Source organism: Lissotriton helveticus, chromosome 3_2 (assembly GCF_964261635.1).
Source record: "Lissotriton helveticus chromosome 3_2, aLisHel1.1, whole genome shotgun sequence".
In the NCBI taxonomy this organism is placed as follows: domain Eukaryota; kingdom Metazoa; phylum Chordata; class Amphibia; order Caudata; family Salamandridae; genus Lissotriton; species Lissotriton helveticus.
The window spans coordinates 263,313,017-264,466,449 of NC_136062.1; the positions used below are offsets into that span (position 1 = coordinate 263,313,017).

The 1,153,433-nt window shown below is 45.4% G+C and overlaps 2 protein-coding genes across 2 annotated transcripts in view; one reads left to right on the plus strand and one right to left on the minus strand.

Moving 5' to 3' along the window:
• The first annotated feature begins 12,640 nt into the window (after positions 1–12,640).
• LIPC (lipase C, hepatic type) lies at positions 12,641–905,010 on the plus strand. Its single transcript, XM_078685165.1, has 9 exons — positions 12,641–12,799; positions 438,467–438,657; positions 448,073–448,252; positions 550,900–551,017; positions 578,365–578,598; positions 620,785–621,027; positions 742,114–742,234; positions 822,149–822,367; positions 904,720–905,010. Exons 1-9 carry the CDS (start codon positions 12,721–12,723, stop codon positions 904,835–904,837), a joined length of 1,503 nt encoding a protein of 500 aa, XP_078541291.1. The 5' UTR covers positions 12,641–12,720; the 3' UTR covers positions 904,838–905,010.
• Positions 905,011–1,048,433: 143,423 nt separating this feature from the next.
• ADAM10 (ADAM metallopeptidase domain 10) overlaps positions 1,048,434–1,153,433 on the minus strand; it is a 536,961-nt gene continuing 431,961 nt past the window's right edge. Inside the window, exons 9-16 of the mRNA XM_078685166.1 lie at positions 1,144,187–1,144,350; positions 1,106,659–1,106,842; positions 1,094,380–1,094,530; positions 1,087,391–1,087,574; positions 1,085,716–1,085,824; positions 1,083,631–1,083,851; positions 1,074,386–1,074,512; positions 1,048,434–1,050,713 (exon numbers count right to left, since the gene is read on the minus strand). Of these exons, the coding sequence (XP_078541292.1) occupies positions 1,050,619–1,050,713; positions 1,074,386–1,074,512; positions 1,083,631–1,083,851; positions 1,085,716–1,085,824; positions 1,087,391–1,087,574; positions 1,094,380–1,094,530; positions 1,106,659–1,106,842; positions 1,144,187–1,144,350 (1,235 nt within the window). The 3' untranslated portion in view covers positions 1,048,434–1,050,618. The remainder of the gene's footprint in view (positions 1,050,714–1,074,385; positions 1,074,513–1,083,630; positions 1,083,852–1,085,715; positions 1,085,825–1,087,390; positions 1,087,575–1,094,379; positions 1,094,531–1,106,658; positions 1,106,843–1,144,186; positions 1,144,351–1,153,433) is intronic.

The following is a 1,153,433-nucleotide window of genomic DNA, read 5'->3' on the forward strand; positions in this document are numbered from 1 at the left end:
CCACTGGACACTCCATCCCCTTCATCCCTTCTCCTTTCTCAGTTCACGGCTCCTGCCTCGCCTGGTTGATCCTCCTGCAGGAAAGCCACAAGGTCAACGCCGCTTCTGGTCAAACAGTGTCACACTTCTACTATGGATTCTGGCTGAACAAAACAGGAAGGACGTCTGCCCCCTTTTGTCCCGTGACCTCAGGTTCCGCCTTCCATATGAACATCCCTGCAAAGGAACAAGTCGAAATGCAAGTGCTCCACAATCCAGCTAGACCCACCTTCTCCCACCTGCGGAAGCGAACGGCTGCCACTCTGACTGTGGCCTTGTCTGTCATCAATGTCACAGGTCTTGTGTGCCTCCAAGGCCAGGGAACACAACTGGTGGGTCACAGTTCTTGCCGCATCACCAGAACATTGATCTCAGTGGATCCCCCCTCCTTTGTTGCCTCTCCGAATATGTACTTTGTTTGTGGCATCAAAGCTTACACTTGGCTCCCGAAAGGTTGGAGGGGTACGTGCTACATCGCCTTCATTCTTCCCCCCACGTATGTGGCCCCAGCCTACAATCACCGGCAAAAGCGTGCCGGAGACATTGGACAAGCCGACTCCACCGGGGCACAGTTCCTGGATGCGGTGAAGGGACTTGTTCCTCTGTGGGGCCCAATGGCAAATAGCCGTGCTATCCGACACTTGACTCAGGCAGTAGAAACAACCATTAACATCACGGCTGGCATCCTCGCTAACAACACGGCTGAGCTTCAGGCAGTCCGCCTGGTGGCTCTTCAAAACCGCCTTGTCCTGGATGTGGTTCTGGCCGACCGTGGAGGAGCATGCCGCATCATCGGCTCCAGCTGTTGCACCTACGTGCCAGATAACTCGCCTTCAGTCTACAAAGCAATCGAACACCTCCACAGACTATCCTCAGAGGTTCACCAGGAGCAAGAAGGATGGTCGCTTGGAAGTTGGTTTTGGGACATTTTGAAGGACTGGGGATGGAGGTTGTTTACATTTATACTGATACCAGTCGTGATACTGTGTGGGTGTTGCTTAGGTATTCAATGTTTGCCACCTTTGTGTTCACTCATCTCTAATTGTATGTGCCCCAAGACTTTGGACTTTAGAACTGAGCACATGAGTCCCCTCTATGAGATAGAAATACGTGGTCTTATGGGGATAGATCCGAATTGACAAGCTGGCGAGACATGTTAAAAGGGAGGACTGTGGAATTTTAGTTCGTGAACTGAACATCATCTGCGCCATCTTGTCCATTCCTCAGACCCACGTATGAACATACACGATAGCCATTTTAGGTACCATGGTCTCCCTGTTCACGATCGATCATCAGCGCACTTCCCTGACCCTGCAAGCATCCCCCATGCACCCTGGCTGACCCCGCATTCACATGCGCAAGTCATGAACCCTCCTCTTTCGCATGACTCTGTCTCTGGGAATCACACCCCGCGCCTGACCAACACCTCCTTTCCGTCCATGAATACCCCTCTTTTGATAAACCCTCCCTCTACGCTCGATTATCCACACTGACCTCTCCTTTGATGACCCCTTCCTCTTAGCCGGATTGTCTGTACGGACCACTGGTCATCCCTTGGCCTGAGGATACAGTTTATTGCCCACTACTGTATGCACTCGACCCTTTTTCAAAAAGACGCTACTATTGATCATGGCTTCCCCACCCCTTGAGATTCGATCAGGCGCACACATTCCAAAGGAATCGGCGTAACACTCAGCTGCGTGATAGCCTCCTCTTATTGTATGGGGGGTGAGGACCTCTACTGTAGCCACGTGTTGGAATGAGCCGGAACTGGGGGGGCGGGGGAGGTACCGGGGATGTCATCTTTCGCTACTTCACAATGTCTTTATTGTAATAAAGAACGGTCACATGTCGTAAACCAGTGTATAAAAGGCTAGGTCTCAGAGAGGCTGTTAGAGAGCACCTTGAGACGATACCTTGTTGTCCGATCTGATGTGTTCTGCTCCGTCGGAATAAAACGTGTTTCCTGTCTTCCTGTCTCCAGCGCCTGCCTCTTTATTTGATAATCTTCATAAGGTATTAGAGGCGTTTAACGCCGGGCAAAATTACTTAAGAAACATCGACTAAATCGCCTCACCATTTTCCTGACTTTCCTCATATGGCTCCCGCTAGATCGTGCAGCCGCTATCAGAAGACTGAAATAGGGCACCACCTCAACGTGCCCGATAGTTTCCAGTAGTCTCGGGGTCCCAGGATGGCGAATGGACTGTTGCACAGGGGAGAGGGACTCACTGTAACTTCCAATATCCAGGGCAATCACCCGAAACCACAGTCCAATCCCGCAATGGGGAGCACCACCCGTCCTCCCACTGTAGTCTGCCGAAGACACGGTGAAGCTCACGGTCTGCCTGGATGCAATGTATGCCTTTATGGAATGTGCCACTCATGGGTACACATACACCCAGCACATGCATTTATCCTGCACACACTGCACAGCACTACATTCCTTAGGTACTCTACGACACATAGGCGCACATACATTCATAATATGCATTTAACATGCATCCATAACACAGTTGATCTGTATTGCACCCTTTCCAAGCACAAATACTCAGCGCAGATATACCACTCCTGTGCTGCACAGCACTTCACACCAAACCAATGTAGCCATCCACAACTATGAGAGTAGTGCTTTGAGAACCTCTACTGGTCCTACAGGACCGCAATCCATGAGACAGGCCTATGTCATGGCGCACATGCATGATCCGTGTTTGCCTATGACAACAAAAATCCATATTAGGGATCCAGACATCAGTTCAGTTGGGCACTCAGGGTAGGGGGGGCACGTCCATTATTATGCAGAGGACTTTGTTTTCAGTGGCAAAAGAGAGGTAATACATCTGCATGTTGTATCCATTTTTGTAGATGAAAGACTGTCTTTTTTCTTAAAAAGTATGCGATCTTTCTTCATTTTATTCACTCTATTTCTGGTTGCGTTAAGATCTCTTTCTGAGTAACGTCTCTCCCTAAAATATATCATCTCTCTCCCTCCTGTCTTACAGCCTTTATGCATGCTATGGTTCCTCTTGCCTCTTTGAAGGTCTCCGTGTGGTATAATTTCTTTGGGAGGTGTGGGGTGAAATCTATCTGCATGTAAAATGCTTTTCTAAGCTGTGTTTTGTGTATCGTGCTGAATAACATCTAGTACTCCACTGTCACATCGAGAAATACTATCTCTGTAGTAGCAATTTTGCTACTAAAAGTCAGATTCAAATTATTGTGAATGATAACTGTCACAAATTCCTTAGATTTTCTTCCCTCCCTTTCCATATTATGGAAAGGTTGTCAATGAATCTAATCCATTGAATAATATGCTCTGACTAAGTCTCCAATTCTGGGCCATTGATCACCTGCTCCTCCCACTAGCCTATATGTTAATTAGCATTCAACATCGTCGTCCACCGCAAACATTATCCAATAACTGCATAAAGCCAGACACACACTTTTCTGGATTTTTTCCTTCCTGGCAGGCAAATCTCCAATCAGTCAGCCTATCCGCCTTCCCCTACGATGCTGGGAACCTCATCTGCAGAACTGCACAGGGATCTTCACCCAGCCCCACCCTGTTCAACGCCCCCATACAGCACTCCACTCACCAGCACAATCTCTGTCCATGGTATCAACATCATATCGTAAGCGGACAACACCCTGCTCATACTCTCCCTCTTCGGCAAGACGCCAAACACCATTTTCTCCATCTGCATGGCCGAAGTCACCAGATGGATGAAAACTAACTGCGTCAAGCTCAACACAGACAATGTGGAATTGGTAATTGTCTGCAAACTACCGGCTCCTGTCGTGTTTTCCTGGGCGGTTATGGAGCAGAGACCAACTGAAGGATTGCGCTCATCGGGACAGAACTGGGGAGGTCAGGGCACCCGGTGCCACCTAGACGTGGATCTTGGGACAGAGCGCAGGAAACTGGGCGACTGCGGACGGCTAGCCCAAGCTGCCCGTGAGGATGAGACAAACCCGGCCCCTCAGGTGAGGCACAGCGGAGACACAAAGTGGGAGGCCCGAGAAGTGCAGCGGCCTCCCACAAACATAGCAAAGCGTCTGAGTGTCAGCAGTGGGGCCCCATTGTTGAGTGGATTCTGGCCCTCTTCCCCTCCTCATCCCTACTGCGCTCGACAAACGGACCTATCCCACATCAAAGGGCAGAACGATCGGCCTCAGGCAGAGAGACTTATGAGGCCTACACGGAGATGGCCAGAACCAGACAAGGCGGTAGGCCTCGGGAGGAGAGGAGGCCTCCCGTGAGAGACAGTGAATGATCGCACTCTTAAGGACATGCTCACTCGTCCCTCCACAGGCCCAGCGGGAGATCCTGGCCTACAAACAGAATAAATGAGGGACCTTCCCGAACAGTCTGCCAAGGAACCAGTTACCCGTAGCTTTTTGGAAGCACTCTTTACAACCCTCAGAGAAGATCTTCAATCACTCAAGTGAGAACTCTCAGAGGACATCAAAGAAACCCAGAGAGATGTCAACGCTTTAGGGGACCGAGTTGCGGAACCAGAGGATAAGGAAGGAGGTCGGGAGGAAGAGACAAAGGCACTACAACAAGAGGTCCTAAGACTTCGAGAGTAACACATAGACTTGCAGTCCCACATGGAGGATTTGGAAAATAAGTCCCAGTGAAATAATATTTGAATCAGGGGAGTGAAGTCCAAAGCGGAAGGTGACAACATCTTTGAATATGTTAGGGATCTGTTTCACCATGTCCGAGATGGGCTGCCGGACACTACCATCCAGATTGACCGGGCCCTTAGCGTAGGCCTACCTAGGCCGCACTCTGCAGCTCCACCGGACAATGTGGTCTGCGTGCACGACTTCCAAGTCAAGGAAGAAATTCTGCGCAAACCCGCTCCTTGCACCCCATCACCTTTCACGGCTAAACTCCAGACCTGGCTGCCCTTCAACTGCAGAAAAGGACGGAGTTCTGCCTGGCCACTACCCACCTCTGCAGCCAAGGGATATTCTACTCATGGGGCCACCCCTTTCTCTTAATCTTCCGGAAGGAAGGAAGACTTTATCAGCTGCGATCCCTGACAGCAACTTGTCGATGATGGGACTAGATCCATCAGGGGAACAACAGGAACGAAAGCCACACTTTCTCCTACAAAAAAAGCAATCGACAGGCTGGTGGAGACTGGGTGCGTCAGGGGGTGACCCAGCTTGACCCGGAGGAAATTGTAAAGGTCGGAAGGCAGCTTTGGAGGCAGTGCCATAGCTTCAGGGCCACTGGACGACTATTGAATCCCGTAGAACTTTACACCACTACATAGAGACTGTGGGCTGGGCGATGAGTGAGGAGAGACAGCACCATTGGCAACAAGAAGGACCCCATTGAACAGAGCATGCAGCTTCACCTGGCTGAGGGACTGTACGTAAGCTGCTTTTCTAGTTTCATGTTATTTTTGTTTGCTTGTTTTTTCAAAGTCATATATACGGGGTTTGCACTCACCTCTACATGGGACACACCAATTAACATATAGATGGGCAGCAGAAGCTACAATAGAATACACTGAGGATGCTAGGCTTCAGGAGCAACGACGATGCAGGGCACACTTGACTCCATGTCAAATACAACACTTAGAATCCTCACACTGAATGTGAGAGGGCTTAATAACCCAATTAAATGCAGGGCGGTACTTTGATTTCTAGAGAACTCAGGGGCAGACGTTTGTCTACAGCAGGAGACCCACCTGCTAGCGGGGGATTGTTTCCGTCTTAGGTCCCGTGCCTTTCCCCAACAATTTTTTTCATCGTCACCCTCTAAGACAGCCGGAGTGGCCATATTGGTGGCGAACACCTTCCAAGGACGGGTGGAGCAGAAGGTGAACAAAATCAGAGGTAACTTCTCATATACTGCTTCATAGTAGAGGGTACGCCCCTGGTGATTGGCACATTGCACATCCCGAACGAGGGACAGGAGGCGTTCCTGCTCAAATCGCTAGAAAGGGCAACGAAGACTGATGACAAATTAATACTTATCTGAGGGCACCTTAATCTAGTATTTGATAATACCCTAGATAGATCAGCCCAGAGGCAGAGGCAAGCCATAGCACTGTCTGGTTGAGGGACTTGGGATGGGAGGACATAAGGAGGTCTAATCACCCACACTCCAGGGAATATTTATATTACTCCAACGCAACCAAGATCTATGCTAGATTAGACTATTTCTTGGGCACGAGGAAAACACGGAGGCTCACGAAGGCCACCGAAAAACATACAGCGGCGCTCTCGGACCATGGCGCTGTAACGATCTCACTATCCCTCCCTGGGTGAACCCCCCACCAGGGGTTGGCCCTTATGCGACACCCTGTTACATCACCCGGAGGTTAAGACACAGATCCAGCAAGCAATTCAAGACTATCCAACACAATGATACCCTAGGGGTCTCGTCGGCCGTGCTGTGGGAGTCGCTCAAGGCAGTGATCTGGGAAAAGTTAATAGCGATCTCAGCGGTAGATAATAAAATTCGTAAGGAAAAAAAGGACAACCTTGCAAAACAAATTAGGGAGTTGGAACAAATACACCAGCGCACAGGCGCTCCAAGTTTATGGCGCCAGTTATCTAACACTCGCTTCTAACTGGCTGCCATATGCCTAGAGAGAGCGGAGTACGCTGCTCTTTGCCTGTGGCACTCCTTCTACCTAGGCGGGGACAAATGTGGCCGACATCTGGCCAACAAGTTAAGAGCCAAAAGACAAGAACTGGGGGTTCACGCAATTCGCACAGCAGCAGGCGACCTCTTATCAGATGACATAGCCATAGCCAATGCCTTTAAAGATCACTACTCCCACCTATATACAGATCAACCTCTAGATCCCAAGTGCAGAGCCCAGTACCTCCAATTGCCGAGCCCAGACGGGTATTCCACAACTTTTTACAAATCATTCTGGGCCATCTTAGCGCCTATACTTGTGCGACTATTCAACTCCTTTGCGGATCCGGGGGCTATCCTGGCCTCGATGCTGACGGCCTCTACAATAGTCCTCCGCAAACCGGGCAAAGACAAATCACACTGCAGTTTGTATAGACCAATAGCCCTCCTAAACATAGACCTGAAACTATTCACGAGCATCATAGCGCATAGACTCAATACATATGTGCCCTCCATAGTCATTCCAGACCAAGCAGGTTTCATTCCCGGGAGACAAACAATCTACAACACCAAACGCATCCTGCATATTATCGAAAAAGCATCCCATACTCAAGGGGAATTTATGCTACTAGCGATCGACGCAGAGAAGGCATTTGAAAGTGTCCACTTACCTTACCTTGAACAGGTCCTCGAGCACTTTGACTTCAGGGAGTAGTGCAAGACACGAATTCTCAACTGTTACCATGCTCCCACGGCGAAGGTCAGGCTTAATGGCTGCACTTCCTGGCCCTTTCTGATTCACAGAGGCACGGACCAGGGTTGTCCCCTCGTCCCCCTACTTTTCACTCTTTACATGGAGCCAATGGCCCAGAGAATACGTAACAACCCCATAATTACTGGAGTAACATTTGGAAGCAACTGCCACACCATCAGCTTGTATGCAGATGACGTGCACGTGACACTAGAAAAACCAGCGACTGCCCTGCCAGCTTTCTTGGACAAGCTCAGGTTTTCTGAGCTACTTCGGGCTTCCAGATTAAAGTTGGGAAGTCACAGGCACTTAGCCTTTTCCTGCCAACCTAACAAGTGGATCAACTGACAGGCCAATACCCCATTCAATGGGCTAACAAGAAGAACCTGTACCTGGGTATCAACATTGCCAAGACCACAGAAGCGACTGTGATCGATAACTATCAAAACCTACAAAGGCAAATCCGCAACGATTTTGTGAGGTGGGGGCATCTCCAGATTTCCTTGTTGGAAAGGATGACCACCATTCCCAAGATACTTTATCTCTTTTAGACTCTCCCCTTGACTCCACCCCCAAGCATGATTGCTAAACTCCAATAGGAACTTTCACCGTTCATTTGGCAGGAAACCACGCATGAAGAAGACCTTGAGCCACCTCCTCCTGGAGTTTGGGGGCTTGGGCATCCCTGATCTCTATCTCTATTATCAGGCTGTACAATTACCCTACCTTGTCGAGTGGAGTCGAGCTGAGTACGAGAAACATTGGTTGTTTCAAGACAGGGCGGTGGACGGGACCTCACTATGGAAGGTCCCCTTCTTAAAGAAGGCGCATAGACCAAAGAATCTTTATCTATCACCGATTACGGGGGTGACCATGTTAGCCTGGGATCAGACCTCCACGAAGCATGAACTGACTACCTTCCCATCCCTGATGACCTTAATATTTGATAACCCGGACTTTGCCCCGGGGACTGTGGAGGGGTGTACGTAGAGTGGAAACAGTCGACCTGCCGCTCTGTGGGCCACCTATTTGATACCGAGGGCGTGCTCTCTTTCCCCAAAATGCGCAAGGAATTTGGGCTCCGGGAATTCGAAAGACTCCACTACTTACAAATATGTAACTGGATTGTACATCCACAAATCAAACCCAATGCACAGAGGCGCCTCACCCATTACGAGAGATGGCTCCTTTCCAAAGACTCAGGTAAAGGGTTAATATCTGAATTATACTCAATTTTTTTATCCAATATAATAAACATACACACAATGCTGGACGAGCTAGGTGGGAGTAGGAACTGGGGAGGACACTGAGCACTAAAGAGTAGGGGGAGATATACTACAGAGACAGACACACAGCCAGTAGCAACACCCTTACTGAAACCCTCATAAAGGTTGCCACATACTGGTATTACACTCCGGTTAGACTGCATAGGTTCAAGCCCACACATAGAGTGAGCTGCTGAAGGGATGCAGGAAGCGGGGGACACTGATACACATAATGTGGGATTGCCCACAAATCCAACAGTACTGGCACAGGCACTTGATGATACAGACAGACATCTGGACACCCAATTGCCACCCTTCCCTGCATACATACTTCTGGGCCTTCCGAATCCGTTAACCTACCCTGTGAAATCCAGACGCAGGAGGCAAATAGGAATGGCGTTGGGAGCTGCCGCCCAAAGTATTCTCAGCCACTGGGGCATACCACAGACACCCACACACACTAATTGGCTTCAGAGACCATGGCATATCCTGGGTATGGAAAAGATCACAATGACCCAGTTTGGGAGGGGGAGGAGTTTGTGGAGCTACGGCATTCGTATGTGTCCCTACTTGCACAAGAGTTTAGGGAAATTACATGCCCAAGATACCTCCAACTGCTACGCCTACCGGAGACTAATCAACCCCGACCAACATCAAATCACTGAGTAAATTTGCCGACTGAACATTTCAAGAGTCCCAATGTGGGGGTGCGGGTGGGAGCGGAGATGGGGTAGTTTGGGAGGAAGGGGGGATTTCACTGCCAGCTCGACATTAGCAACAATATGTCAGGCCTCTGGGTTGAAAGCCTACTGAAGACTGTGAAATCTGCTGTTGGGAATGTTTGTTTTGTTGAAATGCCAATAAAAAGAACTGAACCATAAAAATGGTACCATCTTACTCTGCTACTTAAAACCTAAATTTGCTATAATGCCTCATCAGGGGTAGTAAGCGCTATATAAATGCAATTACAATACAATAAAATACAATAATGGTCTCATCCTCAGTGTTAGCATCTGCCCCTTCACTTTCACTTTCCAGTTCAAATAGTTCTCTCATTAGGTCCAAATCAGATATTTGCAAATTGCCTTCTAATGGCTGATATTTAGATTAAGCAGATGATCAATGGTATAGGTACATGGGGGTATAGATATTAATAATCGATCTGAACGTTGCAGAAAACCAAAAAGAAGAACTGTTGTTCAAGATCAATTTCATATATACCTTGTTAAATAAACATGCAAAAGTCAATTTCAGAATAAAGCACTCTATAAATGTTTCTATGAAATGGTAAACACAATTCCTCCAAAAATGTCCATTATACAGTTGAGGTGAAATAGTTTCTCAGTAATAGCATTCTATGAAATAGCTTTTCTATGAAATGTCATACAACTCCTTTTGCTATATGTTGGTGATCATGAAGAACCCGAACATTTTTGGTTTGAAATCGATCCTTACCAAAATTCACCAAAGGAGGATTTACGTTTTGCTCATTTAGAAACTTCAATGAGAATTCAGAATTGTGCTCAGAAACATCAAAAACATTTAATTTATGCAATCTTTATTAAAACTATGTGAGGTGTGTGCTAGCTATTTGTTTTAGATTTGAACATCAATCATTTCTAAAAAGATGATGATAACTTTATTAGGCAATGGCATGTATGCATTTTTGTGCTTAGGTTCCTTCATTTGGTAGCAAATGGTTACAAAGCTATCTTTCTTAGATGAGGGCTCTAAATACAGTGGTAGAGCAGAGTTAATTAGATTACTTTATTGCATAACTGCTGTATTTAGTTCCATGGGGACCTACCAAGGGCACCCAAAACAAAGAGAAACTGGGGTGACCCTTAGGTACTTTTATATTTAATAACTTCCCTAGAAGATATCGTAAGTGGTCTCTGGGTCATGGTCGAGCCCATCCTGCTTTATAGGGACCAGGATCAGACTGATGAGGAAGCATGCCACTAATAGATTGCATAAGAGACTTCATGAAAAATAAACTTATTTTTCTACGGGTAACAGCTTTCCCACTTTTGGGTTTCTTTTGTTGAGTTGTAGCATTAAAGATTGTATAACTGATCTACAAAGGAAAATAATAGCCAATATCACCCTATGGAAACCTGTCTTACCCATCTACTGGAAAGTTTTGGGTAAACACAGTGGTCAATTTGTAAACAAAAAAAGCGCCGGGATCTCGACAGGAGGCAGCCTGCACCAGCCTATTTCTCTGGTTAGCGCCACCTAAAATAGCACCAATTACTAACCATGAAAGTTGGGAGAGGATGTGGCGCAATTGCCATAGCTGCCGACTTCGAAGCTGGGGAATCAGGTTCGACTCTCAACGTCGGGCCGGCTGTACCTCCTGTGATTCTGAGCAAATAACTAAATGTCCCCATAATTTAATGTGTTCTTAACTGGTGCTCATGAAAAGCACAGGTTTTGATGATTAAGTGCAGGTGCTGAACACCGGTAACCACCGGCTCAAATTAAGCACTGGGTATACGGTACATGAATATTTCATATAAGTGCAACATAATAATTTTTCAGTCATTTTTTATTAATTAGTGAGCTTTTGAAAATTAACTAAGTTGGTATGTTTGTCTTTCTGTATGGAACGCTAATTACAAATATCTGGGTCGCATGTTTTACTTGAATTGTGGATGTTGGCAAGAATCCCCAACTCTTATTATGCCCAATAATGTATATCATTTCAGTATGTTCACTATACTTTAGGATTATTAGACTGTGAATGCTGCCATTATAAGATTTAAGGTTGTGTTCTGAGATATATTTCTGGCAGTGCTGAACTTATTCTGGCATCTTTACCTATACTCTCTGGGAGGATGCTGGCTTCTCAATACTATGCATCCCATGATGTTGTAGTTAATTGGGGTAATATGCTGGAATGGTTGCTGAATTGGGGCAATCTATAAATCTGGATCAATATCGTGTTATTCTAAAGACATGCAATTTCTCTTGATGTAGGGTTAAGTTTACTTCAACAGAAGCTGTATAAAACAAAAATAGGGGAGACCAGTCAATTCACATTGTTAGAACCTTCTGGGGAATGGTTAATGTTGGGCACCTGACAAAGAAAGGACAGACGCCGTCAAAGAAACTCTCAAACTCGCCACACTTTAACCTGGATGCCTAGGCTGAATAACCTGAGGGGAGAGGTCAAGAACAGTCAGTGACAGGGGAAAGCACAACCAATCCAAAATGGAGAACTGGAGGTGGGACCGGGAGGAAGGGCATGCAAAAGGTTGGCTTGTTGATGGTCACAATTTGAGCAGCAGAACGACAAAAAAATGTCATTCTGTGTCTGTCGTTTTGGGCAGCAGGCCGACAAGGAAAACTCTATGGATGGAATGCAATAGATAAACAGTGCAGTATTTAAATTTTTTTTTTAAAAACACAATTCCTCCAGACGAATTACAATTTCAGATTTGATAGATCATCATCATCAAAACAAATAACCTCTGAGTGTATCGCTGCTCAAAACAGAACATATTTACATGTGCTAAACAACTGGGGTCTTTACCCTCTGAACTTCCAGAACTGCCCTTCTGCTGCCCTTTGTTTTTCCCCAACCTGTGCTTTCCATGCATCGACTACCACTGCCATAAAAATATTGTTCACACATCTAGGCATTTGGCTGTGCTGTTCTTTTCTAGAGGGTTTTGGACACCGGCTTCCCGACTTCAGTTTGTTTATAACCCGTGACCTCTCACAACAGTTTTAGAACTCTCACTTCAATTTCCTTATAGTTTGAACTAAACCCCGAACAAGATATTTGTTCAAACTCAAGCCTGAACAATAAGTCCGGCATCTGCTGACTTTTCACAACGTGTTAAAAGTGCAACTTCTACAGGCTGAGCGCGCGCTCATAGGTGGACGCTGAAACTGTCTATGTAGAGGAAAGCGTGTTCTGCGTGATTAGGGGTTAATTATTAATGCGAAACTATTTCTCAACGGGCTTCACTTTTGATGCACAATGTTCTGGGCCTTTTGGATACGAAACTTAGCAGCAAGATCTCCTTTCTCCAGCTGTTGCAAACATGCGTATTTTCTGTTTTTCTCTTTTGTGTCTTCTCCTCGTCGTTGGCCATACAGATGGACGCAAAGCTCAGAGAAAAGGTAAGAAGGCGCCATGATGTGAAACTTATGACTTTTTGCTTCAAAGCTCGTGCTATTCAGACCAAGAGACAGAGAGAATCACGTGCAGAGCTGAATGTGTCCATGTTTGCCTATCCTGGAAGTTCGTGTCTGATTTGAACAACAGCTGCAAGGTACTGCTCTGGGTAACTAGAAGTGGTTTGATATGAAATACCAGGCCCGGAAACACCAGACCCTCTTTTTACCAGATGCAGATCGCATGGTGAGGGGCTGCAGGCAGACACCAACCACTCCCTACAGGGCAGCAATGGAGTCACACAGCACTTCCCCAAGGGTCAGGCCACAGCTCTCCACCCCTCTCGACTCACTGACCCAACACAAACTGACCCCGTGCCGCCTTTTACTCCATGCTTAGATCAGGTGGTAAATGGCCATAAAACAATTCCAAGAGCCAGGGAAAACTTACCTAAAAGGATCTGGTAATCATGAGACAAGCAGGTTATTTTCTATTCCAGGCAGATGAACTTATGAACTGCATTAACACATGGGGAGATATGGAATAGAATACCTACCTCCCCAAGAAGTGAACGGGGAACTGCAATGAGGGGCTATATACATGCGCTTGCTATATAATGTTTTTAGGGTCAGATATACGTAATATACAAGTGAAAAAGCCATAACATAATATCAATAAGACATGTTAGGGGTGTGTAAAGTTTTCTTTTCACTAACAATGTTTTGCAAAGTTTTCAAATCCTTGCCATCTGAGATTGTACAGTTTCCCGGTTTATGTCTTTGCTACCGTTTTTTTCTTACATTGTGATGTAATTTTCAATGTTTATCAAGCTGACTTTCACTCTAATCGAAATCAGCGAAATTGGAAAATGTATGTAGAATATGTTTCATTTTGCTGAGTTTTGCGTTATGTGTAATATCATTGTGCTACGAGAGAACACTAATTTAAGAGAAGTAGGGATGTATATTGCATAAATTGTTACCATAGTAATGATGTTCACCCTTTATTGTGAAAGTAGAACATTTCACAACCACTGAAAAGTTGAAAAGTTTTCCCTCGAATTTTGCAAAAGTTGCAAAAAACATACTTCACAATTTAATTTTCAATGCTTCAGGCTTCGGTAGTAGAAATTTGACAATGTCTGTCAATCGTCTGCCACTCGTACCTGCCTTAAAACATTCAAAATGATTGGATGACCCAATTTGAGAGAGAAAGCTGTGCCTTGCCTGGTTCTGCTTATCGGATTGTGTGGTGGTTCTGGTTTGCTGTCTGCCTATTCTGTCCAAACCATGGCGTCTATTACAGATTTAGCCATCACTCCTTGAAGATTAGCCTCAGGGTGAAATGGACGAGGTTTAAACCACTTCGCTGACAGTTATCTGCACGAGAGGGAGGTTCACGAGTTCGAATACATTATAGTAACCCCCCAAAGTTTGAAATATAAGATCTCAGTAAATCTTTGGAAATACAGGGAGGGCAGCTAAAATGGTCAGCGGTTCCAAAATCTACTTTTGCACTGTCTAAAAAGGACACAAATGTGATGTAGATTAGGTTGGATTTGTTTGTCTTTTTTGACTGAGTTTCGTGTATTAAGGCATGTTTTAAAATGGATGGCAACATTCGGTGGATGTGCCTTGTAATTTGTTACTGCATGCTTGAATGTCCACTGCTCACTGACTGCTGGGGTGAAGGAGCACTTGGATTAACTTTGTGTTGGCGTGGTGTTGTCTAGGAGTGCTCAGGCCCTGGTGAGGAGACCCCACCACCAAAATGGTACACAGACTGACATCTGAACCAGAAAGTGAGATGTCATCCATGGCACTGATCTGTGAATATGTACTATTTTAAAGAGAACTATTCTGGGCAGGAGACTAATCTCTCGGCTGGGCGGGGCTGAGACTCCTGGAGTGAGAGAGAGACTTAGAAAACCTAAAGAAAGTAGTTCTGTTTGGTGAAGAAGCACTCCCTTAACGAGAACGTACTTGGTCAGGGAGGCCAAGGAGTCACATATTCCTTGTCAACAGGATTCCTATGTGCAGTTTGCTCTCTGCCTTGAAGTATCGCTTCGTACAGTTATAACAGAGACAGGGTCCTGATACAAGACTGTTATTAGAGCTTGGGTCTTTTATGCCACTCGTCCCTAGCCCTGGTTTGCACTGAATTGCGTGACTAGGTATCAGGGATCTAATATATTGCTTTTAAGTGACCACAGAAGTACTGTATTTAATTTGTTTTCTTATATTCCACCCCTGGTGGTTCTGTCATTTTCTACCAAGGGAGAAACTAGTGTGTGGTTCCTTCAGGTCACTGCCATACTACAAGACTGTTCCAAATATGCAACTTAGCCAGTCGCGTTATCAGGCTTGCAGGATGCTAATTTTCAGGATTACGGATGTTGATGTTCGGGTACCGGCCAAACTCACACTGCGACTAGTAGCGGGTGGTTTTTTGGTCTTTACGACACTGGATGGGCAGGACTCTGTCGCTCAGGATACATTTCTCGAGGAAGCAAGTTGGTCATTTTGAAGTGAGCCATTTTATATACGGTATTAAAGAACCTTATACCTATGTCACAGTTCATACCGGGACCTGCCCGACGTACTCATTCCCTGCTTGCTATCAACTCTACATCCTACAGTGACTGACAATTCTTTGTGGTTATCATACCACTACTCCAAGCGGCTTGATCGATTTAAGATTTTTTTGCCTTGAGGAAGTCTTGGTACGGATTTTGTACTGACGGCTGTGGCTGGCTGCTTTTGACATTTGAATTTGAATATATGAATAAAAGAAAATCACATGCTCAAAGTCTTCGTTTTGATCATCTTGCCCCAAGAACAATGCTTTGATACATCATGTTTATAGCAACTGTATTCTTGAAAGAATTTTGAGACCAATAAGTCATTACCAATATTGTAATCTGGATAGTGCTGTATTGACCCTTTCTGAAATTATGCAACTGATTTGGGGTCTGTAGCAAATTTGCTTTTTTGTATGGTCTCCCCGGATTTTTCATTTTTTTCTAGAACCTATTCTTGATGGCATTAGAAATCTGTTTCCTTTACTCTAATAAACAGGAGCAAAAGTGCCCGTGTTCCTCTTTTAAAAATGGTTAAATTGACTCATCTCTGATTGACATACTAAACTTGCCTATAAGTCCCTACTATATGCTATAGAATATACTCCCAGGCCCTGGAAGATAAATGGCACATGTGAACTGCAGCACTTATTGTGCCATTCATGGGTTTGGTCTGTAAAACATGGCTTCAGGTCCATCATGTGCTTTAGCAACTAGAAATATATAGAGATGCCTAACTTAAAAAATGTGTGCCAAGACCCTGTTCATTGAAAGAAGCACCACTACTTATATTAACATAATTTATTTTTGTAAAATGGTTATTATACTTCCATAAACTAAACCTTTATACAACTCAGTGTAAAAACTCAAACCACTGTCAGTTTTTGTGGAACTGACACGAGGGTATGGATGTGTGATGGTAGCACCATAGGACACTACTAGTTACTGAAGTGATGGCTTCTGTGATGAATGGTTTACTCTGGAAAAAAGTAAATGTGCCCCATTTCCATTAATACTTTGAATCATTTGTACTAAAAAAATTAGATTGAAATTGGTACTCCAGGTACCTACTTCTCCCAAAATAGATACAGGAGTGAGTCGCTAGAATACAAAATGCATGCCACTCCTTACAAATGTTTCAGTGCCCCTTTGTTAGGGAGCAAAGAGCTTTCTAGTTCACAAAGAAAATGAGTAAGTAGCTAGCTATAGCGAGTCATAGCTGTCCTACCTATCCAAAGCCAGAGGGTCAGGGCATTAGCACATTGATGCTTCATGTTACAGAAGCTGCTATAATCTCGATACCGAATATTGCAGGTGTAACCCTTCCAATGCCCTGGGCTGTAAAGGACCAGTTTAACACTAGACACCACATGATCATGGTGTTAGACATTTTTAGACAATCAGCACCTGGGAACCCTCATGGGTGATTATCCGCGCTCTACAAATTCACATAGCATTAACATAACATTTTTGGGTTCAATAACAAAAGCAGACAGACCTGGCCTTCTCTACTGGAGAAAGCTGGCCCGGCCTCTGCGTAGACTGATAATATTCAAGAATCCTTGGAAGAAAGCTGATGTCTCCTTAGCGCACTCAGCAAGCACTGATAATGAACTCTTGAAATCCCTAAATTCATGTCCTGGAGCATTACACTTGGAGGCCAGCGGGCTGCCCAGTTCAGTGATATATGATCCTGCTTAAGGTGATGAGCAGCAACCTTTTGTTCAGCACATTTCTATCAGAAACAATTTGTCCCTTACCAATTCTTGTCACAAACTTTAGACCTTGTTTCACTTTTTACAGTTAATGGATAGCTTTATCCTCTTGACAAAGATGGGTGTCTTATGACGTCTCTTGAAGGTCGGTGAAGAGATTTATTTTCTGCCTGGTGTCGCTTAATTTCCATGACTACAACAGTCAATGATCTACCTTAGCAAAATTTGCTCTGTTTTATTTACTGAGGACGCTGGACCACCTCTTCAGTATCCTACTTCTAAAAGTGAGGCTGAAGAGTACCCCACTACAACCTGAATTAGTCTTTCTTAAGGCAGGTTATAATCCTACTCACCAATTAGTTCTCTGCTCTTGGCAGCAGCTCTTCGCTGTTTTCCAAGTCCCACTAGATGCTTGCATAGTAGGACCCCAGCCCAGCCATGGTACATGAGGGTTGTCCGGAATGAGATGCTTGCCCTGCATTCAACACTTGGGCAGGACCAACTGGAAACCGCAAGCTTTGTTCAACGGTGGAGAAACCTTTCTTTGTGTTCCTTCAGGAGTTTTCTGAGTCCTAGGGTTAGTGGCCTTTCAGCTATCGCTCCTGCACTCCCTCACACAACATCTGTCACCTCACATTCTTTCCTGCTAACAAAGTACATGTCATGTGTTACTTCTGCATCACCAACCCCTCTGTCTACTGTTCTCCCAGGTACCTCATTCAACAGACCTAATATAACTCTTGTCATTCATCATAATATATCAGTCGTAGCCTAGATCAACTCACGTTTCATAATCAGTCAATTCACGCCAACAGCAAAAACCACAGGTTTACTAGCTGTGTCAAAAACAATGGTGGGCTATGATGCTGCCCAGAGTAATTAGTTACCCCCAAGGATGAGATGATGTCCATATGTTACAATGCTAGTCATAGCCCCAGGCCTACTTCTTATTCAGTGGATAAAACTGTCTCCCTGAATAACTAAAGAAAAACTCAAACATCCAAAATGTTCTTAGGGATTGTAATCTGTACACGATTAAAATTCTAAAGGGTTTACACTTCATAATTCCTAAAGCTAAGCGAACTGCATAAGCGTTCATAATGGCTTGATATGTTCGCTTTCCGTGTTTTGCAAGAGGAGAAAATGAAACCTGTGAGTCTGCTGGATGAGTTCAACGTAATTAAATGGGATGTGTTCTCTATAATCTCTATAACTTGGGAAATGCTTGCTTGTAATATTTTACATATCTTCTGCAGAAACCTTAAGAAAATGTAACGTAGAATCCCTGGTTGGAGGTAGTGTACTTTGCTATAATTTAACACGCTCTAGTTAATTTGTATGCCATTTGATTTGACCTCCTTTCTCAGCTGACGGATAATGCTGCCTCGCTCACCTCCGGCCGAGAGGAAAGCGCGGGCTTTGCCGAGACAGGTCGAACAGTCTGTCCTCGTTTGTTCTAGTCGATGCCCTCAGAAGCTGGCACGGGATCTTCCCTCGGACAGCGCGTGAGTGATGCGCAGGCTCCTCAGGGCCCACTCCTGTGGCTCGCGCCAAACACGTCAAAGGAGATTAAGCCGCTGCCTTGGAAACGGCCAAGCTCAGAGCCTGATAAAAGTGCGCGCGCGTGTGACACTATAGTGTACGGTGGCAGTTTGAAAATATCGCGATGTTGACTTTCAGAGAGCTCATTACAGTCTCACACTAGCTCCAGGGTTGCTTGACAGAAGGAAGGCCGCAGACGAACCGCACATGAACAGCGCGAGAATTGTTATTTTGTGTAATTTTGCAGGAGAGCCTTTAAATACAGCAAACTGCGGTCTAGTCTACCGCCTCTAGCTGGGATGATACAGGTTAATAATTCATTGCCCGAGGCCGCAGGTGGTCTTTACAGGAAAGTCCAACGTGGAAAATCACTTCTGCTTCTGCACCGCTCTGTATTTTCCCACCTAGTTTCGCATTGTAGATATACTGTGCCGAAGTGATGTTCCCAGACAATGTCAATATTTCATCAGGCTGCAGTGCGACACCTGAGTCCATAAAGCGAAGGGTGGTAAGCACGACTCACCACTTCCACTATCCATCCCTCCCCACATACCCTCCCTTCCCCAAACATCAGCTAGTGTGTTCCTGCAAAGTAGGTGATAAATATTGATAGGTAATATATTTAATGTTGCTTGATGTGCTGCTTGAAAAAGGTGGCTTGCCCTGGGTACAATTACTGAAAATGGCTCTAAAAGTAGGTAAAAGAGAAAAACATGCTCCAGACCCAGGGAGGCCTGTTACTGAGTTGACAGGTAGGTTATATGTTTTTATCGTTTTTGCAGATAAGACTTAGTAAAACGTTTTTAGCATAATTGTCTATAACAAGCTTACAGTCAGGCGGCCACAAGTTCTATAAAAAGAAGTGGGGGGACTGACCAAGTTAGGCAGTATGCAAGTGACATCATGATGCGTGTCATCACAGCACATGATGTCACAACGCATGACATTCCACATGGCAGCATAGGAAGGGACCTCATTGGAAGTGACATCACAAGAAGTGACATCAGATACTAAAGTCTCACACATATGTTTATCAGGTGTATCATGAGTACATTTAAGTGCATTATGATAATTAACAAATGAGATTTGGAGTTGTGGTTGTGCCAAAAAAGTGGGCAATCCTTGTGCAACATCTGGGAATCAACTAATACATTTTTTTAAAACCCCGACATAAAGAAATTGGCAACAAGGAAAAGCATGGTAGTAGATCTGTTCTGCTTAATTTGTTGCAGAGTCTGCATTTTAAAATATTTTATGGGGTTAAGGCATCTGCTGCAGAGGTACCCAATACATCTCAGGGAATAATAATAATGTGAGATAACTCTGGAGGTTGACACATTTGTTGGAGAGATATGTGTTTTGTGTGGTCCCAAATTAGAATCAAAGTAGTATAGAATATTAATTTGTTTCCTGCAACACATAATCACCCACTATTCTTAGGGGGTGGGAGTGGATGGGACGGGGGATTTGGGGATTGTTGAACCTCTATTTTGTTGCTACCTGCTTCGGGTTTGTTATTCATGATATCACAACACACATGGTGTGCATCTTATACAATGTTTTGAGCATAAAGGTACTACTTAATTATGCAATAGTGCTCTGATATGTGTATGTTATAACATATGACCACTGAAAATGCAATAAAATGTATTTTTTTTTAAAAAGTCTCTTGCAAAGCACATCATGTAACATGCAGATCACAGATTTTTATTTTATGTAGATTGGTAAGTGGATCACTGCTTTGAAAGCAGAGTTCCTTTTGTTACTTGCAGTTCATAAATTGTAACCCTTCTAGTAGACCACAATGAGCTATGAAGGGCATTTAACTCCTACAACTTGCAACCCTGACAATCTAATGTAACACATCTTGAACATTGATTTGCACACTTACATGATTTATTTTGAATGCATAATGTGAATGGTATGTAAAGCACTCCAACACTCTGCATTGGGATGAGTAGCGCTAGCAAAGAAATAAAGTAGTGCTATTTAAATTTATATTTGAATTTGAATTTAAAAACATTTATTGAGCGTGCTTATACCATGCGGTTTCATGGCGCTTTTCGGATTGCGGGACACCAGCAGTCGCAGAGGATGTTTAGGTAGCAAAGGCTCGGGAGAAAAGCAGGGTTTTAAGACTTTTTCGGAACTCTATGTAGGAGGAGGAGGTACGGAGTTCCACAGGGAGGGAGTTCCAGAACACGGGGGCGAGGACCGCAAATTTTGTTCCACCAGCCTTTTTCTTTTTAAATCGAGGGATAGTCAGGAGTGCCATGTGGGTGGAGCGGAGCTCTCTGCCCGGTATATAAGGCTTAATGGCAGAGCATATAAACTCCGGAGCGGTGCCCATTTTGGCCTGGAAGGTGAGGCAGCCAAGCTTGAATAAGGCTCGCTCTTTCACAGGCAACCAGTGAAGTGCCTGCAGTAGGGGGGTGGCACGATGAAATTTAGGCAGGCCGAGAATCAGGCGGGCAGCCTGGTTCTGCACTAGTTGCAGGTGGTGGATCGCATAGGCCGGCGCGCCATTATAGATTATGTTGCCATAATCGAGGCGGGAGAGCACCATTGCCATCACTATGATTTTGAGAGCCGGGAGGGAGAAAAAGCGAGAGATCTTCCTGATTGTTCTAAGGGAGAAGAAGCAAGAAGACACCACAGAACTAACCTGGGGGTGGACAGAGAGTTGGGGGTTAAGGAAGATACCAAGAGTTTTGACTTTGGGAACGGGGAGTGGGGGGACACCAAGTGGGAGGGGCCAGTGGGACGGGGACCAGGGACTGCAACCACCTCCGGTCAAGACTAGCTCTGTCTTGTCTGGGTTAAGTTTGAGGTGGTTGCAGTTCATCCAGTCCTGAATGAGCAACATAACCGTTTGGACATTCTGGGCAGATGAGGGGGAGTGGGAGAGGTTAAAGATGAGCTGGAGGTCATCGGCGTAATTGAACACCGTGACCTCGAGCTGCTGCAACATAAAAATGAGGGGATAGATGTATAAATTAAACAAAAGGGGGGAAAGTGAGGAACCCTGGGGAACACCACACAATACCTTGCGGGAGGCGGCAGTGAAGCCAGCAAGATGGACCGCCTGAGCCCTCTCGCTCAGGAAGGATTCGAGCCACGCGAAGGCTGGGCCCTCTATGCCCGCCGCCCTGACACGGGTGAGGAGGATGGAGTGGTCCACCGTGTCAAAAGCGGCGGACAGATCTAAAAGGATGAGGGCCTGCGGAAGGTTGGTGTCAATGCCCTCGCGTAGGCTGTCCATCACTGAGATCACCACCTTCTCCGTAGAGTGGAGGGGCCGAAAGCCCGCCTGGCAAGGGGAGAGGCAGTGATTAATCTCCACGTGGGTGCTCAGGGTGCTGGTCACATGAGTTTCTAAGACCTTACCCAGGTAAGGCAAGAGGGAGATGGGACGATAGTTAGAAGGGGGCAGGGGGTCGGCACCAGCTTTTTTTAAAATAGGAATAACGACTGCAGATTTATGGGGGGTGGGGACAACCCCGTTGCTGAGTGAATCATTGAGAAGAGTGAGGGCCGGAGTGGGGCAGGCTAGGAAGATTTGTCTCAGGATGTGAGCAGGGGCAAAGTCCAGGGGGAAGCCCGACTTCACCCTTTGGAGCAGAGGGAGGAGTGTGGTTTCAGTCAGAAAGGGAAAGGAAGTTAGTTTAGGGATGGTGAGGGGGGGAGAAGGGTTAGTGAATGTGGAGGATGGGAGAGGAATGTTAGACTTGATCTTTGCGACCTTTTCAACGAAGAAATCGTTGAGCGAATCGCAGAGGGATTGGGAGGGAGGGATCGTGGCCGTAGCTCTATCGGATGAAGCCAGTTCGTGCACTGTGGCAAAGATTTCTTTTGATTGAGACTCCGCTGCCAGTATCCTATTAGAATAGAATGAGGTCTTAGCATCAAGAATGCCTTGCTTGTAAATTTTAAGGACAGATAGATAGATGGCTTTTTGGGTAGGGCAGTACGCTCTTCTCCATGCACGCTCGGCTCTCCGCGAGGCCAATTTCTTCTCCTTGAGATCTGTAGTGAACCAACGGTTAGCAGCGGGAGCTCGCTTAACCGTGATCCGCCTCAAGGGAGCGAATTCGTCGCCCGCTAGGGACAACCAATTGTTGATGGTGGCCAGTTGTACAGGGGCGGCGAGGCCGGAGAGATCAGGACTGGAGTTAGCCAGAGACGAGCAGAGAGATGGCATGTCGGTTTTGCCCCATTTTCTAACCCAGGTGTTCCTAGGGAGCGGAGGCTTAATCACTGGGGCTAAGGCAAGGGAAAAGGAAATTAAAAAATGATCAGACCAGGAACAGGGAGATATGAGGGGAGATGTGATGGGGATGTTCAGGGTCCAAACCTGATCAAGCGAGTGGCCTTGTATGTGAGTGGGACTGTGAATGTGGGGGGTGAAGTTGAGACTGATCATAAGGTCGGTGAACTCTTTAGAGAGGGGGCTTTCAGCAGGGTCATTAGGCCAGAAGTTAAGGTCGCCTAAAACTAGCACTGACGAGTTGTTTACTACCAGTGTGGCTAGGAGATATTGAAGGCTGGAGACAAAAGAGGGGGTGGGGTGGGGAGGACGGTAGATAAGAACAGAGGTCAAGGGGACCAGATGAGAGCTCGACCGTATTATCAGACAATCGACTTCGGGGATAGGGGGGGAGGGTAGGATCTGGAAATGAAGGTCAGTGCGAGCTATCACGGCCACTCCGCCGCCTCTTCTGCCCTCCGGTCGGTCCGCTCGGATGGTGGAGTATGAAGGGGGCAGTGCAGCAAGAACGTTGGGCAGGGAGTCGGCCTTGAACCAGGTCTCCGTTAGAAACAGGAGATCTGGTTCGTGAGTGTCAATGTAATCAAATAGTTCGTACTGATGATTGACCGCCGATCTGGTGTTTAAGAGCGTGGCTGCGGTGTTGAATACCGGGGTGTTAGGGGCAGGAGGGGGAGGGAAAGGCGGGGCGATGGAGGACACGGGGGTCAGACGTGGAGTGATAACAGGGGGAGTGCGGGATGGGAGAGAGAGTAGACCAAAATGAGTCAGAAGGTTGGTGACAGACGATCCGATGGATCCGGGAATCCAGTACGACAGAAGAAGGGAAGAAGAATATGTAAGCAAGGGAACATAAGGAGATGCCCCCTGCCCCGGCCTGCCGCGGACGGGCGCAGACGGGCTGGACTCTGGCGTGACTCCGGCGCGCCTACGGCGCGCCCGCTGCGCTCGTCCGCTGCGCTGACACATGAAGGCCGTTTAAATGGAGGAGCGGCGTGGGGGGAGTGGTGTGGGTGGGGTTGGGCGATCCAGCCCAAGGCAAGATGGCGACCGCGGCCGCTGAAAGCCCGCGATGTAATCGGCTGACAGACAGCCACGCGCAGCCCCTAGGAAGCCAAGAATGAATTAGTAACCTGTTGATGTTCAGTACAGGTTAGTGCACAAAATTAAACAATCACAGTTCGAACAAGAGTAAAAGCGTGTCACTGCTCGCAATCAGCGTGACAAGCGCGCAAGTTTAAAATTATATAAAAACGCAACCATCCAGCTCCTGCCAGCAAGCCCACTGCCACCGGGCTGCTCGCAATCGCTGGGGAGGCGTCAGAGACACTCCTAAATGGAGGAGCGGCGTGGGGGGAGTGGCGTGGGTAGGGTTGGGCGATCCAGCCCAAGGCAAGATGGCGACCGCGGCCGCTGAAAGCCCGCGATGTAATCGGCTGACAGACAGCCACGCGCAGCCCCTAGGAAGCCAAGAATGAATTAGTAACCTGTTGATGTTCAGTACAGGTTAGTGCACAAAATTAAACAATCACAGTTCGAACAAGAGTAAAAGCGTGTCACTGCTCGCAATCAGCGTGACAAGCGCGCAAGTTTAAAATTATATAAAAACGCAACCATCCAGCTCCTGCCAGCAAGCCCACTGCCACCGGGCTGCTCGCAATCGCTGGGGAGGCGTCAGAGACACTCCTAAATGGAGGAGCGGCGTGGGGGGAGTGGCGTGGGTGGGGTTGGGCGATCCAGCCCAAGGCAAGATGGCGACCGCGGCCGCTGAAAGCCCGCGATGTAATCGGCTGACAGACAGCCACGCGCAGCCCCTAGGAAGCCAAGAATGAATTAGTAACCTGTTGATGTTCAGTACAGGTTAGTGCACAAAATTAAACAATCACAGTTCGAACAAGAGTAAAAGCGTGTCACTGCTCGCAATCAGCGTGACAAGCGAGCAAGTTTAAAATTTAAAAAAAAGCAACCATCCAGCTCCTGCCAGCAAGCCCACTGCCACCGGGCTGCTCGCAATCGCTGGGGAGGCGTCAGAGACACTCCTAAATGGAGGAGCGGCGTGGGGGGAGTGGCGTGGGTGGGGTTGGGCGATCCAGCCCAAGGCAAGATGGCGACCGCGGCCGCTGAAAGATGTATTTGTGTAAATATTGGGACAGACAAGCCCATCTGACATTCTTACAGTGCTTGCACTTATATACAGGGACTGAACAAAGTAAAAAGCATGCATCAAGAGATAAAAACCTGTGTGCTTTTGTTTCCTCTCTGTTGCATTTGCATGTAAGTGTGATGTTCCAGGCCGCCTCTAGTCCGATACTCAATCAAAAGGAGGCCGAGCACTTTGCCAGGGCCGGTTTTGGTTCCCAGTCCGGAACTGAACGTGTCCTGGTGTCTGAAAATTACACTGGGACAAGTTCAGCATATTTTTGTAGAGCTCAACTTTTTGACAGGGTGAACGGCGTCAACCCTGTGAAAATAGTGGTTGGACTCTGTGTACCCGCGTGTACTCCAGACTCGTGCTCTGCTGACAGCTTAAGATTTATGTGACATCGTCATGTCCAGCAGTCTACATCCCCTTGGCTCAGGTGAACACTACCACCATAGAGTGGAACTAATGCATTGTGCAACAGAAAACAACAGTATCTCTTGTCTTTTATAGTACCAAAAAGTTACCAAAAGAGCAGAAAGTCAAGAAAAATGATAATGACAGTAGGTCAAAACCAATATCAACATGGCGTAGAGTGGGCAGAATTCAGAGGATATAAGAGCAACACATCAGGTTTGATGGGTGCAAATAATGAGCTTGGTACCAGTAGCGGTCGGCAGTAGGAGTTACTGCAGGGCGGTGACGTGGGCAGGGGGAGGGGCAGGGCGGGGGGTAGTAATGTATGGATTACGGAGTTTTACAGGTAAGTAAACATTTAAATAAATAAAACGAATTTAGTTGCACACACTGCATCACATTTGGTGATGCAGTGCGCGCAACAAAATTCGTTTTATTTATTTAAATGTTTACTTACCTGTAAAACTCCGTAATGCATACATTACTACCACCCACCCTGCCCCTCCCCCTGCCCACATCACGCCCTGCAGTAACTCCTACTGCCGACCGCTACTGCTTTGTACACACAAATAGAATTGCAATAGCAACAGAACTAGAGCCTGGATAACAGTGCGGAAAACCTTAGGGTGAGTCTCTTGTGTGGCCATCTGTGGTGGAGCTGTTAGCAGCTGCTTGCAGTTGTCCTAATGTAGCATTATCCCAGAATCCCCTGCTTTCTGTCAGGAATGGAAGTTATTCAGAAGCAAGACATACCTTAAAAGTATATATGCAGTAATTGCAGTGTGATCTTTTAAATAGCATACATTGTGTTTCTGGTAAGACTTCCCTGTAATGTCAAAACGTGCCTCTGACAGTTAATTGTTCTACGAAGTCAAACCAATGGTAAACTGTTAATTAAATATTTGTTAGGGAGTATACCAGTCCCTACCTCTAAGCAAATTTTTAAAAAGCATACTTTTTTTAAACTTTGCCTCTGTTCCTTTAAGAAAAAACAGGCTACATTAAAAAATATATAATATATCACCATCCCTTTGATATCCACTAATCATAGTGAGTAGTAATTTGTAACATTCCTCATAAATATTAATGAGGTAGGTTGGATTGCGACCCACTAAAATTCAGAATTTTGTGAAACAACCTATTTGTACATATGTAATCTGCAAAATTACACACTGGTAAAAAAAAACAGAAATTCTAGTCACAATTTGGTACCAATGAGTCCCCTAGTTTCTATGCATTCTTTACTATGACTCCCTCAATTTGTTGGTTAAACATGGTACTGTTTTGTTTTACTGTGAGCCACCTTGGTGCGTTTCTACCTGCTCTATTTATGCATTCTTTTCTATTTTTTGTTATCTGTTTATTGTATATATACCTATTGTATCCTATAAATAATTCATTTTTAAGCACTTCAGCGAAAAAACTTTCGAAGTTTCATAAAATGAATAAAAGAAATGCTTTTTATCAACCTTGGAGTTGAAAGATTGTGTCAGCCCACTTACGATTCCAGCACAGCACCTGGCCTGGACTTTCAACACAAATCTACAAAGCGTTATTTCATCACGTTAAAGATAACCTACTGCTATAGAACGTCAGTTCAACAACATGCCAGATGTAAAGAAAGTGACATTCCTCGCCCTTTGACCTTCAATTTCACGCAAATCCTTACACACACCCACATTCACACTTACACACACACGCTCTCTCTCTTGCACATAAACACACACTCCCCCGCAGCATGCACAGCATACGTTTAAAAGCATTTTTTTTTACCAGAGCTGCCAGAGAAGGTCATATTCCAGCTAATTGTACTCCATTTTTAATGTACTGATAGTGAATAATCATAGTTTAAAATATAACATGGTTCTGGAGACTAAGCAGAGTCTAAAGTCTATGGTGCAGACAACTGGTTGGACAAGATGAGTAGGTGTTATCTGTGGATATATGTTTGCACTTACTGAGCTTCAGCATTTGTACCAGAAATACTGTATTCAGTATTCAGTGTTACACAAGGGAACATGTCATATTGGGTGAACTCATTTAACGGATAGGAGGTTCTGAGTATGTCATTAATGGTGGTCTGGATAATGACCATACACACATGTAATACACGAATAATATAAATTGCATACATTTTGAAGCAATGCTCACTTTGGCGAGTGTTTTTATTATGTTCTTTTGTTATGTATTTCTTTAAACTGTTATGTTGTTTTATATGTTATTGCATGTATATCAAAACATGTAGGGCATGGTTCCTTCACAGTTATACTGCATATTCAGATAGGATGACTGCCATGCAGGAGGGAATTTGTGAACCAAAAGGTAGGGTGTGCTAATCTCCTCAGAGTTCTATAGTGTTTCATGTCAATTGAGTACATAGATGAGAAAGTCAGAGAAGTCGAACTTGGAGAAGTAGAACCCACACTGTACGCTCATCACTTAATCAGACTAGTTTAGGCAGGTCTAGTTGTGGCCTGAAAAAAACTTTGGCAATGACTGTGACCAAGGCATGTCCACAGCTATACTCTGCACAAAATAGATGTGATAAAAGCCTACCACAAACCCTGTGGTCCGCCCTGGCCGAAAGAGCTGAATTTCAGCAATAAACCATGATTGGCCAGAGATATGACAGAACAAAATAGACATGCCCTGTTTTACGGACACCCAGCCACCACACTGTATTTGTGTTACTGTCATTTGAAGGAGAAAGGATGGGTCAGTCTAATTTGTTTCCTATTTGATTTCGTGGGTGAGGGCATGCCTTAGTTGAAGAGTTTTAAAAACTCACTATTAGTGTTCTCTCCTTTACTAGTGGAACAGGGCCTGTGTAAAATGTACACATTTTCTGAAAACAACATGTGTGGTATTTTTGTTGTTTTAAACTGCTTGCTAACGACTACTTCAAGTCTGCCAAATGCCATATTCATTCTACTTATCTAACATTCTTGAAGGTAATCGGGCCTTTGGAACACCATTTACTTTACTGTGGCTTTTAGTAACCAGGGTTAGAAGTCTGGAGCAGGGTGATCGTATTCAAACCAGCCATGATTGCTCAATCGACTTTTTACAAGAAGTCTTCTGTGGGTTGTGTTTAGAGCTCAATTTTAAACTAGATAGGTGAAATTGCTTTTTTTCCATTGTTTTGGTTCAGATTATGTTAATTTCACAGATAATACTTGCTAAAAGGTATAGACCTAGTTCAGTTACTAATGTTTATCGTGACAAATGCACAGATATTGGAAATATAGTGGCGTTGCATTTACTCCATGTATAGTTTTGATGAACACCCAGGCAGCATATCTATTGTGGGTTTTAGTCACGAAGTGGATGTTATCTGTCACCATTGTAAGTTTTATGTGTTTGTGGCACCCGCTGAATAGAGTTTCACAGCAGGAGACATGTTTATAGCATGATTTATATGTAGTATGCAAAATAGCAATAAATATGGCCATTTGAGCGTCTTTTATCTTTCAGTCTTTGGTCAATAACAGATATCTTTTGCGCCCCTAATTCTTTACCTTTTGAGCAATATGATCTTGGGTGCACATATAAAATTAGGGAGCAGATTTACAAGAAACTGGCGCATCTGCATTGATGCATCAGTTTCCATGTGCCAGCTTGCGATACCCTTGCACCACCATGGATGCACCATATTTACAATACAGAGCACCATGGTGAGAGGATTGACAGATGCGTCAGAAATTCTGATGCATCTGTTGGCCCAAAAGTCACACATTGCTGGAGTTGTGTCTCAAGCACAGCGCAACTCCAGCAATGCATGTTGAGGCCTATACTTATTGTACTGCGTCACTCCTTACGCCTGCTTCAAGCAGGAGTAAGGTTTTGACGCAATGGCGTCCTAGAAGTGGCGCAGTGAAATCTTGTAGATTTTACTCCGTCACTTTTACGAGGCTTTCCTGTGTGGGAACGCCCAACCCTGCATACATTATACCCGACAAAGGTATAATGTGATGCAGGGCTTTACAACATGTTCGATCTCCCTAAATGTGTCACTTTGTAAATTGGCCACATTGTTTACGCCGCCACTGTGTCACAATAATGTGTTGCAAGGAGCTTTTAAATCTGCCCCAATGTATTTAGGAAGGAATGAAAGGAAGAAGGAAGCAAGAGAGGAAGGCAACAAAAGAGGGAGGTAGGAGGAGGAGGCATTAACCTTGGGGTCGCTTGTCTTGGATGCTCCACTGCCTGTCCTACACTGGCCCTGCAAACTGGGTCTAGTACAACACCATCAGCACTTGACTGTCAATGGCGAAGCAGTCACAGGCTTCTCAGGGAGGTAGTCTGGGGATGATTGAGGTAAGAACTCAGCAATCACACAGCTGTGCTATAACTGATTGCACAAACCTCTGCTTTACTTATGAAAACAAAACTATTTTAATGCACACCATAACTACAAACTGCACATGTAATAATAGTCAGCTAAAATGTAGTTAACTGGGAGCGCATGCACCTCATCCTGCTATTATATTCCTCACCACTGGGTTCACTCCACTTCTCGTCTAGGCAGTTCCCCTCCTTGCAGGAATAGGAGTCATTTAGACTGATTTACAGATTATCCCAGTGAGAAATGTCAATGTGCTCAGTTGTTCAAAGTTCATAGCCTTTCTCTCACAAAGGAAACGGCATTAACCACGTGGGCTAAGCCGCGCTTGCCATTACCACATAAGCGGGACACCACTTTGAATAAGCTTGGTTAAGGCAGTCAGCGGTCTAGTTCAAGAGACAGGTTGGGCTGGTAGACAAACAGGAAGGATCGGGAGAGGAAAGACAGGGGCGCGTCCTGGTAAGTAGGGCTTGGGGGGGTAGCTTTCAGGGGGAAGGGGGTAGCTTTCAGTGGGGGAGGGATAGTTTTCAGGGAAGGTAGTTCTAAGACTCAGGGTGGGGGGGCAGGGGTCAGGGTAGTTTATTGACCTGGGGGCCGTTTAAGGGCTCACGGCAGAGGCCAGGGGTCGGTGTAGTTTTTGGGCCTGGTGACTGTTTTAGGGCTCAGGGCGGGGGCCAGGGGTTGGGGTAGTTTATTGGCCAGGGGGCCATTTTAGGTCTTATGGCGGTGGGCAGAGGTAGTTTTGTGGCCTGTGGTGGAGTGCATTACATGGATAGGAGCTGGTTTTTAGGGCTCAGTGTGGGGGGTCTAGGTAGTGTTTAGGGCTGGGGCAGGGGGATTGCAGTGCTGTGGGTCGATTTTTAGGGCTGAGGACCAGTGGGCTGGGGTGTGATCTTTACCACAAATGACTTTACATATCATGTCTTTAGAAATGAAATTCATTGTAAAGGCTTGCATGGTAAAGGCGTGGTCATGGTTGAGACCGCGTGGTTTAGGCATGCGTTGTTCCATTATACAGCCTTCTCAGACAGTATGTGCTGAAGGCTTTCCGCTGTCGAATAGCAGCATACAGCCACTCTCCCACTTCTGGGAGGGAATGTATAATGTGGTTCTCATGCGGCCTCCTTCAGCTTCAGTGGAGTCGTGGCTGAAGAGTGGCAGTGGGAGCAGAAGATGGAGAGCTCTCGAGGTTGGCCAAACAGATAACCTGGAGTTGTGGGTGTCCCATGTAGGCAAATCTTTTCATGGTTGTATTTCAACCAACTTCTAGGTATTAATGTGGTGTACACCACATCAAGAAAGAGCAGACTCTCACCAGGTCAAGCTCTGATCCGATTTATTCACCTCATCCATCAACTGCTGGTGAGTAACTGATAACCGCAGACCCCTATTACAAAGAGAGATTCTACTTAGAACACATAGTGAGTTACCACCCGGAACCAGGTATGATGCCACACATCTTCCCTCTTTACAACAAAAGAAAGGTAAGAAGACATAAATGCAAAAGATAAATTACAATCAACACCAAAGAAAAACATAATCAAAATAAGAAGAGAATGCAGATAGGAAAACTTATCAAACATAGTCCTTCATACACAAAGGTAATCTATGTACCCTCTTACTCCTCTCTCTAACATTAGGAGGCAAGGAATTTACCCTTGTTGATGAGGAATCATCATAACTTGTTGAGGAATAGGAGCGAGCGCGACCTCTTTGATTGGCAGCTGGAATCAGATTTGTATTGACCAACACAACTCTGCTCTTATTCCAAATCCTACCATCAATAGTCTTTACCGCATTCTTGAAAATCTTAACAACTTTTCTTACACTAGTATACTTTGACCATGGTTGACAACCTACAGGAGCCCTAATTTTCACATAGTCACCCACCTTCACATCATTGGTTTGAACACACTTCTTATCATCAAAGTACAGTTTCCTTTACAACTTTTTATCCAGCTCTCTGCGTCTCCAATCATCTATTTGATTGTCTTTCAGTCCTTTGTTCAAACACATCCATCCTGGACACAACTTAGAGTTTGAGACCCTACCCTTGAACAACTCAAAGGGAGTTCTTCCGGTTGTCGTGTGAGGCAACATGCGATAAGCAGTGATCCTGTCTTGCAGGACAGCTTTCCAGTTTAAATTACTCGCCCTGGCCAATTGAATTACCCTTTCTACAGCCCCATTGGTTTTTGGATGGTAAACATAATTTCTATTATGAATAATGTCACAATCTTTCAAAAAAGTACTGTAATTCAGAAGAACAAAACTGTGGCCCATTATCAGAAAGAATACAATTGGGATAGCTTTCCCTCTTGAATATTTCTTCTAAGAATTTTATGAGACTAGTCGATGAAATATCCCTGTCTGAACTTACTTCAATCCATCTTGAATAAAGATCCAAGAAGACAATCAAATAGGGGGTATCACTCACACCATGCAAGGGTCCAACAGTATTGATGACAATCTCATCCCAGGGATGTTCAGGTAACTTCCTGCAGACCATGGGCATCTGCTTGGTTTTTATCACTAGAGCAACACTCCAGGCAATCCCAAACTGTCCTCACAACCTCATCATCCATTCCCGGTCACCAAAATTGCATCCTCAAGTACTCTTTAGTTTTTACAATGCCTAGATGACCAACATGAGGAAGACTAAAAAGCTTATTCCGAACACCCAATGGTGGAATAAGCTTGGTGCCACGAACAAGCACACCATCCACAACTGATAACTCCTCATAAGTCAAAGACCAGGGCTTTTTAAGATGCTTGTTTTTTCCTAACGACAGCAACTCAATAACCTTAGAAATTTCAAGATCCTGCCATTCTCAGTTCACCACTCAGTCTCGTCAACCGCACCCAACTGAACCTCGCAGACATTTATCACATCATCAACCTGACACTCCTCATCCAAATCAACCACCTTGACAACGACTAATCGGGATAAGCAATCAGCAGCATTGTTGATTACACCTGGAATATAATCAACGTCACAGTCAAATTCTTGGAGTGAAATGATCCACTTCCTTATCCTAGATGAAATAGAATCTAGTCCTTTTTTTGAAAACACTTCTTTCAAGGGCTTCTTGTCCAAGAGAACTTTCACCTTAGTACCCCAAATCAAATTCCTGAACTTCCTCAAGGCCCAAAAGATGGCCAATGACTCTTTCTCGATTACCGAGTTGTTCAGTTCTGAGCCCCTCAAACATCTTGAAGCGAAAGCAATCAAGCGTTCAACTCCACAGCTCCTTTGAAGCAACACCGCTCCTATCCCCTTTGCACTAGCATCGGTCAAGATGTGAGTCTCATCACCTGGCACAAAAGCTTATAAGGAAGGAGCTTTCATCAAATCTTCCTTGATGGAGACGAATTCCCTTGCACACTCCGCACTCCAATCAAAAACCACAATCTTACCCGTCAAACTACTAAGACTCTGCGTCTTGTCTGCATACCTTGGAATGAACTTCCAATAGAATTCACCATGCCTAAAAAGGACAGTAACTGCTCCTTGTTATAAGGCTCGTTCAAGTTCACAATGGTACTAACCAGTTTCTTCTTTGGAAAAGCACCCTGCCCAAAGATGGAATGACCCAGATAGTTTACTTCTTCCACAGCAAACTTGCATTTCTCCTTCTTTAGCGTCAAACCAGCTTTCCTCAAACATTCAAAAACTGCACAAACCCTTGAGAAATGCTCAGCCTTAGTGCTACCATAAATCTGCAAGTCATCTTGATAGCACTTCACCCCTGAAAGATCTTTAAGTACGTTTGACATAATCCGTTGAAAAACAGATGCAGCTGAAACAAGCCCAAATGGCACCCTTAGAAATGTAAAAGTTCCCATGGGTGTCATGAAGGCCTATTCCAGGACACTAGCATCCTCTGCAAAAGTTGCTTTGTCTCTTCAGGCCCAAAGTGACAGGTGCCAGCCTCAGTCTATGGATGAGGTATCATGGCACTGGGCAGCCACTACAGTGTTTTAGTCACAGCTGTACAGGATAAGCCATGGTCACAATTCTATGGGTCACAGTGACTGAGGTCTGTCACACTTGCAATCCTCATGGCAGCGGGTCCAGGGAGCCGTGATTATGTAGTTCCTGAATGGAATCAAGAACAGGTTGCCTGCCAACACCTGCCATTAGAGGTTGGTGAGCCGTTGAAAGCTCGACCCAGGCCTAAGCATGAAGCCTGCTCTCGCTCAGCTCACAGATTCTTGAGCCCATAACGAGCAGAGCTTTCATATGGCTCTGACTGCTGCTATTGCTCTACCTTCATGGATATAGAGGTAAAAATAAAACCTTAACATTTGAGGTAAAAAGGAGAGACACAAAGAAACCCATTTAGATTCTGATTTGAATGAAGTGAAACTGAAAACTTGATTTATCGAGGCTTCCCCCTTAAGCAAATATTTCATTTTACAGATCTTCCTTTTTCTTCACTATCACATATGAAAGGACCTTTAAATACAGGAGGTCAGAGTACCAGCTGTGAAAAAAAACCTATTGTGTTTGATTTAATAGACTACAATTTTGTTCTACTATTAGAATCTAGGCCACATACAAGGTTTACATGACAACTGTCTTGCCTCTTAGTGCATTAAGGGTACTTAAAAACGATCACTTTTAATTTGATCTCAGTGCAGTGGGATAATTTGACGTATTATTGTTAAAGCTAACACATGTTAAAGAAATGCACTTTTTAAATTTTGTAGAGACTTTATCATATTTTACGTACTTTTTGTTGTGTGATTTATATGGCAAACATTTTCAGGGCTCGCTTCATGCATGGGCTCTTAGAGACAAGGCTGACCCTTGGCTTGGCTCTGGCTTGCCCTGTTAATTTGTTGTGGCTTGCCCAGCTCTACCTTCCATTAGCCTAGTTGAGTAAATTTTACTGCCAGACAGCATTTTCGCCATCTGCCAAGGTATTTACTGCTATTCGGAAATTATCATTTACTGCTAGCAGTATTCATACCACACCACACTGTAGTAATGATCCTAATTTTTGTAAGTCAGCATCTATAAGGATAAGGAGCACTCCAAAAGAGGTTTCATCTTCCCCACCTGTTTCTGTGATAAAGTAGCTGATATCCACATTTCTGGTGAAGGTTTGATCTACTTGCATTTCTTCCATTATGTAATGATTTTATGTTCTTGTCACACTTTTGAGCTGATGTTTATTAAAACAAAAAAAGAAACATTGAATGAAACAATTAAGTTATTCAGCAGTTTACGTTCCTACTATTTTTCACATTCTGAAGATGGTGCAATTGCCAAATGTCTGGTGGCAGGGTCAAAGAAAGGCTAAAGAGTTCCTCCATCTCTCTACACTGAGCAAGAAGGCACCTGAGTGCACAGAACGAAGAGGCCCAAAAAGGCAATGGAGCAGGAAACCCAAATATTTATGTAGAGTTTTTGAGATCTAATGGAAAATTGGAGAGGAATAGTAGGAGTCTACTAAGGAAAAACAGCCCCCACTCTTCGCATGCTTTTTGGATTATTCTGCAGCATTCGATGGCGTCAACAGGAATTTGCTGTGGAGGAAATTGCAAGATTGGGGGATTTCCGATAACCTTTTTGAAAGCAATCACTGCTCTCCACACCGGAACTTGGGTACGAGTGAAAGTAACGACGAACTCGGATACCAACAAAATCTACATAGACCGTGGTCTAAAACAAGGGTGCGTACTGGCAACATTGCTTTTTAACCTCTACACTGCAGACCTCAGCAAAACAATTTCCAAAGCCAATTTGTTATTTCCGAAAATTGGATCTACCAAAACAGGTATGCAATGAATACTGGATGCATTAAACATCTATAACAATGAAAATTACTTAAGAGCAAATGTAGGGAAAACAAAGGTTGTAATCTTTGGGAAGTATACGAATAAACTAAAAAAACTGTGGAGAATGGGTAACCTGAAGAGAGAAACAACAACTAAATACAATTACTTAGGGGTTTGGATCATGAGCAGTGGGAAGTCTGCAGCACACACTGCATCTATTGAAGCAAAAGCCAAGGCAGTGACGTATGCCCTCTGCAAACTGAATTCCAAACGAAGCAGTCCGACAACTGGACCCATTAGAAAGGTTATAAGAGCCAAGTTGCTCCCCTCGATTACGTACGGCCAACTAGCATTTCCCGCGGCATCAATCAACATCCTGGAACGCGAAAATTGCCGGGCATTTAAACAGATCTTTCATATACCTGCCCATGCTCGGAAAACCTTGGTACGCCTTGTATTTGGGCTAAACAAACAGCGCTATGAACATTGGGCATCGTTTGTTCGGTACTACCGAGGGGTTTGTGCTGCCCCCCCCAAACACAATGAAGGCAATCTTGAAGGAAATCTTTGTGAACAACTCGTGGGCCAACGGCCTTCTAACTGCTTGCACTGAATTGCACCTTGACTTGTCCAACTGGCAGGATTTTATTTATCAACCTGGAACCTTAAAAAACATTCTAAAGAAACAAGTTAGATTGCTATCCAAGGAAGAGGACTTGAAGGAACTGGAATCCTCCAGCAGCAACATCCAGCTTTTAGCCAGTTCCTTCCATGATAAACTGAGCCAGCCATACCTTGACTCCGCCCTGAATAAGTCAATTTTAAAGCAAACTCGGTCAGTGAGATTGATGGTATTACCGATAAAAGACATCAACAGCCGTTGGAAAACATTAGAGGTTGTTACTACTTGCAGATTGTATCACCAGTATGAGGAATCCATGGCCCACATGGTGTGTATATGTCACAGTTTGAATTATGCACGTCGCACTTTACTGAAAACCTTGTTTTTAAAATATGGGATATGCACCTGCTTAGATGCCATGAAACGTCTGTTTAAGCTGGAGATCCAAATGGAACTAGCAAGATTTGCGAAATTTGCCCACAAGGTGAAAGAACTATTACATAACGACTCAGTCAAAGACTAGAGACAAACTGTAGTTTTAAACTTGCAGTCCCCCTTTTTTCCTAAATTAGTAATCACCAGAATGTTTTAAAGAAATGATTATGTCATATATTACTAACAGTTTTGTTAAATGAAATGATCATGTTTTATTTATGTTCAAAAAAGTGTCTGGACAGAGTGTTCTCCAACCAGCCTTTTTAAGTCGAAGCACGACCTGCATTCAATGCGAAGCATTGATTGCAGTGCTTCAACAACTATTGTGATCCGTTTTTGGGAATGTGGGACACGACTCAGACACGCGCTTTTGCAGTCTCAGTTTTGACCGCGGGAGCGCGCGTCTGAGCCGCGCCTGCGCAGATGAACTCCCAGCCCCTGCTTTCGCGTCGCTCTGCTCGCATGCATTAATGGCACACACACACATAGACACAGGCAGCACCCACCCCTATGCATGCACACACATACAGGCGCGCGCACACGTAGACAGACAGACACACGCAGACAGACACACACACGCAGACAGACACACGCACACACACAGACACACGCACATACGCGCGCACCCCCTCCCCCCACACTTACCGGGGTCTTTTCGTGTGTCCCTGTCTCCCTCGGCAGCCTGCGGTTCAGTCTTGACAACAGGCGGGGCTCTCCACGACCACGGGAGCTCCGCTAGTTCACAGGCAAATCTTCCGGCTGACTACAGAAGCGCGGGGCTCCCGTCCGCTTCCTGTTTTTGGCCCCGCCCCCGTCCCAAAACAAGTTGCCTGGCTTCCGTTCTAATCCGGACTGCAGACATAAAGCTCACAGGTAGGTCCCCGGGTTTCCTTTCACGGGTAATACCTTGTTTTTGTGTTGTAATGGTTTATGTGAAACAGACTAACCTCCACCTCGTTGTTCAGTGTAGTAGGCTTGGGCGAGGAGGAGGGCAAGAGAGCAGTAGGCATTATGTAGACGAGTTCAAGTATTTAAAACTTGTTTTCCCCACAGTGGACTTGGTTTTCCTTTTCCGTAGCGATACTGCACATGACTTGTTAGTGTGAAATGGAATTGCATGTGACATGGTGGCTTTGAAGGAGAACTGTTTGCAGTGGTCTCTTGTGAGCGAGGCAGTAAGACCAGTGAGCGCCAGCCTTGTTTCGCTGTGCGGGCCAGAGTCTAATCTTACCTTGCACTTCCTAAGATACTGGGCAGTAATGGTGAAACGCCACGCTTAGAGGGGATGTCCTACTGTTGGGGTCTACTCTGCTTTTGGTCCAGTATTTGTAAATGGCGGCAGCAAAGAAACACATTTATTTAGGTGATATGGCACCATCTTTTAGCAGCTTAGGCGCTTGAGATGCGCAACGTCCAGGAATGTAAAAAGGACCAGCGTTCTCAAAATGTCGGCAGGTTCGTACAATGGAGTATGCAAAACAAGAAAGATAATCTACATCGAGAGGTGTGTGAGTGCTCGCCTGCGGCATATTCACAAATTGTCTCCGGTGCGAAGTGCGGTGTTGGCGTTGGATTTTACGGCCTATGGACTTTTTGATATCACAGAAGACGGCACGAACACTTCTGTGACCCCTTCTGTAGCATGGATCGCTCTGGACTTACCCCAAGGGAGAGCACTCTTATTTGCATGAGTCTGGCCCCATGCATTTCACGGAATCCATTTTCCCTGTGCTGTATTACAGACCCGGGCACAAGATGAAATCGGCCTCGGGAGGCGCTCGGAGTGCGCGCCAATACGAGGCGGTGCAGTTTGAGAGTCCTCTGGAACATATCTTAGCCGGAGGGTAAAGGTGTTCCAGGGACCTCTAGACCTTTCTTCCCCGGCACTCACTGTTCAGAGCCGCCTGTCCCTCTGCAATGCTGTACTGTTCCAGTGCAAGCACAAGTCTGAACTGCACCGGACACGGCATATCTTTTATGCGTAATTGGGCACAGACTCCCGGTCTGAGATGCGCGGCCATAATGAAGGGTTCACAAGGCGTAGATGAGTACAGTGCGTCAATCTGTACTTCTGCACCTGGAGTACAGATGCATAACGACTGCGAAAAAAATGGTACCTTGCTTAATGGGGCTGTATTACCTATTGGGTGCACCGACCTAATCTGTGCTGTGGTGCGTCCATTACAGCCCAGGACAATGCCTCTAGAAAGCACCGAGAAAATGTGCTCGCGTAGACGCAAACTCCTAAGCTGGGCAGAGCCCATCAGTGAAACCATGCCTCTGTTTTCACTGCTTACAGACATAGAGGGAGCAGCCTCCTACCCTACAGCAGATGTAGTGTGTGACTGCACCCTCAGGCAGTTGCCTTGTGCCGAGCCCGCGCTGGGCCTAAGCTGAGTGGGCTGTTCCCAGGGCCCACAATCAGCCCATCAACACGTGATCTCACCGGCCCTCTTGTTCCTCCTCCTCCTCCTCAGACAATTAAGTTCGAGGCGGGTCTTGTTGCAACTGGGGAAGGGGAGGAGCCCCCACCCATGGGCCTCACTGCTATGGTGTAGCGCTGCGAGGTCCAGAAGAGGCATTCAACCCCCTGCCCCCCCCCCCGCGCAATTGGAACGAACGAGACTAACATTTTATTCAACAATGGAGAACTGAGTAACGACAATGATACTGTTGTAAATAATTACAATTAAAATGCTTCTATTATGAAAATTAGAGATTTTGAAAAATTCTGAAATCATCACACTGAGAGGTAAAAATGACAAAGGTCCAGAAAAGGGGAAGAGTCCTGAGTGACAAGGCATACGCACACGCCCTCCCCATCAGTAAACACTACATTTTCTTTTCCTTAGGCACTGTCAATATTTTGAAAGCTGCAAACCTTCTTCACACACTCTACCGTAAAATCATAATTTCATTTTGCACAAATGTGATCATAACTCTGTGCGCTCTGCAGAGAGGCCAAAGATTGGATGAGCATGTAGTGTGAACACCATGTGAAAGTCAGTCTGACAAACTCCTACAACCTTCAGCTTCAAATCTAGAGCTCTCAAACCTACCCATCAGGAAAGCCCTTTAACTCCCTGAGAGGCGACTCAATTCGCATCATGTCGCATGAAAAAACTACAGAAACACATCAGGCAAAAGAAAAAACCGTATAAGCAATAGGGACCATGCAAACTGAGGTAATCATGAACTGCCCTGCTGACTTTGATTCCTTATAGGGTTCTCACACTCTTTGAGTAAAAGATCAGAGTATTTTGACTTTAAAGGACATGACTATAGGGCACAGTACCGTCCTGTTCCAATGTCAGTTTGTATTGGTGACAGAAGTTCGCCTCATACAAAGGGGTCTCATGCCAACTCGTGCAGTGTTTTCTGCACCTATTGTAGTGCTACTGGTGGAGAGGTTCTGAAACCAGGGCCAAAATTAATGAAACTGGCTCTGGATCGCAACACACCATTGTTCACTTTTTTGTGCCCCAAAGCTATTCGGTATAATGGGAGGGGCAAGGGAAATCTGCATATTCCCTTCTGTAATTCCTCATATGCATAGAGGCGTGGCCCAAGACACATGAGGTGGTGCATTTCCGCACACACCTCAGATTCAAGAGCAGAGACAACAAACACTGGCAACGCCAATAGGTCTGCCTTAGCAAGCATGCAATGTTTTATTTACTTACTTTTTTTGGGCAAAGAGGTGCAATAGGCTTTAACATTTTAAATGAAACTAGTAAAATAAATTACACTTTTTAAAGGTGGCAGGTACATATTGGGAAAAAATAAAGAAAAAAACCCCACAACAAAAGTAATTTAGAAAAAATATGGATTGAGAGCAGAGATTGGACCAACAGGTCTCGGACTGAAGTGGGATACTTTTTAGGTTGAAGTGCACAAGTAAAATATTGTCATTCACTGCGAAACGATCTGACCCATAAGTATATGTATGAATTAATTAAACCAATTTAGAAAGCACACAGCTACTCCAATGGAGTGTCCCGGTGGATGCTATGGTGGCGGAAGCAAAATGTAAATGACACGCACGGTCAATGAGTGAAGGAAGAGGGCTACAGAAAGCCCGTCTGTCCCTCCGGTGGAACATGGCTCCTTGCCTGGTGTCCTTCTAATGTTCCTGCTTTAGGAGCTACTTTTTAGGTCGAGCTAGAATACGCATGCTTGCATGCGTCTAGCTCGACAACTATAGCCGTCCGTCTCTGAATCTGAGACAGGGGATGGGCACAAGCGTCGACTTTACCTCGTGGGCGCGCACGCCCAGCCCGGCGCCGTGCACATCCCCTGCCTCAGATTCCAACCTAAATACGCAGGCAGGCAGGCACACACACAGACGCAGGCACATACACACACACACACACGTGCACCCCCCCGCTCACGCGCACATACACAGCCACGCACGCACCCCCCACTCATGGGCACACGCGCACACTCATATACACACACACACCCCCCACACTCACCGGGCTCTTCCGCGTGTTCCGTGTCCTTCTTTCCCTCGGCAGCCATTGGGTCAGTCTTGTTTCATTTCGCGCCTGGTACGATCGCTGAAACTCAGCAGCATGCGCGCTTAGAGTTTAACCCTGCCCTCCAGCGCTCCTATTGGCTCCTGGAATGACTCGACATCAGACATCCACAAGTGTCAGGCATCCACAAGCGTCCCTTTCATCAGCTCTCTGCCATCCTCGTTAGCTTCAAATGTTTCTGGTTCCTCACAAGGCCCCTCCAGCTCTCGCCTTGCCCTATTTTACATTGCCACAGTACCACTCAATGCCACAGCACCACTCAGCATCGCTCCACGCCACAGCATCACTCTGCACCGCTCCACGCCACAGCATCACTCTGCACCGCTCCACGCCACAGCATCACTCTGCACCACTCAACGCCACAGCATCACTCTGCACCACTCAACGCCACAGCATCACTCTGCACCACTCAACGCCACAGCATCACTCTGCACCACTCAACGCCACAGCATCACTCTGCACCACTCAACGCCACAGCATCACTCTGCATCACTCTGCACCACTCAACGCCACAGCATCACTCTGCACCACTCAACGCCACAGCATCACTCTGCACCACTCAACGCCACAGCATCACTCTGCACCGCTCCACGCCACAGCATCACTCTGCACCGCTCCACGCCACAGCATCACTCTGCACCGCTCCACGCCACAGCATCACTCTGCACCGCTCCACGCCACAGCATCACTCTGCACCGCTCCACAGCATCACTCTGCACCGCTCCACGCCACAGCATCACTCTGCACCGCTCCACGCCACAGCATCACTCTGCACCGCTCCACGCCACAGCATCACTCTGCACCGCTCCACGCCACAGCATCACTGCACCGCTCCACGCAACAGCATCACTCTGCACCACTCAACGCCACAGCATCACTCTGCACCACTTAACGCCACAGCATCACTCTGTTCAACCATTCAACAACAACTGGTTCAAATATGTTCTCTCAATGTTTCAAGCTTTATTACAAATGTCACAAAAAGATGTTAATATTTCACTTCTGTTCTTGGATTTTCGTCACAATAAAATACACTGAACATAATCTTCATAAAAGTTATTTAAAAAAGTTTAAGCTATTGCCATAAATTACAATAACTTATTTAAGTATTAATTATTAAAACAAATTAAAAGCCATTGTTATTTGTAATATCAATACATGTAAGTCACGTAAATACAACACATATTGCATTACAAATGCTATAGGTGTCACGTTTGCGAAAGTTAAAACTATTGGCATTGTAAATGACAAAGCTATTAATTTCGCTATTTTCAAAACCAACACATAAATAAAAAATGTGTCATTTACAATACCAATAGCTCAAACTTTCCTAATGCGAGACCTATTGCATTGCAATTGCTTGTTTCTTTTGTTAACAATTTTAATTACTTAAAACAATAAACAAAATACAAATACAAAATAATAGGAGGTAAATGAAAGCAAAAGCAGTGGAAATAGATCAGTGATTTGTGTTACAAAAGAAAAGACCATCTGCATTAGATTATTGTGAATGTGGATGCTTTAATCCTCAATTTCCCTATCATCTCTAATGTTCCCATTTATTACCACTAATCTTCGTTACACTGAGTCCGACCCTTTCTCATTACATTCCTTAAATTTTGAGGATAGTTAATATTGGTGAAACAGTCAACAGCACAGTTCCTTTAAATTTTAAACAAAATGTTAGCTCTCCCACTTGCCATGAACCAGTAGTTGTGTTTGTAATATTCCATAAAACCACCACACTCAGAACAAACTGGTGTTTGGCAAGGAGGGAACCTGAATAGTGATGGGGAAGAGTGAGACTCTTTGTAATGAAGATTACTAGTAGTACTTGAAGCATTATCGCTTCATCCCTCTTCCTTATCACAGTCCTTCCATTGTGAGGGCAAGTCAAGCAGTACTAAGTGTAGAACCAATAACTTTTGACACTCGCCTGAAGATCATGCACAGCTTATAACCACAGGTACCTGCTCCAGAGCACCACTCAGGAAGGGAAGTAACAGTCTGGCAACCCATCACGTTAAAGGCTGCAGAAGCCTGCATAAATGTGATTTGTAAGGAAGCTCGATGACAACAATTACATGTCCCGAACAGTCAGCAGGCCCAAAAAAAGCCATTTATGGCACCATCAGACCTTTAAAAAATTTAAAAGCTGCTCATGGAAGATAGGTGGCTGGGATTGGCTTGTCAGTGACGCTTATATCTCTGTTTTTATATTTAGTTTCTTGTAATCTTTCTAGTTTCCTTTTATACATGGAGTTTAAAACCTCCAACAGAGATGGCTCTGAAACCTTTGTTATATCATCAGTTAAACTGACAAGCAAGAGTAGACCCACAGGTTGTCTGGCTATACTGATATCAACTAAACTTGGTTTGAGAGCAGTTCATATGAACATAGAATCATGCCGCATAATGGCAGTTAATTGGAAATAAAACATAGTTCCCGTCGTCCGATGAATGTAATATTATTCACCATATGCATTCTCAGAGAAGAAAGCTTACTTGCACAGCGAAAGACCCCATATGCCCGATCACTTCCCTTAAAATGGCTTCAAGGCTTCAGTCACATACAGGCAGTGATGGACTTGACTGGATGGTTTGATGGTGGATGTGTGGCAGCAGGTGACCTATACCACAGCGGGACTTTCTTCTCCTTTGCTGACGCAAGAGAATGGTATCAAGTCCCTGAGTGCCATTTTCTACAATACTCAAAAATATCACGCACAGCGCACAAGCTGTGGATCACCTTTCCTGAGGAATCTCACACCCTAATGACGATCATGGATCCAGGTACCTTGAGGATTGATATCCCTTCTGTATAAAGCCTTAAAGGTAGAGCGCAAGGTTGATGTTTTGAGGGTCCAGAGTAGATGGTTGGAGGACCTGTCGTCACCTCTTACAGAGAAGAAGTGGAAAAGGGCATTCGCTCAGATTCTGGAGGTGGCTAGCAAATCTTGTTTTAAACGGGCCCAATTTCACTGCCCACATCGCACCTACCTGACCCCACACTGACTATCATGCTTTAATCCAGCAAATGCATCAGCGTGCCCAGATGCAGAGCTGGACCTGCACACTTTACACATATGACCAGGGCTTGTGCTCAACTCCAGATTTACTGGGCAGGGATCCTGGAATTATTGCAGGACTTCACGAGAATCCCAGGTGAGGCATCGATCAAACACTGTCTTTAAGGAGTTTTACTGTCCCCCAAACTAAAATCTCGTATGCGGTATAAATTTCCTGTATTGAGGCTAGTGTTGGCAAAGTGACGTATTGCGATACACTGGACACATTCTACAGCCCATCATGTGGCTAATTGGAAGGTTAACATGTGTGAATGGGGTTAGCTGAGGAGCGCCACCTGCGTTCAGCTCGTACAGATGAAAATGCTGACGACCACGACTTGGAGATGTTGGGTCACATGCTGGAGAGGCTGCCAGCAGCTGACCATCCGGGTGAGACACGTTGGACCCAACCCAGACTGGGACTCCCACCTTGCGGGTGCAGGCATAGGAGTCCGACCCACTGTTTTAATGTTGGCCACTGACAGTGGATGAGTGGTTGGAATGTCAGTGCAAAGTGCAGTAACCTAGGTATAGGGCCTCCTGCCGAGATTGCCTACCCCGTGGGTTCACCAGGAGAAAGAGTTGGAGTATCCTCTGATGCTACGTCTAGGTGTTGTGACAATTCAGATCTGTAGCCTGGTAGCTTCTCTCTACTTAAACCCCCTATATCATAGCCCCACTGCTTAGAAATGTATAGAGCTGTAACTTCAGGGAGGTAGGGGAGATTGATTCTAATAGGTGTATGGGTCCGTCTATATGCCTTAAGAGACGTTGGGTTATATCACTACCGCCAAATGCTGCTGGAGGTTTTTCCTTTGTTTTGTAAATTGTTTCTCTCCTTTTTGCTATTGCTACAATTGTTCAAGTTATGGGATAGCGCATTACGCTTGATATGAGGAAATGTTTATTATGATGCTGACCAAGTGCCTAGCCCCGGGCTGTTCTTGGGTTGGACTGAATATGACACACCATGTAATTTGTATTGTGTATTGTAACTGTTATGCTGGTCTGATACTTCTTAATTGCAATACATGTATATTTGCCAAGAATGTGATGACATCTATTGTAATTACGGTATGTTCACCTCGAAGAGTGCATGCTGTACAAGTATTTGCGTAACAGTACCCATAAATAAATGCTAATCAAAATATGTTTTAAAAAAAAGAGAACAAAACTTGCATCTGACTGACATGAAGGGCAAGTGTGGCACACACTTCTTCTTTGTCATGTGTGGCTCTAATTTAAATTTTACAGCAGGACGACTGAATGTCTCAACTGAATACTAAGCGGGATATCCCCCAGGCTCTGACACCGCTCCAAAGTAGAGAGCCTCTTGGCAAGAAGGTTCTGGCTGCATTACACAGTCTGTAACTGCAGGCTTAATGGCCGATTTCCAGGTGACTCTCAACTCATATTTTCTTACGATTATTTACTGCTGCAATTGATTATAAAATATGACAGCTGGAAAGCGATTACATGCCACAGGTTTGTTAATAGCCACAGGGATATCACTACAGATACAGTAATTGCAGTTCAGACACCTGTGGGGTGCAGGCAAATGTAACAGATAAGATTGTTGGCAGCCACTAACCAACAGCTCTGGAGTTCAGAGGTCGCGCCCATCTTGCAGAGTATTGGGAGAAATGTTTCATCTCCTCAATAAATTCTTTAAGGAGTTATGGACCAATGCTTGCAGCACACTACCAAATGCTAGTTTTAATATAACTCACTCCACATCCGAGTATAGAGCCCAGAAGAGGCAGCTGGCAAAGGTCAGGCGTAAAGTTAGGTCCACTCCAGCCAACCACACGTGTCCAACGTTTTAGTCTGCTTTTTGCTATATAAAAGCAACATGAAAACTGAAGCGCTTATGTGGGGATAAAAATGGATACAGCTGGAGAATGTTTACAAGAAGAAAGCCTCTAGGAACGTTTGGAAGCATGTCATAGGTTAGATGGGTTGGCAGCCATATCTGTGCTAGTATGGCAGGAGTATGTTGGAGGGTTGTATGTTTCGTCCACAGATTTAGTTCAAGAGCATCCTAACAGGTGCGGGTACAGATAAGGATTACCCATAGAGAACCCTTGCAACCTCTCAGCTTTTGTCCCAGGTTTCGCAAACTAGCTGAAACCTGAATGCTGCAACAGATACACAATGTGCACAGAGCCTAGTGAATTGTCTGGGTATCTGTGGAGCACGATATAAAGGTTGAGAAAATGGATGGTGTCCTAATGAGCTACCCTGAGCCCTGTTTAAGGTACATCCAACATATTAGACAACCTGTCTACTTTGCTTAGTCAATGAGCGAGTTCAAAGCGCTGTTGTACCAACATCGAAGAGTGAACCTATTTTTCAATCATGCACAAGAAAGGACTCCAATCTGTTCCAGGTGACTGTAGCCTGATAGCCTTAGTCTCAGTTGAAACGAACTATTGTGCTTCCCACTTATTAGCTGATCTTCAAGCATGGGCAATGGATTGCAGTCTACTGCCATGGTCTCAAACAGAGGTACTGCAGGTGATACAGCTGCCTTACCTATGCATCTTCATCGTAGCATGTGACAACTATACATCCGACATCAATGATTTCAAAACAGCAATAGATGACATAGATAAGGCCGAACTGTGAAAGAAGCTTGTGTCTTGAGGCATACTGCCCATGTTACCAAAAACTATACAATATTCAAAGAGTGACACATGGTTTCAAAACAAATTGGGCCATAACACAACCCTGACTTGCAGAATGTACCCTAACAGGTGTGTAAAGCAGGAGAATTTGCTTTTGTCCACTGCTGCTTAAACTCTCCATATCCAATACTGGCCCAGCTCTAGAAAATCACAGGGCTTGACTAGTGTATATTATGTACTATTGTAGATATGTATTATGCAGACAAAGCTGTTATGCTCGACTGTAAAAAGAATGGCCTGTAATAACGCTGACATAAATGGCCAAATAGTGTAAGAACCACCTTTTTATAAATCGTACCACGTCAAATGTGGTAGTATTTACTTAGGGGCTTCAAAGCCAAGAGCCTCGCTTTTGGAATATGCCAAAATAACAAAAGTTACCTGCTGTTAGATCATGAAATATTCCTTCGTATGGCCAAGGTAATGCCCCCAATGGCTAACATGTACTGACGGCCTAAACTTTCAACTCTAGGGACACAATCGTACAGCACAAAGCATATATAGTTGTTTAACCTGCAGAAGTGGCAATGTTCAAACTACATCTGCAGCCGGGAGGTGTGGGGGGTGGCGGTGGTGGGCCCTGCAGTGAAAGTGTGTTGTATTCTACCTATTGCATATTCCCATGTATGCCTTAACCCACTTAATGCCCTTCTTGTGGAATGTCTCTGCACTGTGATGCACTACGGAATGTTGGGTGCTGGTTGAAGACTTTACAGTGCCTCAAGAATCTACTATTCTTCCCATTTTGCAGTACCTCCTCCCGTCTATCAACCAGTGCTCCAAGTTTTGACATAGGACTTTAGATCAACTAGATTAAAGACACGTTGGGGACACGCACCTTAACTTGTACTTTAAATGTGCCTGGGAGGGTGACAACTCTATTTGTAGACATATTTTATACAGTGGGTAGACAGAGCCATGAACTTTTATGACGCAGATGTTTCATTTCAAGCACATTTGCTGCAGTGAGTCAATTTTAAGAGGTTTTGGTGTGTGATTGACCTTACAGCCACCCGACACAAAGGTTCGGTAATGTGTCGCCATGTCAGTATTGGCGCCTCACATCAAGATTTTGGTCCTCTTTCTCATTCAAGATGTTCACCCTCAATAAAGTTTTTTTCAAATAATGGCAGTGTTGAACACAAGTTCTATCTCGTGTTTCTAGCCCTAATCCAAGGAAATATTTTACGTGCCTTGTTTTCTTCTATATCGTTGTGGTGCATGTCTAATCCACTGGTCATGCGTGTTTACATGAGCACGACTTTGACTCCCTAAAATTAATTTTGCCTCAACATTTACTCAATTTCTCTTCATGTGCCTTTAAAAAAAAAAAAAAAAAATTCTCACGTGTCTGACAGTGTGTCTAGGACATGCTTTACAAGCCAGGGTGTTTACCTCATGTTCTTCCACACCGGCAAAGTTTTGTTTTCCTGCCATGATGTTCTTGTTAACTGTATCTACCTTGGACTTCAATGCATGACTATGTGCAGTGTGGTGGTATACTTCTTAATTTCAAAATGCTATTATTTGCTAATGTATGGTTTCAAATGTTACTGTAAATTGTTCTACTGTTATTTTTGTTTTTTTAATTCACATGCATGCCTGGACTTGACTTTAATTTTTCAAGTCAAATATTTTCTCAAATTGTTTTTTTACAAGGTTGCATATGTGTAATTTTGTTCAAATTCAATGGTATATTTCTACTTGAGGTTGTCCAGGTTGCACTTTACTCAATCCTTTATATTTTTCGATTTGTGCATGTCAGGTGACCTCTGCTTGAAGTTTTCAGGGTTTGCACATTCTCAAACTTATACATTTTCAAAAGTGCTATTACATACTGTTTAATGCCTTCATCCCTCTCATTCTTTTGCAAGCCTTTATCCTCTATTTTCTATTTGTGCAACGCTTCTCAATTAGCCTAGCATTTTCACGAGGTATTGTAAAGTTCAACTCCTCGATGTTTTCAATTTCTATTTGTGCCATTTTCTCTATCTATAATTGCACATTTCAATGTATGACTTGTTGGGAATGTTTGTCAAGTTTTTTTCTTTTGCTCAAGCTTTTCCAGTTTGTACATTCTCAAAAGTCTTAATATCAATTTTGCAGTATTCACTTGGTGGGATTGCGATTCAATCTAGTTTCTAGTCTATTATATGAGTTCTCGCTTATCTAGTCTTGTTATTTTACATCGTTGTTTACAGGAAAGGAATGGGTCAATTTATATTGTTTATTCATTTCCTTCTCTGTATCACTATGAGTTTTGTACTCTTAAAGTCAAGTTGTTTTACATTATATTTAATTTAGTTTCAATGCTCCTCTGTTAATTGTTTTGTTTTGGAAGAAAAGGAGGTATGTTGTATTCTACCTATTGCATATTCCCATGTATGCCTTAACCCACTTAATGCCCTTCTTGTGGAATGTCTCTGCACTGTGATGCACTACGGAATGTTGGGTGCTGGTTGAAGATAAGCACAGTTATGATGGGGCTGAGCTGAATGCTGGCTGCTCCTGGTGGGGCTTATTCCAGGATACTTAACATCTTACAATAAATCTTCATGAAATACCTCAACCAGCCTAGAGTCAATTACTACAAAGTGACACCACCCTCGGAGGCCACGGCAACTCCACATCATATAGGGACGCTGATTGCAAGCGCCGCCATTATGGTGTTACACTCCTGAGGCAAAACAGCCGGGAGATTGCTTGTTTTTTAAAATTTTGTTGTTCACTTATTCTGTGTTTTTTAACTTCACTTACCCTCAAACTTGCTCGCATTTCACAGCGGATTTAGCGCTGTTGGTGACCTGGCGCAGGACGCTTCCCCCAGCGCTTCGCCTCGCCCGCAGGCAACGCTGCCCTCGGAGGCCACGCCCACTCGAAATTGCTTGTTTTTTAAAATTTTGTTGTTCACTTATTCTGTGTTTTTAACTTCACTTACCCTCAAACCTGCTCACATTTCACAGCGGATTTAGCGCTGTTGGTGACCTGGCGCAGGACGCTTCCCCCAGGGCTTCGCCTCGCCCGCAGGCCACGCCCCCCTCGGAGGCCACGCCCACTCCACATCATATAGGGACGCTGATTGCAAGCGCCGCCATTATGGTGTTACACTCCTGAGGCAAAACAGCCGGGAGATTGCTTGTTTTTTAAAATTTTGTTGTTCACTTATTCTGTGTTTTTTAACTTCACTTACCCTCAAACTTGCTCGCATTTCACAGCGGATTTAGCGCTGTTGGTGACCTGGCGCAGGACGCTTCCCCCAGCGCTTCGCCCGCAGGCCACGCCCCCCTCGGAGGCCACGCCCACTCGAAATTGCTCGTTTTAAAAAATTTTGTTGTTCACTTATTCTGTGTTTTTAACTTCACTTACCCTCAAACCTGCTCGCATTTCACAGCGGATTTAGCGCTGTTGGTGACCTGGCGCAGGACGCTTCCCCCAGCGCTTCGCCTCGCCCGCAGGCCACGCCCACTCCACATCATATAGGGACGCTGATTGCAAGCGCCGCCATTATGGTGTTACACTCCTGAGGCAAAACAGCCGGGAGATTGCTTGTTTTTTAAAATTTTGTTGTTCACTTATTCTGTGTTTTTTAACTTCACTTACCCTCAAACTTGCTCGCATTTCACAGCGGATTTAGCGCTGTTGGTGACCTGGCGCAGGACGCTTCCCCCAGCGCTTCGCCTCGCCCGCAGGCCACGCCCCCCTCGGAGGCCACGCCCACTCGAAATTGCTCGTTTTTAAAAATTTTGTTGTTCACTTATTCTGTGTTTTTAACTTCACTTACCCTCAAACCTGCTCGCATTTCACAGCGGATTTAGCGCTGTTGGTGACCTGGCGCAGGACGCTTCCCCCAGCGCTTCGCCTCGCCCGCAGGCCACGCCCCCCTCGGAGGCCACGCCCACCCCCCCTGGTCCTCTCGGCTTCATATCATGTGCTTTCCCAGGAAGCGTAGCGGACGAGCGCAGCGGGCGCGACGTTTGCGCGCCGAAGGCGCGCCAAAGGAAAGCCCGTCTGCGCCCGTCCGCGACCGACCGGGACCAGGGGCCGGCCACTCTGCCTCACCCCTTCAATATTCCTCTGTGCAGTTGACCGGACTTCAAGGCCCCTGGCCTCTAGATGACTCGGTTTTATCTCGAGTCACTAGGCTTGGCCTTTCCACTTCTCATGTTCTTTCCGACTCCCGGCCCTCATCTCTGCCTCTGCCCAGCTGCCCTACCACATCTTTACCTACCAGTTCTTCTTGCGTGTCTGTCTCCGCAATGTATCTTAATACTAGATCGGCTGTGAAGCATCAGCACAAACTTTTCACGTTACTAGACTCGCACAAACCCGACCTTCTATTTCTTACCGAGACCTGGTATACTGACAGTTCCCTCCCTTCCTTACTGGCGATGCTTCCCCCCTCTTATTACGCTCTTCGAGCTGATCGCCCTTCCGGAAAGCAAGGAGGGAGAGTTGCCCTGATTGCTCGGAAAGAAATCACGTTCCAACCTCTAGTTTCACTCCCCCTAGGCTCTTCAGATTGCCTAGTGGCCCGCTCATTTACCTTCACCCCCCCTCTTACCTGTGTTCTTATCTATCGTCCACCATCCCCCCCACAATCATTTCTTCCCAGTTTCCAAGACTTGTTGGCTACCCTGGCAGTTAACCACTCGTCCATTGTCGTTCTTGGGGACTTCAATTTCTGGCCCTCCGATCCCGCGGAGTGTACGGTCTCCAAGGAATTTTCAGAGTCGCTCAACTCTCTTAATTTCATCTCCGTGGTTCATGCTCCCACTCACAGTCAGGGCCATACCCTCGATCAAATCTGGCACCGAGAGTGCCCAGTCTCCTCAGTTTCCATATCCCCCTGCACCTGGTCCGATCATTTCCTTATTTCATTTTCCCTTTCCTTCTTTTTTGTCCCCAAGCCCCCTTCAGTCAAAAATACTTGGGCGCGTTCCTGGAATCGTGTAGACGTAGTTTCCTTGTCTGCCTCGCTCTCCGCGTCCAGCCCGGTTCTCGCAGGACTGTCATCCCTTGATCAAGCGGCAACCATCAATGAATGGTTGCGAGCCGGCTGTGACCAAGTCGCCCCCCTAAAGCGCATATCATCTAAACGCGCAAAGGATGCAAACCGTTGGTTTAATGACGACCTGAAGACGCAAAAACATAATCTTCGTCGAGCGGAGCGCATCTGGAGGAGGGACTACTGCCCAAATTCGAGAACTCACTATATCACTCTTGCGGCCCGTTATAAGAATTCCATTTTGGAAACTAAGAAGGCCTATTTCTCTTCAAAAATTCAGTCTGCCGAAAATCAGCCCAGAGAAATGTTTTCCATAGTTCAGGAGCAAGCATACTCGGACAGGTCCACGCTCCAACCCTCTCCCTCACAGCTTCTCTGTGACTCCCTCAATTCTTTTTTTCTGGATAAAATTAGCATTATCAGAACTAATATTCCCAGCCCGTCCCCCTCTTTTACCAATCCTCACTGCCCTCCAGCAACATCGCGCATGGATGTTATTCCGCCTCTTACCAGGGACACTTTTCTTTCCCTCCTCCCCTTGGTTAAGTCTGGCTCCCCCTTGGATCCCTGTCCCGCTCACATCCTCAAACAGATCTACTCTTCCTGTCCCTTACCCCCCCTCACGTTTCTAAATAGTTCACTGTCCCAGGGCATTGTCACCCCCTCACTTAAATCAGCGGTGATCCTCCCCATTTAAAAAAAATCCGGCGCTGATCCTTCGGTTTCAGCTAACTATCGCCCCATTTCACTCCTCCCTTTTTTGGCCAAGATACTGGAACGCCACGTAGTAAAAACTTTGAGCTCCTTTGTGGAAACGAACTGTGTCTTGGCCCCCAGGCAGGCCGGCTTCCGACCCGCCCATTCCACGGAGTCCGTGGTTCTATCAGTCTTGGATAACCTCAGGGAAGGAATGGACACTAGTCAGCCCCAGGCCCTGGTCCTCCTCGATCTTTCCGCCGCCTTCGACACGGTGGATCATACCATCTTACTTTCCCGTGTCGGAGCGGCGGGCATCGGGGGTGCGGCCTTGGTCTGGCTGTCCTCCTTCCTGAGCGGTCGCTCCTAAGCTGTTCGATTGGGGGATTATTCTGCCGACTTCCGGCCAGTACAGTATGGGGTCCCTCAAGGTTCCTCCCTTTCCCCATTGTTATTTAATTTATACATTGCCCCTCTTATTTTTGCTTTACAGCAGCTTGAGGTCTCCGTGTTCAACTATGCGGATGACCTCCAGCTCATTTTTTCATTATCTTCTTCCCCTGCCTCAATATCTAATTTTCATTCAGTTATGACCTTCATTCAGGACTGGATGAACAACAACCACCTGAAACTCAATCCCGATAAAACGGAACTGGTGTTGACAGGTGGTTGCTCCAGTCCTTGGTCTCCTCTCTTTTGGCCCCCCTCCTTAGGTTCCCCGCCCACTCCCTCTCCCTCCGTTAAAACTCTTGGCTTCAAAATCAACGATCAACTTTCCCTTCATTCCCAAGTCAGCACGGTGGTATCCTCAGCCTTTCTTTCCCTCCGAACCATTCAGAAAGTTTCCCGGTTCTTTTCCCCTTCCGCCCTCAAACTCATCCTCCTGGCGATGGTGACGTCCCGCTTGGACTATGGTAATGCCATTTACTGTGGCATGCCACAGTACCTCGTGAGGCGCCTCCAGATGGTTCAGAACCAGGCGGCCCGGCTAGTCTTTAACCTTCCCAAATTCCACCACGTAACTCCCCTTCTTAAATCTCTACACTGGCTCCCTGTACAGCAACGTGCACTGTTCAAATTGGGCTGTATCATGTTCAAAGTTCGGGCTGGGCTGGCCCCGGCCTTCATCAGCTCAGCCATCCATGATTACACCCCATCCAGAGAACTGCGCTCATCTACTCACCAACTTCTTGTGATCCCCCGTTATAAACGCAAAAAATGGGGTGGCTCCAAGTTCTCGACCTTGGGTCCTGCCTTTTGGAACTCTCTCCCGATTCACTTGCGATCCTGCCCTCAGTATTCCCTCTTCCGCAAAGCCCTCAAAACCCTTCTATTCACCCAGGCCTTCCCATCTTAATGCTCCCCATTTCCCGCACAATTTCGTCCTCTGCGTATGTAGCACTGTTTAGCGCCATGAAACCGCTTGGTGTACGCGCGCTGTATAAATATTTTTAAATTCAAATTCAAATTCAAATACCCTCACGATGTGTGGTCGGGGAGCCAGTAAATGCCACACATGCCCCACTGACTTAGCCAAAGTTACATCAAAGAGAAGAAGAATCTGGATATTAGAATATCTACATTGTAGAATCTATGAGTTGATATATCTGACACATTCCTGTTTAGACGCTTCATAAATAATCGGATGCCTACTTGCATTATGATACCACAGTTGTTATTTGCAGAGAAGATGGTGACATTTATGATTTTCTTGAAAAGACATTTAGACTAGGGAAATAAGACTTGAGATCTGCCTTCAACTTTACATGATGGCCACAGATATGTTAAATGAATGATGAGGCGAAACTGCATCTCATTCTGAAATTTCTTCTGCAAAAATGAATATTTAAACTCTATTGGACACCTTTCAGAACGTTACAACTGGGACTATTATCATCAGATGTATGATGGGTGGATCTTAAGTATTCCATTGACACACTCCCAGTTGGAGTAGGGACTGTCTGAGGAAGGACATTCCACCACACACAGATATTTAGGGTGGGCAGTGTAATGTCTTTTTGTTCCTGTTCGTCAACACTAGGAAAAACCTATAATGACCCCCACACCCTGGAAGAAGGGCTAACAATTTTTTTGTTTTTCAAAAACAAACTCCATCTTTGGGAGTTTGTTTTTGATAAAGAAAAATAAACTAACTCTGGTGAACAGCCATCAGATCTAATGGCGGACATCCAACAAACTTTTAGTTCACTGGAAGGAACATCGGTGTTGGCAGTACCTTTCAATGTAGAGAGATGACCGCTGAGCTTGCAGTCACCTCTAAGTTTGGCAAGTGGTAGTCCATGGGGAGGAAATGTACCAAGCCGCCCTGACGGACTGTACTCCACCTACCAAACTCTGTCAGGATCTGGGATACCTATATATTTTAATCACTCTTCCATCTCTTTCCCCATCCCTAATGTTTCTCTGTGTTGAGCTATATGATATTTGTGCTCTGCGAGTAGATTACGGTAGTATTTCCTATCTTATAAATGCTATATTAACGGAATAGAAAAGGAAACATTACTTCATTGCATATGTATATATCTGATTGTTTGTATTGAATTCTAAAATGAATCAAAATAATATGCAAAAAGAGAAGACGATTTATATAGGAACCAAAAAAACCTAGGGGACACTGCAACTGTGGGCATGGTAATCAGGGTTTTCAAACTAGGTGAAAGAGAGGTCACTGTCTTCATGCAAACTGTGAGGTGCTCTCACAAGGCATAAATAATTTGCCCCACACACCAAAGCTCAATTCTCTGAGTAAAGTTTTACTTTCAGACTTATAAATCATTCCACGTGTTAAAGATTCTCAATGGTGCAAACTTTGGTGCTTTAGTCGGAATGGGCTCTACACGATCCGATACGTGGAATTAACATCCTGCTGTATCCTTAAACTTCCCGTCAAAAGTTGTGCATGGGAAAAATGGTAAGCTAGGTTTACCAGGAAACTGTGGCTTCTCAGGAAGTTTAGCATTTGTTCAATCTCCAGAAATACATGTTTGCTTCTATGTTTTTCTGTAAGACTTGGTAGCTTTGAAGAAAATGTCCTTGAAGAACAGTGGTTAGTTTTCAAAAGACTCCAGTTCAGTTTTCCAGGTTGCGATACGATTTCCACAATTTGGCATTCCTCAATACAAGTTTAATTTCGATTAGGCCACTGGAATTCTTCTAGTCCGGTAACAGTTTTTTCTGTTTCAAGGCCTTCTGCTCCATCCATTCACAGATGGTTGTACTTCAGAGGCTGCAGGTCTTTGCACTGTTTAGCCCTTGGGTGAGCAAGTAATTGGTAACATCAGCCATCAAGTACAATCCTGGAAAGCAGATTTCCAAAGCAATAACTGTCTCAGATACCTAGGCTATTTTCTCCTTATGGTACACATAGGTGTTGGTTTTAATTTTAAACGTAGGAAGGACAAGCGGGAGTGGTTGGAAAATGGGGAACAATTATTTAAAAATGGGTGGGGTTAAGATAAATTGAAGGAGGGGTTTAAAAAGAGCTTTTGTAATACAAAACAGATGTCCACAGAAGAGTGAGATAACTGTAATTCTCAAAATTCACATCTAGATCTACTACAGTCGTACTGTAGACAAAACAGGCTCAAATGTACTCCAGCCCAGTATGAGAGTAAAGTCAAGCACCACTCATGTCCAACGACTGACACAGCAACATACTTCTCTGGAATTCAATGGAGGCAGGCAATAAGACTAACGCAAAGGGAAACGTAAACACATTAAATTAACTAACATTTTCAATTAAACAAAAAAATGTAATTGATTTATAGGTTTATTATTAATTATTTCTTAAATAAAAAGTCGTGAATTTGGTGCAGGTGTGTTGCCTCTTGTTACAGTGTAGTCCTCCGGGGAATAGGAGTTATTGTTTAATGTATAATGAACAACCCTTACATTTTAGCATAAAATATGGTATTACACATGTAACTGCCTACTCCAGTATTTCGATGTTGCCTCTGTTTTATCTTATTTTTGTTTATATAAAAAAATTTAAATAAACATTTCTTGGAACAAAAAAAAAAATTTTTCTTAATATTCCCATCGAGAAGTGAGATGTAGCACTATGATGCAGACCTTAAATACCCTCTTCCCAAAAATGGGAAAATACTTGCAATAGTATAAGAATACTAGGCCAATGTTTCTGCTTAATGTGGATGACAAGAGTTTTACCTGATCTCTGCTCAAAAGTTAAATATAGTTGTAAAGAACATTTTAAATAGTAAAAAGACAAATTACTCAAAAATAGGAGAGGGTGTGATGACACACGAGAACATACTTTGAAAATAGGTTTTATTTTTTACTTTCATTTAACATGTCTTACAGAACCAACAAAAACTGGCACAGAATGTCACATAGTTTCTATCTTCATGGTACATACATTGTTAACCTGAGACATGGGAGCATATTAATGTACATTTAAAATAAATCAATGTTAGCTATTTATGCTGATGCATTTGTTATGGTGGTGTGGTACTTTTTAGTTGGTGTTTTACATCACTTCATGCTCTGACACTTTAGGTAGATTTATCATACATTATATTTAGATGTGCAGTTTTGCGTTACTACTAATAGAATGATCCCTCTTCACCTAAAGTTAAAGGGGCACCCAACATGATGATGCGCTTTTAATTTGATTTTTTTATGTATTATTGGAATATTCGATGCAGACTATTTACCTGAGACATTAAAGGATTGTTACACGATGATGGAACTGTAGAAAAGTTAAAGGTACACTGACAAAACATGCTATGGGTAGGTGTAGTACTTCAGTACTAATGGAGTATTAATAGGTCTGATTATTCAGAAGCATGTGACAGCATTGTCTGAAGTAGACATAGCCTATGTGCTTTGGCAATGAATTGTAGCAATGCTGTACATCATGATTGACAATAATGTAAAAAAAAACAAATATGCATCAGTTTGTAGGCGTTTGTAGATGGCAGGAATGGTTTAAAAACATCACCGGAGAGCACTGAGTCCAATATGAAAGGTACCATACTTAAATATGAGTTTTTGGGTGCATCATATTCTCTTTAAATCAACATTTGCTTTACATTAAGTAGGATTCATAGCAAGGGAGACACTGCATTATAAGTTACGTTTTGACTGCTGACGGTATGTTGCACATGTGCAGTCCGCATTTTGTGCTGTTTAAGGACTTTACATTCTTGAAAAATGTATTAAACTATTGTAAATTACATTATTTAAAGCTAACAAAATCGTAATTCTAAGAAACAGACCTAACTCAAATAAGAATTGCATCACATACTGGAAAATACAGCATACATGATCATAGAAACATTGATTTAATATTTTTAATTAGGTTTGATGATTGTCGTTTACAATAGTTTAGTTAAATTTTTTTTAAAAGGTAAAAAAACATTGCAAAATTATTTGGTATTTCTTCAATTCTTATTTGCACAATGCCCTGGCAAATAATGCTCACGTTTGTTCAGGGTAGTTCGACACATTGTATGCAATCTTTTAAAGTGACATTGTAAACATTGCTTAAATGCTTGGACAAGGCCACGTGAAAGAATGCATACATGCTCGCACTGTGTTACGTGAAACGTTGTACATTGACCAGGGTTTATTTGTGATTGCAGAAGGCTGTCTGTGAGAATAGTGGGTTGTGAAAATTAAACACATGCTTGCCCAATATCAAAAGCATCATTCAAAATGGGTATGTGGGTGATGCTTTATGGATCGAAAGTTGAAAGCATTTTGGCTACTATGCTAACACTGATGGAGTTGATATCTGTTAGAACATTGCAATGTGGAGAGCTCGATTGAAGACAATGAAATGGCCCTGGGGTTATAATGGCTGGTAAAAGCCTCCTGCTCCAACATTCCAATGTTTGTCTTTCTGTTTCTCCGTATTTAGTTTAGAACATTCTACCCTTAATGGGTAGAATGTTCTAATAGCCGTATAGCCCTTCTGGCTCAGGCTATACCGGTTATAAAAGACCCTCACACTCATTAAACACCTTCACCTACGGCTTTGACCTGTAACTCAAGTTCAGGGCCTTTGACAACCGGTATATCCCTCAGCAGCGAGCTATACGGCTATAATATGGGCTGTGATTTAAGTAGTGGAATTGCTGACATTGCAGTTGGTTGAGCTGGCAGGATCAGGCTGCCGGAATGGATGTTTGCTCTTTCACTCTATTCTTTTAACATCATTGCTATATTAATGGTTTTGGCACTAGAGGAAATAAAATACAGTCTTCACAGAAATAATCTGAGATAGCAATATTTCCCAATACATGGATTTATCACATGGAACACTTTGTGTGGAATTAAACGATTTCACAAAAGCACAGTAAATTAATATAATCCAAAATCTTACATTTTTGCTCAGTAAATGGGGCGTTGAAACTCTAAAGGTGAAAAACATGTCACATTGTCATCAAAGGGGACTGTATATTTTGAACAAAAACATTGTTGAGTTGTGTTGCATCCATTGAGGATGTTTTGTCATTAAGCCTACAGAACCTTTATTTCAAAGACATGTAGTTTTGCTTTTACATTCAGGTGTATAGCTTAAAAATCCTCGTATGAAAAATGTTTCTTGTCAAGAAATGTGTGATTGTCTGAAAGTGTCACATATACCTTGTGCTCATAAATTTGTATCCTCTAATGTATGTGACCATGTCACCATGTGCTCACACTGTACATCATGGTGTGTCCCCTGCTGCACATCAGTCTGCACCAGGATAATGCACACAACTGTGTACCCCTGAGCTGTACATTATCTATTTTCTGTTGATCATTCAGTACAATACACAGTACTCCGCACCCTCACAAGAACTCTCACCCAGTGCTTACCTTAAATGAATAACCCAAGGTTGTATGATACAACCATGCATGCATCAACCACGCATGTCTAAACAACGCATTCTGAACCACGACCACGTCATTACTTCGCATGCCTTTACAATGAATTTTTTTGTAAAGGCATGATTGCTAAAGGGATATGTGTGGTAAAGTGCACACCCCAGCCCCCCGCCCTGCGCCCTAACATCCGATACCCTAGCCCTGCATTGCACCCTGCCCCATCCCTTAAAACTACCCTGGATCCCCACCATGAGCCCTAAAACCCGGCCCTAGCAGTAAAAACTACCCAACCCTCACCTTCGCTGAGCCATATAACCCCGGACCATGCTAAAAAACAACCCTGACCATAGCCCCCCGCCTTGAGCCATAAAACTGCCCCCACCTGGTCAAAGGTGTAACTAAAAACAAAGAGCCTCATTTATGAGGAATTGTCGTAGGGCAAAGTAGCAAGTCTTCTTCCTGCGCTGCCCTACGCTGATCGGAAAGGACAAGAATGCACAGTATTTACAAAATATGGTGCATTTCTGTCCTTTCCTGTCGCATTGGCGCACAAATTGCTGCCTAGCACCAACGTAGGCAGGATTGTTTTGTTCAGGAAGGGGCACCTTCCTTCACAAAAACAATCCAGAAAGGTGTTTTCCTCTTTCTATGTGAGCTGCAGAATGCAGCACACATGGAAAGCGGAAACAACAAGGAGGAATGGAGAGGTTTTAATTTTTTACATTACGTGATATTGTAAAATTGAAGCAGCATCAAAATGAATGCGTGGGAACACCCACACAATGGCCATGGAAGGCTTCCTTGACGCAGATTAAGGCTACGCAATGACGTGCGCTGCTTTGTCTTACTCCATATCTACGAGGCCATGCAATGCAATTCAGGGTGACTTCGCGCTGCCTCTGGCGGCATAAGCCTGCCATAAATAAGCCCCAAAATATTTTGTACGCTTGTTAGATCTTTCCCCATCAGCTAGCTACATATAAAATAATGGGCAGCTTAAATGAAACATAAATAAAAAAGTCGTTACTCAGTGGGAAATGCACTGTTGTACATTATGAAACCTCTATTAGTGGATGCACTACAGAGGTCTGTGCGCAACCGGAGGACCACGTAATTAAATCTTGGTTGGTGCAGAGGACAATAGTGACTTGAATCGTTTTAGTGCTACGAGGTCACAGACTCTGACAGAAAGCACTGTGAATACATAAGTCATTATTTTATACTTGCATTACTCACAGTCTAAGATAGACTGCTACAAAATGTGCAAATAGTTTTACAAAAAAATGGTGCTTCCAAAATGTAGATTTTAGTAGTACCAGAGCTATGTAATGATTTGTTTTTGGCATAACTATCCCTTCAACACCTCCTTAGGGGTACTAAGTGATGTGTAAATACAATTAAGATTATAAACACACACTTCGGGGGCATGGCTGCATCTTAAGCGAGCTCTGCCGGCGGAGCCCAAAATCCGACATGACCCAGCGAAAATAGGGGTCAACCGTCCCTGTCACCGAGCCACGCTATCCTGCAGACACCAGTGGCACCAATGAGGCAGCGAGAATCCTGCTACTAATGCGCAGTAGGGCGCAGCTGCTAGTGCGTAGGGGCCGGGATGGACTCTGTGGGGGCGGAGCGGGCTGGAGGCTGTCGGAGTGCCGCCGGACTCATCGCATTGCTAAAGAAAATCGTTTGCACTGAGGCGCTGCGGGTCCGGGGTCCGTGGTGCCGATCGATCGGGGTGCCACTTGGGTCCAGCTGCTGCTGGGCGCGGGGAGAGGAATGGAGGCTACCCGCGCCACCCGCAAGAACGCTGGAACCGTCAAGAGGCGTGAGTGACATTGCCCGCAAGTCTGCCTGGGGTCCTGGTGCTCTCCACCTCCCCTCCAGCGCTCGAGTAGACCTCCTGCTGCGGCGCTCTGGTCTGCTGCGGTGCTCTGGCCTGCTGTGCGACCGACCACTGCCGGCTCCTGACATACATTGAGTCCGCCGAACGTGCCTCACATTAACTGCTGCACTGCGCCTTATTCGAGCACGCAAGCCAGGGGCTGAAGTCCCCCTCATTCACATAAGCAGAGGCACATTGCACACGGCCGCTGCGCATCTCTCCTACAGATGGACAAAGTATTAGACCTAATTAAACAAAAAAACGAGGCCCTAGAAGCTCGTTTGAGGCGCAACAACATCCACCTGGTGGGCATTCCCTAGTCTCCACAGCCATTTCCAGGATGGAGGACTTCATGGAAAATATGTTGTGGGACCTCTTCGGCTCGGACTTGTCACCGGTTTTCATTGTCAAAAGAGCGCATAGATCACTGGGACCAAGACCCCCTCTCCCCCCAGGGGCTCCCCCGCGCCCGATCGTGGCACGCCTGCTGAACTATAAAGACTGCAACACTATCCTTCGGCAGGCCAGGGAACAGGGCCACATTCATTATAAAGGAGATGCCATATCCTTTTTCCCAGACTTCACCATGGTGGTGCAAACAGCCCGCCTTGAATTTTTACCAGCCAAGACACTCCTGTAAAAAGTCAATATCAAATACGCCATGCTATACCCTGCTAAACTTAAGATCATCCTGGATGGCAAAACAATCCACTTCACGGATCTGAAACTGGCACTTAGGTTCGCCAAACAGCAGGCAAAAAAAACCACCCTCAGTAGGACCATACAAGCTCCTCCTCAACAGGAGCACGACTAAGCGACAACGACTAACTGCTACTCGCAACCATCCATAGTTGAACGCAGGAACACAATCTTGACTCACTGAACGGATGCCGCTACTCCTTGCATAAGCCAATCTTAGAGGAAGCTATTCCATCAGCTAAGTTACCCATGAGATCAATGCAGCGTGGCTCCGGTGGGGGCGGATGTGGTCCCCTCCCCACATTTATGCTCACCCACCCAGCCTTGCGGTGGGTAGACCCTGCAGAGTCTCCACTGCTCCCTGGGATGCTTCCCAGCAGTTGTAGTTATGTGGGGGATACCTCAAAAAATGTTGGCACACTGGTACACTCATACACATTTTCCCACACAGCTGGCAAGCACGCACGGACACATCACACATACAGTCGCAACCTCATGGCCCCACCCAATACAGATGGGTAAGACTGCTTTGATTAAATTACTTAAATGTTACATGAAAGGGCTCAACGATGGCAGAAAGATATGCCTAGTTCACGCATATCCGAACAGACATGCCATAGACATTTGCTTACTCCAAGAAACCCACCTCCCAACATTTCCACCCCGATCACACAGACCTTCTTTAAATGGCTTAGGTCCAATCTCATCACATTGGTCTAGGCCAGCCAACAACCGCAGGATAAATATGAATTGCTGACCTTGCCGCATACTCAAGGAGGGCTAGGCACACCTGATCTACAACTCTACACACTATGCGCTTAGGCACAATTCCTGCATTACTGGACGCATCCCAGGCCCTTTCAATCGCAAGTTACAGTAGAGATAGACGCAGTTTCACCATGGCCACTGTTGACAGCCCTGGTTATTCCATATACCACCCTTCCCAGGACTCCACAGCCCCCCTGGGGTTTGCACCCCACAGATTGAAGACCTCTGTCCTATGCTCACTTGCAGCACTTCATATTCTGCTCCTTGGTCCACATCATCCAGCACTCCACTAATGCTCATCAGAATGTACTTTCATCTTACATGGTCATGTTTCACTGTTATTGTTATTGTTAATTGGTATTTGTTGAGCGCATTATCACCAGCAGGTCTATAAGCGCTGTCAGAGAGGTCTTAACCTAGCCAGAGGATTAAGATTATATTCAGGCTTCTGCAAAAAGGACTGTTTTTAATTTTTTTCGGAATGGAAGGAGGGCTTATTCCTTACGAAGACTCTCCGGCAGGTTGTTCCAGATGGAGGGGATAGATGATGAGAATGCTCTGCCTCCTTTCGTGGACATGTTAAATATTGGGCAAGCCAGGAGGCTAGCATCCGTGGACCGTAGTGCCCTGCTGGGTGTGTATTTGACAAGACGGTCCTTGATGTAGCTAGGAGCTCGGCCGTAGTGGGCTTTGTGTGCAATACAGAGGCCCTTGAATTTAGCTCTCTGTCTGACAGGGAGCCAATGCAGCTGTTTGAGGAGGGGCGATGCATGTGCTCACCTAGGTGCTTTGAAAATGAGCCTTGCGGCGTCATTCATAATTATCTGAAGTCTGGACACAAGGTTCTCCGGGAGGCCGATGTATAGGGAGTTGCCGTAGTCAAGGCGTGATAGTATCAGAGCGGAAACTGCAGTTCGGAGTGTATTGAATGTGAGAATAGGGGCAAGTTTGCGCAGTTGTCTCAACAGACCTGTGCATGTTCCTACCACAGCCGAGACTTGCTGGGTCATGGTGAGCTTAGCATTAATTTTGATCCCCAGGCTTTTTACCACCCTAACAGGTTCTGGATGTGTACCCAACTCTTGCGGCCAGAAGAGCTTCTTCCACGGGCTGGAGTCTGGAGTGACGGCCAGTACCTCCATTTTGTCTGAGTATTTTCAAGGAGTTAGCAGACATCCAATTCACCATGAATTTTAGGATGTTTTGAAAACGTGAATGGACTGAAGAGGCATTGTCTATCTGAATAATTATTTGGGTGTCATCAGCATAGTTGTAAATTTGACACTCCAAGTGGTTTAATGCCACTATCAAGGGCTTGAGGTAGGCATTAAAGAGAAGTGGGGATAATGCCGAACCCTGAGGTACACCACATGAGAGTGGTCCTGAATCGGACACAAGGTCATTCAATTGTGTTCTCTGTGAACGCCCTTTAAGAAAGGAGGTCAGCCATGCCAGGCTGTGCCCTGGATCCCTAGCTCCGAAATCCGCGACATTAGTTGGTCTGTAATGCAAACATCTTAGGTCGTCTGAGTGCTTGGATGTCTGCATCCTTGTTGGCCTTCTGAAAATTAGTGCCACAGTCAGTGGACATGACTGTATGCTCCATGTGGGACTATGTAGCTCTATGCTGTGTTGCTCTGTGTATATACACTGTGTACAAGCTAAACCTATTGGCTTTGTCAGTTATTTTTGTAATTGGCACCTTACTTATACCAGTAATAATAAAACACCTTTGGTATCTTCTGTGCTGCTTACTAGTGCCTATGCAAACTTTTTTTAGCTTGCCCTTCACTTTCAACAATCTAGGTTTATGAGGGGAAGAAGCCATAATATCATGTATACCAAGTTAGAAAAAAACCTGCCACACATTTATTTTGGGCAAAATTATATAATTTCCTTCAGTAGCTCACCCATTCTATAATCACATGTGGACAGAAATCAACGGTACAACACTGTAAACAGGGCCGGCTTTAGTACTGGTGGTGCCCTGTGCAACAATGTTTGTTGGCGCCCCCCCAATGGCCACCTTGCCACTGACTCACTCACTACCACCACTTGACAATGCCCCCCAAGTCTCAATAACCACTGTTTTAGATTTATTTATTTTTATAGCACCACTCATACCAGTTTTAGGAGTCAGAACACTTTACATCACACATATATTGCACGGAAACAATAATATGTGTGTGAATCAGTGTATAGGAAAAGGGACATGAGATGAGACAGAGGACTACAAGGTGTAGGAGTCACACACCATCCATACTGGTAGACAGTATAGTCTAAGAGACCTTGATCTGGAAAAGCACAAATACAGAATATAAAATGCAACACCATTGTTAGGGGTATTCTCTAATAATATATATATATATATATATATGTAGCCCCCGTAGGAGGAATTACTGAGACGTTTGGGGTTGAGACAGTGTCGTATGCGGACGACACGCAATTGACTGTAACCCTAACACAACCTGAGAAGCAAAGCGCCTCCAACTTTCCAGCTTGCATGCAGAAGGTAGCACTTTGGATGGCAGACAATTGCCTTCGTTTAAATGGCAACAAAACAGAGGTACTGATCATAGGCAAAGCCTCATCAGTATGGACATCGGCGTGGTGGCCGGAAGAGCTGGGTGATCTGCCCACACCTAGCCATTTAGTAAAGAACCTAGGGGTCTGGCTTGACAAAAACCTCACGCTCGACCACCAGACCAAACAGGTAGCAGGAACCTGTTTTGGGATACTACGAGTCCTCAGGAAAACGCTCGACCTTATGCCTGTATCGGTGCGCCAGACCATAGTCCACAGCCTAATAACATCTAGACTGGACTATGAGAACGTTCTGTATCTTGGAGCCAACGAAAAAAGTCTTTCCAGACTCCAACGAATACAAAACGCAGCGGCCCGTCTGATACTACAACTACCTAGGAGAGCTCCATCTAAAACAGCTCTGAAAACCCTCCACTGGCTCCCGATTAGGGAACGGGTGTCTTTTAAGGCCTTATGTACAGGTCATCGCATTTTGCATGACAAAGGTCCTAGATACCTCCGCGGCCTTCTGAAATGGTATGAACCCAAACGACAACTGAGGTCATGTGGGACGGGACAGGTGCATGTCCCGAGGGTCCAGACAGCCAAAATGGGCGGAAAATCCTTCAGAGTCCAAAACCGCTAAGAAATGGAATCAACTGCCAGTGGAACTGCGCACCGAACCCTCAGAAACTAAATTCAGGAAAGACATGAAAACAATACTCTTCCCTAACAACTAAAATCGAATGAAGCATCAGCAACGAACAACGTATATTAGCATTTACAGCGCGGGGACACACTTGCTAGTGTAACCAGGCGCTTTACAAAATACTAATAAATAAATAAATAAATAATAAGAATTGATTTCTACCCAAATGAACCCTTTTCGCAATATTAGGATAAGGAAAGACTAGGCACAAAAACAACCTGTAGCTGTAATATATTCTTTGCAGTTTGCGCGCAGCTCTTTGAGACAGTTTTTTTTTTTTTTTTTTTTTTGGTGTAAGTTTATTGCACATTTCTTAATACCTACAGACATGTTATCGCCTACAACCTCATCAGGCCGGCCCTGTAGCTTTATCACTTAGCAAAATAATTGTCTGTGTACACAGCCCATCAGCCGACATCCATGGGCTCGGCGGCGTTACATCAAATGTTAAATCTGTACTCAGAGTAGTGCATATGCATACAGTTGTTACGCTGGTCATCTTACTCTTCTCCCTTTTCGTTTTAACCGCTCTGTAAACAGTCAAACCAAACACTTAAACCCTTAAAGGATAACCAATTCCCCTGTGTCACAGCATCCTTCCCCCTCTTTCGATCCGGTATGTCTACATTTCAATTCGCTGATCTTGTCATATACCATGTTATTAGTCATCAACAGTTTCTACCGACTCATGATCTAATAAATAGGTGCGCAAGTACATCCAAAATTCTCTAGGACGTGATCTGACTGGCAACTCTTCCTCATAAGTGACTAGCATATCTCGACAACATGTTAAATCTTCTAGCCAGTGTTTAGTCTTCGGTCCCATTTTGCTATTCCAGTGCATCGACACCCTGCGCCTGGCCTTCAACAGTGCTATCACGCAGAATTTACGCTTTTGTGCTCTCAGCTGTGGAGCAATGCCTAACAAGCACATCTTGGGCTCGCATTGCAGTGACGTCCCAAGCATTTCACTAAGGGCCTGCATCACTTCCCCCCAAAATTCTGCTACACGGCTGCAACTCCACGCCAGATGGAGGAAGTCTGCATTCTCCCTACCGCACCTTACGCAGCGTGAGTCATCCCGTAGGCCATACCTGTAGAGCCTCAGCGGGGTATAGTACATTTGGTGCAGGTACTTGTAGTGAATGATTCTCAGATTCCCATTGGGTGTCAGCATACCCGTAAGTAGACATGTCATCAACCATTCCTCGTCTGTTAGTTGTGTGTCTAGTGCAGTATTCCATTTATCCCTCGCTTTCTCTGCTGTTCCTCCCACTTCCCGCTGTAAGCTAGTGTACAATTTCGATACCATGTGAGAGGCTGAGGGAGTGGTGAGTATTAACTGCAGAGATGCTGGAGTCTCCGGCTCATTTGGATAGTTCGGAAAATGTTCTTTCACCGCCCTCTGCACCCTGTAGTAGGTGAAGCTAAACAATAGTGTCGGGTTAGTGACATAGTCCAGTTTATCTAGTGTCTGAAACACCCCATCTTTGTATAAGTCGCCTAATTTATCTATCCCAGCGCATCTTAGTAGATTCATGCCAACCTTCTCCTGCGTGACTGATATTGCCGGATGGTGTGCTAGTGGAAGCGCAGGTGCATAAAGCGGCAAGCAGTTTGCGGCCTTTCCTATCAGTCTCCATGCCTCTGTGGTGGTGTTTACCGGGTTGATATCATGATCATGTAGCCTAGGCCTTTTGTGTGTTAGTATGCTTGTTAGTGGAATCGGGTCTGCATCACCGGCTTCCACCGCTACATGTGTCAGGAATGGTATTTCGTGGTACCAGTAATGCGCGAACTGCGCTTGAACGCACAGGTAATAAAGGTAAAAATCTGGGACCTTGAAACCTCCCTGAGCAAACGGTAGTGTCATAGTGTGTAATTCAAGCCTGGCCTGTTTACCCGCCCAGAGTAGATTAAGCACCAATTTCGTAATGTTGCGGAAGACCTCTGCAGATGGTTTTATTGGGATATTATTAAATAAATAGAGGAACTTGGGTAGTAGTACCATTTTGATTATCGCTACTCTATCTGCCAGAGACAGCGGTAGTTTGTTCCATCTGGCGATTTTTCCTTCTAAGGACACGATAGTTTTACCATAATTGGTGCGTATTACCAGTTCCGGGTCTCTATGGAACCATATCCCTAGATACTTGGTCGGTTCGTCGGACCACTCCAGTGGGTAGTCCAGTGTCGTGGGATGCGTGCTGTCCGTCAGCGCTAGTACTAGGGATTTAGACCAATTTATCTGTAATCCCGAGTGCTGGCCAAATTTGATATATTCTCTTAACAAGGGATTGAGGTGTTGTTCCGGATTTTTAATATACAGCACCATATCATCCGCATATAGTGAGATGTGTATGGGTCGTGTCGGTAGTCGTATTGCCGAGTAATGATGGTGTTGACGTATTTTGCATGCCAGTGGTTCCAGTATCAAAGCAAATAATAATGGTGAAAGGGGGCATCCCTGTCTGGTACCTCTACAGATCTGGATGGGTTCCGTGACATATTTGTTAATTCGTATTCGCGCTGTGAGGTTCGTGTATAGCATTTTAATCCACCCCAGAAAAATGCCTGGGAATCCCATGCATGTCAGCACCGCATGCAGAAACGGCCAGTCTATGGTGTCGAACGCTTTGGCTGCGTCCAATAGCACCGCCACCGCCTTAATTTCTGGTGCCAAATAGTGTGCCAGCGCGAACAACGTTCTTGTGTTGTGTATGGTGGATCTGTCTGGTATGAACCCAGACTGGTCCGGTCTTATTAACATGGGCATCAGTGGTTTAAGTCTATCTGCCAATAAGCTTGCTATTATTTTCGTGTCAACATTGATGAGTGAGAGAGAGCAATAGGAATCACACCTATCCTCCTTTTTCCCAGGCTTCAACAACGCAATAAGCATCGCCTCCCGCATTGATGTTGGTAGTGTCTGCGCCTCATGTGCCGCTCCATACAATCTCACTAAATGTGGGGCCAGTAGGTCCGCAAATTGTTTATAAAACTCCGCCACGAACCCATCTGGGCCCGGTGCCTTGCCATTTGGTAGTCTTTTAATAGCATCTGTGACGTCTTCAACAGTTACAGGGCGTGCTAGGTATTCTCGGTGTCCATCTGCCAGCCATGCAATTTCTACATGTTCCATATACGCCAAAAATTCCTCTTGCGGTATCACGGGCGTGCTGCATACAGTGCACTATATGTGTCCATAAATTCCTTCTTTATTCCCGTAATGTCTTTGGTGACATTTCCCTCCCGAGTTCGTATAGCCGTGATATTTTGGGGTGCGCGACCTGAGCAGGTCTTATCCGCTAGTGCTTTACCTGGTCTGCCTCCCTCCCCATACACTCTAGCATTTTTACGTTTGGATACGTATTTAAGCTCGTCAGTTGCAAACTGGCGGTGTTCCACTAGTAGTTTTTGTATATCTCCCAACACTTTAGTATCTCCCGTTAGTGTGTACTTCTGTTCTAATTTTTGCATCTCTGCCTCAAGTGTGTGCAGTTGACGCCGAATGTCTCTCAATATGCCTATGGTGGTACTAATGCTCACCCCGCGTATCGTTGCTTTAAAAGCCTCCCACAGTAGACAAGGATCATCTGTCGTGGGGCCATTCAGTTCAAAATATTCTACCATTGCTGTGTGTAGTGTGTCTACATATAGGGTGTCTTGTAACGCCGTAGCATTGAACCTCCAAGCGAATGGTGGCGGTTCATAGTGCGGGATATTCATCTCAACCAGCACCGGGCTATGATCTGACAATGTTCTAGGCAGGTGCTTAATAGCAGCGGCCCATGTTGTCACTTCATGCGTACCCAGCTAGTAGTCCAGTCTGGACCAGCTGTTGTGCACAGCATTTATATGTGTCGCCACTTTCGTCTCTGGATGCCCAGCTCTCCACACATCTGCCATGTTTAGGTCATCCATGGCATCCTGTATCATCGCTCTGGCTCTTACATGTGGTTCTAGTGTGCCTGGGGTTCTATCAAGTTCGTCTCGTAGTGCTTCATTAAAATCCCCCCCCATAGCACGTGGTCTACCTGAAGGCCTGTAATGGTGTCCCACACTTTCCTAAAGAAACCTGGATCATCAATATTTGGGCCATATGTGTTAACCAGAGCCATCCGTCGTTGCCGCACTGTACCCATCACTACAACACATCTGCCTTCCTGATCAGTGTGTGTGTAATCTATCTGGAAGTGTGTCCCTTTGCGAACTAAGATGCTAACCCCTCTGGAGTAGGACGAGTAATTCGAGTTGGTAACTGATTCTGCCCATCTGGCCCCCAGATTAGAAGCTCTGGTGGTTGCTATGTGCGTTTCCTGCAGAAAGGCTACATCAATATGCAATCTGTCGAAGTACGCGAACATTTGTCGGATTTTTTTGGGGTTACCCAGTCCTCTGACATTCCACGTGATGAACCTTAAATTATGTGATCTATTCACGTTGGTGTTATCAGTTGTCGCCCTGGTACGCCAGTGACCACCCTTATGTGCCGAGTGTCAGTATTCTGTCTCATCTCTAGATGCAAAAGGCTGAGGTTGAAATGTAGCATAGTAGTAATGACATTGTGTTTCAGAAATATGGAGGTCGCCATGCCTCTCAGACACAGTGGAGTAATTCTAACAGCTCCCCGTCCCCCCTTCCGCCCCCCTCCCACTTCAGCTCCCAAACTGTGCCAAAGCCTTCCCTTCATAACATTCAAAACAATGATAGAACTGGTATTGGGGCGCACCCTCTCTGGGGTGGCACCAGGTACACACATCTCCATCCACATAGTGGATGTGGACAGGAGGTAGCGGTCTGGTTAACACATCGTATATGTGTCCCTTTTCCCCATCTTACCCATCTTTCAAATGACCTTTTTCTTATATTTCAACATCTCCATTATATTATTGCAATTTTCGTGCTGCCGTAGTCCAATTCACTTATTGACATGTGATCTAAACTGTCTTTATCAATGTAATCAGTGGGATCTTGCAGCATGTGTTAACTGTCCATCCCTGCACTTCAAACCTGAGCCCATTTAGCACGTACTCCACTAAGTTCGGAATACCTTACCTAGGTTGGTGTCACCCAGCACCTCGTAATCAGGAACCATCCTCCCTTCACCCAAATGTCCCATGCATGTGCAGTGTACTCACTGCGGGCGACAGCACCTCTAGGTCAGATAAAGGGCTCGGTCTTGAGTGTACTGCAAGGGGGTCCCCCCTATCTTTTGGTATCCGGATATAAGTACTATCCATTGTCTCCTTATGCCCGGAATGTCGGTCCACACAAGCGCCTATCTGCAGCGTCCAATTGTAAAGTTATACTTCATCCTGTTGCACATATTGGTTCTTAGTTCGTTCTCTTGAAGCTTCAGTCGACGTCGCTAGTCTGCTCATCTCTTTCTTGCGATTTCCTCCGTTTCCCTAGCTTCTTGACGTATTCCTGTGCCGCCTGTACCGTTGGGAGCACAACTGGTTTACCCGCATTTGTGATTTTGAGCATTGCCGGATATAGCATTGCGTACTCCAATCCCAGTTCTCGCAACTTTTTCTTAATCGGGGCGAATTCTTTGCGTGCCATCTGCACTGCCATAGTGTGATCTGGGTAAAATTCCAGTGTATTTCCGTGATGCGTGATTTTGCCCATTTCTCTGGCCAATCTGAGAATCGTGTCTCGGTCCCTGTAATTTAGTATTCGGGCTGTAATCATGCGCGGGGCCATCCCTGGCTTAGGTGTTGGCGCCAAGGAACGATGGGCCCTTTCAACTAGGAATACACTGGACAGTTTGTCGGCACCAAAGATCTCTTTCAGCAATTTTTCGACATAGGTCTCCATCTTGCCCGTGTTGGTGGATTCCGGCAGGCCAGAAATTCGTACATTGTTGCGTCTAGATCTCGCTTCCTGGTCCTCCACCTTGGCTCGAAGGGTCTCCAATGTTTTATCAAATCCGCCGCATTTCGTCAGTGCGTTTCTGGAGTCGTCTTCCACTGCAGAAATTCTCTGCTCCGCTTCCGCTAATCGTCCTTTGTGTTTTTCTGTTTTGGCCGCCATACTGTCTACACGTTGCACCACATTATCAAGTTTGCCATTCATCTCTTGGAGACTTTGCTGGATAGCTCTCAAAACTGCCTCCATGCCTGTATTGTCAGTCGCGCCCAGTTCGTCTTCTAGATCCGGGGCAGCCGTATTGTTCTTGGACTGCTTCTTTGCTTCGAACTGTAGTTTGGTCTGCTGTTTGTCCGACTTACCCATATCACCTGAGCAAACTGGAGGACTGTGCCTTAACGGGCTTACCGCTGTCTGGGCGCTTGAGGTGGATTGATTCCGGCGGGCTGGTGGCCGTGATCCCGTTTGTGCAGCGGATCTACTCATCAGGTAGATACTCGGTTTGCGTGTCCCTCCGTGTTGTGGTCCCCGTCAAAGAATATAGGTAGCTCCTGGTCTAGCACTGATTTCCGGCGCTTCAGCAGAGTAGTAGCGCCTGTTGGCAGATGCGCATTCAGCGTAGTTCTGTGTCGTCTTAGCTGCGCCTTATAATCAGGGTGCCTCAACTGCCTCTTAGTTTCAGGGACTTCTGAGCGTGGAAAATGTTGCTGGCTCGTTGTGCAGCATCAGTCATAACGTGAATCAGCAGCCACCCAGCGCCGTCGATGTGCTCCTTAGTGTAGCGGGTTTGCAGTGGAAGTGTCACCGTGGGGATTTTTTTTTTGCTTGAGGAGGGCAAGATGGCCGCCGAGGCGCTGTGGGAGTAAGTCGCACTCAGACCCCTCTCCTGCCGATAAGTAAAAACTTTGGGCGCTAATGGAGAACTGTAAGCAGTATGCAATCCGCAGCTTCGATGCACCACGGTGGAATTATTAACCTTGCAAGCATATTCAAGAAAGCGAAATTGTGGTACTCCAGACTCCTTAAAGTATTGATGGCAGAAATGGGCACTCGGGGAAAGGAGAAACAAACACCCATGCCTGGCGTTACAAGTAAGGAGACATCACAGAAGGAAGCGGGCAGATTGGGCGCTATCCCGAAAACAAAAATGCCACCTAACAGTAAAAAGACAACCCCCACGGTCTCCACCTTAACAAAAACACAGCTACGCAAATTGGAGAGAGCCGGCGAAAAGGAGAAATCGCTGAATCAAAACAAAAACGCGAGAGGCGCTAGTACTGTACCAACGGTCGGGGATGCAGCAGAAAAGAAGAGAAACGATACCGTATATCGGCAACCCTCAGTATCCGAGGTCTTCGGCGCCAAAACTCAAGCGGAGGCACCAGGAGCTTCAGGGCCATCAGGAACCCTGCAAAACACGGCAATCGTGCCGCCCGTAGGCTCTGCTCAGAGCGTCCTCGAGGACGCAAGCCAAAGCGTTGCTAAGCAACTGGGGGTTACGGAGCGCACGCTTCCCGCGGAGCATCTAGCGGAGCGTCAGACAGCGGCTCAGACCCAGGCAGACGGCGTCGCACTGGAACAAGAACAGACGCAGGGGTTACAGGATGGAAACCAAGAACCGGATAAAGAGGTGAGAGAGGCCAACGGTGGGGATGTGATGTCGAATACAGGGCAAATGCTTGAGGCCCTTAAAGAGGTGGAAGCTGAAATACGGGAGGAACAGCTACAAGCCAAGGATAAAGAGAATGTTGTGCTGGGGACACACAATGATAATCTGGCAGGGATGGCTTGCGCAGAAGGGGCTGAAGGGGCTGATGGAGATGGGTTCTTTTCTATCCCTGAGGAAACAGAGTTAGAATCAACATTGGCAAGCAGTGAGGAAGAGAGAGACTTCTCAGAATCACTCTCGAGCTCTGAAGCTAGCGATAGTTCTAGGGGGAGAGGCACGCAAAAAAAGCGCAAAACAATATCCAGAAGAGCAGGCCCCCCCCAGAACATGCATAAGGGAACAAATAAAAGGCTAGTCTGGGACTATTCCGCTACCTCTAGTATATACAAAGAAGATGAAAAAGAGACACAAAATGATGGAGGGAAGCTGGACTTAATGTTTGCCACGCTGAAACAGATACAAATGGAGGCAAGGGTTGAAAGTCGGAGGGCCAGGCATGACACGAAAAAAATCCAAGCCTCAATCAGGAAAATAAATAAAAAGTTTGAAGAAGTGGAGGAAAAAATCATTGAAGTTGAAGAAAGAACTGGTCGTCTAGAAGACGAAGTAACTGAGTGGCAGTCATCTAGAGAGGGACAGTCTAAGATCATGGAAGATTTACAGTGGAAGGTGGAGGATTTGGAGAATCGCCAGAGGCGCAATAATGCCAGACTCCTTGGAATAGAGGAAGGGATTGAAGGCCAAGACCCCAGAGGCTTTGTCGTCAAGTTGCTAAAGGGAGCATTCCCAGAGGTACCATGGAACTGGGAACAAGAAGTGCAGAGAGCCCATAGATATCCAATTTTTGTAAGAAAAACTCACAAGGAAGGCTCAGGAACGCTACCCAGGGCTATGTTAGTTTTTTTCGGAAACTTTCTGGCAAGGCAAGAACTAATGGAGAGAGCCAGACCTGATGCCAAAAAAACGGTGGAAGGGATAACTTTTTTTGCGAGACCTGACTTTTGTCACATAACAGTAGAGAGGCGCTGGAGACTAAGACAGTTGATTAATGCGTTTCAGTCCCAAGGAGCAGAGGCATTTCTAATGTTTCCAGCAAAACTGAAGGTTATTGTAGCAGGTCGCACTAGAATGTTTTTCTCTGAAATAAAAGCGGGGGAATTTCTGACGGAACTAAAAGAGCAAGGGGGAGCTCGAAGGAAATAATCAAGGATAACTTACTAAGCCTGACAGGCTAAAGTAGTAGATGATAAGAGGGGAGGAGAGGGGGAGCGACGCTACAGCGTTAAGCGGACACGCATAGGTCAGGGATGACCTATCTGCCTGTCACAGGGGGGGAGCAATCAGGGTGGGGGGGCTTAAAGGGGGAGGGAGAAGGAAGGGAAGAAGTCACGGGTGAAAGGTGGTGGTGTAAAATAATACAGATTTGTAAAGTTTGTAGTGAAGCAGATAAAGAGTGCACAGAAAAAGATAAAAAAGTAGGTGTGGGGTCGGCAAATGCTAAACTAGAATTATGGCAGTTAGGATAATGACGATCAATATTTGTGGGCGAAATAACATGGAGAAAAGGCAGAAGCTCTCTTCACTGCTGCGATTCTGTAAAATCGATATAACTTGTCTACAGGAAACACACGTAGCAGCTGAAGATAAATTCTTGCTTGGCCAGATGGGATTTGAGGTTCTTGCTAGCACAGGTCAAGAGGGAAGAAATAAGGGGGTGGCAGTTCTGGCCAGAAAAGGCGTTGTCAAAATTAAAAAGAAAAAAGAGGATTCTGAAGGGAGATGGGTGATGCTAGACATAGAAACAGCTGCGGGAAGATGCACTTTGGTCTCACTATATGGCCCAAACGAAGATGAACCGGAATTACTAGATTTTATTGATAGTGAGTTAGCCTTGTGGCCAGAGCCTGTGATCTGCTGTGGGGATTTTAATATCAATGGATTGAATGGAGTAATAGATGCAAGTGGAGGCATATACCAAGGAAGGAAAAAAAAGGTGCATAAAGCAGTACAAAACCTTGCTAGACATAATGCGTTGGTGGATATATGGTTGGAATTTAATCCCCTAGGCGTAGGTAGCACTTTTTATTCAGCGCCACATCAAACAGTAGCCCGACTGGACTATTTCTTTATTTCTAGTTCATTAGTCAGCAGGGCCAAAATAGAATGTTTCCCAAGAATAATGTCGGACCACAACCCGCTGGTGTTAAGTCTAGCAATGACACAAAAAGCAGAAAAAATAAATTCGACATGGACGTTTGAGAGAGGTTTGCTGAAGGAGGAGGAATATATTATAAGGATGCAAGAATGGATCGCCCAATTTTGGGACATAAATAGATACTCAGCCTCAGCAGATATGGTGTGGGACAGTTTTAAAGCAGGAGTAAGGGGGGAGACACTAAGCTATACCCTGGGAAGAAGTAAAAAGGAAAAGGAAAAGGTGGAAGAGGAGATTAGAAATCTGATTGCGCTGGAAAAAATGCTATTGGACGCAATAGAAAGACAAGATCCTATCGAACAGATTTTAGTGGCTATAGAGGTGCAGAAGTCGGAAACAGGGACCACCTTGGCACAAAAAACAGCAAGAAGATACTTAGTAAATAAAGAAAAATGCTATGAATGTAACGAGAGGGTGGGACATCTGCTTGCAATTAGAACTAGGCAAATGCTAGCTGCAGGCGAGATTAAAGAAATTAAGGACTGCAATGGGATAATCGTCAATAAAGTGGAAGAGGTGCAGGAGGTGTTCAGAAGATTTTATGAGAGGCTATATGAGCAAGATAAAAATGATGAAGAGATAGAGACGAAAAGTCTGGAATACTTAAGGCAAGGCCTACAAGAGGGGTTGAGCATAGAAGAAAGGGATAAACTAGATATGCAGCTAACGGTACAGGAGATAAGGGATGCAATATTCAACTTACCATCTGGCAAAGCAACGGGACAAGACCAGATCCCGGTAGAATTCTACAAAACCTTTTGGGAGGTACTAGCTAAAGATATTTGGTCAATCTGCTGTTTGGCACAGGGAGGCAGAATAGTTCCTCAATCTTGGGCGGGTGCTGATATAATTGTGATCCTGAAAAAAGATAAACCCCCCACTGAGCCGGGTTCTTATAGACCCATTACATTGCTTAATGCTGATGCAAAGATATTCTCTAAGGCACTGGCCAACAGACTGAGTAAGGTGATAGAGAGGGTGGTCTCCCCTACACAACATGGATTTATACCAGGTAAAGGAACTACTGAACACACTAGACAGCTGATTACTATATTGGATGCTGCAGCGGTCTTAGGTGATCCTGTCGCGGCTATCTTTTTGGATGCCGAGAAGGCTTTCGACAGGGTCTCATGGGTGTACCTATGGAAGGCTATGGAGTGGGCTGGTATAGGGCAAGGATATATAACTGCAGTCCAGGCACTATATAAACATCCTAGCGCTAGGATACGTATTAACAGATCATATTCCAACGCAGTACAGATCAGACGGGGGACTAGGCAGGGATGCCCAGCTTCACCTCTACTATTCGCAATATATCTAGATCCCTACCTGAGAAGGCTTACAAAAAATAGGGGGATTAATCCAGTCTTATTACACGGAAAAGAGTATAAACTATTTGCCTATGCGGATGATGTGGCTGTTATAACACCGACACCAGAGGAGTCACTGGTTGAAATAGAACAGGAGGCAAGAAAATTTGGAGAGGTGTCTGGATATTTAATAAATAGGGGGAAAACACAGGTAGTTCAGAATAGACACACAACATTTGTAGATGTAAGAGTTGTCACAAAATATTTGGGTGTTAAGGTGACGGCAGATTTAGAAAAATTAGTAGAGATAAATCTGGAACCATTGCTAGCCAAGGTCAAAAGTAACCTGGAGAGGGTCAATAACTTACACTTGACTCTTATGGGCAGAATCAACTTTATTAAAATGGTTACTTTTCCGAAATTTTTATATTTGTTCAGGGCAATTCCACTCTTTATTGAAGGTATATGGTTTAACAAAATAGAATCAGTAATAAATAAATTAATTTGGGCACAGGGGAAGACACTTAGGGCGTACCGGTTTTTAACTCTTCCACGAGAGAGGGGAGGCTGGGGAGCACCTGATTTTAGATTCTATTACTGGGCAACAGCTCTACAATACTCCAAAGGATTATTAGGCGGAAGTGCTCAGGAGGAGGAGGGGAGAAAGTGTCCGGCGAATGTATATGAAGCCCTCCTAGGTAAAGCGGCAGAAAACGCTTTAGTAACAACTGTGGACTTCGTATACTTTAAACATACAAGATTTAAGACCCTGAGTGCGATTTATAAAGTTTGGAAAGCAATAAAGAAAAAACTGGGACTGGGAAGGTATAATAGGTACTTAAGGCTCTATATGAATAATGACCTCCCCATGGAAATTTTCTGCGACACAGCTATGAAGGAATGGGATGAGAAAGGGATTAAGAAATTGGGGGACCTAATGGATGCAGGGGGAGTAATCTTAACGTTCCAAGACATACAGCATAGGTATAATATAGCTGGGAACAGCTTCTTTAAATATCTACAAGTGAGGAGCTACTTTCATACAAAAACAGGGGGTGCAGGAGGGATGGAGAGCTGTAGGATAATGGATTACCTGGGAAGTAGCCTCTTATGTTCAATAAGACAGTTGTATGCAGAGCTACAAGTTTACAAAATAGATGACAGAGAGAAATATAGCAATAAATGGAGAGAACAGGTAAAGGCACGACCGGAAGACCTACAAATTTCCTTAGATTTTGGTCGAACTATTTTATGCTCAGCTACACTCCAAACCCAACACTACAAAACAGTTTACTCACTATATTTCACACCGGCCAGAATAGCCAGCTGGGGAGGCTCTACTGGAATAACGTGTCCAAGGTGTAATTCAACACAGGCTAATATAACACATATGTTTGCAAATTGTCCGCAATTATACACTTTAAAATTGGCAATAGAAGAGTTTCTGGAGAAATCACTGGGAATAAAAACTAAATTAACTGAGGAGCTGATAATTCTTGGGGTAAGCTTAGAGGAAAATACAACTTATCCAGAATTCTTATTCATGGTTACAGCAATATATAGGATAGTTGTCGCAAAAGCGTGGAAGGAGAAGTCAGCACCGTCATTCCAGACTTGGGTAGCAAGACTATTATCTACATACAACTTAGAGAGGGCCATATACGACAGAAAAGGAAGGAAGGCAAAAGCTCTGGGGGGCAAGATATGGTTTCCCATTGAGCAATGGAAAAGTAGGAAAATTATCTGTGGCAGTAATTGAGAAATTTGTTAGATATATAAGATTAATAGATAGGATGTAGGATGTACTATACTTATGCCCAGTGTTTTTGTGTTTTAAATCTGCATTTTTTCTTCTTTTTTTTATTTTATTAATACAAATCTGTATTTGTCGTAAAAAACTGTGTAACGTTGTAAATACACCGGATGTAAAAGAAAAAAGTGGGGGGGGGGGGGAAAAACTTTTGAATAAAGATATTTAAAAAAAAAAAAAAAAAAAGGAAGTGTCACCGTGGTAGTTGTTCTGAGTCACATCTCGCTCCCTCAGGTTCGTCTCCGTTCGAACTTCTGCCCTGCGCTGCCACTCATATTTATCGGCATGCCATATGAGTAGTGCATCTCCCGCCAGTGGCCGCGCCTCTTACTTCCCTGCCCTCCGATCCTCCGGCGTTTTTTTTTTTTCCCCTCTCGAGTGGTGTAGGCCTACATGCGCCACTTACTCCGCACTCGCTATGCCCGCCGTGCGTTCCAGCGCCTCCGCCATTTTGGGTCCGCTGGAACGCAAGTTTAATTTCAGTGTTCTCCCTGTTTCCCCGCTTTCTCATGTAGCGCGCTTACTTGCATGTCCGAAGGGCGCCTCGGTAGATCGCACACCAGGGCAGGATGGCGCAGGGGAAGGCTGCCAGTTACCAGAGTCCGAGGCAGTTCCGATCGTCGGGCGCGGCCATTTTACAAGTCCGTTCGCCATCTCTTCGATTTTCACCGATACCTGCTTGCAGCGCCAGAAATTCTCTCCTCCAGCACGCAGTTATTGTGCGGGATGCATTCCGACGGTTGATTTGGTCATTTTCCCTGAGCTCACGTTGCTCGATGGGGGTCAAAGGCCGCTTCTTTCCTCCCGTCCGGCGGAGCTGACTCTCTCAGCCAGCCATTCCACAGTGCGCCCTCTAGCGCCCCCAGCTCTTTGAGACAGTTAATAGCTCACTGCTCTATATTAGGATTTTAACTTTTAAACTCCAAATAACAAAAGGATCTCTCTGGCAAAAGTGATAACACTATTTATAGTGTATGCTTTGTGATCTGAATGGGACACATTCTTTGCAGCAGGCATATTAACCTTCTACGCGAAGATGAGTCAAAACTTCCACTACCAGACAAAGCTCCGGTCTCTCTCCAGCAAGAACATTAATCACTGGAGTTATGGAGTTATCGTGACATTTTAATTGATGCTTGAAAATTGCTGGGTCAAGGAACATAGCTAAACCAAAGGGGATGATGGACGAAGTGTTGAACATTGCAAGCACTCACCCCCAGTCAACTGATCTGGGTTTAATCCATCATCATTCTTTACCTCACTCCACCACCCCAGTTCAGACATGGCCCTATGCAAATCAGTCTGACCATGTGCCTCATGGGAACAGTCCAGCCCAAACTGCCAAGCCATGTCTTCCCTGGACCGGAAACAAGCATCCTGGGACTGGTTTCTGGCAAATCAGCCATCATCAGCCAGGCTACCTTGAATCTAGTGGCAAAGTGGCAAAGTGAGCAAGGGACCCACGTCGGGGCATACCCTGCCAACTTAGGGCGAACAAAGCAAAACCAAAGGGGATGATGGACAGAGTGTTGAACATTGCATGCACTCAAACGAATTTCGTTGCGCGCACTGCATCCCCAAATGCAATGCAGTGCGCGCAACAAAATTCGTTTGATTTATTTAAATGTTTACTTACCTGCAAACCTCCATTATCCATACATTACTAACCCCCACCATGCCCCTCCCCCTCCCCACGTCACTGCCCCGGCAGGTACCCCCCTACCGACCACGGCTGATTTTAAGTTTGATATTTATAGAAAGAATAAATAAATTTTTCCTAACAATAGCAAAGGTTTGATCATTCTTTTTTTATTTTGAATAAAGAAAGTTTTGAAATCATGCAGTTTATTGTCATAAAGTGGATTGTCATTAGGTTGAGTGTTATACAGTAGCGTGTAGGAGAGTGTCGTTGGGGCAGATGCATGACCGTTTTTGCAGTCGCAAACAGGAATTTGGTCCATTTGCGACCGCAAAATTGGCTTGCACCATGAACCAACCTATTATCGACTCGCAAAATATGGTTTGAGACTCGCTATTAGGAAGGGGCGTGCCAAGTGCATCCCTTCCTAATAGCAAGTCTAACTGCAACGTATAATTGTTTTGCGACCGCATTTGCAGTCGCAAAACACTTGAAGTTTACCACCTATTTCAAGTTGGTGGTTAGCCACTCGCAAACAACAAGGGGTTGTTGTAAAATTGTGTGTGTGAAATTATTTTTTAATAGCAGGCAGTTTGCCTACTCTTAAAAAATTAAACAGAAACGTTGAATTTTTCTTTTTTAAATGCAGCCCGTTTTCCTGCGTGCTGCATTTAAAAAGAAAACCTGCTTTACTTAAAAAGCAGTCACAAACGTGGTGGTCTGCTGACCCCAGCAGGCCACCATCTGTGGGAGTGCTAGCTAGTACTAATGATGGGGTCGCAACTAGCACCTGCCTCATGATTATTAATGAGGCAGGCAATTTGTGACTCCATTAGGAAGTGCTAACAGTGTCTGTGACACTGTTGTACATTGCAGTTTGTGAGTCGCAAATTGATGCAATTTGCGAGTTGCAAAATGTAAGGGTCGTACATCTGGCCCATTAAGTGTACTGTCATAGAGTATAGTGTTTTAGAGTGGAGTAGAGTGGGGTGGAGTAGAGTGGAATGTAGTACAGTGGAGTAGTGTACAATTTAATAGTTTATAGGGGAGTGGTGTACGGTGGAGTGGCGTATCGTGGGGTGTTGAAAAGTGGATTACGGTACAGTGCAGTGGTGTAGAGTGGAATAGCGTAGAATAGAGTGGCACACAGTAGAGTGGTGTACAGTAGAATAAAGTACAGTGTAGTGGGGAAGAGTGGGGCGGCATAGAGTGTACTGTGGTAGAGTCTAATAGGATATAGTGGAGTAGCGTAGTGAAAAGTGAAGCGAATTACAGTAGAGTGAGGTACAGTCTAGTGGCACACAGTATAATAACATAGAGTGGAATCTCAGAATGGTATGGCATAGAGTGGAATAGCGTAGAGTGGAGAGGAGTTGGCCTAAGGGCTAGGGCGGTCGACCTTGGACCTGGGGAACCAGGTTCGAGTCTCGGCAGTGACACTGAACATCCTGTGATTCTGGGCAAATCACTTAATCTCCCTGTGCCTAACAACAAAATGAATGCGTCCTCATGTAATGCAACTGGTGCTATGTAAAGTGTTCTGATACCCGATTCGGGTCAAGTTTGCGCTATATTAAACTCTGTAAACAAAAAAAGTATAGTGGAGTGTCGTGCAGCGAAGCTTGGTAGAGTGGAATGGCGTAGAGTGGAATAGCATACAGTGGAGTGGTGTAGAGTGGAATATTGTAGAGTGTAGTGGTGCAAGTGCAGTTGTGTACAGTGGAATAGTGTATAGTGGAGCAGCGTAGAGTGGACTTGCGTAGAGTGTAGTGCTGTAGACTGAAGTGGTATTAAATGAAGCGCGCAGTGTGAAGTGGAGTGGGGTTGGGTGGAGTGGGGTTCAGTGGAATACCATATATTAGAGTGCCATACATTCCAGTGATGTACAGTGGAGTGGAATACCATAGAGTGGATTGCCATACAGAGGAGTTGCGTATAGTGGACTGACATACATTATAGTGGTGTACAATGCAGTGTCGTACAGTGGAGAGTATTAGAGTGGAGTGGCATATAGTAGAATATCGTGGAGTGGAGTGGTGTACAGTGGAGTGTTCTTTAGTGGACTGGTATAGATTGGAATGAGGCACAGTGTAATGGCGTACAGTAGAATAGTGTAGAGTAGAGTGGCGCGGAGTGGCATATAGTGGAGTGGAATACAGTAGACTAACATACACTGTATTGGGGTAGAGTGGAGTGGTGAAGAGTGGAGAGGCATAAAGTCTAATAACGTAGAGAAGAGTAACATAGAGTTAAATGAAGAACAGTGTAGTGGCCTACAGTGGAATAACATAGGCTGGATCGGTGTAGAGTGTAGGGGCATACAGTGTACTGGTGTAGAGTGGAGTTTTGTAGAGTAGAATACTGTAGAGTGTAGGGGGAGAGCATTAAGTGGCATAGAGTTGTGTTTTGTAGAGTGGAATAACGTTTAATGTTAAGGCTGTACAGTGTAGTCACATTATGTAGATTGGCATATAGTGGAATAGCGTAGAGTAGAGTGGCATAGAGTGGAGGGCTGTACACTGGAATATAGTAGAGTGTAGTATGGTAGAGTGGAGAGGGGTAGAATGTAGTGCAGTAGAATGAAGTGATGAACAGTGTAAAAGAGTACAGTGGATTGTCCTATAGTGAAGTGAAGTGGCGTACAGTTCTGTGGCCTAAAGTGCAGCGGCGTATACAGGAATAGCATACAGTGCAATAGTGAACACTGAACACTGAAGTGGCATAAAGTGCAGTGGCATAGAGTGGAATAAAGTACAGTGGAGTGGTGTAGAGTGGAGTGAGGCACAGTGTAGAGGTCTACAGTCGAATTGTGTATATGAGTGGTGGAGTGGAGTGGCATACAGTGTACTAGCATAGAGTGGAGTGTTGTAGAGTGGAGTGGGAGAGCCTGTAGTGGTGTACAGGGTGATAGTGTGTTGTGAAGTGGCGTAGAGTAGAGTGTTGCAGAGTAAAGTGGTGTGCAGCCTAGAGTGTAGTGACATAGAGTGGTGTGGCATACAGTGGAATAGCGTACAGTGTAGTGGTGTAGAGTGGGATAATGTTGACTGTTACTGTTGTACAGTGAAGTGACGTGGAGTGTCGTAAAGTGGAATAACAAAGAGTATTGTAAGGTATAGTGAATTAGCATAGAGTGCAGTGTCATAGAATGGAGTGATGTACAGTGGAATAGTATACAGTGGATTGTCGTATAGAGGAGTGAGGTAAAGTGGAGTGGCGCAGAGTTCAGTGGTGTACAGAGGAATAGCGTACAGTGCAGTGGTGTACACTGAAGTGGCATAAAGTGGATTGGCATTCAGTGGAATAGCATAGAGTGTAGTGTCTTATTGTGTAAAGGCGTACAGTAGAGTAGTGTAGGATGGAAGGGCGCACAGTGTAGTGATCTAAAATAAAGTGTCATAAAATGGAGTGTAATAGCGTACAGTGTAGTGGTGAAGAGTGGAGTGGCATACAGTGGATTAGCGTAGAGTGGAGTGGCATATGGAGGAGAGATGTAGAGTGGAGTGGTGTACAGTGTAATAGCGTAAAGTGTGGTGGTGTACAGTGGAGTGTGCTCATTGAAACAGACGTAGCATGAAAGTGTGTTAGCATATGTAGATGTAATGTGGCAGGAAAAAAGAGTATTTGGTGTAAATGGTAATTTTTTGCAGTATCTGTGAATAGTGTAAGTGTAAATATTGTGCCGCAGTGTATCACTGTAAGTTTGTGGTATACCGCAGTACATTCACATGATAAGGCAGTATGTGATTGGCTAATGGCTGTGTTTACCAAACATAAAAGGCAGTCATGTTGTTTTTAACACATTTTGTCTGCATTCTGCATTTTTACTGCATTCTGGGTTAGTCTTAGATCTGAGTAAGTAGCAGGTTTTATTATTGTTCCCTACCTACTGCAACTTTATTAAAGAGGTAATAGGTAGAGAAATACATTTATAATTTACTATATATTTTCACAGCCATTTTGGGAGAAATGTGAATTTTTTAAGTAGTGTGGTAATTTTGAGGTATACTCTGTAGATTTTATAGTAAGGATTTAAATATGTTAACAATTGAAAATACACTGTGGTACCCAATATTTGCAAAATATAGGGTACTACAGTGTAGTTTTAATTTTTTACCCTATTTTCTGGTACCACGATACTCTGTAAATTAAAAAAGATAAATATTTTATTGTATTGTAATTGCATTTATATAGTGCTTACTACCCCTGACGCAGCATCAAAGCACTTTTTCGGTGAGTAGCACGCTACTCCAGAACCCATAAAGGATTAGTGGTGAATTAGTATAGTAAATATGAAAATAATTTGAGTGGTGGATATGTTAGTCGGTTATTTGGTTTGAGAAGGATAGTGGAGGGATAGAAGAGTAGAAAAGGGTTTGCATTTATATAGCTTTTGCTACCCCTGATGGGGTGTTTAAGCGCTTTTTCGGCAAGTATCATGCTTCTCCGGAACACATAAAGGATTAGTGGTGAATAAGTATAGTGAAGTATGAAATTAATTTGAGTGATGGACATGTTAGTCTGTTATTTGGATTGAAAAGGATAGTAGGGGGAGAGAAGAGGGAAGGATTTAGACTTTTTTTGTTTTTGTTTTGAATCTCGTAGCAGTAGGAGGAGGCTTGAGATGAGTAAAAAGGATGTGGAGAGGGAAGAGACAAAGGGAAGGGGTTAGAAAGACTTGTTTTGAGGGATTGGACTAGTAAAAGAAGTATGAGATAATGTGAGGGGTAGAGTAGGGAAAAGTCTAGAAAGTGTTATTTTGGGTAACATAGTAGTGGTATGGGGTTTGGGGTGAATGAGAAAGTGGAGGTAGAGGATATATTGATTGATGCATAGGGTGAGAAATAGGGTAGTGCTTTGTAAAGAGTAGTGGAAAGAGATTTGAGATGAGTCACAGAGTTGAGGTAGAGGATATATTAAGAGCGGTATAGGGTGAGAAATAGATAGTAACTTATAAATATGTTTCCCTACCTATTACCACTTTGATAAATTGTTGATAGGTAGGGGAAAATGGCAGACCTAATAATCACCTGCATCTAAGGGGCTTAATGCAGAAAAGAGGCAAATTATACCTAAAAACAACATGGCTGCCTTTAACTTTTGTTAAAGGCATTATCCAATCACATAAAAACTTATCATTGATATGTACAGCGGTACTTCTGTGAAATACAGAAAAATATTGTGAAAATACCACTAAAATACCTCGACAACACTAAGATAGTCACTAAGTTAAAATGCCTTAAAACTTAAAAAATACTTACCCTTCTTACCAGTAGTCCCCAGAATGATAATCTGTGTAACATAGTGTCTATTCCTGCCAAATTTCATGTAAATCCATACAGCATTTTCACGCTACGTGAGATACAAAAGTCTATGTAAAATGCATTGCTGGAAACATACACAATTTGAGACCCATACTTTTATCTTTGCACCCCCTTTACAAATCACTACGAAACTTTGCATCCTCCGCCAATGCAGAAGAAAGAATAGGTTGGCAAGCTTTCATGGGGATTCTTCAAATGAGCGCAAAGTTCATAATTGTGAAAAACCCAAGGATTTCCATCTTTGGTAACCCTAACTATAACTACCGAGCGACTCCTGCGACTCGGTAATATATATATATAGATATATATTACTAAATGCTATTCATCTACACATATATGAAGAGCATTTCTTGTTTTGCTAATAACTTTGACAGTAGTTATACAGTCGGTGGTCAGCAATAGGCAAATGGCGCTATAAGGTCTATCACAAGTACAAATCAGTTATGGCAGGTAATCTGGCACGGTGCATAAGGGAGGGAAAAACCACCATGGCCAGCAGACCACTTATGCTATATATACAAATCCTCTACACACGTTCAAAAGCAAATACATAAAGTTATATAAAATATCACAATGATGCTTGTCTTTATATTTTCAGATGTCTTTAATTCAAGATCTTTAAGCTTTCTTAGCCAACACATGTTTTGTCGCTGTTACACGGGATTACCCCGTGACTTCTTCAGGCCTGAGGTCAGTTTCAAGTAGTTTCTTAGTTCTGGTGATAATGCCAACCCGGAAGGGGTTCCTATAAGTTCTGCTCCAGGAGAGGTAGACTAATTAGTACACTAATTAGTAGGTAGACTAATCAGCAGTCAGGCTGCTGATTTGCATAGCGAAACCACCACGGCCTGGAGAGCTGAAGGGTTCTACCTAATACTGCCGGATGTGGCAGCTCTTCTAAAAGAAACTCCCTTACATTTGGCAGCACATTTAGCTTTCCGGAAACTAGACTAATTAGTCTAAAGAACTTCCTCCAGTCCTGCTCTTGTGGATCGGTGCCACAATTATTTAATCACAATGCATTCCCAACGTTTTTCCTGATCTTCAAAGATAGCCAAATAAAATGTAAAATGACTGCACATATATATTCAGATAGAAGTTGCTGAAGTAAAGGAAATGCCTTGTTATAGGAGAGATACTAAAATTGTTAAACACTGTCAATAAAAAGTGTTTCCGCGTAGTGATCTACATTGTACGAAATAACAAAACATGTAAAGTGCTTTGTGCTGATACATTATCACAAGGACAAGGAGGCAATGTTTTCGTCCATAAACCAGCAACAGGTAATACAAAAAGAAAATGCAAAATATTCAACCATCGGGTTAAATAAAATCTTGATTGATAGATAGATCGATAGATAGATAGATAGATAGATAGATAGATAGATAGATAGATAGATAGATAGATAGATAGATAGATAGATAGATAGATAGATAGACAGACAGATATATAGATAGATGCTTTCCTGATTTTTGCAAAATGCTTTTCTCAAACAGAGAAGGACAAATCAATCACATTTACAAAATTGTAGTAATACAGCAGAAAGAAGTTACACCATGAGGAAATGGGGGAGCAGAAGGTGGCAGTACAGCAATTGGCTTAATTACCTCCTTCTGCTAATGCTGTATTAATACCGTATGCAGTGCTTAATTTGAGCAAGTGGTTTCTGGTGCTTAGCACAAGCACTTAATCATCAACTCCGGCACTTATAGCACAAACTGGACTCAAAGTTATTGAAGTGCTTTTCATGAGCAGCAGTTAAGGACACATTCATTTTTTGTAGGCATGGGGAGATTACGGGCCAGATGACGAGTCTGGTGCTCCTCGGACTGCAAGACTCGTGGTGGCGCAGCAGTTGCGGATCCAGCCACAAGCGGACCGGCCACCCGATTACGACTCAGGCAGTCGGATAACACTAGGACCACCGGCTCTGCCAAGGAACCGCCACTGCCTGGTGTAGGAGTGGCTGTCAGAGACTGCAATCTGGCTCATCAGGGCCCCCTTGTGCCTCAGACATATGTGGATGCACATAGGAGGACATAACATGTGCCCCCCTGTGTGCATGCACATAGGTTACTGCACGGCATGGACTTACAAGTCCTAACGTGCAGGAACCATGTGAGATGTTCCCATTGCAGTGCCTTTTTAAAAGGCACTGCCACCTTTTAAAGGGCACCGCAAGAGAAACCGCCACGCTGATGCCATCAGACCACTGCAAAGTAGTAATCTGGTGGTTGAGAATGGGCAACCTTCGACGGAGTGGTGGTGCAACGGTTTGCACTACCACACCATCAATCTGCTGTAAGGTTGTAATTAGGCCCTAAGTGTGCTTCTTGCTTTCCATAGGTCCAAAAACACACCTACACCTACATGCTTAACGCTCAACTCATTCTTTGTTTCTCACCATATGGACTACCTGTTTACTGACACTATGTATATTTGTTAAATGTGGAGCACTCTACTGCCACGTTCTGTAATGTTCTGTATTGCTCTATTGTGTTACACCTTGATATGTGCCAGGGCTTGGTTTGCACTGTATAAATACTTCAAACAAACAAAAATAAACAACGGCTGATAATGATGGCTTTTTCGAAAATGTTGGGCTCTCTTTTCACGGGTCACCTCCGGCAGGAGATAACTACATAGGCACGAGATCTGCAAATGAAAACCTCTCCCATCAAAATATCCTTCTTGTAGAGTGCAGAGAGCTAGTCTGCTCCTGGTATCTGATCTTGAGAATTGCAAAGGTGTCATTAAACTAAACCATTGAACCCCTGTCTTGATCAACCAGACTATGTGGAGAAGTTAGCAAATCATCTGAGGAATGTGGTTAGGTCTAAATTTCTGTTTCATAGACAGAGAATGCCTGTTTTTTATTAAGATATGCCTAATCAATACTGGGTAGCACAAACATTGATGGCTCAAGAGCAGAGTTAGCTCAAGGAGCCCGGATGATCCTTTATTTTCAATATATATTTGTGAATCATGGGCATGAAGCTAAATGCCTAATTCAGACGCCTGTTTATCAGTGGCCTCCAGACCTTTACTTTCAAGACCCCTATCCCACTACAAAACAGTCTGCTTCGGCTCCTTGTGGCAACCAGAATTACATAAAAACATTTAGGGCCTTATTACGAGTTTGCAGGTCCACCTGCAGCACCACCTTCGCTGCACTGCCAGGATTGCCAATCCCGTCGTGTACCTGCCCGCCGGATTCTGACTTAAATCCAGGGCCGGCGGGCAGTGCTACAGCATTCTCACGGCGGCAACTGTGTTGGGCTCATCGGAGAGCCTTAACTCCTTCCTTGCTCATGACGGCTCCCGGCCGTCATGTGTCACAGTAGGCATGTGCTCATGATGGCCGGGAGCCATCCGAACGTTGCCGCTCCGCCGACACAGTGGTAATTCCCCGCCTGTGCAAGAGAATTAATCAGGGGGCTGGGTTCAGACGGCTTCCGGCCATCATGAGCATACGCCCACCGTGATTTATGATGGCCGGGAGCTGTCCTGAGTACGGGAGCACCACGCCCAGCCCCACCCCCCTCGCACCGCGGTAGAATTTGCCCCGCGGCAAAGGGGTTAACAGCAGACCGCTGCCGTGACAGCGTCTGCAGCACGTTCCTGCATGATGTGGCATGCACCATGTCGTGCATACCACACCATGCAGGAATGGGGGTGCAATTACAGGGGGCCACAACATGTTTTCCCCGCCTGCACCCCCAGGCTTTGAAGACAAAGGAAGCCCTGTTAGGGTCCCCTTACTTGCATGCTCGGGGAGAGGAGTTGGCCTAAAGGCTAGGGCGGTCGACCTCGAATCTGGGGAACTGGGTTTAAGTCTTGGCATTGACGCTGAACATCCTGTGATTCTGGGCAAATCATTTAATCTCCCCGTGCCTAACAAAAATGAATGTGTCCTCATGTAATGCAACTGGTGCTGTGTAAAACGCTCTGATACCCAATTTGGGTCAAGTTCGCGCTATATAAAACTCTGTAAAATAAAAAAAAAATAAAAAAATGTCTGCCACCCTTTTCAAGGCGGGCTCACATCCATGAAATAGGCAGTGGAAATACAACTAGGAATATGCTCGCCAGTGCCGGCAGCAGCACCGTCAGCATATTCCTTCTGCTGGGAGCTGCCGCTCCAGCGGGATCCTTAATCCCCTGGGGAGGCGGCAGTCTTGTGGCGGTCCCACTACCACAATCCTTATACAGCAGTCAGACGACCAGGGTTGTGGCGTTCGGACCGTTACCATGAGTACGGCAGTCCTGAGGACCGCAGTACTCGTAATTTAGCCATGAGTCTTTTTCACAAGATATTTGCATGAGCACGTACAACTTGCACAAGTAAACAGCAAATTTTGCGAGTGAATGGGATTCACAAAAGATGACCTTGCACTTGGAAATCTGTTTAGCTATGTGTTATATGATCCCACTGTGGCACAGTGGTTCACGTGAGTAAATCTTAGCACGGGCATTTTTCCAAGCCATTCTCTTGCTTGCAATGGTCAAAGATTCATTCCATTCAAGGGCATGAATGAATTCTTTGAATAAGGGAATTGGTTTGAAACACCGCGAACATTGTCGGGTGTAGAAGAAGAAGCACATGGATAATTATATGAACAATGTGTGTCATTGCAAAAAGGCATCATTCTCAATTGTAAACTATGTAAAAATGCATATGCAGAAAAGCCTGCAACAGTCGCAAGTGGAAAAACACCAACAGTTCCTAGGAATATGCATGGAAACCTTCTGCCAATGCTTCTAAATTACTCTCTTCATGCAAAGAATATTCACAGAGAGGAGTAACAATTTCTGCTATTTGTGGATATTGCACTGTGAGTTAATACAGACATAAAATCAGTGCTTTAAATGGGCAGGTACTGTCTGGTACTCAGCAGCTGCACTTCTTTAATTTGAAAGGGAGAGTACCGGAAAACCTAAACACTCCTGCAATATATTTAATAGGAGAGTACTGACATTTCTCAGGAGCAAACAGGCATTCTAAATAATGAGTTCCTGCACTTCTATAATTCCACTTAAAACACCTCAAACACTGCATACAGTCTAAAGCCTGGTCACATCTAGACTAAGGAAAATGTGTATATCTAGATTACTCTATTCAAAACTATGGTCATCTCTTAACATCTATTTTAATTCGTAATATTCGTGCCCAATCACTCTGTACAATATCCTAGATTTGATGAATGCTGGCAGTACACACGGTTGGGCATGTGGTCCTGGGATAATGCCTCATTTAACAAGGACCTAGCACAGGGCACATGCTTATTGCAATGAAGGCATCACAGTATAGACATATTCGTCATGATGACACAAAGGCTGTGGATAATTCCAATGTCTCACCGCCATTAGCTTTGTATGCATGTCCCATCTGGCCCTGTTCATCTCCCTCTGCCTGACACGTCAAATAAATTGAAGGTGTAGACGGTACGTGTACTCTCCACTCCGCTAGTTCATGATGTTAATTTAATATCAAATGACATCTTAATGACATCCATTACTCAGGAATGTAACAATAAAGATAATCAAAAGACACAGCATAGCACACGCTCTGTAAGAAGCATTGATGCCCAAGCTCAGTGGCCATTAATTTGACATTGTTCAGGGTTGGGCTTGCACCGGTCCCATCACTTGTCTCTGCATGAGGGGGGCTCCTTTCCAGACAAGATGACATTGGATAATGATGCTGTCTGCTCAAAAAATAATTATTCTGAGAGAAGAGTCTAGCAGTATCAGCTTCTTGTTTGTAGCGAATGAATCAAGGACCCGATGTATTATTGGGCAGGTGAAAGAATTGGGTGGAAATTGTGCACCAGTTTTTGTACCCCGCCTAGTATTTTGTGGAGCAACTGATGCACTAATCAGTTGCATCGCATAGAGAGTCACAAAACCTCACTCACTTGCTGTCCTCTGCAAATGGCTGTGAACGCAGGTATGTGAGATTCAGCAGACCTCCTCCCCCTGCGTTTCCCATTATGTGAACATTGTCATAAAGCAGCATTCATCACTTAAAAGGACAAGGGCTACTTTATAGTGAAATTGATCACTTGCGGCTAGACAAAGAGATGTCAAATGCAATGGTTCCCTGGACCACAGTCTGCATGTCCCTTTCTCCCCCCCCCAGGCCATATGACATGACACCCATAAACTGTTACCGGGTGGGCTAATGGTAACTGAACAATGATTGTTGCTATAATTGTCATCACAAACAATTGATACATCCTATTGCAACTCACAAATAGGAGGAATTTGCCCAGTGGCGGAAGAGTGTCGTCCCAATGATCTCTGAGCAGTGCAAAAACGAAAAATAAAATAATAACACAATGCTATTTTCATTTTATTTTTCAGCACTGGCTCAGTTCGGTTGAATTTTAGGGCGGGGTAGGGCGGAGCGGGGCAGGTTTGTCATCACAGCCTGAAGGGAGAGGAGTGGTGGGCACTTTCTAAGTGTGCATGATGGTTTGGCTGGCAGTCTTGGACCGGCCAAACAGTCATGCACATTTAGCATTTCTCCTTCTGTATTGCACAGCTTGGGTGGAGAATATGCACAGGCTCCCACTCCCTGTCTGAGCGCGAATCAGGGCACTCAGGCTAATCACGACACTGCTGTCATGCTGGTGACAGCAGGGTCATGATTGGCTAGGGGAGACTGGGAGCCTGTGCGCTTCCCGCTTCATCAACAGAAGAAGGACGGAGAGAGATGGCGGCAGGTAAGTCAAATTGTAATTCTTTTCTTCCCTCCCTCCCCCGACGATGCCCCGCCCCACCCTCCATTACCACTGGAGTCACCCCTTTTCTTGTCCCCTTCTATCTGCAATTTGGAAAGGATAAACAAAAAAACTTTTAAGAGTCCGATAGATGTTTTCTGAGGCCACAAACATACTGTGATATTGCACATCAAGCAAAACAATATTGCTGCTTTTGATAATACTCTGATATGTAGATTCCCAGAGTTGGTGATAATAGAATTCTGTTGCATCTGGTAAAATTCATTCGGGTTGTACTCTAATTTTTCACATGAACTCTTTTGCACCTGCCCAGTTGGTGCATTGGGGATCCTTTGTGCGGATTGTAAATTGTTCATAGCTCGTACATCTGATTCTGGAAAGTTCTTCTCTTTCCCTGTCAAGCTTTCAAAGAAGTCTGGGGTGACAAAATACTAATGTCAGGATATTTTGTGTGTGATGGAAGCAGCCTTTTGAAATGTAAGTGGGGCAGGGAACAGCTCTGCCCCCAACCATCTTGGCAGTATGGCCCATCCTGCCAACATCTAGTCCTCTTTGTCTCACTGTCTGGGAGGAATACACAAAGCTAATCTGTAGAGTAATTGACAGTCATATGATCCAGAACAATGGCAGAAGGCACAAATGTTTAGGACAGGAAAATGCCACTTTCTAAAAGTGGCATTTTCAGAATTGTGACTTAAAATCCAACTTTACCATTAAAGGGGATTTACAATTACAATTTGTTTGAGTCTAAACATGGCATTCCTACCTTTTCCCAATCCAAAGTGAGCACTTAATAAATGCAATAAGATTTACCCAATGTTATCCTATGGATGAGACAGGGCTTTCAATAGTAAGAAACAAATTTAGGAGTTTTTCCCTTCAAGACACGTAAAACTTAAACCCACGTGTCTTACTTTATACATACAATGCAGCCTGCTCTATGAGCCATAATGGCCTACCTTAGGGGTGAGTTATATCTATTAAAATGTGCGGTTTGAGCCTGGCAAAAAGTGGAAATTGTAGCTTTAAAACTGCACTATAGGCTGCAATAGGAGACCTGAGAAATGTTATAAACTACTACTTAAATAGGTAGCACAATGTGCGCTGCAGGCCCACAAGTGTAACTGCAACAAATGATGGATGGAATGCTGAATGATTCAATCACTCTACCCCAGTCAAGAGATCTGGGTTAAATCCAAGCATGCTGGGACCGGTTTCGGGGTATGTCACCCTTCATCAGCCAGGCTAGCTTGAATCCAGTGGCACAGAGATCAAGGGACACACGTCTGGGCATACCCATCCCACTTAGGGCAAAAAGTCTAACTGCAACAAATGATGGACAGAATGCTGAATGATTCAAACATTCTCCCCCAGTCAAGAGATCTGAGTTAAATCCATTGTTCTATTGCCCACTGCGCCACCCCAGTTTGGACCCAGCCATATGCAAATCAGTCTTGACCCTGTGACTCAGGGAAAAGTCCAGACCGAACTGCCAAGGCGCGTCCTCCCTGGATCAGAAACAAGCATCCTGGAACCGGTTTCGGGGTATGTCACCCTTCATCAGCCAGGCTAGGTTGAATCCAGTGGCACAGTGAGCAAGGGACCCACGTTTGGGCATACTCATCCCACTTAGGACGAAAAGTGTAACTGCAACAAATGATGGACGGAATGCTGAATGATTCTCTCATTCTCCCCCAGTCAAGAGATCTGGGTTGAATCCATCGTTCTTTTGTATATGTCGCCCACTGGTATCATTTAATCTTAAGGCACTGGGTGAATGCACTACCATATACAAGGGACTTATAAGAACATTACATATGCCAATCACCTATAAGTCAATTGTACAAAGTTTTAGGGAGACAAGCACTGTACTTCTGCTTAGCAGTGGTAAAGTGCACAGAGTCATAATGCAAACAAAAAAGAATTCAGAAAATAGGAGGGCTGAAGGAACAAAGTTTGGGGGAAGACCATACCAAGGATATCATTTCTAATATGGCTGTCTACTGAAATAAATGCAAGATGAACAGTGACACAACTGAGAACTACAGAATCTAGCCAGCTTGCTCTGACCTTCTCAGAGTATTCAACTACAGCTCTTATCTCCCATTGTACTTAGAATTAGATTATCCACAAATAAATGTTTACAGAAAATCATGTGTACAAAGCTCTGCACAGAGGTAGCTCCGCACTCCATTAGATGCCATCCCAACAAACAGAAAGGATTGACTTTACCGAAAAACCTTGTCGTTACTGCAAAGGGCATTGTCAATCGATTTGCAAATAATACTGCATCTAACTCCAATGTTTCTTGCGTATATCACAATACAACAACTTATGTGCGTTACTGCCCTAATATTAGCAGTGGTGTGCTGTGGAGTGCACACGCCTCTTGCACATTTGTAATAGGCTGTATACAGATTTTTCTAAGAAGTCTCTGGAAGAATTAGAAAGAGTCAGAAAAAATGCTGCCCAACTTATATTTAGGCTAGAACAACATGAAACTATTACATTCAGTCATGAGGACATTCTATGAACTTCCAGTCAATGAGAGAGCAGAATTCAGTTCCATCTGCATACTACACAGACCCTCCAGAACCTCTCACCACCATACTTCACCATAGGATTCCATCCCTACTTGCCTTTCTATGTGCTTGAGAATGGCATTCATATATACATATAAGCATAAATGATGTGATGGAAGAGATCTCAATGTACAATCAGTCACAATGCTCAGCTCTCTGCAACTCTTTAGCTCTCAGAGAGAATTTCACTTGAGAGGCAAAGAGAACTCCTTAAGGTTTGGGAAAAAATATGAACACCCACCTCTTCCACTATGCTTATGGTCTAATGACTCTAAACAAGACAAATAAAACTCTATTACTAATTGCTGTTAACTATCAGATTTGTCCCAAATAGGCCAGATGCATAACTCTGGTTATTGCTGAATTGGCTCCAGTTCAGAGCTTTTCCACCTCACCTACCTTTGCATGTTATGGTATTAACGTTGCAAAGTATGATCCATCATGCCCCTGTGGTCAACGGCCTAACATCATAACTCACTCCTTGAGACTAGAAAATACCATGTTGTTTATAAGAAGGACCCTTTGGATTTATTTTGAAAAGATAACATCTTTGTTTCTTACGGTACAGCATGCAAAAGCAAGAAAGCTTCTACTACAACGCTCAGTAGTTAGGTGAGGTAGGCAATATCTTAATCTTATGCATAATGGTTTTAGAGTTACCAGGAAATGTTATGGCCAGTGGGCGGGGGACATTGCTTCAAGAGATATGTGGGGCTGCCACATGTACTAACCCTAATACTATTCTGTTCCACTATAAATTGAAGTTGTTTTCTAATGATAAGACAGCAATGAAGAAATTCTTGAAATTACATTAATTTTGAGAATCATATAATTGTGTCTCTCTAATACTGCTTACGTACATCCTCACAAGCAATTACTATGATGAGGAGGACAGACGAAGGAGTAATAAACCAATTACATACTGTTAATCTTTATAACTTCAAGTTTGGATTAGAATTTTAGATTGGGCCTGAGTACTACCCTATCTACTCTTATCAAGAAAACATTTCAAGTATGGGTAAGGTATTAATAAAGATGTTATCTCTCCTAACCTTCTTGCTGAGGTTATTACACCCAAGAAGGTTAATTTGGCAGTTACCAGGAAATATCAGCCTGTAGTAATGATTCACATGTGTCTTTCTGTAAGTCCTCCAGAACCGTAGAACGATCCCATCAGGGACGTAACACAAGCACCCGCAGCCCCCGCAGTGCGGGGGGCCCTCGGGCTGCAGGGGCCCCCCCTCAGTACAGTACTCGGGACTGATAGCTCTGGATAAAATCCGTAGCGGGAGCCCCTCTGTGCACCTTGCTGGGGGGCCTCTTCAACTTTCGTTATGCCACTGGATCCCATGAAGTAATATGGGAGGAGACTAAAGGTTTTCATAACCTAACACTCTTAATGATTTTCTTAAGCCAACGGTATAATGGCCCAAAGAATCTCCCTTGATTCTATACAAGATTTTATCAATGTCCCTTCGGAGGATAAGGTGGAAGGTGCTAACCCTTTAGAAAACCCACCCCTTAAGAAATCGAGAATCTTAAATTGATCCTCCAAACTGGATCAAAGTCTTCAGTTGAACACCAAGAGCAGAAATGTTTCTGCTGCTTCCCACATGCCTGGAGAGTGGAGATTTTCTCTAGTGGCTGGATGTCACAGGCTACATATACATACCCTAAGTATTGTAAACCAGTCCTCTCAGCTGCCAGATCTTTGTTAATGTCAGTGATGGAAACTAAAGAGGGCTTAGGTTGAATGGAAGAAAAAGATGGAGCTCGTTTGCTAGCTGGGTCAATAACATGAACCAAGGCCTTGTGAGCCAAAATGAGGCTAGGAGAATCACTGTTGCTGCTTCCTTCCGAATCCTCTGAAACACCTATGGGATGAAGGGACACAGGGGGAAGGCATGCAGAATCTCCTCAAGCCACAGAAGCGTCAGAGCATCTGTCTCCAGTCCTGCTTTCTGACAGACCCACTCCATGACAGAAGAGAGGCAGAGGAGCATTTGTTGTTGATGAAAAGAGTTCTATAGTGGGTTTGTCGAAATGGTCAGTCAGCAAATGAAATGCCTGGTAGCTAAGAGGAAAGTCTACCAAAAAGAGAATATTCCAACTCAGAGTGTCTACTTGGAGATTGCATACATCTGAGATGTACTTAGCTCGAATTAATAGCATATTTGCTTCTGTCCAAAACAAAACTCCATTGGGTGAACAAGCTAGAGAGAACAATTTTGCACCTCTCGGTCTGTTTATGTATGATTTTGTAACTTGTTTGTACATCCTGGCCAGAACTGGCTTGTTGAACAGAAAAGTTGCGAAATTCTGAAGTGCTCTTCCTACTGCTGCCAACTCCGGTCTCCCACCAATTAGAGGAGTTGAACAACTCTGTATAGAACCAACTGTACTGAGTTTTCTGTTCCTGCAGTGATACACCCCATTGCCACTGACTTGCATCTGTTGTCAGAATTAGTGAAAGAGGTTCTACCATCTACCATCTGAATGTTTTTTTGAAGGTTCTAGTGATGAAACCACCACTGAATGACTAAGACTGACTCCGGAGAGACAGTCATTTTCCTCTCATAGTCCAAGGAGGCTAGGAACCAGTGTGACTAATGGTTTTAGGTGGTCATGGGACCAAGGTACTACAACTATGCATGTTGACATTAACCCCTGTTTTCCTACCAACTGCCGAGCTGGAACTTAGTTTAATTGGATAAATTGTTAAAGTTGAATTTGCAGATTTACCGTATTTTCCGGCGCATAAGACGACTGGGCGTATAAGACGACCCCCTACTTTTCTTGCTAAAATATAGGGTTTGGGCTATACTCGCCGCATAAGACTACTCCTGTTTCAACGCACACCGGTTATCAGAGTTCGCCCGCGCGAGCCTGGCAGCGGCCGATGTGCGCTATTTATTACGGCACCGGAGTGACTGGGCGGTGATTAGCTGTGATAACTTTGCCTACATCCTGGGGTGTAATTCAGACTGCGCTCAGGTGCAGCGGTGGAACTGGGGTACGGTAATTCATTATGGCACCTGTCCCTGTAGTTACAGCACGCCCTATACCAGCATATTTATTTAGGTACGGTATTTATTTACCGGTATTTATTTTAGAGTATGCATTTTTATATAGCGCAAACTTTTACCCGAAGGTGTCAGAGCCTTTAATCAGAACGGCATTGATCAGTGCGGCAGCGCCTGTTATCAGAGTGGCAGCGGCCGATCTGCTCGTCCCCCAACCAGGGAGCCAAGACTCCAGTGCCTGCTCTGCCGTGCACCACTTTGCAGCCAAAGCCACCCAGGAGGGGCCGCCAGACCCGCCAACCTTTTACTGCGTTTGCCCAGGACTATGGGCCGTGCATAACTTTGCTTCTGCGATTCACAGCAGTAATTGCCAGTGTCCCCCACAGTCTCAGAAGCACCATGGGCGTCACTCAGCACACCAAGTCCGCCTCACTTCTCTCACCGCTTATGGCGCAGCAGTCCAGAGCACTGTAGTACCTTCTGCAGGGGCCGCCTTCAGTAGCAACTGACACCTGCCATCGATCTATGGGCGCAGCTCCTCACAACGTTAAGTTACATGAGACGACACCTGGCGTATAAGACGACCTCCGACTTTCAAGAAGATTTTCATGGGTTAAAAAGTCATCTTATACGCCGGAAAATACGGTAGTCTTCTCTCCTAACAGAAAGATTTTCATGAGTCAAATATGGCCCCAATGAACTTCCTCTGGTGTGACAGGACCAGCTGTGGTGCCCAGAGAAGACAGGACCTTGCAGTCTGAACTGCAAATGTTTATTTCCTTCTGCAAAGCATAGACATCTATGGTACTCTAGTTGCATTGAGATGGGAAATAGGCAACCTGCAAGTTCAATGTCATAAGAAAATACCCTTTTGAGATGAATGGGATTATTTGATGAAGAGCTATAATTTCAAATGTGATATGTTTCACAAACTTTTTGAGGTTTTTCAAATCCAGCACTGGACAATATCTCCGATCTAGTTTCGGGACCTGAAATAGTATGAAATAGAAGCTTTGTCCCTTTTGAGTTCCCGTACAGGCACTATCTCCCCTTTTTGGAGAAAGGCTTGCACACTTTGTTGAATTGCTTGTCTTTTTAAGTGTTCTTTTGGTCTCGGAGTCTGAATAAAGAAAGTCTCTCAAGTAGAAGTCTACAATTCTACTTTGTAGTCCTAAACCCATTTGTCTGAAAAAAGTTTTTGTCTTTGCTGAAAAAAGAGGCTTATTCTTCTGCTCACAGCATTGGGTTGATTGCCAGTGTTTTTCCTGATGATGTTAACTGGGGCTACAATTGAAGCACCTGAAGAAGTGAAAGAGGAACACATTAAATCAAATAGCGTATCCAAGAGGAACTGTAAAAAAAAGTCCATGTTTGTGGAGCAGCATAATTGTGATCCCACCCTAAGATACTGTAGGAGTGCCTTACAATCAGATATAGTCAGTACTCTAATATATTGTGCGGGATTAATGTTACTAAGAAAAGATGTGGTAGTACATTTTTAAAGTACTCCACGTGAAAACTAATCAGATTTATAAAGACTGTGATTAATAGAAATTCCTGCAATACTTACGTATTAATATGTTAGGAGGAGAAAACTAAACATTTTAGCGTGTCTCATTGTGAATCAGTTCATATTATACATGTCCGGACTAATGTTTAGACATTTATGCATGTAACAAGAAACTATATTTACATTGGTGTATTTTGAAACAACATATTTTATGTATTTTTGCAATGTATTCATTAGTTAGGAAACTGCATTTGCTATGTATTTAGTAATGTACACCTGTTTGTAACCCAGTGCACCATTACTCTAATATATTGTGCGGGATTAATGTTACTAAGAAAAGATGTGGTAGTACATTTTTAAAGTACTCCACGTGAAAACTAATGAGATTTATAAAGGGTGTGCCTAGAACTGTGATTAATAGAAATTCCTGCAATACTTACGTATTAATATGTTAGGAGAAAACTAAACATTTTAGCGTGTCTCATTGTGAATCAGTTCATATTATACATGTCCGGACTAATGTTTAGACATTTATGCATGTAACAAGAAACTATATTTACATTGGTGTATTTTGAAACAACATATTTTATGTATTTTTGCAATGTATCCATTAGTTAGGAAACTGCATTTGCTATGTATTTAGTAATGTACACCTGTTTGTAACCCAGTGCACCATTAAGTTGACATGATTTTCCAACCTCAAGTATAGTTTTAGCACAAGCTCATGTTTCCAGTCTAACATTTATTTGCATTTAACCTTCAATGAAGAATGTGTTTGCTTGTATTTTTCTTTCCACTGCATGTGTGGACAAAGCCCCATTAGTTAGTAAAGGAGGGGTTGGGTTTTAGGAAGATAAAGAAGTATGAGAAGATTGATTTTGGCAAGGAGAAACTCAGTAACGAGCAAGGAGGTGAGTTCCTAGGGAGCAGGAGAAGAATGAGCAAGGGTGAATGAAGTAGCAAATTATCCATGTTGAAAAGATTGTGCCAGTAGCTAATTTGTTCCTGGATGGTGAAAAGTTACTGATGCTGATCATGTGATTTACCTTGAATGCAAACTAATACCTTATGCTGTAACTTGGTGAGAGAGAGGGAGACATCTTGGAACTTCGTGAGGTACAGGCCTCTTCTTCTGCTTTGTGTGGCTTCATGCTACATGACCCTTAGTTAGAGTTTATTCTGCTGAAGACTCTGACAGCTGACATCTTTGATATTCATGCTTACTCAATGCTTCTTAGTTTAGGGTTCTCCCTTTTAATGTAGTGTAGGGAGAGATAGTGTGCTCATGCTTACCTTTGATAATCAATTGATGAAATATAACATTCAATTCTTTTTCGTCATTAATTGTATCATCATGACCGAATTAGTTGTATGCTTTTTGTTATATAGGGTAAATCTCTTTAGGAGATTTAGCCTCATTCTGTTCATTCTATATTTTTATACCGTTAGGTTGAGACTGATTTATATCAATCTGTTTTAGAAATGTTACATTAAAACCTTACTAATCTCAATCCTAGTTGTCAAGTAGTTATTGTGTAAACAAAACAGCTATACTGCATTTAGACTTTGATTGTGATTGTTTCTCCCTCTTACCTCTCAAGCAGTTAAAAAGACCATCTGGTTAAATAAGGATGTTTCAATGGTCCTCAGCTTTCCCATTTGCAAGGATTTCCGCAGGATCTTTCTGTTCTTGAAAAAAATGGTAAAGAAGCTGGAAAACTTTCAGCTGAGTTTGAGAAGAGTAATCTGCATATGTTGCTGCTTGCAGGGCAACATTTGAAGCTGTTTATGCCCTTTTTAAACAGCTCTCTACTTTCCTACTATTTGCCTCCGATAAGGTAGCTTCCTTTGATGCCAGGAAGGATGCTGGCCAAGATTGTTTTCATCTTTACAATCCGTGGAAATTTGTCCTTGAGGGATTGTAATGGAAACATTTTTGCTAGAAAGAATGGAAATGTGGTTTATCTATCTCTCCCACTCTTTAACATACATGTCCCCATTTACATCATGATTTGGAGGTCATTTGTTGTAGGGGCTTTATGTTGGAAAAAAATCATTATCTTGTCGCTCCTGAGGGTAAAAGTACATATCATACTTTGCTACCAGCTGAGACGGAATACTACCTTTTTTTTTAATTTTATTTTTTTATTACCATCGTTGGGTCATATGACAATACAACAATACAAAACAAATAATACGTTCACAGCTTTAAAATAAAATAATCAATCAATATCTTCTTTTACATTAATATTTGATTGTAACAGGTAGGTGGGAAGGATGGGTTCCCAGTAATACAAAAAAGCAGTTATTCATCTAAATACTCTTTGAGTATACCCCAAGTCGATATACCTAATAGTTTTTTCCTAATTCCCTTCAGAGCGTACAAATTCCATTCTAGCTCATATATATTAAACATTTTCCTTCTCCAGAATTCAAACGTCGGTGCTTCAAGTTGTAGCCATTCTGTAGCTATACATAATCGAGCAATTGACATAGCCATAAAAAAAAATTCTTATATATACATATGTTCTCATTTTCATTAACAATTTGCCCTCCCCTACTAACATAAGTGCTGGGGATATTTTAAGCGGATGGTGGATGACCATGGATATAAATTTTTCTATACTTGATATGAAAGATGATAATTTCGAACATTTATAAAAAAACATGAACGTTATCTGCGTCTTCCCCTCTGCATCGAAAACATTTTCCATCATACATAGGCCCCCATGTTGCCATACGTTTAGGAGTATAGTATAACCTGAATATTGTCTTGTATACCTGAGCTTTCAAATTGGCGGATAAGCATATATCCTTCGCCATCAAAATGTAATTCACAATATTTAGATCAATTTCCTCTAATTGATTCTGCCAATATACATTATATTTAGGCTGTCCTGTTTTCAGTTTCTATTTTTGGTAAATTCTGGTGGGGTTTTTTCAGTGTTTTCAATATCTTAAAAAACAGTTGTTATCAGTGGTTACACATTTTCACGCCACTAAAAACAACAGAAAAAGTGTTTTTCCGGTGTTTATGGAATGTTTTGCTTTTATCATTGTTTGCTTTCTGCACTGAAAGAACATGGTATATAGACAGTGTACATATAGGGGTCGATTCCGATCCGGTAAAATTCTCGTCCGTACGATTCGCATCCGGAGCAGTCTCTGTACGACTCGTACACATACCGTACGACTCGACGAGTACGATCCAGACTGGGGTATCAGGATGCGATTCGTACGGTCCACGTCAGGTAAGGGCAATTCGTATGGAAAAGCGCACATTCACATACACACCGTATGGTGCGTACCCCCCCATGATCGCAGGGGTACGCACCGTACCCCTGCGATCATGGGGGTACGCACCGTACACCCAGCGGACATGGGGTACAGTGCGTACACCCCAAGATCGCGGAGTACAGTGCGTACACCCCGGGATCGCAGGGGTACGCACCGTACCCCTGCGGTCATGGGGGATACGCACCATACCCGGGGGGGGCCGTTCCATACCTGTTTCGGTGCGAACTCTGCTTTTACGGCTGTTTTCAGCTCCCGTAGAAAAAGGGTCGTGTGGCGCGTAACCAACAGGAATCGTACTTGCCGGGTCGGAAAAAGCAGCAGCGAACCGTACAGATGTCGCGTACAGCGGGTTCAGAGGGAGATTCGTACGGGGATTTGATTTGTACGGTCCCTGTACGATTCGTACGGAGTCCAGCTCCTTGTACGAATCGTACTTCGTCGTACGTACGGGGGACGTTGCAGGGTACGATTCGTACGGAAAAAAGGCTCCGAACGGCAATTCGGAGCGCTTTTTACTGGATCGGAATCGACCCCATAGTGTATATGAGGTTCAAAGAGATTTTTGCAAATTAATCTTATTGTAGTACACCATACAATACTTCTTCAGTGAGTCTTTGGTCATGTGCGCTCGCGCTTTCCTTCACATGTAAACTTCTGTGAAAAGGCCCTCTCAGCATTCCTAGCCCCTTGGGCTGAGACCCGTCAGCTAAGGGGCAGAGTTGGGATGATTCTTTCTTTGATGCCACATAAAGCACGAAATGATATATATTTGCGTTTTAGTTCCAGGCGTAAGAAAACAGTGCAGCAGAATGGACTAAAAAGTCAATAGCATCCCTCATTAACTCTGAAGATTGTAAAGATGCTTTCAGCATACCATCTAACAAGTGGCAAGGATCTCCTACAGGGAATCACTTCAGCTTGGGTATCGATTTTGACAGGTCATCACACAAATTTTTTATATACGTAGCTGAATCACTACAAATACAAACAATATCACTTCAATCTTTGTTGAACTTGGAAAGATCCTTTTTTGCAGAGCATAACAAGTGACACTGCGTTCCATGTTTTCCAAAAGACTGGTATCACGTTTTCACCACTATCCCAGATGCTTGGTGATATATATACTTGTCACTATACCTTGCATTTAATGTTCAAAGCCTGAGGTGTTGGCAATTCACCTGCTATCAATACTGCCCCACTAGAAACTATGGTCTGTAAGGGTTTTTACCCATTCTCTGTGGGCAAATGTGATGACACATATTAGGAAAGATTTTTATGAAACTATCCATTTTACCTATCAGTGAAAGAATCAAATGCAGCCAAAATATCAAATGTGAGTTTGATATGTCCTGATTCTCTACAGTTTATAAAAGAATTAAACTAAACCTAAAACGTGAAACTAAACCCTGCCTCTTTAGACCAAAGGCCGTAAAACTGAAAAAAGTAAAAGGAAGAAGAAACAATATTTTAGTGGCATCCCTAAAGAACAAAACTCAAGCAGAATAATGTTAGCCAGTCTTTCTTACTGCTAGATTGTATAACAAAGTTAAATTTTACTGACCCCTTGAGTAAGAACAAAATGACTCTTTCACTTTCGTTTTCCTTTCTTTGAATGGCATTTAGTTTGTGGTTGTGCAGGTGTTTTTTCAGTGTTTATATGTTTTCACCGGCGAGGCCTATTTTTCTTTCAGTGGGGTTTTATCAGTTATTATAGGTTTAAACCTAAAACCCCACAGCCTAATTATATTTATTCAGATCATCTGGCTTGTAGTCCATCAGAAATCGATAAAGCCTACCTATCCTTTTTTTATTTGACAGCCTCTATTACCTTGTTAGGGCTAGGTCTGCTTAATTTCTTTAAACAAAAATCTCTAATTTGGAGATATTAAAAAAAAGATGACTGAGGTATATGGAATTTGATGCATATATTAGAGAAAGATTTGAAATTTCCATCAGTATCATATAGATCTCCAATTTTACTCAAACCTTTCCTGCCCCATTCCTTTGTTACATTGTCCCAAAATATTGATGGTAATATTTTTTCCGCAGAAAAGGGAGTATGATACACAATTCTTTCCAAGTTCAATATCCTAGCAACCCTTCTCCAAACTTTAAATCCGGATTCAAGCACCTTAAATCGAGTATGTTTATAGTAGTTCCCCTCCAGTTCTTTTAACAGACATCCCTTTGCATGTTCCCCTAATAATAGATAAAATATCGATGGGGATTCTGCCGGATCCTCAGTTTGTTCTCCCGTCAACAAAATTCTCATTCTTTGTAAAAAACAAACATAATAATAAAACACAAAATCCGGAATCCCGCGTCCTCCTCTCTCAATGGGCAGAGTCAACCATTTCATTGCTCGTCTTGTTTTACCGGGTGCCCAAAAGAATTTTGTACACAGACTTTGTAGTTTGTTTATGTGGTTTAAGGGTATCTCTAAGGGGATACAGCGATATAGATATAAGATCTTTGCTAATACATTCATCTTGATGATGTTGCCTCTCCCTGTTATAGACAGTTGAAGTCTCTCCCACCTATCTAAGGATTGTTTGATTTGTAACATTGTTTTGTCCCAGTTAACCTCTACTATCTCTTGTGCATGGGATTTAATTATTATTCCTAAATATGTCACTTCATGAGTGACCCTGTGATCGTTAAACTGAACAGAATCCGAACAGAGCACCTGTGTTTTCGCGGCATTTAATTTATAGCCAGAACTATTTCCGAAATCTATAGCCAAGCGTTCAATCTCTATCATAGCCAGTCTTGGGTCTGTGGTGATAATGGCAATGTCATCCGCGTATGCGAATACTGAGTGGGGTATAGATGAGACCATTTAATGTATGGTGATTGTGATAATTTTAATAAAAATGGATTAATAAATAACGCAAAGAGAAGAGAGGAGCAAGGGCACCCCTGGCGAGTACCTCTTGTAATAGTTATATTTTCCGATTTTCTACCGATAGCTGCAACTCTCGCATTAGGTGAACTATATAGTGTTTTTATGGCTCTTATAAAGTGTTTGCCGAATCCCATTCTTTGCATTACTGCCCACAAATATGCCCACTCTCCGCGGTCAAACGCTTTCTCAGCGTCTAGTAGTATCAGCGCTAAATCTCTTTTCTCAATTTCTGCAATATCTATCAAAGTAATCACCTTATTAATATGTGATATAGTCCCTCTGTATGGAATAAACCCATGCTGGCTCAATGATACTAGTGGTGTTATAACCTTAGATATGCGGTTTGCAAGCATCTTTGAATACATTTTACTATCGCAGTTTAGCAACGATATAGGTCGGTATGAGGCCGGCTGTTCCGGTGGTTTCTCTTTTTTAGGAAATATTACAATTGAAGCATCAACCCAGGACTGTGGGGCTCTCCCTAGTTGTGCCGTTCTAAAAGTCTCCAACATAAAGTTTTTTAAGGATTCAAAAAAACATTTATATACCTCCCCTGGGATAAAATCAGGTCCGGCAGCTTTTCCATTCGGAATGTTTTTTACTGCTCTTTCCAATTCCTCCATTGAGAAGGGTTGATCTAAAAGTTCTTTCTCAACATCAGTTCAATCAATCAATCAATCAAGTCATTTATAGAGCGCACTACTCACCCGTAGGGTCTCAAGGCGCTGGGTTGGGGGGGGGGGGGTGCCGTTACTGCTCGAACAGCCAGGTCTTGAGCTTCTTCCTGAAGGAGAGGTGGTCTTGGGTCAGGCGCAGGTCGGTTGGGAGTGAGTTCCAGGTCTTTGCGGCCAGGTAGGAGAAGGACCTTCCTCCTGTTGTCGCTCTTCGGATGCGGGGGACGGCGGCGAGGGCGTGGCTGGTTGATCTGAGGAGGCGCTTGGGAGTGTAGAAGTTGATCCGGTTGTTGAGGTAGCTCGGGCCTTGGTCGTGTAGGGCTTTGTGCGCGTGGGTGAGGAGACGGAAGGTGATTCTCTTGTTGACCGGGAGCCAATGCAGATCTCTCAGGTGTCCGGAGATGTGGCTGCGTCGGGGGATTTCGAGGATGAGTCTGGCCGAGGCGTTCTGGATCCGCTGGAGTCTTTTCTGGAGCTTGGCGGTGGTTCCGGCGTAGAGGGCGTTGCCGTAGTCCAGTCGGCTGGTGACGAGGGCCTGGGTGACCGTCTTCCTCGTCTCGGTGGGCATCCACCGGAAGATCTTACGTAGCATGCGCAGGATGTTGAAGCAGGACGAGGAGACGGCGTTTACTTGTCTGGTCATGGAGAGGGAGGAGTCCAGGATGAAGCCCAGGTTGCGTGCGTGGTCCGTCGGTTTGGGTGCGGTGCCCAGGGCGGGGGGCCACCAGGTGTCGTCCCAGGCGGAGGGCGAGGAGCCCAGGATGAGGACCTCCGTCTTGTCCGAGTTCAATTTCAGGCGGCTGGTCGTCATCCATTCGGCTACCTCTCTCATCCCTTCGTGCAGGTTGGATCTGGCGGTGGCGGGGTCGTTGGTCAGGGAGAGGATCAGCTGGGTGTCGTCGGCGTAGGAGATTATGCTGAGGTTGTGTTGGCGTGCGATGGCCGCGAGGGGGCTCATGTAGACGTTGAAGAGGGTGGGGCTCAGTGAGGATCCTTGAGGGACGCCGCAGATGACTTTGGTGGCCTCTGACTTGTACGGTGGTAGGCGGACTCTCTGTGTTCTTCCGTCGAGGAAGGAGGTGATCCATTCCAGTGCCTTGTCCTGGATTCCGATGTTGCCGAGGCGCTGTACTAGGGTGCGGTGGCAGACAGTGTCGAAAGCCGCGGAGAGGTGCAGGAGGATGAGGGCCGCTGTTTCTCCGTTGTCCATCAGAGTTCGTATGTCATCGGTGGCAGCGATGAGGGCGGTCTCGGTGCTGTGGTTCACTCGGAAGCCAGACTGTGAGGGGTCGAGGGATCCATTCGTCTCGAGGAAGGCGGCCAGCTGTTTGTTGACGGTCTTCTCGATGACTTTGGCCAGTTAGTTTATTAACTATAGCCTCCTGCAGAAAAGCTTCAGGAGAGGGATTAGATTGGCATGTGTATAATTCAGTATAGAATTGGTATAATATTTCCAATATTTTCTCTGGATTTTCAGTCATTGCCCCATTTTTGTCTTGCATTTTCCTAATTTGACAGGCAGAGTCCTTCATTTTTAATTTTAAGGCCAATGCCCTTCCTATAGACTCTCCATACTCGTGGATGTACCTTCTGTATGTTAAATATTTCTTGGCTATTTCCTCACACCAAACTCCTGTGATATTAGCGCGACATTTGGCGATTATCCCTTCACATTCCTGAATTTTAGTCATATTATCTCTCTTCTCTATTTCTTTTATCAAGTTTTCTTCCGCTTAACTCAGCTGATCATACATTTCCCGCATCTTCCCCTGTTGCAGATTTTGATTGTACAGCCCAAAACTTACCGCCTCCCCTCTAAAACAAGCTTTCCATGTATCCCATATTGTTTAAATTTTTGCGGAGCCCATATTATTCTGTAGAAACTCTGCTATCCATTTACCCATGTGTTCTCTGTATTGTGCATCCAGGCACAGTTTCCTATCGAACGAAAAGCTCCTATTTTGTCGTATTTCCCCAATTTTGGTGATCTTGATTGTTAGTGGGGAGTGATCCGATGTTACCCTGGGATAGAGTTGGATCTTAGTAAATGATTGAATACTAACTGAAGTGAAGAAATAGTCCAGACGGACAAACTTTCTATGTGGTGAGGAATAGTAAGTATATCCGGGTAGTGTTGGAAAGTTTTTACTCCAGATATCAACAAGCGCATGGTCTTTAACTAAATTATATAATGCTTTAAATACACTAAGTTTACCCCCTTTATATTTCTCTGGGCGAGCCTCTAATTCCCCCCACCTGCTAAGTTAATATTTAAGTCGCCACATACCACTAGGGGAGAGCCCCAATTAGCCAACTCAGAATTTAGATATTTAAATACTTCCCCCTCATCTAGATTAGATCCGTATATAGAGCATATCGTGATATATATACCTCCTAGATTTAATGTTGCAATCACCCATCTGCCCCATTTGTCAGATAAGCTACGTACAAGTATCCCTAAATTCGGTTTTATCAAAATCATAACCCCTCTTGTCAGACCTGTTTGTTTCGATGCCACCAAAACTGTGTATCCTAACTCGGTGGCTAACCCCCTTTTCTCCCAAGGAAGGTGGGTCTCCTGTAGACACAAGATATCTGGCTTCAAAAAGCGAACTTCAGATGCAATCCTTTTCCTTTTATTTATGTTGTTGAGTCCAGAGACATTAAAAGAGCATATTTTAATATTACTACCCATTACGATGATTTCCTGTCCTCTGTACCTTCTACATGATCAAAGATTGCTTTGGTACACACCATCCTATGTCCCATCCTACCGTTTTTTAAGACTCTCTTGTTAGAACTAAATTTGTTTGTCTTCTCAATACAGTCATTAGACCCCAACGTGAATTTTTTCCCCCTTTAACCCCAGTGCCCCCTCCACCAGCAACCCCCTGACCCCCCTCTCCCCCCTTCCCCCCCTCCTTTACCGAGGCTTTCGGACTCCTGGTCCTAGTGATGGAAATGAGCCACCAGCCCCCCCCCCTGTACCCCCACAGGTTTCTTTTCCTTCATTTTACAGTTTAAAGAAAAAACTACTTAATATTGATCCCAATCTTTGAAACAATTAGACTATGCTATATTCCTTACATATTAAACCATTCCTATTTAATGAAAAAAAAAAGATATAATAGCAACATTCTATATTGATATTTTGATTTCATACAAAATGCTTTGTCCATTAGCAGGTCTCTTAATTAGATCCTTGATTAATACCCGCTAAGACATTCCAAATCCATCAGGTTAGGGTCTATAGGTCCTAAATGTTCTGTAGATATTCCTTTGCTGCAGAAACATTTGTGAAAAAACGAGTATTCTCTTTATATATCACTTTAAGCTTAGCCGGGTTCATAATGTAAGCTTGTGCTCCCTTTGTTTGGTATTGACTCACTAATTGTCGAAGCTGCCAACGAGTATCCATAGTGAATTTACTATAGTCCGAGGTTGCAAAAAAAGTGAACCCTTCGCCCTGGCCTTTACTATTTGGGCGTGTGTGCATATATATATATCTTCTCTAGCTCGAAAACTATTAAATGCAACTAAAAAGGGTCTCGGTTTAGTAGCATTCTGTCCAGATCTAAGTTGGGTATTAAAGGGATATCTATGGGCTCGCTCAATCTCTCGTTCCCAATCCCACTTTTTCAAGTCCGGGAATGCCTTTTGAAACAGTTCCACTATAAAATTACGAGGATCTTGTCCTTCTTTTCCTTCGGGAATTTGCATCAGTCTTAAATTGTTGCGCCGTGCGCGTTTTTCATAATCGGCGATTTTCCATAATAAGTCCTCTTTGTTAGCGCTTAATGTTTCAGTAGTAACTTTCTGTTTTTGCAGTTCGTCCTCGATATTAGATATCTTCGTTTCGACCTCCGTAAATCTTTCCCCGAAGTCTGCCTGTGACTTTGCTAATCTACGGATAGAGTTTTGGAGCTTCCAGCAAGAGTTTTGTATTTTTAAACTTTCTTGCTCAGTTTTGTCCATATGGTTCAAGATTGTTTGATATATCGTATCTAAGGTAATATCACCAGTTGAACCTTCTTGATACCCTCCCGCAGCTCCCTCTATCGTAGAAGCGTCCCCCCTCACAGTAATAGGGCTCTCCTCTGAGAAATCATCAATTTCATCTTCATCAATCTCGCTTTCTACTTCCTCCATACGCATTTGTTTGGAGTACTGCACAGCCAGATCATCACATGAAGAGGTTGAATTTTCTGAATCTGAATAGAAATCCAAGGAATCTGCCTCATTAGATACCGCCGTTTTTGCCCTACCATTCAGAGCTTTCTCTGGCGCATTAGATTCTATAGCTTGCCCCTCTGGAAGTCTATTAGTGATCTCAATGGACTCAGCATAGTCTCCTTGTACAGAATTTTCATCTAAAGACAAGTTTTCCATTGGTGTGTTAACACTGTGTGGCGTCACAACTGGAACTTGGCTTTGCATAATGTCTTTCTGTAACCCCTCCGATAAAATATTAGTCTCTCCTGTGTAATTCTTTACCAGCGGGCTGTGCGCCGCGTCTTTTCGTTTTTTCTCCTCTGTGACTAAGAACAGGGTAGAAATCGTTTGTCAAGCAGGGCTAGAAACTTCTATATTTACCCCTGTCCCATTTTTCTTCGCCGCGGCCGCTGCCCAACTTGCATTCTTCTCACCTCCGTTCACTGCAACGGTGTTGCTAGACTCTGGGTCCCGTTTTTTTCGTGTGCCTTTCGGAGCCATTTCGGAGAATGCTCTCATCGCTCTTCTTCGCTCACAGCCTCCCGAAAAGTGACGTTCCGTATGCTGGCAGCGGAGCCAAGCAGCAGCACCTGTGCGGGTTGCCGCCCACCAGGCTCGGCGGAGTCTTGTTAACGCTGTGAGCACCTTCAGCATCAGCGTTGATATCAGCGTTCTTCCTCCTTCTTCACCCTCGCACCGTCAGCGTCACTCCAGTCGTGCGCTGCTCCCTACCAGGTAGGAAAGGAGAGGAAAAATTAACACATGTTCTTTTTTCTTTTTTCCTTCCGTGTCTCGATTCAACTCATTTAGCCGGTATCCCCCTAGCAGTCTTTCGAAACGCTTGTGGGTCAGGGAGAGAGGTCAGCTCACACGTCCTGCACGTCCTGTCGTGCGGGCGCCATCTTGCCTCCATCGAGACGGAATACTACCATGCATGAATTCAATCATTCATAATATGAGAGAGGTAAGAAAGATAAGCAAAAGTAGAAGTGCTTGATGGGTTGGATGTTATGTGTGGTAGAACAGTTATATGCAGAGCCACCGGAATTATACTCAACAAATCCAAAATGTTCCTTTCTCCCACCCCTATGAAATATCATAAAATATGATAAAAGATTTTACATGCTTTGTATTTACTTTTAAATTGCTTTTGTGCCAAACGTCTACAGAATGTCAGCTTTTTGAGTTTTTAATGACACCTATTCAGGTGTCATTTATTCATTAGTTGACTCTTTCACAGGTTTTATCTCAAGGAAATACTTAAGAGCTTATGGAGCTGTGAACAAGAACAAGAGCAAGCCAGAATATTGCAACCTGTAATAAGTGGAGGTAGAGGCATTCATGTCCTTAGCCAGCAGCACTAAATAGGCACTGTACAGCTTTTATGAACACTTACCAGCAGTCATCAAATAATGATCATGTGATACATGGATTGGACTGGGAACACAGCCTGTCATAGCTCATCTCCCATACCACGTGCTGCCTGCTCCAAGCCCATACCCACTGCTGCCTGCTCCGAGCTCTGACTGCACATCTACACTTACAGAGAGAGAGGAGTAAAGCAGACAAATCATTATGTATTTACCAGGTTAAAAGGAATGTGCTGGGCTTGTTGCATAGTTAATCTCCTCTCTAAGAATTTGCAGATTTTTATTGCTGCACAGGAATCCAGTGCCACACCAGATGCTTTATGAAAGTTGACTGTTCACCATCAGCTGTAGCTTGCTTTAATTTAACAATGAATGTGGTGACAATTTTGCCCAGAGCGTGTAAATCTGATGGACTGGAGAATGGTGTGTTTGTTGGAAAGAAACAGAAAGCACTAGGGGCCATATTTATGACCCCAGTTGCGTCATGCTTGCATCACGCTACATGGTGCATGTATAACGCAACTGAAAAATTATATTTATGAAGCCATGCAAAGCCACATTACCCGACCCTGAGTGGTTCATAAATCTCAAGTAAAGAAATTGCTGCATTGCATTACTCTGAGCTAGGGAGGTGTTCTATGATCATTGCACGTGTTTTCCCATGCAACTCCAATGCTTTTTGATGCATTACCAGATTTACCAGAACTGGTAAACCTGGGAATGAGCCAAAAAAGATCTGCCTTCCCTGGAGAGACGCAATGAGGAGCAATATCGCTAATTCTACTTCTCACTCCCTCTTTCTACATGTGCTGCATTCTACAGCACACATAGATAGAGTAATATGCCTCTCTGGATTGTTTTTGGGCTGGAAGGTGCCCCTTCCTGCACAAAAACAATCCTGCATGCAAGACAGTCATCCCTGCACCAGGGTGCAAGGGTGCCTGCGTTGGTGCTTGGCAGTCAAATTGGCACCAGTGCAGGGAAAAAGGCAGGAATGTGCCATATTCCTTTAAATACGGCACATTCCTGCCCTTTCCCTGTTACTCAGTGCAGCACAGCAAGGTGACCTGCTGTGCTGCACCGTATGACAATGTCATAAATATGCCCCTAGATTCTTATATGTAATTCAAATATATTGTATAAACTGCCTTCTTTGCTATTTGTCTTTTTTTTAAATTTGACTATTTACACAAATCATATTCACATGACAGACAATGATCTTAAAGGTGTGGGCATTTTATACTAGCACTCAGCTTTTAGAATAATTTCAAATAAATGTAATGTATTTTTAAGGCCGCAATGACCGAATTATAAAGTACCTCCTAGTAAAGCAGGGTTATGATAAATGTGAAATGTAGTAAACTGTTCTACCAAGCAGTATTTTAGTGAAAGGATGTGCTGCATATCTCCTGCCCAATTTGGTATTGCATGCCACTTAATTTTGGCTTGCTGTATAATTTGGGCCTTCTCTACCACTCAAAGTTGTTGTGCTGCTTTGTGTGAAAGGTAGAGAGAGTGGAACAGTGCCATATGTACTATGCTATTGTGGTGTTTTCCTCTCTCCTGTGCAGACGCACGTTAGGCTTCCATTCACCAATGCACACAGCTTGCATAATAGCGGAAGGTTGTTTGTTCTGTCAAGCTTTGGTTTTAGACTGGAAACAGAACCTTTCAGCACAAAAACTATGCTTTAATACTTTTGCCACTTTGGGGCATATGTACAAGGCCCTATAGCCATCACAACGTCATTTTCAGTGACGTTGTGATGGTGATAGGGGCCTCTCTTTATTTACAAGGCAGTATTAAGACACTTAGTACCCGATTCACAGAACTAACTTAAGACAAAATCGTAAACTTACTGCCATTTTGGTATTCGCAGAAGGCACTTACTAATTTTGGTATTCACAGAAGGCACTTACTCATTTCAGTATTCACAGAAGTTAGGAGTCCTAACTTTAGGACTCCTAAATGCCTTCTGTGAATACCGAAAGTCTTAAAGTTAGGATTTTTCTCAGTTTAGGAGTCCTAAAATTAGGAGTCCTAACTTTACTACTGCTAACTAGAGAAAAATCCTAACGTTAAGACTTTTGGTATTCACAGAAGGAATTTAGGAGTCCTAAAGTTAGGAGTCCTAACTTTACTACTCCTAAACTAAGAAAAATTCTAATTTTAAGACTTTCGGTATTCACCAAAGGCATTTAGGAGTCTTAAAGTTAGGACTCCTAACTTCTGTGAATACCAAAATGAGTAAGTGCCTTCTGTGAATACCAAAATGAGTAAGTGCCTTCTGTGAATACCAAAATGGTAGTAAGTTTAGGATTTTTTCTTAAGTTAGTTCTGTGAATCGGGCCCACTATGTGGCTTAACGCTGCCTTTTAAATAAAACCCCTTTTCACACTATGCTTAGCGTGAAAGGGGAGGGAAACGGGTGTTGCTGTGCGTGTTCCACAGCAACACCCATTCATTCTGATGCTGCCTCCTATTTACAATGGAAACGTAAATAGGAGGCAGCGCCAGAATTAACACCAGGGAACTAGTGCTTAATTTGTGCCAGTGCTTTCCGGTGCTAAGCACCGGCACTTATTTGTCAGGGCCGGGTCCTCATGCAATATTGGATTAATTAAGTTCACGCAGGTTACATCGGTGCGCAGCTAATAATCACTTTTGACTGTGCGCGAAAATATTTCAAAATGGACACCGTTTAAATGTCCCAGTTCTTTATTTTTTGTAAAACGTCAACTTTAAAAGTCCAGGCCAGGCAGTGAAATGCTGCAAACAGTGATTGCCCAGGTCTGCTGAGACAAGTGATTTTTTGAAACTTTCTTTCAGGTCTGGTGCTGGGTCCATACTATGCAAGGGCGGGCATTGAGTGCGCAGGAAGCACCCGGTGGTAGCTGGTGGAGCAGCTTAAGGTTGTCCTGCGCGGTGCGAGCTATGGAAAGCTTTCACAAGAAGAAAGTGTGGCCACTGCCTATCCGGGTGCATGATGGGGGCACAAACGTCAATAATCCTGAAGGGGGCTGCCTGGCAGTGGGGCCGGGGTAGCAGCGCTGCTGTGAAGGCAGCCTGCAGAACCGTGCCCAGACTTGGCTCTGCCATTGCTGCACTGAGAGAAGATGTGCCCCAGGACAGGGCACTGCCGCTCTGTGGGGAACACATGAACCAGGCGTGTAATCACCCCTCATGTGCAGGCAAATCTGTCTACACTTTGTTTTCTCCCGTGGCCCTGCCCGACACAGCATGCTGCGCAGCCATAGTCTAATCTGCCACAGAAGACGCAAGCAGCACTTCGTGCAGCTGGCCACCCACAGAGTAATTCAAGCTAAAAGGCAGTAAGTAAAGATTGTGTAACTTGCTAAAAACAGGGGATGCGGAGTTACTGTGAAGCAAGTAATGGAAGGTCAAATGTACGCTATCATGTGCCTGTGGTTGTGGTAATGTGACTCTCACTAGTTCAGTCTGCAAATATAGGGCAGCCCTGTCCATGCTGCTGAATGCGTGACTCTCTTCTGGAGATCAACCCTGTGCATCTGTGGTGTATATGTGTTAGAGAACAAAACATATTTTAATGTGGCACAGTGCTAAACAGATATAATTATCTGTGCCAGCAGAAATACTTTGTGAGCTGACGGTCCTGCAGGGACAGACAAGTGTACTCTATGCGGCGTGTGCAGGTGGTGAATAAATAATGGGACATCCTTACAGTCTGCTCTTGCCATGGGGAAAATCAGGTAAATTTTGTATTATACACGTTTTATAAGCTGGAGCCCCTACTGTTTGTCAGTTTTGGTTAAAAAAAACATAAATGCAAAGGGCAAACATTACAACCACTTGCTTCACAGTACCATAAAAGAGGAACGTGCAGTCTTCGTTCATAAAAACAACTATATTCTGCAAGACTTGAGAACACTTGCACAGAAAACAATCTCTTCTTGCCACACTTTGAACTTTGAACTTGAGGTATTACTTAGAGCTGCTCCATAGGGTGACCAGGCGTCCCCGTTTTGCCAGGACGGTCCCTGTTTTAAACCAGTTGTCCCTGGAAATTTCAAGAAATTTAGCTCACGTCCCAGTTTTTAGAGAGGAACGATTGAAAACGGTGGGAGGTGTTTTTTATGTTTTACAAAGCAGGGATAGTTAGAAGTTTTTTCAAGAAAGCAATTTAATTAACAGGCAGGCTACTGGGCTTAAAAATTTCATTTTATGTATGTTCTTGCTGCCTGTTCTGTAATTCCCTGCTGAGGAGCGTGCTCACCGCTTGAAGTAACATTATAGTCCTTCTTCTATTTTTGTGAAAAGTCAGGGTTTTTGGCTTTAAAATTCTGGTCACCCTATCCATACCTATAAAGAATCTGGGATGTGGTGGTACAAAGTTAGGCTGCTGTGATTTTTGCCACCTCCTTGCACTTTAAGTTCTCCACAAACACTGCGCTTGGTTTCAAAGGCGAGAACCGCCATCCTTTGATATGCATTCCTTAAATGTATTTAGTGCTCTATGTGAGCAGTAAGTGCAGGACTCAGCTTCTCCTCTGTGAGCTTTAAAAATTGTGGCTTTCATCATGGAGTGGTAGAAGTAACAACCTGTGAATTAGATTGCATGGATGAGGTAACTTTCTTTCAAACATGTGAGTTGCTAGCTACATTTCCAAGAGCAAAATACCAACTGTTTATGTTATAAGAGTCATTTGAAACTTGCCTCGTCTTTTATTACTTAATTATTAGTTAATGATACTTAACTAAGGGCTAAGAATACCAGCTTTAGGAGATTCTGCTTATTTTTGTACCAACCAAAATATTAAATACCATTGATGCCATTATAAAACCGTCTGGTGGCAATCCTAGAAATTTCAGAAAATGTGGCACGACAGTTGGGGTGGAGGTATGGAGAGTGGGGGTATCTGCTCACATCTCAACAAGAGCGGGCAGACTCACCTGAATTTTGTGCAGTAGTTCAAACGGCAGTGTGGAAGCCTCTCAGAATGGAGTTGAATGTCTTACTACATTTTGAAATAGGTGGCAGTGGTAATTTGTGTCTCCCAGCCTGATTGTATAATAAAACTATTTCTTTAAAGCATTAGCGCCCGATTCTCAATCAAAGCCTTATCGAGATGGTATAACTGCACTGTATTATCTTTTATAAGGAATACGTATTGTGATGGCACAAAAAATATTTTGATGGCATAAAACCGTAACACAGTTAAAGCATCGCTATTGTGTGTCTTGGACAGCACAGCTATGCATTGATCAGACATGCCAAGAACTCTACAGCCCTGTCACACCTTAACTGTACATAATTATTTACTTTATATTTAACTAGCAGCCCGTCCTGCCGTTGTCCAGGTATAAATTGCTGCCGGCCAGTCGTATATTGTTTTGTAGGATTTTGTTTTGATTGCATTTCTTATCTGTGACAGGCCTGTGAAACGCTCCGATTCACAGTGCACTGCTGATGCACTTAAGAGTGCGCGTTCAGTAGTGTGTGAACTCGAGTTTCCCTACTTTATTTTTTCTTGCAATATTATATAGCGCGAACTCGACAACATGGCATGAGCACAATTTACATTACTGAATAACACATTCATTTGTGGTAGGCACGGGGAGACAAAGCGATTTGCCTGGAATCACAGGATGTTGAGCTGATGCCGATATTCGAACGTAGCTCCCCAGCTCTAAAGTTCGCAATTCTAGAACTTGTGGCGGGAGGTGTGTCTAAAAGTGTATGTCGGTGCTGGCCATCAATGAGAGAGACCTTTGCATTTTTCAAATCAGTGGAGAAAAAATATGAGTATGTTGCTGGAGATGTGGGCCGCCGTGCCACCAATGTACTTACCGGGGGAGGGTAAACACCCATTATTCCGCAACTTTCTTTCCGCATACCAATACTCCGCATACTTTCATTACGAAAGTACCATGACTGCGCAATGCCATTATAACGCATGGCATTACATTTTATATGCTTTTACCACGCATACATTTACAACAAATGTCATTGTAAATGCATGAATGGTAAAAGCATGTTTTTTTTTAATGTTTGGATAAGGTAAGTATGGGTATAGGGGTATATGTTTTGGGGTACTAAGGTGTGTGCTTTGGGGTGTTTGGGTATTTTAAGGGTTCAGATATCGTTTTGGGTTATGGGGTACAGGGGTAGTTTTAGGGTTTAGGGATAGGTGTGGGCTTGGGGTACAGGGGTATTTTTAGGGTTCAGGGCTAGGTTTGGGTTTTGGGGTATAGGGGTATTTTTAGGTTTCAGGGCTAGGTTTGGTTTTGGGGTACAGGGGTATTTTAAGGGTTTAGGGCTAGGTTTGGGTTTTGGGGTACAGGGGTATTTTTAGGGTTAAGGGCTAGGTTTGGGGTTTGGGTATTGGGGTACAGGGGTATTTTAGGGTTCAGGGGTAGGTTTGGGTTTTGGGGTACAGGGTTATTTTTATGGTTCAGGGCTAGGTTTGGGTTTTGGGGTACAGGGGTATTTTAAGGGTTCAGGGCTAGGTTCGGGTTTTGGGGTACAGGGGTATTTTAGGGTTCAGGGGTAGGTTTGGGTTTTGGGGTACAGGGGTATTTTTAGGGTTCAGGGCTAGGTTTGGGTTTTGGGGTACAGGGGTATTTTTAGGGTTATGGGGTAGGTTTGGGTTTTGGGGTACAGGGTATATTTATAGGGTTAAGATGGGTTAGTGTTTAAGGGTGTTGGGGTATTTTAAGGAGTAAGGGTGGGTTATGATTATGGGGTGCAGAGGTATTTAAAGGGAGCAGGGTGGACACCCGGAGCTGGAATGTACAGAACCTGGGAAGTAGAAACAATGAAATATTGGGCACAACGCTTTTTTTCTGTAATCCCGCGCCCCGCACACGCCCACGCCCCCAGCACACGCCCACAGCACACGATATGAGACATGGCATGAAGGGCGGAACGTACCACACACCACCAGCGTTTGTCACGCCCCCAGGACACGCCCACAGCACAACGCAGACACGCCCACAAGGGACTACTTTACTGGCACGGTTCTTTTACCTTTTAAATGTATATGGTGGGCGTCTGCATAGCCTATGTCCTTCTGCTGCAACTGCCCTTTCCAACGCTGTATTGGGTGTTGTGATTGGTGCTGTGGTTCCTGAGATTACCCGCCTCAAAGGTTTGGGCTCTCTCTTTATTATATTAGTATAGATAAAGCAGAGTTGTACTCTTTTCTTGTTCTCCATCAGTATCTGCTTGTCTTTCTTCCCTTCACACCTCCCCTTGTCTCCATTCTTCCTTCAGTTTCTGCCCTATGTCCGCAGTTCGTCACTTTCTGCCTCACGTCCACCTTTTACTGCCTCCGCCACTAACTGCTTTTCACCTTCTCATATTTCCCTTCCACTCTCCTTTTATGCGCTCCCCTTTGTCTACTCTTCTCCCCGTGCTTTTCTCCACTTTCCACTTTTCATTTTAGTTATGTTCCTTTCCAATCCTGCACTCCCAATCTCTGCTTTTTCCATTTGTCTTCACATTCTGTCTACCTTTGTATCTTTGTAGCTATTGTTGCCTTTACACCTCTCTTCCTTCCTAACTCTCGTTTTAATATTTTTCTTTCTTTTTACACATATCTCTTTATATCGACTCCAGGAATCTGTGTTTCATCTTAGGGCCATTCTTTTAAATCCTAGTGTGGCCACTCAGTCTTTCATCTGTCTGAGATCGATAAAATTAGTGCCATTGAGTTCAATAACCTTTTTAATTTGGCGTCAAGGCCCCCTCAGGTGAATATGTGCTGTACAAGAATACATAGTAGGTTAAGGACATAGAAATACATTTTAATCTTTTATTTTCAAATTTCATTGCGATATTACACTGTCATTATTCCCTGTGTTCCTTCCTTGACTCAGTACCTTTCATGCTCGTATCCATTACCCTAACCTCCTTATTTCCTATCTCCCATCTTTCCTTTCCTTTTTCTCTTCATCAGCCTCTCCAGGTACTCCTCATTTCCTCTTTCGATTCTTGCTTCCTTACATTCTCATTCATTCTACAGCCTTCCTCCCTTGGTGCAATCCTTCCTTCTTCCTCCATTCGTTCCTCACTTTCTTTTTTTCTGCTCCTTCCGTCGTGCCTTCTTTAATTTCTTCCTGTCTTATCCTCAACTCTTCCTCCTGCTTTTATTTCTTTTTTCCTTTCTTCTTTCTATTCATCTATCACACATTGGTTACGTAATTTCTCCCTCTATCCCTTTATTTATTCCTTTCATATGCTTTCCTTATTTCATCCTTTTTTGATCTATAACGTATCAATGTTCTCACTCCAGTACACCCCTTCCTGCTTACATTTGTTGCTGCCTCCTTTCATGTATTCCTTACTTCACCCCTTCAATTTTTTAAACAGCACACTACAAGCACATTCTCTTTAGTTTGCAAAGCTGCCTCAAGTCCTCAAGTGACCTTTCGTAAAACTGCATTTTGAGAATTACACACATTCTCTCATTTAAGTTCACTTTTGAGTTGTTTTCATAGACTTTCCATAGGTTATATGATATAGTAATTTGTAGAGCACACTAATCTCCCAAGAGAGTATCCAGGAGCCTGGGCAGGTGTGTAGGTGTGAGGTCCCTGAGGTACTTGGATGAAGAACCATGTCTTCAGCTTCTGGCGTAACTCAAGAAGTGAGGAGGTGGCTCTGATGTGTTAAGGCTTGTGGCTATGGGTGGCGCCAATAAATGAATTTGTAGGGGCCAGTAGTAGAAGTGGGCGGAGTTGGGGAGCTGGGGAAGTGGGTGCAGCGTGTGAGCACCTGCACTTTAATATTTTACAAATTAAGCACTGGGGAAAACATGGTCTAACCCTGGCGCAGCAAGGAATAATGTTGAATTTCTCCTCGCTTTTGCTGTTTTCATGTGTGCTGCGTTGTGCAGCACACATAAAAACAGCAAAAGACCAATGATTGTTTGTGTACAGGAGGCTCCCCCTTCCTGCACATAAATAATCATTTAAAAAAAATGTTGTTTTGCATCTTCTGTGTGTACTGCATTAAACAGCACACATAGAAGTTACACAGCTGCATTTAAAGATTATTGATATGCAGGAAGGCGGGCCTTCCTGTACACAAACAATCTTCCCCTGAACGCAGACACCCTTGCACTATGTTGCAAGAGTGCCTGCATTAGCGCTAGGCTGCTAAATGTAGCACCAGCGCAGGGGGAAACTCATGACTGCGCCATATTCTCGTGTGTTTCAGAAATGGCCTAGCGTGTCGTTAAGCCAAGGAGGCTAATGACACGCTCTGCCGCTTCTTTGTAAATGTGCCCCCTTTGTGTGTGTGCTGTACAATGCACACACATGCAAAGTTTGAAAGGCATGGAGAGCGCTCCACAACCAAGTAGGCTGTAGATTGTGAGGCAAATTCCTGGCAACAATTTTTAATAACATAACATGTGCATCTTGGTGCTGAATAACATATGTTTTTTGTTACCCAACTCAATGGTACTCATTTTATCAACCTCAGATGGATGAAAGGCTGAGTGACCCCACCCAGATTTGAGCCTGTGACCATGAGGTTGAACACAGGCCCCTGCAGTGGAAGCATTAGTCCACTGAGCCACCAGACCCAGCTTAATAGCTAGGTATTTGCACAGAAAGCCATGATTGGCTACAGTGGAACACACCTGTACCACCATTGGAACACCCCCCTTGGCGCAAGTAGCGCAGAGAGAGCAAAGTGCAATTTTATATTACTTTGGCCAACTTTCCAACATAAACCCTGATTATATGCCAATCAGGCTGTACAAACATTAAAATCACATTGAGTAACCACCTTATTTCGTGTGTTCAATTAGTTTTAAAAACATATACCCAATTATGGCATAAAACATAGTTTTTTTCACAATATAATATGATCAAAAACAATTAATTTACACATCTTATCTGCAGACTACTAAATACTGGTAGGAGCAGTTCTCTATGAGCAGCTGTCCAATATAGACAAAATCAAATCAAATGCAATGATGATAAGTCAGCGGAATCACAAAATGGACACTGAATCATTGTCATTGTGTTATTGTATTTGTTTCATTTTCCAGCTAATCTGCTATGGGAATTTCAGTAGTCTTATTGTGAGCATTCATCTCCTTACGACTCTAGAATGAATGTTCTTTAGATATGGTTGGAGTTGTTCATTCTCCTTTTTGTAGTTTATATCATATCTTTAGACTTGGTGACAGATTTGATAGTCCCATTCTACTAATACATATTTAAGCAGTCGTTTTATCAATTTCATCCATCCAGAAGGAATATAAAAGCCCACATTGACAGCATCTCATTAATGTAAATCCTGCAGGATCAGTTTGAGGTTGCTATAACACACCAAGAGTTACACAATTTAACTAGCTATTCTTTAATCCAAAACCAAAGTATACCCTCTTTTGCCAGAAGAATATGACAATTTAATATTCTTCCGCAATATTTCTGAGTTATGCTTGTCATACCAATGCAAGTCTCAAAGCATAGTCTCTTTTAGCTCAACATTTCCAGATAGTCATTTCAGTACATTGTATTTCTTGTAGGTCCCTTTGTGTCAAAACCTCGCTTCCATAAAGCTTACATTTTTAAAATTGTTTGTTTCCTTTAGTACCTCCGTTGAGCTATAGCCAAATTGTTGATCCATTCTTTTTAAGACACCTGCAGCAGCCTTTGCATGACCTGTAAGTGATTCTAAATGATGTTGGAAACTCAAATTGCTGTTGAAAAAGACTGCCAACTGACAATACTTGCTTATAATCTCCAATTGATGAGAGTTGAGTCACCATATACATCTCTTGTGTACTTATTTTTGAAGATGTTCTTTACAATAGTTTATGAAACCATCCAGAACTTCTGCCACCCAGCAGCCCTTTTGGAATTTAGGGCCAGTTGAATTGCATAATCTGCCTAATATAAACAAGAAACAAATTCTTAGTGTAATTTTAGAGAGAAATTGCAGGAGTTGCAAGGAGCTTCTGGTGCATCCACAACATATATTGAAAATAATAATGAGGCAAGATTACGTCCTGGCCGTAATATGTTCGGCAATTTTGTTTTTCTACTACAATGCCCCATTCTCACCAGTTTTATTTTTGTCTAAACTCCCTTGTGAAGTTCCATTATGAGCTGCAACAAACCAGGTGGAACTACCCAGGTCGCCATTTACTTCCAGTCTGTTTCAATTTTATCAAACTCTGACGTCAGATCAACATAGGTAACATAAAGAGTTTCTCCTTTGTTTGTAGCATATTTCTCAGTTAATATTTTCAATAAAAAAACATCTACAGTACAGGGATGTTTTCTAAACGCAATTGGCGTTTTGGTAGAATTTGAGCACTTTCCACACAATCTTTCAAGTATTTTTGAGATGATTAGGGCCTGATTACAAGTCTGACTTGTGGGGGCACGGTGGTGACGGTCTCCTGACTGGTCTATTATGAGTTGGGCGGTCGGGCCGTCCCAGCCTGCTGCAGCTGCCAGGGAACCGCCATTTCCTGGTGGTGTTGCAGCGGTCAAGAGGCCACAAAAGTCCCTCCAAGGATATTAAGAGTTTCCTCTCCGCCGGTGGTGTCATAGAGGTTCTTACACTATAAACACCATGGCGGAGAGGAAACAAAGGATGTGTCTCCTCTGCATGTGTGGATGCACACAGGAGGGTACAACATTTGCATTTGCCCCCCTGTATGCATGCACACCAGTTCCTGTACGACATGGACTATTCAGTCCATGCCTTGTAGGAACTATTTTTAGCGTTCCCATTGCGGTGACCATTTTCGATGAACACCATGGCGGAGAGGAAACAAAGGGTGTGTCTCCTCCGCATGTGGATGCACACAGGGGGGCACAACAAGTGCCACCCCTGTGTGCATGCACACCAGTTCCTGCACGGCATGAACTTTTCAGCCGATGCCGTGCAGGAACTTTTTTAGGCATTCCCCTTGTGGGCCCTAAAATAAAGCGCGCCAGATAGGAGGAAACGTCTAATCTGGCGGGGGGTATGACCATGGCTTTGGCGGTGCGACAGAGTGGCAGACCCGGTGCCACACCAGCAAAGTTGTAATCAGGACCTCAGAGTAAATATTTCCTGGAATGTCCATCAACGCCATAATTTTGTAATTGTTGGGGTGGTTATTATCCCCTTTTTTGTAAATTGGGACTGTTATACTTTCTTTCCATGAGACCGGAATTCTGCTAGAGACCACTATTGCTCTAATTACGGAAGTTAATAATGGTTAAATAATAGACCCCAGATATTTATATGTAAATTCAATATACTTACTGGGATCCCATCCGGTCTTTGCACCATGATTATTTTTTGAGTTTAGTAGATGGTAGGTCAAGGGCTTCAGCTCTAAAGTCAACATTTTTTTATGTTATCCTTTTTTCAATTAAAAGCAAGATAGATCTATTTCTGATTCAAACTTTATAAATTTGTAATATACTCAACCCATTCTGATTCATCAATGCAACAACTCTTTTCTCTTTTGTGTTTCCTATATTTGCCCAAAAACTTTATTTCTTTTTTTCTTTAAGTCAATTAATCAAGTCTTTCCACGTTTTCTTCTTTTATTTGGCATGTTATTCTTTTAAGTGAACACCTTTATTGTTTTCAGTAGTTTTTTAAAAGAATTTCTCTTTTACAAATCCCTAGTTTGTATGTCATTGCAAGTGTCAGTGCTAAAGTATATATTTTTTTTACTTTTTATTTGAGATTTTTCTAGCGGTTTCTTATTTTCTTTACAAAATAATTAAAGATTTCTAAAGTTTCATCTGGAAACATGGCTTTTTATTTCTTCAATACATTTTGCTTATTCCTGTGAACACATATTTTTCTTAGGACTGGGTTCAATTTAACTTTCAACCGGACATGCGATTCACAGTAAAAATCTACAGTAATGTACAGTAATCACACAGTAATGTACAGTAATCACACAGGAACAACAGAAAGTGTCTGATGTTCATGTTGCTTTTTTTTGTTTGGTACAGCGTCAAATGTGTCAAAGATTTACGCAATTGCACATTTTACACCAAAAGATAGCTAAAAATAACTAATTTGTATTTTGCAAAAATTCACATATTTTTGCAAAAATTCACAAAATTATGTGACAGCACCATGCGCAAATTTCACACACTTGTAATTTTTTTTAACGACATTGTCCAGGGTATCGTTGTGGTTTTTTCAAATATGAAATTTTGCCGTTTTTCCAAAAGGTTTGGCTATTTCCTTCCATATTGAAACATACAGTGAGCTGTGAGCACTAGTTTCTAGGTTACCCACGTTGATGTTAGTTACAAGTTAAAGGTGATCTGAGGAGTTAACTACATAAACAATTTAGGGGGACATTTCACTATAACTGAGTGTACGTGGAGCTGTGTGGTCACTATAGATTATCCACGGAGCCACGAGGAGGAGACTTTCGTATGTAGTAGTACCCTGGTACATAGTGCAAATAGCACCTTGTCCCCCTCGTTTTCTAAGGCTCATGAGGCACCCGCCTTTCATACAACAAATTACCCTAACGGAATTGCCTTTTGGTATCGTATTTTACATTCAGACATTTGGGGCATATTACCAACAATTAGCGATAATTATCGCTATGTTGGTTTAGTGGCGATATTTTTATCGCCGAGCTGCGGCGATTTTTATCGCTTAGGAACCTTGCTATTATCAAGGTATATCTCCTAAGCGATAAAAATCGGCCGAAATGCATGAATATCGCTGAAAAGTCAGCGATATTCATGCATTACCGAGCTAATGCTCTTAGCCATGTTATCCACCTACCATTGGATAACATGGCTAAGAACTGCTCAGGGGCAGGTGTTAGCTTTTCGAGATATTCGCGCTTAGCGCGAATATCTCCAAAAGTTGGTAATAGGAGATAGCGATGTTAGCGATTGTTTCCAGTCGCTAACATCTTGGCAAGCCCATTTGGCATGTCATTAATGATAAATATCACTGACATGCAAAGCAGGGCCCAAGATGGTCGCTATCTCCTACTAGCTGTCGCTAACTGGTGTTAGCGACAGCTAGGTAATAGGGAGATAATTTTATCTCCGCTTTCTTGGATTTTAAAGCCAAAAAAGCAGAGATAAACCCCTTGATAATATGCCCCTTGGTCTCTAACACGTAGAATTTACTACCTATTTATATAGCACCACATCAAAGATGACATTGTCAAAATAGCTATGTGAGACCGGTAGGGATCTGTTAACATGTCCTGAAGAAGAACCAGCACGCTTCGAAACATGTTGACACATAAAGGAGGCTTTGTACATTAACACAACACATCTCCGACCCACACCTTTTTAACAATACCTGCACCATGGAATATTAAAGTTTCTAGTCCACAGGAGCTAGGTATTTTTTAACATTCACTTCTCACTTACTCCTGACCCTTCCACTCACGCATTTCTACACCACACATAGTGAACAAAATCAGTGCTCCCGCGTGCTTCCAGGTAGTAACACGCCGCATCCCGTTGAGGGACGCGAAGGCCCCTACGATGAAGCATGACACCAAGGGCCCTTTTGGTGTGTGAGGGGTATTTAAGAAACACTATGGGGCATATTAGCACAAACCTCGTTAAAATTAGCGCTGTTTTAGCGGCAGGAAACTGCCGCTAAAACGGCGATAATAAGCTTGCTAATATGCATTATAGAATTCCAATAGAAGCCCAGGTTAGATGTCTTGCACATCTAACCTGGGCTTCTATTGGAATTCTAGCGCCGGGAAACCTCCGGGTAGCAGCGCGCTCAATAAATGCAATTATAATAATAATAATAATCTAATATTGTGCTAATAAGATTTGGGGAAATTAAAACTCTAATATGGCTAAGATTTAAGTTTTGTAGAGATTGGATTTTGAGTCTTAGGGGCCCATTATGATGGCGGGCGGATTGCCCCCGCCAGGCTGGCGGTGGCAATCCGCCTGCCATCCACTCTCGTTTTCCCCCCACCATATTAGTATGGCGGGGGGACCTCGGCGGATGGAAAGACCGTCCGCCGCTTTTCCGCCCCGGTCGCCTTGCGGCCAGGGCGGAAAAGGAATAATATGGTGGCGGTGTCTGTCAGACACCGCCAGCCATATTATGATGGGCATTTTTCAATGCCATAGCTGCCACGGAAAGGCAGGCGGACTTCACTCTGGGGTGCCCCTGCGGGCTCCCAGAGTGAAGGAGAGTAGGGGGGTGCACACGGGGGGTACCTGTGGCCTCCTGGCCCATAGGAATGAATGGGTTTTACCGAATCGGAATTTACCGATTCGGAAATTACCGAATCGGTAAATACCGAATTGGAAATTTGAAACTGACAAACATGTGAGCCTGTGAACCAATCAGAAACACCAACCACACCCAAAAACAAAGGTACAGTGGAATCAACCAATCAGAATCAAGCACCCCTCCCCAGTACCTGGGAGTAGCCACACCCATGCAGGTGCAGAAACTGAACAGTCAGGAGAGCAGGAGGACAGACAGAGGAGCAGGCTTCCCTGAGCTTACCTGAACAGCACAATGGAGATGCAGGATGGCCAGAGGGATGCAGCAGAGCGCAGGAGGAAACTGAAATTCAGCCTTGAAGAACTGCAGGTGCTGGTAGAAGAGGTGGTGAAACACTACTGCAAAATCTTTGGCAAACAGTCTCTGCATGTTGCAGAGTCTGTCAAGCGCACTACCTGGATTGATATCTAAGCAAAGGTAAATGCCATCGGGGTCACCCACCGGGAAATTGATATTTTTTAAAAAAGGTGGTATGAACTTCGTATTATCACCTAAAAGAAACTAGCTGCCCACAGAAAAGAAGCTGCAGCAATAGGGGGAGGCAGAACCCGAGCACCACGACTCACTGCCATTGAGGATCTTGTGGAATCCACCTTAGAGCCGGAAAGCATCCATGGCATTGGGGACGCTGACAGCACCGCCAGAGCTGCAAAGAAACAAGGTAAGAAGCATGGACATTATCAATAACCCATCTCCCTGTTCCCCTTCCCCACTCTGTGTGCCTACATCACACTCCAGAACAGGTTTTACTAATGCCCAGCAATGCTTCATGGGAGACGTAGTCATAGGTAGATGAAGCAATGCAGTCAGCATACCATACAGCAAGGGATGCAACACACTACTAGCAGAAGCAAATGAGGAGCAGGCAAATGTGTGATTTAATCAAGACACACAGGTGAACTACTCCACTGACACAATGTCCACGTCTGTCCACAGGAGAGTCATCACGCAGCACAGCAATGGATAGGGAGAAGAGGAGAGAAGAAGCTGGTCCCAGCACAGTTCAGCGAGGGAAGAACACAGAGCAGGCAGCCAAGACACCTGAGCAAACAACCACACCACAGCCTCAGTCACCTCTTTTGTTTGGGATTCAGGAGTCAGTAGCAGCAGCACAGTCCCCCACACCAAATACACCGTCACCTGTGCAGGAAAGGGCAAGGCGGCCCTCTCTGCATCCTAGAAACATCTGAGGAGGAAGAGGAGGAGTGTGACATGGCAAGCAATCCACCAGAGTCAGCCAACGCTGAGCAGCAGCCCACTCCAAGAGGTGTGCGGGCCAGTGTCCGAGTCCGAAGGGCACGGGAGAGAGCTGAAGGGTAGGACGTTGAGGGGGTCTTCTGCGGTCTGGAGGCCACCATGGTCAAGGTCCAGCGCCTGCAGGCAAAGGCAATGATGGGTGTTCAGAGGCAGGTGCGCACCATTAACAACAAGCTGGATAACATTGACAAGGGAATAGGGAACATTTCTGACAGCATGCAGTCGCTGGCCAATGGCATGACAGACATGACCCAGTGCATGACAGTCCTGTGCGACAAATTGGACAGGGACCACTTGGAGAGGCGCAAGGCTTGTGTGGGTTTGCACCAGCAGACCAAAGCATTAAACCGCTTTGCAACTGCAACCTCCCTGCTGTGCAGACGGTCAGTAGCGATGCAGGATGCAATTGTGCACTGCTGCACCGATTTATCCATGGGGATGGGCAGAGTGACCTCTGCCATGGAGCTGATACTTACGCAACAGACAGCCACTAGAGGCGACACATGTGTGGTGGAAAGTGAAGAATCCACCAGCAGGAGTGGCGCAAGCACTCCTGTTCCGGAAATACGCAGGAACGGCAGGCGTCAATCCACAGAGCCAGGAAACACCGAAAGCCGGGAAACACAGCCACCTCAGTCCCACCCTGTAATCCGTGGACGGAAACATTAACTATGCCCTCAATCCAAAGGACAGGTCACGTATGGTTTAACTGTGACCACCCAGTCATGGACATTCATATTTTGTGTTACAATTGTGTGGTATGATTGGTAAGGCGTAGTGAAAATTAAACTACGTACATCATATTCTTAGCCTGTCTGTGTCTCATTACTCACTCAGAAATATTGCTGTGTGATCTCTGCCCGTCTTAGTCTCCCATCTGTTGCTGGTGCTGCTACTGTAGCATAGGGCTATGCCTGTTCTGTGTCATCATCAATGTCCTCATGATGTGTGATCTCCACCTCTGTGCCTTCCTTGGTGGCAAGATTGTGTAACATGGCACAGGTCGCAATGATTTTGCAGCACAGGATTGGAGTGTACTGGCGTGCCCCTCCACTCTTGTGGAGGCAGCGAAACCTGCTCTTGAGGAGTCCAAATGTGCGCTCCACAATGTTGCGTGTAGATCTGTGAGCCACATTGTAACGCCTTTCACTCCTGGTGGATGGGTTGAGGTAGGGGGTGAGCACAAAGGACCGCAGGGCATATGCACTATCGCCTAGGGGGGTAGAAAAATTGCCCTTAGTTGCATTGTCATGATACATTCATCTACTGTGACTGTCAGGGTGTGTCAATGTAATTTACCTAGCAGGTATCCGTTCCCAAAATCTCCGGCAACTAGGTGTGTGTATATACCACTATTCTGGAATATGTACGAATCATGGGTACTCCCAGGGAATTACGCCACGATGTCTGTGATGATGTTTCCAGCGTTGCATATGACCTGCACATTGATGGAGTGCGTCCACTTCCGGTTCCTGTATATGTGTTCTGTAGCTGCAGGTGGGCAGAGTGGTATGTGGGTGCCATCTATGCAGCCTATCACGTGAGGGAAGTGTGCCAGTTGATACAAATCAGTCTTGGTCTTTGCAAGTTCCTCTGGTGTGTCAGGGAATTAAATATAATGCTCCATCCACTGCATCATGGCGTCAAGGAACCTCCTGAAGAAACGGGACAGGCAGCTCTGGGACACACCACCTACTGCAGCTATCACACTTTGGTAACTCCCAGAGGCAAGCAGGTGTAGGCTGCACAGCACCTGCACATGGGGTGGGATGGCGTGCGCCCTTGGTGTTGGGTGCTCCAGGAGTGGGTGTAGGTCCCTGATCAGGGTCAGGATGGTTTTGGGATATAGTCTATACCTTTGGAGTATTTCTGGCACTGTCAGTTGGAAAAGTGTTATCCTCTGCCTGTACACTTGCTCCTCCCGTAGCCATTCCCTCTCTCCTGCTGCCTGTAGTATTTGCCGCCTAGCAATGACGTAGAAAGCCGCCATTCTGGTTACACTGTTGCATTTTGGGCCTCATTTTATAGCCTGCACCTGGTTACCACCTGCATTCAATCCATGGTAAATACCGACTCCTAAATACCGAATTTCCTTAAATTCGATATTTTTCGGGTTTCCTACATCTCCATGGCCATTATTTTACCATTTCTTATTTACCGATTCGGTAATTAAGAATTCGGTTCTTGTAAATTCGGAATATTCCGTATCGGTAAAATACGACTCATATTTTCCGATTCGGAGAAATACCGACTCATATTTTCCGAATCGGAAAAAATTACACTCCTACATCTCATTTCCTGGATACCGGTCGGTAACGGCCGAAATTACCGAATTCCGGCCGTTACCGACCGGTATTTGCCGACCTACATCTGGCCCTATATCTCCCCGCACCTAACAAAAAATGAATGTATTCTTCTGTAACGAAACTGGGGCTCATGTAAAAGCGCTTTGATACCCGATGTCTCGGGACTAATTCGTGCTATTAAAACTAAAAAAAAAAAAAAAAGTATTCAGTATAACATGGCTATTTCAAAAGCATTAAAGTACTTATGAAAAGCCACTGCTGGCTGCATTGGCACTATGTTGCATTTTGCAGCGTGTTTCTCACTTTATAATATCCATATCTCTTTATTTCTTACATTGTTTGTTTAGTGGGTAATGGTTGGCAGCAAAAATAGCTAGTTCTGCTTATCAAGAAGCTGAGATGGAAGAGTGAAGATAAAAGCATTGTAGACATGGGCTTGAAGGTGTTCAATTGATGCTACTGAGTTGACTTCTGGAAGTCAATGATTTGTGAATCAACAGATTGTGCCATCTGAACATACTTATAACACAAGTTTACAGAACTAAGTAAGTATGTGTTGCTCCTGTGCTTATCGATACCCGTTTCCATGGGATCAAAGGTAACAATGAACTTGGGCGCACCTTTCAGAATAATAGCATGGTTCCTGCAGAGTCCATTGATCAGATACACATAAACCAATAATCAAATGCACCGCTATTTTAAGTGTCTCAATTAAAATCAGTGGCATCCTGATCTCGCTTGAAAATTATTTGTATCTCACCAGGTTGAATACAAAAGCCCAGGTTAGTGACACCGGAGCACGCACTTCGCTGTTTCTTTTTGAGGCTGTTTTGAGTTGTTGAGCTTGTTTCACATTATTGTACGTCAGCTATGGAATCCTGGAGGAGAAAGGGTGGCAGTGCCAAGACCTGGAGCCTCTCAGTCCCTTGAACAGCAGGTGCCTTAATTACCAAGGACAACAAGTGCTGCCACAGCTCCTGATTAATATTGGCGGGAAGCCTTCTCCTGAACATGGCGCTCCCGTGATGCTCTTCAATTCTTCATCATGCTGCGGCGCCTCCCTTCATTCTCTCTGATAATGATGACCTTTCTACAGTGGCTTTTATCGCAGAATTGATTGCTGGGAATGAATGGTAATCACTGTAATCAAACGGAAAATAATTGGCGCGTCCAAGGTAATACATATCAAAGTCAAGATTTATCGTGAAGAGTGAGATGTGCCTGGATTCGTTGCCAATGAGGAGCCATCACCCTTAGACCAGCATCCAGGAGGGGTCCGAAGTCACTCGCCACCAGGTGAAAACTGCAAAGCTGAAAAATGAAAGGTGAATGGAAAGTAAACATCATTGTATTGGCTCATTAGTGGAGCAATAATGTTAGCCGCCATCTGCAGACGGATGGCCCCTTATGGCTCTCTTCCCCCAAATACTGCTCCTTAGCCAGGTAATCTAAACCATTCTGCTTGTAAGAAGCTGCTGTATACGGTGTCCACCTGTTGCCAGATCGGAATGTCAAATTACTCCGGGGGGGGGGGGGGGGGAGGGGAGGGGGTTCTATCTTAAATATTTTCTAGAAAAAAACATGCAATAATATTTTCCCTCTTTGTCTCTCTTCACTGAAATAGACTGAAAAAGTCAAATATAGATTTGATTTAGAAATGGGTAAACACTTTCAAAAATAAAACACAAAGGGGCCCATTAGGATGGCGGGCGGATTGCCCCCGCCAGGTTGGCGGTAGCCACCGCCGGCCTGGCGGGGGCAATCCGCCCACCATCCTCACATAAATGACCCCCCGCCATATTAGTATGGCGGGGGGCGGAAAAGGTTTAATATGGCTGGAGGTGTCTATTAGACACCGTCAGCCATATTACCATGGGCTTAGTTAGATGCCAAGGTATGCAGACTTCACTCTGGGGGCCCCCTGCGGGCCCCCAGAGTGAAGGAGAGGTGGGGGGTGCACACGGGGGGTACCTGTGGTACCCCCCCTGCATTTACATTAACAAAGCGGCAGGCACTGCGCGGTGCCTGACGCTTTGTTAATGCAAATGCATTCGTGCATTTTTCGCGTTGTGGCGGGCGGTGCTGAGAGCACCGCCCGCCACAATGCTAAAAATGCAGGATGCGCCCGCAACAGTGGTGGGCGCATCCTAATAACCCCCACGGGACCCCCTCTTTTATGGCGGGCGGTCCCAAAACCCGATAGGATGGCGGGCGGATCCTAATGACCCCCAAAGTGTGGCATAGCAGAACTTGTAGAATTGTACTATGAATGCAATACAATATTTGCCTGCTGCAGAACTCGTGATGAATTACCTTCAAAGAAATTGGGTTACTATTTGACTAGGGTGTCATACCTGGTCAAACAGGAAGCATAATCCATGTCAGGCTAAGGCACACGCAAACCCCAAATTAACCTGTGATCAACCCCAGGTAGCTTAGCACAGAGCAGCCAGGCAATGTGTAAAGTATTTGTGCAATACTTCAAATGGTAAACACTGAAAACACCACATAAAAAGATACCAAAGCAGGTTAAAAAAATGGAGAAAAATTTACTAAATTAACAAAACATCAAAAATCCAATCAGTAGAACTGGAGTTATGAATTTTTAACAAAAAGCCTAAAAGCATAAAGCACCAACTGCAGCTCTCTGGTCGTGTTTGACGGGGTCAAAGTCAGAAGTGCAGGCCGACCACCATGGAGGGAGTATTGGATATAGTACCAGATTAGCCCTGCTGAAGCCTTCTTAAGTTTTGTACCAAGAGTCCTGTTTGCGTTGGAGGTGCTGCAGGGAGGAAGGAGAAAGTTAAGAGTGGTTGTCAGTATGGCGCAGGGAACACACTGGGCGTTGCAGACGGGTGGATTGGGAATTCACATTAGCCCACCCCAACTAGCTATCAATGCTGCTTTGCATAGAGATGGGCTGGCGGCGGCTCGCACCGTCTTGCGGCGAATGGGCCTCTTCACAGTCACAAAGAGCCCAAAAACTTGATATAAGCACCTGTGAACCACACCAAGGGTCCAGGGCCTGAGGGGCACCACTTCAAAGTCAGGAACTCGCTTCAGATTAGTCCAGAAACTGGCTTGGGAGCCATTAATGTCTTTGAGGCTCAGATCACAAGGCCAGCAGACTAGCCCTTCGAGACACTCTGGGGTCCTGGGTTCAAGATGAAGTTGCAGGTCCAGTCCTTCTTCCCCAAGCAAGGTGGCAGCTGGTCAGTACAGTCGGGCAGCAGTTTATTTAGAGCAGCAGTCCCACAGAGTGGCAGTCCTTTTCCCGGGCAGAGTATCCATAGGTCCAGAAGTATACTGAAGAGTTGGTGTCTGAGGTACAATATTTATGCAGTTGTGATATTGAAGTGGAGTAGAAGCATCTAGATGTTTCTTTTTGAAGTCCCCAGGCATCCTGCTGTTCCTGCCCTGTCTCCAGACTAACTACATTAGGTATGCAACCATTTGTGTAAAGGCAGAATACAGCCTGTTCAGGTGTAAGTGGGACTGTGCCCAGCTTCTCCTTCCCATCCAGGCACATCTAAGCACCCTATTGTGTGTGGCTGTCTAGGAGGAATACACAAAGCCCCATTGTTAGCTACACCTAGTCATGTAACCATAGATAGTCTACAGGCACTAAATGGCTTAGTAAAAAAAAATGGCAACTTTCTAAAAGTTATGAAACAAACAGGGAGTTAGGCCCAATGGGACAAGGATCAGGTTAGGCCGTAATTTTGAAGAGAAAAAAGTGGTTACCTGAGCCTTCAATTTAATCCCAGCATATACTTTTTTAGCTGAAAAGATAAACAACCTAAACTTTTGTTTATCAGATTTTTATTTGAAAAATTCACATGTTTTCTGAAAATTCATGGAGAAAGACATTTCGTCATAGCTGGAAAATTACATACAATATACAACAACCACCAAATTAATTCATGTAGTAAACAATAAACATTACACTAATTGAAAAAGCAAAAACAAACTAATTACAACACAAATCACATTAAGCAACTTTTTTTTGATGATTTCACAATTAATCTTTACAGAGTCTAACTCATCAGAACATCAGGATCATCAAAGGGAGCAATATTTGCAGGTGAGGGCAACAGTTCAACTCCCTCCATATCTGCAAATACTCAATTTAAGTTCCTCTGTGAAAAAATTGCCAACCCGTTTCGAGGCCTGTCCCTCACGGCAAAAGGACTCTCTTCAGGGCTTCTGAGTGTCAAGAGGTTTGCACAATACTTCATTCCTACGTGCAATGATGGTTTATCTAAAACAATGTTAAACAGAATGTCGCTGTTATTCATGCTCCATACATACTCCTACAGCCGTTAGCTCAAGGCTTAATTGCCTAGAATCTACAAAAATACCTGGTGTGGAAATGTCTCGTTGTCTCCAGATTGTAAATCATTTATTGGAGACCTGTCGAAATTAAAACAATTATCAATGTCGGAAAACAGGGTAAAAAAAGCCGCACGACAGGCTTGAATTGTAATCAGTTTGCTACCTGCAGAGATACTGTGTTTCCCCTGCCTGGACACGATACAGTTATTTGTCAGTGCACTACGAGGTTTATGGAAAGTGAGCAGCAAATCCAACTTCACCATAAGTTAGTATTTTAAATGGTGATTCCAAAGACATCCAATTTGGACTGGTTATCCCTTCCCATTTGGAAATTACTCTTATACAAGGTAATAAGCAACTCCAATGTTTTCCTATGGGAGATATAGCCCTTGCAATAGTGAAAACAAACTTAAACATTTTTTACTACTTGGACATGTTAAACTTAAAATTACATGCACTACTTTTTCAATACATTGCACCTTGCTCTCTAGACTGTCCAGGGCCTCCCTAGAGGTGACTAATATGTATTAAAAAGGAAGATTTTGGCCTGTGACGAGTTGGGTAAGGGCATGGCAGACTGTTTCCATGCAGTAAGGCTAGAAATGGAGTTGTGCGTGTGACTGAGACACTGCTTCCCGCGTATGATGCCATATTAGCTCTGTGTGCTGTTCAGAGACATGATCAATTTGGTGCACAGTCTAAATATCGATTCCGAAATATCGACCTACAGTAATATCGAGTTGGAAATAGCGAAGGTGAAGAATATCGAGGTCAAGAATATCGTTGGACAGAATATCAACCCTAAGTTAAGTAATGTCGAATTTTTTTATATCGATGTAAGTAATATCGAAGTTAGTAATATCAATATCAAATATATCGATGTTACTAATTTCGATGTTACTAATATTGATATTTGTTTATTGATATGTATTTTATTATGTATTTAATATTATTTGTTATATGTTTTTGTTAAGTATTTTATTTGTTTTAAATTATATGTGTTCTATTTTTTATATATTATTAATGTTATTTTTAAGTTAATTTTATGTTTTAGTACTGGAGCGGGTTGTGGGTTTATAGGGGAATAGGGTGGGAAGTAATTTAATTATAGTAAATTAATTATTAATTTTTAGTAATTGTAAATTTATTTTAATACATTTTTGCGTTTAAATTCTGTAGCGGGTTGTGGGTATATAGGAGAATTGGGTGGGTAGTAATTTAATTGTAATTAAGTAATGATTTTTTTTAATTGGTATTGATAATAATTTTATTTTTAATTAATTATTAATTGGTAATTAAATATTTTAATTGGTAATTACGTTTTGTATTGGTAATTAATGTTTGTAATTGGTAATTAAAATTTTCAATTGGCAGTTACTTTTTTTAATTGGTAATTACTTTTTTTAATTGGTAATTCAGATTTTTAATTGTGAATTACTTTTTATTAATTGGAATTTTTGTTTATTAATTGGTAATTATTGTTTCATTAAAAATATGTTTTGATTTAATAATAAATGTATTGTTTACTATATTTTAATTGTTAATCAATTTTTTATTATTAATATGTTTTTTGTTTAGAAAAATATTTTAGTGTTCAATATTTATTATTTGGTAACTAATATGTCTTAATTAATATGTATTGGTATTTATTGTTAATTTACTAATAATTAATTATTCAATTGTAATTATGTTTTTAATAATTATTATTGGATATTTGCAAATGATGCAGAGTTATTTAAAAATTAAATTATTAATTATTTTATTTACAACAATTATTTATAAGTATGTTATATTTAACGTCTACGCTATCTAATGTTTACCCTACTGTTGCACTCTCTGGAGTTGTAATTGTAATTTTTACCGCTACGCTATCCAATGCTTTCCCTACTGTTGCACTCTCTGGAGTTAGAATAGTACGTTTTACCCCTACACTATCCAACTCTTTCCCTACTGTTGCACTCTCTCGAGTGGGAATAGTAATTTTTACCCCTACGCTATCCAATGCTTTCCCTACTGTTGCACTCTCTGGAGATGGAATAGGAATTTTTACCCCTACGCTATCCAACGCTTTCCCTACTGTTGCACTCTCTGGAGTGGGAATAGTAATTTTTACCCATACGCTATCCAATGTTTTCCCTACTGTTGCACTCTCTGGAGTTGGAATAGTAATTTTTACCCCTACGCTATCCAACGCTTTCCCTACTGTTGCACTCTCTGGAGATGGAATAGGAATTTTTACCCCTACGCTATCCAACACTTTCCCTACTGTTGCACTCTCTGGAGTGAGAATAGTAATTTTTACCCATACGCTATCCAAAGTTTTCCCTACAGTTGCACTCTCTGGAGTTGGAATAGTAATTTTTACCCCTACGCTATCCAACGCTTTCCCTACTGTTGCACTCTCTGGAGTTAGAATAGTAATTTTTACCCCTACGCTATCCAACGCTTTCCCTACTGTTGCACTCTCTGGAGTTGGAATAGTAATTTTTACCCCTACGCTATCCAATGCTTTCGCTACTGTTGCACTCTCTGGAGGGGGAATAGTAATGTTTACCCCTACGCTATCCAACGCTTTCCCTAATGTTGCACTCTCTGGAGTGGGAATAGTCATTTTTGCCCCTACGCTATCCAACGCTTTCCCTAGTGTTGCACTCTCTGGAGTTGGAATAGTAATTTTTACCCCTAAGCTATCCAACGCTTTCCCTACTGTTGCACTCTCTGGAGTTAGTTTAGTAATTTTTACCCCTAGGCTATCCAACGCTTTCCCTACTGTTGCACTCTCTGGAGTTGGAATAGTAATTTTTACCCCTACGCTATCCAACGCTTTCCCTACTGTTGCACTCTCTGGAGTTAGAATAGTAATTTTTACCCCTACGCTATCCAACGCTTTCCCTACTGTTGCACTCTCTGGAGTTGGAATAGTAATTTTTACCTCTACACTATCCAACGCTTTCCCTACTGTTGCACTCTCTCAAGTGGGAATAGTAATTTAAAGCCCTACGCTATCCAATGACAACAATAAATTCAATCAAAGAGTTTCGTTAGTCTCAACCAATTCCACTGGAAATTAAACCTGCTTTCCAAATAGAAACTGGGCGCCATAGCTCTTCGCCTCGCAGCTTTGCTTTAATGCCTCTAGTGGCAAATATTGCTGATTCATAACTATAAACCGCAAGAAAGCGAGCTAGCCACATTTGAAAACTAGGAGATGAATCTTCCTTCCAACGGGCAGACAAAATTAATCTCAGTACAGCTGTACCAATAAAAATTAATCTTTGTTCAGATTTAGATAGTTTCAAAGAGTCATCAAAGCCTAGAACAAATAGGGTGTCGGACTCTGGGAGTTTGTGGAAGAAGATTTTCTCCCAAAATGAAGCAAACATGCTTTTTATGACAAGGAGTTCCGAACAGTTGCTAAACATATGAATTAGGGTCGCTGGACCCTGTGAGCAGCGAGGGCATTGATCGGTCTCTCTTTTACCCCACGCGAAGAGTTTGGCCGGGGTAAAGTAAAGATCGAATAATGCTTTAAACAATTGAGCCTTTAAATTGCTGGCTATGAACAGATTATTACTCATGTTGAGGATTCTATCTATATCAACATCAGGATTGTTGAGTTTCAAAGCCCATTTAGTTTCTATTTGCTCAATATCGTCATTTATGTTAGTTAAAAGTATATCATAGAATGTTCCTATCCTAGTCGTTGTGGTGGTGAATGCTTCAATTAAGTCAATTTTTGAGAGACTGATAGAGTCACTTTTTGCTTTTAGTTTGGCGTGCAGTTGAGCAAATTTAAGAAAATCCCCTTCAGAAAGACCAAATTTTGTTTTTACATCATGAAAAACAGTGTGTGAGCCATTTATCCAGATATCCTTAACTGTTTTAATGCCCAACCTTTGCCATTTCTTTGCCGTGTAGTCGAAGTCAAGACCAGATGTAATAGTGGATTGAAGCAAAGGTGTATACTGGGTGATTTTACTTATCTGCATATGTTTTAGTACCTTATTCCAAATTATCCAAGCACTTTTTAAAATTTCACCCTTGTATTTCTTATAATAACTAACTTCAGTCTTTCTTAGTAATAGGCCGATGGCTTCTTGGCCTAGTACAAGCTCATATATTGAGGGGATTGGGATGGTATCTATTCCAGTAGCAAGAGATGGCTCTAAAACCATTGGTTTTAAATGTTTTAGGAAAGCTGTAGAGTGATACAATGTAATATTTGGTGCCGTAAGCCCGCCCCTATTTAAAGGCATGGATAAATAGGAAAGTGAATGTCTGATTTTCCCGTGTTGCCAGACAAATTTAGACATAAGTTTGTTAATCAACATAAGTATTTTAGGATCAACTAATAAAGGAATTGTTCGAAAAAGATATAAACATCTAGGTAATATGTTCATTTTCAGAAAGTTCACCCTGCTTATAATGGATAGGTACAAACCATTTACTCTATCCAAATCTGTCTTAATCTTATCTATAAGTGGATCAAAATTATTTTTAACTAGGGTCTTGGTATTAGTGGAGATAATCACTCCGAGAGAAGTAGCAGTTTTGGCTCTTCTTTGGTCTAGACAGAGACTGTTATCAGTGCATAAGATAATGGTCTTTCCTCTATTGAGAGAATAACCCAAGTAAGTGCCAAATTGTAAAGACAGTCGTTCAATTTCATGCATCGCCTCGGTCGGGTGGGATGTTAACACCGCGATGTCATCTGCGTATGCTAAAACTTTTGTTTCATATTGGTTACAGAGAATTGGCTTAATATCGTCACTTTCCAAAAATTTAATAATTAGGGGATTAATGTAAAGAGCGAAAAGGAGGGGCGAGCAAGGACACCCCTGTCTCTGGAGTTAGTTTAGTAATTCTTACCCCTAGGCTATCCAACGCTTTCCCTACTGTTGCACTCTCTGGAGTTGGAATAGTAATTTTTACCCCTACGCTATCCAACACTTTCCCTACTGTTGCACTATCTGGAGTTAGAATAGTAATTTTTACCCCTACGCTATCCAACGCTTTCCCTACTGTTGCACTCTCTGGAGTTGGAATAGTAATTTTTACCCCTACACTATCCAACGCTTTCCCTACTGTTGCACTCTCTCAAGTGGGAATAGTAATTTTAAGCCCTACGCTATCCAATGCTTTCCCTACTGTTGCACTCTCTGGAGTTGGAATAGTAATTTTTACGCCTACGCTATCCAGCGCTTTACCTACTGTTGCACTCTCTGGAGATGGAATAGGAATTTTTACCCCTACGTTATCCAACACTTTCCCTACTGTTGCACTCTCTGGAGTTAGAATAGTAATTTTTACCCCTATGCTATCCAACGCTTACCCTAATGTTGCACTCTCTGGAGTTGTAATAGTAATTTTTAACCCTACGCTATCCAATGCTTTCCCTACTGTTGCACTCTCTGGAGTGGGAATAGTAATGTTTACCCCTATGCTATCCAACGCTTTCTCTACTGTTGCCCACTCTGGAGTGGGAATAGTAATTTTTACCCCTATGCTATCCAACGCTTTCCCTACTGTTACACTCTCTGGAGTTAGAATAGTAAATTTTTACCCTTACGCTATCCAACACTTTCCCTACTGTTGCACGCTCTGGAGTGGGAATAGTAATTTTTACCCCTAAGCTATCCAATGCTTTCCCTACTGTTGCACTCTCTGGAGTTGGAATAGTAATTTTTACCCCAAAGCTATCCAACGCTTTCCCTACTGTTGCACTCTCTGGAGTTAGTTTAGTAATTTTTAAACCTACGCTATCCAACGCTTTCCCTACTGTTGCATTCTCTGGAGTTGGAATAGTAATTTTTACCCCTACGCTATCCAACGCTTTCCCTACTGTTGCACTCTCTGGAGTGGGAATAGTAATTGTTATCCCTATGCTATCCAACCCTTTCCCTACGGTTGCACTCTCTGGAGTTAGAATAGTAATTTTTACCCCTACGCTATCCAACGCTTTCCCTACTGTTGCGCTCTCTGGAGTGGGAATAGTAATTTTACCCCTACGCTATCCAATGCTTTCCCTACTGTTGCACTCTCTGGAGTGGGAATAGTAATTTTTACCCCTACGCTATCCAACGCTTTCCCTATTGTTACACTCTCTGGAGTTAGAATAGTAATTTTTACCCCTACGCTATCCAACGCTTTCCCTACTGTTGCACTCTCTGGAGTGGGAATAGTAATTTTTACCCCTATGCTATCCAACGCTTTCCCTACTGTGCACTCTCTGGAGTTAGAATAGTAATTTTTACCCCTACGCTATCCAACACTTTCCCTACTTTTGCACTCTCTGGAGTGGCAATAGTAATTTTTACCCCTACGCTATCCAACCCTTTCCCTACTGTTGCACTCTCTGGAGTGGGAATAGTAATTTTTGCCCCTATGCTATCCAACGCTTTACCTAGTGTTGCACTCTCTGGAGTTGGAATAGTAATTTTTACCCCTAAGCTATCCAACGCTTTCCCTACTGTTGCACTCTCTGGAGTTAGTTTAGTAATTTTTATCCCTACGCTTTCCCTACTGTTTCACTCTCTGTAGTTGGAATAGTAATTTTTACCCCTACGCTATCCAACGCTTTCCCTACTGTTGCACTGTCTGGAGTGGGAATAGTAATTTTTACCCCTACGCTATCCAACGCTTTCCCTATTGTTGCACTCTCTGGAGTTAGAATAGTAATTTTTACCCCTACGCTATCCAACGCTTTCCCTACTGTTGCACTCTCTGGAGTGGGAATAGTAATTTTACCCCTACGCTATCCAATGCTTTCCCTACTGTTGCACTCTCTGGAGTGGGAATAGTAATTTTTACCCCTACGCTATCCAACACTTTCCCTACTGTTGCACTCTCTGGAGTTAGAATAGTAATTTTTACCCCTATGCTATCCAACGCTTACCCTACTATTTTACTCTCTGGAGTGAGTATAGTAATTTTTACCTTTACGCTATCCAACGCTTTCCCTACTGTTGCACTCCCGGAAGTGGGAATAGTAATTTTTACCCCTACGCTACCCAACGTTTTCCCTACTGTTGCATTCTATGGAGTTGGAATAGTAATTTTTACCACGACGCTATCCAACGCTTTCCCTACTGTCGCACATTTTGGAGTTGAAATAGTAATTTTTACCCCTGCGGTATCCAACGTTTTTCCTACTGTTGCACTCTCTGGAGTTAGATTAGTAATTTTTACCCCTACGCTATCCAACGCTTTCCCTACTGTTGCACTCTCTGGAGTTGGAATAGTAATTTTTACCTCTATGCTATCCAATGGTTTCTTTACTGTTGCACTCTCTGGAGTGGGAATGATAATTTTAAGTTCCATGCTATACAACGTTTTTATTACTGTAATTTTTTTTTGTTATGGATTTTGAATAGTATTTTTATTTATTTAGCTATTTAATATTTTTTGTATAATTTTAGATAAAGTAGTATATAATTAATTTTAAAAATATCAAAAGTATATATATATTTTTTAATGTATTAAACATAATTATTTACTTTTTATTTATGTTTTTGTTTTATGTTTGTAAATGTATTTGTAATTAATAATATTTGTTATTAATTTATAAACATTAAAATAAATATTAAAACTTATTGTTAGGTAAGTATATATTATATATTGTCTGTATATGTTTAATTAATGTATTATTATTATATATGTATTATTTATTAGTTTTAAACATTGTTAGATATTTTTAACTATGTTTATTTTATTTATTATTGTTATTTACTTCATTTTACATTAATATTTTTACAGAAAAAAAATCGATATTTTTAACATCGATATTTTTATCATCTATAGTTTTATTTCGATATTTTTGTACTTACCATATTGTAGATGGGATGTCGATATTCTTGCCCTCGATATTTCAGCATCGATATTTCTGTAGGTCGATATTTTCTAGGTCGATATTTTGTCAGTGATTCGATCAATTTCAATGAGCATTTATGACAGTAGTGCCGGCAGTGTCCTTACGCACAGCACTGCAGGTTAGTTTGATGAATCCACTCGGACCAACACCTCAACATTGTCTGTGACAGAGTGTAAAGGAGTCAGCAAAGAGTGGCTCAACGGTTAGAGGCGGCAGACCCGGAGGCTGAGGTTAGCCTGGGACCATGGTTCAATTTCCGACGCGGCCGGGTGCAGGACCAATGTCAGCGGGTCCGATAAATCTCGCCTCGGTGCCACTCTAACCATGGGGTCCCACGCTGCAACTCTGGGCAATAGCTTGCTTAATCTCCACTCTGGCCCCACCACCGCCGGGGATGCCTGGCTTCACCTTGGGGATGCCCAGTAAAGGGACCATCTCACAGGGAAAGCCAGGACGGGTTCCCCAGTGGTACAGCGCTGGGACGCTCCAGGGTAACCACGCGCTATATGAATCCAACATTCAGCAGACCGGATACTGTGGCAATCGCAGAAGAAGGTAAAAACAAATGTCAGCTTCCAGGCCTCATTCAAAGCATTGGTTTATTAATTGAGTCCGTTTCAAGGTGTAAGATAGTCTAGAGCTGAGCGCTGCGCAGAGACAAGCAAAGTGAGTCTAATGATATACCCTTTCACTTGTGTGTGAGGCACAACCTTGGAGTCTGGACTCATACATATTTAAAAAATGACCCATCCATAGTTCTTAGGTTGGGTTACTGGGTATGTAAGTAAGTTATAAATATAGTGTAAGGTTTTTAAATCAAGGGTCATGATTCCGGACATGGAGCCACGAAGAGGCTAGAGCAGCTGCACTGGCGAAAGGGTTGGTGTAATATAGTCTGGTGAAATTGCAGAGGGCAGGGAGATGTGCCCTGACCAGGAGGCTAACACACAGGTTGGCCTGTTCTGGTTAACTGCTAATGTACAGACAGAGGGGTAATTTGTAGTGAACGGGAAAGTGGCCAGGAATATGTAAAAATACCTCATTTGTTAAAGCAGTAAATATCTAAGTTTTGAAGTTATCTTTGTGAAGCGGTGATTAACAAGCTGTCTGCCTGGGTGTTTAGACTCAACATTACAACCTTGATTACAAGCAGGTTCGGGTTTTTTACACCAGCACAACACTTGCAAGGATCATTGAAGCTTCTTTGTTCTAAGCAATGAACATATACACCATGCGCCGAAACAGGAGGGAAAAGGATGTGTGCCTCATCTGGGCCTGGCTGCCAGGGTGTGAATCGCTATACCATGCCCAGCAGGGGATGATTCGGATGGAGCTGAGTGAGAGAGCTGCTCTCAGACAAACAGAACAGTAATATAGCCCTATAGCCCGCCATAGAGGGCTATACCGGCTATTAAAGGCCCTCTCCAGCGTTAAAGGCCCCGAGCCAAAGGCGAGGGCCTTTAACAAGGAAACTGTAGTCACTAATACCATCTAAAATGCACATACAAGTCTAGGAATTATTCTGATTATGATTTTAGATCACTTTAACAGTCTTATGTTTGCAGTTTCAAAAGTGTGATGAACGAACAAATAATGACGCTGTCGTTCAAGTGCCTGTCATGTCTATGTACAAACGTAGCTCAAGCTGATGGTGATGAAAGGACATTTTGACACTTCTTCCTTGTGACAATCCACGTGAAATGTGTTTCGTGGTATCAGTCATTTCCCAGTAGGCACCTCGAGATCCAAGACGCAAACAGGTGTGAGAACTGTGTTACTACCTTCATGTTACTAGTTAAAATGTTTAAGGCATGGATGTTCATGTTTGACATTGAAAATAGTTTCTGCAGTCTTGCTGCAGATTATATGCAAGTCTTAAAATCTTACTTTTAAGGTACCAGTCAGTAAAATCTCCTGTTCACTCTGACACCCTTTGAGCAATTGCACAAAACCTTTGTGCAAATATAGTTGCTTTACCAAAGTAACTAGCATGACAAGTGCAAACTAAAATGTCTATCTTTTTAAAGAAGATATTATGTAACTGAATCCTGGTCGAAATAACAGATATCCAGAGCAAACAATGTAGCTTAAAGTCCAAAAATGTTCTAAGTACCACATTTTCAGAGTTGTTATAGACGTTCAGTTGACACAGCCGAGGGTCTCAGGAACCATTGAACTTGTGTTTTGAATCTTGGGGTCAAGACTTCATCCAGGCCCAGTTGCTACTGCTCTGCTGAACACTTCAGGGAAAAAGCCGCTTTCAGTTTATGTCCCTGCAGCCTCACAAGAGGTCGGAAAATTGAACTTTAGAGTCCACTTCTGTGCCCAGGGTACAGATGGGAGCAGGTCCAGCCCTACAGGTCTCATCACAGTTCTCAAACAACAGGTGCAGTCCTTCTTCTGTTCATCTAGAAGTCTACAGAGTTTTCTGTGGTTGGTGCCTTGGGGGAAACATTTATGGTTGGCATTATTTAGTTTTTTTTATTTTAAATCTCTTTATTGGGCAAAAGAAGCAATCCACATGTGTACAATGAACAATGAAAGTACCCGCTTGTAGCAGTTATCAGTAAACCAACAATCGTACACAGGGTAATGGCGAATAAGCATGACATAATACAAATTTTCATTATTGCTTTCAAGGAAGGCATGAGTTTGACATGAGAGGAAATGGTATCTCTGAAAGAACTTAAAGTCAAACAATAAATCATAACTGTGAGTACGTGAGAGCAGAGGGTGGACTAATAAGCACAAGAAGTACGTAAAGTTGTGGACATTAAGCAAACGGTGACAATCAGTAGGGCAAGTGGCAGCAGCACAAGCCGCAGCAGGCAACAGCTCAGGAGGAAGTCGCTCTCAAGCGCGTAGTGGTCGTTAATCAAACCCATGCACACATCACTCAGACTGATCCAGCGTATCGCCCCCATGCCCAGCCGAAACGCGGCCAAGGCTCGGGCACCAGGGAGTGGAAAGGCAGGCGGGCACAGCGTCCCAACACTGAGCAGCCTAGCCCACACCCTCCAGTACAATGGAGGTAATGGATCGAGCCTGTGTCTCCTGAGTGAGTTTCGCAACGTATCCGCGGTATGGTCCCCAAATGTCCAATGGCCGGGATGCAGAGGGAAGCTGCCCAGAGTATTCAGCACTGTTAACGTTGCAATAGGCCAGGCTGTGGAGCCAAGCGTGCACTGTGGGGGGTCGTCTAGCACACCAGTGCAACGCTATCTCCCGCTTGGCCAGTAAAAAACAAATGTCTGCCAGCTTTCGGAGTGGGCGATGAAAGTTGACCACATAGCCAAGCAGCGCTATTTCTGGAGTAGGTACCAATGGCAAGCCCAAAATGTCTCCCAGGATCTTATGGACCTGGAGCCAATAGTTTTGTAAAAGGGGGCAAGTCCAGGATAGATGGGCAAAGTCAGCCTGCGGGGCATTACATTTGGGGCAGTAGTGTGGTCTGTTTGCATCAATTTTGTGAGCAAGAGCCGGAGTGTGGTACACCCGCCTCAGAAACTTAAAGTGTATGAGTTTGTGCCTGCTATTTATGGACACTTCCCTGGTGGCAGCGCAATACGCCGCCCATTGATCATCAGTAATCTGGGTACCGAGGTCGCCCTCCCACGCGGCTCGCACTGCTGCATCCGAGGAGGGAAGCGAGGCCAAGCAGAGTCTGTAGAGCCTCGAGACCACATGCGACCCTGTCTGAGATTGGATTATGTATGTGAGCATGGCAGCGTCCTCAGGGGGAAGCGGAAATGTGGGAAACTCAGCACGCAGCATGGATCTAATCCTAGTCAAAGTGAAAGAATCCATGAAAGTTCGGTCTTGAAACCTCTGGTCCTCAGTTATGGAGAAAGCATGGCCATCTGGGAAAATATCCCCGACCGTGGTCAGTTGGAATTTGGAGAGGGTGCGACGCACCACCGGGTCGCCAGTGATGGGGAGCCAGCGAGGGTTAGGCAACGGAAGTGCAGGGGAATACAACTGATCTATAAGTAGCAGCCGTCTCAGCTTCTCCCAGGCCCAGCATGTGGTGGAGACAGTTTGTATATCATGAGGATCTCGGGGAATTCCTCGGGGAAGAAGGGACCGAAGGGCCACTGGCAGTGCCATGTCTGCCTCTGGTCGCAGATAAAGAACTCTGGCGTACGGGTGAAACCAGGAGTGGGCATACGAGCATTGCGCAACTAGATAATACAGGAAACAATCAGGCACTCCGAATCCGCCGCGCTCATAAGGGAGCGTTAGCGGTTTTACCGCCCCATACCAAGCGTAGTAAGGCAGATCGAAGTTGAGTAAAAAAAAAAACCCGTGAGTGGGATAGGGATATTGTTAAATAAATTCAAAAACCGAGGAAGTACAATCATTTTAAGAATGGCGATCCGGCCAGCCATTGACAAGGGAAGACGGATCCAACGCTCCATGTTGTCTTCCAGGAAGTCAAGTGCACGGCCGTAATTTAACCGAACAATGGACACCGTGTCTAAATGGACATGTATTCCCAGGTATTTTACAGAATCCGTGTTCCACTCAAGAGGAAAAGTGTTCGACTACTGTGAGGTGGCTGGGGTAAGCGGAAAAATTACAGACTTGTGCCAGTTGATACGAAGGCCCGAAAAGTCGCCGAATCGGGTTATTTCCAGCAATAAGGGCTCCAGGTTCGTTCGAGGAGTACGGACATACAATATCGTGTCATCCGCATACAAGGAGACTAGGAGGGGGCCAGTGCGAAACTGGAGCCCTCGGTGGAGGTGTTTCTCCTGAAAATGGGAGATAATGGATCCCATCAGTAGGGACAGTCGGATCGCCAGGACTTTAGCCAAAATCTTGTAGTCTAAATTCAATAAAGATGGGGGTCTGTAGGAACTGCATAAGGAGGTGTCGCGGTCAGGCTTGGGAAGAAGAACAATCACCGCTCCCTGAGTGTGGGAGGGAGAACGCCAGATTCAAGGGCCTCAGCATAGACCTCTACCAGTTTCAGCTCCAACTCTTCTTTATATTCCTTATAGAAATCAGCCGAGTATCCGTCAAGACCCGGGGCTGAGGAGCTGCTCAGTGAATTAATGGCCTCGACTATACTGTCAGGGGTTATGGGCATGGCTAAAAAGTCTTGCATATATTTTTCGAGGTATACCATGGCGATCTCATTTATATAGGGGCCAGGGTCGCGCAGTTCGCCTGCCAACGAGGATGTGTATAAAGCTTTGTAGTAGTGCAAGAACGTGTCGCAGACAGCAGGGGTGGAGTAGTGTCATGTGCCATGAGCGTCCACAATCTCTGAGATATAGGCTGCTTGGTGGGGGGGACGGAGCATCTGTGCAAGTAGCCTGCCCGGTCTCTCTCCCTCGCCATACTGACGTGCCGTGTTGTGTTTACCCAAAAATTGCAGCTCCCTGTCAGCAGCGTCCCTGAACTCCATCAGCAATGTCAGACGCCTGGCCTCTTTTGATTGCGATGGAGATGCAATAAGGTCCCTCTCTATTGTAGAAAGTTCACCCTCAATGCGGGACAGTGTAGAACGTATCTCCAGTAGAGCCCCCACATGTTTAGCAATGCATGTCCCGCGAATGGTGGCCTTGAAACCCTCCCAGAGCGTAACCCAGGAGCTCACAGAGCCCGTGTTGATGTCAAAGTACTCGTCAATGGCTCCGCGGATCTCTTCTTTAAAGACTGCGTCTTGCAGTGCTCTGCCCGGGAACCGCCACTGTCTTTCATAGCCACCCAGTCTAGGAATCAGCAAAGTCAAAGTAACAGGAGAGTGATCGGACAGCGTACGCGGCAGAGTGGAGAGACCCTCCACCCATCCAGTGACACCGGGGGAGAGGAGCCAGTAATCAATTTGAGTGCTAGTATTGTGGAAGCCAGAGTGATGTGTATACTCAGGGGCGTCAGGGTGCAGTCGAGCTTCTATATCGATAATGGAAAAGTATGTGCAAATCTCTGCGAGGACCGATCTGGCCTGACTCTTGCAGTCCGGGGAAGGGGAGGTGCTGTCTCTGCCCGGAGTCATTAGTAAGTTAAAATCACCCCCCATCACTAACAGGTCTATGTCCGAGTGAAGCAGCAGCAGTTGTAGGTCATGGAAAAAGGCGGGGGAATCCACATTAGGACCATACACCCCAACCAATGTAATCCTGTACCCAAACAGCACGCCAGAAACCAGCACATAGCAACCTTCAGCATCTGTTGCACTACCAGTAAGCACAAAGGGAATGCGCTTGTGCACAAAGACAGCCACTCCTCTGGAATAACTGCTGTAATTCGAGAATATTCTATGCTTGCCCCAGCCCTGAGCCATCGAAGAGGCATCTGCCTGCGCTAAATGTGTTTCTTGCAAAAAAAGCACATCCACCTTGTAACGTGCCGCATAGTTCAATACCTGCTTGCGCTTGCGCGTGTTGTTTAATCCACGGACATTCCATGACATGAGCGTGAGTCTAGACGGGCCAGACTGCAAACCTACCCGGGCCATAGCGCTGCATCAGACAGAAAGGCAGTCCAGCTTGCAGCAAACAGTCCACTCCTAGGAGCTCCATCAATACTCACAATAAAAAAGAACCAAACAAAAAACACAATCCCCGCCCACCACCCACCACCCAGCCTCCCTCTGACCCCAGAGAGGCAAACCCCAAACAAGCTCTGACACGAGTTACAAAACTGAACATGCATTAGCAATGACCTCAAACGATAAGGCAAAACACAGATCAAAACCCCAAAGAAGGAAAACGTTAAGGCATACGCCATAGGGGGTGGCAACACCACTCCAAGCGGGCGCTCCAATCAAGGCGACCAAAGTCGTAAGTACAGTTGAACAAGCGTCAGAGAAATAGGAGACCCTATCAACTCAATAGGACACCGGGCAGGGTGTAGCAATGGGTCAGTGAAGGTCGAGCAGCAGAGATCGTTCATCCCTGGCCAGTCTCAGCAAAGAGATCAGCACTGGACTGCGTATCAGTCCGGGCCGGGGAGCGCGTCGCAGATCCAGAAGTCATCGGTGAGCCCTGCCGCTTGTAGCCTTGACAGAACTCTTGAGCTTCCGTGGGGGTGTCAAAGATGCGAAATCTCCCGTTCACCTCAACCTTCAAGCGGGACGGATACAACATTCCGTATTTCAAGCCAAGATTGCGTAGTGTTGCTTTGACCCCATTGTATTTGCGGCGGGCCTCTTGAACCATAAGTGTGAAATCCGGGAAGAAGGATAGGACGCTACCCTGCCAGCGCACCTCGGCGGCCTCACGGGCAGCGCGAAGTGCATCGTCCCGATCCCGGAAATTCATGATTCTGGCAATTATAGGTTGCGGAGGCTGACCAGGGCGAGGTTTAGGGCGTAAAGAACGATGTGCACGCTTGACCACTAAACCAGACGTGAAGGTGTCCCTGCCGAACAGTTCTACAAGGAGGTGTTCAACAAAAGTGTCAAAACGACCCGTCACTGTCGTCTCCGCCACACCAAGAATTCGTAGATTATTTAGTCGACCACGTGCTTCCAAGTCCTCATTTTTCATGGCCACATCTTTGAGAATTTTTTCTACCCTTTCCAGACGCTTAAGCGCTTTAGCGGCACTGTCCTCCCCATCAGAAATCCTGGATTCGGCCAAGTCCAGTCTCCTGACGTGGGCCTGCACTGTGGTGCCCATGTCTGCAATTTCCTTTTCCTAGGCCATCGAAGCGGGTGTCGAGCGCCTTGAAGCCTGCGCACATCTCGCTCATCATGGTAGCCACCATGGCGGCGGTGTCGCCCATGCCCGCAGAGCCAGAGGCCCCAGTGGATGAGCCGGGCGGAGGGTCCGTGGCGAGAAGAGACGTTTTATCAAAGCTCAATTTGCGTTGGTTCGGGTCTTTCTTCCCCATGCTCAGGGCAGCAAGTGCGGCGTCGGCGCCCAAATAAGAGTGGGGGGCCACAGATGGCTCAGAAGGACGTGCCAGGGCAGAGCCAGGCCTCAGGTATAGGCACGGCCACAGCGCGCAGCGACGAACCAGGGGGGGTGCAGTACTCAAGAGGCAGCGTGTAAAATCAACTCTCCCCCCAGTCGTCGGCCTCCTCAAAGAGCAGGGCCTTCCTTTTCCCAGTTCCGCTGCGTAGTGAAGTGAGCTGTGGCCAGAGTTGTAGGAAAGTGCCCCCTTCCTGAGTGCAGTGTGGGAGGGCAGGTGGATGCTGCGGGCCACCATGCGCGTGTGCCAGGCGGGCCGCCTATAGGGAGAGGCAGTGCACCACGGCGTCCCAGCCGCCACCACCCCCAGCCCCAGTCGCCGCTGGGCGGACAGCCCAGCTCCCCACCCTAGCCCCACAGCAGGCTCGAAAATCGAGGCCCCGGCTCCAGCGCGCGGCCAGGCCTAAACGCCACAACCGCGCCCCGGAGACCGGCGCCCCCCTCAAGAGCCCGCGAGGGACCGGCGGCAAGCGTGTGCGTCCTAACCCCGGGTGCGGCGGGACGGAGGCTCGGCAGCCGAGCGCCGCGCCGCCCTTACCCGTTGCCCCGGCGCAGTGAGGGAAGATGGCGGCAGGGCCCGAACGGCCCGGATTCCCCTCCGCCCGTAGCACCATGTCGGACCCTTCCCGCAGCCTCCGAATCCGCCCAGCTGGTCAAGGTGATGTCCACATTCGGAGCGGCAGCAGTGTGGGGTCAGGAGACGACGGGTCACATGGATGAGGTCGCCTTAAGCCGCCCGCATGGAGGAGCTTCACTCAGAAGCGGCCATCACGCTCGCCTCCGTGGCCACGTCCCCTGGCATTATTTAGTTGGTCGGGGGGACTCCTTATTCCTCCCTAATTAATGGTAAAAAAAGTTCCCAGAGACAACTCTTACTACTTTTCGCCTGTTTGACCTATTTAAACAATCCCACCTTGGACTTTATTTGCGAAATCGAAAATCGGGAACACTGTTCCCTTGTGCGGAGTCTGTGTGCCCACCAAGAGGTGTGACTGGGGAAAATAGCGGTTCTCTCCTCTGTGGTCACTCAACCCGTTTCTGGTGGTAGCTCCACTTCCACTAGGTTTGGTGCCACTCTGGCTGGAGGAATAAAGGGTTGCCTTCTCAAAGTCTTACCTCACAATTGTTTGTGAAAGGGCAAGACACTTTTAAAGTTAATGACGTTTCTGGGTCCACGCTAACTGGCCTTCTTGCAAAGGAAAGAAAAATACCTCCTCATACCTAGGCCATCATTCCTGCTCTGGGAGCAATTTTCACACTATTAAGGCATAGCACTAGCTGGGTAACTGCTGGATAGCTAAATAAAATTAGCCCCTCGGAGCTTCAGGCAGGAAAAAGGTAGCTTTCTAAAATTTACATTTTCCACATTTTTATGAAAAAAACAAATTCACAATTTAATTGGAATGTTAATAAACATTATAAATATAGGTTGAACTATTTTTCTGGTTGGCCCACAATTATAGATAGAAGAATAAATATGTTATGCGCTACCCTAGCTTCCTTATAGGACAGCCAGAGCCTTCCACTGTGAAAAAAGCTTCTGGGGCAATGCCACTGTAGGGACATGATAACATTACATTTTTACAATTCCTCCTTTAAATACCTTGCATATGGGCCGGTGATCTCCAAAGCCTATTTAGGGGTGACTTAATAATAATTAAAAAGGGAGGTTTTTTCCTGTCAAAGGGTTTATTTGATAGGCCGGGCTGAAGGTTTAAACTACTGTAGTAAGACTAGAAAGGTAGGTCCAAGTTTGCCAGAAGCAGGCGCTGAATGAACCTGGCAGTGAATAGCTAACAGTGAAAAAGACAGAAGTGAGATCCAATGGGCCCTATAGCCAGCAGAGGGGAACTGATGCAGTCTCAATCCTTGGGTGAAAGTCTGAGTTCTTAAGATACTCCTCTACCTTTCACGTCTTAAAGCACAGCTTTGTTCAATTGCTGAGAGCTTGCTCTTTGGTGCAGTCTACTAATATGACTGCAAGGGCATAGCCTCAACTATTTGCAAGTGAGTTACACTTTATTAAGCATTCTATCATTCATTGGAACAAAGAATCATTATTGTTCTTAAGTGCCAGTTCATGAAGCATGATATCACTCATTTGATGTTATGCCTTAAGACATGGAGCATTTCTTCACTCAGGATGTGCATTGCACCTCTTCGAGATAAAAGTCACAAAGTCTCAATGAGTTGAACAAGTAACCAGGACAGTGAGAAGAACATGGCATCCACAGCTGCATGTGTCTGTCCCGACCACCTTATGGATGCCCAATAGGCCTCCCCATGCCCAACAGCCATTAAACAGCCTGTTCCCTGGTTGTAACTTTGCCCCTGGGATGCATGGAAGTGACTGTATGTCCAGTCCATTCCATGCATGGCCAAAGGCTGTGTGTAGCAGGGATTGGATGCAGGTTCTAGTTTTCAGCCAAGCCCTGATTCCACCCACCCATATAGCCAATTTCACCACGCATGTACTTTGGCGTTGTGCCATAGACCACAAAGCACAGCAGCAAAAAAGGTTCTTTGTTCAAATTGTGTGTTTTGCATTTTCAATGGGATTCATGAATTCTCCTTGAATTTGCGAATCCAAGGAGGGCTGTAAATGAACAGTTCAGATATCTATATAATGTAACTTCTTCACGCTCACATCAGAATACTTTTTAAAAGCCAATTTCTTGAAAACTACTGAATGGATTTACACCAAACTAAGCAAGCTCTTCCTTGACTAAAGTTCTATTTACACACACACACAGACACACACAAACATGCAACAAAGTCGCTATTGTTTATCATTCAGCTTCTCAAACAAAATTAAATTTGTGATTGCTAATGACTATTTTTTGATTGTTAATAGCATTGGCTATTTTTTTTTTAGTTTTGTAAGTGCCATGGTACCTCCTAGATACTACTGATATAGTACTGCGATACTTCGCGGTTGTTAAACACAATTTCATTGCCTTATAACACTGTAAACTATAGAAAAAGGAATTGTATAACTATTTATAACATTTGGACTGTGAGCTTCAAAGGTGAAGGTTCTATTATTTTCCTTGAAGAAATTCTTCTTCTTTGCACCCGCCCATGACAGTTTAGTTAAATTTCCAATGGCTGACAAGGAAGATCCTGGCCTGCATCAGCAGGTAGACTAGGAAGAACAAGAAAAAGTTTATGATCCTATAGGAGGAACAGGAGGTGGAGCACCACAAAAGTTTGAAAGAGTCTGGCACTTTTTCTCCATGCCAGCTGGAAAAAAAGGTAATGAAAAACTCATTACCTGCAACCTTTATCATAAGGTTATTTCTGGTAATCGACAACTGTACTTGCTTGGGACAATGGGCATGCAGAAGCACCTGAGGCAATCCACTCAGTCACGTGCCTAAAGGAAGCAGGCGATGGAGTTGCAAGAGGACACAGCATCGGCAGCGGCCACTCCTTATAACACTATAACAACTTCAACCTCTTCAGCATAAGCAGGACCTCCACCACCACCTACTCCATCTGGTATGTCATTAGTACTTGCTCCTGGTGCAGTGGGGCGGCCAGTGTGCCTATTGAGGCAGTACAGGCACATTGTGGACCAGTATGCAAATACTGCAACTTGTTGTTTGCTGTGTCACACAGTACTTTTTTGCGAGAGAAAAACATGTCAACGTACACTGGGAGCTTAACTCACTAGTTTCAACTCCATCATCAGTAGTTTTTTCCCTCCTTTGTGTTTGTCCTGTGTGCTGTTCATCTTATTTTGTGTTGATGGGTAATATTTGCCAGCGAGAAAAAAAAAACATTCCCAAAAAAAGTAAAAATGAAAAAAGAAGGATAAAATGTTTTTCTCAGAACTAACCAAATATTTTTCAAAACATAGAGCATGTGCTAATACTAACTATGCTTCTTCCAGGTATCAGAAATACAACATTGTAATTAATTTACAGATAAAAGGTAATTATAAGGTAAGTTAAACATGTGCCTTATGGTGGCTCCATACTACGTAGTAAGTTTATAATACAGTAGTACATTGAGGCCTGATTGCAATTAAAGTGGAGTACACTGTCGTCGAGTGGAATGGCATAAAGCGGAGTGGAGTGTCGGAGAGTGGTGCAGTCGAGTGTCATAGAGTGCATTGTCTTACACTGGATTGCTGTAGATTGGATTCTGGTAAAGTGAAGTGTTTTCGAGTTGAGTGTTGTTGAGTGTATTTTTGCACAATAGCATAGAGTGTGTAGAGTCTTGAAGAGTGGAAAAGCACAGAGTGAAGTGGCCTAGAGTGGAGTGGAAAACAGTACAGTGGAGGAGAGTTTTGTATAGTGGAGTGTTGCACAATGGCATTGTAGAGTTGAATTTTGAAGGCTGTGGTAGAGTGGAGTCTCAGGGCTCGATTACACCCCAAGTGTGTGGATTCCACACCCCTAACTTTATGAGTCATGAGGCCTTTGTGAATCCTCATTGAGTGTTGCAGTGAGGCATAAAGTGGAGTTCAGTGTCATACAGTGGAGAAGCATGGAGTGTGGGACAGAGGAAAACATTATTATAGAGTGCAGTACAGTGTCGTAGAGTGGAAGACTGTATAGTGTCATAAAGTGTACTAGAGTATCTTGCAGTGGCGTGTAGTGGCGTAGAGTGTTGTAGAATGGATGACCCTACAGTGTTGGATAGAGGTTCATAGAGTGCTATAGGGTGGGCTACAGTACAGTGAAGTACAGTATCGTAAAGTGTCGTAGAGTGTACTAGAGTATCTTACAGTGGTGTACAGTATAGTAGAGGGTTGTTAAGTCTTTTATAGTGGAGGGCGTAGAGCGAAATTGTGTTGAGTGGAGTACAGTGTTACACAGTGGCATGTTTGAAAGTGTCTTACAGTGCAGGAGCGCAAAGTGGAGTTGCATACAGTTGAGTGACATCGCATACAATGGAGTTGTGTACCATAAAGTAGAATGCAGAGGGAATAGATACTTTTGGGAAACCGTTTTGATGGCACTTTTGACTTTGTAAAACAGCATTTTTTGGGCTTTCAGCTCTCCTAAATGTGCGAAACGGGAAGTGCATATCCCTTATCCTCATTTAATTATATTATTTCAAAGGAGAAAGTTGTGGTTGAAGATGGTTACTTTTTTAATAGGCTAATATAGTGATATGTGATTGTATCTAATAAACATAACAGAAAGTAAATACATTATTGTTTTGACATTTATATGTTCTCAGCTATAAATTACGTTTCTGGTACATTAGTATGTCATCATGTAGAACATATACAGTTCAAGATGATCTTATGGTAGTAAACACCATGGAACTCTGGGGAAAAACAAATCAATTGGATTGTGAAAAACCCCATAGATGGTGTGAATGTCCAACTGTTCAAATATCTAAGTAATACGATTTATGCGAAAGCATAGAACACACCAACTCTTACAACAGTTTTCTACTAATGTCATCAACAATGTCAGGCCACCTAGTGACATATCTACTTAATTATGTAAGTACTACTCACAACTAACATTGTCAATTCGAACTTTTGATGTAATATAAGAAGATAACCATCCTATAAATCATTAAGCAGTCTGTGCTTTAAAGTAAGAGTAGCATCATCATATTCACACCAACCTGCTTTGTTCTTTAAGTAAACTGTGTAGTGTCCGGATGCTGCAATTGCTCCATTATGAAATATAATAGCAGTAGTAGTATACGTGTATTCTGAAATAGAAACTGGTGTATTTTTCTGTTATTTATAGTACATCTTTGAATCATAAAATGTATATATATGGTTACCATTGTTAAAGCAAGTGTTGGTACATGTTCTGAATTACAGCTTGGATATAATTTGTTTTGCACAGCTTTAGATAATAAATACTGAAATGGAATTGATTAGCAATCAGGTATTGACAGATATACAAATCTTTCAAAGCATGTAAGAATGGAATTTGAATGCAGACAGTTGAAGCATTCAGGTTCCCAAGAGTAGCTTATACCAAACAGGTTACTACTCGGTTGAGTTTCTGTAGCTATTATTTTTAGGGCACCCATACAGAAGTCTTAAGCATCTGTTTCTTGATTTATCAAAATTTTAATACCATATCGCTTATGGCACTTTTAGCATGGCATATATGGTTTTGTGAGAAAATCTGTTCATGAAGAGTTATCAAGGTTTTTCATAAGCGTTGATCTACATACTGATGCATTATTTCTTTCATAGATTGTAGGTAGAAAAGATGATTAACAATTAAATTATGGTAACAGTTTATACCATCACATTTTGAAACTGATGTCCTGTCATTTTCTTGAGTTTGATTTTCTGTGTTTTTTCTAGTTACTTCCAAATTCTCTTTTGTCATTGCAGTTTGGTTCAATTTGTTTTTTAAAAGACATTTTAGGTTTAAAAAAATTGGATATTGACCAAGATGAGGAGCATTTATGTTTTGCAAAGGATTGTATTCAGTGACACAGCTACTGTTAGAAATAGGGTTGATGGTTGACTGGGGTGTGAGCTCTGGTTAAGCAACAGCCACAATCTTTTGCAGGGTGAACCACAAAAAATGCACTAAATTAACCTGTGCTTTACCCTGGGTAGCTTGGCACAAAAAGAAGTCAAGCTTAACTTGTGTAAAGCAATGTATAAAGTATTTATACAGCACACAAAGAGTAATAAAGCAGAAAGAACACAAGTAAAATCGCAAACCAATTTAGAAAAACAGAGTACATTTTTGATAAATTATTTGACACCGATACAACAAAAATCCAATCAAAAGAACCGGAGTTATGAATTTTTAAAATGTAAGGTTTCAAAGAGTGCCTAAAAGATCAAAGCGCCAACCGCAGACTTCTCGTTGTGTGAGACCAGGTCAACAGGTCAAAGCCAAAAGTTAAGACCGATTGCGATGGAGTGCGGTTTGGATACAAGAAGTGGATTGAGCCCGATCAGCACTAACCTTCGGACTTAGAAATAATAATAATAATACAAAAAATGTCTGAGTAGGTAAACTGCAGCACAGCAAGGCTACAGGAGTTGTCCTGTGAGGGTGAGTCATCGTCGGATGGCGTTGGGTCAGAGGCACGGTGAAGGGTTACTACCTTTGGACTTAGGCACAGATTCATCAACCTAAAGTGCGCCCGCAATAGCTGCAAAACAGCTATTGCGATCGCAATTACGGCTCCCGCAATTCATCAAGGAAAAAAACAGTAAATTGCGAATTCGCAAACATAAATTCGCAGAATCAATGTGGAACCCCCTTAGCAAATCGGTAACTGTGAAATTCCACTTATTCTGCGAATTAATTTGCGAATTCGCAAATACATCGCATATCCTATTCATCAAACATCGCAAATTGTGAAAAAAAACAAAATCACTAATTGCGAGTCGCAATTTAAGGAGAAGTCAAACCAGGTGGTAACCATGAAGTTAAATTGGAAAAAGAAAAAAAAACATTTCCACCAAGAAAAATGGGCGGAGCAAAACAAACACACTTAAGGAGACACAGTAGGAGCATGAGGACATTCACAATGCCAGGTCTATACATCGTGGTAAGGCGGCTGAGGCTCCAGGCTACAGCCCGGAACCAGCGCAGGATCCAGGAGCGCATCTTCCGGCTGCGGATAAAACTCCTAGGCCAGACTGAAGAGGAGATATACTCCAAATACAGGCTGAATGGGGCAATGATAACCAAGCTCTTCCGAGACCTTGACCCCCTGATGCAGCACCCAACAAGGAGGACCAATGCAGTGCCCACCCATGTCCAGGTCCTGTGCTGCCTGCACCTCCTGGCCTCCGGAAGCTTCCAGGGGATAGTTGCATATGCAGGGGGATCTCCCAGAGCACACTGTCACACTGCCTACGGAGTTTCCTTGACGCCATGCTGACCCGGATACACCACTACATTACCTTCCCAACCATCCAACAGGACCAAACAAAGCATGACTTCTATAACACCGCGCAATTCCCCCATGTAATTGGATGCATTGACTGTATCCACATCTGCCCACCCGCTGAGACAGAATACATGTACCGGAACCGCAAGTCCTACCACTCACTCAACATCCAGTTGGTCTGCAATGCAAAGATAATCATCACCGACATAGTGGCACAATAACTGGGGAGCACACATGATTCGTTCATCTTCAGGCACAGCGGCATACACACCCGCTTAGCCAGGGGTGACTTTGGCGAAGGACATCTCCTAGGTAAGTTGGCATGCCCACATAGAGTATGTCAAGACCATGTAGCTGCGCATAACAGGTACTGACCCTCTGCTCCTATCCTTCAGGTGACAGCGCCTACGGCCTACGTGAGTACCTCCTCACCCCATACCTCAACCCTGCTACACCACAGGAACGGTGTTACAATGCTGCGCACATTCACACAAGAAATGTCATTGAGCGGACATTTGGGATGTTAAAGAGCCGATTCCGCATCCTACACAAGACTGGTGGGGCCCTCAAATACCAGCCTGAGGTCTGCTGCCGCATCGTTGCCGTGTGTGCCATACTCCACAATATTGCTACCATGCGGAGGATACCTGTGGAGATCTCTGGCAGTGAGTCGGAGGGGGACAACCGCCCACCTGCACATGTTCATCATGCACGCGGGGAGAATACTGCTGAAGGACACAGGCACCGCAACAACATCACACTGAATTATTTCTAGTGCACCCATACCCCTCACACAACACTGCACTCATGCATGCCAAATGAAATAATGACGTGAGTAGGATTAGCATTTGAAATAAATTCTTATAATTATGTGAACATGATCTTTCATTTACTTTTTTTGTTCAAAAAACATGAAAACTGTAATATGTCATACAGCCCCATGCTTGCGAAGCAGGCGTGCTTGGTCCATCATCCCCTTTTGTATCGCTTTGTTCGCCCTAAGTGTGGCAGGGTATGCTCAGACGTGAGTCCCTTGCTCACTTGGCCACTGGATTCATGATAGCCTGGCTGATGAGGATTATGAATCCGAAACCGGTCTCAGGATGCTTGTTTCCGGTCCAGGGAAGACATGGCTTGGCAGTTTGGGCTGGACTGTTCCCATGAGGCACAGGGTCAGACTGATTTGCATATGGCCATGTCTGATCTGGGGTGGCTGAGTGAGCTAAAGAATGGTGATGGATTAAACCCAGATCAGTTGACTGGGGGTGAGTGTTTGATTTGCTCAAACGCTCCGTCCATCATCCCCTTTTGTATCGGTTTGTTCGCCCTAAGTGTGGCAGGGTATGCTCAGACGTGAGCCCCTTGCTCACTTGGCCACTGGATTCAAGATAGCCTGGCTGATGAGGATTATGAATCCGAATCCGAAACCGGTCCCAGGACGCTTGTTACCGGTCCAGGGAAGACATGGCTTGGCAGTTCGGGCTGGACTGTTCCCATGAGGCACAGGGTCAGACTGATTTGCATATGGCCATGTCGGAAATGGGGTGGCTGAGTGAGCTAAAGAATGGTGATGGATTAAACCCAGATCAGTTGACTGGGGGTGAGTGTTTGATTTGCTCAAACGCTCCGTCCATCATCCCCTTTTGTATCGCTTTGGTCGCCTTAAGTGTGGCAGGGTATGCTCAGACGTGAGTCCCTTGCTCACTTGGCCACTGGATTCGAGATTGCCTGGCTGATGAGGATTATGAATCCGAAACCGGTCCCAGGATGCTTGTTTCCGGTCCAGGGAAGACATGGCTTGGCAGTTCGGGCTGGACTGTTCCCATGAGGCACAGGGTCAGACTGATTTGCATATGGCCATGTCTGAACTGGAGTGGCTGAGTGAGATAAAGAATGGTGATGGATTAAACCCAGATCAGTTGACTGGGGGTGAGTGTTTGATTTGCTCAAACGCTCCGTCCATCATCCACTTTTGTATCGCTTTGTTCGCCCTAAGTGTGGCACGGTATGCTCAGACGTGAGTCCCTTGCTCACTTGGCCACTGGATTCAAGATAGCCTGGCTGATGAGGATTATGAATCCGAAACCGGTCCCAGAATGCTTGTTTCCAGTCCAGGGAAGACATGGCTTGGCAGTTCGGGCTGGACTGTTCCCATGAGGCACAGGGTCAGACTGATTTGCATATGGCCATGTCTGAACTGGGGTGGCTGAGTGAGCTAAAGAATGGTGATGGATTAAACCCAGATCAGTTGACTGGGGGGTGAGTGTTTGATTTGCTCAAACGCTCCGTCCATCATCCCCTTTTGTATCGCTTGGTACTTAAGCATGGCACTGCTGCTAATGTTCAGTCAATCACTGGCGCCTCTGACCGGACGCACCCTGTCGCCTCTCCACATCCACCTCGCCAGTATCGGGCCACGATGCTGCACTGGGCCTGGTACTGCGACATCGTTCTGCTACCACCTGCAGGGACAGACTGCTCAGACTGGATGTGCCCTCACTGGCATCATCACCCCCCCTTGCATGGCCATGGCCACACACCTGCTGGTTTTGGACAGCGGTTGTGACCTGTTCCAACGCCCTGGCAACATCCTGACAGCATTGCACCATTTATATCTGCATTGCCATGGACCGGCGTGACAGTTGGGATGTTGCATTCCCGATCAGGTGGTTTGACCTGGTATATGCTGATAGCCGGGTCAGCAACTGGCGGTGGCGGCGGCGGCTGATGTCCTGCTGCGACACCATGATTTGGCTGTTCTCCCTCACTGCAGCCGTCAACTCCTGCACGCTTTCGGTGAGCTGATTCACATTGCGCGTAGTCTTGTACAGCTGCAGCTGCATGGCTGCCATGTGCCGTGTCTGCTTTTGGTGGACAGCTAGCATCCGGCGCTCGATACCAAGCCCTGGATCTTGGGCATGTTGCCCCCTGTCAGCTCGTGTTGCCACGTTGCGCTGCTGCATCAACCGGCTGCTTGACTGCGACTGCACAGTGGCTGTGCGCCGTGTCTGCCTCCTGGGTGGTGGTGTGGCCAGTTCCACTGCCATGCGTGACGCATAGGGTGGTTGCACTCCTCTTGTGGCTGCAGGGGTGGCCCTGTCTGCATGGAGAGGTGGTGGTACTGGTGCTGGTGTGTGTGACGGTCCAGGTCGTGGGGCAGGGTGGCTCTCTCCCTCCGTCTCCTCTGGGGTCTCCTCAATTTGGAGTGCCTCACTGTCTGTGCTCTGTGGTTCTGCAGCACCTGTGATGTAAATGGGTGCATGATTAATGATATGAATCGTGCACATAGGACATTGCAACATGCATGCAGGCTTGCATTCCCTGACTGGCTTTAGGGATATCTTTCACTTGACAGGTCTGGCTGTGTGTGGCTATCAGGGAACTATTGTCACACTACAGGTGCCACAATTCAATATGGCATTTCTGATGTGCATGGACTGCATTACTGGGCTTATCAAATGGCTAGCTCTGGGGGCATGGGCATTGTTAGGGGACGGGGTCGCAGTTGCATGGCTCTTACCTTGAGACTGTTGTGTGGGACAGGAGGTGTCCAGCTGAGTGACTCCCACGCAGGCTGCTGGGTTGATGGTATCCTCAACAAGGTCCTCGAGTGGAGTGTTGTCCGCAACTGTGGGCTCTCCTCCTCCTGTGGCATGTTGCTCCCCCAGCCTCTCTGCTATGCGCTCTTTGGCACGGCCTCTGAGGTCATACCACCTCTTCTTTAGCTCATCAATTGAGCGCTAGGTCACTCCTACAGAGTTTACCTTCACCCTGATGCGCTGCCAAATGCGCCTTTTGTCTGCTTCAGGCACTTTCCTGGATTGCTTCCCAAAAAGCCTATCATGGTCCCTGCTGACTCCCTGGATCAGGAAACTCCAGCTCCTATTCGGAAAATTTTATTTTTCTCTTCCTGCCAGTTGCACTGGTTCCTGCTGCATCCTGGGACATTCTGGAGTTGGATGTATGTCCTGTTGTGGGGCTGCAGGGTGGGTCTGATAGAGCTCAGTGCTGTGCCTCTTCCTCTCTCCAGCTCTGTGTTCAGAATGAGTGAGGGAACTGCCTACTTCCTGGTTGTGATGTCATCATTTTGCTCAAAATGCGACTTCTCGTTTTTGCGATCTCGCAATTAGCGAGATCGCAATTTGCGATTTTGGTAATTGCGAAATCGCAATTTAAACATGGGAAACAGGAGATTCTGCGATTTTTTAGCGATTTAGCGTAATTCGGTTTTCGGCGATTGCGGCCGACTGCGAATCGCATTTTTGATACGCTTTTTTTGATGCATCCCATTCTGCGAATTCTAATTTGCGATTCGGTATTTTTCGCAAATTACAATTCGCAGAATCAGTGCTTGATGCATCTGGGGGTTAGTCACCGAAATGGAAGTCGAAAATCTCCAGCGCGACAGAGCAGAAGGCTGTAGCCAAAGACAGTACCACGAGGTCGGCTGAAAAAGATTTGATGGTGAAGAAGAACATAGCGGTAGAAGACGCACAGTCAATACAACCAGTGATGCATCTCGGGCGGATAGGCAACCAGGATGGTCCCAGTCTCCTTCTAGTTCTCAGAGCACTTTTTGGTAAATTTTTGTTTAAGTCCATAGTTTTTAAAAATGCCCATCTGTCCAACTCAGCACCACAACCAACAGTCCAGGACTGATGGGACACCTCTTGGGATGCTCAGGATTCACTGGGTCCAGGTGCGGGTTCGAGATGGTGGGAGCCTGTTATGCCCCTGTGGCTCTTAACAGGAGGCAAACAATCTATAGCTAATGTCTGCATTAATTCTTGTCACATCAAAATCGGTAATATACAGTCCTGTAAGTATTTAAACGTGAGAAAGAGCAACATATGCCGTTCCCTCTTTGAATAATGTAGAGTCACTGTTAATCAGTGCATAATCTAAGTTTTGTCCTTGCAATTTGTGCATTGTTACTGCATAAGCAAAATGAAGAGAAAACTGTTCTCTGTCAATATATAGATCTTTTAGAAGTAAGAATCTTGCTGCACACCAGAAAATCTGTTTGCTGTCTAATGTGGTAAATGTTTACCAAAATAAATTCAATGTGTAGTTTTCTTTACCAGACATCACAAAGGCCACTACAAATCCCATGGTTCCATTTACTAGTCCTTCTATATGTAAATTATGACTTAAAATGGTAGGAGAATTTTTACAAAGCTGAAAATCTTTCTCCATTGTCGCTTTATGTGTATCTGATTTGTCCATATTTTGTAGCTAAAGTTTTGCTTATAATCAAGTTCAGTCAATGATTCACTAGTTTATCTTTAGAAGAAATATGTACATGTTTTTTTAGATCTAGCATTTCATAGTGTAATTGAGCATAATATTCATTAACAGTTGGCATTAAACAATCAGCGTGTTGGGATTGTGAAAGAAAAAAAATGCAGAACCACAGCAGATGAATGAAGGTTAGGGAATGATGTATTTGTATTTAAGTTCCTTGGCAGAATCTTTGCTTCATTTGTACAATACAATGGCAAATGTCTTTCAATAAGTTTGTGTTAATTCTCTGTATCCGAAATGCAACAAAGGTTCAAATTCCCTCTACTTATCAAAATATTTCGAGTTTGTTCCTGAAAAGGTGTGCTGAAAATCAGTTGACCTTGTACATGTGTTAGTTGTAGTAAGTCTCCAAACACAATGACATGTTTCAGCACATCATAAGACATTCTGAGTACCACTTGCATATGTAGATGCACAAACGCCGACATTAAATTTGAAATCATACTCACTTAATCTATGAGTAAAGCATGTCATTTTTTAAGTTTTCTTCACGTTTTTGGCATATATCTGAATTTAATTTTAAGTATTACAGTTTGTAATCACGCTCCACAGGTAGTAACAGTAGACGAGGTAAGGTAATTCCTTTGATGTTATGTGCTGCTAAGCCAGTAGGAGTAGTAACTTCAACAAGATAAATTAGGGCCAGTAACTATATGCATATAACCAGTAATCAAAATTCTTTCTATCCTTTTTGACTTGGTCCATTGCATTTTGAATCTCGTCCACAGCAACCACAGCTTCAGTATGAATAATTTGTTATCCAAGTGTGTTACCAGTCCTGGAAGTTGTATTATGATTAGTAAATGCAGTATTGCGTTGAAATTCTACATTATTATTGTTGTCTTTTTCTATTCTTCAACCAACATTTGTACAAACGTCTGAATTTGAGGCAATGCAATGTCATTTTTTTATAAACATTAGATGCATCTTCATGGCATTCAAAGGGAGCGGTAAGTTCTTCTTCTTTGCGCCATGGTTGAAATAGGTGAAGTAGTGCTAAATAGTAAAATTCTTTCTTTTTGTCACAGCTTAGTTTATAATGGTTAATAAGAGTGTGGCGTAATAAACAGCCATTGATACCATCAACACAAAATTTCCCAGTGTTCATATCTTCTGCCATATTATTTCTATATGTGTAGAACTGAGCAACTTCATAGAGGGAGAGTTTGTGCTTCTATTTCAGTAGTAGGTGTCCAACATATTTGTTTTTAAAATGTCTTTGTGGGATCAAAATGTGCAAGGTATTCATCTTCAGGTTGGCTTTTCAGAATTTTTTGCCGTGATTATGAGAAGACTAAATTAAGCCATACGATTGCCCTTAATATAACATATAAGCTTGAGGAACATATGTGGGCACATGCTTGATAGTTACTCACCTCACAGTGAGATAGCATTTGTAGGCTAAATCTGTATAATATTTTTACTCGAGGTTAGCTCAGCAGATATTCCTTCCCATACTTCCTTCATATCTGCTTCGTCTATCCTTCTGATGTAGGAAGTAACATAATGTGCAACTGCAGTAGAGTTTTCTGCAACAAATTGTATATCCATATTAGTAACCCACATATGTAGAATTAAAGGGTTGTAGCCATTATCCGTTATCCATTTCTATGATGGTGTTCTTCTAAGATTGTACCTGTTTTTTGTGATTTCCTATAAACAACATGCCTAACACATAATATTAAATTGGTGAATCTCTGTTTCCGTAAAATAGTTTTTGGGTATTCACAGTGACATTTTGAGTAATATTAACATTTGTTCCAATATTTTGTTAAGCAGGATTTACAACACTTTGAGATTGAAAGCATAAAACTTGCTAAAGTAGATTTTTGCTCTGATTTTTTTTGGGTGAATGTCACAAGTCACATAACATTCAATAACATTTTAAAATTATTCATTAGAATCATATTCAAACGTTGGTGTTTCTTTGATCCACAAAAGCATATGAATGTGTGGTGCACCTCTTGCTTGAAACTCCTCTCACCAAAAGTAATCAAGAACTTCTCCAACAAGATTTTTCCTTTTGTTTGTTAAGTAGTTAAGCATAGTTTGAAATTTGTGGCAGAAAAATCTGCAAACATCATAAGTATCCAAAGAGCATACTTCTGCGGCTGTTTAGCAGTTAATGTCTGGAATATTACCATATACTTCAACAAGAAATTTAAAAATTCTCCCCATGTTTACTCAGCACAGCTTAAAGTAATAAACCAAGTTGGTAGTCTCAAATTTCTAAGAATAAATTTTAGTTTTCCGTGTTTTCAAAACCAATATTCGTTTGTCCCTTGTTGACAAGCCATAGTGTGGATCAAGTTTGATACTAGATTTTCATCTTTGTTGTGCACCTTTTCAACAAAATCCTATGCTGTTATATTAATAAAGCCAATCCCAGTTCATATAACGTGTGCAACAGTATAAGAAGTGACTGAAAGTTCACTTTTCGTATAGCAGTGTGAAATGTAAGGAATATCTTGTTAAAAGTGTGGATTCCCTGAATATAATCTTGTAGCTCAGTGCTCACATGCTCAAATACGGACTGGACAAGGGGTGTGCAGAACCTGCGGAGTGTCACTAAGAGGAATTCCGCAGAGTTATATATAAAGTACGCATGATTTCGCAGAGCACTGCCTACCCCTACTCCACACCCGTATGTTGCAAGCCTCGGCTCTCTGTTTAGCTTTCAGGCACATACCCGGTCACACGAGTCACATGCTCACAAGACAAGTTGCTGAATAGTTGGAGCAATTGAGTCTCAATTGCTGCAGAACTGCCTCTCTCTCTCTTTCACGTGTTCTGCCTGTGCTGTCTAATAATGACCCAAATAGCTCTATGGGAAATTAGGGTTTCACACAGAGCAGGGATTCTCACAGGACTCTTCTAATACCTTTTCAGGATATCTAGATGCTAACTCCACCTACCCCCTTGCCACCAAATCACACTGTAAAGTAATATTGTCATGTGCATAATATGTATGTTGATGGAAATGCATTGTTTTCTAGCGCCTGAGCTTAACCCATTACCCTGGCATTTAATTTACCCCACCCACCTTCCCGGTGCCTCAGCAGAAACAATCTGCTTCAATCAAGAGACCCAAAGACATCAGCGCAGGTAACGTTTTAATTCACAGTTTTTAAAATGTGCTGGAAAGATAACACCTTCTATATTGCCACAACGGGAACTATAAATGCAAACACAAAGAAGGGCTGCAGTCATTAGGCTGGAATATCTGTGGGACCGCTTTAACGTTAAAGCAAACAAATGTCGCTTACCTCCTTTAGAGACCTCTCCCTTCGCCAGCGGCATGCTGATGGATGGGGTGTAGTAGGCTTTGGCATCCGATTCAGCAGCCCTTTTAAAAAGCTTTCAGCTTTGTAAATGTCCACCTCTACCATTTTGCCCATGAATGCGGGATCTTTTGGCATAAGCACCTTTGAAAAAAAACAGTCAGAGGCACCTCTGAGGAAACTAGAAACAAGACAGACACTTCGTGGTGGCCCACTAAGATATATTTGCCCCTTGGAGACACAGTCACTTATACCATACTCAACTGGTTCAACTGACACATGCAATGTAAAGGCGGGGAGCAAAAGCCAACACCACTAACCTAAGGGGCAAGAGGGCAGCAGTAATCTGACACAATCCTTAGCTGTCAGAGCATGATTCAAGAACAACTGCAGGCCCAGAGCGATCTGCCAAATCTCGGGAACACCAACCCAGTGTAATTTGAACTTTCTTCAGCCAGAAGCTGCAGTTTCAACATTAAACACGGGTCACCTTCAGCAAACTGTCTTGATCACACACAGCCTAAAAGCCAATATTCAATATCTTCATTATCTTGACATAGAAAATGGACTACACCTAGTAAATGATGTATATCATTACAGAGAGTGGTGGCCGTCTTGAAACATGTTGAGCTACAATAGATCAATTTATGTAACTGGCCTCAATGCCGCCTTAATTGCTGAAATGGATATAACCATGTCGGGTATTATAATCACACTGGCAATAAACCTTAAATCTTGTAAATGCTCACATGTAAAGCAAACAAAATAAATCCGTTTTATACATTGATACAGAATGCACTACTGAAAATTGTTCTAAAGACTTCCTTCTCCTTACAATCGACTTCCATCTCTCCAGAGGTCCTCCTCCAGGTACAAGCGCTGAGATGCCCCCAGGTGATTCATGCGCTATACAAAAAGTCAATAACATAACATAACATAACAAAGTGAGTTACTCAAATGCAAGATCATGCATGTGCACGCATGTAATTGCTCAATGGTATATGGAGGCAAGAGCATCACTGGCGGCTCTAAAAATTGTTTTCTTCCTATCATGTTGCAGTGAAGAACATAGGTCAATCTTCAATCTGACATACACGATTCACTCCATAGTGGGTCCTCGTAGCTTGCCTAAAGTCATGGTACTAAATACATAAGTTATAATTGCAGGTAGTCCGAATGTCATACGATTTCATGAGCCAAGTGACAAATGAAATTTTTTTTATAATCAAGCCCCTTGTGGGAATAACATACAGGATAAGAATGAAACATGAAAAACAAAACCATGTGGAAACACAATGTAACGTAATGTAACGCAACAGACAGTAACACGGAAGGGCACATAATATACACATCTAATATACACAATCAAAGTGATTCATCCAACACAAACAAGTAAAAAAAGAGGTAAGGAACTTCTCATCTCTCAGATATGGATCACCCATATAGCGAGTTCCTGAAGAAGAAAGGGTAGGGAATGTGTGCACATATGCCCACACCAATGGTGGGTCCCTTCTTTTCCTCCTGTAATAAAATACAAATGCAATAGATTAAAACACAAATAAAGGTCCAAAAATTACATCATACATTCTACGAGTAATCAGGTCAACATGGAACAAAACTGCAGTAGTTATTGACATGAAGAGTGAGAGAGAAGAGAAAAGAAAAAAGAGAGACGAAGAAAGGAAAACAAAAGTAGAAAAAAAGAGAAGAGAAAAAGAGAGAAAGAGATAGGGGAATTCTAATTTGAATCACTATGCAAGCAGTTCAGTCCTCATGTAGGTGTGTCCCCAGTTCCTCATCCAAATTGTGACCCCACCCTGGATATTTGGTCTTGAGCTCAAGTATGTATCTTGAGTCACGTTTTTGGAGCATGAGTACCCGGTTGCCACCCTGTGGGCCAGTGTGTACTGTTTAAATTGCAAAAAATCTCAAGAGGGAACTGTTGGATAGGTGGTAGTCCTGAAAATGTCTGGCTATCAGATAGTGGGTGTCTCTGTTGTTAATGGCACGCATGTGCTCCAATACTCTTTTCTTCACCATAAACGTGGTGCTCACCACATATCTAAGGTTACTTGGGCATTCTAGGACATATATCACAAATGTGGAACTGCATGTCAGGAATTGCATGATTTTCTTTGTGTTATTCTTCCTAGGTGTAGTGTATGGGAAAAAGCCCTGTAAGTTATGTTCCCTGGATTGATGCATAAGAGCCACATCACCGTGGACTAAGATGTCCCTAAGACTGCGGCCCTTCCTGTAGGTAACCCTGGGTCTATCATGTAGGGTATGTCCAACGACCGAGTCGCTGGTAATTAAGTATTAACTGCGTTTGAGCATTTTATATACCTCTTGTGAATTAGCAATATACGTGAGTATGATCCTTGTGTCATTGGTTTCATACGTGCTTTCACTGCTGGTATGTTGCATCAGGGTTAGAGATCTGCTAAACTTGCAAGCTTTAGATATGACTCATTTGAGAACAAAATCAGGGTCCCCTCAGTCCATAAATCTGGAGATTTATGGAATACTCCATTTAAGATTGCCACGGTGGCTGCTAAGAGCATGGAGAAGACTTCTCCCAGCAGTGGCTTTACGAAAAAGTCTCGTATGTAAGGTCCTGTCAATTATCTCCACTCTGACATCAAGAAAGTCAATACTCTCCCTACTCATATTATAAGAGACTCTGAGATTGTAATCTTTAAAATTTAGTATGTTGATAAATGCTATAGCACTATCTTCAGTGCCGTTCCAGATTATGAACAAGTCATCTATATAGCGAAGCCAAAGGACCACCAGTCAAAGTCTGAACGGTTTCCTTCCTCTCATACACCCAGGACAATATTAGAAAAACTCAGGGCAAAGAATGTACCCACGACGTTTCCCAGCACCCGCTTTAAAATGATGCCATCATACATAAACATTTTATTGTGTTAGCAATGTTTGATCATATCCAATAGCATGTTGGTATACTCCAAATACCCTATGTGTTTATTCTTGAGGAAATGGAAACAGGCGTTAATGCCAAGGTCATGTTCTATTATGCTCTAAATGGAATTGACATCTAAAGTAATGAGAATGTTATTATCTTCCCAGATGGTGCTCTCCAATTTAGATAACAATTCCTTCGTATCCCCGACATATGAAGGTAACGCAGTAACATATTCCCTGAGAAAATGGTCAACATTTTTATATATGTTTTTCAATGCATTGCTCTTGGATAACACAATTGGTCTCCCTGGGGTACTAACAGGGTATTTGGGAATTTTAGGCAGAAGATACAGAATAGGTAACTTTAGATAATCTCTCATGAAAAAGCAGAATTCCTACCACAGGATGATGCCCCTCTGCTCCCATTCAGTGAGTTTCTTACAGATTTCCAAAATGCTATCATTATAACATTCTTTGCTAATCTTACTGTAAAATCTGGTGCCACTCAGCTGTCTTAAAGTGTCAGTTATGTACATCTTTCTACTTATGAGAACAATATTCCCCCCCCCTGTCAGGTGGACGTATAATAATGTTGATGTCCTTGGCTAAGGATGTAATAATTTGTTTCTGTTTTATGGAGTGGTTGTGTTGCATCTCACACTTGATCCAATTGCGATGTCTACATTTTATGAGAGCCTCTGTGACAGATTGATGAAAGGTATATTGTCATGAGGCAAATTGGGGGAAAAATCGTTTGTGGTTTGAACTTCGTGGAAGTGGCCTGGTCGGTAATAATATCAAGGTGTCTCAGAGAATCCTTGTTTCTCCAAGCCTGGGTTCTGCCTCCACTTGTGGTTCATGTAATGTAAGAAGAGTGTCAGCATCCCCAACCATGAGATCAGAACGGGACTACATGTTAGGATTAAGAGAGGTATCAGAAGTATCGTGTCCATGATAGAAGATAGTAGACCTAGTAATATTGATCCTGTGCCATTTTTTCAATCTACATTTTCTGATAAACTTGTAGATATCAATTCGAGCCTCTGAATAATTGAAAAACTCAGAGGGACAAAATGAGAGGCCTAGACATAAGGTTCTCATCTCAAGTCTCGACAAGAGACGGTCTGTGAGGTTGATGATGGTGTTCTTTAACCATTTCGTCATCCATTACAACTTCTTCTTGGAGCTTCCTGCTTAGCTTCCCACATGCTCCTTTCCTTTTCCTTTTTGTACCCTTTGTTTGAGCCATCGTCTCCTTCTCTGGCTCCTTCCTTGCCTCTTCCTTGTCCTCTGCCACGTTATCCTCTCCCTCTAATTGGGGTTGGTGGTACTGGTGTTGCTTTTGCTGTTTGCCGGCCCCTCCTGAGGAGCTGGTATTCGTCTAAAAAAGTTGTGGGTTTACTCACGAATTCACTCATGAATTCACTTCCTGAGAAGGAGCTTGCTGTTGTTACAGAAGTGTCTGTGTCACTGCTGTGACACTGCTGTTAGAAACTGGAACCTTGTTTCTCATAATTTGTATCTCGGAAGCTTGTGGTCATACTTGTGGCTATAAGTATTCTACCACTCTCATAATCAGCACAGTCTCTATGTAATTGTCTCTGCTTTCTTGCTTTGATATCTTTTTCATCTGAGAATTTATTAATAATATCTTGTTCATTGCTCTGTTTAAGTTTGTCTTCAATAATTTTGAGTTCTTGTTGTAACACCTCTCTGACCTTCCAGGCATATTTCACTAGAATACTCAGCATATTCTTCAAGCTTTTTGCTGAATTTTCCGCCCACTCCTCCAATATATTAGGGTTGTGCGATTCATAAGATGGTGTTATATAGATTCCGAGCCCTCCTGGCACCATATCTTTATCTATTTAGTCCTGTACGGAAATGGCTTCCCACCATTTTGATGTTTTCGATTTTTTCAATTTCTTCAGTCTTCTCAATATAGATCTGAGTGAGTTATCTTGGTTCTTGGTCAGTGTTGATGATTGTCCCTTGCCGGGAGCCTGTGCAAACAGTGTTTGTGCTGCTGCACGTCTCTCACTCTGTCCATCCATGTTGTTAATCAATATCGTCCTCGTAGACTGATGAGGTATGTGGTTCGTGCATGTAGAATGACAGACATAAATTCATGAATTCACATAGTTGCCTGTACTGTAATATGTATCTCACCCATCCTAGTGAGAGGTTCCTTCTGCCATCACAGAAATATATGCAATGCAACTCGTGCCGATCAGCTTAGAAATACGCTGGGTATGCTGTATTCGGGGCATATGTGGACGCCAGCCAGATACGAAGGTAACCCTTCGGTAAAGCGATCTGAAAGAGACGAGGCGCTTGTTCTCTGATATCGAACAGGTCCCTCCCCAAATCGTTCCCGAGCTTCACCTACGTTTTGGATGCAGTCCAGTGCATGCAATGCCAAAATCCTGGACTCCCTTGCATGTGAGACGGCCGGCCAGTGGGTTCCTTGTAATAACCAAATGCTCCTTCCTGATCCCTTGGCCCATTGGAAGGTGGTGTGCTGTGCCGGTGGAGCCTGCTGGTCATAAATACCACACCTGCGCACACTCAAGGAGTTACACAGATTGCAGGTTTATTTTAGTGTCGCCAGGTACCATGGTATACCACAGTGGTATCCTGTGACCAAATATATCACTTAGTTTATGTGCCTTATACCTTGAAAACTACTGAACCACTGCACTTTAAAAATCACAGGGATCCTTTCCACACCATAATCTATATTCCTGCCAAATTTGATTAAAATCCATTCACCCGTTTTGCAGCTAAGTCTGTCTATCAAGTGTATGGAAAATGCATTGGTGGGAAAACGTGTTTGGGACTCCCCTTTTTTCTCTGCACCTCCTTAACTAATCGCCACGAAACTTTGCATCAGCAGTCAATGTAGAAAAGGCAATAGATTTGCTAATTTTTATAGAGATTCTTCAAACGGTGGCAAAGTGACTACAACACAAAAATCTGAGGAAATCATTTCTCTGGGAATCCTAACCATAACTACCAGTGTATGTATGCATATTACCTACTGTCGGTCGCCAGTAGGTAGTTATAGTTAGGACCTTGTTTCTATTCAAAAAACATTTTTTCTTTTCCCAATAACTTTGGTGCAGGTTGACGAATGTTTGCGAAATTTTAAAAAATTATCGCCCGCTCTGGTCAGCTCCTAACTTGAAAGTTTCGGGCTGATTTGGCTAGCGGGGGCCAAGAAAGAAGGGGTCCCAAAATGTGTTTTCTCCATGTTAATTCCCGTTGGAAAATTTAGACACGACTACAGCCCAAACTGCTGAACGGAATTGCACCAAATTTGGCAAAAAGTTAGCCCTTCTTTCACAAAAAACAATTTTTCTTAAATGGTGTAAATCCGTTTCGTAGTTCCTGAGAAATTAAAAAAAAAAAGAGGTTGAAAAATGCATTTTCCATAGAAAACTTTAGACATGGCTACAGCTCGAACTGCTGAGTGGGATTACAGCAAATTATGCATAAAGGTAGCCTTTGTTTCAGAAAGAACTCTTTTTCTTAAATGGTGTAAATTTGTTCAGTAGTTGCTGAAAAAATCAAAAAATAAAAGTTTCGATATGTAGAGGCAAGGAGGATCCGCTCACCCTCCCGACCACGAGCTTTATGCTAATTGGCTGTCAACACTCAAAACTAGGAAGTGTTGGAAGCCATCTTGTGCCTTGGTTACCGAGGCACAAGAAAATAGAAAGACAATTGTGTAAAACAAGAAAAGCGGGCAGGGTAGAAACAACCTGACCCCCTAGGCCTGCTCAAACAAATCATCGAGAGTTGCGCACCTAGCACAAGTTTTGGCCGAAAATTTTTAGAAACGAAGCGCAGGCTCCCGCGCTTCGTTATTATTTAGCCCTCAGGTGGGACAAGTCCTGGGGGCATGTACAATTTAAATTACGGGGCCCATGCAGGCCCCCGCTGCCCTGGGGACCGCCACCCCCGGGGCTTTGTTTTTTTAATGTTTGGGGGCCTCCAGGGCCCCCCAAGCCCTGAAGACCGTCTCCCCCGGGTCTTTTATTAATTATTTTGCGGGGGTACACCACCCCCCCACTGCCCCAGGGACAACTACACCCGGGGCTTTAAAAAAAAAATACATTCACCTGTGTGGGGGGGCTCGAGCCTCCCCTTTACACCCAGGGACCGCCACCTCCTAGGGCCACTAACTATGTAAATTTGGGGGTGCCCCGGGGACCACCACCTCCAATGTTGGGAGGAGGGCCACGCAGCCCCCCTCCAGGAGCCTTTGATGGCCCTGGGGACCACCACCGCCCAGTGCCGGCCCGGCTCCTGCAGTGTCCCGGGGTGGCCACCATCGGGACACTACTGTTTGCAATCCCGCCCTGTTATTGCAAACTGCTTTGCTTCATTGAAGCAAGAGCAGGGAAACCTGCTCTCGCTTCAATGAAGCAAAGCACAATTGCTTTTCAACAAGGTGAGCTGCATGTTAGCCATGCCCCTTTTTACACCTCTCTGCAGCGCAGCTCTGTGGTGCCCATTGGAGGTACCTGGTGAACTAGTTGGACCCCAGGGACCCTCAGGATTCAAGGGGACTTAATCTCCCAACTTAAAACACGCCACGGGGCGCGCTTGCACAGTGGTAAAGGGAGGGGGCGGGGCCTGAGGTGACATGTGTCCAAACACGTCCTGTGGCGCGTTTTAAGTAAGGGAATTAATTCCCCTTCAATCCTGAGGGCCCTTGGGGGACAACTAGCCCACCAAGTGCCTCCAGTAAGCGCCACAGGCCTGCGTTGCAGAGAGGTGGTCCAGGCCTACCCCTTTTTACTCCTCTCTGCAACACAATTCTGTGGCGTTTACTGGAGTTCCTGGTGGGCTTGTTGGACCCCAGGGACCCTCAGGATTCAAGGGGACTTAATCCCCCAACTTAAACCATGGGGCACGTTTGCACAATAGTAAAGGGAGGGGGCGGGGCCTGAGGTGACATGAGCACAAACATGTCCTGTGGCGTGTTTTAAGTTGGAGGATTAAGTCCCCTTGAGAGCTTGCTTAGTTTGGTATAAATCCGTTCAGTAGTTTTCAAGAAATTGGCTTTTAAAAAGTATTCTATTCTGATGTGAGCATGAAGAAGTTACATTTTATAGATATCTGAACTGTTAATTTACAATTCAAGGAGAATTCATGAATCCCATAAAAAATGAAAAACACACAATTTGAACAAAGAAACTTTTTTGCTGTTGTGCTTTGTGGCCTCTGGCACAATGCCAAAGTACATGCTTTGTGAAGTTGGCTATATGGGTGGGTGGATTCCGGGCTTGGCTGAAATCTAGAACCTGCATCCAATCCCTGCTACACACTGCCTATGGCCATGCATGGTATGAACTGGACATTCAGTCAGTCGCATGCATCCCCGGGGAAAAGTTACAACCAGGGAACAGGCTGTGTAATGGCTGTTGGGCATGAGGAGGCCCATTGGGCATCCATAAGGTCGGGACAGCCACATGCAGCTGTGGATGCCATGCTCTGCTCACTGTCCTGGTTACTTGTTCAATTCATTGAGACTCAAACCCAATGAGTAAAATTGTGCTTCAAAGTATAAATTTGCACTTTGTGACTTTTATCTCCAAGAGGTGCAATGCACATCCAATGACTGAAGAAGTGCTCCATGTCATAAGGCATAACATCAAATGAGTAATATCATGCTTCACAAACTGGCACTTAAGAACAATAATGATTCTTTGTTCCAATGAATGATAGAACGCTTAATAAAGTGTAACTCACTTGCACATAGTTGAGACTTAAATGCTATGCCCTTGCAGTCAAATTAGTAGACTGCACCAAAGAGCAAGCTCCCAGCAATTGAACAAAGCTGTGTTTAAAACGTGAAAGGTAGAGGAGTGTCTTAATAACTCAGACTTTCACCCAAGGATTGAGACTGAATCAGTTCAAACCCTGCTGGCTCTAGGGCCCATTGGATCTCACTTCTGTTTTTTTCACTGTTAGCTATTCACTGCCAGGTCCATTCAGCACCTTCTTCTGGCAAACTTGGACCTACCTTTCTAGTCTTACTACAGCAGTTTAAACATTCAGTCCGGCCAAGCAAATAAACCCTTTTACAGGAAAAAACCTCCCTTTTTAAATATTATTAAGTCACCCCTAAATAGGCTTTAGAGCTTACAGGTCAGTATACATGGTATTTAAAGGAGGAATTGTAGAAATGTATCATGTCCTTACAGTGGCATTGCCCCAAAAGCTATTTTCACTGTGGAAGGCTCTGGCTGTCTTATAAGGAAGCTAGAGTAGCGCATAAAATATTTATTCTTCTAGCTCTAATTTTGGGCCAACTAGAAAAATAGTTCAACCTATATTTTTAATGTTTATTAACATTCCAATTCAATTGCGATTTTTTTTTTTTTTTATAAATATGTGGGAAAAGTAAATTTTTAAAAAGCTACCTTTTTCCTGCCTGGAGCTCCTATGGGCTAATTTGATTTACCTATCCAGCAGTTGCATAGCTAGTGCTCTGCCTTAGTGGGGTGAAAATTGCTCCCAGAGTAGGAATGATGGCCTAGGTATGAGGAGGTATTTTTCTTCCCCTTGCAAGAAGGCCAGGTAGCGTGGACCCAGAAACATCATTAACTTTAAAAGTGGCTTGCCCTTTCACAAACAATTGTGAGGTAAGACTTAGAGAAGGCAACCCTTTGTTCCCCCTACCAGGTTGGCACCAAACCTAGTGGAAGTGGGGCTACCACCAGAAACGGGTTGAGTGAGCATGGAGGAGGGAACTGCTCGTTTCCCCAGCCACACCTCTTAGTGGGCACATAGACTTTGCACAAGGGAACAGTGTTCCCGATTTTCGATTTCACGAATAGAGTACAAGGTGGGATTGTTTAAATAGGGCTAACAGGCAAAAAGTAGTAAGAGGTGTCTCTGGAAACGTTTTTACCATTAATTAGGGAGGGAAAAGGAGTCGCCCAGTCCCACTAACTAATGCCAACCATAAATGTTTCACCCCAAGGCACCAACCACAGAAAACTCTGTAAACTTCTGGATGAACAGAAGAAGGACTGCACCTGTCGTTTGAGAACTGTGATGAGACGTGTAGGGCTGGACCTGCTCCCATCTGTACCCTGGGCACAGAAGTGGACTCTAAAGTTCAGTTGTCCGACCTCTTGTGAGGCTGCAGGGACATAAACTGCAAGAGGCCTTTTCCCTGAAGTGCTCAGCAGAGCAGTAGCAACCGAGCCCGGACCGGTCCCTGCTGATAACCTCTGCTGGATTAAGTCTTGACCCCAAGACTCAAAACAAAAGTTCACTGGTTCCTGAGACCCTTGGCTGTTTCAACTGAACTTCTCTTAACAACTCTGAAAATGTGGTCCTTAGAACAACTTTGGAATTGCATTTAAACCACATCGTTTGCTCTGAATAGCTGTTATTTCGACCAAGATTCAAATACATAATATCTTCTTTAAAAAGATACACGTTTTAATTTAAACTTGCCATACTAGTTACTTTGGTAGAGTAACTATATTTTCACAAAGGTTTTGTGCAATTGCTCAAAGGGTGTCAAAGTGAACAGGAGATTTTTCCGACTGGTTCCTTAAAAGTAAGATTTTTCAGACTTGCATATAATCTGCAGCAAGACTGCAGAAACCATTTTCAATGTCAAACATGAACATCTATGTCTTAAACATTTTAACTAGTAACATGTAGGTAATAACACAGCTCTCACACCTGTTTGTGTCTTGGATCTCAAGGCGCCTACTGGGAATTGACTGATACCACAAAACTCATTTCATGTGGATTGGCACAGGAAAGAAGTGTCAAAATGTCCTTTCATCACCATCGGCTTAAGCTACGTTTGTACTCATTACATAGACATGATAGGCACTTGAACGACAGTGTCATAATTTGTTCGGTCATCACACATTTGAGAATGCAAACACAAGACTGTTAAAGTGATCTAAAATCATAATCAGAATAATTCCTAGACTTTTATATGGATTTTAGGTGGTATTAGTGACTACAGTTTCCCTGTTTTGCAATGCTTCAACAACTAGTGTGTATTAATGTTGACCTATACAACTGGACCCAATTTATTAACCTCTGAAGGATGAAAGGCGAGTTTGCGTGATGGGATTCAAATATACAACTTGCAGGATACCTACAGATCTGAGAGGTGAATTTTAAAACTCACTTGCCCTGATTACAAGTTGGCGGTTCATTCTGCTGCATGTGTATACCCTTGTTTAGGCACAGGGCAAAATTACGAGTTTGGTTTTATTTACTGCATCTGATAATTATCAGATTTGTCAAATAACCCAACATTCATGATTTTAAGGCAGGTCAATCCTGCCGAAATGTAACCGGGGAAATGTGTACTGTATTTACTGTACTATGTACTGTACTGTAAATCTGAATGTTATTCCCCAATAACTCAGGATAAGTGATATTTATCACAACTGATAAATAACAAACCCCAGGGTATTGTTGTTCACCAGCAGTGGCGGCTGGTGAGGTTTGTAAGTGGTGAAGCTGAGATTGGTCGGGGGGGTGGAGGGGTGGTCTTCGCAGGGGCCAGGTATATTTTCAGGAGGTTAGTCGCCATTTCCACTTCAAATCTTGTTTAACAAAAATTAGATGGATTTGTGCACAAAAAGGAATAGCTTTCATAGGCCTATCTCAGTAGAAAGACCTGACTGTCTTCTTTAGCGATGCATGCAGTAATTAAGTAGTTTGTCAATACATGTCAGGGTGATCCATTGAGGATAATAGAATAGGTAGGGGTTAATAATCTTAGTGCTAAATAACAGATGTTTATTGTTCCCCAACTCAGTGGTACTCATTTTATGGATCTCAGGTGGATGAAAGGCTGAAGGGAACCGCTGCGATTAGAACCTGTGTCCAGGAGGTCAAACACAGGGCCCTACAGACGATGCATTAGTCCACTAAGCCACCAGCTGCTTTTTTCTCTTAAGTATCTCCTCAGGCACTGATGCCCGCAAGATTCAAAACGTCATTTGTCTATTTACATGCATAGCTGAAGTATGGATTCCAGGACATTTTGTTAAATATGATAAATGAGAGCCCAAGGTTGTGCCTCATACATGCACGCAAGTGACGGAAGCAGGGCACATTCATTAATGCTGGTATGTTTGTCTGAGAGCAGAGCTCTCACTCAGCTCCATCCGAATCATCCCGTGCTGGGCATGGTTTCGTGATTCACACCCTGGCAGCCAGGCCCAGATGAGGCACACGCAGTTTTCCCTCCCGTGTCGGCGCATGGTGTATATGTTCAGTGCCTAGAACAAATAAGCTGCAAAGATCCTTGCAAGTGTTGTGCTGGTGTAAAAAAACCTAACCTACTCATAATCAAGGCTTTAGTGTTGAGCCTACACGCACAGGCAGGCAGCTTGTTATTCACCGCTTCACCAAGATAACATCAAAATTAGATATTTACTGCTTCAACAAATTAGATATTTTTACATATTCCTGGCCACTTTCTCTTTCACTACAAATGACCCCTCTGTCGGCACATCAGCAGTTAACCAGAACAGGCTGGCCTGTGTGTTAGCCTCCTGGTCAGGGCACATCTCCCTGCCCCCTGCAGTTTCACCAGCCTCTATTACACCAACCCTGTCACCAATGCAGCTGCTCTAGCCTCTTCGTGGCTCCATCTCCCGAATCATGACCCTCGATTTAAGAACCTTAGACTCTATTTTGTACTTATTTACATACCCAGTAACCCAACCTGAGAACTATGGGTAGGGCATTTTTTAAATATGCAGGAGTTCGAACCCCTAGGTTGTGCCTCACACACACAAGTGAAAGGGCATATCATTAGACTCACTTTACTTGTCTCTGTGCAGCGCTCAGCTCTAGACTATCTCACACCTTGAAATGGGTCCAGTTAACAAACCAGTTGATTGAATTAGGCCTGGCAGCTGACACTTGTTTTTACCTTGGTCTGCGAGTGTCCAGTCTGCTGACTCCTTCACACACAATGTCGAGGAGTCGGTCCAAGTGGAGTCACCAAACTAACCTGCAGTGCTATGGGTAAGCACACTGCCGGCACTACTGTCATAAATGCTGATTGAAATTGATCATATCTCTAAACCGCACACAGAGCTAATATGGCATCAAATGCGGGAAGCAGTGTGTCTCAGTTACACGCCACAACTCCATTACCAGCCTTCCTGCCTGGAGACAGTCTGTCAGGCCCTTTCCCAACTCGTCACAGGGTGGGTCCCTGTGACAAGTTGGGAAAGGGAGGGGTGACAATGCTTTCTCTCCACTCCCTGATTGACGTGGAGCATTAACTCTACAGGGCGTCCATCTGAAACGCCCAGGGCTAACTTTAACTCCTCGTCATTAGGGGGTAGAGACTAGGCCTGGATGCTCAGTCTTTGCATAGCTGATGACCTCACAGGCCTCAGGGCTGTGAAATTGTTAGCCCGGCAAATACTTAGAGGCATATTCACAGGGAGCTATTGCCGAATTATTGGCACATTTGCGCAGCTAAAGTCGTGATAAATTTACTCCACCATTCACAAGCTGGTGCTAACACCTCACAGCTCCAGTTTTCACTCGATAGCAGCCGCAAAAAACATTGCTACAGAGGACCCCCGCAACTATCGCTAATGAGATGCAGAGTGGGCTTTCCCGTGACAAAAGCTGCGACAATACCACACCTCATCATTCACAACAACAAGCCAGATCGGCGATAAGAACACAAAACACGCGAAAAGGCGCGTTAGCAGCAGGAAATTTACACCTGCCCTGACCTGGTGTAAAGTCGGACAGCAGCCTGCACCACAATATGGAGCCCAGCCCAGAGCCACACCTGAAGACAAACAGAAGCCATGGAGCTACTGATCATGCAGCTCGGACACCCAAGAGGGCCACAACACCCACCCGGCACCCTCCCCCCGGACCACCACAGAGGCAGCGAAGATAAAGGCAGTGGCCCCCAGGAAACGCACCTGCCTCACAGGCACAACTACTGACAATGTCACTGTCCACTACATGCTGAAAAGGACAACCATCCTACGTATCCTGGCTGTCATCGCCCAACAGGCCAATGGCACCAACACAGCGGACACCCAACATCCCACCCCATACCAAGCTGCTGGCCATGCTGCACCTGTTGGACTCTGGCACACCCCAACCAACACCTGCCTGAGTCGGTGGAGTCTCACAGACATCCACATCCAAGTACCCCATACCTGTCATGGACATCACCATCACTCTCGCACCCCAGGCCCCATACAGCCAATACAATGCGCATGAACCACTGGAGACCAAGCAAGGACCATACGCCTTAGCTGGATGTTCACACGTGTTGGGGGTAATCCACTGCACACATGACCCACCTGTGCCCTTTGGTGACACAGCACATAATCAGTGCAACAGGGAGCACATGCCACACATCTATGTGCAGGCAACATCCAAACACCTTTGGACCTTCACCAATGTCGCTTCCAAATTCACAGCTAGTGTGCATAATCCCTTCACCTTCCGACATTCCATCAGCAACCAGCCTTCCCATGATGGTACCCAGAGAAATGCACTACTCCTTGGCAAGTTCCCAATTAACACCCCACTCACCTCAACTCCACAACCATGCAATACACAAATCTGGCAATGCACACATCACAAGCTCACAACCAACATGCACAACAACATACCCACCCACCAGACACGATTGAACAACTTACCATGTGAACCTGGGCACGCCGTGAACATGACCAATCAATGTCATGGCAACTCAGCCACACAATAGACGAATATGGGGAGAGGAGGCAAGCAGGCCTGTGTGAAGAATGCAGTAGAGCCATGATTGGGAAAGTACACAATGCTAAGAGTGGCAGCGGAGTGCTGGACAGACCGCTGTATGCAGAACACACCCATATCCACGGTGACATACACCTCTGGTGTATGGAGTGTAGTGGACAGAGGACGCAACCATGTCACCCCAGCTAGTGGGGGTTCTTGCTGAAATGTTGCCTGTTACGCCCCCCGTAAGCGTGAGCAGAGTGGGATGGGCCGTCGTATGCCAGGCCAGTGTAGGGGTGTGAATAAAAAGCACGTAGCCCTGGGCGTGGTCCTTTTCCAGAAAGCACAAAGTCTCTCCCAGTGCAGCACCTCCCACCCTGCCACAAAGCCGACGCCATCCTCTTTAGCGGAGTAGCCTGAGATCCTGTGCGCCTGCCGTACCCCAGCCCGCTGGAGCACGAACCCGTCAGGGCCGATCCTGCGCAGCCAGGCCACACTGATCAGCAACAGACACCGGCGTGTGTCGAGGTGGGCCCACCACGTGCCAGTGTAACCTTCAAGCCCAAGGCCCGCTATTCGGACAGACTTTCAGACCACTGCTGTCCCCCCGACGTTGGCCCACATTACTCCTTTCTCATTTACATATTCTACCGGCGTCCTCTGCGGCTCAGTGGGACCCTTATGTGAAACCTTGTCCTGTCTAATGAATAGCAGTGACCTCAAATCCGGGACAGCGGCCACAGCACCAGACTCCTTTCGATCCGTGAGCAATAGTTCCATATGCACATCTTGCGCCACGTGCTGACACAAACCCTGTTCAACACCATCCGGTGACACGTGCAGCCACAAACCCTGTTCAACGCCATCCGACGATACGTGAACGAGGAACCAGGACAACCCTGCGGACCAGTAGGTCTCACATCCAGCACCTAGTCGCGTTTTATGAATGGCAGAGTCCACACCAGTGGTCGCACAGAGAGGAGTAAGAGGAAGATGCAGCCCAGTCCGGACAAAAGCCGGGTCACAGTCACGGAGGTGACCGAATACGTGGTGCCACTGAACCTGAACTATGCAGGCCGGTGGGGTCACCAACCTATGCCGGCGACACTTGGTGAATGGCCAGTGCTGACCTCTGCCTCCGGCCTACGCTTGAGATCCAGTAGGTCACAGAGTCATGATTCAGCAATGACGGAGTTCATATCAGTGTACCGGCATCATCGCAGACTTAACCCCCACTCAGCCCCGGTGCTACTAAGTCTGTTCCCTGACATTCATGGACACTCTCTGGCCGAACTGTGGTGGTGTCTGAGCCTATAGACTAGGGGTCAGTTTTCAGCCTCATGTAGTGGATACAAAATTGGTGGTGGCAACGGGGCTGTCGCATTCCACTCCTCCATTTGCTGCTTCCAGATAAAATCAAACCTTTCAGCGTCTTTCACCGGAGGACACCTTCCACTGTCCCCGGAACACTCTGAAACATACACCTTGGACAGTGATGGTGACCCGCTCAGGTCGCACGGCCCATCTGACTGCACTGCAAGTCACCGTCCCATGGCTGGGTGCCTGTGCCGGGCGCAGTGCATCCGGGGCCACTAACTCGGTGCTGGTCCTGTCCGGGATTCCTTCTCCGGAGACATTGGCTGGCCCCTGAGGCGTAGGCCTTGGGGTCATCAATGCCATTACCCTGTATCCTTGCGCAGTATGCAGCCTCCAGGTCCTAATGCATACCACCAGGGCTCACACACCAAAGCGAGTCCAGACTGCCCAGCACACGCCACCACCACAAGGACCACCTCCAACTGCCATCTGCCAGAGTTGAAGCAGTGGTCCTGACAGACTTAGGACTTGCTCAGGCCTGTCGTGGATGCCATCATCGGCCTGATACCATGCTTAGCACTCCAGATGCCAGGGACTCAGTGCACCGCAGGAAATTGTCTGTTGCTGATTGTGTTTTGTGCAGGTATGTCACCTCAAACAGTGTGGGGACCCTGAAACGTTGATGGGTAAGATGATGCAGGTCTAACACACCCCACTGCATCTGCATCAGTAATATATCGAAGGGACACAATCCGAGACTTTTTCTTCACATGAACGCGCTCATCTCCAGTGTCCAATGCCCAGTGCACTGCAACTCACGGACACTTCTGTTTGCATGTTGACTGTCCTCTGGACCTTCTCCAGCTCACTCCATGTTGCTCAGCAGTGGACTCTGTATTGCATGTGTTTTCTGATTCTGTTGCACTAGTGTCCAATGGTCAAGTGGTTGCCAGCACCAAACATTCTGTGCGTAATGGCTTACACTCACCCCACACACATCCAGCAAAGGCGTCACTGCACATGTGGCCCTGCCAATAAAGGGGCCTGGCGCATGTGCCTGTAGCCAGTTCAACATGATATCTGCGTGTGTCCCTGTAGGCTTGTAGTATGCACATGGGCCCTGGGCTCTACAACATTACATTGTGCTGTGTGCAACGGATGCAGACATGTCACCGCAGGCAGCGGGTTGGAGCTTGGACAGGTAGCTTTGTTGTCACCCAATCAATTTGGAAGGACATTGGCCAGGGCCATCGTACGCACAGCCAACATGGGTGTGTGACTGCTATTTGCGTGCCCCTGGACGTGGTTCTGTGATGTGCGGAGCCTGTTGTGTCCTCTGTTCTGCATTGTCGGCTATGCGCCTTGTTCCACGTTGTTGTCAATGTGGGTGTGCTGTTCGTGCTATGTGTGCGTGTTGCAGTGTGCCAAGGGGATCTGGGACATGATCCTGGGTGTTACACCTCATTGTGCATGTATGCCATTGTGCCCATCTCCCCCCGTCCACCTAGGCCCTGTTCGTGGCAGTTCCTGTTGATCTTGTGTCAGGTCCACTCGAGCTGTGTCCGTACTCCCTACTCCTTGCACCATCTCAACACTGATGACTGTGGCCTGGGTTTTGTCCAACTCCTCCGGGGGCGCTGGACTGCCACCTCCTGTCGCCGTTCTTGCCTTCCTGTTGGCAGTGGGTTGGTGCCTGGTTTAGGTAGTCACGTCATGAAGTCGCCTATTGGCCTCCTGGATTTGCCTCCTCGGCACTCCGACTGCAATCCAGGTGGTCTGCTAGTGGGTCAGTTGCTGGCAGTGTTCTGTCACCTTTGTGACGCTGGTCTTGTTTTCCTGCGGTCTGCACCCCATCTTCCACTCCCTCTTCTCCTTGGCCTACCTCGACCCCGTTGTTCCTTGCTGGTAGTCTGTGGGGGTTGTGGGGTTCGAGTTGGCCTCTGCGCTGGGTCATGGTGCATCCATGTTGCTGCATGCTTTGGATGGTTTCTGGTGTATTTTTTCTGTGGTTTCTATGGTGCATTGTCCCGCCAGACGCATGGGACCCATGGGATTTGCAGGCCTGTGGCTGCTTTTCACTACTTTTTGTACCGTGTTTGGCCTCATCGCATGTTTTTTGCGTTTGCGTATCGTGTTTTTGCGGCATGGCGTTGATTTTCACACGGACATTTGCAGCGTTATCTGTTGGCTATCGCATGCTACCGCCGCATTGTAAATTCCACGTTGACACAGGGTTATTTTCCCGCGATAGGCTGCATTGTTCAAAGTTGCGTTACGCTACTCTTGAGGTAGTTATCGCACTTTCTTGTGAATATACCCCTTGGACTTTGGACTCGCCCGGGGGAGCAACCTGCCTGTGAAAGCTCATGAGTCAGTCAGGTGTTCTACTTTCACCACAACGTTCCATGCAACAACGCGGATAGTGCACCAAGTTGTAATTAACTAAAATGTGTATTAAAACATATGTTTAGCATCACTATGGTTGCGATGTTTTTACCCTAAATGTAAAGTGGGCGGATCCCTGACACCCTTGACCCGAAACTGTATTTTCATTATCATACTTATGCAAAGAAAGGGACGGACAACAAGTGAAAGTCAGAGCAAAAGAAAGAGCAAAAAAGGAAGACATGAAGAAACAAGAAAGAAAAATACAGGAAAACTGTTACAAAGGCCGAACCTGGGATGAAAAACAACAAGACCACAAGTAAAAGATAGAAAGCAAGAGTATGAAAGGCAGAAATGGAGAAACAATAACAAACAATTCATGAGAACAGCTACAAAGAACGAAATAGGGATGAAAATACTGCAGGCATCGGATAAAGAAATCGGAAGTGTAGGGCAGTGGATGAAAGATGCATGAGGTGGAATCTGTGTGGGGCAGAAATCACGTACAGATTATCCAGTAGACATACGTTTCAAGCAAGGCTTCTGAGAATGTAATTAGATGTTGCAGTCCTGGCTTTTTTTTTTTTTTAAAAACGTCATTTCAGCACTAAGAGCTAAGCAAATGCGTCCATGGCTAATTGACTAGTGAATCTAAGGCGTTTGCAAGTATGCATTAGCGAAAATGTGTTATGACGACATTGCCTGAGGTGTAAAGTCGAACTGCGTTCTCTCCTCATCAGGCCTCTGGGAAGTTTTCACACTGTGTTCACCTGATGTGGCCTGCGGACCTGAAACATTATTCTGCATTGCTCAGCTCATACAATACAGAGCTAATGTTCTTTGAGCGGAGTATCATGTTTTTCTTTTCGTTACCTGAAGGCATCTCAAGCTGTGAACCATGGAAATTTGAAGTCAGCTTTGATGGGTCGTCAAGAGTTCACAAGCAGTGGCGAGAACACGGCTTGAAATGCATGTCATGTAGGACATCTCTGCCCCTTTGGCTTTGCTCTTTCATGCTTTGTTAAGCTGCTGACCGAAAACTCCTTTTAGGCAAATATTTACGTCAAGGACAGTTCCTGTTTAGGTTCTGAAAATAGACCTACCACGTGAACGTGGTTTACTTTTATTATGCTAGGAACACGATGCAAAAGATGAAAACACACTTAAGTCCCTGTTTTAATAAGTACATCTATTTTCCGTTTGTACTTTTATTTATAGCAAAACAATAGGCACAAGTATAGGCAAATATTATGGGATTTATGCTTCCTCCTTGTTGATTAATTTAGAAACCATATTGAAGGAGATATAATCAGGACCACTACAAATTTCAGCAAGGTAGGACCACAATTTGTGGCAGGGTTTGCTTAATTATGCGGCAAGACTATGCAAATTACGTGGCATAATGTGCCACATTTTTTGATAGTATCATGTTAATATTTTCTCATGTTTATACATTTGAACAGACAAAACAAAGGTTTCACCTCAGTAGTAATAGTGTAAAACCAAATTACAATTAACAACTAAAACAGTCAACCTTTGCGATGTGCCTCCCACCACCAAGCAACATGTGTCGCTGTAGTGTCTTGCAATATTTTATGACGGAACTCTTTTCGCTCCTAACGGACTTTGTGGAGCTGTGAAATAGCTGTCAGAGCTTAATGCCTTGAAAACTTGTTTTATAATGTTGAGTTCACAGTTACACGCAGCTAAATAACGGCCTGTAACACTAAGCTCCATGTGTGGCGTAGTCGTTGGCAGGTACAAAGGCTGGGGAAGACACTTGGAATGGAGACAAGATAGGGGATAAGTTACCAGAAGAATGGCCATGATCTCCCAAAGAGTTTGCCTTGGTCGAAGCAAACGCTTGTGCGTGCCACATGTGTCGCTGTCGAAGAACGGAATCGACGCTTCATGCGAGTTGAGTCAGAGCGCAGCTCCAGCCACTGCAAAGCAGGTGAAGAGGTGCAAAGAAGCTACATGTTAATGGGCGAGAGCGTGCTGGTCAAGCCATACATAATTGTACTGCACTGCCACACAAGATAAAGTTGTACATTATACGAAGTGTTAAGGCTGAAAGCAGATTCTACCTGCTTTACGAAGCACAGCCGCTGATTATCATAACTTACAAAATAACATTGCGAAAAGAAGCTCTGGAAGGCAGAGATTAACCAGGTGTTAGAAATTGCAAACTGACATTTAGAAGAAAAGAAATAACTTACTGAATACACTAAAGAGAGTCATCATACTGCTGCCGTCTGTGAAGTTGGCTCAAAGAGACGTGTTCATGGTTGTGCTTAGGGAGCCATCTAGACTCGAAGCAGTTTGTTCACAAAGTTGCACAGTGGGGCTCGGAACAACTTCACAGGTCTTCCGAAAATAAGGAGCCAAGAGTGACTCTCGGAAGAGTGACATTTTTCCAATGGCTGCGAAGAAAGAAATGTTTCTAGTTATCATTAAGGATGAGTCAGAGGCCAACACGTCACAAGGTCTCACAGATGAGGTGCCCATGCCAAGTTACAGGGACTCACCACAGGTGTCAGTGATACTGGTCTACAATGCTGTTGCATTCCTGAAACCACCACCTCCTTTCGATACCGCCAAAAAGCAAAATATTGGCGATGGATGGACTACTTGAATAGAGACATTTGATGATTCCATTGATCCACTTGAAGAGACTAATACAAAAAGATTGTCAAGTATCTAAAAAAATCTTGCTGGTGATGGTGGGAAAGAAGTCATAAAGTAAATGCAACAAACTGATGCAGAAATGACATATTGTCAGATTAAAGAAACATTGAACCTAAAGTTTAAACCACTGCCAAACGTTAGTTACAAAAAGTACATTTTAAATCAAGAATGCCAAAAAAGTTGGTGAAACCATTGATGTATTGGTGGAGACTCGATGCACTCATCAAACACTGTAAGTTCAATGAATTTAAAGATGAGGAAGCTATGTGACTTAGAGTTGGTGATGGATGCCTGTCAGATTCATTCAGACGATGAATGCTGAGAGAAACTCCTAGAGGCTGATTACGATCTCATCAGGAAACTCTTTCAACCGAATCGGTCTCGGAATCATTCCCGAACGAACCGGTGTCTGTGAGTCCGACCGTCCAATTACGATGCATCCCAACATCATGAGGTCGTTCTCGCATTGACATCAATTGGAGCCTGTGTTGCGAACAAGAACACAGGCTCCCATTGAAAACAAGCATTTGCAATGCAATAGGTCTGACATTCTTGAGTGTTAGAGATGTTGGAGTTAAACATGACAATGTATTTTACCTATGTGTTTTGGTTTGGAGTGTAGTGGATGTATTAACAGAGGCGTAGCTGCATCACTGTCTCGAGGACTGAGAATAAGGAATTACCACTGGGAACAGACACAGCTGGAGGACCACCTTGAGGACTTAGAATGGAGGAGTTACCGATGGGACCAAAGAAGCATCTGCAGCACTGTCTAGAGGACTTAGAAGGAGGAATTACCACTGGGACGAGAGAAGCTGCTGCATCACTGCCTAGATGACTTACCACTGGGAACAGAGATGCAGCTGCAGCACTGCCTAAAGGACTAAGAATTGGAAATTACCACTGTGACTAGAGGCACAGCTGCAGCACTAGCTAGTTGACTTAGAAGGAGGAATTACCGACCAGACCAGAGAAGCAGCTAGCAGCACTGTGCAGAGGACATAGAATGAGAAATTGCCAATGGGACAAGAGAAGCAGCTAGTAGCACTGCATAGAGGATTAAGAATGAATAATTACCACTGGGACCAGAAAAGCAGCTGCTGCACTGTCTAGACAACTCAGAATGATAAATTATCAATGGGACCAGAGAAGCAGCTAGCAGCATTGCATAGAGGACTAAAAATGAGGAATTACTACGAAGATGAGAGAAGCACCTGCACACTGTCTAGAGGACTAAGAATGAAGAATTACAACTGAAACCAGAGAAGCAGCTACCTGCACTGCCTTCATTGGTTTAAGTGGGCAGTCCACTGTGGGAGATGGGTCAGTGCTTAATGCCCACCTACATTTATTTTTGAGAAGTTCACTTAATTTTCCTTATCAGATTTAAACCCAGGGAAAATGAAAGGGAGGAAGAAGGAGAAAATTAAAGGAAAGCAGTCATAAATAGTAAGCGCAAGGATAACATTTGAAAAAGTGAGATACAAATATAGGTGATTTATGGTGGTGAAATAAGGAGGCATGAGGTTGAATGAAAACTAGCCAACAGTGATAATCGGAAGCTCACAGCATTCACCAGTATGAGCAGTGGGCTCATAAAAAAAAGTTGTGCCGCTCCACTACTGTTTGGTGTGCGTTGTGAGGATTTAAGGATAACAGTAGTATGGAATCATGTGGATAGGAGAAGGCTACACTAGGATGTGGGGACGATTCCAATCTCTGTGATGAAGATGGCACTGAGTAATGATGGCTGAAATCATATCCCATTATTAGCAGCAATATTCCTTTTATTCTGGTGCTGGAATTGAGTGGTAACCAGCTGGATTCTGGCAGCTATTTCTGAGCCAGTCTAAAGACTCTCCCCAAAGTGACCAGATTCTCTGTGGTGACACATGGGCACATTAGTGGTTCACACTCTTTGATTTCAGTTCAGCAGAACTTGCAGTATTTAGGTATATCCCTGAAGTAAACGTCTCCTTTAAAGGAAAATCACTAATATATGGTGTCCAAGTAGCTGTTAAAAGTCAAATGAAGCAGGGATTATATTTCTCATCCAGATTCTGCAACAAGCAGTGGCACAATCAGGTGTAACTTCACAAGTTTCCAAATGTTAAAGTGAAATTTACTTGCTTTTGAGCTAAGCTATCTGTATTGTTCAGCTGACGCGCGCTTCATCTAAAACGGCAGCACGACCTACGTTGTTGAAATAGAATGTGTTCTGTGCTCGTTTGATTTTTTTTTTTTTTTTTTTTTTTTTCGAAGACGTTTATTAGTGCTCAAGGGTGCATTACACATAGCAAAGCCTACAACCCAGCGGGCCGGCTGCAATGGAACAGTAAATCGTGAGGGTGCAATTCTGCATATGAGGGCGTATCATTGCGTCCCATTTGTCCCCGGTACATTAAGTCATATATAATATAGTCACATTGCCAGGAATCAAGAAAAGAATAGGTCCATAAATGACGTCTTATTTTTCAGTTTTTCTAGAACTAAGCCATGAATACAGCAAACTAAACAAAACAGTTCGTATCGGCATGTTGCAATTGTCCTATCATGACTTCCCCACATCAAGTCCGTCCCAATCGCACAGTGCAGATAGGAGACACCTCTGAACAGTGTGTTATGTGTCGATGATGTTACAGTACGGCAGGGGGTCAGTGGTATACATGTGCTAGTGTCCTCGGACCTGAAGTGGGACAGCTCCTTTGGGGCCATGGTGTTTCGCCGGTCGCCGGCCTGATTAACGAAGCATGCAGCAGTCAGGTATAGTGGCCTCGCTGTCGGTGTATCAAGCGGCGTCTACGCCTGTGGTCGCCACCTGGGGCGCCGTTGACGGTTTCTACCCACCGTAACATGGGGGGTTGGAAAGGCCACCACCGGTGAGCAGGGATCCGATACTACAAACATGTGAACAAATATGAGGAAGGGGGTGGGGGGGGGGGTAGAGTGCGCTTGCGGGGGCAATGTCGGCAGCACTGTGCTGTGGGCGTGTTGCTGGGCGATGACCGCCAGTGGGAGCCTGCATGGCCGTCGAACCGTGCCTGAGGCCTGCGCGCTGAGAGAGCCATGTCTGTGTCGGGGGGTGGGGGGGGGCGCTGCCGCGGGTGGTGGTCCCTGCTATAGAGTTGGAGCCTCCGTGGCTCACCTCCGGTGTCGCCCAGCCTACGCGAGCCCCCTGACAGCGCCCTCCCCCCGCAGGGACCCCAGGAAGCCATCCCAGAGCTGTGAGATCGGGAACTGCCGCAGACCCGCAATTTCTTCCCTGTGAAGCGCCGTGCCCTCCGCCCCGGCCCAGTTAAGAAAGGATGTGAACCAGTGTTTCGGGGTAGGTGGTTCTCGCCGTTTCCAATGCCTCGTAAGCAGGCGCTTGGCCGTGATGAGGCCCAGGTCCCAGAACCGTGCTTGTGGTTTGTTCAGTTTAGTTCTTTTATAGAGTCCAAGAATGCACGCCTCCCACGTGTCCGGCAGACCCGGGCCTGTGCTGTGATTCAGGAGTGAGGTCACCTCCCCCCAGTATGCGGTCAGAGTTGGGCAGTGCCAAAGCATGTGCAGGATATCCGCACCCAGCAGGTCACATCTGGGACAAACGGCAGTGTCAATCGCGAAGTATCTGTTTATTCTATCCGGCGTTAGGTATGCCTGGTGCAATACGTACAGTTGAATGACACGAAAGCGGGAATTGCGGGGGACGTTCACGGGACTGGCCAGGACCAGGTTCCACTCCTTGTCTGTCCATTCCCTCCCTCGGTGCGCCGCCCATTTAGCCCTGATCTGTGTTGTGGGTTTTTGCGTGTGGATGAGAAGCGCCTGTACTAACCAATGCGTTATGTGCGCGCCCCTGCCCAGTACATGTAGATATTGGAGCAGGTGGTGTACCGGCGGCTCATCCCGGATGTCTCCCCAGGAGTCAGTGTATGCCCGCAGTACCGACGCATGGAGGAGGAATTGCCCAGCCGGCAGTCCCGTGGTTTCCGACAGTTCCGCAAATGGGAGAAGGGGCCCGTCAGCATACAGGTCGCCCATGGTCTCTACTCCGGCTGTGACCCAGCAGTCGAGATTGCGCTGCGTGACCATCCCACTCCTCCTGGGGGTGCCCAGTAGGGGGAGGGCAGGAGCATATGGTTTGGCAGTTCGTGTCAGTTTCAGGCTCCGGAGAAAGCGTTTGCGGGCCACGGCCAAATGCAAGGGTAGAGGACGGGGTCCTTTGGTTAATGGATGAAACAGGGCGCAAACCCGAGGGTGGGACCACTGGTGGTCGGCAGTGGCCGTGTCGTCTAGATGCGTATCGCTGAGCCAGTACGTCACCCATTGGAGCTGGGCAGCCAGGTAGTACAGCTCCATGTTGGGAACAGCCAATCCTCCCTCCGCAGTCGGGGAGTACAGTTTAGCCAGCGCCACTCGTGGTCGCCCCGCATTCCAGTTCTGTGCTCGTTTGATTTTAACTTTCACTGCTTTTAAAATCGAATCACTAAGCACTTACTGGCACTTGTATTCTTCGCCTCTGCTACCTCGGTCCACCGCAAGCGTTAGGCTTGTTTGTTGTGGAGGGTGCAGGGCGGTACCTTTTCTCTGGGGGCTGATGTCATTGGGCTAGCGTGGTGAGGCGGAGCTGATTAAGAGCCCGTTCGCTACTTAACCCTGAGGTCAGTCCACACGCGCAGCTGGCGCGCGCTTCATCTAAAACGGCAGCGCGACCTACGTTGTTGAAATAGAATGAGTTCAGTGCTCGTTTGATTTTAACTTTCACTGCTTTTAAAATCGAATCACTGGGCACTTACTGGCACTTGTATTCTTTGCCTCTGCTACCCCGGTCCACCGCAAGCATTAGGCTTGTTTGTTGTGGAGGGTGCAGGGCGGTACCTTTTTTTTGGTGGCTGATGTCATCGGGCTAGCGTGGTGATGCGGAGCTGATTAAGAGCCCGTTCGCTACTTACCCCTGAGGTCAGTCCACACACGCAGCTGACGCGCGCTTCATCTAAAACGGCAGCGCGACCTACGTTGTTGAAATAGAATGTGTTCTGTGCTCGTTTGATTTTAACTTTCACTGCTTTTAAAATCGAATCACTGGGCACTTACTGGCACTTGTATTCTTCGCCTCTTCTACCCCGGTCCACCGCAAGCGTTAGGCTTGTTTGTTGTGGAGGGTGAAGGGCGGTATCTTTTCTCTGGGGGCTGATGTCATTGGGCTAGCGTGGTGAGGCGGTGCTCGGTCAACCACCTGACTTGGAGCCCATCCCTAATAAAATCCGATGGCACATAATACGCGCAGCAGACGCGCGCAGTGGTCGCGCCGTCGTCGCGCCGAAGACGAGCCAAAGGCCAGCCCCTCTGTGCCCGTCCGGGCCCAGACGGGGCTAGGGGCCAAGACCCCAGTTTCACCAGTCCCAAAATCTCAGGTATTTACATTTGAACAATTACTGACTCTGAGCCCCCCTAAACAAAAAGAATGTATTACATTTAAAGCCCATCAGACAAATAGTGCAAATTGCCCAAATTGTAAACTATCACTCCTTAACGTTCAACCATACCCTCCTACTGATATAAATCTGACACTGCATGATCCGCATATTGTCCACACTGTCGACATTTTCCGGTTTTACAGTCTTAATTGTCGCTCTCTGCCAAAACATAAATTGGACATATTTAACTTTCTTTGGGATGAGCAGCCAGATGCTATCTTTCTGATAGAAACGTGGCTACAAGATAGTGCTGGCCCTGATATTGCAACAGCTCTCCCTACTAATTATGCCATCGTACGGAGGGACAGAGCTTCGAAAATAGGAGGTGGTATAGCCATCATTTTTAAAAATCATCTAAAATGTTTTTTGAACCTGCAAATATCCCTGATTGTGAAGCAGCTATTTTTAGATTGACACTAACCCCAAATTTTATTTTATCTGGCATGTTGATTTATAGGCCTCCAGGTAATCCTACCAAGTGGGCTAATACCCTAGCGAATTACGTTACCCCATTCCACCTGGGTTCAAAAAACTTTTCTCTTATAGGGGATCTTAATCTTCACCTAGAAGACCCTTTAAGCATCATTTGTACCAATCTGATCGATGATCTAGCGGCCATGAACATCAGGCCTCTTAACACCGGCCCTACTCATAAAGCGGGACACTTATTGGACCCTATTTTTTCCAGTCTACCAGAATTGGTATGTTACCCTGTGTTAGACCTGTCTGCCCTTTGAGTAGTCCCTCCTATTTGTTTATTTATTTTTGTCCCCTTTTTGCCCCTCAATCTCTTTATTTTTGATGTCCACTGGATTTTTTTAGATGTTGACCTAGGGGTTAGGCGCTCCTTGCCCTCATAGTCTTTTTCCTGAGGCCTAGGTGCCTTTCTGACTGAATTTACTAGGTCCACAAAATGGTGGCTTACAACTGCCACAACAGTTACCTTAGAACCTGGTGCCACTGGGTAGTATGTGGAGTTCCAGAACTTTCTGGTCCACTCTAGACCCTCTGGACCTGGGCTATAAGTATTGGAATGTGGAGCGGCCATTTTGTGTGGTGAGAGCAGAGGAAGGCGACACACAGGACAAGAGCGAGCTAGAGACCAGGCTGAGGAGTGAGGAGGTGGGCGCGCGGAAGAAGATTTGACAGCCTCTGGGGGCTGCTCTTCCTTCACTGTCTGACGCTCCCCCTCATCCGTAGATCTGTCCCAGCGAAGCTGTTTCCTCACGCTTTACTTGAGGTACCGGTGAAGGGTGTCATTCTTCCCCAGTAAGCATCGCTGGACTAGACCCAAGGGGAACCCACAAGTAAGCGGGGCAGGGCTTGTCCTGTTACGGGGATTACAGCCTAGACGACCGAAACTCCCGTGGAGTCAACCCCTTAGCTGGAAGTCTTCTGTGAAAGAGCCGTGGGATTTCCCCTCAGCGATGGAAAGACTTGTCCGAATCTACCCTCCCCACCCTCTTCCATTTAAGGGGCTAAGAACCTTACCCAGGCTGGTCCGAGCACCCGATGGCGGCTGCTTCTCTGGGCCTGTGAGAAGACGAGTCGGCAGGTCCGCGAGGGCTCTGGTGAGGTGGGAGGGCGCTGCGCTGAAAGAGTGTAGACGGCAGTGCCTCCCAGTAAAAGCCGAAGGTGAGGGACGGGACCCGCGCAGGGCTTGGTTCCCGGCGGAAGGACGTCTGCATGCTGTAGGGGAGCCTGTCATAACAGGGGGTGACCCGGCATTGAAGTACAAGGGCCGGAAGGGGAAGACCGAAGACGCGAAGGGAGGAGCCCGAACCTCCGAGGGGCGTGGGGCGGAGGAGAAGTGCAAGCATCGAAGCGCCCCAGCCCCACTGAGTCGGCCTGAACGAAGGAGGCTGTTTAAGCATAATTGGCCAGGGGAATCCCTTACAATCCCCGGAGTGACGCCGTGAGCCTTAAGACTTCTGTAAGCGTGGCCGGTGGGGGGGGAAACCTGGTAAAAAGGAAGCAGAGGAGAAGGAGGCTGGGAACACTCCCTATACGTGCGCAGGCCAGGAAACAAGTAAGGTGGGAACGTCATAACCTTTGCTAAATAAGAGAAAGAAACTGAATGTAGCAGCGATTTCAGGAGGGATGAATTAACAACTTTGAGTGCCTGCTGATTTCTGTCAAGCCTCTCCCTTCGCTAAGGGGGGGGGGGGGAGTGAGAAAGAGGTGAAACTAAAAAAGTGCAGCTGTTATTTAGGTGCTAGATTGAAAAAAAACACCTGTTAGAACATTGAAGCCTGGTCTTGGAGAACTGTAAGCAGCTGAGAACTACTGACTATGGTATTTTACCACCAAATAATGACGACTTCCCCACCAACCTGAAGTCAAGGTTGGGTAAGCCAAGGGTGGAGAGTCAGAGAAAGATAAGAATTGAAACTTGAGGTGTAAACTCTGTGACAAGAATTTGAAAAGTAAAACAGTGCATTGTAATGTAAAATAATTGCTGAATTAAGTTCTAGTGAATGGGTGGAACATAAGGGTCAAAGCACAATGTACGAATAAGAAAAAGGTGGAAACGCTTAATGTAATGAACTGTTGAACTACTGAAAGAAGAAACATAACAAAATATTTTTATAAAAGCGAACCATATTTTTCTAAAATTGGTGTAGCGTCATTTTTGGATGGATGGACGCTGTGTTACTGAAGGGTGTGGCGCAAACTTTACACATGTACCTTTGGGATAGGCCTTCCTACTCTGTGCCAAGCTACCCTATGTAGACTGGTATCCCCAGGCCCAACATAATTGGTGTCCAGCGGTGGGATGAGAACTGTGTTTGCGTCCACTCTATAGTAACCTAGTGTACTCCACAGGGCTATACCTGGAGTTTTCTCCTGGCGGACTCCCTAATTATAATTTTGTTTTTCCAAATTTACTCCTGGTGGTGGGTGGAGGAAGCTTCTAGTTACCCTCTGAAATTATTCCTTCTAAGTGGCTGTCCCGCACTCTTTGTGGCACAATGGAATTCGCACTGGAGGAGTTAGAAACCTATAAAGTGGCTCAACTCCGTGAATTTTGTCAAAATATGGGAGTGTTCTTCAAGCATGGTGCTAAGAAGGGGGAGCTTCAAACCAGCTTGAGGGCGTGGGTGGCAGCCCACCCAGATGGGAAGGAGGAGGAGGAAACCGACAGGGAAACTGTCATCGGGATAGATGTGCTGTTCCAATCTGAGAGGGAGAACTTACTGACAGGTCCCAGAACACTCTCAAGAGAGGGCAGCAGTGTCTCAGCGAGAAGCTTGACTGAAGCCGAACTAGCGGACAGGAGGGAAAAAAGACAACTAAAATGGGAGCTAGCCAGGTTGGAAAAGAAGAAGGAGGAGCAGAGGATGGCTCACAAGTTGAAACTCAGGGAGTTAGATCTCAAGGTCCTACAGGCAGGAACTCCCAGTTCTCCAAATGGTGGCAGCGAATCAAAGGATTTGACCAGGGAACCCAGACCTTACCTACCTAAGGATGTAGTCGCCAGCTACAGTACAGGGGATGACATCGCCAAGTGGCTGACCGCCTATGAGGTCTCCTTAAGAGCCCATAGGATTCTAGAGAAACACTGGGGGGGTGGCTTGTATAAGTACATGCCTCCTGCAAGGAGAGACATACTCTTGGCCCTAGAGCAGGGGGAGCAAACCCACTACCCCACCATGAAAGTGGCGCTAATCAGAAAGTTTGGACTGACTCCAGAAAAATACCGTCAAAAGTTTAGGGGTAGTCACAAACTAGGCACACAGAATTGGGTGGATTTCTTGGACTACGCAAATAAGGCATTAGAGGGCTGGGTGCAAGGCAGCGAGGTGGGGGACTATGAGGGGTTGTATGACCTTATACTCAAGGAGCACCTACTCGAGAAATATTTTCCCGAGCTGCGTCAATACCTGGTGGACAGCAAGCTGACCAACCCCCGGAAGCTTGCAGAGGAGGCGGACATCTGGGCAAGTACCCGGTTATCTTCAAAGGGGACTGGAGGGGATTCCCAAAGGGCTGGACAGGGTGCCCCCCAGAAGAAAGAGGGGGAGATAAAAAGCAGGAGTTCTCCAAAGGCCCCCAAACCAGTTTCCAGGGAAAGGGAGCAGGATTCACCCCTAAGGCTAACCCGCCCCGAAACCCTTATCCTGGCCAAAGTCAGCAGCCAAGGGTTGTCCACTGCTTTGAGTGTGGTGGTGTTGGACATTATAAGGGAGATGTCAAGTGCCCAAAGAGACCACCCCCTCCCACCGGAGGAAAAGCCCCGGGAGTAGCTAGTGTAGTGCTCGGGGAGGAGTTGCCCTTAGATAAGGGGGGTGAGTGGGCGGGTGTCACCTTAGTGTCCCTGGGAGATCGGGAGATGGTTCCTAAGATCCAGGGGCCCTCAAATACTGTAAAGTATGGGCAATGGGTCACCATCAATGGCCAGAGAGGGGAGGCTCTGCGAGACACAGGAGCCAGTATGACTATGGTAAGGAGTCAACTGGTGTCTCCAGAGCAGGTGATTCCACATGTACTCCACCCCGCCGCGATGGCTGACGGCAGATTGGGCCACTACCCTGTGGCCTAGGTTCCATTTGAGTGGGAAGGGGTTGCAGGTTCACTTCGAGTTGCCGTAAGCCCTGCCGTGCCAGTCGATTGTCTGTTGGGGAATGACATGGAGCACAATGCTTGGAGAGAGGTGGAATACCGGACTCATACTGAGATGCTGGGTACACCTGAATGGGCCTGTGCTAGCACAAGGTCCACGACTACCCAGAGGGGGAGTTCGCCTGGGCTGGAGCCTGGAACAATGGCCCAGCCCGCTGCCAAAAAGGGAAAGAACCGAGGACAGGAGAAGCCTGCTTCGGCTTCCACGCCCCATGAGACAGATCGGCCACCTGTGGTGGTGGACCAGGAGTCCATGGAGGGGGTAGTAGTCTCCCTGGAGGACTTACCTATCCCTGCTGAGTGCCATGTGGAAGGAGGGCCTACCAGAGAGGAGTTTTGTAAGGGCCAGAAGGAGTGCCCTACCCTTGAGGGACTGAGGCGACAGGCCGAAGCCCAGGCAGCAGGGAACGTTGCTGGGAACTACCATATTTACTGGGAGGATGGACTCCTCTACAGTGAACCGAAGGTACCTTTGCCCGGGTCATCACGGGCCTTGGTAGTCCCTCAACGCTACCGAGCCTTTCTTTTGGAACTGGCTCATGAAATTCCCTTGACAGGACACTTAGGACAGGACAAGACCTTTGCCCGGCTTGTCCCCCACTTTTACTGGCCTCAGATGAAAGTGGCATCCGACATATACTGTCGGACGTGTGTATCCTGTCAAGCCAGTGGGAAGACAGGGGTGAAGCTGAAAGCTCCCCTGGAACAACTTCCTGTCGTTAGCACCCCCTTTGAAAGGGTGGGCATCGACATTGTGGGGCCATTGGATCCACCAACTACAGCTGGTCACAGGTTTATCCTGGTTCTGGTGGATCACGCCACGCGGTACCCAGAGGCAATTCCTCTGAGGACTGCCACTGCACCTGTAGTGGCTAGGGCCCTGATGGGGATCTTTACCCGAGTGGGTTTCCCCAAGGAGGTTGTGTCCGACAGGGGGACCAACTTCATGTCAGCATATATGCGGGCTATGTGGAAGGAGTGTGGAGTTACCTACCGGTTTACCACTCCTTATCACCCCCAGACCAATGGCCTGGTGGAAAGGTTCAACAAAACCTTGAAAGGCATGATAAGAAGTCTGCATGAGAGCCTGCGGAGGAAATGGTACGTCCTCCTGCCCTGTTTGCTGTTTTCCTACAGGGAAGTGCCACAGAAAGGAGTGGGCTTCAGCCCCTTCGAGCTTCTGTATGGGCACCCTGTGCGTGGACCTCTCAGCCTGGTGAAGGACGGATGGGAAAAGTCTCCCAGAAAGCTTCCCCAGGATGTGGTGAGCTACATGCTGGCTTTCTGGAGCCAAATGGCTAAGTTGTGGAAGCAAGCTTCTGACAACTTGGAAGCCAGCCAAGCAGTGATGAAAGAGTGGTATGACCACAACGCTCACCCCGTGGAGTTGGAGCCTGGCCAGAAAGTATGGGTGATGGAGCCTGGAGAGCTAAGTGCCCTCCAGGATCGCTGGACAGGCCCCTTTGAGGTGTTGGAGAAGAAGGGTAAGGCCACCTACCTGGTGGATCTTAAGACCCCTCGCCAGCCCCTACGGGTGCTGCATGCCAATCGCCTCAAACCCCACCATGAGAGGCCCGAGGTCATCTTGATGATGGTGACTGATGGTGCAGAGGAAGCGGAAAGCGAGCCTCTCCCTGATCTTTTTTCGTCTCAGTAAAAGGATGGGTCGGTGGAGGGAGTAATTCTCTCCCCATCCCTAACTCCTGAACAGCGAGAGGACTGCCGCCAGGTATTGGAGCAGTACTCCTCGTTGTTCTCCCTTGTCCCGGGAAGGACCCACCTGTGTACCCATGATGTGAACACAGGAGACAGCCCACCAGTGAAGTCTAAGACCTACCGGCTGTCAGACAAGGTGAAGGCCAGCATCCACGGTGAAGTTACCAAGATGCTGGAGCTAGGAGTCATTGAACCTTCTAGCAGCCCCTGGTCCAGTCCGGTGGTTCTGGTACCAAAAGCTGCCCCACCGGGCACCACTCCAGAACTGAGGTTCTGTGTGGATTACCGGGGACAGAACTCAGTGACTAAGACTGATGCACATCCGATCCCTAGGGCGGATGAACTTATTGACCGGCTGGGAGCTGCCCAATACCTGAGTACCTTTGACCTTACTTCAGGGTACTGGCAGATCTCCCTTACAGATGGAGCAAAGGAAAGGTCAGCCTTCTCCACGCCTGAGGGCCACTACCAGTTCTGTGTAATGCCCTTTGGGCTCAAGAACGCCCCTGCCACTTTTCAGCGGCTGGTGAACCAGGTCCTTTCTGGAACGGAGGCTTTCTCCGCTGCTTATCTGGATGACATTGCCGTCTTCAGCAGCAGTTGGAAGGACCATTTGTGTCACTTACAAGCTGTTCTCCAAGCCCTGAAACAGGCTGGCTTGACAATCAAAGCCAGTAAATGTCAGATCGGGCAGGGGTTGGTTGTGTACCTGGGCCACTTGGTGGGCAGGGGAGCGGTGCAGCCCCTCCAGGCAAAGATTGAGGCAATCATGGCCTGGGAGCCCCCCAAGACCCAAACTGAGGTCCGAGCTTTCCTGGGCCTCACAGGTTACTACAGACGCTTTGTGAAGGGGTATGGCACTATTGTAGCGCCCCTCACTGAGCTCACATCCAAGAAACAACCTCGACGGGTAGTCTGGACAGAGGCTTGTCAGCAAGCCTTTGAGAAGCTGAAACAAGCCATGTGTGTAGCACCGGTCCTGAGGGCCCCAGATTTCTCCAAGGAGTTTATTGTCCAGACAGACGCATCAGAGCATGGCATTGGGGCAGTGTTATCGCAACTCAATGAAGAGGCTCTGGATCAGCCTGTTGTCTTCCTGTCTAGGAGACTGCTTCCCCGGGAACAGAAGTGGAGTGCAATTGAGCGGGAAGCTTTTGCAGTGGTATGGGCTCTGAAGAAGTTGCGGCCATACCTGTTTGGCTCGCACTTCCTGGTTCAGACCGACCATCGACCCCTTCGTTGGCTGATGCAAATGAAGGGGGAGAATCCCAAGTTGTTGAGATGGTCCATCTCTCTACAGGATATGGACTTCCGGGTGGAACATCGGCCTGGAGTGGGCCACGCCAATGCAGACGGTCTCTCTAGGTATTTCCGCCTTAGTGATGAGGACTCCCAAGGGGTTGGGTAGCTCTCCCCACTTTCAGCTGGGGGGGGACACGTGTTAGACCTGTCTGCCCTTTGAGTAGTTCCTCCTATTTGTTTATTTATTTTTGTCCCCTTTTTGTCCCTCAATCTCTTTATTTTTGATGTCCACTGGATTTTTTTAGATGGTGACCTAGGGGTTAGGTGCTCCTTGCCCTCATAGTCTTTTTTCCTGAGGCCTAGGTGCCTTTCTGACTGAATTTACTAGGTCCACAAAATAGTGGCTTACAACTGCCACAACTGTTACCTTAGAACCTGGTGCCACTGGGTAGTATGTGGAGTTCCAGAACTTTCTGGTCCACTCTAGACCCTCTGGACCTGTGCTATAAGTATTGGAATGTGGAGCGGCCATTTTGTGTGGTGAGAGCAGAGGAAGGCGACACACAGGACAAGAGCGAGCTGGAGACCAGGCTGAGGAGTGAGGAGGTGGGCGCGCGGAAGAAGATCTGACAGCCTCTCGGGGCTGCTCTTCCTTCACTGTCTGACGCTCCCCCTCATCCGTAGATCTGTCCCAGCGAAGCTGTTTCCTCACGCTTTACTTGAGGTACCGGTGAAAGGTGTCATTCTTCCCCAGTAAGCATCGCTGGACTAGACCCAAGGGGAACCCACAAGTAAGCGGGACAGGGCTTGTCCTGTTACGGGGATTACAGCCTAGACGACCTGAGGTTCCGTAAAAATTATTACGATGTTCTGGGCATTGCCGAATATGGATAAGTTTGGTATCTACGAACCGCAAATGACGAGTTCGGCAAGTGTGCGAAATTTCGCTACACTACCTGCCAGGGTTCGTCTAATATTACGCGTTCTTCATCTGAACCCTCGGGTTCCATTTTAGATACGGCATCCATTTTGTTTCTTGCCCTCACGTAGTCAGCGAGCAGATAACTGTTCGCCCCCCTGACCCTCTAGTTCCCAAGCCTTACGGAAGACGCATATTCCTTTCATGCGTCTTTATGGCCGGAGGAATGATACAGTGAAGGCAGATGGCTCAGCTTGAGGGTAATCTGGTCGTGCCGGTCTATTGTGACAGCCGTGCAGGCGATGGGATCCAGCTCTTTGATCCTAAGATCATGCTTCCGATATTACCCCCACACTCTTTTCTCTACACGTGTCTGACTTCCTTGCAGCTGCTCTTGTCTCTTCTTCTTTGTCATTTACAACTCTAATGGGTGTGCCTATGGTGGGAAGATTTACTTTTACAGTTGGGAACCGGCATTGCTATTGTAATTATGTTCCGGGATTCTGAACACATGAAAGCGACCTCTTTGAAGTTTACTGTGAGAACCGAATTGTAATCTTTTGTCCACATGTTATGCAATGGCAACATTCTGTATAAAAGAGAGCGACCTACAAACGCAATTTGAAGCAGACTCGCAGAACTACGCCATGTACTTCTTATGACTCTTGTTTCCCTGCAGTAATAAAAGCTGATCTTTGACGCCGAAGGAAGTGTCCCGTGTCTCTGTAGTTTGTGCGCCGAAACAGGTATCCCATGAAGGTTATAGGTGTTGTTCCCTGGCACCGCTGGTACTGTTAAAAGTCCAGTCCTTCAGTTGGTGCCCAACGTGGGGCGACTTCAGTGGTACCGGTCCAAAGCCTGATGATCGTGAGGAACTTCGTGTGAAATCTCCGAGGGAAGGTGCACCCCGCTTCATCGATCCTGTTGTCGAAATAAGTGGCCCGAAGTTTTTCCCTGCGAAGATTCCCGCCTCCTGACGGCTGCGACGGACCGATGCCCTGACTGTCGACCTGTCTTCGACGCCCGGCGCAGACCTTATGTACAAGCGAGACGATAGACGGGCCTTCCTGGTGACGCCATTGAAGTTCTGAGTTAAGTATTTGTGGGTCGCTCCCAGTCCTTAGTGGTTGTTCTAGCTTTTTGAAAGCTTTGTTGTTAGCCTTTAAGGCTTTGTTGTAATAGCTCACTGAGCTTTGTAATAGCCTCCTCAGGCTTTGTGGTTAGCTCTCCGAGCTTTGTGATAGCCTTAAGGCTTTGTTGTATTGCATGGTTCCATTGCATTTGTGGTTCTTAGTATTGGTTCTTAGTATTATTTGACAGTTGCAATTGCCAAAAACCGAGGGTTTTGACTTTCACGAGGTTTAATTACTTCGGTAATCCTTGAAGTTTGATACTAGGTTAGTGTGCACGATGCCTAGCCATAGTGGTTTGTTTCGTATTTTCCAATGTTGCGCAACGGATTCCCGGTTGGAGGACTCGTGTCCGATACCTCCAGTTGGAACTCCAATACATGATCTTTATAGTCGACATGGGGTGGGTCCTATAATATATAATGATTACTGGGTCCGCTATACAAAGAAAGACGGTGACCTTAGATGGCCACCACATGGAACTTTTGAACTTTCAATTTTAGATAATCTTGAGGCTAAATTATTTTTAAAGAAAGCTAGGCCAGCTATGTTTGATTCCTTTCGGATATGGCGTAAAGAGGCCAAGCAGAAAGAAATCAAACAACTTAAAAGGGATCAAAAGCAAGGGTTTGTTCCGATAATGCAAGCTATACGAGAATGTAAACAAGACAAAGAAGAAAAGGAAATGGAAATCTCTACTAGATTGCATCATATGAAAATAGATAAATGTTACCCAGTTTTGCCAAATAATCTAGAAAAGAAAGAAGAAGATTTGAAGGAGGATTCCTTGTTATCGTATTTAATGAAATCACCACCTCCTTATGTACCGGGTGCTACTGCTCCTGTAGTTCCTCCTGTAGTACCTCCTGTTGCTCCCCTTGTTGCTCCAGCGGCTGCGGGTCAGCCCGCTGTTAACCCTACGTTTGTTCCACCACCTGTCCTTGTTCCTACTGCTCCTGTACCTGTACCTTCGCAGACTGTTGTTTCTGCTACTCCAACTATCTTGTCAGTTCCTACTATGCCTTCTTTCACCTCCAGTGTTGTTGCCCCTGTTTTTCTTTCCCCTTCTGTTCGTAAGCGTGTTCCTAACTCTGTTGCTACCCTTTATTCACCTCTTTCTGGTCCGTTATTTTCGTCTGATTCATCTGAAACTCCTCAGAGACGGAGTCAGATCCCTAGTGGTAGGGAGAAAGAGACATTAATAACCATGGCACATAGGTGGATAAGACATCCTGCTAATTACACTCCTCGTGTGGTCTTTGATACATTTTCTCAGTTTAATGAGCCTACGCAGAGATTCGTGTTTGAGGAGATGTGTAACTTTTTGAGGGAAGAATGGTATAATGATGATGTAGATAATGTACCGTCCGACATAATTGAACTTCAGAGTCACTTTTCGAACGGTATGATTATAGGAGACGATGTACGACGTGCCGTGGAACGCTTATTAGCGTTTAGATCCACAGCACATTCTCGGGTGTCCTCAGATGATACCACCGAGAATTGGAAAGCGGTTCCTGGTCAATATCCCATGAGAGAGGTTCCGCCACTGTGGGTGCCTGGTGATCCTAATGCAAACCCTGTGGTTCTACCGCATTTTCGAAGGGTATGGATACATCTTCCATGGAAACGATCGGAAGTTTTGCAAGTGAAGCAATCCTTACCCGATCCGCGTAAAAATCCGGCTGGTTATTATAAGGAGTTATCACAACTGGTGGAAGCTTCTATTATGAACCTTGCCGACATCGACATGTTGTTTGGCAATGTTGTACCGCAACCAGTTTGGGCCAAAATTCGTCAAGCCAACCACGCAGTTGAATTAGGGGGTGATTGGGCTGCACTGCTAGCGGCTGATGCATTACAAGTTGGTGGGGCTAAGCCCGACCAGCTAATCTTAGACTTGCCGCAGAAAATCATTACGCTCATGAAAACTATCATGCCAGCGATGAAGGTGAACTGGGATAAGTTATCAGCTTGTAAGCAAAAGAAAGACGAGAGTGTCTCGGATTTCTTTACAAGGTTTGAGGAAGCGTTTGTCGACCACAGCGGTCAGGACATGGGCACTGAGGGAGGCCAGCGGTTATTTGTTGACAAATTTGTGTCGAATTTGTTGCCTGAATTAAGCAACAAACTGAAAAATTCAGAGAGTGCGTGGGCAGTTTCAACCCCTGCGCAAATACTAGCAACGGCCCAGTATTATGAGAATAGGGAAAAGGAAGAAAGTGATCGTGTAGAGAAGAAAACGAAGGAGCTAAAAACGAAGGTTTTGTTACAGCAAGCATACCCTCCACGATCAAACCAAACTGATTCACAACAGCAGTATCGACCACGAGCACAGCCCGATAGGACACAGCCGCGTTCTGACAACTTTGATTATAGATCTTCCCTTGGGTATAATCAGTGCGCATATTGTAAGAAAGAGGGACACCTAAAATATGATTGTCTTGCCCTACGGGAACGCCTAAATGGTGTGTCAGCACGAGGAAATCGTGGTAGTGGTCCCCAACAGGCATCACGAGGTAGAGGTCGTGGTTCATCCCACAATCAGAGTGATCGTTATCAAAATCAATCAGATGCAAATAATTGTTTTGACCAGCGAAATGCAGGGTCAGTCCGATCTACACAGTATAATGTGGACGATTATTACGTAGAGCATGAGACTGTTGTAAATGACCATTACTAGGACAGCCAACGACAAAGAGAGGGAGTAGTGTCAGTTCCGGTCGATCAGAGTGGGCCTTACGTTGCAGTGGCTACATCGGGTGTAGTTGAGCCTTTTCTGTTAGACACTGGTGCGACGAAAAGTTCCATCATGCATTCGAAACTCCCTGGCGCACCTTTGTCTGGCTTAACGAACGTTTCCGTTGGATTCTCTGGCGCCCCTGTTAGCAACCCAGTCTCTAATCCTTTGCCTCCTATGATTGGTCCTCGTGAGCTAACGGCTCCACTGATTCTATCTACAGGTTGTGGTGAAAATCTTTTGGGCCTGGATTTGTTGAAACGATTATATGCACCATTGTATTGTTCCCCCGAAGGAGTGGAGCTTACATTGGGACGGAGAGTGATCTCTCCAATGTATTTGTCGGTCGATAAATTCCCACCGGAATTGAGTTCCCTCCCTGCGTCCCTATGGGCCACAGGTCCCAACGATGTGGGCCTGTTGGACATTCCACCCTATGTGATTCAATTGAAACCAAATGCGCGATTACCGCGTTTACCTCAATATCGTATTTCTCTTGAGGGCGAACGAGCGCTGTTAGCAATCGTTCATGATCTCATTGGAAAAGGTGTTGTTGAAGAAACTCGTGGAAACGTGTGTAATAGCCCTGTATTACCAATTCTGAAACGAACTGACCCAACTAAACCTCCTGTGTATCGTTTCGTTATAGATTTAAGAGAAGTAAACAAAATAGTAGTTCCACAATTTCCTGTGGTCCCTGACATTACGGCTTTACTAACAATGATTCCGGCATCTGCCTCCTGGTTCACAGTGATCGATCTAAAGAATGCTTTCTTTAGCATCCCGATTGCCGAGGAAAGCAGAGACCTATTCGGATTCTCATTAGGTGGTCGCAGTTTTAGGCTAAAACGCGCTCCACAGGGCTACTGTGAGAGTCCGTCAATCTACAGCCAAGCACTTAAAGGTCAACTTGATGCCTTTGTATTACCTAAAGGTGCAGCTTTGATTCAATACGTTGATGATCTTTTAGTGGCAGCTGATACAGAAGCTATTTGTAAAACGGCTACAGTATCATTGTTACATTATCTACATAACTTACACCACAAGGTATCGCCTTCAAAGCTACAGTATTGTTGTCAAGAAGTTACCTATCTAGGTCACTTATTGTCAAGAGAAGGGAGAAGGTTGACCCCAGAGAGAATTACAGCGATTACCCGAATGACTGTGCCAAAAACCCAGAGAGATGTTCGCGCCTTTTTAGGTATTACGTCCTATTGCAGACAATGGATTCCAAATTTTTCATTGTTGGCGAAACCATTGATAGCCCTTACGTGCAAGGATGTTTCATCCCCATTGCCTTGGACTGAAGAGTGTCAGAGAAGTTTTTCTGAATTACGTAATGCGTTGTGTTCAGCTCCTGTGTTGGGTACTCCTGACTACAGTAAGCCGTTTACACTATACGTTCACGAGAGGGATGGTTGTGCGTTTAGTGTTCTGACACAACCTTTTGGCGGCAAACAACGCCCATGTGCCTATTTTTCTTCGACTTTAGACCCAGTAGCAAGGGCCTTGCCGAGTTGTTTAAGGTCTACAGCGGCAGCTGCGGCGTCCATTCGACAGTCCGCAGGTCTAGTCATGGATAATATGCTTACGGTAATGGTTCCACATGCAGTTGACACTCTATTGAATCGAACGAAAACTCAACATCTGACAAGCGCAAGATTGTCTGGATATGAGTTGACGTTGCTGGCCAGTCACATACGGATAAAACGATGTAATGTGTTGAATCCAGCAACATTACTGCCCATCGACACAGAGTCAAGTGGTGAAGCAGTACATGATTGCTATCTCAGAACTGAGGAGGAAACTAAGGGTCGTATTGACCTAAAAGATACTCCATTGACAGATCCCGATGGTACTTTGTATGTGGATGGATCTTGTTTCAAGTTGCCGAACGGTGATGTGACGACTGCATATGCTGTAGTTACATTGAGAACGATTGTGGAAAGCGAAAGACTAAGTCAGAATTCGTCTCAGGCTGCCGAGTTAATCGCTTTGACGAGAGCGTGTGTGTTGTCTAAAGATAAACGGGTGAATGTGTTTACAGATAGCCAGTATGCGTTTGGTGTGGCACATAGTTTTGGACGACTATGGAGAGAGAGAGGATTCCTTACGTCGCATGGCACGTAGATTCAACATGGTCAGCTTGTAAATGATCTTTTAGATGCACTCACATTGCCTAAACAAGTGGCCATAGTCAAATGTAGCGCACATCAGAAAGTAACGGACGATGTGGGTCGTGGTAATGCGTTTGCGGATGAAACGGCTAAAGAGACGGCTAAAGATTTGACAAACAGAATGTATGTTACGAGCTCAGTGAGATGGCCAACAGAGACTGGTATGTGTGAAGACACATTTGAAAGTGTGAAAGGAATACAGAATGAAGCCACTGAGACGGAAAGGACTAAATGGAGAGAGAGCACGGGAAGATTGGATGAGAATGGATGTTGGGTTGATTTATCAGAGAAGCAGAGATGGATGTTACCGGATGCGTATGTGCTCGCTGTTGTTACAATGGCTCATGGTATGGCACACATCAACACTAAAGGCATATGCAAGTTGTTGTCTCATGTATGGAAGAATGATGGGATTACTAAGTGCGCCGAGAGAGTGGTTAAGAATTGTATGGTGTGTTTGATGCACAATCCTGGTAAGGGCACCCCCACTCCACCTGGTCATTTTGCCCCTCCTACGTACCCTTTCGAAGTTATCCAGTTGGACTTTATCCACATGGACCGATGTAATAACTTGAAGTATGTGTTGGTTGTGGTGTGTGCATTCTCTAGGTGGATTGAGGCCTACCCCCTTAAGGATAATACGGCTTTATCCACGGCAAAAATTTTGCTCAAAGAGTATTTTCCCCGCTACGGAATGCCTCGGGTCGTATGGTCGGACAACGGAAGTGAGTTTGTTGGGAGTGTGATGAAGAGTGTGTGTCGCGGTTTAGGGATTGTACAAAAATTTCATAGTGCAAATCATCCACAATCAGCAGGATTGGTGGAAGGATATAATGGCACTTTAAAACTGAAATTGGCTAAAATTCAGGCAACAACTGGTTTAACTGGTTAAGGTAAAGCTTTGCCTTTGGCTCTCCTGTCGACCAGGGCAACTGTACACTCTCGAGTAGGGCTCAGCCCATATGAGATTGTGTTCGGTCGTCCTGCTAATATATGGGGAGTCCCAAGACCTAAGGAATTTGACAGAATTGAATACCCTATGTTGATTGATTATCTCTATGATCTGACTGCTAAATTGAGTTTGATTCATCAACAGGTCTTTGAGTCTCTGCCATCACAAACAGAGGGTCCTGGTCATCGACTTCAACCAGGGGACTGGATCCTCGTCAGAAACTACGGACGAAAACGAAACCTAGAACCAAGATTTGTGGGCCCGTTTCAGGTACAGCTGGCTACGAGGACGGCGGTTCGACTACACGGACGCCGGAACTGGGTACACGCTACCCACACCAAAAGAGTCCCGCTTCCTCTGCCGTTGGACACCTGGATGAGAAGAGGTCTTTCTTCATCTGAGACCGACACTCCACCACATTTCGTTCCATTCAGCGAAGCTCGGCTTGTATCTGACACCGTTGCTGACTCCTCTCAAACAATTTCCTCCACATCAACCTTGGAAAATTTGACTGTTGAACAATTGCCTGAACAATTGAACACTCCTTTGCCGTCCAATCCATTGTTTGAAGATCAGACTCGCCCTGGAAGTAGCCGATATTTTCTTAGTTCACGAACAAGCCATAAATAAAAAGATTTTTTTTGTTTATAGGTTCTACGTTACTCTGAAAACAGTGGACATTATATATGGTGTATCTTTTTCTTTTTTCGTACAGCCAAGAACATTATTTAGCTAGAACCTACCATCCAGGTTGACTGTAAGGCCGTGCGGGTACTTCCTTCTGTTTAGCAGCTATCGACACAAGGTTGGTTTCTATTATCAATTTCTGGGAACTCCTGGGAATTGATAACCGCTACTCAGAACGAAGTGCGTCAAGAACGTCGCGGACGGTCGTTAGGGGATGGAATCATCATTGTCTGAGCTGTCGAAAAGAGAAGAAATGTTGGCGCAAAGATCTACATTGCAGAAAATATGTCATACAAAATGGTTTTTCTCACAAGTAATCATACTGTTTCTCACCATATCTATGCTATTGGTAGGGGGAGTATATTATGGGTCCCAATTCTTATTATCTTCTGCTACATCTACTCTCCCATCTCATGATCAATATTTCATTTCTACTGTTTCTCCACATTCCTTTTATCCTCTGCCTCAACACGAACAAGTCAGACGTGCGGAATTCAGAAACAACTCTTTTATCCAACTCTTGCATCAGCATCAGTTAGTGGTAAACACTACCAACTGTTGGGTATGTGGGTTAATGCCACATACCATGGATAAGGGTATTCCGTACCTAGTTCTGCCTTATAGTGCACAAGGGTCAGCTCGAGCATTACAAACTATGTTCCGTAGCGCACTAGATTCCTACCCCCATCGAGAACCACGCTCAGCAAACTCTGGTCCTGGCCCGTACCACAAGACTCTGGCGAGAGCTATTGCAGACTTAGATAGAGATATTTTTGACGCATCACTCATTCCAGAGGAAGAGGTGCGAGCATATAAGGAACTAAGTGAAGCTGAGTACAGCTTATCAGTGGGTGAGAGGCAGCTTAAAAGCTCGCCACCGATATGGATTGTACCTCACCTTGGTAATTTCTGCTTGAAAGGTCTTGGTCGAAATCCGAGAGCTCAGTTTGGGGAGAGTGCTTGTACCGAGACATATGTCTTACCGACGCTCTCTTCCCCTGTTTTCCTGCCTGCCAAGGGTACTTACTTTGTATGTTATGATCGAGCCTATACGTGGTTACCTCATGACTTCTCGGGTACCTGCTATATTGCGAATCTTTTGCCTCCCACTTTCACTGTGGCCTCTGATTATCACAGAAATAGAATTGTAAGAGGCGTGATTAGCAAAGAAGATACTTCCGGACAAGAAGCTGGAGACTTCTTTAAGGGTTTCCTACCGTTCTGGGGACCGATGGTCAATAGCAGGAACTTGAGACAGTTAACTCGTGTAGTAGAATCAACTGCCAACATAACTGCAAATGCCCTTGGAAATTTGACAGCCGAAGTCCAGGCTGATAGACTGATGACGTTGCAGAACCGTATGGTTCTAGATATCGTTCTAGCAGATAGAGGTGGGGTTTGTAAAGTCATCCATTCGAGCTGCTGCATATTCATACCTGATAACGCTCCAACGGTTTATCAAGCCATCTCTAAGTTGCACAAAATTTCGGAGTCCATACACGTGGACGAAGGAAATTGGACGCTTCTGGGATGGTTTTGGGGTCTGATATCGACTTGGGGTTGGAAGATTCTGATGATCATAGGGATTGTTGTGACATTTCTGTTCTCATGTTGTCTTTGTGTGCAATGTGGTCCTGCCTTATGTGGCCTTTGTGCTACGACGTGTATAAGACAGCCCGTTATCACCAAAGAGGCATTGAAGGATCGAATAATGTATCAACAACATCTGAGTGATCTGATGAGTATCGAAATCGATTATGATTCCGACTAGTGCTTGCCTACATGAGGGCAAAAGGACCGTCTGAGGTTCCGTAAAAATTATTACGATGTTCTGGGCATTGCCGAATATGGATAAGTTTGGTATCTACGAACCGCAAATGACGAGTTCGGCAAGTGTGCGAAATTTCGCTACACTACCTGCCAGGGTTCGTCTAATATTACGCGTTCTTCATCTGAACCCTCGGGTTCCATTTTAGATACGGCATCCATTTTGTTTCTTGCCCTCACGTAGTCAGCGAGCAGATAACTGTTCGCCCCCCTGACCCTCTAGTTCCCAAGCCTTACGGAAGACGCATATTCCTTTCATGCGTCTTTATTGCCGGAGGAATGATACAGTGAAGGCAGATGGCTCAGCTTGAGGGTAATCTGGTCGTGCCGGTCTATTGTGACAGCCGTGCAGGCGATGGGATCCAGCTCTTTGATCCTAAGATCATGCTTCCGATATTACCCCCACACTCTTTTCTCTACACGTGTCTGACTTCCTTGCAGCTGCTCTTGTCTCTTCTTCTTTGTCATTTACAACTCTAATGGGTGTGCCTATGGTGGGAAGATGTACTTTTACAGTTGGGAACCGGCATTGCTATTGTAATTACGTTCCGGGATTCTGAACACATGAAAGCGACCTCTTTGAAGTTTACTGTGAGAACCGAATTGTAATCTTTTGTCCACATGTTATGCAATGGCAACATTCTGTATAAAAGAGAGCGACCTACAAACGCAATTTGAAGCAGACTCGCAGAACTACGCCATGTACTTCTTATGACTCTTGTTTCCCTGCAGTAATAAAAGCTGATCTTTGACGCCGAAGGAAGTGTCCCGTGTCTCTGTAGTTTGTGCGCCGAAACAGGTATCCCATGAAGGTTATAGGTGTTGTTCCCTGGCACCGCTGGTACTGTTAAAAGTCCAGTCCTTCAGACCGAAACTCCCGTGGAGTCAACCCCTTAGCTGGAAGTCTTCTGTGAAAGAGCCGTGCGATTTCCCCTCAGCGACGGAAAGACTTGTCCGAATCTACCCTCCCCACCCTCTTCCATTTAAGGGGCTAAGAACCTTACCCAGGCTGGTCCGAGCACCCGATGGCGGCCGCTTCTCTGGGCCTGTGAGAAGACGAGTCGGCAGGTCCGCGAGGGCTCTGGTGAGGTGGGAGGGCACTGCGCTGAAAGAGTGTAGACGGCAGCGCCTCCCAGTAAAAGCCGAAGGTGAGGGACGGGACCCGCGCAGGACTTAGTTCCCGGCGGAAGGACGTCTGCATGCTGTAGGGGAGCCTGTCATAACAGGGGGTGACCCGGCATTGAAGTACAAGGGCCGGAAGGGGAAGACCGAAGACGCGAAGGGAGGAGCCCGAACCTCCGAGGGGCGTGGGGCGGAGGAGAAGTGCAAGCATCGAAGCGCCCCAGCCCCACTGAGTCGGCCTGAACGAAGGAGGCTGTTTAAGCATAATTGACCAGGGGAATCCCTTACAATCCCCGGAGTGACGCCGTGAGCCTTAAGACTTTTGTAAGCGTGGCCGGTGGGGGGGGAAACCTGGTAAAAAGGAAGCAGAGGAGAAGGAGGCTGGGAACACTCCCTATACGTGCGCAGGCCAGGAAACAAGTAAGGTGGGAACGTCATAACCTTTGCTAAATAAGAGAAAGAAACTGAATGTAGCAGCGATTTCAGGAGGGATGAATTAACAACTTTGAGTGCCTGCTGATTTCTGTCAAACCTCTCCCTTCGCTAAGGGGGGGGGGAGTGAGTAAGAGGTGAAACTAAAAAGGTGCAGCTGTTATTTAGGTGCTAGATTGAAAAAAAACACCTGTTAGAACATTGAAGCCTGGTCTTGGAGAACTGTAAGCAGCTGAGAACTGCTGACTATGGTATTTTACCACCAAATAATGACGACTTCCCCACCAACCTGAAGTCAAGGTTGGGTAAGCCAAGGGTGGAGAGTCAGAGAAAGATAAGAATTGAAACTTGAGGTGTAAACTCTGTGACAAGAATTTGAAAAGTAAAACAGTGCATTGTAATGTAAAATAATTGCTGAATTAAGTTCTAGTGAATGGGTGGAACATAAGGGTCAAAGCACAATGTACGAATAAGAAAAAGGTGGAAACGCTTAAGGTAATGAACTGTTGAACTACTGAAAGAAGAAACATAACAAAATATTTTTATAAAAGCGAACCATATTTTTCTAAAATTGGTGTAGCGTCATTTTTGGATGGATGGACGCTGTGTTACTGAAGGATGTGACGCAAACTTTACACATGTACCTTTGGGATAGGCCTTCCTACTCTGTGCCAAGCTACCCTATGTAGACTGGTATCCCCAGGTCCAACACCCTGCAATTCCTTTATGTTGGTACGATCATTTTTTAGTTAAATTTACCCTTGAATCATCTGCTCCATTAGCACCTTCCCTTTTTTTACAAACTATACCAAGGAAAAACTGGAAAAAGCTGGACCTTTCAGCCTTTAATAAAGCACTTTGTATGAACCCTCCCCCAAAGGGCCTAAATATGGAAAGTGCAGCTAAGACCACTCAAACCTGGCTTTCCGAAGCTGTTGAATCATGCCTGCCCACACCACACATTAGATTCAACAATCATCGTCCCCATGCCCCCTGGTACAATGATGTACTAAAAATTGAAAAATCAAAGTGCAAAGCAGTGGAAAGACAATGGGGTCGAAACTACACACCGGAGAAGAAGGCTATATATACTAAAGCAAGAAATATCTATCACACTTCTTGTATAAAAGCTAAAGCCTCGTATGTCTCGAAAACCATTTCAGAAGCAACTAATCAATCAAAAACATTATTTAATATGGTCAAGGAATTAGCAGGCTCTCAAACAGTCGCAACTCCCCAACCTCTAAATGAAGAACAGTGTGACAATTTAGCAAAAAATTTTTATTGGGAAAATTGACAAGCTAATTCTAGAAATGAACAGCTTAAATCCTGTAATTAATGACCAAGAAACAACTGAAAACGTCCCTGCCCCTGCTGGCATTTTAGAGTGTTGGCCTTCCATTAAAATGGATGATTTTAAGATCATTCTCAATAGTATTAAATCAGGATCGCCCATGGATCCAGTACCAATTAACATCTTACAACAACTGGACTCTTCCCATCTGGAGGTAATACTTGATATCCTTAATACTTCCTTCCTACAATCTACGGTACCCACTCTTTGGAAGCATGCTATGGTAAACCCCTTATTGAAAAAACCAATGGCCGATCCCGAGATACTGACCAACTACAGACCCATCTCTCTCTTACCAGTGTTTTCAAAAATTTTAGAAAGACATGTCCATTCTTCTCTAACAAACTTCACAGAAACAAATAATTGCCTTCATTCCTCCCAATCTGGCTTCAGAAGTGGCTACTCTACCGAAACAGCACTTCTGGGAGTCACCGAAAAGATACGTAAGCTACTGGATGACGGCCAAACAGTTGCCCTTATCCTACTAGACCTTAGTGCGGCCTTTGATACCATCTCGCACAAAAGGCTGATAAACACCTTGAAAAACACTGGTGTATGTGGTGCAGCTCTCAAATGGATTTGTTCTTTTTTGGAAAATCGCACTTTCCAAATTATGTCAGCATCTGCCTGTTCGAAAAACTTTATTTCACCACATGGAGTACCCCAGGGCTCTATTCTTAGACCCCTGTTTTTTAATCTTTATGCTAAACCCTTAGCAGACATAGCGGACAAATTAGGCCTTACCCTTATGTCCTATGCAGATGATTCTCAAATCATCTTTTCCCTTTCTAATACCAGTTTGTTAGCTCCCTCCAATATCAAACTGGGTCTTATTGATATTTTTGATTGGATGACTGCAAACCAGTTAAAATGTAATGGAGATAAGATGGAGGTTCTTGACCTAGGACAACATAAAGATCTTTGGAACTCCTCACATTGGCCTAGTCAAATGGGAAAGCTGCCAGCTCCGTCCAACCATATTCGTAACCTTGGTGTGATTGTGGATAGCATTTTATCTATGAACCAACAAACTGGCAAAGTAGCAGCCCTATGTTTCACCATTCTAAAATGGTTGAAGAAAATTCTGTGGATGCTACCTGTTTCTACCCAAAAGACCGTAGTAAATGCACTTATAACATCTCGACTTGACTACGGGAACATCCTCTATCATGGGTCAAACAAGGCCGTGGTACGCAGACTACAGTTGATATAAAACTCTGCGGCCAGGCTGCTTTGCAAGGTTCCCAAAACATCTAGCATCTCTGGCCATCTACGTGACTTACATTGGCTCAAGGTGGAGAATCGTATTAAATTCAAAGCCTGAGCTATATGTTTAAGATAAAAGCTGGTACCGCCCCAAAATACCTTCAAGCTCTTGTGCATCCTTATATACCTACACGCCATCTACGATCTCAAACTGCAGCTAATTTCTGTGTGCCAATGTTTAAACTTTCTAGAGTAGGTGGGAGATCCTTTTCCTATCTAGGTCCATCCATCTGGAATACACTTCCCACTTTCATACGGAAAGAGACCAACTATGTACGTTTCCGAAAAAATGTCAAGACATGGCTATTTGACCAGTAAAATCTACGTTTTAGGTTTTGTTCTGCTGTTTTCTGCTCCATCTCGGCGCCGGGAAACCCTCTTTGGGTAGCTGCGCACCTTACAAGCTTAATAAATAAATAGATACAAAAAATACAAATATTGTTAAGAATGTCTAGTTTATAGGACTGTCAGGTGCGTCAACCGGTGTGCAATTACAATTACAATCATATATGCAGCAACCTACACAAAGTAAACATTTTCGACACTCAGTAATGAAGATTTATGACTATTCTGCTGAACACAGTTTTTTTAGCGTTAAATAACGAAAAATTTAGTTAAAACATGCAAGAATTCATATGCCGCCATGTTAAATGCAGATGTTTTCAGTGAGTTTCTTGCTCACTGAAGCAGGTTATCCAATTATAACTCGAGATATGCCGGCTAACTATCTCTGAAACAACAGTTTTAACCCACTGGCCTACCTTAAACTAGAGTGATTGTGCTGACTGAAAATTAAAAATAGCAAAATCTTTGAAAAAGCAAACACTTATAACACTTGTAACATTTAGTGGCCAAAATACAGGCTACTAGTGTCTGTGTAGCACAAAGCGCCCAGACCCTTGTGATGAAGACAGAAGCCATCTGATACACTTATCCACACAGAAAGCTAAGATGTGAAATCAGTGTGGTGTGAACTAAAACGCTTCCGCGCACAGGGGAAAAAAAGAAGTTTGTTAAAAGTTTAGCCCATCATTTAATCTTTCCTGTTTGAGAAATAGTTTCATTTGTTTGCTATGCCTCTGTGTTTTTCCTTTTATTAAAAAGAAAGAAAATCCAAGAGAGGCCAGAAGAGGGGGAGAATCACCCCGCCCTGTGCCCAGGGAGGTGCCTGTCTGCATGGGAACTCTTCATGACAGACATCTACCTCTAAGCCCTCTGTTATAATTGAAAAGGCGTGTATTGCAGACACGGGCTAGTCGAAGGCATTTTGGTTGATGGCCCAAGGGGGAGATAGAGAAAACAAAATTGCTATTTGCAGTGCCAGCATAAGGGAAACATAACTGCTGGGAGGGGATACAATAATTTTTTAAGGCAAAATTCTACCCACCCCCAGTAAAAAATGGACACCTTCCCATTGTATTTAACTTTAATCCATGCTATCAACAACTTTAGGAGTACTGCTCTAAATGTCAAAAAGGGTGTGCAGCTATACGAGAAACATGCCAAATGTTACTTATGTAGAAAGTGAAACTGTATACCTAGTCAAAACGGACTGGGGAAATATCACATGAGAGCGAATGCTAGGGTTGAGCTAACTGTAGCCTAATCCTTTGCCCGGGAGGCATTTGGAAAGTCTTGAGCAAGAATTATTTTTTTCTGTTTGTCTCGCTCTTGTGTATAGACAGGTTATTTTTTTCTCTTTTATGCCCTTTCTTTCTCTCACAGAAGCCTCGGTTTTAGGGGCACAGTAAAAAAAAGTAAACCCGAGACGAAGTAACCGAACTTTTGTTGTGTTTAAGAGGGTACGCGGGGCAGCTGCTCTCTGTCGTAAGCCAGTGCTGATAAAACTGAGGCTGTTGTAAGACGAAGAAAGGGCATAAAAGATAAGGGCGTATATTCACAAGAACGTCTGATAACTACCGCAAGAGTAGCGTAACGCAACTTTCAACATCGCAGTCCATTGCGGGAAAATAACCGTGTGTCAACGTGGAATTCACAACGCGGCGGTAGGATGCGATAGACACCAGATAACATGTCAAATGTCCTCGTGAAAATCAGCGCTATGCTGCAAAAATGCGATACGCGTACGCAGAAAAACATGCAATGAGCCCAATCGCGGTACAAAAAGTTGCAAAAACCAGCTACAAGCCTGCAAATCCCACACGCCTGGTGGGACAATGCACCAGAAAAACCACAGAAAAACCACACAAGAAACAAGCCAAAGCACGTAGCAACATGGATGCACCCTGACACAGCTCAGAGGCCAACTCGAACCCAGAAACCCCCACAGACTAACAGCAAGGTACAACAAGGTCGGGGAAGGCCAAGGAGAAGAGGGAGAGGAAGACGGGGTGCAGACCGCAAGAAAACAAGATCAGCGTCACAGAGGTGACAGAACACTACCAGCAACTGATCCACTAGCAGACCACCTGGATTGCAGTCGGAGTGCTGAGGAGGCCAATTGAGGAGGCCAATAGGCGCCGGCATGACGTGACAACCTAAACCAGGCACCAACCCAACAGGAAGGCAGCAATGGTGACAGGAGGTGGCAGTCCAGCACCACCGGGGGAGATGGAGGAAACCCAGGCCACAGTCATCAGTGTGGGGACGGTGCAAGGAGTAGGGAGTACGGACACAGCTCGAGAGGAACTGATACAACACCAACAGGGAGTGCAACAAACAGGGTCTGGCGGGATGGGGCGATATGGGCACAATGGCATACATGCACAACGAGGTGTAGCACACTGCACACCCACAATCACCCTGGATCATGTCTCAGATCCCCTTGGCACACTGCAGCACACAGACATAGCAAGAACAGCACACCAACATTGACGACAACGTGGTACAATGAGCATAGCTGACACTGCAGAACAGAGGACACAACTGGCTCCGCACATGCACAGAAACATGCCTACTACACCTGTCAGAGCCGGAAACTGTGAAATGGAAATGTACGCCTACGACCTCACATCCTTCATGTAGTCCAAATATACACTGTCCTGTAGAAGAATGCAGCACCCCCAAACTGGCATAATGTACATTGCCATACAGTCTGCATGCATACCAGCACAATGCGCCAACATACATGTCAACACAAAGTCAACATGCATCTCCCCTTCACATCGCATAGGGGCACACAACACCTTCAGCAGAACACATAATACAACACATCTGTGATGCCGGAGAGGACCACCACACCGTCGACAGCGACGCCCTACAACAGCCCATGGATATCCCACGCAACCCCCCACCAGGACCCAGCCAAACAAGCTACTCAGAGGAGAACACCGAGCCTGCAATAGACCACACAACAGTAAGCACCCGCAAGCACAGCTGGCTCACGACACTTCACCCACCCACTAATGGCTCCCCAATGCCATGTGTCAGCACGCCAAAAGGAGGTGGCCCAACAGGTGTTGGTGGGGGCCGAACCCATTGAATGCGAACCAGGACACATACGTATGTGTCTATTACCCTTCAGGGCCCACCCACACCCCACTAAGGAGACCCACATTGCCATAGAGACACATGCAGATGCTTTTTCACAGTACAGAACCACGCCCAACGGTGCTCAAATAGCAGTCACACACCCATGCTGGCTCTGTGTACAACGGCCCTGGCCACTTCCCTTACGAATTGAGTGGCTGATGACAAAGCTACATGTCCAAGCTCAAGCCCACTGCCTGCGGCGACATGTCTGCATCCGATGTACACAGCACAATGTAATGTTGTAGGGCCCAGGGCCCTCATGCATACAACAAGACCACAGGGACACAGGCAGATGTCTTGTTGAACTGGCTACGGGCACATGCGCTGTGCCTCTTTATTGGCAGGCCCACTTGTACAGTGACACCTGTGCTGGATGTGTGTGGGTTGAGTGTAAGCCATTCCGCAAGGAATGTCTGGTGCTGGCAACCACTTGAACATTGGACACCAGTGCAACGGAAACAGAAAACACGTGCATCACAGAGTCAACTGCTGAGCAACATGGAGTGAGCCGGAGAAAGTCCAGAGGACAGACAACATGCAAACAGAAGTGTCCGTGAGTTGCTGTGTACTGGGGTTGGGACACTTGAGATGTGTGCGCTCATGTGAAGAAAAAGCCTCGATTGTGTCCCTCGATACATTCCTGATGTAGATGCAGTGGGATGTGTTAGAATTGCATCATCTTCCCCATCAACATCTCCGGGCCATCATACTTTTTGAGGTGACATAGCTGCGGAACCGCTCCTCAGCACAAAACACAATCAGCAACGGACAATGGCCTGCGGTGCACTGCCTCACTGGTACCTGGAGTGCTGAGCAGAGTATCAGGCCGATAATGGCATCTGCAACAGGTCTGAGCAACTCCGTAAGTCTGTCAAGACCACTGTTTCAACTCTGGCTGATGGCGGTTGGAGGTGGTCCTTGCGGTGGTGGTGTGTGCCCCCTGCAGTGATGTGATGTCCGGGCTGGTCTGGACTCGCTTTGGTGTGTGAGGCCTGGTGGTACGCATTTGGGCCTGGAGGATGGGTACAGCCCAAAGCCACAGAGAAATGGCATTGATGACTCGAAGGCCAATGCTTCAGGGGCCATTCAATATCTCAGGAGTAGGGGTCCCTGCTCGGACCAGCATAGAGTTAGTGGCCCTGGATGCACTGCGGCCAGCACAGGCACCCAGCCACGGGACAGTGACTTGCGGTGCAGTCAGATGGGTGCTGCGACCTGAGCGGGCCCTCATCAATTTCCAAATTGTATGTTGTGGAGGGTGGCGGGGGACAGTGGAAGGTATCCTCCAGGGCATGATGCGAGAAGGTTTGATTTTATCCGGAAGCAGCAAATGGAGGAGTGGAATTCTACAGCCGCGTTACCACCACCAATTCGGTATCAGCTACATGAGGATGAAAACTGCCCCCTAGTCCATATACTCAGACGCCACCCAAGTTCGACCAGAGAGTGTCCATGATTGTCGGGGAACAGACTTAGTTGCCCGGAGCTGAGAGGGGATGCAGTCTGCGATGATGCTGGTACACTGATATGAACTCCGCCATTGCAGAATCCAGACTCTGTGACATACTGGACCGCAGTTTAGGTCGGAGGCAGCGGTCAGCAGTGGCCCACAGCCATGTGTCGTTGGCTCGCGATGCACAGAGTTAGTGATACCAGGTCAGTTGTCGGTAGTGTTCGATCACTTCCGTAACGATTATCCTTTTTTCCGCTAAGATGCAACGCGTCATCCTCTTACGCCTCTCCTTGCATGCAATGATATGTAATCTGCCTTTGCATAATCTATGTTCAGTTCCAAATCCGTGACCTCCTTGAGCGCTGCCTAAGCCGAGAGCAGTGTAGGCCGGAGGAAGCGGTCAGCACGGGCCATTCACTGAGTGTTGCCGGCATAGGTTGGCAGCCCCACCGGCCTGCGTAGTTCAGGTTCAGTGGCACCACGTGTTCGGTCACCTCTGTGACTGTGACCCGGCTTTTGTCGGGACAGCGCCGCATCTTCCTCTTACTACTTTCCGTGCAGCCACTGGTGTGGACTACGTAATTCTGGATTCGCGAATAGGTGCTGGATGTGAGGCCTACTGGTCCGCAGGGTAGTCCTGGTCCCTCACCCTGGCATTGAACAGGGTTTGTGGCACCACATGTCGCCGGCTAGCGTTGAACAGGGTTTGTGGCAATACGTGTCGCCGGCTGGCATTGAACAGGGTTTGTAGCAGCACATGTCGCCGGCTGGCGTTGAACAGGATTTGTGGCAGCACGTGTCGCAAAATGCCCATATGGAACTATGCCTCACTGATCGGGGGGTCCGGTGCTGTTGCCGTTGGCCCCGATTTGGGGTCACTGCCATTCAGGACCCAGGACACAGTTTCAGATCTGGTACCTATGGCGCCGCAGAGGACGCTGGTGGAGTATGTAAATGAGGAAGGAGTAATGTAAGCCAGCGTCGGGGGCCAGCGATGGTCTGAGAGGCTGGCAGGGTCGCGGGCCCTGGGTTTGGAGCTTACACAGGCACGTGGTGGGCCCTCCTTGATACATGCCAGTGTCAGCAGGTGATCAGTGTGGCCTGGCTGCGCAGGGGCGGGCCTGACGGGTTTGTGGTCCAGTGGGCCGGGGTACGGCAGGCGCACAGTATCACAGGCAACTCCGCTAACAAGGACGGCGTTGGCCTCATAGCAGGGTGGGAGGTGCCGCCCTGGCAGAGACGTTGGCCTTTTGGGAAGAGGACCATACCCAGGGCTATGTGCTTTTTATTCACACACTTCGCTGGCATAGCGTACGCTGGGCAATCCCACTCTGCTCATGCTTACGGGGGGGTGTAACAGGCAACATTTCCATGAGGACCCCCAATGGCTGGGGTGACATGGTTGCGTCCACTACACTCCATACACCAGAGGTGTTTGTCACCGTGGATATGGGTGTGTTCTGCATACTGCAGTCTTTCCAACACATCGCTGCCACTCTTGGCATTGTGTGCTTTCCCAATCATGGTTCTACTGCATCCTTCACACATGCCTGGGTGCCACCTCTCCCCACATTCGGCTATTGGGTGGCTGAGGTGCCATGCTGTTGGTTGGTCATGTTCACAGCTTACCCAGGTTACCATTGTAAGTTGTTCCATCGTGTCTGGTGGGTGGGCATTTTGTTGTGCATGTTGGTTGTGATTTTGTGAAGTGTGCATTGCCAAAGTTGTGGATTGCATGGTTGTGCAGTTGAGGTGAGTGTGGTGTTAATTTGGAACTTGCTGCGGGGCTGTGCATTTATCTTGGTGCCATCCTGGGGATGCTGGTTGCTGATGGACTGTCGGAGGGTGAAGGGATCATGCGCACTGGCTGTGTATTTGGAGGCGACATTGGTGAAGGTCCCACGGTGTTCTGATGTTGTCTGCACGTTGATGTGTGACATGTGCTTCCTGTTGCAGTGATTGTGTGCTCTATCACCAGGGGGCACAGATGGGACGTGTGTGCAGTGGATTGCCCCTAACACGTGCGTACATCCGGCTATGGCGTATTGTCCTGGCTTGGTCTCCAGCTGGTCCTGCGCATTGTGGGATGCCAGGTTGATGGTGATGTCCAGGACAGGTGTGGGGGCGTTGGATGTGGCTGGCTGTGTGACTCTACCAATTTTGGCGGTTGTTGGTTGGGGTGTGCCAGGGACCAACAGGTGCAGCACAGCCAGCAGCTTGGTGTGGAGTGGGATGTTGGTTGTCCACTGTGTTGGTGCAGTTGGCCTGTTAGGCAATGATGGTCAGGATACGTAGGATGGTTGTCACTTTCAGCCTGTAATAGACAGGGATATTGTCAGATGTTGGGCCAGTGAGGCAGGTGCGTTTCCTTGGGGGCCGCTGTCTTTGTCTGCGCTGCCTCTGTGGTGGTCCAGGGGAGGTGCCGGGTGGGTGTTGTGGCCTTCTTGGGTATCCGGGCTGCATGAGGAGTGTCACAACTTAGGCGCGTATGGCGAAACTACGGGTCCCAGAATGCTTGGAGGCTAGTCTGTTTTCCCTTTCCTCCTTCCTTCTTCTCTGTCACTCAACACCTATATCCGTGTCTGTGTGGAAGCCCTCGGTGCTTGTCACCTGTGTTTAGCCACTATTCAGTACTTGGAACTTTGTTGTGCGCTTCTTTCCTTGGTACGAGAGATCCTGCTCTTTTGGAACTGCGTTGGGTCGGCAAGAAGTTGACCTTTGAGAGACGCGCTGAGAGCAGCGCTGGGAGCCGCGCTGGGAGCAGCGCTGGGAGCCGCGCTGGGAGCAGCGCTGGGAGCCGCGCTGGGAGCAGCGCTGAGAGCCGCGCTGGGAGCAGCGCTGAGAGCCGCGCTGGGAGCAGCGCTGAGAGCCGCGCTGGGAGCAGCGCTGAGAGCCGCGCTGGGAGCAGCGCTGACTTGATATACCTAACGGGTGAGAGGAAGACTCGAATCCAGATCCCCTTTTGCCTCGCTTGTTTCCGCATTCATTGGAACTGAAGCTAGTGGCGGACTAGCGTTTGGAGTGTGCTCCTGTTTGTTTTCTTTAATACGTCCTGATTTTGGATTTAGCCGAACTCTTTGGATTCCCTTAGAGCTGTTGAGTGGCTCGGACTGGGTTTTCTTTACAAGGAACATTGCAGCTGACCGGGGTTTGGTCGAGTTGAACTTGCAGAGGATACATTACGCTTCAGATAAGTAGCGTTCTACCTTGACTATGAGTGAACTACAGAGACTTCTTTAGTCTTTTTTCCACTTAGGGTTCATGGGCAGTTCCCTACTATTTTTGTTGTTTACTTTATTTTTCCTACTTTTGCCCTGATCTGATGGAATGATTGCTGGAGCCTTGACATGTAAGTGTAATTGAATACTCTAGTATTGACAGGTGGAGGTGGCCTTGCATATTAGACAGAGAGTGAATTCTGCGTGTCTTGTGTCTCCATGCAGGAACCTGTACACAGACTTAAGGCGTGGTGTTTCTCCTATTGTCAAGCCCTGTGGATGGTTTATGGCTGCCAGCCTTTTTTCTATTTTATTTATCCATTTTTCCCCTTCCCTGGGTGGTGTCCTCTCAGGTGAAGTTCAGCTAAAGATTCACTTGGGCTACCACATCTAGGGAGGAGAGAAACTAGCATCTACATCGCTCCCGCTGTACCTGAAAACTAAGGTTAGTCAATCTGCATATTCGTGACAGAGTGACAAGCCCACGTTGTAATACGGCCTGAGCGATGGACACTAATACTGTCCTGGCTACTATGCTAGAAACCCTTAATGCATTACGAGTAGAGGTAGATGCCGTGAGAGTAGAGAATCATGATATGAGGACTGAAATGACTACTCTTCGACAAGAGGTAGCAGGGATAGCACGGTCTGGTCCCACTAGTGGTAGAGGAGCCCATTACATCAGAGAAGCCACGTTATCTCCTCCTCTTCAGTCACAATCCTCTGTTGCTCAAGGAGTTCAAGGTCCTTCCACCATTAATGTCATACAACCAATGCAGTTGCCTTTGGCCCCCCCAGAAAGGTTTTTAGGGGATCCTAAAAAGTTCAGTACATTTTTGGGACAGTGTAGGTTACATTTCATGTGTAAACCCGCTGTCTTTCCTGACGATCATTCTAAGACAGCGTTCATGTTGTCTTATCTAGGGGGTAATGCAGCTAGTTGGTCGTTTCCTCTGATTAAAAGAAAAGATCCTGTTCTGAATGATTTTGAGGAATTTTGTGAAGAGATGAGGAAGCTGTTTGATCGTAAGGCACATATGCTATCCTTAGACAGGGAACTAATTACGCTTAAACAAGGATCTCAAGATCTGCTGTCTTACATAACACAATTTAATCGTCTTGTTGTTGAAACTGATTGGCCATAGCAAAGAGAGTATCCTTGTTTTATCAAGGATTGAAAGGAGAATTGAAGGACGTTCTTGCCCAGGTGGTGTCTTTGCCAACTACGTGTGAAGAGTTAATAGATCTCACAGTTCAATTAGATCATAGACTACAGGAACGGAAAGGTGATAAATATCGACATGAGTTCCGCTTCCCTCCTTCCAAACCCAGAGCAGCCTCAGAAAACCCTCCTACCTCAGACACCACAGAACCCATGCAAATAGGAGGGATACGAGGTCCTTTGAGTTCAGAAGACCGTACTCGTAGAAGGATTCAGAAACTCTGCATGTATTGTGGAAAACCTGGACACTTTATCAAAGATTGCAGAGCCAAAACAAAAGGGGCAAAAAATCTCTCTGTGGTAGAATATCCTGTATATACTTCGGGAAACGAGAACGCTCAAATGAGTCCAAGACCCCTTGTTTGAGCCATGATATTGAAAAAGAGGTCTATCACGCTGTCGCAAACACTATGCAACCTGCTGTGCCTCATATGAATGTATGTGTCACCATCACGTGGCCAGGGGAGACACCTGTGATGGTACATGCCATGCTGGACAGTGGAGCTACGGGCAATTTTATTGATCGTCAATACGCCAAGAGATTGGGAGTTCCATGCATCCAGAAAGAAACACCTGAAGCTGTGAAGGCTGTGGATGGGTCTGATTTAACATCTGGACCAGTGTGTTATCATACTCGCCAACTAATGATGCAAATAGGACAAAACCATTACGAACTCATTTCATTTGATTTGATAGATGCCCCTCAGTTCAATTTAATTCTGGGTATGCCATGGTTAACCTTGCATGATCCTGTAGTGAAATGGGCTGCTCGTACCATCACCCTTAGTTCTGTCTACTGTGCTGAACATTGTGCCCTGCCTTGCTTTTCTGAGGAAATCCGGATGGAAACTCCTGCAAGCAATCTAGCAAGTGGAGGGAGGACTTTGAGTGTGAACGCTATCTCTTTACTTCCAGAGGTCTATAGGAGGTACCAGGACGTTTTCAACGAAAAAGAAGCCAACAGGTTACCCCCCCACAGGGAATATGACTGTGATAGAACTGGAACCGGGGGCCAATATTCCATGCAGCAGGATTTATGCCCTCACAGAGGCAGAAAACACCTATCTCCAACAGTATCTAACAAAACTATTAGCATCAGGATTTATACGCCCCTCTACATCTCCAGCCTCGTCACCTCTGTTCTTTATACCAAAGAAGGAAGGGGGCTTGCGTACTTGTATTGATTATAGAGCTCTCAACAGAATTACCAGAAAGAACCGGTATCCTCTCCCTTTGATACCTGTTCTATTGGACCAATTAAAAGACGCTAAAATCTTTACCAAGCTTGACCTGCGTGGTGCATATCATCTCGTAAGGGTCCGCCGTGGGGATGAATGGAAGACCGCTTTCCGCACAAAATATGGGCTCTACGAGTATCAGGTCATGCCGTTTGGCTTGTGCAATGCTCCTGCTGCATTTCAGTTTTTTATGGATGAGGTGTTAAGGGGCTTGCTGGATGTGTCATGCATCGTCTATATAGATGATATACTCATCTACTCGGCCACACGAGAAGAGCACGTTCGGCATGTGATGGAAGTTTTAGAAAGACTGCAAAGACACGAACTCTTTGCCAAATTAGAGAAATGCCTCTTCCATACCACGGAGGTCGAATTTCTAGAGTACATCATTGGTCCGGATGGGCTACGAATGGATCACAAGAAAATTCAAGCCATAATACAATGGGAATCCCCTTCTTGTGTGAAGGCCTTGCAAAGCTTTTTAGGTTTTGCGAACTTTTATCGCCGATTCATTCTTGGATTTTCTACTATCCTCCAACCTCTAACTCATTTATTAAAGAAGGGAGTAGTCTTCAAATGGACAGAACCTGCTGAACAGGCGTTCCAAGCGTTGAAGGCCCGTTTTGTTTCCGCACCCATCCTTCGTCATCCAGATGCCACTCAACCCTTCGTGATGGAAACAGATGCGTCACATTACGCCATCGGAGGCATTTTATCTCAAAGACATCCGGACACGGGTCAACTTCATCCCGTCGCCTACTTCTCGCGGAAATTGTCCTCCAGTGAGATCAATTACAGCATCACAGACAAGGAGTTGTTGGCCATCAAACGGGCTTGTGAAGAGTGGCGACATCACCTGTTGGGGGCTAGACACACCGTAGAAATCTTTACAGATCACCGTAATCTTCTTTTCTTGAAAAGTGCTAAAGCGTTAACACCTCGCCAGTTACGGTGGTCCTTGTTTTTCTCGGATTTTGACTTTGTAATTAAATATCGCCCTGGCCCTCAAAATGGAAAGGCTGATGCTTTATCGAGACCAGAATCAGTACCTCAGGAGCCGGCTTTGGAGGTAGAAGATCCTCCCCTTTTTCTTAACAAAGCGACATTCAGTCCATTTGTGTCAGCTATAACCTGTCCCACAGATTTTCTGAGACATGTGGAGGAAAAAAGTGACTTGGTGGATGCTCCCTCCTGGATAGCTAATGAACCCAGACAAAGAATACAAAAAGGCAGACTTCTCTTCAGAGATAAACAGTTGTATCTCCCTGATCAGGAATCACAGTATCAAGTTTTGCAATGGACACATGATTCTTCTTTGAGTGGACATCCAGGAATCCTCAAAACCCTCCAGAATACATTGAGGTACTTTTGGTGGGAGAACATTCGGAAAGACATAGAAGAGTATGTAGCCAAATGTCCTATAGGCATTCAAGCCAAATCTCAACACCAAAGAAGCAGTAGGTTGCTACGTTCTATACCGGTACCTTCAGCTCCATGGCACACGGTTTCAATGGATTTCATTGTAGAAATGCCTCTCAGTTTCGGCAACAACACTATTCTAGTGGTAGTAGACCATCTCACTAAGATGGGTCATTTCATTGCACTGACTAAGTTACCCACATCAGGAGAATTGGCCCTAATCTTTATGCAGAATGTGGTACGTTTACATGGCATTCCCTCTGTGCTTATCACAGACAGAGGCACACAGTTTACCTCTAAATTCTGGAAAGCTTTGTGTGAGGTTATGAAAATTGATGCGCGACTGTCAACAAGTTACCACCCTCAGACAGATGGTAAAACAGAAAGACTGAATCAGACGCTAGAGCAGTACCTGAGATGCTTTACACTGCAACAGGGAGAAGAATGGAGAACGTTGTTGTGGATGGCAGAATTTGCCTACAATAACACCACTCATTCTTCGTTGGGATGCTCCCCCTTCTTCTGTCTTACGGGTTATCATCCCAATTCTTTGCCTTTTGACCAGCCATGTCCTTCTTCACATCCTACTATACAGCAACATCATGAGCATCTTCATTCTGTTTTACATGATGCTAAAGAACAGTTGGTGGCAGCCAGAAACCGCTACAAATTACAGGCCGACAAGAAGAGAACTCCAGAGCCAGTCTATGCAGTGGGCGATAAGGTGTGGTTGAGTACCAAACATTTGAGGCTTAAGGGGAATACACGTTTGCAACCTAAGTTTGTAGGTCCCTACCCCATCATGGCCGTGGTTAATCCGGTCGCCATGAAACTAAAGCTACCATCTTCCTGGCATATACATCCCGTGTTCCATGTATCTCTGATGAAACCGTATGTGCAGGGCACGAGAACGATGATCAGACCGCAGCCTGTGGACATAGAGGGGGATATCGAGTATGAGGTGAGAGCTGTACTTGACTCCAGAAGGGTGAGGGGTGCCTTGCAATATCTGATAGATTGGAAAGGGTACGGACCTGAGGAGCGCTCTTGGGAACCTCTCTCTAATTTGCATTGTCCTGGGTTATTGAGACGTTTCCATTCCAGGTATCCTTCTAAGCCTGGTGGACCGCCGGGACGTCGGTCATTGAGAGGCACAACTTAGGCACATATGGCGAAACTACGGGTCCCAGAATGCTTGGAGGCTAGTCTGTTTTCCCTTTCCTCCTTCCTTCTTCTCTGTCACTCAACACCTATATCCGTGTCTGTGTGGAAGCCCTCGGTGCTTGTCACCTGTGTTTAGCCACTATTCAGTACTTGGAACTTTGTTGTGCGCTTCTTTCCTTGGTACGAGAGATCCTGCTCTTTTGGAACTGCGTTGGGTCGGCAAGAAGTTGACCTTTGAGAGACGCGCTGAGAGCAGCGCTGGGAGCCGCGCTGGGAGCCGCGCTGGGAGCAGCGCTGGGAGCCGCGCTGGGAGCAGCGCTGAGAGCCGCGCTGGGAGCAGCGCTGAGAGCCGCGCTGGGAGCAGCGCTGAGAGCCGCGCTGGGAGCAGCGCTGACTTGATATACCTAACGGGTGAGAGGAAGACTCGAATCCAGATCCCCTTTTGCCTCGCTTGTTTCCGCATTCATTGGAACTGAAGCTAGTGGCGGACTAGCGTTTGGAGTGTGCTCCTGTTTGTTTTCTTCAATACGTCCTGATTTTGGATTTAGCCGAACTCTTTGGATTCCCTTAGAGCTGTTGAGTGGCTCGGACTGGGTTTTCTTTACAAGGAACATTGCAGCTGACCGGGGTTTGGTCCTACTTTTGCCCTGATCTGATGGAATGATTGCTGGAGCCTTGACATGTAAGTGTAATTGAATACTCTAGTATTGACAGGTGGAGGTGGCCTTGCATATTAGACAGAGAGTGAATTCTGTGTGTCTTGTGTCTCCATGCAGGAACCTGTACACAGACTTAAGGCGTGGTGTTTCTCCTATTGTCAAGCCCTGTGGATGGTTTATGGCTGCCAGCCTTTTTTCTATTTTATTTATCCATTTTTCCCCTTCCCTGGGTGGTGTCCTCTCAGGTGAAGTTCAGCTAAAGATTCACTTGGGGTACCACATCTAGGGAGGAGAGAAACTAGCATCTACATCGCTCCCGCTGTACCTGAAAACTAAGGTTAGTCAATCTGCATATTCGTGACAATGAGTGGCTCCATGGCATCTGTTGCCTTTCCGATGACACCCTGGGCTGGGCTCCCTTTTGTGGTGCAGGCTGCCATCCGAATTTACACCAGGTCAGAGCAGGTGTTAATTTCTTGCTGCTAACGCACCTTATTGCATGTTTTGTGTTCCTATCGTAGATCTGGCTGGTCGTTGTGAATGTTGACGTGTCGTGTTTTCGTGGCGTTTTGCCCAGAAATGCCTACTCTGCATCTCATTAGCAATAGTTGCGGAGGTCCTCTGTGGCGATGTCCCAAGTCAGGAACAAGAGAGAACATTTCACATGGGGTCACAGCCCCTTTTTTTACACCTTTTCCTTTGTCTCCTAGCACAGGGTTAAGGGAGAGCCAGATGCAACTGGTTTTGGAGCACTTTATTGTGCTCAGCCCCTCTCCCTATTCACAGGACAGGCTAGGGGCATCAGACGCACCACAGGGGGTGGAGCCAGCATTGTGGAGGGAAGGCACAGCCCTATTTAGGTCCCAGGTGCCCTCCTCCCTGCCATCAACATGCAGATCTTCCCATTCACCACTGGGCAGACCCATCCTGACTCCTGGAGCCAGGCACACCAGCCAGCTCCAGCCAATCACAAGCCAGACAGTCAATTCACATTCACTGCACCGACATGCCAACTTCTAGAAGTGGCACTTCCACACTAGACACATTAAATCTCTGCACACCATCGCACATCATTTAATCTCACAAGTTCGCACATACCAAACTCGCCCCTGCACTCCCCACACATCAGGAACTACCATGGACACATATATCCCCCATGCATTCCTATGGGAGGACAGGCCAATCTCACAACATGCACTCGGAGTGCGCAGGCACTTTACACTGGCACACAGTGTTAAAGTGCGCAGAAGTAAAAAACAACTAACACCAGGTCACTTTTAAAAGCAAAAAGTTTAGGGGTGAACCTGCCAAAAGGGACAAGTCCAACAGACAGAATGCAGAACAATGTCATACTTTCACCCCAGTACAGAGATCCCTTGCTCACTCTAACACTGGATTCAAGATAACCTGGCTGATGAGGATTATGTATCCGAAACCGGTCCCAGGATGCTTTTTTCCGGTACAGGGAAGACATGGCTTGGCAGTTCGGGCTGGACTGTTCCCATGAGTAACAGGGTCAGACTGATTTGCATATGGCCATGTGTGAACTGGGGTGGTGGAGTGAGCTAAAGAATGATGATGGATTAAACCCAGATCAGTTGACTGGGGTGAGTGTTTGATTTGCTCAAACACTCCGTCCATCATCCCCTTTGGTATCGCTTTCTTCGCCCTGAGTTGGCAGGGTATGCCCAGACGTGGGTCCCTTGCTCACTCTACCCCTTGATTCAAGATAGCCTGGCTAATGAGGATTATGAATCGGAAACCGGTCCCAGGATGCTTGTTTCCGGTCCAGGGAAGACATGGCTTGGCAGTTCGGCCTGGACAACTCCTGTTCAGAAGGCAAGACACCTGGGTGTGGTATTTGACAACAAACTTACATTTGTCAACTGCTCTAATCAGGTAATATCTTCTTGTTTTTGAATGCTCAGGATTTTAAAAAAATCTTAAGATTACTCCCTCTTGAACTGAGGAAAACTGTGATATCTGCATTAGTCATCTCAAAGATGGACTATTGCAAAACCTTACCGGTGGGAGACCAATCTCAAGTCTTGAAAAAACTACAGACTCTTCAAAATACTACCGCTAGAGTGCTGTTTGTTGTTCCCAAATTCTGTCCTGTATCTAATTACATCAGAGAACTTCACTGGCTCCCGGTAAGGGTATGCATTGAATTCCGAGCTCTATGCTCGATACGTAAGGGACTCTTCCAAAAAGGGCCATGTTTTCTCCAAGACACATTCAAATGGTACCAATTAAAGATGACTCTGTGGTCAAGCACAGCAAACAGAGTGCAAGGGCCAAACATCAGGAAATAAAACTGTATATATCTGTTGCAAGGTCATAGACTCCGCTTTGCTTTTTGTTCCATTTGAAACATATAGTTGAAAGACTATTGGTCTTATTTTGACAATTGCGGCATATTCTGGATGGGATGCACAAGGTTTGGGAATGTGGTATAGGCATGGTAGCTACGCATAAGCACATAGCACAGAAGTGTGAGAATAGAGAAGTGGGTAACATGAGTGGATTGTATCATATGGAGAAGCTTTTATTGATGTGTACTGGTGAGGGATATATTATATGAGCCCAACCAGAAGCAACAAACAAGCAACCCCAACTAGAGACATAACTGAGGGAATGCCATCAGGTGTCTAATGTGAGGCGATAGCCACCAGGGAGTGTTATATACAGTCCATCCAGGATTAACAGAGGGCGGAGGAGAGGCTAAGTAGGGATAGGAAACGTCAGCCACCAGATAGGTGTGAGGGGGCAGAGAAAGAAGACAGAGGCATGGGTAACAAGAACTAATGGGAGGTATGCAGACCACACACTTGAAATGGATATGAGTGAGAACTCAAAAGGCAGGAATGTGAATGCAGTTTACACTAAGCTGCCTCAGGAGACAAAGCTAAAAAACAAAGCAGCAGATTCAAGAGGAATGTGTTTCTATTACTCACCATTTTTACACATGCAGGTGAAGTAAATCTCACCAACAAAAGTATTTCTCACTTGTGATATTGTGAAGCAGGGGATCTTAATGAGGCGATGGACTGTAGTGAAGAAGAGAAAACATTTTTGCACTTACTGGGTCACCACAAGAACTGTGGGCACCACGAGGGTGTTTCTGGAGGTAACGGTTGGAGTTTCTAGGGGCTCACTAAGGGTGTCACATGTTTGTTTATGAAAGTTCCAAAGGTTTTTTTTTCCAAAGGGTCACTATGGTGGTTTATGAAGTTTTGAGAATTGGTCATCAGAACCAAGGCATGTCTCAATCCAGCAGCATGTCAGCATGGGTATTCAAAGCCATCAAAATACATTAAAGTGCAGGGTTCCCAAACTGTGGGTGTTGCGGTCACCCGCAGTTTGGGAACCAATTTTTTGCGGCTCGCAAAAGTCCAAGCACTAAATAAAGAAGCCTTTAAATTCTGTATTTATCTTGTCACATTTTGCATACTTCAGTGACAGAAGTCAAATGTCAGGCTATGTGTTCTAACAAATTTCTGCTTATGTTTTTAACATGTGGATTGGTGTTTACAAACTCCTCTTACTTTGCAGTCAGAGAAATAAAAGTAAAGTGAAGAATGTAGCAGTTTAGCTGAGGTACAGTGAGTGTGAAAGGAAAGGCAGTATTACATCTTCTTTACAGCACACAACAAATTATAAACACCTGTAAAGGAACTGTACACATTTAGCAGTTAGGAAAGCAAAACTGAAGCAGTTTTAATTCCAAAGTGTGATGGAAACATAGATTTTAATGGGAACCAAACCAATCACGACACTTGACTTGGTGAAGAACAAATTATAAATATTCACTGAAATCTGATCTATGCACACTATCATTTGTGTGGAATGTAGTTTTATCAGTAGAACTGTATGTCTGTGCAAATGTTCAGGTCATTTGAATGAAAAAATTTGATATCTATAAATGCCAGTGTGCTACCACACAATGTTTTGTTACAATAAAATAATCGCCCACCTCATGTTCATTAAAGCTAGGAGGGTTCTTAAAGGTTTGGGAAGTGCTATAAGATAGTCTTAGAGCCTGACGTATCAGGCTCTACTGGCCATTAAAGGCCCGTTCCAGCGTTGAAGGCCCGAGCCTAGGAGGGCTCTAAGACTATTAGAACATTATGCCTGTAGAGGGTGTAATGTTCTAATTTGTAAAACAAAGGTCTCACAGAGACTGGGGGGGGGGGTGAAATCCCCTCAGGCTCAGTGAAGCCTTTGTTCACAGCAACAGCTATGAACAAACATTGGAATGTTGATGCTTCTACCAGCCATTAGAATCCCAGAGCACTCCATGTTCTTCAATGGGCTGCTAAACTTTCCAATGTTCTAATACTGGATAATGATTTATGTTTGTACACTGAGGCATGATGTTCAAGGCACTATGCAGCCAACAGTATGAAGCAGTGTGGGAGGCCAATAATGCTTACCATTATTCTTAATAATCTTTGGGAATCTTGCAAACAATGGAAGGACGGGTATGTCATGGGGTTGACATATCAATATCTAAATGATGTAGGGAATTATAAAAGAAGGACAACACACAAGAGGATCAATCAATCAATCACAGTACTTGTAGAGTGTGCTACTTACCCGTGAGGGTCTCAAGACGCTTAGGGGAGGGGGGTGCTGCTACTGCTCGAAGAGCGAGGTCTTGAGGAGTCTTCTGAAGGCGAGTAGGTCTTGGGTCTGCCGTATGTAGGTAGGGAGGGTGTTCCAGGTCTTGGCGGCGAGGTAGGAGAAGGATCTGCCGGCGGAGGTCGTTCGTTGGATGCGGGGGACAATGGCGAGGGCGAGGCTGGCAGAGCGGAGCTGACAGGTGGGGGTGTAGAAGAAGAGTCTGCTGTTCAGGTAGGCTGATCCGGCGTTGTGGAGTACTTTGTGTGCGTGGGTGAGGAGCTTGAAGGTGATCCTCTTGTTGACTGGGAGCCAGTGTAGGTCTCTCAGGTGGGTGTTGATGTGGCTGCGGCGGGGAACGTTGATGATCAGTCGGGCGGAGGCGTTTTGGATGCGTTGTAGTCCTCATAGGTGTTTGGCTGGGATTCCTGCACAGAGTACGTTGCCGTAGTTCAGTCTGCTGCTGACGAGGGCCTGTGTCACTGTTCTTCTTGTTTCGGTTGGGATCCACTTGTAGATCCTGCGGAGCATGCGGAGGGTGTTGTAGCAGGAGGAGGAGACAGCATTGACCTGTTTAGACATGGAGAGGGAGGAGTCGAGGATGAATCCTAGGTTGCGTGCATGGTCGGTGGGTGTTGGTGCAGTTCCCAGTGTGGTCGCCACCAGGAGTCGTCCCAAACTGAGGGGGTGGGTCCGAGGATTAGAACCTCCATCTTGTCCGAGTACAGCTTCAGACGGCTGCTCCTCATCCAGTCGGCAACGGCCTTCATTCCCTTGTGGAGGTTGGTGTTGACGGAGTGTGGGTCCTTGGTGAGGAAGAGGATGAGCTGGGTGTCGTCGGCGTGGGAGATGATGTTGAGGTTGTGATGGCGGGCCACTTGTGCGAGGGGGGCCATGTAGATGTTGAACAGCGTCGGGCTGAGGGATGAGCCCTGGGGGACGCCGCAGATGATTTCGGTGACTTTGGATCAGAAAGGTGGGAGGCGGATGCTCTGGGTTCTGCCAGAGAAGAAGGACGTAGTCCAGTCAAGGGCCTTCTCTTGGATTCCGGCTTCTAGGAGGCATGTCTTTAGAGTGCGATGGCATGTTGACCGTGTTGAAGGTGGCCGACAGGTCCAGGAGGATGAGGGCTGATGTTTTGCCGTTGTCTAGTTGGCGCCTGATGTCGTCTGTGGCGGCGATAAGGGCTGTCTCGGTGCTGTGGTTTCGTCTGAATCCAGACTGGGATGGGTACAAGATGTTGTCGTCTTCCGGGTGGCGGGCCAACTGTCTGTTGACGATTTTCTCGATGACCTTTGCCGGGAACGGGAGCAGGGAGATGGGCCGGAAGTTCTTGAGGTCCTTGGGGTCCGCCTTGGGCTTCTTGAGGAGGGCGTTGATTTCGGCGTGTTTCCAGCTTTCTGGGAATGTCGCTGTTTTGAAGGAGATGTTGATGACCTTCCGTAGTTGGGGTGCGATGGCTGCGTCTGCTTTGTTGAATACGTGGTGTGGGCACGGGTCTGACGGAGATCCTGAGTGGATGGAGTTCATGACCTTGCGTGTCTCGTCGTCGTTGATGTTGGACCAGGGGAGGTCAGGCAATGGCGCTGGTGGTGTTCACAGGGGAGGTGGAGTCTGGCGTAGTCGGGGTGGTCGTGGTGTTGAAGCTGTCGTGGATGTCAGAGATCTTGCGGTGGAAGAAGATGACTAGCGAGTCGCACAGTTCTTGTGAGGGCGGGATCTTGTTGGCGTTGGCGCTGGGGTTGGAGAGTTCCTTACGATGCTGAAGAGCTCTTTGCTGTTGTGTGCGTTTTTATCCAAGCGGTCTTTGAAGGAGGATCTCTTGGCTAATCTGATGAGGTGGTGATGTCTTCGGATGGCGTCCTTGTGGGCTGCGTGGTTGTTCGGTGTGCGTTCGTGGAGCCATATTTTCTCCAGTTTCCGGCATGAGCGTTTGGAGGTCTGGAGTTCGTCGGTGAACCAGGTGGCTCTCTTGCTGGCGTGGTTGTTGGAGGGTTTCTTAAGCGGGGCGAGGGTGTTGGCGCAGTCGTCGATCTACTGTCTGAGGTTGTGGGCTGCGGTGTCAGGGTTGTTGGGGTCGGTGGGTGGGTTCTGGGAGAGGGTGGTGGTCAGCCCGTCTTCGGTGACTTTGCTCTAGCAGCGGCGAGGCAGGTGTTGCGTGCGGTGGTGCGTGGTTGATTTCTTGAAGGTGAAATGGATGCAGCGGTGGTCAGTCCAGTGGAGTGTGGTGGTGTGGTTGAAGGCGACGTGGGTGCCTGTGGAGAAGATGGGTTCCAGCATGTGGCCGGCAGCGTGCGTGGGTGTGGTGACGAGTTGTCTGAGACCGAGGTTGGCGATCATGGTGGCAGAGTTGGCGTTGTTGTTGTTCTCGAGGTGGAAGTTCATGTCCCCGACGAAGATGTAGTCTGTGGAGGGGAGTGCGTGGGTGCTGGCGAGGTCGGCGATGGAGTCGCTGAACTTAGCCCGGGGTCCGGGGGGCTCTGTGGATGAGTGTTCCTCTGAGGGTGGTGTTGGGGTCGGTGTGGATCCGGAAGTGCAGGTGTTCAGCGGCGTTGAGGGTGTCGTCTGCATGGGAGGCGACCTTGAGGGTGGACTTGTGGACAATGGCTATTCCTCCTCCAGGACCGTTGGCGGATCCCTGTGGGTGATCTTGTAGCCATCCGGGATGGCTAAGACGATGTCGGGCACCGAGGAGTCGTTCTACCAGGTCTCGGTCAGGAAGGCCACGTCTGGGGCAGAGGTGTCGAGCAGATCCCAGAGCTCGAGAGAGTGTTTGCGTGCGGAGCGGGTGTTGAGGAGTATGCAGCGGAGGTGGTTGGGTCCAGTCTTTAGAGGTTTGGTGGTTCTGTCGCAGGTGAAGCTGCAGGTGCGGCAGGAGAGGGGTCAGTTTCGGGGCGGCCTGGAAGCAGGTGTGGTTTCGGCCGGCGTTGAGTGCGTGGAGGCTGCTGGCGTTGCAGGGGAGTCTGGTGTTGGGGCGTTTGCGGGGTCCAGGGGTTCAGGCGCTGGGCGTGGTCCAGGCGCGGACGGGCGCAGACGGGCATGCCTTAGGCGCACCAGCGGCCCGCCCGCTGCGCACGGCCGCGCAGCGGATGCGCCTTTATAAGGGGAGATGGGAGGGAGGAGCAGCTGGGAGGCGGGAGGCAGGAGTTTAGTGAATGGGTGCGAGGGGGCGGGCCGCAGGGGCAGCAGTGGCAAGAAGCTGGCAGTGGGCACGGGAAAAAACGGCGCCCAGGAATGGGCAGCAGGAGCAAGGGTGTGAGGCACATGGGCTGGTGCAGTGGGAGAGAAGGGTGCGAGGCACAAGGGCTGGTGCAGCAGGAGACAAGGGTGCGAGGCACAAGGGCTTGTGCAGCTGCAGCGGAGGGAACGCTTGCCATATTCAAGAAAAAGATAATACTTCACCTACTTTCATTTTCCCTTCAGTTTTAAAATTGGATTATGGATTCAGTACACTGTTCAATATAAGAGCAGGTAATAGGATGGCAGATCAACAATACTGTGAATGTGTACAGTGTCTATTTACAATAAGTCAAGAAGTAGAAATATTATACCTCTGAAACTAAAAGTTGTGCACATATATACTAAGATACTTTTTGGTGGGAGTGGTTTTAGCATCTCTGCACTTCTCATGGGACGGTGAAACTTCCCAGTTACTCTGGTGCACTGGTTGCAGATTCTGAGTATTTAAAAGAATTACTTGAAAGTTCTCAAACTAGTGTGACCTGCCATTTACATAGGAATCTCTGTGGTAAAACGCACAGAAGGTAAAATAAAACACTTGGTTACCATGGTGCCAGGATTTTACATGCACCTCTAGTTCACATATTGTACGGTGGTGGGGTACATTCTTGCTTCGTGTGCAATGCATACACACATAAATATTGGTCCTGTATGTACACAATAACAGTATCCCTTTAACCACAAATATTTCTGACGACTGCTATGAAAACAAACCCCCAACAAACCTTGCATAGTCTGCCTCGGGGACTGGTTTATGTCTCAGATTTAGAAACCAGTGGCAACTCCCGGGCAGCAGTAGTGGGGTGGGGGTGGTTAAAAAAAAAGATCACTTATCTGCCAGCCAGCAGGCTGGGAGGCTGCCGCTTCTCCTCCGTCCTCTCTGTCCTCTTCCTTCTGTGTGAACATTAAGCAGGAAGCACCCAGGCTCCCCTAAGCCAACCACGAAGCTGCTGTCACAATGATAGCAACGTCGTGATTGGTCTGAGTGCCCTGGTTCAGCGCTCAGATAGGGACTATGAGCCTTGGCATGTTCTCCACCCAGGCTGTGCAATACAGCCAGTGGAGAGCATGCCAAGTGCGCATGGTGGTTTTGCTGGCCCAAGACGGCCGGTCAAACAGTCTTGCGCACTTAGAGAGTGCCACCACTCCTCCCCCTGCTCTGCCCAGTCAAGCTTCACCCTGCAAAACTGCCTCTATTATCATTTTATTTTTCATTTTTTGCAGTGCTGAAAAGCGGTGCGGGACACTCATCCGCATTAGAGGAGGAGGCACCCTGTTAGATACACATATCGGCCAATTATCAACAGCATTCATGAGTATGTGATGTGTTACTCCTTTCGTACTACTTCACATACTCATACATTTAAAATAGGAATATACAGCTAGAGAAGATTATGTCCTCTATGCCTTTCACTAATAGGAAACTGGACATAACAGGGCCAATTCATCAAGTCAGTTAGGAGTATGTGACATGGTACTCAGGGCACCAGTCCTAAAAAAAGAAGTGGGCGACTAACCACAGTGTGCAAGTGACATCATGACGCGTGGCATCACAGCGAATGACATCACGGAGTGTATCATCACAGGATGTGTAATTACAACCCATGACCTCACAGGAAGTGACATCTCAAGTAGTGACAGCAAATCTTAAGATCTCACATATTTAGCTGGTGTATCATGAGTTCATTTGAGCACATTATAATATTAAAAAAATGAGATTGTGAGTTAGAGTTGTGCCAAAAATGTTCCGCAACCATGATGCAAAATCTGTGTCTGAACGTATTAATTTTTTTTTTTAACTCTGGCAGAAACAAATTGCAAACATGGAGAAATGTCGCAGTAAATACGTGCTGCATAAATGGTTGCAAAATCTGCATTTTAAAACATCTTATAGGCGTAATGGTGCTTGCTGTGAGAAAGTGCCATCTTTCTTGCATTGGTATACCCCCACTTTTTTTCTGAACTGCTGATGTACTATGACAGTGTATGCCCTGGGTTCCTGCCAACCAGGTACCCAGGGCCTGTGGTCCTTCCCTAAAACTATGCTGAAACAAAAGACCCAATCGGCATCTCTGGCCACCTATCTGCCCCTAGTAAATGGTACCCTAGTTACCCAGGGCATGGTGACCAGAGAAGACCCCTGAGGGCTGCAGCACTTATTGTGCCACCCCAAGGGGCCCTGTACCGCCTTTGTAGGCTGAGTGCCTAAGTACAGAACTAAAACCAGAGTCGACATTGCACACATCCCTGTGTGCCATGCCCACTGAACCCACTGCCCTGGCATACTTTAGTCACCTATCTAGCTGGGTGCCCTATGCCAGAGGTGTGGGCACAGGTGCATGGGCCCTGTGCCCCTACAGTACCCAGGGCCATTCCTGGGGACTGTAAGTGCAGTGAGTCCTTTAAGAGTATATGGTGCTGGGAGGTTGTCAATACAGACTCCACAGCACCATAATGGCTACACGGAAGACTGACAAGGTTGGTACCAAACTGCTCAGCACATTAAACCCGCACTGATGCCAGTGTGGGATTTAATGTAAAATGCACCAGAGGGCATCTTAGAGATGCCCCCTGAAAACCTAACCTACAATCCACGTCTGTGCTGAGTGGCTGCAGAGGCTGCCACACAGCAGACATGTTGCTGGACCCCTGGGTGGAGAGCCCCCCTTCTCCTGGGCCTGCAACAATGCACATCCTGGGCGAGGTGCTAGGTCTCCTCCCCCAGGATGGGCAGGGGGAAGCTTCAAATGCCTGCCGCCTCTGAGAGCTTCTCCAGACCATTTGATGTACCCAGCAACTGGCCCCCACCCGTTCTAACCCCCACTCTGGCGGGAAGACTGGTGGCAAAAACTACGTCAGGAAGGGGGGTGTGCCAGCCTGGACCAACCCCACCCCTCAGGTGGGGGAGACGAGGTGAAGCACGTCCCCAGGCGCCGGCCATCTTGTAGATGGGGAGCCCTGCCCAATACCAGCTAGGCTCCTGCCCCCCTCCCACAGGAGAGGAGCAGGCTAGGGGGTGTGCTCACCCCAGGACAGGGACCCATTGGTCCCTGTCCTTGCCCTACCTGTAGCGCCCCTAAATTTAGTATTTAAGGGCTCCCTGAATCTTCCTTCCTCAGATCCCGAGACGAAAAGAAGAAAGAAGATCAAGAAGAAGAAGACCCGCCGTGCAGCTGCTAACAACAGGACGACAACAACTGACTTGGCCCCAGCCCTACCGGCCTGTTGATCCTGGAACCTGCTCCTTCCTAATCCCACCCAGAGGACCTGCCTCCCTTGACCCTTTCAAAGACTGGGACTCCCATCAGCAGAGGCTCTGCTGCAACAACCCACCTGATGCCAGCCAGGAAGCTCCGGCCCAGCCCACTCGGCACCCGCCCAGCCCGGGCCGGGTCCAACCAAACCAGACCACGAGGACATCCCCCGGCGACTGGGACCCGAGTTCCAGTGCCCAAAGACCCTCCTCGACGAACCAGACGACGCCTGCAGACTCAGAACCAGGGGCCACCCCAACCACGACCAGCTGAGGGTGAGCTTTTCCGACACCCAAAGACACCCCTGCACCCGGCGCCCTACAGCCCCCTGTGCTTCCCTTTGGGGTACCTACCTGTGCTTCAAGATCCCAACTTACCTCTCAAAGTGCTGGTCGCCCCTGGAGAGTCTCCGTCCCCGAGCCTGCAGTCTTTGTTCCTTTTTGACCTTTCCCGTTGGATAACATTGAGCGCCCGACAGCTCAAAAGCACCATGCACCTAGCCACCCGAGTGCCGCTGGCTGTGCCACCTTTGTCCTATCCTCCTTCCCCCCTTGCCCTGAGCAAATGACCAGGAGCCCAGCTCCCACAGCCACGTGGCCTGCTAGCCAGCAGCCACCAACCGAAGGCCCCCTTTCCCTTTTTCGATATCATTGGGCCTAACTACCTCTGCACCCGGACGGCCCTGTGCTGCTGGGGCTGAACTAACTGTACTTACCTGACCTTGGGGGACTCCTGAGTCTATGCCCAGAACCATAACTTCACCAGCCAAGTACTCACCTGGAAACTGGTAACTCACTTACCTGCCATTGGATAACATTGACCAATTTTGACTCCAAATTTTTTTTCTAAGTGTGAAGTTTTGAAAACTGAAAATATTCATATAAAATCAGCCGAATTCCGAAGTACTCACCTGTGATCAGGGGAGAAGCCAGTACTGTACCTTTCAGCCCAGTACTAAACCGCAAAAGTAATCCTTACCGGGTTTACTAGTAATCTGTATTTTCTCCATAGGAACCCATTGTCTGCTTTTCTATGAAATTTCTTCGAAGTGTCTACTTTTGAAAACTTGAAATATTCTTTAAAAACCATACGAAATACTGAAACGCAATTACCTACCTGTTTTAAGTTAAGACCCCAGTGCTGGCCGTAGGAGACCAGTGCTGGATTACAAAAGTAACGCGATCGTACTTTACCTGCAACCTGAATTTTCTCCCATTGAATAACATTGTCAGATTTACATTGAAAAGTTTCTAAGTGTGAACTTTTAAAACAGCTTTATCTTCATGAAAATTCATTACTGTAACTAAAAGGTTTTTGATAATCTGGTTTCAGCTAAGGCCCCAGGAGTGAATCTAGGATTTAGACCTGGAACTACTAAAGTAATCTACACTGTAATTAACTGTACTTTTATGATAATAATCCATTGAGCTCAATGCTAAAGTGTGTCTAGACTTGTGTTGCCTTCAGCAACCCCTGTACCTATTGTGTTCACATACCTTATTGCTTCCTTGCAAAGTAATTACATAAAAGTATTCATACCTAGCAAAATATATTTTTATGCCTGTTGGTTCTGAAAATAAAACAACTATATCTTTGGATGTAACAACCATTGGCCTGGAGTTCAGTCTTAGAGTGTGTGAAATCTTTTGCTGACTGAGTGTGTACATCAAATGCTTTGCACTGCCCTCTGTTACTGCCTTACTGCTCGACCAAGCTACCACTTTGGAGAGTAAGGTCAGTCCTGACTTTAACCTCTGTTATACCTTTGGGGTTTGTGGACTCTATACACACTGTACTTCCTTATTGTCCAGTATATATAGAGCCACTTTCTCACACCTGCTGTATAGATCTTTGTGTGTCCAGTAAATCTCTGGGAATAATACTAATGGTAAGATAACTTTGGAGGTTAATGCACTAGCTGAAGAGATCTATGTTTTTTCTAGTCCGAGTTTTGAATCAAAGTAGCATAAAGAGTTAATATGTCTACTACAAAGCATATCTTGTGACACGTAGATGACAGATTTTAATTTTATGGGGATGGGTAAGTGGGTTACTGCATTTAACACTGAGCTCCTTTTTTACTTGTAGTTCATAAATTGTAATCCTTCTAATATAGCACAGTGAGCTATGAAGGACATGTGAGTCCTATACCTTGTAACCCCAACAGCCTTGTAACACATTCTGACTGTACATTGATTTACATGCATATGATTTATTGTCAATGTATAATGTGTATGTGTAAAGTAAAGCGCTCCGACATCCTGGATTGGGATGAATAGTGATATGAAAGAAAAAATATGTGGTTAATGGGATCACTCTGGTTTGATGGCTACTAACTACCACAAATGGTCTCCATTGAGCAATTAGACTAGTAACCAGTGGATAGAACTTTGATCATATCACTCCCACCCTCATCCGCTTTGACTGGGTTTTCCCTTGACGCTCATATCCAGTTAACAAATGGTGGTATGCTGTTTGCTTATTTATTTATGGTATGTTTATACCGAAAACCTAGTGTAACATTAGCAGACATGGGAAGGGTAAGATGTGAGTTAGTTAGAGTGGGCAGGGATTCTAAAAAGGTGAGACGTCATGGTCTGGGTTCAGTCTAATGTCCCATTGGATCAGATGATACCATCTGGTGGCTAGATAATCAGAGTACTAGTTTTTTGTTTTATTATGCTTTACAATAGTAGGTACATTTTGTTTCTCATTTTTCTTTTACCTGATGTGGCATGGCATTGTCCAATAGGAATTTCAGTAAATCTGCTTGAAGAGCTTTGTATATGATGCGAGCCAATTTACAGTTAATCCTTATTAGGGTGAACCAATATAGTAATTTTAAGAAAGGGGTAGTATTATCTGATTTGTTAGCAGCCAAGACCAGTCAGACTACTGCATAGCAGGATGTCTTTGAGAGATACAATTGTGGATTTAAGTAGGCCAGCAAGTAGTGCTTTGTCTCCATCGAGATGAGTCAGTATGAAAACCTGCACTGCTATCTTCAAGTCCTAGGTTGGTATAGATGGTATGATTTGTACAAGCAGAAGGAGTTGATAATGTCAGTTTTGGGATGTTCTCTGCCATCTTGAGGCGTTCCAAGATGATAAAACAAGAGATTTGGCATATGGGTCAGAGATGGGGGAAGTTCTAGTTAGGTTAGAATATCAATGCATTGTTAATCTTGGGATGTGCAGTTGTTTGAGTTAAGAAGTAGGAATCCTGCTTTGGCTTGGTGCCGGTTTAGGATGAGTGATCTCATCCAATTAACTAATTTTTAAGTAATGTTTTTGAAGCTAGTTCAGCAGGCGGGTTAAGTAACTCTTAAGCTGCATTGGTCTGGTGCTTCGTTCTGGTTGCCATCTCCAGTGGCTCAGTGGCCACATGCCAGAGAGATTCTCTTACATCTGGCTATTACCAGATATCAGACAGCTAAAATCTTCGTGCATGCTTTTTGAGCTAATGCTCCGGGAAGCTGGAATGGCTCTCAGCATCTGCTCTCATCTGCTGGTGGCCACCATGATTTCTGTACATCACAGACCAGAGCAAGTTAGAACATTCTAGGCTGTTAAACAATGTACTTCAGCTTTAAAATCGTACTTCATGCACATGTAAGTCATGGTTTGCGCTATATAAGTACACCTACATTTACATTTTACATTTAAGTCATGCCTGTTTCAAAAGCATTAACTCATGCAATTGCAACTGCATGCACATAATTGCACAGTGTACATTTTCACATGTTCAAAATATACACATAGTTTTGATGCTGTCCCATACTAATCAAGGCTGGACTGGCCATAAGGGGCATCAGGCGTTGCCCCAGGAGGCTGGAAGGGTGAGGGGCTGCTTTTGTTACTTTGTTAGCAAGAGTTCAAAAAGCACTGTAGAGTTCCTTGTATATCCAACAGCTTTCAGGCAACAATAAAAGTGTCAAGATAACTCTGGTGATTAATGTACATGCTGGAGAGAGATCAGAGTTTTGTCTAGTGGCAGTTTTGTCTCATCTAAGGTAGTAGGAGAAAGCACTCAGACAAACGTATGGAGCTGGAGGACAAAAGCAGTAAAAACAAGACAAAAGCAGGAGAAAGCACTCAGAAAGATGGGGCAAAGGGAGGAGAAAGAAGTAAAAAACGAGGTACACGCAGGAGAAAGCACTCAGAAAAACGGAGGAAAGGAAGGAGACAAATGCACTCAGAGAAACAGGGAGGAAGCGGAGCAGTGAAGCAGCACGGGGAGCTGGTCCTGCTAAATGGGGTTGCGCTGTGGCTCCATTAAGTAGGTCCTGGGAGGAGGGAGGTGCTCTGGGAGGAAGTGGATGGGGCAAGACAGGAGGTAAGTAAAAGGGCAGCAGGAAGGAGAGGCAAATGAAAAAAGGAGAAGCAGTGAAGAAAGACGGCAAAGCAGGAGAAAGCACTCAGAAAAACGGTGAGAGGAAGGAGAAAGCAGTAAAAAAATGAGACACAAGCTGGAGAAAGCACTCAAAAACAGTGGAAAGGAAGTAGAGAGCAGTGAAAAATGAGGCAAAAGCAGGAGAGAGCACTCAGAGAAACAGGGAGGAAGCAGAGCGGTGCAACACATGGAGAGAACTGGGGCCTGCTTAATGGCGTCGGCGGTGGCTCCATTAAGTAGGTCTTGGGAGGAGAGAGGGAGGAAGGGGTGGATGGGACTATGCAGGAAACCGGGACGCAGGCATGAGCATCAAATGAGGAAAAAACAAAGAGGAGCAGTGAAAAACAAAGGGAAAAGCAGGAGAAAGCATTCAGTAAAAATGGGGAAATGAAGAAGAAAGCACTTAGTAAAATGGGGGATAGGAAGTAGAAAGCAGTAGAAAATGAGGCAAAAGCAGAAGAAAGCCCTCAGAACAATGGGAGGAGAGGAAGGAGGAAGCAGTAAGGAGAGGAAGGAGGAAGCTGTAAACGAGGCAAAAGCAGGAGAAAGCACTCAGAACAAAAGGAGGAGAGGAAGGAGAAAGCAGTAAAAAACAGAGGAGAAGCAGGAGAAAGCACTCAAAAAAATGGCGGAAGGGAAAGAGTAAGCAGTAGAAAATGAGGCAAAAGCTAGAGAAAGTACTCAGAGAAACGGGGGAAAGGAAGGAGAAAGCAGTAAGATTAGGCAAAAGCAGGAGCAAGCACTCAGAGAGAAGAGGAGGAAGCAGAGCAGTACAGCAGCACAGGAGAGCTGAGCCTGGGCTCTACATGAGAAAAGTCCTGTTCTAAAATGCTTATAAATTGCAAAAATGTATTCCAGTAATTTAACAATGTTGAGCCAGAGGCCAGCTCAAACTTTGACCAGCCTCAACCCAGGCCCTTATCCATGCCTCATTTAAACAGATTATACTGTATAAATGCAGATAATTGCCTGCTTAATTACTTTTCATGATGGGGCATGGTGGGCACTTGCATGGAAACAGTGCACTCCATAGTAGTGCATTGAAGATACTGGCCTATGCATGGTACACTACAGACAAGGACAATATGGATGCTACTTGGGTTAGTGCCTAGGGATGGTGCACATGCACCAACAACCATCTTTGACATAAAGTATAAAGAAAACTTTCAAAGGTGGTGACCCGTGTATGTGTATTAGCAGACATGACAGGAGCAGAAATAATTCAATGGCTTTTAAATATTTAGTTTTACTATTAAAGAATAAGAAACCCAAAACGGCCACTAACAGTAGTGACCAAGCAGGATGTGGCATACTGCTGTTGCCAGCAAGCGATCTTGTGGCTGTGAGTGTGGAGCTGTCATACCCTTGCCAGTGGTGGCTAGAATTATAAAAATATGGTGGGATGCGATGGCGCCAAACTCACTATAGGTGCAGCACTTCTCTCCCCAATCTGAGTCCTCCAGAAGGAAAGGGTAGGATTCCCTTCCTGCTCAGTTAAACACCAACAGCCAATCCTGGAGCTGCTCTCATGCTTACATGTAGTAAGATGGAAGTTTAGGGCCTGTCATGTGGGTGTATTTGCCAGGTCAACATGGCAGTGTGAAACTGCATTGGCAGAACCTGCAGTGGCAGGTATGAGACATGGTTACAAGGCTTCTTATGTGGATGGCACAATTAGTGCTGTATGCCCACTAGTAGCTTTTGATCTGTAGGCCCTGGGCACACACTGTGCACCTTAATAGAGACTCACTAGTAAATCAAATATGGCAATCATGGATAACCAATCATAATCACCATTTACACAAGGAGCACTTGCACTTTAACACTGATCAGCAGTGGTAAAGTGCCCAGCTTACCAAAACCAGCAAAAATGAAGTCCAGCAATACAGTCAAAATCTACAGGCGGTAGAGTCAAAAAGACAGGAGAAACTATGGCAAGGATGTCAGGTGTAACAGTATTCCTGCCCAGGACATGCTATCAGAATACAGCTGAGTTCTCTGTCACACCCACCCCTCATGTGGTTGTGGCTGTCTAGAGGCAATAAACAATGTGTATCTGTCACCCACCCCAGAGGTGTATTGGAGATCGGCTGCAAGGCATACAGAGCAGTAAGAGCAGAGAAATTCCTACTTTCTAAAATGCCATGTCTAAAATAGCAATGTTAAAGCCAACTTTACTGGTAAAGAGGATTTATCATTAGCATTACAAATATATGACACATAATGTAGCAACTCCTCAGAAATTACAGCTTACTAATGTATTAAGGAATTCCCAATTTTAACCTATGAGAGAAGTAGGCCTCACAGTAGTAAAAAAATAATGTAGCTACCAGGACTTGCAAAACATAAAAATACAAGTCCTACTTTTTATTTATTTATCTTGCTGCCCTTAAGGCTACGTAGGGCTTACCTTAGGTGTGACGTGTAATTATAGGGGAGTTTAAGGCTAAGCAAGTGGTTTTAAATCCCAAGTCAAACTACCAGTAAACTGCACATACAGGCCTTGGAATGGCAGCCCTTCCACAGGTTTGAAAGGCTACTTGTGTGGGTGGCACAACCAGTGCTGCAGGCCTACTCATAGCATTTAGATTACAAGTCCTGGGTATAGGATTGGACCAGTTTACAAGGGAATTATAAGTAAACTAAATATGCCAATTGTGTATACACCAATGTCACTATGTTTAGGGTAGAAGCATATGCACTTTAGTACTGGTCAGCAGTGATAAAGTGCTCAGAGTCCTAAGGCCAACAAAAAGATAATGCAAAAAGAGGAGGCAAGCAGGCAAAATGTTTGGGGGTAGACAACCCTAAGGATGACATTTCTAGCACGTAACTACTACTTCCCAACGCCTGAGCAGGTGAGAGCTACACATCCACCTGGGCAGTGCTGAAACAAAGTTCCTCACCGGGTTTGGGCTGTATTCTGGGTACAATGGTGGAAATTCCCTGGTGGACTCAGCACTAGGTGCTCTTACACCAAGAGTGAAATGACGTAGGAAGAAGCAAAGAGTTGATGAGGTGGCCATCATTTTGGTTGACAGTATATCACCACCACCACCACCACCACATGTCAAAAAATGCAGCAAAGCTGGTTGGTCTGTAGACACCTGTTTTGATATTTTGGTTTGTTTCATTGACGATTGAGAAGATCCGGGGCAAAGGCATGACCCAAACTCTGACAATTCCCCGGCCATCTTGAAGCCGGATCCTAACTGTGTACTTGAATGATGATAAGGCCAAATCTCAGAAGGGGAAGAATGGCATTTTAACACTTCAAGCCTGCAAATATGAGAGATGAAGAAGCTGCATAGAAGTGACCTCCTGCACAAGCATGCTCCATTAGTGAAAGGATGACACATACGCCGTCGTGAAGAGGATCATCCTTTAATCACGTCCAGTGTCCAGCTCTTCCGGCAGCAACTGCCGTCCCGGGGATTCTACAATAACATTCAAGAACTGGAAGGCACGAGTACAATAAGGTTCGTGAAGAATGGCCGTGGCAATTAAAGAGACAGTATAATAACATGCAGATTACATCCCAACACATCCCCCTTCCCTCAATAAACAACAACGAATAAAATAAAAATAAAAATAAAATTAATGAATAAGTAACAACAAACCCACCCCAACCTTAAAAACAAGAAGATAAAAGAAAGTGCAATTATTCAATAAGTGACAAAATCCCGAAACTTCACAGGAACAACTTTGCATCTGGTGGAACATCTTTGAGGAATAACATCATTAGGATTAGAACCAGAGTTAGAAGCGGGCAAAACCCGAGGCACAGTATTAGCAGGAAGTAAGCCTGAGTCAGAGGTGGGCAAAACTTGAGACCCTAAACCAAATTTACTTTTCACAAACTCCACTTTGTGCTTAGGAACAACAGAAACACGAGACTTATTCCAAACTTTACCATTCTCCAGAACTACTACATAGTTCTTGACTTCCTTAACCCGAACAGGAGGGGAAAATCGAGCCAACCCCTTACGCAAAAGCACAGGCTTCCTGATTCTCACCCAGTCTCCCGAGCGCACAGGAGATGATTTAAAAGTACTCTGAGCGTAATTGGCTTGAGTAAGACCTCTAACATCAGCCACTTTACCTAATTTGACCACATCAACATCTTTCCTCAACATCCAATCCTTGTTCAGTTCCGAACCGGCTACTCTACCCCTAAGTAGAGTAAAGGGTGACACACCCGTGCTAGAATGAGGGGTAACCCTTAACGCCCACAACATATCGGAAATGACCTTTTTCCAATTCAGACCATTGATGTCAGCCAACTGCAATTGGTCCTTAATTACACGGTTCAAACGCTCAACCAAGCCATTGCTAGAAGGGTGATAAAGAGAGGTGAGAATGTGTTTGATGCCATGAGATTTAAAAAAACCTTGCATTTCACCAGACACCAACTGAGTGCCATTGTCAGACACCAACTTTTCAGGAAAACCCTCACGCAAGAAAATATCTTTAAGGAAATTGATAACGGTGGCAGAATTGATACCCTCAACAAACTTAATTTCCGGCCACTTTGACATGTAGTCAATCAAAACCAGCGCATATTTCGGAGTTGTACCAAGATTATAAAATGGGCCAGCCACATCAAACGCCAACTAATGCCAAGGCAATTCTTCAACATGCACAGGAGTCACCGGAGAGGGACAAGTAACCTGAGACTTATCACTAAGGACACAAGCACCACAGTCACGAACACAGTGTTCGATCGCCCTATCCACCCCAGGCCACCAGAAATCCTCACGTACCCTCCTTTTCATAGCGCGAATACCCAGGTGACCCACGTGAGCCAAATCCAAAACCTTTTTGCAAAGAACTTACGGAACCACCAATAAACCACCTCTACGTAAGACACCATCAATTAAAGATAATTCATCGCACACTCTCCTGAAAGGTACCAACTCAGAAGGCAAAGACTTGTCATCGGGCCAATCATTAGTCAAGTAATCAATAACACAACACAAAACCCTATCCTCAGTTACAGCAAGCTTCCAATCAGCCTCCGATAGCGTAATACCAACCTCTGACACAGGACTAACCGCACATATCATTTCTAAATCCTCACAACAGTGCTCCAAATTATCGTGAGGAAGAGGTAATCTGGACAAACAATCAGCCACATTGTTCCTAACCCCAGGCACATATTCCAGATGATAATCAAACTCACTAAGCCTGTACTGCCATTTAGCAATGCGAGGAATAGCCCTGCCACCACTTTTAGTGGTGAAAAGATCAACAACAGGCTTATGATCAGTCCTGAGAATAATATGATTCCCCCAAAGAAAATTCCTGAAATGCTGCACCCCCCACCATAAAGCTAACGCCTCCTTTTCAATGGCAGAATAGGTGCTTTCCGCTCCACGTAAGGTTCTGGAAGCAAAAGCAATTACTTCCTCCTTTTTATCAGGCCTCTTCTGCAAAAGAACTGCCCCAAGACCCACATTGCAGGCATCAGTAATTACAATACATTGGTCATTGATGTTAAAAAGCTTGAGAGGACGTGCCTGTACAATTGCATCCTTCAGTAGTTTGAAATCATTCGTACACTCCTGTGACCAATCATACTTCACATTCTTTTTCAACAAATTTCTTAAAGACACAGTCTTGTCAGAAAAATTACGAACAAATTTAGCATAATATTCAACTAGTCCCAAAAAGGAACGTAGTTGATCCTTGTTCAGTGGTTCTGGTGCATTTTGAATGGCATCCAACAATTTCATTTTGGGTTCCACCCCCTTAGCTGAGATGTGATGTCCCAAATAATCCACACCATCCCTGAGAAATTTGCATTTGTCCTTCCTCAATGTTAAACCAAACTTCCTTAGAATTTCCAAAACCGTTCTCACCCTGCTATTATGCTCATCTACAGACTTGCCATAAATGAGAATGTCATCCTGGAAGAAGACGACCCCCGCAGTATCCTTAAAAAGATTCCCCATTAGGCGTTGAAAAACTGCGGAAGCCGACGCCAGTCCGAATGGCATCCTCAAATAACGGAAGGCACCCTCAGGAGTTACAAAAGACGTAAGGTGTCTTGAATCTTAGCTTAATACAATCTGATGGTATGCCTAAAAAATATCCAGGGTGGTAAAATACTTGGCACCCTCCAATGTAGATAGCATTTCATTAATGTTAGGTAGTGGTTGTCGATCAACCCAAATGCAAGCATTCAAATCACGCAAATCCACACACATCCTGAGAGATTTATCGGCCTTACGCGCTAGAACAATGGGAGACAACCATTCTGACCCCTCTATGGGTTCAATCACTCCCAAAAGACACAATCTGTCCAGTTCATTCTTCAATTCATTACGCATGCTAAGTGGTACTTTGCGAACCTTGTGTGCAACCGCTTTAACCCCCTCTTTCAAAACGATTTGGTGCTGGAAACCTTTGAGTTTACCCAACTTGTCACAAAAAACTTCCAGAAACTCATGTGCCCATTCAGTCTCACACGAAACACTCAGAGAATGCACAGATTCAAAGTAAGGCAAAGAGGCATAATATTGCTTAGCTTCACGTCTTGACAAAACCATGTCCTCATGGTTTGGATCAAGGATCATGCCAAGCTCACCCTGTTCATGCCAACCCAGTAAATTTGTACCATCTTTGACAACATAAATAATAGAAGATGTGAAATCACCTTTGTACTCAAGTTCAGCTCTAAACTTTCCTAATACCTCCACTCTTTTGCCCCCATAGGCAAACATTTTAATAAACGACTGAGACAAAAGAACTTTCCCCAAAATGTCTAAATCCTTAACATTGACAATGGAGAAAGGAGAACCTGAGTCTGCTAGAAATTTGATACAAACACCATTCCCATTGATAGAACAGGTCGGGGACTTCCTCCTACGAGACCCATCCATAGAAGCTATTTCAACAACGCCATCCGCATCCATGGGAGAAGCAGACAACATCAATAACTCATGATACTCATCATCATCATCAATAACATACTGTCGTTCATCAATACTCTTCACCATGTGTGAAGACCCTTTTTGTACACTAGTGGCCTTGCACATACGTGCTAGATGACCCTTCTTGCCACATTTGAAGCAGGATTGATTTACAGCAAAGCAAAATTTGAAGTTTCCCAAATGAGATCTACTCCCACATCGATAACAAGACAAGCCTTGAGTATCATTTCTGGGCTTATTGGCAACAAATGAAGAACGAGGAGAGTTAGTATTGGATGTTCTCCGCTCAGAAGCCTTAATGGGCGCTTTGGTGGTGACAGCATTGATCTCAGAAGGCTCCGCTGAAACCATAGTAGACGACGCAGGAGCTGACGCAGGAGTACTCATTTCCTTCATGCAAAACTGGGAATGCTCAACTGATTTGGCCAAGGTTAAAGCAGTTTCTAAGTCAGGATCACTAGAGGATAGAAGTTTTTTACGAACTTTCTTGTCGCAAGTGCGTTCAATTAGTTGATCCCTAATGATTTCATCCCTAAATTCCCTGTAGTTGCAATTAACTGCCAAAATCCTCAAAGCTGCAACGAAATCGTCAATAGATTCTCCGGGCATTTGCGCACGCTGCAAACACTTGTGACGCTCCAATACAATGTTTCGTTTGGGACTAAATCTTTTGTCCAGAGTTTTGATGAGAGAGGCATACTCATCAATTACTTGTGCATCACCATCATTCCCTGAAACAGATATCCTTACTTCTTCAAGTGGTAAGGTTTCAAGAATGGACCTTCCTTCAGGTCCGAAATTGTACACTAACAACGCCTTCTTCTTTTTGGAGGTGAAGGTATCACCATCAATGGCTTCGATGTAGGCCTCAAACGTGGCCTTCCACTGCTTCCAGGGCATAGGAGGAGGACCAGCAGACTGCAAAAAGGGAAGATTGTTACGATAATCTGACGTCAAGGTTGCTCCGTCTTTTAAATCAGACGAAAAGCAACTCTGTGGAGAGATGAAGCACTGGACCCTCGTTGCCAGTGAAAGGATGACACATACGCCGTCGTGAAGAGGATCATCCTTTAATCACGTCCAGTGTCCAGCTCTTCCGGCAGCAACTGCCGTCACGGGGATTCTACAATAACATTCAAGAACTGGAAGGCACGAGTACAATAAGGTTCGTGAAGAATGGTCTGGCAATTAAAGAGACAGTATAATAACATGCAGATTACATCCCAACAATTAGTGTGTGTGTATTGATGCCCTCTATTAAGGAGTAGCATGCCACATCCCACAGCATTAATGCTAAGCTGACATCCAAGGATAGGAAGCTTAATTCTTCCCAATCAAGCGCGTGGAAAGCTAAGAAAAAAGTGTTAGTGATCTCTCAGCAAATGGGGAAGTTAAGACCAAATTGTCTCTTCTCATTTCTAATCACAAAAAGCTCAAAAGGGAAAGATATCAGCCAGGTCGCCCTCCACTAAAATACAACAATAAACAACAAAAACCTGATTGAAAAGAGCAAAGACTAATTTTCTTAGTTGGCCCAGTGCCGGGGGGGCTACTACCTCAACTCAACTGCTGATTATAAACCTTTACCTGTCTTATCTAGTCCTCAATGCCCATATATTTCTATTAAAACAAATTGTTTGTAAGTTATCTCCATATAGACAAACCCCCTACTGAAAAGGTGTATATAAACGAGCAAGAAATATCTACAGAAAAATTTGAGTGAAGGTGAGAAAGTACCTCACATGCGCTGCCCCATTGGGGCTTTAGGTAGGTTCTCACCAGTATGCCCATTTTTTCTCATCATCTGCGACTTTCTTGAAAGACACAGCGCGGGGAGCAACGAGTGCTGCCAGAATCAGATAATGCCTTGAATACTGACAGATGCGTTAAGGGTATGCGTGTGGTCATGAGGACCGGCATGAGGAATAACAGTGACTTAGCATAATGTTATTATACATGGGCGTTTAATGTACCCGAGCGAGGGAAGGTTTTAGTGTCACTTTTATGAAGCATAGTGCACATGGGCTGATACGATGGGAAGACTACGGTTGGTGTAGTCCAGTAATATGAATTCCTTCTGGATATGATAATGTGTGATGCACCGGGTGGTTCTGAACAAGTGACTTCACGCTTTGCATTTTCATGAAAAAACGCAATGAACGTGTGAAGCATATTTTCGCAGGTATACTATTGGTAACTGGTTGTGCCGGTGAGGGGAATTACAGTTGATGAAAACACATCCCGAGACGCGGTGGGGAGCTGGTACGAGTGACTTTGGCTACCGCCTGGTAAATATACAGTAATAACTGTGCGATATATGCGTTTTTGAAATGTTGGAGGGTTTCACAACTGGTGGGGAGTTATAATGAATGTCTCTTTTGTTTATCAGTCATCTCTCATGTAAAGGTTAGAGTCCAGGAAGGTGTTTGACGACCTCGAGCCCTGATGAAATTTCCGCAAAAAAGTATTGGCAATGAAACATGTTGGCACCTACATAAAAGGGTCTGGAACATGCAGTGTTTTTACATTTTGAGTAAGCTCAAACGTTTGAATAGAATTGAGACTGGGTGTATGTGAGTCTTAACTCAATTTTAATTGGAGGAATACTTTAGCCTTGCACTTCACAAGGTCTTTCTTTGATATACACAATATCACTACTTACACCTCTTTCTTCTTTTTAGTGGACACTTTTTCTTTCTTTGGTGAGAAAGTCGCCGATGATGAGAAAATATGGGCACACTGGTGAGCACCTACCAAAAATGGGGAAGCACATGTGAGGTACTTTCTCACCTCAAGGCATGGCTTGGCAGTTCGGGCTGGACTGTTCCCATGAGGCACAGGGTCAGACTGATTTGCATATAGCCATGTCTGAACTGGGGTGGCAGAGTGGGCTAAAGAACGGTGATGGATCAAACCCAGATCTTTTGATTGGGTGTGAGTGTTTGATTGGTTCAGATGCTCCGTCCATCACCACCCCCTTTTGTATCGCTTTGGCCGCCATAAGTGTGGCAGGGTATGCTCAGACGTGAGTCCCTTGCTCACTTTGCCACTGGATTCAAGCAAGCCGGGCTGAAGACTGCTGTAATGCCAGAAACCGGTCCTCGGAAGCTTGTTTCCGGTCCAGGGAAGGCATGGCTTGGCAGTTCGGGCTGGACTGTTCCCATGAGGCACAAGGTCAGACTGATTTGCATATAGCCATGTCTGAACTGGGGTGGCAGAGTGGGCTAAAGAACGGTGATGGATCAAACCCAGATCTTTTGACTGGGCGTGAGTGTTTGATTGGTTCAGATGCTCCGTCCATCACCACCCCCTTTTGTACCGCTTTGGCCGCCATAAGTGTGGCAGGGTATGCTCAGACGTGAGTCCCTTGCTCACTTTGCCACTGGATTCAAGCAAGCCGGACTGAAGACGGCTGGAATGCCAGAAACCGGTCCTCGGAAGCTTGTTTCCGGTCCAGGGAAAGCATGGCTTGGCAGTTCGGGCTGGACTGTTCCCATGAGGCACAGGGTCAGACTGATTTGCATATAGCCATGTCTGAACTAGGGTGGCAGAGTGGGCTAAAGAACGGTGATGGATCAAACCCAGATCTTTTGACTGGGTGTGAGTGTTGGATTGGTTCAGATGCTCCGTCCATCACCACCCCCTTTTGTACCGCTTTGGCCGCCTTAAGTGTGACAGGGTATGCTCAGACCTGTGTCCCTTGCTCACTTTGCCACTGGATTCAAGCAAGCCGGGCTGAAGACGGCTGTAATGCCAGAAACCGGTCCTCGGAAGCTTGTTTCCGGTCCAGGGAAGGCATGGCTTGGCAGTTCGGGCTGGACTGTTCCCATGAGGCACAAGGTCAGACTGAATTGCATATAGCCATGTCTGAACTGGGGTGGCAGAGTGGGCTAAAGAACGGTGATGGATCAAACCCAGATCTTTTGACTGGGTGTGAGTGTTTGATTGGATCAGATGCTCCGTCCATCACCACCCCGTTTGTACCACTTTCTCACCTTCGCTCACATTTTTCTGTAGATATTTCTTGCTTGTTAATATACACCTTTTCAGTAGGGGGTATGTCTATATGGAGATGGCTTATAAACATTTTGATTTAATAGAAATATTTGAGAATTTAGGACTAGATAAGACTGGTAAAGGTTTTAACCAGCAGTTGGGTTGAAGTAGTAGCCCCCCAGCACTGGGCCTACAAAGAAAATTAGTGTTTGCCCTTTTCAATCAGGTCTTCTCATTTCTAACCTGGAGTATCTCATGGTCTTTAAAGACTGCGTGGTCATTTCTAAGATGCAGCTTGAGTCCAAGGTTCATAAGACGGAGGACGTGTCAAGAGTACTGAAGCAGCCCCAAGTACCGTATTTTCCGGCATATAAGACGACTTTTTAACCCCTTAAAATGTTCTGGAAAGTCGGGGGTCGTCTTATACGCCGGGTGCCAAATTTGACGGTAATGTTTCATGGGTTTTTTACATAGCTCGGACTACACCCGAAGGTGTCAGACTGCTTCTGCATTATAAAACACTGCGCGAGCACGCAATCAGAGCACGTGTTTTTTTGGCAATAGGCAATGTGGTTGTTTTTCTACAGAAATCCTCCTGTAACATAAATTGCTCAAGCAGTGAAAATACTAAGGCGTATTGGCCGCACTGGCTGGCGAGGGGCTGATCTTGAGTTCCCTAAACTGCACCATTTCCCGCCCACGCTTCGGACCCAGCCAGGGGCTCTAATCCGCCGTCCGTGCCCAGTGCCGGAGCTCCCCCCCCCCTCGCACCGCGGGGGCTGTGGGGGATATTGGTACGTCACTAGCGCAGGCGTCAATCATGCACTAAAAGGTTTATGCGATTTTATATAGCGCGGACTTTACCCGAAGGTGTCAGAGCGCTTTACAGTAGGAACAGTATTGATACAAGAGGAACAATTACAAATGAACAAATTATAAAAGCGAACGTTAAGTTACATGGATCAAAAGTGACAATAGTGAGCAACCAAAATACACGAGGTAGCAATCGGTACATTCCTGGAGAAAAAAAGTGATAAGTGTGCAGGTTACAAAAGCGTACAAAGTACGAGCCAAAATAAAATAAAATAAATTCTCAAAATGGCTATGCAGGACTGCGTTGGACTGAGCTGGAAGTGGGGGTAGTCTTATACGGTGAGTATAGCACGAAACCTACATTTTATCAAGCAAAGTAGGGGGTCGTCTTATACGCCGGGTCGTCTTATACGCCGGAAAATACGGTACCTAAATTATTGGTGGGTAGATAGTCAAATGTGATTGGTATTTTCAAAATGAAGAAGGTCCGTCAGGATTTTAGAGAGCTGAAAGGCCCCTTTGGCCAGATTGCTGAACACTCTGGAGAGAGCTTTCCTTGTCATGGCTAGCATCATAAGGAAAGAAGTGATTTTTCAGGGACATTGGAATTTGTACTTTCCAGATCTCATTTGAGGTACCAAATTTAGGAGGAAAGACATTTAGACGGTTTGGTGTGATTTCTGGAAGGCTTGGACAGAGGCATTGGTCTGTCCACCAGCCAACCAGAGGTGGTTTATAGAGGCAATGTCAATATGTTTCAGTACATTCAAAGAGGTGCCTTTCTAGTCTCATCATTGCAACTTGTAATGTAAAGGGTCATCTGAACTTCCAGTCCCTTAATACTTGCTGGCTGAGGGGCTAGCCATATGAAGTTTGGGAAAGTCATTTGCTCCTTAGCATTAAGGGTTTATCCCAGTGATGCAATTTCTCCCCACCCCACCACCCCCAATGGGTCATGTTCCACTGGTTGGTCCTGTCTCAAAGAGGGTTTTTGTAATTTGTTAAGTTTGGTGTTCATTAGCATTCATCAAGTAGTTACCATCTGTGAATTTACTATTTAGTGGAGGCCGGGTGTTAAATTGTATGCTGCATGTTCTGTATTGGTACTAATATAAATAAGATAAAAACCAAGGACGGTTACCTTTATAAACACCTTAATACATACTTTTTCAGGAACATATCAGTTGCTTAAATTGCTAAATCACAGGGGGTGCAAAGTAGTCTATTGTGACAGCAATACAGTAGTCGCCACTGCACGAGCGCTCAGCTTGTCATGCCTGCTGAGATCCAGACTCCTGAAATGAATGAAAAGAAACAATCGTTAAATACAGCCAGGCCTCATTTCCTTCTTCAGCAAGAGGGAGATTCTCATTAGGCTGTGACAATAGATGAGTTGCTGAGGTTTACTCTCTGGTGTTTTTTTAAGAAATCAGCAAGCATTTCCACTCCCAACCCTTTCGAACATGAATTTCCCTCATAAACCATGCAGTAATAGCCATGATTGAAAGGCCTCGCAGAGTTGTAATAGACAGCTCTAATGCTCTCCAAGCTGGACGGGGAAAATAGGAACATTTCTTCTTCGCAGACGATTTTTTTTGTCTCAGTCGCTGCCAGTAAATCTGCAAAAATCCGGTGAAAGCTGCAACGGAAGAGAATGAAAACGCAAGAGAACACATCACTTCCATCCCAGGTCCTGCCAGTGACCCTGAGCCCGGATGGATGAAACCTGCCTGCAGATGAACAGTGCAAGAACTGAATCAGGCGCCCAGGGACAGATGTTTGTGTCTAATACTCTGTTACTTGGAACAATAGCCCTTACCTTGGATGCAATGTTCTTTTCCAAAGCAACCTCGCAAGTTCTCTTGGTCTGAACTTTAGGATCTTCAGTGACGAGTGAGAGCTCGTAAAATGAGAGCTTTCTTCACTCCTTAGGGCACAGACTTCCCCTAGGAGAGAAACAATGGCTACTGCACGGGTGTCCCCAATTGGTTGGTTCCCGACCTCAAACCCCAAACGGGTTCCCGGAGCAAAAAGAAACTTTAAGTGATGTTAATGTGAATTTTTGTTGTCTTCTGCTCTCTATGTTTACACAATGGCCGCCATTGCAAGTTTGCTGAAAAGTTGATTCTTCGGAAATAGGAGGTGGCAACTTTGCAGGAAAATATGAACCTCTGAGATTTCACCAAAACAAATCTGATTACTATCCGTGGAAAAGTGCCTGGAAATAGGAAGTATCTGTCATAATCTTTATGAATTATGCCACAACATTTTTTGCAACTCCACCCTCGTCTTTTTTTCATCCCACTTTGAGCACAGTGGTCCACATTAGCCTTAGCCCTACAGATAGCTGTCTAGTGGGTAAGAATTAAAAACAGTAATATGGGAGGCAAATCTACAGCTTGTGGAGCAGAAAGGAGACGTGATCACTTCCTTCATCTTTGAAACTCACTCTGCGCGTTTCTGGGTGGGCAGAAGCACAGCTGGGGCCATATCACACATACGGTGCATTTTTCTTGTTTGCGCCAGGTGCACCTTTTGAAAGGAGCGCCCAGCGCAAACAAGGAAAATGCTCCGTATTAGGATGAATGCGCTGCCCCCACTGCAGCCACCAACTTGCGTTCCCCACCGGACAGCGCATTCATATGAAAAACATGAGTGGCTGCTTTGAAGGCGCTCCGTGATTCACAGTGCAGGTGGCAACCCACCTGCACTTTTAAGGGGGTTAGAGATCCCCTTGCAAGGGATTGCAGTCAGTGACTGCACCCACCTGCAAGGGAGTGACTTGAGGGCAGGGGAAGCAACAGAGAGTGGGGCAAAAGCCACAATAGGACAGAGGTCAGGGAAGTAACGAACCGAGAGCAGCGTGTAGCATGGGGTCATAATCACAGCGGACGGGGTGGGGAAGAAACAGGAGGGCAGGAGAAAGCTACATGGATAGAGAAAGCAACATGTAGGGTGCGAGAAGGGAAGCAAACTAACATGGAGAGAGAGCAATGTGGAGAGGAGGAGTAAAAGTAAATGGACCAGATAGCAATAGAACATACCATATGTATTTGTAAAGCGCACATTCCCCCGTGGGCATCTTGGCACTGAATAACAGATGTTTATAATTACCCAACTCAATGGTAGTCATTTCATTGACCTCAGGAGGATGAAAGGCTGAGTGTACCTGCGACCATGAGGTCAAACACAGGCCCTACAGTGGACAGATTATTCCACTAAACTACCAGACCTGGCACATGGGAACAAGAGAGAGTACAACAAAGAGCATGGAATGGGGAAGAGACAGCCAGAAAACAATTACACTCTTGTGGAGTGCATGGACTAAATAAATAAAAAATAGTGGCTGGAAAATTAGCAGTGGAAGGACACAACTAATGCGTCCATGCTCCAGGGAGAGACACCCCAAGAAGAGGAAGTGAATACCACACACACTAATGAATTAGAAGCAGTCAAATGATCGCGACAATGAAGCCAACCAATAGTAAGCAATGGACAGGCTGTAAGGCTACTGTAGGATAACAGTAGGTGTCATGTTAGGCGAGCTCTAAAAGCACCTCTATCAGAAATAACATGCCATGATATTGCACTTCTCTGTCTATTACCGATCCTAGGTGCATTGCTCATTTGCAGAAGCAAATGCACTCTTGAATCCTATTAAAAAGAATTGTACTTCCAGGCAGAAACAATAGATGCTGAATCGGAAAGTATTTGTGCCACAGGAGAAGAGTACCTATATTAAATATCATGGTCAAGTAAACAAAGGGCAATTATTATTTATTACTTAAGTATTTTACATTCTTATATAGCATACTGGAGGCACATGGGTGCTTTACATACAGCATTACATTTGCATCACAATATAGTAGAAGCAAGAAGAAATAGCAGTATGGGTTTCAAAGATGTTCATTTTGGAGGAGTTTATAGCTATTGTTGGACTTGGCCCTTTTGGCAGGGGCATCCCCAAACTTTTTGCCTTTGCCCTCTTGTTTTCTGAACCCATTTTGATGGCTTTTAGGAATCTGCGCACTTTACCACTGCTTATCAGTGCTAAAGTGATTGTGCTCTTTCCTTTAAACATGGTGAAATTGGCTCACACCCAATTAGCCCATTTATTGTACTTGTAACATCCTAGAAAAATGGTACTAAATGTACCCAGAACTTGTAAATTAAATGATACTAGTGGGCCTGCACACTTATTGTGCCACCCACTTAAGTATCCTTTTAAACATGTCTCGCCTGCCATTAAACTTATTTTTTTATTTTTTTATTTAATTATTTATTTATTTTAATATGCAAGTCACCCCTAGGGTAGACCCTAAATAGCCTATAGATGTATAAACAAAAAGATGGTATGGAGGGATTAATCACTCATTTATTTTCACTCAAGGCACCATTAATTACATTAACGATTTCAATATATTTTCCAAAGGGCACTATGAACAATTCAGTAAGATACACATACAGTCTAAACACAAACCCTAATATCTACAACTCCTGATGCACACTCCTTAATCGAAGTGATGCACTATGAGGGAGTCCTCTTAGCACCAGAGTTATCGCGTGGCCACGCGACTGGAGTTTTGCTGATTGTTTAGAGACACTAGAGGAGCTTTTCGGGAGATAAAAGGATAAGGCGATTGAAAAGCCGGTTCCGGAGGGCGACCGATTTCCCTTAAACACAGCATATTGAATTGTAAAGGTGTAAAGTGGGACTTTGGATCTCCCCATTGAAGGGGGTTTGATCCCTTTTAGGTTGTGAACTCTTGCTGAGATAGAAAGTTTGGAGAAGAATACAGATATATTGTTCCCTGGTCCTGAAGAGGCCTAAAGAAATTGGGGGCTGAAACGCGACCACGTCGACAGACATTTGAGGAGTCCAATGAATTACATTTTTGGATATGATATTATGGGCGCTGATTAGGGAATAGGAGAGAGGTTTGATAACTCTGGCGCTAAGAGGACTACCTCTTAGTGCATCACTTAGATTAAGGAGTGTGCATCAGGAGTTGTAGATATTAGGGTTTGTGTTTAGACTGTATATATTGAGTATATTTATTATATTGATGTTATAACAATGATTGATGTATTTGTTTATGTTGTATGTATATTAAGTTTTATGTTTTTGTTTTGAATTTTTGTGTCTTTGTATCCTACTGTCCCGCCAAATAGTATATGTATTTTACTGAATTGTTCATAGTGCCCTTTGGAAAATATATTGAAATCATCAAGGTAATTAATGGTGACTTGAGTGAAAATAAATGGTTGATTAATCCCTCCATACCATCTTTTTGTTTATACATTTGTGATGTTTCATGCCCAGGTATAGGAGGGTCATTTGGGCATACCCCCCAGTTATACGTCTAAACAGCCTATAGAGCAGGGAGGGGGAAGTGTTTAAGTGTTAAAAGTTGGACATGTACTTTTACCTTTTACATGTGCTGGTAGTGAAAAACTCAAATTCATTTTTCACTACTGCAAGGCCCACCACTCCCATAAGTTTAACATTGAGTTGACTTATTACATTGAATAAGTGCTAACTTTTGATTGGGAACAGGAAAGCACTTTGTGATGGGTGTCTGAGAAATTGTAATTAAAAATCCTCTTTAATGGTAAAGTCAGATTTTAAGTTTCAATTTTGAAAATTCCACTTTTAGAAAGTTGCTATTTACCTGCCCTAACCCTTTGGTGTCTGCAGCCTGCCCATGGTCACGTAACTGAGTGAAGTTGGAAGGTAGACTTTGTTTATTCCTTCCAGACAGCCACACACTAGTGGAATTTGGTGTATCTGAATAGGCCATCTGCTGGCAGTATGGATGGGCAGAGCTAGGCACTGCCCCACTTGCAACTAAATAGGCTGTGTCCAGCCTTCACACAAAGGACTTGTCATCGCTGCACTTTTCATGCAGGCAGTTTGGAGCCAGGGCAAAGCAGGCAGGAAACTTCAAGGACTTATCTAGAAACATCCTTAATTAAAAGTGGGCACCACGTTCCTCAATACACAATACACTCCTGGGCATGTGGATACTACAGAAAGACTGCTGTGCTGCTTTGCTGCAAGGACTGCCACTCCGCCACTCTGCTGCCCTGTTGCCTGCTGTCCTGTTTTCTGAGAAGGCAGACTGGACCTGCACCCTTCATCCCAGGCTGAAGTGACTGCAAGAGTCAGCTGACACTGACCTCCTGTTCTGAGCTACCTCGACACAATAAGATCCAGAAGCTCCCTGCAACTGCCACGCTGATGTGCTGCATAGACCTATAACTGGACCTGCCTGAGCCATGCTGACTTCGGCTGGAGTGAGTCCTGACACCCAAGAGCTGTCCCTCAGGCCCTTGACCCTCGGTGTGGTATCAGTTGAGATCCTCTCCAAACAATAGGAGAAATCTTGAAGTTTTGGGCTCTTCACGACTACGAACGGGCCTGTTTGTGTCAAGATTTTGCTATCAGTGACCCTTGGCAACTCGAGATCTGCACTTCGTGCTATAGCATCGATAGTTCCAGGATGTATAATGCCATCCTAATTAAGATGGCAAGGGTCATCCCATCAGAATTCCTGAATTACAAAATTAACTACCAGTAGAATTGATGCTATTTCATGCCAGGCAGTGCTCAATGTGTAAAAAACATAAGTGCAGGGGTCTAAGGCTTTCTCTAAGAGCTGAACACTAAGACGGCCTCTTTCCTGCACCTCCCTACTCTTCCTGTCTCTTTATTTCTCTCCTGCATATTCTTGTTAATCCTTGCTTTCTGCCTTTGTACTTGTTTTCCCTTTTATTTTCTTCCTCCTTCTTCCTCTCTTTTCGGCAGTTCTCTCTTGCTCTGATGATGGATAGCTAGTTCTAGTCACCACAAACGAGTGCCGGAGTCCATTATGCATAGGGAGAAGGATCAGACAGGGCAGTGTCCTAGCGCCTTTCCTTTTCACACTATACATAAACAGCTTAGGTAATGTGGTAGTCGATAGGCGCAGTGACCTCCCCAACATTGGTCATCACCCGATCCGGGCTCTCCTCTATGCAGACAACGATGTGCTAATGGCCCGTACACTTCATTGGGCTTACAGGCTTTACTTACTAACTTTATTATCTATAAGCAAGATCTAGACCTACTTGTCACTCAAAGTAAACCTTTCACTATGGAATGTGGGAGAAGGTCTACTAAATGCCATGAGATAGGGATTAACGCTGTGCATTTTGTTTGACAAAGTGGGCTCCTGGAAACGTGCTCTGAACTCCAAGCAGCTTCAGTTTGTAAGAACCACAGCTTTGTCTAACTTTACAAGGAACCTTGGCAATAAGCCCCCAAAGAAATGCTAACAATTTCTGCCCACAGCTATATATGGGGTGGGTGTGCGCGGACACTCCAATTGCCAATCATTACAAATGGCTGAAAATGTCTTCCTGAAGCGTCTCCTTGCTGTCCCCAAACGTTGCTCATAACCCTCTAGCCCATTTCACTTTGGCATAAAATTTGGACTTCAGAGCACACCACTCTAAATCGTGCTATTATTAGGGACTGCCTCAATTCCTGTTGTACTCTCCATATTGCATGGTTGAAAAGTCTTTCCGGAGATCTGGGATGTCCAAAATATGTGGACCGTCCCAAATCACTGGGAGGCATCAATAGAAAAGAATTTAAACCGAATTGTATGTCCTTGTTTGAGCTTCTCAGGCTATCTACAGAACTGTTGAAACTACGCTTACTGAAGAACCATGCCATGTTGACTATGTCTGAAATGCAGCCCTATCTCAAACATATACTGAATTCTAGGCACCGGTTTGTTCTCACTCATTTAAGGTTGGACATTTTTCATCTTTTGACTAGTTGCTTCACTGTCAAATAATTGGTCTTCATCTTTAGAAATATGTCCTAGTGATTTATTTATTTATTTATCAAGTTTTGTATAGCGTGAACTTGACCCGAAGGTATCAGATCACTTTACAGAGTTGACATAGCAGCTGCTACACGAGTTGCATATGGAGTAAATACAAATACATGGAGTAAATACATAGTAACAGTATATACAAGAAGTGGTGTCATCTCAGAGCATCATGCATATTGTTTTCTTTTGTAAGTTCTACAACGACCGCCATAGGAAGCATTTTATTGTTCCTCTTAGAGCTTACAATTTCGGACCCACGTACATTTTCTTGTAAACTTTACTCACAATTCATATTTTTTTACTTGTACGCTCATTACTAATTATGTATTAAAACTATTTTGTTATGTACATTATGAGTTGACTAGCAGATAGTACGTTTTTTAACAACATTTTAACAGTATGGTTGTTTTTATTTATTATACTCTGCTTTTATGATTTTAACATACTGAAATCGAATAAAGCTTATTTGAATTGAATTGAGTACAAGAGTCCACCCACTGTAACTAATGGCACTAATTATACATTGAATGCCAGAACATTTGCATCACATGCCAGGTTACTTTTGATGTATATCAGGGGCGGCTTGATTGTTCCCAGAAGACTGCCAATAATAGCCACATCATGCTGTCCATACCAGGGTATAAAAGCAATGGCTAGGAAATGTGACCGTATTAACCCTCGCACTGTGCCCCAAACCCCCAGAGTATGTACACACATGAATAGGACCTATTCCGGTCCTTTTGAATGAACAAGCCAACACCTGTTTTGGTTTCTTAGTGGTCAGTGTTGGCCGCAGTTTTATTACAATACATGCGAATACTGTTTGTCATACGTCACATGTAGTTCTTGCCATAAAATACTATTTAGTAATTGTCATAGATGGTCATAAATCATCAGTCCGTGTTTGCTGATCCCGTCTGACGTCCGTTCCCTTTGGACTGGCAGTTCGTTCGTTAGTTCTTTTGGGTTGTCTCAGCGCTTACTTTGCGCGGGGGTAGCTTACTTCCCGGAGTTAGGACCATACTCGCCACCTTGTTGGTTTCTGTTGTGCCCTGCCAACCGGTGGGGGCTGGGCAGCGAGTGCCGTCTCCGTTTGATACCCCCTTTCTTATTGGTTGGCCCCTCACCCTGCCGTCCGGCATCCCGGTGTGAGGGTGCCCATTCTTACACACCGCCCGACGGTGTGCCTCCATAGCAACCATTGTTTTCCTTATTATCCGCCATATTGTTGACCCGTCCCTGCCCGTGTTCCAGCACTGCGACATTGCTGTTCTTCGGTGTGGGTCAAGATTCCAATGCCATGCTGCCGCCGCCCCTGGTCCGACATGCCAGCTGGACTCAGGAGCGGCGCTTTTATGCCCCCATTTTTGCATTCCCGGGTACCTGGCCCATCTCTCCTATTGGGGGGTTTGACCCCCGCGATGACCCCATTGGCCGGCGGGCCAGGCGCCTGCCTGGCGCAGCTAGCGGGGGGTCTGGAGGGGTGGCATGGACTTTCCCGCTTCTGGGAGTGCCCCGAACCGGTTTCTCTGGGGGGGGCCCAGCGCGGGTTAAGGTGCCTGCCCTCTAAGCCCCCTGTGGGGGCGGCCTCTGCGAATCCAGAGCTACCGGCTTTGGAATTGGGGAACCAGGGGGCATATTACCAACATCTAGCAATATTTATCGCTAAATGGGCTTAGCGAGTTTTTTTTTTATCGCCAAGCATCGCCGGATATTATCACAGAGATAACGTGCTATTAGCAACGTTTATCTCTAAAGCGATAAAATATCCGGCGATAGCAGCTAAATGCGTGAATATCGCTGAGAATACAGCGATATTCACGCATTAACGCCAATCGGGTCTTAGCCATAGCATCCACCTCCCATTGGATATAATGGCTAAGAACTGGTCTGAACAGGCGTTAGCTTTTGGAGATATTCGCGCTTAGAGCAAATATTGCCATTGCTACGCCTGCGTTGATAATAGGCGATAGCGATGTTAGCGACTGTTTTTAGTCGCTAACAGGTTGGGTACACCCACTTTGCATGTCATTAGCGATAAATATCGCTGACATGCAAAGCGGGCCCCAAACCGCTCGCTATCACCTAAAAGCTGTCGCTAACTGATGTTAGCGACAGCTTGCTAATAGGGCGATGAAATTATCGGCACTTAGCGGCCGAAAATGGCGGCTAGAGTGGCAATAATTTCATTTCGCCCGCCTTGATAATATGCCCCCAGGTTTGAGTCTCGGCGTCGTCCCAAAAGCAGTGATTCTGAGCAAATCACTTAAGCGCCTCGTGCCTAAAAACATTTAAAACTGACCTTCTATAATGTAATATGGTTCTCACATTAAGCGCTCTGATGCCTTCGACCAAGTTAGAGTTTTTATATAACTGCAAAAAAAAAATCTTTTGACTCGAGAACGGACTGTTCGAAATGAAAGTTATGGAATATATATTATATCGGCAACCAGTAGGAAGATTTACAAGCTTAGCTGTTACAGTTCCTGTGCTAACGCGCCGTCCATCTCCTCTTCCTCGGATAAAGGGCCTCTTCACAGGGGTCACTGTCAGCTCCTAACACATTTCACTGGTTTTGATGCTGCCCGCAGCGGAACGCTTTGAAGCAGCATTAAACAGGCTATAATTTTCTCATTTAGTTCACAGCAAATGGGTCATACTCCAGCTTCTAGGCCTTTCCTTCTCGCCCCCCTCGAGCCAGTCCACGCACGAGCTTCAGTTAATTTACATTTATGTGCTCTGTACGATTCTGTGAATAGACCCTCTGCCCTCGTCATTAAATGTATCCTGCAATGCAAATGTCAGAGGGCCTTATCTGCAAACTGAGTCTCAGAGAATGCAGCAGCATTTTAAATGTCATTACAAGGCACGATTTCTAGAAGGTTCCAATTTACAGGTCACGCTATCACTCTTTCCGAATCCTGCCTCTGCTTTCTGCCTCGCATCGCCTGCAGGATACCTCATTGTTATTTAAAATAACAGTATGCTTCGCACACATATACAATGCTCCCTTCTTTGACTCCACTGCAAAAGCTCCTCTTCTTTCCCTGGGCCTGGGATTTGCAGGGTACTCCTCAATAGGCGCATTATATATTATGTTCAACATGGCTCTGTAAAGTATAAAATGGAAGGATTATCATGAAGCCATTCACGTGGAAGCAGATTAATAATCAGATTTTCGAGGACGGTTATATTACATTATGTTATGTTACGCTACATTAAATTAATGTTCACTTAAATGTTTACATATTTGGACATTCCAGGGAATTTGAGCGATTTCTGCTCTTTTCCGGATTACACTTTTTACAGTCCAGACAGCATCGTACACAACAATACACATAGTGCCCACACCGCCAGCGCTCGCTCTGCTCTGCGCACATTAACACTTATATACCAAGGAAAACTCACAAGACATATTTGTGGGAAAGCACTGTTGCAGGTTTATTTCGTAAAACAGGTAGCATAAGGTGGGTCATCTTACAGGCGATCCAATGCGGCAGCCCCTCGCTGACCCGCATGCCTAAGGAGCCATCTTGCACGGCGAGTCGATGCTCAGACGGTGCAGTAAATTACCCTTTTATTTCGTTACACCCCGCCCCCCCTGTCAGGGCGGAGCGATGAGGCACACCCCCGGTCGTTCAGGCCCCCCGACCGCCCGAAGGACTAACGGGGCGCCGACGCTGTTTCCTGGAACCCCCTCGGCTCCAGGTTCTTGGCTCGGGCACCCTTACTGTGCCAGGCAGAGGTATTTAGACTGTATCCTTCTGCCGCAGAGGTACCCCTACTGTCCATCTGCTTCCAGATCGCCCTGTACTCCGCCACAGCTCTGGAGGAGGCCCCCGTCGATGACAGAGCCCCCGACTCACCTAGCTACATTCTGACGCTGTTTCGTGCACCTCTATCATAGACCCCTTTGCCAGACCACTATGGAGATATCTTAAAACCGTTCTTAGGACACGCCCTTAGTTACATAAGCCGCACCTCAATGAGGATTGCGTAGACACGCCCTTAGTTACACAAGCCGCACCTCTAATGGGGATTGCGTAGATACTGTTCTTAGGCCACACCCTTAGGTAAAAACAAACCTTTGTACACAGGGTGCTGTTCTGGTTTTAGCCTCAAAGTGCTTTATTACATAATGGATACCCGGTTATAGCATGGTAACGCCCCATCTGAACCTGCCCGCACTTGATTGTGCTACAATGGCAGGTCTCACTCTCACAGGACTAGTTACCACAACATTGCTCTTGCCACCTTGGGACCTGAATAACCCATAATTCACTGACTCAGGGCGCCCTCTTAATAGTGTACCTGGCCCAGGGCCCTCCACCTCTTGTGAATCCCGCAGTTTGAATTAAGCTGTTTACCTGTCAATATCTACAAGAGGAGCCGCACCTTGCTTGGTCCCCGCTTCTCTGTTGCATTCTGCATGTTATTTGCAATATTATATTGGATGCTAATGGAAGACCGGTGATATTGGTCCCAGGAACCAAAAGCGATGGGTATGGCAGGCATAACGTTAATGCCTGCAGTGAAAAGCCATCATGTATCATGCAGATGACTGCTTAGTATTTGTTATAGTTTGTTACTTGCAGCTCATAAAACTAGAATCCTTCTAACGTACCACCGTGGACTATGAAGGATATGGGACTCCTGTACCTTGTGACCCACGCCGTCACATGAAACACTATGTATACTGCTGCCATTACCCACTTATGCAATGTATTGTACATGTATAATGTGCATGTTACTAAAAGCGCTCTACCAGCCTGCAATGGGGAGAGTAGTGCTATAAGGAATGAATAGTGCTTCATCAACGTTATTTGGGTAAGTACAAGGACAGAGAAAGACATCTGGCAATCTTACAGTGCCTGTACTTATATGTAGGTTGAACAAAGTCAAGGCATGTCTCTCCTAAGTCCCTGCCATTTTGCTGCAGTATTATCCTTGTACCTGTGTTTAGTACTCTTTTGTAACATGTAACCGTAATGCGGGCACGGCATAGTAGCCATCATGACAATGGATTTACCGTCAAAACGTCCTTCCCGTTTAATGTTGTAAATACGGTAATTGCTAGAGGCCTTCCAAGTGCCATGACCTCGCTTCAGGCTCTATCCTTCCCCTCAGGGAACTTAAGGGTGTTATTTCAAGATGTCATATTAGTACACCTTTTTTACTATCTGCTTAATGACCTGCGTATGCTGTTTTCGGCCAAATTCAAATTGTCATATTAGTGCACCTTTCTTACTATCTGGTTAATGAGCAAGCGTATGCTGTTTTCGGCCAGTGACTATTTGCCTTACTGTATCTGGTGCTGAAAAAACCCGTGATATGTGACCAAGCAAAGCGAAAGCATTATGGAAGTCACCCTGTGATCAGGATTAATTGCTTGCTGCGTGAACACAGTAGCCGAAACAATTATGACAGTGCATGTCCTGGCTAACACTGCAAGGTCATTACCTGGAATGGTTATAGCATGGCCTGGCAGATACACCTAACAGGTGGTGGTACTCCTATCCCTTGTAACCCTTGCCGTCTCATGTAACCCCTCATGTATACTGCTGTAATTACCCACTTGCGCAATGTATGTCCATGTATCGTGTGCATGTATGTCCATGTATCGTGTGCATGTTACCTCCAAGCGCTCCCCATCCTACCTTGGAAAGAGTGGTGCAGTCCCTGTGAAGTATTTGCCATTTATTGCAGTATTATCCTTGCACCTGCGTGTGGTACTCTTCTGTATTTGCCCACGTCACTTTCCACTTGTAACACTTTATGCTACTTCTCAAATGCTGTTTGCCTTTGCTACTTGAACAAGTGCCTATTTTGTTTGTTCGAAATTGTCGATTTCACCTCATGAACTTAACGTCTGCTTTTATCAGTTTTTTACCTGTCATTTACTGTTCCTATTGTGAACCGCTCTCACGCCTTCGGGTAAAGCCTGCGCTATATAAAAACACCTAAATAAATAAATGAACGCCGGTGACCTCAAGCAATTGAAAGACTGCCCCATTCAGGGTGCGTGTTTGCCGGCCATGCGCGCAAGTGGCTGTGACTCCTGCTAGAGCCCTTAGTGTTCAGGACCTAAACTAACTATCATCGTTGGCGGGTGTGTTTCCGCTTACGAGAGGACCTTCGCGTCCCTGCTCCAGAGGTGCAGCTGCTAATCCTTGCGATGTGTTCCAGGCGTGATCTGAAAGAACATAAAATGTACTCGTTGTGCACACTTAAGTTTGTGTTCCAACTGCCTCGCACGTTCCTCCAACTGCCCCTGCTGTTTTCTATTCGTCTGTTTTCAATGACCAACACATACATAAATTTGTGTCATTTACAATGCCAATTGCTCTAAATTTTGCAAAGGCGAGACCGTTGCATTGTAATATGTGTTATCTCTTCTCATACTTGGAGGACATAAAAATTGTAACTGTTGGGTAAATCCCCCCTGATCAGCCATCCTTGCCTGAAGATTGCTTCGAAGGAGTGAATCACCATCCTCCGACTCGACTTCCCTGGAGGACAGAAGGGATGGCAGTTTAAAACCCTTTTCCTTTCCCTCGAGTGATTTATGCTCCGAGAAACTGGACTCCGAACACGGGCACGTCCCCTGGTTGGAAATAGCCGAATGTCTACATCCCGCAGATGTCACGCGCAGCGCCATACTTTCGGCTGCTGCACATTTTCCTGTCCTTTGGGCAATGTTCTTCATGGCGAACGCGACAAGGGGGAATGTACTACTTGTTACATTAACTTACCCGGAAAATGAACAGTTGACACCAATACCCATGCTTCGCTGTTCATGCTGCGTAAACATCCTTTGCCAGCAGCAGAAAACTGGGTAAAACATGGGGCCCTCTACAGGATGTAAGAGGAGGGGCTGCCGGGGGCTGCCGGGGACTGCTAAGTACCAGACTGAATCTGGAGTAGCTAACCGCATTACTCTTGACGCCTGCTCTCATCAGATGGCACCCACATACTGGAATTCTACAAGCGCAAGTTGCATTGTTGGTCCCTTTCGCACAGCGGGCTCGGACCCGTTGCATGGCCCATGCGTGTTTCTAAATTGTTCTTACTGAAACTGTGTGTGCTCGCCTGGTGCAGCAACTACAAGCGCAAGGTACCTTAACGATCCCTTTCCAAGCGGGATCGGACCTATTGCATGGCCAATGTTTACTTATAAATCGTTCGTCCGCAACTACACTCTCTAGTGAAGTGGGAGACGCGTAAAGCCGACTCTAAACGCCACCTTACTCCGTTATCGACCGCCGGGCGTCGGATACACCGCCAGGCGTCGGATGGATTACCAAACCAATGTAGGACAACGCGACACTGAGGCCAGAACCCCTAGTCCCTCCCTAATTTCGGCTAACCGCAACGGACCCCGGCGCGTGTCGTGAGTAGCGCCGCCGAATTCAGCCACCAGTCCGGCATGCTCCCGGGCCGAGCATGTTGACTTTTTATTAGTAAAATACCGCTGTGCTCCCTGAACAACCGAGAGTAACTCAAAAGCCAGGCCATTCTCCCCCCGACAAATTCCATCTACGTATCGCACCAGAAGGAGACTCCACCGAGCAAGAGACGCCTCACTGATGCAGAGCACCTCCCGTTCACAACAATAGTATGACTTTGCATTCTAACAAAAACACGGAGTGGCCTCTCTATTCTCGCTGGTGACACAGACGCTTGTACCCGGGATACGAGAGTAGCCACCACTCGTTCCGATCATATTAATTACCCGGCCTCGCCTCGGGTCAGTGGGGGAAGCCTCTTAGTCGCCGACGCCGCAGCATTTCCTATGTGTGCGTGTAAGTACATCACAGTTGATTTTTTCCGGCGCCTAATATGCTTGAGCCGTCTGTCACGTCTCTGCGCAAGGGGGTATTCCTAAGCAGTGCCGGGGACTACCACCTAATCCTCCCAAACTGCCACAACAGGTAGTGTAGTTGCTGCTGAGAGGCCAAGGAGTGTTAGAGCGGCCTAATAGCCTTCGTTTCCAATAGCGTGCCTTGGCTGCTGTATGTTTACTTGTTTGCTGCGATAAGACATATTTGATATTGGCCTGCTTCTTAAATTGTCTAGACTCTCCTGAAAAACTGATGGATAGGAGATATTGTGAGGTAGGTCACCAAGCTCGGGTCAGCGGGAAGATCAGACACTCCTTCTTGTTGATCTCTTCCACTGTCGTCAGCTCGAAGGCAGACATGACTGAGGGAAAAGTGGGAGCATCCGTAAAGTGTCTCGTAACATTATGGAATTCCGGATCAACGCAGTGCGTAATTCGCTGAGCTGTAATGTATGTGATTTTGCGTAGGCTCTTGTTAGTGTCTTCCTGTTGTGGCAGGCAGTAAGGGCTCCTTGGGATATACAGTAGTTGGAATAGGATCAGTGGGTTATCTGACCATAGCGGGGCTTGGTGACTCACTGGTGACTCCAACATTGTTTCGGAGCCGGGTTCAGCATGCTGCTTGAGTTGTGCACTGCACGTTAGGGGACAACTGCCACTGATCGCATGTTCACCATAACTAAACAGAACACAACGCCACAACTTAACAAATCTGTACCCAAATGCAAATATATTTTCAGATTTAAAGATACTTGCTTTGCTTATTACGTACTGCTGTATTTCCAAGTGGGTGTGGTTTAACAGCCAGAGTGGCTAATCTTGAAGCCGGGGAACCAGGTTCGAGTCTGGTGGGAGGCCCGAACCCCCTGTGATTCCGGGCAAATCCTCAATCTCCCCGTGCCTAAAATTGAACGTTTCCGCCTGAAAGGCCACTGTTGCTCATCTAAAGCGCTCCGATACGCTGGGTCGCGTTTGTGCTATATAAAACAGCACACACCAGTTGGTATCTTTCTTTAATTACTGATTGTTCCAACTGTGGGAGCTTTTAAAACACTATACATACTTCCCATTGCCAACCACTTCGAACTCTAGAGCAGCCCTAGTGTGACTGGCCGCTATGAACAATATTTGTTTTCTCCTTGGGCACTTTGTGGTACTGTCGTGTAAAAGGGCGTGGGAAGCACGAAGTTCAGACCTACGGAAACCGCAAGATAACCGCCCGTTGTTATGTCTTAGTTATCAAGTACAGCTGCAAACGAGGAAGGGTTTTTTATCAATAATAGTGCACTTAGCATAATAAATACATTGATATTTTAGTGCGTGCTGCCGCCATGCAGTACTTCCGTTAATACTGCCAAAGATACCCAGCGCCTTCAATTAGGCATCCGTTTATTTATCACGTACTATGAGGCTTCTACTTAAGGATTCTTTATATAGTACCGTTAGTACGGCGTTTCTGAAGGGCCTGACCGTGTGCACAACTAAAAAGTGGACGTAAACTCCGAGAGTGCAAAATGCCGTGGTATCTTGGCACAAGCTCAACTTTGGGGATATACGTGTTCTGTGCGTTCAACTAATGTTAATTATGTACTTGTATATTGAAACCCGGAGTTTGTATCGGAACGCAAAGCTGTGTTTTTGGAAGGCTGTGCACATATTCAATCCCTTCCATGCCCGTGTTCTTCTGTGTGCTGCTCACCTCTTGCTACGGGGTCAGGCGCCTCTTCCGTAACCGGATCTGTTGATGCACCGTGGGGCCAGTCCGCATTCCAGGGCCGAGGCGGCGTGGGCCTCGCGCACCTGCCGGGCCAGGCGCATCGGCAAGAAGTAAGGGCCTTGGCAGCATATAATTAAAGAGGATTCTGCTCTCTTAAACCGTATGCTCATCTTGCAGGTTAACACTTAACGATATGACCTCTCTCTGGTAATAACGATGTCTGACAAAGCGGTGTATCTGTGCATTGTCGGGGGGGTGGGGCAGCCTACGGCATAAATAAAGTTTGTTCTTAAAGGGAAGGAATGGACTCGGACGTCCATGAAAGGGAAATGCGGCTTTCACTCAGAAAGACAGCGAAAGCTTCCTGCTAACAAACTCTGCGGCCGTTGAAGGCATTAGCAAACAATTTTGATGAAAGCGATTGGCGTTTCAACAAACTTTCTCTTTCCTGTCCCTCAGAGCAGGAAAAAGTCTCATTTGATACAAACTTCGGAAGGCTAAGATGGATAACCTTGCAGTATCGGGCGACAATAAAGAGTCCCAGCAATTGCCCATGTAAGAAGCGGGCGTGTTGCAGCCCAGAGCCAGCAAAGTACCAGGCGGACCACACTGCGGCCTGTTTGCTCGGGGCATTATGCCATACCCCCTGACCCTTGGACTCCATTTCTAGTCAGCGTGGGGATCCGTGAGCAATGAGGGGCCCCGTCTGCAATTGTCTTCCAGTCACCTAACTGTTGCCAAAACACAGAATGCAATTTACCTTGGTAGTAACACCGCGAATGCCGACTGACTGCATGCGAACTGGAATGAAAGGAAGACTAGGTAAACAGCGGCCACCCTCAGAGCGTCATCGATTCAATGCCACTGGCGACAACGGGATGGAACAAAATTATCCTCGTAATTCATCGCCGCCATGCCGGCGTCCACATTCCCTAGGTAACCGGCCCCTCCAGCACAGCAGCAGCAAGCATCTTAGCGAGGTAACTCTACACACAAAGCTGGTCCCAACGCCCTGGCCGTTCGACCCCCCTTTCTACCGAGAGCGCACATGTGGGGAAAAGGGGAACCGACCCCAGGACACGCGACCTAGCCCCAGTCCAGTTCCTCACCCCCTACTGGGGGCCAGAGGGAGCAGGATCATGCACTTGATTGACCTTAGGGGACAACAAAGGGCAGCTATCACCGCGACGCATAGCACTGCAAAAGCCCACCACGGCCGGAGAGGAAATACGAGGCCGCTCACGGCCGCAATTGTGCACCGGGACTGGCGGGGACGCGGAGGGTGTACACCAACGTTTAAAAACCCCAGGCGCTTACACGGGCGCGCGTGTTATGCAGCCCCCCCCCAGCAATCTTGCCCGACTGCAGATGATGGACCGGATGGGTTTTTTAAATTCTCCCCAGGCCCGCGGGCGCGCCACTAAATGGGGTCCCATCGCTCTAACATGAAGAGCAACTCGAAGTGCTCAAACGCCCGCCTGCTTATGCGGTCGAGACCGCGATTTGGCCACGACTCCCCGCCCCCCGTGGTATCCAACCACAGGCCCCTGTGCAACCTGGGCTTGACCCAGGGACGGGGCGAGGGGGGAAGAGAGAGCGTGGCACTCACCTAGCAGAAGAAGAAGAAGAAGACGACGACGATGACGATCCTTAACCGTGCAGCGCTCAGATCAGCGCAGAGCCTAGGGACCCGTTAGCGCTATATTTACCCATAAATTGCAATGCCCTTACGCCACGCAATGGGGCGCAAGAGTGCCACAACTCATGTTAGATTTATCAGGCCACGCAGGCTCTGAGTGGCTTTATAAATCCAGAGTAACTCAACACAGAGTAAACCGCTGGGAGATGGTGCAGCATAAAAATAGGCCACCCTTCATACATCACAGACACTTAAGAAACACCCAGTATGAAAGTGCCCTGGGCACATGATCCATGTATGTGTTAACAAATGAATGTAAGTGTAGTACTTGACATTATTAAAGAGTGCCTTCAGTGTGGGATTAAAGAATTTACTCGCCTAAAAGTCTACCATATCTAAGTGTGGCAAGTAAAGAATCATCCTTATTTAGCAGATAATGTACTCACCATAGAGATGGAATGCGACTTTCTAAATGAGTGTGTCACTTCAAGTGAATAACATTTAATGAATTGAAACTATGATCTAAACTATCCTTGTATATGTAGAAAATAATCCTACCAGAAACTACAAGAGATTTGTGTAATGTGTGCATTAATATTTCACATATTTAATTTGAATGTAGTTATCAGTCATACTTACAATTAAATATTATATTAAGTTATTGAATATTACAGGGATGATTAACGTGTCGGGCGGAAAGCCTCCTCCCGACAGTCAGAATCTCCTCGACCACGTCGGAGTCCTTCTGACCGACTTAGTTGGTTTACATTCGGACCACCCGATTACATTGTTTGCGGTCAGAATGTAAATTGCGCTGTCATTTTGAATCATTGCGAGCGACTCGCGGAGCATTCATGTCGCTCAGAACTGCAATGTACATCCCTATTGACAGAGTTTTCGCGGTCGGGATTATGATGTCGATTTCCAAAAGCCTTTCCAATTCAGCAGGTCCAACACGGAAAGGATGTTGGAAAGTGACTTTGGGAGCCCATAGCAGGGCCTCCTTGCCCCCGCGGTCTACGGTTGATGGCCGAGGGAGTACCTAAGGGACGACCCTGTAAAAATACTGTACCGTGTGGCAGGCCCCCATGGGGGTGCCTGCGACAGGGTGCAGGGTTTTCCACACACACCCAATTTCTCCATAGGAGCCTGTGTTAAGGCCGGTTGTTGGGCGTAACATGAGCTCCCATAGGAAACAATGGGAATCCAACCAAACAGAGTTCGGTCGCATCGTAATATGGCGGTCAGAACTGCCGACCGCAAGTCTGTCGATCCTGATTCCGAGTCGTAATCGGCCCCTAAATGTGGTATGAAACCTAATGCGTTATAAACATATATTCATTTGTGTTTAAATGTGTAGATGTATAATAAATGTGCACCATAGAAATTATTGATTTCATTTTTCTGATAACTCGAATTTCTTGCAGGCATTTATATGAATTGTTAGTTTAGTATAGATACTGAACTAGAGATAGGTGGAACAGGAACCTGAGAAAAGGACCTTGACAAAGGTATACGGAGAGACTGAGGGCTAACTGAATTAACTGTTTGTCAAAAAGTTGCCCTCTATGTGTGTCTGAGGGAAATATGTTGTTCCCATATCCATTGTTGGACAAACCAGTAATGTTGCAATCTGCAACATGATGATTCGACAATTACAATGGACCCCTGATGGTGTGATCAAGTGGGTGTCGCCTAATGGACTTTACACACTAATATACCATTCCCCTTTGACTTCAGATGACAGCACATGAAAGATCCCTTTCATGTGCTATGTGGATCTCTCACTGACCTCTTGCAGACACCTTCCTTGAGTCCCTGTTATCTGAATAAGCAGTTTTATACCTCAATGCTTCCTTTTGATTTTTGCTGAAGTGTGGCGTATTCTGACACTTATTCCTGACCCTTAGGAGACTCTTGACCGAACCTCCGAGATTCTAACACTTCCTTACTTGATTATCTTTTATTTCTTTTTGTTGTGACCTGAATTCCTTTATGGAACTTCCCTGATTTGCTAGGGTTTTTTCTGAAAAACCATCCTCTGAATTTGAAATTCTAGATTACTCATATATAGGAGAGAGAGCCTTAGAATATTCTTTGAGCACCAGAATATGATGCTGTCATTCTGCTTTGCTGTAACATAGTTGCTTATTAGTTTAGTAGTAATTCACCTTCATTTCTTCCATGGTCTGTGAATCCTATTTGTTATTCGGCATCTCTACAGAATGGTGCTGCACGTAGTGTATTTGAACTTGATTAATAATTTGTAATAAAACTTTATAGAACTTGGCTACTGTTTCCTGGTCCTCATTATGTGGCCAACTAGGTTGCACTGTTAATTGACTTTAATTAATGCTAATGCTATCTCCCATCACCTCTAAGTCGGAGAGAAAGAAGGTCTATCGGCAAACCATTGTTAAGCAAGTAGGCCCAGAAAACGCTGGATCAAATCTGGTAGCACGTCAAATGGTTTTCCACTGACGTGAGGGAGTTAGGCTGTCCTGGATTGATTGAGTTGTGCCAGTTCAGAAACAACTTGTAGGAGCAGTGGTGTGTGAGTATTAGTAGGGTTGGCAGTTACTAGTACTTAGGCTTGGATTTTGTTATCTTGAAATGGCCGTGTGGTGTTATTCGGGTCAATTTAGGTTGATTTGCGAATGTGCCACTTGATGGAGACAGGTTGAAGTGCTTATCAGAACCATCACGGCCTAAGATCAAGGGATAGGACACATAAAGTCAAGTTGCAGAGTAGAAGACACTAGGTGTAGTTGTCTGCTTTGTTGTATTGCTTGTTGTGAGACGTCATCAACAGCATTGTTGATAGGGACTTTACTTTGTATGATTGTTGTGAGATGTGGTTAGTATAGTTGAACTCAGTGCACCAGTGTGGCATATTTAATTTGGCAGTGAGTCTCCTGGACAGTGGTATTCCATATACCGAGGGCCTGAAAATAAAATGCTATTAGTGGGCCTGCAGCGCTACTTGCGCCACCCACAGAAGTAGCCTTTCAAACCTGTCTCAGGCCTGCCACTCCAGGGACTGCATGCAAGGTTTACTGCCACATAGTCTTGGCATTTAACTTTATTTTGCCAAGCCTTAAAACTCCCCTTTTAATACATATAGAACAGCCCTCAAGTGGGCCCTAGGTAGCCCTAAGGTAGGCCCTAGGTAGCATGGTGCTGTGTAGATAAAAGGTAGGACATGTGCCTTGATTGTGTGGCATGTCTTGGTGGTGACAAACAGCCTATTTAGGTTCTCACTGCGGTGATGCCTACTCCTCTCATAGGATAGAATTAGGAATTCCCTTATATGTTATTAAGTGGCAATTTCTGATTTCAAAGGAGTACCATTGCTATGTTTGTTATGTTTGAAATAGCGGAGATAAATCCTGCTTATTGGTGTAGGTAGATTATTCATTAATATTTAAGAAATGGCACTTTTACAAAGTGGGCTGTACTCTCCGATTGGCTGTGCCGCTCGCTGTCGTCCGACGTGAGGAGCCTTTCACTGCCTGATAACTTTACTGACTCTGCCCCTTGACCTGGGAGCCCGTGTGCTTGGTCACTGCTGCCGGGAGAGGAGACCACGCCCTAACAAACGGGAGCGGGACTGTGAGGACCAGAGGTGCTTGCGCTGCAACATCTCGCGCACCTGGTGCCTCTTCCCGCCCCCTCATCTGTGGGACCTTCAAAACGACTCGCGGCCCCCGCTTCGCGGGAGCCGCTCGCTGTCGTCCGACGTGAGGAGCCTTTCACTGCCTGATAACTTTACTGACTCTGCCCCTTGACCTGGGAGCCCGTGTGCTCGGTCACTGCTGCCGGGAGAGGAGACCACGCCCTAACAAACGGGAGCGGGACTGCGAGGACCAGAGGTGCTTGCGCTGCAACATCTCGCGCACCTGGTGCCTCTTCCCGCCCCCTCATCTGTGGGACCTTCAAAACGACTCGCGGCACGCCGCTTCGCGGGAGCCGCTCGCTGTCGTCCGACGTGAGGAGCCTTTCACTGCCTGATCACTTTACTGACTCTGCCCCTTGACCTGGGAGCCCGTGTGCTCGGTCACTGCTGCCGGGAGAGGAGACCACGCCCTAACAAACGGGAGCGGGACTGCGAGGACCAGAGGTGCTTGCGCTGCAACATCTCGCGCACCTGGTGCCTCTTCCCGCCCCCTCATCTGTGGGACCTTCAAAACGACTCGCGGCCCCCGCTTCGCGGGAGCCGCTCGCTGTCGTCCGACGTGAGGAGCCTTTCACTGCCTGATAACTTTACTGACTCTGCCCCTTGACCTGGGAGCCCGTGTGCTCGGTCACTGCTGCCGGGAGAGGAGACCACGCCCTAACAAACGGGAGCGGGACTGCGAGGACCAGAGGTGCTTGCGCTGCAACATCTCGCGCACCTGGTGCCTCTTCCCGCCCCCTCATCTGTGGGACCTTCAAAACGACTCGCGGCACGCCGCTTCGCGGGAGCCGCTCGCTGTTGTCCGACGTGAGGAGCCTTTCACTGCCTGATAACTTTACTGACTCTGCCCCTTGACCTGGGAGCCCGTGTGCTCGGACACTGCTGCCGGGAGAGGAGACCACGCCCTAACAAACGGGAGCGGGACTGCGAGGACCAGAGGTGCTTGCGCTGCAACATCTCGCGCACCTGGTGCCTCTTCCCACCCCCTCATCTGTGGGACCTTTAAAACGACTCGCGGCCCCCGCTTCGCGGGAGCCGCTCGCTGTCGTCCGATGTGAGGAGCCTTTCACTGCCTGATAACTTTACTGACTCTGCCCCTTGACCTGGGAGCCCGTGTGCTCGGTCACTGCTGCCGGGAGAGGAGACCACGCCCTAACAAACGGGAGCGGGACTGCGAGGACCAGAGGTGCTTGAGCTGCAACATCTCGCGCACCTGGTGCCTCTTCCCGCCCCCTCATCTGTGGGACCTTCAAAACGACTCGCGGCCCCCGCTTCGCGGGAGCCGCTCGCTGACGTCCGACGTGAGGAGCCTTTCACTGCCTGATAACTTTACTGACTCTGCCCCTTGACCTGGGAGCCCGTGTGCTCGGTCACTGCTGCCGGGAGAGGAGACCACGCCCTAACAAACGGGAGCGGGACTGCGAGGACCAGAGGTGCTTGCGCTGCAACATCTCGCGCACCTGGTGCCTCTTCCCGCCCCCTCATCTGTGGGACCTTCAAAACGACTCGCGGCCCCCGCTTCGCGGGAGCCGCTCGCTGTCGTCCGACGTGAGGAGCCTTTCACTGCCTGATAACTTTACTGACTCTGCCCCTTGACCTGGGAGCCCGTGTGCTCGGTCACTGCTGCCGGGAGAGGAGACCACGCCCTAACAAACGGGAGCGGGACTGCGAGGACCAGAGGTGCTTGCGCTGCAACATCTCGCGCACCTGGTGCCTCTTCCCGCCTCCGCCCCCATCCATAAAGCCCGGTCTCCGGACGCGAACGCGGGACGCGCGCGAAGACCGGGCAAAGAGCGGGCCGTTTTAGGCCGTTAGAGGCCGATTAGGGCCGGGCCGGGCGACCCCTCTAAGTTCCAGGATAACATAGCCTCTAAATTGTCTTCAAACTCGGAAGTATGTCCCCTAGAGGATCCAGAAGTAAGACTGCGGCAAAAAAAGGGCAACTCACTGGCCCCATAGATAGTTTCATAACGAGGGCAAACTCCTTCATTGACCAGAGTATTTCGCTTATTGAACGCAGGGTATCCCAAGACCTACTAGAGGCTAGAAGATCATCTATGGGTCACCTCGCAAATGCAAGAACACCGGTATCTCATAACGACCAAAGATATAGTGAGGGTGGAACCCAAAGGCAGAGCCTTCCAAACATAATTGACCTGTCGGTCTCGCAACTATCGCAACTTTCGGAATCCCAACTAACATCAGATTTAGAAAAGACCCCAGAGCTAGTCCCGCACCCCACCCCTGAAGAGGTAAGACAGGCAAGAGGGAGGAGGGAGGGAGCTATAAAAAAGAAGAAACAGGTAGTGATAAACAACTTACAAACAGGTAAACAAACACCACCATGTACAGAGGTAGTAGAGAACATACGTCGCTCCCCTCTACCTGAAAACCAGAATAGGCATACTGCGGTGATACACCACTTACCCGATGTTTCACCTCCTACAAATTTAGAAATAGCACCAAATGCCCCACTAACATATGAAATAGATCAAGGATATAATTCAGAATTATTAGCCAAAATCGGAGATCTCCTACAAAAAACTCTTACACCAATACAAGCTACACTAACAAACTTAGAAAAAGCGATAGCTGAACTTTCAGCTCTGATGAAACCAAAACAAAATTCTAACTGTACTCAAGAGGCACAAAAAGCACACAAACCAGTGACGACCAAGCTGTCTAGCTTAATTACTGTGCCCCAAGTTAAAAAATCGACCCCTACACCGACTGCAGCATCAATGCCCACTAATACGACAGTGGCTAAGAAAAAAGCAACAGACAATTCATCTGCAAATACCCCAACTGTAAAAAATAACATCCTTTGTGATTCCAAAAGTACAGCTACGAAAACAAAACAACCCCAAATAAATAGAGAGAGGGAGAGAAATCAACCGAGCGAAACACGCCCAGTAACCCTTCCACCAGAAGCAAGCCCATTTGTAGTCATCCTGACTGGCGTTCCAGAATTGGTGGATTCAAAATCCGAACCAAACTGGTCGCTAAAAAATAAGATCCAACATTGGCTCAGTACAAACCGCCCACCCCCCCCTTACTGTTCAACGAGAATTTTGATGGTCAGAAGAGTCCCCTGGGTCGGTCAGGGAAGAAAGACTATACAGGGCGATTGTATTTTAATCACATTTGAAGACCCTAGAATAGTGGAGCACATCTGCTCAGGGGAGGAGTTTAGTCTAAATGGGGGGATTGGCACTAAGCGCCTCTCTTTTTTCTATCCACCGAGATTTCCGGACGGTCCCTCCCAAAGTGATGGACCCTGGTACACAGTGGGCCCCCGCTATCGGGGAAGAGAAAGGGAAGAGTGGAGGGGACAAGAACAACGGAGAAACTATAGAGAACAATCTCGCTGGGAGGGCTGGAATGGAATACCCCTAATGAATATGTATAGTGGCTTAGAGTCAGTGGACTGACCATCACAGCCAGAAGACCCTGACTCCCCAATTCCACATAACCCCGACATTCACCACCACTCTCAAATTGATAACACCCCTATGAGTGTTTCTCCCCCTTTGACTATAGTTTCCTGCAACACTGCGGGACTGCGGTCTAAAATTGAGGATGGGAGTATCATGCATCTTGTGTGTAGACATCAAATAGTCTGCCTACAGGAGACATGGTCGTCAACAGTACTTCATTTACAGGGCTATAGAACGTATTTCTCTGTGCTTTGGTGGGCCCGAAGGGCAGGCCAAAGGGAGGACTAAATATACATATAGCTAATACCATCCAACAAATAAAATTAACTACCATCGAACTGGACCAAAATTTCCAGATTATCTATCTCTCACTACCTAAAAATGAGTCTGTTGTCCTTATCAATTTTTATAACAATCTTGAGGAACTGCAGCTCCAGAGAGTATTGGGATATCTATATGAGAAACTAACTATCCTAAGCCAGAAAAGAGGAGCAAAGGGTCCTGTATTTATAATATGGGCAGGGGACTTCAACTTGCACTACTGTAATCTCTGAGGAAAAAAATGTCCAGGGATGGTGACAGAGGAAGGTAACCCCCTCACTCATTTTTGTCATAATAAGATTGGTGGAATAATGAATGATCTTCTATCAGATCTCGATCTCCAAATAGTAAATACTCTAGATGGTAGTACCAAATGCCCAGAACCGACCTATCTAGGAAGGGGATTCAACACAACGGTTGATTATATTCTAATATCCGCTGGTCTTCAAACTAGAGTGAAGCATTTTGAAGTGATACCAAACACCCTAAGTGATCACTCAGTCCTCAAACTGGAACTGAATATTATCCACCAACAATCTTTAGCCTCGACAATAGATAAAGCACTGAGTCAGAACAATATAACTCTGGGCCATTTAAATGGATATACAATAAAGTGGGGGAAGATAAACCCCGGGGCACTCACTGAAGAGCTGATAAAAACAGTATATCCTCAGATTAAGAATTGCCTATATTTAATGACAGAAGATGAGGAAATTCTTAGTAACTTCTCACAAATCATGGAAAAAATTAAATCCCTACTCACAGCAACACCAAAAACTGGTCCTCCCCATAATAAAGGCTGGTTTAGTCATGATTGCACCCAGGCTCATACCAAGCTCAAGATAGCACTAAATAAAGACGACAGAGACCCCCTTCAAATAGCAACACTGAGAAAGGAATGTCTCGCAATTCGAAAAAAGAGAAAGGCGGAAATAAAGCAGGCTCTGTGGGACGAACTTCATTCTAGTGCCAAAGAAAAAAACAGTGAAGCCTTCTGGAGAGTAGTGAGAGCTCCTTTTCTGATAGACGATAAAACCCCAAAAATTGAAGACGCCATAGAGGAAACAGTATGGGTCACGCATTTCTCCAAAATATTCCAAAATCAAACAGGTCAAGAGTCTGAAGGAGATAATTTAGCGGCCCCAACTTACCCTATTCATATAGATTTCGAAATCTCGGAGATCATTCTGGCTCTGAAATCAAGCAAAAACGGAAAGGCTCCAGGGCCGGATGGAGTTCCGGTAGATTTTTTTTTTAAACATAATATAGACCTTTGGGCCCCTATCATTACTAGGGTATGCCCGGCAGCTGCAAGGAAAGGAATTTTGCAGACCTGGACAAGGTCTGTGATGGTTCCGATTTTTAAAAAGGGTAATCGCCAGGACCCTGCCTGCTATCGTCCAATATCCTTGTTGGATTCGTTGGGAAAGGTAGCAGGTAGGGTGATCTTGGACCGACTTCAGCAGTGGGTGGAGGAGAGAGGCATTCTGTCAAAGCTACAATATGGTTTCCGGGAGGGATTCGGAACAGTGGAACAGGCCCTAAATCTTTCTATTATTATGGGAAAATATATACAGGCAAAGCAAGACAAACTCTACATGGTATACGTGGACTTGTCTGCCGCGTTTGATTGCGTCTCACACACCAAATTATGGTCCGTGCTGTCACAAATGGGGGTAGATTTGCAAATTTTGAACTTTTTAAGGGAACTGTACCTGAAACCTTCTGCTAGAGTCCGTTTTGGCACAAAGGGCGAGCTGTCGAAGCCATTTAGTGTGGAGCGTGGAGTCAGACAAGGATGCGTCCTGGCCCCTTTCTTATTCTCCCTCTATACTAACAACTTGGAGGTTGAGCTCTTAAGGGGTACCCAGGACCTCCCACAGGCAAAACATCGACCGATTCCCGCTCTACTCTATGCGGACGACGCCGTCCTGCTGGCACGGACTCCACGCGAACTTCAGAGGGTACTTACCAGATACTCTCTGTTTATGGGCAGTCTTGACCTTCACATAAATGTCACAAAGACCTTCGTGATGACGGCAGGTACAGGGAGGAAACACCCCAAAGACTTAATCCTTAAAAAACAAAAAATAGAGCTTACATCTGAATACTGCTATCTGGGCATTATAATGGATAAAAAACTGACTTGGAAAGCGGCAATAGAAGCAAGGAAACACTGCTTAAAGAGAGCCATAGCAGCTCTGGTGTCCTTCTCGCAAAAATTGGGAAAACGACCACCCCTGGAATTACTAGCAATATATAGAGCCAAATGCCAGTCAACAGCTCTATATGGGGCTGGCGTATGGGGACACATGGATGTCTCAACCCTACAGATTGCAGAGAATGCCTTTTTGAGGTTTCTCTTGTTGGCCCCAAAGCGATCCTCAACGTATGCATGCCATGTTGAACTAGGCGTTCCATACATTGAGGATCTGGCAAGAATACAACCCCTACTTTTATGGCGCCGCATTTGGACCTCGGAAAAGAATGCTCTCACTAAGTTGATAGTGGCAGATGCTATGACACTAGACTACGCTCTAAAAATAAAATGGCTAGCCTACATTAAGAACTTTTTAATTGACCTAGGGTTAGAGAAATACTACCTCACTCCTGAAAAGATCTGCAAACTTCCGAAAAAGGAGTTAAAAGTTCTGGCCCTGGGACATTTGGACAACTTAAGGCTTCTCTCTGAAGCAGGCAAACCATCTGTTCAACATGCTATAATGGTACAATCTACCTTCTCCATTCAGCCCTATCTAAACCTTGAAATTAGTATTTTTGATCGTTATCTTTTGACAAGATTTAGATTAAACCAATTCCATAGATTAACAGCATTCCCACTAACGAATGCATGGGATCCAAATCTACCCCCTTGCCCTTGTGACGGAAAGTCCACGCAATCCACTCTACATGTAGTTATGTTCTGCAAATTTTACAATGAACATCGAAAATTGTGGCTATTATCCCTGTTAAAATCCTGGGGTTTTAGACAATGTCGTCCTGCCATGCTCTGTTTACAATTCCTAGACACAGAAACCACCTGTTATCACGTACTAAACTTTTTGAAATGCATATTTAGACACAGGAAAAATTTATAAAGCAATTTCCATTCGATTAGTGCACTTTAAATGAACTGTGAGTAACTGCCCTCCGTTTAGTGCACCTCAAATGAATTGTGATAATGATTTTTAGTATGTGAAATTGTATTGTGTTACATAATTTTATGATTATAAATTTTTAAAGGAAGAAATTATCATGTACTAATACTGCTTTTATGGATTTCTGATTTCTGAAATTCCGAATAAAGAAATGTATATATATGCTTATGACTCTATGTGCTTTGCAGCCTGACTCCAATCCACATCAAGGGCAGAGTGTTAGCTAGGCTTTGGGCATACTTTCCAGAAAGCCATCACACAGGGGAGTTTGGGTGTATTAGGGTTGCTCTGCATTCATCTACATACTGAATGGTCTTCCTGGGTTGGGATAGAGGGAGGCATGTTTACATTTGTATAGGCTTTGTCCTGCCCTCACACAAAGGGCTTGTTCATCCCCTGCTGTACATCCGGAGCCAGGGCTGAGTAAATACGGGGTATTGTGCACTTCTAAGGTTTCTTTTAAACTTCCCATGGATCAAAGACATTTTGAGTATAAAAACAGGGGCTCTGATCCTATGTTTTTAGACACTGCATGGAACTTTTAACCAGACGCTGATAGCTGTACAAAGCGCACCTTGCCAGAAGGAACGGCAATGCTGCTAGGAAACACTGCCATTGGACTCCCTTGTTTATTTTGCTAACCTGTAGCCTGCTGGGCTGCACGAAGGACTGCCTATGTGTTACAAGGGCCCTATGTGCAAGCCTGCTCCCTATATACCTGCTTGAGTGCCCCAACTACTCTCCAGGGGCTTGTGGGCTTGCCCCCCCCTCTACCTGTTCTTGAGAAAGGTTCTGAAGCATTCCTTTGAAGTTTTTCAGTATGCCCTTTAGACACCCTACCTAAGTGCCTTAACTTGTCCTAATTTGCAATCCCCTTCACCAGCGTGTGGTGAGCACTGAGTGCGCTTCAGGACTCCCTGCACTCGCAGCGTCAGGTGAGTGCTTCACTTTGGGAGAAGTACATGGGGAACCCTGGTGGAGGATTCCTGTGTTTGTGAACCACTCCATTCTTGCCAGCCCACCTTGTTGGGCCCCTTTCTACCAGCTCACTGTGGGGGGTGCCTCTTTGGCTCTTGCCCAGCATATGACAAGCACGGTGCTGTATCTTAGTCGGTAAAAGCGAGCCTCTGCCTGTATCGGTGCCGAGAGGGACCCGAGTGATACCTGGAAACGCGGGACTTCAGCTAGCAGAGGTGGGGTTCTGTTGCCAGATGAATTCACCCTGAGCGTGGGGTGCTGCCGCGGAGGGAAACTTCGTTGGATACTGCATGCAGGAAGGGCATCTACCTCCACGAGGTACTAAAAGTAAGGGAACAGTACTGACAGCTCCTCCTCACTGTGTGTGTTCAATCGGCTGAGCCCCTCTCCAAAATGCAGGCCATTGAGAAAGGAGACTGCCCTGATATGCAGATGCCCCGTAAGATTGCGGGTAGCTACCTTGTTCATTTCTCATGAACAGGGTTTCCAGTGAGGTCTCTCTGCCAAAATGAGAGCCTAACTGCCCTCCCCCTCTTCGTGTGGCAACATTTTGGGGGCATTCATGACTCAGCTGGCAGGATGGGAGGAAATCCTCGATAGAGGTCACGTTCCAGCTGAGTCCGTCAACTACCGGAATCAATGTTGTAGGTGATTAGGTGGTCATGCAGCCTACGTTTGGGGACAACTTACTGTATAACAAGTAATACGAGCACAGATGCACTATATCTATGTGTTGACTAAAATTGTGAGCTGTATTTGTGATCCCTGTGCCTGATTCATTACATGCTGCTTTCTAGGCTGTGAAATTGATGTAGTTTGCTTGTTTTTCTGACAGGATCATGAATACTGTTTTAGAGGCTGCATCAGGGATACCCTAATGTTTTCTTTCATGATGTTTTGCATTTTCTTTTGTCCTCATCTCACCAAAGACTCTGGCAGTTTTGACAAGTCGACTTGTGTTTAACTGGGCACCCCTCGACTCATTGCGTTAGACTAGCCCACCACGGCTTTCCTCTTGATCCTGAGGACTGGTGTAATCATTGGACGGGCCCACAAAGCCAGAGTTCTTTACAGGTTATCAGATGCAGGCGGCGACCCCAGGTTAACAGGGAAGACCAGATGTTATCATGCATTCTTAATACACCTTCTTGCTCTAGACAAGTCATGCGCAGTGCCGCATTCAGCCAGCTTTCTCTATTGGGGGGGAGACGGATCCTTCCATCTAATACATATCTCCCTCCTAGCGAGGATCACAAGATAAAGAAGCAAACCGATATGGGTATGTGGCGGCGATCCTTTTACATAATTATTTATACCAAAAATCACCAGGTGGAGATCCATCTCTAAATGCGTTTGAAAAAGGGCTGTCGAGGATTCCCCCACGTTTTTCCAAAATAGGGCTAGTTCTGCACATTCGAAAAACATATGAATGTCATCTGATTTACTGAGAGAACACCTCGGGCATACTGGAGCGGGAACAGGTGCAAATTTGGCAATTTTGGCTGGGGTGTAATGAAGCCTGTTTAATACAAAAAATGATTTCTTTTTAACCTAGCAGGCTTGATATATTTATACAGAAACTTAAGGGAGGTTTCAAAAAAGCTTTCTATATCGTGGGCAAGTGGGGAAGAATTCCATACCGATGACTGAGGGGGAACCTCGTAATCCTCTGCTTCAAGAAGGCTTGAGTACCACAAAGATATTTCTTTCTTCCTTGGGCGTGAGTCTTGGAATAACTTCTCAAGTTCCCAGCTCCCTGCTGTTTCTCGAGCTTCCGCCTTGTGCCACGTTATTAAAGAAGCCTTCCCTAGATGCTACAATTATGTTGAACTACCGCCCCATTGCCCGTCTCCCCTTACCGGCAAAAATTGTTGACAAAATCATGAATGTTCAATTGACTCAGTTTATTGATGATAATGGGCTGTTGGATCATTCTCAGTTTGGCTTCCATAAGGAATATAGCACCGAGACAGCACTCCTTAAGGCGACCGAAGAGATCAGAGCGGTTATGGATGGAGGAGGTACTGCCGCATTAACACTCCTCGACCTCTCCGCCGCATTTGACACTGTTGATCATACTCTCTTGATTCACCGATTAAAAACCTTGGGTGTGGATGGCATGGCATTGGCACTGCCATCCTCCTTTTTGCAGGAGAGGAGATCGACAGTGTCTCTTGATGGTTTCAATTCGGAGCCTTACTTGCTGCCTTGCGGAGTTCCGCAGGGAATCTCGCTGAGTCCATTGTTATTTAATGTCTACGTTTCCGAACTTGCTCTGCTGGTCAGGGATTTAGTTTTTTTACTAACATCTTATGCGGACGACTCGCAGATTGTGGTTGCAGCTCACAAAAAACAGATTTCACCTGCTTTGCTGTTTCATAACTAAATTGCCGCAAACAACATCTGGATGAGCTGCCATTGCCTCAAATTAAATTCCGACAAGACGGAAGTTTTGATTTTCGGCAATTTACAGCCCTCCTGGAGTAATCTTTGGTGGCCAGCAGAAATGGGCTTCCTGCCCATTCCAACGGCAAAGACTAAAAACTTAGGTGTGTTGATTGACAACAGACTGACGCTTACTCAACAAACTAATGCCATCGTGTCTGCTTCCCACTTTCTTATAAAGAAAAACAGGAAGGTACTACCTTATATTCCAGCGCAGACCAAGAAATTGGTGATTACCTCCCTTATACAGGCTAAGCTCGACTACTGCAACAGGCTTTATTTGAATGCCCAGAAGCAGTGTCTGAAGAAACTTCAGGTAGTGCAGAATTCGGTGGCTCGCCTTTTGTTGAGTCTGCCTCGGCATAAGTCCATCTCAGAGGAAATTCGGAAGCTGCATTGGCTTCCAGTGGTCCAACAAATTAAATTCAAGGCTCTTTGTGTGGCCTACAAAGCCCTGACACAGAAGGGTGCGCTCTTTCTTCAGAAGCTTTTTGTGTGGTATCAGCCAGCTAGACAGCTCCGTTCTACGGGTGCAAAATTGCTGGCGGTGCCTAAAAATCGTACCATGCATTGGGGTGGGCGGAGTTTCCAGTATAGTACATCGAAGCTGTGGAACTCGCTGCCTTCTGAGATCAGGAAGGCCAGTTCCCTTCTGAGCTTTAGAAAAAGCTTTAAAACTTGGTTGTTCCAGTGAGGGGTGTTCTGTAGCGTTACTTGCTGACCTTAGCGCCGAGACACCATTTTGGTATTTGCGCACTTTATAAATCGCATTATCATTATCATTAACTGAATGTACTTAAACCTGGAGAATGAAGGACCGATCTTATCTTTCAATATCTCCCAAGGGAGAACCCCATCTGAGTCCAAATGATCCGACCACCTTTCCAAACCTGCTCTTCTAATCGGAACTGCCAAGCTATCACCCAGGCAGGGGGGGGTCCCTGGGGAATCCCAGATTGGTGCAATGGCGGAGAATAACTTATGCCCCAAATATGTCTTAATTTGTGCCAAGTCAGCAAGGCAGCTTTCAAAACCTTGAGACGTACACACTTGAAGAATCTGGATGCCCCAAATTTAAATAAAAACCCCGCTTGCCCACTGTCACCCTCTACTAAGGCCAATTCACCCAAAAGTCTACCCCGCGTAGTTTCCTCCGGAGTAGACAACAGCATCCTTATGCCCTTAAATTGAAAAACCAGTAAGTACTAATTAATATCAGGAAGTGCCAAACCACCTTTTAAAAGTTTTTTCCAGGATAGCCTAGCACTTTTCTGACCCCATATACAACTACCAATTTTGGAGAACAGGTCCTGTGCACACGCACGTGTGGTGAAAAGTCCCGGTGTAAGGACAAAGGATTCTACTGAGACAGAGTACTAGGGATAAAAATAGTCTATATACTAATAATCCCCGTCCGTGTATTTACTGAAAGCGAGAGGTGAAGAGTTCAGGGCGGGTGGCGTCGTGTTCTTCGACCGGTACCTGCAGCAGAGAAGGAGCGCACACGGTCCGTGCGTCTGGCATAATAATTACCCGGATGCCACTCGCCCCCAGACGCACGGACCGTGTGCGCTCCTCCTCTGCAGCAGGTACCGGTCGAAGAACAGGACGCCACCCGCCCTGTACTCTTCACCTCCCGCCTGACTGACCAGCAGCCCCCTGGCGTATCGCTTTCAGTAAATACACGGACGGGGATTATTTTTCCACCGCTCCGTTCCTTACCGATCTTGCCACTTCTGTAGCCCTACAGCCCTGATGAGTTACAACACTCACACGGTGTGACGAAACACGTGTCAGCTGGCTACTATCTTACTGTACTGTCCACTATGTGACTTATAAAACACTTTATTCACACAAATCTCGATATCCTACGTTCTTTTTTGAAGCAAGTACTCTGTCTCAGTAGAATCCTTTGTCTTTACACCGGGACTTTTCACCACACGTGCATGTGCACAGGACCTGTTCTCCTTCCATTTGGTCCAGCCTCCCTACACCATTCCAGGGGTATTTTTCCCAAAGGGTTTGTGTTCCCCTGTCCTGCTTTGCACCGCGTGCCTACTGCACACTTATCTCAGTTACAAGATCACACTGCTCAGAGCGCCACTACTTCCTACTCTCCAAACGCAAACCCAGTCTCTCACCAAAACTACCAATTTTGCCCTGAATCTTACTAATATTTTTCTGGGGAAAAGTAAGAGGCACCGCGCTAAAAAGGAAAGTCAGTTTAGGTAATGCTGACATCTTTAACAGGTTGACCCTCCCATAGATCATCAAAGGGAGGTTTTTCCACCTGGCAAAGAGGTAGTCAATATCCTTTTCGATTTTTCTCAAATTAATCAGGGGAATTTTATTCAGGTCCTTAACAATTTTTATCTCTAGATACTTGAATTCACTACTTATGGGGCCTTGACTGTACACTGTATTCCAACACATAACCTTGGTTGTAGCTGAGTTGGTGAAATATCCTGAGATCGAGCCAAACTCCCCCAACAACGTTTCAAGCCGCGGAATGGAGATATCAGGGTCACCGGTATAGATTATCACATCATCCGCGTACAAGGCAATTTTGCGCTCATAATTTTGCGATTTAAAAGAGCTTATGATGTTATCCAGCCTAATCGCCTGCACAAGGGGCTCAATATAGATATTGAATAGAAGGGGAGATAGAGGGCACCCCTGTCTTGTCCCTCTCTGGATTGGAAAGCTTGGAGTCAGGGAGCCATTTAGCAAAATCTTCGCCGAAGCCCCAGAATAACAGTTCTTTAAAGTCTGGACAAAGATTGGGCCAATACCCATGGCCTCCAACATTTGCCCAAAGATATCTCCAGCACATACAATCGAAGGCCTTAGCGGCGTCTGAGGCCACTACTGCCAGGGGATCCCCCCTAATTTCAGCAAGATCGATGTTGCCAATAAGTAATTGTGTTTGTTCCTGCATGACTCTCCCAACCATAAAGAGTTTCGGGTCAGTATTAATCAGGCTTGATGACAATTTTGCCAATCTCCCTGCCAGAATGATGTTTTGCATTTGTACATAACAGTTATTCTTTGATTGCACACATTCTGTCTCTCATGGTGTATTCCTTGTGTCACTGGTGTAAGTGTGTTGCTCAAACGCTTTACATATTGCGTCAGAAATAAGCCTGACTTCTCTGGCCTAACCACCAAGGGGGTGAGTAGGGTTTGTGTTTGATGTGCAACTCCTTTACCCTGACTAGAGTGGTGGGTTCTGCTTGGCTTAGGTGTATACCCTAGCCAACCAGTAACCCCATTTCTAACAGGGTGCTACATGGGTAGCAGAACAGAAAGCCTGGAGAACTGACATAGTGGAGGGAGCTAGACTTTATCCTGCACTAACCATAGAAGAAGGGAAAGGTAAATGAAAGGAGTAGAAAAAGAATAAAGAGACAGGTGACACAGAGAATGCAGCTGAGGACAGTCATAACAATATAAATGATGAGTTACTACCAAATCATCCACCTCCATACAATGACACTTGAGTAATGTGCCCATGACTGAAACCTTTGATGTGCCTATGGCACCACTAAATATGAATCCTGATCTGAAGGGCGAAATGTACGGAATGACAGCCCCTTTGACTTCACAGGCTTTGAATGCCCCCGATGCATTGACTGTTCCTGTCACAATTGGTCCTGTAGTTCCTTTGTATAAGCCTGGCATAGCAGGAAATTATACCCATACTTTGACTGTTCCTACTGAAATATGTGTCATAGCTAACAATTCGGTGAAACTGATAATAAGACCCATTCCTCAGATTCCTATAATTTCGACCAAAGGGAATACCCCATGTGCTGCAAGTGCAGACCCTATATTAAATCCGTCAGGATTTGACCTGACAAGGAGATTTCCTCAGAGATTGTCACCTTTTTTCTTGCCCAACACAAATGCCCCACAGATGTTGAATTACAGTATCCGTAGGACAGGAATGCCTATGGGAATGCCAACTTCTGACATGTCCCTTTTTAACTCACTGCCTGGTCCATGTAGTGGTACCTATAGTGTAAAAATGATCCTTCATACCGCAGCAGTATAACCAGGTCTTACTGCCTGACAACTTGATGACTGGTTCAAATATATAGCTACCCCGACAAGTGGTCAAAATCGTGGAACAAGTGAAACAAATACATACATTCCTGAGAGAGAAAGAAAAATTAATGTGGCTGAACTAAAGGTAGAATTAGAAGAAATGATAATTGGAACTCTTGATTGTCACTACTGAATGCATACCAAGATGCTGGACTACTGTTCCTGTGTAAAGACATTACCAGACGTGCAGGACAGGCTCATGAGAGATTATCTAAATTCACCCAGAGACATGGAATTGATGTACAGAGTTCCAAAGTATTGCAGAAAATGTACAGGATATGCTTTTGTGACAGAGAACTTACAAAGATACGTCCGCCAGGAATGAGATTACCGATTAAGGAACTAATTGGCTGCATTTGAAAATGGAGTGAGTTAGATAAATGTGAAGGTTGATGGTCAAAGAAAAAAGAAGCAAAGAAAGTTAGGGTGAATCTGCCTCTGTCTGTAACAGGGGAGGGAGATGAGGATATACATATGCTTCCCATGAAAAAAGTGACTGGTGGAGGGTATGTTCATGTACCGTGGAACAGAACTGATCTTGCATGTTTCACAAGTGATTTTCCGAGACTGAGAGAGAACCCAGTGGAATGGCACAGACAGGTCGATCAATTTGTATGAATTTAAAAAGATTTGTCAAAAGATTTGTTTGAAATTGGGGTTCCAAGTGATTTGTCGGCTGAATGCAGAGTCCATGTGGATTGATCCGAGGTGGAACTGATGAGACAGCTTCAATCACATGTGCCATCACTGTTGGTAATAAAAAAATATAACCAGGTTATTACATTTTTTTAAATTGAAAATCTCTCCTAAAGAGATTGATAGGGTCAGTGATTTGTCGGCTGAATGCAGAGTCCATGTGGATTGATCCGAGGTGGAACTGATGAGACAGATTCAATCACATGTGCCATCACCGTTGGTAATAAAAAAATATAACCAGGTTATTACATTTTTTTTAATTGAAAATCTCTCCTAAAGAGATTGATTGGGTCAAGATTGACAGACTGACCCAAGAATCCAAAGAGTCAATACATACTTACTATGATAGATTGTTGCAGGCATTCAAACAGTTTAGTGAGATAAAGAGAGTTGAGGCAAAGGATATTGGACATTTTGTTTGCAGGTTTGTGTATGGATTAAAGCCTGAGGTTAGTTCTATTATTCAGTACCATTTGATCTGTTGGCAGAGTAAGCCCATTGATGAGCTTTTGAGATACACATAGTATCATAGCGATGAATTAGAGATGAACCTTGAAAATTGAAGAAAAAATGAATGCTAGCTCAAATGAAAGCTGCACAGAAAGGTCAGAATCCACAGCTTGTTGGGAATACTGGTCCCTTGAAGGATGTTCAATCAGCAGGAAGCTTCAGTGATGCAAAGTGTTAATGGGTTTCAACAGCACACAACATCCACGACGGTTTCAACAGGATACCACATCCTCTACCCACAGGGTAGAGGATGTGGTATCCTGATTGGTCCAAGTATAGGTGTTGATGTGCCGACTTTGAAGAAAACTAACTCCTGCCATGTTTGCAGCAGGTTAGGGCATTGGAAGCACGAGTGTTGGTTCAATACTGGTAACATGGTTAATGGGAATCAAGGTTCAGAAAGATGGATTTGTGCAATCACAATGAAACAACATGGTCCAGTCACAGCAGGGGCAGAGAGAGAAAATTCAAAATCCCAATGTGCCCCAAGCTCAGTTGATGCAGGTTTCCATAAGGTCTGATGCCACAGCAATTTGTAAATGTCCAGAGATAGAATTCCCAATGGACACACAAATCCCTTTGTGGATCAGGGTTTGTCTCAAAAGAACTCAATGATTCAGACAGATGATGAATTCAACTCACCCTGTAGTAATGACGGGGTCTGAGAGAAGAGGAGGATTGCATACTTGGTGCAACCATAGAGGTAGACAATAGTGGTCCAAAATTGGATGGTGAGGTAAAGGGAAATTCTGTTTCAATCCTCGGCAACACTGATACTACACACTCTACTGTGAGAACAGCAAAAGTTCTCATCTTCTCCTCCACCATCCCCTCCACCCCCCTCCTCCCAACCCCCACCCGGGGCAAAGAATCCAAGTTGCAGGAGTTGTAAATAAACAAATAAATTGCCCAGTTTCACAAGCGGTACCTGTCAAGACGGGTTCCTTTGAGGACAATCACCGATTTGTGGTGTCTGCTTGGACAAGATCTTTTGTGGAAGCTGAACTGTTACATTTATTGTACCCCAAATGGTACTGTAGATGGACCTAGCATTCCCTGCTTGTCTTATTCCTCCTTTGAGGCTTCTTGCTTTACAATCCTTCCCCCCTGCTCTGGCATTCCTATGTAGCAGAGCTCTCTCCTGCAGATAGCCTCTCAATGGGTGAGCCACTTATCACTACATCAAAGCAGCCTGGCTAATTCAGTTGACTCTGACCAGTCAGGGAATGCTGCACAAAGTCTGATTTTGGCTCACAGACAAAAAAGTTGTATAACCTCTTTGTTGCACAATTTAGAATAAATTTAATAATAGCATATTGCTGGATTTATCAATACCATTCTCCTAAGTCCTTGAATGATATTCCTAGCGATATATATGCGTTCATAAACCATTGCAATGTTATCCTATGGGGCTAGACATCTGTAATGAGGAAACTGAAATGTGCAACTTCTTCTCCCCCGGAGCATATGAAACATCTTTTATAAGGGCCCTGCTTATATTTACATACCCCCCACACCTGGGATATCTAGGGGGCCTTTGGGGGTTCTGAATATGCTAACATAATGTGGATCCTCACTCCACAGTGCTCATAGCACCAAAGTTGATTTGGGGAGGCACTTTACTACAGCAGGGGAAGTGAATTGTGCACTTTCTCTATCCGTAGAGCATATAAAACAAATGTTATAAGGACCCTGCTTGTGATTTCATGACACTCCACCCCTGGGACCGCTGGGGGAGACCCTGGTGGTACTGAACATGAACAAATATTGTAGAGTAACACGTTTTAAGTACCCTTACCACAAAAGTCGAATTGGCAGTTAATTTACTTTAAAAAACAATACTGCAAGGCAGGGCTTTTTTTTAAATAACCTCAGGTGCTCAGCAGTGTACACATTCAAGTGCAGAAAGGGCTGCTGGCCTCTAAACTTCCATGCTCTATTATATACTAGGGACATATAGGTAGTTTTAATCAGTACCCTAGTATGGGGACTTCTAGAGTAGGTCCTGCCAATGGTAAGTGTGCCTTAATACATAGTGTACCCTAATGCATGTCTGTGTTTTCACTGTGTTGTCAACATAGCACTGGCCCTAGGCATGGATAGACAGAGCCCAGGGACAGTCAGTTACCACCAGTACCAGTCTGCAAACAATGGGGGTGCCCAGGGCACACAGGATGAATTTGAAACATCACATTATTGGTTTCTCAATTGTACCTCTACACAATGGCAATCACTAATCCATTGTACATTGCAAATCCAAGGATATCAACTAGCATCTCTGCATTGTGCCGTACTGGTACCACCACCACATCTCTGCCAGGTGCTTCCACAGTATGACTTCTTAATGTTCAGTGCTGTGTTTTTCTCATCTTACTATCACTTCAGCCACAGAAGATATTCTCCGCGTCTGCTGCCACATATGATCAGGCCTCATCTCCCCTGATATCCTTGTTTGTCATACGGATGTCCGGCACTGGGTGGACGCATACACATTAATCCTATGTGACTTGGGTTTCGGCCAAAGGGTAATCCTTCAGCCACCACCAATCTTCATCTTTTGGCATGCTGCCATCCTGATGCATGACACCAGGACAGTGATCTCTCATTGGATTGCTCATGTGGAGCCATCTGCTTCCGCAGATAAGTCTAAGAGTTCATTTCCTCCAGATTATCTCCATGAAGTGTGGTACTGATTCTGTGACAATGGACACCCCCCAGGTAGCCCAGCAAAGGATCAGTCATCCTTTCTGTTGAGGAGCAGTCGCACCCCCCTCTAGGGAGGGTACCAGCATCTTCCACTCCCTAGACAAAGCGATATTTGTGACACTAACTTGTAAGCAGCGTCATTCTTTTAACATCTACATGGTCCCTTCCTCTGTAGCTGATATCACTTTTTATCAATAATTATGAAAGAAGTTTAGATATTCATCATGTCCGGGAAGACTGCTCCACTTTCTGTGTTTCCAGTTCTCCTGTAGCCATCTGCGGCACCTAGTGTGGGGAGATCACTGTGCCTCCACTGGGCACTGGCTTCAGGTGGAGGGGTCATGTTTGGAGTATATTATGTTTTTAAAAGCACCTGATGCCCCTTTCCTGGCGGACAGCAATTTTCAGGAAACAATAAAAATGTCAAGATAGCTCCGGTAATTAATGTTCTTTCTAGTGAAAAATTGGAGGTTTGTCTATTGGAAGTTTTGACTTAAGGTAAGGTAGCACAGAGGGTTTATATTCCTGCTGCAAACAATGTGTACCATTCGGATCACAAAGTTCATATAATGTAAATAGTTTAGTTGGTTACTGCTTTTGTCTGAGAGATCCTTTGTTTCTGCAGTTTGTAAATTATAATCCTAACATATGACAGTGAGAAATTACCTGTCATGAAAGAGCTGCATGCAAACTGCAAGGTATAGATTGGAGCATTATGAATTTTGCCCCAGTCTTTAGTTATTCTAATGTTGGAAACGGGTTCACTTGGATAGAAATCAATTCTGATTATTAAATAGAACCCCCATCCATGGTGTTATGTGGACCAATCACTCATACACTATCCTGCCTCCCAGTTTAGATGACATGTGACTCCTACACCCTGTAGTCCTCTGTCTTATGTAACATTTCCTGTCCACTGATTTACACATCTATGACTGATTGTCCCTGTGTAGTGTGTGATGTAATGTGCTCTGGCACCCTACACTGGTATAAGTTGCGGTGGTGCTATAAACTAATTAAATGAATGAGAGAGCGGTTATGGAGACTTGAGGGGGAATATTAAAGGGTGGTAGTGAGGGAATCTTTGGCGGAGGTGGTCATTAGGGGGTGCCAACAAACACTATCGCACTGGGAGCCACCAGTGCTAAAGCCAGCCCTCCGAAGATGCAAGGATAACGTGATTATAAAATCGTTATTGTTAACACTGGGCTTCTTAAAAGGGCCATCCCGTATAGAGAAAAAAATTACTTTTACCCAGCTGTGCCTCGATAACAATGACCAAAAATAAGAATGCGAGAACGTTTTGTTGTTAGACGTCTACTTGGCATTTGAGACTTATTGCGGCATCTTTCACCAAATAGCCCCTTTGAAACTTACAGGGAATGTCACCAAACACCATTCACATTGAACTTTATTTATAAATATTTACAATATGTTTAGCTCCAAAGGTTGCTTAAACTATATCATTATGTGTTGGGGCAGACAGGAACACCTATTCATGGTTCTTGGGATGCTGTGTTGGTGGCCAGTAGAAGAGAAATCAGTAACTCAAGGAGATATTCAAGGTCAATATGTATTTATTATTGGAAATGTTCCAGACTACCTATCACCCTCAGCCGTCTCCTGTGCCTGACAGAGTATTACTCTGTAATGCTGTGCCTACCTTAAACCACGACAAATGTAGAGGCACAGAGTTTAATTTAGTAAATCCACCCATGGACTGCATGCTACCCTCTTTGAGTGAATGACGGATCTCTTCATATTCAGTGGAGGCTTCAAAACATGCTAATTCCCAAAACTATGCCTTGCCTCTCTTTCTCATTAAGCCATTTCTCTACTCCTTGATCATTTGGGGTTAGGTTCTAATGTAGATAATATGGAATGTCCTCCCAACCACACTTGCGAGGATATGTATAATGACATGCCCGATACTCAGTCTCCCCCCCCCCCCCCACCATATGAATTTAGGTCTTTCACCCTCCCAGGAGTGTAAATAGATATCGCATAGTTTAATGTGAGGGTTTTTTTGCCTCTTGGGTGCTATAGATGTGCTGGAGATCTCCCCACCACCAGTGCTCAGGTGCTGAGGATGTCTCCAGCACTTCCTGGTACCAGAGGCAGGAAATCCCCTTGGTGCAAGCACCAGAGGGATTTCCTTCTATTGAATTCAGCCTCAGTAGCTGGGGATTATCTTCTCCAGCAACCAAGGTAAATATTTCTTTGGTCTGAAATGACGATTGGTGCACATGACGTGCATGCATAATTTCAGAGGAAGTGTAATGAGCGGATTGAATCATTTCATTTTTACTGCATCAGTGCCCGTGGCATATCTCAGCCCTCAGAACACTAAAGCAGACTGGGAAGTATCGTCAGAAAGGGAAGACTCTTTCCTTTCCAATGCTACTGTTTACTAGTGGAAAAGGGAGAATATTGTAGAGCAAAAAATAAAAAATTCCACAGCATTAACTTCATTTTGAGTAAAAGCTTTAAACAGTTTACATTCTTAATTTCTGAAATTTATATTAAAAAATAAATTCCTACCACAAATAGAAAAAAGATTATGCATGAATTATCAAATGTGATGTATAAAATAAAAGAAATTGATGTATATCTCAAAATGTAATGTTATTTAAATTTTTACATTTAAAAATGTTGCTAAAATATGTTATAATTAAACAATAAATATATATTATTTTTAGATTGTTCTAACATTAAGGGGTCAATTCCGATTCAGGAAAAAAACGTCCGTATGATTTGTATCCGGAGCCCTCTCCGTACGAATTGTACTCGTCCGTCCGAGTCGCGCAGTACGATCCGTATTCCGTGAATCCGTCCGAATCGTACACATACCGTACGACCCGTACACATGCCGTACGACCCGACGAGTATGATCCGGACCGGGGTATGAGGACGTGATTCGTACGGTCCACGTCAGGTAAGGGCGAGTGGTACGGAAAAGCACACAAACACATACACACCGTACGGTCCGTACCCCCCATAATCACAGGGGTACACACCCTACCCCTGCGATCATGGGGTGTACGAGCCGTATCCCCATTGTACGATCGGTGTACGAGCCGTACCCCCATTGTACGATCGGTGTACGAGCCGTACCCCATGTACGATCGGTGTACAAGCATCGTTGTACGAGCCGTACCCCCATTGTACGACCAGTGTATGAGCCGTACCCCATGTACGTTCTGTGTACGAACCGTACCCCCATTGTACAATCGGTCTATGAGCTGTACCCCCATTGTACGATTGGTGTACGAGCCATACCCCATTGTACGATCGGTGTACGAGACGTACCCCATGTACGATCGGTGTACGAGCAGTACACCGATTGTACAATGGGGGTACGGCTCGTACACCGAACGTACAATGGGGGTACAGCTCATACACCGATCGTACAATGGGGGTATGGCGCGTACACCCCGTGATCGCAGGGGTACGGTGCGTACCCCTGCGATCATGGGGGGTACGCACCGTACCCGGTGGGGCAATTCCGTACCTGTTTTGGTGCGAATTCTGCTTTTACGGCTGTTTCCAGCTCCCGTAGAACAAGGGTCGTATGGTGCGTACCCGACACGTATCGTACTTGCTGGGTCGTAAAAACCAGCCGCGAACCGTACATATGTTGCGTACAGTGGGTTCCGAGGGAGTATCGTACGGAGATTAGAGTCGTACGGTGTCTTGTACGACTCGTACGGAGTACGGATCCTGGTACAAATCGTACTTCGTCGTATGTACGGGACGTTTACAGGTACAATTCGTACAGGAAAAAACGCTCCGTACGACGATTCGGAGCGCTTTTTACCGGATCGGAATGGACCCCTAAGTGATATTTATTTATCTTTTTAAGTATTTTAAATAATTTAATTTAATTAAATTTAACACTATTTCCTATTGGGATTTATTGTAAGTCCCTATCTCCATTATTTACTTTGGGAGGGTGTTATACTACCATTGGTTGGCCATGTTTGGTGCTGGACTTGCTTGAGTTCTGAACTGGGGAAATGTACTACTGTTTTCAGTCCCTTTTTTACAAATAGTAAATTTTGAAGTGCAGTTTGAGAATAGCTATTGCCTATGTTTCTTTGAGTGGGTGCAGGTCCTTCCATAAACCCCTCTAAACTGTCCGAAACCCCCCTTACTCCTCCCTAGTCCCCTCCCATTTAGCTGTAGTACCAATTTTCCAGCCACATTTACTGCTAAAACTTATACCCAAGTGTGCATAGATTCTACAGCCAGGGCAGAGTTCTATGCGTAAAAAACTACAGGAGAAGCAGTGGCAAAACCTCCACATGTAAATTTGTGGATAGCATTTTGTAGTATGTTTGTAGTGCTACAACCGTATTATAAAACACAGGGGCATATTATCAAGGACCGGTGTTAAAATTATCGCCGTTTTATCGGCAGGAAACTGCCGATAAAACAGCGATAATGGGCTTGATAATACACCCTTGTTAATCCCCATAGAAGCCCATGTTCTTGTGTTAACATGGGCTTCAATGGGAATTAACAAGTGCGTATTATCAAGCCCATTAGTGCCGTTTTATCGGCAGTTTCCTGCCAATAAAACGGCGATAATTTTACCACCGGTCCTTGATAATATGCCCTCTAGTTTGTTAATATGCCCCACTGTGTTCCTCTCATTTGCATGGGGACACGTACCCATGAAAACGAGTGCATGCCCTCTTAGATAGCGCTGACCCTATTTGTGCTATCAGTATTACAGAAGGGGCCGCACAAGTATCTGCAGCTCATTCTGTAGCAAGAGTATCCCGGGGGCCCAGAAAACAAGCGCACTTGCCCATCGTGCCCCGAGGCCCTGTCTGTAATACGGCCCCTGCTCAGGTGGTGACCGGAAAAAAACTCTGAGCTACACTCTTCAAGGTAATTTTCCAAACAGGCATGAATTCCAAAAGAGACAATCGCCTCCGCAAATATCTCTGCAAGCTTTTGTAAACATATTCAGAATACTATACAATGATGGCAACACTGATATTCTGCAATGATGTGTACAAGATTAGCACTTAAAGGAAGGGGATGAATACACATAACCCTTAAACACATTTTGTGTAAATATTCTGACTTTTAGATTAGTGGTTGTATGAGTACAACGGCATCCCTTTGCAAATATCTTTTGAATGTGGTATTTGCTGGGTTTTTGCACCAAATTAAAACTTGTGTGGTAATCGACTGGGAAAAGGATGCACAATCGGCTTTTGTACCTGTTTCTGTGCATTGTGTTACAGTGACAGCCCCGTTTTTCATGCTCAGTTTCCTTCAGGTAATACCTGGCGAGAATCACAAGTGAAGAACTTAAGAGTGAGTGGTCTTTGCTCTCATTCCGAAATGGCCACAATTGTGAAAATAGGCACAAGAAACATTTGCGCCGGTAGAGCTCACACCATTTAACAGGAGGAAAGAGCTTGTCAACCGCCTCCCCTCATGAGTGTAGCTTCTTTTTTGATTTCTGTATTTCTTTATTGTGTATAAAAAATATATATTTACATGGAGCATGGAATATACATGAGTGGAGGAAAAGGAAAAGAAAAAAGGAAAAGGAAAGAAGAAAGGAAGGAAAAAAGGGCGCGGGGGGGGGGTGTTTGGCCGCTGGTCTTCTGTGTCTTTGAGGTAGTTCGATAGTTCGATAGGTCGAGTTCGAATAGTTCGGATGTCAAATTCCCAGGTCCTGCTTGTCGTTGTATCCTGCTGCCCCCCTTCTCGATGCTAGGTTGGTTTCCTGTCCTTGCCCCGGACCATAGAGGGAACAGCAAAAGATAGTAGTCAGAAGTGAATGAGGTGAAGCGCCTTGCAAACTTGTTCCCTCTTTGTTAGCGCGTGGATCCGCAGAGTGTGCCCCTCGTCGTTGTCTAGGTTCTGCGCCTATGGTGGTTTGTGCGATGATAGGTAGAGGTCTAGGGGTCCCCACATGTTTGACTGCCTGTGAGTTTTCGGCGAGTGTTTCGCTGTGATGTTGTCTGCCCCCCTTAGGAACGTGACCCAGTTGAGCCATGCCTTGGGCGCAGCTTTCGACGTGTCCTTCCAATTACTTAGGACTATTTTGACTGCGGCCGTCAACAATAGGTCAATGAGGTCACGATCCTCTGGCGTTGTGATGGAAGAGGATGCAAATCCTAGGGCTAGACTTGGGAAGTCTATTTGTATGGCTACTCCTGTGATCTCTTTGATGAGTGTACCAATTCTTCCCCAGAAATCCCTAATCTTAGGGCAGCTGAACAGAAGGTGTTCTAAGTCTCCCCTCCCTTTGTCACAATTCCAGCATGCATCACTCTCTTGGATTCCCAAGGAGGCCAGGCGGGCCGGTGTCCAGTATGCCTTGTGCACTAGCCAAAATTTGGTCTGGTTTAGCGTTGCCGTTATCTTTTTCTAGATGTAGATCTCCATAGTTCTGCTTTCTCGTCCTCACTTAGTTCCTTCCCTGCTAAGGCTCCCCAGAAACTTGTGATCTTATCGTTGAGTTTGGTGTTTTTGGGGCGGAGGGCTTTGTATAGGTGTGCTACTTGGTGTCCTAGTGTGTTGAGACTGGCTGCAAGTTGTATGAGCGATGGTGTCCGGCTATTGAGGTTTGCCTTCCTTATTGCTACTTTGATTTTCAGGAAGTTGTAGAGTTCTATGCTTTGTAGGTTGTGTGCTTCTTTTAAGGTGTCAAAGGTTATGTCTGCGCCCTGTTCCTGAAGGTCTTGGGCAATGGAGATACCATGGCCGTACCATTCGTGCATGTCTAGAACCTTATCTCTGTATCTTAAAGTGGGTTTGTGCCAGATGGAATCAAATTGACTTCCCTTGATACTTGTTGTCAGTAGTTTGTCTACCTTCAGGAGAGCTGTTTTCGTGTTCCTCAGGACGGGGTTGTCCTTGACTGCTGGGTGTCGGGTGGCGGTGAGTAGGGTGATGGGGTTCATGCCTTTTAGTAGCCCTCTCTCGAGTGTTAGCCAAGCTGGGGTGTATTCCTGTCTTGGGTCCAGCCAATGTAGCCCCTGTCTGGCTATACACGCTATCTGGAATCGTTTGAAGTTTGTTATGTTCAGACCGCCCTGCTCGTTTGAGAGTCTCAGCTTGAGTAGGCTTATTCTGGGCTTCTTCCCTCTCCACAAGAAGTTGTTCAATATCTTGTCTACTCTCTTGTGGAAGTCTTCTGTGTTAGTCAGTGGGAGCATGGTTAGCATATAGTTGACCATCGGTGTGAGCATCATTTTTATGGCTTCTACCCTTCCCCACCATGTTGTGAATTTGGGGGACCACCCATCTACTTTATCCTTAATCTTCTGGATTGTTGCTTGTTCATTGTGTTCTAGTGTCGTTCTTAGGTCTCTCTCAAAGAGGATGCCTAAATACTTTATGGGCCTCTGCTGCCATGATAGGCCTGACGTCCCTAGTACCGTTCTTGTTGTGTGGATGTTTAAGGGTTTACACTCTGATTTATCTTTGTTAAGTTTGTACCCTGAGACCTGGGCGTATTCTTCAATGGTGTCCGTCAGTGCTTTAATGGATCTTTCTGGGTCTTCTGTGATTATTAGAACGTCGTCCGCGTATGCCGCTAGCTTGAAGGTTTCCCCCCTATTGGTATCCCCGCTATGTCTTCGTTCGTTCTGATCATCGTCAGGAGCGGTTCTATGGCTAAAAGGAAAAGGGCTGGTGAGAGTGGGCAGCCTTGTCTCGTTCCCCTGCCCAGGTTGAGTATGTTCGATGTGCCTCCGTTGACTACCACCCGCGCTTTTGGGCTATTGTATAGAGCCATCACCATCCTCCTGTAGTTAGGCCCCAGCCCGAATTTCCCCATGCATCGATCTAAAAAGGGCCATGAGACCCTGTCGAAGGCTTTCTCAGCGTCCAGGGCTATCATGACTGCTGCATTGCTACTTCGGGAGGAGTGGTTAATTATATGGCATAGCAGTCTCGTGTTGTCGTGGGACATACGGTTTTTGAGGTAGCCTACCTGGGAGTTGTGTATAAGCTTGGGTAGGTATGCGTTGAGTCTATTAGCAAGTATTTTCGCGCATATCTTACAGTCTACATTTATGAGGGAGATCGGCCTAAAATTCTTCGCCTCTGTTGTATCCTTCCCTTCCTTTGGTATGACAATTATGTTTGCCTCAGCCATTGAGGGTGTCATGCGTCCCGTGTGGACACATTCCTCGAATACCTGTTTCATTGTGAGTTTGAGAGTGTGAAGGTACTGCTTGTAGAAGCCAGCTGTGAACCCATCCGGCCCCGGTGCCTTATTGTCCTTGAGGCTTGCTGTGGCTTTCCCTATCTCATCTTCCGTTATGGTCAGCTCTAGGATGTCACGTTCTCGGTCTGATAGTGTGGGTGTGGCGATGCTTCCCAGCAGCTCTTCGCCCCCATCTTCCTTTAGCGTATCATCCTTGGTGTACAGGTCCTCATAGAAGTCTCTGAAGACCTCTAGGATATCTTTGTTGGCAGTCTGGGACTTGCTGTGTTTGTCTTTGATGGCCCCTATCGTGTGCTGTTTTTGTTTCCCCCTAAGATAAGATGCTAGGTTTTTGCCTGCTTTGTTCGCAGTGCATAGGTTAATCGATTTGTATTTATTAATCCAGGTCCCTGCTCTCTCACTCAGTATTCTGTTAAGTTCGTACTTCCGTTTGGTCAGATTCGTGAGTGTGTTATTATCTTCCAATCTGGCTATGTGGCTGTTCTCCAGCTTTTTAATCTCTTTTTCTAGATCTGCGATTCTCTTGTTTCTTTCTTTGTTCATCCTGCCCTTAACTGTCATGACTGCTCCCCGGATAGTGGCTTTTAGGGCGTCCCATAGCACTTCCCTGCTTGTCTCTGGTGTATCATTCATTAGCAGGTATTCTTTAATCGCCCCCTATATCTCTGCTTTCGCAGAGGTGTGTTGGAGTAGGCTATCATCGAACCGCCATCTACGGGTTGGCTTTTCGTTGTGCTTACCTGATGTTATGTTATGTTATGTTATGTTAATAACTTTTATTGGGCGCACAGCTGCCCCAGCAAAGGGGCGTCCTGGCGCCTGATCAAGTGCCACAACACAACAAATCGGTGCTGAAAAGACAGGGAATCAGTTAGCAGTGACGAACAAATGAGTTTTTATGGCGCGTCTAAAGACAGTTAGGCTGTTAAGGGCACGAATATGGACAGGAAGAGAGTTCCACAGTCCTGCCGCCAGAACTCGAAAGGAACGACCTCCCATCCTAGTCAGTCTGAACCTGGTCTTAATCGCCAGATGAAGAAATTCCGACCTAAGAGCCCGCGCAGGAACATAGGGGGAAACAAGACCCGCAAGGGCTGGGGGAGAGGAGAGTTTCAAGATCTTAAATGTAAGACAGAGAGCCTTAAATTTAAATCTCTGTCTGACCGGCAGCCAGTGAAGAGAGGTCAAGACTGCAGAGACAGAGCAGCGTCTCGGAAGGCCAACAATAGCCCGCGCCGCAGCATTCTGCACCCTTTGCAGCCTAGTAACCTCCGCCTGATTCACTCCAAGCAGCAGTGCACTCCCGTAGTCCAGCCGAGAAAGAATAGAGGCTTGGACCACCAGTTGCCGAGTGGGGGGGTCGAAGAATTTGAGGACTGGTCTCAGTCCTCGCAGAATACCATAACAGGTAGCTGCAATCTTCTTTGTGTGGCTGGTAAAAGAGAGAGTAGGATCCAGCCAAACCCCCAAGTTTTTAACTTCGGCAGCTGGGATGGGAGTCACCCCCAATTCTGGAGGCCACCACTGATCTCCCCAAAGTTCCGCCTGCTTCCCTAGAATCAGGACCTCTGTCTTTTTGGCATTTAACTGTAAACAGTTAATGCGCATCCAATTAGCCACGGCTATAAGTCCTGCACGGAATCTGGGAGCAGTCACCTCAGGGTCCCCACTGAGTGTCACCGCCAGCTGAGTGTCGTCGGCGTACGATGTCATGGTTAAGCCACTCTGTCTAACGACTGCAGCCAGCGGTTTCACATATAAGTTGAACAACGTGGGGCTCAACGCAGAGCCATGAGGGACTCCCAGTCCCAATGGATGGAAAGAGGACTGACCAGGAGGAATAGCCACTTTAAAAGACCGGTCCGAAAGGAAGGAGCGAAACCATTGGAGAGCCGTCCCCTCAATTCCCACTTCCTCCAATCGCCGCATCAGAATGTCATGAGACACCGTGTCAAACGCGGCGCTCAGATCTAGCAGAAGGAGCGCCGCTGTCTGCCCCGCATCCAGCACCGAACGCAGATGCTCAGTCATAAAGAGCAGAGCTGTTTTGGTGCTGTGTTGTGCCCGAAACCCATTCTGGCTCTCGTCTAGAATATTGTTGCGAGAGAGGTGGGCAGACAAGATGGAGTTCACGTGTGCCTCAGTGACCTTGGCGGTCCAAGGCAGGAGGGAGATGGGACGATAGTTCTCAGGTAACAGGGGATCAAGATTAGGCTTCTTCAAAATGGGGCTGACCACTGCTCGCTTCCAAGAGGAAGGAACCACGCCCTCAGTGAGTGAGAGATTAATCACATCCAGAATGGGCTCACGACAAAGGGGCGGGAGAAGAGTAAATAACTCTGGCTTCAGCGGATCTAAGGGAGAGCCAGATTTAATTTTGATGCTCAGAGTGTCAAAAGCCTCAACAGACATAGCAGGCAAAGAGGACAGAGTTTCGTGGATCGTAACCATCACACCACTAGGCTCAGCCCCGGGCACAGATGACATAAATCCTCGGTAGATTGCCTGCACCTTCTCCACGAAAAAGGATGCCAAACTTTCACAGTGAGAGTCCGTGCAGATTTCTAGCGAGGTGGCCCGTTTTCCCATCAGGTCTTTGAGAACCTTAAAAATTAATTTGGATGGGTTAGGGCTGCTCTGAAACTCAGAGGCATAGTATGCGGCCCGGGTTTGGCAGATTGCTAGGGTTAGGCTTATGTGCGCGTGGTCTGATACTGATCTGGGTCCTATCTCCGTGTGGTCTATGAGGTGGGTGTGTGTTCCTGACATTAATATGTAGTCTATTCGGCTGTATGAGTTGTGTGGGTTGGAGTAGAATGTGTATTCCCTGGCATCTGGGTTGCTTAGGCGCCATGGGTCTCTCAGTCTCAGTTTGGAGCATAGGTTCTTCAGGATGTTGGGGTTGTTTGTTGATTGGCGTTGTCTACTAGGGTGCTTATCAATGGCTGGGTCAAGAACTTGGTTCATATCTCCTGCAACGATCAGCAGGTCGTCCAGCGGCAGGGTGTGTAGTTGGGCTCCTACCCCCTCCCAGAATGGTTTGTCTTCGCTGTTGGGACCATATATGTTTGCCACGTGATATGTCTCTCCCGCTCTTCTAAGAGTGGTCACAAGTGTTCTTCCTTGGGTGTCAACTTGAGAGTCTACCACTGCTAGGTTGGAGCTTTTGCTGGTTATTGTTACTACCCCGTTTTTCTTATTCTGAGCTGGTGAACCCACTACCTCACCTATCCAGTTGGCACTTAGGCGTCCAATGTCCGCTTCTTCTAGTCTTGTTTCTTGGAGCACATATATGTCACTTTTAAGTTTCTTAAGGTGCTTCAAAAGTCCAGAAGGCATGGCCTTTAACAAAGCAGGAAACAGTCTAGAGAAATAATTGTCTTCAGCCATGGATGACAAATCAATATATAAGACTAGAGCTCGTGCAGAAAACAAACTAGTAATAGGTGTGTGTTTCATTTATCCTTAAGCAGGAGACAGAGGAGTTTAAAAGTTTAATATGATCACTAAAACCTTGAATGAACCCCTTTCCCTCTGGCATCAGTGAGAAGTTACACTTAAGAAGAATCACTTAAGCCCTCTGGCTGACTCCGTCTGAGCGAGCAGCAGGATGCAGTATTGTCTGCAACCCTGTCCCTTCTGGATACTTACTCAGCACATCAGGGTCTGTAGATACACATTTCAGTATATACGCTTTGCTGTGATGGTAAATCCGAACGAAATTAAATAGTAATAGTCACATAGCACTATTACTGTCATTAGATGTGTTTACTTCAAGTTTTGTAAAGCGCGATAAAGATCTGAAGTGTGCCAGAGAGAATGTTGTAAAAGCTGGGTTGTAATGGAGGGAGAAACTGTACATATTCACAGTGTTTTTATTTATGCAAAGCATGGTAATGAATTTACATATCTAATTTGTAAATGTGCAGCATTTGTAACCAAGAGTAGCGCAATGTGAGGAGGAGGGAGAGATAATGGGGCGTGGGGGAGGGTGCTATTTAGCAATTTGTGCCTAAATAGAGATAAACGAGTGGTGGGAAAATATTATTATTATATTTACTCTTAGGTTCTTTTATGGTGTCAAATGCTTGCCCTTGGGGGAGGCTTTCATGTTCATTCTTATTTTCATTTAAAGAATACACACTTCTTTGTCTGCAAGAAGTATTGTACTTAACTTATATTCAGATATGTGTTTCTCAATCTTGGGGAAACTATGGGTTAGATGCATGAATACTTTTTTGATGTAACCGTTTCTAACTGCAAAAATACATTTAGGTATGTATTCATCACAAATTGCGATTTGGTAGCATGTTACCAAATCGCAATTTGGAATTGCGAATACATACTTATTTGGTATTGGAAGAGGCATGTTTAGGGCGTCCCTTCCAAATACCGAATCAAAATGGGATGTATGAAAGTTCTGTGACTAAAATGCGGTCACAAAACATTTGCACTTTACCACAAACTCTAAGTTGGTGGTAACCTATCCACAAATGGGAAGGGTACCCCTTATCTTTAAAAAAAATTGAAACTTTCAATTTTTTATTTATAAATGCATCCTGTTTTTCTTTATGGAAAAGGGGCTGCTTTTAAAAAAGAAATGATTGCTTTATTAAAGCGATCACAGACATGATGGTCTGCTGACCCCAGCAGGCCACCATCCCTCTGATGGCAGCCAATCCTAGTGGGTCACAAATTGCGACCTACCTCACTAATATTCATGAGGTAGGTCTATTAGCGACCCACTACGAATCGCTAATGGGCCAGGTATTACTTTTGTACACTGGTAATAGCAATTACCAAATAGCGATTCACAAAAATCACTATTTAGTAATCACTATTACTAATCATTTTTACATGTGGCCCTCTGTGTGGCAAAGCTTAGGACAGTTATTCAGAGACTTTGAGGACATTATGTAGATGATATTAAAGGGAACACTAGACCTAAGATACAACTATGAAAAAGTATTAATGACATGGATATGGCAGAGATGCCATCATCTTTATCCTTTATAATTTATTGTTCTTCCGTAGGCGGCACCAAAGAAAAACACAACATGGAACTCACACCAAACGATCCCCACCGTCCTCTTCATATGAGTCTAACACTCTCAACGTAGATATGCGCATTTGAGATGAAACTGAGGATGCTTCTTGCCTCCTCCCATTTTTTTTGGTATTAGTTTTATCAGTACTTCAGAAGTACTGTCTTGTTATGAATTCTCCATATTTAATCACAGATGAGTGGCCTCTGTTATTTTATTTTGTTGCTATATATTCCGTATTTCCCTTTTCAAGAACCCAATTTTAGCTTCTTCTTGTTAAATTTTTCATGTTCATCTATTTTTGTTTTTCTTTTATGTCTCCTCCCTTTGCCTCTGCACCTCACATGATTTCAGTGGGAGAGTTGTGCACTTAAGGATCTTTGATAAGCTATGGGAGTGGTCCATTACAAAAAGAAGATACAAAGTGGAGAGCCCGGGACTATACATCTGTTGAGAGCCAGAAGCGAATACATTGTAAAGTCATGCTTTCTGTATTTGTCCATGTAAACATATGAAACAGGTCACTTTGACCTATGGGGGCTCAGCATTAACAGGCACTAGTAGCTTTTCCATTCAAGCCTCGCAACGTTATGCACTACCTCAGACAGTGATTGATTGGTTTGTGTGTTGTTGGCCACACTTTAATTCACATTGGGAAGGCTGAAAGTGTTTGGCCAATATCATGCCTTTTTTCCCTCAGCAATCAGGAAACCAACCGTGCAAGCAAGGCACATCTGGAATACTAATTTGCTTTCATATATATATTAGGCTGCAAAGGAATAGTGGAAGGTAATCTGTTTTCTCTCTCTCCTGTGTATTGGGGCTATCTCGTTCCAAGGTCCCCCAAGTGAAAAAGGCAGGGCAAAGTGTGTCACTCATCATTCCACCAGAAATATGGGATTGTGCTGCCAGTTCTGAGACATCACTTTCCACTTCCTCCATACGGGTACAAAATAGCTCACAAAATTCACTCATCCGCCTGCAGCAAGTCACTGAAATCCCACTTGCACATAGTAGGGTGGGTCATTTGTTAAGATCAGTGGGGGGCTGTCATCCTATGAAACAGGTCACTTTGACCTATAGGGGCTCAGCATTAACAGGCACTAGTAGCTTTTCCATTCAAGCCTCGCAACGTTATGCACTACCTCAGACAGTGATTGATTGGTTTGTGTGTTGTTGGCCACACTTTAATTCACATTGGGAAGGCTAAAAGTGTTTGGCCAATATCATGCTTTCCTTCCCTCAGCAATCAGGAAACCAACCGTGCAAGCAAGGCACATCTGGAATACTAATTTGCTTTCATATATATTAGGCTGCAAAGGAATAGTGGAAGTGAATCTGTTTTCTCTCTCTCCTGTGTATTGGGGCTATCTCGTTCCAAGGTCCCCCAAGTGAAAAAGGCAGGGCAAAGTGTGTCACTCATCATTCCACCGGAAATATGGGATTGTGCTGCCAGTTCTGAGACATCACTTTCCACTTCCTCCATACGGGTACAAAATAGCTCACAAAATTCACTCATTCGCCTGCAGCAAGTCACTGAAATCCCTCTTGCACATAGTAGGGTGGGTCATTTGTTAAGATCAGTGGGGGGCTGTCATCCTAGACTCAGCTTGTAACCCTTACCCTTTCAAATCACTTGGAAAGTGGGTTATTAGTAGTGGTAAATTTGCATCTACCACTGGCAAGAAGTCCACTAACACGGTCTAGGGCTCGGTATAGGTCTTAATGAATGATTCCTAAGAGTTCATTTCCTCCAGACTCTGTCCATGAAGTGTGGCACAGATTGTGTGACATAGGACCCAACCCATGGAGCACAGCAAAGGATAATTCATCCTTTCTGTTGGGGAGCATTCGCATTCCCTCTCCAGGACGGGTGCAGGTATCTTCCACTCCCTATACAAAGCCACATTTGTGACATTGACCTGTAAGTAGCATCATTCTCTTAATATCAATATGGTCCCTTCCTCTGTAGCTGCTAAGATTTTTTCTCAATAATTATGAAAGGACTATAGATATTCATTATGTAAGGGAACGCTGCTCCACTTTCTGTATTGACAGTTTTTCTGTAGCCGATGCAGGGCGGTGCGACCGGTGTGACTGCACTGGGCGCTGACATCGGGTGGAAAGGGTTGTGTGGAAAGGGTTGTGTTTGAATTATATTATGGTTTTAAAAGCAGCTGCTTCCCCGTTACAGGCCTCCAGCAATTTTCAGGCAACAATAAAAATGGCAAGATAACTAAGGTTATTAATGTTCTTCCTAGAGAGAGATTGAAGGTTTGTGTATTGGAAGTTTTGACTCATGGTAAGGTGATTGACTGGTTTCTGTGTTGTTGACCACACTTTAATTCACATTACGAAGGCTCAGACTGTTTGGCCATTAGCACGCCATCTTTCCCTCAGCAGTCAGGAAACAAACCCTGCCAACATGACACTACTGGAATTCTAATTTGCTTTGATAGAAATTAAGCTGCTAAGGGATAGTGGAAGTGAAGGTGTTTTCTCTCTCTCCTGTGTATTGGGGCTTCTTCATTCCTTGGTCTTCCAAGTGAAAAAGGCAGAGCAAAGTGTGTCATGCATCATTCCACAGGAAATATGGAATTGTGCTGACTTTAGTGGGGCAGTTCTCAGACATCATTTTACACTTCCTCCATGGGGGGTACTAAATAGCTCACAAAATTCATTCTTTCACCTGCATGAAGAGTCATTAAAATCCCAGTTGCACATAGTAGGGTGGGCCCTTTGTTAAAAACACTGGAGGGCGGTCAGCATAGATTCAGCTTGTACCTCTTCCACTTTAAGTCACATTACTAGTTTCTCAATTGTACTTCTACACAATGGCAATCACTAACCAATTGCATGTTGCATATCCAAAGATATAAACTAGCATGTCTGCATTGTGCCGTACGGGTACCACCGCCACACCTCTGCAGGGTGCTGCCACAGCATGAGTTCTTAATATTCATTCCAGTTTTTTCCTCATCTTGCTGTCACTTCAGCCACAGAAGGTTTTCTCCGCGTCTGCTGTCACATATGATCAGGCCTCATCGCTCTCGATATCCTTGTGTGTCATACGGATGGCCGGCACTGTGTGGACGCTTACACGTTAATATTATGTGACTTGTGTTTCTGCCAAAGGTTAATCCTTCAGCCACCACAGATCTTCATTCAGCGACACGGTGCCTTCCTGATGCATGACACCAGGACAGTGATCTCTCATTGAATTCTTCATCTGTCGCAATCTGTTTCCGCAGATAAGTCTAACAGTTCATTTCCTCCAGATTCTGTCCATGAAGCATGGCACTGATTCTGTGTCAGTGGACGCCACCCAAGGAGCCCAGCAGAGGATCAGTCATCCTTTCTGCTGAGGAGCAGAAGCAGTCCCTGTCCAGGGCAGGCGCAAGCATCTTACACTCCCTAGACAAAGCAATATTTGTGGCATTAACGTGTCAGTAGAGTCATTCTTTTAGTATTCATACTCTCCCTTCCTCTGGAGCTGCTAACACTTTTTCTCCATAATTATGAAGTGAGTTTAGATATCCATCATGTAAGGGAAGCCTGCTCCTCTCCAGTGTTGTCACTTTTCCTGTAGCCATCATCAGCGCCAAGATGCCAGGGACAACACAATACAGTAACTCTGGACATCCTAAATGGGCCATCTGGTATTTTTACCCAGATCTGCCTCAAAAACAATGACCAATCATAAGAATTCTAGAATATTCTGTTGTTTCATGACGTCTGCTTGGGTTTTCAGTAGGCCTGGGTGTCAAATATCACTCCACTCTGCGCTCCGAGTACCGCACAGAATTCCCCAAAACTCTGCATAGCAGAGTTGAGTTTTTTTCTTGCTCGTGCTTACCAACGTTAAGTTGGTGAGTGTGAGCAAGGAAAATCTTACTCCAGACTATCTCCCGAGAGATTTTTCAACGCGGGTGGTCGCGGATGGCTGCTATTGCCCACTATGAGAAACCTCCCATTTGCGTTGAGGAAGCTGCCGCTCAAGTAGAATGTCTACTCAATCGGCAGAAAGAAGCAGCACCCTCTTGCGCTGCACATAGCGCCGTTCGCGCTGGACAAACACCCGGCGCTAAAAATCAGCACAAATGGCGCAACCTAACACAGTCTGACACTGGATGAACTCTGCGTAGCACTACTGATTTTTTGGGTCACCTGCGGAACTCTGTGAACTCCGCCCAGGTGGCAGTGGAAGAGAGATCAGTAACTCAAGAAGATATTCAAGGTCAATATGTTGTGGTATTCATTATTGGAAATGTGCCAGACTGCTATCACCCTCAGCCGTCTCCTGGGCCTGATAGATTATTACTCTGTAATGCTGTGCCTACCTTGAACCAAGACAAATTTAGAATCACGTGGTTTGATTTAGTAGATCCACCCGTGGACTGCACAACTACCCTCTCTCAGAGAATTTAGGACCTCTTTGTATTCAGTGGAGGCTTCAAACCTGCTGATTCCCAACACTATGCTATGCCTCTCTTACGCCTGGAACCATTTCTCTGCCCCATACTCCTTTGGGGTTAGGCTCCAGTGTAGATAATATGCAATGTCCTACTAACCACACTCTCTGATATATAAATTATGACTTGCCCCATACTCAGTCTCTGAGTCGCCTCACCCTAAAATGGATTTGGGTCTTTCACCATCCCAGGAGGGTAAATAGATATGGCTTGGTTACTGTGAGTGTTTTTAAGACGAGCACCTCTGAGAAGTCTGAGAGTTCTGAACCCCCCCCCTCCCATGCCAGAGAAAAGGTTGTGGTGGAGTCGGGGACAAAGCTTGGCTGAGGCTCCAGCCAGAGCTCCGTGCAATTTAACCGGCTGGGTCACCGGCTGGTATAATCGGGCCCGTTGTTTTGCAGGAAACATCTGGCCACATGTTGTCAGCCAGGGCAGTTTACCTCACCGCCTGACTGGCAACCAGGCCCTTAATATTGACAAACCACTGCAGCAGCCCCAGCCCCATTAAAACCCTGGCTCCCGAGGACGCTAGGCTTGCTTCCCCGGCACGTGCATTTCTATGACTGCTGCAAACGCTGATGTCATCCGCAGTCGGGTGTGTGCTTTATTTTTAGGTCTGTTCTACTGTTTCCAAGAAGAAGAGCCGTGTTCACGCCCTCGTGTGGCCGACTACACGGAGATGCTAGGGGGAGGGCAAGGCTGCCTGCCCCCTCCGAGCACATCAGTCGCCGTGCAAGGCTGTCATCTGATAGGCCCGATATTCATTAATACTTCAGCAAAATTGCAGGTTGATGGATTGAAGTGTTCTCAATCAGCCCCTCGCCGCAGCCGGCAGGGCCCCTTCCCCCCTTCATGCTGCGTTGACGCAGCTCCGGCAAATGAGCATCGAGCTAAAAGCCTAAGGGTTCTCTCACGCTGCGAGCACTTAGCATGTTGAGTAAGTGAGAGAAAACTCTTGCATCCGCCGCGCTTGGCAGGAAGACGAAGAGTGATAACAACTCAATGTGACGTCACCTTGTATCGTTTCCAAAGGCCCTGCGCAGCTCTGTTGTCTTCTAGGTGTGCGCTGTAAGGAGCTGCTTACAAATAGGCCAGTCGGTCACTTTGTATAAGAAGGCACAAGCAGAACAGCCCCAGTTTTGGACCTTGTCCCCTGCTTTTCGTGCCCACTTCAGCCAATGAACTCGTTTTTAGCTTTTTGAGTTAGTAAACATTTTTTTATCATACAATTGAATTGTAACAATTCAATACTACCACCGTGCTCTCTTTGCAACTCCTTACTCCCAGGCTCTTTTTACACGTCCTTACTTCCAGGCTCTCATTACATCTCCTTACTTCCAGGCTCTCATTACACCTCTTCACTTCCAGGATCTCATTACATCTCCTTACTTCCAGGCTCTCATTGGACCTCCTTACTTCCAGGCTCTCATTACATCTCCTTACTTCCAGGCTCTCTTTAGACCTCCTTACTTCCAGGCTCTCATGACACCTCTTTACTTCCAGGTTCTCATTACCTCCCCGTCCCATTCCTTAACAGTGAACAGCTAGTCTGCTCTACAGAAAACCTACTACCTAGCTGAGCTTTTGCACTTCCCCCAACATGGCGTCACATCACGTGACAATAAAGGGGGAAGTGCAGTACAGAAACATCCTGAGACTACCAAAGAGAACCATCCCAGAAAGCGAAACAATCACCCCAAAGAAAAAAAGCAACCCAGGGAGGGAAGGCTCAGGAATGGGACGGGGAGACCAGGACTCAGACTAATGGATATTACCGGTGAGTAACCAGGCATTACATCTCCTTACTTCCGGGCTCTCATTACACCTCCTTACTTCCAGGCTCTCATTACATCTCCTTACTTCCACGCTCTCATTACACCTCTTCACTTCCAGGTTCTCATTACATCTCCTTACTTCCAGGCTCTCATTACACCTCCTTACTTTCAGGCTCTCATTACACCTCTTTACTTCCAGGCTCTCATTACATCTCCTTACTTCCAGGCTCTCATTACACCTCCTTACTTCCAGGCTCTCATTACACCTCCTTACTTTCAGGCTCTCATTACACCTCTTTACTTCCAGGCTCTCATTACACCTCCTTACTTCCAGGTTCTCATTACATCTTACTTCAAGGCTCTCTCTGTGCTCGGCAGATTTGAAACTGGAAGAAAACACAGGTAGGAAGCTCTGAGAAACAGGCTTAGCTGGTAGCAACCCACTACTGCCTCTTAACTATGATTCCACATGCATCATTTAATTTGTGCCGGTGGTAGCTGCTAGTGGGCACCTGCACACAATCTCGTAGACCGGTACTTATTTTTCATCATAAGACTTTGAGCAGCAGTAAAAGAGAGAAAGGGTGGAAAGGGAGGAAAACGAATGAGAAGAAATAATTGAAAACAATGACAGTAACAGAGAAGGAATGAAAGAGAACCTGCAAGAGTGAGCTTAAAAACAGAAGTGTAGAGTGTAGGTAGAAGTAGGCATGAGGTGCAACGAAGACCACACAGCCTTGCTATTCTGCAGCCCACAGTAATTTCCTCACAAGCAAAACAGATTACACAGAGAGGCCTTAAGCCCCATGCTACATATGAACTGTCAGACCATCACCTTGAGATATGCCAGCAGAGATGGCTAGTCGTGAGAGGACACACTCGGTGTGACATTTATAGCAAAGCAGATCTCTTCAGTGGGTAGCCAAGAAAAGCCAACACAAAACACCACTGGAGGATATTACCTATCCAGAGAGCAGCAGCTCATTACTTGATACATCTAAATAATCTCCGATTAGTTGATTCTGAGTTGGACACATTGATCATTTAAGCTTGAAAAATGCATGTCAAATTATTTTATACAAAAATAATATAACATTTATTTTCGAGTTAAATAAGTTTTTTTAAATGTTCCCTATACTTTGCCACAGTGAGACTCTAAAGTCAGGGCAGAGATATCTGCATGGTAAAGTAAAGAGAGAAAAAAGGTTTATTTAACTGAAATATAAATATAAAAAATATTGTTTGTTAAATGTAATGCAAATCATTTTATATATTTACTTTAAGTGTAGGATATTTTAAAAAAAAGCTAATATATTAACTTTGAATTAAAATTGTAATTAATAGAAATGTATCACATCAGAAAAATTTCTTTAGTGTTACCTTAAAGAAGTACATTTTCACCTAACGAAAAAATATTTTATAGGCATTAATTATTATTAAAAGTAATGTATATAAATAAAATAAATGTTACACATTTTTTAAATCAAAATGTTATAAAATATTGTATAATCAAATAATAAATATTTTCTTTTTATAAATCATTTTTAACATTAATTTATACTTATTTCAATTTTAAATAGTTTAATTCAATTTAACATTACTTCCAGTGGTGTGGTATTTTAATTCCCTACCTCCATACATGTTCACACTGTGCTACGTGCAGTTCGCGTAGTGCCAAGTTGCGCAAACTTCGCAAACTACGTGAGTGTAGCGTAGTGCTTTGCCTAGTCCTAGTAAAAAGATAGGACAGTCGTACAGATTCTACTCATAAATTCGTCCATGAATAGCCAAAAATCGTAAACTTACACAAAAGTGTAAATTTACCTTCATGAACCCGGCCAACGCACTCTAAGGTAGCGAATACTGAAAAGTAGTAAACTTACACAAAAGTGTAAACCTGCTTAATAGTATAAGGTACCTTTGTGAATAAGGGCGACACATGACGTAGCTATACATTCACAGGAGTCTAGGCTTTTGCCTCTGTACTCCCTTTGAGCTAATTTCTGAAGACACCCATTTACCTTTAAATAGCTTGGTGTATTCAGGATCAAAAATTATTTTGCTTCGGCAACTTCATCTGGGTGAAGAAGCACAAATCAAACAAGGCAGTACTACACAACTGAGAGAAATTCAGTTCAACTGAATTAGCTCTGCGTTCCCTTTATTGACAATTTTATTTCCCACTTTTATGAATATTGAGGCATATTTACAAGGAGCTTGCACTACAGCTGCACCACTTTTCTTGACGCAGCAAAGGCTCACTCCTTGTGTAACATTTACAAAGTGACGCATTAGGCATAATAATTCAATTTTCTCTGTCCTGCGTCATTTTTTTCCTACACTACACCAGGCTGGGTGAAGTTAGGTTGATCATATACAAAGTAGGCATTCCCTTGTAAGGTCCAATGTAGAGCTGGTGCATCCATATTGATTAGCATTTTGGAAAGCGACACATCGTTGACAAATGACACGTTGAATCCAAAATGCATCAAAATCCTAGCACATCGGCAACACAGGTGTAAAAATTATGCCTCAGCATTGGTACAAAAGCAGAACACACCCAGAGCACTTTGGCAAGCTCAACAACACCATGGAGCTTTTCATACTGCAGCTCTGAGCAGGAAGAAGACAACGATCACCCCACACCACCACGTCCACCATCACCAGGGAGGAAGCACAGGAGAAAGGAGCTGATACGCCAGCAGAGGAATACCCTCATTGACCACAGGGTGGAAGAGGTTGTTACCTATTACAGGCTCAGGAGGGAGTCTATTGTGCAGCTCATGCACCAGATTGCACCATGATTGCATACAACATCCCAGAGGTGCACACACATCTCTCTGAAGGCCAAGCTGATGTCAGTACTCCACATGCTGGCATCTGTCTCATTCCAAACCACCACAGCCATAGTGGCAGGAATATCTCAGCCATCCTTTTCCACATTCCTCACCTCCATCCATGATGCCATCATAAGTCTCACACACCAGTACCTCATGTTCCCCAACATATAGCACGAACAACATGAAAGCAAGCAGGGCTTCTATGCCATTGCTGGATTTCCACTTGAGATGGGGGCAATGGGCTGCACACATGTGCAACTGGTTTCTCCTGCTGCTACATCCCACCTGTACTACAATCGGAAACACACATATTCAATCAGCGTCCAGGGAATAGTGCATCACCTGGGGATGTTCATCAATGTGCCGGCAAAGTGCCCTGGGAGTGCTCATAGTGCATACATCTTCAGACAATCCATCATAATCAAGAGCTTCCAGAATGGGAGGTACGGGAATGGACTACTGGTTAGTAAGTACATCTGAAGCATATGACTGACCTCATGACAGTAAAAAATGTTGGATAAAATAGCCATATTTGCCTTGGGTGAATGAGACAGTGCATACATAGCAGGTGTGGGCCTCATCCTTGTACCATACTGCATGGCACTTGTGCCACATGTTAAGACCTGCTAAACCATTGTGGGCCTCATGTACAAGAGGCCCGCACTGCTGGAGCTTTAATGTCCATGATGCTCTGGTGGAGCCGGTCTCCGAAACAAATCTATGAGGCAATGCAAAGTCACCCTGCGTGCCTTTACATGGCCTCATAGACATGGTAGTGAAAAGTGATGCTTTGCCTTACTCTACTTCAAGGATGTTTTCCATGGGCCTTGTTGTAGCTTTTCCCATGTAACACCAAGAGGTTTTGGCACATTCCCAGATTTTCAATTTGTGTGAAACTTGGTAATGTGTAAAAACTGTGTGCCACCCCAGGGGATCCGTAGCAAGGAGATATATCTTTGTCTCCACATTATTACCTATCTCCACATGTGCAGCATTCTGCAGCACACATAGACAGTGGAAAAAGCTGCCATTAATTGAATTTGTTAATGAAGGTGTCCCTAACTGCATAAAAACCATTGAGGCAACAACTCAGACACACCAGTACCATAGTGCATGGGTGCCTCCCTTGGCGCTATGCAACATTTGTGAACTTGGGCATGCAGAAAGAACACTAATGAGCTGTATTTCATTACTATGGCACATTCCTGCTTTTCCTTTTGACACAGGGCATCACAGCTAAGTGACTTCCTGTGCTGTCCTGTGGCAACAGCTCTTAAATGAGGCCCTGTGTGCGTTCCAAAATGTTAGAAAGATTCTCAGCAATGCAACACTATGTAAAATGCTGTGTTGCAACACCGTGTTGAAGGAAGGGCCTCCATTTCTGTTGTCTGTGTGTCCACAGGTAACTCCCATCGTCATGTGGCTTGCCATGTAGTCAATATGTGAAACTGAGATGTTTCAAATGGTCCTCTCCAGGTCATGTGTAACATGGAAATGTACATAAGTTATTATTTACACACTTGCCATCCTATGTGCAGTCCATGTGTTGCCACACAGACTTACTCGATCAGCACTCCAAGGGTTCAGACTTTGTTGTAAGTTAGACCCTCATGCACAGAGGACATCTCATAGGACAGAAACCCACACATTAACCATTTTGCTAACGTGCCTGTCTTGATGCAATTCTGCCCATTGTCTGGCAGTGCAGGTTGGAAATCCAAGGCACTACATCATGTTGAGAAGTATTTAACCCTGGGTGGTGAACTCGGCTCTGCTTGCGGAGTTAGCAGAGTTTTCTGCTTCACGCGGAGATCGCGGAGTTCCGAAAAACTCTGCTTCGCGTCGCAGAGCAGAGTTTTTTTCCACGCTTGTGTTTGTCAACGTTAAGTTGGCCACTGCGAGTGAGGAAAATCAACCTCCCGGCGAGATTTTTCCTCGGTTGCGATCCTCAACATCAAGTTGGTGAGCGCGAGCATGGAAAATCAACATCCCGACGAGATTTCTCAATACGGGGGGATCAGGTTTACCGTTGCGAGTGGTCACGTATGCTTGAGACAGCTCACGTTGAGAAACTGCCCGTTCGCGTTGAGAAAGCTACAGCTCGAGTAAAAATCTACCTGAGCGGTAGAAAAGGAAAGCAGGGACCGCTTGCACTGTGCATGGTGCCTTTCGCAATGATTGCACAGTGCGGACAAGCATCCGGCACTGTGCGATCACCGCGAATGGCATTTTTCTATCGTACTCTGAAGCTCGCCGAGCTCCGCACAGTGCGGCAGAGTTTTGTTTGCACTTCATTGAGTTCCTCGTAGTGCAACTCCGCGAACTCCGCTTAGGGTTAGAAATATGTCCTACACTGTCCTCAATCAGTGAGGCAGTGCAGTGTTGATAGTTTACCAGTTGCACAGTACAGTGCAAGACTCCCACATATCACTTTCCTTGTGTTCTGTCAACATAGTCATGTGTCTTAGTTAGACCCATGAAAAAAACGCTGCCATCTTTCACCATACACACGTTTCTTAAGTTGCCTTCCCTTTCACACACATTTGCGTGCGTGACAATCCTGGGTTAGTTTCTCTGAAACTGCTCGCTTACAGATTCCAGTTTGCGAGATCATTATCATGACTTCTTGAACACCATGTACAAGGCCTCAACAAACACTGTGCAAATGTTGTTCTATTTCATCCATGAGGCAACATGGCTAGCTGTAGATGATAACAATGCTGGCATGCCTGAATACTCGTAAGGATGCTTTTCATCATAAATAAACAAGCATTTCTGGGTTTATGTAGAGGAGCGCTTTGCTGTCATTGGCAAGGTCTCTACACGCTGATGCTTCAACCCAGCAGCTTGATGATATCTCTGCAAAGGACGTCCAGCTTATGAACACGACGAGGACTTACATTCTTTCCATTCAAGGGTTGGATCATCCAGTACGGGGATTTCTGGCAGAACACACACACACACCCTAGGTTAGGGAACATATAGTAGGAGTATGCCAGGTTTTTTATATTGTTTTATATGCCAGCCTAAATATATTGTCTTAGCACAATGGTGGAACTTTTTATTCTGTTCACTGTCCTAGTACTTCTAAACCATTTAATTTGCTTCTATCTATTGACCATTACAGCACATATATTTTATACAAGAAACACGTTGGTTCAAATAACATTGAAAACAGCAAAAATGTTTAGGATCACAGGCACAGTTCTTTAGGAAATATCCCCAATTTTTTGAGGAACCATTGGATGTCCAGACAGAGTCCATGGGGGATATACTGCATGGGGTATGTGGAGGAGAGGAGTGTTTCAATGAGGAAGAGGGTGTTTGTCTTGATTGAAGGGCAATACCCTGGCTTTTTTGCCTATGGACTCCAGTATGTTGTAAAGGGCCCCAACTGTTTGGCAACCTCGCTTGTGCCCCTTTGGCAGGGCAGTTGAGCATGCCTCTGCCTCATGAAGCCAGCAATGTCAGCCAAGGACTGTTTGAGTCCACAGAGCGGTGCCTCTTATAGCGGCCATATTGTTTTTATCTTATTGGGACTGAGACACCTACGGATGCTTCTAAGATGCCCGCCATGGTCTCTATCCCCTCTCGCACCACTTCAACCATCTCTCGCTGGACTCCTACCGCACAATGTTGGAATGTAACTTTGGGTCCTCAGAGTCCAGGCCTGTTGGTGATCTGGCCGGTGGTGATTGTTGGCTGTTGGATGGATCTTCTGGAGACCCCGCAACGCTGTTGGCCCTTCCTGCAACCGGAGATGGTGTTTCAAAGGAGGCCAAGATTTGCTGGAAGGTCTCTTGGTCAGGATTTGGCAGGCTGTCATCCTCAGCCAGATCATCATCCCAGACAGGCAGCTGGTCATGAGGTGTAGTTACATCCTCTGCAATGAGACAGAGAAATGTTAATGGTGTTCTATATTAGATGTTTACAAGAGTGATCTGAATGATAATCTGACTTGCTAATATTTGAATTTCTGTACAATATTGAAGCGATGGATGTCTGTTACACAGAAATATAGAGTCCAAGTTGCACTGCAGTTGCCTTTCAGATGGCAGAAATGTGTTAGAAATGGGGGTCTTCAGTTGGCAAAGGTAGGTACCTTTGCCCAAGTAGGGACCTTTCTTCCTAGTTAGGGTAAGGAGGATACACTTCTAAAATAACCCCTGCTCACCTCCTTGATAGCTTGGCACGAGCAGACAGGCTTAACTCAGAGGCAGTGTGTAAAGCATTTGTGAACACATACAGTAATACAGTGAAAAAACTACAAATGGACCCCACACCTGTTTAGAAAAATAAGTAATCTTTATCTAAACCAAACAAGACCAAAATGACAGAAATCCACAATACATTAATAAAAAAAATGATTTTCAAATAGTAGAAATAGTTCAGTTCAATGCAAATTGCAGATGCAACACTTTTTACACAAAGTACCTTGGGTGCGATTTACTGTCTTCTAATTGTCAGAGGCTTGTTTTTTCGATCCCGAGAGAGCAGTGCATTCTGGACAATTTGGCCAGACGGAGTAGCGGAAGGTGTTTCCCCGCTGGAATCACTCGGTGCTTTTGAAGAGAGACTCGGAGTCTCATATTTCCTCGCATATTCCTGGGAGCTCGTAGCTCAAAACCTTTGACCTTTTACGAGGTGTTCACGTAACCGGCAGCGCTTTGTTTGGTGCACGCGTCAACTGCTGTGTTTGCTGTGTTATTTTGCCCGCACCTGGAAAACGTGCTTGGACACCTCGCTGCATTACCCGGTGCCGCTGAAAGGTATTGAGCTTTCCCTTGGAGAGTGGAATACTGCGCCTGGCGGTGCTCTCCTCTTGGGGATTAGCTTTCATTTCTATATTACTTACTCTTTGCAGTGGGTGCTGGTACTTGTATGCTATGGTGGCCCATGTTAGCATTTTTTAACCTTTCGAATCTAATCAGAAACGTTTTCGTTCTTGTAACAGGAGGTCTCCTTTTGAATGCCATCAATTCTATGGAGATGATAACGATATTCCGCTTCTGCTTTGGTGTGATTTAACAACACGACAAGAGATATTCTGGTCTCGAGACATTCGAGCCTAAGTACTGCATCTCTATACGAAGTTCTGGGGTATGACTATCTGCTAATAACCCTCCTGACTTTACAGGCACAAGGATAATTGGGCTTCTCTAAGGAGGATCACAAACAGAGTCTGATTGAAGCGGTGGCGGTAGAGGGAGCCCAGGCGAACCACGTAACTGCGAACGCGAGAAAACGCAAGCCGCACCAGGCGCTACAGTGCTGCAGCTATAGCAAAAGTCTAGGATCACAGCAGGAGTGGCGTAGGAGTTGCCCTGCTGCAGTGTTTCGGCAAGCCGCGGATTCCGCGAATCGTAGCAGGACTATTATACAGAGGCTGCACACAGAGGCTGCAGCGTGGAGTCGTGGGATTTGCAGGAGGCTGCAAGGGGGCTATAGCGGTCCTTGCCAGGAGAGCGGAGTTCCTGTCTCAAGCCTCCCGATTCATCGAGTGTAGAGCTGCAGGGGACGGAATCTAGAACACCGTGGTCTTACCCTAAGCTAAAGCCTCAGCCTTAGGGCCGGTTCTGATCTGGTTCTGAACTGGGATGGTGCAGTGAGCTAAAAAACGGTGATGGATCAAGCCCTGATCTTTTGACTGGTTAGGAGTGTTCTGCTTAATTCAGATACCCTGTCCATCACCACCCCCTTTTCTGAATCGTTTTGGCCACTATAGGAGTGGAAGGGTATGCTCAGACATGAGTCCCTTGCTCACTGCACCATCAGGATTCAAGCAAGCCGGGCCGAAGACGGCTGTAATGCCAGAAACCGGTCCCCGGAAGCTTGTTTCCTTTCCAGTAAAGAATTGGCTTGGTAGTTTGGTCTGCCCTGTTCCCATGATGCACTGGGCCAGGGACAGACTAATTTGCATGTAGCCAGGTTCTGAACTGGGATGGTGCAGTGAGCTAAAAAACGGTGATGGATCAAGCCCTGATCTTTTGACTGGGTAGGAGTGTTCTGCTTAATTCAGATACTCTGTCCATCACCACCCCCTTTTCTGAATCGTTTTGGCCACTATAGGAGTGGAAGGGTATGCTCAGACATGAGTCCCTTGCTCACTGCACCATCAGGATTCAAGCAAGCCGGGCCGAAGACGGCTGTAATGCCAGAAACCGGTCCCCGGAAGCTTGTTTCCTTTCCAGTAAAGATTTGGCTTGGTAGTTTGGTCTGCCCTGTTCCTGTGATGCACTGGGCCAGGGACAGACTAATTTGCATGTAGCCAGGTTCTGAACTGGGATGGTGCAGTGAGCTAAAAACGGTGATGGATCAAGCCCTGATCTTTTGACTGGGTAGGAGTGTTCTGCTTAATTCAGATACTCTGTCCATCACCACCCCCTTTTCTGAATCGTTTTGGCCACTATAGGAGTGGAAGGGTATGCTCAGACATGAGTCCCTTGCTCACTGCACCATCAGGATTCAAGCAAGCCGGGCCGAAGACGGCTGTAATGCCAGAAACCGGTCCCCGGAAGCTTCTTTCCTTTCCAGTAAAGAATTGGCTTGGTAGTTTGGTCTGCCCTGTTCCCATGATGCACTGGGCCAGGGACAGACTAATTTGCATGTAGCCAGGTTCTGAACTGGGATGGTGCAGTGAGCTAAAAAACGGTGATGGATCAAGACCTGATCTTTTGACTGGGTAGGAATGTTCTGCTTAATTCAGATACTCTGTCCATCACCACCCCCTTTTCTGAATTGTTTTGGCCACTATAGGAGTGGAAGGGTATGCTCAGACATGAGTCCCTTGCTCACTTCAGCATCAGGATTCAAGCAAGCCGGGCCGAAGACGGCTGTAATGCCAGAAACCGGTCCCCGGAAGCTTGTTTCCTTTCCAGTAAAGAATTGGCTTGGTAGTTTGGTCTGCCCTGTTCCCATGATGCACTGGGCCAGGGACAGACTAATTTGCATGTAGCCAGGTTCTGAACTGGGATGGTGCAGTGAGCTAAAAAACGGTGATGGATCAAGCCCTGATCTTTTGACTGGGTAGGAGTGTTCTGCTTAATTCAGATACTCTGTCCATCACCACCCCCTTTTCTGAATCGTTTTGGCCACTATAGGAGTGGAAGGGTATGCTCAGACATGAGTCCCTTGCTCACTGCACCATCAGGATTCAAGCAAGCCGGGCCGAAGACGGCTGTAATGCCAGAAACCGGTCCCCGGAAGCTTGTTTCCTTTCCACTAAAGAATTGGCTTGGTAGTTTGGTCTGCCCTGTTCCCATGATGCACTGGGCCAGGGACAGAGTAATTTGCATGTAGCCAGGTTCTGAACTGGGATGGTGCAGTGAGCTAAAAAACGGTGATGGATCAAGACCTGATCTTTTGACTGGGTAGGAGTGTTCTGCTTAATTCAGATACTCTGCCCATCACCACCCCCTTTTCTGAATTGTTTTGGCCACTATAGGAGTGGAAGGGTATGCTCAGACATGAGTCCCTTGCTCACTTCAGCATCAGGATTCAAGCAAGCCGGGCCGAAGACGGCTGTAATGCCAGAAACCGGTCCCCGGAAGCTTGTTTCCTTTCCAGTAAAGAATTGGCTTGGTAGTTTGGTCTGCCCTGTTCCCATGATGAACTGGGCCAGGGACAGACTAATTTGCATGTAGCCAGGTTCTGAACTGGGATGGTGCAGTGAGCTAAAAAATGGTGATGGATCAAGCCCTGATCTTTTGACTGGGTAGGAGTGTTCTGCTTAATTCAGATACTCTGTCCATCACCACCCCCTTTTCTGAATCGTTTTGGCCACTATAGGAGTGGAAGGGTATGCTCAGACATGAGTCCCTTGCTCACTGCACCATCAGGATTCAAGCAAGCCGGGCCGAAGACGGCTGTAATGCCAGAAACCGGTCCCCGGAAGCTTGTTTCCTTTCCAGTAAAGAATTGGCTTGGTAGTTTGGTCTGCCCTTTTCCCATGATGCACTGGGCCAGGGACAGACTAATTTGCATGTAGCCAGGTTCTGAACTGGGATGGTGCAGTGAGCTAAAAAATGGTGATGGATCAAGCCCTGATCTTTTGACTGGGTAGGAGTGTTCTGCTTAATTCAGATACTCTGTCCATCACCACCCCCTTTTCTGAATCGTTTTGGCCACTATAGGAGTGGAAGGGTATGCTCAGACATGAGTCCCTTGCTCACTGCACCATCATGATTCAAGCAAGCCGGGCCAAAGACGGCTGTAATGCCAGAAACCGGTCCCCGGAAGCTTGTTTCCTTTCCAGTAAAGAATTGGCTTGGTAGTTTGGTCTGCCCTGTTCCCATGATGCACTGGGCCAGGGACAGACTAATTTGCATGTAGCCAGGTTCTGAACTGGGATGGTGCAGTGAGCTAAAAAACGGTGATGGATCAAGCCCTGATCTTTTGACTGGGTAGGAGTGTTCTGCTTAATTCAGATACTCTGTCCATCACCACCCCCTTTTCTGAATCGTTTTGGCCACTATAGGAGTGGAAGGGTATGCTCAGACATGAGTCCCTTGCTCACTGCACCATCAGGATTCAAGCAAGCCGGGCCGAAGACGGCTGTAATGCCAGAAACCGGTCCCCGGAAGCTTGTTTCCTTTCCAGTAAAGAATTTGCTTGGTAGTTTGGTCTGCCCTGTTCCCATTATGCACTGGGCCAGGGACAAACTAATTTGCATGTAGCCAGGTTCTGAACTGGGATGGTGCAGTGAGCTAAAAAACGGTGATGGATCAAGCCCTGATCTTTTGACTGGGTAGGAGTGTTCTGCTTAATTCAGATACTCTGTCCATCACCACCCCCTTTTCTGAATCGTTTTGGCCACTATAGGAGTGGAAGGGTATGCTCAGACATGAGTCCCTTGCTCACTGCACCATCAGGATTCAAGCAAGCCGGGCCGAAGACGACTGTAATGCCAGAAACCGGTCCCCGGAAGCTTGTTTCCTTTCCAGTAAAGAATTGGCTTGGTAGTTTGGTCTGCCCTGTTCCCATGATGCACTGGGCTAGGGACAGACTAATTTGCATGTAGCCAGGTTCTGAACTGGGATGGCGCAGTGAGCTAAAAAACGGTGATGGATCAAGCCCTGATCTTTTGACTGGGTAGGAGTGTTCTGCTTAATTCAGATACTCTGTCCATCACCACCCCCTTTTCTGAATCGTTTTGGCCACTATAGGAGTGGAAGGGTATGCTCAGACATGAGTCCCTTGCTCACTGCACCATCAGGATTCAAGCAAGCCGGGCAGAAGACGGCTGTAATGCCAGAAACCGGTCCCCGGAAGCTTGTTTCCTTTCCCGTAAAGAATTGGCTTGGTAGTTTGGTCTGCCCTGTTCCCATGATGCACTGGGCCAGGGACAGACTAATTTGCATGTAGCCAGGTTCTGAACTGGGATGGTGCAGTGAGCTAAAAAAACGGTGATGGATCAAGCCCTGATCTTTTGACTGGGTAGGAGTGTTCTGCTTAATTCAGATACTCTGTCCATCACCACCCCCTTTTCTGAATCTGGTTTGGGCACCAGGCACCAGGCACCAGGCACCAGTTAAGCCCAGCAAGTAACCTTTGCATCCCCAGGTGAAGCACGAACTGTACTGTATATTTCAAGAGCATTTCAGCGGCGTAAGTCTCTGCCCTATGCGCAAGATGACTTCTAAAAAATTACGCTCTGGTCGTGTACTTACCTCATCTCCTAGCTGTGTAAGGAAATTGAGGAGATCATATAGTGGAACAAAAAATTTACAACATCTTTGCTATAAATCTCAATCTCAATCAACTATCACGGGTTTCTTTCGGAAAGATCCCCTGACCGTTTCTGCTGAGGCAATTTTGGGACAAGATAGCATGCATTCCAAGTTTGCCTTAGTAACATCGCCCCCCCTGTTTACAGGGGAAGCTCAGGGAAACCTTTATGGTTCCACGGGGAGTTCGAAAATGTCCCAAGAAGGGGAAGGGGCCAGATAAGATCAGGCACGGAAGATTAACCAATTAGCTCTTTATTAGATATATCTTCAAGGACAAACTTGGTTCCTGGCCCTTGTGGTAACGATCCAATCCAATGGTTTCAACAGTCACAACATAGCCCATACACCCCTTCGAATCCATCAAAAATGGAGTCTCCCGCTGTTGGTATACCTGTCGTTTCGGACGCTGATCTGCATGCAGTCATGGGTTCGGATCATCCTCTTAACCAGCAGAATCAGGAATCCTCTACATTGAGCAGAAAAAAATCATTCAGCAAGATCAAGGAAAGTAAATATGTTGCCATTATGGAGGGGAACATCGGCAAGAGACCCAGTGTAGAGGGTGTGTTTGGGGACCTTGTAGGAACTAGGGAGGATGCCGGGAAGGATATTGTTGCAATTGTGGAAAAGGCTTCATTTAGTGGAGAACCCAACTTAAGGGAAGACTTTACACTCCCAGACATTGACACTGATGTTCAAATAAGGGGGTGGAGAGCCATTAACATACACCCTGCGAAGAACTCTGTGAAGAGCGGGTATCCAATGAGCAGTCCGATGGAGAAGAACATTTGCACCGTAAACTCCCCCCCTAGGCGCCTCTCAATGCCCCTATTATATTGTAGTACAAGTCCCCTGAATGGTAACTTTGTGGAGTCCGTCTATGATGCTCATGATGTTCATGATGTATTTTTGCCTTGTTCACAACCAAAGTTGAGCAACGAGAGGGATGTAGTGCCTTCGGAATTCTTTGTATGCATTGAAAGACTTTTAAGTTCTATTTTGTCTTTGTTGGAGAAATCTGTTTTTAGTTCAGATCATATGCTGGAAATGATCTCCGTAATGCTGTTTGAAATACAAAAAGTAAATAAATTAGGCACCATTATTCCCCCCTCCATTATACCTACACGATTGGACGAACAAATCGATGTTAGTCCCCCCTCATCTGCACCCTGCGTAGAACACAGAGACGTGTCTGTTCAAGCAGGTACACCTCTCTTCTCACTGTCCCCAATAGAAGCTTCCTGCAACCTTGAAAATGAAGAACTAGGTTTAAGCTTACTCTTTGAGGAAGCTGCAGTGGGCCCTTTCCTGGGACATGTCCCACTAAAACTGTACCCTTTATTTATCAAGGGGAAAAGGGGGGGCGACAAAGCCATTAAGGAAGCAGAGAATATTGAGTGTCATGCTGGGCAAAAAGGCGTGGGAGTGATAGAGGGGGAGGTCCAAAATTCATTTGCCCCTCAGGCCCAACCTCCAAACCCCCTGGTGGACTTGGGAACGAAAGTAGTAAAGAGGGGTGGGCTCTTAATAAACTGCAAAGGAGAAAACAGGAATAAGAAACAAAAAAGGAGAAGACGATTACCTAAAAGAAAAAGGTCAAAGTTACACTTCCCACAGATCCCAGATAGCCAGAGTGCTGCTCAGACTGCAACGGAGGAGGGTGGTTGTCAACTATTCACTGGAGAAGGTGCACCCAGGAACCCAGTTGAAGTACTTCCGTCTCCTAATGGGAGAGTTGGGGCTACTGATCAGTAGCGGCATCATCAAGTTTTCCGCTGCAGTCTCCTTTAGTACCTCATTCTCTTCTGCTTAGTGAGGGGGATGATTCCTTGGGGAGGAGAAATATATTGGGAGGTGGAGACCCTACATTCCAAATATGGTCCACAGTTCGGGGGGTTGAACCAGATGGTAAACTAGAAGTGGGGTCTCTCACACAGATCGAGTCCAACGCGAAGGAACAGGTGGTTAATAATGGTGATAAGGTGCCTCTATGGATTCCACAAAGAAATGCGGTAAAGAAAGTAAATACGGTGCAGACCGCTTCATCGCCCATAGTGGATTTCATCTGGCTATTTGAGTCTGAATTTGTTCCGATAAATAGAGGACTCCTTCTTAAAATCTTTTCTGAAATAGAGGCATTGCAGTTGTTAGAAAGCAGGGATATTTTAAATGTGAGTATTATCCAGCACGAGAAGGTTTCCTTTTCTAGAGTCACCTTTTGTTCCCTGTTAGTGGCCAACTTAGCCATACAGAACAGCGAGCAATTTTTTAAACGAGGGTTAGATATAACTTCTGTAGCAAATTTTGAGGATTATTCTACTAGGTGTAGTACAATCCCACGCCCTCAAGATCTGAGGCCGGGTAATCCCGTGGTGTAGAACGCCATGGGCCCCGACTTCGAGTCTCCTATGGGCAACGCTAAAAATATTATGGTTTCATTAACTAAAAAGGGCCGTTCAATAAACTTGGTGCCTGATTCTGTAGTTGCATGTCATCCCCCTAATAAAGAAGATGACTTAGCCCAGTGGAGTTGGGTAGCAAAAACCCTGAATACCAACCATCCAGAGGTAGAAAGAAGTGCTCCTCTGAGGTAGCATGGGGGGGCTACTTCTGTCCCGGAACATGGCTGGTCTGGGGCACGATGAAGAAAAATTGAATTATTTAAAATCTTTAAACCCTCTGATTATATGCCTACAAGAGACTTGGGCGTGCAAAGATCTCGATTGTAATGGGTTTTTTACTCTCTCTTGTTACGCTAAGCACTCTGAAAGGGGACATGCTAGTGGGGGGATTGCCATTTTGCTTAAGAACAGTATTAATTGGTATCAGAAAGTTTTTTATCAACCGTCTAATCTTGTATTTGCCTGAAGTTGGCATGCCTGGGAGAGTCTGATAGGTCTTCCTTCTCCCTGGTGGCAAATCTCTATATCCCCCCAGGTAAAAATTATGACCATCTGTTGAGTTCACTTTTTTTATATAACAATGAGATAGCCACCATGGAAGAATGCCCTCTAGTGATATTAGTTGGAGATCTAAATGCAAAAATTTCTAATTCGTCACAGGTATTATATGCTAACCCAGATAAGGAAGAAATTTGGCACATTCCCGAGTCGTTTTTACCGGATAAAATAAAAACGGACAAGCGGGGATTCCTCCTGCTCGATAGCATTAGAAGTACAGACTTGGTTATTCTAAATGGGAGGATACCAGTTGATAAAACAGCCCAATTTACCTTTCAGTCTTCCCGTACACAAAGCCTATTGGACTACGTAGCTATTTCGTATCAAATGTTTGGGGCTGGTGAAAATCTAGAGGTTATTCCATCAGTATGGAGTGATCACAGTGTAATATGCCTGACTTTGGCCTTTAACCTATCCGCACTGAATCAAGGGCACTTCTGCCAGGGCTCGATTGTTTTTAATAAATCTAATGGTCGTTCATTTTGGACACATAAAAATATCGTTGAGGTAGGCGCGATATGAAAAAAAGTCTTCCAGAACAGTATGGTTGCCCCTCCGCAAATACTATGCAATTCTTTGAGGCACAAATGAGGGAGATAAAAATTTTAAGCTCAGTACCCTCTGGCCGACGTAGAATAAATCAGAATCCCTCTCTCCTGAAGGCTTTAAATTACGAAATTAACAATTTAGTTCGGAAGCAAAATAAACAATTTTCTATATGTGTGCAACAGGAAATTAATCGCCTAAAGCGAGTCAGAGGCCGGTATAAAGTAAGAGCAAAGAGAGATGAGATGAATGCAAAATGGATAGGGTTGAGAGAAGCAGCGAGAGCTAAAGATACAAAAAAGTATTGGCACCTGATCGCAGAGTATTGTGACTCTAGACAGAGGGCACTCCCCATTCCGATCCCAGAAAGGGAGTGGGTGGACTACATTTCATTACTATATAAATCTAACAGCTCAGTCCCTTTTCAGATGCCTGTAATAGAGGAGGCTGTCTATGTTGAGTATGGTCCCCCGTCAAGGGTTGAAGTGATGGGTTATATAAAGAACGCTAGAACCTCCGGTGCTCAGGGACCGGATGGTATACCAATTATGCTAATTAAAAAGGATCCATCTGCATGGGGAGCCCTCTTGGTGACATATTCAACTACTGCTTTCAATCGATTAGTATTCCCTCATCTTGGAAGGGGAGCATTATAGTCCCGCTGTATAAAAAGGGCCCAAAAAGGTCACCTACTAGGTTCAGACAGATCACGCTGCTGGACGCTGCGGGCAAATTATTCGCAAAAAGCATACTTCAGCATGTGCAGCAATGGGTCTATGACCTGAACATCTTACCGCCAGAACAGGCTGGTTTTCGAAAGAACCACGGAACGCTGGATAATATCGCGGTCGTCCAGACCATTGTGGAGAAATATGCTTTCGCAAAAAATATGTCAGTTTAAACAGCTTTTATTGATTTCTCCACAGCGTTTGACAAAGTGGATTGTCAGACGCTGTGGAGAAAGCTCTCACTTCTTGGTATGCCATACCATCTTTTGGGCCTTATAATTGAATTACACACAGACACTTGGTGTCAAGTGATGATGGGTGGCTCGCAGGGGCTTTCCTGTAGGATTAATACACATAACGGTCTCAAGCAGGGTTGCTTGTTGGCCCCCCTTTTGTTTTCTCTTTATATTTTTGACCTCCCCGAGAAATTAAATTCAGTGAAGGGGGATGCTCCTAAAATTGGTACAATGTCCATTGGCTCCCTATTATATGCAGATGACGTTGCAATCTTTGATTTAACTCCCATTGGTTTGCAGCGTCGTCTGGATGTTTTAACTAAATATGCGGAGGACCATTGTTTGAAAATCAATATCGCTAAAGGCAAAATTTTAGTCTTTCGCAAGCAAGGTTTTCCAATAAAGAAAGGGTATAAGTGGCTGTTGGGGCACGAAGTTCTTGAATTGGTCAATACGTATCTGTATCTGGGGAAGGTTTTCTCAAAAAATGGGCGTGACTCAGAGCACATCAAAAGGTGCGTTGGCAAGGCCGCCTCCCAGGCCAGAGCTCTAAATATATTTTATAAGACCTGCGGGAGACGTCCTTTTAATCATGTTCTGTCAGTATTTAAGGTTAAAATCCCCCCGACATTAACTTATGCTGCAGAAGTTTTGGATAGGAATTACTGGCTCTCTTTCGATAAGGCTGAAGGCCGTTTTTTCCGTCAAATTTGTAATTTAAATTCCTTGGCTGTCCCACATGTTCTTCGTCTGGAACTCCATTTAGTTTCTTCTTATATTTTGTCCTTGGCAGCGGTTTTGAGGTGGGGGAACTCCCTTTTTTGGGGGGATGATGGCACCCTAAGGGCCGCCCTGAAGTTGGAAATTTTTGCAAAATTAAAAGATAAATCTGCTTTTTTTAGATTATTTGCTAATGCAAACCATTTATTTGGGCTTAATTTAAACTGTGATTTACCCATGCCAAAACCTGTATTGAAGTTATTTCTAAAGAAGTCAATAAGCACGATTAGTACGGCAAGAGATATGGCTTTAAGTCACCCTAAAGCCCGTAACGGGGTGATCTGTGCGAGTGCGATGGGGAGCAGACCCCAGCCCTATCTCTCATGGAATATCCCACACGGAATTAGAAGGCTAATACTACTCTTAAGAACTAACTTGTTGCTCCTGAGAGAAGTAACGGGCATTTGGGAAAACACTCCTAGAGAGGAGAGAATTTGTGAACTTTGTTGTTCCCAAATACAGGAACTTAATCATGTGTTATTTGTGTGCCCAGAACTTCGAAGGGCAAGGCGAATGTTTTTGAGACCTTTATTCATTAAATGTAATATTTGTTCTGCTCAGGAGGCACGATCTTTCGTGTTGTCCCCTCCAAATGGAATGACTTGTTATAGAATATTTCAATTTTTTAAAACATTCTTGGATATTTATTAGAATTGTATTTGTTATAAAGTTTGTCTTTTTTTACTGTATTGGTGTATTTTTGTGGACCTCAGTTGGAGTTCCGTAACAAATAAACTAATTGAATTGCGTCACGCACACAAACAAAAAGGGTCGCAGGGAAGGTGATGCATTGGTTCCTCGCACTCAGGGAAGGTGAATTGTTGGTTCCGTGCTCCAGGGGAGGTGATGCATCGATTCCTTACTGCTGCACAGGGGAGGTGATTCATCGGTTCCTTACCGGAGAGGTGATGCATTGGTTTCATCCTGCGTGGGGAGGGGATTCGTCAGTTTCTTACTGCGTCTCCCAATGATGCAACAGACTTGATGCCTTGATGTGATGAGACAATCTGGGACGATGTGTGGGTTCTTGCAGCCGCAAAGCAGGGCTTACGCCGGAATCAGTGCAGTGATCTCAGACTTCGCAGACCGGTGCATCGTGTGGTGATTTCTCGAACCGCAGGCAGGGGCTGCAACAATTTCTTCGGCAATGCGTCGGAAACAGGTGCATATGTGGCACGCTTCTTGAAGTTGCGTTACTTTTCCAGCTCCCAGTGGCAAACAGCCTCCAGAGGTCCAAAACAACAGCAGGAATCTCTTAGCAGGTCAGAACTCCCAGCAAGGAAGTTCATGGGAAATGTTGGTGAAGTCTTTGTGTCCCTGAGACTTCAGAACAGGTGGTAAGCTCAGTTTCAAGCCCTTGGAGATCTTCCACAAGCAGGGGACACAGCAAACAGCCAAGTTCCCTTTCTCTTTCCTTGCCAGAAGGTAGCCACTGCAGACCAACCCTAGACAGCCAACAGCACAGGGGCAGTAATCCTACTCAGTTTCTCCAGCTGTTCTCCTTGGCAAAGGTTCCTCTTAATTTCCAGAAGTGATCTATAAGACGTGGATCTGAGATCCTCTTTTTTATACAGTAAATCTCTTTTTCCCTGTGGCAGAGAAGCTCTTTGCCCAGCCAAAACCAGTTCTGTCCTCTCTGGTGCAGCTTCTTGGCAGGTAGTGGAGACAGCATTGTTCTTGGCAGACCAAGCCCATTCAGGTGTGGAAGAAATCTCCTCCCCGTACTCTGAATGCAGCCCAGGTCTATTCAGACCAGCCCTGCCTCACCTTGGAAAGGCAGGACACACCTCAACCCCCAAAGTGGCTCTCTGAACAGAATGCACACCCCCAGCCCCTGTCACTCCAAAGCCAGACAGTCAATACACAACCTAGCAGAGGCAAACTGGATGGTTAGGCAAGAAAATACCTACTTTATAAAAGTGGTATTTTCAAACCCAGAATATAAAAATCACCCTCTCAAACAAATGCATCTTAACATTCTGAGTTCAGGCATATCAAACTTTATTTTCCTATCATGTTCCCATGGGCAGTAATGCTCATCAGATGTTATGAGCAAACTCCACATTCCATCCTATGGGGACAGATAGCCATACAATAGTGAAAAAGGTTATTGGCAGTCTTTCACTATCAGGACATGCCACACACATCAGGGCATGTCCTACCTTTCACATACACTGCACCCTGCCCAAAGGGGTACCTTGGGCCTTCCGCAGGGTCAACTAACATATAAGAAAAGGGAAGGTTAGGGCTTGGTAAGTGGGTGCATTGGCCAAGTCGACATGGCAGTACCAGACTGCACACAGGCTCCGCAATGACAGGCCTGAGTTACATTTACAGGCTGCTTCTGTGGGTGGCACCATCAGTGCTGCAGGCCCACTAGCAGCATTTGATTTACAGGCTCTGGGCACACAAAGTGCCCTGTACTAGGGACTGACTAGTAAATCAACTATGCCTATCATGGAATCACCAATTCATAACAACAATTGACAAAGAGAGCACTTGCACTTTGGCACTGAACAGTAGTGGCAAAGTGCCCAAAGCATCTAGACCAACAAAACGAAGTCCAACACACAGCAAAATACCAGGAGGCAAAGGCAAAAATATAGGGGCAACCCACGCCGATTATGCCAGATCTAACACTCTGCATACTTCATACAACCATTGTGTGACAAGGCTGACATTTTGTCTCATGACACATATTGCAACACAATTACACAGGTCACCTGACCTACCATTCCTGGACATATAGGAAGAGGTCAGGTCCACTTCCAAAGTGATTTGCAGTGATACCTGATTGAGTTTTGACATATTGCCACCACTACTGGTGACATTCCACCTAATCCCCAGGGGCCTGCATTCCCTGTGGCCAGTATTCAGCCCACTGCTCCTCTGCAGGTGATTCTGGTCTGATCATAAATTAGTTAGGATCCTGCCATCTGGCTTTCAATCTGTACACCATGACACTCTGCTTTTTTTTGAGTGAGTGAGTGAGTGAGTGATGGTATTTCTAAAGCGCACTTATGCCGAGGCGTCTTGGCGCTGTGCAGGGTAACTGAGATTGCGCTGTCCTATGTCCTATTGTGTAAAAAGCCAAGTCTCGACCTCCTTCCTGAACCTCCTGTGTTCAGCAATTTGTCTTAGCTGCTGGGGTAATGTATTCCAGAGCCTCGAGGCTAGATGGGAGAAGCCCTTCCCGCCCCATCGTTGTTTTTTGATCTTAGAAACTATAGACAGCCCTTGCGAGGCGGATCTCAGGGGTCGGGTTGGCAGGTACCTCATGACTAGATGTTGAAGATCTGAGGCTCCTACACCAGCCAGGGCTTTATGCACCAAACAAAGCGCTTTGAAATCTAGCCGCCTCTGGACGGGGAGCCAATGTAGCTGCCTGATTGCCTGTGAGGTGGAATGGTATTTAGGCAGGAGAAGGAGCATACTGGCTGCTGCATTCTGAATTGATTGCAGCTTGGCCAGTTGAGCACACCCTGCTCCTAAATAGAGGGCATTTCCATAGTCTAGTCTGGAGAGAATGGTGGCGATGATAACCGTTTTCCTGAGATGGTAAGGAATAAACGGCAGGATCTTTCTCAGCCCCTTAAGCATGAAAAAACAGGCAGAAACCACCTGATTCACCTGGGGCTTCCATGACAGATCTTTATCAAAGATAAACCCCGGGTTCCTTACTTTAGTCACTGGGACCGGACAGATTCCTGCCGATATGGGCCACCAATTTTGATTCCAGATAGACTCTTTCTGTCCGAACTCTAAAACGTCCGTCTTTTCAGTGTTTAATTTTAAGAAGTTTGAGTTCATCCATTGCATGACTTGGGACATACAGCCAGCGAAGTCAGCGGCCGTGGATTCCGCAGAATGGGACACGGAGACGATCAGCTGAGTGTCATCAGCGTATGACACCAGCTTGAAGCCCAGATTCTTTATTAGCTTGGCCAGGGGGGATACATAGATGTTAAACAGGGTGGGCGATAACGCTGAACCCTGGGGGACACCGCCTGGGAGGAAAAATGTGTCTGACTTAAGTCCGTTCCAGAATATGGTTTGTTCCCTATCAGACAAGAAAGAAGAGAGGAGATCTAACGCTAGGCCCTTGACACCGATATCCTGTAGCTGTTGGATGAGTACCTCGTGATTTACGGTATCAAAGGCCACCGTAAGATCCAGCAGAACCAAAGTGACCCTGCCTCCCTCATCCATCCCCTTCCGAATTTCTTCAGCTGCCATCAGTAGAGCGGTTTCTGTGGAATAATTTGCACGGAAGCCATGCTGGGTGCTGTCGAGAATATGCCATGTCTCCAAATAGAGAGATAGCTCTCTGTTCATGGCTTTCTCCACTAGCTTAGCAGGCAGCGGCAGGCAGGAGATGGGACAATAGCTTTTCTCATCAGAGGGGTCTAACTTTGGCTTCTTCAGCAGTGGCCGTATACAGGCCGTTTTCCAGGCTAGTGGAAAAATTCCAGGGTTCAAGGCCTGATTCAATACCGGCAGTAGTAAGCCGCTTATCTCTGCCGGTGCCAAGTGGAGTACAAAAGGTGGACAAGGGTCCAAAGGAGAGCCTGACTTAGTAGCCAGCAGTAGATCAGTCAGCGCATTCACATCCAGTGGGGAGAACATTGACAGGACACTTTGTGCTTTACAGGTACCATCGTACCTGCTCAGCTCGTCCTGAGAGTTTTCCGCTGTTCTAGCCAGATCATTATAGACGGATTGGACCTTGTTCTGGAAATAGGACGCCATCTTGTCCGTAAATACTTGATCTGGTGTAAAGCTCACACCACGGGGACAGCTCAGTAGAGAGTTGACGGTGGAGAATAATTCTCTGCTAGAGTAGGCGGCCTCTTGAATCTTCCTACAATAATAAGAGGTTTTGGCCTGAATGATTAGCTTCTTGTAATCATCTAGTGCCGCACAGTAGATTTTCTTCTGGGCTGGATCATAGTTTACTCTCCATACCCGCTCTTGCTGTCTGCATTTGATTTTAGCGTTTTTTAAATCGGGTGAATACCACGGGGCAGACATCCGTTTTTGCCTCACTTTGAAAACATTCTCCGGTGCTACCAGGTTGGCGGTATTTAGAAGGCTGGCTAGGAGAGCTATGGCCGCCTGGTTTGCATCTGGGTAGGTCACTACTCTATCCTCAAGAGCGCCCAATAGGTCCGACCTGGTGACTGATTTCCAGTCCCGATATTTCCTAGGGGGGGACCTAAGTTACCTTCTATGAAGGGAAGTGATGAGCGAAATGGTAAAAGACACGGCAAAATGGTCAGACCATGGGAATGTCTGACATAATATCGACAGACAGAATATCTACATACAAAAATATCGACACAAAAATATCGAAATCAAAAATATCGGAGTCATATCTTCATAAAGGTAAGTACAAAAATATCGAAAAATTAATATCGTAGTACAAAAATATCGAAATTAAAAATATCGTTTTTTTAAATGTATAAATAATAATGTAAAAATAATTTTAAAATACATATAATTTTACAAATATTAAATAAAAACATTAAAACATAATTAAAAAATTAAAACTAATACATATACATTTAAAATAAATTAAAAACGTAATAATTTAATGTAATTTTTTTTTTATTTCATTTAATTGATTTAATTTAAATATAAATTTATTTTATTTTTACCCTGTACGCCTGTACCCCAAAAACCCAAAACTGACCCTGAACCCTAAAAATACCCCTTTACCCAAAAACCCAAAACTGACCCTGAACCCTAAAAATACCCTTTTACCCAAAAACCCCAAACTGACCCTGAACCCTAAAAATACCCCTTTACCCAAAAACCCAAAACTGACCCTGAACCTTAAAAATACCCTTTTACCCAAAAACCCAAAACTGACCCTGAACCCTAAAAATACCTCTTTACCCAAAAACCCAAAACTGACCCTGAACCCTAAAAATACCCCTTTACCCAAAAACTGAAAACTGACCCTGAACCCCAAAAATACCCCTTTACCCAAGAACTAAAAACTGACCCTGAACCCTAAAAATACCCCTTTCCCCAAAAACTGAAAACTGACCCTGAACCCTAAAAATACCCCTTTACCCAAAAACTGAAAACTGACCCTGAACCCTAAAAATACCCCTTTACCCAAAAACTGAAAACTGACCCTGAACCCAAAAAATACCCCTTTACCCAAAAACTGAAAACTGACCCTGAACCCTAAAAATACCCCTTTACCCAAAAACTGAAAACTGACCCTGAACCCAAAAAATACCCCTTTACCCAAGAACTGAAAACTGACCCTGAACCCTAAAAATACTCCTTTACCCAAAAACTGAAAACTGACCCTGAACCCTAAAAATACCCCTTTACCCAAAAACTGAAAACTGACCCTGAACACTAAAAATACCCTTTTACCCAAAAACTGAAAACTGACCCTGAACCCTAAAAATACCCCTTAAAAAAACTAAAACATATAAAATTTAAAATATTATTATATACTTACCTATACTTACGTTGTAATGGTGTGCGTTGTAAAGGTACCTGCGTTGTAAAAACATGCGTTGTAAACACATGCGTTGTAATGGTTTTTGCGTTGTAAAAATTTCGTTGTAATGGTAGTGCGTTGTAAAAGTTGCGTTGTAAAGGTTGTTTCCCCGGTGGATAGCGTAGGGGTAAAAATTACTATTCACATTCCAGAGGGTGCAACAGTAGGGAAAGCGTTGGATAGCATGGGGGTAAAAATTAATTCCCACACTACTCCCACTTTAACACACAACACACTACACATATAAAAAAGACAATTAATATAAATTTCAATTAATCAATTAATAACAATTAATATTACTAACTTGATGTAATTATGAATGAACTAAATAACACATATTAATTACTAATTAATTAACAATAAATACCAAAGAAAATTACAATCTCTTTAATTAATTACATTTAATTATATCACACCCTATCCCCCTATAAACACACAACCCACTACACAGAAATAAATCATATCATTTATTCACTTAATAATTATTAATTACCAATTAATTATTATTTAACAATAACAAAAAATTAAATATATTAGCACATTAACTCTAAATAATTTAATTACATAATTAATATTATTTAATTACCAATTAATTATTAATTAACAATAACAACACATTAAATATATTAGCACATTAACTCTAAATAATGTAATTACATAATTAATATTATTTAATTATCAATTAATTATTAATTAACAATAACAATAAAGTAAATATATTAGCATATTAGCTGTAAATAATTTAATTTACTAATTAATATTATTGTTTCCCAATTAATTAATTAACAATAACAAAAAATTATATATATAAAAAAATTACTCTAATTAATGTAATTACCTAATTAATATTAATTAATTACCAATTAATTATTAATTAAAAATATGTGCAAAATTATATTAATTAATTAACTAATTAATATTAATTAATTACCAATTAAGTATTAATTAAAAATATTTACAAACATATATTAATTAATTAATTATTATTAAATTACTTCCCACCCTATTCCCCTATAAACCCACAACCCGCTCTGATACTAAAACGCAAAATGTAAACAAATGTACAAATTTTCAAACATACATTACAAAACATGTTTAACAAACATATAAACAACACATTAAAATACATAACACTAAACAAAATTTCGATATTAGTAAAATTCGATATTAGTAACATACATACCTTAAAAAAACGATATTCTGTCTGTCGATATTTTGGACATCGATATTCTATACTATCGAAATTAAAACATCGATATTATTGTATATCGATATTTTAATTTCGATATTTTGTCTGTAAACCAGACCATGGCACTGGTGTTACCTTGTTTATTGCAGCATAGGGCATGTTGGTGCAGATGCCGTCCAAAGTGTGGCCAGCCTGGTGGGTGGGTTCGTTGACTATTAGTTTGAGATCATGACAAGAGAAAATGTCGAGGAGATTGACCGTCTCTACATTGTTTGTGTCATCCAAATGAAAGTTAAAATCTCCCAGAATGGTATGATGGTCGTGCTCAAGAGAATTTTCAAGGTAGGTGTGGATTGCCGCTAAAAAGGAGGCTCTCGGGCCAGGCGGCCTATAAATTAATAGGCCAGAGAATGAGGAGGTATTAGCTAACTTGAGAGTGAAGCTCATTGCCTGTGCACCCTCTAGGATATGGGGAGAAGCCTGCAGCGTGAGGACAGATCTATAGATTATGGCTAGGCCACCTTCTCTGCCATCGGCTTGGTTGACGTTTGCGACTGTGTAGCCTGAGGGCACGGCGATATTCCAATCAGGGTCGCTGCTGTCATTAGCCCAAATCTCTGTGAGAAATAATACATCCGGGTCTTCTATCTGTATTAGACACTCAAGTTGGTATTTGTGTTTGACCATCGATCTTACATTGAGTAGCAGGCAGCTGATTGCCCTGTTATTCTCCCTCACTGACTTAGTGTAGCCCTTGGGATTGTTCAAAAAGGGAGAATCCCTGCAGTTCCGCAGCATGGTGTTTGGTCTCTGGCAGGGCTCTCCATTACGAGCAATATCGCTACCAAACCCTGTCAGCTTGTCGCTTACCTGATAGTTGCACATCCCTGTGTTAATTTTTATGAGGCAGTCTTTGGTGTAAGTTGTTGTAAAGGGGGAACCAGGGGATATGGCGCAAGGCGCAATCCGGGCGCTGACGGGCGCAGATGGGCTTGCCTTTGGCGCGCCGCCGGCGCGGTCGGTGCATCACTGCTTATGTACAGGCTAGGGGAGGAGCTGCCAGGCGAACCCAGGAACTGGAACGCTACTCTTCAAGCGGGTCGGTGAAAGAAGCCGAGCCCCGCGTTAGCGATTCCAGTCCGGTTCGAGCCTGGTATGTGACTGAGTAGGGAGCCTTAAAAAGCAGCAGTCTGCTAAAAAGGTAGACGCAACGAAAGAACAACAAATTAAGCTTTAAAACAAAGGGCAGTTAAGTCAGCAGCAGCCCCGGTTACCTTACGGTCGCGCTGGGCAGGTGATCTGCTTATGTACAGGCTGGGGGAGGAGCTGCCAGGCGAACCCAGGAACTGGAACGCTACTCTTCAGGCGGGTCGGTGAAAGAAGCCGAGCCCCGCGTTAGCGATTCCAGTCCGGTTCGAGTCTGGTATGTGACTGAGTAGGGAGCCTTAAAAAGCAGCAGTCTGCTAAAAAGGTAGACGCAACGAAAGAACAACAAATTAGGCTTTAAAACAAAGGGCAGTTAAGTCAGCAGCAGCCCCGGTTACCTTGCATGCACATTGTGCATTTATGCCAGCAATGTTTGATTTTGTAATACATATCCTGCACAACTCTACACACAGACCAACCTTGCTAGACTCAAGGAATGTGTTAGGGCATGTACTTAATATGTATTTCATATTTGTGAATACTCATTTGCTTTGATTGAATACACATGTGCCTTCATCTTTGTGGACAGTGGGCACTGTGTGCCAAATCTGAGGGGATTGGCCCTGTCACACTAGGTAGGTTGCTAGGACAGACACTCACCACCGTTTGAAATTGTCTTCATTGGATATCTGCATAGTACAACACATCCTGTGAGTCAGGCATGCTCACGTGTACATGCATCCTTGGAAACTCATCATTTTGTGCCAGTGACTCATCTTAATGCCATGCATTGATGTAACCCAGATCATACATTGGCTTGCATGCGCCTACAACACCATCAATATGTATGACCATATCCAATGGACTTGGTACTTATTGAGGGCTCACACCTATTGAGGGGAATTGAGCTATGGGTTAAGCTGTACCCCACATTGTACTAGTGCTAGAATTGGTGGCATGTATCTACCCAGGTTTACAACATAATTGGGCACATCCACCTCAGTCTCCAACCATCGCTGACTACTGCCCTTTGTTGAGGCAGGCTAGCTTTCATGTCCATTGACAGATCCATATTTCACATCCTCCAACTGAGACATATGTGGCATGGTGAGACAATTTCCCTTCAGAATACACCATGGCACATTCTAAATCTTCACCGAGGACCTCATCACATGTAGTATGTTGGACCCCAATGGACTCTTCTCTGTAAACTGTTCCCAGCTGCAATAAAAGTGTGACACTGTCAGACACATCAGCACAAGTGTATTAGTTAGGCGACACCTGCCAAACACAGATCCATCCTGACCATCTTGCTATGCAATGTCTCCTCTTTCAGACACAGTGGTAGTTCAACCTATTCAGACAGCACTTACAATACACCGCACAACCAAGTGCCTACCAGGGCCATACATCATCTTTGGTTTCAACACACATGATCCTCTGGGGTGCATCACTTACATTAACCTTGATCCAGTCAGATTTAGTACATGGCATGAGTTCTAGTAGTCCCTACCATGGCACCTGATAATAATAACAATAATAATAATAATAAAGTAGTTTATAAAGCGCCTGGCGACGCCATCCCGGCGTGTCCTTGCGCTGTGGAGATAAAGATTAGCAAGCAACATTTAGCACCACTCCCGTCCAAACAATAAATTAAAGATTATACAAGTGGGTTTTTAAAAGATCCCTGTGTGGTCTCACCCCGTACGCCAGGAAAGCTGTGTACTATGTATTTTCATGCCACATAATGTACTCATAGCTCTTGGCAACTTTCTGTGTGTTGATACTTCACATGCCCCAGTCCTGACCTCCTCTCAGGTGAGCTGTTTCTCCTCTGACAAGCCCATGGTATTTGTTTGCTTTACAATGCATATTTATGTGTATGGTCCCAAGTAGCACACAGAGGCCTCATGGTGCAAAGTGAACTGCATTGTCACCATGAGGTTGTGTAGGATTCAAGTGTCCATGCATGTTGTGTTGTTCCAGTTCATGGGGTATATATATTTACATGCAGCAGGCGCCACTGGTGCGTCACTGTTTGTGACATACCAGCGAATCAGGCTGCAGACCCATATCTGCAAGACCACGCAAACCCACTTTGCATGACTTTTCATGGGCTTGTACATATGTAGTAAGACCAGTCAGCACAAGTTGCTGCGTTGCCTTACTCTACGTCAAGGGGGCTTACCATGGGTGTTGTAGTTGGTTTCCCCTTGCAACACAAATGGTTTTTGATGCATTTTCATATTTACAAGGATATGTACTTGTGGGAATGTTTTAAAAGCCTATGTTTCTCTAGAGGTGGGGTAGTGGTTGTTTTTTGTGATGGAAGGTGCCCCTTACTGCACAAATAAAACCTGATTTCAATGCAGGTATCCTTACACCATGGTGCAAGGGTTCCTGTATTGGCACTAGGCGCCAGCACAGTGTAAGTGGACAGGAATGCTCCTGCCCCTTTCTTTTCACACAGGGCAGCACAGTAAATTGACGTGTCAAATTGTAGTACAGAAGCCCCACATTTGTGCAATCAATCAGGCGTGATACTATAAAAAGATGGACCAAGACTGGTGCCTCACTTAACACTTTCGCAGCAGAAGTTTCAGATTTCATGTCATTTTTTTTTTAAGCACAGAGATCCTGGTGTGCTGTGTTTAAATACAACGCATCCATGGTGTAGGATTCTGTTGTACCAAAGTGCAAGTTAGTTTGATGAATTGCTGATGCAATGCAGCGATGCGTCATTTTTTGTAAATATGCCCCATTGTTCCTCCTCCATCTAATTCCTAGCCGAGCAATGCCTGCTCTCAAAATGACTACACATACTTCAGACGTCAGTGCTGCTAATAACGAGCATGATCGGTCAGTCTTGGAAGGTGTTTAAAGAGCACAAATAACGCAGAATTAAGTCTTGGTCTAGGCGAAACTTAAATTACGCTTGCATAATTCTTATAATTTTGGGAATTTCACATTAGGCTTGGTACTATAAGTACCTGAAATTTTGCCAGGACAGCACTTTGCATATTTACGCATCATTCTCTGTAAAAAGTTGACACCAAACATGCCATTTGCTGTCATGGGCGTTCGCAGAAATTTTTCCTGGGTGGGCAAAATGTTAATGTCATCACCATCCTCCGACATGATGTGTGCCAGGTGGGGATAAGAAACACTGGGGCGCAGAACTGGGATAGACTCAATTAAATGCCAGGAATCCAGGACATGTGACTGACCCTGCCACAGGCCAACAAACACCACCTGTAGGGAAAACGCTAAACTTTCTGACAAGGTGCTTTATCTCTGTCTGCTAGGTGTGCAGACTTCCGGGTCCTCGATCCAACACCAATCAAGGCTTTCTTCAGCACGATTCGATTTTCATCAGAATACTTTACAACAGCCTATGATTAAAGCGCCAGATTAAATATACTGTATGCACAGTGTATGTTAGGGATTATTTGTAGCACACATATTTACCAATATTGGCTTCTTGGTGCTAGAATTCATGATAACTTTTATCCAAAGTTAAAGCACAACATCAAAGTTAGTAATAAATAATGCAGGAATCACAAACGCTAATGATTCGCCAATGGGTGCTTCCTTTACTAGAATTCCCCGGGCAGTGCTAAATTTTACACACATTCAATTAATTTATAGAAAATAAAATGTATAGGTCCAAATGTTAGCTATATTTTTTAAAAGAAACTTAGAGTCCCTCTACGTGTAGTCAATGTCAAACTGACAACTTGTCCATGTTTAGGGATACAATAATGGCCAGCTCCCTTATGCAGAAGCCCGGCACTGTAAATGTGTGGCACATGCGGCGCCCGCAGCGGCGGCACATCACAGGTCCAGGGATGCTGAGTCTTACACAATAGTCGAAGTGGGGGAAAAAAGTAGGGGAACAGTGGGCAGAGAATCAAAGGGTGGGAATAACCCAAGGATTGGATCTGTGGGTGGAGCCAGAGGTGTGACCAGAATGCGCAGACATCCCAATTTTTAGTATTTGTTTGGCATTTTACTGCCCAGTTTAATCAACCAATGGATACATATGATTATTTAAGGTTATAATTAGTTATTGACATTAAAATATATTCACAAAGTGGGATATGCTTCTAATCACAGAATGTACCAAATACGATAAAATGTGGAAACACAAGCCATTTGTCTCCGAGCCATGGAGTTTCTGTCATCAGCACTACTCCCTTTTTCCACAACAGCAGTTCAAACATGAATGGCAAAATATCCTAGTTTGCAAATGTTTTCTCTAAAATTATGGCTTCTGCCATATTTGCCTCATAATGCAAGATCTGCTGCATGATCTGACCATTTAAACTAATAAATTGTTTGTAGCTCAAACATATCAAAAGTTAATATAAAATGTGACTTGTGTTGCTGCGGAGTGGATGGCCTATTGTAAAGGTTGACTGGTCACCTTTCTCACTGCTGAGTTTGTATGTTACACTGGTACTAATAAGGCAAAATCTTTCCAGAGACTGTTAGCATGTGTACAGACGTCAAAATAATAAAATATCTGAAAATATACTGCATTACGCTGCAGCCTTTTTTTTTAATGCATAATTTAGTCAACACTTTGGCATAATGTTGTCATCCTTTGCTGCATAATTAATTCCAGTGGCCCCACAGCAGGCAGCACATGTTAAAAGTGCTTGTGAATGAAGCCGGGTGACTGTAAGTTTGGGAACTTAGTTTGGTGTGCGTGCAAATCCTGCATTGAAATCCCTGGTGAGTTGCAGCTACTACTGCTGAAACAAGGCCAATGGAGGTACCTATGGGTGAGGCAGACTGGCCTCAAGGGCAGAGCCAGCCATAGCACTGGTGGTGTCCTGTGCATTAATGTTTGTTAGTTCCCCCCAATGACCACCTCTGCCATGGATTACCTCACTACCACCCTTTACCTGTGCCCCCCAAGTTTCCATAACCAGTCTCTCTCAGATGCATTTAATTTGATTTACAGCGCCACTCATACCATTGTAGGGTGTCGGAGCACTTTACATCACACACATTACACAGAGACAATCAATATGTGTGTAAATCACTGTATAGAAAATGTTACATAAGACTAAGGACTACAAGGTGTAGGAGTCACATGACAACCATACTAGTAGCCCGTATAGTTTTATAGTGATTGGTCTGGAGAAACACAATACCCGGAATTTAAAACGTAATACCATGGTTGGGGGTTCTCCTTAATAATCAGAATTGATTTCTGTCCAAAAGAACACTTTTGGGACATTAGGATAATCAAATACTGGGGGGGGGGGGGAAATATCGCTCTAATTTATACCTTGCAGTTTGTATGCAGCTCTTAGATGACAGTTAATAGCTCACTGTTCTAAGTTAGGATTTTAACTTATAAACTGCAAGTAACAAAAGGATCTCGCTGACAAAAGCAGTAGCCCACTGACCTATTTACATTATGTGCACTTTGTGATCTGCATGGCGCAAGTTCTTTGCAGCCGGTACATTAATCATGACATTTTTATTGTTGCCGAAAATTGCTGCAGGCCAGGAAGGAGGCCTCAAGTGTTTTTAAAACCATAATATACTTGCAAACATGATGCCTCCACCTAAAGTCAGCACCCGGTGCGGTCACACTGGTTGCACTGCCCTAGAGCTGGCCATTCTCAAGGGTCCTGTGACCTCAGTGACTGTTGTTCTAGTGTGTGCTGCTTCATAGGTCTGCCCGCAAGACTGGAGGTGAACTTCAGTATGGATAGTGGTGGACAAAACTTGAAGGTTAACCTACACTTGTCAAGCTAGGGTCCACCTGCTGGTGTGAAGACACCAGGATTTCTCAGGTGTTGCGAAGCCTTCTAAGGTCTAGCATGTGATTGTGCTCTCGCAGGAGAGTGGTCTGGTGGACTGGTTATTAAGGCTGAACCTGGTTCCCAGTTCCAAATTCAACAGCTCTGACCATAGTGCCACATCCTCTCCCCCACTGTACACCGTACTGCCCCACTGAGAAAAACTTCCACTGTCTTCAACTACAACCCAATTTTTGCCCGCTATAAACACCTGGATGCGGCTCAATTTAAATTACGCACTAAACAAGAGCAATATGCGGCTTACAAAAAAAAAAGTAACAACATCCTGGAAAAAGCAAACACTTATAGGGAATGCAAAATTTAGCAAACCATGGGAAATGTAAGCAGGAACAACATGGTTACCTTAATGATTTTGCACTCACTATTCAGAAATCAGTGAGTGCTTTTGCCTGAAAAGTTAAGGACACGACTACAGGGCCCTGAATGGACCCATTTCAATGGCCATTGCTTATATCCTTATAAAACGTAAGCAGTAGGGTAAAAAGACCACATCCCTGGACGCAGAGCCGCAGCACACATTTTGTTTTCCAATCCACACATTGCAGTACCTCCAGGATTGGTACACTAGTTCCAAGTCCAGGGAAATTAAAGACAAGAAAACAAAAATAGCGCTTCACTGGCAAACTCTGTAAAAGTGACGCTAATGTGTTTCAGTGTGAATAAAATCAGTTTACTTTATTTAGTTATTTATCTACTTTTCATATTTTTAGCCTTTTATTCCCAATGCTGCACTTTGGAATTAAAATGTCAGAAAAATATGACATTTCCTGCAAAAGTGTCTTTATCTTTTGGATCCATTTCACAGGGAAGCAAATAAAAGAAAGGAGAGGAAAGAGAGTGAGTACCCCGTCTTGAAGTCACGGTTTTCATGGGCGTCCGCAGGGGAGGCAAGGAGGGTCTCTCCAGGGGGGGCAAGCGCCCATCCTTGCCCCCCCCCCCCTGCGGACGCCCATGTTTGCTGTAAAAATTTACGGTGAGCACACGGGAAAACAGAATGCACGCAGTTGTTCACGGTCCTTGTTTAAATGCGTACTCGTGCCATTTTGCACTAAAACATTGAGCCAAATGATGTATTTGAATTTCATATATTAACATGTAGATTTGCATAATTGTGCCGAAATTTCACATGATTTTGCAAAAGCAAATTACGCAAATATCGCACATCCCTAGTTAAATCATTGGCTGCTTGAAACGGTGTGTCACAGCTTGGAAACCAAACCTAGGTAGTCTCCCAATTCAATAATTGTTTCACGAATGTGCTAGCAGGGTTGGGCTGTTTTTTTCATAAACCATTTCTAAGTACAGAGATGGCGTGTATGATTTAAATGTAATCTCTGTGATGGTTAAATTCTCTTGTAGTAATACGCCTTATACCTTTATCTCAAAAGAGTGTTTGATGTGTCTGAAGAAGTGTATTCACAGGACGGTTTTAAGTGTCTGAAGCACTGTTTTTCTCAACAGAATAAGTATTTAACTGGGTGAAAGGCTTACTGATTTAGTCAATTTAATCCTGTTTAGATGAGATATTCAGGCATCACAAATCATGGGACCAGTCCTGAAACGCCAGCTCAGCCTACCATCCCTTCAAGGCCAGAAAACTGGTTTTCATTACATTGCAAATGGTTATTTACAGTACTTAGAAATAGCAGAAGTGTGGTACGAAGTCATAAATCAAATACTTTTTTTATTGAAAGCCTAATAAAATAATGTAATCCTAAATTATAACCTTGTGCTGCAAACTCCACGGATCAGGTCCGTAAACTGTTTGAAGGATGTATGTCATGGAGTAGTAATTAACTACAGCTCCTCTCTGCTGAGGCTCTCGGTTCTATCAAGGACCTTGAGCCGCACTGATACCTCGAGGAGCAGAAAGAGTTTAGAAATATAACTGGCCTTTTGTGCTCCGCCCCATCATCAAAACTCGCTTTCTCCCGTTGGGTCTGTGGTATGTGCGAGTCAATAAACTTCTTTTGTTCTCACTTTGTGCTACCGACCAGGAGACCCAGCTAGCTCTCTGAGGCCTCTGCGCATGCTGTCTGGTTTCTGAAGATCTACTGTCAGCTTCCTAAAAACGTAGGGGCAAATGTACAAGAAAGTGACTCAGTGGGGCATTGCAAGCTGTGCCGCACTGAATCACTTTCAAAGCACAGGGATGCGTCATATTTACAATAATATGCTGCATCCCTGTGCTTTTTCCCGCACTGGTGTACAATTGGCTGCCATGTGCCAACTCAGGCATCCTTGCACCTTAGTGCAAGGATGCCTGCGTTGCGGGGAGAATGTTTTTGAGCAGGAAGGGACACTTTCTTGCACAAAAACAATTCCCTCTGTCTATGTGTGCATCAGAATGCAGCACGCATAGAAGGAGGAAAATGGGAGGTGTAGGTTCCTGACACATTCCAAGGTTTACCACAGGCTGTAAATCATGGAATGTGGCAAAATCCATGGGTGTTGCGTGGAAACACCCGCAGCAACACACATGGAATGCCCCTTTCACACAAAGTACTGCGTGATAAGGGGCGGTATTAACCAAGGACATGAAAAGCAATGCAAGGTGTCTTTACGTGACCTTGTAAGTATGGGGCAGCAAAAGGGACTTGTAAATATGCTCCTTACAGTGCACTTAAAGATGTATTAAATGATGCATCTCGGATCAGTATGGTTTCCCATCTCACACAGTCTGCAGCTCTGGGCCATGTCACATCCTCTTTCCCCTCTATTTTATCTTCTACAGTGGAAATTTATACTGACCATTTACAAACAGTTTCTGCAAGGTCATATTATCGATATATTTTTTGTTATCTACTCAAGTCAAAGGTGGCAATTGAGAAGCCAAGCTATAGCAATATGTGCCATTTAACATAATTGTTTCCAATTTACCTGTGTGTGAGGAGCAGGGAGGTATACAAACACACCGGCTAAGGAGTCTGTGTCAAACGACACATTTTGCAGATCTATTCCATTTTAATTTTGCAGAGGACTTCTATTGAAGCAGTGGGAGCCCTAAACAGCTATGATTAAGTGAACCCTGCAGCACAATTTGGCCTTCTCCGGCTGCATAATAATGGGTCGAAGCATGACATGAAGGCTAAACACTGAGCTCAACAGCAGATACTGAAAGTCTGTGATCAACCTTGCTGTTATTGGAGCACATGGATGCAGGTTACATAGACGTGCATGCGACAGGCACTAACCTTAGACTTAGAAATTACTTTATTCGTTCTGTTTTGTGATCTACAGATCATAAAAGTACAAAAAAAGGTAAAATACAGTTAAAACCATATTAAGTTAAATAGATCGGATTCAGTTACAGTCTGACAAAAATAATTAGTCAAAGTAAAAAAATCACATCATCTAAGTCTTTTAAACCCACTTGAAGATATATAAGACACATTAATTAACAATTTCATTAAAAAAAACAGCCTGGCAATCAGTCATTCACATGTAATCATAAAATAGCCCGTGCATAGTTAGCCATTAAAAATAACTGACTTATCATGCTTCGTGTGCAGTGAGAGCCATGTTTTTCCTACTTCTTAGGCAAGCCAGCAAAACAGAGGCTGTCGCAAAACAGATATTAGGATCCTCGAGTTGTTTTATATACAATAATGCCGGACAGCATTGCCTAAACTTTAGCTTTCTTAGGATTGGGAGGATAAATCTGACTCTCTCCTTCTTATAAAGCTCACAAAAAAAGAAGGTGTGAAGGTCTGATTGCACCGACTCCCTATCACAGGGCATGTCGCTTTATCACAACTCCTATACCTTCTTGAAGGATGTCCAAGCATGAATGTAGTTACTTTTAATCGGAATCCCAGCAAAATAAATCTATGTTGTTTATTTCTGATATTGTATAAATAGGAAACATCCCCCACAATTATAGGTGGTAATTAGAAGTATAGCATTACTGATTTCTTTTGCCAATTTCCTTCCTGGTGCTCAAATGCCGCCTTTGAGAAGAAGATTTCCTTTAGTTTGTGTTTCAGAGTTATTCTGCACATGTTGGGAGTGGTGAACGGTTCCTCTAAACCTAAAGCAGGTAGGTTTACCCTCACATACTGAAGCCATGGGAATTTACATGAATTTTCCATAGCAATACAATTTTTAATTATAAGCTGAGTTAAGTCTACGGTGTCTCTGCTTCACAATGAGTGCCAAAAACGTGTTGGGACGACCTTAATAATATCTGTTATATAGGGTAGTTCTGCTTCCGTGTGGCAAATATAATTCGAGAACGATCTGGGGAGAGAAAGTACTTTCTTAAAAAATCGGACTTCTAGATTTTGAAGTTGCGTTACCAGGTTCATTCCCCATATACCTGCCCCATTTGTGGATGCAGAGAGTGTCTTTGCCTGGTATATTCACTTTAAAATGGCTAGTAGTTTTGTGCCCAGTCTACTAGTGAAAAAATGTATAGCTTCCATGCTCCTTTCCATCCCCAGAGCTCTAATTTCCACCATGTTAGCCCAGGACTGTTTTCTATCAAAATTGACCACTAGATTTGTAATCCATATACTACATAGAGATCTCTGAAGAAGCTTAATTTTCTTCTCCCCACTGAGCTATTTCATATGATTTGAACCTGTAATCTGCAGGTTCACACAGCTACAACAGTGCACTTTATTTTTGGATACAATACAAAACAACTCCCACTGTGAGTTATGTTGCAAGCCTGCGTAAAATCATTCAGCACAAGTTCTACTTTAAGCTTAGCCAAAATGGTTGGTATGCTTGTAAAGTAATCATCAGAGTTTTCTTTACAAGTTTAAAAACATTTCAAGTAAAGACAAAATGTTAGTGCTCATGAAGTAATCAACAAATCATTTTAAAATCATTCTCAGGTCATCAGTAATAATCTAATCTTGTGACGTAATCAGATACTCATCCTCAAGTCATTGAGAACAATCATGTTTTGCAAAGTAATCAGGTACTCATTTTCAAGTTATATGCAAATCATCAGGTACAGGTTTCAAAGCTTTGCTGATAACTTCAGGAGGTTGATGATGATGAGAAAATTACTTCTAAGGTAGATGGATGATCAGCAATGTAATCCTGTTTAAGCTGGGCAGGTTCGAGTCTCTCCGTTTGTTTTACATCCTGTGATTCTGGGCAAATCACTTCATTTTCCCTTACCCACAAAATATGAATGTGTGTCCTTGTGTAATGAAACTTGCACTCGTGCGCCTCATTACCTTCAGAGTGAATTCACACTATATAAAACTGTAAAAAAAGCTATTTTCCCAAGATCACAATGCGGTGAAGCATGGAGATTGGGATAAGAAATCTGTTTGCCCCCGAAACACTGCCATGTTGTACAGTGTGCACTATGTGTCCTAACCCTGGTAAGCCTACGTGTAGCCCGACCATATGGTATCCTTAGCAATGAAGAAGACATTTGGTCACTTCCATACCTGAGTATTCCGTCAGGTTACTGTCAAAGCCTGATGGGGAAGGGGTGTGTGCATGTGTAAAATCTGTGAGTCCCCTGAAGTGAAATGCTAATTAAACTTGGTGTTGAAAGCCGCAAACCGTTCAATAATTCATATTAGTAAAATATGTGAGGTTTAAATATATATACTTAAAGCACTTGATTTTCATGGATACATATGTATAAAAACTCAATATTAGCGTTATAATTATCATACACACATCATGGCATATTAAAAAAAACTACTGTATATTTTATGAAGTAGATGAGGTCTCTGTTGCAGACTCCAAGTTTATCATCTTTTTAATGATAGTTACATTATTCCTATGTTTGCGTATTTTCTTGTTAATCTCATGTTTCCAATAAAGATTGTTGAATAGAAATAGGCAAGGGATCTCCTACAGCCAACTTTTGTGACTGCTTCCTAGCCGATTTGGCAATCAGCAAGGGGATTGTTGTCAGCAGCGGCCCGTGCAGATAAGACAGATAAGAGTGGTGGGGCGGAGGGGCCGGGTTGGGGGGGGGGTTCGATGGTAGATGACGAGTGAAAATTAATTAATTATTTAATTTTCACTCTGCAACATCCATCGATATCCCCCCTCACCCGGCCCTACCCCCCCAACCCCCACCGCCTTACCTGCATGGGCCGCGGCTGATTGTTGTGTCCAGACCAGTAATCAGATTCCTCGACCTTAACTTGTGCAGCTCTGTCAGTGTTGCCAGATTGGTATTTCCCGCACAAATGGGTGACATTTTCCCATTGGTGTGGGTAAAACCCACACCTGGCTAGAGGCTACTTTTTGGGCGGTTATTAGCTGGGGCAGCGCCGACGAGTCCACACCTATCACAGTGGCGCACTGGCAAAGAAAGTCACAGCATTGGCAAATGAGCATACAAAGCGTGCTGCTGGCTAGGAGATGATTGGACTGTGCTGATGATTGATCAGTAATACCACTCCCACACGTGCTGCTGTCAGCAGCACAAGTGTGTGTATGTGTGTAAGTGCAAGCGCACCTGCTGGCTACTGCAACTCAAGTGTATGCTTGCAATGCTACCGCGACACGTTGGTGTATGTGGGTAACAGGGTAGTCTATCTTGTAGCACGAGAAAGGTCTACCAATGATGGGCCTGGGCATACTTTTGTGCCACGCCCACGCTGTGCTATAAATACTGGTGGTCACGCGCACCACGCTCTCTCAGCGCAGAAATGGGTGGCGTCAGCCATAGTAACTGCAGTCCAGGAGTCTGTTGGGATCATCACCACCAACATAGCATGTGGCAGCGAGTCCCGCTCCTGAGACCCCCGACTGGGCCGTCTACCGTGACTTCTGTGTCACTGACTCACTCCGGCTGAGTGAGTCACACAATACACACTCACTCTGATGGAATCCTGGACCGGCCTCAGCCCTGTGCTGCTGTGGCCCTGTCCTCCGCCTCGAGTCGTCTTGAGTCGTGTGATAGGTGTGCGCCCAGCCACAGCGAAAAGAAGCATGCCCCCTAATTAAAGTATGAGAATTAAGTTAATAAGTTTACCTACACAGCAGTAGGAACTGTCTAGAAGGTAAATTTATGCTGCCACAGAGGGTGGTGCGGTCAGCACAGTCTTACCTACCTGGGTGCTCCAACCAAGGCGTTCGGCCACGTGCACCCTCATATTTTTTTAATCTACTTAAGAGTGACTCTTTAAGGTATCTGGTCCCATTTTCAGGCGGATATGGGTGAAAGTTGGATGGACTGCTAGTTTGTGACCTGTGGCGCTTTTCAAAGGGGTCTCGTTTGACTGCAGTACTCGAGACGTTCCGTCATGCGGTGGCCAGTAAATAAGTCTTGTTGATTGTTGTATCACCACGTGAAGTTACCTGGAGGCACTAAGCAGGCCTATGGAATACATGTGGATGAAAACATGAAACTGCCTGCTGTGCTGTGTATTTTACGGTGCCTTTTTCCATGGGACATGTGCTTACCTTTGCAGATGCATTAAAGGGAAAAATATGCACTTTGTATTTTTTTTCTCTTGAAAGTAATGGGGGATAGTTTTGGGAAAAAGTTGGCAAAGCAAATTTCGTTATTGGGTAAATTATTCCTTCCTAAAAATGAAACTCCTTGAAGCTATGGAGTTTCTTGCAGCTCCAGCACATGGTGGGATAACTAAGTTAGTCAGTATGCAAGTGACATCACAGTGTGTGACATCACAGCCCATGATGTCACAATGCATGACATCACACGTGGCATCACAGTAAGTGACATCACAAGAAGTGACATCAGATATTGAGATCTTACAATGTGTTTTTATTAGGTATACCATGAGCATATTTAAGAGCAGTATGAGATTTAACAAATAAGATTTTGTTTTGCCAATTGTGCTAAAAAGAGTGGCACAATCCTGATGCAAAATCTTGGCGTGAACTAATTGTTATATTTTCTAAAACCCTGCACAAAGAAACTGGCAACAAGGAGAAGCATGGTAGTAGATCTGTTATGTTTAATTGGTTGCAAAGTCTGCGTTCTCCAATATTTTATCGGGTTAAGACATTTGCTGCAGAGGAGCCCAGTAAATATCAGGGAATAATAATAATGGTGAGATAACTCTTGAGGTTAAGGTATTTGTTGGAGAGATCTGTGTTTTCTGTAATCCCAGATCTGAATCAAAGTAGAATAGAAGGTTAATGTGTCTCCTTTAAAGCACATCATGTAATATGCAGATGACAGATTTTATTTTTTAATGTAGCTAGGTAAGTGGCTATTCTCCGACTTGACGATGTGGGGTCTACTACTTTGTGCACTAGAGAGTTATTAAACAATATCTTGTACTGAATATGTTAAGAGGAAAAAAGAGTCCCGCTCGACTTCCTAAAGGGGCATCGTCAATAACCCCAATGCTACTACATAAATCACAATAAAGAAGGAGCGTGATAATACAAAACAAATTCATGTAATTCAAATATCACATTTACATTAGTACAAACAATTCCAAAAACAATCTTCCAACGAACGTTGTGTAATTCGTTTTCTTTATTCAAGTTCTATGTTGCTGTCAGTCAGCTCTATATTAGTTTGAGTACAAAGTTAACAGCCGACGTGTTTCGTCCCCATCAGGGACATCATCAGGGCTGTAAACAAGGAAAAGAACATACGATCACTATATAGTAGTGCCATTTGGTACAATCAAAATCTCATAATTTAAGTACATGTAACATACATTCGGTATAGAGTCAAAATATCGAATTTTTAATATCGACTAGACATAATAGCGAGTAAAAAATATAGAATGGACATAATATCGACTAGACATAATATAGACTACCAAAATATCGACTAGAACATTTTAATATAGAATAGAATGGACATTAATATCGAATCAAAAATATAGAATGGACATAATATCGACTAGACATAATATAGACAACAAAAATATCTAATTTAAGGTAAGTTAATATTAATTTTAATTTTTTGTGTAATATAATTCTGTAGCGAGTGGTGGGTTTATAGGGGAATAGGGTGAGAAGTAATTTAATTATAATTAATTAAATATGTTATTTTATTTATTGGTATTTATTTAGAATTAATTGTTAAATGATTATTAATTGGCAATTAATTAAAATATAATTGGTTAATAATTCTAATTGAATAATTGATAAATATGTTAATTTTAGTAATTTATTTTCTGTAGGGGGTTGTGGGTTTATAGGGGAATAGGATGGGAAGTAATTTAATTATAATTAATTAAATATGTAATTGTATTTATTGTTATTTATTTAGAACTCATTGTTAATTAATTATTAATTGGTAATTAATTAAAAAATAATTTGTAATTTATTGTAATTGATTTATTGATAAATATGTTACTTTTATTACATTATTTTCTGTAGTGGGTTGTGTGTTTATAGGGGAATAGCTTGGGAAATAATTTAATTGTAAGTAATTATATTTTTTTACATTTTTTTGTTCCGTCTAATTTTTCATTCATTTTTATATTGTAAATTAATTGATTGGTAATTGGTAAATAATTAGTATTAGTAGGTAATTTTTATTATTAGTTAATTTTTAATTGTAATTTTATTTGATTAATATATTTTAAAACAATTAAAATATTTTAATTATTTTGTAATTGGTATTAATATTTATGTTATTTATATTTATATATGAATTATTTACTTTCCCTACTATTGCACTCACTGGAGTGTGAATAGTCATTTTTACCCCTACGCTATCCAACGCTTTCCCTACTGTTGCACTCACTGGAGTGGGAATAGTAATTTTTACCCCCACGCTATCCAACGTTTTCCCTACTGTTGCACTCTCTGGAGTTGGAATAGTAATGTTTACCCCTACGCTATCCAACGCTTTCCCTACTGTAGCACTCTCTGGAGTAGGAATAGTAATTTTTACCCCTACACTATCCAACGCTTTCCCTACTGTTGCACTCACTGGAGTGGGAATAGTAATTTTTACCCCTACGCTATCCAACGCTTTCCCTACTGTTGCACTCTCTGGAGTTGGAATAGTAATTTTTACCCCTACGCTATCCAACGATTTCCCTACTGCTGCACTCTCTGGAGTTTGAATACTAATGTTTACCCCTACGCTATCCAACGCTTTCCCTACTGTTCCACTCTCTGGAGTAGGAACAGTAATTTTTACCCCTACGCTATCCAACACTTTCCCTACTGTTGCACTCACCGGAGTGGGAATAGTAATTTTTACCCCTACGCTATCCAACGTTTTCCCTACTGTTGCACTCTCTGGAGTTGGAATAGTAATTTTTACCCCTACGCTATCCAACGCTTTCCCTACTGTTGCACTCACTGGAGTGGGAATAGTAATTTTTATCTCTACGTTATCCAACGCTTTCCCTACTGTTGCACTCTTTGGAGTAGGAAAAGTAATTTTTATCCCTATGCTATCCAACGCTTTCCCTACAGTTGCACTCACTGGAGTGGGAATAGTAATTTTTACTCCTACGCTATCCAACACTTTCCCTACTGTTGCACTCACTGGAGTGGGAATAGTAATTTTTACCCCTACGCTATCCAACGCTTTCCCTACTGATGCACTCTCTGGAGTTGGAATAGTAATTTTTACCCCTACGCTATCCAACCCTTTCCCTACTGTTGCACTCACTGGAGTGGGAATAGTAATTTTTATCCTTACGCTATCCAACGCTTTCTCTACTGTTTCACTCACTGGAGTGGGAATAGTAATTTTTACTCCTACGCAATCCAACGCTTTCCCTACTGTTGCACTGTCTGGAGTGGGAATAGTTATTGTTACCCCTACGCTATCCAATGCTTTCCCTACTGTTGCACTCTCTGGAGTTGGAATAGTAATTTTTACCCCTACACTATCCAACGCTTTCCCTACTGTTGCACTCACTGGAATGGGAATAGTAATTTTTACCCCTACGCTATCCAACGCTTTCCCTACTGTTGCGCTCTCTGGAGTGGGAATACTAATTTTTATCCCTACACTATCCAATGCTTTCCCTACTGTTGCACTCTCTGGAGTGTGAATAGTAAATTTAACCCTCTCGCTATCCTACGGAAAAAATATTGTATATGTTTTTTTAATAAAATATATATATATATATATATGTTTTAAAATAAAATAAACATTTTTTAAAGTTACATTAATTATTTATTAATTTTAAGTTTATTTAAGTATTTTAAGTATGTTAAAATTAATTATATTTATTATTATATTACTTTAAAATTACTTTTAAGATATTTAAAAAATTCGATATTTTGACTGTCTATATTTTTTCCTATCGATATTTTGGAGTCAATATTTTTGTACTTACCTGTTTGTAGATAGGATATTCTGGCTTCTATATTTTTACCTCGATATTTTGGCAAGTCGATATTTTGACTGTCGATATTCTGTCAATTATCCCATACATTCATATTGATAATATCTAAACAAACAATATGTATATACTATTCCACGGATACCACCCTACCTATTGAACAAGCTCACAGACAATGTCAGGATGCCGTTTAGATCATTAATACATTGCTCAAGATACAGCATGGAGAATTAAGATAAACATAAAGGACAGCTAAAAATAAACATTAAGTCGTACTGTAATTCATCATTGATTGTGACGTGACCCTTGTACCTACGTCATCCAATAACCATTCCTACTTAGACCTGTTTGACAAAATATTCATGACCTGCCGTCAATCAAGAGAAAGGTACCAAAGTCCTTGGCTCACCTTCATCAAAAATCCCCATCGATCAAAATCTCAATGAAATCCTGTTAATATCCTCAACATCTTCGAAGATGGTCCCAACAGTAGATCACCATACTCATCTATGGACCCCAATCTCTATAAGAAAGGTGCAGATTTTAGCTTGAGTACCCTAATCTGAAGGTTTCCTCAAAATTTACTAACAATCAGTCAAAACAACATATCTATTGAGCAAAGACCATTGTCTACCCCGTGGTGCAATGCTAATCCCCCAATAGAACCATATAGAAATAATTATTGATCTAGTACACATTCAATAAGTCTGGCATTAATTAGATGTCCCTGAAGTTTATCTCCCTCCAAGAACAGAAACCTTGTTAAAGAAAGGTTCACAGTCTTACTCACCTATTTACATCAACTAATAGTGACGTTCCAGAGTACAACCACCACGATTTTCATTGAATCTCAAATTATGTTCGAATCCTTTCATCCAGAAAATATCCCAACTGGAGAAAACAATTCATAAAAAAGATTTAAAATAAAATAAAAGAGTATACCCTAATTCATACGATCTAATTCAAAGGTCCTCAGATTACACAGTTTATTATCTCTTACCATTCAAGATATCCATTCAAATAAAGAAATCTTTATCCTTTCTTAGCATCCGTTTCCCTTGCGGTAAAATCCAACCTGTAACCCCCGCTCATTCAAAAAGCTCCAAGTCCTTGTGCACCAACAATATCTAACTGTAACAAAAAATCAGAAAAAACAAAAGAAGAATTTTTAAAGGGTTTAAATCCCCTATCATCAAGTATCATTCAATCCAGAACAGTCTATCCCCACCCTTACTCTTTCCATCTCCTACCATATTCAAGTATGCGAAATCTGCGACAGTGCTCCTAGCTTCTGGCTCGATAATTCCGGAATGCAAGGAAGAATCGTCTCGCTGTCCTTTTAAAATTCCCGCTAACCAATCATAAGTTTGTGTTTCAGTGCAAGTCCTGGAAATTCACAAATAGAAACTAACCTAGACTTTTGCTGGCACATCTGCTAATGTAACAGACAGGCTGAAACCCTGAGTAGGAAACCGAATACCTATCTGTACATCATCCTGAGTAGTAGTTCTTACTAAATTTCTTCATACAACCTTTTGGACTTTGGAGTGTATTTTTGTCCAAGGCTAGGGGTGAGTAGACCGGTGGCTCTGGCAATTTCTTTTGGTCATAGAAGTCGAGGTGTATGAAAGGACAAGGTCTCTGGTTATTATTTTACTTCGTATATTTTGATTTTTTCATGTAGAGATTTTTGCATTGAGACAAGTCATTTCTAATATTACATTTGCTGATTTTCTTTAATCAGTACATATACTCTAACCAGTGTCATTAAGACAGGTGCCCAGTTAACCCTCTCCCACTCTCTGTATATTGAATCGACTTTATATTCATCCTTTAAATGGTTTCTGATGACTATCTCTACATAATTTGAGAGTTGCTACTTTGGACTGGTTTTTGCACTGACACTGGTCTGCGTTGGGCTAAATTTGGACTTATACTTCAACCACTTTAGGCTTGGGATGGGCCTCAAAATATGGTAACACTGCTCTTTGTCCACATGCTGCTGAAATCGAGGGAAATGCCGAGCTGCAAGCAGATCAGCGCGTAGATGCAGTTAAATCCTAGGAGTTACACCAGCAGTTCTTTGTGTCTCTTTTTAAATAAAGCCGAAGGAAGGTACAGGGTGTTAAACCGAGTGCAGCATTCTTGGCAGGAGAAAGTTTAGGGCAGAGAAAAACGATCTGGAGGAGGTGAGTGAGGCATTGGACCTATGCACCTCCTAGGTGGGAAAATTATTAATTTGGTATTTGTTTGAGTAGAATGGGGTGGAATCCATCTACTCGGCCTTTTTAGCATGCCTTCCTTCTTTCCTATCCAAACATTCTTTTCTTTGGTTTCTACACAATATTCCTCTCCAGCTAGTTGGATTTATATCCATTTTCTACATCTACACCCTGATATTCCTCGTTCATTTGCACCTTCTAGATCCACTCTCCACTTCTTCTCTCTATAGTGCATCTCCTTTTTACCCTGCGTCCACTCCTCTGTCCAACTTGGCACTATGTACATCCACTTTCTACATACTTCACCAGATACATACAATCGCTACATTTATTCTCAGCCCCCATGTTCACCATCCACTTGTTTTCTCCACCTTGGATAGATGCTTTTCTTCATTGTAAAATTTGCTGTGCAAACTATACATCTGCTGTTCAGCATGTTAACCAGTCCCCACCCTCAAGGCTATACCCTGCCAAATGCACCCTCAACTCACATATATTCCAGAACCCTCCACATGCGCTTTATTCTCTGAACATTCCATTCACTACAGAATAAATACACCCTACATACTCCACATCGGCTCTCAACCCTCCATATTCTCTCAACATCTACTTTCCAAAATCCACATTCTCTGTCTACTGCCACGATCTCTATCATCTGTTGGGAATCTCCACCCTATTCATCCTTTCTTTACACATTTTCACTTCTCCCTGTTCAGGTGTTTTCCACCCTCGCCATCCTTATTCCGGCTCAGCTATCCAATCTGTATATTACTCCCCACCCTCCACATGCACTCTCCAGCCTCCACATTCTCTCTATTCTGCACACCCTACTTTCCACACTACATGGTCCACACCCACTCTCAACAACACTTTTCTACATCTGCTACACAGACTTTATCTATTCTTCACCATGTACATAAGCATGCCAGGATGCACAACCACCGGTTAGCAGACTTTACAACAAATGCATTTAAAATGCATAAATAAATAATGCATGTAATACAGTGCGTTGGAATTACAGAGCGTTCTTTTACACCATTGACCCGTTACAACTCATTTGTCGCTGTAGAGACTGTTATCCTTATATATATCCACCAAATTTGCTGCCCACAATGAAGAGGCCCACACTGGTTAGTCGATCTGCCGCTCTTTATTGAGATGAAGGTTGCAATGTAGGTACAGATAAAGAAGCTTCACACCAAAATCTTTTAGTCCAGCCCAACGCGTTTCGTGCTGAAAAGCACTTCCTCATGGGCCAAGGGCTTGCTTCCTGCTAACAATATATATATATATATATAGATATATATATATATCTCAAAGATTCCGTTGGCTCCTCTGAGATTACTCACAAACGGGCACGGACCATCAAGTTAGTGCAAATTAGTTTATTCAAATGCAGCCATTGGATATATATATACATACACATATATATAGGATTTTTGGGGGGGCAGGGACCTGTTAAACTCCCCGTAGATTTTCATTTATTTACAAATATATATATATATATATATATATATATATATATATATATATATATATATATATATATATATATATATATATATATCATCAGGTTTCTCACTCCAAAACTGTAAATGTAGCTCGGAAAAAGAGGCGGCACACCAGGAGCCAGCACAATGATTTATTGTGCACTCAAAAACCAAGGACGACGCGTTTCGGCGTTAACCTTTGTCAAGTTGCTTCCTGTTCCCCAACTTCCCATAGAAATAGTTTACAAGGTTTACCAGTCATAGAAGAAATACTGCTGTAATTGTACTCAGAGATATCGCCACAAAAATGACATTGTTGTACACAATTCATGTCAAAATGTAAATACATAGAAACCTTAATACAAAAGCATTTATATTTCATTTCAGTTTCTGCCATTGCATATACTGAATCATGTGTGCTTCTGTTATCTATTTACTGTGTCATATTGCGGCAAGCATGGCGATCTTCTATGTTAGGTATCGGGCCAATATCCTATTTTATTCTGGCTATATTAAGCACATTCTTTGCAACGTTGCGCCATTGTATTACATCATAGTTACATAAGCTTGAATCTAGTATGCTTCACGCTAATATCATGAAAACATCCTGCTCGGCTTTTGGGCTGTGCTTATGCATATGCAATGATACAATATTCAATGTAGCAATCGGCGCAGCCCCAAGCTATATTATTAGACAACTATGTAAAGAGAAAATGCGCACCGTGGAAATACGTACATTCTCTGGTATCAAGTTTGTGGGAATGCAGGGAACGGAATGCATCCTAGGTTATTTTTGGTGGTATTTGTCAGGTGGGGTGACGAAAATGTAATAAAATAAAATAAAGTAAATTAAATTAAAGTGCAAGTGCATAATTAATACCTATTGTGAATTAAGTGAGAGATAAAGGAGCATCATTATCTACTCTGCCAATAGAGAGTCGGAATCTCCAATGATTCCACTTTTATTCCAATCTACTCTATGCCACTCTTGCACCACTGCACTCTACTGTGCACCACTATATGCCACTGTACTGTCTGCCACTCCTCTACATGCCACTGCACTGTACGCCACTCTACGCCTCTCTACTCTATGCCAGTGCACTCTGCACCACTGCACTCTTTGCCACTGCACTCTGCGCCACTGCACTCTATGTCACTGTACTCTACTTCACTGCACTCTACTTTGCATTACTCTACTCTATGCCGCAGGACTCTATGCCATTCTACTCTGCACAACTCCATGCCGCTACGTCAGTGTAAGCTATGCTATGCCACTCCACTCTACACCACTTCACTCTACCACACTTTACTCCGCACTATGCCACTCTACCCTACACCTCTTCACTCTCTGACACTCCAAGCCACTACAGTCCTCTCTAATCTATGCCACCGGTTCTCTCCACTGTACATCTCTGCTCTATGCCAGTCCACTCTACTCTATGCCACTCCATGCTACAGCACTCCCTGCTATGCCAGTCTACTCTATTTTACGCCACTCCGCTCCACTCTAAGCACTCCACTCCATTGTCCTTCACTCTACACACTTTCCTCCACTCTGTGCTTTTTCACTCTACCCCCCACCACTTTGTCACTCCACTCTCACACTTTACTCCATATCTATACCACTCTTTTCCACTCCACAACACTCCACTATAAAACACTCCACTATATGAGAAGACACTCTATTCCACTCTGCAGCCTTCCACTCTACGACTCTCCACTCTACGACCCTCCACTACACCACATTCTACTCCACGACACTCCACTTTACGCCTCTCCACTCTAGGTCACTCTATGCCACTCCACTCTACACTATTCCACTCTACACTAATCCGCTCTACACCGTTCCACGTCAGTCCACTCTACAAATGTCAACTCTCTAAAACTCTATGCCACACTCCACTCTATGCCACAAACTTTTGCCATGCTGAACAGCCACACTGGTGTACAACATGCAGGGCCGGACTGGTCATAGCGGGCACCGGGCAATCCCCGGTGCGCCACACGGGTGGGGGCCGGTTTGGGGCCCCTGGGGGCCGTTTTTGTTACAGGGCCGTTTTTGCAGCTGAAAACCGTCCCTGGCAAAGAGCTTGGCGCCACCCACAACCACCTGGGGGTGGAGGGGGGCCGTCCGAGCACTTTGCCAGGGCCGGTATTGTTTCCCAGTCCGGCCCTGACAACATGACTAAAATACATTGGCAAAGCAAATAGCATAGGTGAGGCAAATTGGCTTTGACAATGCTTGTTTCTTTGTGTTGAAGCACTCTACTAGAGTGCATCTATTTCAGCGTGCTTCCTTGTGTACTTCATCCCCTCCACTTCCCAACTTATTGGATCCACCCACCCTCCCTCCTTCCATTGTTGCCTGTGTTGTTTTCCCTCACCCTCACCCTTCCTCCTCCCTTTGCTTTACTAGTCGCAACAAATCAATTTGTGTATTTTTAAACTTTCAGCTATGCTGCTGTACAGCATGACTGAAACATTGACAACACCAATACCTCATGTAGGAGAGACCTATTGGCTTTGCCAATGCTTGTTTTTCAGTCCCATACAAATTATGTAATTCAAAAAGGAAATGTCTACCTGCGTTGAAAAGCCATTGTGGTAAACACCATGTTGTAAATGGTACATACCTCATCCACCCTCTATGCTCTGCATCCGTTCTCTATATCTGCACTCAAACCCCATTACCACACTGTACATTTGCTCTCCATCCAGTTCATCCTCTTCCTACTGTCTGCACTTCCCATATGATCTCCACCAGCTACATGCATTGTACACCCATGCTCTCCACTGTATACATCTGCTACCCTACCCTCCATTTGTGGTCCATGTGTGTGGTGTGAAACTGCAGGTGCTTCCTCGCCCTCCATGTGCACTCTCCTTGTGCAGGGGCATAGCTATCAGCAGTACAGCAGGTACAGTGTCAATGCATCCAGGGAGGGGTTAGGGGCCCGTTTTCTGTTTTCACTTTGGGGCCCATGGTACTCTTGCTATGCAACGGTCCTTAGGCATCCCCGAGTCTACAATTCCTTTGACACTTTTTAGTCACCCTCCACATCTTTACTCCACCCTATATATTCATTCAAAGCACTCTGGGGCATATTACCAACAAAGTGGCGAAGAGAGGTGTTAGCCGCCTTGGCGAATGTGGGGGGCCGTTGTAGAGATGAGGCAAGCTAATGCCCAGAGTTGCCGAGTGTGATCCCTGGTTAGAGTAGGCACCGAGGCGAGAATTATCGAGTCCGCTGACCCTGGTCCACGACCCTGCCTTATACTTCAACCACTTTAGGCTTGGGATGGGCCTCAAAATATGGTAACACTGCTCTTAGTCCACATGCTGCTGAAATTGAGGGAAATGCCGAGCTGCAAGCAGATCAGCGCATAGATGCAGTTAAATCCTAGGAGTTACACCAGCAGTTCTTTGTGTCTCTTTTTAAATAAAGCCAAAGGAGGGTACAGGGTGTTAAACCGAGTGCAGCATTCTTGGCAGGAGATAGTTTAGGGCAGGGAAAAACGATCTGGAGGAGGTGAGTGAGGCATTGGACCTATGCACCTCCTAGGTGGGAAAGTTATTAATTTGGTATTTGTTTGAGTAGAATGGGGTGGAAATCCATCTACTCGGCCCTTTTAGCATGCCTTCCTTCTTTCCTATCCAAACATTCTTTTATTTGGTTTCTACACAATATTCCTCTCCAGCTAGTTGGATTTATATCCATTTTCTACATCTACACCCTGATATTCCTCGTTCATTTGCACCTTCTAGATCCACGCTCCACTTCTGCTCTCTATAGTGCATCTCCTTTTTACCCTGCGTCCACTCCTCTGTCCAACTTGGCACTATGTACATCCACTTTCTACATACTTCACCAGATACATACAATCGCTACATTTATTCTCAGCCCCCATGTTCACCATCCACTTGTTTTCTCCACCTTGGATAGATGCTTTTCTTCATTGTAAAATTTGCTGTGCAAACTATACATCTGCTGTCCAGCATGTTAACCAGTCCCCACCCTCAAGGCTATACCCTGCCAAATGCACCCTCAACTCACATATATTCTAGAACCCTCCACATGCGCTTTATTCTCTGAACATTCCGTTCACTACAGAATAAATACACCCTACATACTCCACATCGGCTCTCAACCCTCCATATTCTCTCAACATCTACTTTCCAAAATCCACATTCTCTGTCTACTGCCACGATCTCTATCATCTGTTGGGAATCTCCACCCTATTCATCCTTTCTTTACACATTTTCACTTCTCCCTGTTCAGGTGTTTTCCACCCTCACCATCCTTATTCCGGCTCAGCTATCCAATCTGTATATTACTCCCCACCCTCCACATGCACTCTCCAGCCTCCACATTCTCTCTATTCTGCACACCCTACTTTCCACACTACATGGTCCACACCCACTCTCAACAACACTTTTCTACATCTGCTACACAGACTTTATCTATTCTTCACCATGTACATAAGCATGCCAGGATGCACAACCACCGGTTAGCAGACTTTACAACAAATGCATTTAAAATGCATAAATATATAATGCATGTAATACAGTGCGTTGGACATTACAGAACGTTCTTTTACACCATTGACCCGTTACAACTCATTTGTCGCTGTAGAGACTGTTATCCTTATATATATATCCACCAAATTTGCTGCCCACAATGAAGAGGCCCACACGGGTTAGTCGATCTGCCGCTCTTTATTGAGATGAAGGTTGCAGCGTAGGTACAGATAAAGAAGCTTCACACCAAAATCTTCTAGTCCAGCCCAACGCGTTTCGTGCTGAAAAGCACTTCCTCATGGGCCAAGGGCTTGCTTCCTGCTAACAATATATATATATATATATATATATATATATATATATATATATATATATATATATATATATATATATATATATATATATATATATATATATATATATATATATATACATATATATATATATATATATATTTATCAAAGATTCCATTGGCTCCTCTGAGATTACTCACAAACGGGCACGGGCCATCAAGTTAGTGCAAATTAGTTTAGGAAGGGACACTTTTATGTACAGGAAGGCATTTTGCTTTTTCCATGTGTGCTGCACATGGCAGCACACATGGAAAAAGCAAAAACGAGGAGAATTGAAGCATTTCTCCTCGTTTCGCCACCTTAAGAACAGGTCTTTCCTGTTCTTAAATTCGGCGCTGCCACCTATTATCGCCTCTCTTAATAATAGGTGGCAGCGTCGAAGTGAATGGGTGTGCGGTGCCTAAGGGCATGTATGTGCGTCACAAGGCATTTTGAAGAATACAAAAATGTGCATTTTTCAAGGAATTCGCAACTTACCACCAACTAGAAGTTGGTGGTAATTTGCGATTCCTTAAGGGCATTTTGCTAATTTTTTTTTGCTACATACACTGCATTTAAGGAATCGCAAAATTTGCGATTCCTTAAATGCAATTGCAAAATAAGGAATCGCAAATTTTGTGATTCCTTATTCAGCATCAGTTTTGCTTAATACATTCCATTTAGCAAATTCGCATTCGCAAAGGCCGAAATTCGGCGAATTTCGGCCTTTGCGAATGCGAATTTGAATGATACATATGGCCCTAAATCATTTACATGATGCGATTTAGTGCGCCATTCGCTGCATACTTCACTGACGGGTACTTACATAGCACTCTCTCACTGCTTACTCATCACTCACAATACTTACCCTCACTCATGTGCAACAGCAATTCATCTACATCTCCTTACAACTTATGCTTGCCACTCACTTATCCTACTACAGAGATACTCTCAGCACCATTCTTACCACCACGCGCCAAGAGGTAGTTCCAGTGTCACTTCCTGACACTCTCTACTCACAGACAGCCAGGAGTGCCACTTATTCACTCTGTTCATTCAATACAACAACACAACACCACAGCAACTGGCTACACATCTATTTTCCTTGTCTGCTTACAGTCCGTACTCTTCACAATGCATCATTGCTCACATCGCACAGAGACCCTTGAGTTTCTCCCTAAACTATCGAACACCACTTATTCACACCAATATCAAACACCAACTGAGACACCCACTAACCACTCCTTGGTGATTGACATCATTCTACTCTGACATCTAAAATCGCTCCCTTTCATTAGCGAGCTGTTTTCCATACTCACAGTGGTCACTTAAAAAAAAGCTCACATTGCTTTTCACAAATCGCACTACACCATTCACTTACATGATCCCAGAAATGTGCACACACATCCTTCCACAGCTGACCAGCCCCCACCCAAAGCCATTCACAAAAAAACTCACATCCATCACCCTTTCCAACTGAAAATATTGCCCAGTGGCACAAACCAGAAGTCATCTGACATCCACAAAAAATGATTTCCTACACCCTCTCACTCATGGCTCCTCAATATTCTCTTCTCTCACTGCCATTACCATTTGCCTATCACTGCTCACACACATCCGGCAAGAACTAAAAGAGGGGATGATTAGTAAGACTGAGATAAATGGATTAAAGGCATGGTGTTAGTCGGGAAACATCCTTTACAACGCAACTTTTACCACGCAGTGCTATTACAACGCAGGTTTTACAACGAAAACCATTACAACGCATTGCGCTGGGGGGCGCTCTAGGATAGGGAATAGATTTAATTTACTATCCAACACCTTCCCTAGTGTCCACGGGGACTGGAGTTGGAATAGTAAATTAAACTATTCACTATCCAGCACCCCAAAGCGCTATGCGTTGTAATGGTATGCGTTGTAAAAACCGTGTTGTAAAAGCATGCGTGGTAAAAGCATGCGTTGTAACGTCATACATACTGTTAGTCAAGTCAAGTCAAATGTTTTTATAAAGCGCAACTTATCACCGTAAGGTCTCAAGGCGCTTTTTAAAGAATTGTAGGTGCAAAAAGTCATGTTCAGCATGCAGTAAATGGAAATCCATACATTTAATATGATTGTTTCAATTTAGAGCAAAGTGGTATGACTTCATTAAGTGCTCTCTATACTAAAACATTGGCATAAGCCTTCCACACACCCAAGGTGTACCTGAACACCTCTGTAGTGGGATCAATGACTTGTGCCGTCTTATATTACTGGTTTACCTGATTGTATATTGATATGTTTTATGTATGTTATTATTATCCTATCATGTTATTGACTACTACACTGCTCCCATTACCTCTGTTCATTCCTACTGCCCCTACCCTGTCTTTGTGAAGCGCTCTGATATCTGTAAGGATCTTGTTCGCGCTATATAAAACTTTGAATAAATAAATAAATAAAATAGATAAAATTTCACTTCACTTTAAGCTGGTGCCAACTATGCAGCTTTAAATGGGCTGACATTTAATAAAACACAGCATGTTATTCAGCAATTAAATCTACGTTTATGGTGATCACAATTAGTGTTTGCAGCGATAAACGTAGTGGAATTGTAATTTTACCTCAACAATATGTCAGGGCCCGTATGTTTTTGAATCATCTGGGATTGCGAATTGAGTAGGAAAACCCTATCCAGAAGTCCTTGTGGAATCATCCTGAAATATTAAAACCACACCCTGAAATACTCATGGAGTCATTGTGTAGTAATACAAACACATCCTGAAGTTGTTGTAAAGTCATTGTGAAGTAATCTGCTCTCATCCCCTAGTTGTCATGGAGTCATCGTGAAGTAATCTGCTCTCATCCCCTAGCTGTCCTGGAGTCATCCTATAATAGTTGGAGATAATCACACTACTTCCAAGGAAGTAATCAGAACAACACCCTGCTGTAGTTTTAGTGATGACTCTGGAGTCATTTCATTTAAATATTTCGTCCTATAGGCATTTTTCAGGATGGCTTGGCATGCCCTTACCAGATCATTAAGAAATAGCCCAGCTGAAGTCATCGGATGACTTCAGAAGGACTCCAGGATGATCTTCCTTTTTGGTTTGTGTATAAAAAGAAAATGGTGACCTCATCACGTGCACACTACATGACTCATACATGTGCCTACAATATGAAGCAGCTGCAGGCAGCCACGTCATGGCGCCTTGTTTTGCCTTTTGTTCATACCTTTTTGCAGATGCTGTACACCATGAATAAAAAGCATTGGTAGAGCCAAAAAGTCTCAAAGGCAAGACCTATGGCTTTGCCAGTGTCTGTTTTAAAACCTGCGCTCAGATAATGTTTTTTGTTGGTTAATTTTCTATAGCTTATCACATGTTCTTAAAAACATGGTTCAAGGATCTGATGTTTAAACAAAATAATGTAGATTACAAAAGAATATATAAACATGAAAGCAAACATGACAAAGCAAGAGAGAGAGTGCAGAGTAATAAGCGGGCGGCCACAACTGGGTAAGACCATGGGCGTTATTTAGCGGTCACTAGGGGTCGCAGCTGCAATCCCTGACTTGCCCCTTTGTGGACCCAGGCACTGCCTTTGCGACCACTGGCCTCAGAGGTGGTAAAATCAGTGCAAGGAATACAGGGGCAGCTCGTCCTTATGGGCATCAGTTGGGGCACTACTTTCCTTGTTTTCAGTCAGTTTGTTTTTATCACAGTGATAGTGAATAATATCAATTGTTCACTATTAGTGTAAATAAAAAAATGGTGTACAGTTTGCTGGAATTTGACCCTATCTAGCAACAGAGGTAAGTAAAAGATGATTTTCCAGGAAGCATGGGCTGTTTTGCCACACTCTCTCGGCCTGGGTTTGTTTGTTATGACTGACCTGCTCAGTTTTCAGGGAAGGGTAGGCCATCGGGGGAGGAGGAGGACTGTAAATTTGGTTAAGAACCACCTTGGCTTGTACTTCAAAGGTTATTGATCTCGGGTCCCCGGATGTGCTATGTGTGCTTTTGCAATTTCCAGATGATTTCTCATTATAGTTGTATAATGTCTATTGTAGACACAAGGGTAATATGACTGGTCTGGTATTGATGTAATTAATGAGCACCTTTTATCCCTTCCGGTTGATGCTTATAGAATTGTGATGGGGGATTTTAATTGCAATTATGAACCCCTTGTCATTACCACCAAAGCACTTAGCATAGAAGAGGGTGAAGAATGGGCAATTCCGGAGTTTACACTCCATCCGATTAAAAAATGGGCAGCTGCAGTCCTGCAAATAAATACTTTGGCTCTCAAACAATGACCTTCGAGCCTGCAATGGGAGGACACCATTATGTAAAGAAGGGAAGGTTACCTTTAATCTGCATGGTGGGGTTAGTTGTATTGATTACATTTTGATGGATGTCAGGCTGGAGGTGGTATCCAGACAGGACAGCAACAATAGGTAGGAGTCTGGTGGCAGCTCACTCCCCGCTGGGCGCCGAGCCTTGTTACATTGAAAGCATGTAAAATCTCTGTGGCACACTTGACAGTTTCGTGAATTTTACCCTGTGTTCTCGAGTTGTAACTCGATTTTTTAAATATATTTTTAATCATTGTAGTGACTTTACTGTGTTTTAGTATTCACCCTGTCAAATTTGAGCACTCACTCGCACTCACCAGGGACTTGCATCTTCTTCTGGGGGCTGCTCTCGCTCCGTTTGAAACAGCCGGCACCCCAGCCAATCGCGGCTGTGAAGGGCGGGACAGGGGCGGCACCTAACGGAGTCTCGAGCGGTTAGCGCTCTAGACCTCCGCTTCCTGAAGGGTATTTAGGTTGCGAGGAGGCTGGCGCTTTCGCGGTAGGAGTCTGGTGGCAGCTCACTCCCCGCTGGGCGCCGAGCCTTGTTACATTGAAAGCGTGTAAAATCTCTGTGGCACACTTGACAGTTTCGTGAATTTTACCCTGTGTTCTCGAGTTGTAACTCGATTTTTTAAATATATTTTTAATCATTGTAGTGACTTTACTGTGTTTTAGTATTCACCCTGTCAAATTTGAGCACTCACTCGCACTCACCAGGGACTTGCATCTTCTTCTGGGGGCTGCTCTCGCTCCGTTTGAAACAGCCGGCACCCCAGCCAATCGCGGCTGTGAAGGGCGGGACAGGGGCGGCACCTAACGGAGTCTCGAGCGGTTAGCGCTCTAGACCTCCGCTTCCTGAAGGGTATTTAGGTTGCGAGGAGGCTGGCGCTTTCGCGGTAGGAGTCTGGTGGCAGCTCACTCCCCGCTGGGCGCCGAGCCTTGTTACATTGAAAGCGTGTAAAATCTCTGTGGCACACTTGACAGTTTCGTGAATTTTACCCTGTGTTCTCGAGTTGTAACTCGATTTTTTAAATATATTTTTAATCATTGTAGTGACTTTACTGTGTTTTAGTATTCACCCTGTCAAATTTGAGCACTCACTCGCACTCACCAGGGACTTGCATCTTCTTCTGGGGGCTGCTCTCGCTCCGTTTGAAACAGCCGGCACCCCAGCCAATCGCGGCTGTGAAGGGCGGGACAGGGGCGGCACCTAACGGAGTCTCGAGCGGTTAGCGCTCTAGACCTCCGCTTCCTGAAGGGTATTTAGCTACTCGTCGGCCCCAGCGCGCAGCGATGGCGCGCAGGGTAGGCGCCTCGGACTGCGCCAAAGACGAGCCTAAGACCAGCCCGTCTGTGCCCGTCCGTGCCAGGGCGGGTCACGGGGCACGAAATTCTGAGGCAGGTAGGATCACAGTGGACCAGATACGGGCATTGCGCCCTACTACTATCAATAACTGTTCCATTTTAAAGCCTTCCCTGAAAGGTACTCATGTGTGCCCTCATTGTGCTTTTGCACTTACAAATATTCAACCTTATCCAGATGTCTTACATAAGCCTAGGCCACCTACTCCAGCCTCTGTTGTAAATTTTCGTACGTTTACTTTTTACACTGTGAATTGTAGATCACTGCCCCAACACAAAGCTGATATTCACCATCTCCTCATGGAAGAAAAACCCTGCGCGATATTTCTAACAGAGACCTGGTTGCACGACGGCTCAGGCCCCGATGTAGCCGCTGCTCTGCCCTCTAACTATGCTATTGTTAGAGCAGACAGGGAAAGACAGGTTGGCGGGGGTATTGCTGTGATCTTCGATAGGGATTTTAACTGTGACTTTGAACCGGTCAATATCCCTGGATGCGAAGCTGCATTTTTTAAAATATCCTTGAACCCTAATTTTATGTTTTCCGGCTTCTTAATTTACCGCCCCCCGGGTAATGGCAATGTATGGGCTGCAAATTTGGTTAACCTTATTTCCCCGTACTTCCTAAATGCCCAAAATCTGACCATATTGGGGGACTTAAACCTCCATTTTGAGGATAAATCTAATTGCATCGCTTCCAACCTTCTGGAAGATTTCAACACTTTGAATATGTCCCTGAGAAATGAGGTCCCCACGCATAAAGCTGGCCACCTGTTGGACCCCATTATCTCCAATATACAGGAGCTGAAATGGTTAAAAACCGACCCTATTTGTTGGTCGGACCATTTCCTAACGCTTTTTAGTATTACGCTTACACAACCTGAGAAGCTAGGTTCTGCCCGGCCCCCAATTTCCATGAGAAACTGGAAAAAGATAGATATGACCAAATTGCAGAATGCTCTACAGGTATCCCCCCCAGTTTTAGGTGATGATATGGAGATCAATGCGCTGGAAGCTCACACCTGGCTACAAAGTGCAGTGGATATTTGCCTACCCGTTACAAGGTGCAGAGGGAATGTCCATCGGCCCCCGGCTCCTTGGTATACGGAAGAACTGAAGCTGGAAAAAACTAAGTGGAAGGGACTTGAGAGGAAGTGGCGCAAGCACTATGATCCTCAATCTAAGGAACTGTACCGTAGGGCTAGAAACCTCTATCACACGGCCTGTTCCAGAGCTAAGGCATTTTATGTAACGGAGACCATTAATATGGCTGCCAATAAAGCACGGACCCTTTTCAGTACTGTAAAAGACTTAGCCGGAGCAAATTCGGCGGCGGTCGCGCGCCCCCTGACCCCTCAAAAATGCCAAGATCTTGCTACGTATTTTGTGGGAAAGGTCGAAACTATTCTTGCAAACATTAACCCCCCAGTGAGGGAGGACAGGGAAGCCCTTCCTTCAGAAAGCCCACTAGGAAATCGGCTGGATGCCTGGCCTTATATTTCCGTGGGCACCTTAAAACTTTTGGCGACCTCCATCAAATCAGGCTCTCCGTGCGATCCCCTCCCTATTAACATTCTGTGCCAACTGGATGACGGTGCCTTAGGAACTATTGCCGAGACACTTAATGCTTCCATCCGTCTGGCAACTGTTCCGTCATCGTGGAAGCACGCTATGGTCAGCCCTTTGCTGAAGAAGCCATCTGCCGACCCAGAGGTTCTTGCAAATTATCGCCCGATATCTCTGCTGCCTGCTTTCTCAAAAATTTTAGAGAAACATATCCATGGCGTGCTCTCATTGTACACGGAGAATAACAACTTGCTCCACTATTCCCAGTCGGGCTTCAGGGCAGGCCATTCCACCGAATCTGCCCTCCTGGGAGTCACGGAGAAGATCAGGGGACTTTTGGACGACGGGCAAACGGTTGCTCTCGTCCTGCTCGATTTGAGCGCGGCTTTCGACACCATCTCGCACAACAGACTGCTTGCCAGGCTGAGTGGGGATGGTGTCGGAGGGGCCGCATTGGACTGGATTAGATCTTATCTGAGCAACCGGACGTTTCAGATCTCGTCCTCACATGCCCAGTCGGACATTTTTCCGTCATCCCATGGTGTGCCTCAGGGCTCAATTTTAAGCCCACTATTTTTCAATCTTTATCTCCGCCCCCTCGCTGATTTAGCAGAGCGAGTAGGTCTTGAACTGATGACCTATGCGGATGACTCACAGATTATTTTTTCCCTCACCAACGCAGAATTTTCATCCCCTTCAGCTCTGAAACTTGGTCTTCAGGAGGTCTTCAGCTGGATGTCAACTAACCAGCTGAAGCTCAACGGGGAGAAGACGGAGATTCTTCTCCTGGGAAAAAATCGTGATCTGTGGCAGGAGAGGCACTGGCCGCCATCCCTGGGAGCTTTTCCCAGTCCATCTACCCAGGTTAGAAATTTAGGGGTGTGCATCGATGATTCTCTATCGATGAAACAACAGGCTAATAAAGTGGCTGGCATTTGTTTCACGATTATTAAATGGCTGCGGAAGATTATCTGGATGCTGCCTATGGATACCCAGAAGACCGTAGTCAATGCGCTAATAACATCTAGGCTTGACTACGGTAACATTCTATATCTGGGCTCCAACTTAGCTGTAACCAGGCGGTTGCAGCTTGTCCAGAACTCCGCAGCCAGGCTGTTGTGTAAGATCCCTAGGACAGCAAGGATCTCGAGCCACCTTAGAGACCTACACTGGTTGAAAGTTGAGAACCGGGTCCGGTTTAAGGCCTTGACCTACATGTTCAAGATTAGAGCGGGAACCGCACCACGGTATCTGCAGAAACTGGTTAAGCCTCATGTACCTGTACGCAATCTTCGCTCTTTAAATGGAGCAACTTTCACAGTACCCAGATTCAAACTGGCCCGAATGGGAGGTAAATCTTTTTCCCGCCTGGGACCAGTTCTTTGGAATTCCCTTCCTTTAGCCCTGCGTAAAGAGGAGAACTATGCCAGTTTTAAGAAACAAGTTAAAACCTGGCTGTTTAATAAATAACCGTTTAAATAAATAGCGGTCAATGTGTTGTCAACAGTTGCTTTCTGTGCCTTGTCCTTTTAGCCATGGCGCCGGGAAACCCTTTGTGGGTATCTGTGCGCATTACAAATGCAAAAAATAAATAAATATAAATAAATAAATAACACATTAACACTCTCCCTATGCACATTGGGCCCTAGTATTACACCCCATGACCTAGAACCCCTCAACAGGAAGTTGTTCCCAACCAGTAATAGACACAGGTTGAGATGGTGTGTTATTGCTGCTACCCCTTCTATACAGGTCCAGCTGTACGTGGCCATTACCACAGCTTTGAAAGCAGTCTTGGCTACAGGAGGTGTTCCTTTTTCCGATATCTCTTGACGATTGGCGCCAGGGTTTTACTCCAGTACTCTGGGTCTTGTTTGTACAGGATGGGTGGTATCCCACTGAGGCCTGGAGCGCCTTCTGACCTACCTTTGGCTATTTGCCTCCTGATTTGCTGTGCTGAAATAGTACGAGGATCCTCTCCACTGGTTCAAGGTACTTTGGTACCCAATGCTTCGTCTTCTCCTGCATTGGGTTTAGTATGGTTCTGTGAAGTGCCTGGGTATGTTTCATCGCCTGGTTTGGCACTGTTCTCTTCCCTGGTCTATTCTCCTCCTTGATCCAGGCTGTTAAAGTGATGGTGCAGGAATTTTGCCTAGTCTTCCTCTGGAATGTGGGAATTTAATCTTTGGTGGAATGGCCGCTGGAGGGTGTTGTTTGTACGCCAGAACCAAGCGGAGTTCTTGCTTTTAGAATCATGTACCAGCCTAGCCCACAGTGATTAATTTTCTTTCCTCTTTTTGTCCCATTTTGTTCTTCTCAGGCTTGCCTTGAGTTTCCTCAGTTCATTCTGCAGAGTTGAGTTTTGAAGGTTCTTGAGGAGTTTTCTTAATGTTTGGTTTATGGAGCGTTTGAGTCTTCGGACCTGGAGAGTGCTTATGTTTGCTGAAGGTTTCCTTGTTGTTGACCCTTATTTATTCCTGCCTTAGTGGGAAATGTGTCCCTGGAGGTCTTGGTAAAGTTCTCCCATGTGATTAAAGGGTTTATGGTTTTATTGTGGGCTTGACTATCCTAAGGGAATGGGAACATGAGCACCAGACACCTAGTGTTTTCTCTGCAGCTGGCCTGTTCTTCCAGATTGATTGTGCTCCTAGCTCTATCACCATGAGTGAAGTTTGTTCTGCAATCATTTGGCTCACACCAGGAAAAGTGCCGGGACTTGATAAGGTGCCTAGGGATCTGTTCAAAGCAGAGAATGAGATTTGGTGCCCCTATTTTGCACTTCTTTTTAATAATATCATGAATGGTCTTGCCATGCCACGGAGTGGGTAGGAGCTGAAAGTGTCCCAATATACAAGAAGGGCCTTAGGTCTGTCCCGTAAAATTATTGCCCTATTAGTCTTATTGACAGCTCACAGAAGCTTTATAGACGAATCCTGTTGAGTCGACTGCAAGTCTGGATTGAGGGAGTGCGTGTGTTGACACCCCTCGAAGCAGGGTTTAGGGCTGGGACAAGTGCTATTGATCAAGTGCTACAATTACAACTAATCTACTGGAATTATGTCACAGTGAGGGGTGGACGCCTCTACGTTATTTTACCGTTGGCTTCTGACTTAGTTCCCATGTAGGGCTTGTGGGTAGGTTTAACTAACATCGGGGGTTCTGAAATACCTAATTGGTGTGTCCAGGAGGCTTCATCTGGATTACTATGCGCAATTTAGATATGGCCCTGCGGGGAAATTGACTGTTCCCATTTCAGTATTTCTCGGTGGGTAAGACAGGGGTGCGTACTAGACCCCACTTTGTTTTCATTAAACATTAACAACTTGGTAAACATGCTAGAGAGTGTAAGCTTGATGCACCGCGTCTGGCCAACTGTAAGGTCCCGGCCCTCCTGTTTGCGGCTGACACCGTACTGGTCTCGAGATCCCCAATGGGTATCCAAAATCTTCTAAAACAGTTCAGGTATTCAATTGTATAAAAAAATACTTATGCAACCATATGGAATGAGGGCATTTAAAAAATAAATGCAAAACCCCATATCATAATAAGCAATAAAGTCTATTTATTTGTATCAAAAGAGAAGTTAAAAATTCATTATATATATACATTTCAATAATTGCATCAAACAAATTCATTAAAAAGTGCTTCCATATTGAATGTTACGAAACAGCTCTGGAACTCATTCACACGTATGCATTCATCCTTCAATAGTTTGATGTGTAGGTTGTTTGTAGAGTTCAATATTATATATTCTTATTGATATCTCAAATGGACAAATGTCTCCATCTATATATTCCTATGTGAACAGGATTAACATTTTTCATGTACAATAACCAATATTTTTATGGGAATAGACAGGTCACAGTTGTTTTGTCAATGAACAAAGTTAATAGGAACTAAATTTTCACTTTCATCATAGCTTGTTGAACTTGATCTAAGCACGTTTCGGCTTAACAGCCTTCACCAGGAAGCCATGGTAACAGGAAACCTAAAAAAATATATATATCAAAAATATCTGGGTTAGGGTCCATAATCCTTCCAAGCATGATTAGTCTATTATTTTGGTAAGTGCGTGACGTGAGTCATAGTTCAGGTCTTCTGCAGGCACAGAAGATGGAGTTTAATACAAACAAGACTAAATATATGGTATTGAATCCCTGCCGGAGGACCATATCGCATCCGGTCCTTAATGATAAACAAATAGATAGGGTTCGCTCCTTTGAATATCTGTGGCTCACTCTCAATGAGCATTTTGGCTAGTTACCTCAAATTCGCAAGTCCAAACTTAAACTAGAATGCCACTGGTGGCCTTCTGAGAGCCTTGAAGGGCTCCAGGTTTCGTCCGATGTCACCTGTATTGCAAATTTACAAATTGCAATCCCTTGGGGGTACCTATATGGTGGAGAGATTTGGGGGCATGTCAATTCCAATGACCTGGAAGTGATAAAAAATCGATTTCTTCGACTCCTCACCAATGTTCCTCATAGTACTTCACTAGTGCGAATTTGTTTAGATCTTGGCATTTGTCCACTCACCCACAGAGTAAAACTCAGACCCTTGATGTACCGGAGGAGGATCTGGTCCTCAGCAGATCTATTACCTTATCGCTTGGGCCTGAAAGAAATCATAAAACTCACCAGTGCCAACAAGATTCCATGGTTGGGATATATTAAGCATTCATTTGAGGAGATCGGGTGAGGTAATATGTAGGGTCACCAGTAAATGTCTAGTAGCATTTATAAGTCTATGCTCAAGGAGCGGTACTTGAGATATGTATATGGTATATTCCACAGGTCTGGGGAGGGCAGGCACCCTGACCGCTACCTTTCTCGAATTTAAAGACACTTATTGTTTGGAAATATCCATTGACAGAGCTAGCCTTCAGCTGCTAAGACACTTTACATTAAATTCCGAGTTGGGTTCTTGCCGCTTCAATCATTTACTGCTTAGCGTTGGCATCCCCTCGTTGAGGCTGAACCTCACCTATGTTGTCTGTTCTGCCCAGAGGCCAAGGAAACTGTAGATCATGTCCTTTACTTTTGTCTGCAGTACTATGTACATAGGAGAAAAATGATCCTGTGTCACAATATGGGCATCAGGGACCACCAAATTGCAAATAGGTTATTCAGCGCAGACATCCCTCAACCAAAATTGTCTGTTCATATGTGTGGAGACACAGAGAGAAAAAGGCTGCCGTGTTGCCGAGTGCTTAGTACCTAAGATTCTTGTGTCTTCAAGTAGCATTCCGCTGTTTTTCATGATTTTATAAAAAAATATTTTACTGATTTTGTATATGGACTTCTGTTACATGCATTAGCGCAACATAGGTAAAGATGTTTTGGAATTAATTATAACTTTACACTTTAAAACTGCTGTGACATTCCCCTCATATGCTGCTAGTTTATTTGTGGTTCTGTTTAATGATCTAATTTGTGATGAGTATAAGCTTTTAATTATTGAATGATTTCACTGTTTTTAGTCATTATGTATGCTTTTATGGCAATTGCTGATGCATTATGATGGTAATGGGATTTCTAATGAGTGGCGCATAATTAACCACAGGAGATGCACTTGTCGATACTGCTTGTAAAGCTTGCTCCCCATGTCTGCTTCTAGGAAGGCCCTGTCTCCTTTCTGTCTGTCTCACTCTGTGAGCCACGCCCGCTGTTCCTAAGTGTGAGGAGCCTGTCACTAAGGGCTGGCCAATGACCAAGCTCCTCAGACAATTGTCAAACATGCAAAAGGTGATGGGAGGAATGCTTACAAATGGTCTAAGCCACTGCAAATCGCATGGGGAGCACATCAACCCATTGTAAAGATTTCACCAGGATCAGTGTATAAGGATGAATGAATGCATATGTATGTATGAGTGAATGCATGTATGAATGTATAGATTTCTATACAAGAGGTGACAGGGTGGTTGCAGGGAGGTAACTGCACCCGGAATTACCAGTACTGCATGATATATTGCCATGAATACCATGCCATCAGGGCCGGACTGGGAACTCAAAGCATCCCTGGCAAATTTTGCCAGTCCAGCCCCCGCCCGGCTTGTGGCGAGCAAGCGCAGCTTGCGAGCCTGACCATTACTCGGGGAGGCTTGGGGGTCCCCCCCGCCTCAAGAAATTTTTTGAAAAAGACAGGCCAAAAAGGTGAATTTTACAGCACATTTTTAATTACATATTCAATTTATCATCTTTCAAAGCACAGTAAATAGTGCCACCAACCATTTAGCCCAACCGTGAACATGAAGCATAGGTTGTCCTCAAAGACACTTATGTGACAATATACTTGAATAACAACTTGTAGTACACTTTATGACAGGCATGTGCTTTACATGTGCATTGCATGTGCGCAACCTTTTGAATCTCGAAAGAACCTTGAGGTGACTACGGAGAGTGATCCCATTTAAATGAATGGATGGATGGATGGATGGCTTAATGAATGGATGGATGGATGAGCTTTGATGATGTCTGCGAAGGACATTGTAAGAGTTTGGCCTGACAGCTTTATCACTGTTTAACACTTGGGTTCTTTCCCAAGGGCCCCCTCTCGCCTCAAAGCCCACCTCCTATTAAATAATAAAAATAGGTTCCCTCTTGGTTGCCTAAATCAGTATGTTCCCTCATGAGAATGTTCCCCCAGCAGCAGGATGGCACACAAGTGAGAGAAGTTATGGCTTAAGCTGCATAGTACTTCGATTGCACAAACTACTTGGAGGTTCCTGTGCAGCAAAGTAACTTCATGTCTGCTCAAAATGCAGATGTACAGGGTTACTATCATGCCTGGCATTAGGCAGTGACACTCTCCCTTGTCATGAGGGGAGGATCCTTGTACAGCTTTGCTAGGCTGATGAGCTCACTGGTTGCAGCAAAGTGAGAGCATCAGCCCAGCTTCTGCCAGGTGCCTGTGCACTAGTAAAGCACCACACTGCCTGACCCTGACACGATGAGTGTGTGTCAGCTGGCCTTTTCTCAGCCTGGCTGACACTCATCATACTTTGGGAAGAGGGGAGGGGCAGAGCCCAGGGGCCCTTCCTGATGTGCTGCTACTGCTACCGGTGAATGAGAAACAACACTGCCTCTAGGAAGAGAATGAAGTCCGACAAGCCACTTACCTTGATTATGCATTTTCTCCCTCCTCTTCAGTGACTTATTTATCAAAGGCCCTTGTGGATTTTATTGTCATACAAGCACCATTAAAAATAGAAGAAGAGCATGTCTGAGCAGCACAGTTAAGGAAGCTATCTCCAGCAGGACTATTGTAGGCCCATTGAGAAGACTTTTGGTGTAAAGTCAGCCAAATTCTGGAAATGTCTGTACATTCAACAAAAGGCCATGTTTAACACATTAAATGTGTCAAGCATTGAAACGTTTGGAAAAACAAGCAAATTGCAGGTGCTTTCTGGAAAGCACAGGAAGAGAAATGGCATGGAAAAACTCTGGCCTTCACATCAAGAGATTATCATTAATGATACTGATTACAAATATTTCCCGCATTACAAATTGAATCATCTCTAAGCTCTAAAATGGGCTTATTTAAATTGCCTAATATATGGTACCAAATATCTTAACCTAAAATTGGGATATAAAGCCTGACCTGCATGCAGATCTTAATTTGTGCTTGTGTTTGCAGGTGATAGGCAACAGCACTCATATTTAGGGACTGAGTTAGACATTTTTCTCATCATCAGATATTGACCCTGAGCAGAACAAGAAGAAAGGAGGGGTAAGAGTAGGATCATAAAAAAGTGACAAACAGTGAAGCAGGGATGACACAGAATCTGCAATAGTGAGATAGAGGGTGAAGTGCGGTGGAAGAAAAAGGCATTAGGTGGAATCAAGACTTTGGTTGGTTTTCGGTAGTCCAGGCATATGGCATTTGGCCTCTAAGAAAAACTTGGAGTCGCTGCGCTCAGATTTACTTTAACAAGTTAAACATTGCCTGCAGATAGCACTTTAATTAGCATTAGACAATGATTACTAAGTTAATAGTGGAACCCAGCCCTAAAGTGTATGTTAAATCAGGGTAGGGTGTTGACATCAGAAAACACCTTAAATTTACAGTCAAATTTATATTTGACATGTATCAGTGCACATAGATAAAAACTCAAGCACTTGGGATGCCTCATTGGATACCACCCATATTCTTACAAGAATAATTACCTAAGTAGCTGCTGCAGGATACCCATTTGCACCTAATGAACATGGAGGAGAGGAGAGGACAGGCCTCATCGCACACTGCTGTTGAACTGCTGCGTAACCGCGTTGAGTGGACAGTGATCTTTCAGTCATAACGGGGTCCAAAGGTGTAGCTATCAATAGTGCAGCAGGCGCAGGGGCACTGGGATCCAAGTGTCTGAGGGCCTACTTCACCTCAATTATAGCATTTTCGAGTCAAACCCACCAGACAGCGCAAGCTGCCTTACTCAAAGACCTATAGGGGCTTACATCGTGCTACTGTTTACAATTGGTTGGCTTTATCACTTTTATTTGCTTGCTTCTTATTCAGTGGCTCTCCTTGTCCCAGCTTGTTTATCTTGTGTTTGTCTCTCCCCTGGATCACAGCATCGTTACCATCTGTAACATTGGCTGTTTCTATCCATCCACTGCGCACTTTTAGGAAACAATTTTTCTTTTTGGCTACGCACTCTATGACAGTGCACATGATTTCCACATCTCTCCTGTTCCACCCTGTGTGCTCTCTCAAAGGCCTTCCCACGCTCCATGTTTCTCTCATGTGTATGTCTCCCTGACTCACCTCACGTTCCGTGTTGTTCGTGCCCTCGTGTACTTCTCTCCCCCTCCAGGTGTTGCTGCCAGTTTTGTGTGTTTCTTACTCTTTTGTGTGCTTCTCCTCATTTCCTTCCTGCGCTCCGTGTTATTCTCCCATCTGTGCTATTCTTGTCTCCAGGTGTGCTTTTTGACTTCTCGCCTTCACTGCCCCATTCCCTCCTTGGTTACCCCACCCACTCCTGCGGTCCTCTTTTTTTTCCTATTTTGTACTCGCGCAGAAAAAAAACATTTCTTCAAAATGCATTCACCAAAGCAAGTGGCGTACCCCATCTTGGATCAATAAAATAAAGAAAATGTTTCCAACGCCATTTTCCTGGTTTGTGCATGCATTCCGACTCTTTGACCTCACATACTTCATCTTGCATATGCACACTGGGGAATTGACATCATTGCCAGCAACGGTTGAGTCATCAAGCCTTTGTTTATTATTATAATTATTATTTATGTGCTTTTTCCTGATGCTGCACAGCATCAGGAAAAAGCCCATGCATCGCCGATAGGCATTGGCAAAAGTCAGTCCCCAGACCTATTGACTTTGTCGGTGCTTGCTTCTTTATTTAACTATAAACCTTACCTATAAACCCAGCGGACGGGGGCCTATTTTTTTCCTTGCTTGAGTTCGGAACTATGGGGTAGCAGGTAGATACTGGCCACAGGGAATTATACAGAAGGAAGTAGAAAAGTCGAAGGAAACGTTGCAAATTATGGCACAGGGCTGCTCTTCCTAATTATTTTTCGTGTGAATTAACCGTAATAAGATAGGGTGGGCGTATTAAGTTTACACACTGTATGCAAAGCATTGACATTAAAGATCCACAGAGGCAAACACGAAATAAAGTTCTGTCAAGAAACTGGATTCCGCAACAAAAGCAGTTCTTACTTCTCATTAAGTTTAGGAACAACCCCATAGCTGAAAGTTAAACTATTGGCGGAAGGGTGTTCTTTAAATCATACTCTATAAATACGACCAAAAACTAAATAGTCGCAAACGGCAAGTGGCCCTGCTGCTTTAGAAAGACTTTAGAAACATCGTTTTTTTAAACACGCTCACAGGGTAGCGTATCACATTCTTCCGGTAGGTTCCGTGAACTACCGGGCCGGGGCCTATACCTTTTGTTCTTTAATCCTGGCCCAGTTGCTACCCCCGCCCAGCAGTGCCCACACTGCCCATGCTGATTGCAAAAACGACTGGATAGCCTCACCTGCGGGCGGCAGGCAGGGTGGCTAATTAATTTATGGCCGCACTGGTCGGTGCCTCTCTGTTTCCGTCGTCTCTTTGTTCTCTGGGATGCCTCCAAGTCCTGGCCTCACCAGACACGCACTTTTTATTGGGGGAGCCCCAATGCGCATGACTGGTCACCAGCCCCTCCCAGAGGGTGAACTGAACAGAGTAAGACCACGCAGACGCGGAGACATCTGCGTGCTACGCACCACTCCTGATTATTAAATACACTTGGCCAGGCTGCACCAGACGGTGCTGTCTGTAGTGCACCTGACTCCAAAGCAGACAGTTGCTTTTTGGCAGCACAGAGCGGAACAGCCGGGTAGTAAATAGTACGTCTGACCTCTGCTGCTCCAGCATCAGACTACTGACTGACTCACGGATCGAAAATCGGCCCCTTCAACAAAACCGGCCCCCACCCCCTCCAGCCGACCGGGGGATTGCCCGGTGCCCGTAATTGCCAGTCCGGGCCTGCATGCCATTACCCATGGCTTGCTTTGGGGCGGTACAACCAGAGCAGATGCACCTGGCACTGTCCTTGGGGGGCACTCTATATAGAAATAACGTATGGGTTCCTTGTGTATTCAGCGGTTTTCAGGCACCAATAAAAAAGTTTACTCAGGTGATTAATGTTCCTGCTGGAGAAAGATGACGTTTTGTCTAGTGTGAGGTTTGACTCATCATAAAGAGGTGCAGAGGGTTAATATGCCTGCTGTAAAGAATGTGTACCATGTAGATCACAGAACTGTATTTATGTAGATAACTCAGTGGGCAACTGCTTTTGTCAAAGAGATCCTTTTGTTACGTGCAACTCCTGCATTACAATTCTAATATAGTAAAGTGACCTATGAACTGTCATCAAAGAGCAGCATGCAAACTGGATGGTATAGGTTAGAGTGTTATGTTCTTCCCCCACTCTTTCATTATCCTATTGTTGCTAGAAAGGGTTAGTTTGGAGAGCAATACAGTCTTTTTATTAAAGCCAGCCCCAACCACAGTGATACGTTTTAAATCCTGAGTTTGTGCTTCTCCAAATCTTAAAATGTACTACCTGCTAGTATCGATGATATATGATTTCTACACTTTATAATCTTCATTGTTGTATGTAATATTTCCTATAGACAGATGTTAGAAATGGATGTTAGAAATGGGGGTCTCTAGTTGGCAGTGGCTTGCACCGTGCCCAAGTAGGAACCCTTCCTTCTAGTCAGGATAAGGGAGTAACACACCTAATATAACCCCTGCTCACCCTCTTGGGAGCTTGGCACGTGCAGTCAGGCTTATTTCAGAGGCAATGTGTAAAGCGTTAGCACATAACACACAGTACTACAGTGAAAAGACTACAAAATAACACCATACCAGTTTTAGAAAAATAGTCAATATGTAGCTGTGTAAAACAAGACTAAAATTATAAAAATCCAACATACAGTACTTAAGATACGAATTTTGAAAAGATAAACCTAAATTACAGGGGCATTTTATCAAGAAACGGAGTTAAGATTATCGCCCCTTTAGCTGCAGGAAACTGCCGCTAAAGCGGCGATAATGAGCTTGATAATATGCTCTTGTGAATTCCCATAGAAGACCATGTTCTTGTGTGAACATGGGCTTCTATTGGAATTCTCTCTGGCACATTATCAAGCCCATTATCGCCGCTTTAGCGGCAGTTTCCTGCCGCTAAAGCAGCGATAATCTTAACTCCATTCTTGATAATATGCCCCACAGTTCCTTGAAGTCGATTGCTCCGTCTGGGGCTATTTCAGTGTTGTGAACAACAAATCCAACAGTTCAGGCTGACCGCAAGGTCACAGGCCAGCTACGGTGTCAGGAAGACCCGCAAACAGCACCTTTGGAAATGCAGGGCGTCGTGAACCTTGCGATGAGCTCTGAAGAGGCGGCATCATCGGAATTGGCAGACGTCAGTTCCAGAGGTCATGCAGGAGTCATCGGGCTGTTGAAGTCACACGCGTTGCAGATCCAACTCTGTATGGTAGAAGTCATGAGCGCTGGTGTCGACCGTGATGGGGCTGCGAAGGGGGACGATGTGATGTGCGGTGCCCACTGGTCACACTGCAGGCAGCGGCTCGATGACAGAGTCTGGCGTCGTCACTGAAACCAGGGCTGTGGCGTGAAGTGGGGTGATGTGACGTGCGGTGTCCACAGGTCACATGCAGACAGCAATGTCGTTGTTGTTGTAGCGCTGTTGTCGGTGGACCAAAGGTTGCGATGCGAAGTGGAGTGATTATTTATGGGGTGCCCACAACAAGCAGCAGCATCAGTTGACGAGGCTGGAGTCTATGGCACCAACGTCTGTGGACCAGGGCTCTGGTGTGGGACCGAGCGATGCTTCGTGTTACTCCAGAGGGTTGTCCACAGTGCAGGCAGGGGTGTCAATGTCAGTCTTGAGGGGCGTTATCTGTGATATCAGAGCGACGATGCGAAGCAATGCAATGCAAGGTGCTGTGTGCACAGGTCACAGTGCAAGCAGCGGAGTTGGTGACTGCATCATGTGGCAGCCTCAGTGAGACCAGGGTTGTGTTCTGGAGTGGGGCGATGCTCAGGGCAGTGGGGTCAGGTCACGGAGCCGGCAGCGGAGTCTTTGAAGACATCATAGCTGTTTTGCTTCTGTTGCAGCACAAAACACATGGTTCCCAGAGCTGTTCACAGAGGAACTTGAAGTATTTGATGTTCCTGAGACCTCCAACTGGAGGCAAGATCTACTTCATGCCATTGGAGAAGCTCAGGAAATAAGTTGCATAAAGTTATGTCCTTTCACTGCCCAAAGCAGAAGCACCAAGCAGCAGGCCAACACAGCAAAGCACACAGCAAAGTTGAAGTCCCTCCTGACAGTTTCTCCAACTCTTCTTCTTGGCAGGTTCCGTAGTCCAAAAGATTTCTAAAGTTGTGGGTTCAGAGCCCGAATGCTTATACCAGTTTTAGTATTTGCAGCTGGCAAACTTGAAAGAAAAGTCTTTCTTTCCTTACTAGAACCTGTTCTGTACTCCCTGGTCCATCCACACTACAGGGGGTGGAGAGAGCATTGTGAAAGGAAGGCACATCCCTATTCAGGTGTCAGTGACAAGTCCTTTCACCACTCTAGCTCAGGAAGTCCCATCAGGATAAGCAGAGCACACCTAAGCTCTCTCTGTGTGAGTGTCTGGATGTGTATGCTCAAACGGACCCTGTCAGTCTAAACCAGGCATGTATTCCACAAGCCGGCACGGAATGGTTAAGCAAGGAAATGCCCACTTTCTAAAAGTGACGTTTTCAAACACGCAATTTAAAAACCATCTCCACTAAAAGGTGTATTTTTTAATTGTGAGTTCAGACATCCCAAACCCCAATTTTCTATGATCTTCCAATGGGAAAATGCACTGAAAAGGTGTTTCCAGCCAGACCCCATGTTTACCTTTGAAGATATACCCTTTCAATAGTGAAAAACGAAATGCACAGTATTTCACTAACAGGACTTGTAAAAGCACACCACTACATCTCCTACCTGTAAATTTCACTGCACCTTGCCCATAGGGCTGCCTTGGGTCTTCGTTAAGGGTGACTTAAATGTAATAAAAGGGAAGGGTGAGGCCTGCAAGTGGGTGCGCTTGCCAGGTCGAAATTGCAATTTAAAGCTGCGTGCAAAGACACTGCAGTGGCAGGTCTGAGACACATTTGAAAGGTTACTTGTGTGGGTGGCACAATCAGTGCTGCAGGCCCACCGGTAGGATTTTGATTTACAGGCCCTGGACACACCTGTGTCCAATACTAGGGACTTACTAGAAAATGTCAATCATGGAAATACCAATAAATAACACAATTTACAGACGGAACACTTGCACTTTAGGACTGATCAGTAGTGGTAAATTGTGCAGAGACAACAAGCCAGCAAAAAAGAAGTCCAGGCATATCATTAAAAACAGGAGGTCAGAAAACAAAAAGACTGGGGAAACACACCAAAAGATGCCAGGTCTAACAGCAGATGTTCACATGTATGATTTATTGTTTCTATATAATGTGTATCTCATGTGAAGGGGCCTCATACCCTACAGTGCTATGAGTAGCATTATGAAACAGATTAAACACATGCTAGAGAGGGGCTATGGAAGTCATTGGGTAGGATCCAAAAAAAGAATCTCTCACTGGGTGCCACCAGCGCTGAAGTTGGCTCTGCCATTACCAGACAAGGAGAATTAACATGAGGGCATGAATTTAACTCATATGCTTACTCACGTCGTTCCCCATTACTGGGAAAAACTGCTTTTGCCAGGTAGAACTCTGCTCCTGCTGCACTGCACATGGTATTTACTGAGGTGAAACCATGGGGCTCAGAAGTGGAGTGGGCAATTGCCCTTCAGTGATACCTCTCTTCCCAGATTTTAATCGGACCTTTCATTTTTGGTATAATGTTCAAAATTCCAGACTACGTTGCATTTATTATAATAAATTGATGTAAGAGTGCATTGGCTTGGGCAGTAATAAGTGTCAACAAAGCATGGGGGGCGGAGCTTGCCAGCGCCGATGGCGGACGCATAATCCCTGTGCTCCGCGCCATCGCCGATAATATCCTGAAATAATCCTCTCTCGGCAGTGCCTTCAGGGCCAAAGCAGCACTATAAGCACCCGCACAGCTCCGGTGGGGATTGCGTGCGAAATTGGAGTCATCGGGGCTGCCCAGAACCGTCAACACCAGGGACGAGTGAACTGGCGCACTAGGCCGCAGATCCGCGGCCTCGATTTGGGCGCGCGCCGGCTGGCCTGCGGAGACTTGCGGCCGTGAGTAGCGGCACCAGCCCGGTTGACGCTCGACCCCCCTCGGAAACCGGGAGGTGGACCCGTAGATCCTCTGCGAGGGAAGCTGAGCGACATCTGTGACTCCCCTGCGGCTTACCTTCATCAGAGGGCTTGGCACCAGTGCTCTTCGGGGGTCTACGCAGAGGTGAGTGGGGGGACCCTGTGGCACTTGCAATCGGCTGCCCCCCATCACTTCTCTCCTCCCTCAATCAATCAATCAATCAAGGACATTTATAGAGCGCACTACCTACCCGGAGGGTCTCAAGGCGCTTGGGGGGGGGGGGGTGCTGCTACCGCTCGAACAGCCAGGTCTTGAGCTTCTTCCTGAATGAGAGGTGGTCTTGGGTCAGGCGCAGGTCGGTCGGGAGGGAGTTCCAGGTCTTGGCGGCCAGGTGGGAGAAGGACCTTCCTCCTGTTGTCGTTCTTCGGATGCGGGGGACGGCGGCGAGGGCGTGGCTGGCTGATCGGAGGTGGCGTTTGGGAGCGTAGAAGTTGATGCGGTTGTTGAGGTAGCTCGGGCCTTGATCGTGTAGGGCTTTGTGTGCGTGGGTGAGGAGACGGAAGGTGATCCTTTTGTTGACGGGGAGCCAGTGCAGGTCTCTCAGATGTCCGGAGATGTGGCTGCGTCGGGGGATGTCGAGGATGAGTCTGGCTGAGGCGTTCTGGATCCGCTGGAGTCTCTTCTGGAGCTTGGCGGTGGTTCCGGCGTAGAGGGCGTTGCCGTAGTCCAGTCGGCTGGTGACGAGAGCCTGGGTGACCGTCTTCCTGGTCTCGATGGGGATCCACCGGAAGATCTTCCGTAGCATGCGCAGGATGTTGAAGCATGACGAGGAGACGGCGTTGACTTGTCTGGTCATGGAGAGGGAGGAGTCCAGGATGAAGCCCAGGTTGCGTGCGTGGTCTGTCGGTGTGGGTGCGGTGCCCAGGGCGGGGGGCCACCAGGAGTCGTCCCAGGCGGAGGGCGAGGAGCCCAGGATGAGGACTTCCGTCTTGTCTGAGTTCAGTTTCAGGCGGCTGGTCTTCATCCACTCGGCTACATCTTTCATCCCTTCGTGAAGGTTGGCTCTGGCAGCGGCGGGGTCGTTGGTCAGGGAGAGGATCAGCTGGGTGTCATCGGCGTAGGAGATGATGTTCAGGTTGTGTTGGCGTGCGATGGGCGCGAGGGGGCTCATGTAGACGTTGAAGAGGGTGGGGCTCAGCGAGGATCCTTGAGGGACGCCGCAGATGACTTCGGTGGCCTCTGACTTGTACGGTGGTAGACGGACTCTCTGTGTTCTTCCGTCGAGGAAGGAGACGATCCATTCCAGTGCCTTCTCCTGAATTCCAACGTTGCTGAGGCGCTGCACTAGGGTGCGGTGGCAGACAGTGTCGAATGCCGCGGAGAGGTCTAGGAGGATGAGGGCCGCTGTTTCTCCGTTGTCCATCAGGGCTCGGATGTCATCGGTGGCAGCGATGAGGGCGGTCTCGGTGCTGTGGTTGGCTCGGAAGCCAGACTGTGAGGGGTCGAGGGATCCATTCGTCTCGAGGAAGGTGGCCAGCTGTTTGTTGACGGTCTTCTCGATGACTTTGGCTGGAAACGGGAGGAGCGAGATGGGGCGGTAATTTTTGAGTTCGGTGGGGTCCGCTGTTGGTTTCTTTAGTAGAGCGCTGAGTTCGGCGTGCTTCCAGCTCTCCGGGAAGGTGGCGGTGTCGAAGGAGGTGTTGATGATGTCCCGCAGGTGGGGTGCGATGACGGTGTCGGCCTTGTTGAAGACGTGGTGAGGGCAGGGGTCGGTTGGAGATCCGGAGTGGATGGAGTTCATCATGCGGATGGTGTCATCGGTGCTGATCGGAGTCCAGGCGCGGAGGGTGGTTGTGGGGGGCGGTGGTTCGGTCGTGGCGTGCGTCGGTTGAGTGCTGAAGCTGTTGTGTATGTCCGCGATCTTGTTGTGGAAGTAGGAGGCGAGGGAGTTGCAGAGGTCTTGCGATGGGGTGATGTCATTGTTTCCGGCGTTGGGGTTGGAGAGCTCTTTCACGATGTTGAAGAGTTCCTTGCAGTTGTGTGCGTTGTTGTCCAGCCGGTCCTTGAATGCAGTTTTCTTGGTGGCGCGGATCAGTTGGTGGTGCTTCCGGGTGGCAAGCTTGAGGGTGGTCCTGTTGTCCGGTGTTGGTTCCCTTCTCCAGACTTTCTCGAGGGCTCGGCAGTTCTTCTTGGAACTCTTGAGTTCGTCGGTGAACCATGGGGCCTTCTTGCTGCCGGGTCTGCTGGGCGGGGTCCTCAGGGGGGCGAGTTCGTCCGCGCAGTTGCTGATCCACTTCGTGAGGTTGTCGGCGGCCTGGCTGGGGTTCGCTGAGCTGGCGGGAGGGTGCTGACTCAGGGAAGCGGCGAGCTGGTCGGCTGTGATCTTGTTCCAGCTTCTTCGGGCAACCTGTTGCTGGTGGTGGTGGATCGTCGTTCTTCTGAAGGTGAAGTGGACGCAGCTGTGGTCCGTCCAGTGGAGTCCTGTGGCGTGGCTGAAGGCGATGTCTTTGCTGGATGAGAAGATGGGGTCGAGTGTGTGTCCGGCGAGGTGGGTGGGGGTGGTCACCAGCTGCTTGAGTCCCAGGTTTGCGAGGTTTTCCAGCAGGGTGGTGGTGTTGCGGTCGTCGTTGTTCTCCAGGTGGAAGTTGAGGTCCCCGAGGAGGATGTAGTCGGCGGAGAGGAGGGCGTGTGGGCTGATGAAGTCGGTGATGTCTTCGCTGAATTGTGTGCGTGGTCCCGGGGGTCTGTAGATGAGGGTGCCTCTGAGGGTGGTCTTGGGGTTGACGTGGATCTGGAAGTGCAGGTGTTCGGCGGGTGCGATGGTGTCGTCGGTGTTGGTCGAGATGCGGATGCTGTTCCTGTGGATGATGGCGATGCCTCCTCCTGTCTGGTTGACGCGGTCCCTCCGGATGATCTTGTAGCCGTCCGGGATGGCGATGGCGATGTCGGGCGCTGAGGAGGCGTTCATCCAGGTTTCCGTGAGGAAGGCGACGTCTGGGTCTGTGGTGTCGAGCAGGTTCCAGAGCTCGACGGCGTGTCTGTGGACGGAGCGGGTGTTGAGCAGGATGCACTTCAGGTGGGTGCTGCTGGTGTTCTGCTCGGTGGACGCTGGTGCAGTGCAGGTCCGGATGCAGGAGAACTTGCAGGACTGGCAGATGAAGGGTCCGTGGGTGCGTCTCGGTGTGGCTCGGTAGCATCCAGGGGTTCGGCCGGCGTTGAGTGCGTTGAGGGTGGCGGCGTCGTACGTCCGGCGGGTGGGCTGGGGTCTGCGGGGGCCAGGGGTCCTGGCGCTGGGCGCGGTCCAGGTGCGGACCGGCGTAGACGGGCTTACCTTTGGTGCACCTTCGGCGCTCAATCGGTGCTCCCGCTGCGCGCGTCCGCTGCGCGGTTGCTCTGGGGGCGTCATAAGAAGGGAGCGGTGAGGGAGGGTCCGCTGGGGGGCGGGTAGCGCGGGGACCAATCGGCAGGCGGAGGGGCGTGTTCGGGGCTGCTACGGCGGGAAAAACTGTGGCGGGAAAAGCTGGGGGCTCGGCTGGCGACCCTGCGGCGGCTGGGGAGCTGCGGCGGCCCTGCGGCGGCTGGGGCGTAGGCTCGGCTTTGGCGTCTGGCAGCAGGTAAGGAGGAGCGGCAGGGGGGTGTGGGGGCGACCAGGCCGTGGGCGCAGTGGTCGCTCCTGGGTAGTGGAGTGGGTCCCCTTAAGAAGGGAGCGGTGAGGGAGGGTCCGCTGGGGGGCGGGTAGCGCGGGGACCAATCGGCAGGCGGGGGGGGCGTGTTCGGGGCTGCTACGGCGGGAAAAACTGTGGCTGGAAAAGCTGGGGGCTCGGCTGGCGGCCCTGCGGCGGCTGGGGCGTAGGCTCGGCTTCGGCGTCTGGCAGCAGGTAAGGAGGAGCGGCAGGGGGGTGTGGGGGCGACCAGGCCGTGGGCGCAGTGGTCGCTCCCTCCCCCCACCGTTTGCACTTGCGGCGCACCATCCAGGCCGTGGGCCGCCCCCCGGGTGCTGGGAGGCGGACTGGGGGCAATCTCTGGACCTACCCTCCGACTGCGGGTCTCTCTCGGCCCTCCTGCGTCGAGGACTGTTGGCGCATCGGAATCTGTGGAGGCCCCCGCGAGCACGAACGTAAATATGCCTATCTGTGGGGGCAGGGTTGTCATTTGTGCCGGCCTGCAGTGTGTGAAGCCTCATCACGGTTCAGTTGGCGGAAACGGCGGGGCATCATTCTACTCGGGGTTGATCCCTGCCAACGGAGGCCCGGTGGAGGCGCTGCTCTCCATGCTGCATTGAGGGTGCGGAGGGGCTGGCGGCTCGAGAGCCCAGCACCCGGGAGACTTTGGACCGCTCTCTGATCCCTATAAGCCCCCAACGGTCCACCAGCAGTGGGACACAGCTGGATGCTACCAGTGACGAGCTGCGCACGTGGTGGTCTCCCATTTGCCTGGTGCGTGCTGCCCCTGTAGCCTCGAGGCGCTGGCTCTTACAGCCTTGCTGAGCCAGGCCTCAATATGGGTAAAGGAGACAAGACCCAAAGTAAACTCCCCTTTGAGAACCGCCGCACTAAGACCCCCGAGGCCCAGGAGGCGGAAACTGCACACCCGACTGGAGTTGCAGACGGTACGATCTACACGGATATAAAAGCCCTACTTGTGTCGATGGAGAAAGGCCTTCAAGACAGTATGGCATCTATAGGCACTAAGATTGACGCCCTAACCTACCGAATGGATCGCATGGCAGAACGAGTGGACAAACACGCGGAGCGCCTGGACATGTCTGAGCGGCGCCTAACAGAAGTAGAGGAAGCCCAAACGGAATTAGACAAGGACCGTAAGCAAATCCGCAAGCTGCGACCACAAACTGCAACGATGGCGGCAATGGCTGACGACGCAAACAACGCGCGTGCACCCAAGCTCAGGGCACTCATGTGGAATGTTTGCGGTCTTAATGACCACAGAAAGGTTAGGAAAGTAATTAGCTACCTACAGCGCCAACATATAGACTTAGCATTACTCCAGGAGACACACCTTCCTTCTAACAGTAAGATGCTGCAATGTAGGGGTCTGGAGGGGAACATAGCTGCTGCAGGATTCACTACACACGCCAGGGGGGTTATCACCAGGGTGAACCCAAAATCCAAAATAACACTGCAGACACTAGAGGCTGACTCGGAGGGTAGATACGTCATTGCTAGTTGCACTGGCCTGGGACTGAATTTGGTAATTGTTAACACTTATGGTCCTAACTTTGACTCTCCAGGCTTCTATCGGACCTTGGCGGCCAAGACCAGACAATATGACTCGAACAGCCTTTGGTGGGGGGGCGGTATGAACCTCACCCTTGACCCAGCCCTGGACAGGTCAGCTGGCCCACACCGTAAGCCATCAGCGGCAGCGGTGGAATTACAGAGCGCCATGACATGCCTGGGCCTTGAAGACGCCTGGCGGTATCGCAACCCACTGCAGGGGGGCTACACACGCTACTCTGCGTATCATGACATACATACCAGAATTGACTACTGGCTAGTCCCCTCCTCCAGGTTAGGACTTATCGCTGGCTGTAAAGTACTCCCGAGAACACTCTCTGACCACTCCCCTGTGCTCCTGGAACTGTTAGTTCCGGGCAAGACTATCCCACCATTTACGTGGCGATTCCCGCCATACTCTCTACTAGACCCGGTCTTCAGAAGCGAATTGGCTGAAGCTATTGACGTGTTTTTTGACACTAATCTGGGCTCTGTTGAGAGCTTTCAAACCGTCTGGGAAGCCTTTAAAGTGTACATTCGAGGGGTGGTAATGTCTAAGCACTCCGGAATCCTTAAATCCATTAGGAAGAAACTAGCTGACCTTGAGAGACAACTAGAAGGCCTGGAGGAGAGACAAAGGAGACTGGCGGACAGTGAGGTGGGGGAATAAATCAAGACTTTACTGGCTGAATACCACGATGAGGCTGACAGGGAAATTAGACATATGGGGAAGTATGCCACGGCTAGGGTTTACGGAGAGCGCAACAGACCTGGTGCAGTATTGGCCAGGATCATTGGAGGTTCGAGAAAACAACAGCACATCACAGAGATAAAGTCTCCAGACGGGGAGGTCCTTACTGATCCTTCTCACATATCTACTGCATTTAAACCCTACTACACAGAACTGTACTCTTCGCAGAGCGGGGGACTTGAAGATGACATTGAGGACTATCTTAGCCATATTGACATTCCCACATTAACAAACGCGGACAGGGAATTCCTCATGCTCCCTATCGAAAAAGATAAAATATCTGATGCTCTGTCGGGCATGAAAGCAGGTAGTGCTCCTGGTGCAGACGGCCTCACTGCAGGCTTCTATAAAGCCTTCCAGGACCAACTGATCCCGCACCTGTCGGCTCTCTTCGATGATATATGCGTAGAGGGCAGTATGCCGGAGTCGATGAGAGAGGCTCTCCTGGTGACAATACTAAAGCCGGGCAAGCCCCGAGAGGAATGCAGTTCATACAGGCCTCTTTCCTTGCTAAATGTAGACGCAAAGCTGTTTGCCAAAGTGTTAGACATTTGGCTGGCGCTCCTGGCACCTAGCTTGGTGGCTCCAGAGCAAGCGGGATTTATCCCAAGCAGCAACCTGACATATAATATTCGGACAGTGCTAGGTACAATACAGCATGTGCGGCAGGATAGGAAAGCCCCGGCGGCTTTCCTTGACATAGAAAAGGCATTCGACTGAATGGACGTATATGAGGATGGTTTTGCAGCGTATGGGCTTGGGACTGCCATTCCTCCAAATGGTGGGAGCGATGTACTGCCGGCCTCGTGCTAGACTCAAACTGAATGACTTGGTTACAGACTCGTTTCCAATCACTAGGGCCACCAGACAGGGTTGCCCTCTCTCGCCTCTGCTGTATGCCCTGGTGGCCGAACCTCTGGCCTGCGCCCTTCGGGAGTACCACGGAAATGAAGGCATAGGCTTCCCAACATATAAAATTGTTGTGTCAATGTACGCTGACGACACCTTGATCTATGTCCGGGACCCTGATAATAACCTATCCTCTATCCTCAGGGAAGTGGTTCGCTTTGGTGCACTCTCTGGGCTGAAGGTCAACTGGTCGAAGTCACTGGCATTCCCCCTGACTTCTACCACACAACCTACCACAATGGAGTACCCTCTCCGTTGGACAACCGACACGTTCAGGTATCTGGGGGTGCATCTTCACACGGATTCTAAAACCCTATTTAGGGCTAATTATGGCACGGCTTTCAGCAGGTTGGAGGACGATGTGGCGACCTGGTGCAAGCTCCCGCTCTCCCTACTGGGGCGAATTTCTATAATGAAAATGGTTGTATTGCCCAGATTCTTATTTCTGTTTATGACCATTCCGATGGTACTTCCCAAGTCATTCTTCCAGCGGCTACAACAATTGATGACAAAATTTGCCTGGGCGGGGGGTCAGCCGCGTGCGAAATGGACACTCCTCACACTGCCTTACTCCATGGGAGGGCTTGGCGTGTCTGACCTTGAATTATACTACAGAGTGGCACAGGCAGCGCACCTACACACCTGGATTCATGGGGACCATGACATACCGCACGTGCGAATGGAGACCCTGTTTGCCTGGCCTCTATCACTCCCTCATACGATTTTCAAACCGACAGATCGTAGGACTGGAGTACTAGACTCAATCCCGACCACAAACCATGCTTGGTTCAGTCTTTTGCAGGTACAGAATGGCGCACTGCTGTACTCCCCTATTATGTCTATTGATTGGGCCCGTTGGCTGCCTCCTCTCCAGGAGAAGGGGGTAGTTACTGAATTGCAGAAACTGAACATTAAGGTTGCGGGTGACCTGTTCACTGATGGAGTTGTCAAGACCTGGGAACAGGCGGCAAGTAATCTCGAGTTGCCATCACTCCTGACGAGGTTCCAGTATTACAGAGTTCGCCACGTGCTTTCCGAACTTTTGGGAGGGGACATGGCGGAGCCCCCAGAGGGGAGAGAGCTCACTTACGTCATCAAGGCCGCTTCTCCCCAAAAACTGCTGTCTAACTTATACGCACTGTCGCAAACACACAGAGAAAACATGTACACCAAGGCACGACTAGCATGGCAGGCAGATCTACAAACTGTTTTGGATGATGACATATGGCGATACTGCTGCATACACACTAGGAAGCTTTCACTAAATGGCCGGCACAGGCTGGTTCACTTTAAATTCCTAAATAGAATATATTATACACCAGCCAGGCTCTGCAGGTATGGTCCTAGTACCACAGCGGATTGTGAGAGATGCCATGCTCCGTATGCGGGCTTTCTACACCTGGCGTGGCAATGCCCTAGAGTATGGGACTTCTGGGAGAAGATCTTTGCCGAAATTAGCGCTGTTGTAGAAATTGACCACACACCAGACCCTATGATGGCCTTACTAGGATATACCAAAAAGCTGCCTAGAGCTGCGCGAAGGCTAGTAGACATGGGGTTATTAATGGCGCGCAGGGTTGTGGCATGTTGCTGGATGAGAGGCCCTGCGCCGACGCCTAAAAGATGGGCGCATGAGATGACATATTGTTGTATGCAGTCGGAGAACTATAGTGAGCTCCTACCTCCCACCAGCAGGCCCAAGAACTTCTGGGGGCTATACCAGACTTATCTAGCGGACAAAGGAAACATCACCACTGACACAGAGACACAGGGAGTTTGAGACTGGCGGGGGCCAATATCAGCCTAATTGTAACACTGAGCATTTACCTAATTAAGAGGCCTGGCGTATTAGTATCATTATAGTTGTTAGCTTAATCTGCTTTGCTTGCTTATGTTAACCATGTTATATATTCTAAGCGCCGCCTGCCCTGCTTATTGGGTTGTTGGCTAAATGGCCGTGTATTCACCTGAGTGGGAGAAGTCACACGATTGATTTGATAGGGATCTAATGACAGACAGAGGGATGGGAGGGGGGATTTAGTAATGTCACTCCTGATTACTTTTTGTTTCCTTTCTAAAAATACGGGGGAAAAAAATGAGTGTCAAGTGTCAACGAAGCATCACAAGGCCACTGTGGGCGAATACGGTGCACAGACATAATATCGACTCCAAAATATCGTCTGGACAGAATATCGAGTTTTAAATATCGTTTGGAGAAAATATCGACTAGACAGAATATCGACAGCCAAAATATCGTTTTTAAGGTAAGTGAAGTAATATCGACTGTAAATAATATAGACAGTGAAAATATCCAAGTATATAATCTAGATAGTAAAAAATATAGTTTTTTAAATAATATTTAATTATTTATAGTGTGTTTATGTTATAATATGTGTGAAAAGTGTCAATTTTTTTTTTTTTTTTTAATTAATTATTTTTTTAATTATTGTGTAATTTAATTCTGTAGCGGGTTGTGGGTTTATAGGGGAATAGGGTGGGAAGTAATTTAATTATAATTAATTAAATATGTAAATTTATTAATTGGTAGTAATAATTAATTAATTGGTAATTAAATAATATATGTTAATTATTTAAAATTTAATTGGTAATTAATTTTATTTAATTGATTAATTGCTAATTATGTCAATTAAAATAATTTATTTTCTCTAGCGGGTTGTGGGTTTATAGGGGAATAGGGTGGGAAGTAATTTAATTATAATTATTTAAATATGTTAATTTAATAATTGGTAGTAATATTTAATTAATTGTTAATTAAAAAATGTTTGTTAATTAATTAAAATGTAATTGGTAATTAATTTTATTTAATTGATTAATTGCTAATTATGTTAAATGAAAGGGGTATTTTTAGGGTTCAGGGTCAGTTTTTAGTTTTTGGGTAAAGGGGTATTTTTAGGGTTCAGGGTCAGTTTTCAGTTTTTGGGTAAAGGGGTATTTTTAGGGTTCAGGGTCAGTTTTCAGTTTTTGGGTAAAGGGGTATTTTTAGGGTTCAGGGTCAGTTTTCAGTTTTTGGGTAAAGGGGTATTTTTAGGGTTCAGGGTCAGTTTTCAGTTTTTGGGTCAAGGGGTATTTTTAGGGTTCAGGGTCAGTTTTCAGTTTTTGGGTAAAGGGGTATTTTTAGGGTTCAGGGTCAGTTTTCAGTTTTTGGGTAAAGGGTTATTTTTAGGGTTCAGGGTCAGTTTTTAGTTTTTGGGTAAAGGGGTATTTTTAGGGTTCAGGGTCAGTTTTGGGTTTTTGGGGTACATATACAATATTGCCTATTATTTAATTAAATGTTGTTACTATATATATATGTTTTAAGAAATATGATTAAAAATATATTTTTTTTTTTACTTTCATTAAATATTTAATTATTAAAAGTTATTTTAAGTATTGTTAATTATATTTTAGTAATTAATTTTTTATATTAATGTAATTAAACATTGTTTTTAGTAAAGTCGATATTTTTTACAACGATATTTTTGTAAACGATATTTTGTAGTCGATATTTTTGTACTTACCTGTTTGTACATACAAACTCGATATTTTTGTAGTAGATATTTTCACCTCGATATTTTGGGTACTCGATATTGTGGTAGTCGATATTCTTTCAGTGATCCAGAAGAACATAGATGTATTCTATGCCATGTAAAAAACCGAAAGGAAAACCAATTTATAAGTAATTTTCAGGAGGATTGCAGGTGGACCCCCGAATTTTGGGGAACTCTTTAAGATCATTAAGGAAAACTAGAACGGGAAACACCCATAGCTTTTACCTCCAGGTAACTGCAGCTAACATTCTGGTTGCTATTGAGAGCAGGAAGCTGCAAACTGGCTAGTGCCTGCGGGTCCTGCTACTGTGACTGAGGTTGGTGCTGATGGAGAGGACCGCCCAGAACTGTACACTAGAATGTTTACCTGTTGGGGCAGCCTTCAGAGATGGCCTTGACGGCTCCTAACCAAAGTGTGAACTTAAAAGCAGCGCATATTGACCCGGCTGCACAGTGGGTGCAACAACTGCTATTATTGCTGGTAGACACAGGAGTGGCCTGTGACTTGGCAGAGGAGGGTAAGATAAGATGATGGCATTGGCCACAGAAGGTACCACATCTTGAGGTAGGATTCTATAGGGGCTGGGCCCGAGGGGGTTGTGTCTTGATCAAGAATCTGCACCGTGCATGTTGAGATACTGTGTGATGCCTCATCCAATGGGAGGCGTGTCGTATCTAACCACAGCTGGAGGCTTTCTTGGGTTGCTAGCCTGAAGCCCCGAGTTTCTTGGGACGTCCTACCTGCAATGCAGAACCTTGTCTGGGTGCACAGATCTTGTGCTCACTTGCCAATAGTTGAGTGGGGATTCATGGATTAAGGGTAACTAAACTCAAGGGTAAACCTCATCCAAGCCCAACTTACATGCGTGGAGTGAGGCTAATTAAATGCAGGGGCGGCTCCTACGCTATGACAGAGGAGCTGTGTACCTGTGTACTGAGAGAGAGGAGGAGGAGGCAGACTGCAGGAGCACAGCACAAGGAAGCCTTTTGGGACAGCTGAACCTGTGCAATGACAACTTCACGGCTACAGGAAACAGTGAGAAGGAGGCAGCACAGCGCAAGAGGAAGCTGAAGTTCAGCAAAAACGAGTTAGAAGTCCTCATTGAGGAAGCGGTCAAGAGCCATGAAAAACTGTTCGGAATACTGTCACTCCAGGTCCCCGAGTCATCAAATCAGCACAGTGAGGCTCACACAGAGCACCATTGCGGATCTGCGCAAGCGTTGGTATGACCTGCGGAGCTGTGCAGAGGAAACGGTTGCTGCCACGCTTGCTGATGCAAAGAAGACTGGAGGAGGACCATCGACCCAAACAGCCACTACACCCCAAGAGGACCTGGTGGAGTCAACCCTTCAGCCTGAAGCTGTTGTTTGAGTGACGCAGATAGACACCTCTGCACAGCACGGTACTTTCCAAGATACGATGCTTGCAAATGACCATTCAATGCTAAAATAAAAGAAATACCCCTTAAGTTATACTCCTGTCCACATTTGACTTGCTACACACAAATGCATTATGGGATTAGCAGTCAGCAACTCCAATAGGAAAGTCAAGGAGTGATCCAAACAGCATAGGTGCATTCAGGTACAACATGGAAATGGAAGAGCTGGTACAGGGCCTTTGAAAATTATCTAGTTGCCATTAATGGCACAACATTAATGGTACAACAAGCAAGTGAAATATCTAGACACTGTGGGTTGCTAAATGACTTTATTAAACAAAACAATGCGCTATGTGACATAATTGTACAAACATAAAAACTGAAATTGCAGTATTTAATATCACATATGCAGCTGCGCAGGAGTCTGATTAAGGTAAAGACCATGATACTCTGGAGACTCAGGCCCAGTCAGGAGATGAGAGCAGAGTGGCCCCATCACCCCCAATACCTGCACCCACAATACGGATGACCCCAGTGGCACCACTAACTGCATTTTATATAGAAGAGGAGAGCCAATCTGACTCTCAGACAACAGTCTGGACAAACCCGCAGACCAAGACCCCAAGTCCGTGTAAATAGAACAAAAGAATTCAACCCTGCCTTATGATTTGATGGCCCTAAACATAGGATCCACAAAATATACACGGGGTGATTTATCTAAGAGCTAGCATTGCACAGAACAAGCTGAATTATCAACTCAAATATACTCCAGACATTTTTTATATAAAAGATACATATATATTTTTATTTTTTTATGTTCTTTGAATTGATATAGTAAACAGTGTACAAAAATAGATTACATGTCAAATCCACATAACATTTTTCAGAGCACCAACAATATACATAGATAAGGAGAAGATAAAAAAAGGAGAAGGAAAATTCATCCTATATAGTCACCTACCCAGTCATGCGCCACACTACAATCACACTAACATGCTTACAAAGTCTAATTCATTCAACCCAAAATTCTTTCATTCGACTTTCATTCCTTCATATAATCCTGGTATGTGCAACACAGAGATAGAAAATTTGTTGCATAATTCAGAGTATTATTCCAGGTGGCAGATGGTATATACAAGAATCCAGATGGATATAGGACAGTATGCCGTGTTCCTGGAAATACACGCCGACGCGCGTTTCGGTGACAGGCCAATAAGGCCACACCTTCATCAGGGCTAGTGGCAGTAAACTGGGAGGGGAACAAGTGTAAAATCTAAATAGTGGCACAAATACTAGTGGCCAGCAGATCTAGATACAAAGAGGGTATCGCTCTTGAATCATTTTCAAACTGGATATTTGAAGTGCGGTCCTGAACAGTTCTTGTGAGTTTTCTCCAATAGAAGTAGTAGTTGTATATAAAAAATTCCCGAAGGCCAAAGGATATCTAATTTTCAATAATGGTTCCAAGGTACTTTAGTCGCTTCTAGCGTAGCAGTTGCGCTATGTAGTGACACCCGGTCTGACCCCCGCAGATAGGGTTTAAAGCAAGCGTCAGTATCGAGCGGGCGTTGCTCCGCCGTCTTTCCTGCTAGGTGGCTGCGACAGGCAGTAACGGGCAGGGGTTCCTCAGCGTGATAGTAAAGCAACCCAATGCGGATTCCGTCGAATCTCAAATCCGACCAGCGGCAACGGGAGACAGGACTCTCGCTTGCTAGGTTGTCAGTTTCCCTTAAATAGACCCCAAGTCCAAATGCAGCGCAGCAATGTCCTCATCAGGAGGCGCTGGACAAGGGCTCACATGGGAGCTGAAGAAGGCCATGGGTCAACTGGCTTTGTTGGGCTGGAGAACCAAATGTTGAAGGTGCAGCGCCTGCAATGCGTTTAATGAAGGCGCAAATTGGAACATTTGCAACAAACATGACAGAGATGAGGGACTGCATGAAGGAGTTCACAATAGCAGTGGTGGAAGGACGCAGGAAAACAAATGAAAACCTTAGGAATGTGGCCCAAGCCCTCCAGGATTTATGCAAGGTGATGCCTATGTCCAACCTCAAAAGGCACCATCAGTTACTTTGGCGCTTAGATGGCTACAATAGGGCAATCAACTGCCTGAGCACCACAACAGCTCTGCTGCCTCTTGCTGTGGGCATGCAGGTCAAAATGACCCATTGCTGTGGTGACGTGGCCAGGGGACTCATACAGGTCACCAATGCTGTGGAGCAATTGCAAAATGCTTCAGTTGGGGGCATTAATGTACTGGGTAGAGGGGATAGTGATGAGGCCTCCAGCCTAAGTAGTATCTTGGCACCAGTGACCACATGCAGGAGGCTCGGTACAAGGAATATGTCTGCATCAGAAGGCTCCACAAGGGATGTGACAGAGTCCACAGAATGGCCCACGGGAGTGTGTGACCTCAGAAAATAGTGTGGCATTTAGAAAAGGAATGTAAATTGGTGAGGTAGCCAGTATTATCCATTTGTCACGGCTGGTGTTCAAGTTCCACGGCAATGTTATACTTTTGCATTCTGACTGTCACACTGCACATTTTCTCGTAGTATGTGTGCATTAAAACTACCTGAGATTTTATTGGGAATGAATAGCATAAGCAATGAAACCATGTAGTGTCTCATGTCATCATTACCCACCGTAAATATAATTCTGTGTTATTTATGCACGTCTCTATCTCCCCTCTGCTGCACTCAGCCCGCGTGCTGCTTGAGGTGGTTGTCTTGGCTGATTGTCTTCTTCAGGCTCGCTGTCTGATAGTTCCAGGGGTATGCCTCTTGATGTTGCAATGTTCTGCAAAATGGCACAAGTGTCCACAATTTTGCAGCAGGTATCTGTCCTGTACTGCAATGCACCACCAGTTTTGTGTAGGCAGCGGAATCGACTTCTCAATGAGCCAAAGGTCCTCTCTATCACATTGCAGGTATAAATGTGCACTGCATTGTATCGCTGCCCACTTGGTGTACTTGGATTTAGGTATGGCGTCCGTATTAAGGAGTGCACAGCATATGCGCTGTCACCTACAGGGTAGAAGGCAACAGATTACTGACTGCTATGTTTCACAATGACCAGAGTCAGAAAGAATGTGTTACATATATTTACCGAGCAGGTATCCTCCGCCAAATTCACTCCCAGCGAGACGAGTATGTATGCCACTGTGTCCGAAGAGGTAGGAATTATGCGTACTACCTGGGTATCTTGCCACTATGTCTGTGATGATATTTTTGGAATTTCATATGACTTGTATATTCAGTGAATGGAATGATTTCCTGTTAATATACTCATTCTTTGAGGGGGGGCCATATAACTACATGCGTCCCATCAATGCAACCAATTACATGGGAAATTGGGCTATCTGATAGAAGTCAAATTTGATTTGCTGTCATTCTTGTGGTGTTGTAGGAAACCTTATGTGGTGGTGTATCCTCTGAAACATAGGGTCCAGAAATGAGTTAAAAAAGCGCAATAGGGCACTTTGTGAAACCCCTCCAGCTGCAGCTATTGCAACCTGGTAGCTAACTGACGCTAGGAGGTGCAGTGAACATAGGAAAGCACAAGAGTGGGGATGCCATGTGTCCTGCAAGTCTGACGCTTCAGTAGGGGATCTAATTCAGCTATCAGATCATAGATGTCTGCATCCAACCTATATTTGTCATAAATCTCTTCCTCTGTCTGCCCAAACAATGGAACGCGCACTCTGAAAATGCGTTCCTGTAACCTCCTTCTTCTCCGTGCCGCTGCTCATAGCCTCATCCTCCTCACCATGAGGCCTTCTGGGCCTGTTTAAACAGTTTGCCAGTGGTTCCCATCTGATGATATTGTAATTTTACAAGTGCAAAATTGCGAATCCCGGTTCAGTCGCAATTTGCGAATGATTCATGCATAGGTTTGCGATTACCAAATAGCGAATTCTCTAATACAGATTCATTAATTGTAAATCGCAAAATAGGTAATCGCAAATTTTGCAATTACCAGAGACATTCTGCGAAGTTACATGATGCATTGCTTAGGGCTACTTTGCGATCACAAACAGACGATATTTACAATTCGTAATGTTTTCGATCGCAAAATAGCTTGATGCATGTGCCCCTTGGTCATGCTCCCTCTCTGCCTTTTGTTCAAGCCGTCTTTGCAGCAAAGCACAATTACAGACTACCATGGTGTTTTATAGTATCTTCATAATAGCTGCATTATGAAATGCAATACATCTTGGTAGAAATTCCCAGGTTTGCTATATTGCTTCATTCATTACTGAAAAATGCCTGCAAGCTGGTAATTTATTTTCCTAATAATGGAGCAATCCATAGAAATATATTACGGTGGAAATTTCACTATATTTTAAATACTGTAAAGGGCTCATAAAATCTTTGAAAGCATCATGATAATCTCTCTCTCTAACTCACTCTTTTTCTCATTCTTTCTCACTTTGTCTGTCACTCTTCTACCCATTTGTCAATTAATCTATCTATCTATCTATCTATCTATCTATCTATCTATCTATCTATCTATCTATCTATCTATCTATCTATCTATCTATCGATCTGTCGATCTATCTATCTATCTATCTGTCTATCTATCTATCGGTCTGTCTGTCTGTCTGTCTGTCTATGTGTCTGTTTGTATATCTGTCTATCTAGTTATCTATCTGTCTGGCTGTCTATTTATCTATTTATCTCTCTGTCTGTCTGCCTCTTTGCGCTCCTCGGAATGTGTGAACCATGATGTAACCGTTTTATCCGACATCCCAAGCTCAAAAACGAAGAATGGTGGGTACCCGCACACGGGGGTACTCTTGCATTTGTCAGTATCAATATTTGTCAGGCTCACAATAAACACTCAAAATTATGTGCAACTCATAATGATCGCCAAAGTACAGTAATTAACTAACCCAAATGGTATCAGCTCATTGTTGACACGTGCTGGTAGTACATTGCGGCCAAGCTTTCCACATCTTCAGCATCAATTGTTTACCTCTGAACCGTTCTACTCCTTTTTAATGATTTTCTGTGATGGGATGTCACCTTCTGTTATGTCTTTAAAGTTTATATAACATTATTTCCTTCACTGTAATGCATTCACAGGAGCACGAGTCAATTCAATTCAGCTTTATAATGGGCTGGGTCATCAGAAAAGTCATAAACAGAAGTGGTTTGCCATTTAGACCATGTAATATCATCTTGAAAGCAGCAATGTAAGTAAACAATTGAGGTGTAAATGAAAAGGTAGACATAATATTTCCCTGTGCTTGCAAATCTTTTAACCAGTAATGGATCTAAAGAGGTCCGTGCTAAATTAGATGCATTAGTCTTCTGAACAAAGAGTTCTGCTAAAGGTAGACACCAACTAACACAACAAATAACTCAAAACCATCATGACTCAGCACCATCCATTAACAGGACCTCTCCACTCCTGTACAGAAGACACCATCTACCCAAGCAGGGACTGAACCAAGATTGATTGCACAGCTTTAGGCCACTTATGAACCCAATCATACCATTAGCCCCAGCTTTCGTTTACACACCACCAAGCTCACACACATCCATAGTAGCAAGTGATTAATCAAAAGGGGCGGGACACATGGACTCCACCTGCACCCATTCCACTCCTAAGCCATATTGTTTTATACATATTACACATGCCAACACATCCTACACCTGCAACATGCCAAAATCATGCAATGTAGGACATCCACAGTGCCACCAATTAAAAGACTTCCCAACTGAAGGCAAAGACTTTGATGCAGAAAATGCTTCAGTGGCATGAAGAAGTAAGGGAAGAAACAAGGAAAAGGAGGGCCATCCAAGAGCTGCAGACGTCCGCTACAGACAGTGATTTAGGCAGGCAGGATTGCATGTAGTTATCCTTGCATCCAGTTTGCTACCTTGCAGGATCCCAGCATACACCATTTACCACCGACGACCTACAGCCTATCAGAAGGCACAAGATACAGAGGACACCACCAGGAACATCAGCCTCACAAACAATCACTCTAGGTAATTTCATCTTTGATGGGGAAGAGAATGACATTTGTAGGAGCTTCCAAGATGCATGACTTCACTACAGATAATATGCTTATTGCTGCCCAGGAGATATGGCATCATGTGAAGCTGATTTATTTAATACCCCCTTCACTTCCCTATCGATGTATAGCTACATCATATAAAGGTGCCCTTGGACACCCTTATGATTTTTAGATATGTTAATACGTCAGATGGCTCCTCCACATCTCGCAGCTGCGTTTTTTTTAAAGATAATGCTTTCATCCTCCATTAGTGGGGGACAACCTCCTCTTGATGCTGCAAGTACAGGCAATGAGTTTGCCAATACCCGATCCCTTCTAGACTCCGGCAAAATTTCTAATGAGGGGGCCCACAGTCACTTCTGCGCCTCCTCCTTAACATGTTTGTGACATCACAAGTAATGAAACACATGTATGCTGATGACATTCGCTGTGCGAACTGTATGCTGATGCGCTACATGCTAGAACGCCTTTGCCGTGTGATTGAATGAATAATTGCACAGCTGAATTTTCAAGACTAAATGCCTGTCCCCACTGACCAGCGCTGAGAAACGATTTCATGTCCCGAGCGCGATATTACTTTTAAAAAGCACTGCGCCGATTGATTTTACTAATTGCACCGTGTGTTGACTTTTTAAATACATTTGTTTATCCTCACCTTTAAGGCACTTGTCGCCCCTGTAGCCCCGGTCCACCGCAAGCGCTAGGCTTGTTTGTGTGGAGGGTGCAGGGCGGTACCTTCTTCCGGCTTCCCGGCCGGGGCAGGCACTGATTGGGCGAGCGAGTGTGTAGAGGCGGAGCTGATGACTAGCCCGTCCTCTACATTAACCGGAGCCTCTCTATGACGCGCAGCGAATACGCGCTGCGACCGCGCCATAGCCGCGCCAAAGACAAGCCTAAGACCAGCCCGTCCGGGCCAGGCTGGGACAAGGGACATGGAACTATACTCCACCAGCCCTACAAACCATAGGTATGAACTCCAAACAATTAAGAGCCTTACGTCCTGCAAAACACAGTGGCTGCACCGTACTAATACCGACAATAAATATCATCCGCCCTAATTGTAATTTTACCCTTACCAACTTTCAACCCTATCTTGACCCAAGATGCTGCAAACTAACGCAGTCCCAGCGGCCGAAACATGCATCTTGCGACTTCTCCTTCTTTAGCGTAAACTGCAGATCTCTACCGCAGCACAAACTAGACATTTTTAACTTTTTACTTGAAAATAAACCCAGTGTTCTATTCTTAACAGAAACATGGCTGCACGAAAGCGCGGGCCTGGATATAGCAACTGCTCTCCCTTTAAACTATGCCATTGCGAGGAAAGATAGAGAGGGCAAAATAGGTGGAGGTATCGCTATCATTTTCTGTAAAGAACTTGCTTGTAATTTGGAGCCAGTCAATATCCCAGAATGTGAAGCGGCATTTTTTAAAATCACCCTTAACCCCAACTTCACGTTCTTCGGCCTCCTAATCTATAGGCCCCACGGGAATGGCAACACTTGGGCAGCAAACCTGGCAAACTTTATCATTCCTTTCCACCTTGACTCCAAAAATTTCACTCTAATTGGAGATTTAAATCTACACTTTGATGATCCCACAAATTTGGCATGCAGTAACCTACTGGATGACCTAGCAGCGCTCAATGTAAATTTACTCAATTCAGGACCTACTCATAAGGCAGGACACCTGCTTGACCCCATCCTCTCTAATATTCCCGAATTAAAATGGCTTAAAACCAGTCCCATTTGCTGGTCAGACCATTATCTCATTCACTTCTGCCTAACACTACCAGCACTCCATCAAACCAATATGGCCTGGCCTGCCACCTCCATCAGAAATTGGAAGCTACATGATGCTGGAAAATTAAACCAAACTCTGGCCAATAAACCCCCTACCCCAGCCTTGGATATGGAAAGCATTGCCGACGCAACACATTCATGGCTGAGTAAGGCAGCAGATGGATGTCTTCCTCCATCTCAGGCAAAAAGGAATGTTCACCGTCCCCCAGCTCCCTGGTTTAGTGAGCTTTTAAAAATTGAAAAATCAAAATGCAAAGCCCTCGAAAGACAGTGGCGGAAGGACTATTCACAAGAAAAAAAATCGATACATCACAAAGCCAGAAATGTTTATCACTCTGCATGCATTAAGGCCCGAGCCCTTTATGTAGCAAATACTATAAACACAGCCCCAAATAAGGCAAGAACACTTTTTAACACGGTCATAGACCTTGCAGGTGCACAAACGACCGCACCGACCCCCCCCTAAACAAAAAACAATGCCAAGACCTTGCCTCTTTCTTCACCGAAAAAATTGACAGGATCATTCCTTGACATCAATTCAAACACCTCTGAGAACGGCTCACAAGAGGACATCCCCTCAAGTTTGGCCGAAACAAACATCTTAGATTACTGGCCTCCCATAACCGTGGACTCTCTTAAGTCCTCCCTTAAGACCATCAAATTGTGTTCCCCTCTGGATCCACTACCCGTTAGTGTCCTGAAACTGATTGATATCCCATCCCTGACCATTATAGCTGACACTTTAAACTCCTCCCTTCAACTTTCCACAGTTCCTTCACTCTGGAAACACGCCATGGTCAACCCACTTTTAAAAAAACCTTCAGCCAACCCCGAAATACTAGCAAATTACCGACCCATATCTCTGCTTCCTGTCTTCTCCAAACTCTTGGAAAGACGCATTCATTCTGCCCTCACTCTCTTCACCGAGGAAAATGCCCTTCTTCACCCTTCACAGTCGGGTTTTAGAGCGTGATTTTCCACCGAAACCGCCCTGCTGGGAGTAACTGAAAACGTCAGGAAACTCCTCGATGAGGGTCAAACAGTCGCACTCATTTTACTAGACTTGAGTGCGGCTTTTGACACCATCTCACATAACAAACTCCTGGCCACACTTGGGAGAAACGGTATTCGTGGTGATGCATTAAAATGGATTGAGTCCTTCCTGACACACAGGACGTTCCAGATCACATCCTCCCTTGCCTGTTCTGATACGTTCAGTGCTTCACATGGAGTACCTCAGGGCTCCATTCTAAGCCCACTGTTTTTTAACCTTTACCTCAGACCCTTAGATGACTTGGCCGACACCGTAGGACTCACCCTCATGACCTACGCTGATGATTCTCAGATCATCTTTTCATTGTCTGACTCTAACCCTCTGGCTCCATCCCTCCTCAGACAGGGGCTCCAAAAAATCTTCAGCTGGATGTCTACCAACCAGCTGAAGCTAAACGGTGACAAAACTGAGATTCTCCTCTTAGGAAAAAACAAAGATCTATGGAACTCTTCCCACTGGCCCTCCGAGTTAGGAAACCTCCCCACTCCTGCAACCCAGGTAAGAAACCTAGGGGTTATCATTGACAATGCCTTATCCATGAAACAACAGGCCAACAAAGTGGCAGGCATTTGTTTCACCATTATGAAGTGGTTGAAACAAATCCTATGGATGCTGCCCCTTGCTACCCAAAAGACCGTAGTCAATGCACTCATAACATCTCGTCTTGACTACGGCAACATTCTTTACCTGGGCTCAAACCAGGCAGTTATCAAAAGGCTACAACTTGTCCAAAATTCAGCTGCAAGACTCCTGTGCAGAATCCCAAGAATGGCCAGTGTGTCGAAGCACCTGAATGACCTACATTAGCTCAGGGTGGAAAACCGTATCAGGTTCAAAGCCCTGAGCTACATGTTCAGGATCAAATCCGGAACGGCACCGGAATACTTGCAATCACTAGCCACTCCCTACATACCAGGAAGGAATTTGCGCTCTCAAACCGCATCAAACTTTGTAGTCCCCAGGTTCAGATTGGCAAGAATGGGAGGCAGATCCTTCTCTGTCCTAGGGCCGACTCTCTGGAAAACACTTCCCCCTCACATTCGCAAAGAAAAAAACTATGCCAGGTTTAGGAAGAACATTAAGACTTGGCTCTTCCAGAAATAACTCTATAGAGTATGCCCATCTTATACTACTGCTCAACTAATTGTCGTCTCCGTGATCCCAAGATTAGAGCGGACCTACTTAAGACAATTGATCACTACTTTGCCGAAAATGTGGGGTCAGTATCCTCTTCTGTCTCCCTGTGGGAGGCGTACAAAACTGTAATTCGGGGGCAGGCCCTCTCGTCGATTGGCACTGTTAAGAGATGTAGACGAGAGGAGGTTGTTCGTCTTGAGACTGAAATTACCGTTCTTGAGGGAGAGTTGGATGCTGGAGTCTCCCCTGAGAGGCTTCATCTGTTGGACCTGAAACAACATGAGTACAGAGCTCTGGTGACTGATGCAGCGAAGGAGATGAGTCATGAACAGCAGGGACGTCTGTATGATGTGGGAGATAAGGCTGGGAAGTTGCTTGCTTGGTTGGATAGGAGAGAATGCGCGAGTCGAGTGGTTCCTGTTATAGTTGCCGCGAATGGTGAAAATATCACGGACCCTGCTGGGATTGTTGAGAGGTTCGCCGATTATTTCCGGGTGGTGTACTCCCCTGTGTCCGATAGACCGGAGCAGGACTCCCACATGCTTTTACGCGATATCTCGCTACCATGTTTGTCTGACTCGGAGCGGGACCTGCTGGAGGCTCCGCCTACGGTGGATGAGGTTGCGACCGCTATCCGTTCGATTCGCTCCGGGAAGGCCTCGGGCCCTAATGGACTCCCTATAGAACTCTACAAGCTTCGTCCGGATGTATTGGCACCGTATATGCGCTCTATGTTTTTGGAATCACTGGCGGAAGGATTTCTTCCTCCTGACCAGAGATTGGCTTCCATAGTGGTTATACATAAAGAGGGTAAGCCACGTGACCGCTGTGAATCGTACAGGCCTATTTCCCTAATGAATGCTGAACCCAAGATCCTGGCCAAAGTTTTTGCTAATCGTCTGGTGGCTGTTATAGGCGATCTGGTTCATCCGGACCAGTCCGGATTTATACCACATCGAAATACGGCACTTAATCTTCGGCGCTTGCATGGAGTCCTCGCGCGAGCCGGGACATTGAGAGAGTCGGCCATCTTGGCGTCTTTGGACGCCACCATGGCGTTTGACACGATTGAATGGCCCTATCTTTGGGCGGTCCTCTCCAAATTCGGGTTTGGGCCCACCTTTATCCGCTGGGTTCGATTGCTTTATGCTGATCCCTTAGCCCAGGTGGTGGTGAATGGACGTGTCTCGCCCTCCTTTGTTCTCGGTAGAGGTACGCGCCAGGGCTGTCCTCTGTCCCCACTCTTGTTTGCCCTTGCTTTAGAGCCACTGGTGGCTTGGCTGCGATGGGAACCATCCATGAAGGGTATTCGATGGTCTCCGGACTTTGAAGACCGTGTATCTTTGTATGCAGATGACATCCTTTTGTACCTCACATCGCCCCGACAGTCGTTAATCGTCCTTTTTGACGTTTTGACTTCTTTCCGTAAAAATTCCGGCTTAGTTATAAATTGGTCTAAATCTTGCGTGTATGTTCTCTCCGGTGACGCTCCCCTCCTGCCCCGTGATTGTCCTATTCCGGTGGTACTAGATGGTTTCAAATATCTGGGAATTTTTGTCACCTTGGACCCCACACTTCGGTATGAGCGCAATCTGCTGCCCCCTCTCAGACGCCTTCGGGCGGCTGTCGGGACTTGGAGCAAGCTCCCCCTTTCTCCCTTGGGACGAGCTGCGTTGTTTAAGAGGATGTCGCTCCCCCGATTCCTTTATGCGCTTCAAAACACGCTTGATGTAGTGCCAGCGGAATATTTTCGTGAAATTGAGAGTCTACAGCGGCAATTGTTATGGGGGGGCCGTCCTCGCATCGCCCTCTCGAAGCTTACACTCCCTTGGTACGATGGCGGCATCGCTCTCCCGGACATTCGTCGCTATTACTGGGCCTCTCAATTGGGGGCCATCAACCATGGCACCTACACTCCCCCACCAAACCCGGCTTTTGCGATGGACAGATGGTTGCTGCCCGGTGGGGACTATAATAGGGCTCTATATGCGAAATCAGCTGGTGACATTCTTACGGGCCCCACCAAAACAGCAGTGCAGGTGTGGCGTAGAGCTACGGCAGCCACGGGATGGGCCGATAGGCCGACCCGGGCTACCCCACTATATGCTTCGGATAAATTGGGCTCCCTTTGGCAATCGAAGGGATTTGATCGGTGGGACATGATTGGGATCAGTAGGGTAGATGACGTATGGGTCAAGGGCAGGGTCAAGACGTTTGAGGAATTGAAAGTTGAGTATGGGCTGAGTGATAAGGAATTCTTCAGATATGCGCAAGTCCGGCATGCGGTCTTGTCTGTTTTTCCACTAGGCTCGGACGTGCCGGAGGCATCCCCGCTCGAGGATCGGATTCTGGATGGTCACGTTCCTGATAGCACGATCTCGCTAATTTATAAAAATGGTGGACAACTTTTCCGATTTGGGTGTAGTGTTAGATTCGAATCTGACATGGAAAAACCAAGTAGAAAAAAGTAAGATGTCATATGCCCACAATGCAAGACCAATTATCAGTAAACTAAAAAATTGCTCAAGTAAAAGTATTACTCCTGCACTTGAGCTATTCAAATTCAAAACACAGTCTGCTGCCCTTTATGGGGCAGAGATATGGGGAGCTTGGTCGAAAGATAGCTTTTATGGGCCTGATAATAGATTTATGAGATCAATCGTAAGGGTCCCAAAAAGCACCCCATTGATTCCACTTCAAATGGATTTGGATTTTAAAAGAACTGATAATTATGCTACTTTAAGACCATTAATGTTTTGGGTACGTCTATGGTCAACCCCTGAACTAATTGACTATAGGAAAGGACTCCAGGAGATATTGGGTCTTGATTCCTTGCATTCAATTGTATGGCTTAGGCATGTAAAGAAATGGTTTCTTATCCTGGGCTTATCACAGTTTTGGGAGTGCCCGGAAGGGTTACCGTCTAATGCAAAACTCATGGTAAAACACACATTCTGGTCTTTCATTACAACCCGTCTAGTAAGCGGTATTAATATTGGATCCCTTACCCAAAATTTCCTAAAGTTCAAGGAAGAGCCTTTTTTTGAGACTTTTCTGGACGAGATTGAGCCACCGCTCGCTAAGTCCTTATTCTTGAAGTTTAGGTATGGGATCCTTATGACAAGCTGTAATGTTGAACGCTGGACTAGGAAAAATGGGGACGGGGTTGACCCTACATTAGGGAAGTGTATAATGTGCCCAGGCACGCACATGGAAGACGAGCAACATATCCTTTTTTTCTGCTCAGCATATGATAAAGCAAGGAAAAAATGGATCAAAGCCTTGTGCAATATCCTAGGAATAAGAACATGCTCCCAGGCGTATAGGATTGCAAAGACAAATACCCTACAAATTGTCGTATTTAGTATTAGCAAATTTCTCCTGTCAGTTTACTATGTAAGAAGGAGGGCTGGTCAACCATTATGAGCAGATAATTTATGTAAATATTCTTGTTAACTAATATGGTGTATGACGATGCGCTTTTAGGAAAAATGTAATTGGTGACACTTTTTCTTATGTATTTTACTGGAAATGGTACTAGCATTTTTTTAACACGATGTTCTTTTTAACCTGTACATTCAATTTGTTTGTTGTGTGCTAGGCCGTTGTTTTATATGCATCTTTTATGGCTGAAAAAGTCGAAATAAAGATTAATTGAATTGAAAAAGTTGATCAATACCAGGACTGATCTACTAGATAGTCTTCGAGGGTTGTGGACCGGAGATGGTCTGGAACTCGATGATGAGGACTGGCAGTCCGCTATTTCTTCTCCGAAGGAAGTAGCTATCCCGGCACGTCTTCGGTTCGTCCAACTGAAAATTCTGCATAGGGTGTATGTGACCGGCCCACGTCTGGTTCGTATGGGATTTTCGATGGATGGCTTGTGTAGGCGTGGATGCGGTATGGTGGCTACGTTCCTTCATATTATCTGGGAATGCCCTGCTGTGATACGTTATTGGAACCGCGTGCATGAAGTAATGAGTGAGGTCACGGGAGTGCGCTTCATGCCTGAAGCGAGAAGATGCTTGTTGAATGTCTGGGAGCCGAATGACTACAATCGAGCGCAGCTCTGCTGGGCGACCTTGGGAAACATGGTAGCCAAGCGTATTATTGCCCAATTGTGGGGCGCTCAGAAGCCTCCGACACTTCTGGGATGGACACAAAACATGGATTGGTGCATGTTTCGAGAAAAAACTGTGTATGTTTCCCGTGGCAAACCAGGCACGTGGGGGAAAGTGTGGACCCAATGGAACGCATATCGTGGAGATATATGTACTCCCCCAATGTCTGAATTTGATGCTGACCTGTCTTCCTCCCAACCTGACGTTTCCTCCGCAGGAACATAGCTGTTTTGTATGTATTTTGGTCTCCTTCCCCCCCCCCCCCTCTCCCCCCCCCCCCCAATTATTGATTGCACTACTGCTTGACTCCTCTGTGTACCCCCCCCATGGACCACGTGATGACACGTTTTAATGCACTGCCTTGTTTTGTATTGTTCTTTTGTTTTCTCGTTTTAAAATCAATAAAAAGTTTTCCCAAAAAAAAAATGTTAAATAAAAACATAAGCACATAATAAATCAAAATAAAATATAGGAAACATTATTATTCTTAAAAGATTTTTAACAAACAACCACAAGTTTTAAAAAATACAACAGAAAAAGTTTGTATGAACCTACATAACTGTATATATTTGAATTGTACATGCTGAAAATATATTTAAAAAATAACATCTACTATTCTAACTCCATTCCCAAATGTATAATAAGACAAAATACCAAAATCCATATACATTAAAAGAAAATGCATAACTCTAACTTCAGTCTAACATATTGATAGAGCGCGCGAGGTCACCCAACCAATAATTTCGCCGCTTCGGGCCCATATATTTCAATTCACCATATACATTGACCGGGTGATTTCACGGGCTGCTACCAATTTGTGTGAATTCCCTACTGTTATTCCTCAGCGTACCCGACTTACCATCGACCAACACGGGTACCTATGACCACAATGGATCAGGGAGCTAGCTGTAAAAGGAAAGGCAGCAAATACAACTCAAATGACATTCAATACCTTTGTAAAATGACCACGGACAACTGGAAGTTTTAAAGTCTTTATCTAAAGTTCGTTCTCAGTAAGCATTAGATTTACAAGGATAAGACAATCGATAATCAAGATAATGAAAAGTACATAACTATAGAGAAATAAAGTCAGGGTAATCATGGAAATGCTAATATGGGATGCAACAGGAAACGCTATGCATTTAGGGCAAAAGTTCTTTGGACAGTTTAAGAAAGGCCGTTCTAGACCATATCAGAAAATGACAAACTGCAATGCAAAATATGATTTCTAACAGGTAGGGTAACATGGGAAACGTTATGAAAATATGCAATGACTTTACGTTTCAATAATTTGCGGCAAAAGCATGGAAAAATCAACATATGCAAAGGTGTGTCTTTATTGAAGCAAAAGACAGAAAATAGAAAGGTGCAAGTATGAAAGATTTCAGAGCAATATTTACCTAGACTGGTGTGAAAAACAAACCCTGGCCACGGGTCAGTTAAGGACAGGAAACCCTCAAGGAAGGATACCCCTCAATGGACAGCAGGTGCAGAATGGACACCCAGGACAGGACAGGAAACCCTCAGATTAGGAATCAGGACAGGACCTCAGGACAGGACAGGAAACCCTCAGGACAGGACCAGCACCCGCAGTTCGGAAGCAACGCCTGCGCTCCACCCTCTCTGCAGCTATTGATCAAGACCCCGATTGGGTCAGCGAACTCCCAGCAAAGTGCTTCGCCAGCACTTTAAGGTTTAGTAAAACCTTAGTCTATGGTCAAATTTCGGACAGAGTACTCCGCAGTGCTCTGTATCTTCAGTCACCTATTGAGTGCGTTGGGTCAGTGACAGGTCAGCTAAACCAGACAAGTCGGACGACTTCCCTAGGTGAACCCAGGGTAGATATACAGTTTGGGGACGGTGTACCACCCCCCAATGTTGCAAAGTGTCAGAATCCCTCAATTTGGATTGGTCCTAAGATAGGATTTGGGTAACACACCAATCAGAACACACTATTTCGATGCCTACTTTGCATCGCTGGGTACCGCCTAGCGAGATTGGGGTTCTCATGAGAAAGTCCAGGGAAATACAATGACAAATTAACATTGTTTCAGAATAGGGACACATGACTCCGTCCTGCTGAGTTCGCAGGTCAGTTCTCAGGAGCATCTTGCCCATCCCTGCCAGCTGGCTGAGTTCCACCAGCCAAGGTTGACTTCTCCCCAGACGGACGGTCCTGCGCAGAAAGGACCTCCAAGATGGCTTTCGGCTCAGTCAGACCCCCATTTCCCGCGGCACATAAAAAGTAAGCGAGAACAAATTAATACATAGAAATAACGTTATGAAAACACATCATTGGTTTTGTACTTTCAACTTATCACCAAAAATTATACTTATGCAGTCTAAATGTTAGCTACATATACACAGGCACAAGAGCAATGGCACGAGCAGTACCACGTTATTGCCAAAACTATGTATTACGCATGCGCAACTATTTACCTCCAAACCTGCAAACACGTCAGGACACGTGGATTGCCTCTAAAAGGTCTTGAACAACCTTTCCATTTCGAATAGGGGTACCTGATGAAGTCAGGAACTCCCTCCGTAGCCACAACTGGCCAAAGTCATGCACAACTCCATAACAGTACTGACTGTCAGTATACACTGTTATGCTTAAGTTTTTCCCAATTTTGCAAGCTTTTATCATAGCAATCAATTCGGCTACTTGTGCAGACTTTACGTCAAATAGATAACCTGCTTCTTCAATTTTGGTTAAGGAGACTACCGCATAGGCGGCACTCAGGCCTCCATGCTCATGTCTTAGACATGAACCATCCACAAATAATTCTAAGTCATGTTTAGGCAAAGGTGTTTCTTTAATGTCTGGGCGTGGTTTGGTGCTGAATTCTGTTAAATCAATACAATTATGCTCATCATCCACCCCATCTTTCATATCCATTGGATCGGGGAGCAAAGTGGCGGGGTTCAGAATACTGCACCTGACAATGTTTACATTTGCAGCACCCACGAGAATCCTCTCGTATTTAGTCAGCCGACTAGGGGTGAGGTACTGAGTTTTCGTTCTGGTCAGTAAAATTACCACTCCATGTGGAACATACACAGTTACAGGATGTCCCATGACAATGGACTCACTCTGCTCTAAACATGCGCAGGTAGCAGCTACTGCTTTCAGACATCCTGGTAATCCAGCAGCCACTGGATCCAGGGTGGCAGAGAAATATGCCACAGGCCTTCTGGTTGTGCCATGTTCTTGTGTTAGGACTGACAACGCGCAATTATCGCGAGTGTCACAGAATAGGGCAAATTCCTTAGAATAGTCTGGCATTCCCAACGCAGGGACTGTACACAGACAATCCCGTGGTTTTGTGAAGGCTGTTAAGCTTTCATCATCCCATTGTACCACATCCGGTGTTCCTCTCTTGGTCATTTTTATCAAGGGCCTGGCTAGGACTGCAAATCCCAGAATCCATTGCCTGCAGTATCCTATCACTCCCAGGAACATTCTGATCTCTTTCTGAGTACGGGGTAACTGCATCTTTTGAATTATTCTCACTCTTTCTGACGTTACCTTTCTGACGCCTTTCTCTATCTGGTGCCCCAGATATTTCACTGAATTTGTACAGAACTGTAATTTCTCAGGGGCCACTTTATGTCCCTTCTCACTCAGGTGATTCAGTAGGGCAATGGTGTCAATCACACAATCCCTATGACTTTTAGACGCCACCAAGAGGTCGTCAATGTATTGCACTAGGACAGAGTTTCCAGGTAAGACTAAAGTTTCCAAACATTTTTTCAAGATCTGATTAAAGATAGAGGGGCTCTCTGTGTACCCTTGGGGGACCCTGTTCCAGACATACACGTGACCATTGAAGGCAAATGAGAAAAGAAATTTGCTATCCGGATGCAAGGGAATGGAAAAGAATGCATGACACAGGTCTATCACAGTGAACCACTCAGCATCCCAGGGAATCTGATACAGAATCACTGCTGGGTTCGGGACAATAGGGCAGCAGGGGACCACTATCTTGTTTACTTTTCGTAGGTCCTGCACTACTCTGTACTTGCCACTAGGCTTCTTGATGCCCATAATCGGTGAGTTACATGGGCTACTCAATACTTCCTGTATGATGTTTCCTTCTAGCAATTTCTGTATTTCCAGGGTAACACCTGCTCTCACTTCTGCATTCATTCTGTAGGGTTTAGTATTGGGGTATACTGCATTGTCCTTGATTGCTATCTGTATGGGGTCCACGTTTTTCATTAACCCTACATCTTTCCCAGTAAAGTCCCATACTTCTGGCTTCACTGCTTCTTGGAGTTCTTTGGGCAAATCCTGCATAGTCATTCGTTTAATCTCTGAGTCCGGTCTGATTAGCATTAATTTTTAGATGCCATCTTCATCTGGGGTCTGAATTTCAACTCCCTTTGGTGTGCAAAAGATGGTACAGTTCATTTTGCACAGCAAATCACGTCCCAGTAAGTTCACTGGACTGGTGTGACAAACGACAAATCTATGCATTTCCTTAAAGTTTCCAATTGATATCTCCATTGGTTTGGTAACAGGAGTACTAATCAATTGATTAGATACACCCACTACTTGGATGGCTTCTCCCGAGAGGGGTAGGTTTGGAACGTCCACTGTTCTCACAGTAGAACGGGTAGCACCAGTGTCCAACAGAAAAGTGACATCATTTCCGTCAACCTTTCCTTCAATGTATGGTCCGGACTGGTCTACCGGCAAGGAGGCACCAAGTACGCACTCCTCGTCCTCCCCTCTCAGGCCCCGTCAGTACTGGTCATCACAAAGGAAGGTATCATTTAACAAATACTGCGAAGTTGCTGCATTTCTGTTCTCATTGCTTTCCCAGACTTCTACCTCATCACCCTCTGTGGATTTTCCCTTATATACTTGCTTTGGAGCTCGGGGCACCTGAATCGTTTTTACCTGTTGTTGAGTCTTTCTTGGTCTTTCTTTCTGCGTCTGTGGAGTTAAATCAGGTGTTTTGGGGTTATCGTCAGGCAAATAAGGACACTCGTTTCGCCAGTGTCCAATTTCTCCGCACTGGTGACAGGGAAATTTCTTCATAGCCTCTTCTCTGCTCATTTTAGGCCGGGGCTTACCTCCTCCCCCACCCCCAGGACCTTGGTTCTGAGTGTTTTTGGCCATGTTACTCAATTGTTTTTCCTGCTGTTCTGCGAGCTTCACTTGAGCCCACATAACCTTCTCCTTGAGAGCCTTTTTCTTTTCTGCCATCTCGTCCTCACAGTATTTTGCATACCGTAGGACCTCGTCTACCTTTTTGGTATGCCAACAGATTTTATTATCCTTTATCCACTGACAAATTTCGGGTCTTAAACCGTTTACAAACCTGTAAATGAAATGCGTCATATCCTTCATCTCGATGTTATCTATACCACTGTAGGTTTTAAACACCTGCAACAGCCTTTCATAATAGGAGTGTACTGTCTCGTCTCTTTCCTGCGTCGTTCTATCTATCCTGGTCCAATCAGTTTCCTTTGCGGGCACCTTATTTTTCAAATGCTGAATTACTTGTTCATATTTTTTCATCACTTCAATCGACGGCTCCCCTGTGTTAGAGTCCCTCGGATACTCCTCACTAGGCCAGGCTATGGCTATTTTACACTCGGTCCATAGATCTACCGGGACCACAATATCGAAAAATCCATCCAGGTCTTTCCACAGGCATTTTTGCACCTTTACGAACCTTTCCACCTGCCGGTACCAGTCAACTGGCTTTTCGCGCAATTTTGGGAAATCGTTAGTAAAGGACACAATATCCTGTCTGGACCATGGAACGTGCACATACCTCCCACCTGGTACTTCACGCATGGGGCATAACTGTTCGGGCTTGTCTACTTCTCTCAAAGCGAACTCAGGGGTCGTTTGTCTGGATCGAGCCTCATCTTTCTTTCGTGCCCACCTGCTTTTCCATTTTTCCACATCTCCCCATTTTTGCAAAATTGCTAGCAACTCTTTAATCTGCAACTTTTTCCCTGACACATTCAAGTTCTCTATATCTTTGTCTGAGAATTCAGCTCTGTAGGGTTTTTGCAAGGGCTTGGACCTTGAAATATCTACCCCCATACTAGCTGCAGTGTCTGTCAGCTTTTCGTGGAGCACTCTGGTACTTCTGGTAAGGCTTTTACACATAAACAGCAACTCTTCTTCAGAGTAGGTATTTAATCTGTCTAATCCCACATTTCCTGCCATTAATTCCTCTATTTCTACCCTCAGTTTGTAGAGGTCTAAAGGTTTCGTTTGCGGAGTCTGTTTTTCTAATTCACGACTCCAATTTTCAATTTCCTCCGGAGTTACCAAAGAGACACTCTTAGTACCTGACGTTGATTCTAATTTAATTTCTTTCGCATTAAAAGGATTATGCCTCTTCTGCATTCCCTTCCCGGTCTGTTTGTTTGGCAGGTCCAAGAACACAACTTCGGACTCGCACTCACTGGACTGATCGTCTATCAGTAGGGGCTCCTGTCTTGGTGGGGCCATGATTGGGTTAATAACTGGAGGGTTTGGACTTCCCTGATTATTCCCATATAACGGAACCACTGGTCCAATTGTTACCGGAATAGTCAAAGCCTCAGGACTGTTATTTAACTGGGAGATTTTCTGAATTATTTCTGTTCTCTGTCTAGCTAGGACTCTTGCTCCCTTTCATCTAGTACTCTTCCTAATGTTCGGTCAGGTATTATCTGTGGGGTCAGGTGAGGGGTAAAGCTCGGGGCAGTAGGATGCGTTTCACTTGGTCCTCCACCATAATTTGGTTTTGGGAACAACGTTCCCATGCCAAATGACCTGCGCTCTCCCTCATATGGAGGCTGTAAAAAGGGCATTCCTGAACTTAATGGGTTTTCTTCGTTTTCATAAAGAGGTCTGGGGAAAAAGACTCTCTTGCTGGAATATTTTTCCTCCGGGCTCACGGGCACTCTAGGATATATATCTCTTACCTCCGCGGGTCCGGGATTCTCAAAATAGGGCGGTATCTGACAACCTCCCCCCCTACTTAGGGATCTGTCCTCCTCCTTAATAGATGGACGCTGGGGATTTTCTCCTGCACTGGAAGGTCGGGCTCCCTCATTATAAGGGGGCGGACTTCTCGTAAAGATGTCATCTAATAATTCATCGTCTGACTCCCCAAGAGCTCCCCAATGCTTACACTTTTCTGTCTTTTTCTCTTCCCCCGAAGGGGTACATGCTGGCATCATGGGAAACAGACCTTCAACAATCATGCTCTGTCTCCACTGTTTCATCTTTTTTATCCCGGGTCTCTTGTTTCAGCCTTGGGTACCACTTGGTCAGACCTTTGTCCATTCGGGGTTTCTCTCTTTCGAAACCCTCAATCTCCCATTCCTCTAATGCCTCATACTGCGTTAGTCTCGGTCTGGGATGCAATTCATTCATTCGGGTTCTCAAATTAAATAAAATCCTACCATTGAAGGTACCGTCTAACGGAAAAGCCAATATTCCGTCATCTTTTGTGTACTTTACCCAATTTTCCAACCACACACAGGTATTGTACCCTCGATCAAACATCATGAAAGAGGCGGGAGTATTGGGTGGTGGGACAATAACGCCCTCTCTTGATTTAATCGGTTTGTCCGTTTTGAAGTAATTCTTTACCTTATTTACAAGAGACATTTGTCTCTTTGTTCCGTACATAATATCGTATCTATTGGCTTTCCACTGATCCCTTTCAAACCCTTGGCTTCTTGGGTCGGGTCTAGTCTCTGGACAATACGAGTGCCACATACGATTTCTACGCTTAACTTTGTTTACAAAGTTACCTCCAATCAGAATGCGCCTTGCAATTCCGTGCGACCAATGGGGTGCACGCGTTCAAATAGTTTCGACCAATGGGTGCGCGGCCCCTTCGTGAGACAGTTCTCACTCTTCGGCGTTCACCCCTCCTTCACAATTCCAGCCCCGCTACCCGCCCGCTGTTAATACAAATCCCAGCGCGGCACGGAGTGACGTCAGAGACGCTTCGCGACTGACTCCCTCCCTTCACAAGGTAACGGAAACTTTCTTTCTTTCTAAAGTGCTAGTGCTTGGTTATTTTACAACGAATACACATTCGCCACAGTGCTCAAGTGTCTAGACAGAAAAAGAGTTTTGTTTTACTGCAAGTAAACTACTTCCATTTACTTTTCACACGCTGCGGGCAGATCTCTTCCGCCTACCCTTCACTCTAGCATCAGTGAACCTGTTACTTCCCTAAACTCATCCACTTCTCTGGGATATATCCGAGTCTAAGGTTTCCCAGCGGACCCCTCTGCTTTCACCCAAGCTCCGATGAACCTGCTACTCTTCCGATGTGACCCTTACTAGGTTACGCCACTATTGGAATTTTGCCAATGAACCTCGTTACTGACATTTATTCACACACGTATTCAGAAAAAACCCTAGTTAGTGCTTCCCGGTTGTACCTAACCTGCACCTAACTTTCCTTGAGCCTGCGACCTCAAGGCAAATGGATTCTATTCACCACTTTGCCATTCAATTCCCCGGGGAGTTCGGACAACATTGAAGGAGACGGTTTACAAATGCATGGATTAATACATATAACAATATAAGAACAAGAATAACAATGATAAAACAATTCATAAATTTCAAAACAGCGTATTCTCAAGAGAATGATCAGGTCCCTCGGAACGGCCGCTCTTGTAGCAGCATTAATATACTAGCAGCTACCGACTTGACTAGACTAACTAATCCTACCTAACCTTTAACTAGTCCCTAACCATACCTCTGCTACCAGAAAAACTGATAGAGCGCGCGAGGTCACCCAACCAATAATTTCGCCGCTTCCGGCTTCGGGCCCATATATTTCAATTCACCATATACATTGACCGGGTGATTTCACGGGCTGCTACCAATTTGTGTGAATTCCCTACTGTTATTCCTCAGCGTACCCGACTTACCATCGACCAACACGGGTACCTATGACCACAATGGATCAGGGAGCTAGCTGTAAAAGGAAAGGCAGCAAATACAACTCAAATGACATTCAATACCTTTGTAAAATGACCACGGACAACTGGAAGTTTTAAAGTCTTTATCTAAAGTTCGTTCTCAGTAAGCATTAGATTTACAAGGATAAGACAATCGATAATCAAGATAATGAAAAGTACATAACTATAGAGAAATAAAGTCAGGGTAATCATGGAAATGCTAATATGGGATGCAACAGGAAACGCTATGCATTTAGGGCAAAAGTTCTTTGGATAGTTTAAGAAAGGCCGTTCTAGACCATATCAGAAAATGACAAACTGCAATGCAAAATATGATTTCTAACAGGTAGGGTAACATGGGAAACGTTATGAAAATATGCAATGACTTTACGTTTCAATAATTTGCGGCAAAAGCATGGAAAAATCAACATATGCAAAGGTGTGTCTTTATTGAAGCAAAAGACAGAAAATAGAAAGGTGCAAGTATGAAAGATTTCAGAGCAATATTTACCTAGACTGGTGTGAAAACCAAACCCTGGCCACGGGTCAGTTAAGGACAGGAAACCCTCAAGGAAGGATACCCCTCAATGGACAGCAGGTGCAGAATGGACACCCAGGACAGGACAGGAAACCCTCAGATTAGGAATCAGGACAGGACCTCAGGACAGGACAGGAAACCCTCAGGACAGGACCAGCACCCGCAGTTCGGAAGCAACGCCTGCGCTCCACCCTCTCTGCAGCTATTGATCAAGACCCCGATTGGGTCAGCGAACTCCCAGCAAAGTGCTTCGCCAGCACTTTAAGGTTTAGTAAAACCTTAGTCTATGGTCAAATTTCGGACAGAGTACTCCGCAGTGCTCTGTATCTTCAGTCACCTATTGAGTGCGTTGGGTCAGTGACAGGTCAGCTAAACCAGACAAGTCGGACGACTTCCCTAGGTGAACCCAGGGTAGATATACAGTTTGGGGACGGTGTACCACCCCCCAATGTTGCAAAGTGTCAGAATCCCTCAATTTGGATTGGTCCTAAGATAGGATTTGGGTAACACACCAATCAGAACACACTACTTCGATGCCTACTTTGCATCTCTGGGTACCGCCTAGCGAGATTAGGGTTCTCATGAGAAAGTCCAGGGAAATACAATGACAAATTAACATTGTTTCAGAATAGGGACACATGACTCCGTCCTGCTGAGTTCGCAGGTCAGTTCTCAGGAGCATCTTGCCCATCCCTGCCAGCTGGCTGAGTTCCACCAGCCAAGGTTGACTTCTCCCCAGACGGACGGTCCTGCGCAGAAAGGACCTCCAAGATGGCTTTCGGCTCAGTCAGACCCCCATTTCCCGCGGTACATAAAAAGTAAGCGAGAACAAATTAATACATAGAAATAACGTTATGAAAACACATCATTGGTTTTGTACTTTCAACTTATCACCAAAAATTATACTTATGCAGTCTAAATGTTAGCTACATATACACAGGCACAAGAGCAATGGCACGAGCAGAACCACGTTATTGACAAAACTATGTATTACGCATGCGCAACTATTTCCCTCCAAACCTGCAAACACGTCAGGACACTTGAGTGTGACTGACGCATGCGCAGAAGCTATTTCAAAGCAGCGGCCATTTTATTGACTCGAATTAATCGTATTAGAAATACACATGTGCAAGCTTCATTTACCTCGTTTAAACATGAAATAAAGGTTAGTAAGACGTACAAATTATTACTTGGTTACACATGAGCGAGGTTCATGACTACAGCAAGTCGCAAATGCGAAGCTTTGCTTCATCAATATGTTAAGGAAAATACATACTTGGGGGGTTAGATTTAATATTCTAACTCCAGTTCTACTAACATTGAGAAATACACATATAATAGGAAACCGAGGGAGTCATATTTATAGTTCTAACTCAAGTCCAAGAAACATTTGGGAGAGGAGCCAAGATGGCGACCGGGTCGGACGTGTAGTCCCTCGGCTCCGAGGACCATCTCCTTCTTCGCGAATATCCTGCCGGTGATCCTGCGTTCAGAGGGCACATTGAGGTAGCTGTTTTGCTCCGACGGCCCGTGGGGAAATCCTGAAGCTCGGGCCTCCTTACAACCTGGAGAAATGTTCGACTGAAGTCTGGGGCCCGCAGCGACCATGAGCCCGGGGCCTCGAGTGGACACCGGAGCCGGCCGCGGAGTGAACAACATCGGGCGTCAGCAGCTGTACTGCACCGGTCGGACCCTCTATGGAGGGTGCGGCCGAATTTGAACCGCCCGCCTCACTTGACTACAGGTACAGAGCTGATTGTGCCGGGTGCGTGTATTTGGAGTTCTTCTGCGGCTGCGGGAACCCTTCATGTGGATTGCCGAGTGACTGCCGGTGTGCTGGCCCGCTGCCAGCGGGAGGTTCCCGAACTATCCGCCCCACTGACTTCAAACGGGACGGCTGGTTTTGAGACACTGCCTGCGGCCGCTCCGGGGCCTTCTATCGCCTGCCCCGACCGGGGGGGCTTCCATTTGAAACCGCGAAGTGCATAATGGCGCATAGCCTTGAGGAGCTGGAGCCATGGAGTGGTCACGGATGTGTGGCGCAGAGGGACACGAGTGGCGGGGAGCGTGGATGTGTTCATGGCTACGGCGATCTATTGGCAGCTATCGCCTCCCTTCACCACGAAATGGTTTACTCTGCGCAAACCCTGATCAGCAAGGTTGACGAACTATTGTTTGCACAGGGGTGCTCTAAAATGGCGGACCTGCCGGACCACTGTGATGCTTCTCGCCTCGCGCCTGTCTCATGCAAGATGGCGGCCTCGTGCACTGGTGGTGGCTGTGGGACTCCAGGATTCGAGACTGTCCTTGCAACGGACGATGTCTGCTTTGACCGAGGTACGACCCACGGATTGCGGTCACGACGGGAATCCTTTCCCCACGTCTTCCCCCCTGATACCCGGGGATCGCTCCAGAAGGGGCTGGACATCGAGACTTTTTCCTTTGGCTCGGATCCGCTTGATGCTTCGAGGGTTGTGTATTTCTGGCTCAACAAGGGAACGTTGTACTCCAGTGTTCTTGACTTGCTTGTGTGTTTGGTGCAAAGTGCCCCTTTTGGATTACAGTTCGCGCCCTTTTGGGTTCTTTCTGTTAGTGGTGGGGGAAGAGTAAAGACGGGACAGGGGTGAACGCTTCTTGTCGCTGTCTTATGGTTCTCCTCGTTGCAGACTGGAATGGGTGTGGGGCGTGTTGATTTCTTGGATACCGCAATGTGCCGACTCTGTGACTTTTATATTGTAAGCTAGTAATGCTGCTATTCACCGGGCGGTGCATCCTGAGTTACTGTTGAACTGTGGGAATAGAGACGCCGGGGGGTTGCTGGTGGGCTCCTCCTCCGTTTCTCTTCTTTTATTATAGTTTTATATGATTCCTTTCTTTCTTCCTTTTCTTTCTGCATCTGTATTTCGGGTACTCTTTTTTGGGCGACAGGCACACTGCTAGGGGGGGGGGTAGGCCGTAGCCTCTGCATGCGTGTTGGGTGGGGGGTTGGGGGGGGGACCTCTTTTGTTCGTTTCAGTTTCTATGGGCCTTATTTTTCTCTTTATTTTTATACTTTTCCTTTTTCTGTTTCTGCCTTGGGTCAGTAGGGTGGTTCTGTGGGAGGGGGGCAGCGACTGGCATGCAATATACTGTGTTATTGTTTATCCTGTTGTATCATCCCTATGCCGCTACTCGGATTATGTTTTTTGCTTGTTGGATCTCTTCTGGTAGTCATTGCCCTCTCATGCCTTCGGTGGACTGGTTGGCCTCTGATCCTTCTAAGTTCTTATATTTTGAACCATATCCTTTAAAAACTTTAAAAACTAACCTTAACTTCTCCTGTATCTCGGTAGTGCGCAGATATCCAGTGTGACCCAGGCTGCTTGCTAATTTGTATTGAGGTGCTACCGAGTCGCAGTATAGCTTGCTACGTTGCTTAACTGTTGTCGTGGCCGGCCGGACGGTTGTGGGCCCGTATTTGTTTTGCTGAAACTGTGCAATAAAGGTTTAAAAAAAAAAAAAAGAACCTATTTAAAGAAATAATAAAATATTTTGCAAGAAAAAAAAAAAAAAAAAGAAACATTTGGGAATGTGCATATATTTGGGTGGGTGGGTTAGGATTCAGATTTACGATTGTAAATGCGGTCCAACTGATGTTTGGGAAGGTGCTTATACTTGGGGGGGTCAGTCACATTAACTATTCTAACTCCAGTTAAGCAAACATTTGGGAAAAGGCATATATTTTGGGGGCATCACATTAACTGTTCTAACTCCAGCCCATAAAACATTGGGAATATTCTAACTCCACTCCAACAAATAATGATGAAAGTAAAAATATTTGGTAGGCCATATTTAATATTCTAACTGAATTCCAATAAACACTGATGAAATTGCAAACATGTTTGTGGATAGGAGTTTGGTTTACTAATCTGCTTTCGGTCCAACAAACATTGTGGAAAGTGCATACCTTGGGGAAGGAGTCGTATTTACTATTCTAGCTTCAGTCCAACAAACATTGGGGCAAGTGCAAATATTTTGGGGACATAATCAATATTCAGACTGCTAATCCTCAAACATATATGAAAGAACATATATGAAAGTGTGTATATTTAAAACGATGTAATAAACTAATAATTAAAATTTATAACTTAGGAACCCATATCGTAATATTTAAATATTATTTAAAAACTATACATATTTACTGGAATTATTTATTTTTGTTTATTAAATAATCATGTTACTGTTAATTTACTATTAATTTAAATTGATTATTTAAAAGAATCCCACATTTTATACAATTTGAAATAATTTTTTTAAAAATACACGCTAATAACACACCAAGAAATAAAAATATCCAATAAAAAGAGTTAAAAAAACAAATGATGAAATAAAAACATAATACAACACACCAAAACATCACAATAAAACCAATATTACAGTAAACAATATTTTAGGTGGAGGTGAAAAGCACAGGTCGGGACAATCTGTGCTGACCTCGAAGGGCCCACCATGTGCTGAGGTACCAATGAATTGCAATGCCAATTCAACTGAGTTGCTGACTTGTCGGTGGCCCCTGAACAATGGCGTTCTGCAAGGAATCTGCACAACCCAAATAACTCAGTCTCTCATATGCAGCCCTCTCCTATCACCTATGGTAAAGACGGGAGGCCGAGGCACGGTGTTTGAGTGATATGTAAAACTTCAGCAAAATGAACAAAGTGTGTGTAGTTTCAAGTCATTTTGCTATTTTGGGCATTATATTCAGAAACCTTAAAGGACATTTTCACGGTTGTTTCCACAATTATCTTATTTTACTCGCAAAATACATCCTTTCACACAGACATGTGAAAGCATTTCTGCAGATTTTAACATACTGAAGTTCCTCAGACTATGGTGCCTACATTATTACAGGAAGACTTGAGAGGAGGCAGTCACACGTTGCACTGATAAACTATAAAAAAACCATTATGCATGCATCAAAAAGGATCTATTGAAAGCCTCAAGGTATCCCCTTGAGCCTGGTCATCAGAGAAACTATTCTCGTAAGAACCCAGTGAGCAAAAGTGTTTGAACTACGAAAAGATTAGCAGCCAACAGTCTCATTTTATCAAGCTCCTTTCTGCTTTCCGCAATACCAGCAACAAGTTGTAAAATATTTTAAAAATATGTGGCATCTTATCCTATTTTCTTTAACCTCACAATATTTATATATTTTTTTTACATAACATTCCCCATATTTTTTCACCTCCACTCTTTTCAATGTAGTCCAGAAATGTGTGGTACAAGATAGGAAAGTACCAAGATGCAAAAAAAGCGCAGGAATGAAGCTTGACGCTTGGTTAATTGTTAGGACGTGGTTGCTACGGTATAGTGACCTTGGCTCATTTGGCTCCCTGGAATCCTGCCAACCACAGGTATTTCTGAACACTAGACACCTGGAGAAATATTTTCATGGACTCCGCCACTTCCTTACCTAGATTTGCATGCACATGTCAACCATAATTAAAAAATGCAATTTCTTCACATTTGTGTGAATGGAATTTTTGAAATTTCTGATGTACAGCAGATATTTCTAGGACTGGTAGTTTTCCCTGAGTGCCAGCCAAGCCTATGCCCACATACTGCAGATATCTTCAATGCAATTCCAGCCCCTTCCTCATCAAAAAGATTCCTTGGTCTAAAGTGTCTAATGTTGAAACCCACACATGTGATATAAGTCCACACTCAGAAATCGTCGGGAAACACAGATTGGAGTCACTTTTATATAGGTAGATGTTTCCGTGTGAGGAAGAGTGAAGGACACTACCTTGCTCTGAGGACAATTATATTGAAAATCTATCAAATATCCTGTTTAGACCACTGTCCTGGTCAGTCAATTAATCTGAGGGTGTCCGGCAACCAGCACTAGAAGCTTTATGACATGTAGATAATGTAACTATATAGTTGTAGTAGGTTTCCATACCACCCAGGGGAGATTCATGCGACAAAATGACAGATAGCATACACCAGCATTTCTTTTAAATTGCTTCCATAATCCCAAATGCTCTGCAGCTAGGTTTTCGGCTGTGGGCATACAAACCTATAACAAGTCCATTAATGTTTGGTACCCCAATGCTCAAGAACAAAGATGTGGGTCAAGCCTTCACATGGATATGTTCCTTCGTGAAGAAGACTTGGGTGAATTACCACTGTTTGGGAAAAATGCAAAACATCTGACAAAGTCCAATTTCTGTGCAATATCCCAGCTGTAGATCATAGTAAGAGAGGTTTGGTATTGATCAAAAGAAACTTTAGGATGGGTAGCTGTTAATAATATTTGGTTATGACATGTTTCCATGTAGCCCAGGAACGATGTTTTCAAGAAAAGATAGGTAGCATATTCTGGCATTTCATTCACAGTTGCTTCCCAAATTTCCAAAATGCATGGCTCCCAGTGTATTGCCTGTGACCCCCTGAATCCATAGAAAACCTGCATACATGTCTGGCATCCCCATACTCATGAAATGTAGAGGATCAAACCTGCGGGTCAGGATTAGTTGGAAGGAATTACCACGTTTTGGAAAAAACTGTTAAAAATCTAACAAACATCATGTTCAACATGATCTACTAGCCAGAAGGTTAGAGCAAGGGAGGTCTGGCTTACATCAGTAGATTCCTTATTTCACAATTATGCAGGTTATATACTTTCCATACTGTAGTGAGTTTGATATCTGTCTTCAGATCAACAGTGCACAGTAAAATGCGACTCTGCCACAATTTTGTGATCTGCTCTAATATCATATCATTATTGTGCAGACCACATTCTTTAAGAAAAACCACACATATTCAGTATTGCAGGACTTCTGACATTCAGGGAACCCTTTCCTTGGTTAGTGTTTGCCTATTTGAGAAATGCAACAAAATATAGAATACATTTGTTTAAAAAATGCACATATCGTAGTCCACAGTGAGATATTGAAGCTGGGTTTGCACTAAGACAAAGAACTGAATGTGCTGGAAAAACATATAGTTTGTATGGGTGCACAAAGACATATATATCATTTGATAACCTAACATTGATGTTTTGAAAAAAGCTCCAGCACATGAGTGTACAAATATCCCAACAGTATAAGGGTTAAAGCCAAAAGTAGAGAGACCTCTAGAAAGCCACTTAGGATAACATCTGACAGCAATTCTGTGTAATAGCACAAAACAGTTGCATGGTGATAAGACAATAGATCCAAATACCATCAAATGACGCTTCCTCTTAAGAGGTGCCTAGTACAGAGAGAGGCTTGAGAACTATTCATGTCTTCAAATGACATGAGAAAACAAACAAGAGGAATCCCAACATGAATCCACAAGGTGAGTAGAGACACTGCTTGGTAACATGTAACTCTGAACAATTTGATGGGGCTTGAGGGTAGAGAAATGAGTGGTAGGATATCTAATATATGCCTTACACTTACACATTATGGAATCATGAGCACTGTTTTTTACTGCCGGTAGTGGACAGGAAAAAGAAAAGCATCACACAGTCAACCCAAATAGGGCAGACGGTGTAACATCCTACCTACGATGGCCCCTACTCCATTGGGCCATCAGAGGAAGCATTCCGTCAGGGCTCCATCAACAATTAAAGTTCTCCCTTCTGTAATTGAGGCAGGCAGGCCTAGGGTTTGGTAGACAGGGCACTAGGTAACACCAGCTACTTAGTACCCTGTCCACCAAACTCTAAATATAAACCTTTAACTCTAAATATATCTAAAAGTCCAATTGTTATATGGTTCCAACGAATTTAGTAGAACAACAAAACTTCATAATACAGAGACTGAGTCTTCTTATATCGTCAGTAAATTATGGTTCGGCTAGCTCACAGTACTGCATCTAAACTTCTAAACCTCCAGAGTTGTAGATATTGTCGGTAACCTCAAACATGACCACTCTAATTTCCAAGGAATTTGTGGAAAACAGAGCTAAACCTTTCTTTTGAATGCTCAAGGTGTCACAAAGAAAAGACAACAGTAATACATTTTGAAATGTTCATTGAAAATATATAATCTGTGTAAATACAACATGAACTGTGATTATTTCACAGATGTGACACATCATTGTTATAATCATTATTAAAACCGTGAAATACAATTTCACCCACGTTAATTTTTCTTAATGTTATTCCTACCTATCACTAATACTCCTAATCTAGTGAGAGCACGGTGGATGTTCCTGTTGTAAATAAAGACTACATAACAGTGTTAGCAGATTACAACAGTTCCCTTCTGCCAGACCCTGATGGAATGATCTAACTCTGTACCTTGGCTTAATATTTCGGTAAGCCGGCCTCAGTGTATCAACAAATGCACTCCATCTGAGTGTGCAAGCCTGCACACATGTGCTTGCACAACTATCTTTCTTCTCAATCACAGCTCACAGCAGCTACTGTGATAACTCCAGTGTGAAGTGCCCCTTACCGAATTCAAAACAGATGCTGTTTAAATAATAAAACACTGGCTTTATCGATTTCGGCTAGAGACGCAGAATAATATATTTAGTTAGTCTGGGGAAAAGAGTTGTCTCATACAAGCATATAATAAAAGCAAGAACATTGCATTCTAGTATGTGTGTCCCTGGAACTAACTGAACAACAATGTCTACCAGAAAGAAATACGTGTGTGGCATTTTCATGTGTTAGTGAACATGTTCAAACCACTATCTGAAAAAGATGCTATGACAAAAGGGAAAACTGAAATGGAAGCTAAATATAACCTAAAAACACAATAGTATTACGTCAATGCCACAGAAAGTAATTGTATTTGAGGCCCTATTAAAGAATTTCAATCTGCTTCTGACAAAGTAAGTGACCTTTTCCAGCGTATATGATTTTTTTAAACGGTCCACAATTGTGACATTTCACTTATTCCTTCAAAATGAAGATTTGGGTTTTTTTGTAACCCTTACTGCTTTTTGTACCATATTCTTCTGAAACTATTCTGTGATGGTATATTAGAAACAACATAAACATAATCATCTTATTAGTTAGTTGCACATGCTTTTAAAAGAACGCTTTTTATTATTGTGCTCTAAAAAAGGAAGATTGTCGCAAGACGCTAACATGTATCAGTATCTGATGGCACTCCTGCATCCCCAAAGCTAGCCAACTGTATTGATTTCACTTTTTCTATCTTTTCAAGGTTCTAATGCGGATGTATGACGTTACAACGCAGGCTATTACAACGCTTGCCTTTACAACACGGTTTTTACATCGCATACCATTACAACGCATAGCGCTTTTGGGTGCTGGATAGTGAATAGTTTAATTTACTATTCCAACTCCAGTCTCCGTGGACACTAGGGAAGGTGTTGGATAGTAAATTAAACTTATTCCCTATCCTAGAGCGCCCCCCAGCGCAATGCGTTGTAATGGTTTGCGTTGTAATGACCGCGTTGTAATGGTAGTGCGTTGTAAAAGTTTCGTTGTAAGTGATGTTTACCTTCTAATGCATTTGGACACATAGTCCACCTGCACTTTGGGTATTATTATCAAACCACCAGTCCACTCTGTTTCCGAAAGCACTTCCTTCAGCTATTCTGATCAATCATTCAGACACATGGAAGAGTATTGTCCTAAAATGGTAATATAGAAATTAAAGAGAACATAGGATTATAAAGTCTTGAAAAGTCCTGTCTACTGCAAAATGTATCTTATGAATATTCAAATCAGTCCATCTCAATATTAAAAAAAGTCAAAACCTCTTTTAATGTCCTGCAGGTGTCGAACTAAGAAAGCTCAAAGACCAAGGGCCTAATTATGACTTTGCCGGTCTTGGAACGGGACGCCACACCAGCACCCGCTCCAAGACTGCCAAAGTTCACCGCGTCCCGCCAGGTTACGAGTTAATTCGTGGTCTGGTGGGTGGGCACCATGGTGGTCCCTCAGCAGTGAAGTACAAAATCTCATATGTGAGCCTTAGAACTGCACTGCCCCGGGACCGCCAATGAATGTTCCTGTACGGCATGGTCTGTGAAGTCCATGCCGTGCACAGGGGCAAGAGGGGGCCCTTTTGTTTCCTCACCGCCAGCAGTATCAGGGCGTGAGAACGGCAATGAGACTGCTGGCGGTGAGCAAACTTGTAATTTGCTTGGCGGTGCTGCAGCTTTCTCACCAATTATACTGCGGCCTTAAGACCGCCACCCCAAAGCCAGGGAATCACATCCCCCGGGCAGTTGCAATAGTCCCACAGAGGTCCAACCGCCGTACTTGTAAGTACAGTGGTCAGACTGCTGGTCCTGCGATCCCCGACCATCACCTCATCTCCACCCCAATTTTGGCGGTCCTATGGCCTTCCAAACTCGTAATTAGGCCCATGGTTTCTATGAAGCTTCATGATACATTTAACTGGCATACCATTTTGAAGATGACCCAGTTTCAATCGAGTTCACCAAACACATCTTGTGATGTATTCTAATGTCAGTTCACTCTGAGGAAAAATGTAATTTGCATTGTGAAATATTAATTAAGCAGAAACTCAAAGGATCACTAATTTATTACATTTTATACCATGCAAGCAAAACATTTTAATCATTCGCTAAACCTATTTTGTAAATTTCATTTCAGGGGCAGCAGAAGGGCACCACAGTGGACTGAAAGTGAAAAAGGGTCACCATGTTCCAGAGACTAAATTTCAACTATACGAACATTCTGGAGAAGAAGACTTTTGTCAGATTATGACGTACCAGTTACACACTCTAGACAAATGCAATTTTAATACTTCTATTCCACTGATTATAATAGTACATGGATGGTCGGTACGAACATTGCATTTACTTTTTATTTACAATTGTACACTGAACAAATGCTCACATTTGCTTTAAGCAATTGAATCAGTGCCATTCCAGTGCAGGATTGTGCTCTTTTTGTGAGACATCGGATGAGACTTGTACACGATTAGATTCTCAAATCAATATAAGGTTCATCACAGCAGACTGTGCTTCTTTTTGAAAGAATAAACAATCTCAGAATATTTGAAAGTGTTACATTTATGCACTTTTCTCTAATAACACCCCTTAGCACCTCCTCTGTACTCAACCACACTGATCCTGACCTGTGCAACGGTTTTCCAAAGACTCTGAGTGTTAAATTAAATGCCTCCACAATAGCTGTGAGCCAATACTGAGACCTACTGCAAAAACGAACTGTTGCAAAAGACTAAAAAAAACATGAATTTTTAGTCAGAAATTGGATTTAATCCATCACAGTTTATTTATTTTCAAATTTTCAAAGAACACAAAACACACATTATTTCAATAAATATGTGTGACACCTAAAATCCTTAGAAAAACAGCCGTGCACAAAAGTTGCCATGAAATACACAAAATTCAAGCAACCTCTTTCATACTCGACATCTGAGACGTAACCTGACTCAGCTCACACTCACATAAACATTCACGTCTTCAAACTCCCAAAGACACAGACATAAAACAAAAAACAATTTGGAACCTATGTCAATGAATAGAGGTAATTTCAATTGTAAATAACACAAGTTTTGCAGGAATGGAGCAGATTTACAATGTTATCCCGCAATTCAAATGCTAAGAGTACACTTTTATTCAAGCCATTGGTAATACATGTTTGTTTTGACATAGGATACCACAACAAAAAGGTCGACGCGTTTCGAACCGGACCCTTTGTCCGATTCTCATCAGGACCATAGAGGAAATCTGAAAGAGGAAGCAAAACATTCCCTTATAATCAAAAAACGTTTTCAGTTTATCAATGAACACGCTGAGACACACCCATCACGAGCGCTACGAGCCCCCTACCTTAATTTTCCAGGGCGCACTTCAGTCAAATCAATAGAAGAGTCTGAATCTATGGAAAAGACATGTAATACTATCAGTGACAGATTAGTATGTGTTTGTTAGAACCTACTGTCAGACTTGTCCTAGTCAAGGAGAACGATTTTACCTGCAGATCAGTGAATCATGGCTGACAGAAAACACTTTTCTATTCGTGGCGCTAGGTTGTAAGATGAAGGGCGGGTCACACATCGGGTGTAAGATTTGTAGTTTTTAGCTGTAAAACACAGTAAAGTTTCAATTCTATTAAGGACTCGGAGGCGAGGATTATGCTATCCTTTCTTCACTTTATTGAATGGCAGCCATTCAAAGAACTTAACAAAAACCACTATTGCCGTGAACCATAGGGAATAACAAGATTCAAACAATAGAGTATTCTAACACAGAGCGTCCAAATAAGTCCACCAATCACAGGGCCCCATGTCCTCTGTCATCTTCCGTTCCCCCTCTTTCGTCGCTCGAGGTCAGCCCAAAGAAACGTCTCAGGGATCATGTTCAGCGGAACCTCCTGTCAAAACAAACAACATAAATAGGCACTAAGGTTCTACCCTGTAGGGGAAAAGCAGAGCGAGTCATAGCAATGACAAACACTAAAACAGCATATCACAATCACATGGAAGATTTTACTTGTCCACAGCAGCACATCAGACTCAAGTGAAAGATTTACTTACTCAAATACGAGGGAGGGAAAGAACAAGAATTGTACCCTGGGTGGGATAATCCTTGCCTCCGAGTCCTTCATAGAATTGAAACTTTCTGTTACGATAGCTAGGAAATTTTACATTCTATGTCAGGACCGGATGGGGGATTATGCTTGTTAAAAGCTTATTGACCACCAAATGAGCCATATCAATCATCAGTTGGAAGTAAAACCGTTTGAATGAAGAGTCAGAAGACCAGTCTGCTGCATTCAGAAAGTCTTCCAGACGAGCTCCCAGGGTAGAAGCTTTAGAGGCCATGGTCCCCCTAGTAGAATGAGCCCCAAAGGCTCTGAGATCAATACCAGCCTCCTGCATCACCCACCTCACCCACCGGGCGATTGTGGGGGAAGAAACTGCTCTGTGGGATTTGCGCAGCGCAATAAGCAACTGTCTCTCCCCGGAGGACAAAACTCTTCTGACATTTCTTCGTAAGCCTTGAGGCACAAGACCAAGCAAAGCTTGGGGGAATCCGGAAAGGCTGGATAGGAGCTAGATGTCGTGCCACACTTGGTTCGGCGGCGAACATTGAAGGTGACCCCCGAGGGGGAAAAAACTTGCTGGTAATATCCAGGGCCCTAACATCTGAGACCCTCAGGCAAGAGATAAGACAAAGAAGCATGGCCAACTTGGCTGACAGCTCCTTTCAAGAGAGGAATCTGTTCAGCTGCCAAGACAAAAAGTGGTTCAAAACCAGATTGACATCCCAGAGATGAGAATAACGAGGCACCGGAAGAAGAGAAAGGCGAATGCCCTGAAGGAGTCAGCAGACCAACGGATGCTCACCCACCGGAGAACCATCCACAGGCATGTGCCACGCCGAAATGGCGGAGCGGAAGGTGTTTATGGTCCTGTACGCCAGACCACCTTCCGCCAAAGAAGCCAGAAAATTCAGAATAGATGTTACATCTGTTGCCACGGGATTGAGATCCCGTCGCACACACCAATGGCACCACTGTCTCCAGGTAGATCTGTAACGCTTGACTGTACTGTACACCCAGGCCTTTGACATGAAACTCTCAGCCGCTCCTGAAAGGCCTGAGACCTCCCATCGTCCTCTGTAATCCTCCAAGGCCATTAAAGTCAAGGAACCTTAAGCTATTAGAGGATGAGGAACATTGTTCGGACTGAGAAGAAGGTTGGGAAGATCGGGAAGTGGGATTGGAGAATCCAAAGAAAGTTCCAGAAGAACCGGAAACCAAACTTGAGACCTTCAGATTGGTGAAATCAGGACCACATCCGCTCTCTGGCGCCGGACTTGAGCCGAGACCCTCGTTAGCATCGCATATGGGGGAAACGCATACCCCTTCTCGGACCGCCAGTCCTGAAGAAAAGCATCCGTCCGCACTGCCAGAGGGTCCGGCCTCAAACTGAAGAACCGGGGAAGTTGGTGGTCCAAACCGGAGGCAAACAGATCCACCGAAAATGGACCCCAGACCCTCTGGGTGCATCTTCCAAAGGCTTGCATTGTGAAAATTGTGAGAGTGGAAGTCCGTTACCAGATTGTCCTGACCCGGGAGATACTCGGCTGTCACCGAGACATGATGATCCAGGCAGTACTGCCAAAAATTCGATGCCAGATTGGAAGGAGCCTTGGAGCACGTACCCCCTAGATGGTTGATGTAACGGATGGCCGATACATTGTCCATCTTGAGAAGGACGCAAGACCGGACCTAGTCTTTGGTCCAACATTGGATCGCAAAAGAACCCGCCAACAGCTTTGACAGTTGATATGCAACTGTTGTTATTCAGGAGACCACACACCTCCTGTGGTGAAGTCCCCACACCTGGCACCCCACCCGGACCTGCTGGCGTCTGACTCTATGACAATATCTGGCTCGGAGCTGAATATCGCACGCCCATTCCAGGCCTCCATATTGGCTAGCCACCACTGGAGTTGTTCTCTGGCCTCCGCCAAGAGGGTTACCTTCTGAGAGTAGGTCAACCCCCTGCGCAGGTGAAGGCCTTTGAGCCGTTGCAGAGCCCTGTAATGGAGCGGGCCCCGGAAGATGGCCTGGATCGAGGCTGAGAGAAGCCCCACAATCCAGGCCAACTGTCTCAAGGAGAGCTGGGGCTGAACTAACGCCCTCCTGAGTTTGTGACGAATCTTCGTCATCGTGCGAGCCAGAAGACTGAGGGTACAATCCACGGAGTAGATAGAAAAACCTAAAAGCACCCCTCTCTGGGCCGCGGAGAGGGTTTACTTCTCCTCGTTGATCACGAAGCCCAAGCCCTGAAGGAGATCCACCGCCCTTTGCAACTGGCAAGTTAAGGCACAAGGACACTGTGCCATCAGGAGGATGGCGTCCAGGTAGATTATAAGTCTTACACCCAACGCTCGCAAACACTCGACCACTGAGCGCAGAACTTTGGTAAAGCATCAAGGGGCAGAGGATAGGCCGAAGGGAAGCGTTGAGGACCTGTAAACCTTGTCCAGCAACCGAAATTGAAGGAAACGTCGGTGGGGCGGAAAAATAGGGATGGCCAGGTATGCATCCTTGAGATCAAGCCGCACCATCCAGTCGCCGGGCCGGAGAAGGCCGCGCAGAAGATGGATACCCTCCATCTTGAAATGGCGGTAAACCAGCCATTCATTGAACTCGTGCAGATTTATGACGGGACGCTGACCCCCATCCGGTTTGTCTACCAAGAAAAGGTTGCTGACGAAACCGTTGAGATGAAGAGAGGTCTCCACCACCACGCCCTTGGTGAGAAGGGAGCATACCTCCTGGTCGACTAAGACAATTTTAGCCTCCGAAAAGGCGAGGGGTCATGGCAGAACCGGCTGCACAGGGTGCCTGTAAAACTCGATGTGGAAACCCTGCACGGTTTGTAGAACGCAGGCGTCCCCATGACAGAAGTCCAAGCCTGGAAAAAATGCGCCAGACGGCCCCCCACTTTTAGAATGGAAGAAGGGAGAACACTCACCGGATGAACCAGAGGTGCCACGACCTCTACCGCCTCTGTTCTTCCCACAACATCCTCTGGTCGGGTAGAAGTTTCCGAAATGGGCTTGGCCCTGGTCCTACCCGCCGTTGGAGCCTTGTCCTCTATTTTGGTTTGGATGAACGGACGAGCGGCCCCTGCCTCGCCCAGCCCCATGGAAAGCCCGAGGGCGAAATACTTTTTTGATGGAGGACTGCGCTTTATTTAATGACGTAATGGTATGTGCAAAACGTCCGAGCTCTCGAAGGAAAGGGTCTCCAAAGAGGCCACCTCTGGCAATGGCACCAGCCTCAGAGTCGGCGAGGTCCCCAAGCTTGGGATCAACCTTAATCAAAAGGGGCCATTGCCGCTCTGCAGAGATAGTGCAATTAGCGTTCCCAAGGAACACTATTACGCGCTCGGCCCATGCAGAGAGAGTGTCCGGGGAAATAAGAGAACCTTAAGACTTAGCCTCCTCAGCCATATCCAAGATCTTTGTGGCAAGCCCGAAGTTATCCAACAGCTTGTCTTGACAAGCACGCAACGACCTGTCAATGCCCTTCTTAGAGTCCTTGATGAATTTCTGAAAAAAAGTCGCTATGCGAGGGTCAATGTCAGGGGTGGCAGCGACTTTACCCTCCACAGAGTGGCGAGGACACTCCGCCCTAAGGCAGCTCTAAGCTGAAGCCTCTAACGGCCGGCAGATGCGACTAGCCACAAACTGGGCTACCTTCTCACATGGCACCCAGTCCGATGATCTAGGATGGAGAATATCATCAGGATCCACCATGTCTGAGCAGATATTCTGGGAGGCCGGCTCGGACGCCAGGCACGATGGATGCCAGGGACGGGAGGGACCAGCATCATCGTCGTCCCCTGGAACAGAATCCCCCGCGGTAGTGGGAGCCACAGGCAGAGCCTTAGCTGCCAAGAAGGCTTGTTTAAGTTGGGCAAAGGAGTCCAAATCAACCCAGCCTCCTTACGGTGCTTGGCGGGGGGAATTGAGGATCAGCAGCGGCACCGCTAGGGTCAGAAGAGGCGGCGGAAGCGTTAGGCTCAGGGGTGACCAGGGCGGCGTGGCTGGCCGTGGTGAAGTGGGCAACCCTGGCCAGCTTCTCGAAGGCTTGCTCGATGAGGCTGGAGAGGCGGTCCTCTAACGGACCCATAGCCTGCTCCACAGCCTTGTAGATGGATTCATCCACCTTATCATAGAAATCATCGTCCCACTGTAGTGCCGTTAGTGGGTCCTCCTCCCACTGATCATCAACATAAGCATCATCCTGATAAGAAGCCATGAGAGGTGCCGAAGAATCAACCAGGTAAGTGGGCAAATTGAAAGAGGGCCTACCTCAGGCTATGGGAGGCTGGGCTTCAGCCTACAGGTAAGTTGGAGCAGTGCTCACTACATAAGGGGCAATCCCTGGGCCCAAACAGCCTCAAGAAATAATGTAAGGGAGGCGGCCTGCTTCCTGGGCCTCAGCAGGTAATCCTGCTTGTCAGACTCTCACAGAGCATGCAGTGCGTCAAAAAACGGACCCACAGTGTCAGGACTAAAAAAGCCCCTCTGTCTAACAACAGATTTATACGGACTCTCAGGCGAGCGTTCAAGGGCCGTTGAGAGCATCTGAAACAACACAGACCCCGCAGGGTGTAAGAAGCAGTCAGGCAGGCAGGCTCCGGCACAGCAGGGAGTACCAAGGTCACATCGCAGAATGCGCGGAATCCCAGGAACGCCTGTAATGCCGAGGATGCGATGCGCCCTCCAGCGGCCGGAGGAATGCTGCGAGCCGAACTATGTCACCGCCGTTAGGGAGGGGCACTCCCACGGCGGGGCGCGCAAGTCCAAGGCGCTCGGCTGACAGGCACTGAAGTAAACAGTTAAAGTATTCCTGAAAAAACAAACGAGGGCAAAGCCACACGCTGCCAACAAAGAATGTGGATATGGCAAAGCCAGGCGCGCGGCAGCTTTTCAGAGCCTACGTGCCTAACGCAACCACTTGACAAAATAGCAAAAAGAGAGCGATCGAGCCAGAGAAGCGCTCACAAGAACACAATGTAAATCAATATCAGGAACAATGAATATTAATAAATACAACAGTATAGCAATACCAGAATCACTGAATACCAATAAACATCAATTACACACTGAGAAAGAGAAACATGACTTAACTGGCTGCGAGCAGCAAAGAAAGAGGGGGAATGGAAGATGACAGAGAACTATTAGGGACATGGAGCCCTGTGATTGGTGGACTTATGTGGACGTTCTGTGTTGGGATACTCTATTGTTTGAATCTTGTTATTCCCTATAGTTCATGGGAAGAGTGGTTTTGTTAAGTTCTTTGAATGGCTGCTATTCAATAAAGTGAAGAAAGGATAGCATAATCCTCGCCTCCGGTCCTGGCATAGAATCCAATTGCATATTTCATGCCTCACATACAAGTGTCATATCAACACTGTTCCCTCTGACTCCTGCACAAAAAAATGCCCAAAGACACTGGGCAGGCCTCACATGTCAACCCCTAGTTTGAAACTCAGCACTCTTACATCAAAGAACATGCATCAAGGAGACAGATGATAGAACCGCCTCACAACCTACACCATGGCTCACAATACTCTCACCGCATTGTAAAAAAGATTTTGCACCGGGCTCAGTGCACTTATAGAAACATCAGGCACACTCATAGATTTGGACCACAACTCACAAAACTACTCAATAGACATTTATATATGAAAAAATATATATTTTATCTTTTTATTATTTTGATTCTATTGATATTTTTTTACAAAATATGGATAATCCATCAGTCACATAAATTAAACATACATAAATAGTTATAAAGATAATGTCTGCAATCAACAGTACAAAAAATACATAAATACATGAAAATATTAGGACACATCTTTCATAACCACCAGAAAGGTGGGCAAGCTACAATTCTCACCCTAAAAACAAGAGGAAAGAAAGGAAAAGTGTGAACAGGTGTGAAAAGGTGAAAAGTTGGAACAAAGTATCCCTAAAAGATGAAGATGACCTGACACAGATGTCAGTGGTCATATGTGTAAACTTGAAAGCACTGGTTGCAGTTGTAAAAGGACCAACGCGTTTCGGCAAAAATGCCTTCCTCAGGGCAAATACTTCATACCAGTGGTTAGCTGAAATAAAAAACAAACATAAATCAAAAAAGCGTTTGTGGTCCAAAAATAATTTGTGCTATATACAAAAGGATAAAGACATGTCGTCACAAGAGACGATCAGATGTACTTGATAAAATTCAGTGAGATCTGCATACTTGAATGAGAAGCAAGAGTCCTCAGAGCCACCCCAAATGCAAACACGCATACACGCACGCGAAAATATCATTTGGCTGGAAATATAAATCTGATAGGCCAAATTTTTAAATTGTGTTAGAGATACATACAGAGTCCAACAGGGTAGCGGAAATTTCTAACTCAATTTTCTGATTCCCCTGATTACTTGCACAAGCTTAAGATAGCATAATCCTCGCCTCCGGTCCTGGCATAGAATCCAATTGCATATTTCATGCCTCACATACAAGTGTCATATCAACACTGTTCCCTCTGACTCCTGCACAAAAAAATGCCCAAAGACACTGGGCAGGCATCACATGTCGACCCCTAGTTTGAAACTCAGCACTCTTACATCAAAGAACATGCATCAAGGAGACAGATGATAGAACCGCCTCACAACCTACACCATGGCTCACAATACTCTCACCACCTTCAGGAAAGGTTTAAAACCTTTCTTTTAACCCCCAACTTTTTAATATTTGAAGAAAAAAAAATATGCCAAAAGTTCAAATTTTCACTTGCATAATGAAGTTTCATTTAAAAGAGCGTCACATGAATCAATCCAAAAAGTAAAATAATCCTACTATGAAGCCAGCTTTAACTTGTAGCTTCGAAGGGAAGTTCTTACTTGACCTAAAGTCACAGTTTGGAGTAATTAAAGCCTACAAAATAGCCACGAGGTCACTGTATCTTATTTTATGCACCTTTATATAAATATATATACATATAAATGAATAACGATGGTCACCAAAATAATCCAGAAACCATGTTAGATGTCCTTGTTGGAGCGTATCGAAAGAAAACCCCTGCGTTGATTGTTAAAAAGTTAATGCATATGCAGAAAACATGGAAATAAAAACAAGAACTTAACTAGTCACAGATACATTGTTATATCACTATATATTATTTGAAATCTATGTAACTTTAATGCAATTGTATACAGAACATTATACCAGTGTAATTCCCATTGTTAAAATAAAATGTTAGTTGGAAAAACTAGGAAACCTGGTATAAGAACACATATCTTCAAAATGTTGCTACACCCGATCCAGACAGGGTAAATTTTCATTGTAATAAACACAGATAAAATACAGAAATTTACAAACTATAGCAGTAGCCACACTCCAAGAATAATCCTTAGTCTCCAAGATTTTTATTAAATTGAGAATACATAATTTACTCTATTTACTTGTATGGATTTAATCTCATGGATTGAAGTAAATGAAAATATTGTCACATATTTCTATTCTGTAATGCTAAAATCTAAAAGCTGTAGAGAGACAACTTTTTCATACATTCCTGGCCTACTTGTTGTGAGTGTGCGTTTATTCTATTTAGATAGTTCTCCTATCCAAAGTCATTTTTTCATCTGATATCAAGAATTTGCTTCATCTGATCTATTTTGCTCCCCTTGGGGAGCAATGTATTTTCAGGTTGATGGCATGATGGAGGGCTGGATCTTGAAGATGGCAGCAGCATTGAAATCCCATAACAAGCAATATAATGTGATTATTGCTGACTGGCTCACCCTTGCTCACCAGCACTATGCCATTGCAGTACAGAACACACGCCTCATTGGTCGGGAGCTTGCAGAGTTTGTCGAGTGGCTGGAGGTAAGTAACCACATATGAATTTAAGTAAAAATATATCTACTACCCTCACTTATTTGCGTAGAATTTGCAGATATCAACATTTTTGATACAAAAGAAAAAACAAACTATCATAAATTACAAAAATATTTATGTCTAAAATCAATTAGGACATTGGGCAAAGTGCATGTCTATTTTAGAGAAAGACAACTTGACCAAAAACAATCTTGCCAGGTTATATAAACTGGAGTTAGAATAGAAGTTCAGTCAATTTTACACAGAAGGCCAATTAAGAAAAAGACATCATGGGTAGCGGTAGGTTATAATTTTATCCTGACCCGTAGATCAGAGCACTGTAAGATGAGGAAATAGTAGGTAAGAGCTAACTATTTTCTTGTTAGATGTTGAACTGAATGCCGGAATCTAGGGTAAGAGAAGGCTATCTGTAGACCCAGCATTAGTTGTCTGCCTGAAGTGCTTTAAAAGTTTTCACAATCAAATCCGAGAGAATTGTATCAAATCAAAGTTGACAGGCATATAACAGACCTAAGACTTGAGTTGCAACCTTAGAATTACTACAATTGGTGCTAATGTCATTGTGGGAGCTACAAAGGTTACAAAATTTACTAATGCAAAATGTAATGTACTAATGTGTTAAAGAATAATAAGGAGCCAAACCTTTAGGGGGCAAGCAATTTGAATGCTGCCTGGGGCTTGTGGCTGGACAGCTTACTTATGAGCCAATATGCATTTCATGTGTGGCGTTCGATGTGATCAAGAATATGGGCACAGAGGAGTCGGTGAAAAACAAAGTAGTATGGAGCAAGTAGGCATATTCATGATGGCCCCTGAGGTGTATTCAGTATTTAACTTACCTGTAGAGTGGTTAGAATTTATCGAGTACAATAAATAGCACCTATTTCAACTTTTTCCCTACATATGGAACATAATATATATATATATATATTTTGGTGCTTACTGAACCAAAATACGTATGTCCCCATAATTACTAGACCTTTTCCTGCTGTTAAATTGTAGGTTTCCCCTGCTGATACTTACCTGGGGGATTAATACTTATTGAGTGTGATAAATTCCTCACCACTCATAATCTATCACCTGAATTAAAAAGCATTTGCTGAGTGATCATAATTTTCTGGCTCACTGGTAATAAGGGCAATAAATTAGAGGTGCAAGGACTAATATACTGAGTCAATCAAAGCAAATGTTATCACACCAAAACTCATCTAGATGAATGATGGGACAAAAACACATGGGTTGTAAATATATGTCTTGAGGGTGGCTTAGTGACAGCCTTTGAGCCTAGCAAGGGTTGTGTCCCTGATTCAATACCAAGGATCACATACATTCAGGAACACCATGACCGTGGGTGGGCACTGATTGGTGTACCACCTAGAATTATAAACTTTATTTTTACCCTGTATTCTATTCCCCTAATTGTGCTGTGTAATATTAAGTAATTTCTGACGTCTTGAATTAGAAGGGTTTTAAAATGTGGCTGTACATGAAAGTGACTCTGTAAAAGAGACTTAACTGAGTGATATTGACACACAGATATTCACCTTCTCAGAACACAAACACAGCCCTTGTATGTGTGGTGTACATATTTGCTTGTGCACCATTTTTCTGCTTACCCAGGGACTAAAAGAAAAAGAGTTACTGAGGAAAATAGAAAACTTTTAACTTATTTCAGTACAAAATATAAGGATATACAACAGACTTTGGGCCTGATTTAGATCTCGGTGGATGGGTTACTCCATCACAGCGGTGACGGATATCATGTTTGCCGAAATATAAATCCTATGGGATTTATATTTCAGCAGACAGGATATCCGTCACCATTGTGATGGAGTAACCTATCTGTCAAGATCTAAATCAGGCCCTTTGTAAAATATTCTAACATATATGGATTTTCTCCCATGCGGTAAGATATTTAGCAAGTGCCGATTTGTCAGGGGTTTGTGCTTTAAACTATTTCAGCTGGCACTGGGATCTGACTCCTGGGAGTCCTCCACCTGTAAAGTAACAATGTATATGTTCTAACTGCTGTGGTGACTAACAAGCTCATCCAGGAGAAGGCGATAGAAGTGGTTGCCCAATTAGGTAGTCTGTTCCTTGCTCGGATATTTGTCCAGTGCTCCAAAGCAATCAATTTAAGATACTATGTAATGAAAACAAATGTTTTAAGTCGCACCGCTTTGAAAAAGGGCTGTCTTATGAAATGGCTTCCTTGGCCTTTCACAATATTGGAACAATTATAGTAACTCAGATGCAAAACTCTGCGATGTGTTTGGCTTTTTCCAGTGGCTACGGGCTAGGGAATTAATTTCAGAGCTTGACAGGCTGTGCTGATCATGCTCTGACGGCTAATGCTTCCTCATCCTGCTCTCTGCCTGTACCCACATCTGTGTTCCCCTGATTCAAAGGGACATCCTTTTTGTTTAAAGCTAAATATTGAAATTCACCAAAAGAAGAAATTACCAAATCAATAATACCAAGAGATGTCACAACTACTGACTACGACATAGGTAGCTATATAAACTATGCATCTCCAAACTTCACTGTACTCAGTGTAACAACAGTATACTGAAGAACAATAATCCCCTGCCCATACCCATTATTACTCACCTTGCCAGAACCTATTTTTGATCATAATGGTTAACCGAACAATGGCCGTCCCTCAAATAAGTTTTCTTGTATGCCCCGTCCAAGAGCCTATCCTCTCACAAGAATTTAAGTAAAAAACATAAGTTGAAAGACTTGTACTCTATATAGATGCTCTTTGTCTGTGTCCAGCCATGTAAGATTCTAAATCAGTGGGCATCAGATGGCCATGAACATGTTGAGGGGACCAAACTGAACCAAATACATGTTTTCATGGGCAGCACCACACATAGGTTATGAGACCATCTTATCATGGTGGGAGGATCCATTTATTTCTAGGCTGCTACTATCAGCTCATGAAATTCTCCAAATCCTAATAAAAGAAAAACACTTAAGGGAGTCCTAAAATAGTGCACAGGGACAAATGTGCTCCCGCTACTTGCCTCTCTTCTCTCTACCTTACCCCTTGCCCATGCTGACGCTTAAACTAGGTCTGAGAAACCCACGTTCATCTTTCAATCTCCCCTAACGAAATACCAATTATGATAGCTCCATTGACCGTGCTTTTTCTTTACTTGGTTTTTCCATACTATTAATGTTATCTGAGACCTGGGTGCTACAATGTAAACCTTGTTGACACCTTGGGTAGAGCCACCCTCTAAGTAATATGCAAATCAGTAAATAAATCAAAGGCTGACAGTCAAGAGATCTTCCAGGAACCTTCTTGATCAAATGTGTATCACTATGTATATTATCTTGAGTTTTGCATTCCCTAACAAAGTCAGGCTTGTCCTCAGCTACAAATCCAGGCAAATATCTATCCAGGTAGATTGCCTAAGCAAAAGCGCTATGCAAACAAATGATGGACGGAATGCTGAATAAATCATACATTCAACCCCAGTCAAGAGATCTGGGTTAAATCCATTGTTCTTTTGCTCACCATGCCACCCCAATTTAGACCCACTCATATGCAAATCAGTCTTTACCCTGTGCCTCATGGGAACAGTCCATACCGAACTGCCAAGCCGGGTCCTCCCTGGACCAGAAACAAGCATCCTTGGACCTGTTTCTGGGTATTACTCTTTATCAGCCAGACTAGCTTGAATCCAGTGGCACAGTGAGCAAGGGACCCCCGTCTGGGCATACCCATCCCACTGAAAAGTGCTATGCAAACAAATGATGTATGGAAAGCTTAGCATCAACATTTATTACTGCAATGTTTCATGATCAATGAATCATGCATTGATACGCAGGATTCCTGAAGAATCTGTAAAAGTATTGAAAATCTCTGTCTACGGCAATGTAAGGTTCTCATTAAAGAGCTTATAAAACACAACGGAATACCATTCATGCCCTTGGGACATCTCTATTTAAAGAGGGGCTATGGCATCCTTCAGCTTCGTTGTCTTCGTTGTCAAGTATCACCTATTGGGCTCCATCCGACATGGAAATTATGGGTGTTCAAATAGTGAACGGCCTCTTCTAAGTTTTCTACTCAAATAAAAGTATGGGAATGCATAAGCCGTCCCTTTCTTCATAGTTAGTTCAAATATGTGATTAACTATGTGGCGCTTTAAGATGAGAGGCTAAGAGCCTCTCTGGCTGATTTCCCTTGCAATAACCCTTCTGTCAAATCCATAGGAGAGTCCACTCAGTTTTGTCAGTCTGTAGCTGGGTCAATTCCACCCTCAGCTGGTTATGGTCCCTGGCTCACGATGTTATCTTATGTCCTTTATTAGCCTTTTCTAGTTCTACCAACGTAGTGTGGATATTGTCTTTTTCTAGTCTTCTTTTCCTATTTACTCTAATGCTATATGAGTGCCTCTAATAGTAGCCTTCTGTGCTTCACAGTTGGTGACATTTAAGGTGGTTCTCTCCCCATGTCTTTCTAGAAAGTTTTAAATCTGCATTTGGTCTTCCTACTTGCATTCTGAACCTCCGAGTAAATATTCCTTAAAATGCCACCCACCTAGTGGTTCCATGGGGTAGATGCTCATCATATCAGCCATATCTGAGTGTGGTGTCATAAAGTCAGGTCCTACATGTCTGTGTAATGTGCTTTACCTACTACCTCCTTGCTAACAAAGAGAGAAACTATCTGTGTATGTGTCTGGTGCGCTGTAGAGAAGTAAGAGCTGTCCCTGTCAGTGGTGTGAAAGTGCCACTATACATCCATCAGAGCTTTATGTTTCTGCTCACGGCTCTGCAGGTAGCTTCTTGTGGGTCACATCTATCAAGGTGTGCCTGCCAAATGAGATTCAAGTCATTTACAAAAAGCATTTGCTATGCAATAGGGCTCGCATTAGTAAAGTTAGAGGTATTAGTTTTGTAAATAATACATTATTTATTTATGTTTTTGTTTTGAAAATAGCGAAATTAATAACTGTCATTTACAATGCCAATATTGTTAACTTTTGCAAACGTGACACCTATAGCATTTGTAATGCAATATGTGTTGTATTTACATGACTTAGATGTATTAATATTACAAGTACTCTCCACTAAAGTAAGAGTGTTGGTATTTTGTGGATGAACATTCAGCAGGCACGCTGAGAAGTGCTGGTAATGTCCCATTTAAGGTAGATTGGGCATATTGTACTAAAAATAATTTTCTTTTAAAGGTTGAGCAAACTTGCTTTGAAGTACTCCTAAAACAACATCACATGTGTATGTGGCACTACTCGAGCCTGGTCTGTGGTGTTGAAAGAGAGAAAGAAAGTGAAAGAAAGAAAGAAAGAAAGAGAGAAGGGGAAAGAAAGAAAGAGAAAGCAAGAGAACGCAGGGGACAGCGAGAGAAAGAAAGAAAGTGAAAGAAAGAAAGAGAAAGAGAGAGAGAGAAAGAAAAAGAAAGAAAGGAGAAAGAAAGAGAAAGAAAGAGAGAAAGAAAGAAAGAAAGAGAAAGCAAGAGAGAACGAAAAAAGAGAGAAAGAAACAGAGAAAGAGAGAAAGAAAGAGAGAAAGAAAGAGAAAGAGAGGAAGAAAGAAAGAAAAAAGGAAGGAAGGAAGAAAGAAAGACATTGGTGTGGTAGCTAGTATATGCTGAGTGATTGAGAACTGAGCTGGTGTCTGGTAAGACGGACACCCACGTGGGCTGCTGGGCCAACTTGTTGTTACAGGCTCAGAGGGACAGCCTCAGCAGACTCCAGGTTTCACTCTGGGCATTTCGAAGTGCCAGGCTGCATTTTAACTCGGGCTAACATCATTTCAATTGAAAGGCAGACATTCAGGAAGCAGCTCATCTCCTCACTCTACAAATTACTAAATGGCTCTACCAACAGGTCAAAAAAACATTATCGAAGTAAGCGCCGTAAAAGAACAAAATAGAAGTAGACCTGCCCTGGAATTTGAAGCCCTGTTGATGAATTAAAATTCCAACCGCTTCGCTCGAGGCTTAGTTAGTGAGTGGTAGAACAAGCCACAAACAAGCTCCTGGCATTGCTGTGGGGAGGGGGGGAAGAGAAATGCACGGCCGCGAAAGTGGCTCTCGGGGCGCATTCCCTTGAAGTGTCGGGTCTGATGCAATTATGCGAGGCAGGCTGGTTAGGAAGCAAATGGCAAGGGAGGGAGGCTGAGGCTTTGTGAAATGGAGTGGTTTACGAGCAGTGGTGTGCGCCTGGGAGGCTATGGTGGGGGAAGAGGCTGGGCAGGCAGCAGGAAAGTGAAGGAAGATGGGAAGAGAGGGCGGTACAGAGAAGAAATACAGGACGAAGCAGAGAAGGTGGAGAGAGGGAGGGGCTGCCTTGAAGGGACAGGGGCACGAAGTGTGAAGTCACTGAAAGTCAAGAGAGGGAGGGGGTGGGCTGCCTGCTGGGAGAAGCTGGGCTGGGCTGCCTTTGATGCGAGTCACGGCCTGCAGCGCTGGTTGGGAAGCAAATGGCTGAGGCTTTGAAGGCTCGTGCATGAGAGCAAGTCACATGATTGGGATTCACATGAACTGTTGGAAATCCTCCTTGAGAGCCAATCAGCTGCCTGAAGAGAGCCTTTGGGGAAAGAACTGGATCAGCGACATAAGGACTCACCCCTGTTTTCTATTTCTGCGAAATAGAAAAGGGGCGAGCCCTAAAAATGGCTTTCCTCTTTGTTCAGTGCCCAAGGGATTGAATGGCACTGTAAAGAAACATGTCTTGACCCACAATGTGTGCAAACCTAATACACAGTGGAAATAGACTACTAGAGCAAACACAAAGCATTCTTTCAGCCCCTTTTGTGAGTAAGTGACATAAAGGAGAACCCTGAGTATTGACTATGGATACTCACCAGGTTTTGGATGTGTCCAAAATATAAAACTGAACAGGATAAGTTATATGTTGGTTACATTTCCACAAATAATTGTTCTGAATGACAATTATATCTGTTCCATCCTCAATAATGCCACACCCTTTGTCACTTATCAGGCGAATTGAGTCCCCTTACATTTAAGAAAATTAGTTGTAATGCAAAAATATTTCCCCTAAGTTGCATCTTCTGCAGTATTTTGCCAGTCGAGTGAGCATGGCCATCCCCTAACTGCATGTGAACAGCTACCATAACTCAAGAACAACCAATAAGAAACAAAAATATAACACATGAACTTTCGATCCAGAATTACAACCCTTCACTTACGGCATGGAGGGGTCGAGGGGTCTAAACAGAGGGCAAGGAAGAACGCCGACTGTCTCGTTCGCATAGCACTATGCGTGAGAGGCAGCAGAAACAAAGCAATAAAAAGGAGAATGGTATGCATTACATATTGGTGTGGGACCAAATTCAACCCACAGAAATACATCTGGACTCCAAAGGATCCCTGATGCTGTGTCAATCGCCAAATCAGTAAACATTTTACAGCATGTAATAACACATGATAAGAAGACCCCCAAAGATGAGTTAATAGAATCCCGATTTAATTTAATAATGTGGTAGGGCATCCTTAATCCTCTGTCTTTTAATGGAATACTGATACTTTTAAAATGTGCTTTTTATTTGCAATGGAATGTTTTAAGTTAACCAACTTGCTTGCATCATTTACAAATTAAGTTACTGTATTAGGGCGCCCCTAAGATCTGTGTGTGGGCACTCTTAGCAGAAAAGCTGCATTCAAGTGGTACTACAGTAACATTTGCCAAGGCTGCATGGTGGCTCTTTTAGTGATCTGTTGCATTTTGGCTGATTCACAGACTGGATGAATATGAGCTTTATTTGAAGTGAGATAAACCGACACATTCATCCACAGCTAAAATATTGTAATTCATATAATGGATACAGTTTGATGTGTGCACTGCCCCCGTCACTCTAACGACTAACATCTGGGAGAAATTTATAGCAGCTATCATTCATTTCTTTGTTATTCCCTAGTCACACTGCTCTATCAAAGCTTCTGTCCGAGACATCATATTAAGTCTTTCACACTCTGAGCGGCCTGACAGTTTGTTTATTGCAATTCCCTCTGTATTTGTCACAGCTGCTGAGAAGCTGGTAGATGGAAAGTGGTCATAAACATGCATAGTTTCATTAATCACAATGGGCCGAATATAAAAAGAAAATGCGGATGTTTAGGAGCCGTAGACTTGTGCCTACAAGTTTTGCAGCTAAACTCAACAGATGTAGAAAAATCACAATAAGTACAAATGAAAATCCACAACATCCATAGATTTCCAATCATATGCTTGTATTCCCTAACACTATCTCAACACACAAAGAGACGTAAGGTCTTAAAAGTCGCAAATTTTAAGAAGTACAATGTTTAGCAAAGTGCAGTGCTTTGTAAAAACTGCCCTCACCCACAACAAGTTGTTGCATGCTTTATCAAAGGGCTGCTGCAACGCCTCTGCGCAGGCCAACGCTAGAGGCGGAGCAATAGGGGGGGTGGGGGGGTTGAGAGACAGTATAAACATATGAAAAAGGAAAAAGGATCCAAAAAGTGCAGAGAGGAAGATTAAAACTAACTAAGGGATATCCTCGTACTACTTTTATTCCCAGATGCCCTTGTTAGTGTTAAAAGGTAAAGACTACCAAAGGATGGTGGTGAGGTGAGTGAATTAAGCGCCTATCATCCCTCCGTTCTGCCTAAAAGTCAACATGTTTCTGCTGGATTTGGTTTCTCTCCCGGCTTTCATCAGGACTGTTGGATCCCAGTGCTACATCCCTTTCTATGAAATACAAATTGTATGCCTGGTTACTCCAACTGTAATTAGTAGGAATGGTGGGTAACGTAATCACACTCCTGTAAGGAACTGAGTTTCACTTGTTGTACCGCTAGAAATGGCACGAGGGGAGAGGGCGACCCCCTGTAGTCAAACATTTTTTAAGGGTGGTACACCTCAGAGCAATTGTCCCTCGTGGTGCCATGTAGCTACCCTTTCCCTAACACTATGCTGCATAATACGCACAGTCAGACATTCTGTAAGTTTAGGAGTAAAATTGTTTATTCACTTTTTCCAGGTGTACCATATACTTACATCCTCTGAAAAATTGGGGGTGTTTGAGGGTGTCTTCTCTCTTCGAAAAAGTTGTGCCTACTCCAGAATTTCTTAAAAGTGTGTTTAAGTGTGCTTTTCAGATGGGATACCTTGCAGTGAATGTTCATGGATACATCCAAAATTCATACTTAACAGGTATTCCTACCATTCTCAATCTCCATCCGATTCACCCCTCCCTGGGCACATCTGTGTTTCTATCCATTTCATAAACTCATGGCTGTGGAAAATCTAAACTCTTGACGGATTTTCCACAATTAACAAAATGGAAACTGTGTCGGAAGTGGCATGATGCACATTTTTACCTTCAGTGATGTGTGGTGATTTCTTTGACTCACCCTTCACTCCTAACAATCTCCTATTTTTCTATTGATGAGCTATGGTAAGGTGGCTGTTAAAGTCCTGTTGGTTTGCTGTTGCTTCAGCTGCCATCAGGATAACTGAGAAAAAAAGTAGCAAGGGCAGTATTTATATGTGATTTATTAGAAAAACAATTTCATAGAATACCATACTGAGAAACCATTTTACCTAAACTGTATAATTTAAATATGCATGATGAATGGCATTTAGCATTTCATAGAAACCAATTAGTTAGAATAGCTTTAAAAAATAAAAAGAAATTGGCTTTTGCATGCTTATTCTTAGGTTGCACTTGCACAGTGCTTGCACTATCTTGTAAAATCTATTAAATTTAATATAAATCTTAAAAGGGGCTTACATACCGCCCTTACTTCTTATTGGTTCGGTGTTTGCCACTTACTTTTACTGTTTTTCTTCTGGCTGTAGAATGTGTTTCTCTTATCAGAATCCAATGGCCCAAGTACTGTTTTCATCTGCTTTGGTCGAACTTTTTTAATGTTTTACCTGCACAGTGCTTGTGCTGTGCTTCTTTACATAATCTCCCCGTGGCTGCACACATTTCGAGTGTGCTTATTTTCATTTTTTTGTTTCTCCTCCTCCCTTTCCCTAATCTCCCTGTTGCTCCAAGCATTTCAAGCATGCTTGTTGGCTGTGTTACGGGTCACATAACCATCGACGGTGGGGCCCCTTCTCTGGCAGCCACTCCTTGCTCGCCAAGACACAGAGCTGGTTTTTTAATTGTTTTTGCAATTTTAGCACTCGGCACAAAGGCATTGGAGCACTTTGATTTCATTTGCGTGACAACCACAAACAGAATGTAAGGAAGCAGAATGGTCCATCAGCTTTATTTGCTCAGCCCACAATTGCGCGACAACTGCAATCCTTCGGGGAATACAAAGAAATTAGCAATAAGAGTACTCAACAGGACAGCCTGTGGCTAGGGTTCGAACCTCACCCAGTGGCACTCTCTGGAGAGAGCCCTAGTCTGAACTGCTGTGCTGCTGGCTTCCTCCATTACCACTCTGCACTACCCTCTTCCTAGACCTTTTTCCACCCCACACAGAATTGGATGGCATCACGAGAGAACGCCCTGATTCATACGGCCTAACGCCTACTGTGACTCAAGTAAGTGACAACTCGGGCAACACTTACATGCCAGAGAAGCCAATTATTGACTCTGCAGCCAATGTACATCTTGGAATTCTATGCAACGAAATAGCCATTTGGCTGCGTCTCGCTGCAGCATTTTCAAAGACCAGAGATGCATCATATCTACAAGGGGATGAAGGATCCTTTTGCTCTCCCCTGCCGCTGGCGCACAATTTACAGCTATATGGGGATGCAGGCACCCTTGCAACATGGTACAAGGATGTTTGTTTCACACTGTTGATTGTTTATGTGCAGGAAGGAAAACCTTCCTGGACATAAACAATCATCAGAGGTGATTTCTTTGCTCTATGTGTGCTGCAGAATGCAGCATGCATAGAAAGAGGAAACAACGAGGAAAAATTAATACATTTCTCCTAGTTGCGCCTCCCTACGGATGTACGTCGTTACAACGCATGCTTTAACAATGCATGCCTTTACGATGCAACTTTTACAACGCAAGTCGTTACAACGACTTGCGTTGGGGGGCGCTGGATAGTGAATAGTTTAATTTACTATTCCAACTCCAGTCCCTGTGGATAGTAGGGAAGGTGTTGGATAGTAAATTAAAACTATTTCCTATCCTAAAGCGCCCCCCAGCGCAAGTCGTTGTAATGACTTGCGTTGTTTTTGGTTGGGTCGTAAAGGTACTGCGTTGTTAAAGTTGCATTGTAAACGCTGTTCCCCCATCCCTACACTTCCCCTGGGTAGGTGTAGCACTCAGACGCATTTCCAGGTTTACGATTTCTTGTAAATCTGGAAATCTGGGTGTTGCCTGGGAACACTCACAGCAACACCCTTGAAACGCTCCTTTCACGCAAAGTGCTGCTTGTAAAGGGGCTGTATTTACAAGGGCAGGAAAAGCCACGCAGGGTGGCTTTTCCTGTCCTTGTAAATATGGGTCAGCAAAATGCCCCTAGGTGTGTCTCAGACTAGCTTGCACATTATGGGACTTTCTCTAACCCTTAGATATATTCAGCCTTGTGATTGGCTGTTTGTGACCCAGAAGTACTGCAAGACAAAATGTCGGCAGTGTGGAGAAAAATCAACAACATTGAAAGTGAGTTTAAACAGCATGCGACGGCAATGTGCTAGAGGATGGTTGATTTGAGTCTGTGGATGATAAGAGGTTTTTAACATTTCTGTGTCAAATAACTGGATTGAGGATTATTAATGAAGCCCTAAAATTATTTTAGCACCCACTTTTCAGCTTGAGAGGTAATCTACTTGTTTGGCTTGCGACATGCATTATCAATGTACAGTATAATGAGCAACATCTTTAAATAGTTTGCTTTGTTCATCTGAGAATTGTGTGCGTTACTTTTCTGTCAAAGAGAAGTACTTGAGAACAATCTCTTGCTGCCAGAGGGCAAGACTTGAAATGTTCAAAGTGCCAATTAAGGTTAATTTAATTTTAAAGTAAATCCTCTAAAGGCAATCATGGAGGTGTTTAATCTTATTTTTCCAATACGTCGGTTTATTCTGCCTGTAGATCTTCCTTGTGACCAGGGAGAAATGTAACCTAAAATCCCTCATTCTACGATTTAGTCAGAATAATGAACATGTTGTTGGGCTACATTTCCATCACAGACGTTGCTGCGGTACGGCAAACCAGAGCTAGATGTTTGTGCTCGCATACAGTTGCATTTGTAAAATTGGATGCAGGGACTAGCTAATCTTGAGGTGATAATTTAATGCGAGCAAGATTCTCTACTTTTGCTCTGTTGTGTGTACCAGTCTGCTCCTTTTCTCTGTTGTTTGTACCAATCTGGGGTAATTAATATTAAACTAGGACTTGGTTTTGGGACTAAAACACTACTGGAATGCGCCAATAACAATTTCATAAATTCTTAGCAGATCGTAGAAGGAGGTTTACTATATGCTTTTGTGCAATTAGGCATGTTAAAGTTAAAAAAAAAACAAAGCACTATAATGCAGCCATTGACAAACATCATTGTACTTTTTCTATACTTTAAGCAATCTTGCACAGTAGCTTTTGCTGCTTGCAACATGTAAAAAAACATTGACAAACCCAGTAGATTTCGCACAGGAGAAACCTTTTGGCTTTGCCAGTGCTTGTTTAAGATGTAAATGCAACAGTTCCAGGTTTTATTTTAAGCATCATTTTTATCAGAGGTATTTATTTCAGTGCTTTACTTTAGGTGATATTATTTCAGATTTATATATTTAACATGGTCAACCAATTACTTTGGATGTCTTTAATTAGCTGACCCCCTGATCACCACTAAACACCATCCATCCGTGCCTCCTAAAATCCCTCAGCACCCCTTAGTGAAACCCATCCGAGATCCCTAAGCTCCACATATCCCTGAATCCTAAAAGCCCTTTCTGACCCCCAAACCTCATCAATTCCTCTACCCTAAAAACCCTCAACCACACCTACACAACACCCATCCCAGAACCCTTAAAATTACCCCCTAAAATTCACCCATTTCTAAACTTTAAACCACTTTCTACCCATGAACTCCACTCATCCCTGATTACTCCTAAACCCCACCTATTCCTGAACCCTAAAAATCCTTCACCACCGCTAAACTCTAACCATCACAGATACTTAAAAGCCCTCATCATGCGCTAATGGCCCCAAGAACAGTCAGCCTCAGCGGAGCTTTGCTTGGTTCAAATATATACATACATACCGCTAATCATACACCGCTGCGCCTCCACCGTGCTGGGCTTCGCCCCGGGGCATCCTGTCCATACTGTAACCACCCACAGGCCGACTTCTTCCATATGGCATGGCTTTGCCCAACGATCACACGCTTCTGGGAATTAGTGATAGGGGAACTTAATTAAGTCCTGGCCTGGGAAGTGCCTCTGAACCCAATGAATGTACTCTTAGGAATCACTGAAGGCACAGGGGGGGTGGACTGGTGCGCGGCACAGGAGCGACCCCTGTACGAGGCCAGAGGATGCCTGAAGAAGTATCGCAAGGTGTGGTGCAAATGGGTGGGGGTGATTGAGAACTAATGCACTCTTTGATCACTTGCGAGTTGTGATGGGTGTTAAGCTGCTTCTTCTTGTTCCTCAAAGTCATGTATAATGCTGTATGGACACTATGTCTCTCATATGTGCTGACATCTGCACCTGCTGTTGGTCTTTTGTCTTGTAATAAAACGAATTTCGGAGCGCGGGCTGCATCGCATTTTGCCATGCAGGGCGCGCTACGAAATTCGTTTTATTAATTAAATTGTTTACTTACCTCCAATTATTCATACTCCGGTTTTTAGCAGCCCCCACCCTGCACCTCCCCCGCCCTGCCTTTAGCCTCACCGCAACTCCCTCCGCGGGCCGCGGCTGGGGAGATTTCGACAAGCGATGACGAAGGAAAATTAATTATTTATTTAATTTTCCCTTGTCATACTTCTAAAAATCTCCCGCTACTGAGCCCCACCACAACAAGTCTCTACCTGCATGGGCCAGGGCTGTTTGGGAATTGGGAACCATACTCAAATCCCAGCCTCGGTTCAACATTCTGTGATTGTGGGCCTGATTTATACTTTGGTGAACAGTTGTATACCTATTAGGGCACCGGAGTAAAATATTCTGTCTCCCTGTCAGAAATGCCATCTATCAAAGTTGGAACTATCTACTGGTTGTCACTGCAGTTCCTGTCAATGTTGTAAAAGTTTGAGGAAGGCTCCATCTAACATGATGGCCATCCATCAAACTTTCACAACATGGTACATTTTTCAAAAACAAACTCCCAAAGCGAGAGACTGTTATTCACAGATGAAAAACTAATGCCGCCCACACTATGGGAATTTTCTCTTAATGTGTGGCAGTCATTATTTCCTTTTTACCGTGATGTGGATGAACAGCAAAAAAACTGCCCCCTCGGGTCAGATGGATAATTTCCAAAGGCACATAGGGGCATATTATCAAGGACCGGTGTTAAAATTATCGCCGTTTTATCGGCAGGAAACTGCTGATAAAACGGCGAAAATTGGCTTGATAATACGCCCTTGTTAATTTCCACAGAAGCCCATGTTAACACAAGAACATGGGCTTCTAAGGGAATTAACAAGGGCGTATTATCAAGCCCATTATCGCCGTTTTATCAGCAGTTTCCTGCCGATAAAAGGGCAATCATTTTAACACCGGTCCTTGATAATATGCCCCTAGGTCCTTCTGGCTGTCAGAGGAGTATGTCAGCAACTGAGCCGCAGTAGGCTCCATTGTCAACATACTTTTACGCTGTCCTCTTCTAAATGAGGGAGGCGGTCTGAAAGTTTGGCAGTGTGGTTGCCCGGTCGAAAGTACTCTCTACGCCAAACAATCGATCAGGGCCTTCATCTCCTTCAGCTTAAAAAATCGTGCAATGTAATCTGATATTCATGTTAGGTTCTCTAACACACATGAACCAACGCGCTATATACACCTGAAAAAAATAAAAAATACAGACTTGAGTCACAGTGGGGCATATTTACAAGCCCATATTGCCACAACAAAGCCACTTTTTCTGACTTTGTGGTGGCGATAAGGGCTTCGCCTAAGCCTTGTGAATAAGGCTCCCTTTCACACTAGACTTAGAGTGAAAGAGGTGGGCAGTTGGTGTTGCGTTGGGCTTTCCACCGCAACACCCATTGATTTTGACGGTGCCCCATATTTACAAGGGATGCGTAAATATGGGGCAGCGCCAAAATTAAGACCAGGGAAAATCTGCATTTTGCAGCACACATAGAAACAGCAAAAGGCCATTGATTGTTTATGTGTAGGAAGATGACCCTTCCTGCACATAAACAATCAATAACAAAATGACATTTTGCAACTTCTGTCAGCTGCGGCTGCTGCAGGAAAGAACGGTGGGGCCGTGGGGCCAGGTGGAGGGGATTTTCGACAGACAATCACAAGTGAAAAAAAATTATTTCTTTAATTTTTTATTTAGTTCTAATTTAATTTTAATTTTATGTGTGCTGCATTAGAACACACATACAGGTTTCAAAATATCTTTACAGAATCATAAATCTCTACCCATGCGAGACCATTTGCTGGTTTCCTTGTGAATCGACCATGCTGCAGCATAGTGTGCACTAGTAAAATGTGAACCAGGGTGAATGTGTCATATTGAAATGACTGCCACTGTGCACTACTATCTTATGATTAATCTGACAATTACACTTGTGAGAGATTGAAGTCTGGCCAGTGCCTGGTTAAGGCTTCTGTAGCAGTTTCACAAATGCTATCTCTCCACAGGACATTGCTTTTTCTACAGAGTGTTGCATAAATCATCTATCTGATGCTCGTATTTTCAGAGCAGATCACGGAGGACAATCTATGCTACTAAAGTAAGAATGCATTGCCTTTCGGCTGAGCATTATCTGTCCTCCTCATAAAGTATAACCCTTCTGTTCCCAAAGCAGTAAATGCTTCTCTTTGAACATATCTTTAGGTAATGGCCTGTCTGTCACAGATTGAGAATGACACCAGCATCTCCCGCTTTCTGATAGCTCTTTCCTTCTACTGAAGTTTGTGAAGAACTATTGAATGCCCCAGATAGCTTTTAAATTGATGTTTTTAATGTACTTCTTCGATCTAGAGCCTGTCTGATGAACGTCTCCAGAGAATGGATGAAGGGCTCTTATATACTATCTGGCATCATATACTGTAACATGCCTGATACCATAAAATTAAGTGCACATTATTTTTGCGATTGTAGCAACGACTGCTGTCCTTGACTATTTTTGAGAGAGCACAAGTCTGAAAAATGTATGAGTGCACCATATTTACAAGCACGTAGTTAGTTTAAACATGCTTTTGCACACGAGTGTTTTATACTTAGAAGTGAAATACACAGAGTGTCTTATATTCAGTAGTGAAATGTATAAAATGTTTAAGTAGAGTAACAATAATCATAACTGTGTGAGATTAATGTAGAAATGTTGGAATGAATATGAAAACCTCATGTTCTCATGTTAAAGGAATCATGTTAGAGTGAAATAGAACTCTAAAAATCCAGTATATTGTGTAGGCCTTAGGGCAATTCACAGCAAATCTAAACGTGCTGCTAAAATAATGTGAGATGGAGTTAACCTGGTTCTTCCACAAATGTATTATCGAACTAAGTTTGAAATATATGTTTTATAGATGTGTTGTTTTAGAAACGTATGCTAGTTAAGAATGTTGCTGTTTAAATCAAGTTAATGTTTTAAGAGTGCAGGGACCTGCTTCATGTAAATCAAGTAGGCCTGAACTGATAATGTCATATCGTTTGAACTGCCATGTGCTCGTTAGGGAAGAAGTCGAGAGGTGTCCAGCACCGAGCTTTGAGTGTGTTTTACGACCTAAAGATATGGTGGAGTCTGGAATTTGAGGCCCACTGCAGGACGAACTGTATGCAGGTGCGAGGGTCTTAATCAGCTCGAATGAAAGGGACTTTGTTCAGTGGCGCTTGGCGCAGGCCTGTAGGAGTTTCCAGGAATTTCAGGGGGTATCAGCGCACTGGAGAAGAAGCCTGGGAACCAAGGTCAACTTTAACGAGGGTCTTGAAGAGTACCATCATGGAGTTTACGGCGCAAAGATGTACCACGTGAGGGGCGTCCCAAGGGGCGTTTCTATTGGAAATGTGATTTGGTATTAGGGAAAGCGACCCGGGAGGAGAGCAGAGCAGATGATTTTGGGAGCCTAAGGAAGCGGATGGGTAGGCAGATAGGCTGATCAGGAGAGGCCCATTATCAGAGAAGAGACAAAGAGAAGTGCGTGATCTTCTTAGGAAGTCACCACGGCTGACACCTAGAGGGGTAAAGATCTTGTTAAGTAGGGATGTCACTTAGTATAGTGTAGGGACAGACTAACCTTAATTTTCTTTTCTGTAATGACTTTGAGGTTGCAACTTGTATCGATTTTGGCAACGCTTATGTTGTTGGAAGTTGTACTCATTATTCTGTTTTTCAGACTCAGACTATTCAAAAAGTTCATGTTCATAGTGATACCAATTTATCTTCTGAATCTCATTTTGAGAAGTTTGTATCTTCAGTTATCTTTGACTTTATATTAAATCTTTGAAACTTAAATTTTGGTTAGTGGTCATTTAGAGTGGTGTAAGTTCTTAAATTGATTGACTTATTTTTAGATTACCTTTTGTGGAGAAGTGTGGCTCAGGGGTTAGAGGCAGCAGACCCGGAAGCTGAGATCGGTCCTGGACCAGGGTTCAATTCCCCGCCTCGGCGGGTCTTGGGCTAAAAATTCCACGGACTCGATAATTCTCGCTCCGGTGCCTCCTCGACTCACGGGTTCACACTCTGCGACTCTGGGCAATAGCTTGCTTAATCTCCACAACGGCCCCTCGCGGCGGGATGCCTGACTTTCACCTTGTGGATACCCTGCTATCTCACAGGGGAATACCAGGAAGGGTTCCCTAAGCAAGCGCCGGGACACCCACTGCGGGTAGCGGTGTGCTATATAAGCTCAACTACATTTACATTTACATTTACATTTACTCAATGACAGGTACCAACGATTCAGTCGACTTAGTTTGGGATTTGGTAAGGTAACTAGTAACCACTAATCCCGCGTTAACAGTTGGTAGCAGAGTGAGGATGGTTATCTTCTTGAGGAAGGTAATCTAGAGAGGTTAGTTTACCCCAAGGCCCCGAGACGTCGAGAAACGAGCAGCGGAAGAATCGTGTGCCGAAAAGGTGCAGACGGTGCGAGAAAAGCAGCAGTATCGGAGGAGAGTGAGTATAAAAAGGGTCATGCGTGAACAGATTGCGGTGTTTTGTGTTGTATTTGTATTGTAATGTCTTGCGGAGTTGAATGCCTGTAGTGTGAATGAGAGAAGGTTGTGAGCGCGCGCAACCTGGTAAGCTGGTTACCTGGTAAACGGGTGAACTGGTGAAATCTTAAGTTCAGGCCAGAGCTTAAGTGGTTTTGGGTGTATCGAACATCCAGGGTAGTTGTCGACCATAGTACAGAGGTCACGAGGTACCATTGACCGCCGTGGATCCAAGATAGGGGGAGTGTAAGAGTGAGTGTATGAGTAACGGACGCTGGTCGAAAGTTACTGTGTGTGTAAGTAACCTATCGGAGAAGGCGATTGTCTGGAAGTAAACGGAAAGACATTGCGCCAAAGTTAAGGTGACAACTACAGAAAGACTATGGGCGTACAGTCAAGAAAGGTGATCGCTTGGACGGAAGTAATCATTTTCAGAGTATGAATGGGACGCGTGCATGACCGAGGAGACGAGCTGAGAAAGGAGGGGAACTGCTGCGAAGGGGGACGGGTGACGTCGGCTAGAGCCGCGCTGTGATTGAGCGGTTGGTGTGACGTTAGCTAGAGCCGCGCTCTGGTTGGGCGGCTAAAGTGACGTCGGAGGAAAGTCGCGTACGGATAGGCCAGTTAGTGAGAACGGGGCTGAGATTGGTGGATTGTCATCAGGAAGTAAATAAACGTGGAGAAAAGAGAAATCATGAAGTGTTTTAAGTGTTTGAAAGGGATTTTTAAACGTAAACGAAGTGAACATTATTATGGGGAGGAGGCTCCGCCGGAGGGTACGCCAGCTCATTATATGGCAACGAATGTTGGGCTGCATACCATATTATGGATTGGGGCTTGGAATAAGCTTACGGAAGGGAATGAGGAAATGCAGTTCCCGAGGTACGGGACGTTTAAGTTAGAGGTGTTACATTGGCTAAAAGCAACCATGTCCTCATTGAAACCCTCGCCCAGACCAACACAGTTTGAGGCCCTTAATGCATGGATTAGGGCTGCACACGACAGAAACTTGAACAGGCGTCAACAAAGACTGACGCGATCGGTAAGAGCAGTGCGAGATTCTAAATGGGATGAGGAAGCAAAGCGGTGGAGGGTACAGGTTATTGAGGTGGAAAAAATGTATCCGATGAGGGAGGTGGCAGGAGGAGGAGGAAACCTCATGGAAGAAGACGAGGAAAGCGAGTCGGAAGACAATCTGATAAACAGATTGTTAATGGATAGACCACCTCCGAGAGTGGGGGTGATAGAAGATAGAGGGCTCGCAAGGGAAGATGGGAATGCCATTGAGGGGTATACACCACTCCCTATATCGGAATGGACACCTACCAAAGGTGGGGAGACACCTCAACCCAGCACAGTACAGAGTGTAGTGGGAAGGTTTGTGGTGCAGAAAACGCCAGCCACCGAAAGGGTTGAGTCCTTTGGATTGCCAGATGCTCTTCAAGTGCCTGTTACCATAGGTCCTATAGTATCGATCTATAACCCTGAGAGAGATAGAGAGGAAGAACAGAGGCAATTGGATAGAGAAACGATCGAGATGGAAAGGAGGAATAACGTGACAAATGCATGGAAGCAATTGCCAGGTTCGGTAACGTGGAATACCCCATTAGATACATCTGTGGGTCCCAACACAGGACAGGGAGGTCTGAGAGGACCGATGGACCTACGGGGACCGCGGCCAAAGTCCTATACAGAATTAAGAGCTGATTTGAGGGAATGGGATGGGTCCGCAGTAACCCCGAGTAATAGGTCAAGAACAGAACCAGAATGGGAAAGTAGAGGTAACGGGACTGTATCTCATTGTGGGGCCAGCGAAAGTAGTCAGGGGCGGGAGGGCCAAAGTCAGGAGAATAGAGGAGTTACACGTCCTACGGAGGAGAGGGAACAGCAGGAGCAAAATAGTAGGAGTGTAGAGTGTGAGGAGATGTCCCGTCTCTGGGAGAAAGGAGGAGATGAAATGGTACGAGCTTTTCAGAATAGATTTAGGTGCCTTCATCATGTACTCGGAGAAGATGTTCAACATTGGAGAAAGGAGAACAGCGATAGGTCCCGCCACGCCTCGAATAATCAGGAATCACAGGGAAGTAGGGAAGAAAGAGGGAGTAATGGAACATCTTACCCTGCATCCCGTGAAACTAGCCAGGATGGGGAGAGAGGGGCTATGAGGCGTGAAGGAGTGTTTCACCACCCACCCCGAGAAGATGGAAAGGCATGGGACCTAGAGAGATGGGAACAGGGGAGGACTCCCTATAACTCACCAGTACCTAAACGTAGATCTCGGAGCTGGGATGGGAGAGATGTGGATGGAGGAGCTAAATTGAGTGTCTTGAAAGCTGAAATTAAGGCAAAGAGGCTCGATGTTACTAGTTTAAAATCAGATGTTGATGAGATAATAGATGGAACATTGCCTTTGGAAAGGATAGAATTGTATGAACAGGATGAGTTATTGTTCATGGCAAAGGATATTACTAGGAAAGCTAGAGCGTTTCATGAGAAACTGACTGATTTGGCAGACAGGTATGCCGTGGATTTATCTAGGACAAGGGCATTGCAGAGTAACCACAGATTACAGTACGCAGACCAGGATCTAGATGAGAAGAGAACTACTGGATTAAAAACACACATAAGAGAGCTGGTATCAGGGATAAGAGTGTGGAGAGAATTGGACAAATGGGAGGAAAGGTGGTCGAAAAAGGGCACAGTTAGACGAAGTGCAAATGTGATGACCCCCGAGGGAAGGGTAATGCACATGGAGGCATTCCCTTTGCGAGAAATATCAAACGGAAATTATGTACATGTGCCCTGGAGTAGAGGAGACTTAGCTGCATTTACCAACTCATTTCCGAAGTTAAGGGACAATCCAGTAGAGTGGTATAAGCAGGTAGAAAGGTTTGTCAAGATCTCGAAAGTATTGTGGATCGATTTGAACACGTTGTTTGACATCGTGGTCCCATCTGATTTGTGGACCCCGTGCAAGACTAGTGTTGAATGGCCAAATACTGAACCAGTGAGGGATGCTCGGACTAATGGACCGTCCGAGATTGTCATGCGAAAGTATGAAAGGGTAATAGCTTGGTTGAAAGATAAGGTACCACCACAGGATATAGATTGGGTGAAAATAGACCGAACGAGGCAGGAACCCAAGGAGACAGTTCACGAGTTTTATGAAAGATTATTGAAAACATTCAAGCAATACAGTGGACTAGATGTAATGGATCCCAAAGATATAGGGCAGTTTGTGTCAAAGTTTGTCTTGGGGTTGAGACCTGATATTTGTTTGATGATACAGCAACACTTAATCTGTTGGCAGAACAAACCACTAGATGAGATTTTACGTTATGCGAGATACTGTAGCGACGAGATAGATTATAAAGCCAAGAATCTAAAAGAGAAATTGATGGTGGTGCAAATGCAGTCCGCTGGGAAGGGGGGCCAACAGAAGCAGGGGATGGGACGAAAACCAAACGGTCAGAACAAAGATAATGAAGAAGGGCAGAGACCTAGGATAGACTTTGCCACTTTAAAGAAAACGACAAAGTGCCATCAGTGTCACCAGGTGGGGCATTGGCGACGCGAGTGTCCCTTTAACCCTGAAAATGGAGAGCTAGAAGTAGAAGAGCAGGTCCAAGAAGTCCCGACTCAAAAGGTGACAGTTCCAGGTAGCAAGGTGGTCAAAGGGGGGACTTCGGCTCCACGGGCCCAGTTCCCACAGCCACCGAAGGTAGCGACAGGGGGAAAGGTCTTTAAACAAATGCCTCTATTCATCGAGGAAGAAAAGTGTTATTACATTGATCCATTGACAGGACAACGTGTGAGCAGTGAAGAGGACTGTACCCTCGGGGCAGTCCTAGAGGTGGATCAAAGAGGGCCATTTGTTGAGGCAGAAGTGGCAGGGTGTCCCACAACGTTCTTGGTGGATACTGGGGCTACCCAATCAACTCTGAGATCGGCGGTGGTTCCAGACTTGCCGATGTCAGGGGAAACAATTCAAGTGGTAGGAGTCGCGAACAAAAGGCTGACTAGTCCCTTGACAGAACCAGTGTCTGTGAAGATAGGAAACCATATGAACGAACATCAGTTTGTGGTTTGTGACTCGAGTCCGGTATGTCTGTTAGGAAGGGACTTGTTGTGCAAATTGAACTGCACAATATACTGCACCCCGCAAGGAGTGGAGGTACAGACTACCGACGATGATGCTACCTTTAAGGTGGCCAATTCAAAATCCTGTGTAGAACTATATCCTACTCTGACAGTAGAAGATCTTCCTCAAGACTTACGAGATGCAGTGGCGTCAGAGGTATGGGATTTCACAGGAGAAGAAATAGGATTGATTAAAGGGGTAGAACCGGTAAAAATACTAGTAAAACCAAATGCCGAGTTTCCAAGAACGCCTCAATACAAATTGTCCCAGGAAACGATTGTAGGAATAAAACCTGTGATCGAGTCAATGATACAACAGGGAATACTGAAAGAAATCGTGGGTAGTCCTTGTAACTCCCCGATTATGGGTTTGCAGAAACCTAGTGGGAAATTCAGGATAGTGCAGGATTTACGAAAAATTAACAACATAGTCGTTTCATGTTGTCCCGTGGTACCGAATCCTTCAGTGATACTGTTTCAAATACCATGTCAGGCAGAATGGTTCACAGTGATAGATCTTTGCCAGGATTTCTTTTCCATCCCATTGGATGAAGAGAGCAGGTATCTTTTTGCTTTTAAAATGGAAGATCGCGTTTTAACATGGTGTAGAATCCCACAAGGATTCACAGACAGTCCATCCATCTTCAACCAGTTGTTGAAGAAGAATCTCGAAAATCTAGTACTGCCGCAGAATTCGGTTCTGGTCCAGTACATAGATGACCTACTTGTTGCGTCAGAGACAGAGGAAGCCTGTAAAGCAGACTCAATTGCCTTACTGAACCATTTAGCTGAAAATGGACATAAGGTATCTCCGAGCAAGTTGCAGTACTGTCTGACAGAAGTACAGTATTTAGGGCACCGGTTAGAGAAAGGAAAACGTAAGGTGTCACCAGAGAGGATTGAGGCGATAATGAAGATGAATGCGCCTACAACACAGAGAGAAGTTAGAATGTTCCTAGGAATGGTGGGTTACTGCCGACAGTGGATAGTTAACTTTTCACTGAAAGCAAAGCCCTTACAGAAACTGACGCACAAGGAGGTGAGTGATCCGGTACCATGGGACGAAGAATGCTTGGTGGCGTTCTTGCAGCTGAGAGACGATTTGTGTCGTGCTCCGGCTCTGGGAATGCCCGATTACGAGAAGTCATTTTCACTCTATTGCTGTGAGAGAGAGGGATGTGCTTTGTCAGTCTTGGCACAGACCCACGGAAATGCCCGTAGACCAGTTGCATATTTTTCGGCTACATTAGATCCAGTAGCCGCAGCGTTGCCCGGATGTCTCAAATCCGTTGCTGCAACGGGTGTCAGCATTGAAAGGAGCGAGAGTATTGTGATGGGACATCCAGTGGTTGTGTATGTACCACATTCAGTTGAATTGCTAATGACCAGGACGAAGACGCAGCATCTGACCAATAGTAGGCTCACGCGCTACGAGCAAGTTATTCTTGCCGCGGAGAACGTGACTCTCAGGAGATGCTCTGTCTTAAATCCTGCTACTTTAATGCCATTACCTACTGTAATAGAAGGCGAAGGATGTGAAGACCACGATTGCCTTGATGTGACTGAACTATGCACGAAACCCAGACCAGATATTGTGGATGAGCCGTTGTCTGACCCCGATGAAATTTATTTTGTTGATGGCTCATGTTTAAGAGACGATACTGGTCGGTTGAGAGCAGCTTATGCTGTTTGTACCATTACTGGAGTTGTGGAAGCCGCTTGCCTGGAAGGAGTACATTCCGCACAGGTAGCAGAAATCATTGCCCTAACTCGTGCCTGCATAGCAGGAAACGGAAAGAGATTCACCATATACACTGACAGCCAATATGGTTTCGGTGTGGTTCATGATTTCGGGCAGTTGTGGTCTCAGAGGGGTTACATGACCTCCTCTGGTTCGCCCATTCGAAACGGAGAATTTGTGAGATTGTTGTTAGAAGCATTACAAGGTCCAGTTGACATCGCAATAGTAAAGTGTGTAGCTCATACTAAGAATACAGATTTTGTGTCACAAGGCAACAGGTACGCTGATGAGGTCGCACGTTATTGTGCGGAACAAGATTATTCTTTTTCAAAAGTGGAAATAGATGGTGCTGAAGAAAAGACAGAATTAAGCATGATGTTAGAAACTGTAGATACTTGGGAGGATTTAAGAATTATGCAGGAGAACGCACCTGAAACAGAGAAAAAGGCATGGGAAATAGCAGGTTGCGTGCGAAGCGAAATGGATTTTTGGGTTTCAGCAGATGGGAGGGCTGTGTTACCTGAAGAATTAGCTAATCCCATGGCGAGAGAAATACATGGTCCAGTACATCTAGGAAGGGATGCTATGATGAGAGTGTTTAGGCAAACTTGGTATTGCCCTAAATTTAGAATAGCAGCAGAATCAGTATGTAAGCGATGTGTTACCTGCCAACAACTGAACGTAGGCAAACGAACACCAGTCACACTGAGTCACATTGGGAGGTCGGGGGGGCCTTTCAATAGAATGCAACTAGATTTCATCGAAATGCTAAGAGTTAATCGCCTTCGGTATGTGTTGGTGATTGTATGCGTATTTTCCAGATGGGTTGAAGCGTACCCTACACGTAGGTGCGATACACTCACAGTGGCAAAATTGTTGCTCAGGGAGTTGATACCGCGCTTCGGGGTGCCGGCCTCTTTGGAATCGGACAGAGGAAAACATTTTAACAGCGAAATAGTGAAGATGTTGTGTTCCACATTGAATATCGATCAAAAACTGCATTGTAGCTATCGACCAGAAGCTTCAGGAATTGTGGAACAAGTGAATGGCACTTTGAAGAATAGATTGGCTAAAGTAGTGGCATCCACATCTTTGAGTTGGCCAGATGCTCTTCCTTTAGTGCTTATGAGCATGCGCAGCACCCCTGACAGGAGGACAGGTCTCTCTTCACACGAGATTCTGATGGGGAGGGCCATGAGACTTCCCACAGTTCCAACTGCTGCCCTATTGAATATTACAGATGATCTGATCTTGGATTATTGTAAAGGATTGTCTGACGCCATCCATTCTGTGTCCCTTCAGGTGCATGCGGCTGAAGTTCCAGCATCGAGGAACCTGTGTCATGACCTGAACCCAGGGGACTGGGTGTTGGTTAAAAAACACGTCCGGAAGAACTGCCTAGATGTTCGCTGGCGTGGGCCCTTTCAGGTAATCCTGATAACGAACACCGCGGTGAAGTGCGGGGGGCTACCAAATTGGATCCATGCATCCCATACTCGAAGAGTTCCAGCACCTCTAGAAGAAACAGCTCCTATCCCAGACGAAAGCCCGGAAGTGGAAGAAGAGTCGCAAGAAGGGATTGAGGCAGCTGAGGGGGTGTCGGAAGAAGTTGGGAACGCATCGGATTCAGAAGAAGAGCGAAGGCAGGACGGCAGTGAGACTGAAGACGCAACTGAAGGAGAGAGCAGCAGTGAATACGAAACAGACACAGATCAGTACCAAAGTGATCAAGAACCGAGTGTGAGGACGAGATATAGGAGAACAAGGTGTGAGGCTGCCACTTGGCCGGGAAGAGACAGGAGGCTAAGTTTGAGGTCGGCCCAGGAAGAAACACTTGTTCCTATATCCGAAGACTCGGATCACGAGGAAGATACCCAAGAGGGAACCGAGGAGGGCCCTAGAAGATCAAGGAGGGTGCGAGTGCCTAGTAGAAGATACTCTACTCCTGATTGGACCTACCTCGTTGCAGATGTCGGTGGGGCACAGAACCGGGAGGGTCAGGGAAGTGAACCTGATCAGAACTGACCCAATCATCACTGTACAAATTCTGTTCCTGCTACCGGGGGCGGAGACTGAAAGGTTGCTGACACTCAACATCGTCTATCCTCCTCTCTTAAGCGGAATAAGAAAATTGCTTTTAGAAACAGTTGAATTTCCAGTTTGCTGTTCACGATATCCAATATTAGAGGGAACTCTTCTTCGTTTGGAGATGCTTGAGCGAGTAGTAGAACTTCTTGGAGATCGCATTGTTTTGGACTAACACTTTGTTGTAAAAAGACTTTTGAAAGGACTTTGAAAATTACTGCAAGATAACCTAGCGCCGAGTGGAAGAAGAAAATTGGTAGGGGTTTCCTTTTAGCGGATGGAGAAGGGCTAGGGTTGTCTGTTTTCTACAGGACTTTAAACTGTTTTGCGGAGTAAATTGTCGGCTTCCCAGTGCTCCAAAGAGGGACAATATGTAAAAGAAAGACTTTGTACAGAGAGAAGAAGAAGCGAATGCTGGAGGAACGTCAAGAACTACACTGTTTGAGAACATGGAGGCTGGCAACCCGAACCGCAGGGCAAAATGTATAGTTGGCACATTATTGGGAGTGGTGATTTCCCTGATAGTTTTAGTGGTTACTGTCTCATACATAGTGGGACACGAGAGAGATGCAACTGCAGTCAAGGAGGTCAAGGGAGTGTCAACACCGAGAACCACTATTGTTAATGATAAGGGAAACATCAATGATAAAGACAAAGCGTTGTTAGATGCAGAAATAAAAAGGTTACACACAGATGAGTCACAGGGAAATTACAGGTCAAATGCTTATGCTAAATTGCTTTATGAATACGTTGATGCCATGGAGGTGAAGAATTGCTACGTTTGTATGCAATTACCAGCTTCGGTAGAGGAGGGTATCAGATACCATCATCTTCCATTGACATATGGAATCACATGCAGTTTGTTGTTGGGCATATTTTATGGACGAGAAGGATTTGAGTATAATTTCTCGAATTTCGACTCGACATTGCCAGAGGTCCCGAATTTCAAGCATTTGAACAAGTGGGACTACTACAAAAGCGAAGACAGATTGCACAAATGGTTTATTCCATGGAAAACGTTAGATACTTCACATGCTCGAAGAAACAATCTGACTTGTCAAGTGTCAGAAATTGAGAAAAAGTTTATAGGACAGGTAGATACTAGATACAGGAGGCAGAAGATTCTGAAGGCCTCAGGACAATGGGAAACAGATTGGACCAAGGAGGAAAGGGCACATCAAAGAAAGGGTAGTATTGGTCCAATTGCTTTAGATAAGGAGAAACGGGGGAAACTGTGCATCCATAGGAGTTACTCCTATTATGAGAATTTTTATGTAGGTCAAGTCAATTGTGAACATGCCTTTCAACTGGAGTATTACTCTAAGGATTTTTTGAAAGGGATGCAAGCAATTCCAAATGTATATTTTGTATGTGGAAGAAATGCCTATGTGAAGCTACCAGATAATTGGTATGGATCATGCTATCTGGCTGTTGTCTTCCCTAAAATATATCATGTTGAGAATTTAGAAACGACAAAGAAAGAAATACCAACTAGGTGGAAGAGAGGGCTGGGTGCAGCAGAAGTAGTTGGAGATGTACTCGGTGCTGCATTCCCTTTCTTAGGACTGATATTGAATGACATTAAGATTAGGAGGTTAGCTACAGTCGTAGATAGGCTGTCTGCCAGTACTGCTAGATCACTGATGCTGATAGAAGGTGAGATGCAATCGATTAGGGCAATGGTTCTTCAGAACCGACTTGCTTTAGACGTTCTGTTAGCTAAAGAGGGAGGAGTCTGTAAGGCTTTGAAGGTCCAGGAGTGCTGCACTTACATTCCAGACAATTCAAAACCTCTAGAGAAGTATATACGAAACATCACTGCCATACACTACGAAATTGAGGATCTGACAAAGATAAATGTGTGGGAAAAAGTAGGTCATGGAATGGGTAAAGTTGGAAGTTGGTTTGCCAAGTTAGGAAAGGGTATCGTTTGGTACATACTGAAACCCATCATCATAATTGTGATTTGTGTAATCACTTTGTGGGGATTGTTGCGTTTGTATCAGTGGTATAGAGCAAATAGGTTACAGAGAACTATGAGGAAACAGGAGGAAAAGTTGACAGCGATGCAGGACACCCAATACAGGAGTCTAAAGGCATTAGAGACAATGAAAAGAGGTGGCACTGCTACGACTTCACTTTGAAGGGTTCTACATTTTGTAATGGTGTCTTGATGGTGATGACCCCTGAAGGTCATCAAAGGGGGGATTGAGAGAGCACAAGTCTGAAAAATGTATGAGTGCACCATATTTACAAGCACGTAGTTAGTTTAAACATGCTTTTGCACACGAGTGTTTTATACTTAGAAGTGAAATACACAGAGTGTCTTATATTCAGTAGTGAAATGTATAAAATGTTTAAGTAGAGTAACAATAATCATAACTGTGTGAGATTAATGTAGAAATGTTGGAATGAATATGAAAACCTCATGTTCTCATGTTAAAGGAATCATGTTAGAGTGAAATAGAACTCTAAAAATCCAGTATATTGTGTAGGCCTTAGGGCAATTCACAGCAAATCTAAACGTGCTGCTAAAATAATGTGAGATGGAGTTAACCTGGTTCTTCCACAAATGTATTATCGAATTAAGTTTGAAATATATGTTTTATAGATGTGTTGTTTTAGAAACGTATGCTAGTTAAGAATGTTGCTGTTTAAATCAAGTTAATGTTTTAAGAGTGCAAGGACCTGCTTCATGTAAATCAAGTAGGCCTGAACTGATAATGTCATATCGTTTGAACTGCCATGTGCTCGTTAGGGAAGAAGTCGAGAGGTGTCCAGCACCGAGCTTTGAGTGTGTTTTACGACCTAAAGATATGGTGGAGTCTGGAATTTGAGGCCCACTGCAGGACGAACTGTATGCAGGTGCGAGGGTCTTAATCAGCTCGAATGAAAGGGACTTTGTTCAGTGGCGCTTGGCGCAGGCCTGTAGTAGTTTCCAGGAATTTCAGGGGGTATCAGCGCACTGGAGAAGAAGCCTGGGAACCAAGGTCAACTTTAACGAGGGTCTTGAAGAGTACCATCATGGAGTTTACCGCGCAAAGATGTACCACGTGAGGGGCGTCCCAAGGGGCGTTTCTATTGGAAATGTGATTTGGTATTAGGGAAAGCGACCCGGGAGGAGAGCAGAGCAGATGATTTTGGGAGCCTAAGGAAGCGGATGGGTAGGCAGATAGGCTGATCAGGAGAGACCCATTATCAGAGAAGAGACAAAGAGAAGTGCGTGATCTTCTTAGGAAGTCACCACGGCTGACACCTAGAGGGGTAAAGATCTTGTTAAGTAGGGATGTCACTTAGTATAGTGTAGGGACAGACTAACCTTAATTTTCTTTTCTGTAATGACTTTGAGGTTGCAACTTGTATCGATTTTGGCAACGCTTATGTTGTTGGAAGTTGTACTCATTATTCTGTTTTTCAGACTCAGACTATTCAAAAAGTTCATGTTCATAGTGATACCAATTTATCTTCTGAATCTCATTTTGAGAAGTTTGTATCTTCAGTTATCTTTGACTTTATATTAAATCTTTGAAACTTAAATTTTGGTTAGTGGTCATTTAGAGTGGTGTAAGTTCTTAAATTGATTGACTTATTTTTAGATTACCTTTTACTCAATGACAGGTACCAACGATTCAGTCGACTTAGTTTGGGATTTGGTAAGGTAACTAGTAACCAGTAATCCCGCGTTAACATTTGTGTAACATTATTGTTAAAAAAATATCTCTTCCAACTATGTTCTGGAAGAAAATCTAGCTAAGTAACCCACACAAAGTTCGTGAAGTAAAAAAAGTCTTTAAACCCCCACTAAAATATGTTTTTGCATGAAAAAAAGACTGAAAACCCGGCTTTAGGAGGAACATTTTTATGCATAAAAAGACTTTGCAGGAGTATTCGCATCTAAATACTTTTTCGCTGGAAAATCCTTTGGCTAACTTAGTATTCATTCATTTCTTTAAAAATGGGATTTTCTAAAGTTTAAGAGTTTATGCTATCAACCTTTTCCTGGCTTAAGCTTAGGAAATTGCTGCATTCATCTATAGTTGATCAAATATCATTGCTTGTACCTCACACTTGAAAAGCACCGTACATACATACTGTTAGTCCTGGCATTCTTAGCATGGTTTCCCCCTATCTTTTTGCCTCTACCTCCTGTATTTTTGATGCTGTGCTGGATTTCGGTTTTGTTGGTTTAGATGCTTTGGGCACGTTGCCACTGCTGTTCAGTGTCAAAGTGCAAGTGCTCCCTGTGTAAATTGTTATTGTGATTGGTTATCCATGATTGGCATATTTGTGTCACCAAGAAGTCCCTAGTAAAGTGCACTGAGTGTACCAGGGCTGGTGATAACAAATGCTACTAGTGGGCCTGCAGCACTGATTGTCCCACCCACATGAGTAGCCCTAAAATGGTGTCTCAGGCCTGCCACCACAGTGCCTGTGTGCAGTCTGTGAACTGCCATGTTCTCCTGGTCAGTGTCCCCACTGGCCAGGCCTAACCCTTCCCTTTCTGTACACATTGGTCACTCCTATGGAAGGCCCAAGGTACCCCCTTGGGCAGGGTGCAGTGTAGGTGAAAGGTAGAGCATGCACTAGTGCAGGTGACATGCTCTGGTAGTGAATTACAACCATTTTTGTTTTTCACTATTGTAAGGCTATCTTGCCCCATAGGCTATCATAGGGAATGCTGGCTACAGTGGCTACCAGCATATCTTCCCATAGGAGCAAGATAGGACATAAAAGTCTGGTATCCCTGAACTCAGAATGTAATAACACATCTTTTAGGAAAGGTTGTTTTTAAATCCTGTGTTTGAGAACAACACTTTTAGAAAGTTGCTGTTCTCTTGTCTGACCTTTCTGTGTGCCTTGGCCTGTTTGTGAATTGACTGTCTGGTTTGAGGGTGACAGAGGCTGGGAGCCCAGGCCAGGAGGCTGGCTTAGTCAGCCCTAGGCCGAATGACCGCATCTGCATCTTGAGTGGTGGGAGGGGATAGCACCTGAGCCTGAATAGGGCTGTGCCTACCTCCCACAATGCTGGCTCTACCTCCTGCTGGGCAGATGACGACCCTGCCCCTCTCCCTGAAAGGAAAGGAGAGGCCAGGAAAACAAAGTGCTCAAGGAACACCCAAACTGGTTCAGACGGGGCTCAGAGCCCTCCTGCACAAAGGGATCAAAGACTTTTAATGGTATAAGTACAGGACCCCTGACTACAGAAAATTAGATCATCCTGGAATCAAGAAGGAACCTCTGCTGCCAAGGAGAAAGCTGAAACTGAAGAAGGAAGACTGTCCTGCTGTTCCTCTGCTGGACTGACCTGCTGTTGCTTTGCTGCCAAGGAGAGGGGAAGGACTTTGCTTTTGGTACTGTGTCCCCTTGCTTGAAGGAATCTCCAAGGGCCTAAGAAGAGCTGGCTCCCTGTTAAGAAGTCCCAGGAACAAAAGGACTTCACCCCCAGCTTCCCTGAAGTATGCTGAGAGAGTTCTGTCCTTCCTAGAGTGCTTGGGCCAGTTGTGGTGCCTCTGGAAGTTGTACCTGTGTTGGGAAGCTGGAAACCAAGCTTTTTTAAGACTTTCTGCAAGTTTTGTCGCATCGCTCGCTTGCAGAGCGCATCCCCGTCAGTGCGAGGAAATTCCCGCTGCTACGAAGGCAGAGATCGTCGCAACGCCTGTTGCCGCTGCCAGAGTCGTTGCATCCTTAGTTTGCAGGATGCACCAGACCAGTGCGGGAAGATTACCATTGCTGCGAGTGTCGTCGCAGAGCCTGTCGTCGCTGGGTAGGATAGTCGCACCGCTTGCGAGTTTTGCATTGAGGATTTGTATTCTTACAAGGTTACACAGCTTAAACAATTCTGCAACAAGTTTGAGTGCCCCATAAAAAGCAGCCTCAGGAAGAAGGACGTGCCGAGCATCTTGAAGCCCTATTGGGAGGCCCAAGAGAGAAATGATGCAAGTGTAGGGAATGGTTTTCAACCCCAAGATCTGCCTATGGGCGGACTAGGCTCAAGGCCTGGCAGTCACCAATACAGTAGAGTTTTCACGCCAGAAGAGTTAGAAGAAAATCAATAAGTGAGAGACCATGAAATTGAAATAATAAGCATGAAAATGAAGATATTGGAGGTAGAAAAAGAAAGGGCGGCGGAAGAGAGCAAAAATGCCCGTGCCCTGGAGGAGAAAGAAATTGCTTTTGGCTCATGAAGTGAGCATGAGAGAACTGGATATCAAGGCCAAGCAGGTGGATTCCAGTTGAAATGGTGGCAGCGCAAAGCCAGTGCAGAGGGGTAAAGTATATATTCCCAAGGATCTGGTACCGAATTACCATAGGAGTGAGGATATCTATGCCTGGTTTACTTCTTATGAAATTGCATTAAGAATGAAAGGTGTGCCTGAACAGCATTGGGGGGCGGGCCTGTGGAAACATTTTGAGGCTTCTGGGAGGAGTGCTCTAGAGCCCTTAGAGTTAACAGGTACCATGACCTACCCCAATATGAAGGAGGCCTTATGTCTCAGGTATGGGCTTACTCCAGAGCAGTACAGACTGCAGTTTAGGAACTCTAAGAAGAGAGAGTCTGAGACTTGGATGGAGTGTGTGAATTTGTACTCACGTGCACTGGAAGGTTGGATGAAGGGCAGCAAAGTAACTGATTATAAGGGGTTGTTGCATTAAATTAGTTGAGAGCACTTGAGTAGTCTTTGTGTTTCAGAGCTGCGCCATCATCTTTTAGACAGCAAGCTGACAGACCCCATTGAGCTTGCCAAGGAGGCTGACCACTGGACCAGTATCAGGGTCCACAGATGAATTGTGGGTACCACAGCCAAAGTCGGGCAGGGTCCCCAGCAGAAGAGTGGGGGGGACAAGGGTAACCAAAACGAGTTCTCTCAAGGGCCCCAAAATAGTTCCCAGGGAAAGGAATCCCAACCCCCCATACCTAGACAGCCATGGCCCCCTAGAGGCAGGCGGGACAACAGAGATAACGGGGACAACTGCATCACTGCAATGAGGTGGGCCACTTTGCTCCTAAATGTCCCAAGAAACCTCCAGCACCCACTGGTGCTCCAGCCCCAGGGTTAGCAAGTGTAGCTTTTGGAGGGGATTTGATTAATTATTTTTTTTTATTTAAAAATATTTTTATTTGCATTTTATCATAACTCAATATTACAGTCATGTAATTAGCAGTACACACACCCCTACTCCCACCCACCCTTCCCAGAGTTGTACAGTGCTGTCACAGTTCATAACATACAGATTCGATGTCCATAAATTCGATGTGCAGTTGTCTCTTAGTATCCTACCCAAAGTCTTCCTGGAGGTGCTCTCGTAGTCGTGCAGCCAGATACGTAAATCACCTCCCTCATAACCCTCCATCCAATCCATGATAATGCCGCCACCTGGTTCAGACCCTACGGAATTTCTTCGGGCACCCCCTAGCTTTGTAAGTCACTCTCTCGGCTGCCATGTAAAGGTCCAACCCTCTCCTCCATTCCTCTAATCCCGGCGGTTCCGGTGACCCCCTAATGCTTCGCTATGTTTCTTTTCGCTACCACCAGTGCCAGTACTAGGAAGGTTAGGAGGGGGCGCAGTAGGTCCACGTCATTGGTCATACCCAGTAAAGCCAGCTTGGGCTCCGGATGGAGCGGGACCCCCAAGACCTCCCTCAGTTCCGTGAAGATGTGGGTCCAATAATTTTGTATCAAGTCGCATGTCCACATAATGTGATAAAAGTCTCCGTCGTCTAGGTGACATCTAAGGCATTTTGTGTCGTCTATTTTCCCCATTCTATGGAGTCGCACCCTATTGTAATAGGTTCTGTGGAGCACATTAAATTGGATAAGGCGCAGCCTAGACTTAATTGCCACCTCCCGGGGATGCATTAGTACTATGTCCCAATCTAAGTCATCCTTGTCTCCCACCTCCGTTTCCCATGTCTGTCTAATCTTCGCCAGGTCACCTAGCATGTTGTTAGTTAAGGTTTTACATGTGAGTGAGACCGCCTTCAACTGGATCTGTTCCTGTAAGAGCTGTCCCTCCAATGGTGCGTACTCTGGGAGTCCGCTTAATTGGATGTTTTGGGCCCGCCAAGCATGGCGCAGCTGCGTGTATTTAAAGAACTGTGAGTGATGAAGCCCAAATTCCGTCTTCAGGGTCAAAAAGGATTTCAGTTCCCCCTTGGCGATCACGTACCCTATGGTGGCGATGCCTATGCCGTCCCATCTTTGGAAGCCTTTCAGTTTATGTAGTTCCGTTACCCACTTGCAGTGCCAAATTGGTGTCTGCCGGGTGGGTTTCTTCTGCCATCCCGTGCGTTTTGTAGCCTTATACCATGCAAGTAATATAATAACAGTCGCTGGGAGGAACGGCTCCCGTCCAGCACCCCCAAAAAGATAGTATAGTCAATTTTGCGATGACATTTTATGTCTTTCTAGGGCATAAGTGGGATGATCTGTCTGGGCATGTAGCCAATCGTTGATCGGGGCCATGTGTTCCGCCCAATAGTAGGCTTCCAGGTTCGGGAGTGAGATCCCCCCGCTGTATTGATGTCTCTGGAGAGTAGTCAACGCCACTCTAGGTTGCTTACCCAGCCAGAGAAAACCCTCAGATCCGAGTGAATTCTGGATATCACCGTTCCCGGGAGCGGATAGTATTCGTTCTGTAGGGCATATAAATACTTGGGTAGGATAATCATCTTGTACATTGCCTCTCGACCTAGAAGTGTAAGTGGGAGCTGTCTCCAGTGGTCCATATCTGCAGTGGAGTTCAGTATAATCCGCTCCAAGTTTTTTTGGAACGATAGTATCCTATCAAGGGTGATGTATATCCCGAGATACTTGAAACCCTCCACTGTTGTTAGTAGTTGCCCTGGCAGTGTTTCCCAGTGGCCTCGGCCCCCGGGGTCAATCAGGATCGATTTGTGCCAGTTTATTTTGTATCCCGCGTGCCTACCACATCGCTCTAGTTCCAGGAATAGCTCCGTAATAGTCGTCTCCGGGTTTGTAATATATAAGAGTATATCATCCGCGTAGAGGGATATTTTCTCTTGTGCGTGGTCCGTCTCAGCTCTTCTAAAACCGGTGATTTCTACATTTTGTCGGATCCTAGCTGCCAGTATCTCAATAGTAAGTGCAAAGAGGAGGGGGGACAAAGGGCATCCCTGACGAGTCCCTCTCTGGATCTGGAATTCTCGAGACAACCTCCCATTCACCCTCACTCTGGCCCTTGGTGTGGTGTAGAGGAGCTGGACCCACTTCTGGAACTTAGGGCCGAAGCCGAACTTTTGCAAAACACCCTCCAGAAATGGCCAATGAACCGCATCGAAGGCTTTCTCAGCGTCAAGGGAGAGAAAACAATGTGGTTCTTCTCTTCCCCGCACTTCCTGTAGCCAATTGTGGGTACGTCTAAGGTTCAATCTGGTGGCTCTGTCTGGCAGAAAACCCGTCTGGTCCAGGTGTATAAGGGCAGGGATCACCGACCTCAGTCGGAGCGCCAAGATAGTCGCCAGGAGTTTCACCTCTGTGTTCAGGAGGGAGATGGAGCGATAGGACGCACAATCCTCTCGCGGTTTTCCCTCTTTATGTATTGGGATTATTGTCGCCAGGGAGAGGTCTGGAGGGAGCCTCCCCTCCTGAAAGGCCCCCAAGAAGAGACCCTTCAGATGGCGAATCAAAAGGTCCGCCGTACGCTTGCAAAAACACAGCCGGGAAACCGTTTGGTCCCGGTGTTTTACCCGGTCGCAATCTGGCTAGAGCTCCAGAGATGTCATCCAATGTAATGTCAGCCTCCAGTGCCTTAAGGGCCTCAGGAGACAAAGAGGGCAGCTCTGTCTGCTCCATATATTGTAGAGCTTCCTCGCATGTCCCCAGGCCTCTGGCTGTGTAGAAGAGTTCATAATGTGTAGCAAACGTCTCAGCAATTTGTACATCAGAACTAACAATCGTCCCATCTGCATCTCTAATGTGGTCCACCCATCTAGCAGCGCGCTCCTTTTTAGTTAGCCACGCTAGTAGTTTGCCTGACTTTTCCCCCAGGTCATAACGGCGATGGAGGGTGGCTAGGGCTTGAGTTTTAGCCTCATCAGTCACTAGTTCGCTATAGTGTTTCTGATTATCGATCAGTCTTCTAAGAGTCTCAGCATTTCTCGAAATCTGGTATTCTCTCTCTAGGCCCAGGATAGTCTCTTCCAGTGCAGTTACCTCTGATTGGAGTTTTCCCCTTTCCTCCCCCAGTCTACTCTGTATCCTGTCCCGCATTACTGGCTTCAAGGCTTCCCAGAAGGTCACCCCCGAATCGACTGTTACTTCATTTTCAGTAACATAGACCTGCACATCTGCTCAGGGGATTTGATTTCTTGTGGAGAGGAGGGGCTAGCAGTTATGACCCTTGTCTCTTTAGGAGACCAAAAGATGGTCCAGGAAACCTTACTGCCCCCTAACACTAAGAGATACGGGCAGAAGGTGATCATCAATTGAAGAGAGACATAGAGGCTCTGAGAGGCACAGGAGCCAGCATGACATCCGTGAGGTGTCAGTGGGTGTCTGAAGAGCAGGTCATTCCCAATGTACTCCGCCCTGTAGTGGCAGCTGACAGCTCAGTGCGCCTCTGCAAAGTGGCGTGTGTTCCCTTTGAATGGGGAGGGGTCTCTGGTCTCTTGGAAGTTGTTGTCAGTGATGCCTTGCCTGTAGACTGTCTGCTAGGTAATGACCTGGAGAGTTCTCCATGGAAGGATGTGAAGCACCAAACTCATTTGGAGATGTTGGGTTTGCCTGCGTGGATCTGTGTGACCACGCGTGCTATGGCAGCCAGGAAGGGTGATTCAGCAGAACTGGAGCCTGAAACAGCGGCCCAGAGACCTGCCAGGAGAGGAAGAGGCAGGGGGTGTGGGAAACCAGCCCCAGACGTTCTCACGGTCCAGGAAGGAGCCGAAAACTAAGGGGGATGCCCTGCAACCTACAGGGGAACAGGTGGCCGAAATGGGCGGCCTGCCTGAGCTGACCCATTGGCAGCAAGAAGGTGGGCCCTCCAGGGAGGAGTTCTGCAACGCTCAGAAAGAGTGCCCTTCCCTCATTGGTGTGCGGCAACAGGCTGCGGACCAGGCAGCAGGTGGAGCATCCAAACATCATCTCATTTACTGGGAAGATGAGTTATTGTATAGTGAGCCTAAGTTTGCTGAGCCTGGTGCAGCCCGTGTGCTGGTGGTACCCAAGCGCTTCAGGAACTTCCTAATGGGTCTGGCTCATGACGTGCCTCTCGCAGGACATCTGGGGCAAGACAAGACCTTCCAAAGGCTTGTCACCCACTTCTACTGGCCCCAGATATAGAAGCACGTTGGTACCTTTTGTAGAACTTGCCAAACATGTCAGGCCAGTGGCAAGAGTGGAGGGAAGTGCAAGGCACCCCTCCAACCCTTTCCTGTGGTGAGCACCCCTTTCGAGAGGGTGGGCATCAACATCATGGGACCCCTGGGCCCAAGACAGCCTTAGGCAACAGGTTCATCCTGGTCTTGGTGCACCATGCCACCCGGTACCCGGAAGCAGTCCCTCTCAGGACAATCACAGCACCCGTGGGGGGCCTTGCATTGATGGGGATCTTTTCCCATGTTAGGTTCTCCAGAGAGGTGGTCTCCAACCGGGGTACCAACTTCATCTCTAGGTACATGAAGTTTTTGTGGGAGGAGTGTGGGGTAACTTATAAGTTCACCACTCCTTACCACCCTCAAGGAAATGGGTTGGTTGAAAGCTTCAACCGCACCCTGAAAGGTATGATTATGGGCCTAGCGGAGCCCATGAGACGGAAGTGGGACGTCTTTCTACCATGCCTGTTGTTTGCCTACAGGGAAGTGCCTCAGAAGTCCTTAGGTTTCAGTCTCTTTGAACTCCTGTATGGCCACCCTGTTAGAGGACCTCTCACACTGGTGAAGGAGGGGTGGGAGAAATCCCGTGGGAAAGCCCCCAGCATGTGTTCAGCTATGTGCTGGCCTTCCACAACCATACACAACACTTCAGGAAGCTCGATCAGGAGAACCTGGAAGCTAGCCAGGAAGAAATGAAAAGATGGTACGACCAGAATACCACTCTGGGCGACTTTCAACCTGGGCAGAAAGTGTGGGTGATGGCGCCAGTGGAGCCTTGTGTGCTCCAAGACAAGTGGACTGGGCCATATGAGGTGGTGGAGAGCAAGAGCGAAGTAACCTACCTGGTTAACTTGAAGACTCCCAGGCAGCCCCTGAGAGTCTTGCATGTGAACCGCCTCAAACCCCACTTTGAGCGGTCTGAAGTGACAATGCTCATGGCTGCCGATGCTGGAAGGGAGGAGGATAGTGATCCTATCCCTGACCTCCTGGCAGCCAAGGAGCACGATGGGTCAGTGGATGGTGTGGTCCTCTCGCCCAACCTGACCCCAGAACAGCAGAGGGACTGTCGCCAGGTGTCGTGTCAGTTTGCCTCCCTGTTCTCCTTGACCCCAGGTGTCACCAACTGGTGCGTCCATGATGTGGACACTGGAGTTAGTCTGCCTGTGAAACAGAAGTTTTACAGGGAAGCTGACAAGGTCAGGGCCAGCATCAAGAAAAAAGTTGCCAAGATGTTGGCGCAAGGGATAATTGAGCCCTCCAGCAGCCCGTGGGCTAACCCAGTGGTCTTAGTGCCAAAAGTTGCTGCGCCCGGTGCCACTCCAGAACTCCGGTTTTGTGTAGACTACCGTGGGCTCAATGCGGTCACCAAGACTGACGCACAACCCATCCCCAGAGCTGATGAGCTCATGGATCGGTTGGAAGCTGCCCAGTACCTCAGTACGTTTGATTTAACTTCTGGGTACTGGCAGATTGCCTTAACTGAAGGGGCCAAAGAGAGGTCTGCGTTCTCAACGCCAGAGTGGCACTTCCAGTTCCGAGTCATGCCCTTTGGGTTGAAGAATGCTCCTGACACATTGCAGAGACTGGTTAACCAGGTACTGACTGGGCTGGAGGAATTCAGTGCCGCATACCTGGATAACATTGCTGTGTTCAGCTCCACGTGGGAAGAACACTTGCAACACCTCTGAGAAGTGTTGAAGGCTCTGCAATGGGCAGGCCTCACTATCAAGGCCAGCAAGTGCCAGATAGGGCAGGGCTCTGTGGTGTACTTGGGACACCAGGTAGGGAGCGGCCAGGTGGCGCCCCTACAGGTGAAGATTGATACCATTCTGGCTTGGGAGCCCCCCCAAGACCCAGACAAGGTGAGAGCCGTTTTAGGTTTCCTTTTTTTTTTTAGCAAAGCAGAGTGCAATAAAAACATTTATATTGAAAACAAGACCACTACAAGGGTTTTTTGTCGACTTTGAGCGAAATCGAGTAAAATCCAACAGTTCATCATAATTTCATCACATTCAGGAATAATCCTCACTTTACAATTTTTATACAAAACAGAAAAATATGTTGCCTAAAAGTGCCAAGTGCATTCTATTTCCGATCACAATTTCACAGTCACAGTACTCAAGTGCACATAATTCAAACCATTGTAATCTGGCTAGAGCTACTAGTACAAGATCTCAGCACAAGACAGATGTTAACATGTCTGGGCTAGACTATTCGTACTCATAAAGTGTCTTGCGCTAAAGTGCTTACGTGCTAAAATCATCACAATACAATTTTTATACTAATCGGAAAAATATGTCGCCAAAAAGTGCCAAATGCATTCTATTTCCTATCACAATTTCACAGTCACAATACTCCAGTACACATAATTCAAACCATTGTAATCTGTCCAGAGCTACTTGTACGAGGGCCCTGCCCAAGAAGGATGTTGACAAGTCTGGCCTGGACTATTAATATTCATAAAGTGTCTTATGCTACAGTGCTTAAGTGCATAATGTGCACAGTACTGTGAAGAAATAGAAAGTGCAAAGTACGCATTACAATGGTAACCAAAATTATTACCCTACCAGACCTATACTTCTATTTTGGCATGATATTACTATTAAAATGCTACGTGGTGGTCGAGGACTCACTACTAATAAAGTACTTCCAATTTTTGACAAATTTTCTCGTGGATCCCACTCTTTTGGCATAGGCCTCTTCGAAATTTTTAGCCCGTCTCATTTTATTCACCCATTTGAAATAGGATGGTACCTCCTCGGACCTCCAGTTTTGAAGTATTAGGGAACGGGCCACCAAAGTGCAGATTGCCATATAAGATTCTTCTGCCCTAGACCAATCACTTCTCTTTGTTGAAATGCTAAAGAGCGCGATCTCAGCTTCAGGTTCAATTACCTTATTAATAGCCTGACTTATTGAGGAAAACATCTAAAACATCTATTTTCTACTCCCGAAAAACATTTATTCAAAGCTTTGGGAGTTAGATAGGCCAACCAGCAGGATAGAAAAGACATTCTCTTGAAATTGGCCGCATGGAGAGCCTTGCCTCCTAGCTGGGTGATCCGTTCCCATTCCTGTCTTCAAAAGGAGCAATTGGTTTCCTGAGATATTTCAACCAGGATTTCATCAACTAGGGGGGAATCTTCACCCTTTTTCAGAAACTTATACTAGTTTCCTATTCTCGTTAATTTTGTTTTATACAAAGCGGTAGCCAGAGGCGTTATGCCTGCCAATAAATTATATTTATTTATAAAATTAGTAATCTGAAGAAATTCAAGAAATCCTGATTGTAATCTATTGTTAGACCTAACCAGGGTCTCTTGCCAAGTAATACGTTTCTGTGATGTAAAAAAGGAAGCTAGATCACCAAAGCCTAAGTCTTTGCACTTCAGGAGCTTGTTCCAATTAATTTGAAGCCCCATGATCTTGCACTTCTCTAATTTCAAGTAATGCAGCCCACCACCCCCTTCCTGCTTAAATAAAGATTGCAGTCTATAAGCAAACTCCCAAATAGTCTTGTACCTGGTCTTTTTTGGTAATTTTGCTGTTTTAAAAAAAAACGGAACTTGAGAGCCTACCTCCTGAATCATTTTTTCATAAAAAAACATGTCAAACAGTCCATTGGACTTCAATAAACGTGCTGAGAGGTCCATTATCGCTGCCATATAGTACGTACGGATATTTGGTAAAGCTAGGCCCCCTTGTGTAGTTCCCAACTGAAGTATACTCAATTTCACCCTTGAAACCTTTTTGTTCCAAACAAAACCCTTGATCATGGATTCGATCTCTCTAAAGTAATCGGGAATTTATCTTTAGTGGTGCGTTTAAAAAATAGAAACATCAATAAAGGAAGAATCAACATTTTTACAAGTGCCACGTGGCCAATGAAGGTCAATGGTAATAAAGTCCATTTCTCCAATAACATTTTAATTTTATTTAGCGTTGTCAAGTAGTTCAGGCTAAATAATTGATCAAACTGGTTGGAAATATAGATACCCAGGTATCTGATTGGTTCTTTTTTAAAGGCTTGTGGTATTAAATTTACAGGTAGAATATTACAATCTGAATTCATTACCAACACCTCGGTTTTATTCTGATTAATTTTATATTCACCAATCAGTTCAAACCTACTAAATTTGCCCAATGCTTGATCCAGATTTAATCTATCAGGATGTAAATATAAAATAATATCGTCGGCGAATAGTTTGATTTTTGCCATTCCTGTTATGGGTGGCTTAATATCAGGAATCCCACGTATTCTTGCTGCTAGTGGTTTGATAAAAAAAGTGAACAGGATGGGGGACATCGGGCATCCTTGCCTGGTACCTCTATTAATATTCACTGTCCCTAGTGAATTGGCGTTAACTACCATCCTTGCATGTGCATCGTGGTAAATGTTTTTCAACATATTAATTATTCTATCAGAAAAACCAAACTTTAACAAACCGATAAATAAAGCATCTCAATTCACCAGGTCGAACGTCTTTTCGGCGTCGACCATTGAAATTAAGTTTGGAATTTTATTATTAGATACAAAGTCTAATGCCTGTATTAAAAACCCGGTGTTTGAGGCCATAGATCTTTCCTGGACAAAGCCCGACTGATCAGAATGAACTAATGCCCGAGCGATCGGGGAGAAGCGTTGGACCCATATTTTCATTAGAATTTTGAAATCAGCGTTGAGAAGGCTGATTGGCCTGTATGAATTGAAGTCCTTCTCATTCTTTCACTTCTTGACAAAACTAACTATGTTGGACTCCTTAAAACTTGTTCTCCCAATCTAATAGCATTAAATATCTTGGCCAAGAAGGGAGTCAATTCTTTGACAAAGATTTTACAAAATTCAATTGGGAGCCCATCAGCTCCACATGCTTTTGCCCCGGCAATTTTACTGTATCCCGAATTTCTAAATCTAAAATTTCACTCTCAAGTTTATCCGATAGATGGGTAGGTACCGCAGGGAGATGGACTTCATCAAAATATCTATGAATAAGATCTGTCCCTACCTCATATGTCGTTGAATATAACTAAGAGTAATGGTCTAAAAATACTTGGGCTATATCATCCTTGTCTCTGACTATATTATGTGTTTTAGGATCGATAATCTCCATAATTATAGCTTTTTCCTGTTTGGTTTTTGTTTGCCCCGCTAACATTTTCCCCACCATTTGACTCTTCTAATATACTTTTTGCTGGTAGGTTTTTGAGCTGTTGATTTCCTCAATTACAAATAACTCTTTTAAAGCAGCTTTAGCCCTTTCCAGTTGCAAAACAGCATCTACCCCCCCTGAGGTAGAGTATCTCTAGAAATTAAAGCATTAGACAGGTCCAGCTGAAGTTTGTTAATCTTGTTGCGCCTCTCTCTCGTCTGCGCGGCAGACCGTGCTATCATACGACCTCTAATAGCTGCCTTGAAACCTCCCCAAACTGAAAAGATTTCTGCAGTGCCTTCATTCAGATTAAAAAACTCCTGTATCCATTCTTTAGTTTAAGCCACCCAGCTAGTCTTGGAGGAGTAGCCCATCCATCTGCCACCTGGATTGAACCTTCACTCCCCCTTCGATCTCAAACTCAACTGCAACTGAAGAATGGTCAGAGAAGGGATTGATCCCTATCGAGGTATCTAAAACCTTAAGGGACCGCGAACTGAGGAAAAAGTCAATCCGCGAGGCCGTGTGGAAATGATTGGAAAAACATGTAAATTCAGCCAAAGTTGGATTGCAGATCCGCGATTGATCTACTAATAAATGCTCCTGTTTAGGGCTTCCAGGACTTTCTTAGTTTGAGGTTTCAACTCTTTTTTATTTTTATTTGAAGTGTCTTTCTTTAAGTCTTGAATAAAATTGAAATCCCCACCTACAACTATTTTTCCCGGGGTCCCTCTAAGTAGTTCGGTAATCCTGAGCAATGGGGTAGTATCGTCTACTATCGGACCATAATTGTTTATAAAGTTTAAAAACATCCCATTCAACTTAGCCGCGACCCAGATCCATCGCCCAAGCGGGTCTCTCCTAATTTGCCCGAATTCCCAAGGAAGATCGCGGCTGAAATATATTGCCACCCCTCTTTTAGCTAGCCCGGCAGAGGCAAAATACACATGAGAAAAATACCTGGGAAGATACAATTTGGGGAAATTCGTTTCAAATGAGTTTCCTGAAAAAATAAAACATGTGGGTAACAGGAAACTAACCATCTTATTAATGCTCCGTACTTAGATTTATTTAATATCCCATTGACATTGATAGATAAAATGCGACACCTGTTAACCATTATTCTTCCCTTTCTTTTCAAACCTGTCCATAAACGTGTACCACCAATTCTCGATTTCTTTAACTGCAACACCCCTGCTACTGCTCATTTTGCTGCTAGACCTTTTAACCCCCCCTAACCCTTCTCCTACCCCCGAATGCCCTCAGAGGTGAGACCCCTGCCTTTCCACACACTCCACCTCTTACCCCCCCAGCTACATTTAAGGGTGCCATGTGACTGCACCCAGGTTGACCCTCACCCCCGTGGTACATTTATATCTTGTAGACAATCTGGCTAGAATTGACAAGCTTTGAAAACATGCTTAATTCATTTTTTCACCTCCATGAAAAAAGTTTCCCTTTTTTTCTTCTTTCTTTTTCCTTCCTTTTCCCTCTCTTCCCTTCTCTCTGAACAAAGAAAAGAGACCCGTCAGACCATTCAGAGAAATAAAAACAGTTGTCTACCACCTTACTGAGGCCCTGACATTTCTTTGAGGAGCTCCTGTGCATCGTCTATGTTGGTAAACATATGGAACTTCCCCTTAACAAGGACACGTAATTTAGACTGTTGGGCAATAGATGCCTTGTACCTTAAACAGAAAAAGCAATTTAACAAATTCTTTCCGACTCCGGGCTGGAGCTGCAGACATATCTGGAAAAAATCTACAGATCGAAGTTTCGTTTACTGGAAATTTCTTTTGCTGTATGGCCCTGGCAAGGACCTTCTCCTTAATCTGGTAATCCGAAAAGTTAACTAAGATCGTGCGTGGACCACTTGAGTTTGGCAAAGGATGAAACAGAACTCTGTGGGCCCTCGTGATAGTAAAATCTTCACTGAATTCCGGAAGAACCGTTTCTTTAATGAAGGACTCCACCCATTGCGGCACCTGAGCCCCCTCCACCCTCTCTGGTACATCCACAATGCACAGATTTGAGCACCGAGAATGCTTCTCCAACTCCTCGAGTTTATTTTCCAGTAAAGGTTTATCCTTATTAGCATCACGCAATTTGATGAGCAGCCCCAACATCTGCTCCTCCAGCTGAGAGATCCTGGTCTCGGCTTCCTGTATTCTACCCGGAAGGCATGTGACTGCCTCCTCTATTTTATTTAATCTGGAATGCAAAGAAGCGATTTCATTCTCCTGGGATCTCTTCATATCTCTAATCTCTTCGAGGATAAGATTGAGCAGTGTTTTAATTTCCAACTGTTTAGTAGTACCAGTGACTGCATGAATCCTCGGTAAAAGTGTTTAAAAAATTCCAAATCGTGCTCTGGGGCAGGCACTTGCTGTCTTTGTATGACCTGTGATTGCGAGGAAGGTGTCAGACTGCTTCCACTTGAGATCTGTACTTGATTAGCCTGAGTTAGAGGATCTAAAGGCTGAACAGATGCTTGCAACATAAAGTCACTGCAAGATGGAGAGGAAGGGTTTGGCAGGTTCGATTCTAGTTCTTGCGGCAGAGAGGTTGAGGGTGAAGCTAACGGGTTTTGGATGTGTGAAGTAGCTGGCACCACCACGGAATTATCTGGAGATGTTGATGTTGATAAGCTGAGGTCCAGTGGAAGCGGGCCAGGGGAGGCAAGATCTGGAACAGTATTCTGAGATAGAGATAGATTAGGCTGCAGTGGGGTAGGCTGTGCTGATTTTTTCACAAACAGGGGAAACTCCTTCCTACCCCCTTCCTCCTTTTTGCCAGTTTTGCCCTTTTCAGATGTTTCTATCTGACTTGCAGTGTCCCCTGACCTACTCGCAGATGTTACGGGGGAGGGGGGGTTCTGGCTCCCATGACTGTCCCGGGAGACTCTGCTGTTACTTCAAGCGCTCGCTCCTCCTCTTCCGAGCTCTCAGTGCTGGAATTTTGCAGATGAGGCTCCCCCAATACTCCTGGTTTGCTACCTCCCACAGCCAAATTTTTGGTCTGCGCCAGAGCCAGCCGGGTTTTTACTTTTAAGCCAATGGCAGTCTCCCCTCTGGATACAGCCGACCCAATCTGTCACGTCTCCCCATGTTAGCTTGATCGAAGGGGTGTCACTGTAATAGTGAGGGGATAAAAAGCTAATACCCGGCGACACCACTCCAATGCCCAGAACACTTGTACTGCCAGCCAGACTCTCCTTCATCAAGATGCACCAAATTTCCTACAGATACTGCCAAATCCGTTCAAATGTCATTCTAATGTCATTCCTTATATATTTGTATACGCTCATTACTTCTCCTCCTCTCCCCTCCTCTCACCTCACCTCACCTGCCCTTCTTCGCCTCCTCGCCTCTCACCGCTCTCCAAGTGTTTTTGGAGCATTTTCTCCACTCCACGCTCCAAGCTCAGGTGTCCCAGACCTCCACTACTGCCGGACCTGAATCTGCAAACAATGCCCGAGGCCGCTTCTTCTTAATCGAGCGGACGCGGAAAACAAGCTGCCTCTGCTCCGAGGGACCAGATAGACGCCCTCTCAACGCTCTAGACACACTCTACACTTGCGGTGATTATCTGAGCGCTTTTGCCCTCCGAGAGCCGCGGTACTTTAAGGGACGCAGTTGTCAGCCCAATCACGGACTTGGACCCTTCCTTACCCCAGATTTCGCCACCACTACCACGGGGGGCATGGTCACCCACAGCTATCCGGAGGTGTGGTTCTCCAGCATAGTCTTTTTAGGTCTCACCAGGTATTACAGACGGTTTGTCAAGGGATATGGCACCATCGTTGCCCCCTTGACAGAGCTGACTTCCAAGAAGCAGCCCAGGAAAGTGAATTGGACCGAAGCCTGCCAAACCGCTTTTTTTTGCCCTGAAGACTGCACAGCACCAGTGCTCAAGGCACCTGACTTCTCCAGTGAGTTCATAGTGCAGACAGACGCTTCAGAGCATGGTGTGGGAGCAGTACTATCACAGATCAATGACGAGGGCTGGGACCAACCTGTAGCTTTCATTAGTAGGAGGCTATTCCCCAGGGAACAGAGGTGGAGTGCAATTGAAAGGGAAGCTTTTGCTGTGGTCTGGGCTCTGAAGAAGCTGAGGCCCTTCCTGTGTGGAACTCACTTCCATGTTCAGACAGACCACAGGCCCCTTAGATGGTTAATGCAGATGAGGGGTGAGAACCCAAAACTGTTGAGGTGTTCCATCTCCCTACAGGGAATGGACTTTACGGTGGAACACCGCCCTGGCACAGAACACGCCAATTCTGATGGTCTGTCCAGGTTTTTCCGCCTTAGTGAAGAGAACTCCCAAGAGGGTGGGTAGTTCTCCCCACTTTCAGCTGGAGGGGGACACGTGTTAGACCTGGCATCCTTGGTGTGGTTTCCCCCTATATTTTTGGCTCTACCTCCTGTATTTATGATGGTGTGCTGGATTTCGTTTTTGCTGGTTTAGAGGCTTTGGGCATTTTGCCACTGCTATTCAGTGCCAAAGTGCAAGTGCTCCCTGTGTGAATTGTTATTGTAATTGGTTATACATGATTGGCATATTTGTGTCACCAAGAAGTCCCATGTAAAGTGCACTGAGTGTACCAGGGCTGGTGATAACAAATGCTACTAGTGGGCCTGCAGCACTGATTGTGCCACCCACATGAGTATCCCTAAAATGGTGTCTCAGGTCTTCCACCGCAGTGCCTGTGTGAAATCTGTGAACTGCCACGTCCTCCTGGTCAGTGTCCCCCCTGGCCAGGACTAACCCTTCCCTTTCTGTACACATTGGTCACTCCTATGGAAGGCCCAAGGTACCCCCTTGGGCAGGGTGCAATGTAGGTGAAAGGTAGAGCATGTACTAGTGCAGGTGACATGCTCTGGTAGTGAATTATAGCCATTTTCGTGTTTCACTATTGTAAGGCTATCTTGCCGCATAGGCTATCATGGGGAATGCTGGCTACCGTGGCTACCAGCATATCTTCCCATAGTAGCAAGATAGGACATAAAAGTCTGGTATCCCTGAACTCAGAATGTAATAACACATCTTTTAGGAAAGGTTGTTTTTAAATCCTGTGTTTGAGAACAGCACGTTTAGAAAGTTGCTGTTCTCTTGTCTGACCTTTCTGTGTGCCTTGGCCTGTTTGTGAATTGACTGTCTGGTTTGAGGGTGACAGAGGCTGGGAGCCCCCAGGAGGCTGTCTGAGTCATCCCTAGGCCGAATGACTGCATCTGCATCTTGAGTGGTGGGAGGGGATAGCACCTAGACCTGAATAGGGCTGTGACTGCCTCCCACAATGCTGGCTCCACTTCCTGTTGGGCGGCTGACGACCCTGCTTTCTCCCTGAAAGGAAAGGAGAGGCCAGGAAAACAAAGTGCTCAAGGAACACCCAGAACAGGTTCAGACCAGGCTCAGAGCCCTCCTGCACAAAGGGATCAAAGACTTTAGGGGTATAAGTACAGGACCCCTGACTACAGAAAATTAGATCATCCTGGAATCAAGAAGGAACCTCTGCCAAGGAGAAAGCTGAAACTGAAGAAGGAAGACTGTCCTGCTGTTGCTCTGCTGGACTGACCTGCTGGTGCTTTGCTGCCAAGGAGAGGGGAAGGACTTTGCTTTTGGTGTTGTGTCCCCTTGCTTGAAGGAAATCCAAGGGCCTAAGAAGAACTGGCTCCCTGTTAAGAAGTCCCAGGAACAAAAGGACTTCACCCCCAGCTTCCCTGAACTCTGCTGAGAGAGTTCTGTCCTTCCTAGAGTGCTTGGGCCAGTTGTGGTGCCTCTGGAAGTTGTACCTGTGTTGGGAAGCTGGAGACCAAGCTTTTAAAGACTTTCTGCAAGTTTTGTTGCATCGCTCGCTTGCGGAGCGCATCCCTGTCAGTGCAAGGAAATTCCCCTCCGTTACGAAGGCAGAGATCGTCGCAGCGCCTGTTGCCGGTGCCAGAGTCATTGCATCCTTCTTTTGCGGAACGCACCAGACCGGTGCGGTTAGATTACTATCGCTGCGAGTATCCTCGCAGAGCCTGTCGTAGCTGGGTGAGATCGTCGGACTGCTTGCTTGCGGACCGCATAACGTCGCTGCGAGTGTCGTCGCAGAGCCATCGCAACGAGGAGCTGCAAGAATAAGATCACCGCTGGTCCGTGCATCGTCGCTCCGGAGACCGTCGCAGCCCCAAAGATCATCGCATCGTGCCTTTGCAAGCTTTTTCACTACGGAACCTCCGCACCGGAATCCATACAAGGTATCGCATCCCTCCCCATACAGACCGGAGTCACTGCACAACAGCAGTTTCTGTTTTGGAACTTTGTCGCATTTAAAGGTACTGTTGGCTAAACGTGACGCAACTGTGAACTTTTCATGCAACTGTGGATTATTTTATCGCAACCTTAAGAATACTTTTGAAACCTTATTCTTGAACTGTGTATGTTGGATTTTTGTCGTTTTGGTCTTGTGTAGTTTAGATTAAATACCTTTTGTGGAGTCAGTTTGTGATGTTTTCACTGTGTTACTGTGAGTGTTGGTACAAGTACTTTACACATTTCCTTTGATAAGCCTTATATTCACAAAGATGCAGGGTTTTAATTCTCAGGGAATGCTTGCGCTCCGCTATGTTTCTGACTGCCTGTTCGGCTGAATATTTATGGGTGGTGGTGCCACAGGAAAGGGGAAACCCTCTCAACCCCTCAAGAGATGTTGCGACGCAACACCTACACTTAAACCACAGTTTCCTATGCACACACAATATCAATTCAAAAACAGAGTAATGTTGGTCTTTATCCGGTCAGTATAATAATAAACTTAATGTCCACTTCTTCTTGTATGAGCAATTTTTTCTTTTTTATTGCTCCAACTATATCATGCCAGGCGCCAACCGACACGTGTTTCGTCAGCGTACAGATCGCTCTGACTCTTCAGGGCTGGAATTGAAACAAAATATACACAGTACTGAATATTCTGTCTAGGATATCCAGTCTATCATACGATTTTACATAGTTGTGGCATTACTTAAAAACACTTGTATTTTTACAATTTACAATGTGTGGCGATGCATTTGACCCCCCTAACAACAAAAAAGAGGGGGGGGGTTTGAAGGACTTGAACAACAGCGGACCCTTAATGTCCTTAAAACAAAAGCTTCAACATATCAAAGGGACCCCCTCTTAAAGTACTTTGGGCCAGGGAATAGAGAGGAACAACAGTATCATATCAAGAAAGAAATTCCCTTGTGGCCTTATTTATTTTACTCTAGACCTATAGTTCCTACTTTCAAACAAAGCCCTTCAAAACATGGCGAGTACAATCATTTATTGCATTTAAATTTTTATTTAGTATTCATTTTTTTACTTTTTCATTTCATTTCAAATTCATATCTCAAAAGATGTTTCTTGGATTCACATACATATCTGTGACTCCTCAGATACGGAATAAAGAATCTTTTTTGAATGAATGTGTTAGGATGTGTGTAAATTGTATGAATGTTATGGTGTGCTCTTTGTAGGGTATCATGTATATAGAATTGACTCTCTCATTTTAACTGTTTGCACATGTTATGTAAATGTTTTCTATATATTGATTCCAAGAAACATCTTTTGAGATATGAATTTGAAATGAAATGAAAAAGTAAAAAAATGAATACTAAATAAAAATATAAATGCAATAAATGATTGTACTCGCCATGTTTTGAAGGGCTTTGTTTGAAAGTAGGAACTATAGGTCTAGAGTAAAATAAATAAGGCCACGAGGGAATTTCTTTCTTGGCTTAAAACAAAAGCTCACTTGAAACATTGTTTCTTACTTATCAAAGAAAAGACTCTCATCATGTTTTTGCTGTACATTTCACTCGTGTAAGTGACATGCACATGCATTTGAAAGGTGATTGAGTGACAAGATCGCGACAAATTCTTACATTTAAAGGCTGACACTATGCATATTCACATATACACTGCAAGTTGCAGACAAAAGATAAGGAAACGCCTAGAATCATTCATGCACGAGGAAATACTGCTTTGGCGTGCAGAAATATTGTGCTCAAAAAGGTGAAAGATCCGGACAGGGTGTGAAACTTTTAAACGGTTGCCGAGAGAGAAAAGAAAAGACCCTGCACCTCTATTTAGTTGTGCAATGATGGACGATGTCTTGTCATGCATATGTTAGGACATACCTGTCTTCTGATAATGGCGTGTGTTGTATTTCCTATTGAAAATCGTTACATATGAGCAGTATCCTTAATACGTCTCAGGTTGACGCTAACCCCTATAAATCACAAATGAGAACTTATGTAGTGAAACTTACCGCTTGACCGGTGATACTTCCAACCCGGTAAGGGTATCTATTATGGTTTCTGTAAGTATAGATCTTCACTTATGTCTTCATCGGTGTGGCGCGTTACCCGAAGCGGTGTATGTAATAAAAGTAAAATAAGGCCCAGTAAGCACATATTTCTCCCCAAGTTATTTTTAAAATAATAAGTTCTCCAGATACTGTTAGCCTCTACACCTTTCAAAGTCTTGAAAAAACGTTTCTAAAACAGTTTACCGACCAGTGCCACTCTCTCTGTTTTTCTGTTGCGATCCCAAATTATTATTCGATTTTAACCCTTTCAAAAAACTTTGAACCGTACCTCAAACAATGTTACATCCCTAAAAAAGATCCTCGGCCGTCTTATCCTCAATTCGATACTCCTCGAGCAAATCTATGTGCATATTAATACATTTCTGTCTCGCTAATTAATAGACAGTCTGTGACCCAAATACATGCCTAGATCCATTACACCTATGTCCTTCTCAATCTCTGTGCACAAGTTATTTTCACTTTTAAGCAATCAATTTCGTAAAGTCCTGAACTATAATTGCCCACCTTTTTTCATGCTCACTACATGATTTGACGTTAGTTTGTAGTGCTCACCTGTACACGATAATAATTATGTTCTAAGTGCCGTAATAATGCGCAAAAACGGAACAGAAACACTCCTCTCGTTCCACTGATCAATGCCTAGAGGAACGCGTAAAGATATTTTATACCTGAAAGCAAGTTTAGCTAATTCAAAATGTCAATAAAATTCCAGAAAAACACCCCTCGGGGCTCTTATGCTTACAATTGTGCTGGCCCAGTCTCCACTTGAAAAATATCTTGATACGGTAGTTCTCCGTAGTTGTTTTGCAATCCGTCCCAATATCCGAGGACCTATAATTGCACAAAATGCAATTTGAGATCTGCTAACTACTTGCAATAAGTCTCCAAATCAACTTGAAAACAAAAATCCACCCATACCTCCTGGCGTGATATAGTTGGAGCAATAAAAAAGAAAAAATTGCTCATACAAGAAGAAGTGGACATTAAGTTTATGATTATACTGACCGGATAAAGACCAACATTACTCTGTTTTTGAATTGATATTGTGTGTGCATAGGAAATTGTGCTTTGATAAGCCTTGACTGCTCGTGCCAAGCTACCAAGGGGGTGAGCAGGGGTTATCTAAAGAGTGTATCCCCCTTACCCTGACTAGAAGAAAGGGTCCCTATTTGGACAGTGGTACATAACTCTGCCAACTAGAGACCCCCAGTTCTAACACATACTGTAACAGCACCATCTCAGATGTTTATCTGTTTGTTCTCTAGCTCTTGTTTTCAGTTACCCATCATCATTCAACTAATTTGTATTATTATTGTTATTGCCATTTGAAAAGCACACACTCTGTCATTGTATTAGCATCAAAGCACTTTCAGTAGACCAGGGATGACCTCTGACATGATGCCCACTTCCCCATCGCACACCGGAAGCAGATTCGGTGTTGTGGAGTTGAGTCGTTAGTTGAGTGAGTGAGGATGCACAGTGTTAGATGAATGCGTTTCTCACAAGTGATACCAGAGAGTTGTACCCAATAACTTAATCAGCTTCTCAACTTGGCCACATGCTCAGTGCCAATATACATGGGTGGATACAAGTGCTGATGGGTGCCTTAATGGCTTGTAAATTCCATATTTAGGATGTGTTGGATGTATTTACACAATAATGTCAGTGTTCAGTTGCATGATAATGTGTGGTGTCTCTTAGTCAACAGGAGTGCCGGACTAACATTGAAAATCGGCCTTGGCACCAAATTGAATGTGGAGATCCATTACCAAATCAGATAGCTAAAGAAGTCCCACATTTGCAAATAGGACAGTTTTAAAGTTGTAAAGACAAGCTGTCAGTGGCGGCTGGTGACATTTGAAAGTGGTAGGGAGTAAAATGATTGTTGTACTGCGCTGCCGCAAGCGACCGCCAGGAGTTCAGGGGGATTCTTTTTTTTTTTTTAAAGAGTGGACAATTGGTGCATTTTCAAGCAAATTTTAAGAAGCAGGAAGATTAATAAAGCAATTAGTGCTGGGCCTAATAAACATAGATGGGTCACTGCACCTCCCCTCCCCTCATTTCACACAGCTTTGCTCTGTACCTTCGCCCAACTCCATAGAGACCCATGCTCACACAGGGCTGTGTCCAAAGTGCTTCCATCTTGCCCAGCATCAAACTCAACTGACCCACCTTAACTCAAAGGAAAACTAGAAACTCAACCCTGGAAGCTTCCAATCACACGTGCACACACTCTACAAAGGAAATAAACACTAAAGTTATTGTACATGTAATCTGCCCTTTTACTACAAACACCTGTTCCTTAAATTCCGTCTAACGCCCCGTCATAGCCTGCAATGACGCAACTAGCTGGAGGAGCAGGCGGGATTTAAAAATAAACGACATAGGAAACGCTGGTCAGAAGTCTGGGATACACATTCTATAAGAAACCCCCCTCCCGGCACAAGTGTAACCTTTATACCGTAATCTCCACCATTAAAATGCATAAAGCAACTAGAAGCGGAGACAGACCCCTGTAAATTCTTCTGTAAAAGCAGAAATGTTTTTTGCGAATGGCTCGCCTAACGCTAGTAACAGGCTGTCCTCCCATGTGTACTTGACTCTCTTTTACCTTTTTCCGATTCTTTTTAAGTTATCTAAGTCAGCCACTAATATGGAAGTAATGTGCGGTTCATATCTCCCTGTAGAACAGGCACGGAGAGCCCTGCGCATGATCATAATCACGCAAGCGCTTCACAGCCACTGTACCTAGTTGTTTAGATCATGCATCAGTTATAATGCAAAAATACAAACTTACTGCTCACAGACAGGAATTTAAGTTTCACGAAGGGGAAAAAATTTAGAAAAGCTACTGGAGGCCGCGCATTTGACAAACAATCATTGCGGGTGGCTAAAATGACAGAGTGTTCCTGCATATTAAGGCAAATGTAGAATTTACACAAAGTGTTCCGTCTCGTTTCGAATGTGTACTTTCAAACCTCAGGAATTGTTTTCTGTAGATGTCACGCCTTTTAACTGGAAGAAAGAGGCGCACAAATAAGCTCCCAATTGTCTCTCCAATATGTAAACAATTTCTGGAATTAAACAATCTGCTGCGACGATCCCAAACGGGGTTTCGCCCTGGCCAAGGCACGGACACCGCCCTCCTCGCCGTCATCGAGGAGGCAAGGTGCATTTTGGATTCGGGGGGGTCAGTGGCAGTGATCCTCCTGGACCTTAGTGCAGCCTTTGACACGGTGAACCACCGTGTCCTGCTCCATCGGCTGGCCAGAGCAGGAATCGGGGGCACAGCACTGGCCTGGTTAGAGTCATTCCTGTCGGGCCGCTCATTTCAGGTCTGGGATGGCAGCTCCCGTTCTGACTCTCTTCCTTTGACAAGTGGGGTCCCCCAGGGTTCCTCACTGAGCCCCACCCTTTTTAATGCCTACATGGCCCCTTTGGAGGATGTAGTTGCCCCCTTCGACATCAAGATGGTGAGCTACGCGGACGACACGCAACTGGTCGTCTCGCTCTCACATCTAGACCAATACCCAGATAACCTTCTGCACTGCCTCCAGAAAATCCACCTCTGGATGTGCGAATCCTCACTCAAACTTAACGGGTCCAAAACGGAAGTTATGCTAATGGGCAAGAAATGGGCAACAATTCCACCATCCGTTTGGCCCGACGCCATGGGTGAGGTGCCCACCCCCAGAAAGAAATTAAGAGTCTGGGGGTTTGGCTTGAACCGGACCTATCCATGAAAACCCAGGCTACCAAAACAGCCGGAACCTGCTTTGGACTTATGCGGTCAGTCCGCAAGATAGTCCCCCTACTCCCCCCTCTTTCCAGGAAACTGCTGGTGCAAGGACTGGTTCTTGCACGACTGGATTACAGCAATGCTGTCTATTTAGGAGCCCCTGAAGCCACCCTGGGCAAGCTGCAACGAACCCAAAATGCAGCTGCTCGGATGCTGATGGGCCCTCCTTCCAGATCCTCCGCCAGATCGGCTCTTAAGGCACTCCACTGGCTGCCAGTGCGAGAAAGTATCGAGTTCAAGGCTATGTGCATTGCCCACAAGCTCCTCAATGGACAAGGCCCTTCTATCCTAGGGGACATGGTTACCCCCTACAAAGCCCCGAGATCCCTGCGCTCGGACAATGAGCGTCTGGCGAATGTCCCCAAGGTTAGGAGGGCACGTACCGGAGGTCGCCGCTTCTCAGTAAAGGCATCCTCCCGATGGAACTTGCTCCCCCGCAGTCTGCGATTGGAACCCTGCTACCTACGCTTTCGCAAGCAGCTTAAAACGCTGCTTTTCCCTAAATAAAAAGGTTTTTCTCCCCCCTTCCCCTCTCAGCCAACCTTACTGGTCTTATAGCGCGGGGATGCCTCCGGATCACCAGGCGCTCTACAAATCTTTAAATAAATAAATAAATAAAATAAATAAATAAATAAACAACACCTTGGGCCACTGTCTCCAGCACGCCTTTGAAGTTTCCCCGAACACCGCCACAGCCATCTCACTCGCAGGCCTGGCGACGCGTTGCGGGCCTGCTAGTTTCACTACTGACTACTGCAGTTTTCGGCCGAGCTGCGTTTTATTTTGGGGTCCACAAACTATGGAAACCCCGCCAATTCCGTTCAGTGTGCCGAAGGCTTTACATTACATCTAGCACTCAACATGTAGCGCCGTGAAGCCGATTCAGGGCGTTACATATTTGCTCTGGTTCAGCATCGATCTTGATTCCAATTGATTATAACTGATGCACAAAAACGTGATCCGACCAATGGCATAACTGTTAACCACTAACAGATTATTTTACTGTACCAACCAAAAATGGACCACTTAAAATGGGACTTGTGTGAAGAAATTATCCAGTTGTGGCCTGCATGATGGACAGGGGGGTTGCGGGTTTGCGGAGGAGGAGGTGTGAAGTGGGACGGTAATTCAAAACACGTACCTTCCCCCGGGTCACTCGCCGGCGCCTCAGCCCCTGCTGCTCCTGGCCGGGTCTGCGTTTTCCACATGCAGCCTCCCTCCCCTAAGCCACTCACAATGCTTCAATGGCAGCGTTGTGATTGGTGCGGATGACGCCCAGCCGGGCTCCTCTAGGGAGGCCATTTTCTCTATGTAGGCTGCACAGCCAACATAGAGGAAAAGGGAGAGTGCGCATGACTGGTTTGGTTGGCCGACGAGCAGTGCGAGAAGCAGAAACATAAAATGGTAGTTTTACCTTTTTATGTTTCTGCTTCTGGCACTGCGAGAGAGCAGTAGAGCAACGCCCCTTTGCCCCAGTGGAGGAGCCCCTGCTGCAAGCTGTTTATGTGTGTTGCAAGGTATTTATTTATTTATTTATTTAAAGTTTCAAAAACCTTTATTGAATCATGAAGCATGGTGCATCAATGCAATAAAATCGAGTTGGTATACATAGTAATGTGGTACAAAAATAAAGGCATCTTCCCATGAATAGCGATATGGAGCAATAATCGGTTACGCATAAAACGTGCAGTACATATCCCCCAACTCCCCCCACCCCAACTTAGCATTGTTGCAAGTGGTTAAGTGTCCGAAGTACCAAGATCAAATCATATGCAAGTCCTGAAGTCTCAATAGAGAAAGAAAGTGCTCCACAATTCTAACATAACAATATCATCAATCAATCAATCAAGAATTTGTATAGTGCGCTACTCACCCGGAGTGTCTCAAGGCGCTTGGGGGGGAGGGGTCCGCTACTGTTCGAACAGCCAGGTCTTGAGTTGCTTACTGAAGGAGAGGTGGTCTTGGGTACGACGGAGGTGGATGGGGAGGGAGTTCCAAGTCTTGGCTGCCAGGTAGGAGAAGGATCTTCCTCCCATGGTGGCTCTTCGAATGCGTGGAACGGTGGCGAGGGCGTGGCTGGTCGATCGTAGCTGGCGGGTGGGAGTGTAGAAGGTCAGGCGGTTGTTGAGGTAACTGGGGCCCAGGTCGTGGAGGGCCTTGTGTGCGTGGGTGAGGAGTCGGAACGTGATTCTCTTGCTGACGGGGAACCAGTACAGGTCTCTCAGGTGTCCGGAGATGTGGCTGTGTCGGGGGATGTCCAGGATGAGTCGTGCGGAGGCGTTCTGGATGCGTTGTAGTCTTTTCTGTAGTTTGACTGTGGTTCCGGTGTAGAGGGTGTTTCCGTAGTCTAGTCGGCTGGTGACGAGAGCCTGGGTGACCGTCTTCCTGGTTTCAGTGGGGATCCATCGGAAGATCTTTCTGCGCATGAGTAGGATGTTGAAACACGATGATGAGACGGCGTTGACTTGTCTGGTCATCGAGAGGGTGGAGTCCAGGATGAAGCCCAGGTTGCATGCGTGGTCCGTTGGTTTGGGTGCGCTGCCCAGGGCAGGGGGCCACCAGGAGTCATCCCAGGCAGAGGGTGATGATCCAAGGATGAGGACTTCCGTCTTGTCCGAGTTCAGTTTCAGGCGGCTGTTCATCATCCACTCGGCTACGTCTTTCATCCCTTCGTGTAGGTTGGTTCTGGCGGTGGCTGGGTCGTTGGTGAGGGAGAGGATCAGCTGGGTGTCGTCGGCGTAGGAGATGATGTTGAGGTTGTGTTGGCGTGCGATGGCTGCGAGGGGGCTCATGTAGATGTTGAAGAGGGTGGGGCTGAGTGATGATCCTTGTGGTACGCCGCAGATGTCTTCGGTGGCCTCGGATCTGAACGGGGGGAGGCGGACTCTCTGGGTTCTTCCGGCGAGGAACGAGATGATCCACTCCAGTGCCTTCTCTTGGATTCCGATGTTGCTGAGGCGTTGAACTAGGGTGCAGTGGCAGACAGTATCAAACGCTGCGGGGAGGTCCAGGAGGAGGAGGGCCGCTGTTTCCCCGTTGTCGAGTAGGGCTCAGATGTCGTCAGTGGCTGCGATGAGGGCGGTCTCGGTGCTGTGGTTGGCTCGGAAGCTGGACTGCGAGTGGTCGAGGGATCCGTTCATATCGAGGAAGGCGACAAGCTGTCTGTTGACGGTCTTCTCGATGACTTTGGCAGGAAACGGGAGGAGCGAGATGGGGCGGTAGTTCTTGAGGTCGGTGGGGTCTGCTGATGGTTTCTTCAGGAGGGCGCTGAGTTCAGCATGCTTCCAGCTCTCCAGGAAGGTGGCGGTGATGAAGGAGCAGTTGATGATGTCCTGGAGTTGGGGTACGATGACGGAGTCGGCCTTGTTGAAGACGTGGTGGGGGCACGGGTAGGTTGGCGATCCGGAGTGGATGGTGTTATTCGTGTGGATGGTGTCTTCGGTGCTGACCGGGCTCCAGGCGCGGAGGGTGGTGGTGGGGGGCGTTGGTTCTGTGGTTGGGTGCGTGGTCTGTGCGCCGAAGCTGTTGTGTATGTCTGCGATCTTGCTGTGGAAGAACGAGGCGAGCGAGTCGCAGAGGTCTTGTGAGGGGGTGATGTTGTTTCCGGCGCTGGGGTTGGAGAGCTCTTTGACGATGCTGAAGAGTTCCTTGCTGTTGTGTGCGTTGTTGTCTAGTCGATCTTTGAATGCTTTCTTCTTGGTGGTGTGGATCAGCTGGTGGTGTTTGCGGGTGGCGTGCTTGAGGGCGGTCATGTTGTCTGTGGTCGGGTTGTTTCGCCAGGCTTTCTCGAGGGTACGGCAGTTCTTCTTGGAGTTCTTCAGGTCGTCGTTGAACCATGAGGCTTTCTTGCTGCCGGCCCTGCTGGGATGGTTTTTCAGGGGTGCGAGGTCGTCAGCGCAGTTGCTGATCCACTGTGTGAGGTTGTTGGCTGCTTGGTTGGGGTCCGTTGATCTGGCGGGAGGGTTCTGGTTCAGTGCTGTGGTGAGCTGGTCAGTAGTGATCTTGTTCCAGCTCCTGCGGGGAACCTGTTGCGGGTGGTGGTGCGTCGTGGTCCTTCTGAAGTGGACGCAGCTGTGATCTGTCCACTGGAGTCCGGTGGAGTGGCTGAAGGAGATGTACTTGCTGGAGGAGAAGACTGGGTCAAGTGTGTGTCCGGCGTAGTGGGTGGGGGTGTTCACCAGTTGCTTGAGTCTGAGGTTGGCGAGGTTGTCCAGCAGGGTGGTGGTGTTGTTGTCGTTGTTGTTCTCCAGGTGGAAGTTGAGGTCCCCTAGGAGGATGTAGTCCGCAGAGGGGAGGGTGTGTGGGCTGATGAAGTCTGCGATGTCTTCGCTGAATTGTGTGCGGGGTCCTGGGGGTTTGTAGATGAGGGTGCCTCGGAGTGTGGTCTTGGGATCGGTGTGTATCTGGAAGTGGAGATGTTCGGCGGCTGTGAGGGTGTCGTCCGAGTTGGTCGTGATGCGGATGGTGTTCTTGTGGACGATGGCGATGCCTCCTCCAGTCTGGTTGACGCGGTCCCTCCGGGCGATCTTGTATCCGTCCGGGATGGGGATGTCGGGTGCTGAGGAGGCGTTCATCCAAGTTGAGGAAGGTGACGTCTGGAGATGTGGTGTCGAGCAGGTTCCATAGTTCCACGGTGTGTCTGTGGATGGAGCGGGTGTTGAGCAGGATGCACTTCAGGTGGTTGCTGCTGGTGCTCGGCTTGGCGGGTGCGGTGCAGGTCCGGATGCAGAAGAACTGGCATGATTGGCAGGTGAAGGGTCCCTGGGTGCGTCCTGGGGTGGCTCGGTGGCATCCGGGGGTCCGGCCGGTGTTGAGTGCGTTGAGGGTGGCGGCGTCGTACGTCCGACGGGTGGGATGGCATCTGCGGGGGCCAGGGGGTCTGGTGCTGGGCGCAGTCCAGGTGCGGATGGGTGCAGACGGGCTAGCCTTTGGCGCACAATCGGCGCGCCCGTTGCGCGTGGCCGCTGCGCGCACACGCGGACTCTGCCATAAATGGAGAGTGGGGGGAGCGGGAGGAGGGAGGAACAGCTAGGAGGTGGGAGCGGGGTGGCGAATGGGTGAGGGTAGAGGGAAAGAGAAGAAGAGGGGGCGGGGCTGCGGGGGAGCAGCGGCAGGGAGCGGGGTGGACCAGCGGGGCAAGGGGCCAGAAGAGTTCGCTAGGCAGAGGACAAAATCAGGGGCAGAGCACAGATGTGAAAAAACACAATCAGGGGCACAGCAGCAGGGCCAGACACAGCGGGGGAAAAGGGACTATGACACTACGAGGACACACTCAGGAAACAGAGACACAGCGGGAAAAATAAGGCGGAAATCACAGCGGGGGTAAGGCAACTACGAGGGCACAATCAGGGCAACAGGACCAAGATACGGCGGGAAACAAGGCGGCAAATGCTAGCAGGCGGCGGCAGCAGTGGACCGGGTGACTTCCAGGAGGGGCCACGCGGCGGGTTGAGCGACCGGCATAAATACTTTAATAATTGCAACCATCCAGTAATGCCCAGATGGAAGCTCACCCGCTGGCCTTAATCCAATAGCCAGGCATTCAAAGGACCGCACAGTGTAAAAAGTTAACTTGCTCTGTGACAATCGTGTAGTGCATACTGAGAAGAATGTCACCTGATCAGTGACTATGGTACATTTGCAGTGGATAGAGCCCCCGCTGCCAGGCCATCTTCTTCTTCTGCCCGTTGCTTAAGGAGATATGCCGTGAAAGGTGCCCATATGTCTTTAGGCTGTGAACTCGGGGGCAGGAGTTCTGCGTAGTCATGTAGTCGCTCTTGCCAAGTAGACAGGGAGCGAATCCAGCACTTAAATTTTGGGGCTCGGCCCCTGCCCCAGCGACAAGCCATTAGGCGCTTGGCAAGTAGAAGACTAAGGGCCAGAAATCTTTTGTGGTTAGTGGCGACAGACTGCGTCAAGCCCAACAGCGCTTGGAGAGGGCATGGAGTCAGTGCAACGCCTAGCATGCTTGCAAGACCAACGAAAACTTGTTCCCAATATCTGGCAACCTGGGGGCAGAACCATGCTAGATGTATAAAATCTGCACCAGCGGTGCCGCAGTGGAGGCAGCAGTCTGATTTGCGCAAGCAGAGCTTTTTCAGTCTAGCAGGAGTATAATATATATGATGAAGGAATATTTAATGTAATAGCCGCAGTCTATTGTTGCCTGAAGGGCATCCCCATATGTTGTAGTGTACCAAGCAGATAGTCCCATTCAAGTGAATCAAAAGCTTTGGTAGCGTCTAAGAACACTGCCACGGCATCGCATTTAGGATTAAGGTCTTGGAGCACGGCGTGAAGGGTACGTAAATTATTAGAGGTAGCACGGTTGGGCACAAAACCCGCTTGGTCCGGCAGAACCAGGTGCTCCATGAGGAGGTTGAGCCGTGTAGCCAATACCTTGGCAAGTATTTCGGTGTCACAATTTAAGAGGGATAGCGGGCGATAGGAATCACACTGGGAAGGGGGCTTACCAGGTTTAAGCAGGGAGGTGATGAGAGCCTCGCGCATAGTGTGGGGCAACCTACCTTCCTCCAATGCGGCATAGTATACTTTCTTCAGTATGGGTGCTAGAAAGGGGGCAAAGAGTTTATAAAAGTCAATAGGAAGGCCATCCGAGCCCGGAGCTTTGCCCGACCGCATGCCCATAATAGCCTCACTAATTTCATCTAGTTCTAGGTCCGCATGGAGGAATTTTTGTTGAGCCTTTCCCAGCCATGCCAGAGCGACATCCTCAAAGTATGTGGGGAGATCGAGGGGTTAAACCCTATGCAAGGAGTATAGTGTCTGGTAGTGGTCCCTAAATATGCGCATCAGGTCAGGGAGGTTCCTATGAATATTACCAGCCTCGTCATGGAGTTCGGTAACATAATTGGCAAATCTAGGGTCTGTCGCCCTCACCGTATATTTGGGCCAAGTGCGGGCGTCCAAGGAAGTGGCTCTCTTTGTCAGCAAGTTGTGCGTATTCAGAAAGTTTGGTGCGCATGCGCTCGTGAGTCGCAAGATCAGTAGGGCTATGATTGAGAGAGTGCTCCAGGTCCCCCAGTTCGGTCTCTAGTTTATGTAAGTCAGTGCGCAAAGATTTTAAAATACCTCCCCCTTTGGCAATGCACCAGCCCCTGACGGTTACTTTAAAGGCTTCCCAAACAGTGACAATACTATCTACGGATTAAATATTGCGGTCGAGGAAGTCCAGAATATCCTGTTCCAATTCAGCCTTGAAGGCCGAGTCACGGAGGTGCGCCGGGTTAAGACGCCATGAAAGATATGGGGAACTTTCTAGAGGAACCTGCAGCTCCAAGAGGACAGGGGAGTGATCAGAGAATGTGCGGGCCAAGTGGGCAGCGTGCCGCAGCCAGGGAGCCACCCCCGCAGTAATGAAGACATAGTCCAAACGTGCCCAAGTGGAGTGGAAAGTGGAGTAGTGTGTGCCTTCACGCAGCTCGGGGTGCACGTATCGCCAAGCATCTGTCAAGTGATGTTCTTCTACTATGTCACAGAGCGTGCGCTGTGTGGTAGAGTAGTGTGAGGGGAGCGGTTGAGATCTGTCTAAGGCAGGCCGCAGCGCCGTGTTAAAATCTCCACCCCAAATGACGTGTGTGATGCCCAGTGTTTGAATCTTACCCCACAGTGTCAGCAGGGAGGAAGGGTTATCCACATTAGGGCCGTAAAAGTTAGCTACTATAACATCGTGCGTGAACAAGCGCCCCCATACAAAGACAGAATCTACCCTCCTTGTCAGTGTCACACCCAGTGGGCGTGAAGGCCACCCCCTTTTTCACCAGAATGGTGACACCTCTAGCATAGTTGGAGTAGGGCGAGAAGGTGCGACTCGAGGCCCATCTTGCCGCAAATTGCGGAGAGTGCCCTGGAGCAAGGTGTGTTTCCTGTAGGAGTGCCACATTAATACCATGTCTATCTAGATATCCTAGAATCTGTCTGCGCTTTCTAGGGTCATTAAGGCCTCTAACATTCCAGGAAGTTAACCGGATAATCTGGCTTGCTCTAGGACTATTCATGGCTTACAGAGGTGAATTCGACGTGTAGTATTAGATCGGCATGCGGTGGAGATTCACTTAAGGAAATAGTTGAGGACAGAGCGTCATTTGTTAGGTACAATGCAAATATCCATGACACTTCGGAATGAACATTGCAAATTCCCTCCCCCCTCCCCCTCACCCACACTGGCAACCCTAATTCGCCAGGAAGTAATTTCCCACCCTCCCCCCGAACAATACACTGAGTCACTGCACCCAGCTTAAAAAACCCCAAAGTTCAACAGTCATTAGATAACAATGGGTAATGCCCTCTGCAGGGGCCACTAGGGGCTCCCATCCGTTGCGCTCCACCTCCTTATTTCACCCATCCACTACCACCTGGGTCTCAGGGGTCGAGCCGACGGGACGGAGGGGAGCGGCCAGGAGTCACTGTTCGCCATTAAGTCAATAAAAGTGTTATACGTCACCAGCTAGTTGAGCTTCATCGTGCCATCTGGGGATCAGCAGCTCTCGGTTAACACTAGGAGGAGATAGTGCTTCAAGAAGGTTCTGACATGGGAGAGTGGGAGCGTGAGCGATGACGTGCAGCCGCTTCGCGTGATGATGATCTCCTGTCTCGTTTCAAATATTCCTCAGCCTGTTGAGGTGTCTGGAAAATGTGCTGACGGCCTCAAAGGTGAATACGCAACCGTGCAGGGTAGAGCATCGCGTATTGAATGCTGCGGGATTGGAGTTGTTTCTTCACCGCCAGAAACTTTCGCCGAGCATCTTGGACCGCCTGAGTGAAATCAGGATAAAAAGATAAGATTGTGTTTTCAAAGCACACTTCTCCCTTCTCCCTAGCTAGTCGTAGCAAGGTATCTCGGTCGCGATAATTGAGGAATTTCATGATGATCGGGCGAGGAGTAGCTCCCGGAGGGGGTTTAGGCGCCAGGGACCGGTGCGCCCGTTCAATGACCAACTGTGCTGAGAACGAGTCACGTCCAAACAGATCACTCAGCAAGCGTTCCATATAGTCTTCCAGATGGCCCGTGTTGGTGGATTCCGCCAGGCCTAGCATGCAAACATTGTTCCTACGAGACCGGGCTTCCAACTCCTCATTCTTATCGGCTATCACTTTTAGCAGCTTGTCCAGATGTGCCACTTGCTGCCTATTAGAGGTAGCGCCATCCTCAAGATCCGACACCCTTTGTTCAGCCTTCTTGAGGCGTTCTTCGTGTCCATCCAGTTTTGCGACTACATTATCTAGACTATGGTTCATGGAGTCGATTTTTGAGTCTATAGAGGTGAAGCTCTGTTGCATGGACACCAGGAGGGCCTTCCAACCTTCATCTCGTGTTTCCGGTGGGTCTTCATCACCTTGAGTCTTAGAGTTAGTGCCTGATGTTTTACGCCCATCAAATAACAATTTCGACTGTTTGGGTTCTGCCTTGCCCATAGTGGCAGGCCGAATAGTGTGCGATTGTGGTGAGGTAGATGCGCTGTAGGTCCTTAAAAGTCCTCCCGGTTGCCGGCGTAGATCCAGTGTGGGAAAAAAACAGGTAGGTGTTTCCCCGAGCCCATCCACCTTGGGAAGCACGGTCCTGCAATTGAGCGTCGTTAGTAGTGGAGGAGGAGAGACATGAGATGAGTAGCGCCAGCCGAATCCTCTACCCCCGACTGGTGGAGGTCTATCCAGCGAAGACAGTGATTTCCCAGTTGGCTCACCTCCCAAGAAACCGCAGTGTCGGTGTAGAACTGCTCCCGATATGAGGAGGGCAAGGGCGCGGTGATAGGGGGCTTAGCGCCGGTCCACACTTTGTGTGATTTGAAGGAGGTCACAGAACTTAACTCCTCCTTTGGAGACAGAGGCGCATGGCTGTGGCCCAAACGAGAAATGCGATAATGCGCCAGTATGGCCTTATGATGGGGATTGACATGCAGAGGCAGTGGCAGCAGTGTAGCGTGCTGTAAAATGGCGGCAATAATAGTTCAGGCACCTACTCAGTGCTCCGAGGCCTCCCAAGTAATGTTCTGGCTCCAGGGAAGTAACAGAGCAGCGCTCTGACTGGGAGCAGGGGGCTCAAAGCGGTCCAGGGTAAGCACAGTGCTGGAAGGCTCGGGGATCCGGGCCAGCCAGGGGCTTCAAAATGGCGGAACCGTCTACACATTTGCATCCGCCCGCCTCACCGCTCCTAGCGGAGTCTTCACGGACCTCCGGACCCGAGGGAGACAATCTAACCCCCCCAGCCTCTTGCTGCGTCGAGGAGGAGTGAGCGTGTAGGGACTCTCCCTCAAACTATTATTCTTAACTGGCACTGCCGGTAAGTGCAGCGGCTATCGGCGGGAGTAGTGAGTAGGGGGCAGACGTGCCTCGCTCCTGGGTGTGTGCCGCAACAGGGTCCGATGGAGGTCCACTTATCTGGCCGAGGTGGTGCCGAGCTCCTAGCCGTCTACTGTGGGCAGCGCCGCTCTCATGCCGTGCGACGATCCGTAGGCCCATGCAGCACCGTCATCGCGTACCTTTCAAGGCCACCCAGCAGATCCGCATCGCGCCAGCCCCACAGCGCGGCAGCTTCTCTCGTCGATTCCGGGCTTGCTGTAATAGCCACGGATCTGGGAATTTCACCGGGTGTGCACCACAGCTTGTTGAGCATCGAGGTGGCGTTTATAAGTTTCAATTAAATGGCAGGATGGAGATTATAATTATTTTCCTCCCGGCGGGACGAGAGCTCTACGCTAGATCAGCCATGCCAGTCCAGCGCCACCTAGCGCCCCCCCATGTGTGTTGCAAGGTAAGGGAGACTATATGCATTTGTGCTTACAGCAGGTAATGTTTGTGGTAATATCAGAAAATTCAATAGTAAAAAACGACCCAACAGACAGCAAAACAGCGGAAAAACATTCCACACTCTGATCTGTTCGACCAGCCCTTCGGGCACTGTCAGATTGCGCAATAGACCAGTCCGACTCAGGCAACAGTGCTGTTATGAGCACGGTGTTACAGGGCCCTCATCAGGAGCCTACTGCCGCTTGCACCAGCCATTGCCTGTGCCAGCGCTGCCATTGACAGTACCATCATAACTACTAAACATCACACTCCTACAAGTGTGACAATTCAGACTATTCCATGCCCCAAAAACTATAAGAATGGGTTTGGTGGCATGTATTAGTCATTTTTAACACATATTGAAATAATAACAATGTCAAAAGTGTTGGTGCTGACAATTAGGTGCTGGTGCTGAGCACCGGAAACCACAGGCTCAAATTAGGCACTGGTTGTTACCCAGCTAAGAGCCCCATTACGAGTTTTGAGATAACTCATGTGTGGAAATTCCTGTTTTTTCCAGATCATGATCACGAGTGTTCCAGTAATACCCTGTGCAGTATTAGCTCATGATATAATGCCAGGTAAAACCTAGTGAAATATCCCCTGGAAGAACCTTCAAAGAACAAAACCATATACGGGACAGGAAGAAGTTTATTTATAAGCATGACAAGCCCCGAGGCACCAAGGTCCTTCTCCCTCAGCAACTGCCTGCTGTCTGTCCCCTGATTTCCAAACTCCAGAATCCAGTGGAGATGGCAACCAGATGCTGGAGTAAATAGGATGCCATTGCCTATATACATTGCTAAGATACAACAAGAACTTCTTGGAATGTTGGTAAAGGAGACGGAAATCAGTGCATAGTTATTCTTCTTTACAAGCACAAGAACATGTAATAATATTGTTATACCACATTGTGGGTATATCACGTAGGAATTACCATGTGTTATTAGTAATACCGGTGCAGTATTAACTGATTATTTTCAGCCAATTTGTAATGCTGGCATATGATGAGCAATGCATATTCTTGTCAGTATGGTGATATCCAACTATATGGCAAAACTTTGCTAGTAAACATTATAAGACGAGCCTTTAAACTGTTCTATGACTTTACTTCCACTTAATAATCCATTATGGTCTTTTTTGAAGTACCAAAAGTACCTGGTAAGGTAGTACTCTGTCCACAGGGAATGCAGAATCCATCTGGTTATCTCCTCACAGAGTCATTAAGCCTCATCTCCGCCTATTATCACGGGTGCAGGAGGAGCTAGAGAGAAGAAACTAGTTTCATTTTCATAATCTAAATTTAGGAAGGAGACAACAGTGGTTTTGCAAGGGTGCCTTCTACCATAACACAAGCAAGGGAAATGGGCCCACAAGTCCCTTAGTGGATTGTGAAAGAGTGCCCTAACTAGGTTACAGTGGGTCTTTCAAACTCCTGTGCTGATCCCAGTGCAACTACTGCACTAATGACAGATATGCTCCTGTATGTTAGCAGTAATTCAAACCCATGTGCTTTTGCTATCCCTACAAAAATGTGAGACTTAGGAGGGACTTCAGATTCTCGAAACCCATCGATCAAGCTCAAAGTCAGACTCAACCCAGTGTCACATAAATAGACCCTCGTGTTCCTCAATGTAGCCAAAATAGTCAGTGTAGGCTAGATTGCAAGAAACTTCTTTTTTTTAAGCTGAGTTTGCAAAATGTGGGTATAGGTAAATAGAGGCTGTTTTCGCAGCAGAGTGGCAAGGGGAGAGTGATATAGGGTGGGGGGATAAACAGACAAAAAATAAAAGAAAATAACTTACCTGTTCCTCGCTGATCTGCCATCTTCTCCTTCCTGCTGTGTATATGCTGAGGCTCCCAGTCTCCCCACAGCCAATGAGAGTAGCGCTGGAATTGGCCTGAGTATGCTTGTTTTCTGCTTGAAAGGGGACTGGGAGCCTACATCTGCTGTTCTCTCCACCCAGCAATGCACCTCGGATTGGGGAGATGTCAATACGAACAACTGTTTGACCGTCCTAAGACGCCCAGCCAAACCGTTATGCGCACTGGCATGGCCCCGCCCACAAAGACTCTGCTCCTTCCAGAGGAAAAATAAAATGATAATAATACTGTTTTATAATCATTTTATTTTTCCTTTCCCTCAGCTGCCCGGGGGGGTGACTCTCCTCCACGATAGCAGAGGAGCCGCTGCTGGTATATGTTTTTAAAAGTGCTCCTTTTGCAAAGGGTAAAATTTGCATAGCGCATTTGTTATTGTCTCCCCTTGCACTCTTGAGAGCGAGCAATGCCAAAATGTGTATGAAAAGGCACGAGAAGTGAAGTGTTGCTTCTAGTTGTCAAACTCACATTTAGCCTCTAAATGTGAGTTCGACAACTTTATCTCTCAACTTGTGAGAGATCAACTTGTCGCTCAATGCTATTGTAGAAAGAAACAAGAGAAAATACTTACCTGTAAGGATCCTACCCTAGATAAAGCAGAAGACATTGCCAAGAGTATTGAATGCTCTATGGATGATGCAAAGCAACTTGAAACTGCTTTATCTAACACCATCATTTCAGGTGCTCTTTCCGCAAAACCTCCTGCTTTCACACAAGTCAATACCAGAAGATCTACTATGCCTAGAGGTGGAAGAAGTTTCACACAAAGTAGACACTCCAATTCTAGAATCAGCTGTTATAGGTGTGGTTCATCTCTGAACATTTCATCCTTTAAAAACTGTCCGGCAATTGATCACCAGTGTGGTCAATGTGGCAAAATGGCCATTTTGCCAGAGTTTGCATGGGTGGCAGGAGAAACAGTGTAAGGTGTGTCCTCAATGAGACCGATGATCCCTACGATGACGATGTCACCTGTCAGGAATATGTCGTAGTGGTCAAGGACTGCAATGAGAGGCAGAACATGCCACATATTCCTGACCCTGAAGTTGATGTCATCATTGAAACTAATCGTATTCAACTTCTTTTTGATACAGGAGCACGCATTACCATTGTGTCCCAAAATAAGTATCTCAGGTTTTGGGCTGAAAAGAGCTTGTTACCACCGAATGTTCTCACTGTGGCCTTCGAAGGCAGTAGAATTGAATTGTTGGGTTATTTCTGGCCTAGCATCAGCGCCCTAGGAGAAACTATTAAAGGAAAGGTGTATGTCGCAAAAAGGGGGCTCAATGTCCTCGGTCTTCTCCATCAGGCCGAGTTTGGGCTGACCATAAAACCTGGTCTAGCTAACCCCGTTTTCATTGACAAACAACGTGGTCAAAGTCACATCACTTCCACTAAAGACATCAACTCTCTGTCTAGTACTCAAATAGCCAGAAGTTGGGAACAAAAGTTCAGCTACATTTTTGAGGACAGTCTTGGCAAGGTCACTAATTTTCAACACTTCATTAAAGTTAAAGAAAATGCTAATCCCGTCAAACACAGGTTATGCAATGTTCCCTTAAGCATTAGAGGTGATCTTTCCAAACATGTAGAAACAATATGCGATCAAGGTATAATTCAAAAAGTTGAGTCCACACTCTGGCTTTATCCCATTGTTTTGGCCAAGAAAAGGTCTGGGGACTTGAGGATGTGCGTCGACTTGAAAAGCCTCAACGAAGCCATTTCCGTCGATGGTTTTCTCCTTCACATATTGAGGATCTCATCGCAAAAGTAGGGTCCTCTTCATGGTATACCAAACTGGACCTCAGGGCCGCCTTTCATCAAGTCGATCTACATCCTCAGTCCCAACAACTCACAGTATTTGTTACCCCTGATGGTGTTTTCCACTTCTGCCAGCAACCTTTTGGTCTGGCCTCTGCGGCCGCTGTTTTTCAGAGACCCATGACCGAAATGTTTCATCATAACCCTCATGTTGTGGTCTTTTAAGACGACATTCTCATTTTCACCAAAACTGAAGCCGAACACGATTCAGTTATTGATCAAGTTTTTAATGTGCTAGAGAGCAGAGGAGTTACTTTACAGAAAAGCATGTGCACCTTCAAAGTAAAAGAAATTGAATACTTAAGTTGCATCATCTCGGAACATGGCTTAAAACCCAGACCAGGCTTAATCAAGAGTATTGTAGAGGCAACGGCTCCTCAAAACAAGGGACGACTTATGTCCTTCCTTGGCCTTTGTGAGTTTTATGCCAAGTTCATGAAGGACTTTGCTAAAACTACAGAGTGTTTCAGAGCACTACTTAAGAATGGGGCAACTTATACATGGTCAGAGGAATGTGAGAAAGGTTTCCAATCCATCAAAGACCACATTGTTAAGGCTTCTACTCTGCAAGCCTTTGTGGAGGGAAGGCAAACTGTTGTCACTGTTGATGCCTGGGAGTATGGTCTGGGCACTGTCCTATCGCAGTATGATGAGAGAAGAGAGCACACAGTGGGTTTGGCCTCCAGGACTCTACGTCCTTTTGAATGAAAATACTCTGTCATTGAAAAAGAGCTCCTGGCTTGTGTCTGGAGTGTCGAGAAATTCAAGTCATACTCGTGGGGCAAATCCTTTGTTCTCAAGACCAATCATCAACCCTTAGTTGACATCTTGTCTGGGAACATTTTTTAACGCACTACTGCTCGCTTAGCCAGGTTGTCTACAAAACACCTGGAGTACACAGTTAGTGTAGAATACATTCCTGGGGGAAAGCATAGCAGACAGGACTGAACTACAGATGTTCTGAAAAATCAGCAATGAGCTTTCGGTGGAGGGCGTAAAAATAATCAGAGGTGACAAACTTGTACCCCCCATGTGCTACAGAGAGAAAATTGTCTTAGCTGCTCATTCATGTCACCTTGGTGCTACCGTCACTAAAAGAAAGGTCAGAACCGATTTCTGGTGGCATAAAATAAACACTCAAATTGATGAATTGGTAACACAGTGTACACGTTGCAATGCCAGTGAGAAGGTTCTGGTCCTTGAAGGTGTTGTTGAATCTCCTGTGCCCCCTCCTGGAAGAGCCTGGCAGAGGTTAGGTATGAATTTTCTAGGACCTTTCCATGTTCTTCCTGCTAACTCAAGATACTTTCAAGGCCTCATTGATCATCTGTCCAGGTGGTTGAAGTTGAGCCCATCAGTGTCATCAACTGCCTTAATATGATGATTTTTCTCAGGGAAGGTTATCCTGAGGAAATTCTTACAGACTTCGTGTACACTTCGTTTTACAAGAGATTAATTCCTTTCTGCATTCTTGTGGCATTAAGCACACCAGAACTCCTCTTTATCACCCAGAAAGTGATGGCAAGGCACAGAGATTCAATAGAGTTGTGATAGAGTGTGTCCAGGCAGATCTAGGTCTTGTGTTTTCCAAGCTGTGAAAGATCTAGCCTGGTCATACCACACATCGCCTCATGTCGCCACAAATGTCAGTCCCTTTGAACTTATGAGGGGGAGAAAAGCTTAATCACAAGTTTACCCTTTTTGGATGGTGAAGTCCTTCCATCAAGATTGTGACATGAGGTCCATGTGGGAGTCTGCCGACAAAAAATCAACTGAGGCATGTTTTAAAAATCATGAAGCTTCTGTTGAGAAAGTAGCCCACAGACTTCGTATGGGAGACTGGGTTAGGGTCAAAAACCCTGTCTCGGGTGTGGTCTAACTGGCAATGCAGTAGGACGCATGCTGGAGGAGCTCCGCCCGGCCACTGCTAATTAAAGCAATTTAAGCGGAGCTGGGGTTTGCCCGCTGACACCGATCCTGAGGGTGTCCAGCAAACAGCTGCTATGGGGCTTGTCTTGCAGAGCTGGGGGGTCACTTTGAAGTGGTGGCGGCAGAGGAGCGAGCAATGCAGCACAGCGGCCTGCAAGTCGGGCCGCCCGCCATTACATGGCACCTGGAACGGAGCCCTCCCGGTGAGAGATAGGAGCTGCATCTGTTCACGCCGGCAGCCCCGGGTCATGCATCGCCCCTGGGCAGACAGCAGATAGGTGGGGGGTTCTGCCCCGGAGAGAGGGGCCAGTGATCTCTTTCTGGCGTGTCCAGACCGCAGATTGACCCCATAAGGAGCTCTGTGGTGCCATTTCGCGGGCTGCACCGGCGGCGTCTTCACGACTGAGGCTACACAGACTGCTTCCCTTGGCTTGAGGGAGGTCTCCCCAGACCCGGTGGGCATCGGCGGAAAGAGGCGGCTGGTGAGTGACACCTTTGCGGAGCGGGGGCCTACTACAAGGTGGTACAGCAAGGGAGGATGCTGCCAACCACGGGCCTGCGGGTTGGCGTGCCTGCCATTTTCCAGTGACTGGGCCGGGGACCCCCTGGCGTGTGGCTGGGGCTGCCTCTGGGTATTTCAGAATCCCCAAGTCACCACAGCATCAAAGACCCACCACAGCATCGAAGCGGACAGAGGAGCAGTGGGGGCATCTGCCCAGGTGGGGAAAGCGCAGATGACTGCACCGGAGGGGGCGCCTGAACTGGGGGCTACATCCAGGGTGCCATTTTCTGAGCATTGCGTCAGGTACAGCCACGGGTGCGAGATAACGCAGGCTGTCCCCCCACGGCCCGGCGGGGCGCTCCTCTATCCTGATTATCATTGGTGGCACGCGGACATGGGCAGCTGATGGCGGGGAAGATCCCGCTAGCGAATACAGGACTTTGGCCGGGAGTCAGCTGCAGAGGTAGCCGCCATTTCCACCTGGGACGACGTGTGAGTAGACAACGCTGGGGGAAGCACGCTGCCTTGGAGGGACACTGTAGACTTTGTAGTGGACAACGTGGGGCGGGGCGCGTGGCTCTTGGGTGGCGCTGTGGGCCTAATGGGGTTTTCAGGGAGCAGGCACCCCCACTGCCCTGTACAGTGCTGCACCCCCGCATGACTGGCGCCATTGACTTGGATTCTGCTGGGGCCTCTGGAACTGGCCTGAGGCGGGAAGAAAGTGTGAGGGTGCTCATCTCCCTGACCTGCAGTGCTGTGCCTGAACAGTGGACATATAGCGAGGGGGGAGTGTGGAGGGCGGGACCTCTGGCTGCTGTTCTGCCCATCTGTGCCCCCACTATTGGACTCTGATCCCTGTCGCGCTGTAGGGCATATAGGCTTTGCACGTGCAGCAGCCCTGGGCTACTGTGTTAAAGAAGCGAGTGTGAGGCTATTGGGGGGCCCCTGGCGACAGGCGGACCTGCTGCTGGTGTTTACCCGGGGGGCTCTGTTGGGACTGGCATCCGGCGATCTCACTTGAGGCATTTGTGTACCTATCTGTTCGTGGACAGTGGGGGGGGGGGCAGTGTAACTACACGCATCACCCTACTCTGGAGCGGGTCCACGGAACGCAAACGCCCTTGGGCCCTTGGTGGGGGATCCCCGTTGCGGCACGCCATCTGTGTGGTCTCTGGACGCCCAAAGCAGACATCGGCTCAACAGCACACTGAGCACTATACGGAGATGTACGACGGGTTAGAGGGAGTGGCTGTGAGCGGTTGGCCCTCTGCCCCCAAGAGGCCTAATCTGCCATTACCGAGGAGAGGGCATAGCACTGCCCGGCGACCCCCTGGCCTAGAGGCCCATCGGCGACTGCAGGGATCACGCTCACCCACTGTAACTCTTGCGCTGCTCTAGCAACCCACACACCCTGTGCAGCCACTGTGAGAAAGGCGCAATGCTTTCCCTGAGGGTAACTCTTCATACACCTGCGAACAGCCACGCGTGGAGGCACACGTGTGACTTTACAGGCCCCTATCAGATACATCTCTCGCTACCCTAGGAAGCTGACCTTTGGCCACAGGACAGGCCCTACTGCCTGGTCGCCTTCACGAGACAGCTTAACTAGATCCTTGCAGGGTGACCCCCTTGAAACCTTCCTGTCCAGTACTGACCGCGACGACCTGCAAAGCTGGTGGCACCCACATCGAGGCTGGACTTTCTGAGCTGCTAAAGGAGACCGGACCACTGACGCCCCAGCGACTGCTTTTTCTACCAGAGAAGTGCACGGAGGATGCGAGGGGAAATCGTTGGGCAGACTTGCAGGCTATCGCACACCTGCGGCATAGGCGATTTGTAGACCGCCTGAATCGCAAAAATGACACGCACTAACAGAGGCAAGGATGCTCCGGTGCCGGCTTCCAAGGATACCATGGTGATGGAGCTGTGGGGCAATCAGGCTCCTCCGCCTCCATGGAGGTGACCCTGCAGGCTGGAGGAGATTCACCCCCGGTAACACAAGCATTCATGGCCTGCTTCATGTCTGAATTGAAAACCGAAATAGCCTCCTTGAGCACTGAAGTACTCTCCTGTAGCTTAGGAAAGAGGTCACAGACCTGGGTGAGAGAGTGGATGGGCTGGAAAAGATGGTGGACACCCGCAAGGAAGATCAGGAGCAACTTTGGCAGCGACTGGCCACCCTGGAAGCCCAACACATTGAGTTGCAGCTGAAGTAAGAGAACTTGGAAAATCCCCACCAGGAATGCGCATGCGCAGGCTCCCGCGCATGCGCAGTTTCCAAGATGAAGCTGTGATGGGGACGTTTGCTGCGCAATAAGGTACGTTTTATTTAAGTTGTATTTTAGCCTTTAAATATACTTTAATAAGGCGGGCGGGAGCTGGGAAGCGGGAGGCGGGCGGGCGGCCAACTTCCGTTCCGCCCGCGAATGTGCGGAAATTTGCCCCATTTTTCCGCCTTGTTTGCGGAAGGTGCAAATTTCCGCACATTCCTTGGATGGAACGGAAATTTCCGCCCACCCCTACACAAGATACAGTTCTTCCAAGACCTAGTGCCTAACACCCTACGACACCGTCGTGACTTCAAGCCTGTGACAGACAAATTACGGAGTCTGGGCATCTCCTATCAATGGGGCCATCCCTTCGCCTCTTCACCTGGGAGTCCAAACGAAGAGTGGTATGATCCTACCAAGAAGCAGCTCAACTACTTCGACTTCCAACATGATGCTCTGCCAGCCCCACCCGTCTCCAACCTCCTACACAAGTACCTGCCAAGCTGTCCTGGTCCACCGTGCGTAGGCGCAGACGCTCCTCGCCCCTGGATGCCCAAACAGCTTCACAGGCTAAGCAGGACATTATTGAACATATCAAATCCTTGGAAGGGGATCAATCAGAAGACCGCTCGGACCCTCCTACCCCTTAATGAACAGCCTCAGTGCCTGTAGTGAACTCTAAGTTGACCTTGGAAGACATGGCTCCCATTTGGTAGGTTTCAATGTTCACCACTGCACTCTGGGCGACACCCCAACACCTTTCTTGCAATGTAGCAGAGGCCGGAGCCTCCCATCTGGATGAACTAGAGAGCAGCAGAAGACCTACCCCCATCTGTTCCTGAGAAAGTCACGTGTCTGGGCTCATCCAAACCCAAGGGTGTAGGCTGGCCCATGACTGGAACAGGACATTGTGGCCCGGTTGGCCAATGTTGGTTGTTTGCCTCTTCTTCTACTTCCCTACTTGGCTGCTTCTTCCTTTTTCGATCTGTCGTTCGGGTGTGGCAGGCGGGAGACTACAAGGTTAAGGTGGACCTATATGCGCGCGGAGGACCCACCCCTAAGCCCTCCTTTCTGTGTCCTGGTATGTCTGCATGCTGGTGTGATGGTCTGATCAGTGATTGGAAATACCTATGACTTTACCCGACCCTTTAAAGGTACTATCCCTTAATGTCAAGGGGCTTAACTCCCCCAACAAGAGACAGCAACTGTGGCGCTATATACTGCAACACAGCCCAGACATCATTTTACTTCAAGAAACCCACCTGGTAAAGGTGGACACGCCCAGCATGGCGCACCCTAAATATCCACTCCAACTCTGGGCCACAGCTGATACCAAAATGGCTGGGGTGGCTATCTTATTCAGAAAAGGCATTAGGCAGGGCAAAACTAAAGTCTTACGCAGCCCAGAGGGGCGTTTTATGCGAGCGGGAGTGGAGGTTGGGAGACGCTTCCTCACATTGTGTAATGTCTACGAGCCAAATCAGATGCAGGACTCCTATCTCCGATCCTTACTGCGGGATCTCTGATCCTGGGGGGAGATTTTAACCTGCTGTGGGATCCAACGCTGGACCGTACTAAAGCTTCCACGAACGGGTCCGGAGCAATTTTCGCTGCTCTCCGGAAGCAGATAGCAGACCTGGGCCTGATCGATTCCTAGCGATATCATTCCCCTGAAGTGCGGGATTACTCGTACTACTCGCATGTTCATCGCTCCCACTAGCATATTGATTATTTGTTTGTATCGCACGCCCTTGTAGGGGATACGGTAGCTGCATCTCTATCCGACATCTCAATATCCGATCATGCCCATGTGGAGCTTCTCATGCAGGATCGGCCGCTTGCCCCACTCATATACCGCGGTTGCGCTCGCACATCCTGCGGGACCCAGCTAATGTGAAAACTCTACGGACTGCCATTGAATCTTACTTCGCGAGCAATGATCTGCCTGTAACCCCATTCCCGGTGGTGTGGAATGCCTTAAGGCAACGATTCGCGGCCACATCACATCGATAGCGATTGCAAAGGCGCGGGAAGCCCGTCGCTTGGAGAATGGTCTCTCCAAAGACATTAAGAGACTGGAGAAGCAGGATCAGGAGAGTTTGACACTTGCATGCCGGTGGAGGCTAGCGAACCTCCGGGTCAGCTTTGTTCCCTGCGCACCAACAAAGCTGAGTGGACCCTGCTCACCCTCAAACAACGGTATTTCAAAGGGGGGGATAAAGTGGGCAGATTACTGGCAAAACGTCTGAGGGTGAGAGCAGCGAAGGCCCACATAGCGAACATTCAGTTGACGGAGGGAAGAAGGGTCACCACGGAAAGAGCTAAGTGTGAGGCCTTTAGGTCCTATTACACCGCTCTCTATACTGCAGATAAGCCCTCCCAAACGCATATTGATGATGTCCTAAATAAGTGTCCCTGGACCCCAATACATCCACAACACGCCAAACAATTGGACAGCCCCCTCCTGACAGAGGAGCTAACGGCAGCATTGAGAGACCTCCCCCTAGGGAAAACGCCAGCCCCGGATGGCCTGCCGTTGGCCTTTTATCGCATGTTTATAGTGCAACCTCAACCATATCTACTACGGTTATACAACTCCTTCTCGGACACGGACGGGCCATCATCCGCTATGGGTATGGCAGAAATAGCTCTCATTCCCAAGCTAGGAATAGATCCCACGCTGTGTGCGTCTTAACGCCCCATAGGACTGCTAAACACGGACCTTAAAATTTACACCAAAATGCTGGCTAAGCGCCTAGAGCCGCACATGCCTGGCCTTGTAGAGCCTGATCAGGTTGGCTTCATTCGCAATAGGCAAGGGGCTGACAATGTGCGTAGAATTGCACACCTGGTAGGGAAAGCGCATCATTGTAATATACCTGCCTGCCTTTTATCGCTGGATGCGGAGAAGGTTTGTAACCGGGTAGACTGGAGCTTTCTTCGTGCGGTGTTGCGCAAGATCGGCTTAGGGCCTAATCTGAGCTCTATGATCATGGCCCCCTATCACTCACCACAAGCGAGGGTTTGGGTGAATGGGCAGCTCACAGAACCCTTTTCCATACATAGGGGTACGCGGCATGGTTATCCCCTGTCCCCTCTGCTATTTTCCCTAGTGGTAGAGCCTCCAGCAGAGCAGATCAGACAGGATGCGGACATACACGGCCTCACCTTTGGGGGCCACCAGAACAAAGTGGCGCTATTCGCAGATGACCTTATCCTCATGCTTTCTCACACCCACACGTCTCTCCCGGCGCTCCACGTCATATTACAGTCCTTTGAGAGAGCCTCAGGCCTTAAGATTAATCATGGCAAATCTTGGGCTTTAAACCTTACAATTTCCGAAGAGGAGATACCGGTCTTAAAGATGCTGGCTCCTTATCAGTGGCCCTCGGATCATATCCGATACCTAGGGCTATTATTAACTCCTTCATTAGACATGTGGACACAGGTAAACTGGCGGGAATGTAATAAAACTGTCCTGGAGGACCTACGAAGGTGGAAATCCCTAACTATCTCTTGGCTGGGCAGGCTTAACGCCGTAAAAATGTCGATAATCCGTAAAATGTTATACCTATTGCAGTGGTATCTACCCACCCCTATAGCACAACACCAGATACAGGGCCTCCAAAACGACATCACTAACTTTATAAGGGGTGGGCGTAGACCACGGTTTTCTCATAAAATTCTCATGCTGCCACGAGAGAGGGTGGGCGTTGGCGTGTCCCATGTAATAGAAAACGCGGCCGGCCCAGCAAGGGTTGTAGGCGACATGCTGTGTCTCTACTTGCCTGAATACTGGATCTCTCTACGCTGGGAGACACTTGAAAATAACGCAGCCAGCCCTAAATGGGTTGTAGGCTTAACGCTGTGTTAATGTGGGCGTATGTTCCTTTTCTTTTTTGCTTAAAAAAATAAAACAGACTTTGACAGAAAAAAAACCCTGTCTCAGTAAGAAAAGGCCTCACTAAGGTTTTAGGTTCACAGCAGGTCGTAGAGACTCGCAAAAATGCTGTAAAGTTGTCTAATGGAAACTGGTGGAGCACTTCTCGTGTTGCCAGAGACCCATGTTTTCTCAGTTCATAAGGAGGTAAATGGTCAAATACATTTTGACCCTCGATCCCTAAATGGTAAAGCATAAGGCTCTTTTTCCTTTCAGGTCTTAACCTTTGACCGTCAATGGCACCCAAGTACGCTCTGAAAGATCTGATCCATAGCTTCCACTCCATTTGTAGTTCTCCGGCTTCCTGTAGGAAAGGTGCTGGGGTAGTGACGCTCTGGATGACCACAGGGTGCCTGTGGAATGAAAATGGTTAAAAAGTGGAAGAGAAAAAGAAAAAAAAATGAAAAAGCTAAAACAATAATAAAGAAGAATAATAAGACTCAGAAATAAATAAAATAAATTATTTTTTCATTTAGTTTTTTTGCAGTTCACCAGTTCACCACTACTTCCGTGAGTGGTGAGTAATCCTTTGTCTTGTGTGCAATTTTTTTTCTGCGGAAGTAAGCAGGAGTGAAACAAAAGTGTGTGTGTGTATCACAGGTGTGACACACAGGAGAAATTCCACGCCAAGAGATCAGCTTGGCCAGAGGATGTCAGCCTTTTGCAAAATTGAGGGTGAATAAAGTTTTAGACTGGTTGGTTCCATCTAGCCAATCAAGGAGTAGCAGGAAGCAGGAGGCGGGACGTCCGTGAGAAGTATTTGCTGAGATCCGGTAAGTCTTGAGGATTACTGAAGAAGCGCAGGGTCAAGCGGCTAAAAACAAATGTTAGATCACATTGAAACGTAAAGGCAAGTGTCCGCGTGACAAATGGAGCTTGATGCAGATCGTTTTGTGCATCACGAGTGTGGAGAAGGCCTCAAAAACACAGAGCTCCGTGGGTGGACTCCGTTGTCTACTAACCAAATGCTGAAGGACGCGCAAGAGGCTGGAGAGAGCTCGGGTAAGAGCGTGAGCTGCAGCGAAGCGCGAAGAGACAATGGCTGTCGTGCTACGCAGCTCGTGGAGTTAAGCGCGAGGGAGACTCGCAGCCGGAAGGCCTCAACGAGAATCTTTTCAATATTGCGAGAGTCCTGGTGATGCCAAAATGCCGCATACAAAATGACACAAACAAAGTTCAGGCAGCGCAGGCACGATAAAGCTGCGTGGTGGTAAGGGGCTCTCGCAATGCAGAAGAGGAAGGAAGCAAGTTGAAGCAGAGCGCAGAACAAGCACTGGGGGGTCAACAAAAGGAGCATGGCTCTCTGTGCCTGTTCTCGCAGGTATGCCTTGGGTGGGGAGTAATGAGAAAAAAAATTACTCACAGTTGAGCTGCTAGAATACAGGTAAGGAATACCTGTGACACAGTGCACACAGAATAGGAAACGAAGGCGGCTGTAGGTAGGCAGAGTGGCATCCCGTCTTCTGTCGCCACTGATAAGAAGTAGGATGAACGCAGTAGTGGTTTTCCAGAAGAAGTCTTTATTGTAGGGGTACAGAAAGCTGTCCCAGCTGGCACAGCCAAGGCACAAGCAGTAACTGGTATTGAGAGAACATTCAGGGCACGATGCCTGTGAACACTCCAGATGACATAACTAGATTCTTGTTGAGCTCTGCCATCGTCACATCACCACAGATAGCTCCAACAGTAAAGAAATAGAAAAAACTTTTTTTTCAATTTCTTTACTTTTGAAGCGATTGCGGCTCCTGCGCTTTAGCTTAAGATGTTGAAAGCTAAGCTAAAGCACGGGTGCCGCCATTGTAACAAAAGAAAGCAAATGGTGGCCTTACATTTGTTTTCTATTTATTTACTTTTACTACAATCTCGGGACCTGCTCTTTAGCTTTGAACATCTTAAGGGAAAGCGGAGGTGCCTGGATTTCTTCAAAAGTAATCAAAATGAAAAAAAAATTGAATTGTTTTCTATTGGTTTACTTTTGAAGCAATCACGGCACCCGCACTTTAGCTTAAGATGTTCATATCTAACGAGCGGGTGCCGCCTTTGTAAAAAAAAAAAACATAAACAGAAAGGCGCGTTTGGCCAGTAAATATTAACACAAAAGCGTGGCTGCCATTATTCTTGCTGAGGCGGTACGCGCTGAAAAAAATAACCAAAAAAAGCATTGAGGAAGAGTGCGACAGCAGGCAGGACAAAGCTATTTAAGCAAATAGTGCTTGGAGGTTGTAATTAAAGCCTACCGAGTAACAACACATGTAACAGGGGATGTCCTCATGGGAAGTTACAAGAAGAGAAAAGGTGGGACTAAGGACTGACTACTGTGGCCTATTGACCAATGAAAAGCACCATTTACAAAAGTCAAGGCTAGGGAGCCAAATAAAAGAGGAGTGGAAAGTGGGTGGAGCTTCATGCCCTATCGTGAATACAGCATGTGTCGAAGAAACAGCACAAGGGCTGCCTAGGCAAGACCTAAAAAGTATTGGTAAAGCCAATAGGCTAGATCTTAGCATGCCAACATATGTAAACACATGCTTTCTCAAATGTTGTTAAGTGCATAAATGCTGTTTTCACATTAAAGCCTGCTCTTTTGGATCTGCCACTACTGGGACAAAGTAGCAAAAGATTAATGCTTTCTGCTTAGAATGCATTGAGAAGATGTAAAATAGTCTATTGTGCATTCCAATGTAAGATCTTCCTGGAAGTTGGAATGATACACCAACTAGCTAACAGCATGAGGTGAGATAGTACTACTCCTCTGAGTGTAGCCATAGTGCACGATAAAATGGACTGACCAAAAAAAACTAAATAAAATTGTCCACTAAAATATCTATTCAACATAAATATCCCTTTACAGAAACGTCCAACAGCACTCAAACCAGATATCTAGTGTGTCTCACCAAACATGGCAGTACTCATGTTAGAACAGCAGGCTAACCCAGAAGAAGAACAAAACACTAACTAACAAGTTCTTCAAAGCAAAAATGCATACCTACAATATTAGGAACCATACATCATAGAAATTCAGTTTATAATGTATTTTCTTCAATATAAACATATTTATAACTTACAATAGATAATTTTATCATAGATATATGCACATATGTAGCCACATGCATCATTGTAGGAATTTGCGATTCCTAAATTGCGAAAATTAAGGAATCGCAATTTAGGAATCGCAAATTCCTATGCATTAAGAATTCACAAAAGTTTTTGCGATTTCTTAATTTTCCTTATTTGCGATTCCTTAATTGCGAATCGCAAATAAGGAATCGCTTTACATTGATTCCTATGGGCCTAGAGGCCCATAGGAATCAACGGGAAGGCATTCTCATTTTGCGAATTCGCAATTAAGGAATCGCAAAATGAGAATGCAATTTCAAGGGTGCAGGGGGGGTCCAAAGGACCCCCCCTGCACCCCTGAAATGTCACGTAAGTACATTTTACTCACACACATGTCCCAAGGGCATGTGTGTGTGTAAAATATAAGTTTCAAGAAGGTTTACTTCATGGTAATTTTCCCCTTCCAAATTGCGAATTCGCAAATTAAAAAAAATCATGCATAGCATTTAAGAAATCGCAAAATTTCCGATTTCTTAAATGCTATCGCAATTTGAGAAATCAAAAAAATTGCGATTTCTTAAATTGCGAAAAATGAAATAAAATGATGCATCCCAAAAAAGGTTTTTGCATTCGCAAACGGCCGAATTTTGCGATTCGCACCGTTTGCGAATGCAAAACAGCTTGATGCATGTGGCCCATTGTTTTTTAGCTCAACACAGGTTCAAAACGAAAACAGAAAAAGAAAGGAGAAAAGAGCAACATAACCTATTACTTCAAAAACACTCAAACCCACTCATACTATGACAAACCATATAATTCAAACATGAAAAAGAAGTGTCACAATGTTATATCAATTGCTCCATTTTATAATTGAAATGCGAAGGAACGGCTATTGTGTACAGATCTTTTTCTGTCCTTTTTCTTGATTATAGAACAAAATGTAACAGAACAGGGTTGCGCTGATGCACGTTTCGGTAATCATAGTACACTTAGAAAAATTATTCAACCTTCATCAAGGCGCTGTCTGAACTCTATATATAGTGGCCAATGCCATCCATCCCAACTTTTCAAAGATGAAGAGAGTTCACATCTGATCTCACACAGGGTCTGAAATATGAACATTTGCACAGTTTACTGTATAATGAGACAATATATAATTATAGAAAAAAAGGACTAGTGTAAAGGGATTATTTAACAACAGACTGGTGGAGATCTATCAAACCCAGAGATTTTGAAGTAATAAGTTATGTTGCTGTTTTCTCCTTTCTTTTTCTGTTTTAGTTTTTAACCTGTGTTGAGCTCACAAAATATGTGTATGTATCTATGCTAGAATTATCTATTGTAAGTTATAAATATGTTTATATTGAACAAAATAAATTATAAACTGAATCGGTCTAATGTATGGTTCCTAACACTGAAGGTATGCGATTTTGCTTTGAATAATTTGGAGAAGTAAACGTTTTGTTCTTCTTGTGAATTTCCTTCCCTGGGTTTCTTCTCCTTCTCTGCATCAAGTAGAGATACCCATTGGGCTAGCTCTGAAGAGTCACGGGGTCAACATCCTCCTCTCTTTCACAGTATCCCTGCATACCATATTTAAGGAATTTGAACCCATGGTTAACAGTTTATGCACCTCAGCAGCAGGTGCATAAACCCATTGGGCTATCAGCTGAAGACACAAAGGGTCAACTTCCTCCTCTCTTCCCAGAATTCCTGCACACCATAGTGCAGAGTGCGGAAGCACAAGCCGCGCTGTATTAGTAATAATAAATAGAGGTGCTGTCCGCGATCCAGGTTCTCTCAGGGAGAAGTAGACAATGCATCATATGGTGTATGCTGGAAAGTTCTCATGCTCCCTTCCAGACCTCCCGGCAGAGGTCTCCTCTGCAGCTTGAATGAGGTGTAGAGGCTGTACATAAACTGAGAACATCCTGCACACGTGAATATGTGACTATTGTTCTGTGCACTTTCGAGAGAGGTCAGTGACTGGATGAGCATGCTCTATGAGCCACTACGTTGGCACGCAGTTACAATTATCATTCGACTGACGTTTGTGGTTGACTGAGAGGCAAAGGAGTTAGCAGTCAATAAAGCAATTTAAAGTTCATGTAGCAAATTTGACCACACAATAAGGAACAGAAATCAGTAACTACATTTAAGTGGGTTTATTACACATTAATAATCAATGCAAATTAAGCTCCATTTAGATACAGATTTCTAAAAGTAAGCATTAGTCGACTAAGTAAATTCAGTTAGATAGCATTAGATATGCAACAATGTAGCGACATAAGTGTTCTTTAAAGAAACTCAAACTCTCCTTTACCAGCATGTATAAATCTTAAAGTCATCTAACCAGGGCTCTAAGTTTAGATTGAGGATGGTTCAGAATTAGAAAATCTCACAGAAATGTAAGAGGCAAGAGAGTGAAATTTAAGAAGCAGGAAGGTGTCAGTATTGTGAAAATTGCATTAGAAATCTTCAAGAACGGAACAAGTGTTTAGCATAAAGCTTTACACTTGCGAGAATATGCTAATAGTAAGCTCTGTACTGCTCAGAGTCCAAAGGAGTCTGCCCTAAACTCTAACAATGTGTACATTATTTAAAAACACACAGATACAGTCTCATAATCCTGAGTCCTGAGACCACCCGTTCAGGAAACAATGGTATTGCACTTTACGTTGCAAAGTGGCAACATCTTCAGACTTTCTTCTCCCGCAAAACTTGGACATTCACACAACCTTGTGTCGTACACACTTACTGATACGCGATACATAGGAAGCTTCTTAAGCATATTAGCTTTTCACGTCTTTCCTAAGATTTTCTTCTCATGTCTCACTATCTCTATTACACATCACTCTTTTCTCGAGCTGCTAAATCCTTGAAACCGCATCTGCAGAAGAGAGAACATGCAAGTCAAACAAAAAACATTTCAAAATCAGGCCTCGTTAAATTAGCCATGGTGAAGCTTCAGGTACATGGTTATATGTGTACATATAACTTCATAATCAATGCAGCCAGCTAAATGCAAACATAGACAAATGAATTCATGCTTGTACAGATGGTGCATTTCGAATGGATGCAACATAACTTGAGACATAAGTGTAAGAATGTATAAGAACTATTCATTCATGTTAAAGCTAAATATTAGTGTGCCCACATTAATGAATCTGTAGCTCTACAGCAATTGCATTTCAGTAATACATTTGATTACTTTAATGTTCTATTAATTAAGTTAGGCACACAGAGTACATGGTGCTAAATGCACACACAATCACACACACACACACACACACGTATATATATATATATATATATCTATATATATATATATTAAAACAAAACCCTTTTTTGCATATATATACATATATATATATATATATATATATATATATATATATATATATATATATATATATATATATATATATATATTGTGATGTGTGAGGGTGGAGCTAAAATCCCACTGCTCCAAATGCACAATGAGAAGCTGTCTTTGCCTAATCCTCTGCTGTAGAGCCCTCAATTGTGCGCCGTCATAAACACCCACACTCAACCTTAAATTACCCAGACAGCCAGAGGCGACTCAGTGCGCAGTCCTAGTAGTAATAAACTCGCCTTGCTGGCCACAGGAAAAAAACAAATAGACTTCACACGCCAGCGGGGAGGAATAAAGCTGAGACAATTAATTACAGAGAAACAGCTTGGTTTGGTACAGGCCAATTTCCATAGCAACAGTTACTTCATCTCGACCTGGGCCAGGCTCATTTTATGTGCCTGAGGCAGCACAGCAACTGCACTGGCTGCTGTTCATATAATCCAACAGAGATGTAGCACCTCATCCCTCATAAAAGAGCTAGTAATTATGTGTGACTAACACATTTCAATGTGGTGATGCAGACTCCAGCACTAAAAGGCATTAGTCTAATCTGTGATGCTTGGTAGTAAGCAGGACTGTTATCTCCTTTGTAGGACAAAGCACACAGCGGATTCAAAGAGTAAGAGTGGACGTCACTGGCCAATTGACTGACGCTATGCAAAAAATCATATTAAGTCCTACACCAATCACAAAAAAACGAGGATAGGAAGAGAAATCAGTCAGTGTGGCCCCCCACAGTGACAGAGTAGTCGAACAGCCAAGCACCATGCCCCAGTGTGCTCTGCTACTTCAGCACGAGGGTTGCACCCTTTCTTAGAAAAAAAGTACTGGCCATTTGTTCACATTTTGCAATGCTGGCCTGGCCAAAAAAGAATTCCTACATAATTGTCAGGAATCTTTTGTAACATAGCAGTCGGCCCTCTGTTTATTCGAATAATCATTCTGAAACGATTTAGACCGCTCTAACATATTTGAACGGATTTCGTTATGTGCTTGCTTTAGATTTATGTTACTGAAGGGAAAAGATCCCTGATTTTACTGTTGGTCCTAATATTTTTACCAGCCTGGACTTAAAAATACAGACCAGGCTGGTACAAAAACCATGCATCTGGCACGCCTTTGCAGCACACGTAGTACACACTTCATTAATCGCAAATTACCATGGACAAAATGGAGTGAAAAACAGACCCTGGCATTTCCTATCCCTACCTCATCCTTGTGGGGCGAAGTCCTAAGTATATTCATCCACATCAGCACAGAGTGAGATAACTGAATGTAACCCTATGGAACTGTCCAATGCAAGACACAGGGAGTAGTCTAAATATTCAGCAACTAAAACCAGTTTCAAGGATCAAATGCAGCCTGAGAACAGGAATGGAAACCTTGGGGCTTATTTACAAGGCCACTAGAGGGTCACTTTTTTTAATGCTACGGTGACACAGAATGCTGAGCTATATTTACAAGGCCACACAAAGCCACCCTGCTTGACTTTTCATGCCCTTGTACATATGGCCCCCTTTCACTCATTACTCTACGTGAGAGGGGTGTTCCATTGGTGTTGCTGTGGGTGTTCCCATGCAACACCCATGGATTCTGACGCATTCCCAGATTTACAAGGTTTTGTAAACCTCGGAATGCATCAGCTTCTAAGTTCTCCCCATGGGAGGCTTTAAAGTGGCGCAACAAGGAGAAATGCAACAAGAACAATTGATGGACAGAATGCTGCACAATGTCAAACATTCACCCACGTACAGAGATCTGGGCCTAAATTCATCCCTTTGTTCCTCCTCTTGCTATTCCAGTTCATACCCAGCCAGATGCAAATCAGTCTTGACCCTGCCCAATACAAATCATAGGCACTAGGCAGCAATTATATTCCAGCACAGAGGATAGCACAGGGATGCGTCGCATTCCTGTAAATACGACACATCCCTTCACTTTCCTAATGACACAGCTGGGGTGCAGCGCCACTCTGCATCATTTTCTAATATATATGCCCACCCCGTGTCCCATGAAGAAGATATGCAGCCACTGGTACCAGTAGGTGCAGCGTCCTTTTTTTCTTTGAAACTCCCCCCTGACTAGGATACAGTCTATATATCCATGCAGGAAACTTAGTTCTAACTGGAAAATGCGGTCCCAGAAGGGTAGTGAAAAACCTGGTTTTGCCCACGCAGCAGGCATGCAGCTAAAAGCATGTGATTTTACAGCTCAGTTCCATGGAGTTATCGAAAAGCTCCCTGAGATTCCACAGAGTTCCCCCTCTGACGGAACGCCACCCGGTACTATTAGAAAGGAATACCGGTAATTTGTTTTAAAGAGCGTGCATTGCCACAAGCCTATGGCTTCACTTCGCTTTAAATAAGAAAAATTATCAGGATTACCCAAAGGTTGTGCTACTCATTCTATCCTCTTTGCAAATTAAAACATGCCTTTGCAAGGCAACTGGTCCCGCATTTACGTGAGTTTAAGCTATTGACATTGTAAATGACAATGCCTTTTATTTATGTTTTAAAAACAAAAACAAAAATAAAAGGCATAGTCATTTGCAATGTCAATAGCTGAAACTTGTGTAAATGCGAGACCTATTGCATTGCAAATGCTTGTTTAGGTAAAAGTGTCTGCCTTTCACCATAAGAGAACCAAGCCTGGCGTGACGTGCCTGGTTCTAGCCTCGCCTGTGCCCCTCACACAGAAGAAAACAGCAAATTAATTAAATAACCAATCACAGCCGCAAAAGTGAAAGCGGCCCACGCTGCTAATTAATTAAACAAGCACGCCCGCTAAAGTGAAAGCGGACCCTGCTGCAAATAAAAACAAAATAAACAGAATAGTGCTTTTTGCCATGATAAAGCAGACCATGTAGCATGACCAGTAAAAGGTACCGTCCTTATGGGTGTTAACAAATGGAGACAAGGCGGTACTAAGAAGGGACTAAAAAAGCCTATTTACCAATCAGAAGCCAGCATTTAAGAAGGACAATGACACAAAGCCAATGACAAATATGGGTGGAGAGTGGACGAGGCTTTCACAGCATACCCTACTACAACATGCCTCGCAAAGCGAGTAGGGCATACGCGCTGCTGCAAGGTTCGAAAAACTTGAGTCTGCGCTGTATGGATTTGAAGGGTATGTTAAATCTAAGGTCAGGGGACAATCGATATTTGCCCGGCGGTATCGCCTCTTTAACCCACGAATTATTAATCAACGAAGAGGCAGGCGCTGGAGACGGGAAGGCAGGAAACAAGGTTTATTCTCTCCGGAGGAGAACACATCAGTTCAAACAGCAGGTATCGTTCTGAGGTGCCCTAACCGCATCTCTGAGGCCTGGCCTCTTATACACAGCTTTATTGCTTTATTACATATAACATATTCATGGCAAGTGCTTTGATGTACGAAAAGACATTCTCGGAATCCCCGCTCCAAGCCCGTTCCCACACACATATACAGCAGAAGTCCCCACCCCGGTCACGACAGGTGATGATTATCGCGCAGCTGGACATTCCGCCGGTTCACGAAATGTGGGGGTTTGATCGGATCTCATAGGGTGGGGGCATTGATCAACTCGAGGGTCCTTTGATGAGGGAAGCTTTCTACTGTACGGGGAGGGGCAATAAACAGTATCGGCAGAGCTAGGTGTCGGCCTGGGAACGAGGAAGACAAACAGGCACACAGGAAAAGGGGTTTTGTATCAAAAAAAAGGGGCTGGGACCATAAAAGGAAGGAAGGGAGGTGCCGCGCTGGGGACAGGATGGGGTTCTGAGGCAGAGCTGCGCCGAAGAGGGGTTTATGACCCAAGGCATGTGCGAGCGGGGGTTGTCAGAGTGCGGGCTTTGTGAGGGAGGAGGGCTATGCCGGGGGCCAGTGGCATGCAAAAAGGGTTGTTCTGATCGAGGCACCTAAAATGGCGGGTGCGCACGACAAAAAGTGTGGCATCAGGGAAAAAGGCAAGATGGCGCAGATAATGTTTACCAGACCGTACTAATTTTCCACAGTCCTCCCTTTAACATATCCAAGACATCTTGCTGGCCTATTTCCAATTCATGTCGACTGTGGTGGTCATAGGAAAAGAAGTAGGTACCCAGGTTAAGGAGTTATAAACATTACATTTTAAAATCTTTCATCTTAGGAGGCGGGTCTATAGATAAAACTCGTTTGCAGGAAAGTCATAGTAATGCAATAACAGACAAAAATGATTCTGTAGTGAGAGCATTGAGTACATTTCACAGCTACTTATAGTCGTTTTGAATGTAAATTGATAGGTCATTACATATGTGAGTTCTGTTCATGTTTGGTTGGGGCATAATTAATACAATGGTGGCTGGGAGAGAAATGAGACGTAGCAAAAACGATGATTGAGGGTGTCAATGTTCGAAGTTAAATGAGTTCTCAGCATTCTTTGTCGTCTTTTGTTGGCGCTGTGGAGCACCGGCGGTGGAGCTAAGGGTCCAGCTCTATTCTAGGTCCCGCGTTGCAGGGCACGACCTTTTCCTCGCGTTTCTGGTCAAAAAGGTCTTTTTCGCCATGTGTCCTTTGAGTTGATTGTCAAAAAAAGGTTCAGATGGAAGAAATGTGCGTGTGAGCAGTCCTTTAGGGTAGGTCGGAGAAAAAGGGGGATGGAGCAGGGCCAGATCGGGAACAGACTAGGGGGACGGAAAATTTCAGGTAGGCGGGCTCATGACCGAGTTTAGAGAGCGGGGACTTTTCGGCATACGTTGAACATCGAGCAGGGGCATCAGGTCAGCCCTTTCCTCTTATTTTGTCGAAAACAGTGCCTCGTCCTGCAGCTCCTTACTGTCGCGGTCTCGCCTTGGCCAATGTCGCAGGTGTTCCATAGTCTGTAGTCAGGCCACGTGCTCCCACATCCGGTCCTTCTTTCCTCCGACAGTCGTACCCTTAAATGAGTTTGAAAAGACAGTCTTTAGAGAATTGGCAGAGGAAGGTAATCACATAAGTCTATTTCTCTCCCGGCAAAAATGGAAACGTCCGTCATATTAGGGTTCGCAACTAACATATAAATGATTGATGATGGGCCTGCTGGATTTACTATAACTTTCCTTCACAACCATTTCTTTGGTGTTTGTTGGTCGTGGGACGAGATCTGGTACCTTTTATTGCGTTACAGTTACGTCAGTTCCTCTGACGGAGACCCACCTTCCTAGTACGAGCCTTACAAAGCTATACCGTTCTCCTGGGCTTTATATCAAAAAAGCGCAATGTGCTATCACCATGGTCTGATAGGTATCTTTCTGAGAGATGAACATAGGCTAAACATTTTTCATTCTATCAATGCATCCTGCCTTTCAGCTAAACATTTTACTTTCAACAGGGTTCATTGCAACGACTTCTTCACTTCGGTCTAATCTTAATTTCGCAAACATCGTTCTAGTTTCTACATGGCCTCTTACAACCTGACTACTTAATTAAAAAACCGGGGTTTTATGGAAAACAACTAGGGACATAGAAAACTGTGGTAAGGGCGTAAATCGACCCATCTCTTACAACCGGGGGTGAGGGACAGTTTTATAACTCTCGTCTGGGGCAGCTGATACGAAACAGGGGGCGTTCCGGGAACATGAGGATGTTTCGATCACCTTTACTGTTTGGGTATTGCGACAATTCGGGACGGGGAAGGTCGCGTTATCTGAGGCATCTTTTTATAACACAGGAGCCGCTGACATGTAGTTCCCTTATTTCGGGTCAGATTAGGGAACCTCAGTCGTCTTACCTGTCCTTTCCCTAATGGCCAAATCTCGGTTTCATCAATTTTTCTTTTTTAGCAGAAAGGAGAGGTAGTGACACGGCGTCAGGGTGATTTTTTTATTTAGGATAAATTTCGAGCAAATACTTGTGGTATTTGGGGCCAATTGGTGGTGCACTAGGGGTGGCGGTTTGCCAATTTAGGTGCTAGTCGTTCGGAAGAGCGAGAGAGCGAGAGAGAGAGAGAGAGAGAGAGAGAGAGAGAGAGATGTGCAACAACAGGCTAAATAGTACACGTGCGACATGGGGAGTGGCCGTGCATTAAGATAGGCTATTCAGCGTATTATACAACATAAGACATTACGGGTCCGTGTTAGAATGTTGAAAGCATGCAGTTTGGGATGGACGAGCATTAGGCCGGGTACAGGGGACATGCATCGAGTAAAAGGGCACCATTGTGTCGCATTTCTTGCATTCTCGGTCCTTTAACCAGTTAAGTCAACGCGTCAGTCATACACAAACATCATCTCATAGTTTCAGACATACGTGACAGGTGTCCATTCACGCAACACGGATCAAGGGTGATCGCTTTCATCATGTCATACAATTTATTGGCTCTTCTCGTACAAGAGAAGTTTGTGGGTGTGTTTAGGTGCCACCAGGCAGTGTTAGTCCGCTTCGTGTATCAGACATGGCGAGGCTTCAGATCTTCACCGTACCTTGGTCGTGATTCCGATGTGGCCTGCAGGGGGGGGAAAAAAGAGGGGAGGGGGACAACATTCGAGCACATCAAAAGCACGGGTACGAAGGTCTTTTACTTACCTCATACTCGTCTTATCTCCTCGGGATAGAATCCCTGGGGTTGTGGTTTCTGGAGCAAAAAAAAGGGGGGGGGGCAGTGTGTCCTTATAGGCTGTGAGTAGGAAAACGTTAGAGAATCAGAAGCACTTAGCGCGAGGTTTCTAGTTGGCAGGTGGACTTAGCTATCGGGGTCCTTAAATCTCTTCCAACGCTGTGATGTTCTAAGGTTTATCAGCTCTTCGGTCAACTCTGTTCCCTAGTACCTTTGAGTGTCGTGTCTTTATAATATTCTATCATTTACATCGTTTCGCTTTACCCATCCTTTATATTCCATCTTTTACACCGTTTCGTCTTACCCAACCCCAGAAATCGAGGTCTTTCTCCATGCGCGAGTCCCTGAGTCAGTCGCATATTTGACGGCAGAGTATCGTGTCTTAGATTCGATCCTCCATCCGGGGCTGGGCAACCATCTTCTATTAACCTTAAAGAGAGAGCAGAGTAGGGTGCACAGAAAAAAACTCTCCCGCCGATCCCATATTTTAAATAAAGCATGCAATACCCGTTCATAGTTTCGAAAACCTTTATTTGCACAATCGTTCAGCATGTCGATAGGACAGTGTGATCGGGGTTGGCCGGATACGGCAATGGCTAAAGTGCGTACAGTAGAGGGGGGGCTATCTTGTAGGATTAAAAACATGTTTAAAAAGGTTCATTCATTCATTTGCAGGGAACTAAAAACGTCTATCGAATAGTTGAGGGACCAAGGGGCATTCATTTCATAATTGGAAACACAGTTGGACTAGTTGTAATCAAATTCCTATAGGTATACCATGGGAGTGTGTCATAAGCGAGGTTACATGTCAGATATGATAATATCATAATGAATCGTACATTGAAAAACATTTTTCACAAGGTCCTTTTACGTGTTCGTCGAGTGAATCCTTCCTTTTTTTCCGTCAAGTGTACAAAGGATCATATAGTTTTCAGAACATCAAGTCTTTTTAGCTAAAAAAAAAAACACCACGAGGTGTTCGTGAGTTCCTATTGATACCGGCGCCATTTTGGGCGGGGCCGGGTTAGTCCGGAAGTAGCGTCAGGGAAAAATGTCTCCTACAACCGGCAGTTGGACCAGAGTCCTTTTCGGTAGTTCGAGAATTCATGCTAACAGAAGGAGTGGCTATGTCATGCTTATTTCGTTAGCGACCAAGGCAGTTGTTCCTCACCGGAAGCCTGCAGGGGCCGAGGGCTCCTGGGACCTTTGTAGAATCTTCAAGGCTGTGGGGGTGCTGTTGGAGGTGGGGGGCTCGTGCTCCGGTGGGCAAGCGCCCGAGTTACGTTGCTGTTCACAGTTACTCTAGTGGCCGAGACCCACCTTCCAGGGGGCCCAGACGCCATTTTGAGGCCTGCAGCAGCCGCCCTTCGTCGAGTCTGCAAGAGTGGAGGAGACCTTTTGGAATGAACCCATGTCCAGTGCTGCGGAAGTATGGCCACCTGCGGTGCATGTTCGGTGCTGTGCAAGTATCGGCACCGTTGCATGTTCGGTGCTGCGCAAGTATCGGCACCGTTGCATGTTCGGTGCTGCGCAAGTACTGGGGCGCCACCATGGTATGTTCGGTGCTACGCAGGTATTGGCACCACCGCCTGGCTGGAGGAGTTCGACGCTGGGCCGGGGGCTGGGAAACCTCCTATCCGTGGAGGTGGGAGAGGCTCGTCCGTGTCGCCTCTCCCTCCCAGCCCGACCTGGACTAATTTTCGCGGAGGTATGTACAAGACATCCCCCCTCCAGAGTTGTCGCAGCCATTATTCAAGAAAGAAGTGGCGCCTGGCGTGTTGCTGCCGCCATTACGGAGGAGAAAAGAAAGAAGTGGCGCCTGGCGCGTTGTCGCGGCCATTACGGAGGAGAAAAGGAAAAATGTCCCGTCCGTCTCTGGGCCGGGCTTCCGGTGGATGTCGGCCGGACGCCTCTTGCTCTGGCCCCATGAACGGGTTCCTTGGCTCATCGGCTGCAGCCGGATCCAGTTGGCCCCCGTCCCTGGCCATTGGTGGCCGGACCGGGAAGACATGTGGCGGGACTATCTGCAACTCTCACGTGCCACCGTGGCCGGACTGGGGGAGAGAGAGAGAGAGGGTCGAGGACATAGACATTCCCCCCTCCCTACAACTCTCCGGTGTGGTCAAGGTGATCCCCTGGCTGGGTCCCGCTGGCCCTTGTCTCTCCTCCGGCTCCACCCTATGTTACGATTTCCTGGCCGACTGTTGGCAGCAGGACCCGCCTTATATGGGTTGCTGCCGGTTGGGCGTAGCCGTAGCCCTGCCCTACTTTGGAAGGTTCCAGAATGGGGGGGGGGCGAATGTTCTGCTGATTTTCATTTTCTAGTTTACCGTTCTTGTTTCAAACGTTTTCTGTTGTTAGGGCATTAATAGGTGTTATTATTACGTATTGTTATTTGTTTCTTGTTCGTTATGTTAAATAAAAGTTCAAGTTCATCAGTGGCCTACGGATTTCGTTTTCCCATTCCTTTCTTTCCAGGTTGTTCCATGCTAAAGCTTCTGTTTAACAGAAGTTTAAGTACCACGGTAACACAGGCAGAGGGATGACGCAGATTCATGCATCACGTACACACAAACTCAGACGGGGAGACAGTACAAATATTATATAAAAAGACCCAAGACAAACATAAAACAGTTATTGGCCATAATTATCTTATTTCTATATGCTGCGCATACTTTTTGTTAGAGCAATGGGGCAGGCTTTAGTTATATGCCTATAAGGATGCGGGAGAAAGGAGGTAGTAGGTTTTCAGACATTGGCAATATCCCTAGTCCTCTCGGCGAAGGATACTTGTGTAACCCTTACCTCGAAATACCCTAGACTTTTCCCTACTTGGCTAAACGTAAGGTTGCTTGATCATGTGTGCACGTTATTCTTTCGGGTTTCTTCGGGGTTTGTCGTCTGTCAATTTAGAGCTAGACTGGGTTTTCCCGTCTTATCGTTGTTGGGTCTATGAGGACTCGAACATGTCGCTGAAATCGGCTTGGCGAAATCTGTGCCATCGGGCGTAATCGAACGTGGTGGTTCTATCTGGCCTGTTCAAGTCAGTCTGATTCATCTTTGTCTCGCGCCTTTTCCCTTTCTGCCGGCCTGTTATTCCTGTCGGTCCTCTGCTCCTACTCACGTTCAGTAGAGTCGGGCATTGGGCTTTCCAGTGCCCGGCATATCTACAAAAAGCACATTGGTTTTGCCCTAAGTCTGGCCGTCCTGTGCGTAGTGTCGGGGAATTACTTTCGGGACGTTGTGTTCTGGGGTCGTCCTGTCGATATGTTCCTTTACCTGCTCTGTCCTCGTCTCTATTCTTTCGTTGCATTGCTTCTTTGCGCCACATACCCGAGGCAGTCGAGCATAATAGGCGTTGTCTTATTATCACGAAGGGCTATTTCTAATGTTTCTATTTTATCAAGATCGAAGGATCCTATCAGTGGCCACTGTTTCTCTTGACTTTCTTTGGTATACCTGTGCCACAGTTTACTATAGGCTATGGTAACTAATCCATAGTTTATGAACATGTCTTTATTAGGGGTGCCTTCCAGCGGAGCTAGATGATCCACCTCTAATAAACGGTCCGGGCTGAACCAGCTATCGACCAGTGGGGAGAAGACAGACATGACAGCTCACAACGAGGGACAAAAGTCAGCACTGCCTATCTTATCACTGTGTGCAAAGACTAGACAGAATATTTCTATTCTACGTTGTTTGCAGGCAGTGAATACCTCATGAACCAATATCAAATGAACAAAAAGAGGACCAGTGGGAAGAATAAGTAGATTCGCAAAAGATCTGCGTCCTCTACCCTTTCACTATCTGCAAAGGGGAACCTGTTCTTTCCTGTTTGTAGACAGAGAATCTCCAGAAAACAATCCGCGAACAGTAGCTCGGGGTCAAAAACAGTTAATCAGTGGCCGTTAATAAATAATCGATTCAGTGGGGGAGAAAGATAGGCGCGACGGCTGCGTTACCTATCCTTCACTGTTTGCAAAGAGAAAAGAGCCTACTGTTTCTTCGTGTGCAGACAGTGAATCTCCAAATAGGTCAACAAAGAGTAATACTAGTATTTTCTGAACAATTAAACAATTATTTCGTGTTTCGTCGTGTCTACACGACCTTACCCGGACCGTATGGACGGTTTCTTGTCTTCCGAATCCAGCGCCCGATCGTCCTCTTTTCTTTGTATTCCTCGCAGCACTCCTGATGGTTCCCAGTCAGGACCGTAGATCACTCGGGAGAGGTGTGTTCGGAACCAGTGAAGTTCGGATGATCGGCTGCCAGACGAGGGTCTATTGGGCAAGAGCTCTCCCGATCGTTGCAGTCATTCACTTTGTCGTCAGGACCTCTCCCACTGGATCCACGAGTCGCTGATGGGCCCCACGCTTGGGACGCCAATTGTTAAATCTAAGGTCAGGGGACAATCGATATTTGCCCGGCGGTATCGCCTCTTTAACCCACTAATTATTAATCAACGAAGAGGCAGGCGCTGGAGACGGGAAGGCAGGAAACAAGGTGTATTCTCTCCGGAGGAGAACACATCAGTTCAAACAGCAGGTATCGTTCTGAGGTGCCCTAACCGCATCTCTGAGGCCTGGCCTCTTATACACAGCTTTATTGCTTTATTACATATCACATATTCATGGCAAGTGCTTTGATGTACGGAAAGACATTCTCGGAATCCCCGCTCCAAGCCCGTTCCCACACACATATACAGCAGAAGTCCCCACCCCGGTCACGACAGGTGATGATTATCCCGCAGCTGGACATTCCGCCGGTTCACGGAATGTGGGGGTTTGATCGGATCTCATAGGGTGGGGGCATTGATCAACTCGAGGGTCCTTTGATGAGGGAAGCTTTCTTCTGTACGGGGAGGGGCAATAAACAGTATCGGCAGAGCTAGGTGTCGGCCTGGGAACGAGGAAGACAAACAGGCACACAGGAAAAGGGGTTTTGTATAAAAAAAAAGGGGCTGGGACCATAAAAGGAAGGAAGGGAGGTGCCGCGCTGGGGACAGGATGGGGTTCTGAGGCAGAGCTGCGCCGAAGAGGGGTTTATGACCCAAGGCATGTGCGAGCGGGGGTTGTCAGAGTGCGGGCTTTGTGAGGGAGGAGGGCTATGCCGGGGGCCAGTGGCATGCAAAAAGGGTTGTTCTGATCGAGGCACCTAAAATGGCGGGTGCGCACGACAAAAAGTGTGGCATCAGGGAAAAAGGCAAGATGGTGCAGATAATGTTTACCAGACCGTACTAATTTTCCACAGGTAAACTGCAGGTTGTACAAGTGTACATGCTGCAGATGCGGCGACACACACCAAACTATCTTGTGGGTTCAGAGGAGAGAGCGAGCTTGGGTAGTATTTGTGTATGGGAGGAGATGGATAAACAAACCATATAGCCAATTGAAAGAGGCGACGTACCTCTCTCTCTCCCACCTTTACAGACATTCCGCAAATTGAATTCCAACATCGTACTGGTCTCCGCCTAAGAAGGGCGGGCTCCATTCCCCTGCTTCGAGATAGAGCTTAGCGCTTTCACGTTCTGTGACAGGATTTCAAATAGCTTCACCACAGCTCTGTGCCATGAAAAGGAAGGAGCCCCACGTCCTGGTCAGAGAAAGCGCCTCAGTGGGACTGGGGATGCTATTGGGGATAGATGCACCGGTGCCAAGAGTCAGAGTGGGAGGGCTTTATGACTGAGTGGGAGGGCTTTACGACTAGGCAGAATGACTGCACGAGTCGAGAGGCTGCTCGAGCCAAATGGCAGTCTGTGAGGAGTGCAAACACAAGGGGATGATGGACGGAGTACTGAAACTTTTCAGACACTCACCCCCAGTCACATATCTGGGTTGAATCCATCATTCTTTAGCTCACTTCACCACCCCAGTTCATACCCAGCCATATGCAAATCAGTCTTGACCCTGTGCCTCATGGGAACAGTCCAGACTAAACTGTCAAGTCAGGCCTTCCCTGGACCGGAAACAAGCATCCTGGGACCAGTTTCGTAGTAACACTCCTCATCAGCCAGGCAAGCTTGAATCCAGTGGCAAAGTGAGCAAGGGACCCATGTCTGGGCATACTATGCCAACTTAGTGCGAACAAGGCAAACACAAGGAGATGATGGACGGAGAGCTGAAACTTTTCAGACACTCACCCATAGACAGGCCATAGTTGATGGAGAATGTGGGTTGCAGAAACTGGAGGACAAGAATACAGGCTACAGGGCCTGGGAGCAAAGCTGAGGAAGCTGGCAGAACTGAGGAGAGAGATAGACCACTGGAGCTGTGAGCGATTGGAGCCAGGGGTGAAGGAGGCAATTTGCAGTTGGTGGATGAGGCAGGCTGTTGAGGATGGAAGAAGTTGCCTGTAGGAGAAGATGGAGGCAGGCTGCAAGAGGGGGCAAGAGGAGGCTGTTGAGCATGGAAGATGTTGCCTGTAGGAGATGATGGAGGCAGGCTGCAAGAGGGGGCGGAAGGTGGCGGAAGTGAAGGAGAGGTGCAGAAGTGGAAATTCCACAATGAGCTCCGACCTAGCACACTGCTATCTCCATGGAGACAGACAGCTGCCAAATACGCAGCCCCACAATCCTACACTCTCATTGTTGGATCTGTCATTCTGCGCCGCTGTGCATCAGCCCCCAACTGTTTGTTCTAAAACAAATTGAGTTTAATATGCCAGAGCAAGGTTTAAGCAGTAGTGGGTAGGAAAAGGGAGGACAAAAGAGAAAGCAATTGATAGAAGTTTGCGAGTCAGCTGTACCCACAATTAATCTGAGAAGTCTTATGGGGAAAGGGATGGTGGGGGGCAGGTCCTGGTTGTGTGTGATGGCACTTTTGCATTATTTAGATTCGTACGCAAACCACATAAACATACACACCCACACATTTTTTGTGCACTGATGTTCATCTTCATCTCATCATTACTAAGGCAGTCATTTCGAATGGCTGATAATATGAAGAGGCTCTGAGGCCAGAAATAAAATTCTCCAACTTGGGGCTTGACTGTGAGCTTTACCAGCATGGTGTATGAGTGGTTACCCTTTGCATGGACCCTACACTGCTGCACCTACTGTCCAATCTATAAATGCGCAAAGGTTATCCTGCCCCATTCTTTTTACCTTAGTGAGCAGTGCAGTCTTTTTGCACATTTGTGTATGTATTTCTTGGCCCTATTCCTCTGTAGGGTCCGGGTGCTCGGTTTACGACCCGTTGCAGGCGTGGGCAGGTGAACCTTGCTGTAAGCCATTATATGTTCCGTGGTTTGCAGTCTAGCTCCTGCCCTGTCCTCTTTGGGCCTGTAGCAGCTGATAGAATTCTTATCGCCCAGTAGAGGGCTAGCGGAGGCAGCACAGGTCTCACGCACACGTCTCACACCAAGATTAAACTCAATTTGCTCTCAGACAGTGTTTGTATTCCTCAAAGGCACGTGCCGACTCCACAGCCAATAAACGCTTCAGAATTATGACCAATGCACAAACACAAGCTGAGGGACCAACAACGCTCCAATGCTACCTGACCTTACACATTACTTGTTCATCTCCCAATATGTTCGGCCGTTCGGTTGGCTCCTGATGTATCGATATCACAGAGACAAACTCAAATATCTCACTACTCTGGTTCATGCCGCACAATGCATACCTCCCCCTCCACGCTTCTGGTCCAGCTGCAAAAAGAAGCACAACAAGATGTGAATTTATTTTAAACCAAAAGAAGCCGATCGCACAAAATGGCATGCAAATCATGAAATTAATTAATGAAATGAAAGGCAATGATCTATAGTAGAAAGCACGAAAATTATAGGGGTGAGCTGAGAGGCATGCGCTGGTCAACTCTTTTCTGCTGGTGGTAGGTGGAGTTTTTTTGCTGAACTCCGTGAACTTCACCAGTGGAGCGTAGTTTCCTGCCCAGGCCTATTTAAAACATTCTCTGGTCTTTCATTGCAGTATATGTGCAGTTTTAAACTCCCAATTCGACTTGGTGAAATAAACCTTTTTGCCAAGCCTAATTCTCCCTTTTTAATACACATACATCACCCCTAGGGTAAGCCCTAGGTCAGGGTGCATTGTATTTAAAAAGTTGGGGAAATACGTTTACGTTTTACATGTCCTGGTAGTGAAAAACTCACAAGTTCATGTTTCACTATTGTGAAGCCTACTCCTCCCATAGGATAACTTTGAGATACCTTTTTACATTTAATAAGTAATAACTTCTGTTCGGGAGCACATACAAATTTCATGTTTGGTGTCTAAGGAATTGTAATTTAAAAATTCTCTTTAACCGCATCCCTGCTAGAGCGATTCCCCTGCTGTGCTGGACAGCAATAAAAACGGGTGTGGTCATGACGAGCTCAGCTCGTCATGAGCACAGGAGCACTGTACTGCATGATGAGCTGAGCTCGTCATGAGAATGGAAGGGGTTAATGATAAAGTTGAATTTTAAGTCCCAATTCTGAAAATGCCACTTTTATGAAGGTGGCGTTTTCTTGCCCTAACAATTTGGTGCCTGTAGCCTGAGACCTGTGTTACATGACTAGGTGGTGTTGGCAGTTGACCTTAGCGTATTACTCCCAGACAGCCACACAATAGGGGGACTAGGTATTGGCAGGATGAGCCATCCTGGAAGGATGAAAGGGCAGAGCTGTACACAGCCCCACTTGCACATAAAAGCCACTTGTTCATCCTTCGCACAAAGAACTTCAAACTAGCGTTTGTGCCCACAGACATCCTGGGACCAGGGCAGGGAGGCAGGTAATTCCAGACATGTCTGTGTGGGGGGGGGGACTCCAGAAGTTTCTTCCACTTGAAAGCTGGCACCAGTTATAAAATCAGGACCCTCAAACAAATTCTTCAGATCACATCTGGACATGTACAGGATTGTCAGAGGACTGCCCTGCGGCCTGCTGTGTACCAAAGAGAGCTTCCCTGCTGCACCAAAACGACTGCCCTGTTGCCTGAATCCTGGCTTGTGTCCTTGGGGAACTGAACTTCTGCTTGAGACCTGCTTTTCTGTTTCAACCCAGGACTTCACTCTAAAGGCTAGTTATTTGGCCCCCTGATCAGAGCCTCAGGAACTGAAAAGGCTCCATACATTTTTAACCCACACCTGGACTAATCCCCAGTGAGTCCTGACCCTCCAAGTGGTGCATCTCTCCAGTCCTGGACCCTTGGAAGTGGTGCTAAAGGCGCCCAGATAGTCCAAATCCAAAAATCCCAAACTTGGGACTTACAAACATATTCTGCCAAAAAGTGCCCTGAGAACCAAAAGGAGACGAGGACCTAATTGCTCACCAGTCAGCCTGAATTCGCAGTATCTCCTGCTATGTTCTCTGTAACAGCTAATCCTGTTCAATGGCTCGTGGAGCCCTCGCCAGCTACAGGTCCTGGAGGTTTTTGACTCCCATAAAAGGGACTAAGTCTGAATGTAGAAATCCTCACTACAACTTTGTCTAGAGGCTTCCTTACAACTAAGCCTCCTCTTCTGACACCACCGGCTGTCTTGCCCTGCTAACTTTACCTTCTCAGACATTTTTCCAAAAAGATTCTTCTAAATTCAAAGGTAAGCAGAGACCCAATCTACTCTGTAGAGCTGAACCGCGCTCCATCACGGTAACCCATAGCTTTCCACTTTATCCCAGTCTTGCACCACTAGATGTCCGCAGTCGGCGCTGTGATCTTTTAGGTGATATTTTTCTCCCTAAAATTGAAACGTTCAGACTCTGGTTCTACTGATTACATTTTTTTCATTATGGTGTCAAATAATTTATTAGATTTTACTCTAGTTTTTTTAAATTGGTGTTGGACTTTTCTTGTATTGTGTTTTCACTTTATTGCTGGTAAGTGCTGCGTAAATACTTTACACATTGTCTCTACGTTAAGCCTGATTGGTTTTGTGGCAAGCTACAGGAAGGTTAAGCACAGGTTAACTTAGTGACTTTTTGCAGTTCACAATTGACAAGGATTGTAGCTGTTGTTTGAGAAGGGCTCCCACCCTCCACAACCAACAACCTAATTTCTCATAATATGAGAATTGTGAACAACACTCTGAATGACTATCTGATGTTTGCTCAAGACAACTGCCTTCAATATCACTGTGATGATACTTTGTAGCTTTTGATTGAAAACCTAATACTATAATTGTTCTATGAATGATGGTATATGCAAAACATGATTTCACTATATCCTTTTGTGGAAATAATGCAATTACTTTTTATTTCTAATCCAAATGGACGATTCTTTGTGGACGTATACACATGTATATAGAGTTTGTAGACCTAATAGAAGAATACTTGGGAAAACTAACAAAATGGAAAAATATGAGTTCATAATCATAATGGCAGACTGCTGGTGAAAACTAACAAATGCAATACAGGAGTTCAGAATCCTAATGGAAGATTTCCTCTGAAAAGTGTAAAATATGAGTTTGTAATCCTATGTATGTCCTATGGATGACTCCTTGTAGAAATAATCAAATAACAATCTTTATTCTAATACATATGTGGTGCAAGAATACTTTACTGATTCAAAGATGTATTTCATTAACTTCTCAGCAGAACAGGTTGCACGGATTCCAACTTCTAAACATCACGTCGAAGGTCAACAATATTTTCCACCTCTATGATCACAGCCACTGAACTCTGTATATGTTCTCACTATGTAACTATGTAAACATGTGTCAACCTTTATTATCACTAGGTAAACTGTCTAATAACACTTGCGTGTAAATAATTCCTAGATTACGAGTAATCACAACCAAGTTTCTTTATTGCTCATTCAGCATACTTGCTATCTTGTGCCATAAGCACCAATATCGTCACTGTCGCACAACTCCTTCTATACCACTATTATGTAATCTGTCATCCTTTGCACACAACTCATTAAATTAGCTAATAACTCTTATATGTAAATAACTCTTAGATTATGGGGCACCTTAAGCATGATTCTATACTCCTGCTAAATCATGTCAACTATATTATGCCATGTACATCACTTTGAAACCTACTGTGGTTAGGCCTTGACTACGAGTGGCATCTTAAATTGCAACATTCAAGCGAAGCCCGATGTATTATTAGCAGATCTAACCTCCTGATATATACCCAGTGAAAATGCCTGATAAATACTGGAACACATTGTTTTTGAAAGACCAAAACAGAGATGTTTTAAGGCAAATATACAAAGTTTGTGATTGCCCTGGGCTCCTCTGGGAAAGTACATTTTCTCTCTAGCTCAGCTTTAAATATTTCTATATCTCATCCTCTTTCATTGTCTCCGCCTACCTCTACCTCTGACTCTGTCTTTCTTTGTGCTGCGCCATCTTTGCAACTTTTGGACCCCTGGAAAGTTGCATTTAAATTGTTTTTGTTTGTCAATTAGCAGAAAATGGGTAGCAGTGGCTGGTGCAGGTAAACGCGGCGAGGCGTTGCGCTGCGGGGGGGATGGGGGGGATTAAATAAATAACTCCTATTACTTCATCTTTCGACATCCCTCCCGCCCCTCCGCGCTTACCTTCAACTGTCACTACTGAAAAATGGTAATACAATTCAAAATTGATACAAATGGTGGCCCTAAAAACATGTCTTGTCCTGGAGAAATGCGGGGCCCTAATCTATCCTTTGTAAAACTGAATGTTTCCCTTTTTTTCCAGTTATCCAGCAAATATCAGCGGAGTAACGTTCATCTGATCGGATACAGCCTTGGAGCTCATGTTTCAGGATTTGCTGGCAGCTACGTAAGCGGTTCCGCCAAATTAGGAAGAATAACAGGTAATGTTTAAAGACTGTTGCACATAATGAATGATAAGTCAATTGATATAACCACAAGATTGCAGTGAGGAATAAGAGCTCTGTGGCTATCTTGTCCTCTCTTCAACCATCCTTCTATTTAAATGGGGCCAGATGTTATCATTTTTTCATGCAACACAACGCAGCAACAACTTTCTGTGCTACGTAAAAGGGAGAGGGCAGGAATGTGGCATGTGTACCACTTATCTGCTCTCTGCCTGCACTGTTGCACCATGGTACTTTGGTGTCTGCATTTCAGGCAGGATTGTTTTAGTGCAACAAATGTCCCTTACTGCACAAAAACAGTCCTTTGAGGGTTTTTCCTCTTAGTGTGCTGCAGAGTGAGGAAACAAAGAGGAAAAATAATGACATCACTCCTCGTTGTGCCTCCTCTGGGAAGCTGTAGCATTTTGACGCATTTCCAGGTTTACCATTGTTGGTAAATCTGGAATACGTCATAAGCCATGGGTGGATGTGTGGGAACACCCACGCTCCACCCATGGAATGCCTTCCCAGGGCAGAGTAACGCAAGACAGAGACTTGCACTGCCTTGTGTCACTCCAGATTTACTAAGCAACGCAGGTGGCCATGCAGTGCATGGTAAATTTGACTTTAGAATTGAGTCGTGCTTACGACACCATGCACGGGCAATGAAATATGGTAATAAATCTGGCCCCTGATCTTTTATGACTTTGCCATAGATTGCTTTTTCCTTTTATTTCATTTTTCTCAATGTAAGGTGCGCTTTATCTGATTCCTAGTCATACATCGAGAATGTTATATATAAAAAAGATCCACTGCAAATAAGCAGGGCCACTGAAATTCTGCCTTTTTGCGGCTGCAGCACTGTCTGCATAATTGTGGATTTGCCACATAATCCATCATATGCTACATAATCTGCAGATTTAAAAAAATCAGTTTTAAACTCAAATGGTTTAAAAGTTACTAAAATGCAGCAATACATGTTGCTATGCAGCAAAAGACCTTTCACAAAGTTGGACAGGTCACCTATCTGTTACTTATTGCTGTATTTGACTGTTAAATCAGAACTGAATTGGGTGAAACCTTTGTCCGGACAGTGTGAACATTGGTAAAAATTATGACTAATGAAGTAGTACTATCACAATATGCACAGTATTACAGCACATAACTTGCCTTTTCTTGCCACATCTGCTATATGTAGTGACCTGATGACAGGGCACTAGTATTCTGCAGGTCACGAAGTGGACACTGAATGAACCGGACACCACATCCGGTCAGGGGTGTGAGGAAGGGGCATTCAGGTAAAGCCACAATGTCCCTAACACAGAATGAATACGGAAAACCGAACAGTAGGATAGTGTTATGTTTATCAGAACTCAGAAGAGAAAACTAGTACCAACATGTCATTAACATAATATCCAAGAGTAACAGGTGGATGAAAGTACTAAGAACTTTTTACAAAACAAAATTTCTAAAAATACATGGTTTATTCAGTACAGTACATAATTGTATACATCAAATCAATATCATAAAAACACAAATTAAAATACAATTAAAAATTTCCTGTCACCAGGAAAACAATAATTTGAAGCAAAACAATGGTTTGGAAAAAACAGTTGTCGACGCAGCGTTTTGGTTTTTTGCTTTAAAACACCTTCTTCAGGACAGTTTTTCTCAAAATCACATCCAAAATGTGAACAAATAATATTGGAATTTTCACTTTGATAATCCGGTCTGTACCGTACTTTGGAAGTACCAGTCTTCTCATCAAGGTACACACCTTGGCTAGTTAAATTCCCAAGGTGTATTCATGTATACAGGAGCCACCGTTAGTTTGGAAGCAGACTCGGTTAAAATAGACAGGGCGGCGAAACACTGCAGCCGCAATCAGTTTACTGCATTTATACCAGGTGCGCAGTTATCAGGGGTTGTCCTCCTGAAAGGGTCTTTTTATATGACCATCTAAAATATTAAATACGGCCTCCCTGCTCCTGGTATACCGGTTCCTGATGCAAGCGATATCGATATCAATCGAGGTACAACACAACGTATTCCACGCATCTGGGCCTGTTCAGATACAAGGGATTGAGTTTTGGAATCTCTTCGACAGCTGAGATATTCCAAGAAACAATAAGACAAGTGATAAGACCAATACGGAACAGCCTGAACTTCAGCAATGATATTCTGGTCAAAGAAATAAGAAGAGCAGTGGTGACTGTGGAGCATCTAGCATACTTTGACCCCTCACTGTGCACTGAACTGACTGTTGACGCCAGCCCAGTAGGCCTAGGAGCCATACTAGTGCAGCACCTGCCAGGTAGAGACTCACCAAGCAAGATTGTTGCTTATGCGAGTAAAAACTTAACATACATTGAAAGAGCATACTCGCAACCAGAAAAAGAGAGCCTAGCAGTGGTATGGGCGTGTGAACACTACCACATGTTTGTCTACGAGAAGCCATTCACCATCATAGCTGACCACCAGGCCCTAGTAATAATCTATGGCAGCCCGTCAGCCAAAATGCCACCCAGGATTGAACACTGGGGCATAAGGCTGATGGATTATGACATCACGATGGTACACAAGACAGGAAAAGAACAAAACCCAGCAGACTACATGTCAAGACACCCACTACCGCTGACACAGGAGACAACATCAATGACAGAAGAATACCTCAATTTCGTATTCAAACAAAACACCCCGGCACAAATAACACTAACAGAGCTAGCAAGAGAGACCAAGAAAGACGCGACAATGCAAACGGCCATGGAGATAATGAGAAGGCAGAGGTGGAGGCACGTAAACAATAATTGCACCTGGGGAACAGGAGTATGCAAGGAAGAAGTGCTAGCTCTCAAGAAGATCCATGAGGAACTGTCAGAAACCGACACTGGGATCATGATGAGAGGCACAAGAATAGTGAAACCGAGCTCACTCAGGTAGCAATTGGTAAACCTGGTTCATGAGTCTCACCGAGGCATAGTAGCAGCAAAAAAACTGATAAGGGAAAAAGTGTGGTTCCCTGGCCTAGATTGCATGGTAGAAGACACCATAACAACCTGTCACCTCTGTCAAGTAACAGGATCACTGGCCATAAGTGAACCTTTACAAATGTCAGACCTTCCAAGAGCAGTGTGGACAACGCTAGCAGCTGATTTCTTTGGGCCCCCGGACACAGGCAACTACCTGCTTATGGTCATCGACGAATACTCACGGTTTCCAATAGTAAGCCACGTCACATCGACATCAGCAACTGCAAAACTACCAATATTGGACGACATATTTACAGCATGGGGTTCACCAAAAACACTAAAAACAGACAATGGTCCTCCATTCTCAGGAGAAGATTTCCGCAGATTCATGACCTACCTGTGGATAAACCACAAGAAGATAACTCCGCTGTGGCCTCAAGCCAACGGAATGGTAGAGAGATTCATGGGAAAAATGAAAAAAAAGCAGTTCAGAGGGCAAGGCTTGCGCAAATATCACTTGGTCAAGCCGTGTGCCAAGGCCTACGCGACTACAGAAACACACCTCATAACTCTACAGGAAGATGCCCAGCAGAGCTAGTACTGGGAAGAACAAGTAGAAAGAGGCTACCAAAAATAGAGGCAACCATGGCACCGGATTGCAGCGACATTGCAGAAAAAGACAAAGAGGCGAAAGAAAAAATGAAAATATATGCAGACACAAAGCGACACACCAGCGTGCCAGACCTAAAAGAAGGAGACACAGTAAAAGTGCGTCAGAGGCAACAAAGGAAGGCCGACAGCATGTTCTCCAATGACCCATTACTAGTGACGAAAGTAAAGGGACCAATGATCACGGCAGAGTTAGAACATAAGCGGATAACACGGAACTGTTCACACTTCAAAGAACTAAAAGAGGAAAAAGAGGAAGACCACGACAAGGAAACAGCAGAACAAGAAGAGCAAGGGACAGCTGAAGAACAACAGACAGAAGCAAGCCCTAGAAGAGTTTGCAGAAGTCCAAAAAGACTAATAGAAGAAATGTGATGATGGGAGGCACACTGACCTGTGTCAAGACAAACTTGCACATATCTTATCTCTATCTACACATCTCTGTGTTTCAACTTTCTCGTCACGTCTTTGTGACAAAGGGGGGAGATGTAGTGACCTGATGACAGGGCACTAGGACCCTGCAGGTCACGAAGTGGACACTGAATGAACCAGACACCACATCCGGTCAGGGGCGTGGGGAAGGGGCATTCAGACCTGGACGATCAACGTGGGTAGATGTGCGTGGGCATGGTATACCTATCTGTAAAGAATAAAGTAATAGAGATCCTTACCTGCCTCCTGTCCATCTGTAATGTAGAGACACAACACTATATATTTTGGCCCTCTCCTTCTGCATAATTCCATTGGCTCTGCATATAAGGAGGTGTGAAAGGAAGTTTGCAAAACTACACAAAGGATGCATTCTCTCACCGATATAATACTTACACCTAGAGTACCCTACTCACCATATTTGACCCATCTTTCTAAATCTGATTCAGGCAAATATATTATGGAATCATTCTGTGTAGGAAATATCTACCGACTAATTAATTAGGAAAAATCATTTTTAAGGACGCTGGCATGCTTCAGTATCAAGCCATCTCCTAACTGTGTCTGTCCATCCACAGTTCACCTCTAACTGTTATACCTGTTTTTTTTTCACATGAATGCCTGCCTTTTCTAAGCTTTTCCAAGGTGTGAGTCTGACCTACAGCCACAAAAAGATGTAACATACACATGGTCTTGTCCCTTGAATGTCCAAAAAGATTAAGGGCCTAATTACGAATTTGACGGTCCTCCCACAGAGCGCCATGCCAGCACTCTGTGGGACGACTGCCAAACCTTTAGTGAGACTGCCTGCCGGATTCCAACTGAAATCCAGGTTGGGAGGATGGTGCTGCGGCGTTCCCATGGCATTGCTTTCTAAGGCTCAAAGGGGGGCCTTAGAAAGGCTTCACTGGGGGACTGCCGCAGCACATTACTACATGCAGGAACTGGGGGTGCACAAACACAGGGGGGGCACAACATGTCCCTCTCTGCATGCACCCCCATGCACAGAGCCCACAGGGGGCCCTGTAAGGGCTCCCTGAGTTTCCTCACCACCACCTTTTTCATGGCGGGCTCACCATCATGAAAAGTAGGGAGGTGAGGAAACTATGCTAGGCAGTCCCACAGCAGCACCACCAGTATTTTACTTCCTCTTACCACTGCATCACTGCCCCAGGATCACACAGCCCTGTCAGCTTCAGCGGTCCTGTGGTGGTCCAGCCTCGAAAGTCATAATATGGCAGATAGACCGCCAGTGTTGAGATCCACGGACTGCCACCGCAACTATGGCATTCCAATGGACCCCGGTAGTCTTAATCGGGCCCTAAACACTTGCAATTTATAGTTAACATCCTGTGTGTTGTAATGCATGAACTGAACACATACAGATTTGTACTTGATTTATAACAGTGGGTTTTCCTAGGAGAATGGAGGGATGCAAGGAAATGAGATGCCGGCAACCACTTACATCACTGTTTTAATTTAAGTTCTGTTTAAAGTGTGACCATCACCAAATCAATTTTCGCACACCACTGTTAATTATGTAAAAATAGGTGCACATTCATAACAAAGCAGCAGTAAATTGTCAGAATAAGCCAGTTTACAGAAAACTGAACTACCAACTTATGCAATTATGTATTTATAAAGCACACATTCAAATTAAGGCATCTTAGTGCAAGGAATCGGCTGGCAGAGATACAGCAGCCTCATCAGGGAAACAGGGTTTGAAAGGGCACGCTGAACATCATGAAAGTTGGTAATGCTAAGGAGCTCTATAATAAGAGAGCTCTAAGTAAAGGGAGTGAAAACATTAAAGGCCTTGCCTCCTCAGTGGGCCTGTCTGAAGCAGGGACTTCCAACAACATGTGTTTGCTAGACTGTAGGGTTCTGGCAGAAGGTATTACGTCAAAATACCATGGAAAGAATATGAGACACAAATGTTCCAGTTTGAAATATTGTGATGTTAAAAATATTGGGGAAAGAACATTGTAGGTAAGATGATTGATTTTTTAAATATTATTTAATATCGTTGTGTGTTATCTCATTGTAATTTCTATCATTTTAGGGGTATTTTGTGCATTCTTTTGTTTTAATATATTGTATTTGTTTTTAAAAGATTGTTTTTTTATATAATATTGTATGGTGGGATTTGGGGTTTCTAGGGGAAAAGGGCGGGGAGTAATTTAAAATGTTTTTTTCAAGTTTAATATGTTTAAAATTGTTGTTGAGTTAATTTTTCTTTTTAATTTTATAGAGCGTTTGTATTAAATTCTAGTAAGCAATACGTTTATTTCAGAAGAAAAAGGACCCCATAAAATATATACAAAATAAAAAATACAGTACAGCATTCCATAAAATACAATCCATCAGTCCATGTAGCACAATTTAAAAAAAAAAAAAATACTTATTTCATCCATCATTCTAAAATCTTAAAATACTTCAGTTAATCTGCATATTTTCCGGTGCATACAGTAAATATTTTGCCATTGCAAAAACAATCTGCTCTACATTATCAGTTCTAAAAATGCGAATGGCCTCTACATAGCATCTTACACCCTACAGGCGACAAACAGGAATCAGCCAAGACTTCCTTAGATTGTGATAAGCGATACAGAAAAACTAAAAATGCTCTTCAGATTTAGTGGCAATTTGCATGAAGACAGATATGTGAAATATCACCCCCACCATCTATTACAATTTGTGTTTACTGGTAAACTTCCATATCTAAATTTCCAAAATAAAAATCTTGCTTGTGATGGTTCTGTATACGGTCCATAAACATTTCAAATTCCAAATCCTGTTAAAATTGAGAAATCATTCTGTCAGTGTGCCTGCTAGTGGCTCCACTATCCATACCTCATGTACCTGAAACCAATGTCTTGTTTTTAGTTGCCCGTCTTCTCTGTTATCTGTTATGGGTTATCACAAGCTATATCCATGCCCAACTTGTATATCCAGGACTTTATGTAATTAAACCAGGTTATTGATCCATGTGTATCTAATATTTTTAAATAAGCGAATACTTGTTGATAAAGTGCCAGAGAATTACTACTCCAAAGTCTTAGCCAATATGTCAATGGCTTCAGTTCAGCTGCATTGGCTATATTCTTCAGACCCAGGTCAAGGCATCTGGGTGTTAAAGGTGTACTTTGGGGCATCTTAACAGTTGATTGAATAAGCCTGTTTTTACCAAGCCTATAATTCCATCTGCGCTCCATATCTCTGCACTATAAAAAGGCTGCACCAAGTCCTCTTACATAGTACTTCTCTATAGCAGGTGATATTGGTTGGTAGCGAGATGCCTTTAGTTTCGTAACAATCGCTGACCCCGTATATTTCAATGGCATTTGACTTTTCATTATTTTAGGAGCCCATGACAATGTTTTCGCAATCCGGACTCTCAAATAGTCAAACTCCCCAACTTGTTCAAAGTACAACGACCCCAACTTTACCTTCCCTCTGAAAGTATTGCATGGATGAAAAGCAATACATTTAGTTTTAGAAACATTGATTTTCAAGCTATACTGTTCCAGGCAATAGAGATTCTATTGATTAAGTTCTACAGCCCCATAGGAAATTTTGAGTTCAATAAAGTGTCATTTGCAAACAGTAGGGCAGGAATCCACTGATCGTCCAATGTGTCAATCATTCCATTAATATAAATTGTAAACAGAGGTGGGACGAATACACATCTCTGACGGAGCCCTCTTTCAACACTAATATGGTCCGTCAGTTCACCCTCCCTCCTCCATCTCACTTGTGCAAAATGATCTATTTAATATTTTCCTTTATACATGTATACCCTATCTAGTTATGTATCTATCTATTTTATTACTTTACTCCTACTGAAGAAAGAAAGAAAGATGGAAAGAAAGAAGGACAGAAAGAAGGAAGGAAAAAGAATGAGAGAAAGAAAGAAAGAAACAAACAAAGAAACAAAGAAAAAGAAACAAATCTTAAACTCCCTCCAATGCACTACTCTATGTCTCATCCTATACTGTTCTCAATATATCCTCTACCTCCACTCTCTGACTCATCCCAAACCTCATTCTACTACTATGATCTTTATAAGATCCTTTCATAACTCTTCCGCTCCGGTATCCCTCCTTGACTTACCCCAACCTCAGTCTACTACTATGATTTCCTATATAACCCTGTAACATCTTCCTTCCTCTATTCCTCCTTAACAAACCCCAAACCTCATTTTACTACTATAATCTCCAAATAACAGTCTTCCTTCCCCTATACCACCTTTGACTCATCCCAAATCTCATATAAGTAATATGATCTCACGAATAACACTATCTGGAATCTTCCCTCTTCTATCTCTCCTTTATCCTATTCAATCAAACTATTAGACTCACATGTCCACTGCTCAAATTAACAACTTAGATTTCCTTATACTAATCCACCACTAATTCTTTAGGTTCTGATATAGCGTGCTACTCACTGAAAATTGCTTCACCACCGTCTTCTCAGGGGTAGTAAGCGCTGTATAAATACAATTACAATTACAACTATACAGATGAATTACTAGAGTAAGCAGGTTAGCTAGCATCCCCATATCTCTAAGTGCAGCCCATAGTATTGCCCAAGGTATCAAGCCAAAGGCTGCTCTTAGGTCCACAAACACTACATACAGGGGACTCCATCTAGGTAAATGGTGTTCCAAAGATTCAAAATAAAGCTAGATACCTGATAGATATTGCTCATGTATGACCAAAAGCCTGCCTGAAGATGAGATAGCACTTATTTTTCCTCCATCCATGTTTGGATTTTAATCAATAAATGTCCACTAAATATTTTCTGGGCATTATCTACCAGGTTAATTGGCGTGTGGTCAGCTGAGTTATCCTTATCCTCGTTTGTATAGACCAGGATCATTTCTGCTCCTCTCCAGGATGCCAATAACTCTGCTCCCCTGGCGATAGCATTTGATAAGCATTCAGTATGAAGCCACAAATAACTGATTCTGACCGACAGAGATCACCCGGGAATCTTATCCAGTCCTGGGGCTTTCCCAGATTTCATACCATCTATAGCTGCTAAAGCCTCTTCCAGGGAAAAAGAGACAATAGAAGTATAATCTTAAGCATACAATACATTCAACTGTTCTCTGTTCATGTCTAGACCCTCTGTTTTTATTTTTAGTTTGATTGATTGATTGGTTGATAGATAACTATGATTTATTTTCTCTATTCTTTGTAAATGCTATTTAGTGCTTTCGTTATTTATTTAAGGTATATTTCTTTATGTATTTATTTATTTATTGCATTTATATAGCACATCTATCACCTAAAACGCATCCTGGCGCTTGCAGACTCAAGACAGCAATAAGAAAGGAGGGCGGTAACGGACTAGATTTTAGGGAAGAGAAATGTTTTCAATCTCCTCCTGAACAGGAGGAGATCGGACATGTGTCTGAGCTCAGCCGGGAGAGCATTCCACAGTTTCGCCACGGCTACGCCAAACGATCTTCCTCCTGCTTTGATTTTCTTAAACCGAGGTCTTGTCACCAACCTAGCAGAGGAGGAGCGTAGACTGCGGGCTGGAACACACCATCTAAATTTCCTTTGTAGGCCAACAGGACCTAGATCATGCAGGGCCTTAAAGGTCAGACAGAGAGACTTAAATTGTACCCTCTGTCTCACCGGGAGCCAGTGTAACTGGGCCAAAGCTGTAGAGGAGGAGGCTCTCGTCGGCCACCCCAGAGCTAGTTTAGCCGCCGCAGACTGGACTCCCTGAAGTCTATCCATAAGAAAGCTTGGAGAGTCCAGCAGCAAGGAGTTACAATAATCTAGCCTGCTGACCAGCGTACCACCTCAACCCGGGCAGGGGGCGGGAGAAGGGGGATAATTTTTCTCAGAAGTCTGATGACAGCTAGACAGCCAGCTACTAGTTTTGATACCTGCGCCTCCAGAGAAAGCTCCGTGTTGAACATAACACCTAAGTTACGCACTACCTTCACTGGCTGTACCGCTGAGGAAAAGTCCCCAGGCCAGAAGTTACAGGGTAAAAGAGTTTGCAACCTAGGCCTAGGGCAGTATAACACCTCCGTTTTCTCCACATTAAATTGCAGTGAGTTGGCTTTCAACCACCCCACCGCAACTCGCAGACAACTATGAAATTCCTCCAAGGAGGTCGAGTTATCTCCCTCTAGGGAAAGAATCAGCTGCGTATCGTCGGCGTAGTTGACAATTTCGATGTTTTGTTTCTGGATTATTGCAGCTAAAGGCCTCATATAAATATTAAACAGCACCGGGCTGACTGCTGAGCCTTGGGGAATGCCGTGCAAGATGGTAGAAAAGGCGGATTGGAAGGGGGGAGGGCCACCGTTTGTTCCCTGTTCTTGAGGAAGGACTCAAACCACTCCAGGGCCCTGCCAGCAACACCCCTCTCTCTCAGCCTGTCCAACAGGTTGGCATGGTTCACCGTATCGAAGGCGGCAGACAGGTCAAGGAGTATCAACACACCTGCCTGACCCCTGTCTGCTCGCCAACGAAGCTCATCCAGCACGGTCACCAAGGCCGTCTCAGTACCATGGGCTGGCCGGAAGCCAAACTGCACTTCATCCAAGAGCTTGTATTGCTCGGGATGTCTGGAGAGAGTGCCTGCCACCACCCGCTCAACAATTTTTGCTGGAAAAGGTAGAAGCGAGATGGGTCTAAAGTTCTTCAAGCATTTAGGATCAAGGGTGGGCTTTTTCAGTAACGGGGTCACCACCGCCTTCTTCCATTGCGAAGAAACCACTCCAGTGGAGAGCGACTGATTACAAACAAGCCGAAGCGTGGGGAAAAGCTCATCCTCAAACTCCTTCCAGATTTTCAATGGGAGCGGGTCAAGTGGAGACCCAGATGTGATAACAGAGGCCACTCCCCTAAACTCATCTGCAGTCAGCTGCGGAAGTTCCACAAGGGACTGAACTCCTCCCTGTTCGCAAGCCGCTCCAAGATTGTAATGATGGGAGGGAGGGGTGACTAGGCCCTGCTTCAGAGGTCTATCACACTCGGCCAATACCGAGGAGTCTAAGCTATTGGCTCTGTATTGTTGCTGACCCATCCCCAAGTCTTCAATGATCTTATTGATTTTGTCCTGGAAGAATCCAGCTAGATTCTCACACAATTCCTGGGAGGGGGGGGATCTCATTCTTGACACAGTCAGGGCTGATAATGCTATTTAAAATATTGAAAATACTGCGGGAGCGATTTGGGGCATCGGTAATCTTGTTGGAGTAATACGATGCTTTAGCTCTATGAATCTCTTTCTTGTATTCTATCCGCTTTATTTTCCATGCCAGCCTGTCCCTGTCCAAGTACGCCTGTCTCCACTTCCTCTCCGCTTGCCTGCAAACCAGCCTCAGATTTTTTAGGCTGTCCGTGAACCAGGGGGATGAAGGTCTCCCCCTGCTCCTATGAGTTTTTAAAGGAGCAGTGGAATCCAAGACTGAGACAATCTCTGAGCAGAGAGCGGCATAGTTCGTCTCAATCTGCAGATCCGGGGAGAAGCCCTCATTTACCCTGAATACGGGGGTCTCACCCTTTTTTCGGCCAAGGGACTTCCAATCCCTGCTCACATATTCCCTCACCAGGATATATGTCCTAATAACCGAGGTACCAGATTTCAGAAAGAATTTAATCAGGTGATGGTTGGTCCAGGCCATGGGTAGAACATCGCCCACCGTGAGAAGGTTGGTCTCTGAAAAAATCAGGTCCAACCGATGGCCCCCTATATGAGTAGCCTGGGAGACTCGCTGAAAAAGGCCAAGGCCCTCACATGAACGGGTCAGATTGAAAAGACCTACGTGCAAGGTGCCGTTCAGCCAAAGATTAAAGTCTCCAAGGTTTACCAACTGGCTATGTGTAGCAGCCATGTTTGTCAGCAGTTCCAGCAGCGACAGCAGCTGGGATGTGGTAAAGACCCCCGGGGGTCTGTAGCAAATAATGCCTGTTAGGAGGTGTCTATGTGCGTTTTTGATCGTGAAGCCAAATAATTCACAACAATCACATGCATCAAGCTCAAGGACGTGCAAATCCAGAGTGTCTCTAAAAATTACCAGAGGGGCAGCGTAACTGGCGCTAGGCGCGTCCTTGGCACGGACGGGCGCAGACGGGCTTGCCTTTGGCACGCCAGCGGTGCGCCAGTCAACTTCCTTGTCGTGCACTCGGCAGCTCCAACTTAAGCGCGATGCAATTAGTGGTTATTTACACTATCACTGAATCACGCCTGATCGGGGCACCAGATACTCGGTTTGCGCATATTTAGTCACTATAATTTAAAGACGAGCACTTGGCAGCTTCCCCGCTGGCGCTATGCATTGAGCGCCCTCACATGTATATAAACTTATTAAACCAGCAATTTGGTTAACATGCGAGGATAGTATATAGGGCGCATGTCATTTCATGTCACTTGATATTGGGCACTCCCTATCTCTAACCTAGTTATCGACGCATTGATGCCCCACGCTCACTACGTTGGCTCCAACTAATCCAGTATCGTCTTCCACTACACGCGCATAATTAATTTTGTGGTCTAACTGACTTTACCTCACTTAGTTCACTCGAGTAGTAGAGACCATGCACGATGTATTTGGTCTCTAGTCTGTTCATCACTAGAGAATTGGAGAGTTATTGAAACCAGTTCCACTTGTTCCCTCTAGGTTGACCAACCGGCTCCCCTCCAGGTCGTGATAACTCCTCCTGCACTACCAGACCCCAATGTGAGTATTCCTTACTCACATTAGTCATTTGTGACGGTTTAAACCCACACCTCTCTGAAACCTCTCTACCTTCCTTTCCAGGCACCCCCCCCCCCTGTCTTGATAAAGACCCGCCGCGACCACCGACTGGGGCGCACTAGGGTCGAAACGTCGACGCTCAATATTGGTCAAGATACCTCCAGGAACTTGCACAGTAACCACCTGTTTCCTTGGAGCACTAACTCAAAACTCTGGCCTTCCAACAAAAGAACCCCCCCCCCCTTGTATAAATTTGTATATACATGTCACTAAATTTAATGCACTAGTCACTTTGTTCACCAACAGTCACTCATCCCATGTTTTAGTAGTAATTGAAACCTATAACGGAATGAAGTAATTCCTGTGTATTGTGATTGTGTCTTTTATTATATAAAAGTTTTCTGAACTTCATTTGTTTTCAGAGAGGTTTACTTTATTGTTTAATGAGCTGATATAGCCTTCTCTCAAAGCAATTCTTGCCACTACCCAACAGAACCGCTATTGACAGAGTGGCAGAACCTGTGCACAGGTGATCGAACTCTGGGAACAATGGTCTAATCACATATCCCAGGGGTGCAAGATAGCCACAGATGAATATTATCCCCCATTGAGCCCTGGGTGGATGGGCATCAGCCCAACAGGTCAAACACATCTGTGAAAGGTTTAAAACTTTGTGGTCCCAAAATGCAAAACAATCCACACATTTACCGTTGTATGCTAGGTAACATGGATACACATTTATGAATAATTGGGATTCATGCTTTCCAAATGCACTTTTTTAAGGGCATTACTATATACATAGAAAATGTGAAGAGAAATCAAAGAGGTGTCTTAATCAAGAACGTTCAGTGACCTTGAGTTCGTTATATTTAACTGGTTAAGCATTTTAATTCAAGAGAAGGGCATTCCATTTGTGTAATAAAATGTACACAAAAATCTAAAAGCGCTATTGTAGTGATATACATATACCAGCTCCCACCCTACATTAAACTGGACTCCAACTTCAAATAATTTTTGAATAATCAAAATAAGTAATTTAATTAGGCAATATTTACGGAGGATTTTCAAATTAACCATATAAATCATAAAGATATTTTGGCTCTGAATTTAAACTCCATGGTCAATATTTAAGTAACAGGACGCTTTTGGGCAAGGGGAGGTTACATGGCAACTACGAAACGGAGAAACAAGGTAAGAATAGTTATTTATTCAAATTAGTAAATATGCAATTGAGATCGGTAAACAATATAGAGTTGCTATTACTATACTGGAAAAATAAAAACATTTTTCAATACTATTATCATGGCTCTGGACCAAACTTACATTAACTGACCTTTTTACATGAAACTCGAGGACTTTCAATTTGTCCTGAGATCAGAAAGAGCTCATCATCCACAATACTTCACACTAGATTTGAAGACATTGGCACGCAGTAGGGGAAATACAGGCTATTGTAAAGACAAGGTACAACATTTGGAGCAATTCAGTGCTTATGAAAATGGCTGCGGTATTGGATGATGGGTAAATCAAATGTTGAATAACTATATTGAAACGGGGTACCCAGGGGACAAACTATTAAAATATATTTTTCATTACATAGCCATACACTGAAGCCGCAACAGAAATATTTTGATGGTGAACTAATATTACAATTATATCAATGTCAAGTAAAGGGTTGTAAAATCCAAAACTAGAAATAAAAAACTAGAATAAGAGACATCTAAGAAAATGAAAAATTATGTAACTAGTTTTGGCAAGAAATCTATGACACACCGTCTGAGAAAAAATATAAGGTGGTTTGGGAATTTGACGGTAAAGGTACATAAAAGTTTAAAAAACAGGTAGGTTTCGGCATCCTGCTATTGTCCAGGGAGACTATTGAGGAAATGGGCCTGAATCACAAAGGTAAACTTGCATTTTTGTGAAGGTTTACAATTGTTTGCTATTCATAAAGGTATTTTAATCGTAGTATCTTTACGACTGCAGACTCTCCGCACATAAAGATAGGATAGTCCTACAGGTCTTACGGCTCTTCACGTGAACTTGTTCTCGAGAAGGTATACTCCTCAGCGGGATGAACCTGATCCCTGTTATCGACCCGCACTCCATCGCCATCGGCCTGAGTGACCAGATAGCCCCAAGTGGCACTTTATGATTTTGGTGCTATTTTCACATGAAACTTTAAAAACAAATAACTCTGGGTCAACTTTTTGGATGTTAGTCATTTTGATGGTATTTTATTTATTACAATTTATTCTATTTTTTTTTATTCGTTTTGGTTGTGTTTTCACTTTAATCCTGTTTGGGTTCTGCATAAATATTTTTCATGTTGCCAGCCTGAATGCTTTTGTGCCAGGCTACCAGAGGGTCAAGCACGGGTTTATTCAGTGACTTTTGTGGTTTACCCTGAAAAGGATTGTGTTTATTACCTGAGTGGGGCTTTCCCCCCCTCAACTAATAATCCAATGTCTTACAGGTTGTTTTCCAAGTCATTAAAACATGTATACAACCTCCAGTTTGCTGGATGCTGATGTTTTTCTAGCCAGACACATAATGATATTTTATTAATATCGTGTCTGCCTGTTCAGACTGTTATTAATTTATCTCTAAGATATGCTATTGTACCTGCTGAATTAAGGAACACCCAGGTTTTAATCCTAATAAAAAAAGACATTCATTACATTATACCATGGATAGATGGAAAATTATGTCAGTGCCACAACTGTCCTTTTTAGCAAAACTGTTTGCACACGCATTTTTTAACCGGTTATCCACATTTGTGGAATCCCAACCATTGCAAGCCCCTGCTCAGGCCATTTTTCATGCTGGATGTAGCACAGCAGTATTGGGTGATTTACATCTAACTGCAGATAAGAACATCCCAATGGACCTGATAGGTTTAGATCTGTCTGCCGCTTTTGATACTGATTACCACCTTGAATTTCTGGAGGGCCAGTGTGACCCTGATAACAGAGCAACTGCTTTAAATTGGTTCCACCATTTGTTTTCTATCAGATCAGTCTTTTCAAGTGGAGTTGGGACCGTACTTATTGGATAATAGATCTCCAAATTGTTGCACCTCCCAGGATTCTCTGTTATCACCATTTTTGTTTAATTTATATGGGACACTATTGACTCCATTGATAGAATCATGTGGTATGAATGCCTTAATGTACAGATGACATTTAAACGGTAACTCTAGTCACAGTGCAGATATTTTGCAGGACTGCATGTCGAATGTACAGAACTGCATGGTTCAAAAGTGACTAAAGTTGGATGGAGAAAACACAGAAATCCTTCTTCCATACCGACAGACGATGGTATGGAACTATACTTTTTGGCCGCCATCAATGGTTCAAGAAATACTCCTATGTAAAGTGTAATTAATCTAAGAGTAAAAATCGATTTGGACCTTATCATGGGCGACTAAATACAAGTTGCCCCTTTTTACTGAAGGTATTATGAAAGATTATTAAAATGTTTAATCGTCAGCAAAGGGAACAAATTATGATTGTGTTTGTGTCCCTAAAATTAGATTATTGAAATTCTGCTTCCTTGGGCCGGACAACAAAATCATGAACAATTTGCACATGATTCAAAGTACCACAAACAAAATCATTTTAAGTGTAAAGACATTTGGATTGACTTCTTGGTGGTTGGGCAAATTGCACTGGCAGCCAGTCAGCAAGCTGATATAATTTAAATGCCCATGCCCACTGCACAAAATACTCTACGATTAGAGACCTAGGGGTCCATTAGGATGGCGGGCGGATTGCCTGGCGGGGGCAATCCGCCCGCCATCCTTCCCTGTATTCCCCCGCGCCATATTACGATGCCGGAGGGGACCGCAGCGGTGGGAAACACCGCCCGTCTGTTTTCCGCCCCGGTCGCCTTGCATCCGGGGCGGAAAAGGGATAACATAGTGAGCCATATTATAATGGTCATTTTTCACTGCCTTTCCGTGGCGGCAATGCCACCACGGAAAGGCAGGCGGACTTCACTTTGGGGGCCCCCTGCGGGCCCACAGAGTGAAGCACATTAGGGGGGTGCACACAGGGGGGTACCTATGGTGCCTGCCGATTTCATTATGCAAATGCTGCAATGCATTTTCAGCATTGTGGCGGGCGGTGCAGAGAGCACCGCCCGCCACAATGCTGAAAATACAGGATGTGCCCGCCACTGTGGCGGGCACATCCTAATGGCACCCTAGGAGACCCCCACCCTTAAGGCGGGCGGTCCCGTTTTCCGATAGGGCATCCTAATGTGCCCCTAAGTTACAGCGCTACATTCTGCAGCAGACATAGAAGGAGGAAAACATCTCTTAGGATTGTTGTTGTGCAGCAAGGTTCCCCTTCCTGTTCAAAAACAAATTTGCAAGCAACAGAATCACCCTTGAACCATGGTTGGTGCTAGGCTGCGGAAACGGTGCCAGCGCAGGGAGAAAGGACAGGAATGCACCGTATTGCATAAATATGGTGTATTCCTACCCTTTCACTTTGGCAATGGTCTGCGTAGCAAGGTACCTTTCTTCGCTGCCCTATGCCAAAATCCTATAAATGAGGGCCCTAGGGGCTATTTGTGAGAGCCTTGTATCACGTTTGCACCATATAAAGTGATACATGCATGACAGAGGGCTCTGAATCAGATGTATTAAGCCATGCAAAACCACCCTGCATGTCTTTGAGGGGCCTCATAAATATTGAGTAAGGCAGCACAGCGCAAATCGCTGTGTCACCTTACTCTGCCCCTGGGAGGCATTCCAGGGGTATTGTGTGGATTTTCTCAAGCGACACCAATGAGTTTTTGATACTGGCCCAGATTTACAACATCATGTAAACCTGGGTAAGAGGCAAATCCTTACACCTCCCAAGGTGAGGCGTAACAAGGAGAAATAACTTAATTTCTCCAGATTTGTTGCTCTTTCTACGTGTGCTGCAGAATGAAGCACACATGGAAAGAGGAAATGCCTCAGGATTGTTTTTGTGCCGGAAGGTGCCCCATCCTGCACAAAAACAATCCTGCATGCAACGGAAGCACCCTTGCACCATGGGCCTATGTTGCTGCTAGGCTGCAGAAAGGGAGCCAGCGCAGGGAGAAAAGCCAGGAACGCACCGTATTGCATATATTCGGTGCAGTCCTGCCCTTTCACTTTGGTGTAGGGCAGCGCAGCAATACCAAAATCCCATAAATGAGGGCCCTAGCCGTTGGCTATATGTTACCAGATTCTAATTGAGACCAGAGGAGGCTTTTTGACTAAATATTCCAACCTCCACTGAGCAGCTTCAGATGGCACCCCATTTCCTGTACTGCAGAAAAGTTGTGGGATATTCTTCTGCCAGAACCCTGAAAATAATATGTGTTGTTAAACTTCAGAATACAGTTAAAAATCTGGTAATTTCCAGCATATTAGCTTTTATGCCTTAGCTTCATATTTGTGAATGTCTTGTATTTGAAAAATATTAGTTTTGATGTACCCATCACCAAGTTACCTACAGGTGTTAGATGCTCTTAATAAGGAGTCTTCAAAAAAGCTATGGTTGACATATCTTTCACAACTTCCTCTTGACAGAACGTGTGTTGTAGCAACAAAAAAAGATGATGGATGGAATACTGAACAATGTCAAACATCTGCCCGAGTTACAGATCTGGATTAAATCCATTGATTTTTGCTCACCATGCCAACCCAGTTTGGACCCAGCCATATGCAAAGCAGTCTTCACCCTGCTCCCTATAGGAACAGTCCAGCCTGAACTGCTTGGCCATGTACTCCCTGGACCAGAAAACAAGCATCTTGGGAACAGTTTCGGGGTATCACCCCATATCAGCCAGACTAGCTTGAATCGAGTGTCATAGCGAGCACGGGACCCACATCTGGGCATAACCCTCCAACTTAGGGCGACTATAGCAACACAAAAAGATGATGGACAAAATGCTGAACAATGTCAAACATTCACCCCTAGGCACAGATCTGGGTTAAGTACATCGTTTATTTTCTCACCAGGCCACCTCACTTTGAACCCAGCTGTATGCAAATCAGTCTTGACCCTACTCCCCATTGGAACAGTCCAGCCCGAACTGCCAGGCCAGTTCCTCCCTGGACCGGAAAGCTAGCAAGTGCATACGGACAAGAAAGTTAAACTGTTATTTTCAAAGCTTTATTTAAACCCAATTTTGATGCAGAATAGATGTAAAAGTATAAGAATAGCAGTAGTGTGCATGTGTGGCTGACAACAACATCACCAATACTGTCCCAATTGCAAATTCCCAATCGGCAAATGAGAGAGAGCAGGGAAAAGATCACAACACCGGAGCCTGGATCTCCCTTTTAAACACAATTCAGCTAGCCGTAGAAGCCCTACAATATCAATCGGACAAAATGAATCTTCAACTCAACCTCCTTAACACACTGACAGTCTTCACTGCGGGGATTGACGACAAGCTAGGTAATTTGAACACTCTGATACAAAGAGCACAAACAAATACCTACTTAAGCTGCAATTGCAATCAGGCAATAGACAAATTAGCTACACTGCCTTCAATGCTAACCGACCTAATAGGGGACATAAAGTCACTGCACAGAGGCAAAGTCCCCAAAGAAATGGGCCCTACTAACTTTACAGAAGGTAAAATCAGCAGCAAACTCTCTGACACAAGATCAATTGGCCAGGAATCCCCTGCAAATGAGGAAACCACCCGGAAGAGATCGGAGTCCCCCAAAAAACTTAATGCAAAGCAACGACGACAACAAAAAAGAAAAGGGCGCAAGCAAAATCTGTCGACAACTACAACAAAACTCTTTCCCATCTTCTCTGGCACAAATGGAAAACGCATGGAGACCACAAACACGGCCAACCCCTCAGAAGGGGAAATCCCAGCAGTTACCAGCCCAACCCAGCCGCAAAATACAATCAGCAGCCCGCTGCATCAGGAAGGTCAAGGGCCCCAAGTCCAACCGGCTGCTAACTCTTTTGCACTTTTAGACACACATACAACTACGGCGACAAGTACTAGCCAGCACACACAGTCCGCTGAGTCCTTCGCAAAGCAGGAGCTGGTTACTGAACGCCAAGTGGCAGCCCTGATATCGTCAAACAGGGAAGCCTCTTATCGAACGGCCACTCCCGCCGAGCGCCTAACCAGGCCCATCTAACCTCAGCAGCAATCAAAAAACCCATCCCACTGATCAATAAGGAGGGGGAAAGGGAAACATCCACAGGCCACACGTCAAGTCAATCGCAAGACAACCAAACTAGGGCCACAATTATGACAACTGTGACTATTCACTCTGCCCACAGCCAATCTGAGCACTCAAAGACAATCTGGCCACAAGAGATGCAAACAACATTTAAGCAACCAACGCCAACCAAAGCACCAACCCACAGTTCCAACACGCCAGGTGAAGGCAGAAATCCAGCAATGCACAAAGCTCCGCCCGATCTTGGCGCAGCAGCCTACGTCCATGCTGCAAATGCAAAACGGAAGGCAGACGGTAGTAAAACACAACTAACTGAGACTCTTGTCTTCCACCCGGAATACACATCGAAAGGGCAGCAGGACGTGCTGAATAGAGGCAACATTCTCAAACTGATGAAATGCGTCCCTACCTTGGGGGGCATAAACTCCAATGATCTACTTTCGGTTGAATTTCTGCCCGCTCCGAACTCAAACAGTCAGGAGGTGACTAGGACGACTTGGTCCTCCAGTGACATTGTTGACCTAATTATGTCAGAAGCAGCTCAATTCAAGAACTGGGGTACTGAGCTCGTTCCTCTACAAAGACCAGCCTACCCCTCGCCACTCCGCAGAAGAAACAGTTCTGAACCAGCGAGGCAACAGGCCAACCCATGCAGTGTCCTAAGGGGTGCGTTGGGAAGATCACCGACAAAAAGGGATAACAGCATCTGGCAGCAACCATTGGACAGGCTGTCAATGACAACTGGCTTGGAACCAGTGTTCACAACAGGGAGGCGCAACTCAGCCCCAAGAAACCAGCAGCCTCGCACACTTACCACTGCCAACTCAGAGCAAGACAGCCCGCTAAACAAGTACTTACGCACCACGGGAGAATGGGTAGAAGTAAGCACAAGGAAGGCACCTCATTCAAATCACGCACTAGTAAGAGGAACAATGTCCAGAACGATTTTCACATGCCCCGAAGAGGTATGACGCCCTCACCGAACGGGAGAAGACATCAGAGGAAGGGTGCCAGCTTTTGGCATCTGTTCCTGGAACATAAACGGCCTAACCTCCAAAACGGATGACCCGGATTTCATAAAGTATATCTCCCAATTCGATATTGTAATGCTGCAGGAAACCTGGCTCTCAAGCACAAAACACATCCCGGGTTTCACCTGCTTCTCAACAGCAGCGGCCAGAACCAAAAAATTTGGTCATCAGTCAGGAGGTTTGGCGACATATGTTTCCACCACCTCAATATCCTCGGCGGTCCAACTGGTCCCACTAACATCCTCAACCCTATCCGTAAAGATTAAGCTACAGCTGGGCACCAAAGAGGAAGAAGTCTGCTTTGTAAACGCATATGTTTAACCCAAAACCAGAGCCAAAGACTCAAGGAGCATCTTGAACCAACTGGCGGAGCACGTCACCCAACTGGAGAACCCACTCCTCTTCTTGTCGGGGGACTTCAACCAAAACTTACTTGGCTCGTCATTAGAAGACAAAGCTCTGGCTCTTAATAAAATCTACAGTATACCAGCACAAAGTACTCCTCCAAATTGGAGAAAGCGCCAAAATAACGCTTTTCTCCAAGACTTAGAGCATCAAAATATTCGGGCACTAAACGGCAGATTTCTGACTGACTCCCCTCCAGTAGCTTCTTTCTACTCTCATAGAGCCAGCTCCATCTTGGATTACACTTTCGCCAGCCTGGCATTATTTCCATACATCCGGGAATTCAGAATGGGGACCAGGGGGAAAGTGACCACCGCCCTCAGGAAAGCCAGCTGACAGCAAAAACACCAATGGTAATCAGGCCAGACAACACACTGGGGGAGATTTATACAATCAACCAAAGGAAAATCAAATGCTCACCAACCAACACAACCACCTTGGCTGAAATTGCCCTCCAACTGTACAACATACACACATCAGATGCAGCTGGGCTCATTTCCCACTGGGAGCAATACACAGTTTCACTGGTAAACAAACTGGCAAGAAAGACTGCTCCTAAAGGCAACCATAATACAGAGCATATCAGTATCAGCCTAAAGAAAGGACAAAGAACACAACTACGCTCACAAAAAAGAGCTGCAAACCTATCCCTACGGAGCCTAAGAGCAGCGCCCCAAAACGAACAATTACGAGCCACACTGAAAAAACAAAGGGCTGAGCTCAAACACACAAAATGGGTAATAAAAAAAGATGCAGAAAATGAAGGTTGGGCAAAACTTTTATAAGACTCCAAAAGCAACAACAGTGCCCGTTTTTGGCAAACAGTAAACAAGATCCTACGCCCAGACCACAAGGACCTCGGTTTGCACATTGGGGAAGATCAGTGGCTTAACTACCTCAGCAGTCATTTCAACGATCCCTTGGGACAGACAGGGGCACAAAGAAGTACCAACGCAGAGCAAGCACCCGCAACGACCATGTCAACGCCGACAATCCCGGGAGATCAATTTCACCCTAGTGTTACCCCGGCACCATCAGCGGCCCAGCAAATAGCCCTAATAAAAAAACAGATTCGTAAGGGCAGGAAAGAAGGCGCTCCTGGTCCTAATGGCATCCCGCCAGCCCTGTTCAAGGGGAAAGACACAGAATGGGCCACCATACTACAATCTTTATTCACAGAAGTCAGATTCCTGTAGAGGGTCAACGATTGTCCCCATACACAAAAAGGGAGACAAAACGGTCCCCGACAACTACCGTCTAATAGCCCTGCTTGATAACGAGGCCAAATACTTCGCTGGAATAATCTTAGAGGAGACTGTGACATGGGCGGACTCAAAGCAGATTATACCATGGAACCAGACGGGTTTCCAGAAAAAAAACGGAACAACAACCAACATCCTGGCTATCTCGCTGCTAATTGACGGAGCTAAAACAAAAAAACTGCTGCTGTACTTGTCCTATATCGATTTCAGCACGGCCTTCGATAACATCGAGAGAGGCATGCTGTGGCGGAAACTTGCACAATGGGGCATACCTCAACCGCTTTTAAATATGCTGAAGTTACTTCATTATGACACCTTGGTGCAGGTGAAGCTGGGAAGCGGGACCCATATGTCTTCCAAAGTCTGCACGACAAAAGGGCTAAAACAAGGGTGCGTGCTGGCCCCGACTCTGTTTAACCTGTTTATGGCAGACTTATCAGGCCGACTCGACACATGCAACTTCCACTCTCCGAGGCTGGGAGGAAAAACCCTAAGTAATCTATTATACGCGGATGACGTGGTACTTCTCAGCCACACACATATTGGCCTCCAGAATTTGCTGATCGAAATGCACAGCTACGCAATGGAAAACAACTTAAAAATCAATCTAAGTAAAACGCGCACGATGTCGATCAATACCAGGAACAAACACCAGAAGTCCTGGACTCTGGGCGGCCAAAAAATAGAGTCTTCACGCGAATATAAATACTTGGGACTTATCTTTGACACCGACGGTTCATTTGTTAGGCAGATGGAGGAAACCAAAAGAAGAGGGGCCTTGATCGCCATCACACTGAAAAATCTAGCAAACCAACTATCGGGGCCAACCCTGACACCATACTTAAAAGTCCTTCAGGCTAAATTGCTCCCCTCAATTTCCTACGGCAGCGAGGCACTACAAGGAAGAGACTCCAGGAACCTAGATAACATACAGGTAAAAGCATATAGAACTCTGTTCTCACTCCCGTCTTACACCTCGCCTGCCCAAATACGGCTGGAGTTCGGCCTAAAAAAACAAGACCTTACAAGACAAGGAGCCTACATTATCTGCTGCCACAAACTCCGCTCTGCCTCCAATGACACCTTAAACGCGATGCTGTGGCAAGATATACAAAGCAGGGATGTATCTCAGGCACGCTCCTACTTGAAGGCAGCATTGGGGGCTGTCAAGGCATCCGCACTTTGGGACATGCAACTGGGGCACAACCTGTTTAAAAAAGTGATTTGGAAGAACGTAAAAACTCTTTCCCTAACAGAGGACAAAGCCGCTTTTGCTAAAAGAAACCATGCTTGGATGACTTTAAATACGTATAAATCCCTGACACCACAACTTTATTTCAGCCAGAGCTACCCAAAAATCACTAAACTGAAGTTTTTGAAATATAGATTAGGGATCCTGCCCAGCAGAGAGCACCAACCACCATGGCTCAGGAGCAATGGCCATGAAGCCTGTCAGCTCTGCAACCTAGCAACAAGAGACATACTCCACCTGACCTGTCTCTGCGAAGAGCTCCGACAAGCCCGCCGACAGCTACTAAGGGACCAGCTCAAGCAGATAGGGACCAGCACGCGAAGGCAGGCTGTGCTTGCATGCTTGAACCCTGCGAACACAAAACTGAATTGTAGATACGTCAAGTTTCTGACTACTATAGAGCAAAGACTACCAAATCTACAACTTGCAGCAACCACTGGTTCTGGAACCTAACGGACGAACTTTGGGCTACAAATGCCTAGCCCACCCCGGCTCAGGGAACACTGCTAGATAACTACCCTCGGTCTCTCACCGTATGGTCTTCAGTAAGGACGATTACACAGACTACTCTTTTACCACATTTTAAGAAATTGTTTTAAATGTAACGATTGTACTGGTTTTAATTAACTATACATAATAAAATGTACTTACCTATGTGTGGAAGAATGACAAATGATTAAAGTAGGTAGAATGGTACATTGTGAGGATCCTTCCACAAATAACCCTAGCTAATTAACATATTAGCATCAAACGCCTGAGATTCTATGAGAATTCAGTATTTAGATGTTGGCACCGCATTCGTGAACTTCCTTTATTTTCCAGTCCTCAGCTTGTCTGCAAGACAATGATTGATTGTTTCTATGTAGTCACATTTGTTATTGAATAATAGCCTCGATGTTGTTACAAGGAGAACCACTCTGCTCGAGCCAGAGTTCGTTCGTTCTCGTTCTCGTTCTCTCTCTCTCTCTCTCTCTCTCTCTCTCTCTCTCTCTCTCTCTCTCTTTGAGAGGGCTGTAAACGATCATTTTATACTATTCGTAACATTATTTTAGGTATAAATACTCTTGTGATCCATGGTGTAATGTGTTAAAAAAAAGCATGGAAATCCACTTACATATTCACCGTAAAACCACTATACCCTTTATCTCAGTATCACACATAAAATAAATATATGAATATATGAACTAGAATCATACTAGCAAAATACACGATACATGTTGCATGCTTTGTTGCATGATAGTAAATATAAATGCATATGAAGGAGTCAATGATCGCAAATGAATAATGACATTTAGGATGTGCAGCCTCAATGATCAAATGCACAGCACAAGAGCTTCCTAAGAGGCATGCATCAAAAGAATCATGGAGCAAGTCAGATCACACACTAGTAACCACAGAACTCTAGGACAGGAACCAATTTAGAGTAAACCCTAATTAGGCAAATCAAGACTGAACAGTGTGGACTCCTACTTAGAGAATTACCAAAGTAGCAATGATGTTGGCATCAGCCAAGGGTAAGAGATGGATGACATTCATCAATCCACAGATGGTAACCAATATCTACTACTCAAACGCTGTTTGTGGCTGTACAAGTTGTTATTGGAACCTGTTTTATTCGATTTTTTAATCACATTTTCAAAGCATAAGATCTAAGTGAAACAGTGGCATAACACACAATGATGAGGCCCCCTTGAAGGTACGGCCCCCTCCATCTAGCCCCCAGCACCCCCTCCTCGCACTGCATTGGATTCTGGGCCCTTTGTAACTCCTCTCAAGGGCGGCTCTAGGCTCATGGCAGCCCTGGGCAGGGAGCGTAGGTAAGGGGCCCCTGGAGCGTAGGTAGGGGGTCCCCGGAGGAACGCAGGCGCGGAGGCCAGTGAAGAGGGGGGGGTCAGGGTGTTTGGAAGTGGAACAGAGCTGGAGGCCGTCAAATCCTTGCCAGGGGCCGCCACACAAATATGTATCCATCCTCAGAGGATTATTATATTAAGGATATATATTGGCGTGGTGGCCCCTGGGGTTTGGTGGCCCTGTGCAGGTGCACAGCTTGCACATGCCAAGGCCACCCCTGCTCCTCTGAAGTGAAAGATGGCTTTGTAATTCTGAAGGTGCTGATACCAAAGAACAAGGGAGTCCATCTAACTAATATATGGAGCACACACGTGTACTCAGAAGCATAGGAGAGAAAAGTCAAATCTAATATTAGGTAAATATGCGGGGGAGGAGAAAAAGAAAGCTATGGGGAAGGAAGAAGTGAAGAGAAGAGGATGGAGACATGGAAGAGGAAGGTGATGTGCCAGGATCTTGTAGCAGAGATTCCTGAATGTCATAAGGAAAAACTAAAAGGTTTTCAGTATTTGGAGAAAGGTAAGTAGATTTTAAACGAGGGGGTATTAAGTAATGGGAAGAGCTTTACAATTCTGAGCATCTTGGCAAAGAAATCCTGAAATGAGTTGTGGATTACATTACAGCTTTAGATCTGGTTGTGATTTATTTTGAAGCCAATCACACAGTTTAGGAAAGCTTGAAAGCCTCTTAAACAGTTCAGGCGAGTTCGAAGCTGATCCGAGCCTCAAGAGAGAACCAGTGGACACTATTAAAGAACTGGGATGATTTGGTCCAGATATCAGGTGTCAGCAGAGGGGGTTAATTGCATTCAGGGAAGAACGGTCCAAGGAGTGTATTGCAAAAGTAATGTTGAATTTGGCACTGGACACCTTTGCATTGTCATCAGGTCTCATGTTGTGACTGACTTAACACAGCTCAGTTGGTTATGACAATAACAATATTAATATCACATTCAGTTTGTGCAGAGGCAATATATGCAGATTCCAATGTATCTTTAAGAGTTACTGAATGTGCAAAATGTCCCTTTACCCCATGAAAGGATGAATGAATGAATGAATGAAATTATTTCTAGAGTAAAGTAAAGTAATGTCCACATTTGTAAAGCGCACAATCACCCGTAAGGGTCTCTAGGCGCTGGGGGCCGTCGGGAAGATTAAGCGAGCTATTGCCCAGAGTCACATGGTGCTGGGCTAATCTGCCGCCGGAGCCGGGGATCGAACCGTGATCCCCAGATTCCAGCGTCAGTCGCCCTGGCCGCGGCGCCACACCTCTCCCCTTCAGCGTGCATCTACCCCCAAGGAGTTCCCAGGCGCTTTTTGATATCCAGGAGGGTTGCATTGAGAAGTTCGCCCCCTCCCCATCATCACTAGACTCTGAATAAAAGTGTTGTCAATTATTTTTAATATTTTGCTTCATCCAAGGTAAATCTCAAATATTTATGCAGGGGGTGACAGTGGAGACACTGGGAAACAAGCAACAGGCCCAGGATGTCCTAACATGATCAGCACTTGTGTTCCAAAAATACTTACACCTGATCACTATTTCACCTTTAGGTCTTGACCCCGCTGGTCCTTTGTTTGAAGGGATGTCTCCAACTGACCGCTTATCGCCTGATGATGCAAATTTCGTGGATGCCATCCATACCTTCACTCAGCAGCACATGGGTCTGAGTGTGGGGATCAAGCAAGCTGTGGCCCATTATGACTTTTACCCCAATGGGGGGACCTTCCAGCCCGGCTGCAACTTCCTGCACATGTACAACCACATCGCAGAATATGGAATTGCAGGTAAGAAAGAAGCACTTTTATTTATTTTATTTTTTTTGCAATTTTTTATTTAGCGCGAACTAGACCCGAACCGAATCGGGTATCAGAGCGCTTTACATAGCACCAGTTACGTTACATGAGGACACACACTGCGCACTTGGCGCTAATTATGGTTAGCAGATTATATTACGCTGAAGAGGTTAGCGGACACCCAAATCAAAGTCATTTTGGAACATCATAGGCCACATTTACAAGCAAGCATTGGTAAATGCATTAAATTTCGCCTATGTGATTAATAATACTTTTTTTTGGTTGTAAATTTCAGCTTGGTGAGCAGTTGTACAATATAAGTTACTGAAACTTCGTAAAAGTGTTATGAATTGTTTATTGATAAGAGCTATTTGTACAGTAACAGAGTTTTTCACACAATTATGAATTTGCCACATTTGCCACTTAATCCATCATTAGAGGCTTACAGCCTGATTCATCAATCTCCCGTTTTGCGAGCCCCTAATAGCGATTCATAACGAATCGCTGTTAAGGACTTGCAAAACGGGATTCATGTAGGAATTGCAATAAATATTGCGATTCCTACATGTTCCTTATTTGCGATTAGCTAAAGGCCCATAGGAATGAATGGGGAGTTATTCCTTATTTGCGATTAGCAATTAGCTAATCGCAAATAAGGATGCGATTTCAAGGGTGCAGGGGTGTCCAAAGGACACCCTGTAGCACCCCTGAAATGTAATCTACTTTGGTGTTGCGCACACACATGTCCAAAGGACATGTGTGTGTGTAACATGCAACTTAGAAAAATGTATTTAAATGCATTTTTCTATTTACCGAGAGGTCTGACCTCTCGGTAAATAGCGGCCCAAAATTGCATTTTCGCAATTTTAAAATGCTTCATGAATTGCATTTAAGGAATCTCAAATAGAGATTCCTTAAATTCAATTCTTCGCAAATGTGCGAATTCTTAAATAGCACATTTTGCATTTGGGATAATGAATCCCAAATGCAAAAATTGCACTCGCAAAAGGCAAGATTCTGAGAATCTTGCCCTTTGCGAGTGCAATTTAGCTTGATGAATCAGGCGGATAATCTGCAGATTTTAGCAAAAAATGTTTCCAGCTCATACCGCTAAAAAGTTACAGAACGCACTGCCGTGGGCTCTGGAAAGACAATTAAAAGGAAACAGGTGTCGAGTAGACTTCAATGCAGAGAAGTTAATTCCATGAGGTATATGAATGGGGAAATTAATACAATTAAATGTCGTATAATGAAAACCGGTTATTTACATCGCCTAGATACGACAGAACTGCAGTTTGTAATGTTAACAAAATCTATGTGACGCATTGCTGCCCTGGACAGCTTGACAAAAATATATATCCTTGCACAAGCTCAATCATGGTATGAAGCACAATGGAAAAACAGATAATTATGTGTGTGCCCAGAACGCATTTGTCCATGTGTGGCAGACTATACCACACTTTCAGTAGTGCCAGAAATGACGTATCTGAAATGAAAGGTACCTTCTAATCTCCTTTACCCGTTGTAACATGACCTGCATAATTGATGTGGGTATATAAAGTTATGCACTATAGTGACACTCTCCGGCATGTTAGAATTAGGATTGAGACAAGCAAATCTATTTTAGTTGCCAAGATAGGATGAAGAGTAGTGTAAAACTTAAATTCCGGACTGAGACAATTAACCCTTCTGAAAGCGCCACTTTTAAACACACTTTTTCCTCGCTCTGGGCACGAATTAAGGGCCTGATTAAGATGACGGATGGACTTAAGTCCATCCGCCATTGTCTCGGGGATTGGGACCGTCCGCTTTTATGGCGGCGGTCTCACACATGACATTACCAGGCGACCGCCCAGTGGATGTTTACCATTGCGGCGGGTGTTGCTAGCTGCATCACCCGCAGCAATGGTAAAAATGCATGTTGTGCAATTCATTGCACTACGTTTCAAGCACCACGCGGTGCCTGCCACATGGTGCAGGGAACTGTAGGGTGGCAAATGGTGCCCCCCTACAGTCCAAATTCCATATGCCCCTGCACATGAGTGGTCCACAACGGGCCCCCCAAAGTACATCTCCGCCAGCCTTTCAATGGCGGATGAACCGCCATAGACAGGCACCGCCACCATAGTCACATCAGGGCAACAGGAACCCCCCGCCCCAACATACCCAACATCCCGCAAATAACACACAGACACAAGTGTTAGATTGGGGAAAGTTGCTGCAGGTTTATTACATACAACGTTATGTAATCACGGTGGGTTATCTTACGGGCGATCCAAGGGCAGGCCGCATTCTCGCCACCTGCCCGCCTGATGAGCCAATCAGCACAGTGGCAAACCACCCAACTGCTGCACCATTATGGTAATCACACTACTCACGCCCCTTGCGGGGCGTATCTAGGCAAACCCCCGGTTGCACAGGCCCACAACCGCCCGAAGGACTACTGGGGTGCCGACACGGGTTCCTGGACCTCCCCTGAGGTTCGAGGTTAGGCTCTGGCACCCCTATGTGCCCGCTGAAGTACAGTGTTGCACCTCTCTGCTTCGGGATCGCCCAGTAATTCCGCCACAGCCCGGGCGACGGTCCCCGCCGCAGCCTGGGCCCCCCACCAATCTCTACCTCTATTACCTGCAACCTTTGCACTTCGCTTCTTAGGGAACCTGCAACCCTTGCTCTGCAGAGCTTCTCGTCAGTCAAAAGGAACAAGTCTAAACGACAGGTCAGAGGTGGACCCTTTCCACCTAAAGTGACCTTTAGCTCCTGACTTGGACACCAAGGCCCCTCTGTCACTAATCTGCAGATACCCCCTTGAGAACAAGCAAACAACAGACGTGGTCAGATGTGGGCATGGGGCAACAAAATTGTAATGCCCAGAGGCACAGGACCGTGGGCGTATAACCGAGGCACGACCCTGCTCCCCAGGACGGGCGCCTTACCCGGTCGGCCAACTGGCCGGACATATGATGTGCTGAAAAGGCTGTCTGCGGGCCTGACAACTGACTGGAGCTGGCCCTACCTGAGAACCACATACCCGGCAGCGAGTACAACCCAGCATGTACCTACACCTAGTAAACAAGAAGCGGTATACTATCAAGTTCAAGAAATGGCCAACTATACATCCACAAACTTATATACCCCATCCCGGAGCACGGGACGCAGTGTGAAATTAAGCTTCCTGCAACCTGCCCTACTGGGTTGCGGTCTCGAAGCTAGACCACAAACTTGGAGTGGGCCACCTGTGCACGCACCCCAGTGCATGGCAAATCCTGCCCACCTGCGACTGCCGGGGAGGTTGGGCAACCGGTCAGAAGAAGCAGCAACTCCGTCGGCACTAAGTTAAGCCATATATAAGGCAGAACCCCTCGCATGCATAGCCCCTTCACTCTACAGAACAGAGCACTAGAAACCAGTAAAAACGCCTGCAAAGCCCGGCTTGTCAGGCAGAAAACGGACCGAGTCGAGCCTGGCCACTCGAAGAAAACAAATGTCCTCAAGAGTTGCCCGCTCAATGCATGAAAGACAAAATCTCCTCAATGAACCGACGCTGAGACGTGTCCCCACTTGTGGACTAGTACATACAATGTTATGTAAACACGGAGGGTAAATACCACCAGAAGAGGAGACCCGGCAAAGCCTAGTGGCAAAACTACAAGGTGCCGCCTAAAAGGTGAGAACGAGCAAACTCTTAAACGCTTCACCCATACCACGAGATCTGGCCACCACAGCCCTATACATACCTCACAAAATAAATGCTGATGCAGGCAAGAGGGGTGGCGGACCACCGTGGCGAGCGCGCAGGTGGCAGGTCGAATTGGTCTGCAAGACACGGGGATGCATAGAAAATAAGCACACGACATTGCACCAACCGTCTCACGCTGGTACTAAGATCATGAAGAAAACCGGCAAATGGTTGGCCGACACACGCGTCCATAAACACTGATAAACAAGCAAAATAAAGCACTTCCAGACTTGATTGAGCACTAAATTGTTATTGTTGTAACCGACCAGGCCCCAAGTAATGCACACAACCTGAAAACCCGCTGCAACGACAAGGCACACTGCCTTTTTGCCGCACAAGCAAATTGGAAAACGAAAACATGCACCGATGTCCGGAGCAACATATTAGAACATAACTTTAATAATATTAACGCCATCGTACCACACCGATACTGCACAGGATACGGGGAGGCTACGCGGCATGCCTGCCGCGGCAGGGGTGCCGATACTGCAGCCTGGGAATGCAAGCTTGAGCCACATGCCCGTAAGAGAATATGATTGGACATTGCAATACATTAGCAATAACTGGCAGCAATGGGACCCGAACCCATGCCTCCGGAGAAACAGGAGCCTAAATGTTGCAGCTTAGGCCGCTAAGCCACTCTCCTTTCCTTTTAAACTTTGCTTACTCTTACTAACGGCTCCGGGCGGAAATGCCGCAGCCCGCCCTGAACCAAAAGACAAGAGCACCGTCCGATCCTGTGACAGACCCTGTAGCTGCGCGATGTGCGTCCCCCGACGGGCCCCTTGCCGACCCACATAAACGACAGATGCCGAGACAGCGCTTGAGCCAAAGAGGGGAGGGGGCGGAAGGCACGGAACATGGGGAGACCTCATGGAGGCCCTCACAGTAGGCCGCTCGCGACCGGGGCCGTGAGAGAAACCCCGCCAAACCCGCACACCCGGGCCCGCGTTCCACCCCCAGGCGCCGCCCGGAGGCCACGCATGCGCGGCACAGAGAAACGGGCACTGTTGTAGGTTCGGCCGGGTGAGTGAGCGCAAAGGGAAGCCAACTCACCCGGCACTGCGTTCTACCCCCAGGCTCCACTTGGGGGCAATGCAGGCACTGCGCGGCTGTGCGGGGGGGGGCACCAACAGGCATGGCAACAGTATCGCACGATCGACCAGTGCTTAACCCGGCCCGTGAGCAGACAATATACCACAATTCAGGCATCTGCACACAGGACCGAGGCTAGGACTTACCCGGCACAGACCATGCGAGGGCCCGCGGCAGGCAAAACGGCCCACAGGCCCGATGCAGATGAGCGCTGCCCGCAGGGAAATACCGGACGCGGGGCAGGAGGGGAGGAACAGCGTCGGGACCCCCCACTGCCAAAACGGCAGAGAACGCCCGGGGCACGCACCGGGACGAGCACGCGGCTGGAGGCAGTAGTAGGATGCTCCCCTCGCTGGACCCCCTAACCAGTGAGCGCGGCAAAGGAAAGGCAGACCCCCAGGCCTGTCCCCACATCAGCCCGCGTGGCCGGAACTATCGGCTGATATGATCCCTGTATGCCCACTACCCCCACCTCCACAGCGGCCCGTCGCTAAGCGGGCCGCCTAGCCCCCTCAAACCTCCCAAGGGAGGGAGTAGGCGGAGGGGGGGGTACAGCCCGTAGGCCCCACTCACCGAAAAGAGTGTCCCGATGTGATACGCGCGACGTCCGGAGTGGCAAAGAGGCCCAACAATGGTGAGGGGGAGAGATATACCCCCTCTACCTGCCTGCCGCCCCGGACGCGCGTCACCGTCACGCCCACCCTCCAGCCGGGCAACGCCTGCCCTGTGGAGGAGTGGCTGACCACAGCAAGGGGCGGGGGCAGCCTTCTGGGACTAAGGGCCCGCCCTCCTGATGGCCACCGGGTGGCCTCGGGCAGCCGCATTTTGTGGATGCATGGTAGGTCTGACAGGCAATCATAACGATTGCCCCTGTTGGACCCGTGGCGGACAGGCTTTCCGCCCAGCTCAGAGCATTTCGATTGTTTGAACAGAGGTTTCCTTAAGGACTCCCGGTGACAGTCGGTACTTTAAAAGCACGGCACAATCTTTACTGTCACGCTTCCCCTTCTTATGCTTTACATCAGCAGTCAATCAAAATCTACAGTGCTTTATACGCAAGGGTGACTAAGTGTTTTACCCACTGGTACTAGTTGCACTGGGATTATCATAACTAATGGTAACATCTCATCTGCTGCAAGGGACAGAGAACGACCTAATCGCTGAAGAGGCGTAGCTTGAGTGATGGAGGTGGAATGTGACAGGACTGGAGAGCGATAATGGAGAGTGACATAATGAATGTGGAGAATGGTGGACGTGGCGGTGTTGGTCGCAGTGTGCGGAGGTCATGCATAGTGGTGGTGGGGAATGAGTGGCGCAGGTGGACACGGATCTTAGTGAAGAGTAGTGGTATTGGAGAGCACTGCTTGTGGAGAACAGTGATGGTGGTGGCCTCAACACCAGACACCAGCAACACACGATTAGGTCCGAGTCATAAAAGAGATTGTGATTAACATTTCCAACAACTTTGGTGGGTTAGACTCACATTGATAATTGAAGAAACAATTCCTTCAACAAGCATCTGTCTCTTTATGCACGGGTCTCCTCAAGGTACCGCAAGCAATGTCTTTGGTGCATTGAAAACCAACCTCATAAGTCGTCAAATAAACGGATGCCGCCTGTAATTATGGATAGGGTGGAAGCACACCTGGAACATGGGTGTCTATTGAGAGGGGTCAGCTCTGTATGTAGTATAAAGGGCATGTGTGCCTTTAATAAGGTTTTAATTTGTCACTGTTCTTAATTTGGAAAGTACAAAGGCATGTCTGGACTGTAAAACAAGCGCTGTGCATGCAAAAGCTAAAAAGGGGGGCAGGGGGGGGACACTGACTTGGTAAGCATTTCTCCCAGTGGGGCAGGTTACTGCCAGTGTTGGAATGGGGAGGAGTCGGGGAGAAAATACATGAAATCGATTTAAAAAAAAGGAATTAAAATAATGAATACAGGCGAGAACAAATGATTCTGTACCTGCTGGTGATTCTGTCCATTAACAGTTGAAGTCCATTCACGTCTACATCAATAAGTTCTTAAAAGCAGCAATTATTTCAAGAGGGTTCTCAATGTGGTCTCTAAATAGGGCCAGAGGTATTGAATAGAAACAGACTGTCTGATATTGTTCCGAGGGCCCACTCCTGGCTAAAGGTTTTGAAGAAAGAACCCAATGGAATGAGGAAACAGTTCTTAAGCCTCATGCATGAGCGGAAAAAAAGTGACTCGACTTTTATTACAAGACGGGCGTATATAAATGTTCTAACCAGTGCGATACTATGAGATGTTTTTGTTGGGAGGGCTAGAGATGAGGAGCGCATGGCTAGTAACCATTCTTTGTAATGTTAAATAATGTCTTAAATTAAGTTTGCAAATGAGCCGTTTTTCTCCACTGCTACCTACATGTGTTATAACAGCACACCTTTTGGGTGAGAATTATGTATTTTTACAGGCACGTCTGCTTGTGTTTTTATCGCAGGATCCAGTTTGCCAAATTAGCATGCTACTTAGAACAATGATCATGCTGCTTAAGTAACATTCCACACACTACAATTGAAATCGAGTTTATGATGTTCATGATTTTCATAGGGGATGGGGTAGAAGACTGAGCTCAGCGTTTGGGAAGGAGCATGTCAACCAGTCATCCTGAAAGGATACTAAGTCATAGAGATGGGAATAGACAGGTCCCTGCATAGCGTACTCTCCAGATACTCTGAGCTTACCATATCAAATAACTATTGTATTCACCTTTTAAAACGTGCTCAGCTCCAGTAAGATATAATGGGAAAAATACAAGCACACCGAGTTTTGGAAAACTCCGGCTTACGTGCCCTTAAAAATTGGCATGTATGCAAATGACTGTGGCATTTTAAGATAAACAACTCACAGAGAAAAATAAGTTTCAATTAATAATAATATAAGGGGACTCCTATGGAATGGAAAACCTGTGAACCACAGATTAGCAAAATGAGTTTAAAAGCATAAACAAGTTAGGTTTAATAAAGGAACGCCAATGCTCACTCACACTTAGCTTCAGCTGCCTTGTAGACCTGTACAACTGCTGCCTGGGATCAAACACAAGCCTGCCTAATCTAATTTCAATTCATGTTATCACGGGCTGCAATTCCAAAAAAGCCTGTGATTCATTTCAATAATCGTGAAAGTGTCAGTGCTGTAGTAACGGAGCCTCCTGGCCCGTCCTTATACGCAAGCATGCACGCATGCATACACCTCAGGGGCGGGTCAGCCCCTGGGTATAAATAAATGGGTGCAAGACCGCTCGGGGTCTTTGGCCCTAACTGCTAGCTAGTGTCAGCGTGTATTTATTCACTGTTAGTAAGGCCCCACTCTGCGGCCTAGGCAAACCTCCCCTCCTCGGTGCTCAGGCACTACACTGGTGATGAGGCGGGTCTTGTCACACGCCTCACCTCCGCGGAAGTGCACCGCCGTGCCCGCCCCTGCCTGGAGAGCTCGCGCCTGCTTGAGCCATCGGCGTGCAGCCGGTTCTTGCGGGTGCCCGCCCCGCTGCCCTACCATCCGGCTAGCCTGCGTTCAGCCGATTGACCCTGGTGCTGTCCTCGCGCCAGGCCTTGGCGCTCAGGTGAGCCCCCCCGTGGGATTGTGGCCAGTGCGTTAGCAGCCCCGCCCAGCCCTGCAACGCCGGTGGAGCACCCCACTGCGGCCGCAGCTCAGAGTGGGCGGCCTTCTCCCTCTGCCATCCCGCTACACGGGCGGATCTCCGAGCACATTGGGGGGACAGGGTCGACCCCCGCGCCTCTCCCTCGTCACGGGGAAAAGAATACAGGCTTGAACAGCCGGCCCCTGCACATGATTGGGCCTTGCTCGTCATCCGAAAGGAAGAGAAGCAGTGCTCCACCGAAAGCGCTCGTCTCCTCGAGACACACACACCACCAGCACAGCACGTACATAGCGGCGCATACTGGAATAAGGCGCCAGAAGTCATCAGCGCTGCCAGGCCCGGCCTCCTGCACACAGTCACTACCACGCCTGGCGCGAGTGTGCCCTACAGGACTACAGGGGGTCCCAGAGACTACACACTGCGTCACACCGCCCAGTCCACGGCGCGCACATACCGCGGAGGAGCTCCGCCTAGTCACTTCACGTAGTGAGGCCCATTCAGACATGGCAGGCGTCTGCCACGTGCCTACCTGCCAGGCAGCATGAGCGTCCAACCAGCGGGAAACGGAGGTGCAGCAGCAACGCCGCAGGCCCCACAACCGGCCGGGCCTCAAAATGTTGCGCCACCTCAGGGTGGCGTGAATGCTCCAGGCCCTGCAGCAGCCACTACTCCGGCCCTTCTCGGCCACGGACTGCCAGCTCCCCTCCCACCATTCAGTGAGCTCTCAGACCCGTTTACGGCGGCAGCGCGATGGCGCTTGTGGATAGGTCGCCTCGACCATTACTTCGTGGGAGCCAGAGAAACTGATGGAAGAGTGAAATGCTCGCTGCTGATGTGCTATGGTGGGGATGAACTCTACGAACTGTTTGAAACACAGCCAGACAGAGGTGAAGCAGATGACTACGAAGCTGCGGTCACTGCGTTAAATCAATACTTTGACCCGCGAGTGAACCCTGAATACGAATGATTCAAGCTACGCCAAGCGCGACAAGGAGAATCAGAATCCATCGACACATTCTACGCAAGCTTGAGGAAGCTTGCGACGGCCTGCGAACTGCCGGATCAAAGAATAGAGATACGGGTGTAACTCATCCAGGGTTGCAGGTCAGTGCAACTCAGGCACCTCATTCTCAGACAGCCGCGGATCTCCCTAGATGAAATACTCGTGCTCGCAAGGTCGTACGAGCTCTCCAATGCCAGGGCCGACGAAATGCAGGCTGCCTTGAACCGTCCCGGAATAGCAGCAAAGACCCCAACCATCAAGGAAGAACAGGTGGATGTGATCCGCCGACAACCACCAACACAGAGAGGGAACACGCCGACAACGCCACACGCCGCATACGGAAACTGCGGCATGGATCATCCGGCGGGAGGGCAATGCTTTGCGAAAGGCAAAATATGCTCGAACTGCGGAAAGCCCAACCACTTCGCGAAGGTGTGCCGCAGCAGCGGCGTCCGCTGCCCCGGGCCAAGCACGAGAGGCCCCACCCATGCTGTGCGTCAACTATCGCTAGAAGACCCTGAACCCTGCAGCGATGCCTCACGGTCGGCGTTTCGCCTCGAGGATGGTGATGACGACGTCTTTTTTGTGTCGTTCGTAGGAAGAGACTGGGTTCGAGGAGGCGGCCGCCTCCCATGTGCGAGATTACCATAGCAGGCTCCCCAGTACAGGCTATGATTGACACGGGAGCATCAGTAAATGTGATGGACAGCATCCAATACGAAAAACTGTCTCCACACCCGCCACTAGCGCCGTCAAAAGCAAAGATCTATACCTACGACAGCGATGATCAACTTCCCCTGAGAGGGGTAGAGGAGGTAGTAGTCACCTGCAATGACCAGGAGGTGAAGACGAGGTTCCACGTAACTGGGGGAAGACGTGGCGCGCTGCTCAGCTGCCACATGGCTGAAGATCTCCAACTAGTGTTCTTTGCACGTCAAGTGCATGAGCTACACGCTGACACAATGCTGAAGGACTTCCCTGCACTATTTCAAAGACTCGGCCGCGCCGCCTAAAAGGAAAGACTTTCAAGCTACACGTAGATCACACAGTGAGGCCAACGGCGTTGAGACACAGACGGGTGCCGTTCAACCTGAGGCCACAAGTGGTAGAGGAGTTGCGGAAGCTTGAGGAGTTGGGAGTCATAGAGAAGGTGTCGGGCCCGACGCCCTGGGTTTCGCCTCTCGTGGTCGCCCCGAAACCCAAACAACCCGGTGCCATAAGCCTATGCGTGGACATGCGCCTACCCAATAAAGCGGTTCAAAGAGAAAAGCACCTGACGACCACGATGGACGACATCGTAGCAGACCTAAACGGAGCCCGCTGGTTCTCAAAACTGGATCTGAATGCCGGGTACCACCAGCTCGAACTGCACCCAGATAGCCACAACATAACCACATTTTCTACGCACGTCGGCCTTCGGAGGTACAAACGTTTAAGCTTTGGCGTCTCGTCCGCCGCAGACGTTTTTCAAAACGCCATTAGAGAGACACTGTCGGGATTGTCCGGAGTCATAAACCTGAGTGACGATATCCTGGTCTTCTCGAAGACGCTCGAAGAACACCACGTACACCTTCGTGCCACCCTATAACGCCTGGCTGATCATGGTCTCACTCTACATTGAGCCAAGTGCTCCTTTTACCAGGAATCGGTGGAGTTCTTCGGGTATATCTTCTCGAGGGATGGGCTCCAGGTGGACCCGAAAAAGGGGGAGGCAATCAGGTCAGCGCCGAAACCAACATCCGCATCTGAGGTCAGGAGCTTCTTAGGGATGGCCACGTACTGTGGCCGCTTCATCCCTAGCTTGGCGTCCCTCTCGGAACCCCTACGGATGCTGACCAAGGCAGGACAACCATGGACATGGTCTGCGAAAGAAGATGAAGCGTTCATGGCAGTCAAGGACGCATTGATTGACGACAAAGTCATGGCATACTTCAGACCGCACCGGCGCACGGAAGTGGTTGTTGACGCAAGCCCGGTTGGTCTTGGAGCTGTCCTTATGCAGGAGACGGAAGCCCACGAATGGGTGCCCACCGCCTATGCCAGTCGGGCATTGACCGCTACTGAGATATGCACAAATCGAACGGGAGGCTCTGGCCATTAAGTGGGAGTGCCAACATTTCCACCTATACCTATATAGCCACGAGTTTAAAAGTGTCACGGACCACAAGCCCCTGGTGCCGTTGTTCGCGGGGACGGCCAGGCTTGCTCCTCCCCGCATCGAAAGGTGGGCCATACAGCTGCAGACATATCGCTTTGAGGTCATTTACCGTCCCGGAGCTGATAACCGGGCGGACTTCCTGTCACGACACCCCGGCGCGGCTGCTCACGATCAGGTGATGGAAGACGCGGAGGAAGTCGAAGAATTTGTGAAGATGCTGTCGGAAGAGGCGTGCTCCGCCGCCCTCACCCTGGATGCCATTGGGAAGGCCACGAACGAAGATGAGTGCCTCAACCGGGTGAAGACCACACTAATTAATCGTAGCTGGAAGCGCTTCCTAGGCGGGGTCAGTGCCCTCACGGCCACTGAACAACAGTTTAGACAACAAATATGGAGGGCCCAGAGTGAACTCAGCATAGGGCCCCACTGGGTAGTCCTCACCGGCATGGCGATTGTGATTCCATCCAGTCTGCAGAAAGAAGTAGTGCGCCTTGCCCACCAAGGTCACCAGGGTGCATTGAAGACAAAGGCGCGGCTGCGCAGCAAAGTATGGTTGCCCGGCATGGACTCCGCGGTGGAAGAGGAAATCCGCAACTGTCATTCGTGTACGATCACAGGCCAAGACCCAGCCCCTCATCCCGTGATCACAGAAGACCCTTGTCTTGAGCCGTGGTCGAAGCTCAGCATAGATTTCGGGTCCTTCCCGGATGGGCGCCACACACTGTGGTAATAGACTCATACTCACGATTCCCGGTGGTAGAGGTGGTGCCCTCCACCGCATTCACGCACGTGAAGAGAGCACTGGAACGGGTCTTCGCTATGATGGGCCTGCCCGAAGAGATAAGGTCGGACAACGGTCCACCCTTTCAGGGAAAGGACTTCCAGACCTACCTGGCCGCAAGAGGTATACACCACAGGAAAATCACCCCGCAGTGGCCTCAAGCGAACGGGGAGGTCGAGAGGTTTATGCAGACTTTGAAACGAGCACTCCAGAACGAAGTGGAAAAGGGAGAAGAATCAGAAGAATGTATGTCCCGGTTTTTGAGTGAGTACCGGCAAACACCTCACTCCACCACCCAGTGTGCCCCGGCACATCTGCTGTTCAAAAAAGTGCGAAGAGATTGTGCGCCGAACGACCCCTCCTGGCGCCCGCCAGAACTAGATCAGATTGCCACACAAAACAGGAGGAGACGCACTAACGAGAAAGCCAGTCGGGCTCAGAGAGCCTAGCCCAGGTCCCTGGTGGTCGGTAACAAAGTTGTCCTCAAGAACAGACATCCAAATTGGAAGTACGACACCGCCTATGAGCCCGAAGTGTGGGAGGTTGTTAATGTCCAAGGCACCATGATATCTGCAACCCGAGGCTTGAGAGCCGTGACACGGAACGTGTCATGGTTCAAACGCGTCCCCAGAGGTCGTGAAGATGCAAGTCAAACACCCGAAGACGCGGAGGATGAGGGTGGTGATCATGCGGACAACGAGATACCGACAAGCCAGCGCGGAGGGGAAGCATCCCCGCCGAGACCTGAGCCAGAGAAGAACGACACCCTAGAGGGCACCCCACAAGAAACCCAAGACCCAGTAGAGCAGTCCAGAGGAGTAGGGGTGACGGAGAGTCAACGGAGCCAAAGATACCATCTCAGGCCGAACCCGACTCCCAGCCAGAGACTCAGGGACTATGCATGGGGTCTGGGTCCCCTCAAGAAACTCCCATGACCGAGACTATTGATCCGTGAGTTTGGAGGGATGTAGTAACGGAGCCACCCGGCCCGTCCTTATACGCACGCACGCATGCATACACCTCAGGGGCGGGTCAGCCGCTGGGTATAAATAAATGGGCGCGAGACCGGCCCTAACGGCTAGCTAGTGTCAGCGTGTGTTTATTCACTGTTAGTAAGGCCCCACTCTGCGGCCTCGGCAAATCCCCCCTCCCCGGTGCTCAGGCACTACAAGTGCTACCTACCTACAACCCAATCCTTGCTCAGAACCACTGCAACCACAGGGTCTCAGTACATTCATCACTGCACCATGCCAATGCGCACATTTGTACATGTAGACATGCGTGCCAGTCTCTGGGAATCCCTCAGCACACAGGGAATCCCGCACCATAAAGGCACACAGATGCACAAGCCTGCTGTGGCCCCAGGTGTACCGGAAAGGGCACAAAGAAGACGGGAGCTCACAAGGAGGTCCCTCCTTGTTCCCCAGGGAAACAGTGGAGTGCGCGCTCGATCAGAGTATGAAACTGACCAGGGCACGCCGGGTCGGAGCAGCGGCTGAGTCCTTCTGTAATTGGGCAGCGCTGCAGAGGCAAAACATTAGCTTGGAAGTAGTTAGTGAGCGGTACTTGCAGAGACAGCACAAGTGCTGCCTAGACCTGACCTAAAAAAGTCCCAGAAAGTGGATGAAAACAGTACTTTATTGCTGGGAAACTGATAAGAGAAGTACACCGGAATAACAGGAAACCGCATCCTGCATACAACCAATAGAAATGGCGGATAAGTAAGTGGCAAGCCCAGGTACAAGTGAAAAGCAAAGAAAGCAAGGGGCGGGATGTAAGCCCCTTTTAATATATATTTAATACAATAGATTTCACAAGCACAGCGCAAGCTAAAAATGTAAAGGTAGAGGTATACATCTCCCCCTAACTTACCCACTTACCCCCCTGTAAAGCTGGGCCAGGAGCTGTTTCCAAGAATACCTATGGGAATGTCATCTGACACATTCTCCAGGCTATTAATCCTGTTGTGCATAATCCTGCATAGTATAGCATTTTGCACAGGGGGAATGGTACCTGCTGTACAACACACTGTTTTCCTTTTTTAATCTCTTCAGGTAAAATATTGTGAAAAGAGAACTTTCTCTGAACCCCTAGAAAATCTAGGGATGATGAGTTCCCATTCTCATCCTGGAAGAGGAGTAACTTAAGCTTCATATTGGGGTGGAAACCAGTCAGATGAGAGTTTGTAAATGCCTGCAAGCATACAGGTTTGTAAACATTCAAACAAAATTACAAGGCAAGTCACATCTCGTAACACCCACATACCACCCCATTTGTGGGATTTACTACAAATAATTTCTCCACACTTTTGGGCAAACAATCGGCAGTAGTAAATCAGTTTAAACCAGCTCGGAATCCATTTGTGAATTCCTGATAGGTGTAAAAGAGTTTTTTCAGACGCAAACTAAAAATGCATGGGGGGAAATACTTTTTGGAATAGGGCCTCCCAAACCCTTGCAGGGCAGCTGCACATAAGGGCAGAATGAATGCTGGGAACCAGTGCTTTATCTGTTTTGCTGCTTACCAGTGATTTGCACAAGCACACATTCTTGGGTACCAGGACTTATTTTTCATTATCAACCTTTCACCCAGGGCAAGAGTGATTATGGCAGAAAAAGGAGTATGACGCAGTTAGGAGGGATGAAAAAGAACTTTTAAGAGTGGAATAAAAAGACAAAAAGCGTGTGGTGGTGAAAGCGTATAAGGTGTAATCACAATTAGGCACCCTTAATATCTGGCACACTTGTAATATAGCAGCAGCCTTCTAAGGAAAACTTTGAACTCCTGCACTTAGTTGTTTTTCTTACAAATTAAGCACTTACTGAACCCATTTTCAGCCCATAGTGCTCATTTGTTTTTTGAGTTTTATATAGCATGAACTTAAACTGAAGGGATTGGGTATAATAGCACTTTACATGAGCACCAGTTTCATTACAGATGCACACATTAATTATTTTTTTGTTAAGCACGGGTGAGATTAAGGTGCACATGCATCAATATAGGCAATTGCGATTACTTAGTTGCGATTATTAGGGAATCGCAAATATGGAATCGCAATTGCCTATGAATGTAGGAATCGCAAACAAATTTGTGATTCATATACATTCCGTAATTGCGAGAGTCGAAATTATGGAATGGCATCCCATTCATTGGCCCATAGGAATGATTGGGAATTGCATGCACGGTTTGCGAGTACCCATTAGCACAGGCGGCTCCTCTATTGGGGCATTTGGGCGCCGCCCCTGATTTCTTGCCCTGCGAGAAGGCAGAGACATAAATGATAATAACTACCATTTATGTTTCTGCCTTCTCGCACGGCGAGAAAGCAGTAGTTCCTGGTTGGGGGTGCGTGGTGTTACTCAAGGGCAGGGGGGAGTCGCTTGCCCACTGTTGTTCATACTGTCTGTTTGGGCAGCATGAGGCCGCCCAAACACTCAGTATGAACAACAGTGGACAAGCCACTCCCCCCTGCCCTCGAGCAACACCGCCCACTCTCCCTGTTCTCTATGTATGCTGCAGCATACATAGAGAAAATGACCCGGGTGGGGCAGCGGCCTCACCAATCACAAGGCTGCGGTGGTTGGGAGGGAGGCTGCCTGCAGCCTTCCTGATGACGAGCACCCTGGGAATTCAAGCGGTGGGAGTCGGGAGTCTCTGGACTTACGCAAAAGTGGGAAGGTAAGTTTAACTTTTATTTTATTTATCCCGCCCCCCATCCCCTCTGCGGCGTGACGACCCCATTTCCTCCCACCCGCCCGTAATGCCGGCCGCGACTGGCGGTATATGTGATATCTGTGTGTCTGCTTTATTTTATCATTAAACAGATGGGATATCATTGAAAATTATGGTAATGGGACAGAAAAAAACTGGACTATGTGATTCTTGCACTGTCTTTAATGTTCCTACTGCGCATTCGTTTTTATATCGCCAATCATCTGTTATAAGTGAAGTGTGACAAAAAAAGTCCGTCTTCTAAATTATGATCTGTGAATTCTGACATCAAAATGTAATATGGCACACAACAGCTCCCAGAAATCTCATTTCACACTGTATAGAAGGCATAGAAAGGGTGCCAAGGACCTTGTGCAAGCAGGAAAAACGTGCCACAATCCCATTAATTAGTAGTAAAAAAAGCTCTAATTGAACTGAAGTTGGCCCCTGAGATCCACGGACCCGGTGCCCCCTGCACCTGCTCTACTATTGCAATAGCTATGCACCCGACACAAGCAGAGGATTTGGGGGTGGGCCGTGTTCCCTGTCATCGTCGCTCAAGCACAGCCCGAGTCTGTGTACTATTTGCCGGTCTCTTTAGGTTTTATGAAGCCCTGGGCAGGGCATATGGTTCCCCGTTCAGAACATCATCACGTGTTACTTATCTTTAACTTATCCAAGCCCTTGTGATTGGTGAGTTGAGGTAACGAGGGGCGGAAGCTGGGCATGAGGCAGAGAGAGACGACATTCTACAATGTGGAGATAGAGAGAGACAAAGTGGACAAAGGTGAGGTTGAAAGAGAAGAAACAGACAGAAGACATCAGGACATAAAAGTAACTTGAAGGGAGGTAGACAGTAATGTATGGAGAGAGAGATGAAACAACCAGCAATGAGTGTGGAACAGAAAGAGAGGTCAGTAGAAAGGCAGAGAGTGGAGCTTTGGGGACAGGTAGCGAGTGGTAGAGAAGGGGTAGGTAGAGAAAGGTGGAGATAGAGAAAGTAACAGAGGAGAGAGAGATCAACATAGGCAAGAGAGCGAGAGAGGGCCATAAACAGAAAGAGAGAAAGAAAGATACACAGAGATAGAGAGAAAGATACAGAGAGAGAAAGAGAAAGATACAGAGAAAGAGAAATATGGAGAGAGAGAAAGAAACAGGCAGAGATAGACAGATAGAGACAGAGACAAAAGGAGAGTGAAAGAGATACAGACAACAGAGACAGAAAGTGTGATACATTGAGACAAACAGAACACCAGAGAGAGAGAAAGAAAGGAGAGACAGAGAGAGACAGACAGGTAGAGAGTTCTGACTATGGATTCCCCCCCCCTAATCCCAGGCACTGGGAATTTGACCTTTCACCTCATCCTCTTTCTTTAGTCCTTTCCCTTGTGGCTGGACTGCCTCTCGCCTACCTACAAATCTCTGCTTCGTAGAGGCTTTTAATAAGTCAGATATGCTATTATCTGTCATGAAAAATGAAAACAGAAGCTCGTTCCCCACAGTGCAGTATTTACGCCACGCCACTTTCAAATGTCACCAGCTGCCACTGCCCCATGGGTACTCGCAAAATGCGCATGCAAAATCAAGGATGCAAGGGTGCCAGAAGGACACCCTGTTGCACCCCTAAAATTTCAATTTTACCACATGTTGCGCACACATGCAACAAGGGCATGTGTGTAACATGGAACCTTGAAAAATGCACACAAGTGCATTTTTCAAAGTTCTCGCAAATTACCATCAACATGCCATTGACGGTGATTTGCGAATCTTATTCGTGAAATCGCAATTTTTTTTGATGATGCATCGCAGTTAAGGAATCGCAATTTGCGATTCCTTAAATGCAATCGCAATTTAAGTAATCACAAATTTTACTTCAATTGCCATTTTTGCATTTGGGATGATGCATCCCAAATGCAAAAATAGCGGTCGCAACGGGCAGATACTGTGAATCTGCCCGTTTGCGACCGGTATTTTCGTTGATGCATGTGGCCCCTAAGTGATTTGCCTAGAATCACAGGATGTTGAGGATCGTTGCAGAGACTCCAACCTGGTTCCCCAGTTTTAAGATTGACCGCTCTAGCCGTAAGGCTACATATTCTCCCTAATTATTGCCTCACAGCTCCCCTCTCACTCCTGCACAAAGAGGAAGATCATGGTTGTGGAGGACTGACCTAGATTTATCTGCTTCCGGGGATGCTTTAAACTGTTTTTATACAGGTAGGGCAGTAAACAGCTGCCTAGACGCATTTACAATGTATGACAAATATGGATCTGGTTAACAACGTTTATCTGTAAAGCATTCCTAAAAAATGCAGGATAGCAATATTAACTTCAAAGAATCCGATACAAAATGCCCCCCATCGAAACTGCACGAGTGCAAACGTAAGTACTAGGATTATGAAGTTCTTGAACTTTAACCTCTCTCTAAATGCTACTTTTCTGGTAGACTTCAGCACCAACAAGAATGCAGAGTCCATACTTCGGTGACAAACTTTGCCTAGCAGTTGCAACAGATGCCTACATCATTGTAGGTAAAGATGTGTAGGCTTACCCTATGGTGCACAATCTTAGTGCACAGACTCCCTGGAGTGGCTTTTGCGCTCACACAAAATACACATGAGCGTGCAAAACTTACTTAGTTGACAAGTGAAACCAGGATTGAGTGGCATGGCAGTCACCAAAATTAGGCTCACAAGTAAAATGTAAAACTGATGGGGGCGATCTCTTCTTTAAGACAGGCACAACTCTTTTTTGAACTGTTACTGCTAATTACGTAGGTACGTCCCTGTCACAAAGCTTATATAAATATTCATAGTCCAATAATTTAGCCTTAGCTTTTGCCATTACGTCAATCCATAGCTACCAACGTTTTAGATTGATATGTGTGACAGTTTCCTACTTTCAGCGCAAGTATGAGTGACAGTTCAACGACTATGAGTGACACTTCCTCGCGAGCAAAATCAAGCAATGAAGACGAGGGGAAACACATAAATATCAGAAATTATACCCATAAATATCAGAAATTATACTCATTTGAGCAACGATAAACTCTAAGTTAACTGCTGCAAAGCATAAGAAAAAATTGATAAACAGCTTTCATGTATCAGACTCTAGCCAAAATTGCAGAAAATAGATAAAGCAGTCTGGAAGACGTTCATAATTGAATTATAATCAGCTGAGTGCCTCGCAGACTCACTCGACTGCTGCCGGTGACATGAGCACTGAGCACGGCCGCATTGGGAAGCTGAGTGGGAGGCACTCATTTAGGTCACAGCTAGGCAGGCTTAAAGCAATTTTTTTAATTTTTCAGTCAGATTAACACTCGCCAGAGACGCACTGTCTGAGACTGATTAGAAAGGAGCTTATAAATGTGCGCACCACAAAAACGAGCTAGCCCCAGTGCCAGGTCCAAGCAAAGTGGAATCCCTCCTCCTAGCTGGGTCTGGTGGCTCAGTGCACTAGTGCATCCAATATTCTGTGATTCACCTCAGGGTTACAGGTTTAAATATTGGCAGGTTTGCTCAGTATTTCCTTGCTCTGGTTTGGGTGGCATGAGTACCATTGAGAAGAGTATCAATTAACCCCTTCGCTGCTAGGCCTTTTCCCCTCCTGTGCTAAGCCTTTTTTTGGCGATTTGGGGTAGTGCGCGCTTAGGCCCTTGTAACTTTTTGACCACATAAGGTATCCAAGCCAAATTTGCGTCCTTTTCTTCCAACATCATGTGGATTCTAAAGGTGCCCAGGGTTTGTGGTTTCCCTTGCAGGGGTCCCAGAAATTAGTCAAAATACAGTAAACTTTTTGTTTTTTTTAGAAAATTGGCAAAAACGGGCTGCAAATGAAAGCCTCTGGGTTTTTCCCTGCAAATGTTATCAAAAAAGGGTTTGTGGGGCTGAAATCTCCATTTTCTCGGTTTTTAGGGAATGACAGTCTTTTGTCAGAGAACCAACATTTTTCACACAGTTTTGGCATTTTTCTGGACATAGCCTATTTTTGCTATTTTTAGAGCTTTCAACCTCCTTCCAGTTAATGGTAGAAATAAGTTTGAAAGCAATAATGGATCCTGAAAAGCTTTACATTTTCGAATAGTAGACAAAATTCTGAATACAGAAAGGGGTCATGTGTGAAAAATCCGATTTTTCAGCTAAAATTGAGGTTTGCAAGGGATTCTGGGTAAAGGAACGTTGGAGGATCCACGCAAGCCATACCTCCTTGGAAGCCCCCGGGTGTCTACTTTTCAGAAATGTGTGGGTTTGGTAGGTTTCCCTAGATGGCCGTCTAGCACGGGGCCAAAAACCCAGGTAACCCCCCTTGCAAAAGAAAGTGTTTTTGACATAGGCAGCCTATGTCAAATCCACCAGTATACCAAATGTAAGACTTACGAATAGCAGTGTAAGGTTCCAACCTCTGATCTACTCTGTCAACACCACCCATGTGCTTATTTTAGTCTACAATGCACACAGGTTTACACACTTCAGCAACCTCACCCCAAACAGGCACAGATGTAGTACTTTCATCATGGATGGTAGTCAGCATGTACACATCCCTCCTGTCGACAAATTTTACAGCTAGCAGTTCATCACTACGCAAGGCACTGCACTGTCCCCTCTGAAGCTTTTTGCAAACAAGCTCTTTCGGATAACCTTTACGGTTAGAGCGGATTGTGCCACAGGCAAAAGTGTCCACTTTGAACAACTCCTTAAACAATGGCAAAGCAGTGTAAAAGTTATCAAGGTACAAATGGTGGCCTTTGTTAAACAGTCCTCTAGCAAGATCCCAGACAATTTTCTCTGCCACTCCAAAAGTGGACGGACAACCAGGGGGGTCAATAGTGGAATCCTTACCAGTGTACACACGTAAATTATAGGCATATCCTGTCCTACTCTCAGACAACATATGCAGCTTAATTCCATAACGTGCCCTCTTGCTAGGAATGTACTGCTTAAAAAGTAAACGGCCCTTGAACAGGACCAAAGACTCATCAATAGATATTTCTTTGCCTGGAGTATAGATTTCTGAAAATCGATCTACAAAATGATCAATAACAGGCCTAATCTTAAAAAGGCGGTCACAGTCAGGGTGATCTCGTGGCAACGCCACAGCATTATCAACGAAATGCAGCATCCGAAGCAAAAGTAAATAGCGATCACGACTCATAACTGCAGGAAATATAGACGTTGCCATCAAGGGACTGGAAGACAAATATGAAGCCAGGGAAGGCTTTCTTATCAAGCCCATCAAAAAAGTCAAACCTAAAAACCTCTTCATCTCATCCAGATTTGTGGGAGTCCAACGGGTAGCTCTAGAGTGGGGCCCAAGTTTGGCGCTGTTGTCCCTCAAAAACTGTTCCGCATACAAATTAGTCTGCTCAACAATATCAGCCAAAAAGACATCATCCATGAACAACTTAAAAAACTGTATAGGCAAGAAACTTTCACAATCCACTCTACACCCTGCATAACCAGTAAAGTCAGACAACACCGGCTGCACCATGTTTGGATCAACCCAGAGTCCAGCACTTCCAATGGGAAGGCTTGCGGCAATCCAGATGTCTCTTGCACCATCGGCACATCAATCTCCTCCTCTAAAACAGGCATTTCGTCCGCACTGAGAGTGGATTCATCATCCGATGATTCCATGTTGAGAGAAAACTCACTGCCTGAATCTTCCCCTCCCTCCTCTCCCTCAGACGCACTGTCAGTCTCATAATCCAGCTCGGAGGAAGATTCAAGAAGCAAACCAATCACCTGCTGAGCAGTCATTCTACGGCTAGCCCGAATGCTAACTAAAAAAGGTAACTTGTCAAACACGTGAACAACAAATCCTTTGAAAAAAAAAGAAATAAACACAATGTTGCTTTATCTCAAAGACCTATATACTCCAACACTATACCACTCACTTGACAGAAGCAGCTAGATGAGCACCACCTTCTCTGCACAGACACAGAAAGGATCAACAATATCCCACTAAAAAAGAAAAAAAACAAATTACACATAAGACAACACAAAACACATCGCAAAGAATTTCATGCTCAGAACACAAACAGAAATACAGCCATTATGACAGCACTTACAAAAAAAGACATTTATGCATAACAATAATACTCGTTTGGAGTAAACCTTACAAAAATGTTTTTCTTACCAAATAAATGCAAATATGCAAAACTGCAGAACAACCACTGCCGAAACCGCAAACAGGAATCACAAGATTTACACTACAATAAAAAGGAGAAGAAAAAACATTACAATCACATATTCAAATAATGCACCAGTCAACACACAATACACCAGCTAAGCTAAGGGGTAGGTGGGCCTAAGAGTATAAATAAAATATTCACCCCTGTAAAAAGAGAGCAACCCTTGCCCTTGAGGCCACCCCCCACACATGGCTTCATTGATGGTCCAGTGGGCCAATACATTACCAAACATTCAATCTGCCAAAATAAATTGCACCCTTTGGGGAGCAACCCTTGCCCAAGGGACCGCTCCCCACACACATCCCTGGTGGTCTAGTGGGCCAAATATGGTGCGAGAGGGCCCCCAACGGAAAGTGACAATTGCCCAAGGGGCCACTCCCCACACATTTATTTATTTATTTAGAATTTTGTAGAGCGCGCAGCTACCTCCGACGGAGGTGTCCCGGCGCTGAAGACATGATCTCAGAAGGGTCGAGAAAGGAGTAAGGTACTATCGTTAGATCTGGGAGAATAACCAGGTCTTTAGTTTTTTCCGGAATTGGGGTTCGGACGTCAGGAATCTTAACTCTGTGGGCAGCTGATTCCACAGTTTGGAAGTGGCTACTGCCAGGGCCCTTCCTCCTGTACGTGAAAGGCGAAAGCGGGGGCAGATCATGAGGCGTAGATGATTGGATCTCAGATTTCTTGGTGCTTGTGAAAACCTCATTCTGCGACGTAGGTAGGTTAGGCCTCGGTCATTGAGCGCTCTGAAGGCCAGTGTTAAGGCCTTGAATTGAATGCGAAGTTTTATTGGGAGCCAGTGCAGTTTGATCAGGTGGGGTGAGATGGTATGACGGTAGGGGATATTGCAAACCAGCCTAGCCGCAGCATTCTGAACTTTTTGAAGTTGGTTAATGAGGTAAGTAGGGGCGCCTACGTATAAGCTGTTGGCATAGTCCAGATGAGTCGTGATGAGGGCATGAACTACCGTTTTTCGGGACTCAAGTGGTAGGTAGGGGATGATTTTTTTTATCATTCGAAGATCCCGAAACAGGCTGAGGTGACTTTGTTGATTTGAGTCTTACAAGAGAGGGTGGTATTGAATTGAAAGCCAAGGTTTCGGGCGGTTTGAACTGGTTCCGGGGGGGGGGGGTTAAGTTCAGACGGCCACCAGAGATTAGAGGGTATAGGCGATTTTTGATTAAAGAACAGGACCTCTGTTTTGTCTGTATGGAGCTTTAGGTTGTTGTCAGACATCCAGGCGGCGATGTTGAGCATACAGAGGCGAAAGTTGTAAAAGGATTTTTCAGTGTGGTCTTTGAAGGAGAACACCAGTTGGGTGTCGTCAGCGTAGAAAGTTACTTTGACGCCACAGGATTCAACCACTTTAGCCAGAGGTTTGAGGTACACATTAAAAAGGAGCAGGCTGAGGGCAGAGCCCTGTGGGACACCCCAGATCAGATGTTTCTTGGAGGAAAGAAAAGGTCCCAACATCACTTGCTGTATTCTGTTTGTAAGAAAAGATTTTACCCATGCGAGGGGGGGCCCGCTGACACCAACTTCTTGCAGGCGAGTCAGAAGTTTGTCATGGGAGATGGTATCGAACGCAGCGGATAGGTCGAGGAGGACCAGCATGGCCTCCTCTCCCCTGTCAGTGCATTCGCGGATCGATTCGGAAACCTCGAGTAGCGCCGACTCAGTACTATAGTCTGGTCTAAAGCCTGATTGGGTGTCGTGGAATAAGGAGTTGGATTCCAGGTAGTGGGACAATTGTTTTTGGACGGCTTTTTCCAGAACTTTTGCGGGCTTGGGTAGAAGTGAGATCGGTCGGTAGTTATTTAAACAGGAGGGATCAACGCCAGTTTTTTTTTTAAAGTGGAATTAACATGGCGTGTTTCCAGGCGGAGGGAACAACCCCAGTGAGTAAAGAGGAATTCCAGATGTCGAGTAGGGGGTTAATGATGATGGGGGCAATTTCGTTCATGATAAGGGCTGGGGCTGGGTCCAGAGGTGAACCAGATTTACATTCCTGAAATAGTTTTAGAGCAAGTTCTTTGGTGAGGGGTTGGAATGCGGTGAATGCATGAGTGCTGTTGACGGTTGGGTCTTTGATGATGTCGGAATCTTTCTGAAGAATCGCTGCCGCTGTGTTGGCAATTTTTTCTTCGAAGAAGTTAGATAGGTTTTCACACAGTGTCTGGGACATGGGCACTGGAGAGGAGAGTGCGCTGGGGTGGGTGAATTCTTTCACTATGTTGAATAGGGCCTTGGTCGAGTTTTTTGCTTTGGCAATTGTTTCGGAAAAATATATGCTCATAGATTGGCGTTTGAGTTTACAAAACTCTTTAAGGCTTTGCCGATAGAGGGCCTTGGCCCCTAGATCATAGTTCTGTCTCCATAGTCGTTCCAGCTTTTTACACATGCTTCTGTGAGCCCGTAGTTCTTCCGTAAACCATGGGGCCGATGGTTGTGGTCTACGGGAGGTGAGGCTTTGAAGAGGGGCGACTTTCTCGATAGCGGTCGTTAGGTCGCTATTTAGTGTACACACCGCTTCGTTGAGGTCGTCCGGGAGAGGGTTTAAACTGTTATGGTAGTTTTACTCTAGGGCTGTAAGTGTAAGTTTGTGCCATTTTCTGCCCTGAGATCTGATGGAGGATTCCTGTTTTGTAATTAGAGTCAGAGGTATCTCGAAGGGTATAAGAAAATGGTCGGACCATGATAGAGGTAGGGAGGGGAGGATTTTGAGTTTCTCGCTGATCGAGAAAATAAGGTCGAGGGTATGGCCTGCTTTGTGAGTGGGGCCATTTACTTTTTGCAAAAGATTAATGTTTTGCATAGATTCAAGGAGTTGGGATGCGCGGTTACAGCTACTTACATCAACGTGGTGGTTGAAGTCTCCCAGTACCATGAAGTGGGGGTGTTTGAGGGAGAGATCTGCTGCGACGGCCAATAGCTCTCGGACAGCGGGTTGTGGGGTGTGCGGGGGGTTATAGACCAGAATCCCTGAACAAATGGCTGTTGTGGAGTCTGAGATTGAGAAGTACAGAGCTTCAATGAGGTTAATGTTTAAGATTTTTCTTGAGGTGATTTTCAGGTGATTCTTTAGGATCACCGCGATTCCACCTCCTGTTTTGGAGCCTTCACGGCTAAGTCCCGTGAAGCTGTAGTCAGTGGGTAGAGCTAGGGCGATGTCAGGATTGGAGGAGTCTTTAATCCAAGTCTCTGTTAGGAATAATGCGTCCCAGGATGAGGTAGACAGTAAAAGCCAGATGTCATTGGCGTGGCTGGGTAGAGAGCGACAATTCACCAAACCCATGGAGTAGGTGTTGGTGGGGGGGGGGGGCTGCTTGATTGCTGGTGTACTGTTCCTGGTACGAGTCCAGTCGGGCCTGAGGGAGAAAGGACAATTTGGACATTTGTGTCGGAAGGGGCTATGTAGAGGGAAGCTGCAGGTGATGGGAGACGAGCAGGATGTTTTACCTAGGTCTAGTAGCTGTGTACTGGTCCACATAATTCTCTGGGTCGGCAAAGGACTGACGGCATGGCTGGCCCTAGGCCCGGAGCTGGCGCGGACGGGCGCAGACGGGCTTGCCTTAGGCTGGCGGCAATGTTTGTTTTCACTGCGAGTCCTCGGCAGCGCTAAGATCCGCTGTGAGGCTGTGGGCGGGAGAGTGGAGATGTATGACGGTGAGGTTTTTAAAATCAACACGCACGCATTCACACAGGTTTGTCAGATCGTAATTTTAACAAAAGTACAAGTTATAGTGACTCTCAAAGTTTTTTTTAAAAATGAGCAAGTGCTCGTGCCTGTAGCTCCCGGCTTCCGCCTCAGGAGAAAAGGTCTACACATGGCTACATTGGTGGTCCAGTGGGCCAGTAAATAAATAAATATTTAACCTGCCCCCCCCAGGCGGGGATGGACAACGTAAAATGAATTGCGCGCCATGAAGAGAGAGACCCTTGCCCAAGGGGCCGCTCCCAACAAACATCCCTGGTGGTCTAGTGGGCCAAATGTGGTGCGTAATAACCCCCAATGGAGAGTGGCCCTTGCCCAAGGGGTCACTCTCCTTACAAACATCCCTGGTGGCCTAGTGGGCCCTACAAAAACATAAAATCTTGGGGGCAAACAGCCAAAAACATGCCCCCGAAGGGGAGTGACCCTTGCCCAAGGGGCCACTCCCCACATATAGCTACATTGGTGGTCCAGTGGGCCAGTAAATAAATATTTAACCTGTCCCCCCCGGGGGGAAAGGATAACGTAAAATACATTTTGCACCCCTTGGGGAGCGACCCTTGCCCAAGGGGCCGCTCCCCACACACATCCCTGGTGGTCTAGTGGGCCAAATATGGTGCGTCATAGCCCCAATGCAGAGTGACCCTTGTCCAAGGGGTCACTCTGCAAACAAATATCCCTGGAGGCCTAGTGGGCCCTACAAAAAATGAAAAACGGCTTGATCTGCCCCCCCTTGGGGACAGACAGGTAAAAACATGCCCCCGAAGGGCAGTGACCCTTGCCCAAGGGGCCACTGCCCACATTATGCACAATTGGTGCCTATATAATAAAAGATAATGAACCAGCCCCCACCCCAGGGGGGCAGACAACGTAAAATTAATTGGGCCCCTTGGAGAGTGACCCTTTCCCAAGGGGCCACTCCCTACACATATCCCTGGTGGTCTAGTGGGCCAAAAATGGTGCATCTTAGCCCCAATGCAGAGTGACCCTTGCCCAAGGGGTCACTCTGCAAACAAATATCCCTGGTGGCTCAGTGGGTCCTACCAAAAACGGAAAACGGCTTGATCTGCCCCCCCCATGGGGGCAGACAGCCAAAAACATGCCCCCAAAGGGCAGTGACCCTTGCCCAAGGGGCCACTGCCCACATTATGCATAATTTGTGCCCAAATAGGACCCAGCCCCCCACACCCCAGGGGGGGTCAGACAACGTAAAATTAATTGGGCCCCTTGGGGAGCGACCCTTGCCCAAGGGGGCCGCTCCCCCAAACAGTAAACAAACAAAACAAAATCCCTGGCTCTAGTGGGCATTCCTGCTGCACGATCATGCAGCAGGAATGCACAAAAGAGGCATCAGGGGAAAGGAAAACCGTTTCCTTACCCCCGATGCCTGTTTTGTAAAAATCGCCCGCTCCCCGGAGGAGAAACTTACCTTCCTTTCCCAACGCGCTGGAAACAAAGGGCTTCCACCACGTTGGGAAACCGAAGGTAAACACCCAATGACGTCAGCGCGGCTCGCGCGCTGACGTCATTGATGACGAGGCAGGGGGGCGGAGGGGGAGGCAGGGGAAGGTCTTCCCCTGCCTTCCCAAGTTACCAAATGAAGATCGGAGACCCGCGGGGGGAGCGCCAGCGCTTCCCCCGTGGGTGGGCGCCATGACGGCTGGGAGCCGTCATCAGCACACGAGCACTGTGTGCCATGACGGCTCCTGCCCGTCATCAGCATCGAAGGGGTTAACATATGTCATTAAAAGTCCAGGGGTGAACATCTGCATTACTAATGTACATGTTATCTTGTGTTACAGTGCACCACATATGTGTGGCAAGACACTGCCACGCATATGTGGATATAAGGGAAAGGCTGCTACTTTGAGCAATCTTTGTTTTACTTGCTTGTTTGGAAAGCACTTGTGCTTAATAAAAGATATTTGCAAACAAGGCTCTCAGTGCTCGTGTTCCCAGTAAGGCATATTCAGCCTTATCACCTGTCATCAGCTGCGGAGGAGTATCAGGGCTATCTGACTCTGCTGATCCACCGCCAGCTTGATAGTAGCAGCAACCTGCAACACTACAGCATACTAATACTAAATTTCCATAATGCAAGGTAGATGCTAGGCATCCAGGTCTGAATGATGTGCAGACATTGTTTGAGGCACTGGATGTCCGAAGCAGAGTTGTGAATCATCACCGCATTGGTGTATCTTCATGCTGTTATCTAAGAGTAGAGCACCAAGTGGATCCATGTAGAGGTTAAAGATGCTAAGAGATAGTATAGAACCTTTGAAAGCGTCTGGGAAGATGGCTTGAGTGAGTGAGGCATTGATAACGGTGAGTAGGTGTGGTAGAGTGTGCCCAAAGAGAGATTTGACGAAGGACAATGGTAACAGATTATTGTAGGAAATTTGGGTTACTGGTGGAGGGGAGTGAAACCCTACTCAAGCAGCAATCACAATTCTTATCAGTCTGAAAAACAAGCAAGACCAAAATTAACCAGTGCTTAACTCCTTGGTTGCTCGGCACAAAAGCAGTCAACTTAGAGGCAATGTGTAAAGTATTTATGCAACACACAAACAGTAATAGAGTGACAACAAACAGCAAGAAAAATCCTATACAAATTTAGGAAAATAGAAAAAAATGCAATAAATGATGTGATACCAAAACAATAAAAATACAAGCAGTAGAACCAGAGTTATGAATGTTTGAATTTGTGTGGGAAAACTATTGCCTAAATGATCAAAGTGCCAACCACAGACATCTATTTATGCAAGACCGAGTCAAAATCTAAAAATATGGCCGACCATGAAGGAACGCGGCTCGGATAAAAAAAAGTGAATTGGGCCTGGTCAGTGCTTACCTTTGCACTTAGAAGTGGAGAAGTGTGGCTCAGGGGTTAGAGGCAGCAGCAGACCCAGAAGCTGAGATCGGTCCTGGACCAGGGTTCAATTCCCTGCCTCGGCGGGGTCTTGGGCTAAAAATTCCACGGACTCGATAATTCTCGCCCCGGTGCCTCCTCGACTCACGGGTTCACACTCTGCGACTCTGGGCAATAGCTTGCTTAATCTCCACAACGGCCCCTCGCGGCGGGATGCCTGACTTTCACCTTGTGGATACCCTGCTATCTCACAGGGGAATACCAGGAAGGGTTCCCTAAGCAAGCGCCGGGAAACCCACTGCGGGTAGCTGTGCGCTATATAAGCTCAACTACAATTACATTTAGAAGAAATTCTGAGAAAAATGATCTGAGAAGGTCAAATTCAGCGAGCCAGGCTACAGGAGGTGTCCCAGGAGGGAACATCATCATCGGACAGCCTTGGGCCAAAGTCACAGTAAAGAATTCTACATTCAGACTTAGGGCCTGATTTAGATCTTGGAAGATGGGTTATTTTGTTACAACGCTGATGAATATAACGTCTGCCGAAATATAAATCCCGTAGGATATAATGGGATGTTTATTTTGGTGGACAGGATATCCGTCCCAGTTGTGACAGAGTAACCATTCCGCCAAGAAATAAATTAGGCCCTTAGTCTCTTTTTTGGAAGTCAAAAATATCCACTAGGATGAGACAGTGGGCTGTAGCCAAAGAGTTCCACAATGGCAGATAGCCATTAGCCGAAAGACCTCTGAACCGGATTTCCTGCTGCAAAGAAGATCGTAGTAGGAGATGCTGCAAAGGCAATCCGACTGATGATGTACCTGGGGCAGGTAGGCGAGCAGGTTGGTCCCTGTCTCCTCCTGCTTCTCAGAGCAGTTTTTGGCTAAAACGTTTTCTTTTAAGTCCACAGTTTAGAGATTTGGTCATCTGGGCAACTGCAGCACCACAACCAAGGGTCCAGGACTGGTGGGACACCACTTGGGTGTTCAGAACTAATTCAGAAAGGGTCCAGGTGTGGGTTTAAGGTGGTGGGAGCTTTTTGTGCCCCTGTGGCTCTGAACAGGAGGCTATTAAATACCACTTGGAGTCACTCTAGAAGTCCTGGGTTCAGGTGCAGATGCAGGGCTCAACAACATGACTGGACTCTGAGGGTTCAAGGCAGGCTCCAGGCAGCAAAGTAGTCCTTCCGGGTACATTAAAGCAGTCTTCCCTAGTGCAGAGCAGGTCACAGCATCAAGCAATCCTCTGAGATTCCTTAAGGCGTTCCAGGATCACGTGAACTGAAGAGTTGGTGTCTGGAGTCCTATTTTTATACCCTGGTGCCCTCCTTTTGGAAGGTGGGAGAAGTTTCTAGATAGTGACTTTGAAGTGCATGAAAGATCCTGATTCCCCAGCCCTAGCATCAAGTTGGTTGCAGTGACAATGTGAAGGTGATAGGTCCTTTGTGTGAAGGCAGAGCACTCCCTATTCAGATGCAAGAGGGGCTGTGCTCAGCTCCACCCCCATCCTGCCAGTAGATGACTCATTCAAGCACATGTAATCCCTCTATTGTGTCACTGTCTGGGAGAATATCACAAAGTCTGCCAGTTACACCCAGTCATGTCACCCAAGACAGGCTGCAGGCCCAAAAGCGCCAAGGGCAGAAAAATGCCAACTTTTTAAAAGTGTGTGTGAGACAAGGGAAAGGGTCAGGACCTGTGTAGTTTTTGGCTTCTTAAATTACCGCTAGACCAAACTATTTATTTTCATTTGATCTGGTACTTTATTTATACCTTTTCTTTCAATCTTTTTTAAGTCGTTATAATATATTCAAAACAAAAGAGACATTGAAGTCTATATGCAGACAATACTAATTTGCTCATCTCTGCCTCACTTTTAGACAAGCAAATTGTTACAAACAACGTTACCCAAACACGAGTGCTTCGTTTAAAGGATAATTAAAGTTGCCGTACACTAAGAGAACTTCACTTCACTTTAACAAGGGAATGCAAAGTTCAGATACAAGGAACGCACTTGACAAATAGGCAGAGATATTCATTGCGAAACACAGGCTGAAGAAAAAAAGATAGAGAAACTCGAGCTGCCAGGAAAACACACTGCTGTCCAGAAAAACAACAGTGCTGCCAAACAAAACCAAGAGCCCTGATGAGGGTCCATTTATTCGTTAAGAGAGACTCGAAAGGTATTGGCTTTATCACGATATGGAATAAGAACACGGAGGAATTATAAACCTGGATTTTGTCTACATATAGAGGAAAAGTCCCATGTATCACAACATTAGTGTTTTCCCCGTGTTCCCTCATTCTTCCTTAATTGAAAAGTTTAAGCATGTAACATCTTTTGAATGTCTACGAAATAATATGTAGTTTAAAAATAATATTTAGGTGTTGATGCTACCGGCCACACAAGGTTATTAAGACAAAAGGATGTATTGTTTATGCCTTTTTCATTCATGTATGTTCATATTATGTATCACATACTTATTTTTGTTATTTAATGTTTTGTGAACTACATGCACATTAGTATTGTCTGCATATAGACCTCAATGTCTCTTCTGTTTTGAATATATTATAAAGACTTAAAAAAGATTGAAAGAAAAGGTATAAATAAAGTACCAGATCAAATGAAAATAAATAGTTTGGTCTAGCGGTAACTTAAGACGCCAACAACTACACAGGTCCCGGCCCTTTCCCATGTCACAGATATATATATGGCCCAGCCAGAACCTGGCCCGTTGGGCCTAAATCCCCTTGCTACCCACTTTCTAAAAGTGGCATTTTCAAAATTGTAATCCAAAACCTAATTTTACTATTAAATATGGAGTTTCATTACAATTCGAAAGACATCAAACATGATATAGCCACTTGCACCCAATTGGAAATTACAGCTTATTCAATGTAATAAGGAGTCCCCAATATTATCCTATGAGAGGGAGAGGCCTCACAGTAGTGAAAACCGAATACAGGAGTTTGTTTTACTGCTAAGACATGTACAACTTAAAAGTACATGGGCAACCTTTTCATTACAGAGCACCGTGCTCTATGTGCTACCTAGGACCCACCATAATGCCTTCTATGTAATAAAAGGGGAGTTTAAGTCTTGGCAAGGGGGTTTCATGCCAAGTCCACATGGCAGTGTAAAACTGCATTCAGGCTGCAGTGGCAGAACTGGCACATGTTTAAGGTGCTACTTAAGTGAGTGGCACAGTTAGTGTTGCAGGCCCACTGGTAGAATTTTATTTGCAGGCAATAGGTATATGGTATACGTCTCTATAAGTGACTTAAAGTAAATTAAATATGCCGATTTGGTGTAACCTAATTTGACTATGTTCTAAGGGAGGGAGTACAAGCACTTTAGCACTGGTTAGCAGTGGTAAAATGCACAGAGGCCTAAAGCCAACAAAAATAAGTCTGGCAAATGGAGGAGGAGAGGCAACATTTTGGGGGGCGGGGGAAGCCCTAAGGCTGACAGGTCTAACACATATTAAATAACAGCATCATTTTAGGAAAATATTTTGTTTATGGGAAACAAACAAAATCATATAACGTGAGACAGCACAGCATAATTCTTACTATCACTATTCATCAGAAAAGCAAAGCATCATGAGAATTTATACATTTTTTATACGTTTCATTATAATACCAATCGAGGCACTCAAAAAAGATGACATACAAATATTATGGGCTGCAAATACAGAAGAGAGGCCGTACACTTAGTATACTTATGATGCTTTAGCAGTACTCTGCCATACTCTTTCAAGAAAGAATGTATAACTAAAGATACTAAAGGTAGAATCTACTATACATTAGGGTATCTAGTGGCACGTATTTCTCATGTAATCCTAGTCAGATGAAGCACTAAAGAGGCAATTAGATTTTTTTAATGATAACTTCACCCATTGTGCTGGGAACATTAACTCTGGAGTTAAATGAGAAAGGGAAAATGTGCAAACGTCAGTAACTGCATGGTTAAAAAACGTTCTTAACTACCACGAAAGGAAATTACATTGTGTATAAAAAAATTGGCATCTAGAACAAAATTATGGAACATAATAACCACAATTTAAATGGTACAAGATCAAATCGTAACCCAAACACTTGCACCTGTAATGACTGATGTTACACTAAACAATGTAATGCCTAATTCTGCACTTTAAATACCTTCTCACACACATCTGAACCAAAGCTTCAGGCTCATATGTTTAAGTTTTCAAAATGTAAGCCTTAAAATCTATAAGTGTGGTATTGTGTTATCATAAAAAGAAAACATCTAATAAACTTTCATGGCTGATGTAATAGTCTCCACATGCTTTGCCCATGACGCAAAGGAGTCTAAGATCATGCCTATGTATTTATTTGTTTAACAACTTCCAATTTGTAATCATCAATAAACAAGATAAAATGTGTCCTTGAAAAACGAATCTGTATTACTTTTGTTTTCACCAAGTTTGTATCCAATTCATGTTTTCTAAAAATATTTTACATCAAGAGTTTAATACAATTCTAGGGATGTTGGAACAAATAGAACTGTTTCATTAGAATAGATTAAAAGTGGCAAGACAAAAAGAACCACGTTCTAAATGTACCAGTATTCATGTCTGTGTAATGAGTTGAATCACCAACAATAATACTGAGTTGAACTACCCATTGCACTAAGTTTGACCATGCCAAATCTTGATCAACACAACTGAATCCTGTATGGTAATGGTAACCATTGGGCAACATTCATCGTAGCTCTTACTGCTAAGGAAGCAAGAACAAAACAGTCAGTGGGAGTGGATATCCCCTGCCAAAACCCGACTAAGAAATAGCCATCATATTTTTCTCTTTAGCACTGGTTTGAAGATGTTGTCACCTTTAATTCTCTTTAAAGATGGGGAGCCTGTGAACAGCGATGTTGGACAAGACACCGGACTCAGACTAGGAGAACCCTATATTGAGTTTCCCTCTTGCTATTACTTTAACCATTATAGGTGCTACAAAAGAGGTTCTAGGGAACAGTCCATAATGTTTATCTTATGAGAAATCTTGATTAAAGCAAGAATAAAATTGAAAACTACCCACATTGTCTACCAGAACTTATTACTACCCAAAACTAAATACTCACTAGCATCTGATGATCTGTAATCTACTAGACTTAGAATCATAATATATGAATTAATGAATGCTAATGCCACACTACTAGAGATTCGCAATGTGATGCAATAATTCAGAGAAATGGCTGATCAAGAGCCTGCACTCCAAGGCACGAGATTTAGAGATGGTGACACGCTCTGTAATACAATCATAGCTTTGATCCTTAGTGGTCTAAATGGACACGAAAAAAACATATTTCACACATAAATGTTTGGACCTGCTGGTGCCTCAGCATTCAGTATGAACATAAAATCTCTTTCATCCGGAACACTCCCCCTACTGTTAGAAAAACTGTCATAATGACACCATTAAAACTGGCAAAAGACCAGAAGACTGCTTTTGAAATAGATCACTAGCACTCAAAAATATGCTTTTAAAGATTCAAGGTAAAAAAGTAGCAAGTAAACTGGTGCCATTGACACCGTACATGCTGTTACCAGATCACCTGGGATTCATACTTCAACAATGTACTCTTCACAACCTTTGTGTGCTCACAGTGGTTCTCCGTCATATCGATCCAACCCTATTAGCACCAGCACTTCTACTTGATGCTGAAAAGGACGTTGACTCCTTGGAATGGCCTTTCATACTGGAAGTGCTGCAAAGATGTGTGGTTGGTGACATCTTCATAATACTAATTAGACTGATTTATAATGCTCCTATTACACACCTCCAGGTAAATGAACAAGTATCAGAGCATGATAGTAGGGCCTGGCGTTAGATAGGATGGCCCACTGTCTCCTCTCATTTAAATTTGGCCATAGAGTCACCAGCATGCCTTTTGAGGGAATTATATATTTTATACACTTTACAAATATTGCATATGTTACAAGGACATCAGTTAATTGTCATGTATATGCAGATGATATTAGTATATATGTGCAAAATCCCTCAAGTTACAGTCAGCCCCTTTTTTGCAAAGTGATCCAGTTAAAGACATTTTCTGTACAACTTGTCAACTTGGAGAAATCTGAAATATTTTCACTAGCTCACATTAAGAAACAAATGGAATGTGAATTCCCTCTTCAGGGAAAACCAGAATGGGTGAAATACCTAGGAATCAACATTTGTAGAGGCCTGGGTGAAATGAGAACAATTGCAGTGCATTAGAATACTTATAACAAAAATAGGTAGGTGGATCAACTTAACCTACATGTAAGATAGGATGAATTTATATAATAAATATTGTAGTATTACCTGAATTTGTTTTATTTATTCATAAACATACCAATTTCTTTCAACCATAATTTCTTTATCAAATTGGCATAGGTATTTTTTAAACTGTTGTGGACAGGTGGACATGCTATGATTCCTTGGGAGATCCTTGGTATGCTAACGGACAAGGCAGTGGTCCCAAATGTTCAGACCTTTTCTCTTGCAGCATAAGCGTAATATGCAACTTTCTGTTTCATCATCACCCTTGCTGTAACTATTGAATGACAGAACGGAGATTGATTGAATCTGATTCCATGCACTCTGTGCTCTGTGCAGATCTGAAGGGAACACAAACACATTACATTCTACATCTCTCGCATGGTGGGACCTTTCACAACTAGCAGGCTTACAGCAGCTGAGGGGCATATTATCAAGCAGGGCGTTAAAATTATCGCCGTTTTAGCTAAAGCAGCGATAATGGGTTTGATAATATGCCCTGGAGAATTCCAATAGAAGCCCATGTTCACACCCTGCCTGATAATATGCCCCTATATTCTCTACTGTTCCCGTTTATAGGTAATCCAAATTTGAAAATGGATCAAAGTAAATTCTACATACATTGGATATGACTAAACTTTGTGATCTGTATCCAAGGCAGAAATTTATATCCGTTCAGACATATAAAGAGAGGGATGGTGGTACTCCACAAGCCCTGTTATTGAACTACAAAAGCTTAGAAACACAGGTAAAGCACAGTGGCACACACTCCCACAATCCCTGGGTATTATGAGGTACTGACTAAATAAATCATGACGAGAAACACAACGGGAACAGTAGCTTATATTTACACATAGGCTTACAGAGCACGGCTAATAGAGTAGCGGTACTAAGCTGATGGACAAGTGTTGGTACAAATGCTGTGCACCGGGTCAACAGCCCCTCGCTAATAATGGGCATAAACTGATACAATTTAGGCATCTACATTTCTTCCATCTTACCTCTAAACACATGCCTAAGTTTAATGCTAACATGAATGGTACCTGCAAGCAATGCTCATCAGCATATGCGACTTCTTACATTTGACATTTAACTGCCCAACAGTCACAAAATATTGGGGAGAAGTTTTTTTGTTGTTGCATGAAATGACGCATATTGCTGTATCATGCACTCCACTAATCACTCTGTTGAGAAACACAAACAAACTACCATATCCACCATGAAAATTCAATAATCATAGGGCAATTATCACTTCAAAAGCCTCCAAATGTCAAAAGATTTATTTTAGCGAAGTCCTTCGTCCAGGTCAATATGTTATCAATGAGTTCAAGTTAAGTCAAAAAATGAATCCAGCTTCAAAGCCCAGAAAAGTTTGGCAAACATACATTTCACTCTAAAAATGTTTCCCATAACATATGTGTGCAACAGAATAAATAGAATCAATAAAAACAAACATTTCAAAGCATTCCAGCAGTTAAAAAAGGAATATAAATCTTAGTGCAAATACTCAATAAAGTTTCATTGATACATTGAAATTATTATTTAAAAAGTTGCAAGGTTCACCATCTTCTATTGTGATTCATAATGTTTTCTAATGATCATTGCAACTTTAATAAAATTGATCACAGCAGTGCAAATATCAAGGTTAGCCAAAGAGTGCAAAACGTTAAAACCTTCAATATAAGTACAACAGAGGGGTTAGAAATTTTCCCCTTGGGCCTTCGTAAAGGGGGCAAAACAACATAAAGTGCAGGGTGCTCTGAGCTGCCAAATTATCACATGGGCAAAGTGTGAGTTTGTCGACCCAACCTGACTGTTTGGGGAATTCTGGTTTTGGCACTAGAAAGTGCAAAGTGTGTAAGCAAAATCTGGTTAAAAGGAATCAAGTCTGGGTATTGGTGGTATAAGTTAAATAAAATTGCTGTTGTGCAGTGAGCAAACGTGAAAGACATGACACCTTACAATGCGAGAGGCGCTCGTTTGCCCAAGAAAAATACGCCTCTTTTATGATGATTTTCACATTTGAGTTAATACTAGCAGGGTTGTCGTAATAGTGCCCCAAACCTATCTTATGGAGTCTATCGCTCACGAATCTGAGATAGGGGATCGAGAAGGACTATCTAGGTCAGTACAATCCTTGATAACATCCCTTGTAAACATGAATTCCTCATACAGCCAAATTTTTGACAATAAAAACAGAGGGGCAATATCTATTCGATCCTCTAAAAATTCCAGCCCCAGCTCACAATGGCAAAAGGGGGCACTATCAGGGGTCATCATAAAATCATAAATGTGTTTTCCACGACCTGTAGGTGGTGGCATTTATGGTAATCCCAAACTCCTTCCCCTTAGGATGTGATAGAGAGGCATTTGGCTTTATATACATTAACCAGCTCTGTCACCGGCTTGTGACCTAGTTTACAGGCAAAGCGGACTAGCCCCTCCACAACCCAGTAAGTATGTTGCACCCTGGTGGTGACTAGAGGACCCCAATTCATAATATTATAAAAATTATTCCCCAAGTATGTAAAGTTAGTCAGCTTATCAATAGTCTTAGCCCTTACAGCAAACTTTCTTGTTTTAGTCGATTTGGGGCCACACACCATAATAAACGATTTAATAAAACTGACTTTTAAATCAAGGGCCGAAATAAAATCCATAAAATCATTTAGTGACTTTTGGAGGCGGTTTGCGGTCAAAGCCATTAGCACAGTATTATCCACATATGAGAGTAGCGGGACTGGGTTGCCACCAATTCGGGGACAGTCATTTCCTTATCTATTAAAATGCCTCTAGGCCATTAGTATAAATTAAAAAAAGGAATGGAGCTAAAATGCATCCCTGCCGTACACCTTCTGAAGAGACAATAGGCCTCGTCTTTTCCCCCCTGGGGACCATATCTTATGGCTACAGTGGTAGAGGCATGAAGGCTGCCTAAAAGGGAAATTAGAACTTCCTCAACACCCATTGTCCCCATTAGTGCTCACAACTTCTCCCGATTAACAGTATCAAAAGCGCTGGACAAGTCCATGAAGGCCAGGTGGATAGAACCTCAACTGGCCCTCATGCACTTGTCCATAATCAGGGAAAGGTTGAGGCACTGCTCTGTAGTGCCCAACCCCCTCCTGAAGCCATATTGCGTCTTTGACATAATGCCTGAGTTGGTCTCCCAGGTTTCGAGTCGTGCAAGGACGACCCTCCCCAAAGGGAGGTGGTCTTAATTGATAATAGAGTTTAGTTTACATCTCTAGAAATGAACTTGTTTCAAAAGAAATGTGGTATAAAGTATTTAAGGACTCCATTATAACATCCTCAAAGTAATGGAAAGGTTGAACGTTTCAACAAAGTGTTGGTGGAGTGTATACAAGCTACCATTAGAAGTAACATGAATGTTGCTGAGGCTATTAAAAACTTGGTGTGGTCTTACCGCACTACGCCTCATTTGGTGACAGGGAAGTCTCCATTTGAGTTGATGAGGGGTAGAGAAGCTGCAACAGAATGGTGCCCGTATTGGATGATTCAGTTGATACCTAAACAGGGGAGTGTATTGGAATGGTGGAAGCGTGCTAAAGTTAAGTTGAATATGACCAATTTGGAAAGAGTAAAGAAAGAGAGGAGGTTTAGCTTGAAGAAAGAGTGCGAGTTGAAGATTGGTGACTGGGTGCATGTAAAAAATCCAGTTATGATTGGGAAAGTTCTGTCGAAATTTAAAGATCCTGTTCAGATTTGTGAAATGAGAAAGAATTCTGTGAAACATTCTGATGGGAATTGGTGGAGCACCACTCGTGTAGCATTAGTTCCCAATGGTGCTTCTTTGGACAGAAAAGTGGAAACGAGGGTAAAAGTTAATGTGATGATCAATCCAGTGACAAAAAGTATCCGCAACAAATTTGTTCCAAAGAAATGGAAGGATTTTGTTGTACATTAAGGACCTGATTTCGCTGGGAAAGCCCCACAGCCGACCCGCGCCCGTAAAGCTTTCCGACCGACTCGTGCTCCTGCGCTCCGAGCAACAGAGTATGCTGCGCTGCAGCGCTGACTGACTCGAGTCACTAGGAGCCCCATTGAAGTCTACGGGAGCCTGGTGTACGTTGTGTACATAGGCTCCAATACACAAAAATGCACGTCTAAGACAAGGGCGCCCCCTTTCGTGGGTACGCCTCAGTCCCACAGGTACCATGCATGCATATGTAGGGGGGACCCTTGTGACCCCCTCAGTTTTCGAGTCATAGGACCCCGGGTGAAAGGGTGCCCCCAACGGACTCCCAAAGTCTTCTTTCCTGAGCTTTTTTGAGTCAAACACTTTGACTTGATCCAGCTGCCCTGCGTGCACATCGTACTTGGTGGTCCGGGAATCCGCCCATTACGCTGTGCGTGTCGGCCATGGCGGAGTCGTCCGGAGTGGATTGCTGACACGTACAAGTCCCTCGGAGTGCGTGTCGAATATCGCATCGTACTTGCTCGCTCGTACAGCTCTATGAGTCACTCAGAAACCACGCCTACGACTCGGACACGCTACTGACAGATGCCGTCAGGAGCGATTTCGAGCGGGGTCGGAATCGTCCCCTAAGTGGGTTTTTTCCCACTGTTTTTCTTATTACATTTACATTATTTCTTGCTACTGAAGATCATTCTAGTTTCAAATATTCAAAGGGAAATGAGTGGCGGAAATGTCATTTATGAAACTGTATTCTTGTTCTACCTTTATTTATGCTTTATAGTATTGTATTCTTGTTTCATATAAAAAAAGGGAGATGTGTGATGATGTGGTGTTGAGTATGTAGAATGGAGTGAGGTCATAGGGGTTCTGGCTCTGTGAGTCAGTTACTTCTAGGACTCTTCATGGAGAGACGTACTGCCACAATAAATGGATACATTTCCACATATGTTGTCTGGCGCTCTCTTCACCATCACAACAAGTAGTCAGGCTTAATTTAGAGGCAATGGTCAGGTATTTATGAAGCACTCAAACAGTAATACAAGTGAAAATACAACATTAGAAAAAACCCTAAACCAACTTAGACAACTAGATTACAGTTTTTATAAATACAATGACATTAAAATCACAAAAACCCAATAAGGAGAGCCAGAGATATTAGTTTTTAAAGTTTGCATTGGAAAAAAAAAGCACAAAGTGCCATCCGGGGTTATCTGGTCATGCTAGACTGGGAAAAAGTGAAAAGTTAAGGCCAATCTCCTTGGGGCACGGTCAGATACAAGGATCAGTGTCATTCTGATGGACTGTTTAGTCTCCTACTTTGAACTTTTTATGGAGAAAAAGTGGTTGTCGATGATTCATTGACGAGACGAGCTGAAAGCTGGGTCTGAAGCCAGGCTCGATGACGGCAGTTGGGCAAACAAGCAAACTGAGGCCAACGGGCAATTCAGCGTCGACTGCTGCTGCTTAGAAGCCGATCCTGGTCTATGTCACTTCTCAAGCCAGAAAATTGGCAAACAGTTTTAAGTCCCACCTCTTGCTGTTTGGGGACAGGAGCAGTACACTCCAACAGCAGCCAAGGGTCAAGGACCAGGGGGAAACACTTAGGGGATTAGGATTCCCTCCAACAGAGGCCAGCAGCAGGACCCAGGCAGGTCCAATTAATACTGGTTAGCTGGGCTGTTGTGGGGAAAGGGCCTCTGCAAGCTTGTTATGTCCCTGTAATTCAAACTGGAGTTCAGCCAACTGACCCTAGGAGTCACTTCTAGGGTCCTGGCTTCAAGGGAACAAGGCCCAGTCTTTCTTCAGGTTTTAGACAGCAAGTTTAATTTGAGCCAGTGGATTCCGGTGCTGAGCACCAGCATTTAATCATCAACACAGGTGCTTTTCATGAGTACCTGTTAAGGATGCATTCGCTTAAGGTTGGTACAGGAAGCTTAAGTGATTTGCCCAGAATCACAGGATGTTGAGTCGACGCCAAGACTTAAACCTGGTTCCCCAGCTCCGGTTATTACGCAATATCCTCTCTGCACTTTCATGGTTAGTAGTTGGTTCTGTTTTTGGCGTTGCTAACAGGAGATATGGGCTTGGTGAACTCTGCCTCCTGACAAGAGCCCCGGCTCTTATTTTATTTAAATTAACCACTGAGCAGTGGAAACACGCCTTGAGACAGCAGGCCCTTTAAGGTCAGCCTTATAACAGAGGCTCCCATCACACATGTGAGTGGAAGAGGAGGAAGCTTCTTTTGAAGAAAACAAAAAGTGATGGATGGATTACTTGAATTAATCTCAGCCACGGATAATTATTCTGGTCCGTAATCCTGTCCATCGTGTTTTTTGCCCACTATTCCACTTCAGACAGCAACCAGTCTATTGCACAGTGGACTTAAGCTATTGCAAAAGAAACTGTCCAGTACGCAGTGCCAGTTCTCCACTGAGTAGCAACACAAGCAACTCTAGGCTGGGTTTGTGCTATTTGGGCTTTGTCAGTGTGGTGCAGCTTGAGTCCCGTGGCACAGAGAGCTGATGTTGTCCATAGGCACCTTTTTCTCTTACTTTTAATGGTATCTTCTAATTACCAAAATATATTTGTTTCTTGATGCATTCATCCTTTAATTTATTTAGTTACATGCAGTAAATGAGCAAAGCTACAAATACTGCGGCATATCAGATAAAATCGATTAGGTCATGAGGACTCAAAACAAAAGAAGGACAATGGTAAACAGAATTGTTAAGAAGTTTCACTTTAGAATTGTTCTATTGTTTAACTGCTACATTTAATTAACCCCAATGTCACCATATGAGCAATCTTGTCTAAGAGGAAATACACATAAAATGCTTGTCCGATCGCTTTCCTGGGCCATCAGTCCCTTTTGTACTATACGCCATTCACTCCACCAGCCAAGGCATTCACTGCCTGATAATGCCCTTTTTATAAGTTATTATTTCAAACTGCCATCCCAGTGAAGCACCTCTACTATATGATGTATGTACTGCATGTGATAGATTGTAAAAACGTAGGTGTGCTGGATGATGAGAACATGGTAACCACTGCCTTTCTTTGCAGGAATTGCAGGAACAGTGAAGTGCGCGCACGAACGCTCTGTACACCTCTACATTGACTCCTTGCTGCACGATGACAAGCAGAGCATGGCCTACTGGTGCAAAGACATCCACACTTTTGAGAAAGGAATATGCCTGAATTGCAAAAAGAACCGCTGTAATACGTTGGGGATCAACATCAGAAAGGAGCGCCCACTGAGGGGCAAGAAGCTGTACCTCAAGACACGTGCAAACATGCCTTTCAAAGGTGGGTCCAGGTGCTTTTTCTGGTAATGTTTAATCATTGTACAGATGCTCTGGTGTAATAATTTTGACACCAGAAATGACCTAATTGGAAGGAAATCACAAGATATTTCAGCTGCCCTTTGTCAATGAAATTGCGCTAGGATTTGCGGCAGACTCACTCAGGAGTTGCCATTTCCAAGTCTCTTTAAGAAGGATCCTGTTGGAACGTGAATTATCAGTAGGGGTAAGAATGCACCTACCACTAGCAAAAAGGACACCAACGCAATACAAAGTCCAAAAAAGTTCTCAATAAAGTGTTTCCTTACTAAACCCTTGATGGCTGGCAATGACCAGACATGCCTAACTTAGGAGACAGGTGTGTAAAGCATTTAAAAACACCAATACATTAAATAAGTAAGACACAACACACAATACAAATCCACACCCAATTAATAAAAATAGGAAATATTTTTATAATGAGAATGACACCAAAATGATAAAGATCTAATGTAGGGAATAAACATTTTCTAGTGCTAAAAAACCAATAGCGCCAATTTGGCACATCTGATTGCGCATAACTGGAACAAAGTCAAAGCTTGAGGCCGACCACGATGGAGCCCTGGTAGGATACACTAAGCGGGAGGCCTCTGTCATAATTTTATCTTATCACTTATAAACTTTTCTGGAGGATTTTCTCTTGACTTCCAGTGGCCCTCTCCAGCAGGCCAGATTTTCAGCACTTTGTCAGCTTTGTACAGCGGAGCCCACTGTCAACTCTTGAAAGTCTTGCGCTCCGGAGCTTTCAGCAGGGCGAACCTGAAATGCAGTGTTCTCAGGCGACATATCGGGGAGGCACCCCTGACCAATAGGGTGCCTCCCAAAAGTATGACAGTTTCCCCCAAAGTGTGGCATATACTTGTCCCACAAAGCACTGTACTTTCAAATCCAAAATGGTGAAATGTTCTCCTTGGGGTTAGGATCTGGCTAAGCCAACCTACTGGTGTGGCTCATTTCCCTTAACACTCCCCTTACAGACCTCCTGCAAATTCCATGCCTGGAGCTCCCATCTGGCTGGGGGGGGGGGGAATACAGGAAGAGGGGGCAGACCTGGCTTGAATTCTTACTGTACTGCTCTCTTTGAAGACCAGTTAGTTTACCCAGCTCCCTTCAAGTCCTGTTCTCTGCAGCTGCAGATCTCCTCCATCAGATAGCCTCTGTATCTAAGCAGGCTGCTTATCACCTCATCAAAGCAGTTTGCCTCAGCCTGTCAAGACTGGCCAATCAGGAGAGACATGCCAGAGGGCTGGATTTTGGCTCACAGAAAAGAAAGTTCTATAACTTATTTTCTGTACAAGTTATGGTAAATTCAACAGTGGTAAGTTGTTGGATTTATCATTAACAATCTTTTAAGTCCTTGAAATATTATTTTAGTACACTCTTGTTAATAGTTATACTTTATTTAGGTATTCCCATGCTAGTTTATGGAGATGAAATGCTACAATGGTGAAAAACACAATTGGTAGTTTTTCCCTCACCAGGGCATATAAAACAGCTTTTAAAATATCCCTGCTTATTTTTACATGGCACCCTAACCTGGGACCATCTAGGGAAGACCTTAGGGGTGATTTGTTTGGAAAAATAAGGTAGTTTAATACTTTGGAAATATCACATTTGCATGTAATCTCAATTTAAAGCAGCTTGCAAAGCAGTGCTAACTTTTAAAACGACAGCAGGAAAAACAGCAGTGCACACAAGTCAATTGCATCTGCTGAGCCTCTAAATCTACATGCCCTACCCTAATGACTTACAGGTAGGTGGTCAGTACCAATTGTAATTACACCTTATTACCATATACTTTTTTAACCAGAGCAGTGGCCCTGGGCCTGTCTAGCAGAGCCCATGGCACAGTCAGAGTCAGTTACCACCAGTATCAGTCAAACAATGGGGATGATCAGGGCAAAACGGATGACTTTTCCACAGATCCTTTGTGACCCTTGTACATTCATCTATGCAGTCAGTTAAGGATGAGGGCCCCTTTGTGCCAGAACACACAGATGACATTTGACTGCATCCCTCAGTGTCAGAGTTAATAAGGAGTGCTTAAGATATATCCTCACCACTTATCTCACACCCTCCCTCCATAAACACCCAAAGAGGCATGGCTGACTCCAGCCCACCATTCCTGCTCTTTCTGCAACAGAGGCCCCTTCATTTTAGGAGTTCCCACTAGCAAGCCATACACATTTTCCTGAGCACACCCTTTAGACCAGGGCCTACCTTCTACCATTGGACACCTGAAAAGCTTTGTTGGTAGTAAGGGTCATTCATGACATACCTAGGCCAGTCTTTGCTTTGTGTGCTGTTCAGAGAGCAAATGGAACTACATAGGTACAGTTCTGTGAATAGTAGGGAAAATACCACTGAAATTACTGCACTTTTTCCACATGATGTGCATGGAGCAGAATTATGTGAACAAGTCTGCTCTAGGTGGAACAGGAAGGTCGAGTAAGAGAGAGAGTGTGTGTGTGTGTGTGTGTGTGTGTGTGTGTGCACGTTTTGTGTGTGTGTGTGTGTGTGTGAGGCAAAGCAAGATAGAGAGGGGGAGAGAGGGAAAGAGAGAGAACATCAAATCATGTCTTGAGTTTGGGTGGAGAATGGGTCCAATTAATTTCTTGTCAGATTAACTGTGATGACAGAAGGACTGACTACTGCCTGAACAGATCAGAGCTCATGAACAAACTAACAATCAGCTTACACTTCCGTGCTTATGTGGTATGCACTGAGGCAGACAAGACATCACAAAATACTTGTGCGTCCTCTAATTCACAAATGACCTTTCTTCAATGCTCAAGCTTCAATAAGCTGAAATGAAAAATCAGTCACTCCATCAAGAAATAGTTCACAATGGCTAAAGCATGCCGCTATCACTTCTCTGTTAAAAAAAAATCTTCAGTCACTCTACTGGAACCAGATGACTCCAGACCTAACTCAAATCCTTCCTTCATTAGGAAGACCATGAAGGTGAGGTAGCCTGACAGTTGCAAGAACTTGCTGAATCAAGCTCCATTCTGCACAACAGAAGCCACAGTAGTCACAAATAGGGAATAACTGCTCTCATCACTAGATTTAGGGCATCATGAAATGACACTGTATATCACAAAACACTACAGGAGTGATTGGTAAGCTGACCTAGAATCAATAGAACCTTCCCTGATGGCTCCTTATCAAACCACCGCCAAATAATCAGAATTGGTTTCTCATCTGTGAAACACATTTCTTGAGGGGTGCCACATATATATTCCCTATCACCTCGATCACTCAACATTCACATGAGACCACTTACCAGGTTATCATCTACAACATAATTTATGGGTAGCATGCCTCTTTAAGTCCTGTCAAATCCTTGACCTCAGAGGTAACTAAATAAGTTGCAAGAACAGATGATAAGCAGTATCTTGCTGACCACTGTTTACTTTCTGCAGCTTCCAATGGGACTGGACATTACTCAATATATTTTCTGTTCTTAAAGAAATTGAGCAATGTCAATTATTGTGATGTCATCAGGGTTAAGATCATATAATATCGCTTCCTGGGATGGTTCAAGGATGCCAAATGTGATCTGAGCTAAAAGGGGGTTTATGTCACTTCTGCTACCCCTAATATTTTGGTGTACTTACATCCATGCAGGTTATCTCTCAGGACAATCAATAGTTTCAAATGCATTCAGACAACATATAGCCATATATCATAATGAGCTATGAAACTCATTGATGTCTACATATTACTGCTGATTTGAAACATGTGTACTATTAGAAGAAGGCCAACTAACTCTGCATGAGTGTCCTAAAGGCAGAAACGCTTATTGTCATAGACTCCACAGAGGATTGTCGTTTAATTGGCCAGCGTAACTAGGTGCTACCTCAAGCCTGTCTCAAGTAGCTAAAAATCCTTGTCGAATCGTTCAATACTAAATTACCCTATAATCACTAAATCATGACAGTATTAAAAGTTTTAAGCTTCAGCATTGAAGGATCATATTGCTGCTTCAGTTAATGTACCACATCACATTCACCAGAGTTGTGATACTACTGAGATTGGAAAAACATTATATTATAGCTTCTATAGGAGCTCTAAATAAAGAGATTTTGAAATTTGAGACTACAAAATCATGCAGCCTGACTTGGCCTCAGCTGTAATAAGTCATCTCTCTGGCACGCAGATACTTACGCTGGATCAAGGTGGCACAGAGAATAACGTTCAAAAGTCTCTGTAGAATCTTCAGCTCAATGGCTGGATATAAGCCAAATGCACGTAATTTTTCGCAATCTCCACAACCAGCTGCAAACGTAGGGGCATATTTATGACAGCTTTGCATCATGCTTGCACCACGCAAGACATGACCAACGCAAACCTCTAAATCATATTATTATACCACGCAAAGCCACTTTGCGTGACTTTGAATAGCTTCAAAAATATGGAGTAATGCAACACAGAGCAAATCGCAGTGTTGCAATATTCTGCGCAAGGGAGGCCTTCCATGGGTGTTGCGGTGGATGTTCCCTCGTAACTCGCATGGTTTTTGATACATTCTCAGATTTACCATACCTGGTAAGCAGTGCCTCTAAGGATTGTTTTTGTGCAGGAAGGTGGCCCTTCCTGCATGAAAACAATCCTGCCTCAGACTAGAGATGAGCGATCAGTCAAATCTTTCAATATTACGGAATAAACTGAAGGTAAACTTATTCAAAGAAGCCTTCCTGACCCCTTGTAAGTGGGGGCAGAGACCAAAAGAGCAGTGTCCGCCTGTCAACGATTGAACTTGATTACAAAATGAAATATTTGATATTTTTATGCTTCAGAGTGAGTGCATCATCTAGGGGTGATATATTTGCAAGTGCTACAAAATAGCTGGTGGTCATGAGCCAGCACTTTTTCAAAGACAATAAAAACAAATACATAAATAAAAAAACACAGAAAGATATCCTACCTCTGGGGTTCTGTAGGGACGCCCTTGTGATTTCATGAGCTTCTCTTTTAGTCTATATAAAAAAGCTAAGCTTTCTCCCCATGCACAGAAAACGCGCAGTTTGCTTATAAATATTTTTAATTTGCAACCCATGTGATTTAGTTGAAAGAACTCCACTGAATACGAAAAAGACATTAATTGGCGTAGAAAGGCGGTGCATAGCTCACATGATCAAAAGAAACTTGCTTTGCGGGAGCAGTCTGCAGTGGTATGTGTCCTTGCTTCCTGCTTATTCTGCAGACCGATAACTGAGGGTGAGCACCTGCAACGAAAAAAAACAGAAATGCAAACAACAGAGTCCCTGCAGAGAACTGTGAAAAACAAGCTGAGAACAGGTGCAAGGGAGAGCTGTGTCATTAAAACGTGATCACTTTCACACGTATTTTCACGTTGATAATGATGACTTTATCCATTGGGCTTAAAGTCACTCACATGAATTGCTGGAATACATCTCTCCAATCCTGTCTTCTATTGATCTTATTAAAAAAAATCGCTTTGTACTTTAAATGTCAGCATTTAAGTTTAGCATCACATATACATCTTTATTATTATGTCAATATCAGTGGCGGCTGGTGGAGAATGAAAGAGATGAGACAGCAAGTGAAACCATTTGTGTGTCTGAGTAGAAGCAGGGAGAGAACATTACTGTGCTAAGAGCCTAAGGGTAAGCAAAGGTGTTCTGCCCCTAAGAATGTTTTTTAAACAAAGAGATGAAATGGTGCAGTTTCCAGCATAATTTCTTTAATAAAAATTAACAAGAACCTGTCGATCCAACGTATAACTCCTGTAGAAGGCCTTTAACCTGCATAACCCTTGGTAGCCCTTGGCAGCAATTTAAGGGAATTCATTTTAAGACCATGAATATTGGTAGAGTGAAGATAGTGAGTTATAAATGTTTCTTTTTAATTTATGCAAGAATATTTATGCTTTTGGTGTTCTGTAGGACTACAGAGCTGCGAATATTCACTGAATTAGGACATTTTGATGTGTTGTATAATGCGTTGCTAACATCAAGTTGGTTCTCAAGCAGAGATCCTATCACGATAACCTACTGGATCTCTTGAAGCAAAGAATGGGACTATCTGGACCAGTGTTAAACTGGTTCATCTCCTTCCTCCAAAATAGAACACAAAGATTCAAGATTAACCAATCCTTGTCGAACCCCACCCCTGTCATCTTGGGAGTACCCCAGGGATCTTCCCTCTCCCCAACACTCTTCATTTTATTCATGGAACCACTCACTGAGCTTCTCAACTCCGCAAATATCAACTACCACATGTACGCCGACGACACACAGCTCTACATCAAGGTCTACTCTCTTGAAGACATCAAGTCCCTCAACTCTACGCTCCAAAAGACTCAAAACTGGCTAGCTAGGAACCACTTAAAACTAAACACACTAAAGACAGAATTCCTCTTAATCGCTCCCCCCAACCAAACAACCATCATCCGCGATTGGATGAAGCACCTAACTGCACTTGACGGTCAACCTCTCATCATCGATTCCGCCAAATCCCTAGGAATAACCCTGGACAATAAACTAAATATGCAGAAGCATATCAGCGCTGCAACTAAAGGAGCAACATTTCAGATAAATACCCTGAGAAAACTGAAACCCTTCATACCGCAAATGACTTTAAACAGGCAGTCCAAACTATAGTAATTCCCAGAATTGACTATGGGAGTGTCGCTCTCTGCGGCCTTCCTAAATCAACGACCTCTCCGCTAAGAGCTGCAGTCAATACAGCTGCAAGATTGGTCACTGGTAAAAAAAGAAATTGCCACATCTCACCTGACCTGCAGGCCCTCAATTGGTTACCTTTTGAGGCCAGAATCCACCTAAAAATCGCCTGTATGACTCATAAGGCATTGCATCACAAAACCCTGAGGTACCTAGCAGAGAAACTAGTACTATCGGGTGGTAACAGATCTAAAAGGAGCTCGGATAATCTTCTACTTCAACCACAGCGTTTTTCCAAGAAGAAAACATAATCGCACCTTCTCAGGAATGGCTCCCAGGATCTGGAACGCTTTACCGCCAGAAACAAGACTAATTCCGTCTGCGGCCTCCTTCAAAAAAGAAGTGAAATCGATACTCATGTCTAAATTCACTTGAACTGCTACTTTTACATTCTTAATCAGTACTGTACTCTCATAACTCTGTGTTTTATATGTATTTGTCATCCTATATTTGCCTTGTAAAGCGCTCTAATACACCCAAGGGTCTTGTTCGCGCTATACAAAACCTTCAAAATAAAATTTTACAAATTTAGAAGAGGAAATGGGTGGTCAGATATTTCACCTTAGGCAAAAGTTGAATACTTCGTAGTGGACAGAAAAGCCTTTCCATAAAGTGCAAGTATCAACATAGTACGGTCTTCAGGATGAGCAAGGACAAAAGCATATGCTCTTTTTTGTGTATATATTGATTGTGGTACACATAAAAAAATAACAATTGTTATTCTGTCTACTGTGTACTGTGTTCATCATGCAGGGCACCCTGAAAGGAATTGTATGCTTGTAGGGCTCCCAGCCTTACTGCTGAGATTCAGGACTACAAAAACCATTAAGAGCATGGTTACAGGTGCTTGGTATTCAAGACATAAAATACAATTATATTGGAAGACATGTACAGCTGATCTTTATATCATAATTGAATAAAACAATTAGGGGCTCTCGAGAGATTGTGGTGATCAGTGCTGTTTTTATGGCTCTCAAAATGCTGCTTTGCATTTTGCCATTTCAAACATTGTTTTTTGCTCCTGAAAAACAGCAAATACACCGAAAAGAAAACAGTGTTAAATCACATCTCTGTGCCACTTTGCTCAGCTTCTGTCTTCCAGGGATTCGTCTTTTGCTTGCACTAGGGGCCCGATGTAGGTAGCCCTTTACCGATCGGAATCGGCCGAAAATACCGATTTTCGGCCGTTTCCGATCGGTAAAGGGCTATGGAGATGTAGGGGCACATTTTCGGTAATTTTACCGATTCGTTATCATTACCGAATCGGTAATATTTACCGATTCGGTAATGATAACGATTCGGTAAAATTACCGAAAATGCAATGTAGGTAGCCTAGGTTCCGGCAGCACATGGCTTACAGAATCGGTATTTTACCATGGAATACAAATCCATGGTAAAAAACCGATTCCTGTGTACATGCACATCTGTGCATGTACACATGTGCCATGTGACAGACAGACGTGCCCTTAGGGCATGTCTGTGTGCCACATTGCACACATGGCCGTTTTGGGGGTGCTAGAGGGTGTCAAAGTGACACCCCCTGCACCCTTGTGAATTCTTTAATTACCGATTCGGTAAATACCGAATCGGTAATGCCTAATCATTCCTATGGGCTTCAAAGCCCATAGGAATGAATGGGCATTACCGATTCGGTATTTACCAAATCGGTAATTTAAGAATTGTTAAGGATTCGGTAACGAATCCAGATGTTGGGACCTACATCCCATTTACCGATTTTTGAATACCGATTCGGTAGGATTCGGTATTTCAAAATCAGTAAATGGGATTTACCTACATCGGGCCCTAGGACTCACATTTACGCAAGACCTATTGCATTGCAAACAGGAGTGTGGGCGGGCGGGTGCAAAGGGGTGAGTAGACACGATGAACGGGAGTGCAAGCAGGGGAAGAAAAGGCACAGACTGCGGAAGTGGGGGAGAAGGCACTGGCAGTAAGAGAACATCATTAAAGAAAATAATGTGCTCACAATCTAAATATCACATTCCTCCAGTAAGGGGACAGGTAGCCATGGAAGAATACAAATGACAACATGGCAGTCTTAAGGAGGGACTAAAAAGCCTATAAACCAATTGGAAGGCAGCATTTAGGAAGGACAAAGACACAAGCCAATTAAAAATATGGGTGGGGCTTTCTTCACGTAGTGAACTACCAGAGATCAACCCCAGGGCACTGCTTGCGTGCTGGCTCAGGGCTCAACCTAAAAAGGGGGCATTCGTAGGATAGAGCATGAGAACATACAGGGCACTGCGAGGCTGGAAAGACAGCAAGTGTGCAAAAGTAAACTGAGCACATTCTAGAGATCACCGCTTGAATTTCACATAACAGAAAGTTCAATAGTCCAGTGTCTGGCCTCTCATTGCACACAGTTCAAAGCTTAACTTAACTTTACAGTGCACACCGCACTCTTCTACAGCATGGGTCGATCCATTTAGGAAATTCGTCTCCCCTGGAATTGCCAGTTCACTCAAAGCAGAGCTGGAAGCTCGGCACTGGAGTATGCCATTAAAATCTGTGCAGGCACACCATCAGACTTAAGCGTTAAACTTCCTGCCTTCATCATCAAACCCCACCTCTACAGAATTCATCACAGGGTGGGGTGAGGCGAGTGCAGTGAGGTTAGCTAACCCCATCCACCCTGTAACGGGCTGTGAGCTGGTGGCATGGATGAAATTCTGTTCCCTGATTGCCAGAAAGCCCCTGGTGCTGCAGGGCTTCTGGCTGAGGCGCCCAGGGCTAACTTTATTGCAAATGCCTCAGGGGGTGCCCACGAGTCAATGGCTTTGCCGAGCTGATGACATCACAGGCATAAGGGCTGTGTGAAGCCTCAGCCCAGCAAATGTATTACAACTTAATTAATGCACATACACTTATGTACTTAACAGCCCAGTGTTCACAGAAAAGCAAGCATGGCTGATGTCAAGGACAGTCTTCATCCAGCGTGGGTGAACTTGTATAGTTTGTTCTTAGTAATATTTTTTGTAAAATATTAAGACATTTTTAACTTCTGTGAAAAATGAAGGGGGTGTAGCCCCGACGCTCATGTAGGGGAGCCTCCCCTGGTCAACATACATCAAAGAGAGAACATGGATGGATTGCAATGGGAGGAGGGGGTGGGGTCTTACAGAAGTAGAAATGGCGGTCATTTCAGGATGAGGGAGGGTGAGGGCTCAGAGAAAAGTGCTTCAACCTACAGGCATGTTAAACGTTTTTGCAGGGCCTGGGTCAACAATCTGAAGCGGAGCATGTAAAAGTGGATCGTACGCCGACCACAGATGTAGGACAGCGGCTCAAGGAGTGATGTTTACTGCAGGTTTATTTCCACAAATGCTGCACGAAACCTTCCAGCCAGGACAGTCTTTGAAATTAGCCATATGACCCATGTTACCACACCTGAAGCTGTGGAAACTCTTAAAATTGGAATACTCTGGCGTAGTGTTCACACTGAGCTTAGTTTTTGTAGATTTTCCATACATCACCTTGACCAGTACACAACCCTTCTTTTCCAACGAAACATCTTTACGTATCACATCAACACAAGCTTTTGAATGATCATGCATTTCAACTCTCTTGAGAACCTCTTGTAATGAAGGGTTGTCTTTTTGCTACAAACACTATCTGCCTTTGTCTAGCTTACAGCCTAACATGAACTGATCCCTTAATTGTTTTTCCAACACCACCCCAAAGCTGCAAGTGAAAGCCAATTCATGCAATACAGTGATATATTGCTCTACTTACTCATCCTGCCTTTGCCTTCTCCTCCCACAGTGGCACCGATCAAGAACAGTGCTCATTTTAGGGAGATGGTGCAAGTCCAATTTCATGATGCAAAATTTGATATTCATTTAAACTAGAAAAATCGCTGTCAAAAAGCTCAGGAAGATGCCCAAAGACTTCCTGACCTTCAGAGCCCAAGCAATGCATGAGCAAAGGGTTCTTTCTCTCTGCACTGAGAGATGTGCCACATACTCAAGCACAATGCCCAAAAAACCCTCTTCATTTCATCCAGGAGAGTGGAGGTTCACCCGGTGAAGAAAGAAAGAAGGGGGCGCAGTAACTTTCTGCATGATAAAATCAAGTGGGCAATCAAAATGAAACTGTAGCCACAAATAAAGACCAGAAAGTACGTTTGTATAAGTCCCACTCGCAAATGTCTGGAGTTTACACATTTCTTCGCCTACTCTTACTTTTTATGTTAAAGCTGTGCACATCAGCGTGAAAGGTGAGTGCACTTAGTGAACTTAAATAGGCATAAGAGCCGTGACCATCGGCATGTACTCTTTACCGTGATCTGATACTCCATCAATTATGATAGCTTTGTTTGCCAGAGCGAAGACAGAATGCGATTCAAAAACACCACAAACACTTCAACTGGGCGCATCAGCGTGAGTACTTGATGCGTGTAGAAAAATAAGCATGAATGAAAATTCGGCACAAAAACAAAAACAGTTTGTTGACCTTTACAAACTCCACCCACTGTACATGTCGTGCACAACAGAGCTAGTACCTGCACTAGTACTAGCACTAGTACCTGATGCACCGCAGAAGATAACCCATAATAGCTGTGCTGTATTCTAACTCTAACTTTCACCTTGGGGACTCAACAGAACAGCATGCGATCGTTGTTCACCATGGAAATTAACTCGCATCAGCTGTGTGCATCAGCATCCACAGAATGCACTTTCACTGCCAGCCCGATCCAATATGGCCAACGTAAATGTAACGCTGCGTATGTGTGATGTAAGAGAGTCACATACGGGAGGCAGCGTACAAAGAAGAAGAGGGCGAGTCTTGTGGTTTTCCAAGACCATCTCATGCAGGGAACTGGCACCAGGCTAAGGGCAAGCCCTTCATGCCTGTGGCCAAAATCAGCCCACTAAAGATCCCAAAAAGAGATCTGCAGCCACAACCACGTTAATAAGACTCCAGGAATGGTCTCACCCTTCTCCACCAACGGCTCCCGTATAGCGTCGCTGAGACTCCAGGAACAGCCTCACCCTTCTCCACCAACGGCTCCCGTATAGCATTGCTGAGACTCCAGGAACGGCCTAATCCTTCTCCACCAACAGCTCCTGTATAGCAACGCTGAGACTCCAGGAACAGCCTCACCCTTCTCCACCAACGGCTCCCGTATAGCATCGATGAGACTCCAGGAACAGCCTCACCCTTCTCCACCAACGGCTCCCGTATAGCATCGCTGAGACCTCAAAAACAGCCTTACCCTTCTCCACCAAAGGCTCCCGTATAGTGTCGCTGAGACTCCAGGAACAGCCTCACCCTTCTCCACCAATGGCTCCCGTATAGCGTCGCTGAGACTCCAGTAACAAGCCTCACCCTTCTCCACCAACGACTCCCGTATAGCATTGCTGATACTCCAGGAACAGCCCCACCCTTCTCCACCAATGGCTCCCGTATAGCATCGCTGAGACTCCAAGAACAGCCTCACCCTTCTCAACCAACGGCTCCCGTATAGCGTAGCTGAGACTCCAGGAACAGCCTCACCCTTCTCCACCAAAGGCTCCCGTATAGCGTTGCTGATACTCCAGGAACAGCCTCACCCTTCTCCACCAACGGCTTCGGTACAGCATCGCTGAGACTCCAGGAACAGCCTCACCCTTCTCAACCAACGGCTCCCGTATAGCGTCGCTGAGACTCCAGGAACAGCCTCACCCTTCTCCACCAAAGGCTCCCGTATAGCATTGCTGATACTCCAGGAACAGCCTCACCCTTCTCAACCAACAGCTCCCGTATAGCGTAGCTGAGACTCCAGGAACAGCCTCACCCTTCTCCACCAAAGGCTCCCGTATAGCGTTGCTGATACTCCACGAACAGCCTCACCCTTCTCCACCAACGGCTTCCGTATAGCATCGCTGAGACTCCAGGAACAGCCTCACCCTTCTCAACCAACGGCTCCCGTATAGCGTCGCTGAGACTCCAGGAACAGCCTCACCCTTCTCCACCAACGGCTCCCGTATAGCATCGCTGAGACTCCAGGAACAGCCTCACCCTTCTCAACCAACGGCTCCCGTATAGCGTCGCTGAGACTCCAGGAACAGCCTCACCCTTCTCCACCAAAGGCTCCCGTACAGCGTTGCTGATACTCCAGGAACAGCCTCACCCTTCTCAGCCAATGGCTCCCGCATAGCGTAGCTGAGACTCCAGGAACAGCCTCACCCTTCTCCACCAAAGGCTCCCGTATAGCGTTGCTGATACTCCACGAACAGCCTCACCCTTCTCCACCAACGGCTTCCGTATAGCATCGCTGAGACTCCAGGAACAGCCTCACCCTTCTCAACCAACGGCTCCCGTATAGCGTCGCTGAGACTCCAGGAACAGCCTCACCCTTCTCCACCAACGGCTCCCGTATAGCATCGCTGAGACTCCAGGAACAACCTCACCCTTCTCAACCAACGGCTCCCGTATAGCGTCGCTAAGACTCCAGGAACAGCCTCACCCTTCTCCACCAAAGGCTCCCATCCAGCATCGCTAGCAGCATGGAAACAAACAGCAGGATGAAAGCCTCCAGTTCTGTTTCCCAGCTGGGGCACTGCTGTGAGGTTTTCAAAGGCCACAGAAGTAAGAAAGTCTTTTATATATGTGGCTTGGGTTTCTAAAAGCAGTTGTCCCGCCGAATCCTAAATAAATGGTGTTGAGGTCTCTCTGCCCATTGGCGTGGAAAAGTTGGTTGTCACCAAAATGAAAAGTGGGTGACAAGCCTACCACAAATGGATGACAGAGGCTCAAGAAATGATGTTACTGCACGTTTATAGCGTAGTTCAGCAGCAGAGATCCCACCCACATTAACACCAGATCTAACTTACCTCAGTGCAGAAATCCACATTCTAACTTAGTAACCAACCCTATATTCCAGATCTTTTACATTATTGCCCAGATACCAATGCTCTTTGCATGACAAGTTAAATACAGAACATCACAGAGCTCTTAATAGGAGGAGGACCTGATCGTTGTGTAAACTAAATAGCCAATAGAGGGAGGTTCAGCAACTGGTGGTACATCTAGTTGAAATACCTGTGTTAGCTGCCTCCTCATTAACAAAGAAAGCAGCTTTGCTTAATTAACCCTCAAAAAGCAAGGGACGCAGGATATAGTGACTCTTTTCACTCCCATCCCCCACATTCTAAAAATACATGAAAATAGACAAAGAACTAGACTGGGTAATGTGAATATCGATGGATATAATGCATACTTCCAGCAAGCGTGGGCGATTGCACAGGTAATTTCCAGGTGGGTGGTGCAGCATCTTCCACAGCCCTGGAGCATGCAGATAGACCACACCACACAGGAGCTGCGGTTAGGTATTACTTTATTCTCCAGCATTCACTTGTACACTGCACATTACATCATGCTTCCTCAAGCACACCTTAACATCTCCTCGGATATAATGCGGTTCCTGTAAGGATCAGCCACAGAACCACAAGGGTCCTTGTGCAAATAATGTCAGTATGCTACATTTCCACTTTGTTAAATAAAAAATGTCAGACATCATTAAAAATCACATATACTAAATTAATCGGAAAAGAGGCCCACCCTGATCGGGCAACGGTGACACAGACTCAGGCGCATGAGCCAGACCTGTGTGCGGGGTTACCTCACTCGTAGTCTCAGGAGTTGACAAGTATCAAGGTAGGTGTGTGATGTGTCTCGATGTGCTGTCATTATGTGTCCCTTGTGCGCAACAATGTGCAGAGGATCAGCAGCAAAAGGAGTGTCTGTTTTACACTTTCTACTCTATTTGACCATTACAAAGTTTTCTTTGTCAAAGACTGTCTCCTGGGCCTGGCAGCGCTGATCTGCATACGCTTTCATCTTTCTTTTCCATGTCACATCAGTAACACTAACTTTGTCAGTTTTCACTGGGCAATCTGGAATCCATTGAGATAGTTTTGTTCTGATGGCTCTCCCATATAGCAAGGTAGGTGGACTCTTACCAGATGTCGAGTTAGGAGCTGATTGATAGGTCCGGTTGGCCTGGCACATGGCTTGGTTTAGAGCGATTCCCTTCATGGACACTTGTTGAATGACCCTCTTGAGTGTGCCCATGAATCGTACAACTATTGAGTCACCCTATTAAGAACTGTGCATATCCTGGATAGCACTCTATACTGCGCTCTGGTTGGCTCGAGGGGAGGTTAACCAATCCATAGTCAGGAGGGTGGAGTCTGTTAGAGCTCCGTTACCCATAAATGCCAGCCACAGTGTGAGTGTGCTCATGTTATTAGCAGCATTGCTGTCAGCACTTCACACCTGTGTTGCTTGTTTTTAAATAGCATGGTTGCTTCTATGCAAATCCAAATTACTTCATTCATGGATCAGTTTTCAATACATAGCAAGACCGTCATATAAAATTGTGACTTTTTGCGTCGACGTTTCGACCCTGGTGCACTTGGACACAGCCACTGAGAGCGAGTGTGAGCCTTCCACTGTTAGATGCGACGGGCCATTGAGCCATATAGGATCAACCAGAGGAATCCCTGCTTTGATCTTTAAACTGTCCCCCCTTCTGTCTTGAGAAAGACCCGCCGTGACCACCAACAGGGGCACACCAGGGTCGAAACGTCGACGCATCCTTAGGTTCAGAACCACCAGGATTCCCGCAGAAATCATAGGAATCCCTGGCTGAGATCAATCCATCATCTGACCAAACTTGAATTGTACCTGTATATACACTTGTATAGATTTATGTCCCTACACTGTATATATTATCACTTACACTGAGCACTTTTGTCACAAAAAATCACAATTTTATATGACGGTCTTGCTATGTATTGAAAACTGATCCATGAATGAAGTAATTTGGATTTGCATAGAAGCAACCATGTAATAATAGTTACAATACAATACCTTGACCTTATAACTTTGTTTGTTTGTGTTTTGAGCATTGATTTCTCACTTAACGCTAAACCTTGTATCAGAGAGTTGATTTGTTTTCATGTGCATCTATGAGCATAGATCAAATAACCTGCTTTACCCAACAGAACCAATTTTTGTTGAACTATCAAATACCCAGGTTCTGAGGGACACCGGGTCAACCCCCCTTTCTTAAACTCATTGTTTTTAAATAGCACTTGTACTGATTTTTTTATGTGTTTTGTGTTGTATCTAACTTAAATCGAATCACTCTAATATGAACTGTGCACTTCCTAGGGCAGAGGTCTTCAAACTTTTCCAGGTTGAGCCCCCCCAGCTGAATTCCCCCAGATGTTGGGCCCCCCCACCACCCGACAGAAACCTCGGGAATCCGGCACACCACATGATCGACTGCCACGCGCACACCACGGGCCATATCCGGCAAACAATGCTCAACACAACAAGAGTGCCTAGCAAACTGTAGGCCTGTGAGTGGGTGTGACGAAACGACAGAGGCGTACCAGACAGCTCAAAACACAATCCTCCAAGACAAAATGTGCGCAAATTCTCCCCACTAGGATGCCCTGGCTTACACAGGACACAGATCAACAACAACACCACCAACATGAATGTGATGGGTGTGCCGGTGCCCAGCCACACCTAGACTCTCAATCTGTGGGTGAATCCCTGCCACTGCCATCCTCAGGCTGTGCTCCACATCCAGTTCTAAACGGTACCTAGTCTTCAACACCGCAAGTGCTGAGAACCCAATCTCACAAACTCCCCAACAAATAAACAAATACATTGTAGGATGTAAAGCACCATGCACAAGTGAACCAAAGGGAGGACCGCCGTGATGAACCCACTATAGGGAACACACCATGGGTGCTTCACCAAGCGGAACCCAAAACATGGAACCCGACCTTGCCCATGGGGGCCCCGCATTCAAGTAGCAGCTGGACGTCACGCAAAATGTCACACGCATGATGCATAGATCCCACACATGAGCACACATAGAATACAGAACAGTAACACATAGGCAAGGGAGCAGCCAAACAATTCAAATACCTTCCACTCTGAACCACAGCTCTCATGACACCAAGAAAGCAAAGGAAGTCATCACAACCCTCCCCATCCATCATGTACACCTTGTCATCCACCAACTCCCCCACCATTCATTCCGTCCCTCCATCTGAGCCCCATCCACATCCAAACCCCTTCAACCACTTGCAAACCCATCCACCTTCCATCCCTCCATCCATCATCTCACCCATCCATCCCTCCATCCACCCCCTCACCCATCCATCCATCATCCATCCATCCCTTCACCCAATCTATCCCCTCACCAATCCATCAACTCCTCCACTCATCCATCCCACCATTCACCCAAGCTATCCTCCCACTCATCCATCCACTCCTCCACTCATCCATCCACTCCTCCACTCATCCACTCATCCATCCACTCTTCCACCCATCCATCCACTCCTCCACCCATCCATCCATCCATCCACTCATCCATCCAACCACCCACACTCTCACCCATCCAGCCATCCCCCCACCCACTCATCCATCCACCCAGTCACTCATCCGTCCACCCACTCAACCCCCCACTCATCCATCCACCCATCCATCTCGCTCTCCACCCTCCCCCCCACTCATGCATGCACTCTCTGACCCATCCATCTCCATGCTCCTCTCCTCACCCATCCATGCACACACCTGCCCATCCACTCTGCCAATCATTCATCCATGTCATCACTCATCCATCCATCCATCCTCCCCCTCTCTCTCCATTTCCCCCTCACCCAGCCACCCATCCCTCCATCCACCCTTCACCCATCCACCCACTCATCCATCCACTCATGAATCCATCCATTGACCACTCATCCACCCCTTCACTCCTCCATCCATCCCCCCGTCCATCCACCCTCCTCAATCACCCATCCATCCCCACATCCACCCCTTCACTCATCCATCCATCCATTCATTCATCCCTTCACCCATCAATACATCAATCCATCCATCACCTCTCTCATCCATCCACCCACCGACTCGTCCACCATCCACCCCCCCATCGATCCATCCACCATTTCACTGATCCATCCACCCCTCCACCCATCCATCTACCCTTCCAACCATACACACATCCATCCACTCCCATCCATCCCTCCACTCATGCATCCATCCTCTCTCCCACCATCCATTCACCCCTTCACTCACCATCCATCCCCTCACTCATCCATCCACCCCCCACCCATACATCCACCACTCCACCCTCACACCTTTTATGATTCAAATTCGAATCTGCAGACCAACATCCCTGAACACCGACACTTCGGTGCCCACACAAAGATCCTCATGAGTTGAGGACCGCAGACCAGAGCCCACTGTCCCCATTCATGGCCCAAACCCGTATTGCAACCTCTCCCTCCTTTCCCAAAATAACTGAAGGACTCCCGCCCCCCCAACTCCCCCTCACTCCCACCCCCCTTGAAAGGCTGGGGCCCTGGACCAGAGCCCACCCTGCCCGTGCCTCAAAACCTCTGCGAAACCTTCTCTGCCTTCTGGGAAGAGCTAACTCTCCCAGGAGGGGGTTAATTCACAGAGCTGACAGCTTCAGCTGCAGTGGGAGGCAAGGGGTCTCCTCTGCTAAAACTGAAAGCGTGTCTGTTTGTTTGCTTTCGTTTTTAGCAGAGGAGACCCCTGCCTCGCACCGCAGCCGAAGCTGTCGACTCCGTGAATTGTCCCCCTCCTGGGAGAATCACCCAGACATAGAAACGGGCACAAAGGGAAGATCAAAGTGGAGCCCGCGCCCCCCCTGGGATGGCGCTGCGCCCCCCAGGGGGGCGCGCCCCACAGATTGAAGAACCCTGTCCTAGGGGGACGTGGCCAAGCTGCGGAGCAAGATGGCCACTTAGCTCTGGAGCCCTGACGAACTCCCCGAGGTCTTGCCAGTTTGGGTGGCATCCGCCAATGTCAGCGAGGTAGCGGAGAGGTTTTCTGGCGCACTGACATGTGCGGAATCGTGAAGGCATTAAGAAATTGACCCGCGGGTGCAGGATCCCGCTGAGAGCGCTGATGACAACGTCGGGCCTGCAGCCCTGGGAAGACCTGGGAGGCTATGTGGTCCGGTCCAGTAAATGGCCGCTGAGCCCTATAGCGTGGCAGGATCACTCTTCCAAGCTCTAGCGTTGAGGCCACATTGGGAGCGAGTGAGAAGGGGCGCACCTGCTGCAGGGGCCCACTAATCGGAGCAGACATGGTAAGGCATGTGGATGGCGGGGAGTGCAGCAATGGTCCCGGAAATTCATTGAGGTAAGGTACAACCAGCAACCCTCCTGGAGGCTCCATGGTGACAGGGTCCGCTGGTGAGCCTAGGGGCCGGCCGACAGGCTCAGCACTCCGCCCCTCCTTACAAATCCTCGCTCCCACCCAGCACCGCACAAGCAGGAGATGCTGTCTCCATACCACCACCCATTTCCCACAGCCACGATCGTGGTGGGCTGGTAGGAGAAGCCATGTAAGTCATTGAGTCCTGGCGAGGTCACCCACCGGACTCCCTCACTCAGTGCCATACAAAGTATAGTGACACAGAGATGTGATCGACCCCCCGGGGGGGGGGTGGTGTACAACCATCACAAGTGCCAGCTGCAAGCAGAAGCCATGTATGGACCCACACAGAGAACGTTAGAGGAGCACCTGCACATGAACGTTCGGTCTTCCTGGCCCACCCTGAGTCTGCAATCCAGGATACCTGATAAGCGACGACACTGAAGGGGCCGCCTACGCAGCATTAACCCGCAGACAGAAGGGTGATCCTCTGTGGGATGACCCCGCATCCTCTACAGACCGCAGCCTCCACGTGGCCATGCAGGACAAGCAGACATCCTTTCGTTTTTTACCGCACTCATTGGGCAAACAAGAGTGCATGGCGCAGGGTCTCAATAGTTCCCTGTCATGGGCGAACATGGTCTACGGAGACTCCAAGCAGCGTAACCTGGTTTTTGATAAGGCAGGCCGAGGGGTAGTAGCTCATGGCCCTGGGATGGCAGAGGGAGTAAAAAATACCTGCAGCTCCTGCGGTCGTCCTGCAGTGAACAGAAGCACTCAAGGCTGGCTTCAAGGCTTCAAGGCTCTGGACATGCGCTTTGACTTGCTTGATAAGCGCTTACACACAATGGGTGCAACGTTAGAGTATCACGAGGGCAGGCTTGACACTGCAGAGGGAAGGATCTCAGATCTGGAAGATGGCTCGCTCAGATCACTAAGAGACTGGAGCGCATGGAGAAACTCCTGAAATGCATAGCCATTAAGAATGAAGGCTTGGAGGCCAGGGGAAGATGCAACAATGTCCACATAATTTGAACCCCTGAATCCACAAATTTAGGCCACCTGGATGGATTTGTATAGAAGCTCCTGATTGATCTCTTTGGCCGGGAATCCTTCACTACCACTTTTGTGGCTGAAAGGGCGCATCGCACACTCAGGCCCCCTCCCAATCCAGGGTGCCCTCCACAGCTGATCATTACCCGCCTCTTACATTTCAAAGATAGAGATTCTGCGCTGCGGATGGCCAGGGGAAAAGGTTCATTAGAATGGCAGGGGTCCCAGATATCGTTATACCCAGACTTTACCGCCATGGTGCAGGATGCCCATCGGAAATATGCGGGCGTCAAAGCCAATCTTCGCAAACTGGGACTGAAGTACAGGATGCTGTTCCCAGCACGCTTGAAAGTGGACATATAAGGGTGGTCACGGATTTTTGTCTCACCAACTGCTGTGCAGGAATTCTTTCATTACTTCTCCAAATCCAGGGGCCCCCATTGGTAGCCCTTCCCCGAATAGGTCGCCTCCTATCTCTGACACTGGGGTCAGCGTGGAACCGTTCTAGGCTAGTTAAATGTAGCCAATGGTTCATGTTTTGATGCAATTACTTTCTACCGCCACATGTTTTAATATCCTAAGACATATGCACAGTCACCTGCTGCATGGCTATGGGCAACAACACTGTTTATTGCATATTATCAGGACTCTGCGTAGCGTCCTCACTCCCCCAGTGCGTTTGTACATTAGTATCTAGAACATAATATTGTATTGTATATACTACGTTTAGTCGTGTCAAATGTTCAGTATTCCCTTGGGGTTCTGGGTTTTTCCCCTAAGCAGTAGAGATGGGGATGGGTGGGGGTGAATGGTTATGTTCGGGTGATTTTACAAACTATGTTATTGCTGTTCAAACTATGCAAGTGCCATTGCACAGGTCCATTCTCAAGCAGCAGCAACCACGAAGGATAGGGTCCAACCCTTTGCATACATCACAATGATGTCCTGGAATATCTGAGGGCTGAATAATACATGAAAAAGTAAACAAGTTGTAGATTATCTACAGCAGCACCTGGTTGACATTGCCTTTCTCCAAGAAACACACATACCCCAACACACCTTCTAATTTTGATACAAACAGGGACCCTCACAGGTTCCTCTGCGGGCTATAGCACTTACGCCAGAGGAGTTTCAATACTGGTTCATACGCGGGTCCCGTTTTGGGCTTTGGCGGTACATGTAGACACAGCAGGGCAATAACTTTTAGTTAAAGGTTGCCTATTAGGATATTCCATACTACTGTTAAATGTCTATGCCCCAAGCATTGACTACCCGGATTTCTACCTCGAGCTCCTGACACAAATGGATCAATGGAAGTGGACCAGATATGCATGGGGGGCAATCTCAACACTTTACTTGATCCCCAAATGGACAGTATAGCCACAACACCTAATGCAAAACCCATGGTTAGGCACGCGCTAACCGATCTTAGGGACACATACCGGCTGTATGACCCTTAATGATATCATTATTCTACACAGGCAGCGTACACCCTCTACTCTGTCCTGCATAACACGTGGACCCAACTGGACTATTGGCTCCTTGCTCCCAATATACTCCCATGACTTCACTCGATAAAGCACCTACCGCACACGCTGTCCGATCATGTTCCAGTGCTGCAGCAACTGTGAATTCCAAGGGCAGAGGAGGTGGAAAGACACTGTAAATTTCCAGACATGGCCCTCCGGGATGTACTGTTTGATGCAGAGCTTCGCACAGCAATTATACAGTATTTCGAAATCAACATGGACATGGTCAAAATAAAGCCATATTGTGGGAGGCCTTTAAGGCATACATAAGGGGGATATGCCTTGATGGATTCTCAGGCACTTTTTAAAAAACCTACAAGCAACTGCTCACCCGGTCCGTCCTGGAAGTTTATCAGGAGTCAGTGCAGCCTGGAGAGCTTCCCCTCACACTTAGAGAGGCGGTCATAACACTACTCCCCAAGGCAGGTAAAGACCCACAACAATACAATACAGCTCCTACAGACTGCTCTTGTTGCTAAATTTTGATACCAAGATATTGGCTACAATGTTAGCCACTAGACTTTCTCTCATCATCAACCAGATCATATCCCCAGCCCAGTCAGAGTTCACCCCACATAATCCACCACCATGAACCTGCGTACACTTTTCGCTACCCTACACCAACGTTTTGTACCTGGGCCTGCCTGGTTATTTCCATCAGCGCCTTCAAGTGGTCCAAAACGCTGCAGCCAGATATGTACTTAGGCTTAAACTCAGGATGCATATGGCCCCTCATTTCAAAGTTTTACACTGGCTCCAGATGAAAGAGAGGATGAAGTCTAAAGTAATGGTAATGTTCTTCAAAGCCTTCCATGGTAAGGGTGTGGGCTATCTCAAAAGGAGAGTAAGTCTGTACATGGCAGCCAGATCCCTGTGGTCCTCCTCTTTAGGATTCGCCTGCATCTCCAGAATACACCTGGCCCACATGGGGGGGGCAGATCCTTAGGTTTTTGAGGGCTCAAGCGTGGAACCAAATTCCAGCTGCTCTTAGAGCCATAACGGACTTAACAACCTTTAAGAAACATCTTAAAACCTGGCGTTTCCAGGGCTAGATGTGCTTACGGGACCTGCACATACAGCGCCGGGACACTCTTATTGAGTAGCTGTGCACTCTACAAGTGTGTTAATTTATTCATTCATAGAATTGCACCCACTGCCCTGCCGCTGCGTTCCTGTTTGATGGGGAAATAGCCTTTGACTCTCTTGAGTGGCCATTTTTGTACTCATGCTGAGTAGACTGGGAATACCACAGGGGATTATCTCCATCATTAGGCTACTATACAAAAACCCCACAGCACGCATCTTGCTGAATGGTACTCTCACATCTCCGTTTGCACTCACACGGGAGACGCCCCAGGGCTGCCAGCTCTCAACATTGCTGTTCGTAATACCACTGGACCCCATAGCGCGTCACCTACAGGAGAAGCTCCTACAAAGAGGCCTGCAGTTTAAAGCAGGTCCGCTACTCATTACTCTCTATGCAGATGATATCATCCTATACGTGAGGCATCCCGATGATAAGTGGGACCTATACTCAGAGAAATCCCTTGTTACAGGGCCCTTTCTAGACTACACATAAATTGTGGCAAATCAGAAATGTGCCCATTGACAGCAGCTCACTGCGACAAAACTACTGGTGCGAGGATTCGGTCAAATATTTGGGCAGCAATATACACAAAGAGCCAGACCAAATACTACAGCTTAACTATGACCCGGCAATGGACAAATTGGGTGGGAAAATTGAATGCTGGTTGAAACTGCCTCTCCCCATGGCAGGTCGAATAGCAATAATCAAGATGGTAGTGCTGCCCAATTTTTATACCTATTTCAAAATATTCTGATTCCGCTGCATAGATGATTTGTCTCTACATTCTGCCCACACTTATTGAGGCTTGTATGGGGCGGTAAACAGCCTAGGATTAGTTGGGACACATTAACATTGCCTTATGAATGTGGTGGGTTTAGGGTTCTGAATTTTCACATATACTACCTGGAGGCCCAGTGCAGTTTTGAAAGACACTGGTATCACCCTGACGTTCAGATCGCATACCTTAAACCTGAGGCGGATCTCGTGCCCCCCACACCCTCAGCAGCAATACTACCGGCAGGCTTGCCCAGTGACCCACATGACATTCAAACAATCTCTGCAACCAGTTGGGCCTGTAAATGACTTATCCAGGCAACCGGAACCATCCTCTATATTCCTCTGACATACCACTGGCTGGGAACCTATGGCTGCCGATCATTCAGGAGGCCATAGTAAAAGGCACCCTGTCTAAACATAACTTGGTAACGTTGGGATACCTGTTCCCCAGCGGACATATCTTTTCACGTACTGAGGACGCCCGTTTGAAGGATGCCACATTGATGGATCAGTTTGTGTTGCGTAGACTGCAGGGGGCACTTAGAGCCCAAGTTTCCAGTTACACCCTTGAACTGTCGGAATTCCCACCCCTAATGCTGCTCATTAAAGATACTAGTGGGGATCACATGAGGTCCAAAATGTATAAATCTGGCGTTGCTCGGTTACCCAATAGGGATGCAGGGGAACGTGCTGCTTGGGAAAATAATTTGGGTCAACCTCTCAATGGCTTTCAATGGTGTTACTGCTGCAAACAGACAAGCAAGATCTCTTTTAATCATAAACACAAATTGCTGCACTTCAAGTTTATATGGCATGAATACATCACCCCTGTTAAGGTGCACAGGATGGACTTGACACTCCCCCCACACTTGCCCCAAATGACTCTCCCCAATGGAAGACTGTGCACATATGACGTGGACATGTGGGAAGATTGCCAGATATTGGAGGGAAATGTTCCGAGAGTTATCCGGCATGACTAAATCGGATCTTTTGTCCAATCCACTGCAGGATCTTATGGGGTATGTGAACAATCTCCCAAAATCGGGGCGGCTCTTCATTGCAATAGCTCTAATGCTTACTAAAAGAGAAGTTGCGGTGCACTGGGGAAGTAAACACCCACTGACACTAAAAGCCTGGTTGTATAGTATGACACACTGCAACACTAACAGCGACCTCTATGCTCAACGTCAACCCCCAGACTCCAGACCATTCAATATTTGGCAACCGCTATGCTACCACCTGCTTAACTTACAGGTCACGGCGGGCTTGCAAACAAGATATGACACGCCATTGCAGCCTACTGTAATAGATAACGCCGCAGCCCCCACTGAACAGTAGGCACTGGCACATGCAAAGGTATCGTAGACCAACCCCTTGGTAACACAGGATAGACACTGCTGTGGAGATTATGGTGTCTTTTATTTTTGGAAATGGACCATAATTGAATATTCTGTATCAATCATGGCTAACTTGTACTGTTTTTTTTCACTTGTCAAAAATGTAATACATAAAGTTTTTTTTTAAAAAGGTGCACTTCCTAGATAACAAGCGATAACACGCTCTATTTGGAAGGGGGGGACAAATCCATAGACAGAGTTTGTTAGAGCTCCATAACCCATAGTGTGAGCGTGCAAGGGACGTGCACAGCGGGCGCGCTTCTGGCACGCCAAAGGCAAACCCGTCTGCAACTGTCCGGGCCAGGGGCTAGTCACTGTGACCATAAGCTGGTCTACTCATCTGGGGAATCAGAACTCTCTGCTCTGGAAGCTAACAATTCAAGCCATCTGCACTTTTAAAACTAAACAATGTAGGCATTCTTAATCAGAATTTTCCTATGGTTATATTGCCTAACCAGATTCTTACAACCAATCTGCCTAGTAGATTCAAGCCCATTCCTGCGCCTATTGGCAGGTCCTTGCCTGAATTTGTCAAATGGAACAACAACTAGCTTACAAGTACCTACCTTAACACACGAACGTTGGAAAAGTATCTACTGGAGATTTTCCATTTGCTTAATTCTGAATCTCCTGACATTCTGTTTTTTGACAGAGACCTGGCTTATGGACGATTCTGTGCCAGATATCTTGGCAGCCCTCCCTGAAAATTCCTATCTACTTAATACCAATCGACCGCTGGGGAACAAAGGTGGGGGGGTAGAGGTAATTTGACAAACTAACCCCAATATTAATTTCCTGTCACAGCAGAGGCTGGTTAAACTAACCTTACAAAGCCGGATACAGCAGGAGTGATGACGTTGCTAGATTCTCCCTTCCTCCTTAGCGGCACCATCCGGGAGCTTGTGAACACACACTCTCCAGATGAGACCCCCACAGGGGAAGGGAAAAAATGGAGAAATAAACCAAAACACTGTGGCAGCCAGAAACCATCTACAGCTTGGGTTGAGGGAGTCGTGTACTTTACTCTGCTGTCTGTATCTGGTACCTTTAATGAAGAGACACAATAGACAACCATGAGACTCCCGCGCTATGTCCCCCTATGTGGAAAATATATATACAAGTTCTATATATGCACTTACATATACATACTGCCACTTGCGTCCAAAGAACAAAGACAAAAAAGGAAAAAATAAAGAAAAAAGAATTGAGGTTTCCAGCAGTCCTACACGGAATGTCATATGGAAGGAAACACCATTAACTGGCTAACAGCAAGGTACATTTACTTATCTGGCCGTAGACTCTTAATCCGGATATGCTGGAGTCCCAAAATGTCTTGCTTTATGTACATCTGATTGTCAAATAAATCCGAGCTTCTCAACAGCTCTACGAAAGAATACAACTCGTACCCTCGTGAAAAAACCAAAAACACTCCAGGAGACGATCGCTAGTTCCTTCACTAGCACTTTCCCAGAGTACGTGGTAAGGTTGAATAAAACGGGACTAAGATCCCGAGGTTCACCAGGCAGGAGCTCTCACCGTCCCACCTAGCGCTGATGTTTGCCTTCTGGCAGCGCAGCAATCCAGAGTCGCGTTGGGGGTCAGAGGTCGCGTATGCGCTCCAGCGCATTCGCGGCTTGATGCAGGAAAAGTCTCTCAGAGCACGAGACTACGGGAGTTTGGATATCAGCGGTTTCAGGCATTAAAGGCCGACGGGTGCAACGGAATGCCTACATGTCCGAGGCAGGCTACCAAGATGAATTCAGGCTCGGCTGATTCTCCGTAGTGAAATTCACCATAGACATCAGGTGACAAGCACCGGCTATAAGGTAGGAGGAGCCTATATAGGAAATAGGTAGCTAGGAAGAGGAAAAGGGAAGACAGACCAAGGGATAGGTGTTCTGGGAGATGTAGTACCATGTATCCGATCTCACATTCATTCCTACCCCCTACCTCGCTGTGATCGTGACATTTCCATGGTGGACAATATTGTGATCAAACTTGATTCCCTTACATTCTCTTTGCTATTTGTCCTTATATATAGACCTCAGGGACAAATGCAGAACTTTCCCCAAATTTGTTCTGTTTCGCTTTCTATGACATTTTCATCACATGAAAATGTTTCTCCTTGGTGATTTCAACTACTGGGTGAACGAGGTGCTGGTGGGGAAACTTCTTTATACTTGACTCATATATTAACAAGTCTCAACTTTACCCAACGTGTTTCTGAACCGACTCACAATAAAGGTTATACCTTAAGTCAGGTCTGGTGCTCCAATTTAACTATAGCTCACCTTACTGTTTCCCCTTCCATTTGTTCGGACCATCTCCTCCTCAAATTCGCTTTAAAAGATTTAGCTCATCTGAAGCCTTCTACACAAACTTTCAGCAGAGTAGAGTAAGAACTAATCTTACAGGCAAAATCTACTTTCTTCCCAAATAAAATCTTGAATTTGGAAAATTACACCAAGGTCATCTTTGAGATGGTCAGAGAACTTTCTCATCCTTACCTGTGGTTACCACGTAAAATCTACTTAATTACTTGAACTCTTTCTTCATCAAGAAATAAAAGTAATAAAAGACAGCATCCCATCCAGTACACAAACCTTTATTACGTTACCTAATAAACTGAAATTGCATGACAATCTCTGCCTTCCGATTTCTTTGCTCCCTTAATTAGCAAAACTATTACAGACCCATATTGCTCAATATCTTTGCTCTTTTAGGAAGAGCCTGGCTTCTTTGGCTACCATCAGGCTGATTTTTATCCTGCGCATTCAACAGAGACAGTCATTCTAACTGTAATGGACAACATGAGGAAAGAAGCGGACCATGTCACCACACAGGCTATGGTCCTATTAGATCTCTCTGCGGCCTTTGACTTGTCTGACCATGCTAAATTGAACGACTGTGTCAGCGCCACATGATTGCAGGGCATTGCCCTGGATTGGTTGGCCTCTTTTCTTAAAGATCAGGTCCAATCAGTCTAATTTACCCTGTTTCACTCTTCTACGGTTCAACTAAATTGTGGAGTACTCTAGGGATCCTCTTTATCCCTTCATTTGTTCAATCTTTATATTCGCCCTCTAATACATTCCCTTCCGGAGCAAAAGATGGAAATATACAACTACGCCAATGATATGCAGTTGATCTTCACCATTGACGATACCATGGAATCAAAGGAATTTTGTCAAAATACCATGCTTTATAATCGGGACTGGATAAATAGTCACCAGTTGAAGGTAAACTCTGAAGAAAACGAAATGGTGGTCACTAAGAACAAACTGCATCAATGTAATCCCTCCCTCTGACCCCCTGAGATGGTATCTCCTACTGAGCTGTAAAAAGTCTTGGGATTTTCACTGATGAGAATCTATCACTGAAACATCAGATTGGAGTTGTGTCTTCCACTTGCTTTCTTCAACTTCAGAGAATAAGTCGAATTAGGAGATATTTCACGGTAGAAGCTCTCATTCAAATTCTTATTGCCGGATTGATTATACCCATGCACTTTATCTGGGACTCCCTATTGGCTTAATTCACAGGTTACAATTGGTTCAAAATCAGGCAGCATGACTGGTGTTTGGTCAGCCTAGATATTGTTATACAAACCCTTTGATGAAAACGGTACACTGGCTGCCAGTAGCTCAGAGAACAGTATTCAAAGCAGCCTGCATTATTTCATGGCATCCTCTAAAATTCAGAGCTCCATCCCAAATCGCCTTGTTAGATCAGCTCTCCAGAATATACTCACTGACCCAGAAGTGCAAGGAAGAAGGTAGGGGGGGGGTAGATTTTCTTTATTGGTTCCGCACACCTGGAGCACTCTTCCCCCTGATATTAGGGAGAGGATGTAGCCTTACGGTTAGAGTGGTCGACGTCAAAGAAGGGGAACCGGGTTCGAGTCTCTGCAACGACGTGCAACATCCTGTGTTTCTGGGCAAATCACTTAATCTACCTGTGCCTAACAAAAAATTAATGTGTCCTTGTGTAACAAAACTGGTGCTATGTAAAGCTCTCTGATACCCGATATCTTCGGGTCTAGTTTGCGTTATAAAAAACTCTAAAAAAATAAATAATTAGATCATCAACTAATTATGTGGGATTTAGGAAACTCTTTAAAACCTGGCTGTTTAGAAAAGCATATGGCTAAGTCAGCTGAGAGTTGCTACTTCTACTACCTTAGCGCCAAAAGACCTTATGGTGTACATGCGCTCTACAAGTTCCCAATGACATACCCTACAATAACTCCACCATTGGCTTGGGGCCAGAGGGGTATACTCTTTTGGTGTTGACATTGAGTCCGACAAGAAATTCTTTGAACTCTTTGCTATTAGAGGGTGCGCCATTATACGATTTCAGCATCTCTGCGATACCCCAGGTTGCAAAAATGTCATCAAGCTGTTCTATGACTTTGGCATTTGCAGAAGACAGGGTTTCCACCAAAGAAAACGTGAATATTCATCGATGATTGAGTCCCCTGAGATGGTGTCCATTTCCCAACAGCCCAAATAAGTCAACTGCAACTCTCTCCCAGGCATGGGCAGGAAGGTTTGAACAATGTCACTAGGTGCTGCCTGACCATGAGGGCCAAAAAATTGCAAATGTGGCACGCCTCTTTCTCGACTCACTCATCTAGTTGAGGGAACCATACTCGATCTCTTACGGCTCGTTTAGTGGCTACAATGCCATAATGTCTTTCATGGACCAGCTCAATGACCCACTGCCTCAGACTCTCAGGTATGACAATTCTATAGCCTCTTAATATTATGCTTCCTTGGGTAACTGCTAACTCTTCCTGTACATGTTTGAACTTTTGGAATTCGACATCATCGGCCGGGTACTTTTCCTCCATGGTTGTATTGTAATGAGTTCTTTGATGATGGCATGCCTTCGTATGTGTTAGTAGCTGCAATGATTTGTTCCATAGACAGAGCAGATGGTGTTCTGGAATTCACAATAAAATTGAGATATTCTTCAGCTGTCCTGGATGTCAAACTGGGACAAATAATCTGCTGGGTTTTAGTCAGGTTTGTGTACAATCTCATAGTCATACTCTTGCAGTTTTAACCTCCACCTCTCGATACGAGGGGGCATCTTAGCCTTTGGATTTTCAAAGATCTTGAGCAAAGCCTGGTGATGACTGTCAATCGTTTTTTATAGAGGAATACATGAATATGTTCGCAGGCCCACACCACAGCCAGACACTCCTTCTCTTGCTGAGAGTAGACATGTTCAGCTTTAGACAGGCTTTGACTGGCATAGGCCAGTCAAAGCCTTTGTCTCTGAGCATTCGGGTCGCCATTGTGTTCAGAAAGAATCACCCCACCAGACTCGTATCAACTGTTATCTCAGTCTGTAACTTGGGATTGGAGGAGGGGGACAAGCGATTGCACCTTATCGGGGTCAGGAGTCATTTCCCCTCATAGGAGAATATGTGCCCAAACAACTTAAAATTAGTTTTGTGAAACTCACACTTTGCTGCATTCAGAGTATGAGCTGAGCTGCATCAGCAAGTAACTGGCACACTTGGGTCAGTTCTTTGTCGTGTTCTTTCTGTGTTTTCACAAAAAACAGCATGTCATCACTGTCATTGAAAACATGTATAACAAATTGGTTTATTCAGCGAATTACTTTCTGAAATATCTCAGCAGCCGAGGATACTCCTAAACTCAGTCTCTTATATCTAAACAAACCAACATAAGTTGAAAAGGTAGAATATACATGCCGATCTCTTTCATCTCGAGTTAATGGTACTCTTTATTCAGATCAAGATGGGAAAATACATTAGCTCTGTGTGGACTATGGTGTTTCTCCCTCTCAATTGCTTTATTTGCTTGGCACATATCAATAAAAATATGCACCGCTCCGCTACTGTCCATTTTGGACACAACTACTATGGGTGAAACCCATGGCATGGGGCCTGTGGAGAGTTCAGTGATGTCATGTTTTAAAAGTGTTTCCAACTCTTCCTCTACAACTGCTGTTGATGAAAAGCAGCTCTATGGCGTTGCTGAGCAACAGGGAGAATGTCTTGTTCGATATGAAGCTGCAAATTCATTGTCTTGAGTTTTTCCCAGACCACAGAATAGCGAAGGGAATCGGCTTGTGATTTCTGCAGCACAGAGGTCGTAGTTGAGGGATATCAATTCCATGTCAGCAGCAGTGACAACGCTGAACTAGCTTATGCTAGACAAGGTTCCTTGTTGAATAGGAATGGTGGCCTGCACTGAAATCTTTTTTTGTCCCATCATCCCTGTGAAAAACCCTTAGCTTTATGATGGTTTAGAGGTGGCCCAGTTATATACCATCATGCCTGACGGAGTGAGGCAAGGAACAGGGAATAGGCTGGTGAACTTTTTCACTGGCATGATATTAATCGACGTTCTTGTGTCCATCTTTTCTTTGCATTGTGCAGGCGTGGTTGACACAGGTAACAGCGGTGGGGCAGGGTGGGTGTGGGGGGAAGTGGACAGACAATGGGATAGGAAAAGTAAAAAATAAAATAAAAAACATTCATCTTGCGCTCGCCACATCGCCGAGTCGGTGATGTTTTTTTGTTTTACTTTCCCTATTCCGTCGTCTGTCCACTTCTCCCCCCTACCCGCACTGCCTTACCGCTGTTACCTGTGCAGGCAATGCCTGCCATCGTGAATCACTCATTTTTTCCTTGGCTCGGCACACTGTAATGATTTGGTTCTCTCTTCCACAAACTTTACAGACTTTCCTAGGGCTGGACATTTCCCTTCATGGGAAACAAGAACCCACATCACAAGCATAGCTTTGATTTCATTGAAGACGTCGACTTACCTGCATCTTGCTTGTGCTTGCTTTTCACTCAATTCTGATTCACTATGTCCTGTTTCTGCTTCCCTGTCAGCACCTTGTCGGTCTGTTCATTTTTCCTCTCTTACAGCTATCAACAGTTTCTCTAGACAGTGTGTTTCTCTCAACATGTGCCTTCTAAAAGAATCTGAAGGGCAGCCATCGATGACTCAGAGGCGCGTGACTTCTTCAATGGAGAAGTCACAGAACCTGCAATGTTTAATGTAATAATTACTTTATTCGGTTTTGATTCATAGAAAACCATAAAAGTACATACATAAAATCTTAATACATTCATCAAGGAAAAAGAACATTACATATTTACGTTAAAATACCATTTAGTTAAAATATACAGTAAAGGAATTAAAAAGGGAAAAAAGAAACTCCAGACTTCAATTATAGGTTCTTTCTGTGTCGAATACAACATTTAAAAACCTGGCAATGTTTAGGGCTAAGGATTCAGACTCAAGAAGTTGGAGAACCAAAAGGGCGGGGCGACATTGTCGTAAACCAAGACTTTTTAAAATTGGAACAAGATATCTCTTTCTGGGTTTAATGAGTGCATCACGTTTTTCAACAAACTCATTCTTTATTTCACCTACTGTTGTTGTGCTTGGTTGAAGATGTACCTTTCATAATCAACATTCGCCATTGGATTGAACTTGGTTTTGTGCGCTTCTTTTACTTTTTGGTACAATGCTGCATCAATCTGTAAAACTTTCTTCAGCACGTCTTTTCAAATATCTGATGATCCTCTTGTCATATTCTTCCGCTAGCGCATCTATGAATTCTTTGAATGTTCCAATCCACATAGCCCACCTGGTTCCAATGTTCTGCTTCTTAGAAGTGTCAAAAGGCAGTGATGGCTTCAGCAACACAGCTGTATAGTATTCGCCTCCCTTCTGACACCATTGTGTTGGCATATGTCATTCAGGCAATTGAGGTGCAGGGCAGCTCCATCAACTTCTGCAAACTTCAGCCTTGTACTTGAGTAGGGTTGAAGTATGCTTCAATCACCTGTGATGGTGAATAAATTCTCTATTTCTTGTACCTTCCTGACCTTATTGTTATGTCTTGCTTCATCTAACCACTTGCTCTGTATTCAGGGTGGAGTGCAGAGTTCCCATTGACCACCTCTCCAGCGGGTATTGGCGTGCATCTGAATATACTCTTCTGTAGAGCCTTCGATTTCTTCTGGGGCCGTGTATGGGCTGGAGCAAGGCTTTGACTCCAAATGTACCGGTTGCAGACTTCATTACATCGATTCTGGCACATGTGGCATGCCCGAGTAGTTTGCTGTACCATTGCAAACTCTCATGGATAGAGGTCGTGTTTTGTTTCTCAGGCATGTATCCCTTACTCGTCACGAGTTGTAGAGTCTTCCCCAGCTGTGGGTACTGCAAATAGATTATGACACATGGGACCTGCGGTTAGGTATTACTTTATTCTCCAGCATTCACTCACACAGTGCTTCCCAAATCCACACCCTAACACCTCCCCGCATATCACATAGTTCCTGTTCAGGATCCGCCCCAGAACCATGAAGGTACTAGTGCGTATAATATCAATATGCTACAGGTGGCATCTCAAAATTGAGATTTACACAATGCTTTTCATTATCGGAGCCACTTTTTCACTATCTGTTTAGGGGTATAAATTATCTCAGGTATCTTCCCCTCAGTGTCCACTGTACAATTTTGTAGGTCATGCAGTAAACATTACTAACGCAGCTTACATAGAGCACATCTGGTTTTACAGTTATCAAGGCATGTACCATCTCCAGTGAGAAAAAGCTGTGAGGTTGGTGCAGAAAAAAATAGGAAATGATTTGAGTTATGGGTAGCCTAAAAATACTACTTCACACAAGATTATGCTCAAGAAAGAAAAGGTATGCACGGTTCTAGTTTATAGAGCATTAAGTGCCTATATCTCTTGCTATAGGGTATACACATGCTCTGATGTTGGTGTGTTGCAATGGGGCTGTGACTAGCATTTTGCAGATTGTTTGTGCAAACTCAAGTACAAGCTGCACTCAAGTGGATTGACGTTTGGTCCCTGGCTGAACTCTAATATCACCAAATCAACAATATGACAATGTAGCACCTTAGCCCCCACAAAGATGACAGAGAGTTGCTGATTTGTAAACCATGAAGGTTTATTAACAGAGTAACTAAGTTACACATTAAAATCAATCAGTCTTAAAGCGGTAAACGTCATTTAATTGCATTGATCAATACAATTCATAGTTATTTAAATATAGCAAATACAAAGACAAACTATTTAAAGTTCTTGTAAGCAAATTGAGACAGTTTCATTTTTTTGCAGTATGTGTGAGAAAGTGCCATCTTTCTTGCACTGGTATGCCCCCACTTGTTTCTGAACTGCTGATGTGCTTTGACTGAGTGTGCCCTGGGTTCCTGCCAACCAGGTACCCAGGGCCTGTGTTCCTTCCCTAAAAGCTGTGTTGAAACTAAAACCCAATTGGCATCTCTGGCCACCTGTCAGCCCCTAGTAAACGATACCCTAGGTACCCAGGGCATGGTGACCAGAGAAGACCCCTGAGAACTGCAGCACTTATTGTGCCACCCTCAGGGGCCCTGTACCCTGACACCCACACACTGCCTTTGCAGGCTGAGTGTCTAAGTACAGAACTAAACAAAAAGTTGACATGCCCACAGAACCCACTGCCGTGGCATACTTCAGTCACCCCTCTAGCTGAGTGCCCTATGCCTGTTGTTACAGGTTGCATGCAGGAAAACCAGGCAAGCCGAAAGTTCAAAGACCAATCAAGATCCAGTTCTTGTAGCAGAAGCATTCCAAATATTTGATTCATACGCTCACTGTATTGATGAAGCGGTGCAAGATCCTGGGCACCGGCAAAAGTAGCATCCATTGCGGAGAAGTAGGAACAGAATGAGAATGCTGCAAAGGAGGAATAACAGCAACGGAATCCTCAGAATATACTAGAGAAAATAAAGTGGATAAAAGCCAGGATTACTCCAAAGATGGTCTGAAAAGAACTAAAAAGGCCCGAGCCTGCAATTTTAAAAAAGTTTGCAAGGCCGGCCCTACTAAAGGCACTAAATGTTTAATGCACTAATTCTCAAAAATGCAGGGGAAGGTTAGTGGTTATCAATGACTGTAATTCACTAGAAGTTCTAGTCACCTGCAATTCGAAGGTTTCGCAAGCAGATGTAAGAACTGCTGACACAATAATGCTTTGAGTGTGCTTAGTTTGTTGAAATTTATCTTTAAAGTTAGAACAGAAGGCCATAGCGAGCTATCTACAATCCCACGCGAAGGGGGAAACAAAACCTTGCTGTAACAAGTGACTAACTGGGAAACGGACAAAATATATGTGACACCAGCCTTCATTCCACAACAGTCTTTTTTTAATAGTTCTTTTTATTGATAACAAAAGAAATCACATCACAGGAGTTATTCAATTTGTAGAGCACAGTGATTGATCACATATTTAATACACTACATTTGGCGCTTCACCTAGCTTCTTGTTCTGCTTGCCTCACCTCTCCTATCCTCAACCTCTGCTCACTAACTAAAGGAGGAGGAGCTGGAACAGAGAGTCGCCCAAATGTTCCCTCTAGATGCATTCCACTTGTCCCATATATGTTCCCATTTCTTAGGACAACCATGAGATTCATATGCTGTTTTTTCTGTCAACATGCACCAGTCCATGTCTTCCATCGCAGCACCCACTGTAGGTGCATCCGGGGCCCCCCATGCTTTTACTTTATTGCGCTTAGCTACTACCATTCCGAGTGTTGCCCAGTGTTTTTCTTTGCTGTTCAGATCTATACGTTTCCAAACATTTAGTAGACACCTTCTGGCCTCGAGTTCCATATTTGTCCCCAGCACCTCTTCCATGCAGTGGAGCACTTCTACTAAATATCTTTTAAAGTGTACACAATCCCAAATTATGTGGATGAACGTACCTTCCTGGTTACACTGCCTCCTGCACTTGAAATCCACCCTGCAACCCATCTTAACCAGTGTGGGGCCTGAGAGGTATGCTCTGTGCAGAATCTTGAGTTGTATTAACTTGAGTCTAGAGGTAATCGCCATCTATCCCTGGGAGGCCAGTGCCTCTTGCCAGTCATCCTCCTCCACATCCTCAATGTCGTTTTCCCAGCTCCTGCAAAGCTGTAAGAGGGGATTGGGTGCATTATTGACCAGTTTTTGTGAAGTCAGGGAGATAGCTTTTTTGTGTATATAATCAGCAAGAATTATATCCTCCAATGGGGATTCCACGACAACAGCTAGCACTTTGTCTAGATTATATTGGTTCATTTGTCTCAAACGTGCAGCAGCTTCCCACTTGGGATAATTTCAAATTTTCATTATGTAGCATATATAAATCTTGTAGAACATGGGGATTTCAGGCTCCAAAAAAAATCTGATAAATTCATGTCTTTGGACAGGAGAGAAAGATGTTTCACTGCGGACAGTGTAGAGTGTTCTAACCATTGTTGACATAACTTTCCTACCAAATATTGTAACAACACCATAATGTGATGACTGAGGGTATCAGGGATCAGGTCTACTTGATCTAAACCCAGATGTGGAATTGAGAAAATTAGAATGACAACCATTTATGTCTACTGCCCACAATGAACAGCCGTCGGGACTCGAAAGTGAAGAATTAAATGTACCGATTTGCACCATGTTATCTAGTTTTTCTTCAGTGTAGTTTTTCAAATTCTGACAATTATAAAAACGGGCAACAGAGGGATTGGTCAGACATGGATTTTTTAAAAATGTTATATAGTCCCAGACAAGTAGTCTGTCAAATTGTTTCAATAATAACATTCATTTGTGCTGGAATTAAGCAGGCTTGAAATAAGTTTTCCATGTAATGAACCTGTGAGGACTTCATACCCCAAATCAATTTCAATTTGAACGTTGTTTCTATTGGGTTTAATTAAAATGGGGATGCTGTCTACCTGTTCTATGTGGGAAATGGTGTCCATAGTGATGGTAACAGAACATATCAGCATAGTTAGCGGAATTTACGATATATATCTTCTGATTCTAAAACAGTAGAATATTCTAATTCAGAAAGCATAGAATTTACAGTACCTAAACTTCCACCTGTACAACCATGATGACCCCAACACCACCGCCCTCCTAGAGAACCTCACCAACATAGGACCGAAGCAACTTGTCACCGCCCCCAAGTAGGACACAAACTCGACCCCGTCTTTGCAGGAGGAACCAGCATCCTCGACAGCCACACCAGGAAACTGCTCTGGACGGACCACCACTGTTGCCACATCTCTTTTAGAAAACCCATCCAACACAAGCACACACAGCGCCTCCCTGCAGAGGCTGGAACAAAGTCACCAAAGAAAATCTCACCTCAGCCCTCACCATCACTCCACCTCCAATGATGCCAGACACCAACACCACAGCAGACAACCTCCACCGATGGATCACCAACTGTGCTAACACACTCGTCCCCCCCCCCCCAGAAAGCTACAGGATGACACAACAAGAAAGCAAGCTGGTTCACAATGGCACTCCAACCATCCAAGTGTTCCTGCCGACGGACTTGAAAAGACATGAACAAGAAAACCATGTTCCAGACATATATCTAAGGAGAGACTAGATAAGTGTGTTTCTACCATGAAATAACAACACAGATCTGCACAGGAGGAGTGTACAAAACAGACGAACTGTTGGAAGTAAGTCCATCTTGATCCATATAGTCCCAGCTGCAAAACAGGAGGTTGGGACTTGAAAAGGTCAACTCAGATGGACTTGCCAAAGATGGGACATTATAAGTGAAATCTGTTGTAGAAGACGTGATAGTAGAAACAGGTATTGTGTCTGGAAAGTTGTTAGCAGAGAACTCAGCATCTCCCTCCCTCAGCCGGGGAGTATCAGCATTGTGGTTCTCAAAGGCTGCAAAGAAAAGACTCGCGAAAAAGAACTGCTATTCTGCTGCATACTATTAAATATCGGCCATTGGTGTAATTTGACATGCTCAATGGAAACATAGCAATTGTCTTTATATCCAGGGAGAGGAGTCAAATTTACAGTTTGTGTACCTTGAAGTCCAATGACTGCAACAGGAGCACAGTGCCTTGGGCTGAATTCCTTTTTGATGGCAACCTATTCCCAAACCAGATCTCCAATTTTTGGAAGCCAGCCGAAAACTGGAATTTGAGTAGCATCACTGGAAGAGGGTGACTCAGGCAAGTGTTTGCAAGATTGAGTGTCACAGAACTTTTGTAGGTCCTGTAAGACAATGGTTATCTATGTCAAAAGTTGCGGCAGCCGCCACAACGTTTGAACTTTCAAGGTCTGTAACATACATTTTGATGCTAAAGAGCACTTTGTGTGTGGTCTGCCCACCCAGAGATCTTTTAGGGAGGTTATTTGATGCTTGTTGAACTCCCATAGTGATGGGTCAACTAACCACGCCTTTAAATAATACTCTAGCCGTTAAGGACTACTTTATGTCATTGGGTAATTCTCTCCACAACAGAATTACCCGTGGGTCTATACAGAGAAGAAAATTTAGCTTGCACACCCATGGACTTCATTTGATCACAGTATGCTTTAGAAGCAGAACAGGCATATGTCATGGTATAGACTTGCAAGTCTTTAATAACAGTTGTAGCGTCAGCCGAGCGCTGTGGCCAAATCCAGAGGAATCTAGAGCAAGAATTAACTGCAACCAAAATATATTTAAATGCAGTATCTGATATTATTGTGGACCACAATGAACCAAGTATATGCAGCCAAAAGCCTGGTTGGAATTTAACAGATGTGTCTGTGTTGGACGAGACACAGTGGATGTTTTGATTTGTTGACAAATGTCACATGTTAAAACATATTTTCTGGTTTGTTTCTATAAGACATTGCCACCAATAACATTGCTGTAGGAGTGAAATTACGCAGCCACTACTGCATGAGTAGAAGCCACACCTTCTTGTGCGGCCACAATTAAATTGTGTCTGCAGTCTGCGTTGGGAATCATGCGGTCGCCAACTCACAGGAAAAGTTAGAAGAGTAACATTTTGGTCATTTAAATGGTAGAAATATTTAGAAGGAATGCCCTTTGGTAAATGGGTGCAGTTATTGAAAGCAGTTATGGCAGCCAAGATATCAGTGTTGATACCACTCTTAGAGTAGATTACTTCTGCTATTTTATCTGTGGCTACTACAGATTTGGCTGCTTCATCAGCCAGAGAATTCCCTACAGTTTGTGCTCCCACACATTGGTGACTCAAAGTATGTATCACATTAGCTTGTGGAAACTTATCCTTAAAATCTGCCACTTTAACCCAAGCAGTTTGTGCATGATTGTGCTGCCTTTAGAATCTCTGAAGTCATTTTCTTTCCAAAAGTGTAAATTATTGTTAAAAGATTGAATGCAATAATATGAATCACACACTTTAAGCGTGGGGAATCTAGGATCGTATTTTGAAGTGCAAGAAGTAAAGCCTTTAATTCAGACAACTGTGCAGGGCAGTCTCCAAGAGACTGTGTGTGTGTAGTCTGATGGTTAAATACACCATCAGAAGTCGTGCCTAGAATGATGACGCATGCAGCAGATTACTGCTGCCGAGAACCTATAGCTGGTTGTGCAGGTCCATCAGTGTAAATGATGAACTTTTATTGCTCAAGAGGCAGAATTGAAGAAGGCAAAGGATATACATGGTCATATTGCAAAAATTGTTGTGTTTGCAAAGAAGGATCAAAGACGAAATCTACATCTACGGTTGTTAAGGAAGTAGCCCATTGTATTCAATAAAGGAGGAGGGATTTTGCTTTAGGAATTCTGCCTTTTGTGACGGCTTCTTGGGCAGGCACAGGATAAATGACAATAATGCGTTTACCTTGAGAAAGTGGCCATTTCTTCAAGATGGCCATGTGGACAGCAGTGAGAATTTATTTTAGTAGAAGCAAAACGTAGTTCTGCAGAAGAATGTAAATGCAATGTATATGCAATAGGTACTGTTTCCCCCACATTACTAGAAATTGGTGGAAATTCCAGCATACTATGGTAACTTCTGCCACGCAGTTGAGGAGAGACACCGCTCAACTCGTGTTCAGGAGCAGGGTACTCACTGTCTGTGGCATATTTAGCTGTTAAAGCCAAAACCTTCTTTTTCTGAAAAGGGGGTTTGTAAGGAGGAGGTTTATCCTACTTCTTGATCTTCACAGCAGACGAACGTTGTGTATCCCATTTCGGTTGCATGTATTCTCCTTGTCTGCGATCAGTCGCCATCCTCTGTTGTACTACTGGTCAGGCGAGCCCTGAAAGGACTGAGGAGAACGGGGATCAGGAATCTGATCTAAAATCATATTGCTTGTCTGACAAGACTGGAGAGCCTCCACTTTGTCTAGTTTTTTTGTTGTTGTTTAGATGTGTCCCTTGGGTTCTCAGGAAACTCACGGGCAGGTCTGGCATCCTTTTCAGAGCCAGGCTTGGCAAGTGGTGGTATAGAAGGTCTGGTCCCCAAACTTTTATGTCAGAGAGACGTATAGCAATAAAGACAGGCAACTCGTTTTCGCTGTCAGCCATTGCCACCACGGCAAGCCGTTGGCGTATGGGCAAAGATGCTGCCTAACCCTTAACATTAGAGAGAATAAATTTGGAAATGATGGGGACATTTCCCACAAGTTTCATTCCTAAATCAAGGGCAAGACCTACTCCATGTTTATTTTGGATCTGAGGATGTTTGGTAGAACAGCCACCAAGGGATTGCCATTACAAAGAGTGTAGCCTGTGGCAAAAATTGTCCCGAGGTGTTGCAGTATAACAGAGGGGGAACCAGACCATTGGGTAAGCAGATAGTAAAAATTATGTGCTTGTCTTTTGGTCCCGTAAGGGGAAACACAGCTTATGTTTTGGGCAATCCAGAATGGGATTTCTTCACGGTTTGTGACCCGCTTGCCCATAACCAAATAGACAATTACGAGACTAAGAACGTGACCAGCAGGCACCTGCGCTTGTCCCTGCAGGTCAACTCTAGCTGGTCCAGCAACTAAGGAACATGCCATAAATAAAGTCATGCATCGATATAAGACAACAAGAACATTGTATAAAGCTTGAGTCTGTACCAAATTAATAGTACCTACATCTGGGCACGGGGTATAACCCGCCAGTGTGGGCAGCCGGCCCCTTCAAGACTTAAGGGGTCCATTCAGCCAGTGCCAAGCACCTTGGGGAAGGATGCCATTAAACCAAACCTGGTGATCCCAGACTCTAAGTGGAATCTCAGTAAGAGCATATGGTCCCTATTCAGCTGGAGTTGGTGCTACCTGATATTTATGATCATTAGCATCGCCATCTGGGAAAGTGACCCAAGAATAAAAGAGTTCTAAGCAGAATGCTGCATTCACTTCTATTACAAAACTCACAGCAGCCCCTGAATTAGGAACTCCTTGTTGCAGTAAATGCTGAGTTACTGCTGGGTGGCAAGTAACAGCAATAGCTACAGGTTGAGCCATGGGTAACTGAAAAAAGATTCAAAGCGTAGCACAATTAGGTTTTATAAACCTTTTAGTATTCAAGCTTGAAAAACCAACAGAACTAGATGCTGCCTAATAACTGCTGAGAAAAAATCCCCAGCACCACAGACATCTTTGAGAACTTGTGGACAAGCACCACTCAGGATTCCTGCAAGTAAGTACCAGACCAAATGTTGGTGGTGCAATGTTGCAGGGATTCTGCTCTTAAAACAGAACTATGCTTGGAATCACAGAACCTAAGTATATAAGGACTGAGTCACTGTACCACCTCAGTATCTATGATTCTGAGTCCGACTAGCTGTAGTGCCTCACTTGCATGCCTAACCTTACCAGAGAAACAAGTGAATTGGCACCCTCTCAACCCTCGCAGGGATTGCGGTAACAGGCACGGGCGTAAAACAGGCCCCCGCAGCCCACGCGGTGCGGGTGGCACTAGCACCGAGGGGCCCCTTCGGCACTGCACTCTGGCCGGAGAGCTCCTGATTGAGCCCGGAGGGGACCCCCTAGGTACCGTGCAGGGAGGCCCCCTCACTTTTCGTTACGCCAGTGGTAACTGGATACACCCTTTTGGTCTCTCACTCATACTCGTCCACAATAAGATAACCAGGAAACATGAAGGAAGTTTAGACTATTTTTTTAACTTTCATGCTCTGAAATGCAGTATACGTGCCACATTTAGAACACAAATGCATAGTAAAAATATTTTTAGCATGGCTATTAGACCACAGACCATGAAAAGCCCTGTCCTTTCATAGGACAGGGTAACCTAAACATTACCATAGAACTCCCAAGCACTGGATGGAACTGCATTGTCTGTGGATGTGTTCCTTGTGAAAGAGCAGCATGCCATAACTCATAGTCAGGCAATAGCTGATTTGGGCTGATGCACTGCCCCTTGAAGCATGCTGGTGTGGGTATAAGAAAAATGTGAATGATGCAATCACAAACTATTAGAGAACTCTGCCTGAAAACCCCTAGAAGTAATTAAGAAAGAAAGAAGGAACAAACGGAAGGAAGAAAGAAGGAAAGAAACACAGATGGAAAGAAACAAAGAAAGAGAAAGGTTGCTAAGATAGGCAGAGCACACTGAGGAGCATACCTTCAGAGCTCCTGGTAGCTGGTATTTGTATTCCTGTTGTCCTTCATAAGGCTCCGTTATCCACAACTTTTTCAGACTAATTGCACTATTGTAATTGCATTATGCAAGTTTTCATATGGACTGTTTGTTTCACAGATATATTATGATACAAAGAATGCTTACCATTCATAGATTACATAGCACTTGAAGGAACAAGGCTGCATTACAGACTGAGATAGCTTACTCAAAATCAACCCACTGAACTTTTCCAGCAGCAGGCAAAGGTATCTCTGATTCCCCTGTAATGGGCTGTCTACCTGGCTCATGAATGTATACATAATTACACTATCCGTGATTATATTCGAAATTAACTATCTTACTGCTGTATGAAGAAAACTGTAATTCCATTTTCAGATACAGAAGTACTCATATGTTTCTTGGTTAATTCTAAGGGCCATTGTATAAAATATTGAATACTAAAAACCCAAATTACATTCCACCTATGCTTTAATAAAAGTGTAGCAACAGTGATGCAAATTAAACTTGATAAATGCCTCATCCTGGGCAAAGTGTATTAAAGAATGATTGGTGACGCTGAATACAGGATAAACTTGTTCTGCAGAATTATCCGCTTATGAATGCATGTCCTATAATGTTGAAGCTTTCCAATTTTGTACTATTTGGAATACATAGATATAATGACACATTCCTGCATACATAGTAAAAGGAAGACAAGTTAATACAGAACAATTTCAAATGAACACAATCTGGTATGCGATGAAATAGCAATAGTCAGATAGGTCAGTACAAAAGGATTTTCAGCACTGGCAGGAGACAGGAACTGATAAAGCTGGAATATATTCTGTGCTCACATCAAAAACATCCTGCTATCACATCAGGCTGTAAACACAAAGGCACCTAAGTAATTATGAAGTGAAAACACCGGCACGGAACTGCGTTGTGTGCAGATGTGCTCCTTTTGAAGGAGAAAAATGCAGTCACTCAAAGTGAGGTTAACCACTTAAGTAGACTGACCCATTGCCCTGTGCTGTATGCTGTAGTGAGTGAAAGCAAAATGTGAATAACATAAGAGACCAATGGATGAAGAGAGGTAGTTGAAAGCCACCTTAAGTAGGTGTACCATTTATACATACATGTAGTAAAATAAATAGATCTTTGCTAACAGTACCAGAGATGAAAATTAGTAACCAAATTGAACAATGCCCAGACCATTATTTTACTTGAGCAGGTGGTGCGATCCCTTAAAGCACCAGTCACTCAGACTTCCATTCTCTTTGTGGAAATGATTAAAAAAAAATACAGCTAAATAAGTAGTTGAAGTGCATGCAGCGGCTATTGGGACCAGCAGTCCTATCCTGTTTTTTAAATGGAGTAATGCATTCCCATACTTTTTAAAACTAAAAATGAGTTCCAGGATGCAGGATGGCATTTTCATCCTCTCTAAACAAGGCAGTCAGTCATTACTATGGCGGCCATCCAGACAGCCTCAGGCCATGCCCTTTATTTGACTTTCGGCTGCATCCCGCCTGGTGACTTGGTAGGTCTGCTCTTTGCCAGTGCCATGTGCATTCCAACACACAGTTATCACGGATACACACACACACACATTTACAAGGCTAAGCAAATAATGGCACAGACCAGGTACAGCAGAAGTAAGACTAAAGGCTAACCTGTCCTGTCAAAATCTGGTCACCCTATTATTAGGATAGAGAGGGATGGACAGTGACAGGCAAGAATGAAAACACATGGAAACGTTTTATATGGAGATACAAAAGAAGCTAAAACCATAGCAACAAATAGAAATGGTGCATAAACAAGGGAGAAAGACTAAAGTGGCAGAGACACATTTGGCAAATGCAGAAAGGCACAGGCTAAATGGAACAGTGACAGACATAGAAGGAGAAAGACAGGAAGAGATTAAAATAGGTTGAAGCCGTGCTTAGAAAGCTGATCACAGATGGAAGGTTGTGCACAAAGAGGTGGACAGATGCAGAGATAGGCATGCTGATTATGCAGAGAGCAATCCGCAGAAAAAGTCCAAGCTTTTGGAGACAGGTGAACGAGTGGCAAAATAATGGGGCCACCCTACATGGTGTTGTGAGAGACCCCGGCGTCTATCAGATCACACAGACATTCACTGGACTTGGGCACAATGGGACCCCCTGAATGGTTGGGACTGCGCGGGAAAGCAGAGTGGCTATCCGGAGCATTTAACTCTTTCTTATTCCATGCCATTGCACTCAGTCTGGAATGCAAGCAAAAGCATGTCTTAGAGCATGGCAGGGCCCCCTCCAAAACAAGAAACCCCGGGGTGCCCACAATGGGGAGCTCTGGGGCTTCCATTATGCCCCTGAGGTGAGTGTGCATTGAAAAAGATAAACACAGATAGTTCAGTACAGTTACTTTCCGCACACTTGGTTTCATCCCACTTCGTATGGACTCTACCAGCAGATTGCTGGAATATAGACTACACCTGAGATCTGTTTAAGAGCCACTGCAAACATGTACAAAAGTTAACCAGAGATAAGCAGACAAAAACATAGAAACAGAACAAGACCGAGAGCAATAGAAGGAGGAAGAAAGATTGAGGAGAAGAGAAATTAAGAACAAGCATTTGCAACGGTCTCGGCATTGCAAAAGTTAGAGCTATTAGCATTGTAAATGAACGCGAGTTTAAGGTCTTGACATTGTAAATGACAAGGTCTTTTATTTATGTTTTAAAAACCAAAACATAAATAAAAGTCATTGTCATTTACAATGCCAATAGCTCAAAGTCGCCTAATGTGTATGGCAAACTACAGTAGCCTCCTGACGAGTGCCCTTTCACTTAATTTTTTACAAATGAAAGCCCTGGCACTTTTTTTTTTACAAATTAAGCACGGGTGGTGTCCGTGTGTGCATGGGAGTGGTGGTGTCTGTGTGTGCATGGCAGTGGTGGTGTCCGTGTGTGCATGGCAGTGGTGGTGTCCGTGTGTGCACGGCTGTGGTGGTGTCCGTGTGTGCACGGCAGTGGTGGTGTCGTGTGTGCACGGCAGTGGTGGTGTCCGTGTGTGCACGGCAGTGGTGGTGTCTGTGTGTGCACGGCAGTGGTGGTGTCCGTGTGTGCACGGCAGTGGTGGTGTCTGTGTGTGCACGGCAGTGGTGATGTCCGTGTGTGCACGGCAGTGGGGGTGTCCGTGTGTGCACGGCAGTGGTGGTGTCCGTGTGTGCACGGCAGTGGTGGTGTCCGTGTGTGCACGGCAGTGGTGGTGTCCGTGTGTGCATGGCTGTGGTGGTGTCCGTGTGTGCATGGCAGTGGTGGTGTCCGTGTGTGCATGACAGTGGTGGTGTCCGTGTGTGCTCGGCAGTGGTGGTGTCCGTGTGTGCACGGCAGTGGTGGTGTCCGTGTGTGCACGGCAGTGGTGGTGTCCGTGTGTGCACGGCAGTGGTGGTGTCCGTGTGTGCATGGCAGTGGTGGGTCCGTGTGTGCATGGCTGTGGTGGTGTCCATGTGTGCATGGCAGTGGTGGTGTCCGTGTGTGCATGGCAGTGGTGGTGTCCGTGTGTGCATGGCAGTGGTGGTGTCCGTGTGTGCATGGCAGTGGTGGTGTCCGTGTGTGCATGGCAGTGGTGGTGTCCGTGTGTGCATGGCAGTGGTGGTGTCTGTGTGTGCATGGCAGTGGTGGTTTCCGTGTGTGCATGGGAGTGGTGGTGTCCGTGTGTGTAATGAAGGAAGTGATGAGGCCAAAGTCTCACAGCACAAAAGCAACCGGCTCTTTTACTTTCAATAACTTTTTGTTTTCGGCTCACTTCGGATTTTTAAAATAGGTGTTTCTTATCCAGTGTATTTCTCCTGTGACACATTATTAACTTCATAAATAACACCACCACCTAATTAGCACATAGGATGCTGACATATTATTACAAATCGGCGTTCCACATAAATTTTTACAGACCAACTGCTTGTTCTGTTAGGCAAACGGGTATGAACAAAACAAATAGATGACGTCAAAGATGGGCAAGCAGCACACATTGTACGATCACTTGAGCACTGAGAGAGATAGCCATAGGCATGTAAACAAGCCACTGTGCCATTTTTCCTATATCCATGGAATTCAAGGTGCTTTGAGTAAAGCTGTGCAGGCAGCACAGGGGAAGGAGACCTGGCTAGATACTGCTAGTGAAAAACCTGACCCTGCCTGTTGATCAGCGCCGCGCGCTGGTATGCAGACTCCCCCTGCATTCCACAGAGGCGCGCAACGCGATCCGGCCTGCCATGCATGCCGTGGAGACAAGACCTGGCCGCGCGCACAACGTTATCCTATGGAAAAACGCTGCGCGCGGCCAGGTCTTGTCTCCCTTCGGCGTCTCAGACTGCTGAGACGCCGACAATAGTTCTCGGCGAGAACGCGCTTTCAGCGCGTTATAGCCGAGCCCTAAAAAGCAATGAAAAGAGAAAGGTAGAGTGAAAGGCAGTGTGAAATCGGAGAGGGAATACACAGAAACAAGCAATTGTACAACATTACAATGCATGCTTTTACCATGTATACCTTTACCATGCATTCTTAACAACACATGCCTTTGCCATGCACATGCCTTTACCATGCATGCCTTTTCCACGCAGGTCAGTATAAATTGTATAAATCAAATATATATATATATTGTGCGGCTTGCTGTGGGACATATAAATATATATGTATATATATTTGTGTGTATATATATGTATGTATATATATATATATATATATATTTATATATATATATCTCAATAATTATACATTGTTGGGGTAAAAACCCCCACATTTCAATTTGAATTTTTATTGGGAGGAGCCCACCAAACCTCCCTTTATTAATTATCTTTACCACCCCATGCCTCTACCCACCCTTAAACCCTAAAATACCCTTACCACCCTATACCTTTACCGACCAACTAAACCCTGAAAAATCCCTTATGACTGTATGTCCTTATCTTTCCCTAAACCCTAGAATACCCTTACCTCCCTATAACCCTACCCACTCCTAAACAATCTCTTATTACCCGATGCCCTTACCTACCTCTGAAATACCCTCACCATCCAATAACCCTCCTAACCCCTTAACTTAAAAATACCATTACAACCCAATGCCCATACCACCCCATGCCCCTTCCCGTCCCTCAACCCTCAAATATCCTTACCACCCAATACCTCTACTAACCCCTAACCCTAAAAACACAGTTAAAAATCCAATACTCTTACCCACTGTCAAACCACCTTTATTATCCTATATTCATCCTATACCCATATATTACCTACTGGCGGTCGCCAGTAGGTATATATAGTTAGGATTTTTTCCCTATGGGTTTTTTGAAAATTCTATGTCTAATAACTTTGGCGTTTGTGGACGGAATTGGCTGAAATTTTCAGGAAAATGGCACATTTTGTTTCTGAGCAGCCTTTGAAAATTTGGGGGGGGTTCGTCAAGGGGGGGCCGAGAAAAAAGGGGGGTCCCAAAACGCGTTTTTCCCATGTTAATTTCCATAGGGCGGTTGGCCTCACTTTTAGCCCGAACGGCTGAATGGATTTGCACGAAACTTGGCAAAATTGTAGGGACTGGTAGCCCGATGTGCCTTTTGTAGGTCTCAATATATGTGCTCCAGTGGATTTTGAGAAATTAACGTTTAAAAAAAGATATATATCTGTAACAGCGGACCGGGCAGCGGCCCAGGACGCGTACTTTTCGCGCAACGGAGCTTTGTGAAGCGAAGCTGATTGGTTCTCCGGCGTCTGTCAACATTTCAAACAGTCCGTAGCGGCCGCCATCTTGTCTCTCGGTAGGATCGAGAGACAAGAGGAGGCGAAAGCGAAGGGGCAAATGACCATAAGGGGGAATAGTAGATCCTCGCTGACCCCCTAGGTTTGATGTGGAGGTTTTAAAAGGGCCCCGCGGGGCAAAAAAAAAAATAATAATAATAATCGAACGGCTGAATGGATTTGCACGAAACTTGGCAAAATTGTAGGGACTGGTAGCCCGATGTGCCTTTGCTAGGTCTCAATATATGTGCTCCAGTGGATTTTGAGAAATTAACGTTCAAAAAAAGATATATATCTGTAACAGCGCTCCGCTTTGCGTACTTTTCGCGTTACGGAGGTTTGCGAAGCTGATTGGTTTTTCGGCGTCTGTAAACATTCCAAACAGTCCGTAGCGGCCGCCATCTTGTCTCTCGGTAGGATCGAGAGACAAGAGGAGGCCAAAGCGAAGGGGCAAATGACCATAAGGGGGCATAGTAGATCGTCCCTGACCCCCTAGGTTTGATGTGGAGGCTTTGAAAGGTTCTCGCAGGGCAAAAAAATATATACCGTTTTTTTTGTTTTTTTGCGTGGGTAGCGCCCGGTCCGGGAACCGGGAAGCTTTCTGGGCAGCGTACTGCAATGAAAAATGAATGATAGACTTTTCAAATACTGTATGTTAATTGATTGTTGGTTTTGTTGATTATTTTTTTTTTTTTTTTTTTTTTTTTTTTTTTTAAGGATTGTTTATTGTGTTTCATAATTTATTAAACTTTCTAACGCGGCGCGTCATATGACGCATTACGCGACAACGCAGGTCCAGAATATAGTCAAAATGTCTCCACCAACCAGCGGACGGCACACAACCCCTTTCAGCAGGCTAAATAGTTCTGTTAAATGACAACAGAAGGGACAGGCAACAAGAACCATCAGTCAAAGAGGGGAGGGCAAGTTCTTCTCTACCGGGTCACGTTGGAGCGCTACCGGAACTGATCGAATTGGTAGTCTACAGTGTTTCTGGATGTTTCAGACTGAAGCTGGCGTTAGCATGAGAGCACCACCATTTCGTAGCTCCGTCGTGGCCATTCCACGAGCAATCATGCTAGGCGCTCCCCACCAGAAGCCTGCGGGAGTCGGGGGCCCCCAAGACTTTTGTAGAATCTTCAAGGATGAGGGGACGCTTTCGCGAATGGAGCCCAAGCTCTAGCAGACAAGCGTCCGAGTTCCAAGGTGTCGCAGGCCCATTTTAGTGGACCACGCCCAAATCTGAAGAGATGGCCGCCATTTTGAGAGTCCTGTGGCAGCCGCCTATCGCTGCGCCGCAAGAGCGGGAGCAACTCAAGTACATGGTGAGCGAGACGCTGTAGTCGAAAGAGCGGGCGGTAAACAGCTGAATAGCGGAAGAGGCACAGTGTAGCAAAAGCGGGCTGAATGGCAAATGAAACGGAAAAGGGGTGCCCCACTACAGCGTGTCTTTAGGTGAAACGGATTGTGGGACAAGGTGAAGAATGGAAGAGTCACCAAAAGGAAAAAAGTTCCGCTTGACCCCGGGAGCCGGCCACCTATGTCGGGGGCGATCTCAGGCCACACCAGGGCAACACGACTTGGGGAGGGGGCCGGAGCCAAGCGCCCCCTCCGAGTCCGCGACATGACACCGTCCCTCGGGGGCCTCCGTCAAGCGGTTCAGGGTGGCATCGCATCACAACAGCCCCCACTTACTTTAAGAATAGTGAAGATGAAGCAATTGCAAATAGGCTTCAGACAATGTTACAAGCACTCCTCAAAACTTTGAACTTTTCAGAGTGCATGAGTTGGGACAGCGAGGGGTGATTTGGTTTCTCGGACTGTTTTTCTGGTCTCTCACCACTGGCATACTTTAACGTTTTCTTGTTTCTAGGACATTAATAGGTTTTATCATTACGTTATGTTATCGTTTCTTTGTTTGTTGTTTAATAAAAGTTCATGTTCATCAGTGGCCTACTGATTTTCGTTTTCCTATTTTTTTCTTTCCAGGTTGTTTCATGGTAAAGTTTCTGTTAACAGGATACAGTGATCACTTCGTTATTATTGCATATGTCCTTTTCACTAGGGGTGCTCTCTGGTCGGGCCAGATGACGTATCTCTAGTAAATGGTCCGGGTGAAAAAGGTGCATCAATCAGTGGGGAGTAGATAGGCATGACAGATTACAACGGGGGTGAAAGGTCCGCATTACGTACCCTTTCACTACTTGCAAAGATTTTCCTACGTTTATTTGCAAACAGGGAATACCTCCAAAAAGAACTAATTCCCAAACAGTCAATGTTCGGACAATCAATCAATCAATGAGGAATGAAATAGGTACGACGTGTTAAAGGCTTGCGTTACCTACCCTTCACTATCTGCAAAGGGAGAGAGAATATTCCTATTCTTCCTCGTTTGCAGGTAGAGAAGATCCTTAAGAGAATTAACTTCGAACAATTCAATGCTCGATTGAAACAATCAACAAGGGGTACTGTGAACACAAATGAACGCCGCTTATGTACATACGCATTGCTATTTTCAACAGTTTGTTCCTAATGTTTCTATTTTAGCGAGGTCAAAAAGAGATCCCATTAGTGGCCTACTGATTTTGCTCGATTCCTTTTGTTTTTTTACACGATTTTTCGCTATCTGCAAAGACTAAACAGAGTATTGCGACTCTGTGCTTGTTTGTAAATAGAGAATGAACCAAAGAGAACAATCAATCAAATGGAGAGAGAAGCAGGCACGACGTATTACAAAGGGGGCAAAGGGCTGCGTTAACTACCCTTCACTATCTGCAAAGAGAGAGTACTCCTAATAGAAATGAGGGGTGGGGGGCAGTATTCAAAGCAGATCAGTGTGCATAAACACGAAAATGTTTTTACTTACCACGTACTTGACATTCGACAGCTTATGATATTTGCTATTAAAAAACCATTGAAATTCACTGAAAAAACCATAGGTTATAGACCATATATAGTTGGAATTAGCATTTACAAAACCTTGAAAATTCACTGAAAAAACCATAGGTTATACACCATATATAGTTAGGAATTAGCATTTAAAAAACCTTATTTTACTCACACAAAACCATTGAAATTCCATATATAGTTAGTTGCACTAACTATATATCGCGCACCCGCAATCCACTGCTGATCATGTCACATATTACATCATTCATGACATGGTCAGTGACATCACTGATGACATCACTGATGACATCTCAAATGACATCACTGATGACATCACTGATGACATCTCATTTGACATCATTCTTGTGCTAATACGATAAACCTCTTCAGACTCTAATATAACCTTAGATACACTCAGTGTATACAGACACTCACACACTGCCACTCATCCATGGAGTTACTCACACACCCAGTCAGTCATGCAAAGAAACAATCTCACCTCCATTTCTTCAACTATACAGTTAAACACACCTTACTTATTGAAACATATACTAACACATATTTACTCTCTTATACAATCCCTGATACAAGTTCACAATGATCGATACAACCACTCACTCATTCAGTGGCTCTCATGCACAGTTATTTATATATGCCAACTCTCACATGTACTGTGTTTTACATATGTACTTACTATGACATGTAGCATTGAGATATCCATTCACTCATCAATACACTCATGCACACAGTCAACTGCCCATGTAGCTGTTTCCACATGCACTCTTGAACTCATACACCTAGTGAATAAACTGCTCACACATCTATGCATAGAGTCACACACCTTCCAGCCACCCCCACACAAACTCAATCTCCCATAGAAATACTTGGGCAACCAATTAATAACACATATAGCCTCTCGTATAGCTAATGATCAACACATGCAGCAGTTTACAGAACAACAGACATAATGATGCACAAATTAAGACAGTTTAGTCACTAACCCATGCATTCAGTGAGACACATTTAATCACTCACTCATACAGTCAGTCATGCACCTACTAAATCCTTCATCCAGACACTTATACATCCACTCAAGACATATTTTAACTTTACAGAAAAATACAGTCACTGGATGTTGTCATCAGTGATGTCATCAGTGATGTCATTTGAGATGTCATCAGTGATGTCATCAGTGATGTCACTGACCATGTCATGAATGATGTAATATGTGACATGATCAGCAGTGGATTGCGGGTGCGCGATATATAGTTAGTGCAACTAACTATATATGGAATTTCAATGGTTTTGTGTGAGTAAAATAAGGTTTTTTAAATGCTAATTCCTAACTATATATGGTGTATAACCTATGGTTTTTTCAGTGAATTTTCAAGGTTTTGTAAATGCTAATTCCAACTATATATGGTCTATAACCTATGGTTTTTTCAGTGAATATATATATATATATATATATATATATATATATATATATATATATATATATATATATTACCTACTGGCGGTCGCCAGTAGGTATATATAGTTAGGATTGTTTTCCATAGGGAAATCGCAACATTCTATTGGGAATAACTTTGGCGTCGGTTGAGGAGTCTTCCTGAATTTTTCCTTAACTTTGCCTCGCGGCGCTCCGGTCCTTCCCTGAAAGGTTGGGGGGGATTCGTCAAGCGGGGGCCGAGATAAAAGGGGGGTCCCAAAACGTGTTTTCCCCATGTTAATTTCCATAGGGCGGTCAAACTCACTTTTAGCTCGAACGGCTGAATGGATTTTCACCAAATTTGGCAAAATTGTAGGGACTGGTAGCCCGATGTGCCTTTGCTATGTCTCAAGATATGTGCTCCAGAGGATTTTGAGTAATTTGGGTTCAAAAAAATATATATATCTATAGCAGCTTACCCGTGAGCTTACCCGTGCGCTTACGGTACGCGCACGTACGCGTACCTCTAGTGTGCGAGCTGCATTCTGATTGGCTGCCAATGTCTGTCAACACTCTAAAACAGAAACTGTTGGCAGCCATCTTGTGCCTCGGTAGACTGAGGCACAGGAAAGCAGAAAAACAAACGTGTAGAACTCAAAAAGGGGGCAGGGTAGAAGCACCCTGACCCCCTAGGCCTGCTCAGGGGGTCCCACTAGGATATTAATATATTTAAACGTTATCCGCTAATAGAATTAGCATTTAAAAAACCTTGCAAATTCACTGAAAAAACTATAGGTTTAAGGACTTTTATAGTTAGAAATTAGCATTTAAAAAACCTTTGAAATGCACTGAAAAAACCATAGGTTTCAGGCCTTATATAGTTAGGAATTAGCATTAAAAAAACGTTTGAATATATAAAAACGTTATCCGCTAATAGAATTAGAATTTAAAAAACCTTGCGAATTCAATGAAAAAACCATAGGTTTCAGGCCTGATATAGTTAGGAATTAGCATTTAAAAAACCTTTGAAATTCATTGAAAAAACCATAGGTTTCAGGCCTTATATAGTTAGGTATTAGCATTTAAAAATACCTTGCAAATTCACTGAAAAAACCATAGGTTTCAGGCCTTATATAGTTAGGAATTAGCATTTAAAAAACCTTGCAAATTCACTGAAAAAACCATAGGTTTCAGGCCTTATGTAGTTAGGAATTAGCATTTAAAAAACCTTTGAAATTCACTGAAAAAACCATAGGTTTCAGGAGTTATATAGTTAGGAATTAGCTTTTACAAAACCTTTGAAATTCACTCAAAAAACTATAAGTTTTAGTGGTGTTAAAGTTAGCTGGACATTTTACTCATACAAAACCATTGAAATTGCTCCTATATAGTTAGTTGCACTAACTATATTTCGCGCACCCACAATCCACTGCTGATGATGTCACATATTAGATCATTCATGATATGGTCAGTGACATCACTGATGACATCTCAAATGACATCACTGATGACACCACTGATGACATCATCCATGTGACAATCACATACACCTTTTCATACACTATTACAATTTTTCAACACTCTTTGTAAAATACAGAGTATCATATTTAAATCCATTGTCACAGCAATACAAGTATCTAAAAATCCACTCAGTGATTCATAGATGTATACACACATCAATCACTTACCTATGGATTCACTCATACATGCTGTCAATGAACAATAGAACACTATCAAAAATACTTATACATCTATATCAACATTAAACAACAGCACGCATCCTATTCACATATGAAGTCATCCTACTCACTTATGCAAACAATGGATCATACTTACATATTTACTTAGCAAAACACTTATACAAACACCACTTCTTCTATTCATTTAGATAGTAAGTCGTACTTAGTGAATTATAAAATCATTATTACAAGTATACAGTTATCCATACAGTCACTCACACAACCATTGTGTCTTATGTATACTTATTTATATACAACAACTGACACATACACTGCCTTTTATGTTTCTAGTTTGTTGGACCTGTACCTTTGAGAAATATATTTGCTCATCACCACACCCATAAAGAGATTCCCTCACCCAAACTGTTAGAACATGTAGTTTTAACTTCATATATCTACTGAATCAACTATTCACACATCTTTGGACAGTCTCACACCCCCCACCGAACCACACACACTTTCACACTCCCATACAAATACTCAGTTAACTAATCAATAACTAATATAGACTTTCACATAGCTAGTAACCAACTGTAGAATCAGTTTACACAACAACTGACAAAGTGATACAGATATTCACACAGTTTAGTCACTATCCACTATATTTAGTGAGACATTATAAATTGGTCAAGTAAACAGTCAATTACACTGCTACTAAATCCTCCATCCAAATATTTATTTATATATATCCACTCATTCTTCAATGCAAATTGCTATATATATAATGCATATTTAAATAACGAAGCAAACCACATTCACTGGATGATGTCATCAGTGATGTCATCAGTGATGTCATTTGAGATGTCATCAGTGATGTCACTGACCATGTCATGAATTATCTAATATGTGACATCATCAGCAGTGGATTGTGGGTGTGCGAAATATAGTTAGTACAACTAACTATATAGGAGCAATTTCAATGGTTTTGTATGAGTAAAATGTCCAGCTAACTTTAACACCACTAAAACTTATAGTTTTTTGAGTGAATTTCAAAGGTTTTGTAAAAGCTAATTCCTAACTATATAACTCCTGAAACCTATGGTTTTTTCAGTGAATATATATATATATATTAGCATTAAAAAAACTAGAAATTCACTGGAAAAAACAAAGGTTACAAGGCTGTTATAGTTTGGAATTAAGATTAGAAAATCGGAGATATTCACTAAAAGTAAAGGTTACAGGGACATTATAGTTATGCTGACATTTCATTCGTACAAAACCAGAGATATTCAGCAGTTATAGTTAGCTGAGCTAACTAAAAGTTGTGCACTCACAATGCACTGCTTATGACCTCACATATGACATCCATTACATGGTCAGTGACATCACTGATGACATCTCAAATGACATCACTGATGAAATCACTGATAATACCATCCACAGAATCTCTGATGCAGCCACTCACATCCCCATGTAACCATTCATACACCCACTCCAACTTTCACACTACTATTCTCAAAACCATTGACACACCCATACCATATATACATACCAGCTCACTGATTCATCGGTCTACAGACACATCCACTCCCTCACCCATACAGCCACTCACATATCCACTCATATACCCAGACAACCACTCACACACTGTCAGACACCTCTAGAACTACTCACACGCCTACTTACTCACCCATAGGATCAATCACACTGCCACTTACTCACCTATATAGGTATGCACACACCAACTCACTTATTCATACAAATACTAACTCATACTCACTCACCTATACAGTCACTGACATAAGCACATGCTCACCCATACAGCCACTCTCACAATCACTCACTCACACATACAGTCACTTATTTACTCCAACACTCACATACACTGCCTTTCACATATGCAGTTACTCCCCCATATACCACTGAGACATCCATTCACTCACCAACACAGCCATATGGACACTCACTCACCCATACAGCCCCTCTCAGACATGCCCATGAATCCATACAGCCAGGGATTCACCCACTCACTCCTCCATGCAGGGAGTCACACCCCCCACCCACACAGACACACATGCACCCATACAGGTACTGTGACAACCAGGCATTAGCCCATATAGGCACTACTGTACCTACTCCCCAACCCATGCAATCACTTACACACCAACTGACAGACTGATAGAGACATTCACACAAATTAGACACTCACCAATACATTCACTGAGACATGTATAATCACTCACTTATACAGTCAGTCATGCACCCACTAAACCCTCCATACAGGCCCTAATTCACCCACTGATTCATCAATACACCTTGGTGTATATATATTTAACACTCAAACTTTTTAGAAACACTCACAGTCACCAGATTATGTCATCAGTGATGTCATTTGAAATGTCATCATTGATGTTATCAGTGATGTCACTGACCATGTCATGAGTGGTGTAATATATGAGGTCATAAGCAGTGCATTGCGGGGGTACGAGTTATAGTTAGCTCAGCTAACTACAGCTGCTGAATTTCTTTGTTTTTTTTACAAGTGAAATGTCAGCCTAACTTTAATGTCCCTGTAACCTTTGGTTTTTTTCAGTGAATATCTAAGGTTTTTTTAATCCTAGTTCCTAACTATGACAGCCCTGTAACCTTAGTCTTTTTCAGTGAATTTCTAAGGTTTTTTTAATCTTACTTCCTAACTATAACTTACTTGTAACCTTTGATTTTTTAAATGAATTTCCATGTTTTTTTATGTAGCAATAGTCTTTGCAGAATGATCTGGAAAGGGGGCAGGGCCTTTGACCAGTTCTCAGAAATCCTGCTGATTAGGACTTATAGAAAGTACCAGGAGGGCCTCTTGGTCCCCAACATCCTTAGCATCCAATAGAACTTTATTCCCGAACCAATAGTATGCCAGGAGATGCGTTTGCAGAGTGGTGCAGCAAGGGGATTTGGCCACCGAAGGACTCTTAGTAAACTGACTCTGTAGAACAAAAGGAATACGTGGTCCCCAAATACCCTCAATAGCCAAGGAGCCTTCATCCCCAACTAGTACTATGCCAGGAGTCGCATTTGCAGAGTGATGGAGAAAGAATGTCATTGATGATTGCACAGGTAGTGCTTGTATGATTCTATATGAGTGCCATTGCCAAGGACAGACTGCAAATACCGGGTGTTTTTTACAAAGTGTAAAACATATATATAGGCATTTCTTACATAAACTTTCACTGTAGCTATTTAGTAAGATACTAAATTAACTTTCCCCTTTGTGTACATTTGCCGAAAAAAATAAAAATGCATGTTCTTTCTCCACAGTAACACCGAAGGTCGCAATGACATCAGTAGTCTCAAATTAAAACAGATATTGAAACATATTTCACACACAGTTTGAGTCTAGCTGTTTAGTAACATAATTGTTTAACTTTTTTTAACAACACATTTAACAAAAGCAACAATTTCACCTAACTTTCAACATCTGAACTCAACAATATAACATAACTACAAAACACCCATAAAGCTACCCATTGTTACCCAAACTCAACAGAAATCAAAAACTGCTCCAAAACGAGAACAATGCACACTGAAAAGATCCACTGTAGAGAGACAAATAAAAATATTTATGTGGGATATGTCCATCATCTTAAAACCTAACATAGAAAACATCTCTAACTGGCAATCTAGGAGGGAAGCTGACGGAACATCTACTTCAGTGGCAGCAGCAATAATTCCCTGCCACAGAGTCCCTTTAGTGGTACAGACTACCACAACAGATTTGGCTCCAGAGTATTCAAGAATAGCCATGTATTGCATGGACTGTAGTGTTGTTGTAACAGCTGGTGGGCAGTGTGTTATAGCTATTTGAAATGCTGCCAAAATCAAACATGGTCATTTTTTACCCCCTTTTATATTTTGTTGCACATTTCATAAGACAAGTTCATAGGGAGCAGCAACAAGGCAATGCAAACCTGAAGGACCCTCAACTTCAATAGCAGCACAACAACACCAAAGCAGAGAGTCCATTCAAAAGTCCAATCTCAACTTCGAAATTTGGCTCCACAGTTTTCCCAGATGGTATCATACTGCATGGATTTATTGTAGTGAGTGCTGGAGAGCAGTACATAACGGCCCTTCACAATGCTGTCAATAATAATTAATGTTGATTTTTTTTATTTTTGCACCTTCATAGTTTTTCTATATTAGCAGGCATTGTATTATCTTACAAAATGGGTATTTAATATCTATGTGTTGTTGATTTTATTATCTTACAATTTATTGTAATACTACTTACATATAACTTGAAGTATAGAGAAGTTAAACTGCCCCTCTACAAATAAATACACAGGTAACTTTTGCCAGTTATCATTATTTACTTTTTCACTTTATAAATATAAGTCATCAGGCTGTTTTTACATCTTCTAGTAAGTGCAACAACAACATTTACAAACATACTCTAGTTTTTTAGACAACACTCTGTTAAATTTTGTAATCTCTTCTTTAAAACTATCAACTGAAATATGTATCTTGTTCTGCAACTCCTCCTCTTAACAACTCTTCATTTTCCCTAGAATCCTCCTCAGAACGAAAGAAACAAAACAGTGCATCACCAAAAACCTTTTCTACGTCTGCCACACTACTACGCAAAAGTGTTCTATTCATTTCTCCTAAACATAAAGCAGGAGTTTTTACATAATACAGCCTCGTACCTAAAGTTTACATTGTTGAGTGGTATAAATTATTTTGAGTTTTGAATTTCGCCTTGAAAATATATGTAGGAAAGGTCTTAATATATCAATGGATTGCTATCTAATACTAGAAACACTAATACAATTCGATTTGTATACAGTACCCTGACTATAACTTCCTTCTACCTCGCCTGCAATAACTTCTTCAACATTTCTAGGCACCATCACCTCTTTTGCTATAGAACTACAATTCTTCATTTCATAACATCGTCCTCTTTAATCAATGCCATGAACTAATCTGTTATCCTGGAGATAGCTTGCTTCATTAAAGAAAAGCTCTGTACTAGAAGTATGTGTTTATTCTCCACTGAAAACTGTACAACAGTTACTTCCATTCACTGATATTTCTTCTGGTTTTGTCTCCTCATGCACAACACTAATTTGTCAAGAGTCTTCATTTCATTTAGAATCTAAATGAAAAGCGTCCTCTTCAAAGCAAAGGCTTTAACAACTACTCTCTCATCTCTTTCTTTCAGTTCTACTGCATCTCTCCTTCTTCTACACTTTTTTAAATTTATCACTAAATTTACAAGGCTGTAACTATGCAATCATAATAACATTTGCACAGAACCTATGTAACCAACTAACACCCACTCACAACTCATGCAGTCATTAAAATACTGAGGCACACATGTGCACTGATAAAATACTCACACTCTACTCATGCACTCATTTAATCACGTAAAGAGTACAATTGTAGTAAACCTATCACCCATATTGTCTAAAGACTACATATTCCTCAGTAAAACTTGTAAATACATGGGTTTGTGGTTGAATACATCAATAGTCCCTGGATGATTGAATGAGTACATGGGTAGTGCCTAGGTGATTCCCTGAAGATACAAGTGCCTAGATGATTCCTTGACTATGTCATGACTCCATGAGGCATTCCATATCTGCATACTTACTGCCTGAGTGTTTGCATGAGTATTCCATTAGTGTCTGGATGTTTGGATAAGTGTGTGAGTAGAGCCTGAATGATTCGACAAGTGTTACAATAATTCAATACATGCATAGATACTGGTAGGATGATTAAACAAGTGCAACTTTAGTACCGGGATAATTGCAAGAGTGCATACATAGTATATACGTGCATGGATAGTGCATACATGATTGTTTTAGGTCATGCATAGCACCTAGCCTATTGGATGAGTGCATAAACAGTGTTTCAGCAATTGGACACTGCCCTATTTCTTTTTGGTTGGTTAAACAGGTAGTGCCTGGATGCTTAAATATTTACATGGGTAGTGCTTGGAGAATTGAATAAGTGCATCAGTAGTGCCTACCTAATTAGATGAGGGCATGACTAGTGTCTGAGTGACTGCATGATTCCATTATTAAAGCTTGAGAGGTTGGATAAAAGTAAGTATACTGCTGTGGTGATTGTGTTAGTGCAGGAGTATTCCCTCAGTAATTAAATGACTGCGAAGGTAATGGATGAGTGATAGCTTTACTACAATTGTACTCTCCATGTAATTACATGAGTGAATGAGTAGAGCCGGAGTGTTTCATCAGTGCACGCGCGCCTCAGTAGTTCAATGACTGCATGATTTGTAGATGGGTGTTTAGATGGCTGCATAGGTTCTGTGCAAATGTTATAATTGCATGGTTACGGCCTTGTAAATTGCATCAGTCAATAGTTAGTAAACAAGGTGATTAGATGAATGTATACATAGTGCCTGCATACTTCAATGAATACATAATTTCTGCATGCCTGTTTGCAAGCGTTCATGTGTATTTTCTGGATAATTGAATAACTCCATGAATAGTGAATCACTGATTTGATGACTACTTGAGTAGTGGCTGGGTGATTCCATGAGTGCTTGAATACTCCCTGACTGGCTGAGAAAGTACCTTCATTGGTGTTAGATACATACCAGTTGTCACTATATCTCGGACTTATTGGTTTTCTTCTTCTATCAGTATCAAATTACCTGTTTACTGTATATGTGCTTTTCTTCTGAGCTATTGTGTGAGAGAAATCTAGGGATCACACTTGATATACAATTGCATACATGGTCTTTTGGAAACATACATTGATTTATTACTGAGCATGCACATGCAACAGTAAGTTTCTAAAACGGAAAACAACATTTTGAGATTTTTCAAAGCACAAAACCTTTTGCGAATGGCATACCTACATCACTTCTTAAATACGTCTTCTGCTTCTAAAACATATGCTCAGCATTTCGCAAACAAAAGTTACACTCGAAATGAAGCTAGAACAAGAAGTCTCGCGGCATTCTCCACTTCTCCCAGAATGCTCCACCGTGTCATGGGACCGTCCATCTGGGGGCGTGAATGATGCCTTTAATATGAGGTTGTGGAATACGCATGCACCTAATCATCCAGCCTCTGAAGAAGAAGGACATATACCTTCGAAACGTGTCAGGCCATGAAGGATGATATGGCTGTTACCTTTTCGTATGGCAGACGATGTTTTGTACCAGAATAAAGGTCTTGAAAATGCCAGTTGGGAGTGCGGTTCATTGTGTGGGCAACACCTGGAGCTTTTGTATTGGGTGGCGGCCCAGCCCCCGAGCTTGCACCACCCCGAAAAGTGACGGGGGTCCCGGGTTCTTTATTAACGGAACCACTGGGGAGTACTGGCACAGGATAAAGAACGGATACTGTCAAACGAGGTCCATCTGTGGGCTTATATCATTGTGTTTGGGACAGTATAAAGTGTGAACATCAATGGTATGATTTAAAACCACATCTCTGTGAATGATGCATATAATGGGAGGTTGTGGAATACGCACGTACCTAATCATCCAGCCTCTGAAGGAGAAGGACATATACCTTCGAAACGCGTCAGGCCGTGAAGGCTAATATGGCTGTTACCCTTTTCGTTTGGCAGACGATGTTGGAGCTTTTATATATATTATTTACTATGTTGACATTCTAACATTACATTCCAAGTAGTTCATTGTTTCCTCATGTAAGCGTACTCAATGGTTTTGGAGCCAAGCTCATTTTTGCACAACATTAATTGTATGACATATTAATAATGCACTTGCACTTATGGTTTTAATAACTGGTTATAAATGAGTATTTGATTTTATTATTTATGCACTTTAGCACTAGCACTCTTTTTACTGTATTTGCACATAATGCTGCCTATTGCAAAAATCAGATTTACCTCAATTATGAATGTACTTGAATTGCGGAAGTCTTTCTTTTAGCTTTATGCTTTTAGAAAAGGCAGGCTTTGTTCACCAGTTTTTTTACCACTATCATCACTATTTATTGCCGATTGGCCCCTGGTGTGTTATGTGATCAAGACAGTGTTCCACTGTCGAAACGCGTAATGCTGGCCACTTGCTGTTTTTAAAGTAGCTGACATCTATGCAATAAACTGCACTTGGATTCATTAAGCACGTTGTGGTCCGTACCTGTTTGTTGCGGGATCCGAGGCAATTTAGGACTGTGGATTTTCAAACCTATTTGGCGAAGTTTGGCTGTCTTCGCCTATACGGACCCTCCAATCGAAAAGCGGCTGGTCGGTACGCAGCCAACATCACGGACGCGAAACATTGCAAAACTCGGAAGGAGTATATGCTGCGCCAGCCCCCTGCTGTCTGAATCGGAGGAGAAGAGCAACACTCAGCGGTCCCACGGAACCATCGACAGCTTTGAGGAGTTGGAGGACACCGACCAGGTGTTAGGGATCTGTATGGGTAAGCAGGTGTGACTCTCCCTCACAAAGACATTAGTGGGTGTATGAGATTGTGCTGAAAGTATTTCGGGCCAATAGAATTCACTCTATAGATCAGGCGCGATAAGTGCTAATTTCATCTTTGCTAATCAGCATTCAAATGTCAACATCAGCAGATGCGCTACGGGCTCGAGAAGCCGTGGCTGATGCTTTATTTTTAAGTTTACCAGAGACTGTTGTTGTGCAAACTGGGCAAAGTGCTAAACATAAGCATGAATAAAGACGTAAAGAGTATGTTGAAAAATCTTGAAAAACTACTCGGACAGATTTTGGAAAAAATACAAGGAAGTTGAAAGGGTGCCTCGAGGGATCAGAGTGCCTATTGCGCCATCATTTGAAAAACCCAACCCACTGTTAAAAGAGTGGGCCAACAACAAACTAGAAGCTTCCATGAATATGGTATCCATCCTTCTTAAATATGCTGAAATCAACAGAGTGGAAATTGTTAAAGAAATTGACCAAATTAATGCAGTACTGGGTATTCATGATCAGAAAGAACTCATTAAAAAGAGTTGTGAGGACATTGACACGAGATTAAAGAAACACGAGGAAACCATTAAGGCTCGAAAAATGTGGAAGTTCGCACGAGATAAGAACGACTATGAGACTGATAGAGTGTTTACTTTTTCAAGAAAGTTTGATAATGCAAAGAGACAAGCCTTAGTCCCTAAACCATTTGTCAATTACACTACAGTCCAAACTACTAATGATCCATCCAGTTCGGAGACTATTTCTGCAAGCAGTAACTATGAATCTGATGACAGCAGTACTAACAATCAAGTGACAAAACTACGCACTGATTACACATCATCAGAGGAATTGGGTTTTCTGATAAAGGACTGTCTTCAAACACTTCGTTTTTACAATCCAACTAAGAAAAACGGCGATGCAACAACAACCGCAGTGGAAAATCCAGAGGCAGAGGTAGAGGGGACAGAGGCAAAAGTGGCCCCAACAATGAATGAGACCGAAACACCTGACAAAACAGTGATAAATGTATCTGACGTAGAACTCTCAATTGCTGAACTACAGCTTCTGTCTTTGGGCTTATCATTCTGTCCTGGCAACCATTTTAAATATGCTTATTCAAGGGTGGATATAGTTAAATTCATTTGAAAACTTAAACTCTTGAAACACTTTAGGTTAAATAAAACTAATGAAATAACAAATACCAACAAACCCATATGACATAATTTGCAGGTATCAAATATTCATCTGCTGAGATCCATGCATGCATTAGCTCAAGAAGATGACATCACTGTCAGTTCCATGCAAGAAGACCTTTTAGAACTAGGTGTGCAGGGCAATGTTACCAATTTAACTCCCTTCCGTCCACCATCTGTATTTATACCATTGATGCCCAAAGATGCTATTGATATCTTTAGTCAATCAATCAATCAGTGACACTTATAAAGCGCGCTACATACCCGTAGGGTCTCAAGGCGCTGGGGGGGAGGGGGGGTGCCGCTACTGCTCGAACAGCCAGGTCTTCAGCTTCTTCCTGAAGGAGAGGTGGTCTTGGGTCAGGCGCAGGTCGGTCGGGAGGGAGTTCCAGGTCTTGGCGGCCAGGTAGGAAAAGGACCTTCCTCCCGTAGTCGCTCTTCGGATGCGGGGGACGGCGGTGAGGGCGTGGTTGGCTGATCGGAGGTGGCGTTTGGGAGCGTAGAAGTTGACTCGGCTGTTGAGGTAGCTCGGGCCTTGGTCGTGTAGGGCTTTGTGTGCGTGGGTGAGGAGGCGGAAGGTGATTCTTTTGTTGACGGGGAGCCAGTGAAGGTCTCTCAGATGTCCGGAGATGTGGCTGGTTCGTGGGATGTCGAGGATGAGTCTGGCTGAGGCGTTCTGGATCCGCTGGAGTCTCTTCTGGAGCTTGGCGGTGGTACCGGCGTAGAGGGCGTTGCCGTAGTCCAGTCGGCTGGTGACGAGGGCCTGGGTGACGGTCTTCCTGGTCTCGGTGGGGATCCACCAGAAGATCTTCCGTAGCATGCGTAGGATGTTGAAGCACGCCGAGGAGACGTTGTTGACCTGCCTGGTCATGGAGAGGGAGGAGTCCAGGATGAAGCCCAGGTTGCGTGCATGGTCTGTCGGTTTGGGTGCGGTGCCCAGGGCGGGAGGCCACCAGGAGTCGTCCCAGGCGGAGGGTGAGGAGCCCAGGATGAGGACCTCCGTCTTGTCCGAGTTCAGTTTCAGGCGGCTGGTCGTCATCCACTCGGCTACCTCTTTCATCCCTTCGTGCAGGTTGGCTCTGGCGGCGGCGGGGTCGTTGGTCAGGGAGAGGATCAGCTGGGTGTCGTCGGCGTAGGAGATTATGCTGAGGTTGTGTTTGCGTACGATGGCCGCGAGGGGGCTCATGTAGACGTTGAAGAGGGTGGGGCTCAGAGATGATCCTTGGGGGACGCCGCAGATGACTTCGGAGGCCTCTGACTTGTACGGTGGTAGGCGGACTCTCTGCGTTCTTCCGTCGAGGAAGGAGATGATCCATTCCAGCGCCTTGTCCTGGATTCCGATGTTGCTGAGGCGCCGTACTAGGGTGCGGTGGCAGACCGTGTCGAATGCCGCGGAGAGGTCAAGGAGGATGAGGGCCGCTGTTTCTCCATTGTCCATCAGGGCTCGGATGTCATCGGTGGCGGCGATGAGGGCGGTCTCGGTGCTGTGATTGGCTCGGAAGCCGGACTGTGATGGGTCGAGGGATCCGTTCGTCTCGAGGAAGGCGGCCATCTGCTTGTTGACGGTCTTCTCGATGACTTTGGCTGGAAACGGGAGGAGCGAGATGGGGCGGTAATTCTTGAGGTCGGTGGGGTCCGCTGTTGGTTTCTTGAGTAGAGCGCTGAGTTCGGCGTGTTTCCAGCTCTCAGGGAAGATGGTGGTGTCGAAGGATGTGTTGATGATGTCCCGCAGGTGGGGTGCGATGACAGCGTCGGCCTTGTTGAAGACGTGGTGAGGGCAGGGGTCGGTCGGTGATCCGGAGTGGATGGAGTTCATCGTGCGGATGGTGTCTTCGGTGCTGATCGGGGTCCAGGCGTGGAGGGTGGTGGTGGGGGGTGGTTGCTTGGTCATGGTGTGCGTTGGTTGGTTGTTGAAGCTGTTGTGTATGTCCGCGATCTTGTTGTGGAAGTATGAAGCGAGGGAGTTGCAGAGGTCTTGCGATGGGGTGATGTCGTTGTTTCCTGCGCTGGGGTTGGAAAGCTCTTTCACGATGTTGAAGAGTTCCTTGCAGTTGTGTGCGTTGTTGTCCAACCGGTCCTTGAATGCTGTTTTCTTGGCGGCGCGGATCAGCTGGTGGTGTTTCCGGGTGGCAAGTTTGAAGGAGGTCCTGTTGTCCGGTGTTGGTTCCCTTCTCCAGACTTTCTCGAGGGCTCGGCAGTTCTTCTTGGAGCTCTTGAGTTCGTCGGTGAACCATGGGGCCTTCTTGCTGCCGGGTCTACTAGGCGGGGTCCTCAGTGGGGCGAGTTCGTCCGCGCAGTTGCTGATCCACTTCGTGAGGTTGTCGGCGGCCTGGCTGGGGTTCGCTGAGCTGGCAGGAGGGTGCTGGCTCAGGGCGGTGGCGAGCTGGTCTGCTGTGATCTTGTTCCAGCTTCTGCGGGCGGCCTGTTGCTGGTGTTGGTGGGTCGTCTTTCTCTTGAAGGTGAAGTGGACGCAGCTGTGGTCCGTCCATTGAAGCTCTGTGGCGTGGCTGAAGTCGATGTCTGTGCTGGAGGAGAAGACCGCGTCGAGTGTGTGTCCGGCGAGGTGGGTGGGGGTGGACACCAGTTGCTTGAGTCCCAGGTTGGCGAGGTTGTCGAGCAGGGTGCTGGTGTTGCGGTCGTTGTTGTTCTCCAGATGGAAGTTGAGGTCTCCCAGGAGGATGTAGTCAGCGGAGGGGAGGGCATTGTGGAAGATCTGAAACAACTAAATAGAACTGTGTTGCATAAAGAAAAGCAAAGAAAATACAAAGAAAAGCAATATTCTGCTCTTATGCGCAAATTACAAAGCAATGGTAATATCATCATAAACAAGTCTGACAAAGGGGGTAATATAGTTCTTTGGCCCCGAGAACTGTAAATGCAGGAAGCAGAAAGGCATCTAAGTGATAGTGCATGTTATAGGAAAGCTGATTCAGAAAAGGGGGTGGTGATGAACAGAGTGCCTGAATTAAGCAGACCACTCTTACCCAGTCCAAAGATCAGGGCTTGATCCATCACCGTTTTTTAGCTCACTGCACCATCCCAGCTCAGAACTTGGCTATATGCAAATTAGTCTGTTCCTGTCCCAGTGCATGATGGGAACAGGGCAAACCAAACTACCAAGCCAATTCTTATACTGGGAAGGAAACAAGCTTCCGGGGACCGGTTTCTGCCATTTCAGGCGTCGTCGACCCGGCTTGCTTGAATCCTGATGGTGCAATGAGCAAGGGACTCACATCTGAGTATACCCTTCCACGCTTATGGTGGACAAAATGATTCAGAAAAGGGGGTGGTGATGAACAGAGTGCCTGAATTAAGCAGACCACTCTTACCCAGTCCAAAGATCAGGGCTTGATCCATCACCGTTTTTTAGCTCACTGCACCATCCCAGCTCAGAACTTGGCTATAGCGACGTTAGCGACTGCTTTCAGTCGCTAACTGGTTGGGTACGCCCACTTTGCATGTCATTAGCGATAAACATCGCTGACATGCAATGCGGGCCCCAAACTGCTCGCTATCGCCTAAAAGCTGTCGCTAACATCAGTTAGCGACAGCTTGCTAATAGGGCGATAGAATTATCGCTAAATCGGCGAAAATTGCCTATCGTCCCCCTTGGTAATATGCCCCTATGTTCTTATTGTTATGGACATATGCTCATTGTATACAAGTATACACCATACTGATGGAATAACAGCTGTTAGATATATTTTCATCTAAACTTAACATTGAATATTACCATCATAATGAGATGCTTTTGAGTATGATTAACTTTTCCTTGAACAATAACTACTTCATGTTCAACAAAGAAGTGCATCAACAGCTACGGGGAGAGGCGATGGGGGCGTGCTTTTCTCCCAGCTATGCCTGTCTCCACGTTGGCTGGTGGGAGGAGCACGTCCTCAGAACCACCCACAAGGAACTGTATGAAGCACATGTCAGACAATGGTGGCATTTTATTGACGATGTGTGTGTGTTGTCTGGGAAGGATCAGTTGAATCTGCTTATAACTTTGTCAATGAAATCCACACAAATGATCTGAACTTCAACTTTTCAGCTCAAGTCAGCAAAGAAAATGTACAATTTCTTGATGTCGAGATCTGCACTAAACAAGACACTATTCACATAAAATTGCATAGAAAAAGTACTGCAGGCAATGCAGTACTACATGCTAGCAGCTCCCATCCCAACCATCTGATTAAGAGTATCCCCTACGGAGAATTTTTAAGAATAAGACGGATTCCCCAATTCAGATCAAGATCTTAAACTCTGTCAGAATGAGGCATTCCAGAGATTCAAGATTTGAGGGTATAAGGAAAGACATTTAAAACTAGCTATGAGTAAAGCAAATACACACACTAGTGATGGGGACCCACACAGTGCTATGAATGTTGATACCCCTAGAGCTAGCAACACAGATCAACCAAGACGTGAGGACACAGTAAGACTAATTGCATCTTATAGTTGCCAGGAGAAACAACACAGGAGAATTATATACAAAAATTGGCCCATTGTAAAAACAGATCTAAATGTGTCACAATTGGTGCCAGATTTACCTACTGTAACCTTTAGAGGTGCACCCTCTTTGAGGGATGCATTGGTGAAAACCAGTCCAGAGGTCGTTGCTTCATCCAATTGGTTATCTAACAGAACAGGTATTTTTAAGTGCAGTTTGTGTCACGCTTGTAAGTTTGGGAAACATACTTGTGAAGTTTTAACAGCATTAGAGTCCAAGCCTATGAAAATTAGAAATCTGTTAACTTGTCATACGGAGTTTGCAGTCTACGTGCTAGAATGCTCGTGTAAACTAAAGTACGTAGGCAGTACTAAACTACAAGTTTTTAACCGCATACTGCAACACTTGCGAGCTATAGTGAACTCTGACCCTATCTACCCGGTGGCCTGACACTTTAAACATGTACACAACAATGATCTCAAAGAATTAAGTTACTTTGTGATCGATTCTGTGCCGAGATCACTAAGAGGTGGCAGCAGAGAGAAAAAGCTCAGACAGTTAGAGTCTCACTATATAGTAATACTCAACACTAAGATGCCAAACGGTCTTAATACAGGGGAGGACCTTCACAACTTTTTATAACTGAAAGGACTGTATTAATTGCACTGTGTAAAATCCTTATGTTAATTTTTCTGGTCATGATATCTTCAAACTAGCGTTTCGTAATCATTCCTTGATTTTAGCCGTGTGTTAGACACGTTTTTGCTATTGGTTTTATCTGGGTTTCCCCAGCTTTCTCCTTTGGTTTTACTTGAGTTTACGGGGCTGAAGTTGGGGTTTTGTTATGGGCAATTTTAGAGCTTTTACTTCCACATACCTGCACAGGACCTCTCTCACTTTTGTCTGTTAACTATTGATTGTAATTTATAAATGTCATATTTATGCACTTGTATTTCTATGTTGACATTCTAACATTACATTACAAGGAGTTCATTGTTTCCTCATGTAACCAGACTCAATGGTTTTGAAGCCATGCTCATTTTTGCACAACATTAATTGTATGACATATTAATAATGCACTTGCACTTTATTTATTATGTATGTCTTTATAAGCATCTAACAGCATCTCTCAGAGATTATTAGCAGTTATGGTTTAATAACTGGTTATAAATGAGTATTTGATTTTTTTATTTATGCACTTTTTTTCACTGTATTTTGCACATAATGCTGCCTATTGCAACAATCAGATTTACCTCAATTATGAATGTACTTGGATTGCTGAAGTATTTCTTTTAGCTTTATGCTTTTAGAAAAGGCGGGCTTTGTTCACCAGTTATTTTACTACTGTCATGATTATTTATCGCTGATTGGCCCCTGGTGCGTCATGTGATCAAGACTCCACTGTCGAAACGCGTAATGCTGGGCACTTGCTGTTTTTTAAAGAAGCTGACATTTATGCAATAAGCTGCACTTGGATTCATTAAGTACGTTGTGGTCCGTACCTGTTTGTTGCGGGATCCGAGGCAATTCAGGACTGTGGATATATATATATATATATATATATATATATAATTTTTTTTTTTGCAGGCAGTATGTATCGCCAGATAAGAGGACCGCCATGGGCACGTGCTTCGCCCCCAGCTACGCGAACTTGTTCGTTGGCTGGTGGGAGAAGCACGTGGCCTGGGGGGGGACGAATGAAAAATGGCCGGATCATATCATGATCTGGGCAAGATATATCGATGACCTGTTTGTCATTTAGCGCGGTGACAGATCCTCGGCCAAGGAATATGTTGCGGCGCTAAATGACAACGACCTCAATTTGAGATTCACCAGTATCATTAGTGAAACATCGGTACATTACCTTGACTTAGAGGTCTTTGTAACAGGAAGCTCCTTACAAACCAGACTCTATTGTAAGCCCACGGCGGGCAATACCGTGTTACATGCGGCGAGCCATCATCCCAAGAGCATGATAAAAAACATCCCATTTGGGGAATTACTCCGCCTGAAGAGAAACTGCTCTGATCCCAAAGATTTCTCGCAGGCACGGGATGAAGCATTAGTGAGGTTTCAGAATGGAGGATACTCCAGATCACTACTAACGAGTGCAGTGAGTAAGGTGGAGCTAGTAGATAGAAAAGATCTCATCAAGAGCAAAGTCAGGGAGACCGAGCCCGAGAGTATAGCGAGAATGGTCACCAGCTATAGCATGAGATCCAGTGAACTGGTACAAATATTCAACAGAAACTGGCACATCTTAGGGACGGACACAATTATGAAAAATATACCACCGCCTAGGCCGTCTGTTACCTACAGACGTTGCCAGTCTCTGAGTGACCACCTGACCAGTAGCCACTTTGAGGACTCCCCCAGAACATCGAAATCTAAATCCACCCATGGCTTCTTCCCGTGCATGCAGTGTAAAGCATGCAAATATAGTAAAAAGCGGAACAAATATGTAGGAAGACCCAATGATCCACGACCCGTCAGAGAGATTACAAAATTCCTGAATTGCAACTCGGAATTTGTAATCTACTGCCTGGAATGCCCGTGCTCCAAGAGATACATCGGGAGTACAATGAACCCGGCAAAAAAGCGTATCTTGGAGCACATGCGTGCCATCACAAACAGAGATAAAAGCTACCCGGTGGCACGCCATTTTGAGACCCACCATTAAGAGCAATAGGGATCTATTGTCCTTCTACCTTATTGACCAACTGGGTAAGAAAGAACGGGGTGGAGATAAGATAAGGTCACTGAGAGCGTTAGAATCCAGGTATATAATTGACCTTCAGAGTACTGCGAAATTGTTCGAGTGCTGTGCTGAAAACGCACTCACCTTGGGGAGACTGCTGCTGCTGGGCGCTGGGCTGCTGACGCCGTTTGCGAACCCTGTTGACGGCGCCATCCACCATCTCGGCTGCCAAGGGGAGGAACTACGGTTCCCAGCGTCCCTAGCGGCCGTACACCACCACTTCCTGTCCCGCGCACCAGGAGGTGCTTAAAATCGCGGAGCTTCCTCCGCGTCGCGGACGCGCGCGGACGGCGCCGGGCGGAGCCCGGGCAGAGGGCGGGCCGTCTGTGGCCGTCCGTGGTCAGCAGTGGTCGGGCGGGCCATCCCCCTAACATCTCCCCACAAAGGTGAGCACTTCACTACATTAGGATACCAAAATGGGCGATTGTACGGCTATCGGCAATAATATTGATGTTTCGTCCCAGGGTGTTGATACCTCCGTCTCCCTTATTACATCCTTTGAGACATTGATAGAAACAGCTTTCAATGAGATCGTGGAGACTGAGAGGAGGTTCTCCATGGGTCCACTTACCACCAACAATAAACCGAGTGTAACAAGTAGTACAAGCTGTACAAATGGAAATATACATATAACCCCTGCAGTTATTGTGGTTAAGCCATCATATCCCTCTGTTAATGTGCCCATTGTTTTGGATGACGAAAATACCGTCACTTACATAGCACCAGACCCCGCCTCTTCAATGCCGGCTGTTGTCATCCCAAAGCCGGTACTGATATCAACACCCCCTGTATCTCCGCTGACTGAAATCGTTCCTACTATTACAATAGCTTCCCAGGATGACGTTATCACCTTGGACAGTATGGAATCTAGTAGCAATAAACAGGGAGGGGAAAAACGCAAAAGAGGCATTATTAGGCAAAGTGCTAATAAAAGGAAACAACCCCTAATCCACAAGAATCAGCCTACACCTCTAAGTTTGTGGAGTAAACAAAAATCATCGGGGGCACAAACTGTTTTTTCGGAGGATAAAGATTTAGCGGACACGGACAGTATCTCTGCCGCATCCATCATTCACTCGAGTGGGAACTCTAATACTGTATGGACCCAAACAACATTAATGGGAGATAATTATAATCCCTCAAGACAAAATGTGAACCTCATAGAAACCTTAGCGGATACTGTTTTTAACCGACTAGAAAAGCAAATGATCAGCCAGTTTAATAATATTTTTAAAAGACTTGATAGATTAGACAACCTGGTCAAAAATGGAGAAATAAAAAGGAAGGGGTCTGTCATCCTGGACCAAATCAGAGCTGACCGTCTTTTAAAGGAATTGGAATCTGTAAACAGCACATTGTCACTAAAGAAACAGGATACTACTACCTTTTTGGTTGGGGCCATGAGTAACCCTGGAACATTACCCCCGCCTACTGCACCATCTTCAACTCAACCCCGATCCACTAATGGAGGGTCAAATTTGACAAAATCCAATTTACCCACTAAACCTACCCCCACACCTGCCCCTAGAAAAACTACTACCCCCCTTATTAGCAACAACACTGCCTCCAACCGCAATAATGGTCCTATTCAACCTACATCAGCATCAAGACCAACTGCTGCTAATAATGGTGAGGGTATTGGACAACAAGGGAAAAGCAAACCTTTTAAACATCAAGGGCCTGCCTTACATTTGCCTCCGGATGCTTGCCCTTTTGTTTTGGTCCTTGCAGGTGTACCGCCGTTGAGGGAGGACCAGGGGGAATCATGGGTGCAACTGCGAAATAAAAGCATAGACTGGCTGACCAAGCACAAAGGCGTTGGATATGATATCTCAAGAGAGATTCTATCGGCCCGCAGGGTGTCGTGGGTCGGGCCCTTAGCCAAAGACAAGGAAGGTGACTGCATAGTTCTTAATTTTCAAAACCCAGGGACTGTGAGAAACCTCCTCAACAGAAATAGTAACTGTTCTGCCATCTCTACTGTTGTAACTATGTTACCTTTGAGTTACTTCTACAGACCAATGGCAATACAACCTCGGCCTCCTTTCATGCAATTTCAACCATCATCAATGCATTTCCAACCATCACCCATGTATTTTCGGCCACCGCCTATGCAATTTCAACCTGCCCCATTCCCACTTAAGATGTTCAATAGATTTGCACCTTTGTCAGACCTGGATATGCAAGATTGACCATCTCTGACTAACTCTGTTGCATCATCTTTGTCACCAGTTTCCGAACCTCAGGTTGCTCCACAACCCTTGCTTCGGACTGTTATGAGTCAAAAACCTCTGACTCACAGACAATCGTCCCTGGATTCCGAACTATCTCTTGTCAGTTGGAATATAGCAGGACTAAAATCCAAATTAAAAATTAAAGAATGGTTAAATTGGGTCGACAATAACTGTGACATATTGATGTTACAAGAAACTTGGTGTACATCGACACCAACAATGGAGGGTTTTTGTTGTTATAACTTAAAGGCTTCCCCTTCTCATATGGGTCGGCCCAGTGGGGGTTTATCCATCTGGTCCAAAATAAAATCCGGGGTGCAGACCAAATTGATCCCTACACCAGGTAATTGTTTTATGGCTATAAGGTACATTAACAGAATGAAACTGTGTATTATAAATTTTTATAATAATGATTTTGTAACTCGTCCTAATGTTAATTTTACTTCATTGTTTATTTTTATTGATGATATTATGGAAGGGCATAAGTATGGGCCCTTTGATGGCATCTGCATTGGAGGGGATTTTAATGCCCATATGTATCGCAACAGCCCACTATGTAAAAATGGTGAGGAGCTGAAAAACCATCTAGCCTCCTGCGACCTAGTAAATGTAATGGAAAATGCAGGTTCTAAAGTAAATAATATAACAACACCTACTTTTATAGGTCATGGCTGTGCTTCTACGATAGATTACATATTTACATGCCCAATATTAAGCGACATAATTTCAAAAGCAGAAGTCATCTGTTCCGCTTATAGCGACCACTATCCGCTTAGAATATATTTACACAATCCATAGACCATGAAGGTTGCAGTAAAGTTAGAGATTGGGCCACAAAATCTGGCATTATCTACCGATAGATTAAGACTAGTATGGAAAGGGGTGGACAACAAGGACATTCTAGCCAGAGTAATTAAAAAACATCCTGAGACAGTTGAGACCTGCCTGTCACACATGAGTTCTGGTAGTGATGTGGTTGATGCCTTTGGCAACTTATGTGGGGCGATTAAAAGAGAATCCTCCAAACCAGTTAGGCAGAACACAGCTCATGGTCCCCGTTGGTTTGATTCTTCCTGCTCTAAGGCCAATAGGGACCTGAGGGCTGCTTTAAAAATCATCCCAAGGGATGCTCTACTCGTGAGAGAATTAAGATCAAAATACAAAATTGCCCTACGCACTAGATCCGAGGCTTTAGTGATTAATCACTGGGAATCTCTCACGCGCTCTGCCACACTAAAGGACACAACAGGTTTCTGGAGAGAAGTCAAGTCCCTAAGATCTTTTGGTTCCAGCATCAACCCAATTAACTGTAATATAACGGGTGAGGCGTGGGTAGAGCATTTTTCTCAAATTTATGCCTTATCAGCCACTGCACTAGACACTGTCCCCCTATCCAATAGCGCTGAACCTCTGACCTTTTCATTAATGGAGGTCGAGGATGCTATAATTGATAGCGCCAGCAATAAAGCCCCCGGCCCGGACGGTCTTTCTATTGACCAGATTAAATCAGAAATTAATTTTTGGGCCCCTCTACTATGCAACTTATTTAATAACCTGAGTGACAGCTCAATTCCCGAATCCTGGTCGAACAGTGTCATCGTACCGATTTTTAAAAAAGGTGACAGGTCGGACCCCGCCTGCTACCGCCCGATCTCACTGATCGATAATACGCTAAAGGTCCTTGGAAGGGTAATCTTTAAACGGATAAGGAATTGGGCTGAGGACAACAGCGTTCTTCACTGTAGTCAACTGGGATTTAGAAGCCAAGTAGGCACTGTTGAACAATGTCTAAATTTAAATTTGATCATGGCCAAATACATCATTGTTAAAAAATCCCCTCTTTATTTAGGTTTCATGGATCTGAGTTCCGCATTTGATTTTGTTAATCGTTCTAGGTTGTGGTCACTTTTGCTTGATTATGGTTTGGATGACTCACTGGTGTATTTTCTTTCTGATTTACATAGGGACTTAAAAGCGAGAGTACGAATCAATAATGATGGCGATTTATCCAATGATGTTTTTATTAGCAGAGGAGTTAGACAGGGCTGCGTACTCGCCCCACTGCTTTTTATTTTATATATTAACGGGTTGAGTAGCACTTTGAGTAAGATTACTAAGGACGTCCCAATTATAAACGGCTCCCCCATTACTACCTTACTTTATGCGGACGACGCAGTATTAATGGGGCGTACCCCGAATGCTTTACGCATTTTAATCTCTAGGTTTGTTGCCTTTATGTCCGATCTTGGTTTAAATACCAATTTAAAAAAATCTTTTATTATGAATTGCGGACCAAAAAAGTACAATATTACATCAATTAAATCCGGTAACAATATTTTAAAATGCACTAGCACTTTCCCCTACTTAGGGTTGTTATTCTCCAATTCAGGCTCATGGCAGCCACATGTTGCCTATGCGAGAAATAAAATTGGCAAGTCAATCAATTCAATTTTATCTCTCCGACAACCCAAACTGGCTGATGTCGTTACACCCCTGCTTAATATTTATTGTACTCAATGCCAGCCAACTGGGACATATGGAGCGGAGGTGTGGGGTTACTGTAACAGCACGGCCCTCCAGTCGGAGGAAAATAGATTTTGTAGGAGGGTGTTGGGGGGAGTTCCCTGTGCCCCTACATTTATTTGTCACAATGAACTGAGGCTGCCATATATTGTTGATTTCATTAGGTCTAGGCCTGCTCTTTTTTGGATTAAAATATGGCTAAACCCAGCAGCATCCTTAACGCGCAGTATAATATCTGACTGTTTGTTAAGTGATAGATTCCATCACATACCTTGGTTAAATGCAGTCAAGAATAGCCTGCAGGGCGTGGGTCAAGGTACTTTATTTAGTTCCCCAAATTCTATTGTACCCGCTCATAAGCATAGTATTAAACGGGCATTGCTTGACTCCTATAAAGAGGAACGAATGAGATTTGAATCTATTAAACCTGTTGTTATTAGATATCTGCGCACTATTGACTCAGGCAGTGATAATTTGAATAATCTTTATAGATACTTGACAATACCAATAGGAAAGTGGAACCGGTGCCTTTTATTCAGGTTTCGGGATGGAAGCATAGTTAACTTGCTTAGCTTCCCCCTTGGCTACAACAAAAACTAGAAGAATTGGATTGTCCCTGCCCTCATGGCGGAAAACAAAGTTTATTGCACTATCTATTTTTCTGTGGCCATTACAAATTGTATACCTGTAAATATTTAAGGCCAATTCTTCGCAAATATAACCTTAGAGATTTCAATCTCGCGTTAAAATTTTTGCAAATGCTGCACACAGATGAAGTTATATATATTGTAAGCTGTTTTATAAAAGTCTGTGTAAGATCAAGGGCAAGCATGGAACATGGATAATGGATAACAGTACTAAGTCATTTGATGCATTTTTTGCACTTTATCATTCTGTTGCAAATTGACTACAGATTTAATTGTATACGTGTCTTGATACAAACGATCACTTCGGGAGTACATAAATTGAACTCTGTGATTAAGTACCCTAAAAGATTAATGTTTCTCCCTTTATTATGTATTCTGTACTTTATACTATGTATATCGCACTTTATGACATATATGATGCCTAAACCCAATTGGATAATCATTTTTAATTTTTTAAGATGTTTTTAATCTGTTTTAAATGTATTTTGATTCTGTTTGTACTTTTATGGATATACTAAAAATCCGAATAAAGATCATTTGAATTGAATTGAATTGACCTTCAGAGTATGCAACCCAGAGGATTGAACAATTACGAGGAACTTTGGGTCCATTTGGAATAATCGGGTCCAGTTAAAAAAGGTGGTACTATAAGATTGAGCGATATGTCTACAATCAGAAACTTCCTATTGAGCAAGATATGCTGGGAAGATACAGAGTTAGGAAGTTTAAGTTGAGTTTATATTATCTTACTCCTTCTCTTATACTTTCTTTCACTCTCTCCCAACTGGCTTTCCAGGACAAAGATGTTTGCACTATATCATAGGCCCATACAGGGTGATACAACAGGAGGAGGGAGCAGACAACAGTTGAATATGCCCATACAGGGCAAAACCAAATAGCGCGTACAAAAGTGCAATAGGGAATGTAATATCTAAGAGAAGGAGGATGTTGATATGCAATGCGGATCATTAATAAACACTATATGGACATGATAAATTAGAATAATGAACATCGTAAAGACAGCTAATGGCAAGAAGAAAAATATGAACAACTGTATTTGATTGTTTACCTCCTATCTCTTTCTCGCACAGGAAGGATTTGCACATTTGCGCTATAATGAAATGTAATTGAGACAATGTTGAGTAACATTATGTTGTTCTATTTTAAAATTGTACGAGCACTTTACTGTCACCTTTTCCCCTGTACTCAGTATTTCTATTGTCTTTATATGTAATACAATATTGCACATTTTAAGATGGCCGCTGAGAGATTCTCGACGAGGTTAGTCCTCTCTCTATGCTTAGGGAGGGGAGGGGATATAATGGTGACTCACACGAAATTATGGTGGACACTGACGAAGCCTAAACGGTGAAACGCGTCTGTCGACTTGGAGTGCCGTCTAGTTCTCACTTGTTGAGCAAGAATGTGTGGCAAGCATATATATATATATATATATATATATATATATATATATATATATATTACCTACTGGCGGTCGCCAGTAGGTATATATAGTTAGGATTTTTTCTCTATGGGATTTTTGAAAATTCTATGTCAAATAACTTTGGCGTTTGTGGACGGAATTGGCTGAAATTTTCAGGAAAATGGCACATTTTGTTTCTGAGCAGCCCCTGAAAATTGGGGGGGGGGGGGTTCGTCCAGGGGGGGTCGAGAAAAAAGGGGGGTCCCAAAACGTGTTTTTAACATTGAGTTTTCCATAGGGCGGTTGGCCTCACTTTTAGCCCGAACGGCTGAATGGATTTGCACGAAACTTGGCAAAATTGTAGGGACTGGTAGCCCGATGTGCCTTTTGTAGGTCTCAATATATGTGCTACAGTGGATTTTGAGAAATTAACGTTTAAAAAAAGATATATATCTGTAACAGCGGACCGGGCAGCGCTCCAGTACGCGTACTTTTCGCGCAACGGAGCTTTGTGAAGCGAAGCTGATTGGTTCTCCGGCGTCTGTAAACATTCCAAACAGTCCGTAGCGGCCGCCATCTTGTCTCTCGGTAGGATCGAGAGACAAGAGGAGGCCAAAGCGAAGGGGCAAATGACCATAAGGGGGCATAGTAGATCCTCGCTGACCCCCTAGGTTTGATGTGGAGGTTTTAAAAGGGCCCCGCGGGGCAAAAAAAAATAATAATAATAATAATCGAACGGCTGAATGGATTTGCACGAAACTTGGTAAAATATTAGGGACTGGTAGCCCGATGTGCCTTTGCTAGGTCTCAATATATGTGCTCCAGTGGATTTTGAGAAATTAACGTTCAAAAAAAGATATATATATCTGTAACAGCGCTCCGCTTCGCGTAACGGAGGTTTGCGAAGCTGATTGGTCATTCTGTCACTGGGCTATAGTTGGGCTACATCTGGCTGATATTTGGGCTACATTTGTTTTTTTTGTCTCTGGCGGCCATCTTTGGGCTACATTGGGCTACATTGGGCTACATTGGGCTTCATTGGGCTTCATTGGGCTACATTGGGCTACATTTGGGCTCCAACATATATATAGGCCAATGTAGCCCAATATATATTTTTCAAAGTTAATTTTCGTAAAAACCACTGGAGCATATATCTTGAGACATAGCAAAGGCACATCGGGCTACCAGTCCCTACAATTTTGCCAAGTTTCGTGGAAATCCATTCAGCCGTTCGAGCTAAAAGTGAGTCCAACCGCCCTATGGAAATGAAGGAAATGAATGGGTAATTTGTAATTAGCAAATAGCTCATCGCAAACTAGGAATGGTAAAGAATCGCTATTTATTCCTTAAAGTTCGCTATTTAGGAAATGCAAAAAACTTTGATGATACATATGGCGGTTCATCTCTAACAAGATAAGAAGCATAGGGATAGATTTATGATGACTGGCGCATCACCAGGGATGTGTTAGTCATTCTGTGCCGCTGTTCCGTCACCTATGGTGTGCTGCATTTACAATGCGGCGCATCATGGGGCAAAAACAGCACAGATGCGTGATGTATCTGTGCCGTAAAGGTGGCGCATTGCTGGAGTTGTATCGCAAGTGTGATGAAGCTCCAGCAAGGGTCGGGGGTGCCCCTGTCGCAGGGTTTCTGTTCTCACACAGAACTGTGGACAGAGGATTGGAACCTCGGCGAATTAGGGTGCCCCAAAACTCACCTTAGTAATCAAAAACCCCTTAGCAAGCTAGGTACAGTGTCACATTGGATATAACAAACTCTCAATGTTTAGACAATTCAGAATATGAACTTATAGTACCTCAGGATACGTGGAACTCATGAACAGTCGGTCGTTATATATTTCTTAGAAACCAGAACATGGAGTTAAGAAGAACACATGTGTATTTGAAATGTTTATTTACTAATGCCGGCTTCTCAGGCGTAGTATCTTAGATAATACAAGTACACATATTATCAGTAGCAAAATTACCAGCATAGTTACTAGTACATAAAAAGCGAATGGTGACAGTATGTTAACATGCTGTAAATGAATAAGAGTTAGCAACACTTATAAGCAGCCACGGGCCGTGGAGGGAGTTACGGTGGGGCAGGGAGGCGGGGAGGGGGAGGGGCAGGGTGGAGAGGGCTCCACCCTGCCCCTCCCCCTCCCCGCCTCCCTGCCCCACCGTAACTCCCTCCACGGCCCGCGGCTGCTTATATCTCACCCTCCCTAATACACATATTATATTATTTGCTAAGAAGGTCTGTTTGTGTTGGTTTAGGGCGTGCCCATACTTTAGTGTCTTAGATTTGAAGGAATCACATCAGCATACACCAGCTCTCTCTTCATGTGAACCGCATCAACTGTTGTGTATGTGTGTTCGGCAAAGCAATATAAAACCCGCCTCATGCCCAGAATTGGCAGAAGCTGCACTTATGTTATGAGTATGAAGTCGTGGAGATCAGACCTCATAACAATTCTGTATCGTGTTGTTCTTGAAACTTCAGCACTCGCTGTACAGATATAGTTTAACAAGCAAAGCAGATAGTAGAGCAATAACATATTATTCTCATGTAAACCACGATGAACTACTAGGTTGAAAGCTAAAGCAACAACTAAGTGCCGTGTGCAGAAGTTGCAAAAAAGGAAAAATGGCGTTTAAACCGGTAATGAGCCCATGCTAACTTAACACGGTGTAAAGATATCCAGGACCTAGATGACACCTCCCCATGATCCGGAAACTAACTGAATAAGATAATAGAAGTGCCATCTCATGAGAGCAGATTGCAACTTTATATGTGGACGGTCCGCAAGGTAAAACATTAAAAACTAGGAAAATTTAATGCTAAAGAAAAATAAAACAGCCAAGTACTTTATCGAGTCTTAAGCCAATAGGCAAGCTAAATAATAAAAACTTGACAAATAAGTCAATGAATTGTCAATGAAATGCTAGTACTCAGCATATCAAACATGAAAAAGGTCTATGACATAACTGTGTATGCAAAATAAGCTGCAACAGCCTCCAATAGGAAGTCACCGTCTTCATCCGAAAAGAGTTCAGCCATCCAATTTAAAAGCGGAAAAGAACATACGTGCTCTCCCAGCACCGGATCCTCTATCACCATCAGAGGACAGCTCGGTGGGTTTTCAAGAAAGCTCTGTTCCAAGAAAGACTGTGTTGCCGCCAGTAAATTCCAGGGACCAATTAGTCCATGCATCAATGCCACAGCCATAATCCTTTCGCCAGGACAAACCAACTCGTGAGTAATGATAGGAGTCATCAGCTGATTAAAGTCGACGTCAGGAGAAACCGGTCCGCAGAGACACAAATCAATGGCCCAATCGAAATCACAGGTCAGGCAGTGAAATACAGGCTGGACACAGGTGAAGTAGGAGAATCGAAAAGATAATCCATATGCCGTGCTTAATATCGCCAACGGCATTGTGCCATAATATTCTAGCATGCGATTGCGGAACAGTGTCAGCAGCTGCAGGGCGGGAGCTTGCACAGGAGGGACATCCATATTTAAAAATTTAAAAAAGCACAAGAGCGTCCGCTGGTAATGCAAGTAAAAATGGGAATCCACGAAGCAGAGTGGAAAAAATAGAATGAAAGAAAGCAGGGATGACTCCAAAGATTTTCTCAAATGAAGTCAGGAGACCACTGGTAACAACTTTAAAAAAGTGCGCCAGGGCCTTTGTGGAGGACGCGTTAAAGATAGTCCGAATCATGTCGCTGAAATGCAAAGGCGAATCAGTATTTAAAAGGGTCTGCACCTCTGTACGGGTGTTCGCTATGTGAAGCACGAAAGTTTCACGGGCCGAACTCAAGGCCACCTCTCTCTGAGACAAAAGAGCTCTTATTCTTGCCATGCCGTTGAAATGTGCTCCCAAGGTTGGTATTTGTGGCCAGATTGAAAACTCCCTATGTTCATGTGTGGGAGGAAATAGAACATTTCTGCAGCAAATAACCCGTTCACTTACTGTTACGATAAAAGGAATACTTTTAATTAACCCAGAACAATCTTCATTATTGAGCATCAAATAACTACCATTTTCCAACAACTTGAACGTGGGGATGATAGCAGGAACTGGCGTGCCTTGCAACACGCAAGCCATATTTGGTCGGTGTTTGTTGCATGAACCGTGTAACTGTATGTGCCTACACATTAGTGAATGATCTGGCATCTCAGTGCATTCCTCTCCATTCAGATAAACTTCTTGATCATCTTTGAAACATCTGTATGTGTATGGAAGCGACCAGACCTCATGAAGAAAAGCACTACCTAAAGGTTCATAACGACCTATTGGTATATATTTCATACAATTTGAAAACTTATATAAAGCAAAAGGCAGCGTTATTAAACCGTGGATAAGGCACGTTGCCAAAAAACCCGCAATCCTCTGCTGATGATGTCACTGAGCATGTCATGAATGATGTAATATGTGACATCATCAGCAGTGGATTACGGGTAATAGTATCTCTAGTTTACTCCCCTATAGCTGTCTTTCTTTTAACATAAGTGTCTGATCCTTCCCTTATACTTACTGTTCTTTTTTAAAAAAAAAAATGTTGGTTCACTTCCGGTTCGCGTACCGGCGAGCGAACTGGGAAGCGAACTACGAGAAATAGAGGTTGGCACAGTTCCAAATATTGTACCAATTTTTTAATAACGGGGAGGTAGTTCTGAAAAGAACTTTTTTTTAAATTGTTTTTGTTGTTTTATATTTTGTTTATTATTTTTCTGAAATTTTTTTTTACTTTTTTTGAATTTTTCTGAACAGTTTTATATTTTTTTGGGTTTTTCTTGCAGGGGGCAATGAAAACGATTCATTGTAAAGGGCTCAACAGGAGCAACAAAACAAAAACAAGCATTTGCGATGCATAAGGTCTCGCATTAGGAAAGTTTGAGCTTTTGGTATTGTAAATGACACATTTTTTATATATGTGTTGGTTTTGAAAATAGCAAAAATAATAGCTTTGTCATTTACAATGCCAATAGTTATAACTTGTGACACCTATAGCATTTGTAATGCAATATGTGTTGTATTCACGTGACTTAGATGTATTGATATTACAAATAACAATGGCTTTGAATTTTTTTAATAATTAATACTTAAATAAAAGTTATTGTAATTTATAATGGCAATAGCTTAAACTTTTGTAAAGAACTTTTGTGAAGAATATGTTCAGTGTATTTTATTGTGACGAAAATCCAAGAACAGAAGTGAAATACTAACCTCTTTTTGTGACATTTGTAATAAAGCTTGAAACATTGAGAGATCATATTTGACCCAGTTGTTGGTAAATGGTTGCACAGATTGATGCTGTGGTGGGGCTGAGAGATGTTGTGGTGGCGACTAGTGATGCTGTGGCATTCAATGATCCTGTGGTAGCGCGTAGTGATGTTGTTGTGCCCCTTAGTGGTGCTGTGGTGGTGCTGAGTGATGCTGTGGTGATGCGATAGATAGAGTGAGGGCGATAGATAGATAGAGTGAGGGCGATAGATAGATAGAGTGAGGGCGATAGATAGATAGAGGGAGGGCGATAGATAGAGGGCGATAGAGAGATCGAGTGAGCGAGATAGATAGATAGATAGATAGATAGATAGATAGATAGATAGATAGGAGTGAGGGCGATAGATAGCTAGACAGATAGATAGAGTGATGGCGATCAGTATCTAAATAAATAGATAGAATGAGGGCGATAGATCGATAGAAAGATAGATAGAGTGAGGGCGATAGATAGCTAGCGTGAGGGCGATAGATAGATAGATAGAGTGAGGGCGATTAGATAGATAGAGTGAGGGCGATAGATAGATAGAGTGAGGGCGATAGATAGATAGAGTGAGGGCGATAGATAGATAGAGTGAGGGCGATAGATAGATAGAGTGAGGGCGATAGATAGAGTGAGGGCGATAGATAGAGTGAGGGCGATAGATAGAGTGAGGGCGATAAGATAGAGTGAAGGCGATAGATAGATAGAGTGAGGGCGATTAGATAGAGTGAGGCCGATAGATAGAGTGAGGGCGATAGATAGACAGATAGAGTGAGGGCGATTAGATAGATAGACTGAGGCCGATAGATAGAGTGAGGGCGATAGATAGACAGAGTGAGGGCGATAGATCGATAGACAGAGTGAGGGCGATAGATAGATAGTTGTGTGTGTGGTTGTGTGTGGTCGTGGTTGTGTGTGTGGTTGTGGTTATGTGTGCGTGGTTGTGTGTGTGTGGTTGTGTGTGGTTGTGTGTGTTATGCTTTGTTTTTCTATGTTATGTTATGCTATGTTTTGTTGTGTTTGGTATGTTATGTTTTGCTAGGCTATGATATGTTTTGTTTTGTTATGCTATGCTATGTGTTGTTATGTTATGCTATGTTTTGTTATGCTATGGAATGTATTGTTTTGCTATTCTATGCTTTGTTTTGTTATGCTATGCTATGTTTTTTGCTATCCTATGCTTTGTTTTGTTATGCTATGCAATGCTTTGTTGTGTTTGTTATGCTATGCTTTGTTATGCTATGCTATGTTGTGTTGTGTTTTGCTATGCTATGCTTTGTTTTGCTATGCTATGTTTTGTTATGCTATGTTTTGTTATGCTATGTTTTGTTATGCTATGTTTTGTTATGCTATGCTATGTTTTGTTATGCTATGCTTTGTTATGCTTTGTTATGCTATGCTATGTTTTGCTATGCTATGCTATGCTTTGTTTTGCTATGCTATGTTTTGTTGTGTTTGATATGCTATGTTTTGCTATGCTATTATATGTTTTGCTATGCTATGTTCTGTTATGCCATGTTTTGTTATGCCATGTTTTGTTATGCCATGTTTTGTTATGCCATGTTTTGTTAGGCTATGTTTTGTTAGGCTATGTTTTGTTAGGCTATCCTATGCTTTGTTTTGTTATGCTATGCTCTGTTTAATTTTGCTATCCTATGCTATGTTGTGTTTTGTTATGCTATGCTATGTTTTGTTATGCTATGTTTTGTTATGCTATACTATGTTGTGTTATGCTATGCTATGCTTTGTTATGCTTTGTTATGCTATGCTATGTTTTGCTATGCTATGCTTTGTTTTGCTATGCTATGTTTTGTTGTGTTTGATATGCTATGTTTTGCTATGCTATTATATGTTTTGCTATGCTATGTTTTGTTATGCCATGTTTTGTTATGCCATGTTTTGTTATGCCATGTTTTGTTAGGCTATGTTTTGTTTTGCTATGTTTTGTTTTGCTATCCTGTGCTTTGTTTTGTTATGCTATGCTCTGTTTAGTTTTGCTATCCTATGCTATGTTGTGTTTTGTTATGCTATGCTATGTTGTGTTTTGTTATGCTATGCTGTCTTTTGTTATGCAATGCTATGTTGTGTTTTGTTATGCTATGCTGTGTTTTGTTATGCTATGCTATGTTTTGTTATGCTATGCTATGTTTTGTTATGCTATGCTATGTTTTGTTGTGTTTTGTTATGCTATTTTTTGTTATGCTATGTTTTGTTGTGCTTTATTACGCTATGCTTGTTATGCTGTGCTTGGTTATGCTGTGCTTGGTTATGCTGTGCTTGGTTATGCTGTGCTTGGTTATGCTGTGCTTGGTTGTGCTGTGCTTGGTTGTGCTGTGCTTGGTTATGCTGTGCTTGGTTGTGCTGTGCTTGGTTGTGCTGTGCTTGGTTGTGCTGTGCTTGGTTGTGCTGTGCTTGGCTGTGCTGTGCTTGGTTGTGCTGTGCTGTGCTTTGCTGTGCTGTGTTTTGCTGTGCTGTGCTGTGTTTTGCTGTGCTGTGCTGTGTTTTGCTGTGCTGTGTTTTGCTGTGCTGTGTTTTGCTGTGCTGTGTTTTGCTGTGCTGTGTTTTGCTGTGCTGTGTTTTGCTGTGCTGTGCTGTGTTTTGCTGTGCTGTGGTTTGCTGTGCTGTGCTGTGTTTTGCTGTGCTGTGCTTTGCTGTGCTTTGCTGTGTTTTGCTGTGCTGTGCTGTGTTTTGCTGTGCTGTGCTGTGTTTTGCTGTGCTGTGTTTTGCTGTGCTGTGTTTTGCTGTGCTGTGTTGTGTTTTGCTGTGCTGTGTTTTGCTGTGCTGTGCTGTGTTTTGCTGTGCTGTATTTTGCTGTGCTGTGTTTTGCTGTGCTGTGCTTTGCTGTGCTGTGCTGTGTTTTGCTGTGCTGTGTTTTGCTGTGCTGTGTTTTGCTGTGCTGTGCTGTGTTTTGCTGTGCTGTGTTTTGCTGTGCTGTGGTTTGCTGTGCTGTGGTTTGCTGTGCTGTGCTGTGGTTTGCTGTGCTGTGCTGTGTTTTGCTGTGCTGTGCTTTGCTGTGCTGTGCTTTGCTGTGCTGTGCTGTGTTTTGCTGTGCTGTGCTGTGTTTTGCTGTGCCGTGCTGTGTTTTGCTGTGCCGTGCTGTGTTTTGCTGTGCTGTGCTGTGTTTTGCTGTGCTGTGTTTTGCTGTGCTGTGCTGTGTTTTGCTGTGCTGTGCTGTGTTTTGCTGTGCTGTGTTTTGCTGTGCTGTGCTGTGTTTTGTTGTGCTGTGTTTTGCTGTGCTGTGCTGTGTTTTGCTGTGCTGTGCTGTGTTTTGCTGTGCTGTGCTTTGCTGTGCTGTGGTTTGCTGTGCTGTGGTTTGCTGTGCTGTGTTTTGCTGTGCTGTGCTTTGCTGTGTTTTGCTGTGCTGTGCTGTGTTTTGCTGTGCTGTGTTTTGCTGTGCTTTGCTGTGCTGTGCTGTGTTTTGCTGTGCTGTGTTTTGCTGTGCTGTGCTGTGTTTTGCTGTGCTGTGCTGTGTTTTGCTATGCTGTGCTGTGTTTTGCTTTGCTATGCTTTGCTGTGTTGTGCTGTGCTGTGTTTTGCTGTGCTGTGCTGTGTTTTGCTGTGCTGTGTTGTGCTGTGCTGTGTTGTGCTGTGCTGTGCTGTGCTGTGTTGTGCTGTGTTGTGCTGTGCTGTGCTGTGTGTTGCTGTGCTGTGTTTTGCTGTGCTTTGCTGTGCTGTGTTTTGCTGTGCTGTGCTGTCCTGTGCTGTGCTTTGCTGTGCTGTGTTGTGTTTTGCTGTGCTGTGTTGTGCTGTGTTTTTCTGTGCTGTGCTGTGTTTTGCTGTGCTGTGCTGTGTTGTGCTGTGCTGTGTTGTGTTTTGCTGTGCTGTGCTGTGTTTTGCTGTGCTGTGCTGTCCTGTGCTGTGCTTTGCTGTGCTGTGCTGTGTTGTGCTGTGCTTTGCTGTGCTGTGCTGTGTTTTGCTGTGCTGTGCTGTGTTGTGCTGTGCTGTGTTTTGTTTTGCTGTGCTGTGCTTTGCTGTGTTTTGCTGTGCTTTGCTGTGTTTTGCTGTGTTTTGCTGTGTTTTGCTGTGCTGTGCTGTCCTGTGCTGTGCTTTGCTGTGCTGTGCTGTGTTGTTTTGCTGTGCTGTGTTGTGTTGTGCTGTGCTGTGTTTTGCTGTGCTGTGCTGTGTTTTGCTGTGCTGTGCTGTGTTGTGCTGTGCTGTGTTGTGCTGTGTTTTGCTGTGCTGTGCTGTGCTGTGTTTTGCTGTGCTGTGTTGTGTTGTGTTTTGCTGTGCTGGTAAGGGTATGTGAGGGTGTGTGTGAGGGGGTGTGAAGGTGAGGGTGTGAGGGTGAGGAGGTGTGTGAGGGGTGAGGGCGTGAGGGTGAGTGTCTCCAATGAATGTCACTGCTTGGCCTTCTTTGAAAATGTTCAGTGCTGCAAATAGAGCATGCCGCCCTAATTATCACAGCATGAGGCCCCAAAGATATAATTATCACAGCATGCAGAGAGCCGCCCCACGCTGCTGGAGCACTCAACTGCACATTAATTATAGTTGAGTGCTCCAGCAGCCTGGGGCGCCTGTTGACATGCTGTGATAAGTGGGTCTCATGCTGTGATAATTGTTGCAGCGCCTGAGGAAGTGGAGACTCCTGCTGGGATAATTGGTCTTGTGGCGCCTCAGGAAGTAGAGTTTCATGCTGGGATAATTGGTCTGGCGGGCTTGCAGCGCCTGACGTCCAACAAACGTGCACAAGCTGCTCAACCTTGAAGCGTGTTCACAGACCTGGGTCGGCTCGTGCCCAGGTCTGTATCGGGCTCGTTCACAGCTGTTACTCCCTTGACAGGGAGGAAGGTGACTATAGTCTCGCTGGCGGGAGCGCTTCGCGCTCCAACGCCAGCTCGACCTAAAAAAGTATTTATTATTTGGGGCGTTTCGTACAAACTTGCATATGATAGTCAATAGCTCTGTTGATCAGAGTGATGCTTCTTTCTCCGTAGCAAATGAATCCATTGCAATGTACGCAGACGTGTTTTACTTCATGAAATCTCGTTTGAATATTTGGCACCATCTCCCTGCCCTCTGGTCCCGTTACTTCCGGTACAACAGATCTTCTGGCCATAATAGGGAGATTATCTAGGTCGTTACGAAACTGTGCAGCACTGTAGTTGTTAGGATGCCACCTAGTCATATGGCGATGCATTGTGTAGTTTCCGAAACTGTATTTTTTGTCGGTCCCTCTGGACAGTCTATCTTGACATATAAGGCAAGTTACGTATCTTGCATTTACTTTTTTCTGACCTTTGGGAATTCTAAAAAATTGCCAAATGAAGTTTTCTTTCCGGTGAGACGTCCTGAGCTCCTCAGGCAAAAAGTGCCTCTCTTCGTGCTCGTCGTCCTGTTCCTCTTCTTCCTCTTCTTGCTGAATTATAACTTGAGCAGGTGGTCCACTCTTCCTTGGATGTGGTGGAGGTGGTGGGGAAGCACCAGCTGAAGCTACTAAAGAAGCCATTGCTCACTGGTAACAAAGGGTCTTTCTCTCACAATGATGAAAGTCAGAGTGAGGAAAGAAGGAGGGATTTTCATCATTTGGGAAAAACAATAGTTCTCAACCAATGAAAAGTGTTCATTTTAGATTATATGACCTAGTCTTACATCATTAGGAAACCAAAAGTGAAATGAACCAATGAAAAGTGTTATTACCAAGTCACATGACCTGCTGTGTTTACGTTAAGCGCTTTGCAGGGCCTCCCGGTTTGCTTCCAGAAACCTGTGCTTTGCGACTCGGTAAGCGTACCAGTTCGCTAACGTAGCACGTCATATGACGTATCATGCGACAACGCGAAACGTCATGCGGACGGGAGGCGTCACGATGTTGTTTTCTAACGCGGCAGTTGCGGTAAAGAAACGTTTACCGGCTCGCGGTCTATTTCGCGGCATCAAGGTCAGCTAACGGGAAGCTTCCCGATTCGCGAAGCGGGAACGAAGAAAAAAAAATATTTTAAAAAAAAATTATTAATAAACATATAAAATATATTTTTGGATTTAAAGAAGAATACATTTTACAGCTACAGATATTAGCTGTTAAAAAACCAATGAAATTCACTGAAAAAACCATAGGTTATAGACCATATATAGTTAGGAATTAGCATTTACAAAACCTTGAAAATTCACTGAAAAAACCATAGGTTATAGACCATATATAGTTAGGAATTAGCATTTAGAAAACCTTATTTTACTTACACAAAACCATTGAAATTCCATATATAGTTAGTTGCACTAACTATATATCGCGCACCCGCAATCCACTGCTGATGATGTCACATATTACATCATTCATGACATGGTCAGTGACATCACTGATGACATCACTGATGACATCTCAAATGACATCACTGATGACATCACTGATGACATCTCAAATGACATCACTGATGACATCATGACACACCAATACCAGTTAATACATACGCACTCACTGATTCCTACGTCTACACACACATTCACTCATTCACCCATACAATCACTCATACATACAGTCACTCATTATTACAACACTATCATATGCACTCATACACCTATGCAGACAGTCACACACTGCCACTCATCCATGGAGTTACTCACACACCAAGTCAGTCCTGTAAAGAATCAATCACACTTCCATTTCTTCATCTATACAGTTAAACACAGAACACCATACTTCAGTGACATCACTGATGACATCACTAATGGCATCTGAAATGACATCACTGATGACATCTCAAATGACATCACTGATGACATCATGACACACCAATACCAGTTACTACATACGCACTCACTGATTCGTACGTCTACACACACATTCACTCATTCACCCATACAATTACTCATACATACAGTCAGTTATTATTAGAACACTATCATATGCACTCATACACCTAGTCAGTCCTGTGAAGAATCAATCACACTTCGATTTCCTCATCTATAGTTAAACACAGAACACCATACTTTTCACACATATACTAACACATACTTGCTCTCTTATACAATCACTGATACAAGTACACATTGATATGCACAGCGTCACACACCTCCCAGCCAGCCACACACACACTCAGTCTTCCATCCATCCAGTCATTCTTCAATATGTAAAACGTATTTAAACTTTACAAAAACACACAGACACTAGATGATGTCATCAGTGATGTCATCAGTGATGTCACTGACCATGTCATGAATGATGTAATATGTGACATCATCAGCAGTGGATTGCGTGTGCGCGATATATAGTTAGTGCAACTAACTATATATGGAATTTCAATGGTTTTGTGTGAGTAAAATAAGGTTTTGTAAATGCTAATTCCTAACTATATATGGTCTATAACCCATGGTTTTTTCAGTGAATTTTCAAGGTTTTGTAAATGCTAATTCCTTACTATATATGGTCTATAACCTATGTTTTTTTCAGTGAATTTCAATGTTTTTTTATTAGCAAATATCAAAAGCTTTAAAATGTCAAGTACGTGGTAGGTAAAAACATTTTCGTGTTTATGCACGCTGATGTGCTTTGAACGCTGCCCCCCCTCTTTTCTTTTAGGAGTATTCTCTCTTTGCAGATAGTGAAGGGTAGGTAACGCAGGCCTTTGCCCCCGTTGTAATCCGTCGTGCCTGCTTCCCACTCCATTTGATTGATTGTTATCCAAGCATTTACTGTTTTGGAATTGGTTCTCTTTGGTTCATTCTCTATTTACAAACAAGCACAGAGTCGCAATACTCTGTTTAGTCTTTGCAGATAGTGAAAAATCGTTAGAAAAAACAAAAGGAATCAAGCAAAATCAGTAGGCCACTAATGGGATCTCTTTTTGACCTCGCTAAAATAGAAACATTAGGAACAACCCCTCATGAGAAATATGAAACTAGTGAGAGGAACCGAGCTCGACGCCATGATGGCTGCAAGACAGCTTGGCTCCGCCGCCCACCCCGCCCAAAATAACGACAAACCCTATGCAAATATTATAAATATATACAACACACCAGCAAAGTAACAGGGTAAAACGTTTTATTAAATAACTATTTACATGGCAGCCTGCTGCAACATCGATCCAAATGCATGCCGCCGTTCCCGGGATTTCTCCCCGACTACTCTGCGGCCTACGAGATGGAGAGGCCGGGGCGTTGACTAGGCGGGGCCTCCGGCCGCAACCACAGCGCCAACGATCGCTGCTGACGGAGGGGAGCCTTGCCGGTGAGACCACTGATCTGAAGAACCGCTGCCTGCGGTGCCTCCCTGAGCCGCTTGATGGAGGCCCCCGAGGGGCGTTGTGGTGGCACGGACTCGGAGGGGGCGCTTGGCTCCTGCCCCCTCCCCAAGTCTTGTTGCCCTGGTGTGGCCTGAGATCACCCCCGACATAGGCGGCCGGCTCCCGGGGTCAGGCGGAACTTTTTGCCTTTTGGTGACTCTTCCATTCTGGACCTTGTCCCACAATCCGTTTGACCTGAAGACACGTCCTGCGGTGCCCTTGCAATGCGGCCTGGTCCCTGAATGTGTGCAGGGGGACGGTATTGATTGGATCAAGATGGCGGCTTCACACAAAGCTGACTCAAGTGTTGCTGCTGATGCTATGCAGACAAAAACTGGTTTTCAGTTTGTACATTCTTCAGGATTTTTCCAAGTCTTGTTGCCCTGGTGTGGCCTGAGATCGCCCCCGACATAGGCGGCCAGCTCCCGGGGTCCGGCGGGACTTTTAGCCTTTTGGTGACTCTTCCTTTCTCCCCGACTACTCTGCGGCCTATGAGATGGAGAGGCCGGGGCGTTGACTAGGCGGGGCCTCCGGCCGCAACCACAGCGCCAACGATCGCTGCTGACGGAGGGGAGCCTTGCCGGTGAGAGCCACTGCAGACAAAAACTGGTTTTCAGTTTGTACATTCTTCAGGATTTTTCCATCCAAGGCTGGTTGAGAGTTTGTAGAATGATGGCTTCAGATTTTCAACATACTACTCTTCAACATTCTTCATAAATGTAACAATGTGAGACTCACTAGGAGAACGGCCGTTTATCTTTCCTTTCAAAATGCTGCCAACAATATTTTCTGAATGGAAGACACCATCTTGTAGCATAAAGGGCTGCGTCAAGGGTGGTATTGCCCAGAATGTCTTATTTTCTAGTGCTCGTAATGACGAAGCCAAAACTGCCGAAAGGGATTCTGGTCCTGCCGCTACTTATTAGAGACATTGAACTATACTCTGGACTTGCCTGGCCTCGACCAAAATGGCGCCAGTATGGGAGTGACTTGCAACTCCTTATGACGTTCTAGTTACGTAGCCTTGACGTTATGGGGGATGTATGCGATCTTTGTGCACATGGCGGGCGGGGAAGGGTACTGACTGGGAATACGGACAACCCTATTGATGTCGATTTTTCATTATTGATTATTGATTATTGTATTAATAAAGCTTCGAAGTAATGTTACCCATGATACTCGCCCATGGTGTGCGTATGGACGATTTTATTGTAACTGATCCTGTTATACTTTCAATTAAAAAATCAACCTTCACTGATCCTGCAACCGTTTGTCACGTTTATTTTTTTCAATTAAATGGCTCGCTTGTTACATACTCCTATACCCCTGGCTTTTGAAAGACACCATCTTGTAGAATAAAGGGCTGCGTCAAGGGTGGTATTGCCCAGAATGTCTTGTTTTCTAGTGCTCGTAATGACGAAGCCAGAACTGCCGAAAGGGATTCTGGTCCTGCCGCTACTTATTGGAGACATTGAACTATACTCTGGACCTGCCTGGCCTCGACCAAAATGGCGCCAGTATAGGAGCGACTTGCAACTCCTTATGACGTTCTAGTTACTTAGCCTTGACGTTATGGGGGATGTATGCGGTCTTTGTGCACATGACGGGCGGGGAAGGGTACTGACTAGGAATACGGACAACCCTATATACTTTCAATTATAAAATCAACCTTCACTGATCCTGCAACCGTTTGTCACGTTTAGTTTTTTCAATTAAATGGCTCGCTTGTTACATACTCCTATACCCCTGGTTTTTTACCCTTTCCTACGCGCGGTCTGTACTACCGCCCTCGGGCGATCTATGTAATGAACAGACTACCATTGCCGAAACACAAGGGAATGCATCTCAGAGAGATAAGTCAAGTACGTGGTAGATAAAAACATTTTCGTGTTTATGCACGCTGATGTGCTTTGAACGCTGCCCCCCCCCCCCATCATTTAGATTACCACCGCCCATTGCACAAAAGCGTACCGGGCGCTCCCCACGCAAAAAAAACGATTTTTTTTAAATTTATTTTTTTTGCCCCGCAGGGCCCTTTTAAAGCCTCCACATCAAACCTAGGGGGTCAGGGAGGATCTACTATGCCCGCTTATGGTCATTTCCCCCTTTGTTTTGGCCTCCTCTTGTCTCTCAATCCTACTGAGAGACAAGATGGCGGCCGCTCCGGACTGTTTAGAATGTTGACAGACACCGGAGAGCCAATCAGCTTCGCTTCGCGAAGTCCCGTTACGCGTCAAGTACGTGAACCGGAGCGCTACCCGGAGCGCTGTTACAGATATATATATTTTTTTGAACGTTAATTTATCAAAATCCACTGGAGCACATATATTGAGACCTAGCAAAGGCACATCGGGCTACCAATCCCTACAATTTTGCCTAGTTTCGTGCAAATCCATTCAGCCGTTCGAGCTAAAAGTGAGGCCAACCGCCCTATGGAAATTAACATGGGAAAAACGCGTTTTGGGACCCCCCTTTTTTCTCGGCCCCCCCTTGACGAAACCCCCCACATTTTCAGGGGCTGCTCAGAAACAAAATGTTCAATTTTCCAGAAAATTTCAGCCAATTCCGTCCACAAACGCCAAAGTTATTAGACATAGAATTTTCAAAAATCCCATAGAGAAAAAATCCTAACTATATATACCTACTGGCGACCGCCAGTAGGTAATATATATATATATATATTCACTGAAAAAACCATAGGTTATAGACCATATATAGTTAGGAATTAGCATTTAAAAAACCTTATTTTACTCACACAAAACCATTGAAATTCCATATATAGTTAGTTGCACTAACTATATATCGCGCACCCGCAATCCACTGCTGATCATGTCACATATTACATCATTCATGACATGGTCAGTGACATCACTGATGACATCACTGATGACATCTCAAATGACATCACTGATGACAACATCCAGTGACTGTATGTTTCTGTATAGTTAAAATATGTCTTACATATTGAAGAATGAGTGGATGTATAAGTGTCTGGATGAAGGATTTAGTAGGTGCGTGACTGACTGTATGAGTGAGTGATTAAATGTGTCTCACTGAATGCATGGGTTAGTGACTAAACTGTCTTAATTTGTGCATCATTATGTCTGTTGTGATGTAAACTGCTGCATGTGTTGATCATTAGCTATACGAGAGGCTATATGTGTTATTAATTGGTTGCCCAAGTATTTCTATGGGAGATGGAGTTTGTGTGGGGGTGGCTGGAAGGTGTGTGACTCTATGCATAGATGTGTGAGCAGTTTATTCACTAGGTGTATGAGTTCAAGACTGCATGTGGAAACAGCTACATGGGCAGTTGACTGTGTGCATGAGTGTATTGATGAGTGAATGGATATCTCAATGCTACATGTCATAGTAAGTACATATGTTAAACACAGTACATGTGAGAGTTGGCATATATAAATAACTGTGCATGAGAGCCACTGAATGAGTGAGTGGTTGTATCGATCATTGTGAACTTGTATCAGGGATTGTATAAGAGAGTAAATATGTGTTAGTATATGTTTCAATAAGTAAGGTGTGTTTAACTGTATAGTTGAAGAAATGGAGGTGAGATTGTTTCTTTGCATGACTGACTGGGTGTGTGAGTAACTCCATGGATGAGTGGCAGTGTGTGAGTGTCTGTATACACTGAGTGTATCTAAGGTTATATTAGAGTCTGAAGAGGTTTATCGTATTAGCACAAGAATGATGTCAAATGAGATGTCATCAGTGATGTCATCAGTGATGTCACTGACCATGTCATGAATGATGTAATATGTGACATGATCAGCAGTGGATTGCGGGTGCGCGATATATAGTTAGTGCAACTAACTATATATGGAATTTCAATGGTTTTGTGTGAGTAAAATAAGGTTTTTTAAATGCTAATTCCTAACTATATATGGTCTATAACCTATGGTTTTTTCAGTGAATTTCAATGGTTTTTTAATAGCAAATATCATAAGCTGTCGAATGTCAAGTACGTGGTAAGTAAAAACATTTTCGTGTTTATGCACACTGATCTGCTTTGAATGCTGCCCCCCACCCCTCATTTCTATTAGGAGTACTCTCTCTTTGCAGATAGTGAAGGGTAGTTAACGCAGGCCTTTGCCCCCGTTGCCCCCGTTGTAATCCGTCGTGCCTGCTTCTCTCTCCATTTGATTGATTGTTCTCTTTGGTTCATTCTCTATTTACAAACAAGCACAGAGTCGCAATACTCTGTTTAGTCTTTGCAGATAGCGAAAAATCGTGTAAAAAAACAAAAGGAATCGAGCAAAATCAGTAGGCCACTAATGGGATCTCTTTTTGACCTCCCTAAAATAGAAACATTAGGAACAACCTGTTGATAATACCAATGTGTATGTACATAAGCGGCGTTCATTTGTGTTCACAGTACCCCTTGTTGATTGTTTGAATCGAGCATTGAATTGTTCGAAGTTGATTCTCTTAAGAATCTTCTCTGCCTGCAAACGAGGAAGAATAGGAATATTCTCTCTCCCTTTGCAGATAGTGAAGGGTAGGTAACGCAAACCTTTAACACGTCGTGCCTATTTCGTTCCTCATTGATTGATTGTTTCCCCAAACATTGACTGTTTGGGAATTGGTTCTTTTTGGAGGTATTCCCTGTTTGCAAATATACGTAGGAAAATCTTTGCAAATAGTGAAAGGGTACGTAATGCGGACCTTTCTCCCCCGTTGTAATCTGTCATGCCTATCTACTCCCCACTGATTGATGCACCTGTTTCACCCGGACCATTTACTAGAGATACGTCATCTGGCCCGACCAGAGAGCACCCCTACTGAAAAGGACATATGCAATAATAACGAAGTGATCACTGTATCCTGTTAACAGAAACTTTAGCATGAAACAACCTGGAAAGAAAAGAATAGGAAAACGAAAATCAGTAGGCCACTGATGAACATGAACTTTTATTAAACAACGAACAAAGAAACGATAACATAACGTAATGATAAAACCTATTAATGTCCTAGAAACAAGAAAACGTTAAAATATGCCAGTGGTGAGAGACCAGAAAAACAGTAAGAGAAACCAAATCACCCCTCGCTGTCCCACCGCCTGCCACGCCAAAAAAATCGATAGACTAGGGAAAATGCAAGTCAGTAGAACATCCGCCCCCACTCTGGAAACTTCCAAGGTGGGGCAGGGTTGCGGCTACGCCCAGCCGGGAGCAGCCCATATAAGGCGGGTCCTGCTGCCACGCCTCGGCCAGGAGATCCTAACGTAGGGTGTAGCCGGAGGAGAGGCCGAGGCTGAGGCCAGCGGGACCCGGCCAGGGGATTGCCTTTACAACGCTGAAGAGTTGCAGGGGGGGGAATATCTCCTCGACCCTCCCCTCTCTCTCCCAGTCCGGCCGCGGTGGCCCTTGACAGTTTCAGGTAGTCCCGCCACATGCTCTTCCGGTCCGCCCACCAACGGTCGGGGGGCCGAGGCCGACGGGATCCGGCTGCAGCCGATAAACCAAGAAACCCGTTCATGGGGCCAGAGCCAGGGGCGTCCGGCCGACATCTACCGGAAGCCCGGCCCGAAGACGGACGGGACACTTCTTCTTTCTTGAATAATGGCTGCGACAACACTGGGGGGGGATGTCTTGCACATGCCTCCGACCCCCCCCCCCTCGTCCTCATCGCCTGGTCCGGCCATAACAAATCTCAAGCGAGACGCCGTGGGGTGCACTGGGAGGGAGAGACGGTGCGAACAGGCCTCTCCCGCCTCCCCAGGTGGAGGCTTCCCAGCTGCACCCTCAGCGCTCCAGGCGCCCGGAAAAGTGTTCTTCCACTGTGGCCATGCTGCAACGTCTCGCCCGGCAGGGTGGAGCCCGTCCGCTCATTTGACCCCGCGATCGCCAGTAGCTACCAAACTCTCAAAATGGCGGTCGACCTGGCAAGAGCGGGCCCAGCATAAAGAAATGGCCCGGTCACTGGTTGACTCCACCACCGTAGTCCTCCACGACCTTGAAGATTCTAGAGGAGCCGCGGGAGTCTCCGACCCCCGATGGGGAATGACTGCCATGATCGCCCGTGGAGTGACAAAACTGTATCCGCGGGACGTCGGCGCTCCCATGCTGGCGCCAGCCTCACTTTGAATTACTAGAATCCTGCAGACCTCAGTTCCGGTGAAAGCACAGTGTGACCCGGTAGGAAAAATTGTTGCACCCCCTCCCCTTTTTGACTGATAGTTCAAACCACCGATCCTTTCCTTTGCCCTTTTAACGGAACTTTGGACTGCCTCCCCCTCTTTTACATTTTCTAGAGAAAACAAAACATTAACCACTACATTAGCATAGCAGTTGACACCAGAACTGTTTTCAAATTGAAAACCAACAACATCTTCAACAGAATCCTTTTTGTTTCTGCTGTGACCCTGCTACAGCACAGGCATTGTCCCCAGCAGTAATTCTGCAATGCCGGTAAGAATAGCTGTGGTGCCTACTGGACTCACTCACCCCCGCGGCGCCCCACGCCGTTATTTGCTGGGCGGCAACTTACTAGACATCACTTTCGTGCCATCTAGATTTCAGCGCGTTCTGCTGCCTTGGAACTATTCGCACAACAGACTGCTACTGACGACCCACCCCCAGGCAACATCTTCTGAATTTTCATAATTTGAAAGAACTAGTAACATGTCCTCATCAGGAATTCAAAAGAAATTGCCACGGTCTCTTCGTTGTTTAAATGTTTTTACTGTTTTTGTTTTGTTGTATATATTTATATGTTATTAAAGTTTTATATTCCTACTACTTTGTTGGAGTGCTATATATTTTTAATGTGACACATAATTGTAAAAACTTTGATGTACAAAGAGTCATTCCTGGAATCTTCCGCTTCAGGCTCGGTCCCCTCCCCAATCACAATACAGGATGGTTTTCAGATAGTAGGAACACGTGTGGTGTGACGGATCTCATCGGGTGTGGGCCTTGATCTACTATAACTCCTTTGAAGAGGGGTGATTCTTTACAGCTGGGGCCACAAACTACATCTGCAGGGCTAGGGGATAGCCTGGACAATCGGACACAGAGGAAGAGGAGTGTCAGAGGGTGCGGTAGTGAATAGGGCGAAAGGGAGGTGTCGGGCGGGCACAGAGTGTGATTTTCAGGGAAGAGCAGCGCAGATGGGGGGAGGTTTATTGCCGATGCATAAGACCGAGAGCGGGGGTGACCAGTGCCTGGGGAAGATGCTTGCGAGGGTGGGGAGCCATGCTACGAATCGACAGCGTGCAGAGAGTGGGTCTGGTCAAGGCATCTAAAATGGCTGCCGTGCACGACAAAAGTGTGGCATTTCAAAAAAGGCAAGATGGCGCAGACAATGTTTTTCAACACTTCCTCATTTCCTTCGAATCGAACGTTAACAGACGTTGGTGCATATTACCAAAGTTAAGCGATATTTATCGCTAACGATGCTTACCAACGAATTTTTTACCGCTAAGCATCGTCAGAAATTATCGAAGATAAACCTTGCTATTATCAAGGTTTATCGCAAATGCGATAATAAACGGCCGCAATGCATGAATATCGCTAAAAAGTCAGCGATATTCATGCATTACCGAGCTAATGCTCTTAGCCATGTTATCCACCTCCCATTGGATAACATGGCTAAGAACTGCTCAGGGCAGGTGTTACTTTTTGGAGATATTCGCGCTTAGCGCAAATATCTCCAAAAGTTGGTAATAGGAGATAGATATCTTGCATGTTGTAATGCAAATTATTGTGGTATATGGAACTCATACCATAATCTCTCAGGAAAGCAGAAACTGATCCTTTTGGGACCGCCTAAAAAGGCCTAGGGGGTGAGGGGTACTCTACTTTGCCCCCTTTTCACGTTCCGAACTATTTTATTTTACTCTCTTCTGTAATTACACAAAATAGCAGCGATAAGATGCATCGGAGACACACAGTGAGAGAAAGGAGGCCGGAGATGAAGAAGAGATGTCAAATACACATTGGAGATAATATAGTGGCAGAAGGGAAGTAAATATGAGTAAACTTACCATGTAACATAAAAATGTTGCACTCTATACTATAAGTCTCATTTTATACTACAATCACTTCGCTACAACCTCATAAATTAAAAATAAAAATGAATAATGTCTCAAACAATTTTTGATTTCTAAATATAAATTTATTCTTCAGAATTTTCTAAATTTGAAAGAACTAGTAACATGTCCTCATCAGCAATTTCCTCATGAAAAGTCTGCAATGATGATTCTTGTAACTCTATGGTCTCCAAACATTCGATAAATTCGCCATCAACAGATTGATCAAAAAAATCATTCAAGTCATCTCCTCCTTGTGACAATATTTCATTATTGGTGCTGTCCATTTCAATCAATCTAATGGAATCATACAAGTCATCTCCTCCTTGTGACAATATTTCATTATTGGTGCTCTCAATTTCAATCAATGTAGTGGAATCATTCAAGTCATCTCCTTGTGACAATATTTCATTATTGGTGCTGTCCATTTCAATCAATCTAATGGAATCATACAAGTCATCTCCTCCTTGTGACAATATTTCATTATTGGTGCTCTCAATTTCAATCAATGTAGTGGACAATTCAAAAGAAATTGCCACGGTCTCTTCATTGTGAGCCATTTTATTTTGAAATTGCTTGCTGTAAATTGCAGAAAAAAATAATCACTTTCATTTATCGTTTTTAGTAATACATAATATAAAACTAACGTTATCAAGTATTTAGTATAACAGAAGGACTGCAAATAAATAACAGAAAACATTTTTCAAATTATCTTCAAGTGTACAACATAGTTCCCCTTACAAATACAAAGTAGGAGAAGTGTTAGTACTGTGTAAATCAAACACCAGAAATTCACCACCAAAAATTCCTCACAAATGTACCTCAGACAGTAGTATCACAAAATGGCTGTGGTTTCCTCTCATTTGACATATATACATAACCAATTAACTTTCATCACACACAAATACAAAACCAAAGTAACATTTTAATTGGTTCTAAATTTCAACACTTTCAAATGTGTTTTCCCCATGCAATTTTCCATAGGACATTTACATACGTCTACAGCCTGAATGGCTGAACGGAATTACACCAAACTTGGCAAAATGGTACATCAAACCTAAGAGGTCAGGAAGGATCTACTATGCCCCCTTATCGTCATTTCCCCCTTCGCTTTGGCCTCCTCTTGTCTCTCAATCCTACCGAGAGACAAGATGGCGGCCGCTACGGACTGTTTGGAATGTTGACAGACGCCGGAGAACCAATCAGCTTCGCAAAGCTCCGTAACGCGAAAAGTACGCGAAGCGGAGCGCTGTTACAGATATATATCTTTTTTTTAACGTTAATTTCTCAAAATCCACTGGAGCACATATATTGAGACCTAGCAAAGGCACATCGGGCTACCAGTCCCTAATATTTTGCCAAGTTTCGTGCAAATCCATTCAGCCGTTCGATTATTATTTTTTTTTTTTGCCCCGCGGGGCCCTTTTAAAACCTCCACATCAAACCTAGGGGGTCAGCGAGGATCTACTATGCCCCCTTATGGTCATTTGCCCCTTCGCTTTGGCCTCCTCTTGTCTCTCGATCCTACCGAGAGACAAGATGGCGGCCGCTACGGACTGTTTGGAATGTTTACAGACGCCGGAGAACCAATCAGCTTCGCTTCACAAAGCTCCGTTGCGCGAAAAGTACGCGAACTGGAGCGCTGCCCGGTCCGCTGTTACAGATATATATCTTTTTTTGAACGTTAATTTCTCAAAATCCACTGAAGCACATATATTGAGACCTACAAAAGGCACATCGGGCTACCAGTCCCTACAATTTTGCCAAGTTTCGTGCAAATCCATTCAGCCGTTCGGGCTAAAAGTGAGGCCAACCGCCCTATGGAAAACTCAATGTTAAAAACACGTTTTGGGACCCCCCTTTTTTCTCGGCCCCCCCTTGACGAACCCCCCCCCAAATTTTCAAGGGCTGCTCAGAAACAAAATGTGCCATTTTCCTGAAAATTTCAGCCAATTCCGTCCACAAACGCCAAAGTTATTAGACATAGAATTTTCAAAAATCCCATAGAGAAAAAATCCTAACTATATATACCTACTGGCGACCGCCAGTAGGTAATATATATATATATATATATATATATATATATATATATATTCACTGAAAAAAACCATAGGTTTTACACCAGTTATAGTTAGGAATTAGCATTTAAAAAACCTATTACATTCACTGAAAAAACCATAGGTTTCACACCAGTTATAGTTAGCTGGAAGTTTTACTCGCATAAAACCATTGAAATTCCCACGTTATAGTTAGCTGGACTCACTATAACTTGCGCGTGCAATGCACTGCTGATGACGTCACATATTACATCACTCATGACATGGTCAGTGACATCACTCATGACACCATCCAGTGAATGTGTGTCTTTCTGAAAAATAAATATTACTGAGTAATGTTTAAATATTTAAATATATGTATTAATGTTTCACTTTGTGTATAAGTGGCTGCATGGGTTGGTGAGTAGCTACATGTGTATGTATATGGATTATTAGATGTTTTTTTTAATATCAGTATGAGTGTCTATATGGTTTGGTGAGGGTATTACTTAGCACATAGATGCATGAATGACTGACTCTCTGTTTGTATGTGTTTTGAAGACAGCTTATGTGCAGGACTGTATGGGTGGATGAGTGTGTATATGTGTGTGTTAGTGAGTGAATGACTGTCTAACTAGTGTCCTTATCAGTAACTACATATGTTTTAATCTAGTATATGTGAATATTGATGTATATAACTGAGTATATGTGAGAGTGAGGGATTGTAAGAGTTCCTGTTTAAATAAGTATGTTTTTCTATAAGTGATTCTTTAACAGAGTAAATATGTGTATGTTTTCTTAGAAGTAAGGTGGTAGTGTGTGTATAGCTGTATATGCAAATAAATGGATGTTCAATAGTTTATTTGCATGTGTGTGAGTAACCTTTGGATGACTGTCGTTTTGTAACAGGATATATAGGTGTATCACTATATATGATGAGTGAGTATATGTATGAGTGACTACATAGAACTGCTGGTGAATGAGTGGATGTGTATATAGATGGTGGAATTACTGAATTGGTTGTTGTAACTGGTATGGGTATCTCAATTTTTTGGAAAATTTTAGTTTCTATTTTTGAATATGTGTTTCAAAGGTTACATTACAGTGAAAGGAGGTCTGTCACTCTGTCACAAGGATGGTGTCATCAGTGATGTCATGAGTGATGTCACTGACCATGTCATGAGTGATGTAATATGTGACGTCATCAGCAGTGCATTGAACGCGCAAGTTATAGTGAGTCCAACTAACTATAACGTGGGAATTTCAATGGTTTTATGCGAGTAAAACTTCCAGCTAACTATAACTGGTGTGAAACCTATGTTTTTTTCAGTGAATTTAATAGTTTTTTTTAAATGCTAATTCCTAACTATAACTGGTGTAAAACCTATGGTTTTTTCAGTGAATTTCAATGTTTTTAAAAAAAATTATTTTATTGTTGCATCCATAGTGGTATAGGCACAAGAATGTACATTCGTCGGTGCAGCTTCAACATTCAGCTACAACCAACCCTTAGCGCAACTTTTTGTTTTAATTAAATAACTTTCAACTGTAAAGGTCATTGAGTGGAAGTTTGGCCCAAATCAAGCAGTACATTGATATGTTCAGTAGAAGCAGTACAGCGGTCAAGGCTACCGCATCACAGTTTGCACATCCATTCATCTCAGCCCTGTGAGCACTGGAGTCTTAGGGGCCTCTCCTGACACCGCCCTCAACCCCCTCCCGTCCCACCCCTACTCCGTATCGTCATCTTCCCCTGAACTATCTACATCCTCCTCTTCTGGCAATGGGTCACACAGATCCCCCCTATATGTGTTCCAGGGTGACCAGATTTTGTTCCATTTACGTGGGTTCGCCCTTTGTTGATAGACCGCCCTCTCTACCATCATAAGCATGTCCATGTTTCTGCACCACTGTGCCAGGGTCGGTGTTTCGTGTGCCCCCCACTTCTGTGCTATGTCTCTCTTTGCTAACATCATGCCGATGACCACCCATTTTCTTCCATGCGGAGTCAAGTTGTTTGGGCCCCACACATTCAGCAAACATACCCTCGGGTCCGGTGTAATTGGGATTTGTAAAGCCTGGGCGATCGTGCGTGTCACTCGCCGCCAGTAGTTCACCATGCTGGGGCAAGACCATAGGGTGTGGAACAATGTGCCTTCCTCCCCACAGTGTCTGAGGCAGTATGGGTTATCTGCTCTTTGGATTTTATGTAGAGTCGTGCGAGTGTAGTACACTCGGTGTAGTATCCTAAATTGAACCAGCCTAAATCTCGCCGAGATACCGGCTTCTTTGGGCGAGGCCAGAGCTGCATTCCAATTCGTCTCATCTAACTCCCCTAGCTCGTCTTCCCACTTCTCTTTCAGTTTCTGCAACGGGTCGGGTAGATTATTGACCAGTTTACGGTAGGTGAGGGAAGTGGCACTGGCTTCCATGTAGTCCGTGAGTAGTCGGTCTTCCAATGGAGCCGACTCCGGAATATTAGTACCTGGCTCTATCGCCGTCATTAGTGCGTGCCGAATCTGTAGATAGCGGTATGTTTCATTAATGCCCATGTCATATTGTTCCCTCAAAGTTTCGAATGAGACCACCCCATCTTTCGTCCACATGTCCCCCACCGTCGAAATCCCGATGTTGTCCCACTGATCAAATCCTTTACTGTGCCTCAGAGTACCCAGGACCTTGGCGTCCCACAGGGGTGTAAGTCGTGTAATCACTCCCTCCCATTTTAGTCGTGTTTGGGCTTTATGCCATAGTGTTACTGTGTGTTTGGTTGGGCCACTCAGTTTTGCCGTCAGGCCCTTGTTGTAGAGTGGGGCCAGAAGGGTGTTCGTGCCTAGTTGACGTCTGTCCGTTAAGTAAGCCGGGTCATCGTGCGGACCATGTATCCATTGATTGATCACCTTAAGATGAGCTGCCCAATAGTGTAGTTCCAGATTGGGGAGAGCTATCCCTCCACTATACCAGTCTCTAATCAGTTTCGACTGGGCGACCCTAGCCGGTTTATTGCCCCACAGTAGACCAGACAGTTGAGTCGACACTTGTCGGAAGAATGCTGGTGGGACCATCGCTGGCGTATTTTCCAGGACATATAGGAAACGGGGCAGTGCCAACATCTTGAAAAGTGCCGCTCTGCCTAGTAACGTCAATGGGAGGGTTTTCCAATGACGCACGTCCGATTTCAACCTATCAAGCAGCGGCCTAAGGTTCAGGTCCTGGAAGGTCACGTGGTCTCGTGTAATTTGGATCCCTAAGTATCTGAAGGAGACTGTCTCTAGTATCAATGAGCAATCATTACTCAGGGTCGGCGGTGTGCCGTGTAGCCTATAAAGTACCGATTTTGACCAGTTAATCCTGTACCCCGATATTGTCCCATGCCTCCCACACAAAGCAAGCAATACCGGAATACCCGTTGCTAGGTCTGTCAGGTAAATTAACATGTCATCGGCATACAACGACACCCTGTTTTCCCAATCGTCTCCCCACTGTATGCCACGCAGTAACCGGGTGGTCCTAATGATAGTGGCTAAAGGTTCCAGCACTAAGGCGAACAGTAACGGCGAGAGTGGGCACCCTTGTCTCGTGCCCCTCGCTAAAGGTATTTCCCTCGAGATGTGGCCGTTTGCCGCCACTCTTGCGACCGGGTTTGTGTACAAAAGCCTGACCCATGTTATGAACTTCGGGCCAAAACCTAAATGTTCCAGCACCGCAAAAAGGTAGCGCCATTCTACCAGGTCAAACGCCATTTTGGCGTCAAGCGAGAGTATCGCCGCTGGCTCCGACAACAATGGGGCCCGCGCCAGCACCCCATGTAACCGTCTGAGATTCATCGCCGTACTCCTGTGAGGCATGAACCCCGCCTGATCAGGATGAATTAGGTGCATTAGATGGGGTAACAGTCTGTTGGCCAGTAGTTTCGCCAAAATTTTACTTTCAGCGTTAAGGAGGGAAATCGGGCGGTATGACCCGCATTCTTCCGGTGGCTTGCCGGGTTTTGGTATTGTTATTATGGTCGCCGCACGTTGGTCGGGCGGCAGCTGTCCCTGTTCCAGACAGTCCTTAAACATGTGAAGTAGGGGCGTAGAGAGCGTCTCCGACATGGTTTTGTACCACTCGATCGGTATCCCGTTGGGGCCTAACGCTTTCCCTGAGTGCAGTGCCGCGATAGCCGTCTGTATCTCCTCAACGGTCAGGTCCGTTTCCAACTCGTCTCTGTTGTCTTGTGACAAGATGCGAGTTGGTACTCCCGTGAGGGATGCTTCTGCCATCTCCCGCGTAACATCGAGTTCAGGGGAGTACACTGTTTGAAAATGGTCCGCCAGGAGTTCAACTATCAGTGAGGGACGGGTCTGTAGTACACCCGCAGGATCCCTCAATTGCAGTATGGCCCTCTGTCCCCCCCGTTTGTTCTCTAACCAGGCGAGGAGTCTACCAGCTTTTCCCCCCACGTCGTATAGCCTGTGTGCTGTCGTCGCTATGTTGTCTACTACCCTGTGACAGATATGATCGGTGTGACGCTGTTGGCTCAGCCGGAGTGCATGCAGCGTGTCCCTCGTCGGGTCAAGCTCATGGGCTTTGTTGGCCTCGGCAAGTTTGTCTTCTAGGTCTAGTAATTCCTGTTTCTGCGTGCGCTTGTAGTTTGTGATAGTGGAGATAGCCTGCCCACGTAGAACCGTTTTGTAGGCCTCCCATAGGATAGTGGGAGAGTCTACCGACCCCTCGTTTTCTGTGAGGTAGGACCTCGTACCCTTCTTCAGTGTTTTGGCCACTAGAGGCACTTTAAGGTACCCCGGGTAGATCGGGTAAGTGCGTTTTCGGGTACGGTCAGGGTTGGAAAGGACCAGTGTCAACGGGGAGTGATCTGATACACCCCTAGGTTTAATTTGTACATCAGCTATCGTGAGGCGTCCGTGCCCTAGTGTTAGGAAATATTCGATCCGTGATAAACTATCATGGACCGCCGAGTGATATGTGTATTGCTGGTCGTCCGGGTGGAACTGCCTCCAGAGGTCTACCAAGCCCTGAGCTTCCAAGAAGTCATGCAGCCGGGAGGGCCCGGGAGACTGTGTTCGCCTGGGGAATCTATCATGCGTGTTGTGTGCCACTGCATTGAGGTCCCCTCCTAAGATGAGGTCCCCTTCCGGTAATTCCAGAAGGAATTTCCCTAATTCCGGAAGAGCGACCGTGTGGAGTGCTGGCGGAATATACACCGAGACCACATTTAGCGGTCTCCCCTCCCACTGCCCATGTGACGCTGCAAAGCGTCCCTGTGTGTCTATTTTCGTGGACTGGACTATGAATCTTGAGGAGTGGTGCATTAGAATTCCTGTACCACGTGACCCCCTAGTGAATTCCGAGTGGACTATCATACGGTAGCCTTTCCTGTCCAGGGCCTGTGTGGCTGTGCCTGTTAAGTGCGTTTCTTGTAGCAGGACCAGGGCCGGACTCGATCGTTGTATACTCTGCAATACTAAACCTCGTTTGATCTTGTCCCCCAGGCCCCTCACATTCCAGGACATGAGGCTCAACGGTGTCACTTGGCCCATTGTAGAGTCCCCCCTCCCTGTGTCAGCTCGTGTGATGCGTGCCATAGTGTCTGCGCTTGTGAGCACCAATGTGTTGTAACGACTGAGGTCGAATGAGTTGCCCTATACCTGCTATACTACGCGTGTGTGCCATGTAATTCCACTCTTGACCAGTGAAACCTTCCATCAGCTGCCAAACCACCCAACCCCCAACACCCCACCCTGCCCCCCTGCTAAACGGACTTGGAACTGCCCGCCCCCCCAACTCAGCAGAGTGCCCGATCCCAAACCAAAAACACAGTACTTGCTCGCTGGGGTGAAGGACTCTCCGGAGTCGGCGGCCCCCTCCCTAGGACACGGGGGATCTCCGCCCAGTGTCCATGGCAGCACGCCAGGTCAGCGTTACTTTTGGCCGGGAAGGCCATCTCAAGAAGTCATTGCTCTTCGTTGTCTTCCGTTTCTGGAATGTCGTTCAGAGGCGATTGTGGTCCATTTTCTCCTCCGGATGACTGGGAGCCCGGACGGGATCCGCTAGTGTGACGCGTGTGTGGCCTGGCCGAGCGGCGAGGGTGGCCCACTGGCCTCCAACCCTCCAGCCATTCCGTAGCCACCTCCGGATTGTCAAAAAACCATGTTTTGTTGTCTGCCACTATTCTCAGCTTGGCCGGAAAGAGCATTGAGTAGGGAATCTCTCTTGCCCTAAGTTCTTTTTTAACTTCAAAAAATGTTCTCCTCCTCCGTGCGACCTCCGCCGTATAGTCCGGAAAGAATGCCAGTGTGGAGTTCTGAATTCTAATGGGGGGAGAGTTCCTTGCTGCTTGGAGGATCGCATCCCTGTCCCTGAAATTGAAGAGCCGCGCTATGATTGGCCTTGCGTTAGCGCCTGTTTTCGGGCGTCCCCCGGGGACTCGGTGTGCCCTTTCCACTGTGAAGATGTCCGAGAGACCCTTGGGCTGGAGGCGTTGCTTGATCAGTTCTTCTACATATAAGTCCATTGCTCTCGTGTCCTCCGATTCTGGAACCCCTATTATACGGACGTTATTTCGTCTCGAGCGCCCCTCCTGGTCATCCAGCTTGTCACGCAGCTCTTTATTTTCCTTTGAGATCCGTTCCATACTCAATTGCAGTTCTGAAACATCTTCCACCAACGACTTAGTCACTATTTCCATCGTGTTCACTTTTTCTGTCATTTTATGGAAGTCTGCACGTATGAGCGTGATTTCCGCGGAGATCGACCCCACTGTTGCCTGCACCTGGGTGAGGGCCCGCATCACATCGTCCAAGGTCGCTTTCTTGCCGCCCGCCGCGTCCGCGGTATTGCCCGCCTGTGCCTTCGCGTCCGGTGGGGAGGAAGTGTTCTGGCCATAGGCGTATCTTTCGAGACGGGATTGTGCGGCTCCGCCTTTCGGCCCCTTGCCGGCCATCCTGGCGGTCACGTCCGTTACGTCCCGCAGGGGTCGCCCGTTGCGGATAACGTTACCAGAGGCGTTGATTCTGTCGGGGAGCAGCCCCTGTGGATGGCGTCAGCTACGTTTAGTGAGTCGGCTGGTCACAATGTCCGCTGGGTGACTGAATTCGTCCCCTTCTTGCTGCCCAGCCACTGGTGGGTACGATCCGTGCCTTCTGACTCTCCCCGTCGGCCGCCAACCCACAGTCCACTGAGCGTCGCCTGTGGTTCCGCTATGTCCCGGCAACCACGTACACCCCGTTGCGCGGTGCCCGCGGTGACGATGATTAGTGTGAGGCAGTCCCCTGAAGTCGATTCCGCCGCGTCGCCTCCAGAGCAGCAGTGGCGGGCGCAGCCTACGGTTATTAGAAACCACCGCAATGGAGCGCACACCGCTAGCCCCTCCTCCGGATCGCCCCTCGGGACTCTGGTACTTGTAGTTTAATAGTGGATCACCCAGGTGGGTGCAAGTCGGTACTTGTTGGACTGATGAATCTCTAGACCCGATACATGTCCCGGGTTTTTGGGTATCGCCCGAGACATGGCTCGGGTTTCGGGATAACTTCCCTCATCAGTAGAGAAATGGTTAGGGGTGGAGGAGAAGGCCGCCAAACAACCGTCAATGGCCTCGATGCCCGAACCGGCACGCAGGGCAGCATCCAGGAGCCCGTCGGCTCAAAGCTCAATGGAGCCAATTAGTAGAAACCACCGCAATGGAGCGCGCACCGCTAGCCCCTCCTCCGGATCGCCCCTCGGGACTCTGGTACTTGTAGTTTAATAGTGGATCACCCAGGTGGGTGCAAGTCGGTACTTGTTGGACTGATGAATCTCTAGACCCGATACATGTCCCGGGTTTTTGGGTATCACCCGAGACATGGCTCGGGTTTCGGGATAACTTCCCTCATCAGTAGAGAAATGGTTAGGGGTGGAGGAGAAGGCCGCCAAACAACCGTCAATGGCCTCGATGCCCGAACCGGCACGCAGGGCAGCATCCAGGAGCCCGTCGGCTCAAAGCTCAATGGAGCCAATTAGTAGAAACCACCGCAATGGAGCGCACACCGCTAGCCCCTCCTCCGGATCGCCCCTCGGGACTCTGGTACTTGTAGTTTAATAGTGGATCACCCAGGTGGGTGCAAGTCGGTACTTGTTGGACTGATGAATCTCTAGACCCGATACATGTCCCGGGTTTTTGGGTATCGCCCGAGACATGGCTCGGGTTTCGGGATAACTTCCCTCATCAGTAGAGAAATGGTTAGGGGTGGAGGAGAAGGCCGCCAAACAACCGTCAATGGCCTCGATGCCCGAACCGGCACGCAGGGCAGCATCCAGGAGCCCGTCGGCTCAAAGCTCAATGGAGCCAATTAGTAGAAACCACCGCAATGGAGCGCACACCGCTAGCCCCTCCTCCGGATCGCCCCTCGGGACTCTGGTACTTGTAGTTTAATAGTGGATCACCCAGGTGGGTGCAAGTCGGTACTTGTTGGACTGATGAATCTCTAGACCCGATACATGTCCCGGGTTTTTGGGTATCGCCCGAGACATGGCTCGGGTTTCGGGATAACTTCCCTCATCAGTAGAGAAATGGTTAGGGGTGGAGGAGAAGGCCGCCAAACAACCGTCAATGGCCTCGATGCCCGAACCGGCACGCAGGGCAGCATCCAGGAGCCCGTCGGCAGCCTACGGTTATAGCAGTGTCTATGCCGGTGGCACTCTGATCATAGCAGGGAGTCACCAATGCGTCTGTCTCATGAGGCAAAGTGTGTGGTACTCCTCAAACACCACACGCAGGGGCCCTGCCACAGAGCAGTAACGTCGAGGTGTGCGTTGCTATGCCCCGGCACGGGAGTCCGCGGCCCCACTCCACACCACTGCAACGGATGGGGTGCGGGCCCCGGGAAGCTGGGTCTTTGATCGGGATGCAGCTCCTCTGTTGCGGAGACTAAGTCTGGGTAGGCGCCGGCGTACCACCGCCTGCAGTTGCGCCCGGGATCTGCGCCCCCTCTTACCGGGTAGTCACCGGTCTATGCGACGATTTCTGCTGCCCTCCGCCGGTGCTATCGGGTCCCGTGCCGGCTGGTGCGGGACACTCTTTGTCATCCACCCGGGGTCGTTCGTGCTCCACATCCAAAATGGCGGCTCCGGCCCTGGAGGTCGCGGGATCGTCCGCCTCCGTATGCTGTCCGGGTGTGTTCCCGCGTTGCCTGCAGAGATGTCCGGTCCTCCGATCCCGGGCCCCTTAAGGCCAATGTCAACACTGGCTCGCGGAGTCCTCTGTCGTTTCGAGCTCGTCTTCGGACGGGCGCTTCCGGTGCTGTCTCGCCCTGCCTACAGCACTTCCCGTCTGCTCACCGCCTCAGGCAACCCCCCGGCTCCAAATCTTCCTAGCGGCCCAAGCGGGCTGTGCTCTGAACCGTGCTTCCCGACGTCGGATTTTTGTTTCGCTTGTCCCCGTTTGTGCCACCCGGTCCTGGGCGTCAGTACCTTCCCGCTGGAGATTGTAGTGTGACGGATCAATTATCGGATTGATGAGGAGGCCGCTTCAACTGCACATTGTGACGTATCGCGTAGCCGCGTGATGCGTCATATGACGCACTGCGTAAGCGCACCCGGAAGCACGCGAGCGCATACGATTGCGCAACATCCTGAAGCGCTAACGGGGCGCGTAGCGTAGCGTAAGCGCGTCGGGTCATGTGATCTGAAAATAACACTTTTCATTGGTGCAGAGCAGTTTTGGTTTCCAAACGATTAAAGCCCGGATCATGTGACTTGAAAATAACACTTTTCATTGGTCCAGAACAGTTTTGTTTTCCAAATGATGAAAGACCCCACCTTTTTTCCTTATTCTTACTTTGTCCTTTGACTGAGGAAGACCTGTTTGAACAACTTAGAGAAATATTTTGTACTTTAAAATGGCTACAGTAGCAGCAGCAGCTGGAGCATCTGCACCACCACCACCACCACCAAGAGGACCACCAAAACATTACATTGGTGGTCAAGAAGAGGAGGAGGAGGAAGAGGAAGAGGAGGAGGGGAGAAGATGGCTGCATGAAGACAATACCCCATACCAGCCAAGGCCACACATTGTATGGGAGTTTTTTTCTATCCCAGAGGGCAAGAAAAAAGTCAATGCGGCCAAGGTGACTTGCCTAATCTGTGGAATGGAACTTTCAAGGGGGAACCCTAACAAGAAATATTCTTTTGGTAATAATACCATGATTAGACACATGATCCGCAAGCATCCGAACAACTATTCTGCTGCAGAGATGAGGGAACTGGCCAGTAACCTCCCCCAATCTTCAAGAACCACCTCCAAAAGAAAGAAACCCACTCCATCGGGACCAGAGACAACGGAGACGATGCCTTGTATTCAACCACGATTTGAGGATTTCCGAATTACATGTATTTATTGTGGTAAGCTCATCTCCTATGGTGAAAAGAGCGTAAAGCTCATCGTCCTTGCTGGTGACAACCACAATTGCCCCAAAAAACCCTCATTTTTTCAGTTTTTTGTTTTTTGCTCCAGTTGAGCCATTTTCAATTCCCTTTTTTTTGTTTCTCCCCATAAAAAATACAAAAAAAATATAAAACTGTTCAGAAAAGCCAAAAAAAGTACAAAATGTTCAAAAAAACATTAAAAAAATATAAAACAACAAAAAGAAGAAAAAAACAGTTCTTTTTAGAACTACCTTTAATTTATAAAAATAAACATATATTTTTAAAGAATTTCTGTCAATTTTTTTTCCTCAGGGTACGCGCACCGGGGCGCGCACCCAAAAAAAAAAAAAAAATGAATGAAGGAGTTAGCATGAGGGAAGCACACAAAGAGAGTAATGCTAAGAGAAAGAGAGCTAGAGGGAGAAACACAGAGGGATTGTTTATTGAGTGTGGGTGTGTGGGTGTGGGTATGGATGTGTAAGGTGTCGGTGTGGGTGTGTGGTGGAGGTGTGGGTGTGTGAGGTGTGTGTGGGGAGTGTGTGGGTGTGGGGGTGTAGGGTTATGTGTGTGGGGTGTGTGTGTGAGATGGGTGGGTGTGTGTGTGTGAGGAGTGTGTGTGTGGGTGTGAGTGTGGTGTGTGTGTGGAGTGTGTGCATGTGGGTGTGTGTGGGATGTACTTGTAGGTACCTAAATCAGCCACAGAACCCAAAAGCTCTTTTCAGAGCTACCCTACCTCTGATCACTCAAAATGATCATTTTACAATAATTTTTTTCACTATTTTGCCCCCTGGTACGCTCCCCGGTACGCTCCCCGGTGCGCGTACCGGGCGCTCCCCCCGCGAAAATCGAAAAAAAAATTACTTTTTTTTGTTGTCCCGCGGGACCCTTTTATGGCCCCCACATCAAACCTAGAGGGTCAGGGGGGGGTCTACCCTGCCCCCTTTTGGTTATTTCCCCCTTTGTTATTGCCACCTCTTGTGTCTCCATCCTACCGAGACACAAGATGGCGACCGCTCCGGACTGTTTCGAATGTTTACAGACACCCGAAAGCCAATCAGCTTTCCGCGCGCGAACTCGCGGTGCGCGCCGGGAGCGCTCCCCGGTGCGCGTACCGGGGCGCTCTTATAGATATATATATTTTTTTTAACCTAAATTACTCAAAATCCACTGGATCACATATCTTGAGACCTAGCAAAGGCACATCGGGCTACCAGTCCCTACAATTTTGCCAAGTTTCGTGAGAATCCATTCAGCCGTTCGGGCTAAAAGTGAGTCCAACCGCCCTATGAAAATTAACATGGGGAAAACACGTTTTGGGACCCCCCTTTTATCTCGGCCCCCGCTTGACGAATCCCCCCCAAACTTTCAGGGAAGGAGCGTACGACCGCGAGGCAAATTTGAGAAAAATTACAGGCAGATCTCTCAATTTACGCCAAAGTTATTCCCAATAGAATGTTGCGGATTCCCTATGGAAAACAATCCTATCTATAACTACCTACTGGCGACCGCCAGTAGGTAATATATATATATATATATCACAAGGGACACGTGTTGTATTGAACATTTACTCCTCTGTAAGATGGCCGCCATTGAATCAGTTCCATGTCCTTTGTTTATGTTCAAATTGATCACATGAGCACTTTAAAAAAAATCGAAAAATTGTAAACTTTATTTAATCAATTGTTTGTGAACAAGTTACCAACCCGTGACCAAGGCGAGTGTTTTATCGCCGAAACGCGTTGGGTTTGTTTATTGATTCCGTTTCATATGCTGGAACCGCAATAAACATGTGAAACCGCCAAGAAGTCGTCTTGATTACTTAGGAGTATGTGCAGGCTGGAATTTGGAGTGCATGGGCACAGCGGCTGCTGTGCTGGGTGAAAGTATGTATATATATATATATATATATATATATATATATATATATATATATATATATTCTACTTTGGAAAACTACCACCTCATTCAACTACAGCCTTGTCCTGACTACTGTTGCTCCTTCACTTCAAAGTGCTTACAGTATGGATTGTGGGCCACGGCTATATCTATTGGGCTGAACAGACTGCAAAAAATAGAGGTATTGGTAGGGACTTGGGTTTGCCAAAAGTGCAGAATACTTGGTTTGGCCAGAGAGGGCTAAAGTCCCATCAGTTGCTGGCTTTGGTTAAATCCATGATGGATTCCCAAGCTCCTCACCTCATGATTGTGTACTGTGGTGGGAATGTCCTAGGCACATTGGCTGGGGTAGGGATGGAAATCCTAGTGAAGGAAACCTTTGCAGGACTGATGTTGCTTTTCCCTCACACTGTCTTGGTGTACTCTAATATATGCCAAAGACAGAAATGGAAGTGGTCAAATCAATTTTGTCCATAGATTGACAAAGCTAGGAAACATGTTAATAAAACTATTTCTGCATTCCTCAGAGACCATCACATCGGCTGTGTCTATAACAACAATCTGCGTTTTGACATGCATGGAATTTAGAGAAATGATGGAGTGCACTTTACAGATGAAGACAACAGGGTGTTTCTAAGGAGCCTGAAACTGTGCATACGGTCTTATCGATAACAGCCAAATAAACACTACCAATGCAATGGCTCTTGTCAGAGCCACCCTAGTACCCGAAATATTGTGATGTTTCTTTCTTTAGTTTTTCTTTCTTTAGTTTTTGGGAATCTTCGCAATGATGTGCAATCCCCGCAGATACGTCTTGAAAATGGGAACCAAAAGCAGACATTCAATGGCCACCAACACATCCAAAAATAATATGTGAAGAAATATATTCTGAATAATGCCCTACACAAATTACTATTTACATACTTCTTTCAGAGAATGTTTAAACACATATTTTTGTACTAGTGGCTTTAAAAACCATCTTTCAAACCTATTTGCCATTTTTGCAGTTATTTGGGACATCGCAATGAAGTCGTTAACCGCGACAATCGCACCTAGCACTTAAAGTGAAAACACATATATGCACAAACATTACAGTATTCAACACACTAGAGATTTATCAATGTACACTTCAAATTCATGTTTTTCTAGTGTATTTCTAGAACAACCATCTCTAAAACCTATTTCTCTTTTCGTGGTGAGGCCGGAGATCGCGATGACGTTGGTAATCGTTATCCCCCCGGGTGAGATGCGAAAGCGGAAAGCAAAGCAGGAATTCTATAGACACCACCACGTACATTTTTTAAAACTATATAATTAATTCTAACCATCACAGTACATAACTCTATAAAACATGTATCAATATCTCTATATCAATGCATACTAATGATTCATTGATATATTTAAATATTTTCACCAACATTTGCGACAACATTGATAGTTGCGATGTCCCCACGATAGTACATGGGGGTCCGCGCTGGCGGTCACAGCATCGTTGTCAATTGTGCGTAATTAAAAAAATCAATTTAAGACATAAAACTTCTGTCACTAACTTCTCCATTTCACAACCATGGATTAGGAGTATCTCCACCCTGGCCCCTTATGTGGGTTTTCACACAAATGTTCAGCCCAGGAAACCGTTCCCAAGCAATAAAATGGCTGCTGTAACTTTCTGTTCAGGTTCCGTCCAGTCAATCAGAGCATTTCTGTTGGCGTGTGCATCCGCGATTCTTCGCGAAACCTTCGTGAAATATGCGCGGCCCAGGATATCACTATAATTTTAAACTTAGATTTTCAAAAACTACTGAAAAGATTTACACCAAATAACCAAAAGGAACTTCCTTGAACCAACATCTACCTCCCTGCCAAATTTGGTGTAAGTCTATTCAGCGGTTCCGGCAGTAGAGGTGGCGAAAGGTTCCTTTGGGAATTAACATTACAAACTGAACCTTATTTCGCTTCCCAAATTCTCTGCCCCCCTGCACGGATCACCCCGTAACTTTCCCAATCACTAGTCCCTACTGTGACACTTTTTTGGCAAAATGTCTTGCAGATTGGTCTAATGATGCAAAGTTATAGCCAAATCAAAAAATGCTATTCCTATGGAAACTAGGTCCTAACTATAACTACCTACTGGCAACTGCCAGTAGGTAATATACACACACACACACACAGACATATTCTTACCGTAACTATACTTCCCTTGAGTGGTAAAGACATGCATGGTAAAGATATATGCGTGGTAAAGATTTGCATTTTTAAGGCTGTGTGGTAATGGCACTGTGTGGTTACAACTGCATTGTAAAGGATGTTTCCCAACCGAGGACGGTCTTGTGGATCTGTGCATCCACTCTAGGAATCTGTGTTTCTCTTCATGGTCCCTGGCTCAAGTTCTGATGGGTCTACTCAGTTTTCATCCTTCTGATGTTGATAAACGGGGAAAGGGAGACAAAACAAATTGGGGAAAAACATTAGCAGGAGAATGTAACCTACCCTGTTACAGGCTCCTTTCTCTCCCGTGGCTAACTGTTAACTTTATTTCTTTAGCTGGGGTGCTAGCTACCTTCCCAGGTGTCTCCATTGTGCACTCACAGTGGCCATAACTGTTACTGAAAAAAGAGATAACTGAGGGCCTCAAATATTTTCTAGTCCCCGGTACTTCTTTACAATTTGGAAATTATTCCTTACTGTAATTAATATATAATAATATGCACAGACTGACTTTGTGTAATCAGCGGGGACTCCTGCAATAATCAAACTTATGTTTTGCATGATACAGTAATTCAGCCATTGTGGACACCTTATATGCTGTATGCCCACCACCACATCCCCATACCAGTTCATGTGTTCCTCATGCATTTCACTCTGGAATGCTGCTGAACATTTTGCACTGGTATACACCAATTTAATGTTGGTCATAAGAGCTTGCTCTGAAAGGCCCTGGGTATTTCCAAGAGGATATTCTTATGCTGGCTCTTCCCTTTCCCTCTTGTGACCGCTTTATGGAATGTTGACTACGGAAGCCTGCAGACCAAGAAGGTGTGAGAAGAACAGTGGGACAAGTAGGGTAGGTGGTCATGATCAAGGGTAAGAAGGGCAAGAATAATACGTGGAATGGCCTGGAGTAAGGGGGAAGAAGAGATAGAGGAGGAGAGATGGTGAAGTATAAGGGGGCGAGGTGGTAAGGCATAGGTCTGACGGATTAGCTAAATGCAGTTGGATGTGAACCTTCTAGTTACACAACATGTGCTGTATTTTTATCTGTGTCAGGTGAACAATAAAGATGGCTATTTGAAAGGCCAACCTCGTACTAAAAGCCTGGATAGTGTGCTCCATATTGCCACACCTCTGACCCAGCTCCACCTATCCATACTGTTGTCCCCCACCACATTTATGTTCCAGATCACAGTTCCCATACTTTTTCTTTTGCAATTCCTAAAGCAATCAGTCCCATTTCTATCTAAAACGTATTTTTCATCATTAGACTATAAACCGAATAAGAGACACTGGCCGAGTAGAGCAAGATAGGAAAACATACAAAGGTAGAAAGAAAGGATGAAAGAGAACTTGTTCGAGTGTGGTACTAAGACAGGAAGAGAAGGATGGTGGAGGAAAGAGGCATAACGATTAATCAAGACTAGACAGCATCAGTACTGTGTAACCCCAGCATTCAGCGGTGCTGGTGGTGGACTCCATAGTAAAACCCCTGGCCCCTGCACTTACTTTTTTTACAGTTTTAAAGCTTGAGCACTGCTTGACTGTCCATCAACCCTAAAAAGACTGACAATGCAAATGCCCACTGCCCAGCGCTGCATGCATTGCAATGGAGCTCCACTTCAGTAAGGTGCAGCAATGTTGCTAACCTTTGATAACCACCATTTCTTACCCAGCCACATAGCTCCAGTAACATCTGCTCTTCATCATGTCTATTGCCTAGAAAAACAGGGAGACAGAAAATATGTGGGAAATGTCAACAACATGCAGGACATTTTCAAAGTTTGCAATATCAGAAAGCATTTAAGAAGTTTATGTTTCCCACAGAAGTATATGTGTCACGTCACCAAACCTGTATTACTGCAAAAATTCTCAACTTACAATTTTAAATGTTGATTCTATTATGGATCATTTTTATTTCAGCCACTCTTCTTCATGATTGCATTATCAGTCAAGAAAACTGAGCATGGCTGATTGTTCTGTCTTCTTCTGCCGCGTGATCGTCGGCCTTGTCCTAAAAAAGGAAGTCTAAGGTTGCCTGGGAATAATGGCATATGGCCTGGTGGATACATCGGTGGGTACCTGTAGAATGGGTTCTGCATGTGGCCGAAGTTTGGGGGAGGTCCATAGAATTGTCCTTGTTGGGGTCCTTGCCATGTTTGGGGCCATTATTGACCACGTCGTCCTCTGCCGCGTCTCCTGTTCGGTCCGTTGCTCGAGTCACTGGAGGCCGAGCTGTCATCAGCCGAGGAGTCACTGTTTCCATCATTTTTGGTTGGTGGCGTGTATTCCTCATCGGCATAGGGGTATACCTTCGTGTAGTTGAACTTTTTAAGGTCCTTCTGAAATTTGTTTATTTTAGCTTCTGTGAGGTATTCTTTGTATTTGTTAATTTCTTTGTTTTGGTCATCAAGTTTCTTTTTATATGAGGTTAAGGTTGTCTTGAAATGCAACTCAGTGGCTTGAATTTCAATCACAATGGCGTTAGAAAGACGTTTGGCTGTCTTGATGATAAGTATCATCCAATCTCTAGTACAGTGCCACGCGATCTGGGCCCAATCTTTGCGGAAGGTGGCATCGTCCAAAAAAATCCTAGGTGCGTTGGTCACTAGTAACCTCTGGGCGCTGTGTTAGTTCTGAGGTATTGGGCTAGGATTACCCCGTGAAGGATAGTCCTTATTCTGTTGCGTTTCTTCTCGGTCAGGGTTTCCCAGTCAGTGGTCTGGGCAATCGAATGGGAATCCCCCCCTTTAACACCTATAGCACCTTAGTGAGTGCGACACATAGTCTGCTACACTCACTTTATTATGTAATTTTAAACTTGCACCCACACTTATAAACGGTCCTGAGGAAAGCCAGAATTAACAAAAGGCACTGGCTAAAACAAGTCGACCAATACCGGATGTAGGAGGTCGTAATTTGCCACCATCACATCCACCCTGCCTTGTTTTTAACCGCTGACAGGAGCCCATTTATTAAAATTTAATTTAGCTCTCGGGCACTGGGACTCCTGTCAAGCCGTTTTAATCTCACTTCACTATTCTCACTACACTGCACTCTCAGTAAGATACCTGCTCCGCTGTAACCAGACGTCGAAGCACACCCGGGACACATTAGGTGTCACTGGGTGGGCCCGATGATGAAGCATGCCACCAACTAGGTTGTTGGGTGAGGGCTTCATGAAGACACCCAACCGGTGCCACTGGACATGACTTATCAGAGTTCCATATACAAGTCACAAGTAGCTAGTTCTTTTTGATACATATAAATACCCCTGGGGATTCGGACTAGCTATCTGGTCCTCTCTCTTTCTCTTGATACGCGGTTTCTCAGGTTCCCACATCACTACACTCAAAGGTGCAGAACCTAATCAGCTCCTCCCTATATAAGAGGAATTCAACAGGTTTGGGGCAGGGATCCATCAGATAGGAGGGCAGAGGCAAGGGAGGGCTTAGAAGATGTAGCGTTGTCTGGTCCTTCTTTGCTCCTTCCAGTCCCAGTCAATTTTATGTGCATCATCTTTGTGTATCTTCTTTGTTTCATTGGAGTTTTCTCAATTTAGATGCAATCTTCTTAAGTCTGGCAAGTACTTCATTCGATCCCACATATAAGAGGCTCAGCCACAATCTGCTGTCTAACATATACATACTGTCAGGCATTGCAGCTGATCACTTCTGATCTTGTACATGCCCATCTGATGATGCATAGATTCGGAACATTGCTATTATTGTCTATTCTTATCTTTTTATAATGGATGTTTTTATTTACTTGTATTGTATTTTATCGTATTTATTATGTACTGTTTTAATATCAGTTGTCTTAATAGTTTAATTATTTTAATCGTAAGCAAGAAAGTGGATAATCAATTTATGAATGTGATATTTTTGTGACTGTCAGTTTTAACAGTTTGCTTTTATGGTTTGCAAAAACCGAATAAAGTCTATTGAACTGAACTGAAAATTGTCTATTCTCTTTATCTGTCTCTCTGCCTCTATCTTTCCCTATCCCTATTGTTCACTCTCTTTCTCACTCTCCCCTCCCCCACTCTGCAACTCTGGGCAATAGCTTGCTTAACCTCCACAACGGCCCCAACAACGCTAGGATGCCTGGCTTGACCTTGGGGGTGCCCAGGAGTGGGCACTTCACAGGGAAAGGCCAGGAAGGGTTCCTCAGCGGTATTCGTACAAGCGATGAGATGCCACCGGGAAGTCGTGCGCTAAACAAGTACCTCTACATTTACATTTATTTCCCCCACCTCTCTGTCTCTGTCTCTCGACAGCGGCTGTTCTTATAACACATGTTATCACATTCATGCCAATAGGCCCCCAGCCTCCGCTCACACACGTTCTAACAACATTTCTACAACAAACCAGAGAGTGGTGGAAACAATGCTTGAAAATATCTTAGCCACTGGCAATCGTGTGGCTGCATTCCAGTCCATTTTAGCCCTCAGTGTCACTCTAGAAAGAGACCAGCCATATGCAAATGAACCTTGCGCTGCTCCAGTGGGAAGAGTCAAGCCCGGACTGCCAGTTAAGGTCCTCTCCAGACAGGAACACAAGCAACCTGGGCCGGTTACAGCCACGGCGCGAGGAGGGAGTTCCGGTAGGGCAGAAAGGTGGGGTGGGGGAAGGGTGGGGGGTGCTAAAACCGGAATATGGCTGATTGGAGTTAAGTAAACAATTTAATTAATAAAACGAAATTCGTTTTATTGATTAAATTATTTACTTACCTCCAATTATCCATACTCTGGTTTTTAGCACCCCCCTCCACCCAGACCCTCCCCCGCCCCGCCGGAAATCCCTCCACGGGCCGTGGCTGCCTAGCCATAGGTATAGCCTGAGGGAGCATAAGAACCACACCTGAACATACCTATTAAAAGGCGGGAGATGGAATGATGACCGATTGGGCCTGTTCATGCTGACCTTGAAGCCTGTCTGTTATCCTTCATATGCGCATCCCACTGTTGCTTGTTTCCACACTTCCAGTAAGGGCATTAACAAGTGTTATTGACTGGTTTCACAGTCAGTAATGGCAGAAAAATGCATTAGGATTTGTCATGGAGTAGTTCTACAATTACTCCAATTAATGGGCCATCACCTTAAGTAAAGGAAATGGTAAAGTGGGAAAAAGTTTGGAGACATTGCCAGGTCCCAAAAACATGAAGCATGAACCTGCTGTTAAATGCAGAAGAATGATCCAGGGAATAGATTAAATTGCCTTGCGCTGGCTGATTTCAAGCTGTAAAAAAGGGATGCTGCACCTGCAAATGTGGGTTTCTTTATGATCACCGCTGCAGTGTTCTGTGACGTTTATCTTCATGTCTCTTTTGTTGTTCTGCAGTTTATCATTATCAGTTCAAGATACATTTCATCAACCAAATTGTCGAGAAGCAGATCGAGCCCACCTTCACAGTGTCCTTGACGGGAACCAGGGAGGATGCAGAAAACCTTCCCATTGTCCCGTGAGTATGAGATGTTTCCTTCAACTGGCCTTGGAGCGTGCAATCAAATGCTGACATAGAAATAAGGAGCCATTTTGATAAGCAGCTGGACGGTGGGGTCAAGGAGACCTCAAGTGAGGTATATTTTGTTTCAACAAAAAGCAAGATTTTTTTTTAATGGAAATTCATAAAATATGCAAGCGTGGAGCGCCCGTCCATGAAGAAACAGCCCCACAGGGTGTGAGGAAAGATTTTCCATCCATTATACTTATTGACTTGTTTCCCAGCACATTTATATGTTTATAAGTATGTTTTCCAACTTATACCATCCATAAGCGCTCAAGAGGAAAGAAAATGACTTTTCAAAAATAACAATACGTTCTAAATTTATCAGGTGCGATAAATAGCAGCTATTCTGAATTTTTGAAGAATAACATGGGATTTTGGTGCTTATTGCACCAAAATCCACATGCGGTAGTAAATAGTAGATTGTTTTCCCCTGCTTAACCCACTGAAATGTAACAAAGGTTCAAGTATGTAATTACCCCTGTAATTACCTGATGTGGTAAATCTCACCAAAGTAGAATTTCCGACCCCTTCGCTAACAGAGCTTTGCGCTGATGTCAGAAAACACTGCCACATTCATAATCAGGACCATTGAGTGTTCAGACATCATATTTTTGATTTCATCTCAGTCTTCTAAGGAACAATTTCTTACAACATTAGTGGTTTTCATTTGGAAATACAGAATCATTGAATGAAGATGTTCAGTTAGAAGAGAAGATGGACCATATGCATTAAGATGCTAGTCGCAAAAAGTGGTCACAAATTAGGAAATAATAGGTACGTTTTCAAAACATCAAATCATAATGAGTCACACTCTAACCTACCTAATTTTAATTAGTTGTGGTGCAATTTGCAGTTCACTTTAATTGGCTACAATTATATGGATGATGGCCTACAAGGTTCATCAGGCCACCATCTCTATGGCTGCTTTCAAAAATTAAAACCTTTTTTAAAAGCAGCCAAATTTCCTTAAAAGTGAGACTTGATACCACAGCCTCCTTCACCTGAAGCAGGCACCCCATTCAGCAATGGAGCTTTGGTCCAAAGGGGACTTCTTCTTTTTTGCAAATGAGTTTGGACCCGCCTTTGTAGACTGTAATTCCTCCATGTTTTGCGACTGGAATTCCTGTCAAATCAAATTTGTCTTTATTCGGATTTCCGTAATTATTAAAATTCCATAAAAGTACATTAAATATGTTGCCACATTTACATGAATAAGTAAAATAGTAAAAAGCAATTTTAAATCCAATTTTTAAAAAACCGGTTATACATTCATATACGGAGTGAAAATTAAAATATTATACAATATTTAAAACTTCTTCATCCTAGACTGAAATTAATCAGGAAACACTCAACTCATACTAGTGTCATCACAAAGTACTATAGGGGAACAAACGTCATAGATTACGACGATGTCTAACACAGAATTTAAAAAGTTAACTAGCGATTTAGCAATCAATTCGTGTTCCAGATACTGGAGAGCCAAATATGCTGGGCGGCACTGCCGCAACCCCATTACCCTCAGAATAGGAACAACCCACCTCTTACGCGGAACCGTATAAAACTTACAAAAAAAGGCCACGTGAATGGTAGATTGTGGAAAGGTGGAATCACAAGGACAGGGGCATAGGTTTGAGGACCAATCATTTTGAAGAGGGAAGGAAAGCAAACGGTGCAGCAAATTGAACCTAAAGCGGCTTGGCAAAAATTTCCCATACTGGCTTATACTATAATTTAAATATGGTTGAATTGTGGGCACAGTTTGAATTAGTAGACAGTGTTGAACTGATGTTTTCCCAGCCTCCTTTGAAAGGCGCAGTTCGCACAAGTGTGATAGGCAAGCTGTTCTTAGTTCTGTTTTTGTTATGTCCACTATTGCGGGGGGATCGTCAAAGTATTTCTCAAGGCCCATGTCCATGAGGAATGTCTTAACATAGGCCAGCCATTTGATCCTCCTCATATTATCAAGCTTCAGGCAATCCTGCACAATTGCCCTTGTCAGGTGGCACTGCTCCGTAACCCAAATCCGCCGCCACAACATAACTGGTTGGATTTTTATTATATCCGAGAGGTAATCTAATCCCAGTTCGTTATGGCATCCATATGTAGTCGTGCTTCTCGGCATCGATAGCAAGTACCTTAGGAAGGAATTCTCAATTAACTGGAGCTGGTCCGTGTTAGCTTCTCCCCAGACCCCTGCCCCATAGGTTGCTGCGCTTGTACACTTTGCCTTATATATTTTAATCATTTCTGTCGGAGGTTTTTTCCGTAGCTTTTGCGCAAAAGATTTTAGCGCTGTTACAGCCCTAAGGAATGCTAGCTTGGAGAATTAATAGCTTCCCTCCACTTGAACTTATTATCAATTAAAATTCCTAAATAAGGATATGTTGAAGTTTGTTCAAGGGGCTCTTTGTTAACGCAAATTGTCTTCAGATTTCTATATTTTGGGCCAGCATGCATCACATAAGTTTTTTTTATATTTATTTTTAAGTTCAGGCCAGCCATAAATGAACAATACTTGTCCAAGACCCGTTGAAGCTGTACTGGGGTTCAGGCAAGGAGAACCGCGTCGTCGGCATATAATAAAGCTGGAATGTGCCGACGACCAATGGCTGGGAGATCATCCGTGCCCTCGAGCAAAGCGGCCTCAAGCCCATTAGTGTACAGGGTAAAAAGAAAGGGGGCCAGAACACACCCCTGTCTGACCCCCTTCTCTACCCGAAAACTATCCGTTAGCTGGCCGTTGATTCCATATCTTACTCTCCCTGTAGCCCCCGTAAATAGCTCTCGCAGGAAGTCAACAATCGATGGACCAATGCCCATCTGTAGTATGATTGTCCACAGCCTTGAGTGCACAACGCAATCAAAGGCTGCGGACAAATCTACATACACCATATGGAGGGAAGCACCTTTAACATGTATGTATTTCTCAGCAAGAAGCGTCAAGTTCAGTGCCTGGTCCACCGTACCCAGTCCCTCCCTGAATCCGTATTGCAAGTCCGAGATCAAATTTTGTTGGTTTGTCCACTCCTGGAGTCGCTCGAGAAGAATGCGTCCAGCCATCTTCCCGAGCGAGTCCAGGAGTGAAATGGGTCTATAGCAGGATGGACTATTCCTATCGCCCTTTTTATAAATGGGGACTAGTATCGAGGTTGACCAAGATTTTATCAGGCCAACCTCCTTAGACGCATTCAATACGTTTGTGAGGGTCGGTGTCCAGAGGTCTGGGTTTTGTTTGAACAGATCTACTGGGACCGTGTCTGGACCTGGTGCTTTTCCCCCTTTTGATGATTTTATTGCATTAAATACCTCTTTGTGGTCGAAACATAGAGTTAGTGGGTACTTGACATGAGGGAGAGCTTCAACTGAGGGAATCTCGTGAAGATTGTCCCTGCGGAAGACCTCAGAGAAATACTCAACCCATTCTCTAGCGTCAATAGCAACGTCCAGAATTGGTGTGTCTGCCTGGGCAAGCAGAAAAGGAGATCTCACTACCTGCCAAAAGGCAGAACTATCCTTTAAGGCGCTACTCTTCTGTAATTGGTCCCACAGGTCGGCTTTAATCTCCTTTTTTCTATTTTTTATGGCCAGGGAGTAAGCCTTCCTAAGGCTAATAATCTCGTCTCTATCTCTCATGTCCTTGGCTAGAGCCTTTTTCAGTAATGTGTATGCTTTAGTGCATGCAGGACTAAACCATCCCTTTCTGGGCTTCTTCTTGTGTTTACCGACTTTGGTCAGTTCTTTCCTTATGACTTCCACAATCGAAGCATAGCTAACCAGAATTTGAGCCGGGGAAGCCAAAGGATCAAGACACTTCATTATGTAAGAATTACTTGCCTCCACTATTTTTGCCACTACAGCCATCTGATCTAATTTACCCCATTTTAAAGTGTAACCGTTCAGGTGGTCCAATACTAATTCTTGCTGGTCCAGCACGTTTAACTGCAGTGAACCTTCACTGGTTTGACTATGCCCAATCTGAAGGGCCATACTTATGGGGAAGTGATCACGAAATACGTTGTTAATTATTTGAAAGATCTTAATGTGAGGGGCTTTATTAGCGGAAACTAGGATGTAATCAATCACAGTTTGTGCGCCTCTTCCATTAAATGTTGGTGCAAATACAACTGCTGGAGTTTTTAATTAATTGGCGAAGCCCATCTCTAGTTCCACCATTGTCTCATACATTTTTATTCCCTCAGGCGTGTGTGTAAAATGTGTAAGCCCATTCTCTTGTTCGTCGATAATCCCGCAATTAGGGGTATTACTTTTTGAGCATAAGTGCAAGTTGAAATACCCTCCCCAGACTAAAGCGTGTGTCTTACTTGCGTATCTTAAACGCAGGGTTTTGAGGAGATCAGAGATCTCAGTTACCAATATTATGAAATCTGATGCATTCAGATTATTGTAAAAATTAATTAGGAAATACACTTCCTGGGTAGATCTTTGGAGGATAAGTAGTTGGAAATTAGGCTCTACCTTCACAGGGATGATATCGTAGCAGGGCAAAAGATTTGAGACATAGGTAATTAGCCCTCCCTTACTCCTACCAGCAGTGGACTTTTTAGCTGGAGAAAAATAGGTCTTGTAACCTAGAAGATGTATCGGTTCATTGAGCCACGTTTCTTGTAGGCAGATAATATTGCTTAAGTTGTCAGTCTGCAGGTAGCTAGTTTCCGTGTGCTTAGAAGCTAAACCTGCTATGTTCCAAAAAAGAAAGGTGGCTTGATTATCAAAGGTTACCGGAGTAGGTAAACTAGGTGGCAACTGCAGCACCTCGCTAGTCAACGTCGCAGGAGAGTTTACCCTGCATGTCTCGTTAATTACTTTCAAAGTACTCTCTGTGATAGTAGGGTTACCCTTTACAGGTACTACAGTAGTGGAACAGTTCTCTGGAACATTTATGGTATCATAGTTTTTAATGAAGCCTGTAGTTACCTTCGCTGTATGTGGGGTTGGCTTGGTTAAATGCATAGGACCTGTACTATCATGATTATTATGTAATAGTGGTCAATCAACCATCTCCAGAGCACTGTATCTGTTAAATGTTGGTATACCTCCCCAAGTATCTCTATACAATGGATTTCTCCTGTTCCTACCTGTCCATACTGCCCAATCGTTCCTCCCCTGCCTGGTGTATTCTAAGTCCCCACCCCATTGATGGTTTACTGGTTCGTGCCAGGGCCAATGTAATCCTTCATTATAGCGGGATTCTGGTGGGTAGACATAGGACAGTCGTTTAGTTGATATCCCATCAGATTTACTTATCGAGCCCCATGAGCAGATATGATCTGCTGTGTGTGGGTCATCGAAATTAACTATAATACAGTCACCTGAGATTTTTTTGGGTTGATAGCCAATCCAAGGGACTCTACGCACTGCAATAATCCTACTGGTACAGTTTTGTGGGAATGGTCTATTATTGCTCAACCAATACTGGACCTTATTTTTTAGGGACCAGTTTGGTTCCTCGCTATTATGAGTCAGTTCAGGGACCCCTGTCATAATGACTACAAAGGGGGTTGCTTCGGGGGGGGAGATTTGTCAGTTTGCGCCCCCCTCCCTTAGGTCTTTCTCCCAGGTGGCTCTGTCTTGGTGGGGGGTCATGTTGGACAGTGTTAATCTGAGCTGGTTTAGGGATAGAAAGAGTTGGAGCAGGATTTGGAGTTACAGTGGTGGCAGCTACAGGGGGTATCTTTTTCTGTTGTAAAGGGACCTTGTTAGCAATTTCTTTTCGGGCATTAATTTTTGGGGTAGCAGATCCTAAGGCAGGTTTATTAGTGCCTACCGGTTTTTTAAGATTAATGTCTGTGGTTTTCGGTTCTCCTACATTTTTCATCCCCAAGTTCTTCTGATGGGTAGATGTCTTCAGAGTTAACGTTAGGACTGCTAGTTGTTTTTCAATAATTGCTAAACTCAATTGGAACGGCTGTAGTTGCGTTGTTATTAGTTCTCTAATTTGAGCTAGCAAGAATTGATCAGCATCACATGTATGGTTGCCACCCCCCATTTGTTTACCTGCTGTGTCGGGGTTAGGGCAATCGTCTGTTGTTCTATCTGTTATGCTAAGATCCACAGCCATGGAGAGGTGGTTTGTACTATCATTATCTGTGTTGGGTGAATTAAAGTTGTGCGTTATTGGTCCTAATGTAGCATTACCCTTCCCCTGAATGTTAGGTTGCAGTTTGTGTCGGGTATTACCTGGGCTTGAATCTATTGTTCTCTTTCTCTTATTAGATTACTTTTTCTGTTTTGGAATAGCGCCTTCCTTAGTTCCCCTATCTTCAATTTGTGTCGGGTCGATTGACAATTGTGTCGCAAAAATATCGTTTTTTTTTTTCAAGGGCCTCAGCGGTTTGTGAGTCCAACATTGATGATGTAACAGAAAGATCGACTAAACTGGGGATACCATGAACATCAGCATCTACTTCTACGATTAAAGCCTTCTCGCGTTGGATGGCAGGAGTCTGTGCCATCGCCAGAGACCCCAATGAGGATCGTCTTGCCTGTGCTAAATCCTGTGAAACTCTTCTATTCAACAATATTATCCCTTGATCTATGGCTTCATTAGCTTTAGTAATAAACTGGTCGATAGGGCCTACAAAATCTGCCATGCGTTTCTTTGTTTTGCTACGGCTACCTCTAGGTGACATATTTAAGTTTACGGGCACAACTAAGATTAAAGATAGTCGTTTTTAGGGTAGTTTACACCTTATAAGTCTATGTTCAAACCTGCTAGTTGACAGTCCCGTATCTGTAGGTGATGGTAAATGTTAGAGAGGGGGCCCAGCCCAGTCTATTCCGGTCTGTGACGGGATAGGACGGGCCCGCCCTTGGCCCGGGCTTCGCCCGGCGCAGCTCCCGCGCGCTCCCGCGATGCGGGGGGCACTCTGCGCTCTTTAAAGCGCCTCCTGGCGCGTCACGATCCCCCGGAGGCGGCTGGGAAATGCAAGGGCACTCGGGAGATGTAGTTCCTCCCTGCCCCTCGGTCTCCCACCCACTGCGGTCGCGCTGATGGCAAAGTGCTGGGACGGCAGCGAGAGACCGGGCGTTCCGCAGTGTTGCTGCCGCGTGGGTTCACCTATGTGGATTGTAGCGTCACCCCACAGTTGGACCGGCACAGGAAACAAGTCAGCAAAGGTAAATTGCGATAAAGAAAATGTCCCCGCTCCACCGAGGGCACTCTGCTCTTTAAAGCGCCTCCTGGCGCGTCACGATCCCCCGGAGGCGGCTGGGAAACGCAAGGGCACTCGGGAGATGTAGGTTCTCCCTGCCCCTCGGTCTCCCACCCCACTGCGGTCGCGCTGATGGCAAAGTGCTGCGACGGCAGGGAGAGACCGGGCGTTCCGCAGTGTTGCTGCCGCGTGGGTTCACCTATGTGGATTGTACCGTCACCCCACAGTTGGACCGGCACAGGAAACAAGTTGGCAAAGGTAAACTGCGATAAAGAAAACGTCCCCGCTCCACCGAGGGCACTCTGCTCTTTAAAGCGCCTCCTGGCGCGTCACGATCCCCCGGAGGCGGCTGGGAAACGCAAGGGCACTCGGGAGATGTAGTTCCTCCCTGCCCCTCGGTCTCCCCCCCCACTGCGGTCGCGCTGATGGCAAAGTGCTGCGACGGCAGGGAGAGACCGGGCGTTCCGCAGTGTTGCTGCCGCGTGGGTTCACCTATGTGGATTGTAGCGTCACCCCACAGTTGGACCGGCACAGGAAACAAGTCGGCAAAGGTAAACTGCGATAAAGAAAACGTCCCCGCTCCACCGAGGGCACTCTGCTCTTTAAAGCGCCTCCTGGCGCGTCACGATCCCCCGGAGGCGGCTGGGAAACGCAAGGGCACTCGGGAGATGTAGTTCCTCCCTTCCCCTCGGTCTCCCCCCCACTGCGGTCACGCTGATGGCAAAGTGCTGCGACGGCAGGGAGAGACCGGGCGTTCCGCAGTGTTGCTGCCGCGTGGGTTCACCTATGTGGATTGTAGCGTCACCCCACAGTTGGACCGGCACAGGAAACAAGTCGGCAAAGGTAAACTGCGATAAAGAAAACATCCCCGCTCCACCGAGGGCACTCTGCTCTTTAAAGCGCCTCCTGGCGCGTCACGATCCCCCGGAGGCGGCTGGGAAACGCAAGGGCACTCTGGAGATGTAGTTCCTCCCTGCCCCTCGGTTTCCCCCCCACTGCGGTCGCGCTGATGGCAAAGTGCTGCGACGGCAGGGAGAGACCGGGCGTTCCGCAGTGTTGCTGCCGCGTGGGTTCACCTATATGGATTGTAGCGTCACCCCACAGTTGGACCGGCACAGGAAACAAGTCGGCAAAGGTAAACTGCGATAAAGAAAATTCCAGTCACAAACCACTGAAAAATGGAGAACTGGATTACAATGTATAAAGGACACCCACAAAAGCCCCTTCCAAAAACTTTACAGACTCCTAAAATGGGTGTAGTGCATTGAAAACATTTTTAGCAGTGGCAAACACTCTGATTGTGAAAATTTGATTGTTTACAACATCTACATACCTGGGCCGCAATATTTCATATATCACTTTTGGGAGTAGGCCAACAAAATGCTACTTTCAGAAATGGTATTTCAAAAACAAGAAAATGATAGAAGAAATATTTCTATTTGCAAATGTTATTTTAATTTGGTTTGCTGTTAAGTGGTTTTGGGTAATTATTGTAATCTATTTTCTTGATTCCAATAGTAGAGCTAAACTGTAAATTGCACACCCGTCATGGCATGCTTATGACCTCACATATTACATCACTCATGGCATGGCATGTTCTATGACATCATTTATGACATCACTGATGAAATCTCAAATGACATTATTGATGAGAGCACTGATTACATCATTCAATGAGTGTGTTAGTTTGTTTTATACTTTGCATAGTGGCAGGTAATTATCATCCTAGTTCTCAACCTAATTTTGTACAATATCTTTGATGCTAATAAGTGTAAGTGTAATGAGGTACTGGGTTTTTCAGAACCGGTACCAAACCGGTAACCCAGCGGTGCCAGGGTACACCCAAAGACCTCGGGTTCTTTCCTGATTCAGACCACAGAAACTCAGAGTCTTCTAGGTGAAGTCAAGGATCGATTTTTTTTGGCTGAAACCAAGGTAACAAGCGTCCTAGAAGTACAACACACGGGATGTATATTCTCAGGAGACTGCTCAATCCTACAAAGTCAGGCTTCTCTTTTTATACAAAATATTGTGCTTTAGGCAAACATTCTACGAATTTACAGTATACTATTCACATTTTTTTGTTACAAAGGAAAAGCAGAGTCATGATGACATGTCCATATTTCACTTCGTCCAGCCCACAACAAATCACCCGGCAAGGCCCAACATTTCATCAGATATTGGTGGACCCCCAATAAAAATGGGCTCCTCCCCATCATAAAGCAAGTGAGAGAGAAAAGAGCAGGGACAGGTTTGAGCAAGATTCGGCAGGGTGTGTGCGATGAAATGGGTTTATGGCCTGTTGTGCCTTGATGCTATCTCATTCGGCCACTGGGAGAGGAACTGACCAAACAGGTTCGGCCTGGGGCAATGGTTCCAACTTGCCCAGGTCACAGGAAAGTCAATTAAGGTGTACGTGTCCTTTGGAATGGAATTTAGCTGTATCATAAGCCTATGTCAGGGCAACCCACAAAATGGCTGTCGTACACAAAATGGAAGCCAAGGGTTAAGACCGAAAATGACGATTTCGAGGTGAAATCGTCACTGGAATATGACGAAAATGCTTGTAGATAGTGTACTCGTCATTTTCGGTCTTTTGATACTAAATTCGTCATGTTACGACAAAGTTTTATTCTCAAGTCCAGAATTTTCAGAACCACAAACCCTCCTTTTGCCCTTACATAGGCAATTTAACCTAATCTCATGCTAATCTGAGTCCAGGTCTATATTCCTAAAGTAATTGAGATGTTGCTGTAACATCATTCTAGTACTTAGCTCGTCTCTTGATACAGGTTTCCTTACACATGATGCAGCACAGAGGCCACATATTGCAGGAGCACACTGCACGCATAGACAGAACAGGAAAAGAATGGCTAAAACCATCCCAATGACCATCAGAATTTTCCATCCCCAGGCGGATATCAGTTCCCAGAACCATCCCATTAAGACCAATCTCCTTTATCCACATGAATAGATTCGGAAATCTTATGCAGTTTAGAGATGGCCTGGTACACTGTTGGAGCGTTATCTGGAATGAAAACACAGCAACTCGATTGGATCAATCTACATACCCCACCTCGGTCTGCAAGTATGACATCTAATGCGACCCTGTTCTCAAGGGTCATAAGTCGATCCGACTGGAGCTCAGCAGTCAAGTTACTAAGGGCACCAGCAGTTTCAATCACGGTGGATTCAACCACCCTTGTCAATTGCCTTATGTTCCTGCTGTTAGCCATGGATCCCCAGAACGGCAGAAAACCCTTTGCGAAGTCCCCTAATTCTTGTCCTGCAGTGTCTTCTTTGCTCAAGACACCTCTAACTATCCTTGTCTTGTGGTAATCTGCCGCTGCTGTGTAGGTGGGAGGCAACAGGAACGAAACAAAACATGAGCCCGAAAAGTCAGGGGGCAACCATGTATAGGCTCTATCATGGCAGATGAAATAGGTACCCTTAGCTGCTAAAAACAAAGGGGAAGTCTGGGCTGCAAAAACATACGTTTTAGTGCCGATACTCTTCCCTAACTGAGCTCTGGGATTCGTGCCATTACCTTGCAGACATAGATGACCCTGATGGGGTACAATCCAAATCGGGGAAGATCTCTTAGCTTGCTGTTTCTCACTCAGAGTAGCTCCATATCCGGTTACGTTCCATCCTATGTATACTAGTGTAAGAAATACCTTCCTTAATCATGTCTACTATACCCTTAACTAGAGCACTATTTTTAGAATTGTCGGTTACAGAACGTAGGAGGTAGATTTCATGTGCATATATGAACATTGTTCTGTATGCCCACACAGAACCATTGTGGCTGAAAGGCAGGACCAGATAAGGGATACCTTTATCCGTTGTGTGAGGCATAAGACCACACACCCAACAGTTAGTTGTGTTCATTACAAGTTGGTGTTGGTGCAAAAGCTGAACAAAGGAGTTATTAATAAACTCTAATCTCCTAGCTGATTCGTGTTCAGGAAGGGGTTGAAAAGAGTGTGGGGAAACAGTAGAAGGAGGAGGTATAGGCGATGTAGTGGGTGCAAATGTTACTCGAAAAGAGAATAACACATAACTTATTAAAAATATCATCACACTGAATAGCACGAAAATGCACAATATCAAAAAGCTTTTCTTTGTCATTATATTACAAATCTTGTGTTTAAAGTTCATTTCCTTGGCAGGTCTCTCCATCTTGAGAAACTCCATCCTCTCTAAAGTGCTGCCCGCGATGGGAGGTTGATTCTGCTAAGGAATGCTTCTGTCAGTCCAGGGCAACTCCCTTAGACCAACCAGAACTGCCGACCTAACGTCGTCAGCTGCACCCCGAAGACTTTGGGCAATCGCGGCCCTAGCAGCGGAACCCGGAGGGGTGTTCGAAAAACAAAAATGAGCAAGTTTCTCAGATGGGAGAGCTGCACTTTCAAAAATAGTACTTGGAGGTGAAAAAAAGGTTTTGTTTATTTGTCCATAGGTCTTGGCCTCAAATGATAGCGCTTTTTCCCGGGTACTGTCTGATCCTGAAACAGGAGTTCAGGCTCTGTAGTGTTCAATGGAATTGACAGTGATACAGCTGGTTGCAAAAGTTTCTCGCTCTCTTGTTCAGTAAATGTTCCTTTTACTCGTGCATCACTGAAGGGCAGAAAACGTGGCACGGTTTCAGTTTCTGAGTCGGCGACACCCATCTGGACCCACTGGTCATATGGCAGAGGCAGAGGGATCCGTTTGCAATGGATCCCGTGGATCCAGTTCGCCTTCCCCTCCACTCGAACTGCTGATCTCGTGGAAAGAAGGACGAGGTGCGGTCCGGTCCACCTGGGCTGGTCGTTTTTGGTTCTCTGGAAGTTCTTGACGAGGACCCAGGAACCAGGGTCGATTGCGTGACCTGGAGTCTCGGAGACCGGAGGCAGGGTGTCGTGAACCTGTTGATGCAAAACACGCAATTTAGCCGTCAATTCATACAGATAATCAAGCAAAACAGGGTGTTCAATTTCGCTGAACCTAGTGGGCCTTGGCACTCCCCATATGTTGGCCGGGCGGCCAAAGACTATCTCATAGGGGCTAAGTTTCACTCATGAATGCACAGTCATTCTGGTGGACAGGAGTGCTAAGGGTAGAGCATCAGGCCATTTAAGACCTGTGCTCGCTTGAATTTTGGCCATTTTTAACTTAAGCGTGTCATTATAACATTCTACTAATCCAGCTGATTGGGGGTGATTTGTAGCGTGGAACCTTTGTTGAATGCCTAGCCCTTCACACACTCTCTTCATCACTCGACCCACAAATTCACTCCCATTATCACTCCAGACCATTCTAGGCATTCCAAACTGGGGGAAGAACTCTTTCACAAGGGCTTTAGCTGTGGATAAGGCAGTGTTGTCTTTTAGGGGATATGCTTCCACCCATCTTGAGAAGGCACAAACAACAACGAGTACGTATTTTAAATTGTTGCACCTCTCCATGTGAATGAAATCTAGCTGCAAAACCTCAAACGGATACGTAGGAGGTGCAAAATGACCAGCTGGAGTTGGGATTCCCCTACCAGGATTGTGTTTCAGACACACCATGCAATTCTTGACGACATTCTCTGCACACTTGGGAATTCCTGCATTTTGCCACACTGGAGCCAACAACTTACAAATCCCTTTCACACTGATGTGAGCCATTCCATGAGCCATTTTAACCACTGCAAGCACATATGCATTGGGTAACAACCATCTCTGATGCTCTGACAATTCAATCCAACAACCATTTGCATCCATTCTACCCGTACTTTCTCTCCACATGTTCAACTCTTTCTCTGTGGCCTCAGCTTGAATGGACTACACACTCTCTATCGTGTCTTCACACATTCCAACATCACCAACCCATCTTGCAGGGCCTGCAACATACATTCGGCTCATCACATTCCTTGCAGTTTCTTTCGCGATTTCGTCAGCAAATGCATTTCCACGACCAACATCATCAGTCACCTTCTTGTGAGCACTACATTTCACAATCGCCACTTGCAGAGGCATGGTCAGTGATTCAAGAAGCTCATTCACCAACTGGCCATGCTGAATCTTAGCTGCATGCGAAGTCAGGAACCCACGTTCTTTCCACAATCGTCTAAAACTGTGAGCCACACCAAACGCATACTGACTATCGGTATAGATAGTCACTTTCATTCCTTTAGACAACACACATGCTCTTGTAAGTGCAATCAATTCTGCTGCTTGAGCTGAATTATGTGGAATACGTGCAGCTTCAACAATTGTATGCAAAGTCGTGACAGCATATGCTGCAGTCGTGTCACCTTCGGGAGCTTGAAGCATGAACCATCCACCCATAATGTACCATTACACTTTGCAAGAGGAGTGTCCTGGAGGTCTATTCTCCCTTTCGTTTCTTCTTCTGTTCTAAGAAAACAATCATGCTGTTCTGAAGCATCTAATTCCTCTACAATTGGCAACAACGTAGCTGGGTTTAGAGTGTTGCATCTTTTTATATGCACATGACTCGCTAACAATGTCAATTCGTAACCTGACAATCGAGCACTAGTTAAGTGCTGTGTCTTGGTTCTGTTAAACAACATGTCCACTGCATGTGGAACCATCACGACTAACATATTATTCATTACTAGACCAGCAGACTGTCGAATAGAAACAGCTGCTGCCGCTGTGGCTCTTAAACAACTTGGCAATGCTCTAGCTACTGGATCCAAAGTCGACGAAAAATATGCACATGGACGCTGTTTGTACCCAAACAATTGAGTCAAAACTGACAATGCACAACCTTCCTTCTCATGGACATACAATGTAAAGGGCTTACTGTAGTTGGGGGTACCCAACACAGGAGCCGAACATAATGCTGTGCGCAATTCAGAAAAACTTTTCTGACACTCTTCAGACCAAGGAATGGGATTGGGTGTATCTTTACACGTTAATGCCACCAAAGGTTTGGCTAATAACGAAAAATTTGGTATCCACTGTCTGCAATATGATGTAATACCCAAGAAAGCACGCACTTCTCTCTGTGTTCTTGGCACACTCAATTTCGCTATTGCCTGAATTCTTTCTGGGGTCAGTTTCCTTCCCTCCTTCGATAGGACCTAAGTAGGTCACTTCTTGTCGACAATATTGCAGTTTTGAGAGAGACACCTTGTGGTGAAAATCACACAAATGACACAACAATGACAATGCGGCTTCCTTACAGATTTCCTCAGTATCTGCAGCAATAAGCAAATCATCCACATACTGAATAAGGGTAGCACCTTCAGGTAAGACAATTGTATCAAGCTGTGTTTTTAAAGCTTGACTATATATTGATGGACTTTCCAGTAGCCCTGGGGAGCGCGTTTAAAGCAGAAGCTGCGTCCTCCTAAACTGAAGGCAAAAATATCCCTGCTCTCCTCAGCAATCGGGATGCTGAAGAAAGCATTCTTCAAGTCGATCACAGAAAACCATGTGGCAGAAGCTGGAATCATGGTCAATAGTGCAGTAATGTCGGGGACAACTGGAAATTGTGGCACAACTATTTTATTCACCTCTCTGAGATCAATCACAAATCTGTACACAGGTGGCTGAGAGGGATCAGTTTGTTTTAAAACAGGCAGAACAGGGCTATTGCAAACGTTGCCTCTTGTCTCTTCAATCACATCTTTTTCAATCAGTTCGTAAACGATCGCTAGCAAAGCTTTCTCACCTTCACTAGAAATTCTATATTGGGGAATTCGTGGCATTTTAACATTGGCTTTCAATGTTACAACATATGGTGGTATTTCTAAAAGGCCTACATCATTAAGACCAGTAGCCCAAAGAATATTAGGGAGAGATGACAATTCTGTTGGAAGTTTGTCTCTTGACAAATACATTGGAGAAACCACTTTCTTACCCAGTGTAAGTTGTACTCCAGAAGGAGAACAGTACAAAGTCGCATACAATCTTTTTAGCAAATCTAATCCTAGCAAGTTTTCACCACAACCTGTTGTCAGAATAAGGGGTGCTTCGAATTCGCAAGGTCCAACAGAAAGGGACAAAGGGTCAGAAATCGGATTTCTAACTGGGGCGCCAGAAAAACCTACAGAAACATTCATTTCGCCAGACAAAGGTGCGCCAGGGAGTTTGGAGTGCATAATAGAACTCTTTGTAGCACCTGTATCCAACAGAAAAGGCTCTGACACACCTGATGTATAATCACCTCAACGTAAGGTCCACTCTGATCTACTGAAACTGAAACAACTCCCTCTCTTTGTCTATGGCTGTCCTAGCAATCATTACCTTCCCAATGCTCATCTTCTGTATAGTAATCATCAGCATAGTACTGAGCTGTCCTAACAGATGCGTTATTCTGCTGATCGAACCTATTCATAGAATTTTGAGGTGGAAGAGACTGTGTGTTCTGGGGGAAATTTCCACGTCCTCTACCTCTAGACGCTTGCTGAACACCTCGACCTCTTACACCAGAAGCACCATTTGCACGCTGTAATAAAATAGGACAACTATACTTGAAATGACCCTCTTCCTTACAATATGAACACTGATTGGGGCCTACAGGGACACGTGGTTGAGTATACTCGACTCTTTGCGAGTTCCTCTGATACTGTTGAGGCTGCTGATAATTATTTTGATAGTTACTCTGACCACCATTATTTTGACCACCACTATTCTGGCCACCACCACCACGTGGCGGATATGCTTGCTGTAACAAAACCTTTGTTTTCAACTCTTTAGTTTTCTTTTCTGCTCTATCTTTCTCGTCTTTGTCTCGATTTTCGTAATACTGTGCAGTAGCCAATATCTGTGCTGAGGAGGAAACTGCCCAAGAACTCTCTGAATCTTTTAACTTTTTACACAACTTGGGAAACAGATTGTGCACAAATTTATCGACGAACAAACGCTGACCACCTTCTGTGCTCATATTTTGACCACAGTGGTCGACAAATGTTTCTTCAAACCTGGTGAAGACATATGACACTGTTTCATCTTTCTTCTGCTTACATGCAGACAACTTATCCCAATTTACACGTACTGCAGGCATTATCGTTTTCATGTAATCAATTATTTTACCAGGAAGTTTGGCTACTAAAGGCTCAGGCTTAGCACCACCAACTTGTCGGGCATCTGCAGCAGTAATATTAGCCCATGAGTCACCTAACTCCTGATCATGATCTGTATGATGAATCTTACCCCATAAAGGCTGTGGAACAACATTCCCAAATAACATATTGATATCGGCTAAATTCATGATACATGACCCTGCAGTCTGTGACAACTCTTTGTAATACCCTGCGGGATTTTTACGGGGATCAGGTAATGTATGTTTAAGGGCTAAAACTTCAGCTCGCCTCCATGGGACATGTACCCACACCCGCTGGAAATGTATGTATGTATGTATGTATTGCGACTTATATAGCGCACGTATCACCCGAAGGTATCAAGGCGCTTGCTTAGGGAACCCGTCATGGTATTCCCCTGTGAGATACCCCGGCAGGGTATCCACAAGGTGAAAGCCAGGCATCCCGCCGCGAGGGGCCGTAGTGGAGATTAAGCAAGCTAATGCCCAGAGTCGCAGAGTGTGACCCCGTGAGTCAAGTAGGCACCGGAGCGAGAATTGTCGAGTCCGTGGAATTTTTGAGCCCGAGACCCGCCGAGGCGGGGAATGGAACCCTGGTCCACGGCCGATCTCAGCTTCCGGGTCTGCCGCCTCTAACCACTGAGCCACGCTTCTCCATGAGTCTGAATAGGTGGGTTAGCTTGTAGGTCCCCTTCCCTCCACTGTGGGGGAACCTCTCTCATGGGGTACTGTCGCGCCTTTTTCCTACCGGATGTGCCATGCTCAAATAGTGACTGAGAAGTGCCCCCCTTGCTCTGAAATGACAACAATGTCTCAACCGCTCTCTCGACATCGGGACCTACAATCATGCCCTCTCCAAACTCGAACCGTACACGACACAACTTTTGCGGGTTGCATTCCAGATCATTGTCTTCCAAATCCTCACAGAGAAAAACACACATTTGTTCAAAAACATATCTCTGCGTCGGTGCTTCCCATTGACGGAAGACTTCCATGACAGACTCTACATCATACCTTACAGTGCCCATAACCCATTTATGCGCTAAACGATTCAGTAAATCTCTCTCTCGATAGTCAGGCAGTTGACTTCGCAACTGTCTTCGTTCCATGTTAGGGGTCGTAGTAGGCGACCCGAAAAGAGGTGAGAAAAGATTAGTAACAGTGTTGGCCATTCTCTGCCGAACGGAAGGAGAAACTGAAGGAAGAACGGGTGCAAAAACAGGGTGAGATAAGGCAGGGGCAGAAGCAATAGCAGAGGGATCATTAGGAGAAATAGAAGGTGCACTAGGCAAAGTCGTAGAGAGCACAGGTGAAACAGATTTGATCGGTGGGCCTTGAGGAGGCTGCACCAAAGGAGCAGGAGCCAGCTGAAGAACAGCTGGTGGGTGCTGTGGAGGAACATGAGGCACAGGTTGCACAACTAAAGGTTGCAGAGGTGCCGTAGCATTTTGCGCATAGTGGGGTGGCGAATTTAATAAATGCGACATTAAGGGATCTTTTTCAAGCCCTTTTGCTGCATCTTGTTGAGGAGGTGGCAAAACTGGATAGCCTTTATCTATTACCATTTTACGTTGCCTGTGCAACTGCTCACTCATCTGTTCTTCTTCATTATCTTTAAACTGCATAGCAGCTTGCATTATCGAAATTCCCCCTTCTCTCTTATTTTTCTTCGCTAATTTAATTTCCTTCTGTTTGGCTTCCTTACGCCATAGGCGGAAAGAGTCAAACATCGCCGGCCGGGCTTTCTTCTTAAAAAGTTTAACTTCGAGGTTATCTAAGATTTTGGTATCAAAGCTACCATATTGGGGCCATTTTAAAACACCATCTTTTCTGGTGTATTTGATCCACACTTCATTGTATGTGATGGGGCCTACTCCATGTTTCACATATAACTCGTAAGTTGGAGTTCCAACCGGAGGAACCGGACATGAGTCCTCCAATCGGGAGTCCCTATTATTACAACCAAGACAAAACAAATTTCCAAGTCTAAGACCAGGCATCTTCGCTCTCTAGTCTAGCTCCAAACTTCAAAGGATTATCGATTACGATATTTCTCGTGAATACACGAGTCCTTCGGCTTTGGCACTTGCAAGTTCCAAATTAAAACCAACTAAGGACTGGGAGACGCTCCACTTATACTTAACTGAGATATCGATGACGTCACCAGAAGACTCGTCTTATCGTTTCGCTCGACCAAACTTCAAGGGTCCAAATCAGGGCGATAGCCAGGGCAGCAGTCCTTCGTAGCCGTCGGGAAGCGGGGAACCTCGCAGCAAAGACCATCGGACCACGTCGACATGCAAGGGTCGATGAAGTGGTTGGCCGTCCTCCAGAATTTTCACACGAAGCTCCTCATGAACCTCTGGCTGGACTGGTACCGTTGGTATCGCCCCAAACGTTGGGCGCCAACTGAGGTACTGGGTTTTTCAGAACCGGTACCAAACCGGTAACTCAGCGGTGCCAGGGTACACCCAAAGACCTCGGGTTCTTTCCTGATTCAGACCACAGAAACTCAGAGTCTTCTAGGTGAAGTCAAGGATCAATTTTATTGGCTGCAACCAAGGTAACAAGCGTCCTAGAAGTACAACACACGGGATGTATATTCTCAGGAGACTGCTCAATCCTACAAAGTCAGGGTTCTCTTTTTATACAAAATATTGTGCTTTAGGCAAACATTCTTCGAATTTACAGTATACTATTCACATTTTTTTGTTACAAAGGAAAAGCAGAGTCATGATGACATGTCCATATTTCACTTCGTCCAGCCCACAACAAATCACCCGGCAAGGTCCAACATTTCATCAGATATCGGTGGACCCCCAATAAAAATGGGCACCTCCCCATCATAAAGCAAGTGAGAGAGAAAAGAGCAGGGACAGGTGTGAGCAAGATTCGGCAGGGTGTGTGCGATGAAATGGGTTTATGGCCTGTTCTGCCTTGATGCTATCTCATTCGGCCACTGGGAGAGGAACTGACCAAACAGGTTCGGCCTGGGGCAATGGTTCCAACTTGCCCAGGTCACAGGAAAGTCAATTAGGTGTACGTGGCCTTTGGAATCGAATTTAGCTGTATCATAAGCCTATGTCAGGGCAACCCACAAAATGGCTGCCGTACACAAAATGGAAGCCAAGGGTTCAGAACGAAAATGACGATTTCGAGGTGAAATCGTCACTGGAATATGACGAAAATGCTTGTAGATAGTGTACTCGTCATTTTCGGTCTTTTGATACTAAATTCGTCATGTTACGACGAAGTTTTATTCTCAAGTCCAGAATTTTCAGAACCACAGTAAGTGCTAATAAGTGTGAGTGTTTACAACATGTTTATGTTCCTAATGGGTCATAGGTGCGTAGATGTATTGAACATGTTATGAATGTTTCTTTACAGGACTAACACTGTGTGCAGATAATAGTTGATGACTTCCACACCAGTTAGTGGGTTTTGAAATAAATGTTTGTAACAGGGCAATGACTGTATGTAGTAAATACTAGGTAGTGCAAGCACCCTTGATTATTTGAAGAGAATAGTCTCAGCATGATAATTTGCACAAAAGGACAGACACATGTGTGAAACAGGTACTTACCCATGTACATGTGCCTGGCAAGCCACCAAAGCTGATCTATCTATAACGTTTTCAGCTGAGTATAAAAGGTGTGGGAAGTATGACCTTTAGCACCTTAAGGCCTTGAATATTTACAGTGAGTGGTCTCTCTTTGGAGAGGTTTTCGCTTAGAGTGAACATTGTTCTTAGTAGATACTGTTTAATAATCTGTGGTATATTCCTCATCAAAGGTTGGCTTTCTGTAAACAGTGTAGTACAGGGTGAACTCTCTGCATAGGGTACACACTGTTTACAGCACCCATTTTTCTACTCATGTCTGCTTAATTTCTCATGAGAGGGCCGCTAACTGTGAGGGGTTCAATACAGGCTAAAGGCTATCCATAGTAGGGCATTATGTTTGTAACAGAGGTCGAGTGTCTGGGGGAAGTTGGGTTTCTCTAAACAGTTACATACAAACTGAACCTGTGTGCAGTAGGGGTTACCCACCTACGTGTGTTTGCTTGTCTACATGAGCTCAGTTACCCATGAACTGTATGGTGTAGGCTCAAAGTTGCACATAACAGAAACTTGCTACACATACGCGGGTTGTATGTGTGATGGTATTAATGATGCTTCATATTATTCTGAGCCATTTTGTACTTACTTTTATATCTCAAATGACATACTCCTTTATAGAGTGATGTGAACAAAAATTGCTTGGATGATGTCATCAGTGATATCATCAATGATGTCATTTGAGATGTCATGAGTGATGTCGTAAATGATGTCATAGAACATGTCATGAGTTCTATGAGTTTTATATAGCGCAAACTAGACCCGAGACATCGGGTATCAGTGCGCTTTACATGAGCACCAGTTTTGTTACAGAAGGAAACATTCATTTTTGGTAGGCACGGGGAGATTAAGTGATTTGCTCAGAATCACAGGATGTTTAGCCTCATTGCCGACGCTCGAACCTGGTTCCCCAGCTTCGAGGTCAACCGCTCTAGCCGTAAGGCTACATCCTCTCCCCAATATGTGAGGTCATAAGCAGTGCATGGTGGTGGCGTAAGTTATAGTTAGCTCTTCTAACTTTAACTGGTGAATTTAAATTTTTTAAAGTCTAACTTTACTACTACTAAAGTTAGACTTTTGGTGTAAGTTTAGGCCAAATGTCTAACCTAGACCAAAAGTCTAACTTTAGTAGTAGTAAAGTTAGACTTTTGGTCTAAGGTAGACTTTTGGTCTAAACTTAGACCAAAACTCTAACTTTACTTGTAGTTAGGTTAGACTTTAGGTCTAAATTTAGACTTCTGGTCTAAACTTAGACGCTGGGTCTAAGTTTACCTTTGTGAATCAGGTCCATAGAGAGTGAGCTTTCTCCTGATAGCCTTTATGTGCTGCAGGGTGTTTTTTAGGCACCTGTAGATTTGCACTTCCAACATGTCTAAGATTACATCACAGGTTAACACATATACTGCGTGATCAGTCTTACAATTATATGCTCCCGAGATTTTAAAGGGTGTTTCATGAAATGGAGTCATATATGTGGTAGTATAGACTCGCAGTTTGACAAGCTTTGCATTTTGCATAGAGAATGCCCTCCTATAAGCACTGAAAGAATTTCTGGGAATAATTGGGTCCCCTTTAACTAAATGCCAATGCTTGTGAATGATTCCTTCTCAGAGCCTGATCTCGGTTAGTATATGTTTTTTTTTTTGTCCTCATTAACTGCCCAGGTCGTGCTATCTGAGTCAAAGAAAAGAGCGACCCACTGCCTCAGCAAGCTGGATAGGGGGGTCCATGTTATAACAAGCCCTCCTAATCAGTGATGTCACACTCCTCAGGACCCACAGCCTGAGACACTGGGGGGAGTATTTTGCTGCACCAGTATACCTGTAACCTGATACGGGTCTGGTCGGTCTGGGTATGCCAGCAGAATGCAAGAAAAACCAGTCTGGTCGGTCTGGGTATGCCAGCAGAATGCAAGAAAAACCAGGGTCAGCGTAATCATTGGACCAGAAGGGGGGGGAGAAACCCCGTGGTTCAGGATTGATTTCAATTCAAAAGATGCCAAAAACCTCTTTTATTTGGGTTGCCAGGCCTTAGGAGATCAAGGTTCGAGGTCTGCAAAATTGATACCGCAAGTCCAAGAAAGTTGGTGGTACAGAGTCTTTCCATTTTCTACAAACTTCTCCCCTGGCCAGAAGGATCGAATAAAAAAGAAGGTATTTGTGAGGTCCCGTAATCCCATCCATGACTCCAAAGATTGCCAAAGCAGAATTCACCTTGATCTGACAACCCAAAGAAATTGAAAGAAAAGTGCTTATTGAGTCCCAGAACTGGAATAGAAGAGGATATTCGTAAAACATGTGTAAATCCGAGGCAGCCATAGCGCCGCACCTTGGACAAACGATTGGTTGGTCACCAGAGAAGTTGGAAAATTTTGAGAGCCGTTGTGGGGAATAGTACGCCCTATGCAGGGAGAAAAGGTGATTTCTACGAAGCCACGCAGGTTTAGCTATGTCCCACAATAACTTGAAGGAGTTGAGCCAAAGATTTCCCAGATCAAGGTCTGGGAATGAGGACCCCCATAATTTCTCTGGTAGTTGGAATTCACTGTCAATCACATCCAAAATCGTGTGGTACCAAAATGATATCTCCTTTTTGGCTGGCTTTTTATTAAGCAGTTGGAGCTCCAAGACGTTGCTGCTCCCTAGTGGGAATCTAGACTTAATGTTAGTATATGCGTGAGCCCAACTTAATATCTGTAAGTATTTAAATCTAGAAAAGTTGGGGCCTATCCTAGAACTCAAAGATTCCCATGGTATCAGTACCCCTTCCACGAATAGATCGCCCCAAACTTCTGAACCAGCCTCTCTCAAAGGCAATGCAAGACTATCTTGGAGCCAGCTAGGGGCCTCCGGTAAGTCCCACAAGGGCGCTTTACTTGAAAAATATCCTAGTTTTATCGATCTGTTGACCTTGAACCACGTTTTGGCCATACCCTGCAGAACCTTCAATTTTATTATTTTTTTAAATTTGGGATCCCCAAATTTAAACAAAAACCCGTTCAGTGCTACACCTGCCTCGCTAAGCATGGCCCTAAACATACAACCAATCCCCTTGTTGGTCGGTGTTTTCAGCAGCATGCAGGAGTGTGTGAGTTGGAATTCCCATGCATATAGCGGTAAATCTGGAGCTGCCAACCCCCCTTCTCTCTTCTCCGCCTCAGCTTTTTCCAAGCAATTCTAGGAATACGCTTGGCCCAAATAAAATAATTAATGTCACTCTGTAATTTAGCAACGAGTGTCGGTTCAAAATAAAGAGGAATAGTATTAAACAAAAATGTAATCTTTGGCAGTATGGTCATCTTAACAAGGTTAACCCTACCCAAAATAGATAGGGGCAAAGCCAGCCAAGAATTCATAAGTCTCCGACAATCTTTAGCAATAGCAGAGAAATTGATCTCAACAATTTTATTTATATCATGGGCAATTATGATGCCTAAATACCGCATCTTTGGACTTGGTTGGACCCCCACCACTGGCAAACTATGATTCCAAATCATAATCTCCGTTTTAGAGGCATTCACCTCGTATCCAGAAATTTTGCCAAACTTCTGGGCAAGTTTAATGGCAGAAAGAAGCGCCGTACTCAACTCTGATGTATAGATCAAGACATCATCTGCGTACAGGCCCACCTTCTTCTCCCATCCCTCGCACCTAAAAGGCTTGATGTTATTATCCTCCCTTAGCCGCTGAGCGAAGGGTTCGATATAAAGGTCGAACAAAAGAGGGGAGATAGGGTAGCCCTGACGCGTTCTCCTAGAGATGTTGAATGGGTCAGTCAATGATCCGTTGACCAAGAGACAGGCTGAGGGGTTCTGGTAAAACAACCTTACTGTACGGGAAAAGCCCTTACCAATGTTAAATTTTTCCAAGACCCCCGACAGACATGACCAATTCACCCTGTCGAAGGCCTTGGTGGCGTCCAGTGTAAGCACGGCCATGGGCAACCCGGCAGAAGATGCAATGTCTATGGCACCTATTAAGTCATATGTCAACTTAAAGAGTTGTCTGCCTCTAACTAAGCACTTTTGAAAGGACCCATATCCACACAGAAACTAACCCTTTTTTTCGTCATATACTGCTTTGGAAGCGGTATATCGACGATATCCTGCTAATCTGGAATGGGAATGAAGATAACCTCAAAGACTTCCATACTTGGATTAACACCAAAGATAACTGCTTGAAAGTTACGTACAGTGCTGATAAGAGGAGCTTAGATTTCCTGGATATCACAATCTATGCAGACAATGGATCTCTACAAACACGCACTTTCTTCAAAGAAACAGCGAAGAATAGTCTTTTTATCCTTTAACAGTTTCCACCCTCGCCCTCTGAGGGAAAATCTTCCCTATAGCCAGTTCCTCAGGCTTCGAAGGAACTGTAGCAAGAACTTTGAATACAGAGCTCAAGCAGAAGACCTCTGTGAAAAACTGACAGACCGTGATTACCCGAGGCGAGTAATAAACAAATGCAAGAAACGGGCTCGGAATCAGAACAGAGAGGGCCTCCTGGAGACATTGACAAAAACAGAACCAGAGAACCTGATGACCTGTGTCACCACCTACAGTCCAGTGACTGACAAAGTTAAAAAAATCATCAACAAAAACTGGAGAATCCTCACGTCCGGAGCACTTTCATGGCCCAAACCCAGGTCCGCCAACAAACGGAGCCGTAACCTGAAAGACATTTTGGTTCATACAAGACCACCCCCGGTGAAACAACGTGAAAAACTAAATCTGTGGGGAAACGCCCCAATAATTGGCCATTACCCCTGTGGCTCCTGTTCAGTGTGCAGCTTGACACAACCCACAAAAGAGTTACAACTGCTTACGAACTTCAAATGGAGAATATTAAAACACACGAATTGTAACACCAGTCATGTTATCTACATGATAACCTGTCCGTGTCTCCTGAGGTACATCGGGATGACATGCAGGAAAGTAAAACAAAGGATCGGAGAACATCGGAGTAATGTCAAATGTAAAAAGAGCACCACCAAGATGGCCAGTCATTACCTAGAAAAGAATCACACAGTGGATGAACTGAACTGGGTCATTCTGGAGACTCTAGAAACCAAGGACAATAATGCAGAGAAAATCCTTTTCGAAAGGGAACAGCGCTGGATACATCGTCTGGGCACAGATACAGGAGGTTTGAACGATAATATTCCATGGCTAAGCATACTAAGATAAGCCAACCCCGGATTCTGGAATAAGAATAAGCTAGTCTTCCTAACAGATTTCGTCCATTTCTTGGGGTCAGCATTTCCTAATTGTTTAGAGATACTACTCCCTCTAAGACCACTTGATCTTACTTGTGTCTCCTTTAACAAACTTGGTCAAAGGAAATTCTGATTATTCCCCCCCCCCCTACGTCACCTGACCAACAAAAGAATTGCTATATATCACATTAAATCAAATCAACGTAGTTCTCATAATTTGCCAAACAATCCCGAGCCAGCACCATACGGAGCGATACCTTCTTTTTTAACCACCACTGGCTCAACACCTAGTCCACATAGTACGAACACTAAACAAATCTCATAACGTGCCCACATCAAATATACCCGGTGTGCTGAGATTTAATATCAGACCTGCCGAACGAGAAAAATCTCTCCCATTTGAATAATTGGTCGTGTGCTCTTCCCCCATTTCGATAACTTTACCTTGAATTCCACCGACCAATAAATAACCCATTGGGATATTGAAGGTTTACTCCCTCATAATTCACCTCAATTTCCTCGGATTGCAATGTATGATCAGAATTAATTACCTTTTTTATTGATCTCTTTTTTATTGATCACTATTCACTAAACAATACATTCAGACACACGAGATTTTCATTCCATGTAGTCCCCTCTCTACTTCCTTTACTTAGGGGATTATAATCAACCTGGTAGCCTAGTTCGACTACTTCCGGGTTACGAGAGGCAGTCACAGCGTAACGCGAGGCACGAGGAGTGGAGCGTTAGGTAAACAACGCCTTTCGAGTACCCCGCGACACAACCGCAAGTATTCAGAACCTCGACCTATATATCTTTAATCCCTCGTTTTGTTTAACTTTTCAAAATTTAGCCCCCCCGAAGCCCTCGTATCACCCGAAGGAGGTGTAATTTAACTACACTTCAGGTATGCATTTGTTATTGATTGAAGTGGCTCGCTACACCCCTTGAGCGTGTATGTTTTGACTTATGAGACTGTGAACGCCGATAATAGCAATTTCTTAAAGGATGGGCATATGACCACTTGATTACTCGAACCACGCGATTTATGCTTGAGATCTACTTAGATTTAAAGCACAATGAAAAACACCATATTTCCATATTTTGGAAACTTGTTGAGTCCCTTTGACCACGCATGACGATAAGAAACACACCATCACTTTGGTTATCAACAATCTTTTTGCATGGTACACATTTGTGGAGAAAGAGAGAGTTGACACTGCCAGTTACTGAAGGTCACGAAGTATTGCCCTTTTTGTAATTGTTTTTCACTTGCATCAATATTGCATGAGTAGTAGTGTATTCACTACTTTTTATGTCTCCTTTACCTCTTTCCCTTGTCTTGTCTGTATATGTTTGTAAATTTTGATTCACAGGTACATTGAGACCTTGAAGCAGAAAACAGGTTGAATATTTCCTTTTTTCTACACAATTGCTTGCTAAAAGTTTAGTAAAGTATCATCACTTTCACATGCCACTATTGGTCCTGAAGAAAGCCCCTAAGTCCGAATCCCGGCACATGGGGCTGAAACATGTCGGCCATTTTTTATTGATACATTAATGCTGGTACGTCCTGAAAAACCTAATTTTTTCAATAGAACGCACTATATAGAGCATCCCCCCTTTTTGGGAGTTACCCGAACCCAGATTTAATAAAATTTCCTTCTGGCTATCCGGGTAAATTTTAACATTGAACACTGTCCACATCACTGGGTCACTACTGCTATCAACCAAGGGTAAGATCCTCCTGGTGGAGGCTGCATACTAACAAACTAACCCTATGATTATGCACACACGTGTATGAAGAGCGGAGAACCAAGATGTACCGCTAACCATACTTCCCAACACGTGCATGAGGGTTTTTTATTGGAGACGATTGTTACATTTCCTGCATACCCTGGTTCATGCAGGACAAGTGATCCTTCCCCATTTGATTATTTGGTTTGCCTCTAACAAACCCCCTCTGATCTTGATGTAAAATACCGCCTACGATCGTACTTAACCTATTGGACAAAATAGATGCAAAGATTTTACAGTCCGCATTTAAAGTCGAGATCGGACGATAAGAACCACAGGAGGTTGCAGGTTTACCGGGTTTTGGTATTAAGGTTATTGAAGCATAATTCCAAGCGGTTGGTCGTGACATCCCTTCTAGAAATATCTGATTAAAATTGGGAGGTTAGAAAAGGAACCATCTCCTGCTCCAAAACCCTATAAATATCCGCTGGGAGACCGTCTGGCCCAGCTGCCTTCCCCAACTTACTATTCAAAATGGCTTTTTTAACCTCATCCAGTGTAATTGCTTGGTCCAGCGAGGCAGATTGTTCTGATGTCAGAGATGGCAAAGTTATCTGGTTCAGCCACTCAGCAATAGAATCTTGGCTAATGTATTTATCCTCATTATAAATATTTTGAAAGAATGTACTAAAAATTGTTCTAATATCTTCGTCAGAAGAATAGACCATATTATCTTGAATTATTGTGCTAATATTATTTCGAGCCTGATCAACTTTGGATTTCCAAGATAGGAGTTTCCCTGCACCTTCCCCATATTGGAAATGGGCAATTTTGCTTACTTCACACCTTTGTTGGACACATGCTTTAAGGACCGAGTCTAAAGCCCCTTTTGCTCGGACCAATTTGTCTTGTAATTTTTGCAACAGGGTAGGCGAGGAAGATTGTTGAGAATCAATTTCATTTTGGACTCTTACTATTTCAGCCTCGCTCAAGGAAACCTCCTCTCTATACAACTTCCTCTTATGGGAAACACGACTAGTGATTTGGCCACTAAGAAAGGCCTTGAAGGCGTCCCAAACGGATCCAGGCGCGGCCGTACCACTGTTCAAGTTTATAAACCACTTGGTTTCATTTACTAAGAAAGAGATCTCATCCTGTAATGAAAGCAGTGACCGGTCAAACGACCAACTTCTAGGAGCTGCTTTGAAAAGGCCTGTAATAGTCATTAAAATCGCTGAATGATCTGACAAATGCGAGGGGAGGTACGTTGTTTACCATACTTTTTAATGACTGCCTGATCAAAATATAATCAATCCTAGAATTTTGATGGTATTTATGATTCCTAAATGATACACCCTTTTGGTTCCCTGCCCTAATCCTCCAAATATCTAAATATCCATACTGTTTCATGTTGGTCAATAATAAGCTGTTTGGTGATTTGTCCAGCAGGGGGTCCAGAACTATGTTAAAATCACCCGTTAAGATGGTAGGTTCTGGGAAGGAGAGTAAATGTGAAAAGACAGATTCCAAAATAGAGGGGTCATCAATATTCGGACCATAGTAACCCACTATGGTAAATTGTGCTGTTCCAATACTAAGTAAAGAAATGACCCATCTGCCTCTGGATCCGTAAGTTTCTATAGCAATCAAGCTTTTAAAGATTTTTTTAACAGAATTGCAACTCCTCTATTATTTGTCGTATGAGTTGTGGTTACAACAAAATCAATCCAAGGATTCTTTTTTGCCATAGTGACTAACTCTAGTTCGGTTAAGTGTGTCTCCTGAAGAACAATGACCCCCGCATCACAATCCCAGAGATAGTGCACAATTTTGTCCCTTCTGGGACTAGTACAGAGGCCATTGATATTCCAGGAGAGAAACCTAAGACTACTCATCGGGGAATAAGATTTTACACACCATTGTCTTAACCCCAAGCATGACTAAACCACCTCCTCGAAAAATTGAAAAAAACATGCCGAAGATCACTTTAATACATGAAAGAAAAAAAAGACAAGCACTACCGGGAAAGAAATGAGGAACTTTTTTTGTTTTTACCCCTTGCAACACCCACCCATTTACCCCGTGCCCTATGCTAACCCCCCCCCCCCCCCCCATCCCTGGGAAACCCTTGCCCTATCTATCAGAACAAGTCCAGAAGATAGTGCCCCCCAAACACTCGCCTATGCTGTACATTTTTTGAGAATGCCCAACTATGTACATGAAATGTGAAATGCTACCCATTATCTCATGACAGAGACAAGTAACTAGGACCCCACCTTAATCTTATTTACTCTATTTCGTTTATTTGATTGGAAAAATGGACTTCAATTGGAATTCATTAAGGGGTTATTTTTTCCTTTCTTTTCTTCCCCTTTTCCCGCCTTTTTCTTTTTTCTTTTTATTATTTTTTTATTTATTTTTATTTTTTGAAAAGCATATTAAATCGCACTAACAATAATAGGAGCAACGCTGGAGGGTAAAGGAAGGTATATAATAATGTAATGAGTTTTCTCACTCAACCTTATACATCATCCTTATTTCCTAAGGCCAACAGCAATTCATCTGCTGCTTGTACCGATCTGATGTTATGCATATGATTGTTGTGCATAATCTTCAATCTTCTTTTTTTTTTTTTTTAATCTTCAATGTGGCGGGAAATTTAAGCTGCGCTGAGGCCCCTAATCGCCTAAAAGCTTCTAGCCTCCTGCCCAGCTCCCATTGCCTGTCCAAGGTTGCCCTAGAGAGATCTGATCTAATCTGAAAAGTGTAACCCTTCCCACTCAAAGACTTCTGTTTAAGAGCCCGATCAAGAATCAACTCTTTGAAGGAGTAAGTGTGGAAATTCACCAAAATCTTTCTTGGTTTGGTTCTTTGGGGATTTTTCCTAAAAGGATCCCTATGGATTCTTTGAATATCTATACATATGTCGTTGGCCGACTGCTCAAGATGTAGTGAGTCTCTTAAAAGCGAGATGATATATTGCTTTAAATCTGCGCCCTCACTCCCTTCAGGAACATTTAGAATTCGAAGAGCTTGGTTAGTTTATGTTGTGATTAGTCAAATGTGATAGTTTTTCTTCTTTGGCTGTAGCAACACATGGAAAGAAAATGCATCATAAATAAGGAAAGGAAAATTTCCCAGAAACGTTGTGAGACTCGAGTTGGGTGAATAATGCAAAATAAGTGAAACAAATTCTGCACAAAGCAAAGGTGCACACACGGTTTATTCCAGACAGCTATTGAAAATGACCAGCTAAAATGTTGTAGGTTTTCATAAGTATTCAATTAATTGTTTTTTTTATCAGCCACGTGACATCATAGGCATCCCTTAAGAATGAGTGCAGCAAACTGGAAAAGCCCCAGATCAGAAAAATAAGTAGTATGACCAGTTAATTTCTGTCTAGTAGACAGCTTACTCATTCTTGGGAACAATGTTGAATACTAGATCCAAATTTCAATGGTATACTTGGCAACTCTATGTATGCCTGAAAGATGATTGGTTTTGAATTTGACCTATATTTAAAGGCAAGCCAATTATATAAAAATAAAAGTACCAGAACTCATCTTTCTCCCTACTGTAGCACTCTGGACGCTTTAGACGACAACAGTGCTGGGGATGCAGGCCCAAGTCTGACGATCGCTCAGTCATGCACCCATGGCAATGCTAGGATACGCTGAGCAGGGTGTGCACAATCTGGACTTTTCTGGACAAGCACAGCAGAGAACAGCTTACCCCAGTGTCCTGACCAGACATCTAACATAAACTTGCCCTTTCTCTTGCACTCTTCAAGAAATACCTGGTTGTGTCTGTGGGTAATTCGACCATGGTTAGTTAATGTGTTTGAGAAGATGGCAGAATTACTGTTCCACCAAATATGCTATTTAGAGCGCTACGTGGCTAGGATCTGTTAGGAAGGGTGCTTCTAAGCTTTTATATTGTATTAAAAACAGGTCCTATACTTCCTTTAAAAACAACGACTCCCAAATTGGTTATAGTGCCAATATCGGCGCCACTCACCAGCCCGCTCGCAGTAACATACATTTGGCAGAAATAAGCAGACAAGACAACTTTTTTGTTGGAGAAAAGTAGCTGCAGGTTTATTAGCATATACACAATGCCAACAAGGTGGGTTATCTTACAGGCGATCCAAAAGGCAAGCCGCCCCTCGCGACCTACCACCTGACGGGCCAATTTGCAACGTGGCCTTAGCCAATCGTTGCTTAGCGGTTATGGGAGGAGATAGCCCCTCCCAATTCCGGTGAACCATTGGTCCACCCTCTTGCTCACGCCCCCCCCCCTACGAGGGGCGGAGCGTTCAAGCGACCCCCGGTTGTACAGGTTTCCAACCGCCCGTAGGATAGCGGGGCGCCGTCGTACCCCCAGGGTCCACCGCACAGACTTCCTGGGGATATTAGGCCTCAGCATCCTTTGTGCTCCTGAAGAGGGTACTCCCGGGTACCTTTCCGCCTCTGGATCGCCCTGTAACTCCGCCTGCAACACAAATGAGAAAAGATTAGAAACATCCCCCCCCCAACCCTGAAAGCGCTGGGTATGCGGAAGGGAGGGAAACGGCGTCAGGGTGAGGGGACAGCGGACAAAGAGGCCGCTCGGTGGGCGGGGGAGGAATATATACTCTCCCCCGCCCACCCCAGGAAGGAAGTGACGCGCGGGACCCCCCCGGGGTCCAAAAGAGCTGGGCTGCCCCGTGTGCCTTCCTGTGGCACTACGGTGGCCGCCCTCTTATCTGTGTCCCCTGCGGGGACGTGTCGGTCGGCCTGCATAGTGCCAATATCAGCGCCACTCACCAGCCCGCTCGCAGTAACATACATTTGGCAGAAATAAGCAGACAAGACAACTTTTTTGTTGGAGAAAAGTAGCTGCAGGTTTATTAGCATATACACAATGCCAACAAGGTGGGTTATCTTACAGGCGATCCAAAAGGCAAGCCGCCCCTCGCGACCTACCACCTGACGGGCCAATTTGCAACGTGGCCTTAGCCAATCGTTGCTTAGCGGTTATGGGAGGAGATAGCCCCTCCCAATTCCGGTGAACCATTGGTCCACCCTCTTGCTCATGCCCCCCCCCCTACGAGGGGCGGAGCGTTCAAGCGACCCCCGGTTGTACAGGTTTCCAACCGCCCGTAGGATAGCGGGGCGCCGTCGTACCCCCAGGGTCCACCGCACAGACTTCCTGGGGATATTAGGCCTCAGAATCCTTTGTGCTCCTGAAGAGGGTACTCCCGGGTACCTTTCCGCCTCTGGATTGCCCTGTAACTCCTCCACAGACCTGGGTGTGGCGACCGTCGCAGCCAGGGCCCCCCACCAAGGCCGGAATTCCTCCTAGCTGTTCCTTAATTGCTATTACTAGAGTCTCTTCCCTATTCAGAAAAACAGGTCCGGGACAGCGGACAAAGAGGCCGCTCGGTGGGCGGGGGAGGAATATATACTCTCCCCCGCCCACCCCAGGAAGGAAGTGACGCGCGGGACCCCCCCGGGGTCCAAAAGAGCTGGGCTGCCCCGTGTGCCTTCCTGTGGCACTACGGTGGCCGCCCTCTTATCTGTGTCCCCTGCGGGGACGTGTCGGTCGGCCTGCAATCCTTACCTTGGTCTGCCAGAGGTTGGAGGAAAAGAGACGTAAGCTCATGTGCTCTGAGGTGAGCAAAGTGAAGCAAGCATTGGCAAACGCAATACGTCTGGGTTGCATTTTGCATCCTGTCTAAAATGTTTTTTAAAAATGACACAGCAAGGAAAAAAACTATTTACGACCCCATTAGGAATTGCAATCAGTGTCTATGATACTGTTGTACATTGTAAATTGCAACTCGCAATTTGTGACTCGCAATCAAGCGCTAATTGCGAGTCGCAAATTACACTGGTCATACATATGCCCCTAAATTTTATGTTTCATAATACTTTTAAGATCTAAAATAGTGCTGCATGCTTTAAAAGCATTCACTTAAAAGAAAGGGGAATGAAGCAGCAAACAGTCAACAGCATGAGGTCAGGCGGTGTCAAAGCCCCCTCTACTGGTAGCAATAGGGTTCCCTGCACTGTCCAGCTTTGCCCAGACCTAAAAAAAAAGGGGAAATGCTTTCATCTCCTGCACCACCTTCTCTCCGAGGTGCCTGATTTGAGACAGAAATGTAAGTATGTTAAATATGACGATTAAGAAGGCTGCTCAGAAGACACTGTGGCTGCAGGGGGCGCCATCGCCCAGTCGTGCGCATTAGCACCAAAGAAATTAACTCTTTACACATATTACACTTTGAACATTTGGCTTGTTTTGTAAAAAACAGGCTTTTAAATGTCACGAACAAACTTTCCTCAGTGGTCGTAACAAAACCTTAGGGGACCCCTCTGCAAGGTACATGGAGGGGCCCGATCTGGATTAAATCAGGAGTTCTCAGCACCAGCAGTTCTGCCCCCTTCCCCTCCCCGCGCACTACGGGAGCTGCGGGGGCCTGTGTTACCCCACTGACTTTCCTATCAGTTTTTTCAGTGTCATTTACACATGATGCAGAAATGTGAAACAGAGGTTTCTTGCGAAGAAAAGTTTTACCACACAGCACCCGCTCTTTTAGGGCCCCCCAACGTGTAATTCATTTGTTAATCCCAAGAAAGTTTCATTGGCTGGGACTTTCCTTCATTTATGGGCTTGCTTTTTAAATAAACAGGTATGCATAAATTAGCTTGAGGTACAGGCAGGGCCGGACTGGCTGTACCGGGCACCGGGCAATCCCCTGGTGCGCCGCACGGGTTGGGGGCAGGTTTTGGGCCCCTGGGGGCCGGTTTTGTTACTGGGCCGTTTTTGCAGCATAGCTTCAAAATCGGCCCTGTAACAAAATTGGCCAAATACCGGCCCCGGCAAAGAGCTCAGCGGCACCCCCAAATTCCCCCCCCCCCCGAGGGGGTGGGGGAGCGGCCGAGCACTTTGCCAGGGCCGGTTTTGGTTCCTAATCCGGCCCTGGGTACAGGCACACAGTAACCTGTCCCTCGGGCAAGACAGCACATCAGTGTCCTTGTTACAAATTACAATGACCTTCTCTCACTGAGATTGCTCAGCCCATGTGAGAGTTCAGGGAAGCTGCAGCTTCCGCTCCTATTCAAACCAAAAGATAAACATTGAATTGGGAATCCGTAGCACTGGTTACTTACAGTATTAGAAACATTGGAAGTACTGAATGAAGTACTGTATGAGAAAAGGTTATTCTAAAGACAAGGGGAATTTTACGCTGGCTCATCTGGAGTTTGCGCAAGAATATGCAATTGATATGAAGAGCATATATAAAGCGTAAACTTAGCTTAAAAGCAACAAACACTGTACATCAGCAGGAGATGGGTGGCGACTACTATTAGGTTTCACATGTTTGAATTACCCTTGAAAAGTTTACAGTTTCTGGGGATTAAGGGCTAGATGTAGGTAAAGCATATTTACCGACCCTTAAATACCGAATTTTACCGATTCGGTATTTAAAAGTCGGTAAATATGAAGGGGGGAGATGTAGGGAAATCCAGATGTTTATTTACCGAATCGGTAAAAGTCGGTATTTACCGATTCGGTAAATACCGACCTGTAATGCTCCATTCATTCCTATGGGCTATGAAGCCCATAGGAATGAATGGGGCATTACAGGTCGGTATTTACCGATCGGTAAATACAGATTTTTGGCAAGGGTGCAGGGGGTGTCACTTTGACACCCTCTAGCACCCCCAAAAAAAGTTCGGGGGCCATATGGCAGGCATACCTGCCCTAAGGGCAGGTCTGCCTGTCATATGGCACAGGTGTGCATGCGCACATTTGCATGCACACCTGAATCGGTATTTCACCATCAAATTGAATTTGATGGTAAAATACCGATTTCTAAGGCCTTGTGGGACTCATAAGAGTCCCACCTACATATCGATTTTACAGATTCTGTAAATATACCGGTCAGTAAATTTACCGACCGGTATATTTACAGATTCTGTAAAATTACCTATCGGTAAATTTACAGAACGGTAAATTTACCGATTCTGCCCCCTACATCTCAAATGCCTTTTACCGGTCGGTAACGGCCGAATTCGGCCGTTACCGACCGGTAAAAGCCTACCTACATCTGGCCCCAAATGATTTACCCTTAATCATACAATTTGGATCAGCTACCGAAGCCAGAATTACAACCCAGGGCTTCTGAGTGAGACATGACCATCATGGCCACTATATAATGTTTGACGCTTTCCGAAACCAAGATGGGATATGTCGTTAAAATAAATCAGCCTCGAAGGTCCCAGGGCCAACAGATGCTGGTGGACCCCAACTGCCACAGCAGGGTATTCGATTGAGGCATTCTGGAGCTGACCCGCAGACTGAAGACTATGGGGCTGATTTAATTGTTGGCAGAGAGTGAACTCTGTTTAACAGTGACAGAGTTCCCTTCCCACCATTGCAGTGGCCCCCCTCCAAATTTATATGCAGGCTGCCCACAGGTTTGGGTACGGGGTTTAGCTGTCAGCTATATGTCTGAATGCCCAGTTAGGATGGGTAGGTATAGAGCCATTTTTCTGTCTTTCACCACCATGCAAACCCTAGCGGTTAGGGACAGTACAAATTGTGATTCTCCTATTAACATGACCAGAGAATCTGGATTTCATTAAAGACATGGAGGCTAACATTATGCATTAATCTTTTAATGCAACTCACAAGCAGCCGCTTACATCATAAATGAAGAATTAGAATGCAGTGACAGCGTGACAACAATATAAGGCATGAGCAAGAACAGAGCTGCCTCTTTTAAATGCAATGAAGCAAGGAGAGAGTCCGGAAGTTCAAGGTGAAGCTTGGACTGGAGAGCGATGAAGAAGGGAAATGAAGAGAAGACCAGGAAGATCCGTTAGGTCGAGTTATCTAAAAAGAAAGAGAGAAATTAAATTGGCTGAAAGAACCTTGCAGAAAAATATAATGCATATTGTAAACAACAACAAGACCAAAATTAAACAGTATATGAATGTAAGAAGTCAACAACATGAGAATATATATACTCCGTCCAAGGGAGGGAGGGGTGGAATAATGTTAGCCTCCGTGTCTTTAATGAAGTCCAGATTCTCTGGTCATGTTAATAGGAGAATCGCAATTTCATTACAAGACAGGAGGCTACATTATGCATGTTGGTAGCCTTCAAGAACAACGTCGGACATGTATTCAATAGGTTTACAATAATGACGAGCAAAAGTGGAGGCATTGGACCAATCAGCAGCTTTAAGGATAACATATAACTTACCACCAGACCAAAAGGACTTGCTAGCCATAGCACCTCTGAGAGAGTGGGCTTGAAATTTAGAAATGTCAATGCCAGCAAAACTCATAGCCAACTTAACCCACCTGGAGATAGAACAGGAAGAGATAGGTTTAATAGGTTTGACAAAGGAAATGAGAAGTTGATTGGCATCCTGAGGGCGAAGGTCTTTCATTCTTGAATCATATTCTTTCATACAATCAACAACACAAAGATTTTTGCAGAAGTCAAAACGAGGGTAAAAAATAGAATCTGACATGGTTTTAGTTCTCCTAAGGATTTCAAACCTAACACCAAACATGTCATAACATCTATTAGAAATATCTAGAGCTTTAACATCAGATACCTTACAACAAGAAATCAAACATGAAAGAGTAGCAAGTTTGATGGAAAGACATTTCCTGTTAAGAAGAGAATTGTCAAGCCATGAGCAAAAAAGGTCAAGGATAAGTTTAACGTCCCATAAAGATTAGCATTTAGGCCTAGGAGGTCTTCTTAGCCTAATGCTCTTTAAAACTCTACAAATAATGACATTCTTACCTACCGTCTTACCATTGACGAGAGACTGTCCAGCGGAGATAGCTGATCTATAACAATTAATGGATCTATAGGAGAGGCCATTGTCAAATAATTCAACAAGAAAATTAACTATATTAACGATAGGAGACTCCACGGGATCCAAGTTCCTCTCCATGCACCAACAAAACCATTTTCTCCAAATGTTATTGTATCTGTATTGAGACCCTGGTGCCCAGGACTCTCCGAGGAGAGTGAGAGCTGATGACGAAAGTCCAGACAACTTGTTAGATTGCCTGACACTTTCCAAGCAAGAAGGTTCAAACTCCCTGAAAGTACTAGATGGTGATCTTCTCCATTTGCGTTTGAAACCAGACCTTTCGTTGCAGGAATTAGGAAGGGGATGTCGCAGGACAGTTCCAAAGTTGTGGAGAACCATGCCTGAGAAGGCCAGAAGGGAGTTATCAGGAAAAGGGAGCACTGGTCTTATCTCACCTTCTGAAGAACCCTCTGAATCATGGCGAAGGGGGGAAAGGCATAAGGGTGAAGAAGGGACCATGGCTGGAGAAAGGCATTCACTGCAAGAGCGCCCGGATCTGGCATCCAGCTGAAGTATTGAGGCAGTTGGAAAGTCAATCTGCTGGCAAAAAGGTCCACATCGAAGGGGCCCCAAAAATGAAACAGAGAATTGAAAACGTTCACGTTGAGTTTCCAATCGCTGAAGTCTTGAAGGAATCTCGAATTCCAATCTGCGGAAAAATTCGAATTTCCGGGGAGATATTCCACCTTCAGGGACATTTTGTGTTCTAAACAGAACATCCAAAGTCTCCTGGTCAAATCGGAGAGGTCTGCTGATCTCGTCTCTCCAAGGCGGTTGATATAAGAGACTGCGGAGATGTTGTCCAGCTTCAAAACAACGGATCTGCCCTGAAGAGAGTGTTTGAAACTCATTAGGGCATAAAGACCAGCAGTAAGCTCTAAAATGTTTATATGGTGGGAGGACTCGGCCTGAGACCAGACACCACCTGTGTTTTGGTCGAGAAGGCGTGCTCCCCAACCATGAAGGCTGGCGTCTGATTCTAAGACAAAGTCTGGAGTCGACCCGAAGATAGCTCTTCCATTCCAGGCATCCAAATTGTCCAGCCACCAAGAGAGTTCCGACCTTGCTTGTTGATCCAAGGTTACAAGGTACCCATACCACAGACCGGATCTGAGGGCATTGGCTTTCACTCTCTGGAGGGCACGATAGTTGAGAGGTCCGGGAAAGATGGCCTGAATTGAAGAAGAGAGTTAGGCCAGAAGTCTGGCCAATTCTCGAAGAGTGAGGGACTGCTGTTTTAGAGCAAACATGATCTGTTTCTGAATCTTGGCGATCTTGCTGGGAAGCAGGAGGAGACATTTTGAGGTGTCTACCGTGAAACCTAGGAACTCTAGAGATTTGGAAGGGGTAAGAATTGATTTTTCCCGGTTTATAATGAAGCCAAGATCCTCTATGAGATTCATGGCGATCCTGAGATCTTCCAAGAGTTGAGAGTGAGTGTGGGACATGATGAGAATATCGTTTAGATAGATAATGAGGCGGATTCCTTTCGCTCTCAGGAGAGAGACGATTGTCCTCGTGATCTTGGTGAAACACCAAGGAGCGGATGAAAGCCCGAATGGGAGGGCTTGAAACTGAAAGAGGTGATTGTCCCATATAAATTGAAGGAAGAGTTGATGTTCTTCTGCCATAGGGATGGTAAAATAGGCGTCTTTTAGATCCAGTTTGACCAGCCAATCTCCCTGAAGAAGAAGGTCTCTGAGGAGGTGGATGCCCTCCATTTTGAAGTGTTTGTACACTAGGTACTTGTTTAACTCTCGTAGGTTTATAACCGGTCTCCACCCTTTCTCCTTCTTTTGGACTAAGAAAATAGTGCTTACAAATCTCTTTTGAGACCAAGGAAGCTCGATGATAGCACCTGTTTGGAGCATTGAAGAAATGTCCTCTTTGACAATTTCTAGATGCTCTATTGGAAGAACCAAAGGATTGGGTGTATGTGTTTGAAATGGAATATCCACAAAATCTATTCTGAACCCTTGAACTGCCTCGAGAACCCACGGGTCTGGAGTTAAGGATCTCCAAACGTGATAGAAGTGTTTGAGTCTTCCCCCGACCCTGGGAGGGGTAGAGGAGAGAGAAGGACTTACTTGGAGAGTTGCTGTAGGGAGTTCCTCGGGATGAGAAACCTCTGCTGCGAGAACCTCTTCCTCTTTGTGGGAAGAATTGTCGGTTGGAGGGGTAGAAACCTCTGCCCTCAGCACCTCTGCCTCCACTGGATGAAAAGGGCCGGTAGTTTCCGCGGCCAGAAAAACGGCCCCTTCTTCCGGCCTGTCCAAAAAGTTAGTACTGAAGACACGCCTCATATTATTTTGGGCCTTGTCTAGGGCAGTGAAAGTGGAAACGTACTTCCCTATAGCCTTAATCATATCCTCACCGGAGAGGAGTCCTTTGGGTTTGTTTCAAGGTTCCTTTTCGGCAAGGTCACCCAGTTTAGGATTAATTTTATTGAGGATGGTCTTTCTCCTTTCAATATTGAGGCCTGAGTTAGCATTGCACAGCAAGACGATTGCTCTCTGGCTCCAGCCTCTAATTAGGTTAGTGTTGAGGAGTGAATTGGAGATATAAGATTCCTCGGCCAGATCAAGAATCTTAGTAAGGGGCCCGAGAACATCAAGAAGACGATCCTGGCAGCTTTTGAGAGCCCTCTCAAGGCCTTTCCTGGGGTCCTTACCCAGTTTGAACAAAAATTTTATGAGGTCAGGATCGATATTGGAGGTCTGGCAGACCTTGTCTTCGATGCAGGGCCTCGGGCATTCAGATCTTAGGGTATTATGTGTCTCTCTCTCTCCAGAGAATTTCTTAGCCATCTGGTAATAAATTTGGCGACATGATCGTGGGGAAACCATTTAGAACTATTAGGGTGGGAGATGTTGTTCGGGGAAAAAATTTCGCCACCCAAAGGGACAAAAATGGCGTCTTTAGAAGAGGGAGAAGAGTCAGCCTCGGAATGGATATTAAAATCCAAGTCATTCAGATCCTGGTCATCCAGGTCAAGAACGAACTCATCATAAGGATCGTTGAAGACTTCGTCTTCGTCCGAATCGGTACCTGCATCATCACATGCACTATTAAAATTTGTGTCGCTAGGGAAACCCACCAGGTTCATGCCGCTAGGGACACCCATCCTATTCGTGTCGCGAGGGACACCGGTAACTTTTGAGGCGCGGGGGCCTCCCAACGTGCGCGAGGTGCTAGAACCTCCAGGCCAAGTAAGGTACCACGACCTCTAATAGTGCCTTCACAATGTTTCACTTTTTAGTGCTTTTTGAGCGTACAGCTTCAGGATCATGAGGAGTGTCGTCATCATGTTCTTGTAAGAAGGGTCTCTTGGATGACATGACCTCCTTCAATGTGTCCATCATGCAGGACCTCATCTCCCTTTGTAAGAATATTTTAAAGGAATCATCAGTGTGGTTAGGGGAGCTAGCGATAGCATTGTCTGACTCCATATCAGACATGATAGGCAGGCAGGGTAAGTATTACAATTTATTGAAATGGGATAGTTAAATGTAATTTATTAAATCAATAATTTGGTTCCCCTTTAATTTTCTTATTATTAATATTTATCTGGATTGGTTTATTTAAATCCCAAAAATTAGATATATAATTCAGTTTAATGTATATATGTCTTAAAATAATTCTTTAAACAAAATACTGGTTTACCAGACTCTTCCCCTTTTTTTTTTTTTTTACTTTTTAAGTTTAAAAGAGAGACACACTAAACTCCTGAGGCGGAAAGCCGGGAGATAGCGTAACTAGAATTTTTAAAAAATTGTGTATTTTGAATTGTTTTTAACCTACTCGCTCTCCCTTCTGGGCACTGGTTTGGGAAGACTTTTGGAAAACCTTGGCAGTCTCGCGCAGCTGATTGGAAGACCTGCAGCGGGAACATACTATTTGCGCTGTCGCCATTGGCCAGCGGACACTGACCACGCCCCCTTTTTAAACAGGCCACGCCCCCCGCCGAACCTTCAAATCGCGCTGAAAGCGAGCGCGCAGCAGAGACTCACTAAACTCCTGAGGCGGAAAGCCGGGAGATAGCGTAACTAGAACTTTTTAAAAATTGTGTATTTTGAATTGTTTTTAACCTACTCGCTCTCCCTTCTGGGCACTGGTTTGGGAAGACTTTTGGAAAACCTTGGCAGTCTCGCGCAGCTGATTGGAAGAGCTGCAGCGGGAACATACTATTTGCGCTGTCGCCATTGGCCAGCGGACACTGACCACGCCCCCTTTTTAAACAGGCCACGCCCCCCGCCGAACCTTCAAATCGCGCTGAAAGCGAGCGCGCAGCAGAGACACACTAAACTCCTGAGGCGGAAAGCCGGGAGATAGCGTAACTAGAACTTTAAAAAAATTGTGTATTTTGAATTGTTTTTAACCTACTCACTCTCACTTCTGGGCACTGGTTTGGGAAGACTTTTGGAAAACCTTGGCAGTCTCGCGCAGCTGATTGGAAGAGCTGCAGCGGGAACATACTATTTGCGCTGTCGCCATTGGCCAGCTGACACTGACCACGCCCCCTTTTTAAACAGGCCACACCCCCCGCCGAACCTTCAAATCGCGCTGAAAGCGAGCGCGCAGCAGAGACACACTAAACTCCTGAGGCGGAAAGCCGGGAGATAGCGTAACTAGAACTTTTTAAAAATGGTGAATTTTGAATTGTTTTTAACCTACTCGCTCTCCCTTCTGGGCACTGGTTTGGGAAGACTTTTGGAAAACCTTGGCAGTCTCGCGCAGCTGATTGGAAGAGCTGCAGCGGGAACATACTATTTGCGCTGTCGCCATTGGCCAGCGGACACTGACCACGCCCCCTTTTAAACAGGCCACGCCCCCTCCTATAAATCATGTGCTTTCCCCGTACGCGCAGCGGACGGGCGCAGCGGGCGCGCCGTCAGCGCGCCGAAGGCGCGCCAAAGGAAAGCCCGTCTGCGCCCGTCCGCGACCGGACTGCGACCGCGGCCAGCCATGCTGCTCGGGAGGTGCCTGTGGGGGGCCAGATTGCCTGGTCATCCGCAGACCTGTGTGCGCTAAACATCGACCAAGGCTGCAGAGCTCACTTGATGATGTTGGAAGCGAAGTCTTCGCCCAAGACATGCGAGCGCTGCGGGTTTACCCTAGGGGCCTACGGTAAGGTGGCTGGTGAGACACCTGCAAAAATAATAGCGCCAAGGTCCGTTTGCTTCAAAGCAGCCCTTTTAAATTGCAGATCGCTGCCAAGGCACGCGGCCGATATTTGGTCGTTACTTGAGGATCATGAGTGGGACGCTCTGTTTTTAACAGAGACCTGGCTCAGGGAAGATAATATGACGGCTATTGCACTTGCTATACCTACGGGCTATAAAATGTGTTTTGCTAATCGAGGTGAGGACAAGAAAGGAGGAGGTGTAGCAGTGATAATTAAGGCAGCTTTTACGCTTACCTCATCTATCCCTATACAGATATCAGGAGCTGAAGGCCTACATTTTGGTATCCAGATGGGCACACAGGTCACACTAGCGGGGTTATTAGTATATCGCCCCCCGGGAGGTTCTATCTCCGGCTTGGAATCATGCTGGATATGATTATCCAGAGCTCACTCTTACACTCCCATTTTCTTCTACTAGGGGATTTTAATGTACATGTGGATATGGATAATTGTACCCTAGCTGAAACTTTACTGTCCACTTTGCTGACTGCAAATTTGACGTTATGCAATGAGGGCCCTACACATAGCGCTGGTCACATGTTAGACCTCATTATTAATAATGGGGATATTGTAAAGGTTGAGCTGGCCAGGCCGCTGACTTGGTCTGATCATTTCCTTATTCCCTTTACGGTGGAAATAGTCACGTCTAGACCGGCTATGAGTAAATGTACTTTTATTAAAAGGCATTGGAACAAGCTAGTCCCGGCGGCAATGGGGCCGGCCCTGGGCCTGAAAAAACCTGTTTTAACTGCTGACAGTAACACTGATGCGTTAATATTTAATGATTGGATTAAGAACATGGTGGACTCAGTTGCACCCGCCAAACTTGCAACCTCACAAAGGGAGTCTCCATCGGCCCCCTGGTTCTCGAGTGATCTCAGAGCCGAAAAGAAGGCATGTAAAAAATTAGAGAGGCTATGGAGAGTAAGGTATGGAGAGGCAGAAAGGGACCTATATAGGGAGGCACTAAAAAATCTGCAGAAGTCAGTGAGAAGGGCCAAGAAAGCCTTCTTTGCAACCTCTATTCGAGAAGCTGAGCACTCTAGTAAGGAAGTTTTTAAAGTGGTACAGTCCTTCTTTAAACCTAGCTGCATAGAAAGGGAGGTTTCACCATCCTTATCATTGTGCAACAGTATCTCGGAGTTTTTTGAGGGTAAGATTCAAAAAGTGTACGACTCCTTTGGCCCGGAGGTTAGGACGGAGAAATCAGATACAGTAAAAAAAACAGTGCCAGGGGTAGCACTCGAGCAGTTCCTGCAGATAGATTTGGACTCAGTCACCAAGGAGCTCCAAAAATGTAAATCGGGCTCTCCCGATGATCCCTGCCCGCCTAAACTTTGGAAATCTATAACTGAATTTGTGGCTCCCACCCTTCAGTCCCTCTGGAATGGGTCCATTACTTCAGGAGTATTTCCGGACGCTTGGAAGCATGCCACTCTTCTTCCACTAAAGAAAAAAGCAAATGGAGATCCGCTGGACCTGGGTAACCTGCGCCCAATCTCTCTTTTGGCGGCCCCAGGAAAAATGCTCGAGAAGCTAATCCAGCGCGAGCTTAACAAATTTATTGAGGACAATGACGTCCTACATGAGACTCAATCAGGCTTTAGACCGGGCTTCAGCACAGAAACTGCACTCATTGAAGTGGCAGAATCTGTGAGGTGGTCGATGGATGCAGGGGAATCAGCTATGCTGGTTCTCCTGGACCTGTCGGCCGCCTTCGATACGGTGGATCATGATAGGCTCATACAACGCCTGGCAGAGATAGGGCTAAAAGACCAAGCACTGGGATGGGTTCAGTCATACCTATCACTGAGAACACAGAGTACACAGGGTCGTATGGTATCTAAACCCACCAAGATAAAATGTGGCGTTCCTCAGGGGTCGGCCCTGAGCCCGCTTCTATTTAATGTTTACTTGGCACCTCTGTTCACACTCATCTGAAACTGGGGGGTCAAGGCAATATCTTATGCGGATGACACCCAGCTGGTGTTTCCATACTCGGAGGTGTCAGAAGAAGCTTTCGCAACTTTTAAGGGGTGCCTCCGAGATGTGGCCAGCTGGATGAACGCTAATAAACTTAAATTGAATGCTGAGAAGACAGAGGTCATTTTCTTTGGCAAGGGATCGCCCCCCCCTGCTGAGTTCTGATGGCCGGTGGAAATGGGGATGCCCCCGTCGCCGAGCCAGAGCGCAAAAAACTTGGGAGTCCGCTGGGACAGCAGTCTCTCTTTTGTTTCTCATATTCGGCAGGTAGCAGGATGCTGTCTATCCAAGCTGAGGAACCTGCGCAAGATCCTGAGACTTCTACCAGAAGAGTGTCTTAAGACTGTAGTCCATGCCACAGTTACATCGAGGCTGGACTACGCCAACGGACTCTATCTGGGTCTTCCCCGATATTTAATCCTGCGCCTACAGTTGGTGCAGAATGCGGCTGCGAGACTGTTGAGGTGTATTCCCTTCAAGCACCCTGTCTCTCCTCATCTTCGGGCACTGCACTGGCTTCCAGTGGCCAGTAGGATCAAGTTTAAAACCTTGACGCTGGCCTTCAGGTCCCTGTATGGCATCTGTCCTAATTATCTGAGAGCCAGGCTACCCAGGTATCACCAGTCGAGGACCCTCCGCTCCAATGGGCGGGTGCAGCTTGTGGTCCCTCGAGCACGAAGAGTGCGGCTGGGTGGAAGAACCTTCTCGGCCAATGTGGCGGGGCTATGGAACTCTCTCCCTCCTGCACTACAACAGGCCCCCTCTGAAACTTGTTTTAAACGACTGCTAAAAACCTGGCTATTTACTACACTATGCTAAGATCTGCCACCTCACATATGGCTAGTATGTTCTCATAGCGCCGGGACACCTCCATGTGAGGTAGCTGTTCGCGCTTTACAAGACTCATTATTATGATTATTATTATTAAAAGTGTTGGGGAAAAGGATAAAGGGCTTAGCTGTCCCCTGGTTAGTAAACTCCCCAAACAAGCTCCTTAAATGAGGCTGCCCAAACAAACTCCTTAAATGAGGCGAAACGCACTCCAAATGGGCTAATCCGAACAAAACAGCTGATCGAAGGAGACCTCCGGCAGCGGCTGGGAAGCGCGATGTTACTGACACGGTCAGGCCAGCCGCTGCCGGGGGAATTAGAGGAATGAACGTTAGCAGGCGGGGAACGCTATGCCGCCGTTGCTAAGGTTAATTCGCCGCCCAAAGTTAAAGGACGTGCTCACGCGGACCGCCGAGGCGAGCGCGTCACAAGGGCATAATTTGACCCCAAATGCGGCGATCATGCAGGGAGCCGTGCGGCGACCATGCGGGTAGCCCTGTGGTGATAGTAAGCTAGCTCCGAAATAATCCCAAGCCCGGGCAAAGAGTCGGAAGTAGCGCCCGCCTTGACTAACGCTCCGGTGAGTCGGAGGGAGGGAGGGAAGGGAGGGTCGAACTGACCGAACAAGGAACCAAAAAATACGCAGTAATAGGAAAACTATGAGAGCAGCGAGCAGTAGAGGGCAAAAGAGATGAATAGGAATAACAAAACGCTGAAAATCATCAATATAAATACAAAGGAGGCATTCATAGGCAATAATATAGAAAGCAATGAAGAGCAACTTATCTGCATGCGAGCCGCATTTAAAAGAGGCAGCTCTGTTCTTGCTCATGCCTTATATTGTTGTCACGCTGTCACTGCATTCTAATTCTTCCTTTATACTGTAAGCGGCTGCTTGTGAGTTGCATTAAAAGATTAATGCATAATGTTAGCCTCCTGTCTTGTAATGAAATCAAAACATGTCCCCTCACAATGGGAGATGAGACACATGGTGACGGGGGACATTATATTTTTTATTTTAAGCTTAAATCTCGCTTCTGGATTTTCTTTTTGAAAATAAAAAAGAAGCCACTTTGGTGCAAGGCCCGTCATGTTGGCAGAGGCCTGCATAAAATTGCGAAAAGCACTGACAGGAACCACTGCTACAATGGTTTCTGGCAATGAATGAGAAATCACTGCCAGCTTGGTGGTCATTTCTAAATTCAGCAGTCGTCATATTCATCAGAGCAACGTAGTGCCTGCTGCTCTGCCACCTGGCCCCTGGGAGAGAATCGACCCTCATGCCGCAAATTAAATCGCCACCTAAGTACCTCTTCAGCTCTTTTCTCTCAGGGTAGTGAGGCAGAGCTGTCCAGTAATTTGTGGAGTTTATGTGGATCGGAAAACTTAGGCCTGATTACGATCTTGGCAGACAGGGTTACTCCGTGAAGGATATCCTGTCTGCCGTATTAAGTCCATTGTATCCTATGGAACTTGTAATACGGCGGACGGGATATCCGTTACATTTGTGACAAAGTAATCCTGTCCACCAAGTTCATAATCAGGCCCTTATAACACAAGAAATAACTCTCTATAAAACAATGTCCAGCTGTAATTTTTGAATAAAGGAAACATACTTTAATACATTCAAAAATAAAAACTGTACTCATTTCATTTCATGAAGCTTTATTCGGTGCATTAAAAGAACAATGACCATAAAAGCACATAAGCAAAAAACAATAAAAAAAACAATGACCATAAAATCAAATAAGCAAAATGATCACACAATTATACAGATAACAAATTTAAAAAATCATGCTATTTCTAAGCTGCATAGACTTACATAAAAGCATAGCAATATAAAAGCATTTGTCCGGAGAATTCAGTTCATATATCAGTTTCATGGCATCCTCCACAGTAAAAATGGGATATTTTTTAAAAATTGGTTTTAAATAAACATTCCTCAAGTTCATGAAAAGAGTACAAATTAGCATAAAGTGCTGGGTGCTTTGTTTCGTGTGTCCATCACAGGGGCATGGTCCAACTGGATGCTTTTTTGGTTCAGGGAAAGCCACCAACCCATGAGCCAACCCAAGTTTAAGTCTTGTCAAAACAAACCTATGAGCTGGTTTGGTTACCAGGCTCAAACACAATTGGAAGCCCTCACTTAGCATATATTTATTATACAGAATAACTGAAGTGAGGCGTCCACTTATTGCTGCACGTTTTTGGGCTCTGTACATCATGAAAATTTGTTTCATGTCCAACTTGGAATAGTTTCCAGCAGAACCTGGATCAGCCACTATATTGAGTCCATATATAGTTTGAAAACTGTCCACAATATATTTGAGCCATGATATCTTCAAAAAAGTATCAAGTTTGAGGCAATCCCTGATAACAGACTGGTTAAAGGCTCTCTCTTCCTTAATCCAGATTGCACGCCATACCATTAGTAGCCTAAGCGAAATCAAGTCATTTAAGTAGGCAACCCCAACTTCCCTATGAGTCAGATCAGTGGAGGCTGATGTGGGGACACAAAGCAATTTTTTAACAAAACAATTTTCCTCCCTTTGTAAGGAGTCAGTGTTAGTATAGCCCCACAACCCTGCCCCATATAGTGCGATGGAAACACTCCTCGCAATATATATTTGGATCATATCACTGATTCTTCTGTCGCCGATCTTAGTGGCAAATTTAAAAATACCATAGGCACTTTTCTTCATTTTGGACCTGACATTCGTCAAATCATAAGACCAACTACCATCATGAGAAAAAAGAACACCCAGATAACAAAATTTGTCCACGTCCTGAACTTTCACCCCATCAATGAAAAAGGCATGATTTTTCTTAGCTCTGGCACCACAAACCATAGTGTGAGTTTTACTCTTATTAATGCCTACCCTCCGTTTACTGATAAAATCTGAAAACTGGTCCATCAGTCGCTGCAGACCTAACGAGGTCCGGGACAGGAGCACAGCATCATCTGCATAAAGCAGAACTGGGACACCTGTACCGCCAATCTGGGGTGCGTCTGCTTTGACTGTTTTCAGGACCCTATCGACAGCATTAATAAACAGAGTAAACAAAAAAGGGGCTAAGACACAACCCTGTCTTACTCCGCGTTTTACTTCTAAGTTTGGGGTACACTCCCCTCCTACCCCAAAACGCACAGAAGTTTGCATTCTATCATATAATCTTGCTAGGAAGAAAATGATAGCCTCAGGTGTGCCGAGTTCCAACAGGACTGGCCATAAGATGGAGTGGTCCACAAGATCAAATGCGCTGCTTATATCGGCAAAGCACAAATATAAAGTGCCTGGCTTGGCCCTGGTATACTTTCCGATAATTAGATCTAAGTTCAGGCATTGATCAAGTGTACCTCGCCCCTTCCGGAAACCATATTGGGAGTTTGCCAGGATCTCATTTTCTTCCGCCCACTCTTCCAGCCTAATCAACAGCACCCTACTCATGATTTTTACTGAGGAGTCAAGCAAACGGATTGGTCGGTAATTACTAGCTGCCGCCTTGTCCCCTTTCTTATATATAGGGACAATGATGGAATCGCCCCATGTAGGTGGAATCTGGGTCGTAACAGCTGCATTGAGTACCAGTGTAAGTATGGGTCCCCATAACCGTGTTACTGTCTTGTATACGTCGATGGGTACCCCATCTGGACCCTGCGCTTTTCCCCCCTTGCTGGAGTTGATGCTGTTTTCAACTTCTGAGAGGGTGATGTCTAAAGAGACAATGGGCCAGGCAGGGTTACTCCTTGAAGGATATCCTGTCTGCCGTATTTAGTCCATTGTATCCTATGGTACTTGTAATACGGCGGACGGGATATCCGTTACATTTGTGACAAAGTAATCCTGTCCACCAAGTTCATAATCAGGCCCTTATAACACAAGAAATAACTCTCTATAAAACAATGTCCAGCTGTAATTTTTGAATAAAGGAAACATACTTTAATACATTCAAAAATAAATACTGTACTCAAAATTACTAATTTATTTATATTTTAAGATGGAAAAACAAGACTATTCCCTGTAAGTCTCATGTACTTTTGTGATTTACAGACCATAATCCATTAAACCATGGTACCTACTTATTAGCAGTAGCAATAGCACCAAATGTGTTTACACACAGGGTGCTGTCTAAGCAAAACATGGCTCTGCTGAAAGGACAGGACTGAGATCACTGATGTAACATCCCAGAGTCTTTACTGTGGCACTCTCTTCCTGGTTTTGGTGGCACTTCTGAGGGATCTGAGATGCTCCTGGCACCACCTCAGGAGAAGTACAACATTTTGTGGTGCCCATGCTTCTTCTGGGGTACCACCGAAAATATGTATGTTAGTGCCTCAGGGCACTTTGGGGCTCTCCTTTGCCCAAAAGTTGCTTTTCTTAGGATGCAAAAATCAGTGGGGCCAGTAAACATATTCTTTTCTTTTATACTTTAAAAAATCCTCACCTCAGCGACACCATGTTGATGCCACTGCACCTTCCAGGAGACAGCCAAGGACACCCTTGTTACAGCCACGAAGATAACAGTCACGCCGGCTCCATACCCCCAGCACACTCCTGTGTGCATGGTGTGGGAGGCAGCTGCTCTTCTCTCTCCACTCTCTCCACACAAGGGCACTGAGAGCAGAACAGGAGCACTGATGAACCTCAACAGTAAGGATCACGGTATTGCCCCAGGGATCCCCTGGTGTTGGATATCAGATTTTTTTTCCCCATGGGCAGTGGTCATCACCCACGGATGCTTTCACGCCTCTAAAGGAGGGGTGAGAAAAATAACAGTGGGGAAAAATAACAGTGGGACAGCGCTCCTGGATCTGTAAACCCCTCAAATTGCAATTTAATCTGGATCCCATCTGCCGTTGTAGAGATGCCCGGCTGAAGCAGTAACTCAGTCCCTTTTTGAACCTCGACATGTGTGTTAATAAGTGCAGCATGCAACCTATTTATAGGCCTTTACCCTAGCTAAACACAACCATCCTTTCAAAAGGTAGGCACTGACAGCTGCAGCTCAAAACAATTTTTACCGTTAGACTATAGTGAATAGAACTCCATTAGGAAGACTCCATCGGTGGTCACCATTGACATGCCCCCTAACTCAGGCTCAGGACTACGCAAATCCAGATCGGACTCGGACTTGTCCGGCAGCCCAGTAATTCGGCACTCTTCACAGGATACGGAAGCCTGAGCTCTGGCTCTTTGAGGTAGTTCTACTCAAGGCCGCCCTGACCGGCCGGACTGCCCTGCAACGCTCGCCCGAGCCCTGTCAGACGCCCACAGGGTGAGTCGCCTGGAGAGGGACCCTCTCAGGGACTGTCATCCAATCGCCGCATGCCTCTGTCCTCCTTTCTCCGTTTCCATCTTTCTCTCCTTCTCTCCTTTCTGATGCTGCACTCATCTATCCCTTGTGATTCCGTGGCTATTCCCTTCTCTGTACCATGTTTGCACTCAAACTGCTTACCGCTGTTGCCATCCATCCGGCACTATGGAGGGGGGTCCTCCTTTGTTCGCTCTAGATTAGTGCTACTGCTCCCAACTAATCGTTTAAGTTTAGTATCAGTCCCCTAGTGAGGGGTTAGTTCTTTGGGTGTTCTACCTTAGGGCGACAGATGCTTCATGTTTCTAAGTGTGGGGTGGGGGAGTTGGGGGTTATGGGGAGGAGGCCGTTGTCTTCTGAATGTTTCTTGGTCTCTGCCGCCTGCGGTCTGCTTTCAGTTTTAACATGGTTCTGCCGCTCCTCGGCCTATACTGTCGCTACTTGTGCACAGCTGGTTGCAGCTCCCTATCTAGCTATCCGATTATGGGTACATCCTCGTCTGACACACACATCCGGCTCCCCGGTTTCCGGGACACTCTGGGTCCCCGTGATCTACCACGGGGGCGGACTGCGGGCGGCCGCCCCCCCATCACCTACCCTCATCCCGGGAACCTGCGCCCCGCTGGCCCGCTCAGACTGTCCTGCTCTTCTGACCCGCTGTGGTGAGGTGGGGCTCCCCTCGAGGCGCGTCCCCAGCTGCCCCGCGATCACCCATGTCCTCCTTCTCTGTGAAAGGCTTCCACTCTAGTTAGGCCCCTCCACGTCCTCTCCTGGAACGTCAACGGTCTCCTTGACAGCATCAAGCGCGCTGCGGTCCTTCAAGCGGCGCATCGCCACTCGGCGGACGTGCTCCTGCTCCAGGAGACCCACCTTCTAGGGACTCAATGCACTTTCCTGGCACGCTACTGGTTCGCGATGGTCTGGCACTCAGGGTTCCAGCGGGGGTCCCGAGGGGTGGCGGTCCTGTTACGGAGAGGTCTCCCCTTCACCCTGCTTAAAGCCTCCAATGACCCACTAGGGCGCTACGTCGCTATCTCGGGCGTGATGGAGGGCTGTCCCCTGAATATTCTGAATGTCTATGCCCCGTCAACCCTCTTGTCCCCGACGCTTCGATGCCTCACTCAGATCGTCCCCACTTTCCCGCTCGGCCTCACAATTATAGGAGGTGATTTCAATGCCGTGATGCAACCGGGGCGGGACTCAACCGGTCCCCCTTCAGCGTCCCGCTCTTCCTCCGCAGCAGCCCTGTCGAGCTGGGCTTCAGCCTTGGGGCTATGCGACACTTGGAGGGTCTGCAACCCGCGCAAGACACTCATACCTCGGCCTCTCACCACAGCCATTCCCGCATTGACCTTCTCCTGCTCCCGGCCACAGACTGTCATCTGGTCTCTGGAGTCACTATCCTACCGAGGGGTCTGTTGGATCACTCCCCCGTCTCCCACGCATGGGCTCGCACCGGGGGGTCCGCTTGTGGTATGGCGCCTCAATGCGTGGTTCCTGCAGGACCAGGCGCTGGTAGACGAACTGAGGCAGGAACTAACCCACTACTTCACTGCCAATGAGGGCTCGGTCCCATCGCCGGGGACACTATGGGAGGCCGGTAAGGCGGTGATTCGTGGAGTGGCGAGAGGGCTTGTACATGCCAAACGAACGGACCGACTGGCCCGGCTTGCGGAGTTGGAGCCTCAGGCTGCCCGGCTTGAAGCCGAGCAAGCTGCACTGGGTCTAAATGACCCCACCTGGCAGCTGGCGCTGACCAGGGAGGAGCTCCGTCAAGTCTCGCTCGACTCGGCCCAGCAGCTGTGGCGGTCATCTGTGGTGCGGATATACGGCTGGGGGGATAAAAATGGTAAACTTCTCCACAACTTAATCTCCTGCCCTCAGATCCACCGCGTCATCCCGGAGATCCGCACGCCGGACGGCAACCTCCAGACGTCCTCCGGGGCTATAGCAGGAGCCTTCGCCGACTTTTACACCCGTCTCCATACGGCGCGCCCACCCGACACGTCCCTGTCTACCCTCCTGAGCAGAGCCGGCGCCCGGTTACCCTCCCTTACCCCGGAGGAGGCAGAGGCCCTGGAGAAGCCCTTCACACAGGAGGAAGTCCTGGAGGCTATCCCTCTTCTGAATAGTGGCAAGACGCCCGGTCCGGACGGATTCCCTCTGGAGTTCTATGCAGCCTTCCGAGACACTTTGGCCCCCCACCTGATGACTCTCTTCCATCACGTGCTGGAGAAGGGCTCCTTCCCCCCCCCCCGAGTGAAACCTGGCCACGATTGTGGTCATCCCCAAGACCCATCCGCCCTCCGTGAACTGCGCGGACTTCCGCCCTATTTCCCTTATAAACACCGAAATCAAGCTCTTCCCCACCGTACTGGCCCAGCGGCTCAAATCCCTCCTGAGGGATCTGGTCCCTCCGGATCAATGTGGCTTCATGCCGGCCAGAGGTACCCGCCACTGAATCCGCCGCCTCCATCTGGCCCTGGCCCATCGCTCCCGCCTCACTCCCTATCTGGCCCTCCTCTTTCTTGATTTTGAGAAAGCTTTCGATACGGTGGGCTGGGATTATCTACAGGACGTCCTGGAGGAGATGGGCTTCGGCCCGCGGTTCCGCAGCTATGTTGGGGTCCTTTATGCGAGCCCCAGGGTCCGAGTGTTGATCAATGGGATGCTCTCGGAGGCATTCCCGATACGTAGGGGTACGCGCCAGGGGTGCCCCCTATCTCCACTCCTGTTCGCATTAGCGATGGAGCCCGTGGCGACCCTCGTCCGGCACGACCGCTTCGTTCAGGGGTGGACCTGGAATGAGACTCACAGAGACAAGATAGCCCTCTACGCCGACGACGTGCTACTCTATTTGGCGGACCCAGCAACCTCGGGACCTAGGTGTCTGCAGATCCTTCTGGACTTCGAACAAGTCTCTGGCCTCCGGCTCAATGCGGCGAAGTCCACCCTGGTCCCGCTGCATCCCTCCCGGGAATACTTTGACTGGCAGTCCTCCATCCCCCTTAAACGTCACTCGGTTAAGTACTTGGGGATATGGGTGAGTCTATTGCCGGAGCTGGAATGGGCACTGAATATGACGCCCCTAGTAACCCGAATGCGCTCTGACCTGAAGAAATGGCAATCCCTTCCCCTCAACCCCCTGGGACGGAGTGCACTATTCAAAATGATGGTCCTCCCCCGTTTCCTTTACATTCTACAGAATACTTCAATCCCCCTTTCCCGTTCCTGGTTCCGGGAGCTGGACGGAACCCTCTCCAGGTTCCTCTGGAGTGGCGGGCGATCGTGTGTCTCCCTCGCACACAGCCGCATTCCCCCCTTTGATGGGGGCCTAGGGGTTACACATCTTTACCTCTACTACCTCGCCACCAAGCTGATCGTCATCCACGACTGGTACGCGGGCGGCTGGTCCGACCCGGCGTACCGGGTGGAACTGGAGGAGACTGACTTTCCTCAGCTCCAAGCGTTCCTATACGGTTGCCCTGTCCCGCAAACCATGGCCCCAATTACCCGGGCGGTCTTGCTGGCCTGGCGCACCGCCCTATGCCATACAGGATGGGACCGCAAACTCACCCGCCAGATGCCACTCTGGCATGGGAACTGGCTCCGGGAGGTCTCATCCCTTGGAGGGTTTCAGCACTGGGATCTCATTGGGGTGTCGGTGCTCGGGGACGTTTGGGTGGGGGACCACATGCGAGCCTTCGCTGACTTACAGCAGCGCCACGCCCTCCCTCACTCCCAACACTTTCTATATTTGCAGCTGCGCCATGCCCTGCATGCACACCTTCCCGTGCCTACCACCCTTCCAGAGTTTAGCCCGCTAGAAGCCCAGGTGATGATGGAGGACCTGGGTGGGGGAGTAGTGTCCCGAATTTACCGTGCCCTAGTCAACAATAGCCCCTTGTCCCTTGACCAACTGCGCACCCGCTGGGAGGGTTGGGTGGGACCCCTGGAGGAGGCTGATTGGAGAGACGCCCTGATGGCCCCGCGTACCCTGACCACTTCCTCCAAGTTGCGGCTGGTGCAAACATACTACCTACATACGTCCTACCTCACTCCAGAGAGGCTTTTCCGGGCCCGCTTGCGACCCTCCCCAGACTGCCCCAGATGTGGGCACTCCCCAGCAGACTTCTATCATATGGTGTGGACGTGCCCGGCCTAGCGAGGTTTTGGAGGGGGGTGGAGAGAAAACTTTCATAGGCTCTGGGCTGGGAGGTCCCTCACGACCCGCTTCGCTTCGACTGTTGCTGGGTATCTTCAATGGCCTAGACAGCGATAGATCAGACAAACGCCTACTGGGGACGGCGGTGGCCGTGGCCAAGCGAGACATAGCACGCAACTGGTTATGGGAATCCGCCCCCACGGTGGGGGGGTGGAGGAAGGGGGTGGATTGGTGCGGGCCCAGGAAGAGGCCCTCTTCGAATCTAGGGGTGCCCCAGAAATGTTCCCTAAAATATGGGGGAAATGGTTTAACGTGATTCCGCAGTAAACCCAGATCTGCCCACTGTCTTTGTTGTTACCACGCTAAATATGATGTCGGACTGGATTGTTCTATCTATACCCATATGTAATGATGTTTTTATCCTAGTGTACCTGCTGATTCATGAGCTGCGACCAATGACATTTTTTCCCTGTTTTAAAAATGCCAATAAAGTTGATTATCAAAAAAAAAAGGAAGACTCACTGTAAGAAGAAAAAACAGAGCTTCAAAAGCAAAGAAAAATTAACCTTTCTTACAGTTATCTATGCAGAGCTGAGCAGGTTCTGTTTTAGGTCCTTAACTGAGAGGTATGCAAGGATGGCTCTACACACCCTGATGACGGACTCAGGAGGCAGCTGTGCAATAAACCAAGGCAAAAGAAAATGTAATATATTTGTAAAGCGTATGAAACTGCTAATTTCGAACAAGTTATTAGGACATTTAAACTGCATGTTACTTCAATGACCTTACAGGATGACTTACTAAGTTAAAGCCTTATGGCTGTATTTGTAGTGATCTGCCAAAAGTCCAGCAAAGCAGATATGATATGTCATCTCGTATATTAACTTCAGGAGCTTCAAATGACAATAATTTCATAAGACTGCAAACTTCCTTATTTTTTTTATTTTTTATTTGTGGGTTTGTACCGCGCTGGACTCGACTCCCGAAGGAGTATCTCCGCGCCTTTGACAGCTACAGCATAAAAAAGAGGGGACAAACCACAGAGTGGCGTTCAGATTATTATTTCTAAAATAGGAAAGTTTTAAGCTGTTTCCTGAAGGGGAGGTGCTCTCTGCATTGTCTGAGAGACTTTGGGAGGCTATTCCATAAGGAAGGTCCTGCCACAGATAAAGCTCTGGTCCCATGTCTGGCTTTCTTAGCCCTGAGTACACAAAGCAGGCTTTGCTCGCTTGACCTAAGAGAGCGGGTAGGGATATAGGGGATACATTTGTTTGCCAGATATACTGGCCCTACTGGCCCTAGTCCATTTATGCTTTTGTGGATTATACAGCATATTTTAAATTTGGCTCTCTGTTTGACTGATAGCCAGTGTAGTTTCACCAGCAAGGGTTTAGATGGGGTTCGAGGAGGGGCGTTCAGTACCAGGCGGGCAGCGGTGTTTTGGACCACCTGGAGTCTAGCCGTCACCCCTTCACTTACAGACAATAGTAGGCCGTTGCAATAATCTAGTCGATTTAGGACCAGTGCCTGTACTAATGTCCTTCTGGTGGAGTCTGGAAGCAATGGGAACACTTTCCGTAACAAGCCAATGATGAGAAAGCAGGAACACACCACCTGACTGCCGTGTTGTTTTAGGGAGAGTTCCTGGTCCAATCGTACTCCCAGGTTTTTTACTACCTGTTTGGGCTCAGGGACTGGGCCAAGATCTAAAGGCCTTCAGTCCGTAGTCCACAGGAGTTTGGCCTCACCGAACACCATGACTTCCGTCTTTCCAACATTGCATTGCAAATAGTTGGACGACATCCAGTATGCCACCGCTTTCATCCCCTGGGAAAAGGAGTTCCTGACCTCAGTGGTGAGAGATTTAAAAGGAAAGAGGAGTTGGGTATCATCCGCGTATGATACCGGGATGAAACCATATGTTCTCATGATGTTAGCCAGGGGTGCCACATAGATGTTAAAAAGGGTCGGGCTCAGACAGGAGCCCTGTGGCACCCCTTTAGAGATCTCCACCTCCTCTGACCGATATCCTCCCATAGTCACATATTGGGTACGGTTAGACAAGAAACTCCTCAACCATGCTAGTGCCTTATGTTCCAGGCCGATGTTAATAAGCCGGGTAGTCAGGATGTCATGTGACACGGTGTCGAACGCCGCGGACAGATCCAATAGCACCAGGATCACAGAGAAACCTCTGTCCTGGAACATATGTAGATCGTCCGCGACTGAGATCAGGGCGGTCTCGGTGCTGTGCCTAGGCCTGAAACCTGACTGAGAATAGTCCAACCCTCCTGCTGATTCGATATAATTAGATAGATGTTGATTAACAAACTTCTCAGTGAGTTTGCTTAGAAAGGGGAGCAGGGAGATGGGCCTAAGGTTAGACAATTCAGTCCAGGGGGTCGCAGCATTTTTCCTCAAAGGCCTGACCAGTGCCCTTTTCCACCTTAGAGGAACCTCTCCTGTACTAAGAGAGAGGTTTACTACTTTCTGGATCCCAGGACCCAGATCGGCAGCGAGCATTGGCATAATACGTGCAGGGATAATGTCTGTTGGGCACCCACTCTTAATCCGGGTGATAAATGATATCACCTCCTCAACGGAGATAGGAGGGAATGTTGTAAGGGAATGAGTGGAATGAGGTTGTTCTTCCATACTCTTTGGGGGGGTAATGACTTCCCCATGTGATTGGTTGGCACTGATAATTTTATTGTATATACCATCTATTTTTTTCAAGAAAAATTGGGAAATGTCATCACATAATTTCTGCGACGCCACTTCTGCAGTTTCACAGGCTGCAGGTTTGGTAAATGACTTCAGGATTTGATATAGTATTTTCGGATTGTTCACAGCCTTAAAACATACTGTTCATGTTATATCCTTTGTTTTATTGCATGACACATATGATTAAATGTTTTATTAGAGGAATGCATTTCTTTCATGTAGCCACATGCAGCACCACGCCTGCCTGCAGGGATGAACAATCAAGTAAATCAGTATAAATGTGTTTTTTTATGTAAATGTGTCCATTACGTAGGTCGTTTTACGTACATAACAGGTATACATAGCGCAATTTAGACCGGCCCAGAAATGTGACTGTCTACGTTTTCTCCCCAGATTTATTTGCTTTTCAGGAATTGGATTTTGCTGACATATGCAGTTCTGGGCATTGTTAAACTGCTAACCAGCCTACCAATGGGTGAGCTTCTTTTCTCCTGAACATAGTGAACACTGACTGACCCTCAGTGCCACAGCTCGCAGGAGCTCGCCTTTGCGCAAGGACAAAGAGATACTATACAGAACTTACACCAGTGACATAAGAGGCAGTTGCCATATCTGGTCTGCACTGTGCACAGTACACTAAAATGAGTGAATTTAAAAGCAAGCCTTTATAGTGACAAGATTCAAGGTGCTGTCTCATTGTTTAGGCTGTAGTGGCTTTCCCCTCATTGTAAGGGGCTGATAAGGAGTAGTGTCTTCTTTTCCATAAAATGGTTGGGAAGGACTACACAAACCAAATATGCGCCCTAAGAAATGTTTTTAAGAAAGTCAAATTTATTATTAAACTTCAATATTTGGTAAACACACTCAAGAATGATTTTGACAAAGGATGTACACGTCTGCCAGAAGCTGGGGCGGACCCTAACTAGGTCTGCCAGGCTTCCTCCCCTACTGTAACAGTAACTTGATTTCCACTGTATAGATGTGAAGCGGCTTCTATCCAAGAATAAAGGATGTTTGGAAGCAGTTTGGCCTGTCAGCGTATCACTGGCAGGAAGGACAAGTGATGAAAGTCCATCCCTAGTTTTCATAGAATGTAAGCAGATGTGAGTAAACCAGTATGTCAGATCAACACTATAAAGGGCCAGCAGGAACTCCCAGAGCGGTGTTTGGCTGGAAAGGCGGCTAACCTTTTTTGGGCAGGCACCTCCTAACCTGTTCCAAGGCTTAAGGTGTCATTAGTAAGGAAGCCCTCTATACCTTCCTCCCCCCCATCCCACCGTCCAGCAGTTCATCTTCCCCATTAGAGTCTCTCATATGCAGATGGGGAAAATGTTGGTGATGAGGAAGTGTTTTTTTTTTCTTCTGATGCTGAATTTTCAATTTGTGACCAGCTTTATGGTCTCTTGAAGGGATCACTGACAGAATATCGAGGTAAGAAATATCGATGTTCAAAATATTGGGGAAAAAATATTGACTCCAATACCTTAACAGGTTAGTACAAAAATATTGAATCAAAAATATCAAAGTAAAAAATATAGATGTAAAAAATATCGATTTAAAAATATAAATACAATAAAATATTATATGTAAAATATATATAATATTAACATTATCTTTCATAAAATTAATTAAGTTTAATATATATTTTAACTAAATGTAAATAAATAAATAAACGTAATTAAAAATATAAACGCACAAACATAATATTTTAAACATATACATATATTTACTTTTAAATTATGTATTGACTATTATCTTTATTTCATTTTCAAAATTTTAAATTCAAACAAAAAATGTATACATATATAAATTATTTAAAATTAAAAAATAACTATTTTATATTTAATTCAAACATTTAACTATAAAAAATTAATTAAAACATACATTTCACAGTACAATAAACACAACAGTAGGGAAAATATTGGATAACGGAATAATTACATTTACTATTCCAACTCCAGTGAATGCAACAGTAGAGAAAGTGTTGGATAGCGGAGGGGTAGAAATTACTATTCCCACTCCAGTGAGTGCAACAGTAGGGAAATTATTGGATAGTGGAGGGGTAAATATTACTATTCCCACTCCAGTGAGTGCAACATTAGGAAAGTGTTGGATGGCGGAGGGTTAAAAATTACTATTCCCACTCCAGTGAGTGCAACAGTAGGGAAAGTATTGGATACCAGAGGGGTAAAAAATACTATTCCAACTCCAATGAGTGCAACACTAGGGAAAGTGCTGGATAGCGGAGGAGTAAAAAATACTATTCTCACTCCAGTGAGTGCAACAGTAGTGAAAGTGTTGGATAGCGGAGGGGTAAAAATTACTATTCTCACTCCAGTGAATGCAACAGTAGGGAAAGTGCTGGATAGCGGAGGGGTAAAAATTTCTATTCCCACTCCAGTGAGTGCAACAGTGGAGAAAGTGTTGGATAGCGGAGGGTTAAAAATTACTATTCTCACGCCAGTGAATGCAACAGTAGGGAAAGTGCTGGATAGCGGAGGGGTAATAATTACTATTCCCACTCCAGTGAGTGCAACATTATGAAATGTATTGGATAGTGGAGGGGTGACAATTACTATTCCCACTCCAAAGAGTGCAACAGTAGGGAAAGTGCTGGATAGCGGAGGGGTTAAATTTACTTATCCCACTCCAATGAGTGCAACAGAAGGGAAAATGCTGGATGGCGGAGGGGTAGAAATGACTATTCCCACTCCAGTGAGTGCAACAGTGGAGAAAGTGTTGGATGGTGGAGGGGTAAATATTACTATTACCACTCCAGTGAGGGCAAGAGTAGGGAAAGTGTTGGATAGCGGAGGGGTAGAAATAACTATTCCCACTCCAATTAGTACAATAGTAGGGAAATTATTGGATAGTGGAGGGGTAAAAATTACTATTCCAACTCCAGTGAGTGCAATAGTAGAGAAAGTGTTGGATAGCAGAGGAGTAAAAATTACTATGCCCACTCCAGTGAGTGCAACAGTGGAGAAAGTGTTGGATGGTGGAGGGGTAAATATTACTATTACCACTCCAGTGAGGGCAAGAGTAGGGAAAGTGTTGGATAGCGGAGGGGTAAAAATTACTATTCCCACTCCAATGAGTACAATAGTAGGGAAATTATTGGATAGTGGAGGGATAAAAATTACGATTCCAACTCCAGTGAGTGTTGAATAGCAGAGGGGTAAAACTTACTAATAACATTCAAATAATTTTTAAAATAAAAATAATCCTAAAAATAAACAATATTTTAAAACTACGAATTCATTAATTTTAATTAATTAACAACTAAATATTAATTCATCAATTAAAAATAAATTACTTCCCACCATTTACACTTATAAACACAACACACACTTCAAATTAATTACATAATTACTATAATTAATTCAAATTAATTAGCAACTAATTATTAATTAATAAATTAAAAATAAATTACTTCCACCCTTTCCACCATTTACATCTATAAACACCAAAACACACACCTAAAATTAATTACACAATTAGCATAATAAACTGGCAATTAATTAATTAAAATAAACAAATAATTAAATAATGAACGAAAAATATTTTACACATTTAACACTATAACATCTCAATTCAACAAATGTAAATAAATAAAAATGTATTCAATACATTTACTAAAATTAAATTACTTTCCACCCTATTCCCCTATAAACCCACAACCCGCTACGGAACTAAAAACGCAAAATTCAACTCAAAACAAACAAACTACCAAAAATGATCAATACATTTATTATAATGAAATTACTTCCCACGCTATTCCCCTATAAACCCACAACCCACTAAGGAAATAAAACGCAAAATTCAAACAAAAATAAATTAATTACTACTAACATTTTAAAACATATTAAAAATACAAACTATTTATATACAAAATACATATATCACGCAAATATAACATGTATACTAAAAATACATAACATTACTAAAAAATACATATTTTTAACTACTATATTTTGCAAACGATATTAAACACTTCGATATTACTTACCTTAAATCGATATTCATGACCACGAGAATTTGTCTGTCGATTTTTTTGACCCACAATATTTATGACTTGATATTTGTGCAATTCGATATTTTTGATTCAATATTCTGTCTCTGCACCCTCTCAAGTTCTACTGTTGGTGCAATATTACTGATAGCTGCCTACCCAGGATAGTACTCAATGTCTTCTGACTCAGTGTATTAGAAATTCTCTAATATTTGGTTTAATCTATTAGCAGTGCTTAGATTGAATCGGTGGTTGCAGGTGGGGACAACTGGCACTTATTTTTGGGGGCCGGCACTTATTTTTCGTCATCAGACTTTCACCCAGTGCAAGAAAGAGAAAAGCACACAAAGGGGAAAAAAAAGTGGAAGATAAAGGTGTAAAAGCAGTCACAAAGGGAGTGTCTGGTGGGGGATTAAAGTGGTATGATAGAAACAATACTATGCAGCCGTGGTATTCGGCACCCGACCTTTGTTAGCGCAAAGGGCTTTCGAAGAAAACTTTGGTCATCGGTAGGGCCGGTTCTAGTGCGGTGTGACCGGTGCCACCACACAGGGCACTCATTTCGGGGGGTGTTGTGTTGTCACATATATAGTGGATTTAAAAGCACCTGACGTAGTGTTCCTTGCCTCCAGCAAATTTCAGGGAACAATAAGAATGTCAAGAAAACTCAGGTGAATAATGGACCTGTTCAGGGCCAGACTGGCCGTAGCGGGCACTGGGCGTTTCCCCGGTGGGCAGCTATGGTGGGGGACGATTTTGGGCCCCTGGGGACCGTTTTTGTTACAGGGCCGTTTTTGAAGCATGACTGCAAAATCGGCCCCTGCAACAAAATCGGCCGAAACCGGCCCTGGCAAACAGCTCGGCCGCTCCAGGAGGCCAGACGAGCTCCTTGCCAGGGCCAATTTTGGTTCCCAGTCTGGCCCTGGACCTGCTAGAGATGTAAACTGCTACAACACCCTACACTGGTATGAGTAGCTTTATAGAACAAAACAAAAGCTTGTGAGAGAGTGTATATGGAGACTTGAGGGTCACTGTTAAAGGGTGCTAAGTGAGGGAAGTCATGGAGAAGGAGGTCATTTGGCAGTGCCAAGAAATATACTCGCACTGAGCGCCACCAGCGCTAAAGCCAGCCTAGGTCACCAGCACTTATTATATTACAAATTAAGCACTGGAGGTTCCTGATGCCGAGGCATTGTGATTCCAACCACCAGGGACACCGCACTACTTAAGGACGATTTCCATCTTCCATAACAGTTAGACTTTCTGTCCACCCTTTGAGGGGGAAATGAGAAAGCTCGACTATTGAACAACTGCTTTTGAGAATATGTTGCAACAGAAGTACCATGATGATTGCTTTAAACATTAATTTGTCCTTTCCTGGGTTTACACGTTGGCTTTTCCCCTGGTTCTAGATTGTACTTTCCTTCGTACTATACTTTTAATGCTATCACATATTGTGCTGTGCCATCTCATTAATTAATTGTAGAGAGTGCTATTGAAGGCCCTATAGAACCTACTCATAAAAACAATAAAGCCCATCACATTTTGATAGTCTCTAATCTCTATGGCTACTTTAGTTCTCTTCAGTCTGCCTCTGAAATATGTGTTTTCAGAGTCCCTTTTGTTTCTATTTATTGTGCTCCTGGGTACCAAATTTGGAACTCACTGTTACATTCTTCTCTAGCTCTTTCGTATTTCACTGGAATGTATCTTTTTCTTTTCATATCTAGCATTTTCCACCTATTTATTGACTATCTTTCGCTGTAGTATGATTTGGATTTGATCCTATTTACGAATTTTCTCATTCTGGATTTCCAATATATGGATTTCTGGCATAAACTATGTAGTCAATTACATAGTAAAATAAACATTCGGGAACACTGAATGAGAGGAAACACATTTCCCAGAATTGTTGGCTTACAGTTTGCTGTTTGTAACACTGTATGGCAGACAGCAAACTATAAGCATAGCTGCTTAGACATTTTTATATTTTTAAATAAGCAATTAGTAGTGCACATCACATGTGCAATGCCTTACTTCCAAATAATGGAACACGGGAGGATATGTTACTATTGGGTGAGTAAATGTGCTCAAACCACAGACATATCCACAAAGCAGACCCAGGGCATAAAACACCGATTTACTTTTGTGAAAAATATCTGTATAGAGATCTATGGTATATACATCGCTTCAGAGGCACAGGGTGTTGCAACATTACCCATAAATTCTCGTATCAATTAAAAGAAAGGTATATTTAGGGTTGGCCAATCTCTGGCACCGCATCAGACTTTGCTGCTTGTCGTGCAACCTACTTTTCAAGACTGTTGTAAATTATTTTGCTCTGCCTCTAAACCTTTCCTCTAAATTTCCAAGTGCAGCATGTTTGGAGAGCTATAATATAGGATTCTTATCCGATGCACAGACATTTACGATCAGTCATGCAGCTTGTGATGAATCTCCGCCCGAGAGCAGTTATTTTTACCACTTTCCGCACGCACACTAGCAACGCGTCTCTTGAATGCACAATGGTATCTGCTTGTGGGTGGAAGTTTGTCACACACTGCACTTCCGGCTCTAAATCCCTGCGGTCGAGAGACCCGCCACAAACAATTGGACAAGTAGCAGCATTTCTGATGGATGGGTGTAAATCATGTACTCTTCATTTTTCCCCAGAATCAAATTCCATCACTGAATTATTCAACTTCGGCTCCCCAGCAACAGCACATTACATATTTACTATTCTTCTCACAGATATTGAAAGCTGAGACTAGAGTGCTGGAGAAAAATCTGCTTGAATGTGAAAGCAGACACAGCATTGTTCCCCTTGCTTGTAATTTAATCATTAACAATCTAGTGAGTCCCCCATCTTTTTTATGGTTAATATTTTCATTGATTTATAAGGTCGATATAACCAGTTGCTGTACTCACAGCACAATTTGGTACATAAGAATGGGAAGGAAGGTACCAGAGAAATTCTTTAGAGACATAGGCAGTGAGCTACGAACGTTGCTGTGGGACGGGGGAGGGGCACGGATAGCACTAGCCTAACTGCAGAGAGGGGTGTACGAGGGTGGCTTGGCCATACCTGACCTCCAGAAGTACTACTGGGCCCCGCAACACATGGTCATTAATGACTGGGTCTTTGCAGATAGGAACGACCTGGCATACAGAGTTGATCACTGGACAATGGGGGCAGAAGGTTATTTAGGCGTCCTGTACAGACGGGGTGGACAAGATGGACTAGCCCCACATACCCAACTAGTACAAAAGGCTTGGATTAAGGCCAACCGGTTTCTGGGCGGGACGGGATGGCTGACAGACCAGACTTCCTTATAGAACACCAACATGCTCCGAGAAGTGGGCCGACTGCAGGGTTTCTCGAAATGGAAGTTCATCGACATTGTACGTTTGGGGGATGTAAGGCGGGGACAGGCAGTGTTGTCATTTGCAGAGTTGCAGGCAGAATTTCAGCTGGCACCCACGGAGTACTATAAATATCTGCAGCTGCAACACGCATTAAGTCGCCATCTTAAAGACGGGGATCAGCTCCCGGAATACAGTCCACCAGAAGACAGGTTACTGTTAGACCCAATCCGGGAGAAGGCGTTGTCCTGCACAAACAAAAAAATTATGAATAGCTCACCAGAGCTACTAGGCAAGGTACGAGAGGCGTGGGAATCTGATGTGTGCCTATTAGAAGACGACAACTGGAGGGAGGCAGTGCAAAGTCCCAGAGAGGTAGCAATCAGGGCACGATTTTGTCTAGTACAACTACGATTATTACATAGATCCTATTGCACCAGTATCCTCATGATCAAATGAGGGATTATTTCGACCGAGGAGTGACAGAGGGAATGTACTCAAAAGGGAAAAAAAATCATATCCTGTGGGACTGCCCTGTTATACAGACATATTGGATAAAGGTGGTCCGCATCATATCAGAGGTGTTGGAACAGGAAGTGCCTTTGGACGCCAGATGGCATTTACTGTCGTGTCCAGTGAACTGACTTGGCCCAAATACCAGCAGATTTGGCTACAGGTGGCTGCCATGGTTGCCAGACGGATGTTGGCGGGACATGTGGGGCGAGCCAACCGCCTAGAGTCTCTCAGTGGAAACGAGACATGAACTGGTGCTGTGCGGAGGAAAAGACAATTTATGATAACCGGGGATGCCCCAAGAAATGGGAAAAAGTCTGGCAACGATGGGTAGACTGCAGGCGGGTTGAGGGGGCATTAGACAGTTAGGGAGGGCTGAGTCCATGACTGGGGGATTCTGCTTACTAATGCATGATCAAGACCTGTTTAGCGGAATGTGTACGCTAATGAGACTACAAGCAACTTGCTGTAAGCATAGGACCTTGTTTGTTAAAGCTGACTATTGTTCAATAAAAAGAATGTTTAAAAAAAAGAATGGGAAGGAGGAGAGGAAAGCAGGAGGTAAGGTGAAGAAAGGTGGGAGAAAGTATGTGGCCTTATGAAGAAGGAACCAGTTACTTTTTTTCTGTTGAGCTTTTAATATCCACACATGTATCACCTTTACAACTATTCACTGTTAGTGAATTTTCCTACATATGGGTTATCACTTTACAATGTGCACTTTCACACTTTACTGTTTCAAAGTCACAAGCAGAAGAGTTTTAAAATGAACTCACAAGACAAATGTAATGTTAATTTTTAGCCCAACTAGTTCTCACATGAAAATATTGCCAGTTTGGTGACAAAAAACGATACCATGGTAGAAAAACCAAAACACTCCATGAACTGGAGGTAACAGAATAATAAGGACATATGCAAGACTACACTCACAAATGAATAACTCCGCACACCCCTGTTCAAGAGTCAGAGGGGCATATTCACAAGGAGCTATAGCCGAATTAACGGCACTTTATCACAGCTAAAGTCGTGATAAATGTACCCCACCATTCACAACCAGGTGCTAACAGCCCACAGCACCAGTTTTCCTGCGATAGCAGCCGCAAAAAACATCGCCACTGAGGACCCCTGCAACTATTGCTAATGAGATGGAGAGTAGGTTTTCCCGTGCCAAAAGCCACAACAACACCACACCTCAACATTCACAACGATTAGCCAGATCGGCGATAAGAACACAAAACACAAAGTAGCAGAACATTTACACCTGCTCTGACCTGGAGTAAAGTCCGACCACAGCCTGCACCACAAAAGGAAGCCCAGCCCAGCCCAGAGCCACGCCTAAAGACAAACAGAAGCCATGGAGCTACTGATCATGCAGCTCGGACACCCAAGAGGGCCACAACACCCCTCTGGCACACCACCACAGAGGCAGCACCCCCTAGGAAACGCACTTGCCTCACAGGCACAACTCCTGACAATGTCACTGTCCACCACAGACTGAAAGGGACAACCAACCTACGCATCCAGGCCGTCATCGCCCAACAGGCCAACGGCACCAACATAGCGGACAACCAACATCCCACCCCACACCAAGCTGCTGGCCGTGCTGTACCTGTTGGCCCCTGGCACACCCCAACCAACACCCGCCAAAGTCGGCGGAGTCTCGCAATCAGCCACATCGGAGTCCCCCACACCTGTCATGGACATCACCATCCCCCTGGCACCCCAGGCCCAGTACAGCCAAAACAATGTGCATGAACCGCTGGAGACCAAGCCAGGACCATACGCCATAGCCGGATGCATGCACGTGTTGGGGGCAATACACTGCACACATGTCCCACCTGTGCCCCCTGGTGACACAGCACACAATCAGCGCAACAGGAAGCACACATCACACATCTATGTGCAGGCAACATCAGAACACCGTGGGGCCTACACCAATGTCACATCCAAATGCACAGCCAGTGTGCATGATCCCTTGGCGTTCCGACATTCCATCAGCAACCAGCCTTCTAAGGATGGCACCCAGGGAAATGCACAGCTCCTTGGCAAGTTCCCAATGACCACTCCACTCACCTCAACTCCACAACCATGCAATCCACAAATCTGGCAATGCACACATCACAAATTCACAGCCAACATGCACAACAAGTACACAATGCAAGAGTTGCGTAAGTGCTGGACAGACTGCATTATGCAGAACACACCTCTATCCACAACGACATACACCCTGGATAGTGGACGCAACCATGTCACCCCAGTCAGTGGGTGTCCTTGCGGAAATGTTGCCTGTTATGCCCCCCCCCCCTGTAAGCATGAGCAGAGTGGGATGGGTTGGCGTACCCCAGGCCAGCATAGGGGTGTGAATAAAAAGCACATAGCCCTGGGCGTGGTCCTCTTCCAGAAAGCACAATGTCCCTGCCAGGGCGGCGCCTCCAACCCCGCCATGAGGCCGACGCGTCCTCGTTAGCGGAGTGGCCTGAGATCCTGTGCGCCTGACATACCCTGGCTCGCTGGAGCACGAACCGATCAGGGCCGACCCTGCGCAGCCAAGCCACACTAATCATAGACACCGATGTGTGTCAAGGAGAGCCCACCACGTGCCAGTGTAACCTCCAAGCCCGAGGGCCACGACCCAGACAGCCTTTCTGACCACCGCTGTCCCCCCCATGTTGACCCACATAACTCCTTTTTCTTTTACATATTCTACCAGCGTCCTCTGCGGACAGGTGGGTCCCATATGTGAAAGCTTGTCCTGGCTAATGAATGGCAGTGACCCCAAATCCAGGCCAGCGGCCACAGCACCAGACCCCCTTCGATCAGTGAGACATCATTCCATATGCGTATCTTGCGACACATGCTGCCACAAACCCTGTTCAATGCCATCCAGAGACACGTACTGCCACAAACCCTGTTCAACGCCAGCCGGGGACATGTGGAGTAGGGACCAGGACTACCCTGCGGACCAGTAGGTCTCACATCTAGCACCTAGTCACAATTCAAGAATAGCAGAATCCACACCAGCGTTCGCATGGAGAGGAGTGAGAGGAAGATGCGGTCACAGTCACTGAGGTGACCGAACAGGTGGTGCCACTGAACCTGAACTACGCAGGTCAGTGGGGCCCCCAACCTATGTCGGCGACACTTGGTGAATGGCCCTTGCTGACTGCTCTCTCCGGCCTACACTGCGGTCCAGCAGGTCACAGAGTCTGGATTTGACACTGACGGGGTCCATACCACTGTACCTGCATCATCGCAGACTGCATTCCCTCTCAGCCCCTGTGCCACTAAGTCTGTTCTCCGACATTCATGGACACACACTGCTCGAGCTTTGGTGGCGTCTGAGCCCCTGGGCTAGGGGGCAGTTCTTATCCTCATGTAGCTGAGACCGAATTGGTGGTGGCAACAAGGCTGTCGCATTCCAATCCTCCATCTACTGCTTAATGATAAAATCAAACATTTCGGCATCTTACCATGGAGGGCACCTTCCTCTGTCCCCTGCATCCCTCCGCAACATACACCTGGGACATTGATGGTGACCCACTCAGGTCTCATGGCCGATCTGACTGCACCGTAAGTCACCGTCCCGTGGCTGGGTGCCTGTGCCGGCCGTTGTGCATCCTGGGCCACTTATTCTGTAAGGGTGAGGTCCAGGACCCCTTCTCCGGGGACTTTGGATGGCCCCTGAAGCGTAGGCCTTGGGGTCATCAACGCCATTTCTCTGTGGCTGTACGCAGCCTCCAGGGCCAAATGCAGCCCACCACAGCTCACACACCAGAGCAAGTCCAGGCCGGCCCAGACGTTGCATCACTGCCACCCCCACAAGGACTACCTCCAAGTGCCATCTGCCAGAGTCAAAATGGTGGTCCTGACAGACTTACGGAGTTGCCCAGATCTGTCATGGATGCCATCCTCGGCCTGATACCCTGCTCAGCAGTCCAAGTGCCAGTGACTCAGTGCACTGCAGGCCATTGTCCGTTTCTGATTGTGTTTTGTGCTGTGGAGCGGATGCACAGGTATGTGATCTCGAACAGTGTGGGGGTCCTGAGACGGAGATGGGCAAGATGATGCAGGTCTCACACACACCACTGCATCTGCATCAGGAATATGTTGAAGGGACACAATCCAAAACGTCCTCTTCACATGAGCACGCTCATCTCCTAACCCAGTGCACGGCAACTCACGGACACTACTGTTTACATGTTGGCTGTCCTCTGGACTTTCTGCGGCTCACTCCATGTTGCTCAGCAATTGACTCTGTATTGCATGTGTTTTCTGTTACCGTTGCACTGGTGTCCAATGTTCAATTGGTTGCCAGCACCAGACATTCCGTGCGGAATGACTTACACACATCCAGCACAGGCGTCACGGTACATGTGTCCCTGCCAATAAAGGGGCCGGGCGCATGTTCCCGTAGCCAGTTCAAAATGATATCTGCGTGTGTCCCTTTGGTCTTGTAGTATGCATGTGGGCCCTGGGCCCGAGAACATTACATTGTGCTGTGTACATCGGATGCAGACATGTTACCGCAATCAATCAATCAATCATGTCATTTGTATAGCGCACTACTCACCCGGGAGGGTCTCAAGGCGCTTGGGGGGAGGGGTATGCTACTGCTCGAACAGCCAGGTCTTGAGTTGTTTCCTGAAGGCGAGATGGTCCTGGGTCAGCCGAAGGTGGATGGGGAGGGAGTTCCAAGTCTTGGCAGCCAGGTAAGAGAAGGATCTTCCTCCGGCGGTGGCTCTTCGGATGTGTGGTACGGCTGCGAGGGCGAGGCTGGTGGACCGTAGCTGGCGGGTGGGCGTGTAGAAGGTCAGGCGGTCGTTGAGGTACATGGGGCCCAGGTCGTGGAGAGACTTGTGTGCGTGGGTGAGGAGCCAGAACGTGATCCTCTTGTCGATGGGGAGCCAGTGCATGTTCCTCAGGTGGCTGGAGATGTGGCTGCGTCGGGGGACATCCAGGATGAGTCGGGCGGAGGCGTTCTGGATGCGCTGGAGTCTTTTCTGTAGCTTGGCTGTGGTTCCGGCGTAGAGGGCGTTTCCGTAGTCCAGTCGGCTGGTGACGAGTGCCTGGGACAGTCTTCCTGGTCTCGGTCGGGATCCAGCGGAAGATCTTGCGAAGCATACGCAGGGTGTTGAAGCACGATGGACGGCGTTGACTTGTCTGGTCATCGAGAGGGATGGGTCCAGGATGAAGCCCAGGTTGCGTGCGTGGTCGGTTGGCTTGGGTGCGGTGCCCAGGGCTGGGGGCCACCAGGAGTCATCCCAGGCGGAGGGCGAAGATCCCAGGATGAGGACTTCCGTCTTGTCCGAGTTCAGTTTCAGGCGGCTGTCCTTCATCCACTCGGCGACGTCTTTCATCCCTTCGTGTAGGCAGGTTCTGGCGGTGTCGGGGTCTCTTGTGAGGGAGAGGATCAACTGGGTGTCGTCGGCGTAAGAGATGATGTTGAGGTTGTGCTGGCGTACGATGGCTGCGAGAGGTTTCATGTAGATGTTGAAGAGGGTGGGGCTGAGTGAAGATCCTTGCGGGACGCCGCAGATGACTTTGGTGGCCTCGGAGCAAAACGGGGGGAGGCGGACTCTTTGTGTTCTTCCGGCGAGGAACGAGATGATCCACTCCAGTGCTTTCTCTAGGATACCGATGTTGCTGAGGCGCTGGACTAGGGTGCGGTGGCAGACCGTGTCGAACGCAGCGGAGAGGTCCAGGAGGATGAGGGCCACTGTTTCCCCCTTGTCGAGCAGGGTCCGGATGTCGTCGGTGGCTGCGATGAGGGCGGTCTCGGTGCTGTGGTTGGCTCTGTAGCCGGACTGCGAGGGGTCGAGGGATCCGTTCGTCTCGAGGAAGGCGGTCAGCTGTCTGTTGACGATCTTCTCGATGACTTTAGCAGGAAAAGGGAGGAGCGAGATGGGGCGGAAGTTTTTGAGATCGGTGGGGTCCGCTGTAGGTTTCTTCAGGAGGGCGCTGATCTCGGCGTGCTTCCAGCTCTCCGGGAAGGTGGCGGTGTTGAAGGAGGCGTTGATGATGTTCCGGAGTTGGGGTGCGATGGTGGAGTCGGCCTTGTTGAAGACGTGGTGTGGGCAGGAGTCGGTCGGTGATCTGGAGTGGATGGTGATCATCGTGCGGGCTGTGTCTTCGGTGGTCACCGTGGTCCAGGTGCGAAGGGTGGCGGTGGGGGGCGTTGGTTCAACGGTTGGGTGCGTGGGTGGGGCGCCGAAGCTGTTGTGGATGTCGGCGATCTTGTGGTGGAAGAACGAGGCGAGGGAGTCGCAGAGGTCTTGTGACGGAGTGATGTTGTTGGTGCCGGTGCTGGGGTTGGAGAACTCCTTGATGATAGTGAAGAGCTCTTTGCTGTCGTGGGCGTTGTTGTCCAGTCATTCCTTCAGGGATTTCTTCTTGGTGGTGCGGATGAGCTGGTGGTGCTTGCGGGTAGCGTGTTTGAGGGCGGTCATGTTGTCGGTGGTCCGGTCGAGGAGCCAGGCTTTCTCGAGGGTGCGGCAGGTCTTCTTGGAATCCTTGAGGTCGTCGGTGAACCAGGATGCCTTCTTGCTTCTGGGTCTGCTGGGAGGGTTCTTTAGTGGCGCGAGGTCGTCTGCACAGGCGGTCAGCCACTGTGTGAAGTTGCGGGCTGCTACATTGGGGTCCGTTGTGTTGGCGGGTGGGCTCTGGCTGAGGGAGGTGGTGAGCTGGTCTGCGGTGATCTTGCTCCAATTCCTGTGAGGTACCTGTTGCGGGTGGTGGTGGGTCGTGGATCTTTTGAAGCTGAAGTGGACGCAGCTGTGGTCGGTCCAGTGGAGTCCGGTGGCGTGGCTGAAGGTGATGTACTTGCTGGAAGAGAAGACGGGATCAAGCGTGTGGCCGGCGTAGTGGGTGGGGGTGTTGACCAGTTGCTTGAGTCCGAGATTGGCGAGGTTTTCCAGCAGGGCGGTGGTGTTCCGGTCCTTGTTGTTCTCCAGGTGGAAGTTGAGGTCCCCGAGGAGGATGTAGTCAGTGGAGGGGAGGGCGTGCGGGCTGATGAAGTCTGTGATGTCTTCGCTGAATTGTGTGCGTGGTCCCGGGGGTCTGTAGACGAGGGTGCCTCTGAGGGTCGTCTTAGGGTCGGTGTGAATCTGGAAGTGGAGATGTTCGGCTGCGGCGAAGGAGTCGTTGGCGTCGGTCGTGATGCGGATGGTGTTCCTGTGGACGATGGCGATGCCACCTCCGGTCTGGTTGATGCGGTCCCTCCTGATGATCTTGTACCCGTCCGGGATGGCGATGTCGGGTGCAGAGGAGGCGTTCATCCAGGTTTCCGTGAGGAAGGCGACGTCCGGTGATGTAGCGTCGAGGAGGTTCCAGAGTTCCACGGCGTGTCTGTGGACGGAGCGGGTGTTGATCAGGATGCACTTGAGGTAGTTGCTGCTGGTGTTTGTCTTGGCGGGTGCGGGGCAGGTTCGGAGGCAGGTGAACTTGCAGGTGCAGCAGGTGAAGGGTCCGTGGGTGCGTCTCGGGGTGGCTCGGCAGCAGGCGTGCGTCCGGCCGGCATTGAGTGCGTTGAGAGTGGCGACGTCGGAAATTCCAAGAAGCAGCGGGAAATTCCCAGGAGCAGCGGGAAATTCCCAGGAGCAGCGGGAAATTCCCAGGAGCAGCGGGAAGCGAGCGAAGGAATCTGCAGGCAGGAGGCGGCAAAGGCAGGCAGGAGCGGCAGCAGTGAGTGGGGCGACCAAGCCCTGTGGAGGGCTGAGCGGTCACACTCTGTGGTCCCCTACGGTCCCCTACGGTCCCCTTAAGTAAGGAGCCGGGAGGGAGGAGCAGCTGGGTGGCGGGAGCGGGGCGGCGAATGGAATCACAGTGGGGCGGGGCAGTAGGGAGGCAGCGGCGGGAAATTCCAAGAAGCAGCGGGCAGCGGGAAATTCCCAGGAGCAGCGGGAAATTCCCAGGAGCAGCGGGAAATTCCCAGGAGCAGCGGGAAATTCCCAGGAGCAGCGGGCAGCGAGCGAAGGAATCTGCAGGCAGGAGGCGGCAAAGGCAGGCAGGAGCGGCAGCAGTGAGTGGGGCGACCAAGCCCTGTGGAGGGCTGAGCGGTCACACCGCAGGCAACGGGTTGGAGCTTGGACATGTAGCTTTGTCGTCAACCACTCAATTTGTAAGAGGATTGGCCAGGGCCGTCGTACGCACAGCCAACATGGGTGTGTGACTGCTATTTGCGCGCCCCTGGGCATAGTTCTATGCTGTGCAAAGCCAGTTGTGTCCTATGTTCTGCAGTGTCAACTATGAGCATTGTTCCATGTTGTCATCAATGTGGGTGTGCTGTTCGTGCTATGTGTGTGTGCTGCGGTGTGCCAAGGGGATCTGGGACATGGTCCCGGGTGTTTGTGGGTGTGCAGTGTGCTACGCCTTGTTGTGAATGTATGCCATTGTGCCCACCTCCCCCGTCCATCCAGTCCCTGTTCTTGGCACTCCCTATTGATGTTGTGTCAGGTCCTCTCGAGCTGTGTCTGTACTCCCTACTCCTTGCACTGTCTCCCCACTGATGACTGTAGCCTGGGTTTCCTCCAACTCCTCCGGGTGCGAGGGACTGCCACCTCCTGTTGCTGTTGCTACTTTCCTGTTGGCACCGGGTTGGTGTCTATTTTAGGTAGTCAAGTCATGCCTGCGCCTAATGGCCTGCTGGGTTGGCCTCTTCGGCACTCCGACTGCAATCCTAGAGGGTCAGTTGCTGGTAGTGTTCTGTCACCTCTGTGACGCTGGTCTTCTTTTCCAGCGGTCTGCACCCAGTCTTCCTCTCCCTCTTCTCCTTGGCCTTCCCCGATCCGGTTGTTCCTTGCTGGTTGTCTGTGGGGGTTCGAGTTGGCCTCTGCACTGGTTCAGGGTGCATCCATGTTGCTACGTGCTTTGGCTTTTTTCTGGTGTATTTTTTCTGTGGTTTTTAAGGTGCATTGTCCCGCCAGACGTTTGGGATTTGCAGGCCTGTGGCTACTTTTAGCAACTTTTTGTACCGCGTTTGGCCTCATCGCATTTTTTTTGCATTCGCGTAATGCATTTTAGCGGCGTGGCGTTGATTTTCACGTCGATATTTGCCGTGTTATCTGTTGTCTAGCGCATGCTACCGCCTTGTGAATTTCACGTTGACACAGTTATTTTTCCGCGATGAGCTGCGATGTTGAAAGTTGCGTTACGCTACTCTTGCGGTAGTTATCACACCTTCGTGTGAATATACCCCAGAGCTCTTTCCAAAAACGAGGTAGGCTTTGAGATTAACAACCACTTTCTGGTGTAGTGTCCCAGGATAAAGAAGATCCATAGAGGGAGTTGCATATTTTAATATCAAACTCCGGAACAATCGACTCTTGTTTCGAAGGCAAATCCCCAATAACTTGACTTCAGGAAGTTCTGAAATACTTTCCTGTTCTAATAGTTGGAGACTTTTTTGTGTATCGCCCATCCTGTACTAAGGGGTTTCAGCGTTTGTTTCATTAGGGCTACTGCAAAAGAAACCACAAGACGGTGTATAAATCAAGAAATCAAATCAATCTTTTGCAGTCAAAGGGGTGGTTTGATTTGGCCTGGATATAAGAAAAACTGCATAAATTGTTGTGAGTTTGCTGAAAGTAATATGCCTTCTCAGTGGTGGGCGAGCTTTGTGAAACACAAGGTGGGAAATCCATCTGCCCAAGATGCTCCGACACAATATTTGCTTTTAAGATTTTGACCTCTGCTGTTGTGTGAGATCCACTGATCAAGCCTCAGCCGCAGTAGTCAAATAATTGTAGAATTTCATTTGTAGTGCTACGCCTCGTAACATGGAACTGGGCTGACACTACAGCAGGACACTCGGGTGATACTGGAAAGTATAAAACATTAATACTTGGCTAATATGGCTCTCGCCATAACCAAAGTTGTCCCATGTATCCTTTAGTTTAGCAAAATGTTTACTAATCTAAATGTCCACTTTACTTAGGTAGGGCTCATATTTGAGGTCAGCCAGTTTCTGATTGGCCACAGTTTTCATACAGATGGCAAATCAGGAAGAGGGAGACAGTGACTCGCCCTGGACCAACCTGTGTGGTTAAGTGGGAGACCAGAGAATGATCCCAAGACTCTTGATTCAATAATCAATAACATAACTTCTCAAATTCAGGAACATTTTTTTGTCCCTCATCGGCCATACGTTCTGTTAACTGTCACTACACCTGCTGGTCCTTCTCTCTTTAGATTGCACTCTGAATGTTTGGACTGTCTTCTTGTCATAAGGTGCTCCAACCCCCAGAGTCCAGGCCAAGTCATTGAAAATGTTGCATAAAAAAGTGCAAATAAATGCTGGACTGGAAAAGGGATCAGTAGTGGCTGCTGCTTAACAGGGGTGGTATGGCAGGGGAGTGGGGTGGTGAAAAAAAAAATTCAGTTACCTTCATGCCGGCCAGCACCTCTTGGTTCTCAACGCAGGAAACTCTTAGGCTCCCCAAGCCAATCACAATGCTGCTAACACCATGACAGCAGCGTCGTGATTGGTTAAAGCGCAGTGGTTCGGCACTCAGATATGGACTTGAAGCCTCTGCATGTTCTCCACCCAAGCTGTGCAATAAAGCCGGTGGAGAACATGCAAAGTGCCCATGACTGTTTGGCCGCTCAAGATGGCCGACCAAACCATAATGCACACTTGAGAGAGTGCTTATCACTCCTCCTGTAACAGCCCAGCCCTGCCCCAACTGTGCCAGGACAGAAAGATACAATTATAAGAACTGTGTTGTTATCGTTTTATTTTTCCTTTTTAAACTGCTCACAGAGCAGTGGGGCAATGCTCCGCTGCCTTAGCAGAGGTGCCGCCCCTGGGCTTGATAGTTAAGAACTTTTTCACCATCACAGAATGAAACCTTCAAGAAAATGTATAAATCTGTTGCGACCAGTTAAGCAGTATCAAGCACTACATATTTACCAGCTACTCTTGTCCGTCGCTAACAATTTGCACAGTGCTAGCTGCCTGTGAGGGACAGCTATCGCTGGGCGAAAGGCTGTAGGCATCAGGGGCATCAAGGCGAGCAGACAGCAGTCCCGTAGACTTCTGCATGCGGCCCTACGTCCTGTTTACAAAGTGCTACTTTTTTGGCCATTGAAACCTCTTTTTCTGTACAGCTGTGCAATAATTATGCTTTGCAAATCTGAATGCAGAGATGGGGGTCGGCTCTTCCTGGCACTGACAGGCCTCCATTTCAGTGTACATAGATGGGCACAAGGACTCTCTGGTTAAATCCTCACTCAACGCTTTTCGACTCATTGGTACCAGAGTTGTCACAATTGAGTGACCGCTGAGCCTGTCACCAGGCTAGGTCGCCCCCACGCACTGCTGTCTGCCAGAAAGCCTGCCTGCTGTTTTGCCGCGTGCCTGACTGCCTTTGCCTGCTGCCGCTTCACCGGACGACCCAGCAGCCGCTGAGCCGCCCACCTCCAGCCTCTTCCCGCCGCTGCCTCCCTGCGGCCCGCCCCCCTCCAGCCCATTCGCCGCCCCGCTCCCGCCACCCAGCTGCTCCTCCCTCCCGGCTCCTTACTTATGATGACCTCGGAACGACCGCGCAGCGGACGCGTGCAGTGGGCGCGCCGATTGTGCGCCAAAGGCAAGCCCGTCTGCGCCCATCCGCACCTGGACCGCGCCCAGCGCCAGGACCCCTGGCCCCCGACGATGCCAGCCCACACGACGGACCTACGACGCCACCACCCTCAACGCACTCAAACCCGACCAGAACCCCTCCTGCTACCGAGCCACCCCGAAACGCACCCACGGACCCTTCATCTGCCAAGCCTGCAAGTTCACCTGCCTCCGGACCTGCACCTCACCCAAAAGGCCAGGCACCAGCAACAACCACCTCAAGTGCATCCTGCTCAACACCCGCTCCGTCCACAGACACGCCGTTGAACTCTGGAACCTGCTCTACACAACATCACCAGACGTCGCCTTCCTCACGGAAAACTGGATGAACGCCTCCTCAGCGCCCGACATCGCCATAGCCATCCCGGACGGATGCAAGATCACCCGGAGGGACCGCGTCAACCAGACCGGAGGAGGCATCGCCATCGTCCACAGGAACACTATCCGCATCACGACCAACTCCGACGACACCTTCACCACTGCCGAGCACCTCCACTTCCAGATACACACCGACCCCAAGACCACCCTCAGAGGCACCCTCAATTACAGACCCCCGGGACCACGCACCCAATTCAGCGAAGACATCGCAGACTTCATCAGCCAGCACGCCATCCACTCCGCTGACTAAATCCTCCTAGGGGACCTCAACTTCCACCTGGAGAAAAACAACGACACCAACACCACCACCCTGCTGGACAACCTCGCCAACCTCGGACTCCAGCAACTGGTGAAAACCCCCACCCACTACGCCGGCCACACGCTGGACCCCGTCTTCTCCTCCAGCAAGCACATCTCCTTCAGCCACTCCACCGGACTCCATTGGACGGATCACAGCTGCGTCCACTTCAGTTTCAGAAGAACCACAACCCACCACCACCCGCAACAGGTTCCTCGCAGGAGCTGGAGCAAGATCACCGCCGACCAGCTCACCACCTCCCTCAGCCTGAACCCTCCCGCCAGCGCAACGGACCCCAACAAAGCAGCCCGCAACTTCACACAGTGGCTCACCAACTGCGCTGACGACCTCGCACCACTGAAGAACCCTCCCAGCAGACCCGGCAGCAAGAAAGCCTCCTGGTTCACCGACGAACTTAAAACATCTAAGAAAAACTGCTGCACCCTTGAAAAAGCCTGGCGCCACGACCAGACCACAGAAAGCATGACCGCACTCAAGAACGACACCCGCAAACACCACCAGCTGATCCGCACCACCAAAAGGACAACATTCAAAGAACGACTGGACAACAACACCCACAACAGCAAGGAACTCTTCAGTATCGTCAAAGTGCTCTCCAACCCCAACGCCGGAAACAACGACATCACACCCTCGCAAGACCTCTGCGACTCACTCGCCACCTTCTTCCACCGCAAGATCGCCGACATACACAACAGCTTCGGCGCACAGACCACGCACCCAACCACCGAACTAATGCCCCCCACCACCACCCTCTGCAGCTGGACCCCGGTCAGCACCGAAGACACCACCCGCACGATGAACACCATCCACTCCGGATCACCAACTGACCCCTGCCCCCACCACGTCTTCAACAAGGCCGACTCCATCATCGCACCCCAACTCCGGGACATCATCAACATCTCCTTCAACACCGCCACCTTCCCGGAGAGCTGGAAGCATGCCGAGCTCAGCACCCTCCTGAAGAAACCAACAGCGGATCCCACCGACCTCAAGAACTTCCGCCCCAACTCGCTCCTCCCTTTTCCTGCCAAAGTCATCGAGAAGATCGTCAACAGACAGCTCGCCGCCTTCCTCGAGACAAACGGATCCCTCGACCCTTCGCAGTCCGGCTTCCGAGCCAACCACAGCACCGAGACTGCCCTCATCACAGCCACCGACGACATCAGATCCCTGCTCGACAACGGGGAAACAGCGGCCCTTATCCTCCTGGACCTATCCGTGGCGTTCGACACTGTCTGCCACCGCACCCTAGTACAGCACCTCAGCAACATCGGGATCCAAGGGAAGGCTCTGGAGTGGATCATCTCGTTCCTCGCCGGAAGAACCCAGAGAGTCCGCCTCCCCCCATACAGATCCGAGGCTATCGAGGTCATCTGCGGCGTACCACAAGGATCCTCACTCAGCCCCACCCTCTTCAACGTCTACATGAGCCCCCTCACAGCCATCGCACGCCAGCACAACCTCAACATCATCTCCTATGCCGACGACACCCAGCTGATCCTTTCCCTCACCAACGACCCCGCCAGAGCCAGCCTTCCCGAAGGGATGAAAGACGTCGCCGAGTGGATGAAGAACAGCTGCCTGAAACTGAACTCAGACAAGACGGAAGTCCTCATCCTGGGATCATCGCCCTCTGCCTGGGACGACTCCTGGTGGGCCCCTGCCCTGGGCACCACCCCCAAGCCAACAGACCACGCACGAAACCTGGGCTTCATCCTGGACTCCTCCCTCTCGATGACCAGACAAGTCAACACCGTATCGTCATCGTGCTACAACACCCTGCGCATGCTCCGTAAGATCTTCCGCTGGATCCCCTCCGAAACCAGGAAGACAGTCACCCAGGCACTCGTCACCAGCCGACTAGACTACGGGAACACCCTCTACGCGGGAACCACGGCCAAACTACAGAAAAGACTCCACCGCATACAGAACGCCTCCGCACGACTCATCCTGGACATCCCTCGCCACCGCCACATCTCGACCCACCTGAGAGACCTGCACTGGCTCCCCGTCAATAAGAGGATCACGTTCAGACTCCTCACCCACGCACACAAGGCTCTCCACGACATGGGCCCGAAGTACCTCAACAGCCGCCTCACCTTCTACACACCCACCCGCCAGCTACGATCGGCCAGCCTCGCCGCCGTACCACGCATTCGCAGAGCCACCACTGGAGGAAGATCCTTCTCCTACCTGGCGGCCAAGACATGGAACTCCCTCCCCATCCACCTACGGCTGACCCAGGACCACCTCTCCTTCAGGAAGCAACTCAAGACCTGGCTTTTCGAGCAGTAACGGACCCCCCCCCCCCGCCCCAGCGCCTTGAGACCCTACTGGGTGAGTAGCGCGCTTTACAAATTGATTTGTTTGTTTGTTTGGTGCAGCTAACATCCATCGTGCGGCAAAGAATTGACCAAATTGCATTGTTGCCTCTGTTTGCACAACAAGAAGTGCAACGTGGACAGCAATACATCACAACTCAGCAATCTGTGGCATCTATTGCAAAACATATGATTAGCATGAACTCTGGGATCATTTTTAAGCCTGAATTAGATGAAAAACACACATTGTGGGTTTCCTTGTTTGCTTAAAGTACAGTGTTTTTGGAAGTAGATCATGAAAAAAAGAACAATTCACGGTCAACATTTGCATACATCTATATAGTATAGGTTTTCAGGAAAAAAATCTGTAGGATTTTAAAGCAATTTTTTAGTGTGGTATTCGATGAACTGTTGTCAGGTCTGCAGGTGCCAAGCTTGGTTTGTTACAGTGTTGCTCCTTGTGTTTGTTTGCAGCGTTGATGGAATCCATGGGAATAAAACCTACTCGTTTCTGATCACCCTGGACACGGACATTGGAGAACTGATGATGATTAAGTTTAAATGGGAAGGAACAGATGTCTGGGCGAATATCTGGGACACCATGCAAACAATCATCCCATGGACATCTGGAGCACCCAAAAAAGGACTCATAGTGAAGACAATAAGAGTCAAAGCAGGAGAAACACAGCAAAGGTAAGTGATCACTTTAAACCCACTCGTACGGACTGCTGCAGTGGCATTTACTTTACTTAAATTGTTGCTCCACTGTATGCTCATATCTGTGATATCATTGTGTTTTGGAATTTGTATTGTTCCCAAATACTTGAGACCTGCTGTACACAAAGAATTGTCTACAACTTTTGTTTACGTTTAAACGGAAGCATACATTCAGCATCTACGCAATCTCACACAACGACATAGGCATTTGTTTATTTTATTTCTTTATTATGTCTTATCTATTGAGCGTATGAATGCCTAAATATAATAAATAAAAGTAATAAATAATAGTGCTGAAGACTTGTGAAACACAGAGCATTACAGCAACAGCACAAAGGATATTGCAGGGTCAATTAGACTAACAGCTAATAGAAACAAACGTGTAGGAGTCCTGCAGAAGGCCAGATGATTTTCCAGCATCTTCAGGTCCAGTGGTCCAGCATTACAGAACCAGTGGGCTAGATAACAAAATGAGTGCCGGCAACACAGGCTCTCTTGCTGCATGAATACATAAGATGCATAAGGTATCAAGCTCATGGAACGAGTCGGTGCATAGGGTTGAAGTATGGTGGCTAGCTCAGACAAATCCTGGCGGTAGAGCACACTGCGGGTCTTGTTGAGGCACTGAACTACATTCACTGCTGTGCCGTAGTCAAACCCGCAGAGGTTTTTAGAAGTCTTAACAGCAAAATGGAGTTGCCCTTAGAAAGAAACAATATTAACCCTAAGCTCTAGGAGGGTGTAAAGCAGGACTTCCCTGACAGACTCATAGAAATATCAAACTCATTATTATATTTCCAGCTTTTTATATGTCTATGTGAGCGCGCTTGTTGCAGTCTGAGACCCTCCTAAAAACTGCCCTGTGATCGTGGGCGCCCGGAGTCGAAGTGAGTCTCAGCGACGCTGTGTGCATGTGCTTTGTGCAGCCTGAGACCTTCAGGAGGATCGACCTGTGATAGTGGGCACCTGGAATCCAAGCAAGGATCAGCAACGCTGTGTGCATGTGCTTTGTGCAAGCTAAACCCCATTGTGAGGATTGTCCAGTGATCGTGTGCACCGGAATCCAAGTGAGTCTCATCGCCACTGTGTGCAGGTGTGTTGTGCACCGGGAGACCTTCGTGAGTATTTGCCTTGTTATCGTGTGCACCAAAATCCAAGTGAGTCTCATCGACGCTGTGAGCATGTGCGTTGTGCACTGTGAGACCTTCGTAAGGATTTGCCTTGTTATCATGTGCACCGGAATCCAATTGAGTCTCATCGCCGCTGTGCTCGGGTGCGTTGTGCACCGGGAGACTTTCATGAGGATTTGCCGAGTTATTGTGTGCACTGGAGCAAAGTGAGTCTCAGCGATGCTGTTACGTGTGATCTTCGTGCAGCCTGAGACCTGTGTGTGGAGTGCCAAGTGATCGTGCACCCAGAGTGAAGGAAGACTCAGCGACGCTGTGTGCATGTGCTTTGTGGCAGCCTGAGATCTTCGTAAGTGAAGCGGCCTGGACCGGCAGTTCCGAAGGAGCTGAGTTGTCGGCCCGAGCCGCCGTTGCCATTTCACAAAGCTGCATTGGAGGCCCAGCCGCTGGACGAGGAGAGGAGAGTGGGTTCCCGCCCCCCCCAGGTAACATGTGTCGAGTCCTGGGGTGCGGCAGAGGCTCGTAGGGAGATGCTCTTGACCTCTCTCTCCTGTTGGCAGCACAAGCCTCTGCTTTGGCTCATATCGCAGTCCCTATTGCCAAGGAAGTGGCGGTACAGGGGCCGGAGTGTGAAGCTGCACTTTGGGATTAGTTCTTACTGTGTTGGGGGCAACTGTGTAAGGCTGACTAAAGGTCAGAAGGAGAGGCAGAGAGACCGCCTAAGGGCCGGTGATCGGGGCCTGAGTGTACTACGTGGTATTCCATTTCTCCAGAACGGAGTACCTGACTGATGTATTACACATTGCATCATTTCTGTATAACACACTACCTGATTGTCATATGACGTATTGCCTTCTTTCTGCATAACAAACTACCTGATTAGCGCATTGCGCCTTGCATTATTCCTGCATAAAGAAATAACCTGATTAGTGTATATGTGTTAAAATCTAGATTGCGACGTAAACATTATCGGCGCCATCTTGTCCCCTTTTAGCTCGAATGTGCGCGTAAGTAGCAGCCATTTTTGAACGCCATGGCCTCTTTGCCCACTGCCGATAGCCAGCGCGTCTCTCTCTCTCTCCCCCTCTGACCCCCGCCAGCATCCCCCGCGCACTGACAGCCCACGTTCTCACATGCTTGGGCCATAAACCACCCCTTCAGCGCGGCCCTGCCTCGGAGCCACATCCCGTACCTGACTAACACCTCCCTCCGTCCCTCTAATGATCACGCATCTTTTGATGAACCCCCTTCCTTTGTGCCCGATTGTCCCGCCCGATCCCAGGCCATCACCTAGCCCTGCGGATACAGTTTATTGCCCCTTACAGTAGGAAGCTGTCCCTCTTCAAAGAATCTATGACTGATAAAGGCCCCCACCCCATGAGATCCGATCAGCCGCCCACATTCCGGGAGCCGGCGGGATATCCAGCTGCGCGATAGTCATCACCTACTGAGATCGGGGTGGGGACTTTTACTGTAAATATGTGTGGGAACGGTTTTGGAGCGGGGATTCCGAGGATGCCTTTCCGTACATCAAAGTATTGACAAGAATGTGTTTTATGTAATAAAGCAATAAACCTGTGTATAAGAGGCCAGGCCTCAAGGATGCGTCTAGAGCACCTCGAGAAGATACCCTGTTGTCTGATTTGACGTGTTCTGCTCCGTCGGAATAAACTCCTGTTTCCTGCCTTCTGTCTCCAGCGCCTGCCTCTTTGTTTGATAATCTCGAATGGTATGAGAGGCGGCTAACGCCGGGCAAATACTGAAGGGTTCTTGGTCGAATTCGGCCCTACCTTTCTACAATTGGCGTCCCAAACGTGGGGCCCATCAGCGACGCGTGGATCCAGTGGGAGAGGTCCCAACGACGGAGTGAACGACTGCAACGATCGGGAAGTGCACCTGCCCGATAGACCCTCGTCTGGCAGCCGATCATCCGAACTTCACCGGTTCCGAGCAGACCTCTCTCGAGTGATCTACGCTCCTGACTGGGAACCATCAGGAGTGCCACAGCAATTACAGAGAATAGAGGATGATCAGGCGCTGGAAGCGGAAGACGAGAAGCTGTCCATGCGGTCCGGGTAAGGTCGTGTAAACACGATGAATTGCGAATTGATTGTTTGATTGTTTGAAAATACTAGTATTACTCATTTGATTGTTTCTGAGAGATTCTCTATTTGCAAACAAGCACGGAGTCGCCATACTCTGTTTAGTCTTTGCAGATAGTGAAGGGTAGGTAACGCAGGCCTTTGCCCCCGTTGTAATCCGTCGTGCCTACTTCCCTCTCCATTTGATTGATTGTTATCCAAGCATTTACTGTTTTGGAATTGGTTCTCTTTGGATCATTCTCTATTTACAAATAAGCACAGAGTCGCAATACTCTGTTTAGTCCTTGTGAATAGTGAAGGATAGGTAACGCAGGCTTTTGCCCCCGTTGTAATACGTCGTACCTATTTTATCCCTCATTTGATTGATTGTTTGTCCGAACATTGACCGTCCGGAATTGGTTCTCTTTGGGTTATTCTCTATTTACAAATAAGCACAGAGTCGCAATACTCTGTTTAGTCCTTGTGAATAGTGAAGGATAGGTAGTGCAGACTTTTTGTCCCCTTTTGTAACCCGTCATGCCTATTTTTGCCCCGTTTGTTGGTAGTTGGTTCAGCCCGGACCGCTTACTAGAGGTGAACCATCCGGCTCCACTGGAGGGCACCCCTAATAAGGATATGTTTACTAAATATGAACTAGTCACAGTGGGTTATAGTAAGCTGTGGCATAAATACACGAGAAAGGATTGGGGAAGTCAGTGGCCACTGATAGGATCCTTTGATAACGACAAAATAAACGCGCTGGAAACGGCCCTTTATAACAATAACACAACACCCACTATGCTCGATAGCTTCGGCATGTGGCGCAAAGAAACAGAACAGCAAAAGAAGAGAAATGAGGTCAGGTTAGAAAAGGAATTACGCAAGGCAGCTCACCTGGCCGCTAACAAATTAAAGGAAGAAATAAAAGAGAGAGAGGAAACCAAGCTAAAACAAGATTCCGAATCATCAGGCCAGTGTCCCGTCAGGACACCCTCTACACTTTACCCCGAGCTACCTTCGAAACAGCGAACGAACGATGATTTACTATTAGGTCCCCCGATCACCTACTTGCCCCCTCCATACGCCCCTTCCCAACCCTTAGCGCAGCACCCGCAACCCCCACCGACAGGCGAGAGTAGTGCCGGAGCCTCGGTCCCCATGGCCTCAGCGCCGACCGAACCCCTCGTACCCAGCGCAGCACGAGCAGCGACTTCAGATGATCCCGAAGCTGGGAGGAAAGACCCTGCGAGATCGAATAGATTAAGTAAGGATGAACGAGCTGGGATCGATAAGATTGTAAAGACACTGGTGGTGCGAAAGGAAAGTGAGGATTATATAACGGATATGTACCATACATATGCCAATAGCCACAGGCGACACTTTGTCGTACGCCTTTGTTACCATACCCTTAATGCCTATGAAGACCGCTACCAAGTAAAAGGCCCTGAAAACCTAACGACTCTGTATAGAAAAGTTGATGTCGGAGATGGGGACGAGTGTGATGTGACGAACCTCTTCACGCGTACGCTTGAAGTTTTCCGCCACCTCACGGAACAGAAACCAGAGACTAACACCACGACTCCTGCGGTAACTGAGGCCGGAGTAGAAAAAATTGACACGATGATGCCCATAAAGGAGGCCGCTCCCTATTGGGTTCCCCCACGAGGACAGGGAACACACGACGATATTAACCACCAAGATGCGAGAGGGAGGGTAGTTTACAACTGGGTTTACCAACCATGGGATCGGCAAGACATCCTGACTTTCCGAAAGTCCTTGCCTGATCTGCGAAAGAACCCCACAGCCTTCTATACAGAATTAGCCACCGCTCTGGGTTCAACGATTATGACCCTAGCGGATATCGATTTGTTTTTCGGGCTATGTCTGCCAGCGATGTGTGGAAGCAAATCCGGAAAGTCAACCACCTTGAGCTGTTCGGACATACCTGGATACAACTCGGTAATGTTGACAAACAACGGGAGCCGGGACAGAAACCTTTGAAGGCCATTCTAGACTTACCAGATAAGATTGTGCAGAAATTAAAAACCCTAGTTCCAGAAAGGAAGGTGGACTGGTCGATAGTAACGGCCTGTCGCCAGAAACCCCAGGAAGACGTATCAGAATACTTCTCCCGGTTTGAAACGGTGTTCTCCGATTACAGCGGCCAGGACATGACCACTGCGACCGGACATCACTTGTTTGTCCAGAACTATGTGAAAGGCCTGACGCCAGAAGTCTCGCAGAAACTACAGACTAGCGAGAGTAGTTGGGCAGCCTCCAAGCCCGCAGCCATCCTTCAGATGGCTCAATACTATGAGCGACAAAAGAACGAGAACGATCAAGCGACTGAGAAGAAGAAAAAGGACTTGAAAGAGAGGGTGATGATTGCTCAGTTGCAAGGGGTGACTATAGGAAGGGAACAGTATAGAGGAAACTACCAGTCGAATGCTCCTAGAAATCCACCCCCTAGAGACCGCACACCCGCACCCGGCGCTCCACGAACAGACCTCGATGAGGACCAGTGTGCGCTTTGCAAAAGATTTGGCCACTGGAAGTCTCAATGTCCAGTTCTGCAAGAAGCACTCAGAAATAAAGACACGAGAGACGTAGCGGGCGGGCCGAGAAATAGAGGACAGGGACGAGGGCACACAAGCGACACCAACAATGACAGGCCTGGTAGACCGAACACGTTTGACCGTCCCCGACAGAATCAGTGCCAACAGTCTGACTGCGACAATGCCCACGACTTCGCATAGGACTGCCAAGGGCAAGGAAGGGATCCAGTCGAGCTCTATGTTGACCAGCAAGGCCCTTATGTCACCGCTAAGGTTCTAGGTACGAAGTCTCCATTTCTGGTAGATACTGGTGCAACACGTAGTGCGTTGTCTAAACGATTGATTTCCAGGGCATCCTTGTCTGGCTCACATGTGACATCAATAGGTTTTGATGGAACGCCCTCCACTAATCCCTTGTCCACACCGATCTCTTTTAACTTGGACAATAACACCACTGACGCGACGTTTTTGCTCTCCTCCAACACCCCCGATGCCATTATGGGACTTGACTTATTGAAACATTTCCGAGCTACTATTAGGTGTTCACAAGACGGAGTTCGAGTCATCCTGTACGACAACCCAACACTGCTCAGATCTTGTCGCACACAACGCATGTTTTCTATCACTGACACTGACTTGTCCTTACTCGACACCCTACCTCTGTACCTATGGGCAAAGACTGACTCGGACGTAGGACGCATGATGATAGACCCTGTACACATAACTGTTCGACAGGACGCAGTACTCCCCAAACTCCCACAGTATTGGATATCACCCGAAGGCGAGAAGGCGTTGGTAAAAATCATCCAGTCCCTGGTAGATGCAGGAGTGGTAGAAGAAGTAGTTAGCAATGTTTGCAACAGCCCTATCCTACCCATTGTGAAGAAGCAGGGTGAGGAGATGAAAAAGCGTACCGCTTCATCATCGACCTACGAGAAGTCAACAAAGTGGTGGTACCCCAGTACCCTGTAGTCTCAGACATCACCACCATTCTGACCCTGATTCCTTCCACTGCCACCACCTTCACGGTAATCGACCTCAAGAACGCATTCTTCTCCATCCCCATTCACTCGGACAGCCGCTACCTATTCGGCTTCACTTTAAAATCCCGCTCATACAGATTTTGCAGAGCACCCCAGGGCTACACTTAAAGTCCAAGCATCTACAGCCAGGCCCTCAAGAGACAGCTGGATGCAGTCCAATTGCCGGATGGAGTGGCGTTGATACAGTACGTCGATGATATCCTTTTGGCGGCCGACACCACTCCACTTGCAGTCACAGCCACCATCCAACTCCTGCACTTCCTCGCGGAAAATGGCCACAAGGTCTCCAAGAAGAAGTTGCAATTCTGCCAACCTCAAGTCACTTATCTAGGCCACCTCTTGTCCAAAGACGGGAGAAAGCTCACACCCGATCGAATACAGGCTATTCTAGAGACCCCTATCCCTAAAACCCCGAAGCAAGTCCGTTCTTTGGTAGGCCTCACCTCCTTCTGCCGACAATGGTTGCCAAATTTCAGCCTCATTGTGAAACCACTACTTTCCCTACTGGCTAAAGATGTCCCCTTCCCGCTCCCTTGGACCCCTGAATGTCAATCCTCCTTCAAGGAACTACGAGACGCCCTTTGTTCAGCGCACGTCCTAGGAACCCCTCATTATACAAAGCCCTTCTCTCTCTACACTCACGAAAGGGAGGGATGCGCTTTGTCTGTCCTGACTCAGTCCATTGGCCCCAAACAACGAGCATGTGCCTATTTCTCTGCCACTCTTGACCCTGTAGCAAGAGCTTTGCCTGCCTGCCTTCGAGCAGTCGCCGCTGCTGCTGTCTCTATCCGCCAAAGTGAGGGAATCGTACTCTCGAATTCCCTCACGGTACTAGTGCCTCATGCTGTTGACACCCTCCTAAACCAGACGAAGATACAACACCTGACCAGCGCGCGACTGACTGGGTACGAACTGACACTGCTCGCACCTCACATCACGCTGAAACGATGCACCACACTGAACCCAGCCACCTTGCTGCCCCTGCCTGAAAACGATCCCGATGTTCCCCCTATACATGACTGTGTGACCCTCACGGACGAACAGACTAGGAGTCGAGTTGACCTCCGAGACACTGCCTTCCCAAACCCTGACGGAGAGCTATGGGTAGACGGCTCTTGCATTAAACTCCCCGACGGCACTACCTGAGCTGCCTATGCAGTTACCACAGCCCGAACTGTAGTTGAAACCGCCCGCATCACGCAACGATCCGCCCAGGCGGCAGAACTGATTGCCCTCACACGAGCATGTATCCTAGCAAAGGGGACGACAGCAAACATTTACACGGACAGCCAGTATGCCTTCGGGGTGGTTCATCATTTTGGGCTCTTGTGGAAGGAGAGGGGATTTCTGACATCTCATGGCACGCCCATCCTGCACGGAGATCTAGTCTCCGCTCTGACTGAAGCGGTTCTCCTCCCCAAACGACTTGCCGTAATCAAATGCAATGCACACAAAAAGGTGACAGACATCATTGGACAGGGAAATGCACTGGCCGACATCACTGCCCGAACCACAGCCGAGAACAGGACGACGACCCGCATGTACGTGACTAGGTCACAAGCAGAAAAATGGACGGACGCTAGGGAAACTATTAAGGACATCCAAATGGCCAGCTCACCACAAGAATTGACTGAATGGGCACGGGTGGGATTAAAGGATGATGAAGGCTGCTGGCGGACAAAAGACACGAACAAATGGTTGCTACCCAACTCGTACCTGATCCCCATACTGACGATGGCCCATTCCCCTGCACACATAGGATCTGCCCCTATGACCGAACTTGTCTCCCGAGTTTGGCATAACGATAAAATTACAGACTCAGCCAAACGATTAGTCCAGCAATGTCTAGTCTGCCTGCAACACAACCCCGGGAAAGGAACTGTCGTACCCCGGGGAGGGTTTGGGGTCCCCAAGCATCCATTTGAAGTCCTACAGATGGACTATATCCAGTTGGAGAGATGTCAAGGACTGAAGTATGTACTTGTTGTTGTGTGCGCTTTTAGCAAGTGGGTGGAAGCCTACCCGACGCGTGACAACACTGCTATCTCCACTGCAAAAGTACTACTGAAAGAGTTCTTCCCTCGCTACGGCCTTTGCCGTATTTTATGGAGTGACAATGGCCCCCATTTTGTAGCCGAGGTTATCCAGCTCATCCTGAAAGGACTGGGGGTACGACAGAAATTCCACGCAGTTTTTCACCCCCAATCTGCTGGACTGGTCGAGCGGCACAGTGCCACATTGAAACTAAAACTGGCGAAAATAGTGGCTACCACAGGACTAAAATGGCCAGACCCTCTCCCCCTAGCATTGCTGTCAATGCGTTCCACCCCCACCAAACACCACTTGACCCCTTACGAGGTCGTTTTCGGCCGGCCCATGAGTATCTGGTCCGCACCCAAACCGACATCTATTCACGACGTCCCGGACGTCCTAATGTCTGACTACCTGTATAACCTAACTAAAACACTGTCTGTTATTCATCATCAGGTGCTGCAGGCCATCCCCGATGCTTCCAGGGGCCCCGGACATACCATCCAGCCTGGAGATTTCGTCCTGATTCGGAACTTCCAGCGGGAGAAGAGTCTGGAACCCCGGTGGACGGGCCCCTGGCAAGTCTTGATCACCACCCGAACAGCTCTTCGAGTGGAGGGGAAGCGAAATTGGCTGCACGCACATCATTGCAAGAAAATCTCTCCGGCCCTGACATCGACCGAAGACGTGAACACCCAGGAAGAGCTCCTGAACAAAGACCGACCATCCCTGAGCTGCTACCCTGAAACAGAGACACTCGAATTGGCGAAATTCCCTGATCCCACTGTACCATCCAGAGAAGGGTATAACCTGCGACGAAAGGAGGGAGCTTCGGTTAAGTAGACCACTGACTAAGTTATCATTCTCAGAGCGGCGGCCTAACACTACAAAGGCTGCCAGGAGAGAAACCAAACGAAGTCTGTGGTTCTGTGAGCTTGATTTGACATTTACTTTACATAAGGGTAGTTTTCTCACCCTTGGGTTTCAGAGTTATAGGGTTTTCTCTGAACAAGCTGCACCAAACTACCGTACCCTCTTCACAATTACTCTACCACTACATGTTGTGCGCCATCCCTTCTGAACATTGATAACCCTTCGCGGAATTGTAATTAATTTTCTCAGAACAGGCTGCCACGGTGGTAATCCTACTTTATCTCGACCTACCTACAAACATGGATAGGGATAAGATCGCCTCTGAACTTTTTGAGAGTTTGGCAAGTGGAACACAACCAACAACCGCTGCGTCTAGTGGAAACCAACAGACCAGATTGGGTCTTAAAGAAAAATTCATAAAACTAGAAAAACTTTAAAAAAACGAGAACTCCAGGTGGTGGGATTGTGCTACTCTTAAGCAATATCTCAGGCTTCACAGAGTACCAAGAGGATTACGTTCACAGACTTTCCCCACCTTTGAGGATCTTGACGATGACTTATTAGATAAATGGGAAGAAACACTCAGTACCAATTCTAACACCCTAATACTCATTCTAATTGAGAGCGCAGAACGCAAGATGGCTAAGTATCAAGTAGAAATCAGTGAGTTGGAAAAGGACATCCAAGACATGGACTTAAAAGACGCAACTGAAAAAAATTACAAAGTAATGAACGACATTTTACTCAAACACCAAAATGAAATAAAAGAACGCAAAACAAGACAACTAAAGAGAGACGAAGCAGACTACCGAGAAGGGCGAGTTTTCACGTTTGCCAGGAAATATGATCAACTTATCAGGAAAACACCACGGGCAGATCAAAACACCAGAGCGGAAGTTTCAATCTCATCCAGCTCCACCTCTCTCAATAGCATCCCAAACAGCGACAGTGAAAATGAAAACCAAACTTCGTCCACGACTACCGCAGAACCTAGCACCAACCCTTTAGGATCGACCAACAAGAATTTTTTAAGAGAAATACAGACAATCAGACGAGAGACCCGTACACGACCAAATACCATGGACAGAAGACCCGGAGAGGCAACAGAGCCGGCAAGAGACACCTACAGGGAGAAGCTACGGTCGGTAACGAAGAAATAAATAAAGAACCCAACATAGAAGTTCAAGTTGTTAACCTCTCCACTGAACCTCTAGATACCAATATGATCTCATTACTAAGTAGAGGTCTTAGCTTCAACCCTCTAGAACAAGGGGATCCTTGTAGGGCCAAAATAGATCTATTCAAATTCGTACGAGGACTCAAAATAAAAAAACACTTTTTTGGTCATTCAAGAGCATCAAACAACACCTCGGGTGCAACTGCCAGTGAACTCCCAAATGCCCAGACCATTAACGATGTACAGGCCACTCATTTATTGCTTTCTCTTACAGACTTTGATGATCCACCGAATTCGTTTGAAAATCTCCTGAATGATCTTGAGCTAGACACCAACCAAACAATTTGTAGCGGCCTCAAAAAGAAGTCCAAATGGACTCCAACTTTACCAGGAGGTAACCCGGTTGATATATTCTACAATCGAGTCCTCAGTGACATTGAAAAACACGAGAAAGCCCTGGTAACTAAGAAATTTAGACACACTGATAATTTGTCCAGGGAAGAAAGAATCGCTCTTAAGTCTCTCAGCAACAACCATAATCTTATCATCAGAGAAGCGGACAAAGGGGGGAATGTGGTGGTCATGGATACAATTGATTAACATAACGAAATCCTCTCACAACTAACTGATACCCGCTGTTATTTAAGTATGGACTACAACCCCATGGGTCCTCTCACCATTCTCATTAACAAAAACCTTTCAGAATGGCACATGCAAGAACTAATTAATGAAGAAGAATATTTATACATGAAGGTAATAAGACCTACCTACCCTTGGTTATATACTCTTCCCAAAATTCACAAAGCTGGTGCATTTCCACCCGGAAGGCCAATCATATCGGGCATCGGAGGGCCAACAGAAAAACTTTCACAATATGTCAATGTGTTTTTAAATCCTATGGTCAGCAATCTACCATCCTTTATACAGGATACCAAACACATCCTAGGCGTTCTAACCGACATGGAGTGGCAACCAGACTTGATCTTGGCCACCCTAGACGTGGTTTCACTGTACACCTCAATTAATCCAGAGATGGGATTGACAGCAGTGAACAAATTTCTGAGAAACAGACCGATTACCCTATGGGAACACACCAAAATGCTCAGTACCATGATGCAGATCATATTGACGAACAACTACTTCCTCTATGACAAAAAATGGTACAGGCAAACCCAGGGAGTAGCTATGGGGTCCAGATTCTCCCCATCCTTTGCTAACCTTTACATGGGATCCCTGGAAGCTGAATACATCTGGGGTAACAAAGGTCAAGCCTGGGTAGACTATATAGTCTACTGGGGCAGGTATATTGATGACTGTCTACTGATCTGGTGCGGGACAAAAGAGAAACCAGTAGAGTTCTGTGAATATCTGAACAACAACGACATGGAGATGAAATTCACAAGTCACATCAGTACCACAAACGTCACCTTCCTAGATGTGGAAATATACATCAGAAACAATACCCTACAAAGCCGCCTTTTCCGAAAAGAGACCTCTTGCAATGCGATTTTACATGCAAGCAGCTCACATCCCCCCAATCAGATAAACTCCATCCCTTATGGGGAGTTTATACGTGCCAGAAGGAACTGTAGTGACAACAGTGAATTTGACCTATGCATGCGAGACATGACGAAAAGATTCTCCAACAGAGGATACAATGCAGGGATCATACACAAAGCAAAGAAGAGAATCCAACGAATCGATAGAGAAGCAACACTTACCAAAAAAAAGACACAGGATGCGGTAATCCAACCTGTGAGATTGATCATGGACTACAATGAAATCAGCACAACAGTAAAAAGGAGCGTTATCAAACACTGGGGCATCCTATTAGCTGACAGAACATTAAAAGACTCAATTACCACCAGACTGCAGATTACATATCGACGCGGCAGAAACCTGAGAAATAGACTATGCCCTACAGTGCCACATAATGAAACAAAAAACAATGTTGTCCCCCAGGATAATTTTCTCTCACAACTTGGAGACTACAAACAAGGGAAAAAAACCTATTGTTTGTATGGGTTATTTTATTCAAACCCCTTTAGAAATTTTTAATTAAATCATTTTGAAAGGCATTTTAAGGTTGAGAAAAACACTACTTACAAACATTTACACTATTTACAACTATCATACAAACAATTCTAGACACAAAACAATAACTATGTACAAATAAATCCACAGTTATAAACAAGCTTCTTTTACAATAAGAAAAACAACAATTCTGTTCGCACAAATAATCAATCTTTGTGACAAATACAACTTATTAGAAAGCCCAACCAGGGTCAAAACAACAGGAAGAGGCAACAAAAAAATTACTTTGTACTCAACAATCAGTTACAGATGACAAATGACTGTTAATTTTGCTCAATCAAAAGTGCCTATTCGCCGTTATCCCGACGTGTTTCAAATCTGGATGAAATCACAGATTCTCTTCAGGGCTCTGTCAGTGTGGTATTCTTTTCATATGGATAACGCGGTCCCGCGGTCCAATCATTCAAATAGACGCGTTTCAAATCTGGATGAAATCACAGATTCTCTTCAGGGCTCTGTCAGTGTGGTATTCTATAAAGATAAAGGAAGCTTGATTTAGCCACTATTTACAAAGATTAAGGATCTCCCCCTAGAACACAGGGACAGAAGTCGCAGGATTTTTACCTTTTCATATGGATAACGCGGTCCCGCGGTCCAATCATTCAAATAGAGAGGGGCCTTTTATTATGCAGAGGTTCTGTTAAAAAGATTACGAGAGAGGGATTTAATACCAAGCCTCTCAGAGACATGCAGGTAGATGGTCCCACAATTTCAAAGCACACATTCCGTACCTTAGATTGTTTACAACGGGGGCACCACTAGTTATTTTCTCCAAACTTGGTTCTTCCGCTGTGTATTCATTAACGCTGCCGCCTGAAAAGCAACAGACATGTGCTGTACTTACTACTTAACCGTTCACTTTGCTAGCTCGATCTAAAACAGCGGTTTGCCTAACTGTTGGCGTACCTGGGTTTCTTTCTGAGGAGCAGTGAGTGATTTTGCTGTTATGCCGGACACTCGCTTATGGGCGGGGATGCCTCCGCGGTATAACACTGCGTGCTTCAATCTCGCTTCGATCTGAAATAGTTATAATACAATTGTAAAGCGCGAAGAAGCTACTTGTCTACCATCTAAAGGAGACGCGCCAACACTCACCTCTCTTTCCAACCACGTACCAGGAAAATGCGAACTCATTGGTGGAAAACACCATGTGAGGCAACTACTTCATAGCTAATCCGCCGCTAAGCATTGTGGACTTTGTAGTTGAACAGGTACTTCAGGTTCATAAGCGGGAAATCTCAGATAAAGAATGGAGCCCCGTTTGGGTACTATTGAACTTTAGTATCAAATACGCTTCTTTTCTCAGAAGCATTTCATCGCTGTTTCCACTCAAATTAGTTTGATTCAAGTTGAACAGCACAGTCCACTTGAACTCATTTTCTCCATGATTTTGATCAATAAAGTGTTGGACAAGGGGCGCTGTAAGCACTCTGTTCTTAATGCGTGACCTATGTTGCGTCATGCGTGTGTTGGCCTGTTGGTTTGTTTTACCTATATAAATTTTTGAACAAGGGCAAATGATAGCGTACACCACGTTTTTAGTTCTACAATTCGTGAAGTTCGAATGGGTCCACGTTGTAGTAGTGTGGCAGAAAGTTTTCCCTTCAATCGTTGTATCGCAAGCGATACAATTCCCACATCTATGGTGGCCCTCGATTGGTTTCAGTCCCCATTTGGACAATAAGTCGCTTTTTGGTTTTGGTATTCTAATGTCTGTGCGGACTAATTGTTGGCCAATATTCTGGTTTTTTTTAAAGGCAAATATTGGACGGGGAAATGGCATTTCCAATTGTTCTAACAAATGCCAATGTTTCAAAACCATCTGTCGAATTTTGTGTGTTTCCGCACAAAACGTGGTAACGCAAACTAAGCTTTCAAGTTCACGCTTCTGTTTTTTCTCAAAGAGACATTCTCTTGGTGTGTAACGAGCCCTCTTAAACGAATGCTTAAGTAATTTACTTGGGTAACCTCGTTAACTCATTTAATGAGTAATGTGGGAGGTATTTTGAAATCATCACTTTTCAGGAAGAAAACGGATAAAAACACCATCCTTCATTATGGCAGTTCGCACCCAAGAAACCTGAGGGCGAACTTGCCTTACGGACAACTTCTCAGAATTCGGCGAAATTGTTCAGAAATTGACCAGTTCGAGGAACATGGCCAACAGTTTTGTAATGATTTGCTTAAACGAGGTTACCCAAGTAAATTACTTAAGCATTCGTTTAAGAGGGCTTATTGTCCAAATGGGGACTGAAACCAATCGAGGGCCACCATAGATGTGGGAATTGTATCGCTTGCGATACAACGATTGAAGGGAAAACTTTCTGCCACACTACTACAACGTGGACCCATTCGAACTTCACGAATTGTAGAACTAAAAACGTGGTGTACGCTATCATTTGCCCTTGTTCAAAAATTTATATAGGTAAAACAAACCAACAGGCCAACACACGCATGACGCAACATAGGTCACGCATTAAGAACAGAGTGCTTACAGCGCCCCTTGTCCAACACTTTATTGATCAAAATCATGGAGAAAATGAGTTCAAGTGGACTGTGCTGTTCAACTTGAATCAAACTAATTTGAGTGGAAACAGCGATGAAATGCTTCTGAGAAAAGAAGCGTATTTGATACTAAAGTTCAATAGTACCCAAACGGGGCTCAATTCTTTATCTGAGATTTCCCGCTTATGAACCTGAAGTACCTGTTCAACTACAAAGTCCACAATGCTTAGCGGCGGATTAGCTGTGAAGTAGTTGCCTCACATGGTGTTTTCCACCAATGAGTTTGCATTTTCCTGGTACGTGGTTGGAAAGAGAGGTGAGTGTTGGCGCGTCTCCTTTAGATGGTAGACAAGTAGCTTCTTCGCGCTTTACAATTGTATTATAACTATTTCAGATCGAAGCGAGATTGAAGCACGCAGTGTTATACCGCGGAGGCATCCCCGCCCATAAGCGAGTGTCCGGCATAACAGCAAAATCACTCACTGCTCCTCAGAAAGAAACCCAGGTACGCCAACAGTTAGGCAAACCGCTGTTTTAGATCGAGCTAGCAAAGTGAACGGTTAAGTAGTAAGTACAGCACATGTCTGTTGCTTTTCAGGCGGCAGCGTTAATGAATACACAGCGGAAGAACCAAGTTTGGAGAAAATAACTAGTGGTGCCCCCGTTGTAAACAATCTAAGGTACGGAATGTGTGCTTTGAAATTGTGGGACCATCTACCTGCATGTCTCTGAGAGGCTTGGTATTAAATCCCTCTCTCGTAATCTTTTTAACAGAACCTCTGCATAATAAAAGGCCCCTCTCTATTTGAATGATTGGACCGCGGGACCGCGTTATCCATATGAAAAGGTAAAAATCCTGCGACTTCTGTCCCTGTGTTCTAGGGGGAGATCCTTAATCTTTGTAAATAGTGGCTAAATCAAGCTTCCTTTATCTTTATAGAATACCACACTGACAGAGCCCTGAAGAGAATCTGTGATTTCATCCAGATTTGAAACGCGTCTATTTGAATGATTGGACCGCGGGACCGCGTTATCCATATGAAAAGAATACCACACTGACAGAGCCCTGAAGAGAATCTGTGATTTCATCCAGATTTGAAACGCGTCGGCATAACGGCGAATAGGCACTTTTGATTGAGCAAAATTAACAGTCATTTGTCATCTGTAACTGATTGTTGAGTACAAAGTAATTTTTTTGTTGCCTCTTCCTGTTGTTTTGACCCTGGTTGGGCTTTCTAATAAGTTGTATTTGTCACAAAGATTGATTACTTGTGCGAACAGAATTGTTGTTTTTCTTATTGTAAAAGAAGCTTGTTTATAACTGTGGATTTATTTGTACATAGTTATTGTTTTGTGTCTAGAATTGTTTGTATGATAGTTGTAAATAGTGTAAATGTTTGTAAGTAGTGTTTTTCTCAACCTTAAAATGCCTTTCAAAATGATTTAATTAAAAATTTCTAAAGGGGTTTGAATAAAATAACCCATACAAACAATAGGTTTTTTCCCCTTGTTTGTAGTCTCCAAGTTGTGAGAGAAAATTATCCTGGGGGACAACATTGTTTTTTGTTTCATTATATTACGGTCCAGTTGACCCCCTGTCCCAGGACCAAACTCCGTTTTTTTGCACATCTACAGTGCCACATGGCACAAAAACAGTCACATGGCTAACAAAGAAATCCAAGGGATTCTACAAATGTGGCTATTGTGGAATGTGTAAATGGGCCAACCATGCTACTAAGACTTTCAATGGCTTCCACACAGAACGATACTCTATTAATACCAACATAAACTGTGATTCCAGATATGTGGTTTACATCATCCAATGCATGTGCCAGAGCATATATATGGGCAGTACCATCCGACCATTAAGAGAACGCATCAGAGAACACGCCCGGGCCATTCTACAACAAGATGCACGCTATCCGATGGCAATACACATGGCCACTTGTGCCTCTCAGGGCACAACAAAGGATTTTAAGTTTTTTGGTATAGACATAGTTGAAGCAAACGTGAGAGGGGGCAATCGAGAATTGAGACTCAGACGTCAAGAAGCAATCTGGATCATGCGTCTTCATTCCGTGAAGTACGGACAGAACACGGATGATGAGCTTCACTTTTTCCTGAGACCATGAACTATGATACCAGCTCATGCATGCACATCGCAGTATATTGATGAATTACCCTTTAAATAATTTTCCATATAGATTTCCAAAAAATTATGTCTATCATTTCCTTAAACACATATATCCATGATTATACGTTGGGTCAACAACCATGTGTTTATTCATCCTCCCCCTGCCTGTACTTCTTTATTGTTCACTTCTTTCACTTACATGTTCTCATACTGCTATCCTTTGTTTATTCGGTTTTCTCTGTGCACACTTATACATTACGAGTGTGGACACTCACACCTTTTTCCCTTTCCTGACTACATGACTGCATTTCCAGCCTTATAACTACCTTCCTAAATGACATTTTTCATTTATATTTTTTAGTCTCTGTGTACTAGTCAAATTCACACCCCTTTTTTTAACTTTCTTATTATTTTTCGTTTTGATTATTTTTCCTGAATTCTGGTCCTCTGTTTTACCCGGCTCTGTGACCTTACATCAACGGAGTCTTTCTTTCATTTCGATAGCGGCGAATAGCGTTCTAGCCGCTTTTGCACACGTGGTATTCTGGTCCATATAAGATGTCTCAGCGCCAGGCCAGGGTGTTTCCCGTATCCGGTTAATACCTTCGAGTTCATACAACTGCCTAAACGGTAAGATTTGAGAAGCGCTTTGTTACCCTGCTCCTTATTCCCATTTGCCCGTAATCTTGTGCCCTCGGTCCTTGGGATATTTTCCGTTTTCCAAAAATTCACTTTTCCTCTTTCAGCCGCTTCAATACTGACAACAGGCATTACCCGCCTCTTGTCGACCAACACCCTTGGTCCACTCACCTTATCCTAGTGCAGACTTTTGCACTTCAAGAACTGACACCCGGAACAGGAGCGGTCTGGAATTATCACCGTTCCCCCGGTGAGTGACAAAGCACTATTTTGTCTATCTTATGATTTTGGCGTAGCACGCACATACTTGCTGCTCTGCCTATACTAAACCCGTCCCTTATTTTTTCCTTTCTCCTACAGATAACATAATTATATACAATAGTGCAGGTATTTTTCTTCTTTTAACCTTTTCTGTCTCGCCTTTCTTTCCATCATTATTTAAAGAACTATTAACTCTCATTAAAACACTACTTATGGACTCTTTTGCCGTTTAGACCAAAGACTGTATGCATCTTATTACTGTTTATTTTTAACGTTTTTTCAAATTTTGGGAGTACAGGCCAATACTGATTATACTTTGGGTAAACTCTATTAAGAATGAAAAAATGAAGTTCTATTTATGCCTCATATAATGGAAAGCAAAGCTCGATTTTTCTAAAATCTAATGTTTTGATTATATATTTGGATCCACTAACTAGTATGACCGGAGATGTTACTTTTGAAAAATATTTTGGTTTATATTTCATTTTTTATTTAAAGTGGCACAATATAACTGACAGGATTAGTATCCTATGAACTGTTGCCTTTTGACATCTATAGCTCACATCACTGGCTTCACCACACTGCACTCATATTCAATTTGTTCATGCATAGCAATCTGTTTTCAGCTCTTAATCGTTCTCCAACAGGTAATTGGATCCTAATGATCATATGTAACCGATACTTCTGCTAGCCATCATGTTTTCTTCTGCGTTCTGATTTGTTTATTCGGTCTTTCCGGACCTTTATCTCGATTTTCATCACACACACCAATGGTTAGGTCACCTCATAAATGTTCTCACGTTATGTGGAAAAGTAAATTTTGCTATGTTCTGTGTCCCTACGTGTCATCCATCATATGTTATGTGTGCATGATTAAATATGCATATGCATTCCCCATGTTCGATTAATGACGCAATTACAGTTGTGTCCACCTCTAGTATGCCAGTTTCCAGTCCTCGTGAATACTACGAATATCAGGCCTATGTAAAGCTACATTGCCACGTTTCTCAGTGTGCACGTTATTCTATTGTAAAGTCCCCGTTTCTAGGCCTCAAAAGGGCCTGGACACCAGATTCAGCTCCTGTCTCCTGAAACTTCGCTGAGGAGCGATACAGCCCCCACCTGTATCCTCGACCCTTCACTTACTTCCTGCCTCGCAGTGCCCGGTTCAGCCTGGCTCAGTCTCTGAGTCTGCCAAGAATATGTTATGATTCCAGTTATCAGTTCAGTCCTCCTTCTCTGCATTCCTAAGCTACTGAACTGCATCAATAGTTTCCGTCATTGTCTAGCCTTCACGTCTCCACGTTAGAGAAATACTGCATTTAATGGTCATTTAATATTCTTCATCACGCACTACATGTAGAATAATGCATGGTCCAGTCTTAGAATCAAGTTAGCCTTTCCTCTCCTGACTTCTAGTTTATATCAACATGTTCTCTAAACATCAGATACTAGATACTGTTTAGGTACATGTCGCCCTGACTCTCCAGACTTCAGTCTCTGCTCCTAGCACAGAGTTCATAGCCCCCAGCTTCTCCTAGTGATACGTCATTGCCAGTTTGCGCGCACCATCAGGTTAGAGGTCCCGGCTCCTTAGGTAGCCCCCTCCATGGTTTCCGCCCCATTCATGACATATTCTGTTACGTTTGCATCACATGTCTATGTATACGCCCAGTTACACCTACTTTCGCCCTTATCTTTCGCGACTGCTACGCGTCACGCCTTCTGTTCCACCCACTGCTACGCCTACTGCAATGTAATGCTATGTGTTTGCGTTATGTATATATGCTCATGTATTGTTATTAAAAGGCAGCGCGCTCATCCCAGATCCAGCCCCAGCAGCTGCTGGGCCCTGTCATCCTAGTCCTATGCAGGTTGTCCTGTTCCTGTCCTTATGCTGTAATAAACCTGTGAAACTCCTACTACCTCGAATCTTGACTCTTATTTATTGAGCTATCTGTTATGATATATGTCTAGTCAAAAAGAGAGGTATTATTTATTTATTTACCACATAATGGCGCCCGAATAGGGACTTGCCCTTTCCCCACGCGTCGGTGAAGCCACGCCGACCCCCTGCAGGCCCACGGAGGAGACGGAGGAGACGGTCCAGCATCCAAACGAGACGGTGGAGGAACGCGGCGAGTCCCGACCAGAGCCCAAGCCAAGAGTCCAAGGTCCGAGGTATCCGGAGGCCCACCCGTAACTGAAGTCCGAAGTTCGTCGTCCGTCGTCGTAGCAGTCCAGTCCAGTCCGAGGCTTTCCGTTCTTGCTGCCCGGTGAGTACCATTACTGGGGTAGTATCTAGACAGGGTCAATCTAAATTGACTCTGGTCCGTGGGTTGGTGGTACACAGACTCACAAACGAAGTGTTCATCTAGGTGGATACGGGTCTTGATGCGTCCCTTTACGGGACCGGTATGTTCCGTACTGTTTCAGCAGTGCATCCAGTAACTCTAGTCTGTTCCGTTCTCGAGAAATTCTTGTGTTTCTGTTCTCAGTATTCCAGGTAATATTCTGTCCGAACTGTTATGTTATGATGTTGTTCAATGTATTTCCAATGTCGTGGTATGCCTGAATTGTTTTCCCAGTTGTTATTGTTTCTCGTGTATTGTATTGTGTTCCGATTCAAGTTTACAATGTCTCTCTTTTCGAGATTACGTCAGCTAAAAACTAGAAAGGGTTTGTTAGAAGAAGCAGTTCCTGTTCCGCCGAGGGACAGTCCAGGTCATTTTATGTATCAGAAGCATGGCATAAGCGCCATATTGTATCTAGATTTATGGGTAGAGTATACCAAACAGTTAGAAGAAAAGTATAGATGGCCCGTATCGGGTACATGGGATGCCGAGTGCATCATGCGAGTAGAAGAAGCATTATGGAAAAAGAAAGCCAGACAATCACAGAAAGATGCCATCGAGTTATGGCGTAAAGAATCTCATAAAAGAACTGAAAAAGAAATCAGAAAGTCAGAATTAAGTAGAGAATCCTTAGAACGAGCACAAGAAAAAGAACTAATCGAGATAGGTGAACAAGTCAAAGCCGAACAGTCAGACAGACAGAGGCATGCCCTTATTAGGGGTATGTATCCTCTCCTTGCCGAGGGCTTGCCAAAAGCGACCCCAGAGGCATCCAGTAATTTCCCGCCACCATTAGTTCCGACCAAGCTACGTCACAAACAGACCGCAGCTGATATTTTCATTTCGTCCTATTTGGACGACACAGTCCCAGAATATGCAAATCCTGTTCGCGCCCCGCCAGTCCCTGTAAATCAGGCACTTCCCGCTCCTCCAGACACCGGAGTACCTGTTACGGTACCCCCGGTCCAGCCCGCCATACAAGTCCAGCCTGCATTTCCATTTCCCACTCTGCCAGGACGAAGAGCCTCAGTAGACCTAGACTCCAGTTTAGGGGCCGCAGGGGGAGGTACTCCTCAAACCCCGCCGCCACACAAGCGTTTAACGTTATCCGAATTACATGCACAAGCATCACAGCGTACGCCTAGACATCAGACTGTAGCAGAAATAAGAAAATCCCTTGCCGAATGCGGCTATGATCCAGTCCCAGGCGAGGATAATATGGTTTTATATTCATTCCGCGTAAGAAAGGTGGCCGAGTATCTAGTCACCTTACCGAATATGAAAGAAGATCTAGACCGAATATATCGTTTCATCCGTACAGGGGATGATCCAGAAAGTATTAGCGAGGCCATGTCTCAAAGGAAAGCCGAGATCCAGCTCATGATATTAAAGTTTCTGATCAATTGTCTAATAAGAGAACAAGATTACCCGTCTAAAGATCCAGGCGAAATGAAAATCCTGACAAGGTGGAGTGATAATATAGCCGAGGGTAAGCACAAGACCGTCGGTGCTATGGAGAGTATGTACAAGAAAATCCGTAGAGAAATAATAAAGATACACGAACAACGTAAAGCAGCACAAGTAAGCGAGAAAGAAAGTAACTCTGATACTGAAGAGGTAGAGGACGAGAATCCCGCCAGAATAGCGTATGTAGGAAAATCTAGATTTCCAGATCACCATTTACGCCTAGAACACAAGTCTATTTTTCATTCTCCAGCACCAGAACAAGGTTCTCTAGAACAAGTGTTTCAAGCTACCGATCACATTCTGAAATCACGAATCGGTTACAGTGAGTTAAGTACCATGCATGAACAAGAACTAGCCCGATCAGCAGTCCGATGGATTACTGATTCTACCACTTTTCCAGACGAAATAGTGGCACAAATGTTTCTGAAAATGCCCCCAGCCGAACAACGACTGGTGGGTATGTATATGATTCAGCACCTCATTACTTTGTATGAGGGTCAACACTCTGATCCAGGTCCGTTACATGATATCCTGAACGAGTTACTCCAGTATAGATGGAAAGGTCTAGGTACCGATTTAATTAGTGTCATTCTAGAACAGCGTCACAAATATAGGACGTTTTTGAACCCGCATTTTGTTCATGCCTCACCCCCAGAAAGTAAACCATTTTACATGGAGAGACAGAATCCGTTACGAGAAGTCCACCCAGTTAAAGGAACGGGTGGCGAAATGCAGCGAGTGTTTGTTTACACTCCAATAACAAAGATGGAACTCCTCGAGATGAAGAAATTAATTCCCTGTCATGACAAAGATCCAGCAGGGTTCCATAGAGAACTAAAAGACATGCTCCGTATGGGAGAATACACTTACCCAGATATAATTAAAATGTTAAAGGTTCTGCTGCCCGCAGGGGTGTATGAAAAGCTCAAGGAAAAAGAATGGGAGGTGGGAGAGAAAAAGATCGATTGGGCAGTTCTAGAAGCCGAAGATAAGGCACGAGTACCAGGTACCGGTCTTGGAGATAAATGTAAAGAATTACCAGAATTATTAATACAAGTTTTACCCCGATTATTGACAACTAGAAAAGAAGACTGGGATGCAATCTCAGCCTGTAAACAAAAGCAAGATGAGGATATTAGTGATTTTTATTCTAGATTTGAAAAATGTTTTAGCATCAACAGTGGCCTCAAGACAAGTAGTGAGTCATACCCTCACCTTTTTGTTACTAAATTAGTCGAGAATTCAAGTCCACAAATTAAGAATCGAGTTTTGAAAGTCGAAAGTACCTGGCAAGCTAATACCCCGTCCCAGATGTTGCAAATGCTTCAGTATCATCAGAATAGAATCAGAGAAGAGCAAGAACACGAAAGAAAACGTATGAAAGACACGAAAATGAAAGTACTAGTTGCACAATCTGTTCCTCAAGACAGTCAGAAGAGGGGTCCGAATCAAGCCAGTCATCCTGCAGCTCCCGTTAAAGGGAACTGCAATTATTGTAAACAGCCAGGTCATTTTATAAATGAGTGTGCAGTTCTGAAACACAACATAGCTACTGGTAAGACTAAAGAAAGACCACGTCCGCCTAGACAAGAACAAGTTTCCCAGATTCCTCAGCCACAGAATGCACCACAGACAGTTACCGCACCGCAGCCTATTGCTGCAACACAGCATGTTACATCGCAGATGTACCAGTATGCACAGTCTGAGTATCCAGAGTACCAGCAGTATTCATGAAACAGCCTAGAGAGGGAGGTAGGCTTGCCTCTCATCGAGATACCTGTAGATCAAGAAGGTCCCTATGTTCACAGTCAAGTATTAGGGAAAGACAGAAAGTTTTTGATCGATACAGGGGCAAGTAGGACCACAATTAGTCACGCCGAAGTTCCAGGGGCTCCGCTCTCAGGCTCAAGAAATGTTTCCCTTGGATTTTCAGGAAAACCTATCGTAAATGAGATTTCAAAGCCAGTTACTCTAGAAGTAGGTCCATTGTCCCGCACTACTGATCTGTTACTTACTAAGTCATGTCCAGAAAATCTATTAGGCATTAAAACACTGAAAGAGTTAGGTGCAGTTATATGCTGTTCCCCAGAGGGAATACGATTGTTCCTACGTGACTTCAAGGGTCACTATGTATTACGAGATTTTGATTCAAGACTGTCTAATGTTCCGCAGCACTTATGGGCGCAAGGTCCAACTGATGTAGGTTACATGCAAATCACACCCTATCGTGTGACTCTCAAGCCAGGTGTAGTGTTACCACGAATCAGACAGTACAGATTGCCACCTGAGGCTGTAGCAGCCTTATCCAAAATTATTGACGAGCTCATGGCTCAAGGAGTGGTTGTAGAAACTGACTCCAACGTATGTAATTCTCCGATCATTCCAGTCATGAAACGTACTGATCCAAATGCACCCCCAGTATATCGATTAGTGATTGACCTACGAGAGCTTAATAAATGTATTATTCCGCAGTACCCAGTTGTCCCAGACATCTCTTCCCTATTGACAGCCATTGATTCCGAAGCCACGTTCTTCACTGTCATAGACCTCAAGAACGCATTTTTCAGTGTTCCTATTCATCCAGACAGCCAGTTCCTTTTCGGATTTTGTTTAAATGGAAGGAGCTATATGTTTACACGAGCTCCTCAAGGTTTCACAGAAAGTCCTAGTATTTACAGTCAAGCACTCAAGAGACAACTAGACAACATTCACATGCCAACTGACACTGCCCTGCTCCAGTATGTCGATGATCTACTGATCACAGCCCGTTCTGAACGTGCTTGCGAGCGAGCATCACTTACAGTTTTGTATTTCCTAGCCGAGATGGGGCACAAGGTGTCCCCTTCTAAGCTTCAATTCTGTGTCCAGCAAGTGGTCTACTTAGGACACTTACTGTCCAAGAGGGGTAGGCAGTTGACACCAGACCGTATCCAGTTAATAGCGAGTCTTCCTCAGCCCAAGACCCAGAAGGAGGTACGTGCTTTTATCGGCCTTACTTCTTACTGCAGACAATGGATTCCCCAGTATGCATTTCTAGCCAAGCCACTGATACAGTTAACGACACAGGAGGCAGCCGTATCGACTGTCCTCCCTTGGACATCTGAACATACACTTAGTTTCAATGAGTTAAAGAAAGCCCTATGCCAAGCTCCAGTTCTAGCAACACCGAACTACAGTAAGCCTTTTACACTTTTCGTTACTGAACGCGAAGGTACAGCATTATCTGTTCTCACACAAGATCAAGCAGGACAATACAAGCCCTGTGCTTATTTTTCGAGCACATTAGATCCTGTAGCCCAGGCTCTGCCTGCGTGCCTCAAGTCAGTTGCAGCCACAGCCCTAGCTATCAGACAAAGTGATTCCATAGTCTTAGGACATACCTTGACAGTACAAGTTCCACACTCTGTGGAAGTTCTTTTAAACCGAACACAAACTCAGCACTTGACAATTGCACGTTTAACAGGTTATGAATTGACACTGTTCCAGCCTCACATAGAAATCAGACGCTGCAACATTTTAAATCCTGCTACACTGTTACCATCAGTTACTTCGAATCCTGACCCACATGACTGTGTGGAAGTAGTTAACATTACGACAAAGCCAAGACAAGATCTGACAGATATTCCGTTACCAGACCCCGACCTGACACTTTATGTGGATGGTTCATGTATGAGAACAAGTACAGGAGAACTAGTCGCTGCGTATGCAGTGACTACTGACACTAAAGTTATAGAGACACACCGTATTGATACCCTGTCCGCTCAAGCAGCAGAGCTAGTTGCTCTGACACAAGCCTGTACACATGCCAAGAACCAGAAAGTTAATGTTTACACAGATTCACGTTACGCATTTGGAGTTGTACACGACTTCGGAGTGCTCTGGCAGGAGAGAGGTTTCATGACTTCTCATGGAACCAAGATTCAGCATGGTCTCCTTATTCAAGCTCTGTTAGATGCCATACACTTGCCGACATCTATCGCTATCATGAAGTGCAAAGCACATACGAAAGTTACTGACATTATTTCCCAAGGTAATGATCTAGCAGATCGCACAGCCAAGCTTACAGCACAGACTCTAGACATTCCAGTTAATCAGACACATACTCCAGATCCGACTACATGTATGACAGTTAAGGACCCTACACAAGATGTCATAGACATACAGTTACATGCTACTCCCGAAGAAATCAAGAAATGGTCCGAACAAGGAGGGGTCCAGACAGATCAAGGATGGTTAACGAAGGGTAGAGCCACATGGTTTCTCCCCGACTCTATGGTTCAAGTCATTATTAATACCGCACATAGTCCAGCACATTTAGGAGAAAAAGCTATGTTAGACAGTATCCAGAACATTTGGTTCAACAAGCATTTACGAGCTGCAGCCAAGCAGAAAGTCCGTACCTGTATGATATGTTGTCAGTTTAATCCAGGTAAAAGTGTCCCGGTGGAACAAGGTGGATTCCAGCCCCCTGACCACCCTTTTGAAGTCCTCCAGATGGATTATATTCAGATGGAGCGATGTCGAGGTTTCAAGTATGTCCTTGTCGTTGTATGCGCTTTGTCCAGGTGGACAGAAGCATATCCAGTCCCAGATTACACAGCCGCGACCACTGCCAAGCAGTTGGTTCGTGAGTTCTTCCCTCGTTATGGACTCCCTAGAGTCGTATATTCTGATAACGGCCAGCCATTCTCATCTGAACTCATGAAGCATGTTTCCCTTTTGCTAGGGTACCAGTGGAAGTTTCATTGTGTACGCCATCCTGAAGCAGCCGGTCTCGTAGAGAGACATAACCAGACCCTGAAAATCCGTATTGCAAAAGTGTGTAAAGAAAAAGGTGTGGACTGGCTAGTAGCTCTGCCAGTCGCTTTGTTTTATATGCGCATGGTCGCACATTCCAGATCAGGTCTGTCCCCGTATGAGGTTGTTTTTGGCCGCCCCCCTAACATGTGGGGTACTCCTAGACCCCGAAGTATTACCGATGTTTCAAGTAATATGCTGACAGATTACCTAGCTTCCTTGATGTCTGCCCTCAACTCATGTCGTTCACAGGTTGCCGCCGCATTTCCAGACAATACCGAGGTGGCACCGCACGAAATCGTTCCAGGATCCATGGTGATGGTCCGCAACTTTGACAGATCAAGTCCGCTGGAACCTCGTTGGAAAGAGCCCCGACAGGTCCTCCTCACCACCCGTACAGCCGTGAAGTTGGAAGGACGCAAAGGCTGGGTACACCTTTCTCATGTCAAACTTTTTAATGGACTGAAACCCGTCTTAAAGAACATTTCCCAGGATTTGAAGGATTGCCAAAGCATTGTTCTCAAGGACTGTCCCGCAAAAGACATTGCTACAACCCCTCCCCTGTTAGAGAAAACTCCGCAACAGGAGTACAAGCTAAAACTCCGGTCTAGTGAAATAAGTCAGTCAGTTTGATTGTCTAAGTCCTCCCCTAGGTGAAACGGTTAGACTGTTTCTGACATGTATAAAATAGACCCCCATAGTGAGAGAGTTAGTCAAAACTCAATCCGATGTATCGTTTTTCTATGTTTCATATTGTTTTCCAGCCTTATGATTTCCTGCACCAGTTATGCATTTTACCTATGTTTCCCAGTTTCACATGTAAATAAGTCTGCTAATGCTACAGTAGAGCACACGTTTAGTGACCTGCCCCCTCATGAACTCTCTTACCGCCTCGCTATGCGAAATAACTCATTTATCCGCATGTTACATTACTCACACCAGACCAGCAATGCCACTAATTGTTGGGTGTGTGGTCGACTCCCCCCTTTCCAGACCCCGAAGGGAGTTCTGCCACTTTTTCCTTATCCATTTTCACATAATGGTTCGTGTGGAGCATGGTCCACGTTAACGTCATCCTCAACAGATATGTCTTTTCTTAACAGTACATGTTTTCCAGACAAGCAAGGTCTCCCCCACAGAACAGGGTTAGATCTAGAAAATGAAGTATATAATTCAGGTAATTATTCGTCGAATTTCATGGTCCTGAATGTTCAGTCTGATACTACTCCAGACTTACCTGCTATTTCAGTACTACCAGTCAAAGGCGAACTATGTGTCCGAAATTATGGTTCCATACATGTAGGACATAGTGATTGTACTACTATTGTCAAGTATAGTGACAGTGGGAAATCTATTTTCAAAGCTTCACGTCATTCTTATTTTATTTGTGGTCAAACCGCATATGTTCGTTTGCCCCTCGATTGGGAGGGAACCTGTTACATTGCCTTCCTACTGCCACCAGTTTTTCTAGCCCCACCTGATTATCATAGAAATACACATCTAGTACACATTAGACATAAAAGGGAGTCCCCAATTGTCGATTATACTGAAACTGCTCTAGAACAGTATACAGATTTCAACAGAGGTTTCTTTTTCTTTATAGGACCTATCCAGAATAGTAAACTGATCCGTAGGTTAACCAGAACCCTCGAAGCTGTAGTAAATGAGACTGCCTCTGCTCTAGGTAACTTAACCGAAGAGCAATCTGCTATGAGATTTGTCGTTTTACAGAATCGTCTCGTCCTTGACGTCATACTGGCCGATAGGGGCGGGGCCTGTAGAGTCATCGGATCTAGTTGCTGCATTTTCATTCCAAATAACGCGCCGTCTGTTTATTCAGCTATAACCAGACTCCATAAAATTGCCCATCTGATACACCAAGATCCAGGCACCTGGACATGGTCCGGTTGGTTCTGGAATATAATTTCCGCCTGGGGATGGAAAATATTGTCCTTTCTAGGTATTGCAGTAGCGATCATATTCAGCTGCTGCCTCTGTATACAATGTGGCCCTGCGATTTGCGGCATTTGTGCTACCTCTTGTATTCCTAGTCCCAAGCCCCGTTCTAAATCCCGTTCCAGGATAATTCGAGACGAGCAAATGATACTGTATGAAATGATAGATGGTATCATGAATATTGATGTTTCCTGATGGAAACGTAGTGACAAGGAGGGAATGTGGAAAAGTAAATTTTGCTATGTTCTGTGTCCCTACGTGTCATCCATCATATGTTATGTGTGCATGATTAAATATGCATATGCATTCCCCATGTTCGATTAATGACGCAATTACAGTTGTGTCCACCTCTAGTATGCCAGTTTCCAGTCCTCGTGAATACTACGAATATCAGGCCTATGTAAAGCTACATTGCCACGTTTCTCAGTGTGCACGTTATTCTATTGTAAAGTCCCCGTTTCTAGGCCTCAAAAGGGCCTGGACACCAGATTCAGCTCCTGTCTCCTGAAACTTCGCTGAGGAGCGATACAGCCCCCACCTGTATCCTCGACCCTTCACTTACTTCCTGCCTCGCAGTGCCCGGTTCAGCCTGGCTCAGTCTCTGAGTCTGCCAAGAATATGTTATGATTCCAGTTATCAGTTCAGTCCTCCTTCTCTGCATTCCTAAGCTACTGAACTGCATCAATAGTTTCCGTCATTGTCTAGCCTTCACGTCTCCACGTTAGAGAAATACTGCATTTAATGGTCATTTAATATTCTTCATCACGCACTACATGTAGAATAATGCATGGTCCAGTCTTAGAATCAAGTTAGCCTTTCCTCTCCTGACTTCTAGTTTATATCAACATGTTCTCTAAACATCAGATACTAGATACTGTTTAGGTACATGTCGCCCTGACTCTCCAGACTTCAGTCTCTGCTCCTAGCACAGAGTTCATAGCCCCCAGCTTCTCCTAGTGATACGTCATTGCCAGTTTGCGCGCACCATCAGGTTAGAGGTCCCGGCTCCTTAGGTAGCCCCCTCCATGGTTTCCGCCCCATTCATGACATATTCTGTTACGTTTGCATCACATGTCTATGTATACGCCCAGTTACACCTACTTTCGCCCTTATCTTTCGCGACTGCTACGCGTCACGCCTTCTGTTCCACCCACTGCTACGCCTACTGCAATGTAATGCTATGTGTTTGCGTTATGTATATATGCTCATGTATTGTTATTAAAAGGCAGCGCGCTCATCCCAGATCCAGCCCCAGCAGCTGCTGGGCCCTGTCATCCTAGTCCTATGCAGGTTGTCCTGTTCCTGTCCTTATGCTGTAATAAACCTGCGAAACTCCTACTACCTCGAATCTTGACTCTTATTTATTGAGCTATCTGTTATGATATATGTCTAGTCAAAAAGAGAGGTATTATTTATTTATTTACCACAGTTAGGTGTACCTTCTAGATGTGCCAGTCACTTAAATTTGTTCTGTCGCACAACTCTTCTTTCTTGGTTTCCACAGTCACAGGTCTTTCTCTATCTTCATAATTTCACGCTTTAAAATATGCTACTTGTAAATATTCCCACACTTTCCTTTGTATCACTTCCAGCCCTGAAGAGTCATTGGGTTAACACCCTTACTGACGAAACACGTGTCGGCTGGTTTCTGTTTTTATGGATCTCCTCTGAATAGGAGTAACATCCATACACCAATTAAAAAAACAAGAATGAAAATTTGACACTATTGTGTGATCTTATCCATTCAGAACATTTAACTTGATTACTTATATCATTGAATTTGTTGTGTGCGCTTGATTTGACATTTACTTTACATAAGGGTAGTTTTCTCACCCTTGGGTTTCAGAGTTATAGGGTTTTCTCTGAACAAGCTGCACCAAACTACCGTACCCTCTTCACAATTACTCTACCACTACATGTTGTGCGCCATCCCTTCTGAACATTGATAACCCTTTGTGGAATCGTAACGAAGTCTGTGGTTCTGCCCACTACTGAGCACCTTGAAGATGATGGAAGCGCCCGATACGAAGATGATGGAAGCGACCGGACATCCGAAGACCCGCTACAGGAACCCGAAAACTGACAGTTTGCACAGCTCAAAGACTATTGCTCTTCTTATCACTCTTCTCTTTTGCCTCCTCCTCATGACTACCTTCTGGATTGTAGTGTAGTTCCTATTTTCCCAATAGGCTCTGCGCATTGGAATAGTACCTACAGCAGTAAAGGCCTAGGCCAGACGTTAACTAGGTCTACTACTGTCGATACTAGACTTAATTTTTGGGTTTGCCAGCTAAGCTCAGAGTTCGCTAGAAACTTTCTCGAATGTTCAGGAAAGAATTACCTCCCCTGATTAGACAAGAAGGGATTTAGTTTCTGACAACCATAGAACATGACAACTTTGCTCTCCCCTAATCAAGAGTCAATCTCAAGAGTCGTGTGAGCACAAGGCAATTATTTTACTCAGTCAGTACGTGCATTCTTAGTCTCATCAGAATGTAGAGAAAAGGAAGAGACGGGCGTGTTCAATAAAAGATGTTATTTATTGATCAGTCTCTTTTCTCATACATGAGAAGTGGATCGATATTATTGCAATACTTATAGTTAAGTAAAGTGCATACATTAAAAGCAATAGTATAAAATAATACTGTAAAAACATTGATATGGTTTCTGAGCCATATGATGTTTTAAAATGATTAAAATATATTTACATACACATATACATTTGACTAAACGTACTCAACTGGTGTTTCTAAATACGCCTACCCCGTGTACCTGACCTAAGTCTAATGCGTGGGCGGGAATAGAAAGTTACAGTTTAAGTTAAGTTTGTTTTTGCCAAGTGAATAACTAAAGAATTCTCTAAGAGGGGTTATTCAGTTCTGTACCTGGAATTTAGGATGGATGAGGAATGGTATCTCTTTCTCTGCTCTCGATATTCCAGGCTGCCTGCGAGGGCTACCCGGAAGCGCCGGTGCTGGGTCTCTCGGCTTGAGATAGCAGCGCGTCTCTCAGCGCGTCAGGAAGGCGGGGCTGTTGCCTGCGGGGTCTGCTTCTGCTCTCGGCTTCGGCAAGTATGGCTGCTCCGTCTTGTCACCACGCGTGTGTTTGCATAGGGCAAGGTCGGCAATATTTATACCTTAAAGGTGCCGGGATTGACGTAAGGATGGACATAGGTACGTCAATAAAGATGTCATACGACTTGCTCGTTAGCACATTCTTTTGCAAAAGTTCTCTGTGAAATCAAAACAATGGCCGCACGGATTGTCCAGGTTGTCATAGGTTTGATTTGTTATGAGAACGTCGTATGCCTTATCAGGGGCTGGAGGAATGTCGCTTGTCTAATTAGATCTCAAGCGTTATGACCTAATCAGATAACACGTTCCTGTGCCGTAGTGTGACTGCGTCAGATAACGGTATCTGCATCATGGGGGCTTTCTTGCCTCATGGGCTGACTGTTAGTTAACTAGCTAGTTAGTTTAACCAGAATAGGGTCAGGAATAGGGGGATCGATTCAGAACCTATAGAAATACACAACACCCACTCCACGCTAACTATGGTCATATCTACTAATCTATGCATAGTACAACATACTATAGAGTATAGTGTATACCTTACCACCCCAAAATACATAAATGCATTTCGAAATTTTCAAATATACTGAAAAATTGCAGTCATATATATTGTATGCACTTAAGCTATGAATTAAATGCAAAAGTAAGCACGCATTTTATGCATTATTGCTTGTTGGTATATGAGAAATACACATGAAATGGCTCTTAATATGGCTATACAGAAAGAAAAGTCGAAACCATTTCATCACATAATATATTTTGTGAACATACCAGCGGGCAGCTAAAGTCTATAAAGTATCTAAAAATAGAAATCTTAGTTCTCAAGGAATAGTTTCTTACTTTAAGCAGAAGATCAGTGTCCCGGGGAAAAAATATATAGAAAAATATTTTAAGGGCTTGCTGAAAAAAGTTGCTGTCCGTGAACTGGATTGTAATTGTTCATGTGACTTTATTTTTAAAGTTGAAGGCCGAATTCAGGGAACGCCGTGTGCGAGTTTACTCAAAAGTCTCTATTTCTGTTCTGGAGAGAACATCATATCATTCAGGCTTTCGAAAAAACTGTCAACAGCTTCATGGGAAAGTTCCTCTAAGTCGGAAATAGGGGTAACCATGCATTCGTGCGCATGATTGTCTCCATTGACATTCTGATTTGCATTGCTGACAGAATGTCGTACCTGTTCGATGCTGCTTTCATCTTGAACTTCACTACTCTTCAATCGTAGTGGTGAAGATTCCAGGAATGCCGTCATCAGAATTGGCAGCCTTTGAGGGCAGCACAGTGCGTGAACCTTGGTAGGAACCAACAGTGTATCTGCATCCACTGGCGCATCCGATTGTAGCGTCAGACAGGTGTCTAACACGCATTCTTCTCCGCATAGCAGACACCTTAGTACAGGTAAAACACACCTTTGCCACATTGGTCGAAATGATAGAAACCAAGTCATGTTTAGGTCTCTAAGCCGGGAGAGTCCCAGGATTTTTGATATCCGGTCCCGGTATCCAATGGCTAGGATCGTATCTTCCATTGTCGCGAGAGTTTGATCTGTGACATGGGTTGCCATAACGAAAAATAAGGACTAGGAATAGGATTCCTGCAATTAGTCCCAGGATCAGGGGAAGTCCGCCAAAAATCGAATGGACGAAATCTGGAAAAATACCCAGTATGGCTTTGAATGGTGTTAATGCCATAGAAAATACTGTCTTAAATACCTTTGAGACCCCAGTGGTATCAGAAATATTTAAGATTTCGCTCAGGATTTCCGCGAAATGTACGGGGGAATTAGTTGATAATAATGTATGTATCTCTGCAGTCGTCCTTGCGACTTGTAGATCATACGTTTCTTTTGATGACGTGAGCCTTGTAGGCGTCTGAAGAAGCACTGTTTTCATTCTGCTTAAAGTATCTATTCGAATAGAAGTAATTTTCAAACTGGGCCATGCCCTCGCCTCCCTGTCTGGAAAGGAGCTGGGGAACAAAGAACGTCCACAGCACTTGACCTTCGCCGTCGTAGTGACGAGATAAGGAGTCCCGGGCATAAGACTGCAACATCTGCGGTCTACAATAAGAATGTAACTCCCATTATAGAGTCTTTGAAAGAATGGTTCTATTTCAGTTGCAGGTGCGCCTTGCTGGTGACATGAAAGGTTGTATGAATTCCCTTCACAGGCTCCGTGCAAACTAATACCGTTACACAGAAGCGTGCCGCTTAGTGACATCGCACAATTGTTGCCACTAAGAAACACTTTCTGTCCTTTGTTACTGACACATGCATGTGAATAGGGCAGGTTCCAAGTTGTTTTAAGGTACCCCTTTCCCAATTTCTCGTACATGCCAGCCTGTATATATTTTTGGCAGTATTGAAACCTGAAGGTTGAGATTGGAATATTTATGATTCCGTGGATTATCCATTCACTGACAGGTCGTTCTGACATTGTCATTGGTAATCTTTCAAGTTTTTCAATGCTCAAGATTGTATAATCAGCACCCTTCTGCGCCATACCGATTTGTCTATCAGTAAGGTTAAAGATTTGGAATAGTGACGTTGTGTTGATTAAACGCCAAGGCATATAGCCTGAACGCAGATTTTGTAACGTCCAGCCAAGCTGTACAATGGAACACAATTGTGACTGACCATGTTGTAATAACAGTAAGTCTTGCGATAATATATCGATTGCTGAAGACACAATGCTGTCCAATGAAAAAATTCTGGAGGACAGAGTCATTAACCCATTGTCCACTACAGAAAGTGATTTTTCCAAATTAATACGATCAATTTCACGTATTCTCTCTGCTGTCTCAATTTGAGTAACCTTCCAGGCCTCATTGTATGCTGCATATACAGAGGCTGCTATGAAACGCTTTTGACGCTGTTTGCGTGGTCCCAGTATGAAATCACACAAGTCAGCACCATCAGTAAGTAAAGTTAGGTGTTGCTTAATTTCAGGCAGTGTGGAAGTCTGTAGCCATTGAAGGCATAATTTGCCCACACTGTAGGTTGTTATTATCCCTGGGTGATGTCTTTGAGGATATCTAGGGTCTGGCCTGGTCATTTTGAAACCCTGTGTTTTATTCAGGAATCTATCTTGACAGTGATTTGTATCTGTGGGCCAGATTAACCATTGTTTCCAATCAGGATGTGTTCTGTTTTGGTTAAGTATATGGTTTATGTCTATTTCTTCATCTGTATCAGAGTTATTGCTAAACATTGTTGGCTTTGGAATAGACGGGTTATTTAAATCTTTGATTTTGGCTAAGCCAAGACAGGTGGTTTGTTGAACAGTGTCATTTAAAAATATCATTTGTTCTGGGATCATGCAGGCTCTAAACAAAGCTTCTAAACCCTGTACTTGCCATTCTTTTGTACCCCAAACACTTTTCAAATCAACATTTTTGTCCCAATAATCAAATCCAAAAGTATTCATTTTTTCAAAGAATGAATCTGAATATATCAATTTTGTGTTGGTTATCATGGTTTTCATCCCTGTCTTGTTTGACAATTTGTAATAAAATGTTTCAGCATTAGTTATGTTAAAACCTGAAAAATATGAATATTTGTCATAAACAGTTCTAGAGCTCCCTTTTGGAGGTGTAGCACAATGTTCCCATTGATTATTGTATGCTGCATATACAGAGGCTGCTATGAAACGCTTTTGACGCTGTTTGCGTGGTCCCAGTATGAAATCACGCAAGTCAGCACCATCAGTAAGTAAAGTTAGGTGTTGCTTAATTTCAGGCAGTGTGGAAGTCTGTAGCCATTGAAGGCATAATTTGCCCACACTGTAGGTTGTTATTATCCCTGGGTGATGTCTTTGAGGATATCTAGGGTCTGGCCTGGTCATTTTGAAACCCTGTGTTTTATTCAGGAATCTATCTTGACAGTGATTTGTATCTGTGGGCCAGATTAACCATTGTTTCCAATCAGGATGTGTTCTGTTTTGGTTAAGTATATGGTTTATGTCTATTTCTTCATCTGTATCAGAGTTATTGCTAAACATTGTTGGCTTTGGAATAGACGGGTTATTTAAATCTTTGATTTTGGCTAAGCCAAGACAGGTGGTTTGTTGAACAGTGTCATTTAAAAATATCATTTGTTCTGGGATCATGCAGGCTCTAAACAAAGCTTCTAAACCCTGTACTTGCCATTCTTTTGTACCCCAAACACTTTTCAAATCAACATTTTTGTCCCAATAATCAAATCCAAAAGTATTCATTTTTTCAAAGAATGAATCTGAATATATCAATTTTGTGTTGGTTATCATGGTTTTCATCCCTGTCTTGTTTGACAATTTGTAATAAAATGTTTCAGCATTAGTTATGTTAAAACCTGAAAAATATGAATATTTGTCATAAACAGTTCTAGAGCTCCCTTTTGGAGGTGTAGCACAATGTTCCCATTGATTATAATTTAAAACATTTCTAGGTTGTGCAGATTTATGCAAGAAATGGTTACCATAATGGTTATAGCAATACATACTATCATAATTTGTAGAACCTTGCAAATAATCATGTTTTGTAAATTTAGCAGACATTACTAAGTCAGACATCATATTGTTTATACTTTCAAAGTCCCAATCATCAGCAAATGAGTTTGGTTTTGCAAAGTCACTCAAGGAGATCTTGATTTGGTGTGGATATTTCAGGATCTCGACCGGACCATAAATTTCATAGTCAGTGTTGTCCCAGGCTACCCCACCAGGTATCGGAATTGCTGTGAAGTTGGCTGAAGAAAGTTCTGAAGAAAGTTCTCTTTTCTCGATGTGTGAAGATGTGTGTGGTTTGAGGACCAAGTTGATGTTCTGACTTGCTGTGTCCATTTTAGCATATTTTCCCTCAATGAAGCGTCCCAAAGTAAATACCATGATGAGCCAAAGTATGAGGATAAATGCACCAAAACCCACCCAAAATTCAATCCATGGAGAAACCAGATATGTTTCTTTCAGTTGTTTCAAAAGTTCCTTCGCTTTGTCTTTAAAGGATTTTGATGATGGCTGTGTCTTTGATTCACTGAAGCCGTCAGAGGAATCATCGAAGTTGATGAAGTAACCGGATGCAGTTCTGTCAATTGTTCCAATTGGTTCAGGATTTTTGTTTTTTGCATTTTCACTGGGTACTTCAGTATAGATTGGTGTGTCTCTGCTAAATGTTTTTATTTGGGTATTCAGAGGTCTTAGTTCTATTGCATTGTTGCATAGTCCTTGTTGTTCTTCTGTAGGCGTTTCGAATGTGATGAGCCTCTTTGATAGGACCTCTGTACTGGTAGCAAACCTTGGTGTTCTGCTACTTATTGGGAGTCCACTTGGCCTACTGTTTGTTATCGGCCACATGTTGTGGTTTTACCAGGTCGATGGATACAACTCGGTTCTCCTTTTTTCCAGCAAGTGGCGGTAGTACAACTGATCTTGTCCCGTTGACAGACAAGACAGGAACTGCTTTTCTGTAAGAAGGCCCAAATTCCTTCTTTACCGCGATCTTTTCCCTGACTAGATCCCCGACTTTTGGAATCCAGACAGGTCTTGCTGGGACAGGTGGTGATTCTTCAGTGGTTGTTGGCTGTTGTTTCAACTGTATGTTGCTCAGGTCTTTTCTTATTTTGTTTAAGTCCTGCAAAATAGCCAAACGGTCTTTGACATCAAAGGTTTTTTCTATTACCACTGAAGTCTGACTATCAAGGTCAGAGATCAACATCCTAGTTCCGAATAATAATTCGTACGGACTGAATCCCTTCAGAGAATTTCTTGGCAAGTTATTTAGACTACGTTATGTTATGTTATGTTATGTTATGTTAACAGGGTGCTTGTATAGCGCACGGCTACTCCGAGGAGTGTCCCGGCGCTGAAGGATCCTCCCAAGTCGAGGAGGGGAGCAGATGGAGAAAGAAAAACAGACCCAATGAGTCCAGAGAGACAGAGCAGGGGAGGAACAGACTTATTGCTGAAACAACCAGGTTTTCAAGTCCTTCCTGAAAGTCAGGAGATTGGAGCAGGACCTGAGCGGAAGAGGAAGATCGTTCCACAGTTGGGGCGCCAGATGTTTAAAGGCGCGGCCGCCGATGCGAGCTTGATGTATCCTAGGGGTGACTGCCCTAGCTTGTGACGAAGAGCGAAGGGATCTGGATGGAAGGTAAAAAGTAATCCACTTTCGAAGATACCGGGCACCCAGACCATGCAGAGCTTTAAAGGCGATGGTCAGGGCCTTGAAAGCGATCCGCTTCTTAACCGGCAGCCAATGGAGGGTTCTGAGGAGCTCCGACGCCCTGGCCCTTCTGTTAAGGCCGAAAATGGCTCGGGCTGCCGAGTTCTGAACTACCTGTAGACGAGATGTAAGATAGTCCGGAAGGCCAAGGTATAGAATGTTGGCGTAGTCCAGGCGTTGGACACTTATTAGATGTTTGACCCACCCAGCTCCCGAACCTAATATCCTTTCCATTATAGATTGCTTTCTGCCTTGGTTTTTTCTTTACACCATCCCATACCCTCAGGAAGGAAGTGAGAAGATTCCCGCTGGGCTGTGCTCATTTGGCCATGTTTCCCCCCCAGGCTGGATTGCCTGAGTGAAAGAAATGGTCGAACGTAGCATGCTCTTAGCGTATATGCCATTTAGGCTCGCAAATCTTGTATAACAGTCCGGACGTCAGCCGAGTGCTGTGGATCTACATTATAAGTGGAACTAGCCTGTGTATGTTAATCGCAAGCCATTCTTTTTGCTGGTAATATTATCTGCCTTGATTCGACGAGGTATTAAACTGCTTCTCTCCCCTCTGCGATTAACAAGTGTCTCCTGTCCATGTTTGGAATCACTCTATCCCCCACTCCAGGGATTCGAGCAAAAGGGACGGAGTTTGCATCGATTATGTATGTGTAATTGAGTGGATAGTTGATCGGTAACGCTGACCAGTCGCCTTTTGATGACGTTTTCACCGCCAGCAATGTTTCACCGTCAATGTATTTTAATGTAAGCTTTTTTCGAACTACGGGAGCCGATTTAGTGGCTGCCGCTGCGGCTGTTTCAGCCAATGAATTCCCTACAACGTGAACGCCATCACGCTGATGACTCAGTGAGTGAGTCACGTGAGTCTTTGGTAGTTCTTTTTGTAAAAGAGCTATTTGTTCCCAGAGCAGTCTCTGCTTTATTGGTGCATCTGTGTCATCTTTGTAACCGTTCTGAATCCATGTCTGCAAATCGCTGTTATATGATTTGACGCAGTAATATGAATCTGACACTATAAGTGTCGGGAATTCGCGATCCGCATTATCTAGCGCCATTTTTAATGCGATTATTTCAGTTTGTTGTTCTGAATTAGTTTCTACTGAGTGTGATTTTGTTAATAGAGGTTTTAATATACCTCCGCGCCACACTTCTTTTGTAATCTCACATGTGGGGTTGTATGCTTGTTCTCCCCAAACGGAGGGTTGAGCATGTCCGTCTGTATAGATTACACAGGCGTAATGTCGTAGAGGCAGAATGTCGATTGGCAGAGGATACGTCTTTTCATATTTTAGATTTTTTAATTCTTCTAGTTCTGGATCAAAGTAGTAGTATACTTTGTCCGTTGTGATTGAATTCACCCATTGTATCCATTCCGGATTCAATGTTGTTGTTGGTAAATTACACGGTGTTGTTAGTGCCTCAAAGGCTGATTCTGCTGTTCTGACTGTGATATGTCTACCGTCAGCTATGTCTTTTTCTCTAGCTATTGCGGTTTGAACTGCACGAATGATTTTTTCTGTATTACTGAATTTATGTTCAGCTTCTGTGTACATGTGTGATTTGAATGCAATTGGTACCTTATCTCCCTCATTAGAGGTTAGGTATGTGAATCCGCATCTCCCTGGGATGACTCGGATCACAAGATTGCGTGTGTTATCACGTGTTTCTAATTTTGTTTTAATTAGCATGTCTGTTTGTAAGGATCTCAAAATTTCTGTGTGTGTTTGAGTCCAACTGGATCTTTTAAAGTCTGGTTTAATTAGATCGTAAAGGGGTTTCACCCTCTCTGCGTAATTTGCAATGTATGTTCTTCCGAAATTTAGGAAGCCTAAAATTGATTGTAGGTTTTTTAGTGTTTTAGGAGCTTGGATAACGGCACATTTCTCTAGGAAATTGTCTGCCAGGCTTTTACCTTCACTTGATAGCTCATATCCTAAGAATAGGACTGTCAGATGGGCAATTCTGGACTTTTTGAAGTTGAATTTGTAACCCTCTGCAGCGAAACCAAGTATTATGGTGTTCACTCTTTTCAAGTGAGTCTCCAAGTCATCATCTGTTAAGTAAATGTCATCGACATAAGATAATGCTTCATCATCATATAGTTGTAGTAATTCTGTTACTCTCGCTGAGAATACCCCCGGGCTGTTCTTGTACCCCTGGGCTAACCGACAGAATTGTTTTTGAGTGCCATTTACTGAGAATGCAGTTAAATATCTGCTCTCTGGTGCTATGTTTTGACAAAAGAATCCATTGGAGATGTCCAAGGTTGTTTTGTATTTTTTGCGCACTATGTTATTCATTAGTGCAGCACTGTGTGAGTTTTGCACTGCAAAGGTTTTGCAACATGTGTTAAGGTGTCGGTAATCCAAAACTAGACGATATGAATTGTCTGGTTTGGAGACCGGAAACAAAGGGTTGTTCATTTGTGAGGTGCAAGTTTCAATCACCCCCTGGTATTCTAGCTGATCTAGTATTTCATTTACTTGTTTTTTAGCTTCTTGCTTAATTGGGTACTGCCTTTGTGCAGTTGGTTGTGATTTTAACTGGATTTTGTGAGGAGGAGAATCCTCATCCCATCCTACATGATTTTTATATAAAGCAGGTGCTAAGGCCACTGCCCACTTTCTAGCAAGTGTGTATTTTTTATGAATCGGTATCTGATTCGAGAAGGCAGGCATAATTACTTCTTCGCCATGAGGGCACTCCCTGACAAACTCTGGTGGCCAGTCTTTTTCAGCTAGAAGGATGTCATAGCCTTTGGAGAGGTTATCCCAAAATAGTCCCCTTATTTTCCTAGTCTTATCTCCCTCTATACGTAATGTTATCTCGTATATCTTGTGGGGCTTGCTAACTCTGGTGTCTGCAGTTTCCACTTGAAGGTATTCATTCGTGTCCACTGTCTCCAGATGATTCATAAGGACTTTGCGAGCTATGCTCACCTCTGCTGCGCTGTCTAGCATTGTCTGAGCCCATTCTCCGTTTTTCAGTTGTGTCCTCAGTATTCTCGGCATTTTTAACTACCTTGATACTGGCTACCTTCTTTTTTGGAAATTGTAATTTCTTTTTTAGCTGAGCAGGTTCCTTGTCTTTGGACTTGGCGTGCTCTTCTGATCGTCCTCTTCTTTCCGATTTCTGAGAGGAATTCTGAAAAGATTGAGAGGGACGTGTATCAATGTCTTGATATCTATCAGGTTTTTTAATATTATCCCTATTTCTAAGGTTATATCTATTCCCAGAGGGTTCACTCTGGGGTGATCTTTGTCTCGGGTTTGGAGATTTCTCTCTTCGCCTAGGAGACCTTCCTCTGGACTGGAATTTCTTTTCTTTAGGATTGGATTGTTTGTTTCCATCCCAGTTCTTTTTTGGTGAATTATTATTATTAAAAAATATTTTTTCTGGACTTGTAGTCAGTTGCGGTTTTACTGGTATTCCACCTAGACTATCTCTGCCTAGTTCTTCATAGGATTTTTCTATGATTCTGGCAATTTCAGCTGGTTGGTCTGCTATATCTGTCTCTTTTAACCTCTGGCGGATCGCCACGTTTGCTGCTTCACCTTTTATGTTGGCTAATAATATAGCCGAGACCTGCTTGAAGTCTTTCAGTAATTTCATACCAAGAGTTAAAGCAGGTTCTGGACCGTATTCATCTTGAATTTGTTTTAGCACATCTGGTATTACCGAAATGGATGGAACACCGTGCGTTTTTGTGTAGATGGAAGCAAAGACTGTACCCCAAGTGTCACAGTCCTCAATGTGTGGTGCGATTCCCCTTGGGAGACACATAGTCAGAATCCTGTGTTTTTCTAATGGGGTGGTGTCAGGAAACACCGCCTCTATTTGGGTAATTTTCTGTGCCAACCAGAATGGTATTTGTTCCCGTTTAGCTGGAACTTTACCTAGGCAGGATTGGATGTTCTGTGGTGTAATTTTATTTGTGTTCCCCTGGTGAGGGGTCAGCTGTGGTAGTTTAATCGCTGGCTGAATTGTTGAAGTCCGCATTACATACTGAACTAATTGTCTGTGAATTTTTAGTAGTTGTTTTAGCTGTATTAACAGCTCTGCTGCAGGCATTCTTTCGATGTCTGGATGTGGTGTGTATCCGGCTAGGACCGGCCACGTCGCTCCTGGTCTTCCTAAAGGACCGAGCCTTGTAATGTGATTGTTATGTTTTAGGGCGCCATCAAATAAGAGCAAATGCTCTTGGAATTTGAGTGGTACTTCCACCTCCTCGAAAGGAGTGTACATTTCAGGAGGTTCCTCTACTTTGTAATAGTGGAAGTACTTTGTTACAGCATTCGCTGCTGGAAAATGTATCCATGTATAGTATACCTCTGTCTGCCGATATTCGTGTGCCTCAATTACGAATATGACTGTGCCACCTCTAGGTGTCAGTCCATTTTCTATAAGTTTTAAGGTTATAGATCTCCTTTTGGCGACCTGGATGAGTATTATATCCGGGTCTGCTGTTTGCATGGTAGCATCAGCATCTACTATTTCAGTGGCTAATCTAATTGCCTCTCTTTCATCATCACTCTCTGCCATTTTACAGACAGGATGGTATTATGTTTGTTTGCAGATCAGGTTTCTTTATGGAAACAGAGATTAGATGCACAATATTTTGGAACTGTTTATCCTTCAACGTTGACTTGACCAAGAACCATACATAGGAGTTCCCTCCTGCGAGGTTTTGGAGGATATAACCTTTCACCCACTCCAGACGTCTTTGGAGTATTTGGGAAAAGGGGTCTGAGTGAGAAAGCACGACTGAGTTACTCTAAATGTCTTACGTTAGTTTTATCGCCCTTTCCAAACGCGTTGGGCGCCATGTAGTGTAGTTCCTATTTTCCCAATAGGCTCTGCGCATTGGAATAGTACCTACAGCAGTAAAGGCCTAGGCCAGACGTTAACTAGGTCTACTACTGTCGATACTAGACTTAATTTTTGGGTTTGCCAGCTAAGCTCAGAGTTCGCTAGAAACTTTCTCGAATGTTCAGGAAAGAATTACCTCCCCTGATTAGACAAGAAGGGATTTAGTTTCTGACAACCATAGAACATGACAACTTTGCTCTCCCCTAATCAAGAGTCAATCTCAAGAGTCGTGTGAGCACAAGGCAATTATTTTACTCAGTCAGTACGTGCATTCTTAGTCTCATCAGAATGTAGAGGAAAGGAAGAGACGGGCGTGTTCAATAAAAGATGTTATTTATTGATCAGTCTCTTTTCTCATACATGAGAAGTGGATCGATATTATTGCAATACTTATAGTTAAGTAAAGTGCATACATTAAAAGCAATAGTATAAAATAATACTGTAAAAACATTGATATGGTTTCTGAGCCATATGATGTTTTAAAATGATTAAAATATATTTACATACACATATACATTTGACTAAACGTACTCAACTGGTGTTTCTAAATACGCCTACCCCGTGTACCTGACCTAAGTCTAATGCGTGGGCGGGAATAGAAAGTTACAGTTTAAGTTAAGTTTGTTTTTGCCAAGTGAATAACTAAAGAATTCTCTATTCAGTTCTGTACCTGGAATTTAGGATGGATGAGGAATGGTATCTCTTTCTCTGCTCTCGATATTCCAGGCTGCCTGCGAGGGCTACCCGGAAGCGCCGGTGCTGGGTCTCTCGGCTTGAGATAGCAGCGCGTCTCTCAGCGCGTCAGGAAGGCGGGGCTGTTGCCTGCGGGGTCTGCTTCTGCTCTCGGCTTCGGCAAGTATGGCTGCTCCGTCTTGTCACCACGCGTGTGTTTGCATAGGGCAAGGTCGGCAATATTTATACCTTAAAGGTGCCGGGATTGACGTAAGGATGGACATAGGTACGTCAATAAAGATGTCATACGACTTGCTCGTTAGCACATTCTTTTGCAAAAGTTCTCTGTGAAATCAAAACAATGGCCGCACGGATTGTCCAGGTTGTCATAGGTTTGATTTGTTATGAGAACGTCGTATGCCTTATCAGGGGCTGGAGGAATGTCGCTTGTCTAATTAGATCTCAAGCGTTATGACCTAATCAGATAACACGTTCCTGTGCCGTAGTGTGACTGCGTCAGATAACGGTATCTGCATCATGGGGGCTTTCTTGCCTCATGGGCTGACTGTTAGTTAACTAGCTAGTTAGTTTAACCAGAATAGGGTCAGGAATAGGGGGATCGATTCAGAACCTATAGAAATACACGACAGGATCGTGGAAGAGAACGCACCGGCTCATAAGACATTTCTAACGACTGCACAGCCTACCACCATGAAAGAACACTACCTGGTCTCTCTTTCACCTCAAATCCAAGAAAGGCGTAAGGAGTTCTGGAACAACTTCTTCGTACAGTTGCTGCACCAACACAACCTTGCTGCAAATGCCACGAATTGCTGGATCTGTGGGTTGATACCACATGCCACCGGACATTCCATCCCCTTCATCCCTTCACCTTTCTCTGTTCATGGCTCCTGCCTTGCCTGGCTGATCCTCTTGCAAGAGAGCTACAAAGACAATGCCACTTCCAGCGAAACTATGTCACACTTTTATCATGGAGTCTGGCTGAACAAAACCGGGAGAGCTGCTGCTCCTTTTTGCCCTCTATCCTCCAATGCCTCTGTTCACATGGACATCCCCGCTAAAGAAATGGTGGAGATGCAAATATTCAACAATCCAGCCAGACCCACCTTCTCCTACCTCCGAAAACGAACAGCTGCCACCCTGACTGTGGCCCTATCTGTCGTCAATGTCTCGGGCCTCGTGTGCATCACAGGCCATGGGACACAAATGGTGGGCCACAGCACTTGCCGCATCACCAGAACTTTGTACTCATCCGACCCACCCTCTTTTGTCACCTCCCCAAACATGTACTTCCTCTGTGGTACAAAAGCCTACACCTGGCTCCCAAAGGGCTGGGGAGGTACCTGCTACATAGCCTTCATCCTTCCTCCAACCTATGTGGCTCCGGCAAACCATCACCGACAGAGACAAGCAAAGGACATCGAGCAGGCCGACTCCACTGGAGCACAATTCTTGGATGCAATGAAAGGACTTGTTCCACTTTGGGGTCCGATGGCGAACAGTCGTGCCATTCGACATTTATCCCAGGCAGTCGAGACAACGATGAACATTACAGCTGGTATCCTCACAAACAATACAGCCGAGCTTCAGGCGGTCCGTCTGGTGGCTCTTCAAAACCGCCTTGTTCTAGATGTGATTCTGGCGGACCGTGGAGGAGCATGTCGTATCATCGGGTCCAGCTGTTGTACCTACATACTAGACAATTCACCCTCCGTTTACAAGGCCATCGAACACCTCCACAGACTTTCCTCAGAAGTTCATCAGGAACAAGAAGGATGGTCGCTCTGGAGTTGGTTCTGGAGTGCTGTAAAGGACTGGGGATGGAGATTGCTCATGATTGTACTGATACCAATCGTCGTAATATGCGGGCTCTGCCTGGGTATTCAATGCTTACCACCTCTGTGTTCACTATTTGCTAACTGTGTTTGCCCCAAGACTCCGAACTTTGAAGCTGAACGCATGAAAGCTTTGTATGATGTAGAAATCCGTAATATGATGGGGATAGACATAAATTGACAAGCTGGCTAGATATGTTGAAAAGGGAGGACTGTTAAAATCTAGATTGCGTCGTAAACATTATCGGCGCCATCTTGTCCCCTTTTAGCTCGAATGTGCGCGTAAGTAGCAGCCATTTTTGAACGCCATGGCCTCTTTGCCCACTGCCGATAGCCAGCGCGTCTCTCTCTCTCCCCCTCTGACCCCGCCAGCATCCCCCGCGCGCTGACAGCCCACGTTCTCACATGCTTGGGCCATAAACCACCCCTTCAGCGCGGCCCTGCCTCGGAGCCACATCCCGTAACCGACTAACACCTCCCTCCGTCCCTCTAATGATCATGCATCCTTTGATGAACCCCCTTCCTCTGTGCCCGATTGTCCCGCCCGATCCCAGGCCATCACCTAGCCCTGCGGATACAGTTTATTGCCCCTTACAGTAGGAAGCTGTCCCTCTTCAAAGAATCTATGACTGATAAAGGCCCCCACCCCATGAGATCCGATCAGCCGCCCACATTCCGGGAGCCGGCGGGATATCCAGCTGCGCGATAGTCATCACCTACTGAGATCGGGGTGGGGACTTTTACTGTAAATATGTGTGGGAACGGGTTTGGAGCGGAGATTCCGAGGATGCCTTTCCGTACATCAAAGTATTGACAAGAATGTGTTTTATGTAATAAAGCAATAAACCTGTGTATAAGAGGCCAGGCCTCAAGGATGCGTCTAGAGCACCTCGAGAAGATACCCTGTTGTCTAATTTGACGTGTTCTGCTCCGTCGGAATAAACTCCTGTTTCCTGCCTTCTGTCTCCAGCGCCTGCCTCTTTGTTTGATAATCTCGAATGGTATGAGAGGCGGCTAACGCCGGGCAAATACTGAAGGGTTCTTGGTCGAATTCGGCCCTACCTTTCTACATATGCATTGCCTTATTTTTGCAGAACGACATATCTGGTGGTTGTATCACGCATTGCATTATTTTACCTTGCAAAGTGCCTGATTGTTGCGTAACGCATTGCATTCTTTTCATTGCAGTGTGTCTGATTGCTACGTTACGCATTACAGAATTTTTACAATGCAAAAGTGCCTGATTCTAGCATAACAAACTGTAGAACATAATATTAGGAGTACATGAGAATGTTTAGAAGTGCTCAGTGACATCGCCAGAACTTACAAGGGCTGGCTGGCCTAACAACCAGCCAGCAGAAATAGTACACAATCTCATATGTTGATTTTATATTGTGTGGTCTTATCGTATATCTATTTACATAAAGTTTATACTTGTTTTATAAAACTCGTGTGGAGTCTATTTGTGGTGTCATTGGATTATTGCGAGCGTGGTTGCGAATAATTTACATATTTGCCTTAAAGATAAGCCTGACTGCTCATGCTAAGCTCCATTGGGGGGAGCTGGCTATCTAAGAAGGCGGCCTTCCTTTCCCTGACATTGGAACGCAGGTTCCTGCTTGGCCTAAGGTACCTACCTCAGCCAACTATTATCTGTGTTAAAATTTTAGTAGTTATTATTATTTAATTGAATTTATTTTTTAGTTTGATAGCGGGTTGTGGATTTATAGGGGAATAGGGTGGGAAGTAATTTAATGATATAAAATGTATTGATTATTTATAGTAGTCATTACCTTTTTTTTATTCAAATATTTTGTTTTTAGTTACATAGCGGGTTGTGGGTTTATAGGGGAATAGGGCGGGGAGTAATTTAATTATATAACATTTATTGAATCATTTTTATTTATTAATATTTGTTTAATGCTGATGTTATAGTGTTAAATGTGTGAATGAATGTATTAATAATTGTTCAATAATTAGTTGTTAATTAATTTAAAATAATTAATAAGTAATTATTTATGGTAATATTGTAAATCATTTTAGGTGTTTGTTGTGGTGTTTATAGGTGTAAATGGTGTGAAGGGTGGGACGTAATTTATTTTTTATTGCTGAATTATTACTTAGTTGTTAACTAATATAAATTAATTATTTAATAATTAATTATGGTAATTGTGTAATTAATTTTATGTGTGTGTTTTGGATATTATAGTGTTAAAGAATGTGTACTCAATGAATGTTTATTATCTTTTTTTATCAATAATATATTTTAAGTTTATTATTAATTATGTTAATGATGGAAATAAATTGAAATAAAAATGTTGATATCTTTTTTTATCGGTGTGGTGTTATAGGGTAGGCAATAAAATAAATACATTTCTGTTTTAAATAATTTGTTTGTGAATATTTGCTCCTTTTAAATAAATATTGTTTATAAATGTATTTATTAATTCATTTTAAATTATATTTGTACCATTTTCTTATAAGTAATTAACATTATAATATGTGTTCTTTTTATACGTTTAATACATTTAATTGTATATTATTAGAATATTGTTAATTTATTTTTCATTATTTAAATGTTGTTAGTAATTTTAATTTCTCTGCTACCCAGTACTTTCCCTACTGTTGCACTCACTGGAGTGGGAATAGTAATGTTTTCCCATCCGCTATCCAACATTTTCCCTACTGTTGCACTCACTGGAGTGGGAATAGTAATTTTTACCCTTCCTCTGTCCAGCACTTTCCCTACTGTTGCACTCACATGAGTGGGAATAGTAATTTTTACACCTCTGCTATCCAATACTTTCCCTACTGTTGCACTCACTGGAGTGGGAATAGTAATTTTTGCCCCTTCGCTATCCAACACTTTCCCTAGTGTTGCACTCACTGGAGTGGGAATAGTCATTTTTACTCCTCTGCTATCTAACACTTTCCCTCCTGTTGCGCTCACTGGAGTGGGAATAGTAATTTTTACCCCTCCGCTATCCAACACTTTACCTACTGCTGCACTCATTGCATTTGGAATAGTACCGTTTATTATTTCGCTATCCAAGATTTTCCCTACTGTTGTATTTATTGTATTGTAAAATGTTCTTTTTAATTTTGTTTTAATAGTTTAATGTTTAAATTAATTATAGAATGGTTGTTTAATTTATTTTATTGATATATGTATATATTATATTTGTTTATATTATTTAACATTTTTAAAAATAAATAAAGCTAGTAGTTAATACATTATTTTAAGGTAAGTATATGTATAAATTATTATGTTTGCATGTTTCTATTTTTTTTAAATGAAGTTACATTTTTATACTTAGTTAAAGGTAATATTATTAATATTTTATACAATTAATATATAGTATTTTATTTTATTTATATTGTTAAATCGATATTTTTTACATCTATTATTTTTACAGACTTGAAAATCACTCAATGTCTAATAGGGAACCAATAAAGCTGTCTAGAAACTGGCATAATCTGCTGCCATTTCAGAGTATATGTGACGAGATACGTCAGCTGTAGATGATACAATGCTGTTTCAGAGGCCGATAGGTAGATAACGTTACCATCGTCCAGTCTGGACTGGCAATAGAGGCATGTAGACGCTAGTCAAACTACGAAAGAATATAATTCAGTCTTCATTTGGAAGACACAGACACTGGCAACTTTGGAGCTATGTACCTCAAGAGGCTGAACGTCATCAATCAATATGCCAGGAGTGCTGCACATCTGTGAGGGAGTTGAATATGGACTCATCACTTCTGGCCAATTTAGTGAGTCAGGTGTTAGGCTAACTGCTGGTGTAACTAGTAGTTTAAAAGGTTCAATTTCATATAATTTGATAATGTCCACCAACGTGTCCAGTAAAAGCTAAGAGATAATGACTTCACATCAGAGGGCTTATAAGAAAATACAAAACAATTATGAGTGAGGCATCAGACGGGGGTGTTAGTGGGGGTTGGGGGTGGGTATGAAGCCTTATATAGTAGAACAAGGTTGACAAGAGGAGCTTTCTGCCCCAATGATTTGTTGTGCCCGATCCCACTGCGTAGTGCATACCAGATAAAAACCCTCCCAGCAATGTTTCACCAAAGACTCGCAATTTTTAAGGCATGTCCTTAGCAAGCCACTATCCTATAATTTGTGTTTAGAGCATTGGTACATTGGCAATCATTGCTATGTGTGAACCTCCTAGCTATCTGTCTAGTTATTGTTTGATCAGCCAAAGAAATGTGGCACCCAATCTTCCAAGGAACTCAAGTAACACAGTTATCCAAAAACAAAGCTCCCCTAAGGATCACTTGAACCAAAGTATATCTGGCCTCGGTGTTGTTCAAAGTACTTCAGTACATGCGCAACATGGATCAACTTCATCCAAATCGCTCCTCTTAAGTACAATAGTCAAATAATGTAGATGCTCCAAGTGACAATTTGGATAAAGTTGATATTTAAATGACCCATATTGTTCATGTACTGAAATACTTTGAACCCCGCCAGAGATACTTATGTTAAAGTAATTTTCAAGGAAACACTTCTTGTTTTTTGAAAAATGGGTGTACCCTTGAGTTTCATAGTGCCTTAAACTAAGCTGCTGTACAGACACAGAATAGAAAATCTAAGGGGCAATTAAAAAAAGATTCCGTTTGAGACCCTTCCTGAATCAGAGCGCTCCTAGTGTAACAGAAGGTGGACGGCCACAAGTATTGTCTGTTTATTTGCTAAACAGGGATCCTGTCCTGCGTGGTCCCTGTGTTTAATGGTGTGGCAGAAGAACCAAAAAAAAGGCATTTGGTTACTGCAAGGGATAAGGAACGCAGACCAAAAGGTCTGTTGATTACCCTATCAGCTACTTCCACGAATGGCTTTGCTTGACCCTCTTCGATGTCAACATTATGGATGTTGGAGATATTTCTATGTAGGGGATGTAAATCTGAAGTAATCTAAGTTACACAAACTGAAAATTAAGATTCCTCACAGGGTATTGGAAACTCTGGGTTTCCTTAGCAGGGCCTCAGAAGTGAATTTATCAGCTGTGCTTCTTCCTAAAACAGCTCCCCTCAAGGGCGCGAAACAAAGATGCTAATGTTACATTCTGATCGTAGCTGCCAAAATAAGTCCCAAGGTTGGATTCAAACAGCATTCTGCTATGGGAGAATTTTCTGTGCTGTCAGCACCTGTAAAATAAATTTTGTTAATATGCAACACTTTATGTGAATATATTCCCTTCTAATTGTTCCCAATGCCAGCACAACAACATCTGTTCTTATTTGCATTCATCCCAGCAAGATGTACATTCGACTCTACCTGCAGCTCGCTGTCAGTTCAATAATACCATGAATGCTCTTGACAGAAGAGTGCTGGAAAGTAGGAAATGAGAGATGGAAGTATAAAGATGGGACATAACAAAATGTAAGATGGACACAGCAAAAAAAGAATAGGGTATGAGAGACAGAGCAGAGGCAATGAGAGGGGGCACAGGGGAATGAGGGGGGGCACTGGAGAATAAGAGGAGCAGCAGCAAATGAGAGTGGCAAAAGAGAATAAGACAGGAGCAAAAAAGAATGGAAGATGGTTAAAGAGAGGGAGCAAGAGCCATAAGAAATAAAATAGGCACAGAGGGAATGAGGCAGGAGCAAATAAAAGGAGAGGGCTGAACAGATGAGAAGGAGAGAGGAAGATGAAGGAGGGCAGGGGAAGAGTGAAGAGATGTATAGAAGAGAATGAGAATAAAAGGAACGGAAACGAATAACAGCGCGAAAGAGAAGAATGAGCTAGGGACACAGGACAATGAGAGTGGACAAAGAAGGAGAGCAGCAAAAATAAATTACAGAGGGGCAGAAGGGACTGACAGGCAAAAGGAAGTGAGAGAGGAAATGAGAAAGGCAGAGGAAATGAGAGAGGGGAGAGCAGAATGAAATATGGACAGCAGGAAATGAGCCGGGCAGAGAAGAACCCGATAGGGGAAGATGGGGTTTTTGCATAGTGCTGAATACTACAGCGCCATTGTTTCTAAACTCTGAAAATAACAATTGTTACTGTTACTCAAGTTAATGGCACTTAATTTATTGACCTTGGAAGGATGAATAGCTGAGTCTGCCTCGCTGGAACTAAAACGTGATTCAGTATTGTGCGGTGATCACACTGGACTTAGAATTTTTCTGAGGGTTTACAATCTTCAGTGGGTCAAGGCAGGAAGGTGTTCACAAGGTCAGGTAGTCAGGTTTAATGTTCCACAATAGCCTATTTGAGGTCAAAACAAGCTCAGGACAGGACGAAGAGCTAGTGAGGTCATATCTTTTTCTGGCAGCTTAGCATGCTGCCACAATCCTCCAACTGTTGAAGCATTATGGCAAATATATGAGAAGAAAGTGCAGTAGTTTCTTGTTTGAAAATGCTTCAATAAATAAGGTCAGTGGAAGCCCTATATCGCCAACTGAGACACCTACAAACGCAACGTTACTTCGGGGCGGCCTAATTAATGCACGCTCCTTAGTGAAAAATGCCCAGAACGTCTATGATTTAATCACTGAATCTCAGTTGGATTGCCTCTTCGTTACAGAGATGTGGCTGAAGCCATGGTGTAATCCTGTCTTAGCCATAGCCTTACCCCCTGATTTTCTTATCCAGCGGCTGGACAGATATGAACAACGAGGAGGGGGCCTTGCAATTATTTACCGGAACACCTTCAGATGTTCTATAGAACAACTGACGGAAATAAAAGAGGCAGAAGCACTGGCTTTCTCTATGGCAATCCATAACTCCCTCGTTTTCTCTGGGGCTCTCATTTATCGCCCCCCGGGCCCCTCCACCAAATGTTTGGACTCTGTAGGGGATGTGTTGAGTGATCTGACTCTCAGGTTCTCTAACTTTTCGGTGTTGGGTGATCTCAACCTGCATCTCGAGGCCCCAAATGATCCTGGAGTCAGCTGTTTTCTGGACACAATTGAAGTGTTGGGTCTCACTCTTGTGAATCGGGAACCTACCCATCAAGCAGGGCATCTACTAGATTGTATTTGCTCCAATTTTTCTAGGCTGATAGCCAAACCACCTCGGCCTCAGGTATGGGCAGACCATTTTTTAATCCCTTTTTACATAGTTGGGACTTGGAAACCCACTATAAATTTTTTAAAATGTAATGACAAACCTTACACGAAAATTATTCCAGACTGGAAGTCATTAGCCAGCAGACCTGATATTGCTGACGAACTTAAGAATAGGCCACCAGTCTTTGTTGACTGTACCTCGTCGGACTATCAGACCTTTTGTGATTGGATTGCTGGAGTAGGCACGCTGCTCAAACCATCTAGAAACGAGAACTTTAAACCTAGGATGACAAAAAAAAATGCCCTTTGGTTTTCACCAATGCTTAAGCTTGAATTAGGCGAAGTAAAAATATTAGAACGGAGATGGCGTCGTAACTACGACGCCGCTGCACGTATTATCTATCTAGCAGCAAGACGGAAGTATCACACAGGAATAAAACTAGCAAAAAAAACATACTATTTACAGGCTATCTCCTCAGCAGGTCAGGAACAAAAAGCAATCTTTAAGATTGTTATTGATTTTATGCATCCCTCAGCTCTATCGCAAGAGATTCCTCCATCGCAAGATCTCTGTGATGCGATATCTGATTATTTTGATAATAAAATCCTGACCATTACTAAGACTTTCCCATCTGGAAATATCGCAACAATAGATGTTGACGAGATAGTGAAGACGACTTCCCCCCTCCGCTTCGATGAGTTCGCCCCAGTACCTTTGGAGCAATCTGCTAAAGCCATTTTGGCCAGCAAATCAGGTTCTCCGTTTGATCCCTGTCCCCCCCCGGTGTTGCATCTTCTAAAAGAGATGGTTAATCCCATGATTAACAATATCATCAATTCCTCTCTAGCAACAGCAAGCATCCCTAATGATTGGAAATTGGCAGCTGTTAAGCCACTCCAAAAAAAGGCCCTCGCCGATCCTACTACCCTTTCCAACCTACGCCCGATTTCCTTGTTACCCATTCTTTCTAAGCTGACTGAAAAGTTTGTCAACAGTCAACTGACTAACTTTTTGGAGAAGAATAACGTTCGCCATCCCAATCAGTCAGGATTTCGGTCAGAACACTCGACCGAATCAGCCCTATTATTCACTGCTGAAACTCTAAGGGCAGCAATGGACCAAGGAAAGCAGGCCGTCCTCATCCTACTTGACCTGTCGGCAGCCTTCGATACCGTATCCCATAACATCTTAATGGACCGGTTGGCTGCCGCAGGGGTAGGAGGACAGGTGTTGGCTTGGTGTAGGAACTTCCTTACCGACAGACGCCAAATAACTGTGTTAGGCCCATACCAATCTGAGGCTAAAAACGTCAGCTCGGGGGTGCCACAGGGCTCTAGTTTGAGCCCTGTTCTTTTCAACCTATACATGGCACCTCTGATGAGCCTGATCGCGTCATTCAGGATCAGCTCTATTTCTTATGCTGATGATACCCAGTTGATTTTGGTGCTGGATAGGGAACGGCCAGGCGCCGAAGAAGATCTTAGGGATTCTCTTGCAGCAACATTTAAATGGATGAACAAAAACCATTTGAAGTGCAACGCCGGAAAAACGGAAATTCTACCTATAGGGAACCACAACCTTTTCTCTCCCACAGCATGCTGGCCACCAGATGCTGAAGTGCCACCTAACACGATTGCATCCGCCCGCAATTTGGGCGTTAAATTTGATAATCACTTATCTTGTAAACCCCAGGCTGTAGCAGTAGCAGGTATGTGTTTTCAAATTATAAAAGCACTTAGAAAGTTTTTTGATCTTCTGCCTCTATCGGCGAGGAAAACTGTCGCAGTAGCCTTAATAAATTCTAGGCTGGATTATTGTAATGGACTTTATGTCGGAGCAAACAAAATCGTTCTCCATAAATTACAGATGGTCCAAAATGCGGCAGCACGCCTCGTACTACGCCTGCCTCGTAAATCGTCAGCCTCAACAGCCTTAAACACTCTACATTGGCTGCCAATAGGGAAAATAATTTTATTCAAACTCCTCCTAATTACTTTTAGGGCATTCCACCAACGTGGCCCAACTTATCTTCGAAATGGGTTTAAAAGATATTATCCAGCGCGCTGTCTGAGATCTGCAAATCAGAACCGACTCACTCCACCTCATTTCAAACTGGCCACAAAGGGTGGCAAATCCATCTTCGTACTGGGAACTAAAGCCTGGAACAAACTTCCCCTCTCCTTGCGGTCCCTTCCTCAAGAAGCTCTTTTCAGGAGAGCATTGAAAACCTGGATCTTCTCTCTGCCTGACGTCTTGTACAGGACCCTAGTGTAATGTGTGTGCAGAAATTAGGACATCCTTTTCCTTTTCCAACTCTTCCATCTGAGTTGGTGAGCGCCAAGATACTCCTTGGAGTGGAAGTTGCGCGGTATAATTGTCACTTACATTACATTACATACATTACAAGTAACACAGATAACATGATATCAAAAATGTGTCAATAATGTTAGCTTAAGAGAACAATATGATGAAAAACCGAACAAATTACAATATATGATATAGTATTGTAGAATAGTAGAACGTGTTTATGGAAGAAGCAATTACATTTTTATTAGGTACAACAATGTTATCGTCTTTAGGTTTTATTAGTGATGGAAAGAAAAGAAAAAAAGAGAAAAAAAGAAAGAAATCCAGAAATCCATACTTGAAGAAAAGTAAAAAAGAAAAAACCATTAACAGTGCAAATACCAACTACAATACTCAAGGGTTAAAAATAAGTATAATACATATATAAATTATTATTCTTGGAGGCTGAAATGCGAAATTTTAATAAAATAATTGAACAGGTTTTTGAGGTTAATATGTAGAGAGTGGTAGCCATCACAAGTGTTAGACCTAGGGAACCTAGTCTACATAGGGTAGCCTGGCACAGTGGACAAAGCTAAACTCCGAGGCTTTTGTGTAGTGCTTACAATCCCACTCACCATAACTCAGCGACTTACCATTAAAAATAAAGGATGCCACACCAGTTTAGAAAAATACCAGTACCTTTTATAAAAGTTCTCTTTGTTCCTTTTCAGTCAAATTAGTGTATACATTTAGTTCAAAAGAGGTTTCCACATTCAATTAGCAATATTCATCAACTTTCTCAATTCAGTGAAGATTAATTCTGGTTACATTTCATTTGAGATTAACCACCATCAATATCAACAGTATTGCTTGTCAACTTAAACAGTGCAGAATGGGTAGGTCACTGTACAAGATTAATGCACCACATTATATAACCTGACATGTACGTTACCCATCCAAACTCGGGGTCTAAATTAGCTCGAGCTCACGGCTCCACAGAGTTCTACCCCCAGCAGCGTTCCTGGCAATAGTCACAGCCAGCTATACGGCCAAAAGAAGACAGGCAAATTAATTACACTTTCTTATTGCTACTTTTATGCTCTACTTCTATTGGGGACGTTCTGGCTCTTAAAGGTCATTTACTGCCCTGAGGAGTTAATAGTACAATGATCTCTGGCTGTTACTTTCACCCTGTAGTCCGGTTCTTAGCACTCGTGCCCAGGGTTTGTTTACTCGGGGCACCGTTTCCCTTCTCACACCCTCAATACCTCAGTGGTTTCTCAAGTGGGTTAAATCAGGACTCTAAAGGTTAATGTCCCGAAGCCGGGATGTCTATTTGCAGTTATTCTTTAGTCCGGCGAGTCAGTGTTCACAGTTCACTCGCTGTGGCGCCTCCCGCTTCCCCACAGATTTCCCAGCTTACTTCGAACTGAAGGGACAACTCGGCTGGAGTTGCCTACGCGCTCCGGTTACCCGTTCAAGCGCCGACGATGAGAGGACTCAGCTGGAGTTCGCATCGATTGGTTCTGTCAGTTCGTGTTGCTCCTCCAGCGGGACCGTAGCGGCGCTTGTTCCTCCTTCCGCGATCCCTCCGACACAGGCTCCGCCTCTTCCGACCAGCCTCCTTCGCTTCGGACGCACCTCCTCCAACGCCGCAGGGGTCTTCCTGGTTCCGGACGCCGCCTCTCTCGCAGCGTCACCGCGGATCTCCTCCTCCTGTCAGCCGGCCTCTGCTGAGCCCCGCCTCCACCACAGCGGTCGGGCTCGGACCCAGGGCTGACAGCTGATGTCTCGCACACAACGTCACTCCCGCAGAGGGGATACTCACTCCCACAGCAAAGCGGTAAGAGGTTCCAGTTCTCTTAAGTTGGCAACCACCTTTTGAAGCGTAACTCTCTCTTTCTGGCAGTCTCTAGGGCAGTTTCACGCTCCAGCACCTTGGTGAGGTAGAGTTATTGGACCTGCTTAAAAGTTAGTTATGGGTCCTTCAGGTCAGGGTTCAGTCAAACCAAGAGGGTCAGCATCAGTATAGGGCGATAGCCGGCCCACAGGACGATCTTTCCCTATTGAAGCGCTGTCCTCCTCATTTAGTTGCCTTCCTCCTGTCCTTGACCACTACACTCTCCTCTGGTCAGTGTGTACTACAAAATGGCCGCCCTGGACTTGGCCTTTTATAGGCTAGCCCCTGACTACTAGAACATGCCAGAGGGTTCCAGAACTTTCCTCACTTGGTACAATGGGTCAGTCTCCCTAAGTAAACCCTTATGGCAGTTGCTGGCCACCATTTTAGGTCCTTTGGTTTCCCTCAATTTCCAGGAGGTAGGCTAGGCCTCAAAAAGAGAACATGGAGGAATAGCGTCAAGGAACACCTAGCCCCCAGACAACACTAGCAAAATCCAGGTGGACATTACAGAAAAAAAACTGATAACACTAGGGGCTAAGGGAGACAAAATAAATAATAATGGTAAGGGAACTCACAGAGGCAGACAGGTCTAACAACAAGTCTTTCTTAATTAATTGTGCAGTAGATGCTGTGCTTCATATATCAAGTCTGTGATGATGGCATAGCAGATTCCACCTTCTAGTTAAAGTAACCATAGTGGCATCTCTCCAACTTGATGTGATGATTTGTGAGCAACAGCAAATAGTAAATTGATACATTTTCAACTATACGGTTTATCAGCCACATTTGTACAGAGCTACCTAGGAAAACATGCAAAAGGTCAAAAGAAAGAGTAATACAAGCAATACGAGCAATTTGGTTGTCCCATACAAATTTACAAACTAGACTGTTGAGGGTTTTACAATGATAGCTACAGAGGGTACCATTGCAACTCCATGGTGAGAATTTTTAAGGTTGACGTCAGCCAGCTTGATACAAATTGTTTCTATAATAGAAGTGGAATATTTAATGCCTAAACATTTGATACTTTGAGTTCCCTGTAAATCTAGTCTGTAAACATTTCTTTAAGCAGTATTTGTTCAGGGTAATAACTTCTGACTTTTCAACATTTAGAGGCCGATTAGGATCGCGGACGGAAACGTGTCCCGTCCGCCAAGGAAGCGGGCAAGATACTCCGGACCGCTCCGCGGATAAACCGCCTTAGCGATTAGGAAAATAATGGAACGAACCCCCGACCGCGGCGGACGGAGAACACCAAACTCCGTCCGCGGCGGACGGAGTACACCAGAGCCCGCCGCAAGCGGACGGAACCGACGAAACACCGTCCGCCGCGGACGCACATGACCGCGGGAACAGCCACATCTACCGCCATACCTGCGAAGGCTCCGTGTCCGCGATTAGGATAACGCCGCCTGTACCCCGGTACGCACCGCCATCCACGGCCGCGGCGGAAAGAATGCAACGAGAAACAGTGCATCACAGCGGAAGCCCAACACGAACAACATCCCTACCGTCAAACCAATGTCAAAAAGTGTGACGGAAGTAAATTGCAAACACACGAAAAAGGACTACCCCCCACCTGAAACACCAACACCAATCACAAGCCACAATGACACCCCCCCAAGTACCCAATAATGCACACTAGTCAACACACCCACCTACCACCTGACTGTCAACAACCATTGAGACACGACTATAAAATGACTCACACCCACTACCACAATCCTTTGCATCACAGCATAGCTGCTAGCAAGAGGCCCAATACGACCGACAGCATACACCAATTGAAGACACACAACCACCACCCTACCACACCCACCACACCATTCCTACGCACCACACAACACACTCCTGCACCCCCCAACTCACTCAACCCACACCTTGAGCACCACACACCATGGCTCCCAAAAAAAAACAAAATTCACGGAGACCAAGTTGAAGGTAATGGTGGATGAAATTATCCGTGTTGAGCCCCACATATTCGGGGCCCAAGTCCAGCAGACCACCATGGCGCAAAAAAATCACATGTGGGACAGGATCGTCAGTCGGGTGAATGCGTCAGGGACCGTGCCAAGGACAAAGCACGAGATACAGAGGCGGTGGCATGACCTGAAAACCAGGGTGAAAGGCATCCGTGCCAAAAACCATGTGAGAGCAAATCACACTGGCGGCGGCACACCCCCGGAGCCCATACCCTACACTGATTGGGAGGAAAAGGTGCTGGGCATACTGCACCCAGAGAGCCTGGAAGGACTTGAGGAAGGAGAAGAGGCTGGTAAGTACTAACCAAGCACCACGATCAGAACGACATGGTCAGCCTCACACAACTGAGAAGACACATCTCCCAGGCCCCAACCCTTGCACGTGGGCCACATATTCACCAAAATGTAAATGGCTACCAACAGGCCCCCATGTCCACAGGGAGGGCGGTGGTGGTGGGTGGGGTGTGTGAGAGGTCACCACTACAACTCCCAGCAGGCCCCCATGTCCACAGGGAGGACGGTGGTGGTGGGTGGGGTGTGTGAGAGGTCATCACTACAACTCCCAACAGGCCCCCATGTCCACAGGGAGGGCGGTGGTGGTGGGTGGGGTGTGTGAGAGGTCACCACTACAACTCTCAACAGGCACCCATGTCCACAGGGAGGGCAGTGGTGGTGGGTGGGGTGTGTGAGAGGTCACCACTACAACTCCCAACAGGCCCCCATGTCCACAGGGAGGGCGGTGGTGGTGGGTGGGGTGTGTGAGAGGTCACCACTACAACTCCCAACAGGCCCCCATGTCCACAGGGAGGGCGGTGGTGGTGTGTGGGGTGTGTGAGAGGTCACCACTACAACTCCCAACAGGCCCCATGTCCACAGGGAGGGCGGTGGTGGTGGGTGGGGTGTGTGAGAGGTCACTACTACAACTCCCAACAGGCCCCCATGTCCACAGGGAGGGCGGTGGTGGTGGGTGGGGTGTGTGCGATAGGACACTGAAATGTAATCAAATTGATATGAACATGTAATGTCCACAGTACTGATCAGCACAATCTTGTCCCTCAGGTGATCGTAATCTGACTGGTGTACCCAGCAACCGGCCGCAAGACTCGCCTCACACCCATACCGGACTCTCAGAGGACGATGCCACAGCCAGCTCCGGTGCGGAGGATGGTGCGGGCCAAAGCAGACTGCTAGGACCATCTGGCTCACAGGAAATCCCGGCCCGACAACCATCGCCTGTGTAACTCCTGCAACACCGGCCACAGTGAGCTGCAGACCCACCACCACCACCACCACCAGTACCACCACTCCTGCCTGTGCCACCCTGCCTAACCCACCGCACGACGCAGGGCCATCGGCCTCCCAGCCAAGCAGGGAGAGTGGGCCAGAAAGGAGAGAGGCGAGGCCACATCAGCCAATCAGGAGATCCACACTCCGTCGCGCTGAGGAAGGACACCCACCCCATCCTGTGGCAGAGTCACTTGAAGCCCTAGCCAGGGTCCAGGTTTCCTACGAGCGTGGCCAGGAACAGGCAGATCGTGCCCACCAGGACTCGGTGGACAACACTAACATGTTGCGGGCCATTGAACGCCGCCTTGGCCAGATAGTGGACATCATGGGCCAGCAGACAACAATGTGGAGGGAATGGATAGCCCGCAACAACCCCACCCCCCCTCAACCAAGTGTCCAGACGCCACGGCCAGCAACACCACCGCCACCGCCACCTGTGCCCCTGGCGACGGATGTGGCCCCTGAGCAACCTGCCCCCCAAGCTGACTCCGTTCCACCTCAAAGACGGAGGGGCCGTCTGAGGCTGGAAGTCGGTGAGAGCAGTGGGGGTGCTCCATCCACATGCTCCAAGAGGGTCCGACAATGACTGTGACACTGCCTGAGCCAGCCATTCACCCTGCCAACTATCCTGTCCCACATAGCCAATCATTGGCACAGGTCTGCTGGACTAGCCTGACATCACCCAATGTGGTGTCAGCACGGACATTTCATCTGCCATTACCTTCAACTCACACTCCCCCACCCCACACTTACTTGTAAATATTCACCAGCACCAATGCACAACCTGTAAATAAATGCCACTTACATACCCAATGATGTGTTGCCTCCATGTTTAATCACATGATTGCCTCAGAAACAGACGTAACCAGGTGCAGGGATCCAAGTCGTACATAATCATGCCGCTGCGGGAGTGACCTAGGGAAATTCAGAGACAGCAAACACACGTCAGGAAACAGATTCACACCCATCACAACACACTGCACAGCAACATTCCACAAACCACACTCATCACAAAATCATTGGATGAGAGGACACACATCATGGAGACTTGCATGTCCAAATAAATGAACACACACATATGCAACCATCACATAGCAGAACACCCAGCTGATGCACACCACATCCACACAACACCAGCAAACATACATAAGGCATTGTCAACCGGCACAGGAGGTAGTTACTCACATTCAAGGGAAGTAGCGATCAATGAGCTGGCGCCTCTGGTCCACACCTTCCTCCTCACCACTATTCTCATCAGTCGACATGGGTGGGATGGGAGGCCGAGGAACTTGTTGGTCTTCAGAGTCCAAGAGCAGTTCAATGTAATTGCGCACGGCCAGGTTGTGGAGCATGCAGCAGGCAACCACGATCCTGCATACTTTGCCTGGTGAGTAAGGCAGGGCCCCTCCGGTCTTATCCAGGCACCGAAACCTAGACTTTAGCAGTTCAAAAGTACGTTCCACCACTCTACGTGTCCTTCCATGGGCATCATTGTAGCACATTTCACCCGCTGTAGTAGGATTACGTATGGGACTCAGGAGCCAGGGCCGGTTTGGGTATGCCGAGTCGCCTATGTAGGGGGATGACAGACACAGATATCACAACCAGAATTGGTGGGTACCCCATGCTACACAGAAATCACAAATGTCCCCACAGCATACTCACCAACAAGCCACGCATGACCGGGACGCAGATTTGCCATCAGTTGTGGGACAATGCTGCTCCGCATGATGTGGGCGTCATGTGCGGAGCCTGAAAATCTTGCACACACATGGGAGATGATGTTGTCGACCAGGCACACCACCTGCATGTTCAGCGAATGAAAGTGCTTCCGATTCCTATAAACCTGCTCACGTGCCCGTGGTGGAATGAGAGCGATATGTGTGCCATCAATGGAACCCACTACGTGTGGTATCTGGCCCAGTGCATAGAAGTCTGCTTTGACTGCTGCCAACTCTGCCGGCCGTGGGAAATGGATGTAGTCATCCTTGTACAGCATCATAGCTTTTAGAACATCCCGAAGTACCATGCTGACTGTGACATCCCCCCGGCATGTCCAACTGTGTACTGAAAGGTGCCAGTAGGAAAAAAGTGTAGTGCCGCCATCACCTTTGCTGTGGGTGTAATGGAACCAGGCTATGTCCTTCGTGGCTGCAGATGAGGAGACAATTGGTCTACAAGCTCCATCAATCTACGCCGGAACCACAGCCAAGCTACAGAGCAGACTCCAACGCATCCAGAACGCATCCACCCGACTCATCCTGGACATCCCCCAACGCTGTCACATCTCCAGCCACCTGAGGGACCTGCACTGGCTCCCCGTCAACAAGAGGATCACGTTCAGGCTCCTCACCCACGCACACAAGTCTCTCCACGACCTGGGCCCCAAGTACCTCAACGACCGCCTGACCTTCTACACACCCACCCGCCAGCTACGATCGACCAGCCACGCCCTCGCCGCCGTTCCACGCATCCGGAGAGCCAACGCCGGAGGAAGATCCTTCTCCTACCTGGCGGCCAAAACATGGAACTCCCTCCCCATCCACCTTCGACTGACCCAGGACCATCTCGCCTTCAGAAGACAACTCAAGACCTGGCTGTTCGAACAGTAGTGGACCCCTTCCCCCAAGCGCCTTGAGACCCTCCCGGGTGAGTAGCGCGCTATACAAGTGTTATGATTGACTGATTGAATCTACGTCAATCCAGCCGGAATTTCCTGATCACCTCCTCATCAACCATATCCTCCAGCACAGTGTATGGCCGATGCACATTTGGAGCCCTCCTGTGTGGGAGATAGATGTAACTTGAGTCAACTTACAAACAACGCATAGCTGTGCAACTCCATCACATGTAAGCCAACATTAGCAAGAAGATAAATGTTGTGGACAATGGTCATATGTGTCACATCTCTGAAAGTAACTACAATACGGAGTGCCCCATTAACAATGTGCAGCCACTAGCAACAGGAAGTGTGTCAACACGTACAACGCAACTTAGTCACATGTCAACATTACTGACAAGACGTGTGTCATGACCCTAATGTGTAGAAGCCACATCACAGACACACATGCAAGTGCATGCACACAAACGATAATGATACACACACACCATGTCATCATGCACCAATGCCAACACCAATAATGGTGAGCATATGGACATTACATGCATGGTGACACAACAGGCAACACACATACACTGAATGCATGTGTACCCTCACCATTGTAGTGACCTCACATGAACCACACACTGACAACAGATTCAGAATGTGGCGATACAGCCGTGATGTACTGTGTAGATGTGAAGAAGTTGAAACGTCTGTAGGGTAACACCCGACGTCAACACGTCGACATGCACATGTGTTGGACATTGTGTGCACACCGATGGGCATAGTATGGACACACATGGAATAGTGCATGACATATGAAGTTTCCCTATCACGCTCACAACCCTCATGACGCAACTGCAGACAATACACCACGGTGCAGCGTCTGAAAATATACAATCGTTGGCGCCGCCATGGCGGTGCACTGCCTCCGCTATTTTCAAATGGGCATACGCGGGCCGCGTTCCCTCTCCCCATTGTCTGCATGTGCACGGACCGTCATGGTCACACATCGGCAACCGCATGTGCAAGCTTCCGGGACGGATGCTTCTTTTGCAACAATGTTCAATCACTGGCGCCACCATGGCGGCGCACGTATTCGGCGGGGGAGGTGCAGGCCAACACATCCTTTAGATGATGTCAATGGACATGGCAGTTCATGACCCCTCTTACAGTCACATTGCATCATCCACCGTACACCGGCCGGCCCAGCCCGGCCCAGGACCGCCGTGCCGGCCATGTCCACAACCGCCGTGCCAGGCCCGGCCTAAGACCGCCGTGCCGGCCATGTCCACAACCGCCGTGCCGGCCATGTCCACAACCGCCGTGCCAGGCCCGGCCTAAGACCGCCGTGCTGGCCATGTCCACAACCGCCGTGCCGGCCATGTCCACAACCGCCGTGCCAGGCCCGGCCTAAGACTGCCGTGCCGGCCATGTCCACAACCGCCGTGCCGGCCATGTCAGCCACCGCCGTGCCCGGCCCGGCCTAGGACCGCCGTGCCGGCCATGTCAGCCACCGCCGTGCCAGGCCCGGCCTAGGACCGCCGTGCCGGCCATGTCAGCCACCGACGGGTGTTCACTCGCCTGGCACGGCGGTGGCTGACCTGGCCGGCACGGCGGTCCTAGGCCGGGCCGGGCCGGTGTACGGTGGATGATGCAATGTGACTGTAAGGGCGGTCATGAACTGCCATGTCCATTGACTACATCTAAAGGGTGTGTTGGCCTGCACCTCCCCCGCCGAATACGTGCACCGCCATGGTGGCGCCAGTGATAGAACATTGTTGCAAAAGAAGCATCCGTCCCGGAAGCTTGCACATGCGGTTGCCGATGTGTGACCGTGACGGTCCGTGCACATGCAGCCAATGGGAAGAGGGAACGCGGCCCGCGTATGGCCAATCGAAAGTAGCGGAAGCAGTGCACCGCAACACCAGGGCCAGTCATTGGCCCTTTTACAAGCACGCATCCAGGGCTGACCAATTGCTGGCAACGTATGCCACTGACATGTGCTCAGGGCCCTATATATGTGTGATGTCAAAAAGCACACATTCTACCCTGGGAACCAGTGCTGCCAGTTCACCTCGACCTGCTGCTGCTGAGCTGACCACCGACTGCTGCCTGTGACCACCACCTCGACCTGCTGCTGCTGAGCTGACCACCGACTGCTGCCTGTGACCATCACCTCGACCTGCTGCTGCTGAGCTGACCACCGACTGCTGCCTGTGACCATCACCTCGACCTGCTGCTGCTGAGCTGACCACCGACTGCTGCTCTAGTTCCATACTCCGTGATCTTGCCATGTCGAGAGTCAAAGAGATCCGGTCTCGTCCCTTCACCTCCGCGGAGCTTGATGTCCTCGTGGACGGTGTGCTCCGCAACTTTGGACGGCTCTACGGCGCACCCGGACAGGTGGTAAGTGCGGTGTGGGACATGTTGGTGTGCATGAGGTGGTCAATGACTCCTGGCTTCTGCAATCTTGGCTGTGTACTGTGGGCCCGACATATTTGTCGGAATGTGCATGGCTGCTGACAGATACGTGTTGCCCCTATCTGTGTGACAGGCCAACTGTCCACTGACTTGCACCCTTTTGTCTCTCATCATGGTAGGTCAAGCTGCACCTTCGCAAGGACGTGTGGAGGAGCATAGCACGTGATGTACGGGCATTGGGGGTGTGCAATAGACGACATACACACTGCCACAAACGCTGGGACGACATTTCCAGGCTGAGCAAGAATGTAGCGGAAGTGACACTGGGGATGATTCCAAGGACGCCACGTCTGGCCCGACGCTCCATGACCCCTCTCATGCACAGTATCATTGCTCTGACGCATCCTGACCTGTCCGAACGGCTGAGTGTGGATCAACAGCAAACTAGCGGTGAGCAGACTGTCTGTGTATGTTACTTGGGAGTGCAATGCATGTATTGGTGCCCAGACACAGTAGTGACTTCCGTGGTGCGTATGTATCGCTGCGATGCCATGTTGGTGCCATTGGGTGAGTGTAATTTGACATCCAGGTCCGGCATGTTGACACGCCACTTGCTTAGTAGTTGAGTGTTGAAGCACATGCCGTAGTGGTCCGTGGCCCCATGGCAAGACATGTGTGCAGATGTACATGCTCCTGCCCTGTCCGCATGCTGTACATGTGTCACGGCCACCAACGCTTATGTCATGTGAGGATGACTGGTAGAGGTGGGCCGTGTGCAGGATGGGGGCTAGATGAACTTTGTCAGCAATGGAATTAGGGATTCCTTGTCCTTCTGTACATGAGTGTGCCCATGACTTACACCTCTTTTCTGTGCATTTCAGCTTTGGCAGAGGGCACTCAGCCACAGACGGCGGAGATGAGTGGAGGCAATGCATCCGGATCAGACTTCGCGCACACGCAGACTGACACAGAGGAGGGCAGCGCCGGAGAGGGGGACAGGATCGTCCCTGAGGACTCGCATGTGGAGACACCATCGTCCTCATCTTCCGACAGTGTTGGTGAGTCAGCACTGTTGTCACAGACTGGGAGTGGGCAATCAACACCTTCGGTCGGGACACAGCACACAGGGCCCACACTACCGCCAACTGCACCATGTACTGTTCGTGCACGCAGGAGTAGGGGGAGCAGAGTGGCGTTCGGTGCAGGCACCGCTGCCCCTGCCACGGTGACCCAAAATGCACTTTGTGCTGAGGCTGTTGATCTGCTGTGACAGCTGTGTGTGGGGCAGACCAATATGACAAATGCATTCCAAGACCATGATAGGAAGTTGGGGCAGGTGGTGGCATTCATGGAAGGGATGCATGGCGATCTTGCTGGTCTACACAGGACAGTTCAGTCATTGGCAAGCAGTGTGTCGTCTGCCATTGTACAGTCGCATGGACAGGGTGCTACTTCTGTTTCCCCATCTACACCACTGGGTGTCTCAGGGGGGAGTGAATATTCTGACCAGGACTCTAATACAGGTTATTGCACTAGAAGCAGCGTCAGACAGCACGTCAGGGCACGGAGGGCACAGACACCATCCCCTAGGTCAGCAAAATCTGTTCACAAAGACAACGTCAGATACACTGGAGCACACACACAGGATCCACAAGTGGTGTTGGGGACATGCCTTCACATGCTACACAGGCATTCCACACAAAAGGTACTCCCAAGGCAAGGGATACTCCCAAGTCCATGGACACTCCCTTGGACAAGGACAGTCAGAGGACAAAGGCACCTCAAGGGAGCAGGGACACTCCCAAGGACAAGGACAATACTAAGGAAGGGGCCACTCCCAAGGACAGGGACACTGCTGAGGAAGGAGCCACTCCCAAGGGCAGGGACAAGGACAGTCAAAAGACAAAGGCACCTCAAAGGAGCAGGGACACTCCCAAGGACAAGGACAATACTAAGGAAGGGGCCACTCCCAAGGACAGGGACACTGCTAAGGAAGGAGCCACTCCCAAGGGCAGGGACAAGGGCAGTCAAAAGACAAAGGCACCTCAAAGGAGCAGGGACACTTCCAAGGACAAGGACAATACTAAGGATGGGGCCACTCCCAAGGACAGGGACACTGCTAAGGAAGGAGCCACTCCCAAGGGCAGGGACAAGGACAGTCAAAAGACAACGGCACCTCAAAAGAGCAGGTGGAGTCCCAAGGGCAGGCACACAACAGAGGAAGGGCCATCTCCCAAGGGCAGGGACAAGGACAGTCAAAAGACAATGGCACCTCCAAAGAGCAGGGAGAGTCCCAAGGGCAGGCACACAACAGAGCAAGGGCCATCTCCCAAGGGCAGGGACACACACAGGGAGAAGGTGTCTTCTGGAGACAGGTACACCACAGACGACAAGTCTGCTGCCAGGAACAGGGCACCGTCCAGGGCACAGGGAAAGTCCAGAGACAACACTCCTCCTACGGATAAGGCACATCCTAGGGACAAGGCTTCTCCCATGGACACTGGCGCAATCAAGGACAGGCATACATCACCCCTGGCTGCACTGAGGCTGATGTTGTTGAAGAGACGGAAAACAGATGTCTCCGCGGCGGAGTCCCCCCATACCTCCACTCCCATCCAGGCCCGTCAGAAGCAGAGGAGGGAGTCCCCTGTTGTTGCATCACCCATTACACATGATTCTGAGTCCAGGCGGCAGGCACACAGCAAACGACAAGCAGGCTCCAGCACGTCCCCAGAAAGCCGACCCCCGGCAGCAGATGCTCCACCTATGGTGGGTGATAATTCATTTGAGTCCCCACCACTTGCCAGTCCTGTCCTGTCCAGGGTGCACTCACATATCCCTAAGAAACGCAGACACACACCATTGACACCTGCCCACCCCGATGTCGCTCAAGTACAGCTATCCCCAGCTCCCAGGGCCACCCTGCCTCCTGGCCCATACAGCCCTGTGGCTCATCATTTCAGTGGTCCCAGTGGCGCAGGTGCAGTTGACTCTCATGTATCAGATAGTGGCACTGTGTCTGTTGTTTGCTGTCATGCATCATGTAGTAGCACTGTCTCAGTTGTGCCCTCTCCTGTTTCAGGTGCTGGCAGTGTATCTGGGTCTATGGCTCATGTGTCAGTCACTCGGGCTGTGGCTGTGTCTCACATTCCTGTTTCTGGTGCTGGCAGTGTGTCTGGGTCTGTGGCTCACGTGTCAGTCACTCGGGCTGTGGCTGTGTCTCACATTCCTGTTTCTGGTGCTGGCAGTGTGTCTGGGTCTGTGGCTCACGTGTCAGTCACTACATCTGTGCCTGTGTCTCACACTCCTGTTTCTGGTGCTGGCAGTGTGTCTGGGTCTGTGGCTCACGTGTCAGTCACTACATCTGTGTCTGTGTCTCACACTCCTGTTTCTGGTGCTGGCAGTGTGTCTGGGTCTGTGGCCCATGTGTCAGTCACTCAGGCTGTGGCTGTGTCTCACATTCCTGTTTCTGGTGCTGGCAGTGTGTCTGGGTCTGTGGCTCACGTGTCAGTCACTACATCTGTGTCTGTGTCTCACACTCCTGTTTCTGGTGCTGGCAGTGTATCTGGGTCTATGGCTCATGTGTCAGTCACTCGAGCTGTGGCTGTGTCTCACACTCCTGTTTCTGGTGCTGGCAGTGTGTCTGGGTCTGTGGCCCATGTGTCAGTCGCTGTGGCTGTGTCTCACATACCTGTTTCAGGTGCTGGCAGTGTGTCTGGGTCTGTGGCTCACGTGTCAGTCACTCGGGCTGTGGCTGTGTCTCACATTCCTGTTTCTGGTGCTGGCAGTGTGTCTGGGTCTGTGGCTCACGTGTCAGTCACTCGGGCTGTGGCTGTGTCTCACACTCCTGTTTCTGGTGCTGGCAGTGTGTCCGAGGCAGGTAGTTCACGCAGTCCACCTGATTCTGTGATGTGAGGTGCTGTTCACTTCACTCACATGTTATTGCACATGGTGTGTACATTGTCCATTGAAAACAGCCTTGCACTGTTGTGGTCCTTGGGACGGGTTGCTTGGAACACGTACTTCTGCTGCCTCTGATGTACCTGCTCTATGGTCCACAATGCCCTGTTGCTGTTCTGATACTGCATTCTGCCCTCTCACGTGCTGCCTCTGATGGACCTGTCCAGTGCAATGAACTGTTGATGCACTTAGCCCCTCTCACGTGCTGCCTCTGATGTACCTGCTCTGTTGTCCACAATGACCTGTTGATGCTCTGATACTGCATTCTGCCCTCTGATGTGCTGCCTCTGATGTACCTGCTCTGTTACGAACAATGCCCTGTTGCTGTTCTGATACTGCATTCTGCCCTCTCATATGCTGCCTCTGATGTACCTGCTCTGTTGTCCACAATGCCCTGTTGCTGTTCTGATACTGCATTCTGCCCTCTCACGTGCTGCCTCTGATGGACCTGTCCAGTGCAATGGACTGTTGATGCACTTAGCCCCTCTCACGTGCTGCCTCTGATGTACCTGCTCTGTTGTCCACAATGCCCTGTTGATGCTCTGATACTGCATTCTGCCCTCTGATGTGCTGCCTCTGATGTACCTGCTCTGTTACGAACAATGCCCTGTTGCTGTTCTGATACTGCATTCTTCCCTCTCATATGCTGCCTCTGATGTACCTGCGCTGTTGTCCACAATGCCCTGTTGCTGTTCTGATACTGCATTCTGCCCTCTCATATGCTGCCAATGATGTACCTGCTGTGTTGGGCACAATGCCCTGTTGCTGTTCTGATACTGCATTCTGCCCTCTCACGTGATGCCTCTGATGTACCTGCTCTGTTGTCCACAATGCCCTGTTGCTGTTCTGATACTGCATTCTGCCCTCTCATATGCTGCCAATGATGTACCTGCTGTGTTGTCCACAATGCCCTGTTGCTGGTCTGATACTGCATTCTGCCCTCTCATATGCTGCCAATGATGTACCTGCTGTGTTGGGCACAATGCCCTGTTGCTGTTCTGATACTGCATTCTGCCCTCTCACGTGCTGCCTCTGATGTACCTGCTGTGTTGGGCACAATGCCCTGTTGCTGTTCTGATACTGCATTCTGCCCTCTCATATGCTGCCAATGATGTACCTGCTCTGTTGTTCACAATGCCCTGTTGCTGTTCTGATACTGCATTCTGCCCTCTGATGTGCTGCCTTTGATGGACCTGCTCTGTTACGAACAATGCCCTGTTGATGCTCTGATACTGCATTCTGCCCTCTGATGTGCTGCCTCTGATGTACCTGCTCTGTTACGAACAATGCCCTGTTGATGCTCTGATACTGCATTCTGCCCTCTGATGTGCTGCCTCTGATGTACCTGCTCTGTTGTCCACAATGCGCTGTTGCTGTTCTGATACTGCATTCTGCCCTCTCATATGCTGCCAATGATGTACCTGCTGTGTTGGGCACAATGCCCTGTTGCTGTTCTGATACTGCATTCTGCCCTCTCACGTGCTGCCTCTGATGTACCTGCTGTGTTGGGCACAATGCCCTGTTGCTGTTCTGATACTGCATTCTGCCCTCTCATATGCTGCCAATGATGTACCTGCTCTGTTGTTCACAATGCCCTGTTGCTGTTCTGATACTGCATTCTGCCCTCTCGTTTACTGCCTCTGATGTACCTGCTCTAGTTGTCCACAATGCCCTGTTGCTGTTCTGATACTGCATTCTGCCCTCTCACGTGCTGCCTCTGATGGACCTGTCCAGTGCAATGGACTGTTGATGCACTTAGCCCCTCTCACGTGCTGCCTCTGATGGACCTGACAAGTGCAATGGACTGTTAATGCACTTAGCCCCTCTCATGTGCTGCCTCTGATGTACCTGCTCTGTGGTCCACAATGCCCTGTTGCTGTTCTGATACTGCATTCTGCCCTCTCATGTGCTGCCTCTGATGGACCTGTCGAGTGCAATGGACTGTTGATGCACTTAGCCCCTCTCACGTGCTGCCTCTGATGTACCTGCTCTGTTACGAACAATGCCCTGTTGATGCTCTGATACTGCATTCTGCCCCCTGATGTACCTGCTGTGTTGTCCACAATGCCCTGTTGATGCTCTGATACTGCATTCTGCCCTCTGATGTGCTGCCTCTGATGTACCTGCTCTGTTACGAACAATGCCCTGTTGATGCTCTGATACTGCATTCTGCCCTCTAATGTGCTGCCTCTGATGTACCTGCTCTGTTACGAACAATGCCCTGTTGATGCTCTGATACTGCATTCTGCCCTCTGATGTGCTGCCTCTGATGTTCATGCTCTGGTGCCCACTTTGCCCATGCTCACGCATACACTGTGGTTATACCCCTATTATGTGTAATAAAGGTAGTCATTCATGTGTCGTGGTTTGTCGTAGTCATTCCTGCTTGCGTGCTACAATTGTGTATTTGTATTTGCTTCTAATCAGTGGTTTCGGTAACATGACACTCCCCCTCCCAACGTCACGACCCTTGCAGGTATTCCCCTCCAGACAGCGAATGGTTTGTGCCTTACCTGCGTCGTCGTCGATAGTGGGCCAAGACTTGGACGTGGTGGATCGCGAAGAGCATCGGGAAAGCGTGTAGCGCTGGGTTCATGGTGGCGAGCAGCTTGCGATGGGTATCTCTGCTATGTATGGTATCTTCGCTGTGGGGAATCCGCCGTGTTCAGACAGGTTGTTTTTCCGCAGCGGTTTTATGTGTATTTTCCACCATCTTGATTTGGGGGACGGTCGTAGGCGTCAGTCCGTACGGCGGAGTCTCTGGATTGGTTATGTCCGCCGCGTGGTCGGGTGTAGTTGGGCGGCGGTGCGTGCTCTTCCGTCGTGGACGGAATTTTGACACTCTTTCCTATCCTGATATGGCGGACGGAGTGTCCGCGGCAGGCGGACACGGAAAAGGCATTTTCCGCTTACTCCAGGGCTGCGGTCGCACTTCCGTCTGCCATCCTAATGAGCCCCTTAATGTGTATCAGAATATATTTGAGTATTTACTTCACAAGTTAAAAATCTTCGGAATAGACGTATAGGGGTATCATCTGCTTATGCAGTGAATTTAACGTCTGTGTCTTTATGTTAAAAAAAATGAAAGTATGATGGCTAACAAAGGGTTTCCAAAACAGGCTCAAGGACAAAGTAAAGAATAAGGGTAACAGAGGGCATCCCTGTTGTGTTCCCTAGTGCAAATTGAAATAATAGGATTGAATACAAATATTATACATAGAGGTTTCTGGTAAAGAGTATAGCAATTCGTTGGTTTTTTAACGACCCTAGGGCCAAAGCTGTGACCTTTTAGAGCTTGCATCGTAACATTCCACTTAACTCAATCAAAGGTTTTTTCGGCATCTAATGTTATGGCTGTGATGGGATCCTTTTTTTTTAATACAAGATGTACAATATCCAAAAATGCCTTAGAGTTATTTGTCATATATCTACCCATCATAAAATCCGACTGTTCTATACCGATCAAGAACGAAATTATGTCATTTTGAACACAAGGCTAAAATTGTTGTTAATATTTTGCAATCGGAACTGATAAATGACATGGACCTGTAATTATCGCAAATAGATATATCTTTATCTTTCCCAGTAACTAGGCAAAGCATAGCTTGCAGTAAAGGAACCACAAGCCTCATGACGAGAGAAAATTATTAAATAAAGATAACAATTGTGCTACTGAGATGTAGAAAATTGGGTGTAAAACTCGATTGACAAGGCATCTGGGCCTAGGACCTTATCTTTAGAGAGTTTGGCAAGAGCTGCCTTTATCTCAGAGACAGAGATGTAGTTATCTAAGGAGGTGAGGTCTATAGAAAGGTCATGATGCTTTGTAAGGGAGCCATAAAAAGTGTCTGAAATCCGTTTCTGATGGAGAATGCTCTGGAGTACATAAAGTCTGATAGTATTCCAGAAAGCAATGCAAAATGTCTGAGTCTTTAAAATGCCTATTACCCTCTTTGTCAGTTATATAGATTATTTTTTGATTTTTGTTTCAAGTAATATGCTAACATTTCACAGCTTTATTACGGCCAAAATAATATTTTTCATTAATTTTTAATAACATGCCAGATGCACCTTCAACTGACTTTGTTAACATCCGGTTTGGCCTGAATGAGCCTCCCACACAGAAATGTAAAAAAAATATCAGGAGGAGTATTAACATAAAAAAAAATATGAATCCTCTGGACAGAATAGATTTTTTGAATACTTTTTGCATTTTATTGAGTACTTATTTTACTGTAGAGTTTCTGTTTATGAAGGGATCCATAAGGTGGTTACAATCACCCCCAACTATGAAATTTGTTTTTGATATGTTAAAACTTGATATTGGAGTGTTATGTATGGTGAAGTGTATAAGGAAAACAGCAAAACACACAAGGTAATGGACGGAATGTTGCACATTGGCAAAACATTCACCCCAGTGACAGATCTAGGTTTATCCATCGTTATTTTGCTGACCACGCCACCCCAGTTCAGACATGGCCATATGCAAATCAGTCTTGACCCTGTGCCTTATGGGATCAGTCCAGCCCGAACTGCCAAGCCATATCTTCCCTGGACCAGAATCAAGCATCCTAGGACCGGTTTCTGGCTATCAGCTGTCATCAGCCAGGATAACTTGACTCCAGTGGTGTAGTGAGCACGGGACCCACGTCTGGGCATACCCTTCCCACATAGGGCGAACAGCAAAATACACAAGGTGATGGACGGAATGTTGCACATTGGCAAAACATTCACCCCCAGTCACAGATCTGGGCTTAATCCATCGTTATTTTGCTCACCACGCCACCCCAGTTCAGACATGGCCATATGCAAATCAGTCTTGACCCTGTGCCTCATGGGAACAGTCCAGCCCGAACTGCCAAGCCAGGTCTTCCCTGGACCGGAATCAAGCATCCTAGGACCGGTTTCTGGCTATCAGCTGTCATCAGCCAGGATTGCTTGACTCCAGTGGCGTAGTGAGCACGGGACCCACATCTGGGCATACCCTTCCCACATAGGGCGAACAGCAAAACACACAAGGTGATGGACGGAATGTTGCACATTGGCAAAACATTCACCCCCAGTTCAGGCTGGACTGTTCCCATGGGCACAGGGTCAAGACAGATTTGCATATGGCTGGGTTCAAACTGGAATGGCCTGGTGGGCAAAAAAACGATGGATTTAGGCCAAGATCTCTGTACTGGGGTGAATGTATGACATTGTTCTGCATTCTGTCCATCAACTGTTGTTTTTGCATTTGTCACCCCGAGTGGGACGGGTATGCTCAGATGTGAGTCCCGTGCTCTCCATGACACTGGAATTAAGCTATCCTGGCTGATGAGGGCTGAAAGCCCAAAACCGGTCCTAGGATGCTTGTTTTCAGTCCAGGGAGGACCTGGCTTGGCAGTTCGGGCTGGACTGTTCCCATGGGGCACAGGGTCAAGACTGATTTGCATATGGCTGGGTTCAAACTGGAATGGCATGGTGAGCAAAAAAACGATGGATTTAGCCCCAGATCTCTGTACTGGGGTGAATGTATGACATTGTTCTGCATTCTGTCCATCAACTGTTGTTTTTGGAAGTGTATAAGGAGACATCTGTCATCCTCATGTTTCTCTTATTTCTCAATAATCAGAGGAAGGGACTTATGGAATAATACAACAATCCTATTTTTGTTATTTTTCACAGAGTAAAATATAGGAAGTCCCGTCCAGGTTTTTTTTTTAATAGAAGTAAGGTCTTTGTCTGTAAGGTGAGTTTCTTGCAAAAAGGAGATTTTTACCTGGAGAAATGTGTGAGATCTCCCTGCTTCTTGATAGGATTGCAGATACTCTTTACATTTCTGGATACAAAACGAAGGTTATTCATCAAAATAACAGCAGGTAAAATGCATCATAAACCAAGTAAGACCACTGAAGCAATACTATAGTAAAGTATAGAAAAGATTTTTTTAAAAAGGGAAAAACAGTGACTGTGGGTTAAAGAAAAAGAAGGGGGAAAAATAAGTCATATCCTACTTAGATAGAAGTAAGATAAGAAAACGTAACATGAAAAAAGGAGAAAAAGGGATGGTAAGAATCCAACAAGGCTTTAACCATAATCTGTAGAAAAGAGTAGGAAAGCACAATGTAAAGATGAAGTGGTAAAACACAGAGCAGACAGACATCCGGCAAGGAGATCTCAGGAGAAATATATGAGAAGATACAAATAATACTGAAGGACAATAAAAAGGACAATGCCAGACAGCTTACTAAGGACAACAGAGTCACTTACCAATGAGGATAGGACATACTCTGGGCAGGGATCTGACTGATAACATAAAGACTCCTGTTAAAACCAAAAACAAGAGAATGGAATGCTATGAGACCCTCCAAAATAACCAAAACTACTATCAAATATATGTTATAAGATAAAATAGTGAAGATCAAGATTTCCCAAGGTCCATTTCTTCTCCCTTATGAAGGTGAATGAATTGTTTAAGTTCATCTGGAGATACAAAGCACATAGTTTTATACTTGTAAGTAACCTTAAGCAGACATGGTTCTACAAGGCCAGAACGGACATTCATGGATCTTAAAGCGGCCAGAAATGAAAGAAATTCTTTCATCTATTAGACGTCACTCTGGCTACATCCTGCATAAAAAAAGATTTTTGACCCAGCCACGCCATTTGTTTTTGTTGTTTAGCTCATGAAATAACCTTCAGAAGAACAGAATATTGTAGAAATAGAACTATAATTCATTGAGGTCAAGCTGAAGAGGATGCTGCCAAGGGTTTAGAGCCCATGCGATGCTCTCTTTGTTACAACTAACGATTTAAGGCATATGCACTTTGAGAAATTAGAGCATTTCAGAACCCTCTGCTCCCTCAGGAATACCATAAATATGTGAGTTATTGTGAGTTTTCAAATCTTCTGTTTGTTACTTGAGAAGAGAGATTTCTTTAGATATCGACTCGATTTTGCTCGACACATCCCTGAACATCATTTCTACATTGTTTCATTTCAGAAACCCTGGAGTCGAGATTTGACCATTTTTCTTCAATCCTCTGAAAAGTAACATTTGTTTCCACAACATAAGGTTTTATATTTTGATTGTGTCCAATAAGTCCTCAAGGGTTAGGAGTAAAGGATATTTGGTCGGCAAAATTGGGTCCTTTTTGTGCCTTTTGTTGAGATTTCCAGTTGATTCTTTGCAAGAACTGCTGATTGTCATAGGTGAGCTAAAATGTTTCAGATTCGAAAGGATGGAAGAGTCCATTATAAATGGTATTGGACTAATCTAATAGCAGTTGCATGGATGAGAGTCCATCCCAATCTGCTTGGAACCTATCTGTAGGTTCAGTACTGCTGAAAGGTCAAAACAGCATCTCATATGTTGTATATTGCTCAAAACTAGTCAGACGAGTCTGCACAAGATAATCAATGTAGCATATCCAAGATGTACCCCAACTCTGACTTACACCAAAGCCTTTAGACTTTCCAAAATCTGACTGTCTCCAGTAATATATATTGCATGTATGGGGGGAAAATGTTGATATAGAAGTTTGTGCCAGCTCTCAAAATCAAGTTTCTTGCATGAAGAATTGATACCAAAATTTATGTTAGAGAGACAGCAGATTCATATGAAGAAACAAAATGGCTGGCAGCAAAGAGTTCCACAAGATGAAAGTTTAAATGAAGTAACTTTTTGTCACAATTATTCTATGCATTTCTTAATAAATTAAGAAGCTCCTGCCAATCGGATACAGGTCCTCCTCCTCTCTCATTACAGTGGAAGTGCAACCTACCTAAGTAATACAGGGGCAAGCATGAAATATCGGCCGTCTTACTGCACATGAGAAGAAATTATATAGTTTGAGTAAAGTCTTCTGTAGTCATCAGCAGGTGAAAGCTGATGAACAGCCAGTTTAAAGGCAAAATCCATTTGGAATTAGCAATTATGATTTGTTGTCCTGGGTACTTTGTACTGTTTTCAAGATGTAGGCTTTGCGAGCGCGATTGAGCAGAAAATGGCGGCCGCAGCGGCACAGTCTGAGGAGCAGCAAAGCCAGTGCTTAATTTGTCACGGAAGAGGTGCTGGGGCTCTTATTAGGCGACAGCTTTTAAAAAAATGTTTTTGGTGTTTGCCTGCATAAGAAAGGAGCGCAGGAACCGTACAATAGGGGAGAGCATATTGCTTAAAGGCAGAAAAATTAGAGAATCTACACTTGTGTTTATATTATTTTTAAAAACAACTTCACACACAATCCTTGTGTACCCAGCCAGCAACTTATCACACAATGCATAGGTTTTTCAATTATAAACACTATGCGTTTTTACTTTTGTGTTCTGTACGGTAGCTATTTGATATAACAAAGTAAATGCCGGTGTTTTAAATAAATAGCAGGCTTCGACCTATTAGCTCGTTGTACAACCTGAAATGAAATTCAAACTCTCCCTCTTTTCCACTAGCCTACAGCACCACAAGGTGGTGAGGTGGGGAGACAAAACATGTAGTTTGGTTCGTCATAGTGACTTCTATTCTCCTATGTGTGCATCTTCATTACCATTTGTACCTTTAAAGTACTTTTTGGGAATCTGTGTGTATCCGTTCCAGGCCACACCAGCCTTCTTTAACCACATATCATATAAGCCTATTAAACGTCTGTTTAGCCTTTACACTCACATTATGTGTGGAGTTTTAGATAGCGCTAACTAGACTCCAAGGTATCAGAGCGCTTTACACCAGCACTAGTTATGTTACATACACATACATTGATTTTTGTTAGCCACAGGGAGATTAATAGATTTGCCCAAAATCACAGAATCTTGGGCGTCCCTGCCGAACCTCGAACCTAGTTCCCCAGCTCCTAGGTCAGCTGCCATAGCCGTTAGACTACATTCTCTCCACGCTGTGCCTTAGCTTACTCTCTCGGCTATTCAAGTTTCCGGCGTGCCCTTTAAACTATATATGCAACTTTTATTGCCTCCTAAATTGTAGTTACATTGCATGGCCTTTTCTCACCTTGTTCGGATTTTTTACTTTTGCGTTTGAGGCATGCCCTTTAAAGTTTATATGTAGCTTTTATTATCGCGTACATTTTAGTTACATTGCACGGCGTTTTCCCACCTCCTGTGGTTTTTAACGCTTATGTCTTCTACAGTGCACCCGTACCTCCCATCTGTGCGTGCGATGTAGTCTCCTTAAGTACCCTTCTAGTACATTTATATGCAGCCCTGCTCTGAACCGAAACTGAATCTATCAGTGCAAGTACTGATCTATCCAGGCAGCCCGTGCCGCAACTGCGCAACAATAGCCTGCAGTGCATACTCCTGCAACATGATCGTCGTGATGATCATCATCAAACACAAACCTCATCCGCATGACACATAATGATTAAAAAAGTACAGTTTAGTAAACCAGTTGGCCTCACCTACGCAGTTTTATTTATAGGCCGCCGGCCTACCCCGGGCCATGCCTCGCTCGCCCTCAGGCATCACCTGGTGAGCAGATCTATGGACTGTCTACTCTGCAGCAGTAGTCTAGCCAACGGTACCACGGGCTCAAAGTCGTCCAAGGTGCGGGTATGCTGGGGTGGGCGTGCTGAGGCAAAATTAAAGCAGTGAATGTGGGCGCATTCAAATCTGCGCACGCGTCGCTGCCTCTGCCGCGCACAGCCCCAATCCCCGCAGAGGAAGACCCAGCCCAGGCAAAGCACAACAACTACTACAGTGTCCCGCCCACTGGGCCGGTAACACTGATCCGCGGCCGGAAGTCTTGAAGACAGAGTGAGGAGGAGAAATTGAGTCACTCACGTCACGTCAACATTTAGACAGTAAGTGTTTAGTCAACAACCAGTATGACGGGGTAACTAAAACTAATTGACTGCAGGCAGCGCACAGAACGTACAGTATACTACTACAGCAGCAGCACAGCACACGCTCTCTGTGCCAGAACCACACACGAGTCATTATACATAAATCAATTACTGACGGGATGGCAGGTGCACTTAATGCAGCATGACTGTATAGACCCGGCCCTGATAATTAGGTGCCGGTGCTAAGCACCGGCAAGCTCCGGCTCAAATTAAGCCCTGAGAAGCAATGGTAAAAGAATGGTGGCAGATCATGCAGGAGTCTGAAAAAACTCACCAATCTGCTTTTCAAGCTATCTGTCTCTTCTGCAGCACGACTCAGCAACGAGGGAAGGTTAAAACCGGCAAGCTTTCATTCAATCAGTCCTTGGACTCCGGAAGAACTTAAATCCGGCAGCCATCTTGCAGGTGTTTTGAATTTTAAATATGTAGGGCCCCATTTATGAAAAGTGACTCATCGCTGTGTGAAAACATCGATGCGTCACTTTTCATTGCTCCCTCCGTGCGACATGCTGGATACGTCATATTTACAATATGGCACATCAGGTCGCAATAAGCTACAGATACGTCCGTATTTCTGAGGCATCTGTAGGAGCAAAAAATGACGCATTGCTTGAGTGTGTCACTAAAGTGGCGCAACTTCAGCAATGGGTCATTACACATGGGCAAGTCCCATTTCAATGTGTCTGTGTTAGTCTTACACCTGCTGTGAGGCAGGCATAAGATATTGACGCATTTGCATCCTAGAAGTGACGCAGGGAAATCTAATAGATTTCACTGCATCACTTCTACAAGGCTTACTTGCGTCGGAACGCCCCCAGCATACATTACACCTGGCACAGGCATAATGTGGCACAGGGGTTTACAAAGTGACTCATCTGCTTAGATGCATCACTTTGTAAATATGACGCAACATGGTGCATTTTTTACGCCGCTGGTGCGTCACAAAAGTGACGCACCGTGGAGCAAAAGTGACGCACAGGCTCATAAATAAGTCCTGTAGAATTTTTGCTAACAAAATATTGAAAAATAGGTTAACCCAACATGTGACCCTCTGTAGCCTGTGCACAAAGGATGTGCTTTTAGGAATGTTATATTTGTAGATGTAAGAGGGGAAAAGAAGCTCATATTTGAAATATAAACATTATGCAGTCCTGTAAAACTTTAGTGCACATTCACAGGTGACTTGCAAAGGTGTCAAATGTGCATATGTATTCACAAAACGTGATTGCATTTCTTTCACACTTAGGCTTACAGCATGTTGCTGCAAATCAGCATTTGCTGCTAAGCATGGGACATTGTTTTCTAGCAGTAAGGGGAAAATATTTGCTCAAGCTTACATCTCAAATCTGAAATTTGTGCTGATGAGCCAGACTTTTGTGCATATTTACAGCTGTCCTACCAATGTATCAAATATGCCATTTTAAACAAACACAAAGTCTATTTAACTTTTATGGCACAGTATATGAAGGTGAATGCTATTTATTTCCAACTGCCAAACGATAAAAGTCCAGAATCTCAAAACCATAGGAGAGTAATGCATAGATTGATTTCCTATACTAATTTATGATTTTGTAGATCTTGTTCAAATGAAGAAACAGAAGGGGAGAGGGAAAGTGATAGTGGGGTTTATTTATTTATTTATTTATTTATACGTTTTTATATAGTGTGAACTTCACCCGAAGGTGTCAGAACGCTTTACAATAGAACCAGTTACATTACATAAGGACTTCAGAGTACATGAATTACATAAAAGATACAAAATAGATAAACTCTAAACTCACATAAAAATGGTAGTAAGTACATACGTCTATTACAGATATCAGGGGTTAGAGTTACATATATACAAGCTTTGAATTTACCCAAGATTATATTTTAAGAAAAGTTGAGGCGATTATGGTTGGACAAATATATATTACATATTTACAGAGCAAGAACTTCTTGCCATTGCTGGGGTTTTTGCAGTGCTCATTTATCCAGGCCTTCAGGGTGTTGTTGCACTCACGGGCGGTGATGTGATCTAGGGCCTGGAGGGATCCCCGAGCTGGTGATGGCCGTAGGTGTAGAAGGCCGGGTGGTGAGGGGCAAGAGGCCTGTTCTTGAACTCGTGTTGGGTGCAACCTATTTTAAGGGGGTGGCTGTAAGGGAGTTTGTAAATGGAGGAAAGGTAGTCATTGTTTCGTTGCTGTGGGAGAGGGACTGGATTAGAGGTTGCCGGCCAGTCTGCTGTGCGCCCCGAAGTGACCCCCTGCACGGGGTAAGTTAAGTTGGCAGGTATGGAATCTTTAAAGTAGCAACACCAAGCAGTCAAGACCAGGTAATGGTAAAGGGATTAGAACCCAAATATTATGAGGATAGTAATTACACTCGAAGTGCAGTCTCCCGCCGGGTTATATATCTTAAAACAGCCTAATTTCGATGGGCACAGTAGGGGCAGGAGAAAGAAATGCTCACCACAGCAAAGAGTTTGCAACACTTTTTAGCAGAAGTATGCAGAAGGAAGTGTTCTAGTTAGAGTGTAGGGAGTTCCTTACATGCTTCTCTTTTGCAAGGCCAGTAGTTCACCTCATTGTGTTAGTTCACTTCATTTCTTCTGTACTACCATGTTATGCATGATTGAGTTTAATATAACATTAAATGTATGGCAGCAGGGTTTTAGGGTTGCCAAAATGGCCCCATCTGGACTATAAACTTAAATCATCAGCTAGAAGAACAAATCACTTGGCAAATATTTAAAGGCAATATACACTACTCCTAAATAAGGGATTCAAGCAGACCGCAGAAGAAGTAACATGTTAAAAAGCCTACAAATGAGTTTAGACAACTTAATAATTTTAAACACGCTCTTGACCCCACCATGATCCCAAACCGTGAAAATGGGCTTTATTTGTCTCCGAGAGAAGGTGCAATCCCAACTGTCATGATTGGTTTCTTAACTAGATTTCCCAACGACGTAATACTTACCTCCACCACCCACTGAGGAATTCCCTGAGGAAATGCTTTTCATTTCCAACAGTGACAAAAATGGGGGTGGGGACATGAGTGATCAAATTTGAAAAATAAATGAAGACAAGACAATTGTCATTGTTACCATATAGCAGGTAAGCGCTTTCAGATAACAAAAATTAAGAAACATCTTTTTTATGTTTGTAATGTTACCTTTATTACCGTCATCTTTAAAAAAAAAAACAATAGTGCAAATGTATTTTTTGAAATGTCATATTTTCTGTTAGGATGACCTTCTGCCCTCAAATCCATGGCAACGCGCAGCTGTACCCGGCTCAGGAGAAGACCTACGTACGATGTGAGAATGAGGTTCCCAAAGGAGAGCAAAGTACTAAAACAGATTGAACGTAACAAAAAAAAGAAGAGCATGGAAACCTCACCCTCTTTGCTGCATAGACTTCCCCAAAAACTTTAATGTTACATTTAACAGTGTTAACGCTTGTGTGGAGAATAGTGTTTAAGATGGATCGTTGAATGTATTCACGATATTGACTTGTAATAAAGATATGTGCATTGCATTTCATTTTTCTAACAAAAGACAATTACTAGGGTGTAATTCACAACATCATCACCTGCAGTTTTTTCTATCCACAAATGAAACTTGCTACAAGAGAAAACCGGCACGTATGCTGGATTTTCATAAGGGGTTAGGACAAACGATAGCCTTGTAGGTGGTCATTGAAAAAGTCGAAAAAGTATGCTGAAAAAATCCCAATTGCCTTATTACCCATTTTTCATATTTATTAGTAGTGCAATATGAGTGTGAAAAGCTGCCAAACATGGTAAAGGTGAATAACTCTAACAGGGCGGAAATTCCTCTGCCAGAATATACACTAGATTGAGGTGAGACATATAAATGGCTATGTACAATTTTAATAGATTTCTGTAGGGAGGCCACTGAATTTGTATGACTCATAAAAAAATAGTTACTTTAAAACAAGCATTGGCAAAGGCAATAGGTCTCACCTAAGAGGTATTGGCTTTGTTAAATTATTTTTTTTAGCCATGTTGCAACATGACTGAGTAGCATGGCTGAAACTTTAAAATGAAAATAAAGTGCTGGCTGCATCATGGAGATTCATTTTTATTGCTGGCAGGTAGAGCAGGATGGAACACAGAGCAATGGCAAGGCAACACGGAGGGTGAGTGGATGGATGGGGTAGCACTGTAACACAGCCAGTGGCATCCGTGTCATTTATGGTGGGTGGGAAAGGAAATGTTGGCAGATGGGAGGGAGAACATGTGGAGACAAGGCTACAAGGACAGGTGAAGGGAGCGGGGGGGCAAGGCAACATGGCAGTTGGGTTGGCCAAAGCCAACAGGAACAGCAGGAGTGAGGGGCAAAGCCAACAGGGATAGCGAGAGGGAAACATTATCTTGCAAGCTAAAACATGGATGTAAATCTATGGCTCAAAGTTGTTCTTCAATATATTTATTCAAAGAAGACATGCTTGTACACAGTTTAGAGCTCAAATCCCAAATAAATTAGAAGAGTTGTTAAGGACGTTGCCACTCAGTACTAACATGCAAATTGTGTTATATCAGGTTTAAAAAAAAATTAAATTAAGTTCCTGTTCCAATGGGATTTTTAGAATTCACAAATCTATACTATAATCTATCGTAATGCGTTCATCTCTCTTTACTTTTCATTACATTGATGTTGAATGATAAATATTATTGCCCTGTATGTAATATGTCAAGAAAAGAACCACAGGTGCTGAATGTCTTTTTCTTTTAAAATGCATCCCTTCATGTCAAATTGGCTACATAGAATAGCAACAAAATGCTACACAAATCACTGCAATCCAAGCCTAAATTCGTCCAGAGTTCTGGTTTGTAGAAACTTCCAAAATAGTTAAAAAGTTAGGGGCATATTAACAAGGAAGAGGGAAAATTAACGCTAAGGGCGCTTAGCGTTAATTTTGTTAACGCCCGCTATCGCTGGATAATATCGCCTGGTTATCGCGTTATTAACAACGCTAACCGCCTAGGTGATAAAAAAAATCCAGCAATAGCGGCATTTTGGGAGGTTATCGCTGGTAATGCAGTGATAAAACTACAAGGATAGGGATATCCTTGTTGATAGCCCTCGGTGGACTTAGCCATGTAATCCACCTCCCATTGGATTACATGGCTAAGTCTGAAAATTAGCAGACGTAAAAAAGCAGCATTAACCATGGTTAGCGCTGCTTTTTTTTTTGTCTCTAACAGGGTTAGCGTGAAGCTTGATAATAGGAGAATTGTCGCTTAGCGACATTTCTCCTATTATTTTGCTCTGGAACGCCCACTTTGCATCTCATTAGAGATGCAAAGGGAAGCGTAGTGGAAAAGGGTTCTAACATGCGATTTTGCATGTTAGCACCCTGTTGTTCATAGGGCGATATTTTTATCTCCACTTCTTTGGCTTTGAAAGCCCAAAAAGCGGAGATAAAGCCCTTGATAATATGCCTCTTAGAGGCTTATTTACAAGCCCCTTGCGCCACCGGTATGTCACTTTTTGTGACACACCGGTGGCGTAATTTACTGCCCCATATTTACAAGAACAGGAAAGCCACCCTGCTTTTCCTGTCCTTGTAAATATGGCCTCTTTACATGCAGCACTTTGAGTGAAAGGGGTGTTCCATGGGTGTTGCTGTGGGTGTTCCCACGCAGCACCCATGGAACCTGACACATTTCCAGATATTAAAGGAATCATGAACCTAGAAATTCGTCTGAATTCTACGCCTCCCAAGGGGAGGCGTAGGGAGGTGCAACGAGGAGAAATGTATTCATTTCTCCTTGTTTTTTTCCTCTATCTATGTTTGCTGCAGTCTGCAGCACACATAGAATGAGGAATGAGGAAAGCACCTCTGTTGATTGTTTATGTACGGGAAATTGTCCCTTCCTGCACATAAACAATCATTAAAAAACTGACGTTTCGCAAGTTCTATGTGTGCTAATGCAGCACACATAAAAGTTGAAAAACGCCAATAGAGATTGTGTGAAGGAAGGGAAACCTTCCTGCACATAAAAAAATCATCCCTGTGACACAGGCATCCTTGCACCATGGTGCAAGGGTGCCTGCGTCTGCGCAATCTGGCATTGTGCGCCAGTGCAGGGGATAGCACAGGAATGCAGCAAGTTATTGTAAATATGTCACATCCCTGTGCTTTGAAAGTGGCACAGCGTGGCACAGCCAAAGGGCTTGAGGTGCTGTGGCACTTTCTTTTAAATGAGGCCCTAAATGTTTAAATCATGGTCTGAAAAATCTATAAAACTGAACTAACTTTCGTAATAGATACTTATTTTGAAAAGACAATTACACAGGGTCTTAAACAGGTGCTGTGGAAATGAATGTGACCTCACAACCCTCTGCTCATGAAGATCAAAAGAAATGCTAGACAGAAGCATTCACTTGGTGCTGCAGTCATCACTGTTTGGGAACGATTACCTGCATCTCTTTGGCATTGGAACTGAATTGTAATATACAGCGTGTACACAACACACAGTTGACTTACAGTTTAAAAGAAGAGCAAATGTTTCTCCCTCCCCAACCTCTCCCAATGTGTTTATGTTGAGCAAGCAGCACCTAGACTGTGGGGTTGGAATACCTTGTCTCAAGAGTGTATAGTAGAAGCATTGCATTTCTCACTCTTGTGACCTCAGGAACTTCCACAGGCGTCTTTCCTGCCACCCCTGGCTGCTGTGGCATTCACTTAGGCCCCTGGCTCATGATGTGTGTGACCTGGTTGTTAGATTGCAATGGTGTTCCGATCTCGGTTTGAATACCATAAGGCGGGTCCAAGTGGCATGGTGAATGTCAAAGGAGTGGCAGAGTGGTGCTGATTGAGGTCACCATAAGGTAAATCATTTTCCAAGCTTATGCTAAGAAAGGAGGGCATCTGGGGTTCATCCTGACTGGCAGAAAGACACTTTAGGTTCAGGCCTTTGGGCTGGAAGAGGATGGCAGAGAGGTAAAGGGGAGCCTCTGAAGAAAGAGGCAAACACTCGTGGAAAAGATGCAGGTGGGTGAAAGCAGAAGGAGGGAAAGAATGAAAACACCAGGCTCCAACGGTTTCCACAGACTGCGAATGCTAGACCTGGGAGTGCATGGACAACCTACAAGTTAGAATGACCCAGTTTTGAAGTAATTAAGAGTTTTCTTAGTAGCCTGAATAAGAAGGTGACTACCCTAAAGGAGAAATCATGTAGCATAGAAAGCAGTCACACAGTTCTTAATGACCCCAAAATTTGAAACTATCAATAAAAAAGAAATAACCATGATGAGGATGCACATGGCCTTATCATTCAAAACTGTCTAGCTAGATGAGTGCACAAAAATGCACCAGTTGAGAATCTTGGGCTTCCTGGCAGCTTTATGGTGAGATGGCCTAATAGATTGTTATCACAAATTGCACGTCAAAGACACTTGAGTTTAATTCAGATGAAGATCCGCCATATGTGTAAAATAATTCATAACAAAGAGGACATCAGGAGTCGCCTGGATGAGGAGGTACCAGTCAATGTTCATTTTAAAACATTCTAACAGTGGAAAGGTGACTGAATTCTCACTGTAATAAAGAAGAAGCAGTAACTACTGCTGGATAGGTATGAAATATCTACGTTTTCTGGTACAGCCACATGAAAATGCAAAAATTAGGTTGAAAAGAAACAAAAATAAAAGTACTTTATCAAATACTATGTACAGTCTTGTGGGCTCCACACTGATAAAGTACAAGTTTCCTAACAGATTAAAGGACTGTGAGATAGAAGCTCTCAGGGCTTTTATACAATCGAGGGAAACGTGCACTGAGTTTTATGTAGTGAAACTGAATAAACTAAGGGGCCTATTTACAAGCCCCTTGCGCCACCCTTACATCACTTTTCCCATGTTAAAAATGAAGCAGAAATGGCGCAAAAGGCTTGTAAATCTGCCCCTAAGAATTATGGGGATTAGGGAGTAGAGTCTGGTTGTTCACTTGGATCCGACCATCTAGCAAATGAAGAGATATCTCAAAGTGGAATGTATTCAGTAGGTCTGCTTATATCTCCTAACTCCCAGGTACTGGTGACAGGGGGCATGTATTACACCTGTGGTGGAAGATTTTTCAAAATACAAGAAAAGATGTAACTGAAAAAATACAATTCCACTAAATTATTATGTTATAACCTAATCATTTTAGGTAAAAAGACAGACTTAAGGTAATGACTCCAACACAAATATAATTCATCATTTCCTAATTTATCATCAGCATTGCCTCCAAGCATCTCCTCAATTTGACTTATATTATATGAGTAATGGTTTTAATAGATTTTACAAACTTTTAAGAGGCTGCATCCAACATCATGAAATACAGTTCCAATTTAGGATAGACATCACAAAATCCACAAACTCTTTGCTGTACACATTGTTCCTACAACACACTCTCTAACACAAATATGTAAATGTGCTTAAATGTCATTTAGCCCTTTCTGGATACACTGGAAGGTAATCGGAGTTAATGTAACTATTTTCCATGTATGTCCATCTGCATGCTACACAAAAAATAAATAGTAATGCAGGAACTAAATGTGCATTGTGCAATATGTCCCTTAGCTAAAGAAAATTGCATTACAATGTTTAATGTTCTTACCAATTGTGCTATACTTGTCAGTGAATTACACTTTGTGACATCCAAATTACATGATGTAATAGATACATATGTATTAATTTCCCTTAAGCAGCCTGTCCCTAAGCGAATAAATGTGCAAATGATTTCAAATGTAACACCTTTAAATTAAAAGCAATGCATAACGCAGTTTCTTGGAAGGATTCAGTTTGTTCTGTGGCGTATTTCGTCCAAGTCCTTCGATTTTTTATACTGCAGGTGAGTAAGCATGGCCCACTCAGGTCACCAATCACAATACACATAATGGAAATATTCATGTATATCCTTTTCTACTAATGTAGTTATGTTTTCACCTGGGTGTCCTTAGTGGTCGGTGTGTGCTTGTGTATGTATGCCACAGCTTTAAGTATTGGACTGTATCATGCATTTCTCCTCAGAAGTGCAAGTAAACACATATGGCTTATAAGTCTCAATATTTGGAAAAACTCTGTAGTATATGTAAATGGTTTGCCCAATTTATTAAAAATAATCTGGGGCTCTACACGTAAAACAACTTAGACAATTTGCAAACTGTAGGCAGGAGTCTACGTTGGATATCACAAGAGATCCTAACACTTTCACACCTGTCAATGGAGAACCATCACATAAAACAGAAGTTGCAATGCATATCTTCCTTCTGGTTATAGTGGTGGAAACTCGCCACAATGCAACTCACTGCTCCATATTTAAGAGGCGGAAAATATAATCAAGCAAACAATATTTGTATATAAAAAGTTTGGGGGAAACACCTGTAGGAGTAAGCACGATCTAGTTAAGTATCTGGTCAAAAAACTGAATTTCATAAAGAAATAAACTACTGAGCTCCTGATCTAGAAGCAGGTACACAAAATGACCACCTTCACACTGAACTTCTTAGCCCAAGTTTCATCCTCTGTTAAATCCCGGAGTTTTTGCACTTTCCCCTCTGTCATTTAAGGACCATACCTTGAAAAACAAAAGAAGCATGATTGCAGCTTACATTATTAAGCAAACGCAATCCCTTCCTCCCTTCCAGACAACTCTAGACCCTAGTCATGTGATGCATCGACTAATAAGAAACTTTGAGCACCTAACCCTTCCCCCGAAAAAAGTTCAGTGGCTCCTCTACCTGGTCAAACCCACTGCAAAGTGTTTTTGTGATGCACACGGCAGTCCATTTGAGTAAACTGGAGTCCCCTGCTTCTAAACTGAATGTGCCCGATGATGCACACACTACTCACATCCTTGGCCAAAAAGGAAATGGAAGACTCGCAAAGAAGAGCATGTGTTCTCTTTTAGTTACATGGCATTGACAGCCGAACACTGCTGTTTATTTAGTGACCAATGCTTGCCAATAGTATGAACCAAAGTGTAGAAGATTTGACTATTTTGAAGGCCGCTGAGGACCAGCTCACCGCCTCCTCCTTGAAAAAAATCCAGATCTATTTTTAAACTTTCAATCAGAGGATCTCAAGTTAAAAGATCAAAAGAGCTCCCTACTAGGTGTCACTTTCTACTCTCACCTGAGATCAGACTGACTTGCTGATAAAGATGTTATGTTTTACTCCAGTGCCTGATATTGTTAGCAGTTCAAGTTAATTACAGAACAGCTGGAATTCGGGGCTGCTTCATTTGCAGTTTTATCTCTTGCATGGTGGCATTTCTATGATCACTGTCATCATTTAGAGGGGCAATTGGGCACATTAACATTATTAATGTGCTTTTTGATCACAGCCGCCTTTTTTGGAAGAATTTTTCTGTAAGAAAGGAATATATATTTCGAAAGCAGCCGAATCCCGCAAACAGCATTAGCATTATGCAAAATGCATATTATCCCACATGAACAGCAACACGGGCCAGGGGTGTTTGGGTCCAGGGTCCAGTTGCTCCTGTGATTACAATGTTCCTTGATCAATGGGATCATTTGATGAATAATGATTTACCAGTGAGGCACAAATAAATATACTCAGGGGATTTTACGAAATAATGTTTATCCTGCCACACAGCATGCCTTGCCGCAGTAACCTGTAAGATAGCATAATATCCTCGCTTCCTTTCTGTCTGAATGAATAGTTTAGATCTATGCTTCCATGCTCCTTATGGACTCTTGCTATTTCCTTTTTTTTTTTTTACTCCTTTTCTTTAAATAGTTAACTTCACAATATCCATGTACCTTTTTTCTTTTTAACTTAAGTTTGCCCTTCCACAGATAAACTGCATGCCTCAGGGCCAACACCGGGTGGTATTGTTCGCTGTAAAGCGCTCAGACACGTTGGGGTTTAAAGCAGCTCTGAGTAAAAATAAATAAATAAATAAAAACAGCGATACGGTCCTCTAGTCCTTTAACGGTAAAGAAAAATCATCACTCTGTTCTTTTAATCGGGCTTTGGAAAGTTAGCAGCAATGTTTTACTAATTCACAAATATTTCTACTGCCCCTTTCCACGCACACTCTTTTGAATATGAAATTGGTTGGTCATTAGCGTAATGAAACTTGAGTCCCCCCCTTCCACCCCTCTCCGGCAAGGATCGTGGAGGGCCCTCCTCCGGACTCAATCAGGAGCACTCTGGCCTAAGTATTGTGCTGAGAGGGACCCCTAGAGCTTGGGTGCCACCCCGCACCGCCGGGGCTGCGGGGGCCTGTGTTGCGCCGCCGAGGCTGGTCCATTTCATATCATCTTTCATGCAAAATAAGATGGGTATAGCTAGGGTTCCACTGTGGTTGTTGATACAGTCACACGTGCGCCCTTCGGAGGAGTCAATTCATGGCACTTATCGGGTGGCCGGCCTATGCTGGCACTTTTCAGTGTGCGCTCATCCTCAGGCTGGGCGGACTGACCAGATGGAAGGTCAATTATCACATCTTGTTAATCAGAGAAAATCGCCTGCTCCCACTGCCAGGCCCACGAACAGCACCTACAGAACAGGGGTGCATGGCACCACCTTAAAACAAGCATCATTTGCCACTTTTAATTACCAGTGTTAATGTCTTTTAGCCTTGTAGACCAAAAGCACACAATTTAAGCTCGGAAGCCGTGACATAACCTTGTGTTCTGGTCTGCCCCTTTACTTTTGTCTATTTTCTGTTTCGTACAAAGGTGTTTAGGCAGCTGTTAAGTTACAAGTAGACACCACAAAAATGCATAAATAAATAACCAGGATGTTAAGATAGTGCGGATGGATGGATGAATGGAGAGACGGATGGCTGGGTGGGTGTTTGGGTGGTTGCATTTATTGGTGGAACAGTAAACAGTTACAAGGGTGCAGATTGGATCAAGGATATTACAGCTCTCAACTGCCCCCTCTCCCCCTCCAATACTGTCAAATCCCTAGGCATCAGCATTGACCATAGCATGATTCTCATCCCACACATCAAAAATGCCGCCAAGGGTGCCCTCTTCACCCTCCACCACCTCAAAAAACTCAAACCTTTCATACCAGCAGACGACTTTAAAACCGTTGTCTAATCGCCTATCCTTTCCCGTATTGACTATAGTTACGTATTGACTATGGTAACGCCACAATCGCTGGCACCCCTAAAGCCCACCTAGCACCGCTCAAATCTGTCTTCAACCTTCCCGCCAGACTTATCTCCGATTGTAAAAAATTCGACCACATCTCTCCGGTCCTGAAAAACCTCAACTGGCTCCCAATAGAAGGCAGTTCTACCTACAAGATTGCATGTATCACGCACAAAGCCCTTCACCTAAGCACCCCCTCCTACCTGGCTGAGAAACTGCAAAAAGCGGGGTGCTCCAGGTCCCTGAGGAGCACCAACTCCCTTGTCCTAATCCCTCCCAGACTCAAGCACAAAAAAAACCAACCTTGTGCTTTTTCTGGGAACGCCCCCACGATCTGGAACGCTCTCCCCAAAGATCTTCGATGCAACCCCTCCTACCCTCTCTTCAAACAGAGACTGAAAATACTCCTTCACAACAAATACTGGGGAACGTAACCTCACTGGTGTCTGACTCTTTACACTCCTTCCTCCCTGATTCTCGCCTCCTCCTCAACCCCTTCCCCGCCTCTCATTCTTCCTCTCCCCTTTTCTACACTCCCTTATTTTATGCAACTCATGTTTTTAATGCACATTGTCTTATTCTGTTGTAATTGTTTACCTATCAGACTGCGCCTTCCTCTGATTGCTGTGAATGGCTCACGGCTTCAGGTTCTGCTTGCTGCTTTCAGACGCATCAGTTCCACCGTTCCACTGCTTGTGCAGCGGCATCAGTTATAATAATGCTGCTAGGCCCTGGCCTGAGGCTGGGGGAAAAACCTGGCTCCTCGACGTCAATTATCCTGCTCAGTCATTGCTGATGCAAGAGTCTTTGTATAGAAGTTGGCCTGGGCGCTGTGATTGTCAGTGACTGGAAAGGCGGCTCTGACTTGGAGAAGCATTGCAGGCAAATAGTGTATAAGCACACCCCATGGAGTATTGTTTATTGAACACAGCTGTTTCCTGTAGTTTTCACTTATTAAATAAACTACTCATACACAAAAATGCATTCAAGTGAATTGCATTTGACTGGGCAAATACATGTTGCTCATAGTAGGAAGAAATTAATTGTTTTCACTAAAGTGAGTGCCACGAAAAAGATCTTAGCTGTTTTTTATGGATTAAAAGCTTACACAGGATCAAATTCCTATTTTTACTTTTATTATTTTTATTTCAATGTTAATTTTGAATGAATATTGATACAGTACAATTTCGTTCTGTTACTGAGTGCCCTGGGTTGAAATTAAAACGTTTTCAAGCAACCAGTTATGCATTGAAAGTTCTTAGTATTACGAGTCACTGTATTGGATGAATGATGGAATGAGTGAAAACACGAGCACTCGTGGAGTGCTCAAACACAAAGAAAAATGTAGCTCCTAAAACAGGAGCAGTGGATGGACGCAAATACTTGGGTCCATGCCCTGAGGGAGGGCTAAACACATGAAAAGGCATGACATATGCATGACATAGACAACGGTTACAAAGGATATGAGATCAAAGATGGAGCAAGCAAATGTTAAGCCTACGGGTGGGTCTAAGCGCACAGATTGTAAATTACATGTCTCTTCAAAACAGTGCATGCGCTGTCTCACCGAGACCTAACAACATACAGACAGCCTGCCTAACCCAATCAGTGGGCATCAGGCCATGCCGGAAACCGAAATGGCATCTTGTTTTTAGGTCTCGCCTGCGGAGCGCGCCTGTGTTGCATAGGCAAAAAGACCTTTTGCTATCGCCATGGCTTTTCATCCAAAAACATGCACGCGTTCCATTGCCTTCAATGGCAACACGTGCACGTGTGGCGGTTGACATGCGGGAGTGAGCGGCCGCCGCCATATGCTATCAATTATCGAGGCACCAGCCACTGGCTACTGCAAGTCATTCGCGCATGCCCCCTCCTCTCTCTCTCCCCCCGCCCTCCCTGCTGTCACGCGAGGCGCGCACGCATTTGTTTTGTCATTTCGCGTGCTTGTTTGCTTTGTTGGCAGGCTCCCACGTGCGCAGTCTGAGCGCTACAACACTGTATGCAAATAGACAAGGCAGACAGGCTAGGATTGTATGCAATCAGGAATGGACTCCGGTCACAGTGCGCGTAAAAGAAATACAGATTTTATTAGGCTCATTATATCTTCACAATTTTAAATGAATTTAAGAGTTGTGGAGCTGACACTTCACTTTCTTTCTCTGACTCCTGTGGCAGGATTTAAATGGGGGCCAGAGTCTTTTTCCCCAGACGAAACTGAGGGCCTGGTGAAGACTTTGGCGGGCTGGTTACTGTAAAGCACTAGTTGTGAGTGGCTTATTCGTCGCCTTTGTTGTGGTTACCCTTCGCCAAATTCTAAATCGGACCCTACCTCAGGGAAGTTGTTAAAAGGATAACAGACCAGGTCTGATGAAACTTCTTCTTTATTCACGGCCTCCTCTGTGCCAACAGGAACACATGACACTTCAGTACATCGCCCTCTTCAAGATCAGTCTCACACACTGAACATTCTAAGGCTGCCTTCAGGGGTAAGGGAGGTTCCAAGGAGGGAAGAAAGGAAGGGGTGGAGGAAGATACCAAGTACAGGATAATAATATATATACAACCTAAACCTGTGTAGGGCTAGAACATAGCCCAACAATAATCCTAAGATAATTAACAACTTATGTTAAACACACCTTAGACCTTGTGAATATGACACCTTTAGCTACCAGGATTTGTGCATTAAAACTTATGGATTATAACACATCTTCCTTCCTAACAAAATGCAAGAAGATACAATTTGTCTACCTTATACATTAGTACATCTTATAGTCCTTGTGCCAGTTAGGAGCATTGGTAACTCTCTTGGTGTGTACCCTTTGGTCAGAGGACTTCCGAAAGATCCCATGTGCAGGGGTTCCTGGGTCATGACATTTTGCCAAGCGGTCCATGCTCCAGTTCTGTCCATTTTCTAATGTTACAGTGTTGTTTTTAACTTCTATGATCTTCTTGGGCTTAAAGTACTTGGATTCAAAGTTACCTGCAACGTTCGGTCTCCTTACCACTACCATTTCACCAACTTCCCACTTTTGTGCCTTGCATCCATGTCTATTATCATATTGTTCTTTGTACTTGGCCTGATGAGATTTTATTTTCTCTCTGGCTTCCTCAAACGAGTGGTTCGAAGATTCTCCACCTCCTATCCATGACGGAAAGAATTTGGTACTCGGCTTCCTTCTTCTTAGGGAACAGAAAGGAGATATTCCTGTTACTGTGTTAGGAGTAGTGTGGAAGGCCCATAATAGCTCTCTGATAGATTTTTCCACTGGAACATTGTTGGCACATGCTAACTGAATGTTTTCTTTGATCATTCTATTTACTCTTTCGATCATGCCATTTGCCCGCGGGCAGTACAATGCTGTTCTGAGATGGGTAATCTTGAGCTTTTCCAAGAATACTGCCATTGCTGATGATGTGAGCTGTACTCCGTTATCCGTGACTATTTCGGAGAGAATGCCTTCATTGGAGAACGTTTCGCTCAAGAACTCTATTAATGAGTTAGTAGTGATGTCGTTGACCATTTTAGTCACCACCCAGTGTGAATGGAAGTCAGTCAAGGTGAAAATGAAACGTTTATTCACTCCTGATCTGTTGATTGGGCCTATAATATCCAGTGCCAGTTTGTTACTCGGGATTGCCACCGGTGATAATGGGACCTTCTGGATATGTTTGGATTTGTCACTGTTGGCGCAAGCGTGGCAGTTCTTCACCTTGCTCTCCACCCATGAATCCATGCCAGGAAACCAGTAGTGTTCCCTGAGCCTGTTCTTCGTTAGGCTTCTCCCCAAATGTCCTTCATGGACTAGATCGATAAGCTTGTCTATTAAGATCTTTGGGGGTATTATTTTGTCCCTTCTCCAGAGCAATTCATTATTCAGACTAATTTCATGTTTAACCTCCCAGAATTTGCTCAGTTAATCGTCAACCTCTTTGCGACTCTCAGGCCACCCATTTATAGTCAGATCCTTCAATTTGCGGATGGTTGGGTCATTGTCCATGCTCATAGTCCATTCCTCCTTACCAATGGTGTTTGAATGGACTTGAAAAATTGGGAATTCATGAATCTCAAATTGCTCCACTTTATCCAGGGGTGCTCTTGACAAGAAGTCTGCTGCCTTATTATGGTCTCCAGCAACAAACTCCACCTTGAAGATGAAACTTTCTAACCCTAGAACCCATTTGGCTATCCTAGGTGTGCAGCTGTTTGCCCCCTTTGAACTAAAAATGTACACCAAAGGTTTGTGATCAGTTCGTACAGTGAATTTGATGCCCCATAGGTAAAATTTGAAGTGTCTCATGGCCCAAAAACAGGCTAGTGCCTCCTTTTCTATCACTGAATAGTTTTTTCCCGCACTGGTCAGGGTGCGAGAGGCAAAGGCCACGATTCTCTCTCCGCCAGCGATGACCTGAGACAGGGTAGCACCCAGCCCCTTGTTGCTGGCGTCCGTGGTGAGTATAGTTTTCCTTGAGGGATCAAAATTACACAGGTATGGGGCATTAAGAATGGCTGACTTGATTGCCTCAAAAGCATCCTGGTGTATTTCTGACCATTTAAATTGGGCATGACTCTTAGTGAGATCTCTAAGATCTCCAGCAATGTCCGCAAACTTTCTTGCATACTTTGCCATATACTCAGCGAGACCCAAGAAAGACATTAATTCCTGCTTGTTTGTGGGGGCTTGGGCTTTTTCTATTGCCTCCAGGAGGCTGAGCTTAGGACGGAAACCTTCTTTAGATATTGAATGCCCCAAGTACTCTACAGACCCCACTCCAATCCTACATTTCTTTTCATTGAGAGTGAGACCTGCTTCCTTGAACTTCTCAAGTACTAACTTGAGATAGGTATCATGTTCCTCCTTAGTGGCACCATATATTAAGACGTCATCTTGGAAGCAAATAGTCTGAGGGATTCCTTCCAAAATGTGCTTCATAATCTTTTGAAAAACCGCAGCCGCGGAAGCTAACCCGAACGGCATGCGGGTGTGGTGTGGTGTGGTGAAGGTAGTCAGTTCCCTTGACTCAGGGTGAAGTTCCACCTGGTGGTATGCGCTTGATAAGTCTAGAACAGTAAAGCAACATGCCTCCCCCATGGTACTCAAAGCTTCATGAATGCGGGGAAGTGGGAATCTTTCCACTATAATGTTGTCATTGAGATCCCATCCTCGTCGCCAGTGTTAAATGGATAACAGACCAGGTCTGATGAAACTTCTTCTTTATTCACGGCCTCCTCTGTGCCAACAGGAACACATGACACTTCAGTACATCACCCTCTTCAAGATCAGTCTCACACACTGAACATTCTAAGGCTGCCTTCAGGGGTAAGGGAGGTTCCAAGGAGGGAAGAAAGGAAGGGGTGGAGGAAGATACCAAGTACAGGATAATAATATGTATACAACCTAAACCTGTGTAGGGCTAGAACATAGCCCAAGAATAATCCTAAGATAATTAACAACTTATGTTAAACACACCTTAGACCTTGTGAATATGACACCTTTAGCTACCAGGATTTGTGCATTAAAACTTATGGATTATAACAGAAGTTATCAGCGGATCAGCTAACTGGTACACGAGAAAACTCCAGTACAAAAAGGGAACACATTCACCACAGCGGTATGGCGACGTAGAGTCTACCGGGATTTTACTTCTACAAATGTATAGAAAACCGCAGTCTTAATTTAGGACAACGGTCTCGCGTTTTGAATATTAATGTACTTGAAAACGACCTGGCTCAAAAATCATGAGGATAGAACCTTTTCTGGATAATGCTCTCTTCTATTTCACATGACTTCCCTCCGCGGTCCTGATGGCGCCTCAGTGTTTGCTCTGTTTACGGTTCCTTTATTTCAAATCTGAAACATCTTAACATGGCACCCGGGGATGAGGTGCTCTTCTGTCAGCTTGTGATGAACACACACTCTGGAAATGGTTGCGGAGCTCCACGCCTCCGTGTAACCCCAGGTAATCTCTGCCCCGCCCCGCCCCCCCACCTCCCCCGTAATGGTGGACTGACCTTGTTGGCCGGCGGGTGGTGAACTCGGCGTTCCTGTGGATGCCGTGGACCGGGCCGCTCTCTTCCTCTCGGCGGTTTCTTTTTCGAGTTTCGAGTTCGAATTTGGCAGCGCGTGACAGGGAGCGGAGATGGGAGGCTGCGGCGGGCGCTATTGGCAGGCGATACTCCTGCAGGTTAAATGAGGAGACAAAGAAAGGCGGCAGCTCAACGGTGAAGATGGCAGGAAAAGCGGCAGCTGCCTCCGGTGAAAATTCATTACACAGACGCTGCTTTGTCAGGATTCCTGTAGTGGCTCCAGGAGAAAAGCGGAGCATTTTTGGTTAAAGGTGTTTGGCTCACATTAAGGCTGGAGGCTGGAGGCTTTTGCCAGCTAGCATATCCGCTGCAGGCTCCAGGCTGGGAGCAGTGGGTACTCTATGCTGTGGTGGCGGTGAGCTTTTTTTGACCCACAAAGCTGCAACTGGAGGCAGAGGTGAGAGAATGGGAAGCAAGCTTGCCACAGTAGCAGGTACAGGGGTCTGACTGCAAAGGGGTTATATAGCAACCTATTTCTTAAATTTCTGACAATAAATATAGAGACTCTGCTGCATTTATTCAGTGTATGGAGGGCGTCTGGGACATTTAGTTTTTGCCTGTGCCTCTGCCTTTGTTGGGACTACGTTATATTACGGCCTGAACTGCCTGACCCGGAGGACGCAGCAGATAGTGTTAAAGTACTTGAAGGATAAAAACACCTGCTATACAAGCCGCATAACACGTTGGAACCGGTGCAATATTTCTCCGTGGCCCCAAGCCCCTCATAAGGTTGGGCAAGAAAACAGCTGCTAACCTGCTGAACGGAGATTTGCTGTTTATAAAAGTAATAATGGGTAAACCCCAGAAGGATGTCGGAACTGCTGTCAAATCGAATAAAGTAGAGACATCAGCCCGCCTTAAAACCAAGGCACGCCAGGCTCGGGCAAAAAAAACGGTACTCCGAGCCAATAAGACAAGGGATAAGGGAGAAAATTCAACTTCCCCCAATCTCAATAGTACTCCTGATTGCTCTGGTGATGAGTCTACATCTATTGTAGTTTCCCCTCAGCGTGAATAGCTTCTCGAATCAATGGCTGAACAAGTGGGTGCTTCACTGGAGCTGGCTGATGCCACTAATACAGAAGGAATGGCTCCTCAGGACAGTCCTATGTCTAAGACAGCCCATAAAAATAGCCCTGTGTAGGATGGCGCAGTGAAGGGTGGAAAAGGAGTAAAAGATTTCCCGCTATTTGTTCAAAAGTCTTTTTTATTACAACCACAGCCTTCCACACCAGACCTCACCTCAGCCTCTATTGTTAGGACCGAGATCGGTCTCAGCAGGATCCCCAGAGGAATTGACTTCTAACTTTCAGGCTCAAAAACTGGGGAAAGAAGGCAAGAGAATCGTGATGGACCCCTCGATGAGCTCGACGGCTGCCCAGTCCTCGTTACAATCTCAGCCCCAACCCCAATTGAGACCTGAAGGGCAAGCTTTGCCAGAAACTGTACTAGATTCTGAAATAGGAAATTTATTCATTGGAGCTGACAGCTCACTAAGTGATCCCCCTCAGAACACAGAGTCCAGTGGGGTCTTTCAGTTAGATATCAGAGACAGGGTCAATTTGATCCTGGAGCAAGACCGCGAAATGAAAAGAAACCAGCAAATGGAAATCGCGGCTTTGCTGGGAAAGATCGAGGAAGTGATGACCGGACTCCCTATCAGATTGCAGGAGGCGGAAGCCAGAATCTCTGTTTTAGAAGATCAAAATGAACACTGCAATGGGGGAAGCTAAAGAGGCGGCTAAAAGAAAGAACTACTTCGAGAACAAGTTAGAGGAGTTGGAAAACCACTCTTGGAGGTCCAACCTCCGGATAGTTGGGGTCCCTGAAGGGATTGAAGGGTCCCAGCCCCTCGCTTGGGTCAATATATTTATTAAACAGAGCGTACTGCCGGAATTTGAGGGGGACCTCACTATCACAAGATCCCACCGAGTCCCCACACAGCCCTTCCCAAACTCTACGATACCCAGAACAATTCTGCGGAACTTTGCGGATTTCCGGATAAAGGAAAGGATGTTAACGATAGCTATTCAGCAGAGGCAGTTCTTTGTTAATAAGACAAATAAGTCTCGTATATTCACTGATATGACTGCGGTCGCCGCTCGCAGGAGAAAAGAGTTTGTTAAAATTTTGCATTTGTTTAAAGCTCAAGGTGCACAGGCTTCAATCGCTCAACAGTCCAAACTGAGGGTGTTGGTCAAAGGAAAGTTTTTTATGTTTTCTGACCTTGATAAGGCCCAGGCTTTGCTTTAGGAAATTTCTGCAGGGTCTAGCGGTTTAAAAAAAAAAAAAGTTCCTGTCTGTTTCTGTAGTACAAATTGGGGTGTTGGTGGGTGAGTCTCCTTTTTTACTTTGTTCAAGTTATTGTTTTTGCTAATTGATTTATTGGCTTACACTTTGGGTGAATACCTTTAAAACATGCTTTAAAAAAATATATATATATCAGTACATTAAAAAAAAACTGGAATTGTCGGAGGAAGAGGTAAGATCACGGCGGCGGGGCTAACCAGGGTGTAAAGTCATGACCCCCAGGAAGGTAGATGGGAGGAGTCTTCCCGTCTACTCGTGTACCGGTACACGAGTAGACGGGAAGACGTAAGAGAAGATACACTCTTACTAGATTTTGATACAAGATTATAAGTGGATAACTATACTATAAACACGAGTGATATGAGAGTAAGAACTCCAGATTTTGTTTAAAGCTAATTCAAAGTTACCGGTACCGCGTCTATAAGAATAATAGGTGAATTTTGGACACTTGACTGAACCTGCATAAAATCGAAAATTAACTTTTAAGAAACGGATGGAACATATTATTGAATAGAAAATTGAGACTTATAGAAAGCCCTGATGAAGTTGTTCTAAACAACGAAACACGTGTCGGCTGACCTGCTTATAAGGCTGATCTGACCATTGAAATTTTGAAATTGATGAACTGAACCGTGAGAAGTGAAAAATAAATACAGACTAATCGATAACGGATTCTGGTGTCTAAATAATTAATGGACTCAATGAAAATATATGAACATTTGTGACTAAAGTCTTTGAGAGTGTTGCTATATAATATATTTTTTGCTCGGCAGAAAACCTTTTGAATTTTTAAATACCTGGGAACAGTGTATTAGCTAGGGAGACAGGTAACCTCCCTATTCTGCCTAGTAGCAAGAGGAACTACGTGCCAATTGAATATAGCCTTAATTATCAGCTGTGCGCCCAATAACCTGTTGCCTTTCTTTATATATTGCTTTGATAAGATGGTTGACATCTTTTAACCCCCAAGTCCTGTTTTTTCAAGAGACACATTTAAAATCAAATTCTCCTAAATTATTTGTTCCTAGGGTTTTCGCTAATGTTTTTTATGCATCTGCTGGTCTTGCCATGAAAGGAGTTGCTATCTATTTTTCTAAACAACTCCCCTGGGAATTTTTTGAAATACATAGGGACATGCATGGTAGATGGATTTGGGTGGTAGTAAGCCTGCAAGGGAAAATTTTAAATTTTATAAACTACTATATATTCTTTTCTTGGGCATTGAAGACTCCTTCTCGACCCGCCCACTGCCATCGCCCCCCAGCCTCTAGGAGCCTGGACTCAGGTGTGCTGAGTGCTTCTCTGGCTGATTCCCGCCCTCTCCCTTTCGGGGGATTTGGAGGATAATGCATCCCAGTTTGCTGATTGGATTACCAGCTCGGTTGCTTCCCTGTCTGCACCTTGTCAGTCTAAGCTGAGGAGAGAGTCCCCCTCCAAGCCTTGATTTTCCTCCAAGCTGAGGACTCTGAAACATGTGTGCAAAATAGCAGAGAGAGCCTGGCGTGCCAGTGGCTACCGTCCAATTGACAAAAACACTCTCAGAGCTAAACAAACACTCTACTATGCGGCTATAGGAGAGGCCAAAGGCCAGTATTATGTCACTCGCATTGAGCGAGCAAATAACAATCCCAAAGAAATCTTCTCTATTCTACAGAGATTTTTGGCCCCCAGTGCACAGGTGGCAGTCACACCTATTTCAGAAACCTGGTGTAACACCTTGGCGTCATTCTTTAGAGACAAAATAATCAGCATCCAAGAGTCGCTATCCATTTCCCCGAGGAATCTCGTTGCAGTGTCATCTTTGTCTATAATCAGGGCTGAGCTGACCTCCACCTTCTCTGAGTTTAGGTTGGTTGATTCTGCCATCTCTCTCTAAATCCTTAAGGCCCTTAAGTCTGGCTCACCCAACGACCCTTGTGCAGCCAGGCTTTTGTCTGATCTGGCTGACACCATAAATGCAGAAGTGAATCTTATGGTCAACAAATCACTAAGTATGGCATGTATTCCTAAGGCTTGGAAACATGCTCTGATTCTTCCATTACTTAAGAAGCCGTCACTTGACCCATTGGTGCCTGAGAATTATCGCCCTATCTCGCTACTACCAAGTTTGGCGAAAGTATGCGAGAAGGTTGTCCCTCTCCAACTCACCAATTTTGCTGAGGAGCAAAATCGGCTTCATCTGGCCTAGTCGGGCTTCCGTGCTTCCTATAGCATGGAATCTGCATTGCTAGAGGTCACTGAGGCAATCCGGGAGTGTTTGGATGCCGGCAGGAGAGCAGCATTGGTCATGCTAGATCTCTCGGCGGCATTCGACACGGTCCCTCATGCCATGCTCCTCAATCGCTTGTCAGAAATAGGCATTTCCGGCAAGGCTCTTCAATGGCTTAGCTCCTGCCTGGCGGGTCGGCAGCAGCAGGTCTGGCTCCCTCCTAGTGCCTCTGTGTCCACGCCTGTGACTACTGGGGTTCCGCAGGGGTCATCACTTAGCCCCCTCCTGTTTAACATCTACGTGACTCCGCTGGTGTATCTTGCGGAGTCACTGGGGGCTAAGGTAATGGCATAAGCAGATGACACCCAGTTGTTGTTTACTTGGCACAAGTCGGAAGACTCTGTTGGGACAGCTCAACACTGTTTGTCCTCAGTCTTCCACTGGTTGGCCAATGCACAGCTGAAATGCAATGAAGGGAAGTCGGAGGTGCTGCTGTTTGGCTCTTTTCCACCGGATTTTAGAGAGAGGTTTTGGCCTCCTGGACTTCCCCGCCCTTCTGAGAGAAAAAGCGCCGTAAAAAACCTCGGCGTCTGGTTCGACGAAAATCTGAACTTTGTGACGCAAGTAAAGAAATTGTCCGATACCTGCTTTGGCATATTGAAAAGCTTGAAGAAGTTTCTCCCCTTTTTGCCAAGCACTTCCAGAGAAACAGTGGTCCGTGCATTAATCTTGTCTCGCCTGGACTATGCCACTGCCCTCTTGGTCGGTTGTCCAGGTTTCCTTGTGAAAAAGCTGCAAGTGGTGCAAAACTCGGCGGCCAGACTTCTTGTGGGTTTGTCATCCAGGCATAGTGTTTGGACACATTTGCGTTCTCTGCACTGGCTCCCAGTTGAATCTCACCTGGAATTTAAAATGTTGACAATTGCTCAACAGGCCCTTTATGGCCTAGGTCCCATCTATTTGCAAAAGAGATTCGCCTTCTATACACCAGGGAGACAGCTTCGCTCCTCTGCCCAGTTGCTGATGCAGACCCCGAAGTTCAAACGCCAGCGTCTTGGTGGAAACTCCTTTGTGCGCAGGGCAGGTCTGGCCTTGAATCTGTTGCCCCTAGCCTTGCGGGGCATTCAAGATTCATTGCTGTTTAAGAAGAAACTTAAAACGTTGCTCTTTTAACCAGATGAGTGTGCATTTCTTTCTTTTCTGAAGCAAGCGCCGGGACACTCTTGAGTAGCTGTGTGCTTTATAAATTAAATATAACATACAACGGTCCTGTGTTAGATGATATCTCAGCATTGATAGAGATAAAAGAGCTTTTGTGTGGGGCTCCTGGACAGTTCATGTTTGGTGGGGATTTTAACTTTATACAGGATCTGAGAAAGGACACTTTTAATAAAAACAAAAGACATTTGAAACCCAATACCAAAAAGATAGTGGAAGCTATTAGATCAGAATACCAACTGCTAGATCCATGGCGCAAAATGAATCCCGATAAAGAATATTATACTTGTTACTCGCACCGCTTTCGAACAGCGTCACGGATGGATTTTTTTCTCATGTCTAGATCGCTTCAAGCTTTTAAAGTAGATATTGGGTGTAATCCTTTCTCATATTACGCGTATGTTGGGTTGGAAATAATGTTTAGGGGAGAACGCAGGGAACGGCCCAGGTGACAGCTGGACCGACTCCTTCTGCAGGATCAGGACTGAGTGAAAGAATTCAGAAAGTGGATATCTGAATATTTTGATATTAATGAGAACTCAGCAGAACCCTTCGCAGTTTGGGGTGGGTTCAAGGCGGCTGTCCGTGGCCAAATAATTGCTTTTACGGCCGCTCAACGAAATACCCGGAGGTTAAAAATAGCCAAACTACAATTAAAGGTGGAAAGGGAATATGCTCTCCAATTTCAGCTGCTTCCCAATCATCTAGAACCGGCAAGAATAGCACTGAGGGATTTTTTTTGTTTTAGAGGAGATTTGTAGTTCACAAATGTTCCAACAAAGGGTTTATGAGGAAAGACAGTTAATAGGTAAATGTTTGGCTAACTCAACTAGAAAAAAACAAGAAGCGGCCATAATATCAAAAGTGCTTGATCCCCTGACAGGTTTGGATGTGGTTGATAGCAACAAGATTCCCCAGATATTCCTGGATCATTTTCATCGACTCTACTCTACTGAATATTTGGTGGCAGAGGAAAAGATTCAGGAGTATTTTTTTTAATATGGATATTCTCAAATTATAGGAGAATAGACCAGATTAATAGGATCAGACGTGGAATCGGAAGTGATCTCGGCAGCCATTAAAGCGACAGCTGTGGCTAAAGCATGTTTGCATTTGAATTTTATAAAGATTTTTTTAGGGGAATTGATCAATCCTTTGAAGAACTTATTTAATTACGTAAAATGAGGTGGCTCAGTTCCCATAAGTTTTAAAGAAGCTATAATTGTATCTTTTGTCAAAAAGGATAAGAACCCTGAAGACATTAATTCATACAGGCCCATTAGTCTTCTGAACTCAGACTATAAAATATTAATGAAAGTATGGGCTGAGCGTTTTGTATTTGCAGCTTAGGAGACTATTGGTAGTGATCAAACCGGGTTTATAGCAGGCAGATTAATGACGACGAATACCCAGTTTTTAATACATGCCCTGGATTTTTTTACCACGAACTCTATCCCGGCCAGTATCGTTATGGTTGAGGCAGAGAAAGCGTTTGATCTCGTGAACTAGAGAACCTTGTTTTTCACTCTTGAGCAATTTGGTTTCCCGGTTGTCAATATGCTTCGCAATATTTACCAGGGTGCCACGGCCCAGGTACTTATCAACTCGAAACAAGCAGGGACTATAAAAATAAACCGTGGGACCAGGCAGGGTTGTCCGCTTTCGCCTGTGCTTTTTACCTTTTTTATTGAGTCACTTTCAATTAAAATACGTAATAATATGGTGATTAAACCTCCTATCTCTGGCATGGCAAAGCTGAAACTCTTTGCAGATGATATCATTTTATATTTGATCCCAGAAAAAGAGAATTTTGAATTGGTTGCAAGAGAATTTAAAAGGTTTGAGTTAATTGGCGGGTATAAAATAAACGCAAATAAAACGGAAGTTCTTGCCCTCAATGGAGATTTAGATTCTTTTCCACCTTGCTTGAGGAGGCAAGCAGTTAAACTGGACCCAATTAGATATCTTGGGATATATGTATCTAGCCAATACCATCAGCTATTTAAACTGAATTATTTAAGGATGAAGGACAAAATTAAGAAACTCTTGGAACAATGGCTTTTACTCCCCCTTTCGATAGTAGGAAGAGTTTCATTAATTAAAATGTCTATACTCCCGTTACTCATATTTCTTTTTTCCAATGTCCCAATAAGGATAAACATCTCCTTTTTCAAAGAGCTAGAAAGTTTATTTAGAGAATTTGTCTGGGGAAAGAAAGCACCAAGAGTCAAAATGGCAGTGGTTCAACTACCTACTGCACAAGGGGGCTTAGCCTTGCCTCATTTAAGAACGTACTACGAGGCAGCCTTTACTGATACATTTTGAGACTGATGGGATCTAAATGCACTAAAGATAGCTTTTTTTTTAGATAAAATTGTTCAAGAAAGCGACACACAAACCCCGGTGTTTTTAAAAACTTCCAAACTTCCCAAAAAAACTAGGTATAAGACCTTGAAGGACGTGGCTTTTAGGCTTCAGTCATTTTAAAAAAAAACTGACTCCTCGGGTCTCCAATATTTAAAATTGAGGGAAATCTCAAAATGTGGTCTCCAGCTTAGATCTAGACACATTGGAGATTGGGAAAGCTGTGGATTACTCGAGTTAAGACATTTTATAATTCAAAATAGGGTGTTTTCTTGGCAAGAAATATTGACCCGGACAGAAAGTCATCAGAAACCCCCCCCCTTTTTTTGAATATTTACAAATCGTTCACTTTTTAAAAAAATGAACGGAGTTCTGGATACCCCAGATCAATTGATGGTAGCTCTATATGGGGTCAGAGTGAGCGGTGTGGGGAACTGGTATAGGTTAATATATAAACAGGGTCAAATTTCTGTGTTGGAGAGCCATTTAGCTAAAATCATTCGTGAGACAGGGTGCACCCTTTCCCCGAATGTCTGGGAGGCCATATGCCATTTAGGAAACTAATCTTTGCGTGCAGCGAATTTTAAAAGGATAACATTCCTATCACGATGGCTCTCCTATTTAACCCCGGCAGCTTTAGAAAAAAGATTTCAGGGAGTCGAGTATAAGTGCTTCCGTTGCCAGGGAGACGGGGAAGGTGGTTGGCATCATATTTTTTTCGGGTGTCCTCAGTTGAGATCATTCTGGGATGCAATTTTTGTTGATTTTTAGTCAACAATCGGTAGGCGCGTTCCACTCGAGACAGAGGCCGCGTTATTCGGGTTCTGTCATGATGGAACGATCTTATCGGAGGCTGGTAAAACTTTTTTATTCATTTCTTGCACCGTAGCTCGCTCATTTATTCTTCAGAATTGGAAATCTAGTGAAGTCCCCTCACATTTCAAATGGTTTAAGAAAATGAAAAGGACCCAAGAATTTGAAAAAGCTTATGCCAGACGGGTCGGGGCATCCAGTAAGTTTAAAAAGAATTGGACGTTTTTTATCGAATTAGAAATATTGAAGGAGGGATTATAGTATTCATTTTGTTATATCAATACTGTAGTATTCATGTATTGCACTTTAGAAGCATTTGCACTTTACATTGTCACACTTTATTAGTATCCTTGGAATATGCATAATTTCATTTTTTGTACTTTTATAGAAGTCTAAAAGAGGGATTATAGAATTCATTTTGTATATTAATACGCTAGTCATTTTGCATTGCACTTTAGAAATATTTTGCACTTTACACTGGTGCACTTTATTTAAACGTGTAACTATATTGATTATGGCACTTTATTTTTAATGATTTGCACAGGATGATGATATTTGCTGCTACAGTTGAATATTTCGCTTTCTTGTTTTTTTTTGTTTAAGTTTTATCTTGAAAATGGAACCTATCAAATTAAATATGTAATACTGGATTTTTTAGTCAATGTCTTTTTAATAGATTGTGTATCCGTGAAGTTATGTATCTAAAGCTCTGCTCAATAAAAATTTAAATAAAAAAAAGAACACACACTCTAGCCTGAGTTTACTTTTGTTAAAGTAATCAATGAAAGTGTGTTTGTTACCTTGCTCTTACCTCCTTTTCCAACCCTTGTGTGCTCTCTCCACACTGCAATTCCCTACTCCCTTTGTACATATATATATATATATATATATATATATAAGCAAAGGATTCCCCGTTAAGCTTTAGTCACAGGAAAGATGAGACTCGCACTCCACGCTGCTGAAATATCAAGTTTGTTTATTTAGGCTGATGCGTTTCGAGCGAAAGCTCTTTGTCACAAGCCACAGATTCACCACCAGTGATCACCATTATAAACAATGTATTTACAAAACATAGAGGTAGGACCATTCCTTTTCATTAACATAAACAAAAGACTCAAAAAGTTCATTCGTAGAAGACAGACTCACTGCCATTACGTGAAAGAGCATAGTAAAGAGGTGCTGCAATGTACACATTTAAATGAAAACATAAATAAAATTTATACATTTTGTACATAATTTCAAGGGTAATTTAAAGCATTTAGACAACTTAAATACATTGCCCTGCAGGGTAAGCCATTTTGCCAATATCTTGTATGTGTGCAGTAGCGGCCAAGTGGCCGTTTCACAGTGACCTTAACTTTCTCTGGTTTACAGCGGGAATGGTTCATAATTACATACTATTTACAAAAACGAAGAATAAAAATACAAATAAAAATAAAATCAGAACGAGGGGGAGAGTTTTCAACGTGTTCTGTACCCAATGAAACAAAACAGTGCTCGTACTTGGGGAGGGAGGGGTGGAAGAGTGAGTGACGGCAAGTGCCCGTCGTGATAGGTGGGTGGAGGTGAAAAAAAGTTATTTTTATAAAAAAGAAAAAAGGAAGTTATTTACAGAAAGATGCAGGCTAAGTTAGGTTACTGAGACAGGCTTGGTTTCATGTATACACGAAGCGGGAAGATAGCAAACTGTAGTTCTAGTAGGAAATTAAAGGAGGAAAGGCCTAAAGGGGATCTACCCATATTTGGGAGGTATAGTGACCCTAGCAGGTACGAGGCCTTACGTGAATGTTTTCCAACCTGCTAACACTGTGTTGCGGTGGAGAGCCCTCCCCGCCACACAGTATGTACAGAGAAATCAAGTATCACTTATACAAGGCAAAACAGAGTCCAAATATCTAAGTTGTACTCATCCAAAGTATGTACAGAGAAATCACGTATCACTTATACAAGGCAAAACAGAGTCCAAATATTTAAGTTGTATTAATCCAATGTGGACTGAGAGTTCCTCATCCTCATTAAGGCCAAAGCGGTTCTTGGTGTCGAAGAGCAAGATGTACTTAGACTCCAGCACTCCCCGTTGTTTCTCCCGGTTCCCCCCTCGGGGACTTGCTGCCACCCTATCAACACCAAAGAAAGATAGATTATTAGCATTTTTGTCATGATGTTTCAACCAATGTTTGGCAGTGGAGTAACTCAGATCACAATTTTGATCGCCCTGATGTGTTCCAGGATTCTCTTCTTCACAGGGAAAATAGTGCTTCCCACGTACATTTTACCACAGGGACAGACAATGGCATACACACAGTAGTCAGAGTTACAGTTTATAAATCTGGATATGTCGCCTGTTTTGCCAGTAGGCAAGGGATATGTTCTCCTGTTTTTACTCGTGCTGCAGGCCTTGCGCCTACCGCACTTAAAAAAAAACTTTTGTTGTTGTATCCAACTCTGTTGTTTACTCCCACCCATGTAGCTGTTAACTAACATGTCTTTCAGGGGTCTGGATTTCCTGTAGGTCACCAAGGGGACTTTGCTAACTGTGGCTTCTATCACCGGGTCATTCTTAACAATATTAAAAAAACAGAGAACCTCCCCTACAAAGCAATATACAAATGGGTATTAACTCCAGTTCTTTTCAAATATCAGCATTGTCCCACACAGAACGGTTTATTTCAAAAGTATATATCTATTTATTATTTTTTCATCATCAAAAAGGATCACAAATGCGGTAGAATCATGGACATATATACAGTCTATTTACATTGCAATATATATACATTACAGCCTTCAGACAACCTAAATATATTCAACATCCACACACACATCCACATTATCGTCAATGACACAGGACAATATTCCCTAAACAAAAAAGAAAAGGTTAACAGACAAACACTATACAAAAATATGTATATACAGAGCGACAAATCAAACAAGCATTTGCAATGCAATAGGTCTCGCATCATTCAAGTTTGAGTTATTGGCATTGTATATGACAATGTGTTGCATGAATTTTTTTGCAAACTCTGTATTGGCTGGTGTTGTTTGTGCCCGGTGAATGCGTGCACTGACGGATGGTAGTGTTTGTGCCCGGTAAAAGCGTGCACGAACAACTTATGGTGTCTGTGCCTGGTGAAAGTGTGCACTGACGGCTGGTGGTGTTTGTGCCTGGTGAAAGGGTGCACTGGCGGCTGGTGGCGTTTGTGCCCGGTGAAAGCGTGCACTGACGGCTGGTGGTGTCTGTGCCTGTTGAAAGTGTGTACTGATGGCCGGTGGTGTGTATGTCTGATGAAACCATGTACTGATGGCTAGTGGTTTGTGTGTGTGCCTGTTGAAAGTGTGCACTGATGGCTGATGGTGTGTGTGCATGGTGGAAAAGCGTGCACTGACATGTTTAAAAGTAAAGTGCGCCATACTGCGATTGCTACCATAGTTAATTGTGGATGTGCTAACCATTAATGCGTGCACTGATGGCTGGCGGTGTGTGTGTGCCTGTAGAAAATTGTGCACTGATGGCTAATGGTGTGTGTGCCTGGTGGAAGTGTGCACTGCCAGCTGGTGGCGTGTGTGCCCGGTGAAAGCGTGCACTGATGGCTGATGGGGTGTGCCTGGTGAAAGTGTGCACTGACGGTTGGTGGTGTGTGTGTGCGCCTGGTGAAAGCGTGCACCGACGTCTGGTTCTGTGTGCGTGTGGTGGAAGCGTGCATTGATCGCTGGTGGTGTTTAAATAGCAACATACTTGGGTCCAGCATAAAGAGCACTCTTTCTAAACAGGCATTAAGTGTGAGACAGCACACAATGATCCAATGGTAATTACTAGTTGAAGGCAAATCGCATATAGAACATTAGGAACACTGCAATTCTTTACATTGATTCAGACGGTCCTTGCTGCATTCAGGACATTATCAAAAATCAGTCTGTTTCGTGAGAAGTAATACCTTACATCCTAAGCAGCTGTTTTAACAGAATGTTGCCGACTTTAAAAAGAGAGATGCCTAAAACATTGGCAGGGAGGCAGCATCCTGAATTTAGGTTGTATGAATGTCACTTTATTGTTTAACTGAAAGAAAAAAGCTCAACTATAATAAACTCCTAGCCAACGCTGCAACACCATTCTGCCAGCTAAGCAAGCTGAGTAAGAAGGGATGTGCGGACTTTACCCGAAGGTGTCAGAGCGAATTCACAATAGAAACAGAACTGATACATGAGAACATTACTAGTGAACAAAATACAAAAGCAAACGTTACATTACATGAGGCAAAAGTGACAATGATAACAAAACGTGCCTTACACAATGTGTAAGGCACTTTTTGTTATCTTAGTCTAAGCCCGCCTGATTCTATGAAATGGCGGCGGGCCGCGGGACAGGCCTTTATCCTTTTCTTTCACTTTCCGTTCCGCACTTCCGCCACCGCGTATGCGCGTGCCGCGTGCGTGGGGGGCGTGGGCAGCAGGGCTGGCTGCTGCTGAGTGGTGGTGAGCAATGCCAGGCAGCCCCAGGGCACGCACAACATCATGCGGGCCAATAAGCGGTAAGCCCCTGTGCGTGGCATATGGGGCGCGTCAGGCGGCGCGCATAGCCAAAGAAGAAGACAAGAGAAGAACAACGAAAACTGCGAACTTAACTGCCTTCCAAGTCCAAGACAAAGCAGCCACGCCCGCCCACGCTGAGCTGCCCTGCCCGATTTCCGAATCCGAGTCCGAAGACCAAAGTAAGTCACTCAGAGTCTGCCACTCCGTCTCCGTCACCGACCGGCGGGGCAGGGCTGCTGCTGGCTGCCTGCCTCCAGGCCTGCTGCGTGCACTAATTAGTTGCTTTCCTGTCGCGCATTTGCCTGCTTCTTATTTATGTCCCAACTTGTCACTCGTGTTTGTCCCTCCTATAGAACATGCTTTCTCGCTTCTGTACTTCTTTGCTTCCCGGGGCCGCACTCAGTGTTGCTCTCTGTTCTTGCCTGTGTGCCGCTTCCCTCCATATTGGGTTCGCCCTTGCACTCAACCAGCCCCCAACCCCTGTTGCTTCCTCGCCTGCTCCATTTGCACTCGGCTGCTGAAGGCTGAAGCAAGCAAGCAAGCAGGCAAGCCTATATTATAATAGTTACAGTGCGCAACAGCCGCGCACGCCAGGGACGGATGGTAACGGGCCCCGGCCTATAAACATTAATTATGGTGCCGTGGTGCGCACGCCATGCCGGCCTGGCCTGAGCCTTTTTAAAATTAATTAAATAGTTGGTAGTGGTACGCACTGGAGGCGGGCCGGGTCTTCATAATTAAATGGTGCACGGGAGTGGCGGCGCGCAGAGTAGTGCTATTTTTATTTTGTATAGTGGACATTTTCATGCAGTTTTGCTCTTTTAGACTACTGTAAATAAAATGCGCTTTTATCAGCCAACGTAACGGTGTTCAATGCATTGGTCTTGTTAAGAGGAATAGCTAAAATACTAGATTGTTATTCCATCATGTTTTTAAATGTTCAGCATCACATGCTTACTTTCGTGAGCTTTTTCCATGTACTTATGACATATGCATCATCGTTATAGTTGCTTCAGTCAAGGAAAAAATGTGTGTCTCTGCATCAGATGTTTGGTGATTAGCAGCTGTTCTAAGCAGGTGTTACAAAAGGAACCTTACATTATTAATCTTGTATGTTTGCACTCCGGAATTTTTCAAGCTAGCTCAGTTGGTTGATGCACCTGTTGCAATGATACAACTGCAACCTAATGGCCACTAGTTTGGAATCAAAGCAAGTTCGGTTCAGCATTTCATCCTTCTCATGCTGAGAAGATGAGCACCATGCCTCGAAATTGTTTGAACGCCTTCTGGGGCCTAATCCATTTTTAAAATAAAACGTGTTCTAGCATCACTTCGTAATGGACATACATAGGTGATATTCACGTGGCTCCTTGCTCGTAGTGGGGAGTAGAGTCAGGCCAAGCCCCTCTCCTGTGATAACAAAAACAACACTCGCAGGCAACAAAATACACATAAATGAGAGAGCTGGATCAAAAGCAGCAGAGTGCGGATCATCCTTCTCTTGCTCTGTCAGGGTAAGCTGCTGTCTGCTGAGCTACAAATGGGATCACTTCTAAAAAGAGCCCACCCGAGAGAGGAAGTGTAAACAAACACAGCGCGATGTAATTTAGATTGATTGTTGCAGTGGATTCTCGTGGATCGAGGCGCTCTCTTGTAGTGGGCTCAGGTGCACCAATTATCCCTAGACACCTGCGACTGACCTCTGTCTTTTGGGGTCATGAGACGATGAGAGAGAGGCAATGTGACCTGTCATCACTCAAAGATCTCTAAGCAGTTGCAAGACCTGGCATCCTTGACGTGTTTTCCTCTGTCTTTTTGCTCTACCGCCTGTATTTTTGATGTTATGCTGGACTTCATTTTTGCTGTTTTATGTACTCCGTACACTTTACCACTGCTAATCAGTGCTCAAGTGCAAATGCTACCTCCGTAATTTTTTATTCTGCTAGGTTCTCCATAATTTGCATATTTGATTTACTGGTAAGTCCCTAGTAAAGTGCACTGTGTGTGCCCAAGGCCTGTAAATCAAATGCATCTAGTGCGCCTGCAGCAGTGATTGTGCCAACCATATAAGCACCCCTGTAAACGTGTCTCCAGCCTACCATTGCAGTGCCTTTGAGTACAGTTTTAAACTGCCAAGTCGACCTGGCAAGTGCAGCCTCTTGCCAGGCCCTAAGCCTCCCTTTTACTACATGTTGGATACCCCTAAGGTAGGCCCAAGACACTCCCAGGGGCAGGGTGCAGTGTATGTTAAAAGTGGGACATGTGTAGGTATGTATTACATGTCATGATAGTGAAATACTGCTAATTTCGTTCTTCACTATTGCCAGGACTAGCTCGCCAATAGGATATTATTGGAGCTGCCTTGTATAATTTTACAAGTGTAACTTTCAATTGGGAGCAGCTTGAGATTTGGAGTTTTGGCTCTCTAAGCTCAGAAGTTAATGACACATCTTTTAGTGGCTGTGGGTTTTAAATTGTGTGTTTGAAAACGCCACTTTTAGAAAGTGTTTCTGGGGCATCGCAGTTGTTACTTATTGTTCCAGTATTATGCTGGTTTCTGGATTTCACCACGGTGAGTTGATCGCAGTGGTTTTTCTTTGGGGGATCGCGTAACGGCGCTGTAGAGCGCGGGGCACTGCAGAGTGCGGGGCGCTGACAAATATGTAGTCACACGCTATAAATCTTAAAGAAGCCAGCTGCCCCTGAACAAGTAAGAACGAAACTGAAACTTACAAACTGCAACAACCTAACGAACGTGGAAGCGCGTGAGTAAATGTGATTCTGCCGGGGCGCTGTAGAGTGCGGTGCCGCTGTAGAGTGCGGTGCCGCTGTAGAGTGCGGTGCCGCTGTAGAGTGCGGGGCGCTGTAGAGTGCGGGGTGCTGCGGCGCTGTAGAGTGCGGGGCGCTGTAGAGTGCGGGGCGCTGTAGAGTGTGGGGCGCTGCGGGGCGCTGCGGGGCGCTGTAGAGTGCGGGGCGCTGTAGAGTGCGGGGCGCTGCGGGGCGCTGTAGAGTGCGGGGCACTGTATAGTGCGGGGCGCTGCGGGGCGCTGTAGAGTGCGGGGCGCTGTAGAGTGCGGGGCGCTGTAGAGTGCGGGGCGCTGTAGAGTGCGGTGCGCTGCGGGCGCTGCAGAGTGCGGGGCGCTGCAGAGTGCGGGGCGCTGCAGAGTGCGGGGCGCTGTAGAGTGCGGGGCACTGCGGGGCGCTGTAGAGTGCGGGGCGCTGTAGAGTGCGCTGTAGAGTGCGGGGCGCTGTAGAGTGCGCTGTAGAGTGCGGGGCAGTACGGGGCGCTGTAGAGTGCGGGGCGCTGTAGAGTGCGGGGCGCTGTAGAGTGCGGGGCGCTGTAGAGTGCGGGGCACTGCGGGGCGCTGTAGAGTGCGGGGCACTGCGGGGCGCTGTCGAGCGCGGGGCGCTGTAGAGTGCATGGCGCTGCGGGGCGCTGAGAGCGTGGTGCGCTGTAGAGTGCGTGCGCTGTAGAGTGCGTGCGCTGTAGAGTGCATGCGCTGTAGAGTGCGTGCGCTGCAGAGCGCGGGGCGCTGCAGAGCGCGGGGCGCTGAACAGCGCTGCAGAGCGCGTTGCGCTGTAGAGCGCTTGGCCCTGTAGAGTGCGGGGCGCTGTAGAGCGCGGGGCGCTGTAGAGTATGGGGCGCTGCGGTGCGCTGTAGAGTGCGGTGCGGCGTGCTGCGGGGCGCTGTAGAGTGCGGGGCGCTGTAGAGTGCGTTGCACTGCGGGGCGCTGTAGAGTGCGGGGCGCTGTAGAGTATGGGGCGCTGCGGTGCGCTGTAGAGTGCGGTGCGGTGCGCTGTGGGCGCTGTAGAGTGTGGGGCGCTGCAGAGTGCGGGGCGCTGCAGAGTGCGGGGCGCTGCAGAGTGCGGGGCGCTGCAGAGTGCGGTGCGCTGTAGAGTGCGGTGCGCTGTAGAGTGCGGTGCGCTGTAGAGTGCGGGGCACTGCGGGGCGCTGTAGAGTGCGGGGCGCTGTAGAGTGCGCTGTAGAGTGCGGTGCGCTGTAGAGTGCGCTGTAGAGTGCGGTGCGGTGCGCTGTAGAGTGCGCTGTAGAGTGCGGTGCGCTGTAGAGTGCGCTGTAGAGTGCGGTGCGCTGTAGAGTGCGCTGTAGAGTGCGGTGCGCTGTAGAGTGCGGTGCGCTGTAGAGTGTGGTGCGCTGTAGAGTGCGGTGCGCTGTAGAGTGCGGGGCGCTGTAGAGTGCGGTGCGCTGTAGAGCGCGCTGTAGAGTGCGGTGCGCTGTAGAGTGAGCTGTAGAGTGCGCTGTAGAGTGCGCTGTAGAGTGCGGTGCGCTGTAGAGTGTGATGCGCTGTAGAGTGCGCTGTAGAGTGCGGTGCGCTGTAGAGTGCGGTGCGCTGTAGAGTGCGCTGTAGAGTGCGGTGCGCTGTAGAGTGCGGTGCGCTGTAGAGCGGTGCGCTGTAGAGTGCGGTGCGCTGTAGAGTGCGGTGCGCTGTAGAGTGCGGGGCACTGCGGGGCGCTGAGAGCGTGGTGCGCTGTAGAGTGCATGCGCTGTAGAGTGCATGCGCTGTAGAGTGCGTGCGCTGTAGAGTGCGTGCGCTGTAGAGCGCAGGGCGCTGCAGAGCGCTGCAGAGCGCTGTAGAGCGCATGGCACTGTAGAGTGTGGGGCGCTGTAGAGTGCGGGGCGCTGCGGGGCGCTGTAGAGTGCGGGGCGCTGCGGGGCGGTGTCGAGCGCGGGGCGCTGTCGAGCGCGGGGCGCTGTAGAGCGCGGGGCGCTGTCGAGTGCGGGGTGCTGTCGAGTGCAGGGCGCTGCGGGGCGCTGTAGAGTGCGGGGCGCTGTAGAATGCGGGGCGCTGTCGAGTGCGGGGCGCTGTAGAGTAAGTTGCGCTGTAGAGTGCGGGTCGCTGCGGGGCGCTGTAGAGTGCGGGGCGCTGTAGAGTGCGGGGCGCTGCGGGGCGCTGTAGAGTGCGGGGCGCTGTAGAGTGCAGGGCGCTGCGGGGCGCTGTCGAGCGTGGGGCGCTGTAGAGTGCAGGGCGCTGCGGGGCGCTGAGAGCGTGGTGCGCTGTAGAGTGCGTGCGCTGTAGAGCGCGGGGCGCTGCAGAGCGCGGAGCGCTGCAGAGCGCTGTAGAGCGCATTGCGCTGTAGAGCGCGTGGCCCTGTAGAGTGCGGGGCGCTGTAGAGTGCGGGGCGCTGTAGAGCGCGGGGCGCTGTAGAGTATGGTGTGCTGCGGTGCGCTGTAGAGTGCGGTGCGCTGCGGGGCGCTGTAGAGTGCGGGGCGCTGTAGAGTGCGGGGCGCTGTAGAGTGCGGGGCGCTGTAGAGTGCGTTGCACTGCGGGGCGCTGTAGAGTGCGGGGCGCTGTAGAGTATGGGGCGCTGCGGTGCGCTGTAGAGTGCGATGCGGTGCACTGCGGGCGCTGCAGAGTGCGGGGCGCTGCAGAGTGCGGGGCGCTGCAGAGTGCGGGCGCTGTAGAGTGCGGTGCGCTGTAGAGTGCGGTGCGCTGTAGAGTGCGGTGCGCTGTAGAGTGCGGGGCACTGCGGGGCGCTGTAGAGTGCGGGGCGCTGCAGAGTGCGGGGCGCTGCAGAGTGCGGGGCGCTGCAGAGTGCGGGGCACTGCGGGGCGCTGTAGAGTGCGCTGTAGAGTGCCGGGCGCTGTAGAGTGCGGTGCGCTGTAGAGTGCGGTGCGCTGTAGAGTGCGGGGCACTGCGGGGCGCTGTAGAGTCCGCTGTAGAGTGCGGGGCGCTGTAGAGTGCGCTGTAGAGTGCGGTGCGCTGTAGAGTGCGGTGCGCTGTAGAGTGCGCTGTAGAGTGCGGTGCGCTGTGCGGTGCGCTGTAGAGTGCGGGGCGCTGTAGAGTGCGGGGCGCTGTAGAGTGCGGGGCGCTGTAGAGTGCGGGGCGCTGTAGAGTGTGGGGCGCTGTAGAGTGCGGGGTGCTGTAGAGTGCGGGGCGCTGTAGAGTGCGGGGCGCTGCGGGGTGCTGTAGAGTGCGGTGCATGGCGCTGCGGTGCGCTGTAGAGGGCGTGGTGCGCTGTAGAGTGCGTGGTGCGTTGTAGAGTGCGTGGTGCTGTAGAGTGCGGGGTGCTGTAGAGTGCGGGGCGCTGTAGAGTGCGGGGCGCTGTAGAGTGCGGGGCGCTGTAGAGTGCGGGGCGCTGTAGAGTGCGGGGCGCTGTAGAGTGCGGGGCGCTGTAGAGTGCGGGGCGCTGTAGAGTGTGGGGCGCTGTAGAGTGCGGGGCGCTGTAAGCGTGGTGCGCTGTAGAGTGCGTGCGCTGTAGAGTGCATGCGCTGTACAGCGTGTTGCGCTGTAGAGTGCGTGCGCTGTAGAGCGCTGTAGAGCGTGTTGCGCTGTAGAGCGCGGGGCGCTGTAGAGTGCGGGGCGCTGTAGAGTGCGGGGCGCTGTAGAGTGCGGGGCGCTGTAGAATGCGGGGCGCTGTAGAGTGCGGGGCGCTGTAGAGTGCGGTGCGGTGCGCTGCGGTGCTCTGTAGAGTGCGGGGCGCTGTAGAGTGTGGGGCGCTGTAGAGTGCAGTGCTATGTGATGTAGAATACTGTGTGCTGTAGAGTGCTGTACATTATAGAGTGCTGTATGCCGCAGAGCGTTGTGTGCTGCAGAATGGTGTGTGCTGTAGAATGGTGTGTGTTGTAAAATAGTGTGTGCTGCACTGCCCCATAACCAGTAAGAACAAAAACGAAACTTTAAAACTGCAACAAAGTAGCACACTGTAGAAGCCTGTGTAAAACTGAAACTGACGAGGCAGGAGATGGGCTGTGCGCGCCCACGTGATGAAATCCGAGCTCTGCGCTCGTGCACCCTCTCCTGTCCACATTCCCAAAAACGGGCAACATTAGTTGTCGAAGCAGACTGCAACAATGCTTACGCATTAAAGCAGGTCGTGCTTCGACCTAAAAAGAGAGAAGAGCGCGGACGTGCGTTTTGGAACAGGGCCGAATTTCCACCAATCCTTCGTCAGGGCGCACAATGTAGGCTTTTCTTTAATATCTTCTCCACAAAGGGGGATATCACATTGTATCCTATATACTCTTTTTTCCCTACGTGTTAAGCCTCCCATCATACTGTAGGGATGGTACAGATTTTATGAACAAAATTGAAGGTATTACCCGGCAGGAAGATTTCATACTAGTGACCATTGATGCGGTGTCCCTTTACACCTGTATAAAACATGAGGATGCTATTAATGCAAACACTTTTTCAGAGACAGGTCAGTCTTTGTTTATGAACAGACGAATATGCTAATTGAAATGTTGACCCTGTGCCTCAATAACAAATATTTTCTCTTTGATGGCAAGTGGCACAATCAAGTGGTTGGTACCGCTTTGGGAAGTTGCTTTGCGCCAAGCTACGCATGCATGATGATGGGATGGTGGGAGGAACAGATTGTGTGGAGCGTTGCAAATGAATCCCTGCTGACGCAACATGTGGTCTTCTGGACCCGCTACATCGATGATGTTTTTATGATTTGGGGGGGGCGGGGGGGTGAATCTGAACTAGACCAGTTCCTAACGGGACTGAAATCCAACAGAGTCGGCCTACGCTTCACACACAAGAATGACAAAGGGGAAATGGATTTCCTAGATGTATATGTAAGGGTGGAGAACGGGAATGAAATCCAACAGAGTCGGCCTACGCTTCACACACAAGAATGACAAAGGGGAAATGGATTTCCTAGATGTATATGTAAGGGTGGAGAACGGGAACCTATCTACCTCCTTACATAGGAAAGCCACAGCAGGGAACAGCCTCCTCCATGCCAACAGCCATCACCCACCCAAACTAAGATGTAGCATCCCGTATGGGGAGCTCATAAGGGCTAAACGCAATTGCAACACCGAAACTAGTTTTGAAAAGGAGAGAAAGATCATGACCCAGAGATTCAGGAAGTGAGGCAATCCCGATAGAGTCTTAAGTGCAGCGACGAAAAGAGCAGAATCCAGAGATAGGGCTTCCCTGCTAGTAAAAAGACCAGGACCCAAAGAGGGAGGGTGTGAGATTCGCCTGATAACAGAGTACAATGTTGAATTAGACAGGGTCCGGGAAACCCTGAGAAAACATTGGCGTATTGTTAAAAATGGTCAAAAAAACACAAGAGGGTCCCTGAATACAAAATGCTAGGGGAAGGAGGCAGGGAAAAACTATTAAAAAAACAGAGAACCTCCCCTACAAGGCAATATACAAATGGGTATTAACTCAAGTTCTTTTTAAATATCAGCATTGTCCCACACAGAACGGTTTATTTCAAAAGTATATATCTATTTATTATTTTTTCATCATCAAAAAGGATCACAAATGCGGTAGAATCATGGACATATATACAGTCTATTTACATTGCAATATATATACATTACAGCCTTCAGACAACCTAAATATATTCAACATCCACACACACATCCACATTATCGTCAATGACACAGGACAATATTCCCTAAACAAAAAAGAAAAGGTTAACAGACAAACACTATACAAAAATATGTATATACAGAGCGACAAAACAAAAAAGAGAGAAGAGCGCGGACGTGCGTTTCGGAACAGAGCTGAATTTCCACCAATCCTTCGTCAGGGTGCACAATGTAGGCTTTTCTTTAACATCTTTTCCACAATGGGGGATATCACATTATATCCTACACTACAGTCTTTGTATAATACAAGTGGACTTGCAAACAAGGCTGTTTCTTCAATTCAATTAACTATATATTTTTATGGTATCTGTGGGAACAATAAGACAACTATCAATATAACTGATAATGGACATAAATGTCTGCTGGAGAAACCACCACCAAGTCAAAAGTGGGAGGAACCCGTTATATAGTGCTGAATGAAGAAGGATATAGTGTGATCAGAAAAATTAGCCATACATAAGGCAAACAAAGTTAAGAACCACATAATAAAATAGATATTGAAAAAAGTAATTCTTATTAGCCAACACTGTGTGGAGGTTAAAGAACAGCTTGAGATCGAGATCTGTCCATGAGTACCCGTGTGTTAGGATAAATTTACATGTCAGGCATACATATACCATAAACTCCATTCCTAGAGACAAACACGGTCTATCGCCTCAGAGGACACATATTCACAGATGTAGAAAGCAGAAATCTGGAAAAAGTTAAGGAAAATTGAAAAAACAAGCAAAGAATAAATACCAACTATCCCCAGTCATTAGGCAGATCAAAAATCATAGAGATGCCAGTAGAGAGCTCCGAGTAAACAATGCAGACCCCAGTGTACCGATATATATCCCCCACAAGTAGAAGGGTCAGCAAGGCTTAAATAGATCTCAATAGCTATCGACATGTGAGAACAATGCGCAAACAGATAACTAACCCTGTTCATATCATATCGTCCTAAGTGTACCGATATAAAGTTACCACATATGAAAGGGTCATCAAGACTCAATAAGATCTCATTGCCTATCGACAGGCGAGAACAATGCGCACCAAGGTAACTTACCTTGCTCATATCGTTTCGTCTTAAGCAGCCAACCAGCTCGATACACGATCTAGTATAAACCCAAAGATGTCTAGAGAGAAATAAAGAAAAGAAAAAAGGAAACCACCTAAGATACCGTTTAAATGGATTAAATCCTATCCTGATCAAGTTTATCCCACCACGAAGACTCATAATCACATACCGTGGGTCGGATATCCTAGAACAAAGATGCAGGGTCCACCAAAGGTGCACCAATGATATGGAGCGACGAAGTGGCCTTAAGGCGCAAAGTTCTATAGAAATGTCTCAGGGGAGGCGTGGCCAACGGCATGGAGGAGTAGGACGTGCTTCGGCTCGGCTCCCGGTGCACTGCGTGAATCCGACTACATAAACTTGCCAAATCGTACAAACCAACAAAAAAAACGAAGCTGGGGCCAGCACTGATACTCCTGCTGCCGAAATTCTGGACTTTCCGAGCGATTACAAGCGGTAATCGGCCAAGGGAAGTCATACACCGGAGCGGGTTCGCTCCCCCAAGATGGCGGCAGGGCGAGCTTCATCGGCCCGTATCTGACTCCACCCCGGCCTCGGGGACTGCTGCCTGCGGTGTGCCTTCACCCTCGGGACCAGAGGGAGTGTCCGACCAACTGCGGAGAGACCTGACTCCCTGCACCCCCCCCTATCCCCATTGAGCGGCTTCCGGAGGGAAGGCGGCGGCCGGTTACTGCGGCGGCCAAGAACGACACCCGACGGGGTCTACCGCTGGGTGAGGGGCCCACGGCGGAGGCGTGTAGACTGCAGGGGGAGCCACTGCGGGACGAGATCCGGAGTCCTCCGAACCAGAGGGGTCCGGGAGGAGGTGTTGTCCGGGAGATCCTGGGGTGGACCCTCCCCCCCTCCCGAGTCCAGTGTCTGGCAGGCCCGAGCTGCTGCACCCGGCCCCGGGGAGGCGTGCTGCCGCTTGAGACGGGGATCGGCTGGCACAAGGGACCCGGCTACAGCACGGCAACCGGTGAGTGAGAACCTGACCTCCCCTCGCCCCTCACCCCCACGAGTGAAGTCCAGGCCGGGGCCCCCACCGGGGGAGGTGCAGCTGTGGGGGTGATTGGAGGGGTTGCGCTGCAGAAGAGAGGGCCCCCGCCGCCCGAAGGGATCCAGGCCGTGGACACTGAGGGGCTGGGCCGGCGATGCCGCCCATCGTGACAAAAGAAAAGGGTCACAAACAGCGGGAAACGCATGACTCTGCATTAAGTGCCCCTCTGGGTCTGCGGGCCTGCTTATACTGCCTGGGACCCACGCTGCCCTAGCCCTTTGAACTGATCTCTCTTCGGGCCAATCAATCACCATCATAACCTGTGGAAGTGAGGACCCGAACTGGTGGGGCAGACTTTTTATTGGTACTAAGGGGGATAGTGGTGGTTAACTCGGGTTGCGCCTGACCCACAACGCCCGGACTACATCCCACCTGCAGAGCTACGAGACAGAGGTGGGTGAGACGATTTCCCTCCCGCCCCCCGGCTTACCGGGCACCAACAGGCGACTTTGGTAACGACAAGGAATCGAAATGGGAAAGAGAGACCCGGCGGTGTGACCGGCCAGACAAGAAACTATTGAGAGCTACGCCACTACAAGGGCGCAAAAGGAAATGACTCAGGGGCTGCCGGGAACACGCACAGACACGGCCATGCTGCTGGAGGCGATTCAGGCCTCCAGGACTGATATACAAGACTCCAGAACAGTGCTGGAAAATAAAATAGGAGAAGTGGGCTCTGAAGTCCTCTTACTGCGCCAAGACTTCAGGAACCTAACTGAGAGGGTGACGACGGCGGGGAACAGAATTGGTGAACCTGAGGACTCTATTACCACCCTCTGAAAGGATATGGCCGAGCTACAGGCATCTCACAGACAACTGTTGTGGAGGGTGGACGATGCCGAAAACAGGGCGAGGCGCAACAGCCTTCGCTTTGTGGGCTTTAGGGAGGGCATTGAAAAGACTGATGTGGCGGCCTTTCTGCATAACTGGCTAAAATCAATATTCCCGCAGGCCCCGTTCTCGAACTGCTTTGTTATTGAAAGAGCACATAAGGCCCTGCTGATGAAACCGCCGGAGGGAGCACGGCCACGGCCGATCATTGCACGTTTCCTCAATTATGCAGACAGGGACCTTATTCTCCGGGAAGCAAGGAAAAGAGGAGAACTTAGGCTGGAAAACACAACTATCATGATCTTCCCAGACTACAGCCAGGACGTCCAGAAGCAGAGGCGATCCTACGACTCGGTCAAAGGAAAACTCCGAGATCTGCACATATCGTATATGTTGCTCTTCCCAGCGAAAATGAAAGTGCTGTTCAAAGGCACGTCCCACTTCTTCAACAACCCAGAGGAGGCCTGGCAGTGGCTGGAGGAGCACCCCATACTCCGGGAAGCCGAAGAGGAAGGTCGCAGAATCCGAACAGAAAAGGCGGCGGCCAACTTCCGGAGGAATTCACCTAAGACACAAGGGTCCCAAATCCCGAGAATGAGACGAGGCTCACATCCATCACCTTATCCAGACCATCATTCGACAGGCCCGGGAGGAAGTAGCCGGGCGGCGTCTACAAATGACCTACCGGGTCAGGGATCCAGGTTCGGCTGTCTGGTCCACCACAATGGAGCAGAGACGGAAAATATGGAAGGTGAACGTATGTCGGATGCGGAAGAATCGACTGATCATTCACTGCACCCCCTGGCGGAGTCAATCCGTGAGATGGAACAGGGGGCAACTGGCGGACCCGACGAGCTTAACATCGACACACAAGACTCTAACTCCTGAGGACGTTAGGAACTGTTCTCCGAGGCAGCAGTGCACCGCTGCTGGGGACACGGAAGTTCCGGGCCACAGGATACAGGGATATTGCCACATGATCAACCCTACAGGGGCTCTCGTTAGAGCCCTGGAAGTAGTTTAGTTTGGGATTTACTGGGATGGCGACAGACCTTTACCACCTGAAAGTCCTATTGGTCAATGGTTGCACGGATGGGATGGACGGGGGGGAAGGTGGGGAGGGAGAGGGTGGTGAGGGGGATGTTCACACAGCTTTGTTGGGGGGATCTTGGTTGGGGGGAAGGGGGGGAACAGTTGATTGAATGCAGTCAGTGCTCTATGCCACACCTCCACTATGGGACACATCCGCATACTCCTAGTGTTATCCAAGAATGACATATACTGTAACTGGCTCATCCACAGACAGTAGAAAGGTTAGTGTCCTAACCTGGAATGTAAACGGATTCGGAAACAAAATCAAGAGGGGGTTGGTCAACTCGTATCTGAAAAGGCTAGACCCGGATATCACCTTCCTACAGGAAACCCACCTCAAGGGACAAAATTGTCCCTTCATAGCCAGGGGACGCCATAAAGTGCGGGCACATGCGGGCTACACCACTGATTCGAGAGGGGTGGCGGTCCTCATAAAGAACACCACCCCGTTCAGTGTCACACGCACCTGGGTCGACCCACTGGGGACTTGTGTCGGGGTCCAGGGGACATGGCGCAGACGCATATACACTCTTATATCGGTCTACGCACCGCCCAAGATACAGGCAAACACACTTAAGACACTAACCAACATACTCCTTGACACGGCCGACACCATTCAGATAGTTGGAGGAGACTTTAACGATGTCATGGAATTGGAGAGGGATAGGACCGGGGAACTGACCGCGAGAGGGACTCGGACCCCCGGGGCCCAATTAATGACGACTGTAGGTCTCACGGATGTCTGGAGGTGGTTGCGACCACGACACACTGCTTATTCCTTTTACTCAGCCGCCCACAGGACATTCTCCAGGTTAGACTATATATTTATGTCCAGACAGCACTTGACGGTAGACAGGACAGCGGAATACCAGGCGAGGGGAATATCTGACCACTCACCACTGTTAGTAACGTTGGGCCACAATCGGGCGGGGAGGTGAGCTCTTGGCGCCTGGCTGCCTGGGACCTCCAGAAAGCACCAATACTGAAAGGAGTGAGAGCGGATGTCAGGGTCTACATAGCCAGAAAAGAAAGGGTCTGTTGCCTCAGACATGATCCTATGGGAAGCCCTGAAGCCTGTGATGCGCGATAGGATACAGAATAGGCTGGGAGAGGAACAAAGGAAACTCCAGGGGGAAGTGGCAGAACTAGAACATGCAATCCTGGACCTAGAGGAAGAATATTTGAGTTCGAGGGATACCGGAACTCTTCAGAGACTGGTAGACAAGCAGAAACAGTACAGGGAACTGGTGACGGAAGAGGCTACAACTCAGCACCTGGCCACCCTCCACTGCCTCTATGATCTAGGGGACAAATCGGGCAAACTCCTGGCGTGGCTGAGTAGAAAGGAGCAGGCAGATAGGTGGGTAGACGGAGTTAAAGACTCAGGAGGGACACTTGTCAACACGGATACACACATGGCTAATGCTTTTGCTCTGCTCTATGAGAACTTCTACACTGCAAGGGAACTAGGGACCTGCGAGGAGGCACTACGTTATATGGAACGGGTCGACCTTCCAATGCTAGACTCTGAGGCCCTCGCAACATTAGAGGCTGACTTCACTAGGGACGACTTTTCCGAGGCCATTGCTAGACTGCGATCGGGAAGGACCCGGGTCCAAATGGTTTCCCGGCGGAATTTTTCAAGTGTACGGCCGACCTCCTTGTTCCCCACCTGAAGAACCTTTTCTCTGGGGCTTATCGGGAAGGGAGGCTCCCACCGGACCTCTCTATGGCAACGATCGTTCCGATATACAAGGAAGGCAAGCCCCGAGAGGACTGTGCGTCCTATCGTCCCATTTCCCTCCTGAACACGGAGGTGAAACTCCTCGCAACCATCTTAGCACTACGACTCCGGTCGGTGATTCCAAACCTCATACACCTGGATCAAACTGGCTTTTTACCAGACAGGGCCACCAAGCTGAACCTCCGACGCACACACAATTGGCTACAGGAGGTGCGGGACAGAGAGGCGCCACACTGGTTTCTCTCCCTGGACGCTGAGAAAGCCTTCGACGCAGACCATTGGCCGTTCCTGGAAGGAGTCTTGCATAAATTCGGCTTTGGTCCGAAGTTTCGGACTTGGGTCCGGCTCCTCTATACTGAGCCCCGAGCTAGGGTGAGGGCAAATGGTAAACTGTCCCGGGAATTACAGATTCAAAGGGGGACCCGACAGGGTTGCCCTCTGTCCCCTCTCCTCTTCACGCTTACCATCGAGGTGCTGGCAGCCAGGATCCGACAAAACCCACGGATCACTGGTTTCAGCAGAACGGATATTGACCCCGCACAGGAGAAACTATCTCACTATGCGGACGATGTCCTCGTGTACATTACCCACTCAGGGACCACTGTGCCGGAGCTCTTCATGGAACTGGAGCGATATGGGGAACACTCCGGATACAAGATAAATTGGCACAAATCGGTCCTATACGACCCAAGGGGCAGGGAAGCCTGGACAACATTACCAAGGCCACTGATCACAACTACGACAGGCTTTCAATACCTCGGGATTTACATCACCCTAGACAGTAAACTCTCCCTACAGAAAAATCTAGAAAGGATCGTGCTGAATTCCGTAGCGGACATGGACCGATGGAGGCAGTTACCGCTTACGCTTTTGGGCCGAGCGGCGATGTACAAGATGATCACCCTCCCCAAATACTTATACGCCCTACAGAATGAATACTACCCGCTACCGGAAACACTACTGCCTAGAATTCATTCGGATCTTAGGGCTTTCCTTTGGCTGGGTAAACAACCTAGAATAGCACTAACCACCCTACAGACACACCAGTATAGCGGAGGAATCTCATTACCTAACCTGGTGGCCTATTACTGGGTGGAACACATGTCCCCGATTAATGAATGGCTTCATGCTCAGGCGGACCACCCCACATATGCCCTAACAAACTATCTTCACACAACATACTGTGCTACCTATACGGGGGCTCTGGGAGGGGACATCTCCTTCCTGCGACCCTTATCTCATTGCTTGCTTGGAACAAGGCCACGAAACGCACTGGCTGGGAGAGGAAGCCCACCCGGCAGAAGCCCCTATGGTACTGCAAATGGCTAACCGAACTGAACAAACTCAAGGGATTTAAACAATGGGATGACATTGGAATCTCCACCATCGGAGATGTGGTAGCCAGGGGGGAATTAAAGACCTTCTTGACCCTAAAGTCGGAGTTTGGGCTTCAGCACACACAGCTATACAAATACATACAGTTGCGCCATGCTTGGCGGAGTCAAAACATACACCTACCTGGGCTCCCGGAATATGCACCACTAGAGGGTCGACTCCTACAGGAACAGATCCTGGGGAAGGCGGTCTCACTCACCTATAAAACCCTGACCAACAACATGCTGGGGGACCTGGCGAAACTTAGAAGCACATGGGAGGCAGATGTGGGAGAACTGGAAGACCTGGACTCGGACATAGTATTGATGCACCCCAGAGAGGTGGCGATCAAGTCTAGGCTGCGTCTCATCCAATACAATATCTTACATAGGACATACTATGTCAGAGTGAGACTCCAGAGGATGGGAAGAGCGCTAGACGCCACGTGCCTACGCTGTCATAGCTGCAGAGGAGATTTTTACCACATACTGTGGGCATGTACCGTTATCCAAAACTACTGGAACCACGCATTTGGGGAGCTGAGAGATATACTGGGGGCCCCGCTTGTCCAGGAGCCCAAGTTGGCCCTTTTAGGAATGACTAACGATGTAGACCTTCCCCGCCCTCTCCTAAACTTCCTGGTTCTTGCCCTGGTAGTGGCCAAGAGAGATATAGCAAGGTACTGGGGGTCGCCGACTCCTCCGGAACTGGAAGAATGGCGGAGAGACTTGGATCTCTATATGGCTGCTGAGAGAGTGACCTACAAAGCTAGAGGGTGCCCTGGAAAATTCCGCAGGGTCTGGGCCAGGTGGCGCTATTACCATGGACTAGATGGGGGACTGGATGGGAGATGAGCGCAACACTGGGATGTAACATTGCCTAAACGCCCTATAGAGGACTGGTTTGACCACTCTAATCAACCTTTGCATATCGAAGTTACGGACTCAGGACCAGTGGGATATGCAGGATACCTGCATCATTGGAATGTGGAGGGGGTGCATTGTAACCAGAGCCACAGGGTCTGGGCCAGGGGGCGCTATTATCACGGATGGGATGGGGCTGGGTAGGAGATGAGCTCAGCACTAAGATGCAATGTTGACTAAAAGACTTATAGATGACTTGGATGAACACTCTGGGACACTTTACATGTACAAATTATGAACCCTGGACTGCTGGGGAATTTATAGTATCAATGAGGATGGAATGTGGAAGAGTGGGAGGGGAGGTAGGGGGATGAGTACGAAGAACCACGTGACTGTACTGTTGAGTTATAACCAAAATGCAAATAAAAATGTTTAAAAAAAAAAAGAAAGAAATGTCTCAGGGAGCGAGGCTTGCCTCTGGGGGGCTCGTAGCTGTATCAAAGGATATAATGAAAGAGGGAATGAATAGCCACACACTAACGGTAAATTAACCTAAATAAACCCAAAAGATAAAAACTAAGCATATGAAAAGAGAATCCGGTGCAAGGTCAGAATAGGGTCTGCATCCTTACCGCGTGAGAAGATATCACGTCCTATATTGTAGAAAACCGTCACACGAGTCCTGGGATAGCGAGAGGGGGCCAGGGCGTGTTCAAAAAAACTCTCTGTTTATATATGGTCCACCTTCGCAGGGAAAACAGGTAGCACCTGGTAATGCGTTCTGGCGGGCAGGAGCATAGAGAGCGGACTAGTTTCCGCATTGAGGCATGTATTCAGGAGTAGAGCTAAAAGGCGGACTACAACACCGAAACGTGTAGGCTAGCAGGGAGCTAGAAGACGGACTAAACTGCGGGTATCGGATATAGAAAGTAGGAAAGATAAGCCCGTAAGGACAAGGGAGAGGGTCTGACAAGATAGAACCCCCCATTATCACGGGATAGCCCTAAGGTCAAAATCAATATGGACTGCAGAATGGCACAAAGTTAAGTCCAAACGAATAAAGGACACAGTAAAGGGAGCTGAGTGAAGACTAATAATGCAAAAAGGAAAAAGAAAAAAGATATTAAATAATAAGGACAACATGGCAACCTATGAAAGCACATGATAGGCGCGGCTTGAACAATGCAGTATTACAAGGACTTAGAGTGATCCCCAGTATAGATCTAGGGAATACTCATCTCTAGCTGGATATAAGAGAAGGGAAAGTTACATTCCCAATAGATCGAAATGCAGCGGATCTTACAAGAGGGCATTATGCCAAGGTATGGACTCATTGAGTCCTGATACCACTGTTTGCAAATTATAGATCCAGAACACTTCCCTTTTAGCTCTATACCCATTAATGTTGTTATCTATAGGTTTATGGACTTTTTCCAGAATTCTCGACCTGAGGTCCAGAAGATGCTTCTTTTCCTGCCAATGCGCTACCAAGGGAGCTTCTCTTTTATTGTTTTTGATTGCCGACCTATGTTCACTTAGTCGGAATCTAAATTCGCGGCTGGTTTCGCCCACATACCCCATGGGGCAGGGGCATAAAATCAGGTAGACTACATTCGATGACCTGCAGTTTTTCATTTCCTTTGCAATAAATGTATTCTTGCCCCATATCAGTTCTGATGAGACGATAGCCGTCTCGCAGGCATGGCAATGCCCACATTTGTGGGTGCCAAGAACAGGATTCAGCCCTGTGATGGATTTCTGTAGGGAAGAAACCCCAGACGTATATTTTGAGTGGACTAAATGGTCGCGCAGATTTTTATTTCTGCGAAACGCAAACGTGGGTTTAGGTATAGCTGTTCCCTCTGGTCCTGAATTCAGTATATGCCACTGAGAATTGACAATTTGTCAAATCTGATTGTTAAAATTAGAATGTCGTGTCACACACACCAATTTTGGGTCACTGACCTTGGTATCATTGCTCAAAAGCAAGTCCCTATTGTAATATTTGGCCCTCTTGTAAGAATCTTTAAGTAATCTCGGGGGGGGTAACCTCTCTTCAGTAGGTTGCTCTTCAATTCTTCTGCATGTATTTCAAAGTTTTGCATGGTCGTACAATTACGCCTCAGCCTCAAAAATTGGCTGAAGGGTATTCCATCCTTCTGGCAACGCAGATGGAAACTCTCGTACTTAAGGAGAGTGTTGCGTACCGTAGGTTTGGTGTAAAGTGACACCTCAATGGTACCTTCCGAAGCCAAGATCCAAATATCAAGAAATTCGATCTTATTCTTATTAACATTGGTGCTATCGTAATTGTACGACCATGCAAAACTTTGAAATACATGCAGAAGAATTGAAGAGCAAGCTACTGAAGAGAGGTTACCCCCGAGATTACTTAAAGATTCTTACAAGAGGGCCAAATATTACAATAGGGACTTGCTTTTGAGCAATGATACCAAGGTCAGTGACCCAAAATTGGTGTGTGTGACTCGACACTCTAATTTTAACAATCAGATTCGACAAATTGTCAATTCTCAGTGGCATATACTAAATTCAGGACCAGAGGGAACAGCTATACCTAAACCCACGTTTGCGTTTCGCAGAAATAAAAATCTGCGCAACCATTTAGTCCACTCAAAATATACGTCTGGGGTTTCTTCCCTACAGAAATTCATCACAGGGCTGAATCCTGTTCTTGGCACCCACAAATGTGGGCATTGCCATGCCTGCGAGACGGCTATTGTCTCATCAGAACTGATATGGGGCAAGAATAAATTTATTGCAAAGGAAATGACGAACTGCAGGTCATCGAATGTAGTGTACCTGATTTTATGCCCCTACCCCATGGGGTATGTGGGCGAAACCAGCCGCGAATTTAGAATCCGACTAAGTGAACATAGGTCGGCAATCAAAAACAATAAAAGAGGAGCTCCCTTGGTAGAGCATTGGCAGGAAAAGATGCATCTTCTTCCGGACCTCAGGTGGAGAATTATGGAAAAAGTCCATAAACCTATAGATAACAACATTAATGGGTATGGAGCTAAAAGGGAAGTGTTCTGGATCTATACTTTGCAAACAGTGGTATCAGGACTCAATGAGTCCATACCTTGGCATAATGCCCTCTTGTAAGATCCGCCGCATTTTGATCTATTGGGAATGTAACTTTCCCTTCTCTTATATCCAGCTAGAGATGAGTATTCCCTAGATCTATACTGGGGATCACTCTAAGTCCTTGTAATACTGCATTGTTCAAGCCGCGCCTATCATGTGCTTTCATAGGTTGCCATGTTGTCCTTATTATTTCTTATCTTTTTTCTTTTTGCATTATTAGTCTTCACTCAGCACCCTTTACTGTGTCCTTTATCCGTTTGGACTTAACTTTGTGCCATTCTGCAGTCCATATTGATTTTGACCTTAGGGCTATCCCGTGATAATGGGGGGTTTTATCTTGTCAGAACCTCTCCCTTGTCCTTACGGGCTTATCTTTCCTACTTTCTATATCCGATACCCGCAGTTTAGTCCGTCTTCTAGCTCCCTGCTAGCCTACATGTTTAGGTGTTGTAGTCCGCCTTTTAGCTCTACTCCTGAATACATGCCTCGATGCGGAAACTAGTCCGCTCTCTATACTCCTGCCCGCCAGTACGCATTACCAGGTGCTACCTATTTTCCCTGCGAAGGTGGACCATATATAATCAGAGAGTTTTTTTGAGCACGCCCTGGCCCCCTCTCGCTATCCCAGGACTCGTGTGACGGTTTTCTACAATATAGGACGAGATATCTTCTCACGCGGTAAGGATGCAGACCCTATTCCGACCTTGCACCGGATTCTCTTTTCATATGCTTAGTTTTTATCATCTGGGCTTGTTTAGGTTAATTTACCGTTAGTGTGTGACTATTCATTCCTTCTTTCATTATATCCTTTGATACAGCTACGAGCCCCCCAGGGGCAAGCCTCGCTCAGTGAGACATTTCTATAGAACTTTGCGCCTTAAGGCCACTTCGCCGCTCCATATCATTGGTGCACCTTTGGTGGACCCTGCATCTTTGTTCTAGGATATCCGACCCACAGTTTGTGATTTTGAGTCTTCGTGGTGAGATAAACTTGATCAGGATAGGATTTAATCCATTTAAACCGTATCTTAGGTGGTTTCCTTTTTTCTTTTCTTTAATTTCTCTCTAGACATCTTTGGGTTTATTCTATATCGTGTATCGAGCTGATTGGCCACTTATGACAAAACGATATGAGCAAGGTAAGTTACCTTGGTGCGCATTGTTCTCGCCTGTCGATAGGCAAAGAGATCTTATTGAGTCTTGATGACAATTTCATATGTGGTAACTTTATATCGGTACAATTAGGGCGATATGATATGAACAGGGTTAGTTATCTGTTTGCGCATTGTTCTCACATGTCGATAGCTATTGAGATCTATTTTGAGCCTTGCTGACTCTTCTACATGTGGGGGATATATATCGGTACACTAGGGCCTGCATTGTTTACTCGGAGCGCTCTACTGGCATCTCTATGATTTTTGATCTGCCTAATGACTGGGGATAGTTGGTATTTATTCTTTGCTCGTTTTTTCAATTTTCCTTAACTTTTTCCAGATTTCTGCTTTCTACATCTGTGAATATACATCCTCTGAGTCGATAGACCGTGTTTGTCTCTAGGAATGGAGTTTATGGTATGTGTATGCCTGACATGTAAATTTATCCTAACACACGGGTACTCATGGACAGATCTGGATCTCAAGCTGTTCTTTAACCTCCACACGGTGTTGGCTAATAAGAATTACTTTTTTCAATATCTATTTTATTATGTGGTTCTTAACTTTGTTTGCCTTATGTATGGCTATTTTTTCTGATCACACTATATTCTTCTTCATTCAGCACTATATAACGGGTTCCTCCCACTTTTGACTTGGTGGTGGTTTCTCCAGCAGACATTTATGTCCATTATCATTAATATTGATAGTTGTCTCATTGTTCCCACAGATACCATAAAAATATATAGTTAATTGAATTGAAGAAACAGCCTTGTTTGCAAGTCCACTTGTATTATACAAAGACTGTAGTACAGGATACAATGTGATATCCCCCATTGTGGAGAAGATATTAAAGAAAAGCCTACATTGTGCGCCCTGACGAAGGATTGGTAGAAATTCGGCCCTGTTCCGAAACGCGCGTCGGCGCTCTTCTCTCTTTTTTTGTTTTGTCGCTCTGTATATACATATTTTTGTATATTGTTTGTGTGTTAACCTTTTCTTTTTTGTTTAGGGAATATTGTCCTGTGTCATTGATGATAGTGTGGATGTTGAATATATTTAGGCTGTCTGAAGGCTGTAATGTATATATATTGCAATGTAAATAGACTGTATATATGTCCATGATTCTACCGCATTTGTGATCTTTTTTGATGATGAAAAAATAATAAATAGATATATGATTTTGAAATAAACCGTTCTGTGTGGGACAATGCTGATGTTTGAAAAGAATTGGAGTTAATACCCATTTGTATATTGCTTTCATGGGGAGGTTCTCTGTTTTTTTAATAGTTTTTCCCTGCCTCCTTCCCCTAGCATTTTGTATTCAGGGGCCCTCTTGTGTTTTTTTGACCATTCTTAACAATACGCCAATGTTTTCTCAGGGTTTCCCGGACCCTGTCTGATTCAACATTGTACTCTGTTATCAGGCGAATCTCACACCCTCCCTCTTTGGGTCCTGGTCTTTTTAATAGCAGGGAAGCCCTATCTCTGGATTCTGCTCTTTCCATCGCTGCACTTAAGACTCTATCGGGATTGCCTCACTTCCTGAATCTCTGGGTCATGATCTTTCTCTCCTTTTCATAACTAGTTTCGGTGTTGCAATTGCGTTTAGCCCTTATGAGCTCCCCATACGGGATGCTACATCTTAGTTTGGGTGGTTGATGGCTGTTGGCATGGAGGAGGCTGTTCCCTGCTGTGGCTTTCCTATGTAAGGAGGTAGATAGGTTCCCGTTCTCCACCCTTACATATACATCTAGGAAATCCATTTCCCCTTTGTCATTCTTGTGTGTGAAGCGTAGGCCGACTCTGTTGGATTTCAGTCCCGTTAGGAACTGGTCTAGTTCAGATTCACCCCCACCCCCCCCAAATCATAAAAACATCATCGATGTAGCGGGTCCAGAAGACCACATGTTGCGTCAGCAGGGATTCATTCGTATCGCTCCACACAATCTGTTCCTCCCACCATCCCATCATCATGCATGCGTAGCTTGGCGCAAAGCAACTTCCCATAGCGGTACCAACCACTTGATTGTGCCACTTGCCATCAAAGAGAAAATATTTGTTATTGAGGCACAGGGTCAACATTTCAATTAGCATATTCGTCTGTTCATAAACAAAGACTCACCTGTCTCTGAAAAAGTGTTTGCATTAATAGCATCCTCATGTTTTATACAGGTGTAAAGGGACATCACATCAATGGTCACTAGTATAAAATCTTCCTGCCGGGTAATACCTTCAATTTTGTTCATAAAATCTGTACTATCCCTACAGTATGATGGGAGGCTTAACACGTAGGGAAAAAAGAAATGAGTCTAGGAATATTGAGGTGTTCTCTAGCAGACTTCCATTAGCCAAAACAATAGGCCTCCCCGGGGGATTGATTGATATATATATATATATATATATATAAATGCAAAAAAGAAGGAGAGAACTCTGGGTAGTTCTCAAGTTTTAGGTGGAAAGCAGCTCCTGTTAGAAGGACTAGCACAGTGCTGTCGTTGCCGAGCTGTACAATGACACAAGCCATTTATCACTCCAGGCACAGTATTACAGCTTTGAATTGGTAAAATACCAACTCAAGCCAACCTGATATGAGTAAAAGCAACCCCTGACACAGTGTTTTGCTCTAATTAGAGCTCTTCAGAGAAGTATAGCTTTGTCCAGACACAAGAGAGCACCCAGTATAAGTCAAAACAAAGCCCTTTCAGGCATAGAGTGACGCATGAATTATGCAAAAAAGGAGAGAACTCTGGGTAGTTCTCAAGTTTTAGGTGGAAAGCAGCTCCTGTTAGAGCATTCTCAACACCAGTGACACTCTAGATCCACTCACCTCAAATGTCTGTTTTTCTATCAAAGTCTTTAAGCATAGGATTAGCACAGTGCCATCCACGCTGAGATAGAAAAGAACAAAGTCTTTTGCCATTTCTACAGCAAAGTATTTAAGCATAGGACTAGGACAGTGCTGTCCTTGCCGAGCTGTAAAATGACAAAAGCCATTTGTCACTCCATGCACAGTATTACAGCTTTGAATCGTAAAATACCAACTCAAGCCAACCTGAAATGAGTTTTGTTTTGATATATATATATATATATATGTGTGTGTGTGTGTGTGTGTTTTTGTTTTACGAGTGCCTGGCAACTGCAAAGGTCTTCTCTGGATCCCTGGCTCCTCCCTTCCTTGCTTCCTGATGCAATACACACTGCTCAGTGTCACATTCCCCCATTATGCTTTCAAATATGTATATTTGTAATATTTTTTGTGTATTATCAAAGCCCGACAAAAAGATAGTACTGCCATGTTTCACTTATGTTCTCAATAACTTGGAAACTTTGGCAATTACTTCATCTGGGGCTACCAGAAAATTCCCTTTTCCCTCGGCTCACCTGCTAGACGAGCTCCTGCATGCATCCACTTGCTTCACACGCCCTGAACTACTGCTTGCACAACAGCATCAATCCAGTGGCTCTAACCCGTTCAGAAAAGCAGATGTCCAGGTCTGCAGCCACTCACCCATACAAATAGCTTCTTCCTGGTGAGCACACTTGCGTGCATTCAGACCTTGCACAGGAGACATAACCCCACCAGAAACAACACTGGCAAACTCTTCCTGGAACAGTTATGGACCACAATGTAAAAAATCTGATGGATGGACACGTTAGTGACGGCACCCACTGTACTTTCTGTTCTCACCTTGAATACATTACTATTTTGAATATTCAATCTTCTTTCGTCTTGGCATATCTCCAACACATTGTGATTCAGATTCGGAGCTCTTGGAAACATCACTCATTTACTTAATGAATAATGGAAAGTGCAAAGCAGTGTAGAAAAGAAAAGGTGCACAATCAGGAAAGTCTGTGAATTTGGTGTCAGCGCAAAAGATATGTGCATCTGCGCATGCGCCTCCATTTAATCGAGGATTTCATTACCCATTTTTCTATTGACTCCATGGCCATCTCTTAAACAAACTGTACATTTTTTGTGGCTCATCTAACTTCTATCCTAACACAAGAAATACCTTCTATGAAGTACACAGACACAAGATTGTATCGCACACGGTGATCAAAGAGTTTTTGCACTCCTGAGGCCGTATTACAGATGATGCTCCGGGGGCCGAACGGGCTTGGGCGCCTGATTTGCACGCCTTCATGGCACCTTGGTATTATAGAGCGCAGATGCGCGTGCGTCCCCTTCTATAATGCCATTAGCTGTGGCCCACTTAACGCGCCAGCTCAATCAACAGAGGGTGTCCCCTCATTTGCATAGGGGTGTGCCCTATGCAAATGAGGGAATTCCTTTGACTCTGCGCCCGCTCCATATTACAGATGCGGGCACGGAGTCAAAGTAGCCCTCTGGAGGCACATTGACAGTGTGCCATTAAAAAGGTGGCGCACTATTAGTGCGCCTCCTGACAGCAGCCCTCTGCAGGCGGTAAAGGGGATCCCATGACCCCCCAGACATCCCCTTGCAGGTGGGTGACTGCAGCCGCCTGCAAGGGGATCTCTAAACCCCTTTGAAAATGCAGGCGGGTGCCGCGTGCACTGTGAATGGGGATTTGCGGGGGGGCAGCCGACCGGAGGGAGGCTTGCCCCCCCGGGGTGTAGGGGGGGAGGGTGGCAGGCAGGAGACAGGAGCGAGGCTGATTTGGGCTGGTGGGGCTGGTTGGGCGGCATTGGGCTTCCCTTGGGCTGGGCTTGGGATCCTTGGGCTGTGTGGGGTATATAGCCAGCCATGTCAGGTCACTGTCCACCATTTTAGGGACAGTGACACGGCAGCCGGAGGATGGACCGGAGCGTTTTGTGGTAGTGTTAGGGCGTTTTGTAGGTTTCGTGAGAGTTTTGGGTGGTGTAGGGGTGCTTGCTTTGGGAGCGTTTTTTGTACGTGGTAGTGAGCGGCTTTGATTGTCAACTGTGCAGGGTGGATCGCGGTTTACGAAGCTTACCGGAGGCTGATTGGAGCGGCATCATGGCGGGCGACGCGATGGCAGATCCTCGAGTGCGGGAGGCCTTACGCCTCCTAGATGAAGCAGGCTGAATGGATCTAGTGCAGGAAGACGTCTAGGTAAGGCCCCAGCGGCGCGCTGCCGATGTCTCCGCGGCGGCAGTGCTCGCATGCTGCGAGCTGCCGAGGTCACGCCCGAGGCGTGAGGCGGGTGCGGGGAGGCGGGGCGAGAGAGCGGGAGGCTACAGGCAGGGAGGGGGGGTGGTAGCGGGGGGGAGAAGGCAAAGGGAAATAGGTGCAATGGCGCGAAAAGGACGGTGCTGGTGTTTGTGGGGGGCACGGGGGGTCAGAAGGTTGCGTCCAGTGGGGCTGGGGGTGAGGAGATTGGGGGGAGGTGGGAGGGGTGGGGAATGAAGCGCATACTGCGGGGGTGGCAGGGGGGGGGGGCGGGGGCCGGGGGGGCTGCCAGGGGTACCTACTGGAGAGGGGATTGGGCAGGGGGGGCTGACTGGCGGGGTGGATGCGGCTGTTGGTCCGGGGGAGGGGAGGGACGGGGAGCTGGGGCGGGGCCCAGGGAGGGGAGGGGGGATGGCAGTGGGGGACAGATGGGGGAGGGGTCACCGTTATTGATTGAGGAGTCGGATTTGGAGGGGGGGCAGACGGGGGGAGAGCAAGTTGGACTGGGGGTCGTCGGGTGGGGAGTGGGGCGTGGTGGGGCCCAGCAGACAGCCGTCATCACGGGGGTGCGGGCGGACGGGGGTGGGGATTGGGACGTGGCGGAGGGGCATGGGGAGCGGGGGGGCTGGGAGTGGTTTGGGGGCGGGTGTTTCGGGGAGGGTGGCGGGCGGGGATGCGAGGGGGTGTGGGGTTTGCGGGGGGCGGGTGGGGGTGGTGAGGAATGGGGGATGGGGGGAGGTTGGGGGGTCGACCAGCGAGGCGGGGGGGCATTCCGCGGCATGGGGGAGGGGCGCGCTGAGGGGGTGGTTGTTAATGGGGGGCGAGTTCTCCCCGGCATGCTGGACTTCCCCCCTTTTTTCTTGGTAGGAGCAGTTGGCTGGGTGCTCGGGTGAGCAGCATGCGGCTCCGACCCACCGAGAGGATGGGCCGGCTCAGCTTTGTACGGGCGGTCGCGCTCCAACGAGGGACCCATCATGAGAGTGCGTCGGATGGCGGGGGGGGGGTAGGTCACTGCCAGTCCCACCCCGAAGGGTCGAGACGGCCGCCGGGGGCCATGGATGGAGTATTAATGTACCAGACCAAGCGGAATTACAAGATGAGTGCAGGTGGAGAGAGAGTGTGGATTTAGGGGTTCTGCTGAGGGGTTCTGATGAGGACGTGTAGGGAGAAGGCGGGGCTTAGCAGGATGACTACTGTGGGTGGCCAGGCGAGGCAGTGGGGGGACGGATTGGGAAGTAGGGACCTGGAGTCGGAGGGGGAGATTCGGGAGGGGAGGGGCCGAGAGTGATGGCCCCCCCGGAGGAACTGGTTAGGCGGTGGGATCCGGTGCAGACGCCAGCCTTGACGCCAGGTAAGGATGGTGGCAGAGTGGGGAGTGGCTTGGGCACGCCTCATGGAGGCCAGGTGTCGGTGGGTACGGATGCAAGGGCGGAGGACTTGGTGAGGCTGGTGAAGGGTAGGTATGTGACTGATGTTGGGGTGGGTACGGACAAGGAGGGCGTGGTGGTTGACGCAGCATCGGCGAGCGCCGGGACAGGGGGGGTTGGAGTTGCGGCAGCGGATGCGGCAAAGCCCGGGGGGGTTACGGCGAGTGGCGCGGGGACAAAGGAGAGTTGCGACGTGCCGGTCCGGAAGCTCCCGTACATGGGGGTGGCGAAGCTGCTGGGGGCACATTTGTCCTTGGCAACCAAGGAAAAGATTTGGAAGGGAGAGTATGTGGAAATCTTGAAATTGCTCCACAGGGAGCTGATGGCCAAGGAGGGTTACGAAGGAGGAAGAGCAGGAGTTGGCCAGGCGACCCAAGGTGCCCTTGACTATAGAGAATTGGTCGGCAGCTTTTCTGATACACGCCAGTGTATATTGTGAGAAGTATCCGGATCGGTCGGTCGCCTTATTCAAATATATGGATGTGGTACGGCGGGCCCAGGTAACCTATGGCGGGTACGCTTGGTCTCATTATGATGAGGAATTCCGGCCCCGCATGGCGTCGGATCCGGAGGCTAAGGGGGGGGACTGGATGCGGATCTGTACCAGCAGACGATGAGTGGTGCGAAGTTTGGACGCACCGTCTACACAGCCAGCGGGCTACCGCTTGCGCCAACACCCCTTTTTGGCCGGTCCCACCCGTGGGGGGGTGGGGTCAGGGGAATCCGCTGGTCAAACCACCGTCGGGGCCTGCTGGGACTTTAATAAGTCATTATTAATAACAGGGGGTACCCGGTAAACCAAACGGCATCTGGGTGAAAATAGTTAATTACACGGTATTTTTTTCAAGAAAATTAATTATGAGGACAAAAACTATTAATTATCTGTCTCGTCACAGCATAAACTGTATGATATATATCTGTCATATAATTAACGTTCATCCAATGGTTATTACCAACAATTACAAATACAAATAAAGAAGGAAAAAACACAACAGAACAAAAATTCCATTTGTCAATTATTTTTTAAAGATCCTTTTTCATTTTATACATTATTAATACAAATCAGCCAACCAAAAATATTAAATCTTGTGAGGAATGACGTGTTTGAATCCAAAAACCAAATATTTTATTCTAGATCCAAGCGGTCCAAATGTCCTATTGTTGTGGACCCTTAATCCAGGGGTTGTGTAAGAAGCCCAATGATTTATTTACAAAGAAAAAATGGCAACGTCTTTTCTTAGCCTGATTTCCTTTTTCGAACACCAAAATAGCAAGGAGCATAAGAAGCCAAACAGGTTTTTGTGGCTTCAAAACCAAATGATGCTCCTGGGGAATATATCCACACAATCTCCAAATCAAAACAGGTGTCGAAATAAATGATAACTGTCGACGCGTTTCGGCCTTTCAAACAGTTTTAGGCCTCATCAGGACAAAGGGCAACAAAATTCATTTAAATGATCCTACAAAAAACAAAAATTAAACAATCAATAATAAGATTTTTTATTTTTATTTATCAGTATGTTCCACGGACACAGGCACCCTTAGGAGCCACTACCACTATAAGAAGAAAAAATCCTCAAGGTTTAGGTATCAGCAAGGTTATTTACGCACCGGAAAAAGAAAAAGTGATCAGAAAACCATCACCAAAGATTAATATTCTTATTTACACTCATTCAGTAAAGAAGTCATTCAAAAAGAAGGCCCTTTAATCACCGTGTCTAATACAAAAATGTGAGGTTATACGAGTGAATAAACCCAAACACGATTGGGCTAGCCAAGTATGCTATACATACCAAAAGGTTATTATCCAAATCCAAAAACTAATTTGGGATATGGTCATCCAATGCTGAGGATATAGTTCGAAAATGTCACTCAAGCCAGGAAAGAATTTCTATATTGTGCACACCTGTGCTTATCCGGATTTAAATGTAATCTCAAAACTGTGATCCAATAACCTAGATCAATAGATAATGAAGAAATAGTCATAAAATGACCCTAATCCACTACACCAAATTCGTATAGTACTTAAACATGCCACACTAGTCGAAAGTCAAGCTTTATACTAAATAAAAATAGTGCTTAACATTCAAATCCCCATTGTTCAAAAGTGGCCCCTTAATAACGATTCCGCCCGGGTCAAGTACCAAATATTAGCGTAACCATTTAAAACGGAATCAAACGTACACCGTATAACCGGATGTAGCAGGGCTTAGTATATGAGTAGAACCAGGCTTACCGGCATCCGCAGGGTGTCTAAACCCACATCAGTTTTGGGAAACGAGCCAGAGTCTCCTACTACTCGGCGTGTATCTCAGCCACCGGGAACTGAAATGCCGGGCTAAGAAACTTACAAGGTGGAACTCCGCCTACACGGATTCAACCAACCGGACACATCCAGGCCAGAGGAAAACAAAACAAAAACAAAAAACGGACTGAGAACACTCGCGTCACTCAACCAAAATGGCCGCCCTCTCTTCACACTCGTATCACATTCCTTTCGATTATTCTGTGTATCTACAAACACACTCATTCTCAAAAAAGTCGAAAGAAAGAAGAAGAAAACTATTCAAAAAGAAAATTAATTAAGGCAAGAAAAATTACAAGAAAAGAATATTACAATTTAGAAAGTAAGTTAAAACGTGCACCCAAATTCCCAGTGTGATACCATATACCTCTTCCATTCTAAAATTAATTTCGATTCTACAAAATTCCACAATATATACATATTATACATTTTTCAATGAATTGTACGTACACTAAAACATACTCTATACTCATACATATAACAATTGATATAAAAAAAACTAGTTTTTTAACAGTGACATGAATCAGCTAAACCCTTTAACAGATAAGTGACCATATTTCATCCCTGTCATTCAGTCCAGTTTTGGAAGTCTGATATTTTTCAATGAGTCTGGCTTCCAATTGATTTAATTTCGTCTCAGTATCTACTGTGTTTCTGTTAGATACCACACATAATACTGTCCAGTATATGTCATTGAATGAGTGATTGTGACTCTGATAATGGCTGACCAAAGGGGCCCCTATGGTCATGCACTTGATACGGGATCTGTGTTGGAGGACCCTAGTTTTGACAGTCTGGGTAGTCTGTCCAATATAGACAACCCAGTATACAGTATACCAGATTTTTTGAATTACAATTAGAGAATGCTTTTTGAATGTGCAAACTTCCATTGATGTCGACTTCCTTTGAGTCCTTAGTCATTTCACATGCCACACAATTGTGGCACTTGAAATGACCCACCACCAGAGGTAGTCCCAACAATTCCCTTGTAGTTTTGGGTCCCTGTTTAGGCACAATAGTTTTAGCTCTTACCAGTTGATTACGAATATTGCAACCCTTTTTGAATGCAAATAATGGTTTAGGAATATCGATTTCACCCAACAGTTTCCAGTTGTTTAAAATCAATTTTTTAACCTTATTTGCCCTGGGACCATAGGTTAAAACACAGGTTAAGGGAGTGTTACTTGTATCTTTCTCGTTGGGTACCAACAGAGTCTCTCTCGGCGTATACCACGCTCTTTTTAAGGCCACCTTTACTAATCTTTTCGGGTAACCTCGCGAAATCAATTTTTCTCTAAGCAGATTGGCATGAGTAAAATATTGTTCTTTATTGCTACAGTTCCTCCGAATACGGAGGAACTGGCCATACGGCAAGTTTTCTTTAAGTGATCTAGGATGGCCACGGTTAAAGTGCAAAAGGGTGTTTCGATCTGTTGGCTTAGTATATAAGCTAACCGACAGTTTACCATCTTCATGTTCAATGTACACATCTAGAAAAATAATTTTGTGATGATCACTTGATACGGTAAAGTTAAACTCCTGGGTTCTATGGTTGAGCCAAGAGTGGAATTCGGTCAGTTGTTCTGAATCCCCATTCCATATCATAAAGATATCGTCTATATAGCGACACCAAAGACCCACCAGATGTAAGAATGGGTTGGTGTCGCTATATATCCATCTCTGCTCAAATTGTCCCATAACCAAATTGGCAATTTCAGGTGAAAAACTACAGCCCATAGCCACCCCAGAGACCTGGAGGTACAACTGGTCTTTAAAGTTGAAAAAGTTGTTTTTTAAACAAATTCGGGCTAATTGGACAATTAATTTGGTCGGCACTTGATGTGGGCGTGGTCTGGAGTCTAAAACAAATTCACACACGCTCAGCGCATCCTCCTGAGGTATATTTGTATATAGCAATTCGATATCGAAAGTGGACAGTAATTGTTTACTAGGATCAAATTCCAACCCTTCCACCTTCGATATCAAATGCATCGTATCTCTAATATACGCTGGTATTTCCTTAACTAATGGGAACAAAAATATGTCCACATATTGGGCCAACGGCTCCAACAGGGATTCACACGCTACCACAATGTGTCTCCCTGGTGGATTCGTCAATGATTTATGAATTTTGGGCAGAACATATATGTTGGGAATTTTGTTCTGCTCGCTGTTCAAAAATTGTGGTTGGTTATGTAAAAGTGAATTTGAATTTTTGAACAGCGAGCAGAACAAAATTCCCAACATATATGTTCTGCCCAAAATTCATAAATCATTGACGAATCCACCAGGGAGACCCATTGTGGCAGCGTGTGGATCCCTGTTGGAGCCGTTGGCCCAATATGTGGACATATTTTTGTTCCCATTAGTTAAGGAAATACCAGCGTATATTAGAGATACAATGCATTTGATATCGAAGGTGGAGGGGTTGGAATTTGATCCTAGTAAACAATTACTGTCCACTTTCGATATCGAATCGCTATATACAAATATACCTCAGGAGGATGCGCTGAGCGTGTGTGAATTTGTTTTAGACTCAAGACCACGCCCACATCAAGTGCCGACCAAATTCATTGTCCAATTAGCCCGAATTTGTTTAAAAAAAACCTTTTTCAACTTTAAAGACCAGTTGTACCTCCAGGTCTCTGGGGGTGGCTATGGGCTGTAGTTTTTCACCTGAAATTGCCAATTTGGTTATGGGACAATTTGAGCAGAGATGGATATATAGCGACACCAACCCATTCTTACATCTGGTGGGTCTTTGGTGTCGCTATATAGACGATATCTTTATGATATGGAATGGGGATTCAGAACAACTGACCGAATTCCACTCTTGGCTCAACCATAGAACCCAGGAGTTTAACTTTACCGTATCAAGTGATCATCACAAAATCAATTTTTTAGATGTGTACATTGAACATGAAGATGGTAAACTGTCGGTTAGCTTATATACTAAGCCAACAGATCGAAACACCCTTTTGCACTTTAACAGTGGCCATCCTAGATCACTTAAAGAAAACTTGCCGTATGGCCAGTTCCTCCGTATTCGGAGGAACTGTAGCAATAAAGAACAATATTTTACTCATGCCAATCTGCTTAGAGAAAAATTGATTTCGCGAGGTTACCCGAAAAGATTAGTAAAGGTGGCCTTAAAAAGAGCGTGGTATACGCCGAGAGAGACTCTGTTGGTACCCAACGAGAAAGATACAAGTAACACTCCCTTAACCTGTGTTTTAAACTATGGTCCCAGGGCAAATAAGGTTAAAAAATTGATTTTAAACAACTGGAAACTGTTGGGTGAAATCGATATTCCTAAACCATTATTTGCATTCAAAAAGGGTTGCAATATTCGTAATCAACTGGTAAGAGCTAAAACTATTGTGCCTAAACAGGGACCCAAAACTACAAGGGAATTGTTGGGACTACCTCCGGTGGTGGGTCATTTCAAGTGCCACAATTGTGTGGCATGTGAAATGACTAAGGACTCAAAGGAAGTCGACATCAATGGAAGTTTGCACATTCAAAAAGCATTCTCTAATTGTAATTCAAAAAATCTGGTATACTGTATCAAGTGTCCATGTAATCAAGTCTATATTGGACAGACAACCCAGACTGTCAAAACTAGGGTCCTCCAACACAGATCCCGTATCAAGTGCATGACCATAGGGGCCCCTTTGGTCAGCCATTATCAGAGTCACAATCACTCATTCAATGACATATACTGGACAGTATTATGTGTGGTATCTAACAGAAACACAGTAGATACTGAGACGAAATTAAATCAATTGGAAGCCAGACTCATTGAAAAATATCAGACTTCCAAAACTGGACTGAATGACAGGGATGAAATATGGTCACTTATCTGTTAAAGGGTTTAGCTGATTCATGTCACTGTTAAAAAACTAGTTTTTTTTATATCAATTGTTATATGTATGAGTATAGAGTATGTTTTAGTGTTCGTACAATTCATTGAAAAATGTATAATATGTATATATTGTGGAATTTTGTAGAATCGAAATTAATTTTAGAATGGAAGAGGTATATGGTATCACACTGGGAATTTGGGTGCACGTTTTAACTTACTTTCTAAATTGTAATATTCTTTTCTTGTAATTTTTCTTGCCTTGATTAATTTTCTTTTTGAATAGTTTTCTTCTTCTTTCTTTCGACTTTTTTGAGAATGAGTGTGTTTGTAGATACACAGAATAATCGAAAGGAATGTGATACGAGTGTGAAGAGAGGGCGGCCATTTTGGTTGAGTGACGCGAGTGTTCTCAGTCCGTTTTTTGTTTTTGTTTTGTTTTCCTCTGGCCTGGATGTGTCCGGTTGGTTGAATCCGTGTGGGCTGAGTTCCGCCTTGTAAGTTTCTTAGCCCGGCATTTCAGTTCCCGGTGGCTGAGATACACGCCGAGTAGTAGGAGACTCTGGCTCGTTTCCCAAAACTGATGTGGGTTTAGACACCCTGCGGATGCCGGTAAGCCTGGTTCTACACATATACTAAGCCCTGCTACATCCGGTTATACGGTGTACGTTTGATTCCGTTTTAAATGGTTACGCTAATATTTGGTACTTGACCCGGGCGTAATCGTTATTAAGGGGCCACTTTTGAACAATGGGGATTTGAATGTTAAGCACTATTTTTATTTAGTATAAAGCTTGACTTTCGACTAGTGTGGCGTGTTTAAGTACCATACGAATTTGGTGTAGCGGATTAGGGTCATTTTATGACTATTTCTTCATTATCTATTGATCTAGGTGATTGGATCACAGTTTTGAGATTAAATTTAAATCCGGATAAGCACAGGTGTGCACAATATAGAAATTCTTTCCTGGCTTGAGTGACATTTTCGAACTATATCCTCAGCATTGGATGACCATATCCCAAATTGGTTTTTGGATTTGGATAATAACCTTTTGGTATGTATAGCATACTTGGCTAGCCCAATCGTGTTTGGGTTTATTCACTCGTATAACCTCACATTTTTGTATTAGACACGGTGATTAAAGGGCCTTCTTTTTGAATGACTTCTTTACTGAATGAGTGTAAATAAGAATAGTAATCTTTAGTGATGGTTTTCTGATCACTTTTTCTTTTTCCGGTGTGTAAATAACCTTGCTGATACCTAAACCTTGAGGATTTGTTCTTCTTATAGTGGTAGTGGCTCCTAAGGGTGCCTGTGTCCGTGGAACATACTGATAAATTAAAAAAAAAAAATCTTATTATTGATTGTGTTTAATTTTTGTTTTTTGTAGGATCATTTAAATGAATTTTGTTGCCCTTTGTCCTCATGAGGCCTAAACCTGTTTGAAAGGCCGAAACGCGTCGACAGTTATCATTTATTTCGACACCTGTTTTGATTTGGAGATTGTGTGGATATATTCCCCAGGAGCATCATTTGGTTTTGAAGCCACAAAAACCTGTTTGGCTTCTTATGCTCCTTGCTATTTTGGTGTTCGAAAAAGGAAATCAGGCTAAGAAAAGACGTTGCCATTTTTTCCTTGTAAATAAATCATTGGGCTTCTTACACAACCCCTGGATTAAGGGTCCACAACAATAGGACATTTGGACCGTTTGGATCTAGAATAAAATATTTGGTTTTTGGATTCAAACACGTCATTCCTCACAAGATTTAATATTGTTTGGTTGGCTGATTTGTATTAATAATGTATAAAATGAAAAAGGATCTTTAAAAAATAATTGACAAATCGAATTTTTGTTCTGTTGTGTTTTTTCCTTCTTTATTTGTATTTGTAATTGTTGGTAATAACCATTGGATGAACGTTAATTATATGACAGATATATAGCATACAATTTATGCTATGACGAGACAGATAATTAATAGTTTTTGTCCTCATAATTAATTTTCTTGAATAAAATAAGGGACTTTAATAAGGGCGCGTGCGGCAGGCAGGTGTGCCGTTTCCGGCATGAATGCTCCAAGTGCGGGAGGAGACACCCAGTGGTGCACTGCTGGGGGATCGGGGGAGGACCCGCACAGGGCAGCAGCAAGCGACGGCTCCCGCAGGGGGGAGGGGGGCGGCAGAGGGGGGGCGGTAACAAGGGCAAAGGCTTATACACCGGTTAGGCTGGATCGAATTGAGCCTCTGTTGGCGGCCTATCCGCGGGCGGACGTGCTGCGCCGGAGTTTCAGGGAGGGTTTCCGGTTGGGTTACGAGGGTCCGCGGATCGCTCAGTGGGCTGACAACCTGAAGTCCGTGAACGTGCACAAAGGGGTCGTGCGGGAGAAGCTGTTTAAGGAGGTAAAGGCGTGACGGATGGTGGGCCCCTTTCATGAGCCGCCCCTGCCCAATTTGATCATCTCCCCGATCAGGGTTGTTTCCAAGAAGGAACCGGGACAATTTCGATTGATTCAGCACCTGTCAAGGCCGGCGGGCATGTCGGTGAATGACTATATATCAGCAGAACTAGCGTTGGTGTCATACTCATCCGTGGATGTGGCGAGGAGGTTGGTGACGGCGGCGGGACAGGGTGTCCTTATGGCGAAATGCGACATCAAATCGGAGTTTCGGTTGCTGCCGGTACATCCGGCAGATCACCAGTTGTTGGGAATCCAGTTTGACGGTCTCATCTTTGTGGACAAAGCGCTTCCCATGGGGTGCTCGGTTTCCTGTGCATTGTTTGAGCGGTTCAGTTCCTTCTTTCAGTGGGCTTTTTCCTGGCGCACAGGCTCAGAGGCAGTGACGCATTACCTGGATGACTTTGTCCTGGTGGGTCGCCCCGGTTCGACGGACTGCCAGAGACAGTTGGACAGTTTTACGGACCTTATGGGCTACCTGGGGGTCCCCCTGGCGCCAGAGAAGACACATGGTCCCAGCAGGGTGCTGTCCTTTCTCGGTATAGAGTTCGACTCAGCGGCCATGGAAGCACGCCTACCGGGCGACAAGCGGGCGTGATGAGGGCGCTGGTGGGAGACTTTCTGGCGAAGTGGAAGGTGACGGTGAGGGAGGTCTTACTGGGCCACTTGAATTTTGCGTGGTGCGAGCGGGGCGGACATTCTGCCGTCGATTGGGGTTGGCGCTGTCCGGTTTGAAGCTGCCGCATCATCATGTGCGCCTGTCGGCGGGATCGAAGGAGGACTTGCGCATGTGGCTAGCTTTTCTGGGGCGCTTCAATGCGGTGCCCATGGCGCCGCATGAGGACTGGGAATGGGACGTTACGATGTCATCGAATGCGGCCGGAGTCGGCAGCTTCGGCCTCTACTGGTCAGGGCGATGGTGCGCAGAGCAGTGGCCGGCAGGTGGGCGGAGTATTGCCTTCCTCGAATTGTTCCCGTTGATGGTGGCCGTTACGGTGTAGGCGCAGGACTTGGCGCACAGGCGGGTTTTGTTCCGGGTGGACAATATGTCGGTGGTGCAGGTGGTGAACAGGCAGTCCGCTAGGGACCCGCAGGTGTTGAAATTGATGCGCGTTTTCGTGTTGAGGTGCTTGGAACATGACATTCTTTTTCAAGCCCGGCATTTGCCGGGGGTGGACAATGACATTGCGGATGCTTTGTCTCGTTCACAGTGGCAGAGGTTCCATGGGCTAGCCACGGAGGCAGACGAGGTCAAGACGCCGGTGCCGGCGGAGCTTTCGTTGGTGGGAGACAGCAGGTCATTCAACTGGTGAAGGTGTCGGTGGCAGCGTCCACGTGGAAGGCGTACGAGCAGGCATGGCAGGAGTTTCTGCTTTTCGGAGCGGTAGGGCAAGGGGACAGGTGGCGGCAGGAGGAACAAGTAGTGCAGTTCATGCTTGGTTTGATGGACAGAGGATTGTCGAGGGTGACGATTGCGGGGAAGCTGTCGGCGGTGGCGTTCATGGGTAAGCTGTGTTGGGGTTATTTGGCGTCGGCGGGGGAGTTGGGGGCGCGTCTCCTGGAAGGATGGGAGAGGGAAAAGGGGGAACGGGTGCATCAGCGGTGGCCGATTGCGGAAGGAATGCTGGAAGAGTTGGTGCGGCACTTACCGTCGGTTTGCAGGGATCAGGGTGAAACGGTGCTGTTCTCCACACTGATGTCGTGGATGTTTTTTGGAGCGTTCCGGGTGTCTGAGCTGGTGGGGTTAAAGGGAGGCCCGGGGGTGCTGTGGGGGGATGTGGACGTGCGAGGCCGGGAAGTGGCGGTGCGCTTGCAGCGCTCAAAGACTGATCAGCGTTGAGAGAGTACTTGTGTGGTGCTGGGGCCAGGGGGGTCGGCGGCGGTGTACCCAGCAGGATGGGGGAGGCGACTGGTGGGGGGAAGACACAGGGAGTTGTGGAGGTCTTTGGACGGGGAGGAGCCGGCAGGGTGACGGCAGCACAGGTGTTGTGGGTCCTACGGCATGCCCTACGGTCTATGGGTAAGGACACGAAGGAGTTCGGGACGCATTCATTTCGCATTGGGGCGGCAACGAGGCGGCACGGCGGGGTTGGGGTAAAGAGGAGATCAAGCGGTTGGGCGCAAGCGGTTGGGGCGCTGGAAGTCGGCCTGCTACAGGACTTACGTCAGGATGCGGGGGGTAGGCATGGAGTGAGGATGGAACTGGTTTGCCCGCTGCTTACATGTGTGTCTTTGCAGGTGCGGTGGCGGGGCCAACTGCAGCGGTGATGAGCATTTACATTGTGGGACATTCCTTTCTTAAGAGAGCAGAGAGGGCCGAATGGGACAAGCACAGGAACCTCAATTTGGAACTAGATGACCAGTTGTTTTGTTGTCATTGGCGGGGAAAAGGGGGCATGCGCTGGCACGAGTTGGTACTGGCATTGAACAATGTACTGCGGGGGGGAGTTTGCCCGGATGTGGTGGTCATTCATTTAGGGGAAAATGATTTGGTGCAGTGTAAGGGATTAGCGCTGGTGAAGCAGATGAAACAGGACTTGTTGGAGATACGGAAGCAGTGGGCGGGGTGTCATGTAATATGGTCAGAGTTTGTCCCTAGGCATTGCTGGAGTGGGGCAGAGGGGGCAGAGGGGGCAGAGAGGCCAGCAGCCATTGACCGGACAAGGAGAAAGATTAACAGGGAGATGCAGGGGATTTGTGAAAAGGAGGGTTTGGGTAGGATGGAGCATCCAGAGTTGAGGTATGGCGCAGTGTACTTCTTTAGGGAGGATGGTGTGCATTTGTCCCGGTATGGGATGGAATTATATATTGTGCAGCTGAAGGAGGCAGTGGACCAGGCTATTGGGGTGTGTAGGTACCCGAGGGTGCAGGCGTCCTAGGGGGGGGGTCGAAAGCCGTAGTGGGGGCTTTCGTGTGGCGCTTTTCCTAGTCTGGGGGAGGGTCAGGATAGGAGGACTGAGGTGTTTCTGGATAGAGGGGGTGGGGAGTGTACATATGACAAGTATTTAACCAGTTAGTCAGGCATTGTGCAGTTAGCATTTATGTGTATGTTGTTCTTCGGGGGGAACCATTTTAGGGGTAGGGGTGGGGGTATGTCAGGTAGTGCATATTTAGTTAGGCCTAGTTTTGTACGGCACAGGCCAAGGATTTTTGGCATTTGTAGGGTGCACCTGTTTCCAATTAAGCGGCCTTTGTCACACCTTATACTGTGTCTCCGGTTGGTCTGTGTCCCCCCTTCTCCTGATAGGCCCCAATGGGGCTTTGCGGAGGGCGGCCGACCGAGGGAAGGCTTGCCCCCCGGGTGTTTTGGGGCCCCGGGAGGGGGGGGGTGGCAGGCAGGAGACAGGAGCAAGTCTGGTTTGGGCTGGTGGGGCTGGTCGGGCGGCATTTGGCTTCCCTTGGGCTGGGTTTGGGCTCCTCAGGCTGTGTGGGGTATATAGCTATAAAGTACACCTGGGGGTCACAAAAATAAGGTCAAACCAGAGTGGATCAAAACACCAATGCTACACCAAAGACACCATTGGAGACATTGTCCATGTGAGTGAAATGCAGACCACGTTGAGGCTCAAGGGCGTCTGGAGAAATGATTTCCATCAGAAGCCACACTGTACCGCCCTATTTCTCATCACTTGGATTCTCCTCACCCAGAAGACAGAACGGCCGGTCAAATGTTACCGTAGCCGAAGTGTGTGAGATAAGGGGTGTTTGAGTGGTACATAAGAAGAGATTAAACGTGGCAGCTGTAAAGGCAGTGTTATAGAAATAAAGAGGTGATAAGTGAAAGAAAAAAGTAAAATTAGGTGATTCGGTGGACAAACAACATTTATTAGTGTCCCCCAATCCCTAAGGATTAAAAAGCAAGTGTGAGTGCAGGTTTCAAATAATCACCGCGCTCAATATTGGTCGAAGTACGGCACAGGCCAAGGGTTTTTGGCATTTGTAGGGTGCACCTGCTTCCAATAAAGCGGCCTTTGTCACACCTTATACTGTGTCCCCGGTTGGTCTGTGTCCCCTCCCTCTCCTGATGGGCCCCAAAACAGGGAGCAACCTCTCCGTGTTTTCACAAGAATGAGCTGCCCTGCCCTGAGTTCGCTGCTGCCTTGGGGGCAGCACATTCACTATAATGGGTTGCATTATCACTGTTTGTGCCCGGCGGGCGTTTTGAAAGGTGTGCTGGGCACAAACATTAATAATGAGTAATATGGCCCCTGATATCTCATATGTAACATATGTAGGTCGGGAGAGCAACAGAGCAACAGAGTACTAATCAGCGGCTGCGAGCCTTGGTTACGATTCATGATCGCTTACACAGAGGTAGGTGTCGAACACTAAAGCGAAAGTGTGAACCCTAGATATGACTCATGGTTGCTTACACATAGGAAGGTGAGGAACACCAAAGCATGAGCCCTAGATACCATCCATGGTTGCTCGCCGAGAGATCGGTGAGGAGCACTTAAGCGTACGATTCCTCGATAAATTTCACAATCCTTTACACAGAGGTAGGTGTGGAGCACTGAACTGACACAGCAGTAGGTGTGCAGCACTGAAATGCGATTGTGAGTTCTAGATATGATTCACGGTTGCTTTCTCAGAGGTAGGTAGAGAGTGATAAACCACGAGTGTGAGCCCCAGATACAATTCATGGTGGCTTACACAGCAGTAGGTGCAAAGCACTAAAGTGGAAGAGTGAGCCCTACATACAATTCATGGTTGCTTACACAATGGTAGGTGCAGAGCACTGAAACATGAATGTAAGCCCTAGATACGTTTCATTATTGCTTACACAGAGGTAGGTGCAGAGCTCTAAAGCATGAGTGTGAGCCTAGATACAATTCATGGTTGTTTACACAGTAGTAGGTGCGGAGCACTGAAATGTGAGGGTGATCCTAGATACAATTCATTGTTGCTTACACAATAGTAGGTGCGGAGCACTGAGAAGCGAGTGTGAGCCTTCGATACAATTCATGGTTGCTTACACATTAGGAGGTGCGAAGCACTGAGACGTGAGTGTGAGCCCTAGATACAATTCATGGTTGCTTACACAGTAGTAGGTGCGGAGCACTGAGACACGAGTGTGAGCCTTCGATACAATTCATGGTTGCTTACACATTAGGAGGTGCGGAGCACTCGGACGTTAGTGTGATCCCTCGATACAATTCATGGTTGCTTACACAGTAGTAGGTGCGGAGCACTGAGACGCGAGTGTGAGCCTTCGATACAATTCATGGTTGCTTACACATTAGGAGGTGCGGAGCACTGAGACGTGAGTGTGAGCCCTCGATACAATTCATGGTTGCTTACACAGTAGTAGGTGTGGAGCACTGAGATGCGAGTGTGAGCCCTCGATACAATTCATGGTTGCTTACACAGTAGTAGGTGCGGAGCACTGAGACGCAAGTGTGAGCCTTTGATACAATTCATGGTTGCTTACACATTAGGAGGTGCGGAGCACTGAGACGTGAGTGTGAGCCCTATATACAATTCATGGTTGCTTACACAGTAGTAGGTGCGGAGAACTGAGACGCGACTGTGAGCCTTCGATACAATTCATGGTTGCTTACACATTAGGAGGTGCTGAGCACTGAGACGTTAGTGTGATCCCTCGATACAATTCATGGTTGCTTACACAGTAGTAGGTGCGGAGCACTGAGACGCGAGTGTGAGCCTTCGATAGAATTCATGGTTGCTTACACATTAGGAGGTGCGGAGCACTGAGACGTGAGTGTGAGCCCTAGATACAATTCATGGTTGCTTACACAGTAGTAGGTGCGGAGCACTGAGACGCGAGTGTGAGCCCTCGATACAATTCATGGTTGCTTACACAGTAGTAGGTGCGGAGCACTGAGACGCAAGTGTGAGCCTTCGATACAATTCATGGTTGCTTACACATTAGGAGGTGCGGAGCACTGAGACGTGAGTGTGAGCCCTATATACAATTCATGGTTGCTTACACAGTAGTAGGTGCGGAGCACTGAGACGCGAGTGTGAGCCTTCGATAAAATTCATGGTTGCTTACACATTAGGAGGTGCGGAGCACTGAGACGCGAGTGTGAGCCCTCAATACAATTCATGGTTGCTTACACAGTAGTAGGTGCGGAGTACTGAGACGCGAGTGTGAGCCTTCGATACAATTCATGGTTGCTTACACATTAGGAGGTGCGGAGCACTGAGACGTGTGTCTGAGCCCTAGATACAATTCATGGTTGCTTACACAGTAGTAGGTGCGGAGCACTGAGACGCGAGTGTGAGCCTTCGATAAAATTCATGGTTGCTTACACATTAGGAGGTGCGGAGCACTGAGACGTGAGTGTGAGCCCTAGATACAATTTATGGTTACTTACACAGTAGTAGGTGAGGAGCACTGAGACGCGAGTGTGAGCCTTCGATACAATTCATGGTTGCTTACACATTAGGAGGTGCGGAGCACTGAGACGCGAGTGTGAGCCCTCGATACAATTCATGGTTGCTTAAATAGTGCTAAGTACAGAGCACTGTAAACGTGAGTGTGAGCCCCAGATATGTTTCATGATCGCTTGCACAGAGGTAGGTGCAGAGCACTAAAGCGCGACAATGACCCCTAGATGAAACTCATGATCGCGTACACAGAGGTAGGTGCAAGGCACTAAAGTGGAGTGTGAGCTCTTGATACAATTTATGGCTGCTTACACAGTGGTAGGTGTGGAGCACTGTTAAAAAATACATACATAAGTGCAGGTGCCTAAAAGTTCTCGGGAGGCCGACACCCACTTTCCCTCTGGCACCCCCACTTTCATCCTGCACATCACCCGCAGGCTACACGTACAAAACCAGATTGTAGTGAGTAAAGTGGAGGAATTCACCTTCCACAAGGAGGGTTCAGGAGGTGGGTTACCCTTCATTCCAAAAATGCATTTTGAAATTGATCAAATTGTGCATTTTACATGCCAATTTTCATTGAAATTTGCTTACACGCCATTGCGTCGGAAAGGGCACAAAGATATGCACCCATTAAGCATAATAGATAGGGTATGTGAAAATGTGCTTTGTTCCAATCATTCAAGTAAAATATTAAACCTCAGGGTATATTATGTGGCAATATAAACCAATACGATGTAGAACACATTCTGAACAATTTTAATTTAGCGATATCATATAATACATAGGTTGATCCATTCAAAGCAACAGATTTTAAAGAAGCAAGTATTAGGGACTAAGGCCCAGATGTACAAAGCTTTTTTCTGCTCGCAGAAAAAAGCATTTTTAAATGCTATTACCAAATTGTAAATTGAGTTTATGAGTCGCTATTAGAAAGTGGCGTGCCAAGGGTGTCCCTTCCTAATAACGAGTCGCAGGGGCATAGATGAATGTTTTCCAATAGGAATGCGTCGCAAAACATTCATACTTTACTGACTCCGTGAAGGAAGAGGTAACCCAAGCGGCCCCTCCCCCTTTGTGAATATGAGCACTAACATCCCACAGACCAATCCCTAAAATTAAACGGAAACTTTTTCTTTTTAAATGCATCCCGTTTTCCTTTAAGGAAAACCAGCAACATTTCAAAATAAAAAACTGCTTTATTTAAAAAGCAATCACAGACATTGTGGTTTAAAAAGCAATCACAGACATCGTGGTCTGCTGACCCCAGCAGGCCACCATCCCTGTGAGTGCTAGCCATTCACTATGGGTCACAAATTGCAACCTGCCTCATGAAAATTAATGAGGCAGGTCCCTTGCGACCCATAGCGAATCTCAAACAGTGTCAAACACATTGGTCCACATGTATCAAAGTATTTTGTATTTGCAAATGGTGCGTTTTGCTAAATTTGCCCGTTTGCAAATGCAAAGTGGCCTTTTAGAATGTATGAAAGGCTTTGGCATTCGCAACTTAGGTAATCACAATTTTTAGCCATTACCTAAATTGCGAATGCAAAATAGGGAATCGCAATTTGTGAATCACTAATGCACATGTAAGAAGCCTTTCCTAAATGAGAACTGTGCATTTAGGAAACCCCATTACTATTAACTTAAAGTTGATGGTAGTTGATGGTAACCATGTGCAAACTTTGAAAAATACACAAAACTGCATTTTTCAAAGTGTCATGTAGCGCACACATGCCCGTAGGGCATGTGTGTGCCTTCACATGTGCACCTTTTTTTAGTAATGCTGCAGGGGGACTTTAGAATCCCGGGCACCCACACCTTTGCATTACCTAATTTGCGATAACCAATTAGGTTATCGCAATTTAGGTCATGAACGACCATTCCCACCTATGGGCCTTGAGGCCCATAGGAAGGATTGGAGTAGCAATTACAGATAGTAATTCCCTAAATGCATTTGCGATTTTCATGAAATTAGGTAATTGTTATTTCCTGTCTGTTTTGTTTCATTGCATTTTGCGATTACCAAATAGCGATTTCTTAAAAATCGTTACTTGGTAATCGCAAATGACTATTTTTATACATGTGGCCCACTGTTACATTGCTGTTTGCGATTTGCTAATAGCGATTTGCAAAAATTAATTATTTACGAATTGCATACGGAAGTCTATGTACATCTGGCCTCTAACATTATTACATGTTTGCATTCATAGATAAAAGGAAAGGTAGATTCAGTTTAGGATGTCTGTGAGAAGTTGGCCTGGTATATGCTGTCCACTAATTAAAGTGGGCACCATGCACCAGTCCACACAACCCTTATGGTGATTTAAGAGGTCAAAGATAACCATAGAAAGCTATCCAAGTGATAGCTGTGGACAGCAGCCTTCAGTTTTAGTCTTGAAGGAATGTTAAGCCGCTTGTTTTACCTTATAGTACTGGTTAAATGAAAGGAGAACCACACAGTAGTTATAAAAATATGTATTAAATATTATAACATTCTCTAGTAAGACAGTATCCCATACACAGCGATAATCACATAGCACACAATACTGTAGCTCAGAAACAATAGTATATAGCACTGATACACAGTGTGCACCAGGGGAAAACCAAACCATATACTAAAGTAGTGTTATAAGAACCACAACTTGAATCAAGACAGTGTCTAGAGGTTGTAGAATTGCTGGGACCCCAAGGAACGACCCAAGGTGAGTACGTTGGGTCCCCACAGATGATGGGTGCAGTGTGGGAACACAACCGCGTGCTCTGTACAATTCTATATGAAAGTCGCAGTTGGAGTTTGAAAGTATAAGGACCCTTCCAAGTGGATTTCAAAGAAACCCTGTGAAAGTTAGGAGGCTGGAAAGCCACCCCACACATGGAGACCGTGGTAGCAGAGTTACCTATTCCAGGGGAGCCGGGTGCATAGGTCTGAAGTGTCGTTGGGAACCGCTGTCTAACCCAATTGAGGACTTTGAAGAAGAGCCGCGGCTGGAAGAAAGAAAAGTGTCAGTTGGAATCCAAAGGTGTATTCTGGTCGAAGAGTACCTGAAAGCAGAGGAGACAGAGTCTGGGTCACTCAGGAGTGACCAGGGGCTCGGTAGACGAATGCCCACCAATGTCGGTGCTTCTGGTGCATTAAGTGGGTTCTTGACTCGGCAGCCACAGGGACCAGGAGATGTTGAGGATGACCAGGAGCTGCATACGAGCTGTCCCGCAAAGGGTGTCAAGTGCTGAGAGGTAGGTGTCCGGCGGGAGCACCAACAAGCCTTGGCAACAGCAACCCATGCAGAAGGTCAAAGAAGCTTACGGTTCGGACCAGCAAGGTCCAGGAAACTCACCAAAGCAAGGGGTGTCAGGGCAGGCCTGGAGCAACCAGGGGAGGCCAAGAAAAACAAGGTTCACCCTCGAATGGACTCACAGGTCGGAGGCACAGGAGTACCAATAGGACATCAAGCGATTCCACCAAACAGCAGCCCACGGAGCACTCGGTGTGAGGAGACTGGAGTTCTTGGTAGGAAATGGTGCCAGAGGTTGGGGCTACTCGGAGCCCAATGCACTTGATCTGGAAATGCCAACAAGCATATGCACTTGCAAATGAACGCACTGCACAGGGGTATGGGTATTGCAGCCTCCACGAGGGATTCTGACCTCAAAATTGGTTAGAGGGCAGCTCAAACCTCGAAGGACATAGGAACCCACCCTCTGTGTTGCTGAAGCCTTCAGAGTCTGTAGGAGCTCATCAGCTGCAGACCAGTCAGTCGTGATGTGGTGCCTGTGCATGCAGGGGAGTGACTCCTTCACTCAAAGGGGGTTATCTTCTGTTGTCCTTGATGCCTCATAGGTCCTGCACGGAGCCTGTATGGTGCACTGGCACAGACGGTGCTTCAGACTGAGAGGGAGTAGAAGTTGGGCCCAAACAAAGTCCAGCGAAGTCCAGAGTGTCCAGACGGTCGAAGTGGAGTGGTTTCTGGTTCAGAATCTTGTCCACATTGAATCTAGGCTCCTACAGCCAGCCAAGCCCTTTTGTACCCACAGGAGACGGTCGGACAGATTCAGGGGACCCTCCCATGGGAGGGTCTGGACAGTGGGGAGGTTACTCCCATGTCCTTTTTCCAGTTTCGCCCCAGAGCAGGAGCCAACGGCTCTCACGACTGGTTTGAACTGGATGATGCACAGGAATGCCAAATGGGTCCCTCATGCAGACTTTGGGTTGCTGGCAAGTGTACCCACCCAGCCCTAATACACTAAATCCTGTCTGGGAGAGGGTCACACCTCCCTGTGACAGGATGCCTATTGTTCTGCCTTCCCCTGCTCGAGCTTGGCTTAGCAACAGGAGGGCAGAAATGTGTTTCTGGTCGGCAGAAACCATTTTGTGCTGCCTGGGACTAGAAGGCTGGTAACAGGAACACCAGGGACCCAAAGAAGCTCGCTTTTGAGGAGTGGAATCTTAACTTCCACACCGGTTGCCAGTGTGGGGGTATGATTCCACAATGTTTGATACCAAACACGATAGGGTTACTTTCAGCCGTTTTAGAGTTGGTCATCACGGGGTTGCATAATGCCACTCAATATGTCGTAAATGGCTGCTGCATTAACAACCTTGCAGAATGGACTCCATAGGCTGCAGGGGTGTCCTGCTCATGCAGTGGCACCCTCTCACTGAAAACCAAGCACCCTGCCTTCAGGATCGTTAAGGCCTGCTATAGGGGTCACTTATAGGTTTCAAGTGTAGTGACCCTTATATATAGTAAACCTATATCTTAAGTAAGTGGTGCATGTACCATCTTACACAGGCTGCAATGGCAGGCCTTTGTTCTATTTTGCATGGCCTCCTAAGGGTGGCATAACACATGCTTCAGCCCAGGGGAGGTCTCTGGGGTACCTATGCCTGGGTACATGGGAGGCCTCTGGGGTACCTATGCCTGGGTACATGGTTACCATATACTAGGGACTGACAATGGTACCTCAGTATCCAATCTGAAGTGTACCTAAGTACATAACATCACAGTTTAGGGAGAAAGCAGATAGACTGGGGTCCTGATTAGCAGAATCCCAGTCAGACTAGTAAAAACACTAGTAACCATAAGAAGCAGACTTTCCTAAAGTGTCCTAGCCTCTTTTTCTCTCTTTCACGCTCTCCCTTTATTTTTGTGACCATTTGAGCCTGTATGCATTCTGTCTTTTTTTTTTGCTGCATCCTTTCTCAAGCTCTCTATCACTTTTTCCCATGCTTTCTCCCTCGTATTACCCTCTCTTTATTTTCCTTGTCTTCTGTTATCTTTGTCTCTTCTGCTGTCTCTCCTTGCCCCTCTCTCTCAATCTTCTCTGTCATTAGTGGAGAAGTGTGGCTCAATGATTAGAGCGGCAGACCCTGATGCAGAGGTCTGGCCTGGGACCAGGGTTCAATTCCCGCCTCGGCGGGTCCTGGGCGCAATAATTCCCTCGGACCTGATATTTCTCTCGCCTTGGTGCCTATTCTAATCATGGGTCCCACTCTGCAACTTTGGGCAATAGCTTGCTTAATCTCCACAACGGCCCAAACAGCGCTAGGATGCCTGGCTTCACCCTGGGGGTGCCCAGGAGTGGACACTTCACAGGGAAAGCCAGGAAGGGTTCCACAGCGGTATGCGTACAAGCGCCTTGATGCCCTTGCGGGGATACGTGCGCTATACAAGTACTACATTTACATTAGCTCTCATCTTGTCTTTCTATGCATATACATGGCTAACTCTTTTCCTGGATTTCTTTATTTCTTTCTCTCTTCCCATATCTCTTGCATTCCTTTTTCTGCCTATCCTTGCCTTTCTCTCTCCATCTCTCCCGGACATTTTCACTTTGTCTGGCTCTGAATAATTATTTATTTCTCTTGCTGCTTGTCTTTCTTCCTGTCGCCCGTGTCTCTGTATGTCTCTCCCTGCCCTGGGCCTTTCTAAGGGACATATTCTCATAAACGTGGAATAACCATCCCAAAAGTAACTTAACACAACCTTCAACATCGCAGTATATCGCAGGAAAATTACGCCGTGTTAACCAAGTATTCACAACATGGCAGTACCATGCGATAGTCTCCAGATAATGCGTCAACTGACCACGTTAAAGTCAACGCCACACTGCAAAAATGCGAAACACGAACGCAAAAAATCTTGCGATGAGGCCAATTGCGATACAAAAAGCAACAAAAACCAGCGACATGCCTGCAAATCCCACACGTCTGGTGGGAAAATGCACCATAAAAGCAGAATAAATAAACGGTGAGATGACAACGTACAAGCACAACCCCAACGGCTGTGACGCAGAACAAATTACCATTGTCCAAATCAAATAGGCATTTCCCCACAAACAGACACAATGTACAATGACACAGAGGCGTAGCTAGAGCTTGTGGCGCCCGGGGCTATCCATTAGATTTCCGCCCCCTGGGAGGGTGCTGGGGGGGGGGGGGTGCTGGGGTAAAAGGACGGCGAGCACCTGAAAGAGGTCCGAGAGACACGTAGTATTGCCGCTAATAATCAGGTGAAGCTCACAACTTCTCCATGGGCAGCCTGCTGCTAAGCTGAGCTCTGGAATTGGGTGTGAAAGAACTTACTTAGGACGAAACAAGCACAAACGAACCACTTCCTGTGCTCGCCCTTGAAATATGTACAGAACCTTGAGGCATGTTACCTACCTATGCCTTCCAAAGCTAGAAATGGGAAAATTGAAGAGCAGGCACCCTGTAGCAGAGTACTTGCTTGTTTCTGAGAAGTGCCGGTACTCTGTAATTAAAGGTACTACGTCACTCTCGAGAATTGCCGATACTCTCCAATTAAACGTATTACGTCACTCTTGAGAAGTGCTGGTATTCTCCAATTAAACGTATTACATCACTCTTGGGAAGTGCATGTACTCTCCGTCTCAAAATGAAAAAGTTTAGGTACTCGTTAACCTGCCCATTTAAAGCACTGATGCCTTACTAAAACACAAGTGCTAAGCAAAATGGGTACACACAGGTCTACTTTAGTCCACACTATCCATCGAATAGCAGCTCAGCTGCTTTGTTAGTCTATCCGAAGTGGAGAGGAGTGGGAGACGCCTTATAAGCCTGACATGGTTTTATTTTGCTGTTTGTGGAGTAGCTGTTGTCCCTTTTATTTTCAAGCAAGGTGTTTAGAGTACTAAGACGCTGAAAGTTTTGGCCTGCACTTCGGTGTTGCAATTGGGGCATGGATATTCACATAGCTTACCCATTTTGTTTTTTAAAGGGGTGCTAGCGTCTGATGTGGATTTGATAGGGTGAGAGCTGAGTTGAAGTACTGGTTGCCTACAGAGAAGCCATTTAAGTATCTGACGGTTTGATCTTCTCTTTTGTGTTGAGCTTGGTTTGGTGGTAGGATCCCGAGCAGGGAGACTGGGATGGCAAAGTGGTTGGTTCAGACCATGGGTGAGGGTGGTGTACATTGATTGATGGTTATATTTAGAAGACATGGTTGAGGTTGTGGCCTTTGGAGTGTGTTGGTTGTGAAAAATACTGTACCAAGTTAAGTGTATAGATTTGGTTGAAGAGTCAGTTTAATTTTTCTTTGCTTAGCTTGAGTTATCTGGGAGGTTGAAGTCACCCAAGAGGGAGGATTAAGCAAGTCAGATGGAAGAGGTGGTGAGGAAATCTTAGAATCCATCAATGAAGTCCATGATCTGGCTTTTTAATCAAACGTGTCTCCAGATTCACTCAAGCTACTCTCAATCACAACAAGGCAGTAAGAGACAGAAACGTCAGCTATAGACGTTTTTCTCAAACTGACCTTGCTTTGGTTGGGTCGAAGAGTTAACAAACATGATGAAACAGTTAATCTTAATTAACAGACCATCACTGGGGTAGCAGACTCCAGGTACAAGTGCAACATAGAAGCCCACAGCTGCTCAAGGGCTAAATTAGTGTCAGACATGAGATAAATGCATATGGAACATACAAAAGGAACAGGTTCAGTGGTGATTAACATGAGGGGCATGTGGATAATGGGAAATACTTACAGTAGTGCGTAAATTAGTGTGCTTTAGTGGCAAGAATAACTGGAGTGTGTACAGTAGTGAAAAACACAAGAAGGAGTGGATTATTATCAAGTAGGAAACAAAGACGAATGATGAAGGCATTAGAGGATTGTGTGCATAATTGTGGATATAGTAGAAATGTGTCCAAAGCTAACAGGTCATAATGTGTACACAAGTGAAAAATATGAATTAAGCACATTAACAAAACTGGGAAAATTATTTTAATCAGCGGATCTGCACAGCTGACCTACTTTATTTTGCACAACCCCTGCCCTGGTGGGCAATTTAACCGCAGTGCCACTGGAATTAAGCAATTCTACGGCTGCTGCGTTTTTTGCAGGGTTAGGAACATTTGTCACATAACCCATCATCTACTGCACAATCTGCAGGTTTCAACTACAAAAACAAATTTTCTTCTTCTAAAATGGATCAAAGGTTACTAAAAATGCAGCAATGTGTTGCTGCGCAGTGGAAAGCCCTTCTTAAAGGTTGACCGGTCACATTTCAGCTGCTTATTGCTGTGTTTGGGTATTACCCCAGTGCTAACGAGTTGAAACCTTTGTTCACAAAGTGGTAACGTCTACAAGTGATAAAACAATGAAGTAATACTAATGTGCAATAGTATGCTGCATAGTTTGAATTTCTAGCCGCATAATGTAGTCAACCCAGTGTTAAAAATAGCAATATGTATGTACATAAGCGGCGTTCATTTATGTTCACGGTACCTCTTGGTGTAAACAGAATGGATATCGCTAAAACTCTGACTGTGTTGTCCCACTAGCATAGACCCATGCACTCACGTACACGACAGCCATTTTAGGTTTCATGATCTCCCTGTTCACGATCGCTCATCAACGCCACTTCCCTGACCCTGCAAGCATTCCCCCATGCGCCCTGACTGCCCCCGCTCTCTCATGCACAAGTCATGAGCCCTCCCCTCCCATGACTCTGTCCCAGGGAATCGCACCCCGCGCCTGACCAACACCTCCTGCCCCTTCATGAATACCCCTCCTTTGATGACCTCTTCCTCTGAGCCCGAATGTCTGCACAGACCGCTGGTCATCCCTTAGCCTAAGGATACAGTTCATTGTCCACTACAGTATGTATTCGCCTCTCTTGAAAGAAGCCACTATTGATCATGACCACCCCACCCCCCGAGATTCGATCAGGCACACACATTCCAATGGAATCAGCAGAACATTCAGCCGCATGACAGCCCCTCCTATTGCATGGAGGATAAGGGCCCTATTATAGCCACGTGTTGGAATACCTCCATACTATACAATGTGTTGATTGTAATAAAGGATGCCTGTGTGCCACCAACCTGTGTATAAAGGACGAAGCATCAGAGAAACTTGTTAGAGCACCTCCCGAAGACACTATGCGAGTGTCCCAAAGGACAGGCTCTCCTCATGAGAAATAAACCCTGTTCTTGTTTTCCTACTTCCAGTGCCCGTCTCTTTATTTGGTAATTATTCAAGATGAGAATGAAGAGTCGCCCAGCACCAGCAGCCGGGGCATCGGGTGCGATATGGGTTGACCCTTTTACAATTGGCGCCCTAAATGCGGGGCCCATCAGCAACATAAGGTCCGGTAAGAGAGGTCCAGACGATGGGGTGAACATCTAAATGATTGGAGTATACCTGCCTTGAGAGGGCCCTCGTCCGGCTGCCGATTGAATGAACTTCACCGATTCCGAACGGACCTCTCTCTCAAGTGACCTGTTGTCCTGACTGGAAACCCACAGGAATGCCGGAGCAAAAACATAGAGAAAGAGAACGAGTGGGCGCTGGAAAAGGAAGGCGAAGAACTACCCATATGGTCCGGTAAGGTCGTGACACACGACAAATTGCGAAATTGATTGATTGATTGTTTGATAATACTAGTATTACTTATTGACCGTCTCTGAGAAATTCTCTATTTGCAAACAAACGCAGAATCGCCATACTCTGTTTAGTCTTTGCAGATAGTGGAGAGTAGGCAACGCAAAACTTTAACACGTCGTGCTTATTCTTTTTTTCTCCCCATTGATTGATTGATTGAATCGAGCATTGAATTGTTCGAAGTTGGTTCTCTTAGGGATCTTCTCTACCTGCAAACGGGGAAGAATAGGAATATTCTCTCTCCCTTTGCAGAGAGTGAAGGGTAGGTAACGCAAACCTTTAACACGTCGTACCTATTTCGTTCCTCATTGATTGATTGTTTGCCCGAACATTGACTGTTTGGGAATTGGTTCTCTTTTTGGAGGTATTCTCTATTTTGCAAACGAGCACAGAAGTCGCCACACTCTAGTCTTTGCAAGTAGTGAAGGGTAGGTAATGCGGACCTTTGTCCCCCGTGGTAATCTGTCATGCCTATCTACTCCCCACTGACTGATACGCCAGTCTCACCCGGACCATTTACTGGGGATAGGTCATCTGGCCCGACCAGAGAACACCCCTAGTGAAAAGGACATATACAATAATAACGAAGTGATCACTGTAACCTGTTAACAGAAAACTTTAGCATGAAACAACCTGGAAAGAAAGGGATAGGAAAACGAAATCAGTAGGCCACTGATGAACATGAACTTTTTATTAAATAACCAGCAAGAAAAACAATAACAATACTTAATGGCAAAACCTATTTAGTAACCCGTAATAAGAAACCTGAAAATAAAAACAATGAACTGGGGAAAATGCATGTCTGCAGAACATCCGCCCCCACTCTGGAAACTTCCAGAGACAAGCAGGGTTGCGGCTACGCCCAGCCGGTAGCAGCCCATATAAGGCGGGTCCTGCTGCCAACAGTCGGCCAGGAGATCCTAACGTAGGGTGCAGCCGGAGGAGAGGCCGAGGCCAGCGGGACCCGGACAGGGGATTGCCTTGACAACACTGGAGAGTTGTAGGGGGGGGAATGTCTATGTCCTCGACCCTCCCCTCTCTCTCCCAGTCCTGCCGCGGTGGCACGTGAGAGTTGCAGATAGTCCCGCCACATGCTCTCCCGGTCCGGCCACCAATGGCCGGGGACTGGGGCCAACTGGATCCGGCTGCAGCCGATGAGCCAAGGAACCCGTTCATGGGGCCAGAGCAAGGGGCGTCCGGCCGACATCCACCGGAAGCCCGGCCCAGAGACGGACGGGACATTTTTTCCTTTTCTCCTTCGTAATGGCAGCGACAACACGCCAGGCGCCACTTCTTTCTTTTCTCCTCCGTAATGGCAGCAGCAACACGCCAGGCGCCACTTCTTTCTTGAATAATGGCTGCGACAACTCTGGGGGGGGGGTGTCTTGTACATACCTCCGACCCCCCTCGTCCTCATCGCCACCGGCCATAACAAATGTCAAGCTGGCGCCGTGGGGTGCACTGGGAGGGAGAGACGGTGCGAACAGGCCTCTCCCGCCTCCCCAGGTGGAGGCTTCCCAGCTGCACCCCCAACGCTCCAGGCGCCCGGGAAAAGGGTTCTTCCACTGTGGCAATGCTGCAACGCTTCGCCCGGCAGGTGGGAGCCCGTCCGCTCGTTTGACCCCGCGATTTCTGGCGGCTGCCGAACTCCCAAGATGGCGGTCGACCCGGCAAGAGTGGGCCCAGCATGCAGGTATGGCCTGGTCACTTGTTGACTCCACCATCATAGTTCTCCACAACCTTGAAGATTCTAGAGGAGCCGCGGGAGTCCCCGACTCCCGCAAATACCCCCGATGGGGAGTGACTGCCATGATTGCCCACAGAACGATGGAAATGTAGCCGCAGGACATCGGCGCTTCCATGCTGACGCCAGCCTCAGTTTGAATGACTAGAATCCTGCAGACCACGGTTCGGATCAGTTCCGGTGAAAGCACAGTATGACCCGGTAGGAACATTGTTGCCTCCCTCCCCTTTTTTGACTGATGGTTCAAACCTCCGATCCTTTCTTTTGCCCTTTAACGGAACTTTGGACTACCAAAGGAAGCTCTGGGCCAACCACGAGTTAGTAGACATTTAGACTATGCCTAGGGTCTGCCTGACTGCACCCAAAATGGCGCCGAAGCGAATGAAACCCTCAACTCTTTATTGTACTCCGATTGCTCAGCCTTGGTGTCATAGGATATGTATGAAGTTTTTAAACATTTTAGATTGATATAGGATGTGTACTGATTGTGAGTTCGAACAATGGATTGATATAGGATGTATACCGTCAGCTCGAACAATGAAATGATATGAGATGGGTACTGATTGGGTGTTCGGACAACGAAGGACAATGAATTTGCGTAAGATGGGTACCGATTGAACATTCGGACAATGAATTGTTGTTGAGTTTGGCGCATCATGATTATCGAAAGTTCGAAATTTCGATGTTTATGTATGAAATAAACGACCACCGACTCCATTAAAAGTTTTCTACTAATAAAGTATCCTCGCATCTACAGTTTCAGCCTGCTCCGTGGCTGGTCCACAGGATTGTAGGCCCGTATTTATGCACCGACATTCTTATTAAAGATTTCTCGAGAAAACAACTATAGTTGTCCGTGTAAATTGATAAAGTCTTGAATGAAAAATGCCTATTTTTCGATATAACTGCAATATAGGTGGAATTACTAAGCTCGATTAGATGAAAGGGTTGAAATGGTATAGCACGTAGAAATACTGCAAATATGAAGGGCCGAATTTTAGTTGTATATTTTTCCTTTTTATACAGCCAAAAGCAACGGCTGAAGATCCAGGTATTTAGCCCATACTTTATATGCTACCTGTATAAGAAAAATCACACTAACGGTCCACCTGGGCTTAAACGCCCCAGTTGGCAGTGACTGCATCCTGTGGAAATAGGCCGAGTACGCAGTAAGTAAAAGCCTTTCTGGGTTTATGCGCGCGAGTGCGTATCAATGTAGCCTGCCCTCCCTTCCCTTCTTTTCCCTCTCTCTGCAGGTCACCTCGGAATGCCGACGAAAATAGTGATCCAACAGATGAAGAGACGGGAAAAGGGGTCTGATTATAGTACCTAACCGCGACAAACACCGAATAAAGCAAAAAGAATAATGTACACACGTGATCAAGCATGCTTACGTTTAACTAAGTAGGGAAAAGTTTAGGGTATTTCGAGGTAGGGGTTACACAAGTATCCTCCGCCGAGAGGACTAGGGATATTGCCAATGTTTGAAACCCTACTACCTCCTTTTTCAGCATCCTTATAGGCATATAACTAAAAGCTGCCCAAAACCTCTGTGAACATTAGCCCGACTAGGTTAGTTCATGACCAGTTGCCAAAGGCGTAAGTGCGTACAATCAAAGCCACCAGAAAAAGGCAGCCAACGAATAAAAAGAAAAAGAAACAGGTAAAAAGAACTCAGAACAATAAGTATGCGCAGCATACAGAAAAAGATAATTATGGCCAATAACTGTTTTATGTTTATCTTGGGTCTTTGTATATAATACTTGTACTGTCTCCCCGTCTGAGTTTGTGTGTACGTGATGCATGAATATACGTCATCCCTCTGCCTGTGTTTCTGTGTTACTTAACTTCTGTTGTTCTGTGTTGCACGCGCACTGAACGGTCCATTATTGTACACGTCTCTCTCTCTCTCTTTCTCTCTCTCTCTCTCTCTCTCTCTCTCTCTGAAGGTCCCCCTGCTCCCTCCTCCTTTGTGCAAGAACGTTGTGTCCCTCTGACACAAACATAATTGGATTTCTTTGAACGCAAAGGTGTTCAGCAAAATCGACCAAAACCAAAACGATTGTGACTTGCCATATTACTACCTCTCCTTTCTGCAAACGATAGAACCCGAGTTGGTAATGAAGGAAAGGACGGGTAAGACGACGGATGTCCCCTAATCTGGCCTTTTATAAGGGAACTATAACGTCAATGGCCTTCTGTTTCTCAGTTCGTTAAAAATGCGATCCCCAAATGTCCCGATTGCCCCACCCCCTTGCACCTAAGTGCGGATGTCCAGAGTACCCCACTTCTCCCGATCGACCCCAGCTCCCTGTCCAAAAACACTAACACGCCCGATCAGCCCTGGCCTCATGTCAGCTACCCGCGAAACGAAATTAATGACCTTGATTAACGGTCATCCCCCAGGAAAGCCACGTTTTATATCTACCCCTTCCCCCTTCGTCATGATGATAATACACCTGCTTGCAAAAATTAGCCGACCCCGAAGGGAGATGTAAGATCGTTGATACTTGGGTTAAAGGGAAGAACGAGTCACCACATAAGGACTCGATTTTTGTAATGTAATACATTGTGTACGAAAGCCGAATTTCTCTTATCATATGTCGCGAATGAATGCCAAGCCAGCCTATAAATTCGATATGCCATGCCCTTCTCCAGACCCCATAAGTGACGACCTTTTGACTGTGATCGATGAATGTATTCCCCACCTACTCAGGCATGGGGATGGATTGAGATGTATATCCATTCTCTCGACCAGTTTTTCTAAAACTTGTTTTTCACCCATTCAAAGATACAATAACCAGAGGAGAGGAGCTGGACGTGACGCACAGCCTGGCCACAGATCATGGAGCACGTGTGACGACCAAAGGTGGAGCCGTAGAGCAACGAGACGCGGGACGAGGCACAACTTTCAAGTTCAGCTGATGAAGAAATAAGGGGCTGCCTTGAAGCCCTCGACTTGCTGACCCACTCGTGCCTGAAGTCCCCGTCCCTTTTTGAGTCCGACTGATGGGCCTGCCTGCTCATTGTCCTTTGCTCCCTTGGTCCCTTGGTGTGTTCGAAGATCTGGCCCCACTCCGCCCTCTCCTCCCTCGATTATTCAACAAACTCTTGCGTATAAAATATGACTATGGACTGGGATTTTGTCACGGAAAAAAAGAAAGACACGCAGGTGCCCAGCATAAGGCACCCCTAAGAAAATGAGTTAGGAAACAGGACTGTGATCTAACAGCAGAGGACTGATCGCACCCTGCAACGTGTAAGGACGAATCCGAGCTGGACCTATAGCTCCACCGCCGGCGCTCAGCAGCGCCAACAAAAGAAGACGGACTCCGTTAAAAGACATTGCGACAAAGACCCTCCCCCTTTCCAGAACTTTCTATTCGCCCCTTGACTAAAATTACTTGTATCGAATTGAACACCTCCCTCAACCATTTTGTATTGCCTTTTAAGAAATGTTTCATCGGTCACTCATGTGGTTAGTTTTCCAAAGATCCCCTATAGTACTGACAAGCCGGAAGGTATCAGAGCATTCTTTCTGTATATGATGTCACTAGAGAGAGAAATGTGAACTTGATTTTTATGTATAGAAGCATTTTTGATTCTACACCGACTGAATATTATGCCGATTTCTAGGCTTGTATAAAGAGCCCAACAGATGTAAAGTGACATGCATTGTATTCTGCCTATCACGTCGACTGTGTAGAAATTGAACGTGCTTATGTAAAAAGTGGGGACTGTTAAAAATAGCAATATGTATGTACATAAGCGGCGTTCATTTATGTTCACGGTACCTCTTGGTGTAAACAGAATGGATATCGCTAAAACTCTGACTGTGTTGTCCCACTAGCATAGACCCATGCACACACGTACACGACAGCCATTTTAGGTTTCATGATCTCCCTGTTCACGATCGCTCATCAACGCCACTTCCCTGACCCTGCAAGCATTCCCCCATGCGCCCTGACTGCCCCCGCTCTCTCATGCACAAGTCATGAGCCCTCCCCTCCCATGACTCTGTCCCAGGGAATCGCACCCCGCGCCTGACCAACACCTCCTGCCCCTTCATGAATACCCCTCCTTTGATGACCTCTTCCTCTGAGCCCGAATGTCTGCACAGACCGCTGGTCATCCCTTAGCCTAAGGATACAGTTCATTGTCCACTACAGTATGTATTCGCCTCTCTTGAAAGAAGCCACTATTGATCATGACCACCCCACCCCCCGAGATTCGATCAGGCACACACATTCCAATGGAATCAGCAGAACATTCAGCCGCATGACAGCCCCTCCTATTGCATGGAGGATAAGGGCCCTATTATAGCCACGTGTTGGAATACCTCCATACTATACAATGTGTTGATTGTAATAAAGGATGCCTGTGTGCCACCAACCTGTGTATAAAGGACGAAGCATCAGAGAAACTTGTTAGAGCACCTCCCGAAGACACTATGCGAGTGTCCCAAAGGACAGGCTCTCCTCATGAGAAATAAACCCTGTTCTTGTTTTCCTACTTCCAGTGCCCGTCTCTTTATTTGGTAATTATTCAAGATGAGAATGAAGAGTCGCCCAGCACCAGCAGCCGGGGCATCGGGTGCGATATGGGTTGACCCTTTTACACCAGCGGCGTAGCTAGGGCACAGGGTAAAGACGTGTGACCATAGAGAAAATGAACTTGGGCAAAAAGATTCATGCACGCGTTTTTAGGGGATTCAACATGAATAGGGGTGTGCGTGCCATGTCAGGGTGATTTGCTTGATATCTGAGATCTCAATCTTTTTTGTACTGTATAGCCACCCACTGCTTTAAAAGGGATTCCGCTTTTGGCAGCTAAGAGAAACGAGGCAGGGGACTTGGTCACGATTACTCAAGTTACAGCCATAACCACCTAGTAATAACTGCCTGACAAAATGCAATAAACAGCATTCTGGGACTTGTAGTCCTAATTTAATAAGGGCACGAGCAGACCTCAAAAGCAAGGACGCTGAGCTCCTCTCATGGACCTGGGAAGCTTGAAAGCGCAGTACAAATACAGAATAAAGTCACGCGTGTCGTACCTCAGACTCGAAGTCGTCGGTTCGCTGCAATTTGGGCGCCTCTTACCTGTACACTGGCAGGTCTGGTTGAAGAACTTGACCGGCCACCTCTCCCGGCCGTCCACGTTCTGCACTCCGCAGGTTGTTGGGGTCGCTGCACGGCCACTCAACCACTGTCACCTGCCCCGGCTCTGAAGAGAACCACACAAGTTGTAAGGCTCCTGCCCCAGCGGCAGGATGCACTGCTTGGACACCAGGGATTCCACCATCATGCATGCGCTGGAACTGGGCGTACCGTGCACGAGGACAAGCCCGAAGGCTGCCAGCCAGAACAGCGCCCCCCAGAGCATGGGCACCGTGCTGAAGCAATGCTGCGCCATTACTATATGTAGGCCAAATTACCGTATTAGCACACCTAATAACGCCCTTATAGCTTTCAAAGGCTACCTCTAGAACACACGACGGATGACTGGAGCAAATGAGTAAAAAACGTGTGTCAAGGTCTCTCTGCCCGCAAGTTTAACGGGAGAGTAAAAACAAACTTCGTGCCCAGCAGCTTTGAGTTTAAATACCCCCAGTGGACGTCATTTCGGTTGGGATTATTTTGTGTATGACACATGACAGACAGCACTGCACAGCTCCTTGAGAAGTTGAGCTTAGAGACCCCGTTTCATGACTGTCCCCCGTGGTTCTGAAGGAATCACAAATGCACCACGCACACACCGAGTCACGTAGCACACCGTGCTATGTGCGCAGTGCGTTGCAGGCAGCATTTCTTGCTTCTAGTTTTGGGAAGCAGGTGCGCACTGCGCAGGCAGCGCTTGCATTTCAAACGACAGCCGAGCAGCACTGGCCCGTTGCGATGGCCTTTATATTTGGGTACACTGACTGACTGAGTGTCCCCAAATAATTTATAAAGGCCGCCACAACGGGCCAGAGCCGCACGGCCTCCGCCCTCAAAATAGGGCCGCCTGGGGTGGACCGCCCACACTGCACCCCCAGCTACACCGCTGCATTGACATGCATTCAGTATGTAACCTGCGCCAATTTGGAAAACAAACATGGAACACACTGTGAAACTGGATCTCCTCTTCACACTGCAGAGGGACAAACAACACCCCCAGCACACAGACGTGCCATGCCCATGATCAAACAATAATGAAAGCATGGACCTAGGTAGGGGCATTGACTCCCCCTTACGTACAAGTCGCCCATGTCATAATAATAATAATAAGACCATTTCTTAAGCGCCTGGTTACACCTGAGACGGTGTGTCCCCGCGCTGAAAAACTGCTACTCCCAAATGAAGCTGAAGCCAAGATGCAATAAGTCCCCGAAGTGTCTGGATACACTTACTTTGGAAAAAGATGAGTTTTTAGATTCTGTCTAAATCTTGTTTCGGAGGGCTCCATCCGAAGATTCAGAGGGAGGCCATTCCAATGCTTGCTAGCCAAGAAGCGGAATGAGCTACCTCCCATTCTGGACTTATAAACGCGGGGGAGTTTGAATAACATCGCTCCAGCGGATCTAAGATTTCGGGTAGGGCGATGGGTGATAAGGAGTCTTTGCAGGTATTTGGGGCCTTTTCCCTGAGCAATGCGATGAGCCATGCATAGTGCCTTAAATTTAATACGCTCCGCAATGGGGAGCCAATGAAGTTTGCGTAATGCCGTTGTACCGGATGCCCTACGTGGAAGGTTTAATACTAAGCGGGCGGCGGCATTTTGGACACACTGAAGTTGTTGAATGCCTTTTTTGCTCAGGCCAAGGAGAAGGGCATTGCCATAGTCCAGATGCGGCGTGACTAGGGCGTGGATAAGTTTCTTCCTGACACCAAAGGGGAGCAGGTCAAGAACTTTGCGGAGGGTTTTAAGAATTCCAAAGCATTTACCAGTGATTTTATTGATTTGTTGCTTGAAGGACAGCTCCGTATCGATCATGATTCCCAGGTTTCTTACAGCCTCTGCTGGGTGGGGGATAGGCCCTAGTTCCATCGGCCACCAGACCTGCGACCAGGTAGATGACGATTTACCGATCACTAGCAGCTCAGTTTTTTCGCCATTAAGGCGAAGGACGTTGTTGTTCATCCACCCAGCCACTGCCCGCATACAGTTGGAGAACTTAATGGCTTCCTCAGGTTGGTTATTGGCAAGTTGAATTATTAGTTGGGTATCGTCAGCGTATGTGACGATATCCACACCATACGATTCCACAATATGTGCCAAAGGCTCCATATAAATATTAAACAGCGTGGGGCTCAAACTTGAGCCCTGTGGAACCCCATGCCTTAACTTGCGGGGGGATGACTTATAGGGAGGGCAATGTACCTGGAAACTCCTGTTTTCCAGGAAGGATCTTACCCATTCAAAGGCTGGACCCTCAATTCCTATATCTGATAGGCGTGACAGCAGCGTTGAGTGCAGCACGGTGTCAAATGCTGCACTGAGATCTAATAACACCAACGCTGCTGTCTGCCCTCCGTCAACAAGTTGTCTTAAGCGTTCTGTAGAAAACAGAACCGCAGATTCGGTTGAATAACCTGCTCTAAAACCTGACTGGGTTGAGTGGAGGCAAGAGTTCTCTTCAATGAATTGCATAAGTTGCTTATTCACAACCTTCTCCACAACTTTCCCACAATAGGGGAGCAGAGATATCGGACGGAGATTTTGCAGTTGAGAGATCTGAATGTTTGCTTTCTTTTTCAGGGGTATAACCTGAGCGGTTTTCCAGGCCTCCAGCACATGGCACTCCTGGAAGGAAAGAGTGATAAGCTGTTCAATCTGCTCGGTCATGTCATCAAGGACTCCCGTACATCGATTAGGGGAGATCACATCCAGGGGGGATCCAGAATGTATTCCTCTCATAATCGAGAGCAGGTCAGATCTCTTAGGGACTGTAAAGGTTGTCAACTGGGGCTTGGTGTCGGGAACCTTTCTCACTATTAAATGATGGTCATGTGGGCTATTTGTGAAAGTATCGTATATTAAATCTACTTTTTTCACAAAAAAATCTGCAATCTCCTCACATAACTCATTAGAGTATGTGTCTCGAGCCTCAAGTCTGGTGGGGACCGTGAGCTCTTTATATATTGAAAACAGTTCCTTAGTGGGATTTTTAGCTTTTTCAATACGATCTTTAAAATGCACACCTTTGGCTGCTCTAATGAGTTTGTGATACATTTTTTATTCATTTTTATATTTTAATTTGTCCTCTGGATCATAGTTTTTCCTCCATCCTCGTTCAATGTTTTTACATTTGGCCTTAGCTTCCTTGAGTTCTTTGGAGAACCATGGAGCCGTTTGAGTCTTTCTAACAGGGGGTTTAGAAGTCTAAGGTGCTACTGTGTCCAGAGCACTGGACATCCATTTTTCATATTCTTCCCATGCCTTAAGTAGGGTGTCGCTGGAGGGGGGAAGTTCCCTTCCAAGGGCAGATTTAAACTTTTCTTCTGAAAAGCTCTTCCAGTCTCTACGTTTCACGGGTTTTAAATTGAGCACATTAGAATTAATCGTGCTATATTCCTGTAGAACATTTTGCACCTCAAAGGGGATGGCAAAATGATCAGACCATGTGATCCGTAACGGGGTATTTATTTTGAGACCTTCCCAGTTAGCAAATACAGGGTCTAAAAGATGGTCATGGGACCTGAGTCACAGGGTGCATCCCTGCATCATGGCGGCACATATCCGAGCCCAAAAGAATCCCTGTTGTCACTTGTTGGCCACAAATGACAGCCAAAATGGAATGAATTGGAACACATGTGAAACGCCAAATAGTGGCATCCCGTAACAACTGTGACACACAGAACTGGCAGTTCGAATATGTGACACCCTAAACAGCCTCACTGCACAGAGGTGACACACCCACTATCCATTAACAAATTCCTAAATTGTCAGCACAACATGTCGCACACACACTTGTCTGAGTGAAGTGCCTGTCCAGATGAGTGACATGCATGCAAGGAACGTGTATTGGAATGCATTTATTAGCACATGCTGTGCCAGTGGTCAGTCAATGTACTGTCCCATTACTGCTAAGGACCCTCACAATGTGGCATCAACCAGAGAAGAAATTGTCAATGATGTAGTCCCTACGGGCTATTCCTGCTGCGGCTGCAGTGAGCTGTGGTCCACCTGCCTCATCTTCATCATCATCATCTTCCGGTGCATTTGGCACTCGTATCCATGGTGCTATGCTGCGTACACATATATTGTGCAACACACAACATGCAACAATCATCTTGCACACAAGGTTTGGGCTGTACAGGAGCCTTCCACCTGTGACTTGCAGGCACCTGAAACGTGACTTCAACACGCCAAATGTGTTCTCCCACGATGCCCCTAGTGCATTTGTGGGCCAAATTGTACTGCCTCGGGCCTGTGTGTTCAGGGCTCGGAGGATATACAATCCTTGGTCACCTGTGACAGTGCAGAGAGACATGAGTCAAAACTACGTACTGAATGCTGTGTTGGCAGGCTCACTGGTTTATTAGTGTGTGATATGTGTGACCTAGTGATTCCTGTATGACATGCACTGTGTGTTGCAATTGAGCGGCATCGCTGTGTATTACGTAGCCTCACTGCTGCACCTCCCCCGAGCACATTCACTAGTGTGCGCAGTGCGATTGCATCACATGCACCCCTATGGCACACCATTGTCATGCCTGTCTGCGCATGTCCACAAGCATGACTTCAACACAGTGATGATGTTGCACAGAATGTGGCCAGTCACGTGTGTGCAGGCCCATTGCAAGGACAGGGCTGACACAGATGTAGAGCACCTGCCTGGCTGAACTAGACATACAGTTGAGGGTCCATCTTTGGCTCATGCTGCGCTAATAGCGACATACACAACAGATGGCATTGTAATTCCTGACCCTGAGCGGGCATGCCCTCCCCCCTTCAGCCGAGCATGCACACCGGGGGCATGCCACATAGCCAGATTGTTGATTGCATGACGGGTGATGCAGACACTACAACAGAGACACACGCATCAGCCACAAGCTTGGCAAGGCCTGCACTGAACCACCCAAATTCACGTGTGGAGGAGCCACACCCCCATGCAGTACTTACGCTCACTTGGAGATACAACATGGTTATATGTCTCAGGTCTACACCACTGCCTGCGGTGACATGGTTGCGCACACTGTTCAAAGCACAATCTAATGTGGAATGTCTCCAGTCCCTCATGCATACATAATGACCACGCGGATACACTGAGGGAGTTTGTGGGACTGGCTACGGGCACATGCACCCGACCCCTTTTATAGCCAGGGTCACATCTCCAGTGACGCCTGTGCTGGATGGGTGTTGGGTAGTGTAAGCCACCACTCAGGGGTTGGTTGGTGCTGGCAAAAAACACAACGGTGAGCAGACAATCAGCAGTACAAGGTAGGAACATCATGGGTCCCTCGCTTGAGCAGCACAAAGTATGTGGCCCCGGATGCACAGCGGCTGGGACAGGCACACCGCCACGGGACGGTGACTTGCGGAGTACTGAGATAGGGCCAAGCGAGCTGAGCGTGTACTTGATGTCCAAGGGGAATGTCACGGAGGGTTGCGGGGAACAGTGGAAGGTGTCCTTCCAGGGCATGATGCAGAGGGCAGAAGTAAGCAGAAACAGGCAAATGGTGGTGTTGAATGCTACAGACTCCACTTTTCCACATTGTCAGTATCAGCTACATGTAGATGTGGATAACCTCCAGCCCGTGGGCTCAGACGCCACCGACGTTCAAACAGAGATTGCCCATGAATTTCAGGGCACACACTCAGTTGCACCACAGCTTGAAGGGGATGCAGTCTGCGATGAGGCCTGTACAATGGCATGGACTCTGCCATGTAGAGAGCAAGACTCAGTTCAAATTGTGTGACCTACTCCACCGCAGTGTGTGCTGAAGGCAGCGGGGGCCCACGGCCACGTGTGGTAGACATGTGCTGCACAGTCAGTGGCACCAGCGCAGTTGTTGGTACTGTCCCATCACCTCCGTAAAGGTGAGCCTTTTCACCTCCGGACTGAAGCTCGTCTTCCTCTTACTCCTCTCTTTGCGTACATGAACACTGCCATGAAGAAATCAAGGCTCAGTTCTAAATGTGCGACCTAGTTGGCCACAGTGTCAGCCAGAGGCTGCGGTCAGCGTATGTTAACCGATGTCCAGCCATCTCCTCCTGGATCTCTAACACATGACGTTGGAATGGCATGTGGATTGGATTTGTGGCTGACGGAGGTAGTGGCACCAGAGCTGAGCATGTGTGCAGCCGGCAAGGAGGCTGTGTCCTGCCTGGGATGGACTGGATTGGATTGGTATGAGGCCTGCAGGACTGCAGTGTTGCCGAAGGCAACAGTCAGCAAGGGCCCATAGACACGTTTGGTGGGAATCCTATACACAGACTTGGTGGCACCACATCGAAGGGAGTATAGTAACATAACCTCAGCCTTGCATAATGTACTCTGCCAAGCTGTAATCAAGACTCCATTCCAAATGTGTGTCCTACTTGTCCGCTCTGTATGCCGATGGAGTACGTCAACAAGAAAGGAGTTCCGCGGGCCTGTGTTGCGGAGGTCGTGATGGTCCGAGGAGGCTGCCAAGGTCGGGGGCCTCATGCTTGGAGCTTGCATCGGCCCGTGGTGGGCCATCTTTGACACATGCCGGTGTCGGCAGGTGAGCAGTGATGCCTGGATGCACAGGCCATGATGGCTTCAGGGCCCAGCGGCCCAGGTTGCAGCAGGAGCACATGATCCCAGGCATCACCTCTCACAGCGTAGGCCTTGTGGTGGGGTGAGAGGCGCTGCCCCGCAGGGACGTTGGGCATTCCAGAAGAGGACCATGCCCAGGGCTACGTGCTTTTTATTCACACCCGTACGCTGACGTGGCTTACGTCGGGCCAGCGCACTCTGCACACGCTTACAGGGGGGATGTAACAAGCTACATTTCCACGAACTCCCCCACTGGCTGGGGTGACATGGTTGCATCCACTACACTCCAAACACCAGCGGTGTATGTCGACATGGATATGTCTGTGGCCTGCATACTGCAGTCTGGCCAAAACTTCCACGCCACACTTGGCATTGTGTGCAGTCTCATTTATCGGTCACATCGCCTCCTTTGCACATGCCTGGTTTCCTCCTCTTCCAACATTCTGCTAATGTGTGGCTGAGGTGCCATGCCAATGATGGCTCATGTACATGGCTAGGCCAGGTTCCCACAGTGAGTTGTGCTGTCGTGTCTGGTGTGTGGGCATGTTGTTTGGCATGTTGAATGTGACTTTGTGAGAAGTACCAAAAAAGGGTTTGGCTAAAACGCAGCAAGGCCACGCCACAATATGAAATAACAAATAGAAACGCCAGTGCTGCCACTAATCTTTGTCCTTATTCCAAAAAAAGACAGAATAAAACAAGTCCTTCTTAACCACTCTTTCAATTTGAATTAATCTGAATTATTTTCCAATTTCAAAAATTCTTTTGCATAGAAAAATTAACAAAACTTCAATCCATCACAAACAATTCTTATCTCCCCAAAAAAAGTAATAACTATACCTTTTGGAACTTAGTCAATGTTACCTTTGTCGCAGGCTCTCGTCATCACTCTCCCTACCAAACATACCGATAGTGACTCATTTATACTTGTGTTGTGTTCTTTCTCACATTCATACAATCATTCTTTCCACATTCACACTCATACTCTCCCTGTAATGCCTCAACAGAATTGTTACATGAAAAGACATAAAATTGTTTTAAATTTGATTAGAGAACCTAATAATCAATTTCAACAACAGGCCATCAATAATTCACAAAGCAATGTAAATCTTGAAAGAATAACTTCGCTTGATTGGCCTAAAGTGTTGTGGTCGACGCGGTTCGAATTCCTTTCTTCTAGGGATTCTCCTCAGGACCAAGAATGCTCTGCAAAAAATGATGAACAATGTCTCACTACATATCTTTTCTACCCATCAATCCTTACAATGTCCAGGACTACAGCTATGATACTCTTACCTGCTTTCACAATCAGATAGAATCATGTAGACCTTTCCGGTGTCATATCTGTAATCACAAATTGAATTCATACATCACCACCGTCTTTCTACAGTCATGCTTTTCACTTTAATTGCGGTTTGGTTAATCACTTACTTAGAAATCATGGGCGCTGCGCGTCTGGTTGGGGGCCACTTCCCCAGAACTTTAAAAGTTTTTCAGTTTTGATGCTGTTTTTTAATCTTCCAACACTGTGTGCTCCGTTTGTTGTTGGATTAGGCTAGAGTCCTGAGAAGAGAAGGACAAATATTGTAATAAAATGCTAAAGTACGCTGCAGTCGGAAGAAACAGTATATGATCAGACTGCGGTAAATGTAGCAGGTCTACTTGTCGGCTTAGCATTTCATGGTCCAAATCTAAAATTAGATTTTTGGCTTAGCTGCTAGAAAAACGAAGCTCCATATTGTATATTGTTATGGCGCATATCGGTGTCTGAGATCCTTGGCCGGTATTTAATCTGAAATCCGCTAGTTATAGACTTGAAGGGCCGCATGTTTAGGCTATATGAGTTGATCACAGCTGGCATTTATATGTGTGATGGTCTATCTGTATTAAGTCAAAGCTCGCTCCGCCGTTAATATCTGGTGGTTGCAGGGGCCGTGCAACCGAGTGGTCGGCATGCTGTGGCTTGAGTAATCTAATTAAATTCAGTGATTCGTTAGCTGAAATTGAACAATCCACGCTATATATGCAGCTCTTAGTAAGCTTACCTTGATTTTTGACAAGGGGGAGAACGCCACCATTCACTCCGGAAACGTTATCTCTAACTTCAGATGTGTTTAGAGACGCATGATCTCGTGATATTTAAACGTGAGTAGATCGAGGAAATATATCCGGAAGATTATGGAGATTGTGATATGGGTGTTCATTTTTGAAATTCCCTGTAGACCCTATGCCTTCAAAATGATTGTGTTCTAAACACTCGAATTTGGAAAACTGAATGTAAACAATTGCTCTTTAAGAGGCAGCTTCCCGCTCTGGGTATTTTCGGATCTGCGTGCTCTCGCAATACTTTGACAGAACAATTACGATGAAGTTATAACCGGAATTATGGGATTTGTAGTGTTGAAAATGGTAATAAAATGTATACAAATAAAGTAATTATGTGCAAAGTGGTCCGATTCGTGCGGCTGCTTAAAGCTTATTGTGGGCAAAGCCCAACCATCCATGCATGTATCAATGGATGCTGAATCCGTAAAAAGTTGTGCTTCATGTAGCCACATTAAGCTGGCAACGTGTGTTACTTTTTCACTTTGGAGACCTAATTTATAGGAATCTCTTACTTGTTCGCAGATTGGCTGTAAATTAGCTGCATCTCTTCTCAGGAAGTTTGCCGCATGACCCTCGTGCAATAACCACTCCACGCCAATAGTTTCGCGTAAAAGGCCATTTATTAGGACAGGTATGACAATCAAATTCAACATAGCCCCCATAACAGTTAACAATCCCCCAACATCATGACTACCAACCAACATCCACTCACGTACTCCAATACTCACTCCCAATTCACACCACGACCTCTTCACGTATACCATTCACTTCCCCTACACTTCCAAACTCCTCCAGCATCTCCAGCCATCGCACTCCCGTCTACCACACCCCCCATCCTGCACCTGTAACCCCCTCCCCGGAAGGGTGATTCTGCCCGTCATGGACTCCCCACCCCTCCCAAGTCCTGCACACACCCCCCCATGTCATCCCGTCCTAAACTGGCACGCTGAACAACCTTAGCAGAAACAAAACACCCGTAACCCCACTCCTAAAAACTTTTAGGGTGGGAGGGCGGACAAATCTAACCTAAACCCCAGAGGCACTGGGGACAGGAAGAGGAAGGAATTCCTCTCCTGTCCCCTTAAGTAACCTTCCTAACCCCACCCCCTAAAACCCACCGCTCAGCCTACCTCCCGCCTGTCCTATGTCTCGCGCGAACACCCTAGGGATAGACTTGTCTGTCGACCTCACTTCCCCCGGGGGCCGCATCGCGCAATAACCACTCCACGCCAATAGTTTAGCGTAAAAGGCCATTTATTGGGACAGGTATGACAATCAAATTCAACATAGACCCCATAACAGTTAACAATCCCCCGAACATCATGACTTCCAACCAACATCCACTCACGTACTCCAATACTCACTCCCAATTCACACCACGACCTCTTCACGTATACCATTCACTTCCCCCTTCGCTTCCAAACTCCTCCAGCATCTCCAGCCATCGCACTCCCGTCTACCACACCCCCCATCCTGCACCTGTAACCCTCTCCCCGGAAGGGTGATTCTGCCCGTCATGGACTCCCCACCCCTCCCAAGTCATGCCACCCAGGGAACCCCCGGAGGGAGGTTACCTGCCCCACCAATCGTGCACCTTTCGTACTCAAACCCTCCTACACCAGATAGACTCATTGCACAACAAGCTGATAGTATCCCGCAGTTCCATTAGATAGTAAGCATTTCCCATGTACGAAAGGTGCACACCGTCATCCCGAAAGAGAAGGGGCTCCACAAGCCGGAGCCCTACATGAGCAAGCACTTTGATCCCGTGGTCAGCACAAAAAAGTCTCATAGCTCTATTCAACTTACGCCTTGCCCTTTCAATGGCTGCAGGCATAAGTGCCCCCCTCCAGATCCGTTGTGGTACAAACTCAGTCCAAACAATACAGGCGCCAGCCAGATTGCTCCTCATTGCCTCCAAATCCCGCTGCATCAGATGTAACAAGGACACTCCTTACTGCTTGCATCGGTCATTTTCCCCCAGGTGGATAACAATCATGTCCGGGCAGCCCAGCTGAGACACCTTCTTCGTCAGCCATGGCAACAAAGCACCCCATCGCATCCCGCTCTTACCCCACCGATGGACCTCATGATGACTTCTCCGCAGGCCCAGGCTACGACCGTAAACCTGTCTGTCTGCATACTTTGAGGCCCATTGTACAAAGGAGTGTCCAACAATCCAGGTAAGCGTCTTGGCCCCCGGACGCAATCTACGAAGAAAAAGAGATTAACACCACAGCAAAACAAAAGGCGCCAAACAACCGCAGCAGCCCTGCCTAAACCCCACACGCTGGCTCCCCCTCATTTGCGCACATAGCGTTCGCAGCAGCGAGACCTCCAACGCCCAATCCTTCGCATCTCCTACCATGACCAACCTAAACCTGCCGCCGCCGTAGCCGCCCCAATCCGAAACGAGTGCGTGCCAAAGCACGCTGGATCCCTGCCAACCCTCCGCAAGGCCATCCGCAACACAGCCAACAACTGAAAAGATGTCAAACGCTTCTGTGAGGCATGTACGAAAATTTCCCCCACAGACCTCTGCACTCGTCCACCAAACACCTTCCACTCATGCACCGGGCACACACCCGCACATCCACTCTCCTTCGGCCACACCCACTTGCCTCGTCCAGCATGGTCCGTCTTTGAACGCCCCAACCAGATACCCAGCCGGGCCCCATCCACCCGCACATCCTCAAACAGTCGTCCCGGGGCCCCCCGCACTCCCAACAACTCTGACACCATAAACGCTCCAAAGAACATCCAAACCATGCACAAACGGAACAACGCCACCTCACCACCATCATAACAGCAATGTGGTAACTCCCCCAGCACTCTCCCCAACAACTCAAACGTAATCGCCTCACGAGGCAACTCCCCCCCCTCCGCCCTCACACGTCCCCAACCTTTCAACATTCGACTCAACAGATCCGCCCTAGCTGGATCAAAACCCAAGTAAACCATGCTGTAAAAGGAAATGCCAGCCAGCTTGCCAGCTATCGTAGTCTGCGACAGTCCCTTGTCCATGCAATCCAGAACAAAACGCACCACCCCCTGTTCACAGGCACTCTTGGGCATCCTCCACTCATCCCTGCTCCAACCCAAAAAGGCACCAAACTCAGACCATGCCAACCTGTAGGAGCGCCTCGTGGATTCAGCTATAGATTTTTCCACCAAACCCACTATTCTCACTCCCCCCAGGCCCAGATACCCTCCGGCACCTTGGTCTTGCAAGCCTCCGCTCCTGGCGCCAGCCTCCTGAAACGCTGCCACTGCGAACGAGATAACGCATCCGCAATTTCATTACTTGCCCCTGGCACATGTTGCGCGCGGAACAGCACATTAAAAGGCAAGCAGAGCAGCATGAAACTTCGCAGCAAGCACAACACTTGCAGGTCTGATTGTTCACAAGGTCCACCACTGTCATGTTGTCAACGTGGAAAAAAACCGACCGGTTCTGAAACTCAGGCCCCCCACACCAGCAACTCCACCAACAAGTGGAAGAACTCAATAAAAGCAATGCTCCTGCCCTGCCGCAGCCAATGAGCCGGCCATTGCTCCGCACACCATCGTCCGTCCCAGAAAATCCCAAAACCTGCTGCACCCGCTGCATCGGAATAAAGCTGTACTTGCCAGACCATCTTGTCATGCGCAAAATCCAGGGAGACACCATTGAATTCTTCCAAGAACACCAGCCGCACCCGCAAATCTGACCGGACTCCCTTCGTGACCCTGACCCTGTGGTGAGGGAGTACCGCCCCGGACATGGCCATGCCGAGGCGCCTACAAAACGTCCTCCCTGCTCTCACCACCCAGCAAGCAAAGTTCAGCAAACCCAGAAGGCGCTGCACAGACCTCAAATCCATCTTGCGGACACCGAGTACCTGAATCAGAACAAACTGCATCTCCGCCACCTTCTGCCCCGGCAACCCTGCCTGCCATGCCACCGAATCCAGTTCAATCCCCAAGAAAGTCAAACAACAACTAGGTCCCGCTGTCTTCTCTGGCGCCAATGATACCCCAAACTCCTGTGTCAACAACTGAAACTGTCCCAGAGCCACGCTGCACTCTCCTGTAAGACCCTTCCCGACAAACAGAAAATCATCCAGGTAGTGAGACACCAGCCGGTGCCCACTCTTTTCCACGAAGACCCACTGCAAAAAGGAACTGAAGGTTTCAAAAAGCGCACATGAAATCACACAACCCATCGGCAGCACCTTGCCCACAAAGATGGCCCCTTCAAACTGCATGCCCAACAAGGAAAAATTCGCCGGGTGAATGGGAAGGAGGCGAAAGGCCGACTTGATATCGCATTTAGCCAACTCTGTCCCCCTCCCACAGGCCCTCACCAAACCAATGGCATCATCCACCGACGCATACAAAACCCTGGAATCTTCCTCCGCAATGAAGTCGTTCACCGAACTCCCTTCCGGTCAAGACAAATGGTGAATCAGTCTGAACTCCCCTTGCTCCTTCTTGGGAACCACCCCCAACGGCGAGATGATAAGGTCCGACATCGGCCACGCGTCAAACGGGCCAGCAATTCTGCCTTCCAACATTTCCTTCTGCAATTTGCACACCACCACCCCTGGTAATTCCTTAGCAGAGCGCAAGTTCTCAGCCCAACGTCTCTCCCGAGGACCCTGATAACCAATCCGAAATCCTTCAACAAAACCCCAGTGCAGCTTCAGCGCAGCCTCTCTGTCAGGGTACCGAGAGAGCCATGGACCCATGGCCTCCACCTTAACCGGAGTGGGGGCCCTTTGGCCCAGCCTGTCCCCTGCCTTTAGTAATCTTCAGCTGCTCTGAGGGCGTGGCAAGTGTAAGGCATTGCGTGACCGGGTGACGTCCCCCACACTTGGAACACTCGTGTTTGAACTTACAGGGATGTCGCGTGCAGAAACCCTTATTAAAGTTCCAGCATGCCCCAGTGTTCCCAGGCTTGTACTGTTGTCTAGATGCTCCGGTCCAAGTTCCGTGACTCCGTGATCCCCCGGAAGCTCCCTGTCCACCCGCCCCAGACTAGGCGGGACGCGGCTGAAACGGCCGATATGCGACCGGGAGACCAATGGCAGTATGGGTAGATGCTGCCGCCTGCGTAGAGGACATCCATTGCACCCAAAGCTCCTGATCAATGTTCCCCCATGGCTTGTCCGGATTAACACTAATCCTTGCCCTAAACTCCTCGTCATAGCTCAGCCAGGCAAATCCCCCAAAATGAAGCTGCGCCTTCCTGATCACATCCATATATTTAAACAAAGCTATCGCCCTGTCTGCATGCTTCTCACAATAGATACTCGCATAGATCAAAAACGCCGAAGTCCAATTCTCCATAGTAACAGGCACCCTCGGCCGCCTGGTCAACTCCCATTCCTCCTCCTTCGAACCCTCTTTCGCCTGATTCTCCCTATGTAACAACTTGAACACATCCACATACTCATGCTTCCAAATCCTGGCCTTTGTCTTCTCTGACAAGTGAGACCCGAGTGGCATCGCCAAACCCATGCAAGGCAATTTCTTCCGCAATTTGTCCACACTGTCCTCCTTCCCTCCCTGGTCATCTGGCTTGTCCGCCTGAGCGCTGGCTGCCATAACCTGCTTCTTACCATCCTTTGGAAGGGGCCCCGTCCCACCTGAAGGCCCCACATCCCGAACAGATCCATCCCCCACACCCACCGACCGGCAGGCCTTCTTGCGCCCCCCTTTAGGACCCTCGTCCCATGAGTCCCACCAGGCGATCTCACCTGATAAATTCGCTGGAACTTCCCGCTCCATCTTCCTAGCGTCCGCCGGCTTCTGACTCCCCTTGGCGACCCGACCAGCGCTGTCCTGTGCACCCTGGAAAACACCAAACTTGCCTGTCTGCCCCTCACCCAACTCACTTCATCACGCACCTCACCATCTTCCAACTCCTCATCCTCATAATCCAGCCTCTCCTCATCCACCTCATCCGCCACAGTTCTCCGCACCTCACTCACCACTCTCTTTGCACCTTTCCCTTTCACCCCAGGCACAAACTCGCATTCCAACACCACTGCTGCCCGCTCCCTCGGTGGAGGGCAGGCCGCCGTGGACCCCCCTGCTGCTTCGCCCCGGCGTTTGGAGGCCGTTTTGCGCCCCGCCGACCCACCCCTGCCTCTGCCAGTGCCCACTGCTGGCCTGCTCCCGCACCCCCCCCCCCCCCCCGAGCCATCTGCGCCCGGGGAGGCCCCAGTGATATCAGGTCTCCGCGCCGCCAAAGCAGTCCCTAACCCCTCTACCCAGACACACTCACCCCGTAACCCAGGGTTCCCCTTGCCCCGCCGTTTACCAGGCCCAGGCCCACGCGCAGGTGCCGGGACCCCCTTGCCCCCTGGCACCCCACCCGTCTTCACCTCTCTGGCAGCTCATAAACGTTGCCACGTACTCTCAGACTCCTCAATAATGCAACGCTGGTCGCGTATTCTCTCCTCCTCAGTCATGTGCTCCCACCTGGCATACCATGCATCCTGGCCAGCTGACTCCCCCGGTGGACCCTTCCCTCGAGGAGGGGCCGTGAGGCTCCCCCTTCAGTGGCTCCTCAGCCTGATAGTGATGCTGCAATTTCAGGGGGCCTTTCCCTTTAGAGACCTGGGCCCTGGCTTAGCCCTTCCTACCACAGGAGAGATCAACAGGCTGCTCCCCTGTGGGACCCCCCTCCTCTTCGCCTGACTCTCCTTTTGACAGTAGGAGGGTGAACTCCTCCCCGGCCGCCACCTCTGTCACCCTCGCCCTCCCCTCCACTGCCTCCACTGCTCTCGTCAGACTCCTCTGACTGGTCCTCCAGGCCCAGCCCACCGGCCAATAAGCCAGCGTGAGCCGAGCTGCCCCCAAAAGTTACCGGCGCTGAAGGGATCGTGCGAGGGTCCCCCCCTCCCCCAGGCCCAAAGCCACACCTAGCAACACAGACGCCTCCTCGGGGCGCGCGGGGAGGCTCTGACGCCGCCCGCCGCGCTTGGGTGCTTCCTGCTGCCTTTTCCCCTCGTCGATGCACGCCGCCACCACCGCGGCGACACCCGCAGACGCGGACCTCAGCGTGCGGGTCATCCGGACCCACGCCTGGTCCAGGACGCCGGGCTAGTGGAGGTCGGCCCTCCCAGCCCGGCCGAGCACCAGCAAAGCCGCGCGGACTGCCTCCGCGTCAGGCATCTCCATGGCTCCGCCTTCAGTGCACGCTCCTCGTCATGGGACCGCCTTAGCCCTACCTAACCTCACACAAGACCAGGAAACGCACACCGGGGCACCAGCGGCGTCCTAAGCAGCTCCGCCTCAATTCTTTCCAACAACTAGGCCCACCGCCTCGACTTCCTAAACCCCCTACACAAATCTAACCTAAACCCCTGAGGCACTGGGGATAGGAAGAGGAAGGACTTCCTCTCCTGCCCTCTTAAGTAACCTTCCTAACCCCACCCCCTAAAACCCACCACTCAGCCTACCTCCCGCCTGTCCTATGTCTCGCACGAACACCCCAGGGGAAGACTGGTCTGTCGACCTCACTTCCCCCGGGGACCGCATCGGGATAGAATTTCCGATGTCGACACAGTGGAATAATGCTTGCAGCAGTGTTTAGCTGGATAATTCTGTACTCTTTATTGACAACTTTAATTAGCATGTGGCAAAAATCACAAAGGCCCTAATATTCATCGACATATCTGCCTTGCAGTTGTCATGAGGACCTCAAAACCTTGTTAGTGAGTGATGGACATAAAAGTGATTTCTCAAATCGAAAGTGGACATTTGCTGTAAATGTTGTGGTTATGTTTAAAGGTGGTAGATTTCTGAAAGTTCATTTAGTCTATCTACTGCAGTATTAAATTTGATAATTAAAGTTGCCTCTCTTTTAATCAGTTTTGCCTCCAGATCACCTCCTCTTGAATCTTGTTCTACTTTGGAAATTATAGTCCATCTTAGATCTTTTACTGTATGTGTGGGTTGTGTCAAAGATTTACTAAGGGGGCCGTTTGAACACACTTTTTAATCTGCGATTTATGCTGTGATACTCGATGGCGTATTTCCTGGTTGGTTTTGCCAATATATAACTTTTGGCAGGGACATACAATTTGGATTTGCAGTTCGTAAAATGGTCATGTTACCAAAAAATTCCATTGTGTGAACAAATACTGTAGAGTCGCAACAGATACACGTACCGCACTTGTGACCCACGTAATCCCGTACTGTGGACATTTTTTTTTTGGTATGGCGGCTCTTACGATCTGGTTTGCTATATTCCTGTCTTTCTTAAAGGGAAACAGTGGTAAATCATTGAGTTTTTAATCTAAATTCTGTACCAAATGCCAGTTTCTTTTGACTTGATTTTTTAGCCAGTTGGATGTTGGACAGTTAGTTGAAACACAAACAATCCGATCCATCGTTTTTTTTTCTTTTATTTCCAATAGCATCTCTCTAGGAGTCCACCAAGCCCGTTTGATGGTCCTTACAGTAGAAACTGCACAGAGACTGTCTAAGCAACAACTAGAGGAAATCCAAACTTTGGAATCCGAAATCAAATCTAACCAGCTCATCACCGATTCAAGGGCACTTTTAGACAAAGTAGAAAAAGATATTCTAGAATTCAAAGACTTTACAATAAATCAAAAGGAGACAAAATTCGAGAAAGACAAGAATAACTGCTCACTCGAGAAACGTACCTGTATCTCCAACAAGACTTTTATACAAGTGGTGACTCACTAAACTGAAAAAGTTCTGGGAAATGGCCCCCAACCAGGCGCGCCGCACCCCGATTTCTAAGTAAGTGATTAACCAAACCACAATTAACCCCATGGGCGCGGCCGCGATTCTGCGCCTGTACGGCCGTTTTGAAGAGTGGGCGGGTTCATGACGGCCCCCAGCCCTCATCAGCATACGAGCACTGTGATGCATGACGGACGGGGGCACGCAAGGGGTTAAAGTCATAAACATGACTGTAGAAAGACGGTGGTGGTGATGAAATGAAATTAAATTAAATGAAATGAAAGAGGCATTTGTAAAGCGCATGGCTACCCGTAGGCCTCCCAGCGCTATGTAATGTATGAATTCAATTTGTGATTACAGAAATGACACTGGAAAGGTCTACATGATTCTATCTGATTGTGAAAGCAGGTAAGAGGATCAAGGCTGTAGTTCTGGACATTGTAGGATTGATGTGTAGAAAAGATATGTTGTAAGACATTGTTCATCATTTTTTGCAGAGCATTCTTGGTCCTGAGGAGAATCCCTAGAAGAAAGGGATTCGAAACGCGTCGACCACGACACTCAAGGCCAATCAAGCGAAGTTATTCTTTCAAGATTTATATTGCATTATGAATTATTGATGGCCTGTTGTTGAAAATGATTATTAGCTTCTTTAATCAAATTTAAAACAATGTTATATCTTTTCATGTAACAATTTTGTTTAGGCATTACAGGGAGAGTATGAGTGTGAATGTGGAAATAATGATTGTATGAATGTGAGAAAGAACACAAGTATAAATGGGTCACTATTGGTATGTTTGGTAGGGAGAGTGATGACGAGAGTTAATTCAAACGGAAAGAGTGGTTAAGAAGGACTTACCAACAAGCAGTGCATTCCCATAGGTGCCATCCTGGAAACGCTGGTTGATGATGGACTGTCGGAAGATGTAGGAATCCTGCACACTGCCTGGGTAGTTGGTGCCGACATTGGTGAAGAGTCCCCGGTGGTCCACTTTTACCTGCACATTGCTGGAATGAGTGTGCTTTCTGTTGCGGTAATTGTGCGCAGTATCGGCAGGGGGCACAAGTAGGACGTGTGTGCAGTTGATTGCCCTCAACACGTGTGGGATGCCAGCAATGGTGTAGAAGGCTTGCTTAGTCTCCAGCTGTTCCTGCTTAGTGAGAGGGAATTATAGGTACTGGGGTACCAAGCTGATGACGGCATCCAAGACAGGTATGAGGGACTTTGATAGGGCTTGCTGTGTGACTCCTCCGACTCCGGCTGTTGTTGGTTGGAAGGTACCAGAAGCCAACAGATGCAGTACGGCCAGCAGCATTGTCTGTGGAGGGATGTTGGTTGTCCGCTGTGTTGGTACCATCAGCCTGTGGGCAATGCTGTTCAGGATGCGGAGGATGGCTGTCCTTGTGAGCCTGCAGTGGGCAATGACATACTCTGTTGTTAAGTCTGTGAGGCTGGTGCGTTTTCTGAAGGTCCACGGTCTGTGTCTGCGCTGCCTCTGTGGTGGTCTGGGGGAGTGTTGCGGGGGTGTTCCAGGGGCGTGGCGGGCCTGGGGATGGTGACGGTGGGTGTTGTGGGCCTGTTGGGGCTCCGAGCTGCATGATCAATAGCTCCATGGCAGGTGTGGGTCTGGGCTGTGCTCCCTTTTCTGGAGCCGGCTGTGTTCCAACTTTATACCAGGTCAGAGCAGGTGTTAATTGCCTGCTGCTAACGCGCGTTATTGCCTGTTTTGGGTTCTCATTACCGATCTGGCTGGTTGTTGAGAATGTTGCAGAGTGGTGTTGTTGCGATTTTTTGCATGGGGACGCCTACTCTGCATCTCATTAGCGATAGTTGTGGGGGTCATCTGTGGCGATGTTTTTGCGGCTGATATCGTGGGTAAACCAGTGATATGGGCTGTTATCACATGCTTGTGAATAGGGCGTCAGTTTTATCGTGACTTTGGCTGCGATAAATTGCTGATAACACAGCGATAGTTCCTTGAAAATATGCCCCTAAATGTTTCCGATGAACTACAAATATTGGGTGCTCGGCACTCAACAAATAACCAATGAACTTCTGATCACCTTCCGCTCTCACATTATCTCTTCACGCTCAAATGGCCCACATACAGTCTCACTTAAACATCATCACTGACGTCACTGTGCGATTAGAAAGTACAGCAGAAGGGGGAAGGCACTACTATCTTACAGTGCTCATCTCCATATATGCCATTCCAACATGTATGTTAGTGCATTTAAACTTCTGGTGGTCAAACCCTGATTGTACCAGACAGACCAGCCATCCTGCTAGTTCTCTACCATACTCCTAATGGTCCAAACTACATTAAAGCAGACATTTCACAACTATTATTCTCTGTCATAACTTTATTGTAGCTTAAACAATCCTCTGGGTGAGAGGGCCAGTTACCTGCGGCTGTTTCTTCGAGAGCTTGAGTTTGTACAACTATTTCTGACTTGTACTCGCTAGAAAGGCCGGATTCTTATCTAGGAACTCATAAGCGGCCACATGCCTAGGGAAAGCTTCAAGCTAACGTTAGCACCAAAGCCATGGAATGCTTCTGCTGCAGAACCTACATACGCATTGACTTAAAACTTAAGAACTGAAAAAACAATCTTGAACTGCCTACTAGGAAAATTACTATTAAAATTAGCAATACTAAAATACATTTTCTTCACCTTTATAAGGACTTTTTATCTGGCCTTGGATAGAATCTCACTTCCCTCTGACAAACATCTGAATCCTGCACACTTTTTTTACAACCATACTTAACGACATTCATACTACATCATCCATGAATCTTACATTGCAACTGGCCATCCATCAGTAATGGCTGCCATCTACGAGGAGAGGGGGACGGGTGCGCAAAAAACTTGCTGGGCGAACACAATGTCCTCCGCTCCGGACCTCCACAGGAACTGGAAGCTGAAGCCTGGAACTCCCTTAACCAATCAGGGTACAGATCTCATTGCTGTGAGAGCAGTCCCCAGATTGGTGGGAGCCATTTCACTCAGTGCTCCACAGCGCCCAGGAGGCCTGAACTGACTCTAACCCAGCTGTCTTAAGATAGCTGGGTTAGAAAGGTTTAAATTGTTCATGTGTGGCTGGCCGTTGCAAGACGGCCGGTCAAAAAGACATGCGCACTTTAAACATAAATGCATAGACAGCCCACCCTCCTCCCTGCTGCTGTCACTCAGCAGCGACTCCGCTACCGTCCTGATGCTCGTCTCGGGACGGGGATGACTTATAAAATGGTAATATATTACTGTTTTACTTTTCATAGGGTGTTGGGGGGATTTTAAATGGGGCAATCCTCCTCCGCAACAACAGAGGAGCCGTCCCTGCAAGCAATCCTTTTCTGTAAATATGTTGGAAGTGAGTGACCATTTCTAGACAAGGGTCAAAAAAGCTCATCTTAAACCAATTTCTACACTTGACTGTTGCCCCATTCATAGTGTTTGAATACCTGTTGCCCAGTTATTCATCCACACCTGTTTTCAATCTTGAATCAGTTCCTTAGGGGAGTGCCCACTGAATTTAAAGAGACATTTGTTGTATCAATTAAGAAACTTGGCCAGCGATGAGAAGAAGGGGGGGAAACATGGTGGCCGGAAGCTAACCGGCCACGGACGAGCTCCCCTGACGCGTGTATACTACTGGATTGACTGGACCCTCGCTATGGAATACCGACAGCATTTTTGAGCAGCCTGATGATTCCTTGAGAATATGTTCGGGTGGTGGACTCCCCATCCCTCCCGCTCCTGTGCTATCTGCCGCTTAATTCCCTTTTGACCGCAAGCTTTTCTCTTTGATCCTCCTGAGCATTATGTTAGTGAACAGGGACACTTAAGTTTCTGTGCTTTTCTTTTGGGTGGCATTCCCGTCCTTGAAGGCAGCCGTTTGCTGCGAATGGTGTTTGAAGCCCAGGGCTGTGCGCCGCCGCCGGATCTCTCACTACTGTGGTTGCCGGAGGCGGAGCTGCGCGGGAGTGGAGGCGGCGGCGGATCCTTTGCCTACAGTTCTGGGCGCATAGCTAGGGTGACCAACTGGCATTGGTGCAAATTCAGGACGGTGAGTGTAAAAATTCAGGACAAAGGGTCAAAATTCAGGACACAAATTCAGGACAGGAGGTCAAAATTCAGGACAAAACTTCAGGACAATAGGTACGTTTTACAGACACATCAGAGGTCGCGCAATAATATATAAGTAAGCCCAGCCATTTCCAAACATATTCAACCATTTGCAAACATATCCATAATGTATCCTTCCATCTATCATTTCACTCATCCATCCCTTCATCCATCCCCTCATCCATCCTTTCACTCATCCTCCATTATCCAACCATCCATCCACCCTTTCACCCTATCCATCTGTACACTTATCCATCCACTCTTCATCCCATCCATCCATTCATTCACTCATCCATTCAGCCATTTACCCTTTCACCAATCCAGCCATCCTTTCACTTACTAATCCTTCCACCCATCCACTCTTTTAGTCATCCATCCATCTTCCCTTTCTCTCTCTCCATCGACCCTTTCACTTAGCCATCCTTCCTTCCATCCACCCACCCACCCATCCATCCATCTACTCATCCACTCATGAATCCATCCATTGACCCTATCACTCATCCATCATTTCACTCCTTCACACATCTATTCATCCTTTTGTCCATCTACCCTCCCTTTCACTCACTCATCCATTCTTACATCCACCCTTTCACTCATATGTCCATTCATTCACCCTTGCACTTATCAATCCATCCATCATTTCACTCATCCGCCTACCCACCCATCATCCACCCAACCATCCACCCACCCAACATCCACCCACTCATCCATCCTTTCACCCACCCACCATCCAATCCACTGATCCATCCTTTCACCCACCCACCATCCACCAACTCATCCATCCATCCTTTCACCCATCCACTCATCATCCATCAATCGTTTCACCCACCCATCATCCATCCATCCTTTCACCCACCCATCATCCATCCATCCTTCCCCTCTTCATCCATCCATCCTTTTCCCTCATCATCCATCCATCCTTTTCCCTCATCATCCATGCATCCATCCTTTCACCCACCCCCTCATCATCCATCCATCCACCCTTCCCCTCATCATCCATCCATCCATCCCCTCATCATCCATCCATCCATCCTTCCCCACATCGTCCATCCTTCCCCACATCATCCATCCATCCATCCTTTCACCCACCCACCCATCCTTCCCCTCCATCCATCCCCTCATCCATCCATCCATCCCCTCATCCATCCTTCCCCTCATCCATCATCCATCCTTCCCCTCACCCATCCATTTATCCTTCCCCTCACCCATCCATTTATCCTTCCCCTCACCCATCCATTTATCCTTCCCCTCATCCATCCATCCTTCCCCTCCATCCATCCATCCATCCTTCTCATCCATCATCCTTCCCCTCATCCATCTTTCCCCTCATCCATCATCCAGCTACCCTTCCACCCATACATCCAGCTATTTACATTTTCTCTCCATCCTTCCCCTCACTCATCAATCCATCCATCCTCTCTCATTATCCATTTATTCAATCTTTCATTCATACATTCACCCTTTCACTAATTCATCCAGCCATTCAGCCATCCCTTCACTTACTTACTCGCCCACCTTTCCATATACATTTTGAGCTGAGCCCTTTTGAGAAGAGGCCCATCAAGAACTTCACCCTCGCTGTAGGCGCCGTTCCAGGACTGGGACAGAAGGCACCCAGGGCGGAGACAGGATCCACCACAGGGGAGGGACAAGAGCCATCACAGGTGCGGGTGGACTGGAGCCACAACATGGGGGGGGACAGGAGCCACCACAGGCGGTGGGGTGGTCTGGAGCCACCACATGGTGGGGACAGGAGCCATCACTGAGGGGAGGGCAGGAGCCATCACAGGAGAGGGAACAGCATCCACCAGGGTGGGCACAGGGGTGGCCATGCAGTATTCCAGTATCATCTTGGGCTCCTCGCCCCCTCCTGCACAAGACAACGAGAAGACAGGCTCTCTGTCCAAAATGCCACCCCCCACTGTGATGTACAGTACTTACAGGAGATACTCTAAGAGAACTGATTGAACTGATTGTCCTCCATACTTTGTTAATCAGTGTGGGTGTGATTGTGCCATTTCTTTATTGTATTACATTATAGACTGCATGTTTGAAGAACCGAGGTTTGCTTACAATTTAGTGACAGTAATTAAGCTCGGTGAAGAGAAGCACATGCTGCCTCGGTGTAATCAGGGGTGTAATCTGGCCCAGTCTAGGATGTTTGGGGCCCTGGGTAGAAATGGAATGCGTGAGCCCCCCTCTAAATAGCCATGACACATTCAGGGCTGTTTGCATTTGAATAGATGTCGCTGCTCCTGAATCTGCAGCCCCTCCCTCACAGTCACCTTCGAAGCACCTCTTAACAGGTCATCAAGGGCTGGAGGTGTGAGGGTTGCCATCCCGCTGCGCCTCTCCAATGCTGCTGAGTATCTGAGGAGCTTTGGTGCAGCATCGGAGTGAAGAAGGGAGGTGGGTGCAAGCTGTGCCGGCTTTAGGGTAGGGCAACCGGTGCCCTGTTAAAATGACGGACAAATGGCGTCCGTTAAGGGATCCTTCACGGACAACGGACAGACGGCCGAAATTCCGGACTGTCCGTGAAGTTTACGGACGGTTGGTCACCCTACGCATAGCGGCAGAGTCAGCCCCTGTGAGCATGCTAGGGCTGCAGGCAGCGGGCTAACAGGACGGACCACAGCGAGGAGCAGAGTTGAGCGTGCAGATCCGAATTCTTCTCGATCTGGCCCCAAGTGGTTGTGGAGGTAAGACTTTGGAGGCATGCCGGGTCTCCCAGTGCCTGCTTTGGAGGCGTGTGATCAGGAGTGTGTGACCCACGCTGCTTAGAACAATCTAGAGAAGGCTGCATGGATTGCTCAGCGGGTGGGTCCTCAAAGTTGTATAGAATAGGGAGTATAGTCTCCTGTGTAGTGCCCCCTGCAGCACCAGAGTCCAACAGAGTATAAAACCAACTGTTTGCCGGTATACCTTGCGCAATAGGATTGCGAAATTCGACACTGGTGTTTATCCTAATATTTATACTCACACTTCACCTCCAGTTGCAAAGGTAAGAGCCACTGCTAGGCCAGGGCAAGAGGGTAGCCACCACAGAGAATATGTCTCCAGGCAGCGGAAGAGGGAAGGGTAGGGCTAAGAAAGTCCTATCCTTAAAGTCAGAGGAACCCCATCTCTGAAGTCATTTTACAAGGTTCTATCTAATCCTTCAGATAAGGGCTTAAATAAAAGAGCCAGTATGACATCTCCGAGTACACAGATAGCCCATCCGCAGAACCTTCCTCCACCTCAAGAAACCGTCTTGCCCTCTACTTTGCTTTCGCCTCCCTCTGGGGGAACAGATGAAACATGTCTATCGACTGAACAACAGGTGGCATTCCATCTCTCCATCGATATCTCTAACAGATATTCGGCCCTAGAAAATCTAGAAAATCAAGAAAACCAAGGAAACCAAGATGATGGACTGGGTCTCCCTCAAGCAATAGTGATGGTTGACATGGCGGCGGCACCACCATTTTTAGTTTCTGATTTACCTGGTCCTCTAGACATACCGGAGCTACATAAAAAGGAACCCTCTAACAGTGTGGGGGCTGGATCATTAGCTGATATTTTGATGGCTCTAAGACGATATAGGGAGAAGATTTACCATCTCTGAAACTAACCAAGCCGCAATTAAAGCCTTATGTGAGGTGTTAACCCAAAAAGTCAAAGAAGTTTCACAGAGAACTGACGCTTTGGAACTTGAAATCCCCAAAATAAAGGAAGCGTTGCAGAGTTCTTCAGCGGAAATGGACAAACTAGCTCTTCAAACTAGAGATCTGAAAGATGACAGAGCATCTTGAGAACTACTCTCGGAAAAATTACTTAAAAATGTTAAATGTTCCTGAGGCCCTGGAGGGAGGAGATATTAAAATTTTTGTGATTTCTCTTCTAAAAGATACAATTCTTAAAGACTCCCCGGAATTCGATCTAGCTCAGGACATTCAGCGTGTTCATCGAGATCCATATAAGAGGAAACCTGCAAACTCAAAGCCTAGGAAGATCTTAGTGAACTTTTTGGCTTACTCTCCTAAAGGAGATAATCTTATCCCTCGCATTGAGAGCAGGCGTGGTCAAATTTAATTCCTTTTCTAGACCATTCTCTTTTTCTATTAGGTCTGATGTATCACATACTACCCCAACAAAACAGTGGGAGCTGGGTAAAAGAATGACAACTTTGAATTCATTGGGTGTTAAGATTCCTGGCATCACTCCGAATCATGTGGAACAACCACATGTATAACATGCGACAGATCGAGGAGGTAGATACCCTCATTGATAAAATAAAGAGCGGGGTGAGATATAGGCTGGGTTAGTCCTAAGGTAGCAATCACCATGGAATCATCTCAAGGGGTCGCTTAGAGGGGTCTGGTCTATCATGTGCATAATTGTCTTTTTTTTTGGTAGCGTCCAGGGGGACCTCGTCCATAGGGCATCTGCCCGGAGCAATAGGGGGTTTCCCAGGGTAGCAAGGGGGGGTCACAGGGTTCGGGATGGGTGGAGGGAGGGAGGGGGAGCACGGATGGGGTTGCATCAGGAGAAAATCAATAAAAATATCCTCAATCTCAAACATGTCTTAGAATTGAAGCCATCCTTACAATGTTTGATAATTGCATTGGAAATCGGCAGAAATAGGCCACCTCAATGAGTAGTAAAATCAAATGTATCTCTTGGAAAATTAATGGGCTCCGATGTCCACGTACGCAAGGGCTGGTTATGAAGTATCTTGAACAGTCCTCTGCTCAGGTTAGCCTCCTTCAAGAGACGCACCCGAGTCATTCGGAGTGTAGGACCGTCTTTGGCAAATATCGTTGGATTGAGTCTTTTTGCTCCTCTGAGCAGGTCACGCATAATAAGGGGGTTGCGATTATAATCAGATATGGGGCAAAAGGCACTATTAAATCAGTCACCTCTGACCAGTCTGGGAGATGGATTATAGCACAGACGGAGATAGGGGGGTCTTAGTTAACTATAGTTTCATTCTACGGCCCAAATGTTGACGATCCAACATATCTCTGTAATATGCAGGCCAAACTAATAGAAACCATTACCCCAATAATTATCAGAGGAGACTTTAATGTGCTTCTCGACCGCGTAAGGGATAGATCTAACCATAGTCATCATGTTGGAGCCCCACGCACTCGCAGAGCAATGATTAACATGATACATGATTCATGATTTTGGGCTAGTAGACCTATGGCGGGCTAAGATGGGCAGCAAAACTGGCTTTACTTTTTTTTAGTAACAAATATAGTCATTCTTCACGGATTGACTATGTCGTAACTGATAGGCTGGGTTTTAGAGAAAGTCGGAGATATTTCCATCTTACCTAGTACTCTTTCTGACCATGCTCCGATCTCTTTTTCCTATGAAGGGCGTAGGCAAAGCCTTAGATCTAGATGGACTTTAAAAAGGGCAATGCTTTCTAATGCTGAAATAATCAAGGCACTTGAAGTCTCTACAATAGATTATTTCACCCTTAATATCGGCTCTACATCTCCAGACTTTGTCTGGGATGCCTATAAAGCAAATCTACGCAGTCGGATTCATAGCCTGATCTGCTAAAAAAACAGGGAAGAGTCATTGGAATTTCAAAACCTAGAAAAAGAGATAGGAAAGTTAGAAAGTGAGAGGCTCCGTAGTCCCCTGATACCTACCAGTAAGTTGGTACAAGTTAATAAAGATCTTGACCGCCTTCGTCAAGAATACAGGGGTAAAATGGATCTAAAATTAAAACCTCAATGGCTATCTCACAACATGCAACACTATGCATATGGCGAAAGGGCGGGGGCTCTTTTAGCTTGAAAGGCTCGGATAGATTGAGCCAAGAAAAATATGAGCAAATTAATTATTAATGAGAGCGGGTTGACCTCATGTAAGCAGGCGGACATGCAAAGGTGTCTCCTTTCCCTGTTCTCTGACTTCTATAGGGAAGAGATTACACCCTGCCCAGAGAGCATCCAAAAGTGACTAGGGCTTAAAGAGCTTCCAGTCTTAACCGAGGCTAGTTGAGCCTTTCTGGATGCCCCCATAACAGAGAGTGAAAATATATATATTACAAAGATCAAGAACAACTAGGCAGCAGGGACTGATGCTCTCCCAGGTGAGGTCTATAAAACCCTGCAGGATGAATTGGCTCTAAGGCTGTATGATTTATTCAACTACGTATACAGCCCAGAAGGTAGAGTCCCGAATTCCTGGAAGGAGGCGACTATCATCCTTATCTTAAAGCCAGGAAAGGATCCTCGGAAAGCTGATTCATATAGGCCAATCTCCCTGCTCAATGCTGATTACAAGATCTTTATGAGTATTTTGGCAGAGAGATTGGCCAAGCTAGCCCCACAGTTGATAAACTCGGACCAAAAGGGCTTCATCCTGGGGAGGTTTATTCAAGAACAGACCCTACAGCTAATTGGAAGTATGGATCTGGCTGTTGCTAGGTCAGAACCTGTTGGCCTTCCTCTGGGAAATCCTAAAGATAATGGGATTTGGCTCAACTTTTATACAAGTCAAAAAAAAGCAAAGGAGGTCTCCTTACGAATCCAATCAGGGACAAGGAAAAATATCAAAAGAAAGGAAGGGAGGTCCCTATTTTCCACAACTTGGGAATATCATGATAATACCCTCTTTAGTGAACACCTAAGCCCATGAATTTAAAAACCACAATATATACAAATACTTTCAATTGGCTGAAATATTCACAAACACAATATCTGACAGAGATAATTTAAAACAATTGTACAATTTATTTGATCTAAAACTCATACATTCAATAACAATTTTAGTGCCTTTACAATACAGTGTTTAAAAATAGTTTTTTTAATTTCACATGAAGAGCAAGTTAAAAAACAGTAGTTGTTACAAAAATGTCGACGCAGCGTTTCGGTTTTATTGTTACATCAGGACAAAGCTCTAGTTAAAAAGAAACATACAATTAGAATCATATAGTTAGTTCCTTATTCTTTTTTGACAATATTATTTCACTGTGCATGTTATACCATCAAAGCATTGATTACATTTAACACTAAACATTTAGGGCACTCTATGTCTATATTCAAAACATGTGGTTTTCTGGGTTTATGTAATGACTAAAGAGGATACTTTTGCTAGAACTGAAACTAAACAGGGGAGTGCTTCGAAATTGCACATTCAAGTATCTCTAAATGTCGTACTTGCATACCTTAAGTTTTAAGGGAATGGATAGTCATCCTCTATTGTTAATTTGAGGTGATTTTCGTCCTAGTACCATTCGTCATATCACTAGCTGAAGCTTAGTGTCATGGGATTTCTGAGGATTAAGAGGGGTCTCATATTAGAATATCATGGGGCTCATAATAATTGAGCAGGTAACACATCACGGGATAAACTGTTGTTACCTTTAATTATAGATCTATTCTTGCATATGAGAGTTGAGGGAGTCACCGTTTTCTTATTGGTGCTAGAGTTATACTTCTAATCCAAACCCAGAGAGAATAAGGACAAACAGGAAAAAACAATTGTTTATTATTTAATTATAAACTTTCCTGGCTATGTTACTGTTACTCTAGGGATCTAAGAATCTCACTCACCCTTAAATCTGAGAAACTGTAGCAACATGTGACTAGATGCTCTTGACAACAGCGTTATGAATTGCAGTTTGTTTCAATTTCGAGTTACATCCGTCTTTATATGATGCGGAGTGATTGATTCCTCCAAATCTGTAATATAATACACAGTTTTCAGCCATATATAATCTGCTCTTGCTATATAAATTAGTGTTACAGCTGATGCTCTATATTGGTTCGTCATCGGTGGGTTCTGTCAGAAGGAATTATCGGGGAGTTATACTTAATTTTGTTTAAAATCTCACCGTCTTTCAGTGGTTTAATTAAGTACTTTTCGGAAAGAACCTATTATCCATTTTATATATGTTGCAATCTTATTTTCTGGGTTAAATTTGACCCACATCCTAGAAAGGCTCCTATATGGACGATACCCGCTACGTTATTATAGGAATAGCCGCTATGACCAATGGCACCTACTTAATATAGCATAAAAGAAAAAACTGAATAACGACAATTACACCATAAACAATCAAGTAACTTTCACTATAAAGGGCGATCTTGAATTGGAAACTACCCGAGTAGTTCTCTAAGACGCACAGGAAATGACATCAATAATTGGCGGGAAATCTCGGGCACACCGGATATCCGCTTACGCTTAAAAACAAGAACCACATCAGGTGCGCCAATATCGCGAGGCAAGAGCATTGAGCGGAGCAGGGAGGCCGTATCACGCCGATCGGGTAAGCGCTACGAGTATTGTGTCCTGTATACATATCCAAAAGACCCTATTTTTTTGATAATCCGAGTCGTGGTGTCTAAACACTACTAGAACCTAATTTTTATAGGAAGACTGTGGGTTTGAAGAAGTTAGGAATAACGTAGCGGGTATCGTCCATATAGGAGCCTTTCTAGGATGTGGGTCAAATTTAACCCAGAAAATAAGATTGCAACATATATAAAATGGATAATAGGTTCTTTCCGAAAAGTACTTAATTAAACCACTGAAAGACGGTGAGATTTTAAACAAAATTAAGTATAACTCCCCGATAATTCCTTCTGACAGAACCCACCGATGACGAACCAATATAGAGCATCAGCTGTAACACTAATTTATATAGCAAGAGCAGATTATATATGGCTGAAAACTGTGTATTATATTACAGATTTGGAGGAATCAATCACTCCGCATCATATAAAGACGGATGTAACTCGAAATTGAAACAAACTGCAATTCATAACGCTGTTGTCAAGAGCATCTAGTCACATGTTGCTACAGTTTCTCAGATTTAAGGGTGAGTGAGATTCTTAGATCCCTAGAGTAACAGTAACATAGCCAGGAAAGTTTATAATTAAATAATAAACAATTGTTTTTTCCTGTTTGTCCTTATTCTCTCTGGGTTTGGATTAGAAGTATAACTCTAGCACCAATAAGAAAACGGTGACTCCCTCAACTCTCATATGCAAGAATAGATCTATAATTAAAGGTAACAACAGTTTATCCCGTGATGTGTTACCTGCTCAATTATTATGAGCCCCATGATATTCTAATATGAGACCCCTCTTAATCCTCAGAAATCCCATGACACTAAGCTTCAGCTAGTGATATGACGAATGGTACTAGGACGAAAATCACCTCAAATTAACAATAGAGGATGACTATCCATTCCCTTAAAACTTAAGGTATGCAAGTACGACATTTAGAGATACTTGAATGTGCAATTTCGAAGCACTCCCCTATTTAGTTTCAGTTCTAGCAAAAGTATCCTCTTTAGTCATTACATAACCCCAGAAAACCACATGTTTTGAATATAGACATAGAGTGCCCTAAATGTTTAGTGTTAAATGTAATCAATGCTTTGATGGTATAACATGCACAGTGAAATAATATTGTCAAAAAAGAATAAGGAACTAACTGTATGATTCTAATTGTATGTTTCTTTTTAACTAGAGCTTTGTCCTGATGAAGGTGTAACAATAAAACCGAAACGCTGCGTCGACATTTTTGTAACAACTACTGTTTTTTAACTTGCTCTTCATGTGAAATTCAAAAAACTATTTTATAACACTGTATTGTAAAGGCACTAAAATTGTTATTGAATGTATGAGTTTTATATCAAATAAATTGTACAATTGTTTTAAATTATCTCTATCAGATATTGTGTTTGTGAATATTTCAGCCAATTGAAAGTATTTGTATATATTGTGGTTTTTAAATTCATGGGCTTAGGTGTTCACTAAAGAGGGTATTATCATGATATTCCCAAGTTGTGGAAAATAGGGACCTCCCTTCCTTTCTTTTCAACTTGTATACAGACACTGATTAACTGCTACTAGGGAGCCTCAGCAAAGATTTTGTTAAATGGCATTCTAACACCAAGTTTTAATATAATTTGAGGAACGAGGCAAGGCTGCCCCATTTCGCCTTTACTTTGCGACCTATATATAGAGCCCCTAGCCCAAGCTAGAAGACTTGATGAATCAATTGACCCTTTCACTGTCAATCAATATAGCAGTAAGTTAGCCCTCTATGCGGACGACTTGCTGTTGTATACTGATAACCCAGCTGAGGCCCTCCCTAGAGTGGAAACCTTATTGGAGGAATTCGGTTTGTACTCTGGATATCTTGCCAACTCTTCCAAGACAGAGATAATGTGTTGGGATGTCGATAATTAGTGTGGTAAAATAAGCAAAGAATTTAGATATCTCGGGATAACCATAGTTAACAACTTCAGAGGATGAGATCTGAGATCAATTTAAAGAAGGTATCTAAAGAGATTGACCGCATTTTTCTAAGATGGAAAAACCTGCCCGAGACAATAAACAGCCAGGTTAATTTGGTCAAGATGGTTATCTTACGAAAACTGACTTTCCTTTTCAGTGCCATTCCTCTTGACTTCCCATGTAGAGATTTAAGTGGAATTCAGGGTAAAATAGGCGGTTTTATCTGGTCTAATAAAACTGCAAGGCTCTCATGGAAGAAATTAAGGCGTAAGCTATTGAAGGGGGGTCTTGCACTCCCTGATATTCTCTGGTATTCTTTTGCTTTTCAGTTTAAAAACATTCGGATACTACTTGGCATGACGGGGGAGTTCTAATTGGGGGAGGTTGTTAAACGAGATGGTTATCTTTGAGGTTGGAGGAGAGGGCTTCCTATATAAGTTTGGCGCCCCAAGGTTCTTTAAAAAGGTTCAACTGAAAGTTTTATAATCAGCATTTAATGTATGGTATAGGGTCAGGAAACAATGGGGGATTGGTTACTATCCTACTTTGCCCCGATTTGGGATTCCCCAGGTTTACCCCCCCCGTTTGGAGGACAGCCTTGCGCTGCCTATCAAGAACGCCGGTATTCTGATCTGGGCTGATCTTATATCTATTGACGGAATACTCCCTTGGGAGGTTTTAAGATCAAAAATAGGAAATTATTTTTCAAGATTTAAATATATACAATTTGTTTTCTGGTTCACAGCAGAGAAAGACTATTGGTGGAAACTGGGAAATTGAGCTTCAGTGTCATAACACAAATCTCATAAAAAAAGGAGGTTGGGTTTTGGTATAGGAAGCTTCTGGATGCGGAGGACCTAGATCTTCCTCTACAGCACGCAATCTGGAACAGGTCAGCCCTGGATGCCACTGCTGTGGAACTATATGAATCCTCTCTCCAGATTGTATATAAGTCGGTCAAACCTGCCTCGTTGAAAAAGAATCATTTTTTCGTTATTAACAGATTATATTACACCCCCTTGAAAATTGCTAAATTTGCCCCTCTCTCTTCCTCAAAATGCACTAGATGCGATTTTTCCCCGGCCAATGATATACATATATTTTATGAATGTCTAATGTTAAAGGAGTTTTGGCAAAATGTGGAATGCGCTCTAGGTGCAATTTTCTAATTCAAGAGCAATTTGAATATTTAAATAGTGATATTTGTCATTGATAACAACCTGATGAACTCACTGTTGGCAACACAAAGAGGTCTGCTTATGTATCTGATTCTTATTGGTAGGAGAGAGATCTGCAAACTATGGAAAGATCCACGGCCCCCACTGTACGAGAATTGGCTTAGGGCCTCACTGGGTATGGCCCACTTGGACTTGGGACATTTGAATGATAATGGATGTAATATCTGGTCACAGCTCTTAGTATAGGGCAGAGAAATGAGACTACTCCAATGCCCCTAAATCCAAGGATTCCACAAAGCTTCACACGAAGGAGCTGGCCTGGCTAGGCCTACAGCCAATGCAAGTGCAGAAGCCTGTGGCGCCCCGGTTGAAAGGATGGTTTCTTGGTTATATTTGCAGTCGCTATATGGTGCGATGATGGGAAAAAAAACTTGGGCAGCACCCCATATCTATGTGAAATATGTCTTTTGCTCATGGATGCTAAAATGATTGAAAGCGGTGTTGCTGGTCAATATGAAAACCTTCTTTGAGCCTCAAAATATTCATGATGACCAGGCCAGTCTTCGACCTCAATGCATCACAGTCTGTCTAAGTGGATGTTGTCGATGACCAGAACCTGGCCACAGATGGCGGCGGAGTCAGCGCCTGCTTTTATTAGATCTCTCAGCTGCATTTGATGCCATCAGCTATTACATTCTCCCCAAAATGCACCTTAGATCGGCATTGATGGCAGCATCATGATTGGTTTGCCTCCTTTTAACTGAGAAAACATTTCTAACACCCAACAGATCTTTGGTGTTTACCTTTTTTGCTCTGCCCTCTCACACTGTTTCTTCAACATGTATGCTTAACCTCTTGTGAGGGTGATAGACTTTCATTACTTTGTATCGAAAATGCAAAGCACCGCTTCTAAGAAAGGCATGCATGACTAACTGAATGTGTCACAGATGACATGAAGGTGTCCCTTGGCCTGTCAGTGGTGCGTTATAGAGTGGAGCAAACGGTTTTATTCAAAATAACACTGAATTCACTAGTATGAGAGCATTATGATAAAGACTTTTTTAGTGGAAAATGTTGCCTTCCGTAAACTGATGACTGCTACTGTTCTCCATCTCAGTTAAGTCCCAGTGTGGGATTCTCTGTTCCACGCATGGTTGGTCACTAGACCAAAATGCCAAGAGGTAGTAGAAGTGTCAGAGCACCTGCGGCACGGGATTATGTTGGCATCCCTTCTGCTAGGATTCCATGGAAGAAAAATCTCTTATGATCTGCTCCCACAGATCATTTTTCCCTCTAAGCAGCTTCTGCCTTATATGTGGGAGCAGATTCATCTGAACATGTTTGCAAGAACACCAAACTTGGTTAAATTCGTCTGATCTGCCACCATTGTCATGGTGCTATTGCCACAGGTGAAGTAGTAGTTGCCCCACTTTAACGCCTTCCCTGGGGAGGCCTTAGAATCAGATGCATTCCCAGGTTTACGAAACCTTGTAAATATGGATATGTGTAACTTTTCATGGGTGTTGCATGGAAACACCCAAGGAACCCCCATGGAACGCCCCTTTCACGCAGAGGGGCCATATTTATAAGGCCATGAACAGCCATGTAGGGTGGCCTTGCAAATGTGGGCTGGCACACTGCGCCCCCACAGCGTCACAATAGTGACGCTCCCGTAGCTTCAAAGCTCTGCAGTGTCATCGTAAATATATCCCCAAATGTTTAAAGTCTGTTATTAAAGTTCCCCATTAACTCATTCCTTTAGCCAGAATTTCCATCTCTAAACTAGTTAGTTTTAAGACCGTTCAGTCAAACTTGTTAAGATGTTCTCCATCACTTTCCAAACATGTTTGTGACCAAGTTGACGGAATCTATGCCCACTATCATACTACAGAAGAAAAACACACATTCCTAACAGCAAAAGTGCAATAGTATAATCATTTTTAAAGAGCAACAATATAATACACCAAGGTCCTCCTTAAATGTATACCGAAAATAGTGTTATTTTAAATCTCTTTTTCATTTGGGGAACACTTCCATGTGGTTTAGCCGGGCAATGTCTTCTGTAGATAAATTTGTTCAGAATTTTAAATATTAAATTGAAACACTGTAAGGGCACAGTTTACACAATGCCGACTACATAATTGTACAAACAAAAGTGCTTGCAGAAGCAGTGTATAGATAACCTGCTTTTTTTTTTTGGAGTCCAGGGTCTGTCATCAAATGAAGAAACACAAGAAGTAATCATGGTCCATCTTTTTCCAAAAAATCAGAAATTGAGAACGGTTCATAGCATTTATGTGTGGGGCCGCAGCAGGGCAGCCAAGTTAGCGTATGCAGCTTCAAAGGTTGCCCCCTGCCAAAATAATCTAGGAGTGAGGGGCTCATATAAGAGATGTGGAGGTCCAATCTCAGAGACTTCCACATCCCAAATATATTCTAGAGAACTTGGGAGGTGGTGTGGAGACATTTGTGTGAAGGGTCTGCACTCTTAAGATTGAGGGAAGCTCAGGTAAAAGCCGCCACTACCTGCACTCGGTGAGTCTGAAATCAAAGATGGCACTCTGAGGATGGTGAGATGAATCGGAGTGGAGGGACCTGTTGAGCATTGGGGATATAGACCCAAAGGAAGCTCAGTTTTCAAGGTACCACCGAGGAAGCGATCTCACTCTAGGGGTCACAAATAAATGGGAAAGTAATGCAAATTGCCCAAATGTACAGACACTAAAGATACTAAAGATTTTAAAAAACTGCAGAGCCACATTTAGCAGGAGGGTACAAAGCCTAAAATAGACACGGGGGAGTGGTGGGAGAAGATAAGATCAGCTGCCCACAGTTGATATAATTGACCAAATCAGAGGCACACCTTAATAGAACAGTAATGGCGAAACATCATGGAATAAAAACATAAACCCTTTGGGGCATATTTACAAGCACCTTGCGCCGCAGGGACGTCACTTTTCCCCATATTAAAAGTGTCATAGGATAGACAGCTTCCATCTATTTGATGGCGCAGAGTCCTTTACAGTCCTTTAGATGTGAGTGAGAGCTCAAACCTGTGTGCCTCCAGTATCTGAGGAGGAGGGATTGTCATCCATAGGTAATGATGGGAGTTTTGAGGGCTTCACCGACTTTAAAATTTTTTTATTTTAACTTATTTATTTAATGCGATTTTATATAGCGCGAACATTACCCGAAGGTGTCAGAGTGCTTTACATAAGAACCAGTTGCGATACATAAGGACTTAGGGTTACATGCGTTACATAACAGATACAAACAGAGAAAAAAAAATGCAAATGTACAAGTTATAAAGTCACACAAGGAAGAGATACAAAAAAACATTGCAAATGTAAAGGTAGTAAAGTCATACGAATGGATATACTCCAAGAGTCACATAGGAATGGTAGATAGTACAAAGGTCTACTGCATATACTAGTGATTAGAGTAATCACTATATACATATATATACAAATATTAGATTTTCTCAGGTCTGGACCCAAAAAACTAGGAGAGCAGAGTTCCATTAAGTGGGGTTGGAGGGGGGACACAGTCACAACACCAAGGGACGGTGGGAGGGATACAATGGTATGGAGAAAAGGCAAAACACAAAAAGAAAGAAACATTTAAGGATCGTCACGGGGGAAATGAGGGAAAAGGGGATAGGACGAGGTAATGGATAAGATGGCGGGTCAGGGTCCTGAGAAAGCGGCCGAGAACAGCAGCAAAATGGCACGCAGGGCAAAAGAAAAATCGTAATGAAGTCCATGAGATTGACCCAGTGAGAATGAATTAGAGTGCCAGGAGAAGTCCTGGGGAGGGACATAGTTTAGAAATCAAAGTCCGGAAGGGAGAGGAGGCGTGAAGGCTCTGGTCCACTGGAGTAACTTCGAAGTCAATCAGCCGGTCATCGCTTCCACGCCCCCATACCTGGGAAAAGTTCACTGGTTCCTCGCTCTTGCCCGGCTACAGCAGCACTTTGTTTGACTACCACAGAAGTTGTTGGAGAGGGGGCACACAGGGGTTGAAGGGCTGAAAGAAGGGTGGGCTCAGCTGTCCTCACGCCTCCAGTCCCGGAAGCGGGGGCTGAGTGCTTAGACTCCTGGGTGGAGGCACCTCTGCGCCCCTTGATCCGTGGCGGGACAGGCCGCTCCGATGAAGTGTTCTCTGGGGTGGGTGAGGGCCTCCAACCACTACACAGTGCACCCTCATTATGCCAACGACAGGGGTCCCCCGGTGGTAGCAGCAAGGAGCATGATGTGCAGGGAGTCTGCTGCAAGATGTCTCCCGCGCCACCTCGCTTCCGCCGATTCCACCCTCGGTTAGTAGGGAGGGGGGGCGCCGCCACTCGCACCCTGCACCGGGTTGCGCTACGGCACAGCTCATCCCCACAAATCACCATCAGCTTCACTCCTCCGCCGCCGCACGAACTCTGCCGGCAGCTCCCGCCGCCATCTTGCATCTCCATTGCCTCCGGAGCGGTCAGCTCATCAGGTTCTTAGCGGCGCGGTAGCCCCTTATTCCCCCAGCAACTCTCTCCCTGGATTTTCGTGTGGGGGTAATCTGTGTCGCCTATGTGCCCCGAAGAGGTGAGGTGTGGCGCCGCGGCCAGGGTGACTGACTCCGGAATCTGGGAATCACGGTTCGATCACTGGCTCCGGCGGCAGATTAGCCCAGCACCATGTGACTCTGGGCAATAGCTTGCTTAATCTTCCCGACGGCCCCCAGCGCCTAGAGACCCTTACGGGTGAATGTGCGCTTAAAAAAAAAAAAAAGTCCTCACCGGGTGAGCTGCAATCGCTGCCTGCTCGATCATGGAGCCCCGACCGCCATCTTGGGTGCGCTTCGCAGGTCCCGTTTCTTTCTTGTGTGGATTTTATCGAGCTCTCGAACAGGACTTGTATTAAACAAAGCGACCGGCCATGCCAGTAAACACCGGCGAGGAGGGTACCCAGGCTAGGGCCTCCACATGCACCACACACCAAAGGTTGCTTGAGTGTGGTCTTCAACGTTATTCGGCCAACATTTTGTATACCCAGCAGACATATTCTAATTCGCTTCAGACTCTGCATGGTTTATCGCATTGTCACTTTTCCTCACAGTACTGACTGTCAAAAGTTCGAGCCAAATTTCTCTGCAATAATTTCTTGCCTCGCAGCATGCTGTGCTTTACAATGTATTGTGATTTTTATAAAGTGCCCAGAACGTTGCAGTTTAGACCTCTTCTTAAATAACAATGTTAGACTTTGTAAAATAGCACTGAACAATTGTAACAATTTCAAATTTATTCAAGTGTCTCAGCATACTTGTGGCATGCCTCACTGATTAGAAAATCTATGGGGGACCTATGAATTGTGCACGTGGAAAGTAGAAAATTATACAAATCTGGCTTAAAATATAATAAGAATTTATTTAGAAATTGACTCTCCTCTGATATGTATGTTTGTAAAATGCCATGTATCCTGTGGTTTGTAAATCAAGGCAACCAAAGTTTACAAATGATGAGGAATTGTCTGAGGGTGTGGGGTGGGGTGGGGGGTGGGGGGGTGTTGATGGCCCCAAGGTGCTGAAAGCAATGCTGAGCTTTAAAGATGACCCCCAGAGACAGCCTTATGCCTCTTACAGCATAGTGTTGAGAGAAATTCCTTCCCGACGGCTGCTAAATTTGAGCTACTTAACAATGAGTTAACCACGAAGGCTAGATGTGGTGAAGGGACGTATTAATAGTGCAGAATTGAACATAAAGGAACCCCCCCCTCCCAATTTGAATACCAAGCCTGGTATGAGTGGTGCTTTAGTGGACGTAATAAGGAAAATGGAACTCATGGACGCATGGAGGGTCAGACACCCAGACACTAGGAGGTTCTCCTGTCACACCCCACGACCTATGCGTTTAGTAGGTTGGACCAGTTATCCTAGTCACCGACTCGGATGTCCAGGGTCGAGGAGATAGTATATCTCCCGAGGCATATCTCGGATTATTCCCCAATGTTCTTAACCCTAAGCACTAAAATCTAACTATTTTGCGACAAACTGGGGCTTGGCATCCTCGAGGTGTATGGAGTGAGAGGCAAAGAAAGTAGTGTACGAGTGTTCTGCCTTAGTACGACTTACGGGGTCCGAAAGCAGATTGAGAGGGACATTAAGGTTCTGGAGAGGAGGTTGGCTGAGCTGGAAACGGTGCTATTTGACCACTTGAATGAGGGGCGGAAGGCATGGGAGGAATTATTAGCTACGTTATGCAGACTCGAAAAGTACCACTACACCGCGTACTGACAGCGACTGCATGCAGAGGGGGATCTCTCTGGGGCGCTGCTGGCTAGATTGATTTGTAATAAGAAACCGGTGTCCTATCGTGCAGATGAAGGCTGCTGACAGACGCATGGTATATAGCCAGCAAACAATCTTAGACACCCTAGCGGATCACTTGGCTGGAGTCTATTCAGGGCGCCCTACCCCGGCTCTGGAAATGGCAGGGCTCCTCACTAAACTGAATTTACCTTGTTTAGACAGTGAGGCCAGCCAATTGCTGGATGACCCGATCTTGAAAGAGGAAATACTAGGGTGTATTAAGTCCCTGAAATCTGCGAAGAGCCCAGGGAGTGATGGCCTACCGACCGAGTTCAATAAAAAATGTGCACCCATCCTGGCAGATCGCTATCTTGAGGTATACAACGAGGCATTCCAAAACCGGAAACTTCCACCATCCATGAATGAAGCCATGGTGGTTACGCTTCCTAATAAAGATAAGGACACTCAGTCCCCGGGGGCATACAGACCCATTTCCTTGTTGGACATCGACATGAAAGTTCTTCACGAAATCATGGCCACGCAACCGTATATGCAACGCCTAATCCACCACGACCAAGCGGGTTTTATTCCCAAAGGCAGTACGGCCCATAATTTGTGGCGGCTGGCCCATGTATGGCACGTATCCTTGCTACAACAAGAGGAATGTGCCCTGGTGTTGTTAGATATCGAACAGGCTTTCGACTCTCTGGATGGGGGTATCTCCAGGAAGTACTGGGGGCGATGGAGGGGTGGGACACAATTCCTGAAATGGGTGCAGCTGTTGTACTTAGAACCCAGTGCCAGGATCAGAGTGAGGAGGTTAGTATTATGGGCCTTTCGGCTGCACCGTGGTACTAGACAAGGATGCCCATTATCGCCTCTTCTTTTTGCCCTGGCAATGGAGCCCCTAGCGGCGGGCCTGCGGAAAGAGATTGAGGCCTTTGGGATCGCACTAGGAGAGACCAACCATGTGGTATCCATGTATGCGAATGACACCATAGTGTATATCCAAAATCCGGCCCAGGAGATACAGATTCTGCTGGATGCCCTGGAAAGGTTTGGTCACATGTCGGGCTATGGATTAACTCAGGGAAGACTAAATTGACCCCAGACAAGGGACTCCCGGGGGTGGGCCTCCCATTGGTAAGGGCTACACCCCGATACCTGGGGGTTAGACTGGCGGAGACAGCCGAACAATATCTGGCGCTTAACATCGGAAAAGTAATGGATGGACTGCGAGGGTAGGTGCACTTTTGGCGCGAGCTGCCTCTGCCACTTATGGGGAGGATTTCTCGGACCAAAATAGTTTTCTTACCTAGATACCTTTACCGGATACAGCATTCTTTCTTCAGGATCCCCCAACATTTTTTTATAACACTGGGCAGGCTACTGAAAGATTTATTATGGGGGCCCAAGTGCAAACTGGTCAGTCTGGCCGCACTGCAGAAAAACTGGCAGGACGCGGGTCTGGAAGTTCCATGTCTCAAATGTTATGTGGCCTCACAACTACAACATACAATATATTGGTTGGATGGAGAAGAAAACTGGGAGAAGGCCCTGCTGGTGGGGACCTTCAGAGAGAGAACACTTCCTGAGCTGTTAATGCTGGGAGCACAAGTACCCTTGACAAGCCCATATATCGTTCGACATGTGGTGGGGATATGGGAACTGGTAGTCCGTAGAGTGTTGAAAAGGGCTCCCTATGCCCAGGCATGCCCTTGTGGTCGTCCCTTTCACCAGATTTCTGCATCTATGTCGGTGCATAGGTGGCGAGGGGGGGGGGGTGCCTGACCATGGGGGACCTATACTATAACAAACAGTATGTTACGTGCGATCAGGCGATGAAAACCTTTGCGCTAGGCTCAGGAGAGTTCCTACAGTATGGGAAAATAGCCGAAGTGGCTAGAGAGCTTTGGCCTATGTTCCCTGCAGTACCCCCTGCCACTAATGTGCCCAGATTGATCTCACATCTATACTGGGCAATCCGGAATGACGAGGCCGTCAGGGCACTACAGGTCCAGGCATAATGGGAGGCACTGACGGGGACCCCATCACAGAGAGAGACTGGACTAAAATTCACGAAGGGGTTAAGCAGGTGAGCGCGAATACAAAGTTCAATCTAATCCAATTAAACTACGTGGACCAGACATATCTGACTCCCAAGATGTCGCACAGGATTTATCCATAGCGATCGGGACAATGTCCTAGATGTGGGGAGGTGGAGGCTACATTTATCCACAAGGTCTGGTCACCTATACTGGACTGACGTCCTGACTGCGTTACGGGGAGCAACGGGTGGGAGATATTAAGGGAGATCCGGGTGGTGTTGCTTGGGTTACTGTCCTGAACCAAGATGAAGAGTCCTAGTAGGAAGCTTCTCCTCCTGGGACTGGTGCTAGTGAAACAGATTGCTATTTTGTGGCTGAGCCGCCGGCTGCCCAAAATGCTACAATGGGTGCAAGACATGAAGGAATGGGCGACAGCCGAGGTGATTCAAATGCAGCAGACCAGACGCAATGAAAAGCTAGAGGATGACTTGCAGGCGTGGAGGGCAATGGTGGGAGAGCTGACGAGCAAAGGGGCAGACATTCAGAGGAGGCCTGTGGAGTGCACAGACGGGTAGTGGGCCAGAGAGTAATTAGGAGAAAATGGAGACCGTCCATCAAGGACATAATAGACAACGTGCGAAAGTGGACTAAAAGGGTAGAGACAATAATTTACAGCACAAGGACGCCCACCAGTCATGGCAGGTGGTCTGTTGTAGTTGTGTAGGGGGGGGTGGACATTGATTTTAGTTGACAGGTTGCTTTCAAAAGTTTCGGAGACGCGGACCTAGGTAGACATCACTTGGGGATGGAGACCGGCAAAGATAGCATCCATGAGGATGGGACTACGCTCTTATTGGTTGGGTTAATGCACCTGCATAGAATGTATCCAGTCCACTCAACCTTGTGCTTACAAAGCTTTGATGATCCTTATTGTATAAATATGTGACTATACATGCCGTTTTTGTAATGTTTGTTTCAAATGTCAATAAAGATATATATAAAAAAAAAGGTCAGGTACTCCATGAGGGAGGCAAGAGGGTGTGTAAGAAAGAGCTAAGGGAGATACTCATTCTCACATTGAATGAAAACGAAAGTAAAAACAGAACCAGACACAAAAGAACATTAAGGAAAAGCTGTTTAATCTTCAGCACTGCAGTTTTTCAGGCACCCCTATAGCTCACAACCCCACTAACAATTACACTCATCCAAGTACTATTTATTTGGTCTGGCTTGACAGCGCAGCTGTCACCAGACAATTATTTGAACTTCACTAGAAAGGTATGTAGCTCCACCCACATGTTGAGATCCAGGAGCACATGTTTTGATTGGGCACAAGTTGTGTGCTTACACAAAATAAGTGCTTACTCTCCACACAGCTGTGATCATTTATTTATCTAGCTAACTATGCTTGAACTTTCAGGGGCACACAGATGACATTGCAATGCTATTAAAGCTTTTAGATAATGTATGGTGTTCTTCTCTGATGGCAGCATAGATGGGAGAAGAGCAGTCATTAACCTTCATGGATGTTTAGGTCTGGCTTGACAGTGCAACTGCCACTTGACCTTTTAACCTAAACCAATAATATTATAAAGTTTTTCTCTTCCATAAAAATGCATATCCATTCCCCGCTATTTACTTGTAATGCATACACTACCATACAACATTTCTTTAAAGCCAGACCTATTGAATTGCCTATGCTTGTTATCTACCGTAGGCCACTTCAAGCTGTAAGGGTGGAATAGATACGCTCGTTGTATTATGTTTTTTAGTTAAATGCAATTGTCAAACACTGATCTTAAAAAAAGACAGGTGGTGCCACTATGTGGTAGACTGTCATAATTAAATGCCACTGTTAAGATAGAAGTGTCAGTACAATGCACCAGCAAATACTGGCACAAATTAAGCAATCACTGAACAGTCGGCATGAGGCTGCGAGGAGACTCATGATGACTCCTAGCGAAGTAGGTGCATGGGTTCCTATTGTATGTGGAGGCAGTCTTCCTTGAACAGGTGGATTTTCAGTTCCTTTCTGAAGTAAAGCAGGACCAGAGCCGTTCTAATGGGGATGGGGATGTTGTTCCAGATACGGAGACCAAGCACTGAGCATGGTTGGGTTCTGCCCTTTTTAGGTTTCCCCTGCGCTGTCGCTGCTAGATCTATTGTTCTCTAAAAACCAAAATCTAAAGACCATCTATTACTTACCATTGGTTGTCTTCCTTGTCACTCATTTCCTTTGTTTTCATTCCTCAGCATCGGGTTTCATTTCACTGTTTGCTTCAGATGGCTTTGAGAGAATTTTGGTTTCACCTCCTTAGATTCGATATACACACACAGACAGCAGCTTCGAGCCCACACATGACTGCGCACTCTCATCTCTTGCCTTTAAAGCCAGTAGCTCAGTTAACCCCTTGCACGCTGATGACGGAACCGCTCCGTCATCAGCTGCGGGTGCGCTGTGCTGATGACGGAGCGGTTCCGTCATGGCCCGCTCGCCGCTCATGCGCGGCGCGAATTCCGCGTCTGCGCTGAGCGTTCTATTGAGCGGGTCGGGCCATGACGGAACCGCTCCGTCACAAGCACAGCCCAACCGCAGCTGGTGACGGAGCGGTTCCGTCACCAGCATGCGGCCGCCCCGCCCCCTTAGCACTGCGGCGGAATAGCCGCCGCAGTGAAGGGGTTAAAAAGCCAATTAATCAGTTGCCGTACCGCTGTATCATTGCAAATCCTGCTCTATTCCTGGCTTGTGCCCACCCCTAAAATCACCATTTATGTCTACACACATGTGAACCCTCAATTCATCCTTTACCTCTATCCACCCCTGAACCCTAAATTCACCCTCAAACCCTAAAAACAAACTCACCTTCCTTTACATCTACCAACCCCTGAATCCAAAAATCGCTCTTACTTCCCTTTATCTTTACTTTCCTTAGCCCTCAAGTCAATCTTCCCTTCCTTATCTCTCTATTCACCCATGAACCCTCGAGCCCTCCTCATCTTCCTTTACCTCTACCCATCCCTGAACCCGAGTCACCCATGCCTTCCTGCCGCTATCTATTCCTAAAACTACATTTTGCTTACATAACATAAAAAGTAGGTTATTTAACCCTTTTGCTGCCAGGCCTCCCCATGGCATCCCCCTTATTTGGTTTAGTTTGTGCTTAGGCCCCTATAATATTTTGTGCACATAAGGTATCCACAGCAAATTTGTGTCCTTTTCTTCCAACGTCCTGAGGATTATAAAGGTACGCAGGGTTTGTGGATTCCCCTGGAGTGGACCGAGAAATTAGGAAAACTACAGCTAAAATTAAGAAGAAAGCATCAACAAATGGTCTGTGCTGCCAATATCACCATCTACACAGCTTTCAGGAACAGACAGGCTTTGGTCAGAAAATCAAAATTTCTACACAGTTTTGGCATTTTACTGGGACATAGCCTATTTTACCTATTTTTTGTGCTTTCAGCCTCCTTCCAGTTAGCAGTCAAAATGGGTGTCAAACCAATAAGCGTTCCTGAAAAGCTATACCTTTCTGAAAAGTAGACAAAATTCGAATTCAGCAAGAGGTCATTTGTGTAGCTCCTTGAAGGTTTTCCTATAGAAAGTAAGTGTTGAAATAAAAATATTGAAATTTAGTTGAAAAAAAAAACCAGCCATTATGCCTACATTTTCACCTGTAACTTCTTCCAACTATAATAGATTTTTGAACACAATATACCAATACATCTGCGGGATCCTTCTGGTTCCGAGCATATATGAGGCTCACCAAGAACCTGCGGTTCCCAGAGCCAATAATTGAGTTGCACCATACAATGGTTTTTAATGTGTACTGGGAATACAGCACTTAATTTGGTAAAATATAAAGAGTTAAAAATAGGTATCAAGGAAACCTATGTATTTCTGAAATGGGAACAAGAAATGGAGTTTAGAAACAGTGATCATTTGTACATCTCTGTATTTTGGGTACCCATATTAGAATGTGAATTAGAGGTACTGTTCAAAATGACTTCTTTTTACACACTGTCTTACATTTGGAAGGCAGAATTGCATATAAAGACTAATGGTAATAACACTTGTTCTGCTATCCTGTGTTCCCCTAAGTCTCCCGATAGAAATGGTACCTCACTTGTGTGGTTAGGCCTAGTGTCCATGACAGGAAATGGCCCAAAAAACGCAACATGGACACATCACATTTTTCCACTGAACATTGCCCATTTTTTGCATTGTGCCTAATTGTGGATTTTTGGCCCTAGCTCGGCCGGCACCCAGAGAAACATAGCAAACATCTACATTTTGTTAAACTAGACACCCAGGGGAATCAAGGATGGGGTGACGTGTGAGGCTTTCACCAGGTTCCGTTACCCAGAACCCCTTTCAAACCTCAAACTTTGAAAGAAAAAAAAAAATGAATAAAAGTTCCGGATTCTATGGAGACTTAAAAACTTCGACCGTCCCAGCATTCCCCCAGGTTTGCCAATTGAAATGGTACCCCACTTTTGTGGGTAGGCTTAGTGCCCGCACCAGGAAACAGGTCAAAATACAACTTGGACACATCACATTTTCCAAGTAAAAATTGCTCCTTTTTTTGCAATGTGCTTAGCTGACAATTGCCACAAACTTCCACCCACCCAGCATTCCCCCATGTCTGCCGATAAAAATTGCACATCACTTGTGTGAGTAGGCTTACTGCACGCGGCAGGAAACGGCCCAAAACATAAAACAGACATCACATTTTTCCAGAGAAAACGGGCCCTTTTTTGGCAATGTGCCTATATGTGGATTTAGGGTCCTAGCTCAGTCGGCACCTACAGATACCTAACAAACCTGAACATGTTTTAAAACTAAACACCCAGGGGAATCCAGGATGGGGTGAATTGTATGGCTCTTACCAGGTTATGTTACCCAGAATCCTTTGCAAACCTGAAAGTTTGTCAAGAAAAAACACATTTCCCTCACATATCACCGATGGAAAGTTCTGGAATATGTAGGACACCATAAACTTCACCCCACCCAGCATTTCTTCAAGTCTGCAGATACAAATGGTACTTTGCTTGTGTGGGAAGGGCTCGTGCCTGCAACAGGAAATGGGCCAAAAAGCAACAAACACATTTCCAGGGAAAAATGCCCCTTTGTGTGCAATGTGCCTAGCTGTGGATTTTGGGCCCTAGCTCAGCCGGCAACTAGGGAAAACTGGCAAACCTGTACATTTTTGGAAACTAAACACCCAGAGTAATACAGGATGGGGTGACTTGTGCAGCTACCACCAGGTTATGTTATCCAGAATCCCTAGCAAACCTCAAACTTTGTAAAAAAGAATAATTATTTTTGTCACATTTCTGTGATGGAAAGATCTGAAATATATGGGGAGCGGCAAACTTCCATCCACCCAGCATTCCCCCAAGTCTGCGGATAAAAATAGTACCTTACTTGTGTTGGTAGACCTAGTGTCTGCAACAGAAAATGTCCCAAAACGTATTGTGGAGACATCCAAATTATTTACCACAAAAAAACTGCTTTTGCAAGGGGGCACCTGCGTTATTGGTCCCAGGTTAGGTGGCCATCTAGGGAATCCTACCAAACCTGCACATTTCTGAAAACTAGGCACCTGGGGAAGTTCAGAGAGGTGCGGCTTGTGTAGATCCCCCAACATTTTCTTATCCAGAATCCCCTGCATACCTCAAATGTAGCTATAAATCATATTTTCCTCACATTCCTGTGTGGAACAGTTGTGGGATCATGGGACCAACATGCACTTCGTACCACCCAGCATTCCCCCAGCTCTCCTGATAAAAATGGTATCTCACTTGTGTGGGTGGGCCAAGTACTCGCGACAGCAAGGGCCCAAAACATTTTGTGGTAGATAATTCGGATGTCTCCACAATATTACCTAGGTTTGCCAGGGGGGCACCTACGTTTTTGGTACTGGGCTAGGCGGCAATCTGGTAAAACCTACCAAACACAGACATTTCTGAAAACTAGACACCTGGCGAAGTCCAGGTAGGTGTGGCTTGCGTGGATTTCCCAATGTTTTCCTACCCAGAATACTCTGCAAACCTCAAATGTATATAAAACAATTTCCTTACATTTCTGTCTGGGATCAGTGCGCCAGCACAAATTTCCCAACACCCAGTGTTCCCCTTAGTCTCCTGATAAAAGTCTCACTGGTGTGGGTGTCCAATGCAGAATCACATAGAAACATAACAAAAAAATATAAAAAGCTTGGAGCTCGCGGTGCTATCCCCTCAATCTCTATGTTTTTGGATTTTCCCAGTCGCAGGTCCTTGGCCCACCTACACAAGTGAGGTATTTTACTTGGGAGACCAAGGGCAAAGCTGGGTGGTCGGAAATTTGTGCTGGTACTGTGATCCCAGACAGAAATGAGAGGAAAATATGATTTCGTTAGCTAAATTTGAGGTTTGCAGGGGATTCTGGTAAGAACAATTTGGGGGATCCACACATGCCACACCTCCCAGAGTGGTCTAGTTTTCAGCAATGTCTGGGATTGTAGGTTTCCCTAGATGGTTGCCTAGCCCAGGCCCAAAAAACGCAGGTCCCCCCTTTGCAAAACCAGTTTGTTTTGCGATATAATTCTGATGTCTTCACAATATGTTTTGGGCCCTTCCCTGATGTGGGTACTCGGCCCACCCACACAAGCGAGGTACCATTGTTATCGGGAGACCTGGGGTAATACTGAGTGGTAGGAAATTTGTGTCAGCCTGTTGATCCCACAACTTGTACATTTTGTGTAAATGTATTTTGTGAAGCTAAATTTGAGGTTTCAGGGGATTCTGGGCAAGAAAACATTGGGGAATCTATGCAAGCGACACCTCCCGGGACTATCCAGGGTGTCTAGTTTTCAGAAATACCTGGGTTTGGTAGGTTTCTCTAAAGGGCTGCTGATCCCAGGATCAAAAACGTGGGTGACTCCTTTGCAAAACGAGGTTATTTTCTGATCGATAATTTTGATGCCTTCACTGTATATTTTGGGTCCTTCCCTGTGGCCCACCCACACAAGTCAGGTAGCATTTTTATTGGGAGACCTGGGGGAATGCTGGGTGGTAGGAAATGTGTACATGCCCAGTGATTCCACAACTTTCCCAAACAGAAATGTGAGGAACATTAAATATTTTATACCTAAAATTGATTATTGTAGGGAAATTGGAATAAAAAGCTTTTGGGGATCAATACAAGCTACACCTCCCTGGACTCTCCCAGATGTCTACTTTTCAGAAATGTGTGGGTTTGTTAGGCTTCCCTAGACGGCTACTGAGCCCGGGACCAAAAACGTGGGTGACTCCTATGCAAAACCAGGTCATTTTGTGATCGATAATTTTGATGCATCCACTGTATATTTTGGGCCCTTCCCTGTTGCCCACCCACACAAGTGAGGTAGCATTTTTATCGGGAGACCTGGGTGAACACGGGTTGGTGGGAAATTTGTGCCCGTGTTTTTGGTCCATGGCTCGGCAATCATCTAGGGAAACCCACCAAACCCAGACATTTCAGAGAACTGGACACCCAGGGTGAGTACAGGGATGTGTGGCTTGTACGGATTCCTCAAAGTTTTCTTACCCAGAATCCCCTGAAAAATCAAATTTAATGAAATAAATCACATTTCCTCACATTTCTGTATGGAAAGGTTGTGAGATAACCACGCCGGCACAAATTTACCACCACCCTGCATTCCACTCAGTCTCCCAATAAAAATGACACCTCACTTGTGTGGGTGCCCAAAACAGTCAGCCTAAAAACTTATGGAAAAAACTGACCTTTTGGATCCACTTTGGTTACCCCTCAGTTTTTCATTTTATACGTTTTCAGGGTCTCTGCTTTTTAGATTCATAAAAGTGAGGTATCATTTTTATCAGGATACCAAGGGGAACACTGGGTGGTGGGAAATTTGTGCCAGTGCAGTGACTCAACAACTTTTCCACACAGAAATATGAGGAAAGTATGAATTGTTAGCTACATTTGAGGTTTGCAGAGGATTCTGTGAAATAAAACGCTGGAGTATCCACACAAGCCACACTGCCAGACAAGCGACATCAATCCATTCCACCAGCCAAGCGCCATCCACGCGCACCCCCAGCCAAGCGCCAGTCTATGCACACAGCCAGACAAGCGCTAGTCCTCGCACACTGACTGCCAGCCAAGCGCACACACACGGTCAGCAAAATACAGGTGCACACAGCCAGACAAATGCTAGTATGGACAGATCATCAGCCGAACTCCAGTGCCACCCCCTCCCGGGTAGATGAGCCTAAAAATATTGCTGATCTGTCCCCAAAGTATGAAGAAACAGCCAAAATATATGTACAAAAAAAGGAGGGAGCGGTCCCTGCCTAAGGGGCCACCCCCTGACATACCCATAAAAACATCTCTGGTGACTAGTGGGCTTTCTGCGTCCCGGTGGCAGATTGGGGGCTATTGCACCAAAGTACTCCACAGAGGGGGCAGAAAAGACTGTATACTTTTGGGGGGGGAGTGGGGACATTGGCATCCTCATTCTGGGCAGGCCCCACCCCAACTCTGGCTAAAGAAAAAACTCCATGGTGCTTAGTGGGCTTTCTGCCCCCCCCAGTGGGGCAGATAGGAAGCTACTGCCCCATATGCCCCCCAGGGGGGGGGGAAGAAAGGCCGTGGTTCTTTTGGGTGGGGTGGGGGCATTGGCATGCTGTTTTTGGGCAGACCCCATCCTACATAATCGAAACAAAAAAATCCCTGGTGCCTAGTGTGCTTTCTGCCTGCCCGGGGGGAGGGAGGCAGATCGGGGGCTATTGCCCTATCTGCCCCCAGGTGGACAGAAAGACTGTTCCTTTTGGAGGGCAGGGGCATTGGCATGCCCATTTTGTGTAGCCCCAATCACTACATATTAAAACAAAAATAATCCCTGGCGCTTAGTGTGCTTTCTGTCCCCTGGGGGTTTGATCTCGGGCTATTGCCCTCATCTGCTCACAGGGTTACGTCTTCGGCACACCAGCACCATTGCGAGGATATAACCATTAGGTCCTCGGTATGGAATAGGTTAAAAGGAAATACCTGTGTGGTAAAGGTACATATACGTACCTGGGTGGTACAGGCGGATTCCCTTCAGGCAGGACACAGTCACCCCTTCCTAAAACACTTTCCTGCTTACAGCCTTGCGCTCCTACGTGTTTTGGGGGCACTGTTGATTGTTTTCTGTCCTTCAGTATGTTTGGCGGGCAGCTTCACCTGTTTGACAGTTCGCCCCTTTCCTCTACCTTCTCGCCCAACACCGATGCTTTAGGTCTCTTGTAGGACATTTTGTTTAATTACAGGGAGCTTGCCCATTGCTTACCATTGATTGGCTATATAGTCATTCATTTCCTTGCATCTGTTTGGTCAGAGAGTGCCGGCTTCAGTTCCTCTTCGTGTGTTTGTCCCTACCCTGGAGAATGGCCTGAACTGCTTCCCTTGCTGACCGCTTTCAGGGGTACTTTTTTTTCCATTAAGTTGCACCCTCTCCCCTCCCACATTATTGCTTGCCCTGCCCCCCGCCCCCGCGGGTTGTTGCTTGCCCAGTCCCCCACTCTTCCTCTGTTGTTGCTTGCTCTGTCCACAACCCCAACACCTTCCTCCTTTGTTTCTTGCCATCTCCTGTCCCACAGAAAAAAATCACCCAAAACTCACACCAATGGGTTTCAAGATGGCCTTTTTGGCACGGTCTTCAGGGAGGGACAACATGGCAAACCTCTGGTTGAAACCAAGGTCAATCCTTATTTTTTCTTACTTAAAGCCATGCTGCACAGCAGCCATATTGCTGTACTATGCGGCTAAAAGAAATTGACCATGCAAATAGCTCTCCCTTAGGGAGACCTATTGCCTTTGCCAATGCTTGTTCTGACTGCATGTCTCGGTTTCCAATCGGTCGATGTCCTGGTTTAGGGCACACCACAAGGTAATGCTGGAGCCCATTTCTGATACCTTTGTAGGCGATTTACAATTTTCTTTTAAGAACGATAACTTCTTAAAAAACTTATGAAATCAAATATTAATGATGCTTCAATAACCCTCATTTTCCCTATGAGCAAAGCAGTAAAGTAGAAAACACGAACAAATTCATATTGGATTTTCAACGCTAGCTTGCAGTATGGAAGAAATGTAGTTGCGGCAGTCATCCACCCCGCCTTTGGGATATGTACAGCCTTTTATAAATATGGCAAACAACAGCCAGCCTGCCAAGTGGCCTTTGACATGGAACTTTTTCCCTGATGGAAACTTAAGGATGCGTGAAATTCAACAGAAAGTATATACATGCAGTCGGCTCAACCTCTGTGAGCTCGTTCTTTTTCTTGAATTTTTTTTATAAACATAGTGATGCAACATTCATACTATGATTTAGGTGCAAACTACACTTTCCTAAATGAACCCAACAATACTATATATTTCCGATTTAGAGGTAGCATGTTGGCTACTCATGATGGGCAGAGTCCAGCTGCTCAAATAAGTTAATTGTATTATATAGTGCTTACTACCCTCGACATGGCGTTGATGCGCTTTCCTGCGGGTAGCACATTACTCTGGTACTCAAAGGTGGATTAGTAGACGGAAACATTAATTGTTACTAGGAATGGTGGGAGTGGTACAAATGAGAGTCTGTTAGTTATATACATAGGATAAAGGATGGGCAGAGGAGGAAATAGTTTAACAATTATTATTTGTGAGTTCACAGTAGTAAAAGGTTTGGGAAGAGTCAGATAGTCTGTTAGTTGGATGAATAGTATAAAGGATGGATAGAGATGAGGTTAGAAGGGTTATTTGGAAGTTCATAGTAGTTAGAGTAGAGTTAGGAGATATTTTGAAGAGGAATTGGATGAGTCAGTGGCAGTTTGGTGAGGTTTGGGGAGATTATTAAAATAAATGCAGCAGTGGGAGGAGAATATATAAATATGCAGATACATAACCACACATAATATATATATATATATATATATATATATATATATATATATATATATATGGCGTGCTTGTGTTTCACGAAACAAGGGATGCATGAACTTGGATAGAGTTGTGTTGTTAAGCCCATGGTGTACTGCCTACCCGACTCAATGTTCCCTCGCATCACCTGCAACGTGCACTACAGTATTAGCCGTGTCTCGCCTGCCTGCTATGAGTTCGAGATTCTGTGTGCGACTGAGCCGTGTCCGCCTTGAGGAAACCTAGGAGGACTCCTGGTCATCTTGCCATGAGCTCTTGAAATCTAACAGTATTGTGTCCCATGCCTCTGCCAGCGGGAGCATCCTTTATCTCAGTGCGTCCTCCCGACACAACGCCACACTCTCCGCTTGCGCCCAACAAGTCAGTGAGCGTTGCGAGGCTTTTACATTTGGCGGCTCTGGGGATCTCCAGCGCCTAGTGATTAGACGCTTGGCTACAATCTGGTCGAGATCTATGAAACAGGACGCATCAATCAATCAATCAGGGGGTTTATAAAGCGCGCTACTCACCGGTGAGGGTCTCAAGGAGCTGGGGGGGGGGGGGGGGGGGTGAGTGGGGAGGGGTGTGCATCTCCATATCAGTCGAAAAGCCAGGTCTTGAGGTCATTCCTGAAAATGTGCAGGGTCGGGGAGCGTCGGATGTTCACTGGGAGCTCGTTCCAGGTCTAGGCTGCGATGTAGGAGAAGGCGCTCCCGCCTGCTCTGCAGATGCGGGGGATCTCTGCCAGGGCGAGGGTGGCGGAGCAGAGGTTCCTCCTGGGTATGTGGAAGGAGACTCTTTTTGAGGTATTCGGGTCAGATGTTGTGAAGGGATTTGTAGGCGTGGATGAGGAGCTTGAAAGTAACCCTCTTCTCGACGGGGAGCCAGTAGAGGTCTCGTTTGTGTTGGGTCATGTGCTCGTGGCGAAGTACCGTGTGAATGTATTCTCAACCTGCTCCTTTATGATCTCATATGGAACATGACAAGGGTGCCCCCTGTCTTCCTTATATGCGCTAAACATGGAGCCTTTCAGAGAGCGGATTCGGAAATATACAGACATCACTGAGATCCGTATGGGAGACATGTAACAAAATGTCACTCTATGCAGATCATGTCTGGCTGATTCTTATGCAGCCGTTCATATCCTTGCCCCATCTTCTGCAGGCAATGGCTGCCTTCGGGCGGTGTCCAGGTTTAAGGCCAACCTCCAGAAAGCACAGGCCCTCAGCCTGACGATCCTCAGGGATGACCAAGTGCATCTGACGGGCAGGTTTCCTTTTGTCTGGGCGACCATAGGGGAGACTTATCTGGGATTATGGATTTTTTCCACACCTGGATGTACATCTCAAGAAAATTATGCAACCCTAGTAGCTATGAGGAAGAGAAAACTCTCGGCCTGGAAAAAGTATACCCTGTCCTGGCTGGGCAGAATGGCGGCGGTCAAAATGACTGTGCTGCCTCGGAACTTATATGTCATGCAGACACTAATACTGCAGCCTCCTCCGTTGGTCTTGTACAAGCTGCAGAACCTCGGGCAAGAGAGCCTGCATCAGGCGCATTTTAGACAGAAGGATGATGCTGGCCCTATTGCACCATATGATTGAATGGTATAAAACGCCATCTGAAAAACATTGGTGCTTCATTGACTGTACAGTTGCTGGGTTACACATATGGAATGTGCCCTGGCTGCCAAAGAAACAACGATCTGCAGGGGTCTACATTTCACCTGTCCCTAGGGTGTTGGTAGGGGCATGGAACAGGGTACAGGTGGAGAGATGCCTCTCCACACTGGTGTCACCCTTGACCCCATTTATCGGCCACCCGGGGCTCCACCGGCACTGAAGGGAGACGGCTACAATAAGTGGCAGGAAGCCAACTGTAAGAAGCTGGGGTACCTCTTTGATGAAGTGACAGTGATGGTCTTTGCCCAGCTTTGTGCTGGATACAGCATACCTCAGGAGGCTTACTGGCAATATATCACCCTCAGACATAGGGTCACGCAGCTCCATGTACGCCCACATGCTAACAATCCCTTGATGGATTTTGAAAAATTGTTTGTCACTCGCAACTCTGACAAACATTTATCTCAACACATACTCCTTCCTCACCACAGCTCTACACCACACAAAATCACCAGTGCAATGTAGGTGAATGTGAGCATAAATTTTTCATTAAAAAAGGGCAGTACATCATCCACAGAGCAAGGGCCTCCTCATGCAGTACAGCGAGCAAAGAGGTTCCTCAAGATTGCCTAATATTGGTATTACACCCAAGACCCATGGTGCTGGCATCTATGCGGATGGGAGGGCACCCTAACGCATTTGTTAGGGCACTGCCCAAAGATCTAGCAGTTTTGTATCGTCGTCTTGTCCGACATTAATACCATCTATGAGATGGCATTGCCCAGATTCCTGAGCTACATATTGCTGGGTCTGCCTAACGCCTTCACTTACCCCCCCAAGATCCTGCTGTGGAAAGCTATTATATTGGCTATTTGGGTGGCCAAGCAGACACTTCTATCCCATTAGGGCACTGGTGAGATACCGACCAGGCTGGATTGGTTTCATAAATTGTGGGAACTTGTGGGCCTGGAGAAGCTTACAGGCAGCTTTGCACACACATTAACATGGGGCTCCAATATTAGATTCCTAGGAACAGAGTTTGTTGAATTAACATGTCCTACATACTTGGGGGTGCTTCGCCTTACCCAGGAACTTGAAACTGAGGCGTAAACTGTACAACATTGCCACCTATGGCACTGCCGCTGGCATAACACAGCTACGCTGGTGACTTATTTTCGGCTGTCGAGTGATCATCTTCTATTATTTTTTTTCTTTATGTCTATTGCCTTTTCTCCCTCGGTTTTCCTTTCTATTCTTAAAATGGTTAATACTCCCACAGATGAGTGAAGCACTCTCGGCTGAAAACCCGGACGCTTCACTTGTCCGTTCCGATTTTCCGTGCAGCGGCAGTTTTCCCGCTTGCCCCATAATTTAATCTCCTCTACGCTGGATAGCCTGAAGCTCTGCATCTAGGTCCCGCTTGCCTCCTGAACCATCGGTTCCCCACCTGAACTACCGCAATCTACGTATTCAGGGCCTGGTACGTTACTTAATGTAATTCAAGTTTAAAAAAAACGTACATATGTTTACACTATACTTTCTTTATTTTACAACTTTTCAGTAAAAATTTCCAAAGTGAACAACATTACTTACTATCTTCGAACATAGACTTCCCCTGTTGGAGTGTTCACAGTGGTCCCTCTTGACCCCCTACCACACCAGAGCCTTACGGCCTTGACCTCTGACGTTTGGAGTATTACCATCGCAGCACTATACTTGAGTTAGTAACCATTGTCCAGAAGATGACCTGGAACTCAACAGGTCGAAACTCTGTTGACTAATCAGCGTAAACCGTGCATTAATGTGGTCAATCAATTGAGTCCAAATCATACTACTTACCTTTTATTTACAGCGTTGTATCATTGAGCACATAACTACTTGCTTTTATTGTTTTTTTCGCCATTCACGCGGTTTCCTCACCCCTGTGTCACTGTGCCGTTCATCGTCACTAGCACGTTCAGTGCACACTTGTGTGTTTTGGTTACTTTAAGTAAAATTGTACTGTAGTGCTGATACAACTACGTAAAATTATACTTTATACTCTATGAAACCTGTTTGTGGTCTCCATTCTCCTCCTTTATGTGATTTATACTATCTTTTTAATTGTCCTCGCTAATGATTACCGGTTGAGACACTATTTTGTTACATACTCCACCTGGTCTCAACTGGGTTAACAGGTTTACTCCTGTACCCTGAATTCCCCCTTTGAATGACACAGTATCTGTAGAAATGCTAACCCAAAACAAAATCAGTTGATAATCTGTCTCACTAAGTATTTCAATTTGTTGCTGGTCTAGTGTACCTTGAGACCCTCATGGGTGAGTAGTCCGGCTTAACAAATACTGATTGATTGATTTATGGATAATGTACACATTTACACAGGTATCATTTGCTTGTGTTTGTTGGAAAACGGTCTTTAGATGTCCAGTGCAATAAGGAATTTCATATATCTGTATTAGAAAAATAGAGAACATGCACACTGATTTCATCAAGTCTAAATTTATTAATGCAATTCAAGTTTCAAAAAAACTTACATATGTTTACACAATACTTTTTTTATTTTACAACTTTTTAGTAAAAATTTCCAAAGTGAACAAAAAAAAATACTGTATAAAACACAGTGGACATTAAACTGACAGTAGTATTAGATCTCATTTGTCTTGATCTTTCATATTTTCCATTTTAACGTTATGACTTACAGTGGAGAGTTCAGTGCACATTATTTTCTATTCCAAAAACATTTAACTAAGACTAAAAAGTACAACCAAGTGGCCAGAACCTGCCCAAACCCTACCACAGGATAACATCACAAGAAGGAAAAAAAACCTTCAGGGGCACGATTTGAGGTCAATCGTACTGGAGAAGGTACTAGGAACCCTTGCAATATAAGTCATCTTTCTGGAAAAGCAATACACCCGCCACTACCAATCATTGCTCAGTCTGAAAACAAATGTATTTAATTGACTTTTAAAAGTAACTACACACATTTCTACCTATTTAAGATCATTTAGAATTATTTAAAGTCTCCTAGCTACTGGACTGGGATTTCATGTACAAAATCGTCTCTAAACCATTGTACAAAAAGATGTATTTTGAAAAAGTTACCACATACTGTACAAGTTTACAAGGAAGAGATTGTGTTACTTACTCAAGCATTTTGGCCCTGCAGGCTTGCGTCACATTATGAGAATCATGGTGTAAACCTTACACTCGAGATAAAAAGAAGAAAAAAATAAGTCTTTCCAACCTTAAGTGTATATATCAAATTTTGACCCAAGCAAAGCTAGGATCTCCATTATGGTCAATGTCGCTTTTTTACAACTGAAAATACGTAAGTAGCAAGTATGCACAAGGTCTCACTTAATGCAATGTCCCAAACCACTTCCTGCATAGCAACAAGGTGTGAAAAATGCCAGTTAGCGTGTTTTCTAAGCCACTTGCTTACATTCGTGTTAAGTGTGGAAAGGGACATGTTGTCTTTAGCTTTACCACTTCTATCTTTAAAAAATAATTTTATCTGGGTGGAAAGTAAAAAAAAAGAAAAAACACATACACACAGTAGGCCTACCCTTTACAGTTGATCTTCTCTAGCTGAGTTAAGTAACTGCACTAGTGGTTATCCATTTAACATGCGGAGAGAAAAGAAAAATCAAAAAGATAGCTAAAGACAAAAATACACTTATCCTCGATGCATTTATTACCATCATGGTCCAAATCACCATACTACAAGGATATTTGAGCGAACAACCCAAAGGACTGGGTGTAAGCTTAAACTGATTATATCACTACTGACAGATACAACAATCTCTCTGTATTAACTTGAGTAGTCAGAGAAGAAAAAAATAATCATTAAAGATCACAGGAATCTTACATACTCCTTAATATTTTAACTGTCTGGCATAGTCATACACTTTTCTTGATACACTTACCACCTTAAAAAAGCTATCAGTCTTGAGTGCTAAATCTTAAACGATTTTCATGTAAAGTAAAAAATGATGAGGACTTTAACAAATTATGATAGCATTGAAAAAACGTAGTCTTTTCACAGCGGTTGTGGAGACTATTCCACAATCCATTGCCACTATACAACATATCCTCTGTTATCCTGAGTATGTCAATTAAACAGTAAATTATCATCAGAAAAAGTTTTATAATACAAAGAAACATACCCATATTGCAAATATTTTCTTTACAATTGCACACAGAAATACAGGTGTACATTAGAAATACAGATCTGCATATAACAAGGTATACACATTGGCAAGTAATGTCTCCAATGCTGAGGTGGTCTACCTTCTGAGCGTTGAAAAATATATTGTTTGTTTCTGAAAGCAAGTTTTAGAAGAGCCATGTTTGCCTGCAAGTGAAGGACCAATGCAGCAATGATCGACAGAGGCGGCAAATAAAAAAACCCACAATATTCTATTTTGTGCCATAAGACAAGTTAAAATATCTAAGAAAATCAGGTCATTTTCTTCAATTGAGCTGGAAGTTTCAGCACGTTAAAAATTAAGTAACTCCACTGGTTTCCGGATGTAAGAGCTTGCCTTTTTTCCTCCAGGTTGTTTCATTTATGAGTTAGACTGGGACACTGACTGTTAGAAGATTTTCTTTGGAGTGAAGTTTTCCCATTGTAGGCACTAGGAAGAACCAAGGCAAAAGCTGCTGTTAACGTCTTATTTGCCCCATCCTGTAGTTCTCCCGGGGTCTCTGATGGGCTGGCTGCTGAGCAGTTTGTGGAGGTCTCCGACGCTTTAATGTGCCTACAAAATATAAAATTATATTTACAAACAACTCTTAAATGCAAGCAGCCACATGTTACTTGGCGTACTTGTCCTGTGCGTGAACACGCCAGGCTCCTTGTTGAAAAGAAAGGCTACTCTAATCGCCAAGACCCACATTCAACCCCTTGATTTTCCCCTACCTCTGTCTACCAGTCAATCAACTCCCTCAATGTGTTCTCAGAAGTATCAAACTCAAATGATTTAATAAAAGAACAATGTTTTGATAGACGCCCAAACTTATTTTTTTAAAGAATAAATGTTATTCAATTACATTTTCCCTCCTTCAGGTTTTCCCTTATATGACAATCACTTTATAATCATTACAGTTCTGGAAGTGTCTAGATTAATAAAATACAGATGTGAGACCAATCAGTTTGGCTTTAAAAGTAATCACAATATGTATTCATTTAAGATTACAATCATATCACACGGATGCCAGAAATTAAAAAAGAAAAATGCTATGGGATTGTGGCAATATTAAGGAAAAGAGGAGTAAAACTCCATTTATTGAGTAACATACATATACAACGCTTGGCATAAACTCTTCTCATAAATGTATCAAATTGCTGCATTGCAAAAGAAGAAGAAATAGGCATCTCTTATGGCAATGAGAAACATTATTTTTCTTCCACTTACATTGAACTTATTTTAACAATGGATAAGAAAAAGCAGCCAACTTTTGGTGACTATTTCTGGTGGATACGTAATTATCCAACTGATGCCTCTCCTTATGAATATCCATTCAAGTGTCACTTGCCTAGAAATCTTTCCCCAGCAATAGCACTTTCTCCATACCCTATCGTGCAGAGAGGAACCAAAAGAGCCAATACCCGCACATAACATGTTTGAGTACCTTGGGATCTTGCTGTGCACAGCACTATCTCATCAAGGGAGTAGGAAGTGTAGTGAAGAATTGGCGAAAGATTATACAACCAATAGAAGGAAAATGTTACTTAGCTTGTACACATCTGTTCATAGTGCGCAGTGCTGTGGATTCCTCTGTTCTGCATACACTTGCCAATTAGTGTTAGGCACGGATATTTGCAAGTTTGTTTTCTTCAAAGTCATCTCTGGAGTCACAGGGCATACGGGGACTCCTTTTTAGGAGGCATAGTGCACGGGCACCGACTCAGAGTTAGATTGGTGAGCATATGTATGGAGTGGTGAGTGAATGCGGCATGGTGACACAACATGTTGAGTGTAAGAAATAGGTGAGAAGTGGAGAAAACTGCAAGAGGGATAGGCTCTGGGAAGGAGGGTGGGCACAATCTTCAGCACTACAAGCTACAAAAAAATGCCTACAGAACAACATTTCCCTTTCGTAGCTCGAGTGCTGTAGATACATATGCTCTACATAGACTGTACAGCAGTACCCTCTGTAAGCAGTGGCTCGCCTGTGGCTGGTGCAGATGTTTTAATACAGATTGACCAACCATTGCCTGTTGAAGGACTAAGAAATCCATAAAATAGTGCCAGGTAAACGTGGCAGGGTTGACCTGATGGCCACTATGCAGATTAGGTAGTATCTTGCCAAAAACGCCATGGTTGCACCTTTTTTGTGGGCCAGGTGTGCCTTTGGGGGTGGGGGGAGGTGGCAGGGTTCTTTAGGCTTTGTGATAGTAGGTCTGGGTGCAGTGGACTAACCACCTAGATATGCAAGCCTTTGAGAAGGGATGGCATTCGTGCAAAGGAAACAAAGATGGTCACCAGCAGAAGTACTTAGTCATAATAATATAGTACATGAGAACCAGTTAAATGTCTAGACTATGAGGGCCTCTCTCTGCCACAGAATCTGTGTGAGGCTGGCCTGGTATATGATGTCCACTAATGTAAGGGGGCACTTTGCACCAGTCCAGACAACCCTTATGGTGATTTAAGGGGTCTTAGGCAACCTTAGAAAGCTCTATAAGTGGTAGCTATGGACAGCAGCCTTCAGTCTTAGTCCAGAAGGAGTGTAAAGCAGCTTGTTTTACCAGAATGCAATCGTATAGCATTGATTAAGTGAAAAAGAACTACACCAAATATTTATAAACATATGTATTTATTATAGGATACTCTCTAGTATGTCCCAATATCTTCTACACAGAGATAAATGTGGAAAAGTAAATTTTGCCATGTTCTGTGTCCCTACGTGTTCCCCATCTTATGTTATATGTGCATGATTAATATGCATATGTATTCCCTTTTGATCAATTAAAGACGCAATTCTAGTTGTGTCCAACTCTAGTATGCCAATTTCCAGTTCTCGTGAAAGCTACGAGTATTAGGCCTATGTAATCTTCTGTTGCCACGTTTCACAGTGTGCACGTTAATTCAGTAAAAGTCCCCGTTTCTAGGCCTCAAAAGGGCCCGGACTCAGATTCAGCTCCTGTCTCCTGAACCCTCGCTGAGGAGCGATACAGCCCCCACCTGTATCCCTGACCCTTCACTTACTTCCTGCCTCACAGTGCCCGGCTCGGCCTGGCTCTGCCTGCCAGTCTGCCAAGAGTATGTTATGATTCTAGTTATCAGTCCAGCCCTCCTTCTCTGCATTCCTAAAGCTACTGAATCGCATCAATAGTTTCAGTCATAGTCTAGCCTTTACGTCTCCATGTAAGAGAAATACTGTATTAATGTTCATTTAATATTCCTCAACACGCACTACATGTAGAATAATGCATGCACCAGTCTTAGAGTCTGTTAGCCTTTGCCCTGATAACTTTTGGATTCTATCAACATGTTCTCTAAAACATCAGATACTAGATAATGTTTAGGTACATGTCGCTCTGACTCTCCAGACTTTAGTCTCCTCTTCTAGTGCAGAAGTCATAGCCCCCAGCTCCTCCTGGTAACACGTCATTGCCAGCTTTCGCGCACCACTAGGTCAGAGGTCCCGGCTCCTTAGGTAGCCCCCTCCATGTTTCCGCCCCATTTATGACATATTCTGTTACGTTTACATCACATGTCTATGTATACGCCCTGTACACGCCTCTTGTTACTCCTACTTTATGCCTTATCTTTCGCGACTGCTACGAACTCCGCCCACTGCTACGCCTACTGTATTAACTGTAATGCAATTGTTTTAGTATATATATGTTGTACACTGTTATTAAAGTAGCTGTTGTCCCGATCCTGCCCCCCCGGCAGCTGCCATCCTATTCCCGTGCAGGTTGTCCTGTTCCTGTCCTTTATGCCTGTATTAAAACCTGCAAACTCCGGCTACCTCGAATCTTGACTCTTATTTATTGAGCTATCTGTTATTGTATATCCTGAAAAATAGACCCGGTATTTAATTATTTATTTACCACATAAACACAATGCACACAATACTTTAGCAAAGAAACAGTAAGTAGCACGAAATACACAGTGGTCCCAGGGGGGACCAAACCATATACTAAGAAAGTGGTACAAGTACAACAACTCGAGTCAAGACGGTGTCGAGAGGATGTAGAATTGCAGGGGACCCACAGAACCACCCAAGTTCAGTAAATAGAGACCCCAAGGAGAGCGTGTCCTGTGTGGGAACAGAACTGCATGCTCCGTACAAGTCTATGTGCAAGTCGCAGTTGTAGTTTTTAAGATTAAGGACCCTTCCCAGTGGAACCTGAAGAAACCCAGTGGAAGACAGAAGGGTGGAAGGCCACCCCACCCGTGAATACCCTAGTACCCATGTTGTTACCTACACCAGGGAAGCCGGACGCATACGTGTGAAGTGGTGTCATACACCGCAGTCAAACCTAATGGAGACCTTCCGGAAAGTGCCGCTGCTGGAAGAGGAGAAAGTCTGTGGGAATCCAAATGTGGATTCTTGAAGAGGAGTACCTGAAAGCAGAGGGGACAGAGTCTATGCCACTGAGGAGTGACTGGGAGACTTGGAAGAGGAATGCCCCCCGATGTCGGGTGGATGATGACGAGGACCAGGCAATGCTGAGGAAGACCAGGACCCGGGCACGAGCTGTCCCACAAAGGATGTCGAAGGCTGAAGTTTTCGGTGTCCGGCTGGAGCACCAAAAAACTTTGGCAAAGACAAGCCACACAGGAATTAAAGTAGGAGCAAAGTCTGGACCAGCACGGTCCAGGGGACTCACCAAAGCAGGGGATTTAGAGCAGGTCCGAGCAATCAGGGGAGCCCAAAAGAAACAAGTGTGACCCTCAAGTGGACCCACAGGCTGGAGGGACTGGAGTCGTGAGAGGACCTAAAGCAGCACACCAAAAGATGCAGGCCACGATGCTGTGTGGCTGAAGATTCTGGTCACAGGAGATGCTCGAGGTTGGTACTACTTGGAGCCCAAAGATCTTCTTGCAAGGTAGCCAACAAGCCTTTGCAACTGCAAATTGGACATGGTACACAGGGGTCCGGTTATTGCAACCCCCACGAGGAATACTGGCCTCAAACTTGGTGAGAGTGCAAGGCAGGCCTCGGGAGCTGTGGAAAACCGCCACCACCACCACAGAGCCCACTGAGTCCGGAGGAGCTCAGAATCTGCAGACTGGTCAACTCAGTTGCGGTGCCTGCAAATGCAGGGGAGACACACCTTCACTCCAAGGGAGATTACTTCAGGTGTCTTTGACGCATCACAGGCCTTGAAAGGTTTCTGTATGATGCAGAGGCACAGACAATGCAGCAGACTGGAAGGGAGACGAAGTCAGGACCAAGTGAAGTCCAGATTGCCCAGACGGTAGAAGTGCAGTGGTGTTCGATCTGCATCTTATCCCACAACAAATCTAGGGACCTACACCCAGGTAAGCCCTTATGTACCCTAGGGAAAGGGTTAGGCATACTCAGGGGACCCTCCCAGAGGAGGGTCTGGACAGGAGGAAGGTTACTCCCATGTCATTTGTCCAGTTTCGTGCCAGAGCAGGAGCCAACAGCTACCAGAACTGGTTTGAACTAGACTATGCATGAGGACACCAAGTGTACCCCTCATGCAGACTTTCTGGCGCTAGCAAACACACCCAAAATGGTCCAAATGCACTAAATCCTGTCTGGTAGATGGTCACACCTCCCTGTGACAGGATGTTTATAGTTCCAACCTTCCAATGCTCAAGCTTGGCTCAGCAGCAGGAGGGCAGAAATGTGCCTCTGTTTGGCAGCAACCATTTTGTGCTGTCCAGGCCTGGAAGACTGGTACCGGGAACACTGAGAGCCTAATGGAGGGTTCTTCCAGTGCTTTGAATCATACCTCCCACATCGTTTATGGTGTGGGGGTATGATTCCAACGTGTTTGATACCAAACATGATAGGATTCGTTGCAGCCGTTTGAGATTGTCATCGCATAATTATGATGTGCTCCTACATATTGTTTACAGCTGCTTCACTGACAACCCGGGAGAATGGATTCCGAAGGATTCAGGGGTGTCCTGCTCATGCAGGTGCACGCTCTTACTTAAAACCAAGCACCCTGTCTTCAGGATTGAAAAGGCCCGAAATTGGGGGGACTTCTAGATTTTAAGTGCAGTGACCCTATGTCTTTAGTAAGTGATGCATGCACCAACTTACACAGGCTACAATCGCAGGCCTGTAGTTCCATTTTGCATGGTCTCCCATGGGTGGCATAATGCATGCTTCAGCCCATGGGGGACCACTGGGGTATGTATGCCCTGGGTACCTTAGTACCATATACTAGGGACTGATAAGGGTACCCCAGTATCCAATCTGGATTGTACCCAAGTACTCAATACAACAATTTAGGGAGAAAGCAGATAGGGTTCTGGTTAGCAGGATCACAGACTAGTCATAATACAGCTTAGCACCAGGCAACAAGTGGGGGTAACCATAGAAGTAGATCCTATTTCCCTACACACTGGCTGCAGAAAGAGTGGGCGTTCTATAGTCTGATTGAGGTGGATACTACCTTGGGAAGGAACTAGGGATTAGTTTTGAGGACAACAATGTCCCTGTAAACTTGAATAAATAGCTCTTGCAGGGTAAGTAGCTATCGCTCATTGATGCGCCTGAGGAAAATAACAGCTATTACAAAGCCCACCTTTCACATCAGGCACTATCGAGGGCAAGGCTGCAGGGATTCAAAGAGGGGACCCATGAGTGTGGGAAGCATAACATTAAGGTTCCGTGCAAAGGTTGAGAACACCCTAGGAGGTCTGATCCTCTTGAGGCCCTCCAAGAATGCCTTTTGGAAAGGAATCCTCAAAAAAGAAGAATGTTCCGGTTTGAATGTAAATGGCAGGTGTAGACGCGGGTGCAAGAGATAGCAAAGTTGGTCCTGGCCGGTAGGCTTTACAGGGTCCATTTGCTTGTGGATTCCATATTGGAAAAATCTTTTCCACTTTGCGAAAAAACATGTACAGGTCTGGGGGGTTTAGGCACATTACTGTAGGAGGCTGAGATATCCAAACACTAAAACTTCAAATACCAGATCGCTTGGTCAAGCTGTCTCTGTGCCGGATTCTGTCTTGGTTCTATGTGAGAAGATCAAGCCTTTTGGAGAGCTTCTTTGGGGGGGTGACAGACATCTTGAGGAACATTGAGTACCAAGGCTGCCTGGCCCAAGCGTGAGGATGAGTGTGCAGGAGGTTTGCAGCATCTTGCTTAGAATATACGGCGGGAATAGAAGGAGGAGAAAAAACACAGGCATATATCCATGATCATTTCATCCATATAACATTGCTCATGGACTGAGAGTGGGGGTATATGGAGGTGAAGTTTGGGTACCTGAGTTGCCATAGGTGGTGAACAGGTCTATCTTTGGGGCGCCCCAAAGGTGGAAGTAGATGAGAAGGACTTGCAGGTGGAGTTTCCATACATGGACTTTTTGATGCTAGCAGGAAGTGTATGCAGTGGCAGATGGCCCAAGTGTCAAATCTGTTGCTCTATTGCAGACAGAAGAGGAGGATGCCTAGGGCCTTGCTTCTGGAGGTACTGCATGGCAGTTATGTTGTCCATCTTTATAGGAATACTTTGCCCTGAATTACTTGAAATAGTGATTTGAGAGCTAGGAATGAGTAGGAGCTTGAGGTAGTTGATGTGGTACCCTTGGCATTTTGGGGGTATTGGGGTGGGGTATGAGTAGAGTCACACTCTGTGTATTGTTGTGTCTAGCTGCATCTCCCAATACTGAAAGGGATTAGTACATGGTAAGGGTCACCTACGAGATAGTGTCTGTGAAGGGCCTGCCCTGCAACAGGTGTTGCTGTTCCTCCTAACTGCAGAGAGCGATGGGTGCTGGCTTTCACCAACTTTAGATCTACCCAGTGACCATCTGCTTGCGACAACTGAGCCAAGAGAGACACTACTGTAATGGATGCATATGGAGTCTGGTATGGGGTACTGTGGCTATGCATGAGGTCATCATTCCAAGGAGTCGCATTACAGGTCTGACTGAGTAGACGATTAGGCTGAAAAAGAGGCAGCAGCAGACGAAATTCCAAGTGGGGGAAAACTTTGCTTTTAACAGCATTCAGTACCACCTCAGAAAAGGCTGGACCTGGAGGAGGTTGAAGGTGGGACTTGGTAACATTTATGGTGAATCCCAGGCTGTGGAGCAGGGAGACTCCAGCTTGTGTGGGGGCTACACATTGCTGCCTGCTGATGCTCTTAAACAGTCAGTTGTTGAGACAGGGGAACATGTGAGTGCCATCCCCCTTGAGATGAGCAGCTACCACCACCAGGTTCTTGGTAAACACCCTTGAGACCTCAAAGGGAAGAACTTTGAATTGGTTTTGCTGGCCCCTTCCTTCAAAGGTAACAGCAGTGGAGGAGTATATGAAAATAGGCATCCTTGAAGTCCAACGTCGCTGTGCATTTGCCTCACTAGAGAAGAGAAATGGCGCTCAGAGGGACTATCTGACATAGCTATACCAACCTCCTAAATGACTGAACCCCCCCTATACAATGCAGGCTCTAAAAACAAAAGACATTCTTCTCAACCTCAGACACACTCAACATGGTGCAGCACGTCAATAAATTCAAACTTTCCAAAAGTCACAAAAACAATATCGGATTCTCAATTGAACTGACAATGGAATGCAAACCACCCATACCTGTGGAGTGAACCTTGATTCCCCTACATCTCTGTTCAGTGTCCAACAAATAAACCAAAGTCAACCCAAAAGAGAACATCAAACCTTTAACCCCTTCGATGTGGATGACAAAGCCAGCTCGTCATGGGCGTTACCTGCACTACGCGGATGACGAGCTGGCTTTGTCACAAACCGCGCGTTTTTTCAAATTTCAGCGCACAGCGGGAAAACCCGCTAGCGGTTAAAGACTTCTCCATCAACAACTAAAGCTAGAACCCGTCTCTTACCCTGACAGCTTATGTGAGACATCGAAAACATCTAAACTTCACCACTTTTCTAGAAAACCATGCTCAGGCCAGTTTCTGAGGAGATGTCCAGGCTACTGGTCTCCTAGAGGTATATAAAAATGTTTGTTGTTGTATGCTTGCGATTCAGCAAGTGGTGGGAAGAGGGGGCCAGAGTCTGGCCTTTTTGAGTTTTTTCTTCTTTGACTTACTGATGATTTCAAATGGGATGTAGTGCTCTCTCAGGAGCGATCTAGGTACCGAGAATATATCCGCGTCCTCGCTTCTATCAGGATCAGGCCTTTTGAGTTTTCCTACAGTGCTCGGCTTCGAAGGTCTGGATGGCTGGGAAAAGGTAGACACTCTTGGTTAGGTACTTTCTCAGAACAGAGGTCTTCACCTGGGGCCGACCAGAGCCCAGAAGTAGCAGAGGGCCTGGAGGTGGTGATGTCTTGTGCATTGGGCTCAATAGCAGACTCCCTGGGGCTTCTTGTGAGGCTTGGAATGGGTGTTGTGGCTGACTGAACTTAAAACCTTGGGTGTGGACTTGAGTCAAGGGCTGTGGGTTGGCAGAGCCTCCACCTCTTTCTTCTAGGTCAGAGGTGCTCAGGAGATGGCCTCTGGATTGTGTGTGGCTTGGCATAGTGGAACGCCAAAAGTCTGGTGTCATCATCTTCTGTACCAATGTTGTCGGGGGGGTCTACATCAGACTGCGGATGCATCTTGCGGTGTGCTCAATGCGTCACCCTTCTGTTTCATAGGGTTTCTTTTGAATAAGGTGAGGCCAAAATTCACAGGAGGAATCATTGTAGTCTAGGGAGAGGTACAAGTTACAAACCTCATCACAGACTGAACACTGTTACTCTGCATGCATTGGGGGCAGTACTGGCTGTTTGTCCATTCCATCACCTTTTAAAGGTACACATTCTCAGATATGAAAGCTCTTTGAAAAGGGCATGTGGCTTAGATGGGTGTGAGGGTCCTGGTATTCAGGGACTCCTGCTGGGCGTTGATCTGAAAAAATGTGGTTGACTAAGATATTCTTCTGACGGTGGGAGTCCAAGTTTTCAGTTCATGGGCCTGAAACAAATGTTGAAAATACGTTGCATCTTGGACACTCTCAGTAAATGTCAGAACTTAACTGTGAAACAGAACATCCAACAGAGTCGGAGTCCATGAGCATTGCCCACTAAGAGATGAGTCACAGTACGGCCTGTAACTCCAAAGACTTCTTTAAAAAAAAAAAAAAAAAAAAAGCTTGCTAAAGTCTGATCTCAAAACTAGATGGCAGTAGTATGCAGATTATGTGAACAGCCATTCATGCCACGAACATATAGTAACGAAAGTAACTTCTTCAGAGGTGTAAGTCTTTACGTAGATTCCTCACCTTATAAATGAGTCCTAAAGCAATACCACTCTGAAAAGTGGGATTAAGTAGTACCCGTTAACCAAGGAACACAGCCCTTGCAAATTATCCATAACAGTGTAATTGGGTTGTGAGGCAGTAATGTCTAGTAAAAGTAGGTAAGGATGATCACCTGGCCCTCTGACAGATGTCCGTGCAATGGGCTGAAATGCCCTTTGGAAATTCCTTCACTGCTGGGATTTAGCACATCTTGATACAGGAGATAACCCAATGGTGCATTTGGACAGTGTCTTGCCTATAATGGATACAGCCAAGCCCACAAACAGTGGATCATTCACTCTGTCCTAATGAGTGCAGTCACTGTAATAAAACATAGCATGCCTGTATGCTTGTCTAGTAGTACAAGACTGGCCCCTATCAAAGGCAAATACCACATTGGGTAGGAACAATGGGCTCACAATAAACTGACTCATTCTGTTAGAAAACATAGGTGGATGAACTGAGAGGGCCTGAAGTTCTCCGATCCTACAAGCTGAAGTCATTGCCATCAGCGGTCTTCAAAGTATTAAGTCAAACTGACCAACTCTGCATCAAATATATATGCCATTAAGAAAATCAATACATTATTCATATTCTAATTAGAGACAATGAATGGAGTAAATCTTTTTAGAAATCACTTTAGGTGATTTAAGCAAGAAAAGCTGGTAAAGAAGACACATGTAAGCAGACAAGGTAGCCAAACAGCCGTTAACTGAAGCCAATGCCAGCACCCTGCTGTGTAAGAGAAAGCTTGGATTTAAAAGCAACTGGAGCCTTCCAGTTTGCATTACTGAACAGGTCTGTTTCAACGACTTGCAAACATAGATTTTGTATTGGGTTTCCCGATATATTAAAAAAAAATATATATCTTTTTATGGACATTTATGATTTTTAAAAGTACAGCCCAACAATAGTCAAATGGCCACAAATGCCAGGTAAGGATACTGCAGCAAAACATATGGCACAGTATTAGCAGCGATAGCGAGACTGTATTGTGTCAGATATGGTGTAGCAAGGTTATTCACAATATCAGAACACTTGAGAGGAAGTATAAGCGAATGTATAATTAAGCGCTGCTTATTGTGATGCTATACTATGCGTGATGTTGAGAATTATTGAACGATGGTTGGAGGATACAACATAATGAGGACAAAATAAATTGACTAAGTGAAAGGGGTAACCGTCCGTGACCCAAGGCCATTGTATTGGGTTCCCTGATAGCCAAGAGGACCTCCACAACTTCATCAGGAAGGCAAAAGTACTTTAGCTGCCACTGCTCACCCTCCATATGTGCATCCATAGCATTTTAGAACTGGTGTGAATGGAGGACCATACCATCCACCTACAAAAGCAGATCTATCTTGTGCAGGAGAGGTACCGGTGGCCAAAATCTGAGTGCCAACAGATCAGACTACCATCTCTATCTCACTGAATTTAGGCTGCTCATTCAGAAGGATGTTCAACACAAGTGGAATCTGTGGAAACCCACATACAGTAGTCCATGATACCTGCTGAACATGAAGGTCTCACCATGGTTACCACTCAGAAGGAATAGTATGGCATAAAACTGAGGACACTTCCTATGCTGGACCGTGCAAAAGAGATGCACAAATGTATACCCCATCACAAGAGGTCTTGTGTCATCAAGTCACCCATACGGGCAACATAACTCAGCGAGGAGGAATCCATGACTGCGGTAACCTGAATCTAGGAAAAAACTGAAAGGCAAACGCACCACACAGCCAAGGAGTCTACCCACCAGTGATTTGATTGGAACATCAGCACATGAGCCCAGAGGCTCCCTTAATGCTGAAGCTTCTGTGTCTGTAGGCACCGCTAAAGGGCTGTCATGCGTCATTTGCTGTGGGGCACCACAATACTCTGAAGAGAAAAGCCTCCATGTGAACCATGCCCAGTATCCTTCCTATGAAGGTTGATCTCTGCTTTGGAGTGACGCGAGACTTCTGGGTGCTGACAAAGTTCAAAATGTGAGGTGGAGTCATTGTACACTGAAGGTGTCCCTTGACTAACGCCAGGGACTTCTCTTTAGAAATACATGGACTTCTCAACATGCCAGTGAGGTTCCTACAAATGGCAGCACTTTGGGAAAGATCCAGATTATTTACCCTTAGAAATCTACCCTTCTTCGGGACCAATAAGTAAACTGAGTAAAGTCTCTTGCCAATCTCATCCAGAAAGCCCCTCTTTCGCCTGTAAAATCAATCGATGCATATGCTGGATAGGACATCCTGGTAGAGAGAGAGAGCAGGCTGTAAGGAGTGAGCAGAAAGGGTAATGTGCTGACCAAGTAGATTAGTTGGATGACACAGCAATCAACTGTGATAGTCTCACAACTGATAGAAAAGTAGAAGAATTACCCACATGCCAGAGGGTTCGAGGTGGCAGAGCTGGCAAAGGATGGAAGAGGCTGAATCTGCTGCTGGTGATAGCATCCACTAGATGTATACATGCCCCAGAAAAAGAAATACAATTTTTAGGGGTGTTTGGATCGGCAGCGAAGGTTGTATTGGCCAGGACTCCATTGCCCTGAAATAGCTTCAGAACCTCCTTTGTTGTGGGGACCTGCCTCTTAGGTCTAGTGAACAAATTGTAGTTCTGTGGTTCTTGAAACATTCAAGGGATGTGCGTCTCCTGTCCAAACAGCTGCTCACCATCAAAGGTTATGTCCATGAGGGTTTCCTGAGACACCAGTGGAACACATTCAAGCGTACCGGTGCAGCATGGCAGCTAAGCCAATGAATAAAGTCACAGTTCTAGTGCAGGCCACCCTTCACAATTTGTTTGGAATCATATAAACTTTTATTGAGCAAATTGGCACATGGCTTTTTCACATAGTCTGGTAAAATGGTGACTACGTTTTTGCCAATAAGGCATCAACATTTCGATGTTTAATTTTCAGAGGCCAGAGGCAGAGACTTTAGAGCCCAGAGAGGCCAGATTTTGATCCTCTATAAGAATGTGCCATTGGCTAGTCATTTTGCTTCAGGTTTCAGGAAGAAGCTTTAACTTCTAACCTTTCTGGAGAGGGGTGAGATGACAAATTGTGGGTCACCCAGGACAGATCTATATCTTGCTAATTGTATCTATGTTAAAATGATACGACTTGGCCTCAATGGAAGGCAGAGGCAATTCTAATACTTCTGCGTTTCATACCACAGTGGTGAATAAAGAGACTTCATCAAAAGGAGGACAGAAGGGTAAGGTTGTCCCTTTCTGGTGAAGTACCCAGCAACTTCATTTTCTAAATGAAGATACAGATCAGTTTTATAGTGGGAAAGAGGTTATCAGCCTCAGGACACATTTGGTCATGGCCATAATCCGGATTATGCACTGAAAGGGCATCTGACACTGAGCTAAACAATTCTACTATCCAGGTGACTCTCTAAACTCTAGGACACTGTTCCACCAATGGTTCATCACCAAAACATGCCTTTACTTTCACTTTTGCCAACTGGATAACCTTGTCTGACTTCAAAGGCTTTGAGGGCAAAGTTGTAGCCAACTATCCAGACAATGTCGATGTGGACACTAAAGGAGACTCCGACAAAGCTGCAGACAGCACCCTGGCAGATTTCAGCGACTTCTTAGGTACGGAAGCCCATTGAGGGCGGAGTTAAAGGTGTCTCAGTCAGAGCTGCTGGAGTTCATCAAACCACAGGGACTGGGCTTACCCATAGGAGAATAGCCCAACGGGGTATAGGAGCCATCCGTAACAAATCGAGCATTGCCAGCTGGAATGATTTGACCTGAGCAGGACCAGGTAAGGGAATCTTATTTTCTGTAATGTCTGGATTTTTTTTGTCGATGAGTAAGAAGAGTCTGGTATGGAGAAACCGCTTTGAAACAGCCTGTGAAGGGGTCAGTTTCTTCAAGCAAGACAATCTATCCTTCTTATGCTATTTTTTATGTTTTTCTGTGGGAAGATCTTTTTGTAGCAGACTGTGCCCTTTAAGGAGACTACCAGAAGGCAAAGGGGAATTCTTTGGCACATCCCTGCGGGCTTTACAAAAAACATTGGGCCTCCCACTTCCTAATAGCTTTAGAGGCCAATGTAGTGCATGAGCTGCATCTGGTTCTGAGCTGAAATACTACACGTAGATGTTTTGCAAGTTTTAGAAGAGCATTTTCTTGAGGCATCTGTAAAAGGTCTTTAAACCTGAGATTTCTGGAGGACATATTTGACCAAGTGGCTGTCAAAATATTGAGGGATTTTAGACGTAAAGCTGCAGGAGGGTCCCAAACCAGCATCTAACAGGAAGAAAACAGGACACAACATTTGGCTCCTAAAGAACAAATTACTTACCTCTGGTAAAGCCTTATCTGGTAAAGATTCTATCTAGTAGTAGATCCCTTACAGTTAAATAATGCACAGGCGTTAAGACTGAAACTGGAAAATCTTGAGCAGTACATCTGCGTGCCAGTAGGTGGCACCAATCTGAATCGTAGTTGTTGCACGCACCAGATGTGATGTGAGCAGTGCCTATATAAGTGCCACCCCAGCGCGTTGACATCAGTTTCTTTACCGGACTGCTTCTGCACCAGAACCACAGAGCCACACCAGAAGGCTGAAGGGCCATGTGTAGATGCTTAAGGCCTACAGGGATTTCTGAAAGTGAGGAACTGATTTGCAGAACAGGGAGAATGGGTGGGTCAGAAAGGAATCGGTGGCTAGATAGAGTCTCTGTGTTACCAATGGTAAGTAACTTGTTCATCCGATCAAGTTATAAAGCCATAGATTCCTTATGTTAGAATTGACCCCAAAGCAATACTTCCCCGGAGATGGGACTGCTAACCGACTCAGACCAAAAAGTCCTGGAGGACCGAACTGGCGAACAGCCAATCATGACGGACCTGGCTGACAAGGCAGCAGTGTTTGGCACACACGTGCAAGGATGCCCACGTATCAGCTTGACAGACATCAAAGACAAACTCCACAAGCTAATGCAGTAGACGCAGCTTTGGTGGAATGACCCACAAACCCTTAGGGAGATGCTGCTTGGTTAATGCACAGCAGATGTTTATGCAAAGTACAATCCACCTGGAGATGGTCTGTTTCTGCACTGCCTTCCACTTGTTCACTCCAGTGAACCCAAAAAAAGAGCGGATCATCCACCCTATGGTCTTTGATGCCATCATTATTGAACAACTCAATTTTGGGGTCCAAGCATGGTACTGCTCTTCCTCCTAGGAGGAGTGAGGCATTGCACAAGGTCAGTAGCGTGATGCTTTGGTCGACATGGAGAGGTGTCACAACCTTCAACAGAAGAGAGGCACAGATTTAGAGAACCAGTTTGTCTGGTAAGAAACTGGTATATGAACATTGAATAGAAAGAGCCTGTAGCTAGTTGATCCTTTTGGCTGATGTGATGGCCACCCAAAAAACTGTCTTGATGGACAAGAGTCTTCAAGGGCAGCTATGAATGGGTTCAAAAAGGAGAACAGAGCAAATAGGTTAAAACTAAATTTAGATCCCACTTAGGGAAAACAAAAGGTTTGGGACGTAATAGGCTGAAGTCCTTTAAAAAAATGTGACACAATGGGCGAATTAAACAGGGAGAGTTGGTCCAACAACTGAGAGAAAGAGATGGTCATAAAATATCCCTTAACTGTGCGCAGAGCAAGTCCTTGCAGGACTATGGACAAATCAAACAGCAACAATCAAGACAAGGGTAATCAGAAAGTGGATTAACATGTTTTTCAGCACACCAAGCTAGAAGCTTGTCCCAATGGCATGCAATGAACACCTGGCTGCCAAGATGATCTCATATACTTCTTTTGGGAGATCGAAGACTCGACTGCTGCTGCTCAATCTCAATTCATGACGACAAAGAGTCAACCAATCAATCAATCAGTGTTTTATAGAGCGTGCTACTCACCCGTGAGGGTTTCAAGGCCCTTGGGGAATTAGGAGGGGGGTGGAGGGGTGGGGGGGGGAGAGACAGCTCCGGGTCAGTCAAAGAGACAGGTCTTGAGGTCTTTCCTGAACGTGTGGAGGGTTGGGGAGCATCTGATGTTGACCGGGACCTACTTCCAGGTTTTGGCTGCGATGTAGGAGAAAGCTCTCCCGCCCGTTCTGCTTCTGCGGATGCGAGGAACTTCTGCCATGGCAAGGTCGGCGGAGCAGAGGTTCTTCATGGGTGCGTGGAAAGATACTTGGTTGTTGAGGTAATTGGGCCCGATGGTGTTGAGGGATTTGTAGGCGTGGGTGAGGAGTTTGTAGGTGACCCTCTTCTCGATAGGGAGCCAGTGGAGGAGTTGTAGGTGTTGGGTCATATGTTCGTGGCGCGGTGTCCCTAAGACGAGCCCGGAGGTAGCGTTTTGGATGGTTGGGAGCTTGCTTAGAAGAGTTTTGTTGATTCCGGCGTAGAGGGCGTTGCCGTAGTCAAGTCTGCTGGTGATGAGTGAGTGGGTGACGGTCTTTCTGCAGTCGGGGGGGGGGGGAATGGGGGGATCCATTTGAAAGTCTTACAGAGGATGTGGAGGCAGTTGTAGCTGGTGGACGAGACAGCGTTGATTTGGCGGTTCATGGAGAGGGAGGAGTCGAGGATTATGCAGAGGTTCAGAGCGTGGCTTGTCAGGGTAGGTGGGCTCCCGAGGGCGGAGAGCCACCAGGTGTTGTCCCAGGCGGAGGGGCAGGGTCCAAGGAGGAGGACCTTGGTCTTCTCGGAGTTGAGCTTTAGGCAGCTGTTCTTCATCCAGGCTGCTAAGTTTCTCATTCCTTCCTTAAAGCGGAGTCTGGTGATTTCTGGGTTCATGGTGAGGGAGAGGATGAGTTGGGTGGATGAGCAATGGGGGCCATGTAGATGTTGAAGAGCGTCGGGCTTAGTTAAGATCCTTGGGGTACTCCGCAGACTATGTCAGTGGGGTCGTAGAGGAAGGGGGGGTGGGGTCTGACCCTCTGGGTTCTGCCCGGAGGGTAAGGATTGGATCCAGTCGAGGGCAGATCACTGTATTCCCGCGTTGTGGAGTCTGGCGGCTAGTGCGCGATGCGAGATGGATTCGAAGTCTGCGGAGAGGTCTAGGAGGATGAGGGCTGCGGTGTGTCCCTGGTCGTGCAGCATGTGGATGTCGTCGGTGGCAGCGAGGAGGGCGGTCTCGGTGCTGTGGTTGCTGCGTAAGCCGGACTGGGAATTGTCTAGGATGCAGTTTTCTTCGATGAAGGCGGTCAGCTGGGCGTTCACGAGTGTTTGTGGTGACTTTAGCTACAAACGGGAGGAGAGATATAGGCCGGTAGTTCTTCAGGTCAGTAGGGTTGGCTGTAGGTTTCTTGAGGAGGGGTTTCACCTCTGCGCGCTTCCAGTCGTCAGGGCAGGTGCCGGATATGAGGGAGGAGTTGATAGTATGTCCTAGTTTGGGAGCGATGGCAGTGGAGGCCCTGTGGAAGATGTGAGGGGGCAGGGGTCCGTTGGAGCGCCTGGGTGTGTCTTCTTCATGGTTGAGGAGGTGCGCAGGTTAGGGTGTAGGACCATGCACTGTTGCTGCAATAGATCAACCAGAAGAGGTAACCTGATCAGAGGAGTGATCCTCATGCTCAGGAAATCGGGATACCATACTCTCTGTGCCCAATTCGGAGTCGCTAGGATGACAAAATAAGACTCTGGGTGTCCGTCACCTTGGAAACTCCAATGTGCAGAAGTACTGACACTACACATTCGCTGTGGTGGCAAATAGATCTAACCAACGTTCTCCACAGTCACGAAAGAGACCTTGCACCACCTCTGGTTGGTGACGCCATTCGGGGTGGAGTTCATCGGCCCTGACTTCAGAGAACCCGCCAGGTGTTGTAAGACCAGAAAAATGTCCTGATGTTTGTCATGTCCAGAGGAATAGGGCATCCTGTAACACAGGCCACGACCCCCCTGTGCCCTGTTTGTTGCAGTACCACATGGCAGTAGTGCTGTCCATGAACACATGAAGCAGGCTTTCCTTGACGTTATGTTGTTACTCTAACTTATATTGTGTGCAAATCACCCCAGGGGCGGAGGCGGCCCTAGATTGAAGATTGTGGATGAGATGGGCAGCAGTGTTCTGCACAAGTTGAAATTTAGAGAACAGCGACTCATTTACAGAGACCAGCAATGAATTACCATAGTCTAATCGACTAACAACTAGAGCCTGCACCATTGCTTTCCTCAGTGAAAGTGGAAGGAAAGGGAAAACTCAACTCAGCAAGCTGAGTGTGTACAAGGAGATGATGGACACAGTCTTCTCTTTCCAAACGAGGGCTTGGTCCAAACGGACATCAAGATTTTTTACCATTTTATTGGGCAGTGTGGGCCATGTCAAGTTCTGAGAGCCACTAATTGAAGGTCCAAAGCTGTTGGGCCTTGCCGATTAGCATAATTTTCGTTTTACCAATATTCGGCTGGAGGCAGCTCTCTCTTATCCAGCTGGCACTTGCTTTCACCCCAACTGAGAAGTGTATTTTCGCTATGGTTAGATCGTCATCAAAAGAGATTATTAGCTGCATATCAGCAGCATAGCACAGCACATCAAACCCAAACGATTTGATTAACTTGGCCAGCGGGCAACATAGATGTTATGAAGAATAGGGCTAAGAAATTAGCCCTGCGGTACCCCCTAGTCCAGCTTCATGGGGCGGGATTTATAAGAACCCAAGGTTATAGTCTGTGTTTTCTTGGTAAAAAAACCCCACAAACCACTGGAATGCTGTGCCGTAGATTGCAATCTGTTGTAGCCTTCGAATCATCGAATCACAGTGTCAAAAGCCGCAGTCTAGTCCAGCGGCACAAGCAAAGATGAATTATTAGCGTCAAGGGAGCATCTAATATGGTCAGTGACAGCTACCAAGGCTGTCTATGTACTGAGAAAAGGTCGGAACCCAGATTGTAATGAGCCCAGAATCCTTTTGATCTCAAGATACTCCATAAGTTGTTCATTAATTTGACCTTCCAGCAGCTTGTCCAATAAAAGAAAGTGCAAGATAGGTCGATATTTGGTCAGATCCATAGATGACATAGTGGCCTTCTTTTGAATAGGTATCACTTGAGCTGATTTCCAAAACAAGGGAATTTTCCTGGCGCTCACTGATAGATTGAATAGTGAGCATACAGCAGGGACAAGCTGATTAGATACAAAAATGGAGATCCAAGGGGGCAGATGTCCAGAGGCGATCAAGATTTTGCAGAGGCAAGCGTTTTCTGAGTGAACTCCGGCAAGAAAGCACTAAACATGCTTAAGCTAGTGGCACATTCAGAAGAAGTAAAGTTGGAATTAGTCCCCTCGCGTATTCGAATAGATTTGCTAGAGAAGCTCGGATAGATGCCTTCAAAGTGATTAGCCAGCGAATCACAAATCTTGTGTTACCGGGTATTTCTTGGGAACAAGCACAAGAGTAAAAAATTATGTTAAGTACTTGAATTAACTCTTTAGAAGAGCTCCTTTCCTAGCGAATATGATCAGAGAAATAAAACATCCGGGCTCTTTTGATGTTACGATGGTATGCCGTTAAAGATGCTTTATTGGCTATGGTATTGGTCTGGCACCATCTTCTCTCCATTTTTTACAGGAGGGTTTCTCTACATTCAATTTCGTTTTATACCAGGGAGCATGGGTTTTGTGTTTAGAAACTGGGCCAGGTGGTTTAAAAGGGGCTACCTTGTCAAAAGCTGCATCCAAGGCTATATGATATTCTAGTAGCACGTGATCAACATCTGGATATACAGATTTAACAGTGAACTCATTCTTCAGCGTAGGAGTCCTGGGTCACTTTTTGCCAGTGTCTAGATAGGTTTTTACGGTCCTTATTAGTTTTAACCTTCACCACTGATTTGGGAATCTGGAAACAGATTAATGAATGGTCCGTCCAGAGTAAGGGTGGAGGAGGTTCACAGGTTAGGGATACGGAATTAGTAAAGATTAAATCTAATGTATGCCGTGCAACATGAGTAGGTCCATACACTTTCTGATGTAAGCCAAGCAAGGTTAGATTTTGAAATACGCTGTGTAACCTCTGTTTTTTGGGAATCTTCACAATGACAAATAAAGTCCCCCACAAAAGGAATTGTTGAGATGTCAGAACATGGGTTGCAATGTATTCAGTAAGGTACTGACAACTTCTATTTGGGCCCTGGCAGACAGTACACTAATGCACTTCTCCAACAGTCCTTGGAGGAAAGTTCGAGCTTAAAAACATGAATCTGAGCTCGGTCCACATGGAGGGTGTTTGTGAGTGAGAGTTTAATAGTATCTTTAAAAACAATAGCTATTCCGCCACCTTTCCTGCCTGTCCGATTATTGCATACGATAATTGTCTGTGATGACAACAGTAATATCTGGTAAGCCAGTTGACCTCAGCCAAACATGGTGATGAAATACAAACAACGAAGCAATCACTCAACCCAGCGTGTCTGTCATGTCCAGTCTGCAGCGTATTGTGAACTTTAGTGCATCCCTGCCACGGCAATAGCCTGGTTAAGGATTGCTCGGGCTTCCTACGACACCATGGGTAGCACTTGTAAAACCGAGTCTCATACTGTGTGGGTATACAATCCTAAGAGGCAAATGGGTGTTCACTGACCGCAGTGCAAGGCTGGTGGAAGAGAATATCTCATTACCTAAAGGTATCCAGTCTCTTGGGATTCCCTGACCATTGGTGTGGTAGGGACCGTAACATTGTTGACTTTAAATATGGAGGTCTACACCATCGTTCTCTCATGACTGGTGTGCTGGGTAAGGAAATTTGGATCCTTAGGAACGGGGCGGTGGGCGATCATCCCTTACACAGGGGCGCTTGCACAGGGCTTGGCCAAGGACCCAAGCACATACCATACCCTCGGAGCTTCTTTACAGGCAACACCATCACGGTCTTTTACACTTCGGGTACCCGCTGGCTTCTCCATCCCCTGCACCAGAGCTGCTTTCCACCACCATTATGCATGCATTCACTGTAATGATGTGGAACGTCAATGGGCTCCTGGACTGCATTGTGAGGGGTGTTCTTCGACACCTCAGCAATTCTGATGCTACAGGAAACGCACCTGCAGGGAACAAGCTGCCCATTTCTTGCCCAACGGGGTTAGGACAAGTTGCGTCATGCTGGGTATTCCCAGGGCTCTTGAGGAGTAGCTATACTTTTTCACAAGGCCCTGCACTTGGTGGTGTCCACAGTAGCTTATGATACACAAAGGCGATATGTGATCATGGAGGGATTCCTAAAGGGTACCCCCTGCAATGTTATCTGTACATGTCAACGTCCCAGCCATTAGCTGGCTCTACACTGACAACTCTTTGGAAACTTCTCTGCCGTAAGACGGTAACAATTGTTGGGTGGCTACTTCAATGATATCTTGTCCAACCAAGACTCTCGGAGAGCTACCGGAGTTCCACAAAGGACATCGATGGGCAAATGGCTTGGGTCTCAGCAACGTTTTGGAGAATTTGGAATACTCATTTTTAGGTTATGTGTTCCAGCATGTGGCGGCTTAATGCTTGGATCTTGATAAACAATCTCTCTGTTATCTAATAACCCAACTTAAATGCTAAAGTACTGCTATTCACCTTTGGACAGTTTTGGCTCGCCTGGTCACCCGGAGCAGTGCGGCTTCATCCCGCACTGGAGTATGCAACACTGTATTACATGAGTTCATCTGGCATTGGCTCACTTCCGCTCCCTAGGTGGCTCTCAAGCGCATAGATTTTGAGGAGGCTTTTAAAACCCTGCATTGGTATTACTTAAAATGGGCTTCGGCCCACGCTATCTAGCCTACATTAAATATCTATGCAACTGCTCAGGTAAGAGTCAATGAAGCCATGTCTCCCAAATTTTCCTATTGAATGGTTACCAGATAGGGCTTCCCCCTGTCACCTCTTATATTTGCCTTGCCCATAGAGCCCCTGGCAGTCTGGATACGCAGTGACGCACAGGCATGGGCTTTTAACTGGGGCCTTGTGATGCAAGACAGGATTGCCCTTTACGCAGACAATGTTCTTTTGTTATCTCAACCCGCCATCACAGGGCTCCGCTTGTGCCAGATCCTGACCTCTTTCAGGTCAGCCTCCGGGCTACGGTTCAACTGGGACAAATCTCTCCTTGTCTCCTACTTGGAGACCAATAAAAAGAGACCTGGCAATCCGGCCTCTCAATAGGTCGCCTATAGCTTTCTTCATCCAAGTGTTCACATGTTATGGGTACCAGACCTTACCTGCGGCTTGAATCTTCAACCCTTGGTCCTGCGGGACTAAGAGGATTTGCCCAAATGGTATAGATTGCCCCTTAATCTCAGACAGAATAACCTCGTTTAAAATTATGATACTTATCCAGTTGCTATATGCACTCCAGAAGTCCCCCCTTTGGATCCCACAGACTTGGTTTAGTAGCCTAGTCACGTCTATAAAAAACAGTTCCTATGGACCCATAAACCCCCCCAGGGTCGCCACTGGGAAGTGTGTTCACTCCACTTATGATGGCAGGCTGGCCATGGCAGACAACCACCTCTACTACACACACCTTTGTAGTAAAAGATGGGCTCCATGCAGTTTGGGAAGACCCAGTGTATCAAGGAGAACAGGCCTTAATTGGAATAGACAAGATAACAGATGTTCTTGAAAGGTCACCCATCCTGGAATGTCTCCCTGAAATCCCTACTGTGGTACTCCAATCCTGAACGGCACAGCAGCATGGGACTGGCTCGGAGGTTATCACTGGCCACTAGCTGTCGAGTCTGGATAGTTTTTGGGGATGGAGCCAAATAGGGATTGTTCATCTGGGAGGAAAACCACAAAAATCCTTCCAGGATCTTCAGATCGAATTCCACATGCACAAATCCCAATTCTTTTTGTACTTGCACGCACTCTCTGAATACCAGGAGACGCTAGGTGATGACCCCAAATATAGACCAATGGAATCTCGCCTCCTTATGAGTCCACTGAGGAAGAATGGGATCGCTCGAATATCGAAGACTTTAGTTATACACGCCCCTTTGGAGCCCGAAGGGGATTTCTATCACAGAGCTTGGGCCTGCCTAGACATAAGCCAGTAATAGTCACAAATAACCACCACACTTTCTGGAGTGGGTTCACATATCAAGGACATGGGAGGCCCCCGGGGGAGAGGACACTGGTGGGGTTGGGCACGCTGCTGGCCAAACACTGGAGAGGCCCCAGAGGGCCATCTCTCACGTGTTGGAAGAGGGGCACGGACTGGGTCGCTTAAACAGGAAGAAATAATGTATAAAGCACGTGGCTGCCCACGTAAGTATGACAAGGTTTGGACTAAATGGATGGCTTACCATAACGTTGTGGGTGAACCTGATATGGACAACCACGAATGCCTGGGACTTAAGCCTTACAGGCCTGCAGAGGGAAATGTGTTTTGTGAAAGAAAATATGTCTTTTATGCTTTTTTGTTGAGCTTAATTACCCATGTCAAAACCTAATAAACATTTTACTACTTAAAAGAAATCCAATTGGCAAATCCATTGCCATATGTTCCCGCTAGTTGACCTACACTGCATTGAAATTTAGAAAGCACTAATGGCCCCACGTGAAGACAATGGTGAACCCCTGACCTAGGATAAGGGGGAAGAAACATACTTACCACACACACACGATATCTTTTTGTCTATCTTTAAAACAAGGCCAGGAAAGACGACTACATTTACTTTGGTGAGAAATGGAATACAGTGGTATGTAAGGAAATTGGGGTCACATTGTGATGAGACAGGCATAATGGTATAGTTAATTTGGTAGGTCAAATATATGATTAGCATCTACAGAGATGTTTATTTTATGCTAACAGTCTTGCCGTAGTTGGATTTGTGCGAACAAACAAATTTGAAAGATAAAAAGCCATGTGCACTAAGATTTCTATACCCACAATGACTATCTCAACAATTCATCACGGTAGCCTGTAACAAGGACAACTGAATTTAGGAACAAATGTTGATGCTGCATCATGCAAAACATGCAACTTGTAGTAAGGAGTAGAGGTTGTGGTTGTCTCGTCATTTTATGGTGCTTACCTGGGAGAGGTTTAGGAGGTGGCAACTTTGGATTGCTGCTCGGAGTATGAACACTGCAGATCTTAATAAATCCAGCCATCAGCATAATCAGGGCAATCCCCATCAGCAGCACTGCCCACCAGTGAGCCTGCAATGAAATTATGAACACTCAACTTTTGTTTTTAATTTACAAAGCAGTACAACATGCATTTTAGTGTCTGGATATTATATCTAAGACTACCAGGATAATAACAGTTTTTTAAAGGCGTTGCATAGAAAATACAACTGCATCGAGGGTTGTGGAAAACATGTATTAGACAAGAACAGGGTTATAAATTGACATACTTGCCAACACAGGTAAAATTGTTCAGTTTTTAAAACTAACCGTTAGAATAACAAGGACAACAAGGTAAACAATGAGACACAACTTTAGTCACAGTGAAGACATCGCAGGAAATTGCATGTTATGTTGTTCAGATTTGTAGAGGGCACTATAATCCGGAAGGGTAACCTAGTGCATAGAATAACATGGCACTGGAAGTACTACTTCCACTGCAACTTCACCTGTATGTTTCGTCAATGGAATGGGTTGAAACCTGCACTAATCTGTAGCACATGGTGAACTGAAATTCTGTATTTACTACTGCTTTCTGTTTCTTTGGAAAAATGCAATTAAATTTGTTTGGGAAAAAAACCATGGCACTGGATTCAGATCAGAGAAAAATACATTGTGGGTTACAGTAGCAGATAGATATCCCGAGTACACCATACGTATGTGATACCTACCCCTTCCACCTCTGCAAAAGATTCTCTTCCTGGGTGACGTAAAGCTACAGAGCCTGATTTTCTCAACTTAGAGTTGGGGTGGCCAGGAAAATATAAGTGGCAGAGATACTGGCACAACCTACAAACTGTTCCCTGAGATTTGCCTACTAGGCTTATAAAATGGTGAGATAGAGATCTAAAAAGACAAGTTCTCAAAATTGCCTTTATTCTTGATAGGCCCAGGATTGCTGACTGGAGAAGAGGTGCTGCTAGATGGTCACCGGAGAGTATGAGACTGTGAGAAGGCTGGGATCTCAGAAGAATGAGGCTGGCCAGATTAATGTCTGGAAAGCTTTCCAATCAGTTCAGGCTAGGAGTTCGGATGCCCACCTGGCCCCTGTGGGAGACTTGTTTTTCAGTGGCTAGCGGACTGACTGTGGAAATACCCCATTGCTGTGTGCAGTTAGTTTGCCTTCAAACAGGAGAGAAGAACTAATACCCGACAGAGAAGATGGCCAAGTCTCCTTGGGCTCTTTCCAGCAGATTTCCAAGGTATTATGATGGACACTGTATGTCATCTCTCATTTATTGTTTATTATACATATATTTGCACTCTTACTGTTGCAATTCCAATGCACAATCCGGAATACGGTTGTATATATACTTGCAAATGTGCGTACAAACAGTGCCCTCAATGCCAACCTGAACAACTCCGCTTTATCTTCTACATAGAGTATTAACATGCAGTGCATGACACTATTCAATACCAAGGGTCTAGCTGTACAATATCAAAGATGGAAAACATTTAAAATAAATGTAGTGCAGTGTTAGGAGTCAGTAAGGATGCCAGTAGCTGCTACGAGGCATGAATTTCCCTTATTGGGCTGCTTTCAGGGATTTGCTTAGGGAGCTGGTTTTTGTCTCAAAACAAGTTCAGTGTGCAGCGTCCTCACAAGTAGCAGGATGACAAACAAATATGCAGAAAGCAGTTTTGCTAATCTAATAGCATTTTGTGATGCTCTGCACAGAAATGGTGTGATGGAGATTTCAGGTTGTAGGGGAATATATGAGAAAGGTTCCAGTTTTGGCAGTAGTTCCCCCGTTGTGCTGGATCAGACTAGGGAGAGTCTGCTATAAAACACACACACACACACACACACACACACACACAAACATATATATTTTAAAATAAATTCTGCAGAACATTATACGATTATTGCAAGTCACCTACAAGATATGTGACCATGCAGAGAAATGAGGTCAAAGTCAGAGGTCATGGAACTCCAAAGTTAATTGCAACTTGCTTTTAACATATGGTAGATAGTAATTTACTTCTTATAATGCATGGTCAGACCAGTGCCTCTTTTTTTAAAAGTATTTATTGAATTGTTAAAAGTTTTTGAACGGAATAACTGTTGGGTGTAATGCTGAACCCAAAGTGGACAAAGTTAGAAACATGCCAGTGTCTGTGAGAAATGAAATACAGAAGTCACTATATTGGCAGCATAAGTGTAATTAAACAGACTGAAGCTTCAGAATGGCTATCTCCTGTAGTGGTGAGCAGAAAACCTAATAGAAACATTAGGATATTGTGTGGATTCAAGGGATTTAATTGAGTGCTTAGATCGATGAAAGCCCTCTGTCAAACATCAGTGAAATGTGAGGACTATTAAGTGTGGGACCATTTTGGGCCCTTGATCTTTTGACAGCACCTCAGACTGAGAAATGAATGTCACTGACAGTTTTCACTCCTGGGAGTGCTTTCTGGTACAAAAGATTGCCCTTTAGTGTTAATAGTCTGATGTCTTCCAGCATGCAATGCAAAATTTGTAAAAAAAAAAAAGTATGTATATGCACTGTATCTTATTTTTAAGATGATGCCTCATGATAATTTAATGGTGGTTCCGGAGAGGTCACGGCAAAGGGCATTAATGTTGACTCAAAAAGGTCATCCAGGCATAAGTAGCAGAAAATAAGAAGACTGGACCTTTGGTGGACTGGAGTCAATCTTTGTGCAAAAAATAAAGGAACTATTTGGGGGACGTGCTTGCAGTGACAAGTCACAAAGAACTGTGAAGCATCAGAGTACAATAGTTGACCTACCAGCTAGTCCTTGGAAACAGATACTTTTTTTTTTAGAGGTCGGTTTGGAATGTAAGGAGCATCTCCCAAACATGCCATTGTTATTATGGATCAATTTTCATAATGGCCAGAAGTGAAGTTTGTTACACAAGTGTATCGAAATGAGCAAATTTATGAAGCAATTATTCCTGAAAGAACGGCTTACTCAAGAAATAGTGACAGGCAATGGCGTTCATTTGGCTTCCAGAGATTGAGGATTATCACGAGATTAAACCTATGCACACTTCTGTGAATTTTCCTTAGAGAAATGGCCAATTGGAATGGGAAAACGGGCTGCTAAAAGAAGGTTTGGAATTGACTTTGGGTGAAGGCGTGACTGGAGAAGAACAATCGAGGAAATGCTGTGGGCACATCACATGACCTTGTACAACACTTGTGAAACGTGAAAGTGGTGAACACTCATCGTTTGACAAAATAAGAGGTAGAAAGATGACATCCGGGATTGTGGAATGAAATCTTTTAGAGGTGATGACTGGATTAGAACAAGGTTAAGGAGAAAGCCTTGTAAAAGTTGTTCTCAATTTCCCAATATGGTAAAGGGTGTCGGAGGGTGAAGACATGTTGCACAGTTGTCGGATGGCAATGTCTAGAACAAGAGTAGGGTGACTGTGGTGCTGATTGTGTGGTTGGAAGTAACAATTGAGAGTGGATTAAATAAATCTAGCGGATAAGAACGGAGGGCGTCAATGAACTTCTGCTTTAGCTAGAGCTACTTCTGTTCATTAAAAACCATTGGGAGCTACTGCCGAATAAGGGATTCAATAAATGTAAACACTGCCTTTAGAGTACCCTAGTCCTGCTACAGGGTGCATACAGCATTAATGGCACAGAAGCGGTGTTGAAAAAGGTTTACATCGGGGGTTTCCACAGATCAGTTTTGTCTCTTTGCTTTTGAGACCATGAAAGCGAGAAAGAGAGAATGATGCAGAACGTGAGGAACATAGGAGGACAAGAGAAAAAGAAGCAAGAAAGAAAGAAAGGGAGGAATGTAAGGATGAGAGAAAAGGCAAGAGAGATAGAAAGATACGAAAGAAGCAGAGAAAGTACAATAACTAAATACAACAAGAAAAAGAAAGTGGACAAGAATAATAGAGGGGGAAGAGAGAAAAAAGATACAACCGAAATAAAGGAGTGAACGGAGAAAGAAAGATAGGACAAAGAAATAGAGAAATCAAAAAAGAGGAAAAATAGATGGAGAAAATAGAATAAAGTGCGAGGAAAGAGAAAAAATGAAAGGACAAAGGATAGAATTATTGAGAAAAAGGAGATAGAAAGGTGTAGAAAGAGTTAGAGAAAAAGAAAGCAGAGAAAACAGAAGAAATAAAGAATGAAAGAAGAAAGCAAAATAATTAAGAAAATGCTGAAATGGAAAAAGAAGAGGCAGAGGTAGAAATGAGAAAAAAGAAAACGGTAGGGAAAATAGCAAGCGTAAAATAAAGACAAGAAGGAAAAAGAAAGAAGTTGAAATAGGATGCACAATAAAGGAGGGGGAAGAAAGATGTAGAGTAAAAAGACAGGGATAAAGATAGGAAGAAGATTAAGAGGGAAAGAAAGAGGGGATTAAGAAAGGAGAAAAGACAAAAAACAAGTAAAGAAAGAAGGAGAAGGAAGGAGAGGCGGGAAAGAAGAGAGCATTTTTCAGAGAAGGGTTGGAAAGCGGACAGTGCAGGATGATGTAGACTGGATAGTCTACTATCCAGTCTACATCATCCTGCACTGTCCACTTTCCAGCCCTCACAGAAAGGGGCACAGTGTTGTAAATAGCTACCCTGTCAGGTGGGCAGCTGTATATTACAAGCCTGCTGACAGGCATTTATCATGTGCAAGCTACCCAGTAGCAGCCTGCAAACTACAAGCAGCTTGTGATAGACCTGTTGGAGACCCCTGACCTGGACGGTTCGTCCTGCAGTAACAAAACTGAAAAAAGCAGGGCATTCTGATTGGTCATTGAAAACTTTTTCTCCCATCAGCCTTTTCAGAACTGCAGGATCAGGAGCAGTCAAGAGCAAGCTAATTGGCTTGCCACAGCACAGAACAATGTTTTGGCAGGTATTACAGGACCCAAGAACTCTGTCCTCATGTCCTGAAAATGTTTTTTAACAGTACTACAAGGGGGAGGTAAGAGACACTCCGGCTCCTGGGGGTGACGCAGAAGCCGCTGCTCAAACCCCCAGGTCGTTCCTTTTTTCCTTTGTGGCACAGCTAGTGTAGTGCTTCTGCAGAAGCCGCTGCTCAAGCTTCACCCTCATGGTACCAAGCTAGCTTTCCTGGGAAAGGTTGTATTGTAGCGCAGTACCATCTGGGTGACGCTCGAGCAGCAGGCACCACACTACTTCACCACAAAAGAAACATTTTAGAAAAGTTTGGTAGGGCGTCTGCAGGGAGATGGGTATCCAGGGGGTTTGGGGCACAGCCCCTGGCCAACCCCCTTGCTGTGAAGTTTTCGAACTTCAAGCTGTGTAGCCATGTGGGAGTGGAGGGGTTGGCTATAGGACTGTGCCACAATGATTGTAGGAAGTAATCGATGATGTCATTTAACAGGTCACGAGCGATGTAACGTGAGGTCATAAACAGTTTATGGTGGGTACAAGTTATAGTTAGCTCAGTAAACTAGAACTGGTGAATTAGTGTTTTTTAGATTTTAAACGTTACTTTTATTTTATTTCAACATCTAACTAAAATGTCACTTCAACCTTTTCAGTGAATATATATATATATATATATATATACAAACAACCATTCCCGGCTGTTCCTCGTCTCTTGCCACGGCGAGCCTGTGTGGGTGCCGGACACCCTTAATATACACAAACCGTTTTCTCCCAATATGAAGAAATTCACAGGCTGCTTTTGATGCTTAAAGTGAATTTATTAGAGGCACGAAATCAGCAGCTCCCTACCGACGCGTTTCGCCACTAAGGCTTCGTCACGGGTGACCAAGCCTTAGTGGCGAAACGCGTCGGTAGGGAGCTGCTGATTTCGTGCCTCTAATAAATTCACTTTAAGCATCAAAAGCAGCCTGTGAATTTCTTCATATTGGGAGAAAACGGTTTGTATATATATATATATATATATATATATATATATATATATATATATATATATATATATACACATATATATATATACATATATATATATACACATATATATATATACATATATATATACACATATATATATATATATATATATATATATATACACATACATATACATACATACATATACATACATACATATATATATATATATATATGAATTCCGCTTTTCTCCTTTCAGAGAATGGTTTCCTCGTGCACTCCCGTGTGTTTCAAAATTACACCACACCAATAATTGTCGAATACTAGGTTTATTTTCTTCAGCAACCAGCTGTTTGCTGAAGAAAATAAACCTTGTATTCGACAATTATTGGTGTGGTGTAATTTTGAAACACACGGGAGTGCACGAGGAAACAATTCTCTGAAAGGAGAAAAGCGGAATTCATTTTAACGCGGCGGGTCCTGCCGCGCCTCGCGTGCACCGCCACAGAGCACCCGGAAGCCTCTAGCCTGGACCAGACGGGAGGAGATATATATATATATATATATATATATATATATATATATATATACACATATACATATATATATATATATAAAATGCTATTCTAAATCTTTGTATTAGATCGGGGAAACACACAAGGTTGTACCTGCTATTACTTCACGTTCCTCTAAAAACTGAAGATTTGGCAAGTATGTTGCTAGTTTAGAAAAAAACAGACAGGTCGAATTCTAGCGATATTGCTGTAGATGACAAATGAAAAAGACCAGCACGTTTTTATTAACTCCCAAAGAGACTTGAGGAAGAGATCTCCAACAACAATAAAAAAAACAAAGTAGACATTCAGATAAAAGGCAAACAGCTAAGCTGCTATCGAAATGCGTTCGGGCCGCCTGGGGAAACATAACCATTAGTTTAGAAATTGCAGAGCAGATACTTCCCCAAGCGAAGCAACTCCACAATCTGGCCCTTCGATAAAGTTGTAAACTAAAGGTGGCTAAAAACAGAAGGGACGCACCTTTAACTACAAGCTGCTGCTCATGAATTAAACAAGGAGTATGTCACAAGATCACCACTTGGAAATCAGCAAACAAATCGCTGCACTAAGTCAGGCAGGCACGATTGTCTGCCGGAGAACAGGAAACATTCAATGCTTTTCCTGGGCAAAAGCTGCAGGTGTGACTAAGGGGGAAGGAAAAGATATTTTGTAAATGCATGCTGAAGCGGCATTAGTCATGAGTGTTCATCCTGGTCTTGTGTGGGAACAGACAACACTGTCTGCAATCAGGCCACACACGAGGGCGAAGGATAAGAATTAATCATAGTTTAAATCCAGTGGGGCAGCGAATTGTCCATGCCAACAGGTGTGAGTCACTCAAACAAACTATCATGTGTAGGGTACAGGTGTGTGCTTTGGCTTTACCAGCCCTCTGATCTCTCTGCTCAAGCGCAGGAATATAAACCAGGTAGTCACATATCTTGTAGTTCATCTGCTCCATCACACCTCTGTGCAGTCCTTGGCTGGACAGATTTTCTAGCCCCAATGGTTTATGGTCACAGCCAATATTCATCTGGCGATTCTGGTTTTGCTTCAGTGCAGCTCTTTACAGCAGTTATTCATGTGATAATACAGTGCCTGCCTCGGTGTAACTGCTGCAACTCCTGGCCTTGGCCTCAGGCGAGTGTAGCACTGCCAGTCGGAAGACAGTCTCACAGCATACTGTTGCAGAAACTGATCTTTTTTGCGGAAGACACTTTGTTAGTGATACGATACCATGTTGAGGGGGAACAAAATAGTAAAAGATGGTGGTGGAAGTATTTGTGGTAAGGGATGTGTACAGATTTTTATTATTTTTAATATTCTGTTCTATGGAAAAGGAAAACTGAATACAGGAAAGAGCAGACATTGCTCACAAGAGATTTTGTACTACCCGGTGTAATAGAAATTACTTTAGGGGCAGTTTTCGAAGTAGAGATTTTAGGTTCAAGGTGTTCCAGTGTAGAGAAGATTTAGTTTGTTTCGGATTCACTTTCTTGGAGAGATTTGTCATTTACAGGAATATCGTAAAACTTCTCATCAGTTTTTTCCTAAACTAACAACGTACTTGCCAAACCTTAAGATTTTTTTCGTTACTAAAAACGTTGCAGGAAATATTTTAACAAAACACTTGCTGTAATTCCACTTGTAATAACAAAGATTTTGGATTCTTACAATATTTACCAACGAATAACAGATGGTTAGCTAATGTATGCAATTCGCCCTAAATGTCAGTTTCCTGGAGCACCTTATGAAGAAGATAAAACATCAGCTGACACGGGTTCAGAGAGAAACAGAAAACATGCAGACACATCCCTAAACAACTTCGAAGAATTTCTTAGTTTAACAGTAGACTAAAAAGGGAAGGAAGTAAAGAAGCATTTACATTTCAAAAATCTTTATGTAAGCGATGCACCTCTGATGAAGTTAGATGTTTGACGCATGTGAATCTTCTGAATAAACCAAGCTCAAGCTACACTGAGTATTTCAAACTGGTCTGATTACCAACAAACACCACCGTTCTAGAGAGTGACCCAACACATGGTGTGCACAGACACAGTTCAGGGCAGGAGCATAACCCATTCTGACGTTTGACTATCAGGAAGAAAGCAATAGGAGACATCTAGACTCTGGTAAACCACCCAGACACAAACCAAGGTACATCACTTACATGCGAATCAAACATTTGTTATGAAAGCCAAACTCTTTTTAGGAAGGCAAGAAATGTACAAGTTGAAACAAAGAAAGCAGCAAGACAAATTATGGGAATCTTTCAACAAATAGACGGAAGAATGTCCAAGTGAACACTTGTTTCAAGAAGGGCATCCAGTGTTCCAGAAAAGATGATTCACATACTGGAAAGGACCTCAAGACCTGGCTCTTCGAATGACCTACGGAGCTGCCCCCCTCTAGCTTCCTGAGACCATCACGGGCGAGTAATGCTCTTTAAAAACCCCGATTGATTAATACTGCAGACATGACAAGGCAACCATTCCAGGGCTACCACAAACAAAATAGATTATGTGGAGTTGTAAATACCAATGAAAAAGCAAAGTCCTTTTACCGGGAAGTTCAAACTTATTGCAGATGATCAGCAAAGTCTTCTATTGGACTTCATGGGGTGAACTTAACCTATCTGCCCAGAGACAAATTACTACAGCTTTTCAACTAGAACTATAATTTTGAATCACTGATAAACAGTCAAGATATGTCATCCAGAACATGCCAAACATTTGTTGCATCTCAAATTTTAAATACATCATAAAAAGTTAACAATGCTTACCACAATCCATTCCGCAATATTTTCATAGAGTTCTGGATTAAAAATGGCTTTCTTTAATCTGGCAAGTGGACCGTCGGCATCAACCAATCGGCAACGCATGAACACATCGCAGTAGCCTTTGAACTCATTACAAGGCGATCCAGGCTGCAGGGTGATGGTTCTGCCAGTGAAATAGGCATTCCATTGAGCAGACCCGGTGCTGCTACATGTATGAGGCTTCACTGAAAATAATGGTAGAGAAACTACATGAAACTGATCACGTTGTAGAAGTAGCGCTGATCAATTTAAAACATGTACATTAATTCATCGACATTAACTTGGTGGTGGAATAGGAAAGCAGCATAAAATTATGCTTCATTTTGTGATCTTTTACAGAGGTGTTTATTTAGCAGCAGACAGATGCATGTGAAGAAAATGGATAATGGGAAGGAAGTATTAGCACTGGGTGTGGGAGCTGGTAGAATGTGTGTCTGTGTGCAGGTGTGTTGTTCATGTTAAGCAGGGCAAAGATGTAGTTGAATAATGGTGCGGTGAGGAAAATTTAGCTTGTCAATGACCATGGTGAGCAGTGGAGAGGACAGTTGCGTATCTGTGCACAATTGCAGAACCGGAGTCCATTGAAAGTGTAAAAAATACATTGTGCATGTATTAAGCACCTTTTATATTGCTGAAACTTAATTGCATGTGCCATTTCTGGGACCGAACCATCAGCAATTCAGGCACATACCATAATACCAAGTATATTGTTATGGTATGTGTATTTGTATAGCATACAACTAACCCTGGCGGGTTCCCTGGCACTCTAGCAGGAACTGTATGGACCGAGGCAGGGTCAGGCTAGGTGAAAAGACATGCCTTTGGGTTTCATGACTTCAGTTTAATACAGAACTTAGGAGGAGGCTTGGATGTGCAGGGACAGAGGTGTCTGGTAGGTTTCTGGAAGTTTATTGAGTTGTTGAGGTACGTGGGGTCAATGTTGCATAAGAGTTTGTATGTGTGCATGAGGAGTTTGAAGAGTTCTTGTTAGTGGATTAGTAGCCAGTAGTGCTCTTTGAGATGATGAGTAATGTGAGTGCAGGGAGAGAGGTTGAGGGCAAGATTGTTCACTGACTTTTGCATGGTCTAGTCTTCTGGTCAGTAGAGCATTGATTCCAGCAATTGTGATCAGAATTTGAGAATTACATATATGCACCTACAGAGTATCTGCAAATAAAAAAAATCTGGGAGTGGAAAAACAAGGCCTTGTTTTTCCTTCTATTCATGTGGCGCCAAACCCTATAAAATCATGGCGAGTGCCAGGTAAGGAGGGCCCAGCAATTGCACAGCCAACAGTTCTCAGCAAGATGAGGCCACAGAGGTACAACATTTTTGTACAAAACTGAGTATACATCAAATATAAAATAAAAATATCAAAAGGATAAATTTCACTTTACAGTCATTTTAGTCTATGTTACTACCCTTGTTTAACCTGCGGGTAAGCCGGCTAACTTTCAATTTCCATGCAGTCCACCCTATTCACGAATTGAAAAAAGAGTGAAATCATGGGCTTTTTTGTAATTCATGGGCACAGCAAAATTGTGCTACAACTACAGCCCAAATTCCCTCCGCAGGTGAACCAGAAAAACAGCCGTTTTTAAACGTTTACGCCGTTTGTATACTTTTTGTGGTACTGCATTGTAAAACGAGGTCAAGAGAAAGACAAATACCAAGTGCCTGTAATCTTGGCAAATAGTGTCATTTCCCGGCTCCGCCTTGGACCTTCTTTGGTTAGGGAGAACCAGAAAAATTGGACAGTTTGTGGTCTGGGTGCAAAATCAAGCATTGCGCGTTTTTTTAGTATGTGTAGGTAGTCTGAAGTGAATTTCATTGCAATGCACATCCGTAAATTTGCACAGCCCACCTGTCTCTAGTGCGTTAATCTTCATGAATGAACCGATAATTTCCTTAAAAATTAAGCTAAAAAAACAGCACCAGAACAAACTCCAATACCATGTTTCGCAATCCATCTGCAGAGACATTGACAATAAACTGGTGAAGATACTTAAAATATTATAATCGATTACTCCTGTATCCAGCAAATCTTACTTCTTTCCATGCAGCACACATGGCATAACTCTTTGTCATCTTTGCTGTCTGAACTGGCGCACGTGCACTCCTCCAAGTTGTATTTTTCACAGATGGACCCAGCACATTGCTGTCGTAGGGTGAAAAAAACAGCCAATTAGATAAGTATATTGCTTGTTTAGTCATAGCTGTGTACTTTAAAATTTAAATATTTGCTGTTACATAATCCACAAACAAAAATTAACAAAGGCGGCCAGTGAAGGTGGGAACGAACACACAATAGAGTCAAATCACACCGGGGAGTCACTAAAATAGTGTGCTTGTGGTGCAGGAGTGGGGGTTCGGGCACAGAGGAGAAACTCTTATGACCTCCTGATCTTGCTTCTTATGTCATATTATGGTGGCAGGGCAGGAAGGGGTGTGGCAAGCCTCAAAGTGCTCACTGAGACAGTGATTCATGGAATACTCCAAAAGGACAGTGCCATCAGGAACTGGTCTGACCACCGGGACTGTTACAACATGGACAGTTATTAGCCAGTAACTGACCTTTAAACTCGAGCTCCCAGTACTGCGAAAAATATCAACACATATTAATATTTATAAAATTATTAATTGCTATATGGAATAATACCTAAGACTCACTAATACACATTTTAAAGGCCTCTTAGGTTTCCGTGAGGCGTACATGAAGATGAAAAATGTGACCCTTACTCAAGCCTTCTTTTATAGGATAACCAAAACACTTCCTGCAGAGGGATCTGGATAGATGCAATATACCGAGGTAAAAACATCCACAGAGAATACCTAACCTTATGAGCCAAAAAAGGTTTAAGCAGGAAAGTAATCTGAAGATTTTTTCATATAGGCACTCAGACAAGGCAATTCATTATAAGGTGGTTTAACGGATAGCCATGCATGTTTTTAAAATGCTCAATAACTGTGCACGTACTTTATTAGGCTTCCTTTAATTGTATATGTCAGGATATTACTAATCTACAGATAGCATTAGGACTAAGCCTGGGCGGTGAACTCCACTCCGTTTGTGGACTTTGCAGAGTTTTCCGCCCTCGGCGTTACGCAAGGGCTCGCGGAGTTCTGAAAAATCCACGTAGCAGAGCAGAGTTTTGTTCCTCGCTTGCATCAACATCAAGTTGGCGAGCGAGGAAAAACCACCCCCCCGGCGAGATTTTTTGTCATTCAGGCTTGCCAACGTCAAGTTGGCGAGCGCGAGCGAGGGAAATCAATCCTGTGGCGAGATTTTCCCTCATTCGCATAAGTCAACGTCAAGTTGACGAGCGAGAGAAATCCACCCCCCCGGCGAGACTTCTCAACGTGGGCGATCGGATTTCTCAATGCTAGTGGCCACATATGCTCGCGACCACTCTCGGTGAGAAAGCTGCCACTCGAGTAGAAAATCTACCCGAGAAGCAAAAAGGAAGCAGCGTCTGCTTGCAATGTGGATGGTGCTGATTGTAATAATTTCACAGCGCTGCAAATTACAGTGAACAGCATTTTTCTAACACTCCGCCGCTCATGGTGCTCCGCATAGCGGAGTTTATTATGCACTTTGCGGAGTTCTGTGTCGCAGAACTCCAAAAACTCCACCCAAGCTTTAATTTGGACGCATGCTGCACTCACATTAACGTAACGTGTTGTAGAGTCTGCAACCAAACTTGCTGCCTGTGGTGACACCTACCCCTTTGATGCAAACTTGCGTGCCCCGGTTGCAGTCGGTTAAGTTCTCCTTTGCGACAGAGGTAGGACAGAAGGCAGTGGAACCGCTGCAGGTCCCAATCATTGCGCAGTCTGATTCCTCGCGACATTTTTCCGTCCTCTGCTTGAAGTTGCACTGCGGAGTACAACAGGGGCCTTGGCTCGGACTGGTAGGAAGAGGGAGAAGAAATGGAAATTATAGTGCAACCAGTAGTGCATTCAAAATTCGTATTTTCTTCAGAATCGATTACTTTTGCAGAGTGCACACAGTAAATCTCTTAGCTAGACACAGACTTACTTTCGACACACTACAATGAACAAATAAGACAACAATATTTCACATATTTTTGTAAATGGAAAGTTGATCCATCATAACTATTCCATGTTTTCATAGACACCAAGATTCGGTTTTAAAAGTAGTGTGCGTGATAATTTATTAAATCAGATACAATCATAGAACGAGAACTGAAATGTGAATAAGATGCTCAATTTGGTCAGAGATGTACTACTTATATGTCCAAATACGCCTTATGGGCAATGCCTAGACACAAGGTGAGGATGGCACTGTCTACACTCATCCTGGGAACTGCGTAAATTCCAAACAAATGAAGGTTCACCTTCCACACTGGGCACTAGATTGCACTTTTGGCGGGAAACGCTTCAAGACAGATAATTATCAGGAGGGAGATGCCCATATTCACTTATCAATGATGCAATAGAAATTACTATTTCATTTCCATTTTCCAAACACATTAAATGTATCCCTGGTAACTAACACAGTTCAATGAGTGCTGACTCTGTTTAGCTGATGCTACTTCAAAGAATGAATATGGCTGCACTCTTAATTGACAGGCACAGAAAAGTACTCTTTTGCATTTAAAATCTCCCAATAAGCCAATGAGTGCTACTGATGCTGAGTAAATGATAAGCAGTCCCTCCCATTACCCTTGTAGCTGAAAGGAAGTAACTATACCCTTCCAGCCTTATTGGCATAACGTTACAGCAGCAATACAGCACACTACCACCAGAACCACCAACGCCCATACTACTCAGAAGACACCGCTGACAGACAAGGCTGGACAAGGAAACCAAAAGCAGCCCTGGCAGAAGTGCTCAAACCAACCCTGCTCCCTTCGTCTTCTCATGCACACTCTCTTGCCATCCATTCACTCTCTTCCCTTCCATCTTCTCCCTCTCAGATTTCTCTCTATACCTTCCTCCTCTCTCCCTCTCATTCTCTCTACAAGCCTCACCATGCCTTGTGCACTTAACCTCGGGGAGCTGGGGGAAATCGCAGAGGCACCAGTGGCGGCCCTGGGCTGAAATGTTTCAGCGCTCCATTTATCATCTCCTTATGTTTGCTTTGTTCTCCCTAAGTTGGCAGAGTAGTCCCAGACGTGGGTCCCTTGCTCACTTTGCCTCCGGAATCAAGGAAGCCTGGTTGATGAGGGGTGTTACCCAGAAACCGGTCACAGGATGCTGGTTTCCAGTCAAGGGAAGACCTGGCTCGGACTGGACTATTACCATGAGGAATAGGGTAAAGGCTGATTTGCATAAGGCTAGGTCTGAACTGGGTTTGCAAAGTGAGCTAAAGAACAATAATGGATTCAACCCAGATCTGTGGCTAGGGGAGAGTGCCTAAAAAGTTTCAGCGCTCCGTCCATCAGCTCCTTATGTTTGCTTTGTAGCTAGATTCTGCAGGCTTGGTGCAGCAATGATTCTTCGGGCCAGCTCTGTCAACATCTATGACATCTTTCCTCAGCCCCAACAGACCAGGATCCCTGACTACACATCACTGCGATGGAAGAGGGGGCAGGTAAAGCACAGTTGGCTTCAAGCTTGGGGGAGAGAATGCGGCCTAACGGCTAGGGCGGTCAACCTCAAATCTGGGGAACTGGGTTTGAGTCTCGGCAAGGACGTGCAACATATTGTGATTCTGGGCAAATCACTTAATCTCCTCGTGCCTAACAAAAATGGATGTGCCCTTCTGTAACGTAAATGGTGCTCGTGTAAAGCGCTCCGATACCTTCGGGTCAAGTTTGCACTAGATAAAAATAAACCATTACTAAGATGCCTTACCTAACAGAAAAGCAATAGAGGTATTTGAGAGAATGATTGTGCAACTTGCACAATACTAATCGACAGCTCAACTTCAACACCCATACTAATGAACAGGAGTATGAATGGTATAATCTTTAAATTGTGGAGAAGAAAAAAAGAACAATAAAGTACTGAGGCCTTTACATCAGAGAGCTATGGACGACCTGGGTCTACCCTCCTACAGACCTGAGTAAAAAGCACTAATAGCAACGAAAAGGAAGGTGCAACAAAGAGAATCGGGAGGATTTAGATCAGTGGTCCAATAAAACTAACAATATCTGGAAAATTGTGACATAGGGTACCAAACGAGGCACTGCTACCTAGAAATGGGTGTTGGAGCTTAACTGTTCAATTCAGTCAACGTACTCAACGGGTAATGACAAGGTAAACAACAGGGACTGATGCTTGATGGAAAATGCCAGATGGTAAAGAAAGCCACACTTTGTCCATCACCACTAGGGAGATGGAATTTCAGATTCCCACTATTTCTAGCCAGGCACCGGATAAGGCAAATAGACCTTAAGTGGTCCGATTAGCCAACCCAAAGCGACGAATAACCTCTAAGAGGCCATTCCAAGTAGAAGTATTCAACACTTATCTTTTTGGTACCACACACATGGAGATCAGCAATTATGGTCAGTCTATTAATAGTCCAATCACTCCAATCCAGCAAACTATGAACTATTATCCTCTCTGTTGTGGTAGATAAAATCTATGGTAACGCTCTCTTAAATCATATGCAAGGATAGGCAGATAACATTCTAAGTAATCTAGGCAGACAACATTCTAAGTAATCTCCAAGCCAGATTTAACAAGAGGTAGCAATAATTGAGTAAGCAACAAGGCTATATTTATCTGCTGCAAACACGGTCACCTTTGACATTCCTCACTGTTGATGACAATTAATCAAAAATAAACATTTGATTCTGTCAATCAACCTTTGCTCTGCCTTGTACTGCTTGTACCCATAAAGTTCCTGTCCAACGGTGCTACACCCAAAGACAAGTACGGGAAAGCATGGCAAATGCACTAAAAAAAGGTCTGTAGCTATGAGTTTGCCAGAGGTACATATTGGCCCGGTTACTCTTCGATCTTACCAAAATGATGCTGGTGAATACGTAGAGGGAAAAAAGTAATTCAGACATTCCCAGGTTGGGTAATCACAAAATTGCTAAACTCCTGTTTGCTGGGGACGCAGAGATAACGGACATATCTACACCAAAGGAAAACTCTACACAACGCTCATTTGACAACAGAATGGTTTTTTTAAAAATAGGGTCTTCTTGAGTCAGACCAATGCTGGAACTCGTACAAATCACCAGGCACCCTCAGTCACAAGCTAGTTCACTGTAAGAAGTTTAGGTCATCTTAGAAACAGATCCAAAACATAAGAAAATAAATCTTGGATACAGAGATTCCTTTTAACTTCCATACAGTGACACTAGGAATGTGGTCCCACATCCCTGATCTGAATCTATCTATAAAGTTTTGTATAGCGCGAACATGACCCAGATGGGTATCCGAGCGCATCACACTTTGGAAGTGTGGAATATAGTAAAGGAAATATGACAAAGGGGGTAACAAAGAATATCATATTCAGTTAATGCCATAGCATACTGGGAGAAGAACAAACATTACCAAATAGGGTATATCTGATGACCCTGAGCTTCACAAGGTATTAGATCAATAAAGTATGTAGTCAAAAGGGCATTGAGGAAAACAGACAAGCCATGACCATTTAAGGCAAGAACTTGTACATTAGGATTATTTCTACTTCCTGTTTGAAGGCAGCCATGTTAGAGATTCTGCGGACTTCCAGTGGGAGAGAGTTCCAGATCTTTGGGGCCGAGCATGAGAAAGCTCCGTGCCTCGTTCTCTTTTTGCGAAAAATCTGTTGTTTCAAGAGGAGAGAGTTCGCACTACTTGATGGTCTCCCCCTCCAGATAATTCTATCTTTTGAGCCAGGTAACTGGGGAGTTTGAAATGGAGGGCTTTGTGAATCAAGCAGGCAATCTTTAGCTGTATTCTTGCTTCCTTGGGCAACCGATTTAGAGATTTTAGGGCAGGGGATATGTTAGCTATTCTTTTTATACCCGTAATCAATCTGGCAGCAGCATTCAAGGAAGTCATTAGCAGGGCCATGGTATATTTGGAGAGGCCACAGTGTAGCACTGCCATGGTCTATGCTCAGCAAGACAAGAGCTTGAACCAGCTGCTTGAAGTCATCTTGTGGAAGGAATGGTTTGAGATTTCTCAGTAGCCTCAACAGGTGGCTAGCACCCTTGCACACCTTACTAACATGATACTTCATGTTTAGGTGCATGTCCAGGGTGATACCGAGAGATTTAGCTGAATCAATAATGTGAGGAGAGTGGTTGAAGGCAGTGAGGGGTTTCATCCAGAGTTCTATCTTGGGGGTGTGATTAGGAGGAGATAAGAGAAGGAATTCTGTTTTGGAGGTGTTGAGCACGAGGTGGTTCTCAGTCAGTGTTGAATTTTCGTCAGGGTGGAGTTGAGTGAAGTGAAGTCTTCAGAGGAGGTGATTTTCAGGTAAAAGCCCAGGACATGAGTCTCTTAGACCTCTTACTAACAATGAGTCAAAAACATTCTATGCGAGTAGAAATCACTCGACAATCTAAGCCACCATACCTTTTGGGCATGGGCATGCTTCGCAAGAAGTGCAGACAACTCAATGCTCAATAACAAATTCAAACCCCAGAGCCTGCACAAATTATGGAATAAACTATACCTATATATCCCAAAAGTAAAGCCACTTTAAAACACACATCTCTAACTTCTCTCTAAGCATACCACTAAATGAGCACTGGTATACACAATCACTTTTGTGCCACAACAAAGCCAATACATAAACTATACAGATTATTACTAATGTGTTCCATTATACATCGCTCAGACTTCCCAAATTCGCATCTACGGTACCCCCTTCTTGCTTCATGTTATCTTCCATGGAACTTTATCTCTTACCTTGCCCTCTTCCCTTCCTCTTCTCCCATTTTTCATTACATTCTATTACATTGTGGTTATGATCATTTATGCTTTTATGTATACAGTATTTACTATGTCACACCCATGACACCCACCCCACTTCACATATTTTCTAAGCACTGTATACAACGTGATTATTCATTTTCTATACCCCTAAAAGCCCATAAAATAATTTTGAAAAGGAAAAGGAAAAAAGAGTAGCCCCCCCATGATGGAAACCGCTTTAGCCCAACTTAATCTCATCAAACCATCACCAAAACCTTACTCTACAGCTTGCAGGTCAACTCCATAGATCCATAGACCCCCTCTGAACCAACAACATTGTAGGGTGGTGGGGCTGAGCACTCCTGTCTCGCACCCTTAAATTAATTTCATAAGAAGTAGTTCACGAATTGAGGTTACAGTTCATCAACGGATCGTTTTTGTGACACAGTTTGAAAAATAAAATCAAGACGTACAACAGTGTCACGGTCTTGCATTCTCAGACTGCAAATTGCTGCTTCATATTTGTGAAAAAGTCAGAGTGGCTGTTGCTTCTCTAGACCTCCTTTTCGGGACTAGCTTGTCTTCTATCCTTGTCTGACTTCACAATTCTCAACTTTTCCCACAAATGTTAATGCTACAATCATAGATATCAAATCCTTTCCCAAGACTTGTTACTCTTTGTTTTGCTTATGTTATATACATAATGTCCAGCATTATTTCGTACAGTGGTCACCATTTAATAATATCCATAAATTGACTGGGTACAAAATCCCCAGATTAAGATCACTAGATACTGGACAAAATTAGCAGTTACACTTTAAGTAACATTTTGTTGTTTTACCATGTTGGTCTCTTTTTGTATTCTCACTTTCCTCCTTATGTAAGGTCTCTGTTTTATTCAACTAATATACTGTAGAAGTGTTTGCATAGCTGTGTGTTACTACTTGGAAAACACTTTTAATAACAAATGGAACAGATTTCACCATAAAATTCACAAAGCATTAAGAAAAGCTACAAATCGCCTATGTCCAAATGTGTAAGGTCGATCTACTGCTTTCTAAATTTTGGCAAGTGTTTTTCTTTAATCGACAGGCTAGGCTGCAAAGTTGGGGCGGAAGCCGATAATCCTTGACTAGTTTCTTAGAACTGTTCAAGGTTGCACCAGAAGGAGGCGCTAGACCTTAGGAAGCATTGGTGCTGTGCAGTTCAGATTATGTGCAGTTAGCATTGCGCTTAGTGGACATATTCAAACAGCAAACATTCAGTTGATGAACTGCAACTGTGAGAGTGAACTAATTAACATTGTTTGAGACTGAAAACTTAAATTTCCCTACAATGTGTATTTAAATATTCTGCGAACCTAGAGCACTTTTTGAAGTCACTCCACCTTCACAAAGTTGCTTATTCGGTTCATCAAAGAAAAAGAGGAAATCGGTAATATGTAGCTGGCTGAAATAATCATTGTTAGTTAATCGACTAAAATAAAGCAAACTATGTTAGCAAAACCTAATACAGGAACCAAATGTTCCACTGACCCAACTGGTTTCCTATTAATTTAATCCACAAAAAAAAGAAAAAAGAAAAAATGTGAACATTGCGGCATCAACGAGCAGCCAGTCCTAGAAGAGAAAAAAACCTTGGGCATGCCTGCTGCATGAGGCAGGCGAAGGAAGGTTTATACGGATGGACTGGTTCATACATTTTAGACGTACTTTTCAAGATGGCACCATAGAAATGGCTGGTTTGCAACAATCTCCCGGTACACAGGGGCACTTTTCACAGGTTAAAAAGCCGAACATGTAGCATTTTCACACAAACACTTCTAATCTTCCACACAAAGTCTATGACAAGATCAGAAATACGAATGAAAAACATGAGTACCTGCAGAGTTTGCCTGGTTTTAACTTGCATTTCCTTTCCTCTGGCTGGTTTGCATCATAGCAGCATTCATCCTTACACTGGTCGCTGTAGCCACAGTCACACTGTTCTCCTTGCTCCACTAGTCCATTACCACAGATAGGCTGGCCAGATTCTAGGGTGAAAGACAAAAACACCTCAGCTCAATCACCAAGCAACAACAATCAGAGGTCTGCATCCTGATCGGGTCCAAAGCTATGCACGCAAATGTCCAGTTAATGTGTTACAATGGACATTCGAACGAATACATTAACCCCTTGCACGCTCATGACGGAACCGCTCCGTCATCAGCTGCGGGTGCGCTGTGCTGATGACGGAGCGGTTCCGTCATGGCCCGCTCGCCGCTCATGCGCGGCGCGAATTCAGCGCCTGTGCTGAGCGTTCTATTGAGCAGGGTGGGCCATGACGGAACCGCTCCGTCATAAGCACAGCGCAACCGACGCTGGTGACGGAGCGGTTCCGTCACCAGCATGCGCCCGCCGCGCGGCCGCCCCCCTTAGCACTGCGGCGGAATAGCCGCCGCAGTGAAGGGGTTAAAATGTGAACTGTCATAAAAACACCTTTGTTCTCAGTCTGCAATGATTGACTAAAGGGACAAATAGTCATGTTAATTGACTTATGTGCTTTGCTGTTCACAATCCTACATTTCTAATGATCAGCACTATAATGCGAAGCCACATTCACATGGGCAAAGGGCAGAACCACAGCAAAGATCAGTTGGCCAGCATGCCTGTGTTGGCAGAAATGAGGGGGCTGGTTCCAGCAGCATTATTCACTTAACACTGTCAGTTACTAAAAGCTGTTAATTGCCCTTCTCCTCATTATCTGCTTGTTGGAACCTAAATATGTCAGGTCACCTAGGGTAGCCTGGCCTAGGGTAAGGCAATATCAACAGAGGCACATGTGTAAAGGTTGCAAACCACCCAGCAGTAATCTAATGCAATATCACTCAAAAATGACACTACACCAATGTTTGTGTAAAAATACGAGCTTGTTTTATAAAAATATTTTATCTACTCTTCAGTCATTTTACATCTCAATATACTGTACAAATTGGTCAGAAGATTCCAGTTGACATATAACCTCAGTAGAATTCAGTTCAAAAGAAGTTGGTCTTCTACAGTGTTAGGTTTCTCACCCCAGTGGAGGCTCTCTAATTATATCACCAGAACGTCCACAACGTTGACACTTCCTCTACTTCAGTTTAACACATTAGAAATGTCCAGGTCTTAGAACCCTGTAAGGTTACCTCCCCTTGACAGAGCAACACCCTCCTCGCAAGAGATCAGTAACCCCAAGATGACAGTTTCAAGTTTCAAATGGAATGTTTCTATAGCTCAATTATCACTTGCACATAGATAAATAAAATGAGGTCACCGTTTCTTCTTCCCCTCCCCCTCTGTAAAAGAATCTCACACTTCAGCATTCAAGTTTATAACTTTCCGCAATTAGTACTGTGGAGATTTTTCATAAATGCCTCCCTCTGAGCTTGTTAAACGTAGGCTTGTCTCCGGCTCTCCCGGGCCCTTCCTGACTCAACACGGAGATCCCCAGGAAATAGCGGGTAATGAGGGAGGGTTCGGTCAGGTGATTCCAATAAAGGGCTCAAGAGAACTCCTCCTCCGCTTCTCGTGAGATCCCCTCAGTCAAGCTGTTCTCCTCCCTTAAACCTCCACCTTACTTGATAATGGAGCGGAGGGTGGCGCTGACTCGGTTCCCCTCAGCTCTCCCGCCTCCGCTGCTACTCCGCTCACGAAGCACGCCCTAGACGCCTGGGCTCGCAGGGGGCGGCGTCTGGGCTGAGGCAATCTGGGTTTCCGGCTCCCGGGCAAGACGCACTACTCACTGTCAGGATGCGAGGCAGCGCAGGCGCGGGTGATTAGTGTTCCCGCTTGGCGCCGCCTCACTTGCTTGCTCGCCTGCCCTGACACCGCTTCTGGGCCTGCGCTCTCTCTCCTCACCCTGCCGCACTATTGGAACTGCACAGAGTCGAACGCTCACTTCCTCCTGTGCTCAATGCCGCACAAGCTCCGCTGTCACTCGCCTCTCTACTGCAGCTTCCTGGAGGCGCAGGGCGCCACACCTCGCTCCAATCCGCTTCCACCAAAACGCTGGTAGGTGAAGTTTACCAGGGGAATGTAGGGCGAAGGTCCCCAGCAGGAGCTAGGACAACGGGGGAAAGAGGGGCCAAGGGCTCAAGGGGGGGTCTTCCGCCACAGCCGGGCCAATTTCACAGAAGAAGAAGGCGGTTGGGAGGGTTTGGTCAGGGGCCAGAGGGGGAACGTCTCCCTGAAGTGGTTGTCTATCACACGGACAAACTAACTGCTTCCAGTGCGTCCTCCTCCTCACACCACTGCCTCTCTCCTCCAACTCCCTGTACTACACAAAATGGCTCCCTGACCCTTGCCCTTTTATAGCCAAACCACACAGGGTCCAGTAGGGTCCAGAAAGTTCTGGAAGGCCTAATGTTAACCTATGGGGCAGTCTAGGATGTGGCAGTTGGGGACAGTTGGTGGCCACCATTTTGTGAAACTCAGTAAATCCCTGACAGGAAAGGCACCTAAACTGAGGTGACTGTTTGAGGGAAAAAGAGCACCTATCCCCCCAGGCCAACACCATAAAAATCTAGTGGACACAAAAATAAATAAAGGCATGAGGGGCAAAAAGGGGACAAAATAAATAATAAATTGGAGGGACTACGCAAAAAGTCAGACAGGTCTAACACTGCTCTATACCTAAATAGCGGGCAACTGACAGCTTTTAATGTAATAAAGGATTTGTGATGTCTACAGTGGATTTATGATGTGTGTAAGAAAGAGGCTCTGTACATACTGCACCAAAGTAAGGGTCAGTGTGCACGGAGTCCTCAGTCTCCAGGAGCTATGGCAGAGGTTAAAGTTAGATATAACCTTACGCTCTAAAGTGGTAGCTTGGTCGAGTAGTAAGGCAGTATCAGAGGCATTTGTTGAACACACTCAGTCAGCAAATGGTCTCACACACTCAAGAACTGAACTCTAGGCCAATTGGTTTGTTTATAAAAATATATAGTTGTTTTTAATTTAGAATCACAAGTAGGTGTCATAAATACTTTCTCAGAATGAGATGTTGCAATAGAATACTTTCAATTAGCAATAGGCTTTTAAAATGCAATAGATACAGTTGTTGCAATATGCAACACAAGTTAAACACAATTTAACATTGAGCTCAATGGGAAGTTTAGGTAAATGCAGTAAAATCACTTTACTAATGTATTTGTTACTCAGGGCTGGATCCTGGATTCAGACCTGGTGCATTTCCTGTAAACAGTTGAAAGAAATAGTTTTTGTTACACAGGCGATTTTTAAGGAATATGTGTATGTCTTGAAAATCGACACTTAGAAGACATTTTGGTCAAAACCAAGCAATGTTATTCTATGGAGGAAAATAAGTTAACGGTAAGTCAGTTATAGTTACTTTTTAAGGTCAGTGCGGGGCTAAAAGATCCAGCACTAGGATCTCTTCTAATTGCAGGTGAGTAATTTCTATTTTCGGACGATTCTTTTAAAATTCTTTTTATTTAACAAAATAACAAAGAAAAACATCAGGTGACTTTAGCAGTTCTCTCACTGATCATTGTTACTTTCCCATATGTACAGAATGATGAACACAATATAAAAATAATGGGTCACGGGGCGGCGGACTGCCTCCCCATAGCTGAGCTATATTTCGTTTTGCTATCATACATGCCATCGCTACCCACTGTTTACCGTAGACAATTAAATCCGTGGGTTCCCAAACGTTTAGTATACACCTGGTCGTATTTCCACCCCCATGACATCCCGCACCTCATCATGAATCCTCACCTAGTAGTCCCCAGTATCGCCGTACAGTGCCACAAAATATGCATAAAGGTGCCAAGCTCTCCACACCCGCACCGACACTCCCCACTCGAACCAGACGAGGCCCCGTAACATATGACCTATGGAGGATTTTCAATTGCACTAGTCTAAGCCTCGTCTGAATCGCTACCACTTTCGGAGAGGAGACCGCCTCTTGCCAGTCCTCATCGTCCAGGTCCATCCCATCTGCGCTCCATTGTGTTCTGATGAGTCCCAACAGGTCCTCCATATTATTTATAGGCTTTTTGTATATTAGTGAAATAGTCTTCTCGGGGAGGTGTCCGTCTAACACTATCTTCAAGAGGGGAAGCGTCGGGAAGCGTAGTGTCTCTAGGAACATGTGTAAGTAGAGCATGTCTAATCTGGAGGTAACGGTAGTGCTCACTATCTTGAAGGCTGTATTGTTGCTTGAGAGAGTCAAATGTATGCATTGCGTCCCTCCCCACACATCTTTAATCTGTGTGATTCCTATAAGATCCCACTTATCGAAGATCGGACGATTTTTAAGGAATATTTCAAAGTTGCAAAATTCGACACTTAGAAGAAATTCTGATTGAAACCCAGCCAATGATACCCTATGGAGAAAATCAAGTTATCGGTCTTTGGGTAAGTACTCAGCTTGCAGAGTTAAGGTTCTGGGGGTAGACTTAGGGGTCTCCTAGGGTCTGGTAAGTACAGTTACACGCTCAGCGGCACAGGGGCAGCCGGGTGCAGAGTGAGTAGGCCCAATGTTATCCTATGGAGGATAGGGGGCCTTTGGTTGGTGGCTGTTAGCAGGCAGACCACGCGGCTGTGGGAGCTGAGCTCCTGGTCACTTACACAGGGCAAGTGGGGAAGTAGGATAGGACAGATGCTGCACTTCCAGTGGCACTCGGGCTTCTGGGTGCAGGGTGCTTTTGGGTCATCAGTTGGCCAATGTATTTCAATGGGAAAGCTGAAAGTTGAACAAAGGCTGAAAGCTCGGGACGGAGGTTCTTCAGGTGCGACCACCACTTTGAGAGGTAAATTGAGATGTTGTAGGATAAGTAGACACCCAGTAGTTGGGCATAGGGGACCGTGGGGCGCCGGGCTATCTTTTGGGGTCGGGAAATCTTACCCTCAGCTGGTCGCGGTTGGAGGGGTCCCTTTTTGTGAGGCCGTAGGCGTTGTTAGGAGTGTCGAGGAGGGTCCTTGGGTGCTGGATTCGGGATCACAGTCGCTTGGGGCACGTCCTCGTGGTCTTGGGGCACGTCCTCGTGGTCTTTGTTCACTCAGGCACAGGCCAGGCTCGGCGGGTGCAGAGTGTGCTGGATTAACGGTTCCTGGCTGGCACCAGGGGTTGTTGCTGTTTGGCCAGAACCACTGCTCGTGGGAGTCCCAGTCTTTAGATGAGCAAGGCAGTCAGGTCTTCCGGAGTTTTTGAGGCTGCTGACCACAGGAGACGCCGGGGTTTAGCAGGAGCAGGTTCGAGGGTCGACAGGCCTGTAGGGCTGGGGCCAAGTCATTAGGTGTTGTCCTCTTGTTAGCAGCTGCACAGCAGGTCTTCTCTCCTTGTCGTTTCAAAATCGGGATCTGAGGAAGGAAGGTACAGGGTGTCCCTAAATACTAAATTTAGGGGCGTTACAGGTAGGGCAAGGGCAGGGACCAATGGGTCCCTGTCCTGGGGTGAGTACACCCCCTATCCTTCCACTCTCCAGTGGGAGGAGCACAGGAGCCTAGCTCTGATTGGGTAGGGCTCCCCAGTGTCAAAATGGCAAGAGCCCGGAGTTGTGCTTTACCTCGCCTCCCCCACCTGAGGGGTGGGGCTGGCAGAGGCTGGCACACCCCCTTTTCTTCCTTTGTTTTTGCCGCCTGTCTTCCTGCCAGAGTGGGGTCAGAACCGGTGGGGGGCCAGTTGCTGAGTACAGCAAGTGGCCTGGAGAAGCTCACAAAGACGGCATGCCTTTGAAGCTTCCCCTGCCCATCCTGGGGGAGGAGACCTAGCACCTCGTCCCAGGATGTGCATTGTTGCAGGCCCAGGAGAGCAGATGGCTCTCCACCCAGGGGTCCAGCAACATGTCTGCTGGGTGGCAGCCTAGGCAGCCTCTCAGTCAGGACACGGGGTGTTAGTTAGGTTCAGGGGCCAACTCTAAGTGGACCTCTGTTGTGCATTTTACATTAAATCCCACTCTGGCATCAGTGTGGGTTTAATGTACTGAGAAGTTTGATACCAAACTTCTCAGTCTTCAGTGTAGCCATTATAGTGCTGTGGAGTTCGTAATGACAACCTCCCAGCCACATATACTCTAAATGGCATCACTGCACTTACAGTGCCCAGGAATGGCCCTGGGGACTGTAGGGGCACAGGGCTCATGCCCCTGTGCCCACACCACTGGCATAGTGCACCCAGCTAGAGGGGTGACTGAGGTATTCCAGGGCAGTGTGTTTGTGGGCTTGGCACACAGTGATGTGTGCCATGTCGACTCTGTTTAGTTATGCACGAAGACACTCAGGTTGCAAAGGCAGTGTGTGTGTTAGGGGACAGGACCTCTAAGTGTGGCACAATAAGTGCTGCAGCCCTTGGGGGCCTTCTCTGGTCACAGTGCCCTGGGTACCTAGGGTACCATTTACCAGGGGCTGACGTGTTCAGAGGTGCCAATTGGGTTTAGGCTTCACTGCAGTTTAAGGGAAGAAGCACAGGCCCTGGGTACCCAATTAGCAGGAACCCAGGCACACTCAAAGTACATCAGCAATTCAGCAAAAAGTGGGGGCATACTATGCAAGAAAGATGGTACTTTCTCACAATGTGCTTAAAGTGATGATGTACAGTGGACACCAAATGGCGCATACATTCGATTTAAGTACTGATGCGCTTAAGGTAGGGATTTAGGCAGGTTATAGTAAATTTGCCAGATTACACTACAAGTTATATTTCCAATCGGTCAATGAAATAATTTGGGAATGAATTTTGCTTCCTTCCACATAAGCCAAATATTTCATAACCACTTAGTCCTTTCACTTGTTTTACGTAATGATTCACTATTTATGAAATAATGGAGTTTCAAAATACGCCCCTATCAACCCATCTTAAATGAGTGGATTTAGGTCTTTTATCCCTTTACTTACGAAACTGGAGAATAGGGGGTGCATGTTATCCATCCATTACAGCAATGTCCTTCCAATGCAACACAACAGAGGTGTGGGTTAGCGTTTCTAGCTAGGACAGCAGGGTTAGCTGTGATATGGATACCCGAGTGCCTGCTAGTGCTCAACATCTTGTAGAAGAAAGGGACACTTGCTCATCTGGGTTAAACAACCACTGGGGAGATTTCTTCAGCCCCGTAACCGAGAACTGGAACTCTGAAACCAGCAGAAAAGACACAGCTTTAACCTTCCCAGAAAAGAAGAAATTGATGAGCGGTCAGCACTTAACAGATTAGCTTATGGGTGTCAGAGGCGAATACAAGAGATACTAAGAAGATATTACCTTTAACTAAATTTGTGACCAAAAGCCAAGTCTCACTTAAGGAGATGTTTACTTCACGAATGGATACGGTTTATTATTTTCAGAAAGTAGGAGTTTCCTACTAGGGACTCATTTCTATACCCTCTCAGGTACTTTTCAGCACTTCAAGAAGAGGCGTTTTGAACTTAAATAAACAGCAGATTACTAACTTCTCTAAAAGCACTTTGCAAATAGTTTTTTTTGCAAAAAGCAACCCCCCACCTATTGTTTTTTTTTTATCTCAACCATCTCGACACCTGATTTAATGACTTGCATTCTGTGGATATTCGATAGATGCTCTGAAAGTGTGTGAAATCCATGGCATCTTAATTCTTGAAATTATCCATGTGTTCAATAATATTTTAACTCCCAAGTAGGATTATAGGATATCCTTTCCAATTAAATAACTTCATAGCTGGCAACACCTGTGTGGTCATATTCAAACAAGAATAGGTCTTTATTTAAGCTGCTTTCCAAGCAAAGGCGGGCAGACAGGGGACAGGCAGCAGCATTGATCCTGCTCGACCTGTCTGGCGCCTTTGATACGGGCAAACATGAAATCCTGCTGAGAAGATTGAGTGAGGCCGGGGTAAAAGGCGGTGCCTTACGATGGTTTCTTTATTTTTTACAGGATAGACAGCAGGCGGTGTCCCTCCCCCCTTCCAATCTGCCTCTCTAATGTGTTGCATGGTGTACCCCAGGGATCGGCAATTAGCCCTATTTTATTTAACATTTACTTAAAACCTTCGATTGCGGTCATCAAGACTCACAACATCGATATTATAAATTATGCTGATGACACACAGCTGATCCTCTCCTTTGAGGGAGAGGATTCGACATCAGTGGAGGTGTTGCACAACTGTCTGCAGGACACGGCCTGCTGGCTGCAGGATAATTCCTTACAATTTAATGCAGGTAAGACCGAGGTGATCTTTTGTGCCGCGAATAGGATCCCTCATCTCCTTCCTGGCAATTTCTGGCACCCTGGAATTTAGTCCACAGTTCGGCCAGTAAAAACTGTCCGCAACCTGGGCATTATGTTTGACAACAAACTTTCCTTGGAAGCTCAGGTTACAAAAACGACAGCGTCTTGCTTTGCGATCATTAAGTCCCTTCGCAAAATCTTCCCGTTGTTACCTTCTCAGGCGCGTGCCCAAGTGGCGAGGTGTACGATTTTCAGTAGGCTTGACTACTGTAATGCCCTATTGCTTGATTCCCCAAACTTCCTGATGGACAGACTACAAAGGATCCAGTCAGCAGTTGCCAAGTTAGTTTTAGGGCTGCCTAGAAGATCTTCCGCATCTGCAGCTATGGCAAAACTTCACTGGCTCCCTCTGAGACAGAATGCAATTTAAATCTGTCTGCCTTGTCTTTAAAGCCCTTCAGGGGATAGGGCTGCGAAAAAAATTTGATTGGTACACCCCTACAAGATTGCTTCGCTCTTCATCGGCGAGACTGGTGAAGGTACGAAGATTTAGGAAAGTCAGGTCAGGGGGTAGATCTTTTGGGGTGGCAGCGGCGAAATTGTGGAACAGACTCCCTTGGGAGATCAGGCAAATTAGGGAGCTCCTTCCCTTCAGGAAAAGTGTAAAAACCTGGCTGTTCCCCAAGAATTAGTTGCCTGACCTAGTTTCTGAGCCACCCCCGCCTTTGAGTTGCTTAGCGCCACGATGGCTGCAAGGTGATAGTGCGCTTTATAAGCCGAATAAATAAATAATATGCTTTGATTAAAGGGAGCTTTCTGGCCCAAACATAACTCAGTAGAGCGAGCCAGATCTGAGGTGGCTCCGATGAGCCACTCCGAGATTTACAGTTTAATCTGTAGGTTGGCAGCGGATGGGAATTTTAATATCGAATTAGCCCAGACGTTAAAGGTTTGTAGCACAATCTCATTCACCAGACTCAGGTCCTTAACGTCACACACTAAAATCAGGTACTCTCAAGTATACTGGGCGGGCCCGGAGTTCACCTTCGGGCTTCCACAGCGGGAGAAGATGGCAGCGTTACTGCGTTTATTCCATTTCAGTCGAACTTTCCCTAGAAGTGAGCAAAAAGGTTCACTTTTAGACCCAGAGCAGAAGGCAGTAAAGCTTAATTAAAATCTTGCAACGTGGCCCAGAACATCCACTGACTGCTGCCTTTGCCACATCTGGCCTGTGGATTAGGTGTATTGACGAAGACTACCCAAGGAAGACCCTCTGTGCTGGCATGATGGGAGTAATGTAAGGCTCTCCAAAATTGGAAACACATCACACCACTAGAGAACTCATTATAACATCTACCCATCCGAGAACTCAATGGGGTCACAGCCACAACCTTCTGCTTGGACATCAACGCGGATGGCTTATCTTGCCACTGCAAAATAATGTTTGTCTGCTCTGGGAGCATCCAAAACAAGTGTCCCGGTTTTCATCTATAGACCTGATACTATTTGTTAGATTTGGGGGTCTCTAGTTGGCAGAGGTAGGTACCTTTGTCCAAATAGGGACCCTTGCATCTAGTCAGGGTAAGGGGGTACACTCCTAAAATAACCCCTGCTCACCCCCTTGGTGGCTTGGCACGAGCAAGCAGGCTTATCTCAGAGGCAGTGTGTAAAGCATTTGTTAACACATACATACAGTAACCCAGTGACAACACTACAGATGGACACCACACAATAAGTATTTTTATATAGACTTATCACAAGACCACAAACAAAAATCCACAATACAGTACTTTAAAATGGTAGAAATAGCTTAGCTCTCTTTAGATGTGAAATGCAACACTTTAAGTTCAATGTACAATGCGTAACGCTATGCAATGAAAGTGTTGCAGGGAAGATGATGTGCTGGTTCCTTACACGCAAGAACGGTGATGCGTCGGGTCCCTACTGCTGCATAGGGGATGCGTCTGTTCTTCTCCGCGTGGGGAGGTGATGCGTTGGTTTCTTACTGCAGCGCTGTGATACGATGAAGATCTGGTGCATTGAAACAAAATGGCATCTTCTTGATGCGACAATGATGCGTGCACACCCGACAGCCATGCGGTGACTCAACAATTCTTCTGAGCAGCAACAGGCCCTGCGACACACTTCTCCGGTGCTGCGACAGCGACACTCTTCTCCGGGGATGCGACGGCTGCAGCCGCAACACGCTTCTTCGCTTTGAGTCGCGCTTCCAGCAGTGACACGCAGTCTCTCAGAAGGCCCAGCTCAACAGGAGGTACTACAATTCCCAGCAAGGGAAGGCAGGGGAGGTGGATGGTGAAGTCTGTTGTCCCTGAGACTTCAGCAGGAGGCAAGCTCATTCTCAAGCCTTGGAGATCCTTTACAAGTGGATTTGAAAGTAGCACAAAGTCCTTCTTCCTATCTTTGGCAGTCAGGCAATCACTGCAGGCCAATCCCCCAAACAGCACTCAGCTTAGGGATAGTCTCCTCCTCAGTTTCCTCTCCTCAGCAAAGGTTCTTCTTGTTTCCCAAAAGTGATCCAAAGTTCTTGGGTCTGGGTCCCAATAGTTATACTCGCAAATCCTTTGTCCTCTGAAGGCAGAGGGTCCTGTACCCAGTCCAAACCAGTTCTGTGCAGTCCTGGAACACTTTGTTGACAAGACTCCTCCTTTCCTTTGACAGTATGGGCCAGGGACATCAGACGCACCACAGGAGGTGGAGCCAGCATTGGGGAAGGCAGGCCGAGCCCTATTCTGGTCCCAGGTACAACTACTCCCACCCATCTACATGCAGATAGCTCTATTCAGCCCTGTGCTGACTCACCCTGTCTCTTGGAATCCCCCAGCCCCTGTCACTCAAACTCCAGACAAGGAATACACAACCTAGCAGATGGATGCAGGCTTAGATAGCTAGGCAAGAAAATACCCACTTTCTAAAAGTGTCATTTTCAAACAGACTGTCAAAACCAACTTCACTAAAAGATGTATTTTATCATGATAAGGTGTTAAAATCAAACTGCCCATTCTGGCCTATGGTGAACAGGTAGCCTTGCAATAGTGAAACATCTAAAGTGGCTGTAATTCATTATTAGGACATGCCACACACCAGGGCATGTCCTACCTTTTGCCTACAATGCACTCTGCCCTTGGGCCTACCATAGGTGTGGCTAATATGCAGAAAAGGGAATGTTTAGGGACTGGCAAGTGGGTGCACTTGACCACTCAACATGGCAGTACTAGACTGCACACAGACTCTGCAATGGCAGACCCGAGATACACTTTTACAGGCTGCTTCCGTGGTTGGCACAACCAGTGCTGCAAGCCCACCAGCAGCATTTGATTTACCAGCCCTGGACACCCGCAGTGCACTGGAGGCTCTGACAGTAAATCAAAAAGCCAATCATGGAGTCACTAATCCATACATCAATTTACAATAGGGAGAGCATATGCACTTTAGCACTGATCGGCAGTGGTAAAGTGCCCAGAGTCATAAAACCAACAAAAACAGGTCAGACAAAATACAGGCGGAAGGCAAAAAGTTCAGGGATGACCATCCAAAAAGGGCCAAGTCCAACACTATTATTACACTACTCTTAAACAGGTTTGTCTGTACATGTGTCAACCAAACGTCCTGCGAGTGCTTTGTGATGACAACCAAAACCGCACTGCATTAGAAATGAATTGTCAAAAAAATTATCCATCATCTGTTATTACTACATGGCAAATAAATTACATTCCTAATATAGATGTCCCTCTGCAGCTCAAAACGGTTACTAAAACCACTGAAAAAGCATTATTTTTTTTCCAAAACAGCAGCATGGCTTGTCCTAAAAAATATGTAATTAAATTTGGTAGTATACAGAAGTGAAAGTGTTTGGATTTAAAAGGGCTTAACAGCACATCTCAGAAATGTATTCCCATCAATAGCTATTAATCTTTTTGATGTTTTTAAGTAAGCTTCATGGATCGCATACATACCCACAAAACAGCTATTCCTCTTCTTCTCGAGAACTTGGCTTATATTCCGGACGCTGCAGATTGAGAACTTGTTGTTATTAAGCTTGTCCCCAGAAGTAGCTCTGGCGTACATGATATAATTGCCGTTTTCCTTATGACCCAGGTTCTTCGATTCTCCAGGGGTACAATCAATGCCAGAATCGTGCTACAAACGAGTAAAAACAATAGTTGCATTAATATAAAGAGCAAATGAAACAATAATTCTTTTATCCAAAGATTACAAGCCTTATAATTGTATTTTCAATAATAACAAGAAGACAAAAAACACTACTTCGGCGATTTCTATGTATGTGCCATTGTACCAATGTCATGAGTACTTCACTGCGACCCAGACACATCACTGGTAATTAATAACAGCTGAAGAAAATCACATATCAGTATATATATATATATATATATATATATATATATATATATATATATATATATATACACATTGTCAGTGGACTAGAGATTACACCAAGGTGTTACCACAATACAGGATTTATAACCGCGAGGTCTGCCATTTTGGTCGGTGGCCAGCATGCCATGTTAGACCAGGAATCAGAGCTACCTGGCATTCAATGATGAAGTAAAGTCAATTCTGAGGTTGATAATGGTAGAGTGTGGATGACTATTACCTTCTAGGCACACCTGTGTGTAAAAGAGTAGGTGGCACTTTCAGACAGTCTACCGGTGAATAAGAAACTAAACTGCAGAGGGGACCAGCTAACTCAGCATCTCATTCAGCCTCGAGGAAGAGACCAGCCTGAAGCCCTCTGATATAGGACATGATGGCCTGAAGTCTGCTGCAAACTGTAGGTGCTAGATAAGAAAAGGAGGTTGGGTAAAGTCTCTCTTTAAAAAGAATAACTCACCTCTCTAGCTGATATTGCCGTGGATGGCTTTAACTAGGTGGCACCAGCAAGGATCCAAATACCGATGCCTTTGGGACTCACTTACGCAAGGAACCTGGCCACATCAGAGCGGTCCAGGTAAGGGCAACCAAGAGATGGGCAATGTTTGGGTCTGACTACGCATCAAGGGGAACTTCCCACGCCACACTTCACTGAAGGTTAATGGAATATAAACAGAACACGACGTCCATTGAGAAAGAGGCCTGGAGTTGCCCGAGTGCCTCAGATATTCAATTGAGAGTAAAATAACGAAGACCAAAGAGTTTTTTCTCTAATGATCACATTCATTACAAATTACACAATGAATTGAAAGAACGGTAGTGATCGGCATACGCCGCTGAACCTTTAGGACACTCTTGCAAAAGTTCGGGCTATGGTTGAGTAGACCAGAAATTCCAATGTTCTGGGTACACCCCATTACCTTGGAGACTAGTTGAACAATCAGCATTTACCATCCTAAGACTAACTAAGCTGTGCTGCCAGGAAGAAAAAGGATACCAGTGTCAAAACAGATTAAAATCTAGGGGAGTTTGTGTTGTATGTTATTTTCTGGTCTTCCTTCTTTCCACCCTGTCTTCTCTCTCTGTTCAGTGAGAGGGTATTTAGAATGCTGTATGATGTCACAGAATGTGGGGTGACTCATGTTAGTCAGTTGACTCCAGGCTGAGCAGAAGGAAGCTGCTCCTGGTGGGGCCTTCTTATCATTTTACTTACAGGCCTACCTACCACCTTGGCTACCAAATCCTTCACCTCTGTAACTGCATCCTGAATAAAGATACTTTCTGGAACCACTACCTGTTTCCTGTGCCCTTCATACTACGACATTTTGGCGACAATCTGGTCTTCAAACCCTGCGTGATTTCAAATTCTTTGGACTTACTCTTCAAGAGATTCTAATACAGCAACTAAGGAACTACATTACTGCAACTTCATCTCAGAACCCAAGCTAGTATCATCCACGACTTACTTCCTAGCAGCCCTAGCGCCACCCGTGACCATTTCTACCGCTCGGCCTCAACCTGGGCATGCAAGATTCTTACTTAAGCTTAGTGAGTTGTTTATCTTTTCCAGCCTGAGCGTGTGACACTTCAGTTTTTACAGCTGTGCTTTAGTGACCAATAGATACCTTTCAGCTTCAATTTGGGCATGCCAGATTCTCCTTTACCTTAAACCTGTATCCTCCAGTCTTTGCCTGAGCGTTATTTCAGCATTTCTTGAGCAGCAGCGCTTAATTTGACTGTACTGGCTACAATTAATTAATTTCAAAACTCAACTTGCTTGAACATTTATACCAACACTTGTGCAGTTTTCCATCTCACTCAAGCGAAGTGTTATCGGACTGTGTGCTTAATGAGCATTGCTAATTTTATATTATGTCGTGTTGGCGCTGTCAAGGTGTTTGTCCGTACGCTTTGGAGGAGCCTATTGTGGCATTTGCTGCGCACCACTTACAATGATGAATGTCTTTTGGGATCGTGGCGAAGTGCCGGCCGTTTGCCGTTTGTTTTTGCGGCAATTGAATTCCCTGCATTTCATGAGACGGTGGCCAGAACGCGCTCACCTTCTCTTTGTGTGGTGTCACGTGAAGCTCCTCTGCCTCCTTCTCCAACGTTCCTTGCTTCGGTCATTATTGCTGCACATCAAGTTATGGAGCAAGCTTACGCCATTAGCCACTCAGCACGGCGTCACCATCTTGTGGTTGGCCGCTACATTGATTTTTGCTGGTTTATGCCTATTTCCGCAACGAGAGCCTTGCCAACCACGTGTTTTTCAATTCGACTTTTCAATAAAGTTTTATTCTTTCTTTCTTTGCCAGTTACTTCCGCATCAGTTTCTCCTGTGCTTTACCGCCTGCAAGTTCCTGTGCCTGCTGCCTGTTGTGCCGAACATCCTGAAGGACTTTAGTATGCCATTGTCAGGTACTGTGAATCTCGTCACCGTTATTCATTTCCGTGATACAAGTCCATGGTATCTTCATTATTTTTTTTGTGTCTCATGCCTTCCTGAGTCCTTGAATACACCATTTGGACCTAGAACTTTGTTCAGCAATGACTCTATATTCGTACTGCTTCCAGATGACTACGGTGACTACTTCGTTTGTTTTAGTCTGTTGTTTTGAGATACATTCCTGCATCCGAATGACTACGGTGACTACTTTATTTATTTTAATTCGTTTCTTTTACAGCATGTAGTCTACAGTGCATTATTCTGTGCGTGCGATATTCTTTTACTTGCACTTTTCTTTCCGTTCAGTTTCTGTGCAATTATTTTCATGTTATATTGTTTCTTTGCATGAAATTTACAGTTATTCTTGGGTGCATATGTTACAATAAGTGGGGCTTTCTCCCTTTTCAGTTACAGGCTTACTACCGGTTTCTGGAGTTTCTGGTATTGTTTGTCTTTTAGACTTTATGCGCAACTTTCATTTGTGTGGGGCTTTCACCCTTTTCTTCTACAAGTTTATTCCTATCATTTTTATTGTACTTGGAGTTGCGTTACTCTTTATGTCTTTATAGACTTACTGCAATGTCACTAGTACCTATTCTTTTTTACAGTATTGGTTCACTGTGTGCTTCGGGCCTACTTTTCCTTGTTTGCCGTTTATGGGTTCTTACGCAATGTCTGCTGTTTTACCTGAAAATCAGGTGTACATTCATGGTATGTTTGATTTTATTTCTTCCTTACATTTTTCTTGATATTCTTCTGAGATGTGCAGGCGTACATTTTAGCTTTTACGTTGTACTTTTCAGATTGCCTACGTTCTACATTGCACATACATACATTATCTATGTTTCTGTATTATGGTCACTTGGTTTGCAGCGCTGGTACGCTGTTTTCTCCATTTCACATTACGTAGGATTTGCCTTGACGTCAGGCGTACGAGTTCAGGATGTGTTTGCCTAAGATGATTTTGTCAATTCGGGTGTGAGTATTCGGCACATGTTCTTTTGGTTTTGCCTTCCCCTTGTGAAAAAGGGAGATGCCTTTTGAAATGTTATTGCATCATTGCATTTCTGCATGCTACGTAATATTTATTATATTTAATATTGTTCCTAGTTTTATCTTGTACTCTGATCTTGCTTCTTTTCCTTTTCCATGTAAAGAGAGGATATGTTGTATGTTCTTTTCTTGTCTTCCTCCTTTCCACGCTGTCTTCTCTTTCTGTTCAGTCTGAGGGTATTTAGAATGCTGTATGATGTCACAGAATGAGGGATGACTCATGTTAGTCAGTTGACTCCAGGCTGAGCAGAAGGTAGCTGCTCCTGGTGGGGCCTTCTTATCATCTTACTTACCACCTTGGCTACCAACTTCTTCATCTCTGTAACTACATCCTGAATAAAGATACCTTCTGGAACCACTACCAGTTTCCTGTGGACTTCATATTACAACAGTTTGCAATTTAGAAGCAGGTCCTAACTAGAAGATTACGTTTGCAGACACCTACACCGTTTTTAACAAATGGCAAGTTTTCTCCTCTCGTGTTTTCACATCACCAAGATAGGGCGAGGTAGGGGTTGCTGGTCCTGTTGCTACAATCAAGCCAGAGCTTTCAAGGATAAAGAGGAGCAGTCAACTAGAGGCAACAGAAGTCAACTACTTCTTTATGTCCAGATACCATGGTTTCATATTGCCAGGAAGAAGGGTGTCCTTCATAGATTTGAATGTGTCCTGTTTAATATTCGCCAGTAGAAGCAGACTAAACTGGAATCCGAAAAAGACATTTCCTACACAATTGGGAGAGGACATCTTCAGAACCGTGGACACTTCAAGGAATTCCATCAAGAGTTCTACTGGTCTCTAATTAAATGAGCCTCTGCATTCTCCCAGCGTGCAACAGGGAGAGTTTTAACTCATGGCAATGTAAGGGATTTATTCCACTGTGGGTAGCCATCAATGGGAGGTGGCACTCCACTGGAAATACGTGTGGAGAGGGATCTTCATGCTAAATCTGTAGATGTAGTACAAGTGGTGAATTTCCTTTCGGTTTGAGTGAGAGGCAAAGTATACATTCCCTCAAGTAGGAATAAATGTAGTTCAAGGTACCAAATGTGGGAAAATATTGGCGTGTATTATGTTATCCAATGATCCCAGTGCACTCAGGGGTAGCTGTACCTTAAACGTCTGTACTTAAATACAATGATACTTTATCCTTCAAGACAACACTGATTTTTCCATAAAAGCATTTAAGAAAGTTTGGATTTGCATGACTGTGGCTAAATACTAGAGGGAGCAGCCATTCTTCAAAAGTTTAATTCATTGTACTAGATCCTATTGTATATATTGCTTGTGCGAGGAAACACTAGCCCAAACTAACACTGCATAAGACTAGCTTGACCTACTGCTTCAAGCAGTATAATCGTACACCAGATGTTAAAAAAATGGGATAGCTTAGATGATTCTGATGGTCAAACAGAAGCTCATATTTAACATCTTCTGTCTGAATCTTAAATTGCCATCTAATGTTCTTCGGCGATATAATTACAAAACCATAGATACTAATGAAGGCACTGACACCGCAAAATCCTTCACATAAATTGCCATAGAACAATAATCCCCTTCCTAACTTACGTAAAGTGAAAAGTATTAAGACCAGAGACTAAATTGTTCCACCTATTTTTTGTCATGATAAATCTTGCCAGCCTCAGTCAAAAATCAGACATTGATGTCGTATGTTTTCCTTAAACCCAGCTATTGCAAATTGTTTCCCCTGGCGTCCTCTTAAATGCATCTGCAGACTAACCTGAACTAGCCTCCACTTGATGGATGGCAGGAAGGCTTTCAACCGCAAGTGAATGGCCTACAACAGTGGTTCCCAAACATTTTTGACCCACGGCTCCCTTGACCCAATGGCTGTTCAATCAATCAATCAATCATAGAATTTGTAGAGCGTGCTACTCACCCGTTAGGGTCTCAAGGCGCTGGGGGGGGGGGGGGGGGTGGGGGGGGAGGTTGTCTCTACTGCTCGAACAGCCCGGTCTTGAGTTGTTTCCTGAAGGAGAGGTGGTCCTGGGTCAGCTGTAGGTGGGTGGGGAGGGAGTTCCATGTCTTGGCGGCCAGGTAGGAGAAAGACTTCCTCCGGCAGTGGTTTTGCGAATTCGTGGGACGGAGGCGAGGGCGAGGCTGGCCGCTCGGAGCTGGCGGGTGGGTGTGTACAATGTGAGGCGGTTGTGGAGGTATTTGGGGCCCATGTCGTGGAGAGCCTTGTGTGCGTAGGTGACGAGTCTGAACGTGATCCTCTTGCTGACAGGGAGCCAGTGCAGGTCTCTCAGATGGGCAGAGATCTGGCTGTGACGGGGGATGTCCAGGATGAGTCGTGCCGAGGCGTTCTGTATGCGCTGGAGTCTTTTCTGGAGTTTGGCTGTGGTTCCAGCATAGAGGGTGTTCAGGTAGTCCAGACGACTGGTGACGAGGGCCTGGATGACCGTCTTCCTGGTTTCGGTTGGGATCCAATGGAAGATCTTTCGGAGCATGCGCAGGGTGTTGAAGCAGGATGACAAGACGGCGTTGGCTTGCTTGGTCATCGTGAGGGAGGAGTCCAGGATGAAGCCCAGGTTGCGTGCGTGGTCTGTTGGCTTGGGGGCGCCATCAGGAGTCATCCCAGGCGGAGGGGGATGGTCCCAGGATGAGGACTTCAGTTGTGTCTGAGTTCAGTTTAAGACGGCTGAGCTTCATCCATTCCGCGACGTCTTTCATCCTTCCTGGAAGCTGGATCTGGCGGTGGTGGGGTCGTTGGTGAGGGCTCCCCATTATGTTACTTTTTGATTCGGGTGGGGGATGTTAGCCCAGCCTCGGCTCAGTACCTATAAGCAGTTATTAACTATGCTGGCTTCAAGCAGTAGTATAAAACACTGGCACAAAGAAGTGAGTTACGTGCACCTGGCAGTTATTAGCCTTCCTGTAACAATGATTAGAGACAGACAAAAGGACAAGCTCAGTCTAGAAACTTCTTCACATTGAACAACAAACTGCAGTCCCGCCTTCGCCCCTACCATCCACTGAACAGCAGTGTTCCAGAAGAACTTACAGCATCACTTTACTAACAGGGCTTTCATTCAATTTCTAAAAGGGTGCCCAGTCTCCGTTCTCCTTCACATCAATGTCTGTGTCTCTGCATTCCAGCCACAATCAATACATCTCGCTGTACGGAAAAGCTTTATCAACCCTCCATCTTGTTCTGTGCTGAACAAGATGCCATCCAACATAGATCTCACTGGTCCCAGTACAGAATTCTCACCATACACACACTAACAAACATGCACCAAGTAGTTGTTGCATATACACACACACACACTGTATGCAAGCACGAGATATCAAAACAAGAATCTAGGGTTCACAGAAAAGCAGAAATTTGCATGAGGTTTTGGTAGACTACATACCCTCTCCCAGGCACAGATAAAAATGCCTGGTCACTCAACCGATTTACAAAAGCCATGGACGCGGGCCCCACCTCTCTGTGTAACTTATCCAGAACATGGAAAGTTGTTCTACGCCTGCTATGAGGGCAATTATTGTGCACCCCTCAAAGTCACAAAATAGGTTCTGCACTCTGCATTACATGTTTTCTATGTGGGCAACATTCCCATTCCAACAATCCCCATGCTAATAATTTCAAGCTGCTGAACACCAAGTTGAGAGGTGTTGGAGGTCTCTGTGTTTAGAGAAGGACAGTGCCAAAACCTGGCACTGAAAATTTGTTGTAGGGCACACGGCACTGAAATCTCAGACTACACTTGAATATTATGGAGAATAATACAAATAAGAAGAGATGCAGGGGGAAAGGTAAGGTTGAAATTTGTGTTAACAGAAGACTATGCCAAGTAAGAAGGCCTATGCTGGGCACAGCTGTGATATAAGAGTTGTTGTGAAACGAAAGAGTCCAGTAAGGTAAGGGTGGTGTGTGGAGCAAGGCTTGGTACAGTGGAGGCCTGGGGTAGGAGTTTTTATTTATTCATGACGTTTTTTATACCTCAATCGTGACAAAAATATTAAAAGTGCTTTACACAGGCAACTGAAAAGTTAAAAGACAAAATAAGTAAATCACTTTTCTTAACCCCAGAAAGCTGTGTATATAACTTAATTGGGGACAGAGTAAGAATTTGGTTACATACAAGAAATAATATATACTAACAGAAGAACCTGGAGGGAAAGATCTGTAATTAAAAGCATTTTATGGGAAAAGGAACTAAAAACCCTCTTACCCTGTCCAGATGTGCATGAAAGGGGTGAGCACACGTCAGAGGGTTTCTCCCTCATAGCACAGGTCGGGTGCAATAACAAGTCGAGCAAGCTAAAGTGGAGGCAGGTCTCAGCCGGAGACCAGAATGCTCTGCTCTCTGCCGCTCCCACATGACCTGGCTGTCTCTACTGTCAACTCTGGGTGGGGTAGGGGGAAGAGTCTGCCCTGGGTCCAACTGTGGTCAAGCAGCCAACACAGCAGATCTTTTTCAGTCTGATAGATTCTCTTGTTGCGGGGTCCACTTCGACTTCAGATCCCGCTGCCGAGTCCACATTTGGTATGTGTCAAGCAGGATGCAGGAGGTCAGTAGGCCAAGAAGCCTTTAAGCCCAGAACCAAAGCTGAAATATGATGACCATAGCCATAGTGTCCTGGACCCACTGATCCGAAGCAAAGGCTGAAAGAGCACCGTACCCAGGGAGGCTGTGCAAAGGAGCTAGGTGTGATTTGGCATGTTGCTCATGAACCCCAGAGATGTAATGAGATTCGTCGTTGTCTAACTGTGGTGAGCCTGCCCTCAACAGCCAGTTGTTGAGGTAGGGAAGACTAATGCTCCCTACCTCCAAAACGATACTGTGACCACCGACATCACCTTCATGAACTACATAAGAGGCACTGGTGAGGCAGAAAGCGAGCACTTAAAATGCATGTGCCCCACCCAGAAAGACTGGAACATGAAAATAGGCATTCTACAGGTCCACAGCTACCAGTCTCCAGGATCCAGGGCAGAATGCACCTGGGCCAATGTGAGCATCCTGAATGTGTTTCCGCAAGAAGAAACTGATCGATCAAAGCTCTAAAATAGGGCAAAGGGTTCACCTCTTTTTTGCCACTAGAAAATAGGAATGACATCCAGTCCAGGTCTTGGAGGCGCAGACACTCTTTTTGCTCCTTTCTGCAAAAAAACCTGGATTTCCTACAGAAAACAAACAAGTGGCCTTCAGAAAGCCACTGATGAAAAAAGAAGTTGTTAGGGAGAACAAAATAAATGGTAGAGCGTAATCTTGTTAGACTATATGCAGGCGCCACCAGTCAGATGGTATGGCTTGCCACCTATGTAGAAAATTCATGATTTGGCCTCCCACAGGGTGGCCACGTGCTGCCAAGACAGAGAGAGCATATCCATGAGAGAAACCTGAACGCCACCTGAAAAGCCAGTGGAACTCAAACTTGCACAGCACCGGAGCAACAAGCTAGTGCAGAAGGCTCTGTCTAAAGTCGCCCATGTCGAGGCCTGACAGGAGGACGTACTTGGCTACATCCTGGCTATCCTGAATCGTCAGTGGCAAATTGTTGCGAAGATTTTCTGGGACAGCTGGTGAGATTTTAGCAACTGTGTCCCTTGTGATTTGGAGGATAGAAAATAGGAAAATACTTGGGGTTAACCCTGCTAGTACATACTTGTATTTGCGGGTTCTCTGGAATGGAGTGCAGAATTAGGAAGGCTGGGTCACCCGAATGACAATATGCCACATGTCTGTTTACAGGTGGGAAAGAGCAGGGTTTAGTTCAAGTGCTCATGAGGCTGTATGTTAGAGCATCAGTTAACAGCAGCCGTGCCTCCGACGAAGAGAGGTCTGGCTGTAGCACTTTCGCAACAACCTTAGTTTTCACCTCCATAGAAGGTAGCTTCAGATCCACGACTTCATCCACATGTCTAATGTCCATGGCAAAGTAAACAAATGTCTGTAGATGGACCGGGAGGACACGCCAGTTCTCTGTCAGGTGAAGTACCCAGAACAGAGGCCTCTTGTAGGTGCAAATAAAAATGGTCACCATCGTATTGTGATGAGAATTTGTTGCACCATTACCATGCTCACAACAAGCTGGTTGGCTCCGCTCAGACTCTGACCAGAACAGTTGTTGGTGGAGGACTGGGAGACCGCTACTAGGCAAAGGCAACTGAGCCACAACACAACTTCTATGCAGCTCCAGCTAGAACGTCTGCTGCAGCATGGAGTGGATGTGCAGCTGCACGATGCCCCCCTCTACTGACATGCAGGGGCTATGCTGAATAATATTATGAATCCAGTCTGATGCCTGAGGATATTCTAAGGGCGAAGCGACTGCTGCTATAAGTTTCCATCAGAAAATCCTGACAAAAGCCTCCAAGTATCTGCCTCCAGCTTTTTAAGTTTGTACTAAACCTCTATATCTGCCTCAAACCTTTCTAAAATATTTTCCCTTCTCCAGGCACAGCTTAAAATAGATTAGCCAGCAATATGTTATGTTAGTTCTTTTTATAAAGCGAGTCTTGGTGCTAGCTGAGTGCAGATAGTCCACGAGTCAGGTTTTAGGTGAAGACAAAGCCAGGTTTTGAGTGCTTTCCTAAAGGACTGGAGATTGGGTAGGGATTGAATGTGCCAAAGGAGATTGTTCCACACTTTAGCGGCCCATAGCCATAACCAGAGCCTTCTCCCTTCCCCTCCCCCCACAAACCCTCTCCACCCCCAACTAGTTCGTTTATATGTCAGGACTCGGATAAGTTTAGCTGAAGCAGATCTGAGGGAGTGGGAAGGTACGTACCTAGTGAAGCATTTTTTCATGAAGTCAGGACCCATTCTGGTACAATGGTACACAGAGCTTTGAAATGTATCCTGTTTGACCGGAGAGTGGATCATGGCTAAAAGATGAGACAGATCAGCGCTTGGGGATATTACCTAGCAATTGTGCTTTTGTGTTCTGAAAGGTCTGCAGTTTATTTAAAACTTTTAAATAAAGCCCATTGCAATAATCCATCTTTGATACAACTAGAGAAGTGATAACTGTTTTTGTGATGTACCGGAAGAAAGTGCAGAATTTTTAAAAAATCATTTTCAAGTTTAAAAAGAAAAGCAGCTGAATTGACCGTATTTACTTGGTCATTGTAGGACAGTTTGTTATTCAAAGGAACTCCTAAGTTTCTTACACATAGATGGAGTAGGGAGGGGACCCAGCTCGGTGGGCCACTTCTTGGGCGTCCAAAAGGATGGTTGAGCGCTGAACACCATCACCTCCATTTTGGAGGCGTTAAGACAATTGTTCCCCATCCAATTTCCCACCGCTCTTATGCAGTCACAAAATGCTTCCACTGTCGCTCTGTCAGTTGTTCCAAGAGAGACAACAATTTGGGTGTCATCAGCATAGGACAAGATTTCGAAACGGATAGACCTGTTGAGATCCGCAAGCGGGATAACAGACAAACAGAAGTGGGCTGATTGAAGAACCTTGTGGAACCCCGCAGGGTAGAAAGAAAGATGGAGAGAAGAATCACTCTAATTAATAGTTTGCACCCGTCTAGATAAGGATGAATTAATTAGCTTCCAGGTTGAACCAGTTACCCCGATCAAGCGCGCCATTAGCAGCCTATGGTTAATATCAAAGGACGCCGATAAGTGGAGCAGGATCACGGCAGCCCGGCTGTCCACGTCCAGGGACTGCCTGATCTCTCTGTGTCCCTAATGAGTGCGGACTTGGTACTGTGTCCCACTCTAAAGCCGAATTGTGAGGCGTCAGGGACATTGTTTTTGGTAATATATTCATCCACTTTTGTATTTAAGGCCTTTTAAAATATTTTGGCTGGGAGTGGAATGCAATAAATAGGCCGGTAGCTATTTGGGTAATCTGGAGTGAGTGATAGTAACACAATAGGTTTCTTTCAGACGGAAAGGAATGCACCGGAGGTACACAGCACTTGGAATAATCCTCCACCTAAGGGTTATAACATTGGTTATCAAAATCGCTGTTCTCGGTGGGGAAGGCTCCTCGGGACACCTGATTTTAAAGCTTAAGGTAGCTTGACTACTTTGGTGTGGGAAGGGTGCCTGAATGAATTAAAATCTCCCTCAAGGATGGATGTTTTAGGGAGGATGAGAGCTGGTCCCTTAGAGTTGGGGTTTAAAGAAAAAGGTATTAAAAATGTCCACTACTTTGGATAAAGAACCCAAGACGCAAAAGGAGGGGAAAATGTACTAATACACTCTGGTGCTCTCCGCACCAGCAGAATCGAAGGGGAGAATGCCGGAGCACCAGATTATACAGCCATCCTTCAGGCAATCCATGCCTCAAGAGAGGCAACTGTAGGCAAAATGGCTGAGATACGAACTGAGGTGTCTCTCCTTCAGCAGGTCGTACGCAACAATGCAGACCGCGTCAGCCAAACGGAGGCCCGTACATCGGAGGTAGAGGACACAACACACAAATCTGGAGGGGACATCAAAGAGCTCCAAGCAAGTATGGGGAAGTGGTGTGGAAGGTCGATGATGCGGAAAACAGAGCTTGGAGAAACAATCTACGTTTTATTGGGATCCCAGAAGGACAGGAGAATTCAAATCCAATCGCCTTCCTGATGACATGGTTAAAAGAAGCCCTACCGGGCGCTAAGTTTTCCACCTGTTTTCCCATTGAGTGAGCGCACAGGATGCCAGCAACAAGGCCTCCACCTAGGCCCTCCCGCACACCCTGATAGCACGATTTTTGAACTACCAAGACTGGGACGTTATTCAAAGAGAATCGCGAAAAATGGGAGAACTCAAATTGGCCAAAACCCGAATCATGATCTTCCCAGATTACTCTAGGGAGGTGCAGCAGATGCAGAGGTCCTTTTTCCTCGGTCGGAAGTTAAACTACGGGCTCTACGCATCCAATAGATGCTTCTCTTTCCGGCCAAACTCAAGGTCATTATCCAAGACTCAACCCAGTTTTTTCAAATGCCCGAAGATGCCCAGGTGTGGATAGAGGCTGAGGCCCAGACCAGAGATAGGTAGCGGAGCGATGCGCCATGAAGACTCGCAACCAGGAGGAGAGCCTAGACCTCAGAGGACGAGACTGATGAGGCGTCTTACGGTGAGAAATCCAAGGCGCCCGGAAATTACGCAGCCTGGGACTCCTTATCAGAGGAGAGCAAAGCACTCTGGTGGCGGCTTGGGGAGGCTCCCCCCTCCTAGACTTGTTCGCACCAAGGAGAAACCGTGTGTTCGACTCCAGAACTGGGATAATATACTTTGTTGCCTTGGTCATTCTTTTAGGATAAGGGGGAGGGAGGGGTGGGGGGTGGGGGGGGAGAGGAAGGGTTCGACAGACTCCTCAGTGGACTCTTACGCGTGTTGTCATGTTGACAGTTGAAGGATTAGACATAGGGGGAGAGAGGATGTGGGGGGATTCAGGGAGGGGAAGTTGAGGGAGTTTGGAGTTTTCGATTCAAAGGGGTTTTGTTAGTAGTTGCAGCAGGATATCTTACATTGCAGATTTGGAAACAACAGAATAGAGGCTGGCAGGTTAGGGAACATTTCACGTACAACCCACATGCACACCGCACTCAGTGCACGACACACCATACACCGTGCGGACGTGGAACGTCAACGGACTGGGCAGTAAGATTAAGAGGTGCCTAGTGAATAGATATATCAAACGGACCAAGCCTGATGTGGTCCTCCTGCAGGAGACCCATCTCCGAGGTACCAGATGTGCGTTTATTGGAAGAGGGGCTTACGTTACACTGGCTCATGCTGGATTGACAATTATAGTGTAGATATCTAATGTAGAGGAGTGTCTTTGTGTGTCTTCATGTACTGTTTGACAAATTTTGATGAATCAAAAAATTATTGGTATAAATAAAAGTACCTGGTTGAATTCGACAGTTAGCGTTTTCAGCTTTCCTTAAATGTGGATGTAAATGTAGGTGGTGAGGCAATTTTTGGTATTTTCCCCTGGAGCACGTGGAGTGGCTGTCCTTATTAAAAATATAAACTTTTCAGGTAGCCAAGACCTGGGTTGACCCTGGGGGCACAAAGGCTGCCGTCAGGGGTACATGGGGACAGAGATAGGGAGTTTGCCCTGGCTAGTGTTTATGCCCCGCCACAACTGCAACCCCAGACACTACAGGCTGTGGCAAAAATATTGTTAGACTCAGACTCTTCAACCCATATTATGGGGGACAACTTCAATGATGTGATGAATCCAAGGTTGGATATAACCCGCTAGACGATGGGCACTCAGACACCAACCCCTCTGGCGAAATTTGCGAGATCGTTAGGACTGACCGACCTTTGGCGCCCGCACCACCCACTGGACCATAGCTACTCTTTTCTCATGGGCGCATAAGACCTTTTCCCGAATTGACTACCTCTTCGTCCCGGCAGGGGAGATTCAAGCCATCGAAGATATAGAATATCTGGCCAGGGGTATCTCAGATCACTCACCGCTGAAGTTAAAGGTAGGGGGCAGTGAACTTACACCCAAGTCGGACCGGAGACTAATGCTTGGGAGCTACAGGACAAGGTAGTAGCAGATATCATCGCCATTGAGGCCAAATTATTCTTCCAAGAGAACGAAAGCTCTGTAACCTCGAACACCACCCTTTGGGAGGCGTATAAGGCAGTCCTTAGGGGGAGGCTACCAGACGTAATTGCTCAAACAGAGAGGAAACGCTATGAATACACAACTTGGAAGGTAAATTGCTAGAAATAGAAAAGGCGCTGTCCCCAGATGCGGAGGAAGGGACGCTTCGGCAATTGGAGGTCACGTGGAGGGAATACAGAGCCTTAGTAGAGGGAGAAGGTCGCATTCAAATTCAGACTACTCACAAAAGACTATTCAAGTTGGGAGATAGAGCGGGAAAGTTACTAGCCTGGCTAAGCCGGAAAGAAAGGGATGCGAATTGGGTAAACCAAATAGAAGAGGCAGAGACACAACATACAACGGCACCAGCGATCGCAGCAGCTTTCGCTGCTTACTACACCATATTATACGCGGCCCGGTAGATGAATGATGGGAATAGCATAGATGACTACCTCAAGGTAATAGATATGCCCAGCTTGCAGAATGAGGGCGCAGCGTCCTTAGAGGAGGCGATCACTTTAGAAGCAGTGCCTAAGGTCATTGTCAAACAGAAGTTGAGGAAAACCACAGGGCCAAATGGACTGCCTGGGAATTTTTCAGACTCAATAACAATATACTGGCTCCACGTCTATTAAACATGTACCAAGCGACAAAAGAGAAGGGAGTACTCCCCCCAGACCTCTGCCAGGCTACTGTAGTGGTCATACCAAAATCGGGCAAACCCCCAGAAAATTGTGTCTCTTATCGCCCAATTTCGCAGCTTAATGTTGAAACCAAGGTCTTGACGTCCATACTGGCAACAGACTTATTGACAGTTATTACGTCTTTGGTACACAAGGACCAGTCAGGCTCTATGCCCCAACGTGCCACATGCCTCAACTTCCTTAGGCTGGCAAATTGGCTGGACATAGCCAAAAAGCGTAAGACTCCTCACCTACTGAAAAGGCATTTGATACGGTACACTGGCCTTTTCTGAGACGGGTCCTGGTCAAACTGGGCTTTGGACATATCTTCCGGACATAGGTTGATCTTTTATACACAAATCCCAGGGCTAGATTAAGAGTGAATGGCGTTAAAACAGCTGAGTTTCCCATCCAGCGGGGAACCAGACATGGCTGTCCGCTGTCCCCTATGCACTGGTTCTGGAGCCCCTAGCATGTCTGATTAAGAGTACACCACAATTTAACAGGGTTACAGGATTCAAAGGGACAGCTGTTGGATGAACGAATCTCGCTTTACGCAGATGACAACCTATTATAAGTGACTAACCCTGATGCGACACCCCGACCATCTTTTATATGGTGTGCAGGCGGGGTACAAGATAACTGGGAGAAGTCAACCATATACCCAACAGGGGGCAACATTGACATAAGCTCCATACCAGTGTGCCTTCCCATCGTTAAAGAGGGTTTCAAATATCTAGGACTCTTCATTTCTGAAAACGTGATGTACTGCCTCACCCATAACATCCAGGGCATTCTAGCAGACTTTCGAGACGACGTGGCTAGGTGGTGGCGTCTCCCCCAACATTACTGGGAAGGGCCTCTACGTTCAAAGTGATCCCACTACCCAAGGTATTATATATTTTACAAAACACGTATTGTAGATTGAAATCTTTAGGGCGATAAACAGTGAACTGCGAACTTTACTATGGGATGGAGGCCACCCCCGAGTAGCGCAACAAAAACGCTGAAATGCAGCCAGTATAATGGGGTAATAGCACTCCCAGATGTCCGGGCATATTATAGAGCGGCACATCTCGTAGTTACTAATGAATGGGGGCATGCCCCCCCAGGACCACCCCTCATATGCCCTGGAGAGACTCTAATTTCACAAACGCTCTCACCTCCACTACATATGCGGGGGGCAGGGGGTGACAAGTCTGTTGCCAGCAACGCAGAGGGAGATTGTAGGATGGAGGGAAGCCGAACGAGGGATGAAATGGAAAAAGAAACTAACCAGATTCACGCCTCTTTGGGAAGGTAAACGACTGCCTGAAATGGCAAAACTACAGGGGTTTAAAGGATGGGACGCTATCGGGATCACTACTCTAGGGGAAATAACGCAACAGGGCGCACTGTTAACGTTCACAGAGTTAAAAAGGGAATATAACCTGACGGGTAAGCAGTATTACAAATAAATTCAACTCTGACACGCTTGGCAGACACAAAAACCGGATATTGTGGACCTCCCGGAATATGTCCCATTTGACCGGCTGCTACATGAAATGATTCCAGAGAAAGCAGTGTCATGGACATACAAAACCTCAATAAACAATATACCCGATAATCTATTAACACGCAGAGCGAGTGGGAAGACTTTGTAGGCACATTAGAGGATATAGACTGGGAGACGGCCCTAATGCACTCTAGGGAGGTGGCGGTTAAGCTTTGGCTACGACTGGTTCCATGTAAAATCTTACATAGGGCATGCTATGATAGGGCTAAATTACACACAATGGGTAGGGCAGAGATGCCGGAGTGTCTACACTGTAGAACAGTATGCAGATCCTTCATCCACACTTTATGGGGCGGTCGGCAAATACATAGTTACTGGACACGGATAGTGCAGAAACTTAACATACTACACGTACAAATCCTGATGGACCCCAAAAACGTCCTATTCAGCATTTGTTAGACCTGGTACCATTGGCGTGAGTTTCCCTTCCATTATTTACTGATTGCCTCCTCTGTTTTTGATACGTTTTGCTGGTTTAGATGCTTTGGGCACTGTGCCACTGCTATTCAGTGCCGCAGTGCAAGTGCTCCCTATGTTAAATTGATGTATTGATGAGTGACTCCATGATTTGATTATTTGATGTACTTGTCAGACCCTAGTACAGTGCACCATGTGTGCCCAGGGCCTGTAAATCAAATGCTGCTGGTGGGCTTGCACCACTGATTGTGCCACCCACAGAAGCAGCTTGTAAATGTGTCTCAGGCCTGCCAATGCAGAGCCTGTGTGCAGTCCGTGAGTGCCATGTCGACTTGGCAAGTGCACCCACTTGCCAGTCCCTAGACCTTCCCTTTTCTACATTTTAGTCACCCCTAAGGTAAGCCCTAGGGCAGGCCCATTGTATGTAAAAGGTAGGTCATGCCCTGATCTGTGTGGAATGTCCGAATGGTGGATTACAGCCATTTCCATTCACTATTGCAAGGCTACCTGTCACCATAGGCCAGAATGGGCAGTTTGATATACCATCTTATAATCCTAACCCAGGGAACATGGTAGAAATTTGAATTTAGTTTGCCTGAACTCAGAATGATAAAATACATCTTTCAGTGAAGTTGATTTTAACATTCTTTGTTTGAAAATACCACTTTTAGAAAGTAGGTATTTTCTTGCCTAACCATCCAGCCTGCCTCTGCTAGCTTGTGTATTGTATGTCTGGTTTGTGAGTGACAGGGGCTAGGGTGGCTCCAGGAGACAGGGTGACTCAGCACAAGGTTGAATAAACCTGTCTGCATGTAGAGTGGTGGGAGGAGTGGCACCTGGGCCTGAATAGAACTGTGCCTGCCTTCCACAATGCTGGCTCCAACTCCTATGGTGTGTCCGATGACCTTGGCCCACCCTGCCAAAGGAAAGAAGGAGTCATGTAAACAAAGTGCTCCAGGACTGCACAGAACTGGTTTGGACTAAGCACAGGGCCCTCTGCCTTCAGAGGACAAAGGATTTTGCAGTATAAATATGGGGACCCAGACCCCAAGACTTTAGACACTACTGGGAACACAAGACGAAGGTTTGCCAAGGAGAAGAACCAAGGAAACTGCAGGAGTTTAGACTGCCCCTCTGCCAGTGTGCTGTTTGCTGGGTTGGCCTGCAGTGGTCTCTTCATTGCCAAGGAAAGGAGGAGGAACTTTTAAGAACTTTCATCAACTTGCAGAATATTACTCCAAGGGCTTGATTAGAGCTTGCCTCCTGAACGAAGTCTCAGGGATACCAGATTTCACCCCTTCTGTTTGCCTGCATCTGGAACTTAATGTTCTAGCTGCTACAGAAGGAATTCTGCAACACCGACATCTGCATCGAATTGCAACGCAGACCGGCCACCATGCCACATCGGCGCCAGCGAACGACATCGTAAGCCTGCCATAGCCGTGAGCGCTGCTCCAACATGAGACGTAGGCCCGACGCCTGCTGCTGTTCCGCATCGACTCCGAAGCAGACAACATCGCGGAGCCAATCGTCAACGTGGGTGGTCAAGAATCTATCTACATCGTACGGAACCGCGGTTTCCGCGCCATCGTGACATCACCTCCTCTCCGGTCAGGAACAGACGCCTCCCCTGCCTGCGCCAGCATCCAGGACACCAACGCATCATCTCCCCCGAAGCAAGGAACCGAGGCCGCAACGTGCCAACGATGCCACACCTCCCCGACGCCGTGAGCGGTCTTTGTTTTCGCTTATCCAAGGTACTGTTTTGTGTGGGTCTATTTTGACTCCAGGCCCGACGCCACTCACCTGGTGGTCGGAACCGCACTTTGTGATTTCTTTTACCTTGACGTTGTGCTAACTCCAGTTGGGGATATCAGTTGCTAAAGACTAATTTTAAGTGAATAACCTATTTTTGAACTATTCCCAACATCTTGAAGAATTATTATTGATTGCAGTGTTGTGGAATTTTTGTCGTTTATTGTCTTGTGATAAGTCTATATGAGGAATACTTATTTTTATAAAAACCTGTGTGGTGTCCAGCTGTAGTGTTTCCACTGTATTACTGTATGTGTTCACAAATGCTTAACACACTGCCTCTGAGAAAAGTCTTAATTAAACAAAAAACAATGGTTCTGTCGGAAGAAGAAGAACTATACAATTCATCATAGTACTTTATACATGGCTTTATCCTTAATATCCCAAGGGGGATTTTTTCAATAATTATACACTGACCACAGATAAAGAGAATAAACAAGTCTTTAGTTATTCAACTTTTCACAAGGTTTTTCACTTATTCTAAACCTTTGTCATCTGTAGTGAATCAGATATACTGACCAATAAACATAGAATACATAGATTGTGATTATCTACAGTGTGTAGGTCGTGACTAGTGACTGAGTGTTTACAAATGACAGTACATAAATACATACAATAGAAAACTTTCAGATTATCCAGTACGTAGCAAAATAGTCACAAGGGGGTTTAAATTGTTCCTTTTGTTCAGTTGTACTTTGTGCGGACTGGTATATGACCTATAACGTCGACGTTTCGACCCTAGGTAATGTGCCGATTTATGCGCATCCAAGGCGGGTCTTCATCAGGACTTGACGGGGGTTGGACAGCCTTATTGTTAGGTGTGTGATTCGTCCAATCTTCTAATTTGGGTGGTGCAGGTCAGCCGACATGTGCCTGGGCTCTCGCTGATTTCTTATTATTAAATAGTGGACCTTCTGCACCAGCCGGTGCAACGTATTTGGGGGTCTGCGTCTTTGGCGATTGCTGAAGAACGCTGCGTGAGGCGTCTGACTTCGATTTTCTTGAATTCATTCAAGAAAATCGAAGTGGAGAAGTCAGACGCCTCACTCCGCGTTCTAGAGCAATCGCCAAAGACGCAGACCCCCAAATACATTGCACCGGCTGGTGCAGATACTCCACCATTGAATAATGAGAACCAGCGAGAGCCCAGGCGCATGTCGGCTGACATGCACCACCCAAATTAGAAGATCGGACGAATCTTAACACACCGCCTCTGAGATAAGCCTTAATTAAACAAAAAACAATGGTTCTGTCGGAAGAAGAACTATACAATTCATCATAGTACTTCATAAATGGCTTTATCCTTAATGTCCCAAGGGGGATTTTTTCAATAATTATACGCTGACCACAGATAAAGAGAATAAACAAGTCTTTAGTTTTTCAACTTTTCACAAGGTTTTTCACTTATTCTAAACCTTTGTCATCTGTAGTGAATCAGATATACTGTCCAATAAACAGAATACATAGATTGTGATTATATACAGTGTGTAGGTCATTCAAGAAAATCGAAGTGGGGAAGTTGGACGCACCACGCAGCGTTCTTGTGCAATCGCCAAAGACACAGACCCCCAAATACGTAGCACCGGCTGGTGCAGATGCTCCACCGTTGAATAATAAGAACCAGCGAGAGCCCAGGCGCATGTCGGCTGACATGCACCACCCAAATTAGAAGATCGGACGAATCACACACCTAACAATAAGGCTGTCCAACCCCGTCAAGTCCTGATGAAGACCCGCCTTGGATGCGCATAAATTGGCACATCACCGAGGGTCGAAATGTCGACGTTATATGTCATATACCAGTCCGCACAAAGTATAACTGAACAAAAGGAACAATTTAAACCCCCTTGTGACTATTTTGCTACGTACTGGATAATCTGAAAAAGTTTTCTATTGTATGTATTTATGTACTGTCATTTGTAAACACTCAGTCACTAGTCACGACCTACACACTGTATATAATCACAATCTATGTATTCTATGTTTATTGGACAGTATATCTGATACACTACAGATGACAAAGGTTTAGAATAAGTGAAAAAACTCATGAAAAGTTGAATAACTAAAGACGTGTTTATTCTCTTTATCTGTGGTCAGTGTATAATTATTGAAAAAATCCCCCTTGGGACATTAAGGATAAAGCCATGTATGAAGTACTATGATGAAATTTATAGTTCTTCTTCCGACAGAACCATTGTTTTTTGTTTAATTACCCGCCCAGGTTCTGAGGTTTACAGGGTTACCCCATTACACTTAATGGTCTAAGATAAGCCTGTCTGCTCGTGCCAAGCTACCAAGGGGATGAGCAGGGGTTATCCAGGAGTGTAATCTGCTTTCCCTGACTTAGAAGCAAGGGTCCCTATTTGGTCAAAGGAATATACCATTGCCAACTAGAGACCCCCAGTTCCAACAGGCATCCATACGGATGTCGACCTTACCAGACACCAACTCCTGTTGAGTAACCTAGGCCAAGTAGTGGCAAAATGCGATATAGCCAAATACTGGGGGAGGCCAGAACTCCCCACCTTGAAAGAGTGGCGGACAGGCATGTACATGGGTGCCGAAAAGACAGTATACAAGGCGAGGGGTTGTCCGAGAAAGTTTAGGAAAGTCTGGCAGCCACAGCAGAGCGACTACAATATAGAATTGGAAGTTGAAGAGATAGACGTCTCGGAAGACACACATAATGGTAAACAGGCGCAGGGTCTGCCACTAGACTCATGTCGAACTAAGGGAATTGAGGGATGTCTACTGCAAAGGGTGGAGGACATTGCTGGAGTTATGGCGGACAATCATAATGCCGTTAACTACGTAACATTACTACGTGTAAGCCTGATCATCTGTGACCAATGATATACCTGCTGAGTTGTTTGATGTTTTAGTATAAAATAATAATAAATCTTTTTTTTTTTTAAACAAATACATCATCTACTTTGAAGCAGAAGGCTTCAGTCACTGAGTTGTAAATTCCTGGTTGCGGACAGTGGGCTGAGGTAGGGGGGCTTGGGTGAGCCTTTTTACTGTGGCAAATAATTCCTTAGAGGATTTAGCAGCATTCTCAATTTTTGTGGTGAAGAACAAGGTTTTTACTTTGTGAATCATGGCTCCATATTTGGACAGACAGCGGCTATATTTGGCCTTTTTGTAATTTTTATAAACAGTGTGACAAGTTCTTTCTTGCCTTCTACATGCCGGTTTCATTGACCTTATTCTGCTGAGTACCAAGGAGCAGTAGCAAACTGTCTTTTAATTTTGACCTCTATTTCCAGGTACTAGAGCTATTCAATCCATCGAGTGGAATATTAGACCGCCAGCTCTACATTATCAGTGTCCGCAGAAACCGTTATAGCAAAGAGTTGAGATAAATCATTAGCTGAGAGCTTACCCCAGACTCGAGAAATAATCTAGGAAGGGGGCGCAGGGATGGAGGGAGCTAAGTGGGGGCAAGAAATATTGAAACAACAGCCTTGTGGTCGGACCAGGGAAGAACAAGAGTGTTCATGTCATCTAAACAAGGATTTGTATAAAAATCCCGTTCACCTTATGAAGCAGACAAAAAAAGGTCATCTATCAGAGCAAAGTCAAGTTATCAAAGTCCTTAATGGACTCAAGTAAATAGTTAAAATCATCCAGAACAGTAACATTTGCCAAGTAAGTTAGCTTTCAAGGAAGTAATCAATGCGCTGTGCAAAGGTGGGGCGAGGACCCGGTCGGCGATAGAGGAGCAGTCCTCTAAAAGCGTGATTCGCTGAAAGTTTAGCTAGAAAGTATACCGCCTCGCAGAGAATGGAGTCAATGGGACTACAGTTGACCGCTTATATAGTTTTCTAAAAAATAGCTATGCAACCCCTGTCGGTCAACCTGGTTCAGCTGAAAGGATAGGTAGTCACAAGGTGTGAAATAAAGAAAATCTAGGTTTGACGCAGCGGCCACCCATGGCTCTGTGATAAAGATAAGTCACAGCTTATGCGTGTCTTAGGATAGTGAGAATTCTGCTCCATGTTTTATGAGGGATCACACTTGTCTTTAGGAAATTAGAACGTGAGTAGGGAATGGTATTAAGAAAGTCATGTCTTTTAACCAACACAGTTTATAATAATTCCTGAAAAGAAACACTAAGATGGTTCACAGCTCACTAATCAATTTATGAACGAATGCACTGATCCATTCCACATCACACAATGGGGCACGCTCTTTCACATTCGATTATGTACAACAGGATCCAGATGTTACAAAAACAATAGGATTCAGAAAAACAAATATCCAGAGAAAGAGCAAAATAATGATGACATAGATATCACATTTTTAATACTATCACATAATCATGGCAAACTAGGAATTTAAGGGATTTATTCTACTTGGTTACCTATCTTCTTGGTTTTGCTTTGAGCTGGAATCCCTACAAATAGTTTTTTTAAATTTTGTTCAATTATGTGACTGGTTTTCTCGCATAAATCGGTCATACAAATGTAGTCTGTACATAAGCTTCCCAGACTATATTCATCTTAACTACTATGCCTTAATTTCCTCTTGCACTTTACACCATTCGTACCAGTTTGGATTTTCCCCCCCAGAGGTTCAGCAACACCAGTTTTGGAACATTAATGACAATCATTTAAAATTCTTGCAACACCTGTCTGAAGAGGATTTTAACCCCACCCACCGGTTTAAGGTGTCAAAAATATGGATCTCTATGGTGCTGCATATAATGGTTGCCAAAAGAGAATTATTTTTGAGCTATTAAATGTATTGTTGAATATACAGTTTGACTGAAACATAAGATGTTTGTTAGCATTTCATTGATGCTGCAGTAACTGTGTTTCTTCCTCATGGAAAGGATCAAGTGGATGCTGGTCATGAGCATTGCTGAAGTGATTCAGAACAACTGGGTGTGTCTTAATTTCATGTTGTGTTCACGACTGCTTTGTCCCTTTATATTAAAAAACATGGTACTGGTTGTCAGCATGTGACTGCTTTTCTTTAAGGTTTTGCCTGCACAGCGCTTGCTTTGTGCTACCAAAATCTCTTGTAATGAGAAAAAAAATCTTAATGTGACCTAGAGCCCGCCCATTACTTACTACTGCCTCGCTCCAGTGTCACTCTCGGCTCCTGTCTTTCTATTAGTCAGCGGCTTCGCCTGGCCATTACCATCATGTTTAAAGCACTCCAGGTTGGAACAGTTTACTCTTTTACTGGTTTTATGGATGCATTTTGTAGCCTGCCAGCTCCCCAATAAAATGTTACAAAAGTAATGACTAAACAAAAGAACCACTGGCAAAGCGAAATGGCAGAGACAGACAACGCCAGACCTGTACACTTTGCCAACTTGTATTTGTTATATGAGCTCTCTGCAACCTTGAATAAAAGTAACCAGAGCTTAGCACAAACTGTTTTAGCAATGATGGTACATTTGGGCTCTGACCATGTAACATGCAGCAAGTGGAGAGCAGCAAATATATATATTTTGGTGAAGAGTGTATCTATATAGACTAAACTTTCTCCCTCTGTAGTTCTAAGAAACCAAGTGAATGTTGCGTTTTTTGGGACCCCCCTCCTTTTCTCTGTTTTTGCTTGTTTTTGCTTGCAAGATCACCCCGAAACTTTCCAGGCATGAGCTGACGGCGAGAACTTTTTTTTTTTTAAGTTTTGGAAAGATTAGTCAAACGGTGCCAAAGTTAATATCAAACAAAGAAATCCATTTCCTATAGAAACCTGGTCCTAACTATATCTACATAGTTGTGACTGTCACTGTGTGACTAGCAGGCAGGAAGGCAGACAGAAAGTCAGTCAGTCAGTCAGTCAGTGAAGGGCTGGAGGGCCTGCTACCTCCCCAATAAAGTCAAAAGGAATGACAAAACAAAAGAATCACTGGCAAAGCAGAAAGGCGGATGGCAGACCTGTATGCTTTGCCAATGCTTGTATTTCTTATAAAAGGGTGCTCCCAGCTATCTTGAATTTAAAAAAACAGAGCTTATCACAAGCGGTTTTAGCAGTGGTGCTACATTTCGGATCCGGCCTGGTAACACGCAGCAAGTGTAGTGAAGCAAATATATTTGTGGGTTGAAGTGCGCATCAAATCAGGCTATACTTTCTTTGTTCTGTAGTGCAAAGAAAGAATTATGTTACTGACCCTGTAAGCATCTGTTCTTAGCATGTAGAGTTGTAGATTAACATGCATACTCGTGCCATCTAGTGTTGGGTCCGGATGTTTGCAAGTTGTTTTTCTTCTAAGAAGTCTTTTCCAGTCACGAGGTAAGAAGACTCCTTTTTGTGATAGTGCACATGGGCAAAGACACCATTGTTAGATTGTTTTCCCACAAGAGGGTGAGAATAGAGTAAGTAAATGTAGCACCGAGATGTCCATGCGAATGTAATATGAATAATAAGAACTGCAACAACCATAGGTGTCAAGGGGAGGATGGAGGGCACCTGTACATCTACAGCTCTACATGCTCAGAACAGATGCTTACAGGGTAAGTAACAATCTGTTTGAGGCATGTGTGCTGTAGATACACATGCTTTGCATAGATTTTAAGCAGTACCATCCAAAAGCGGTGGCTAACCAATGGGTGTTGCAGTTGTTTGAAAACGTGTTTTTACCACTGCTTGTCATATATTAGCTTGTTGCCGTGCTAATACATCCACAAAATAATGTTTTGTAAATGTGTCTGGTGTAGACCATGTAGCTGCTTTACATATGTCAGATATGGGAATGTTACCTAAAAAGGTCATAGATGCTTCTATTTTGCGCATAGAATGATGTGCTCTAGGATGTACAGTTAAAATTCTTTTAGCTATAATATAGCAAGTTTGAATACATTTAATGATCCATCTTGGAAAACCAGATTTAGAGATAGGATTTCCTTTATGAGGTGGAGCAAATGCAACAAAAAGTTGTTTTGTTTTACGAAAATCTTTTATTTTATCAATATAGTATAATAGTGCTCTTTTGACATCAAGTGTGTGTAGAGCCCTTTCTGCTACTGAATCAGGTTGAGGGAAGATCACAGGTAACAACTTATTCATTAATATAAAACAGAGAAACTACTTGTACGAAGAAACACTATCTTTATGAAATTGACAGAAAGGTTCTTCTAAGGTTAATGCCTGTAGCTCACCAACACGTCTTCATGAAATGATCGCAATTAGAAAGGCAACCTTCCATGAAAGGAATTGTAATGCACAATTGGGTAATGGCTCTATAGGTGGACTCATAAGCCTTGTGAGAAAGATGTTAAGGTTACAGACAGGTGATGATGGTACTCTGGGTGGTATTATTCTCTTAAGGCCTTCCATAAAAGCTTTAATTACTGGAACTTTGAATAAGGATAAATGTCTGTTTTGTAGATATGCAGATACTGCTGCAAGGTGTAGTCAAATGGATCTATAGGCTAAGGCAACTTGTTGTAGATGCAAAAGATAAATAATATTCTGTATAGATGCATTTAGCAGACCAATAGTGTTATTTTGACAATATACAACAAACATTTTCCACTTTGCTGCAGAACATGCTCTAGTGGGTAGATGGTCTTGCTTGCTTAAGAATGGTCATACAATCTGGTGGTAGATTTAGGTATCCAAATTCCAACTTCAAGAGCCAAATCGCAAGGTTGAGCTCTTTGGGGGTTGGATGTCTGATTTCTCCTCAGTTCTATGTGAGAAGGTTGGAAGTGAGGTGTAGCGTTTGGTGTGGAACTAATGACAGTTCTAGGAGTGTGGTGAACCATTGTTGACGAGCCCATGTGGGAGCCACTAGAATCAGAGTGAATGAAGTCTCAGTTTCCAAACTAGAAATGGAAGGAGAGGGAGAGACGGAAAAGCGCAAGCAAATATTCCTGACCAGTTCATTCATGGGGCATTGCCTTTGGATAGATGGGAGTGGGAATCTGGATGCGAAGTTTGGACATTTTGAGTTCTCTGCTGTGGCAATCCCTATTTCTGGAAGTATGGAAGCAGAACCTGGGAATGAAGTTCCCATTCGTGTACTTGATGCCGCATCATGTGGAGGAGGTCGGCAAATTGGTTAAGCATTCCTGGAAGGTGTTCAGCCAGAAGATTAATTTTGTGATGTATTGCCCGACATCAAATGGTCAGAGAGGCGCAACAACTGTAAAGCGTGTCCCCCCCCTGTTTTTGTAGATAGTACATGGCTGTCATTTTGTCCGTCCGGCCTAAGGCAAGTTTCCTTATGAGGTGAGGCTAAAAAGGTTTAGTGCTAGATAAACAGCTAGAAGCTCCAAGTAATTGATGTGGAGACTTCTGTGTTGGGTGTCCCATATACCTTGAATTGTCAGATGCTGGAGATGGGCACCTCAACCTGTGAGAGAAGCATCTGCTGTTTGTACGATTTGTGGAATCTGGTCGATAGAAGGCCGCCTATTTGTGGCTGTCTAACACTCGATCTGTTAATTGGCCCCGTGATTGATTCCACGGAGGTGCCAAGCATTCCCGTAGAGGACGCATCTGTAATCTTGCGTGAGGCACTATTGCAATGCGTTATGCCATCATTCCTAACAGTTGCATGAAAGTCTTCACTATTGGGTATTGGCTATTTTGAAACTGTAGTAATAAAGCGTAAACATTTTTTAATCTGGCTTCAGTGTTGCTCCCAGATATGTTTGCAGTTGTGAGAGTTGAAGAAGGGACTTGTGTGCATGGACTGTAAATCCCAATTGATGGAGAAGGTTTATGGTAGCTTGAGTGTGTTGTAAACACATTCTATGTGTATTGGCTTTGATGAGCCAATCATCCACATATGGGAAGACATGAATTTGTTGTCTTCTTAGATGAGCTGCTAGACATTTGGCAACTACTTGGGGTGCAGGTGTCACTCCGAATGGGAGTACTTTGAATTGATAATTATTTCCCACTATCACACATTTGAGATATTTGCAATGTGCTGGGTGGATAGGAATATGGAAGTATGCGTCTTTTAAGTCTAGTATGGACATAAAGTTGCCATGTTTTAGAAGTTGAAGTGGAAGTACTTGTTGAAGGGTACCCATATGGAAGTGTTCTGAAAGTATGTATAGGTATAACTGTCTGAGATCTAAGATTGGCTGTAGAGACCTGCCCTTCTAGGGGATTAGGAAGTACAGCTAGTAAACTCCTGATCCTTGATGTTCTAATGGAACTTGTTCTATAGCTCCTTTTGTTAGAAGAGTTTGTACTTCTTGTTTGAGAAGCCTTTGGTGTTGTAGCAAGAGGTTGTGAATGCAAGGTGGAATATTGAGAGGATTGCTGGTAAGCCCCAGGCAATAACCATGTTGGATAATATCCAAAACCCATTTGTCTGTTATTGATTGACAAATGAGAAGTAACTGTTGTAATCTTCCCTGACAGGTGATGAATGGTCGGGAGGGGGGGGGATGTGGTAGCAAGTCACTGCTTGTTAGAAGACTGGGAGGTACATGTTGGTGTACCTCTACCTCTCCTTTTAAAAGTGTTCCCTCTATATCCACCCTTGTGGAATCCTCTAGAGGGGTGTGATAGTGTTTGTGTCTTGTATGAAAATGGGGCCGCATCTGAGGTGTTAAGTGTTAGTTTTCGAGTCTCCTCTGTAAAAGGAGCGACGAAAGGAACCTCTGGTAGAAGGAGATTAAGTGCTTCCATAGACTTTTCTGCTCAGTTATCTTTTTTCATTTTTTCAAGGGACTGATCTATTTGAGGCCCAAAGAGGTATTCTTTATCAAAGAGTGCATTAAGAATGGTTTGTTGCACCTCTGGTTTGAGACCAGAAATACATTCTGAGCCATGCAGGTCTCCTAAGTAGAATGCTGGTGTTGATTCCTCTGGCTGCAGTATCTGTGGCATCTAATGCACACCTGATCGAGGAATTAGGAATAAGTTTCCCTTCCTGCACTATTTCCTTCCCCTTCTTTTGTGTTCTTCTTGGAGATATTTGAATAATTCTTCAATTTCATCCCAGTGAGATCTATCGTATCTGGACAACAGACCTTGTGTATTAGCTCTACACCAATGGTTGGATGGTTGAGCAGCAACTCTTTTTCCTCATGCATCTATGGGCTTGGAGCTTTATCTGGAGGTGGCGCTTCCCCTAATATTTGAATGTGCTCTCTTACGGGCATTAGAGAACACTAAGGAATCCAAAGGCAACTGACCCCAAATTAAAACTGGGTCAGTTGGGTGGGGGGTGTGGTTATATTTTTTGCCTTAACTAGGTGTTAATATACGTGTTCTAACTGGGTCTTTAAAAATATCATTAGTATACCTCAACATACCTTTAAGGATAGGTCAGATTTGTGTTTTGTGTGCATTTCCTAATGTTTCAAATAGGAAATCTACTACTGCTTTGTGTAAAGGCACTCCATGGAAATTAGCAGCCCTAGCAATTAATTCCTGATAAAGTATTATCTTCAGAAGGGGAAGGTTTTGCTGGATATAGATCAGGGTCTATGTCTTGAGGTGGATCTATGTTACAGTCATCCCATGAATCTGGTGGTGGCTGATTATAATTGTTGCCATCCTCTTCTATATCAAGATTTGTGTTAGGAGAACCTGATGGTGTAATGTGTAGAGGATCTGTATCTGGTGAAATGGGTATTAGTGGAGGGGTTTAGGGAATATGAATGGGGCTAGTAGCTATGTCCTTTTTCTTCTTGAGAGGGATTCTATATTCAGTATCTGCTTTCCTCTTTGAAGATATTACTGGTTTAGCTGTTATGTGTCCAGTATCAGTATTTATGCGGATCTTCTTCTCTTTGGGATCCAGCTTTACTTGAATTTTTTCAAAATCGGCTTCAGTGGCTGTAAAGGAGCGTCTTTTTGCTTTGGTGCCGAAATTCTCGGTGCCGAGCTGGACTTCTGTTTTTTCTCTTTCGAACTGAGATGTTTCGGAATAGAGGGGGTCTCTTCTCAGCCCGAGTCGGAAGGCTTGACTTACTGTTTCGGTGCCAAGCCAGAAGGCGGAGCATTTTGAATCAGAGTCACGTGAAGACCATGGCCTGTTGGCAGTGGTGGCTCAATAGCCTTTTGTTTTGTTGGAGTGGGTTTGGTAGGCAAAGGGGCTTTGGGATTCAAGGAACCCTGTTCTCGTAATCGGAGTCCTGGAGGGAGAAGGCCTCTTCTTCCGCTTGCATTTCTTCCTGTTCGATATCTTCACCGAAGATATCAGGGGTGTCCTTGATACTTTCTCATTGCATGTCTCTCCTTCAAGCCCGACGATCCGACAGTTTTTTTGGACCGGAACTACAGACACGCGTCTCAGTCTTCCTCTACATGTTCTGGGGAAAGACAGAAGTTACAGACCTTATGTTGGTTGGTACGCGGATATTTGGAATGGTAACGAGGACAGAATTAAAACGGCGTCTGTTCCATCGGTGTAAGGCTGGATGCTCTACATGTCCAAACCCAATGGCAGAAAGAAAAACAGTCTAACAACGATGCCCATGCGCACTATCACCGAAAGGAAGAGTCGCCTTAACTCTTGACTAGAAAAGACGTCTTCTAAGACAAACTACCTGCAAACATCCGGACCCAACACTAGATGGAAGGAGTATCTAAAGTATGTATGTGTATCTATAGCACACATGCCTCAAATACAATTATATGTTGCATGTTCTGGGCATTGGTGGGCAAAGTCTTGAGCACTGCTCATTATGGTCTGTTTATGGGTTTTCACTACTCTCCTACTCTGCCTCCACATCTCAGGCACGCCACCCAACTAGTCTTACAAAGGACATTTGTGTTTGCTGTACAAATGATACAGAGCAGCTCTCAACTCAACACTCAAGAAAGGCCTCATGCTGGGTACAGAAGGCGCTAGATCAATAGTGATACAGAGCTGTGGTGCACTGGCATCCTGTGTGTCCCAAGGATTTAAGCATTTCAGTGCTGTTTAGAGGACTAGTGCTCAGCCGCCTCTGTGCTGGTTTGTAAGAACAAAATATGCAGTAGGACGTTGTCAGGGAGGGAGTGACTGTGTACATTGGGATTCATTTTGTAAGATTATTTGCCTGTGCTTCACCATCTTACCCTGGAGAACATGAACCTCTTGCTTGCAATTGGACTGGTGATGATTTGTGCACGGGTTTGGTGCCCTTGTACAAGGAAATCATGCACCAATTCTTTATCACAGGGCTCTTTTTTGTGCCAATTTGCAGAACACTCGTAGTGGAACATGTTCCAACTCATCAAATGAACATTCCAAGCTACCAAGACTGCTGCCTTTTTCCCCAACACTCGGAATACATAACACAATGTAGTTGACATTGCCTGTGCACAAGAAGGCATCCCTTGTATTTACATCTGTAAGAACCTATGTGTGCTGCCTAAAGCAAACAGCACCACATTGTAGCAAGCACAATGGAAAAATGTTAAGAAACCGCATTCCCACCATTTATGCTTGTGTGTATTACCACAAATGCGTGTTCATGTGATCCTAAAACAAGTACAAAGGCTGACACGACCCCTGCCACCTTTTTCTGCTTTCAAAGCCTCACACAAAAGCCAGACCTACTGGATTCACTATCTCTGGTTCCTCTTGCAATTATTGTATCCAAATTCTTTACTGTCCTTGTGATCGCTGCATCTCTCACCATCCAACTCTTCCTGTCTATCAATCGAGAGTCGTTATCCACTTCTGCGCCCTTCTCTCCCTACTCTGTCCCTTATGATCCCAATGCCGCTCTGCACCCTTCTCTTTCTGCTCTCTGTCCCTCATGATCGCTGTGCCTCTGCACCCTTCTCTTCCTGCTCTCTGTCCCTCATGATCCCAGTGCCTCTCTGCACCCTTCTCTTCCTGCACTCGGTCCCTTATGATCCCAATGCCACTCTGCACCCTTCTCTTTCTGCTCGCTGTCCCTCATGATCGCTGTGCCTCTGCACCCTTCTCTTCCTGCTCTCTGTCCCTCATGATCCCAGTGCCTCTCTGCATCCTGCTCTTCCTGCCCTCGTCCCTTATGATCCCAATGCCGCTCTGCACCCTTCTCTTTCTGCTCTCTGTCCCTCATGATCGCTGTGCCTCTGCACCCTTCTCTTCCTGCTCTCAGTCCCTTATTATCCTGGCGCCTCTCTGCACCCTTCTCTTCCTGCTCTCTCTCCATTATGATCCTGGTGCCTCTCTGCACCCTTCTCTTCCTGCTCTCAGTCCATTATGATCCTGGTGACTCCCTGCACCCTCCTCTTCCTGCTTCCTGTCCCTTATGTTCCCAGTACCTCTCTGCACCCGCTCTTCCAGCTCTCTGTCCCTTATGATCCCAATGCCCCTCTGCACCCTTCTCTTCCTGCTCTCTGTCCCTCATGATCCTGGTGCCTCTCTGCACCCTCCTCTTCGTGCTCCGTCTCTTATGATCTCAATACCTCTCTGCATCGTTCTCTACCTGCTCTCTGTCCCTTATGATCCCATTGCCTTTCTGCACCCTTCTCTTCTTGCACTCTGTCCCTTATGATCCCAGTGCTTCTCTGCACCCTGCTCTTCCTGCTCTCTGTCCCTTATGATCCCAGTGCCTCTCTGCACCCTGCTCTTCCTGCTCTCTGTCCCTTATGATCCCAGTGCCTCTCTGCACCCTTCTCTTCCTGCTCTCTGTCCCTTATGATCCCAGTGCCGCTCTGCACCCTTCTCTTTCTGCTCTCTGTCCCTTATGATCCCAGTGCCTCTCTGCACCCTGCTCTTCCTGCTCTCTGTCCCTTATGATCCCAGTGCCTCTCTGCACCCTTCTCTTCCTGCTCTCTGTCCCTTATGATCCCAGTGCTTATCTGCACCCTTCTCTTCCTGCTCTATCTGGCCCTTATGATCCTGGCGCCTCTCTGTGTCCTTCTCTTCCTGCTCTCTGTCCCTTATGATCCCAGTGCCTCTCTGCACCCTTCTCTTCCTGCTCTGCCCCTTATGATCCCAGTGCCTCTCTGCACCCTTCTCTTTCTGCTCTCTGTCCCTTATGATCCCAGTGCCTCTCTGCACCCTTCTCTTCCTGCTCTGCCCCTTATGATCCCAGTGCCTCTCTGCACCCTTCTCTTCCTGCTCTGCCCCTTATGATCCCAGTGCCGCTCTGCACCCTTCTCTTTCTGCTCTCTGTCCCTTATGATCCCAGTGCCTCTCTGCACCCTTCTCTTCCTGCTCTCTGTCCCTTATGATCCCAGTGCCTCTCTGCACCCTTCTCTTCCTGCTCTGCCCCTTATGATCCCAGTGCCTCTCTGCACCCTTCTCTTCCTGCTCTGCCCCTTATGATCCCAGTGCCTCTCTGCACCCTTCTCTTCCTGCTCTGCCCCTTATGATCCCAGTGCCTCTCTGCACCCTTCTCTTCCTGCTCTGCCCCTTATGATCCCAGTGCCTCTCTGCACCCTTCTATTCCTGCTCTCTCTGTCCGTTATGATCCTGGTGCTTCTCTGCACCCTTCTCTTCGTGCTCTCTGCCCCTTATGATCTCCATGCCTCTCTCCATCTTTCGCAGCCTGCTCTCCGTCCCTTATGATCCTGGTGCCTCTCTGCACCTTTCTCTTCCTGCTTTCTCTGTCCCTCATGATCCCTGTGCCTCTTTTCCCCCTTCTCTTCCTGCTCTCTATCCCTTATGATTTCAATGCATCTCTCCACCCCGATCTTACTCTCTGGATGACCCCAGTGTATATCTTCACTCTGTTCTCTGTCCTCAATCTCAGGGTCTCTCCACCCTGCTCTTTGTGATTCTAGTGCCACTCTCCGTCTTGCTTTTTTGACCAGTGAGCTCCATGGACTTCTTACTTTAAAGTATGTTAGTTTTTCTAATTTAGATGTGGTATGAAAAATATTAAAAGAAACGAATATAAAAATGTATGGTTTCCTATGAACAATTCAGAAGGACAGCTAAATGCTTATCTTGGTGAAGATATTTACTTTGTAATGTAAATACAATCTCCTCGCCATACAAATGCTTCAATTGTGAGCAAGCGAAAGGTTTGATTCAGGAAAGGGCACTCAGATAACAAATAGGGCTGCAAAATAATTACAAACGTATTTGCCATTTGTAGAGAACAAACAGAGCAAAATAATCAGCTTCAATGTGCATGAAGTCCCAATACAAATACCAACCGAGCCCTGAATGCGAATATATGCTTAACAGAGTGATAAAAACTCAAGTGTAAAAGTGCCAAGGACATACGAGTCAGAAGCAACAAAAAGGAAGACAACATTAATGCACGCAGGACTAGTGCCCAGATCACAAGGGGAAATATAGCCTAACTAGTCAGAACAGCGAGGGAAGAACATTGGGGCCCAATGGCAACACGCTAGATAACTTGGCTCCCAGTTCAGCCTCCCACAAGCCCAGGTCCAGTCTACCTAGGTTCCATAGAGATGACCAGTGTGAACCACAGCCTTCCCTGCTGACTAAATTACATTCGGCTGGAGAGGAGGCCATGGGCTTTGCAGACAAGAAAAATAAACATCTTTTTTTTTGCCAGTTATGTGTTAACCAGCCCAGTTTTCTGAAATGTTGTCCCATCCCTACAGCCCACAGATAACAAGTCTGGCATGCTTTTGGACTGCTTACAGCCCATGAATCTACTTTTGGGCACAATTTGAATACATTTCTGATCCGCACTGTAGTTTAGAAGAGACCACAAGGTACAACCACATCTTTATCATGATCCAAGGTATCTTTGAGAATGTGGGCACATGAAAGTGTACAGTGTAGGCTACTGTGTGTATGCAAGAATTAAATGATAGACGGCTTCAGTAAATGGTCATGTTGCAAATGACCATTACTGCATCTGGCCTCTGAAGCAAACCTTTGCGCCAAACCAGTGAGAGAATATCATGTCCTTGAGGTAACAAACAAGAAAACCAGTGTCTTACCACCATTAACCTATTACTAGATACTAACTGGCACGAAATCAGTACAATTTAACTCAAGAAGAACTTTATGAAGTAAGGAAGAGAAACTTTTTCCTGAGAAATGGATTGCTTTTTCTCATTTAGCTTGCAGCACGGTTGTGATGCATGAAACAGTAACTGAGGAGGGGCAAATGCATTATAAAAACATTGGAACAGATAACAAAAAGGTGGCAAAGGGTATTCCTGCTAACTTTAAGTAAGGTAGGTATATAAATATGTAAATATATAGACGCATATACAAGTATATTTGTCCCCAACTATATTACAAAATACCACCCTCCCCCCATCACAAAACATGGATTTCAGTATAAAATGTTCTAGGGAGAGGGCTACTTAATATTCTGATAAAACTTGTCTTACTGCCACTGATTAGTCCTACCTGGTGCTGTTCCTCTATGCTCAATGATTTATTTACAGACATAGTGATCCAATTACTTTCGGAAGGGATACCAGGGGACAGGGTAGAGTGGACATATCTTCACATCCAGCGCATTCTCCTCTGAGAGCGCCTTACTACTCATTTTGGTGCTAGCGGGCATGGGCATCAACTCTATTGTTAGATTGTTTTCACGCAGGAGGGGAGAATATAGTAAGTAAGTATAGTATAGAGATGTCCATGCGTATGAATGTATAATAAACAACTGCAACAACTATAGGTGCCCGGGGAGGCGGATGGGGGCATGTGAAACTCCAGCTCTACATGCCATGAAGAGATGCTTACTGGGTAAGTAATCCGTTCGAGGCATGTGTGCTGTAGATCATCATGCTTTTAATAGACTACAAAGCAGTATACTCCCAAAGCAGTGGCTAACCTGTAGATGTTGGACTTGTTTGAAACAGTGTTTTAAGTACTGCTTGGCCTACATTCGCTTGTTGGCATACTAACATCTACACAATAGTGTTTGGTAAATGTGTGTGATGTAGATCATGGAGCTGACTTACCTATTTCAGCTAGAGGAATGTTACCCAAAAAAGACATAGTAGCTCCAATTTTGCGAGTGGATAAAGTTATTTTAGCTTTTGCATAGCATGTTTGAATGCATTTAACAATCCATCATGAAATACCAGATTTAGATATGGGATTGCCTTTGTGAGGTGGAGCAAATGCAACAAACATTTGTTTTGCGAAAATCTTTGGTCTATTCTATATAATGCAATAATGCTGTTCTAACATTAAACGTGGGAAGAGCTCGTTCTGCAACTGAATCAGGTTGAGGAAAAAACACAGGTAACTCAACTGATTGGTTAATATGAGAAGCAGAAACTACTTCGAGAATGAATTTGGGATTTGTGCTTAGAACTACTCTGTCTTTATGGAGTTGAAAGAAGAGTTCCTCTAAGTTTAATGTCTGTAGCTTACCAACTCTTTGGGATGTTGATGCCTTATTTCTCTATGGTCCTGAGTAAGGAGTTTGGAGGTGAGATGTAGCTAACAGGGTGGTGTACCATGGCTGATGAGCCCATGTGGGGGCTACTATATTCAGTGTGAGGGATGTTTGCCTGGGCCTCCGAATCCGAATGAGCTGGAGAGGTGGAAGAGCGTAGGCAAAAATCCCTGACCAGTTCATCCCTAGGGCATTGCCTTTGGAGGGCGGGTGTGGGAACCTGGAGGCGAAGTTTGGGCATTTTGCGCTGTTGACTGTGGAGAGCAGGTCTATTTGTGGGAAACCCCTCTGTTGGAAGTATGGAACGAGAACTTGGGGATGAAGTTCCCACTTGTGAATTTGCTGCCTTTTTCTGCTCAGAGGTCGGCAATTTGATTATTTACGCCTGGAAGGTGTTCTGCCAGAAGATACATTGGATTGCCTATTTCCAAATGGCTTGAGAGAGGCGTAACAGTTGGAAAGAGTGTGTCCCCTCCCTGTTTTTGTACATAGTGCATCGCAGTCATGTTGTCTGTGCAGACTAGGATAACTTTACCTATGAGGTAAGCTTGAAAAGCTTTGAGAGCTAGAAACACTGCTAGAAGTTCTAGGTAGTTGATGTGGAGGGTTTTGTGTTTGTCGTTCCACAAACCTTGGATTATGTAATCTTGGAGATGGTCCCGCAGCCAGTCAGGAATGTGTCTGCTGTTAGCACAACCTGTGGAACAGGGACGATGAAGAGCCACCGTTTTGATATCTTTTGTGGGTTCCATCACTGCAAAGAGCGATGGGTGGGGCCGTCTACTGACACTAGATCGGTTAATTGACCCTGTGGCTGATTCCAACAACGTGCTACGCCCTCTTATAGGCGACGCATGTGAAGTCTTGAATGGGGCACAATTGTGATGCAAGACGCCATCATTCCCAGAAGTTGCTTGAATACTCTGGCTGGTAATGTTTGGTTGGGTTGAAACTGTAGTATTAGACTGAATGTTTTGAATTCTGGCTACATTGGGAGAGGCTAGAGCTTTTATGTGTGTTGATAGTAGCTCCTAGATAAGACTGCATCTGTGAAGAATGCAGGTGAGATTTCTGTGCATTGACCGTGAAGCCAAATTGATAAAGTAGATCTATTGTGGTCTGAGCGTGTAGTAGACAGTTTTACTAAGTGCTAGCTTGAGAGGCCAGTCGTCTAGGTAGGAGAAGACGTGAATTTGTGGTCTTCTGAGGTGAGCTGTGACAACTGCCAGACATTTGGTATGGAAGTAGTTGCAATAATTTACAATAGGTGCACAAAGATTCACATGAGAGGGCAAGAGAAAGTGGTCAGAACGTAATAGATTGGAAAGGAAAGCATGAAGTAAAATCACCAATACTTACAGGAGAGCCAAAGTTATGTCCAACTTCGTGTGCAAACGTGATGTGCGAGACCTTCGGAGGGACGTGGGATCCGTAGTTCTGCACAGTGATGATCCCAGTGTTTAAAGATTTCTTTTTGCCATCAGAATAAAGTTTGCTCTTCTCACAAATCCCACCAGAGCTGCCTGAAATTTGAGCAGATAATGAGTATTCAAAGCTGCTTACATTTGAAAAGGAGCTACTGGAAATTTGCTGTTCAAGTACTACTTTCATGAAGACAAGCTACTGGCTTACAAACTACTGCAGTCTCTAAGTTCAGGAAACAAAATCGTAGCAAGCATTGGCAAAGAACAAAGGACTTCTATTTTTTTAGTGGAAATGTTTGGTAATATCTGGGTGATTTCATGTTTGTTGCACTGACCTGTATTAAAAATCATCATGATAAAGTAACCACTTGGCCGACAACTATATGGGAGTTGGGATTCATTAAGGATGGACTTCTGTGATTTGAATTAATCTGTAAATAGATTCTTTTCTGACAGTGAATAAAACACTAGAATTATTAAAAATTATGACAGTGGCAATGTTTGATAAATATTGTATTTCAGTTGGGAAATAATTGTCTCCCTCAAAACAGATATCAAAACTATATGTCAGATGGTTTGCCGGTAATATGTGTTGAGAAGCGCAAGGCCATTTAGGTCAGTAGAAATTCAATGCTTTTTTGTATATTACACCCTACTCTTTATTAAATTTTTATGCAAATATGCAACAGTTGTTACAAAACTGCCTGTCTCCTCTCCCCACCACTGTGTGTCCATCTTTAATACCCATTTATTTGTTCCCTGACAATGGCTGGTGGGATCAGTGGATTGTATTGAGACGAAAAGTGAAGAGAGTGGTGTCCGAGGAAAATAATCTCCATGGTTGTCCTCCATTCTTTCTTGACAAAACAAGAGAAGGTTTTGTTATCCACTAGACCAGCAGCATATACCGCACTAAGCCTAAATGGTTAAAAAGCAAATTTAAGGTCCAGTCCTTCTCCAGGAAATTGTGGATTTTCGACTGCCATAGGAACTAGCCATATTAAAGAAACAAATATGAATGTGTAGAACTTGCTAATTGTTAAGCCGCAAACTACATGGCGGACTCAAACCCATCATGTGAACTTACAAGAGAAGATATGCTGCAAACAGCTCAGAAATATACACCTGATTTAACTAAATCAGTCTAGGTTACTCTACATTTCAGACAGAGCATTCACTCCTCCTCAAGTCAAGATTATGATTATACCACTTTTATATTGTACATGTATGGAAATTCAATATAAATATCTACAAACGTAAAGTAGCAAACTGCCAGTTTGCAGCTTCCTAGAGTGACAACACAAGTTATAGTTTCCAATAGCCCATCGATCCAGTTTAGTATCTCCAATAAAACATAAAATCACTGGGTCCCTTATCAAAGTACGAGATCAAGAATTGTGTATAGGTAGCTAGAAAACATTATTACGTGGGGCACATCAATTAAGTCAAACAGATCACAGGAACAGACATTATGTTGCTTTGTTGCTTTTCTACCCAAATGAGGAAGAGCATACAAACTTTTACCTTTAAAGAACCTCTTCTTGTAAAAGAGCACGTTACTTACCTTCAATAATGCCTTATCTGGTAGAGACTAAATCTAGCCGCAGATTCCTTACCTTTTGAATTTCCCTAGGTGTCAGACTGGATCTGGAGGATTTTTCATGAGCAGTACCCCTGCTCACCTGTATGTGGCAACAATTGGCTCTGGGTACATCGGCGGCAGTGCTGGAAGTGATGTTGCACTACCTATATAGGCGCCACATAGGAGTCCGGACAACTGGTGTGTTAAAGCTAGGGTCTTGAAAGGGGTAATCCCTGTCCCTAGAAATACGGTCGCAGAACGGGAGAATGGGTGGGTCGATAAGGAATCTGCAGCTATAGTCTGTCAGATAAGGCATTACTGAAGGTAAGTAACTTGTTCATCTGATAGAGACTTCAAGCCGAAGAAATCTTGCCTTTTGAATAGATACCGAAGCAATACCATCCCAGAAGGAGGGTCTACGAACTAATTTCAAACAAGAAAATCCTGTAAGACTGAACAGGCAAAGAGCCCATCCCTGCGGTACAGACTATCCAGGCAGTAATGCTTAGTGAAATTGTGGAGGGAAGCCCAAGTTGCTGCCTGGCAGATATGCATGACTGGAACTCCGCGTGCTAACAGTGTCGGCCACTTTACCTCTGGTAGAATGAGCCCACAAACCTTCAGGAGGCTGCTTCTTGGCCAGTGCATAGTAGATTTTAATGCAGAACAAGACTGATCTGGAGATAGTCCGTTTCTGCACTGCCCGACCTTTCTTTGCACCAACAGACCCAAGAAGAGTTGGTTATCCATCGGAAGCTCACGTGTGAGGTCAAGGTAGAACGACAACGCATTTTTGGGTCCAGACGGTGGAGTTGCTCCTCTTATTTAGAGGGATTTTAAGGAGCATAAAAGGTGGTCAACGTTATAGATTGCCTTACATGAAAAGGCATGACCACTTTTAGTAGAAAGGAGGCCCTTGTGCAAAGCACCACTTTGTCAGGATAGGCTAAGAGTTAAGGTGGCTTAGATGATGAGGCCTGCAGCTAACCTACTCTGTGGGCAGATGTCATTGCCACAAGGAAGGCTGTTTTCAAGGTGAGAAGCCTGAGGGGACAACTGTGTAGACGTTATAGTCCCAATCAATGGTGAAGGAGGGAAGAGACGTGCAAGACCCTTGAGGAACCTGTGTACAATAGTGGACTTGAATAAAGAGGGTTGATCAGGCAACTGCAAGAAGGCAGAAATGGCAGATAGATCTCCCTTAATAGTGCCCAGAGCAGAGTCCTGCTGGGCAAGAGAAAGAACGAAGAGAGAACTTCAGAAAGAGGGGCAAAAAGGGGATAAATAGATTTTTCCACACAACATGGCACAAATTATTTTCAACAGCAAGCGTACCACGGCTTGGAGGAGGGATGCCTGGCTGGCAAAATGACAATGCAGACTTCGGGATAAAGGTCAAACTCGGTCAACTGTCGCCGCTCAATCTCCACGCAAGGCGACGTAGAGTGAGCAGGTTCGAGTCCCCCGCTGCTGCTCCAGAAGAGGCAGCCTGATCGGAGGACCAATGGCCATGTTCAGAAGCTCGGGGTACCAGACTCTCCTAGCCCAGTCTGGAGCCACAAGGATGACTTTAGCCTGGTTGTTCTTGATCTTCTTCAGAACTCTGGTTATGGGCATAAAGGTGTACAGGAGGCAGGAGCTCCACTCGAGATGAAAAGCATCTTCGATCGAGGGCCACTTTGGAAACTCCAGGATGCAAAACTGCTGACATTGCTCATTCTGGGCAGAGGCAAACAGATCTAACTGAGGCTCTCTCCACTTCTGGAAGAGACCTTGCACCACCACTGGATGGCGATGCCATTTATGATCTGCTAGGCATCTTTGGCTGAGTTCATCCACACCAGCGTTCAGAGAACCTGCCAGGTTTTGAATCAGGGATATGACTTTCTTTTCCAGCCATGTCCAGAGACTCTTGGCAAAGGGTTCACGACCCCACCCGCTCTGGTTGTTGTCCGTAAACACCTGTACCAGCCGACACTGATGGAGGGCAGAAAGGCTTTCGATACCGGTCAGAAGGCACTGAGGTCCAGCAGGTTGATTTGGAGTCCGGATTTCGCTAGATAGTCCTTTGATCTCCACCTCGCCCAGATGGCTGCCCATCCCAGGAGTGACTTCTGTCACTACTGCGAGATCTGGTTGGGCAGGGAAAGGAATCTGGTTCTGACCCAATCGTGTTAGCCACCACTGCAGATAGTCTGCAGTTCACTTTGAGATCTGGACCAAGTTCGAGAGATTACCCTGATGCTGCGCTCAGTGGAACTTCAGGTCTCACTGCAGAGCCTGCATTTGTCACCCGGCATGTGCCTCTATCAAGATGCAGGAGGCCATGAGGCCCAGCGGCCTCAAAGTCAGGCTCAGATTAGAGGCTGAAACATCAGTATCACAGCCTAAATATCCTGGGCTCGCCGCTCAGGAGGATAAACCCAAAACTGCACTGTGTCCACAACAGCTCTGGTGAAAGGGAGAGTCTTTGAGAGGGAGTCAGCTGTGACTTTGGCACGTTGATAGTAAACCCCAGCAAGTACTGAAGATTCACAGTAGTCTGGAGGTGGGAGTCGACAGCCTGAAGCAAGCCCGCCATCAGCAGCCAGTTGTCTATGTAGAGGAAGACTATCACCTCCTGACCTCCGCAGATGAGTTGCACCACTGTATCACTTTGGTGACCACCCGAGGGGCACTGGTAAAGCCAAAGGGAAGCATGGTGAACTGAAAGTGCTTGTGGCTCAACGCAGGTATCGCTGGTGGGCATGTAGGACAGGAATGTGAAAATAAGCGTCCTGCAAGTCCAACCTCCAAGTCAAGCCTCCTTGATCGAGGGCAAACAAGACCTGAGCCAGCGTGAGAATCTTGAATTCTTTCTTTTTGGAGAAAGAAATTGAGAGTTCTGAGGTCGAGAATAGGACAAAGGCCCTTGTCCTTTTTTGGAACAAGAAAGTAAGGGGAATAACGACGACATCCTATTTCTGGCACCAGAACCCTCTCTATGGCTCCCTTGGCCAAGAAAGTTGGGACTTTCTCAGAGGAAATATACAGATGACCGTCCATTAACCGATAGATGGTAGTGTAGGGGGTAGTCTCAAAATGGAGGATATAGCCCATTCAAACAATCTGCAAAACTCAGCTCTCCGATGTTATGGACTGCTGGTGGGGCAGGTGATGACAAATCCTGCCACCAACTGGTTGCCCATGATAGTAAAGGAGCAGACTACGAGGGTTTGGAGGCTGATGCCCTAGGAGGGTGGCGGACAGACCAGACCGCTGGCCACCTATGCCATGAGGTCTGTGGGTACCATGTCCTCGGCCACGCAGAGTCTGTGGTGCAGGAACAGTGGCTCTGTGGGATTTGGCACAGCTGGAAACTCCTGCTATAACCACGAAAGGAGCAAAAGGCAGATTGAGGTGGACATGGAGCAGCAGAGAGGTCTAAGGACACAAAAATCCTTAAAGTGTTCAAGTGTTGAATCAGCCTGGTCTCTGAAGAGATGGCCTCCGGGACCTGTGACAGCACTTGTGTACAAAATGTGGTAACAACGGAAGTGTTCATAGACCACAATGGCAGGCTGGCAGAAGGAAACATCTACTTCCCAAATGAATGAGTCCAGCTTCTTTGATTCCATATCAAGGGGAGTGGTAGGGAAAGCACCTTGGGAGGTGGACGCTTGGACCACCAAGCTTTCAGGGGTAGAGTGCTGCATGAGGAGGTTTGCTTCCCCAGGTGCAGGGCAACGGTGGCGGACAATCGTCCTACTCACAGGAGCCCCTATGGAGGGTTCTTACCAGGTACCCAACAGGACATCAGAGAGGCACCATTAAAAGGGAGTAAGGGTTTTGGCGTGGAAGCTCCCAGTTGCAAAACCTGCGTCAAGAGATTAGTCTCGACTGCCACCATGGGTAGCTGAAGGTCAAGAACCTCAGCCGCCCTCCGCACTACCATTGCGCAAGAGGCTCACTTCTCCATAGCCACAGTAGGGAGAGAGAGCAGATCAACATCTGGAGACTTACCCAGACCGCGCAGGTCCTCACACCAGTCCAGATTGTGCTCTTCTTCATAGGGCTGATATTCCAAATGGTCCAGCGACCCCTACTAAACTTTCCCAAGGCCTAGCCAATGAAAATAAGGCTCAGGCTCTGATCTAGGGGGCAAAGCTCCTGCCAGCGTATAAGCAGTTATCGTTCGACGGCATTATGACTCCATGTCGGAGTCGGAAAGGCCAATGGGGGATGGGGCCATCGGCACCAATACCGGGGAAGGTCAAGATGGAACGACTGGCATCAGTCTGGATTCACGAATAATTCCCTGTGGCCCTGCTGGGCACGGAAATAAAAACGATGCTCCAAAGATACACTAGACACAACAGAAGGTAAACCTCAAAAGGAGTCGACAAAATGTAGAAAAGAGCCTGTCAAAAAATGATAGAAGTGGCTCTTTTCCGGATCTGCAGTGGCTGGATCGGAATGAAAAGAAAGGAAATCAGTGCGCCTGGGTGGTACCTACATAGGTACCGCGATGTCACTTTAGTCGCAGATGACTGACGTAGAGCCGATCAATGCCACCTACTGGCGCACAGAGGTACTGTTCACGAAAAATCTTCCGGATCCAGTCTGACGCCTGGGGAAAGTTAAAATTAGCATATTCACAAAGACAGAAGGTCCACCTGAGGGGTGCCCATATTGAGAGATCGTCGAAACCACCTCTGGGTGGAGGAGCCACTTGCAGTCAGCAAAATGAAGCCGAGATAATTGATCCTTTTGTGGGTGAAACAGCCTGATAGTTGGCAACTAGCCAGCTTCTAGGCTGCTGCACCCAAGCCTAGAACTTTAACAATTTCCAAAAGAGAAGAGGAATCCCAACTCCCCCATGTCTGCAGCAGAATGGTCTATTAAGAACTGAACTGAGTTTCTGTCAAAGAATTTGCGGAAGGCTCCGAGAGCTAGGAATTTTGCTCACAGTTTGACCACGGTAATGTGAGACCTCTGCTCTTCTGAAGACAAGAGGCCTCTAATCTTCAGTTCTTGCAAGTGAGCAGCCCAACCAATAGTGGATACATCTGTTACCACTGTAATCGCAGCTGGAGGAGTTTAAAAAGGCAGTGTTTTAGGTGCTCCTCCACTGACCACCAGTCCAAATCCAATGCAGTGATGGTATCTGACTGATCTCCCATGTCATGGAATCCCTTCCAATAGAGGCACCAGCATGTGTGCATGACCTAGAGGATGGAGTCAGGCAGCAGACAGACTAAGAGCGTTCAGAAATTGAGCTTCCACCAGAATCAATGAATGTCCTGGATCTTTTGAGGACAAAGGAAGGCTCTCAAGAACACAAGTTCAGTATTGCCCCCGTATGAACAGGAGGCACTGAGAGGCCACTAGGTGAGACTTGACTATGTGGATAGAGCAGCCCAAGTCAAAGACCTAGAAAGCTAATGCCGGCATGTGATCAGCCACAATCTGCAGTGACCTGTCCTGAGCAACCAGTATCCTACATACAAGAACACTTGGATCCCTGCCCTTCTCAGAAGCACGGCACCCATCATCATTACCTTGGTCAAAACTCAAGGTGCAAATGTTAGTTCAGATGGGAGTACAGTGACTTGCTGAGTGGACAGTGCCATGAAACAAATCCATCCTGCCAGACTACAGGGTTGGCATGTCCTGAAAGTCTGTGGATACTATCCAGTCTCCTGCTTCAAGTGCCCGAAAACCTTGAGTAAGGGACAGCATCTTGAACCTTACCCTGCACAAGAACAAGTTTAAGATCTTGAGGTCTAGGATAGGAGAAAGACTGCAGTTCTCCTGGTCAACTAGAAGTGGCAAGATTATTACGCGTGTCCAATTTCCTGCTTTGGGAACAAATCCACTGCTCCTTTCTACAACAGGATTACCACCTCCTACTGCGTGATCCTATGAGGATCTAATCACTTCAAGAGGCTTAGGGGGAGGATCTGAGGAGAAGCCTATTGGAAGGGTACGTCATACGCCCTTTCTACTATTTGTAGGACCCACTCGTCTGATGTTCATGCCCCTGATGTCTGTACAGAAGACAACATCAGTCCCCCAACTGGCTTCACATGCTACTTCAAGGGAGGTTAAAATGACTTTTCAGGTGTTGCAGGGGAAGAGGAGAATGAGAGGTGCTGCTGGGGTGGACGACCCCTTCCTTTGCCCCTGCCAGTGTGCTGGTGCAGCAGTTGGTTGGGCTGTTGGACAAGCAGGAAGGGCCAAAGCTGTTGAAATACAAAGCCTTTTGAAAAACCCCAAAAGAGTCTGTAGTCCTAGGCTGGGTATTGAAGGCAGAGACAGTGGGAAACAACTCTCCCCCACAAAGAACCTCAAGAGAGGCCTCATCTCCAAACAGGCATATCTATGAGGTTCACCTGTACATCACTGGAATATTTGGTTGACCGGAGCCAAGCATGCATCCTCATAGCAGTAGATGAAGCAATGGCTCTAGCCACAGATTCCATTGTTTTCATTGAGGTCCTGATTGACAGGAGACATCCTGACTGTGCCTCACCACCTCAGCAAATTGGTACTTAAGGTGTCTGGAAGACCAGGAACCACAATGTGCACCATCTCCTAGAAGCCATGTGTACTTCTGGTGAGTAGACAAATTGCATCATTGATCTCAGAGCCAGAGCATAAAATACCTTTTTACCAACAACCTCCAGGTCTATAGCTCATTATAAGCCAGTTAACAGCCAGGGCTGAAGAGGGCTTGTCTCCCCGGAGTTAATGGGCTCCAGCATGGCCTCATTAAGGCAAAAGAAATTCTAACGTTATCAAGAAAGGTTACAGGACCACAGGTAAAATGTTGAATCTGGCTTCTACAGTGGACAAAGTAAATAATAAGACTGCTACTGCCTTCCTCAGAGTTATGTAGAAGGATGTTATTTATGGAGGGTTAGGGCAATAAAATACTTCAGCTCAGTTTCTTGTGATTCACCTAACCCAGTAGCATTCTAGAGAGCCAGGTAGTCTGCTGAGCCCAAAGACGATGTCAATATGCAACCCCACTGCTAAGGTGAATAAGATGCATGACTTGGTATGGCATTTGGATAAGCTCTGAGTATGATCCAAATAAGACGTCCATGGTACGCCAGGCAAGGGACAGTGGCGGTAAAAGTCACTGGTGAAGGGCTTGCTTCAAGTGGATAAGACCGGCGCAGGAGTCATCCCCTGAGGGGTAAACCTCAAGTCAAATAGCTGAGGGAGAACACTCCTGGAAAACCCCATACAATGCCTCAAATTAACAGACTAAGGACAAAAGAGCAGCAGCTTGGCCCACAGCCTCCCTGCTATCATTACACTGAGGAAATGGACAGAACTGGCACCCAGCACAGGAAACTCAACATATGTCAGTAACTGCACTGCAAATGGTAAAGACAGCAAAGGCTTGAAACAGGTGCTAGAGTGTGTGACTCCACCGTGGGAGGCAACAAGCTCCGGAGTGGACTTCACAGGGAATGGAGTGCATCAAGGTGACCTGCCGCTCAACTACAAGTGACGGTAAGGGTAGTTCTGGTCGTATTTCTCCTCTGTCTCTCTATTTCGACCTCAGACAGGACAGGAGCGTGACTAAAATGGGCCTCTCTTTGAATGT

Bases quoted from the DNA above. Each gene is read 5' to 3' on its own strand.
- LIPC (XM_078685165.1), top strand. From the start codon at position 12,721: ATGCGTATTTTCTGTTTTTCTCTTTTGTGTCTTCTCCTCGTCGTTGGC. The intron at 621,028-742,113 runs GTGGGTCCAGGT...GTTGTTCTGCAG, and splicing joins TGCAAACATGCCTTTCAAAG to TTTATCATTATCAGTTCAAG. The intron at 822,368-904,719 runs GTAAGTGATCAC...ATTTTCTGTTAG, and splicing joins GCAGGAGAAACACAGCAAAG to GATGACCTTCTGCCCTCAAA.